This window comes from Halichoeres trimaculatus, unplaced genomic scaffold (assembly GCF_033239565.1).
Source record: "Halichoeres trimaculatus isolate MK-OKI-2021-1 unplaced genomic scaffold, fHalTri1.1 fHalTri1_scaffold_2, whole genome shotgun sequence".
In the NCBI taxonomy this organism is placed as follows: domain Eukaryota; kingdom Metazoa; phylum Chordata; class Actinopteri; order Labriformes; family Labridae; genus Halichoeres; species Halichoeres trimaculatus.
This window is the reverse complement of record NW_027437180.1, coordinates 7,356,021-8,509,453: the sequence shown is the minus strand read 5'-3', so window position 1 is coordinate 8,509,453 and position 1,153,433 is coordinate 7,356,021. Positions and strand designations below refer to the sequence as shown.

The 1,153,433-nt window shown below is 41.5% G+C and overlaps 19 protein-coding genes and 1 long non-coding RNA gene across 45 annotated transcripts; 12 read left to right on the top strand and 8 right to left on the bottom strand.

Moving 5' to 3' along the window:
• The first annotated feature begins 143,150 nt into the window (after positions 1 to 143,150).
• On the top strand, positions 143,151 to 166,482 carry dtd1 (D-aminoacyl-tRNA deacylase 1). Its single transcript, XM_074665429.1, has 6 exons — positions 143,151 to 143,291; positions 143,604 to 143,694; positions 146,597 to 146,832; positions 148,554 to 148,651; positions 156,995 to 157,150; positions 163,842 to 166,482. Exons 1-5 carry the CDS (start codon positions 143,249 to 143,251, stop codon positions 157,148 to 157,150), a joined length of 624 nt encoding a protein of 207 aa, XP_074521530.1. The 5' UTR covers positions 143,151 to 143,248; the 3' UTR covers positions 163,842 to 166,482.
• Positions 166,483 to 170,757: 4,275 nt separating this feature from the next.
• LOC141808180 (sodium/potassium/calcium exchanger 3-like) lies at positions 170,758 to 277,774 on the top strand. The gene is made up of 17 exons (XM_074694606.1): positions 170,758 to 171,297; positions 180,104 to 180,232; positions 237,072 to 237,148; positions 251,999 to 252,073; positions 253,541 to 253,625; positions 257,277 to 257,380; positions 260,107 to 260,181; positions 264,359 to 264,384; positions 264,479 to 264,532; positions 264,623 to 264,756; positions 268,645 to 268,805; positions 269,511 to 269,781; positions 269,873 to 270,039; positions 272,737 to 272,851; positions 273,046 to 273,158; positions 273,519 to 273,584; positions 275,243 to 277,774. The coding sequence occupies exons 1-17, from the start codon at positions 171,102 to 171,104 to the stop codon at positions 275,393 to 275,395; spliced, it is 2,001 nt and encodes a 666-aa protein (XP_074550707.1). The 5' UTR covers positions 170,758 to 171,101; the 3' UTR covers positions 275,396 to 277,774.
• A 1,511-nt stretch (positions 277,775 to 279,285) lies between these two features.
• Positions 279,286 to 345,682, top strand: LOC141810979 (ras and Rab interactor 2-like). Of its 2 annotated transcripts, none has more exons than XM_074698847.1 (13): positions 279,286 to 279,418; positions 300,422 to 300,578; positions 316,259 to 316,353; positions 316,615 to 316,813; positions 316,914 to 317,028; positions 321,549 to 321,621; positions 322,337 to 322,428; positions 331,029 to 332,432; positions 339,078 to 339,160; positions 339,281 to 339,506; positions 339,670 to 339,801; positions 343,133 to 343,296; positions 343,619 to 345,682. In XM_074698847.1, exons 2-13 carry the CDS (start codon positions 300,507 to 300,509, stop codon positions 343,943 to 343,945), a joined length of 2,982 nt encoding a protein of 993 aa, XP_074554948.1. In that variant the 5' UTR covers positions 279,286 to 279,418; positions 300,422 to 300,506; the 3' UTR covers positions 343,946 to 345,682. The 2 variants fall into 2 exon arrangements, with proteins under 2 accessions (XP_074554948.1, XP_074554949.1); XM_074698848.1 differs by having other exon boundaries at positions 343,133 to 343,336; positions 343,619 to 343,759.
• An 89,964-nt stretch (positions 345,683 to 435,646) lies between these two features.
• Positions 435,647 to 446,604, top strand: LOC141808218 (NACHT, LRR and PYD domains-containing protein 12-like). 2 transcript variants are annotated; one of them, XM_074694671.1, is made up of 9 exons: positions 435,647 to 435,847; positions 437,900 to 439,526; positions 439,922 to 440,266; positions 442,114 to 442,281; positions 442,365 to 442,535; positions 444,068 to 444,283; positions 444,377 to 444,550; positions 444,750 to 444,923; positions 445,146 to 446,603. In XM_074694671.1, exons 2-9 carry the CDS (start codon positions 437,917 to 437,919, stop codon positions 445,159 to 445,161), a joined length of 2,874 nt encoding a protein of 957 aa, XP_074550772.1. In that variant the 5' UTR covers positions 435,647 to 435,847; positions 437,900 to 437,916; the 3' UTR covers positions 445,162 to 446,603. The 2 variants fall into 2 exon arrangements, with proteins under 2 accessions (XP_074550772.1, XP_074550782.1); XM_074694681.1 differs by lacking the exon at positions 435,647 to 435,847 and adding an exon at positions 436,176 to 436,598 and having other exon boundaries at positions 445,146 to 446,604.
• A 1,305-nt stretch (positions 446,605 to 447,909) lies between these two features.
• Positions 447,910 to 461,584, top strand: LOC141808223 (elongation factor 1-alpha 1). 2 transcript variants are annotated; one of them, XM_074694696.1, is made up of 8 exons: positions 447,910 to 448,028; positions 451,948 to 452,112; positions 454,970 to 455,149; positions 455,245 to 455,541; positions 457,209 to 457,359; positions 457,619 to 457,875; positions 457,978 to 458,212; positions 460,911 to 461,584. In XM_074694696.1, exons 2-8 carry the CDS (start codon positions 451,969 to 451,971, stop codon positions 461,033 to 461,035), a joined length of 1,389 nt encoding a protein of 462 aa, XP_074550797.1. In that variant the 5' UTR covers positions 447,910 to 448,028; positions 451,948 to 451,968; the 3' UTR covers positions 461,036 to 461,584. The 2 variants fall into 2 exon arrangements, with proteins under 2 accessions (XP_074550797.1, XP_074550807.1); XM_074694706.1 differs by having other exon boundaries at positions 447,958 to 448,083.
• Positions 461,585 to 461,669: 85 nt separating this feature from the next.
• Positions 461,670 to 706,396, bottom strand: LOC141801114 (potassium voltage-gated channel subfamily KQT member 5-like). Of its 6 annotated transcripts, XM_074684025.1 has the most exons (17): positions 706,315 to 706,396; positions 704,089 to 704,495; positions 529,974 to 530,064; positions 525,270 to 525,396; positions 513,186 to 513,361; positions 512,390 to 512,515; positions 508,143 to 508,253; positions 503,662 to 503,757; positions 502,710 to 502,804; positions 492,571 to 492,597; positions 484,970 to 485,026; positions 481,661 to 481,884; positions 477,199 to 477,307; positions 471,329 to 471,460; positions 470,967 to 471,074; positions 468,098 to 468,224; positions 461,670 to 466,532 (listed from the first exon to the last, which is right to left on the bottom strand). In XM_074684025.1, the coding sequence occupies exons 2-17, from the start codon at positions 704,427 to 704,429 to the stop codon at positions 465,441 to 465,443; spliced, it is 3,039 nt and encodes a 1,012-aa protein (XP_074540126.1). In that variant the 5' UTR covers positions 704,430 to 704,495; positions 706,315 to 706,396; the 3' UTR covers positions 461,670 to 465,440. The 6 variants fall into 6 exon arrangements, with proteins under 6 accessions (XP_074540126.1, XP_074540137.1, XP_074540163.1 ...); XM_074684036.1 differs by lacking the exon at positions 706,315 to 706,396 and having other exon boundaries at positions 477,199 to 477,304; positions 704,089 to 705,045; XM_074684062.1 differs by lacking the exons at positions 470,967 to 471,074; positions 706,315 to 706,396 and having other exon boundaries at positions 477,199 to 477,304; positions 704,089 to 705,043.
• On the top strand, positions 503,031 to 509,205 carry LOC141801138 (uncharacterized). The gene is made up of 3 exons (XR_012599375.1): positions 503,031 to 503,214; positions 503,627 to 503,670; positions 509,070 to 509,205. It is a non-coding gene; the product is annotated as an uncharacterized LOC141801138 (long non-coding RNA).
• A 5,083-nt stretch (positions 706,397 to 711,479) lies between the features above and the next one.
• Positions 711,480 to 832,800, bottom strand: rims1b (regulating synaptic membrane exocytosis 1b). 7 transcript variants are annotated; one of them, XM_074694239.1, is made up of 28 exons: positions 832,283 to 832,780; positions 798,370 to 798,583; positions 790,578 to 790,598; positions 775,248 to 775,540; positions 773,820 to 774,706; positions 758,735 to 758,775; positions 758,473 to 758,583; positions 758,228 to 758,327; positions 755,414 to 755,537; positions 754,888 to 754,934; positions 754,519 to 754,634; positions 754,294 to 754,424; positions 752,108 to 752,279; positions 751,798 to 751,951; positions 751,510 to 751,566; positions 747,498 to 747,651; positions 747,018 to 747,140; positions 743,877 to 743,939; positions 737,730 to 737,819; positions 732,783 to 732,886; positions 731,253 to 731,356; positions 731,006 to 731,166; positions 725,929 to 726,143; positions 721,179 to 721,323; positions 717,844 to 717,956; positions 716,908 to 717,009; positions 716,617 to 716,756; positions 711,480 to 714,161 (listed from the first exon to the last, which is right to left on the bottom strand). In XM_074694239.1, exons 1-28 carry the CDS (start codon positions 832,447 to 832,449, stop codon positions 713,943 to 713,945), a joined length of 4,368 nt encoding a protein of 1,455 aa, XP_074550340.1. In that variant the 5' UTR covers positions 832,450 to 832,780; the 3' UTR covers positions 711,480 to 713,942. The 7 variants fall into 7 exon arrangements, with proteins under 7 accessions (XP_074550340.1, XP_074550376.1, XP_074550367.1 ...); XM_074694275.1 differs by lacking the exon at positions 737,730 to 737,819; XM_074694266.1 differs by lacking the exon at positions 743,877 to 743,939.
• A 5,147-nt stretch (positions 832,801 to 837,947) lies between these two features.
• krt97 (keratin 97) lies at positions 837,948 to 841,822 on the bottom strand. The gene is made up of 8 exons (XM_074698215.1): positions 841,389 to 841,822; positions 840,547 to 840,629; positions 840,137 to 840,293; positions 839,275 to 839,436; positions 839,057 to 839,182; positions 838,638 to 838,858; positions 838,279 to 838,331; positions 837,948 to 838,184 (listed from the first exon to the last, which is right to left on the bottom strand). The coding sequence occupies exons 1-8, from the start codon at positions 841,746 to 841,748 to the stop codon at positions 838,078 to 838,080; spliced, it is 1,269 nt and encodes a 422-aa protein (XP_074554316.1). The 5' UTR covers positions 841,749 to 841,822; the 3' UTR covers positions 837,948 to 838,077.
• Positions 841,823 to 857,208: 15,386 nt separating this feature from the next.
• Positions 857,209 to 899,872, top strand: krt222 (keratin 222). The gene is made up of 10 exons (XM_074689601.1): positions 857,209 to 857,495; positions 857,731 to 857,934; positions 863,318 to 863,400; positions 865,611 to 865,764; positions 868,405 to 868,710; positions 875,896 to 876,021; positions 885,139 to 885,359; positions 892,528 to 892,748; positions 892,834 to 892,936; positions 898,713 to 899,872. The coding sequence occupies exons 2-10, from the start codon at positions 857,737 to 857,739 to the stop codon at positions 898,924 to 898,926; spliced, it is 1,626 nt and encodes a 541-aa protein (XP_074545702.1). The 5' UTR covers positions 857,209 to 857,495; positions 857,731 to 857,736; the 3' UTR covers positions 898,927 to 899,872.
• A 2,184-nt stretch (positions 899,873 to 902,056) lies between these two features.
• Positions 902,057 to 915,720, bottom strand: LOC141804937 (tensin-4-like). The gene is made up of 13 exons (XM_074689622.1): positions 915,622 to 915,720; positions 914,210 to 914,469; positions 911,080 to 911,401; positions 910,632 to 910,957; positions 910,451 to 910,546; positions 910,017 to 910,148; positions 906,747 to 906,839; positions 906,103 to 906,180; positions 905,915 to 905,977; positions 903,659 to 903,830; positions 903,471 to 903,539; positions 902,637 to 902,666; positions 902,057 to 902,480 (listed from the first exon to the last, which is right to left on the bottom strand). The coding sequence occupies exons 2-13, from the start codon at positions 914,433 to 914,435 to the stop codon at positions 902,348 to 902,350; spliced, it is 1,740 nt and encodes a 579-aa protein (XP_074545723.1). The 5' UTR covers positions 914,436 to 914,469; positions 915,622 to 915,720; the 3' UTR covers positions 902,057 to 902,347.
• A 3,003-nt stretch (positions 915,721 to 918,723) lies between these two features.
• On the bottom strand, positions 918,724 to 924,890 carry ccr7 (chemokine (C-C motif) receptor 7). Its single transcript, XM_074689611.1, has 3 exons — positions 924,849 to 924,890; positions 921,211 to 921,260; positions 918,724 to 920,956 (listed from the first exon to the last, which is right to left on the bottom strand). The coding sequence occupies exons 1-3, from the start codon at positions 924,862 to 924,864 to the stop codon at positions 919,889 to 919,891; spliced, it is 1,134 nt and encodes a 377-aa protein (XP_074545712.1). The 5' UTR covers positions 924,865 to 924,890; the 3' UTR covers positions 918,724 to 919,888.
• Positions 924,891 to 929,284: 4,394 nt separating this feature from the next.
• LOC141799726 (SWI/SNF-related matrix-associated actin-dependent regulator of chromatin subfamily E member 1-like) lies at positions 929,285 to 944,892 on the bottom strand. 8 transcript variants are annotated; one of them, XM_074682066.1, is made up of 11 exons: positions 944,645 to 944,892; positions 943,885 to 943,935; positions 942,964 to 943,007; positions 939,785 to 939,883; positions 938,870 to 938,950; positions 938,422 to 938,553; positions 938,031 to 938,202; positions 934,079 to 934,251; positions 933,869 to 933,970; positions 933,120 to 933,378; positions 929,291 to 930,461 (listed from the first exon to the last, which is right to left on the bottom strand). In XM_074682066.1, the coding sequence occupies exons 2-11, from the start codon at positions 943,889 to 943,891 to the stop codon at positions 930,256 to 930,258; spliced, it is 1,275 nt and encodes a 424-aa protein (XP_074538167.1). In that variant the 5' UTR covers positions 943,892 to 943,935; positions 944,645 to 944,892; the 3' UTR covers positions 929,291 to 930,255. The 8 variants fall into 8 exon arrangements, with proteins under 8 accessions (XP_074538217.1, XP_074538201.1, XP_074538191.1 ...); XM_074682056.1 differs by having other exon boundaries at positions 929,295 to 930,461; positions 939,779 to 939,883; XM_074682100.1 differs by lacking the exon at positions 938,422 to 938,553 and having other exon boundaries at positions 929,286 to 930,461.
• On the top strand, positions 943,917 to 1,000,924 carry LOC141799708 (zinc finger protein Aiolos-like). Of its 3 annotated transcripts, XM_074682037.1 has the most exons (12): positions 943,917 to 944,391; positions 945,739 to 945,876; positions 980,266 to 980,347; positions 984,604 to 984,673; positions 988,051 to 988,112; positions 988,904 to 988,973; positions 989,191 to 989,328; positions 992,288 to 992,680; positions 996,060 to 996,227; positions 996,658 to 996,774; positions 997,528 to 997,638; positions 998,669 to 1,000,924. In XM_074682037.1, the coding sequence occupies exons 6-12, from the start codon at positions 988,922 to 988,924 to the stop codon at positions 999,310 to 999,312; spliced, it is 1,623 nt and encodes a 540-aa protein (XP_074538138.1). In that variant the 5' UTR covers positions 943,917 to 944,391; positions 945,739 to 945,876; positions 980,266 to 980,347; positions 984,604 to 984,673; positions 988,051 to 988,112; positions 988,904 to 988,921; the 3' UTR covers positions 999,313 to 1,000,924. The 3 variants fall into 3 exon arrangements, with proteins under 3 accessions (XP_074538138.1, XP_074538129.1, XP_074538144.1); XM_074682028.1 differs by lacking the exon at positions 980,266 to 980,347; XM_074682043.1 differs by lacking the exons at positions 943,917 to 944,391; positions 945,739 to 945,876; positions 980,266 to 980,347 and adding an exon at positions 947,251 to 947,342.
• Positions 953,315 to 979,448, bottom strand: LOC141799768 (insulin-like growth factor-binding protein 4). Its single transcript, XM_074682127.1, has 4 exons — positions 978,438 to 979,448; positions 965,302 to 965,465; positions 962,735 to 962,860; positions 953,315 to 957,247 (listed from the first exon to the last, which is right to left on the bottom strand). Exons 1-4 carry the CDS (start codon positions 978,793 to 978,795, stop codon positions 957,110 to 957,112), a joined length of 786 nt encoding a protein of 261 aa, XP_074538228.1. The 5' UTR covers positions 978,796 to 979,448; the 3' UTR covers positions 953,315 to 957,109.
• Positions 1,000,925 to 1,006,142: 5,218 nt separating the features above from the next.
• On the top strand, positions 1,006,143 to 1,053,133 carry LOC141807500 (protein AF-17-like). The gene is made up of 20 exons (XM_074693581.1): positions 1,006,143 to 1,006,473; positions 1,008,634 to 1,008,713; positions 1,008,857 to 1,008,911; positions 1,009,042 to 1,009,151; positions 1,017,749 to 1,017,852; positions 1,018,400 to 1,018,493; positions 1,021,256 to 1,021,363; positions 1,024,748 to 1,024,837; positions 1,024,952 to 1,025,099; positions 1,025,192 to 1,026,031; positions 1,026,530 to 1,026,729; positions 1,030,576 to 1,030,693; positions 1,030,865 to 1,030,931; positions 1,033,155 to 1,033,303; positions 1,037,721 to 1,037,921; positions 1,039,740 to 1,039,816; positions 1,040,056 to 1,040,423; positions 1,041,329 to 1,041,416; positions 1,045,056 to 1,045,268; positions 1,048,499 to 1,053,133. The coding sequence occupies exons 1-20, from the start codon at positions 1,006,365 to 1,006,367 to the stop codon at positions 1,048,532 to 1,048,534; spliced, it is 3,255 nt and encodes a 1,084-aa protein (XP_074549682.1). The 5' UTR covers positions 1,006,143 to 1,006,364; the 3' UTR covers positions 1,048,535 to 1,053,133.
• Positions 1,053,134 to 1,067,024: 13,891 nt separating this feature from the next.
• LOC141787008 (polycomb complex protein BMI-1-A-like) lies at positions 1,067,025 to 1,078,961 on the bottom strand. The gene is made up of 9 exons (XM_074665320.1): positions 1,078,758 to 1,078,961; positions 1,078,006 to 1,078,133; positions 1,075,781 to 1,075,877; positions 1,075,634 to 1,075,689; positions 1,075,409 to 1,075,538; positions 1,072,340 to 1,072,379; positions 1,072,104 to 1,072,202; positions 1,070,135 to 1,070,215; positions 1,067,025 to 1,068,260 (listed from the first exon to the last, which is right to left on the bottom strand). The coding sequence occupies exons 2-9, from the start codon at positions 1,078,121 to 1,078,123 to the stop codon at positions 1,067,880 to 1,067,882; spliced, it is 1,002 nt and encodes a 333-aa protein (XP_074521421.1). The 5' UTR covers positions 1,078,124 to 1,078,133; positions 1,078,758 to 1,078,961; the 3' UTR covers positions 1,067,025 to 1,067,879.
• A 5,990-nt stretch (positions 1,078,962 to 1,084,951) lies between these two features.
• On the top strand, positions 1,084,952 to 1,114,426 carry LOC141807535 (phosphatidylinositol 5-phosphate 4-kinase type-2 beta-like). Of its 3 annotated transcripts, none has more exons than XM_074693628.1 (10): positions 1,084,952 to 1,085,555; positions 1,093,830 to 1,093,927; positions 1,096,441 to 1,096,537; positions 1,096,622 to 1,096,774; positions 1,097,770 to 1,097,916; positions 1,106,959 to 1,106,997; positions 1,108,388 to 1,108,501; positions 1,109,806 to 1,110,073; positions 1,110,381 to 1,110,484; positions 1,113,243 to 1,114,426. In XM_074693628.1, exons 1-10 carry the CDS (start codon positions 1,085,412 to 1,085,414, stop codon positions 1,113,321 to 1,113,323), a joined length of 1,245 nt encoding a protein of 414 aa, XP_074549729.1. In that variant the 5' UTR covers positions 1,084,952 to 1,085,411; the 3' UTR covers positions 1,113,324 to 1,114,426. The 3 variants fall into 3 exon arrangements, with proteins under 3 accessions (XP_074549729.1, XP_074549740.1, XP_074549748.1); XM_074693639.1 differs by having other exon boundaries at positions 1,084,953 to 1,085,555; positions 1,109,806 to 1,110,067; XM_074693647.1 differs by lacking the exon at positions 1,084,952 to 1,085,555 and adding an exon at positions 1,092,270 to 1,092,273 and having other exon boundaries at positions 1,093,829 to 1,093,927.
• Positions 1,114,427 to 1,121,008: 6,582 nt separating this feature from the next.
• Positions 1,121,009 to 1,129,465, top strand: LOC141807527 (NXPE family member 3-like). The gene is made up of 6 exons (XM_074693617.1): positions 1,121,009 to 1,121,069; positions 1,121,156 to 1,121,590; positions 1,122,889 to 1,123,187; positions 1,125,152 to 1,125,219; positions 1,128,556 to 1,128,762; positions 1,128,844 to 1,129,465. Exons 1-6 carry the CDS (start codon positions 1,121,037 to 1,121,039, stop codon positions 1,129,383 to 1,129,385), a joined length of 1,584 nt encoding a protein of 527 aa, XP_074549718.1. The 5' UTR covers positions 1,121,009 to 1,121,036; the 3' UTR covers positions 1,129,386 to 1,129,465.
• Positions 1,129,466 to 1,139,196: 9,731 nt separating this feature from the next.
• LOC141784981 (NXPE family member 3-like) lies at positions 1,139,197 to 1,148,570 on the top strand. Its single transcript, XM_074663009.1, has 6 exons — positions 1,139,197 to 1,139,229; positions 1,139,606 to 1,140,040; positions 1,145,070 to 1,145,368; positions 1,145,882 to 1,145,952; positions 1,147,431 to 1,147,637; positions 1,147,719 to 1,148,570. The coding sequence occupies exons 1-6, from the start codon at positions 1,139,197 to 1,139,199 to the stop codon at positions 1,148,264 to 1,148,266; spliced, it is 1,593 nt and encodes a 530-aa protein (XP_074519110.1). The 3' UTR covers positions 1,148,267 to 1,148,570.
• The last annotated feature ends 4,863 nt before the right edge of the window (positions 1,148,571 to 1,153,433 follow it).

Sequence of the window (1,153,433 nt, the reverse complement as noted above, 5' to 3'; positions counted from 1 at the left end):
ATTTCAGCCAAACTGAAAATTTGATTTTTGGCTCCAAATTTCAGGTCCCGACCTTACGTTCTGAGCTCAATGTGGTTAAACCCGAAAACATAGGTTTTAGCCCTCAGACTTGATTCAGGATGCATTTTTCTCACCTGGGATGGCATGGGCTTCTTCAGGGGACACATATTTCATGTAATTTCAGCCAAACTGAAAATTTGATTTTTGGCTCCAAATTTCAGGTCCGGACCTTACGTTCTGAGCTCAATGTGGTAAAACCCGTTATAGAGGTTCTAGCCCTCAGACTTGATTCAGGATGCATTTTTCTCACCTGGAACGGCATGGGCTCCTTCGGGAGACACATCTTTCATGTTATTTCAGCCAAACCGAAAATTTGATTTTTGGCTCCAAATTTCAGGTCCGGACCTTACGTTCTGAGCTCAATGTGGTAAAACCCGATACAGAGGATTTAGCCCTCAGACTTGATTCAGGACGCATTTTTCTCACCTGGGATGGCATGGGCTTCTTTGGGGGACACATATTTCATGTAATTTCAGCCAAACTGAAAATTTGATTTTTGGCTCCAAATTTCAGGTCCCGCACCTTACGTTCTGATTTCAATGTGGTAAAACCCGTTATAGAGGTTTTAGCCCTCAGACTTGATTCAGGATGCATTTTTCTCACCTGGGATGGCATGGGCTTCCACAGGGGGACACATATTTCATGTAATTTCAGCCAAACTGAAAATTTGATTTTTGGCTCCAAATTTCAGGTCCCGACCTTACGTTCTGAGCTCAATGTGGTAAAACCCGTTATAGAGGTTTTAGCCCTCAGACTTGATTCAGGATGCATTTTTCTCACCTGGTATGGCATGGGCTTCTTCAGGGGACACATATTTCATGTAATTTCAGCCAAACTGAAAATTTGATTTTTGGCTCTAATTTTCAGGTCCCGACCTTGTGTTCTGAGCTCAATGTGGTAAAACCCGAAAAAAGAGGTTTTAGCCCTCAGACTTGATTCAGGATGCATTTTTCTCACCTGGGATGGCATGGGCTTCTTCGGGGGACACATATTTCATGTTATTTCAGCCAAACTGAAAATTTGATTTTTGGCTCCAAATTTCAGGTCCCGACCTTACGTCCTGAGCTCAATGTGGTAAAACCCGAAAACATAGGTTTTAGCCCTCAGACTTGATTCTGGATGCATTTTTCTCACCTGGGATGGCATGGGCTTCTTCGGGGGACACATATTTCATGTAATTTCAGCCAAACTGAAAATTTGATTTTTGGCTCCAAATTTCAGGTCCCGACCTTACGTTCTGAGCACAATGTGGTAAAACCCGAAAACAGAGGTTTTAGCCCTCAGACTTGATTCAGGACGCATTTTTCTCACCTGGTATGGCATGGGCTTCTTCAGGGGACACATATTTCATGTAATTTCAGCCAAACTGAAAATTTGATTTTTGGCTCCAAATTTCAGGTCCCGACCTTGCATCCTGAGCTCAATGTGGTAAAACCCGTTATAGAGGTTCTAGCCCTCAGACTTGATTCAGGATGCATTTTTCTCACCTGGGATGGCATGGGCTTCTTCAGGGGACACATATTTCATGTAATTTCAGCCAAACTGAAAATTTGATTTTTGGCTCCAAATTTCAGGTCCCGACCTTGCATCCTGAGCTCAATGTGGTAAAACCCGAAAACAGAGGTTTTAGCCCTCAGACTTGATTCAGGATGCATTTTTCTCACCTGGGATGGCATGGGCTTCTTCAGGGGACACATATTTCATGTAATTTCAGCCAAACTGAAAATTTGATTTTTGGCTCCAAATTTCAGGTCCCGACCTTGCATCCTGAGCTCAATGTGGTAAAACCCGATACAGAGGATTTAGCCCTCAGACTTGATTCAGGATGCATTTTTCTCACCTGGGATGGCATGGGCTTCTTCGGGGGACACATATTTCATGTAATTTCAGCCAAACTGAAAATTTGATTTTTGGCTCCAAATTTCAGGTCCCACCCTTACGTTCTGAGCTCAATGTGGTAAAACCCGTTATAGAGGTTTTAGCCCTCAGACTTGATTCAGGACGTTTTTTTCTCACCTGGGATGGCATGGGCTTCTTTGGGGGACACATATTTCATGCAATTTCAGCCAAACTGAAAATTTGATTTTTGGCTCCAAATTTCAGGTCCCGACCTTACGTTCTGAGCTCAATGTGGTAAAACCCAAAAACAGAGGTTTTAGCCCTCAGACTTGATTCAGGATGCATTTTTCTCACCTGGGATGGCATGGGCTTCTTCGGGGGACACATATTTCATGCAATTTCAGCCAAACAGAAAAATTTGATTTTTGGCTCCAAATTTCAGGTCCGGACCTTACGTTGTGAGCTCAATGTGGTAAAACCCAAAAACAGAGGTTTTAGCCCTCAGACTTGATTCTGGATGCATTTTTCTCACCTGGGATGGCATGGGCTTCCACAGGAGACACATATTTCATGTAATTTCAGCCAAACTGAAAATATGATTTTTGGCTCTAATTTTCAGGTCCCGACCTTGCGTTCTGAGCTCAATGTGGTAAAACCCGAAAACATAGGTTTTAGCCCTCAGACTTGATTCAGGATGCATTTTTCTCACCTGGGATGGCATGGGCTTCCACAGGAGACACATATTTCATGTAATTTCAGCCAAACTGAAAATTTGATTTTTGGCTCTAATTTTCAGGTCCCGACCTTGCGTTCTGAGCTCAATGTGGTAAAACCCGAAAACATAGGTTTTAGCCCTCAGACTTGATTCAGGATGCATTTTTCTCACCTGGGATGGCATGGGCTTCTTCAGGGGACACATATTTCATGTAATTTCAGCCAAACTGAAAATTTGATTTTTGGCTCCAAATTTCAGGTCCCGACCTTACGTCCGAGCTCAATGTGGTAAAACCAAAAAACAGAGGTTTTAGCCCTCAGACTTGATTCAGGATGCATTTTTCTCACCTGGGATGGCATGGGCTTCCACAGGGGACACAAATTTCATATAATTTCAGCCAAACTGAAATTTTGATTTTTGGCTCCAAATTTCAGGTCCGGACCTTACGTTGTGAGCTCAATGTGGTAAAACCCGAAAACAGAGGTTTTAGCCCTCAGACTTGATTCAGGACGTTTTTTTCTCACCTGGGATGGCATGGGCTTCTTCGGGGGACACATATTTCATGCAATTTCAGCCAAACAGAAAAATTTGATTTTTGGCTCCAAATTTCAGGTCCGGACCTTACGTTCTGAGCTCAATGTGGTAAAACCCGAAAACATAGGTTTTAGCCCTCAGACTTGATTCAGGATGCATTTTTCTCACCTGGGATGGCATGGGCTTCCACAGGGGACACAAATTTCATGAAATTTCGACCAAACTGAAAATTTGATTTTTGGCTCCAAATTTCAGGTCCCGACCTTACGTTCTGAGCTCAATGTGGTAAAACCCGAAAACAGAGAATTTAGCCCTCAGACTTGATTCAGGATGCATTTTTCTCACCTGGGATGGCATGGGCTTCCACAGGGGACACATATTTCATGTAATTTCAGCCAAACTGAAAATTTGATTTTTGGCTCTAATTTTCAGGTCCCGACCTTGTGTTCTGAGCTCAATGTGGTAAATCCGAAAAAAGAGGTTTTAGCCCTCAGACTTGATTCAGGATGCATTTTTCTCACCTGGGATGGCATGGGCTTCCACAGGGGACACAAATTTCATATAATTTCAGCCAAACTGAAATTTTGATTTCTGGCTCCAAATTTCAGGTCCGGACTTTACGTTCTGAGCTCAATGTGGTAAAACCAGAAAACAGAGGTTTTAGCCCTCAGACTTGATTCAGGACGTTTTTTTCTCACCTGGGATGGCATGGGCTTCTTCGGGGGACACATATTTCATGTAATTTCAGCCAAACTGAAAATTTGATTTTTGGCTCCAAATTTCAGGTCCCGCACCTTACGTTCTGAGCTCAATGTGGTAAAACCTGATACAGAGGTTTTAGCCCTCAGACTTGATTCAGGATGCATTTTTCTCACCTGGGATGGCATGGGCTTCCACAGGGGGACACATATTTCATGTTATTTCAGCCAAACTGAAAATTTGATTTTTGGCTCCAAATTTCAGGTCCCGACCTTACGTTCTGAGCTCAATGTGGTAAAACCTGTTATATAGGTTTTAGCCCTCAGACTTGATTCAGGATGCATTTTTCTCACCTGGGATGGCATGGGCTTCTTCGGGGGACACATATTTCATGTAATTTCAGCCAAACTGAAAATTTGATTTTTGGCTCCAAATTTCAGGTCCCGACCTTACGTTCTGAGCTCAATGTGGTAAAACCCGAAAACAGAGGTTTTAGCCCTCAGACTTGATTCAGGATGCATTTTTCTCACCTGGGATGGCATGGGCTTCCACAGGGGACACATATTTCATCTAATTTCAGCCAAACTGAAAATTTGATTTTTGGCTCCAAATTTCAGGTCCCGACCTTACGTTCTGAGCTCAATGTGGTAAAACCCGAAAACAGAGGTTTTAGCCCTCAGACTTGATTCAGGATGCATTTTTCTCACCTGGGATGGCATGGGCTTCCACAGGGGACACATATTTCATATAATTTCAGCCAAACTGAAATTTTGATTTTTGGCTCCAAATTTCAGGTCCCGACCTTGCGTTCTGAGCTCAATGTGGTAAAACCCGTTATAGAGGTTTTAGCCCTCAGACTTGATTCAGGATGCATTTTTCTCACCTGGTATGGCATGGGCTTCTTCAGGGGACACATATTTCATGTAATTTCAGCCAAACTGAAAATTTGATTTTTGGCTCCAAATTTCAGGTCCCGACCTTACGTTGTGAGCTCAATGTGGTAAAACCCGAAAACAGAGGTTTTAGCCCTCAGACTTGATTCAGGACGTTTTTTTCTCACCTGGGATGGCATGGGCTTCTTCGGGGGACACATATTTCATGCAATTTCAGCCAAACAGAAAAATTTGATTTTTGGCTCCAAATTTCAGGTCCGGACCTTACGTTCTGAGCTCAATGTGGTAAAACCTGATACAGAGGTTTTAGCCCTCAGACTTGATTCAGGATGCATTTTTCTCACCTGGGATGGCATGGGCTTCCACAGGGGACACAAATTTCATGAAATTTCGACCAAACTGAAAATTTGATTTTTGGCTCCAAATTTCAGGTCCCGACCTTACGTTCTGAGCTCAATGTGATAAAACCCGAAAACAGAGGTTTTAGCCCTCAGACTTGATTCAGGATGCATTTTTCTCACCTGGGATGGCATGGGCTTCCACAGGGGACACATATTTCATGTAATTTCAGCCAAACTGAAAATTTGATTTTTGGCTCTAATTTTCAGGTCCCGACCTTGTGTTCTGAGCTCAATGTGGTAAATCCGAAAAAAGAGGTTTTAGCCCTCAGACTTGATTCAGGATGCATTTTTCTCACCTGGGATGGCATGGGCTTCCACAGGGGACACAAATTTCATATAATTTCAGCCAAACTGAAATTTTGATTTCTGGCTCCAAATTTCAGGTCCGGACTTTACGTTCTGAGCTCAATGTGGTAAAACCAGAAAACAGAGGTTTTAGCCCTCAGACTTGATTCAGGACGTTTTTTTCTCACCTGGGATGGCATGGGCTTCTTCGGGGGACACATATTTCATGTAATTTCAGCCAAACTGAAAATTTGATTTTTGGCTCCAAATTTCAGGTCCCGACCTTACGTTCTGAGCTCAATGTGGTAAAACCCGAAAACATAGGTTTTAGCCCTCAGACTTGATTCAGGATGCATTTTTCTCACCTGGGATGGCATGGGCTTCTTCGGGGGACACATATTTCATGTTATTTCAGCCAAACTGAAAATTTGATTTTTGGCTCCAAATTTCAGGTCCCGCACCTTACGTTCTGAGCTCAATGTGGTAAAACCTGATACAGAGGTTTTAGCCCTCAGACTTGATTCAGGATGCATTTTTCTCACCTGGGATGGCATGGGCTTCCACAGGGGGACACATATTTCATGTTATTTCAGCCAAACTGAAAATTTGATTTTTGGCTCCAAATTTCAGGTCCCGACCTTACGTTCTGAGCTCAATGTGGTAAAACCTGTTATATAGGTTTTAGCCCTCAGACTTGATTCAGGATGCATTTTTCTCACCTGGGATGGCATGGGCTTCTTCGGGGGACACATATTTCATGTAATTTCAGCCAAACTGAAAATTTGATTTTTGGCTCCAAATTTCAGGTCCCGACCTTACGTTCTGAGCTCAATGTGGTAAAACCCGAAAACAGAGGTTTTAGCCCTCAGACTTGATTCAGGATGCATTTTTCTCACCTGGGATGGCATGGGCTTCCACAGGGGACACATATTTCATCTAATTTCAGCCAAACTGAAAATTTGATTTTTGGCTCCAAATTTCAGGTCCCGACCTTACGTTCTGAGCTCAATGTGGTAAAACCCGAAAACAGAGGTTTTAGCCCTCAGACTTGATTCAGGATGCATTTTTCTCACCTGGGATGGCATGGGCTTCCACAGGGGACACATATTTCATATAATTTCAGCCAAACTGAAATTTTGATTTTTGGCTCCAAATTTCAGGTCCCGACCTTGCGTTCTGAGCTCAATGTGGTAAAACCCGTTATAGAGGTTTTAGCCCTCAGACTTGATTCAGGATGCATTTTTCTCACCTGGTATGGCATGGGCTTCTTCAGGGGACACATATTTCATGTAATTTCAGCCAAACTGAAAATTTGATTTTTGGCTCCAAATTTCAGGTCCCGACCTTACGTTCTGAGCTCAATGTGGTAAAACCCGTTATAGAGGTTTTAGCCCTCAGACTTGATTCAGGATGCATTTTTCTCACCTGGGATGGCATGGGCTTCTTCAGGGGACACATATTTCATGTTATTTCAGCCAAACTGAAAATTTGATTTTTGGCTCCAAATTTCAGGTCCCGACCTTACGTCCGAGCTCAATGTGGTAAAACCAAAAAACAGAGGTTTTAGCCCTCAGACTTGATTCAGGATGCATTTTTCTCACCTGGGATGGCATGGGCTTCTTCGGGGGACACATATTTCATGTAATTTCAGCCAAACTGAAATTTTGATTTTTGGCTCCAAATTTCAGGTCCGGACCTTACGTTCTGAGCTCAATGTGGTAAAACCCGATACAGAGGATTTAGCCCTCAGACTTGATTCAGGACGCATTTTTCTCACCTGGGATGGCATGGGCTTCCACAGGGGGACACATATTTCATGTAATTTCAGCCAAACTGAAAATTTGATTTTTGGCTCCAAATTTCAGGTCCCGACCTTACGTCCGAGCTCAATGTGGTAAAACCAAAAAACAGAGGTTTTAGCCCTCAGACTTGATTCAGGATGCATTTTTCTCACCTGGGATGGCATGGGCTTCCACAGGGGACACATATTTCATATAATTTCAGCCAAACTGAAAATTTGATTTTTGGCTCCAAATTTCAGGTCCCGACCTTACGTCCTGAGCTCAATGTGGTAAAACCCGTTATAGAGGTTTTAGCTCTCAGACTTGATTCAGGATGCATTTTTCTCACCTGGGATGGCATGGGCTCCTTCGGGGGACACATATTTCATGTTATTTCAGCCAATGTGAAAATTTGATTTTTGGCTCCAAATTTCAGGTCCGGACCTTACGTTCTGAGCTCAATGTGGTAAAACCCAATACAGAGGATTTAGCCCTCAGACTTGATTCAGGACGCATTTTTCTCACCTGGGATGGCATGGGCTTCCACAGGGGGACACATATTTCATGTTATTTCAGCCAAACTGAAAATTTGATTTTTGGCTCCAAATTTCAGGTCCCGACCTTACGTTCTGAGCTCAATGTGGTAAAACCTGTTATATAGGTTTTAGCCCTCAGACTTGATTTAGGATGCATTTTTCTCACCTGGGATGGCATGGGCTTCTTCGGGGGACACATATTTCATGTAATTTCAGCCAAACTGAAAATTTGATTTTTGGCTCCAAATTTCAGGTCCCGACCTTACGTTCTGAGCTCAATGTGGTAAAACCCGAAAACAGAGGTTTTAGCCCTCAGACTTGATTCAGGATGCATTTTTCTCACCTGGGATGGCATGGGCTTCCACAGGGGACACATATTTCATCTAATTTCAGCCAAACTGAAAATTTGATTTTTGGCTCCAAATTTCAGGTCCCGACCTTACGTTCTGAGCTCAATGTGGTAAAACCCGAAAACAGAGGTTTTAGCCCTCAGACTTGATTCAGGATGCATTTTTCTCACCTGGGATGGCATGGGCTTCCACAGGGGACACATATTTCATATAATTTCAGCCAAACTGAAATTTTGATTTTTGGCTCCAAATTTCAGGTCCCGACCTTGCGTTCTGAGCTCAATGTGGTAAAACCCGTTATAGAGGTTTTAGCCCTCAGACTTGATTCAGGATGCATTTTTCTCACCTGGTATGGCATGGGCTTCTTCAGGGGACACATATTTCATGTAATTTCAGCCAAACTGAAAATTTGATTTTTGGCTCCAAATTTCAGGTCCCGACCTTACGTTCTGAGCTCAATGTGGTAAAACCCGTTATAGAGGTTTTAGCCCTCAGACTTGATTCAGGATGCATTTTTCTCACCTGGGATGGCATGGGCTTCTTCAGGGGACACATATTTCATGTTATTTCAGCCAAACTGAAAATTTGATTTTTGGCTCCAAATTTCAGGTCCCGACCTTACGTCCGAGCTCAATGTGGTAAAACCAAAAAACAGAGGTTTTAGCCCTCAGACTTGATTCAGGATGCATTTTTCTCACCTGGGATGGCATGGGCTTCTTCGGGGGACACATATTTCATGTAATTTCAGCCAAACTGAAATTTTGATTTTTGGCTCCAAATTTCAGGTCCGGACCTTACGTTCTGAGCTCAATGTGGTAAAACCCGATACAGAGGATTTAGCCCTCAGACTTGATTCAGGACGCATTTTTCTCACCTGGGATGGCATGGGCTTCCACAGGGGGACACATATTTCATGTAATTTCAGCCAAACTGAAAATTTGATTTTTGGCTCCAAATTTCAGGTCCCGACCTTACGTCCGAGCTCAATGTGGTAAAACCAAAAAACAGAGGTTTTAGCCCTCAGACTTGATTCAGGATGCATTTTTCTCACCTGGGATGGCATGGGCTTCCACAGGGGACACATATTTCATATAATTTCAGCCAAACTGAAAATTTGATTTTTGGCTCCAAATTTCAGGTCCCGACCTTACGTCCTGAGCTCAATGTGGTAAAACCCGTTATAGAGGTTTTAGCTCTCAGACTTGATTCAGGATGCATTTTTCTCACCTGGGATGGCATGGGCTCCTTCGGGGGACACATATTTCATGTTATTTCAGCCAATGTGAAAATTTGATTTTTGGCTCCAAATTTCAGGTCCGGACCTTACGTTCTGAGCTCAATGTGGTAAAACCCAATACAGAGGATTTAGCCCTCAGACTTGATTCAGGACGCATTTTTCTCACCTGGGATGGCATGGGCTTCCACAGGGGGACACATATTTCATGTTATTTCAGCCAAACTGAAAATTTGATTTTTGGCTCCAAATTTCAGGTCCCGACCTTACGTTCTGAGCTCAATGTGGTAAAACCTGTTATATAGGTTTTAGCCCTCAGACTTGATTTAGGATGCATTTTTCTCACCTGGGATGGCATGGGCTTCTTCGGGGGACACATATTTCATGTAATTTCAGCCAAACTGAAAATTTGATTTTTGGCTCCAAATTTCAGGTCCCGACCTTACGTTCTGAGCTCAATGTGGTAAAACCCGAAAACAGAGGTTTTAGCCCTCAGACTTGATTCAGGATGCATTTTTCTCACCTGGGATGGCATGGGCTTCCACAGGGGACACATATTTCATCTAATTTCAGCCAAACTGAAAATTTGATTTTTGGCTCCAAATTTCAGGTCCCGCACCTTACGTTCTGAGCTCAATGTGGTAAAACCCGAAAACAGAGGTTTTAGCCCTCAGACTTGATTCAGGATGCATTTTTCTCACCTGGGATGGCATGGGCTTCCACAGGGGACACATATTTATATAATTTCAGCCAAACTGAAATTTTGATTTTTGGCTCCAAATTTCAGGTCCCGACCTTGCGTTCTGAGCTCAATGTGGTAAAACCCGTTATAGAGGTTTTAGCCCTCAGACTTGATTCAGGATGCATTTTTCTCACCTGGTATGGCATGGGCTTCTTCAGGGGACACATATTTCATGTAATTTCAGCCAAACTGAAAATTTGATTTTTGGCTCCAAATTTCAGGTCCCGACCTTACGTTCTGAGCTCAATGTGGTAAAACCCGTTATAGAGGTTTTAGCCCTCAGACTTGATTCAGGATGCATTTTTCTCACCTGGGATGGCATGGGCTTCTTCAGGGGACACATATTTCATGTTATTTCAGCCAAACTGAAAATTTGATTTTTGGCTCCAAATTTCAGGTCCCGACCTTACGTCCGAGCTCAATGTGGTAAAACCAAAAAACAGAGGTTTTAGCCCTCAGACTTGATTCAGGATGCATTTTTCTCACCTGGGATGGCATGGGCTTCTTCGGGGGACACATATTTCATGTAATTTCAGCCAAACTGAAATTTTGATTTTTGGCTCCAAATTTCAGGTCCGGACCTTACGTTCTGAGCTCAATGTGGTAAAACCCGATACAGAGGATTTAGCCCTCAGACTTGATTCAGGACGCATTTTTCTCACCTGGGATGGCATGGGCTTCCACAGGGGGACACATATTTCATGTAATTTCAGCCAAACTGAAAATTTGATTTTTGGCTCCAAATTTCAGGTCCCGACCTTACGTCCGAGCTCAATGTGGTAAAACCAAAAAACAGAGGTTTTAGCCCTCAGACTTGATTCAGGATGCATTTTTCTCACCTGGGATGGCATGGGCTTCTTCGGGGGACACATATTTCATGTAATTTCAGCCAAACTGAAATTTTGATTTTTGGCTCCAAATTTCAGGTCCCGACCTTACGTTCTGAGCTCAATGTGGTAAAACCCGATACAGAGGATTTAGCCCTCAGACTTGATTCAGGACGCATTTTTCTCACCTGGGATGGCATGGGCTTCCACAGGGGGACACATATTTCATGTAATTTCAGCCAAACTGAAAATTTGATTTTTGGCTCCAAATTTCAGGTCCCGACCTTACGTCCGAGCTCAATGTGGTAAAACCAAAAAACAGAGGTTTTAGCCCTCAGACTTGATTCAGGATGCATTTTTCTCACCTGGGATGGCATGGGCTTCCACAGGGGACACATATTTCATATAATTTCAGCCAAACTGAAAATTTGATTTTTGGCTCCAAATTTCAGGTCCCGACCTTACGTCCTGAGCTCAATGTGGTAAAACCCGTTATAGAGGTTTTAGCCCTCAGACTTGATTCAGGATGCATTTTTCTCACCTGGGATGGCATGGGCTCCTTCGGGGGACACATATTTCATGTTATTTCAGCCAATGTGAAAATTTGATTTTTGGCTCCAAATTTCAGGTCCGGACCTTACGTTCTGAGCTCAATGTGGTAAAACCCAATACAGAGGATTTAGCCCTCAGACTTGATTCAGGACGCATTTTTCTCACCTGGGATGGCATGGGCTTCCACAGGGGGACACATATTTCATGTTATTTCAGCCAAACTGAAAATTTGATTTTTGGCTCCAAATTTCAGGTCCCGCACCTTACGTTCTGAGCTCAATGTGGTAAAACCCGTTATAGAGGTTTTAGCCCTCAGACTTGATTCTGGATGCATTTTTCTCACCTGGGATGGCATGGGCTTCCACAGGGGACACATATTTCATGTAATTTCAGCCAATCTGAAAATTTGATTTTTGGCTCCAAATTTCAGGTCCCGGACCTTACGTTCTGAGCTCAATGTGGTAAAACCCGTTATAGAGGTTTTAGCCCTCAGACTTGATTCTGGATGCATTTTTCTCACCTGGGATGGCATGGGCTTCTTCGGGGGACACATATTTCATGTAATTTCAGCCAAACTGGAAATTTGATTTTTGACTCCAAATTTCAGGTCCCGCACCTTACGTTCTGAGCTCAATGTGGTAAAACCCGTTATAGAGGTTTTATTCCTCAGACTTGATTCAGGATGCATTTTTCTCACCTTGGATGGCATGGGCTTCTTTGGGGGACACATATTTCATGTTATTTCAGCCAAACTGAAAACTTGATTTTTGGCTCCAAATTTCAGGTCCCGACCTTACGTTCTGAGCTCAATGTGGTTAAACCCGAAAACATAGGTTTTAGCCCTCAGACTTGATTCTGGATGCATTTTTCTCACCTGGGATGGCATGGGCTTCTTCGGGGGACACATATTTCATGTAATTTCAGCCAAACTGAAAATTTGATTTTTGGCTCCAAATTTCAGGTCCCGACCTTACGTTCTGAGCTCAATGTGGTAAAACCCGAAAACATAGGTTTTAGCCCTCAGACTTGATTCAGGATGCATTTTTCTCACCTGGGATGGCATGGGCTTCTTCGGGGGACACATATTTCATGTAATTTCAGCCAAAATGAAAATTTGATTTTTGGCTCCAAATTTCAGGCCCCGACCTTACGTTCTGAGCTCAATGTGGTAAAACCCGAAAACAGAGGTTTTAGCACTCAGACTTGATTCAGGATGCATTTTTCTCACCTGGGATGGCATGGGCTTCCACAGGGGACACATATTTCATCTAATTTCAGCCAAACTGAAAATTTGATTTTTGGCTCCAAATTTCAGGTCCCGACCTTACGTCCGAGCTCAATGTGGTAAAACCAAAAAACAGTGGTTTTAGCCCTCAGACTTGATTCAGGATGCATTTTTCTCACCTGGGATGGCATGGGCTTCCACAGGGGACACAAATTTCATATAATTTCAGCCAAACTGAAATTTTGATTTCTGGCTCCAAATTTCAGGTCCGGACTTTACGTTGTGAGCTCAATGTGGTAAAACCCGAAAACAGAGGTTTTAGCCCTCAGACTTGATTCAGGACGTTTTTTTCTCACCTGGGATGGCATGGGCTTCTTCAGGGGACACATATTTCATGTAATTTCAGCCAAACTGAAAATTTGATTTTTGGCTCCAAATTTCAGGTCCCGACCTTGTGTTCTGAGCTCAATGTGGTTAAATCCGAAAACAGAGGTTTTAGCCCTCAGACTTGATTCAGGATGCATTTTTCTCACCTGGTATGGCATGGGCTTCTTCAGGGGACACATATTTCATGTAATTTCAGCCAAACTGAAAATTTGATTTTTGGCTCCAAATTTCAGGTCCGGTCCTTACGTTCTGAGCTCAATGTGGTAAAACCCGAAAACAGAGGTTTTAGCCCTCAGACTTGATTCAGGATGCATTTTTCTCACCTGGGATGGCATGGGCTTCCACAGGGGACACATATTTCATGTAATTTCAGCCGAACTGAAAATTTGATTTTTGGCTCTAATTTTCAGGTCCCGACCTTGCGTTCTGAGCTCAATGTGGTAAAACCCGAAAACATAGGTTTTAGCCCTCAGACTTGATTCAGGATGCATTTTTCTCACCTGGGATGGCATGGGCTTCTTCAGGGGACACATATTTCATGTAATTTCAGCCAAACTGAAAATTTGATTTTTGGCTCCAAATTTCAGGTCCCGACCTTACGTTCTGAGCTCAATGTGGTAAAACCCGTTATAGAGATTTTAGCCCTCAGACTTGATTCAGGATGCATTTTTCTCACCTGGGATGGCATGGGCTTCTTTGGGGGACACATATTTCATGTTATTTCAGCCAAACTGAAAATTTGATTTTTGGCTCCAAATTTCAGGTCCCGACCTTACGTCCGAGCTCAATGTGGTAAAACCAAAAAACAGAGGTTTTAGCCCTCAGACTTGATTCAGGATGCATTTTTCTCACCTGGGATGGCATGGGCTTCCACAGGGGACACATATTTCATATAATTTCAGCCAAACTGAAATTTTGATTTTTGGCTCCAAATTTCAGGTCCGGACCTTACGTTGTGAGCTCAATGTGGTAAAACCCGAAAACAGAGGTTTTAGCCCTCAGACTTGATTCAGGACGTTTTTTTCTCACCTGGGATGGCATGGGCTTCTTCGGGGGACACATATTTCATGCAATTTCAGCCAAACAGAAAAATTTGATTTTTGGCTCCAAATTTCAGGTCCGGACCTTACGTTGTGAGCTCAATGTGGTAAAACCCGAAAACATAGGTTTTAGCCCTCAGACTTGATTCTGGATGCATTTTTCTCACCTGGGATGGCATGGGCTTCTTCAGGGGACACATATTTCATGTAATTTCAGCCAAACTGAAAATTTGATTTTTGGCTCTAATTTTCAGGTCCCGACCTTGCGTTCTGAGCTCAATGTGGTAAAACCCGAAAACATAGGTTTTAGCCCTCAGACTTGATTCAGGATGCATTTTTCTCACCTGGGATGGCATGGGCTTCCACAGGGGACACATATTTCATGTAATTTCAGCCAAACTGAAAATTTGATTTTTGGCTCTAATTTTCATGTCCCGACCTTGCGTTCTGAGCTCAATGTGGTAAAACCCGAAAACAGAGGTTTTAGCCCTCAGACTTGATTCAGGACGTTTTTTTCTCACCTGGGATGGCATGGGCTTCTTCGGGGGACACATATTTCATGCAATTTCAGCCAAACAGAAAAATTTGATTTTTGGCTCCAAATTTCAGGTCCGGACCTTACGTTGTGAGCTCAATGTGGTAAAACCCGAAAACATAGGTTTTAGCCCTCAGACTTGATTCTGGATGCATTTTTCTCACCTGGGATGGCATGGGCTTCTTCAGGGGACACATATTTCATGTAATTTCAGCCAAACTGAAAATTTGATTTTTGGCTCTAATTTTCAGGTCCCGACCTTGCGTTCTGAGCTCAATGTGGTAAAACCCGAAAACATAGGTTTTAGCCCTCAGACTTGATTCAGGATGCATTTTTCTCACCTGGGATGGCATGGGCTTCCACAGGGGACACATATTTCATGTAATTTCAGCCAAACTGAAAATTTGATTTTTGGCTCTAATTTTCATGTCCCGACCTTGCGTTCTGAGCTCAATGTGGTAAAACCCGAAAACATAGGTTTTAGCCCTCAGACTTGATTCAGGATGCATTTTTCTCACCTGGGATGGCATGGGCTTCTTCAGGGGACACATATTTTATGTTATTTCAGCCAAACTGAAAATTTGATTTTTGGCTCCAAATTTCAGGTCCCGACCTTACGTCCGAGCTCAATGTGGTAAAACCAAAAAACAGAGGTTTTAGCCCTCAGACTTGATTCAGGATGCATTTTTCTCACCTGGGATGGCATGGGCTTCTTCGGGGGACACATATTTCATGTAATTTCAGCCAAACTGAAATTTTGATTTTTGGCTCCAAATTTCAGGTCCGGACCTTACGTTCTGAGCTCAATGTGGTAAAACCCGATACAGAGGTTTTAGCCCTCAGACTTGATTCAGGACGCATTTTTCTCACCTGGGATGGCATGGGCTTCCACAGGGGGACACATATTTCATGTAATTTCAGCCAAACTGAAAATTTGATTTTTGGCTCCAAATTTCAGGTCCCGACCTTACGTCCGAGCTCAATGTGGTAAAACCAAAAAACAGAGGTTTTAGCCCTCAGACTTGATTCAGGATGCATTTTTCTCACCTGGGATGGCATGGGCTTCTTCGGGGGACACATATTTCATATAATTTCAGCCAAACTGAAAATTTGATTTTTGGCTCCAAATTTCAGGTCCCGACCTTACGTCCTGAGCTCAATGTGGTAAAACCCGTTATAGAGGTTCTAGCCCTCAGACTTGATTCAGGATGCATTTTTCTCACCTGGGATGGCATGGGCTCCTTCGGGGGACACATATTTCATGTTATTTCAGCCAATGTGAAAATTTGATTTTTGGCTCCAAATTTCAGGTCCGGACCTTACGTTCTGAGCTCAATGTGGTAAAACCCAATACAGAGGATTTAGCCCTCAGACTTGATTCAGGACGCATTTTTCTCACCTGGGATGGCATGGGCTTCCACAGGGGGACACATATTTCATGTTATTTCAGCCAAACTGAAAATTTGATTTTTGGCTCCAAATTTCAGGTCCCGCACCTTACGTTCTGAGCTCAATGTGGTAAAACCCGTTATAGAGGTTTTAGCCCTCAGACTTGATTCTGTATGCATTTTTCTCACCTGGGATGGCATGGGCTTCCACAGGGGACACATATTTCATGTAATTTCAGCCAATCTGAAAATTTGATTTTTGGCTCCAAATTTCAGGTCCCGGACCTTACGTTCTGAGCTCAATGTGGTAAAACCCGTTATAGAGGTTTTAGCCCTCAGACTTGATTCTGGATGCATTTTTCTCACCTGGGATGGCATGGGCTTCTTCGGGGGACACATATTTCATGTTATTTCAGCCAAACTGAAAATTTGATTTTTGGCTCCAAATTTCAGGTCCCGACCTTACGTCCGAGCTCAATGTGGTAAAACCAAAAAACAGAGGTTTTAGCCCTCAGACTTGATTCAGGATGCATTTTTCTCACCTGGGATGGCATGGGCTTCTTCGGGGGACACATATTTCATGTAATTTCAGCCAAACTGAAATTTTGATTTTTGGCTCCAAATTTCAGGTCCGGACCTTACGTTCTGAGCTCAATGTGGTAAAACCCGATACAGAGGTTTTAGCCCTCAGACTTGATTCAGGACGCATTTTTCTCACCTGGGATGGCATGGGCTTCCACAGGGGGACACATATTTCATGTAATTTCAGCCAAACTGAAAATTTGATTTTTGGCTCCAAATTTCAGGTCCCGACCTTACGTCCGAGCTCAATGTGGTAAAACCAAAAAACAGAGGTTTTAGCCCTCAGACTTGATTCAGGATGCATTTTTCTCACCTGGGATGGCATGGGCTTCTTCGGGGGACACATATTTCATATAATTTCAGCCAAACTGAAAATTTGATTTTTGGCTCCAAATTTCAGGTCCCGACCTTACGTCCTGAGCTCAATGTGGTAAAACCCGTTATAGAGGTTCTAGCCCTCAGACTTGATTCAGGATGCATTTTTCTCACCTGGGATGGCATGGGCTCCTTCGGGGGACACATATTTCATGTTATTTCAGCCAATGTGAAAATTTGATTTTTGGCTCCAAATTTCAGGTCCGGACCTTACGTTCTGAGCTCAATGTGGTAAAACCCAATACAGAGGATTTAGCCCTCAGACTTGATTCAGGACGCATTTTTCTCACCTGGGATGGCATGGGCTTCCACAGGGGGACACATATTTCATGTTATTTCAGCCAAACTGAAAATTTGATTTTTGGCTCCAAATTTCAGGTCCCGCACCTTACGTTCTGAGCTCAATGTGGTAAAACCCGTTATAGAGGTTTTAGCCCTCAGACTTGATTCTGGATGCATTTTTCTCACCTGGGATGGCATGGGCTTCCACAGGGGACACATATTTCATGTAATTTCAGCCAATCTGAAAATTTGATTTTTGGCTCCAAATTTCAGGTCCCGGACCTTACGTTCTGAGCTCAATGTGGTAAAACCCGTTATAGAGGTTTTAGCCCTCAGACTTGATTCTGGATGCATTTTTCTCACCTGGGATGGCATGGGCTTCTTCGGGGGACACATATTTCATGTAATTTCAGCCAAACTGGAAATTTGATTTTTGACTCCAAATTTCAGGTCCTGCACCTTACGTTCTGAGCTCAATGTGGTAAAACCCGTTATAGAGGTTTTATTCCTCAGACTTGATTCAGGATGCATTTTTCTCACCTTGGATGGCATGGGCTTCTTTGGGGGACACATATTTCATGTAATTTCAGCCAAACTAAAAATTTGATTTTTGGCTCTAATTTTCAGGTCCCGACCTTTTGTTCTGAGCTCAATGTGGTTAAATCCGAAAAAAGAGGTTTTAGCCCTCAGACTTGATTCAGGATGCATTTTTCTCACCTGGGATGGCATGGGCTTCCACAGGGGGACACATATTTCATGTAATTTCAGCCAAACTGAAATTTTGATTTTTGGCTCCAAATTTCAGGTCCGGACCTTACGTTCTGAGCTCAATGTGGTAAAACCCGATACAGAGGTTTTAGCCCTCAGACTTGATTCAGGACGCATTTTTCTCACCTGGGATGGCATGGGCTTCCACAGGGGGACACATATTTCATGTAATTTCAGCCAAACTGAAAATTTGATTTTTGGCTCCAAATTTCAGGTCCCGACCTTACGTCCGAGCTCAATGTGGTAAAACCAAAAAACAGAGGTTTTAGCCCTCAGACTTGATTCAGGATGCATTTTTCTCACCTGGGATGGCATGGGCTTCTTCGGGGGACACATATTTCATATAATTTCAGCCAAACTGAAATTTTGATTTTTGGCTCCAAATTTCAGGTCCCGACCTTACGTCCTGAGCTCAATGTGGTAAAACCCGTTATAGAGGTTCTAGCCCTCAGACTTGATTCAGGATGCATTTTTCTCACCTGGGATGGCATGGGCTCCTTCGGGGGACACATATTTCATGTTATTTCAGCCAAACTGAAAATTTGATTTTTGGCTCCAAATTTCAGGTCCGGACCTTACGTTCTGAGCTCAATGTGGTAAAACCCAATACAGAGGATTTAGCCCTCAGACTTGATTCAGGACGCATTTTTCTCACCTGGGATGGCATGGGCTTCCACAGGGGGACACATATTTCATGTTATTTCAGCCAAACTGAAAATTTGATTTTTGGCTCCAAATTTCAGGTCCCGCACCTTACGTTCTGAGCTCAATGTGGTAAAACCCGTTATAGAGGTTTTAGCCCTCAGACTTGATTCTGGATGCATTTTTCTCACCTGGGATGGCATGGGCTTCCACAGGGGACACATATTTCATGTAATTTCAGCCAATCTGAAAATTTGATTTTTGGCTCCAAATTTCAGGTCCCGCACCTTACGTTCTGAGCTCAATGTGGTAAAACCCGTTATAGAGGTTTTATTCCTCAGACTTGATTCAGGATGCATTTTTCTCACCTTGGATGGCATGGGCTTCTTTGGGGGACACATATTTCATGTAATTTCAGCCAAACTAAAAATTTGATTTTTGGCTCTAATTTTCAGGTCCCGACCTTTTGTTCTGAGCTCAATGTGGTTAAATCCGAAAAAAGAGGTTTTAGCCCTCAGACTTGATTCAGGATGCATTTTTCTCACCTGGGATGGCATGGGCTTCCACAGGGGGACACATATTTCATGTAATTTCAGCCAAACTGAAATTTTGATTTTTGGCTCCAAATTTCAGGTCCGGACCTTACGTTCTGAGCTCAATGTGGTAAAACCCGATACAGAGGTTTTAGCCCTCAGACTTGATTCAGGACGCATTTTTCTCACCTGGGATGGCATGGGCTTCCACAGGGGGACACATATTTCATGTAATTTCAGCCAAACTGAAAATTTGATTTTTGGCTCCAAATTTCAGGTCCCGACCTTACGTCCGAGCTCAATGTGGTAAAACCAAAAAACAGAGGTTTTAGCCCTCAGACTTGATTCAGGATGCATTTTTCTCACCTGGGATGGCATGGGCTTCTTCGGGGGACACATATTTCATATAATTTCAGCCAAACTGAAAATTTGATTTTTGGCTCCAAATTTCAGGTCCCGACCTTACGTCCTGAGCTCAATGTGGTAAAACCCGTTATAGAGGTTCTAGCCCTCAGACTTGATTCAGGATGCATTTTTCTCACCTGGGATGGCATGGGCTCCTTCGGGGGACACATATTTCATGTAATTTCAGCCAATGTGAAAATTTGATTTTTGGCTCCAAATTTCAGGTCCGGACCTTACGTTCTGAGCTCAATGTGGTAAAACCCAATACAGAGGATTTAGCCCTCAGACTTGATTCAGGACGCATTTTTCTCACCTGGGATGGCATGGGCTTCCACAGGGGGACACATATTTCATGTTATTTCAGCCAAACTGAAAATTTGATTTTTGGCTCCAAATTTCAGGTCCCGCACCTTACGTTCTGAGCTCAATGTGGTAAAACCCGTTATAGAGGTTTTAGCCCTCAGACTTGATTCTGGATGCATTTTTCTCACCTGGGATGGCATGGGCTTCCACAGGGGACACATATTTCATGTAATTTCAGCCAATCTGAAAATTTGATTTTTGGCTCCAAATTTCAGGTCCCGACCTTACGTTCTGAGCTCAATGTGGTAAAACCCGTTATAGAGGTTTTAGCCCTCAGACTTGATTCTGGATGCATTTTTCTCACCTGGGATGGCATGGGCTTCTTCAGGGGACACATATTTCATGTAATTTCAGCCAAACTGAAAATTTGATTTTTGGCTCCAAATTTCAGGTCCGGACCTTACGTTCTGAGCTCAATGTGGTAAAACCCGAAAACATAGGTTTTAGCCCTCAGACTTGATTCTGGATGCATTTTTCTCACCTGGGATGGCATGGGCTTCTTCGGGGGACACATATTTCATGTTATTTCAGCCAAACTGAAAATTTGATTTTTGGCTCCAAATTTCAGGTCCCGACCTTACGTTCTGAGCTCAATGTGGTAAAACCCGAAAACAGAGGTTTTAGCCCTCAGACTTGATTCAGGATGCATTTTTCTCACCTGGGATGGCATGGGCTTCTTCAGGGGACACATATTTCATGTAATTTCAGCCAAACTGAAAATTTGATTTTTGGCTCCAAATTTCAGGTCCGGACCTTACGTTCTGAGCTCAATGTGGTAAAACCCGTTATAGAGGTTCTAGCCCTCAGACTTGATTCAGGATGCATTTTTCTCACCTGGAACGGCATGGGCTCCTTCGGGAGACACATCTTTCATGTTATTTCAGCCAAACCGAAAATTTGATTTTTGGCTCCAAATTTCAGGTCCGGACCTTACGTTCTGAGCTCAATGTGGTAAAACCCGATACAGAGGATTTAGCCCTCAGACTTGATTCAGGACGCATTTTTCTCACCTGGGATGGCATGGGCTTCTTTGGGGGACACATATTTCATGTAATTTCAGCCAAACTGAAAATTTGATTTTTGGCTCCAAATTTCAGGTCCCGGACCTTACGTTCTGATTTCAATGTGGTAAAACCCGTTATAGAGGTTTTAGCCCTCAGACTTGATTCAGGATGCATTTTTCTCACCTGGGATGGCATGGGCTTCTTCAGGGGACACATATTTCATGTTATTTCAGCCAAACTGAAAATTTGATTTTTGGCTCCAAATTTCAGGTCCCGACCTTACGTTCTGAGCTTAATGTGGTAAAACCCGTTATAGAGGTTTTAGCCCTCAGACTTGATTCAGGATGCATTTTTCTCACCTGGGATGGCATGGGCTTCCACAGGGGGACACATATTTCATGTTATTTCAGCCAAACTGAAAATTTGATTTTTGGCTCCAAATTTCAGGTCCCGACCTTACGTTCTGAGCTAAATGTGGTAAAACCCGTTATAGAGGTTTTAGCCCTCAGACTTGATTCAGGATGCATTTTTCTCACCTGGGATGGCATGGGCTTCTTCGGGGGACACATATTTCATGTAATTTCAGCCAAACTGAAAATTTGATTTTTGGCTCCAAATTTCAGGTCCCGACCTTACGTTCTGAGCTCAATGTGGTAAAACCCGAAATCAGAGGTTTTAGCCCTCAGACTTGATTCAGGATGCATTTTTCTCACCTGGTATGGCATGGGCTTCTTCAGGGGACACATATTTCATGTAATTTCAGCCAAACTGAAAATTTGATTTTTGGCTCTAATTTTCAGGTCCCGACCTTGTGTTCTGAGCTCAATGTGGTAAAACCCGAAAAAAGAGGTTTTAGCCCTCAGACTTGATTCAGGATGCATTTTTCTCACCTGGGATGGCATGGGCTTCTTCGGGGGACACATATTTCATGTTATTTCAGCCAAACTGAAAATTTGATTTTTGGCTCCAAATTTCAGGTCCCGACCTTACGTCCTGAGCTCAATGTGGTAAAACCCGAAAACATAGGTTTTAGCCCTCAGACTTGATTCTGGATGCATTTTTCTCACCTGGGATGGCATGGGCTTCTTCGGGGGACACATATTTCATGTAATTTCTGCCAAACTGAAAATTTGATTTTTGGCTCCAAATTTCAGGTCCCGACCTTACGTTCTGAGCACAATGTGGTAAAACCCGAAAACAGAGGTTTTAGCCCTCAGACTTGATTCAGGACGCATTTTTCTCACCTGGTATGGCATGGGCTTCTTCAGGGGACACATATTTCATGTAATTTCAGCCAAACTGAAAATTTGATTTTTGGCTCCAAATTTCAGGTCCCGACCTTGCATCCTGAGCTCAATGTGGTAAAACCCGTTATAGAGGTTCTAGCCCTCAGACTTGATTCAGGATGCATTTTTCTCACCTGGGACGGCATGGGCTCCTTCGGGGGACACATATTTCATGTTATTTCAGCCAAACTGAAAATTTGATTTTTGGCTCCAAATTTCAGGTCCGGACCTTACGTTCTGAGCTCAATGTGGTAAAACCCGATACAGAGGATTTAGCCCTCAGACTTGATTCAGGATGCATTTTTCTCACCTGGGATGGCATGGGCTTCTTCGGGGGACACATATTTCATGTAATTTCAGCCAAACTGAAAATTTGATTTTTGGCTCCAAATTTCAGGTCCCACCCTTACGTTCTGAGCTCAATGTGGTAAAACCCGTTATAGAGGTTTTAGCCCTCAGACTTGATTCAGGACGTTTTTTTCTCACCTGGGATGGCATGGGCTTCTTTGGGGGACACATATTTCATGCAATTTCAGCCAAACTGAAAATTTGATTTTTGGCTCCAAATTTCAGGTCCCGACCTTACGTTCTGAGCTCAATGTGGTAAAACCCAAAAACAGAGGTTTTAGCCCTCAGACTTGATTCAGGATGCATTTTTCTCACCTGGGATGGCATGGGCTTCTTCGGGGGACACATATTTCATGCAATTTCAGCCAAACAGAAAAATTTGATTTTTGGCTCCAAATTTCAGGTCCGGACCTTACGTTGTGAGCTCAATGTGGTAAAACCCGAAAACATAGGTTTTAGCCCTCAGACTTGATTCTGGATGCATTTTTCTCACCTGGGATGGCATGGGCTTCCACAGGGGACACATATTTCATGTAATTTCAGCCAAACTGAAAATTTGATTTTTGGCTCTAATTTTCAGGTCCCGACCTTGCGTTCTGAGCTCAATGTGGTAAAACCCGAAAACATAGGTTTTAGCCCTCAGACTTGATTCAGGATGCATTTTTCTCACCTGGGATGGCATGGGCTTCCACAGGAGACACATATTTCATGTAATTTCAGCCAAACTGAAAATTTGATTTTTGGCTCTAATTTTCAGGTCCCGACCTTGCGTTCTGAGCTCAATGTGGTAAAACCCGAAAACATAGGTTTTAGCCCTCAGACTTGATTCTGGATGCATTTTTCTCACCTGGGATGGCATGGGCTTCTTCGGGGGACACATATTTCATGTAATTTCTGCCAAACTGAAAATTTGATTTTTGGCTCCAAATTTCAGGTCCCGACCTTACGTTCTGAGCACAATGTGGTAAAACCCGATACAGAGGATTTAGCCCTCAGACTTGATTCAGGATGCATTTTTCTCACCTGGGATGGCATGGGCTTCCACAGGGGACACAAATTTCATATAATTTCAGCCAAACTGAAATTTTGATTTTTGGCTCCAAATTTCAGGTCCGGACCTTACGTTGTGAGCTCAATGTGGTAAAACCCGAAAACAGAGGTTTTAGCCCTCAGACTTGATTCAGGACGTTTTTTTCTCACCTGGGATGGCATGGGCTTCTTCGGGGGACACATATTTCATGCAATTTCAGCCAAACAGAAAAATTTGATTTTTGGCTCCAAATTTCAGGTCCGGACCTTACGTTCTGAGCTCAATGTGATAAAACCCGAAAACATAGGTTTTAGCCCTCAGACTTGATTCAGGATGCATTTTTCTCACCTGGGATGGCATGGGCTTCCACAGGGGACACAAATTTCATGAAATTTCAGCCAAACTGAAAATTTGATTTTTGGCTCCAAATTTCAGGTTCCAACCTTACGTTCTGAGCTCAATGTGATAAAACCCGAAAACAGAGGTTTTAGCCCTCAGACTTGATTCAGGATGCATTTTTCTCACCTGGGATGGCATGGGCTTCTTCGGGGGACACATATTTCATGTAATTTCAGCCAAACTGAAAATTTGATTTTTGGCTCTAATTTTCAGGTCCCGACCTTGTGTTCTGAGCTCAATGTGGTAAATCCGAAAAAAGAGGTTTTAGCCCTCAGACTTGATTCAGGATGCATTTTTCTCACCTGGGATGGCATGGGCTTCCACAGGGGACACAAATTTCATATAATTTCAGCCAAACTGAAATTTTGATTTCTGGCTCCAAATTTCAGGTCCGGACTTTACGTTCTGAGCTCAATGTGGTAAAACCAGAAAACAGAGGTTTTAGCCCTCAGACTTGATTCAGGACGTTTTTTTCTCACCTGGGATGGCATGGGCTTCTTCGGGGGACACATATTTCATGTAATTTCAGCCAAACTGAAAATTTGATTTTTGGCTCCAAATTTCAGGTCCGGACCTTACGTTCTGAGCTCAATGTGGTAAAACCCGAAAACATAGGTTTTAGCCCTCAGACTTGATTCAGGATGCATTTTTCTCACCTGGGATGGCATGGGCTTCTTCGGGGGACACATATTTCATGTTATTTCAGCCAAACTGAAAATTTGATTTTTGGCTCCAAATTTCAGGTCCCGCACCTTACGTTCTGAGCTCAATGTGGTAAAACCTGATACAGAGGTTTTAGCCCTCAGACTTGATTCAGGATGCATTTTTCTCACCTGGGATGGCATGGGCTTCCACAGGGGGACACATATTTCATGTTATTTCAGCCAAACTGAAAATTTGATTTTTGGCTCCAAATTTCAGGTCCCGACCTTACGTTCTGAGCTCAATGTGGTAAAACCTGTTATATAGGTTTTAGCCCTCAGACTTGATTCAGGATGCATTTTTCTCACCTGGGATGGCATGGGCTTCTTCGGGGGACACATATTTCATGTAATTTCAGCCAAACTGAAAATTTGATTTTTGGCTCCAAATTTCAGGTCCCGACCTTACGTTCTGAGCTCAATGTGGTAAAACCCGAAAACAGAGGTTTTAGCCCTCAGACTTGATTCAGGATGCATTTTTCTCACCTGGGATGGCATGGGCTTCCACAGGGGACACATATTTCATGAAATTTCAGCCAAACTGAAAATTTGATTTTTGGCTCCAAATTTCAGGTCCTGACCTTACATCCTGAGCTCAATGTGGTAAAACCCGAAAACAGAGGTTTTAGCCCTCAGACTTGATTCAGGATGCATTTTTCTCACCTGGGATGGCATGGGCTTCTTTGGGGGACACATATTTCATGTTATTTCAGCCAAACTGAAAATTTGATTTTTGGCTCCAAATTTCAGGTCCCGACCTTGCGTTCTGAGCTCAATGTGGTAAAACCTGATACAAAGGTTTTAGCCCTCAGACTTGATTCAGGATGCATTTTTCTCACCTGGGATGGCATGGGCTTCTTCGGGGGACACATATTTCATGTTATTTCAGCCAAACTGAAAATTTGATTTTTGGCTCCAAATTTCAGGTCCCGACCTTACGTTCTGAGCTCAATGTGGTAAAACCCGAAAACAGAGGTTTTAGCTCTCAGACTTGATTCAGGATGCATTTTTCTCACCTGGGATGGCATGGGCTTCCACAGGGGACACATATTTCATGTAATTTCAGCCAATGTGAAAATTTGATTTTTGGCTCCAAATTTCAGGTCCCGACCTTACGTTCTGAGCTCAATGTGGTAAAACCCGAAAACAGAGGTTTTAGCCCTCAGACTTGATTCAGGATGCATTTTTCTCACCTGGGATGGCATGGGCTTCCACAGGGGACACATATTTCATGAAATTTCAGCCAAACTGAAAATTTGATTTTTGGCTCCAAATTTCAGGTCCTGACCTTACATCCTGAGCTCAATGTAGTAAAACCCGAAAACAGAGGTTTTAGCCCTCAGACTTGATTCAGGATGCATTTTTCTCACCTGGGATGGCATGGGCTTCTTTGGGGGACACATATTTCATGCAATTTCAGCCAAACTGAAAATTTGATTTTTGGCTCTAATTTTCAGGTCCCGACCTTGTGTTCTGAGCTCAATGTGGTAAAACCCGAAAAAAGAGGTTTTAGCCCTCAGACTTGATTCAGGATGCATTTTTCTCACCTGGGATGGCATGGGCTTCCACAGGGGACACATATTTCATGTTATTTCAGCCAAACTGAAAATTTGATTTTTGGCTCCAAATTTCAGGTCCCGACCTTACGTTCTGAGCTCAATGTGGTAAAACCCGAAAACAGAGGTTTTAGCCCTCAGACTTGATTCAGGATGCATTTTTCTCACCTGGGATGGCATGGGCTTCCACAGGGGACACATATTTCATGTAATTTCAGCCAAACTGAAAATTTGATTTTTGGCTCTAATTTTCAGGTCCCGACCTTACGTTCTGAGCTCAATGTGGTAAAACCCGAAAACAGAGGTTTTAGCCCTCAGACTTGATTCAGGATGCATTTTTCTCACCTGGGATGGCATGGGCTTCCACAGGGGACACATATTTCATGAAATTTCAGCCAAACTGAAAATTTGATTTTTGGCTCCAAATTTCAGGTCCTGACCTTACATCCTGAGCTCAATGTGGTAAAACCCGAAAACAGAGGTTTTAGCCCTCAGACTTGATTCAGGATGCATTTTTCTCACCTGGGATGGCATGGGCTTCCACAGGGGACACATATTTCATGTTATTTCAGCCAAACTGAAAATTTGATTTTTGGCTCCAAATTTCAGGTCCCGACCTTACGTCCGAGCTCAATGTGGTAAAACCAAAAAACAGTGGTTTTAGCCCTCAGACTTGATTCAGGATGCATTTTTCTCACCTGGGATGGCATGGGCTTCCACAGGGGACACAAATTTCATATAATTTCAGCCAAACTGAAATTTTGATTTCTGGCTCCAAATTTCAGGTCCGGACTTTACGTTCTGAGCTCAATGTGGTAAAACCCGAAAACAGAGGTTTTAGCCCTCAGACTTGATTCAGGACGTTTTTTTCTCACCTGGGATGGCATGGGCTTCTTCAGGGGACACATATTTCATGTAATTTCAGCCAAACTGAAAATTTGATTTTTGGCTCCAAATTTCAGGTCCCGACCTTGTGTTCTGAGCTCAATGTGGTTAAATCCGAAAACAGAGGTTTTAGCCCTCAGACTTGATTCAGGATGCATTTTTCTCACCTGGTATGGCATGGGCTTCTTCAGGGGACACATATTTCATGTAATTTCAGCCAAACTGAAAATTTGATTTTTGGCTCCAAATTTCAGGTCCGGACCTTACGTTCTGAGCTCAATGTGGTAAAACCCGAAAACAGAGGTTTTAGCCCTCAGACTTGATTCAGGATGCATTTTTCTCACCTGGGATGGCATGGGCTTCCACAGGGGACACATATTTCATGTAATTTCAGCCAAACTGAAAATTTGATTTTTGGCTCTAATTTTCAGGTCCCGACCTTGCGTTCTGAGCTCAATGTGGTAAAACCCGAAAACATAGGTTTTAGCCCTCAGACTTGATTCAGGATGCATTTTTCTCACCTGGGATGGCATGGGCTTCTTCAGGGGACACATATTTCATGTAATTTCAGCCAAACTGAAAATTTGATTTTTGGCTCCAAATTTCAGGTCCCGACCTTACGTTCTGAGCTCAATGTGGTAAAACCCGTTATAGAGATTTTAGCCCTCAGACTTGATTCAGGATGCATTTTTCTCACCTGGGATGGCATGGGCTTCTTTGGGGGACACATATTTCATGTTATTTCAGCCAAACTGAAAATTTGATTTTTGGCTCCAAATTTCAGGTCCCGACCTTACGTCCGAGCTCAATGTGGTAAAACCAAAAAACAGAGGTTTTAGCCCTCAGACTTGATTCAGGATGCATTTTTCTCACCTGGGATGGCATGGGCTTCCACAGGGGACACATATTTCATATAATTTCAGCCAAACTGAAATTTTGATTTTTGGCTCCAAATTTCAGGTCCGGACCTTACGTTGTGAGCTCAATGTGGTAAAACCCGAAAACAGAGGTTTTAGCCCTCAGACTTGATTCAGGACGTTTTTTTCTCACCTGGGATGGCATGGGCTTCTTCGGGGGACACATATTTCATGCAATTTCAGCCAAACAGAAAAATTTGATTTTTGGCTCCAAATTTCAGGTCCCGACCTTACGTTGTGAGCTCAATGTGGTAAAACCCGAAAACATAGGTTTTAGCCCTCAGACTTGATTCTGGATGCATTTTTCTCACCTGGGATGGCATGGGCTTCTTCAGGGGACACATATTTCATGTAATTTCAGCCAAACTGAAAATTTGATTTTTGGCTCTAATTTTCAGGTCCCGACCTTGCGTTCTGAGCTCAATGTGGTAAAACCCGAAAACATAGGTTTTAGCCCTCAGACTTGATTCAGGATGCATTTTTCTCACCTGGGATGGCATGGGCTTCCACAGGGGACACATATTTCATGTAATTTCAGCCAAACTGAAAATTTGATTTTTGGCTCTAAATTTCAGGTCCCGACCTTACGTTCTGAGCTCAATGTGGTAAAACCCGAAAACAGAGGTTTTAGCCCTCAGACTTGATTCAGGATGCATTTTTCTCACCTGGTATGGCATGGGCTTCTTCAGGGGACACATATTTCATGTAATTTCAGCCAAACTGAAAATTTGATTTTTGGCTCCAAATTTCAGGTCCCGACCTTACGTTCTGAGCTCAATGTGGTAAAACCCGTTATAGAGGTTTTAGCCCTCAGACTTGATTCAGGATGCATTTTTCTCACCTGGGATGGCATGGGCTTCTTCAGGGGACACATATTTCATGTTATTTCAGCCAAACTGAAAATTTGATTTTTGGCTCCAAATTTCAGGTCCCGACCTTACGTCCGAGCTCAATGTGGTAAAACCAAAAAACAGAGGTTTTAGCCCTCAGACTTGATTCAGGATGCATTTTTCTCACCTGGGATGGCATGGGCTTCTTCGGGGGACACATATTTCATGTAATTTCAGCCAAACTGAAATTTTGATTTTTGGCTCCAAATTTCAGGTCCGGACCTTACGTTCTGAGCTCAATGTGGTAAAACCCGATACAGAGGTTTTAGCCCTCAGACTTGATTCAGGACGCATTTTTTTCACCTGGGATGGCATGGGCTTCCACAGGGGGACACATATTTCATGTAATTTCAGCCAAACTGAAAATTTGATTTTTGGCTCCAAATTTCAGGTCCCGACCTTACGTCCGAGCTCAATGTGGTAAAACCAAAAAACAGAGGTTTTAGCCCTCAGACTTGATTCAGGATGCATTTTTCTCACCTGGGATGGCATGGGCTTCTTCGGGGGACACATATTTCATATAATTTCAGCCAAACTGAAAATTTGATTTTTGGCTCCAAATTTCAGGTCCCGACCTTACGTCCTGAGCTCAATGTGGTAAAACCCGTTATAGAGGTTCTAGCCCTCAGACTTGATTCTGGATGCATTTTTCTCACCTGGGATGGCATGGGCTCCTTCGGGGGACACATATTTCATGTTATTTCAGCCAATGTGAAAATTTGATTTTTGGCTCCAAATTTCAGGTCCGGACCTTACGTTCTGAGCTCAATGTGGTAAAACCCAATACAGAGGATTTAGCCCTCAGACTTGATTCAGGACGCATTTTTCTCACCTGGGATGGCATGGGCTTCCACAGGGGGACACATATTTCATGTTATTTCAGCCAAACTGAAAATTTGATTTTTGGCTCCAAATTTCAGGTCCCGCACCTTACGTTCAGAGCTCAATGTGGTAAAACCCGTTATAGAGGTTTTAGCCCTCAGACTTGATTCAGGATGCATTTTTCTCACCTGGGATGGCATGGGCTTCCACAGGGGACACATATTTCATGTAATTTCAGCCAATCTGAAAATTTGATTTTTGGCTCCAAATTTCAGGTCCCGGACCTTACGTTCTGAGCTCAATGTGGTAAAACCCGTTATAGAGGTTTTAGCCCTCAGACTTGATTCTGGATGCATTTTTCTCACCTGGGATGGCATGGGCTTCTTCGGGGGACACATATTTCATGTAATTTCAGCCAAACTGGAAATTTGATTTTTGACTCCAAATTTCAGGTCCCGCACCTTACGTTCTGAGCTCAATGTGGTAAAACCCGTTATAGAGGTTTTATTCCTCAGACTTGATTCAGGATGCATTTTTCTCACCTTGGATGGCATGGGCTTCTTTGGGGGACACATATTTCATGTAATTTCAGCCAAACTAAAAATTTGATTTTTGGCTCCAATTTTCAGGTCCCGACCTTTTGTTCTGAGCTCAATGTGGTTAAATCCGAAAAAAGAGGTTTTAGCCCTCAGACTTGATTCAGGATGCATTTTTCTCACCTGGGATGGCATGGGCTTCTTCGGGGGACACATATTTCATGTTATTTCAGCCAAACTGAAAACTTGATTTTTGGCTCCAAATTTCAGGTCCCGACCTTACGTTCTGAGCTCAATGTGGTAAAACCCGAAAACATAGGTTTTAGCCCTCAGACTTGATTCAGGATGCATTTTTCTCACCTGGGATGGCATGGGCTTCCACAGGGGACACATATTTCATCTAATTTCAGCCAAACTGAAAATTTGATTTTTGGCTCCAAATTTCAGGTCCCGACCTTACGTCCGAGCTCAATGTGGTAAAACCAAAAAACAGAGGTTTTAGCCCTCAGACTTGATTCAGGATGCATTTTTCTCACCTGGGATGGCATGGGCTTCCACAGGGGACACAAATTTCATATAATTTCAGCCAAACTGAAATTTTGATTTCTGGCTCCAAATTTCAGGTCCGGACTTTACGTTCTGAGCTCAATGTGGTAAAACCCGATACAGAGGATTTAGCCCTCAGACTTGATTCAGGACGCATTTTTCTCACCTGGGATGGCATGGGCTTCTTTGGGGGACACAAATTTCATATAATTTCAGCCAAACTGAAAATTTGATTTTTGGCTCCAAATTTCAGGTCCCGCACCTTACGTTCTGATTTCAATGTGGTAAAACCCGTTATAGAGGTTTTAGCCCTCAGACTTGATTCAGGATGCATTTTTCTCACCTGGGATGGCATGGGCTTCTTCAGGGGACACATATTTCATGTAATTTCAGCCAAACTGAAAATTTGATTTTTGGCTCCAAATTTCAGGTCCCGACCTTACGTTCTGAGCTCAATGTGGTAAAACCCGTTATAGAGGTTTTAGCCCTCAGACTTGATTCAGGATGCATTTTTCTCACCTGGGATGGCATGGGCTTCCACAGGGGGACACATATTTCATGTTATTTCAGCCAAACTGAAAATTTGATTTTTGGCTCCAAATTTCAGGTCCCGACCTTACGTTCTGAGCTAAATGTGGTAAAACCCGTTATAGAGGTTTTAGCCCTCAGACTTGATTCAGGATGCATTTTTCTCACCTGGGATGGCATGGGCTTCTTCGGGGGACACATATTTCATGTAATTTCAGCCAAACTGAAAATTTGATTTTTGGCTCCAAATTTCAGGTCCCGACCTTACGTTCTGAGCTCAATGTGGTAAAACCCGAAATCAGAGGTTTTAGCCCTCAGACTTGATTCAGGATGCATTTTTCTCACCTGGGATGGCATGGGCTTCCACAGGGGACACATATTTCATGAAATTTCAGCCAAACTGAAAATTTGATTTTTGGCTCCAAATTTCAGGTCCGGACTTTACGTTCTGAGCTCAATGTGGTAAAACCCGAAAACAGAGGTTTTAGCCCTCAGACTTGATTCAGGATGCATTTTTCTCACCTGGGATGGCATGGGCTTCCTTGGGGGACACATATTTCATGCAATTTCAGCCAAACTGAAAATTTGATTTTTGGCTCCAAATTTCAGGTCCCGACCTTACGTTCTGAGCTCAATGTGGTAAAACCCGAAAACAGAGGTTTTAGCCCTCAGACTTGATTCAGGATGTATTTTTCTCACCTGGTATGGCATGGGCTTCTTCAGGGGACACATATTTCATGTAATTTCAGCCAAACTGAAAATTTGATTTTTGGCTCTAATTTTCAGGTCCCGACCTTGTGTTCTGAGCTCAATGTGGTAAAACCCGAAAAAAGAGGTTTTAGCCCTCAGACTTGATTCAGGATGCATTTTTCTCACCTGGGATGGCATGGGCTTCTTCGGGGGACACATATTTCATGTAATTTCAGCCAAACTGAAAATTTGATTTTTGGCTCCAAATTTCAGGTCCCACCCTTACGTCCTGAGCTCAATGTGGTAAAACCCGAAAACATAGGTTTTAGCCCTCAGACTTGATTCTGGATGCATTTTTCTCACCTGGGATGGCATGGGCTTCTTCGGGGGACACATATTTCATGTAATTTCTGCCAAACTGAAAATTTGATTTTTGGCTCCAAATTTCAGGTCCCGACCTTACGTTCTGAGCACAATGTGGTAAAACCCGAAAACAGAGGTTTTAGCCCTCAGACTTGATTCAGGACGCATTTTTCTCACCTGGTATGGCATGGGCTTCTTCAGGGGACACATATTTCATGTAATTTCAGCCAAACTGAAAATTTGATTTTTGGCTCCAAATTTCAGGTCCCGACCTTGCATCCTGAGCTCAATGTGGTAAAACCCGTTATAGAGGTTCTAGCCCTCAGACTTGATTCAGGATGCATTTTTCTCACCTGGGACGGCATGGGCTCCTTCGGGGGACACATATTTCATGTTATTTCAGCCAAACTGAAAATTTGATTTTTGGCTCCAAATTTCAGGTCCGGGGCTTACGTTCTGAGCTCAATGTGGTAAAACCCGATACAGAGGATTTAGCCCTCAGACTTGATTCAGGATGCATTTTTCTCACCTGGGATGGCATGGGCTTCTTCGGGGGACACATATTTCATGTAATTTCAGCCAAACTGAAAATTTGATTTTTGGCTCCAAATTTCAGGTCCCACCCTTACGTTCTGAGCTCAATGTGGTAAAACCCGTTATAGAGGTTTTAGCCCTCAGACTTGATTCAGGACGTTTTTTTCTCACCTGGGATGGCATGGGCTTCTTTGGGGGACACATATTTCATGCAATTTCAGCCAAACTGAAAATTTGATTTTTGGCTCCAAATTTCAGGTCCCGACCTTACGTTCTGAGCTCAATGTGGTAAAACCCAAAAACAGAGGTTTTAGCCCTCAGACTTGATTCAGGATGCATTTTTCTCACCTGGGATGGCATGGGCTTCTTCAGGGGACACATATTTCATGTAATTTCAGCCAAACTGAAAATTTGATTTTTGGCTCCAAATTTCAGGTCCCGACCTTACGTCCGAGCTCAATGTGGTAAAACCAAAAAACAGAGGTTTTAGCCCTCAGACTTGATTCAGGATGCATTTTTCTCACCTGGGATGGCATGGGCTTCCACAGGGGACACAAATTTCATATAATTTCAGCCAAACTGAAATTTTGATTTTTGGCTCCAAATTTCAGGTCCCGACCTTACGTCCGAGCTCAATGTGGTAAAACCAAAAAACAGAGGTTTTAGCCCTCAGACTTGATTCAGGACGTTTTTTTCTCACCTGGGATGGCATGGGCTTCTTCGGGGGACACATATTTCATGCAATTTCAGCCAAACAGAAAAATTTGATTTTTGGCTCCAAATTTCAGGTACGTTCTGAGCTCAATGTGGTAAAACCCGAAAACATAGGTTTTAGCCCTCAGACTTGATTCAGGATGCATTTTTCTCACCTGGGATGGCATGGGCTTCCACAGGGGACACAAATTTCATGAAATTTCAGCCAAACTGAAAATTTGATTTTTGGCTCCAAATTTCAGGTCCCGACCTTACGTTCTGAGCTCAATGTGATAAAACCCGAAAACAGAGGTTTTAGCCCTCAGACTTGATTCAGGATGCATTTTTCTCACCTGGGATGGCATGGGCTTCTTCGGGGGACACATATTTCATGTAATTTCAGCCAAACTGAAAATTTGATTTTTGGCTCTAATTTTCAGGTCCCGACCTTGTGTTCTGAGCTCAATGTGGTAAATCCAATAAAAGAGGTTTTAGCCCTCAGACTTGATTCAGGATGCATTTTTCTCACCTGGGATGGCATGGGCTTCTTCGGGGGACACATATTTCATGTAATTTCAGCCAAACTGAAAATTTGATTTTTGGCTCCAAATTTCAGGTCCCGACCTTACGTTCTGAGCTCAATGTGGTAAAACCCGAAAACACAGGTTTTAGCCCTCAGACTTGATTCAGGATGCATTTTTCTCACCTGGGATGGCATGGGCTTCCACAGGGGACACATATTTCATCTAATTTCAGCCAAACTGAAAATTTGATTTTTGGCTCTAATTTCAGGTCCCGACCTTACGTTCTGAGCTCAATGTGGTAAAACCCGAAAACAGAGGTTTTAGCCCTCAGACTTGATTCAGGATGCATTTTTCTCACCTGGGATGGCATGGGCTTCCACAGGGGACACATATTTCATGAAATTTCAGCCAAACTGAAAATTTGATTTTTGGCTCCAAATTTCAGGTCCTGACCTTACATCCTGAGCTCAATGTGGTAAAACCCGAAAACAGAGGTTTTAGCCCTCAGACTTGATTCAGGATGCATTTTTCTCACCTGGGATGGCATGGGCTTCTTTGGGGGACACATATTTCATGTTATTTCAGCCAAACTGAAAATTTGATTTTTGGCTCCAAATTTCAGGTCCCGACCTTGCGTTCTGAGCTCAATGTGGTAAAACCTGATACAAAGGTTTTAGCCCTCAGACTTGATTCAGGATGCATTTTTCTCACCTGGGATGGCATGGGCTTCTTCGGGGGACACATATTTCATGTAATTTCAGCCAAACTGAAAATTTGATTTTTGGCTCCAAATTTCAGGTCCCGACCTTACGTTCTGAGCTCAATGTGGTAAAACCCGAAAACAGAGGTTTTAGCTCTCAGACTTGATTCAGGATGCATTTTTCTCACCTGGGATGGCATGGGCTTCCACAGGGGACACATATTTCATGTAATTTCAGCCAATGTGAAAATTTGATTTTTGGCTCCAAATTTCAGGTCCCGACCTTACGTTCTGAGCTCAATGTGGTAAAACCCGAAAACAGAGGTTTTAGCCCTCAGACTTGATTCAGGATGCATTTTTCTCACCTGGGATGGCATGGGCTTCCACAGGGGACACATATTTCATGAAATTTCAGCCAAACTGAAAATTTGATTTTTGGCTCCAAATTTCAGGTCCTGACCTTACATCCTGAGCTCAATGTAGTAAAACCCGAAAACAGAGGTTTTAGCCCTCAGACTTGATTCAGGATGCATTTTTCTCACCTGGGATGGCATGGGCTTCTTTGGGGGACACATATTTCATGCAATTTCAGCCAAACTGAAAATTTGATTTTTGGCTCTAATTTTCAGGTCCCGACCTTGTGTTCTGAGCTCAATGTGGTAAAACCCGAAAAAAGAGGTTTTAGCCCTCAGACTTGATTCAGGATGCATTTTTCTCACCTGGGATGGCATGGGCTTCCACAGGGGACACATATTTCATGTTATTTCAGCCAAACTGAAAATTTGATTTTTGGCTCCAAATTTCAGGTCCCGACCTTACGTTCTGAGCTCAATGTGGTAAAACCCGAAAACAGAGGTTTTAGCCCTCAGACTTGATTCAGGATGCATTTTTCTCACCTGGGATGGCATGGGCTTCCACAGGGGACACATATTTCATGTAATTTCAGCCAAACTGAAAATTTGATTTTTGGCTCTAATTTTCAGGTCCCGACCTTACGTTCTGAGCTCAATGTGGTAAAACCCGAAAACAGAGGTTTTAGCCCTCAGACTTGATTCAGGATGCATTTTTCTCACCTGGGATGGCATGGGCTTCCACAGGGGACACATATTTCATGAAATTTCAGCCAAACTGAAAATTTGATTTTTGGCTCCAAATTTCAGGTCCTGACCTTACATCCTGAGCTCAATGTGGTAAAACCTGATACAGAGGTTTTAGCCCTCAGACTTGATTCAGGATGCATTTTTCTCACCTGGGATGGCATGGGCTTCCACAGGGGGACACATATTTCATGTTATTTCAGCCAAACTGAAAATTTGATTTTTGGCTCCAAATTTCAGGTCCCGACCTTACGTTCTGAGCTCAATGTGGTAAAACCTGTTATATAGGTTTTAGCCCTCAGACTTGATTCAGGATGCATTTTTCTCACCTGGGATGGCATGGGCTTCTTTGGGGGACACATATTTCATGTAATTTCAGCCAAACTGAAAATTTGATTTTTGGCTCCAAATTTCAGGTCCCGACCTTACGTTCTGAGCTCAATGTGGTAAAACCCGAAAACAGAGGTTTTAGCCCTCAGACTTGATTCAGGATGCATTTTTCTCACCTGGGATGGCATGGGCTTCCACAGGGGACACATATTTCATCTAATTTCAGCCAAACTGAAAATTTGATTTTTGGCTCCAAATTTCAGGTCCCGACCTTACGTTCTGAGCTCAATGTGGTAAAACCCGTTATAGAGGTTTTAGCCCTCAGACTTGATTCAGGATGCATTTTTCTCACCTGGAATGGCATGGGCTTCCACAGGGGACACATATTTCATCTAATTTCAGCCAAACTGAAAATTTGATTTTTGGCTCCAAATTTCAGGTCCCGACCTTACGTCCGAGCTCAATGTGGTAAAACCAAAAAACAGAGGTTTTAGCCCTCAGACTTGATTCAGGATGCATTTTTCTCACCTGGGATGGCATGGGCTTCCACAGGGGACACAAATTTCATATAATTTCAGCCAAACTGAAATTTTGATTTCTGGCTCCAAATTTCAGGTCCGGACCTTACGTTCTGAGCTCAATGTGGTAAAACCCGAAAACAGAGGTTTTAGCCCTCAGACTTGATTCAGGACGTTTTTTTCTCACCTGGGATGGCATGGGCTTCTTCAGGGGACACATATTTCATGTAATTTCAGCCAAACTGAAAATTTGATTTTTGGCTCCAAATTTCAGGTCCCGACCTTGTGTTCTGAGCTCAATGTGGTTAAATCCGAAAAAAGAAGTTTTAGCCCTCAGACTTGATTCAGGATGCATTTTTCTCACCTGGGATGGCATGGGCTTCTTCGGGGGACACATATTCAATGTAATTTCAGCCAAACTGAAAATTTGATTTTTGGCTCCAAATTTCAGGTCCCGACCTTACGTTCTGAGCTCAATGTGGTAAAACCCGAAAACAGAGGTTTTAGCCCTCAGACTTGATTCAGGATGCATTTTTCTCACCTGGTATGGCATGGGCTTCTTCAGGGGACACATATTTCATGTAATTTCAGCCAAACTGAAAATTTGATTTTTGGCTCCAAATTTCAGGTCCGAACCTTACGTTCTGAGCTCAATGTGGTAAAACCTGTTATAGAGGTTCTAGCCCTCAGACTTGATTCAGGATGCATTTTTCTCACCTGGGATGGCATGGGCTTCCACAGGGGACACATATTTCATGTAATTTCAGCCAAACTGAAAATTTGATTTTTGGCTCTAATTTTCAGGTCCCGACCTTGCGTTCTGAGCTCAATGTGGTAAAACCCGAAAACATAGGTTTTAGCCCTCAGACTTGATTCAGGATGCATTTTTCTCACCTGGGATGGCATGGGCTTCCACAGGGGACACATATTTCATGTAATTTCAGCCAAACTGAAAATTTGATTTTTGGCTCCAAATTTCAGGTCCCGACCTTACGTTCTGAGCTCAATGTGGTAAAACCCGTTATAGAGGTTTTAGCCCTCAGACTTGAATCAGGATGCATTTTTCTCACCTGGGATGGCATGGGCTTCTTTGGGGGACACATATTTCATGTTATTTCAGCCAAACTGAAAATTTGATTTTTGGCTCCAAATTTCAGGTCCCGACCTTACGTCCGAGCTCAATGTGGTAAAACCAAAAACAGAGGTTTTAGCCCTCAGACTTGATTCAGGATGCATTTTTCTCACCTGGGATGGCATGGGCTTCCACAGGGGACACATATTTCATATAATTTCAGCCAAACTGAAATTTTGATTTTTGGCTCCAAATTTCAGGTCCGGACCTTACGTTGTGAGCTCAATGTGGTAAAACCCGAAAACAGAGGTTTTAGCCCTCAGACTTGATTCAGGATGCATTTTTCTCACCTGGGATGGCATGGGCTTCTTCGGGGGACACATATTTCATGCAATTTCAGCCAAACAGAAAAATTTGATTTTTGGCTCCAAATTTCAGGTCCGGACCGTACGTTGTGAGCTCAATGTGGTAAAACCCGAAAACATAGGTTTTAGCCCTCAGACTTGATTCTGGATGCATTTTTCTCACCTGGGATGGCATGGGCTTCTTCAGGGGACACATATTTCATGTAATTTCAGCCAAACTGAAAATTTGATTTTTGGCTCTAATTTTCAGGTCCCGACCTTGCGTTCTGAGCTCAATGTGGTAAAACCCGAAAACATAGGTTTTAGCCCTCAGACTTGATTCAGGATGCATTTTTCTCACCTGGGATGGCATGGGCTTCCACAGGGGACACATATTTCATGTAATTTCAGCCAAACTGAAAATTTGATTTTTGGCTCTAATTTTCAGGTCCCGACCTTACGTTCTGAGCTCAATGTGGTAAAACCCGAAAACATAGGTTTTAGCCCTCAGACTTGATTCAGGATGCATTTTTCTCACCTGGGATGGCATGGGCTTCCACAGGGGGACACATATTTCATGTTATTTCAGCCAAACTGAAAATTTGATTTTTGGCTCCAAATTTCAGGTCCCGACCTTAGGTTCTGAGCTCAATGTGGTAAAACCCGTTATAGAGGTTTTAGCCCTCAGACTTGATTCAGGATGCATTTTTCTCACCTGGGATGGCATGGGCTTCTTCGGGGGACACATATTTCATGTAATTTCAGCCAAACTGAAAATTTGATTTTTGGCTCCAAATTTCAGGTCCCGACCTTACGTTCTGAGCTCAATGTGGTAAAACCCGAAAACAGAGGTTTTAGCCCTCAGACTTGATTCAGGATGCATTTTTCTCACCTGGGATGGCATGGGCTTCCACAGGGGACACATATTTCATCTAATTTCAGCCAAACTGAAAATTTGATTTTTGGCTCCAAATTTCAGGTCCCGACCTTACATTCTGAGCTCAATGTGGTAAAACCCGTTATAGAGGTTTTAGCCCTCAGACTTGAATCAGGATGCATTTTTCTCACCTGGGATGGCATGGGCTTCTTTGGGGGACACATATTTCATGTTATTTCAGCCAAACTGAAAATTTGATTTTTGGCTCCAAATTTCAGGTCCCGACCTTACGTCCGAGCTCAATGTGGTAAAACCAAAAAACAGAGGTTTTAGCCCTCAGACTTGATTCAGGATGCATTTTTCTCACCTGGGATGGCATGGGCTTCCACAGGGGACACATATTTCATATAATTTCAGCCAAACTGAAATTTTGATTTTTGGCTCCAAATTTCAGGTCCGGACCTTACGTTGTGAGCTCAATGTGGTAAAACCCGAAAACAGAGGTTTTAGCCCTCAGACTTGATTCAGGATGCATTTTTCTCACCTGGGATGGCATGGGCTTCTTCAGGGGACACATATTTCATGTAATTTCAGCCAAACTGAAAATTTGATTTTTGGCTCTAATTTTCAGGTCCCGACCTTGCGTTCTGAGCTCAATGTGGTAAAACCCGAAAACATAGGTTTTAGCCCTCAGACTTGATTCAGGATGCATTTTTCTCACCTGGGATGGCATGGGCTTCCACAGGGGACACATATTTCATGTAATTTCAGCCAAACTGAAAATTTGATTTTTGGCTCTAATTTTCAGGTCCCGACCTTACGTTCTGAGCTCAATGTGGTAAAACCCGAAAACATAGGTTTTAGCCCTCAGACTTGATTCAGGATGCATTTTTCTCACCTGGGATGGCATGGGCTTCCACAGGGGGACACATATTTCATGTTATTTCAGCCAAACTGAAAATTTGATTTTTGGCTCCAAATTTCAGGTCCCGACCTTACGTTCTGAGCTCAATGTGGTAAAACCCGTTATAGAGGTTTTAGCCCTCAGACTTGATTCAGGATGCATTTTTCTCACCTGGGATGGCATGGGCTTCTTCGGGGGACACATATTTCATGTAATTTCAGCCAAACTGAAAATTTGATTTTTGGCTCCAAATTTCAGGTCCCGACCTTACGTTCTGAGCTCAATGTGGTAAAACCCGAAAACAGAGGTTTTAGCCCTCAGACTTGATTCAGGATGCATTTTTCTCACCTGGGATGGCATGGGCTTCCACAGGGGACACATATTTCATCTAATTTCAGCCAAACTGAAAATTTGATTTTTGGCTCCAAATTTCAGGTCCCGACCTTACGTTCTGAGCTCAATGTGGTAAAACCCGTTATAGAGGTTCTAGCCCTCAGACTTGATTCAGGATGCATTTTTCTCACCTGGGATGGCATGGGCTCCTTCGGGGGACACATATTTCATGTAATTTCAGCCAATGTGAAAATTTGATTTTTGGCTCCAAATTTCAGGTCCCGACCTTACGTTCTGAGCTCAATGTGGTAAAACCCGATAAAGAGGATTTAGCCCTCAGACTTGATTCAGGACGCATTTTTCTCATCGGGATGGCATGGGCTTCCACAGGGGACACATATTTCATGTAATTTCAGCCAAACTGAAAATTTGATTTTTGGCTCCAAATTTCAGGTCCCGCACCTTACGTTCTGAGCTCAATGTGGTAAAACCCAAAAACATAGGTTTTAGCCCTCAGACGTGATTCTGGATGCATTTTTCTCACCTGGGATGGCATGGGCTTCCACAGGGGACACATATTTCATGTAATTTCAGCCAATCTTAAAATTTGATTTTTGGCTCCAAATTTCAGGTCCCGGACCTTACGTTCTGAGCTCAATGTGGTAAATCCGAAAAAAGAGGTTTTAGCCCTCAGACTTGATTCTGGATGCATTTTTCTCACCTGGGATGGCATGGGCTTCTTCGGGGGACCCATATTTCATGTAGTTTCAGCCAAACTGGAAATTTGATTTTTGACTCCAAATTTCAGGTCCCGCACCTTACGTTCTGAGCTCAATGTGGTAAAACCCGTTATAGAGGTTCTAGCCCTCAGACTTGATTCAGGATGCATTTTTCTCACCTGGAACGGCATGGGCTTCTTCGGGAGACACATCTTTCATGCAATTTCAGCCAAACTGAAAATTTGATTTTTGGCTCCAAATTTCAGGTCCGGACCTTACGTTCTGAGCTCAATGTGGTAAAACCCGATACAGAGGATTTAGCCCTCAGACTTGATTCAGGATGCATTTTTCTCACCTGGGATGGCATGGGCTTCCACAGGGGACACATATTTCATGTAATTTCAGCCAAACTGAAAATTTGATTTTTGGCTCCAAATTTCAGGTCCCGACCTTACGTTCTGAGCTCAATGTGGTAAAACCCGTTATAGAGGTTTTAGCCCTCAGACTTGATTCAGGATGCATTTTTCTCACCTGGGATGGCATGGGCTTCTTCGGGGGACACATATTTCATGTAATTTCAGCCAAACTGAAAATTTGATTTTTGGCTCCAAATTTCAGGTCCCGACCTTACGTTCTGAGCTCAATGTGGTAAAACCCGTTATAGAGGTTTTAGCCCTCAGACTTGATTCAGGATGCATTTTTCTCACCTGGGATGGCATGGGCTTCCACAGGGGGACACATATTTCATGTTATTTCAGCCAAACTGAAAATTTGATTTTTGGCTCCAAATTTCAGGTCCCGACCTTACGTTCTGAGCTCAATGTGGTAAAACCCGTTATAGAGGTTTTAGCCCTCAGACTTGATTCAGGATGCATTTTTCTCACCTGGGATGGCATGGGCTTCTTCTGGGGACACATATTTCATGTTATTTCAGCCAAACTGAAAATTTGATTTTTGGCTCCAAATTTCAGGTCCCGACCTTACGTTCTGAGCTCAACGTGGTAAAACCCGAAAACAGAGGTTTTAGCCCTCAGACTTGATTCAGGATGCATTTTTCTCACCTGGGATGGCATGGGCTTCCACAGGGGACACATATTTCATGAAATTTCAGCCAAACTGAAAATTTGATTTTTGGCTCCAAATTTCAGGTCCGGACTTTACGTTCTGAGCTCAATGTGGTAAAACCCGAAAACAGAGGTTTTAGCCCTCAGACTTGATTCAGGATGCATTTTTCTCACCTGGGATGGCATGGGCTTCTTTGGGGGACACATATTTCATGCAATTTCAGCCAAACTGAAAATTTGATTTTTGGCTCCAAATTTCAGGTCCCGACCTTACGTTCTGAGCTCGATGTGGTAAAACCCGAAAACAGAGGTTTTAGCCCTCAGACTTGATTCAGGATGCATTTTTCTCACCTGGTATGGCATGGGCTTCTTCAGGGGACACATATTTCATGAAATTTCAGCCAAACTGAAAATTTGATTTTTGGCTCTAATTTTCAGGTCCCAACCTTGTGTTCTGAGCTCAATGTGGTAAAACCCGAAAAAAGAGGTTTTAGCCCTCAGACTTGATTCAGGATGCATTTTTCTCACCTGGGATGGCATGGGCTTCTTCGGGGGACACATATTTCCTGTTATTTCAGCCAAACTGAAAATTTGATTTTTGGCTCCAAATTTCAGGTCCCGACCTTACGTCCTGAGCTCAATGTGGTAAAACCCGAAAACATAGGTTTTAGCCCTCAGACTTGATTCTGGATGCATTTTTCTCACCTGGGATGGCATGGGCTTCCACAGGGGACACATATTTCATGTAATTTCAGCCAAACTGAAAATTTGATTTTTGGCTCCAAATTTCAGGTCCGGACCTTGCGTCCTGAGCTCAATGTGGTAAAACCCGTTATAGAGGTTCTAGCCCTCAGACTTGATTCTGGATGCATTTTTCTCACCTGGGACGGCATGGGCTCCTTCGGGGGTCACATATTTCATGTTATTTCAGCCAAACTGAAAATTTGATTTTTGGCTCCAAATTTCAGGTCCGGACCTTACGTTCTGAGCTCAATGTGGTAAAACCGGATACAGAGGATTTAGCCCTCAGACTTGATTCAGGACGCATTTTTCTCACCTGGGATGGCATGGGCTTCCACAGGGGACACATATTTCATGTAATTTCAGCCAAACTGAAAATTTGATTTTTGGCTCCAAATTTCAGGTCCCGCACCTTACGTTCTGAGCTCAATGTGGTAAAACCCGTTATAGAGGTTTTAGCCCTCAGATTTGATTCAGGATGCATTTTTCTCACCTGGGATGGCATGGGCTTCCACAGGGGGACACACATTTCATGTTATTTCAGCCAAACTGAAAATTTGATTTTTGGCTCCAAATTTCAGGTCCCGCACCTTACGTTCTGAGCTCAATGTGGTAAAACCCGAAAACATAGGTTTTAGCCCTCAGACTTGATTCTGGATGCATTTTTCTCACCTGGGATGGCATGGGCTTCTTCAGGGGACACATATTTCATGTAATTTCAGCCAAACTGAAAATTTGATTTTTGGCTCTAATTTTCAGGTCCCGACCTTGTGTTCTGAGCTCAATGTGGTAAAACCCGAAAAAAGAGGTTTTAGCCCTCAGACTTGATTCAGGATGCATTTTTCTCACCTGGGATGGCATGGGCTTCTTCGGGGGACACATATTTCATGTTATTTCAGCCAAACTGAAAATTTGATTTTTGGCTCCAAATTTCAGGTCCCGACCTTACGTTCTGAGCTCAATGTGGTAAAACCCGAAAACATAGGTTTTAGCCCTCAGACTTGATTCAGGATGCATTTTTCTCACCTGGGATGGCATGGGCTTCCACAGGGGACACATATTTCATGTTATTTCAGCCAAACTGAAAATTTGATTTTTGGCTCTAATTTTCAGGTCCCGACCTTGCGTTCTGAGCTCAATGTGGTAAAACCCGAAAACATAGGTTTTAGCCCTCAGACTTGATTCAGGATGCATTTTTCTCACCTGGGATGGCATGGGCTTCCACAGGGGACACATATTTCATGTAATTTCAGCCAAACTGAAAATTTGATTTTTGGCTCCAAATTTCAGGTCCGGACCTTACGTTCTGAGCTCAATGTGGTAAAACCCGTTATAGAGGTTTTAGCCCTCAGACTTGATTCAGGATGCATTTTTCTCACCTGGGATGGCATGGGCTTCTTTGGGGGACACATATTTCATGTTATTTCAGCCAAACTGAAAATTTGATTTTTGACTCCAAATTTCAGGTCCCGACCTTACGTCCGAGCTCAATGTGGTAAAACCAAAAAACAGAGGTTTTAGCCCTCAGACTTGATTCAGGATGCATTTTTCTCACCTGGGATGGCATGGGCTTCCACAGGGGACACATATTTCATATAATTTCAGCCAAACTGAAATTTTGATTTTTGGCTCCAAATTTCAGGTCCCGACCTTACGTTCTGAGCTCAATGTGGTAAAACCCGAAAACATAGGTTTTAGCCCTCAGACTTGATTCAGGATGCATTTTTCTCACCTGGGATGGCATGGGCTTCCACAGGGGACACATATTTCATGTAATTTCAGCCAAACTGAAAATTTGATTTTTGGCTCTAATTTTCAGGTCCCGACCTTGCGTTCTGAGCTCAATGTGGTAAAACCCGAAAACAGAGGTTTTAGCCCTCAGACTTGATTCAGGATGCATTTTTCTCACCTGGGATGGCATGGGCTTCTTCAGGGGACACATATTTCATGTAATTTCAGCCAAACTGAAAATTTGATTTTTGGCTCCAAATTTCAGGTCCGGACCTTACGTTCTGAGCTCAATGTGGTAAAACCCGTTATAGAGGTTTTAGCCCTCAGACTTGATTCAGGATGCATTTTTCTCACCTGGGATGGCATGGGCTTCTTTGGGGGACACATATTTCATGTTATTTCAGCCAAACTGAAAATTTGATTTTTGACTCCAAATTTCAGGTCCCGACCTTACGTCCGAGCTCAATGTGGTAAAACCAAAAAACAGAGGTTTTAGCCCTCAGACTTGATTCAGGATGCATTTTTCTCACCTGGGATGGCATGGGCTTCCACAGGGGACACATATTTCATATAATTTCAGCCAAACTGAAATTTTGATTTTTGGCTCCAAATTTCAGGTCCCGACCTTACGTTCTGAGCTCAATGTGGTAAAACCCGAAAACATAGGTTTTAGCCCTCAGACTTGATTCAGGATGCATTTTTCTCACCTGGGATGGCATGGGCTTCCACAGGGGGACACATATTTCATGCAATTTCAGCCAAACAGAAAAATTTGATTTTTGGCTCCAAATTTCAGGTCCGGACCTTACGTTATGAGCTCAATGTGGTAAAACCCGAAAACATAGGTTTTAGCCCTCAGACTTGATTCTGGATGCATTTTTCTCACCTGGGATGGCATGGGCTTCTTCGGGGGACACATATTTCATGCAATTTCAGCCAAACTGAAAATTTGATTTTTGGCTCCAAATTTCAGGTCCGGACCTTACGTTCTGAGCTCAATGTGGTAAAACCCGAAAACAGAGGTTTTAGCACTCAGACTTGATTCAGGACGTTTTTTTCTCACCTGGGATGGCATGGGCTTCTTCAGGGGACACATATTTCATGAAATTTCAGCCAAACTGAAAATTTGATTTTTGGCTCCAAATTTCAGGTCCCGACCTTACGTTCTGAGCTCAATGTGATAAAACCCGAAAACAGAGGTTTTAGCCCTCAGACTTGATTCGGGACGTTTTTTTCTCACCTGGGATGGCATGGGCTTCTTCGGGGGACACATATTTCATCTAATTTCAGCCAAACTGAAAATTTGATTTTTGGCTATAATTTTCAGGTCCCGACCTTGTGTTCTGAGCTCAATGTGGTAAATCCGAAAAAAGAGGTTTTAGCCCTCAGACTTGATTCAGGATGCATTTTTCTCACCTGGGATGGCATGGGCTTCCACAGGGGACACATATTTCATCTAATTTCAGCCAAACTGAAATTTTGATTTTTGGCTCCAAATTTCAGGTCCCGACCTTACGTCCGAGCTCAATGTGGTAAAACCAAAAAACAGAGGTTTTAGCCCTCAGACTTGATTCAGGATGCATTTTTCTCACCTGGGATGGCATGGGCTTCTTCGGGGGACACATATTTCATGTAATTTCAGCCAAACTGAAAATTTGATTTTTGGCTCCAAATTTCAGGTCCCGACTTTACGTTCTGAGCTCAATGTGGTAAAACCCGAAAACAGAGGTTTTAGCCCTCAGACTTGATTCTGGATGCATTTTTCTCACCTGGGATGGCATGGGCTTCTTCGGGGGACACATATTTCATGTTATTTCAGCCAAACTGAAAATTTGATTTTTGGCTCCAAATTTCAGGTCCCGACCTTGCGTTCTGAGCTCAATGTGGTAAAACCTGATACAGAGGTTTTAGCCCTCAGACTTGATTCAGGATGCATTTTTCTCACCTGGGATCGCATGGGCCTTTTGGGGGACACATATTTCATGCAATTTCAGCCAAACTGAAAATTTGATTTTTGGCTCCAAATTTCAGGTCCCGACCTTACGTTCTGAGCTCAATGTGGTAAAACCCGAAAACATAGGTTTTAGCCCTCAGACTTGATTCTGGATGCATTTTTCTCACCTGGGATGGCATGGTCTTCCACAGGGGACACATATTTCATGTAATTTCAGCCAAACTGAAAATTTGATTTTTGGCTCTAATTTTCAGGTCCCGACCTTGTGTTCTGAGCTCAATGTGGTAAATCCGAAAAAAGAGGTTTTAGCCCTCAGACTTGATTCAGGATGCATTTTTCTCACCTGGGATGGCATGGGCTTCTTCAGGGGACACATATTTCATCTAATTTCAGCCAAACTGAAAATTTGATTTTTGGCTCCAAATTTCAGGTCCGGACCTTACGTCCGAGCTCAATGTGGTAAAACCAAAAAACATAGGTTTTAGCCCTCAGACTTGATTCAGGATGCATTTTTCTCACCTGGGATGGCATGGGCTTCCACAGGGGACACAAATTTCATATATTTTCAGCCAAACTGAAATTTTGATTTCTGGCTCCAAATTTCAGGTCCGGACTTTACGTTCTGAGCTCAATGTGGTAAAACCCGAAAACAGAGGTTTTAGCCCTCAGACTTGATTCAGGACGTTTTTCTCTCACCTGGGATGGCATGGGCTTCTTCGGGGGACACATATTTCATGTAATTTCAGCCAAACTGAAAATTTGATTTTTGGCTCCAAATTTCAGGTCCCGCCTTTACGTTCTGAGCTCAATGTGGTAAAACCCGAAAACATAGGTTTTAGCCCTCAGACTTGATTCAGGATGCATTTTTCTCACCTGGGATGGCATGGGCTTCCACAGGGGACACATATTTCATGTAATTTCAGCCAAACTGAAAATTTGATTTTTGGCTCTAATTTTCAGGTCCCGACCTTGCGTTCTGAGCTCAATGTGGTAAAACCCGAAAACATAGGTTTTAGCCCTCAGACTTGATTCAGGATGCATTTTTCTCACCTGGTATGGCATGGGCTTCTTCAGGGGACACATATTTCATGTAATTTCAGCCAAACTGAAAATTTGATTTTTGGCTCCAAATTTCAGGTCCCGACCTTACGTTCTGAGCTCAATGTGGTAAAACCCGTTATAGAGGTTTTAGCCCTCAGACTTGATTCAGGATGCATTTTTCTCACCTGGGATGGCATGGGCTTCTTCAGGGGACACATATTTCATGTTATTTCAGCCAAACTGAAAATTTGATTTTTGGCTCCAAATTTCAGGTCCCGACCTTACGTCCGAGCTCAATGTGGTAAAACCAAAAAACAGAGGTTTTAGCCCTCAGACTTGATTCAGGATGCATTTTTCTCACCTGGGATGGCATGGGCTTCTTCGGGGGACACATATTTCATGTAATTTCAGCCAAACTGAAATTTTGATTTTTGGCTCCAAATTTCAGGTCCGGACCTTACGTTCTGAGCTCAATGTGGTAAAACCCGATACAGAGGTTTTAGCCCTCAGACTTGATTCAGGACACATTTTTTTCACCTGGGATGGCATGGGCTTCCACAGGGGGACACATATTTCATGTAATTTCAGCCAAACTGAAAATTTGATTTTTGGCTCCAAATTTCAGGTCCCGACCTTACGTCCGAGCTCAATGTGGTAAAACCAAAAAACAGAGGTTTTAGCCCTCAGACTTGATTCAGGATGCATTTTTCTCACCTGGGATGGCATGGGCTTCTTCGGGGGACACATATTTCATGAAATTTCAGCCAAACTGAAAATTTGATTTTTGGCTCCAAATTTCAGGTCCGGACCTTACGTCCTGAGCTCAATGTGGTAAAACCCGTTATAGAGGTTCTAGCCCTCAGACTTGATTCAGGATGCATTTTTCTCACCTGGGATGGCATAGGCTCCTTCGGGGGACACATATTTCATGTTATTTCAGCCTAACTGAAAATTTGATTTTTGGCTCCAAATTTCAGGTCCCGACCTTGCGTTCTGAGCTCAATGTGGTAAAACCTGATACAAAGGTTTTAGCCCTCAGACTTGATTCAGGATGCATTTTTCTCACCTGGGATGGCATGGGCTTCTTCGGGGGACACATATTTCATGTAATTTCAGCCAAACTGAAAATTTGATTTTTGGCTCCAAATTTCAGGTCCCGACCTTACGTTCTGAGCTCAATGTGGTAAAACCCGAAAACAGAGGTTTTAGCTCTCAGACTTGATTCAGGATGCATTTTTCTCACCTGGGATGGCATGGGCTTCCACAGGGGACACATATTTCATGTAATTTCAGCCAATGTGAAAATTTGATTTTTGGCTCCAAATTTCAGGTCCCGACCTTACGTCCGAGCTCAATGTGGTAAAACCAAAAAACAGAGGTTTTAGCCCTCAGACTTGATTCAGGATGCATTTTTCTCACCTGGGATGGCATGGGCTTCTTCGGGGGACACATATTTCATGTAATTTCAGCCAAACTGAAATTTTGATTTTTGGCTCCAAATTTCAGGTCCGGACCTTACGTTCTGAGCTCAATGTGGTAAAACCCGATACAGAGGTTTTAGCCCTCAGACTTGATTCAGGACGCATTTTTTTCACCTGGGATGGCATGGGCTTCCACAGGGGGACACATATTTCATGTAATTTCAGCCAAACTGAAAATTTGATTTTTGGCTCCAAATTTCAGGTCCCGACCTTACGTCCGAGCTCAATGTGGTAAAACCAAAAAACAGAGGTTTTAGCCCTCAGACTTGATTCAGGATGCATTTTTCTCACCTGGGATGGCATGGGCTTCTTCGGGGGACACATATTTCATATAATTTCAGCCAAACTGAAAATTTGATTTTTGGCTCCAAATTTCAGGTCCCGACCTTACGTCCTGAGCTCAATGTGGTAAAACCCGTTATAGAGGTTCTAGCCCTCAGACTTGATTCAGGATGCATTTTTCTCACCTGGGATGGCATAGGCTCCTTCGGGGGACACATATTTCATGTTATTTCAGCCTAACTGAAAATTTGATTTTTGGCTCCAAATTTCAGGTCCCGACCTTGCGTTCTGAGCTCAATGTGGTAAAACCTGATACAAAGGTTTTAGCCCTCAGACTTGATTCAGGATGCATTTTTCTCACCTGGGATGGCATGGGCTTCTTCGGGGGACACATATTTCATGTAATTTCAGCCAAACTGAAAATTTGATTTTTGGCTCCAAATTTCAGGTCCCGACCTTACGTTCTGAGCTCAATGTGGTAAAACCCGAAAACAGAGGTTTTAGCTCTCAGACTTGATTCAGGATGCATTTTTCTCACCTGGGATGGCATGGGCTTCCACAGGGGACACATATTTCATGTAATTTCAGCCAAACTGAAAATTTGATTTTTGGCTCCAAATTTCAGGTCCCGACCTTACGTTCTGAGCTCAATGTGGTAAAACCCGAAAACAGAGGTTTTAGCCCTCAGACTTGATTCAGGATGCATTTTTCTCACCTGGGATGGCATGGGCTTCCACAGGGGACACATATTTCATGAAATTTCAGCCAAACTGAAAATTTGATTTTTGGCTCCAAATTTCAGGTCCTGACCTTACATCCTGAGCTCAATGTAGTAAAACCCGAAAACAGAGGTTTTAGCCCTCAGACTTGATTCAGGATGCATTTTTCTCACCTGGGATGGCATGGGCTTCTTTGGGGGACACATATTTCATGCAATTTCAGCCAAACTGAAAATTTGATTTTTGGCTCTAATTTTCAGGTCCCGACCTTGTGTTCTGAGCTCAATGTGGTAAAACCCGAAAAAAGAGGTTTTAGCCCTCAGACTTGATTCAGGATGCATTTTTCTCACCTGGGATGGCATGGGCTTCCACAGGGGACACATATTTCATGTTATTTCAGCCAAACTGAAAATTTGATTTTTGGCTCCAAATTTCAGGTCCCGACCTTACGTCCGAGCTCAATGTGGTAAAACCAAAAAACAGAGGTTTTAGCCCTCAGACTTGATTCAGGATGCATTTTTCTCACCTGGGATGGCATGGGCTTCCACAGGGGACACATATTTCATGTTATTTCAGCCAAACTGAAAATTTGATTTTTGGCTCTAATTTTCAGGTCCCGACCTTACGTTCTGAGCTCAATGTGGTAAAACCCGAAAACAGAGGTTTTAGCCCTCAGACTTGATTCAGGATGCATTTTTCTCACCTGGGATGGCATGGGCTTCCACAGGGGACACATATTTCATGAAATTTCAGCCAAACTGAAAATTTGATTTTTGGCTCCAAATTTCAGGTCCTGACCTTACATCCTGAGCTCAATGTGGTAAAACCTGATACAGAGGTTTTAGCCCTCAGACTTGATTCAGGATGCATTTTTCTCACCTGGGATGGCATGGGCTTCCACAGGGGGACACATATTTCATGTTATTTCAGCCAAACTGAAAATTTGATTTTTGGCTCCAAATTTCAGGTCCCGACCTTACGTTCTGAGCTCAATGTGGTAAAACCTGTTATATAGGTTTTAGCCCTCAGACTTGATTCAGGATGCATTTTTCTCACCTGGGATGGCATGGGCTTCTTTGGGGGACACATATTTCATGTAATTTCAGCCAAACTGAAAATTTGATTTTTGGCTCCAAATTTCAGGTCCCGACCTTACGTTCTGAGCTCAATGTGGTAAAACCCGAAAACAGAGGTTTTAGCCCTCAGACTTGATTCAGGATGCATTTTTCTCACCTGGGATGGCATGGGCTTCCACAGGGGACACATATTTCATCTAATTTCAGCCAAACTGAAAATTTGATTTTTGGCTCCAAATTTCAGGTCCCGACCTTACGTTCTGAGCTCAATGTGGTAAAACCCGAAAACAGAGGTTTTAGCCCTCAGACTTGATTCAGGATGCATTTTTCTCACCTGGGATGGCATGGGCTTCCACAGGGGACACATATTTCATGTAATTTCAGCCAAACTGAAAATTTGATTTTTGGCTCTAATTTTCAGGTCCCGACCTTGTGTTCTGAGCTCAATGTTGTAAATCCGAAAAAAGAGGTTTTAGCCCTCAGACTTGATTCAGGATGCATTTTTCTCACCTGGAATGGCATTGGCTTCCACAGGGGACACATATTTCATCTAATTTCAGCCAAACTGAAAATTTGATTTTTGGCTCCAAATTTCAGGTCCCGACCTTACGTCCGAGCTCAATGTGGTAAAACCAAAAAACAGAGGTTTTAGCCCTCAGACTTGATTCAGGATGCATTTTTCTCACCTGGGATGGCATGGGCTTCCACAGGGGACACAAATTTCATATAATTTCAGCCAAACTGAAATTTTGATTTCTGGCTCCAAATTTCAGGTCCGGACCTTACGTTCTGAGCTCAATGTGGTAAAACCCGAAAACAGAGGTTTTAGCCCTCAGACTTGATTCAGGACGTTTTTTTCTCACCTGGGATGGCATGGGCTTCTTCAGGGGACACATATTTCATGTAATTTCAGCCAAACTGAAAATTTGATTTTTGGCTCCAAATTTCAGGTCCCGACCTTGTGTTCTGAGCTCAATGTGGTTAAATCCGAAAAAAGAAGTTTTAGCCCTCAGACTTGATTCAGGATGCATTTTTCTCACCTGGGATGGCATGGGCTTCTTCGGGGGACACATATTTCATGTAATTTCAGCCAAACTGAAAATTTGATTTTTGGCTCCAAATTTCAGGTCCCGACCTTACGTTCTGAGCTCAATGTGGTAAAACCCGAAAACAGAGGTTTTAGCCCTCAGACTTGATTCAGGATGCATTTTTCTCACCTGGTATGGCATGGGCTTCTTCAGGGGACACATATTTCATGTAATTTCAGCCAAACTGAAAATTTGATTTTTGGCTCCAAATTTCAGGTCCGAACCTTACGTTCTGAGCTCAATGTGGTAAAACCTGTTATAGAGGTTCTAGCCCTCAGACTTGATTCAGGATGCATTTTTCTCACCTGGGATGGCATGGGCTTCCACAGGGGACACATATTTCATGTAATTTCAGCCAAACTGAAAATTTGATTTTTGGCTCTAATTTTCAGGTCCCGACCTTGCGTTCTGAGCTCAATGTGGTAAAACCCGAAAACATAGGTTTTAGCCCTCAGACTTGATTCAGGATGCATTTTTCTCACCTGGGATGGCATGGGCTTCTTTGGGGGACACATATTTCATGTAATTTCAGCCAAACTGAAAATTTGATTTTTGGCTCCAAATTTCAGGTCCCGACCTTACGTTCTGAGCTCAATGTGGTAAAACCCGTTATAGAGGTTTTAGCCCTCAGACTTGAATCAGGATGCATTTTTCTCACCTGGGATGGCATGGGCTTCTTTGGGGGACACATATTTCATGTTATTTCAGCCAAACTGAAAATTTGATTTTTGGCTGCAAATTTCAGGTCCCGACCTTACGTCCGAGCTCAATGTGGTAAAACCAAAAAACAGAGGTTTTAGCCCTCAGACTTGATTCAGGATGCATTTTTCTCACCTGGGATGGCATGGGCTTCCACAGGGGACACATATTTCATATAATTTCAGCCAAACTGAAATTTTGATTTTTGGCTCCAAATTTCAGGTCCGGACCTTACGTTGTGAGCTCAATGTGGTAAAACCCGAAAACAGAGGTTTTAGCCCTCAGACTTGATTCAGGATGCATTTTTCTCACCTGGGATGGCATGGGCTTCTTCGGGGGACACATATTTCATGCAATTTCAGCCAAACAGAAAAATTTGATTTTTGGCTCCAAATTTCAGGTCCGGACCGTACGTTGTGAGCTCAATGTGGTAAAACCCGAAAACATAGGTTTTAGCCCTCAGACTTGATTCAGGATGCATTTTTCTCACCTGGGATGGCATGGGCTTCTTCAGGGGACACATATTTCATGTAATTTCAGCCAAACAGAAAAATTTGATTTTTGGCTCTAATTTTCAGGTCCCGACCTTGAGTTCTGAGCTCAATGTGGTAAAACCCGAAAACATAGGTTTTAGCCCTCAGACTTGATTCAGGATGCATTTTTCTCACCTGGGATGGCATGGGCTTCCACAGGGGACACATATTTCATGTAATTTCAGCCAAACTGAAAATTTGATTTTTGGCTCTAATTTTCAGGTCCCGACCTTACGTTCTGAGCTCAATGTGGTAAAACCCGAAAACATAGGTTTTAGCCCTCAGACTTGATTCAGGATGCATTTTTCTCACCTGGGATGGCATGGGCTTCCACAGGGGGACACATATTTCATGTTATTTCAGCCAAACTGAAAATTTGATTTTTGGCTCCAAATTTCAGGTCCCGACCTTACGTCCGAGCTCAATGTGGTAAAACCAAAAAACAGAGGTTTTAGCCCTCAGACTTGATTCAGGATGCATTTTTCTCACCTGGGATGGCATGGGCTTCCACAGGGGACACATATTTCATGTTATTTCAGCCAAACTGAAAATTTGATTTTTGGCTCTAATTTTCAGGTCCCGACCTTACGTTCTGAGCTCAATGTGGTAAAACCCGAAAACAGAGGTTTTAGCCCTCAGACTTGATTCAGGATGCATTTTTCTCACCTGGGATGGCATGGGCTTCCACAGGGGACACATATTTCATGAAATTTCAGCCAAACTGAAAATTTGATTTTTGGCTCCAAATTTCAGGTCCTGACCTTACATCCTGAGCTCAATGTGGTAAAACCTGATACAGAGGTTTTAGCCCTCAGACTTGATTCAGGATGCATTTTTCTCACCTGGGATGGCATGGGCTTCCACAGGGGGACACATATTTCATGTTATTTCAGCCAAACTGAAAATTTGATTTTTGGCTCCAAATTTCAGGTCCCGACCTTACGTTCTGAGCTCAATGTGGTAAAACCTGTTATATAGGTTTTAGCCCTCAGACTTGATTCAGGATGCATTTTTCTCACCTGGGATGGCATGGGCTTCTTTGGGGGACACATATTTCATGTAATTTCAGCCAAACTGAAAATTTGATTTTTGGCTCCAAATTTCAGGTCCCGACCTTACGTTCTGAGCTCAATGTGGTAAAACCCGAAAACAGAGGTTTTAGCCCTCAGACTTGATTCAGGATGCATTTTTCTCACCTGGGATGGCATGGGCTTCCACAGGGGACACATATTTCATCTAATTTCAGCCAAACTGAAAATTTGATTTTTGGCTCCAAATTTCAGGTCCCGACCTTACGTTCTGAGCTCAATGTGGTAAAACCCGTTATAGAGGTTTTAGCCCTCAGACTTGATTCAGGATGCATTTTTCTCACCTGGGATGGCATGGGCTTCTTCGGGGGACACATATTTCATGTAATTTCAGCCAAACTGAAAATTTGATTTTTGGCTCTAATTTTCAGGTCCCGACCTTGTGTTCTGAGCTCAATGTGGTAAAACCCGAAAAAAGAGGTTTTAGCCCTCAGACTTGATTCAGGATGCATTTTTCTCACCTGGGATGGCATGGGCTTCCACAGGGGACACATATTTCATCTAATTTCAGCCAAACTGAAAATTTGATTTTTGGCTCCAAATTTCAGGTCCCGACCTTACATTCTGAGCTCAATGTGGTAAAACCCGTTATAGAGGTTTTAGCCCTCAGACTTGAATCAGGATGCATTTTTCTCACCTGGGATGGCATGGGCTTCTTTGGGGGACACATATTTCATGTTATTTCAGCCAAACTGAAAATTTGATTTTTGGCTCCAAATTTCAGGTCCCGACCTTACATTCTGAGCTCAATGTGGTAAAACCCGTTATAGAGGTTTTAGCCCTCAGACTTGAATCAGGATGCATTTTTCTCACCTGGGATGGCATGGGCTTCCACAGGGGACACATATTTCATATAATTTCAGCCAAACTGAAATTTTGATTTTTGGCTCCAAATTTCAGGTCCGGACCTTACGTTGTGAGCTCAATGTGGTAAAACCCGAAAACAGAGGTTTTAGCCCTCAGACTTGATTCAGGATGCATTTTTCTCACCTGGGATGGCATGGGCTTCTTCGGGGGACACATATTTCATGCAATTTCAGCCAAACAGAAAAATTTGATTTTTGGCTCCAAATTTCAGGTCCGGACCTTACGTTGTGAGCTCAATGTGGTAAAACCCGAAAACATAGGTTTTAGCCCTCAGACTTGATTCTGGATGCATTTTTCTCACCTGGGATGGCATGGGCTTCTTCAGGGGACACATATTTCATGTAATTTCAGCCAAACTGAAAATTTGATTTTTGGCTCTAATTTTCAGGTCCCGACCTTGCGTTCTGAGCTCAATGTGGTAAAACCCGAAAACATAGGTTTTAGCCCTCAGACTTGATTCAGGATGCATTTTTCTCACCTGGGATGGCATGGGCTTCCACAGGGGACACATATTTCATGTAATTTCAGCCAAACTGAAAATTTGATTTTTGGCTCTAATTTTCAGGTCCCGACCTTACGTTCTGAGCTCAATGTGGTAAAACCCGAAAACATAGGTTTTAGCCCTCAGACTTGATTCAGGATGCATTTTTCTCACCTGGGATGGCATGGGCTTCCACAGGGGGACACATATTTCATGTTATTTCAGCCAAACTGAAAATTTGATTTTTGGCTCCAAATTTCAGGTCCCGACCTTACGTTCTGAGCTCAATGTGGTAAAACCCGTTATAGAGGTTTTAGCCCTCAGACTTGATTCAGGATGCATTTTTCTCACCTGGGATGGCATGGGCTTCTTCGGGGGACACATATTTCATGTAATTTCAGCCAAACTGAAAATTTGATTTTTGGCTCCAAATTTCAGGTCCCGACCTTACGTTCTGAGCTCAATGTGGTAAAACCCGAAAACAGAGGTTTTAGCCCTCAGACTTGATTCAGGATGCATTTTTCTCACCTGGGATGGCATGGGCTTCCACAGGGGACACATATTTCATCTAATTTCAGCCAAACTGAAAATTTGATTTTTGGCTCCAAATTTCAGGTCCCAACCTTACGTTCTGAGCTCAATGTGGTAAAACCCGAAAACAGAGGTTTTAGCCCTCAGACTTGATTCAGGATGCATTTTTCTCACCTGGGATGGCATGGGCTTCCACAGGGGACACATATTTCATCTAATTTCAGCCAAACTGAAAATTTGATTTTTGGCTCCAAATTTCAGGTCCTGACCTTACATCCTGAGCTCAATGTGGTAAAACCCGAAAACAGAGGTTTTAGCCCTCAGACTTGATTCAGGATGCATTTTTCTCACCTGGGATGGCATGGGCTTCTTTGGGGGACACATATTTCATGTAATTTCAGCCAAACTGAAAATTTGATTTTTGGCTCCAAATTTCAGGTCCCGACCTTACGTTCTGAGCTCAATGTGGTAAAACCCGTTATAGAGGTTCTAGCCCTCAGACTTGATTCAGGATGCATTTTTCTCACCTGGGATGGCATGGGCTCCTTCGGGGGACACATATTTCATGTAATTTCAGCCAATGTGAAAATTTGATTTTTGGCTCCAAATTTCAGGTCCCGACCTTACGTTCTGAGCTCAATGTGGTAAAACCCGATAAAGAGGATTTAGCCCTCAGACTTGATTCAGGACGCATTTTTCTCATCGGGATGGCATGGGCTTCCACAGGGGACACATATTTCATGTTATTTCAGCCAAACTGAAAATTTGATTTTTGGCTCCAAATTTCAGGTCCCGACCTTACGTTCTGAGCTCAATGTGGTAAAACCCGTTATAGAGGTTTTAGCCCTCAGACTTGATTCAGGATGCATTTTTCTCACCTGGGATGGCATGGGCTTCTTCGGGGGACACATATTTCATGTAATTTCAGCCAAACTGAAAATTTGATTTTTGGCTCTAATTTTCAGGTCCCGACCTTGTGTTCTGAGCTCAATGTGGTAAAACCCGAAAAAAGAGGTTTTAGCCCTCAGACTTGATTCAGGATGCATTTTTCTCACCTGGGATGGCATGGGCTTCCACAGGGGACACATATTTCATCTAATTTCAGCCAAACTGAAAATTTGATTTTTGGCTCTAATTTTCAGGTCCCGACCTTGTGTTCTGAGCTCAATGTTGTAAATCCGAAAAAAGAGGTTTTAGCCCTCAGACTTGATTCAGGATGCATTTTTCTCACCTGGAATGGCATTGGCTTCCACAGGGGACACATATTTCATCTAATTTCAGCCAAACTGAAAATTTGATTTTTGGCTCCAAATTTCAGGTCCCGACCTTACGTCCGAGCTCAATGTGGTAAAACCAAAAAACAGAGGTTTTAGCCCTCAGACTTGATTCAGGATGCATTTTTCTCACCTGGGATGGCATGGGCTTCCACAGGGGACACAAATTTCATATAATTTCAGCCAAACTGAAATTTTGATTTCTGGCTCCAAATTTCAGGTCCGGACCTTACGTTCTGAGCTCAATGTGGTAAAACCCGAAAACAGAGGTTTTAGCCCTCAGACTTGATTCAGGACATTTTTTTCTCACCTGGGATGGCATGGGCTTCTTCAGGGGACACATATTTCATGTAATTTCAGCCAAACTGAAAATTTGATTTTTGGCTCCAAATTTCAGGTCCCGACCTTGTGTTCTGAGCTCAATGTGGTTAAATCCGAAAAAAGAAGTTTTAGCCCTCAGACTTGATTCAGGATGCATTTTTCTCACCTGGGATGGCATGGGCTTCTTCGGGGGACACATATTTCATGTAATTTCAGCCAAACTGAAAATTTGATTTTTGGCTCCAAATTTCAGGTCCCGACCTTACGTTCTGAGCTCAATGTGGTAAAACCCGAAAACAGAGGTTTTAGCCCTCAGACTTGATTCAGGATGCATTTTTCTCACCTGGTATGGCATGGGCTTCTTCAGGGGACACATATTTCATGTAATTTCAGCCAAACTGAAAATTTGATTTTTGGCTCCAAATTTCAGGTCCGAACCTTACGTTCTGAGCTCAATGTGGTAAAACCTGTTATAGAGGTTCTAGCCCTCAGACTTGATTCAGGATGCATTTTTCTCACCTGGGATGGCATGGGCTTCCACAGGGGACACAAATTTCATATAATTTCAGCCAAACTGAAATTTTGATTTCTGGCTCCAAATTTCAGGTCCGGACCTTACGTTCTGAGCTCAATGTGGTAAAACCCGAAAACAGAGGTTTTAGCCCTCAGACTTGATTCAGGACGTTTTTTTCTCACCTGGGATGGCATGGGCTTCTTCAGGGGACACATATTTCATGTAATTTCAGCCAAACTGAAAATTTGATTTTTGGCTCCAAATTTCAGGTCCCGACCTTGTGTTCTGAGCTCAATGTGGTTAAATCCGAAAAAAGAAGTTTTAGCCCTCAGACTTGATTCAGGATGCATTTTTCTCACCTGGGATGGCATGGGCTTCTTCGGGGGACACATATTTCATGTAATTTCAGCCAAACTGAAAATTTGATTTTTGGCTCCAAATTTCAGGTCCCGACCTTACGTTCTGAGCTCAATGTGGTAAAACCCGAAAACAGAGGTTTTAGCCCTCAGACTTGATTCAGGATGCATTTTTCTCACCTGGTATGGCATGGGCTTCTTCAGGGGACACATATTTCATGTAATTTCAGCCAAACTGAAAATTTGATTTTTGGCTCCAAATTTCAGGTCCGAACCTTACGTTCTGAGCTCAATGTGGTAAAACCTGTTATAGAGGTTCTAGCCCTCAGACTTGATTCAGGATGCATTTTTCTCACCTGGGATGGCATGGGCTTCCACAGGGGACACATATTTCATGTAATTTCAGCCAAACTGAAAATTTGATTTTTGGCTCTAATTTTCAGGTCCCGACCTTGCGTTCTGAGCTCAATGTGGTAAAACCCGAAAACATAGGTTTTAGCCCTCAGACTTGATTCAGGATGCATTTTTCTCACCTGGGATGGCATGGGCTTCCACAGGGGACACATATTTCATGTAATTTCAGCCAAACTGAAAATTTGATTTTTGGCTCTAATTTTCAGGTCCCGACCTTACGTTCTGAGCTCAATGTGGTAAAACCCGAAAACATAGGTTTTAGCCCTCAGACTTGATTCAGGATGCATTTTTCTCACCTGGGATGGCATGGGCTTCCACAGGGGGACACATATTTCATGTTATTTCAGCCAAACTGAAAATTTGATTTTTGGCTCCAAATTTCAGGTCCCGACCTTACGTTCTGAGCTCAATGTGGTAAAACCCGTTATAGAGGTTTTAGCCCTCAGACTTGATTCAGGATGCATTTTTCTCACCTGGGATGGCATGGGCTTCTTCGGGGGACACATATTTCATGTAATTTCAGCCAAACTGAAAATTTGATTTTTGGCTCCAAATTTCAGGTCCCGACCTTACGTTCTGAGCTCAATGTGGTAAAACCCGAAAACAGAGGTTTTAGCCCTCAGACTTGATTCAGGATGCATTTTTCTCACCTGGGATGGCATGGGCTTCCACAGGGGACACATATTTCATCTAATTTCAGCCAAACTGAAAATTTGATTTTTGGCTCCAAATTTCAGGTCCCAACCTTACGTTCTGAGCTCAATGTGGTAAAACCCGAAAACAGAGGTTTTAGCCCTCAGACTTGATTCAGGATGCATTTTTCTCACCTGGGATGGCATGGGCTTCCACAGGGGACACATATTTCATCTAATTTCAGCCAAACTGAAAATTTGATTTTTGGCTCCAAATTTCAGGTCCTGACCTTACATCCTGAGCTCAATGTGGTAAAACCCGAAAACAGAGGTTTTAGCCCTCAGACTTGATTCAGGATGCATTTTTCTCACCTGGGATGGCATGGGCTTCTTTGGGGGACACATATTTCATGTAATTTCAGCCAAACTGAAAATTTGATTTTTGGCTCCAAATTTCAGGTCCCGACCTTACGTTCTGAGCTCAATGTGGTAAAACCCGTTATAGAGGTTCTAGCCCTCAGACTTGATTCAGGATGCATTTTTCTCACCTGGGATGGCATGGGCTCCTTCGGGGGACACATATTTCATGTAATTTCAGCCAATGTGAAAATTTGATTTTTGGCTCCAAATTTCAGGTCCCGACCTTACGTTCTGAGCTCAATGTGGTAAAACCCGATAAAGAGGATTTAGCCCTCAGACTTGATTCAGGACGCATTTTTCTCATCGGGATGGCATGGGCTTCCACAGGGGACACATATTTCATGTAATTTCAGCCAAACTGAAAATTTGATTTTTGGCTCCAAATTTCAGGTCCCGCACCTTACGTTCTGAGCTCAATGTGGTAAAACCCAAAAACATAGGTTTTAGCCCTCAGACTTGATTCTGGATGCATTTTTCTCACCTGGGATGGCATGGGCTTCCACAGGGGACACATATTTCATGTAATTTCAGCCAATCTTAAAATTTGATTTTTGGCTCCAAATTTCAGGTCCCGGACCTTACGTTCTGAGCTCAATGTGGTAAATCCGAAAAAAGAGGTTTTAGCCCTCAGACTTGATTCTGGATGCATTTTTCTCACCTGGGATGGCATGGGCTTCTTCGGGGGACCCATATTTCATGTAGTTTCAGCCAAACTGGAAATTTGATTTTTGACTCCAAATTTCAGGTCCCGCACCTTACGTTCAGAGCTCAATGTGGTAAAACCCGTTATAGAGGTTCTAGCCCTCAGACTTGATTCAGGATGCATTTTTCTCACCTGGAACGGCATGGGCTTCTTCGGGAGACACATCTTTCATGCAATTTCAGCCAAACTGAAAATTTGATTTTTGGCTCCAAATTTCAGGTCCGGACCTTACGTTCTGAGCTCAATGTGGTAAAACCCGATACAGAGGATTTAGCCCTCAGACTTGATTCAGGACGCATTTTTCTCACCTGGGATGGCATGGGCTTCCACAGGGGACACATATTTCATGTAATTTCAGCCAAACTGAAAATTTGATTTTTGGCTCCAAATTTCAGGTCCCGACCTTACGTTCTGAGCTCAATGTGGTAAAACCCGTTATAGAGGTTTTAGCCCTCAGACTTGATTCAGGATGCATTTTTCTCACCTGGGATGGCATGGGCTTCTTCAGGGGGACACATATTTCATGTAATTTCAGCCAAACTGAAAATTTGATTTTTGGCTCCAAATTTCAGGTCCCGACCTTACGTTCTGAGCTCAATGTGGTAAAACCCGTTATAGAGGTTTTAGCCCTCAGACTTGATTCAGGATGCATTTTTCTCACCTGGGATGGCATGGGCTTCCACAGGGGGACACATATTTCATGTTATTTCAGCCAAACTGAAAATTTGATTTTTGGCTCCAAATTTCAGGTCCCGACCTTACGTTCTGAGCTCAATGTGGTAAAACCCGTTATAGAGGTTTTAGCCCTCAGACTTGATTCAGGATGCATTTTTCTCACCTGGGATGGCATGGGCTTCTTCTGGGGACACATATTTCATGTTATTTCAGCCAAACTGAAAATTTGATTTTTGGCTCCAAATTTCAGGTCCCGACCTTACGTTCTGAGCTCAACGTGGTAAAACCCGAAAACAGAGGTTTTAGCCCTCAGACTTGATTCAGGATGCATTTTTCTCACCTGGGATGGCATGGGCTTCCACAGGGGACACATATTTCATGAAATTTCAGCCAAACTGAAAATTTGATTTTTGGCTCCAAATTTCAGGTCCGGACTTTACGTTCTGAGCTCAATGTGGTAAAACCCGAAAACAGAGGTTTTAGCCCTCAGACTTGATTCAGGATGCATTTTTCTCACCTGGGATGGCATGGGCTTCTTTGGGGGACACATATTTCATGCAATTTCAGCCAAACTGAAAATTTGATTTTTGGCTCCAAATTTCAGGTCCCGACCTTACGTTCTGAGCTCAATGTGGTAAAACCCGAAAACAGAGGTTTTAGCCCTCAGACTTGATTCAGGATGCATTTTTCTCACCTGGTATGGCATGGGCTTCTTCAGGGGACACATATTTCATGAAATTTCAGCCAAACTGAAAATTTGATTTTTGGCTCTAATTTTCAGGTCCCAACCTTGTGTTCTGAGCTCAATGTGGTAAAACCCGTTATAGAGGTTTTAGCCCTCAGACTTGATTCAGGATGCATTTTTCTCACCTGGGATGGCATGGGCTTCTTCGGGGGACACATATTTCATGTTATTTCAGCCAAACTGAAAATTTGATTTTTGGCTCCAAATTTCAGGTCCCGACCTTACGTCCTGAGCTCAATGTGGTAAAACCCGAAAACATAGGTTTTAGCCCTCAGACTTGATTCTGGATGCATTTTTCTCACCTGGGATGGCATGGGCTTCTTCGGGGGACACATATTTCATGTAATTTCAGCCAAACTGAAAATTTGATTTTTGGCTCCAAATTTCAGGTCCGGACCTTGCGTCCTGAGCTCAATGTGGTAAAACCCGTTATAGAGGTTCTAGCCCTCAGACTTGATTCTGGATGCATTTTTCTCACCTGGGACGGCATGGGCTCCTTCGGGGGTCACATATTTCATGTTATTTCAGCCAAACTGAAAATTTGATTTTTGGCTCCAAATTTCAGGTCCGGACCTTACGTTCTGAGCTCAATGTGGTAAAACCGGATACAGAGGATTTAGCCCTCAGACTTGATTCAGGACGCATTTTTCTCACCTGGGATGGCATGGGCTTCCACAGGGGACACATATTTCATGTAATTTCAGCCAAACTGAAAATTTGATTTTTGGCTCCAAATTTCAGGTCCCGCACCTTACGTTCTGAGCTCAATGTGGTAAAACCCGTTATAGAGGTTTTAGCCCTCAGATTTGATTCAGGATGCATTTTTCTCACCTGGGATGGCATGGGCTTCCACAGGGGGACACACATTTCATGTTATTTCAGCCAAACTGAAAATTTGATTTTTGGCTCCAAATTTCAGGTCCCGCACCTTACGTTCTGAGCTCAATGTGGTAAAACCCGAAAACATAGGTTTTAGCCCTCAGACTTGATTCTGGATGCATTTTTCTCACCTGGGATGGCATGGGCTTCTTCAGGGGACACATATTTCATGTAATTTCAGCCAAACTGAAAATTTGATTTTTGGCTCTAATTTTCAGGTCCCGACCTTGTGTTCTGAGCTCAATGTGGTAAAACCCGAAAAAAGAGGTTTTAGCCCTCAGACTTGATTCAGGATGCATTTTTCTCACCTGGGATGGCATGGGCTTCTTCGGGGGACACATATTTCATGTTATTTCAGCCAAACTGAAAATTTGATTTTTGGCTCCAAATTTCAGGTCCCGACCTTACGTTCTGAGCTCAATGTGGTAAAACCCGAAAACATAGGTTTTAGCCCTCAGACTTGATTCAGGATGCATTTTTCTCACCTGGGATGGCATGGGCTTCCACAGGGGACACATATTTCATGTAATTTCAGCCAAACTGAAAATTTGATTTTTGGCTCTAATTTTCAGGTCCCGACCTTGCGTTCTGAGCTCAATGTGGTAAAACCCGAAAACATAGGTTTTAGCCCTCAGACTTGATTCAGGATGCATTTTTCTCACCTGGGATGGCATGGGCTTCCACAGGGGACACATATTTCATATAATTTCAGCCAAACTGAAAATTTGATTTTTGGCTCCAAATTTCAGGTCCGGACCTTACGTTCTGAGCTCAATGTGGTAAAACCCGTTATAGAGGTTTTAGCCCTCAGACTTGATTCAGGATGCATTTTTCTCACCTGGGATGGCATGGGCTTCTTTGGGGGACACATATTTCATGTTATTTCAGCCAAACTGAAAATTTGATTTTTGGCTCCAAATTTCAGGTCCCGACCTTACGTCCGAGCTCAATGTGGTAAAACCAAAAAACAGAGGTTTTAGCCCTCAGACTTGATTCAGGATGCATTTTTCTCACCTGGGATGGCATGGGCTTCCACAGGGGACACATATTTCATATAATTTCAGCCAAACTGAAATTTTGATTTTTGGCTCCAAATTTCAGGTCCCGACCTTACGTTCTGAGCTCAATGTGGTAAAACCCGAAAACATAGGTTTTAGCCCTCAGACTTGATTCAGGATGCATTTTTCTCACCTGGGATGGCATGGGCTTCCACAGGGGACACATATTTCATGTAATTTCAGCCAAACTGAAAATTTGATTTTTGGCTCTAATTTTCAGGTCCCGACCTTGCGTTCTGAGCTCAATGTGGTAAAACCCGAAAACAGAGGTTTTAGCCCTCAGACTTGATTCAGGATGCATTTTTCTCACCTGGGATGGCATGGGCTTCTTCAGGGGACACATATTTCATGTAATTTCAGCCAAACTGAAAATTTGATTTTTGGCTCCAAATTTCAGGTCCGGACCTTACGTTCTGAGCTCAATGTGGTAAAACCCGTTATAGAGGTTTTAGCCCTCAGACTTGATTCAGGATGCATTTTTCTCACCTGGGATGGCATGGGCTTCTTTGGGGGACACATATTTCATGTTATTTCAGCCAAACTGAAAATTTGATTTTTGGCTCCAAATTTCAGGTCCCGACCTTACGTCCGAGCTCAATGTGGTAAAACCAAAAAACAGAGGTTTTAGCCCTCAGACTTGATTCAGGATGCATTTTTCTCACCTGGGATGGCATGGGCTTCCACAGGGGACACATATTTCATATAATTTCAGCCAAACTGAAATTTTGATTTTTGGCTCCAAATTTCAGGTCCCGACCTTACGTTCTGAGCTCAATGTGGTAAAACCCGAAAACATAGGTTTTAGCCCTCAGACTTGATTCAGGACGTTTTTTTCTCACCTGGGATGGCATGGGCTTCTTCGGGGGACACATATTTCATGCAATTTCAGCCAAACAGAAAAATTTGATTTTTGGCTCCAAATTTCAGGTCCGGACCTTACGTTATGAGCTCAATGTGGTAAAACCCGAAAACATAGGTTTTAGCCCTCAGACTTGATTCTGGATGCATTTTTCTCACCTGGGATGGCATGGGCTTCTTCGGGGGACACATATTTCATGCAATTTCAGCCAAACTGAAAATTTGATTTTTGGCTCCAAATTTCAGGTCCGGACCTTACGTTCTGAGCTCAATGTGGTAAAACCCGAAAACAGAGGTTTTAGCACTCAGACTTGATTCAGGACGTTTTTTTCTCACCTGGGATGGCATGGGCTTCTTCAGGGGACACATATTTCATGAAATTTCAGCCAAACTGAAAATTTGATTTTTGGCTCCAAATTTCAGGTCCCGACCTTACGTTCTGAGCTCAATGTGATAAAACCCGAAAACAGAGGTTTTAGCCCTCAGACTTGATTCGGGACGTTTTTTTCTCACCTGGGATGGCATGGGCTTCTTCGGGGGACACATATTTCATCTAATTTCAGCCAAACTGAAAATTTGATTTTTGGCTATAATTTTCAGGTCCCGACCTTGTGTTCTGAGCTCAATGTGGTAAATCCGAAAAAAGAGGTTTTAGCCCTCAGACTTGATTCAGGATGCATTTTTCTCACCTGGGATGGCATGGGCTTCCACAGGGGACACATATTTCATCTAATTTCAGCCAAACTGAAAATTTGATTTTTGGCTCCAAATTTCAGGTCCCGACCTTACGTCCGAGCTCAATGTGGTAAAACCAAAAAACAGAGGTTTTAGCCCTCAGACTTGATTCAGGATGCATTTTTCTCACCTGGGATGGCATGGGCTTCTTCGGGGGACACATATTTCATGTAATTTCAGCCAAACTGAAAATTTGATTTTTGGCTCCAAATTTCAGGTCCCGACTTTACGTTCTGAGCTCAATGTGGTAAAACCCGAAAACAGAGGTTTTAGCCCTCAGACTTGATTCTGGATGCATTTTTCTCACCTGGGATGGCATGGGCTTCTTTGGGGGACACATATTTCATGTTATTTCAGCCAAACTGAAAATTTGATTTTTGGCTCCAAATTTCAGGTCCCGACCTTGCGTTCTGAGCTCAATGTGGTAAAACCTGATACAGAGGTTTTAGCCCTCAGACTTGATTCAGGATGCATTTTTCTCACCTGGGATCGCATGGGCTTCTTTGGGGGACACATATTTCATGCAATTTCAGCCAAACTGAAAATTTGATTTTTGGCTCCAAATTTCAGGTCCCGACCTTACGTTCTGAGCTCAATGTGGTAAAACCCGAAAACATAGGTTTTAGCCCTCAGACTTGATTCTGGATGCATTTTTCTCACCTGGGATGGCATGGGCTTCCACAGGGGACACATATTTCATGTAATTTCAGCCAAACTGAAAATTTGATTTTTGGCTCTAATTTTCAGGTCCCGACCTTGTGTTCTGAGCTCAATGTGGTAAATCCGAAAAAAGAGGTTTTAGCCCTCAGACTTGATTCAGGATGCATTTTTCTCACCTGGGATGGCATGGGCTTCTTCAGGGGACACATATATCATCTAATTTCAGCCAAACTGAAAATTTGATTTTTGGCTCCAAATTTCAGGTCCCGACCTTACGTCCGAGCTCAATGTGGTAAAACCAAAAAACATAGGTTTTAGCCCTCAGACTTGATTCAGGATGCATTTTTCTCACCTGGGATGGCATGGGCTTCCACAGGGGACACAAATTTCATATATTTTCAGCCAAACTGAAATTTTGATTTCTGGCTCCAAATTTCAGGTCCGGACTTTACGTTCTGAGCTCAATGTGGTAAAACCCGAAAACAGAGGTTTTAGCCCTCAGACTTGATTCAGGACGTTTTTCTCTCACCTGGGATGGCATGGGCTTCTTCGGGGGACACATATTTCATGTAATTTCAGCCAAACTGAAAATTTGATTTTTGGCTCCAAATTTCAGGTCCCGCCTTTACGTTCTGAGCTCAATGTGGTAAAACCCGGAAACATAGGTTTTAGCCCTCAGACTTGATTCTGGATGCATTTTTCTCACCTGGGATGGCATGGGCTTCTTCGGGGGACACATATTTCATGTAATTTCAGCCAAACTGAAAATTTGATTTTTGGCTCTAAATTTCAGGTCCCGACCTTACGTTCTGAGCTCAATGTGGTAAAACCCGAAAACAGAGGTTTTAGCCCTCAGACTTGATTCAGGATGCATTTTTCTCACCTGGTATGGCATGGGCTTCTTCAGGGGACACATATTTCATGTAATTTCAGCCAAACTGAAAATTTGATTTTTGGCTCCAAATTTCAGGTCCGGACCTTACGTTCTGAGCTCAATGTGGTAAAACCCGTTATAGAGGTTCTAGCCCTCAGACTTGATTCAGGATGCATTTTTCTCACCTGGGATGGCATGGGCTTCCACAGGGGACACATATTTCATGTAATTTCAGCCAAACTGAAAATTTGATTTTTGGCTCCAATTTTCAGGTCCCGACCTTGCGTTCTGAGCTCAATGTGGTAAAACCCGAAAACATAGGTTTTAGCCCTCAGACTTGATTCAGGATGCATTTTTCTCACCTGGTATGGCATGGGCTTCTTCAGGGGACACATATTTCATGTAATTTCAGCCAAACTGAAAATTTGATTTTTGGCTCTAATTTTCAGGTCCCGCACCCTACGTTCTGAGCTCAATGTGGTAAAACCCGTTATAGAGGTTTTAGCCCTCAGACTTGATTCAGGATGCATTTTTCTCACCTGGGATGGCATGGGCTTCCACAGGGGACACATATTTCATATAATTTCAGCCAAACTGAAATTTTGATTTTTGGCTCCAAATTTCAGGTCCGGACCTTACGTTCTGAGCTCAATGTGGTAAAACCCGAAAACAGAGGTTTTAGCCCTCAGACTTGATTCAGGACGTTTTTTTCTCACCTGGGATGGCATGGGCTTCTTCGGGGGACACATATTTCATGCAATTTCAGCCAAACAGAAAAATTTGATTTTTGGCTCCAAATTTCAGGTCCGGACCTTACGTTGTGAGCTCAATGTGGTAAAACCCGAAAACATAGGTTTTAGCCCTCAGACTTGATTTTGGATGCATTTTTCTCACCTGGGATGGCATGGGCTTCTTCAGGGGACACATATTTCATGTAATTTCAGCCAAACTGAAAATTTGATTTTTGGCTCTAATTTTCAGGTCCCGACCTTGCGTTCTGAGCTCAATGTGGTAAAACCCGAAAACATAGGTTTTAGCCCTCAGACTTGATTCAGGATGCATTTTTCTCACCTGGGATGGCATGGGCTTCTTCAGGGGACACATATTTCATGTAATTTCAGCCAAACTGAAAATTTGATTTTTGGCTCCAAATTTCAGGTCCGGACCTTACGTTCTGAGCTCAATGTGGTAAAACCCGTTATAGAGGTTTTAGCCCTCAGACTTGATTCAGGATGCATTTTTCTCACCTGGGATGGCATGGGCTTCTTTGGGGGACACATATTTCATGTTATTTCAGCCAAACTGAAATTTTGATTTTTGGCTCCAAATTTCAGGTCCCGACCTTACGTCCGAGCTCAATGTGGTAAAACCAAAAAACAGAGGTTTTAGCCCTCAGACTTGATTCAGGATGCATTTTTCTCACCTGGGATGGCATGGGCTTCCACAGGGGACACATATTTCATATAATTTCAGCCAAACTGAAATTTTGATTTTTGGCTCCAAATTTCAGGTCCCGACTTTACGTTCTGAGCTCAATGTGGTAAAACCCGAAAACAGAGGTTTTAGCCCTCAGACTTGATTCAGGACGTTTTTTTCTCACCTGGGATGGCATGGGCTTCTTCGGGGGACACATATTTCATGCAATTTCAGCCAAACAGAAAAATTTGATTTTTGGCTCCAAATTTCAGGTCCGGACCTTACGTTATGAGCTCAATGTGGTAAAACCCGAAAACATAGGTTTTAGCCCTCAGACTTGATTCTGGATGCATTTTTCTCACCTGGGATGGCATGGGCTTCTTCGGGGGACACATATTTCATGCAATTTCAGCCAAACTGAAAATTTGATTTTTGGCTCCAAATTTCAGGTCCGGACCTTACGTTCTGAGCTCAATGTGGTAAAACCCGAAAACAGAGGTTTTAGCACTCAGACTTGATTCAGGACGTTTTTTTCTCACCTGGGATGGCATGGGCTTCTTCAGGGGACACATATTTCATGAAATTTCAGCCAAACTGAAAATTTGATTTTTGGCTCCAAATTTCAGGTCCCGACCTTACGTTCTGAGCTCAATGTGATAAAACCCGAAAACAGAGGTTTTAGCTCTCAGACTTGATTCGGGACGTTTTTTTCTCACCTGGGATGGCATGGGCTTCTTCGGGGGACACATATTTCATGTAATTTCAGCCAAACTGAAAATTTGATTTTTGGCTCCAAATTTCAGGTCCCGACCTTACGTTCTGAGCTCAATGTGATAAAACCCGAAAACAGAGGTTTTAGCTCTCAGACTTGATTCGGGACGTTTTTTTCTCACCTGGGATGGCATGGGCTTCTTCGGGGGACACATATTTCATGTAATTTCAGCCAAACTGAAAATTTGATTTTTGGCTCTAATTTTCAGGTCCCGACCTTGTGTTCTGAGCTCAATGTGGTAAATCCGAAAAAAGAGGTTTTAGCCCTCAGACTTGATTCAGGATGCATTTTTCTCACCTGGGATGGCATGGGCTTCCACAGGGGACACATATTTCATCTAATTTCAGCCAAACTGAAAATTTGATTTTTGGCTCCAAATTTCAGGTCCCGACCTTACGTCCGAGCTCAATGTGGTAAAACCAAAAAACAGAGGTTTTAGCCCTCAGACTTGATTCAGGATGCATTTTTCTCACCTGGGATGGCATGGGCTTCTTCGGGGGACACATATTTCATGTTATTTCAGCCAAACTGAAAATTTGATTTTTGGCTCCAAATTTCAGGTCCCGACTTTACGTTCTGAGCTCAATGTGGTAAAACCCGAAAACAGAGGTTTTAGCCCTCAGACTTGATTCGGGACGTTTTTTTCTCACCTGGGATGGCATGGGCTTCTTCGGGGGACACATATTTCATGCAATTTCAGCCAAACTGAAAATTTGATTTTTGGCTCCAAATTTCAGGTCCCGACCTTACGTTCTGAGCTCAATGTGGTAAAACCCGAAAACATAGGTTTTAGCCCTCAGACTTGATTCTGGATGCATTTTTCTCACCTGGGATGGCATGGGCTTCTTTGGGGGACACATATTTCATGTTATTTCAGCCAAACTGAAAATTTGATTTTTGGCTCCAAATTTCAGGTCCCGACCTTGCGTTCTGAGCTCAATGTGGTAAAACCTGATACAGAGGTTTTAGCCCTCAGACTTGATTCAGGATGCATTTTTCTCACCTGGGATCGCATGGGCTTCTTTGGGGGACACATATTTCATGCAATTTCAGCCAAACTGAAAATTTGATTTTTGGCTCCAAATTTCAGGTCCCGACCTTACGTTCTGAGCTCAATGTGGTAAAACCCGAAAACATAGGTTTTAGCCCTCAGACTTGATTCAGGATGCATTTTTCTCACCTGGGATGGCATGGGCTTCTTCAGGGGACACATATTTCATGTAATTTCAGCCAAACTGAAAATTTGATTTTTGGCTCTAATTTTCAGGTCCCGACCTTGTGTTCTGAGCTCAATGTGGTAAAACCCGAAAACATAGGTTTTAGCCCTCAGACTTGATTCAGGATGCATTTTTCTCACCTGGGATGGCATGGGCTTCTTCGGGGGACACATATTTCATGTAATTTCAGCCAAACTGAAAATTTGATTTTTGGCTCCAAATTTCAGGTCCCGACCTTACGTTCTGAGCTCAATGTGGTAAAACCCGAAAACATAGGTTTTAGCCCTCAGACTTGATTCTGGATGCATTTTTCTCACCTGGGATGGCATGGGCTTCTTCGGGGGACACATATTTCATGTAATTTCAGCCAAAATGAAAATTTGATTTTTGGCTCCAAATTTCAGGTCCCGACCTTACGTTCTGAGCTCAATGTGGTAAAACCCGAAAACAGAGGTTTTAGCCCTCAGACTTGATTCAGGATGCATTTTTCTCACCTGGGATGGCATGGGCTTCCACAGGGGACACATATTTCATGTAATTTCAGCCAAACTGAAAATTTGATTTTTGGCTCTAGTTTTCAGGTCCCGACCTTGCGTTCTGAGCTCAATGTGGTAAAACCCGAAAACATAGGTTTTAGCCCTCAGACTTGATTCAGGATGCATTTTTCTCACCTGGTATGGCATGGGCTTCTTCAGGGGACACATATTTCATGTAATTTCAGCCAAACTGAAAATTTGATTTTTGGCTCCAAATTTCAGGTCCCGACCTTACGTTCTGAGCTCAATGTGGTAAAACCCGTTATAGAGGTTTTAGCCCTCAGACTTGATTCAGGATGCATTTTTCTCACCTGGGATGGCATGGGCTTCTTCGGGGGACACATATTTCATGTTATTTCAGCCAAACTGAAAATTTGATTTTTGGCTCCAATTTTCAGGTCCAGACCTTACGTTCTGAGCTCAATGTGGTAAAACCCGAAAACAGAGGTTTTAGCCCTCAGACTTGATTCAGGATGCATTTTTCTCACCTGGGATGGCATGGGCTTCCACAGGGGACACATATTTCATGTTATTTCAGCCAAACTGAAAATTTGATTTTTGGCTCCAAATTTCAGGTCCGGACCTTACGTTCTGAGCTCAATGTGGTAAAACCCGATACAGAGGATTTAGCCCTCAGACTTGATTAGGGACGCATTTTTCTCACCTGGGATGGCATGGGCTTCCACAGGGGACACATATTTCATGTTATTTCAGCCAAACTGAAAATTTGATTTTTGGCTCCAAATTTCAGGTCCCGACCTTACGTCCGAGCTCAATGTGGTAAAACCAAAAAACAGAGGTTTTAGCCCTCAGACTTGATTCAGGATGCATTTTTCTCACCTGGGATGGCATGGGCTTCCACAGGGGACACAAATTTCATATAATTTCAGCCAAACTGAAATTTTGATTTTTGGCTCCAAATTTCAGGTCCGGACCTTACGTTCTGAGCTCAATGTGGTAAAACCCGAAAACATAGGTTTTAGCCCTCAGACTTGATTCTGGATGCATTTTTCTCACCTGGGATGGCATGGGCTTCTTCGGGGGACACATATTTCATGTAATTTCAGCCAAACTGAAAATTTGATTTTTGGCTCCAAATTTCAGGTCCCACCCTTACGTTCTGAGCTCAATGTGGTAAAACCCGTTATAGAGGTTTTAGCCCTCAGACTTGATTCAGGATGCATTTTTCTCACCTGGGATGGCATGGGCTTCTTCGGGGGACACATATTTCATGTTATTTCAGCCAAACTGAAAATTTGACTTTTGGCTCCAAATTTCAGGTCCCGACCTTACGTTCTGAGCTCAATGTGGTAAAACCCAAAAACAGAGGTTTTAGCCCTCAGACTTGATTCAGGATGCATTTTTCTCACCTGGGATGGCATGGGCTTCCACAGGGGACACATATTTCATATAATTTCAGCCAAACTGAAATTTTGATTTTTGGCTCCAAATTTCAGGTCCCGACCTTACGTTCTGAGCTCAATGTGGTAAATCCGAAAACATAGGTTTTAGCCCTCAGACTTGATTCAGGATGCATTTTTCTCACCTGGGATGGCATGGGCTTCCACAGGGGACACATATTTCATGTAATTTCAGCCAAACTGAAAATTTGATTTTTGGCTCTAATTTTCAGGTCCCGACCTTGCGTTCTGAGCTCAATGTGGTCAAACCCGAAAACATAGGTTTTAGCCCTCAGACTTGATTCAGGATGCATTTTTCTCACCTGGGATGGCATGGGCTTCTTCAGGGGACACATATTTCATGTAATTTCAGCCAAACTGAAAATTTGATTTTTGGCTCCAAATTTCAGGTCCGGACCTTACGTTCTGAGCTCAATGTGGTAAAACCCGAAAACAGAGGTTTTAGCCCTCAGACTTGATTCAGGATGCATTTTTCTCACCTGGGATGGCATGGGCTTCCACAGGGGACACATATTTCATATAATTTCAGCCAAACTGAAATTTTGATTTTTGGCTCCAAATTTCAGGTCCCGACCTTACGTTCTGAGCTCAATGTGGTAAAACCCGAAAACATAGGTTTTAGCCCTCAGACTTGATTCAGGACGTTTTTTTCTCACCTGGGATGGCATGGGCTTCTTCGGGGGACACATATTTCATGCAATTTCAGCCAAACAGAAAAATTTGATTTTTGGCTCCAAATTTCAGGTCCGGACCTTACGTTGTGAGCTCAATGTGGTAAAACCCGAAAACATAGGTTTAAGCCCTCAGACTTGATTCTGGATGCATTTTTCTCACCTGGGATGGCATGGGCTTCTTCGGGGGACACATATTTCATGTTATTTCAGCCAAACTGAAAATTTGACTTTTGGCTCCAAATTTCAGGTCCCGACCTTACGTTCTGAGCTCAATGTGGTAAAACCCAAAAACAGAGGTTTTAGCCCTCAGACTTGATTCAGGATGCATTTTTCTCACCTGGGATGGCATGGGCTTCCACAGGGGACACATATTTCATATAATTTCAGCCAAACTGAAATTTTGATTTTTGGCTCCAAATTTCAGGTCCCGACCTTACGTTCTGAGCTCAATGTGGTAAATCCGAAAACATAGGTTTTAGCCCTCAGACTTGATTCAGGATGCATTTTTCTCACCTGGGATGGCATGGGCTTCCACAGGGGACACATATTTCATGTAATTTCAGCCAAACTGAAAATTTGATTTTTGGCTCTAATTTTCAGGTCCCGACCTTGCGTTCTGAGCTCAATGTGGTCAAACCCGAAAACAGAGGTTTTAGCCCTCAGACTTGATTCAGGATGCATTTTTCTCACCTGGGATGGCATGGGCTTCTTCAGGGGACACATATTTCATGTAATTTCAGCCAAACTGAAAATTTGATTTTTGGCTCCAAATTTCAGGTCCGGACCTTACGTTCTGAGCTCAATGTGGTAAAACCCGAAAACAGAGGTTTTAGCCCTCAGACTTGATTCAGGATGCATTTTTCTCACCTGGGATGGCATGGGCTTCCACAGGGGACACATATTTCATATAATTTCAGCCAAACTGAAATTTTGATTTTTGGCTCCAAATTTCAGGTCCCGACCTTACGTTCTGAGCTCAATGTGGTAAAACCCGAAAACATAGGTTTTAGCCCTCAGACTTGATTCAGGACGTTTTTTTCTCACCTGGGATGGCATGGGCTTCTTCGGGGGACACATATTTCATGCAATTTCAGCCAAACAGAAAAATTTGATTTTTGGCTCCAAATTTCAGGTCCGGACCTTACGTTGTGAGCTCAATGTGGTAAAACCCGAAAACATAGGTTTAAGCCCTCAGACTTGATTCTGGATGCATTTTTCTCACCTGGGATGGCATGGGCTTCTTCGGGGGACACATATTTCATGCAATTTCAGCCAAACTGAAAATTTGATTTTTGGCTCCAAATTTCAGGTCCGGACCTTACGTTCTGAGCTCAATGTGGTAAAACCCGAAAACAGAGGTTTTAGCCCTCAGACTTGATTCAGGACGTTTTTTTCTCACCTGGGATGGCATGGGCTTCTTCAGGGGACACATATTTCATGAAATTTCAGCCAAACTGAAAATTTTATTTTTGGCTCCAAATTTCAGGTCCCGACCTTACGTTCTGAGCTCAATGTGATAAAACCCGAAAACAGAGGTTTTAGCCCTCAGACTTGATTCGGGACGTTTTTTTCTCACCTGGGATGGCATGGGCTTCTTCGGGGGACACATATTTCATGTAATTTCAGCCAAACTGAAAATTTGATTTTTGGCTCTAATTTTCAGGTCCCGACCTTGTGTTCTGAGCTCAATGTGGTAAATCCGAAAAAAGAGGTTTTAGCCCTCAGACTTGATTCAGGATGCATTTTTCTCACCTGGGATGGCATGGGCTTCCACAGGGGACACATATTTCATCTAATTTCAGCCAAACTGAAAATTTGATTTTTGGCTCCAAATTTCAGGTCCCGACCTTACGTCCGAGCTCAATGTGGTAAAACCAAAAAACAGAGGTTTTAGCCCTCAGACTTGATTCAGGATGCATTTTTCTCACCTGGGATGGCATGGGCTTCTTCGGGGGACACATATTTCATGTTATTTCAGCCAAACTGAAAATTTGATTTTTGGCTCCAAATTTCAGGTCCCGACTTTACGTTCTGAGCTCAATGTGGTAAAACCCGAAAAACAGAGGTTTTAGCCCTCAGACTTGATTCGGGACGTTTTTTTCTCACCTGGGATGGCATGGGCTTCTTCGGGGGACACATATTTCATGCAATTTCAGCCAAACTGAAAATTTGATTTTTGGCTCCAAATTTCAGGTCCCGACCTTACGTTCTGAGCTCAATGTGGTAAAACCCGAAAACATAGGTTTTAGCCCTCAGACTTGATTCTGGATGCATTTTTCTCACCTGGGATGGCATGGGCTTCTTTGGGGGACACATATTTCATGTTATTTCAGCCAAACTGAAAATTTGATTTTTGGCTCCAAATTTCAGGTCCCGACCTTGCGTTCTGAGCTCAATGTGGTAAAACCTGATACAGAGGTTTTAGCCCTCAGACTTGATTCAGGATGCATTTTTCTCACCTGGGATCGCATGGGCTTCTTTGGGGGACACATATTTCATGCAATTTCAGCCAAACTGAAAATTTGATTTTTGGCTCCAAATTTCAGGTCCCGACCTTACGTTCTGAGCTCAATGTGGTAAAACCCGAAAACATAGGTTTTAGCCCTCAGACTTGATTCTGGATGCATTTTTCTCACCTGGGATGGCATGGGCTTCTTCAGGGGACACATATTTCATGTAATTTCAGCCAAACTGAAAATTTGATTTTTGGCTCTAATTTTCAGGTCCCGACCTTGTGTTCTGAGCTCAATGTGGTAAAACCCGAAAAAAGAGGTTTTAGCCCTCAGACTTGATTCAGGATGCATTTTTCTCACCTGGGATGGCATGGGCTTCTTCGGGGGACACATATTTCATGTTATTTCAGCCAAACTGAAAATTTGATTTTTGGCTCCAAATTTCAGGTCCCGACCTTACGTTCTGAGCTCAATGTGGTAAAACCCGAAAACATAGGTTTTAGCCCTCAGACTTGATTCTGGATGCATTTTTCTCACCTGGGATGGCATGGGCTTCTTCGGGGGACACATATTTCATGTAATTTCAGCCAAAATGAAAATTTGATTTCTGGCTCCAAATTTCAGGTCCCGACCTTACGTTCTGAGCTCAATGTGGTAAAACCCGAAAACAGAGGTTTTAGCCCTCAGACTTGATTCAGGATGCATTTTTCTCACCTGGGATGGCATGGGCTTCCACAGGGGACACATATTTCATGTAATTTCAGCCAAACTGAAAATTTGATTTTTGGCTCTAATTTTCAGGTCCCGACCTTGTGTTCTGAGCTCATTGTGGTAAATCCGAAAAAAGAGGTTTTAGCCCTCAGACTTGATTCAGGATGCATTTTTCTCACCTGGGATGGCATGGGCTTCTTCAGGGGACACATATTTCATCTAATTTCAGCCAAACTGAAAATTTGATTTTTGGCTCCAAATTTCAGGTCCCGACCTTACGTCCGAGCTCAATGTGGTAAAACCAAAAAACATAGGTTTTAGCCCTCAGACTTGATTCAGGATGCATTTTTCTCACCTGGGATGGCATGGGCTTCCACAGGGGACACAAATTTCATATATTTTCAGCCAAACTGAAATTTTGATTTCTGGCTCCAAATTTCAGGTCCGGACTTTACGTTCTGAGCTCAATGTGGTAAAACCCGAAAACAGAGGTTTTAGCCCTCAGACTTGATTCAGGACGTTTTTTTCTCACCTGGGATGGCATGGGCTTCTTCGGGGGACACATATTTCATGTAATTTCAGCCAAACTGAAAATTTGATTTTTGGCTCCAAATTTCAGGTCCCGACCTTACGTTCTGAGCTCAATGTGGTAAAACCCGGAAACATAGGTTTTAGCCCTCAGACTTGATTCTGGATGCATTTTTCTCACCTGGGATGGCATGGGCTTCTTCGGGGGACACATATTTCATGTAATTTCAGCCAAACTGAAAATTTGATTTTTGGCTCTAAATTTCAGGTCCCGACCTTACGTTCTGAGCTCAATGTGGTAAAACCCGAAAACAGAGGTTTTAGCCCTCAGACTTGATTCAGGATGCATTTTTCTCACCTGGTATGGCATGGGCTTCTTCAGGGGACACATATTTCATGTAATTTCAGCCAAACTGGAAATTTGATTTTTGACTCCAAATTTCAGGTCCCGCACCTTACGTTCTGAGCTCAATGTGGTAAAACCCGTTATAGAGGTTCTAGCCCTCAGACTTGATTCAGGATGCATTTTTCTCACCTGGGATGGCATGGGCTTCCACAGGGGACACATATTTCATGTAATTTCAGCCAAACTGAAAATTTGATTTTTGGCTCCAATTTTCAGGTCCCGACCTTGCGTTCTGAGCTCAATGTGGTAAAACCCGAAAACATAGGTTTTAGCCCTCAGACTTGATTCAGGATGCATTTTTCTCACCTGGTATGGCATGGGCTTCTTCAGGGGACACATATTTCATGTAATTTCAGCCAAACTGAAAATTTGATTTTTGGCTCTAATTTTCAGGTCCCGCACCTTACGTTCTGAGCTCAATGTGGTAAAACCCGTTATAGAGGTTTTAGCCCTCAGACTTGATTCAGGATGCATTTTTCTCACCTGGGATGGCATGGGCTTCCACAGGGGACACATATTTCATATAATTTCAGCCAAACTGAAATTTTGATTTTTGGCTCCAAATTTCAGGTCCGGACCTTACGTTGTGAGCTCAATGTGGTAAAACCCGAAAACAGAGGTTTTAGCCCTCAGACTTGATTCAGGACGTTTTTTTCTCACCTGGGATGGCATGGGCTTCTTCGGGGGACACATATTTCATGCAATTTCAGCCAAACAGAAAAATTTGATTTTTGGCTCCAAATTTCAGGTCCGGACCTTACGTTGTGAGCTCAATGTGGTAAAACCCGAAAACATAGGTTTTAGCCCTCAGACTTGATTCTGGATGCATTTTTCTCACCTGGGATGGCATGGGCTTCTTCAGGGGACACATATTTCATGTAATTTCAGCCAAACTGAAAATTTGATTTTTGGCTCTAATTTTCAGGTCCCGACCTTGCGTTCTGAGCTCAATGTGGTAAAACCCGAAAACAGAGGTTTTAGCCCTCAGACTTGATTCAGGATGCATTTTTCTCACCTGGGATGGCATGGGCTTCCACAGGGGACACATATTTCATGTAATTTCAGCCAAACTGAAAATTTGATTTTTGGCTCCAAATTTCAGGTCCCGACCTTGCGTTCTGAGCTCAATGTGGTAAAACCCGAAAACATAGGTTTTAGCCCTCAGACTTGATTCAGGATGCATTTTTCTCACCTGGTATGGCATGGGCTTCTTCAGGGGACACATATTTCATGTAATTTCAGCCAAACTGAAAATTTGATTTTTGGCTCTAATTTTCAGGTCCCGCACCTTACGTTCTGAGCTCAATGTGGTAAAACCCGTTATAGAGGTTTTAGCCCTCAGACTTGATTCAGGATGCATTTTTCTCACCTGGGATGGCATGGGCTTCCACAGGGGACACATATTTCATATAATTTCAGCCAAACTGAAATTTTGATTTTTGGCTCCAAATTTCAGGTCCGGACCTTACGTTGTGAGCTCAATGTGGTAAAACCCGAAAACAGAGGTTTTAGCCCTCAGACTTGATTCAGGACGTTTTTTTCTCACCTGGGATGGCATGGGCTTCTTCGGGGGACACATATTTCATGCAATTTCAGCCAAACAGAAAAATTTGATTTTTGGCTCCAAATTTCAGGTCCGGACCTTACGTTGTGAGCTCAATGTGGTAAAACCCGAAAACAGAGGTTTTAGCCCTCAGACTTGATTCTGGATGCATTTTTCTCACCTGGGATGGCATGGGCTTCTTCAGGGGACACATATTTCATGTAATTTCAGCCAAACTGAAAATTTGATTTTTGGCTCTAATTTTCAGGTCCCGACCTTGCGTTCTGAGCTCAATGTGGTAAAACCCGAAAACAGAGGTTTTAGCCCTCAGACTTGATTCAGGATGCATTTTTCTCACCTGGGATGGCATGGGCTTCCACAGGGGACACATATTTCATGTAATTTCAGCCAAACTGAAAATTTGATTTTTGGCTCCAAATTTCAGGTCCCGACCTTGCGTTCTGAGCTCAATGTGGTAAAACCCGAAAACATAGGTTTTAGCCCTCAGACTTGATTCAGGATGCATTTTTCTCACCTGGTATGGCATGGGCTTCTTCAGGGGACACATATTTCATGTAATTTCAGCCAAACTGAAAATTTGATTTTTGGCTCCAAATTTCAGGTCCCGCACCTTACGTTCTGAGCTCAATGTGGTAAAACCCAAAAACATAGGTTTTAGCCCTCAGACTTGATTCTGGATGCATTTTTCTCACCTGGGATGGCATGGGCTTCCACAGGGGACACATATTTCATGTAATTTCAGCCAATCTGAAAATTTGATTTTTGGCTCCAAATTTCAGGTCCCGGACCTTACGTTCTGAGCTCAATGTGGTAAAACCCGTTATAGAGGTTTTAGCCCTCAGACTTGATTCTGGATGCATTTTTCTCACCTGGGATGGCATGGGCTTCTTCGGGGGACCCATATTTCATGTAATTTCAGCCAAACTGGAAATTTGATTTTTGACTCCAAATTTCAGGTCCCGCACCTTATGTTCTGAGCTCAATGTGGTAAAACCCGTTATAGAGGTTCTAGCCCTCAGACTTGATTCAGGATGCATTTTTCTCACCTGGAACGGCATGGGCTCCTTCGGGAGACACATCTTTCATGTTATTTCAGCCAAACCGAAAATTTGATTTTTGGCTCCAAATTTCAGGTCCGGACCTTACGTTCTGAGCTCAATGTGGTAAAACCCGATACAGAGGATTTAGCCCTCAGACTTGATTCAGGATGCATTTTTCTCACCTGGGATGGCATGGGCTTCCACAGGGGGACACATATTTCATGTAATTTCAGCCAAACTGAAAATTTGATTTTTGGCTCCAAATTTCAGGTCCCGACCTTGCGTTCTGAGCTCAATGTGGTAAAACCCGAAAACATAGGTTTTAGCCCTCAGACTTGATTCAGGACGTTTTTTTCTCACCTGGGATGGCATGGGCTTCTTCGGGGGACACATATTTCATGTTATTTCAGCCAAACTGAAAATTTGATTTTTGGCTCCAAATTTCAGGTCCGGACCTTACGTTCTGAGCTCAATGTGGTAAAACCCGTTATAAAGGTTTTAGCCCTCAGACTTGATTCAGGATGCATTTTTCTCACCTGGGATGGCATGGGCTTCTTCGGGGGACACATATTTCATGTTATTTCAGCCAAACTGAAAATTTGATTTTTGGCTCCAAATTTCAGGTCCCGACCTTACGTTCTGAGCTCAATGTGGTAAAACCCAAAAACAGAGGTTTTAGCCCTCAGACTTGATTCAGGATGCATTTTTCTCACCTGGGATGGCATGGGCTTCTTTGGGGGACACATATTTCATGTTATTTCAGCCAAACAGAAAAATTTGATTTTTGGCTCCAAATTTCAGGTCCGGACCTTACGTTGTGAGCTCAATGTGGTAAAACCCGAAAACATAGGTTTTAGCCCTCAGACTTGATTCTGGATGCATTTTTCTCACCTGGGATGGCATGGGCTTCTTCAGGGGACACATATTTCATGTAATTTCAGCCAAACTGAAAATTTGATTTTTGGCTCTAATTTTCAGGTCCCGACCTTGCGTTCTGAGCTCAATGTGGTAAAACCCGAAAACATAGGTTTTAGCCCTCAGACTTGATTCAGGATGCATTTTTCTCACCTGGGATGGCATGGGCTTCCACAGGGGACACATATTTCATGTTATTTCAGCCAAACTGAAAATTTGATTTTTGGCTCCAAATTTCAGGTCCGGACCTTACGTTCTGAGCTCAATGTGGTAAAACCCGTTATAGAGGTTTTAGCCCTCAGACTTGATTCAGGATGCATTTTTCTCACCTGGGATGGCATGGGCTTCTTTGGGGGACACATATTTCATGTTATTCCAGCCAAACTGAAAATTTCAATTTTGGCTCCAAATTTCAGGTCCCGACCTTACGTCCGAGCTCAATGTGGTAAAACCAAAAAACAGAGGTTTTAGCCCTCAGACTTGATTCAGGATGCATTTTTCTCACCTGGAATGGCATGGGCTTCCACAGGGGACACATATTTCATGTAATTTCTGCCAAACTGAAAATTTGATTTTTGGCTCCAAATTTCAGGTCCCGACCTTACGTTCTGAGCACAATGTGGTAAAACCCGAAAACAGAGGTTTTAGCCCTCAGACTTGATTCAGGACGCATTTTTCTCACCTGGTATGGCATGGGCTTCTTCAGGGGACACATATTTCATGTAATTTCAGCCAAACTGAAAATTTGATTTTTGGCTCCAAATTTCAGGTCCCGACCTTGCGTTCTGAGCTCAATGTGGTAAAACCCGAAAACATAGGTTTTAGCCCTCAGACTTGATTCAGGACGTTTTTTTCTCACCTGGGATGGCATGGGCTTCTTCGGGGGACACATATTTCATGTTATTTCAGCCAAACTGAAAATTTGATTTTTGGCTCCAAATTTCAGGTCCGGACCTTACGTTCTGAGCTCAATGTGGTAAAACCCGTTATAAAGGTTTTAGCCCTCAGACTTGATTCAGGATGCATTTTTCTCACCTGGGATGGCATGGGCTTCTTCGGGGGACACATATTTCATGTTATTTCAGCCAAACTGAAAATTTGATTTTTGGCTCCAAATTTCAGGTCCCGACCTTACGTTCTGAGCTCAATGTGGTAAAACCCAAAAACAGAGGTTTTAGCCCTCAGACTTGATTCAGGATGCATTTTTCTCACCTGGGATGGCATGGGCTTCTTTGGGGGACACATATTTCATGTTATTTCAGCCAAACAGAAAAATTTGATTTTTGGCTCCAAATTTCAGGTCCGGACCTTACGTTGTGAGCTCAATGTGGTAAAACCCGAAAACATAGGTTTTAGCCCTCAGACTTGATTCTGGATGCATTTTTCTCACCTGGGATGGCATGGGCTTCTTCAGGGGACACATATTTCATGTAATTTCAGCCAAACTGAAAATTTGATTTTTGGCTCTAATTTTCAGGTCCCGACCTTGCGTTCTGAGCTCAATGTGGTAAAACCCGAAAACATAGGTTTTAGCCCTCAGACTTGATTCAGGATGCATTTTTCTCACCTGGGATGGCATGGGCTTCCACAGGGGACACATATTTCATGTTATTTCAGCCAAACTGAAAATTTGATTTTTGGCTCCAAATTTCAGGTCCGGACCTTACGTTCTGAGCTCAATGTGGTAAAACCCGTTATAGAGGTTTTAGCCCTCAGACTTGATTCAGGATGCATTTTTCTCACCTGGGATGGCATGGGCTTCTTTGGGGGACACATATTTCATGTTATTTCAGCCAAACTGAAAATTTCAATTTTGGCTCCAAATTTCAGGTCCCGACCTTACGTCCGAGCTCAATGTGGTAAAACCAAAAAACAGAGGTTTTAGCCCTCAGACTTGATTCAGGATGCATTTTTCTCACCTGGAATGGCATGGGCTTCCACAGGGGACACATATTTCATGTAATTTCTGCCAAACTGAAAATTTGATTTTTGGCTCCAAATTTCAGGTCCCGACCTTACGTTCTGAGCACAATGTGGTAAAACCCGAAAACAGAGGTTTTAGCCCTCAGACTTGATTCAGGACGCATTTTTCTCACCTGGTATGGCATGGGCTTCTTCAGGGGACACATATTTCATGTAATTTCAGCCAAACTGAAAATTTGATTTTTGGCTCCAAATTTCAGGTCCCGACCTTGCATCCTGAGCTCAATGTGGTAAAACCCGTTATAGAGGTTCTAGCCCTCAGACTTGATTCAGGATGCATTTTTCTCACCTGGGACGGCATGGGCTCCTTCGGGGGACACATATTTCATGTAATTTCAGCCAAACTGAAAATTTGATTTTTGGCTCCAAATTTCAGGTCCGGACCTTACGTTCTGAGCTCAATGTGGTAAAACCCGATACAGAGGATTTAGCCCTCAGACTTGATTCAGGATGCATTTTTCTCACCTGGGATGGCATGGGCTTCTTCGGGGGACACATATTTCATGTAATTTCAGCCAAACTGAAAATTTGATTTTTGGCTCCAAATTTCAGGTCCCACCCTTACGTTCTGAGCTCAATGTGGTAAAACCCGTTATAGAGGTTTTAGCCCTCAGACTTGATTCAGGACGTTTTTTTCTCACCTGGGATGGCATGGGCTTCTTTGGGGGACACATATTTCATGCAATTTCAGCCAAACTGAAAATTTGATTTTTGGCTCCAAATTTCAGGTCCCGACCTTACGTTCTGAGCTCAATGTGATAAAACCCGAAAACAGAGGTTTTAGCCCTCAGACTTGATTCGGGACGTTTTTTTCTCACCTTGGATGGCATGGGCTTCTTCGGGTGACACATATTTCATGTAATTTCAGCCAAACTGAAAATTTGATTTTTGGCTCTAATTTTCAGGTCCCGACCTTGTGTTCTGAGCTCAATGTGGTAAATCCGAAAAAAGAGGTTTTAGCCCTCAGACTTGATTCAGGATGCATTTTTCTCACCTGGGATGGCATGGGCTTCCACAGGGGACACATATTTCATCTAATTTCAGCCAAACTGAAAATTTGATTTTTGGCTCCAAATTTCAGGTCCCGACCTTACGTCCGAGCTCAATGTGGTAAAACCAAAAAACAGAGGTTTTAGCCCTCAGACTTGATTCAGGATGCATTTTTCTCACCTGGGATGGCATGGGCTTCTTCGGGGGACACATATTTCATGTTATTTCAGCCAAACTGAAAATTTGATTTTTGGCTCCAAATTTCAGGTCCCGCACCTTACGTTCTGAGCTCAATGTGGTAAAACCCGAAAAACAGAGGTTTTAGCCCTCAGACTTGATTCGGGACGTTTTTTTCTCACCTGGGATGGCATGGGCTTCTTCGGGGGACACATATTTCATGCAATTTCAGCCAAACTGAAAATTTGATTTTTGGCTCCAAATTTCAGGTCCCGACCTTACGTTCTGAGCTCAATGTGGTAAAACCCGAAAACATAGGTTTTAGCCCTCAGACTTGATTCTGGATGCATTTTTCTCACCTGGGATGGCATGGGCTTCTTTGGGGGACACATATTTCATGTAATTTCAGCCAAACTGAAAATTTGATTTTTGGCTCCAAATTTCAGGTCCCGACCTTGCGTTCTGAGCTCAATGTGGTAAAACCTGATACAGAGGTTTTAGCCCTCAGACTTGATTCAGGATGCATTTTTCTCACCTGGGATCGCATGGGCTTCTTTTGGGGACACATATTTCATGTAATTTCAGCCAAAATGAAAATTTGATTTCTGGCTCCAAATTTCAGGTCCCGACCTTACGTTCTGAGCTCAATGTGGTAAAACCCGAAAACAGAGGTTTTAGCCCTCAGACTTGATTCAGGATGCATTTTTCTCACCTGGGATGGCATGGGCTTCCACAGGGGACACATATTTCATGTAATTTAAGCCAAACTGAAAATTTAATTTTTGGCTCTAATTTTCAGGTCCCGACCTTGTGTTCTGAGCTCAATGTGGTAAATCCGAAAAAAGAGGTTTTAGCCCTCAGACTTGATTCAGGATGCATTTTTCTCACCTGGGATGGCATGGGCTTCTTCAGGGGACACATATTTCATCTAATTTCAGCCAAACTGAAAATTTGATTTTTGGCTCCAAATTTCAGGTCCCGACCTTACGTCCGAGCTCAATGTGGTAAAACCAAAAAACATAGGTTTTAGCCCTCAGACTTGATTCAGGATGCATTTTTCTCACCTGGGATGGCATGGGCTTCCACAGGGGACACAAATTTCATATATTTTCAGCCAAACTGAAATTTTGATTTCTGGCTCCAAATTTCAGGTCCGGACTTTACGTTCTGAGCTCAATGTGGTAAAACCCGAAAACAGAGGTTTTAGCCCTCAGACTTGATTCAGGACGTTTTTTTCTCACCTGGGATGGCATGGGCTTCTTCGGGGGACACATATTTCATGTAATTTCAGCCAAACTGAAAATTTGATTTTTGGCTCCAAATTTCAGGTCCCGACCTTACGTTCTGAGCTCAATGTGGTAAAACCCGGAAACATAGGTTTTAGCCCTCAGACTTGATTCTGGATGCATTTTTCTCACCTGGGATGGCATGGGCTTCTTCGGGGGACACATATTTCATGTAATTTCAGCCAAACTGAAAATTTGATTTTTGGCTCTAAATTTCAGGTCCCGACCTTACATTCTGAGCTCAATGTGGTAAAACCCGAAAACAGAGGTTTTAGCCCTCAGACTTGATTCAGGATGCATTTTTCTCACCTGGTATGGCATGGGCTTCTTCAGGGGACACATATTTCATGTAATTTCAGCCAAACTGAAAATTTGATTTTTGGCTCCAAATTTCAGGTCCGGACCTTACGTTCTGAGCTCAATGTGGTAAAACCCGTTATAGAGGTTCTAGCCCTCAGACTTGATTCAGGATGCATTTTTCTCACCTGGGATGGCATGGGCTTCCACAGGGGACACATATTTCATGTAATTTCAGCCAAACTGAAAATTTGATTTTTGGCTCCAATTTTCAGGTCCCGACCTTGCGTTCTGAGCTCAATGTGGTAAAACCCGAAAACATAGGTTTTAGCCCTCAGACTTGATTCAGGATGCATTTTTCTCACCTGGTATGGCATGGGCTTCTTCAGGGGACACATATTTCATGTAATTTCAGCCAAACTGAAAATTTGATTTTTGGCTCTAATTTTCAGGTCCCGCACCTTACGTTCTGAGCTCAATGTGGTAAAACCCGTTATAGAGGTTTTAGCCCTCAGACTTGATTCAGGATGCATTTTTCTCACCTGGGATGGCATGGGCTTCCACAGGGGACACATATTTCATATAATTTCAGCCAAACTGAAATTTTGATTTTTGGCTCCAAATTTCAGGTCCGGACCTTACGTTGTGAGCTCAATGTGGTAAAACCCGAAAACAGAGGTTTTAGCCCTCAGACTTGATTCAGGACGTTTTTTTCTCACCTGGGATGGCATGGGCTTCTTCAGGGGACACATATTTCATGCAATTTCAGCCAAACAGAAAAATTTGATTTTTGGCTCCAAATTTCAGGTCCGGACCTTACGTTGTGAGCTCAATGTGGTAAAACCCGAAAACATAGGTTTTAGCCCTCAGACTTGATTCTGGATGCATTTTTCTCACCTGGGATGGCATGGGCTTCTTCAGGGGACACATATTTCATGTAATTTCAGCCAAACTGAAAATTTGATTTTTGGCTCTAATTTTCAGGTCCCGCACCTTACGTTCTGAGCTCAATGTGGTAAAACCCGAAAACAGAGGTTTTAGCCCTCAGACTTGATTCAGGATGCATTTTTCTCACCTGGGATGGCATGGGCTTCCACAGGGGACACATATTTCATGTAATTTCAGCCAAACTGAAAATTTGATTTTTGGCTCCAAATTTCAGGTCCCGACCTTGCGTTCTGAGCTCAATGTGGTAAAACCCGAAAACAGAGGTTTTAGCCCTCAGACTTGATTCAGGATGCATTTTTCTCACCTGGTATGGCATGGGCTTCTTCAGGGGACACATATTTCATGTAATTTCAGCCAAACTGAAAATTTGATTTTTGGCTCCAAATTTCAGGTCCCGCACCTTACGTTCTGAGCTCAATGTGGTAAAACCCAAAAACATAGGTTTTAGCCCTCAGACTTGATTCTGGATGCATTTTTCTCACCTGGGATGGCATGGGCTTCCACAGGGGACACATATTTCATGTAATTTCAGCCAATCTGAAAATTTGATTTTTGGCTCCAAATTTCAGGTCCCGGACCTTACGTTCTGAGCTCAATGTGGTAAAACCCGTTATAGAGGTTTTAGCCCTCAGACTTGATTCTGGATGCATTTTTCTCACCTGGGATGGCATGGGCTTCTTCGGGGGACCCATATTTCATGTAATTTCAGCCAAACTGGAAATTTGATTTTTGACTCCAAATTTCAGGTCCCGCACCTTATGTTCTGAGCTCAATGTGGTAAAACCCGTTATAGAGGTTCTAGCCCTCAGACTTGATTCAGGATGCATTTTTCTCACCTGGAACGGCATGGGCTCCTTCGGGAGACACATCTTTCATGTTATTTCAGCCAAACCGAAAATTTGATTTTTGGCTCCAAATTTCAGGTCCGGACCTTACGTTCTGAGCTCAATGTGGTAAAACCCGATACAGAGGATTTAGCCCTCAGACTTGATTCAGGATGCATTTTTCTCACCTGGGATGGCATGGGCTTCAACAGGGGGACACATATTTCATGTAATTTCAGCCAAACTGAAAATTTGATTTTTGGCTCCAAATTTCAGGTCCCGACCTTGCGTTCTGAGCTCAATGTGGTAAAACCCGAAAACATAGGTTTTAGCCCTCAGACTTGATTCAGGACGTTTTTTTCTCACCTGGGATGGCATGGGCTTCTTCGGGGGACACATATTTCATGTAATTTCAGCCAAACTGAAAATTTGATTTTTGGCTCTAATTTTCAGGTCCGGACCTTACGTTCTGAGCTCAATGTGGTAAAACCCGTTATAAAGGTTTTAGCCCTCAGACTTGATTCAGGATGCATTTTTCTCACCTGGGATGGCATGGGCTTCTTCGGGGGACACATATTTCATGTTATTTCAGCCAAACTGAAAATTTGATTTTTGGCTCCAAATTTCAGGTCCCGACCTTACGTTCTGAGCTCAATGTGGTAAAACCCAAAAACAGAGGTTTTAGCCCTCAGACTTGATTCAGGATGCATTTTTCTCACCTGGGATGGCATGGGCTTCTTTGGGGGACACATATTTCATGTTATTTCAGCCAAACAGAAAAATTTGATTTTTGGCTCCAAATTTCAGGTCCGGACCTTACGTTGTGAGCTCAATGTGGTAAAACCCGAAAACATAGGTTTTAGCCCTCAGACTTGATTCTGGATGCATTTTTCTCACCTGGGATGGCATGGGCTTCTTCAGGGGACACATATTTCATGTAATTTCAGCCAAACTGAAAATTTGATTTTTGGCTCTAATTTTCAGGTCCCGACCTTGCGTTCTGAGCTCAATGTGGTAAAACCCGAAAAACATAGGTTTTAGCCCTCAGACTTGATTCAGGATGCATTTTTCTCACCTGGGATGGCATGGGCTTCCACAGGGGACACATATTTCATGTTATTTCAGCCAAACTGAAAATTTGATCTTTGGCTCCAAATTTCAGGTCCCGACCTTACGTTCTGAGCTCAATGTGGTAAAACCCGAAAACATAGGTTTTAGCCCTCAGACTTGATTCAGGATGCATTTTTCTCACCTGGGATGGCATGGGCTTCTTCAGGGGACACATATTTCATGTAATTTCAGCCAAACTGAAAATTTGATTTTTGGCTCCAAATTTCAGGTCCCGACCTTACGTTCTGAGCTCAATGTGGTAAAACCCGTTATAGAGGTTTTAGCCCTCAGACTTGATTCAGGATGCATTTTTCTCACCTGGGATGGCATGGGCTTCTTTGGGGGACACATATTTCATGTTATTTCAGCCAAACTGAAAATTTGATTTTTGGCTCCAAATTTCAGGTCCCGACCTTACGTCCGAGCTCAATGTGGTAAAACCAAAAAACAGAGGTTTTAGCCCTCAGACTTGATTCAGGATGCATTTTTCTCTCCTGGGATGGCATGGGCTTCCACAGGGGACACATATTTCATATAATTTCAGCCAAACTGAAATTTTGATTTTTGGCTCCAAATTTCAGGTCCGGACCTTACGTTGTGAGCTCAATGTGGTAAAACCTGAAAACAGAGGTTTTAGCCCTCAGACTTGATTCAGGACGTTTTTTTCTCACCTGGGATGGCATGGGCTTCTTCGGGGGACACATATTTCATGTAATTTCAGCCAAACTGAAAATTTGATTTTTGGCTCCAAATTTCAGGTCCCGCACCTTACGTTCTGAGCTCAATGTGGTAAAACCTGATACAGAGGTTTTAGCCCTCAGACTTGATTCAGGATGCATTTTTCTCACCTGGGATGGCATGGGCTTCTTTGGGGGACACATATTTCATGTTATTTCAGCCAAACTGAAAATTTGATTTTTGGCTCCAAATTTCAGGTCCGGACCTTACGTTCTGAGCTCAATGTGGTAAAACCAAAAAACAGAGGTTTTAGCCCTCAGACTTGATTCAGGATGCATTTTTCTCACCTGGGATGGCATGGGCTTCCACAGGGGACACATATTTCATATAATTTCAGCCAAACTGAAATTTTGGTTTTTGGCTCCAAATTTCAGGTCCGGACCTTACGTTGTGAGCTCAATGTGGTAAAACCCGAAAACAGAGGTTTTAGCCCTCAGACTTGATTCAGGACGTTTTTTTCTCACCTGGGATGGCATGGGCTTCTTCGGGGGACACATATTTCATGCAATTTCAGCCAAACAGAAAAATTTGATTTTTGGCTCCAAATTTCAGGTCCGGACCTTACGTTGTGAGCTCAATGTGGTAAAACCCGAAAACATAGGTTTTAGCCCTCAGACTTGATTCTGGATGCATTTTTCTCACCTGGGATGGCATGGGCTTCTTCAGGGGACACATATTTCATGTAATTTCAGCCAAACTGAAAATTTGATTTTTGGCTCTAATTTTCAGGTCCCAACCTTGCGTTCTGAGCTCAATGTGGTAAAACCCAAAAACAGAGGTTTTAGCCCTCAGACTTGATTCAGGATGCATTTTTCTCACCTGGGATGGCATGGGCTTCCACAGGGGACACATATTTCATGTAATTTCAGCCAAACTGAAAATTTGATTTTTGGCTCCAATTTTCAGGTCCCGACCTTGCGTTCTGAGCTCAATGTGGTAAAACCCGAAAACATAGGTTTTAGCCCTCAGACTTGATTCAGGATGCATTTTTCTCACCTGGTATGGCATGGGCTTCTTCAGGGGACACATATTTCATGTAATTTCAGCCAAACTGAAAATTTGATTTTTGGCTCCAAATTTCAGGTCCCGACCTTACGTCCGAGCTCAATGTGGTAAAACCAAAAAACAGAGGTTTTAGCCCTCAGACTTGATTCAGGATGCATTTTTCTCACCTGGGATGGCATGGGCTTCCACAGGGGACACAAATTTCATATAATTTCAGCCAAACTGAAATTTTGATTTCTGGCTCCAAATTTCAGGTCCGGACTTTACGTTCTGAGCTCAATGTGGTAAAACCCGTTATAGAGGTTTTAGCCCTCAGACTTGATTCTGGATGCATTTTTCTCACCTGGGATGGCATGGGCTTCTTCGGGGGACACATATTTCATGTAATTTCAGCCAAACTGAAAATTTGATTTTTGGCTCCAAATTTCAGGTCCCGACCTTACGTTCTGAGCTCAATGTGGTAAAACCCGTTATAGAGGTTTTAGCCCTCAGACTTGATTCAGGATGCATTTTTCTCACCTGGGATGGCATGGGCTTCTTCTGGGGACACATATTTCATGTTATTTCAGCCAAACTGAAAATTTGATTTTTGGCTCCAAATTTCAGGTCCGGACCTTACGTTCTGAGCTCAATGTGGTAAAACCCGTTATAGAGGTTCTAGCCCTCAGACTTGATTCAGGATGCATTTTTCTCACCTGGGATGGCATGGGCTTCCACAGGGGACACATATTTCATGTAATTTCAGCCAAACTGAAAATTTGATTTTTGGCTCTAGTTTTCAGGTCCCGACCTTGCGTTCTGAGCTCAATGTGGTAAAACCCGAAAACATAGGTTTTAGCCCTCAGACTTGATTCAGGATGCATTTTTCTCACCTGGTATGGCATGGGCTTCTTCAGGGGACACATATTTCATGTAATTTCAGCCAAACTGAAAATTTGATTTTTGGCTCCAAATTTCAGGTCCCGACCTTACGTTCTGAGCTCAATGTGGTAAAACCCGTTATAGAGGTTTTAGCCCTCAGACTTGATTCAGGATGCATTTTTCTCACCTGGGATGGCATGGGCTTCTTTGGGGGACACATATTTCATGTTATTTCAGCCAAACTGAAAATTTGATTTTTGGCTCCAAATTTCAGGTCCCGACCTTACGTCCGAGCTCAATGTGGTAAAACCAAAAAACAGAGGTTTTAGCCCTCAGACTTGATTCAGGATGCATTTTTCTCACCTGGGATGGCATGGGCTTCCACAGGGGACACAATTTCATGTTATTTCAGCCAAACTGAAAATTTGATTTTTGGCTCCAAATTTCAGGTCCGGACCTTATGTTCTGAGCTCAATGTGGTAAAACCCGAAAACATAGGTTTTAGCCCTCAGACTTGATTCTGGATGCATTTTTCTCACCTGGGATGGCATGGGCTTCTTCAGGGGACACATATTTCATGTAATTTCAGCCAAAATGAAAATTTGATTTTTGGCTCCAAATTTCAGGTCCCGACCTTACGTTCTGAGCTCAATGTGGTAAAACCCGAAAACAGAGGTTTTAGCCCTCAGACTTGATTCAGGATGCATTTTTCTCACCTGGGATGGCATGGGCTTCCACAGGGGACACATATTTCATGAAATTTCAGCCAAACTGAAAATTTGATTTTTGGCTCCAAATTTCAGGTCCCGACCTTACGTTCTGAGCTCAATGTGGTAAAACCCGAAAACATAGGTTTTAGCCCTCAGACTTGATTCTGGATGCATTTTTCTCACCTGGGATGGCATGGGCTTCTTCGGGGGACACATATTTCATGTAATTTCAGCCAAACTGAAAATTTGATTTTTGGCTCCAAATTTCAGGTCCCACCCTTACGTTCTGAGCTCAATGTGGTAAAACCAAAAAACAGAGGTTTTAGCCCTCAGACTTGATTCAGGATGCATTTTTCTCACCTGGGATGGCATGGGCTTCCACAGGGGACACAATTTCATGTTATTTCAGCCAAACTGAAAATTTGATTTTTGGCTCCAAATTTCAGGTCCGGACCTTATGTTCTGAGCTCAATGTGGTAAAACCCGAAAACATAGGTTTTAGCCCTCAGACTTGATTCTGGATGCATTTTTCTCACCTGGGATGGCATGGGCTTCTTCAGGGGACACATATTTCATGTAATTTCAGCCAAAATGAAAATTTGATTTTTGGCTCCAAATTTCAGGTCCCGACCTTACGTTCTGAGCTCAATGTGGTAAAACCCGAAAACAGAGGTTTTAGCCCTCAGACTTGATTCAGGATGCATTTTTCTCACCTGGGATGGCATGGGCTTCCACAGGGGACACATATTTCATGAAATTTCAGCCAAACTGAAAATTTGATTTTTGGCTCCAAATTTCAGGTCCTGACCTTACAACCTGAGCTCAATGTGGTAAAACCCGAAAACAGAGGTTTTAGCCCTCAGACTTGATTCAGGATGCATTTTTCTCACCTGGGATGGCATGGGCTTCTTCAGGGGACACATATTTCATGTAATTTCAGCCAAACTGAAAATTTGATTTTTGGCTCCAAATTTCAGGTCCGGACCTTATGTTCTGAGCTCAATGTGGTAAAACCCGAAAACAGAGGTTTTAGCCCTCAGACTTGATTCAGGATGCATTTTTCTCACCTGGGATGGCATGGGCTTCCACAGGGGACACATATTTCATGAAATTTCAGCCAAACTGAAAATTTGATTTTTGGCTCCTAATTTCAGGTCCCAACCTTGCAACCTGAGCTCAATGTGGTAAAACCTGATACAGAGGTTTTAGCCCATAGACTTGATTCAGGATGCATTTTTCTCACCTGGGATGGCATGGGCTTCTTTGGGGGACACATATTTCATGTTATTTCAGCCAAACTGAAAATTTGATTTTTGGCTCCTAATTTCAGGTCCCAACCTTGCAACCTGAGCTCAATGTGGTAAAACCTGATACAGAGGTTTTAGCCCTCAGACTTGATTCAGGATGCATTTTTCTCACCTGGGATGGCATGGGCTTCTTCGGGGGACACATATTTCATGTTATTTCAGCCAAACTGAAAATTTGATTTTTGGCTCCAAATTTCAGGTCCGGACCTTACGTTCTGAGCTCAATGTGGTAAAACCCGAAAACAGAGGTTTTAGCCCTCAGACTTGATTCAGGATGCATTTTTCTCACCTGGGATGGCATGGGCTTCCACAGGGGACACATATTTCATGTTATTTCAGCCAAACTGAAAATTTGATTTTTGGCTCCAAATTTCAGGTCCGGACCTTACGTTCTGAGCTCAATGTGGTAAAACCCGATACAGAGGATTTAGCCCTCAGACTTGATTCAGGACGCATTTTTCTCACCTGGGATGGCATGGGCTTCCACAGGGGACACATATTTCATGTTATTTCAGCCAAACTGAAAATTTGATTTTTGGCTCCAAATTTCAGGTCCCGACCTTACGTCCGAGCTCAATGTGGTAAAACCAAAAAACAGAGGTTTTAGCCCTCAGACTTGATTCAGGATGCATTTTTCTCACCTGGGATGGCATGGGCTTCCACAGGGGACACATATTTCATATAATTTCAGCCAAACTGAAATTTTGATTTTTGGCTCCAAATTTCAGGTCCCGACCTTACGTTCTGAGCTCAATGTGGTAAAACCCGAAAACATAGGTTTTAGCCCTCAGACTTGATTCTGGATGCATTTTTCTCACCTGGGATGGCATGGGCTTCTTCGGGGGACACATATTTCATGTAATTTCAGCCAAACTGAAAATTTGATTTTTGGCTCCAAATTTCAGGTCCCACCCTTACGTTCTGAGCTCAATGTGGTAAAACCCGAAAACATAGGTTTTAGCCCTCAGACTTGATTCAGGATGCATTTTTCTCACCTGGGATGGCATGGGCTTCCACAGGGGGACACATATTTCATGTTATTTCAGCCAAACTGAAAATTTGATTTTTGGCTCCAAATTTCAGGTCCCGACCTTACGTTCTGAGCTCAATGTGGTAAAACCCGTTATAGAGGTTTTAGCCCTCAGACTTGATTCAGGATGCATTTTTCTCACCTGGGATGGCATGGGCTTCTTCGGGGGACACATATTTCATGTAATTTCAGCCAAACTGAAAATTTGATTTTTGGCTCCAAATTTCAGGTCCCGACCTTACGTTCTGAGCTCAATGTGGTAAAACCTGAAAACAGAGGTTTTAGCCCTCAGACTTGATTCAGGATGCATTTTTCTCACCTGGGATGGCATGGGCTTCCACAGGGGACACATATTTCATCTAATTTCAGCCAAACTGAAAATTTGATTTTTGGCTCCAAATTTCAGGTCCCGACCTTACGTTCTGAGCTCAATGTGGTAAAACCCGAAAACAGAGGTTTTAGCCCTCAGACTTGATTCAGGATGCATTTTTCTCACCTGGGATGGCATGGGCTTCCACAGGGGACACATATTTCATGAAATTTCAGCCAAACTGAAAATTTGATTTTTGGCTCCAAATTTCAGGTCCTGACCTTACATCCTGAGCTCAATGTGGTAAAACCCGAAAACAGAGGTTTTAGCCCTCAGACTTGATTCAGGATGCATTTTTCTCACCTGGGATGGCATGGGCTTCTTTGGGGGACACATATTTCATGTAATTTCAGCCAAACTGAAAATTTGATTTTTGGCTCCAAATTTCAGGTCCCGACCTTACGTTCTGAGCTCAATGTGGTAAAACCCGTTATAGAGGTTCTAGCCCTCAGACTTGATTCAGGATGCATTTTTCTCACCTGGGATGGCATGGGCTCCTTCGGGGGACACATATTTCATGTAATTTCAGCCAATGTGAAAATTTGATTTTTGGCTCCAAATTTCAGGTCCCGACCTTACGTTCTGAGCTCAATGTGGTAAAACCCGATACAGAGGATTTAGCCCTCAGACTTGATTCAGGACGCATTTTTCTCATCGGGATGGCATGGGCTTCCACAGGGGACACATATTTCATGTAATTTCAGCCAAACTGAAAATTTGATTTTTGGCTCCAAATTTCAGGTCCCGCACCTTACGTTCTGAGCTCAATGTGGTAAAACCCAAAAACATAGGTTTTAGCCCTCAGACGTGATTCTGGATGCATTTTTCTCACCTGGGATGGCATGGGCTTCCACAGGGGACACATATTTCATGAAATTTCAGCCAAACTGAAAATTTGATTTTTGGCTCCAAATTTCAGGTCCCGACCTTACGTTCTGAGCTCAATGTGGTAAAACCCGAAAACATAGGTTTTAGCCCTCAGACTTGATTCTGGATGCATTTTTCTCACCTGGGATGGCATGGGCTTCTTCGGGGGACACATATTTCATGTAATTTCAGCCAAACTGAAAATTTGATTTTTGGCTCCAAATTTCAGGTCCCACCCTTACGTTCTGAGCTCAATGTGGTAAAACCAAAAAACAGAGGTTTTAGCCCTCAGACTTGATTCAGGATGCATTTTTCTCACCTGGGATGGCATGGGCTTCCACAGGGGACACAATTTCATGTTATTTCAGCCAAACTGAAAATTTGATTTTTGGCTCCAAATTTCAGGTCCGGACCTTATGTTCTGAGCTCAATGTGGTAAAACCCGAAAACATAGGTTTTAGCCCTCAGACTTGATTCTGGATGCATTTTTCTCACCTGGGATGGCATGGGCTTCTTCAGGGGACACATATTTCATGTAATTTCAGCCAAAATGAAAATTTGATTTTTGGCTCCAAATTTCAGGTCCCGACCTTACGTTCTGAGCTCAATGTGGTAAAACCCGAAAACAGAGGTTTTAGCCCTCAGACTTGATTCAGGATGCATTTTTCTCACCTGGGATGGCATGGGCTTCCACAGGGGACACATATTTCATGAAATTTCAGCCAAACTGAAAATTTGATTTTTGGCTCCAAATTTCAGGTCCTGACCTTACAACCTGAGCTCAATGTGGTAAAACCCGAAAACAGAGGTTTTAGCCCTCAGACTTGATTCAGGATGCATTTTTCTCACCTGGGATGGCATGGGCTTCTTCAGGGGACACATATTTCATGTAATTTCAGCCAAAATGAAAATTTGATTTTTGGCTCCAAATTTCAGGTCCCGACCTTACGTTCTGAGCTCAATGTGGTAAAACCCGAAAACAGAGGTTTTAGCCCTCAGACTTGATTCAGGATGCATTTTTCTCACCTGGGATGGCATGGGCTTCCACAGGGGACACATATTTCATGAAATTTCAGCCAAACTGAAAATTTGATTTTTGGCTCCAAATTTCAGGTCCTGACCTCACAACCTGAGCTCAATGTGGTAAAACTTGAAAACAGAGGTTTTAGCCCATAGACTTGATTCAGGATGCATTTTTCTCACCTGGGATGGCATGGGCTTCTTTGGGGGACACATATTTCATGTTATTTCAGCCAAACTGAAAATTTGATTTTTGGCTCCTAATTTCAGGTCCCAACCTTGCAACCTGAGCTCAATGTGGTAAAACCTGATACAGAGGTTTTAGCCCTCAGACTTGATTCAGGATGCATTTTTCTCACCTGGGATGGCATGGGCTTCTTCGGGGGACACATATTTCATGTTATTTCAGCCAAACTGAAAATTTGATTTTTGGCTCCAAATTTCAGGTCCGGACCTTACGTTCTGAGCTCAATGTGGTAAAACCCGAAAACAGAGGTTTTAGCCCTCAGACTTGATTCAGGATGCATTTTTCTCACCTGGGATGGCATGGGCTTCCACAGGGGACACATATTTCATGTTATTTCAGCCAAACTGAAAATTTGATTTTTGGCTCCAAATTTCAGGTCCGGACCTTACGTTCTGAGCTCAATGTGGTAAAACCCGATACAGAGGATTTAGCCCTCAGACTTGATTCAGGACGCATTTTTCTCACCTGGGATGGCATGGGCTTCCACAGGGGACACATATTTCATGTTATTTCAGCCAAACTGAAAATTTGATTTTTGGCTCCAAATTTCAGGTCCCGACCTTACGTCCGAGCTCAATGTGGTAAAACCAAAAAACAGAGGTTTTAGCCCTCAGACTTGATTCAGGATGCATTTTTCTCACCTGGGATGGCATGGGCTTCCACAGGGGACACATATTTCATATAATTTCAGCCAAACTGAAATTTTGATTTTTGGCTCCAAATTTCAGGTCCCGACCTTACGTTCTGAGCTCAATGTGGTAAAACCCGAAAACATAGGTTTTAGCCCTCAGACTTGATTCTGGATGCATTTTTCTCACCTGGGATGGCATGGGCTTCTTCGGGGGACACATATTTCATGTAATTTCAGCCAAACTGAAAATTTGATTTTTGGCTCCAAATTTCAGGTCCCACCCTTACGTTCTGAGCTCAATGTGGTAAAACCCGAAAACATAGGTTTTAGCCCTCAGACTTGATTCAGGATGCATTTTTCTCACCTGGGATGGCATGGGCTTCCACAGGGGGACACATATTTCATGTTATTTCAGCCAAACTGAAAATTTGATTTTTGGCTCCAAATTTCAGGTCCCGACCTTACGTTCTGAGCTCAATGTGGTAAAACCCGTTATAGAGGTTTTAGCCCTCAGACTTGATTCAGGATGCATTTTTCTCACCTGGGATGGCATGGGCTTCTTCGGGGGACACATATTTCATGTAATTTCAGCCAAACTGAAAATTTGATTTTTGGCTCCAAATTTCAGGTCCCGACCTTACGTTCTGAGCTCAATGTGGTAAAACCTGAAAACAGAGGTTTTAGCCCTCAGACTTGATTCAGGATGCATTTTTCTCACCTGGGATGGCATGGGCTTCCACAGGGGACACATATTTCATCTAATTTCAGCCAAACTGAAAATTTGATTTTTGGCTCCAAATTTCAGGTCCCGACCTTACGTTCTGAGCTCAATGTGGTAAAACCCGAAAACAGAGGTTTTAGCCCTCAGACTTGATTCAGGATGCATTTTTCTCACCTGGGATGGCATGGGCTTCCACAGGGGACACATATTTCATGAAATTTCAGCCAAACTGAAAATTTGATTTTTGGCTCCAAATTTCAGGTCCTGACCTTACATCCTGAGCTCAATGTGGTAAAACCCGAAAACAGAGGTTTTAGCCCTCAGACTTGATTCAGGATGCATTTTTCTCACCTGGGATGGCATGGGCTTCTTTGGGGGACACATATTTCATGTAATTTCAGCCAAACTGAAAATTTGATTTTTGGCTCCAAATTTCAGGTCCCGACCTTACGTTCTGAGCTCAATGTGGTAAAACCCGTTATAGAGGTTCTAGCCCTCAGACTTGATTCAGGATGCATTTTTCTCACCTGGGATGGCATGGGCTCCTTCGGGGGACACATATTTCATGTAATTTCAGCCAATGTGAAAATTTGATTTTTGGCTCCAAATTTCAGGTCCCGACCTTACGTTCTGAGCTCAATGTGGTAAAACCCGATACAGAGGATTTAGCCCTCAGACTTGATTCAGGACGCATTTTTCTCATCGGGATGGCATGGGCTTCCACAGGGGACACATATTTCATGTAATTTCAGCCAAACTGAAAATTTGATTTTTGGCTCCAAATTTCAGGTCCCGCACCTTACGTTCTGAGCTCAATGTGGTAAAACCCAAAAACATAGGTTTTAGCCCTCAGACGTGATTCTGGATGCATTTTTCTCACCTGGGATGGCATGGGCTTCCACAGGGGACACATATTTCATGTAATTTCAGCCAATCTTAAAATTTGATTTTTGGCTCCAAATTTCAGGTCCCGGACCTTACGTTCTGAGCTCAATGTGGTAAATCCGAAAAAAGAGGTTTTAGCCCTCAGACTTGATTCTGGATGCATTTTTCTCACCTGGGATGGCATGGGCTTCTTCGGGGGACCCATATTTCATGTAATTTCAGCCAAACTGGAAATTTGATTTTTGACTCCAAATTTCAGGTCCCGCACCTTACGTTCTGAGCTCAATGTGGTAAAACCCGTTATAGAGGTTCTAGCCCTCAGACTTGATTCAGGATGCATTTTTCTCACCTGGAACGGCATGGGCTCCTTCGGGAGACACATCTTTCATGTTATTTCAGCCAAACCGAAAATTTGATTTTTGGCTCCAAATTTCAGGTCCGGACCTTACGTTCTGAGCTCAATGTGGTAAAACCCGATACAGAGGATTTAGCCCTCAGACTTGATTCAGGACGCATTTTTCTCACCTGGGATGGCATGGGCTTCTCCAGGGGACACATATTTCATGTAATTTCAGCCAAACTGAAAATTTGATTTTTGGCTCCAAATTTCAGGTCCCGACCTTACGTTCTGAGCTCAATGTGGTAAAACCCGTTATAGAGGTTTTAGCCCTCAGACTTGATTCAGGATGCATTTTTCTCACCTGGGATGGCATGGGCTTCTTCGGGGGACACATATTTCATGTAATTTCAGCCAAACTGAAAATTTGATTTTTGGCTCCAAATTTCAGGTCCCGACCTTACGTTCTGAGCTCAATGTGGTAAAACCCGTTATAGAGGTTTTAGCCCTCAGACTTGATTCAGGATGCATTTTTCTCACCTGGGATGGCATGGGCTTCTTCTGGGGACACATATTTCATGTTATTTCAGCCAAACTGAAAATTTGATTTTTGGCTCCAAATTTCAGGTCCCGACCTTACGTTCTGAGCTCAACGTGGTAAAACCCGAAAACAGAGGTTTTAGCCCTCAGACTTGATTCAGGATGCATTTTTCTCACCTGGGATGGCATGGGCTTCCACAGGGGACACATATTTCATGAAATTTCAGCCAAACTGAAAATTTGATTTTTGGCTCCAAATTTCAGGTCCGGACTTTACGTTCTGAGCTCAATGTGGTAAAACCCGAAAACAGAGGTTTTAGCCCTCAGACTTGATTCAGGATGCATTTTTCTCACCTGGGATGGCATGGGCTTCTTTGGGGGACACATATTTCATGCAATTTCAGCCAAACTGAAAATTTGATTTTTGGCTCCAAATTTCAGGTCCCGACCTTACGTTCTGAGCTCAATGTGGTAAAACCTGAAAACAGAGGTTTTAGCCCTCAGACTTGATTCAGGATGCATTTTTCTCACCTGGGATGGCATGGGCTTCCACAGGGGACACATATTTCATCTAATTTCAGCCAAACTGAAAATTTGATTTTTGGCTCCAAATTTCAGGTCCCGACCTTACGTTCTGAGCTCAATGTGGTAAAACCCGAAAACAGAGGTTTTAGCCCTCAGACTTGATTCAGGATGCATTTTTCTCACCTGGGATGGCATGGGCTTCCACAGGGGACACATATTTCATGAAATTTCAGCCAAACTGAAAATTTGATTTTTGGCTCCAAATTTCAGGTCCTGACCTTACATCCTGAGCTCAATGTGGTAAAACCCGAAAACAGAGGTTTTAGCCCTCAGACTTGATTCAGGATGCATTTTTCTCACCTGGTATGGCATGGGCTTCTTCAGGGGACACATATTTCATGTAATTTCAGCCAAACTGAAAATTTGATTTTTGGCTCTAATTTTCAGGTCCCAACCTTGTGTTCTGAGCTCAATGTGGTAAAACCCGAAAAAAGAGGTTTTAGCCCTCAGACTTGATTCAGGATGCATTTTTCTCACCTGGGATGGCATGGGCTTCTTCGGGGGACACATATTTCATGTTATTTCAGCCAAACTGAAAATTTGATTTTTGGCTCCAAATTTCAGGTCCCGACCTTACGTCCTGAGCTCAATGTGGTAAAACCCGAAAACATAGGTTTTAGCCCTCAGACTTGATTCTGGATGCATTTTTCTCACCTGGGATGGCATGGGCTTCTTCGGGGGACACATATTTCATGTAATTTCAGCCAAACTGAAAATTTGATTTTTGGCTCCAAATTTCAGGTCCGGACCTTGCGTCCTGAGCTCAATGTGGTAAAACCCGTTATAGAGGTTCTAGCCCTCAGACTTGATTCTGGATGCATTTTTCTCACCTGGGACGGCATGGGCTTCCACAGGGGGACACATATTTCATGTTATTTCAGCCAAACTGAAAATTTGATTTTTGGCTCCAAATTTCAGGTCCGGACCTTAAGTTCTGAGCTCAATGTGGTAAAACTGGATACAGAGGATTTAGCCCTCAGACTTGATTCAGGACGCATTTTTCTCACCTGGGATGGCATGGGCTTCCAAAGGGGACACATATTTCATGTAATTTCAGCCAAACTGAAAATTTGATTTTTGGCTACAAATTTCAGGTCCCGCACCTTACGTTCTGAGCTCAATGTGGTAAAACCCGTTATAGAGGTTTTAGCCCTCAGATTTGATTCAGGATGCATTTTTCTCACCTGGGATGGCATGGGCTTCCACAGGGGGACACATATTTCATGTTATTTCAGCCAAACTGAAAATTTGATTTTTGGCTCCAAATTTCAGGTCCCGACTTTACGTTCTGAGCTCAATGTGGTAAAACCCGAAAACAGAGGTTTTAGCCCTCAGACTTGATTCAGGATGCATTTTTCTCACCTGGGATGGCATGGGCTTCCACAGGGGACACATATTTCATGTAATTTCAGCCAAACTGAAAATTTGATTTTTGGCTCCAAATTTCAGGTCCCGACCTTGCGTTCTGAGCTCAATGTGGTAAAACCCGAAAACATAGGTTTTAGCCCTCAGACTTGATTCAGGATGCATTTTTCTCACCTGGGATGGCATGGGCTTCTTTGGGGGACACATATTTCATGTTATTTCAGCCAAACAGAAAAATTTGATTTTTGGCTCCAAATTTCAGGTCCGGACCTTACGTTGTGAGCTCAATGTGGTAAAACCCGAAAACATAGGTTTTAGCCCTCAGACTTGATTCTGGATGCATTTTTCTCACCTGGGATGGCATGGGCTTCTTCAGGGGACACATATTTCATGTTATTTCAGCCAAACTGAAAATTTGATTTTTGGCTCTAATTTTCAGGTCCCGACCTTGCGTTCTGAGCTCAATGTGGTAAAACCCGAAAACATAGGTTTTAGCCCTCAGACTTGATTCAGGATGCATTTTTCTCACCTGGGATGGCATGGGCTTCCACAGGGGACACATATTTCATGTAATTTCAGCCAAACTGAAAATTTGATTTTTGGCTCCAAATTTCAGGTCCCGACTTTACGTTCTGAGCTCAATGTGGTAAAACCCGATACAGAGGATTTAGCCCTCAGACTTGATTCAGGATGCATTTTTCTCACCTGGGATGGCATGGGCTTCCACAGGGGACACATATTTCATGTAATTTCAGCCAAACTGAAAATTTGATTTTTGGCTCCAAATTTCAGGTCCCGACCTTACGTTCTGAGCTCAACGTGGTAAAACCCGAAAACAGAGGTTTTAGCCCTCAGACTTGATTCTGGATGCATTTTTCTCACCTGGGATGGCATGGGCTTCCACAGGGGACACATATTTCATGTAATTTCAGCCAATCTGAAAATTTGATTTTTGGCTCCAAATTTCAGGTCCCGGACCTTACGTTCTGAGCTCAATGTGGTAAAACCCGTTATAGAGGTTTTAGCCCTCAGACTTGATTCTGGATGCATTTTTCTCACCTGGGATGGCATGGGCTTCTTTGGGGGACCCATATTTCATGTAATTTCAGCCAAACTGGAAATTTGATTTTTGACTCCAAATTTCAGGTCCCGCACCTTACGTTCTGAGCTCAATGTGGTAAAACCCGAAAACAGAGGTTTTAGCCCTCAGACTTGATTCAGGACGTTTTTTTCTCACCTGGGATGGCATGGGCTTCCACAGGGGACACATATTTCATGTAATTTCAGCCAAACTGAAAATTTGATTTTTGGCTCTAATTTTCAGGTCCCGACCTTGCGTTCTGAGCTCAATGTGGTAAAACCCGAAAACATAGGTTTTAGCCCTCAGACTTGATTCAGGATGCATTTTTCTCACCTGGAACGGCATGGGCTCCTTCGGGAGACACATCTTTCATGTTATTTCAGCCAAACCGAAAATTTGATTTTTGGCTCCAAATTTCAGGTCCGGACCTTACGTTCTGAGCTCAATGTGGTAAAACCCGATACAGAGGATTTAGCCCTCAGACTTGATTCAGGATGCATTTTTCTCACCTGGGATGGCATGGGCTTCCACAGGGGGACACATATTTCATGTTATTTCAGCCAAACTGAAAATTTGATTTTTGGCTCCAAATTTCAGGTCCCGACCTTACGTTCTGAGCTCAATGTGGTAAAACCCGTTATAGAGGTTTTAGCCCTCAGACTTGATTCAGGACGTTTTTTTCTCACCTGGGATGGCATGGGCTTCTTCGGGGGACACATATTTCATGTTATTTCAGCCAAACTGAAAATTTGATTTTTGGCTCCAAATTTCAGGTCCGGACCTTACGTTCTGAGCTCAATGTGGTAAAACCCGTTATAGAGGTTTTAGCCCTCAGACTTGATTCAGGATGCATTTTTCTCACCTGGGATGGCATGGGCTTCTTCGGGGGACACATATTTCATGTAATTTCAGCCAAACTGAAAATTTGATTTTTGGCTCCAAATTTCAGGTCCCGACCTTACGTTCTGAGCTCAATGTGGTAAAACCCAAAAACAGAGGTTTTAGCCCTCAGACTTGATTCAGGATGCATTTTTCTCACCTGGGATGGCATGGGCTTCTTTGGGGGACACATATTTCATGCAATTTCAGCCAAACTGAAAATTTGATTTTTGGCTCCAAATTTCAGGTCCCGACCTTACGTTCTGAGCTCAATGTGGTAAAACCCGAAAACAGAGGTTTTAGCCCTCAGACTTGATTCAGGACGTTTTTTTCTCACCTGGGATGGCATGGGCTTCCACAGGGGACACATATTTCATGTAATTTCAGCCAAACTGAAAATTTGATTTTTGGCTCTAATTTTCAGGTCCCGACCTTGCGTTCTGAGCTCAATGTGGTAAAACCCGAAAACATAGGTTTTAGCCCTCAGACTTGATTCAGGATGCATTTTTCTCACCTGGAACGGCATGGGCTCCTTCGGGAGACACATCTTTCATGTTATTTCAGCCAAACCGAAAATTTGATTTTTGGCTCCAAATTTCAGGTCCGGACCTTACGTTCTGAGCTCAATGTGGTAAAACCCGATACAGAGGATTTAGCCCTCAGACTTGATTCAGGATGCATTTTTCTCACCTGGGATGGCATGGGCTTCCACAGGGGGACACATATTTCATGTTATTTCAGCCAAACTGAAAATTTGATTTTTGGCTCCAAATTTCAGGTCCCGACCTTACGTTCTGAGCTCAATGTGGTAAAACCCGAAAACAGAGGTTTTAGCCCTCAGACTTGATTCAGGACGTTTTTTTCTCACCTGGGATGGCATGGGCTTCCACAGGGGACACATATTTCATGTAATTTCAGCCAAACTGAAAATTTGATTTTTGGCTCTAATTTTCAGGTCCCGACCTTGCGTTCTGAGCTCAATGTGGTAAAACCCGAAAACATAGGTTTTAGCCCTCAGACTTGATTCAGGATGCATTTTTCTCACCTGGAACGGCATGGGCTCCTTCGGGAGACACATCTTTCATGTTATTTCAGCCAAACCGAAAATTTGATTTTTGGCTCCAAATTTCAGGTCCGGACCTTAAGTTCTGAGCTCAATGTGGTAAAACCCGATACAGAGGATTTAGCCCTCAGACTTGATTCAGGATGCATTTTTCTCACCTGGGATGGCATGGGCTTCCACAGGGGGACACATATTTCATGTTATTTCAGCCAAACTGAAAATTTGATTTTTGGCTCCAAATTTCAGGTCCGGACCTTACGTTCTGAGCTCAATGTGGTAAAACCCGTTATAGAGGTTTTAGCCCTCAGACTTGATTCAGGACGTTTTTTTCTCACCTGGGATGGCATGGGCTTCTTCGGGGGACACATATTTCATGTTATTTCAGCCAAACTGAAAATTTGATTTTTGGCTCCAAATTTCAGGTCCGGACCTTACGTTCTGAGCTCAATGTGGTAAAACCCGTTATAGAGGTTTTAGCCCTCAGACTTGATTCAGGATGCATTTTTCTCACCTGGGATGGCATGGGCTTCTTCGGGGGACACATATTTCATGTAATTTCAGCCAAACTGAAAATTTGATTTTTGGCTCCAAATTTCAGGTCCCGACCTTAAGTTGTGAGCTCAATGTGGTAAAACCCAAAAACAGAGGTTTTAGCCCTCAGACTTGATTCAGGATGCATTTTTCTCACCTGGGATGGCATGGGCTTCTTTGGGGGACACATCTTTCATGTTATTTCAGCCAAACAGAAAAATTTGATTTTTGGCTCCAAATTTCAGGTCCGGACCTTACGTTGTGAGCTCAATGTGGTAAAACCCGAAAACATAGGTTTTAGCCCTCAGACTTGATTCTGGATGCATTTTTCTCACCTGGGATGGCATGGGCTTCTTCAGGGGACACATATTTCATGTTATTTCAGCCAAACTGAAAATTTGATTTTTGGCTCTAATTTTCAGGTCCCGACCTTGCGTTCTGAGCTCAATGTGGCAAAACCCGAAAACATAGGTTTTAGCCCTCAGACTTGATTCAGGATGCATTTTTCTCACCTGGGATGGCATGGGCTTCCACAGGGGACACATATTTCATGTAATTTCAGCCAAACTGAAAATTTGATTTTTGGCTCTAATTTTCAGGTCCCGACCTTGCGTTCTGAGCTCAATGTGGTAAAACCCGAAAACATAGGTTTTAGCCCTCAGACTTGATTCAGGATGCATTTTTCTCACCTGGGATGGCATGGGCTTCTTCAGGGGACACATATTTCATGTTATTTCAGCCAAACTGAAAATTTGATTTTTGGCTCCAAATTTCAGGTCCCGACCTTACGTTCTGAGCTCAATGTGGTAAAACCCGTTATAGAGGTTTTAGCCCTCAGACTTGATTCAGGATGCATTTTTCTCACCTGGGATGGCATGGGCTTCTTTGGGGGACACATATTTCATGTTATTTCAGCCAAACTGAAAATTTGATTTTTGGCTCCAAATTTCAGGTCCCGACCTTACGTCCGAGCTCAATGTGGTAAAACCAAAAAACAGAGGTTTTAGCCCTCAGACTTGATTCAGGATGCATTTTTCTCACCTGGGATGGCATGGGCTTCCACAGGACACATATTTCATATAATTTCAGCCAAACTGAAAATTTGATTTTTGGCTCCAAATTTCAGGTCCGGACCTTACGTTCTGAGCTCAATGTGGTAAAACCCGAAAACATAGGTTTTAGCCCTCAGACTTGATTTAGGATGCATTTTTCTCACCTGGGATGGCATGGGCTTCCACAGGGGGACACATATTTCATGTTATTTCAGCCAAACTGAAAATTTGATTTTTGGCTCCAAATTTCAGGTCCCGACCTTACGTTCTGAGCTCAATGTGGTAAAACCCGTTATAGAGGTTTTAGCCCTCAGACTTGATTCAGGACGTTTTTTTCTCACCTGGGATGGCATGGGCTTCTTCGGGGGACACAAATTTCATGTTATTTCAGCCAAACTGAAAATTTGATTTTTGGCTCCAAATTTCAGGTCCGGACCTTACGTTCTGAGCTCAATGTGGTAAAACCCGTTATAGAGGTTTTAGCCCTCAGACTTGATTCAGGATGCATTTTTCTCACCTGGGATGGCATGGGCTTCTTCGGGGGACACATATTTCATGTAATTTCAGCCAAACTGAAAATTTGATTTTTGGCTCCAAATTTCAGGTCCCGACCTTACGTTCTGAGCTCAATGTGGTAAAACCCAAAAACAGAGGTTTTAGCCCTCAGACTTGATTCAGGATGCATTTTTCTCACCTGGGATGGCATGGGCTTCTTTGGGGGACACATATTTCATGTTATTTCAGCCAAACAGAAAAATTTGATTTTTGGCTCCAAATTTCAGGTCCGGACCTTAAGTTGTGAGCTCAATGTGGTAAAACCCGAAAACATAGGTTTTAGCCCTCAGACTTGATTCTGGATGCATTTTTCTCACCTGGGATGGCATGGGCTTCTTCAGGGGACACATATTTCATGTTATTTCAGCCAAACTGAAAATTTGATTTTTGGCTCTAATTTTCAGGTCCCGACCTTACGTTCTGAGCTCAATGTGGTAAAACCCGAAAACATAGGTTTTAGCCCTCAGACTTGATTCAGGATGCATTTTTCTCACCTGGGATGGCATGGGCTTCCACAGGGGACACATATTTCATGTAATTTCAGCCAAACTGAAAATTTGATTTTTGGCTCTAATTTTCAGGTCCAGACCTTGCGTTCTGAGCTCAATGTGGTAAAACCCGAAAACATAGGTTTTAGCCCTCAGACTTGATTCAGGATGCATTTTTCTCACCTGGGATGGCATGGGCTTCTTCAGGGGACACATATTTCATGTAATTTCAGCCAAACTGAAAATTTGATTTTTGGCTCCAAATTTCAGGTCCCGACCTTACGTTCTGAGCTCAATGTGGTAAAACCCGTTATAGAGGTTTTAGCCCTCAGACTTGATTCAGGATGCATTTTTCTCACCTGGGATGGCATGGGCTTCTTTGGGGGACACATATTTCATGTTATTTCAGCCAAACTGAAAATTTGATTTTTGGCTCCAAATTTCAGGTCCCGACCTTACGTCCGAGCTCAATGTGGTAAAACCAAAAAACAGAGGTTTTAGCCCTCAGACTTGATTCAGGATGCATTTTTCTCACCTGGGATGGCATGGGCTTCCACAGGGGACACATATTTCATATAATTTCAGCCAAACTGAAATTTTGATTTTTGGCTCCAAATTTCAGGTCCGGACCTTACGTTGTGAGCTCAATGTGGTAAAACCCGAAAACATAGGTTTTAGCCCTCAGACTTGATTCTGGATGCATTTTTCTCACCTGGGATGGCATGGGCTTCTTCGGGGGACACATATTTCATGCAATTTCAGCCAAACTGAAAATTTGATTTTTGGCTCCAAATTTCAGGTCCGGACCTTACGTTCTGAGCTCAAAGTGGTAAAACCCGTTATAGAGGTTTTAGCCCTCAGACTTGATTCAGGACGTTTTTTTCTCACCTGGGATGGCATGGGCTTCTTCGGGGGACACAAATTTCATGTTATTTCAGCCAAACTGAAAATTTGATTTTTGGCTCCAAATTTCAGGTCCGGACCTTACGTTCTGAGCTCAATGTGGTAAAACCCGTTATAGAGGTTTTAGCCCTCAGACTTGATTCAGGATGCATTTTTCTCACCTGGGATGGCATGGGCTTCTTCGGGGGACACATATTTCATGTAATTTCAGCCAAACTGAAAATTTGATTTTTGGCTCCAAATTTCAGGTCCCGACCTTACGTTCTGAGCTCAATGTGGTAAAACCCAAAAACAGAGGTTTTAGCCCTCAGACTTGATTCAGGATGCATTTTTCTCACCTGGGATGGCATGGGCTTCTTTGGGGGACACATATTTCATGTTATTTCAGCCAAACAGAAAAATTTGATTTTTGGCTCCAAATTTCAGGTCCGGACCTTAAGTTGTGAGCTCAATGTGGTAAAACCCGAAAACATAGGTTTTAGCCCTCAGACTTGATTCTGGATGCATTTTTCTCACCTGGGATGGCATGGGCTTCTTCAGGGGACACATATTTCATGTTATTTCAGCCAAACTGAAAATTTGATTTTTGGCTCTAATTTTCAGGTCCCGACCTTACGTTCTGAGCTCAATGTGGTAAAACCCGAAAACATAGGTTTTAGCCCTCAGACTTGATTCAGGATGCATTTTTCTCACCTGGGATGGCATGGGCTTCCACAGGGGACACATATTTCATGTAATTTCAGCCAAACTGAAAATTTGATTTTTGGCTCTAATTTTCAGGTCCAGACCTTGCGTTCTGAGCTCAATGTGGTAAAACCCGAAAACATAGGTTTTAGCCCTCAGACTTGATTCAGGATGCATTTTTCTCACCTGGGATGGCATGGGCTTCTTCAGGGGACACATATTTCATGTAATTTCAGCCAAACTGAAAATTTGATTTTTGGCTCCAAATTTCAGGTCCCGACCTTACGTTCTGAGCTCAATGTGGTAAAACCCGTTATAGAGGTTTTAGCCCTCAGACTTGATTCAGGATGCATTTTTCTCACCTGGGATGGCATGGGCTTCTTTGGGGGACACATATTTCATGTTATTTCAGCCAAACTGAAAATTTGATTTTTGGCTCCAAATTTCAGGTCCCGACCTTACGTCCGAGCTCAATGTGGTAAAACCAAAAAACAGAGGTTTTAGCCCTCAGACTTGATTCAGGATGCATTTTTCTCACCTGGGATGGCATGGGCTTCCACAGGGGACACATATTTCATATAATTTCAGCCAAACTGAAATTTTGATTTTTGGCTCCAAATTTCAGGTCCGGACCTTACGTTGTGAGCTCAATGTGGTAAAACCCGAAAACATAGGTTTTAGCCCTCAGACTTGATTCTGGATGCATTTTTCTCACCTGGGATGGCATGGGCTTCTTCGGGGGACACATATTTCATGCAATTTCAGCCAAACTGAAAATTTGATTTTTGGCTCCAAATTTCAGGTCCGGACCTTACGTTCTGAGCTCAAAGTGGTAAAACCCGAAAACATAGGTTTTAGCCCTCAGACTTGATTCTGGATGCATTTTTCTCACCTGGGATGGCATGGGCTTCTTCAGGGGACACATATTTCATGTAATTTCAGCCAAACTGAAAATTTGATTTTTGGCTCCAAATTTCAGGTCCCGCACCTTACGTTCTGAGCTCAATGTGGTAAAACCTGATACAGAGGTTTTAGCCCTCAGACTTGATTCAGGATGCATTTTTCTCACCTGGGATGGCATGGGCTTCTTTGGGGGACACATATTTCATGTTATTTCAGCCAAACTGAAAATTTGATTTTTGGCTCCAAATTTCAGGTCCGGACCTTACGTTCTGAGCTCAATGTGGTAAAACCAAAAAACAGAGGTTTTAGCCCTCAGACTTGATTCAGGATGCATTTTTCTCACCTGGGATGGCATGGGCTTCTTTGGGGGACACATATTTCATGTTATTTCAGCCAAACTGAAAATTTGATTTTTGGCTCCAAATTTCAGGTCCCGACCTTACGTCCGAGCTCAATGTGGTAAAACCAAAAAACAGAGGTTTTAGCCCTCAGACTTGATTCAGGATGCATTTTTCTCACCTGGGATGGCATGGGCTTCCACAGGGGACACATATTTCATGTAATTTCAGCCAAACTGAAAATTTGATTTTTGGCTCTAATTTTCAGGTCCCGACCTTGCGTTCTGAGCTCAATGTGGTAAAACCCGAAAACATAGGTTTAGCCCTCAGACTTGATTCAGGATGCATTTTTCTCACCTGGTATGGCATGGGCTTCTTCAGGGGACACATATTTCATGTAATTTCAGCCAAACTGAAAATTTGATTTTTGGCTCCAAATTTCAGGTCCCGACCTTACGTTCTGAGCTCAATGTGGTAAAACCCGTTATAGAGGTTCTAGCCCTCAGACTTGATTCAGGATGCATTTTTCTCACCTGGGATGGCATGGGCTTCCACAGGGGACACATATTTCATGTAATTTCAGCCAAACTGAAAATTTGATTTTTGGCTCTAGTTTTCAGGTCCCGACCTTGCGTTCTGAGCTCAATGTGGTAAAACCCGAAAACATAGGTTTTAGCCCTCAGACTTGATTCAGGATGCATTTTTCTCACCTGGTATGGCATGGGCTTCTTCAGGGGACACATATTTCATGTAATTTCAGCCAAACTGAAAATTTGATTTTTGGCTCCAAATTTCAGGTCCCGACCTTACGTTCTGAGCTCAATGTGGTAAAACCCGTTATAGAGGTTTTAGCCCTCAGACTTGATTCAGGATGCATTTTTCTCACCTGGGATGGCATGGGCTTCTTTGGGGGACACATATTTCATGTTATTTCAGCCAAACTGAAAATTTGATTTTTGGCTCCAAATTTCAGGTCCTGACCTTACGTCCGAGCTCAATGTGGTAAAACCAAAAAACAGAGGTTTTAGCCCTCAGACTTGATTCAGGATGCATTTTTCTCACCTGGGATGGCATGGGCTTCCACAGGGGACACAATTTCATGTTATTTCAGCCAAACTGAAAATTTGATTTTTGGCTCCAAATTTCAGGTCCGGACCTTATGTTCTGAGCTCAATGTGGTAAAACCCGAAAACATAGGTTTTAGCCCTCAGACTTGATTCAGGATGCATTTTTCTCACCTGGTATGGCATGGGCTTCTTCAGGGGACACATATTTCATGTAATTTCAGCCAAAATGAAAATTTGATTTTTGGCTCCAAATTTCAGGTCCCGACCTTACGTTCTGAGCTCAATGTGGTAAAACCCGAAAACAGAGGTTTTAGCCCTCAGACCTGATTCAGGATGCATTTTTCTCACCTGGGATGGCATGGGCTTCCACAGGGGACACATATTTCATGAAATTTCAGCCAAACTGAAAATTTGATTTTTGGCTCCAAATTTCAGGTCCTGACCTTACAACCTGAGCTCAATGTGGTAAAACCCGAAAACAGAGGTTTTAGCCCTCAGACTTGATTCAGGATGCATTTTTCTCACCTGGGATGGCATGGGCTTCTTCAGGGGACACATATTTCATGTAATTTCAGCCAAAATGAAAATTTGATTTTTGGCTCCAAATTTCAGGTCCCGACCTTACGTTCTGAGCTCAATGTGGTAAAACCCGAAAACAGAGGTTTTAGCCCTCAGACTTGATTCAGGATGCATTTTTCTCACCTGGGATGGCATGGGCTTCTTCAGGGGACACATATTTCATGTAATTTCAGCCAAAATGAAAATTTGATTTTTGGCTCCAAATTTCAGGTCCCGACCTTACGTTCTGAGCTCAATGTGGTAAAACCCGAAAACAGAGGTTTTAGCCCTCAGACTTGATTCAGGATGCATTTTTCTCACCTGGGATGGCATGGGCTTCCACAGGGGACACATATTTCATGAAATTTCAGCCAAACTGAAAATTTGATTTTTGGCTCCAAATTTCAGGTCCTGACCTTACAACCTGAGCTCAATGTGGTAAAACCCGAAAACAGAGGTTTTAGCCCTCAGACTTGATTCAGGATGCATTTTTCTCACCTGGGATGGCATGGGCTTCTTTGGGGGACACATATTTCATGTTATTTCAGCCAAACTGAAAATTTGATTTTTGGCTCCTAATTTCAGGTCCCGACCTTGCAACCTGAGCTCAATGTGGTAAAACCTGATACAGAGGTTTTAGCCCTCAGACTTGATTCAGGATGCATTTTTCTCACCTGGGATGGCATGGGCTTCTTCGGGGGACACATATTTCATGTTATTTCAGCCAAACTGAAAATTTGATTTTTGGCTCCAAATTTCAGGTCCGGACCTTACGTTCTGAGCTCAATGTGGTAAAACCCGAAAACAGAGGTTTTAGCCCTCAGACTTGATTCAGGATGCATTTTTCTCACCTGGGATGGCATGGGCTTCCACAGGGGACACATATTTCATGTTATTTCAGCCAAACTGAAAATTTGATTTTTGGCTCCAAATTTCAGGTCCGGACCTTACGTTCTGAGCTCAATGTGGTAAAACCCGATACAGAGGATTTAGCCCTCAGACTTGATTCAGGATGCATTTTTCTCACCTGGGATGGCATGGGCTTCCACAGGGGACACATATTTCATGTTATTTCAGCCAAACTGAAAATTTGATTTTTGGCTCCAAATTTCAGGTCCGGACCTTATGTTCTGAGCTCAATGTGGTAAAACCCGAAAACATAGGTTTTAGCCCTCAGACTTGATTCAGGATGCATTTTTCTCACCTGGTATGGCATGGGCTTCTTCAGGGGACACATATTTCATGTAATTTCAGCCAAAATGAAAATTTGATTTTTGGCTCCAAATTTCAGGTCCCGACCTTACGTTCTGAGCTCAATGTGGTAAAACCCGAAAACAGAGGTTTTAGCCCTCAGACTTGATTCAGGATGCATTTTTCTCACCTGGGATGGCATGGGCTTCCACAGGGGACACATATTTCATGAAATTTCAGCCAAACTGAAAATTTGATTTTTGGCTCCAAATTTCAGGTCCTGACCTTACAACCTGAGCTCAATGTGGTAAAACCCGAAAACAGAGGTTTTAGCCCTCAGACTTGATTCAGGATGCATTTTTCTCACCTGGGATGGCATGGGCTTCTTCAGGGGACACATATTTCATGTAATTTCAGCCAAAATGAAAATTTGATTTTTGGCTCCAAATTTCAGGTCCCGACCTTACGTTCTGAGCTCAATGTGGTAAAACCCGAAAACAGAGGTTTTAGCCCTCAGACTTGATTCAGGATGCATTTTTCTCACCTGGGATGGCATGGGCTTCCACAGGGGACACATATTTCATGAAATTTCAGCCAAACTGAAAATTTGATTTTTGGCTCCAAATTTCAGGTCCTGACCTTACAACCTGAGCTCAATGTGGTAAAACCCGAAAACAGAGGTTTTAGCCCTCAGACTTGATTCAGGATGCATTTTTCTCACCTGGGATGGCATGGGCTTCTTTGGGGGACACATATTTCATGTTATTTCAGCCAAACTGAAAATTTGATTTTTGGCTCCTAATTTCAGGTCCCGACCTTGCAACCTGAGCTCAATGTGGTAAAACCTGATACAGAGGTTTTAGCCCTCAGACTTGATTCAGGATGCATTTTTCTCACCTGGGATGGCATGGGCTTCCACAGGGGACACATATTTCATGTTATTTCAGCGAAACTGAAAATTTGATTTTTGGCTCCAAATTTCAGGTCCGGACCTTACGTTCTGAGCTCAATGTGGTAAAACCCGAAAACAGAGGTTTTAGCCCTCAGACTTGATTCAGGATGCATTTTTCTCACCTGGGATGGCATGGGCTTCCACAGGGGACACATATTTCATGTTATTTCAGCCAAACTGAAAATTTGATTTTTGGCTCCAAATTTCAGGTCCGGACCTTACGTTCTGAGCTCAATGTGGTAAAACCCGATACAGAGGATTTAGCCCTCAGACTTGATTCAGGATGCATTTTTCTCACCTGGGATGGCATGGGCTTCCACAGGGGACACATATTTCATGTTATTTCAGCCAAACTGAAAATTTGATTTTTGGCTCCTAATTTCAGGTCCCGACCTTACGTCCGAGCTCAATGTGGTAAAACGAAAAAACAGAGGTTTTAGCCCTCAGACTTGATTCAGGATGCATTTTTCTCACCTGGGATGGCATGGGCTTCCACAGGGGACACAAATTTCATATAATTTCAGCCAAACTGAAATTTTGATTTTTGGCTCCAAATTTCAGGTCCCGACCTTACGTTCTGAGCTCAATGTGGTAAAACCCGAAAACATAGGTTTTAGCCCTCAGACTTGATTCTGGATGCATTTTTCTCACCTGGGATGGCATGGGCTTCTTCGGGGGACACATATTTCATGTAATTTCAGCCAAACTGAAAATTTGATTTTTGGCTCCAAATTTCAGGTCCCGACCTTGCAACCTGAGCTCAATGTGGTAAAACCTGATACAGAGGTTTTAGCCCTCAGACTTGATTCAGGATGCATTTTTCTCACCTGGGATGGCATGGGCTTCTTCGGGGGACACATATTTCATGTTATTTCAGCCAAACTGAAAATTTGATTTTTGGCTCCAAATTTCAGGTCCGGACCTTACGTTGTGAGCTCAATGTGGTAAAACCTGTTATAGAGGTTTTAGCCCTCAGACTTGATTCAGGATGCATTTTTCTCACCTGGGATGGCATGGGCTTCTTCGGGGGACACATATTTCATGTTACATCAGCCAAACTGAAAATTTGACTTTTGGCTCCAAATTTCAGGTCCCGACCTTACGTTCTGAGCTCAATGTGGTAAAACCCAAAAACAGAGGTTTTAGCCCTCAGACTTGATTCAGGATGCATTTTTCTCACCTGGGATGGCATGGGCTTCCACAGGGGACACATATTTCATGTAATTTCAGCCAAACTGAAACTTTGATTTTTGGCTCTAATTTTCAGGTCCCGACCTTGCGTTCTGAGCTCAATGTGGTAAAACCCGAAAACATAGGTTTTAGCCCTCAGACTTGATTCAGGATGCATTTTTCTCACCTGGGATGGCATGGGCTTCCACAGGGGACACATATTTCATGTAATTTCAGCCAAACTGAAAATTTGATTTTTGGCTCTAATTTTCAGGTCCCGACCTTGCGTTCTGAGCTCAATGTGGTAAAACCCGTTATAGAGGTTTTAGCCCTCAGACTTGATTCAGGATGCATTTTTCTCACCTGGGATGCCATGGGCTACACAGGGGACACATATTTCATGAAATTTCAGCCAAACTGAAAATTTGATTTTTGGCTCCAAATTTCAGGTCCTGACCTTACAACCTGAGCTCAATGTGGTAAAACCCGAAAACAGAGGTTTTAGCCCTCAGACTTGATTCAGGATGCATTTTTCTCACCTGGGATGGCATGGGCTTCTTCAGGGGACACATATTTCATGTAATTTCAGCCAAAATGAAAATTTGATTTTTGGCTCCAAATTTCAGGTCCCGACCTTACGTTCTGAGCTCAATGTGGTAAAACCCGAAAACAGAGGTTTTAGCCCTCAGACTTGATTCAGGATGCATTTTTCTCACCTGGGATGGCATGGGCTTCCACAGGGGACACATATTTCATGAAATTTCAGCCAAACTGAAAATTTGATTTTTGGCTCCAAATTTCAGGTCCTGACCTTACAACCTGAGCTCAATGTGGTAAAACCCGAAAACAGAGGTTTTAGCCCTCAGACTTGATTCAGGATGCATTTTTCTCACCTGGGATGGCATGGGCTTCTTTGGGGGACACATATTTCATGTTATTTCAGCCAAACTGAAAATTTGATTTTTGGCTCCTAATTTCAGGTCCCGACCTTGCAACCTGAGCTCAATGTGGTAAAACCTGATACAGAGGTTTTAGCCCTCAGACTTGATTCAGGATGCATTTTTCTCACCTGGGATGGCATGGGCTTCTTCGGGGGACACATATTTCATGTTATTTCAGCCAAACTGAAAATTTGATTTTTGGCTCCAAATTTCAGGTCCGGACCTTACGTTCTGAGCTCAATGTGGTAAAACCCGAAAACAGAGGTTTTAGCCCTCAGACTTGATTCAGGATGCATTTTTCTCACCTGGGATGGCATGGGCTTCCACAGGGGACACATATTTCATGTTATTTCAGCCAAACTGAAAATTTGATTTTTGGCTCCAAATTTCAGGTCCGGACCTTACGTTCTGAGCTCAATGTGGTAAAACCCGATACAGAGGATTTAGCCCTCAGACTTGATTCAGGACGCATTTTTCTCACCTGGGATGGCATGGGCTTCCACAGGGGACACATATTTCATGTTATTTCAGCCAAACTGAAAATTTGATTTTTGGCTCCAAATTTCAGGTCCCGACCTTACGTCCGAGCTCAATGTGGTAAAACCAAAAAACAGAGGTTTTAGCCCTCAGACTTGATTCAGGATGCATTTTTCTCACCTGGGATGGCATGGGCTTCCACAGGGGACACAAATTTCATATAATTTCAGCCAAACTGAAATTTTGATTTTTGGCTCCAAATTTCAGGTCCCGACCTTACGTTCTGAGCTCAATGTGGTAAAACCCGAAAACAGAGGTTTTAGCCCTCAGACTTGATTCAGGATGCATTTTTCTCACCTGGGATGGCATGGGCTTCCACAGGGGACACATATTTCATGAAATTTCAGCCAAACTGAAAATTTGATTTTTGGCTCCAAATTTCAGGTCCTGACCTTACAACCTGAGCTCAATGTGGTAAAACCCGAAAACAGAGGTTTTAGCCCTCAGACTTGATTCAGGATGCATTTTTCTCACCTGGGATGGCATGGGCTTCTTTGGGGGACACATATTTCATGTTATTTCAGCCAAACTGAAAATTTGATTTTTGGCTCCTAATTTCAGGTCCCGACCTTGCAACCTGAGCTCAATGTGGTAAAACCTGATACAGAGGTTTTAGCCCTCAGACTTGATTCAGGATGCATTTTTCTCACCTGGGATGGCATGGGCTTCTTCGGGGGACACATATTTCATGTTATTTCAGCCAAACTGAAAATTTGATTTTTGGCTCCAAATTTCAGGTCCGGACCTTACGTTCTGAGCTCAATGTGGTAAAACCCGAAAACAGAGGTTTTAGCCCTCAGACTTGATTCAGGATGCATTTTTCTCACCTGGGATGGCATGGGCTTCCACAGGGGACACATATTTCATGTTATTTCAGCCAAACTGAAAATTTGATTTTTGGCTCCAAATTTCAGGTCCGGACCTTACGTTCTGAGCTCAATGTGGTAAAACCCGATACAGAGGATTTAGCCCTCAGACTTGATTCAGGACGCATTTTTCTCACCTGGGATGGCATGGGCTTCCACAGGGGACACATATTTCATGTTATTTCAGCCAAACTGAAAATTTGATTTTTGGCTCCAAATTTCAGGTCCCGACCTTACGTCCGAGCTCAATGTGGTAAAACCAAAAAACAGAGGTTTTAGCCCTCAGACTTGATTCAGGATGCATTTTTCTCACCTGGGATGGCATGGGCTTCCACAGGGGACACAAATTTCATATAATTTCAGCCAAACTGAAATTTTGATTTTTGGCTCCAAATTTCAGGTCCCGACCTTACGTTCTGAGCTCAATGTGGTAAAACCCGAAAACATAGGTTTTAGCCCTCAGACTTGATTCTGGATGCATTTTTCTCACCTGGGATGGCATGGGCTTCTTCGGGGGAATCATATTTCATGTAATTTCAGCCAAACTGAAAATTTGATTTTTGGCTCCAAATTTCAGGTCCCACCCTTACGTTCTGAGCTCAATGTGGTAAAACCCGTTATAGAGGTTTTAGCCCTCAGACTTGATTCAGGACGTTTTTTTCTCACCTGGGATGGCATGGGCTTCTTTGGGGGACACATATTTCATGTTATTTCAGCCAAACTGAAAATTTGATTTTTGGCTCCTAATTTCAGGTCCCGACCTTGCAACCTGAGCTCAATGTGGTAAAACCTGATACAGAGGTTTTAGCCCTCAGACTTGATTCAGGATGCATTTTTCTCACCTGGGATGGCATGGGCTTCTTCGGGGGACACATATTTCATGTTATTTCAGCCAAACTGAAAATTTGATTTTTGGCTCCAAATTTCAGGTCCGGACCTTACGTTCTGAGCTCAATGTGGTAAAACCCGAAAACAGAGGTTTTAGCCCTCAGACTTGATTCAGGATGCATTTTTCTCACCTGGGATGGCATGGGCTTCCACAGGGGACACATATTTCATGTTATTTCAGCCAAACTGAAAATTTGATTTTTGGCTCCAAATTTCAGGTCCGGACCTTACGTTCTGAGCTCAATGTGGTAAAACCCGATACAGAGGATTTAGCCCTCAGACTTGATTCAGGACGCATTTTTCTCACCTGGGATGGCATGGGCTTCCACAGGGGACACATATTTCATGTTATTTCAGCCAAACTGAAAATTTGATTTTTGGCTCCAAATTTCAGGTCCCGACCTTACGTCCGAGCTCAATGTGGTAAAACCAAAAAACAGAGGTTTTAGCCCTCCGACTTGATTCAGGATGCATTTTTCTCACCTGGGATGGCATGGGCTTCCACAGGGGACACAAATTTCATATAATTTCAGCCAAACTGAAATTTTGATTTTTGGCTCCAAATTTCAGGTCCCGACCTTACGTTCTGAGCTCAATGTGGTAAAACCCGAAAACATAGGTTTTAGCCCTCAGACTTGATTCTGGATGCATTTTTCTCACCTGGGATGGCATGGGCTTCTTCGGGGGAATCATATTTCATGTAATTTCAGCCAAACTGAAAATTTGATTTTTGGCTCCAAATTTCAGGTCCCACCCTTACGTTCTGAGCTCAATGTGGTAAAACCCGTTATAGAGGTTTTAGCCCTCAGACTTGATTCAGGACGTTTTTTTCTCACCTGGGATGGCATGGGCTTCTTCGGGGGACACATATTTCATGTTATTTCAGCCAAACTGAAAATTTGATTTTTGGCTCCAAATTTCAGGTCCGGACCTTACGTTGTGAGCTCAATGTGGTAAAACCTGTTATAGAGGTTTTAGCCCTCAGACTTGATTCAGGATGCATTTTTCTCACCTGGGATGGCATGGGCTTCTTCGGGGGACACATATTTCATGTTATTTCAGCCAAACTGAAAATTTGACTTTTGGCTCCAAATTTCAGGTCCCGACCTTACGTCCGAGCTCAATGTGGTAAAACCAAAAAACAGAGGTTTTAGCCCTCAGACTTGATTCAGGATGCATTTTTCTCACCTGGGATGGCATGGGCTTCTTCAGGGGACACATATTTCATGTAATTTCAGCCAAAATGAAAATTTGATTTTTGGCTCCAAATTTCAGGTCCCGCACCTTACGTTCTGAGCTCAATGTGGTAAAACCCGTTATAGAGGTTTTAGCCCTAAGACTTGATTCAGGATGCATTTTTCTCACCTGGGATGGCATGGGCTTCCACAGGGGGACACATATTTCATGTAATTTCAGCCAAACTGAAAATTTGATTTTTGGCTCCAAATTTCAGGTCCCGACCTTACGTTCTGAGCTCAATGTGGTAAAACCCGTTATAGAGGTTTTAGCCCTCAGACTTGATTCTGGATGCATTTTTCTCACCTGGGATGGCATGGGCTTTTTCGGGGGACACATATTTCATGTAATTTCAGCCAAACTGGAAATTTGATTTTTGACTCCAAATTTCAGGTCCCGCACCTTACGTTCTGAGCTCAATGTGGTAAAACCCGTTATAGAGGTTTTAGCCCTCAGACTTGATTCAGGATGCATTTTTCTCACCTTGGATGGCATGGGCTTCTTTGGGGGACACATATTTCATGTTATTTCAGCCAAACTGAAAATTTGATTTTTGGCTCCAAATTTCAGGTCCCGACCTTGTGTTCTGAGCTCAATGTGGTAAAATCCGAAAAAAGAGGTTTTAGCCCTCAGACTTGATTCAGGATGCATTTTTCTCACCTGGGATGGCATGGGCTTCTTCGGGGGACACATATTTCATGTTATTTCAACCAAACTGAAAATTTGATTTTTGGCTCCAAATTTCAGGTCCCGACCTTACCTTCTGAGCTCAATGTTGTAAAACCTGAAAACATAGGTTTTAGCCCTCAGACTTGATTCAGGATGCATTTTTCTCACCTGGGATGGCATGGGCTTCCACAGGGGACACATATTTCATGTAATTTCAGCCAAACTGAAAATTTGATTTTTGGCTCCAAATTTCAGGTCCCGACCTTACGTCCGAGCTCAATGTGGTAAAACCAAAAAACAGAGGTTTTAGCACTCAGACTTGATTCAGGATGCATTTTTCTCACCTGGGATGGCATGGGCTTCCACAGGGGACACAAATTTCATATAATTTTAGCCAAACTGAAATTTTGATTTTTGGCTCCAAATTTCAGGTCCGGACTTTACGTTCTGAGCTCAATGTGGTAAAACCCGAAAACAGAGGTTTTAGCCCTCAGACTTGATTCAGGATGCATTTTTCTCACCTGGGATGGCATGGGCTTCCACAGGGGACACATATTTCATGTAATTTCAGCCAAACTGAAAATTTGATTTTTGGCTCCAAATTTCAGGTCCTGACCTTACAACCTGAGCTCAATGTGGTAAAACCCGAAAACAGAGGTTTTAGCCCTCAGACTTGATTCAGGATGCATTTTTCTCACCTGGGATGGCATGGGCTTCTTTGGGGGACACATATTTCATGTTATTTCAGCCAAACTGAAAATTTGATTTTTGGCTCCTAATTTCAGGTCCTGACCTTGCGTTCTGAGCTCAATGTGGTAAAACCTGATACAGAGGTTTTAGCCCTCATACTTGATTCAGGATGCATTTTTCTCACCTGGGATGGCATGGGCTTCTTTGGGGGACACATATTGTATGTAATTTCAGCCAAACTGAAAATTTGATTTTTGGCTCCAAAATTCAGGTCCCGACCTTACGTTCTGAGCTCAATGTGGTAAAACCCGAAAACAGAGGTTTTAGCCCTCAGACTTGATTCAGGATGCATTTTTCTCACCTGGTATGGCATGGGCTTCTTCAGGGGACACATATTTCATGTAATTTCAGCCAAACTGAAAATTTGATTTTTGGCTCCAAATTTCAGGTCCGGACCTTACGTCCTGAGCTCAATGTGGTAAAACCCGTTATAGAGGTTCTAGCCCTCAGACTTGATTCAGGATGCATTTTTCTCACCTGGGACGGCATGGGCTCCTTCGGGGGACACATATTTCATGTTATTCCAGCCAAACTGAAAATTTGATTTTTGGCTCCAAATTTCAGGTCCGGACCTTACGTTCTGAGCTCAATGAGGTAAAACCCGATACAGAGGATTTAGCCCTCAGACTTGATTCAGGACGCATTTTTCTCACCTGGGATGGCATGGGCTTCCACAGGGGACACATATTTCATGTAATTTCAGCCAAACTGAAAATTTGATTTTTGGCTCCAAATTTCAGGTCCCGCACCTTACGTTCTGAGCTCAATGTGGTAAAACCCGTTATAGAGGTTTTAGCCCTCAGACTTGATTCAGGATGCATTTTTCTCACCTGGGATGGCATGGGCTTCCACAGGGGGACACATATTTCATGTTATTTCAGCCAAACTGAAAATTTGATTTTTGGCTCCAAATTTCAGGTCCCGACCTTACGTTCTGAGCTCAATGTGGTAAAACCCGTTATAGAGGTTTTAGCCCTCAGACTTGATTCAGGATACATTTTTCTCACCTGGGATGGCATGGGCTTCTTCGGGGGACACATATTTCATGTAATTTCAGCCAAACTGAAAATTTGATTTTTGGCTCCAAATTTCAGGTCCGGACCTCACGTTCTGAGCTCAATGTGGTAAAACCCGAAAACAGAGGTTTTAGCCCTCAGACTTGATTCTGGACGTTTTTTTCTCACCTGGGATGGCATGGGCTTCTTCAGGGGACACATATTTCATGTAATTTCAGCCAAACTGAAAATTTGATTTTTGGCTCCAAATTTCAGGTCCCGACCTTACGTTCTGAGCTCAATGTGGTAAAACCCGTTATAGAGGTTTTAGCCCTCAGACTTGATTCTGGATGCATTTTTCTCACCTGGGATGGCATGGGCTTCTTCGGGGGACACATATTTCATGTAATTTCAGCCAAACTGAAAATTTGATTTTTGGCTCCAAATTTCAGGTCCCGGACCTTACGTTCTGAGCTCAATGTGGTAAAACCCGAAAACAGAGGTTTTAGCCCTCAGACTTGATTCAGGATGCATTTTTCTCACCTGGGATGGCATGGGCTTCCACAGGGGACACATATTTCATGTAATTTCAGCCAATGTGAAAATTTGATTTTTGGCTCCAAATTTCAGGTCCCGACCTTACGTTCTGAGCTCAATGTGGTAAAACCCGTTATAGAGGTTTTAGCCCTCAGACTTGATTCACGATGCATTTTTCTCACCTGGGATGGCATGCGCTTCCTCGGGGGACACATATTTCATGTTATTTCAGCCAAACTGAAAATTTGATTTTTGGCTCCAAATTTCAGGTCCGGACCTTACGTTCTGAGCTCAATGTGGTAAAACCCGTTACAGAGGTTTTAGCCCTCAGACTTGATTCAGGATGCATTTTTCTCACCTGGGACGGCATAGGCTTCTTCGGGGGACACATATTTTATGTTATTTCAGCCAAACTGAAAATTTGATTTTTGGCTCCAAATTTCAGGTCCCGACCTTACGTTCTGAGCTCAATGTGGTAAAACCCAAAAACAGAGGTTTTAGCCCTCAGACTTGATTCAGGATGCATTTTTCTCACCTGGGATGGCATGGGCTTCTTCGGGGGACACATATTTCATGCAATTTCAGCCAAACAGAAAAATTTGATTTTTGGCTCCAAATTTCAGGTCCCGACCTTACGTTGTGAGCTCAATGTGGTAAAACCCGAAAACATAGGTTTTAGCCCTCAGACTTGATTCTGGATGCATTTTTCTCACCTGGGATGGCATGGGCTTCTTCGGGGGACACATATTTCATGCAATTTCAGCCAAACAGAAAAATTTGATTTTTGGCTCCAAATTTCAGGTCCGGACCTTACGTTGTGAGCTCAATGTGGTAAAACCCGAAAACATAGGTTTTAGCCCTCAGACTTGATTCTGGATGCATTTTTCTCACCTGGGATGGCATGGGCTTCTTCAGGGGACACATATTTCATGTAATTTCAGCCAAACTGAAAATTTGATTTTTGGCTCTAATTTTCAGGTCCCAACCTTGCGTTCTGAGCTCAATGTGGTAAAACCCGAAAACATAGGTTTTAGCCCTCAGACTTGATTCAGGATGCATTTTTCTCACCTGGGATGGCATGGGCTTCCACAGGGGACACATATTTCATGCAATTTCAGCCAAACAGAAAAATTTGATTTTTGGCTTCAAATTTCAGGTCCGGACCTTACGTTGTGAGCTCAATGTGGTAAAACCCGAAAACATAGGTTTTAGCCCTCATACTTGATTCTGGATGCATTTTTCTCACCTGGGATGGCATGGGCTCCTTCGGGGGACACATATTTCATGTTATTTCAGCCAATGTGAAAATTTGATTTTTGGCTCCAAATTTCAGGTCCCGACCTTACGTTCTGAGCTCAATGTGGTAAAACCCAAAAACAGAGGTTTTAGCCCTCAGACTTGATTCTGGATGCATTTTTCTCACCTGGGATGGCATGGGCTTCCACAGGGGGACACATATTTCATGTAATTTCAGCCAAACTGAAAATTTGATTTTTGGCTCCAAATTTCAGGTCCCGACCTTACGTCCTGAGCTCAATGTGGTAAAACCCGTTATAGAGGTTCTAGCCCTCAGACTTGATTCAGGATGCATTTTTCTCACCTGGGATGGCATGGGCTCCTTCGGGGGACACATATTTCATGTTATTTCAGCCAATGTGAAAATTTGATTTTTGGCTCCAAATTTCAGGTCCGGACCTTTCGTTCTGAACTCAATGTTGTAAAACCCGAAAACAGAGGTTTTAGCCCTCAGACTTGATTCAGGATGCATTTTTCTCACCTGGGATGGCATGGGCTTCCACAGGGGACACATATTTCATGCAATTTCAGCCAAACTGATACTGCCATGTTTTATGGAGTTATGGCCCATTTGGTGAAAGTTTTTAAACAGGCCATATTTCCCTTTAAAAAATGTCCCGCTAAAAACTGTTTTTATTCCCACAATTAGATCCAAAACCCGGTTCTGAGAAATCCCACTGGGGACGCTCCTAGGGACCTCACTCACGCTCTCTGGAAGTTTCAGAGCCCTCAGGTTACATTTATTGGAGTTCAGGACCATTGGGTGAAAGCCTAAGAACAGGTCTAATTTCTCTCAAAAAATAGTCCACCAAAAAATGTGTTTTTCCCAAAATTGGACCCCAAACGCGGTTCTGAGGAAACCCACTGGGGACGCTCCTAGGGACCTCACGGACACACCCTCGAAGTTTCGGAGCGCTCGGGCTACGTTTTGTGGAGGCAAAAACCTGGTCCACTTTCTGTCCTAAAATGGTGGAAGACTCACTTTAGAGAAGCAACAATTCATGTATCTTTGCAAAGACACAAAAAATACATTTATTATTTTCAAACTTTTTGATTCAGATAAAAACAAATGTCTCTCAGTGATCAGACTGACCCATATTAAGTCTTAACCAGCCTAATTCTTTGGGGTTTTACCTTTTGAAAACATTTCAGTCTGCATTTTGAGACAAATCTCCTTGTCCTTAATGAAAGCTCTTTTTCAGCGGACCCTGATGCTGCCCCAGAATGATTTCAGTATAATGGATAAAAAATTTCAACATGTAATGCTTAAAGTTTAGCATAACAAGTGCTTCTGTTTACTGTTTGCTTTCTGAACTTGGTCTTCAAAAACGGAACAAATTCCCAAAAGGAGCTTTTTACATTTGCTCATATGTATGAGCTGCTGTGCTCTTGTAGCGGCTGTGTACTCGTCATTGCGTTGTGTGTTGAATCAGGCAAAAACTTGATATCTCTGGCACCAACGCGCCGTTTAATCTGATTAACACAGAGGAAATATTGGTGTCTCACGTCGTCATGGGCAGTCTTTAGCATTGAACAGCTAAAACAGAATAACAACATATAAGAAGAGAGCTATCTGCTTGATGCTACACCAGAGTTCATTCATATTCAAGCAGGAATCTACAGCACATGGTGAGGCTAACGATGTGTACAAAGCATTACAACCACCAGAAACTCCTAAAACCAAACCCAGAGTTCCTTTTACACATTTAAAACATAGAGGCATGACATTTACTTAAGAAAACAAACGTGTAGAAGACATTTAGCAGAACTAATAACTTAGCAACTTACCACGAGGATGGCAACATACAGACTGGCATGGAAACAAGGGCTGCACCACCCAAGTCTGCACGGGCGCCAATAGAGGGCGCTGACGCCACATTAGCTCCCCGTGGATACACACTTACATATACAAGACTCAAACAACACATGAAACAAAACAAAGACATCTCACAAGACGAGATGGCAAGTGGAATCTTACTCCACTACACTCTTGCAAGACCACTTTTTATACTTTACCGCCATCTTGCGGTAAAATGTGTAACTCTGTTTTGAAGAACAGGTACAGTGTTTGGTCATTAAGCTTTGGATAAAGTCAGCAGTATTGTAAACATACTTTTTGTGATTTATGGTGAATAAATGAAATCATTCAACAGCTAAAAGTCATTGTCTTTATCACTGTGCCAAATCACACCTTAGACATGTACTGAGATTTTTCCTTAACTCTGGTGCAAAGGTGAATTGAAAGGACAAACAGTGGTCAAATCTGTGTTTTACTGTACTATCTGTCTACCAGACTGTTTGTTCACACTGTAGCTGGTTGATCCTGTATCTGTAATACAAAGAAGCAAAAATAAATGACATTGGTTTGTGGGCTCACACTATCCCCATTGCCAGAAGTGAAAGTAATACATCACATTTACTTACGTTACTGTGTGCTATTGAGTAGATTTTTTGTGTTGCTACTTGATACTTTTTCAGTAATTTTTAAAATCTGTACTTTTACTTTAACCTAGGTAGATTTTTTTAGTTACGTAACTAAAAACAATAGGCTGAAAATAAATTAAAAAAGATAAAAACAATGATAAAAACAAACAAACAAACAAACAAAAAAACAATCAGAAACACATTTCTCAAGAGACAACTATGGCCACCACAAACAAACTCCACAGAGAAAGAGTTGAAAACCAAGAGTGAATGATGGGCAGAACAACTACCTGGTGCTAAATCACAAGAATGATGAAGATGAAGAAGCCTATAAAAACTATACATGAAACCTGCACAAACACGTAAAGCTAAGATAAATTTAAATATTTCTGCCATTGCAATGGAAGTTGAGTTATGTTTCATAGTTTAGTTTGACAAGGTAAAGCAGAGGTGTGCTTTGGCAGGTAATATTTTTTCATGTTGACATGTTTTCTGTTGTTCATACATTTTTACTTGTAAAGATTTCCCTTAATCTAACAATGACAACTTTGAAATTAAAATCCTTGTGTATGTACATTCCCAAGGAGTGATCTGCTGTTAGAATAAAAGTAACTCAGTACATCTTAAACCAGCTACTTTTTACTTTTACTTTGAGTACATTTTTAACAGGTACTTTTACTTAAGTAAAATTTCATTAAAGTAACAGTACTTTTACTTGGGTAAAATATTTCAGTACTCTTAAAACCTCTGCCCATTCCCCTAGGTCAGAGCACCCAAATCTTAAAATGTCTAAACACGCCCCTGCTCGTCAGCGTGTGCCTTGTTCTGCTCATCAATGAATGGATTAATGTTAAACGGAGGGTTCAGCTCATGGAACAGAGGGAATTACAGCAAAGACCGGGCTCAGTTTTCCCCCAGGTAGAAGTCAAACAACTTCTCAAGCTCTTATGGCCTTACGTGTTACATGCAAGTTGTTCTCAAGCTGAAAATATGACTTAACGCATACGTACGTCCATCACTCCCCAAAATGCAGGAAGAAAGCAAATATATGGTTTTACTAAATAAAAATGGCAGTAAATAAATAAATAAATAAATAAATAAAAATAGTAGCATATAGCGACTTGGCTAAGTATCTTAATACTGCTTACTAGTTAGGAGATAGTAACGTGTTAGACTAAACGATCTTGAAAAAAAAGTGTTCATATTAGAGTAACACTGATAATACATCATAAAAGTGCTGAATGGAAAGTGTGCATCCTTTTCAGTATTTCATAAAAAAGTGGGGGAAAAGCAAAAGCAAAGAGCCTTATTCTTGCACCCTGCAAATGTACTGTCCGTGGCACAGCTTGGATTGTAGTGCTGGTGGGGTTTGGACGCCTCCTGGTGGTAAAAACAAATAAATGAAAGGGAACCATAGACTGTACGATGCAGAGAGGAAACCAGGTTTGTTTGCCTAATGTTGGCACAAAAACAAATGGCATGCGAGAGAAAAATTCGGCAGGAATAGTCACACATCATCAGACATCTGAGCTGGGCCAAGGTAAACACATAGAGAATAAGTTCTCACAATCGCATTCAACCTACGTGATGATGGGTGTATCAGTCAATCAATCAGACTTAACGGTACCAGATAGACGTAGGAAACACTGCTGGTAGATTAAAATGTAAAAACACAAGAGCTGAAGTAATCAAACCAAGTTACTAAATTGAAAACCAATTGAAAAAAAATACATCAATAGAATGCTAAAAGATAAAACCAGTAAAGAGAATAATAGTTTCCAATTAAAAAAAAAAAAAAAAAAAAGATGAAGATGTGTTGAGGGGTGATAACAGATAGCTAAATAAAAAAGCACCCAACTAATTTAAAACAAAAAGATGAATGGATCAATGTGTAACTTTAATATTTTTAAAAACAATATGCCTTGAAATATATAAAAATGTTAACCTAAGACAAATATATAACATAAAAAAATAAAATGCAGTCTAAGATCGATACAAAATATAAGTTTTGAGTTTGCTTTCAATAAATATACCCTGTCATTGTCTTTGTGGTTTCTAGAAAATAAAAATATAAATTAGAAAAAAAAAAGGAGACAACTTTTTTGTGGATAATTGTACACTCATTTTAGCTTAATTAACATAGCTTACATAAACAGTGTATCCTATTTACACTTATTTGGTTCTGCAAACAGGTGCTGACTGCACACTGCAACTTTTATCAGTACTTGTCTTTCAGATGTCAGCTGTGAGATAGTGTCCTGTGGTTCCATTTTTATACAGCAGGGGTCAGAAAGCTGCCAGTTTCAGTGGCCCCTTAACTGAACTGTCAAAGCTGACAGTGCTGAGTTTTAGCATAACTGATAGACACAGATGGCCTAAAAACAGCCTATTTGTTCTCTTGTTCACAAACTGTCTTTATAGCTGATAGACTAAAAGGCCCATACAACCTGGAATCACATGTTTGTTTTGGAGAAAAAACAGAATTTATTTGCTTGACTCTAAAAGCATGTCTTTTACATTCATATATAAAGTGAGTGAATAATGTGAGAAGCATTTTGGAGCATTTGTCGGTTATTTTACAGTAGCTGAAAGATAAAGTAAGAAAAGATGAGAAAAGATCACACTATGTGAATGTTAGAGTACATACAATAAGAACACAGTGGGGAAAATACAGCATAATAAAATAAACCACAATACAACAAAATAAAATTGAGTAGGATAATTGAACAAACTAAAAAAAAGTGCAGACTAAATTCACAGAATAAAAACAGAACAAAATATACACAAAGTTAAGACATATGGCTAAGAAATGACAGTAATAAACTGACTGATGAGTGTCGGTGCAGTAGCTCTGAGGTACAAAAAGGAGTGGAGAAGCTCAGCACAGTGAGAGAAATACACACAAAGGGTATTTGCACAAAAATCACAAACTGCATAGCCGCCATTGAAACTACAATGGGCATGGTTAGACGCTGTATTTCTATAGAGTGTGTTCACGTCAACTGGAGCTTGACCATGATGGAGGCACTCTCACAACAGAACTGAATGGAGCTAGCAGGTATGTAGGATTATTGTCACACAAAATGGCAAGTTATTGCTGCATTTTTTTTTTTTCACTGCTCTAGGTCGGGCCGAAAAAAAGGCACATCATATGTGTTTGACAACCAAAAATAATCGCAAGTCGGGGTGAGGAGTGCAAACAACCCAGTCATTTGAGTCTAGTCACAGCTCCCATCTCTGTCTCTTATTCCTCCTTCTTATCCTCACTAAACTGACTGGTCTCCATCTCTTGACTTGATGTCTTTTCCTCTTCCTGCCTTGGTCTTCCTTTTCTTTCCCTTGTTTTTCTTTCCTTCTTCTCCTGTCTTTTACTTCATCTCCGTCATTCCTCAGCTCCTCCTTCTTCTCCTGTCAAAGTTTTTGTTCCCTTCTCCTCCTTTGACTCTACATCATTTATGTGTCTTTTTACTTCCACCTCCCATCATTTGTCTCTCCTCTTTCTGCTGTCTTTGTCTCTCCTCTTCCTGTCTCTGTCTCTCCTCTTCCTCCTGTCTTTCTTTCTCCTCTTCCTCCTGTCTCTGTCTCTCCTCTTCCTGTCTTTGCCTCTCCTCTTCCTCCCGTCTCATTCTTTTCTTTTGCTTCTGTGTCAATTTTTCCTCTGTCTCTCGTCCCTCTCTTTCTTCTTGCTCCCGTCTTTGTCTCTTCTCCCTCCATCTTATCCCTGCTAAACTGACTGGTCTCTCCATCTCTAGTCTCATTGCCTCCCTCTCCTCCTTCTTTCTTTGTCTTCTCTCCTGTCTCATTCTTCGTCTCTCCATCTTCTCCTGTCTAAGTCTCTCCTCTTCCTCCTGTCTTTTTTCTTCCTCCCTGTCCTGTCTAAGCCCTTTGTCTTCCTCCTGTTTTGGTTTTTCGTCTGTCTCCTGTGTTAGTCCCTTCTTTTGCTCCTCTATCAGTGTCTCCTTTATCTCCTGTCTCTCTCTGTCCTCCTCCTCCAGTTTCAGTTGTCTATCCTCTACTCCTTTCATCTGTCTGTCCTCCTCTTCCCTGTCCTGTGTCAGTTCTTTCTCTTGTTCCTGTCTCTGTCTTTTCACATCCTCCTGCCTGTCCTTTTGATCCTGTCTCAATGTCTCCTCCATCCCCAGTCTGTCCTTCTCCTCTTGCTCTAATCTCTGTCCCCTGGCTCCTCTCCTTGTCTCCTCTATACTTACCTGTCTTTCTTCTGTCCCCTGCTCCTGTCTTGGTCTCTCCATACTTCTAATGTCTCTCTTAAAGTCTCTCCTGCCTCTCTCCTCTCCTCTTTCTGTCCTTTTCTCTCCTTCCATACTTACCTGTCTTTCCTCTTGTCATGCCCTCCACTTCTAGGTAGCCAGGAGGCTTCCTTTTCCACCTTGTGTGTGGGCGTGTGTGTGTGTGCGTGTGTGTGTGTGTGTGTGTGTGTGTGTGTGTGTGTGTGTGTGTGTGTGTGTGTGTGTGTGTGTGTGTGTGTGTGTGTTTGCTGGTGTGCTTGAGTGTGTGACTGTGTGCTTAATTTTCAGGAGTGGAGTCAGGTGTGTGGGAGTGGGCAACACCTGAGCTGCATCCTAATCACTCCCCTTTAAATACTGGGCTCGGACTCCACCAAGCCACCAGATCTTAGTCTCTGCTTAACAGTTAGTCTAGCTCCAGCATTACTACTATAATTCTTTTGTGCCTTTTTTTGATGCCCCAGCTCAATCCTGTTCTTCTCTGTTTAGAACCTGCTCTGGAACCCCAGCCTGCCATACCCTTCTCTACATCCCTGGATTCATCTACATTACCAGATTTACCCCCCCACATTGGACATTCACTTTCCCCTCCCTGGACTCTTTTTTGGACTAAACAATCCCGGACTTGCTGAACAATAGTTTTTTTGTAATCAATAAACATTTTTTGAACACTGATCTGAATTCCAGTCCCTGTGTTCTGCTCGTGGGTTCAGAATTTGTTTCCTGCCTGACACTTCTGTCCTTTGCTCCTGAATTGGTCTCTCCTTCCCCTTTTCCTCCAGTATCCAGTCATATTTCCTTGTGTCCTCCATACTTCCTGGTCCTTCTTCTGTCCTCTGCTCCCAGCAGGGTTTCTCTTTCTCCTCTTGCTCTAGTCTCATTTCTTCTCTCCTTGTCTCCCCATACTTACCTGTCTTTCTCTTGTCCCCTGCTCCTGTTGTGGACTCTCCATACTTTCAATTTCTCTCCTCAAGCCCTTCCTGCCTCTCTCCTCTCCTCCCTCTTTCCTTTCCTCTCCCTCCATACTTACCTGTCTTACTTCTGTCCCCTGCTCCTGTCTTGGTGTCTCCATACTTTCAATGTCTCTCCTCAAGCCTCTCCTGCCTCTCTCCTCTCCTCTTTCTGTCCTCCTCTCTCCTTCCGGTGGTGGTTTTGAATCAGTTAGGTTTTGAGTTTCGCTCGCTTCAGTGTCCTGAAACATCAATCAATCATAACATTTGTTTTAGTGAAATGAAAAAGATTTAACTTTCCAATATAGCACGTCTCTATCTAATGTCATTCATCTCTTCAAACTTATTTACAGTTTACTAAAGGACACTTTGTCCTGACATTAATCAGTATGAAGAGGGTGCAACTTAAGGACTGTGTATTTTAATTCTGGCTGATTAACACAAAGTTGTGATGAATCAAAATGGTAGTTAGAGTCATAATAATAACACCAAAATTCACTTCACTTTGACACCACTGTAAAAGGGTGATACTTTAATCTCTTGGCAAACGACAGAAAAAAAAGTATTTTTATTCAAGTGTTACAGAAACAGTCCCTGAAGACATGTCAACACGTTGGTATCAATCATGAAGGCTTAACAAGGAGGCTTTTCTTACACAATTTATAGACCAACTGTAGTCATCACAAGAATAGAAATTCACTTTTCATAAAATGAAGTCAGCATTTTTAAATCACCATCACTGTCATATGTCAAATTTATCCACGGAATTGCTGTAACACATTTTTAAGTAGGAGTTTAAAAAGCAGGACGTTTGAATGGGAAGAAAATAAATCCTGTATCCATCGTGTTGTTTTTAGAGTTATACTGCTTTCATGGTTATCTAGTTAGTCTGTCAACAGTGAAACAGAATCTATGCTAGCTAGCCCCTGGCATTAATTAAGAGCCGTGTGTGAGCTTTTGTGGTATGAGACAATCTCGGCTGACAATATTAACTGGTCAGACTTATTTAACTCTCTGGCCTGTAAAATAACATCACACTTTCTTCATGATTGTCCAAAAAAAGGCCCACCTTCAGAGTGATCCAGATTTTTTTATTATTATTATTATTATGTATGTTTTTTGCTACTTTTACTGCATAAAGTTATCAAACATCTGTGCTTGTCATTAAGTATGAAATATTCACAACTTTTTGTTTTTAACCCTTCAAATGCCAATTTGTTTACACAATGCACCTGTTGGAAAAAACCCTCAAAGTTTACATTTTTATATATTCTCAGTGCCATCAATAATTCTTACGTAATAATACAGTCTAAGATTTTATTAACAGCAACACTGATTAAAATTCATTTCTAGTTTTTTGTGCAGTGATTGATTTAGAATTTTAACCCTTGAAACCCCCGTTAGATGTGTATGAGTGTGCTTTTGCATGTGTGTGTGCGCGCTCAGGGGCAGCAGGTCTTGCAGACCACTTCATAGTGGGCCTTGCAGGCAGGCTTTTCACATTTGGAGCAAATGATTTACATTTTTCTTTTTGAGGTGCACACCTCACACCTTCTCCTTATTTTATAGGAAGGTTAAGGTTAGGGTTAGTCCCTGATACAGTGAATACAACCTTCTTTCCATCTTCGGAGAGAAAAATGACCTGGGAGCAGCCAGGCCTCTTTATAACCTAAGCCCTGGCTGCACCTGAATAAGCATGTTTATAAACAGTGCTAGAGATGTTTTCTCTTTCCTCCAGTAGTTCTCTCTGGTGTTGGAGCTCCTCTTCGTACGCTGGCGTTGTTCTTTGCTCATCCATATCTCATAAATGCAGTGAGCAGCCACCGCTCGTATAAATCTTTAAGATCGTGAAATCTGGACATCTCTTCACACAGTCAAAGACGAAAAAGAAAACAAAACGCTGAGGTCTTTTTCTGAGTTGTCGTCTTCTTCTTCTTCTTCTTCTTCTTCTTTTTCTTCTTCTTTTTTTATTAGCCGTTGACAGCTAGCTTAAGGTGTGTTGCCGCCACCTGTAGGATTGGAGTGTGACACAGGAAATTGTAGAGTAAATAATATCAACAAAAAAAATTATACACACACATACACACACATATGTATATATGCACACACATCCAAAATTCCAAGGTTAAATTCTGCACATTAAACCAGTCTCCCTCAAGTATTTCATTAACAGCTCATATTTTTTGTCTGCTGCTGACCCAAGGAGAAGAACCAAGTTTTCCTTAACAAGCTGGTATATCACCTGTTGTCTTCCTTTTACATGTTGAGTACACTCAACGAGAACATGTTATACTGTTTCTGCCGTCTTACAACTTTCACAGAGTCCTGTTAGGTGTTGTCTGAGTTTACATTCAGATTGCATCCTGTATGTCTTATTCTTGAACGGGTAGATACTGACTCTTTTTCATGTTCCTGTCCAAAGTGGCAACTATAATGACGTGTTTTTGGATGCTGTATAAATGCCCCCCTGTGTCTGATACACTATTCTTATAGATGGCAAAATTGGGACAACACATTTCCACTTCTCACATAACCTGCATGTCATCATGGAGCTCTCCTGAGCAGCATTACAAATTATGATCAAGCAATTGTTAGTTTGAAATTATTTAAAGTTCTAAGTACATGGCACGAACAAAAATGAAAAATACACGTCGATTTACAGATAAAGCTGAAGTAACCTTATAACTTAAACCTGTGTCAGCCAATCAGAATCAACCCCTGTCATTTAGCTTGGCATTTAAGAACCAAAGACACAGGCTGTTTTCGAATTCGCACACTATACTAGCAGTGCCTACTGATTCGACCAAAATGTAGTATGCAGTATGCAGTATGCAGTATGCAGTATGCGAACAAATGTCAGAGATGTAGTATGAGAAAAACACCCGGATGACGTACTGAATCGGGAAAAATCCACAGTATGCATCGGACCAGTCTGCTTCGCCTACTGTTACCCATAATGCAACGCGCCTGGTCCCATATCAGAAATGAAAATGGCTGAGAGCGGAGCAACAACAACCGGAGTAGCAGAGGAATATAAATGTGAGAGCCGTTTCTTTTTAATCTATAAATCCTCATCATCTCCACCACTGAAAGTTAATATAAAATGCTCTCTCTGATTATATATTTGCAGATAAGTTCCTCGTGGTTTGTTTATTTTGTACATTTTCAATAAAGTTTTTTTGGGAAAAAAAGTCAGCCGTAGCCAACTTCTGTTTTCTTTGAACGGAAGACCAGCGTAGCATACTACAAAAATTAACCCAACTGAACAGTCATACTACATACTGCTTATGAAAGTAGTATGTAGTAGGCGAATTCGAAAACAGGCACAGGCTGTGTCCGAAATGGCATACTAACGTACTACTCATACTTAGTGTGACGTCAAAAATAGTATGTAGTGCGTTCACATTAAATAGTATGAAAAGATTGTGTTCGCGAGAAATACCCGGATGTATAGACCAATCCTGAGAACCTCGCGAGGTGACGAGCCGCCATTACTGCGTTGGAAAACGCTCCTTAACTAGCATATGTTTAAATCAGAGCGGTCAGACGAATTAACCAAAACCATAATATTTCTGCTTTACCACCGTAATATAACTATGCCATGAAGATCTGGAAGAATGTGTGCAGTTTTAGGCTGCCATAATAGCAGTGGAAAACTACATCTTTTGAAAAAAATGAGTGTTTTCAGCACAAGCCTTTGCTTCGGGCGGAGTGTCCCTGTCTGACACCTTATGGACTGCGCTACTGTCCTTCACTGTACTTTCCATTGCAGTTACGGTAGATCACCACAAGATGGTACCCAGTAATCAGCCACACGGTGTAAGTTAATGAAAAATGATAATTAAATACTCTATATTTTCCTATATATTAGTTCATAGTTATTGTTTTTATTTTATATGAAGAACTTTCTTTGTGCGGATACCAGGTAGCGATTATCCTGCTTGTTCCCAAGCAGCACATGGCTAATTGAATATTCATGAGCTAAATACGAAGACTTAGCTGGTTAGCATGTGCAGGCTCACAGCACTAAGACGTAACTTCAGCTCATCTGATGGAGAAATAAACAACAAAGGACAGCAGTTAACTATCAATAACCGGGGGACCGCAGGTAACTTTCAACAAACGGAGGACATCACTTAACTTTTCCAGAACCAGATGACCTTTTTTTCTTTCGATGGCGAGGATAGCAGGACGGCTGGATGTCAAAGTTTAAGGTGAACAGCGGTTGCAGCTGGATTTATCAGACTTTGATGACTTAAGTCATCAATGGGTGAGCGAAATAGTTCATTCAAAGTTTTGCGACATCCTGCAGAGTGTTTGTTGGTGTTTTGTGTTGTGGAAACGTAGCTGTGAGCTGCTCATGATAGAAAAAAGAAGCTAAGAAGCTAACTGGGAGTTTACTGAAGGTACTGATTGTTTACTGTATGAAATGCATCAAAATGTAAACAAGAGGCAGCTAGTCATACTTTTTGACTTTTTCTATCCAACTTGAAAGCAAATAGATGGAGTAGTGACGTTTTCCAGTCACTTTCGAGATCCCGTAGTGTAGTTAAAGACGGGCTGCAGTGTGATAACACGATCGTCAGCTCAGGTTGAAGTTGGGTTCGGCTTTTTCTTTTCTTTAACTCAGGTAGTATTTTGTAGGACCACTAAAGTGTGTGGCTTCATCGTTGCTCTTGTAAGACATGATACTAGATGAGCGTTTGTGTTTCAGGCTGTTTTGTTGCTGTTAAAGGCTGGTTATAACCGCAAGTGGTATGAGTAAATTCTGGAGGTTGGTCGCATATAGAGTCAAGCGTGAACTCTGGACCTAAATTCAAATTTTTTACGTTATTTTTTAAATAAATATTTGACATGGGCAAAATCATTCATCTGTAAAACATAACTTAAGCCTTATGTCCCTCTGATTTCAGTACTCTTGTGGTTCTGCAACGTTTTTATTACCAACATTTCTATCGCTCGCACAGCCAGCGGGTGGTAGTAGATACCGCTGTTCCACCGCATTAATGGCGGCCAGCCATGATGGCGGCGCCCGCAAATCAGCCATAGGATTAGTCTATACTTGTACACTAAGAAATAACTTGCATGTTTAAATAATAAAATTGTATATTGACATACAAGATGACAGTTTCTCACAACTTTCTAAAGTTTTGGCTCAACTTACCTCAAAAAGTGCGATCGAAGGGTGCGGAGGTTCGGAGACGAAGGGGATTGCCGTTCAGTAGCCAGTTAGCTCACGTTAGCTCCGCTAAGTAGCATTTAGCGTAGCTTAGCCGTAGCGTCGAACTAAATGGGCGCGGTTTCATCGCCCAACCACAATTCAGCCCGCCCAGACTCCGCCTCTGAACCGGAGCCTGGCTCCACCGGAAGGCTGCATTTCCATGATGGCCGCAGCCATGGATTGGCTTCAAAATCGTGTCTCAGAACGCACGGGTGACGTCAGCGACGCTTCGTCCATTTTTTTTTACAGTCTATAACTGTGTCCCAATTCAGGGGCTGCAGCCTACGGAGGCTGGATTTGAAGACCGATTACGTCACAGCGGTGCGTCGGAGGCTGTCCCAATACGGAGGCTCCTCCAAATGCGGCCGACGAATCTGTCCTCCGTTTCGGGGGCCGCGAAGGACGGATTTGGTGAATCCTTCATAGCCTCACATATCCCAAGATTCATTGCGTATGGATGCCGAACATGCTGGACACGGCCGAACTCCAAAAGGAGTCCTGTTTTATCCAGATATGAAGGATTTCTGGCAACAACTATGTGATTGTGTTTTTAAAACGTGAAAGAATATTTTGTTTTTCTGTGTGAAAATGTGTTGTTTGGGCTCTTTTCAAGTAATATACAGTGGAAAAACAGTTCTTTATGAATCTTCTCATTATTTTATAAAAATATGTCCATAAATGTAAATTCTCTTGGGAAAAAAACTTACTTGGAGTTTTTATTTATTTATTTATGTATTTTTTACAGGGAATTCACAAAAGACATTAAATCATTTCAGCAGCTTTTATTTTATACTTATTTATTTATCATCCCCCCAGCACTTGATCAAATGTTGAAAATGTAAGTTGTTGCCTTACTCTCATGTAAATGGTAGATCTATACTCTATCAATAGGGATAATAATAATACAAATGATATAATGATAAAAATGATGATAATAATAATGATAATAATAATAACAACGCAAAGTAATAAAAAGATAGTAAAAATCATCCTGTTTAAATGTGAGGTTTTGGTTTACGTGTGTTTAAAAGTAATGTAAGCCTGACAGGTGAGGGCGGCGCTGTGTGACGTCGAGGGTGACAAACAGGAAATGCTTCGTAGACCAGACCGTCTCAATTCAGTTCGGCCTTTGCGGTCTTCGCAGGCTATAAAGGCCGGGTCCTCCGAAGGCTACAGCCTCCGTAGGCTGCAGCCCCTGAATTGGGACACAGCTTATGGCTGTTTCCCAAAGCCAAGGTACCTTGCCTTGCCTTGGTCTGATGTGGGCGTGGGGTGGGCGTGGGCAGGCATCCACATCATCAGTCGCTGCCCAAGTGCTGTTCCAATGTTCATGTCCTCCGGAGGCATATGTCCTCCGTTTGGTTAGCATGTGGCTAATTGACCAAGGATACACAGGTGTATCCTTCGCTGCCTTGCCATGGCTATAAATACCCAACATGCAACGCGTGAATCTACAAAAAAGGAAAAAAAAAATGGAAGGAAAAGACGCACCAGCGGAGGCGCGTGGTAAATTCCAAATTAAATGTAAGTAACAAAATACACCTCTGAAAATAACAACTTATACCATGTCCACCACTTAACTCTTTTGTGTGTCACTCACATAACTATAATTACTGAGAAGCTGCACCAGCAGAGTGTCAATGATGTGACAATAAAAAAGCAGAAAGTGTAGAAAAGTGGCAAGTTATGACAATATTTGAAGCCGTCTGAGCTCCTCCCACAATATGCCTTTGTAGGCTGTTCCATTAGCATCTCCTTTTGAGCAGAGGCAGGACACTTGCCTTGGATTGGAAGGAAGTGGCTTCGGAGGCACTGCCTACCAAGGCAAGGCAAGGCAAGGTACCTGGGCTTTGGGAAACAGCCGAAGTTACAAACCCGCAAGAGTGCCGTTGGTACACGCGTAGCGCATGTACGCGACGGCACTGTCTTCAGTACAACGGTACGCGTTTCACTATTTTAGAGTCAGCCTTCTCACTATAAAATTCACGCTGCTCTTTCCTGATTGGAGAGGATGCTGCGTTAGAGCAGAGCTACGTTAGTCTAACTCACGACATGTCATGTCAAAGTTCTCCAAAAAAGAAAGGAAACAGCTAAGGCTCTGATAAAGTCATCATCAACAAGTGCTGCACCGTTATCTGTCTCTGTCTCTGAGGTCTACTGCAGCGTCTCTGGATCAAACCAACTAAGAGAGGGGGGTGGATGGTTTCTGAGTTTTCGATATAACGCCCAAGTACGGGACTTGATTTGACTTAGTAAAATATTAGAGCTCACAGAAGCATACTTAAATTTTGGGGACTATCAGGAGAAATCACAAGCCAGGAAAACAGCTGGAGAAAGGGTTTAAAAAATGGGAGCTTCCCTCCATATTCAGGAGTGTTGGCAGTCTGCCAGCACTCTCGATCGGTAAAAGTGAGTTCATGTATGACAGATATTGACAAAGACGAAAACTTAAGACATTTTCTCTTTCATTTTAGGATTCAATAATTGTTTTGTTTTTTTCTACTTGACCTATACACCACAATTTTACATCACCTAATATAAACATTTACAGAGTGCTTTATTCTTCTGATAATCAGTTCCGACTATTCAAAATATTTAATTTAGAGCATTTTACGATGGAAGAAAGTTGGTGGCCCTCTGACACAATTCAGGTTCCTCATGTGGCCCCTGGTAAAAATTAATTGCCCACCCCTGGTCTAAACCAATCCAGACCCAGAAGATGGAGCTACAGTATTTGCAGAGTGTGATTGGCCGACAGAATCGTCACTTGCCGTGCGACAGCGGCTGCATTTCTCCTTGCACAAGAGCCACATGCAAATCACAACGAAGACAAATGGTGGATGTCACTTATTTGTTCTTTGTTTACCGTGTTGTGTTTTTCTTCTTTGTTTGATTTATTAGGGGAGATACACTATCACGCAACTGACATGGCTATTGGGATCCGGCTGAAACGCCGCCTACCACAAGGGGGCGCTGTGGGCTGTGGAAACACAAACACGATCAGACTGATCTAAATGGTGTTTTAGACAAACCCTGAACTATTCAGCAAAAGGCCTCAGTAAAAAAAATGAGATGACTGAAGTAATCACAAACACTGCCATCTAGTGTACAAATGGAAGAACTGCAAGGAAACCTGAGAGACGCTCAAATACTGAACATTTAAAAAACTTTAGTCACACGTTACTGAAGCAACACACATTTCATTTTGATTCAAGATGCTTTTTTTTATACTTTTTCGATCCTTAGATTAGCTTTTGATTCAGCCTGTATTGGGACTAGGATTCAAATAATGGATTTATCAGTATATTCTGTTTCACACTTCAAAACAATGTCAGGCTTTCTGCTTTTCTGCCGGATGGTGCTGTAAACTAGAAAATATTTTGTCAGTCAAAATAAAGTGTCCCATGTTACCTTGATCCCCACCAACCATCTTTGTGTGTATTAAAGTAGAGCTGAACATCCGGGTTTACCAGACCCTAATGAGTGAGCATTATTGAACAGCATTGCTCTGAAGAAAGTTATCATTAGAGAGACATTATCAGAACATTAAAAGAGCAGCTGACGAACTCTGTATGCTCTGAGACTATCCCATAAGCAGAAAAGTGCTTGTGAGCTACAGCATAGTGCAGTGGTTTTCAAAGTGGGGCCGTGGCCCCTTGGGTGGCTTCAGAATATTAAAGAGAATAGAAAAAATAGAATCTACGGTAATTATTTTTATTATTATTATATTATATCATTTATAATCATAGTACAGTACAATCACAGTAGGTTTCGTTTTTTTTTTTTTTTGATAACCATTTGTCCTGAATATACAACACTTAAAGTGCCATAACAGTGGGGTTCTCATGTTTCCAATTGTACCCAACCACACCTTGTGTGACAACTGCAATTTCAGCATGACAGTGTCACAATCTGTGTGGACCTGGCAGTTGGTGCCTATTGTTAAGCTATCTAAAAACTGAACTACATGTAAGAAAGGAGTATCCCACCTTGGCATACAGAGCCCTGAATGCCTTTTGAGAGTCTGGTTTTTGTTAATTATTTCCCATTCTAAACAAATGTGATAATTATTGAAAAATGAATAAAAGTTAGAAAATATACTCTACCTTAGGAGATGTCAAATCAGAAGGTCAAAGAAGGTGCGACAGTTCTAGAGTACGGTGGCCCCAAGGTGCAAAATCTAAATCCAAGCAAGCGTCTTTGTTAATAAAATAACCTTATTTGACTCGATCTGAGCCACATTCACCAGAAAAATGTAGTATTTCAAGAAACTAAATTAGTTTCTTGAATTTATACAGTATTCTGGTATTTGAAGAAAGTACATTTTCTTCCCATGTAGGGATCTTTTTTTGTTTTCTTTTTCTTTGAATTCAGGGGTTGGCCAGAAAGATTTACCCATCATGTACTTCTAACGCTAAGCTTTTTTCCCTAAAAACTTAACATTTTGTATAGTTTCTCTTGAGTCATACCTTTTGATAAGTCTGAGCTCATTTGTTTACTCTTAGTGAGTGTCCAGTATTGATGAGTAAGCGCAACCAGATTGAGTCTTTAGAGGAGGCCCAACTGACACAGCAAATCATGAAAAAAGTGAATGTCATAACACTGTCTGCAATGTTTTGAAATGAAACAAGGAGACTGGCAAGACCAACAGCAAGTCAAGCCAGTCCCAGAGAAGAGGCGTACAGTCCAAACCAAAAGGGTTGTAGAGGAAGACGGTCCAAAGGAGTCTTTGTGCCAGCTTGAGGGCACCAGCCAGGGCTCAATTGAGACAAAAAAACCAACCCTGGCAAATTTTTGCTCAGACTAGCCCCTCCAACTGGTTGAACCCCACCCACCAGTAAACCATTCTTGTGGTCCCCTTAAAGATTATGGTAGTATTTCTCCAAACCACTACAAAGCGGAGTGGGAAGTGCTTGGGACAGGTGAACTAGTTAACTCACTCACTCCTGGCTGACTCACTGGTGATCAGAGGAGGCTATACAAAGAGGAAACTTGACCAGATCCTGAAGTGAAGAACATTTATGAAGGTAGATATGTTGGAAAATTGGAGAGCTTGTTGAACATGATGTAAGTTTTATAATGTATGAAGTTGTAGAATGTGATGAGGGAGATTAAAGGGAAAAAAAGAACTTGTTTGTAAAAAAAATGTTTACTTCTATAAAAATCCACACACATGTGAAATTGATTTGATGTTGCAAACAGAGGGGAAATGTGAACCTGTAGACTTTCAACCAAAAGAAAAGACTCACGTGTGATTTGAACGTGAAATCACAGAAAAAGTATTCAAAAATGTGTAGACTGATTACACAAATTAAATGACAGCTTTAAAATTGTACTCCCACATTTATTTAGATGTTTTTTTAATTATTATTAATGCCATTTATCTTTTACAGCCACAACTCTGTGGTGACAACTTCTCCAATCTGCCGCTACAACTGCACAAACTGCTTTTCTCACATAAATCTGTGCTGCTTGAGTTTGCAGCACATTTTGCCAAACATCTGTAGAAAAACAGATTTGTACTTATAGAAATGCCCTCCCTTGCGGCCAATCCCACCGTCACCTAATACCATAGCTACGATCGTGTTGCTGGCGGATCTCTTTTGTTTTATGTGCTTATGCACTTAATGTGGATTTGTTTGTGTTGTATATGTATTGCTATGTCTCCAGCTGCTAACAAATTTCCCTGTGGTGACAATAAAGATACCTTTGACATTTGACCTATCCACCGTGTGTGGTCCCAGGCTGTGCCAAAAAGGAAGGTCTAGATCTGCTGCACTGATTTTTTTTTTTTCAGTAAGCTTGGCATATTTTAATGAGTCAGCCTGAAGGACCATTCTTTTCTCTGTTTCTTCACACCACATTTCTGTGTCGTCTCCATCTTTTTTTACAGTCTGTGAATTCATTGAGTTTCGTTCATGAGTATGAGGTTTATAACGGTAAGGTTTTTCTCGAAGGTAAAAGAAGGAAGGATGAAACTTTGGAGCTCGGAGACACACCTAGTCCGGGCCTGGGTGGCGGTAGTGCGCATGAAAGCTAGTTAGCGAAACACCAAAATAGAATTTAGCAGAAAAAGAAAGTGTGCTGTGTATTTCAGCCACTAGAGGGCGACGGCGCCCTGTCCACGCCACGAGCCCCTCGGAAGTTGAGAGAGCGTGCTCCCTAACACAACCAAAACAATGAAAGCTATCATTCAGAGGGTCACCAAGGCGAGCGTGACAGGTAAGCGGCTGTTCAAACTCGACAAGTTAGCTTTTCTGCGACACCTTTATTGAGCCGTTACTTTTAGGCTGACGACTGTCAGGTTTCATTCATTCGCTGTGTATTTAAAGCTAACAGCAGGGTTAGCTTTAGCACTCACAGGCGTGTCTGAATGGAGTCAGAACTGTGCTCACTGTTTGTCCCAGATCAGTAGAAACATGCTGGGTTTCGTGCAGATTCAGATTGTCATTTGACTGTTAGTTTTCTGTTCTCATCTAATAACAAGAGTTAATGAGATACTAAATCTTTATCTGTTTCTTTTCTTTCCTACAGTGGGAGAAGAACAAGTGAGTGCAATAGGTCGAGGGCTGTGTGTCCTGCTGGGTATATCAGTGGAGGACACTCAGAAGGATGCCGACTATATGTGAGTGTGAATGGACACCTTCACTCAATTTTAAAGTCAACTTTCAACATAATAGTCAGGAGAACTTAATTTTTGCATAGAGTTGGGCTAAAGTAACAAATTTAAATGTTTTAATTCAGTATTTTTAAGCAAATTTCAAAAGTGGGGTTTTGCCAGCGCTTGTTACAGGATTGCAGCTCAGGAATTCTAAAAATAGTGTCCCCTTTTATAAATTACCTACCAAAGAGCACCTGAAGTTTATTTTTAACTTTGAAAACATCAAGTGAAGGACATTTAAGTGCTTCCAGACTTGATTCTATTTTGGGGACTGCATGGAGAAAATTGACTGGATCAAAGTCTGTCATCTTCAACCTGCTCGTTCCTCTGAAGGGCAAAGGCTGTTATTCCAAGAGTACAGAAAGTTACAAAAACGATCCCTGCAGAGGAAAAAAAAAACTTCTTATGAAGAGTTTATTTATTTATTTCTAACTCAATATAGCATTTACAGACACAAAATAGCACCCTTCACAGCCACCAGATGTAATTTTACTCTTTTAACAAGACTCCTGGTGTTGTTGGTTTTTCTGTTTGTTTTTGTTCTATTCTGTTTGTCACAAAAATATTACTCTGGGATAAAGACTTACCATTTAGCCTGCCACAATAATCCATAATGACTAACTAACTGAGACTGAAGTAGACTTTATGTTTTGATCTGCAAGAGAAGTTGACTGTCTTTGTTGGTAGAGTTAGCTGTCTGTACAGATTTAAAACAAAGAAAAAATTAACCTCAGCTTCTGTATGATGAACCCTTTTAAGTTCATATTATTACACTCATATCATATTAAAGAGTCTTTCTGAGGAGGTGAGCATTATGGATGCAAAAGATGCTCTGAATTTCCTCCCAAACCTGCTTCATGAACTAATACCTGAACTAGAGCACTACAAAAACTTTTTTCTCGATTTGAATCATTTCAGCTCCAAAAAAATCAAAGCTTGGCCCATTTTAAACCCCCAGTATAGCTCTTTCCATATGTTTGAATGTCTGAATTCTGACGCAAAACATGGACTTCAAAGTTTTCTTTTATTGTTGCTGTCAATGCAAGGGGTTTGATTGAATGTGTTAGTATGTTTGATTGATTGATCTGTTGAATCAGACATTTATAACTAGAGAAAAAAATCACAAAGATGATCATTATCACTTGTTTTATGGTTGTTCAAACATCTCATCCAGGTTCTGAGTTCCTTTTCATTCTCTGAAATAAAAGGCAGCAAATTTGACTTCTGTCTTAAAATGTGACGCTTTAAATCTGCTACCATTGAAATGCTGCACTGCGGTCCTTTAAAGCAGTTGTTTTCAAAGTGCTTCAGAAAATTGGAGAGAAGAGAAAAATAGGAAGTTGTAATAATAATTCATTCATTTTCTTAACCGCTTATCCTGTTCAGGGTTGAGGGTGGGTGGAGCCTATCCCAGCTGTCATTGGGTGAGAGGCAGGTACACCCTGGACTGGTCACCAGTCAATCACAGGGCTGACACAAAGACAGACTACCATTCACTCATACACTCACACCTACGGGCAATTTAGAGTGACTAATTAACCTGATGAGCATGTTTTTGGACTGTGGGAGGAAGCCGGAGGAACTAGAGAACATGCAAACTCCACACAGACTCCTCCAACCAAGCTGGGAATCGAAGCGGTGACCTTCTTGCTGTGAGGCTGCAGCACTAACCGTTGCGCTACCATGCAGCTTCACAAGTTTCCTACTGTATCGAACTGCACCTTGTGTGACAACTGCAACTTCAGCGTGATGATGTCATGATGCCTGCCGACCTGGCAGTTTGCATCGGTTATAAAGCTTTTTAAATACTGAACTGAACTTTAAAGTGATACTCCGGGATGGAACAAGTTGGGTCCTATCACAAGGTTTAGGGCAGAAATTACCACTACAGCAGTGTTTTTGTGCAGCAGAAGCCCAGGGCGCACGCACCAAACACCCCCTCCCTGCTCCTCTGCCGGTTTCCTCTGCACTCAGACGGGGCCATATTTTACTTGACCAAAAACACAGACTCCCACAGAAAAAATCTGATATCGGTCTGCATTCACACTTTATTTAGAGAATTTTCAGTGCGTTACTTTCACACAAAAACACTGCTAAATAAGGCTCTAGTTCTCATCGTGTCTCTTTGTCTAGACAGACTACCTGCGTAGTCCTACTACCTAGAGCTTTAATTAGCAGTGTTTTTGTGTAAAAGTAACGCGCTGAAAATTCTCTAAATAAAGCGTGAATGCAGACCAATATCAGATTTTTTCGGTGGGAGTCCGTTTATTTATGTTTTTGGTCAAATAAAAATTGGCCCCCTCTGAGTGCAGAGGAAACCGGCAGAGGAGCAGGGAGGGGTCTCTGGGCTTCTGCTGCACAAAAACACTGCTTTAGGGGTAATTTCTGCCCTAAACCTTGTGATAGGACCCAACTTGTTCCAACCCAGAATATCACTTTAAGGCTCTTCCCCTGTTTAACTACTGGCTACATGTAAAAAAAAAAAAAAAAAAAAAAAAAAAAAGAGGAGTATCCCATCGTGGCTGACAGAGCCCTGAAATACCTTCTCCCTTTTGCAACTGCCTATTTGTGTGAGTCTGGCTTTTGTTTGTTTATAATTTCCTGTTCTAAACAAATGTGATGATTTTTGAAAAGTGAATCAAAGTTAGACTATATATTCTGTAAAGTTGACGTTCTTACATATTTTGAAACGTTGTCTGTTTCCAAAGGTGGTCCCTGGCCAGAAGCAAATGGTGTTTGGGGGGTCTTGGCATAGTAAAGTTTGGGAACCCCTGCCTTAAAGCACAGGACAATAAGTTTTCTGTACAGACTGGAGTTTGAGAGTGACCCTTTTTGATGATCTGTAACTTTCCCTGTGTGTTTACAGAGTACGAAAGATCCTGAACCTGCGGCTGTTTGAGGACGAGAACGGGCGAGCGTGGACTAAAAGTGTCATGGACAGAGACTTCGAGGTGCTGTGTGTGAGCCAGTTCACACTGCAGTGCATACTGAAAGGCAACAAGCCAGACTTCCACTCAGCCATGCCAGCAGAGTTGGCCCAGCCCTTTTACAACAGCATCCTGGAGAACATGAGGAGTTCCTACAAGCCAGAGCTCATTAAAGGTGGGTGAACTGATGACATAACTGTTTTTACTGCTCCCCCCACAGTCCTACAGAGAAGCTGCTGCTGCTGGGCCTTCGAAGAGAGATGATGAGGCGTCAAATTTCTACTTTTGTCTGAGTACGTTTGAAAAAACCACAACTGTTCCTGTGCCAGAGCATCCAAGCTTCATTAATGTACACAGAGGAGGGCAGAGCATGATTACAGCAGGCCGTAAAGTATACAAGCATGATCTTACATTTACCCTACACTGTTCATAGTTCACAAGGTGCGAAGTGGTCTTCATATTACAAAAAAGTTGTTGTCTTCTCCAAAATGAAATTGTGTTGCTAAGGACTCATTTCTCCAACAAGAAATTTATCTAAGATAATCAAAAATTTTGATCACAACTTTCTCGCACGATTCAAAGCAGATCTTCTTTTAAAAAAATAAAAACAGGAAAATTTTGTTTTCTTCCTTCTTTACATTACTCTTGTACTGGAACTTTGTGAGCGGTTTTGTTTTAAAGATATGCACTTATGCAAACCTTCTGCCTCGGACCAGTGTTGGGCTGCCCACTGAGCTGCCTCTAGTGACTGCTTTCCAGGAGGGTAGGCTTCCTTGTGTTCTTTTGTCTTAAGGTTTTTCAGCAGATGCTGAAATATCCAGATGTGCGTCTACGTCTCCTTATATCAAGCAGATCCAGAAATCAAACTTTTAAAAAACTTTTGCTTTTTGACAGGGGGGCTGTGCACTGAGCTGCTCCTATAACTAAATCATGTCCTAAAAGTGACTTTAGATCTGTCTAAAAAAACCTGAAGATTTTTTTTGTGATCTGATAAATCCAGGTGAGGAAAAAACATTTTAAAAAAGCTTATATCTTTAGGGTGCCACATTTTGATGCATCAGTTGAAGTATTTTTTAATATATTTATAAACATAATAATGTTCGCTTTAGCTCTATTATAAAACAGGAACCTGTTCTTCATACCTGGTATTGTGATAATTTCTGTGAAACTATTATTGTCACGGAAACGAAACCTTAAAGGGTCAGAGTGAAGAGGGTTTAAAACAAGAGGTTAGTCTGGTAAAGTCCCTCGAGGTTGGAAAACAATGTGGTTAAAAAACTGTGTGTTTGAGGCTTATTAAAAACAAAAGCACAGAGGGTCACTGGTGAAGCCACTCCCTGACAGGTTTGGACCTGTGCCCTCTCCCCCTGCTGTTAACTACCTGTATCCAGTAGGTCGTGGCTGTTGGGGGGTTGAGGGTTTGGGATTATTGGTTCTGTGATGCCATGCTGGTGACGGTGGCAGTGAATCAGGTCAGCCCACCGGGGAGCAGGTGCGGAGAACACCTTGTCCCGGCAAGGGAAGCATAAGGTTCCCTAATTAGTCCCCCCCTCCAGAGAGGAAATATGATGACGCGGTTATTTTCTAGCGCGGCCCAGGGCTTCATTGTGCAGATGGTGTCATTAATCTCTTGGACCCAGAGGAAGAAAGGAGAGCATTTAAGTTAAAAACTTCCTGTCCTCCTACAGCCCCTTCATCTTTTAACCCCAAAGCCTCGAAGCTCTGCGTTAAAGCACATTCATATCAGCTGTCAGACCGTGTTTACGGCCTCTTGAAATTAGCATGTGGTCATGTCTGGGGTGTATTGTATTGATGAAACTTTAAAATCATTGATATATGAATCAGCAGTCTCCTGTCAAGGCTTTCTAAAGTCTCTGTTCTGTTTTGTGTTTCTAGATGGAAAGTTTGGAGCCTACATGCAGGTCCACATTCAAAACGATGGACCTGTCACTGTCGAACTGTCGTCACCTACCGGTCCCACTGACCCCAAACAGGTGAGTTACTGCACTCCAAGGTTTGGACAGTAAAGATTTTCCCACTTCGGTTCTTCTTACTGAAGTTGTCAGCTTTGTTTGGAGGAGTATGAACACATACAAAGATTTTTACTGCAGTGACCCCCTGTATGAGTGTGTGTGTGCATAAATCGTTGCAGGCAGCTTTAAAAGAAGACAACAAGAGGCAGTAAACAACACTGTGATATTAGGAAGTCTGTAGTTAAAAGATGATACTGCAATTACAGAACAGTTGGTTGGGTGATAAATTTCATGTAAAAATGTGAGCGATAAGAATAAAGATGATAGGGGTTCTCTAGATCATAAAAGTTGGTAATTAAAATGATAGACCGCATTTTCTCAACCGGACTCATCTACCAGCCTAACTTTGGTCATAGGTAAAATGTTAATGCTGCTGACCCAGGCATTTTAAAAATAGTAATTTTTTTTCATGCAAAAACATGTGTAATAATAATAATTACAAAATTGATGGTGACAATGATGAAAAGAGACTTCAATTAATTATTTTCCTAATAATCTTTATTTTGTTGAGAGTAACAGTATATTAACATATTTTTTTACTGGAGATGTTATATATATTTCAGTTCTCATTTAAGCTGCCCAATGTAAACAAAACCAGCAGCATCCAAAGTATTTTGTTTATCTGAAATTCATGGATGAGATGTTAACCTTTCAATGAAAGGAGCCAGTTCAGTGCTTAGTTTTGACCACTAGATGGCAGGATTTACTCTGTCACCCTTGTGCTCATAAAATATGAGACTGTTTTTTATAAATTTAGGCTGGACAGATTATTTGCACATAAGCAGCATTTCTAAACCTTAATACTTTTTGTTTTGTTTGTTGTCTTATCAGGTTCCATCTCCTCATGTAAATACAAATGTTAATATTTAAGAGTTTTCAAGACACAGCAAACATCCACATTTCTTCAAAAAAAAAAAAAATCAGTTTTATCAAAAACTCAATTCTCAAATGTCAAATAATAAGTCAATCATCAAAGTCCTGTAAATTAAATCTAAATGGATGTAAACCTCACAGTAAAAGCACATTTTAAACTTCTAACTTGATGAAATCAAACCTTTAAAGATGATTTAAAAAGCTCAAATACATTAACTGTTTTTCATATTATGCTTCATGTTTGGGTAATAGGGAGTTTCAGTAGCCCTTATGGATCAGTTTTAGGGAGCTCACCTCTCAGTGCTACCTGTACGTCCCTGTAGGAGCTGACCAAGCAGGCTACCACCATGCCCATCCTATCCCCCGTTTTTCCCAGGACAGTGTTACCAGATCTGTCTGACAGATTCCAGCAACACAACACAACGGAAATCCTGCCCACCTCAATGAAAACCAGCCCAGATCTCAACCACTCTAGAAACTCATGTCACAACTGTAAAACTACTACGTCTTTGATAAAGAATACGTCCTGAACACAAAACTGCACTAAATAAACACTGACAGGCTCCCTGATCAGGTACAAATGAATCTGCTACATCTATTAAGTCAGTCACACACAATGCATATAAAACAATATAATGACTTTTCCTGTGCGCAGTATATCGATTGCCTTCTTTAAAACTGAGGAATGTTGAGGATGAACATCCATGTACAGTCAGTGATAGCCAGGTAAGCAGGCTAATACATGAAGGAATCAAATGAAGAGTTGGAAGTGGCTGATGTCCACCCCTGGCCAATACAATTTCACAATGACACCTGATTAACCAGTAACTATCATTGATTGATGACGTCAAATTTGACAGATTTTTATTTTAACATATATTAATAAGAAAAGTGCAAGGGCGCAACGGTTTATTGAAATGTGTACCTTTTTTGCAACTGTTTTGTTCATATTTTCACTCATATTTTCTAAAAACTCACCAAATATTGTGAAAGCAGCTCGAATTTCATCAATCTGCCCAATGCTATTTCTCCCAGCTCAGTGTGTTCAAAGGAGCCCACCCAATCTGGCAACACTGTCCCAGGGTCAATTTAAAATTTGTCTTTAATTGTAATTTTAAATAATAACAATAATAATAATAATAATAATGAGAATCTGTTCTGAGATGAGAAATAGTTTACATTTTTAATATGCACCAAAAGGCAGGAGGGATGGGTACTGAATTAGGTACTTCCATAGGTATGGAATGAATTTCCTATCTTAAATCAAGAGCATTTACAATTTATTTGAGAGCAGTATTTTATTGGTTTCATGCTCAGATTTCGTGGTAATGTCTCTCAAAACTCCGCTCTTGCGCTCAAATTTGCTCTGTGCGTGCTCTTGCTCTTGGTTATAATGCTGCTCGCACAGATTTCCTGCTCTCACACTCGGGGTTTTTCCTCTTGTGCTGAGGAAATTTCTGCTCACAGATCTCTGTCTGCTCTCAAATTTTTTATGGATCAACCAGTAGAAGGCCGACTAGTACTGACCAATCAGATTACCCCTGTTTGTTTATGGGGCGTTCGCTATTCTTTACGGAGCGTCAGATACTGGCGGGCACTCTTTCAACCTGGTTTATCAGCCCCTGACCTCCGGGGCTGTAATAAATGTGATTTCTTTGTTTTTATCCACTGTTGAAATCAAATATCATTCAATAAATACAGGAGCACCATGTTTTTCACTGAAATAGCTTTATTGTATAATAATAGCCGCATGACAGTGCTTTTTGCCCAAAGTAGTTTTCATTAGAATGAATTTAAAACAACTTGCCTGATTTTCTTGACTTTGCCGGCTCATTTTTTCATGAGAGCTGTTGTCCCACTAGCTTCATGATGGTGGCATTGTTTTCTCCACCAGCACACCTCAAAGAGCACTGTGTCATGCGGCCATAATTTTACGATATAGCTATTTCAATGAAAAACACAGGTGCTCCTGTATTTATTGAATGATATTTGATTTTAACAGTGGACAGAAAAATTAAGAAATCACATTTATTACAACCCCGGAGGTCAGGGGGTGATAAACCAGGTTGAAAGAGTGCCCGCCAGTATTTGTAGAGAATAGCGAACGCCCCCGTAAACCAACAGGGATAATTTGAGCGCAAGAGCGGAGTTTTGAGAGACATTATCACAAAATCTGAGCATGAAATCAATAAAATACTGCTTTCAAATCAGTTAAAAATGCTCTTGATTTAAGATAGGAAAATCAATCCATACATAGGTACCAACTGAATTCTGTCTGTGGTACAGAGTACTGATTCACGTAAAATCAAACAGTACCATGTTTTTGTACTTGGATGCATCCTTGTGACTCTGAGGGGGTGTAAAAGTAGGTGATTTTCAAACTGGGTATGAACACAGCATTGCAAGTTCATTGATTAAGAAATACATTTGTTAAACTAAAAAAGATGTTATTATTACACAAATTAATATTTATTACCGCATAAACACACAAAAGTACTTGAAAATTGGTAGCATTGATTACTGTATTGTTTCAAACGTGAAGGACTGAGTTAAGGGAGAAATGAGAGTTAGACTTTGTCAGAATCTAAATGTTTGCTGCAGTTATACTGCCGTTCTGCTAAATTACTTCTTACAGAATGAGACATTTTAAAAGTAAGGCTTTTTTTGAGAATGAAAGGAATTTTTAACATTCTTAGTAGATCAGTATGACAGAAATTTTTGCATGCCTCATCAGAGAGGGTATCATGGATTTTACTGTAATAGCCTTTAACAGGGTTATAAAGTCTGAGGAAATTGTAGAACATGTTTTAGTGAATAAAAAAACTGCTTTTATTTTAATAAGGCAAAAAAGCTCAAAGGTTAACCTCTTCCTGACTCTTCAGCCCTAGAAAAGAGATCACCCGTTCATTGGGATTCATCCTCTGGGGACGATGCTCACGGCAGATTATCAAAGAGTAGTTGAGATATTCCTGATCAGGTTGTGGAAAGACAAACGCACTTTCAAAAAATAATTTCCTGATACCAGTGTCATAATTTCTTTTGATAACAGATAATTACTATGAAAACAATTTCTCTGGATCACCTGGAGGGGATTTCTCGAAGTTTGGCACAAACCCTAACCTTATCTTTGGTTTGTGGAATAAGTGAAGAAGTTAAAATCAGGTCAAATATTAGGGCATAACAGTGTTTCACTAAAAGCTTTGAGAGTAACTTGACTGTGACCTGATGATGTCCTGGAGAAACAATTTTCCTGTTCTTTCGAGAACACATTGGCAACACCAGGAAGAGTTATCTTGAAACATGTCTAACGTGTTTCCTTGCACTGCAGGAAGAGATGATTAGATTTTGGACGCCAGAGGTCAAAGTCACTCTGACCACGTCTGTTCCATTCTTCAGAAGACGACTGATCACCAACCCCTTCAGGGAATATTTTTATTCCTTGTTTATCTTGATTTAATTATGTATCCCAAAAAAATCAACACCATCTGTTTTCGGTTAGAGGACAGTTTCTCCTCACGCTGTCCTTCTTGTTAAAGATTCTGCTGCAGCCTCTCTGTTAAAAGTAGGCCCACCGTTAGTGCTCACAGTTTTCATGTTATAGATGCATCCTCTGTCCCTGTAACAGCGACAGCTACACACAGCAATAGACTCAAAATCCTACAAGTGTTTGGGGTGATTTGGAACCATAAAACCCAGAAGAACTCTGTAAATGATCCAGTCTGTGTGTATTTCTTTACTTAAGCCACTATTTGAAAACTGTTCTTTATTTAATGGCTAAAAGGAGCAAGCAGCATGAAAAGAAGCTGTCTTTGTGGTGCCGTATCCATGACTTCAAAGACTTCTCAGCCTCTCAGTAACAGAAATACACCTCTCTCAGCCTCTTATTGCAGCTATTTGAAAGAACTTCAAACATCCATCTGCTTGAGTCAGTTCTGGTCACTTCCATGGATCCTTTCCAACGTCCTTATGCTTTGGCTGAGGGCCGGCTTTGGCTGCTCTTCCCCTGGTGGGTTTGGCTCACTCACCCAAAGGGAGGGATATTAAGCGGCCCTCAGAATTTTAATCTTGTCTGTTTGGGATGTTTTGCTCTGGAGGCCGAGGAGTTGAAGCCAAGGCTGAACATGAGGGATAAAGGGCCGGCCAATGGGCTGAGCTTGGCGCGGCGAAGAAATGAAGCAACGGCCAACAGACACTGTCCCTTTCTTTCCATGAATCAGGGATTTAGTCCACAGCAGGGTCAAGCGGCCAGCAAACAATAGTGTTATCCAGAGCAAAGAAACTCAGCCTGTGCGGATGTTTTCAGAGGGTTCAGTGGCAGAGGGGTCCTGAGTTCTTCTGTTTGCTCACCTGACTGTTTGAGCGTGTTGTAGAGCGCACCGTGCCGAATCTAGCAAACGCATAAATTATGTAATGTTTGAACACGTGTGGTCAGGATTTTATCTACTTTCAGATCAAAGTTTGAGATTGATTTGAGTTTGAAAAGCTCAATTTTTCATTAAAAAGAGATATGATTGATCAGCTTTTATGATTTAGTTTCTTTGGTTTCAGTTTTCTGTGGTTTTATCCGCTCATTGTATCCTGAACAAAGGTAGTCAGCCTGGTTTAGCTCAGCAGCAAGTAAGTGGGTTCAAATGGGAATAACGCAGTCTTTTTTGTGCTCTTTGAATAATGTAATGTCTTACGCAATGCTTTGGATTTTTTAAGATGACATTTTGTTCATGAATATTTACACAGCAGCCATAAAACTTTCAGCATCTGTGTTTACAGGCCCTCTTCAAGATACCGTCTTTATCATGACTGCTGTTGTGTTTTATTGACTGAGAGAGGAGGAAAAGAAGTGGATTTGATGGGCGCAGTGACTGAGTTGTGCTGAGTGGCACTGGGAAGAGCTATTTTGGAGTGTGAGAGTCAGTGCATGCAGTCACAACAATCGACTCATTGAAGTGATCATATGACGGCCCAGAATAGCTCCAAATGAGGAGGGAACAGAAGTGCTCCTGTATCCACAAAGGCTGGTTTTGATGAGGAGTGCTGGCCTGCAGCGCTGATGTGGTTCTTCTTTTGTGTTTGGTGCCCGTCATGCATATTAGGGTGTGTATGCTGGGTGTACTGTTAAGATTATGATCTGCCAGTCATGATGCAGCATGTTCGTCGTGTGCTCTTCAGCCCACTTAGCTGACTGATGAGATTCCAGTTTCAGTTCAGACAGAGTTCAGCCAAAAATGAATTTTTAATACATTTTACAAGTAAACTCGTCTTTAAGACAGAACAGACACTCACGCGTGGAAACTGTCACACCCTTGATATTATCTGGTATTTAAAACCTCTCAAAGTTGCTTTCAGGTCATACATATTTTTGGAAATATAAACTATTGATGTTCTGGAAGTTAACAATTAAAATTAAAGTCGGTAAGATTTTCGGAGGTATGATTTATTCAGAGTTTAACTCTCAAAGACTCAACACAAACTGATGCAGCGAGATTATGTCCTGTTGTTCTGTGAATGATGCTGGCTTTGCTCCTTTACACTTACCAAACATCATCACAACACAATGTGCATCTGATGTGACTTAAATTTATAGCATCAGTCAGTGACTTTCTGTTTTAAGTAATGAAAAATGATTCTTCATGGTTATACACACCTGGTCAAAGATTTAAGACCAGCTGAAAAATTGCACAGTCACATTTTGCACTGTTGGATCTTAAAAAGAAGAAGAAATGGGTGAGAGACAGAATAGATTGAGTAAGCATTTATTGCAAACAACAATTAGAGTAGAATAGTTTGTTCATCAGCTGATCAAAAGTTTAAGACCACAACCTTTAAAAGCCAAATCCGGATTTAATGTCAATTCCTGTCAGATTTCCAATCATGACCTCCTGATTGCTAAGGCTAAAAAGCTTTCTCTCTTTGAACATGGTTGGATTGTTGAGCTGCATTAGTAAGGCCTCTCACAACACGCCATCACTGCTGAGGTTGGACACATTAAGGCAGATATTTTGAATTTCTGAAAGATCCTGAGGGTTATGGAGCAAAAAAGTCAAGTGGTAGACCTCAAAAAAGTTCAGTGGCACTGAGCCAGAAGGATCTGATTGACTGTCCGTCAAGACACAGGACAATCCTCAACCCAAATGAAGGCCGTAACTGGAGCCAACTGCAGTGCAATAACCATCAGACGCCATCTGAGAGAGAAGAGCGTCAAGAACAAAACACATCTTGAAAGGCCTCGTCTTCTTCAATAGCACAAACTCGCCCATTTGGACGTTTTCAGAGAGCAGCAAACATGGGACACTGAAAGGTGAAGAAACTTTGATTCTCTGAGGAGAAAAAACTGAACCTTGACGTCCTGATGGCTTCAACGTTACTGACATGATGAGGAGATCCCACTGGAGATGTTTTCACGGCGGCACAGTGGAGGGGGCGCCATCATGATCTGGGTCTTTTTCCTTCAATGGACCAATGGAGCTTCAGGTTGGTCAGGGGCGTCAAACGGCGGCTGGCTCTGTGGAGATGTTGCAGGGGGCCTCCTTCATGACTGAGGGCCCTGGTCTGTGTGGTAATGACTGGGTTTTTCAACAGGACAACGCTGCAGGTCACAATGGGCGCCTGACAAAGGACTTCTTCCAGAGGAATCAGCTCACTCTTTGGACCATCCTGATGTTCCCCTGATCTAAATCACTCTGACAACATTTGGGGATGGATGGAGAGGGACGTTCACAGAAATTGAAATCAGTTATAGATATGATCAACTAGAATGGTGGAGCTCCTCATTGCTAAGTCCATTTTTGAGAACTCTATTTTGATCTGCTAATGTACAGCCTATTTCAGTTTTACTGTTGTTTTCAATAAATTGTTTACTCAGTTTTTTTCTCAATTCCATTTCTTCTTTTTGCATTTTGAAGCTCTACTTAGAGCCGGTTTAAAATCCAACAATACAGATTGTAACTTGGTGCAACTTTCCAACCAATCTTAAAATGTTGATCAGGCATTTATGTCAAAGATAATGTACTGTGAGCATTGGGCCTCATGTTGACCTGAATTTAGACTTGATGGTGAATTCTATAGAAATAAATGTCATTGTTCTGTGGCCTTTTTTTGTGGTAAACATGACAAGACAAACTTCAGACTGATGAGAATGTGCACCAGGTGTAGAACAATGTGGGTAACCCAGGAAGTGAAACACCACCCTGGGTGACATACTTTGACTTCCTGTTCCATCGAAGTTCCTCTGCATGTTCCATTCTGTGGTCGGGCTCACATCCTTTGTGAGGGGAGAAACTGACCACAGCCATGAATTTCATCACCACAACAGCAACAGAATCAAACCTTCTGTCAAACTTAGTCAGTGAATAAAGACTTTTTTTGACATTTGTGCTCATGTTACTTATAGATATAAGGTTTGAAAACTCATGTGTATTTCTTGTGTTTCCTCAGATGTCAAAGCTGGAGAAGCAGCAGCAGAGGAAAGAGAAGACACGCTCCAAAGGCCCCTCAGAGTCCAGCAGGGAGAAAGGTGCAGCACGAGCCCGACAGGACCCCAACGCCAGCAGTGGAGCTGAGGGAGACGTGTCTTCAGAGAGGGAGCCGTAGGTGAGCTGGTGGAAGGCGATTTCACCTGGATTCAAATATAAAACGGAGATATCTGCAAGTTTTAAAGGTGTTGAGCACATGCTGGATGCAGGGACAAAACTAATCTGGCTTTATGATAGCTTTTCTAAATTAATGCAGTTTCTACAGCATGAACTCCATAACCTGTAGGTTAGCAGGTCTATGTTTACACTGATCACCACAGTAAAAAATCATCCTATTGACAATACAAAGATTAATGTCTCTGTTCATAACTTCCTGTTCAGAGCACGCTCTGTTCAGGCTGGAAATCAAAGCTAGGCTGGTCTTTGTCAGAAGTGTGTCAGTGGGTACATTCATATTGCCTCTACACATCTTTCTAAGTGTCACTGTTGCATTTTTTCCAGGAGTGTCAGTGACAAAGCCACAACCAGTTACCAGGGTGTTGCTGGTTTAATTTATTGGTTTATCATTCTTTACCACGGTTTGTTTTTAATGGATACTTTCATTGATTTTTTTCCCCCAGAACAAACTACACAGAGACAATCCCGTCTTTCAACAAACAAAGAAAAAGGAAAAACAAAATTACTGAGTTCACAGATTCAGTTAACAGTTGACATTTGAGGGGAGATTTACGCAGGACATCACCTTACAAAAGCATCACACTTAGTCCTGCACAAAGCCTGTAACGAGACAAAGGAGAAGAGTAGAAATACCCACTTCAGTACAGGACATGAAGGACTGTCATGTAATGTGAAATCATCATCAACAACCTTTATTCAAAGTTCTGAGAGAGATCATACATACACACTCAATGTACATACAAAATTGACAAACAACATGAATTAACAAAATTAGGTAAAGCTACCACAGGAACTCAAGTGCTCAAATTTACATCATGTTGCAAAACACTCCAGGAGTTTGCAGCACTGATGATAAAAGCAGTTGCAAGCAGAATTGACTTGACAGTGTGAAGGGGGCACATGGATAGATTTTACTCTGGTGCACACACTCAGGGTTGTCACACTTTGCCAGAAATCATCCCATTTGAAATTTATAATATCTATAATAAGCACTTCCAGCATTGTACTGTTTAAGTATGAGATAGAAATATTTCCTAGATTTGCTCTGCTCTGATAAGAAAAGATGTTTCTTTACACATAAATAGCTCTGGTTAGAAAGACATGTGGTATCCCTTTTAATGTATCCACTTATCTGTAAATAACAGGAGAAAATTCTGCCCCACTGTAAAAGCTTTGCATGAAAGCCATAGCTTGTCCTAATGAGGGATAGGATTGATACACATTTTTTTGTCCCTGTGGGGACAACACTCAAATGATATTCCATTTCACACTTTAGGTAGCCCACATTACAAGACCCAAAACACTTCCAATCACTTGAAAAAACAAAACAATAAAACAATATCTCCACTAGGGATGGGTACCGAATCAGGTACTTTTATAGGTACCGACCGAATTCTGTCAAAAGTACCGGGTACCGATTCTTGTAAAACCAAAAGGTACCATGTTTCGGTACCTGAATGCATCCTTGTGACTGTGAGGGAGTGGAAGAGTTGACAATTTTCCATGCTGGACATGAACACAGCATTGCAAGGTTATGTACTAAAAAAAAAATATATATATATTTATATTCATTTGAAAAGTATGTATATATTAAAAATATATTTTTTTTTACCACACAACCACAAAAAAGTACTGAATATTAGAACCGTTGAGTACCGGTACCGGTCGTCAGGTATGTTATAGATGTTACCCAAATCCAACACACCTGATTCAAATGATCAGCTCGTCATCGAGCTCTGCTCGAGCCTGATAACGAGCCATTCATTTGAATCAGGTGTGCTGGAGTAGGGTAACATCTAAAACATGCAGGGCAGGGGAGCCCCAGGACCGGAATTGAAAAACACTGCCATATGGAGAGAAATTGTTTCTTTATTATTTAATCAAAAAGAATAGATTTGAAACCAAAAAAAAGATTTACGCAAAAGAGAATAACTGAGAAATGAAAAAAAAGTCGAGATCAAAGCAGAACAGGTTGCAATTGAAAAAAAAGTTGAGATCAAAACAGAACAGGTTGCAATTGAAAAAAAAAAGTTGAGATTAAAATACAACAGGTTGCAGGCTACCTCCAGCAATGTGTAAGAGGGAAGTGGTAGCTGGCGCTCGCACTTGGTAAAGCCAGGTCAAACCAACCAATAGCAACTATTCTCTCATCCACCAGCGTAGGCCCCGCCCATTAAGTGCAGTAGAATTTGCAAGCAAAACTTTGAAACTTGAAAGCAAAGAGGACTAATTTATAAGCAAAATGGAAGAAAATATATGCTCCATTTTTTTTCCAATTGAAACCTGTTGTATTTTCACCTCAACTTTTTTTTTCATTTCTCACTTATTCTCTTTTGCTTACAAACCTTTTTTTTTGTTGTTTCAAATCTCTTCTTTTTGATTGAATGATAAAGAAACTAATTCTCTCCATATACCCAACTCTTATCTCCACATTCAACACATTATGTCCACACCATCTGGTTCTTTATTCAGTTGATATTTAAAAATTTGATGGCTTGTGGAATAAAACAAAATTTGGACCTGTTAGTTTTAAGGAGAGGAAGGCAATAACATTGGAGAGTGTATTTTTGAGAGCTTTTACTGTTATGACTGACTCAAAAATCATCAAAGAGGATGATTAATCTGCTCGTCTGATTTTTTTTCATTAATGTTAGTGTGTTTGATTGATGTGGCTGTACTGATTCCTGGGGGCATTGAGTATTCACAAATACTTGTACAGAAATGTCATCAGGACATACTGAAGTACTTGTGCAGGCAGCGAGAAACCACAGCGTTCTCCTGGTTAAAGACTGTTTGACTCTGAAACCTGCAGAAACCCTGAGAGACCTGAACACCTGAGAGGGAAAAAGTCTTTCAGCTGTGCTGTCTTCAAGAAACTGCTGAAGACATGTTTCTACTTCATAGTTTTAACTCATTCAGCTGTAACCAGAGTATTCCTCTTGCATTTATTTGATTGGTGTAGCACTTGGTGTACACCATGGCAGCTTTAAATGTGCAGCAGGCAGAAGAAAAGGCCAGAAGTGTTAACATTCTCCTCAGCACCTCTGTTTTCTCCTCCTCCTCCTGTCTGTGCTCGCTCTGTTTATTGTTGTTGACACTGCGGGGAAACTCAGCAACGCTCATGAGAGACAGACCTGTTTGTTTCTTCTCTTTCTGTGGTTCATATTGCAGAGACAAGGGGAGGGGGGGGCAGTAGAGAGGGGCACTCGGGTTGCTCTTATTTGCCTTGAGTATTTGTTTACCGGTGCAAAAACAAAGAAGTTGTGGGAGAATAAAGGTGGGGAGGCATTGAGTCAGCTCCCCGCGTGTCCCTTCTGCTCTCCCTGCTGCTGCTGCTGCTGCTGGCTCCTGTGGCACTGCTCCTCTCCCTGAGTGAACTCTGAGGCAGACACGCACATTAACGGAAACGCCGTCAAACCAGGCACTAAACCTCCAGCAGCAGCTGTACTTCCTACTCTCTTCTGCACACGGACATGTTTGTACAGTTAGCAACACAGACAAAAGCATGTTTGACTCCAGTTTCATCCTCTAAATGAAAACTGATGTTGTTATTTTTGTCTTGTTTGGTTCAGTTTTGTCTGCTCTAAACTTAGCCACATACACACACACACACACACACACACACACACACACACACACACCCCTCATCCTATGTGGGACCTTGTAAGCCAGTCGTCCTAGCTAGTCTTCTCTACAGCAGGGGGCCCTGTGCTGTAATCCTGAAATGCATGTTGGGTAAATATGTGCCCCAAGACATGTAGACTTCATCACCTCGTTACATAAGTTCTTTTTGTCTGACAGAGAGCCAGAGCAAGGGAGATGGGAGGAAGAGGGGGAAATGAGAAAGACGAAGAAGCAGAAAAAAAAAAACTGGGAGAGTTATCTGCGTGCTGTTTTATCTCTGGGTGCGCAGCAGCCGAGTGCACGCGCAGCACTTCCATGTTTTCAAGGAAGAGGTGAAAAAGAGAAATTTGGATTGAGTGAGATGTCAGACAAGAGGTTTGCTGGCTGAATATTTCAGAGCATTTGTGTTCCTGAGGTGAGCTTTGACATGACTTAAACATGAGCTCCAGTGTGCTGTCCTCAGAAAGAGTCAGTCGAGGCAGCCCTCCGTCACCCTCTCCTTCTTTGATCCTTCATTTTTGGCAATGTCTAGCTTGTATTGTCAGCTTCTGCTTTTTTCTTTTGTGTAAATCAAGGATTAAAGACATCTCGTGAGTGGATTCAGCTCCATTTTTTATGTGGAGCATTTTGTTTCTAGCCAAGCTTGTAGTCATTTTCTTTGATTGCACAGAACTCCCCCAGTTTACTCATCATACAGTTTCCCTTTGCAAAGTCTTATCAGTTGATCTCAAACAGCATTCAAAGATTCAGTGTAAATATCAGCAGGTCATCAGAAGACAAGGATTTTAAATATGAGCTTTAGATGAATACTCCTGCTGTGAAATTAACGTCTTGTCTCACTCTGCATGCTGTGGAAAAAGAAAGAGGATTGGACACTTTTCACTCTGATACAGTTGGTGGCAGTGTGCACTTTATCAAATTCATCAAAAACAGTCTCTGCATGTTTAACGTCTGACCCAGGTGGAAGTGGTTTTCATATTTTGCACATTCTAAGAGAGAGTTTTTATTCAAGTCTTCACAGATAGATTTGATTTCCACCAAATGAGACGGGAAAGTCTCTGCAGTTTGGTTATAAGCATACTGCATATTTATGAAACATTTGAACTGCGCATCCCTGTCTGAATAAGAGCAGTCCTTAATATCCATATAGTAGTTTATCTTTATCGTAACCAGGAATGCAGCGATCTGATCCTGGTATCGGGTATCAATCCAACACAGACTCAAAAAGTTAACTTGTAAATTGTGCAAGTGTAAGTCTTCACTTATCCACTGCTGAGGTTTAAAGCCAAATAACAATTTCTGTTTGCATTGGAGATTTACTCATCACACATTTATAATCCCATAAGGGCAGCACCCTTGGTTAAATGTGTTTAGTGCTGCTGCCTCACAGCAGGAAGGTCAACATATCAAATCCCAGTTTTGGCAAGATGGGCCTTTCTGTGTGGAGTTCTCATGTTCTTCCTGCACATGTGTGGGGGCCTCCAGGCATTCCGGCTTCCTCCCATAGTCTAAAAACATGCTCATCAGGCCGATTGGCGATTCTGAATTGCTTGAAGTTGTTAGTGCGTGTCTAGAAGGTGGTCTGTTTCTGAGTGTGTCTGCCCAGTGATTGACTGGCGACCAGTCCAGGATGTAGCCCACCTTTCGCTCAAAGAGGGTTGGGATAGGCTTCAGCCACTGGCGACCCTGAACAGGATAAGCAGGAGAAGATAAATCAATGAATAATCCCATAAAATAATTATAATCCAGTCAGTTTGGGTGTAAAAAGTTAGAAAAGCTCAGTTTCATCCTCATATTAAAGGTAGGGTCTTCAGAATTTTTTGTAAACACAACGCTCAAACTGGGCTCCTCCTCCTTGGATCAGTGCCAGCAGCAGCACACAGCCACAGGCTCCGATTGTTACTATGTGAACACACTCACTAGCCCCACAACCACCTGTAGCATTACGTTTATGTGTGGGAGAGACTCCAGAGCTGTGCACCTGACTTGACTTGTTATCACAAGCTTATAATGAGTATTTGACACAAACCTGGTTAGCAGAATTATTCCTGTAAACATTGACATGATTTTTTTTTTAGGAAAATCCTGCTGACACTGCCTTTAAAGAATAGAGAATGTTAAAATTTATTCTGGTATCAGACCAGTATTTTTGTCTGCTGATACCAAAGCCCAGGTTTCGGTTTTGGTATCAGGACTTAAAAAGTTGCGTCCCCTAAACAGATGTAGGAGCAGGCAGCTAATAATTCAGCCCCAAACTAGAACCAATATTTGTTGGAGGTCAACACAGATTTGATGTCATACATTAACTTCTAATACCCTCTGCTGTTTTACTTTTCTTGTCACTTGATAGTTCAAAACAGTGCTTTGTTTTTTTCTTTTGAAAGTTTGCTGTGATCTTTAAAATATTCAATGAAGCAACTCAAATTTTTTCCTCTTTCACTTATGCCAAAACTTCTCTTGTTTGAAGACATGCATCTTATCGAGGCTAAAATATGTTAACTTCTTGTTTTGACCCATTTAGACCCTGTGAATATGAGAGCTGTACAGATATGTAGGTCTGTGGAACCATCAAAACACTTTGCCGTGCTTACCATGACATTGTAATGAACACATAAGTGATACGTGAAACCTCGCTTAACTGAGACTAGGTTTTTTCTTTATTTTAACTTATTTCTTCTCACTAAGCTAACACAAGCAGGAGAGTTCTCCATCTCCTCGGTCTGTCACTGCGACAAAGACTTGTTTAGCTTCCTTTCTGATCCACTGGTGGAAAACCCTGACCCTGATTGGTGCTGTGCATTGGGGCTGAGGGTCCTGTCATGCATATTAAGTTCCTCATGATCGTTCACCCTCTTTCTCCAGCAGTCTGGCTTTTTTTCAGAAGGCTGGATCAGCTTATGTTTTCCCAAGGTTAACTTGTGTAAATGTGCAGCTGCATCTTGTGATTTTTAGTTCTTCATTATGTAAATTACCACATCTGATGTCTCTGTTCTTTGTGTTAATCACAGGTTTTACTCACGAGGACATGACGGTGGTCACACTCTCCTCAGGAAGGCCTGAATCGTCAGTGACTCTCTCACCTGGTCTTGGACTGTCCCCCTTCCTGGTGGAACTCACTGGGACTCTCTCGGGCTGCTGCAGAACACCATCGCCCTGCTCGTGTTTATGGCTTCTCTCCTGTGAAACAAGATCAGTTTAACTTCTTAATATGCCTGATTTTCTTATGTTGGTGAACAGGGTGCACAGAGGGGGTGTGTAGGAGAAATAGGATGAGGAAGAGGTCTTCAGCACTTCACTGTGAGGTTTTCTCAGTTTCCTCTCTATCTCTCAAGGTTTATACCTCCATCTGGCTCTGGCTCTGTCTGCCTTTTCATTTCAGATCTCACTTAATCTCTGCTTAGAGACGTGGCTCTGACCCTGAGGTGTCACTCAGCTCCATGTCCTTGGCTCACAGCACAGACACAAGAAATCAGGATGATATAATTATTGCATCAGTGCCACCTCATGATTGGTCTGCTGACATGAAGTCAGTCTTAAACTTACCAAATCCTGGTAATTAGATTTTAATTGTCCAGCTTAATACAGATAAGTCCTTTAACTTCAAGTCCCTGTTCCTCTTGAAAAACAGTTGGAAAGACATTAAGTAGTGTTTTTTTAATATTTGTTCAAAAGCAAAAGCAATAAAATACAGTGAAAGGGAAAGTTTTTGTTTTTTTGAAGTGGGGTTGTAGAAGGACAATAGTAAGTGTTTCATCCCCATCAGCTCTGCTCCTGTGTTGAGGACCTAACAACGTCCATTGCTTCCTGAATAGTGCAAAAATAAAAACTAGGCTACAGTGAGATAAAGGGTTGAAAAAATGTTACATGTTAAGAGTTAAACGGTCTGCAGCCCGGCCTCTGGTTCTGGTAGCCCTTGGTTCCTTACACCAAAGGGGTTGAGCCGAGCTAGATCGTCTCCAACTTTATTCAGTATTGATTTGTCACAACAAATGTTATATGAAAAAGCTTTACAGAAACTAGGGATGCACCGATCCCAATCCTAGTATCAGCCCAGTTAGCCAGAACCAGCTCCTCAAAGCCTGATCTGGTATGGGTGGGAAAGGGCCGAGCAGAACTTGACACTAAGGCTAAATTATGAGTTAGTCTACGGGATATTCAAGCTTACAATTGAGCAGTAATTTCTGTAAGTTCTGAAGCTTTTTTAAACAAACTTCTGGTAAACCTTTAAACACTTTATGGTTAAAATATTATCAAATTCAGTAATTCCATACACTCATTTTTTTGCCTTTTACTCAGAACATAACTAGTCCTATCCCACAGTAAGGCATGCATGTTTTTGATTCAACACTGGTATCAGATTGTTTTTGGTACCAGTCAATACCCAAAGCCCAAGTATAGGGACCAGAAAAGTTGGATCGTGTATCCCTCCAAAAACAGGGACAGATCTAGACCTGCTGATGTTTCATTAATAACCCCAAGATAAGATAAGTCTGATCTCATCCTAAGCCATCATACATACAGACCTTTTTAGCATTTAGTCAGTCACAGTGGTAAGAAAAAGACAGAAACCTGAGCAGAACCAGACTCGTGTTAGATGGACAGATCATGTTGGGAGTATAGAAAAGGATGGAGAGAATGAAAGTGATTGTTCTGTACCTTAGTTTTCTTAATAAATTCACAACAGGAAAAACACACAGTAAACTTCAAGTATCTGAACTGCTTAGAACTTCACCTGCATGTGTTAACACTGAATTGCTACTTCATGTATCACACTTTGTTGCTTCGGAGATCCTGTCTGTCAACCATACTGTTAGCAAAGAGGTGACTCGGCCTGTTTGAGCCCGATGTGTAACAATGATCTGAAATGTGAGCATTTTTTGTAATTTTGGGTTTTATTAAATTTTTCTGACATCTCAGGTCATTGTTGCTGATCAGACTGTAATATGGCCACTCCATGCGTTGTTTTAGGGAGTGTTAGAGAGTGAAAATGTATCAGCTCAGTCAGGTGGAAGCAACCTGTCCGTTACAGAACGCTACACTCACGCTCACCCTGCTCCATCTTCATCGTTTCTTTATTCTGGACAATAATTCACTGAAAATGACTCTGGACATCACATCATCATCAGGCAGAGTGAACTGTTTCTCATTGACTTGAACATCATTTATTTATTTTTGCCTTCGCTGGAGTCACTGCCTGCTGGCCACTAAATAAGCATGTTTAAGGCTCTTTCACAATCAGCACTGATTTCATCTCTCAACCAACGGGCTCAAATAATAACTTTGTCTTTTCAGTGTAGAAACAAAGCCATAGATCTGCTGACCTTATCTTACTGCCGTTGCTTTTCTACCTGCTCAACTGTCGATCCAGCAACTTAGAGATTTGGAGGTTTTGCAAAACTCATCTGATTTTAATCTCAGGTTGACCTTCCTGATTCCAAAAGATTACCAGGAGGAAGGAAGGAAGGAATGATGCCAAACACCGTCTGTCAGTCGATTTTTACACCTCCTGTTTGGTCACTACGATAACTGAGGAGTTGAGCCTCACTAAACACACCTCCCTATTTATACCTGTTTGTGATTGTTACCCTGTCCTGCTGTCAGTTGACGGATCTGAATGTACATTGTGTTGCTGTTTTATAAAAATGTCAAAGGATAAAAGTGTTTTTGTGTTTTTCTTCTCGTGATGCAAAAAGCAGGGATGACTGTCCTTATTTTTCCTTCCCCACCTGGACCAACTATACTGTCCCAACTTCCACCACCGTCCACCTCCTCTTTTTTTTCAGTTCAAGCTATTTCTGGCCTAACTTACCAAATCCCCAACCCTGTTTCTCTCCCTCCATAATGCTGCTGAGCTGAGGTTTCTCCACGGTGAGAGGGAAAGGAGCCGCTGCAGCTCGGACTCGGTCTCGGAGAGGGAAGGCATGACCCAAATATGTCTGCAAGCCTGCTAGCCTAAACTGGGGTAGAGGAACTGCAGCTCTCCTCTGCAGTGACTGCATTGTGATCCCAGTGCCAGACAGGCGGTACAGTACGAGGAGGATGGAGACTGTGGTTGGATTATTGATGTAGTGAACATCTCGCAGGGCTGCAGTCCGTTGCAGCTGTAGGAGGAGGAAGTGTTGAACAGGGCAGATGTTAACCGTTGTAGTGTGTCACCTGTGTATTTCAGCATGGATGTGTGTGTTGAAGCTCTGAGGAGCAGGAGTGGGAGTGGGCGTGGTGTCACTCGGACATGGGAAAGTGGGTTAAATTCCAGGCATTCTCCTTCTTCTGAAGGTCTGGTTTGTCTTCCCTACAACAACTTATCTCACATCTTGTGTGTGTTTGTGAGAGCCCTTTGCCAAGCCCACTGGCTATGGAAAAACAATTTAACTGGATTTAATTTGTACCCCCCTCCCCACTCCCCCTTCTCTCCCCTCCACCCCCTTGTGTGTGTTTTTTTTTTCTTTGTTCGGCCTCTGAGAGGTTGGGAATGCATCTTGTTTGGTAACTCCATGCCCAGTCCAAGCTTGCTTTGCGAGTCGGACAGATGGTTTGGGGCAGCTTCTTTGCCTCCAGTCGTGTGCATGGTCACTGGAGTTTGTCATCATATTATGAGATGCTTAAAACAGATATGTTCGTCCTTGTTGGTCAAGACTTCAAAGCGAAGCACAGATCTGGATGATTTGTCTTCTAAATTTGTAAAATGACTCTGATATTCCACCTTCTCTCCTCTTAATTCCTATTCATTCCGATTCGTCCAAGCTCCGAGCTCTAAAGGGTTAAAACAGCACAGTGAAACCAGTTGCCTAGAGCCCCGACCACTTTTTCCATTCTTGCTGGAATGTTTCCAGTGCTATTTATATGAAACCTCAGGCCCGACAATCAAGAAACCGCCCTGGCCAGGATGAAGTTTTCTTCATTATCCTAAATGTCTCTTTGCTCAGAAAAATAATCAGTAGTGTCAGAGAAATCTGGGCTCACAGATTTGATGAGACAACGCGTACAAAAAAAGGCACATGTGAAAACAATCCATATGACCTAACCGGGATTGTGTAACCAAGGAATATACTCCATGTAATCTGTCCCCGGCTGGATGAATAATTCACTGCAGTGACAGTTAAAGCTCTTATTTAATCCTACACAGAAACAGAAACTGTGTTTTATTTGTGATCACAGGGAAAGACATTCACTTTTGGCGGGGAGAGAAATATTTGAGGATGATTACAGCTTTTTATTTTTTTGATTTGGTGAAGATGCAGTCAGCCTGGAAGGCATCACTTTAGTGCTTGGCTGCTGCACACAGAGATGCATCATGCTTGAATGAGTGAGCAGAACAAGTCCAAAGCAACCAGTTGTACAGCCTTACAAACTTTGTATCATTATCCAGATATACAGCGTGCAACAACCTCCACACAGAGGCTGCAGCTTTGCTGTTTGTCAGTAAAAGAAATTCCCAGAAGAGGGCAGTGAAAGACATGATTCACTTACTTTTTTTTAATTGAATTGAATTGAACTGAAAAAACATTATTTATCCTTCAGGGAAAATTAAGGGAGATAGAGCAGTAAACAAATGAGAACAGCACAAACAGACACACCATATTGCACATTAAATTCAAAGTCTACTGTTTAAAAAGCTAAAATCCCAAATCCAAGAAGATGAAAAAAGTAAAAACAATTGTTCAGATGATAAAATACAATAAAACTGAGATACTAAAATATTGCCAATTTAAGTGACAGTGAAATACTAAAACATAAACCAAATTTAAAAAAAAAACCCTGAGTTCTGGGGAACAATCAAGTGTCAGTAGTGTGAAGTAAAGTGGAAAGGAGTATTAAATGCCAACAGAGCTGGGTGTATGACAATTGCTCCTGGCACTCTGACATGAGTTAGGGGGCAGTGAGGAGTGGATTATGGATGTTTTGGCTCATATGAAAAAAAAAAATTGTTATTTGGTATAATTTAGAATAACCAAATCAAAACATGTTGAAATATCAATAAAAATGTGGCATCTGAAAAAAGACAAGGATGTTTGCAGTAAAGTTTCTGTCCTTTTCAAATGGAATTCATAAAAATTTCCCCAAGATATTCAAAGATGTAATATCAGCTATATTTGAGATTAATGTAATCACATGTAGTGATTGGTCACTGGAGTTTGTGATCATATTATTCTTCTGGTCAACTCTTGGAGACTTGCATGGTGATTTTTCTGTGTTTCTCTGCAGAAGATTACCTGCTAATCTATATCCTGTACTGTTGTGAAAATGGATGTATCTTCTACAAACAAACCTCATAATGTTATAAGTATCAATGGTAGTTAAAAATGAGCAACTTGTTGCATTTCTAACACCCTACATTTCCAGCTAGTATTACTGACCCCAAAAAGATGTTAGTGCAGTGAACTGGTGGTCAACTTGAACTCTTTGTGAAAACAATGCAAACAGGGCAGAATGGGGACACAATCAACATGAGAAGCAATCAGAAATGACATCACTCACTGCACATGCTCAGTTAGACCAGGAGACAGAGGACAGTAAATGACTGTTAACTCTTGTAATTCCCTATCAAAGCTGAAAGGAGCACTTTAAAAAACAAAGAGCACTACTTTTCTTTCCACACTGGCAGTGTTAACACACTAATACACTCAAAGCATTCAGTGTAAGTACAGAAGTAAACGATTTGAGACACAGCACAAGTTTACTTACTTTTAATGTATTTTTAAAGGTGCATTCAGTATGATTGCTGTCATCACTAAACAGCTAAAGTCAGTTGTATTTTTTGTTTCACTAAAATAATTCAATGTTAAATAAACAGATAACAGTACATGCACCTTCTTTTCACACAATAATAATGTAATAAATTAGAAGGTCTATGATAAAGCAATGTAAATGACTGGATAGATTAAAGCCACAGGATCGGCTATATCAAAATGCACTGTGAGAAGTATTTCATTGAATGTAATAGGAAAAGTCATCCCAAAACTACGGTAGCCCTGGAGTGCAAAACACAACAAAAAAATAACAAAAACACAAACGTTTGCACACAATCACATCCAATCAGCAACAATACCTGTCAAAGCAGCTTCCCACTTTTTCCATTTTTTCTTCTGTGTTTGGGTATTCTGTTTTGTTGACATATTGTCTTTATTTTAACCCTTGTTGATGTGTATTGTACGGTGGCCAGAAGGTGTCAGACACTTAGCAAAAAGCAACAACAGAAATGCAAACATCACAATACAACAGAAGTACAGCCACAACAGAAGTTAAAATAAGTCTGTTATTTTAAAGGACACAGAAAAGTCATGAAATTAATTAAAACATTTTTTTTTAAACATTGGCTATAACAAATATAGCTTTGGTGCTTATGTTTTGGTATGACTGATTTTCAGAGCGTAATGCAACATGATCCTTACTTATAAATATAGAAATTTAAATACCACAAATGGTATCAAAAGATGAGAGCCCTGAAAGCTTTGTTTATCAAATAAATAATATAAATAAATAAATAATATAAATAAATTATATTATATTATATAATATATATATTATCATATTATTTTAAATAAATAAATAATATATAATATTTATTAAAAAAAAGAGAAAAAAAGAAAAATAATAATATTTTCCATATTGTCACAACTCTCCTGCGTTCGTTGAAATAACTGTCCCTTAAAAAACTGCAGAAGTTGTTAATGCTTATTTTACAAATCATATGACACCTACTGGCCCCTGTAGTTTTGCACTCCAGGGCCACCATAGAAACAATTGGTAGAATTAAAATTAAGTGTTGCAACTGTCCCCAGTCTCCCCTACTTTACAACCAGAGGTAGGACCCACACCTGAGAGCTTAAACCTTTTCAGTGTGCGAGTAACCATCATGTGTAACAGAGTGTGCGTAAAGCCTCCCCCCTCCTCATCCTCCTCCCTCCTCCTCTCTCCTCCTCCCTCCCTCTGCCTCCCTCGCCCGTCGTGCCCTCTCAACACTTGGTAGACGGACGCATCCATGGAGGGCTCTTGCTGTAGTCCTCTGCCGTACTCTTTCCTAAACCACATTTCAACATGACATAAGAAGTGAACCCCCGGCTCTTCCAGCCAGAAGCTCTCCGTTTTTACCAAACAGCCCTAGCAGCATCCTATCGGCTCAGATTTACAACTTTTCCCCCTCTCAACATTACCCGAAAACCCCTCCCCTGTACTTTTTTATCCGCTTCCCGGGAGATAAGTCTATTCCCTGGGAAATAGAGGAGGTTGCTGGTTTTGTTTTTAATTCTCTGACTTCGAGGATCTGCATGGATGTGGCAGCAGAACAGGGGATGTCTCTGCCGGGTATCCGACTCCGGAATCGACCGGAGCAAGTGATGCCGAACCAGAAGAAGGTGAAAGCGAGGCGGAAAAGACGAAAGGAGTTGGTTTTGATCCAGATCTGCTTGTTCGGCGGCTTGCTTCTGGTCGTGAAGGGGTTTTCCTACTTAGCGGAAAATTCAGGTGAGGATTTGGAGCTGAAATCCCCGGCGTGTTTGTGTTGTTCCTGAACTCGATTTCTCTTAATGCCAGCAGCAGCTCTGGGCTCGAAAAAATAGAATATAATATCCCTAAGTACAGAGAGGGGCACTGTGAAAACCACCTAAAACATCTTCCTGTGTATTCCTCAGCTACATGATATGTTCATGTCCTTCAGGGACTTCAGACTTGAGCGAGCTGCATGGTTAAGGTGTTCAGTGAGACAGTTCATCTATCTACCTGACTATTCCTCTGGAGGACTGAAAGTTTAACTCTGTTACTGGTCAAACATCTGTATCAACCTTCAGCGTTAAAGACCCTGTAAGGAGTTTTAAGTCACTTGAGGAAAAGGCTGATACAGATGCCTTTTTATAATCCAACTGCTCTAATCAACAAACTGTGAGCAACTAAATGAATTATTCCTTTAATATAGACTTGATTTTATTCTGTCATACTGCAGGGGTAGGTGTAAGATTAGATGACAGAAAGCGTGCTGAAGAAACAACATTTTTCTTTTATTTTATTAAAAAAAACGGAAAATAATCATTGTACGGAAAATACTGTAGTCATAAAAGATAGATAACATTTTTCGTTTTCAAAATGTACTTTGCACTGGATGTGCAGGACAAAATCATCAAAGTATTAAGATGTATGTTTTTGCTCACAGTGGGCGCTGGGATCAACTCAAACTAAATATGCAAAACATGGCTCACGTTCAAAATAATATCTTGATACGGCAATACTATGGTTATTGATTTATTGCTCTTAACAACCTATGATAAATGTGTGTGTTTTTAGAGGTGAAGCAAAAAACAAACAAATAAAAATGATATAGTTTATATTTTGTGCCATAACTTAACCAGAGTACAAACAACATAAATGCAAAAACAGTGACTTTTTTTTCGTGCGACATAACTGTTAAGACATTTTTTTTTGTTTGGTGTCTGAAAAACATTGACAGTATTCCAATTATAGGGGTGAGTACCGGCAAAAACCTCACAATACGATACGCATCACAGTACTTGGGTCACGATCCAATGATATCAGGATATCACAATATCGTGATGTATTGTGATGTTCTACCCAGTTTACCATTTGATTTAAAACAACTTTTCTGTCTTATTTTGGTTAAAATAATGAAAGTCAAATGCAGTGTTTCATGCATAAACTTATAAAAAAAAACACAAGGTGCATCAAGTTTGTCACTTAAACCACTGTGACATTAATTTAATGATGCAAAAAAATTGTTGGGTGAAATTGTGGTCAGCTGGTGAAACTGATAAATCTCACTTAGTGTGACCAATGTTACTCATAAATTTTTTTATGAAAAACATAACTATGATTATTATTTTATCAGTCTACTACACTGTAAAAAATAAACTTAAAATAATTTTAAACTAACTGACAAGGTATAGAGAGAAAACATGGATGTTTACGGCATCAAAACCCACATCATCAAGTTTAGAAATAAAATATTTTGAACATAGTTCAAGATTATATTTATTATACAGTTTATGGGCAACATACTGTGGAGTAGCTCTTCGGTGCCATCTACTGCAGTGGAGGTGTGGAAGACATATTGTACTTCCAGCTCACCTGAAATATGAATTTTTATTCTAACAAAAATATTGCTGTAAAGAGTTTAAATGTCAACAATTTATCACAGGTCAAAGTATAAGGATATATTTCCATGTCAATATTTTTTCCACACCTCTATCTGTTAATTGATGATAAATGATTTATTAATGTATTTTATGAATTTTGTAGCTTACCTCAAGTATCAGCATCATAAAGCAAAACTCTTCATTGTTCGACATCACTGTTCTGCCGGATGTCCTTACAAGTATACACAGAAACAGAATGAATAATCATTGTTGCCCAGGGTGAATTAAAATACAGCTTTGCCTGAAAAAAAAGAGTTTACACTTGGCTGTAATGACAAACTAGTAGGCACAGATTTCACACAAGCTCGTGATGGCTGTGCGTGTTTGCCATGCTGCCGTGTATCCTATTTTGGTGAGACACTTTTTACAGTCCACACTTTTGCTTTGAACAATGCTGGTGCATCTTTTCAGTTTAACTTCATCGCTCGAGTCCATCATATTATTGCCATTGTTTCTTCTGTGACTTCAACCCAATTTTCAGCCACTCACGAAAGGAGCGCTGGCTGGATGACGAGTGAAATACTGACTTGACTCACTAAGGAGTAATGATGAAAGAAGTTTAGAGCGACTACATTTTGATAATTATTATAAAAAAGGACACATGGGGGGTGCATCGATAATTCATTGTAAGGTTAAATGTTGCAGTAGTTCACCATATTGATATTTTGTCACTCTTCTAACCAGGGTGGTATTTGCAACAGTTGTGCTAATATTCAGTCTCATCTTTGGACTTAATAATGTCTGGACATAGTCTCAGTGATGTCATCCATCTTGTCCTGATACAGAGTAATGAAGCCAAGTGTTGCAGGAACCATATTAGAAACACTGACTTGTGGCTTGGGCTTTGAGGCTCCACACCAACAGTAATAAGGTGTCAGACCTGTCAGTCACTTGAGCTGGATCTCTGATTGGACAAACTTGGGATCTTAATATCGCCTAAACCACTGAGTTAGGAAACATTCACCTCCATAGGGTGTGTGTGAAGTGAAAATGAGTGATTTATACTCAAGCTGTTTGTAGAACCATGCTGTTAATATGTTGTTTCTTAATGCTTAAAAGTCTGTTTTATTGGCCTGTTATGTACATAGTTTCTGGGCTTTCTTCCCAAGCGGACTGTCAACAAACTTCAACTTTTGAGCAGTTTATCTGTTTCCGAATATTGTTCATCTTTGTGGTTCAGAGTTTGACACAGTCTTGACCACTAATTTTTCTCTAGCATTCAGTATGTTGATGATCAGTATGTGATGTTTATTAACTGTACCTGCAGCTGAGGGAGTTAATGTTGATAGTGTGGTGCTGTTAAAATGCCCATGTCGGTTTCATGGTAATCAAGACATTATTACATCAGAAGTGTAAAAAAAAGCAACGTAGTGTTGTGTAAGATCTATACTGAAGATAAGTGTCTAGGTTGAAAGATCTTGCTAAGCTCAAAATGTCACTCACATGTAGTGTCAGCACCCACCACTAGCTGGGGCTGGTAATCTGGATAATGGCTGCTGCTTGTGGTGTGATCCTCTACTACCTGGATGTAAACAACCACAGAGGATGACTTGTTGCAAACCCTGTGTTTTATTAGGTTAAGTCTGGTTAGAATGAAGTACTTGACCAAAGCAATCCAGAACCAGCACAGAGTTGTGAATGTTATATTGAGAAGAGGAGCACAGGCTATGCTAACACTGAGAATTTTATTTACGCACAGACCCTATAATGCTGTGTTTAGTAGTGTTACAGATACTGTGCACAATTTTAAATATTCTGGGAGTGCTCTCGTATCTTTAGACGAGCCAGTTTCAGTTTGAATGAGCTTGATGAGTTATTTTACCGCTTGAAATATTGTTTTAATTTATTAAAGGGCCAGTCAGAGCCAGCATTTGCAATCTGACCAATGGTATGTACATATTTCTTATCTAAATCATCGTCACACATTAACCATTTTAATGTTTTAAGGAAAATAAAATGATATTTTGCACTGTTCTGGGTAAGAAATGAATCATACAGCAGTGCAAACATAGAAAATGGGATCACTGATTTAACACAAGCTTAGACCAGATGTGCTAGCATTCTGTTTTAGCAGAGTGTTATTAAAAAAATCGGTTTATTTCAGGATTTCTAAAAACACAGCACAATATTAAAAAGGAGTTTTTGTACAATATTGAAGGTTTAATATATGATTTGCTTCTGCTTACGTGAAACATGTAAGGGTTATCTCCCTTTGACTGTTAGCCCCAGCTTGACCTGAAAGTGCTTATGTGGGTCTCATTGTGTTTGTTCTGAAACACAGGTACACAGAGGGCTATAAAGAGAACTCATCTGAGCTTTAACCACGGGGAAACTATTCCAGGATGGCAGAGGGATGCAGAGGCTCCTGTATGTTCAGGTGTTTTAGCTGCAGAGCGGTGAAATCAGGGCAATGAGCCCCAGGGTATCGGCCTCCGGGTTACTGCACATGTTCCACCGCGTCTCTTTATTTCTCTCTGAGCTGACAGATTTATCTGATGTTCATTCTGCATTCGGATGAAAAACCCTGATGATAACAGCAAACATCTGCCGCATACGTTGATGTCTGCCTGTTCCTCTTTTGTTCATTTCATCCATGTTTGACTGTGACCCAAACACTCCTCTTAAGTATCCTGTCAGCGTCAGCTGAAGTGAGATGCATTCATTACTTCCCGTGGACAGAAGGCCTGCATGAATATTCAAACTGATGATTTGTGCATCATCAGGACTAATTTTTTCACTTCTTTCCTCCCCACTGTGAATCCTTGTTCTGTGACAGTATAACAGCCCTGCTCGCTCCGTGTGCTGGAGTTTAGAGTTGAATAAGAGACGACAACGGGGCGTTTAATGCGTTTCCCCTGTCCCCATTGTGTTCTTGTTAACTCGTAATCAGCTTGCCGGAATATCAATTAAAGTTGATTATTTATGATGTGCTTAATTAAGTTCAGCTAGATTGAGCTTGATGTTGTGAAACTGGAAAGCGGAGCACTCAACGCCTCCTCACAGTGGCACATTAATCATTCCCACACTCCTCTGCTCCTCTCCTTGTGCAAGATAGCGAATGATAGAAAGAAGGAGGCAAGCACTGGCACGCAAACCACACCGCTGCTGCAGCTGCTGCAGCTGCTGCTGCTGCTGCTGGTGTTGGTGGTGTGGCTGTGTGTGGTGTAGTGAAGGTGAGGCCAGGTGAGAAGTTCAGCCATGCCCCAAGGACTCTGGAATAACTGGGCTTTTTAATTCTGTCTGAATCCGTCTCTCAGGCCAGGCTTGTAGTGGTTGTCAGGGTGGAAAGGGCAGAGCTCCTGCTGAGCTCTCTGAAGTATGAAATGAATTCACTGGTGTTGCTGCTTTCTCGAAGAATGTGCAGATGTAGCCACAGTGGGAGCCTCCACTTTGTGAGTATGCTGTTGCTCAGACCCCCCTCAAAGAGGATTTTGTTTTGGAAAATTTAGGAAATTCCTCTTCAATGTATGAAATGTAGAGGAGGGCTTGTGGAGGTATCATACTGACACATCTGTGGTGCACTCCTGCAGCTGTCCTCAGCCTCATGATGACATGAAGAATCAACCTTTAATAGGAAGGAGAGAAAAACTAATGTGCAACTGCATCATCCAGTCAGCAACAACATGTGATTTTTACATATTACTGAAAATCTTCTGCAATTGTTATGAGATATTAAGCATTCAAGATGCAAAACTAGAAACTAACAACCACTTTTGTGTCTTTTTTTTAATGTCATACATAGTGTCTTTTATCTTTATAGGATTTGTGAATTCTTTTACGTTATTAAATTTTTAAATATGAACTTTTGTTTGCAATTATTCAGAAATAGCATTGCAGAAAACATTGTTTGCTTTTTTTTTTTAGTGTTTTGTTTTTCTCTTTGAAGGTTTGTCTGAAGAGCTGTTATTTATTAGCTGTTGGCCTCATTAAAGTCTTTATCTGGTAATCCCTTCTGCTGCACATCAAGCCACTCTGTATTAGAAAAGAGATCCACACTGAGCCATGGCTCTGTTGCACATAGTTTGTGATGCATCATATCAGATCTGAGCTGACAAATAAAAAATAATGACCTGCAAAAAGTAGAATTACTAGTTAAGCCTGTAACTCAAGTGTCCTGCAAAGTGAAATGAGTCTGATAGCTTTAACAAGAAAAATAGCTTTTTTTTTCTCTGAGGTAACACATGTGTTTTTTATCATTAGGTCTGTAAGCTGTGACTTTTCGTCTTTTAATGATGTTAGACAACTTTGTTAACAGTCTCCAGTATTTAATGTATCTACAACTTTTAGTGGACAGACTTTAATCTTCAAACTGGCCCATTGGGATTATGTTGCAGCTGTTGCAGCCCATCCCGCTGCTGCAGGCTGAAGTGGCCCGATAACAAAAATTTCCTTTCAAAACTGAAGCTTTAATGCAGAGTCTAATTGTTGCATTGAAGAGATTACATTAAAATTAATCAGTGTTTATCAGTATTTGAGAAAAGTTTGTCATTTTTGTAACTTTTTCACTCTTCAACACCAAATGTAACACCGCATTTTTGACCCTTACACTTGATATCTGTAGGATACCCAGCATGTATCAAAGGGTTTAAGGATAATTTGTTCTTTTAAATGTAAGTGTACTCCTGTCATAGCTATAGAGATTCATTTTAGTTTGATATCAACCACTTATGTCGCGGCCATGAATGAATAAATTCTCATTTTATTTTCATCCTTTAGGGTTTGAGTAGGGTATTGCTTGTGTATTATATTTGGCGTGAATTTTCTTAAGAGTATAGTTCAATTTGGGGAACATGTTGAATGGTGAACAGTTGATCATATGGATGGGGCAGAGATGTTAGAGTTTTTTTTTTTTAATTACTTGTTACCTTTTGTTTGGTGTGAATAAGAGAGGGTGAGGGAGCTGGAACGCCATATTTTTTTGTTGACTGCTGTTTTCTTTAGATCACTGTTTAATGTCATTTGTTCATGTTACCATCAGTTTATCATCATTTTCATCAATTAAAAATGAAACACATTTTTTTCAGGTGAGAAATTTTTTTGATTTGGCACCTCTAGTAATGGGTACCTTTCACATTTGAAATGATACAGTACCGATGCCTGGTACCTGGCAATCGCTATCGTACTCAGCAGTACCAATTGACAGTACTTTGTGTGTGTTTATGTTATGATAAAAATAATTTTTTTTAAATAATAAAATCTCAAAGATTTTCAATTTAACAAGTTTTTCAAATTATTTCTCAATATGTAACCTTGCAATGCTGTGCAAAGGTTTTGCTAGGTTTACAGCCTAGGGGGTGATGTTATGAGTGGGGGGATGGGGGGTTCGTAGCAAAGAGGAGTGGGATTTTTCTGTAAAGATGCCGACACTGTTGCTGTTTACTGTTTTATATAGTCTATAGTATGTGCCGTTTAAACAGTAAGCCGGCGTTTTCAGTGGAAACGTTGAGGTCAAGCTCCGTGCGAGTGCATACAACAGTCCAACAGTACCGTTGCTATGACTGCCACAGACTACCATGTTGTGATTACAGTTGAATATGCTGTATCTGCTGACTGTCGTTATACAAAATGTGCATCTGTTGATCCGCTTCTGCACTTAGTTTTTACCGTATCACCAGATGATCGGCTCAACTCTCCCAAAAGCGGCTTCTGGACAAGACAGTTGTAGCACCACCTACAGGCCTGGCATGCGTACTACAGCGCTTTTAGTCCCTCAGCGTTTCTGTTTAAACACATTTTTTTCCCCTGCGTTTCAGCTTTTTTAGATGAAACGTTGCTGTGTAAAGAGAGCCTGAGTGTTGCATCTTCACAGGGAAGGTGCTGGGAGATGTTTCTTGTGGTGGTTTTCCTGCTCTCTGTACCGTTTCTGCTACATGAAGTGTACTTGTCTGTGTGCGTGTGAAAGTGCACTTGTGTTCCTGTGTTTGTGAACGCGATGAGGTGGAACTTAGCTGTGTGTGAAACAGCGGGAAGGGAAATGTGAATGCGACGCTGTACAAACGACACCTGGTTAGGTAGGGGAAACACTGCTGTGTTTATGTCCAGCATGGACCTTATCTTCCATTTTCTCACAGTCACAGGGATACTTTTGGGTATGAAAACATGGTAACAGATGTAATTAGATTGGTACCTACAAGGGTACTTAATTCAGTACCCACCCTTAGCATGTCAGACACATACTAGGCCCAACCTCAGCCTCTTAACAGCTTGTTTCCTACCTAAAGTCGCTACAACTTATCTAAGTCTTATGCTGTCATCTTTAGAGAAAGGATTTTTGCGAGCTCTGTTTCCAAAAGTTGCAGCAGCTCAGCTCTCAGCCTCTCGGTCATGGTGCATGATATTGGGTTTGTAATCCTCAGAAGATTATTTAGCATCTGTAGAAATCTTGCAAACAAGAAAATGCAAAGTTTAAAATAAGCTGGTCACCTGGGAGTAAGCTAGCAGCTGCTTTGAATTTAGCCCCCTCTGATCCCCTGATTCCACCAGGATTGCTTAAGAGACATCTCCCAATGATGAAAAAACATCTTTTTACCAGGTTGGTGTGGTTTTGGAGGGGTGCTGACCTCTGTGGATAAGTCAGCTCATATATTAAGAACATATGAGGGAGATGTTGACTTGTAAAGTTACCAGAAAGTACAGGTTGGAGTGAAGAGGAAAAATGTGTCAGAGAGAGTTCATGATATTTGGGAACAGCTCTGCTCGTTAGACTTTTGTCTGTGATCGTTGTTGTTGAAGCAGACAGTCACAGGTGACACAGAACTATTTCCAGGAGGAGAGACAAGAGGCACACATCATGTTATCAGCATCCCTGTGCTGCTTATATAAGGCACACTGCTTCAGTTGTCTCCTTAGTTATGAGTAAACAGACTTAAAATGACTTCCAGCTGCATAAAACATGAGCAAAATGCTGATAATAACCAGCCTCATGAAAGAACAAAACCAAACACAAAGCATGATGGGTCGTAATCACAGTGATTTCCTTTAAACATGGTGATGTGAAGAGTAAAGCTGGAGTGTTAAATCACTGTTTCAAAGGTTTGGGTATGAAAAAGCCTGTCCTTGATGCTGTTGCTGTGCTCCAACGTCCTTGATTCTATTTTAAAGTTTTCTCTGTGACAAATATCTTCCAGGTTTCGACGTCCCGGGCCGTAGCGGCGAGGACCAGGAGAGATGGGGGGGAAGGAGGCTACTGCAGGAAACGGACAACAGCAGCCTGGAGGAAATGGGGAGTGAAGGATCTAAGAACTGCACTGCTCCAGGTAAGACTGAGACGAGATGAAAGAAAGAGGACACCCAAGTGTTCCCCCCCCCTCCTTCTCTCCCTCCAGAGCGTAGAGAAAAAAAGAGAAAAGGCAGGAAACAAATCATCACCCCACACGTTACATCTTTCTACCTCTTCTTGATGTGGGGTAACCCAGTTTTTGAGGTCAGATGAATTCCCTGGAGCCCCCCTATGACGTTCGAGCTGCTTCAGCGGTTTTCGTTCTCCATCACTTCTTTTTTTTTCAGGATCTCTGCAGGTTTCCTTCTCACTCCCTCCTCCTCACCTCGCTTTCCTTCTCCTTGACTCGCTGCAACTCTTTTCATCCGTCCTGTTCCACTCCTCTGTGTTTCCCTCACGTTTTTCCCCATGGTCGCCACATTTCTGGGAAAAAAAAAAAAAGAAATCTCTGTTTCCATGGCGACCTTTCATCTTATCATCAACCAGTAACTTCCGTTTGAGGCACGGAGGATAGTGTGAGGATGCTGGAGGCATTCTGTGCTGCTTCCTCCACCACGTGAGGGTGACCTTTGAATAAACTCGAAAACTTGTGATTATTTTTAGTTTCAGTTAATTACGGGAAGTGTCCAGGGTCCTGTTGATGGTTATTGCAGTTAGAGTAAGACTGACCAATTAGGAAGCAGCTTGAAACAACCCTTAAGAGAGGAGAGGCAGGTGTAACACCATCCGCCATGTTGATATCCCAGCTAACACTGGTGCAATACATCATTCCCCATACACCATGTTTTCCAAAACAACACACTGGGAATAACTGAAGGTATCTAACAACTGTTTATATAATAAGGTGTGTGTAAAACAGTGAATAGGAACACACGAAGCAGGCTTTTACAAATAGTTTATGAGCATATCATCACAGTGTGGGGCTCAAACTACTGAATGTGGATTTGTTGCAATAAGAGAACTGAGTGAAACACAGTGTCAACAACTCTAATGTTGCTGGTCTGCAGACATGTGAGAGCTTAAACAAGACCTGAGCTACCCCATCCCTCTGTGATCTTTCTATCTAGAGGTGTCTTGTGAAAATGTCTGTGTCCGTGTTGCTGGCGGCAGGTATGTGTCGCTTCCGCCCAAAAAAGTGCTCTTGACACTCAGCTGTAGCCTCAAGGTGAGAGTCTCAGCTGGGCATGACGCCTTTAGGCTGTTGACTAACACAGAAACATGCTTGAAACCTGAAAAAACATACCCAGTAGATGCACGATATGGCCCAAATCCAATATCTCAATATTTGTAGGCTATATCTCGATACACGATATATACCTCGATATTCTGATTTCTCCTTTAAATCGCTAAATTAATATTAAATCCAACCCTTTCATGCATAAAATGACATCAGGATTTTGATTCAAGCTGACCTCTCAGTTAGATTTTTACAATTTTAATGCAAAAAGGCGAAATGTCAATCAGGTAGAGTTGAGAAAACCTTTCGTTTTTTTAAACCAAACTGTATGGAGTTGCATATTTTTAGTTCCAGTAAAATAATTCATTCAGATTTAGCCAACTGGCTGATTTTATATTATATTATATTATATTATATTATATTATATTATATTATATTATATATTATATATTATATATTATATTATATTATATTATATTATATTATATTATATTATATTATATTATATTATATTATATTATATTATATTTTATTATATTATATTAATATTACATTGCACTATGAAAATTTGATGAACTGAACTTACAGATAATGTTACTTTCATTTCCTCAAATCAGCTCCCTGGATAGTGTCGGTCATGGTGACTTCTGTCTTTGGTTCTGATGGGTGCGTGGTGCCCCCCTGTGAGAGGAGCACCGGCTGAGCGGTAGAGAGTGAAACTAGCGAAACGCAGAGAGAATAATGTACAGATGTCTGAAAACATTTAGGTCGCTGTTTGTACTCAATGCTTGCGATAAAGTCATTTTATACATCTCACGTGCAAAAACCCGAGATACATTGAGTATATTTGATATATCCCCCAGCCCTACTACTTAGTAACTGAATACAAGGTGGGATAACATGTTGTTTGTTCCATGTGATATAAAATTTAAAACAAAACTGCTCGTTAAAGACACTCAAATAGTTGTTAAAGGGGCTCTGAGGACTTCCAAGGCCATATTATGTTTGGCCTGTCATTCACACAAAACTGGAGTTTTATGTCCCTATAATGATGTTTTCTAAAAACTCCGGCCAGAGTGGAGATTTTGGAAAACTCCAGTTTCATGGTTTCATGTAAACGTTGAGAAACATAGTTTTTGGCTCTTTAAAGTCACAGCTGAATGATGGGGGTTCATTCTGATTGACTGGCACAGGTTTCATGCCTGAAAAACACCGCCATGTTTGGGTTTGGCATGCTTCCAGCTGCACTTATCGGCAGATTTGCCCGGCTAAGTGTGGACGAATTTTATTTTTTGATACGAATTGAATTTTTAAAAAATCATTTACACAATCATTTTGTTCAATTACTCTTTTCTCTTTTTTAAAAGTAATATTATTACTTTACTTTTTACTCCCTGCCAAGAGTGCTTTGTAACACTACTTATCATATTACCTTTCCCTACACACTTGGTGGCAGGTGCATTTTTTTCTGAACGCATCAAAGTTATAGGCCGTATGAAAAACATATCTGGTTCAACTGAGGAAGAGAGACACACTTTTTAAAATCCAGTCATAGTTGATCTAGGCTGAAAGAGCACTAGAACCAGGACACTATTAACATCTGACAACGATGTTGCTGTCATCTGTCCTCTTGATGAAACTATAGTAATGGGCATATTTCCAGCTGCTGAACACGAACGTGTACTGTTCTATTTTTCAAGCTAGCTAGGGTTGCCAGATATGTGTGACAACACTTGAAAAGATGAGCCCATCGGTTAAACTACCTGAGGCAGCTCATAAAAATATGCTAAATTACATAGGAAAACTGCATACCTGGCAACCATGAAGCAGTTACCTTGCCGCTCAGCGCTGAAATTAATCTGCAGATTTTGTTTTTTATATTATTGGTTGGTTAATATCAAAATTAACTGATCTGTTATTTCTTGCTTGAGTAACTGTGATTTTATTACTGGAATTTCAAGAGTAATTTGTTGCACTAGTCTTTACTAGTTAAAGTTAAATTATTACTGCAACCCCCCCTTTTTTTTTTTTTTTGTAGTGTTGTAGTTGTGACCCATGGGAGGCTCTTGCCTTTTTTGCAGTATGTCCAAAAGTGCTGAGCCTGAGCTGGCAAAAAGTTATCATGTTTAAGGCTCAGCAATCGTCACCTTTTTGGGCTTATTACATTTTTTTATTCACATTTTGGGTCGTTGTTACAGTTCAGGCTCTAACAAAGTGAGGTAGGCCAGATTGAAGCCTCAGTGTAAATATTATTTACAGTGAAACTGGTAAATGGACCAGTGCTGGCAAAGCACGTTTCTGGTCCTCCTGACCACTTGAAGCTGTTAACGCTTCTAGTTTCTTCCACCCATCCACACACCACATTCACACACACCAGAGGCTTCTAATGTAGAAACCATCAGTTTAAGCTCACACATTCATATTCATCCACACCAACAGTGGGAACAGTTTAGGGTTCAGTTTTGCCTCGGTTCAGTTTGAGACAACAACTCTACCACTTAGCCTACCATCTGCCCCAAATCTGGGACTCCTCAGAAAGACACAATCAGGTGCTCCTCAGGGGAAAGGGGTTTAAGGCGACTGATGCTGTTCACTCTGCCAAATTTGTCTTTGCTCATGACTGGTTGTGTCTCAAGTTGGTCACTGTACTGTAGATTATGTCAATGGGGTCTGAGAAATGTCAAAAAAGTTGAGGCAAAAGCTCCTCAAAGTCTCTTCAAAGTAACAGTGATAAACTCCAATTGCTTTATTTGAAACCAGAAGAAGAAAAACAAAGACTTCAGTGGTTTTTTAATGATATTCAATCAGTGGATGAATCACTTGCTTTAAGTTGACCTCATGTTGGCCTGCTTTTTGGTGTGATTCGGCCTGCTACTCATCAAATCTTTCATTATACAAACTGACCCTCACATAAATGTTTCTATATTTAGATGTTAATGGAGTGAATTTGATTTTATGATTGAAGAGTAAGAGGCAGGATCCTCGACCCTGCTGCTGATCACGCTGGCGTTTGTCTTTTCACTTCCTCGAGCAGGAGGCATTTGGCCTCTCCCGTGGCGTTCCCTTATGAGCTTATTAAGCATAATAGCCATCATCAATCTCCTTCCTCGCCCTCCCAAGGTCGCCTTAGTCATCTATAAAAGGATCCTAGGTCAAAGTTCAAATTATCCTCTCATCCTGCTTATTATACAGTAGCTGTGCTAAAATTAAAACCTGCACCCTCGGTGGCTTCAGCCCCAGCGTCTCTCCTGAGGACTGAGAGGTTTTTGATGGAAAAAGTCTCGGCTCACGGCGGAGATTTCTGCTGCTGTCCCTGGAATAAGAAAGATAAAACATCCAGGAGATAGTGAGTCATGTTTCAGCTGACCTTTGAGAGGGAGAGGACTCTGCATCTGATGGTGGATGTGTGAAGGCCACATGGCCCGTTCCATGTGAGCAGGTGCATTCTGAAGGTTTTATGGGCTGGATGTTTTTTTTTCCCCATCAAAAATGTTATAAAAGGGCTGTAAAGGACAGCAGACATACTGTGCATCCTGAGAGTGTTCACAGTGCGCACTTTTTCCACATTTTGTTATGTTATGGCCATTTTCAGATCCCTTGAGAGATGTTCTGGCCTCTGGCTGGGTGGCTCAGACACTTTCACAGAGTTTTCCTGAAGCCGCTCCTTTGATATCTTGGCTGTGTGCTTAGAGTGTCCTGCTGAAAGATGAAACGTTGCCCCAGTCTGAGGTCTACAGCGCTCTACAGCAGGTTTTCATCCAGAAAGTCTCTGTACATTGCTGCATTTATCTTTCCCAGTTCCTGCTGCTGAAAAACATCCCCACAGCTTGATGCTGACACCACCATGCTTCACTGTAGGGATGGTATTTTTCAGGTGATGAGCGGTGCCTAATTTCCTCTAAACATGATGCCTGGTGTTCACACCAAAGAGTTCAATCTTTGTCTCATCAGAGCAGAGGATTTTCTTTCTCATGATCTGAGAGTCCTTCAGGGACCATTTGGTCTCCAGGTGGACAGCCATGAGCCTTTTACTAAGGAGTGGCTTATCTCTGACCACTCCATACCTGATTGGCGGATTGCTGCAGAGATGGTTGCTCTTCCGGAAGGTTCTCCTCTCCACAGAGGACTGCGGGATCTTTGACAGAGGGACCATCAGGGTCTTGGTTGCTCAGTTTAGATGGGGGTCCAGCTTTAGCAAGAGTCCTGGTGGTTCTGAACTTCTTCCCTTCACAGATGATGGAGTCCTCTGGGCTCATCGGGACCTTCAAAGCAGCAGAAATGTTTCTGGACCCTTCCACAGATTTGTGCCTGGAGACAATCCTGTCTCTGAGGTCTACAGACAGTTCCTCTAACTTCATGCTTGGTTTGTACTCTGATATGCTCTGTCACCTGTGGGACCTTGTATAGACAGGTGTGTGCCTTTACAAATCAAGTCCAATCAACTGAGTTTACCATGGGTGGACTCCAATTAAGATTTAGGAACAGCTGAAGGATGACCAGTGGAAACAAGATGAACATGAGCTAGATTTAGAGCTTTGTGGCAAAGGCTGTAAATACTAATCTACATGTGATGTCTTAGTTTTTATTTCTAAAAATAAAAAAGTTAAATAACTTTTTCATTATGGAGTGTTGGGGGTAGAATTTTGAGAAAAAAAAATTAATCTATTCCATTTCCATTCTATTTCAACAAGGCTGAAACAAAATATGGAAAAGTGCTGTGATTACATTCTGGATGCACTTGGTTTAGAGTTTTTTAAATTTGATATGAATAAAGAAAACTGTACCAAAATTAAAGACAGCAGAAGCAAGCAAGAGTTGCAGTGCTATAGACACAATTTTAACTTATTTATTTTGGCACATATAATAAGTGATGAGTACTTAAAAATATTTAGTAACACTTAATTAATGGGAACACATGCACTATTAATAAGGTGCTTACTAATATGAATATAGGTAGCACAGTGGGCCTTCATTAGTATGTATTAAGCACTTATTGACACCTTATTCTTCATAGCTTTATTATACCGCTATTTCAATATGAATTAAGATTTTTATTAAATTAACTCCTGATTATCAGTTATTAATTGTGAATAAATGCATTGATGTTTCTGAATAATGATGTCAGTAATTCTTCCTTTATCACTCTGAAATCTTTAAACAAAAAGAAAAAAGAAAGAAAGAAAAACACTCACAGTAAATAAGTAATAGTTAGGAGTTAATACAATGAAAAAAATCTTAATTCACACATAATAGTGGCAGAATAAGGCTATGTAGAATAAGGTGTTAATAAGTGCTTAATAAGTACTAATGAAGGGCTAGAATGCTACTTATAGGCATATTAGTAAGAACCCAATTGATATGTTGGCTAATATAAAGTGATACCAAATATTTTAATACCAGACTAAACCAAGCTTATATTCCAGTGTATTTACTCGAGAGAAATGTTATTATTGAGTTTGACTAAACTTGAATAACTGACTTTGAACCAAAATAAAATAAAAAAAAAACAGCCTTAGGGAAAATCTGTGATCACTGAGGTCAGTGGGGTTCATCCTCTGGAAATCATAAACACTGTTTTTTTTGTCACTTGGCCAATCAGCTTATAGAACCATGTGTGTTACTATAATGTAGCTTGCTTGAGTATCTGTATGGTGCAGATTGTAAAAGTGTGGTTGTGTGTGTTTGTGGGTTCCTGCAGCTTTCCATGCTCAGAGTGCAGGGCACGAGTCTGGCTGATGAGGAAGCATCCCGACATGAGCTCTGTGCTCCAGGAGGAAACAGCACGGCGGAGGCACTCACTGATTGTTGCCTGAAATTATTGTCCTGCTGATCGAAATGAGGGAGACAGGCAGAGACAGAGACAGAGAAAGAAAGAGGGGGGGCTTGTTTGCTAATTTTTCCTCCCAGCCACACATGAAACAAGCCGTCATACCCGTCATTACGTCTCCCTCACTGATTTTAATTGTGAGGACCCTGCTGCTATGAGGGATTTCAGTCACTTGTTTTACCCCCCTTACCCCAACACACACTCACACACACAATTCTAACATCGAGTGGAGAGGAAACACGCACTGTATTAGCTGCTACAAATAATATGTACAATATCATTAGTTTTTTAGAATGAGTTGTTATGATATTTAACACCATTTATCAGGATAATACTAAGAGACTGATGTCAGATCTGAGTTTTGCTCTCCAGATTAAAAACAAACAGAGTTGAGGTGTTAAAATGATTTAGTAAATCAAACAGAGCTGTGATAAGACAGGCTTTTGGGGCCGGTAGCTGAGCTGCAGCCGACAACTGTGACTCAGTTTGAAGTTTTTTATTGAAACCATGAAAAAAAAGAAAAAGAAAAAAAAAAGAGGGATGTCTCGATCAGCATTTTTTGACCCTGATACAATCCAATTTTCTAGGTACTTTATGTCTGCTGATAACAAGTCCCAAACTGATTTCTGGGTTTTCAGAGATAAACTTCACAAAAGAGGAATGCAAGCAAAGCTGCACACTTTTTGTTTTGTGTTTTAACAACAATGAAAGTAAAATATAATAGCTTAAATATGTCTTCACCTTATTATCCAACCCAATCCAACTTGATTTGTTAATCACTTTAAAAACAAACACTGTTAACCTAAGTGCTGTACAGAAAAATAAATAAAATACAGTAAGATACATAGCAGCTAAATTGAGATAGAATTATTTGTATTAGTATTAGTATATATTAATTATTATATTAATAATATTAGTAAATTAATTATATTAATAAAATAAAAAATATTAATTCCATTTAACAGTCCAGCTAGTTTAGGTGTCAAACTCATCTGATCTATTTGTATCAGGCCTCCTGAACTTGAGTGCAAGCAATGCAGCACGTTGACATCCCAGGAAGACCATGAATGTAACTATGAGACACTAATGCCACAATCCCATGTTTTTCTTTTTTCTGGGGGTCAACTTCCTCTTTACATAAATGAAGCTTATGGAGGTGCTAAAAACCACAATTCGTTGAGTATCTACTTAGGGCTGGCTGAAAGACTGGGAACCACATACACACTAAACCTAAAAACTGACTTTTACGGTATTAGAAATATTTCTACCGCTTGGTTAAAAAAATTGGCTTGAGTGTGAATCGCTGATTTCTCTATTGGCACACACTCAAGATATCATCTGTGATACACAGCATATGTCTTGAGTCAAGGGAATACAGCTTTTGCTTTTTGTTTAAAATGTGTCAAGCTGTATGTCCCTGGAGAGTTGCCGTAGGGTGCTGTAAAGCAGCTGTTGTTGCTGTTAAGTGTCTGGTTGTGCACATGTGCTCTGTTATAAAGCTAATTGTGGCTCCTGTTCCACATCAATGTACCAAACCTTATTTTATTCTCTCATCAACTTAGCAGGGTTGGGCGAACTCAGAATGCTCAGTTAAACTGATACATTAGAATAGAATAGAATAGAATAGAATAGAAAATACTTTATTTATCCCAGAGGGGAAATTCAGGAGTCACCGCAGCATTTAAAAAAACAAAAGTAAGAAAGAGTATAGAAAGTGCAAAAAAAGTCCATAAGAAATTAGATGACGACATCCCGTCCACCACTCGTCCACCACTCTCCAGCCCAGCCAGTCTCCACCTTCACAGGGTCCAGGACTGAGCCTCCCCAGAAGTCTGTTCAGTCTCTGTCTCCTGGATCCTGTCTGCTCACAACAGGCGAAGCTCCTCCAATGTGGCGCCGGCGTCCGATGTCAGCTCCGTCAGCCACGTCCGTGAACAGCACGATGCCGCTGGGTTAGCACAGCTAGCTCGTCCATCCCCCGGGGCTAGATCCCACGTTCCCAACAACGATGGATGGAAGGACAGGTCCACGTCGTCACCTCCCAGCTCACATCCGAGAACCAGCACGTCGTCCTCACCTCCTCCTCCTCAGCTTGAGGGAAATCATCAAGCCCTACACTAGTTAGCATTGACATGCTACAGGCTGCTAACAGCTAATTTTGCATGTAAACAATGCAGCCATGGTTACATGAAGGATCTCCAGACAAACACAGGAGAAAAGTAGTAAAAAAATATCGCCGAAGCCACAAAAAGTTTGGTGTCCGTGACCGACAATGAACCATACAAAGTGATGATCCACTCCAAATACAAAGATTACGAAAAAGAGACAAAAAAATTACAAGAAACGGACAAAGACAAGAGAGCTGCTGCAACGGGCAGCTACTTGGGTAGCGCCTAGCATTAGCATTAGCAGCAAAGTGGCTAACTTGAATAATCAGATAAGAAGAGAAGCTAAAATGCTGATCACTGATACCAGGCCTCCTCTGATACTTGAGATCTGGTTGGCGACATCCCAGCTGAGCAGATCATTTAAGTAGTTGTGGAGTGGTTGCAACAGGATTTCTGTGGAGGGGCTGCCAGCTGAGATGCTGCTAACCGGGTTAGCTCAGTTGGAAGGTTCCATGAGATTATTACAAGTATCCCTGGATGTTGAGAAATTTGAGAGAGGTTAAACCTTCATAACTTAAACTTCAAAATATCTTTCCCTACTCACATAAAGTGTAAGAGTTGCGAATAAAAAAAAACAAAAAAAAAATTCCTGTCAAGAAAAGAGTTGAAAGATTCATGTTCTGCAAGTGAGACTTGGAATGCTAATGCAAGTCAAAATATAAGACTGCTTGTTGTGAAAGCATCTTACATGAAGAAACCTTGGTTCAGCCCTTGACTATTTCTTTATCATGGAAATCAAGACCAGTTCGTTCTGGTGACTTTACTCTCTGAAACCTGAAGTGAGGCCGTTGTACTTCTGAAGCTGAGTGAGAAAGAGAAATAGTTTGAAGATGTCTGAGCAATAAAAGATATTTCTTTTTTAAATCTTTTTAGTCTTTCGTTCAAAGAAAAGATTTTTAACTCGCTGCCCTGCGTGTCCACATAAACACGAGCAGCTCCAGCACCACTCTCACTGCAGCTGTATCTTTTCATGTCTTTTCTCACATTTCCAGCCCCAGGTGCACGCAGTGACCCCCGAGCAGCTCTGTGTACAGTAGCATTATGAGACAGATAGCAGTGCGGGTACCCCCGACATGTGACTGCTCTCTGCAGGGGTCTTTCCCCGGAGGCTCCTGCTCCTGCTCTTCCTCCGCCTCCGCTATTAAACATCGTCCCCGCTTCTCTCAGCTCCGCTCCGACGCAACACTCCATTTTAGGAAAGGAGGCTGCGATGACTTAATCAGGGCTTCCCTGTGAGAAATGTGGTGTGCACACACATTTGCGCGGCTGAAAGTTGAAGGAGTAGAGCCTCGTTAGGAATAGTATTGATTAATGTGAGGGTGCCGGCCCTGTTTTCTGCAGCGAGTAGGAGTTTGTTTGCAGCCAGAGAGTATTTGTGTGTTTCTGTTTGGCTCTCTGTACGTGGGCAGCCTCCTGGTTCCCTGGTTCCTCCTCATGTGCCGAAGGCGAGTGAAGCAAGCATTGCAGCAATGCAGCTGATGAATCAATGATATCAGAAAAGACGATGGCAGGCTAATACCTCGACAAGAGAACTCCACTAATCAAATGCAAAAGTGACCCAGGGAGCTCCCATAATGATTTCCTCTGAGAAATCAATCCTGCCGTGTTACAATATTAGCTTTGAGTGGGCCGCCCTGTCAACACAACCACAGCAACTGCATAAACAGTTGCAGATGGTGGCGGAGTTCTTTCATAACTGCCTAACGTGCAGATTGGCAAAGTCATCTTGTTGTGTTATTGCAGAAACAGGAGCTCTGCGCTCAGGGGAATAAGAGCGATCCATCACAGCAATTAGCTGAGCGAGTCAGAGCGTCCCCGCTACATCAGCTCCCGCTGCTTCTCTCCCTGTTTCTCCCCCTTCACTCTTTTTGCCCTTCTTCTTCTTTTGTTTGCTGTTGTTTTTTTTCTTTTATTTCTGCGCTCACTGAATGTCGTGTTTCCTCTCAGTCTCTCTCCTATCTCCTTCCGGAAACGAAGGGTGGTGGGGGGGGGACGCTTCAAACTTCCCCTTCTGAATTATACAGTTCAGGTTGTTTGCCAGCAGCAAAAGTGGCCTGACACACCTTTAAAAGATTCATCTAGCTGGTGTGACTGTGAGCGGTGTTGAAGCTGTTTCCTGGGAGCTGAGAACATCGTCCGTTAATGCCACTTTTACAGAGAGTTAGAGACAACTGCTCACAAGAAAAGAATTTTGTGAGCAGTATTTTCGTGAGCTCAGGAGTAAAACTGTCAACATTTGGAGTCCCATTCTGCAATAAATTTGTTCATTTCACACCACCCATGTTAACACACATCGACACTATTTTCTGCAGAAGGTGAAAGCATTTTGTTTTTAGGGGTTTTCTTTGAGGGGGAGCAGGCCTTTTTCTTTATCTTTCCTCTTTTGTGGTGGCAGGCAGGTGTCAGACAATTTGCAAAAGCTACAACACAACAGAAGTAAAGCCACAATGAAAGTTAAAAAGGTTAATTTGTGAAGTTAGTAAATCATTATCTTTTTTAATTCATCTATGATAAATAAAGTTTCAAAAGGGTCTCGCTTCGTTATATCCTACATAGTACTTACTTATTTTTATTTACTGGAAAAATACGTAATCTTATATTTAGCTTACCTCTGAATCAGTAACATTAGCATTAAAGCTATGTTTGTCATAACTGAAGGTGAAAAAAGAAAACGATCCTTTACTCACTTTCACAACTTTTCTGTGTCTATTAGGAAAACCATCCTCTTCCATGGGGTTGTGGGTTTTGCATACCTATTTTGGCTTTTGTATTCATGTTGTGGGTTTTGCATCTTGTTGTGACTTATGCATTCCTGTTGTGGCTTTTACTTTCATGCTGTTGCTTTTGCATTAGTGTTGTAACTTTTGCATTCTCGTTGTGGCATTTGCATTTATGTTGATGCTTTTGCATTTGTGTTTTGGCTTTTGCATTTCTGTTGTGGCATCTGTATTCTTGTTGTGGATTTTGCTTTCCTGTGACTTTTGCATTAATATTTGGTGGCTTTTGCATCCCTATTGTGGATTTTGCATTTCTGTTTTGGCTTTTGCATTACTGTTGTGGCTTATGGGTACCTGTTTTGGTTTTTGCCTTCCTGCTGTGGCTTTTACTTTCATGTTTTTGCTTTTGCAGTTATGTGTTGTCGCTTTTGTATTCATGTTGTGGCTTTTGCATTCTTGTTTTGGCTTTTGCATTCATGTTGATGCTTTTGCATCTGTGTTTTGGATTTTGCAGTTCTGTTTTGGCTTTTGTATTTCTGTTGTGACATCTGTATTCCTGTTGTGGCTTTTGCTTTCCTGTGGCTTTTGCATTGATGTGTTGTGGCATTTGCATCATGCTGTGACTTTTGCATTCTTGTTGTGGCTTTTGCATTCTTGTTGTGGCTTTTGCATTCTTGTTGTGGCTTTTGCATTAATGTTGTGGCTTTTGAATTCCTGTTGGGGCTTTTGCATGTCTGTTGGTGCTTTTGCAGGCCTGTTTAGGCTTTTGCATTCCTATGTTGTGGCTTTTGCATCCCTGTTGTGGTTTTTGCATTTCTGTTTTGGCTTTTGCATTTATGTTGTGGGTTTTCCATTTGTGGAGTGTCTTTTGCATCCCTTTTTTGTCTTTTACTTTCCTGTAATGGCTTTTAAATACATTTTGTTGCTGTTGCAATTGTGTTGTTGATTTTGCAGATGGGCTGACACCTACTTCCCACTGTGCTCTTTCTTTCTCTTAAAGTTTATGTATCACCGTGCAGCTTTAACCGTACATTCATCAAACAGCTGTGGAGACGGTCTCTGCTGGCAGCTGGGGGACAGGCTGGGTGACTTTGCATGACTAAGCCAGTCGTCACGTCCTGCTGGTGCTGCATGGTGGCGCATTAAAGGTTAAGGTGCAGCCACATGCGATAAGGTGTTTGATGTGCTTTATGGATGAGAATCTTTCAGTCTGTCAGGTTGAATCATTTGAGGAGAAGCTCTCCACACGAAGAAGTCGAGCAGCTGGCAGGCTGTGATGATGATTGACAGAGCCACAGCTCCCAAGTGGTTCGCTCGGCGCTCTGAGAGCTACTGAGAGAGCCACATGTAAACAACCAGACTCTGTTATTGTCCCAGTCAGAGCGAGGGATGTAGAGGAATGATTTTATCACTGGTAAACATATCTTGTGGTAGTTTACCTCTGCTGGTCATGAATTCTACTCCTGACACAGACTCCTTTTTTCCTGATCAGATGATCTGCATTGATTTGGATAATTGGACAAGAAACAGAGAAGAGAGCGCGAGCAAAAGGCCAAGTGCTGGATTTGAACCTTGGCTGCCCCCTTTGAGGACTTTAGCTTCTGTGCATGTGGTGCAAGATTTATCCACCGAGCCAAACTGGCTCCCTCTTCAAATCCATTTTGTTGCAATGATGCATGGGTTATCTGCTAATGCAGACTTTGTTTTAGGGTTTGTTGGTCGACGAGGGTTGGGACAAAATATTATCATAGTGATTTATCATTTTCCACACCTTTTTTCTTTTTCTTTCTAAATTTTGACATTTGCTGGATGCAAAGTATCAGTAAATGCAAATATTAAAGATGACCAACAGGAGTCAGTTTTGTTCGTCTATGACTTCGACCAAATGTTACATCTTCCGACTCTTGTTGGACCCTTGTGTCGTTTCTCCTGGGGGATTGTTGTTGGATTACTTCTCATATGTATCCTTCCTCGTCTAATGATAGTGATTGATTTAGTGACTTAAACACATGATGCATCGAACTAACACAAATTTATTTATAGAGCCCATTTAAAAACAACTGCCGCTCAACACCACAACACCAACAGCAAGATATGAAACATACAAAACCAAGACCATGAGTTATAAATAAAGAAGTGCAGCACTATCAACAAGTTCGAAGCTAAGGAATAAACGTGTTCAAGACATGGTTTAAAAACTGGTAGTGAGCAGGCCAGCCTGACGAACAGTGGTAGTGCATTCCAGTGTTTAGGAGCAGTCACTTCAAAGGCACGATCTTCCCTGTGCTTCAACCGTGATCCTGGGACCAACAAAAGCAACTGGTCAGCAGACTTGAGTGACCTCATGGGGACACGTCTTAAAGAGGTCAGAGAGATATCGTGGAGCTAACCCTTCCACATACATAAGAACATGTGTTTAGATATAGGTTGGACATAGGTCAGATATTAGGACAGATAGGTTAGATATAGGTTGCTAGGCACCACCCTGTTGGCTATGGCTGCCTTTTGCAGTAGCTCTCTCTTCTTTGTTCATTTCTTGTAATTTTTTCATCTCTTTTTCGTAATCTTTGTATTTGGAGTGGATCATTACTTTGTATGACTCATTTGTTGGTCACGACACCAAACCTTTGTAGTTTCAGTGATATTTTTACTACTTTTTCTCCTGTGTTTGTCTGGAGATCCTACATGTAACCATGGCCACATTGTTTACATGTGAACTCAGCTGTTAGCAGCCTGTAGCATGTCAATGCTAACTGGTGTAAGGCCTGATGTTTCCCCACAAGGTGAGGAGAAGAAGGTGAGGACAACGTGCTGGTTCTCAGGTGTGAGCTAAAAAGTGATGACATGGACCTGTCCTTCCATCCATTGTTGCTGGGGACGTAAGATCTATCTCCAATAAGATGGACGAGCTAGCCGTGTTAACCCAGCAACAGAGGGAATACCAGAAGGCAGAGTAGCATCATGCTATTCACAGACATGGCTAACGGAGCTAACATCAGACACCAACCCCACATTGGAGGAGCTTCGCCTGCTGTTAGCAGACAGGATCCAGGAGACAGAGACTGAACAGACTGCTGAAGAAGCTCAGTCCTGGACCCTGTGGAGGTGGAGACTGGCTGAACTGGACAATGATGGACAAGCTGTCAGCATCTATTTTCTTATGGACCTTTTTGCACTTTCTATACACTTTCTTACTTTTGTTTTCTTGATTGCTGCTGTGACTTCAATTTCATGTGCTTGTTACAATGACATTAGAATTTTTTTTCTATTCTATTCTATTCTATTCTATTCTATTCTATTCTATTCTATTCTGTTCTGTTCTATTAAATTCTAAATTCTTTGACCCTTCGCATCTGAAGTGCAAGTGCACTTTGAATGAATGAATAAATTGAAAGAGTTCAGTCAGACTGAGAACAGACGGAGCATTGTCACACGCTGATAACGCGATTGCTATTGGACTTTTGGATAACAAAAGATAACAAGAAACAGACAAAGAAGAGAGCTGCTGCAAAATGCAGCCATAGCCAACAGGGCGGCGCTTAGCAAAACTTTCTTTTTATAGAAAGTGAATGAAAGTGATCCTCAGCTTGAATGAGTTACTGGTACTGATGTCTCTCATCTTCCTCTTGACAAAACTTCACATATACCCTATGTCTATAGGGTTAGGTCCAGATGGTTTGCTGGCCGATCAAACACATTAATATCACAGTCATTCAGTCATTCAACCCGCTAATGCAGACTTTGGCAGTGTGGGCAGGTGTGTATGTGTTGATAAAAGTGAAAACCATGACAAATATCCTTCAAAAGGATCTAGATGAGATACCGTAGGTTTGAGCCATTTGTGATTGAGTTAATTATGGTCAAGTTAACTGTTTATGCCATTAATAATAATAATAAAAAAACTTTCAGGACAGATCATATAATAGTATACTGCAGAGGCACAAAGTTATTAAAAACTAATTTTACTTTGTTTGTGAAACGCTGTAAAAACATCCTGCTGTTTTCCTCAACAGTTCAGAGATTTTGGGAAAAGTTGCTGTCAAAGAAATGTCTCTCCAACAAGAACCAAACAAATTCACTAATTAAAGTTTATAATAAAAACTAGTTTAAAATAGAAATACTGTTGTGAGGCAGTATAAAAAGCTGCAGGATGACAGGGTTGAGGGTCTAATTACTTCCTGCCTTCAGGTGACAGTCTTCAGGCCTGTGGTGCAGCTCTGTGTCACCGCTCGGCACACGTTTGAGGATTTCTGTTCACTCAGCCGGCGTCATGCTGAGGTAATGTGACTGTGGATCCATGCGACTGCTTCAGTCCCTCATAGAAAAATGTTTCTCTTTCATTATTGATGTTCAGATTATGTTCTGTAAGGCACCAGGTAGTTCTTAGGAGGAGTGTTTTAGTGCTGTGTAACCTGCATCTACTGGATTATAAACCCTTTTCTTCTTCCAAGCACAACATTACTGAAGAAGTACCACACGTTCTGTTTTCTGCTCATTCATTTGATCTGAAGCAGCTTCGAGGCCGTTTTTCCACACAGATGAATCACGAGCTGTTGAGCTTCTCTAAATGAACTGAAAACCCTGAAGTTAGCCTGTTCAGAGTGCACTGTGCTCTCTGAGCTGCCATGGTGATGTCCACTGTAGTTAAAAAAGAAGTCATCCAGGGTGTATCACAGCCAGACTTAACCCTGTGAGTCTGGACCTCAGTGCTGATGATCTGATGGGTGTTAGACACTGGAGGTGGAGAGTTCAGAAACCCTCTCCAAAAAGTTGTTGATCAAGAAGTAAAAGGCTTTTCGATTTGATGCCAGGAAACCCTGAACACATGGAGGGGTACTGAAGGTCCTGAGTGAGTCATTAATTAACCGAACAGCTCCTCAGTTCTTTTTTAAAAAGAGACATCCTTGAATCATTTTGTGGATAGAATAGATTTTATTTCTTGTCATTGCTTTATCTTGAATGCCTCTTTGATTTATTAACATCACTTTTCTTTTGTTGTTTCTCAATACTATTTTTTAGCATCTGTGGTTGGGTCAGAATTTTCCTAGAAGATATAACTCCTTTTTTTTGCAAATAGACCAAAAGTCCCACTGATGATAACACTATGAAGGCCAGCAAAGGTTAGCAGTGAGACGCAAGATCTGTCCTTTTTCCGGCTAAAAATGATTTCTGTCATTAATTTTGTTTTTACGGTGGACACTGGAGCCTAACTGTCTGACAGAACAAGGACACCAGAGCTAGGGCTAAATGATTTTGGAAATTATCCAATTGCGAATTTTAGGGACCTATATTGCGATTGCAATTCAGCGTGATTTTTTTTTAAATCTTTGTCATTAATCACTAAACACAAGCATTAAACCATTCTATAGTATGAAAAACACAGCAAAATGATACTGTAAACACATAAAAAATCATTTCCTGTAGGCCAGGCCTACATGTTATGATGAAATGAGAAGAATTGATATATGAATTGATACAAATAACATATCTTTAACTATTAACTAAAAAATCTAAGCAGAATAGTGAGTGATTGATTTAACTTCAAGCCTTGTAGATGTGTAATATTTTTGCCAAAAAAACTAGCATATTGACTTTTGATGGTTTTACGAAGAAGAATGAGTAAAAGTTACTCTATCCCCTCCAGGTCTGTGTACATTAAGCTTTTTTTTTTTAATGCAGGCTTTGCAATTTGAAAACTGCATTCTGTTAAATTGGGATGTCGGTTTCAATTTGATTAATTGTTCAGCCTTAGTCAGGGCAGAGTAGAGCTAAACAGAAGAGTGATGGAGCACAGGCTAAAACACAGGTTAAACTGTTTGTGATAATGTTGATTCCAATCTACAGTCAGCAGTTATTCTGCAGTGGTCTGTTCAAACATGAGAGTCCATCAATAAAATGATGAGTGAGGTTACGTTAGCTCTGATTGGTGAGGTTGGAGTTGGTAGATTCAGGATTCACTAATATTACAGACACGTCTCAGAGCACTGGGCTGTTAGTAACACTAAACAGATAGTCTGCTCAACTTCTGGACACTCAACTACCAACTGAGATTATAAGGTTTGATTGTTGTCAGATTCCGAACAATAGCTCTGTGTAACTACTAATGAATACAATACCTTGTCGCTTTGCATTCTGGGAAAAGTTGCCTTGAACAAAGAAAATTAAAAAGAAAATCTGGGCCTGTACACACTTACAGTCATTAAACAAACTGGACCATTAGTCTTAATGTAGCGTTATGGAATGGCCCAGTTAGCTGTGGCGTTAGCCGCATGGACAACTGCAAATAATCGGTCAGTTAACTAATTACACCATGAAAACAAGGCAGGTGCAGACGGTCATATGTTGGGGAAACCTCCAATAAATATGAATCACACATGCCTGCTGTGCATCAACAGTGACTAACAGGGTGAACAGTAAAGGTGTGACTGAGAGAAGATAAAGAAAAACATTTGTCTGCGTAAGAAACAGAGATTTTATTGCAAGAACATAGAATGAACTAACAGCTGTTGCAAGTCAATTGTCAAAGATAAACATAGAGAAAGGCTAAAGATCTTGAACTGAGTAAATGTGTGTGGTGTTTTAGAGCACTCAGCAGAAAACCTCAGAAATGAAATAAACAATGTAAAAGCTGCTTTGCATATCGAGCACTGCAGCAATGCCCCCATTACTCCATGAATAACTCTACATGCAGTTTGATGAGCCACAACATTTCACAACTCTTATCTTGAATTCAGAATTCAGTCTGAAGTACCGATTCATGTAAAGTCAAAAGGTACCATGTTGTGACTGTGAGGGAGTGGAAGAGTAGGTGATTTTCCATGTCGTGAACACAGCATTACAAGGTTATATATTGAAGAACAAATCCAAAAAAAAAGAAGAAAAAATGTATATTTTTTTGCCACATAATCACAAAAAAGTATCGAAAATTGGTACTGCTGGGTACCGATACCGGTTGCCACGTACCAGGCATTGGTACCCTATCGTTTCAAATGTGAAAGGTACCGATCCCTAGTATAGACCCACCGTTGTCATACTTTTCCAAAGAATTTGTTCGATCCCTAAAAATCTGTTTTCAGCTTGAAACAGCTGAGGTGATTTAATCCTGCCATTAGCGCCTGTAATACCTCCATAACATTTAACACTGTGCTGGAGCGCTAACCCGGCTCATGTGTACTGACAGTTTTTTTTTTTTTTTATTAGTACAAATGGTAATTTTTCCTCTCTAATGGATATGAATTGGGACCCAGCTCTCCAAAACAAATGCACGCCATGTGGAGAGTCGCATCCCAACGACAGTAGCCGATGGCGCTCGGAAACAGTCTTCACAGAGTCTTTAATTAGAAAAGTAGAGGTACTTTCAGAAAAGTCCTGAAACTCCACTGGACCTCCACCATCTTCATCATCATCATCATCATCACCATCATCACCATCGTTTATTTGAATCCTCAGAAAACTCTTTGAAGAAGAACCCTCATTTTGCAGTGGTGCTGAGGTTCAGACAAATCCTCTGACTGTGTCTGGAGTAATTGAGTCTGCTGGACTCACCTGTAGTCTCTTTTTAGGATAATGATCGGATAATGTGTGCAGGTGGTTTAGTGAAGCTGGTTTGTCCTCTGTAACTATAGAGAGGTTTGGGGTGCTGAGGTGGGATGAAAAAAAAACCATAAAACTCTGGTTTCCTAAATATGGATGATGTTCTGAAAGCTGTCCAGCCTGTTGTGCTAAATATCCAGTCCTGAAACAAACTTTTGGTACTGTTCATTGGTTTTCTGGGTTGCAAACAAATGAGGAAAGATCAACATCCACAAGAAATCACAAAACCCTTTTTGGCCAGACATAAAAGCTGGAAGTCAAGGAACGGAAATAGATAAGTCCCATCCCATTTGGTTATTTTTGTTTTCTTATGTAGATGTGGATTATTGCAGCTGATAAGTCTCGTCATATTTTTGGCCTTCGCTGTGGTCATTATGAATCAAGCAGTCAGGAAGAGAGAGATCAAATGGAAATTTGTGCTTGCTTTGATTTCTACCTCAGATTAAAGAGGTTTTCTGTAAATTAGCTGAACTGTTTCTAATCTGTCTGATCAACTGACGGCTCCTGTTTCTATTTTTTTAGCGCAAAATAAGATCCAAGCTGTGATTAATATAAAAAAAACAAAAAACAAAACAAAACAAATGAACAGCTCCTCTCTTTCTGTTTCTTTTTTCTCACTCTCAATCCATCCTCTGTCAGCAGCTGGGCATTCATAAATAATGATTCTATTCTTATGTAAGCGTCCATACACACTTGATGTAAGATTATATGATTTCTCTCAAAGCAGTGAACAAACGTCATGCGTGGATCCCATCAAATTATTCATTCGCCACAAAGAAGAAGAAATGTATCAGCTATAAACACGGAGTCATGAAAAATGAGCCATGTATCATACACCAAACACGCAGAACTTTATCCACTCAGCTCTAAGGTCTGAGACTCATGATATATGTGTATGTTCGTGTGCATATGAGCACGTCTGTGTGCGTTGGTGTGCTGTTGTTTGTTTGGGGGTGAAAAGTGTGTGTGCGTGCTCTGAAGTGTGCAAGGAGGGGAAAAAAAAGAGCGGGAGTCCTTAAATGTCACATTACTCAGCACGGTAACTACGCTCACGACATGCGATGTGTCAGCCCACATCATCATCGCCCACTGAGCATGTGCAGAACAGGCCCCCAGCCCTCCACGTGCGCTCAGAATATGCACGAGATGAACACGGGGATGAGCTCGTACGGAGCCCGAGGGGGGGGGATGCAACTTTAATCACCTTTTTAGTGTTATTTATTTATTTATTTTGTCATGCCGAGCGCCACCTTCCCCCCCTGGTTGTTTTTCTTATTGTCCTCACTGTTTTGCTCTCTGTCTGTTGTCCCGGGCGCCGTCAGAGCATCGACAGCTTCACATGACGTCTGCACCTCCGACGGGCAGCAGTGACTCCTTGTGCAGCGGCCCGGATCAAACGTCTTTATCATCAGTGTGAGGGAGAGTGTCAATGTGAAACCTCACATGAAAACTCTCAGCGCTCCCTCTGCTCTAACTCGCAACCCCTGTCAGGTCAAACTCCCAGAATGCTTTGCTCCTAGCCATATGGTGTAGTGTGCTATTTTTAGACACAATATTTCTCATCGTATTAAAGTAGAAATACTCAATACAACATGCATGTTAGCGGCATAATGCTCTTTTCAGTAGCTGCTGTGAACCCTAAAACTCCAAGATGATCCTTCAGTGACCCAAAAACTTCTTTACTTTTAAAAACGAAGCTGATTGATGGGAAATTTAGATTTAAAAGCATAATTCTATAATTTATTAACCTTTTTGTCTTTCTTTCTTGGCATGGTTTGAGACATATTAAGGTCTTGGAGCTGGGATGTGCGGGTATGAAATATATTTGATGTATCTGCCTTTAGAGTCCCGGGGATAAAAATAGCTGAATGTCTAAAAATAGCCGATCATACATGAGTGTTTTTGTCATGCTTTGAGCAGGCAGACAGTGCAGCCTAAATGTGTAGTGAGACGTAGAGAGACAGCGAGAGGGAACAGGTCAGAGCAAGTCTCTTTCACACAAACACTCCTGAAAATGTGTCTGAGTCTTTAGGAGCTCTGCCTGTAAAATTTTATCCTCAGGAATAGTTTTAATTCAACAATATAAGAAATAAGATACATCTATGACTCATTTCCTCAATCCCAGACAGTCCCAAAGTTCAGACCTGAGCTCCATACAGAGTTCGTTTCATATTATTAACCAATGTGCAGAGAGAAACACACACTAAGTGCTGGAGGTTAGTATTTAAAGTGTTTATCAGACGCTGAATATCAACTGAACAAATCATGCCAGTAAAAAGTTAGCTATAGACCTCTTCAATGTTTATAAACAGTGATGGCTTATTCTGGCACAAAATCCCTGTTGGGTGCAACAGATTGTGGAGTGACGTGAGGTGGTTGACCAATAAAAGTTGAAATTGTATTTAAAAAACCCCTTTTGAAGAATGGTATCCCAGCCACATGTGAAATCAGTTAACAGATGGAAGCCACCAGCCAGTGGACAGATATTTAGCAGAAGATAAACCCAGAAGCCGTGCACTCGATGTTTATGACCCCACTCTCTGTGGATATTTACAGACTGTGAAATATTGCGACACAAAGTTATGAAAATAAACCAGAAACCCTCCTAAACTGAAGACACAGCCCGCTGAGTCTGAGACCTGGGTCATGTTAAATGAGTCAGAAAATGATGATTATCAGGGCTGCTTATTAGCATAATTAAGCATTTGAAACATAAAATCTGTTATCGCCACATGTTTGATTATAACCTCAGCCTAACCCAACATCATAATTAACTACCCAAAGTAAAAACTGGATTGTCAGTAGTTAATATTACTTCTTTGCGTTCAAACCAGATTAACTGATGTAGCTCTCAGCCACAGACGTTGGTGGTGTTTCAGAGTAAAGTGTGACCCTGTTATCAGGTGGCTGTCAGCTGACAATCACATAGACTGTCTTATAAATGGACGTAGATATGGTGACGTCACCTGTCTGTGTCTGAAACAAGGTTTTAAAGCAGATCAGCTGGCGATCTGAGCCTCCGCACTGACAGCTATTGACCCCCCCAACGATTGATCTGCTGAGCTGTGCCTCTGATTGGGTAAACTCATGTTCTTAACATCATTTAAACTGCTGAGTTAGAAAAATATTAAAACCCCCATACAGTGTGTACTATCAGGTAGATTTGTTATTTCGACTGTGGTCATTAATTTGTACCAGGATGTAAAGATTTTTATTTTTGCTGTGAAAATGGAAATTGTTGTCTTCATTTTTTTTATATCTTTTGTCGTAAAGAAGCGGGTTCTGGGACACGAACACAATCAGTGATGAAAGTTTTGGTATGTACATGTCAACAAAAAGCGTTTTGATTGGTCGGATGTGTGCTTGTCACAAGTAAAATTTTGGAAAAATTGACCTTGGTCCGAAAAAATAAAAGCCGCAATTTAGCACAGCAAAATAACGTTGCTGGTATGAAAGCTTGCATTCAAACACAGTAGGTTTGAAAAAATGAATGATGTGCGAAATGTTTGTGCGAAAAATACGAGTGTGGGGTGCAAAGAGCTTCACCCTCAAGTGGACACTCAACAAACTGCAGATTTTAGCAGTTCCACATTTCCAAATATTTTTAGACCAAAGGTTTCTGCTTAAGCAACCAACTTCAACAGTTTAAGGTCGCCAGTTGGCATGGATCTTGTTGCTCTGTAACGGTTGTGATCCTGCCACTTGGATCTAAGGTGAAGTCAAGAAATTGAAATCTCTGATTTTATTCAAGGAAGTTAATAATATTATTACAAGTCTACAAGGCCTGAAGTTTAATCAGTCAGTCAGTATTCTGCTGTAATAGTAATAGTTAAATAAAGATAAGTTATTCGTAGCAATTCATGCATCATTTCATCTCATTTCATCATAACATGTAGGCGTGGCTTACAGGAAAGAATTGTTTATGTGTTGACAGTATGCTTTGTTGTGTTGGTCATACTGTAGAACGGGTGGTTGCTTGTGTTAAGTGAATGATATAAAAGATAAACACCCCCCAAAAATCGCATGCTAAATCGCAATATTGGTCCAAAAAAAATGCAGTGACATTATTTTCCAAAATCATTCAGCCCTAGTTACCTAGCCCTTGAAATCTCCCAAAGTGCTTGTTCACTCCCATCCCTCCCAGTGCGGAGCCTTTACTGTCAGACAAGAGAGACGGGCATTCAATCACCCTAATGCTCAAAGTAATAATCTTTAACTTCTCTGTCTGACCTGGAAAAGGACATCAGTTCAGTCCTTTTGGAATGAAAGTGAAAGTCTTTATCTTTATTAATAAATATCATTATATCTGCCATAAAGTTTAGTCCTGCTGTGAGCAGGGATGTTCAGTGTCACTGCAACCAAACTACTTCTTGACCCAACCAGGTATCACATGGTCAATATTCCTGCCTGTAAAAAAAACATTTCCTTTCACTGTCGACATGAGCTTGTCTATAATCATAATCCTCAGGTCTCTGTGAACAATATGTTGTATTAAGAAAAGAACGGTTTAGATAAATGACCTTTTTTGTAATTTGGGACCATGTCAGTAAAAACTGATTGACTGGGGCAAAAATGGAGGAAGAACACCTTCAGGGTGTTGGAGTGAGCCTCAAATGCTGACTCAGCATTAGGGATGGATAGAAAGTAAGGATTCTCTTTAATCCAATTATTTTTTTATTTCCTTATCAGATCCTGTGTAAGTTCTGCGTGACTGTTTTTATTTTGAGCGTTTTCACATTTGCAGCTCTGCTAAGATTGGGAAGGATACGGTCAGCTATTTTGAGATCCAGCCTCTGATTGGTTGACGGACCAAAAGCAAAGATACAAAGATGGACGCCCTGTGTTCTGTGTGCTATGGTTACTTCCTCGAGTCCTTGGTGTCTGTCAGTGTCTGTTTCTCACATTGTTTTGAAAGGCATGTGAAATAAAGTGGAAGCCATCGACAAAGAAACCTTTAAACTTTGGGCTAATGATGATGTCTCGAGTTAGTTTGAACAAGCTCCCAGATCTACTAGTGGAAATGTTTTAAAAAAAGGATAATGTGTGGGAACCCTGTTAACTCCCAGCTGTAAGGGTTATAAAATATGCTGAATGTACACAGATGAGTTTGTTTGCCCCTGAGCTGAGCGGCTGTTCATCTCACAGCTTTAGAAAAGCCAACATGACTGTGTTTTCTAAATCAGGAGGAGAGTCAGTTTGTTTTTCAGGGCGATTACGCTGCGCCTCAGTGAATTTATTCCCTTTGACTAGATACAAAATAAGTCTACACGCCAGCTGTGGCGTATCTTTTTTCCTCTGTTGTCTGAAGGTTTGGGTTTAGATGATGATTAAAGATTTCAGACGGATACAGATCCTTCAGAGAACAGCTGGTTAAACAGAAAGAGTAGATATAAGGGTCTGAAGTAGATCAGCTGGGATATGGAGTTTACCTTTCTTATCTTTGCTTTAAAATCTGAAAATATCTGAAGCCGTTTTCTTTAAAAGCAACCTTCAAACGTGTTTTGCATCCTCCTCCAGCCTCACCGGAGTCTAATTGCAGCCGGACGCTGTCATGGAAGTTGCTGTAACATCCTTTAGCGGATATTCTGTGTTGTTTTTCAGAGAAAGAAAAGCACACAGAGACTATGCACACACACACACACACACCATAGAAAAAAAAAACATTTCCCACTGTGCATAATTAGCCAGAAGTGTGAGATGCAGAATCATTGCATTCATTATGGGCTGGATAGTTTCCAGTTGATGGTGGTTTGGGAACAGAGGGAGTTGTATTGCAAATCCATAGTGCCTAACACTCCTGTGAGCCGTGAGTTAGCGGGGAATTCATTAATGGCATATTTAACTGTTAGTCATGGCACATGGCTCTCACTGATCTGCTAATGGGACTCCACTGTGGCACTTTAATTGTTTCAAACCGTCCTGTATTTTGGTCCTGTTGTGGGATTCTGAGCTTTTGTCTGACAGTTGATGAAAGTGAATCATAATGACAACAAAAACTCCCACAGGACCTAAAAAATAACTGTGTCTGATTTTTGAAGCCACCCTGATGGTTGTTATCAATCTTTCTTTGAAAAGCAAAACTTATATTAAGACACTCAACAGACAGCAGGTCTAGACTTCACTCTGTGTTTTTTTCCTATTAGAAAGCAAATATTTATTCAGCAAACACTTTGCGGCTTTAATCCTTCAAGTCCTTGCCTCTTCTTTGAAAAACGCCTGAATTGAAAAGAGTATGTCTCTGCATCTACAAAGTCTATTTAAACTAAGGCTGCACCGATCCAATCCTGGTATCGATATGGAAAGCACTGGTCCAAACTTGACACTAAGGCCAAACTATGATTTAGTTTACAAGGTATAAAATTTTACAATCAAAGAGTAATTTCTGTGAATTCTGAAGCATTTTTTAACCAAATTGCTATTAAACATTTAAACACTTATTGTTTAAATAAATATCAACCTCAGTAATTCCATATGTACTAATTTTTGTCTTTTATTTAAAACATTACCAACCATATCCCACAGTAGAGAATGCAGGTTATTATTTAACACTGGTATCAGATCGGTAGAGGTCGATACCCAAAGTCCAGGTATTGGTATCGGGACCAGAAAAGTTGGATAGGTGCATCTGTAACTGCATTTGTAACTTAGTTTCTTGAATCTAACGTGCAGTATGACTGAATGAGCCCTGTTTCTACCAAGCAGTTCAGCTCGGTTTGTCTCAGACGAACATAGAGGGGGACAGATCCCTTAATAACTGAAATGAACTGTCCCACTTTTTTGGATCTTTCCGTAGGGGTGCCAGACTAAACTGATCCAATCCTGGAAGGTGGAGCTACAACACTGCAGAGTGTTGATTGGTTGAAAGAATTTTCACTTACCCTGTGACAGTGGCTGTATATCTCCTGGCGGCACACAGACTTCTCTGAAACAAAGCTTGATTGTTCTCTGTAAAAAGAGCCACATGCCAATCACAAAAAAAGAAACTGTGGAAGTCTTCCATCGTTGCTCTTTGTTCATTGTGTTGCGTTTTTCTTCTTGGCTTGATTTACTAGTGGCGTACACTGTGTTGCGCTTCTGTGGTGTCACACTATTATTTAACTGATGCAGCTATCAGCATCCAGCTCACACTCCGCCTACCACAAGGAGGCACTGTTGGCAGTGGAAACGCAAACAGGACCAAGCTTAACCGAGCCAACCTGTACCAAACCGTACTGATCTAAACCAGACTGCTTGGTGGAAACCAGGCTTATTTATACGTGATAGGTGCTTTGTTTGTGCCTTTGGTTGCAGAGCAACCACAAAGTCTGCCAATAGGGGGACCTTAGAGTTTAAGTGAGTAAGAAAATAACAATGTTAAGAAAAGCCTTTTTCTAACCAGAGCAAATGTGGACATCAGTCTGCCAGGCTCAGGAGCAAGAATAGAGAGTGACGTAGACAGAGAGGTGATACCTGAGGATAGACTTGCTTGAGTGATATGCAAACTCTTTATTTGAATCTTTTGTTTCCTGTGTATTGAGCTGTACAACGCCACCTCATCTGTCTCCTCCATAATGATTGTCAACAGCTTTGCTTTACTAGGGCGCTTTCCCATTAGAGAGTATCAACCCACACTATAGCCTTGTTTCCACCAAGCAGTTCAGTTTTTTTTTTCTTCTCGGTACGGCACACATATTTTGTGGCATGTCCTTTATCTAAAGTGTCACAGAGTGCATCCAGACGGACCAAGATATAGCAAAAATGTATTTCTTTTTATTTTCCAAACATGATTTAAACAGGCAAAGCAACACTTTGAGGGAGAGCTCCTCCCGGAGACATCTCCCAACTCTTCTCTCCAGTCTCAGGCTCTGGAGAGGTCTCCTCTCTCTCTGCCATGCTACACCTTTTAACACCTTCCCCTCGGGTGCCACTGATTACCCCGCACTCACAAAAAAAACACACCGGTAACCAATCCTTCCCCCATTAACATCCTGTAACATAAAGGAACACTATTGATAAAGATGAAATGATGGATTAATGTTGATAACAGAAGAAAATGAATTTGATGAATAAACTGATTAGCCAATCCTTAAATCCAAAATAAGTTACAGATATCCTTTAACCCCTAAATTCAACATAACATAACATAACATACCAAAACAACATCCCCCATTTATGATCAGAGTGTGAATGTATATATGAAGGTGAAGGAGTATGTGTGTGTATGTGTATGTGTGTGAATGGGTGAGTGAGAGGCTTAGACAGACAGAGCAGCAGGCCCAGCAGAACCTCCCTTCACATTAAAGTTATAGTCCGGGATGGAACAAGGTGGGTCCTATCACAAGGTTTAGGGCAGAATTTACCCCTACAGCAGTGATTTTGTGCAGCAGAAGCCCAGAGCGCACGCACCGAGCACCCCCTCCCTGCTCCTCTGCCGGTTTCCTCTGCACTCAGACGGGGCCATATTTTTACTTGACCAAAAACACAAATAAACAGACTCCCACCAAAAAAATCTGATATCGGTCTGCATTCACGCTTTATTTAGAGAATTTTCAGCACGTTACTTTCACACAAAAACACTGCTAAATAAGGCTCTAGTTCTCATCATGCCGTAAAATGGTGCTACCTCCGCTGCAGAGCCACAGCTGGCTACGAGACGCTCGCCGCTTAGTGTATCAGTCCGCGCGTGCGGCGTGCTAGACATAAACAAACGCAGGTAGTCTGCCAGGACGAAGAGACACGATGAGAAGTAGAGCCTTATCTAGCGGTGTTTTCGTGTGAAAGTAACGCGCTGAACATTCTCTAAATAAAGCTTGGATGCAGACCGATATCAGATTTTTTTCAGTGGGAGTCCATTTATATGTGTTTCTGGTTAAGTAAAATATGGCCCCGACTGAGTGCAGAGGAAACAGGGAGGGGGTCTTAAGTGCGTGCGCTCTGGGCTTCTGCTGCACAAAAACACTGCTGTAGGGGTAATTTCTGCCCTAAACCTTGTGATAGGACCCAACTTGTTCCATCCCGGAGTATCACTTTAAGCCAGTACAGGCCTCCAAGTTACTTGAACTGTACCATCCCAATTTATGGTACCCTTCTGTTGTGGTGACATTCATACTGATCCAACCTCAGAAGGCGAAGCTAGAAACAGGGTAGTCCATTGATTGGTTAAAAGAATTGTTGCTTCTTGCGTGACAGTAGTAATTTCTAACAGCACATAACCCTGCCATGTTGAAGCTTGATTGTGTTTCCTAACAAAGAACCACATGCCAATCACAAAGAAGACAAACTATAAATGTCTTTCATCGTTGCCCTGCATACTGTGTTGCAGTTTTCTTCTTTGTTTCTTCTTATTAGCGGGATACACTGTGTTGTGCTGCTATGGCATCACGCTATCACGAAGCTGATGTGGCTATCAGTGTTCAGCTTACACGCCGCCTACCGAGAGGGGGTACGGTTGGGGGTATGGTTGGCTGTGGAAACACAAACAGTACCAGGCTTTACTAATCCAACCTGTACCAAACTGTACTGATTAGTGTTGTCAAAAGTATCATTTTATCGTTAAATATCGTTCCTGAAATTTAGCAAACCATTCAATATAAAGTTCCCCTAATATCGATAGATCGGTACTCAACATCTTTCCCTGGTTAGACGTGCTGGCGTCAAAACATACACACAAAGCGCACACGGGGTGCATGCAGCCCCTCCCTCCCTGAGTCCTGCCTCGTAGTTGAGAGAGAGAAGCTAGCTTACACTGAATTCCAGCTGTAGCGGGTAACACCGACACTCCTACTAGCCACTTTGGGGGGTTGAATTATTTAATTGTAGTTTTCTGAAACAGCATCTGAAATACTAAACCCATTGCAATATGAGACTACGGCACTACAACTCCCATGAGCATTGCCTGCACACAGTGTTAGCTCATTGGACGCGCTCGTCTCGAGCCTCTGTCTTGGACAGCCTGACAGCTCCCGGTGTTTAGCTCCTGATAATGTGATTTAAAACTTCACTCACATCTTTTCACATCTCTATTGTAAACAGATGCCGGGGTTTAAGTCACAACTAGCGCCAAAACTCCTGTAACTTTTTAAAAGTGAGGACGGAGCTCATTTAAACTCACACTGCACCGATCTCACCAGCAACACTCACCTAGAGCAGGGGAGGGGAGGAGGAGAGGAGAGGAGCGCACGTAGAGAAGAGAAACTGGTCACAGATACGAGGAGCTGTAGGAACAATATTTAAAACCTCCTAATAAACAAACATATATCAAAGTTATATGTAAAAAGTTCACTCTGGAAATACTGTAAACAAACCAAATCATTCTGAATAAATGAAACTTACGGTCCAGTCTGACTTATATCTGCTATTTTCGTCTTCATGACGCATTTTTTTCTTATGATTAATACGACTTTAAAAAAATGTACAATTATACTATAAAGTGACATAGTCCAGCAAGTATGGTACTTAGTTTATGACTGAAAAATTACTGTTGTAAATAAATATCTAAGCAGACATTTTTTCTTGCTAGTTTTTCAAGCATAACAAATTTCATTCAATGCAATAATAAACTTCTCTTTAAATTACTTTGTCTTAATAGTCTGCATATTTTCATATTAAAGGAGCACAACCGTTTTCGAACTGAATACCTGATAATGAGGTTAAACATTTATGTAGTCTTGATTTAAGTGTAAACAGAGGTCATTTACATTTAAAAAGGTTGTAAATCTAGTTCAAGTAAACTTTAGCATGTTTTTGTCTGCTTTCATTTTAGTGTACTGTCCTGTACTGTTCGTTCAATAAAAAAAGAAGTTTTTGCACTGAAAATCCCTGTGGTTGCGTGGAATCGAAAATCATATCGAAAATCAATATTTTTCGAAATATCGTATCGAAGTTAGAAATCCAGTATCGTGACAAGCCTAGTACTGATCCATACCGGACACTTGGTGGAAACGGTGCAAAGTTTGGTATGCCAGGAACTCATGCGCTAAAACACGTTTTGTGTCGTCTGGATTTCAATATTTATCTACGATAATCTTTTTTGCAACACAGTGTTTTGTAATTAATTCGTCGTATCTCAGCCTTGGTACATACATGATTTGGAGTAACATGAGTTTCTGTTGCCTGTTGCACATTTTTCTCATTCCATCCATCCTATTTTCCCTTCCAGGTTTACTGGAGTCTGTCCTAGCTGTCATTAGGTGCAAGGAGGGGTACACCCTGCCAGCTTATCACAGGATTCACACCCACTGACAATTTAGAGCAACAAATCAGCCTGATTAGTTTTGGACTGTGAGATAAGCACAGGGAGAACATGTAAACTCCTGCTCAGCCAGGGAATCAAACCAGGAACCTTCTCGCTGTGAGGCTGTCCCGCTAACCACTTCACTACCGTGCAGCGGTTGGCGCCCTGTGAGCTGATTCCTCTTTTTAAGGGTCGCTCCCGTAGACACAACAGAGCAGAAATAGTGTCTCATCAAATAGTTACACAGCTCATCGTGTGTTTGTCCAGCTCTATCTCTCACTCTCTGTCTGTTTATCTATCACACACACACTAACACACACACACACACACACACACACACACATGCACACACATAAATCCTCTGTTGAGCCTTCTACTCCAGAGGTTGGATCTGGTCCGTACCAAACTGTAACATAATATGCTTAGTCATCAGAACAGCAAAACAGCAACAGCATCTGTGTGCACACACACACTAACCCCGACCCAACACACACACACACTCACACACAACTACACACAATCAAATACGCACAGAGCAATCCAAATAAGAGCTTGCTATCCAAATCTACAAATGCAGTTAGACAACCCCCTCCCCCGTCCTCTCACCCCCCAACGCCAAATCCAGCCAGTGGTGCCTGTTTGTTTCCATGACAACAGCCTGAAAGTATTATATCATCAGTGAGGAGGGAGCAGGGCAGAATTTTACACGCATGCACACACACATTCCCTCACTGTGTCTTTTGCTCTTGCTCTGTCAGACACACTCACACACACACTCACACATACATATCCCTAAGTGCCCTCTTCCCAACCCTCCCCTGTCTTTTTGAGCATACGGAGCTTCGGCCCTCGTTACATAAGGCTCCCCAGCTCTGACTGAGGAGATGTGACATCATCACCATACAGAAAGAGGGTGAGGAGTTGAAATGTTCGGGGGCTTAGTCTGTGCGTTCGCTCTGTCTCATCAGAGGGCTGTGATCACGTTTTTATCAGTATGAGACTTTGGGTTGGGTTTTTTTCCTTGATGTGGACAGACCCAACAGCTGAACGGCATCAACCGTCAGTCGGCAGATTTTTGAGGGAACATGTTTAGATACATGCCCATTGAAACTCTGTAAACACTTTTCTGCACTGATGCTGAAGAAAGTGTTTTTCTCCTGTGAAAAACAAATAGTGTTATCTTCCAAAGATGAGGAAACTATCTGAGAGTTCCCATCAGCTCAGGGATTCTGCTTTGAATTGGCAGTATGCGCTGGCCAAGAAGTTTTAACTTTCCAGGATGTTTCCTATAAAATATTTCAAAGGTGGTAAAAATAAATACTCAGGAAAATTCAGTGAACTCTGTGAAAATCTTCTAACTTCACCCAAGTTCTTAACAAAGCCCCAGTTTCTTAGCTGTCTTTTTAGTATCCTTATACTTATGAGGATGTTATTCTGATGGGCCGATAATTCCTCATTTGTGAAACCTACTCCAAAATATAACTTCACAAGATACTCCTAGCTTCTCATTATTGTACAGGCAGCTCCAAGCTACAGACTAAAATAAGAAGTTTATTCTGATATATTTATAAGATTGTCCTTATAAATCTGTGGGAAAGTCTCGCAAATTTACTTTTTTTCCCCGATATGTGGCCCCTAATACTCTGTCATAAGATTCTAATATGCATAGCAACTTTTTTTTTTTTTTTTTTAATTTCTTTTGTTAATTGGGTTGAAAAATTTCAGGAATTGTCAAAATTGGAAACTATCTATAAGAATTAATGGGATTTACAGGGAACTAGAGGTTTAATTATATTAACTGCATTTAACAGGTCATACACATGAATAAGTACTAAATATTTTGGTTTGTTCTAAGCAGACGTGCATGCAAACATATCTAATACAGTGTTTTTAAATGACATTATAAATGAATTTTCATGAAGTTTCCCTAGCTGAGTTTAACTGTTGTGAATATATGCATAAATATACGTCATATGCAAACAGACATGCAAAATATGCGTAATACAAAATGTATAAATGACGCTAATCAGTTTTTAGAACTGCAGAACTTTTTATTGATTTCTTTCAAAGAATAAGAAAAAACATGAATGGTAAAAAATAAAAAAAAGGATTTAGCGGAGACGCGTAGTTCCCATCCTTTTTCACCTCAGGGCCCACTGTTTCAAAATGATCTCTGACCCTTTACATTTTGAAGCCATAAAATGTGCATGAGCCATATAAATGTTACAAATACGGTCAGAGCCTTCTTTCTGCGCTCTGTGTTCATTTTGTCTGTACTTCTGCACATTTCCACAAAGCTTAACAGACCAAACAGAACCACCTAAAACCATGGGGCAGTGTTGCTGTTACTATGATACAGATACGTAGCTTTAGTGAGATATAATAGCCTTACCAACCACCACCTCCTAACATGCTGCCTCTGTTTTTGTCGTTAATGTCAGGGGTACATTAGCAAAACTCCTCCACAGTTGCCATGTTTGTCTTTGAGTTTGTTGTTGTTATAAACTTTTGACTCTGGGCTGCCCCCCCTGGTGGATGTATCGGTTAACAGCAGTGCCAACATAACAGATGCACGGAAGTATGAGAACAATGACTGTAACATTGTTTGAAAAGGACATATACATTTTCGTATGAAAAGGGAAAATAAACAGGCCTTTAGAGGCCTTTTTTCTACAAAAAGGACTCAACTGAATACTGCAATGCAGTCTCGCTGAAAAGTGGTTCAGCCGATAAGTTGCTATCTCTAATTTGCTTGTCTCATGTCTTATACTTGAAGGAAAAACAGACAAAACAATGAAAAGAATATTTGAACATTTTTATCATACTTTCAAATGTAACTGAGTTTTAAAATTTAAAACAATATTCTTCATATTTTTATATACTTCCACCCTCTCCCACCCACACACAAAAATCATACTCTTGAAAATAATTTGGTGACCCACCTGCAATACCTTCGCAGCTCACAGGTTGGGAATCTCTGGCTTAGACACCTTCTTAAACCCCCCCAGCATCCCAAAGGACTGCAACAAACCCTCTAATTTAAAAATATATAAAAGTTAAAATTCCCATTGAAATTTTATGGAAACTTTCCTGAAAAGTACTGGAAATTTCCACCCCGTTGTGACTATAGTTGTTAGTGTTGTGATCTCTTGTACTCTTCAGTTTGCAGCTCACCTGAAGAGCAGAGTGTGAGAAACAGGACAGAAGAGCCAGTTACCAGTAGTGGGAAGAAATTATCTATGAAATTCTTGTGATCATATATACAGTGGGGAAAATAAGTATTGAATGTGTCAACTTTTTTCTCATCACATTTATTTCCAAAGCTGCAATTCAAACAAAATTTCTACCAGACATTGGTATTAACTCAAATAATCCGCACATGAAAAGAAATCACAACATTCAGGCCCACAAATAATGATTGTGAACACTTCATGGAAAGGCTGTATACTTTGGCAAGGAAATGCACCATACCACCTGAAATCTGTCAGTAATTATTACTTGAACTTCCTATTAGTGCAAACCAACAGCAGCTGGGCTAGAGCAAATTGATGGTCCTATAAAAAAGGTTGTTTTTTCACCAAGCAGTTAAATACGACACACCTCATGATGGGTAAAGGCAAAGAGCCCTCTGAAGACATTCACAACCTGATTGTTGCTCAGCATCAGAATGGAACTGGTTACAGACTTATATCAAAGCACCTGAATATTGCAGTCAGCACCATTGGGACCATTAGTCACAAGTGGAAGAAGCACCACCTTACCATCAACAGGCCGCGCACAGGAGCTCCTTGCAAGATTTCTGACCAGGGAGTCAGAAAGATAGTCAGAAGAGTACTCAACAAGCCAAGGACCACCCTGAAAGTGCTCCAGAAAGACTTGGAGGCAGCAGGTACAATTGTTACAGAGAAAACAATAGGCAATGCAATCCACCGCCATGGCCTCTAGAAAAGGCATGTTGAAGCTGGTTTAAAGTTTGCTAAACAGCATCTTGACAAGCCTGTAGAATACTGGGAGAATGTTGTCTGGTCAGATGAGACCAAAGTTGAACCCTTCGGCTGTCATACTACATACCATGTTTGGAGGAGAAATGGCACTGCACATCACCCAAAAAACACTACACCAACAGTGAAGTTTTTGAAGTTTTTTTCCTGTGTTATCGCACTTAATTCCACATAATCATTATTTATGGACCTGAATGTTGTGAATTCTTTTCATGTGTGGATTATTTGAGTTAATTCCAATGTCTGGTAGAAATTTTGTTTGAATTGCATCTTTGGAAATAAATGTGTTGAGAAAATAGTTGACGCTTTTAATACTCATTTTCCCCACTGTGTATATATTTTTTTGAACTACCAGTCCCTTCTCACGCTGCCCCTCTGTGTTATCCACAGTGAGTTTGGCTCATTTTAAATCACATTTATGATGAACATCAAAGAAACACGACACTCACATTAGCCAGCCCTCTAAAGACACGCTGAATAATTCACTGTGACTTCACCAGCTTATCAACACATTTTGCTTTCTAATGAAACCATTAACATCCATCGGGCTGGGCGATGTTCAGACGCTCTTTGCTCTGTAGTTTTCACAGTTTCATTTCTGTGACTGAGTTTGCTCTGGTTTCTTAGCTGGTTTAAAAAAAGGAGCGTCCATGTTTTATTTGTGATTATTCTGGATGTACCTCCAGACCGTGCTGCAGTCAGTGGTTTCTTCCTCCTCTTGACTTAGTGGGTTAGAAAGCGGTGAACATGCATGTGAAGCAGGGGCAAAGGGGTCTTCCTGGTTTATATTTAAACAGCAGAGATTGCAGGAAATCCCCACAGACTCATGAACATTACTCCACCTTTCACCCCCATCTCTGTGAGGGCTATAAATAACACAGAGATGGAGGAAGTCAGGGAGTGGTGGGTGAAGATGATGAGAGTGGTTTTCTGTACAGAGGGAGAGTTACAGGCCAAGAGTTAATGTAACACAACCATATACATGTTCACACATGTCACTTCAGACCCTGTGTCGACACCCCACTTTACACACACACCCACACACCCACACACTCACATACATGTGGATTGATCTGCCAGCAGACGATGAAACATTTGATGGCTTCCTTTCTGTGATACTGTCAGCAACATGAGTTACTTTGGGAATAGTTTTTCTGAGTTCGCCTTCACATAGAGGCACTTTTTTTTTGAATGGACTTGAACCTGAGCCGATCCATCACCGCTCTGCAGAGGTGGGCTCTGCCTCCTGCCTCTCCTGTCAGCAGAGAGAGGTGATAGTGTGTGGGTGGGCAGCTCGCTGTAAAGTAAACGCTCTGATGTGATTCATTTGATCCTGACCTGAATCTGATAGTAAAATGTCTGAAGGTTGAACATCATTGCTTTTTCACTTTGCTATATTTACAGCCTATCAAAAAAAGTTCTAAGTTAAAAAAAAACTAGTCAAAGTTAAAAGTCAGACTGTCTCTGGGCTTATTGTAAATGGATGATTCCTCAAATTAGAAAGTAATAAACTCCTTTTTTTTTTTTTTTTTTTTAATTATTTCTACTGCATGTGGTAACCATGGACTGTAAATAGAACTGACAGCGTGGCTCTGCCATTTACCCATGTATGGTTTTAAAGACATAATACTCATCGTCAGAGGCGCAGCCATTGTGCATCTACAGTCTGTGCAGTAGAGAAGCTTTGTGGAACTGGGTATAAAATATATATATATTTTTTTCTTTCAAGAGTCTTATCTTTTCTTGACTCTCCTTCCTGTGTATCTTGGTTTTCATGAAAAAAAATATGCAAGATCTGCAGTAACATGTAACCTAAAAAAACTCTTTTTTTTAACATATAATAACTAATAAAAAAGAAACTTTTCAGACAAAAGGACTTGAGCACGACACAGCCCAATCATCACAGCATTCAGATGTGGGAAGTATTTCTACGAGCTCTAACACCGCTAAATAAGGCTCTAGTTCTCATCGTGTCTCTTTGTCCTGGCAGACTACCTGCGTTTGTTTATATCTGGCACGCCGCGTTCACGCGGACTGATACACTAAGCGACGAGCGTCTCAGCCAGCTGTGGCTCTGCAGCGGAGGTAGCGCCGTTTTACGACACGATGAGAACTAGAGCCTTATTTAGCGGTGTTTTTGTGTGAAAGTAACGCGCTGAAAATTCTCCAAATTAATTGTGAATGCAGACCGATATCAGATTTTTTCGGTGTGAGTCCGTTTATTTGTGGTTCTGGTCAAGTAAAAAATGGCCCCGTCTGAGTGCAGAGGAAACCAGCAGAGGAGCAGGGAGGGGGTGTTTGGTGTGTGTGCCCTGGGCTTCTGCTGCACAAAAACACTGCTGTAGGGGTAATTTCTGCCCTAAACCCTGTGATAGGCCCCAACTTGTTCCATCCCGGACTATTACTTTAAAATACAGCTAGTGTCAGGGAGAACAGAACCCTGCAGTCTTGGACTCAGCTGTTAAACTACTTCTGATGATTTGTTTTTGATAACTCGTAGGTATATTAAATGAAAACAGTTGTTTTATTATTGATAGTTTGATTTATAGTTTTTAGAAGGTATGATTTTGTGTTTATTTTTTTCTGTATTGTATATAAGGGGAACACTCTAGCACAGGGAGACACATGCATTTATACAAGAGGTAATGAAGCTCAGGTGGAAACAATGAGAGAGTGGGGCGGGAAAAACGGGGGCAAGTCAGGTGACTCGGAACCAGAAGAGAGACGTGAAGATTAAAACAGACGTGGCAAACATTGAAAGTTGAGGCTGAAGCAAAAGCTGTAACATAACCGCCGAGAATCAAGAACAGGTTCCAGCTGGTTTGGACCATCATCATCATCACTTACTTTTATGCTTTATGGTTCCTGTCTCTTTGCCTTCCACTGAGTTCCTTATAAAACAATGATGTCATGCTTGGTGAGGGGCAGTTTGCCGAAGACAACCAAGATGTGGACAGAGTTACCGGAGCAGGAAGGAGACAGAAACGGTCCAAAAGGTGGCTCAAATTTGGCTGAATGATGTCATGTCTGGAGCTGTGTGATTTCAAGCAGGAGAAAAAAAACGCCGGCAACTTACCCTGTTAATTGTAGACCAGCATGGCATGAAGTACCAGGAGTGCAGCGTGTTGGACGCTCTACTCTGCCAGGGTTTAGATCCTGTTGTCCTGTGACTATCAGCTGAATCCATGAGCAGTGAATCCAACAGTCCGAGCGAATGCAACATAGTTTAATTTTACTTATGAGGAATACCCTGAAATACATGTACATAGACTTTTTACCAGCTGTTGTAACCATGGAAACCGAGGTTGTATTTGGGTTAAAAGTCCCCAGTTTCACTCTTTCATGAAACACAGATCAACAAGTGGTACCAAGTTTTCCACCAAGTTTATGGGATCTAGGTCCCACCTTTTGTTGTTGACATAAAGCATGCAGGCTGTGGATCGTCTAAATTAGTAGATATGAGAATCTGAAGAAAGTTGGTTAGATAAGAAGAATCCTTCATGACAATCCCAATCCCGAGTAATGACTGAATAACCAGGTTTAACACAGAGATGATACGTTGTAACCTCCAGGACATACATGTTTCATTTTTGGTCAATTTAAGAGATTTTCCAACATTTAAAACACAAAATCCACCCTGAAACCAGCCTTCTGCTCGGATCAGGGTAATCCTTATGTTTGGTAACAAAGGAATCCTAATCCGGATCAAAAGTTTGATGCAGATGAAACCCAAAACAGGATTAAGTAATCTAATCTGATCTGAGAATCCCATTTTGTGTAAAAGCCAATTTTAAGGACTTGATCCGGTGTGATCTGTTTGTTTCCTGACAGAGCAGTGAATGTGCAGGTAACGTTACATTAAAAGCTTTTTTTTTTCTTTTCTTTTCTTTTTAATGAGAAGGATGAAGAGTCAATGAGTTTAAAGATGGTCCGCACAGTCTAGCACAACACTCTGATATTACAAATAATGCAGGAGGAAGCCAGGAAGAGCAAATAAGAGCCTGTAGAGGATGTAATAAGAGGCAAGGGAGATTTGGCAGAAATGCAACAACACGGCAGCTAGCGTGATACGCTTGTGCATCTGAAAGGCTCAGTGGAGCATAAAGGAGATGCAAAGGAGCCGCAGAGCCCCGGCACGAGGAAAACAAGCCAAACAGAAGTCATGCTAGGATCGACTCACAGCCCCCTCAGCGGCTCGCTGTGGCTCCTTCCAAATTGCCTGCTAAATTAGACTGGCATGGGATGATGCAGGCGGGCGAGCACGCGGGCAGTCAGGAGAGTGAAGCAGACCGAGGCAGAATGTGTCCCCGGGCACGCTGCAGCTTGATTACTGATTGATACATTGACTGCTGCTGATTGGACGGGGTGAAGACGAACGCGGGGACTGAGATGATTGCAGAAAGGGAAACCGTGAAAGTCTCACCGGCCTTTACGTGTTTGTGTACGTGTGCATGTGTGTCCGGCACGTGTATTTGTGTCTCACTCCATCTGCCCAGTCGTGTGCTTTTCCTTTTGAGTGTGTGTTTGAGTAGTGTGTGTGAGTGTGTGTCCAGCCAGCCGGGCTGTGTGGGGTCAGAGCGTTCTCAGCAGCTGCTAAGGGTTCATCGCTGTGACCCCACTACAACTGCACTAATTACCCAGCCAATAATTATATCACTGTTTGTTTCTTGCTTTTTCCCCTTTGTGAACTCAGACAGTTTTTAAACTCCTCTTCAGCAATTAGAGCCCACAGATAAAACAGTTTGCAGATAGTATCAGCCCAGATATCCCTTTCACAGGTATAATGTAGCAGCAGAAAAGGCAAAATCCAGAGGCGGTAGACTGAGTTTGAGATGACTCATTATTATCACATGAACCATGGCAGCCCTAATACCAATGCTTGTTATAAATTTGAAAACTATTTACAGAAACAGACTTTACTAATGGTATTTAGGATTAATTTGTGTGCAGTCACAGGAGAAATATCTATTCCCTTTCAGAAATCTGTTTTATAACCCATCATGTCTGTAATATTTCTCTTTAAGCTTATGCCCCTACTGTTACATTCTGAGTAATGTCTTTTACCAGGTTGTGTTTCTTTCATAACCAAACAAAAACACATTGGTGCCGTCCCCCTTTATTTAAAGTATAGACTGCATGAAACACGGATGAAGTCTCCCGGACGTCACCTGTCCATTCCTGAAATGGAAAACAAAGCAAATCAGGAATTATGGCCGTATTGGAAGTGGCAAGGGCTTCGCGTACAGCTCACCTTAGCTGTGCCTCTGATTGGGACCTTCTCTGTTCACCTCAGTCAACACACTTCATCAGAGGCCCGTCTAGTCTGTGGGGTCCCTCAAGGCTCTATTCTTGGCCCTGTATTGTTTTCTTTATATATGCTCCCGTTATTTGATTGTGTTCCAAGACTGTGCAGCACTTTGGTCAACCTTGGTTATTTTTAAATGTGCTATATAAATAAACTTGATTGATTGATTGATTGATTGATTGATTGATTGATTGATTGATTGATTGATTGATTGATTGGGCAAGCTCACGATCTTAATATCCTCGGAACGGCCAGGTTAGAAAAAAATTCACCCGCCGCACAGTGTGTGCCGATAGTAAAGTTATTGATTCAGACAGAAGTTTTTTGAACTAAGGGTTCTGTCTGTTCGACCTTGGCTACAGTGACACCTGTGGCTGGAATCAGTAGTGTTTCAGGGGTAAAGACTCCACGAGCACCATCACCCGCTGTCTTAAAAACAAAACTCTTGGCAAGGTTTGCATTTGTTTTGGGGAGCAGATTGTCTTTTTATCACTAATTTTCTTGTCGTACAACACAAATCTTCCCAGGTTGTGATGAGATAATGTGTTTATTTTTAGTTATTTAGCACTACTGTTTGCTTGACACATGATAATAAACTGTAAGTTTAGTTTGTGGTGTAGTTTGGTAGCTGTCTATATTTAGTGTTTCAGCCCAGTGCTCTGAGGCGTGCCCATAATGTGTATGTACCAGAGCTCATCTACCAACTCCAGCCTCACCAAGCAGAGCTAACGTAACCTAACTTTTCATTTTATTGAAAGACTCTCAAGTTTTTCTTTTTGACAGTCCAGCTCCAGTGTCTAACATGAATACAAAATAAGTCAGACAAATCATTTGATTTTTTTTTTCCAAGGAAAGACCCGATCTTGCTTCTCATTTAGTGTACTCCCTCCTTATTTCCAGCCTGTTTTTTTTTTTTTTATTGTTGTTATCGTATGGTAAAATCAATTACCAGGCTGCAGTTCTCCTGTTCCTGTATTCCCCACAATTTATGTCACTGTCATTTTATGTTTCTAGGAACCAAAACATAATTTCCCCTCAGGGATCAATAAAGTATTTCTGATTCTGATAAATGATCATCCGTAACTTCAGTTTACTGCATTCATTTTTATTGCTCACTTACTGAATATTCATGTATTGCTTCTTATTTCATTGCTTATTGTATAAAATTGTATTGATTATTTGATTATCCTATCCAATTTTATTCCTATTTTCACTTCCTATGGCTATCCTGTGTGTCTAGCAACTGGTAACACAATATTTCACCCCTGGGGTTAATATTTCTCATTCTAATCCAGAATAGGTTCTGTGTTATTAGATAGTGTTATGGAAGAAGATCACTAAACTCATACATGAGGAAATATATTCACGCTCTGACGGCACTGTGCACTGACAGAGGCTCTGCATCTCCAGCTTAGACAGCCTGACAGCTCCTGGTGTTTAGCGCCAGGTAATGTGATTTAGAGAAATAAAAGTTCACCTGCATCTTCTTCGCTCTCCGTTGAAGGGCTGCATGATATTAGGAAAAAATGATATTGCGATGTTAGTTTCCAAAGATATAAATTGTGATGTTTTCTAAAGTTTACTGCTTCACTCTGTTCAGCTTTGCTCTTCCTGAAATGATAACAACAGACTGTCACCTAAGACTCACCCACCGGTTCAAATTCTTTAAGTTTCCCTCTGAACCAAAATAGTATTAAGGGATATTCATTAAATATGAGCAGACATGCAGTGGCTCATGAATTTGTCCTCCTCCTGTTTTGCCTTTTCTGTAGCCTTGAACATTTTTGCAGAGGTATGAATTAATGAACAGCAATGTTAAGATATATTTCTATAACAAGTGTGACATATTGCATATATCTTGTAACCTTTTGATGTGAATATTGCACAAGCACATATCACGGTGACGGTACTAAAGCAATACACTGTGGAGCCCTACTCTTTTTTAAAAAGTTAAGAGTTTTAGGATTTTAGTCACAAACTGGATTCAAAACACCTGTAACTTTTTAAAAGTGAGGACGTTTATTGTTTTTATATAGAATAGGGATCTAAAACTCATGCCATGGAGAGCCAAGAGGCTGCAGGTTTTCTTTCCAACCAAAAACTCCACCAGCTAATTTCACTGATTAGTCCCTGTTCTCTGCTTGAAGGTGAGGTAATCAGTGAAATCAGCTGGTGGAGTTTTTGGTTGGAAAGAAAACCTGCAGCCTCTTGGCCCTCCATGGCACGAGTTTGAGATCCCTGATATAGAACATGTACTATGAGGTCTAAAGGGTTAATACCTAGCTTTTGGTGTCGGCTGTGTATATGTCTCCTCAACCACCTGCCTCACCCGTCACTATGAACTGTATTCTAAAGCTGACCTGCCCTCTCTGGATATACAGCAATATACCCACTGGATGACTCTGGTTTATGAAGCTCTTATTGGCCTGGGTCCTTACTATTTAAGCACTTTTTGTAGTGAAAATGGGAGCCATTATGCTTTACTATCAAATGACATTAAGTATCATATGCAAAAGCTTTCAGTTACTCTGCCCCCTCCACTTGGAATGCCCTCCAATCAGAACTGAAACTGGCTGAATTTGTTTCTTTGGAAGCTTTCCGCTCTACTTTGAGAAACCAACAACATGAATCCGTCAAACAGTGCCTGTGTTTGTAAATTGTTTCTTAAAATAACTCCTGCATTTTATTGCTTGTCTGTTGCTTACTCTGTTTGTTTTGACTACTATGACATGTACTGCTGCCTCCCTTGGCCAGGTCACCCATGTGAAAGAGGTCTTGACCTCAATGGGTCTTTTACCTGATCAAATAATGGTTGAATAAATAAAATGAATAACTCATAGATTTTTAATGTTTGGTTATTGACCACTGTGTGATTTAAACAACTAACAATAATTGAGAAACTTATTATGTTGGTCTTAAACATTAATGTGTTGGAGCAAAATAATTGATTCTTGTTAGCTAAACACTATTTCACTCACATTATTTAGTACGCTATTTGCTGAACCATCTGTGTAATTATTTGATGTGAATAATAGGGTGAAATAACATCAACATGCATCACCATGGGTTGAGTTTAGGGGTGCACCGACTACAATTTTCTGGCCTATCACCAATCTTGAAATAGCCAGACCTGCCAATACCAGTTTTTATTTTTTATTTTTTTATAACTGACAGAATATACCTTCAATGTTACAATCTTATCTTATTGAAAATCATTAAATAATACCTGTGAAACAACAAAATCTTTATGTTTTAATTTAAACAACCAATAAAGTGTCCTGAGTTTTAGGTCTCAGAGCAAAAGGCAACAATGGCTGGCTGTCAGACCTTCCTGGAGGTAAAAAAGATCAGTTTGGATGGATGGGCCGATCACCGATCCCTGATCACAATCACCGATTCCCCAAAATTAAGGAAATCGGCACCGATCGATTGGCTGGCTAATTGATTGGTGCATGTCTAGCTGAGTTACAAAGGATGGATTTGACAGGTTTGGACTCTTTAGCCACTGAGGCAAAACAGTGTCCAAACAAGATAATAGATAACACAAAATAATTGTGATTAATTGACTAATCAAAAAAATAAACAGTAGATTAACTGACATTAGCAGCCCTGCTATGTAGTGTCATCAAAGGAATGTTTGATCTACTTGCAGTAAATGGAAAATGCAGCTGTGTTTATGTACTTTGTCTACAGAAAGTATGATTAACATCATCAGCATAGTTTCCTCAGAAGCAGTGAATAACTTCAGGACCTCACCTGTGAACAGTTGACTCTGAAGGATAACTCCTTACTCTGCAGAAACAGCAGGCTCTGCTTTCTGTCCTCCCTGTCAATCACAGAGTCATCATATCTGCTCACAGAAACCCATTATCAGTCTGACTGTTCCCAGAAAGACTTTCAGAAACATTTCATCGCCTGAGCTGTCAAGTTAAGGTGATATCTTTCACAACTTTCCTCCTCTTATCTACCCAGCACACTGTCACTGTTCCCATCACACGTCCCAGCACATGCTTTTTTCCCTTATCCCAAAACATCATGCATAATGCACCGCAGCTCGGCCTGCACCCTGCATGTCGTACATCAAACGTCAACGCTAATGGCAAATACACCATGACGGAGCTGCTGCTGCTGCGGCTGCTGCATCCAAAGAGCCACGGCTCCCCTCAGGTTCAAACTTGCAGTCTATTATTTTTGCCAACCTCTTCGCTCCGCCGCTGAAATGCTCTCTGCTTCAAGGAGACCCTCTCTCTGTTGCTATGGAGTTAGAGCTCAGAGGGAAACACAATTTACAGGAAGCCAGGCACGAGGGTGATATTAATGAAACGGATCACGGTGAACTAACATGAGGGCTCCTGTTTAGACGTGTGTCATTTTACCGCATATTGAAACATTTCCAAACAGCTGTGGCATTTTCATCTCATCCTGAAACATCCTGTTTTCACTCACACATTCATCGGCTTCTGCTCAAACCGACGAGCAGATGCAGCAGACTTTCTGTGGGCTCTGTAAAGTCCTCATTTTTGGATTTGTGAGCGCTGACTAAAACTGTGCGTAGAATACTTTGTCCTTGATGGTTTTCGTATGACGTATGAGATCTCCTCACAGTGCGCACCTTTTGTTATACCTGAAAGCATCAAGCTCAAGGGTGATGCTTTCAAAGTCTTTGCTTGTATGAAAATGTTTGAATAAAGCGTGAGTCACTCCTTAAATGCAGCAGTTGTGTAAGTTGTGACCTAGCCACTATGGTAAAAAGGAAACCTGTGAGCAACACGATACATAATCGTTTGTGCGTCACAAAGGCACAAAACAACAACTTAGAAAGAGCGATATGATCAAACTTTGAAAACTTAAAGTCGGCAAAAATAGAAATGACTACAGCTTCTTTTTCTGAGTTACTTTTGAAGCTCTACCCCTAAAACTCACCAAAGTCTGTGATGAATGAGGGTGAGGAAGGCAGAGGGGTTGAGAACCAGGAGACAGATCACAACGGTAAATGTTTCCAACATGGGGGTGGATGAAAACTGCATTACCATGAATAATTTTAAATTTGCATCTTTTCTGTCCTTATCTTGAAAGTGACTCCCCTCCTTTGACCAAATTTTTTTTCCTTCCTGATGCAGTATGTGTTGCTCTTTGGGGTTCATTCTGGTTGCATGATAATGTGCAAAAGTTCTGGGCTAGAAAAAGAGAATTGAGGTGATTTCTTTTCCCCTGGAATATAGACTTTTATATGAAAATCAAGGAAAAAAATGACTCAGAGAATATTAGGCCTTAATTCTGTTGTTGAAACCAGTGGCCCTAATCCGTTTTAATGCATTGCTCAAGCCACTTATATGCAGAAACTTTACGAGTCAGCTCACAAGACATGTTCCTTTTAACCAAACGGCAACCTCAGGTCTACACATATGAGACAATGCTGAAGTGCTATAAACCTGCTGTTTCTCAAGTGTCCACTTGAGGCTGGCTCCAGAAGTACTGGAAGTCACATACACTCAGGGATGGGTACTGAATCAGGTACCTTTATAGGTACTGATCAAATTCTGTTAAAAGTACCGGCTACCGATTCTCATAAAACCAAAAGGTACCATGATTGAATACCCAAATGCATCCTTGTGACTGTGAGGGAATAGAAGAGCAGGTGATTTTCCATGCAGGACATGAACACAGCATTGCAAGATTATATACTGAAGAATGAATATGTTAAATTGAAAAAAAGTTATATTCTATTATGAAACAAATTGATATTTTTTACCACACCACACAAACACAAAAAAGTACCGAAAATTTGTACAATTGAGTACCGGTATGGATTGCCTGGTACCGTGCATCAGTACCGTGTCGTTTCAAATGTAAAAGGTATCCATCCCTACATACATACCAAGTCAAAAAAAAGCTGTTTTCAAAGCAGAAATTAACATATTTACAGCCTGGTTCAAAAATGTTTCCTATCTGAATCGCTAACTTGACTGTCAGCACACACTGTTCGGGGGTGAATTTTTTTCTAACTCTGCAGTTTAAGATCGCAAGCTTGCCCAATCAGAGGCACAGCTCAGGTCACAAGACTGAGGGGCGCCCTATAGCTGTACTCAAAGCCCCGGCCACTTTCAATATGGAGACTATAGCTGATTTGCCTCAAAAGTCTGTTTTAAACATAGTTTGAGATTATTTTATCCGGTCTATGGGCGATATACAGCAAAGTAGCTCTTTAGTGCCATCTACTGCAGTGGAGGTGCAGAAGTCGTACGTCACTTTCAACTCCACTAAAATATGATTTTTTTTTGCAACAATACAGATACTAAGAGTTGATTTACTGATTTTGTATAAGAGGTCAAAAAATCCCGTTGTATTGCTTTATCAATATTTTTTCACACTTCTAGTATCAGATCGGCACATCTGTTAGAGATTGGGGAGCTTGAGCAGAGAAAGACCTGACGCAAATGGTAGAGGCCAGAGGTTTAATCACAGCTGCAGCAAAGATGGTTACAGTCTACATGTGCTGCACTCATAATCCACTCAGCTAGTGGAACCCTCAAACTTTTAAGTGATCATAACAACCGTTCCACCTCTGGATGACCTCTGGATAGCACATGGTGTATGTGGTGTATATGTAAAATCAATCTGGAGCTGTCTGAGGCTCAACTCCCACACTTATGCACTGTGTCATTATGCTAGACAAAGAAGGAGCTGCCTTTCATGTGCTTACAGAAGGTAAACAGGATATGAGTGGTGAAATGTGCCACACCAATCACAGGTTGACTCCTCAGCTGGTCAGAACTTCCCCTCTCCATCCAGCTTAGCATACGCATGGATAGCGCCGTCAGAACGACCCACTGCAGCACAGCTCTGTTGGCCAGATCAGGCCCAAAAGTTGATCAACCTGCACACAGCAGCAGAACTTTGTGGGTTGTTTCTGCTTTTGAGTATTGTTAGTGCAGGTTGAGAATCAGACCTTGAAACGAAGCAGACAGCGCAGGCAAATGAGGCACAGGTCTTGGTGCTGTTAGCCTTTCTCAGTGAATCCCCTCCTTAGGGTGCTCTCGGAGTAATAGAGAGTTTTTATTCGAGGAGAAGACCATGAGTGGGTTTTTTTCAGTTTGCTGTGTGCTGTCATAACTCCACCGTGTAAGTGTGACAGCTCAGTCACCAACTGATAACACGAGTAAAGAGAGTCCTGCTTCTGCTGTTGTTTTTCTTCCTGTCTGCCTTTTTCTCATTTTCATCATAAACTGTGGTTTGAGTCACAACACCTCAGAAGAAATCAGAGACTTAATAATATAAAAGTGGACAACACCTTATCCACGAACTTCAATTTTGAAGCCTCTAGTTTTCAGCTCTCCAGAAGTCTCTGTATGTGCTCACTGACATCAGTGTCAAGAGTTCAGGATGCGGTGAACTGAGTGGTTCACAGTGATCATATAACTTAACCAATCCAGTTGTAACTTGTGCTAGTGAAGCAGGTGTTTGGTGTGAATCACCACCATGAGTGCATCTGCTGCTGTGTCCCCCCGCCCCTCAGCATTGTGTCAGGCCGGGTACGGAGAATCCCGGCTGCTTCCCCTCCTCATCATCACCTCCACTCTACAGGGCTCAGCTGCAGAGCCCCTTGTGTGACCTGATCATGTTGAGAGCTGTTCACCTCACTTGGCAGCTCTCCTGCTGTCCACTTCTACCTGAGTGGATCTTAGTGGATGGGTTCATGCTCTGCCAGCTGTATGTCAGATCATCATGTTGTACTCAGGGTTAGAGATGGTCGTTTTACACCGTCCAAGCAGCTGACTCAGCTGATCATCACCGCTTTTCTCTGCTTTCATCTGTTTCCTCAAGCTTTACAGGTATGTTGACCATTGACAGCTGAGGCTTTGTTTCCCTGAGCGATGACCACATAGCCTGAATAGTTATAACAACAGAGTGGTTATCTAAAGTGAGATCTTTTCATGTTTCCCAAGCTCAAATAAAAATGTGTTTTTGTATGTAGTGAGTGACGGTAAAAGTGGTGCACATTACAAATTTCATGTTGCGCTGGCCTGACACTGGACTCCTCAAATTTCTGTTGAGGCGATCATTCTGCATTGCAGGAATTCACCTTTTGATACAATACAGAGGAAATATATGGAGACCAAAAGAGGTGGTGTCTCGTCATTTCAACTTTTTCTGTTTGGTCGATTCTATACTGTGTGTGATCATTTTGGACTTAGTATCTAATAATTTTGACATTTCAATTTTTTTCTTTTTAACTTGACCTATCTCATAACCTCAACTTGGTGTCTCATATTTTCTACTTTGACTCTTCATTTCTACATAGTATCCCATAGTTTTGGCTTACCTTCTAATGATATCAATTGCATCAACTTAGTGTCTAAAAAGTTTACCTTAGCATCTCATATTTTTGACTTCTCTCATAACTTACACTCAGTATCTCATATTTTTTAACTTGTGTGTCTCATGCTTTCAACTAATTTTCTCATCATTTTTGCATTGTTGCTCATTTTGACATATCCTGTGATAGCTTTCACTTATTTTTACAGCATCAACTTAGTATACCATATTTTTTTCTTTAAGTCTTATTACTTCTGCCTAGTATCTCATAATGACTCATCTTGACTCAGTTTCTCATATTTTTGACTGTAATCTCATAATTTATGCTCTGTGTCTCACATTTCTTGGCTTTTCCTTTTTGTCTCAAAAAGGCAAGTCTCTGTATTAAGTAAGTTAATTATCAATTAATTGATTAGTGAATTAATTTATTTATTATTTTATCATGGCAGGAACAGATTTCCATCAAAAGATCATAAACTAGAGCCCAATGCTCTTTTTTTTCATTTTTTTGTGTTCAACTTAGAAGTAAAAGAAAAATATATTTATATATAAAAAAAAACTAGAACTGTGTAACACTTTTTTTTTCCTGTGCCTCAAAAAGCTCTGAGCTCTTGAGTTATAAACAAGCCAATACATACATATATACAGCTTAAAACAGTAGACACACGTTACTGGTTTAGACTGACAAGTGGTTGACCACAGGCTGCCCAACACGCCCCCCATTGTCACTCTACTTCTATTTTCCACCTTTGTTCTTGTGGTTCTGACCAGGTTTTACTGAGTGGGGTAAAAAAACAGTTATGAAAGTTTCCCACACGTCACATACAGTGAATCATATCTGGAAAGTACCGGATATGTGCTCATTAGCTTTGTTGAAACATCAATTTTGTACACATTTATTCAGAATGTTAAAGCAATGAGACAAGGACGAGAGTGTTCAGGAGCGCCTCTGTCAGGTTTCTGTACATACTGCTGACAAGGCAGAAACATTTTTTTAAATCACATTTTTTAAGTCACAATCCCAACAGGTGAGCTAGAGGATATTCAATACCACTTTTTTCAGACCCATACCAGTAAGGGTACTCACCGATACTGAATACCAATATCATCAGTGCTACACAGAATTTTTAATTTACAGTGACAGATAATTTTGAACAGCGAGAGCACAGTCACTCTGCCATTTAGTCCAAAATAAAACACAAACTTCTCCCTCTGAGTTCCCAAATTGTTTTTAATAAATTAACAAAAGTGCAAAATAAAACTGTCAGAGTTTGAGTATTTTAAAAAATAAACTGAGGTGTAAAATAAAACAGTTCAACTGTTTACTCTCCCTGGTTCATTCATGTTGTCTGAACAGGAGCTAACGCACATTTGCTATGATGTCTAACCTCAGCAATGTAGTGCCAGCTACTGGTGAGGAGGACTTATTTGACGTAAGATTTTTTGCCTCGAGTATCGGCTGCTGTTGTTGGGAGCCTTGGCTAGAACTAGTGAAATAAGGCCAGTATTGGCCTGATACTGGTACTTGCCCATCTCTCATGTGAGTTGTTGTCAGAGTTTTTGGCAAAACAAGGATGAAATGCCCCCATACTGCTGAGCTGCTGGAGTTATCGTCCCACAATGCACTGACCTACAGGCATTAATGACCCAATGGTTGAATGGATCTTTCACTGATATCTGATCAAACTGTGAGAGTCTGTATCACACTGATACCTGGTACCAGGGCTTTAATATTCCCTACTTGTAGTAAATAAGAGTAGAAAAGAGTTTGGTCATACATATTGACTGCGTTTAAGAATCAAGCTAAGGCTCAGAGGTCCTCTAGTGTAAAGCTGTTTCAGATAAGGAGCTGCTGAAATACAAAGTCCCCAAAATCCTTTAAAGAGCAGAACAGAGCTGCTGACGAAGACTTCACCTTAATAACATTCAGGTGTGACCTCAGGGAGGGATTTTAACACCCCACAGTGGACAGATCTTTGTCTTTTACCCCTCAAACCTGAACAGGTCTGCTGTGTTTAGCTGTTCAGAGTTTCTTTTCAGGTGAATTTGTTCCCGAGTCTCATTCCTCCTCTGGGTTTATGATTGTGTTTTCTGTGTGTTTCTGTGCCAGTGTGAGGACGGTGAGCATGTGTTTCCGATCAGACTCTGAGCTGAGTGCTGTGAAGAGGGATCTCTCAGTGTTGATGTGTGTAAATCACTTTGTTTACATGAAGGTTCAGTGGGTTTCTTGTGGGAGTGCGTGGTCCTGCATCACGCCCACACATGTACCTACTCCTGATGGGAAATTTGGCTCCAGCTTATTGAAACAGTGACTAGCAGCATGGGTTTCATCTGCAGGCTCTTTGAGGACTTTGGGAGTTTAGCAGCTTTAATACTCTGCTAATTTAATTTTCTTTCTCCCTCTTGGCTTTTTGCTTCATCACTAATTCTTGGAGTTTACCATGTTTTTGCCTCAGACTTCAGAACTGTCTTTTTCTCATCCAAATTCAGCTGTTTTCTCGAACATGAGAGCTGCTTGTTCCAGCCCTCACACACCATCCTGGCATTTTGGCTGGATGGAGTTTAAGCAAGCTAACACAGGCTTGTAACAGTAAATATTAAACACATCCAGCTGTCGCCGTGAGATGGCCGTCTGCTCTGCTGCTCGGTTCCCCTCTGTGGCTTTTTACAGGCTGCTCTGCATTGTGTTGGGCTTAAAAAGTTTGAGCAGTTACACAGAGTGCAGAGGCTGACTGCAGCCACTCAAACACAGCGCAATGCTTCAGATACAAATAGGTCAGCAGAGTAGAAAAAAGTTTGGAGAGTGGGAGAGAGCAGTGGGAAAGTGGTAAACTGTTGTGCTCTGGTTTTGTCTCTGGAACATGTTGGGAAGTTGTTTATTCTGAAATAAGACTAAAAGTGGGAGGAATGATAAACTACTCCAGGCACACTTTGTTTATTCATTCATTCTTTCACCCACTCAGATACCTGCCTCCTGACTGAAGAGCATCATCAACTCTCTAAGATCAACACTGTAACCTTGATATGTCTCATTCTTTTGTAGCGTGTTGTCATCTCTTGTCACGAACTGATATTTCAAGTTTCTTTTGAAAAGTTAAACTTTTTTTTTCATTAGACGTTGAAAGACATCCACCACTAATGCCTGAGTAACTAGAGGTTTGGCAGCACTTTGATTGTGTTAGACAGCTATAGGAATAAATAATTTCTAAAATTTGTTTCATGTTTTAGTAATTCACTGGCACTCAAATATTTTAGGATCTCTGTTTATTAGTATTTTGTTATCTGAGCAATTGTTTTTACTTTTTTATATTCTTGCTGTTAGAATTTTAGCACTTTAAACAGTAGACTTTAAACTTAATGTGCAATATGGACTGTCTGTTTGTGCTGTCTGTTCTCATTTGACTGCTCTTTGCGCCTTAATTGCCCCTTAGGGACAATTAAAGTTTTTTAAATTCAGTTCAGTTCAGTTCCATTTCAATAAATAAGGGCTGAAAAATGTTTTGACAGTTTATCATTTGAAGTTTGTCAAACATACTGCCAGGGACCAACCAGTAAAGGACACCACAAAGGAATTTTTCTTTGGAAAAAGTGGGTTCTTTGTATTTAATCCAAAAAGAAAACTAACTGTACAAATTATGTTTGTAATAATTCAGCCTATATAAGAGGTCAACTTAATAGAACTCAACTCAAACTGAACTCAAGGTGTGAAGATAACAAACAGACCTCTCTCAATGAAACAATAGGACAACATTAGGGATAGACAGATTATCAGGGCTGATATTTGTTTTTTGGGGGCATATCGAGATCGGCCTTTTTTTAATCTGACAGCCGATAAGAAACCAATTCAAAACTGTGTTGTTTCAGCTCTGATGCAGCCACTCCGCTGTCTGCAGTCACTTCTCAGTCCCTAGCACTGTCCCACCCACAGTACCATCTGATTGGTTACAAGCAGAGCCATGGCTCAGTAACAGCCAATCAGCAGTGAAAGCTGTGTGCATGCAGCGCTGTCTCTCTTTCACACACACAACATGGATTAAATAAAAGAAGGTTTCGCCAAGAGGAGAAACTCTGGATAGCAGAAATATGTTTGGAGGTAAGTTAAGGCAGCAGACCCTCCTGAAATTGTAACAAACATGAGTGAAATGTGAGACAGTTGTTGATTTGGTCATTTATTTAGACTCAACACACAAAAGCACAGTAAAACAGACAGCAAACTATATACGCAGCCTAACTGAGCAAAGGAAGAAGATTCTTAACCAGCTAGCTTCGGTTAGCGAAAGTCCGCTAGCTTAATGCAAGTGACACAAAAATCACTCCTCTTATCAATGCTCACAGGAATATGTTGTTCTCCCTCTTAAAAAATGAAAATAAATGTTTTAAACTGCAGACATTCAGGAGCTGCTTGTTGATGCTTCTCTGCACAGAGTGACTCCCTGTCTACAGAATGGAAGCCCCAGATGGTCAAAACATTTAAAATCAGTCATGTTAAACCAAACAGAAAATTAATTCAACTGCATTACATGCCTGTAAATGCAGCACAAACCCAATTCTGTCCAGTTTTATTGCAGTTACATTGAAATTTTGGAAAACTTTATTAACTGTAAAAAAAACTTTAGCTTTTTATTTTTTTTTAGGTTTTTTACAAAACATGCTGCTAAGCTTGAGAACTTAACTAACATATGCTCGAGGGCATTTGGATGTAGTGAAGTGTTATGGTGCGGCCACACCAAAGGCGAATTTGCGGGGCGATTACATACAAAGTCAATGCAAAGACGCGTTAAGCCGCTGATTCGCCTCGGGCGGCGCGTTTGGGGCGTTTGGCGCGGCGCTTTTGGAGCGTTCACGCATTTGGGCGGTAGACGCGAATTTGCTCGAGTTCAAAATATTGAACTTTAGATGCGAATTTGCGTGAAGGCTTGCCGTGGCCGCCAATCAGCGATGACATTCCCCCACGACGTCATTGTTTTGACGACGTTGGGGGGCAACTGCCGCCTGCTCTGGCTCCAACTCCGCCGGAGGATGGAGGAGAAAACAATCTGTGCGGTGTGTCATCATCCAGAGTTATACAATACGACGTGTGTACTCTACAGAGACCGGAAACAGGAGCAGGCTTGGGTGAAAGTCTCTGAGGAGACAGGTTTTGAATGTAAGTTCTGTAAACATTCGTTCCCAGCTGGAATTGCCTGCACAGGTCATCACTGAGTCCGACTGTGTTTTCCTCAGCTGAGTTTTGAGCCTGATAGAGAGGAGGAAAGAGCGGGGCAGATCCAGGGAAAAGATGGAAGTTCTCTGCGGTCCTCTCTTTCCTCCACCCCTTCATTATCCCCAGGGAGACCTCCGAGAACATGGGTCGGGGGTTCGGGTGGTCGGGGGTACGGGGTGTCGGGGGTTCGGGGGGTCGAGGATGAGATCGCAGGGAACAGCCAGGCAGGGCTGGTTGATTTCCAGGGAGAGGCAGAGGCATTGATTGTGATCTCCAAAGCTTTCACACACTCTCCTGTCATGCTTTGGAAACCACAGCTCATTGTTTTTTAGCTGCTCTTTTGGACTTTCGGTCTTTAAATGAACGGGCTCTCTACTCCGCATGCGTAGTACCGCGCTAACGCGCGTTCGCCCCTCAGCTTGTCAAAAAAGTCCAGCAGTGAGACTCGGGCGTTCACGCGGTGCGTGACAGGCCATTCGCGCGGGTAAATTCGGGTGTTCGCGTTTGGTGTGGCCGCGGCATTAAAGTTTGTATTGTTTAACATTTTTACGCCAATATTTTCACTTTGACTGTAAATGAATATCAGCTTCAAATAACGGTTGTTGGCCTCGATTACCAATCGAGACTTACCAATCGAGAATTACCAATATTAGGCAAGGATCCTTGTCTAATATTCAGTATTGCTAACGGCCCCAAAAAATCAAAATGGTCTATCTCTAGACAACATATTTAGTGGTTTGGCTAAACCAATTCAAACACAAGGGGAAATCAAAACAACATTGTGTGCAACGTAATACAAAACTAAACTAGGTAAACCTAAATTCACCCCTGTGACATCAGAACAGTTAGAATCTTCCAATTAGCAGGCTCCAGGATAAAAAAAATTGCTGTCCTTGGCCACACCAGGGCAGAAGTGTGTCTTATCTTGCATTGTAAAAATGTGTGCACTAAATTTCAACAATGCAAGATTAAATACTGAAATAACCTAATATTAAAGCAACCTAATGTGTCTGAGTGGTTTATTGCAAAGAAAATGGAAAAGTGTTGTTAAATAACTGAGGTTTAAAGTGAGAGTGGAGTAGAGGTACCCCTGTGTTGCTCTGGCCATCAGACAAATACAAACATTAAACAGGGGCTATACTGCTTCCCCTTAATTGGAAACATTTAAGGTTACAGTAAGGGATGGGTATTGATAAGATTTTATTTTTACTGCTCCTCTTATTGGTTATGCTTACTGATCAGACTCTCTTGTCAAGTCTTACTGTAAATGTTCTCGGTACGAAAAGTAGCTTTACAGGTTTTCTGTGCTAACATTTTTATTTTGAGTTTATAAGTAAATTGATATGTAATCGTTCCCTGGATCTGGATATCTCTGGTTCGTCAGGTGACGTTGATGTACTGTTTTGTTATGTTATTGACTGAAATAGGCCATCTAGTGTCTTGAAGACGTTATAGCAATGCTTGAAGTTGTTTTGCACAACAAGCCTGTACATAAATTTTCTCTCTATCTTCCTGTTTGGAAAACATTGTTCTGTTAGTGTGTTGACAGGATTCTCAGTGTTGTTTACAAAAAGTAATCCTGATATGTTCAGGTGATGAAAGATGAAATTCTGTTGTTGAACCGAGGTTACATCAATGCTAACCTCTAGTATATCAATGCCATTTCCCATATACAGTAGCATCAAGCTAGCGCTATTGGGCTGGGGGAATAGTCAACATAAGGTTGAAAGAATCAATAAGGGAATAGATTCTCACATAGGCTGATGCTGTCGATGGATTGAATCATTTCTTATGGAAACAGGAACTGGTTTTTCATACCTTTCCCTAGTAACAGTGCTGCACAGAGCTAATTTGTCCAGATTTTCTCATTTGTTTGTTGTTGGAATCTCTGACTTTTTCTGTAAACTGTTCTAAAAAATAATAATAATAGCATGAGATCTTTACGAGATCTTCACAAGACTTTCTGAAATGATGGGGTCGACCTTCATCACCAAGATGTGCCCATATCTCTTCCCCCAACAGGCCGCCAGAGGGCTGGCCAATCAGAGGGCAGGGGGTTTGTGGAGTGGGAAACATTAAAGAGACAGCTACTAATGAAAAGTGAAGCTGAAATAAAGGGTTTCTAAAAACAACTGAGATTAAAAAAAAAAACTGTAAATCATCTAAAGGCACTTCAAGGGTACAAGAGAGACAGTAAAAAGCATTAAAAGAAGCAAAATACCCCCTCTTTAAACTTGATCTCCTAAGCGCTTCGACTGTATAAGAAGTCTATGAGACCACTTTGAAGCATGCAGTGTTTTTGGTGGTGTTAATCATGGTCTTTTACAGCCAGGACAGATCAGATAGGGAACTTTTTTTTTTCTTTCTCTTCATTTGGTTTTAAGAAGGTTATCTTTTAATTAATTTTCAGCTCTTTTCATGTTATCCGGCTGTCTTCCTCCTTTCCAGCCAGTGTCCTTGAAACCTGGAGTAGAACTGGACTTCTCTGTCATCTTTAGTTAGTTTCTGTTTTCACTCTGCAGGTAAATCAACGAGTCCTCACTCTGACTTTGTCCTTTGTTGTACAACATGTTAGCAGCCATTACCCAAACCCTCTACCTGGAGCCTGCCCGGCCTCTCTCAGGAAACGAGTAGGTGCTGAAATATGTAACAGATGTTAGCAGCGGCCTGTGAACGTGCTCCTGATTAGTGTGTCAGGAAACGATGACAGGGGTGACTTGAAGCTTGTGGGGTGTGAGGCAAAGGTTCCTCCAAACACTCTGGCAGCCGGGCCTTGGTCGCTGGTCTCTGTGATGCTGGTCTCTGCGGTGAAGAGGCCTAGAGAGGGGAGGACACCGGGAACCTTTGGAGAGGGGGTAGAATAACTCAGGCCACTATTTAAACCAAACTTCCTCTTTTTCACCTCTTCTTTCACACTCCACTTCTGCCAACTTTCCACTCTTCTGTCTCTGTCCTTTGCGCTCAAACAGTTGTTGCTCCTTTGCTCTCCATCCCTCTTGCCGTACCCTAAATATGCCTGGCTCTATTTTTAAAATGGACTCTCTCCTCTTTGCCCTCCCTTTGTCCTAAGCTTGTGCTCCCTTTTTCCATTTCCCTTTTCTCTTCTTGTCGCTCTCTCAGGAAAGAGGCTGGCTCATACACAATCCTTGGCAGGGCACACTCACACTTTCACACACACTTGTGCAAAGGTCTCTTTGGGCAAGGCTCCTCAATACTCATGAGTTCAATGGCTCTGTGTGCTCACAGGGTTCACCTTCCTGCTGGGCACTGCAAAAAAAAACTCCTGTACCGCTGCTGTATACTGTCCATACACACACACACTCAGCCTAAATAACTGTGTGTTTCTGTCTCTTTCAGCTCTGCACGAGTTCCCCACAGACCTGTTCACCAACAAGGAGAGAACAGAGGGAGCTGTGGCCCTGCATGTCCTGTGTGTAAGTTACCTTCTCGTGCATGTCGCAGCGTTCATCTGGGACTGTGTTTTTAGGATGCAGTGGAACTTTCTATGAAGTTTAGATGAGTTGGCCTAGACACATTTTCCCTGTCGCTGGTCAGCACCTGAATGGCTGATTTAGATTGATTTGTGTGTGTGTGTGTGTGTGTGTGTGTGTGTGTGTGTGTGTGTGTGTGTGTGTGTGTGTGTGTGTGTGTGTGTGTGTGTGTGTTTTCTTACCCTAAATTTTGTCACGTAGTTGTAATTTCCATTGACATTGAGGGTATTCCAGTGTCGTTAGCTGTGGCTCAGTTGGAGAGTGGGTCACCTCTAAATAGGAAAGTTGATGTTTTGATCCAAGCCTCCTGCAGATACATGTTGAAGCGTCTTTGAGCAAAACACCGAACCCCAAATTGCTCCTGCTGCTGTTCGGCGCTGTGTGAATGCGTATGAATGAGATTAGCTAATACTGCAGCATCCTCTGACATCAGAGAGTGAATGTGATGAGAAGTGTAAAGCACTTTAAAGTGCTCAGAAAGGCTAGAAAAGCACTTAAAGTACAAGTCCATTTACCAATTAACATCTTGTAAAAAGGATTTTGTTCTTGAGATTTCTATCACTATTTCTCTCTCACTCTTGTGAACATTGAATCTCCATTACTCGTACCAGATTAGACCCCCTTCACCTTCAGAGCTGTCTTAATCCTTGGTGGCATAGATTCAACAAGGTCCTGGAAACATTCCTCAGAGAGTTTGGTCCATATTGACATGATAGCTTCACACAGTTGCTGCAGATTTGTCGGCTGAACATCCATGATGAGAATCTCCCGTTCCACCACATCCCAAAGGTGCTCTATTGGATTGAGATCTGGGGACTGTGGAGGACATTTGAGTACAGGGAACTCATTGTCATGTTGAAGAAACCAGTCTGAGATGATTCCAGCTATATGGCTACGTTCACACTGCAGTTGAAAGGAACCTGAATCTGATTTTTTGGCTCAAATGTGACCTGTATCTGTTTTTTTGTTTCTGACAGTGTGAACAGCACAAGTCGCATTGAATCTGACCTTTTCAAATCAGATTCAGGCCACTTTCAAATGTGGAACTAAATCAGATACGTAACCGATTTTCTTGAATGTGACCGCGGTCTGAACAGCCAGGTCGCATTTAATGCGACTTTGACGTCATTCTACAGCAGCTGTTTACCTCAGGGCAAATGTTTTCAAAGTCGCTTCATGGACAGAACATAATTAGAGGTTAATAAAGACATGATTATTAAAAAGTGTATGCTTTGTTTTTAATAAAGAGTTTTAGTTATTCATCCAGCTACAAGCTTGATTAAACAATGCATAAAAGGACGAGTGATGAGAAAAAGTGAGAGAGCGCTGGGACATCAACTGTCTCCATTACACACACAATAAAGGATAAAGGTGAATGAATTGTACGTTTGTATTATATCTAACAAACTTAGTTCATTAACACTGCACTGACTTTTTGAATGGATTAATCAGGCTAAAATAACAGTTTATAGGATGCAGAGACATTGATGATCCACTGCTGTCCATCTCATCCGTGCGTATTTGCGCGCTGCTGTACTTTCCTACGAGACAGCGTCAGACAGAGACCCGTCTAATCCTGTCTGATCTACCCTTAGACAAACTACGAACATCAGAACAGATGACAAAACAAAGTTTTTGCCTCTATGTTCACCTGTTCAGCGCACTATGGCTCTGAGATGCAGCAGGGTCAGCAGAGACCCTGGGGCGGGAGGGACCCCGGTGCGGGAGAGAGCGTCCGCCTTTAGGTTTATAAGAAATAAAATATAGCCATAATTACTTTAATAAGAGCTAACTCAATGTGAGCTGCTGTAACATCAGGTTTTGTGTTATGGAAACAAGCTTTCCGGCATTGTGAAGCACAGTTTTGTTCGGTGTTTGTTGCTCCTCATCACACCGTGCTGTGCGTGATGTCATTAATGTTAAATTAAGCATGCCTGTCACTTCTGATGCGTGAGCTGTTCACATCACAGTCTGCAGTCAGGTCACAGTACAGGTGTTATCTGAACAGCTAAACACAAAAATTGGACTTGAGCAATAAGGGCTGCAGTCTGAACGTAGCCTAAGACATGGAGCGTTATCCTGCTGGAAGTAGCCATCAGAAGATGGGTACACTGTGCTTATAAAGGGATGGACATGGTCAGCAACAATACTCAGGTAGGCTGTGGACTTTAGACCATGCTCAGGTGGTACTAAGGGGTCCAAAGTGAGCCAAGAAAATCTCCCCCACACCATTACACCAGCAGCAGCAGCCTGAACCATTGATACAAGGCAGGATGGATCCATGCTTTCATGTTGTTGACGCCAAATTCTGACCCTACCATCTGAATGTGGAGCAGAAATCCAGACTCATCAGACCAGGCAACGTGTTTACAATCTTCTATTGTCCAGTTTTGGTGTTGCTGTGTGAATTGTAGCCTCAGTTTCCTGTTCTTAGCTGACAGGAGGGTCACCTGGTGTGCGCTTCTGCTGCTGTAGCCCATCTGCCTCAAGGTTGGACGTGATTAGTAGGTCATCTTTACCATACATGCCCAAATGCATTGAGCTGCTGCCATGTGATTGGCTGTTTAGTTAATTGCGTTAATGAGCAGTTGAACAGGTTTGTCTAATAAAGTGTCCACTAAGTGTATGGGTGAAAAGTCAAGCTAACAGTTCAAAGTAAGCCATGCTGTGGAAGTCCTACATTTGGGTCCTTTTACTTTAAAGTCTTTCCCCCTGAACACCTCAACTTTTTTTCCCATCATCCTCTCCTTCTCCTGAAAAAAAAAATACCTTTCCCACATAAGAAGTGGTTAAAACAAAAACAAGACTTGAGTAAGATTAACATGTTTATTAGTTTAAGAGTAATCTTTGATTTAAACGCTGATTGCTATTCAAGAGCCATCAAGTAATCACACGATCCATCATCTGATTGGTTGATTAATCCTTCCAGCAACAATGAATTTGAAAAGCTCTTATTCGTTTTGGATAACCACATGTCTTGAGAGGGATGTCGGTGCATTCCTTCTCCTCGTCCTCTCTCTTCTCTCATTTGTTCATCAAACATGACCCGTCTCAGTTTTCTCTCCGGGGCGGCTCAGCAGGGGTCAATATGTGAGGTCCAAGAAATGATGGAGTCCCTCTGCCGTCTCTCATGTCTGAGCAGCGCTGTGTGGGCAGAATGTTCTGGTACATGATGAACACATGATGAGCCATGTTGTGCTGTGTCTCAGGGGGGATGACAGTAATGGAGGTTCATGCCAGCAGAGGAGCATCTCCAGAGAACTTTGCTGAGCATTAACTCAGGACTAATAACCACTCAGTGGACTGTGTTCCTCGAACATGTCTGACATTACGACCAATATCACTGCTTTCACTGTGCCCAGCCTATGAGTGCCTTTTCATGCTGCAGAGGGGCAAATGAAAGTAACCTTTCTGAGATGGCTGTGTAAAAAAAAAAAAAAAAAAAAAAAAAAACAAGAGGCAAAAATAGAGCATGTCATCAGAAGCTATTTTTCTGTGATGTCTAACCTTTAAAATAAAAGTACTTCACGTCCTTTTGTAGCAGGTGTTTTGAGACTTGTCTTTGAAGAGAGGACAGCATCATGCAGTTTTAGAGCTGGACTATCAGGACCACAACACGCTGTGAGGTTATAATGCAGCTGTAATGTTCTACTTTTCTATATTCAGAAATTGAAAACAAAATTTTAGATGCCTGAGGTAAAAGCCTGTCTGCTGTGTCTGCAGCTATTTGAACTGTGACACGCCTTGAAGTCTCTAACACCTCAAACAGGATTTCAAAAATAAATCAGGAAGTGAGCCAGGGAACAGGATGAATGGGAGCGTGAAGGTCTCTTATCGTGCTCCGTGGAAAAGCAGAGTCACTTTATCAGGTGTTCTTCAGCGAACATTACACTGCTGCAGCTAAAACTGGAAACAATAATTATCAGCATGTTGGGGGTTAATTCTTCACCTCTGAAAGCAGAAAATCTGAACCAAAGCAGCACGATCAGGTGCATCTGTCTGAGACTGAGTTTGTATCGCAGCAGAAGAGGGTTTCAAACTTTGTGACTCAACCTGCTTCAGCAGAATTTATACAAAAAAAACCTCCTGTCTTTAAGCTGTCAAACTTTTCACACTAGCTTAGATCAAACGTACAGAATGTTTTTTAATCATGCTCTTTCCATGAAAAGAAGATCATTAGAAAAAATCATTTCAATACTATACTAGAAAAGCACTCAGAGAGCGCAGACCTCTGCCAAACATATTGTGATCCTTATTTACAATATAGTGCACTATATAGTGAATACGCTATTTGTTGTGCTGTCTGAAATCTGAGTGAGCATGTTCATCCACTATAAAGTCCACTGAATGTATCCCTGATGCATTTTGAAAAGTAGTGTATTAGTGACGCTCACTGTAGGAGTTGTATTTACCATCATTCATTGCGGCTCAAACAGAAGACATGGCTGATTACATGATTAATGATTACTGATAACATGATATAGGCCTGTCACAATAATCAATAAATCGATTAACCTAACGATAAATAAAAACTTCCTCGGTAAGTTTGCCAGCCTCGATAAACTGACACGTGCATGCATGTTTGTTTTCCTCCTCTCTTTCGACCAAAGAAGCTGAATGAGAAGGTGGCTCACTACGTCTATCTTTCCTAACGTCGGGGTGCATAGGTTCTATGGCGGATTTAGCGGATTTATAGCAGAGTGAGCATCTGTCTAAAATGCAATCTTTGGGGTGAAGACAGGACTGCTCGCGCATACACACGGAGAGAGCTGAAGCGAGTGTCCTGAGGGGTAAGGAGGAAACACACGCTAATATGAGTGATGTCATGAAAGATACGGTTCTTAAGCCACCTGCCACAGTCCCAGTATGGGAATATTTTGTTTTTTATCAGAATGAACAAAGTGTGAGCTCATGAACACCAAAGAGCTGATATGTCGCTTTTGTTTGAAAATAGTGGCGACGAAGAAGAAGGGGAGGTGCAGCGGAGCCTTGTTCTTTGACAGTCTGCTCTTACTGAGGCTTTTGGTCGGCAAAGTAAATAGAAATAAAAGGGCCAAATGATGGGCGCTCAAAGACAGCTACATTGCCAAAGAAATGCAGCCCTTCAATATGGTTGAAAGCCAGAAATGTTAAAAATGTTTGACAGACAGTACGGATTGACTGGGAAAAAGTACATGTTACAAACAATTCAGGAACTGTATAAACTCCCTTTTATTTAGGCTATAGTTTTTATTGTTGGTTTTTTTTTGGGGGGGGGGGAGTTTTGTTTTTTCTTTAGAGACAGGGTCTATGTTTTATTGTTTTTGATTAGTATTAATTATTTTCATTGACATGTATTTTTTTCTAAAAGAGAGTCCATTTCATTTTCATTATATTTTTTTCTTTTTTGTTTGTTACATTTATTATATTTTTTGTTTAATTTATTTGATTTAAAAGATCCTGACCTTTTAATTACAGTTAAATACTCTTAAGAAATTAAAGTTTCTTGCTTTTGATATAGTGTACTCACTTAATTATCCCATTTATCATAATTACATCAATGAAAAAAATGGAAAAAAAAACCCAAAATAATATCGACAATAATATGGTTTATCGGCAATATTATTTTGGAAAATTATTGTCTAGCAAAATTTGTTATTGTGACAGGCCTAACATGAAACAAAATTAAAAACTGTCAGAGAATAAAACTTAGCTCTCTGTTTAACTTTCGGATGAGCCCGTCTTACAACTTCAAGCAGAGAAACTAACAACACAGACGTTAGCCGCTGAACCGTTCATTGCAGGTGATGCATTCACTGGACCTTGTAATTCTCAAACACAGCATAAGTTCTGCGCAAATATACGAGTGAGTGAATGATTTCGGACACAACCTGTATCAGAAACAGACAGGTGATGTCACAGAGACAACATCCAATAGTATACAGTCTCTGGGGGCAACATACAGGGACAGGAAGTAAAAACAGGGATCATAACGTACAAAATAAAACAGGAAACAATAAAATGGCTAAGATACACAAGCAAAAATACAAACAAAACGTATCAAAAATTGAAAAATTAGGGCATCATTTTACTAATACAGTCATCTTGACAAATAGACACAAGCCCTATACGTCACATACTCAATGCATTGGCTTCCAGTGCCATTACAAGCTGTGTGATTCTTCTGATTCAGATTCTAAAGTATTTGAACTGTTGCATTCAGCACTGTCTCAAACCAGTGTTACATTATCATACTGTGAAAGCTGAATTTCATATTTAATCATAAAAATGCATCAGAGTTTGTTCTACAGGTGACTTCTTCTGTGAATCATCAGGACAGTGTGCTGGCTTTCCAGCATTCATTATTTATGATACAAAGATGAAGAAAAGATCCATTAAGAGAAAGATAAACAGCAGCTGCTGACTCTGGTACACAGCACATTATTAGCTGATGGGTTGCACCTGTCAGCAGAGGGAATATATCATCCTGAGTTCAGACGTATTCATCAGCAAATCCCTATTTTATTTGTCTTCTGATCAGAATTCTTTTTTTTTCTCTTAAGCTTCAACCTTGTTCCTGCAAAACTGCTTACCTACTGCTTAAAAATAGAAAATAGTGCACCATATACATATCCTACAACAGGAGTTCCTAAATGGGACTCTTCTCTTTAATGTTGACACATCTGGTTTGTTTTTTCAGAGACAGATGGAAATGTAAAAACCATAGGCTCCATCACAGCTGTGTTAACACATTTTGCAGGAGACAGCAGCTCAACAGATAGTTGTTAGGATGAAAAAGTCCCAGATTATTACTTCAGAGTCCCCTCACAGGCTTTTTCTTGAGCTTCCAATCAGTCTCACAGTCTGTGAGGGGTTTTTGGTTCACAGATGTTGACGTAAACGTTGGATCACATCGCTCTGTTGCTCCCTGTATTATCCTGACTTTACCGTCAGTCAGAGATTGTCATTGATTATGTGTTTTATCTGATTTTGGATTAAGCTTGAGCTCAACTGTATAATGTTTTTTTCGCATGTGAATTTTAATATCAAAGTGTGTTCTTTTCTACACAGCTGTCCTGCTGTTCCCGCTCCCTAACCACGTCATATTCGGCTGATCTTCTTACTGTTTGCATCACCACCTTGGAAAAAAAATCCTCTTCAAAAAAACAAAAACCTATCTCTAGATTAAAGGACTCAATATCTGCATGCAAATGATAAGAGGCAGATTTTTTGTTGTTGTAGCGATGCATGAATGTGCATTCACAGCTTCAGAGAGCTTTAATGAAACACTGCAGTTAAAAGTACACCATGTGACCTTTGACCAATCTACCACTGATTCCTTCAGGTACCGATGACCCTACCATGCTCATGAGACGTTGGCTGATTTTATTTACAGTTTGTGCCTCCGCTTAAATAAACGAGGCAGTGTTATTTGACAAGGAGTGAATAAATGAGCCACCTGAGGGTTCTTCCATGACAGAGACAGAGATGATGATGTGGAAGTAAAACAGCTCCAGGTGGCCGTTTGGGGTTAAAAGTGGGTCAAACGACAAAGCACTCATTCAAGAGACAGGGCTGCATTCACAGGCTAAAGACAAGTCCGTGTTAAGACGTTTAACAAAGACCATGTTGTGTTTATTAATCATTTCCCAATATTGTTGTTGTTGTTAATGTTTTGCATTGACCCTGGTGTAAAGGTGACCAGGGGTGGCCTACTTTCTAAATTTGATGTTTCACCTTAGAGACATTGTTAGGACTATAAGTGATCCTGAATAAGGTAACTGATATTTGACTGTTCATGATTCATGATTTAAAATAAAGTTGTCACCACCAAAATTGTTTATTTCTGAATGCTGTCACTTAGTGTTTGCAGACAACTAATCCATTTACAGCACAACCCCATGATGATGCTGCAGCAGCTGGCAAAGTGTAGCAGTAAGAAGCAAGATTTGTCCTTTTTCTTGAAGAGCAGGACTTCTGTGATTTATGGTGGACACTGAAGCTGGACTATCATAAAAGAAGGAGGTCAGAGCAGAAGAAAGATAACGAGGAGAGTGAAAGAGCACAAGCTAAAACACAGGTTAAGCTGTTTGTGATAATGTTCATTCCAACCCACATGCAGCAGTTATTCTGAGTGAGGTTAGCTTTGCTTGGTGAGGTTGGAGTTGGTAGATGTACCCCTTACCCCCTTTTCACCAGTGCTTGTTCAAAGCTAGTGCTACCACTTCTAGGAACCAGTTCCGTTTTCCATTTGCACAGAGCCAAGTTGAAGCTACATCATTGTGTCACTGTTAAACATTAGTACATCACTGCTTTTGTAGCCGTTTCAGGGGGTGGCGTTGACTGTGGATGCCGGGGTAGGGGAGCAGCAACAAAGATGGTGCTAGGAGCGCTTAGAAAAAGGCAGTTTGTAGGGATACACCGATCACAATTCTTTTTGTCCGTTCACCAATAGAGATAGGAATCAAAAACTGTTTCCTGTTGAGAACCGATAAGAAATGTTTCAATCCATCGATATCGTTAGCCATTGTGCTAAACGATTCCCTTATCAATTCTTTACATTGTACCGGAGCCGCTGGGCCTTACGTCGACTAGGCTGCTGCAGCTATCTTAGCTGAGCAGTTAGATAATGTTTCCCAAGAAAACTCTGATTCAGGATTTACAGCTTTACTGAAGAACTGACTTCATAAAGAAATGTACATTACTCTCTCTCAGAATAGTCATATTCAGTATTCAAAATGGTATAAATCCCATTATTAACCAAAATAACAAAATAGCCCAATCTTGATGCTAATGTATATGGTAAACTGCATTGATATGCTAGCAGTTAGCATACATCAGTTTATCTTCAGCTTCAGAATAGAATTTCAACTTTCATCACAGAAACATATCGCATCAACTCTTTGTAAAAAATACTAAGAATTTCAAATGTCAAAAGCTAACAGGCAATTGAAAGGCTCATGGCTGACTCCATAACGATGTAAAGCTTCCAAAAAACTTTGCCATTGCTATAACCACTTTGAGACACTAGATGGCCTACTTGAATTATTAATACATTACAGCACAGTACATCAACGTCACATTGTGTGCAATTTTTACCTTTTTCTGTATAATTATGCCCAGAAATATCCAGACTCAGGGACCAATTACATTTTATTCACTTACAGTATGAACTAAATTAAATGTTGACACAGAAAACCTGTAAAGCTGTAAACAGGAATTGATAAGGGAATCAGTAAAGAATCAGATCGATAAGCAGAATTGATAAGGGCATCAGTATTGACAAGATCTTAACAATTCCCATCCCTATTCACCGATCTTTAGAAAGCCTGGCCTGCCGATCCTGGTTTCGGCCGATACCGAATTTTATTTTTTATTTTTCATAACTGACAGGATATACCTTCAATATTCAAATCTTATTTTATTGAAAATCATTGAACAATACCTGTGAAACAATGAAATCTTTATGTTTTAACTTAAACAACCAAAAAGGTGTCCTGAATTTTAGGACTCAGAGCAAAAATCAGCAATGGCTGGCTGTCAGACCTTGCTGGAGGTATACAAGATCAGTTTCACATGTAAAGATGGGCCGATCACTGAACCCTGATCACCAATCACGGATCCCCCAAAATTAAGGAAATTGGCAACGAACGATTGGTGCATGTCTTGCGGTTTGTCTTTTTTTTTATCTGCATTTCTTGTGGTGGTTGTGACATTATTTTTCCTGACTGTGTCTACTACATGGAGTGTGTGAATCTGTGTGTGTCTGTGTAGGTGTGTACATGAATTTGTGTGTCTGTGAACACATAAGGGTGCGCCATACACAATACAGAGAGCAGAGGAGAATTTTGAACGCACGACCATGAGGCAGAAATGGCATCCCGTCATGTGAATAAGATAAATAGCACAAGGCTGTTTAATCTTTTAGATAAAACAAGGTATGGACCTGATGGATGAGAGAGGGGATGCATTGCTGCTTCCAGTTTTGGATAACGAAATGCCAATAAAACAAAAGACAACTCACACAGCAGCTTTTCTTTTTAAAAATGGCAGCTTTCCACCTTTGACCGTTGGTCACAGTAGCTCCACCCCCAGCTCCTGACGCAGTTGGTGATCTTTGTTGTTTGGCCTTCATCTGGAATTCACTGCTCTTTTAGTGTCCTACACTGTAGTGTGAACTATCCTGAAATCCTGGATCCTGAAACAAGAGTTTCTGGTACTTTATTTTTAAATGCACATATGTTTTGTTTTAAAAAACCAGAATACAGTTTCTCTACTCTCTCAGAGTCATCTAGCTATCTCTTGCTTGACCCCTGGGTTGTTCCCTGAAATCAGACCTTACCAAAACCATAATCAAGACGGTACCTCAGTGTAGAAACAGATCCTAACCATTGTCTGTTTGGGATGCTCTCGGAGACTGTGACAAAAATCTTTTCCTTCCTGTTCTGCAAAGAGTACACTGTGCATATTGTGAGGACACAGCCTGAAACTCTTCATATGACACCATGAAAACCGCAGTTTGAGAACACTTTTCATGATCCTTCTCTACCAACCAACACCATCACATGCTGACAGTGTGTGGGCTCAGTCTTTGCTCTCATGCAGATGTTTTTTTTGGTTAAGAACAATCTTACCTGCTTTCAGAAGAAGGAAACAAAAGAACTCCTGGTGCAAAGTGAAACGTGACTCATCCTGAGGCCAAAAAAGAAAAGCAGTTCTCACTCTCCTCGCCATGCTCGGTGTGAGCAGGTCTCTGAAAGGTTCATTACAAAGCACAAAAATATTCATGCTTTCCTTTGTTCACACATTCTCAGACAATTTGTCGTGACTACCTGACGTTTTCTCTCTTGATCATCTCAATCTGTCGCTCATTTCCATCATCTCTCTGAGCCTCTCTGTGCGGTGTTTGTTATATTAGATGTCACAAAGAAATACACACTGATGGTGTTTGTGCAGTGAGCCCCAGGGAGACAAAGAAAACACACCGTCAACAGAAAGTGTTACAATACCTCCTGTGTTTGATTTACAGTCGTATTTGAATCTTGCAAGACCATTCAAGGGACATTTGAAATATTTTTCATTGTATAATTTTTTTTTTTAATACTTCAAAATCACAACTTCTCCCTTAAATCAACACCAACACCCCTAGACCTATAAAATCAAAAGACACCATCAGCAAGAAGAATGTATTTGTTTGTATTATTTGTGAAGGATACTGTATGACTGTTAAAAGAAAACAAGACTTGGGCTTGAAATTACTGCAATACCAATTTTGTCCACACGGGGTGCCAAAACCCTAAAATAAAGTTACTTACAGTAGCTTTAATGCTCCGGTAAGAAAGTATTTAAAAAGAAGCTGGTTTGATTTCAATAATCTTTTAATAATTGTGAACAACAAAAATATACCATTGGTATATTATTATTTTAAAGCAGGGGTCTCTGAACTTTTTTTACATTTCACAAGAGGCTATTGATGATTTTTGGAGGCAGAAAGATCACATACCATCTAGCGCAGCTGTCCCCAACTTTTTTTGCACCACGGACCGGTTTAATGTCAGACAATATTTTCACGGACCGGCTATTCTTTTGTACCCTCACTGGCTCTTTCACCCTGCCTAAAAAAACTTTCCAAAGATGTTTGCTCTTTGTCCATTTTGCTAGCTTGGGGGTTTGGCATCAAGAATAAGTCATAGTTGGGTATGACAGAGAGAATGCAGTTGTTTTTCAAAATAAAACATCATTCAGAACCAGATAATCAATCAAACTGAAACAATGTAAGTTGAGTATTTTTTATGTGCGGCCCGGTACCAATTGACCCCTGGACTGGTACTGGTCCACGGCCCAGGGGTTGGGGACCACTGATCTAGCGAACTTTGGTTATCTCTGCTATTACATATCTGTCAATGAAGCTAAGCTTCAGAAGCTAACGTTAGTTTAACTAGAGCTCTTTGACACAGAGCTAACAGTGATATACGATCACCAAAACTCAAAAACTAGAACGAAATAGGCCAGTGAACTCCCAACAAACATACAAACAAACAAACAAACAAACAAACAAAAAAAGAGCTATGATGAACAATGCAGCTTGGAGCAAACGTTAGGCTAACATTGTCTTACCTCAAAATAGATGAGACATCCTTGTTCATTTAATTCAGGTTGGGTTGATGTTGTGGTCTATCACACAGCTTTATCCAAAGAGGACTCTTTTCTGGGTTGAGATATGACTGAGGAAAGGATAAAATAACACCCCATAGCCCAGCCTCTCAGGATACCTTGTGTTGGAGTTGCGTGTACAGGTTAACCATTTTTACACTTAAAGTCTCAGAAAAATCTCATAAAACTAAACGAAACCTGACAGAGAATGTCTGAATGTTTGGGAATGGCTGCAAGTGCTGTGATTGGCTCATCATGTTTGAGAGCAGATCTTAGCCATAGGTCAACTGTCTCTTGATACCAGACCATAAGTGGTCAGTTTTCTGCAGTTTGACATGCTGCATAAAAATTAGCAAACTCTGCTTTTCACCAAAGAAAATGTTTTCTTTTTATGTCAGGATTTTTTCATATATACTAGATATACTTTGGTTTGGTTTGGTTTGGTTTTACGTGACAGAAAAAAATAGAATCGAATAGAATAGAATAGAACTGTATTGTCATTTTAACAAGTTCAACTGAATTGAAGTCACAGCAACAGTCAGGAAAACAAAAGTAAGAAAGTGTATAGAAAGTGCAAAAAGGTCCATAAGAAAATAGATGACGACAGATTGTCCATCATTGTCCAGTTCAGCCAGCCTCCACCTCCACAGGGTCCAGGACTGAGCTTCTTTAGTCATGCTCTCTGTAGATCCTGTCTGCTCACAGCAGGTGAAGCTCTTCCAATGTGTTTGGTATTTGCACCTTTAGCCATGTCTGTGAATAGCATGAAGCTACTCTGCCCTCTGGTATTACCTCTGTTGCTGGGTTAGCACAGCTAGCTCGTCCATCTTCTTGGAGATAGATCTTATGTTCCCAATAACAATGGATGGACCTGAGAACCAGCACGTTGTCCTCACCTCCTTCTCCTCACTTTGTGGGAAGACATCAGGCTTTACACCAGTTAGCACTGACATGCTACAGGCTGCTAACACTGAGTTCACATGTAAACAATGCAGCCACGGTTACATGTAGGATCTCTTGACAAACACAGGAGAAAAAGTAGTAAAAATATCATTGAAGCCACAAAAAGTTTGGTGTCCATGACCAACAAATGATCCAAACAAAGTAATGATCCACTCCAAATACAAAGATTACGAAAAAGAGACGAAAAAATTACAAGAAACAGACAAAGAAGAGAGAGCTGCTGCAACAGGCAGCCATAGCCAACATGGCGCCGCCTAGCAAAAATATAAATGATCACATCAGTTAAAACATGAATCATTTCAGTGCCATAAATAAGACATTGTAAGGTAAAAGCTGGGAACTGTAAGAAAAAGGACCTTGGACAGTGGTTGGTCCTTGGGCCTGTCTTTGGACACGCCTGGTTTAGATAATGTTGAAGAGAGGAGTTTGAGTCATTACATTAATTCATACTCTTCCCAAAGCCCCCCCTTACTTACCCTGAACAGTGCCGTCTCCAGATGCCTCCTCTCTTTTTTTCCAGCTTCAGTTTCTGGCTCTCATTTTCTCAGCTCTTCAAATCTGTGTAACCTTTATTTATCTTTTGATGCTCTGTGTTTATCTCTACTCTTTTCCAGCATTTGTAGTGCGATAACATAAATTACAGAGCCAGATTTTGCAGTTTGATAAGATTAGATTATTTTGAAGTGTAAATGATCAGCACTGTCTGTTTTGGATTATTTATTTCAAAGCTCTATTGGAGTCTTCAACAGAGCCTTGCATTAGTAATTTATTTTGGTTGCAGCGTGATGTTAAAGACTACAAGCAGAAAAATTTTAACATGATTTTAACTGGTATGTTTTCAGTAGTCATTGTGACTTCACACTTTGCACTGGATACTTCAGTTTTAAAAACGGGGAGCTGTAAGAGCTGTTAAAAACATCTACAAACCCATTTTTCATCAAAATTAAGGGTGCTTGAACTTTTCAGTCTTGGGTTTATAAATTAAAAAATCATGAATCTGACTGAAGGTGAAATAATAACTTATCTTTAAGCCAAAGATGAAAAAATCATGACTGGTGTGTAAGTTTCAGACTAATCAGCCTGTTTTCAGTTTGAAACTCATATTATTTTATTTATTGTCTCCAGCCTGTTTCTTTAAGTCGGGCTTACGGTGCCGCCCCAGGTCATGGTTCATGCTGCCTTTTTCAGTTGATCTCATTATGAGAAATGATAAATGCCCGACCTCTCTGTGTGGTCTCTTTGCCAAAAAGTTTAGGAAGTAAAAACCTGCTCTCCTTGTTTAAAATGTAAGCAGTGCGGTCCCACAGTCATGTTATTCATGAATATTTGATGTCTTCCCTGTTAATGTGCTGCTCTGCATTTTCATCGGATTAGACCTCTGTATCTTTAGCCTTCAATTACTCGCTCGCTGCTTCATTTTTCATGGTAATTAAATCTAAATTTAATGTAGCAGTTAGAGCACAGAGATGCTCCTCGCTTAAGATGCAGACAGAGATTTGGTCAAAACACAGACCAGAGGGCAGGAAAAGGCATCATGTCATCATGTTAGAATATTGACAGCTGGAGGGTCTTTATTAGTGTTGTTGTGTGGACTTTTAACCCATGGTGTCATCTGTATAAATGATATCAGCAACATGTTCACACTCCACTGATCCCTGTAATATTCATCCCCCTTTCTGTCTCTTCCTCTCTTCACAGACTATCTACATGTTCTGTGCTCTGGCGCTCGTCTGCGATGACTACTTTGTCCCGTCCTTGGAGAAGCTGTGTGAGGTAAGAATGTGGACTCTTAGAGGTCCTGAAAACTTGCTCTGAAACATTTGGTCTCTACATGAAACATTTACAACAGACAAACAAATCCAAAAAAAAAAAAGAGAGAGAAATTATGGTTATTTGTTCCTTTCATGTTTCCAAGAGCATGGCTGAAAACAGCAACAACCCAGTTAGCAAGAAAGTGGCAAAGTTTTTGTGCTAGAATACATTTATTATACACTCACTTTATTAGGTAGATCTTGTTAGTACGGGTTGGACCACCTTTTGCCTTCAGAACTGCCTTAATCCTTGGTGGCATAGATTCAACAAGGCCGTGGAAAAATTCCTCAGGGAGTTTGGTCCATATTGACATGATAGCATCACACAGTTGCTGCAGATTTTTCGTCTGAACATCCGTGATGAGAATCTCCCGTTCCACCACATCCCAAAGGTGTTCTATTGGATTGAGATCTGGGGACTGTGGAGGACATTTGAGTACAGGGAACTCATTGTCATGTTAAAGAAACCAGTCTGAGATGATTCCAGCTTTATGACATGGAGCGTTATCCTGCTGGAAGTAGCCATCAGAAGATGGGTACACTGTGCTCATAAAGGGATGGACATGGTCAGCAACAATACTCAGGTAGGCTGTGGACTTTAAACCAGGCTCAGTTGGTACTAAGGGGCCCAAAGTGAGCCAAGAAAATATCCCCCACACCATTACACCAGCAGCAGCAGCCTGAACCGTTGATACAAGGCAGGATGGATCCATGCTTTCATGTTGTTGACGCCAAATTCTGACCCTACCATCTGAATGTGGAGCAGAAATCCAGACTCATCAGACCAGGCAACGTTTTTCCAATCTTCTATTGTCCAGTTTTGGTGTTGCTGTGTGAATTGTAGCCTTAGTTTCCTGTTCTTAGCTGACAGGAGGGTCACCTGGTGTGGTCTTCTGCTGCTGTAGCCCATCTGCCTCAAGGTTGGATGTGTTGTGTGTTCAGAGATGCTCCAACCAGTCCGTCCATTCTCCTCTGACCTCTGGCATCAACAAGACATTTTGTCCCACAGAACTGCCGCTCACTGGATATTTTCTCTTTTTGGGACCATTCTCTGTAAACCCTAGAGATGGTTGTGGGTTAAAATCCCAGTAGATCAGCAGTTTCTGAAATACTCAGACCAACAACCATGCCATGCTCAAAGTCCCTTAAATCACCTCTGTTCTCCATTCTGATACTCGGTTTGAACTGCAGCAGATCGTCTTGACCATGTCTACATGCCTAAATGCATTGAGTTGCTGAAACGTGATTGGCTGATTAGAAATTTGCGTTAACGAGCAGTTGAACAGGTGTTTCTAATAAAGTGGCAGGTGAGTGTATATGTTTCAGTCCAGATAAAGAAATAAAAAACTTAAAAATGTTGAAGACAAAGTGTGATCTCTGTACTTGCTCCTTCCTAACTCTTCATTTGTTTTTGGTCTCTTTCCGGCAGCGTCTCAATCTCAGCGAGGACGTTGCAGGAGCCACCTTCATGGCTGCCGGCAGCTCAGCTCCTGAGCTCTTCACATCCATCATAGGTAACCAGTGCAACCACTGCCTACATGTCTCCGTCACTCGTGTTTTTAGCTTCTTTAAAGTAATATTTCTTATACATTTTGAAGCCTATGTGCTTAATATGTTATAAATCTTAAGTTTGCAGCTTGGGGAGTTGTTCAGTGACTGCAACACATGATCTGCAGGGAAACAAGTCTGAAATCTCCCAGAAAGGATCTCGACAGACACAGCCACATCCCTAAATGTGAGAGAAACTACTCCCTTCAAAGCAACCAGACTCCACTAACAGTGAGAGTAATGATATGCAGAGCAGGGATGCTGCACACTTTTCAGAATCAAATTAAGACATTTAAAAGACCCAGAGATGGAAAAATTATCATTATTTTTGCACAGCAAAAGAAATGCAAGAAACAAGGCTGTGGCATTTTAAGTATATGTATATCTGAGAAAAAAAAAATCTGTATATTCTTGAAGTTGCCTCTTAATTATTTTTGGTGACTTGTGACCACTACCTCCAGATTTTAATTTGAAAGTCAAATATAAACAGCTGGATGATTTTTTTCTGTCAGTAAAAGTGAAATCTAAAACTGGATAATCCCTTACTTGAGTAAATAAGGGGCTCAGCATCAGGTTTTATCTCTCCCTGTTTGAATTCAGTTTCACATAGTGACCTGCTCATCAATCCTAAACATCATCCTACCTGTTTCCTTATCTAATACACAAACAGGCTGTCCCTAAGTATTGAGCTACAGATGAAGAATTTATGGATACAGCAAACTGATCTGTGATTGTGTTGTGTCTGTTTTCTTAAACATGGTTGGCCCTTTCACTCAGCTTCTTGTGCACTTCCTTGCTAGTTCCTTCCTATCTCTTATTCTCTGTGACTGATCAGGTATTAAAAATAATTTACAGTTTCTGCTCTCCAAAGATTCATGGAAAAAAAAGAAAAACCAAAAAAATATGGTTTCAGAAAAAATATTTTCGCTATAGTGTCAAGTGGAAGCAACAAACTCATAGGGCTCTAATTTTGTGGCGCAGCGCAGGGGGCACAAGCCTGCCGCAGCCTGCGCAGTGCTAATTTCGTGCGGCGCACCGCCATGCACTGCCAATTTGACAATTTGGTAGACCGTCTGCGCAGAGATGGGTGTGACTGCGCGCCAGGGGGAGTTGACGGCGCACCAGGGGGAGGTGTCAGCAGATTCATGTTGGTGCAGTGACAATTTCGTGCCAAAAAAGTGCGCTGAAAGCTCGCCAGCTCCAACCTGGTCTATTCTCGGCGCAAGGCGCAGCGCACCCCACGCAGCTGTAATTTGGTGACAGGCGCACATGTGCGCACATGTCATCAAAGCCTCAGAGGCAGGTTTCCAGAGTGTCAGGCACATTTTAATGCAACAAACAATCACAGCAATCACTATTTAATGTAACCGTCTGAACCAGTATATACATTTGTATCTATATTAACTTTCCCGTCACATCTGATGTCAGATTAAAGCCGTTTGTCATAATGGAAAGTTAACCTGACGGCAGCTGGAAGTTTGATGCACATCTTACAATTAAATAATTAACAGCCTTAACATCTGATACTGAGTATATCTGGTTCTCTCATTTCATTTAATTCAAAGAAAAGAGGGAGAGAAAAGACGAAGAAAAAAGAGGCGAAATAAATGTATGTCACTCAGGATTTACCCGTTATTTCCCATATTTCTCTGTTTTAGTCTTTATTTTTAACGTGATCTAAAAAGATGGGGTACATTATTGTAAGGAGGATGAGGTGGAGACACTGGGAGAGTATACAGTGTATCACCAAAGGCTCTGCTTGGTGATGACAAACCAGGAGTGCAGGTGGATCAAAAGTATTCTGAATGGATAAGCCAGCTGTGTAACTGTCTCTTCATTTTGTTCTCCTATTAATGACAAAGGAACAGATTAAATCTGTCCCGGGAGCTGGCCCACACGGTGACGCGCTTCGTGTCCTCCGATGCGCCCCGCTCTCCATTGTCCTGCTAGAGGCACAGCGGCTCTGACCATCTCCGCTACCAGCACTCTGTCCGCGGTGCTGTGAATCAGTCAGACCTATCAGACGCTGCACCTCGGCCGCAGGGCATTTAAAGGCGAGGAGAGGCGCTCATTTGATTGGTGAAAACAGTGCTCGGCTGTGTTAAACCCACTCATGGCTTTTCTCCTCCCTCTCTGCCATTTGCGCGGAGGGAGGCGTGGACGCGCAGCTCTGCGCCTGGACTGCGCCTGGACTGCGCCTCTCTTGGCACTGCAGGAAACTTGCAAAGTGCGCCGGTCACGCCCTGTGCGCACGGCGAAGGCTGGCGCCGTGCAGGTGCGCCTGCGCCTGGTCTACGAAATTAGAGCCCATAAACTTAATGTGTAAACATGCTGTAATCCCTATCACAGATTGATTTGATATCTGGTTTTCACTGACCTTGCACATAAAAAACAATAACCATTGTTGTGTTTTTTGACCAATCAGAATCGAGTATTAAACACAGGTGGGCCTTGAGTAAGTAAAAAAACAGGCAATTGGAGGATTTAGGAACTTAAATTAAAAAAAACTCAAATGCAAGATTTTTTTTTTAGCGAAGTCTTTTTTTTTTAGAATATAACAGAAAGAAGAAGAAGAAGAACAACAACAACAACATCAACCCAGGACAGACAGGGACAAACATAAGCCCCTGGGCTCTAATTTCATGGCGCAGCGCAGGGGGCGCAAACCTGGCGCAATTGAAAACACAAGATCCTTTTTAGAAACCCAGCATATATGATCTCTCTGCCTCAATCAGTAACTTTGTTTTATTGTGTCATAAATAATGAATAATGAAAACATGAGGTTATATGAGGTTTAATTGATGTTTTTTTCCAGAGGAGTCTGGAAACTGATGGGAGGTATTAGCTTTTTCTGTTTTGATAAAAGCATCTTACTCCTTGACTAAAGGTTTCTCTTTAGGGATCATTTTTTCACACCTTCCAATACTTTTACCAACAGTTTTAAGGAGATGGTGAAAATCAACACTTCTTATTGGATGTTCTTTGAGTTAGTACTCAGTACCATGAGGATTAAGTTGCACCTGTTTTGTGGCTGCTGGCAATTTTTTAAAGCTATGTCGACACTTTTCTTTGTCACCAACACCCAAACATATGTTTTTTCCAAGGCTTCTGTCTAAAAATAGGGATATTTCCTTGAAATGATCTAATGCGGCAGAATAATGTTTTCATCCCAGGACACACTGTGTAAACAAATGCTCTTTTCAATATACAGAATCACATTAAAGTCGTCTTATGTAACAAACTCTGTGGAGATGCTGATGAGCAGGAAAGGCCACGTGTTTTCTCTTTGATCAGCATAACTCTCAGTGTAGTACATCTGTCCAAAACAACAATATGAGGAGCGCTCACTTCAAAGGCAGGGGCGTCACGTTTCATCACTTTGTTCTTTATATAGAAAGCTAATTATACTTACAGACCGGGCTCCACAGATTCACATCTCCTCTGGTTTGTGAAGACAAATCAAAGCCGCTCAGGTTTTACCAGCTGCTTAAAAGTGAAAGTGTGTAATGTGGCTGAGTTTTAAGTGTTTTTACACCAGCGTACTTGTGACTGTCACATATTTCAGCTCTGCTGTCTACCTTTCATAATGTCGTGTTTCCTGGCTCATCTCTCCTCAGGGGTGTTTATCACTAAAGGTGACGTTGGCGTGGGCACCATCGTGGGTTCAGCTGTCTTCAACATCCTCTGCATCATAGGCGTGTGTGGCTTCTTCGCCGGCCAGGTAGGATGTCATAGCAGGGCCAAAAGGTCACCTCACCTGGTGGCATCTTTACAGACTACTACCAAATAACAACTTAAAGGTAGGGTCCGCAGGTATTTTCATGACTTGTTAGTAAACACAACGCTCAAACTGGGCTTCTCCTCCTTGGCTTAGTGCCAGCGCCAGCACACACCCACAGCCTTTGACTGTGACTATGTGAACACACTCACTAGCGCAACAACCACCTGCAGCATCACTTTTCTATGTGGGAGAGACTCGAGAGCCGTGCACCTGACTTGGCATGTTAGCAAAAGTTAACTACAGGATTATTTGACACATTTTTTTCTGTCTTAAACTTTTTTTTTTATTTAACCTTTATTTAACCAAGTTGCTCCAACTGAAATGAAAAACCTCTTTTTCAAGGGAGACCTGGCCAAGGCAGCAGCAAAAACCCAAAGTTACGGACAGGAAGCACAAAAGGGACAATAAAACACAAGATAATAGAGTAAAATCACATTCAAGATAAAAAAAACTGTTCAAGCAACCGAGCTAAGACACTGACATCCTATAGAACCAGCCTTCATGTCTTTCATTTTAGATTAAAAAACATTTAAGCACACCAGCTCCTTGAGCTTTGAATTGTTCCACAACTGGTTCCAAAATGAGGGTGCAGAGCAACCAAGACCCTTGTCCCAATTTCTGTCCGAGCATTTGAGACGGTGAGCGTAATGAGGTCCTGATAATACAGAGAATACTGTCTGGAAATTTTCTGCATGATACAACTACAATAAAAACGTTTTTCAATATCCTTAGCTCCTTATCTTTAGCTTCTAGAAACAGCAATTTATTTGCTGAGTTTTGAAGGTTAATTTAATCTTAACTGAGGGTAATTTCCCCTCTTTTATGCCTATTCCTGCTGTGTTGATGAAACATGGAGCACTTCAATGTCTTTAATGGCTTAATGTTTAAAATGTTTTAATTGTTTTAACCTCTGTCTCTGGTGTTTTGGAATAATTGTAGTCATTTCACTGACTGCAAAACAAATCTACTTATGGGTGCAAATGAAGGAAACTGTTCCTGAACTTGCACATATCTGTTCAGTAGAAAGCCAACTCGTGTTGCTCTTCATCCCGTGCTGCTCTCTCAGTTCCTGAAAGTAAGTTAAAGTCGAGCCAAGCTTCACCCTCATTTAGGGAAAAGCTTTATCTGTTTGGCAGTTTTTTTCTTTCTCCGTGCTACGACCAATACCATTGCTGCTCGGGATAGCTTCTTCCACTTGCTAATCAACATGCAAAGTCACTTGCACACAGGGCGCGCTGTGATTGGCTGAGGTAACCACACTTACTCTCCACCCAGAAACTTTCCAATACAACCAAAACATCAAGATACAGGCTGAGGAGAGGGTTTGAGGCAGACACAGACACTAACACATGTATAGAGGCCCAGAAGTGAGGATTGAGCAGAGTTATTCCTGTGGACTTTTTTTTTTAAAGGAAATTCCTGCAGACTTTACCTTTAAGCACAACAAAATATATTCATGATATTTGTTCAGTCATGATTTCTATCAATATCCATTAAATACTATTATCTGCTTGTGTTGTAAAGATATGTTATGCATTTTACGATCTTTCCTTTCTTCAGCGTACTTGCATCTGTAGCCTTTGTGGTTTTAATCAGTTCTCTGGTGTCTGTGTTGTCAGATTTATCTTGTCTTGTTGTGTTTTTCTACACGAAAAATCACAGCACAGGCAGACATGCAATCATCCATGTCCCTGAATATGAAAAAAAAAAAGCAAAGTGAAACCTCTTTCAGAAACTCTGTTTTTGTTTGGGCAACATTTTCTGTGAGCTTTCTTTGCTCAACCAGCCACATCTGCACAAAGATGCCATCAGTCCGAACAGAAAGATAGTTTGTACCTCATTTCTGCTCTGCATCCACTCTGTTTTGTTTTGCATGAGATTTGGAGATAACATAATACAGTGCAGCCTCTCTCTGATGCTATCTGACATGCCAGGGACATGGAAATGAGCAGAGTACAAGGATAAGCTCTCTGCTCTGAAAAATATATGCACTGGACTCCAAAAGCAGTGATGCAATCCCAGATTGTGTGTTACGTAATCATAGTGAGATAATGAAGGAGAAGGGCAGGCGGTGTACCGGGGCTCGGAGGGATGGGGTGCAGCAAAATCATCTTCACTTCTGGCAGTTGCACCTCACTAATGTTTGTTAGCTTTGGCCTGCATTTCAAAGCAGATCCCCTCTACAAAGAACTTCTGCACAGTGAAACAGAGTACAAGCAAACATAGCGAGCTTTGTTGTGCTCTAACTCTGCCATCTGCCTCGCAGCAGCAAACCTTTTCTCATCAGGGAGTGGCACTTTCAAGATGTGACCTCTGACCCTCGGCTTGTGTAAAGTATATGCAGCGTGATTCTGTGTGGGAGAGTGCTGCACTGTTAGTCACTGGGTTGTGGGCTTCTCCTGCATCATATCTGATTGCATAAAGTCGATCGACACGTCGGCACCTTCCCCTCCGTAGGATGATACCTTTTCAGTGACTGTGATTCTGAGGGTCAGCTCCAGAGCTCCTGTGTTTACGCCAGTATGTTAATGATGTCAGAGGCCGCTCTGCAGCACAGCGCTGCACAGACTCTAGGCAGGAGAAGTGTTTCTATAAGAGTGTATGAACTGAAGCTGCATGCATCTTTTAGTGAGTGTGCTTATCTCGCTTTTCTTTTCTCCTCGCAGGCAGTGAAGCTCTCTCACTGGGCTCTACTCCGAGATTCAATATATTACACTTTTTCCATCACGGCACTCATTGCGGTAAGAGGTCACATGCAGATACACGATCACATGGGAAGTTGCTCAGATACTCTGACTTACTTTAAAGTATTAAAGGCCAGTTTGGAAATGCAGCTTTGGTATCAATACCCAATTTGCACTTCCTTCCTCAGCAGATTGTAGAAAGTCAATACTGCACGTCCACTTTGAATGTGTTTTTATCTGTTTATAGTCACTGCAGTTTTCTCCTTAGCAGAGATTGTATTTGGTTACATTTAACATGCAGTATGTGTGAAGTATTATGATAATAGCTAAATTTATGCACTAATAATCAAAGCCAAGGCTGTTTTTGTAACTGCGTACAGAATACACACCTGATCAAAATCTTAAGACCAGTTAAAAAAGTGCAGGAATTCACATTTTGCACAGTTGGATCTAAAAGGGGTTCCAAGTAGGGATGTTCCAATTAGGGTTGTCAAAAAAGTATCGATACTAAAATGTTGTATCCGGATACAATACTCACTTTCAAAAGTATCGATACATCGATACTTGTTCATCAGTCCATCTGAGCTGCTGTTTTCACTCACTCACTGTTTTCTAAATGATGAATTCATCCTGAGGTTCCCTGGGTCACATACTGTTCATGATGTGAGCAATCTTTTAAGGATCAAGCTTCAAATACAATCTACTAGTGCAGTGGTTCTCAACTTGTGGCTGGAGGCCCATAAGTGGGTCTCAGGGCTGTTTTTAGTGGACAGTGCATAAATCAGGCAAAATTTGGTAAAAATGTCTTTATTTTATTTATTTTTTGCACTACCTCAGGCCTGAAACTTTCTTTTTACACAACTGTTTGTTGTGTGTGTGGTACTGTTAATTGTTACATGTTGTAACATAGGTTATATTTGCATTTTTTGTTAATGTTTCTTTTGAATATTAGGTTCTTTCTTTTTCATCCTTGTGTTATCCAAAATAGAATCGAGTATCGAATATTTTCCTGAGTATCGGTATCGAGTTGAAAATTTTAGTATCGTGACAACCCTAGTTCCAATACAGATTTTTTGACTTCTGATCCTATTTTTTCATGATATGTTTTGCCGATACTGAACCCTTTCTCTGGTAAATCCCAGACTACGTTAGGTGATTCTGTTCTAAATGATGAACCATATTTGTCGTATTAAAGTGAGCCCTGTTGGTACCTCAAGGAACACTCACTTTACAAATGTTACAAGACGCTGTTTTACTATCATTACAAAGAGAATTAGTCCCACACAGGAGACACATTTGCAACATGGTTTGATTTACAGCAACCATAAAGCGTGACAGTACTGAAAACACTTGAAAACTGATTGTGTATCAGGCGCCAATACTGATCAGTGTATCGGATCGGCACTCTATGTTCTAAGTAGAGTTTCAAAATACAAAAAGAAAAAAATGAGTAAGCAATTTATTGCAAACAACAAATAAGGGAGCTCCACAACTCTTGTATTGAAGATGTCTTCATGGAGGATCATCCTCTGTCTGGACCTGATGTCCATTTCTGCAAACGTCCCTCTCCATCCATCCCCAAATGTCAGAGTGACTTAGATCAGGGGAACATCAGGATGGTCCAAAGAGTGAGCTGATTTCTCTGGAAGAAGTCCTTTGTCAGGCGCCCATTGTGACCTGCAGCGTTGTCCTGTTGATAAACCCAGTCATTACCACACAGACCAGGGCCCTCAGTCATGAAGGAGGCCCCCTGCAACATCTCCACAGAGCCAGCCGCCGTTTGACGCCCCTGACCAACCTGAAACTCCATTGGTCCATTGAAGGAAAAAGCCCCAGATCATGATGTCTCCTTGTTGTGTCAGTAACGTTGAAGCCATCAGGACGTCAAGGTTCTGTTTTTCTCCTCAGAGAATCAAACTTTCTTCACCTTTCAGTGTCCCATGTTTGCTGCTCTCTGAAAAAGTCCACACAGTGAGTTTGTGGAGTTAAAGGACACAAGGTCATTGAAGACAAGCTCTTCTCTCTCAGATGGTGTCTAGTGGTAATCAGGCTGCAGTCGGCTCCTGTAACAGCCTTACTTTGGGTCGAGGATTGTCCCATGTCTTAGCACACAGTCAATCGGATCCTCTGGTACAGCTCCAGTGAAAGTTTTTGGGTCTTCCACTTGACTTTTTTGTTCCACAAGCCTCAGGATTTTTGAAGACTCACAGCGTCCAACTTCTCTGAGAGCCCTTGCTAATGCAGCTCGATTATCCCAGCAGAGAGAGAAAGCTTTTTTAACCTTTGCCATCAGGAGGTCATTATAGAGTGAATACCTGACAGGAAATAACATTGAATCCACATTTTTGCACAGATTTTGTCTTTTGAAGGTTGTGGTCTTTAATTTTTTATCTGCTGATGAAGAGACTATTCCATTTCAATTGTTTTCAAAAAATTGCTTACTCAATTTTTTTTTGTTTCCCATTTCTTCTTTTTACATTTTATGAAAGGAAATAAGTGGTTGAAATAGACTTCAAAGAATTTTGTAGGAATTAACTTTTACCTATGAGATTAGTATCAGGTCTGTAACAGCTAGAAGTGACGAGACTCACCAGCATTTCTTTTATACCACTTAACTGTAGATGTAATGGAACATAATCGTAGTGTTGTTGTAATACTTCCAGCCCAGTAGGTGGCTGTAATTCCCTCAAAACTCAGTGTCACCAGCCATAATAAAGAAGAAAATCCTAATATTTTGGGCAAACTGCAATTTTTGCCTTTTTTTCAAAATGGTAATTCCTACCAATTTTTGACCAAATCAGAATGTTTGCTTGTAAAGTGGGCAGCTTCGAAAAGCCCATGTTGTTTTTTAAGGTGTGTTGGTGGAAACTGTTGTCCCAAGATGTAGTGCTCAAAGGATATGGAGGCTCAGGGTGACTTTTCTTTGAGTCGTTGGAGAGTAGAATGGATAACCACATAAATATTTATTCACATGTAAAATCATCCCATTGAGTTTCCCACAAGTGTCTCTTCTTCCTCCCCTCACAATCAGCTGTGGGGGTTTTGCAACTGAATTCAAATCCTTTAAAAGAATCCACAGTGTAAGGGAACTTTAAAAAGAGTTTATAATGACTTGAATATAGATTTGTTTTGCATTTTTAATTTGATAATGAGCTTTTTTTTAGATCTATATCAACAGCAGATCCTCACCGAAGGCTGCTGCCATTTTTTTCAGAGATGTGTCTACTGTTTTAATCTTTGGTGGACGGCTACTGAAAATGCAGGACAGAGTTGTGCAAAAAGAGGATTTGAATTGATAGATGTTTTTGATGGTAGAAACTCATCCCGGATTAAAACTTTGTCAGGTGCAGGAGTTTTAATAACTTTAAATATAAAAGGAAGGTATCCATATCCAAATCCATGTACTTTTCAAGAGTGACGTTTGCCCTTTTACAGTCTGTCAGATGAAACTTTCAGAATCTTATATCCTTTCTGCATGAGAGGAACTGGCTTGTTGAGGGCCCTTCTAAGGATTTGCAGCAGCTTTCAGTACCTTTTTTTCCTCAAAGGCCACTGTCGCTCCTGAAGCTTCATTGACAGGAGGGTGAGCAAGAGAGCATCTCTAGAAACTGACCTCTAGATATTTTTACACACTGGACCTGATGGACTCTTCTATGTCAAGGATGTAAACAAGACTTTAAAAGCTGCTTAGTTAAAGTAATACGAGTTTGAGACAAAGCATGTCTGTGTAAGAGAGGACACAACTCACTTAACAGGGCCACTCTGGTGCTTGTTAGGATCAATGGGAAGACTTCAGTCTTCATCACAGTGGTTGAGGGTTTGACCCTGAGCCTCCACTCGTAGATCTGTGTCCTCCACCACACCCTGCTTCCTGATCTCTCTTCAGCTGTCCTAACAAATCAAGGCAAAAAAGCCAAAAATAGATATTTTAAAAAAACAAAAACAACTCCCTCTTTCATATCATGCTCACAAACTTATAACTCTGCAGCTCTATCACACCCTGGTGATATGACAGTTACCTTATGAGTGATTTAACCCCTGAAAACCGGCCCTCAGTGCCCTTCTGTTTTAAACCTGGAACCAAAATGTCACGTTTGCCCTTTTCAATCTGTCTGAGCTCTGGATCAGTCATGCCCCCTAGTGGATAAAATGTTGTTATGTAGATTTAATTTATGATTCAGTAACTGTCTGAACCTAACTCTTCCTTTGTGTCCTCTTTGTCACCTCTTTGTAGTTCATCTACGATGAGAAAGTGTGCTGGTGCGTACAGATTTTACTGTTTATCTGAATCAGTGTAAACATGTAGGTTTTAAGCACACCAGAAAAGACGTACTGACCGTGTGTTTGTGTGCAGGTGGGAGTCCCTCGTCCTGATTCTCATGTATGCTGTCTACATCCTCATTATGAAGTAAGAGCCCCTCACACCGCGTCCTAACTTTTGTTAACTAATTAGTTTCACAAAGTGTTTGTTCCCATCTCACTGCTTTGTTCTTTGCAGGTTTAACAGCAGGGCTCAGCGTTACTTCAGCCGGCGGAAGAAGAACTCTTTGAATCTGGCCAACGGGCTGACAGGAAGCACTGATCTGGAGGACAACGTCACGTGTGATGCTACTGCAGTACTGCTCAAGAAAGGTAGCAACAGTCTGCTGTCCTTTTTTTCTGACACAGGCTTTGTCCTCTAACAGGACTCTGTAGGTTCTCGCTGCTCGCCCCAGCTCACAGAAATTTACATAAATATAAAAGAGGCTAGGTCACCAGCCCTCATCTATTTTTGTGCTTCAGTATAAGACACCCAGGGGGGACTTTATCTGCAGAGTTTCTTCTGTTTTATCATCGGTGCCTCAGCTGCAGCAGTTTGTCTGTTTGGGGTGAGACAGTCACAAACAAATCCCTCATTTCCCTGGTTGGGTGAAGAAAAACATAACCCTTTGACCGCTGACCCCCATATCATCAAGTTTCACCTCAGTGATGAAACCCTCACAGAGTGAGTATACTCTGGGTTGTTGACAAGTAGGTCATTAGCAAGGAGTAACATCCAGTTTAGAAAAATGAAGCCTATGTACAAGTGCTAAAAGTTGCTGCTCATCGAGAATCTGCTTGAGGCTGTCTGCAGAAAGACCAGTGACCACATACACACGAAGCCAAAAAACAGACTTTTATGGCATTAAAAAACTTTTTTCAGCCTGGTTCAAAAATGACTTGGGTCCACAAAACGCTAATTTTGCTATCAGCACACGCTGTACAGGAGATGGATTTTTTTTATCTCTGCATTTTGGAAGTTATTAGGATCATTTTATTGTCCAATCAGAGACACAGTTCAGCTCACATGACTGACGGGCACCCTGTAGCTGTTAGAAAGCCTGCATCATACCCAATATGGCTGTGTCCACCAATTGGCTTCATTTACTGTTTTGAGAACAGACGGGTGACGTCACAGAGACTACATCCATAATTTATACAGTCTATGCTCATTAGTCAAATTTAAAATTGAGATGCATGTCAGCTAAACTTCCTCTGTCAATGTTCATTCTTCTCCTCTTTGCTTAAGCATTATTATTTGTTTATCTGAGAATGTCAGTCTGTGTTGGCCTGAATAATATTCACATCTTGCGACAGTAAGATTGTTTTACAGTTGGAGTTTATTGATTGAATGCTAATATTCCTTTACAACAGCAAATAGTGACACTTTTCTACAAAGCAGGTGTTCACCTCAAGGAGGCCAGCTGTTACTGTCAGAGCGATTGGAGGTGAAGAGACACAGTGACAGTCCAACACTGAACAGAACATAAATTAGATTTTTTAACAAATGAGGAAGAAACAAAACAAAACAAATGAGGTTAATAATGCTGATAAATGGTAAAATGGTGAGAAAAAAAACTCACATCACCCTGAAAGTGTTCGCTTCCTTAGGGCTGGGTAATTTTTCATGCTTAAGCATATTCATAGAAAATACTTGTTTGAAATATTTATGTACTTTGATTATCATGGGTATGATTTTTAATGTAACATGGAAGAGGAGATTAAGAAGAATTCATGCTAGATAAAACAACAACAACAAAAACATGAATGCGTCAATTATTAGAATTAGGTTATGATAAGGCTGTTCTTCAGCAACACTCATGATGTGAATGTTTTTTTCTCTAAGCTAGATTAAAATGATAAATGGCAGTCCACCTACTTGTGGAGAGTAACAGTGCACATGCTGTTTATCTTAAATGTTGTCGTCTTCCAGGCCAAACAAAAAGTGGAAGGTGTTTTCCTCCACTGCCCAAACTGCTGATGTTGGGTCTCAAACCATCTCTGTTAGACTGGATCCTGGACTTTTTGAAAAATAGGATCCGCAGCAACTCATCCTCAACTACCACACTCAGCACCAGCGTCCCACAGGGATGTGATCTGAGCCCCCTGCTGTGCACACTCCTCGCATTCGACTGCTCTGCGAGGTACCTGAGCAATCATTCAGTGGAGATTGCAGACGACAGTGCTGTGGTTGGACTGATCTCCAACAACAATGCAACAATGAGTCTGTGTACAGGCAGGAGGGGAGAGAACCTGTTGACTGGTGCAGTACAAACAGCCTGTGTACACTGATGAGATGGTTGTGGACTTCAGGAGGAGAGGCCACACCCCTCCCTTCCCTCTTTGTAAAAGAAGCAGAGATGATGTCCACTTTTCAATAAGGTCCCCCTAGCACTGACTCTTTTTGACGATGCTGAAGCGGGCTGGAAGACATTTTTTCTATCATGCTGTGAACAAGTTTATTTCTGCTGTAAAATCGTTTTTTTTGGCTCACTGTGTGCGTGGTTACTGGTACTTTTGTAGCACTCAACAAACTGCCGATTGTGACACTTCAGCATTCTCAGAGATAGAAGCGGAGCATAATGTTACGTGAAAGACCCCGTCCACCTGGCTCACAGAGTGTCATTTCCCCACAGGATGAAAACTGCGCAGCCTCAAAGCTAGGACACATATCTGTGCTTTTTTACATGCTGCCCAGTTTTTTAAGCTATGAGTTCTATTTATTACACATTTATGGTCATTTATTAATTTATTTATTGAACAGGAAACCATCATTCTGTACATTGCTGGACCTGGGTCACACTTTTTGTTCCTTCATGTTTTTAACATGTTTTGACTGTCAACAGGGCTTGACATTAACTTTTTTTTTAACCAGCCACTGTGTCAAGTGGTTTCACAGAGTTACTAGCCACTCAGCATTTTCACTAGCCACAATTTTGTTGTTGTATAATTATGTTTATTATGATTAAAGCAGATGATGACATGGTAAAGTTTACTTGAAATAGATTTACAAGCTTTTGAAATGTAAATGACCTCTGTGCACACTCAAATAACGACTACATAAATCAGGTATTCAGCTCTGAAACGGTTGTGCTCCCTAATTATGAAAATATGCAGACTATTGAAACAAAGTAATAAAAGGAGGAGTTTATTATTGCATTAATGAAAGTTGTGAAAGTTGAACATTAATTGAAAAGATATAAATTCAATTGAAAAATCTAGCTAGAAACACTGTCTGCTTAAATGTTTGTTAACAACAGTAATTTTTCACTAATTAACTAATTACCACTCTTTCTGGACTGTAAGTCACCCTGTAGTATAATCATACATTTTTTTGAAGTAGTATTAGTCAAAAAACATGCGTCATGAAGAGGAAAACAACATATTTAAGTCACACTGGACTACAAGTCACATTTATTTCGAATGATTTGGTTTGTTTACAGTATTTCCTTTTTGAAATATAAATTTGATAAATGTTTGTTTATTAGGAGGTTTAAATATTGTTCCTTAAGCTCCTCATATCTGTGACCAGTTTCTCTTCTATACGTGTGCTCTTCTCCTCTCCTCCTCCCCTCCTCTGCTCTTGGTGAGTGTTGCTGGTGAGATCGGTACAGTGTGAGTTTAAATGAGCTCCAGCCGATAAATGTCCTCACTTTTAAGAAGTTTTGGCAATACTTTGTGACTTTAACCCCGAAATCTGTTAACAATAGAGAGCAAAAAAAACAAGAGTGAAATTTTAGATTTTTTGACTGATACGACTGGCAGTGTTACCCTCCACAGCTGAAATCATCTGCATTTGGCAGGTTGGTGCGTGTTAATGTCAAGCCCTGAATGTCAATGAAATGAACCTTGAGCCGTGAAAGTAATTTCTTTAATGGTAAGGTTTAGTCATTGTTGTCATCAAGGAATTTTTCAAATTGTGATTCAGAAAAACAGAAGAAAAAAAGTAAAGCATATCTTAGATTTTATGATTACCAATTCAAAGTTGTTGTTTTTTTTGTCTGAACTCTCTGAGATTGAAAGAGTCTGATTAAGCACTTCCTGGTGCTGGATAGTTTAGTGTTTTTATGACAGGTGGTCAAGGACATTTGTTATGCACTCTATATTAAGATCATTTCCATTCCACCTGTATTCCTCTGGTAACAGAATGACCTCTCAAGGTAAAGTTGGACCAAAAAAAAAAAAAAAAAGTAATCAGTATTTCGTGTTTTTCTTCTGCAGCTAATTTTCACTGCAAACCCTCTGTGCTGATGGTGGATGAGCTGCTATCTGCGTATCCCCACCAGCTGACTTTCTCTGAGGCCGGCATGAGGATCATGATCACCAGTCATTTCTCCCCCAGGACCCGCCTCACCATGGCGTCCCGCATGCTCATCAACGAGGTACACAAACAAGAAGACGCGCCCTCTGTTAGACCCAGAGTTTTACATGCTGCAACTGTCTTCTTCATGCTTTTCTCTAACCATCAGAGGAGAAAAGTTTCAATCAGCAAAGTTAGCCTTATATTTGTTGATGATGAGTTAAAGTTAAAGTAATTTAAAAGTCTGATCAATAAGGCTGTGAAACTTTTAATTTTTAAAATGTGATTAATTTATCATCAAATTCCATGGTAATAGCTCCTGTAAGGGACTGTTAGTTTATGTTGATTCTGGCGCCCCCTCTTGGACGAAGCAGTGCCTCCTATCTTTGCTGGATTTAGTAAATACTGAAATACTGGAATAAGTAAAAAATGCTGTTTCAGTAGAGTGCAGCTAACCAGCTCACTGACCCTAACCCCATTATTTATCTTATTTCTTACTGTTGTTGTCATTTTTGATTCCATGAGAAAGTTAAATATTAACTCTGCTCCTATGTTAAAAGTGTAAATCCGTCCCAAATGTTTCAAAGAATTGAAAGTATTTTCCCTCTTTCCCCCCCCAAAAAAACAATAGAAAATAATCATATTCCTCATTCCTGGAGTTAATCAGTTGTTTTTCTCCTCTCATATCAAGAAAGATAAATAAAAATCAGAAGTTTTTAAATATTTGACCGTGCTGGTCCACTCAGACTTCAATGCACTCAATAATTTTGTCTGTAATTTCTTTCAGAGACAAAGACTGATCAACACCACTGAAACTCGAGTAAACCGCATCACGAACGGCGACTCTGACTCGGCGGCCAGGAGTCAGGCGAGGCGGAGCTTGGAGAACGGGATGGGTGCTGCTGATCAGGGCCTGAATGGGCGCTGCAGGCTTCAGCGGCTGGAGTCCGGGAACGAGACGGAGAATGAAAATGAGGATAACGAGAACAATGAGAATGATGGGGAGGGAGAGAAAGACGATGACAATGGCGGGCCTTTGGTCCCCTTTAAAATCCCAGGTACAGCACGGAGGACGTTTGCAGTTAGGTGATAAATGCTGGGGCTACTTCAGGTGTTTTTAAACCTGCTGTCCTCCTTTTCTCTCCCCAGCTGGAGGGTGTAACAAGCTGAAGTGGCTGATCATGTGGCCGCTGTCCCTGCTCCTGTTCTTCACCGTGCCCAACTGTGCCAAGCGGCGCTGGGAGAAATGGTTCATGGTCTCTTTCTTCACTGCCACCATCTGGATCGCTGGTCTCTCCTACATCATGGTCTGGATGGTCAGTACCATCAGTTCACTGCCAAACCTGCCTCCATGAAACAGGAACTTTTTATCTTTCAGCCTTCACTTTGAGATTCAGTCAGCTCTAAGAAACACAAGAAATGTGTTTTTATGAAGCAGTGGTAAACTGAATATTGAATTAATTCTCAAAAAAGGCTCCATTGGTAGTTCATCATTGGCTAGTTTTATTTGAATTCAGGGTGTAGGGGGTTAATTTTTGTATCGTTTTAGGGCCTGTGTATACTGTCGGCTGTTTCTTAGTGCTTCTCATCTGCTCATTTACACAAGTTGTCGCACAGCGCTCCCACTTCCCTCAGTGCTAACAATTTACTCTATTCATTTATTGAAAATTTGCTTTTCTTAAAATAATTTAACTTAAAAACAAAGAAAAATGAAATATTTAATAAACATTGAAAATATTTTGTAGCATGGCTCTTGGACAGACCTCAGTATTTTAGTTATTTTGTTAATCATATCATAGCAGAATTATTACATATGATTTTTAATCTTACACCAAAAGTTATGTTTAGTGACAATTAATCTGAAAGGGATTTTTATTTCTAAAGCTGATAGAAAATAACTCTTCTATATAATCCACGAATAGTTTAAAAAGTAAATCAGTGGTTTATATGGGCTTTTTATAGACTTGTAGAGTCAGCAACTCTTTCATTACTGGAAATAAGATTTACTGGTGTTTCTTTTGCATCATTTCACTTTGAATTCACTGACCGTCTAACATTAATGTTGTTGTATTGCACCATGTTACAGCAAAGAAAACTAAAAAACAAATCTAGATAAAAAATAATAAAAACTTCATTCATTCAAAGAGCACTTTTAAAAACAAGGCTTGGGGGAAAGATGTGGTTGGTGTAACTGTAACTGATAAATACTATTTGGTGTAACTAATGTTTTTCATCAAAAATCGGATATTGTGCAAAAAAAAGTTACTATGAATATGATTGTGTCAGTGTACTACTCTGTAAAAATGAAATTTAAAATAATTTTCAACCAACTGAAATACAGAGAAAGCACTGATGTCTATAGCATGAAACAAAAGCCTTTATTATCAAGTTTATGAAATATTTCAAATATACTTTTCGATTATATTTCACGAAGTACACATTTATAACTTATAGTAAGGTGGATTTCTTTATAGTTTGTCCTGCTTTTGTTTTTTTTCACCATTTGACATTTTAATAGATCTGATTCTTTAATTGGTTAAAAATGGTGGAAATGTTATATAAAATACTATGACACCACAGAAATGCAAACTACACCTCAAAACAAACATCTGACATGTTTTAACAAGTTTTAAGATATATCATGCTCCTTTTCTGCAGTTTAATATGGATCATTGATGTCTTCATAAAATGGTAGTAACACGTTTTGGTCCAAAAAGCCAATAAATCAAGCACAGCAGCATTGTTTCCAGCCCCTCTGTTCAGAACGCTCTGATTTAGTGGGCGTGACCTTCTTATGTAAATGAGCCACCGCTGATACCGCCCCGCTCTTCTGCGTCACTGAGAGTGGCGCCACGAGCTCCGAGTGCATGATGTTTAGAAAACAGCGAAGCTCATTTACTGTAACATTACAGGCTAAAACAACAGGCTAACCGCAGCTACAGTTAGCATCCTGAAGCTAACACAGAGACAGGGAAGACACTGAGGAAAAGCTCTTACATCTGCTCCACAGCACACAGCATTTAAAATACTCACATTTCCAGGGTCCGAGGTTTGTTAGTGGATGGTTGGTAATGCACCTGGATTCAGGACCAGTCTATTCGCTAGTCCTCTGTTGTACTGTCCAAAGTTGGAAAAGCAGTCGACTGTGAAGTGACTAGCACACACATGCACAGTTTTACTGAGTGTAGCTGGCACATTTCCTTGATAAATGAACTCTAGCCACTTAGTCTTGTCTTCTTCCAAGATGGGAAGCTTGTGCATGGAACTCTGTGGCTGTTTACAGCCAAAAACAAAGCAGTGATGGCAGTGATCGCTGCAGGAGCAGCAGTGGAGAGGGGGTTTGGGGGTATCTGCTCCAGTGGACCAATCAGGTTAGACTTGCTCCTGATTGATCAAAAAAGGGAATCGCTGACGTCGGCAAATCCCCAAAATCCAAACAGCTTGTTTTAGGTCAGGATTTTACATTCACAAGCACTACTAAGTACAGGTTTTGTCATTAAATATCACATTTTGCGGACTGGGAGGAAAGCCAAAGACCCACAAATTTCACTAAAAGACTTAATAAAGTGATTTTTGCATAATATGGGTCCTTTAAAATATTTTTTAAATTTGGACATCATACCAGCCCTTATTTGTCTCTGCCCCGTTTACAGAGTGCTTTGATGGACAAGCAAAACATTAAAAGGAGTAAAGCATAAAAAACAAATATGTTTAAAACACCATGAAATAATCTAAAAAATGTACCAACCAAAGAACATAAAATACCTCAAAACAATGAGAAAATGTGTCCAACATGATTTACTTACACAGCATTTGAAGCAACTCAAGAACCAACAACATGAACTGAGGCCATGAGGACCAAAGATGTGAAATGATGTAGACGATTTAATCAGGAGTAAAAATACGAAACATTAATCAAAGGATTTAATTCAAAGCTCTTGAAGTAAATCAAATGAAATAAACCCACTGCTGTGCTGTGACGATTTGCTGAGACAGGATCTGTTTGCCTTCAGGTTACCGTGATTGGCTTCACTTTGGGGATCCCTGACGTCATCATGGGCATCACCTTTTTAGCAGCAGGCACCAGTGTTCCAGACTGCATGGCCAGTGTTATCGTGGCTCGACAAGGTATACAAACAAACACACACGCCAGCCAACAGCACAACAACAAAACACAGGAAGTGGAAACCAATGTTCGTGATAAATGAAACAAAGCTTCAGAGCAGGGAAGAGATGGAGCGGTGTGGAGTCTAGAGCTTGTCATTCCTGTCTCGTCCCCTGACTGTGTACAGACCTTGACAGTGTTACTCTCCCCGCCTCAGGTCTGGGAGACATGGCCATCTCCAACTCCATAGGCAGTAATGTGTTTGACATCCTGGTGGGCCTGGGTCTGCCCTGGGCCCTTCAAACGCTGTGCATCGACTACGGCTCCACGGTGAGTGCTGCTCCGCTCAGCCAGAGGATGCTGTGAGCTGTGTGCATGAAGGATGGGGGCTGTAGTCAGTGATAATCAAAGGAGAACACAGAGGGCTTCAGATTTACACACACTCAGGCACAGTTTAACACCTTACACTGAGGAGATAATGTGTGTTAAATGATCTGCTGATTACTTTTCACACCAGACCAGGAAACATGTATTAGGTGTCATAAATGTGAGACCCCGACAGGTACATATACAAAGTATCATGCATAAGGACCAAGAAACAGCCTAAGCCTTCCTCTGTGACTCAGAGAAGTCTAGACTTATAGAGCCGTGTTGAAGCCGGTCAATAGATCTTTGTGTTTGTCTCCTCAGGTCGATCTTAACAGCAGAGGACTCATATTCTCTGTGGGACTCCTGCTTGCTTCAGTCTTCTTCACAGTAAGTGAACATTAAACTGAGCTGTCAGTGATTCTGGTTGTTAACATGCAGAAAGAAAACTTACATCTTCTTCCAAAACCATTTTTTAGTTGCATTTAGAGATAAACACACATCAATTTAAAATAAGGCTCTACATCTTATTAGGATCAACCTCACAGTCTGTGAGTGTGAGGACTGTACCAGTGTAGATGATCTATGACTTTAAAGGAAACAATTTTGTTATATTTTGATTTTATCCACCAAGTTATGTTTGACAAAAGCTACCCTTGTTCATGTTCAAAGTAAAGTGAAAGTTTATAATTTGATTTAATTTAATTTATTTATTTTTTTCATTTTATTTTATTTTATTTTAGTAATTTATTAATTTATTCATTCATGCTGCATGCAAATGAATTGCGCTTACACTTGTCTCCTTTAGGTCACTTTTGCCAGTCCTAAGCCTGAATAAAGGAAGAGAGTTTTTAGTTTGACTTTAGAAAAAACAAGTATCCACATCGGACAGTTCATTTTAAGTTATAATCACATTTGCGGTGCACTCAGTATATACCTACCTGTCAGTTATTCGCAATTGCTCTTTTGCTTCGACAGTTATTTGTGATTTATTTCTTAATGTAGGAAAACTGCTCGGAGTGGGAAAATTTTAAAAACTAAAAAAAAAAACTGAAGATTGATACCATGATGATGATAATTTCATTTTTGTTTGAATTGATATTGTGACATTTTGTATCAGAAACAAATTATCGTTCAAGAACCACTTTTAAAGTGAAGGTATTGGTACAGATATCAGAAATTTTGATACCCAGGTGAAAGGATGATCATAAGGAGGCTACGCTAACATGCAGTCAATGTTCATTTAAGGTCAGTATTCAAAAGACCAAAATCCCTGAACAGAACATGCACAGAACACAAATTACTGTCCCTTTGGATGAGGTTATCCTGATAGGCGTCTACATGACCAAATATTCAGGTTAGAAAATGAGTAACTCAGGGTTGTTTTTCAGTTTTTCAAAAAATGGAATATGAGCATAATGCAGTTTTTAAAAAGGGTTATTTGTGTTTACATGGCTCTATGCACAACCGAGTTGCAGGAGCTCACTTCAAACATCAAGGTCTGCCCATAGCTCCACCCTCTACAGGCCTCCAGGGGTCTGGCCAATCAGACGGAAGGGGGTTTGTGGAGCAGAGTGCCTTAAAGAGACAGCAGCTAAAGCAAAATGTTTCAGACAGAGACTAATAAAAAAACAAACAAGGACTTTTTTGAGCTGTAAATCCTGTAGAGCGATGATGGGTGCCAGAGAGAGAAATTGAGCCTTTTAAAAAGAAAACACTCCCCTTTAAAGAATGTCTGTTCCATGCGCTGCAGCTTAAAGATGATACGTTTTGCCTGCAAAAAGTGCACAGACCTCTTTTGAATCAGACACTTATTACAACATAATCTTAAAATGGATTGTTAAATAAAATTAATAAATGGTATTTTTGACACTCAAAGATTTTTTCTTTGGAGCTTATTTAGAATTCATGGAAGACTTGGTGCTGTGCGAACAGGTTATTTTCCAATCCCTGACTAAAAGTTAACAAAGTGAGGGTACGGAATTGAGCTGTATTCAAACCAACACCTTGAGGGTAACCTCCTCTCTGCTCCTCTCTCCTCCCTGCAGGTTCTGGGTGTCCATCTGAATAAGTGGACTCTGGACTGGAAGTTGGGTTTAGCCTGCCTCATCCTGTACGCCATCTTCCTCTGCTTCTCCATCCTCATTGAGTTCAACGTCTTCATCTTTGTCAACCTCCCCATGTGCAGAGACATCCACTGACCTCCCTCCCCTCCTCCTCCTCTTCTGCTCCTTCTTCCTGCTCTGGTGAATGGAGGAAACCTCACCTGGCTTCCAGTTTCCTCGGCGCCTCAGAACCAAGTCCTACCTTTTATTTTTTCAGATAGAAAAATAGAGCTCTATATGATTTATCTTTGGTGCAATACACAGGAAGGAGAAGACACCGGAAGGTTTTGGCGACAACAGAGGAGGCGAGTAGGAAAAGTCCAAGCAGCAGAGGATGCTGCATATCATGCAAGGAAATGAAAGTGTTGCCGGAGGTGAACTTAACCGAAACATGCCAACAGCAGGGCGACTGTTGGCAAGGAAGCTGCTACTATAACTGACTGACTGCGGGGGAGAGAAGAGGGAGATCCTGTGCTCACAGCGATTTTCAGCTGGATTGTTTGTTACTCTTTGTACAAGTTTGGATATAAGCACATGATTATGGTATTTTTAAGTAAAAACTGGTTTCTCTGTATATATTTGTGGATTATATAAGAACTTATATTAGCCGATACATGGGATTCTCTTATGCACAACTGGATCAATCTTGCACAGCTGATTGATCCGATAACTTTAGTGATTTGGTCAGTAACACATGCAAAACCGGCTTTAACCTATCTCCCATGCCAAGTCCTAGCCAACATAGCATGCTGTATTAGCAACGAGTCAACTCTAGCTTTGCACTGACAGAGATAGATATTTAACGTTAGTCACATAGAGTCTATTCCTGTTTGTTTTTCTGCTTCTGTCTTCAGACATATCCGAGTAGAAGTGGGCTTTATTTCTCTTCAGTAAAACCCACATAGGAAAAGGATTTTCCTGGACCTGACGCCCGCACTGTCACTTTATTGTTTAGAGATATTTTTCTGTCATTGCACATTCATTCATGGCATATCCTATCATTTAAAGGCTGCACAGGTACTCTGCACATGTGACTACTGAATTTAAGTTCCTTCCATAGGCGGTAGAGGTCTTGTACAATATTAAAGTAGTTTTATCAGTTTCTAAGTTGAGTACAACAACGTTACTTCTTAAAGCCAAAAGTATTTTTAGAGTAGGAGTAGGATATACGTTTAGAGTCAGCTCGAGCGCACAGTATGTGTGTGAATGGGTGCGATTGTGTGCGTGTGAGTGTGTGTGTCAAAGTTTCGAGGGGAACCAAGGAGTCCACTGTTACTGGGAAGACATAATCATGATTTATTTATGAATTAATTTATTCAAAGATCATGTCTAACCTCCAGTTTCAGCCCTTTGGATCATGTACAGTGTATCTTAAGAGGAATGCTCTCTGACGACGGAGCTGTACAAAGTACTGTACCTAATATATAATCCAAGTACTGGAAACTGACTTGATGTTGTTTATATTTAAGAATAGAACTTTATAATTTATAAGTTTGTATAGTTTGAAAAGATATTGCAACATTTGTATATCGGTACAAAAACAGCTGTTTTTGACAATGATGCACGGCTGCACAGGGCTGCTTCGCCGTGACAATGTTGTAATTTTTCTTCTTGTTTTTGTCAAATGGACTGAAAATGCAATCTTATCACTGGTCCTAACACACACAGGGGAAAAAAGATGCTGCTTATCCCCTCGCATGATGAATTAGTGATGAATTCTGGATGTAAAAGATACACTTTCAGATTGAAAACAGTTGTAGAAAGTGCAAACCGATGGCACTACACCCTCTGAACTTTCACAACATGTTGTTTCTTAAACACAGTGCTTGAACTTGTGCCATCCCTTGTATTTGAGGTTTCAAACGCAATGCTTGTGGCCATCCTCCTGCTTGTATTTGAGCCAAAAAAAACACCTTTGTCAACAGTATTGCCACTCTGTTTCAGCATGTGTTCAAACAAAATGTGGAAGATATGTATTTTTATTTCATAATATTTCTATCTCAAAGGAGAAATCTCATGTTTAAAGGGTTGCTTATTTATTCAAAGCATCCTCTGTCAGTGGATTGCTTCTCCTTCTGCAGCCACATGGGGGTGCTGTAGAGCTGTGTTAAAGCTTCAGAGATGTTTGGGTATATTTTCAGGTAGGCTCTGTAGGGACAAATACTGGTTGTTTTGCATGCCTCTTTCATAATTCAGATTAATTTGTGTGTAATTTTAATGAACTTCCAAGATGGAAAAGGCACTGTCTTGATCATGCTGTACCTATCAGAGGGATATGCTATAATAAACACAGATGTTGGATAACTTCTGATTGATGAGCAGTTATATCTGAGATGTCTACAGTATTTAGAATGTAGGCCTACAACGGTTAGTTTTCAGCTAATTAATGTCGTTTTATGCTCATGTCTTTTGAATTGTTTGTAAATCCTCATTTTTGTTGATGACGACTTCTGGGCAGAGCGGTGGGCCTCGTTCCCAGTGGTCCCAGTGGTCTTCTTGCAATAAACTGATTTACATACACAAATCCTTTTCCACTTGTCTTTATGAGCCACTACCTGGACTCATCAGTCCTAAACTTTCCTACACGCAGTCAGGGACATGTCCAGATTCCCCTGACTGGGGGAGTGACTTCTGCAGGGATGGTATAAAGTATGTATGCGCACAGGACAGAACAATTTACTCTTTCAGACTCCACTTATCTAGTTTTGCCTTCTTACTATAAGACGAAACAGATACAGCAACACTGAGAGGCTTTGCTAAATTCTTTAAAAGCTCAAAATGAAGTCTTCTTTTCCAAAGTCAGAATTTTAACCACTTGAAAACTGCAAGCAGAATTCTGGCAGCCAGTTGGAATTCAACACAGGCCCACACCACACTTGGACACACCGCTGTATAGAGTTTAACCAGAACATCAGAACATGTTTCTATATTAATCAGACCAATAAAACCTTCACTATTTATTTATTTAGAGTGAGTGATGGGAGTTATGAATTAGACCTCAATTATTTTAAAAATTGCATTTTTGTATATATATATATATATATATATATATATATATATATATATATATATATATATATATAACAAATTTATGAAATAAAAACTTGGCTTCTTAATCTAGATTAAAAAAAGGTGACAGTGAATTAACTCTGACATTCATGTGAAATTATTTCAAAGTTGATAGAAGTTAAACTAGAAGTGGACTGCAGAAGTGCCCTGAGCCTGCAGTATTATTTTTATTGGTCAGCAGGGGGATTTTAGTGACATCACCAAGCAGCAACATTCACTCTAAAAATTGGAGGCAATGCGGAAGTGCAAAGTACCAAATACAAACCAAGCCCCCCAAAAAGGTGTTTTCACAGCAGAAATAAACATTTGGTACAAAAACAGCCAGATACAATAAAATTCTTTAGGCACACTTAGACAACTTACCTCAAAACTACTTATCAGAAAAAGACAGGTGACGTCACGGAGACCGTACATCCATATATCGTGCTGTCTACGTATAGCATCTCCCCTGAGACGGACGCAACTAGGTTAATTTATTTATTGACTTATAAATAATCATTGAGTGATTGTAGTTTCAGTTTCTTGACAAAACTGCAGAATGTTCCACACAAAGGGCTAGGGGTTATGCTAAAGCCTGGCTAATAAGGCTGAAAATAAATGTTCTTACAGCTCTTTTTTTTACACTACCACAGTCGTTCTATAGTTAGAATTTATTTATTTATTCAATCATTTATCCTTTTATGACTCTGTACTTGTAATGATTTTTTCTCTTTTCTTGGTGTAGTTTTTTTTCTGCCTGTGACAACAATGAAAAGCTGTAGATGGGAATCTCCACCTTCTCTCAGAGCATCAGGCGGGGGCGTCGTGTTACCGAGTCTCCTCCTCCCCCTCTGTCACCGGGAGTCTCTCACCTCAGTTCCAGGGACCAAATCTCTGTCCGACAGAAACAAAGCCATGTAACCGGTCGAGCTCGGGGACGTTGAGGAGCCCCCGGTGTGACCCGAAAAACCGAACAAAACCAACTTCAAAGCACCGAAGCGGCCATGACTTTGTCTCAAACTGGCGCCAAAGCGGAGTAGGAGACCAACAGAGGCAGGAAACCACTTCAAGGTGAGTCCTCTTTTCTTTCTGCTGTAGAGACCCGACTGACTCAAACCATCAGCTGTTTGCAACTTTTAGCTGCAAGAAATGTCGACCACTCTCAGACATGTTGAGTTTAACTTTCTTTCTCTATGAAACCGTCAAATTTGCTTCTGCTGATGAAATAAATCAGAGAGTCTGTTGAGGAGAACACTAGATTTATAACAACAAACAAGATGACGTGGGTTACATTTTTGGAGCTTTTCAGAAACTCTCCCAGCCTGGTTCTGCTTTCTGTGTGCGGTTGTTGAGTTGTGATTCTTCTTTGTAGCAGATGTTTTTATTCAGTTGTGCTTTGCAGCCGCTAGTTTACACTGTGCACCAGTGTATCACTTGCACTTGGCTTGGTTCCATAGTTTTCCCAGTCCTGCGGGGTCAAACTGGACTGTGCTGCTTATTGGCTCAAATACCTCGAGGATTTTCAACTTCAAAGAAATAGGGCAAAACCATGTGCATGGCTATGTAACACACATTTCTGACAGGGGGTGCAAGCTTTGGAGTTTCAGTCCTTACTCTGTGTTTTAATATCTCATAAGATGCAGTGCAAAAACTACTATAGAGCGCAGACAGAACACATCATATGTGTCTTTTAGATGTAAAAATAAAACAATCACTAATGTCAGAAATGTTTTGAGACACTCAGCCTGAATCCAGCCCCAATAATCTTTGGTAGTTCAATTTCTTTCATTTAAGCTGCAAGAAAACATTTCAAACTGTCACCTTTTAATGTTGATGTGGCAACCATATGCACAATAATATATTTTGATCTTTTTTCTCCTCACAAACAAAAAAAAAAAAGAAATTTGTTCCAAGTGTTCAGTTGTAAAACAAGCTGCAACCTTGATTTTCTTTTAAACTTCAAGCAAATACTTATTAAAGAAAAAAGTGTATGGTGATGGACTTGAGTACTAAAATACTGAAGGATAAAGTTAAAATAATGCTTATTCCATATAGTGTTGCTTTAGTCAATGACAATTATGACTAAATATCAACGCCAACGAACCTTTATCACGTGACAGAAACGGGAGGATACGGGACGTGAATGGTGGTCATGTGACTAAAACTATAATTAAATATATAATGTAATATTGTTGACGAATAAAAACGGGACTAAATGTGGTTTACAAGATAAAAACTCTGCTAATATACGTCTTCATTGTCGCTAACCAAAACGAGATGGGACGTATTGTCATTGCATTATTTAGTATCACTTTTGTCTTGTATTGTTTCCATTTCCTGGGTCGCAATTCAGCGGCTGTTTCAAATCAGAGCATCTTCTGTTTCTGGAATTGAATGTATTCTTGAGTCTATAAGGTAACAATAATATAATTATAAGATATCCATGTTTGACTTGTGAAATTGATGACTTAGAGAAAATTTGGTTACATCTACTCCATACTGAGTACTTGTACTAAATTAAGTGGGTTAAAGGATAATTTCGGTTTATACAGTTTTTACATTGTTTATAGAATGAAGTAGAACAAAATACTCATCCAGAAGACTTTCCTGATCCAAGCAGTGCTTCGGGAGATATTTAGATCCAAAATCGTGCAGCGGACGTCCGTATAATGGGATCCATTGGAGCATAGACAGCGCCGCCCCTAAAACTGCATTAATCGTCCAAAAACTCGTGTTTTTCACCAATATTCTTTCATGGTCCACTCCGGGTTATTCCTCTGCTGCAGTCTGTGTCACTCCAGACAGCGCTGTGTGGCTGTACTGACCTCTGAACTCACGAAGACTTTGTTTACGTTTGCCACTCAAAGAAAGGGGTCAGCTCTCCAGAAAGTACTGCGCATGCTCAGTACAATCTTCATTGACTAAAACTATACAAAAATAATCATGGATAATTCTGACTACAATAAGACTAAAATGCTCAGACTTTTAGTCAACTGAAACTTGACTTGACTAAAAGGAGTATAAATGTGACTAAAACTAATAAAAACTAAAATAATAGTTTGACACAAAGACTAGACTAAAACTAAAATTAAACAGGTCAAAACAACACTAATTCCATACCTAGAGGCACTTTGAGGACTTCTTAAGAGATCTTGAAATAGTCTCACTATTGCCTGTTCATGATCCGTGATTTAAAATGAGATTATAAACATCAAAACTGGTTATTTCTAAATGATAGTTTTACGTTTTCTTTCTTGGATTAATTTTGTAGTAAATTTGGACTCTGGAGCTAGACTTTCAAAAAGAAAAAGGAAGTCAGAGCAGAAGAAAGCTTAAAGGAAAACTCTGATTTTTGACACCTGGACCTTACTTATAGGTGTGTGCATGCTCATATACTCACTCAGACAAACATCGTGCAGCTCGGAGTCCTTCAGAAGTTATTTAGATCCAACCGATTTTAGCCGCACTTAGCGGGGGCCATGGCAAGGGAGCTTCAGCGCGGGACTTAATCTCTGCAAAATCGCTCATTTTGGCAGTGTTATCATAAAGTCAGCTCGTCTACTATTGCCATAGGCGAACACTGTCCACAAGCGCACCACCAGTTTGCATTGAGTCGTGGACGTGCTCCTGTTTGTTGTTCTCGAGCCAGCTCTTCGTCTCTCTCCCTCTGCATCCTTCTTTCATGGAGCTCCTCGTCCATGTACTCAGGCTCAAACCGGTAAGGACAACCCTAAAACTGAAGTCGTAGTCTGAAGACGGTAGACGAGCTGACTTTATGATAACACTGGCGATGGATGAAAAAATATAGCCGAAATGAGCGATTTTGCAGAGATCATGTCCCGCGCTGAAGCTCCCTTGCCGTGGCCCCCGCTAAGTGCGGCGTAAATCGGTTGGATCTAAATAACTTCTGAAGGACTCCGAGCTGCACGATGTTTGTCTGAGTGAGTATATGAGCATGCACACACCTATAAATAAGGTCCAGGTGTTAAAAAAACGGAGTTGCCCTTTAATAGGAGAGTGATAGAGCACGAGCTAAAACACAGGTTAAACTGTTTGTGATAATGTTGATTCCAGCCCACAGTCAGCAGTTATTCTGCAGTGGTCTGTTCAAACTTGAGAGTCTATCAATAAAATGAAGAGTGAGGTTACGTTAGCTCTGCTTTGTGAGGTTGGAGTTGATAGATGAGCTCTGGTAGGGTGATGGTTCTGCCTCTGCTGTAGCGACAAGCAGCAGGAGTTGTCTGGGTCTTTTATTATGATAATGCTGGTTGTATGGCAGACATTATCATTCTGTCTAACATAAGCAGACAGTGGGGGCGGTGCTATACCTTTCAAGATCTTGAATATTGCGCAGGCATATTTAAAAGATATTTAATAATATAATTCAAAAGAGACCATATTTTTTAAGAATATGACAATGATGATGTATAACTGTTTTTTTTGTCTAGTATTTTTATTGCTCTTTTGTATAGCGACTCCACCTGGCTGAGCACAGTTTTGGTAGTAAATGACCAGTTAGTGAACCCATATTCAATATGAGATAAAACCATTGCACGCATAAAAACTCTAGCTGCTTCTGTTGTTAATGATGATTTTGAGTTTCATGGCTGAGAAGCAGTTTATTAAGGGGCATATTTAACTCTGTGTCACATCACTGAGCACTGCAAAATGCATCAACAAGTCCGCAGACGTGCTCTTTTATAGCAGTGCTAACAATAACATTAGCATGTGGAGTGATAATGGCAACAGGCCATAAAACTGAACTTTTATGGCTTTTATTTCATCACAAAATGAAGTAGTTCCTCTCTTTTCTCCAGTGAATTTATCTTTCTACCATCAAAGATATGATAACGTGAACTTCACTCCTCTCAGTGTTATCTGTGGATTTATTTTCGCTGATTCAGTTGAATGTCACTGGCTTGGTAGCCACTTAAGAGCTGCTTTCTTTCTTACTTTAAGGAAATCCGACTTGAAAATCATGCTGACTTTGTGAAATACTTTATTCAGCAGACACAACAGTCCTTTTTAAGAAGCGCTGCACTCAAGCCTGAGCTCATCTGGACACTCCATAATGACTAATACAACCAAACAAACCGAGGAAAATGTGGTTGACTGAGTCTACAGTGAACCATAATACTTCTTGTGTAACACACTCAGTCTGTTTTCCTGTAGTTAGCTGGAAAGACATCGTCACACACACACACTTGTTACCCACACAGCAGCTGGCTGTTGTTGTTTAGGTTTTTACAGATGGTCATAATGACAGGGTTCAGGTCCTGAATAGATTTTAGGGGATTTAATCCTGTCTCAGACTTAATGAAGTAAAAAAAATGTGAACGACTAAGACTGTTCTTATTTACTATTGCTTTCAAGTTCAAACTCTGTCTTTTTCACTTCATGAGGTCTGAAAGTATGCAGCAGCAGCATGTTCTAGCTTCTTCCCCTCACCTCCCATGACTGTTGGTGATCTTTACCACGAGAAACATGCAAGACCTGTTTGAACTTGCTAGATCACACTCCTCTGCAGCCCCTTCCAGTGCTGCTATCCTCATTTTTCTCCTTATGAACATTAAGCTGATGTTCGAAATCTGTTAGACGGATCAGCTTGTCTGCAGAGAGCTTTGTTAGGCTGCACACTGCTGCAGGGAAATGAATAAGCAGAAAGGTATTTCAATGAAAAATAACTTGCAGCTTGTCGCTACGTGACTTGGTTTGTGAGGATGATCATTTTTCGATGCAAAGTGAGCTTCCTGCTGCCATCTTTGGTTTTTATGATCAGAAAGTTTTTTCTGAGTCTGAACTATAAACTGCCTTGAGCTGATGTGATTTTTGATTGAAAAGCAAACTCTTATCAAATTGTGTCTCTCTGCAAGTTAAAGGCAGCACTAGAAACTCTGCAGGTTTGGGAAAAGTGATGTCATCGTGGCTGGACGAGGAAAGCAGCCACTCAAGTTACCTGTGTAATAATAAAGCGTGCCTGTGGGGGATGTTAACACTGAGCGCTTTCACTGGAGAAACTCAAGAAAAGGCCTCAAGTCAAACACACTGAAATCATTGCATGAGTTATGTTGGTGAGCTGTTGCAACAAATATAAAAGTTTAAATAGACAGCAGTTTCTTTTCATCAGGTCCTTCCAGTCGTGTCGTTTTAAGGTTTAATAAATGAGGGTTAGTTGTCAGTTTGGAAAAAGCAGTTGAAAGCCACAGGGCCAATAGTACCCCACCCCCATACTGTTACAGCCCCCTAACCCTCACTCTCTGTGAGCAAACTGAATAACACAATCATTGTATTTAAAGGGAGCTCCAGCAGCTAAGAAAACACAAAGGATTTCATGTAAAGTAAAAAAAACAAAAACAAAAAACGATACTGTGCAGAAGTTACCTTCCAACGATGCTATGAGTAGGATCTGCTTTAATTGGACTGCACACTGTTGTGAGTACGTGACTTCTACAAGGCGTGATTGTTTTGGAATTAAATGGGGATTGGATCAAAACAAAATTTCTTTGCTCAAGACAACTTTTTACTAGGTACAACGTGCTGCGGTAAGGTATTTACCAGTCACATAGCACTATGGTTTGAAACATGACAGCAAGCATGTGAGCCAGGTGAGCTGTGCCATTTTGCCTCTTGCCTTTATTTTATTATGCAAAAAAAAAAAAAATACTTAAAATTTTGTGAAATATTGAAGTTTAAAAATTTTCATTTTTTGAAAGTCAAAATTGGTTACATTTGAAAAGAATTCAAACATTAAAAAAATTGCAAAAAAAAATGAAATGTAAATTTGCAAAAATTTCACAATTTGTAAAATGATAATACCTGAATTTGATTACTTATATCAAAAACATTGCTCAACTCATTTTTTTTGTTTGCTAATGTCCTACCACGGGTACAAAATTATAAGCATAACACTTTATTTTGCTCCAAATTTTTGCGAGATGGACTCAAAGATCTAAAATTCTTTCCAGATACACAATATTACCATTTCTTTCAAATGTTGTTCACAAATCTGTCTAAATGTTTGATAGTGAGTACTTCTGCTTTGCTGAGATAATCCATCCCACCTCACAGGTGTGCCACATCCTGACAAAGTCCCTGATCTGTGAATATCCAAAGAAAAGTGTTGCTGGTGTATTGTTCACAGCAAAACTCCTGTTGGTAGATCTCCTGTAGTACAGACGCTTTTTGACCCCAAATGTGAAAACCTTCATCATCAAGGCTCAGTGTGAATGAGGGCTTCTGCCAAACAGGAGCATCGAAGCATGTGAAAAAAAAAAAAAAAAACTTTGAAAAAGTTGAAGAAATAATTTAAAATTTGCCCCAAAAAATGGAATATAAATAATTTGCAAAAATGTTCAGAAATTAAAAAAAAAAAAATCTCACTAAAAATGTAAAAGCTTTTTTCTTCTAGATGTGATGCATATTTAGTTCACCAAAATGCTAACATATGGTTTTATTTAGTTTTAATATCTTTAATCATTCGTTCTCTCTGCAAGAAAAATAAAAATTCTTTATCTCCATTAAACAGCCCACACACCAACAATGACAGGACTCTACGGAGGGCCCTGAGAGCTCACAGCACTACAACTTAAGGAAACACGTACAAAAAGACAAAAGAACAAGCAAATCTTCATCAATTTGACAACACGTGCGCAGTTTTTAAACAACACACTGCCAAGACCACAACACATTTAAAAAATGGTCTGCAAATATGAAGGTAAATTTGGTGCAATACGAATTCAAAGTAACAGAGAAAGATACCCATAAATTTGCGTATGTGTAAAAATTGCATTCACAAATAAAAGTGCTTTAGGAGTTGTGTAGTTGAAGATTTTTTTTTTTTGCATACCTGAAGATATTTTTTTCTGCAAATACAATTCAAAAGTTACAGGTCTTCAGATTTATTTTTTGCAAGTGCACAAATCCACTGCTGCAAGTGCTCAAAGGTGGGCCGTGCTCCGATTGGTCGTAGTAGCCACCATTCTCCAACAGACCCCGCCTCCGTATCCTGCAAGTGCTCAAATTACTTTTGCACCAAAGATCTCAGAGAAACGGGAGCAAAAGTGAGAGCGCGCAGGAATCGAAATTTGAGCACTTGCAGCAGTGGATTTGTGCACTTGCAAAAAATAAATCTGAAGACCTGTAACCGTTGAATTGTATTTGCAGAAAAAAAATATCTTCAGGTATGCAAAAAAAAAATCTTCAACTACACAACTCCTAAAGCACTTTTATTTGTGAATGCAAATTTATATTTACACATACTCAAATTTATGGGTATCTTTCTCCGTGACTTTGAATTTGTATTGCACCAAATTTACCTTCATATGCAAATACACCACAACACGACAGAAGTGTTTCCACAGGATACCTAAAAGTGATGCACATGTCCAGACACGCTTGTTGTTGACGCAAATTTTCAGTCACAGCTCTGTCATGGTTCTCTTTTCATCAGTTTTGTTGGGAATTGGGCTAAATAGTTTGTGTTTTGGATTTATTTAACATTGTATAAGTGTGTGTGTAATAGAGCTGTGACTGAAAATCTGCAGCAACAACAAGCGTGAACAGATTTTACAGGATAAACTTAGAGTATCAACATTAATAAACATGAGTACATTAAAATTTATGAGCAATGTCTTTTGTTTTGTAAATGAAAAAGGATGGCTGCTCCTCATCACAGGACAAACTGAAAGTGAAAGTAAAGGAGAACCATAATCTAGCTGGTTAGACACATTGGCCCTCATTTATCAAATAGTGTACGCCTGAAAACTGGGTGTACGCTCCTTTCCACACACAGATCGACATTAATTCATCTGAACGTGGGCGTCGGGTACGCTCAAATCCTACGCTAGGTCTGAGTTCGTGTACGCAAGTTTCATGCCAGTGGAGAGCAGAGTGCGGCGAGGGAAATCCGTCTGTGGAGGAGAGTTATGAGCACTAAACATTTTCAAAAATAAAAACGGACCTTCTTAGATTAATATTTAGGTCTTTGAATTAGATATGACACCAAGAATGCTTTTAACAGTTCCCTGTTATTTCACCAATCTATAAAATACTTCGCTATGAAAGAGCAGTGCGAGCTGTCAGCTAATTTCCATGTTTAAAAAAATGTGTTTCCTCTATCGGTTTACTTAAAAAATTGAAAATAGGGAGGCCGTTATCATTTTTTAATGCACTCCCATGTCCACGATAAAGTTTCCGCAGAGAACATGACCACGCTGGATCAAACTTTTAGAACAGATTTTTTTTTAAGGAAGCTGTTTTAATTGCAGGGTTTACTGTGAAGATGATTAGATGATATTGATCCTTACAATATTATCATGTAAACTTGAGCTGTGTGTTAAAAAGTGACTATTTCACAACATTTCACAACAGGGCATTCATTTACACAAGATCACAACCTATGTGCTTGTCTCGTGGTACGAGTAATCATAAAACTCTGGTTAACCCGTGCGTAATTGTGCACGATCGACAAATTCAGCTCCACTCCCTCCTCAGTCTGTGACAGGTTCAGGCTGGAGTCTGCAGCTTCTTTCAGAGCTCAAACACATCTTTAAAAGCCAAATTCACACATTTCTGAACCTGAACGGAAACAAATAGTATTGTGGCTCCTAATAGTCGGACATCACAGATTAATTAATCAAGGTATGAACGAAGGATGTGAAATTAAATGTTTCAAACTGCTGTATTTAGTTTGTCACATCCACGCTGCTGAATCACTGCAGTGATTTCCGTACAGCTGAGTTTTTTCTGATTTGCTCTACTTTTCCGCCACTTTTCCGACTGCCAAACAACACAGCGTCATTTCTTCTCTTCCTCTGTTGCTATGGCGTTGTCGATTACCAGCATGGAGAAGTTCCCTTTCCCCCGTAGTGCGTCCTTCCATGTCGTAAATTGGGTTCGGCTAGCTGAACCTTGAATATTTAGGGGCGTGTTATGTAAATTACGATTGTTTTCAGCCGCCACATTTATCAACAGCTGATCAGGAGTGCGCCATGATTGGCCCTGGTACGCACGTTTCATAAATCACACATGAACGTTGCCGTGAACTGATTTTTGCACCCAGATCTGCGCAAATTCCCACACAAGATTGATTAATGAGGGCCCCTGTACCTTACAAATAAGGCTTAAAACATTGTTTTAAAAAATATATTATACTTACACATGAAAAGAAGACTTGGTACAGACTTGTCTGCACCAACACATCCTGTGTTAAACAGTTAACCTGATGAACTTTTTAGCTTTATCCTGTTCAGCGATAATTAAGAGTGACTAAATAACCTGATGAGTATGGTTTTGGACTGTGGGAAGAAGCTGAAAAAACCCACCCATACACAGCTCTACACAGGAAGGCCAACAGAGCAAACCAGGAATTGAACTGGCAACCTTCTTGCTGTAACTGTGCAGCACTTTTTTTGGATGTTTTTGTTTGTTTTGAGTAACTCTAGAGGAGTGTGCCAAAACTGTGTACAGGCTCTCAAACAAGTTTGCAGTTTGGGGATTTGAACAAGGAGCTTTTGCTTTTGAGTTTAATCTTGTTCACTGGCAGCACAGACAGAAAACGTCATGGATTAATGATCAGTTTAATGACAGAGACACAGAGAGTTGTAAAAAAAATCCAGAGTCAATGAAACAAAAAAAAATAACGCACACTAGATTCAATATCTTATTAAGCTCTAAATCAATGAACAAACCACATTTATTCTCCTATTTACAAACTAGTTGTTCATCCTCTGTTGGTACTGTTCTCATGTTTTTGTTTTTGTTTGATATCCTTTGGTTTTTGATTTGTTCACCTTTTCTGACAAAATTACCCCCTTTAAAATGAATGGGAATCTGCTCCTACCCCTAAATTTTCCTCAACTTTGAGATGTTAAAACTTCAGCATACTTCCACTTACAGACTCCATTTTTGCTTTGAAATGTTCACTGATCTTTCAGCTTTTCCTGTATGACCCAAATTTAAGATATCTTCAACAGTTTTTGAGATTTCACTGTTTAAGCATAATCAACTTTACAGGTTTCCCCTTCAACCTCAGCTCCCAGAGTGCAGAAATTCTTCAGCTAGAGTGGGGGAGGCTGCTGCTGAGACGTTACAACTTTCTCAAACAAATCGCCATAACTTCCCAAATCCTCACTCTAGAAACATAAAAACTACATTAAAACATTCTCTGGCTTCTCCTGCTTCTAACAAAGCACACATTTAAGAAAAAAAAAGTGTTGTTTAGCCAAAAGATGCCTAAATGTGAGACAAAACCTAATTTTTCCCCTAACCTGCAGCAATGCTAATTTTGATCTACTCTGTCACCTTAGCTCCATTTGTGACTATGTTCCTATCTTGCCATCCCATGCTCATTTTTGGCTCTAAGAACTTGTAAAACACATCATTGTGTTCATCAGGGTCTCCAGATTCTCACAATGTTATCGTTTCTCTGACAGCCCTCACCGTTTCCCCACAGATTCAGGAAATTTGGACCCTACGCTTCGCTTGTTCATCCTCTCTCTCAGTTGTTAAACAGCTGCAGCTCTCTACAGCCTAATGAGCAGGTTACCATGGAAACCATTCTGTCATTCACACATCCCAGACATCTACATGCACTCACATATTTATAACACCATACCTTGCTCTTTGACTTACTCGACATGCTCCACTAGTCATACAACTCTTTCCTTCAGCCCATACTTCTCAAACTGCTTCTTCTTCTTTTACTACTACTGCTACTTTAACCTCTGTACTGTTTTTACTATTTCTGCTAGTTTTTCTTTTCTCCATTGCACATTTTCAGCTCTGCTTTACTGCTCTTAGCATTTGTTTTTCATTTTCATTTGTTGCAACTTCTCTAGTTATGATTGTTCTGGAGTGCTGGTGTTGGGATGGGAGTGTAGGAGTGTATTTCAAGAAGGACTGTGTGTATGGTTTGTCTGTGTGGTATGACCTTAATTTATTTTGTGTATCGTAATCGTTGTTTTGTGATATATCTTTTGTGTTGGACCTCCTTGAGAACTTGATGCTATATCTCAAGGAGCTGTGCTAAATAAACTAAAAAGTTGAATTGAAAACTTTTGGCTGCTGAATAACAAAGTATCAGGAACTAAGTGAAGGAATAAAGGGTCAATCAAGGGTCAATCAGCAATCACTGATTCACATCTGGTCTAAAGATAATTATTGGACTTGTATAAATATTGTTTCTTGTTTAATGTAAAGATGCTGTGAGTTCAGCTCATATCAGACAGTAGCATTTCTTGACGGTGTAGAGGTTCAGATCAGGGCTGCTCTGCCTCAGCAGCAGAGTTTGACGCCCCTCAACCCAAGGGTTGGCCCTTCGTCCTCGTTCCCACAGTCCAGACACTGAAGTGTCTTTGGATCAGACACTGAATCCCAGACTGCTCCTGAGCTACAAAGCCATCGGACTATGACTGCTCAGATTGTACCGACGTCTGGCTGATCCTGCTCCACCAATCCACTGAGAGCGATCTGTTTTTATTGAGGCCTTTACTGAAAAAATCCGGACTCAGTATCAGCAGATCCTCAAAATGACTCTGACTCTGACTCAGGACGTCCCTGTTTAAAACCAAACTCTGTCTTTGTAGACTACAGGTAAGGACAGGTGGCGCTGTGGTTTGTTCAGACTACAGCAGGTTAATTGAGGAGAGCGGAGAGAGCGCCGTCACAGCCAAGCTGATGAATATCACCCTCTGAGGAGTAACCAGGCTGGTGGTTTTACCTTTGATTACTTGACATTGTTTACTCACTGACTGTGATCCCGTATCAAGCTGTGTTAGAAAAATTGTGTCCAACTCTGACTGTTCCCACGTTTTTTTTTTCTTTGGGTTAGTTGGAATTTGAATTTTTATTTCAGCCCTTTAGAAATGAGTCTCTTTGAACATCTTTACTCCTAACATGAGGTCAACTAGAGGTGGTCTGTTTGGTGAAGTTTGGGAATACATCATGTAGGTCAAACAAATAGATCTGAAGCCTCAGGCTCCTGGAAGTCCTGCTTTATCTGACCTAATCAGGAACCAAAACCACTTCCACAGAGGGAACTGTTGGATTTAAAGCTCCTGAATTTATGTAGCCTAAGGACTGCTAGCTTCTTGGCCTAAATTTTAAATGACTATAATTGTTTTTCCTGTGTTTATTTACACTTTGCTCATCTTCCATATCTCCACTGTGACTCAGATGGTAATTAGAATATTTTCTGTTTAGGTTCCCACCCTCAGTGCCCTATTTTCTTTCCTTTCTCTTGCTTGTGGGTCTGCAGAAGCAGAGACATCCCCCACCTTGATCTGATCTGTGTTGGTTTGATCCAGCTCTCCTGGGACCAATTTAAAGGGGAGTAGCCTGAAGGAAACTGCCCAGACTTTCTGGGCTGACCTTAAGTGTGGAAAGTTGCGGCTGTGTGGTGCTGGTTTCTGAGAGTTTCTCACCATGATTTAGTCCAGTTACACTTTCATTATGTGTGAGGTTTGATTTGTTTGATGGTTATTTTGAGCGTTAAACTGTTGTTAAAGCTATGATTAGACGAGTTGGTGTTTCACTGGAAAAGGTCTGAAAGATTCTGTGTAAAATGAACGGATACCTGACCTTCTCTTCATCAGTAAAAACAAACATGAGTGAACAGATTCATGCATACCAACATATTTTCCTCCCCATCCAACACACCACATGGGCCGATCATTTCAGCTGAGCCAACAGAGAATCACTGACCCCATTTCTGCACTCTCACACACACACACATGCTAACACAGAAACACACGTGAACACAAACCTCAGTGGACTACGAGGCGAACTGACAGAGTGTGGACAGCTGTTTCTGATCATTTCAGAAAATAAAGTTTGATAAAACTTTAAATGTAATGTTCTCTGACCATAACTTAAGTTACACTATGGAGTACATAACAGGTTATTCTTTTGTGCTCTTTATTTTGAAAAATGCCACAAAGCACTTGACAAGAAAAACACTGATGCCATGATGACTGACTGCTCTCTGCATGCTATTGCGAGTACCAGTCTCAGTGTGAAATGAGTGCCTGCGACTATTGCGCGTTCGTGCAGCTGAGGCAGAGTTGACACTTCTTTTTATCCCAAGAAGTAGGTACGTTACTGTAATGCATTACTTTGTCACTCATTACACCCAACACTGGATTCCACACATGCCAGGTCCTTTGCAGCAATGAATTAACCTTGTCAGCCTAATTGCTGGTTGTATGGCATTAATCTTAACATTTTTGTACATTTTGAAAATGTTCATGTTCACAGTTAAAACATCAGTTTTTTTTCCCCATTGCCAGTTTCTGAGTTCTCTAATATATTAGAACTCCTTTGACATTAACACCATCAGGCCCCCTTTTCTGTTAGCTTAGCTTTCTGTTCATCCTTCTTTCTGGCTGATATAGATTTATCCTCCTCCTTGTGTCTCATAGAGTGCTTTCTGACCAGAAGGTCCAAGATCTACATGGTTCCTTTGGCTTGTTGTCTATTTCTGTTTTTGTTTCTGCTTCAGGTCAAAGGCCCCAGTCAGCTGTCCAAATCAGGTCGATGACACATGGAGAGAGAGAAAAAAAAAAGGAATTGCAACATACTATCAGACCTGTAGAGGGCAGTAAGACAACAATGAAGGCCATTCAGCAAAAATTGTACTGCAGTTTGCTGTAGTGAGCAAAAGCCAAATACTGCCGTCGACTGGCAAAACTCTGGACTGTCTAAGACATGGGTCACCAACATGGTGTCCACGTGCACCTGGGCGCCTGCAAGATGTTCCAAAAATACTACTATTAATACTACTGCTATTGTTGTTGTTGTTATTAAAAAGGGATGCATGCAATTTTATTCAGGAGGTTTGTATCAGACAAAAAGCCCTTGGTATCACTCATGTCCATTGAGGCCCTCGGTCTTAAAAATGTTGGTGACCCCTGGACTAAAACATCAAGACAAGTCTATTGACGACTTTGACTGTCATGCACGCTTCTCAAATAGCTTTAGATTATCATTCAGTACTTATCTGATGAGGAGATTTGAACACATCCATATGTAAAACTAAACTAAGATTCATCCCGAGGACTTCCTCCATGTTTGAACAGCTGTTGCAAACTGGATCTCCACTGACACGTTCAGCTGAAGGTCTCCAGTTTACAGTGTCCCTCTTCAAACTGGAACACTGGGAGTTGACAGAGACACATTCACACTGTCAGGCTCAAAGAAGACCATTGTTTGGAGTTATTAAACTAAAAACAATCACAGCTGAGTTTCATCTTATTGTGAACAAAATCTGTGGCTGCTTCAACAATCAGACACATTCAGCTTCCAGGCCTCACCCTAAAAGTTCCAAAACATCTGGAAAGTTCTATCCCAAGGCAGGGCCATTTTCAGGGGTACATTTATTACTCCAGATCTAAATTTAGACCCCAGTTCTGCCTGCCCAAAAGCATACAGGGAAAAGTTCCTGTGGTCAAGACAAACCTTTAATCTTCTTTGCAGCTTCTGTGCTGGTTACCTGCTCTCTTTTTTCTTTTCCTTGATTTTGACAGGCCATGTTAAAAGTATACCCCATGCTGTTAAAGCAAAAACCAAAGTCAAAACCACTGTTTTCACACTGACCGGCCCCTGTGCAAATACAGCACTCCATCTGGTTTGTCTCAGAGCAATAGCATGGTCCACGTGGGGGGGTCATCTGCAGCTTCCTGCAGCTCCTCTTCGTACTCTGCAGCTCTGACGACACAGGGCTCTGTTAGTCTAACACTCTTCACACTCTTTACAGCTAAAACATGAAACAGCACCTCATGCTGTGAAGGAAGTTTAAACAAATATCAGCAAAGTTTGTTCAATATGTTGACCTGATTTTATGAAGCGGGACAGAGAGAGAGTTGGGAAGCAGCATTGAATGACCTCAGGCTGATTCCAAAAAGAACATGCTTCTAAATAAGTTTTTATTATAGACCACTTATCAGGGTTTTAGTTCTAGTTCGTGGCTTCCTCTTTAACACTGCAATGCTCTATCAGAAGTCAAACAAGCACAGATTACACATGGCTGGATCAGATTTAGTTATTTTTTGCCTGATGTGTAAACAGGCATGAGGATGTTAACCTCCAGGCTGGTGATGCTAACTCTGCTAACATTACGCATCACTGACCCACACACTCTGTGTTAACGGTGTTAGCTGTGTTGAATAAATTCTGCTCAGTCTTGCTGTAACTTTTGCTTCAGTCTTATGGTTCAAATTCTGTTTAACATCTCGGATATTTGTCACTTCAGGACATCCGTACTTGAGGCAGCAGAAGACCAGCATCTCTTCCTGTTAATGTCAGAATACTGTGTTTTAGACTAAGCAATAGATTTGCTAATTTTTGAAGCATTATTCAGACTCAGAATGGCTCTAGTCTCACAAAAAGTTCTGCACTTGACATCATCTTTTTGTTAATTAGTTTCATATCAGTTCCTCCCTGAGCTCTTTTTGGCTTGTTTAATGGCAAAACTCAAACAGCTTTCAGATGCCCGACAAACACTGTCTGGCTGTGAATATCACATTACAACCAAGGGCTAATAAAAACAATGGAAAAATACATTTTGAAGCTGAGACAGTATTTGAGTTTTTTATTATTAAATGTTTTTTCAAACTTCTTGGCTCAGCCCATCGTGTCACACCCTCATATTCCTGTGAAACAGGAAGTTCTTCTAAATCTTTCACCTTGGCTTCTAATCATAGTCAAGGTCGAGCCCTAAACTTATTGAGACACTGTCTTCTTACCAAGGTTATAATAGTTAACTAAAACAAAACTAAAAAGGAAAACTAAAATTTAAAATACATTGCAGTTAACTCAAACTAATAAAAACTAGAGAAGAAAACAAAAACGATAAGTAAACTAAAACTGTATCTTGTGTTCACAAAACTAACTGAAACCAACTAAAATGATAGACAAAATGCCCTGACTTATAGTTCTTGATAATATCAATAGCCTTTAGGATTCAAATTAATCTGACACATTTTCCCAACCAATTTTAGACAGTTATAGGCAGTTTTCAGTGCCGCACAGCACCATCATAGTGGCGTATAGGGACGAGCTTGTTTATTGCACTGACTGGCTGTGCACTGTGCTGCAACGAAACGTAGTGGAGCAATGAATTAGAGCATCTGTAATAGTTTAATTGTTACAGAGTCCAAGTTTTTATTTATTGAAGCTCATATTATATATATTTTTTATAATCTATGTTAATATTATTTTATGTTTATTTGTTTATTGTTTATCTTATATAATGTATGTTTATATTTTTCATACTAAGTTTATATTTTCATGTGTTTAAGGCAGCAGCCAACGTTTCGGTATCAGCATTGACTGGGCAGTGGGCACTATGTTGGACTTGAAAATAAACAGTATGACAAAATATTTACTCTGACCTTTTTGAATCCTGCACCTGGTTAATAAGGTATGAAAAAACTAAAACTAAACTAAAACTAAGCCTTGTTGCAAAAATCAAAACTAAATAAAAACAAGAATGCCCTCTCTAAAAGTAATTAAAACTAAACTGTAATGGAAAATAAGATGTCAAAACTAACTAAAACTAAACTATAATGACAAATCCAAAATTATTATGACCTTGCTTCTTACTTACAGCGTCACCCTGTGACAGTATATTGCACTAACTTGAACTTGTGTCTGGTTTGACAAAAATATCAGTGTCTCAGCTTCGCCTCACCTCCATCTGCAGCTTGGTCTTGGTCTGGCTGTTTTTTTTATTACCCTGTGCTAAAAACTGCACACTGACAGTTCCCGCCTTAATGAACTCAAATAAACATTTGGTCTGTAGTGACAGCACCACCTTCCAGTGCTTTGTCTCAGCTGCTAACAACTAACAGTTTCATGGTTACAACACACCCCAGCATGAACAAATATTGGAGGGCCTGTTCATCAGTGCTTTAACTGTGTCTGTTTCCCTTTATGAACTGGATGATTTATATCCAACATGTTTTACTGTGACGGACTGTAAATCTCTGCTTGTTTATTACACTTTAATGTCGGCATGTTTACATCTGTGTTTACATTCTGAGAAGAGTCTGTCTGTGCTGCAGGGCACAGAGGATCATCCATGGTTTAACTGAAGGGGCGCACTCAGATGTTTTTTTGTTGTTTATGTGTATCTGAGACCCTTAAGCTACATACTCACACAGTGACCCCTGTGCACTGAGCAGAAATGTGTAACCCCAGCTGAGGGTTTGAGTTTGGTGTTTTGGTCTGAATTGAACAGATTCAGGACGTTCCCACGGCTGGTTTGGCCAAAGAAGAGCTGAAAATAGGAGTTTTCTTTGGTGGAAGGTCATTGTTAACCTACAATACTCGGCATGTTCTCTGGTTCATCTGAGGCTCAGGAGGTTTGTGCATGTGGGAGCAGTTTTCCTTGGCAGCAGCACCAGTTCCTGATCTTCACTAGAGTAAACAGTGAAGAAACACACAGAATCATCAGGATACGACTTCCAGGAAATATCCTCAACGGGAACTTTTGAAGTTCACCTTTTACATTTTCCATCACTTTATTCCTCTGTATAGTTGTTTTTTCTTCCACTTGTGTTTGTGTGGAAATGAAACCATTGTGCCAGACTATCAGTTCTAATTTAAGGCAGTCTCTCTTTATTCCTCTTTTTATCAAAGTGCTCTGGGCCATGGCCAAAAAGTTAAGTCTACCAAAAGAGAGTTTCATCTCTCCTCAGGATGAGTTAGAGACAGTTATAGACTTCAGCAAATGCACAAAAACATGCACATATAAGTGTTCAACATATTCAGGATATAAATAACACTAGCTTTGTTTATACTGTATACATCTACACCATATGAATACCAATAATTTAATTCATATAGAACATTTTCAATAACTGATTTCTTTATCTTTAGGTTGCTTTCTGTAAAATGCTCCTCACTTCACTCATCGCTGAATTTTTAGTGCAAGGCGCCAATCCCTCCATCAGGTATCTGTCTGATACAGACTCAAAAAGTGACATCAGAGGGTTTTGGTTAGTACTAGGGATGGGTATTGATAAGTAGAGATAGACTGATATGGATTTTTTGGGGCCGGTACCAATACTGATTATTAGTAGGCAAGATAACCAATATTTGAAGCCGATATTGATTTGCAGTCAAAGTGAAAATATTGCCGTAAAAAAATTTTAACAATACAAACTCCAACACTTAACTGCAATCAAATGCCTTCAAGCATATGTTCATTAAACAGCTCCCAGGCTTAGCAGCATGTTTTATAAAGTTAAATGAAAACTTGAAAAAATAAATAGCTAAAGTTTTTAAGTAAATAAAGTTATTAAAAGTTTCTATGTAACTGTAATAAAACTGGACAGAATTAAGTTTGTGCTGCCTTTAACAGGCACGTCATGCAGTTGAATTAATTTTCTGTTTGGTTTTACAAGACTGATTTTAAATTACCATCCAGGGCTTCCATAGTGTAGACAGGAGAAATTCTATGCAGTGAAGCATCAGAGCCAAAACAACACAGTTTTGAATGGGTTTCATATCGGCCGTCAGATTGAAAAAAAGGCGGATGCCAATATGTCCCAAAATGCCAAATATTGGCCCCGATAATCAGCCTTGCCAATAATCGGTCTATCCCAGGGGTGGGCAAACTTTTTGATTTCTGGTGCCACAATGGGTTCTAACATTTGACAAAGGGGCCGGACCAGGAGCAGATGGATGGAGTGCTTTGGTAACTTTTAGGGTATCATTCGTTCATTCCATATCCGTTTTAGAATCCAAAATCGGAAAACGGATGACTTGTTATTCAATTTTTCGTTTTCAAATCAAAAATCAGAAAACAAATAACAGTCTATTTTTCGCTGTTTTGATTTTGTTTTGAAATTAAAATTAGAATATGAGAGAATGGAATTATAATGGGATTTTTAATCTGTGTATGGTTCGTTCTTGTGTTATTCTGTTTAAAAATAATAATAATAACGATAAAAAAAAGACTTTTTTTTTTTCTGTCCTGGTTTTAAAAATGAAAAAACAAAAAATAATTTGTTTGTTTTTTTAACACCAGACTATCTGAAAAAGGCTAAAAGATGATGATATAATCTACAGACTATATCAGGAGCCATATTTTCCCATAAAATGCACATCACATGACTCAGAGAGAAACATTTCATCCTCAGCTGGAGAAAAGTGGTAACTTTTTTCCGATCCAGTTTATAAACAAAGACTGAAATGAAAAATTTGAATTTGAAAAAGAATCCCCAATATTTTGACAAAGAATCCTGGTTATGATATGGTCAAACAAAAAATCTTGATATATCAATTTTCGATTTTTTCTCTCACCCCTAATCGCTTTTGGTATATCAGGATACATAAATTATGTTGAATGAATTGAATAGGACAGACAAAAAATTGTTAAGCATTAAGACCAGATGTCTCTTAGCACAAACTGGTTATCGATACCCGTCCTTAGTTAATACACAAAGATAGTATAGAAAGTGTGTTATTTGGCTGTTGTGTGTTCTTGTGATAACGTTTTCAAAACTGTGCCTTGGAATTTCAACAATGCAGTCTTTATGAATGATATGTACAAAGTTGCATGAGTGGACGCCTAGAAGAACAGTTGCTAAAGCCAGATCTATTTGTCTCAGTTCTATGCTGTCAGGTGCTTGTACTGCATCATCAATACAAGTGAGTCTTTGCATTTTTGCACAGCAGTGCTAGAATAACATGGGGAAGGATTACTGCAGGCTTCAAACTTGTTTCACCATATAGAAAGTGTTAAATTAATTATGTTACCAGATAGGATCTAGATCAGTATTTGACCTGAAAAGTTGAATCAGTGCATCCCTGTTTGGTGCCAATGTGAGCAGCCTCCATTTCTGCTTTTTATTTTATTTTTTGAGAACATATTTGTTGTGATGGGGACTTCCCAGTTCACTTTACAGTTTTATTTTGCTGCAGCCTGAGGCTACACTTCTCCTCCTCTCAGAATATTTGCACATTTTGCTGACTCTGGTCATTTTTCGCTCCTTTGAACACCATCCCGACTAGTGACGCCATTTTTATTTCTGACAGCTGTCTGTACTTGCTTGCTATGGTGGGTTGCAGACCATCACATAGTGTGTTAGAATGCAGACGCATCAATGGGTAAATAAAATCAACTTTTTTCCCGTTATTTGTGTGTATATCTGCATTTGTTGTAGTGCAGCTTAGAGAATTTAATACAATGTCAGTGGCGTTGCTGCAAAAGTAGCAGAAATTGCTGAATAACTTTTCTTGATCCACTTTGGATCACCTACCACAAACAGTTTGAGGTTTTCTATCTCTGACTTACGTGTTTTGAAGCAATACGTTTCACATTTGTTTATCTGGAAGTGCATTACCCTGACCTGACCCTCAGTACTCTCCACGGTTCTTTGGGTTCCTTCTTTTTTTTTCTCCTCTCCCTCAGCAGGAGATGCAGGAGGTAAACAGTTTACTTCCTGTCAGATAAAAGTGTTTGTGACTTAGACCAACAGACAAACAGCTTCCTGCTTTTCTGTGGCACTGACCCTGGAGAGAAGGAGGAAGAGATGTCAAACAATATTTCTTGTAAACAGATAAAGCTAAAACAAAAGAATAACTTCCACTTTGCCTGGTGTCTGCTGGAACAACCAGAGTGATAAAACTTTCTCAGTGGGAAGAAGGGCAGCTCTTTAAAAACAGAGGCTCACCAAGTTGGAAAGACGATTAAGTATGAGGACATGGGGACAAAGTGACGGGAGACGGAGAGTGAAAATGTGTGTGTTTGTGCAAGAGGGAGGGAGGAAACTGCAGAGACAGGTAATGAGGAGACTGCATTTCAGGCCCAAAATAAGCTGAGGATTGGACTGAGATGAAAAGGACTGAGGCAATTATCTGAGCTGAAGGAAACGGACAAGTGAGAGGAAGAGAAAGTGAAATGGGAGGAGAGGTGAAAGCAAGCAAAGAGGGGAAAGAGGAGACAGACAGACGATAGAGCGTCTCACTGAAAGCATTCCAGTCAACCAGCACCTCTGTAACACTGACTGTGGCCAAAGCAGGAATTTCCTCTGGTCACATCCCTGCTGAAGTGTGTTTTTTGACCCACAGAGCTTTGGCCCCACCAGACACCATCCCAGACGTAACGACACACCCAGGCGTGAGAGTCACTCAGTCCTGTGGTCAGGGGGAAAACATGGCTGCCAGCACACCGCCAGGGACTCCTCCCCCTAGCCGCCTTACCGACAGGAGCGGGAGCTTCTTCAAAGTAAGAACAGAGACATGCATGCAAACTGACTACCTACACGTACACAAACAGTGTTTTCTGTTCTTCTTTCTCTAATGCATGAAACTTTCTGTGATTTGAGTGGGAAAAACATCAGAGGAAATAGAGTGTGACTCCTTACATCAAAATCAAAAGTGGCTCACTACTGTGGGGACTCACTGACTTTGCAAAAATGATTTTTTTTTTCTTAAAAAGGAAATAAAAAGAGTCAAAAGTGATGCTAAATCTGCTTTGCTATACAACAAGTTTAATTTGTGCAGCAAACTAGTAACTTGCTTCTCCTAATACCACTCAGTGAGTAAAATTCTCCAACACAAATCAACTCTTTATTCATTTTTCACTGCTGCATTGGTTGCACTGATGTGTGGGACACGGCTCGTTCCACAGATTCCAAAACAAGTTATCAAAAGTGTGTCTTGTTTTGGAATCTTTGATGGTAACCCAAACTACGATGAAGACAGTAGAAATTACAGAACTGTTGCAAATTTTAAAGCTTGTGACTGAGATGTCTTTTGAAAACTGGTAACCTGCAGTCCTTTTGAAAATCACGAATCTGTGTTGAGTAAAGGAGCCAAAATCTTTATGTAATCAAGTGCAGTTCCTAAAATGTCCACTTGGAAATGACCAAAAGTCAAGGAAAACTCAAGTTTCCCAATTGAAAACGCCCATTTTGATCACAGAATTGCTATTCTGTATCTAGCAAGGTACAAAAAATTACTGTATTCATTAACCCCAAAAACATTGTTATTTGTAACAGGTATAACTGCAGGGTGGTGACTTTCCCTGTAGCTCCTCAGTCAGATTACAGTGAAACATGATTAAACCAGGATTAATTAAGTTTGCCAGGCTGTGGCTTTGAGTCCACCGCTGCCTTGTTTGCCTGTATTGAGTTGGGGTCAGAGTTTCCATCATAGTAACCTCTATCTTTGGGCTTTAGGATGAAAGCAGTAAGGGACTTTAGTGAGGAACTTTCCCCATTTTATACCACCTGTGTGTAAATCAAAAGCTCTTTCTGACAGAAAAATAAAGCACTGAAAGATTTCTAAATGCATTGTGAACCTTTGTGCACAAAATAAACATCATCCTGTAAGTAAAGTTTCTTTCATTTTAGTATCTTTTAAAACAATTGCTAACAAAGTGCTTTATGAGCACAAATTTCAAAAGGAACAACAAAAACAAAATCAATATGCAAATAATAACCCAACAAACCTAGATTTCAAGAATCTCTAAGGCTCGTCTGTGCACATATGTTTTTGGGAGCTGCTTCGAACAGTTTATTGGCCCTTTTCCTCTAGCACGCCTTGGCCCTACTCGATTTGCAGCGTGTATCCACTGACCTGGTATCTCCTGAAACAAGCTAGTTCTAGTACCTGCTCTGGTTCCAAGCGAGCTGAGTTGATTCCAAAAGATGACGTCACCGCTGGACAGACAATATCTTCATCAATGAGTCATTAGCGCAATGCCCAAAACAAGATGGGACATAAGAGTACAAGAGCCACCAGCCATTTTGAAACAGCTGCAAGAATGGTGACGACTATTGCCTCATACTACTATTGTTATACCACTTTTATGTTATTTGAGCTCTGTTAAACAAAACTACCCAGATTGGCTCTTTGTCACTGACATCTGATCTAACTTCTTCAGTCTGTAACAGACCACTACCCGACACCAGGACCAGAGCAGTGTATCCTCACTTAAGACATCCTCACACTCCTTATCTTTAACTAGGGCAAACACAGAGTACTACAGGATTTCCCACTCCATGATCAGTGATGGCAAAAACTGCAGTAAAAGGATGATTAAATCATATCATCCTTGTTAGTGAACATGAAAAGCTTGAATGCTTTTTTAGCTGGAGCCTTCAATGGGGAAAGTAAAAGCATTTTGGGATCAGCAGCTTAAAGGTCAAAGATGCTTGCTCTTAGTGAGGAACAGTCCATCTTACTACCACTGCACTGCCTCATAAAAAAGTGTAATCTGCATTAACAAAGACCATGATAGAAATGGCAGCCTGTGAATGATAATGTTCAGTCCAAAGCACCAGAAAGAAAACAGTCAGAGGATAATCTCCACAACAACAAAAAAGGGGAAAAAAATCTGACAGAATGTTTTAATAAAACAAGAATTTAACATCTGATCAGCATGAAAAGAAGAGCTGGTGAGAGAGATTCAAGAAGCAAAAAGAAGTGAGACAGGGGAGGAGAAAGACAGATACTTAAAGAATGAGAAAATGAAGAGGAAGGAGAGGAAGATAGAGAGCAAAGAGAGACACAGAAATGAGGGGGAGTTTTATTACTCCTTTGAGCGTGTTTGTCACACCGCCAGTATGTGCAGCTGGTATTCTTCTCTTCACTTCTCTTCCAGCTCTCCATCAGTGTATGGCAGATAAAGAGGGAAAACTAGGAGAGACAGCTTCACTTTTATGTTTCATCAATCAATAATCTGTTCTTCATTTCCTGAGGAAATATGCTTAACCAACTATTTGTGATTTTAAAGCACTCACAGAGTGAAGAGCTCTGTGACTTATGTACTCAGAGGATCTTAGCATTAACTTGAATTCATGGTTTGGCTCTTTGAGTTTGGAGGCTGTGAGGTATTGCTTGACTGTAAGTGTTTTACCCACAGGAGAGCACAGCTCGCTCAGCTCCTTTGTTAAGAGACCAGAGAAGTGACTCTAAGGCTAAAAACGCGTCCATTACTCCACTGGCCTCCTGTTGAATTCAGAGTTAAGTTCAACTTCCTGTTAATCACATACAAGGTACAGAAAGGTCCTGCTTTCAGGAACATTTCTGAACTCCTCGTCCCATATTTCACTCCTCACCCATTTAGATCGTCTAAAGAAAGCCTCACTCTATCTCCCGCCTCAACTGCCAAACTACTGTTCTCTACAAACCAGCTCCCTCAGTCCATCAGGTCTGCTGAATGACCCGTTTCTACTAGCACGCCTTGGCCCTACTCTACTCTACATGTTTTGTGATGGTTTTCCACTAGCCCGGTTCTTTGACCACCGGGGGGCAGAGCCGCCATCAAACAGCTGGGTGACACTGCTTCCACGTCATTTTGAGCGCGAGTCGCGACACAACAATCGCAAACAATGGAGGACTACAACACAGGGGCTAAACTGTTAGTGATAATGTTCATTCCAACCCACAGTCAGCAGTTATTCTGCAGTGGTCTGTTCAAAATTGAGTCTATCAATAAAATGAAGAGTGAGGTTATGTTAGCTCTTGACTGGCAGGACATAACCAAGATTTACGAACGTTACACATTACTGACATGTCTCTCAGCAACTGTATTAACTGACAGTTTGCTTGTCGTCATGTTAGCCTATGGTCATAGCACTAGGCTGCTAATGGTGCTACATTTAGCTGGCTGCCCGCGTACGCTACAAACTTCTGTTTGCTTGTTGTCACAACGTTATGTAACTGTACTGGTAATTACCATACATTGTAAAAAGTTGTCATGAACAAAGAAAATTTCTTCCAAAACAAACACACACCAGGTTAAAAGTTACATCTCTACAAACATTTGCATTTCTTAAAAATACTCTCATGACAGAGATATATATGTGGGCCAGGATTAGGGATGGGTATCAAATTAGGTACTTTTAAAGGTACCAACCAAATTTAAAAGTACTGGGTACCGAGTTATGTAAAATCAAAAGGTACCATGTTTAGGTACCTAAATGCATCCTTGTGACTGTGAAGGGGTGGAAGAGTAGGAGATTTTCCATGCTGGACATGATCGCAGCATTGCAGTTTTATATATTGAAGAATAAATATGTTGAATAGGAAAAAAAATACTTACTGTCTTGTTAAAAAAATTGACATTTTTTACCACATAAACACAAAAAAGTACCAAAAAGTACCAGTACCAATTGCCAGGTACCAAGCACTGGTACTGTATTGTTTCAAATGAGGAAAGTATTAATCCCTAGCCAGGATAGGCACTGGTTTTATGCCAAAATAGAAAAAATCATAATTAAAAATGATAATGATCAGATTGAATTTTTAAGATTGACCAACAAAACTTTTAATGTCGTGTTTGTTTATGTTCTGCGTTCCCAAACTGCACAATTCTTGTCTTTGATTCAAAAACTACAGCGCCCATTAGCAAACCAGGATGATGTCAAGTTTTTCTGTTTCTGGTGATGATGATTTTTAATCACTTCATGACTATTAGAGATGAGTTTACTGCACACTCAACCAATCTAAAATAAGTCATCAAAAACAGGGATTCGGAGGTCAAGTTAAGAACATGAAAGAAGCTGCAGGAAAAAGATGCTTTAAAGCAGGGGTCTCAAACTCAATTTACCTGGGGGCCGCTGGAGACAGAGTCGGGGTGAGGCTGGGCCGCATCAGGTTTTCCCACAAGAAAAACTCTTAAAAAGTTCTAATCTTCTCAAATGATTTTAATTTATATTTTTTGAACACAAAATAAGATGAAACAAATAAAAAAAAATTCTCAAGAAAATAAATAAAAAAGTAACAAGAAAATAATTTAATCAATCAGTAATAAGTAAATAAAACGATAATAACCACGATAACAATAATAATAATAATAATAATAATAATAATAATAATAATAATAATAATAATATGGTTCGTGTATGGTTCGTTCTTTCATTATTCTGTTTCCAAACAAAATTTAAAAAAAAATAAAAAACTGACTTTTTTTTTTTGTTGTTGTTGTTTTTCTGTTTTAAAACCGGTAAAATGGATTAACATAAAAACCTGGTTTTGAAAATGGAAAAACGAAAAATAATAAAAGAGTGTGTCAAAATTGTTTGTGTGATATTTTGATATAAAATGTGAACATCTCTATATTAAAAATTTGACAAAAAACTCACATACAGACATGTTCCTGAGCTTTTATTTTCACAAGTAACACGCTGACGATCCACTCCATCTTATCTCAGTGCATCTGCACACTCCCTTGTGTTCAATGAGACAGTCAGTGCACAGTCTGCTGCTTTCTGATCTGCTCTCAGATAAACCAAGAAACATCAGAGAGGAGCTGGCCCACACGTTGACGCGTTTCGTGTGCCCCACTGTCCATTCATCTGCTGCAGGGACAGCGACTTCGCAGGAAACTTGCAAAGTGCGCTGGTCACACCCGGTCCTAGGGCAGGTGCGCCTGCGTTTGCGTCTGGTCTACGAATTCAAAGCCCTGATCAACGAAAAAAAAAAGTCACGAAACTGATCAGCGCATATCTGATTAACCAAAGTGCTTCTGTGGTGGTGAAAGAGTCTTAAGACTGACGTGAAGAGGGGCTAAATAACACGAATAAACCAAAAACATGCTGCGCAATGATGGAGAAGGTCTCATTGAAACACAATGTGGTGTTTTCACACCTGATGTCACACAAAGTGAGCCAATATTGAAGTCATTAAAGCCTATATTTTATTTCTTGTGATCCTAAAGGCGGCTCCTTTACCAATAAGAGATCGCTGCGGATGAGAAACAAAGGCACAAAGCCGTTACGCATGAAATGAGTCATAGCTTGCGGAACAGGTGAAAAAGAGGGAGAGAAAAAAAAAACTTTATGATCTTCTCTGATGTTTCTTGGTTTATCTGAGAGCAGATCAGACAGCAGCAGACTGTGCTCTGACTGTCTCATTGAAACACATGGGGATGCGCATATGCGCGCGGATAGGAGTGTATCGTCAGCGATCTGTTACTTATAAAAAGAAAAGGTCAGGAACATGTCTGTATGAACCTTCAATGTGAGTTATTTGTCTATTTTTTTTAATATAAAGATGTTCACATTTAATATCAAAATATCACACAAACAATTTTGACAAAATCTTTTATTATCTTTCGTTTTTCCATTTTTAAAACCAGGGCAGAAAAAATGTGTTTTTTCTGTTTTTTCGTTTTGTTTTAAAATAGAAAAATAAAAACAAGTCAGTTTTTTCATTTTTTGATTTTGTTTTGAAACACAATAACGAAAGAACGAGCCATACACAGATTCTGCTGTAATCCGTCCTCACATTTCTCTCATTTCACACTCTTCCATCCCAGCAGATACTGTGTGCGCTGCGTTGTTTCAAACGGTAGTTTTATATCTAACGTTGGATATGCTGAGCAAAAGGGCCAGGCTACTGTATGTAGCCTACAGCAGGCTGTCAGAAAAGTGTGTCTCAAACCTGTCAGACTATCAAGGAGGACGGCCGGTGAAGAGAGCGGTTCTGTTAATTATTAATTATATTTTATTAATGACATTATGCTGCAACCTCAGACTGGGATTAGTTATTTTGTCCTGCTGGGCAGCAATTTTAAAAAATGTTTTTTTGGAAGTGTTGTGAACGCATCGAGCTGGGACGAATGTCCGCCTGTGCCCAATAGAAACGAGGCAGCCAGCTAGGAGCGGAAGAAAACGCTCCGTGGCAACGCTGTTAGAACTTACACTCATTAAGAAATGTTTCTCTGCTTGAAAGAGAACTGTTGTCCTGCCCTTGAGAGCCATATACACCACTGTGATTGGTGGGTTTGTTCCGCTCCACGCAAAACACTGTACAGTGCCGTTCATGTCAAACTCTCGGGCCGCACTAATATTAAACTTTAATAATTAGACGGGGGCCACAAACTATCGGTCCCGGGGCCGCAATTGGCCCGCGGGCCGCGAGTTTGAGACCCCTGCTTTAAAGTATTATAGGTGCTTCGTTTTGTGGGAACTGTATGTCTAACTGTTACACAGCCATCCTCGTATTATCAGCCTTACTATGAGAGCATAATAAGGGAAGTCAGCACAACTGATGCATGATGCATCCAAAATACAATTTTAGTTTTCCTCAGAAACTCTCTTTTTTTTTTTTTTTTTTTGCGTCACTTTCGCTTCTTGATTTTGTTTTTGTGAACTTTGTAAACTCTGTGTTGTGGTGAGGAGTCAGTTTTTATGTGGCTGAGAATTTCCCGAAGAGATGGGCGAGATAAACAGTTTAAACCAACTCTCAGAGCTAAAAAAGGACAAATTAAAACCAGAACAAACAACAAAAGAAGGAACTAACACCAAAGTTGTCTCACTTTAAACTGCCTGGCAGCTTCTCCACCCTCCCTCACCCTTTGAAAATGCTCTCTGTGTAAAAACCAAACACATAGTTTCCCATTGACTGCATGCATGGCTTTAACAGCAGTCCATGCAGAAAATCACTTACCTCCACACACACTCTCTCTCTCACACACACACACAGGCAGAGAGAGTGAACTCTAAGGAGATAAATAAAATAGTGTATGCCTCACTTAGGCTGTTAAATTTAGACTTCAGTGTGCACGGGCGATTAGATCAATTGAGATGCTTAAAACAGATGAATGAAGTGGATACAGTTCAACTGTAGATCAAAATTTCAGTGTATCGCTCCTCTCAGTCTGAAGCAGACTGAATGAGCCCCATAATTACAGCTCCACGCGGCACTCTGCCAATAGACAGTCAGTCAGCATCTCTCATGTTCACTGACCCTCATTTTATAGCCCAGGAATTTCCCATGTATTCTCCTCTGACTCTGTTCTCTCATTTTACCCTCATCATTTAATACTTGTCTGTGCTGAAGGCAATAAGAGTTCTCTACTCGCTAGATGTGGTTTTCATGAGCATCTGGACCCCTCTGTCACTGTTTGGTTCATTCTATAGGCTTTGAAGAGAAGTAGACTCAGTCCTTTGGCTCTCTGAGATTAAAGCCAATGCCATAACTGTCTAGACCTACAACTTCAGCTTAAAGAAAGAGAAGTAAAAGGCTGAATGTACCGAAGCAAATGAGAAAAACATCTCTTTCTGACTTAATCCACCACCTCTGTAACAGTCTTTAAATGCGTGTAAGTTATCAATGGGTGGATTCTAGTACTGGGTAATGCATAGTGTTTCTGTTTTAACTACGGTTGTGTGTAAAATAGCTGACAAAGCTAAGATTGCTGAGTGGGTAGCTACCCAAAAAAACAGCTTGAATTATCATGACCAAATAAAGTCAGTGCTAGCTTAAAAAAGGCAAAAAAGTATTGAGTTAAAATAAAGTGGTAAATTTGCATTATTTTTTGTTGCTCTGATGAAGGACACTGTATTATTTCTCCTGCATGTATTCACACTTCTTTAAAGCTCCAGAAGGAGTGTGTGTCCTGTGTGTGAGTTTTTAATCATGTAAGCCTGTCAGCTGAGGCTCAGCTTGTTTAACAACTGCCATCAGAGAGCTGGTGGAGTCTGTTGATTCCCAACACATTGCCACCGAAATCAGGGTGTCAAACTGCCTGCAACTATGACTGAAATAAAGGGCCGATCAGAAATATTATCACACCGTAGGAATCCTGAGACCCAGAGGAAGCTGTTCGTGTAAGTTTCACGTCTGAAGACGCAAAAATGGGCCAGTGATGGCGAGAGACACATGAGTGAAATTTGACTGATCTCTGAGAAAACCCCTCAGGAATTAACATGGAGGTATATGGGGCTATTCGTTTGACTTCTCCTGACAGTTGGCCATTTTGCTTTAAAAAACACTTTTTCAGAAGCAGGACAAGACCACCTACATTTTGACATATAATATGCCTATGTGGGGCAAAATTTGTGACCAAGAGGGCAGTTTACTCAGAAGATTTCCAGGTTTTGTTTCCCCCTCTCCCCACTCTGTTGTTTGAATCTCCCACTCTAAGCTGAAACATTGCGTCCAATACACACCATTGTTAAACGTCTCGAAGAGCTGAAAATCATCACGACCTGCATTGCTACATTCACAGCAATAACTTGCATGTCAAATAAGTTTTCCCCATTAAAATGAATTGAAATGCTGTCAATCTATTCTGGAATTAAAAAAAACACAGCAATTTTATTTTTGTTACATGTTTCTAACTAAAAAAAAGTGTTTTTATAATGATGAATGTTGTACAGTATAAGAACAATACAGAAGAATGTACTGGAATAAACTGGTTGTATTAAGTTTAATTTATAACATTTACCCTGGAGATCAGATGACCTGAAGATGCTGAGAGAGGGGGAGGAGAAAGGTTGAACTGAATAACTGAATCTGATAACTGGCCTCTTGCCTCTTTTCGCCACACTTTCCTCACTTTCATGTGCAGGTGTTTTTATAAAAATCTGTCCAATTAAGTCTGTTTTATCCTCCCTTTCTGAATGTTTCTGAAATGAGTTAGGCTGGTGTCATTGAATGGCAATGTTGCGTGCCCAGTTGCAACTTTTTCAGGGTGTTTCTTTTGAATAAAGTCTAAAAGTTTTGTAAAGTAACTGTCAGTAGCTAGAATTTTAGTTTTGAACTCAAAGCAAAAAAATCATCCAAGAGATGACTCACTTCCTGGAAAACTCATCATTTGGGACTCTTCGTAAGTAAAGAGACTGTACTTGGTTCAGTTTTGGTAAATCAGTGCACTGACTCAGATGAAAATTTGGTGGATGAAAATCTTTCTTTTGGCTTCATCCGTCTTGTTAAATTTGAAAGACACAACTTCTTGGTTCTCAGTTTTGTCCAGGTGACAACCTTCAATGTTAAAATCAAAGCAGAAGCTGAAAATCAGGACTTTGCAGTTCTTTGAGTGCCCACTTGAGGCAGGCTTTAAAATCCAGGAGACCCTATTAGAGCCTGTAGCTTTATTGTAACAGCAGAGCTACTCGTTTTTATAGTGTGGTGTAGACATTTGCTGTGGTCTGTGTAGCTTTGTGGTTTTTTTACTCTCTGTACTGGTGGATGTTTTTATAAATCTATGTTTTGATGCTATTATTGTAAAGAGTTGTGGTGAATTTTAAATTAGAAGGTGTGGGTCAGTGTTTCTACTACATGACCTTTGACCTTCACCTTTTTGGAAACCAGTGAGTGAAGTACTGATTGACTGATGCATTGACTTTGACCATGTTGTAAAAAGTTTCCATCTGGAGCACTGTAAAAGGTCTTGTAGTACAGTTCATGAAAAGCTCTTTGTAACATTAAGTTTAATGTCTGCCTGTAGCTTTGGGCTCCTTCTCTGTTACTTCCTTGTTTTTGTGGAGTGTAACCCTGGGACTAACTCTGGACCTGAACGAACACTGTGGCTGTGTAGTGTCTGGTTTTAGAGTTAACACCACTCTGACAGCATAAATGACATTTTGCTGAGTGAGAGCCGCTTTCGCTCCAGAACTCTTCAGCTGTCGAGACTCTAATAACCGTGCCTGTCTTCTCTTGGGTTCAGATTGAGTTTCTCCAGTCTGTGTTTTAACGCCACAGTTTACACCGCTCCAGAAACATTGCCGCTAACTCTGGGGCTTGTGTTGTATAATAGAGTTTTGACCTGACACAAAGCTGGTGGGAGTAGGAGGCTTTCACAGAGCTGGCTCCACTTAGTCCTGTGAGGGGGGAATTAGAGAGGCCTGTGGCGGCTGCGGTCTGGCTTTAAGCCACAGCTGCAGGAGGAAAGCATGGCAGAGAGTGCCTCCTAGTGGAGGAAATTAACAATGGCAGCAGAAAATCCAAAGAGACTTTACATCTGGCTAGATTTAATTAACACAATCATCCCAGACTGATATGAAATGGTCCTATGTGGAAACTGTCACAACACAAAAACTGTTTAGGATTAGAGGTGAAAGAAGCTGCATGTGTTTTTAAAAACAGGTTATTTTTGGAAGCTTGGCCTCTCAACATTTCCAACTTTCAGTTTAATTTACTCAGTCATGCTCCTGCTGCCAGATTTCACTCAGTGGGATTTAACCACTTTAAAAATTAACTTGTGCCTGGCTCACCCAAGGTTCAAAATAAGGGGCAGGCGATATTGAAAACATTTCATATCCCTTTAAATTGTGCCATATTAGCGATCATCATATTCGATCGGGTTGTGTCATACATTTTATAAAGTTGTATGACACAGAAGCTTATTGATTGTTTTAAATTGTGTCCAAGAGGCTAACTCTAGTCTGGAAATATGAGACCTGAGTTTTTATTGACATCATCAATGAGTATGTTTACATGCAGAAATTGGACTATAAGCTGAGTAAGCACAAGATCAGACTGTTGAAATGTATGTAAATAGCTTAGTCAGACTGAGAACAGACTGAGCATGACTTGATAGACACACCTAGATAATTGCTGTTGGAATGCGGCTGTATGTGACAGGATTTGATAGGTGTCAGTACGCCTTGGCGTTCACCGTGAGCAAAACACAACTAACAAACACCAATTCAAGGTAGACCGTATTTATAACTGAATTAACTCACATTGTTTGTTAGAAACATCAAGAGATACAGCTGCATCTATCTCTTTTTTGCTTAGTAATAAAGGACACAGCGCCCCCTATCGGAGTAGAGTGAGATGTTCATGTATGGCCCAAGCTACTGTTTGTGCTGTGAAACACTTTTTTATAGCAAGTATGTTATTTATTTTTTTTAACAAGCTATACTGCAACACCAATAAGAAACAAAGGGAGAGGGCAAAACTCTGCTTAGGGCAGTAGGTGCGGAAATTTGGCAAAAAAGATGGGAAGATGATCAGAAAGGGAGGAAATATCATATCATTCAAAAATCGGTCACAACAAAAATTTCGAAAGAGAGGAATAGAAGAGAAGAAATTATCCTGGCAAGGCTTAGTGTTGGCGATACTGGTTTAAATGATGTAATGAATGTATTAGGGAAAAAGGAAACTGACAAGTGTGAAAGATGTGGTATGAGGGAAAATGTGGAACATATTTTAATTCACTGTGATAAATATGCATCAGAGAGAGGGAGGTTACAAAGGAAAGTGAGGGCAGCTCAGCGCGAATGGAGTCTGGCTGGAATACTCGGATCAGAGGGGGATAGGGAAAAGATCCAAGATGTAAGGAAAGCATTATTTGAGTTTCTAAAAGAGACAAAACGTATGGGTAGAATATAGAGATGGAGAGATGACGCTACACACTCTTGTACAGAAGGTGGCGGTATGCACCTAAACGTTGCTTGCGATCCGCCATAAAATAAAAGAAGACGAAGAAGACGCTGCAGGAGACCTCAGAGACGGAGACAGATAACTGTGCTGCACTTGTTAATGAAGAGTTTATCAGAGCCTTAGCTGTTTTCTATCTTTCTTTTTTGGTGTTGACATGACATGTCGTGAGTTAAACTAACGTAGCTCTGCTCTAACGTAGCATCCTCTTCAATCAGGAGAGTTTAGAGCAGCGCAAATCATATAGTAAGAAGGCTGACTCTAAAATAGTGAAACGTGTGTCGTTGCGAAGTTCTGTCTATCTTCGGTGTGTGATGCTCATACGAGCTGCACATATACGCGACAGCGCTCTGTCTTTAAAACAGGGGAGAGTTCAGGTGGAGGAGACTGACTGAGCCAGTGAAAGTGAGGGAGAATTCAAACCACTATGTCCCTTACAGTGCCCGTGATAGATGAAGTATTAAGACATATCCACTCACACGAGCACGACCAGATGAAATTTTTACTCGCACACGCTGAAAAAGATGCTAACAAGCTAGCCACAACTTCGCTCTCGTCTTCTGCCATTCCTCTCACCACTCTGCCCACTGTTCGGACTTCACGAAGGCCTACGCTCTTCTGTTTTTGTCCCGCCCCCCCAAAAATCAAATCGTGATTGGTCAATTTTCCTGTCTCTCTCTAAACCAAAACACATAGCCTGGCCTTCGTTAAGTCCTAACCACTTAACGAGCCAGAAAACAGGGCTCCGATAGAGATAACATGTTTCAAGACAGTAACCCTTTCATTGCTGAAGTGAACTTTGCAGTACACTTAATTTTAAAACTTACATGATGTATTAAATGTATTTTATTCAACTAAATGAGAAACTATATACATAGAGATATATGATACGTATATTTTTTGGTCCAGATTTTTTTAGGGCCTTCTCTGAGGGCCTAGAAGTCCCTGAAGGTTCTCCACTATTATATCTATTATGGTTTACTCACACTGAATTATGTATATATATATATGTATATATATATATATATATTTATATATATATATATATATATATATATATATATATATATATATATATATATATATATATATATACACATATGTGTGTGTGTGTGTGTGTGTGTATATATATATATATATATATATATATATATATATATATATATATATATATATATATATATATATATATATATATATATATATATATATATATATATGATGCCGATGTTGGAGGCAAAAAAGCCCATAACTAATTTATCGGTTGATATATGACATAAAAATAGTGCTGTTGCGTGGTTAAAAATTAATCAATTTAATCACGTCTGTTTTCCCTTAGGCTCAATAAAGTCTATAGATAGAGTTAAACTTTTGATATATTACAGTTGACTTGAAGTTTGTCTTGAGTGATGTCAAATGATTGAAATATTGAACCAGATTAATCTCAGGGTTGCTGTTGGTATTTATCATGTTTCATGAGCCAACAGACTCAAGAAAGAAGGAATTTTTTTGTGCTCAACGTGTTAAATAATCACCTTTAGCTGTTCATGTTATCAAGAAAAAAAAACTTGCCTGTTGATGGAGTCTTGTACAGTTAATCTTGAGAGGCAACTTGCAGAACCTTTGTAAAAACCATGTCAACAATAATATCACTGGGTCTTGAGTTTGTTGCAATCCACTTTGCAATAGTGTCTAAAGTGGACTGACTGAAGCCCTGAAACAGAAAACTCCTTCCTGCAGAGTGTGCTTTATACTTGATGTTGGTCAAGTGTTCTTTTTTTGGTACTTAAATCTACTTGAACATACTGCCCAAAATACTTTGCCAGTGACATTGCAGGGATTTTAAGTCATTCTGCAAAGCAAGTCAAGTCAAGTCAAGTTATTTATAGAGCACCTTCAAGAAGACAGCAGTCGATCAAAAGTGCTGTACATAAATACGGAGAAATAAATATATATATAAACAATTAAAATAGAAAAACATTGTAATAAAACCGTAAAAGTACAAAAACTAAAGACTAAGGCGCCTTTGATTTGTATGAGCTCATTGATGAAACGCCAGGGAGAGAAACTGGGCCTTGAAAGAAGATTTAAAAATTTCTATGGTCCTGGAGGCTCTTATATGGATGGGGAGACTGTTCCACAGTGTAGGGGCAGCCGCTGCAAAGGCCCCGTCACCTCTCAACTTGAGTCTGGTTTTGGGGACTTCCAATAGCAGTTGGTCAGAAGACCTTAGGGCTCTGGTTGGGGAGTAGCGATGTAGGACTTCAGACAGGTACAGAGGGACAAGGCTATTGAGTGCTTTAAAAGTGATTAAAATAATTTTAAAATCAATGCAAAAGCAGACTGGGAACCAGTGGAGGGACGCTAAAACTGGTGTAATGTGGTTGCGCTTTCTCTTGCCAGAGAGGAGTTGAGCAGCAGATGCGTAAATTGAGTTAAAATTTTGATCAGATTAGTCATGATGATGGGATTATTCTGATAATAATTTAATTTTGACAGCCCAACACAAAAACATTGATAGACACAGGAGTTATACTGTACATGAACAGAAATAGTAGCAGTAGCTCAGTCCAAAGGGACATGGGTTTGTAACCAGAGGGTGTCTGGTTCAAGTCCTGAGATGGACCAAGATTGAGGATTGGGCTGATAGCTTGAAGGGTGTTAGCACAACTTCCAGAGCACTGTTGAAGTCCTCTTGAGCAGGGTAACTTACTGCTCAAAGTTGTAAGTTGCTTTGGACAAAGGTGTCTGCTAAATGAAATTGAAGTTATAAATTCTTAATACCCAAAATATGAATTCAAGACAAAGAGGCTGAACACTACTAGATTAAAGCTTTTAGAGATGAGTCCTAATTCAGGTCATCTTTTATAAAACCATATTGAAAATTACATGTAAACAAAATATCATCAGGTGACCAGAGACTTTAAATTCTAAGTATTAATTCAGATTGGCTGAGTTTCCACATGAATTTCCACAAGTCTCATCCTCGTTTTTTTCAGCTTGAGTGCAGAGAAAGTCTCCACAGAGAGAACTTCCTGTGTTTCCTGGTTGGGGGATTTTTACCGGCTCTCTGTCTGTGGATGTGTTCATGCAGATCACCTGCCTGGCTGCCCAATGAAGACCATCAAGTTTTCTTTGTCGTTTGTCTCTGCTTCTGACTTGAGTTTCCAATCAGACAAACATTGTTAAATTTATCAAGTTTTCAAACTGATTTTCTTTTTTGTTTGTCACTGTTTGCTTCATAAATAAAAGGTTGTTGAAGAAAAAAAAATTAAGGCTAAGTCTTTGTCTCTTTCATGGGTTGTGCCAGCTCTTCAATGTTGACTATAGATTGTTTCCCATTGATTTTAACAACAGTGTTTACAGAATTTACTCCTGTTGGCCTCAGATAGTCCTTATTGAGGGTTTGTCATCCCTCCCAGATTAATCCAATAAATTAATTCCAGATTGAATATTTCGATGTCAGACTTTGGGCATTTAGCTATGAGTGGTCTCTGTTTGAGGGGATTTCATGGTGCTCTCTCAATGTTAATGTTGGTAATTTTTTTAAATGTTTTTACTCCATGCTTCCTGCCTGAAGGAAATGATTTCCTCACAGGAAACATGACTAACAGTTTCCCTGCTCTTTGTTTCAGATGTTAACGCTGGAGACCCTTTCCCTCAGTTTCTTGCTTCCTAATTCACGTTTAAGGCATGCTGTTGGTTTCGTTTACTGCTGTTCCTCCTCCTCTTCTCCTTCTTGTGTTCCCTCATCAGTCAGAACCTCTTACTGTGTCTTTTCAGCTTGTCGACACGTTTGCTTTGGAGATCGGGGAGCTTAAGAGGGAGATGGTCCAGATCTGCCCCACAGCTGACAACAACACAACTGACCTACAGGGGTAAGACTGATTTTTTTTGTTTGTTTTTACACACCATCAGTACAGAACATAATCACATGAATGTTGTTTCATTCTCATTACCTGAAATTGTTACATTAATCTGATTAAACATTCAAAAAGGGTAGAGGCAGTATTGTTCTGCTCTGTTTTTGTTGTATTTACATTTTTATTTATGTCTTTGAGGAGCATATTTAAATGTCATACTCCGTTGCACCAGCAGGTGGCATAAGTGTTGTTTTTGTTTCTGCCTGTCTCAACCAGGATGGAGAGTGAAATAAGCGGGATTTACCTGCAGTCACCTCCATGTGGGGGTGTTGGGGGTGAGAGGGATTCTGGGTACGACTCCTTGCGGAGGAGGATGAGCGTTTTGGACAGGCTTACTCAGACCCATCCTGCATGGCTGCTGCTGGCAGTCAGTGACGAAGAGGCGGGTCGTATTCTCCTCAAACAGCCACCAGGGGTGAGGAGAGGGTCATGGTCCAGGGATTTAACTTCACATTGTTTCTTCTGAATAATCATTTTCTTTAAGGATTTCATTTATTTCTTTTTTCATGTTGCAGGTGTTTCTTGTCAGGAGGTCAGCTGCTCTGCAGAGAAAAGTCCTGTCCATGCGTCTGAAGGAGGATCAGACAGGAAGTCCCATCAGCCACTTCCCTGTCAGAGAGAGCCAGTACAGTAAGTGACGAAACCTCTACAAGCCCGAGATATCCACCAGTATTAGAGGCAGTGTTTGTGCACAAGTGGCTTTTTTACATTTAAGTGATGAAATGATTCATATAAATAGAATTGAAAAATCAAAGCTAAAATCTTCACTAAGCCAATGAAACAAACAAACAAAAAAAGTAAATAAATGTGATGATATTCTGTATGGTTGCAAATGAATGAAAGAATATTGACATGCATCGTTTTCAATTTTTGCAAAGTAAAAATGTTGGAGAAAAGACTAAAAAAATATGTTTATGTAGAAAACGAACAAAAAAATGATCTATTTTTGTTTGTTTTTGAACTAACACAGAAGTATAAATGATACAATTTCTAAATTTTGGAAATTTATTTTGATTGAATTAAAAAAAAATCATTAATTGTTAAGTTCTCATCAAATCAGTAAGTAAATAAACAAACACTGTAATGACTATCATGGACACAAAAAAGGACAAATCTTCTCTCAACAGTTTAAATGCTCCAACTCTTTTGCTTTCTGATATTTTATGGACATAAAAGGACATTAGTAAGCTCAATTTAAAAATTACCTCAATAAGTACAAGAAGTGTTGCATTCAGAATTAAGCGAACATTTTTTTAACCTTGGAATGAACACGACACAATGGTCCAACTTTATTTTTTCTAAGACTGCGCCATATGTGGATGTTATCTCTGTAACTTTGTCCCTTGCTTCTTAACTTCTGTCTGCATACACAGCATTATGGGGCATTGTTTTAGTGTCAGTGATGCAGGGACTTCATTGGCTGTCGAGCATCATGTGGGATGGCTTAAGACAAATGCAACTGGTCTATGTGTTCCCATAGCTGCTTTACCTGTGCTCCATCAATACTGCCATAAGAGCTGCGCTGGTGAAAGAACACCATTTATTGATGATTTATTGGTGGTCATGGTCTGTATAGGGTAGCGTCTGGGTCTGAGCATGGAGCATGGTCCATGAGTTGGTGACTCCTGACCTACACTCTATACAACCTGAGGGTTTGTTAGCTGTGTATGTTTTGTCGTACAAATAAGTGACTGGTCAACACCACTGTATAATAATGGATGAGGTATCATGAACTAGTTGAACAAGTTTTTAGTGATTCTGCTTTCGTGCTTATTCCTCACAACCGGAGGTTGCTGCTTGGTTAGTACCCACACATCTGTTGTTACCCCATGAAACAACACATGTAACAAAATATCACAACAACATTGACAAGGAAATATATATCTAACTTCACTGTACAACCCTACTCCTGGTACAGGGATGGGTTGGCTCTTCAAGTTTTCTTCTGAATCAAATCAAACCCATCCAGAGGGAACTATTATCTTTGTACTGGCCACACAATCAAGTCCTAGGTCTGGTAGTATTTGGTGTCATCCCCCTGTCAAACCTCCTTTCTCCTGACACATCCTGTCTCTCTCAAGACTTTCAAATAAAGGCAAAACACATCATAAAAGGCAGTGTCAGTGCATCAGTATATGGGGTTAGCTTGTTTAAACTTTGTGGTGCACTTTAGTGAGCCAGGTGCCCACAGTCCGATATTTTTGAGAAGTTGATCTCTGAATGATCTCAGAGCTCATGGTTTAGTCTTTCAGTTTCTTTTCCCTCCTGGTTTAGCCTTGTGAAACCACAGATACCTCTCAGTTACAAAGTTAAAGATGTCACTTCCTCTCAGCTTCTGCGTTTTGTGTACAAACATAAACTCCGTCATGAACGAGAAATGAGAGTGTTTGACTAGAGAAACGGTCAAAGTCTGTGTGTGTTTAATGTGGAGGTCCTTGAATTGCAGGTGTAAAGTAATAAAGTTCATTCTTGTGATTTTGATATCACGACTCATTCCAGGAAAGAGTTGCTGATAAATCACTTGTCCTCATCCTGTCTGTAGCCAAACATGACTTGTGGAACATTTAGTCGGGGACATATGCTTGTTTGCACAGCCTCAACCATGACATCAGTGAGGTCACGTACAGGATCTCGGTCTGCGTGCTGGTGACACACACGTCACTGACTTATCAGGAAAGCAGGAGTTAAAATGCATATTGATACATATTGTACATAGCTCCTACTTTGTGGCACAGGGGTTTGGGAAATTAGAGCTGGGCCAGTGCCAAAGTGTGTTGACATACAGCACCAGCTGTGGATTTTCCCAAATGCGGTGACAGAAACAGTGGGAGGGAGGACACACATTTAGTCTGGTTTGTCTTTATATGTAGGTCAGCTTCTCTAAAGTTAGCCTGTCACTCTGCCAGCGCTGCCTAAAGTAATCACCGTGAGTGGTTTGAGTTTATTTTTTAAATAACAACCTCCCTCACACTTTTCAGAGGGCAATCCCAGAGTCTTTTTTTTTAACCGCTGCCCAAATCTACAGAAATATGAGATTTAAGTCACATTTAACAGCCCTAACACAGAGAAGATCACACAGCACTCTGAAATGGACTTAAATCACAAATAATCCTAATTTGTGTTTACTTTTTATAAAACTGCTAAACTGCAGCATGTGCACATTACACTTCTGCTTGGGGTTTTCTTTTGTTATACCAGGTAAAAAGAGACAAAGAAAAAAAAACTAAAAAAACCTCAAAGTGATACTCCAGGATGAAACAGGTTGGGTCCTATCACAAGGTTTAGGGCAGAAATTACCCATACAGCAGTGTTTTTGTGCAAAAGTAACGCGCTGAAAATTCTCTAAATAAAGCGTGAATGCAGACCGATATCAGATTTTTTCGGTGGGAGTCTGTTTATTTTTGTTTTTGGTCAAGTAAAATATGGCCCAGTCTGAGTGCAGAGGAAACCGGCAGACAAGCAGGGAGGGGGTGTTTGATGCGAGCGCTCTGGGCTTCTGCTGCACAAAAACACTGCCGTAGGGGTAATTTCTGCCCCAAACCTTGTGATAGGACCCAACTTGTTCCATCCCGGAGTATCACTTCAAGGTGTGTTATGTTTTGCAGCTCCAGATTACTTTTCTTTGGTGAAAAGAGCTCTTTTGATGGTAAAGGTTGCAGACCGCTGGTCCAGCCTGTAGCTGTGTGACATGCTCACAAAAAATGTATTGCATGGTACCAAAGCACAGCCATCAAAAGTGCCTGTATTTTCACTCATGGGTAAAGAGGGATTATTTATCAACAATGCCGGATGCGCGCGCAACTTGGGTGCAGAAGCTCTGGGGAGTATAATGGTTTGTATGGTTTGATTTTTAAACTTGGTATCATCACTTACACAGATGGTAAACGTCTCCCAGGTTGGTGAAATAGCAGTGAGTTGGCAGAAGAGGTCAGGTGAACAGACATTTTTAGAGGAGAAATCTGGCGTGTACCCAGAGAGCAGTTTGAATAGACAACTGTCACTTGATGCTCATGACTGCATTATCCGTTGACGTTTACCAGACTGTGACATACCAGGGCGTGAAGGTGAGTCAATAAATCAGAAACCATCCCAAACCAAAAAAGCACACAGACTGCTGAGTCTGAGACCCGGTTCATAGTAAAAGAACCAGAAAACTATGTCCAGAGCTAATTATTCACCCACAGACGTCGCTGGTGTTACAGTGTTAAGTGTGACCCTGTTAACTGGTGACTCTTGGCCGTTAATCACTGATACTGTCGGTTGAGACTTACCAGTTAGCATGGTCGCTTTTAACTCCAAAACAGCGGTGGCTCTGTGACGGTCAAAACTTGATAGACGTTGCCTCTGTTGTATAGTATAGTTTCTCAAAACTGACCACGGGACAACTGTGCATTTTTATGCTGGAAACAGCTTGGATAGAGAGTTTATAAAAAATGCTAACTCATCTGATTGAATGAAGCTAAACGCTGCTTCTGCGCTTCTGCGGTCGCATCTTTATGGTGACGTAAACTAATAATCCCTCTTGGTTATTATTCTTAGCACAACATTAAGGATCCTTTTAAAGGGAGGATTGACTGTGTAAAATTGAAGGGAACCTGTGGAAAAAGTTCAAAAGTTTCTTGACACCAAAGTCACAAAACAGCACAAACAAACAGGGAGCTATCAGAACAGGATATCATCTCTTGTGATCTGCAGGAGCTTGTGAAGCTTGTTGGTGCTGCAGAAAGTGATTATTAAACTTATCCATGCAATGTACAAGGTGAGCCTCCGTTTAATGCTTATTGAAACCTGAAATAAACTGATAGAAGAACCAACAGGCTGTACGGTAAAACACCCAAAGCTCTGACTAATCAGGTAAAGCTAGTTAGGATATTGTTTTAATTGAAACAAACCCACATGGAGCACTTTTCTGCCAGAGCAGGGGTTATACAGACACAGAGTGTCACGCTCCCACGGCCCCATTGTTTAAGAATATTTCATTACTATGTGAAATCGCTCCTTGTTGATCCAGAGCACCTTAAATTATTTCCTGATAAAGACTTGTGAGAATTTTCCTGAAAGGTGAGCAGTGAGAAATATCGTAACAAGCTTCTTCAGAGGAAGTTAAGGTTTATGAAAGCTAATCCTGTTCACTTTTTATTTATTTGCAGCCTTTTCTCTGGAGGGGTCTGGGATCAGCTTCGCAGATCTGTTCCGCCTGGTGGCTTTCTACTGCATAAGCAGGTAAACAACCAAAGTTTGTCTCTCCGCCCGTCTCACCCTGTGATGCTGAGAGGGTCAACTGAGGAAACTGTAATTTTGTCAAGTAAGCAGCCGTCAGCTCTTCGTACCCTGGGCTCTCACTTCTTGTTTTTTGATGGTGCCAGCTCAGGACACAGACAGTCAGCTAAAGGAGGTTTAAAAAGTCACACAGTAACTTGTGCCATGAGCGTTACCATCGACAGCAGTAGGTACGACTGGGAGATGCCAACACGTCTCATAGGAATACACAGTACATGGCAAAGCTTGACGTGTTAAACGTTCAGTCCTAACTTGTAATGTTTCTTGAGCCGCACACGTGTAATGTGGTTTCTAACAGAAATGAAGGGTGTGTTCTCATGCTAATGTTTTGATGATTAGCAGTGTTTTCACTTCTCTGTGTGCCAGTCTGCAGGCTCTGTTTTGCCAACCAAAACTTTGGCATCATCATTTTTCTCTTGGATATCCCTGTCAAACTAAGGACAGTGTACTTAATGACCCTGACCATGGAGCAGTGGAACAAACATAAAGAAATAAAATAATCAACATTTGATCGTGCAGATGAATCATTACATAAGCACTTCTTATGAGTGTTTTCATTTGATAACTGCAGAAGTCTCCTTGACTTGACTTGATTTTTTTTTTTTTTTTGAATATTATATTCATCTCATGTCTTCATTGCCTGTTATCTCTCACACAGGGATGTCCTGCCTTTCACACTCAAACTCCCAGAAGCCATTGCATCAGCAAAGACTCAGAAAGAACTGGAGGAAGTGGCTCAGCTTGGATCAGGTAGCCCCCGTTAATTTCTTCATGGGCTCAAAATTATGTGCTAACACTTTTGGCTTCACATGATGAGACCTTGGATCAGGTGTTGTTTACTCCTGGCGTATCGAATTTTGCAGAATGTTGTCCTCAAAGATCTGTTGAACCTTTAGACAGAAATTCAGCTTTTCCCTCAAGTTCATTTGATTTCAAAACAGCTGAAAGATGTTGATAAAGCACCCTCAAGCGAAAACGAGACACAAGATAATTTCTATACACAGCACCACTGATTAATGTAAATTTCACTGAAGCCAATATTTGGTGTGCTTGAGCAACAAGGGACACTAAATAAGACATAACCAAAGTCCAGTCCAGTGGCAAAACTTGGCTTTGAGGCACTCTACCAATAGTAGAGTGGGGCACCAGTTGTGGTAATGTAAAGTTTCATGTCAATATGTGAGAATTGTAAAATATTTTTTCAAAATGTTTTCTGTCCTGTCTGTCCTTCTGTTGTTGTTGTTTTTTCTATAATCATGAATAGAATAGAATAGAATAGAATAGAATAGAATGGAATGGAACTTTATTGTCATTGTAACAAGTTCACTGAAATTGAAGTCACAGCAGCAATCAAGAAAACAAAAGTAAGAAAGTGTAGAGAAAGTGCAAAAAGGTCCATAAGAAAATAGATGCTGACAGCTTGTCCATCATTGTCCAGTTCAGCCAGCCTCCACCTCCACAGGGTCCAGGACTGAGCTTCTTCAGCAGTCTGTTCAGTCTCTGTCTCCTGGATCCTGTCTGCTCACAGCAGGTGAAGCTCCTCCAATGTGGCGTTGGTGTCCGTTGTCAGCTCCGTTAGCCATGTCTGTGAATAGCATAATGCTACTCCACCCTTTGGTATTCCCTCTGTTGCTGGGTTATCACAGCTAGCTCGTCCATCTTACTGGAGATAGATCTTAAGTTCACAATAATGATGGATGGAAGGACAGGTCCATGTCGTCACTTCTTAGCTCACACCTGAGAACCAGCACATCGTCCTCACCTCCTTCTCCATACCTTGTGGGAAGACATCAAGCCTTACACTAGTTAGCATTGACATGCTACAGGCTGCTAACAGCTGAGTTCACATGTAAACAATGCAGCAATGGTTACATGTAGGATCTCCAGACAAACACAGGAGAAAAAGTAGTAAAAATATTGCTGAAGCCACAAAAAAGTTTGGCGTCTATGACCAACAATGAACCATACAAAGTAATGATCCACTCCAAATACAAAGATTACGAAAAAGAAACGGACAAAGAAGAGAGAGCTGCTGCAAAAGGCAGCCATAGCCAACAGGGCAGCGCCCTTATTGAACTTTTTTTATGTTGTACTGATGAAACGTCTGTATTCTTGATGTATTGGTAAGAAATAAAGAATCTGAGGAAAATATATTCTGCAAAGCACTGTGGCAGCTTAGAAGTAATTCATACCTTTTAAAATCCCATTCTGTTGATTCTTCTACTAGGATTGACTTTTCCAAATTTATCATATTTTATTAGTTATTAATAAGATTCCTGTATCTGGAGATGCTTCAGGTATAAAGAACTGAGAGTGACATTTGTTGTCCTGATGTTATAGTATCATTGCTCTCTAGCTGCATGCTGTCGGACATCCATGTGCCACAGAAAGCACTTGGTGACAGATTTTACCGTGCGCTTTGAAATCGTTTCACTCACACTGTCAAGCCTTTCATTCAAATTTTCCCACTCACGTCTGTGTTTCTGTATGTTTTGCTTTTCAATGGGGAGCAGAGTACCAAATGCAGCCACAGACTGTTTACTTCTGATTTCCTGTGACTTTTTCTCACCCAATTAATGATGAGCACTTATTCCACGCTTAAAATCAATCAACCAACCAAGTGCTGTTTCTAGCGCACATGATAGTGCCTTCAAAGTAAAATGTGACTGGTGTTAAATGTGTTTAACGCATGTTGCTTAAATCACTGCACTGCACTGCATTGATAAACAACTTCCTGCATGTGGAGTATCTAAATTATATGATCAATAAATAAACAGGATTTGAGGAGAGTTCCAGCAGCTTTGCCAGGTTTCCTCCCTGTGAGTTTTCAACCTGGTTTAACATTTCATTGAACTGATCAAACAAAGATAAACCAGCCAGCCGTTTGTGTGAAAATGATTGAGTTTATTCTTCTTTATGTAATAATCCTGAGCGCTCATGTCTGGGTCTCAAAGCAGGTTTATTAACTTCATCTCCTGTGAGTTATTCTGGGCCCTGCTGCTGTGAAACTGCAGTGAGTCAGCTTCCTACTGTAGAAGCCTGTGACACAGCTCGCTGCATAGTGTGGGGGAGAAGGGAGTGGTGAGTGGAAAGCTTCGCTGCTGTCTAAACACACACATACCATCTCACCATATTCAAATATGTATGAAAACACACAAGGCCTGCAAGTGTGAGCGCTCGCGCAACTCTGGCAGCAAACTGTGTCATAGCTTCAGCAAACATGAAGAGCTGCTTTTGTATCTGTGTGTTGGAATTCTTGTGAATGCACGTGGGTGTGAGCCGGCACTGGAATGCCTTTTACATGGCTGTTTTTATATTGGATGTGGTGTGGGAGAGATTGTAAAAGACCTTTTTAAGTGTGAGCCAGCTCAAGCTTTTCTTAGCTGGCTCATACAGTCATAAAGGGAAACTCCCTTCTCCACTGGGAAGCCTCTATTTAGAGATAAAGGGGCAGACCGCCATATTTTATGTTGTGGAAACTGGGCATGCACATGTGAAGCACACATCACATGGAGCTTTAGATGTTAGAGTGTCTGTGAAGATTCCTGTGGACATTGACGGCAGAGTTATGTAAGAAGTGACAATTTCTGAAGTTTTACTCATTTAATGCTGTACTTGATGAAGTTCAACATCACTAACACAGCTAGTTAAGCTAGTTAGGCTCCAGGGTGGTTTGAAAATTCAGCATACTAAATGCAGGGATGAAAGAAGTTACTGTAAATAAGTAGAATGATTGGTACTTGTACTTTCATGTGTATTTTTTTCAAGTGTGTAATTTTACTCATACTTAAGTACAATTTACACCCTGTAATCTACTACATTGCTTTTAAAACCATAAGTCACCACTGAGTACGCCCACCGTTTGAATCAAAATTCAAACCTTTCATCTACATATTGTAGCCAATAAGGCTGTCCAATCACAACCACGCCAATGACTTAAGGGAAGGAAAACTCCATCACTGCAAGCTCAGGTGTCTGGAGGTAATATACCAACATAACAGGGTTGATACTCGAGTTGATACTCAACAAGTCCCGTACCTGGAGGAATTTATCATACACAGACAAATAAAAGGAGACAGACTCCATATGCATCAGTTAGCCTGAGTGCTTTCTGTTTATCTTTTTTTGTTTAGTTGGTAGTCTATGAGGTTAATGTGAGAATTCTTCTGGTACCTTGCTGTAAAATTCTCCATACCTTTTGAATTTAGTACCAACAGCAATGGGGTCACAAATTATGACTGGTTGTAGATTTTTCTGCAACACTGGACACATTTTTTCCAGCTGAAAAACTGCATGTGCATGTGTTTCTGCATCATTTAAATATTTTTTTTTTATTTTTTACAGATGTACATTATTTGGAATATGTAGAGAAACGTTTTGGTTTTTTTTGCAATGATTCGAAATTTGTTTACACTTGTTACTTAATACAGCAATATATCAGCAAAGTTAAATAAGATTTACCGCTCATTCATACGATGCTTAACAATCAAACATGAACTCAGATTGTGGTCCTGGTTGAATGAGTTTTCAGAAATATGTTTTTCCCTTAGGCACGATGTGATGAAGTAATGTTTGAACATGGTGTATGATAGTTTACTTTTCACCACAAAGGGAACATCCATCACAGATTAAGCAGTACCATGACAACACTGCGAGCAGCATCACATTAAATCAATATGAATGTCTGCTATTGACAACATAATAAGGCATCCTCTTTTAAAAAGTAATTATTACTTTCAGATGGATACTTTGTACTTCTATTTACGTATTATTAAATACCAGTACTTTTAAATGTAATTGAGTATACTTTAAGCAATGCAACAGTACCTATACTTGAGTATAAATTTTTAGTACTCTTTCCACCTCTAGCTACGTCCTTTCCTGTTGTGTAACCTGGACAGAGTAGGTTTCAGACCGAACGATGAATTTCAGCTTTCATTGTATTTAATTATTAAATTAAATTAAATACAATTTAATTAAGTATTAAATATTCATCATTTCAATGCAAAAAATGCTTATTTTGAAAAATAATTAACATTTTAGATGTTACTCTTACCACAATTCCTTTAAAATTAGCAGTTATTTTCCTAAAAAAAAAAAAAAAAAGGTGTGTGGATGATTTCATAAGAACACCTATTTTGAAAAAGGTCCAAAACACAATGTAATTTGCTTGTACTAGTATGATAATCCTCGTGATTTTTAAACACGTTTTTAAGAAAACTGTTTCTCATGTTGATGAGATAAGAGTCTGTGAAACTTATCTATCAAAAATGATTTGTTTGGCATTATAGGGTTGACTAATTAATAGTTGAAGACTCATCAGTGGAAAAGGTGTATGTAAACAAACCTGCAAATGTTACAGTGCTGACACACTAGATTAACAAACTTAAGAAGTTTAACAAAGTTAATGTTTACTCAGGAAATGTTGTTACAGACAGTATGTCCATGGAGTGAGAGTGAAGTCAAAGTGTCCAGTAGTCTCACCTGATCACTGTTTTCTACCTCTGTGATGACATTAGCCGATCAGAGTGATCAGCAGCAGATAAAATGTGACAATGTATCATCACATGCAGCCCAATGCTCTGCCGATAATAAATGCTCAAACAGAAAAATCAGCTCACTTCATGCAGGAAGAGGTTAACAGATTAGCTATTTAAAATGTTTCCTCTTTGAAGAGGTTTTCTGTGGTGTGAGATAATAATCTATCAGGTACAGTGGTGTAACATGTCAGCTTAGTGCTCCATGAAAGGCTCAAGCAGGCCCTGTCAGTCACAATGCATCATAACGTTCTGCCTGCTGGGCAGTTTGCTACACGCCTCCCTTATGGCACTATTTATTTAATGATTCACATCAAATATTTGACACCATGAGTCAAATGCTTGACTTGCAGGAAACAGAAACTGTGTTAAAGCTTTTGTTAAACAGTTATCAGATCACTGTAGCTGTCGGCAAAACTGTTACATCTATCGTCTTCTCGGGCCCTCTCTCTCTAAAGCAGTAGCATTACCTGCATCTATGGTAGTTTTGTACACCACTTATCAACTATTTGAGCATTGAGGCTGGATATTATTATAATAAATGATAATAAACTCTATTTATTAAGCACCTTGAAAAACAATTTGTTGACAGCAAATGGTTAGACACATGGGGGCTAACAGGCTAGCCACTGGGAAAGGCTAAATTGACAGCAGAGCTACTAAAAAATAATAATTTCAGTCAGGAACATTCTTTTCATAAAGCTTAACCTTTTCACTGCCAAATAGCGTTACAGTTGGTGTTATAGACTCTGCTTCTCAAAGTGCTTCCTGGGTTAGCCGAGCAAACTGCTTAGGATTTTCAAGGAGTGCATTGAAAATTCCCCCACATGGGTAAACACATACATACAGACTTGACAGGAGGAGGCTTGGTTGCAGGAGGCAAAGTTTAACAGTGAAGTGTAGGCGGCACAGGGACTGTGGGTGTGAAGACATATTAAGACGCAGCGTCTCACTGTTAGAAAGAGCTGTGATTGGTTGAGTGGGGTTGTAAACAGTAATTCAAAAACCAGCCTTTCAACCGATAACAGCAGGGAGTGTGACTTCTGTGTCCTGCATGAACTTACCCAAGCTTCATTAAATACACCTGAGACTCCTTAATTTCCATCTCTAACCCAATTCGTCTTTATTTACATATGTAAAGCACCTTTCATACATTTAAATGTGTAGTCCAACATGTTTCACAATGTAGCTAAGCTAAGAGATTGGGAATTTTTTTGTTGCAAATTTTGTGTCATGTTACTCAACTTTTTTCAAAAAGTGCCAACATGAAATATAGTCTTAAAGGGATAGTTCAGTTTTTTTGAAGTGGGGTTGTATGAGCTCTATGTGACATTAGATACAGTAGAAAGTTGTCTCCTCTCCCCTCAGTAAGACAGAGACCGTACCAACTTCAAAGGCTATTTTCTCTGCCTACAAGAACTAAAATCAAAAAGTAATACCACAGTTTAAGAGTACGCTACATATAATAATTTTTAAGTGCATTAAGTCTTCGGAAATATAAACATTTATCCGGACCTAACTAACTGGTTATGTATCCTCCAGCGCTGCAGCGCTAGTTCGCTCCGTCCCCCCTCCTCCTTTCAGCTGTAGGGAATGTAAACAAGCTATGCTTCGGGCACCGGTTGTAGCCTCGTGTAAGTTTGATCAAGTATCGTAATTCTTTTGTTTGTACTCTAAGGATTGTGAGGCAGCGTAGGAAATTCAAAATTAGTGACCATGACAGCGACGATGAAGTTCCATTCACTTTGGAACCAAAAGGATACCTGCATGAGCCAGAGTACACAGAAGAGGAGCTGCTACAGATGGAGACTGAAAGGAATACAGAGGAGACATCCGCGGACACTGGACATCAAGATGCTGAGTGTTACTGCTACCACGACTGCTGTTGTTGTTGTTGCTGTTACAGGACACTCCAGAATTCAGAGGAGCAGGGAAATCTGTGTGATGAGTTATACAGATGGCTTGAGAGTCAGCAGTGTCTTCAGACGAATCCTGAAGAGTGTCTGTAACCAAGTTCGACTGGTGGCAGCAGTAACACTCAGCATCCGTGGGCATTGAGTCACAGCTCAGACATTTACACCACTGAGTATTTCCAAATCTATCTTGATGTCCAGTGTCCGTGGATGTTTCCTCTGTATTCCTTTGTACAATCCAGAGTACAAACAAAAGAATTACGATACTTGATCAAACTTACACGAGGCTACAACCGGTGCCCAAAGCATAGCTTGTTTACATTCCCTACAGCTGAAAGGAGGAGGGGGGACGGAGTGCACTAGCGCTGCGCAGAAGGATACATGACCACTTAGTTAGGTCAGGATAAATGTTTATATTTCCAAAGACTTAAAACTGTGGTATTACTTTTTGATTTAAGTTCTTGTAGGCAGAGAAAATAGCCTTTGAATTTGGTACCGTCTGTCCCTGTTAGCGCCTATTTCCTCATCACCATCGATTACAGTCTGTGTCTTACTGAGGAAGAGGAGACAACTTTCTACTGTATCTAATGTCCTTAGTGGTCACATAGAGCTCATACAACCCCACTTCAAAAAAACTGAACTATCCCTTTAAGTGATGTGCAAACTAATGTCGATTCTTATCAGAGGCTGTAAGTATTTGTAATTAAGTATATGTCTTATTACTTCTACAAGTTTGCTGAAAGATCCTTTAATCATTGAGTATTGCAATCAAAGACATTATTGAGGCGTAATAGCTCTTGCTCATGTAGATACAGAGTATTTTAAGCTAGTATGCCATGTATGCTGCTGGGATTAGTTGGTTTCTTGCTGCTTTGCTCTGCAGACACACACACAGACACACTCCACAGTGTCAGGTGGTCATAGCACTCGGTCAAGTGAGAACACCATACACACGGTTTAGCCCCCAGACGCTGAGGTTACACAGGACATATGAAACTGCTCTATCAGCTGGGGCTTCGCTTCTGTGCTGCTCCAGGAAAGGCAGAGTTCACGTTTCCATTTTTAGCCTCCAGGAAACTTCATCACTTGGCTCTCGCTGCTGTCACTGAAGAGATATTTTTAAGTTGCTCAACTTGTTGCCTCTTGTTTTCAGTGTGATCAGATAAATGTGTTTGAACTATGCCATCAAGCTTGGCTGTTCTGGTCCTCAGCGTGTTGTTTCTAAAGCAGAGTTTGCTTGCAGGAGGATTGTCTCGGTGAATAGCTGAAAACAATGGGATGATTCAGTGGAAAGGCACACATGACATCAAAAAGGAAGGCATGTGGTCTCCAGAGCTCTGGGAAAACTGAACTGTAAATCTCCTAAGAAAAGGCAAAAATGAAACAACTGAAGTTTGATAGTAGTGACAGATTCATTTAACAACAGAAAGCTGTAAAATTTCCTCGCCTAAGGGAGCAAGAGACGTTTGAGAGAGGAAAACAGAGCAGGAAGAAGGAGTGGAGGAACTGGAACTGTGTGCTGTGTGGTGCGTTCAGGGCCCTCCCACTCTGTCATTAGCATGGGCAACTCCCTTTCTGTGTGTTCGCTGGTTGTGTATTGACACCGAGTGAGAGCAAAGAGAGACACAGGACTGAACTCACAGTCACCGGCAAGAGGAACGACACAAACAGGCGGGAAGAAAGGTAGAGAGAAACTTTAACAACCTCTGAGTATTTTTGTGATAGTTGGTAAAAACCTGCTGCTGTTTTTTTTTTTACACTCCTGCTTCAACTGCTCTGTGAATCTGAAGACTCTTGATCCCTGTAAATGTGTCCTTCATTGGAAACCTTTAAGTGTCCGAGGAGATTTGTGTGTCTGGCTTGAGGTTAGTTAATGTTTTCCTCTGACTTTGTTTTACAGGCTTCTGGGACTCTGCCCTCTGCAGTCAGCGTCACACTTCTCCCCGTCCCCGTCGCCCTCTGAGCCGGACCCTCAGCCCCCAGCGGACCAACAGGAACAGGGAGGTCAGGGGATCCCAGGAGAGACACCCAGGGGCTCACTGTGACAGTGCTCCACCAACCTTACGCTCCCAAGTCCCTCCACCTTCCTTTCATCTGGAGAGGAGACATTCCAGTGGTCCCGTGTGCTTCGTCAACCCCCTCTTCCTCCAGACCCTCCAGCACCACCACAGCTGTGACCACCATGTGCCTCTAAACGCTGTAAAGACCAAAAACCTGGATGATGCAGAGGAAGTGTCCATGAAGCCAGTGGACAGCAGGAATCAAGCTGGTGAGCAGCACAAACTAAACAGCAGCTCCCGGCAAGCCCCCCCTCGCCCTCCTCCACCCCGCTCAATGTCACGCCGGCGCCCTGCTCCCCCTCCCCCTGGTCCACCAGCAGCTACCACCAGACCCAAGAGCATGCCAGCAGCTGTAGCTGCATCTGCAAAGCAACAGCAGTCACCAAGCAAGCGCCCAGCGCCCCAACCACCACAGATGGGTGCCAAGCACAGCAGCCCATCCAAACCGGCCAGCTCCCCTCACCGTGCCCCTTCAAACCCTCCTCCTCCAAGGCCCAAGAAGCCGGATCTGGAGGCTCACCGCTGCCACATTGCCCTGGATGATGAGACTATTGCCAAGGCTCTGTCCCGTGCAAAACCTCCTTCCTGCAAGCTGCCGGCTGCTCCTACTGCTGAACCACTGGAGAACAGTGCTGGCAGTCCCTCCGCTCCTGCCGAGAGAGGACGCCAGCGTCTGAGTGACATGAGCATGTCAACTTCTTCTTCTGACTCACTGGAATACTCACAGGCCCCTGGATTCTCCCTGGGGCTGGCCCCTAGCCCATCCCGACACCTTAATCATCAAGACGCAGTGGAGGACAGCAGTGACGATGACGAGTACGGGGAAGAGGATGAGGATGAGGACTATGGGGTCAGTTTAGAGACAGACCTTGAGATGCGCCTTCGTCCCTCCTTCAAATCTCGACGGCCAAGGGTCGGGGTCAGCCTGAGTGGTGGTTCTTTCGTCATCCCCAGGGCCTTAAAGGGGCGCTTCAGGAAGGTGAGCGGTATGCTCAGCTCCCTCATGACCCCGGAGAGACGGGCAGTGAAAAGGATCGCTGAGCTCTCCAGGGACAAGAGTTCTTACTTTGGCTCCCTGGTTCAGGACTACATCAGCTTTGTTCAGGAGAACCGAGGCTGTCACACGTCAGGGATGGATTTCCTGCAGACTCTCAGGCAGTTCATGACACAGATGAAGGCTTACCTGCGCCAGAGCTCTGAGCTGGACCCCCCTCTGGAGTCACTCATACCTGAGGACCAGATCGGTAAGTCTGTTTGGATTTTGTAATTATTTACAACAATGTGAGTTTTCAATATTTGTTGTTAACGAGTGAATCGTTAGTCTTGTGAGACATCTCCTTGTGTGTGAGCACATTTGTGTGATGGTTTAGTCATATCCCATTTTGACATCATTCGGTTCCTGACTTGATGTTCCACTACAGTAACTTGGACAGTCAAACCTTCAGAGGAACTTCTGAAAAGCAACTGTATGACAGCATTCATTAACAATGTTCAGTGGGTGCCCAGGCTTGAGTTTGCGTGTAAACCAGACATTCTTGGAGAAGTTTTCCGTATTATTAGTCTGCCCGAGTCCGGTGTTGAGTTACAGAGATGCCAGAGTGCTGTGCCCCAATGAGTTATTATTGGCACACGTCTGTTGGTGCAGGATCACGGTGCATTCAAGCTCCCTGAAAGTCAAAGGTGGTGTTTCTTTTTTACTGGTTGGCCAAGATCACAGATCACATAATGGTTTATTGTAGATATATCAAATCTGAAAATGTGTTGTCTTATAAACTGCTGTTTAATTGGACCTTTCATGAAAACCGACTTACAGTTTGCATTGAGTGAGCTTTAACTACAGCTGATAATACTTTCAGCAGCACTAAAGCTAACGTTAGCTTACTGTGAGAATAAATTGAGTTTAGGAAGCAGTTTTCTGACTTTGCTTAGTAATAATAACGTTGGGAAAAAGGTTACAAAGAACAAAACAACAACTTAACCACGTGTTAAACAATAGTTGTGTATTTTTCCTTTCTAAAGCTGGTAAAAGTTTCAACTATAGCGGAGCCCTCTGGCGCTGAACTGTTACAGTTTTATATAGCCAGCCAATTGATCAGTGCCGATTTCCTTAATTTTGGGTGATGGTGATCGGCCCATCCTAACATATAAAACTGATCTTATACACCGTCAGAAAGGTCTGACAGCCAGCCATTGTTGCGTTTTGCTTGTTGAGACCTAAAACTCAGGACACTTTGTTGGTTGTTCAAGTTAAAACATAAAGATTTTATTGTTTCACAGGTATTGTTCAATGATTTTCAATAAAATAAGATTGAAACACTAAAGGTATAAGCTGTCAGTTCTAAAAAATAAAAAGTAAAAATCTGTATCAGCAGGTCAGGCTTTTTAAAGATTGGTGATCAGCCAGAAAATTATGATCGGTGCACCCCTAGTTTTATATTTCAGTTAGGCCTGCTATGGGCTGAGACTTGTGCCACTAGAAACTTGATTTTAAAGCATGATCTGAAATTGAATTTAAAGATGCTGTGAAGAGGATCTGGATTGCAGCTACACCTTTTGGAGTCTCACACACACTTTCATGAAGACGTGACTCTCGACTAGGCATGTGTTTGTTTTGGATATGAACGAACATCTCGTTTGTTGTAAAAACAAACGTGACAACTAGCAAACATTGTTGTTTTGTCCTGTAGTTAAGTCAGCTGGTGCGGTGCTGTCAAAGAGACTTAGATGTGCCGTAAATAAGTACGGTCTGGCTCAACCCTATCGGGAAGCTAAGAAGTAGCATTTAGGAATAACCTTAATTTGTGTTGATAATGTCATTTTAAAGTTAGTATTACAGTTGGGCTGATATCTAGAAGGGAGACTTTTTGAAGATCACCAGGAAAGTCCTCACAGCCCGTTTAATGTTTCAAAGTTGAATTTATTTGCTTTACAAAATACAATTTTGGTACACAAAATTCATAATCAGTTTCAGTTCAAAGTGGTACAACCTTTTCGTCATTTCTGTCTGTGAGGAGGACTAATCAAGAACTCCTCCTTACATCCTCTTCTAAAGCTTGTTAATTCCTGTTTTCTTTTGACTTGGTCATTTTCAGGATAAAAGACTTCAGTACAGGACTTAATAGCTGTGGAAGAAGACGTTTGTTGAGGTCCCCAACCTCACTGTGTCATTTATTTTAAACAGATCAAGAGGATTAGGGCTGCAGCTATCGAATATTTTAGTATTCGAGTATTCTACTGAAAATCCCATCGATTATCTGAGTAATCGGATAAAATACATTTTTGTTTAGTTAAAGAGCAGTTTTTTTTTCAAATGAAATTGTTTCTCTTTAATAAATAAAATTTTCTGATACAGCATGTCAGTAAGAGCACTTGCTTTGGTGGCGCCAAAATTTGTAAACACACTTTGACACATTTTTTGTGCCTTGTACATCTCATCAAATGTTGCGGACCCAAATGGCACCTGTTTCGTAGAATGACCCATTACTCTCCAAACTCCAGAAAAGAAGCTAGGTTTGTTGCTAGTTGCTATTTTGTATAAGAGGTAGCTTGAGGGGTCTGAAAACCCTCTTAATATGGCCTCAGCTCTATTTGAAATACCATTCTTTGATCTTTTTTAAAATTAAACGATTCCTCGAGGCGGAGAAAATTACTCAAGTATTTTTTGTAATAGAGTACCTCGAATCATTCGAGGAATCGTTTCAGCTCTAAAGAGAATCAACTTTTCTGGAAGTTAATATCAATGAATCATGACAGTAGATGGGGTAATTTTTTTAGGTATAAATGCCAAATGGCATTTTCTATTTCTGATTTACAGGAATAAAGAGAGAGGTTAAATAACATTTTAAAGCAGTTAGATTTAATTTCCAAACTTGAAATTAGATTTCAGGTCATGCTTTTCAAATCCAACATGCTAACCTAATCTGATGCCTACAAACACATGTTCATTGCATGTCCTGTTTGCTCAGACTGTTCTGTCCGTAGTCTCTCGACTGACAAAGAAAAACAGTGAAACACAAGAAAAAGAGTTTTGTAGAACAGTGTCGTCGTAGGAATGAAACTTGAGGTCATGATGATTGTAAAACAATTTGTAGGCACGAGCAGCTCCATGAAAGAGATGTTTGATTCCATCTGATGAGTGTGAACTTGACTTTTTGCATTAATATGTAAGTATGTCCGTGCACTCATCTCACACCCCTTGTTCATTGTAAACAACAACAGCAAAGCTTTGTTCAGGGACAGAGAAGTGATCCTTTCTCGCTGTGCTAACAGACCACTGATACGCACACGGAGTGTCTCACTCTAACTTATGTTCCCTTTTAGAGAGGAGAAATGTAAATTAATGTTATTTCTGCTCTTCTAGAAAAAGAATCACTTCATCTAGAGGATTTCTAAGATAACTAAAAGCTGGGTCTGAAGATCAAAATACTCTAGAAACCCAATACAGCAACAAGAGGCATCATGCTCTGTGGCTGACGTCATCCTGGAATCCAACAGGGAATGTTTGGAAGAAAGGAAAAGTGGAGTTAAACTGATGTTCGTGCTCTCATCCTGTGTGTTTACAAAGAGATTAAGAGGAGAGTGGTTACGTTAGGGCTGAAAGTCTGACAGATTGGAAAAGAAATGTTTGAGTTTGACTCATAGTCGTTTTTGTAGTGAAAGGGCGAGTGCTTGTAGTGATTACAACTCAAGGAATACAACAAGAACATTGATCGACCATCAGGTGGGCAGAGAACAGTGAACACACCTGTTTATGGCCTTGATTGTAAAGGTGAAAACAAAAGAGGTTTGTAGAAGAGTACAGGTCATTGTGTCAAAAGTTGCTTCAGCTTTTGACTTTGGATGTTTTTCTTGGTTTCTCCACACCAACACTTGCTGGTGTGTGTATTTTGTGTCTTATAACTTCACTTCTCTGCTGTTTGAGGTAAGCCTTCAAACAGGTTATATAGTCCACATAAGGCTCATTACAATTTCTCAATATACAAAGGATATGAACCTTCCTGAAGGTGATCAGATAGCCCACAGGAAGACAATGTAAGCCTGAATGTTTCCACTAATGTGTCCTTAATAGCCCCTGTACCCCTCCTTGTGCACACACCAGGATCTGCTGGGCTTATCCCACCTCTGTAAACACCTCCGGCTTACCCGTGTTCATAACTTCAGATTTATTTGACTTAGCAGGGCAAAATAAAGAACCGCCAATCTCTTACCTCAAGTGACCCTCAACACTTGGCTCTGGGATGAAGTGCAGGCACATGTGAGTAAAAGTGTTTCTATGCCCAGCTCCTCCTGTGACTCACCATAAAAGCAGAAATCTCTCCTCAAGGACAGAGTTCATGTATGTGCATGCTTGATATGCATAATTCGGTTGAGTGCAGCTGCTTGCATAAGAAGAGTATAAACCCTGCCTGCAGGCTGAGGATGCCTGTGCATGAATCAGAAGTCAGTTCAACCACAGAACAATACAACGCGATTGTTTGGATGCGACACGCTGTACATAGCTGAGGTGGGCAGGAAGGTCTTCGTAGGTCTGAGGCACAGATTGGTGCATTGTAGAGGGAAGCTGAATGAAGAATAAAGATATGGATGAATGGAGATGAGTCCAAGTCAGATTTTATGAGGTCGCTCTTGTGCTGACACTGTGAATAATCTGTCTCTTTAACTCTTCAGCTATCATTTTTGTGAACTTTCACCTGAACCAGTGAAGCTCTTGACCTGTGAGAAACTTTCTGTATGTTTCTGTGTTGGTGGTGTTGGTGCCCCCTGTGGTCAAAGTCAAATCTCTTTTCTCTTTGCTGATATTGTCCTGTCCTCCCTTCGGTTAAGTGTGGATCATTGATGTCTTCATGAAATGGTAGTAACATGTTTTGGTCCAAAAAGCCAATAAATCAAGGACAGCAGCATTGTTTCCAGGCTCTCATAGCCCCTCTGTTCAGAACGCTCTGATTTAGTGGGCGTGACCCTCATATGTAAATGAGCCACAGCCGATACCACCCCCCTCTTCCAGGTCACTGAGAGCGGCGCCACCAGCTCCGAGTGCACAATGTGTAAAAAACAGCAAAGCTTGTTTACCGTAACATTACAGGCTAAAACAACAGGCTAACCGCAGCTACAGTTAGCATCCTGAAGCTAACACAGAGACAGGGGGGACACTGAGGAAAAGCTCTTACATCTGCTCCACAGCACACAGCATTTAAAATACTCACATTTCCAGGGTCCGAGGTTTGTTGGATGGTTGGTAATGCGCCTGGATTCAGGACCAGTCTATTCGCTAGCCCTCTGTTGTACTGTCCAAAGTTGGAAAAGCAGTAGGCAGTGAAGTGACTAGCACACACATGCACAGTTTTACTGAGTGTAGCTGGAACATTTCCTTGATAAATGAACTTTAGCCACTAAGTCTTGTCTTCTCCTGAGATGGGAAGCTTGTGCATGGAAAATCAGAGCAGTGATGGCTCTTCAACTTTGGCATTCTCTTCCCCGCCGCTGGAGAGATTTCTCCCCAGCAGCGGAGGGGGTTCGAGGGTATCTGCTCCTGTGGACCAAACAGGTCAGACTTGCACCTGATTGGTCAAAAAAGGGAATCTACGATATCAGCAAATCCCCAAAATCCAAACAGATCGTTTAAGGTCAGGATTTTACATTCACAAGCACGACTAAGTACAGGTTTGTCACCAAATATCACATTTTGTGGGCTGTGAGGAAAGCCAAAGACCAACAAATTTCACTAAAAGACTTATTAATGTGATTTTTGCATATTATGGGACCTTTAAAAAAAGAAAGGAAACAAAAAAAAACTCAGCATGATATAACTTGAGGGTACCATCGAGAAGTGCAGATGATGACCACTGCATCACTAGCAGTCCATGATAGTCCACAGTCTGCATTATAACGCAGAGTAACTGTAAATGTCAAAGCTCCTCAAAAACAGTTGTTGCAATTTGTGTGGCAGCAAGATCGACACAATGAAAATAAAAAGACACCAATATGTAACTTAAACACACAACACAAATTTTAACTCATTATTTCAATGTAGTATGCAGTGATTTTGACTTTTTGATTTAATGGTTATGATGTAGTTTTCCATAATGTTGACTTTTTATGTTAAAGTATTGTCAAAGAATGTCATACTTTTGACTTCTTATTTCGTCATTTTGACTTATGTTATAACTTATTTCGTAATTTCAGCTTTTTCTCTTTATTTTATTTCATTTTTTTCTCATAATTTTTTTTTATTTTTAACACACAATTTCAGTTTGGTGTTTTAAAATTTTGATCTTTTATGTATTTTGGAAAGCCTTCTTATATTTTTGGTCACCTGGCGGACACAGGCTTCCATAGCTCTAACTCCCAACCCTTCACAGCAGTAACAGAATTTTTCTATTTTTCTTAAATTTCCTAATTTCATATTGTTATTATAATTCTATTTTCATTGTTATTGCATTAATTGCACTTTTTCTGTGAGCTGCTGGGGCAAAAAAATCCCTATCAATAAAACAACATTTTATCTTTTCTATTTTATTCTAGAAATTTAAGGAAACTGCCATTTTTGTTAGTGCTGGTCTTGTTTGCTTAAATGCCTCCTCTTAAGTATTTGTTAGTTTTACAGTCGGATAAAGTCTTGTGGTTTGATCTGATGTAACTTTTGGTGTCTTAAAGTAATGACAGAGTGCTTTCCAGTGAAGTGTTTCATCTCTTTCATTGACAGTAACTTTAAAGTATTTTTAGTTTAGGTCAGCGTGGTGTTTTCTGTATTAAGTCTTGTATAAGAAGCGATGATGCACTTTCAGTTGTAAGAAATGAATCTTCTGTTCACCTCACGACCCTTTTTCTTTATCTGTGTTGATTTTCACTGATGTAAGTCATCACACGTTTGTTAATGTCATCCCCTGCAGACCTGGTGCTTGAAAAAGCAATGCACAAATGTGTCCTGAAGCCTCTGAAGAGTGTGATCGACGTCGCTTTACATGACTTTCAGGTAAGTTAAGACTGCTTTAATCTGAGGTCTTCACTTTCTTTAACAATATTATCAGTTTCTCAAACTGTCCCAGTCGTGTCAGTGTATCATCCTGTTACCTGTGTCCAACGCTCCCTCCAGGTGAGCAGTGGGTCTTTGCAGCAGCTGAAGGAGAATCTGGCTCTGGCAAAGACCAGGAAGCCTCAGGAGTTAGGGGTGGACGGGGCTGTGCCTCCTGACTCGGTGGCTATTGAGAAGATCCGCCACAAGTTTCTGAACATGAGGAAGATGTACTCCCCGGAGAAAAAGGTGTCGCTGCTGCTACGTGTGTGTAAACTCATCTACACCATCATGCAGGACAACTCAGGTAACTCCAGCTGTTTACAGATCTACAGCATTCAGACTTTTTTTATGAGGGGAAGGTTTTGGATTCAGTTTGAGTCCATGTCCTCCGTCTGACCCGTGTGACGGCCACACCTTCCTCAGCTCTGTCTCAGCTCAGGCTCTGCTCTCTCTGTGCTTCCTTCCAGGGAGGATGTACGGAGCTGATGACTTCCTGCCCATGCTGACGTATGTCTTAGCTCAGTGTGACATGCCTCAGCTGGACACGGACATCCAGTACATGATGGAGCTTCTGGACCCTCCTCTGCTGCAAGGCGAGGGTAGGTCATTACGTCTCGCTCTGTTCGTCTTGGTTTGTTTGTTTACTCTTCTGTTTGTTCCTCTTTATAGCTCAAACCTTTATTTGTCAGTCTCTTTGTTTTCTGCTCTAAACAAACTGTCCATGGAGTGAAATATATTTATTACAGACCAGGAGTTAGCTTAGCTTAGCTTGTCTTAGCCTGTAAATCTTTCTGATAAATTTAAAGTGAGAATGTCAAAAAAAGCCAAAGCTCCCTCTCAGTGAAAAGATGTATCTAAGGTGAAGATGTGGGATTTCTTAATAATGTGCTCTGATCCTGTAGTATCCTGACCTGATGGGTCAACGTAAATTTTCTTCTCCTCAAAATGACAGAAACAAAAGTTAACAGAGACTTTTCCTTAGGCTGCAAGTTGTTTTCAGGAAACCTGAAGCAGACTGGATAAAATGAATTTATTTCACAGAACAGAATAACAAATCACCTCATACAAAAATACTAATATCCTGAGTCTAAGTTGTTTGTTCTGCGATCAGTTTTGTGCTCCAAACTCAAACAAAGGTTAGCTGTGATCATTGATGTGTGCGCAAAGACTGACATCGAGTCAGGTTTTTGTCTTTTTCAAGTTAAAACGTCTTATCAGACTCGTTGTGAGCCACAGTCACCTGATGAGTCCAAAATGTCTCAGTTAAATGGTGAAATTGAGGCCTAAATTGCTTGAAGAGAATAAAAAAAACTCTGCAAATGAGGTGAGAAGGTATTTTTGTCAAGTTTCTTGGAACAAGAATAATTGCTTGATACAAAAAAACTGAACAAGAACATTTCCTGACCCAATTACTGGATTTTTTAACTTGCCTCTCAAGCAATTTAGACTTTTTTCGTCTTAAATATCTTTAAAAAAAAGTAGTTTTCTGTTCTTATCAGATAAATGAGGCTTTTATAAAGTCTAAGAAGACAGTTTTTACTAAAATTAAGATAAGAAGACTTGCCCAGATTTCAGTTTTTGGGTGAGGAGCGGAGCAGGAGCAGAGTGCTCTCAGGCCCGTTTACAGGACAGCATTTCATCTGAAAACGCTAAAACGCAGCGAAAATGTTATGAAAAAAACCTGTGTTTACACGGAAACGAAGAGGGCTTGAAAACGCAGTAGTAAGCATGCCAGGCCTGCAGGCGGTGCTATAACTGTCTTGTCACGAAGCAGCTTCAGTAAGATCTCCACCAAAGTACACTTGATCCGATCATCTGGTGTGCAAAAGTTGAGCACCAGCATTTCAGAAAAACACCACTCTTGAGGCTGTTTTCAAAAGTTTGCGTTTTAGGTCGACTGAAACGCCATATCTGTGTAAACACGAGGCTTAAACGCAACAAAACTTTTGCACTTCACCCCAAAACCGTTTTCGTGTAAACAGCCCCTTAGTCTGATGTAGATTGCCTCATCAAGGCCCTCGTAGAATCATAGAAAATAAAAAAAAACTCTTAAGCGGTTAATGTCCAAAATCCAAGCTTCAGTATAGGCTGTTGTCCTCATGGTGGCGTCTTTCAGTGTTTAAGGATGTGTGTCAGTTTGGACTCCCTGCAGAGCAGAAGCTAGCATACAGAAACATCTGGAAACACCCAGCATAGTAATTTATTGATAACTCTTAGGGTTTGGTTAAAAAAATTGACCCTTGTGTGGAAAACAGAGGTCCGCTTTGATTATTTCAGAACCTACAACCTTCAATCTGTTTTACTGTTTTTAAATCTTTTATGTTAATGTATATAAAATAAAGGAAATCCGAGTAGAGATGGACCGATGTGGATTTTTCCGGGTCGATACCGATACTGATAATTTGTAGTCACAGAGGCCGATAACTGATATTTGAAGCCGATATCAATTTGCAGTGAAAGTGCAAATAGTGGTGTCAAAATTTTGAACCATACAAACTCTAACACTTAACTACATTCAAATACCTTTAAGCATGAGTTTATTAAACAGCTCCCAGGCTTAGCAGCATGTTTTATAAAGTTAAATGAAAACTTAAAAAATAAATAGCTTAAGTTTTCTACAGTAAATAAAATTTTCCAAAATTTAAATGTAATGTGATGCAATAACTGTAATAACTGCACTGCTGATTGGCTGTTGCCCGAGCCTTCAGATGGTACAGTGCTGGGGACTGAGTAGTGACTGCAGACAGCAAAAGGCTGCATCAGAGCTTCAACATTGCAGTTTTAAATTTGTTTCTTATTGGCCGTCGGATTAAAATAAACAGGCTGATGCCGATATGCCTCAAAATGCCAAATATCAACCCGATAATCGGTCTATCCCTAAATCTGAGCTGAACTCCAAGCCTGAACTCTCAGTGCTGCACAGAAAATTTACCAAAGCAAACCAAAATTACAGCGTTTTTTTTTTCTTTTACTCCCCCACCTGAAGTTCATCGGTATCTACATGAGAGGCTGAACTGCAAATAAACACACCCCACTGTGACGAGTTAATATTGATTTATTAATCTAAAATATGACAGACGAATCAACTAATCTGATTTGGATTTTGCAACAGGATTGACACAAGCACAGTCAGGATTATTTGTTGATCCATGTAATAGAACCTCCCAAATGTGAAGTAGCTGGTTGTCACAGGCAGAATACAGCTCATCCCTCCCTCTTCACATGTTTATCAGGTTTAAAAGTTTGACTGACTGAGATCAGCTTTTCAGTTCAGAGACGACTGCTTCCAAATCTGCTCCTGTCACGTTGATTATTTGCTGTCATATTTCATTTTTCTTCTCTCTCTTTTTAAAAGGATGGTCCAGTGTAATTTTTTTAAGGAGGAAATAAGGGTCATAACAAATCCTGTTTTCTTATCATTTGGGGATTTTAAACAGAAGCAGAAGACTGGTTTACCAAACTGCTGTTGGTTTTGTCTGAACCTTGTCGGCTGAGTTGATTTCTCAGGGAGGTCTAGTGAGAGTGTTTAAGAAACATGCGAGTAGGAAGTCCTCGTGACATGAGAAGGAAATTCCAGTGGATGTTTGATTTGAATGGAACAGGTTCAGAGGAAAAGGGAGGCTGGACCCTCCCAGAGTGAAATACTTTCCTATCAGCGTCAACCTGTCTGGCACCTATGCTCATTGAAGCACGGCTCGAGTGTGGTGATCTGAACATGAACTTTTATTGATTACACCAAAAAATGACTGGACTTCTTGTTCTGACGCGTTCACCGGTACGAAAGGAAGTGTTCGTCCTTACATGTTTCTCGCAACTGCGTGATTTCAACTGGTTTCATTTCTAGAGAAACAGCCCTGAAGTGCCTGGTTGTTAGGTTTCTTTTTCTCCTAAAATCCTCTGACATCACTCTCCGTCGTGTTGACCCTCCAGGAGGTTACTACTTGACCAGCGCGTACGGAGCCATGTCGCTCATCAAGAACTTCCAGGAGGAGCAGGCAGCCCGGGTGCTGAGCTCTGAAGCCAGAAACACGCTTCACCAGTGGCACCGGCGCCGCACGGCCCAGCGCTCGGCGCCGTCTGTGGACGACTTTCAGGTATCACGCCTGACCTGAACCCACCTTGAACATCCAGGCAGTGAGTCTAAGTCATACCAATTCCCAAAACATCCAACTCCAGCTGTGGAAAGGTGCATGCAAGCTGCTGTGTTCTGGCCCCCATCAGTTTCTACTAACACCACGGCATGCACATCTGGATCTACGGTGTCTTAGATTGGTAGACAGCACCCTCTAGTGGAATAATAACACCTGCATGTACAACCTTAATCCCTGCATGCTTGATTTTGATTTGATACTTCTGCTGAAGAGGTTTCTTTCTGCACCACTTGTGAACACGTGATTTTTTTCGTTCTCTCTGTAGAACTATCTCCGTGTGGCCCTGCAGGAAGCAGACACCGGCTGCACGGCTAAAACCCTGATCGTACACCCGTACACGACCACAGAGGAGGTCTGCTCGCTCTGTGCATACAAGTTCAAGATCCCCGACCCCGAGAACTATGCACTGTTTCTGGTCACAGAGGAGACGAGTCAGCAGCTCGCCCCGGACACTCACCCCCAACGGATTAAAGCTGAGCTCCACAGCCGGCCTCGAACACACGTCTTCCACTTTCTCTACAGGAAGGTGCCCAACCTGAACCTCTGCATCCCCGCCGTCCTGCACAACGGAAACTGCCTTCAAGTTGAATAGAGGAGGAGAATGTAAAGTTTCTGCTTACTGCACTTACTGTCTGACAAAAAGTTATTAAATGTTTTATATTTCTGGTGCTTGTAGATGTTTGTTTGTTGTTGGACCAGAGGATGTATGGAAAGAAACCAAGCTGAACGTCGGCATGTTGCTGCAGCTCTTATGTCTGGGGTCAAATATGATGCCGTTAGGAATTGAGGCGTTTCACTGATTAAACCAGTACGAGTGAAGCTGACTGTAGAAAGGTTTGGTGTTGTACCTGGACACTATGTGGGTCATGTTTTTTTCAAAGGTTTAGAAAGAGGACCCTATTTGACAAGAAGCCCTTTAAGTATGAGTTTAGCAAAGATGACTGAAAAAGACTGGTAACACTTGCAGAAGCAGATTTGAACGTGTAAAATAACAAGTGCAGCTTATTTAACGAATGTACATTTAACAAGCTAAAACTCCAGGATGTTAAAACTGATTTACACTAATCCTTAGATAAGTTATAGATATAGGCAGCTCCTCTTTTACCAGCAAAGAAAGAGGATAATGAGCACTTGAAATATGATTTAACTTCACAGAAAGCAAAAGAAGTATTTCTAATGTGTGTGACATATCAACAAACTGATCTCTGTGCCACAAAAAATGACATTTTCATTCAGGTATGTACCAGTGGATGATAACTGATGGTATCTAAAGCTGTAGCAGATTCATAAAATGAAATTCCAGGTATTTGGAAATGTATTTTTACCTGTTAGAAATCCAAGGCAACATTTCTTTTCGATTCTATTCTGCTTTATAAAATCTAACTGGACATGAGTCTGATTTTTCGTAGCACCACCTTTGTGTTGATGTAAATATTCCTGAATTGGTTCCAAAGCTGAATTTTATCCACAGCCCTGAGACAGAAACTTACTCAAAACAGAAAACTTTTTAACTAATGCTTTTTTAAGTCATCACAGTGCAGTCGTGGCCAAAAGTTTTGAGAATGACACAAATTTAGATTTTCACAAAGGTTGTTTTTCATGACTTAGCAGTTAATTGCAACTCGTCTGGTCACTTTTCACAAATTCAAATTACCACCATAGAAACTGAGGCAGCAAACTGTGTGAAAACCAAAATTTGTCCCATTCTCAAAACTTTTTGCCATGACTGTAGTTCATATCTACACAAGGGGCCTGTCTTGTCATTTAGAGCTCATTTGTACCTGCTGGACTAAGAGCAGAAGCTGAAGGTGTGTGTGAGGAGGCTGTTTTGAAGGATGTTTTGTATTGAGGTAGTACAGTGTAAAATGGAGATGATTTCTTCTTTTTAAAGTAGAGTTCATAGAGCTGAGACCTACCTTTAATGTCACTTAGTTTGCCTTAACTGCTGTCTTCACAGGGGTCTTCATGAGAGCTGAACAAACCATTACTGGGAGCTTTACACTTTCATCAATGACCTTTAATGCTTCAGCTTTGATTTAATAACTATTTTTAAAGTAATGATTGTTTTTTAATGGCTCTTGTGTTTATTTCTGCAGTTGCTGGTCAACTGTAGCCTGTTTGTCCGAGTAGAAATATTTTTATATATAAATGTTTTTCTTTCATCTCTCACCTGACAAAGATCAGTGTTCTGGTTTAAAATGTCTGTACAGGACTTTGTGGTGGATTTGGATTCATGCCAGTTATTTTTCCAGTCTCTTTTAAACAACACTGTTTCACTGTTTGTTATGGAAACTTAAGATGACTGTGGAAATATATCAAACTCTCTAAATGAAGCCAAATCTTGACTCCTGTCTTATTTCTCGGCTTCACTAGTTTCAAACAAAGTCTCAGCTCTTTTGACTTGGGGATATTTTCTCTTTTTGGTGAAAATGTCTGAATGCACTGAGTTGCTGCCATGTGATTGGTTGATTAGATACTTGAGTTAAGAGCAAGAACAGGTTTACCCGCCGAGTGTATTTAGAACGATTTAAAGAATTAGAGTCCTAAAGTGTGACAACAAATTATTTAATCATTAAGCATTCTTCTGCGGAGGTTAGAGGGTCTTCTTGGTATCTCAGGAACCGCTTTAGCCTGGCTTTGATCGCATCTTTCGGATCGACATCAGTTTGTTCATGTGAACGTCTACTTCTTTGCACACCAGGGTGCAATATGGAGTTCCTCAAGGTTCAGTGCTCGGACCGATTCTTTTCATCTTGGATATGCTTCCTCACGGCACTATATTGAGGAAACACTCCATAAACTTTCACTGCTATGCAGATGACACTCAGCTTTACTTGTCAATGAAGCCTGAAGAAACCAACCGCTTATCTAAACTTGAAACATGCCACAAAGACGTAAGGTCCTGGATGAGCAGAAACTTCTTACTGCTGAACTCAGAGAAGACTGAAGTTATTGTTCTTGGACCTAAACATCTCAGAGAAGCTTTCTTTAACAACATCGCCGCCTCGGACGACATCAGCTTGGCTTCCAGCACCACTGTCAGGAATCTGGGAGTTCTTTTTTAATCGGGACCTGTGCTTGAAATGGGCTGTAACTCCACAAAACGTAGCCAGAGGGCTCCAAAACTTCTAGTGTGCGTCCATCAGGTCCCTAGGAGCGTCCCCAGTGGGTTTTCTCAGAACTGGGTTCAGGGTCCAATTTTCGGTAAATCACAGCTTTGTGCGGGCTTTTTGCCTTGGTAAATTAGGCCTGTATTAAGCCTCTCATTAAACTGGCCTTAACTCCACAAAACGTAGCCCGAGGGCTACAAAACTTCTAGGGTGCGTCCGTCAGGTCCCTAGGAGCGTTCCCAGTGGGTTTTCTCAGAACCGGGTTTGGGGTCCAATTTTCGGAAAATCACAGTATTGTGCGGGGCTGTTTTTCGTAGGAAATTAGGCCTGTATTAAGCCTCTCATTAAATGGGCCTTAACTCCACAAAACATAGCCAGAGGGCTCCAAAACTTCTAGGGCGCGTCCGTCAGGTCACTAGGAGCGTCCCCAGTGGGTTTTCTCATAAACAGGTTTGGGGTCCAATTTTCGGAAAATCACACTTCTGTGTGGGCTGTTTTTCGTAGGAAATTAGGCCTGTATTTGGCCTCTCATTAAATTGGCCATAACTCCATAAAACGTAGCCCGAGGGCTCCAAACCTTCCAGGGTGCATCCGTCAGGTCCCTAGGAGTGTCCCCAGTGGGTTTTCTCAGAACCAGATTCGTGGTCCAATTTTCGGAAAATCACAGTATTGTGCGGGGCTGTTTTTCTTAGGAAATTAGGCCTGTATTCAGCAGCCCTTGCCCATTTCCACCCCCCAACCCACCCAGGCCCCAAACCCACAAAAACACATTCACACACACACACACACACAAGGTTAATATATTTTAGAAATATGTGGCTGAGAGCAGAGGAGCCAGGTCAGGAAACGCACCCAGGAGGTCATCTGCACTGGGCGCTGCCAACGGCTCAAAGGCCAGGACACCTCCACCCAGGCACCCACCGAGCTACAGGTCCGTGAGGGGCCCACAGCAGCAAAGCACTGCTGCTAACCCCCCACCTGACCAAGTCGATGGTCACCACTAGACAGAAGTATCCCAGCCAGAGCCAATCACAGCCCCCAGTGCAGAGGGCCCCCTGCTGAGGAAACACTGGAGATTGGAGATAAAAACATCAAAACAAAACATAAAATTATAAGATAAGATGTAAAAACATATTAACTAAGAAAATAAATAGATATAAAAAGTGCTAAAAATACAATTCAATAATTCAATAAATAAATAAATAAATCTTTTAAACAGTAAAATGAAATAAACTAAATAAATAACCAAATAGATATCCAAATGAATAAATACAATAAAATATTAGTTATAAGCTAAGTGAAAAAAGTGGGTCTTCAGTCTGCTTTTAAAAATATGAACATTCTCTGCGGCCCTGAGGTCCTCTGGCAGGCTATTCCACAGACGGGGGCCATAGTGCTGGAAAGATGCCTCACCAAAGGTTCGTGTTCTAGCCTTTGGTATTACCAAAAGGCCAGTGCCAGAGGATCTCAGGGTCCGCGAGGGTTCATATGGTAAAAGCAGTTCTGAAAGATAAGAAGGCCCAAGACCCCTAAGACATTTAAAAACCATTAAAAGAACCTTAAAATCAATCCTAAAACACACAGGGAGCCAATGCAGCGATTTTAAAACCGGCGTAATATGTGCCCGCCTCCTGGTCTTTGTCAGCACACGTGCTGCTGAGTTTTGTAAAAGTTGTAGACCTGAAATGTGTCTTTTTGGAAGAACAGAAAGCAGGGCGTTACAATAATCAATACGACTGGAGATAAAAGCATGCATTAGCGTCTCTGTGTTAGCCCGGGAGAGAAACGGGCGGACTCTGGCTATGTTCTTTAAGTGATAAAATCCTGTTTTAGTTATATTTTTTACATGTGGAATAAAATTGAGCTCAGAGTCAAAGATGACACCCAGATTTTTGACCTGATTTGATGGGTTTAAAGACAATTTTTGCAATTTTGATACTAAATTCTCTCCCTGAGCCTTAGGATCGATAACTAAAACCTCAGTCTTGTCCTGGTTGAGCTGTAAGAAGTTCTCTGCCATCCAGGATTTAATATCTAAAATACATTTAAAAAGGGCATCAATTGGCCCTGTGACATCAGGGGACATGGATATATACAGTTGAGTGTCGTCAGCATAGCTGTGAAAAGCTATACCATGCTTCCTGATGACACTTCCCAATGGGAGCATGTATAGGTAAAAAGTATGGGGCCTAAAATTGAGCCTTGGGGCACACCACAGTTAATTTTATGAATTCTTGAAGAGCATGTGTCCAAACTTACCAGAAATTTTCTGTCTGTGAGATAAGAATCAAACTATTGAAGGGCAGTACCAGAGAGGCCCACCAGGTGTCTAAGTCTATTTAAAAGAATCCTGTGATCTACTGTATCAAAAGCAGCGCTTAGGTCCAGTAGCACAAGGACTGTAAGCTTGTTTAAATCCAAGCTGCACCTGAGGTCATTAACAATCTTTAGTAGGGCGGTCTTTGTACTGTGGTTTGTTCTAAACCAGACTGAAATTTCTCTAAAACGGAATTGTTAGTTAAAAAATCATTCAACTGAATAAAAACAAGTCTCTCTAAAATTTTGCTTAAAAATGGTAAGTTGGACACTGGTCTGTAATTATTAAGAATATTGGGATCTAAATTGTTCTTCTTCAGAAGGGGCCTCACTACTGCCGTTTCAAGGGCAGCAGGGAAAGAGCCCATCTAAAGAGAACAATTCACAATGTTTAAGAGCTCATTTTCAAAGAATCCAAAAAATGTTTTAAAAAGTGTTGTGGGAATAGGGTCTAAAGGGCGGGTTGTTGGTTTTACTTGGGAGAAAACTCTACCAAGCACCTGAGCATCAACCAGGGCAAAACTGTCAAGTATTTCCTCAGGTAGAAACAAGTTTTCCAATGTATTTAAAACATCATTTTGATTAGATAAAATAGAGGATTTATAAAATCTATTTTACCCCTGAAGTGGTCTGCAAAGTCCTGGCAAAGGGAGTCTGTCGGGGGGATTTGATATCTGTTAGAAACAGGGTTGATTAAAAGATCAATTGTGTTAAGGACTTTTGGGTTATTTTTTTGATCTGTGATAATTTTAGTAAAGTATGTTGTCCTCGCATTTCTGAGAGCGTTATTATATATTTTCACAGTATATGTGATGGTTAATTGTTAGCTTATTTTTCCTCCACTTCCGCTCAGCTACCCTGCAATTTCTTTTCAGTTTTTTGATTTCCTCATTTCTCCACGGGGGTGTGCGCTTAGGCACTACCTTCTTAGTTTTCAGTGGAGCAACAAGATCAAGTGATGATTGTAGTTTAAAAATAAAATGTTCGACAGTAAAATCACAGGAAGCAGGTAAAATAACTGAGGGATTTTTCTCAAAGACTTCAATAAAATTTGTTGCCACTTCTGGGGTAAAATAGCCTGACAGTTCGCACTGAGGTCTCCCGCTGAATAAAACTGGTGACATTAAAAAACACACAGTAATGATCCGACACAGCCACGTCAACAACAGAGGACTGAAAGAATTTATAGCCCATGTAGACATGTTTTTATTAACAATACTATACAGATGTGCTTTTACTAACTTGGTTGTACACATGTGCTCATTGTTGTTGGTATGAATTGCAGGACACTTGAGGGGGGCTAAGGACTCCTGGGATTTTATGGAGCACCCAGAGTGTAGAGTGACCACAAGTGAAGTTAATGTTTATACCCAATAATAAAAAAAAGTAACTGTGTAACACGAATAACGCAAGTCAGCAATTACTTTATTAGAGTTGAGGTGTTTCAGTCGAAGTGAGGAAGGTAAACAATTAAAGGAAGGAAGGAAGCGAGATTTGTGTGTCTAACAGTTTCTCCACAGATAAGTGAAGGGGGGCTGATCACCCACTTGATGAATGCCAGTCACAGACAGAGCCAGAAGACGGCCAGCAGCCAATCAGAGGGGGACAACACCTGAAGAGCCAATAAGAAGACGACTCAACCTACATTCTTTAGAAAAACTCTGTTAGTGACTATATATTGGTACTGAGAGAGAGAGTCGGGGTCAGTCTCATGAACTGTCTCTGCAACATGTAGGGAACAGGGAAATGAGGCTGCACCAGAGATCTCTGTAAATGCATATTCTTGACATATTGTTAATAAATTTGTGTTCAACTGAGAACCAGGACGTCTCCTGATCCTTCCCCATCAACGAACTGCGCGGAAAGAGGTGAGATGAGATTGGAGTCAGATTAATAATTTTAGTGTATTTTGGTCAGATTGATAGCGTCACATTTCCAATGAGAAGTAGTTTAAGTATTTGAGGAATTAAGAACAAAGACATCATTTGAGAGTGACAAACTATCTGTGAGGTACCCTGTCAGGATCGCAGTATGGGAAACTAACTGAGGTGAACAGTAAAAAGTACCCTGTAAGGCAGTGCGAAAATGTACCCTGTCAGGATAACAGTGTGGGAAGATGACTTAGTGCACGGTTAAAGGTACCCTGTAAGGCAGCGTGGAAAAAGTAGCTCTGTCAGGATAGCAGCGTGGGAAGATACTGAGCACCCAGTTAGAGGTACCCTGCAAGGCAGTGTGGGAAAGCAGAGTAGGAGTGACACTTAGATGTATGTCATACAACTCACCTCATTTCCAACAGGACACACTGGCTGACAGGCCATAGGTGAGAACTAAATCCAAAGTGTGTCCTCTGTTGTGCGTTGGCTGTGTGACGTGTTGTGTGAAGCCAAGGCAAGAAATTAAATTTAAAAACTCTCTCGCCATTTAATTAAATGGATTGTCTATGTGTAGGTTAAAATCACCAGATAAAATAATAAAACTGTAGGAGGCATGGATTATTGATATAAATTCAGAAAATTCATTGATAAAAGCAGCATCATGTTTTGGTGGTCTGTAAACAGTGATGCAGAGAATTGAAGGACTGCTAAAAACAAGTGCATGGTGTTCAAAGGTGGCGTACTGATCAAATAATATTTGTTTAGTCTTATGTGATTGTTTTTTTATAGATGCAGTACCACCACCTTTCCTGCAACTTCTGTGAGAGAATGTAAAGTTAAAATCTGGTGGGGAGGCCTCAGTGAGAATAACTGGCGCGTCTGCACCCAGCCACGTTTCAGTTAAAAACAAACAATCCACCTCGTTATCTAAAATCAGGTCATTAATAATAAAAGATTTGTTCAAAATGGAGCGAACATTTAAAAGAGCCATGTTTATAGTGGTAGGTGATTTACAGACTGTATGAGTGGATTGTGTATGCTTTGGGAGAGGTCTGAGGTTATTGAAGTTCACAGAGTGGACATGATGTGCAACGGCTTTCTCACGGTGAGAGATTATGAAAGGGATAGGTGAGTTGTTAGTGAAAGTTGAAGGCCCAAGTCCAGTATGTGTGTCAGTGGTGGGACAAAAAATGTAGGAACTAGGACCCAGGGGACATCAATCAGAGGGGGACAGAGTGGTCGGCACAGGTTTTGGGTAGGTGCTGGGTGCACATGCTGTACACCGTATGCCAGGTTGGCGGAGAGCACGCGGGTGCCAGCCCTGTTTAAATGAAGGCCGTCGGGTCCAAAAAGATGTCTCCTCTCCCAAAAGGCATTGAAATTGTCTATGAAACCGATGTTGTGGGTGGCGCAGGCAGAGGAGAGCCAGGTGTTCAAGCTGAGTAGCCTGCTAAAGCGCCCCATGCCCCGTCCACAAGTGGGGGTGGAGCCGGAGACAAAAACACTCAGCTGGTACTGCGAGAGTTTATTAAAAGGCTGCATGAAGTCACGCTTTAAAAGCTCAGACTGTTGTCTGGAAGTGTCGTTGGTGCCGACGTGAATAAGGACTCTGTTTACCTGTGGATGGGAACCCATTAGACCGGGGATTTTCTCAGATATCTCTGTAACGGTGGCGCCGGGAAAAGACGGAGTGGAAGCCACCCGCAGACGAACGTTCCAGATGATGGAATCCCCGAGGACGAGAGTCGTGGCTTGTTGTCCGGTGGAGGGAGCCCGCTCAGAGACCCTGTCATCTCCGCCAGCCCGGCGGAGAGAACGCCGGGAGTGCCATCTCACCGCTTCCTTGAGCAGCCGTCTCCGTTGGTCTGAGGGACGAAGGAAGAGGGTGAGTAGCCTGACGCTGGATGGCCATCCGTTGGGGCACCGGGATCCGTGAGAGGAGGGAAAGCTGTGGCATCCATCAGCGGGGGCACAGTATCCGGCGGAGAGGGATCCGTACCGGGCGGGGAAGTCTCCTCGTCTGGAGCCCCGGCAAGTTGGTCCATGCTCCTGGATAAGGCCGAATACTTGTTGGTGAGAGGGATACTGACTGAGGAGTGACCCCAGCCAGGAGCCCTCTTTCGACTACGGACTACCACCTCAGACCAGAGAGTCCCACTGCTCGGAGTAGAGCAGGAGGGCCGTTGGCAGGCGGAGGATGACGGCTCCCAGACCACGGTATCCCTCAGTGTGCCGGTAGCGCTGTGCTGTTGTAGCTCACTGGTCTGCGTGGTCTCCAGCTAGCCGGACAACGCCGGGAGTCGGGACTTGAAGGTGGCCAACAGAGAGTCCTTCTTCTGTAGCTCATCTGACAGCCGCCCAATGTCCTCCAGGAGATCAGCGATCTTTTTCTGGGCTCGTTTAAGCTGCTGTTCCACTGCTGCAGGTATGGTTATGTCCGTAGTGGGAGCATCCATGGTAGCTATGCTAAGTTGATAGCTATCTTGCTAAAAGCGTCAAATCCAAGAAACCAGTGACTAAAAACCTTCTATCCGATAAAAGCAAAAGTTAAAAGTAGCCAATTACTTAGGTTTAAACATAGTAAAAGCATTTAAAATCAATTTAAAACCTGATAAAAGCAGGAGCACTCTTCTCTGTAGCTCTCATTTTCACTCGTGTACACCGTAAGGTCCCTAGGAGCGTCCCCAGTGGGTTTTCTCAGAAACAGGTTCGGGGTCCAATTTTCGGAAAAACACAGTATTGTGCGGGCTGTTTTTCTAATAAATTAGGCCTGTATTTAGCCTCTCATTAAACTGGCCTTAACTCCACAAAACATTGCCAGAGGGCTCCAAAACTTCTAGGGTGTGTCCGTCAGGTCCGGAGGAGAGTCGCCCATGGGTTTTCTCAGAACTGGGTTCAGGGTCCAAGTTTTGGAAAATCACAGTTCTGTGCGGGCTGTTTTTCGTAGGAAATTAGGCCTGTATTAAGCCTCTTATTAAATGGGCTGTAACTCCACAAAACATTGCCAGAGGGCTCCAAAACTTCTAGGGTGTGTCCGTCAGGTCCGGAGGAGAGTCGCCCATGGGTTTTCTCAGAACTGGGTTCAGGGTCCAAGTTTTGGAAAATCACAGTTCTGTGCGGGCTGTTTTTCGTAGGAAATTAGGCCTGTATTAAGCCTCTTATTAAATGGGCTGTAACTCCACAAAACATAGCCAGAGGGCTTCAAAACTTTTAGGGTGCATCCGTCAGGTCCCTAGGGGTGTCCCCAGTGGGTTTACTCAAAACCAGGTTCGGGGTCCAATCTTCGGAAAGTCACAGTTTTGTGAGGACTGTTTTTCGTAGGAAATTGGGCCTGTATTGAGCCTGTCATTAAATGGGCTTTAACTCCACAAAAACATAACCACTGGGCTTCAAAACTTTTAGGGTGCTTCCGTCAGGTCCCTAGGGTCGTTCCCAGTGAGTTGTCTCAGAACCGGGGACGGGGTCCAATTTTCGGGAAATCACAGCTTTGTGCGGGCTTTGTTTCTTGGTAAATTAGGCCTGTATTTAGCCTAACATTTAATTGGCCTCAACTCCACAAAACGTAGCCCAAGGGCTCATAAACTTCTATGGTTGTCTGTCAGGTCCCTAGGAGCGTCCCCAGTGGGTTTTCTCAGAGACATGTTTGGGGTCCAATTTTCGGGAAATCACAGCTTTGAGCGGGCCATTTATCTTAGGAAATTAGGCCTGTATTTAGCCTCTCATTTAATTGGCCTAAACTCCACAAAATGTAGCCCTATGGCTTTGAAACTTCTAGGGTGCGTCCGTCAGGTCACTAGGAGCGTCCCCAGTGGGTTTTCTCAGAACAGGGTTCAGGATCCGATTTTCAGAAAATTGCGATTTTGCGCGGGCATTTTTTCATAGGAAATCAGGCCTGTATTAAGCCTCTCATTAAACTGGCTGTAACTCCACGAAAACGTAGCCCGAGGGCTCTGAAACTTCTAGGGTGCGTCCGTCAGGTCACTAGGAGCGTCACCAAATGGTTTTCTCAGAACCGGGTTCAGGGTCCGTTTTTCAGAATATCGTGATTTTGCGCGAGCATTTTAACATAGGAAATTAGGCCTGTATTTAGCCTCTCATTAAACTGACCGTAACTCCACAAAACGTAGCCCGAGGGCTCTGAAACTTCTAGGGTGCGTCCGTCAGGTCACAAGGAGCGTCCCCAGTGGGATTTCTCAGAAATGGCTTCGGGGTCTGATTTTCAGAAAATCGCGATTTTGCGCAGGCATTTTTTCAAAGGAAAATAGGCCTTTATTTAGCCTCTCATTAAACTGGCTGTAACTCCACAAAACGTAGCCCGAGGGCTCTGAAACTTCTAGGGTGCATCCGTCAGGTCACTAGGAGCGTCCCCAGTGGGTTTTCTCAGAAATGGGTTCAGGATCCGATTTCGGAAATGCGATTTTGCGCGGGCCTTTTATCATAGGAAATTAAGCCTGTATTTAGCCTCTCATTAAACTGGCCTTAACTCCACAAAATGTAGCCCAAGGGCTCTGAAACTTCTATGGTTCGTCCGTCAGGTCACTAGGAGTGTCCCAAGTGGGTTTTCTCAGAAATGGGTTGGGGGTCTGATTTTCAGAAAATTGCGATTTTGAGCGAGCATTTTTTTCATAGGAAATTAGGCCTGTATTAAGCCTCTCATTAAACTGGCCGTAACTCCACAAAACGTATCCCGAGGGCTCTGCAACTTCTATGGTGCGTCCGTCAGGTCACTAGGAGTGTCCCCAGTGGGTTTTCTAAGAAATGGCTTTGGGGTCCGATTTTCGGAAAAATCGCGATTTTGCGCGGGCATTTTTTCATAGGAAATTAGGCCTGTATTTAGCCTCTCATTGAACTGGCCGTAACTCCACAAAACGTAGCCCGAGGGCTCTGAAACTTCTAGGGTGCGTCCGTCAGGTCACTAGGAGCGTCCCCAGTGGGTTTTCTCAGAATCGGGTTCGGGGTCCGATTTTCGGAAAATCGCGATTTTGCGCGGGCATGTTTTCAATGGAAATAAGGCCTGTATTTAGCCTCTCATTAAACTGGCCGTAACTCCACAAAAAGTAGCCAGAGGGCTCTGAAACTTCTAGGGTGCGTCCGTCAGGTCACTTGGAGCATCCCCAGTGGGTTTTCTCAGAAAAGGGTTCGGGGTCCGATTTTCGGAAAATCGCGATTTTGTGCGGGGATGTTTTCAATGGAAATTGGGCCCGAATTTAGCCTCTCATTAAACTGGCCGTAACTCCACAAAACGTAGCCCGAGGGCTCTGAAACTTCTAGGGTGCGTCCGTCAGGTCACTAGGAGCGTCCCCAGTGGGTTTTCTCAGAATCGGGTTCGGGTGCGATTTTCGGAAAATCGCGATTTTGCACGGGCATGTTTTCAATGGAAATTAGGCCCGAATTTAGCCTCTCATTAAACTGGCCATAACTCCACAAAAAGTAGCCCGAGGGCTCTGAAACTTCTAGGGTGCGTCTGTCAGGTCACTAGGAGCGTCCCCAGTGGGTTTTCTCAGAATCGGGTTTGGGGTGCGATTTTCGGAAAATCGCGATTTTGCCCGGGGATGTTTTCAATGGAAATTAGGCCCGAATTTAGCCTCTCATTAAACTGGCTTTAACTCCACAAAACGTAGCCCGAGGGCTCTGAAACTTCTAGGGTGCGTCCGTCAGGTCACTAGGAGCGTCCCCAGTGGGTTTTCTCAGAATCGGGTTTGGGGTGCGATTTTCGGAAAATCGCGATTTTGCGCAGGCATGTTTTCAATGGAAATTTGGCCCGAATTTAGCCTCTCATTAAACTGGCTGTAACTCCACAAAACAGAGCCAGAGGGCTCTGAAACTTCTAGGGTGCGTCCGTCAGGTCACTAGGAGCGTCCCCAGTGGGTTTTCTCAGAATCGGGTATGGGGTCCGATTTTTCGGAAAATCGCGATTTTGCGCAGGCAAGTTTTCAATGGAAATTAGGCCCGAATTTAGCCTCTCATTAAACTGGCCGTAACTCCACAAAACGTAGCCCTAGGGCTCTGAAACTTCTAGGGTGCGTCCGTCAGGTCACTAGGAGCGTCCCCAGTGGGTTTTCTCAGAATCGAGTTCGGGGTCCGATTTTCGGAAAATCGCGATTTTGTGCGGGGATGTTTTCAATGGAAATTGGGCCCGAATTTAGCCTCTCATTAAACTGGCCGTAACTCCACAAAACGTAGCCCGAGGGCTCTGAAACTTCTAGGGTGCGTCCGTCAGGTCACTAGGAGCGTCCCCAGTGGGTTTTCTCAGAATCGGGGTCCGATTTTCGGAAAATCACGATTTTGCGCGGGGATGTTTTCAATGGAAATTAGGCCCGAATTTAGCCTCTCATTAAACTGGCTGTAACTCCACAAAATGTAGCCCGAGGGCTCTGAAACTTCTAGGGTGCGTCCGTCAGGTCACTAGGAGCGTCCCCAGTGGGTTTTCTCAGAATAGGGTTCGGGGTCCGATTTTCGGAAAATCGCGATTTTGTGCGGGGATGTTTTCAATGGAAATTAGGCCCAAAATTAGCCTCTCATTAAACTGGCTGTAACTCCACAAAACGTAGCCCGAGGGCTCTGAAACTTCTAGGGTGCGTCCGTCTGGTCATTAGGAGCGTCCCCAGTGGGTTTTCTCAGAATCGAGTATGGGGTCCGATTTTTCGGAAAATCGCGATTTTGTGCGGGGATGTTTTCAATGGAAATTGGGCCCGAATTTAGCCTCTCATTAAACTGGCTGTAACTCCACAAAACGTAGCCCGAGGGCTCTGAAACTTCTAGGGTGCGTCCGTCAGGTCATTAGGAGCGTCCCCAGTGGGTTTTCTCAGAATCGAGTTCGGGGTCCGTTTTTCGGAAAATCGCGATTTTGTGCGGGGATGTTTTCAATGGAAATTGGGCCCGAATTTAGCCTCTCATTAAACTGGCCGTAACTCCACAAAACGTAGCCCGAGGGCTCTGAAACTTCTAGGGTGCGTCCGTCAGGTCACTAGGAGCGTCCCCAGTGGGTTTTCTCAGAATCGGGGTCCGATTTTCGGAAAATCACGATTTTGCGCGGGGATGTTTTCAATGGAAATTAGGCCCGAATTTAGCCTCTCATTAAACTGGCTGTAACTCCACAAAATGTAGCCCGAGGGCTCTGAAACTTCTAGGGTGCGTCCGTCAGGTCACTAGGAGCGTCCCCAGTGGGTTTTCTCAGAATAGGGTTCGGGGTCCGATTTTCGGAAAATCGCGATTTTGCGCAGGCATGTTTTCAATGGAAATTGGGCCCAAAATTAGCCTCTCATTAAACTGGCTGTAACTCCACAAAACGTAGCCCGAGGGCTCTGAAACTTCTAGGGTGCGTCCGTCAGGTCATTAGGAGCGTCCCCAGTGGGTTTTCTAAGAATCGAGTTCAGGGTCAGATTTTCGGAAAATCGCGATTTTGTGCGGGGATGTTTTCAATGGAAATTGGGCCCGAATTTAGCCTCTCATTAAACTGGCCGTAACTCCACAAAACGTAGCCCGAGGGCTCTGAAACTTCTAGGGTGCGTCCGTCAGGTCACTAGGAGCGTCCCTAGTGGGTTTTCTCAGAATCGGGGTCCGATTTTCGGAAAATCACGATTTTGCGCGGGGATGTTTTCAATGGAAATTAGGCCCGAATTTAGCCTCTCATTAAACTGGCTGTAACTCCACAAAACGTAGCCCGAGGGCTCTGAAACTTCTAGGGTGCGTCCGTCAGGTCACTAGGAGCGTCCCCAGTGGGTTTTCTCAGAATCAGGTTCGGGGTGCGATTTTCGGAAAATCGCGATTTTGCGCGGGCATGTTTTCAATGGAAATTGGGCCCGAATGTAGCCTCTCATTAAACTGGCCGTAACTCCACAAAACGTAGCCCGAGGGCTCTGAAACTTCTAGGGTGCGTCCGTCAGGTCACTAGGAGCGTCCCCAGTGGGTTTTCTCAGAATCTGGTTCGGGGTCCGATTTTCGGAAAATCGCGATTTTGCGCAGGCAAGTTTTCAATGGAAATTAGGCCGGAATTTAGCCTCTCATTAAACTGGCCGTAACTCCACAAAACGTAGCCCGAGGGCTCTGAAACTTCTAGGGTGCGTCCGTCAGGTCACTAGGAGCGTCCCCAGTGGGTTTTCTCAGAATCGGGTTCGGGGTCCGATTTTCGGAAAATCGCGATTTTGCGCGGGCATGTTTTCAATGGAAATTTGGCCCGAATTTAGCCTCTCATTAAACTGGCTGTAACTCCACAAAACGTAGCCCGAGGGCTCTGAAACTTCTAGGGTGCGTCCGTCAGGTCATTAGGAGCGTCCCCAGTGGGTTTTCTCAGAATCGAGTTCAGGGTCCGATTTTCGGAAAATCGCGATTTTGTGCGGGGATGTTTTCAATGGAAATTGGGCCCGAATGTAGCCTCTCATTAAACTGGCCGTAACTCCACAAAACGTAGCCTGAGGGCTCTGAAACTTCTAGGGTGCGTCCGTCAGGTCACTAGGAGCGTCCCCAGTGGGTTTTCTCAGAATCGGGGTCCGATTTTCGGAAAATCACGATTTTGCGCGGGGATGTTTTCAATGGAAATTAGGCCCGAATTTAGCCTCTCATTAAACTGGCTGTAACTCCACAAAACGTAGCCCGAGGGCTCTGAAACTTCTAGGGTGCGTCCGTCAGGTCACTAGGAGCGTCCCCAGTGGGTTTTCTCAGTATCGGGTTGGGGTGCTATTTTCGGAAAATCGCGATTTTGCGCGGGCATGTTTTCAATGGAAATTGGGCCCGAATTTAGCCTCTCATTAAACTGGCCGTAACTCCACAAAAAGTAGCCCGAGGGCTCTGAAACTTCTAGGGTGCGTCCGTCAGGTCACTAGGAGCGTCCCCAGTGGGTTTTCTCAGAATCGGGTTCAGGGTGCGATTATCGGAAAATCGCGATTTTGTGCGGGCATGTTTTCAATGGAAATTAGGCCGGAATTTAGCCTCTCATTAAACTGGCCGTAACTCCACAAAACGTAGCCCGAGGGCTCTGAAACTTCTAGGGTGCGTCCGTCAGGTCACTAGGAGCGTCCCCAGTGGGTTTTCTCAGAATCGGGTTCGGGGTCCGATTTTCGGAAAATCGCGATTTTGCGCGGGGATGTTTTCAATGGAAATTAGGCCCGAATTTAGCCTCTCATTAAACTGGCTGTAACTCCACAAAACGTAGCCCGAGGGCTCTGAAACTTCTAGGGTGCGTCCGTCAGGTCACTAGGAGCGTCCCCAGTGGGTTTTCTCAGAATCGGGTTCAGGGTGCGATTTTCGGAAAATCACGATTTTGCACGGGCATGTTTTCAATGGAAAATAGGCCCGAATTTAGCCTCTCATTAAACTGGCTGTAACTCCACAAAACAGAGCCCGAGGGCTCTGAAACTTCTAGGGTGCGTCCGTCAGGTCACTAGGAGCGTCCCCAGTGGGTTTTCTCAGAATCTGGTATGGGGTCCGATTTTTCGGAAAATCGCGATTTTGCGCAGGCACGTTTTCAATGGAAATTAGGCCCGAATTTAGCCTCTCATTAAACTGGCCGTAACTCCACAAAAAGTAGCCCGAGGGCTCTGAAACTTCTAGGGTGCGTCCGTCAGGTCACTAGGAGCGTCCCCAGTGGGTTTTCTCAGAATCGGGTTCGGGGTCCGATTTTCGGAAAATCGCGATTTTGCGCGGGTATGTTTTCAATGGAAATTAGGCCCGAATTTAGCCTCTCATTAAACTGGCTGTAACTCCACAAACGTAGCCCGAGGGCTCAGAAACTTCTAGGGTGCGTCCGTCAGGTCACTAGGAGCGTCCCCAGTGGGTTTTCTCAGAATCAGTTCGGGGTGCGATTTTCAGAAAATTGCGATTTTGCGCGGGCATGTTTTCAATGGAAATTGGGCCCGAATTTAGCCTCTCATTAAACTAGCCGTAACTCCACAAAAAGTAGCCTGAGGGCTCTGAAACTTCTAGGGTGCGTCCGTCAGGTCACTAGGAGCGTCCCCAGTGGGTTTTCTCAGAATCGGGTTCGGGGTGCGATTTTCGGAAAATCGCGATTTTGCGCGGGGATGTTTTCAATGGAAATTAGGCCGGAATTTAGCCTCTCATTAAACTGGCTGTAACTCCACAAAATGTAGCCCGAGGGCTCTGAAACTTCTAGGGTGCGTCCGTCATGTCACTAGGAGCGTCCCCAGTGGGTTTTCTCAGAATCGGGTTCGGGGTGCGATTTTCGGAAAAATCGCGATTTTGCACGGACATGTTTTCAATGGAAATTAGGCCCGAATTTAGCCTCTCATTGAACTGGCCGTAACTCCACAAAAAGTAGCCCGAGGGCTCTGAAACTTCTAGGGTGCGTCCGTCAGGTCACTAGGAGCGTCCCCAGTGGGTTTTCTCAGAATCGGGTTCGGGGTCCGATTTTCGGAAAATCGCGATTTTGCGCGGGCATGTTTTCAATGGAAATTAGGCCCGAATTTAGCCTCTCATTAAACTGGCTGTAACTCCACAAAACAGAGCCAGCCCGAGGGCTCTGAAACTTCTAGGGTGCGTCCGTCAGGTCACTAGGAGCGTCCCCAGTGGGTTTTCTCAGAATCGGGTTCGGGGTGCGATTTTCGGAAAAATCGCGATTTTGCACGGACATGTTTTCAATGGAAATTAGGCCCGAATTTAGCCTCTCATTGAACTGGCCGTAACTCCACAAAAAGTAGCCCGAGGGCTCTGAAACTTCTAGGGTGCGTCCGTCAGGTCACTAGGAGCGTCCCCAGTGGGTTTTCTCAGAATCGGGTTCGGGGTCCGATTTTCGGAAAATCGCGATTTTGCGCGGGCATGTTTTCAATGGAAATTAGGCCCGAATTTAGCCTCTCATTAAACTGGCTGTAACTCCACAAAACAGAGCCAGAGGGCTCTGAAACTTCTAGGGTGCGTCCGTCAGGTCACTAGGAGCGTCCCCAGTGGGTTTTCTCAGAATAGGGTTCGGGGTCCGATTTTGGGAAAATCGCGATTTTGCGCGGGCATGTTTTCAATGGAAATTAGGCCCGAATTTAGCCTCTCATTAAACTGGCCGTAACTCCACAAAACGTAGCCCGAGGGCTCTGAAACTTCTAGGGTGCGTCAGTCAGGTCACTAGGAGCGTCCCCAGTGGGTTTTCTCAGAATCGGGTTCGGGGTCCGATTTTCGGAAAATCGCTATTTTGCGCGGGCATGTTTTCAATGGAAATTAGGCCCGAATTTAGCCTCTCATTAAACTGGCTGTAACTCCACAAAACGTAGCCCGAGGGCTCTGAAACTTCTAGGGTGCGTCCGTCAGGTCACTAGGAGCGTCCCCAGTGGGTTTTCTCAGAATCGGGTTCGGGGTGCAATTTTCGGAAAATCACGATTTTGCGCGGGCATGTTTTCAATGGAAATTAGGCCCAAATTTAGCCTCCCATTAAACTGGCCGTAACTCCACAAAAAGTAGCCCGAGGGCTCTGAAACTTCTAGGGTGCGTCCGTCAGGTCACTAGGAGCGTCCCCAGTGGGTTTTTCTCAGAATCGGGTTGGGGGTGCGATTTTCGGAAAATCGCGATTTTGCGCGGGCATGTTTTCAATGGAAATTAGGCCTGAATTTAGCCTCTCATTAAACTGGCCGTAACTCCACAAAACGTAGCCCGAGGGCTCTGAAACTTCTAGGGTGCGTCCGTCAGGTCACTAGGAGCGTCCCCAGTGGGTTTTCTCAGAATCGGGTTCGGGGTGCGATTTTCGGTAAATCGCGATTTTGCGCGGGCATGTTTTCAATGGAAATTAGGCCCGAATTTAGCCTCTCATTCAACTGGCCGTAACTCCACAAAACGTAGCCCGAGGGCTCTGAAACTTCTAGGGTGCGTCCGTCAGGTCACTAGGAGCGTCCCCAGTGGGTTTTCTCAGAATCGGGTTCGGGGTACGATTTTCGGAAAATCGCGATTTTGCGCGGGCATGTTTTCAATGGAAATTAGGCCCGAATTTAGCCTCTCATTCAACTGGCCGTAACTCCACAAAACGTAGCCCGAGGGCTCTGAAACTTCTAGGGTGCGTCCGTCAGGTCACTAGGAGCGTCCCCAGTGGGTTTTCTCAGAATCGGGTTCGGGGTCCGATTTTCGGAAAATCGCGATTTTGCGCGGGCATGTATTCAATGGAAATTAGGCCTGAATTTAGCCTCTCATTAAACTGGCCGTAACTCCACAAAACGTAGCCCGAGGGCTCTGAAACTTCTAGGGTGCATCCGTCAGGTCACTAGGAGCGTCCCCAGTGGGTTTTCTCAGAATAGGGTTCGGGGTCCGATTTTGGGAAAATCGCAATTTTGCGCGGGCATGTTTTCAATGGAAATTAGGCCCGAATTTAGCTTCTCATTAAACTGGCTGTAACTCCACAAAACGTAGCCCGAGGGCTCTGAAACTTCTAGGGTGCGTCCGTCAGGTCACTAGGAGCGTCCCCAGTGGGTTTTCTCAGAATCGGGTTCGGGGTGCGATTTTCAGAAAAACACGATTTTGCGCGGGCATGTTTTCAATGGAAATTAGGCCGGAATTTAGCCTCTCATTAAACTGGCCGTAACTCCACAAAACGTAGCCCGAGGGCTCTGAAACTTCTAGGGTGCGTCCATCAGGTCACTAGGAGCGTCCCCAGTGGGTTTTCTCAGAATCGGGTTCGGGGTGCGATTTTCGGAAAATCACGATTTTGCGCGGGCATGTTTTCAATGGAAATTAGGCCCAAATTTAGCCTCTCATTAAACTGGCTGTAACTCCACAAAACGTAGCCCGAGGGCTCTGAAACTTCTAGGGTGCGTCCGTCAGGTCACTAGGAGCGTCCCCAGTGGGTTTTCTCAGAATCGGGTTCGGGGTGCAATTTTCGGAAAATCGCGATTTTGCGCGGGGATGTTTTCAATGGAAATTAGGCCCGAATTTAGCCTCCCATTAAACTGGCCGTAACTCCACAAAAAGGAGCCCGAGGGCTCTGAAACTTCTAGGGTGCGTCCGTCAGGTCACTAGGAGCGTCCCCAGTGGGTTTTTCTCAGAATCGGGTTGGGGGTGCGATTTTCGGAAAATCGCGATTTTGCGCGGGCATGTTTTCAATGGAAATTAGGCCTGAATTTAGCCTCTCATTAAACTGGCCGTAACTCCACAAAACGTAGCCCGAGGGCTCTGAAACTTCTAGGGTGCGTCCGTCAGGTCACTAGGAGCGTCCCCAGTGGGTTTTCTCAGAATCGGGTTCGGGGTGCGATTTTCGGAAAATCGCGATTTTGCGCGGGCATGTTTTCAATGGAAATTAGGCCCGAATTTAGCCTCTCATTAAACTGGCTGTAACTCCACAAAACGTAGCCCGAGGGCTCTAAAACTTCTAGGGTGCGTCCGTCAGGTCACTAGGAGCGTCCCCAGTGGGTTTTCTCAGAATAGGGTTCGGGGTCCGATTTTCGGAAAAACGCGATTTTGCGCGGGCATGTTTTCAATGGAAATTAGGCCCGAATTTAGCCTCTCATTAAACTGGCCGTAACTCCACAAAACGTAGCCCGAGGGCTCTGAAACTTCTAGGGTGCGTCCGTCAGGTCACTAGGAGCGTCCCCAGTGGGTTTTCTCAGAATCGGGTTCGGGGTGCGATTTTCGGAAAATCGCGATTTTGCGCGGGCATGTTTTCAATGGAAATTAGGCCCGAATTTAGCCTCTCATTAAACTGGCTGTAACTCCACAAAACGTAGCCCGAGGGCTCTGGAACTCCTAGGGTGCGTCTGTCAGGTCACTAGGAGCGTCCCCAGTGGGTTTTCTCAGAATCGGGTTCGGGGTCCGATTTTCGGAAAATCGCGATTTTGCGCGGGGATGTTTTCAATGGAAATTAGGCCCGAATTTAGCCTCTCATTAAACTGGCCGTATCTCAACAAAACGTAGCCTGAGGGCTATGAAACTTCTAGGGTGCGTCCGTCAGGTCACTAGGAGCGTCCCCAGTGGGTTTTCTCAGAATCGGGTTCGGGGTGCGATTTTCGGTAAATCGCGATTTTGCGCGGGCATGTTTTCAATGGAAATAAGGACTGTGTTTAGCCTCTCATTAAACTGGCCGTAACTCCACAAAAAGTAGCCCGAGGGCTATGAAACTTCTAGGGTGCGTCCGTCAGGTCACTAGGAGCGTCCCCAGTGGGTTTTCTCAGAATCGGGTTCGGGGTGCGATTTTCGGTAAATCGCGATTTTGCGCGGGCATGTTTTCAATGGAAATAAGGACTGTGTTTAGCCTCTCATTAAACTGGCCGTAACTCCACAAAAAGTAGCCCGAGGGCTCTGAAACTTCTAGGCTGTGTCCGTCAGGTCACTAGGAGCGTCCCCAGTGGGTTTTCTCAGAATCGGGTTCGGGGTCCGATTTTCGGACAATCACGATTTTGCGCGGGCATGTTTTCAATGGAAATAAGGCCTGTATTTAGCCTCTCATTAAACTGGCCGTAACTCCACAAAACGTAGCCCGAGGGCTCTGAAACTTCTAGGGTGCGTCCGTCAGGTTACTAGGAGCGTCCCCAGTGGGTTTTCTCAGAATCGGGTTCGGGGTCCGATTTTCGGAAAATCGCGATTTTGCGCGGGCATGTTTTCAATGGAAATAAGGCCCAAATTTAGCCTCTCATTAAACTGGCCGTAACTCAACAAAACGTAGCCCGAGGGCTCTGAAACTTCTAGGGTGCGTCCGTCAGGTCACTAGGAGCGTCCCCAGTGGGTTTTCTCAGAATCGGGTTCGGGGTCCGATTTTCGGAAAATCGCGATTTTGCGCAGGCATGTTTTCAATGGAAATTAGGCCCGAATTTTGCCTCTCATTAAACTGGCTGTGACTCCAAAAAACGTAGCACGAGGGCTCTGAAACTTCTAGGGTGCGTCCGTCAGGTCACTAGGAGCGTCCCCAGTGGGTTTTCTCAGAATCGGGTTCAGGGTCCGATTTTCGGAAAATCGCGATTTTGCGCAGGCATGTTTTCAATGGAAATTAGGCCCGAATTTAGCCTCTCATTAAACTGGCCGCAACTCAACAAAACGTAGCCCGAGGGCTATGAAACTTCTAGGGTGCGTCCGTCAGGTCACTAGGAGCGTCCCCACTGGGTTTTCTCAGAATCGGGTTCGGGGTCCGATTTTCGGAAAATCGCGATTTTGCGCGGGCATGTTTTCAATGGAAATTAGGCCCGAATTTAGCCTCTCATTAAACTGGCTGTAACTCCACAAAACGTAGCCCGAGGGCTCTGAAACTTCTAGGGTGCGTCCGTCAGGTCACTAGGAGCGTCCCCAGTGGGTTTTATCAGAATAGGGTTCGGGGTGCAATTTTCGGAAAATCGCGATTTTGCGTGGGCATGTTTTCAATGGAAATTAGGCCAGAATTTAGCCTCTCATTAAACTGGCCTTAACTCCACAAAACGTAGCCCGAGGGCTCTGAAACTTCTAGGGTGCATCCGTCAGGTCACTAGGAGCGTCCCCAGTGGGTTTTCTCAGAATCGGGTTCAGGGTCCGATTTTCGGAAAATCGCGATTTTGCGCGGGCATGTTTTCAATGGAAATAAGGCCCGAATTTAGCCTCTCATTAAACTGGCCGCAACTCAACAAAACGTAGCCCGAGGGCTCTGAAACTTCTAGGGTGCGTCCGTCAGGTCACTAGGAGCGTCCCCAGTGGGTTTTCTCAGAATCGGGTTCGGGGTCCGATTTTCGGAAAATCACGATTTTGCGCGGGCATGTTTTCAATGGAAATTAGGCCCGAATTTAGCCTCTCATTAAACTGGCTGTAACTCCACAAAAAGTAGCCCGAGGGCTCTGAAACTTCTAGGGTGCGTCCGTCAGGTCACTAGGAGCGTCCCCAGTGGGTTTTCTCAGAATCGGGTTCGGGGTCCGATTTTCGGAAAATCGCGATTTTGCGCGGGCATGTTTTCAATGGAATTTAGGCCTGACTTTAGCCTCTCATTAAACTGGCTGTAACTCCACAAAACGTAGCCCGAGGGCTCTGAAACTTCTAGGGTGCGTCCGTCAGGTCACTAGGAGCGTCCCCAGTGGGTTTTCTCAGAATCGGGTTCGGGGTCCGATTTTCGGAAAATCGCGATTTTGCGCAGGCATGTTTTCAATGGAAATTAGGCCCGAATTTAGCCTCTCATTAAACTGGCCGTAACTCCACAAAACGTAGCCCGAGGGCTCTGAAACTTCTAGGGTGCGTCCGTCAGGTCACTAGGAGCGTCCCCAGTGGGTTTTCTCAGAATCGGGTTCGGGGTCCGATTTTCGGAAAATCGCGATTTTGCGTGGGCATGTTTTCAATGGAAATTAGGCCCGAATTTTGGCCTCTCATTAAACTGGCTGTAACTCCACAAAAAGTAGCCCGAGGGCTCTGAAACTTCTAGGGTGCGTCCGTCAGGTCACTAGGAGCGTCCCCAGTGGGTTTTCTCAGAATCGGGTTCGGGGTCCGATTTTCGGAAAATCGCGATTTTGCGCGGGCATGTTTTCAATGGAAATTAGGCCCAAATTTAGCCTCTCATTAAACTGGCCGTAACTCCACAAAACATAGCCTGAGGGCTCTGAAACTTCTAGGGTGCGTCCGTCAGGTCACTAGGAGCGTCCCCAGTGGGTTTTCTCAGAATCGGGTTCGGGGTCCGATTTTCGGAAAATCGCGATTTTGCGCGGGCATGTTTTCAATGGAAATTAGGCCCGAATTTAGCCTCTCATTAAACTGGCTGTAACTCCACAAAACGTAGCCCGAGGGCTCTGAAACTTCTAGGGTGTGTCCGTCAGGTCACTAGGAGCGTCCCCAGTGGGTTTTCTCAGAATCGGGTTCGGGGTCCGATTTTCGGACAATCACGATTTTGCGCGGGCATGTTTTCAATGGAAATAAGGCCTGTATTTAGCCTCTCATTAAACTGGCCGTAACTCCACAAAACGTAGCCCGAGGGCTCTGAAACTTCTAGGGTGCGTCCGTCAGGTTACTAGGAGCGTCCCCAGTGGGTTTTCTCAGAATCGGGTTCGGGGTCCGATTTTCGGAAAATCGCGATTTTGCGCGGGCATGTTTTCAATGGAAATTAGGCCCAAATTTAGCCTCTCATTAAACTGGCCGTAACTCAACAAAACGTAGCCCGAGGGCTCTGAAACTTCTAGGGTGCGTCCGTCAGGTCACTAGGAGCGTCCCCAGTGGGTTTTCTCAGAATCGGGTTCGGGGTGCAATTTTCGGAAAATCGCGATTTTGCGCGGGGATGTTTTCAATGGAAATTAGGCCCGAATTTAGCCTCCCATTAAACTGGCCGTATCTCCACAAAAAGGAGCCCGAGGGCTCTGAAACTTCTAGGGTGCGTCCGTCAGGTCACTAGGAGCGTCCCCAGTGGATTTTTCTCAGAATCGGGTTGGGGGTGCAATTTTCGGAAAATCGCGATTTTGCGCGGGCATGTTTTCAATGGAATTTAGGCCTGAATTTAGCCTCTCATTAAACTGGCCGTAACTCCACAAAACGTAGCCCGAGGGCTCTGAAACTTCTAGGGTGCGTCCGTCAGGTCACTAGGAGCGTCCCCAGTGGGTTTTCTCAGAATCGGGTTCGGGGTGCGATTTTCGGAAAATCGCGATTTTGCGCGGGCATGTTTTCAATGGAAATTAGGCCCGAATTTAGCCTCTCATTAAACTGGCTGTAACTCCACAAAACGTAGCCCGAGGGCTCTGAAACTTCTAGGGTGCGTCCGTCAGGTCACTAGGAGCGTCCCCAGTGGGTTTTCTCAGAATAGGGTTCGGGGTCCAGTTTTGGGAAAATCGCGATTTTGCGCGGGCATGTTTTCAATGGAAATTAGGCCTGAATTTAGCCTCTCATTAAACTGGCCGTAACTCCACAAAACGTAGCCCGAGGGCTCTGAAACTTCTAGGGTGCGTCCGTCAGGTCACTAGGAGCGTCCCCAGTGGGTTTTCTCAGAATCGGGTTCGGGGTGCGATTTTTGGAAAATCGCGATTTTGCGCGGGCATGTTTTCAATGGAAATTAGGCCCGAATTTAGCCTCTCATTAAACTGGCCGTAACTCCACAAAAAGTAGCCCGAGGGCTCTGAAACTTCTAGGGTGTGTCCGTCAGGTCACTAGGAGCGTCCCCAGTGGGTTTTCTCAGAATCGGGTTCGGGGTCCTATTTTCGGAAAATCGCGATTTTGCGCGGGCATGTTTTCAATGGAAATAAGGCCCAAATTTAGCCTCTCATTAAACTGGCAGTAACTCAACAAAACGTAGCCCGAGGGCTCTGAAACTTCTAGGGTGCGTCCGTCAGGTCACTAGGAGCGTCCCCAGTGGGTTTTCTCAGAATCGGGTTCGGGGTCCGATTTTCGGAAAATCGCGATTTTGCGCAGGCATGTTTTCAATGGAAATTAGGCCCGAATTTTGCCTCTCATTAAACTGGCTGTAACTCCACAAAATGTAGCCCGAGGGCTCTGAAACTTCTAGGGTGCGTCCGTCAGGTCACTAGGAGCGTCCCCAGTGGGTTTTCTCAGAATCGGGTTCGGGGTGCGATTTTCGGAAAAATCGCGATTTTGCGCGGGCATGTTTTCAATGGAAATTAGGCTCGAATTTAGCCTCTCATTCAACTGGCCGTAACATCACAAAACGTAGCCCGAGGGCTCTGAAACTTCTAGGGTGCGTCCGTCAGGTCACTAGGAGCGTCCCCAGTGGGTTTTCTCAGAATCGGGTTCGGGGTACGATTTTCGGAAAAATCGCAATTTTGCGCGGGCATCATTTCAATGGAAATTAGGCCCGAATTTAGCCTCTCATTAAACTGGCCGCAACTCAACAAAACGTAGCCCGAGGGCTATGAAACTTCTAGGGTGCGTCCGTCAGGTCACTAGGAGCGTCCCCAGTGGGTTTTCTCAGAATCGGGTTCGGGGTCCGATTTTCGGAAAATCGCGATTTTGCGCAGGCATGTTTTCAATGGAAATTAGGCCCGAATTTAGCCTCTCATTAAACTGGCTGTAACTCCACAAAACGTAGCCCGAGGGCTCTGAAACTTCTAGGGTGCGTCCGTCAGGTCACTAGGAGCGTCCCCAGTGGGTTTTATCAGAATAGGGTTCGGGGTGCAATTTTCGGAAAATCGCGATTTTGCGCGGGCATGTTTTCAATGGAATTAGGCCCGAATTTAGCCTCTCATTAAACTGGCCTTAACTCCACAAAACGTAGCCCGAGGGCTCTGAAACTTCTAGGGTGCATCCGTCAGGTCACTAGGAGCGTCCCCAGTGGGTTTTCTCAGAATAGGGTTTGGGGTGCAATTTTCGGAAAATCGCGATTTTGCGCGGGCATGTTTTCAATGGAAATTAGGCCCGAATTTAGCCTCTCATTAAACTGGCCTTAACTCCACAAAACGTAGCCCGAGGGCTCTGAAACTTCTAGGGTGCATCCGTCAGGTCACTAGGAGCGTCCCCAGTGGGTTTTCTCAGAATCGGGTTCAGGGTCCGATTTTCGGAAAATCGCGATTTTGCGCGGGCATGTTTTCAATGGAAATTAGGCCCGAATTTAGCCTCTCATTCAACTGGCCGTAACATCACAAAACGTAGCCCGAGGGCTCTGAAACTTCTAGGGTGCGTCCGTCAGGTCACTAGGAGCGTCCCCAGTGGGTTTTCTCAGAATCGGGTTCGGGGTACGATTTTCGGAAAAATCGCGATTTTGCGCGGGCATCATTTCAATGGAAATTAGGCCCGAATTTAGCCTCTCATTAAACTGGCCGCAACTCAACAAAACGTAGCCCGAGGGCTATGAAACTTCTAGGGTGCGTCCGTCAGGTCACTAGGAGCGTCCCCAGTGGGTTTTCTCAGAATCGGGTTCGGGGTCCGATTTTCGGAAAATCGCGATTTTGCGCGGGCATGTTTTCAATGGAAATTAGGCCCGAATTTAGCCTCTCATTAAACTGGCTGTAACTCCACAAAACGTAGCCCGAGGGCTCTGAAACTTCTAGGGTGCGTCCGTCAGGTCACTAGGAGCGTCCCCAGTGGGTTTTATCAGAATAGGGTTCGGGGTGCAATTTTCGGAAAATCGCGATTTTGCGCGGGCATGTTTTCAATGGAATTAGGCCCGAATTTAGCCTCTCATTAAACTGGCCTTAACTCCACAAAACGTAGCCCGAGGGCTCTGAAACTTCTAGGGTGCATCCGTCAGGTCACTAGGAGCGTCCCCAGTGGGTTTTCTCAGAATAGGGTTTGGGGTGCAATTTTCGGAAAATCGCGATTTTGCGCGGGCATGTTTTCAATGGAAATTAGGCCCGAATTTAGCCTCTCATTAAACTGGCCTTAACTCCACAAAACGTAGCCCGAGGGCTCTGAAACTTCTAGGGTGCATCCGTCAGGTCACTAGGAGCGTCCCCAGTGGGTTTTCTCAGAATCGGGTTCAGGGTCCGATTTTCGGAAAATCGCGATTTTGCGCGGGCATGTTTTCAATGGAAATTAGGCCCGAATTTAGCCTCTCATTAAACTGGCCGTAACTCCACAAAACGTAGCCCGAGGGCTCTGAAACTTCTAGGGTGCGTCGGTCAGGTCACTAGGAGCGTCCCCAGTGGGTTTTCTCAGAATCGGGTTCGGGGTGCGATTTTCGGAAAATCGCGATTTTGCGCGGGCATGTTTTCAATGGAAATTAGGCCCGAATTTAGCCTCTCATTAAACTGGCCATAACTCCACAAAACGTAGCCCGAGGGCTCTGAAACTTCTAGGGTGCGTCCGTCAGGTCTCTAGGAGCGTCCCCAGTGGGTTTTCTCAGAATAGGGTTCGGGGTGCGATTTTCGGAAAATAGCGATTTTGCGCGGGCATGTATTCTATGGAAATTAGGCCGGTATTTAGCCTCTCATTAAACTGGCTGTAACTCCACAAAACGTAGCCCGAGGGCTCTGAAACTTCTAGGGTGCGTCCATCAGGTCACTAGGAGCGTCCCCAGTGGGATTTCTCAGAATCTGGTTCGGGGTCCGATTTTCGGAAAATCGCGATTTTGCGCGGGCATGTTTTCAATGGAAATAAGGCCTGTATTGAGCCTCTCATTAAACTGGCTGTAACTCCACAAAACGTAGCCCGAGGGCTCTGAAACTTCTAGGGTGTGTCCGTCAGGTCACTAGGAGCGTCCCCAGTGGGTTTTCTCAGAATCAGGTTGGGGGTCCGATTTTCGGAAAATCGCGATTTTGCGCGGGCATGTTTTCAATGGAAATTAGGCCCGAATTTAGCCTCTCATTAAACTGGCTGTAACTCCACAAAACGTAGCCCGAGGGCTCTGAAACTTCTAGGGTGCGTCCGTCAGGTCACTAGGAGCGTCCCCAGTGGGTTTTCTCAGAATCGGGTTCGGGGTCCGATTTTCGGAAAATCGCGATTTTGCGCAGGCATGTTTTCAATGGAAATAAGGCCTGTATTGAGCCTCTCATTAAACTTGCCGTAACTCCACAAAACGTAGCCCGAGGGCTCTGAAACTTCTAGGGTGCGTCCGTCAGGTCACTAGGAGCGTCCCCAGTGGGTTTTCTCAGAATCGGGTTCGGGGTCCGATTTTCGGAAAATCGCGATTTTGCGCGGGCATGTTTTCAATGGAAATTAGGCCCGAATTTAGCCTCTCATTAAACTGGCCGTAACTCCACAAAACGTAGCCCGAGGGCTCTGAAACTTCTAGGGTGCGTCCGTCAGGTCACTAGGAGCGTCCCCAGTGGGTTTTCTCAGAATCGGGTTCGGGGTCCGATTTTCGGAAAATCGCGATTTTGCGCTGGCGTGTTTTCAATGGAAATAAGGCCCGAATTTAGCCTCTCATTAAACTGGCCGTATCTCAACAAAATGTAGCCCGAGGGCTCTGAAACTTCTAGGGTGCGTCCGTCAGGTCACTAGGAGCGTCCCCAGTGGGTTTTCTCAGAATCGGGTTCGGGGTCCGATTTTTCGGAAAATCGCGATTTTGCGCGGGCATGTTTTCAATGGAAATCAGGCCCGAATTTAGCCTCTCATTAAACTGGCCGTAACTCAACAAAACGTAGCCCGAGGGCTCTGAAACTTCTAGGGGATGTCTGTCAGGTCACTAGGAGTGTCCCCAGTGGGTTTTCTCAGAATCGGGCTGGGGTCCGATTTTCGGAAAATCGCGATTTTGCGCGGGCGTGTTTTTCGATGGAAATTAGGCCCGAATTTAGCCTCTCATTAAACTGGCCGTATCTCAACAAAACGTAGCCCGAGGGCTCTGAAACTTCTAGGGTGCGTCCGTCAGGTCACTAGGAGCATCCCCAGTGGGTTTTCTCAGAATAGGGTTCGGGGTGCGATTTTCGGAAAATAGCGATTTTGCGCGGGCATGTATTCTATGGAAATTAGGCCGGTATTTAGCCTCTCATTAAACTGGCTGTAACTCCACAAAACGTAGCCCGAGGGCTCTGAAACTTCTAGGGTGCGTCCATCAGGTCACTAGGAGCGTCCCCAGTGGGATTTCTCAGAATCTGGTTCGGGGTCCGATTTTCGGAAAATCGCGATTTTGCGCGGGCATGTTTTCAATGGAAATAAGGCCTGTATTGAGCCTCTCATTAAACTGGCTGTAACTCCACAAAACGTAGCCCGAGGGCTCTGAAACTTCTAGGGTGTGTCCGTCAGGTCACTAGGAGCGTCCCCAGTGGGTTTTCTCAGAATCAGGTTGGGGGTCCGATTTTCGGAAAATCGCGATTTTGCGCGGGCATGTTTTCAATGGAAATTAGGCCCGAATTTAGCCTCTCATTAAACTGGCTGTAACTCCACAAAACGTAGCCCGAGGGCTCTGAAACTTCTAGGGTGCGTCCGTCAGGTCACTAGGAGCGTCCCCAGTGGGTTTTCTCAGAATCGGGTTCGGGGTCCGATTTTCGGAAAATCGCGATTTTGCGCAGGCATGTTTTCAATGGAAATAAGGCCTGTATTGAGCCTCTCATTAAACTTGCCGTAACTCCACAAAACGTAGCCCGAGGGCTCTGAAACTTCTAGGGTGCGTCCGTCAGGTCACTAGGAGCGTCCCCAGTGGGTTTTCTCAGAATCGGGTTCGGGGTCCGATTTTCGGAAAATCGCGATTTTGCGCGGGCATGTTTTCAATGGAAATTAGGCCCGAATTTAGCCTCTCATTAAACTGGCCGTAACTCCACAAAACGTAGCCCGAGGGCTCTGAAACTTCTAGGGTGCGTCCGTCAGGTCACTAGGAGCGTCCCCAGTGGGTTTTCTCAGAATCGGGTTCGGGGTCCGATTTTCGGAAAATCGCGATTTTGCGCGGGCGTGTTTTCAATGGAAATAAGGCCCGAATTTAGCCTCTCATTAAACTGGCCGTATCTCAACAAAATGTAGCCCGAGGGCTCTGAAACTTCTAGGGTGCGTCCGTCAGGTCACTAGGAGCGTCCCCAGTGGGTTTTCTCAGAATCGGGTTCGGGGTCCGATTTTTCGGAAAATCGCGATTTTGCGCGGGCATGTTTTCAATGGAAATCAGGCCGAATTTAGCCTCTCATTAAACTGGCCGTAACTCAACAAAACGTAGCCCGAGGGCTCTGAAACTTCTAGGGGATGTCTGTCAGGTCACTAGGAGTGTCCCCAGTGGGTTTTCTCAGAATCGGGCTGGGGTCCGATTTTCGGAAAATCGCGATTTTGCGCGGGCGTGTTTTTCGATGGAAATTAGGCCCGAATTTAGCCTCTCATTAAACTGGCCGTATCTCAACAAAACGTAGCCCGAGGGCTCTGAAACTTCTAGGGTGCGTCCGTCAGGTCACTAGGAGCATCCCCAGTGGGTTTTCTCAGAATCGGGTTCGGGGTCCTATTTTCGGAAAATCGCGATTTTGCGCGGGCATGTTTTCAATGGAAATTAGGCCCGGATTTAGCCTCTCATTAAACTGGCCATAACTCCACAAAACGTAGCCCGAGGGCTCTGAAACTTCTAGGGGGCGTCTGTCAGGTCACTAGGAGCGTCCCCAGTGGGTTTTCTCAGAATCGGGTTCGGGGTCCGATTTTCGGAAAATCGCGATTTTGTGCGGGAATGTTTTCAATGGAAATTAGGCCCGAATTTTGCCTCTCATTAAACTGGCTGTAACTCCACTAAACGTAGCCCGAGGGCTCTGAAACTTCTAGGGTGCGTCCGTCAGGTCACTAGGAGCGTCCCCAGTGGGTTTTCTCAGAATCGGGTTCGGGGTCCGATTTTCGGAAAATCGCGATTTTGCGCGGGCATGTTTTCAATGGAAATTAGGCCCGAATTTAGCCTCTCATTAAACTGGCCGTAACTCAACAAAACGTAGCCCGAGGGCTCTGAAACTTCTAGGGGGCGTCCGTCAGGTCACTAGGAGCGTCCCCAGTGGGTTTTCTCAGAATCGGGTTCGGGGTCTGATTTTCGGAAAATCGCGATTTTGCGCAAGCATGTTTTCAATGGAAATTAGGCCCGAATTTTGCCTCTCATTAAACTGGCTGTAACTCCACTAAACGTAGCCCGAGGGCTCTGAAACATCTAGGGTGCGTCCGTCAGGTCACTAGGAGCGTCCCCAGTGGGTTTTCTCAGAATCGGGTTCGGGGTCCGATTTTCGGAAAATCGCAATTTTGCGCGGGCATGTTCAATGGAAATTAGGCCCGAATTTAGCCTCTCATTAAACTGGCCGTAACTCCACAAAACGTAGCCCGAGGGCTCTGAAACTTCTAGGGTGCGTCCGTCAGGTCACTAGGAGCGTCCCCAGTGGGTTTTCTCAGAATCGGGTTCGGGGTCCGATTTTCGGAAAATCGCGATCTTGCGCAGGCATGTTTTCAATGGAAATTAGGCCCGAATTTAGCCTCTCATTAAACTGGCCGTAACTCCACAAAAAGTAGCCCGAGGGCTCTGAAACTTCTAGGGTGCGTCCATCAGGTCACTAGGAGCGTCCCCAGTGGGTTTTCTCAGAATCGGGTTCGGGGTCCGATTTTCGGAAAATCGCGATTTTGCGCGGGCATGTTTTCAATGGAAATTAGTCCCGAATTTAGCCTCTCATTAAACTGGCTGTAACTCCACAAAACGTAGCCCGAGGACTCTGAAACTTCTAGGGTGCGTCCGTCAGGTCACTTGGAGCGTCCCCAGTGGGTTTTCTCAGAATCGGGTTCGGGGTCCGATTTTCGGAAAATCGCGATTTTGCGCGGGAATGTTTTCAATGGAAATTAGGCCCGAATTTAGCCTCTCATTAAACTGGCTGTAACTCCACAAAACGTAGCCCGAGGGCTCTGAAACTCCTAGGGTGCGTCTGTCAGGTCACTAGGAGCGTCCCCAGTGGGTTTTCTCAGAATCGGGTTCGGGGTCTGATTTTCGGAAAATCGCGATTTTGCGCAAGCATGTTTTCAATGGAAATTAGGCCCGAATTTAGCCTCTCATTAAACTGGCCGTAACTCCACAAAAAGTAGCCCGAGGGCTCTGAAACTTCTAGGGTGCGTCCGTCAGGTCACTAGGAGCGTCCCCAGTGGGTTTTCTCAGAATCGGGTTCGGGGTCCGATTTTCGGAAAATCGCGATTTTGCGCGGGCATGTATTCAATGGAAATTAGGCCCGAATTTAGCCTCTCATTAAACTGGCCGTAACTCCACAAAACGTAGCCCGAGGGCTCTGAAACTTCTAGGGTGCGTTCGCAGGTCACTAGGAGCGTCCCCAGTGGGTTTTCTCAGAATCGGGTTCAGGTCCGATTTTCGGAAAATCACGATTTTGCGCGGGCATGTTTTCAATGGAAATTAGGCCCAAATTTAGCCTCTCATTAAACTGGCCGTAACTCCACAAAACGTAGCCCGAGGGCTCTGAAACTTCTAGGGTGCGTCCTTCAGGTCACTAGGAGCGTCCCCAGTGGGTTTTCTCAGAATCGGGTTCGGGGTCCGATTTTCGGAAAATCGCGATTTTGCGCGGGGATGTTTTCAATGGAAATTAGGCCCGGATTTAGCCTCTCATTAAACTGGCTGTAACTCCACAAAACGTAGCCCGAGGGCTCTGAAACTTCTAGGGTGCGTCCGTCAGGTCACTAGGAGCGTCCCCAGTGGGTTTTCTCAGAATCGGGTTCGGGGTGCGATTTTTGGAAAATCACGATTTTGCGCGGGCATGTTTTCAATGGAAATTAGGCCTGAATTTAGCCTCTCATTAAACTGGCTGTAACTCCACAAAACGTAGCCCGAGGGCTCTGAAACTTCTAGGGTGCGTCCGTCAGGTCACTAGGAGCGTCCCCAGTGGGTTTTCTCAGAATCGGGTTCGGGGTACGATTTTCGGAAAATCGCGATTTTGCGCGGGCATGTTTTCAATGGAAATTAGGCCCGAATTTAGCCTCTCATTAAACTGGCCGTAACTCCACAAAATGTAGCCCGAGGGCTCTGAAACTTCTAGGGTGCGTCCGTCAGGTCACTAGGAGCGTCCCCAGTGGGTTTTCTCAGAATCGGGTTCGGGGTCCGATTTTCGGAAATATCGCGATTTTGCGCGGGCATGTTTTCAATGGAAATTAGGCCCGAATTTAGCCTCTCATTAAACTGGCTGTAACTCCACAAAACGTAGCCCGAGGGCTCTGAAACTTCTAGGGTGCGTCCGTCAGTTCACTAGGAGCGTCCCCAGTGGGTTTTCTCAGAATCGGGTTCGGGGTCCGATTTTCGGAAAATCGCGATTTTGCGCGGGCATGTTTTCAATTGAAATTAGGCCTGAATTTAGCCTCTCATTAAACTGGCCGTAACTCCACAAAACGTAGCCCGAGGGCTCTGAAACTTCTAGGGTGCGTCCGTCAGGTCACTAGGAGCGTCCCCAGTGGGTTTTCTCAGAATCGGGTTCGGGGTCCGATTTTCGGAAAATCGCGATTTTGCGCGGGCATGTTTTCAATGGAAATTAGGCCCGAATTTAGCCTCTCATTAAACTGGCTGTAACTCCACAAAACGTAGCCCGAGGGCTCTGAAACTTCTAGGGTGCGTCGGTCAGGTCACTAGGAGCGTCCCCAGTGGGTTTTCTCAGAATCGGGTTCGGGGTCCGATTTTCGGAAAATCACGATTTTGCGCGGGCATGTTTTCAATGGAAATTAGGCCCAAATTTAGCCTCTCATTAAACTGGCCGTAACTCCACAAAACGTAGCCCGAGGGCTCTGAAACTTCTAGGGTGCGTCCGTCAGGTCACTAGGAGCGTCCCCAGTGGGTTTTCTCAGAATCGGGTTCGGGGTGCGATTTTCGGAAAATCACGATTTTGCGCAGGCATGTTTTCAATGGAAATTAGGCCTGAATTTAGCCTCTCATTAAACTGGCCGTAACTCCACAAAACGTAGCCCGAGGGCTCTGAAACTTCTAGGGTGCGTCCGTCAGGTCACTAGGAGCGTCCCCAGTGGGTTTTCTCAGAATCTGGTTCGGGGTCCGATTTTCGGAAAATCGCGATTTTGCGCGGGCATGTTTTCAATGGAAATTAGGCTCGAATTTAGCCTCTCATTAAACTGGCCGTAACTCCACAAAACGTAGCCCGAGGGCTCTGAAACTTCTAGGGTGCATCCGTCAGGTCACTAGGAGTGTCCCCAGTGGGTTTTCTCAGAATCGGGTTCGGGGTCCGATTTTCGGAAAATCGCGATTTTGCGCGGGCATGTTTTCAATGGAAATTAGGCCCGAATTTAGCCTCTCATTAAACTGGCTGTAACTCCACAAAACGTAGCCCGAGGGCTCTGAAACTTCTAGGGTGCGTCCGTCAGGTCACTAGGAGCATCCCCAGTGGGTTTTCTCAGAATCGGGTTCGGGGTCCGATTTTCGGAAAAATCGCGATTTTGCACGGGCATGTTTTCAATGGAAATTAGGCCCGAATTTAGCCTCTCATTAAACTGGCTGTAACTCCACAAAACGTAGCCTGAGGGCTCTGAAACTTCTAGGGTGCGTCTGTCAGGTCACTAGGAGCATCCCCAGTGGGTTTTCTCAGAATCGGGTTCGGGGTGCGATTTTCGGAAAATCGCGATTTTGTGCGGGCATGTTTTCAATGGAAATTAGGCCCGAATTTAGCCTCTCATTAAACTGGCTGTAACTCCACAAAACGTAGCCCGAGGGCTCTGAAACTTCTAGGGGGCGTCTGTCAGGTCACTAGGAGCGTCCCCAGTGGGTTTTCTCAGAATCGGGTTCGGGGTCCGATTTTCGGAAAATCGCGATTTTGCGCGGGCATGTTTTCAATGGAAATTAGGCCCGAATTTAGCCTCTCATTAAACTGGCCGTAACTCAACAAAACGTAGCCCGAGGGCTCTGAAACTTCTAGGGGGCGTCTGTCAGGTCACTAGGAGCGTCCCCAGTGGGTTTTCTCAGAATCGGGTTCGGGGTCCGATTTTCGGAGAATCGCGATTTTGCGCGGGCATGTTTTCAATGGAAATTAGGCCCGAATTTTGCCTCTCATTAAACTGGCTGTAACTCCACTAAACGTAGCCCGAGGGCTCTGAAACATCTAGGGTGCGTCCGTCAGGTCACTAGGAGCGTCCCCAGTGGGTTTTCTCAGAATCGGGTTCGGGGTCCGATTTTCGGAAGATCGCGATTTTGCGCGGGCATGTTTTCAATGGAAATTAGGCCCGAATTTAGCCTCTCATTAAACTGGCCGTAACTCCACAAAACGTAGCCCGAGGGCTCTGAAACTTCTAGGGTGCGTCCGTCAGGTCACTAGGAGCGTCCCCAGTGGGTTTTCTCAGAATCGGGTTCGGGGTCCGATTTTCGGAAAAAACCCGATTTTGCGCGGGCATGTTTTCAATGGAAATTAGGCCCGAATTTAGCCTCTCATTAAACTGGCCGTAACTCCACAAAACGTAGCCCGAGGGCTCTGAAACTTCTAGGGTGCGTCCGTCAGGTCACTAGGAGCGTCCCCAGTGGGTTTTCTCAGAATCGGGTTCGGGGTCCGATTTTCGGAAAATCGCGATTTTGCGCAGGCATGTTTTCAATGGAAATTAGGCCCGAATTTAGCCTCTCATTAAACTGGCTGTAACTCCACAAAAAGTAGCCCGAGGGCTCTGAAACCTTAAGGGTGCGTCCGTCAGGTCACTAGGAGCGTCCCCAGTGGGTTTTCTCAGAATCGGGTTCGGGGTCCGATTTTCGGAAAATCGCGATTTTGCGCAGGCATGTTTTCAATGGAAATTAGGCCCGAATTTAGCCTCTCATTCAACTGGCCGTAACTCCACAAAACGTAGCCCGAGGGCTCTGAAACTTCTAGGGTGCGTCCGTCAGGTCACTAGGAGCGTCCCCAGTGGGTTTTCTCAGAATCGGGTTCGGGGTCCGATTTTCGGGAAATCGCGATTTTGCGCGGGCATGTTTTCAATGGAAATTAGGCCCCAATTTAGCCTCTCATTAAACTGGCCGTAACTCAACAAAACGTAGCCCGAGGGCTATGAAACTTCTAGGGTGCGTCCATCAGGTCACTAGGAGCGTCCCCAGTGGGTTTTCTCAGAATCAGGTTCGGGGTGCGATTTTCGGAAAATCACGATTTTGCGCGGGCATGTTTTCAATGGAAATTAGGCCCGAATTTAGCCTCTCATTAAACTGGCCGTAACTCCACAAAACGTAGCCCGAGGGCTCTGAAACTTCTAGGGTGCGTCCGTCAGGTCACTAGGAGCGTCCCCAGTGGGTTTTCTCAGAATCGGGTTCGGGGTCCGATTTTCGGAAAATCGCGATTTTGCGCGGGCATGTTTTCAATGGAAATTAGGCCTGAATTTAGCCTCTCATTAAACTGGCCGTAACTCCACAAAACGTAGCCCGAGGGCTCTGAAACTTCTAGGGTGCGTCCGTCAGGTCACTAGGAGCGTCCCCAGTGGGTTTTCTCAGAATCGGGTTCGGGGCCCGATTTTCGGAAAATCGTGATTTTGCGCGGGCATGTTTTCAATGGAAATTAGGCCTGAATTTAGCCTCTCATTAAACTGGCCGTAACTCCACAAAACGTAGCCCGAGGGCTCTGAAACTTCTAGGGTGCGTCCGTCAGGTCACTAGGAGCGTCCCCAGTGGGTTTTCTCAGAATCGGGTTCGGGGTCCGATTTTCGGAAAATCGTGATTTTGCGCGGGGATGTTTTCAATGGAAATTAGGCCCGAATTTAGCCTCTCATTAAACTGGCTGTAACTCCACAAAACGTAGCCCGAGGGCTCTGAAACTTCTAGGGTGCGTCCGTCAGGTCACTAGGAGCGTCCCCAGTGGGTTTTCTCAGAATCGGGTTCGGGGTCCGATTTTCGGAAAATCACGATTTTGCGCGGGCATGTTTTCAATGGAAATTAGGCCCAAATTTAGCCTCTCATTAAACTGGCCGTAACTCCACAAAACGTAGCCCGAGGGCTCTGAAACTTCTAGGGTGCGTCCGTCAGGTCACTAGGAGCGTCCCCAGTGGGTTTTCTCAGAATCGGGTTCGGGGTCCGATTTTCGGAAAATCGCGATTTTGCGCGGGCATGTTTTCAATGGAAATTAGGCCTGAATTTAGCCTCTCATTAAACTGGCCGTAACTCCACAAAACGTAGCCCGAGGGCTCTGAAACTTCTAGGGTGCGTCCGTCAGGTCACTAGGAGCGTCCCCAGTGGGTTTTCACAGAATCGGGTTCGGGGTCCGATTTTCGGAAAATCGCGATTTTGCGCGGGGATGTTTTCAATGGAAATTAGGCCCGAATTTAGCCTCTCATTAAACTGGCTGTAACTCCACAAAACGTAGCCCGAGGGCTCTGAAACTTCTAGGGTGCGTCGGTCAGGTCACTAGGAGCGTCCCCAGTGGGTTTTCTCAGAATCGGGTTCGGGGTGCGATTTTCGGAAAATCGCGATTTTGCGGGGGCATGTTTTCAATGGAAATTAGGCCCAAATTTAGCCTCTCATTAAACTGGCCGTAACTCCACAAAATGTAGCCCGAGGGCTCTGAAACTTCTAGGGTGCGTCCGTCAGGTCACTAGGAGCGTCCCCAGTGGGTTTTCTCAGAATCGGGTTCGGGGTCCGATTTTCGGAAAATCGCGATTTTGCGGGGGCATGTTTTCAATGGAAATTAGGCCCGAATTTAGCCTCTCATTAAACTGGCTGTAACTCCACAAAACGTAGCCCGAGGGCTCTGAAACTTCTAGGGTGCGTCCGTCAGGTCACTAGGAGCGTCCCCAGTGGGTTTTCTCAGAATCGGGTTCGGGGTGCGATTTTTGGAAAATCACAATTTTGCGCGGGCATGTTTTCAATGGAAATTAGGCCTGAATTTAGCCTCTCATTAAACTGGCCGTAACTCCACAAAACGTAGCCCGAGGGCTCTGAAACTTCTAGGGTGCGTCCGTCAGGTCACTAGGAGCGTCCCCAGTGGGTTTTCTCAGAATCTGGTTCGGGGTCCGATTTTCGGAAAATCGCGATTTTGCGCGGGCATGTTTTCAATGGAAATTAGGCCCGAATTTAGCCTCTCATTAAACTGGCCGTAACTCCACAAAACGTAGCCCGAGGGCTCTGAAACTTCTAGGGTGCGTCCGTCAGGTCACTAGGAGCGTCCCCAGTGGGTTTTCTCAGAATCGGGTTCGGGGTCCGATTTTCGGAAAATCACAATTTTGCGCGGGCATGTTTTCAATGGAAATTAGGCCCGAATTTAGCCTCTCATTAAACTGGCCGTAACTCCACAAAACGTAGCCCGAGGGCTCTGAAACTTCTAGGGTGCGTCCGTCAGGTCACTAGGAGCGTCCCCAGTGGGTTTTCTCAGAATCGGGTTCGGGGTCCGATTTTCGGAAAATCGCGATTTTGCGCGGGGATGTTTTCAATGGAAATTAGGCCCGGATTTAGCCTCTCATTAAACTGGCTGTAACTCCACAAAACGTAGCCCGAGGGCTCTGAAACTTCTAGGGTGCGTCCGTCAGGTCACTAGGAGCGTTCCCAGTGGGTTTTCTCAGAATCGGGTTCGGGGTGCGATTTTTGGAAAATCACAATTTTGCGCGGGCATGTTTTCAATGGAAATTAGGCCTGAATTTAGCCTCTCATTAAACTGGCCGTAACTCCACAAAACGTAGCCCGAGGGCTCTGAAACTTCTAGGGTGCGTCCGTCAGGTCACTAGGAGCGTCCCCAGTGGGTTTTCTCAGAATCGGGTTCGGGGTCCGATTTTCGGAAAATCACGATTTTGCGCGGGCATGTTTTCAATGGAAATTAGGCCCAAATTTAGCCTCTCATTAAACTGGCCGTAACTCCACAAAACGTAGCCCGAGGGCTCTGAAACTTCTAGGGTGCGTCCGTCAGGTCACTAGGAGCGTCCCCAGTGGGTTTTCTCAGAATCGGGTTCGGGGTCCGATTTTCGGAAAATCGCGATTTTGCGCGGGCATGTTTTCAATGGAAATTAGGCCTGAATTTAGCCTCTCATTAAACTGGCCGTAACTCCACAAAACGTAGCCCGAGGGCTCTGAAACTTCTAGGGTGCGTCCGTCAGGTCACTAGGAGCGTCCCCAGTGGGTTTTCACAGAATCGGGTTCGGGGTCCGATTTTCGGAAAATCGCGATTTTGCGCGGGCATGTTTTCAATGGAAATTAGGCCCGAATTTAGCCTCTCATTAAACTGGCTGTAACTCCACAAAACGTAGCCCGAGGGCTCTGAAACTTCTAGGGTGCGTCGGTCAGGTCACTAGGAGCGTCCCCAGTGGGTTTTCTCAGAATCGGGTTCGGGGTGCGATTTTCGGAAAATCGCGATTTTGCGGGGGCATGTTTTCAATGGAAATTAGGCCCAAATTTAGCCTCTCATTAAACTGGCCGTAACTCCACAAAACGTAGCCCGAGGGCTCTGAAACTTCTAGGGTGCGTCCGTCAGGTCACTAGGAGCGTCCCCAGTGGGTTTTCTCAGAATCGGGTTCGGGGTCCGATTTTCGGAAAATCGCGATTTTGCGGGGGCATGTTTTCAATGGAAATTAGGCCCGGATTTAGCCTCTCATTAAACTGGCTGTAACTCCACAAAACGTAGCCCGAGGGCTCTGAAACTTCTAGGGTGCGTCCGTCAGGTCACTAGGAGCGTCCCCAGTGGGTTTTCTCAGAATCGGGTTCGGGGTGCGATTTTTGGAAAATCACAATTTTGCGCGGGCATGTTTTCAATGGAAATTAGGCCTGAATTTAGCCTCTCATTAAACTGGCCGTAACTCCACAAAACGTAGCCCGAGGGCTCTGAAACTTCTAGGGTGCGTCCGTCAGGTCACTAGGAGCGTCCCCAGTGGGTTTTCTCAGAATCTGGTTCGGGGTCCGATTTTCGGAAAATCGCGATTTTGCGCGGGCATGTTTTCAATGGAAATTAGGCCCGAATTTAGCCTCTCATTAAACTGGCCGTAACTCCACAAAACGTAGCCCGAGGGCTCTGAAACTTCTAGGGTGCGTCGGTCAGGTCACTAGGAGCGTCCCCAGTGGGTTTTCTCAGAATCGGGTTCGGGGTCCGATTTTCGGAAAATCACAATTTTGCGCGGGCATGTTTTCAATGGAAATTAGGCCCGAATTTTGCCTCTCATTAAACTGGCCGTAACTCCACAAAACGTAGCCCGAGGGCTCTGAAACTTCTAGGGTGCGTCCGTCAGGTCACTAGGAGCGTCCCCAGTGGGTTTTCTCAGAATCGGGTTCGGGGTCCGATTTTCGGAAAATCGCGATTTTGCGCGGGGATGTTTTCAATGGAAATTAGGCCCGGATTTAGCCTCTCATTAAACTGGCTGTAACTCCACAAAACGTAGCCCGAGGGCTCTGAAACTTCTAGGGTGCGTCCGTCAGGTCACTAGGAGCATTCCCAGTGGGTTTTCTCAGAATCGGGTTCGGGGTGCGATTTTTGGAATATCACAATTTTGCGCGGGCATGTTTTCAATGGAAATTAGGCCTGAATTTAGCCTCTCATTAAACTGGCTGTAACTCCACAAAACGTAGCCCGAGGGCTCTGAAACTTCTAGGGTGCGTCCGTCAGGTCACTAGGAGCGTCCCCAGTGGGTTTTCTCAGAATCTGGTTCGGGGTGCGATTTTCGGAAAATCGCGATTTTGCGCGGGCATGTTTTCAATGGAAATTAGGCCCGAATTTAGCCTCTCATTAAACTGGCTGTAACTCCACAAAACGTAGCCCGAGGGCTCTGAAACTTCTAGGGTGCGTCTGTCAGGTCACTAGGAGCATCCCCAGTGGGTTTTCTCAGAATCGGGTTCGGGGTGCGATTTTCGGAAAATCGCGATTTTGCGCGGGCATGTTTTCAATGGAAATTAGACCCGAATTTAGCCTCTCATTAAACTGGCCGTAACTCCACAAAAAGTAGCCTGAGGGCTCTGAAACTTTTAGGGTGCGTCTGTCAGGTCACTAGGAGCGTCCCCAGTGGGTTTTCTCAGAATCGGGTTCGGGGTCCGATTTTCGGAAAATCGCGATTTTGCGCGGGCATGTTTTCAGTGGAAATAAGGCCTGTGTTTAGCCCCTCATTAAACTGGCCGTAACTCCACAAAACGTAGCCCGAGGGCTCTGAAACTTCTAGGGTGTGTCCGTCAGGTCACTAGGAGCGTCCCCAGTGGGTTTTCTCAGAATAGGGTTCGGGGTCCGATTTTCGGAAAATCGCGATTTTGCGCGGGCATGTTTTCAATGGAAATTAGGCCCGAATTTAGCCTCTCATTAAACTGGCTGTAACTCCACAAAACGTAGCCCGAGGGCTCTGAAACTTCTAGGGTGCGTCCGTCAGGTCACTAGGAGCGTCCCCAGTGGGTTTTCTCAGAATCGGGTTCGGGGCCCGATTTTCGGAAAATCGTGATTTTGCGCGGGCATGTTTTCAATGGAAATTAGGCCTGAATTTAGCCTCTCATTAAACTGGCCGTAACTCCACAAAACGTAGCCCGAGGGCTCTGAAACTTCTAGGGTGCGTCCGTCAGGTCACTAGGAGCGTCCCCAGTGGGTTTTCTCAGAATCGGTTTCGGGGTCCGATTTTCGGAAAATCGTGATTTTGCGCAGGGATGTTTTCAATGGAAATAAGGCCCGAATTTAGCCTCTCATTAAACTGGCTGTAACTCCACAAAACGTAGCCCGAGGGCTCTGAAACTTCTAGGGTGCGTCGGTCAGGTCACTAGGAGCGTCCCCAGTGGGTTTTCTCAGAATAGGGTTCGGGGTCCGATTTTCGGAAAATCACGATTTTGCGCAGGCATGTTTTCAATGGAAATTAGGCCCAAATTTAGCCTCTCATTAAACTGGCCGTAACTCCACAAAACGTAGCCCGAGGGCTCTGAAACTTCTAGGGTGCGTCCGTCAGGTCACTAGGAGCGTCCCCAGTGGGTTTTCTCAGAATCGGGTTCGGGGTCCGATTTTCGGAAAATCGCGATTTTGCGCGGGCATGTTTTCAATGGAAATTAGGCCTGAATTTAGCCTCTCATTAAACTGGCCGTAACTCCACAAAACGTAGCCCGAGGGCTCTGAAACTTCTAGGGTGCGTCCGTCAGGTCACTAGGAGCGTCCCCAGTGGGTTTTCTCAGAATCGGGTTCGGGGTCCGATTTTCGGAAAATCGCGATTTTGCGCGGGGATGTTTTCAATGGAAATTAGGCCCGAATTTAGCCTCTCATTAAACTGGCTGTAACTCCACAAAACGTAGCCCGAGGGCTCTGAAACTTCTAGGGTGCGTCGGTCAGGTCACTAGGAGCGTCCCCAGTGGGTTTTCTCAGAATCGGGTTCGGGGTCCGATTTTCGGAAAATCACGATTTTGCGCGGGCATGTTTTCAATGGAAATTAGGCCCAAATTTAGCCTCTCATTAAACTGGCCGTAACTCCACAAAACGTAGCCCGAGGGCTCTGAAACTTCTAGGGTGCGTCCGTCAGGTCACTAGGAGCGTCCCCAGTGGGTTTTCTCAGAATCGGGTTCGGGGTGCGATTTTCAGAAAATCGCGATTTTGCGCGGGCATGTTTTCAATGGAAATTAGGCCTGAATTTAGCCTCTCATTAAACTGGCCGTGACTCCACAAAACGTAGCCCGAGGGCTCTGAAACTTCTAGGGTGCGTCCGTCAGGTCACTAGGAGCGTCCCCAGTGGGTTTTCTCAGAATCGGGTTCGGGGTCCGATTTTCGGAAAATCGCGATTTTGCGCGGGCATGTTTTCAATGGAAATTAGGCCCGAATTTAGCCTCTCATTAAACTGGCTGTAACTCCACAAAACGTAGCCCGAGGGCTCTGAAACTTCTAGGGTGCGTCCGTCAGGTCACTAGGAGCGTCCCCAGTGGGTTTTCTCAGAATAGGGTTCGGGGTCCGATTTTCGGAAAATCGCGATTTTGCGCGGGCATGTTTTCAATGGAAATTAGGCCCAAATTTAGCCTCTCATTAAACTGGCCGTAACTCCACAAAACGTAGCCCGAGGGCTCTGAAACTTCTAGGGTCCGTCCGTCAGGTCACTAGGAGCGTCCCCAGTGGGTTTTCTCAGAATCGGGTTCGGGGTCCGATTTTCGGAAAATCGCGATTTTGCGCGGGGATGTTTTCAATGGAAATTAGGCCCGGATTTAGCCTCTCATTAAACTGGCTGTAACTCCACAAAACGTAGCCCGAGGGCTCTGAAACTTCTAGGGTGCGTCCGTCAGGTCACTAGGAGCGTTCCCAGTGGGTTTTCTCAGAGTCGGGTTCGGGGTGCGATTTTTGGAAAATCACAATTTTGCGCGGGCATGTTTTCAATGGAAATTAGGCCTGAATTTAGCCTCTCATTAAACTGGCCGTAACTCCACAAAACGTAGCCCGAGGGCTCTGAAACTTCTAGGGTGCATCCGTCAGGTCACTAGGAGCGTCCCCAGTGGGTTTTCTCAGAATCTGGTTCGGGGTCCGATTTTCGGAAAATCGCGATTTTGCGCGGGCATGTTTTCAATGGAAATTAGGCCCGAATTAAGCCTCTCATTAAACTGGCCGTAACTCCACAAAACGTAGCCCGAGGGCTCTGAAACTTCTAGGGTGCGTCTGTCAGGTCACTAGGAGCATCCCCAGTGGGTTTTCTCAGAATCTGGTTCGGGGTCCGATTTTCGGAAAATCGCGATTTTGCGCGGGCATGTTTTCAATGGAAATTAGGCCCGAATTTAGCCTCTCATTAAACTGGCCGTAACTCCACAAAACGTAGCCCCAGGGCTCTGAAACTTCTAGGGTGCGTCCGTCAGGTCACTAGGAGCGTCCCCAGTGGGTTTTCTCAGAATCGGGTTCGGGGTCCGATTTTCGGAAAATCGCGATTTCGTGCGGGCATGTTTTCAATGGAAATTAGGCCCGAATTTAGCCTCTCATTAAACTGGCTGTAACTCCACAAAACGTAGCCCGAGGGCTCTGAAACTTCTAGGGTGCGTCTGTCAGGTCACTAGGAGCATCCCCAGTGGGTTTTCTCAGAATCGGGTTCGGGGTGCGATTTTCGGAAAATCGCGATTTTGTGCGGGCATGTTTTCAATGGAAATTAGGCCCGAATTTAGCCTCTCATTAAACTGGCTGTAACTCCACAAAACGTAGCCCGAGGGCTCTGAAACTTCTAGGGTGCGTCCGTCAGGTCACTAGGAGCGTCCCCAGTGGGTTTTCTCAGAATCGGATTCGGGGTCCGATTTTCGGAAAATCGCGATTTTGCGCGGGCATGTTTTCAATGGAAATTAGACCCGAATTTAGCCTCTCATGAAACTGGCTGTAACTCCACAAAACGTAGCCCGAGGGCTCTGAAACTTCTAGGGTGCGTCCGTCAGGTCACTAGGAGCGTCCCCAGTGGGTTTTCTCAGAATCGGGTTCGGGGTCCGATTTTCGGAAAATCACGATTTTGCGCGTGATGTTTTCAATGGAAATTAGGCCCGAATTTAGCCTCTCATTAAACTGGCTGTAACTCCACAAAACGTAGCCCGAGGGCTCTGAAACTTCTAGGGTGCGTCCGTCAGGTCACTAGGAGCGTCCCCAGTGGGTTTTCTCAGAATCGGGTTCGGGGTCCGATTTTCGGAAAATCGCGATTTTGCGCGGGCATGTTTTCAATGGAAATTAGGCCCGAATTTAGCCTCTCATTAAACTGGCTGTAACTCCACAAAACGTAGCCCGAGGGCTCTGAAACTTCTAGGGTGCGTCCGTCAGGTCACTAGGAGCGTCCCCAGTGGGTTTTCTCAGAATCGGGTTCGGGGTCCGATTTTCGGAAAATCGCGATTTTGCGCGGGCATGTTTTCAATGGAAATTAGGCCCGAATTTAGCCTCTCATTAAACTGGCTGTAACTCCACAAAACGTAGCCCGAGGGCTCTGAAACTTCTAGGGTGCGTCCGTCAGGTCACTAGGAGCGTCCCCAGTGGGTTTTCTCAGAATCGGGTTCGGGGTCCGATTTTCGGAAAATCGCGATTTTGCGCGGGCATGTTTTCAATGGAAATTAGGCCCGAATTTAGCCTCTCATTAAACTGGCCATAACTCCACAAAACGTAGCCCGAGGGCTCTGAAACTTCTGTCGGGTCACTAGGAGCGTCCCCAGTGGGTTTTCTCAGAATCGGGTTCGGGGTGCGATTTTCGGAAAATCGCGATTTTGCGCGGGCATGTTTTCAATGGAAATTATGCCCGGATTTAGCCTCTCATTAAACTGGCCGTAACTCAACAAAACATAGCCCGAGGGCTCTGAAACTTCTAGGGTGCGTCTGTGAGGTCACTAGGAGCGTCCCCAGTGGGTTTTCTCAGAATCGGGTTCGGGGTCCGATTTTCGGAAAATCGCGATTTTGCGCGGGCATGTTTTCAATGGAAATTAGGCCCGAATTTAGCCTCTCATTAAACTGGCCGTAACTCCACAAAACGTAGCCCGAGGGCTCTGAAACTTCTAGGGTGCGTCCGTCAGGTCACTAGGAGCGTCCCCAGTGGATTTTCTCAGAATCGGGTTCGGGGTGCGATTTTCGGAAAATCGCGATTTTGCGCGGGCATGTTTTCAATGGAAATTAGGCCCGAATTTAGCCTCTCATTAAACTGGCCGTAACTCCACAAACGTAGCCCGAGGGCTCTGAAACTTCTAGGGTGCGTCCGTCAGGTCACTAGGAGCGTCCCCAGTGGGTTTTCTCAGAATCGGGTTCGGGGTCCGTTTTTTCGGAAAATCGCGATTTTGCGCGGGCATGTTTTCAATGGAAATTAGGCCCTAATTTAGCCTCTCATTAAACTGGCTGTAACTCCACAAAATGTAGCCCGAGGGCTCTGAAACTTCTAGGGTGCGTCCGTCAGGTCTCTAGGAGCGTCCCCAGTGGGTTTTCTCACAATAGGGTTCGGGGTCCGATTTTCGGAAAATCGCGATTTTGCGCGGGCATGTTTTCAATGGAAATTAGGCCTGAATTTAGCCTCTCATTAAACTGGCCGTAACTCCACAAAACGTAGCCCGAGGGCTCTGAAACTTCTAGGGTGCGTCCGTCAGGTCACTAGGAGCGTCCCCAGTGGGTTTTCTCAGAATCGGGTTCGGGGTCCGATTTTCGGAAAATCGCGATTTTGCGTGGGCATGTTTTCAATGGAAATAGGCCCCAATTTAGCCTCTCATTAAACTGGCCGTAACTCCACACAACGTAGCCCGAGGGCTCTGAAACTTCTAGGGTGCGTCCGTCAGGTCACTAGGAGCGTCCCCAGTGGGTTTTCTCAGAATCGGGTTCGGGGTCCGATTTTCGGAAAATCGCGATTTTGCGCGGGCATGTTTTCAATGGAAATTAGGCCCAATTTAGCCTCTCATTAAACTGGCCGTAACTCCACAAAAAGTAGCCCGAGGGCTCTGAAACTTCTAGGGTGCGTCCGTCAGGTCACTAGGAGCGTCCCCAGTGGGTTTTCTCAATTCGGGTTCGGGGTTTGATTTTCGGAAAATCGCGATTTTGCACGGGCATGTTTTCAATGGAAATTAGGCCTGAATTTAGCCTCTCATTAAACTGGCTGTAACTCCACAAAACGTAGCCCGAGGGCTCTGAAACTTCTAGGGTGCGTCCGTCAGGTCACTAGGAGCGTCCCCAGTGGGTTTTCTCAGAATCGGGTTCGGGGTGCGATTTTCGGAAAATCACGATTTTGCGCGGGCATGTTTTCAATGGAAATTAGGCCCGAATTTAGCCTCTCATTAAACTGGCCGTAACTCCACAAAACGTAGCCCGAGGGCTCTGAAACTTTTAGGGTGCGTCCGTCAGGTCACTAGGAGCGTCCCCAGTGGGTTTTCTCAGAATCAGGTTTGGGGTCCGATTTTCGGAAAATCGCGATTTTGCGCGGGCATGTTTTCAATGTAAATTAGGCCCGAATTTAGCCTCTCATTAAACTGGCTGTAACTCCACAAAACGTAGCCCGAGGGCTCTGAAACTTCTAGGGTGCGTCCGTCAGGTCACTAGGAGCGTCCCCAGTGGGTTTTCTCAGAATCGGGTTCGGGGTCCGATTTTCGGAAAATCGCGATTTTGCGCGGGCATGTTTTCAATGGAAATTAGGCCCGAATTTAGCCTCTCATTAAACTGGCCATAACTCCACAAAACGTAGCCCGAGGGCTCTGAAACTTCTGTCGGGTCACTAGGAGCGTCCCCAGTGGGTTTTCTCAGAATCGGGTTCGGGGTGCGATTTTCGGAAAATCGCGATTTTGCGCGGGCATGTTTTCAATGGAAATTATGCCCGGATTTAGCCTCTCATTAAACTGGCCGTAACTCAACAAAACATAGCCCGAGGGCTCTGAAACTTCTAGGGTGCGTCTGTGAGGTCACTAGGAGCGTCCCCAGTGGGTTTTCTCAGAATCGGGTTCGGGGTCCGATTTTCGGAAAATCGCGATTTTGCGCGGGCATGTTTTCAATGGAAATTAGGCCCGAATTTAGCCTCTCATTAAACTGGCCGTAACTCCACAAAACGTAGCCCGAGGGCTCTGAAACTTCTAGGGTGCGTCCGTCAGGTCACTAGGAGCGTCCCCAGTGGATTTTCTCAGAATCGGGTTCGGGGTGCGATTTTCGGAAAATCGCGATTTTGCGCGGGCATGTTTTCAATGGAAATTAGGCCCGAATTTAGCCTCTCATTAAACTGGCCGTAACTCCACAAAAAGTAGCCCGAGGGCTCTGAAACTTCTAGGGTGCGTCCGTCAGGTCACTAGGAGCGTCCCCAGTGGGTTTTCTCAGAATCGGGTTCGGGGTCCGTTTTTTCGGAAAATCGCGATTTTGCGCGGGCATGTTTTCAATGGAAATTAGGCCCTAATTTAGCCTCTCATTAAACTGGCTGTAACTCCACAAAATGTAGCCCGAGGGCTCTGAAACTTCTAGGGTGCGTCCGTCAGGTCTCTAGGAGCGTCCCCAGTGGGTTTTCTCACAATAGGGTTCGGGGTCCGATTTTCGGAAAATCGCGATTTTGCGCGGGCATGTTTTCAATGGAAATTAGGCCTGAATTTAGCCTCTCATTAAACTGGCCGTAACTCCACAAAACGTAGCCCGAGGGCTCTGAAACTTCTAGGGTGCGTCCGTCAGGTCACTAGGAGCGTCCCCAGTGGGTTTTCTCAGAATCGGGTTCGGGGTCCGATTTTCGGAAAATCGCGATTTTGCGTGGGCATGTTTTCAATGGAAATAGGCCCGAATTTAGCCTCTCATTAAACTGGCCGTAACTCCACACAACGTAGCCCGAGGGCTCTGAAACTTCTAGGGTGCGTCCGTCAGGTCACTAGGAGCGTCCCCAGTGGGTTTTCTCAGAATCGGGTTCGGGGTCCGATTTTCGGAAAATCGCGATTTTGCGCGGGCATGTTTTCAATGGAAATTAGGCCCAATTTAGCCTCTCATTAAACTGGCCGTAACTCCACAAAAAGTAGCCCGAGGGCTCTGAAACTTCTAGGGTGCGTCCGTCAGGTCACTAGGAGCGTCCCCAGTGGGTTTTCTCAATTCGGGTTCGGGGTTTGATTTTCGGAAAATCGCGATTTTGCACGGGCATGTTTTCAATGGAAATTAGGCCTGAATTTAGCCTCTCATTAAACTGGCTGTAACTCCACAAAACGTAGCCCGAGGGCTCTGAAACTTCTAGGGTGCGTCCGTCAGGTCACTAGGAGCGTCCCCAGTGGGTTTTCTCAGAATCGGGTTCGGGGTGCGATTTTCGGAAAATCACGATTTTGCGCGGGCATGTTTTCAATGGAAATTAGGCCCGAATTTAGCCTCTCATTAAACTGGCCGTAACTCCACAAAACGTAGCCCGAGGGCTCTGAAACTTTTAGGGTGCGTCCGTCAGGTCACTAGGAGCGTCCCCAGTGGGTTTTCTCAGAATCAGGTTTGGGGTCCGATTTTCGGAAAATCGCGATTTTGCGCGGGCATGTTTTCAATGTAAATTAGGCCCGAATTTAGCCTCTCATTAAACTGGCTGTAACTCCACAAAACGTAGCCCGAGGGCTCTGAAACTTCTAGGGTGCGTCCGTCAGGTCACTAGGAGCGTCCCCAGTGGGTTTTCTCAGAATAGGGTTAGGGGTCCGATTTTGGGAAAATCGCGATTTTGCGCGGGCATGTTTTCAATGGAAATTAGGCCCCGAATTTAGCCTCTCATTAAACTGGCCGTAACTCAACAAAACATAGCCCGAGGGCTCTGAAACTTCTAGGGTGCGTCTGTGAGGTCACTAGGAGCGTCCCCAGTGGGTTTTCTCAGAATCGGGTTCGGGATGCGATTTTCGGAAAAACGCGATTTTGCGTGGGCATGTTTTCAATGGAAATTAGGCCCGAATTTAGCCTCTCATTAAACTGGCCGTAACTCCACAAAACGTAGCCCGAGGGCTATGAAACTTCTAGGGTGCGTCCGTCAGGTCACTAGGAGCGTCCCCAGTGGGTTTTCTCAGAATCGGGTTCGGGGTGCGATTTTCGGAAAATCGCGATTTTGCGCAGGCATGTTTTCAATGGAAATTAGGCCCGAATTTAGCCTCTCATTAAACTGGCCGTATCTCCACAAAAAGTAGCCCGAGGGCTCTGAAACTTCTAGGGTGCGTCCGTCAGGTCACTAGGAGCGTCCCCAGTGGGTTTTCTCAGAATCGGGTTCGGGGTCCGATTTTTCGGAAAATCGCGATTTTGCGCGGGCATGTTTTCAATGGAAATTAGGCCCGAATTTAGCCTCTCATTAAACTGGCTGTAACTCCACAAAATGTAGCCCGAGGGCTCTGAAACTTCTAGGGTGCGTCCGTCAGGTCTCTAGGAGCGTCCCCAGTGGGTTTTCTCACAATAGGGTTCGGGGTCCGATTTTCGGAAAATCGCGATTTTGCGCGGGCATGTTTTCAATGGAAATTAGGCCTGAATTTAGCCTCTCATTAAACTGGCTGTAACTCCACACAACGTAGCCCGAGGGCTCTGAAACTTCTAGGGTGCGTCCGTCAGGTCACTAGGAGCGTCCCCAGTGGGTTTTCTCAGAATCGGGTTCGGGGTCCGATTTTCGGAAAATCGCGATTTTGCGCGGGCATGTTTTCAATGGAAATAAGGACTGTGTTTAGCCTCTCATTAAACTGGCCGTAACTCCACAAAAAGTAGCCCGAGGGCTCTGAAACTTCTAGGCTGTGTCCGTCAGGTCACTAGGAGCGTCCCCAGTGGGTTTTCTCAGAATCGGGTTCAGGGTCCGATTTTCGGAAAATCGCGATTTTGCGCGGGCATGTTTTCAATGGAAATTAGGCCCGAATTTAGCCTCTCATTAAACTGGCCGCAACTCAACAAAACGTAGCCCGAGGGCTATGAAACTTCTAGGGTGCGTCCGTCAGGTCACTAGGAGCGTCCCCAGTGGGTTTTCTCAGAATCGGGTTCGGGGTCCGATTTTCGGAAAATCGCGATTTTGCGCGGGCATGTTTTCAATGGAAATTAGGCCCGAATTTAGCCTCTCATTAAACTGGCTGTAACTCCACAAAACGTAGCCCGAGGGCTCTGAAACTTCTAGGGTGCGTCCGTCAGGTCACTAGGAGCGTCCCCAGTGGGTTTTATCAGAATAGGGTTCGGGGTGCAATTTTCGGAAAATCGCGATTTTGCGTGGGCATGTTTTCAATGGAAATTAGGCCAGAATTTAGCCTCTCATTAAACTGGCCTTAACTCCACAAAACGTAGCCAGAGGGCTCTGAAACTTCTAGGGTGCATCCGTCAGGTCACTAGGAGCGTCCCCAGTGGGTTTTCTCAGAATCGGGTTCAGGGTCCGATTTTCGGAAAATCGCGATTTTGCGCGGGCATGTTTTCAATGGAAATTAGGCCCGAATTTAGCCTCTCATTAAACTGGCCGCAACTCAACAAAACGTAGCCCGAGGGCTCTGAAACTTCTAGGGTGCGTCCGTCAGGTCACTAGGAGCGTCCCCAGTGGGTTTTCTCAGAATCGGGTTCGGGGTCCGATTTTCGGAAAATCGCGATTTTGCGCGGGCATGTTTTCAATGGAAATTAGGCCCGAATTTAGCCTCACATTAAACTGGCTGTAACTCCACAAAAAGTAGCCCGAGGGCTCTGAAACTTCTAGGGTGCGTCCGTCAGGTCACTAGGAGCGTCCCCAGTGGGTTTTCTCAGAATCGGGTTCGGGGTCCGATTTTCGGAAAAACGCGATTTTGCGCGGGCATGTTTTCAATGGAATTTAGGCCTCAATTTAGCCTCTCATTAAACTGGCTGTAACTCCACAAAACGTAGCCCGAGGGCTCTGAAACTTCTAGGGTGCGTCCGTCAGGTCACTAGGAGCGTCCCCAGTGGGTTTTCTCAGAATCGGGTTCGGGGTCCGATTTTCGGAAAATCGCGATTTTGCGCAGGCATGTTTTCAATGGAAATTAGGCCCAAATTTAGCCTCTCATTAAACTGGCCGTAACTCCACAAAACGTAGCCCGAGGGCTCTGAAACTTCTAGGGTGCGTCCGTCAGGTCACTAGGAGCGTCCCCAGTGGGTTTTCTCAGAATCGGGTTCGGGGTCCGATTTTCGGAAAATCGCGATTTTGCGTGGGCATGTTTTCAATGGAAATTAGGCCCGAATTTTGGCCTCTCATTAAACTGGCTGTAACTCCACAAAAAGTAGCCCGAGGGCTCTGAAACTTCTAGGGTGCGTCCGTCAGGTCACTAGGAGCGTCCCCAGTGGGTTTTCTCAGAATCGGGTTCGGGGTCCGATTTTCGGAAAATCGCGATTTTGCGCGGGCATGTTTTCAATGGAATTTAGGCCTGAATTTAGCCTCTCATTAAACTGGCTGTAACTCCACAAAACGTAGCCCGAGGGCTCTGAAACTTCTAGGGTGCGTCCGTCAGGTCACTAGGAGCGTCCCCAGTGGGTTTTCTCAGAATCGGGTTCGGGGTGCAATTTTCGGAAAATCGCGATTTTGCGCGGGGATGTTTTCAATGGAAATTAGGCCCGAATTTAGCCTCCCATTAAACTGGCCGTATCTCCACAAAAAGGAGCCCGAGGGCTCTGAAACTTCTAGGGTGCGTCCGTCAGGTCACTAGGAGCGTCCCCAGTGGATTTTTCTCAGAATCGGGTTGGGGGTGCAATTTTCGGAAAATCGCGATTTTGCGCGGGCATGTTTTCAATGGAAATTAGGCCTGAATTTAGCCTCTCATTAAACTGGCCGTAACTCCACAAAACGTAGCCCGAGGGCTCTGAAACTTCTAGGGTGCGTCCGTCAGGTCACTAGGAGCGTCCCCAGTGGGTTTTCTCAGAATCGGGTTCGGGGTGCGATTTTCGGAAAATCGCGATTTTGCGCGGGCATGTTTTCAATGGAAATTAGGCCCGAATTTAGCCTCTCATTAAACTGGCTGTAACTCCACAAAACGTAGCCCGAGGGCTCTGAAACTTCTAGGGTGCGTCCGTCAGGTCACTAGGAGCGTCCCCAGTGGGTTTTCTCAGAATAGGGTTCGGGGTCCAGTTTTGGGAAAATCGCGATTTTGCGCGGGCATGTTTTCAATGGAAATTAGGCCTGAATTTAGCCTCTCATTAAACTGGCCGTAACTCCACAAAACGTAGCCCGAGGGCTCTGAAACTTCTAGGGTGCGTCCGTCAGGTCACTAGGAGCGTCCCCAGTGGGTTTTCTCAGAATCGGGTTCGGGGTGCGATTTTTGGAAAATCGCGATTTTGCGCGGGCATGTTTTCAATGGAAATTAGGCCCGAATTTAGCCTCTCATTAAACTGGCCGTAACTCCACAAAAAGTAGCCCGAGGGCTCTGAAACTTCTAGGGTGTGTCCGTCAGGTCACTAGGAGCGTCCCCAGTGGGTTTTCTCAGAATCGGGTTCGGGGTCCTATTTTCGGAAAATCGCGATTTTGCGCGGGCATGTTTTCAATGGAAATAAGGCCCAAATTTAGCCTCTCATTAAACTGGCAGTAACTCAACAAAACGTAGCCCGAGGGCTCTGAAACTTCTAGGGTGCGTCCGTCAGGTCACTAGGAGCGTCCCCAGTGGGTTTTCTCAGAATCGGGTTCGGGGTCCGATTTTCGGAAAATCGCGATTTTGCGCAGGCATGTTTTCAATGGAAATTAGGCCCGAATTTTGCCTCTCATTAAACTGGCTGTAACTCCACAAAATGTAGCCCGAGGGCTCTGAAACTTCTAGGGTGCGTCCGTCAGGTCACTAGGAGCGTCCCCAGTGGGTTTTCTCAGAATCGGGTTCGGGGTGCGATTTTCGGAAAAATCGCGATTTTGCGCGGGCATGTTTTCAATGGAAATTAGGCTCGAATTTAGCCTCTCATTCAACTGGCCGTAACATCACAAAACGTAGCCCGAGGGCTCTGAAACTTCTAGGGTGCGTCCGTCAGGTCACTAGGAGCGTCCCCAGTGGGTTTTCTCAGAATCGGGTTCGGGGTACGATTTTCGGAAAAATCGCAATTTTGCGCGGGCATCATTTCAATGGAAATTAGGCCCGAATTTAGCCTCTCATTAAACTGGCCGCAACTCAACAAAACGTAGCCCGAGGGCTATGAAACTTCTAGGGTGCGTCCGTCAGGTCACTAGGAGCGTCCCCAGTGGGTTTTCTCAGAATCGGGTTCGGGGTCCGATTTTCGGAAAATCGCGATTTTGCGCAGGCATGTTTTCAATGGAAATTAGGCCCGAATTTAGCCTCTCATTAAACTGGCTGTAACTCCACAAAACGTAGCCCGAGGGCTCTGAAACTTCTAGGGTGCGTCCGTCAGGTCACTAGGAGCGTCCCCAGTGGGTTTTATCAGAATAGGGTTCGGGGTGCAATTTTCGGAAAATCGCGATTTTGCGCGGGCATGTTTTCAATGGAATTAGGCCCGAATTTAGCCTCTCATTAAACTGGCCTTAACTCCACAAAACGTAGCCCGAGGGCTCTGAAACTTCTAGGGTGCATCCGTCAGGTCACTAGGAGCGTCCCCAGTGGGTTTTCTCAGAATAGGGTTTGGGGTGCAATTTTCGGAAAATCGCGATTTTGCGCGGGCATGTTTTCAATGGAAATTAGGCCCGAATTTAGCCTCTCATTAAACTGGCCTTAACTCCACAAAACGTAGCCCGAGGGCTCTGAAACTTCTAGGGTGCATCCGTCAGGTCACTAGGAGCGTCCCCAGTGGGTTTTCTCAGAATCGGGTTCAGGGTCCGATTTTCGGAAAATCGCGATTTTGCGCGGGCATGTTTTCAATGGAAATTAGGCCCGAATTTAGCCTCTCATTCAACTGGCCGTAACATCACAAAACGTAGCCCGAGGGCTCTGAAACTTCTAGGGTGCGTCCGTCAGGTCACTAGGAGCGTCCCCAGTGGGTTTTCTCAGAATCGGGTTCGGGGTACGATTTTCGGAAAAATCGCGATTTTGCGCGGGCATCATTTCAATGGAAATTAGGCCCGAATTTAGCCTCTCATTAAACTGGCCGCAACTCAACAAAACGTAGCCCGAGGGCTATGAAACTTCTAGGGTGCGTCCGTCAGGTCACTAGGAGCGTCCCCAGTGGGTTTTCTCAGAATCGGGTTCGGGGTCCGATTTTCGGAAAATCGCGATTTTGCGCGGGCATGTTTTCAATGGAAATTAGGCCCGAATTTAGCCTCTCATTAAACTGGCTGTAACTCCACAAAACGTAGCCCGAGGGCTCTGAAACTTCTAGGGTGCGTCCGTCAGGTCACTAGGAGCGTCCCCAGTGGGTTTTATCAGAATAGGGTTCGGGGTGCAATTTTCGGAAAATCGCGATTTTGCGCGGGCATGTTTTCAATGGAATTAGGCCCGAATTTAGCCTCTCATTAAACTGGCCTTAACTCCACAAAACGTAGCCCGAGGGCTCTGAAACTTCTAGGGTGCATCCGTCAGGTCACTAGGAGCGTCCCCAGTGGGTTTTCTCAGAATAGGGTTTGGGGTGCAATTTTCGGAAAATCGCGATTTTGCGCGGGCATGTTTTCAATGGAAATTAGGCCCGAATTTAGCCTCTCATTAAACTGGCCTTAACTCCACAAAACGTAGCCCGAGGGCTCTGAAACTTCTAGGGTGCATCCGTCAGGTCACTAGGAGCGTCCCCAGTGGGTTTTCTCAGAATCGGGTTCAGGGTCCGATTTTCGGAAAATCGCGATTTTGCGCGGGCATGTTTTCAATGGAAATTAGGCCCGAATTTAGCCTCTCATTAAACTGGCCGTAACTCCACAAAACGTAGCCCGAGGGCTCTGAAACTTCTAGGGTGCGTCGGTCAGGTCACTAGGAGCGTCCCCAGTGGGTTTTCTCAGAATCGGGTTCGGGGTGCGATTTTCGGAAAATCGCGATTTTGCGCGGGCATGTTTTCAATGGAAATTAGGCCCGAATTTAGCCTCTCATTAAACTGGCCATAACTCCACAAAACGTAGCCCGAGGGCTCTGAAACTTCTAGGGTGCGTCCGTCAGGTCTCTAGGAGCGTCCCCAGTGGGTTTTCTCAGAATAGGGTTCGGGGTGCGATTTTCGGAAAATAGCGATTTTGCGCGGGCATGTATTCTATGGAAATTAGGCCGGTATTTAGCCTCTCATTAAACTGGCTGTAACTCCACAAAACGTAGCCCGAGGGCTCTGAAACTTCTAGGGTGCGTCCATCAGGTCACTAGGAGTGTCCCCAGTGGGATTTCTCAGAATCTGGTTCGGGGTCCGATTTTCGGAAAATCGCGATTTTGCGCGGGCATGTTTTCAATGGAAATAAGGCCTGTATTGAGCCTCTCATTAAACTGGCTGTAACTCCACAAAACGTAGCCCGAGGGCTCTGAAACTTCTAGGGTGTGTCCGTCAGGTCACTAGGAGCGTCCCCAGTGGGTTTTCTCAGAATCAGGTTGGGGGTCCGATTTTCGGAAAATCGCGATTTTGCGCGGGCATGTTTTCAATGGAAATTAGGCCCGAATTTAGCCTCTCATTAAACTGGCTGTAACTCCACAAAACGTAGCCCGAGGGCTCTGAAACTTCTAGGGTGCGTCCGTCAGGTCACTAGGAGCGTCCCCAGTGGGTTTTCTCAGAATCAGGTTCGGGGTCCGATTTTCGGAAAATCGCGATTTTGCGCAGGCATGTTTTCAATGGAAATAAGGCCTGTATTGAGCCTCTCATTAAACTTGCCGTAACTCCACAAAACGTAGCCCGAGGGCTCTGAAACTTCTAGGGTGCGTCCGTCAGGTCACTAGGAGCGTCCCCAGTGGGTTTTCTCAGAATCGGGTTCGGGGTCCGATTTTCGGAAAATCGCGATTTTGCGCGGGCATGTTTTCAATGGAAATTAGGCCCGAATTTAGCCTCTCATTAAACTGGCCGTAACTCCACAAAACGTAGCCCGAGGGCTCTGAAACTTCTAGGGTGCGTCCGTCAGGTCACTAGGAGTGTCCCCAGTGGGTTTTCTCAGAATCGGGTTCGGGGTCCGATTTTCGGAAAATCGCGATTTTGCGCGGGCGTGTTTTCAATGGAAATAAGGCCCGAATTTAGCCTCTCATTAAACTGGCCGTATCTCAACAAAATGTAGCCCGAGGGCTCTGAAACTTCTAGGGTGCGTCCGTCAGGTCACTAGGAGCGTCCCCAGTGGGTTTTCTCAGAATCGGGTTCGGGGTCCGATTTTTCGGAAAATCGCGATTTTGCGCGGGCATGTTTTCAATGGAAATCAGGCCCGAATTTAGCCTCTCATTAAACTGGCCGTAACTCAACAAAACGTAGCCCGAGGGCTCTGAAACTTCTAGGGGATGTCTGTCAGGTCACTAGGAGTGTCCCCAGTGGGTTTTCTCAGAATCGGGCTGGGGTCCGATTTTCGGAAAATCGCGATTTTGCGCGGGCGTGTTTTTCGATGGAAATTAGGCCCGAATTTAGCCTCTCATTAAACTGGCCGTATCTCAACAAAACGTAGCCCGAGGGCTCTGAAACTTCTAGGGTGCGTCCGTCAGGTCACTAGGAGCATCCCCAGTGGGTTTTCTCAGAATCGGGTTCGGGGTCCTATTTTCGGAAAATCGCGATTTTGCGCGGGCATGTTTTCAATGGAAATTAGGCCCGGATTTAGCCTCTCATTAAACTGGCCATAACTCCACAAAACGTAGCCCGAGGGCTCTGAAACTTCTAGGGGGCGTCTGTCAGGTCACTAGGAGCGTCCCCAGTGGGTTTTCTCAGAATCGGGTTCGGGGTCCGATTTTCGGAAAATCGCGATTTTGTGCGGGAATGTTTTCAATGGAAATTAGGCCCGAATTTTGCCTCTCATTAAACTGGCTGTAACTCCACTAAACGTAGCCCGAGGGCTCTGAAACTTCTAGGGTGCGTCCGTCAGGTCACTAGGAGCGTCCCCAGTGGGTTTTCTCAGAATCGGGTTCGGGGTCCGATTTTCGGAAAATCGCGATTTTGCGCGGGCATGTTTTCAATGGAAATTAGGCCCGAATTTAGCCTCTCATTAAACTGGCCGTAACTCAACAAAACGTAGCCCGAGGGCTCTGAAACTTCTAGGGGGCGTCCGTCAGGTCACTAGGAGCGTCCCCAGTGGGTTTTCTCAGAATCGGGTTCGGGGTCTGATTTTCGGAAAATCGCGATTTTGCGCAAGCATGTTTTCAATGGAAATTAGGCCCGAATTTTGCCTCTCATTAAACTGGCTGTAACTCCACTAAACGTAGCCCGAGGGCTCTGAAACATCTAGGGTGCGTCCGTCAGGTCACTAGGAGCGTCCCCAGTGGGTTTTCTCAGAATCGGGTTCGGGGTCCGATTTTCGGAAAATCGCAATTTTGCGCGGGCATGTTCAATGGAAATTAGGCCCGAATTTAGCCTCTCATTAAACTGGCCGTAACTCCACAAAACGTAGCCCGAGGGCTCTGAAACTTCTAGGGTGCGTCCGTCAGGTCACTAGGAGCGTCCCCAGTGGGTTTTCTCAGAATCGGGTTCGGGGTCCGATTTTCGGAAAATCGCGATCTTGCGCAGGCATGTTTTCAATGGAAATTAGGCCCGAATTTAGCCTCTCATTAAACTGGCCGTAACTCCACAAAAAGTAGCCCGAGGGCTCTGAAACTTCTAGGGTGCGTCCATCAGGTCACTAGGAGCGTCCCCAGTGGGTTTTCTCAGAATCGGGTTCGGGGTCCGATTTTCGGAAAATCGCGATTTTGCGCGGGCATGTTTTCAATGGAAATTAGTCCTGAATTTAGCCTCTCATTAAACTGGCTGTAACTCCACAAAACGTAGCCCGAGGACTCTGAAACTTCTAGGGTGCGTCCGTCAGGTCACTTGGAGCGTCCCCAGTGGGTTTTCTCAGAATCGGGTTCGGGGTCCGATTTTCGGAAAATCGCGATTTTGCGCGGGAATGTTTTCAATGGAAATTAGGCCCGAATTTAGCCTCTCATTAAACTGGCTGTAACTCCACAAAACGTAGCCCGAGGGCTCTGAAACTCCTAGGGTGCGTCTGTCAGGTCACTAGGAGCGTCCCCAGTGGGTTTTCTCAGAATCGGGTTCGGGGTCTGATTTTCGGAAAATCGCGATTTTGCGCAAGCATGTTTTCAATGGAAATTAGGCCCGAATTTAGCCTCTCATTAAACTGGCCGTAACTCCACAAAAAGTAGCCCGAGGGCTCTGAAACTTCTAGGGTGCGTCCGTCAGGTCACTAGGAGCGTCCCCAGTGGGTTTTCTCAGAATCGGGTTCGGGGTCCGATTTTCGGAAAATCGCGATTTTGCGCGGGCATGTATTCAATGGAAATTAGGCCCGAATTTAGCCTCTCATTAAACTGGCCGTAACTCCACAAAACGTAGCCCGAGGGCTCTGAAACTTCTAGGGTGCGTTCGCAGGTCACTAGGAGCGTCCCCAGTGGGTTTTCTCAGAATCGGGTTCAGGTCCGATTTTCGGAAAATCACGATTTTGCGCGGGCATGTTTTCAATGGAAATTAGGCCCAAATTTAGCCTCTCATTAAACTGGCCGTAACTCCACAAAACGTAGCCCGAGGGCTCTGAAACTTCTAGGGTGCGTCCTTCAGGTCACTAGGAGCGTCCCCAGTGGGTTTTCTCAGAATCGGGTTCGGGGTCCGATTTTCGGAAAATCGCGATTTTGCGCGGGGATGTTTTCAATGGAAATTAGGCCCGGATTTAGCCTCTCATTAAACTGGCTGTAACTCCACAAAACGTAGCCCGAGGGCTCTGAAACTTCTAGGGTGCGTCGGTCAGGTCACTAGGAGCGTCCCCAGTGGGTTTTCTCAGAATCGGGTTCGGGGTCCGATTTTCGGAAAATCACGATTTTGCGCGGGCATGTTTTCAATGGAAATTAGGCCCAAATTTAGCCTCTCATTAAACTGGCCGTAACTCCACAAAACGTAGCCCGAGGGCTCTGAAACTTCTAGGGTGCGTCCGTCAGGTCACTAGGAGCGTCCCCAGTGGGTTTTCTCAGAATCGGGTTCGGGGTGCGATTTTTGGAAAATCACGATTTTGCGCAGGCATGTTTTCAATGGAAATTAGGCCTGAATTTAGCCTCTCATTAAACTGGCCGTAACTCCACAAAACGTAGCCCGAGGGCTCTGAAACTTCTAGGGTGCGTCCGTCAGGTCACTAGGAGCGTCCCCAGTGGGTTTTCTCAGAATCTGGTTCGGGGTCCGATTTTCGGAAAATCGCGATTTTGCGCGGGCATGTTTTCAATGGAAATTAGGCTCGAATTTAGCCTCTCATTAAACTGGCCGTAACTCCACAAAACGTAGCCCGAGGGCTCTGAAACTTCTAGGGTGCATCCGTCAGGTCACTAGGAGTGTCCCCAGTGGGTTTTCTCAGAATCGGGTTCGGGGTCCGATTTTCGGAAAATCGCGATTTTGCGCGGGCATGTTTTCAATGGAAATTAGGCCCGAATTTAGCCTCTCATTAAACTGGCTGTAACTCCACAAAACGTAGCCCGAGGGCTCTGAAACTTCTAGGGTGCGTCCGTCAGGTCACTAGGAGCATCCCCAGTGGGTTTTCTCAGAATCGGGTTCGGGGTCCGATTTTCGGAAAAATCGCGATTTTGCACGGGCATGTTTTCAATGGAAATTAGGCCCGAATTTAGCCTCTCATTAAACTGGCTGTAACTCCACAAAACGTAGCCTGAGGGCTCTGAAACTTCTAGGGTGCGTCTGTCAGGTCACTAGGAGCATCCCCAGTGGGTTTTCTCAGAATCGGGTTCGGGGTGCGATTTTCGGAAAATCGCGATTTTGTGCGGGCATGTTTTCAATGGAAATTAGGCCCGAATTTAGCCTCTCATTAAACTGGCTGTAACTCCACAAAACGTAGCCCGAGGGCTCTGAAACTTCTAGGGGGCGTCTGTCAGGTCACTAGGAGCGTCCCCAGTGGGTTTTCTCAGAATCGGGTTCGGGGTCCGATTTTCGGAAAATCGCGATTTTGCGCGGGCATGTTTTCAATGGAAATTAGGCCCGAATTTAGCCTCTCATTAAACTGGCCGTAACTCAACAAAACGTAGCCCGAGGGCTCTGAAACTTCTAGGGGGCGTCTGTCAGGTCACTAGGAGCGTCCCCAGTGGGTTTTCTCAGAATCGGGTTCGGGGTCCGATTTTCGGAGAATCGCGATTTTGCGCGGGCATGTTTTCAATGGAAATTAGGCCCGAATTTTGCCTCTCATTAAACTGGCTGTAACTCCACTAAACGTAGCCCGAGGGCTCTGAAACATCTAGGGTGCGTCCGTCAGGTCACTAGGAGCGTCCCCAGTGGGTTTTCTCAGAATCGGGTTCGGGGTCCGATTTTCGGAAGATCGCGATTTTGCGCGGGCATGTTTTCAATGGAAATTAGGCCCGAATTAAGCCTCTCATTAAACTGGCCGTAACTCCACAAAACGTAGCCCGAGGGCTCTGAAACTTCTAGGGTGCGTCCGTCAGGTCACTAGGAGCGTCCCCAGTGGGTTTTCTCAGAATCGGGTTCGGGGTCCGATTTTCGGAAAAAACCCGATTTTGCGCGGGCATGTTTTCAATGGAAATTAGGCCCGAATTTAGCCTCTCATTAAACTGGCCGTAACTCCACAAAACGTAGCCCGAGGGCTCTGAAACTTCTAGGGTGCGTCCGTCAGGTCACTAGGAGCGTCCCCAGTGGGTTTTCTCAGAATCGGGTTCGGGGTCCGATTTTCGGAAAATCGCGATTTTGCGCAGGCATGTTTTCAATGGAAATTAGGCCCGAATTTAGCCTCTCATTAAACTGGCTGTAACTCCACAAAAAGTAGCCCGAGGGCTCTGAAACCTTTAGGGTGCGTCCGTCAGGTCACTAGGAGCGTCCCCAGTGGGTTTTCTCAGAATCGGGTTCGGGGTCCGATTTTCGGAAAATCGCGATTTTGCGCAGGCATGTTTTCAATGGAAATTAGGCCCGAATTTAGCCTCTCATTCAACTGGCCGTAACTCCACAAAACGTAGCCCGAGGGCTCTGAAACTTCTAGGGTGCGTCCGTCAGGTCACTAGGAGCGTCCCCAGTGGGTTTTCTCAGAATCGGGTTCGGGGTCCGATTTTCGGGAAATCGCGATTTTGCGCGGGCATGTTTTCAATGGAAATTAGGCCCCAATTTAGCCTCTCATTAAACTGGCCGTAACTCAACAAAACGTAGCCCGAGGGCTATGAAACTTCTAGGGTGCGTCCATCAGGTCACTAGGAGCGTCCCCAGTGGGTTTTCTCAGAATCAGGTTCGGGGTGCGATTTTCGGAAAATCACGATTTTGCGCGGGCATGTTTTCAATGGAAATTAGGCCCGAATTTAGCCTCTCATTAAACTGGCCGTAACTCCACAAAACGTAGCCCGAGGGCTCTGAAACTTCTAGGGTGCGTCCGTCAGGTCACTAGGAGCGTCCCCAGTGGGTTTTCTCAGAATCGGGTTCGGGGTCCGATTTTCGGAAAATCGCGATTTTGCGCGGGCATGTTTTCAATGGAAATTAGGCCTGAATTTAGCCTCTCATTAAACTGGCCGTAACTCCACAAAACGTAGCCCGAGGGCTCTGAAACTTCTAGGGTGCGTCCGTCAGGTCACTAGGAGCGTCCCCAGTGGGTTTTCTCAGAATCGGGTTCGGGGCCCGATTTTCGGAAAATCGTGATTTTGCGCGGGCATGTTTTCAATGGAAATTAGGCCTGAATTTAGCCTCTCATTAAACTGGCCGTAACTCCACAAAACGTAGCCCGAGGGCTCTGAAACTTCTAGGGTGCGTCCGTCAGGTCACTAGGAGCGTCCCCAGTGGGTTTTCTCAGAATCGGGTTCGGGGTCCGATTTTCGGAAAATCGTGATTTTGCGCGGGGATGTTTTCAATGGAAATTAGGCCCGAATTTAGCCTCTCATTAAACTGGCTGTAACTCCACAAAACGTAGCCCGAGGGCTCTGAAACTTCTAGGGTGCGTCCGTCAGGTCACTAGGAGCGTCCCCAGTGGGTTTTCTCAGAATCGGGTTCGGGGTCCGATTTTCGGAAAATCACGATTTTGCGCGGGCATGTTTTCAATGGAAATTAGGCCCAAATTTAGCCTCTCATTAAACTGGCCGTAACTCCACAAAACGTAGCCCGAGGGCTCTGAAACTTCTAGGGTGCGTCCGTCAGGTCACTAGGAGCGTCCCCAGTGGGTTTTCTCAGAATCGGGTTCGGGGTCCGATTTTCGGAAAATCGCGATTTTGCGCGGGCATGTTTTCAATGGAAATTAGGCCTGAATTTAGCCTCTCATTAAACTGGCCGTAACTCCACAAAACGTAGCCCGAGGGCTCTGAAACTTCTAGGGTGCGTCCGTCAGGTCACTAGGAGCGTCCCCAGTGGGTTTTCACAGAATCGGGTTCGGGGTCCGATTTTCGGAAAATCGCGATTTTGCGCGGGGATGTTTTCAATGGAAATTAGGCCCGAATTTAGCCTCTCATTAAACTGGCTGTAACTCCACAAAACGTAGCCCGAGGGCTCTGAAACTTCTAGGGTGCGTCGGTCAGGTCACTAGGAGCGTCCCCAGTGGGTTTTCTCAGAATCGGGTTCGGGGTGCGATTTTCGGAAAATCGCGATTTTGCGGGGGCATGTTTTCAATGGAAATTAGGCCCAAATTTAGCCTCTCATTAAACTGGCCGTAACTCCACAAAATGTAGCCCGAGGGCTCTGAAACTTCTAGGGTGCGTCCGTCAGGTCACTAGGAGCGTCCCCAGTGGGTTTTCTCAGAATCGGGTTCGGGGTCCGATTTTCGGAAAATCGCGATTTTGCGGGGGCATGTTTTCAATGGAAATTAGGCCCGAATTTAGCCTCTCATTAAACTGGCTGTAACTCCACAAAACGTAGCCCGAGGGCTCTGAAACTTCTAGGGTGCGTCCGTCAGGTCACTAGGAGCGTCCCCAGTGGGTTTTCTCAGAATCGGGTTCGGGGTGCGATTTTTGGAAAATCACAATTTTGCGCGGGCATGTTTTCAATGGAAATTAGGCCTGAATTTAGCCTCTCATTAAACTGGCCGTAACTCCACAAAACGTAGCCCGAGGGCTCTGAAACTTCTAGGGTGCGTCCGTCAGGTCACTAGGAGCGTCCCCAGTGGGTTTTCTCAGAATCTGGTTCGGGGTCCGATTTTCGGAAAATCGCGATTTTGCGCGGGCATGTTTTCAATGGAAATTAGGCCCGAATTTAGCCTCTCATTAAACTGGCCGTAACTCCACAAAACGTAGCCCGAGGGCTCTGAAACTTCTAGGGTGCGTCCGTCAGGTCACTAGGAGCGTCCCCAGTGGGTTTTCTCAGAATCGGGTTCGGGGTCCGATTTTCGGAAAATCACAATTTTGCGCGGGCATGTTTTCAATGGAAATTAGGCCCGAATTTAGCCTCTCATTAAACTGGCCGTAACTCCACAAAACGTAGCCCGAGGGCTCTGAAACTTCTAGGGTGCGTCCGTCAGGTCACTAGGAGCGTCCCCAGTGGGTTTTCTCAGAATCGGGTTCGGGGTCCGATTTTCGGAAAATCGCGATTTTGCGCGGGGATGTTTTCAATGGAAATTAGGCCCGGATTTAGCCTCTCATTAAACTGGCTGTAACTCCACAAAACGTAGCCCGAGGGCTCTGAAACTTCTAGGGTGCGTCCGTCAGGTCACTAGGAGCGTTCCCAGTGGGTTTTCTCAGAATCGGGTTCGGGGTGCGATTTTTGGAAAATCACAATTTTGCGCGGGCATGTTTTCAATGGAAATTAGGCCTGAATTTAGCCTCTCATTAAACTGGCCGTAACTCCACAAAACGTAGCCCGAGGGCTCTGAAACTTCTAGGGTGCGTCCGTCAGGTCACTAGGAGCGTCCCCAGTGGGTTTTCTCAGAATCGGGTTCGGGGTCCGATTTTCGGAAAATCACGATTTTGCGCGGGCATGTTTTCAATGGAAATTAGGCCCAAATTTAGCCTCTCATTAAACTGGCCGTAACTCCACAAAACGTAGCCCGAGGGCTCTGAAACTTCTAGGGTGCGTCCGTCAGGTCACTAGGAGCGTCCCCAGTGGGTTTTCTCAGAATCGGGTTCGGGGTCCGATTTTCGGAAAATCGCGATTTTGCGCGGGCATGTTTTCAATGGAAATTAGGCCTGAATTTAGCCTCTCATTAAACTGGCCGTAACTCCACAAAACGTAGCCCGAGGGCTCTGAAACTTCTAGGGTGCGTCCGTCAGGTCACTAGGAGCGTCCCCAGTGGGTTTTCACAGAATCGGGTTCGGGGTCCGATTTTCGGAAAATCGCGATTTTGCGCGGGCATGTTTTCAATGGAAATTAGGCCCGAATTTAGCCTCTCATTAAACTGGCTGTAACTCCACAAAACGTAGCCCGAGGGCTCTGAAACTTCTAGGGTGCGTCCGTCAGGTCACTAGGAGCGTCCCCAGTGGGTTTTCTCAGAATCGGGTTCGGGGTGCGATTTTCGGAAAATCGCGATTTTGCGGGGGCATGTTTTCAATGGAAATTAGGCCCAAATTTAGCCTCTCATTAAACTGGCCGTAACTCCACAAAACGTAGCCCGAGGGCTCTGAAACTTCTAGGGTGCGTCCGTCAGGTCACTAGGAGCGTCCCCAGTGGGTTTTCTCAGAATCGGGTTCGGGGTCCGATTTTCGGAAAATCGCGATTTTGCGGGGGCATGTTTTCAATGGAAATTAGGCCCGGATTTAGCCTCTCATTAAACTGGCTGTAACTCCACAAAACGTAGCCCGAGGGCTCTGAAACTTCTAGGGTGCGTCCGTCAGGTCACTAGGAGCGTCCCCAGTGGGTTTTCTCAGAATCGGGTTCGGGGTGCGATTTTTGGAAAATCACAATTTTGCGCGGGCATGTTTTCAATGGAAATTAGGCCTGAATTTAGCCTCTCATTAAACTGGCCGTAACTCCACAAAACGTAGCCCGAGGGCTCTGAAACTTCTAGGGTGCGTCCGTCAGGTCACTAGGAGCGTCCCCAGTGGGTTTTCTCAGAATCTGGTTCGGGGTCCGATTTTCGGAAAATCGCGATTTTGTGCGGGCATGTTTTCAATGGAAATTAGGCCCGAATTTAGCCTCTCATTAAACTGGCCGTAACTCCACAAAACGTAGCCCGAGGGCTCTGAAACTTCTAGGGTGCGTCGGTCAGGTCACTAGGAGCGTCCCCAGTGGGTTTTCTCAGAATCGGGTTCGGGGTCCGATTTTCGGAAAATCACAATTTTGCGCGGGCATGTTTTCAATGGAAATTAGGCCCGAATTTTGCCTCTCATTAAACTGGCCGTAACTCCACAAAACGTAGCCCGAGGGCTCTGAAACTTCTAGGGTGCGTCCGTCAGGTCACTAGGAGCGTCCCCAGTGGGTTTTCTCAGAATCGGGTTCGGGGTCCGATTTTCGGAAAATCGCGATTTTGCGCGGGGATGTTTTCAATGGAAATTAGGCCCGGATTTAGCCTCTCATTAAACTGGCTGTAACTCCACAAAACGTAGCCCGAGGGCTCTGAAACTTCTAGGGTGCGTCCGTCAGGTCACTAGGAGCATTCCCAGTGGGTTTTCTCAGAATCGGGTTCGGGGTGCGATTTTTGGAATATCACAATTTTGCGCGGGCATGTTTTCAATGGAAATTAGGCCTGAATTTAGCCTCTCATTAAACTGGCTGTAACTCCACAAAACGTAGCCCGAGGGCTCTGAAACTTCTAGGGTGCGTCCGTCAGGTCACTAGGAGCGTCCCCAGTGGGTTTTCTCAGAATCTGGTTCGGGGTCCGATTTTCGGAAAATCGCGATTTTGCGCGGGCATGTTTTCAATGGAAATTAGGCCCGAATTTAGCCTCTCATTAAACTGGCTGTAACTCCACAAAACGTAGCCCGAGGGCTCTGAAACTTCTAGGGTGCGTCTGTCAGGTCACTAGGAGCATCCCCAGTGGGTTTTCTCAGAATCGGGTTCGGGGTGCGATTTTCGGAAAATCGCGATTTTGCGCGGGCATGTTTTCAATGGAAATTAGACCCGAATTTAGCCTCTCATTAAACTGGCCGTAACTCCACAAAAAGTAGCCTGAGGGCTCTGAAACTTTTAGGGTGCGTCTGTCAGGTCACTAGGAGCGTCCCCAGTGGGTTTTCTCAGAATCGGGTTCGGGGTCCGATTTTCGGAAAATCGCGATTTTGCGCGGGCATGTTTTCAGTGGAAATAAGGCCTGTGTTTAGCCCCTCATTAAACTGGCCGTAACTCCACAAAACGTAGCCCGAGGGCTCTGAAACTTCTAGGGTGTGTCCGTCAGGTCACTAGGAGCGTCCCCAGTGGGTTTTCTCAGAATAGGGTTCGGGGTCCGATTTTCGGAAAATCGCGATTTTGCGCGGGCATGTTTTCAATGGAAATTAGGCCCGAATTTAGCCTCTCATTAAACTGGCTGTAACTCCACAAAACGTAGCCCGAGGGCTCTGAAACTTCTAGGGTGCGTCCGTCAGGTCACTAGGAGCGTCCCCAGTGGGTTTTCTCAGAATCGGGTTCGGGGCCCAATTTTCGGAAAATCGTGATTTTGCGCGGGCATGTTTTCAATGGAAATTAGGCCTGAATTTAGCCTCTCATTAAACTGGCCGTAACTCCACAAAACGTAGCCCGAGGGCTCTGAAACTTCTAGGGTGCGTCCGTCAGGTCACTAGGAGCGTCCCCAGTGGGTTTTCTCAGAATCGGTTTCGGGGTCCGATTTTCGGAAAATCGTGATTTTGCGCAGGGATGTTTTCAATGGAAATAAGGCCCGAATTTAGCCTCTCATTAAACTGGCTGTAACTCCACAAAACGTAGCCCGAGGGCTCTGAAACTTCTAGGGTGCGTCGGTCAGGTCACTAGGAGCGTCCCCAGTGGGTTTTCTCAGAATAGGGTTCGGGGTCCGATTTTCGGAAAATCACGATTTTGCGCAGGCATGTTTTCAATGGAAATTAGGCCCAAATTTAGCCTCTCATTAAACTGGCCGTAACTCCACAAAACGTAGCCCGAGGGCTCTGAAACTTCTAGGGTGCGTCCGTCAGGTCACTAGGAGCGTCCCCAGTGGGTTTTCTCAGAATCGGGTTCGGGGTCCGATTTTCGGAAAATCGCGATTTTGCGCGGGCATGTTTTCAATGGAAATTAGGCCTGAATTTAGCCTCTCATTAAACTGGCCGTAACTCCACAAAACGTAGCCCGAGGGCTCTGAAACTTCTAGGGTGCGTCCGTCAGGTCACTAGGAGCGTCCCCAGTGGGTTTTCTCAGAATCGGGTTCGGGGTCCGATTTTCGGAAAATCGCGATTTTGCGCGGGGATGTTTTCAATGGAAATTAGGCCCGAATTTAGCCTCTCATTAAACTGGCTGTAACTCCACAAAACGTAGCCCGAGGGCTCTGAAACTTCTAGGGTGCGTCGGTCAGGTCACTAGGAGCGTCCCCAGTGGGTTTTCTCAGAATCGGGTTCGGGGTCCGATTTTCGGAAAATCACGATTTTGCGCGGGCATGTTTTCAATGGAAATTAGGCCCAAATTTAGCCTCTCATTAAACTGGCCGTAACTCCACAAAACGTAGCCCGAGGGCTCTGAAACTTCTAGGGTGCGTCCGTCAGGTCACTAGGAGCGTCCCCAGTGGGTTTTCTCAGAATCGGGTTCGGGGTGCGATTTTCAGAAAATCGCGATTTTGCGCGGGCATGTTTACAATGGAAATTAGGCCTGAATTTAGCCTCTCATTAAACTGGCCGTGACTCCACAAAACGTAGCCCGAGGGCTCTGAAACTTCTAGGGTGCGTCCGTCAGGTCACTAGGAGCGTCCCCAGTGGGTTTTCTCAGAATCGGGTTCGGGGTCCGATTTTCGGAAAATCGCGATTTTGCGCGGGCATGTTTTCAATGGAAATTAGGCCCGAATTTAGCCTCTCATTAAACTGGCTGTAACTCCACAAAACGTAGCCCGAGGGCTCTGAAACTTCTAGGGTGCGTCCGTCAGGTCACTAGGAGCGTCCCCAGTGGGTTTTCTCAGAATAGGGTTCGGGGTCCGATTTTCGGAAAATCGCGATTTTGCGCGGGCATGTTTTCAATGGAAATTAGGCCCAAATTTAGCCTCTCATTAAACTGGCCGTAACTCCACAAAACGTAGCCCGAGGGCTCTGAAACTTCTAGGGTCCGTCCGTCAGGTCACTAGGAGCGTCCCCAGTGGGTTTTCTCAGAATCGGGTTCGGGGTCCGATTTTCGGAAAATCGCGATTTTGCGCGGGGATGTTTTCAATGGAAATTAGGCCCGGATTTAGCCTCTCATTAAACTGGCTGTAACTCCACAAAACGTAGCCCGAGGGCTCTGAAACTTCTAGGGTGCGTCCGTCAGGTCACTAGGAGCGTTCCCAGTGGGTTTTCTCAGAGTCGGGTTCGGGGTGCGATTTTTGGAAAATCACAATTTTGCGCGGGCATGTTTTCAATGGAAATTAGGCCTGAATTTAGCCTCTCATTAAACTGGCCGTAACTCCACAAAACGTAGCCCGAGGGCTCTGAAACTTCTAGGGTGCATCCGTCAGGTCACTAGGAGCGTCCCCAGTGGGTTTTCTCAGAATCTGGTTCGGGGTCCGATTTTCGGAAAATCGCGATTTTGCGCGGGCATGTTTTCAATGGAAATTAGGCCCGAATTAAGCCTCTCATTAAACTGGCCGTAACTCCACAAAACGTAGCCCGAGGGCTCTGAAACTTCTAGGGTGCGTCTGTCAGGTCACTAGGAGCATCCCCAGTGGGTTTTCTCAGAATCTGGTTCGGGGTCCGATTTTCGGAAAATCGCGATTTTGCGCGGGCATGTTTTCAATGGAAATTAGGCCCGAATTTAGCCTCTCATTAAACTGGCCGTAACTCCACAAAACGTAGCCCCAGGGCTCTGAAACTTCTAGGGTGCGTCCGTCAGGTCACTAGGAGCGTCCCCAGTGGGTTTTCTCAGAATCGGGTTCGGGGTCCGATTTTCGGAAAATCGCGATTTCGTGCGGGCATGTTTTCAATGGAAATTAGGCCCGAATTTAGCCTCTCATTAAACTGGCTGTAACTCCACAAAACGTAGCCCGAGGGCTCTGAAACTTCTAGGGTGCGTCTGTCAGGTCACTAGGAGCATCCCCAGTGGGTTTTCTCAGAATCGGGTTCGGGGTGCGATTTTCGGAAAATCGCGATTTTGTGCGGGCATGTTTTCAATGGAAATTAGGCCCGAATTTAGCCTCTCATTAAACTGGCTGTAACTCCACAAAACGTAGCCCGAGGGCTCTGAAACTTCTAGGGTGCGTCCGTCAGGTCACTAGGAGCGTCCCCAGTGGGTTTTCTCAGAATCGGATTCGGGGTCCGATTTTCGGAAAATCGCGATTTTGCGCGGGCATGTTTTCAATGGAAATTAGACCCGAATTTAGCCTCTCATGAAACTGGCTGTAACTCCACAAAACGTAGCCCGAGGGCTCTGAAACTTCTAGGGTGCGTCCGTCAGGTCACTAGGAGCGTCCCCAGTGGGTTTTCTCAGAATCGGGTTCGGGGTCCGATTTTCGGAAAATCACGATTTTGCGCGTGATGTTTTCAATGGAAATTAGGCCCGAATTTAGCCTCTCATTAAACTGGCTGTAACTCCACAAAACGTAGCCCGAGGGCTCTGAAACTTCTAGGGTGCGTCCGTCAGGTCACTAGGAGCGTCCCCAGTGGGTTTTCTCAGAATCGGGTTCGGGGTCCGATTTTCGGAAAATCGCGATTTTGCGCGGGCATGTTTTCAATGGAAATTAGGCCCGAATTTAGCCTCTCATTAAACTGGCTGTAACTCCACAAAACGTAGCCCGAGGGCTCTGAAACTTCTAGGGTGCGTCCGTCAGGTCACTAGGAGCGTCCCCAGTGGGTTTTCTCAGAATCGGGTTCGGGGTCCGATTTTCGGAAAATCGCGATTTTGCGCGGGCATGTTTTCAATGGAAATTAGGCCCGAATTTAGCCTCTCATTAAACTGGCTGTAACTCCACAAAACGTAGCCCGAGGGCTCTGAAACTTCTAGGGTGCGTCCGTCAGGTCACTAGGAGCGTCCCCAGTGGGTTTTCTCAGAATCGGGTTCGGGGTCCGATTTTCGGAAAATCGCGATTTTGCGCGGGCATGTTTTCAATGGAAATTAGGCCCGAATTTAGCCTCTCATTAAACTGGCCATAACTCCACAAAACGTAGCCCGAGGGCTCTGAAACTTCTGTCGGGTCACTAGGAGCGTCCCCAGTGGGTTTTCTCAGAATCGGGTTCGGGGTGCGATTTTCGGAAAATCGCGATTTTGCGCGGGCATGTTTTCAATGGAAATTATGCCCGGATTTAGCCTCTCATTAAACTGGCCGTAACTCAACAAAACATAGCCCGAGGGCTCTGAAACTTCTAGGGTGCGTCTGTGAGGTCACTAGGAGCGTCCCCAGTGGGTTTTCTCAGAATCGGGTTCGGGGTCCGATTTTCGGAAAATCGCGATTTTGCGCGGGCATGTTTTCAATGGAAATTAGGCCCGAATTTAGCCTCTCATTAAACTGGCCGTAACTCCACAAAACGTAGCCCGAGGGCTCTGAAACTTCTAGGGTGCGTCCGTCAGGTCACTAGGAGCGTCCCCAGTGGATTTTCTCAGAATCGGGTTCGGGGTGCGATTTTCGGAAAATCGCGATTTTGCGCGGGCATGTTTTCAATGGAAATTAGGCCCGAATTTAGCCTCTCATTAAACTGGCCGTAACTCCACAAAAAGTAGCCCGAGGGCTCTGAAACTTCTAGGGTGCGTCCGTCAGGTCACTAGGAGCGTCCCCAGTGGGTTTTCTCAGAATCGGGTTCGGGGTCCGTTTTTTCGGAAAATCGCGATTTTGCGCGGGCATGTTTTCAATGGAAATTAGGCCCTAATTTAGCCTCTCATTAAACTGGCTGTAACTCCACAAAATGTAGCCCGAGGGCTCTGAAACTTCTAGGGTGCGTCCGTCAGGTCTCTAGGAGCGTCCCCAGTGGGTTTTCTCACAATAGGGTTCGGGGTCCGATTTTCGGAAAATCGCGATTTTGCGCGGGCATGTTTTCAATGGAAATTAGGCCTGAATTTAGCCTCTCATTAAACTGGCCGTAACTCCACAAAACGTAGCCCGAGGGCTCTGAAACTTCTAGGGTGCGTCCGTCAGGTCACTAGGAGCGTCCCCAGTGGGTTTTCTCAGAATCGGGTTCGGGGTCCGATTTTCGGAAAATCGCGATTTTGCGTGGGCATGTTTTCAATGGAAATAGGCCCGAATTTAGCCTCTCATTAAACTGGCCGTAACTCCACACAACGTAGCCCGAGGGCTCTGAAACTTCTAGGGTGCGTCCGTCAGGTCACTAGGAGCGTCCCCAGTGGGTTTTCTCAGAATCGGGTTCGGGGTCCGATTTTCGGAAAATCGCGATTTTGCGCGGGCATGTTTTCAATGGAAATTAGGCCCAATTTAGCCTCTCATTAAACTGGCCGTAACTCCACAAAAAGTAGCCCGAGGGCTCTGAAACTTCTAGGGTGCGTCCGTCAGGTCACTAGGAGCGTCCCCAGTGGGTTTTCTCAATTCGGGTTCGGGGTTTGATTTTCGGAAAATCGCGATTTTGCACGGGCATGTTTTCAATGGAAATTAGGCCTGAATTTAGCCTCTCATTAAACTGGCTGTAACTCCACAAAACGTAGCCCGAGGGCTCTGAAACTTCTAGGGTGCGTCCGTCAGGTCACTAGGAGCGTCCCCAGTGGGTTTTCTCAGAATCGGGTTCGGGGTGCGATTTTCGGAAAATCACGATTTTGCGCGGGCATGTTTTCAATGGAAATTAGGCCCGAATTTAGCCTCTCATTAAACTGGCCGTAACTCCACAAAACGTAGCCCGAGGGCTCTGAAACTTCTAGGGTGCGTCCGTCAGGTCACTAGGAGCGTCCCCAGTGGGTTTTCTCAGAATCAGGTTCGGGGTCCGATTTTCGGAAAATCGCGATTTTGCGCGGGCATGTTTTCAATGTAAATTAGGCCCGAATTTAGCCTCTCATTAAACTGGCTGTAACTCCACAAAACGTAGCCCGAGGGCTCTGAAACTTCTAGGGTGCGTCCGTCAGGTCACTAGGAGCGTCCCCAGTGGGTTTTCTCAGAATAGGGTTAGGGGTCCGATTTTGGGAAAATCGCGATTTTGCGCGGGCATGTTTTCAATGGAAATTAGGCCCCGAATTTAGCCTCTCATTAAACTGGCCGTAACTCAACAAAACATAGCCCGAGGGCTCTGAAACTTCTAGGGTGCGTCTGTGAGGTCACTAGGAGCGTCCCCAGTGGGTTTTCTCAGAATCGGGTTCGGGATGCGATTTTCGGAAAAACGCGATTTTGCGTGGGCATGTTTTCAATGGAAATTAGGCCCGAATTTAGCCTCTCATTAAACTGGCCGTAACTCCACAAAACGTAGCCCGAGGGCTATGAAACTTCTAGGGTGCGTCCGTCAGGTCACTAGGAGCGTCCCCAGTGGGTTTTCTCAGAATCGGGTTCGGGGTGCGATTTTCGGAAAATCGCGATTTTGCGCAGGCATGTTTTCAATGGAAATTAGGCCCGAATTTAGCCTCTCATTAAACTGGCCGTATCTCCACAAAAAGTAGCCCGAGGGCTCTGAAACTTCTAGGGTGCGTCCGTCAGGTCACTAGGAGCGTCCCCAGTGGGTTTTCTCAGAATCGGGTTCGGGGTCCGATTTTTCGGAAAATCGCGATTTTGCGCGGGCATGTTTTCAATGGAAATTAGGCCCGAATTTAGCCTCTCATTAAACTGGCTGTAACTCCACAAAATGTAGCCCGAGGGCTCTGAAACTTCTAGGGTGCGTCCGTCAGGTCTCTAGGAGCGTCCCCAGTGGGTTTTCTCACAATAGGGTTCGGGGTCCGATTTTCGGAAAATCGCGATTTTGCGCGGGCATGTTTTCAATGGAAATTAGGCCTGAATTTAGCCTCTCATTAAACTGGCTGTAACTCCACACAACGTAGCCCGAGGGCTCTGAAACTTCTAGGGTGCGTCCGTCAGGTCACTAGGAGCGTCCCCAGTGGGTTTTCTCAGAATCGGGTTCGGGGTCCGATTTTCGGAAAATCGCGATTTTGCGCGGGCATGTTTTCAATGGAAATTGGGCCCTAATTTAGCCTCTCATTAAACTGGCTGTAACTCCACAAAACGTAGCCCGAGGGCTCTGAAACTTCTAGGGTGCGTCCGTCAGGTCACTAGGAGCGTCCCCAGTGGGTTTTCTCAGTATCGGGTTCGGGGTCTGATTTTCGGAAAATCGCGATTTTGCACGGGCATGTTTTCAATGGAAATTAGGCCTGAATTTAGCCTCTCATTAAACTGGCTGTAACTCCACAAAACGTAGCCCGAGGGCTCTGAAACTTCTAGGGTGCGTCCGTCAGGTCACTAGGAGCGTCCCCAGTGGGTTTTCTCAGAATGGGGTTCAGGGTGCGATTTTCGGAAAATCACGATTTTGCGCGGGCATGTTTTCAATGGAAATTAGGCCCGAATTTAGCCTCTCATTAAACTGGCCGTAACTCCACAAAACGTAGCCCGAGGGCTCTGAAACTTCTAGGGTGCGTCCGTCAGGTCACTAGGAGCGTCCCCAGTGGGTTTTCTCAGAATCGGGTTCGGGGTCCGATTTTCGGAAAATCGCGATTTTGCGCGGGCATGTTTTCAATGGAAATTAGGCCCGAATTTAGCCTCTCATTAAACTGGCTGTAACTCCACAAAACGTAGCCCGAGGGCTCTGAAACTTCTAGGGTGCGTCCGTCAGGTCACTAGGAGCGTCCCCAGTGGGTTTTCTCAGAATAGGGTTAGGGGTCCGATTTTGGGAAAATCGCGATTTTGCGCGGGCATGTTTTCAATGGAAATTAGGCCCGAATTAAGCCTCTCATTTAACTGGCCGTAACTCCACAAAACGTAGCCCGAGGGCTCTGAAACTTCTAGGGTGCATCTGTCAGGTCACTAGGAGCGTCCCCAGTGGGTTTTCTCAGAATCGGGTTCGGGGTCTGATTTTCGGAAAATCGCGATTTTGCGCGGGCATGTTTTCAATGGAAATTAGGCCCGAATTAAGCCTCTCATTAAACTGGCCGTAACTCCACAAAACGTAGCCCGAGGGCTCTGAAACTTCTAGGGTGCGTCCGTCAGGTCACTAGGAGCGTCCCCAGTTGGTTTTCTCAGAATAGGGTTCGGGGTCCGATTTTCGGAAAATCGCGATTTTGCGCGGGCATGTTTTCAATGGAAATTAGGCCCGAATTTAGCCTCTCATTAAACTGGCCGTAACTCCACAAAACGTAGCCCGAGGGCTCTGAAACTTCTAGGGTGCGTCTGTGAGGTCACTAGGAGCGTCCCCAGTGGGTTTTCTCAGAATCGGGTTCGGGGTCCGATTTTCGGAAAATCGCAATTTTGCGCGGGCATGTTTTCAATGGAAATTAGGCCCGAATTTAGCCTCTCATTAAACTGGCCGTAACTCCACAAAACGTAGCCCGAGGGCTCTGAAACTTCTAAGGTGCGTCCGTCAGGTCACTAGGAGCGTCCCCAGTGGGTTTTCTCAGAATCGGGTTCGGGGTCCGTTTTTTCGGAAAATCGCGATTTTGCGCGGGCATGTTTTCAATGGAAATTAGGCCCGAATTTAGCCTCTCATTAAACTGGCTGTAACTCCACACAACGTAGCCCGAGGGCTCTGAAACTTCTAGGGTGCGTCCGTCAGGTCACTAGGAGCGTCCCCAGTGGGTTTTCTCAGAATCGGGTTCGGGGCCCGATTTTCGGAAAATCGTGATTTTGCGCGGGCATGTTTTCAATGGAAATTAGGCCTGAATTTAGCCTCTCATTAAACTGGCCGTAACTCCACAAAACGTAGCCCGAGGGCTCTGAAACTTCTAGGGTGCGTCCGTCAGGTCACTAGGAGCGTCCCCAGTGGGTTTTCTCAGAATCGGGTTCGGGGTCCGATTTTCGGAAAATCGTGATTTTGCGCGGGGATGTTTTCAATGGAAATTAGGCCCGAATTTAGCCTCTCATTAAACTGGCTGTAACTCCACAAAACGTAGCCCGAGGGCTCTGAAACTTCTAGGGTGCGTCCGTCAGGTCACTAGGAGCGTCCCCAGTGGGTTTTCTCAGAATCGGGTTCGGGGTCCGATTTTCGGAAAATCACGATTTTGCGCGGGCATGTTTTCAATGGAAATTAGGCCCAAATTTAGCCTCTCATTAAACTGGCCGTAACTCCACAAAACGTAGCCCGAGGGCTCTGAAACTTCTAGGGTGCGTCCGTCAGGTCACTAGGAGCGTCCCCAGTGGGTTTTCTCAGAATCGGGTTCGGGGTCCGATTTTCGGAAAATCGCGATTTTGCGCGGGGATGTTTTCAATGGAAATTAGGCCCGGATTTAGCCTCTCATTAAACTGGCCGTAACTCCACAAAACGTAGCCCGAGGGCTCTGAAACTTCTAGGGTGCGTCCGTCAGGTCACTAGGAGCGTCCCCAGTGGGTTTTCTCAGAATCGGGTTCAGGGTGCGATTTTTGGAAAATCACGATTTTGCGCAGGCATGTTTTCAATGGAAATTAGGCCTGAATTTAGCCTCTCATTAAACTGGCCGTAACTCCACAAAACGTAGCCCGAGGGCTCTGAAACTTTTAGGGTGCGTCTGTCAGGTCACTAGGAGCGTCCCCAGTGGGTTTTCTCAGAATCGGGTTCGGGGTGCGATTTTCGGAAAATCGCGATTTTGCGCGGGCATGTTTTCAGTGGAAATAAGGCCTGTGTTTAGCCCCTCATTAAACTGGCCGTAACTCCACAAAACGTAGCCCGAGGGCTCTGAAACTTCTAGGGTGCGTCCGTCAGGTCACTAGGAGCGTCCCCAGTGGGTTTTCTCAGAATAGGGTTCGGGGTCCGATTTTCGGAAAATCGCGATTTTGCGCGGGCATGTTTTCAATGGAAATTAGGCCCGAATTTAGCCTCTCATTAAACTGGCTGTAACTCCACAAAACGTAGCCCGAGGGCTCTGAAACTTCTAGGGTGCGTCCGTCAGGTCACTAGGAGCGTCCCCAGTGGGTTTTCTCAGAATCGGGTTCGGGGCCCGATTTTCGGAAAATCGTGATTTTGCGCGGGAGTTTTCAATGGAAATTAGGCCTGAATTTAGCCTCTCATTAAACTGGCCGTAACTCCACAAAACGTAGCCCGAGGGCTCTGAAACTTCTAGGGTGCGTCCGTCAGGTCACTAGGAGCGTCCCCAGTGGGTTTTCTCAGAATCGGGTTCGGGGTCCGATTTTCGGAAAATCGTGATTTTGCGCGGGGATGTTTTCAATGGAAATTAGGCCCGAATTTAGCCTCTCATTAAACTGGCTGTAACTCCACAAAACGTAGCCCGAGGGCTCTGAAACTTCTAGGGTGCGTCCGTCAGGTCACTAGGAGCGTCCCCAGTGGGTTTTCTCAGAATCGGGTTCGGGGTCCGATTTTCGGAAAATCACGATTTTGCGCGGGCATGTTTTCAATGGAAATTAGGCCCAAATTTAGCCTCTCATTAAACTGGCCGTAACTCCACAAAACGTAGCCCGAGGGCTCTGAAACTTCTAGGGTGCGTCTGTCAGGTCACTAGGAGCATCCCCAGTGGGTTTTCTCAGAATCGGGTTCGGGGTGCGATTTTCGGAAAATCGCGATTTTGTGCGGGCATGTTTTCAATGGAAATTAGGCCCGAATTTAGCCTCTCATTAAACTGGCTGTAACTCCACAAAACGTAGCCCGAGGGCTCTGAAACTTCTAGGGTGCGTCCGTCAGGTCACTAGGAGCGTCCCCAGTGGGTTTTCTCAGAATCGGGTTCGGGGTCCGATTTTCTGAAAATCGCGATTTTGCGCGGGCATGTTTTCAATGGAAATTAGGCCCGAATTCAGCCTCTCATTAAACTGGCCGTAACTCAACAAAACATAGCCCGAGGGCTCTGAAACTTCTGTCGGGTCACTAGGAGCGTCCCCAGTGGGTTTTCTCAGAATCGGGTTCGGGGTGCGATTTTCGGAAAATCGCGATTTTGCGCGGGCATGTTTTCAATGGAAATTATGCCCGGATTTAGCCTCTCATTAAACTGGCCGTAACTCAACAAAACATAGCCCGAGGGCTCTGAAACTTCTAGGGTGCGTCTGTGAGGTCACTAGGAGCGTCCCCAGTGGGTTTTCTCAGAATCGGGTTCGGGGTCCGATTTTCGGAAAATCGCGATTTTGCGCGGGCATGTTTTCAATGGAAATTAGGCCCGAATTTAGCCTCTCATTAAACTGGCCGTAACTCCACAAAACGTAGCCCGAGGGCTCTGAAACTTCTAGGGTGCGTCCGTCAGGTCACTAGGAGCGTCCCCAGTGGATTTTCTCAGAATCGGGTTCGGGGTGCGATTTTCGGAAAATCGCGATTTTGCGCGGGCATGTTTTCAATGGAAATTAGGCCCGAATTTAGCCTCTCATTAAACTGGCCGTAACTCCACAAAAAGTAGCCCGAGGGCTCTGAAACTTCTAGGGTGCGTCCGTCAGGTCACTAGGAGCGTCCCCAGTGGGTTTTCTCAGAATCGGGTTCGGGGTCCGTTTTTTCGGAAAATCGCGATTTTGCGCGGGCATGTTTTCAATGGAAATTAGGCCCTAATTTAGCCTCTCATTAAACTGGCTGTAACTCCACAAAATGTAGCCCGAGGGCTCTGAAACTTCTAGGGTGCGTCCGTCAGGTCTCAAGGAGCGTCCCCAGTGGGTTTTCTCACAATAGGGTTCGGGGTCCGATTTTCGGAAAATCGCGATTTTGCGCGGGCATGTTTTCAATGGAAATTAGGCCTGAATTTAGCCTCTCATTAAACTGGCCGTAACTCCACAAAACGTAGCCCGAGGGCTCTGAAACTTCTAGGGTGCGTCCGTCAGGTCACTAGGAGCGTCCCCAGTGGGTTTTCTCAGAATCGGGTTCGGGGTCCGATTTTCGGAAAATCGCGATTTTGCGTGGGCATGTTTTCAATGGAAATAGGCCCGAATTTAGCCTCTCATTAAACTGGCTGTAACTCCACACAACGTAGCCCGAGGGCTCTGAAACTTCTAGGGTGCGTCCGTCAGGTCACTAGGAGCGTCCCCAGTGGGTTTTCTCAGAATCGGGTTCGGGGTCCGATTTTCGGAAAATCGCGATTTTGCGCGGGCATGTTTTCAATGGAAATTAGGCCCGAATTTAGCCTCTCATTAAACTGGCCGTAACTCCACAAAAAGTAGCCCGAGGGCTCTGAAACTTCTAGGGTGCGTCCGTCAGGTCACTAGGAGCGTCCCCAGTGGGTTTTCTCAATTCGGGTTCGGGGTTTGATTTTCGGAAAATCGCGATTTTGCACGGGCATGTTTTCAATGGAAATTAGGCCTGAATTTAGCCTCTCATTAAACTGGCTGTAACTCCACAAAACGTAGCCCGAGGGCTCTGAAACTTCTAGGGTGCGTCCGTCAGGTCACTAGGAGCGTCCCCAGTGGGTTTTCTCAGAATCGGGTTCGGGGTGCGATTTTCGGAAAATCACGATTTTGCGCGGGCATGTTTTCAATGGAAATTAGGCCCGAATTTAGCCTCTCATTAAACTGGCCGTAACTCCACAAAACGTAGCCCGAGGGCTCTGAAACTTCTAGGGTGCGTCCGTCAGGTCACTAGGAGCGTCCCCAGTGGGTTTTCTCAGAATCAGGTTCGGGGTCCGATTTTCGGAAAATCGCGATTTTGCGCGGGCATGTTTTCAATGTTAATTAGGCCCGAATTTAGCCTCTCATTAAACTGGCTGTAACTCCACAAAACGTAGCCCGAGGGCTCTGAAACCTCTAGGGTGCGTCCGTCAGGTCACTAGGAGCGTCCCCAGTGGGTTTTCTCAGAATAGGGTTAGGGGTCCGATTTTGGGAAAATCGTGATTTTGCGCGGGCATGTTTTCAATGGAAATTAGGCCCCGAATTTAGCCTCTCATTAAACTGGCCGTAACTCAACAAAACATAGCCCGAGGGCTCTGAAACTTCTAGGGTGCGTCTGTGAGGTCACTAGGAGCGTCCCCAGTGGGTTTTCTCAGAATCGGGTTCGGGGTGCGATTTTCGGAAAAACGCGATTTTGCGTGGGCATGTTTTCAATGGAAATTAGGCCCGAATTTAGCCTCTCATTAAACTGGCCGTAACTCCACAAAACGTAGCCCGAGGGCTATGAAACTTCTAGGGTGCGTCCGTCAGGTCACTAGGAGCGTCCCCAGTGGGTTTTCTCAGAATCGGGTTCGGGGTGCGATTTTCGGAAAATCGCGATTTTGCGCAGGCATGTTTTCAATGGAAATTAGGCCCGAATTTAGCCTCTCATTAAACTGGCCGTATCTCCACAAAAAGTAGCCCGAGGGCTCTGAAACTTCTAAGGTGCGTCCGTCAGGTCACTAGGAGCGTCCCCAGTGGGTTTTCTCAGAATCGGGTTCGGGGTCCGATTTTTCGGAAAATCGCGATTTTGCGCGGGCATGTTTTCAATGGAAATTAGGCCCGAATTTAGCCTCTCATTAAACTGGCTGTAACTCCACAAAATGTAGCCCGAGGGCTCTGAAACTTCTAGGGTGCGTCCGTCAGGTCACTAGGAGCGTCCCCAGTGGGTTTTCTCACAATAGGGTTCGGGGTCCGATTTTCGGAAAATCGCGATTTTGCGCGGGCATGTTTTCAATGGAAATTAGGCCTGAATTTAGCCTCTCATTAAACTGGCTGTAACTCCACACAACGTAGCCCGAGGGCTCTGAAACTTCTAGGGTGCGTCCGTCAGGTCACTAGGAGCGTCCCCAGTGGGTTTTCTCAGAATCGGGTTCGGGGTCCGATTTTCGGAAAATCGCGATTTTTGCGCGGGCATGTTTTCAATGGAAATTGGGCCCTAATTTAGCCTCTCATTAAACTGGCTGTAACTCCACAAAACGTAGCCCGAGGGCTCTGAAACTTCTAGGGTGCGTCCGTCAGGTCACTAGGAGCGTCCCCAGTGGGTTTTCTCAGTATCGGGTTCGGGGTCTGATTTTCGGAGAATCGCGATTTTGCACGGGCATGTTTTCAATGGAAATTAGGCCTGAATTTAGCCTCTCATTAAACTGGCTGTAACTCCACAAAACGTAGCCCGAGGGCTCTGAAACTTCTAGGGTGCGTCCGTCAGGTCACTAGGAGCGTCCCCAGTGGGTTTTCTCAGAATCGGGTTCGGGGTGCGATTTTCGGAAAATCACGATTTTGCGCGGGCATGTTTTCAATGGAAATTAGGCCCGAATTTAGCCTCTCATTAAACTGGCCGTAACTCCACAAAACGTAGCCCGAGGGCTCTGAAACTTCTAGGGTGCGTCCGTCAGGTCACTAGGAGCGTCCCCAGTGGGTTTTCTCAGAATCGGGTTCGGGGTCCGATTTTCGGAAAATCGCGATTTTGCGCGGGCATGTTTTCAATGGAAATTAGGCCCGAATTTAGCCTCTCATTAAACTGGCTGTAACTCCACAAAACGTAGCCCGAGGGCTCTGAAACTTCTAGGGTGCGTCCGTCAGGTCACTAGGAGCGTCCCCAGTGGGTTTTCTCAGAATAGGGTTAGGGGTCCGATTTTGGGAAAATCGCGATTTTGCGCGGGCATGTTTTCAATGGAAATTAGGCCCGAATTTAGCCTCTCATTTAACTGGCCGTAACTCCACAAAACGTAGCCCGAGGGCTCTGAAACTTCTAGGGTGCATCTGTCAGGTCACTAGGAGCGTCCCCAGTGGGTTTTCTCAGAATCGGGTTCGGGGTCCGATTTTCGGAAAATCGCGATTTTGCGCGGGCATGTTTTCAATGGAAATTAGGCCCGAATTTAGCCTCTCATTAAACTGGCCGTAACTCCACAAAAAGTAGCCCGAGGGCTCTGAAAATTCTAAGGTGCGTCCGTCAGGTCACTAGGAGCGTCCCCAGTGGGTTTTCTCAGAATCGGGTTCAGGGTCCGTTTTTTCGGAAAATCGCGATTTTGCGCGGGCATGTTTTCAATGGAAATTAGGCCCGAATTTAGCCTCTCATTAAACTGGCTGTAACTCCACACAACGTAGCCCGAGGGCTCTGAAACTTCTAGGGTGCGTCCGTCAGGTCACTAGGAGCGTCCCCAGTGGGTTTTCTCAGAATCGGGTTCGGGGTCCAATTTTCGGAAAATCGCGATTTTGCGCTGGCATGTTTTCAATGGAAATTAGGCCCGAATTTAGCCTCTCATTAAACTGGCTGTAACTCCACAAAACGTAGCCCGAGGGCTCTGAAACTTCTAGGGTGCATCTGTCAGGTCACTAGGAGCGTCCCCAGTTGGTTTTCTCAGAATAGGGTTCGGGGTCCGATTTTTCGGAAAATCGCGATTTTGCGCGGGCATGTTTTCAATGGAAATTAGGCCCGAATTTAGCCTCTCATTAAACTGGCCGTAACTCCACAAAACGTAGCCCGAGGGCTCTGAAACTTCTAGGGTGCGTCCGTCAGGTCACTAGGAGCGTCCCCAGTGGGTTTTCTCAGAATCGGGTTCGGGGTCCGTTTTTTCGGAAAATCGCGATTTTGCGCGGGCATGTTTTCAATGGAAATTAGGCCCGAATTTAGCTTCTCATTAAACTGGCCGTAACTCCACAAAAAGTAGCCCGAGGGCTCTGAAACTTCTAGGGTGCGTCCGTCAGGTCACTAGGAGCGTCCCCAGTGGGTTTTCTCAGAATCGGGTTCGGGGTCCGATTTTCGGAAAATCGCGATTTTGCGCAGGCATGTATTCAATGGAAATTAGGCCCGAATTTAGCCTCTCATTAAACTGGCTGTAACTCCACAAAACGTAGCCCGAGGGCTCTGAAACTTCTAGGGTGCGTCCGTCAGGTCACTAGGAGCGTCCCCAGTGGGTTTTCTCAGAATCGGGTTCGGGGTCCGATTTTCGGAAAATCGCGATTTTGCGCAGGCATGTTTTTAATGGAAATTAGGCCCGAATTTAGCCTCTCATTAAACTGGCCGTAACTCCACAAAACGTAGCCCGAGGGCTCCGAAACTTCTAGGGTGCGTCCGTCAGGTCACTAGGAGCGTCCCCAGTGGGTTTTCTCAGAACCGGGTTTGGGGTCCAACTTTTGTAAAAATCCGGTTTTATGCCGGCATTTAAAGCAGAGAAATGAGGCCTGTATTTAGCCTCTCATTCAAGGGGCCGCAACTCCAAGAAACGTAGCCCGAGGGCTCCGAAACTACTAGGGTGCGTCCGTCAGGTCACTAGGAGCGTCCCCAGTTGGTTTTCTCAGAATAGGGTTCGGGGTCCGATTTTCGGAAAATCGCGATTTTGCGCGGGCATGTTTTCAATGGAAATTAGGCCCGAATTTAGCCTCTCATTAAACTGGCCGTAACTCCACAAAACGTAGCCCGAGGGCTCTGAAACTTCTAGGGTGCGTCTGTGAGGTCACTAGGAGCGTCCCCAGTGGGTTTTCTCAGAATCGGGTTCGGGGTCCGATTTTCGGAAAATCGCAATTTTGCGCGGGCATGTTTTCAATGGAAATTAGGCCAAAATTTAGCCTCTCATTAAACTGGCCGTAACTCCACAAAAAGTAGCCCGAGGGCTCTGAAACTTCTAAGGTGCGTCCGTCAGGTCACTAGGAGCGTCCCCAGTGGGTTTTCTCAGAATCGGGTTCGGGGTCCGTTTTTTCGGAAAATCGCGATTTTGCGCGGGCATGTTTTCAATGGAAATTAGGCCCGAATTTAGCCTCTCATTAAACTGGCTGTAACTCCACACAACGTAGCCCGAGGGCTCTGAAACTTCTAGGGTGCGTCCGTCAGGTCACTAGGAGCGTCCCCAGTGGGTTTTCTCAGAATCGGGTTCGGGGTCCAATTTTCGGAAAATCGCGATTTTGCGCTGGCATGTTTTCAATGGAAATTAGGCCCGAATTTAGCCTCTCATTAAACTGGCTGTAACTCCACAAAACGTAGCCCGAGGGCTCTGAAACTTCTAGGGTGCATCTGTCAGGTCACTAGGAGCGTCCCCAGTTGGTTTTCTCAGAATAGGGTTCGGGGTCCGATTTTTCGGAAAATCGCGATTTTGCGCGGGCATGTTTTCAATGGAAATTAGGCCCGAATTTAGCCTCTCATTAAACTGGCCGTAACTCCACAAAACGTAGCCCGAGGGCTCTGAAACTTCTAGGGTGCGTCCGTCAGGTCACTAGGAGCGTCCCCAGTTGGTTTTCTCAGAATAGGGTTCGGGGTCCGATTTTTCGGAAAATCGCGATTTTGCGCGGGCATGTTTTCAATGGAAATTAGGCCCGAATTTAGCCTCTCATTAAACTGGCCGTAACTCCACAAAACGTAGCCCGAGGGCTCTGAAACTTCTAGGGTGCGTCCGTCAGGTCACTAGGAGCGTCCCCAGTGGGTTTTCTCAGAATCGGGTTCGGGGTCCGATTTTTCGGAAAATCGCGATTTTGCGCGGGGATGTTTTCAATGGAAATTGGGCCCTAATTTAGCCTCTCATTAAACTGGCTGTAACTCCACAAAACGTAGCCCGAGGGCTCTGAAACTTCTAGGGTGCGTACGTCAGGTCACTAGGAACGTCCCCAGTGGGTTTTCTCAGAATCGGGTTCGGGGTGCGATTTTCGGAAAATCACGATTTTGCGCGGGCATGTTTTCAATGGAAATTAGGCCCGAATTTAGCCTCTCATTAAACTGGCCGTAACTCCACAAAACGTAGCCCGAGGGCTCTGAAACTTCTAGGGTGCGTCCGTCAGGTCACTAGGAGCGTCCCCAGTGGGTTTTCTCAGAATCGGGTTCGGGTCCGATTTTCGGAAAATCGCGATTTTGCGCGGGCATGTTTTCAATGGAAATTAGGCCCGAATTTAGCTTCTCATTAAACTGGCCGTAACTCCACAAAAAGTAGCCCGAGGGCTCTGAAACTTCTAGGGTGCGTCCGTCAGGTCACTAGGAGCGTCCCCAGTGGGTTTTCTCAGAATCGGGTTCGGGGTCCGATTTTCGGAAAATCGCGATTTTGCGCAGGCATGTATTCAATGGAAATTAGGCCCGAATTTAGCCTCTCATTAAACTGGCTGTAACTCCACAAAACGTAGCCCGAGGGCTCTGAAACTTCTAGGGTGCGTCCGTCAGGTCACTAGGAGCGTCCCCAGTGGGTTTTCTCAGAATCGGGTTCGGGGTCCGATTTTCGGAAAATCGCGATTTTGCGCAGGCATGTTTTTAATGGAAATTAGGCCCGAATTTAGCCTCTCATTAAACTGGCCGTAACTCCACAAAACGTAGCCCGAGGGCTCCGAAACTTCTAGGGTGCGTCCGTCAGGTCACTAGGAGCGTCCCCAGTGGGTTTTCTCAGAACCGGGTTTGGGGTCCAACTTTTGTAAAAATCCGGTTTTATGCCGGCATTTAAAGCAGAGAAATGAGGCCTGTATTTAGCCTCTCATTCAAGGGGCCGCAACTCCAAGAAACGTAGCCCGAGGGCTCCGAAACTACTAGGGTATGTTCGTCAGGTCCCTAGGGTCGTCCCCAGTTGGTTTTTTCAGAACCGGGTTTGGGGTCCAACTTTTGTAAAAATCGCACTTTTATGCAGGCATTTAAAGCAGGGAAATAAGGCCTGTATTTAACCTCTCATTCAAAGGGCCACAACTCCAAGAAACGTAGCCCGAGGGCTTCGGAACTTCTAGGGTGCGTCCGTCAGGTCCCTAGGGTCATCCCCAGTGGGTTTTTCTCAGAACCGAGTTTGGGGTCCAACTTTTCTTAAAATCGCACTTTTATGCAGGCATTTAAAGCAGGGAAATAAGGCCTGTATTTTACCTCTCATTCAAGGGGCCGCAACTCCAAGAAACGTAGCCCGAGGGCACCGAAACTTCTAGGGTGCGTCCGTCAGGTCCCTAGGGTTGTCCCCAGTGGGTTTTCTCAGAACCGGGTTTGGGGTCCAACTTTTGTTAAAATCGCACTTCTATGCAGGCATTTAAAGCAGGGAAATAAGGCCTGTATTTAGCCTCTCATTCAAGGGGCCGCAACTCCAAGAAACGTAGCCCGAGGGCTCCAAAACTTCTAGGGTGCGTCCGTCACGTCCCTAGGGTTGTCCGCAGTGGTTTTTCTCAGAACCAGGTTTGGGGTCTAACTGTTGTAAAAATCGCACTTTTATGCAGGCATTTAAAGCAGAGAAATAAGGCCTGTATTTAGCCTCTAATTCAAGGGGCCGTAACTCCAAAAAACGTAGCCCGAGGGCTCCGAAACTTCTAGGGTGCGTCCGTCAGGTCCCTAGGGTCATCCCCAGTGGGTTTTCTCAGAACCGGGTTTAGGGTCCAACTTTTGTAAAAATCGCACTATTATGCAGGCATTTAAAGCAGGGAAATAAGGCCTGTATTTAGCCTCTCATTCAAGGGGCCGTAACTCCAAAAAAATGTAGCCCGAGGGCTCCGAAACTTCTAGGGTGAGTCCGTCAGGTCCCTAGGGTGGTCCCCAGTGGGTTTTCTCAGAACCGGGTTTGGGGTCCAACTTTTGTAAAAATCGCACTTTTATGCAGGCATTTAAAGCAGGGAAATAAGGCCTGTATTTAGCCTCTCATTCAAGGGGCCGCAACTCCAAGAAACGTAGCCCGAGGGCTCCAAAACTTCTAGGGTGCGTCCGTCAGATCCCTGGGGTTGTCCCCAGTGGTTTTTCTCAGAACCAGGTTTGGGGTCCAACTTTTGTAAAAATCGCACTTCTATGCAGGCATTTAAAGCAGGGAAATAAGGCCTGTATTTTGCTTCTCATTCAAGGGCCGTAACTCCAAGAAACGTTGCCCGAGGGCTCCGAAACTTCTAGGGTGCGTCCGTCAGGTCCCTAGGGTCGTCCCCAGTGGGTTTTCTCAGAACCGGGGTTGGGGTCCAACTTTTGTAAAAATCGCACTTTTATGCAGGCATTTAAAGCAGGGAAATAAGGCCTGTATTTAGCCTCTAACTCAAGGGGCCGTAACTCCAAAAAAACGTAGCCCGAGGGCTCCGAAACTTCTAGGGTGCGTCCGTCAGGTCCCTAGGGTGGTCCCCAGTGGGTTTTCTCAGAACCGGGTTTGGGGTCCAACTTTTGTAAAAATTGCACTTTTATGCAGGCATTTGAAGCAGAGAAATAAGGCCTGTATTTAGCCTCTCATTCAAGGGGCCGTAACTCCAAAAAAACGTAGCCCGAGGGCTCCGAAACTTCTAGGGTCCGTCCGTCAGGTCCCTAGGGTGGTCCCCAGTAAGTTTTCTCAGAACCGGGTTTGGGGTCCAACTTTTGTAAAAATCGCACTTTTATGCAGGCATTTAAAGCAGGGAAATAAGGCCTGTATTTAGCCTCTCATTCAAGGGGCCGCAACTCCAAGAAACGTGGCCCGAGGGCTCCAATACTACTCGGGTTTGTCCGTCAGGTCCCAGTGGGTTTTCTCAGAACCGGGTTTGGGGTCTAACTTTTGTAAAAATTGCACTTTTATGCAGGCATTTAAAGCAGGGAAATAAGGCCTGTATTTAGCCTCTCATTCAAGGGGCCGCAACTCCAAGAAACGTAGCCCGAGGGCACCGAAACTTCTAGGGTGCGTCCGTCAGATCCCTGGGGTTGTCCCCAGTGGGTTTTCTCAGAACCGGGTTTGGGGTCCAACTTTTGTAAAAATCGCACTTCTATGCAGGCATTTAAAGCAGGGAAATAAGGCCTGTATTTTGCTTCTCATTCAAGGGCCGTAACTCCAAGAAACGTTGCCCGAGGGCTCCGAAACTTCTAGGGTGCGTCCGTCAGGTCCCTACGGTGGTCCCCAGTGGGTTTTCTCAGAACCGGGTTTGGGGTCCAACTTTTGTAAAAATCGCACTTTTATGCAGGCAGTTAAAGCAGAGAAATAAGGCCTGTATTTAGCCTCTCATTCAAGGGGCCGCAACTTCATGAAACGTAGCCCGAGGGCTCTGAAACTTCTAGGGTGAGTCCGTCAGGTCCCTAGGGTCGTCCCCAGTGGGTTTTTTCAGATCCGGGTTTGGGGTCCAACTTTTGTAAAAATCGCACTTTTATGCAGGCATTTAAAGCAGGGAAATAAGGCCTGTATTTAACCTCTCATTCAAAGGGCCGCAACTCCAAGAAACGTGGCCCGAGGGCTCCGAAACTACTCGGGTTTGTCCGTCAGGTCCCAGTGGGTTTTCTCAGAACCGGGTTTGGGGTCTAACTTTTGTAAAAATTGCACTTTTATGCAGGCATTTAAAGCAGGGAAATAAGGCCTGTATTTAGCCTCTCATTCAAGGGGCCGCAACTCCAAGAAACGTAGCCCGAGGGCACCGAAACTTCTAGGGTGCGTCCGTCAGATCCCTGGGGTTGTCCCCAGTGGGTTTTCTCAGAACCGGGTTTGGGGTCCAACTTTTGTAAAAATCGCACTTCTATGCAGGCATTTAAAGCAGGGAAATAAGGCCTGTATTTTGCTTCTCATTCAAGGGCCGTAACTCCAAGAAACGTTGCCCGAGGGCTCTGAAACTTCTAGGGTGCGTCCGTCAGGTCCCTACGGTGGTCCCCAGTGGGTTTTCTCAGAACCGGGTTTGGGGTCCAACTTTTGTAAAAATCGCACTTTTATGCAGGCAGTTAAAGCAGAGAAATAAGGCCTGTATTTAGCCTCTCATTCAAGGGGCCGCAACTTCATGAAACGTAGCCCGAGGGCTCTGAAACTTCTAGGGTGAGTCCGTCAGGTCCCTAGGGTCGTCCCCAGTGGGTTTTTTCAGATCCGGGTTTGGGGTCCAACTTTTGTAAAAATCGCACTTTTATGCAGGCATTTAAAGCAGGGAAATAAGGCCTGTATTTAACCTCTCATTCAAAGGGCCGCAACTCCAAGAAACGTAGCCCGAGGGCTTCGGAACTTCTAGGGTGCGTCCGTCAGGTCCCTAGGGTCATCCCCAGTGGGTTTTTCTCAGAACCGAGTTTGGGGTCCAACTTTTCTTAAAATTGCACTTTTATGCAGGCATTTAAAGCAGGGAAATAAGGCCTGTATTTTACCTCTCATTCAAGGGGCCGCAACTCCAAGAAACGTAGCCCGAGGGCTCCGAAACTTCTAGGGTGCGTCCGTCAGGTCCCTAGGGTGGTCCCCAGTGGGTTTTCTCAGAACCGGGTTTGGGGTCCAACTTTTGTAAAAATCGCACTTTTATGCAGGCATTTAAAGCAGGGAAATAAGGCCTGTATTTAGCCTCTCATTCAAGGGGCCGCAACTCCAAGAAACGTAGCCCGAGGGCTCCGAAACTTCTAGGGTGCGTCCGTCAGATCCCTGGGGTTGTCCCCAGTGGTTTTTCTCAGAACCAGGTTTGGGGTCCAACTTTTGTAAAAATCGCACTTCTATGCAGGCATTTAAAGCAGGGAAATAAGGCCTGTATTTTGCTTCTCATTCAAGGGCCGTAACTCCAAGAAACGTTGCCCGAGGGCTCCGAAACTTCTAGGGTGCGTCCGTCAGGTCCCTAGGGTCGTCCCCAGTGGGTTTTCTCAGAACCGAGGTTGGGGTCCAACTTTTGTAAAAATCGCACTTTTATGCAGGCATTTAAAGCAGGGAAATAAGGCCTGTATTTAGCCTCTCATTCAAGGGGCCGTAACTCCAAGAAACGTAGCCCGAGGGCTCCGAAACTTCTAGGGTGCGTCCGTCAGGTCCCTAGGGTGGTCCCCAGTGGGTTTTCTCAGAACCGGGTTTGGGGTCCAACTTTTGTAAAAATCGCACTTTTATGCAGGCATTTAAAGCAGGGAAATAAGGCCTGTATTTAGCCTCTCATTCAAGGGGCCGCAACTCCAAGAAACGTAGCCCGAGGGCTCCGAAACTTCTAGGGTCCGTCCGTCAGGTCCCTAGGGTGGTCCCCAGTGAGTTTTCTCAGAACCGGGTTTGGGGTCCAACTTTTGTAAGAATCGCACTTTATGCAGGCATTTAAAGCAGAGAAATAAGGCCTGTATTTAGCCTCTCATTCAAGGGGCCGCAACTCCAAGAAACGTGGCCCGAGGGCTCCGAAACTACTCGGGTTTGTCCGTCAGGTCCCAGTGGGTTTTCTCAGAACCGGGTTTGGGGTCTAACTTTTGTAAAAATCGCACTTTTATGCAGGCATTTAAAGCAGGGAAATAAGGCCTGTATTTAGCCTCTCATTCAAGGGGCCGCAACTCCAAGAAACGTAGCCCGAGGGCTCCGAAACTTCTAGGGTGCGTCCGTCAGGTCCCTACGGTGGTCCCCAGTGCGTTTCCCAGAACCGGGTTTGGGGTCCAACTTTTGTAAAAATTGCACTTTTATGCAGGCATTTAAAGCAGGGAAATAAGGCCTGTATTTAGCCTCTCATTCAAGGGGCCGCAACTCCAAGAAACGTAGCCCGAGGGCTCCGAAACTTCTAGGGTGCGTCCGTCAGGTCCCTAGGGTCGTCCCCAGTGGGTTTTCTCAGAACCGGGTTTGGGGTCCAATTTTTGTAAAAATCGCTCTTTTTTGCATGCATTTAAAGCAGGGAAATAAGGCCTGTATTTAGCCTCTCATTCAAGGGGCCTTAACTCCAAGAAACGTAGCCCGAGGGCTCCGAAACTTCTAGGGTGCGTCCATCAGGTCCCTAGGGTGGTCCCCAGTGGGTTTTCTCAGAACCGGGTTTGGGGTCCAATTTTTGTAAAAATCGCTCTTTTTTGCATGCATTTAAAGCAGGGAAATAAGGCCTGTAATTAGCCTCTCATTCAAGGGGCCGTAACTCCAAGAAACGTAGCCCGAGGGCTCCGAAACTTCTAGGGCCTGTATTTAGCCTTACATTAAAGGGGCTGTTACTCTTTAAGGTCCCATATTATGCTCTTTTTCTGCAGTTTAATATGGATCATTGATGTCTTCATGAAATCGTAGGAACATATTTTGGTCCAAAAAGCCAATAAATCAAGCACAGCAGCATTGTTTCGATGCTCTCATAGCCCCTTTGTTCAGAATACTCTGATTCAGTGGGCGTGACCTTCATATGTAAATGAGCCACTGCTGATACCGCCCTGCTCTTCAGCGTCACTGAGAGCAGGGCTACGAGCTCTGAGTGCACAATGTTTTGAAAACAGCGATGCTCGTTTATCGTAGCATTACAGGCTAAAACAACAGGCTAACCGCAGCTAAAGTTAGCATCCTGAAGCTAACACAGAGACAAGAGGGCCACTGAGAAAAAGTTCTTACATCTGCTCCACTGCACACAGCATTTAAAATACTCACATTTCCAGTGTCTGAGGTTTGTTGGCGGATGGTTTGTAATGCACTGGATTCAGGACCAGTCTATTCGCTAGCCCAGTGGTTCTCAGAGGGCGTGCCCTCGCGTACCCCTGGGGGTACGCGAGGGCACTCCAGGGGGTACCCAAGATTCAAAAATGTATATTAAAAAATATATCAATGAAGAAAAATCCCTTTAACACAATTTATTCAATCAATGTTTGAATCCAAATAAGTTTAAAATCCTAAACTGAGTACTTTATCCAATAGACACTAATTGTACAGTGCTGTTTTACTTTTTTTCATTTCCATCAAAACTAATTAGCGCTTGCTAGGGGGTACTTGGCGGAAAAAATACATGTCATAGGGGGTACGTCACTGAAAAAAGTTTGAGAACCACTGCGCTAGCCCTCTGTTGTGCTGTCCAAAGTTGGAAAAGCAGTCGACCGTGAAGTGACTAGCTCACACATGCACAGTTTTACTGAGTGTAGCTGGCACATTTCCTTGATAAATGAACTCAAGCCACTTAGACTTGTCTTCTTCCGAGCATGGAACTATGGGGCTGAAAAAAAAGGGAATAGATGACGTTAGCAAATCCCCAAAATCCAAACAGCTCGTTTTAGGTCATGATTTTACATTCACAAGCACTACTAAGTACAGGTTTGTCATTAAATATCACATTTTGTGGGCTGGGAGGAAAGCCAAAGACCCACAAATTTCACTAAAAGTCTTAATAAAGTGCTTTTTGCACAATATGGGACCTTTGATAAATGCCTAAAGTAAATAAAGTGTTGTAGCTTACTCATGGTGGGTAAAGATGTAAGACTTTTATTGTCAACAGGCCTATACCTGTTAATGGAATTTGGACAGTGTCCTGAGATAATGTTTGTTAGGATTATGCAGTTAAGCTTGGTTGAATTCTGTAATTGCAATTCACATAGATTATCATGAAAAATCCAAGTCAAAATTTGAAAATAACATAAATACATCTATAAATGCTAATCAGAAGCATCTATTTTACCTTTTCAGTCTCAACTTATTATATCTACACTAACAACTATATTTTAATACTAAAATGTCTTGAAATGATCTTCATGTTAGTTAGTAATTAAATCAGTAAGAGTGACAGCGTTTAGAGCTCCTCTGACAAACTTTCATGGACTCAGATCAAATCCACAGTTAAAATAAAATAAAAAAAAATATTAAGAAAAGGAAACGACTGTGAGGCAATAAATGCTTCTGTCTGATTACAGATTTCAAAATAAAGCTGTTTTTATGTGTAGGTGAAAAAAAAACAGTGACAAAAAAAACTATTTAATTTTAAGCATAAAATGAAAACTTATTTTAAAACTTTATATAGGAGATGGAAGCTGAGAGAGATGCTGCAGGAGTCAGTCAGAGCAGCAGTCAGAGTGTAGTCCTCAGGGTTTATTGGGAACAGATGGGGTCAGGTGAAAGAGTGAAGGCTGTGTGGAAGGCTTTGTGAGGTTTGTGATGTGATACTACAAACTTTACAGTAGGTGGCGGTATGCATGTTAAATGGTGTTTGCGATCCGCCTTAAACAAAGGAAGAAGAAGAAGAACCTCGATCGCTTCTGGGGTTCTTCCGGTTCCTTCCGTGCCTTCCCGTGGAGTTACTTTGGTAGAGTTTATTCCCACGGTTTTTCTCTGTGACAACTCTAGACGACATCTGAACAACCTCAGTCTGGTCTTCGTATCTGCAGAGGATGCCTGAAGGCAGATTTTGGTGAGTGAAGCGACGCTTTGTGGACCAATAACGAGTTTATAGACCTGTGAGTTTTTTCCTGCTTTCAGCACGAACAGATAGTACAGGCTATGGTTAGCACACGGTGTTTGAGGCCCCGTTTACACGGAGACTCCCGCAACGATTCTTCCTTTGCGTTTTCAAAAGCCACCCGCGTTTACATGAGGACGGCGTGAAAACGATCCGCGTTCATACGACTCCAGGAGGAGAAGTCTCCTCTTGTTCTTTCTTTTTCTGACGTTTTGTTGTGTGAGACGGTCGGGAATCCAACCATAACGCGCATTACCGCCAACTACTGGCTCAACTGGAAATGTGGCTGAGCGCGGAGCCTTCACCTAAAACTGCGAGTGCGCATGCGGTGACGTCAGCGTTTCACCCTGAGACGCTCCGCTCTGTGTTTACACGGAGCTGGATGGAGGAGCGGATTCAGATCTTTCCACTCTGGGGAGCGTTTTCAAAAGTTTGCGTTTTCACTGAAAACGCAACGTGGTCTCGTCTAAACGGAAGGCCAAAACGCAACGAAATGTTTGCGGAATCGACCGTTTTCGGTGTCGTGTAAACGGGGCCTAAGACTGCCTGTCTATTTCAGAAAGTGGTCTGATGTTTTAACAATTCACTGCCTCGATCATCATTTTCAGGTGCTTTGGTACAGCTGTGGTACATTTTGAGTAAATTAAATGAAGAGATTTTTTGTAAACATATCACACAGGCTGTGAGAGAAACAAATCTGAAGGTAGGCAATAAGAGCTATAAAACACCTGAAGGGGAAAATCATTAAACACATTTGAGCTTTATTTAAATCCTAGCAATAGGCTAACACAGTCTGCATTTAACTTACCACACAGACAACTCCGTTTTCCTGTTATTATTGAACGTACTATGTAACTTCTCTGAGAGCCCACTGAAGTCTGTAGTCCAGCCAGTGAGACCAGACTGGAGGTGTTACCCTGCTTTATGAAACACACACACACACACACACACACACACACACACACACACACACACACACACACACACACACACACACACACACACACACACACCAGTACCAGTCTTGGTTTGGCAAATTGAGTGGTTGTCCGTCCTTTAAAGATGACTGCAAAAAAGCACAGCACAACAACACCGAAACCTCATCCCAACTGAAATTTTGAAATTTCCATTCATCCTTTATGAAGTGATTTAAACTGGGTGTTTAATAGTAAATTAATTCTTGACTATTGTAATATTATAGTCATATATCAGGAAGTGTTACCATAGTTGTATGACTTGAAGAAATATTGCAATCCAGATATCCACATTTTATGCAATTAATCTTTTGTAAACATCAGTCTGACATCATTTAAAGTAAAAGCCCTTCCTCACTAGAACACATGGTAAACTTGTTGCTGTGTATAGAGTTTGTAGCTGTTTGTCACATGGCGCAGCTTCGTTCACTGACAGCCCAGTTAACTCTCACATAGTGAGACAGGTATAAGATGGATGGTCACTGTAATGGGAACATCATAAGCACATACATATTGCAAGCTGTTTTAACATTTTAAAGCTAAGTTTGACTGTCCAAGTTTAACATTGTAGATATCAACAACATATTTCTGACTAGTTGCATTTACATTTTGGAAAGTCTGAGTTTTAATTCAAGATATCTGTAATTCAGTTTTGACTGGACAAAATGGAATTACAGATATCTCAAATTTCAAATATCTCAAATCTGTCGTCAAATTTTATTTAAAGATGTCTTTGATTATAGATATGTACGACTGGATCATGACTATCCCTTACTCCTATTTCAGATATGTACAGTTCCGTTTTGACTTGTCAGAATTCTATTCTCAGGTATCTACAGTTCATTTCGCTTAAGTGAAATTTAAAACGGCCATACACACAGGTGTTCAGAGATAATGTTTTTGATTGAATTAGTGTAGCAAATGTTTAAGTTGTTGATGTCAGAATCCCAGTCCGGACAGCTTTATGCAAACTTTAACACAAAGTGATAACTTCACTTTTTACACCCTCAATGTCTATCTATTTTTTCAGAAACTGCTGCCACGAGGATGGATCTTCAAACTGGTCTCAAAACAGCTCTGAAGATCAAATACCAGAAACTGCTGAAAGCCTCTGAAGACCTTTATCTTCCTTCAAATCTCAGTCATTGGGATACCAGGAACAACCTCTCCTTGCCTAACTTGCGCCAGCATGAATTTCGATTTGTTGATAAGTCGGACCTACATACCTGGTGTGTTAATGAACCCGTCTTCCTCACCGATATTTTGTCATGTGACTGCAAACACAACAGCAGCCGAAGAACAGTCATCACTTTGGGAGTATGTGGAGTTGGAAAAACAACCACAGTTCAAACATGCACTCTGGCATGGGCTGAAGGGAAACAGTACCAAGACATCCAGCTCCTGTTTCCCCTCACATTCTGGGAGTTAAATTTAATTAAACGTAAAGTGAGCCTCGTTGAGCTTCTGAAGATGTTCTACCCTGAGCTGAAGGAGCTCGATGTTTCCAGTCTGAATAAAAAAAACGTGTGGTTTGTTCTTGATGGACTTGATGAGTTTAATACGCCTCTTAACTTTAGTAGTCCCACTGTGAGTGATGTATCTGAGGAGTCAAAAGTAGAATTTTTAGTGACAAGTCTGATCAAGGGAAAGTTACTCCCCAGCGCTCATATATGGATAACAACCCGTTTTTCAGCAGCAACACAGATCCCTGAATCGTACGTGCTTAAAGAGACCAAGGTTGAAGGATTCACTGATAAACAGAAGGAGCAACACATTCAAGATATAATCCTCGATGATGATCTTGCTAACAAAGTTTTGGACCATGTGAAAATATCAAGGAGTCTGGACTTCCTGGCAGAGATACCCCCGATCAGCACCATCATGGCGAACATCCTGAAGAAACATGTCGCAGCTGTTGATGACTTTAAAATCAACCCTTTGAGTCTAACACAGATTTACTCAAAGCTGTTTGAAGACTCAAAGGTGGGTGTTCTTGGTAAGCTGAAGGAGCTGGCTCTGCTCCGGCTGGGGGAGAAAAGTGTAATGTATGAGAGCGATCTAGCAAAGAAGGATATAAGTGTTAAAGAAGCATCTGCTTTTTCCAAGAAGTACCCGCTTGTCTTGAGAGAAGAAAAGGGACTGCACAGCACCTCAGTGTTTCGCTTTAGCCAAACGAGCATCCAGGAGTTCATGGCTGCGTTGGCTAAACTGGACAAGATCGAAACGAGCAATAAGGAGTCTGAGCAGCTCCGAGATCTGGTGGACTTGGCTACGCAAGGCACTGATGGAGAGCTCGATGTCTTCCTTCGCTTCATCTTTGGGCTCATAAAGAAACGTGGGACTTTGGCACCTAGTGATAGGTTGTTTGACCACACCAAGGGAAAGCTCCTCCAGGAAATAGTTACTTACAAAGCTGTGAGCCTGTTCCACGCTCTGAGGGAGTACGACAGGGAGGCTTTACTGAACGAGGTCAAGTTCTTCCTGAGGTTCGGTTTTTCTCCAATTCAGGGGTTCACACCGATGCACTGGACATTCATGATCCAGAGAGCATCAAACTTTGAGGGGATGATGGATTGTTTTGACATGGCGGTGATCCTGAGAGGTGATGATTATCTCCTCAGACAGCTACCAAAGTTGTTGAAATCAAAGAAAGCTACGTAAGTAAATACTGTTTAGTTTGAAATCTGCTCCACCAGTCACATTGCATGCTGGGAATTTTGTAAGTTAAGATAATCTATTCTTTTATTCGTTCCACAATGGAGAAATGTATGGAGTTATGGTGGTACACAAGTAAAAAACATTACAATGAGAATTTATTGAGCAGAATGATCTAATAATTGTAATTCCAAAAAATTACATATCAAGCTTAACATGAAACTAAAAAAAAAAAAACACTTTAAAGGATGATGTAATGACGCCACTCTTCTCTGGGACTGGTGTGACTCTAAACTTGTACACCTCAAAGATGTGTCCTCACCAAAAAAACCCCCCAGCCTAATCATTTTTGCTGCCCTTTATTTGTTGTGTTTGTTCTTTTCCCTCCCTCTTGCAGGCTGGGATTCTCTAACCTGACTGATAAGAGTTGTCCAGCCTTGGCAGCAGTCATGAGCACAGAAACATCATACCTGAGAGAGCTGGACCTGGGATACAACAGCATCACCACCTGTGGAATCAGAACTTTAGTCGACGGGCTGACTGAGCCCACCTGCCGGCTGAAAAAGCTCAAGCTGCCAGGCTGCAACGTGAGCGCCCAGAGTTGTAAATATCTGACCAAAACCCTGATCACCCAATCAAAACTGGAAGAGCTGGATCTAAGCAGGAATGAAATCGGAAATACTGGAGTGCAGTATCTGGCTATTGGTCTGAAGTCTCCTAACTGCCGTTTGGAAGCACTGAGGTGAGTGAAACCTTGTGATACTATCATTAAACTGTTTCATTTAAACTGTCTATTAACATTAATGGTGAATCAGAGGCTTAAAATATTAGTTTTGAACAAAGTATGACGGTGATAGCAACAGAATCAGAGCCTGTTTTGATGACAGCATTTCAAAATTTAATTAATATTTGCAATGCTGAATCAAATTACTGGAGTTATTCAAGACCCTGTTTCACCCCTACTGCTCACAAACAAAATGCAACTCCTTCACCTCTCCTGATGTTACTTGCAGAGATGGATACCTTTCACATTCAAAACCTTACGATATCAATGCTCGGTACCTGGCAATCGGTATCAGTACTCAACAGCATCAACTTTAGGTACTTTTGTGTGTGTTTATGTGGTAATAAATATTAATTTAGTTCAAGAATGAAAGCTCAGAGATTTTCAATTTAACATATTTATTTTTCAGTGTATAAATTATGAATGCTGTGCAGTGTTTCCTCTACCATTATATGTTGAGTTAAGTGTATTGTCCATGCAGTGCCAGTTCACAGCAGAGGTAATTTATAGTTACCTCTCACATAAATCAGGTCTTAACCTTGTTTTTTTATTTAACAGACAGAATAGCCTAGTGTTTTTTTTAAATTTAATTTCCATGACGGGATGTCATTTGTCACAACGTTGGGTTCACACTTGTCCTCGCGGGACTTCACCGTGCGCGAAAGAGTGCGTGATCTTTGGCGCACGGTGAAGCTCCAGTCCAATGCGTTCACAGACACGCAAACACATGCACGCATTTACACACACAGACAAGCTCATTCTGTATAGCGGACAGATCTGGGAAAACCATACCACCACAAAAAACATCTCCCAGCGCTTCCTCTGTGAGGATGCACCACTCGTTTTCCGGTCCCCACACCAGCCCACCCCCCCAAGGCTGTTTACCTAGGGGAAACACTGCTGTGTTCAAGTCCAGCATGGAAAATCGCCCACTCCTCCAGTCCTTTACGGTCTCACAGTCACAAGGATGTATTGATTTTATGTTAATCAGTACTCAGCACTACAGATGGTATTCGGTCTGTACCAATAAAAGTACTTAATTTGGTACTTAAAAACAGGACAGCTTCATGGAGCCAAACAGTGGTGTTTAAAGACACAGAGTGTGACACTTCCTGTCTAACTATCTGTACGTGGACACAGACACAGTTTTTCTGGAATAAAGACTCTATTTTCCATGAGCTTTTGCTCTCCTGAAAGGTCCTACTTGATCCCCCAAACTCAAAAATAGATTTTCAAAATACCTGATTTTGGTGCAGATTAATCTCAGTTTAAATTGTGGATTATGAAGTTAAGTGAAAATATTTCAACATTGTTCATTAAGTCCTTGCAGGTTTTTTGAGATCTTATTTTGAAGTTTACAAAATCTAGGTTCCTCGAGTTAAAAGGTTGGGCGTTAGACATCTCTATATAAAACCTACAGCAGAGAGTTTAAGTGTTGCCATCAGCACCAAAACACAACAAAGCAGAGCAAGGAAACAACAAACACAGCAGAAGGAAGGATCTGCTGAGTCTGACCTTCAGACACTTTGGCTGTCGCTGAAGCAGCTGATGCATGGATGAACTCAGTCTGTATTTACAGTAAATCCCTGCGATGCTCTGTGGGCTCAACTTTTATTTCATCCAAATGTGACTTGTCAGTTTATAGCAGTAAGTTTAACGATGAATTTTTGATCGACAGACTTAATCCTTTGTAGCGTCTAAGTCACTGTTGTCAGCTGCTCCCAGGGCTTTGACTTGTGTTGTGTTAGAGCTTCTAAAATGTGTGTCTGCATTTAAAGCACGTCTGTTTTCTTCTTTCTTCACAGACTGTCACAGTGCAGCTTTGAGTATGAAGGCTGCTCTTCTCTAGCCTCTGCTCTGCAGGAGAACCCAGGCCATCTGAAAGTCCTGGATCTGAGCATGAATACGATCAGAGACAAGGGGGCCATTGAGTTCTTCAAGAAAGTGAATGTTGCACAGCTATCAAAGCTGGAGTGAGTCCCACTCAAATTATTAATCAGTTCACTTTGACCCTTTAGTTTGAGTCTCCTCTAACGTGGCCTCACTCTGTTTGCAGGTTGTACCACTGTGGACTCACCATGAGGAGCTGCGCGCAGATCGGAGAAGTCCTGAAGAATGAATCCAGCATACTTGTGGAGCTCAATCTGAGTAACAACAGCTTGGAGGATGCAGGATTTGCCCGCATCTGCGAAGGCATGTACGCATGGTGTGGTCTGGAAAAGCTCAAGTAAGGAAATGGTTTTAAGTTTGTCCTTCTGCTACTGACTGGTATAAAAAGTGGAGGAGGAAGGGGAGGAAATGCAGTAAGATGGGAAATGTTACTGAAAGTGATCTGCCTTCATGATGCACAGTCACTTTACAAAATTGAATCAGGGGTGTCCAAACTTTTTTCAAAGAGGGCCACTTTTGATTTTGTGAAAATCACAGAAAGCCAGCAACTCTTAGTGGCATATTTCATATTTCTGGTCTCTTGATACCAGATAATAAGTGGTCAGTTTTCTGCTGTGTTACATGCTGCGTAAATCAATCCAGTCCTGCTGGATCCAATCAGGAATCCAAGAAGTAGCATTTAGAAATAATCTATGTTGACACTTATAATCTCATTTTAAAGTGTGGATTACGACCAGGCATATGTAGAAGTGAGACTTTTTCAAGATGATACCTGCATATTAAGAGTTGAAAAGTATAAAATTCTGGCATGATGTGCTGAACTATGGTAAGACTGGCTTTAGCATGTAACAGGACTAGGAAACCAGCGTTAAATTATCCTCTGTGATGGAGTTTTGGACATTTTTATGATCAATTTTCAGTAAGTCATTTTAAAAGTAAGATTTTCTTGTGACAAAAACAATTCCAAAATTGGATTAGAACAGTTGCCACCAATCTGTTACTCAATACTCGGTTGTTAGCATCTCTTAACAGAACATAAACAACCGACCTACACTCACCGGCCACTTTATCAGGTACACCTTGCTAGTACCCGGTTGGACCATCTTTTGTCTTCAGAACTGCCTTAATCCTTGGTGGCTCATCAGACCAGGCAACGTTTTTCCAGTCTTCTGTGGTCCAGTTTTGGTGTCGCTGTGTGAATTGTAGCCTCAGTTTCCTGTTCTTAGCTGACAGGAGGGTCACCCGGTGTGGTCTTCTGCTGCTGTAGCCCATCTGCCTCAAGGTTGGACGTGTTGTTTGTTCAGAGATGCTCTTCTGCAGACCTCGGTTGTAACCAGTGGTTATTAGAGTTACTGTTGCCTTTCTATCAGCTCCAACCAGTCTGTCCATTCTCCTCTGACCTCTGGCATCAACAAGGCATTTTGTCCCACAGAACTGCTGTTCACTGGATATTTTCTCTTTTTGGGACCATTCTCTGTAAACCCTAGAGATGATTGTGGGTTAAAATCCCAGAAGATCAGCAGTTTGTGAAATACTCAGACCAATAACCATGCCACGTTCAAAGTCACTTGAATCACCTTTCTTCCCCATTCTGATGCTCAATTTGAACTGCAACAGATCGTCTTGACCATGTCTACAGTGCTAAATGTATTGATGTACTGGCATGTGATTGGCTGATTAGAAATTTGCATTAACAAGCAGTTAAAAAGGTGTGCCTAAAAAAGTGGGCGGTGTGTATATACTCAATGAGTCAAAGAGTGCGCCTTTTTTGAGCCCTGTGGTGAATCATTGGAAATACATCACTTTGCTTACACATTCATTTTCTGTCTTCAGGCCTTTAATTAATGACTTCAAATTATTTCCCTTCAGTGTTGCGAGGTGTGGAATCACGAGTGCCGGCTGCTGCTATCTGGCGAAGGTCCTGTGTTCGGTCTCACAGCTGTACAGAGGCTGGGGTCAGAAATCTGACTGGCAGGCCGTGGAGCTGAAAGAGCTGGACATCAGCATGAACTGCCTCAGAGACCAGGGAGTCTCAGAAATTGCTGGTGGACTGAAAAATCCTTACACCCAGCTGAAAGTTCTCAAGTAAATCTCTTGCACATCTAGTTCCCCTTCACACGAGTGTCACCACATCAGAAGAGTAACTGTATGTTTCACCATGTTCATGCTCTGTTTCAGCCTGAGTAACTGCAACCTGACAGATGTCTGCTGTGCAGACCTGGCTGTGGGATTAGCATCCAAGGAGAACTTGGTCAGTGAGATCAACCTGTCGGGAAATGAACTTCAGGACAGAGGTGTGAAGAAACTCTGCATGGGGATGAAAAGCCCCTTCTGTAAACTGGAGAAACTATCGTAAGTGTTTGTTTTTCCACTTAATGATAATAATAATAATAATAATAATAATGATTTATTTAAAATTTCTGTGTTGTTTTTCTTGCAAAGTAAATGAGTAAGCTGAATGTTGCACATTAGAATCAGAAAAAAAGATGACTTTAGTTGAACTTCTGCACAGTGGTCCTGAATCAACCAAGTTGTTTCCTTCTCTCTCCAGACTGAGGAGCTGTGGTCTGAGCTCCAAGAGCATCCCCTTCCTGATCACTGCCCTAAAGTCAAACCCCCAACATCTGACAGAGCTGCTCCTGATGGGCAACAGCCTGGAAGATCAGTCAATCAAAGTGCTCTGTGAACTCACAAAGAACCAGAAATACACATTAAAGACACTGGAGTGAGTACTGACAGTCTTTGTTTTTTTTTTATCAGTGAAATATCTGCATTCCCTGCTTATACCTGTGTCATTATGATACTGTTTCTATAGCAAATGAGTATGTACTATATGTTTGCCTTTATGTTTATTCAACCTAGAGTTAATGACACAGTTCTGCCTGAAAATTGGCTGATTCTGACTCTTACACTGAACCATTGCTGTGTCCTCTGTTTTGTCTTTCAGTGTCTCTGCAGATTAAAGAGAAAGAAAGAAAAAATAAAGACGAGAACTGCGCACACAGTGAAGGCTCACATCAAACTTTTTTACATTATATTTTGCCTTTACCAATTAATTTCAGACTGTTTTAAAAAGAAAAACATAAATCTTATCCCTGGTTTCAATATATTTGAGCTTTATGAAAGGATAAAAAGAGTATAATTTTTTAAAATGCATTTGTTTTTAACCACATGATTTTTAAGTTGCTGTGCAGAGGACCAGAAGTGCTTGATTGAAAGGAAGTGTTTTGAAAGCTCCTGTGAGGGGATTTTTTTTTCTTTTTGGTGCCTACTGTGAATAAAACAGGATTTCTTTTCTTATCATAGACCTTGGGTAGTTATGTTTAAGTACTTTTTTCTAACAACAAAAAAATCATCCTGATGTCTTTGAGCAATCAGTAAACTTTCTGACAGCCTCCAAAGAAGAAAAGAAAAGAAATGAAGTTAGTTGTTTATGCAGTTTGCTGTCATTCACAGCCGCACATACCTCATGGCACAGGTGTCAGGCACTGAAGCCAACAAAGTAGAAATATTTAGTCTTGTGTGCTTTTCAACCAATTAGAGGTGTCTGTTTCATAACTAAATAAAAATCCTCACAACTGCTTAACACAGGGGTCTGCAACCTTTCCTTAAATCGGAGCTGTTTTGCCTCAAATCAAAGTGATTCCAGAGGCAAAAAATCTACTTAATTCTCACAATAAAGACCATAAAGTGTATGAAATTCTATACATACTTAAAATCTAGGAAAAACTATCTTGATGAAAAGAATTCTTAATTTATGAAATTGTACATGTGATGTCTTTGTATTTTATTTTTAATAAAATTGCAAAAATTTCAAAAGCTTTTAAAATTTGAAAAAATGCAAGTATTGAAAGAGGTTAAAAATTTGCAAAAGTCTTATTCTGAAATTTAGGAAAATTGCCGTATCTTGAAATGAAAAAAAAATTGTTACAGTTTCAAACATTAATATATCACAAATTTGCTGAACATTTAAAAAAAAAAATCAATTTTCAAAAAAATTCAAATTTCTAAAAGTATGAATTTCATAACACATATTGATAATGTTCCTCAACTCATCTTTTTTTGTGGTTTGCCAATGTCTTGCATGTACAGTATATTAAGCTGGCACGTTGGCAGTTAATGACTAGGAGGAGGTGTAGGAAGTGAAGTAAAGAGGTAGCAGGCTTTATTGCAAAATGTAATGCATATTTAGTTCAAAGAAATTTTAAGGCATTGTTTTATCTAGCATCAGTGTATTTAACCATCAATACACTCTGTAAGAAAAAGAAAAATTCTTTATTTTAGTTATACTTCTGTAAGGAGTCAAAGAGCCGCAGGATGCAGACCCTTGGTTTAACAGTTAAGTCTGAATGTAACATGCCTCCAGGTTTCACTGATAAGTCCTCCACTTTTACTGAATAAATGCATTGAACTAACAGTAAGTTCCCAGAGTCGTTTCTTGCTTTATGCAAACTACATGGATGCACAGGGCCCCCAAACCACAAGGGGGCCCATAGTTGTGACCTAAAGCCACCAGATAATGTGACCAGCTATAGCATGTGTTGATAATATTTTTCATTAAAACCAAAACAAAACAAAACAAATGTAGGATACAAATAAATTAAGCTGCAATGATAGCCTGTAGCTCTGGTTTTTGTGGCATCAACTTAAGTCCATACTCTATCACTCTCCTGTTTATCTTTCTTCTGCTTTTCTGTCCTTTTTCTAACAGACAGTCCAGCTCTAGTGGCCACCATCACTACAAACTAAGTCCAAGAAACCATTTTCAGCAGAGAAAAACTCAGATCTCTCTTCTCACTACTAAACTTTGTCAGCTGGCGTGGTGTTGGGCATGGAGACTTCAACATGTGGTAAATTAGTCCAGTCCTGTCCAACCTGATTGAGGCTCTGAGAAATTGCATTTAGAAATTACCTGTATCAGGGTTGATAATCTCATTTTAAAGTGTGGATTATGATCAGGCATATATCAAGAAGGGAAACTTTTTTAATCATTGAGCAAGTCTTTACGGCCTCTTAAAAGACTAAAAAGGCCTGAGTAGCTTCAGTTGAGTAAATATCTGTCAGTGGCAGATATCAACTATGCCCCCATCACTGCAGGTGTTGGGCCCACAGGGTGGGGGCTCCATGGTTTATTCAGGTTGAGCCCAGCTGGTCCCCATGGAGGGAAGCGCAGTCACCAAACACTCACTGTCCACCTCACCAAGAGGTCTGGCTCCAGAAAAAAAAAACAGTTTCTCTCTTACAGGCGAGATGATGCCATCACCTATCTGCAATAGAATCACTCTTGGTCTGAGACCAGTTTGTCATGGGAGACCCTCGACAACATAGCTCCCAGGTTCACTGGGCCACACAAACCTCTTCACTGCATTAAGATGGTGATTCAATGAAACTTTAGAAGAAAAACAATGAAAATCGAAGGAAAAATAGGGATAATGTTAAGCTAAAATAACAAGCCAAAAAAGGGGAAATAAGATGATGAAATGAATAAATATTAAACAAATGGATTAACAGAGTAAAATGAAATGATTCAATAAAACTGTGAATAACAATACAACATAACGGTATAATTACAAATCTAAGCAAAAAATAAAAATAAGATAAAATAAAATAAATACCCTTGCTTTACTGACTACATGTAATGATTTGCTTTATCAGCTTATTTCGCCCCTATCAAGTTAAAGCAGCACTCCACCTAGCGGCCAACTCCTGTCATTTCAGCCGATGACGCTACTGACGCCAGTTGACACAGCGATATCTGCTGCGTCTGTCAGTGCCGCACAGCAGGCAGCATCTCCTGTGTCATCGCAGTGAACGCACCTCTGAGGGAAAGGTAAGCTTACAGGACATTTCACAGTGACAACACATCAGCTGCTCCTGTTTATTTTGTGAGTATCCTACAACGAGCGTTTCCAAAATGCTGGTTTATTCTAGGCACGTTTGTCAGCGCCGTTATGTAAGCGCATTACAGAGAGGGTGGAAATTGATAGTTGAGTGCTCAGTGGTGTTGATGTCGTGGTAATTTGATCAATGCATGCGGTGCCAAAAAGAGTGCAGAGGGGTGTGGATTGGCTCTACAGCTGGCTGCTCACTGGTAAGGCCTTTATTGCGCAGTTTCTGTGGATAAATATCCAACCTGACAGACATGCTGGAATCCTCTATCATCTGCAGCATCCTGCTTCTGCGATGGAAGAAAATAAACAGTGCAGTGTGTATGCACGTCTGCAAGGTGGATGCTGAGACATGCAGACATTTTTAAAACGCCCTCGGCTCTGCAGTGTGATGCTCACAGCCTGTTTATTGCGGCAGAGTCTTATACAGACATGGCTGCTGCAAACAATTTTAAGACTCACAAACTTATTTCATAAGGTCATTCATAGGACAATACGGAGTTAGGCAGTATATAATTCTATTCATTCATCTAAGCCTCGAATGGTCATTTATCATGTGAATTGCAGGTGTGATTTTAGTTACTGTTGGAAATGACAAAACTGATATTGTTAAGTTTAATCTGTAATATACTGATAAAATGTGACCTGATAAACAGTCAGGGAAAAGTGCTTGAATTGTTCCATCAGTATTTAAACAAATAAAGGAACAAATAAATGTGGAGGCACGAATATAAAGTTAGTACATGATCTCTGTGCAGCCTGCTGACTGAGCAGAATGGGCGCCTTACGTGCCGCTGTGGGCGTGATGACGTAGAAGTTAACAAACGTTGAGATCTGGGCGCTAACGGTCTGTCAGATTGTCTTCACAAGCTACGTGGTAATAAAAGAAATTATTTATGGTTTAAGTTATTAACTGTTGATTCATGTATATTTTTACCTTTATCCAAAACATTTATATAATGTTTTAGTTTACGTTCCATAATGTATTTATTCCTTTTGTAAAAAATCTCAAGTTTAAGGTTGGTGTTCGCGTAAGTTGGCTAGCTTGTTAGAGCTTAGTACAGGGGTCTGCAACCTGTGGCTCTGGGGCCTTATGTAGCTCTTTGAATCCTTTGCAGTGGCTCCTTGTAGCTTTAAAAATATCATTAAAATAAAGGTCTTTTATTGTTTTTCTTACATAGGGTATTAATGATAACGGCACAGACACAAAGTAAAAACATAGGTGATGCATTTTTATTAAAAATGCATCACCTCTTGAAACAAAGCTTTTATTTTTTTGTAATTTATTTAGCAGTTTTTTGTTTTTAATTTTTTGATTTTTTTTATATCAATTTTTTGACATTTTTGCAAATTAAGAAAAAGAGTTCCACATTTTTTTTTAAGATTAAGCAAATATTGATATTTTTTGTAAAAATCCCTCTTTTTTGCAATTTAAGAAAGTTTTTACAAGTTTAGGAAATCAGGCAAAATTTTGAAATTGCATTATTAAGGTTTTTTTTTTTTTTTTGGAAATCTATGACATTTCAGCATTTTTTAAAATCTTGCACGTTTCTAAATTACATTTTTTTTTGCAATTTTTTTCCTAATTTCCAACTTACTGAAATTTCATACATTTCGCAAATTTATAAAATCTATGACTACAAATTCCTTTTTTTCTTAAACTTGCAAATTTATTAAAAATAAAAAATTAAGAAATCACATGTGCAAATTTATAAACACAAAGACTTCTTGTTTAGATAATTATTCACCTGATTATACACTTTTTTGTCTTAATGTGAAGATAAAGTAGATTTTGCGGCTCCCGAATGACTTTTATCCAGGTGAGCTGAGGCAAAACGGCTCTTTGGAAAGTAAAGGTTGCAGACCCTTGACTTAGCAGATATGGGAAAATGACTTACCACGCAATGTTAGCATAGTTTACCTTGCAAAACGGTAGTCTTTTTAAGTTAATTATGCAACTAATATAGTCCTGTGAATAATCACATAAATTGTATATATTTTAATCCGTACCTACAATTTAACTGACATTTGACAGCAGTAATTAACCCAGAACCAAATATAGAATTTTCGTCTGAAATGTGATGGCTCTCCTACAGTGAAAAAAAAATTAACAAAATACACAAACATTCAAATGTTTTTGTATTACTTTTGTGCAGATGTTGCAATTTTTCCCAACATTTAGGCTACTTCTGATCAAATTTGACCTGGGTCTTTTAATATGCATTAGGAACCCCCAGTGTGGGCAGAAAAAATGATAGCATTTAAATTTCTTGTCACTGCTTTGAACACAGAGACTAGTAAATAATAAACATTTTATTATATACATAAAGTCTCTTGACAATTAAAAAATACTAAAATTGAACAGACAAACATGTGGAAAATGGTACAAAATGAGGAGCAGATATCAAAGACACTTTTTGGATATATTCCAAAAATACTCAAAGATACTCATGAAAAGTCATTCAGAATTTAATGATAAGCTTTCTACTACCCTTGGAATTCAAGTCATAAAATTGTAAGCATACTTAGTCTCAGCAGGTCTGAGCTTCACCAGATTAGATAACAAAATTATTGTAGCAATAATAGTAATTATCATAATTATCATTATTATTATTATTATCGTACATTTTATTTAAAATTACTGAGTAATTAAAGAGAATGCCAATGTTATGACAATGCAATAATGTTAGCTTGCAAGCCAGAGCTATGACCAACCACAATAAGGGGAGCTAATCTTTTTAGATGCTGCATGAGTATTTGTCATGTGTTATATCTAATATTTTCACATTTCAGAGGCTTCATGCCCTATCGAATGCTTCTGAAACAAGCTGCTCCCTGTTGCGTCCGTGTGTGAAGCTCGATCATGACTTTTGGATGAAACCAACTCGTACTTCAAAATACCTTACTGTCCCTAACTGGAAATATCTAATTTTAGTTACTATGAAGGTTTGCAGAAACTATATAACTCCCTCGCTATGGGTTTTCTAACCTGCTCAGAATACTGCCTCATTAAAACATTATTTTGGCAAAACTTAAGATCATTTTTATCATGATTTTATGCAGAATACTAAGGATCCAATTGCAGATAAATGAAAAGATTTATTAACGTAAAGACACTCTAAAGGAAAATAAGAACACAGGACATGAGATGGAAGGCAAAACAACGCAAATTACATTCAATTAAATCACTAAATTAACAATTCAAGTCAGTTTATTATAAGAAAAAATTTTTTTTAGTAAACTGTTTTGGCCCATTTTTTTCCAACTGGATACAGAATAAATCTCTTTAACTGAGAAAACAAGGATTTCCCTTTGATTGGCTTCAAAATGCCTTTCCTAGAGGTTCACCTTGTGTCAGATCTTGAGTGATCGTCAAAAAAATCAATGTATTGGAATAGGTAATGGTTATTCTTGAAATTTGTGAATCAGAACGTTCACTAAGGTCATCATTGTGTCAATGTCAAGTTCAATTTAAAGGCATTGATTAGCTTATGCATATATCCCTCTTTGTCCAGTGCAGATACCTTCCTGCTTTACCTCCCATAGTGGTGCTCTGTAGAGGGTCTGTGGCTTGTTAACAAGAAAAACCCATCATGGGTTCATTACTGTTATCATCATTGCTGTTTTAGTGTTGAACAGTTTAAGGTTTCCTAGTATTTTACCACATTTGTGTTCTCTTTGTGCACTCTTTCAGCTCGTATCTTTCATAGTTGGATTATTACTGTTTATGAACACACATTGCGATTATTTTGCTAGTGTGGTCGTGGATGTAGAAATACTGCTCCCGCATGTCTTGCATCTTTATTTATATATATATATATATTTCAAGTGCATTGTATTGATCTCTGTTTGCTGTTTCAGTTTCCTCCAGGCAGAGCTGCAATGGGGAAGGAGAAACTCCACATCAACATTGTGGTAATAGGACATGTCGACTCAGGCAAGTCCACCACCACCGGCCACCTCATCTACAAGTGTGGGGGCATTGACAAAAGAACTATTGAGAAGTTTGAGAAGGAAGCTGCCGAGGTACATGACTCACTCTCTTCTCACTTGAAGTCAAAGCATGTTTTTCTTTCACGCCTGTCTGTGGAGGTGCAGCTTTCTCCTTGTGTGTTTTCGCTCAACTGTACTGTTCCTTTTGGATGGATGTCTATTTCTGTGTCAGTGTCCTGGTTTAACATGTGTTTGATTGCAATTGAGGAAAGTGGTGGTTGTAAATTTAGCTTTCTCTGCAGCCTAGATCGCCCAAACAAGAAGGACTCTTACCATCACTATGAGGTCTGTATCAGTGTCTCTGGATCTCTGCAAGCGCTGCAGAGAATTGAATAACAACTGCAATACGACACTAACATATAGAGGACTGTGCACTGCGAAACTGAAACCCAAGCAGGTGTCTTCTTTTAAACACGTTGTCATGAGCTCCATAAAATACATGTGCAAAAATTAATCATTAGTAAAATTGTGTGTTCATTTAGCGACACATCAGGTTCTGTTTATGAGATTATCCAATCAGGAAGCAGATAGCAAGTTTATGTAGGGTGATTTTTGGCATTATATGTAAGTCTGTTTACACAATAGTACACATTAAACGCTGTACGTATTGAAGCTGTATGATGAATATAAATATGATTTATTTTTAGCTATAACCATTTATTCATCAAGATTGCTCACCAATCTAATGAATGGCTCTGATCTGCCGACTAGTTCTGCATTGGTGGTGTCCAACAGCTCTATCTCAAATCGTGTAAAAGCCACTGTACAGTCATATAAACCAGGATTCTTATGTGTCATGTGCTCACAAGTAGGCAAACATTTTGATATAATCATGTCTGTGTAGTTGACAAATTCAACGACTAGCAATGGTTAGATAATGGGTACAAAATGAGAAATTAGCAACTTGAGCTAGGCTACACACTGACTGCTCAAACTGGAAACTCAACTGAGCTGTCTGCCATTTCTTTCTGAGGACCTGTAGATAAAGATGTACTTAGTAATGCCTCAGCTGAAATATGATTGTTATGGTGAGTGGAAATGAATTCTGTAAAGATTTTTTTCTTTCCTCAACCCCTCAGCGTTGTTTTTGAGAAGCTGTGCCACACTATGTCACTTCCCTTTTTTCCCCAACAGATTTCGGACAATAATATATCTGACCAGTAGTGCCACCTGGTGGCTATAATTAGGGTATAAAACACTATTCAGTAAGTGAACGTAGATATAGAGGAAAAAAAAGGTTTTTAGAGGTTTTTTTTTAGAGTTTTCAATGCAGAAAACTGATTAAAAAAAAAGGTGAACCACGTGGTTACATTCATTTAATGAACTTTAGTCAGCTTTTATTTATACAGCACCTTTCATACAAACAAAATGCAGTTCAAACAAAAAAAAATCTTAAAATAAATACAATGTAAAAAATAAATGAAATACTGTCAAAAATTGTATTTAAAATAAAGATTTTACCCTAGAGACTAACACACACCTTCAAAATAAAAGCCAGACCAAATAGATCGGTCTTTAGCAGGGTTCCCGCGGATCCGTGAAAAGTCTTAAAAGGCATTGAATTCAAAATCCTAAAAACAAGGCCTGAATTGGCATTAAAAAGTATTAAATCCAAATTTCAAAAGTCTTAAAAATTTTGAACACATTAGTAAGATTTATGTTAGAGTGAAGTAAGAAACATATTAAGTAACATTTATCTATTTTTCAAAATAATTTCCTGATTCACTCTTGTGGCAACATCGTGTTATTACAATAGCAGAACTAACAAAACAGTGATGTGGTTGCACCAGGAACTTTTAAAGCAGATGCATGTCTTGGTTCTACCTAGGGTGCCTGGAGAGAGAAATTAATGGGAAAAAATTGGCAAAAAAATCCAAAAGTGGCTAAGGAAAATTGATAATGGCAGCAAATTGAGAATTTCAAAATTTCAAAAACCATGTAAAAATTCCAAAAATGGTTGTGACAGTGGCCCAAAAAAGATGAATGGAGGCAAAATAGGCATAAAGTTGTAAAAATGGGGTTTAAAAAAGGTAAAAAAGTGATGCTTTATGTAAATTAAGCATTGGGTTAAAATTGCCTCTAACCCAGGTAATTCATGTGGTGTTTTTATTTGTTAGTTTTGTTTGTTTCAATTGTGGTTCGTTGTCGACTTGTTTTTAAATTTGATTTCCAACGTCATTAAAAAAGTCTTAAAAAGGCTTAAATTTAACTTGCCTTGAGCTGTAGGAACCCTGTGTAGTTAACGTTCAGACCTATCTCTTCAGTTTAGACCAATCTACAAGATCCACATTCCTTCAACAAGTCCAACAAACTTTTACTTTTTACTTAATTTATTTTACTCCTTACATACAAGTAATTCAGGCATCATTTTTGTGTTTGAATATCTTAAGAGAAGACATTTTTCTGGACTTTTCCCTGTGAATGTGACTCATTATGAGTCAAATAAGACAAAATTGACTGAAGAATATATAAGTAACATTTTCAATTTCAGTTTATTTATTCGTGTGTACAGAGGAAAGCAAGACTTTATACCGTCATAACCCCCCCATTAACTTTTATTGACTTTGGGTTGTCCTTCCCCTTTGGCTAATAAAAAACTAGAACTGTCAACAAGCTAAGGTGGGTTTGATGCTCCACAAACATAATCATGAGGCTTTTAACAAGGAAACTGAGCCGCCAAAAAGTCTGAAGTGGATGCAGCTTTTAAGACATGAGGCATTAGCAGCCAGAATAGGAAGACTTAAAAATTGAAAAATGATCTCATTTACTCTGATTTTTAGAGTAGAATGCCTTTCTGTGTGTGTGTGTGTAGTTCAATCAGTAGTTGTACATAAGAAGAGCTCATACGTACTTGTGAATAAGAGATTAATCAAACATTGTCTTGCCCTAGATGGGGAAAGGTTCCTTCAAATACGCCTGGGTGTTGGACAAGCTGAAGGCCGAGCGAGAGCGAGGCATTACCATTGACATCTCTCTGTGGAAGTTTGAGACCAGCAAGTATTACGTCACCATCATCGATGCTCCAGGACACAGGGACTTCATCAAGAACATGATCACTGGGACTTCCCAGGTAGGCGAGACTACATGTTAGAGAAGTGAGTGAAAAGAAGAAGCGTTTTAGACAGAGACAATCTGCTTCACACCCCTCTCCTCTGTTTCTTCCAGGCTGACTGCGCTGTGCTCATCGTGGCCGCAGGTGTGGGGGAGTTTGAAGCAGGCATCTCCAAAAACGGGCAGACTCGTGAACACGCCCTTCTTGCCTACACCCTGGGAGTGAAGCAGCTCATTGTGGGCATTAACAAGATGGATTCAACCGAGCCCAACTACAGCCAGAAGCGCTATGAGGAGATTGTGAAGGAAGTGAGCACTTACATCAAGAAGATTGGCTACAACCCAGACACTGTGGCTTTTGTTCCCATCTCAGGCTGGAACGGAGACAACATGCTGGAGCCCAGCCCCAATGTGAGTATTCATAGAAGACTCTAGAAGAGAGATAGAGCTGTCCTCATACACACCTGATTAACATTTTAAGAGCAGTTGAATAATTGCAAGAAGTTACACTTTGAACTGTTTCATCAAAGTAGAGCAAATGCAAAAAGAAAAAAATGGGAGGAAGGAAAAAATTAGCAAGCAATTTATTGAAAAATATTAAATGGAAATAGCCTGTTCATCAGCAGATCAAGAGTGTTAGACCATAGCTAAAAAAAAAACTGAAAACCCTTACAACAGAAATAAAAGTTTGAAAAAAAAAAGGACTCAGTAATGAGGCGCTCCATTGTTCTTGTTGATCTCTTCATGCTTGATGCGAGTGTTTCCAGGAGGCTGTGTGTACGTTGCTCCAAGTGGTGAAGGTGACTTCATGGAGGATCATCCTCTGTCTGGACCTGATGTCCATTTCTGTAAACGTCCCTCTCCATCCATCCCCAAATGTCAGAGTGATTTAGATCACGGGAACATCAGGATGATCCAAAGAGTGAGCTGATTCCTCTGGAAGAAGTCCTTCGTCAGGCGCCCATTGTGACCTGCAGCGTTGTCCTGTTGAAAAACCCAGTCATTCCCACACAGACCAAGGCCCTCAGTCATGAAGGAGGCCCCCTGCAACATCTCCACAGAGCCAGCTGCTGTTTGACGCCCCTGACCAACCTGAAGCTCCATTGGTCCATTGAAGGAAAAAGCCCCAGATCATGATGTCTCCTTGACATGTCAGTAACGTTGAAGCCATCAGGACGTCAAGGTTCTATTTTTTCTCCTCAGAGAATCAAACTTTCTTCACCTTTCAGTGTCCCATGTTTGCTCTTTGAAAAAGTCCAAATAGATAAGTTTTTGGCGTTAAAGAAGATGAGGCCTTTGAAGACAGTTTTGTTCTCGAAGCCTTTCTCTCTCAGATGGCGTCTGATGGTTATTGAGCTGAGCAGTTAGCACCAGTAACGGTCTTCATTTGGGTGGAGCTTCGTCCCATGTGTTAACAGGCAGTCAATCAGATCCTCTGACTCAAGTGAATTTTTTTATGCCTACCACTTGATTTCTTTGTTTCATAACCCTCAGGGTCTTTAAGAAATTCAAAATGTCTGTATTACTGTGTCCAACCTCAGCAGTGGTGGCTCATGGGAGGCTTTGCTAATGCAGCTCAACAATCCGACAACGTTCAAAGAGAGAAAGCTTTTTACCTTTGCCATCAGGAGGTTGTGACAGAGTGAATACTTGACAGGAAATGACACAGATTTTTTGGCTTTCGAAGGCTGTGGTCTTAAACTTTTGATCAGCTGATGAACAGACTATTTCACTTTAATTGTTGTTTTTAAAAATTGCCTACTCTATTTGTTTTTGTCTCACTCCCATTTCTTCTTTTTGCATTTCAAAGCTCTACATAAACCCTTCCTAAGATCCAACAGTGCAAAATATAAATTTTTCGATCTCAGCCATCTTTACACTGCGGCCCTGTACTGAACTCAAGAAAAAACACCTCAACTGTTTTAACTGTTTTGACTGTTTTGTAAACTCTGAACCTAAAAGAGCACAGCAGTAACTGTTGCATCACACAAGATCTGCAGAGGCAGCTTGGCTTTTCATTCCTCTGATTACGCAGCTGTTTTATAATAAGCTGTCTCAGTAAACCTGCCTCTTCACAGATGACTTGGTTCAAGGGCTGGAAGATTAACCGTAAAGATGGCAACGCCTCAGGCACCACACTGCTGGAGGCTCTGGATGCCATCCAGCCTCCTTCACGGCCCACTGACAAGCCCCTCCGTCTGCCTCTGCAGGATGTCTACAAAATTGGAGGTGAGGAAGTGTGAGTGGGTGTCTGTGAGCTTAATAGCTGCTTCTTTTGTCCGACCAAATTTGAAATATGTTGCAGTGAGCAAGTTCCTCGAAAGTGTTGGTGGTGTCAGGTAATACATTAAGTGTATTTCTAGACTGAGAGCACTCTGTGAAATAGATTTCTAACTGGTTATCTGTCTTGTTTTTAGGGCTTCTTTCAGAGTGATCATGCATTTTATTGGAGCTTTTATTTTTTCATCATTGATCAACTCTCTGGCAGGCATTGGGACTGTACCAGTGGGTCGAGTCGAGACAGGAATCTTAAAACCTGGCATGGTGGTGACCTTTGCTCCAGTCAATGTTACCACTGAGGTCAAGTCGGTGGAAATGCACCACGAGGCCCTGACTGAAGCGCTGCCTGGTGACAATGTGGGCTTCAATGTCAAGAACGTGTCTGTGAAAGACATCCGCCGTGGAAACGTGGCTGGAGACAGCAGGAGCGACCCGCCACAGGAGGCAGCAGGCTTCACCTCTCAGGTCTGCTCACAGAGTTCTGGTACTGATCAGTGTGTCACTGCTGCCAGAATCAACACACTAATGAGCCTCTGCTTCTTCTCATGACTCCATTTGTCTGACCAGGTGATTATCCTGAACCATCCCGGTCAGATCAGCGCTGGGTACGCCCCAGTGCTGGACTGCCACACTGCACACATCGCGTGCAAGTTTGCTGAGCTCAAGGAAAAGATTGACCGCCGCTCTGGCAAGAAGCTGGAGGACAATCCCAAGTTCCTGAAGTCTGGAGATGCTGCCATTGTGGACATGATCCCTGGAAAGCCCATGTGTGTGGAGAGCTTCTCTGAATACCCTCCGCTGGGTAAGTGGGATGGATGTAACATGAGTTGTCGTATTAATTTCACAATGTTAAAATAAACCTTCAAAGTATTCATTGTACTTAAATAGGGCTGGGCAATATACCAATATTTTCATTATATCGGTATATGTCTTTTACGCAATAGAAAAGGGACTCTATCGTTTGTATCAATATAGTTTGTTTTGCGTATCATTAGCAGTACATTTCTTCACATGGGCTGCAAGTTCGCTCCTATTTCTCCTCTCCCTTTCCCTGTGTCCGTATCCCACACACACACACACAATGTCTCAGCTCCACCTCCTCCTCCCCTCTCTGTCTTCGCAACAACACAGAGACGGATTCAGTCGCCAAAGAAAAGTTAGTTGATCAAAGATAAATGAGTGCGCGGAGAGTGCCAAAAGTGCCAGAAAGACTTAAAGAAATATGAAACACGACACTCCTTTCCCATTGGTCAAAAGTGTGTCACCTAGCCAATCCGGAAAAATTATTATGGTTGCTAGGTGAGAAGGAAAGTTTTTGGAGTTACAGCAGCCTTCAAAGTGAGTTTCTATTTGTGACTTTTAACGTTTTTGGATTACATTGTTAGTCTGTAGTAGTGTGTTTAGTACATAGTGTAGTTTTTGTGTTTGGTGTGTCAGGGCAATGAGGCGATTCATGGCAATTATTCTGTAAAATCTTTTTGACACCTGACGATTTTGTGAATAATTGTACGAAAATATCTGTCACTTTCCAGTTTCAACACAAATAGTTAACCATATTGATTGCTAAATTTGAACATTAGTGTTTGAAATTTAGTATTTATATTTGTATTCTAAATCATGAAAATGAATTGTTGTACATGTTTGTGGTTTCCACATGAAAAAAAAATCCCTATTTTTGTTTTTTGCTAACCATTGTAGGTCCAATGTGTTTATACATCACAATAGATACATAATTAATATCAATACACATATAGAATGAAGAAGCCATTCTGATTTCAAAGCAACGTCTCAAGGCTTAGTAAAAATCTGAAGGTGTATATGTATATCGCACGTCATGACATGGCCTAAACCAGGCATAGGCAAACTACGGCCCGGGGGCCACATGCGGCCCGTTAAACGTTTTAATCCGGCCCGCTGGACTTGAAAAAATTAAATGAATAAACCTTGTTAATGTTTTATTTTCCCTACAATTCTGATGTTTTCTATATAGAGAGTTCACATTTAATATCAAAATATCACACAAACAATTTTGACACATTCTTTTAGTTTTTTCATTTTTAAAACCAGGACAAAAAAACATGTTTTTCTGTAATTCCTTTTTTTCATTTTGGTTTTGAAACAGAAAAACAAAAAAACAAGTCCGTTTTTTTTTTTTTTTTTTTTAATTTTGTTTTGAAACAGAATAACGAAAGAACGAACCATACACGGATTAAAAATCCCATTATAATTCCATTCTCTCATATTCTAATTTTAATTTAAAAAAAATCAAAACAGCAAAAAATAGACTGTTATTTGTTTTCTGATTTTTGATTTGGAAACGAAAAATTGAATAACAAGTCATTATCCATTTTCCAATTGTGGATTCTATAACGGATATGGAATGAACGAATGAAACCCTGATAGTTACCAAAGCGCTCCATCCATCTGCTCCTGGTCCGGCCCCTTTGTCAAATGTTAGAACCCATTGTGGCCCACAAATCAAAAAGTTTGCCCACCCCTGATCTAGAACATATCAAGATTAGGGCCGTCACTTTAACGTGTTAATTAGATTGATTAATTACACAGCAAATTAATGCATTATAAAAATGAACGTGATTAACTCATTGGCTGCCAGCCATTTCCAGAGCATCTTGAATGATCTTTCAGGACCCAAAAAATATTGTTTTCTATGACCATGTAAACACCAAAACTACCTAAGAAAACTCTCTTCTTTTATGTCTCTGTCTGTTTTTGATCCAAAAAACAGAGAAAACATTTTTTTTTAAATCATGTTCATCGCAGGCGCTCCATCCTTCGATTCTCTCCATAATCTCCGTCGTCTTTTCTCGCGATGGCGCCGCTCTTTTTCTCTGATCTACCTCAACATCCTCAGTTGGAGCGTGAGCTGCCTGAACTTTTCTGACTTGCAGCGTCTCGCTATGTCTCTGTCATCTCACATTTCTCCTCATATCCATGCTGATCTCTCGTCCAAAGAGCGCATAGCTCTCACCCACAGTAGTTTACAAGCAGGATTTTGATTGACAAGCTCCGTCAGACCCCGCCTCCCTCTGCTGAAAAAACAGACAACTTCTAGAGACGCAGTAAACGGTAGCACATCATCAATAGCAGCGAACAGACATTTTAATATTGGCCAGTTAAAAAAAAAATCTGAATTTACAAATCTTCTTTTCTTTGTGTATTCATTTGTTTAGTCATGCACTACAATTTGTAAAGTCCTTGATTTAAGATTCTTTATTTGGGGAGTTTAAGAAGATATGAGAGTAAAATGTGACAAATTAGATTAATTAGTTACAATCCTGTGATTAATTAGATTATTTCTTAATCGCCTGACAGCACTAATCCAGATATGAATAAAATGCTATATCGCTCAGCTCTATACTTAAACCATGTGTACATTAGATCCTGGAGCTCGTAAACCCAGGGACAGTGTAAGGCTCACTCAGATTACATCACCTTATTTGTCACAGATTGTAAATGCTTTGTCTGTTATTCCCTCCCAGGGAGATTTGCGGTCCGTGACATGCGTCAGACGGTGGCAGTGGGAGTGATCAAAGGTGTGGAAAAGAAAGCTCCCACTAGTGGAAAGATCACTAAGTCTGCACAGAAGGCCCAGAAGGTCAAATGAACGTTGTGCTGGGCTGCTGCCCCAAACGCTCACCAAGACCGAAGACACATCGGCACCCTGCACCTTCTGCACACCATCGTCAGCGTCTGGTCTATTATCACAATGCATCGCAAAAGCAGACGTAGGAAAAAAATAACCTGCACACGATTAGTGATTAACATGTTCCCACTGTAGGTTTTACTGTCACACGGTTTGTGGCGCGACAACTCAACACATTTGCATATTCGCTCTCTGGTTGTGTGATATTGTAGTTCCAGATAAGACAGAGATGTTCTTTCTTTGAAGCAATGCTTGGTGTTCCAGCTTTAACCCTGAGATATGCTAACGAGCCAGAGGTAGTTTGGCTTCTTGCATGTTTGCACCTTAGAAAAAAAGGCTCAGTTCAAAGCAACCGTTCAATATCTGAAATCTTTGTGCTCAGCACTTTGCTTGACTTAGACTTCCTGGCAGTGACAGTGTTCAGTGTTTCTTGTTGCTGTTGATATCATGCACCTTACTCGCTGTTGTCTGTGAGCATCATTCATAAAAGTAAAGGTGTTGAAACATGAATTCTGGGTTCTGTCTTTTTTCCAAGTTGAAAGAACGTATCGTCTCACAAACAAAAACCAAACTCTTCAGAGAATTTCCTTTATTGATGAATGAGAATAAAAGTTCACTTGCATTTTCATAACATTACAGGCTTCATAAATCTAACTGAGATTATTACTGGTGTGTAAATATGTGCACATAATTTAAATAAATTAAACGAGACAGAATGTTAACATGTCAAAGGCCCATTTTATGCCCAGTAGCAAAAACGATTGCTGATCAAAATTAGAAATAAAAAAGCCACAAGTCAGATTTACATTTAGAAGAAGAGAAAAATGAAGACAGTGTTACCATTTCTGTTAGATGAACCTAATGCACTTTTCAAAAATTATCGATATGGAGATGATCATGTACCACAAGAGCAAGGCACCTATATAATGTATGTACTACACATTTTGTAGACTTCATGTTGGTGATGAGGTCTTTTTTTTTCTCCTGATGCATCAGTTTGAACCATAAATAGTGATATGTCTTAATGACATGGCATTCATTCTCAGTAATTAAAAGGTTTGGATATGACAACCTCTTCATGCAAAATATGTTCAAATAACTTCAGGAAATTAAAATCCACTTCTTGAAAGCAAAATGACCCCAAGCCTCCTTGACATACAGTATATTCTGATTATTAAAATGGGTCTTCAATATGCAATGAGGTACTGCAAGCTAACAGTGGTTACTCACCACTAAGGCGTCGGATGCTTAATGAGTAGTATCTACCTGCAGCTGGGGATGCTAAAGTCAATTTCTTACAGCTGGGAGAGATCCACTGTCCCAGGCTGATCCTCTGTATCCGTACCATGCACCAGGAATACATTCTGCAGCAAGTCCACTTCAATGAAGCCGGAGTAACCCCACGTATTAATGTATGCATAAAAAGCAAAAACTGTGATTAAAAAAGAGATTTTCTTTCTGTATAAAAACAGAGCAGCAAAATGCCAAGTACAATACAGAGTAAGATTCCTCAACATTTCTCTCAGTGTTTCTGTCCCGAACCACGACAAAGTGCTTTTTCCAAGACTCGTATTCTGACAACACATCGAACCAAGACATGACATTCAGAATGAGTTTGTATCCTCGGCTGTCATCAGCTGGAAAAGCAACCAGTTTGGGTTTAAAAGATCTGGAAATTAGAAACAAGGCTTCTTTTGTCCACTTTTTAGACTGCACCTCTCACATAAACGTGCTGCACACAGCTGGCTTCTCGTGTAAACCAGCATTCTTCAGTGTCCATGTGCCTAAACAGGCGTGTATGTGTGTGTGTGCAGCGAACAGAATTGCACCTTATGACACTGATCAGCAGCATTGGCTTCTCTCTTTTAAAAGGCTTTTCTTGCTGTACACATCAGTCATAATTTTTTCAAGATTTTTAGTAATAATGTCATCTCTGATTTATAATATACAGTTAACAAAAACCTAGATGTGTTTGTTTTTGATTTGCTGGCAGTTTGACATCAAAATCAGTTTGCCATCTTAGGTACTGAGAATGGTTTCTTGATACTGCTCGGCTAAACTTGAGAAGCAGAATTGGCAGGGGAAAATGGTGTCAACACCATGAAAACGTTTTATTTTAAAATCCAAAAATTCACTTATTGAAACTCTCCTCTCTTAAACCATCACAGGTTAGTGATGAGCTTTAAAAATCCATAAACGTACTTTTTAAAGTTCCTTTCAAGTGTTTTGGATGAATTATGTGACTGGCTTTTTCTAGGTGTACATCTCTCAAAATTATTCACACTTAAAGATTACAAACATTGATTGTATTAAGAAATCTCCAGATTTGACATTGACTGATAAACAGCCAGCACCATGTGAGAGTCTATGAAATGAATGACTTGGTAGGCTGTTGACAGCTACAGACTTAGCACAAATAGTAAGGAAATCGCAGAGGAAGCTGTTTGGCATCGGCAGAGAAGATTTAGAAAAATTTTCATGGGTACAACTCACATCCTCCACTCTGCTGCTCATCCCTCAGATGCAGGACTCTATTAAAAACAGGATGTAAACAGGCTTTCTTAATGATATAACATTATCTTTTTTTGTGCAAAGTTTAGATGATTTTTAACCACAGAAACTGTTTGAAGAATCTGTGTTGTTCTCAAATGATGAGACATATAAAACCTGCAGTTTACAGAGGTTAAAACTTGCATAACAGCTGCAGTAGTTACTGTTTTGATTTTTTTATCTGAAAAGATTGAAAATACTACATAGTTAGTGGAGGTTTACAATGAAATAGAGAAGAATAGGGAAAGTTGAGTTTGTGTAAACTTCACCATGGAAGCCTGATGGGCCCAGATATCTAATATAACCCACCTTTCTCCAGGGCCTGTATTGTGTTGAGGACAAGGGTCCTTATAAAGACCAATAGAGGCAGTGATTATGGCTGAAATGCAATCTCAGTACACGTCATTAATCACTATGAACACACATCTGTAAAAATGTGAATAATTAGGGCACGTCCAGCCATTGTCGGTAAAAATAGACCGTTTGTACTAATGGTTAAAAAAACAAAACAAAAAACTATTAGGGTTTTGTATGAGCCAGGTTAATTCCTAAACAGAGGATTGTGGACCCAACCTTTACAAGTGCTAACGACAGGCTTACCCACCCCCATTAGACTGTTTTAAAGATGGTGGATGTTATGCTCATGCATTACCATTTAAGACGATAAATGATCTGCAAAGAGAACAGATATTTGGGGATTGAATTAATCCTTGGGAATAGTATGCTGATGTTGAGATTTACAGAAAATTTAAATTTAGGAGCAGTCTTTTGGCAGTGCATGTGGCTAACGCTACAGCTAAATGGGCCAAAGCTGTACGTTACGACTGATGATCCCGTTTGTGTAATGACTGGACGTGCATACAGGTCCTGGTTTACAAAGAGTCAGCTCAGCTCCAGACAGTTGACACGTGGTGTCTCAAGTTTCCAGAAGGACTGTTGACAGTCCCAAGTGAAGGAGAGGATGGTGTTTTAATATGGCTTGTCTGTTGTTAAGATTTCAGTGGCCCTGAAATGTTGGCACTTGCCTCAAAGGCTTGTCTGTTTATGGATACTAAGGCTCCCTGTGGTCTAAAAACATCTCTCTAAGAAACACCCGACTGTTAACAGAAACCCTCAGACATTCAAAAATGCTATGAATCTTTTTTCCGGATGTGTTTCGAAACTGAGAAAAGCTATTCAGAAACCCAAGATGCCTTAAAATACTGAAGTCCATTGGTAGTGACCAGCAAGAGGAATACTACTTCCAAGAGATTTCTCCATTTATTTGCTGGGAGTCAACTCTTTCGGGCTTCAGGTCTTTGTGTCTGGAGTAATAATTCTCAAACTGCATTCATCTGGATCACACTGAAGTATTAATGCCTGTTTTTTCCCTCCAGTACACTGGTTCTGGTTTGATTCCTCGAACTGTCCGTGCCTTTTAATTTTTCAAGTGTAAATTCTGTTTTCCTTTTCTCAGTACCTTTGATTAAACATGCCATGCTCATGCTGTTTCTCAAGGTCTCATATCTACCATCTGTCTTTAGGACAAAGTTTGGTTGCAACCGTTTTTCAGTTTTTCTTTGTTCCCGTTAAGCAAGCCTTCATCATTTTTTTTTTCATATATTCAATCATTCTTTAAAACAAAGAGTAACTCATGCAATGATATGCCACATGTGATCAGCCTGTATGAAAATACTGTGATTTTTATCAAATGGATCAACATAAAAGTAAACAAAATAGACCCCTGTGTCAGACACCCTCCCTCCCGCTCCCCTCCAAAAGGATAAAAACTGTCCGTGAGGTGAAATCTGCGCGTCTTCTGGACTTGTAGGCAAGTTTATTTTAGCCGGACATGCGGCATGTTCAGCAATTCGGTGCTGCCAGCAGAGGGTGGAGACGCATGGCCACTGACCAGGCTACTGTTGGAGCCCCGGGATCCTGCCCCTGATCTGCTCCCTGTCCTCTGGAGCTCTAAGGAGTACTCAGGGGTTTCTGCGGTCCCCAGTGACAGGAAGTCAAATCCCTGTGTCTCCATTTCCCTGTCACTGATAAAGAGGTCCTCCTCACCCCATCCGCCTCCTCCACTCCTGTTTATATTAACCCCACCTCCCCCACCTCCCCCGCCTCCCCCTCCTCCTCCAGGGTCTTGGCTGCTGCTGTGGAAGCCGATAGGGGAGTCACTGCTTGTACTGGGGCTCGGGGATGAGAGGCTGTGGCTGTGATGGGCCTCCTGGACACCTCCTGCTGGCTGCATCAGGTCCTGCACTGACATGGATTTGCCCAGGCCACGGTCCATCTTATTGGGGCCTGAGCAGCAGCCCAGGGCAGGCGGCACCAGCGGCTGTCCACTCCGGCTTGGAGGGGGAGGTGGTGGAAGTCTTGCCAGGAGAGGAAACCCTCCATCTGCTACTCCTCCACCACCACTGCTGCTCAGACTGTTTGGGGTGAGGAGCGGTGAGGAGCTCCCCACAGCCTCCTCCGTGCCGCTCTCCGGGGTGGTGGCTTGGGCCTGGCTGTGGTGATGGCGGGGGTAATGCGGGTGATGGTGGTGGTGATGATGGTGATGGTGGGGCAAAGGGGATGGGCTGAAAGGGGAGGATGCGAGGTTGGAGGGGGGTGTTGAAGAGGAGGCGTTTAGATTGAGGTTGAGCTCAGTGGGTGGAGCGAGGATTAGATGGAGTCCTCCTTTGGAGAGATGAGGGTTGGTGGAGGAGCGTGTGACGCAGCCACTGGAGGGAGGCGCTCCGCTGCTGCTAACCTGGGTGGAGCAGGAGAGGTCTTTGCTGAAGACGGAGGAGTGGTAGTCAGAGGTTTGGTCCAGTTCAAACAGGGGCAGAGAGGAGAGGGTGAGGGCTGAGGAGGAACCTTTACGCAGAACCTGACGATAGATGTCGAGCAGGGAGTCCAGCTTTGACTCGATCGACTGGACCTGTGAGGAGACAAGGATGGCATATGGAAACAAAAAGACATAATCAAACACGAGGAAGAAAGTTTTCAGTTAGGATGTTCTCTCTAGTCTATCAAAAGATAGTCTTTACAGACTGAACCGAATCTCTAAGAACTGATTCACTTGGAGCCTTTTGGTCCATGCTGATGGATAAACAGCACAAGAGCACTGAACACTGCCTGTGTTTCTAAATTGTTTTTTTCTATGTAAGAGCTACTGCACTTTATTGCAAAACACCTTGCACACACAAAAATCTGTGTATTCTAACTTAAGGTACACTGCCTCTTCTCAGTATGTTTTTTCATGCTGCTCACCTAAATTTAAAAATAAAGAGGGGTTTTATTTTGAAATCCCACATAGGAGTGAGGTCACCCACTATCTGAGGTCCCCTGGGTTTGTGTGGAAGGTTTCTTTTACCTAAAAATGAGGTCTTTGTGGCTATTACCATGACGTGCCATATATGCGCGCACCTTAAAACAATGTGTAAGCTGGCTTGACTAAAGTCTATTGCAGTGCTATTGGAGCGCTATTGCAGCGCTATTACCCTGCTATTGAACTGCTATTGCAGCGCTATTACCCTACTGTTGCAGCGCTATCACCCCACTATTGCAGTGCTATTGCAGTGCTATTACCGCAATATTGCAGTGCTATTGCAGCGCTATTACCCCACTATTGCAGCGCTATTAACCCTGCTATTGCAGTGCTATTGCAGAGCTATTGCAGCGCTATTGCAGTGGTATTACCCCGCTATTGCAGAGCTATTGCAGAGCTATTGCAGCGCTATTGCAGTGCTATTGCAGTGGTATTACCCCGCTATTGCAGAGCTATTGCAGTGCTATTGCAGTGCTATTGCAGAGCTATTGCAGTGATATTGCAGAGCTTTTGCCCCACTATTGCGGTGCTGTTGCTATTGCAAATCAATCTGGTCCTGCTGGACCCGATCAGGAAGCTAAGCAGTAGCGTTTTAAAATAACCTGTAACCAGCAATATTGGTGCTGATAATCTCATTTTAAAGTGTGCATTACAATCAGGCATATATACTTTAAACCATCTATCGTACTACTATATATATTCTATATGTGCCTGTAGGATATCTTAAGATACTCTAAGCTCGGTTGTTTTCTCTTCTTTGAGACTTTGAGTCACAGAACCTTTTTTTTTTCCAGATCCCCCATTTTTTCATTTAATCTCTGAAATTGATGAATGAAAAAAAAGTGACAATAAAACCTTAAACCCCTCAATCTGCCCTTTTCTATCGGTCAAAGGAGTTAATAAAAATGTTGAGAATGTTTTTGTCTGAGTAATAAGGGAGCTAGATCAGTGGGTGTTTCTGTAATACTCCGCTTGGCCACCAGAGGCTGATGTGCCCCAATATTTTACACTAAAGAGACCGAAAGCATTCGTTTCATCCCAGATTAGTTTGAATCTCTATGATACACTTTTGATGTTCAGACCACCACCACCCTAAATCCCTTTCCTTACACAGACACAGAAATGTTTTTTACCCTTCTTCAGAATGTGTTATTATTATAAAGGAAGATTCAGACCTGTCGCTCCACCTTACAGACTCGACCCAGCATGCTCATGTCCTCCAAAATATCTCCGTCAGACAACAGCTTCTCCCGAATCTTCTTATCCAGAGGGATCTGACCTCTACCAAGGATCTGGTCCACTCTGCAACACACAAACACACACACACACACACACACACACACACACACACACACACACACACACACACACACACACACACACACACACACACACACACACACACAAACACACACACACACACACACACACAAACACACACACACACACACAACACACACCAGCATACAAACACACACAAAAGCACATGCAAACACAAATAGACATTAATGACAGGAAGGACAGAAAGTGGCACACAGAGAGAAGGAAGCTTCAAAGTGAAACAACAGATCAGTGTAAGTTTTCAAACATTAGTAGACAGAGACAGGTTTTTATTTCCTCACTGGAGCTTTGAGAAACATTTCATCAATGTGTGTCACAATTTTTTTGAGAATGAGTGAGAATGAACATTTGATTGTTGTAATGTTGCTCAATCCAGTGATTTTCAGAAGAGTTTGGTCAATGAAAAACTTTTCTTAAAGGAGAACTCCAGTAATTTTTTTAACTAAGGCCAAAGTTTTTCAAACACTTTGTCTACCCCCCCCCCCCCTTAAAGCAGCTAAATGGCTGTAAAGACTGTTGTAACGTTTCTTATACACCAGTTCAAAGTTACAGATCAGCTACTTGGGCGGTTGTTTTTTATATCAACAGGCTCAAATCTTAATTCAAACTGTCTGTAAGCAAAGGGTTGCCAGTAAAAAAGACAGTAGTATTTTTTTTTTTATTACAATAGTTCAGTGTTAGCTTCAAACTTCATCATCAAAATCGGTCATGAGAGTTACCATTTAGCTAGTTTGTTTTTCTTTCATTGGTGTTTTGGATTAGAGACAACCCGTCCAACCAAAGAGAAACAGAGAAGGCAAAAGTTAACTCTTCACGTGACAGTTTGAACCTCTCTTTGCAATTAAAAAATAGATCTACATATCTATATCTGGTGCACCAGAAGTTTACATTGCAGCCATTACAGGACATCATAATCAATCTGAGAGATTCCAGAGGTTTCTCTGAATACTAGTCAGACGTCCCCAATATATTTTAAAATATGGTTGAAGTTAGAAAAATACCTGGATCTCCTCTAGGTGAGCAGGGTTTAGTTCATCAGAGGGTAAATCAAGGCGGTGTCATGCAGTTATACGATAAACATATTGGATTAATAAAAACAGATTCTCAACTCAGAACTGCATTTTTCTTATGCACAGTTTCCATAGTGCTTTTTGTGCCTGGTATGATATTGAAGTGGTTTTCTCTAAAGTTTCTAAATCCTTTCATCAAATATGATGAACACAATTTTCTGTGTGTAAACTGGAGTTAACTCAAGCATTCACACAGTCTGTTGTGTTTATCATAAAGCTGAAACTGTAGGGGCAGTGTTGCTGTTACTATCCGATACGTAGTGAGACATGAAGAAGAAATAACAAAGGCTGATCTTTTTGAAGAAAAATTTTGTAACGGCCTCATCGATCACCGCCATCTACAACTTGTTTTTGTCTTCTACAGTCACCATGTTTGTTTTTGAGTTTGTTGTTGACATAAACTTTTGACTCTGCCCCCCCCCAGTAAGTATTTATATGTGTCAAGAGCTTTTAATTAGATAAATATTTAATGATGGTCTAAAGCCGTTTGAAAAGGATTCATCCCACTGAAGGTTGTAAATAACAACGCCAGTTGTTCTTTGACATCTCCGTGCTAGAGAAGACAGAGTGGTGTAGGGTTTCACTGGTCAAAACGGTTTTGGTATTTTTCCTTCCATGTGTCAACAAATCCATCTTCATGATCAAAACCAGCACAGGCTGAATATCCTTCATGCTCACAGGCTAACTGCAGTGCTACACATAACAATGCCAGCCTGTCTTCTCTTTCTATGGTGACATTTTTCTGATGGCCTTGGTCCTCTTCTTACTGCCCTCTACTGGTCTGGCAGTCAACTGCAGCTCCTTTTTTTTTTCTTCATAGATCACTGGCCTGATTTACATAATCTACCTGTGTGTAGTCTAGAGTTAATGTAATTCATCATATACCATCATATCGAGGGTCTCTGTTAGTTTTACTCATAGACTGTTTTTTAAGCGTTGATGAAGATACTGGGACAGTTCACAGATCCGGAGCTGGAGAAGAACATGAGGTTAGCTGTTTTCAAGTTATGCCCCAAAATAGTGCTTACTTGGCTATGAATATGTGTCTACATTAGATGGTTAGTTTAGGTGGTGAACACAGAGCTTTTAAATATAATGAGTTGCTGTGGCAACAACCTACCCAATCTGAAAGTAATGGGGCTAGAGTCAATAAATAACTTCACGCAGCATCTATAAAATTCAACTTGATTAGTTGAAATAGTAAATTAATTTTTCTACCAGACTTTAAAAAAATCTAGCTTTCCTTTTGTAGCAAAGATCATTTAAGGAATGTAGGTTTAAGCTTCACTTCACATACCAAGAAACTGTGTCTGCTTTCAACATATAGTCTAAGATTTATCATCAGAAAGACAAAGCACATGCTAAGAATCAGAGTATATTAAGTGGAGTAGTCTTTGCTTATAGGATCGATTCACGCCAGGAGAGAAGTGAGTTGTTAAATAAAGCAGGGCGTGAGGCGTGAAAGACATGCTTTAAAAAGGTTTCATTTCACTTTAAAGTCAGTCAGTTCAAGAAGCTGTATCTGTCATCCATCTTCTCCAAGATTTTTGAGGTTAAATCTCCTCATTGAACGACTGATCTTAAAAAAAATGAAACCACATAATCATTAAAAAAAGGTGGGGGCTATTCTGACCCCTGTGTGGAGTTCTTTCTGCCCTGGCTGTAATAAACAGGCAGGGAGGGGGTGGAAAAGGTCTTGGCGCGGCTGCTCAGGGTCTGTGGGCCTACTATCATGTCCAGCCTGTGAGGGAAGCAAAGAAAACACAGGCACGCAGAGGAACACGTGCATAAACACACACATCAATACAATACACAAAATGCAAAGATCAAACACATGTTCAGACATCCACGTGGCACAGATAAACAAAACATGCACAGGGTTAAAGTAAACACATACAGACATGTACACACAGTGATACAGATGAGTTACAGAATGGTCAAAAAGCTCTGGTTTGAAGGAGTGTGGGTGAAAAACAATGATGTCATCATACGTACCTGGTCTGGAGGCTCTTAATGCGACACAACATGTCCAGGTGACCAGCAGAGTACTGCTCGATCACATCTTTGACATCATAAGGACGCAGGGTTTCCTTAAATTTCTTCTTTGCCACATGGAACTTCATTATCCTGAACAGAAAGAGAAAGTGTTCTTCAACCTGCCACAAGAGGGAGCTCTCATACAGCCAGTGCACACTAACAACAGCTACTCTGAAGCTGAGATACATCACAGCCAATGAAAATATTTCCTTTTATCTCGCCTTGATTTGAAATATGCTGCCCTCTTTTAGTCTTCACCCAACACACTTTAAACTCTTAGTTTCTTTCACCCATCCACACCACATTCACACTCCGATCACTGAGAAAATCCAGTGATTTGGTCCGCGTGTTTGTCAAGGTATCACCCTAGAAAAGCACATAGCAAAAACAGCAAGCCTAAATACAGGATAAAAACATTAAATCAGATTTGAAAAAGACATAAAACAAAACATCAACATCAACAACAACAACAAAAAACCCTGGTCTAATTATTTGTCCATGCAACAAGATATTTCTGGGAATCAGGGCCTTGAGAAGTTTCCCCAAGTGTTGAAACAAGAAGAAGGTTCTAAAATACTTTTAAAAAAAACTCTGTCACTCACAAATTAAGTTAATATACTGAATAAAATTTCTTTCTTTTTTGTGTTCTCAATTTTAGCAAATGAGGCCAAGGGACAAAAAATCAACTCCAATATAGGTTAAAAATTACTCAGCATTAGTAAAGTATGGGTTCTATTAGAAATAACTTGTTTTCAACTCATATATTTTGTCTTATTATTTTAGTCTTCAATCAAGCAACTTGAAGGAGCTGCTGAATCTTAAAACAAGTTATATTTTGATGAGACTTTGGGTGAGAAAACCAATTTAGCTCAATTCAACATTTTTCCTTTTTTGACTGAGCTTTAAAATCCCTTGTTTATTTGAGATAATAAAGACGTGCTTCGACTCAATTCAAGACAATACTGTTAACTCAAAGATAAAAGGGAAGTTAAAAATAATTAAAAATCTAAATCAAAGAATTAAAATCTTGGACAGTGCCAAATAGTTTGGAGTGCAGCTCTGTGAAGTGTGAACATTGGTTCCTGTGCCTCAGGGACCAGTTTCAAGGGAATTGTCTCAAAGAGTTTCTTAGTCCTTTAAAACAAAGACAGGAAGGGATGGATGCAAGACGACAACAATACTGGGTCTTGTTGTGAGTGGAAGTTAAATCGTCAATCTACAGTTTGACTTCAGTTTTGTTGGTATTCTGAAATCTTATTGAGTGATTTTGGCGTATTTTCAGTTGAAAAGGTCTTTGTAGACTTAATATGAGCTACAATCACCTGCAGTCCAGGAAAATGTCTTATTTCAAGTTATTTAAAGACAAAAATGAGGAAAAATTGCTTGTAACAAGTAAAAATAATCTGCCAATAAAACAAGCGAAAAGTTACTTGTATTAAGACATTATTCTAGTTTCACCGAAATTTTCAAGCAAATTTTCCTCTTACCATTGGCAGATTTTTTTTTCTTGTTCCAAGCAATTCAGACCTCATTTTAGTCTACAACAAAAACACTTGACAAGATTTCTTTTTTTTTTTTTTTTTTTGCAGTGTTCCCATCTAACAGCACTTACTCTCACTGCATTGCTTTGTGCCTCATGCACATTTTTCTGCATATGAATTTAATACAGAACAATTACCCTTCTGCGAGTAGGAGAATAGAGAGCAAGAGGAAAATACACAGCATGATGGTGGTAAGTGCAGTGGATTATTATGGCTGAATGTAATAATACATGATTGCATGCTGTTAGTCAAGTCTATGGGGGAGAGGCAATGAACAACACATCATCCTCTAGCATTGTATATGATGGCGTTTAGCTAGCAGAGCAGCCTTCTGTGTCCAACCATCGCTAAAAGTCAGAGAAAGCTTAAACTATGATGGTTTCGGTATTTTTTAAAAAAAAATTTTTAATAACAGAGTAAAGAAGAAGCTGTCTTTTTTTTATTTTATTTTTTTAACAAAATTCCTGTTAAAATAAAATTTGGAGCAGTAAACTCTGACGTTAACACTCACAGACTCACTCCAGCTTGAAGATAGAAAACGATCAGAAAACGATCTAAGCTAATGTGAGGAACTGCTTGTGTTGGTTTTGGCGTGCTCTATGGACAGAATAATAGCTCTATACTGGTCTTCACCTGACAAAAGCTCTTACCTACCGTCTTTGAGTAGTCCAAAATAATATTTATTGTGAAGATTCGTCACAGAAAATGTAATAAGTGGAGTTTTTTTTAAGCATCATCTGGTGAGAGACCTTCTCCCCCCTGACTTGCAGACATTACAAGTATGTTAGAGTATAGAGGGATAATCAGTCTACGTCATCATAAAGATGACATCTTGACTGCAGAAGCAGCGTTTAGCTCCATTCACTCAGATGAGTTAGCGTTTTTAAGCACTAAATTAAAGCTGTTATCAGCATAGAGATGTACAGTTGTCCTGTAGTCAGGTTTTAGAAACGATACTATACAACAGAGGAAACGTCTACCAAGTTTGGACTGAGACAGAGCAACCGGTGTTTTGGAGTAAATAGCGACCATGCTAACTGGTGAGTCTCAACAGACAGCATCAGTGTTTAACGGCTGAGAGTCACCAGTTAACAGGGTCACACTTTACACTGAAACACCAGCGACGTCTGCGGGTGAATAATTAACTCTGGACGTAGTTTTCTGGTTCTTTCAACATGAACCGGGTCTCAGACTCAGCAGTCTGTGTTCCTCTTTGGTCTGGGAGGCTTACTGGTTTATTGACACACGTTTACGTCCTGGTCTGTCATAGTCTGTTAAGTGTCTGGATAATGCCGTCATGAGTATCGAGTGACAGTTGTGTAACTTGCTCTGTGGGTACACTGGATTTCTCCTCTAAAAACGTCTGTCCCCCTAATATCTGTCCACTTGCTGATCTCTTCTGCCCTCTCACTGCTATTTCACAAACCTGGCAGCCGTTTACCATCCATATAAGTGATGATATTTAGTTTAAAAATGAGCTTTTCAGTGGTTAACTCCTCCACGTCAGTTGACAAACCATTATACTCCGCAGTGCTTCTGCACTCTGGTTGTGCGCGCATCCACCGTTGTTGATAAACAAATAATCCCTCTAAGATTTTTTAGTCTTGTTGATGATTAATTTGTTTGCTTTAGCAGTTCATTGATCTGCATTAATTTTAAATCCAGAGTGTTTTTCAAAAGCTTAAAACTCCTCAAGGGAACTACATGAACAGGATCTCTGCATTAGTTGGACTCTTAACTGTGTGTGTAGCTGTAAGTGTTGGGTTGTTGCTGTCCCTATGATCGACTGCTGATGTGCAGACCAAACAGAGCCTCTCGCTGATCCACACCTGGGATAGGTTAGTGTCGGGGTCCAACAATGTTTCAGACCCTTAAAATGCTGGAGACTACAGACCCCCTGCTAAAGGAGTACACTGATAGGTCATTCAAAACACAGAAAACAAACAAAACAGAAAAAACCCTTAGATACCCAATTTACCTGATCTGTACAGAATTAGATATGTGGACAAATTGCTGTGTTTCCTAAATCATTGTTCCACCACCAATCTGTCATAATCCTAGCTTAGTCACCCTGGTGGTCTTGAAACGAAGAAATGTGGAAAACAGATTTAACGTTTTCTATTTGCACAGCTCTGTATAAAACTTAATCCCCAGTTTGTTTTTATTTTCATAAAATGGATGAAGTATGAAAATGTAAACCATTTTTAGGAGACATTCTGCGACCCCTCTATCAGTGTTTCAGGGTCTACCCAAACTTTGGATGGGCCATTTCTGTCTGTCTGTCTGACAAAACCATTGTTTTCTTAGGATGATTCCTTCTCATACCTCTTTGCTCCGTTTTAAACTACCAATCAACTGACAATCACGTCCATGAAAGGAGCAACACCTTTAAGCAAGTTCAGGAAGCAACTCAAGGTGTGGAAATTTTACACATTTTCCGAGCCTCATCTCATACTCACCTGACAAACCCACCCATACAGACAGTTCATTTAAGCTTTCTAGGCTCCAGCTACTTCAATGTACACACCTGGTCAAAATGTTTCATTTTACCGGACAGAAAGTTTCAAGAATTTATATTTTGCACTGTTGGAACTTAAAACGTTTTTAAGTAGACTTTCAAAATGCAAAAAAAGGAAGTGGGAGTGGGGCAAAAAAACAGGAGTAAAACAACAATTAGGCTGAAATATGCTGGTTATCAGCAAATCAAAGATTTAAAACCACATTTCAGAGAACAAAGAAAAAAAAACAACAACATAAAAACATCTCCGGTGGGATCTCCTCGTCATGTCAGTAACATTGAAGTCATCAGGACGTCAAGGTTCAGTTTTTTCTCCTCAGAGAATCAAACTTTCTTCACCTTTCAGTGTCCCACGTTTGCTGCTCTCTGAAAAAGTCCAAAACATAGACTGTATACAGAGTGGACAGCGTGGCTCCACCATTTACCATTGTATGGTTTTGAAGCCAAAATAGCCCAGTCACAGGCGCCGCCATTGGCAGCAATTGCAGGCAGAGTCTGCGCAGTAGAAACTGTGAGGGATTATGGGAGAATCTGAGTGGAGCTGGGTGACAAAAACAATAACTATTTTTTTTTCTTTCGAGGGTCTAATCACTTCTTGACTCTCCCTCCCGACATGTTTTACAATCCCCGAAAAAATACACGAGAACGGCAGCTCTCAATCAGCTTTAAACTTTATGTAAAACCTCATTTTTAACCTCTTATAACTAATAAAAACGAAAATTTTCAGAAAAAAGAACTTGAATACAAGGCAGACAAATGATAACCTTAAATCACAACAACAATCAGACGTGCAAAACATTTCTACCAGGTGTATTATTTTTTAAAGTTTGACCACAACCCATCTGGAATGACTGGAGAGACGGATATTTTGACCTATACTGTAGCCAGCCACCAGTTTTTGTGGCGACCTCACTTCAAGCCAAACAAGATGGTGTTCATTTTTTATTTTTACAGTCTATGGTCCAAACTGGTGAGTTTGTGGCACTGAAGAAGACAAGGCCTTTGAAGATGTGTTTTGTTCTTATAGCTCTTCTTTCACAGATGTCATCTGATGGTTATTGGGCTGCACTTGGCCCCAGTAACAGCCTTAGTTTGGGTCGAGGATCATCCAGTGTCTTGGGATGTTTTAAGAAAAGATTTTTAGCCTTTGCCACCAGGAGGTCATGACAGAATACCTGACTGAAACTGACTTCGAATCCACATTTTGATGCAGATTTTGTCTTTTAAAGGCTGTGGTTTTTAAACTTCTGATCAACTGATGAACAGACTACTTCAGTTTTATTGGTGTTTGCAATAAGTTGCTGACTTAAAATCTTATTTCATCTCACTTCCATTTCTTCCTTTTGCATTTTAAAACTCTAATAAGAACCTTCTTAAGAACCATCAGTCCAAAATGTAAATTTGTGCAACAGGTCTCAACAGATATGTATATATGGTACAATTAATGTATTATCTCATCTCCAAATTATCTATATGAAATTAGTCTGCAATGAGTGATGAGGTGTGTATTTGTGACATGAGCTCTCCACTGTTAATGTTTAGACTAACAACATTTCCTGTATCTTATCTCTGTATCCAACCACACGAACCAGAGATGATCTAAAAATAAACAGAGAATAAATCTTCCGGTCATCCTAATACTGAACACATTCAATCAGCGGTGCCATTAGAAAGCAGGGTGTAATCAGAGTTTGTTTGCACGCTGCTGCGATGGAAGTGAACACAGCATTAGTTTGATGAAGGAGGAAGTCTCATTTCCTCCAGCTCACCTGACGGCTCTAATGACAGATCTGACTGAGGGCAGCAGGTCCTCCACTGAGATCTCACAGTGACAGCCCTTCTCATCAACGCCATCCTCGACGGCCATGTTGGAGTCTGCTGTTGGGGAGAGGACACGGAGATTAGCAATTAGTGGATGTTTACTGACATGTGATGCACTCAGTCTCACAACTCCTTACAGTGAGATCACTTTTGACCGTTTTCTGGGTTGTGTGACGAGCTGAAATCATACCACTAAATCTGAAGCTGATACAGTTTGTCAGACAGTTGCTCATACATAATGAGCTTTTATGAAACCCATCTGTTGAAGGATAGTCACATAGTGGAAAATATGTAGCTCCATAGCAGCTTATTGTTCCACTTTTTCACCAGCGAGTGGCCGTCCTGTCATCTGTTTAGCAAATGTTGTGAAGCAGGTTGCAAATACCAGTCTGGTAGACGCAGCTTGTATGTTAGCTTTTAGCTTAGGCTGTATCATTCTCCTGTTTATCTTTCTTCTGCTCTTCTGTCCTTTTTCTGTCTGAAAGTTAGGCTCCAGTGTCCACTATTGCTACAAAATTAACCCTAAAAATCATTTTTAGCAGCGAAAAACACAGGTTTCCCTTCTCACTACTAAACTTTGTCAGTCTGCGTGGTGTTGTCATAGAAACTTAGACGTGTCGTAAATCAATTCAGTCCTGCCTGACCTGAGACGGAAACTGAGGAATACTTTAATGGTGCTGATAATCTCATTCTTAAGTGTGGATTACGTGGCATGTATCTAGGGGTGAGACAAGATCACTTTCAAAGTCCTCACAGTTCCTTTGACTACACAAAGCAAAAACAGGGTTTAGAACTGAACAGCTGTGGTCACACCTGGTTAGCTGAGGCTGGATTTTTAAGTCGTGTTTAAGAGATCACAGCCACAGATGTCACAGGTGTTTCAGTGGAAAGTGTGACCCTGTTAACTGGTGGCTGTCAGCTGGATGCACCTCTTATAAATACCTTTACTTTGTCCCTAAAGGTTTATCTGATGAGTTTACTCTTACATTATAACAGCAATGATAAAACAATAGGATGCTTTTGCAAGGATTTTCTTTTTCATTTTTCAGCCCATTGTGTTGATAATTACTGACATGCTTGGGTAAAGGTTGCCAATTAGCATGGCTACTCCAAGCTCCAAAACACTGGTTTTGGAGCTCGGAGCTGCGACGGTCATGATCCTGTCAGAATCCGTTACAACTTAAGTCCACAGTGGAGTATTGTTTCTGACAACCGACCACGAAACAAACCAGACAATTTTGTGCTGCTTACAGTTTTAATTCAGAGTTCAAAGAACACTAACTCGTCTCCATGAATGGAGCTAAACGTTGCTTCAGTTGCAAAAATACAGAAGCATATATATGATGAGGTAAGTTGCAAAGGGGTCCATAGAGGATAGCTCTGAGTCAGTGCTGATGAGACAGCTCACTCAGAATCCATTTCCTTTTACCACCCATGAAAATCTTGAGTATCTTGGGATGCTTCGTGACCTGACCTGATTAATCACAGCATCACTCCTGTCTCCAGATAACCATCCCCCTGTTACTCTTTCTTCTCATGGTTTCTCCTTACATTAAATGGTCAGGACTGACTCGGAGGAAATGGAATGATGAAAAGGGAGGCCATTCAGGACACTTTGCTGTTTGATAGGGACGGAGTAAGAGTGAGTCACATGATGAAAATTGTAACTCTTCTGGCTATTTGCTCTATTTAACAAAACATGGAGCTGGAACCTCTTTTCTCCTTCAGATTTAATCGTAATGAGTAAAAAATGCTTCCTGTCCTCTAACCTTTCAGACAGCCAACATGGCAGAGGCAGAATGATCAGATGGAGCGTGGCTAACAAGCAATTCAGCTCAGTTCTGGAAAGATTGGTTATTGGATCATCTACGCCAAGAGGTTTTGGCTAACGCGGCACCAATATTCCTGCCTAAACTCAGCACCCCTCCTTCCATCAATCCATCAGTCCAACCACACACACCGACTGGCTGCGACCCAAGAGAGCCTGCCAAGGTAACAGTGCCAAGCCAAAGGAAGGAAGTGCTAATGACCACAAACATTCATCCTGTCAGCTGTCAGAGTTGGTGAGCACAACCAGTTCTAGTGAGTTGAGTCACTCACCAAAACACTTCAGTTCAGTCCATGGACTCAGACCTGGGGACTGAATAATCTCAAGACTGGAATGAAAAAAGGAATCAGTCTTCATCATTTCTGTCTCTTGTAAACCGTGGTCAGAGTTTGCAGTTGATAACTTCATTTGTAGGCTATAGGTACTTTTCATCCAGTAAGTCTAGAAACCATATACACTGTAAAAAGGGAATCTTCAGTCAGTTTAAGTGATGTAATTTTCTTAATTAATCCAACTCAATATTTTTTAAGTTAAGGTTTCAAATGTATTTTTGTGGATCAAATCAACTTGAAGTTCTGCGTTGGTACAGCTAAAAAGAAGAAGTAGTTGGACCAACTTAGATTAATTGTTTCAATTGGTCACACCTAAATAAACTAAGTTATTTGGAATGAAATTAACAAGTTCATTTAACACAACTTAATAGGTCAAATAAACTAAATAATTGAATTCTTCTCAAATCAAAATTTTGCATCAATCCAACTTAAAGTTTTCACTTGTTTCAACTCAATAATCTGCAAAACCCAAAAGGAAAAACCATGGGTGAGGAGGGAACACTGTGGATATAAAACCCTGCTGCACATTAAGATATCACGCGGGGGCAGTGTGTCTGTGTTCCATGGCATGGACCAGCTGCCTGTCTGTGGTCCAGTATGCTGGCTGGCTGTCTGTGCTCCATGGCATAGGCTGCCTGGCTGCGCTCCACGGCAGTGAGGGCTCCAATTAAAATAATCTCTCAGTAATGGTAATTTGAATTTAGCAGAAAACAAAACCCAGTTTGTCATTTATAATCATAATTTCAGCCTACCAACACATCTCATTAATTAACATATAAAACATTAAACACGCTTAAAGGTTCACGGTCCATGCCACAGGGCACAGACAGCAGGTCCATGTTATGTGGAGCACAGAAAGCCTGTGCTTTTTGCAGGTTAACATTTCAATGTACAGCGTGGTCTAATATCCACTGCATTCCCTCCTCACTCACGGTTTGAAAAAGACAATACCATAGGCTGTAAAGTAAACTTTACAAGTAGACATAAAGTAAACTCAGCTAAAGACAATTAGTCATATTTACTGACCTTTTAGTGCAATTATTTTCCTAGATTCTTTTTTTAGTAAACTCAACTTGTCACATTTTTACAGGGCAATAAAGTATAAAAACACCTTGTCAGATTTTACGGAGAGGTTTTTTAAAATTATTGAGTTGAAACAACAGAAAACTTTAAGTTGGACTGATGCAAAATGTTGATTTAAGAACAATCACATTTTTAAGTTCACTTGACTTAATCAATTGTGTTAATTGAACTTATTAACTTCATTTCAAATAACTTCATTTATTTAGGTGTTACCAATTTAAGCAATAATTTAAGTTGGTCCAACTGTTTTCTTTTTCAATGTAGTTCCTGATGACAACAACAAGGTCAGGTATTTATCAGTACAGTTATGTGGCCTTGTGATTTGAAACATGGCATCAAGAAAATGTAGTAGCTGGCTATTTGTAGCACTATCGGCATAGTGCTCCGATGTATCCGTAGGATAATGTGACAACAAGTAAACACTGTTAGTTATTATTAAGTTTAGTAGCTGTTTATATTTAGCACAGCTTCTGTCCTTTTACTGTCTGACTGTTAGGCTCCTGTGTCCATCACTACAAAATTAATCAAGGAAATCATTTTCTGCAGAGAAAAACACAGATTTCTCTTCTCACTTCTAAACTTTGTCAGCCAGTGTGGTGTTGTCATAGAGACCAAGACAAACTTTAAGTTAATCTGGTCCTGGTTGACCCTATCTGGAAGCTAAAAAGTAGCAATTTAAAATAACCTGTAACCAGCAATATTGGCTATGATAATCTCACTTTAAAGTCTGGATTACAATCAGTAATATATCTAGAAGGGAGACTTTTTCAAGATCACTTTCAAACTCCTCACAGCCCCTTTAGGCATGAAGTTGGCAGAAATTGTCAAGTCTTACAAAATGATGACTTTCAGCAGGAAGTATCCTTCCCAAACAGCTTTAGGCTATCATTAAAAACTTATCTGATTAAAATATTCTGATGAATTCATACAAAAACAAACTAGGATGCATGCTTCTGTGTTTCAACAGAACTTGAATTGATCTTATTTATTTTTCAAGGTCTCTCCTGCTGTTTGGTTCGGCTTTGTCCTCCTGTCAAAATCACTTTTGAAACTCTTGATATGAAAGGTGCTGTATAAATAGAGTTCTCAAAAGCTAAAAAAAAAAAACAACAACTAAATGATGGATGATTGGTTGATCATCAGAAAATGGGGTAACAAGTCACTCACCATCAGTGGTGGAGCGCGACTGGCTCTTAAGGCGGAGTGAGGGTCTGAAGCGTGTTCGGTCGTTGAAGCTCCAGCTCTTCTGTACCTTGGCTGGACTGGTGCCCTCCGCTGCAGTTTCAGCCACCGGAGAACGCCGGTCGTTCACCGAGGAGGTCTGCCTGTTCTTGATGCTCTGACCTCGAGGGCTTGCCAACCTCACCCGTTCTTTGAAGCTCAACTTCTGACTGTGCAGTAAAACACGAGCACACAGTGAGGCAGAGGGGAGTTTAAGTGAGGACAGTGACGTTTAAATGTGGAACGACAGACAGGAGAAATCATTTTAACAGGTAATCAACAACAAAGTCAAAGGTCCATGGCCAAAAGACTGTTTCTTATCACATTCTTAGAGCAGTCATCATTCAGAAGTTTATCAACCTGGAGAACAGTGCACAGCTGCAAGGTAAGATGGAAAAGCCAGCATGCATTGCAGCAGTGCAGCAGGAGCCAAACAAAATGCAAGCACAACTTATGCATGATGCCTCATCTTTTAGTCATTTTGGATCTTTATGAGTGTATTTATGTCAGATTTGAATACATGTCTGCATTAGTATATCATTATAATTAGTGTCTATAATGTTGATTAGACATAATGTGGTGTAATGTTGATGTAAGGTGTCCCATAAAGTGAGGTTATGGGTTAAAGTTGATAAAAAAATTACTTGTGGAAAGTTAAAAACAAAGTGTGAATAAATGAAGATAAAAGTAAGAAGAGTTTATAACTACATGCAAAGGCAGTGCAAAGCATCAGGCATGGCTTGTTTAAAAAGGTGCAATATGTCGGGCTGAACATGTGTAAAAGTGTGTTGAGGAAAATACATAAAACAATATATAAGAAAAAATAACTGAGTGTCAGCGATGCAGGAATGATATCACCAGTTAATCTGCTGTTTGTTAATATTATGAGCAGGAAATGTTTCAGAAAGGGTATTTCGTAGTTTTCTCTTTTATTACTGTCAGAAGAGTTCAAGTCAAAGACTTCTGATCCTCAGTGCTCAGTTATATGAGCATTGATCAGGTTTTCAGGATTTTAAAAAGCGGTGATACCTCTTTAGCTCAGGTGTAGTAGTTGGATTTTCACTGGTATGATCTGATCTAATGTGATCTATGATTTTTAAGGCACTGTGGGGAGTTTTCTGACAACAACTGTGGTTAAAGCCATAGTTTTTCCATGATGCAAACTACATTCCCTGAGAGCACCATACCCCACTATCATAAAGCAGGGGCTCTGGCTTAAGAGTGATTTTGTTGTTTAAAGGGGCTGTGAGGAGTTTGAAAGTGATCTTGAAAAAGTTTCCCATCTAGATATATGCCTGGTCGTAATCGACACTTTAAAATGAGATTATCAGCAACAATATTACAGGTTACAGGTTATTTTAAATTGCTACTGCTTAGCATCCTGATCCGGTCGTCTAGGACTAGACTGGTTTATGGCACTTCTGGGTCTCTATGACAACACCACGCCAGCTGAAAAAGTTTAGTAGAGAGAAGAGAGGTCTGTGTCTTTCTCTGCTGAAAACAATTTCTGTGATTAATTTTATAGTGATGGTGGACACAGGAGCCTAATTGTCGGGGGAAAAGGACAGAAGAGCAGGAGAAAACTAAACAGAAGAGTGATAGAGCATAAGCTAAAGGCTAACACGTGGGCTAATCTGTTTGTGCTAATGTTGACTCCAACCCACAGTCAGCAGTTATTCTGCAGTGGTCTGTTCAAACTTGAGAGTCTATCAATAAAATGAAGAGTGAGGTTACGTTAGCTCTGCTTGGTAGATGACTGGCAGGACATAACCAGGGAATACTAACGTTATATAACATTATATGAACAGCCGTTAAACTACTTACAAACTGACAGTGTTTACTTGATGTCACGTTAGCCTACAGATACGTCGGAGCATGGGGCTGCCGATAACACTACATGTAGCCAGCCACTACGTTTGCTTGTTGTTACGTTTCAAACTGTAGCACTACGAAACTGTACTTGATAAGTCTTTTACCTCAGTGCATTTTATCCTGTAAAAAGTTATCTTAAATAAATAAAACTTTCTCCATTTAATTCTTATAAAAAAACCCCACAAACGATTCGCTAAAAGTAGTTTACGACTGTGTGTGTGAGACTCTGGGCCAAAAGGTGGTGAGGGAGTCCAATTAAAACAGATCCTCCTCACAGCATCTTTAACAAAAAAAATTAAATTAAATAAATTACATTTTTCTTTGCTCCAGAGAACTATTTGAGGAGGTTAGTACGATTTGTAGCTATGTCAAATTGCTAACTATATTTGTAACAACAAAATTCATATTTACTACTGTTTGTTAGCTCAAAAAGTAGTGCTCTATTAGCAAGAATAGCCATGGTTGTAATTTTTTTCAGTCATGAAAATTACTTTAAAAGAAAATGCTTGTCTTCTGCAAATCTTGCTTTAGTATCAGACATAAGGACAACACATTATGCCAAGAGAAATCTGAAGAAAATAAACATTCTGCTTGCTAACTCACTCCTCACTGTTTAACATTATCATCAGGGTTAGAAAAATAGACTTCTGTGATTGAGTGTTCAATATTGAGCCAGTAATTCACATGTAAAGACAATATAGATCTGAATTTGAAGTGGCATTCTCAAAAAAATGAGACTATTTCTGGAGCATTTAAAAACCCCTCACAGTGCCTTTAAAAAACATCTCTGTGTGTTATAAGTAATTACTGAAAAAGGACCATACATCAGCATTTACTGTTTTTTTTGTCATTGCAGTCTAATTTTTATTATTTCCATGGGAAGTGTTGACATAAAGAATATGAATGAATCAGAATTATCTCTGGATTGATGATAACTTGCCTCATGGTGACTGTGTGTGAGTTTCATCAGTGGCAGAAAAGCGAGTACCAAAAAGCCCAAAGTACTGGACTTGGGTGGTGAAGCTTGATTTCTAATTTAGATGTGACACCAGGAGCTGTTTGAAGAAGAGGAGTAAATTATTTTGCATGAAACCTCAGTAAAAACTGATCATTTCAGGAGATGTTCTGCAGAGACTGAACCTGGTTGGAGTATTCTGAACAAATGCAGTCGAAACCAAAGTCACAACAGGCAGAAGTAGCGCATTGCTCAGGCAAAGATCAAACAAAGGCAGGTAGGTTTTTTTTTTTACTATAAAGGTGACTGATGTCTCCCTGAAATAACTCTGCAGCCTCTCTGCCTCCTACAGATACTCATGCACCAAGAATTAGTCAGCATTCCCATATAGAGGCGTCACGTAACCGCAGCAGAAATGCTGTGTGTACCTATGTTTCCGAGTCGTACGCCTCCTCAGTAGCTTCTGTTTATTACTAAGAGTTTTACTAAGAAAAAAAAACCAAGAGCAGATAGACAGACGGTGATGTGTTACATGATGCAGAACCAGAAGAGGGGAAATGTTTACCTCAGGATGTTTTCCAAAGCAAAACATTCAGCTTCCTTACCCGTCTTTAACTCTCCTTACTTGATTTAAGTTTTATAACCTAAGTTAACCCTTAAAATCCTCTTAGGTGGTGCCGGTGTGGCTCAGCTGGCAGATCAGGTGTACTGAGGCTACAGTGTATGTAATCCCCCATCTCTTTCCACATTTTCTGTCTTTCTCAGTCACCCTCCAAGACAAATGCAAAAATCACCCCAAAATAGATTCCTCTTGGATAGAATACCCCATTGCTAACATGTTTTTCATTTCTTTGAATATGTTTAATTACTTCGTATTCCCAAAACCTTTACATCCCGATTGAGAAATGATCAAGAAAGAACATAAATGAAAATCAAAATTCATCAAGTTTTGCCAAAAAAACAAAAAACAAAAAAAACATATTGATCCAAAAAAACTGAATGTAGAAAAACAAGCTAATCACTTGTTTGATTCAAAAACATCACAAGTATTGAGAACAGTACAAAAGATTTTTTATCCTCTAATCAACCACAGAAATGACAGCGTCTTCATTATTAGTTTGACTTATTACCCAGCTGTGTTTAATACTAGTGTCTGATTGGTCCCAAAACATCAATTATTAATAGCAAAACAACACAATGCAAAAGTCTGAATCAAGTGTTTTGTCTTTTTATGGATAAAAATGGTCTCATTAGACTTTGAGCCACCTTCACCTGGCAAGACCAGATAAATGTCTTATTCCAAGATATAAGATACAAAATGAGAACTGAATTACTTTTAAAGAGTGAAAGAAAAATCTACTTTTTTGGTTAACTGCATATGTAATCTTTGCAGATTTTTGTTTGGTGCACTTGGGAAGCTATTCAGGCATCTTTTACTTTAGTATCTTGAATTAAGACATTTTTCTAGACTAGTCAGTGCTGCTCATATGCTAAAAACATAACACAAACACTTGCTTGGATTTCAGATTTTGCTGTGCACACAAAACAACCAGATCACACAGGTCAGATCAAAGATATCTCCATCCACCCTTTGACACTGTCGTAGAAAAATGATTGTCCATCTCAGGCTGGATAAGAGAAGGGAAATACTGACGGCGAGCAGCACAGATTTAAGCGCAGCCTGAGGGGCTAACCATCTCTGATAGAGACGAGAGGTGCAACACCCTGTCCTGCAATCCAGACACCAACAGCAACAGATCTGGTAAAACAATCTCTAAGCTCACTTTGTGATATATCATAATGATGCCTCACTTGTTTTTATAGCTCTATGAAGAAGGAGAGCTGAATGAGGAGAGACACATCAAGATAAATATCCCTGCAGAAGTTCTGTTTATATCACTAGTTAGTCGCTGGGTAATAAGCTGGATTGCGCGTAGTAAAAAGGCAGTTAAAATAAACAGAATCTGAACCTGAGTCCAGGTCAAGATTCTAATTCCCATAACCACCCATTCACTATACACTATCCTTTACACGTTGTTATTTCACTTTATGGTGTATTTTGAAACGCTACGTACGCTAAATTTCAGCACACCTTAACCTACTAGTAGCCATGTTTAAGCTTTGACTTTCTTTAGTTTCTGATCTTATTTAAAGAGGTTTTTTAGTCACTGCATTTTGCATCTAGGGTTTTAGCCCTGCTCTCAAGTTTCACAACACATTCAATACAGTAAAGTAAGCAATCATCAACATATGTACAAACACTTTTAGGCGCTTTTATAGCATGTGACATAAACACTGAAATAAACAGCCATGTTTGACTGGCTGATACTGTATATGAGGTGGTGTTCAGTAAAAAGGTATCCAGGCTGTGAAGTATAAAGCAGCACAGTTTCTGTTGGCACTTCAACCACTCTCAACCACTGACATTTGGAAGCAGCAGAACAGATGCAATTGAGCCTAAGAGAGGAAAATGAACAACTACAGCAGCTTTTGAAAAGGCAGCAATTTGGTGACTCAGTACTTCATGTCCATATTCCTCATTTAACTGTGAGCATTCAGCTGGGCCATGGCAACAAGTGCCTGAGTCACCACCGTGAAGCTGCTAACCTTCAGACAGGAGCCTGTGGGTTCACCGAGGGAACCATGATTGACACTTTTCATTTGTCTCAGGTGTTTGTGTCCGATAGCAGAGCTTCTCTGATGACTTACTTTTGGTATTAAAAGATAAATCTGGTTAATGAATAAAGTAAGGCAGCAGCAGCAGTCAGTCAGTACGCTGTAGCTTTAATCTCCTCAAGCTCTGCAGCAGAGATTTAAATGTGAGACTTCAGTCTGAGACTGCAGCGCTCTGCTCTGCTTTGTGAGAGATGCTCTCTATCGCGTGGGATGAATTCTGTTCTTACAGGCAGGCTGACTCTTTACTCTTCCATCTGCTTAAGTTTGGTTGTTTTTTTATACTGACTCCTCTCTTTTTGCTTCCTCTGCAATGTGCTACGGTGTCAGCATGATCTTACAACAAACAGTTCTTAAAACTCCTTAGAGTGATAGTGGGACGTCAAGTGTTCAGGCTGCTTTTGCCATCTGAAAGACAATTAAGAAGTGGGTTTCTTCTCTTTAGGCATGAAGAAATCTGTTGTCGGGATTTGAAACAGGTTGTTGATCACTCAAATAGATATAAAGGTCCCATATTCTGCTCCTTTTCTGCAGTTTAATATGGATCATTGATGTCTTCATGAAATGGTAGTAACATGTTTTGGTCCAAAAAGTCAATAAATCAAGCACAGCAGCATTGTTTCCAGGCTCTCATAGCCCCTCTGTTCAGAATGCTCTGATTTAGTGGGCGTGACCTTCATATGTAAATGAGCCACCGCTGATACCGCCCCGCTCTTCCGCATCACTGAGAGCGACACCACGAGCTCCAAGTGCACAATGTTTAGAAAACAACAAAGCTCATTTACCGTGACATTACAGGCTAAAACAACAGGCTAACTGCAGCTAAAGTTAGCATCCTGAAGCTAACACAGAGACAGGGGGGACACTGAGGAAAAGCTCTTACATCTGCTCCACAGCACACAGCATTTAAAATACTCACATTTCCAGGGTCTGAGGTTTGTTGGCGGATGGTTGGTAATGCGCCTGGATTCAGGACCAGTCTATTCGCTAGCCCTCTGTTGTACTGTCCAAAGTTGGAAAAGCAGTCGGCCGTGAAGTGACTAGCACACACATGCACAGTTTTACTGAGTGTAGCTGGAACATTTCCTTTATAAATGAACTCTAGCCACTTAATCTTGTCTTCTTCCGAGATGGGAAGCTTGTGCATGGAGCTATGTGGCTGTTTAAAGCCAAAAACAGAGCAGTGATGGTTCTTTGGTATTCTCCTCCCAGCTGCTGGTGGGTGGGAAGGGAGTTCGGGGGTATCTGCTCCGGTCAGGTCAGACTTGCTCCTGATTGGTCAAAAAAGGGAATCGCTGATCTCAGCAAATCCCCAAAATCCAAACAGCTCGTTTTAGGTCAGGATTTTACATTCACAAGCACTACTAAGTACAGGTTTTGTCATGAAATATCACATTTTGTGGGCTGGGAGGAAAGCCAAAGACCCACAAATGTCACTAAAAGACTTAATAAAGTGATTTTTGCATAATATGGGACCTTTAAGTATGGAGCATAAATTATGTCATGTCAATAATGTACAAAAGTTTAGATTGTAAATGTGACGAGAAATGAATAAGTCCAGTAATTTAAAAGATTTAAGTAGTGTTTTTTTACTATGTTTGTAGATGTTCTTATTTATGTGTAGTAGAAAGTATCGTCATGGACTGGGGATATCATAAAGCAACTTATTTCATTCCTGTTGAAACAGGTACACTAAGGCCATGTCCATGCATTGCCTGGCATCTGGGAAACAGCACATATTTTTATACGTTAAGGCCTGTCCACAAGAAACAGCTTTATGTCACTAAAAATGATGTTTTTTTTGGAAATTGCGGCCAAAGTGAAGATTTCGGAAAACTGGTTTCATGGTTTCATATATAAGCTGGGAACAGAGTTTTTGGTTCTCAAACGTCGCAGCCGAATGACGGGGGTTCTTCTTTCTGATTGACTGGCATGAAAAACATTGCCAAATGTGGGTTTAGCATGCTTTGAGCTGCATATCGGTGGATTTGCCCAGTATGTGTAGACAAAAGTATTTTTAAAAATGAACAAGAGGGGAATATAAGTTTTTGAAAATACCCTACTTCATGTGTACAAGGCAAATTGAATTAATCAATTAATTAATTGATTCCTTTTACTGCAAGCTAACATTTAGAAAACAATCATAGTTCAGGTCATTTTAAATGTGTAAACACAAGATCATACAGCCTAACTTTGTAAAATGGGTCTTGTGACATACAGTCCTACATGCCAAGATTTGTCAGCACAAATCCATTTGCGCTGGTGCACTTTGAGTGACTGATGTTCCTTAACGTTTTGCACAACTGGAAAAAATCTAATGATTTTTGAAAGCTGAGATGTTGCTGTCTCGGTGGTTATCACAGTAATTTCACTCCGACATTAATGGAGCCCACAAGTACACACAGCGTGGAGTAAATGGATGACAGGAAAGCACAAAAAATGGAGCAGAGTTTGTCCAAAAATGCCTAAAAAAAGATCCCTGATTATGAAACCTAACGTTAGATGAAATTAGGGATAAGTGAAGCTCTCTCTTTCTAGTTTTTACTTGACGCTTGTGTTGTGCAGTTACTTTTTTTGGACAGTGTACATCACACCTACAATATGTGCACATTTAAATGTTTATAACATGTAGTAACCTTTTTAGCACACAGAGTACCTTGCTGTGTTTGTACTTCATGTATGTAAGTGTGTGCATTGCACCCTGTGGAATATGACACGTATTTTTTTTTCTTTTTTTCTTTTTTTTTTTTTTTTTTTTACAATTTTAGAAATAATGTACCAAGTCTTCTTTGTACTGTGTGTGATGGTATGATGATGGTATTGTGTGGTTGCATTGCTTTTTCCTTCACCAAATCTCTTAAATAAAAGTCTGTTTTTGTATTTTCTTCATTTTAAACTTTTTTTTTTTAACTGAAATTTGTTCCAGAAAAATGGGCCAAATTTCTTATTCACGGGACATTTTTTGACCTTTTTATGGTCAAATTGAGTGAAAAAAAAAAGAAGTCCAGGCAGACATTTTGAGGCTCAGCTATTGCAGGGTTATTCAGGCACACAGCCTCTGTCTTTCATCTCTGCTTGTTTACATCCTGGTAGTAGAGCATTGTGGCATTAAATGTCAGTTGGAGCAGCAGCTTTTGCTAGTAGCAGGTGGCTGAGATACAGCTCAGACACATCATATGAGCAGCACCTCAGGCCTAACAAAAATAGAAATATGTAATATATTAATACTATAACTAGCTAAATACTGACTATTTCCCCAGGTACCGGCTACAGCGCGGGACACAACCTTTAATTGGTTGAATACATGAGCACGTGTTCCTATCATTGACTTTCACTTGGCATTCACTTCACATTTCATGTTTCAGCCCCTCTGGTAGCAGGGAAAGGAGGCTGGGATCATTGGAGATATTTTGGTGAGTTCAGGTTGCGTAACTTCAATGTGGCACCGGGCTCCCACAGGAAAAACAGAATGACTGTGTTCAGGCTGCTGCGGTGTTTTGAAGACAAACATTTACTCAGAGTTTCATAACTGCAAACACAACATCTTACATCACGCAGCTCCCTGTCCTGTATGCTGGTCTACCTTTAGGATCGAAAATAACACATCAGCAAACAAACCGCGCTGAGGAGCCCTGAGATCATCTGAGCATTCATGGATACACACACTCACAGACTCCACAGATCATTTCTGTTTACCAGATATTAGTGGTGATGCAGGAGGATGGTTACAAATTAAAGAGAGTGGGTGTAAATGTGCATGAATGCTTCTTTTGTTGTGAGGAGATACATTCATAAAAGAAGAACCAAAAATAAAAACAAAAGTGCATTTGATGCCAGTGACAGTGCATTTCCTACTGAAGTCCTTTTTAGTATAAAAACTGCTGATCCAGCGCCTTACTGTTTGAACAGGTAGCACAGTTATTTTCAGTTTAAAGCTGCACTGCTCAGTGAAAACTTACAAAGATGATGAATTACCAGTGCACAACTTGACTCTGAATAATGAAAAGCTTGTCTCTCAATCTTATAGAGAATTATTGGAGAAGTGTGCAGTCACACATCTTTACAATTTTCACCTCTCAACACGTTTTTTTTTTTTTTCTTAAGTCAAAGACTAAGAAACCCTTATAAATCCACTGTGCACAAATCAAACAGCAGACACATTAAACACTCAGTACCGACCCACAGAAAACAATAAAATCTTAGAATTAATTAAAGAGGGGGTACTACTGGGCTTATGTTTCATCTTTATACACACTGGTGTTTTAGAAAAGTCTTATTTCAGCTTCTGTCTGAAACACTTTGTTTCGCTCCCTGCTCCCCTCTGATTGGCCAGCCCTCTGGAGGCCTGTCTGAGGCAAAACATTGGTCAGACCTTGGTGTTTGAGGCCCGTCTCTCCAACGTGTCATGAAACAGTGAGAAGATCCTGATGCGATGACTTCATCATTTCAGCTGGTCTCCTAAAGATCTCATGAAGATCTTGTGCAAATTGTTTATGTAAAGGTTTGAAAATCTGCATACATTTAGTTTAAAAATTCAGCATTATTACTTTTTGTCTATGTTTTGAAATATGGGAAAGCAGAGTACCTCCTCATTAAAAAGAAGCCCAAATACTTGAATATTGTTATTTGATTTCTTTTCTTTTCTTTTTTAAGTCAGAGACCAAAAGACCCTGATAAACCCACTGTGGATGCACCACACTGCAGACACAATACTTAACACTGACCCCCAGAAAACACTGCCATCTAAGAATTTGATCTTTAAAGAGGGGGAATTTGACTCTTTTTTAGCCTTCTGGTAACCAGGTAGTCTAATGATCACTATTTTTCTCACACTGGTGTTTTACAAAACACTTATTTCAGTTTCTGTCTGGAGCACTTCTTTTTAGCTGCTGTCTCTTTAAAGCTCCCGCTCCACAAACCCCCTTTTGTCTGATTGGTCAGCTCTGGGATGACCTCTACATGAAGATCTTGTACTATTTTTGAGACAGACCATCTTGATGAGTTTGGATTAAGATATTTCTACAACATATGAAAAACAACATATAATCTGCATACGTTTAGTTTTAGTTTGTTTAAAAAAAAAAAGGATAATTACTTTATGTCTATGCTTTGAAATATGGGAAAGCAGAATACCCCCTCTTTAAATATACTTGAATATTGTTGTTTTTTTATCTCAAAGTTTAAAATTTAACAAATTAAGCCATTCAAAGGCAGCTCTCTGTACTTCTTTGAAGCCATTACTGTAAACATGAAAGAGCCTCTGTGGGTTTAAACACCCAGCTCCATCCTAAGTTATAGCTGTAGGACGCAGAGGTGTGTGTGAGTATGTGTGTGAAGAGATACAGCCGTCACAAACCTTGTAGTCGACTCGCTCTGCTCCTTCCTGGAGTTGACAGATAAGAAGAAGCAAAAACAGGAGTTAGAAAACATCCTCACAAAAACTCCAGCGTAAGCACAGTACACTGAGTATGATGAGACTTCTCTGTTTGTTTAGGTCCACTCACCACTGAACACAAAGACTTCACATCACACATCACATCATTGATTGTGAATTGATTATCACCTTAATTGCAATTTTTATTCAATGTGAAAAGCTGATGAAATAGTCTGTGCACAGTGATGGATTACATGTCTTCATCTGGGTCAAGGGTCGAGTGTATTAATGAAGTACTGAATTTGATGGAAACCGATCATCACTGGCTTAGCAGATGTACAGCCTGGACTCCAAAAATAGTCTGTGACAACATTTTGTAAACAGCCAGTTGCTTAGATTGATGTTGTGAGATAGTTAAATCTCCAAAAAGCTCAACATGACCTTTAAATAAAAAGTGAATTTCTGTCTTTTTACATCTTGGACAAAGTTACAGCTCTACCTGACTGACAGGTACACAAACTTTCTCAGTCAGCAGCTGTGAGATGGGCTGAGATATGATGCCTGGGAAGCAACCCTTGAGGGAAAATGCATCTAAAAATTGTATATATTTTTACAGCTGACACACTCAGAGTGATATTCTAGTAATAAGAAAATAAGGTGTAAAGAATACGTAAAAGATACAGCCAATCTGTACAGGGATAGGCCCTTTTTACAAATAGATGCAGGATCACATTAGTTCATAAATATAGATAAAATTTCAGTGCCATAACTCAACAAAAACAGAAGGCTGTGTTCTGCTTGATAACATCACTTCAATGATTTTTCATGTCCGAGTGTTAGTGAAGTCAGAAACATCCGACTCTCTGACAAAAGCTAAACCTGCCAAGGGAAGCCTCTCCTTTGGTTTCCAGACACTTTTAAAGAAAATAAACTTATATTGCTTTTGGGCCGTTTACTGCCCATGTTGTGTCTGCTGGCTGAAGAAAAATAAACTCTTTGTCCCCTATGAGGCTTCAGTCCACAAAAATGGTTTAAAATTAAATAAAAGCTGTCAGTTTAACCCCCAGGGGCTTTGACGCCAGCTGATGTAGAGTATTAAAGGTTGTTTCTGGTAAAATGGACCTAAACAAACAGCAGGCTTTCAACAAACATGCAGGTCAATGCAGACTAACCAGGCACACTACTGAAGCAGCTGCAAAAGGGAAAGCTAAATGACTGAATATCTGTTTACATAATCATTAACAGTCTATTATATCTGTATCTATACTCTGTTGTAGAGGTGGCTTTGCTGCCAGTCTGTTTCCAGGCTCCCTGTTGAGATTTCTCTGTGAGGTCAAACCCCAGCTGGCTACAGAAGTTGTTTTGCTGTGTAGATGGTTATAAAAGCAGATTTTGATGGATTTGAAAATTATTTCAAACTTGTATTTAACATTTATTTGCTAACATTGCCAAGACAAAAACAAAACAAAACAAAACTGAACTTTGTATTGTTTCGTAAAAATGCATGTTGCTTTTGAAACAGTTGAGACAGAGGGTCTTCATGTTTTGGTGTGAAGTTCACACTTTTTAGACTTTTTATCTTGAGTTTGTCACATCCTGTTTAATTTAGTAGTCATGCCTCTCCTCTTGTTTTTGAAAAAAACTCAATTCCTGCCCTGATGTGTTTCCTGCCTTTGTGATTGTGATCCCCACCCTCGCCTGTGCCCCATCACAAACGTTTGTCTCCCTTTGCCTTTTGTACCTATTCCTCTCGATTTCTGTCTTCATACCAAGTTACTCTTTAAGATTTATTTTAAGTTACACCTAATAACCAGTAGATTACTGACTTTTTTTTTTTTACTTCCCCTGCTTAGTTTCATCCAGTGTTGCTGATCACCGGGCCCCTCCAGTTTCACATGTGTTGTTTAGAGCGCTCTCTGTTGGTATTGAACCCAGGTGGTCCCTTCACCCCCTGCCAGATTATCACAAGGTCTTAGGACGCGGTCACACTGGCCATTCAAACTGTGCCGTGCTTCAGCACGATCGCCCCCCCGCAGAGCTGTTCCCCAGCTGGAGAGCACGGCCAGCGGTCACACTACCCATATGAACCAGACTTTAGCGGGTATCACACACGCGCGTGGTCCGCCTACGTCATCGTGAAGCATTTGTTTACATGAAGTGCGTTTTCATCAGAGTCAGCACAATGAGACACAGAGAGCACTGCTACAACTTTAGGGACTTTTAGACTTATGGTAAGTCGTTTTTGCCCGACACAGCCCTCTAACACTCCGCTTTGTTTAAAATGATTGTTGAGAGATGCACTCACGGTGATTATATATAATGGATCGCACACGATGTCCCTGTGCTTGTGCTGAAGTAAACCGCACGGAAGCGAATCGTGCTTGAGCATGGCATAGTTGCAGTCACACTGGCCATTCCAAACGTGCTTTAGGGCTGAAGCGTGCTTAGACACAGCAGGATGGCCAGTATGACCGAGTTCTTACTTGATTTTCTTCTGTTTGTGTTTCCAGATTCTTCCTGTCTGACCTGTTTCTATTTCCTTGTGCTTCACCTGCTTGTTGGACTTGTAGCTCTGGACTCATCTCGCTTGTTGGACTCATCACCTGTGCGCCGTACCCTGCTTGGAGTAAACTGATTTTGGACTGTACCTGGCTCCTGCGTCTTGGGTCTATCTGTCTGTACTTGAGTCATCAAGTCGTTTGATTAAGACTAACACATAAACCATCAGTTAAAAACACATATTAACCAAATGAATGGCTCAGACTTCTGCAAACAATGTAGAGGAGAACCAAAGAGCATACCCCAGCTCCTTCAGTCAAACATCCTCAGACCCCAATGTTTTTATATAACTATATATTTTTAGTGCAAACACACTTTATTTGGAGCAGAAAAAACACCTCAATCATACTGCTCTCTTGCTGAGTCATTCTTACAGACAGTGGTATTTTTCTTTGCTAAAATTAAAATCACCATAAGAACAAAATGAGACTTTTTTTTGCTTGTGTTCAGCATATTTCACTTATTATTGTACTTCAGTAAGTTTTTTTTTTTTTTTTCGAGGTAATGAGATTTCTTGTCAAGTCAAATTAACTTGCTGCACGGAGAGATAAATTCACTTGTTTGAAGAAATTTTCTCATTAGATGTAGAGTTTTTATCTTGTATTTAAGCTGCCCTTCTTTGCGTGATTGAAGAAAAATAAAATCTAATTTGTGTTTTTTTTGCAAAAATCTAAAGGCTGTAACCATCTGAGAGTCTAACGAGACTTTTGTTTTTATTAGAGAAAATAGTCTCTTTTGAGTGACTGTGTAACTTTTTATGGAGTTTGTGGCAGCTTGGTTTACAGATGAGGGCTGGGTGATTATCGCAAAAATCCAAATCACAATTAACCCTTTCAGACTCAAATTAAGTTTTAGTAAGAGAAAAAATCAGTTATTCGGGGAAAAATATCATATGGGGAAGTTATAAACAGTTCTGACTTTTTTTAAAGAGAGACTTTCAGATGCAATGCATTCTGGGATGTTGCAACATTGTAAAAAAGCTACCCCTGGGGAAAAACCCAGAGGAGAGATAAAATCTATCAATTGTTGTGTACTGTATCTAAATATATTCAAAATCAATCTTATGCAGTTTTGGTTTTAAATTAATGGAGGTTGGTGGTGAAACTTACATGAAATTGATGCCTTGAGAATCTGTTTCAGTGAAACCAAGGAGGCAGCTTTGTTCGAAGTGACACAGCTCTGCCAATTGGTGGGAAAGTGGGAAACTGTTTGTTGCTAATGCACAACTAATTTCTGCAGTGGTACTTCTGAGAAAAAAAGGCTCATAAAATGTGGATGTGGAGTAATTAGGTAACTAGGAATTGGCTGTTGCAAATCTGCAACGTCTGCCTTTAGAGGGTTAATTGCACCTTTGGTCTCGATTTTGGTTAAAGCACTATCCTCAGCTCAGTTAATTCCATAAACATCTGGATCGTTTTGAAAAAAAAAAAAAGTGACTCAAATGAAAATGTACAGATGAATAATCAATTAATAATATAATTATGGGTTGTTTAATGAAAAAGTGGAATTGAAAGCACAATCCAGCTGAAAATGTTTTGTGTAAATAAAATCCTAAAATAGGAAAAAATTAATCTTTTATTTCTAACAAGAAAAATAAATAACTTTAATTGTGTGGTGCTACTGTAGAACATAACTTTCACTTAACAAAAAAGGTACCTCACTACTTTTTGGTCGCTATCGTCCTTGTTGGAGCCAAAGTTTGTTCAAATAACTGACACTGACTTCCTTTAAGGTACCAGTTGCTTGTGTTGTGCTGTCAGCTCGTTGTTTGAGTCCTCCTGAATCCAACCCCAGAGCAATCACATCATCTACGTGTGCTGATCACGCCATGCTCAGTCGGATCTTGTGCTGACTCATACACTTTATTACCAAAAGTATCCGCTCACCCATCCAAATGTTCAGAATCAGGTGTCCTCATCACTTGGCCTGACCACAGGTGTATAAAACCAAGCACCTAGGCACACAGACTGTTTTTACAAACATTTGTGAAAGAATGGGCCACTCTCAGGAGCTCAGTGAATTCCAGCGTGGAACTGTCATAGGATGACATCTGTGCAACAAATCCAGCCGTGAAATTTCCTCACATCTAAATATCCCACTGTCACCTGTCAGCTTTATTATGAGACAATGGAAGAGTTTGGGAACAACAGCAACTCAGACACAAAGTGGTAGGCCACGTAAACTGACGGAGAGGGGTTCGGCAGATGCTGAGGCGCAAAGTGGTCGCCGACTTTCTGCGTAGTCGATTGCAACAGAGCTCCAAATTCCATGTAGCCTTCAGATTAGCCCGAGCACAATACACAGAGATCTTCATGGAACGGGTTTCCATGGCCAAGCAGCTGCATTCAAGCCAGACATCACCAAGTGCAATGCAAAGCATCAGATGCAGTGGTGTTAAGCATGCTGCCACTGGACCCTAAAGCAGGGGAGACGCGTTCTCTGGAGTGATGAATCACACTTTTCCATCTGGTAATCTGATGGACGAGTCTGGGTTTGGAGGTTGCCAGGAGAACTGTACAGTTCGGACTGCATTGTGCCAAGTGTGAAACTTGGTGGAGGAGGAATTAAGTTGTGGGGTTGTTTCTCAGGAGCTTGGCTTGGCCCCTTAGTTCCTGACAAAGGAACTTTGAATGCTTCAGGATACCAAAAGATTTTGGACAATTTCATGCTCCCAACCTTGTGGGGACAGTTTGGAGCGGGCCCCTTCCTCTTCCAACATGACTGTGCACCAGTGCACAAAGTAAGGTCCATAAAGACATGGATGACAGAGTCTGGTGTGGATGTACTTGACTGGCCTGCACAGAGTCCTAACCTGAACCAGACAGAACACCTTTGGGATGAATTAAAGCAGAGACTGAGAGCCAGGCTTTCTCAACCAACATCAGTAGCCACAGTTACATGAGGAGTTTTCATCTTTCCCCATGGAATCTTTCTGAATCACTTTTCCAAAAACATTAGAATACATGGAAAGGACTATTCCAATCTCTGGTCTACATGCGCCGTTATAATCAAACAGAATAGTCAATGGGGCGTGCGCAGAAAAAACGGAAACATCACGAGACAAATCAAAGAACGTCTCTAGTTGCGTCTTACGTCATATCTGAGCATGCGCTGAAAGAACGCACCCTGACAACTTTCCATTTGAGCAGATACATGATACCTCAATCGATTTGGGGAAAGGAATATTCCACCCCTGTGAAACTGATTAAATGTCCATTTGGACTGACACTTTTCTTTTGGTGTATACAAAGGTTGAATTCTTTCCATTTGAGCAAATAAACTGAATGCAAGCGGAATATTTGGGTCCACGTATACGTGGCTAGTGTGTGACCTCATCAATGCGCTTTTGGAAGAATGGTCAAAAATTCTTATAAACACACTCCTCGACCTTGTGGACAGCCTCCCCAGAAGAGTTCAAGCTAAAATAGCTGCAAAAGGTGGACCGACATCATAATGAACCCTATGGGTCAGGAATGGGATGGCTCTTAAGTTCATATGTGAGTCAAGGCAGGTGAGCGAATACTTTTGGTAAAATAGAGTGTATAACGTGCTGAGTGTGGCGGCTTGGTTGGGACAGTGGCACACCACTACTTCTTCTTCTGCTGTTTTTCTGGCAGCCTTCACACTTTGCGACACCTGGCTGCCAGTGTAACTACACAACCAGCCGTGCATCTTGAGAGGATGATGTATTAGTTGAGACACAAATAAAAGGGGGGGAAAAATAGAAATAATCAACACAGCAGTCAGTTTTGATAATTTTTCGCCCAGCCCGACTACAAACTGATAAAACCTAGCTCACAGTTGATGAACTCTTAATGACGAGCATCTTAATCCTGTGACAGCTCTGCTCAGCCCCTCCTGACATCCTTCACACCTTCACCATGATGCTGCTGTATTCAGTGTTCCTTCCTGTTTCAGTGAACGCCTCTGTTTGTTCTTATGAGTAAGACAGAAAAGTTACATCATAGTTAAACTTTGCTGCTCATGAGCATTAAGGGATTACTTTGAGACCCAGTTTTGTAAGTTCACAGCCCATCCAGTTTAGTCTGTCCACTGTGAGGTGGTTATAAAATGACTCAGGGCATCAGAGCTCAATGGCCTCCCAATTCAGGAGTCTGAAGTGCTGCAAAATGAAAAAAAAAAAAAAAAAAAACCTGATTGGCTCATTGAGGCCAAAATTGCCATCATGAATATAAAACCTCAGAAAGGATGAATAATGAGAGTCTCAAAATGACTGCAGCGAAAGCCCCGGGACCAATGAGCAACTGAGTTCAGCCAAACACAGCGAGCCTGAGTCATTGTGCGGTGTGAAGTATTTATTTGGTTCATAAAGGCAGGAAAGAGTCAGCGTTTATGAAAGAGTTAGCTTTTTGTGCCTTTTCTGTCTCTGTACTTTTGTCTTTCAAGCAAACTTAAACTAAAGGAGCCTGGAAATGTTATGTCATCATGAGTAAATTTCTCATGAGGGAAGATAAATTATAAAATCTATTTATTTGTTCTCTCAATAAAGACTGAAAAGCAGCGAAGAAGAGACAATTACAAACCCAGCTCCAAAAACAAACAAAAAAAAAAAAAACAGATGCTGTGTAAAATGTTCATAAAAACAGATGATTTACAAATCATTTAAAGACAACAAATCAAACATTAAAAAGATAATGTCTTCCTGCTTTATGAAAGACGTACTGTTAGAGTAATTGGTCCTCGAGCAGCATATTAACAAAGTTAGAACAGGCACTTGTTCCCTTTTATGCTGCATCATCTCTTCTTGCAGCAACCTTCTTTAAGCACCGGGAACCGAGGAAACTTCTGGAGTTTTAAAAGTGTGATTTTATCCAAGTCTTGCCTGGTGTAGGATTTCAGGGTCTCATTAACATACCATTGCTCTGCCACTATCTCATCTCTAACATGAGTCTGCTCCAGGTTTCTGTCTGGAGGAAGTTTGTTCTCACCACTGTAACACTGAATGCTGCAAAGGTCTCTGCTCATGGTGGGTTAAGACCTGAGTCACTAAATGATTTAAGGTAAACCACAAGGGAAAAACTATTGTCATATGAAGAAATCAGCTGACAGTGCTGCTCTCTTATATGTGATGTGTTTTACAGAGAAGTGTCATATCTAATTTAACCATCTAAAATTACTCTGAGAACCTCTGTTAGTCTGCTCTGCAACTGTATGATATGATAACTCTACCCTCTGACATGACACTTTCCTTTCATGACACACTGCTGGAGAGTACAGCCCATGGTCACACTACTCCAGTATGAACCAGTCTTAAGGCACACACATGGCCCACCTACATCATCAAGAAGCGTCTGTTTACACAAAGCACAATCTCATCAGAGTCAGCACAATGAGACACAGAGAGCACTGCTACAACTGTAGGGACTTTTTGGCTTATGTTAAGTGGTTTTAGTCTGACACAGCCCTCTAACACCTCTGCTACTGTTTAAAATGAGTTGTGTGGAGAGGAGCTGTGCTTACGTATAAAGTAAACCGTGCTGAAGCCCACCTCTCTGAAGCATCCCAAAGAAGAGAGGTTTAGAATGCCTAAGCACGGAACACTGCAAAAAACTGAAATCTTATCAAGTGTTTTTGCCTTATTTTAAGTAAAAAATGTCGTATTATTCTTGATATGAGCCACATTCAACTGGTCCGTCCAGAAAAATGTCTTGTTTCAAGTTATTTAAAGACAAAAATGAGGTCTGAATTGCTTGTAACAAGTAAAACTAATCTGCCAATGGAACAAGAAAAAAAATGCTTGAAAATTTGCTAAAACTAGAATAATGTCTCAATACAAGTAACTTTTCTCCTGTTACATTGGCAGATTTTTTAACTCATTATAAGCAATTCAGACCTCATTTCTGCCTTTGAATAACTTGAAACAAGACATTTTTCTGGACTGGTCAGGTGAATGTGGCTCATATCAAGAACAAATAGACATTTTCTACTGAAAATAAGACAAAAACACTTGGTAAGATTTCAATTTTTCCACTGAACACTTCCGGTCACACTGGGCAAACAATCAGGACTGTAGGGTTGAAGTGCACTTAAGCACGGCATGGTACAGTTTGTCAGTGTGACCGGGTCATCAGGGATGTTTCTGTGATACTAGTCCTGACACTGGCACACATCCAGTTGGTTTGCCCAGTGTGTCTGCAACTGTGCCGTGCTTGAGCACAATTCACTCCTCTGCTTTGGCACGCTTCTGAGAGGTGGGCTTCAGCATGATTCACTTCATGCATGAGCCCAAGCACACAGACAGCATGTATGATCTATGACGTTTGATCACTGCCAGAATTCCTCTTGACAACCGTTTTAACCAGTAGCGGGGTGTTGGAGGGCTGTGTGTGACCATAACTACCTAACACAAGCCGCGTTTCCACAGCAGTCTGGTTCAGTAAGGTTTGGCAGGGTTTGGTACAGTTAAGCCTGATCCCATTTGCGTTTCCACACCAAAACTGTGCCCTCTTGTGGTAGGCGGTGCGTAGGGCTGAACAATGTTGGAAAATAATCTAATTGTGTTTTTTTTTAGATCAATATTGTGACAGCGATTTAGCATTTGATTTTTTTGAGGGGGGACGTTTATCTTCTGCATTGTTCACTTAACACAAATTTTAAGTCATTTTATACTATGACTAACCAACAAAAGATACTGTTAGCATTTAAACAAGTCTTTTTTGCATTTCTTAATTGAAAAAGAAAAAGAACACTGTGAAATTTACTGACCTCCAGTTGTCAGTAAGAGTAACAAACCATACAGGAAAAAGTGACCAAGGGGTATGGCTCTACGATCTACTGGATGGATCTCTGTAGCCCAGAGGTTTTTTTTTTTGCCAGAAAAAAACAGCATTTTGACTTTTGCTGGTTTTAAGGGAGAACAAGTACAAGTTACTTTATTCCCTCCAGGTCTGTGTACATGAAACTTTTTTTTTTCCCAAAAAGTGGGACAGCTTGTCTCGGTTATTTGGGGATCTGTCCTGGGATAAGTCAGTGGAAACGCCACAAAATAGACTAAAAAGTCTCTAAAGTTATAGTTGTGCTCTCTGTCTCTTTTTACTTCACGTATACGCTTCACGATGATGTAGGTGGGCCATGTGTGTGCCTTAAGTCTGGTTCATAATGGAGTAGTGTGACCACTGGCCATTCTCTCTAGCAGGGTAATGATGCTGTGGGGGGCAATCATGCTTGAGTACGGCACGGTTCAAATGGCCAGTGTGACCACGCTGTTACCTGCTGCAAGTCCATCTGATTATTTGTTCTCCAGGTGTTTTTTTTCTTAACATTTCAGTTTACTTTTCTTTCTTTTTGGAGTTTAAACATTTAATTTGTTGTCATTTCTCCAGTTTCAGTCATATAAAGTCTTTCATCGATTTGTAAAACATCAAAACCTGTTTCAACAACCTTTCAAACAGCATCCTTTTTGTGGAATCAGGGTTGTAAGAAAAATAACTCAGTAACTGAGAAAACATGATAACATAAAATCATAACTGAAGGATAGAAAATGATGCTTTAGAGCAAAACAGACACCAAAAACAGACACCAGCTGCCACGGTTGTACCTACTTTGTGGGGCTGCAGGTGTGCAACGCCTTCAAGTGAGGCTTCCAGGTAGCAATGGAAACCGAGTGCTCATCAGCCGCATAACTACGCCAAACACACTGCATGCAGAATACACAAAACCAGGAGGAAGGAAGCAAAGAGGAGATCCCCCACCACCAAAAAAAAAAAAAAAACAAAACAGGAAGGAAGGAGAGGTAGTCAGAGGGGGGAGGGGAGAATGAGGAGAGTAAAACAGAAAACAAATCAAAAAGCTGATTAGTGAAACCAAAACACAGGTGTGTCACTCGTCTGGGGTTGGGCGGAGGTCAGGCATGGATACATGCCTGTGGGAGGGCAGAAGGCTCTCATAGTGCCGCCATGTGGCGTCCAGGTAGGGCCTGGCACTGTCGGTGGAGTAATAACGCCACGCGGCCTGGTACAACATGGAGGATGCACAGGATGAAGAGGAGGAGAGGTGTGGATGTAAGATGAAGAAAGGAAAATGGAGAGAAATGAGAAAGGAAAGCAGGTGAGAGGGCAGAGGAGGAGGAAGCCTCTGTGTCGGGATGAGGTGGAGTCTGCAACACTTAAATTCAGGGTGAAAGAAGATGTGGAGCAGAAAAGAAAGGTGGAAAGGCTTTTTCAAACTGTTTCTCTCCAGGCTTTGTAACACAGGGACTGAGAAAGGGTGATGATTAGACCTTCAGGAGTTTAGAAAGCCTCTGTGAAGTGATGATGAGGGGGAACAGGGTCGGCTCAGTGAGGGGACATATGAGCTTCTTTATCGGAGAGTTTGAGGGTTTGTTGAGTCAACAGGAGAAAACGAAAGCTCAAAAGTAAACATAAAGAATGTTCAGCATGTGTAACATTACTCTGCGTATTGCATGTTGCATATATGATTTGTAACATCAGAAATTATTGACAGTATTTTCATTTTGTAGCAGAAAGCAGGAGGAGAGCAGACTGGATCTCTTACCTGGATGAGGTAAGCTGCAGGGTTTCTCCTCTTCTCAAAGTGCTTCTGTCTGTGCTGCTCCTGAACCTTCAAGGCAAAACCTGAGCCCAGAATACCCTGGTATGATACAAACAGAGTGAAACCTGAATGCATGTGTACACCATCGACTCTCCTGAAAAAAATCTCGAGTTAAAAAAGTCATGAAATATTTTTGTTTGTTTAAGAAATGAAGAAAAATTCTGGTGATGCATTTTCACAGTCTCACGTATTTGTTTCTTTTTGTCTCTTTTGGTTTAAGAACAGCTGAAATGAATAGTTTGCTAGAAGCCTTTAAAAAATCTCTTATATAATCATGCTCACTGAATCTCATCCGGAGGATAGTTCAGATTTTTGAAGTGGTCATGAGGCACTTATCAGTTATAGTGAGTTTGTTGACCACAGAGCATGATTCGCCCGGGTGGTTCACCTCCACATGATCCAGCTACTACTACCTCACACAACTTACAGAGGTAACACACGTGTGTTAGGAGTTTCACCAATTGAACAACAACCAACAGGCTCTAAATAAACAGACTCAGCGGCCATATGTAGGGTTGGGACTCCTGCTCAGTATAAAGACGCGTTTCCACCAAGCAGTCTGGTTAGGTTCAGTACGGATTGGCTCGGTTTGGTTCAGTTAAGCCTGATCCCATTTGTGTTTCCACAGCTAACTGTGACTTTTCGTGGTAGGCGGCATGTAAGCTGGTTGCTGAAAGCCGCAGCTGTTAAAGGATAATTTCGTTTTATACAGCTTTTACATTGTTTATAGAATGAAGTAGAACAAAATACTCACCCAGAAGGTTTTCCTGATCCAAGCAGTGCTTTGGGAGATATTTGATCCAAAATCGTGCAGCAAACATCCGTATAATGGGATTCATCGGGGCATAGACAGCACCGCTCCTAAAACTGCATTAATCGTCCAAAAACTCGTGTTTTTCACCAATATTCCATCATGGTCGGCTCCGGGTTAGTCCTCTGCTGCAGTCTGTGTCACTCCAGACAGCGTCAGCCCTCCAGAAAGAACTAGGCATGCGCGGAGGGGCAATCGTAAACAAACTCCTCGTCAGTTCAGAGGTCATTACAGCCACACAGCGCTGTCTGGAGTGACACAGACTTCAGCAGAGGACTAACCCGGAGCGGACCATGTTGGAATATTGGTGAAAACCATGAGTTTTTGGACGATTAATGCAGTTTTAGGAGCGGCACTGTCTATGCCCCGATGGATCCCATTATACGGATGTCCGCTGCACGATTTTGTATCTAAATAATCTCCTGAAGCACTGCTTAGATCAGGAAAACCTTCTGGGTGAGTATTTTGTTCTACTTCATTCTATAAACAATGTAAAAGCTGTATTAACCGAACTTATCCTTTAAATAATAGCATGACGCTGTAGCAGCGCAACACAGTTTATCCTACTAATAAATCCAACAAAGAAGAAAAGCGTGACACAGTAAACAAAGAGCAATGATCGAAGACATCCAGCATTTTTTCCTCTCTGTGATTGGCATGTGGCTCTTTGATACAAAGAACAATCAAGCTTTGTTTCACAGAAGTCTGTGTGCCACCAGGAGAAATGCAGCCTCTGTTGCACAGTAGGTGACGATTCTTTTGACCAATCAACAGTCTGTAGTGTTGTAGCTCCACCTTATGAGAGCGGATCAATTCAGTCTGGCACCCATACAAAAGGGTCCCAAAAAGTGGGACGTCTTGTTTCAGTTATTTGGGGATCTGTCCCGGGATAAGTCAGTGGAAACGCCACAAAATGCACGCCGTACCATGAAGAACCGAACCGGTCTGCTTGGTGGAAACGCGGCTCAAGTTACCATGGTAATTTATCCCAGTAGGAAGTGAACCAGCATCGTTTGATTGAAAATCCAGGGTCAAGCCTGAAGTTACCTTGATAAGAGAAAATGAAGCTTTGTAGTACAGGCCTCTGGAGTGTAAACTGTCAGACTGCCAGAGGATACCAGCAGCTCACATACTGTATGTCTGCAGTCTGCTCCATTCACCACAGTGATTCCCCTGCCTCATCAAGCACTGCTGTTTTACCAACTACTTATTTTGTCTGTTGTTAAACCAGGGAATCAAAAGAGCAGAATGGACAAGTTTAACCTTATCACAACACACTGTGCACAGAAAACTAAGCTAATATAATAAACTCTTGAGAAATTACCATCTGTCGGGTAATCATTACGATGATGACCACAACCAAAGTCAGGCTTTTAGTGCTTCAGAATATGTGAAACTGAGATGCACAGAAATCTAAATTCACATACCAATGCACTTGGCAGAAGTCAAGTGGACTGGCACAGCACAGAGCTGGACAGCTGATCAGTTCACTGCACGCAGAACTCATGACATTAGTGTCAAAACGAACGGCTTACTGGAGGCAGAGTTAGAGTATCCACTTAGAATCAACTGAAGTGGTTATGTCAGAGCTTCTTACAATTTGCTAAATTATATGGTTAACCTTGTCTGCAGCAGCTGATCCCCAAGCTTCTTTTCTGGCTCTTCATCTGGCTTCTCCATAAAGAGATCCCCTGAGGCTAACACACTTACTGATCACAGGAACCTAAACCCACCTCACAAGACCAAAACCTTCAGTTTCAACAATCTGAGTATCTTAAAAGCCTAACTTCCACATCAAATACCTTTCCTTCCAATCAAGGATAAAATTCAAACAAAATTTCTACCAGACATTGGTATTTACTCAAATAATCCACACATGAAAATAAATCACAACGTTCAGGTCCATAAATAATGATTACGTTGAATTCAGTACGATCACACAGGAAAAAAGTATTGAACACACCATGGAAAGGCTGAATACTTTGGCAAGGAAATGCACCATACCACCTGAAATCTGTCAGTAATTATTACTTGACTTCTAATTAGTGCAAACCAACATCAGCTGGGCTAGAACAAATTGATGGTCCTATAAAAAAGGTTGTTTTTTCACCATGATGGGTGAAGTCAAAGAGCTCTCTGAAGACATTCACAACCTGATTGTTGCTCAGCATCAGAATGGAACTGGTTACAGACTCATATCAAAGCACCTGAATATTCCAGTCAGCACCGTTGGGGCCATTATTCACAAGTGGAAGAAGCACCACCTTACCATCAACAGGCGACCCACAGGAGCTCCTTGGAAGATTTCTGACCAGGGAGTCAGAAAGATAGTCAAAAAAGTACTCAACGAGCCAAGAACCACCCTGAAAGTGCTCCAGAAAGACTTGGAGGCAGCAGGTACGATTGTTACAGAGAAAACAATAGGCAATGCACTCCACCACCATGGCCTCTATGGACGCTCAGCCCGCAAGACTCTATTCCTCAAGAAAAGGCATGTTGAAGCTGGTTTGAAGTTTGCTAAACAGCATCTTGACAAGCCTGTAGAATACTGGGAGAATGTTGTCTGGTCAGATGAGACCAAAATTGAACTTTTGGGCTGTCATACTACATACCATGTTTGGAGGAGAAATGGCACTACACATCACCCAAAAAACACTACACCAACAGTGAAGTTAGGAGGTGGAAGCATCATGGCATGGGGTTGTTTCTCATCTCATGGTGTTGGCAAACTTCATATAATTGACAGAGCAATGAATGGAGCCATGTATGGGGAAATTCTTGACATGAATCTGCTGCCATCCACCAGGATGATGAAGATGAGACGTGGCTGGACCTTCCAGCAGGACAACAACCCAAAGATGACTCTCAAATGGTTTCAAAAAAAGAAAATCAATCTGTTAGAATGGCCTAGTCAATCACCTGACTTAAATCCAGTTGAACATTTGTGGAAAGATCTAAAGAAAAGGGTTCACCAGAGGGCACCAAAGAATATTTAAGGTTTAAAGACAATCTGTGGAGAGATTAGTTAAACATACAAGAAGCTTCTGGAAGCTGTCATTGCAAACAAAGGCTTCTCCACTGAGTATTAGATGAGTCTCAGTTAGTGTGTTCAAGACTTTTTTTCTTGTGTTATCGTACTTAATTCTACACAATCATTATTTATGGACCTGAACGTTGTGAATTATTTTCATGTGTGGATTATTTGAGTTAATATCAATGTCTGGTAGAAATTTTGTTTGAATTGCATCTTTGGAAATAAATGTGATGAGAAAGAAGTTGACGCGTTTAATACTTATTTTCCCCACAGCAAGACCTGGATTATTTATTCCTCTTTGTTACTGATTTTAAGGATCTAGAGTGATTCAGATTATAGCCAGCCATTTGAGCCCATCTACTCCTAGTTAATTTTCCCTTTGAGAATTGCTCACAGATTTTAAACTGAATACTGGACGGACACATTCAACCAGTCAGGTCTGGCTGTGCAGATAACTTGGCAGCACCTCGACACATGAATGAAACACTAAAATGTGATCATTTCACAGAAACACCTGTTTGCTCTCTGACCTTTTCAAAAAAAAAAAAAAGAGGATTATCTGTCAGAGCTCAGACTTACTGCTGGCAAGGCGAAGAAGGAGATACCGAGGAGAGCAAACCCTGCAGACAGCATCCGGCCGGTCCACGTCTTTGGTGTTTTGTCTCCGTAGCCAATTGTAGTCAACGTGATCTGTGGATTATAAAGATGCTGCATCAGACTTCATGATAAAACACAGAAGTTTAGTTGAATTAATGTGCTGGACACAGATGGGCTGGTTTAATGTGCCAATGTTTCTGTGAATGGCACAAAAGCTGAATGATTGCTCTAAATAACCCTACACTCTCAGTACTTTCTTTTTTCCACTTCAACAAACAGAGATTCGTCTCTTAACGTCCATTTCTTTTCTGCCCTCAACGAAAGGCGGACGCTTTTCTTCTAGCTCCCCCCTCCCTATCTTATGATCAACCCTTATGATTTTTTTTCATATCTATTGAAAAGGGGCACTGGGCAGCTGGCGAGCTCCTAGCTTCATCTCATTTCTGTGTTTCCCCATGTTTGTTTCTTATATGTCTTCGAAGGGATATACGGTAACTGAAATTCCCCCTCAGGGATCAATAAAGTATTCTGATTCTGATTCTGATTTATTTGGTAATCAATTAAAACTGGAGGATTTCATGCCCCTGGCATCATCATCACCACCGCCCTGCACCTGAGCTGTGCTCCCACTTTCAGCCCCAGCGTAAAAAGAAGAGTCAACAAACAGGTTTTAATGAAAACAAAGAGTTTGATTGATGTTCAGTGGTTTTATCCTGAGCTCCTCACGTGCGCTCATTGAAGGCTTTAAATGGAGCATCAGTCCAGTGTATTTGCCGCTTAATGACAGGAGCAAATATCACTGGCTGTGTATCAGAACTGGATCTGTTTACTTACTCTGTTTCTCTATTTGTCCATCTGTCTTTCCATACATCTCTCCAACCATCTATCTCCCCCTCTCTGCTTTGGCAGACTGATCCTGGCTCTGGACTCTCCTCATTCAGCCTGATGGAGCAGACTGACAAAGCTTCCTGCAGCCATTTGGTATCAGTCTGTATGAAAACCATGTTTAATGGAGCTTGCTGTTTATGGAGGAGGAGGGGTCGACGCTCAGAGGCAAAAAATAAACAGAAGTGAAAAAAGACTTGTTTTCATTTTTAATGCAGAGGAGAGAGCAGGGAGCAGCACTCAGAATTACACATCTTTGCATCAGATTAAGATTTCCACTCAATGTCTGAGTTTTTCCAAAAACGCTTTAAAACCAAAACTGATGAAAAAAAAAATGCATCAATAAACTTGACATTGTTTTCATGAGTTTGTTTCTTTGGCTGTCACCATGTTGGTTTTGATGAAGATGGTAACATTGGGACAAGAAGGCAGAGCCTAAGAGCAGGGATGAGTCATGGTTTTCAAAGCATCAAATATTCATTTCTTTTCCAGATATCAAATACTTAATACAAATATTATTGCGTTTAAAACCACCTTTTTTCGTTGTTGTTTTCACAATTGTTTGGTTGTGGTTTTCTTACTCAATTTCATGACAGGAGAAGAAAAATTATGACTTGATTAAACAGCAAAAGGAGGAAATAACACTTTCGACAGTTTCTGGGAATGCCGTTGTGACACTGTGAGACAGAACAGAGTAAAATAGGAGAGACTAAGCATTGAGGTACAATGTAAACAAACACGACACTCTGCTGCGTCACTGAAAGACCGGTACAAAATCAAATACAGGCGGACAACCAGTTGTCAAATAGCCGCCAGTGACAACTGAATAGTATGGTAAATTTATAGTAGCTTGAAATGCCCGTCCCTTCGTTGGAGCCTCAGAGTGAATTTCAGCAGCGAGTGTAGATCTGGTTTGGTTAGACAAAAATGCTCCGACCCTTTTCACACATGATAACCAAAGAACCCAGTTCTATTGGGGATTAAATGATAACATTGTTGCAATGCTGACATTTGGTTTAATTTACTCTCCACTTAATCAAAAAACAGACCGTCTTGACCAGGGGTCCCCAAACTACAGTCCGTGGGCTGGATACAGACCAACTCACATTCCAAAAACACATTTTGAAAATAACAACTGTGTCATGTCTGTATAGTTTCATTCTTTTCTGCACATTCATGTCATGCTTTATTTTTAAAATCACTAACCCTTGTGTCTGTTTTGGATGTGTTCCTGACGACCCTGCCCCGTCTGGTCACACCTGCTCCATGATTCTTCCTTCCCACCCTAATTACCTCTTGTATTTAACCTCTTGTATTTAACCTCATGTCTTTCACTGGCTGTTTTACAAACCACCTCCCACACTATTTTAGCTGAAATTCAGTCTGTGATAGGCAGTATGCAAAAACTTGCAAAATATGCAGTATGTCAAAAAAGGATGTCCTACTGATCCAGGAAAATTTCTCAGTATGCAACGGACCGGTCCACCTGGAATACTATTTCCCACAACGCACAGCGCTAACGCTGTTTGTCAATGCGGGTGGCAGGATTCTGTGAATTACCGCCATCTACTGGAATGAGTCAGCATTACAACTACGGTACGACAACATTGACATTAGAAAATCTGCGAGATGTAAGAGAAGTAATGAGAAAGAAACACCTGTAAATCTCATCACTTCCAGTTGTATAAGAGGCGTTAACTTCTACAAATTCAGTTCGAATAAACCACTAATTCACTTTTTTTAACCATACATGGATTAAATTAAAGTGTTTCTTTCCATCAGCTGTAAAAATAAAAAGTCAGTCCCTTCCAGATTTTTTTGAATAAACAATATGATTTTTTGTGCAAAATTAAAAATCTATTATGATGTTTCTATGTGATATGATTAACAAAATAACTAAAATGCCACAATCTACCCAAAGTTTGTTTTGTATATTATTAATAAAGGTAAAAAGAAACAAATCATCATCTGTAGCTCTCCTTCTGATACCGGTAACCAGAATAGTAAACTACAAAGCAGACCCAACAGAACAGTCAAACCACACACTACATGCGAAAGCAGTTGGCAGTATGCAGTGCCCACTACATACTACATTCACATGTAGTAGGTGGTTTGGAAAACAGCCATAGTCTTGATGTGTTTTGAACCTTGCCTTCCTTTTTTAACCTCGCTTTCTGCCTCACGTCTGCCTGTTTCAGACTGTCTTTGAATGTACCAACCTCTACCTGGACTCTGATTAAACTAATTTTTCGCCCATTGAACTCTGGTTTAGTGTCCTGCATTTATTTTCCTCATTTCTGTACTCAAGTTCTTGACAAATTGTATTTTTTAAATATTTTTCAACATTTTCTATTGGTAAATTAATTTGAAACTTTTTTTTTTTTTTTTTTTTTTACAAATGCACAGAGCATGAATTTTGTTGTCAAGTGACATTCAATGTTAACATATTTGAGGCCAGTCAGGAGTGGGGGGCTTGCTAAAAGTATCAATTGCACAAAAAAAAAAAAAAAAAAGGTCAGGAAAGAGAGTAAATTATTTGGACTGCTAGATATTTAAGGAGCAATAAATCAAAAATTATTCTTTTTGTTCATTTGAAATAAAGGGGCTGTTTGTCTCACCTGCCACAAACTGTGTCTGTGTTCAAAGAATAGGCCTACAATACGCAGGTGTAATATGAATCTCATCATAAAGACAAGTTTGAAGACTTGCAAGGCCAAACGCAAGCGGGAAAAATTGTCAAATTTATTCCAACTTACCCCATACACTCACACTTACATATGTTTAAAGATAGAATAATATAATATAATATAAAATAATATAATATAATATAATACAATATAATTATAAAATATAATAATAAATAATTTTGGGCTGATAAAAGCTGTTTTATGTATCTATTCTTACAGACAGAAAGACTTTTATTTTCTAAAGCATAAACACTGCAGTTTCTGTTCTTCTTGTTGATTATCCCTCTCTTCTCTCATTTTAATTTCCATATTAAAGCCTTCTTTTACCCTGCTAGGTTTGCTGGGATACTTGTGTTTCATATCACATTGCTGTGAACTCTGGGTAATTCCTTCATGTTAGGTCTTCAAATATTCTCGCCTATGAAAAAGGTGAATGCAGGATCAAAAAATTCAGTGCAAGAGAAATCTGGCCCATTTAATTAATTCTCATCCAATGTAAAGTAATCTCCGATAATTGATAAGAAATAATTTATTTGTGAGACATTTTAATTTTGACTTTTCTAATGAGCTACAAATAGCTACAAATAGTTTCTGTCTTTATTCAAAATTGGTCCAAATGTTAGAGGCCCCAAAGGGCACACATTTCTTCAGACTCACCGTGCCCCACCACAAGGCGTCAGCGTAGGTTGCAAACTCCTTATTGGACTTGGTCTCCACAAGGTAGACGAGGAATGAAGAGAAGATGAGCACCAAGAAGCCAATGTACCAAGCAGTCACCAGCTCCTGCAGGCAGAGGTCAGAAGTGACAGTCAGAGAGTAATCATGGAGAGAAATGCACTTTAACATATGAATATTCAGCGTCCATCAACCTTAATCTGCTTATACAGATTACACAGACTGAAGCCCAGACCAAACAAACAGAGCAGGTGATTTAAAGTTATTATCCTTGGGTTTGTGTTCAATGTTCACAGTGGAAAAGCACACACAGGGAGGTATGTGTGAAGGTGAACTCATCTGAATAAACAGCCGCCTCTGCTGCATAAATTGGTGCACATCTTTATGATGACGCAGGGGTCTACGAAATAGGTAGAATCCAACTACAGGGGTCAAAGGTCAAACACTCTCTGCTGTGTAACTGAGGAACAGAGACTCATGTTTTCATCTCTGCGATTAGTCATCCCTTCAGTGACGAGATATTCAGCTTTCCCATGAGGCACCATCACATCCCCAGGTCATTGGTGATTTGATTGTTCTGTATCAGAGTAAAATGTGAACACAGCAGCTAGGTTGTCTAGAGTTTAGGACATTACACTAGTGGCTGTCATAAAGTCAAGACGCCACCAGGGAACACAAATCAAGACCCCATGCTGGCAGTTATCATCAGGAACTGTGTGCGCTAACAAAGACTCTCTGTGTGTGTATGTGTGTGAGTTATTGATCTGCGTGATCTCACCTTGCTGTGAGCATAGACCACAGAGCCCAGCAGCTTCCAGGTCCCTCCTCTCCGGTCCATCCGCACCATACGGAGGATCTGCAGGAAACGAAGGCTCCGCAGGACGGAGGTGGCGAAGATGTTGCCCTGGCTACCAGCCGACACCACCGCTACTGACGCTATCAGGACGATAATGTCTGGAGACAGAGACACAGGGGGCCAGCATCAGAAATCTACTTCAAGTACTCTCAGAATCCAGCCACCTGTCTGCTCCCTCACACCCCTGTCCTCAAAAACCTTTCACTGGCTTCCTGTTCCAAAACACATTTTGAAGTCCATCTTCAAAATGCTAAGTCCTGAATTACCTGGCCCCTTCTGTCTCACGGACCTGCTTCATTCCCCATAACCTTCCCACAGTCTTAGCTCCTACGATGCAAACCTTGTCCCCCCTCCGCATTGGATAAATGCACAGAGCTTCCTACTTATGAATCCCAGGTCAAAGACATCTTTTAGAGCCACTGATGTTGTTCTAATCATTGTTTTCTTGAGTTCAATCTTTGATGTATCCTCAAATGTGCTACATGAATAAAATAAATGTATTATTAGCATTACCTCATTATTAGATCTTGAAATAATGAAAGAAATGAAAACATTTCGATAGTATCTACAGCTTTTATTCTTTAAAAACATCACAACAGTTGTGACTGACTGTAAATGATAATACAGAGTGAGGCCTCCTTAGCGTATTTTTTTTTTTCAATAAAGCAGTAAGACCTGGAGCTGTACAGGTGGTGTCCCACCACAGGAACTCTACATCAGTGTTTTTATTAGTGTTTTAGGGACAAACAGCACCCAGCCCACGCTCTGTTCAGGTGAAAGAAGTCAGGTTATTAACTTTGACACCAGAGGTCAGAGAGCATCTCCACCAACAAGGCCTGCAACCACAGCAGCCTTTTCCCTGCTGCTGTAAGATGTAACCAAGCGGCAACCTCCAGTCTAAGAATATGAGACAATGCGGGAGTGCTAAAATCTGCTGTTTCTGGAGTGTTCGCTTGAGGCTGGCTCTAGAAGTACAGGAAGTCACACACACACACCAAGCCAAAAAAAAACATTTTCAAAGCAAAAATTGGAGTATTTACAGCCTTGTTCAAAAAACGTCTCCTGTCTGAGTCGCTAATTTTACAACCTGCACCCGCTGTACGGGGGGTGAATTTTTTTTCTAACTCAGCCGTTCAGAGGATATTAAGATCACGAGCCCCCCCCCCAATAAGAGGCACAGCTGAGGGTCACGTGACCGGCAGGCACCCTATGGCTGTAGGCGAAGCCCTTGCCACTACCAATATGGCCTCTATAGCCGATGTGCTTCATTTTCCGTTTCAGAAACAGACGGGTGACGTCGGGGAGACTACGTCCATGTTTTATACAGTCCATGGACATAACACAGGGCCTTACAGCAGGAAAGAAAAATTTTTGAAATTTTTATATAAATCCCTCTTTTTTGCAATTTTAGAAAGTTTTTACAGTTTTTGGAAATAAAGCAAAATTTTGAAATCGCATTATTCAGGGCTTTTTTTCTTTTGCAAATTTATGACATTTCATCATTTTTTTTGAAATTTTGCACATTTAATTTTTTTTTTTGGCAATTTTTTTTAATTTCCAAATTTTGCCAAATTTATAAAATCTATGACACTACAAATTTCTTTTTTTGTCTTAAATTTGCAAATTTATTGAAAAATAAATTAAAGAAATTAATTAATTAAAATAAAAAACTAAAAAATCACATGTACAAATTTATAAGCACAAAAGCTTCTTATTTAGATAATTATTCACCTGATTGTACACTTTTTTCTGTCTTAATGTGAAGATAAAGTAAATTTTGCGGCTCCTGACTGACTTTCATCCAGGTGAGCTGAGGCAAAACGGCTCTTTTGAGTAAAGTAAAGGTTGCAGACCCATGGTTTAAACACATTTCATATCATGAATTGCCTTTATTGTTTGTCTTTTTCTTGATTCCAAACTCAAAAAAGTTGTTTTGCTCCACATATCACAGATTTTTTGTACCAAGTCCCTGTCAGACTCTTCCAGTGCTTCTCTTTAAGGAAGCAGAGCTGTGGAGCTCATCGTCTCCTGACACCAGAGATTCTGGCTCTTTGGGAATTTTTCATAAGGAAACTTAAGACCGCTCTTTATTTGGATGCAGCTTTTGATTTGAAGTACCTCCATGTTTTTGTTATTCCTCTTAGGGGACACGAGGGAGAAAAACTTCAAGGTGTCTCCTCCCAAACGGCTTCATAGTTTTTTGTAAGTATTATATGTCCTCAGTCTCTGATCATTATCATTATCAGTGAAACATTAAAGAGCCTCACGATCAGTGAAACAAGTCACAGCAGTGTTTGATAATTTTCTGTCAACCACTCAATGAATCATGTGTTTTCTTTAATCCAGGCTAAAACCTCTGAATACCTGATTTGATGTTTTGACATTTATGAATATTTAAACATCCCTGGTATTTTTGAATAAGTTCAAACATAAATTATAAACCCCAACAATATGATTAATGGATGAAAGTAAACCTTACGCATTAACTTATGAAACAGTCGACCATACTAGCTGTAAGAGGGTGTGGCCTCACTGCGGTCACACCTGAATGATGTGGAACAACGTGATTGGCAAATATGTTGGTGTTGTTTACTCAGCAAAAACTCAAATATCTAGAAGTCTGAGAAGAAGTCAAAAGTTTTACAACACTCAAGTTTTCTTCAAAGAGGGCCCTCCATGTTTTCAAGCTGACTGTCTTCTTCTCTGGTCTTAAAATGGTTCTGGCAGAGTTTAGACAGATGTTTTGTCTCGTTATCTTGCTGTAGGTTGAACTCCTGACCAACAAGACTCATTCCACCTATTTAATGTAAATCGTACAAAAACCAATGTGAGGAAGCAAAGATTTCAAACTTTATCCACAAGTCCATAGCTCCATCTTCCTGTCTTCAGCGGTCCATTGGTTGTGGTGTTTGATGGTACAGCACAGTCTCTTTTTCTTCTTCTAACACTGTCTTAAGGCTGGTACACATTACAGGATTCTCCAAACCTTCACACATTTAGAGAGCACACACTTGATGATAATAAAAGACAGATCTCACAAGATTTTTCTCCCCTGATCTTACAGTGAGTGGTCGGCACTCTGAGGACACCACACGCTAACAGATTCTTCAGCAGAGCTTCAGCTTCGTCACGCTCAAACATGACGGACATATGGGAAAAAGCAAAGATGTTTTGTTTTCGGACTCTAGAGTTTGGAAAAAAACACACAAAAGAAAAGAATTACGGAAAAAGCCGTCGAGATGGCGGGATATGGGCTGTATTCACAATGCAAGTAGAAGGAGTAAAGTTGTTTTAAGTATTATAGATAAATTTCTTACTTCCTCTTCGGTCAGTTAGCTGAGTCAGCTCTGGTATTGGCTTTGCTCTGGTACACGTGACATTACACGCTGCACCTGCTCTGCTCCTCTCAGAGCGCCCCAAACACGACAGGATTTTTAGTCTCAAATATTAAACATGTTCATTATGTATGATCTCTGAATCTGAGGCTTTCCGAGTGGCTCCAAACAGAAGAAATTACTCTTAACACACCCAACACCACATGAAAATCACACACGATGTCATCAGACAATCAGGCCTTTGCTGGCTTTGATCGTAAGGGCGAGACCAGGACAAAAATCAGCCTGATTATCCTGTAGTGTACCTGCCTTTAGTGATGGATGTCTTTCTTTCTGCAGTCTGACCTGTCAAACCTGCATCTCAAAGTCCTCTCTTCACAGTAACTGAAACAGAGACACTACCACCTCTATCAAGCTGTGAAGCTTGAAGCTGTTGACTCTCAGAAACTGGCTTTTGCTCTGCCAGACCTCTTTCTGTCAGTTTCCAGTTTCTGAAGGAAACTCTCCTCACTGAGCTCACCCTGACTTTATTTCTCTATAGTTAAGACTTGTTTCTGTAAATGCTCTGATGTTCTGTCTCTCTTTAATCATGAACTTCATTTTTCTGCTCATTTTTAGAGGGTTACAGACTTTCTGCTGGAGAAAACTGTTGTATGTTACTTAGTTCAGTAACACTCACCATGAGGGTCTGGTACCACATTGTGTTCAGCTCTATTGTTAGACACACAGTGATGGTTGGAAGAAATAAAAAAAAACTTGAGACACTTGTAGGGATTGGTGGCACCAACTTTTCAAGGCTTGAGCAGCTTCAGTTGTTTAAGGGACTTTCTGTATTATTATGAAATGTTGAACTGTTCAATATTTTCAGTTTTGGGTAACCTTACCTATTATTTTGACCTCTAGGAGTTAACTTTTAAACTTTTGACTTGTAGTGTATCTGTGCATTTTCTCCTTAAACGCCTGATCAAATAAATGCTAATTTACACATTTCCCCAAAAATTGAAAAAATAAATAAATAAATAAATAAAAAATAGCTTTGAAAAAATAAAATTAAAAGGCAGCTTTTGTATATCTTAACATTTCCTAATGTCTCAGCATTGGGACACTTCAAACCTATTGTTTTACAGGATTACACATGCATGTTATACACCAGTTTTAGAAAATATGATACCTGACAAAAATCTGTAATAACAAGCTCTACAGTGTGTTTAATTCTTAGTAGCATCGGTAAACAGTAATAAAGTCATTCGGATGAAGCATGTAAAATAATTAAAACTTTGGAACAATGATGTGTGTCATGAATCTTGCAGCAGAGACAGATTTCTCGATGAAACCTGGTTCAAACATTGGTGTATGATTAGATTCTTCAAACAAATGATTTCAACATCCTCCACCTGTGGACACCTTTCAAACGATTTAATCAAGAGAAGAATCTTCCCTGGGATATAAAATTAGATATTTTGACCACACTTAAAATATGAGATTTTGCAGCTTTCCAAACTAACAGCAGGTGTAGGTGAGGCCTGGCAGAGACGAGCATAAAGGCAGCAGCAGAAACAGAACTGGGCTGAAGTAGGAGCATCCACAGGAGAAACATCGATCCACCCTCAGAGCTGAAAATCACAGCCTGGAGGTACATACATCTCACTGACACTGATTTCATCTGCTCTCAAACAAACATACTTCACGTCTCGTTAAAAGTTCACAGTATCTCAGGATGCCTTCATACTGTACGCTACTGTTCTGGTAGCTTACAATCATCACCTGACTCAGACTGTAGCTGACGTGATCTGCCACAAGCACCAACAGTAAAGCTGTGTAATATTCATTCCTCCTATATTTTCAGTAAGTTGGCGTAAGTCTCTGGGCTCGATCGATAAATCTGCAGCAGACAAAAACAGAACAGAGCGAAGAAGTAATTGGCTGAGCACTGCAGCATGAAGAATATTTATTTCCAGACGTATCTGGACTTTATGTCTCTGAGATTCAAAGCCTCTGTGGGTTTCGCTTTGTTTCTCTTTTATTTTTCCATTGAGCACATGTAGGTGCAGGCCAACTTTATTACAGTGGATGCTGCAAATAATGACGGGCAGATACACAAATATCAACAAAGAAAGGCAAAGGAAAAGCCAGACGCACACACACATACAGATCTGATTGTGTTTAGAGGGAGTTCACACAGAAACCACACTGAACAAATGAATAACATCAAACCCACAAAGTAACGAGCTCCTTTGATACAGAAATAACAAACTTTCTCCTTTTTCCCTCCTCTGTCCGCGCTCAAACAGATCTTCCACCTCAGTGACGCACCACGTGAAACTCTAGCCTTATTTAGTTCACTCAGTGCAGGAGGTTTTCCCTCATAATTAACCACCAACTTCCACTCCTGTCCTTCTGCCGAACCCACTTCTTTATGGAGAACATGCTGACCAAGATGTGGCTAATGGCTCCAGCTCTGAGCCGTGGACCAGTTGAACCATACTGGGGAGGGAGCGATGGGGAAAAGTCAGCAGCAGCATAAAAAATACATTAATGACACCCAGGAGAGGAGAGTCACAGGGGAGGGAGGGGGACCTGCAGAGCTGCTGCTTCCTGTGAAGGTGTAGACTGTAGAGAGAAGATGGTCTGACGAAGGTGAAGGTGTCTTCACCTTACGTTTAAATGAACGGAGTACAGGAAAACAAATCAAATATCACTTAGAAGAATATGACGAACAGGGTTCAGCCCTCTGTCTTCTGTCTGTTTCACAGAAAACTTTGCAACAACATCAACAAAGAGACTGAAAATGTATTGAACCAACTCTCATTCAGAAGCTTCCCTCCTGTTTTATGCTGAAGTGTCTTATGGCAAGACAATGACAAATTGTCGCCACTGTTTCTCAGCAGTGTGTTAACATGTAAGATCAGCTGATAAACTGTTAATGTGGGGACATCACTGTGTGAATGTGGTGTTAATGGGTGAACGAGTCTAGCAGTTTGAATCGCTTTAAGTGGTCAGAAAGACCAGAAAAGTGCTAAATACAGACCTGATTAAAATCTTAAGACCAGTTGAAAAATTGTTAGAATTTACCTTTTGCGCATTTGGATATTAATGAGGTTTTAAGTAGAGCTACACTACGCAAAAGCAAGAAGAGGGAGTGTGACAAAAAGCACTTTCAAAAAGTAATTTATTGAAAACAAAAAGTAAACTGAAATAGGCTTTTTGTCAGCTGATCAAACGTTTAAGACCATCACTCAAAAAGTTACCAAAAACTCCCCAAACCAGAACAAAAGTTTTCCTCAGTAGGACTCAGTAATGAGTAGCTCCACTGTTCTTATTAATCACTTCAAATACTGGTTTGTGCATGCTTGATGTGAGTGTTTTCAGAAAGCTTTTGGGAACATTGCCCCAAGTGGTGAAGATGGCTTCATGAAGGGCATCAACTGTCTGGAACTGATGGTCATTTTTATAAACTTCCCTCGCCATCCATCTCCAAATGTTCTCTGTTGGATTTAAATCAGGGGAACATGCGGGATGGTCCAAAGAATGATGTCAGATGTCCTTCATCAAGCCAGCATTGTGACCTGCAGCGTTGTCCTGTTGAAAAACCAGCTGTTACCACACAGACCAGGGCCCTCAGTCATGAAGGATGGCCGCTGCAACATCTGCACGTAACCAGCCGCCATTTGGCCACCCTGCACCACCTGAAGCTCCAGTATTCACTGAATGAAAAAGCCCCAGATCACGATGGACCCCCCTCCACTGTGCCGGGGAGAAAACATCTCAGGTGGGATCTCCTCACCACGCCAGTAATGTTGAAGCCATCTGGACCGTCAAGGTTCAGTTTTTTCTCCTCAGAGAATAAAACTTTTTTCCACCTTTCAATGTCCCATGTTTGATGCTCCCTGGCCAAGTCTATACGGGCAGTTTTGTGGTGTTGAAGGATCTTTCAAAAAATTGAGAATGACTGTCTCACTGCGTCCAACCTCAGCAGCAATGGCAGGCTGCGAGAGGCCTTGCTTATGCAGCTCGACGATCCGACTAGTTCAAGAAGAGACAGCTTCTTAGCTTTAGCCATCAGGAGGACATGACTGTGTGAATGCCTGACAGAAAAGCAGATATTGGCTTTACTGGCCTGTGGTCTCAAACTTTTGATCAGGTGATAAACAACCTATTTCAGGTTTTTTATTTTTATTTTTTTAATTACAAGTTCCAAATGTTTTTTTGACACACTCCCCCTTCTTGCTTTTGCATACTGTCGCTTTACTTAAAACCTCATTAAGGTCCAAATGTGGAAAGGTAAATTCTAGCACTTTTTCAATTGGTCTTAAGATTTTGAACATGACTGTACATACACGGAAGTTCATTTACTGTTTGAAGGTGTGTTTTGTGTCTTGTTTTGTTTTTGTTTTTTTCCAGACACTACTACTACTACTCCTACTACTCCTACTACTAACAACAACAACAACAACAACAACAACAACAACAACAACAACAACAACAACAACAATAATAATAATAATAACAATAATAATAATAATAAAATTATTCTTATTATTATTATTATTATTATTGTTATTATTATTATTATTATTATTATTATTATTATTATTATTATTATTATTATCATTATTATTATTAAAGTTAAAGGCTTGAAGTGGTTGGAAGGACTATTACAGTAAGTTTAGGTCACAGCTATTTTAAATACCTCATTACTTTTACTTACATCTGATTTCCTTTAGATGAGTGAACACTTTTCACACATGGTATAAATCAAAAACAAAAGAATAAAATCTTTCAGTGTCTGCCTCTAGTCTTTAACTAAGTTTTCAGTGTTTTGTTTTAAATATTTATTTAGGTATATTTTTACTTTGGTTTCACAATTAGCAAAAAGTAGGTGGTGGGCAAACTACTAAAAAAGTAATTAGTTGTAGTTACTCATTCCTTTCTTACTAGTAATGGAAATGCTCCTTCATAAATACAATAAGTTACCAGAGAAAGTAATTACTTCTGCATCTACTAACTACTCTTTTCAAAAATCTTAAAATATGTAATACTTAATTCTGGCTCTGATTGTGTAACCATGAAACTGTACTGTACCTTTAGCCTATCATCGTTTCTTATTTACGGCAGAATCATCATGACAGAGAGGTGTTTGTGAAACGTCTCAGAGCCAAACTCCAACTCCAACTCCAACTCCAACTCCAACTCAGAGTATTTTGTCAGTATGGCGAGTGTCATCTTTAGGCCTTTTCAGATACCAACCGATGATGTCAGTGAGACCACGTCTGAGTTTTCTGCAGTCTTTGGTCTCAGCTGACTCATAGTGAGTTCTGCAGCAAATCAGGAAATGTTTTAACCCCTTAAATTATTTTTAAATTATTAATTCCTTCCCAAAGTTATTTACTGGAGTAACTAAAAAAAAACAACACATTTTTGCTTGCAGGTACAGGAAGGAAAACCAACAAACAGAAAATAACCTCTCTGACCACAGTTACTGCCCTGCTGGGATCAACAAACTCAGGACTATGGTTGAATTCGTTTTTTTTAATGGGAACGATCCAACAGTAGGTTCTATCCCAGCAGGCTGTAATAACTTTAGACATGTTTACTTCTTTGCCAAAGCCCTCTTCTGTTGCTGATATTTTTCTGCTGGCCTCGACTTTTTTCATCATCCTGTTCTCGTCCACCAAAATGATATCTGGTTTGCCCTCTGCCCTCAGCCGGAGCCCATGTGAGAAAAATCTGAAATTCTTTTGGCAAATCGCCTTACACTGGCACACCATTACGGGACTTTTACTCACACTTTTACTGACTAAAAGCCCAGTGCATGATGGGAACTGCACAGTACAAGTCTTTCAATCAGGCTGTAACTTCTTGGCAGGCATCCTGCTGGTGGGACTTAGTTTGAGTTTAATCTTCCGGACAAACCAAGTCTTTACTCTACTTCCTATCAAAAATCTTTGTCACTTTGAAAACTTTTAAGGTGTTGACTTTGAAAGCCCAGATTTAGAGCCACACACAGCTCCAGTTTACCTTCCACATCAATTTTTTTTTTACACCTGTCATGTTCGAAAAATGTTTAGACCATCAAATCAAAATTAGGGCGCCAGGGGCCAGTATCTAAAAACAACACAAGTTTTTAAGACCTTTTATCATGTACATCTTTTTTTATTCTTTCCTTATCCTTTTTAAACTACAATACAAGCTTCAGAGCAATGATGAGAGGAGCTTCAGTGTAACCTTGAACCCCCCCCACCCCGTCTCCCTCATATGTCCTGTGTTTTATTCCAGGAGGAGCGGAGAGATCCATGTCTAAACAGTGGAAAGAATAAAAGCACTTAGCGTAGCCTCATTACGTAAATGCTCTCTGCTCTTATGAGCTCTGACCACAGCTGAAAATAACACTGGCTCTCTCCGGTCAGTAGTGTGCCGTGGGACTGTGCTCCCATCTGATATCAAACTGTGTTAACAAAGAGGACGACTGAGAGCCTGACGAGGAGAAAGATGAAACAATGGAGCAGAGGGCTGATCTCTCAGACACTTGCTGGTGGTTCTGAGGAAATTTCACGACCTAAAAACAGCATTTTTTAAAATCTTTTTTAAAACATAAAATGTGTGAGCTTCAAAATCTGGTTGTTTTGCATAACTGCTGAAACAAAAAAACGTACATCAAACGTATTTCTTGTGCAGTGAAATGAGCATAAGAGCTCTCCACACATCCTAATCTGTTCAAGGGCTGTGCACCTTTAAAGGTATAAACTGCTAAAATACACCAGATGCCACTCTGGTCTGATCCCCTCTGTCACAGCACACAATCAGATCAGTTTCTATTCAAGTCAATAGCCCCGTTTACATGGGTAGTTTTCCTCAATCTGACTAAAATCAATCAGATTTAGTGAATCTGATTTGTGTAAGAGAAGAAGAGGTGCACTTCCTGCTTCCTGTTTACCTCTAGAAAGATGGATCCACACAGTGTTTTGTCAGGGACGCTTATTGTCTCCAGTTTTTCTGTTTGTTCGCCATGTTTGTTTTCATTTGGCCGCATGTTGCTCTGCGTACGTCACTTATGGGCCTCTTACTTACTAGGAAGCATAAGCACAGACTGAAAAATCCTCTCTAACAACCCAAACAGCTCCACTCAGCCGTTTACATGGAGCATGGAGCAGATTATCAATCGGCATAGACTACCTTTTACAATCAGACCAGAAATACAGTCAGATCCAGGTGAATCAGATTGGCTAAGGTGTTTACATGAGAGATTTTAAGTCCGACTGACCTTTCAATCTGATTGCAAATAGGATTTTTGGACCCATGTAAATGGGGCTACTGTGTCCACTCACACTGGATTCACTCTGTTATGCTCTGGCTGCCTCCCTGCTCCAGCAGGTCCCAGCAGATAAGCAACAGCCCTATTTTTGTCAGATACTGAAGCTATGTCGTATCACTCAAACAAAAAGCAGATCATGGAGAACATTAAGTTTTGCAAGGAAACTACTCAAAATCAGCCAGTGACCTACAAAACAAACACAAAAAACAACAAAACCAGGTCTTATTTACCCAGATTACAACTAAAAAAAACATAATACGTGGAGCCAGGCCAGCAATCAACAGGTTGGATGTTCAGAGCCCAACATAAATGAGGAGAGGCTCACTAATGGATTAGGAAGTATGGAAACTCCTGGTTGTGTAAGGTGCGGGGCTGAACAGCCCGGGTGAGTTAATGTACACAGTAAACATGCAGTGGAGTGGAGCTGGGCTGGATATGTGTCTGGTATATTCCCCACATGATCCAAACATTTCTCCTGGAGGAGAGGAAACCAGAAACTTAGGGTTTTCTGCTGGCCAGAAATTCACTTTGAGAGCAGCAAAACAAAGTATACATAAAAATCTTCTTCATCCTGAAGGAAAAAATATCACGATGACTGTTTCTGCCTTTAAACCTTAGTTAGGGTCAGTGACAGATTCAGCATTTAACAACACACTAGTGATTAACTACAAGTGTCAGAAGACAGCAAATGAGAGCATCGGTGAAGAAAAAAAACACTATTAACCCTCGGACAAGATTTAAAAAGATATAGGCATCGACTTGTCTGCACCCATGACCAAAATTTCCTTTCCTTTTTTAAGGTTTTATGAGCAGGTTTTGTCTTTTTGGCTGTTATCATCAGTGAAAGTTTTGTATTCTCATTTTATCTTTGAACAGGATACAAAAATTACTCTCTAATTACCCAAAAATGACTGAAAAGGGGTGTTTTTTTTATTTTTTAGCATTGTTGTTGTAGTACTCCTTTTGGCCACAAGGGGCTGAGTATGTCAAAACAAGTACATTTAATGTCGAGGCTGTCTGAGCAGTGTGTATGAGGGCATCCAAGATAATATCAATGTTGTTGAATTACTATTGACTAAAATTTTGAGAATACTCAAATATGTAAATAAATGGATAGATAGATAGATAAATAAATTTAAATAAATAAATAAATAAATAAATAAATAAATAAATAAATAAATAAATTCAATATCCACCCTGAAAGTTTTCTGTTTAAATGGAAAAAAAATTCAAAGAACTTAAAAAAAAATGTTAAAATTCATAATTCTAAGTCCTAAAATCTGTTGACTAGATCAGAATTATCCATCGTCAGACCCTTCGGAGCTTCTGTAGTTTAAACTAACTGTAGTGTAAACTCACCTATGACGCAGAAAGGCTTGCGGGCGAAGCGGAGGCGTCCCTGCCATCCTCTGTACCGACAGCAGCATCCCGCGGACCAGATCCGGATGATGTACTCCAACCCGAACACCACAATCATCACGAACTCCTGTCCAAACACAGAGAGCCAGGAAGAGTTTAGTCATCCTGACCGTGTCCTCAGAGCGATTTTGTTTTTTTCTGATGATGATTGTCACAGATAATCTGTTCATGTGAAGTCACTTTAACAGCCTCCACTGGTTCAGGTAAGCAGCTCTGATCACTGCACGTCATCCAGAGAGGCTGGGGGAGGGCACACAGAAGTTAGAGGAGTCTTCTATAGTGTTTATAATTTGTGTTGCTTCCGGAGAAAGCAAAATATCACCTAACCAACTGAGGCGAGCAGTAAGGAGAAAAAAAATACTCAAACAGACGCATCGATCTGTGAACCAAGTGATTCTTCTGTGGTCAGTGGTTTGAGTCATCTGCAGTGAGTAAGGTTGTGAAAAACTTCATCACTGTGGATGGCTTCAACAATGAGTTTTGAATGTGACAGAACATTCTCAGTAGTTCATCAGCAATAATCCCATTCCCAACAAAGGACATGAAATTGAATTGTTTTTTCAAACACACTTTAAACCCAAATTGAAGAGGGGTTATTATATTTTTCCATATCTTAAACATGGACATAGAGTAAGAATGCTGGATGTTCAGACTAAACCTGTGCCGATTTTCAAACTACTACATTTCCATATAATGTTGAAGGGGATTTACACTGTTACACATGAAGAGGGCGCACTTTTTAAATTACTCACCAACATCAAGTGAGCCCCTGTTCCACATATTATAAAGAGCATAACACTGTGCCAATCTGAGGATATCTAACGAGGACATCCCTCAGAGCAGGGGTCTGGAACTCAAATGGCCTGCGGGCTGCTGAACATCCAATAATGTCACAAAAAACATTGTACTGTTGAACTGCTGAACTCTCAGTATGGTTGAAGATGGACATCAAGAAGTCTAGACCTGTTCTTTAGTTTTCCTCCTGTCTTGCTCTCTGTAATACACTTTGCTGCACTGACAACTCTTTCTTTACCTGTGCAGCTGTGCACTTAACTCACTGGCACTTGGCACCAGGAGAAGCAGTATGGGTGAGGGCATTTTTTTTCAGTTAAATTCAGTTAAAGAGGGACATCGAGGAACTTTGTCACTTCAAGCTAGTTTTGTAAATGTAATGCCCTGTTTCCACCAAGCAGTCGGGTTAGGTTCAGTACGGTTTGGGATGGTTTGGTACAGCTAAGCCTGATCCGGTTTGCATTTTCCACAGCAAACTGTGCTCTCTTGTGGAAGGCGGTGTGTAAGCTTGATGCCGCAAGCCCCAGCTGTTAAATAATAGCGTGACGCCGTAGCAGCGCAACACAGTTTACCCCGCTAATAAATCCAACAAAGACGAAAATCGTGTCACAGTAAACAAAGAGCATAGATTGAAGACATGCGGCATTTCATCCTCTCTGTGATTGGCATGTAGCTCTTTGATACAAATTGTAATCAAGCTTCGTTTCAGAGAAGTCTGTGTGCCGCCAGGAGAAATGCAGCCGCTGTCGGGGTAAGTCACGATTCTTTTGACCAATCAATGGTCTGCAGTGCTGTAGCTCCCCCTTTCAGTTCAGTCTGGCACCCACACAGAAGGGTCCCAAAAAAGTAGGCCGGCTCGCCCCGGTTTTTGGGGATCTGTCCCTGGATAAGTCAGTGGAAACGCCACAAAATGTGCACCATACTGAGACGAACCGAACCAGTCTGCTTGGTGGAAACGCGGCTTTAGATGCCCTGCCTTTATAAGATCAGCCGAGTGTGGCAATGTTTTTAGCCTGTTAAAAAAAAAAAAAATAAAAAAAAAATCAAGGAACATCCAGCCTTGCATTATATAGAAATAATTTGGGGAAGACTGCAGATTTATTGTTTATATTTAGTCAGAACTAATGCGGACAGTCTGATACCTCAAATACATCAGATATGTCTGCAGTCCAACTCTGTTCCATTGCGTCTTGTTCATCAACTCAAACCGGCAGCGTATTCAGTCTAACAAGCTAGATGACTTACAGACCACTGGGGTCACAGACCAAGGAGTTCCTGCTCTTCCTACTCCATTGATAAGTCTCACTTCATTCATCTTTGGCTGTAAAACCTCAAACCTGTTGACACCTGGTCTGGCTCCACTCATTGGCCCTCATTTAACAATCTTGAACGAGAATTGGTGCAGATCTGGGTGTAAAAATGATCCTTCGGCAACTTTCATGTGTGATTTATGAAACATGCATACCAGGGCCAATCACGGCGTACGCCTGCTCAGCTGTTGATAAATGTGGCGGCTGAAAACAACCGTAATTTACATAACACTGCCCTAAATATTCAAGATTCAGCTGGACGGACCCACGGAATTGCTGAAGTCTGAATTTATTTTTGTCTTGGTGTCATATCTAATTCAAGGAAATATTAATCCAAGAACTCCAGTGTTTCTGTTTTGTGCTCATATGATCTAATAATTCTCTTCCACGGATGGATTTCCCTCGATGCAACGTGCTCTCCACTGACACGAAACTTGCTTACACAAACTCAGACCTGGTGTGGAATTTGAGCGTACCCGATGCCTACATTCAGATTGATTAATGCCGATCTGTGCGTGGAAAGGAGCGTAGAACCATTTTTCAGTCGTACACACGTTTGATAAATGAGGGCCAAGATGTCCATTTATCCTTTTAGTCAAAGTGAATTTTACACGGTTTGTTTTATTTTGAAAGTCACTGGGTGTTTTTAGGTAGTTTCTGGTCACAACTTCCTGTTCCACTTGATCTTCCCTATGCTGAAATTATGCATCACAGCTCCACGTCCATCAGAAATAGGACAGCTGCATACTACCTGCAACACGACAAACCAGCAATGCAGACAACTGCAACAGAACAGATCCAGTGTAAGTTGACAGATTGACTTGAATGGAAACCTATCTGTTATACACCATCCATCTCTACCCGATCTACAGACGCATTTAGTGTATTTCAGCTGTTACAGCACATAATAAATGGAAAGCTGTGGAGCTGCAGCCTGCTGGTGCGTTTGAGCGCGCCTCTATGTCAGTACAATGAAGAGCGATGGTAGGTAGATCTGTTTGATGCAGGGCTGGGTATGAAACTCACAATGTGATTCAATTTACATTGTTGAGGTTGTGATCGATTTGATATTGATGACTTGATATTGATTTAACCGCTTCAGTTTTGATTTTCATGCCCATGTGAACACATGTGGTATGTCTCTGCATGTTTTGGAGCAATGAAACAACCCAAACATCAGACTCAAAAGCTGAAGCATGTGGCTGCTGCTGCTGCTTTGGCTGACAGGATTTGCTGAATCAATTTTTGATTGGTCGAGGAAATATGTGATGCATCGATTCATTAATGCTCTTACCCACCCCTGGTCTGATGTACAAGAATGTCATAAAAATACAAAAAAGGAGCAAAAACTAACCAAATCCAGTTTCAAGTTTTATCAATTTAGGAATTTTGACCATTGGGACCATAGGCAAGTGTTAATATTCCCAGAATGCATTGTTTATAACATTACAACACTGTTATTTCAACATACAGTACATTACTGTTGGGTCTTGCTATAAATTTACATCAAAGTCTTACAGTGCAGCTGCTCAGACTGCTTTAGCTAAGCCACATAACCTCCTAATGCTCAGGTCAGACTTTGTGGTATAAGTAACATCATAGCCTGAACCAGCAAACGTGAGGCTTTGGGACCTGCCAGCTGAGAGAGTTGATCATGTTGTCCCATGCAGTGTCATAATAGATGACAAATAAGGCCAGAGCTGACACGTCCCATGACCTCTTGTTGGAAAATTTGGATTTTCTCTCAGCCTTGTGATATACCTCATATCTCTTTATCTCTCTTTCAGCTCCTCCGTGTCGGCCTTAGTAGGCTGATAATGCTCTACTCTCCTGGATGGTATGCAGACAGATACTCTACCACCCCATCCCCCACTTTTCGCCTGTGAACTTGTCTTTGGATCAGAACTCTTTGAGGTCGTTTCCTTGTCACCATCAGACGGCAGAGACATTGTTAGGGATGAAGTCCATGGGCTTACACATACACATACATGAAGTCACATGGCTCTCACACAACCTTGGACTCAACGCCCTCTTTGGCTCCATTACAGTTCAACTGCAGAGGGTTGATGCGCACATACTTGAGTAAGGCTGCGTGGGCGCCCCCTGGTGGCTGAACAGTGACATTTGTGCAAGACTTCGAGTTTTTATTTGTTGTTATCATGTGCTAATACGCTGAGGTGTTTTTTCTTGATCTCAAACTACGCCCCCTGCTGGGGAATAGTCTGGAATTTACATTTTTTCCCTCTCTTCTTCCAATGTTGTTTCATACCTATTACAAAGGGGCGCTGGGTAGCTGGCCAGCTCCTAGGTTGACCCCAAATCATGTCTGTTTTCCCATGTCTGAGTTTGTTTTCTTATGTGTCTTGAAAGGGATGTAACTGAAATAAAAAATGTCCCTTCGGGGATCAACAAAGTATTCTGATTCTGATATGAGTGTGTCTTATGACTTTATCCTGGAATGAAATAAAAAATGTAGCAGGATGAATGCACTCTTTATTCACAGATGCTTTCATTTGTCAGACGGTTGTCAGTGGTTTCTTACCAGGATGAGGAGACAGTAGGAGGAGAAGTCTTGATGAGCCGGGATGGTCGAGAACACAGAGAGGACCAGGCAGCTGAAGACCAGGATGAACCTACACGGAAACAACAGAAAAACAAAGAAAAGTCATAAATACAACAAACTGGATGACATCAATGGTGGTAACAACTAAAACCACCACACTGACCAGCAGATCGAATCTTTATTTCCACTGGTCACAAATATGCTCTGCATCAGAGCTGTCCGTGGCTTTTTCCTCTGTGACAAACTCTTGAACTCACTCTGGCACCGCTGCAGCACCACACAAACGACCTGGCAGCACAATCACAGACTTTATTTCCTCAGCAGTGAACCATGAGCCCGACTATTATTCAATTTCCTCAGATATCGAGTTAATCATGCTTGTTTGTGTAACATGATTTGCAAGAAACAAGCAGAGAAACGCAGCTATTGGAAAACAAGCAACATCCGACCATTTCCACACTCTGACTGTCGCTGCCTCGCCAGGAAACTATATCTTCATAACCATAACATGTTTTTTCCATCACGTAAAGATATCAAGCTCCTGATGCTGAGCACTGAGAGCACATCTGTGTTTTATCATCTCACATCTCATCTGGAGCCGGCTCTGTGCACTGTCTCTTTAATGCCGTCCAATGAGAGGCTTAAATACAGCAGACAGCTTTTTTCAGTGGTGTCCTGCTTCATGTCTGCACAGGTACACATTCATAATTCAAACAGGAGACCTTTAGCAGAGCTCTGACCTTTAGGCCTCCAAATTTGTGATCCACTTTTACTTCAAAGGGGGCACACTTCAGACTCTCGTTTCTGGTTTTCCAGCGGGGAGAAGTGAGCGCTGACTCGAACAAAGAGCCTGTCACTAAAAAACAGACGTCCTTGTGCGTTTAAAAAGAATATTACAAAAGAGCTGAAAGAGAATGAGCATGAAGTGTTGATGAAAAGAGGCTGAGTTTATGTAATTGTGCTCTGCATTGCTGCTCTGTTGTTTTAAATATTGTCATAAAAGATTGATAAGAGCAGCTACATGTGTCAGCTGCACCCAAGACCTTCAGACTGAGTCTCACCAGTGTCTACAGAAGTTTTACCTCAGTAGTGACTCGACAATTCTCTCTTTGCTTCACATTTATTTTCAGATCCTGTTATTTACCCACAAAGAGCTCAATGTGTCAGTATTTTCCTGACCAGCTCACAAACCCCTAAGCCAGGCCTGTTCTTAACCCTAACACAGAGTCAGGTCAAAGTCTGCTGAGGGGGTCTTTGGTTACTGCTGGCTCATCTTAGGTCCATCATGAGTGTGTCTTCTTTAAAACCTTTACTCAAACCCAATTCTTTCCTACTAGGGTTGGGAACCTTTCACACATAAAAGAATACAGTACCAATGCCCGGTACCTGACAATCCGTATCGGTACTCAATGGTACCAAGGCCACGTTTACACGACATTTCATCTGAAAATGCTAAAACGCAGTCGAAAAGGAGTAAAATATATCTGCGTTTACACGGAAACGCTGAGGGACTGAAATCGCTGTAATAAGCATGCCAGACCTATAGTTGGCGATATAACTGTGTCGTCCAGAAGCCGCTTTTGGGAGATCTCCACCAAAGTAGAGTTGAGCTGATCATTTGGGCTGTTTCCCAAAGCCCAGGTACCTTGCCTTGCCTTGCCTTTGAAGGCAGTGCCTCCGAAGCCACTTCCTTCCAATCCAAGGCAAGTGTCCTGCCTCTGCTCAAAAGGAGATGCTAATGGAACAGCCTACAAAGGCATATCTTTTACCATCAGATTCCTGTCACAAATATATATGTAATTGGAGTTACATTGTCTCACATAACATGTGTTGCACTGTGGTCAGTGCTTGGAAAGTTAAATACAAACGTGGGAGTAGACCGTATGCCCAAGCGGCTACAAATACTGTCATGGCTTGCCACTTTTGTACGCTTTTTGCTTTTTTATTGTCGCATCATTGACACTCTGAAGGTGCAGCTTCTCATTAATTATAGTTACATGAGTGACACACAAAAGAGTTAAGTGGTGGACATGGTATAAGTTGTTATTTTTAGAGGTGTTTTTTGTTACCTATATTTGAATTAGAATTTACTGTGCTCCTCCGCTGGAGCGTCTCTCTGGTGTGTTTTTTCCTTCCATTTTTTCCTTTTTCGTAGATTCACACATTGCATGTTGGGTATTTATAGCCATGGCAAGGCAGCGAAAGATACACCTGTGTATCCTTGGTCAATTAGCCACATGCTAACCAAACGGAGGACATGTGCCTCCGGAGGACATGAACATTGGAACAGCACTTGGGCAGCGACTGATGATGTGGATGCCTGCCCACGCCCACATCAGACCAAGGCATGGCAAGGTACCTGGGCTTTGGGAAACAGCCCTGGTGTAATGGGGAATACTAAGTGCAGAAGTGGAGTAACAGCTGCTCATTTTCTTAAAGACAATCAGCAGATTTAGCACAACACGGTAGTTCCCGACAATTGTATGAACGGTACTGTTGTTCTGTTGTATGCGCTCGTGCGGAGTGTGACGTCAGCATTTCCACTGAAAATGCTGGCTAACTGTTGAGATGGCAGCAATGTCGTCAGTGTTTTAGAAAAGTCCCACTCTGGAGCCTGTTTTCAAAAGTTTGCTTTTCAGATCGGCTGAAACGCTGTTTCCGAGTAAACGCAAGGCTGAAACACAACAAAACTTTTGCATTTTACCCTCAAACTGTTGTCATGTAAACTGCCCCCAATTTTTAAGTACTTTTTGTGTATATTTATGTTGTACTTTTTATAAATTTGATTGGTGGTAAAATTTTTCAATTTAACATATCATCACTTCTGCTTTTATCACTTCCAGACTCCCTTCGATACAACTCAATAAACTGCAATACAAACTCTTCTGCCCACCTGCTCAGCCCCCCCGTAACCTCAGATCTGTGGAAGCCCATCTCCTCTCCCTACCACCTGACCCCCACCAAGCACTGAACCTGGGGGGACAGGACTTTTTTAATTGTAAAGAGACTTTACGGACAACCTGTATAGTTCATTTCAATGTTTTTTTGATAATAGCAAGTACTAGGAGCCAGAACTAGGATGTATAACCATGAGCTCAGTACTTTTGGAGAAAAATTTTAAGAAAGAAAAATGTTCGTCCACAAAAAAAAAAAAAAAAAAAAAGGGTTACAACCAAAACAGGGCAAAGGACTTCACTTCACTGCACCAACATATCAATAAAAAAATCAAATGTACAGTTTCAAAGTTAGGCCTCGTTATTTTTATAGAGACTTTCAAAATTTTAAGTTGTCTTCTAACTTTAATCTTTGTACAGCACTGATCTGATATAATCCACCTCCATTTGTATAAATGTCATCACTGCCAGACTGACATCTAATGTATTAAAGTGGAGATGGGGGACTCCTTACCGTCAGCTCCACAGTGTCAGAACGACCTCAGAGTATAACAGAGCTGACAGGAAGTCTTTCAAGTCAGACCCTGGAGCTCTATCAGGATCTCACTCAGTGTTACAGCGTCTGTGAGAGAGTGGTGGGCACGCAGGGTCCCATCGTCTCCCGTGCTCCTATCTACCCTGTGAGCCCACTCTGACATCAGGGGTCAAAATTTTCCACGATTATGTCGTTAATTCTCTGCTCACGCTCTCCTCCCACTCTGTCACATGATTCAGTGAACTCTGCAGGCTCAGAGAACAGGAAAACACAAAGTATGAGAGGTTTGAGGTTGGCTCTGTTAACAGTTCTGAAAATCTGAATAAGGGAATACTGAATGGAGGGAAACTCGGAGTGACGAGCATTGTGGCGCTGTCAGCCAGAAAGCAAGCTCCTTGTTACGGGGACACCTACGCCTCTCACACTCACCAGAGAAATTACAGAGTGACAATCAAAACCCTAAACCCCAAACCCAAACCGTTTCCATTTCAGATGTGTTTTCTTAGAGCACGCTGACAGAAGCATTCAGCTCTCAGAGGAGTTCACCACTTAATCACAGCGCTGAGTGCTCAGCCAGCCTCTGACCCCGGGTGTCACGATGCCTCCTTCTCATGTGGCATTAATCTGTAGGGTCTCAGAGATCGCTTTTAACCTCCCTCAGAGCTGCAGCTACAAAAACTTAAGCCGGCTTATGCACTCATACACACACTCGCAGAAACACATTTACAGAAATGCACACATGCACCATCTAAATGAAGCTGCCTGTTCTTCTGCTTTCACTCATTCACCTGCACCCTCCCACACCCACACCTCACACACAAACAGGACGAGACTGCTCCTCATCAGTGGGAGGTGTTGAGCGACACTTTCCATCGTGTGTCACTGATGTGTCAGAAAATTAAGAAGAAACACTTGAAGGATAAAATGTTTAAAGATTAACGGCATAATAATAGAACAACTGTGCAAAACATGAGTAACTTCCTGAACAGCCAATGTTTCTGTTTACAGGGGTTTAATAGAAAACAAAACATGAGACACAGAACCACTGCACTGCTGGAAAGTGACTTTTAGAAAGATGGAAACCAACCATTAGCAGTAAAAGGAGACAAAAAGAGAGCACAAAAAGACAAAAACCAACTGATTCAGGCTAAAACTCAACAAATAGATAAAAATTGTTACAAAACAATAGGGATGGGTACCTCTTAATATTTGAAACGATACGGTACCAATGCCCTGTACTTTTTTGTGCTAATATGGTAAAAAATTTCAATTTGTTTAATCATTTAGTATAAAATATTTTCAATTTAACAAATTTATTCTTCAATATTTAACCTTGCAATGCTGTGTTTATGTACAGTGCGGAAAATCCCCTACTCTCCCACTCCCTCACAGTAACAAGGATGTGTTTAGGTACCTAAACATGGTACCTTTAAATTTTACATGAATTGGTACCCGGTACTTTTGACAGATTTCAGTCAGTACCTATCAAAGTACCTAATTTAGTACCCAACCCTACAAAACAACACCTTAATTACCCCCTAAGGTCAAGGCAAAGAACAACAGAATTTAAAAAAAAAAAGGAAAAAACATGAAACAACTAAAAAGAGACTGAAAGCACCAACAACAACTTCATAAAGCACTGAATTAAACTTTAAATGAGGGCAAAAAATGATATTTTGAGATCTATTGCTATCGCACAGATGAACAACAAAAAGAAATACAAAGAAAATATGGAGGGAAAATGACCATAACAGATTCATAATCTTGGACAAACTTCCATCTAAAGGGGGACGCAACAAAGGAATGCAGCATTTTTACAATGATGCACAAAGCTACCACAGAGACCCACAAAATCTAACTAAAGAGATAAATAAATCTAAAAAAAAGGTAGCCAAAAAAAGGGTTAAAAACCGCAAACAACATAAAAAAAAAAAAAAGTTAAATAGGGCACAGGTGGTCTTATTGTTACAGTCGGGTCTCATGAGGTAGCAGGTAGCCCAGGTTCAAATCGAGCCTGTGGTTTCTCCCTAGCATGCCACTCCACACTCTGGCCCTGTTTCCACCTCCTCTCCTCTGAATAAAGACATGAAAAAACTCAAAATAACAAAAACAAATGAAACTAGAGAAGTTCCATCTATGAATGCTGAAATGTTGCTGAAGCCAAAGGTGAAAAATTAGAGTAATCTGAGGCAGATAAATCCACGTGTCTTAGTTTGCAAACGTTTTTTTTTACTTTGTATGAACAGCTGTGTGGTTCCCATGTTGATGGAACATCTCCATTCATTTCAATGGGTAAAAAAAATGTTTAAAGTATTGTAAATTTTTTGAAGTATAAGGGTTAGAAATGTGAAAAGTACAAGAGCACTTCTCCTGAACAAACAGAATTGTTTAAAATCAAATAGATTAAATTTGAAAGCTGTGAAGAGTGCCAAAAACGTACAGAAGAATAAGCGCAAAAATAATAAAGTAGAAGACTGATATGTTGAAGTGGTGACTCAGCATTTCAGCATAACAAAATACAAAATAAATAAGGATTCCAAAACAACTACAACAAGCGCAAAAAAAACTACCGCAGAGCAATGTGAAACAGAGATACAGAGCACACAGAATCACTGCAATGACGCCAAACACCAATTAAGAGATACATGCTGAACACAGAGTGACCACAAAACAACCTGAAAGAAACTGACCACATCTACACATATAAGTTTCAAAAAGTGACCGCAATAAAAATGAAATGGTCCAAAACAACTTCAGTGGTTAAAAAAACAAATTATGAAACAGTCCTGAAAGCAGACATAGAGAAAACAGTCACTGGAGATACACGCTGATTTGTCAGGCTATGTATCATCAGCTCACTGATAAATCACTGACAGTGTAACCATGGTGAACTGGTCGAGTTTTTACTGACAGAAGAAGCTCTCAGCTCTCAGCTGTCGTGTCCTGTGATGCTGTCCATGGTCCTGAACCTGATCCCTCTCCTGCCTTTTAATTGTTGATATATCTTTCATCCTCTCCTCAGAGTAAACCAACACAGTCTTTAGTCTCGGTTGATAGAACAGTGGACATGTTGTTGTTGGAGTTTTTACAGTTAACCATCTTTTCCTTGTTCTCTGCCACAGAAACTGAGCGGCCCCTCCGCTCCAAACCACATGAATCCGTCTTTGCCAGTTAGTATAGCAGAAACAAACGCACTTTGCCATGCTGTACAAACTGAAGAGCACAAACAGATGGTAATCAGACTTCAAATTACAAGAAAGACAGCCAATTAAGACGAGGCACAATGTTTTTTTCCAGAGATTTTGCTTTTTTGTTATTGGAGACGTTCCTGGAGCTGTTTCAGCTATGACGAGACTTGACATCACTTTTCAAGCTGTTTACATCTCCTGTTCTTGTGCAACATTTTTGTTTGTTGAAAACTCTTACACAACCAAGTAAGACTGAAGTATGCATGATCCCTTTTTGTATATAAACTTACACACAGATTGTTCTTGAAATCACTTTGATCAATCTGTTTGTTGTTCTGGGAAGTCAAATAAAAAAATGACACAAAGGGACAAAGTGAACAGGTCAGCCAATCCTTAACCTTTAAAGACCTCAAACCTGATAAATTAATGTAGTTTTAAGTGCTCAGACCAGACTGATGGAGCAGAAGCCCTTATTTTTTTTTTCCAGAACGACAAACAGAACTTTTCCATGAGGCAGGCAGTACCAGTCACTGACAGTTTCAGGAGACAGTAAAGAGCATAAATAAGAAGATAATTCATGTACCGCTGCTTCACAGAGAAAGATATAAAACAGAACTGGATCCTTCTGTTATGCAAAAAAGACAGGCCTACTTTCTCAGACGAGACAGAGGGATGTGTGCAAAAACCAGACACAAATCACAGCGCAGCATGGTACACCGAGCCCAACAACACGGGAGAGGGTGAGGTAACATGCATACAAAGAACATTACCACACTCCATTAAGGCTTAAAGGTCACTGGGAAGAGTTTTTTATCCTTGAAATGAAAAATTACAGAAGGGCACAAAATAACGGTTAAGATAGATAAAAAAAAACTATTTTACCTTCAGGTATATTTCATAAGACTCTCATTATGATGGACAATTTTTCATCCAGGAAAAGTTCACATACTTGTACCTCTTTATGAACCCTGTTACCCTTGTTTGGATTGTTGTCACTGATTATCATGTAACTGTGTAAAAAGAATGAGTTCTTTCTTATTTCCGTCTAATTTGACCCAAAGTACGGTTACATTCTGTGCCGTAAAACTAAATATGACCAAAATAAGTGTTGTTATGAGCACTGTAAGGACTTTAATTTGAGTGATTTTTATGTTTTACAGTTTTGGGTTTCATGTCTGACGCCTTTGGATTGTTAAATGTCTTTTATGGGCCTATAGATTAAAGTGGGGATACAGCGAACAAGCTCAGGCTGTCAGAAGTTGTGCCTGGACTGGAGGACAAAACATTATTTATAAAACTTCATCCAATGTAAATGACTTGATTTATTGTTATTTTGCTCACATTTTACAAAAACAGAGATTTTTCTCCAAGCACACAGCAGTCAGGCAAGATCAGATGAGTATTACTGCACTTTCTTTACAAACAAAGGCGCTAAAAAGCAGATTTAACAAATTCATAAAAACCAGCAGTTACCAGTTGTTACATGTACTATTTTTCCTTTCTATTCACTCCAGACTAAACTCTTCAAAGTTTGGAGAGGGTGTCAGTATAACCTAGTGGTTTAGGTTTTGCACCCCATGAGGTAAGCCCTTACTGGCAGCCTGGGCAGAGTCCTGCCTGTGGCTCCTTTCCTACACGTCACTTCTTACTCTCACCCTGTTTCCTGCTCCATCCAATGTCACATCCTCTCTGATTAAAGATGTAAAAAAGTTTTTTTTTTTTTTTTTTAAGAATAATGATAATAAACAGTAATGCATCGCAATGCTAGTTCCTACCTGCCCTAAAACCAGAATAGAAGAAGTCTTCTGTTGTACAGTGTAGTAATGGGGCTCCATGCAACCCCATCATCCTCAGGTTAGCATGGTGTGAACAGTCAGTTAATCAATGATTGGTGAGTAACCGTAAAGAATTTTGTTGACCTGATTTTGGTGTTTAATAAAGAGACTTAACATGTTTTAATCTGGACTGCATAACGATATCTACTCTCATGGTGATATAACTCAAAGAGCAAGGGAGAGAAACAGAAGAATTCCTCGAGGAGCAAATTGGCCCAAAATGAAAAATGGAGAGAGCGAAGTGAAGTGTTGGGTGGGATGATTTCATTTTAGACAATGACCTTGGGTTTTGGGTGTACAGCATGACACAACAACTACTACAGTGATCCACCAGTTGCACAATGCACACCTGACTCTTGCCCGCTACGTCACAAACTATCATAACAGTGTTAGCACAGAAAAACTGCGATGGACAGAGAAAGGAGAAAATCACGTAAGTTATTTGCAATTTGACTGAGAAGGATATGCTGCCCACAAATATGTAGAGGGAAAAGGCTTACCTGATCTAGTTAATTCATTTAAAAAAAGCCATTCTATCATGGAAGCTTGTAACAGTTTATGCTTATTAGACCTGTATGAAACTTTGTTTGAACAGTCTTACACACAGCAGAACAATGACACTTACTTGCCCAGCTCCTCTTTAAAGCCTGAGAGCAATGGGCAATGGTGTAAAGGAACGAAGTCAAAGTACTTTGTTACAGTACTGAAGTTGGTTTTGAGAGGATTTATACTTCAAGTTTTTTTATTCATTGCAACTTTTACTATTACACTTACACTACACTTACATTGAAAAACTAAATAATTTTACTCCCCTACATTTACATTGTCACTGTTGTTACTCTCTTCAAAATAAAATGTGACTATAATCGACTGATCACGTATGGATTATCAGGACTTCTACTGGGTCTGTTCTCGGTGAATAACTGGCGTTCTCATATCAAGCTGGGACTCATCTCAGAGAGACCGCACAACCGCACACAGCCTGGGAATATTCTAAAGCAGGTGTCACCAACCTTTCTGAGACCGAGGGCTATCTCAGGGAAAACAAGTGGCACAAAGGGCTTCTTGTCTGATAAAGTCGTTCTGAACAAAATTGCACTAATCACTATTTAAAAACATAAATCACTGTAGAAGTGGTAAAGCTATGCAGAGAGACTGCTCACATATCAATGATGAACAATGATGGTAGGAAGGAGCTCCATTGTGACCAGTACTGTTTTTTTGGAACATGTCTCGGGCACCATAAATGGTTCTTGCGGGCACCTAGGTGCCCACGGGCACCACATTGGTTGCCCTTGTTCTACAGCATGATGAAAGCAACCTCATCCACTGGTGATAGTAGAGACACCAGCACACCAACACCACCTGCTAGTCCTGCTTCAGAAGAAGACAGACAACTGTCAACATATCTAAAAAACATGTTCGCTTTTGTCTGGATTAAAGGTTCATCCTACATGTTTAAGTGCCTCCTGTGTTTGGCGAAAAATAGCGAAATGTTGGCTTTCCAAAACTCACTGTCAAACCTAAAAATAGGGAGCAAGAGGAGGAAGAGGGATGGGGGAAGAAGGAGGTGAAGGAGTTGGGGGACAACAATTTCTGTTTTGTTTCACGTTTACTTTTGATACTTCAGTTACTTTAATTTGAGCTACTTTAAGACTTTAACTCATGTGATTTTATTAGTTGGTGACTTTCACTTTTACAGGAGTAGATCTGAAGTGAGGTATCGTTACTTTTACTCAAGTGTAGTTTTCAAGTACTTTTTACACCACTGGCAGTGGCACGTTGCAAGCAAAGTAACAACTGGCAAAGTTGGACAGAACATGTTCGTCTGCAGTGTGCACATTTCACACAGGTCAACTGCTCCATCAGTCCATGACAGACGTTTAAACAACAAGTCCATGTAGATTCTCATTCATCCAGGTCATGGTTACTCTGAAGAATTGAAAACTAAGGGCTCTAATTTCATAGACCAGGCGCACCTGCCCTGCACCGGCCTTCGCTGCATGGACAGGGTGTGACCGGTGCAAGTTCCCTGCAGTGCCAAAAGAGGCGCACTCAAGGCGCAGAGAGGTGCAGATGAGCGCAGAGGAGTGCATACACGCCTCCCTCCGCGCAAATGGCAGAGAGGGAGGAGAAAAGCCATGAGTGGGTTTAACACAGCCGAGTGCTGTTTTCACCAATCAAATGAGCGCCTCTCCTCGCCTTTAATGCGCTGCGGCCGAGGCGCAGCATCTGATTGGTCTGACTGATCCCCAGCACCGCGGAGAGTGTGCTGGAAAAACCCGGTAGCGGAGACGGTCAGAGCTGCTGTCCCTGCTGTAGGAGAATGGACAGTGGGGCGCATCGGAGGACACGAAGCGCGTCACCTTGTGGGCCAGCTCCCGGGACAGATTTAATCTGTTCCTTTGTCATTAATAGGAGAACAAAATGAAGAGACAGTTACACAGCTGGCTTATCCATTCAGAATACTTTTGATCCACCTGCACTCCTGGTTTGTCATCGCCAAGCAGCAGAACCTTTGGTGATATAGTGTATATATACTCTCCCGGTGTCTCCACCTCATCCTCCTTACAATAATGTACTCCATCTTTTTAGATCACGTTAAAAATAAAGACTAAAACAGAGAAATATGTGAAATCACAGGTAAATCCTGAGTGACATACATTTATTTTGTCTGTTTTTGCTTCGTCTTTTCTCTCCCTCTTTTCTTTGAATTAAATGATATGAGAGAAGCCAGATATACTCAGTATCAGATGTTAAGGCTGTTTATTGTTTAATTGTAAGATGTGCATCAAACTTCCAGCTGCCGTCAGGTTAACTTTCCATTATGACAAACGGCTTTAATCTGACATCAGATGTGACGGGACAGTTAATATAGATATAAATGTCTATGCTGGTTCAGAGGGTTACATTAAATAGTGATTGCTGTGATTTTTTATTGCATTGAATTGTGCCTGACACTCTGGAAACCTGCCTCTGAGGCTTTGTTGACATGTGCACACATGTGTACCTGTCACCAAATTACAGCTGCGTGAGGTGCGCTCCGCTTTGCGCCGAGAATAGACCAGGTTGGAGCTGGCGAGCTTTCAGCGCACTTTCTGCATTGTTTTTGGCACAAAATTGTCACTGTGCCAACATGAATCTGCTGACACCTCCCCCTGGTGCGCCGTCAACTCCCCCTGGTGCGCAGTCACACCCATCTCTGCGCAGACGGTCTATCAGATTGTCACATTGGCAGCGCACGGCAGTGCGCTGCACAAAATTAGCACTGTGCAGGGTGCGCCAGGCTTGTGCCCTCTGCGCTGCACCACGAAATTAGAGCCCCACGAGTTGTGACGTTTCACTTCAACAAAAGGGGGCAAAGTGGTTTGACACTTTAAGTATAGCCCAGAAAATACAGAAGTTTGACAAAAACAAGAGGATAGTAAACAACAACTGGAGACTTTAATTCACAATGTTTTCACGGGATTGAACTCCACAGTGAGTTCACTCAGCTTGTTGCAAAAACAAAGTTTCACTCAAGGCCACGCTGGATCTCCAATGCATCAAATGGACCGGTAAGGAGCAATGAGGAGTTGCTTTAAATTTTCAATATTATGCACTGAAAAATGTTTGAAATGCAAAAGCACAGAATCAAAAACATGCAATTAGTCGTGATAGATGATACAAATTTATGTCTAAACTTGTTCTTTTAGAATTAGCTGTGTGGCAGCCCCAGCCTCCCTCTGAGGCTTCACAGCTGCACAGATAATGTGCTGGTCCAGTCCAAAAACCACAGGTCTCCTCAGTGCACTGAGCACATTTCAGAGCTTCAGGTCAGACACTGTTACAGTGTTTTCTTGTATAATTGCTGCAATTATGCCCTCTGAATTTACACTCTCTCAGCAGTCTCACATGTATGCACCAACACTAAATCTGCACGACTGCTTCTGTGTGCCATGTTCTGTGCAGGCTGCATATCACAAACCACAGTGCTGATGGAGGAGTGTGCCGCTGCTGTGGGAGAAAAGACGACAGAACAATTTTCATAAGGCACCTGGGCTCTTTCAAAAGCCTGAGCCAGAGATGCACTCTGTATTTTGTCAAGCAGTGTCAGAGCAGGGGGAATGGGAGGAGGGAAACATTGTATTGTGTCTCCTCTCCCCCATTACGCTGATGTTATGCATCTCAGGCTGAAAGATGCATTGAAAGAGAGAGCCGAGTGAGCAGAATGTGTTCAGGAGATTAACTGAGCGCGTGTTGACTTGTTAAGTTGGCTCAAGGAGCGAGCGGGGAACCAGGATTTTCATTTGTTGGTGTGTGAGGCTTTCAGCTGAGCACACTCTGTGAGTGTACGATGCAGCCTGCGGAGCTGTGGAAACAACATGCAGAGAAGGAGGCTGGAGACCTGGGAAGCAGCACTCTGACTAACAAGAATATCAAACGAGTGGCTGCACTGTGCTGGAGCTGCTATGACAAATATGTTCCTGGAAAAAGAAAAGCAGATTGTTTCTTTTTTGGGGGAGGTAATAAGTCAACGGGATCAGATTGTTTGTAAGGATGTTTCAGTAACATGTTGTTCCTTCTTTTCCCCATGGACAGGACTCTGTTTCAATGTCAAATATTTTTGGTTATTAGTTTTCATCTGTTGAAAGTAAAGACAGATTTATCATTCTGATGACCCCCTACCTACTACAGACATATACTGTGGGGAAAATAAGTATTAAACATGTAAACTTTTTTCCTCATCACATTTATTTCCAAAGATGCAATTCAAACAAAATTTCGACCAGACGTTAGTATTAACTCAAATAATCCACACATGAAAAGAAATTACAACCTTCAGGTCCAAAAATAATGATTATATGGATTTAAATACGATAACACAGGAAAAAAGTATTGAACACACCATGGAAAGGCTGTATACTTTGGCAAGGAAATGCACCATACCACCTGAAATCTGTCAGTAATTATTACTTGAACTTCCAACTAGTGCAAACCAACATCAGCTGGGCTAGAGCAAATTGATGGTCCTATAAAAAATGTAGTTTTTTTCACCAAGCAGTTAAATACGACACATCTCATTATGGGTAAAGGCAAAGAGCTCTCTGAAGACATTCACAACCTGATTGTTGCTCAGCATCAGAATGGAACTGGTTACAGACTTATATCAAAGCTCCTGAATATTCCAGTCAGCACCGTTGGGGCCATTATTCCCAAGTGGAAGAATCACCATCTTACCATCAACAGGCGACCCACAGGAGCTCCTTGGAAGATTTCTGACCAGGGAGTCAGAAAGATAGTCAGAAGAGAGACGAGCCAAGGACCACCCTGAAAGTGCTCCAGAAAGACTTAGAGGCAGCAGGTACAATTGTTACAGAGAAAACAATAGGCAATGCACTCCACCGCCATGGCCTCTATGGACGCTCAGCCCGCTCCATTCCTCAAGAAAAGGCATGTTGAAGCTCATTAAAGTTTGCTAAACAGAATCTTGACAAGCCTGTAGAATACTGGGAGAATGTTGTCTGGTCAGATGAGACCAAAATTGAACTTTTCAGCTGTCATACTACAGACCGTGTTTGGAGGAGAAATGGCACTACACATCACCCAAAAAACACTACACCAACAGTGAAGTTTGGAGGTGGAAGCATCATGGCATGGGGTTGTTTCTCATCTCATGGTATTGGAAAATTTCATATAATTGACGGAGCAATGAATGGAGCCATGTATGGGGAAATTCTTGATATGAATCTGCTGCCATCCACCAGGATGATGAAGATGAGACGTGGCTGGACCTTCCAGCAGGACAACGATCCAAAGCACACGGCAAAGTTGACTCTCAAATGGTTTCAAAAAAGAAAATCAATCTGTTAGAATGGCCTAGTCAATCACCTGACTTAAATCCAGTTGAACATTTGTGGAAAGAACTAAAGAAAAGGGTTCACCAGAGGGCACCAAAGATTATTCCAGATTTAAAGACAATCTGTGCAGAGGAATGGGCCAAAATCACACCTGAGCAGTGTGGGCGATTAGTTCAAACATACAAGAAGCTTCTGGAAGCTGTCATTGCAAACAAAGTCTTCTCCACTAAGTATCAGATGAGTCTCAGCGTGTTCAATACTTTTTTTCCTGTGTTATCGAACTTAATTCCACATAATCATTATTTATGGACCTGAACATTGTGATTTCTTTTCATGTGTGGATTATTTGAGTTAATATCAATGTCTGGTCGAAATTTTGTTTGAATTGCATCTGTGGAAATAAATGTGATAAAAAAAAAGTTCACATGTTCAATACTGTTGAAGGCTGCTGTGTACTGATGTGCTCTCTGTCATGTACGGACTTTATTTATATTTTTGTTCATTGTTCATTGTTGTCTCGCTGTTTGTGGATGTATGTGTAGCCAAGGTGGACTGCAAAATCAGAATTGCCCATTGGGATAAATAAAGTTGTCTAAACTAAACTAAACTACTTATTTTCCCCACTGTACATGTTCCCTACTTTCTCTCCACCTGAACAATAAGTTATGACATAAGAGCTTCACATGATCATCTTGTCAGCTTTCACTTCTGTTCTCTGACTTTCTCCCGTCATTAAAAACCCTTAATATGTAGATAAAGTGGTGCACTCTGGGTCCGCTTCCGTCTTCAAAGCACCATCTTGTTCAATTTAATGTCCTCAGTACATAAAAGAAATCCTTTTTAGAGGAAAGGCTATCTTTCCTGCTGTGCAGCAAAGGCTGATGTTCAGTTTTTCTGAATTATAAAAGCCAACGTTCAAACATGAAAAATACTCATCAACCTGGTGAGGTCTATTTTTTTTCTTACACAACCTTTGAAAGAGGAGAAAGAAAATCTGCTCTGGCCACCCGTTGAAAAGATGTTCAGAAATGAAAGTTTGACATTTTAATTAACTTTAATATTTGAACCAGATTTTACTGAGAATCACACTTTTGTCACAAGATTCGTTTCACATTCACACAGAAATGTGCTCTGTTGCCCATACATTTTCCATTTATTCTCAAGAAATGGTTTTGACGGTTTGATTTATTCTCAAAGTATAAAATGCACATCTTCTCAAATGATGGTTGATCAGTGTCTTCTCAACAGCGAAATAAAAACCACAGTTTACCTCTGCCAACCATTTCAAGAGAAGAAATAGAGCATATTTTGTTCCAACCCTCTGGTCAACAGTGGAGACTACTTTCTGGTTGTATCTCAAATATTGTTTTTACTCCAAAATAACCAATAACAAAAACCCAGCAGTGTAAGACAAACATATGTTCTGATACAGGCTGATTCTATAATGGTTCAATTTTCTGACTGTGTATTAAATAATCTCAGCAGATCTCCTCGGTGGGTGTTGGCCAAACATTAACCTCAGGTATAAAAAAGAAGTCAGTGCTAAAAAAAACAAACAAAAACAAACAATTTGCTCCAAAGCAACTCATTTCTCTATCAGTCATTAAATTTGTGAGTTTCTTCCACGTGTGGGCATGGCTGACTTTGCTGAGAAGTGGAAGTCTATATATGAATTCAGCTTTTCAATGTGGCCCTTTTATGGGCATTCACCAAACCCTTCATTAGTGAAAAATATAATATGAATTCATTCAAATTCAAGACAAAGGTATATGTTTTCTTACTGGTCCACAAAATGAACGATGCATGAACATCACCTTGTTCCAAGAACACAATCAACACAGTGAATGAACTCACAACAAATTAAATACCTGTAAATCAGTGTGACTTCTGCTGTTGCCTTTGAGAGACCAGTTCAGATTTACATGGCTTCACTTTGGCAAGTGCCACTTCCTTTAGTTTTACTGGTGTGAGACCAGAGTTGCTCAACTTGGCATTGCAAGCCATGTAGATGGGACGATGGAAATACATGTTGTACATATTCATCCAACCACTTTCTTTTTTTGCTCGACATAGTTAATATGGATTAAAATATGGCCAAGCGGGCCTTTCATCACAAATTGACACAATGAGTCGGGTGTGTCTTGCAGCGGAGGCTCTGCCGAACTCCTGAGACTGACTCACTGAACCCCTAGGGTATGATCAAACCCAGGTTAAGAGCCACTGAATTAACGTCAACTAGCGCTCCTTGGGCCAAATTTTGGCTAGCCAGAGCTTTCCATCTGGCCCCTACAATATCACTGAAAAATACCCTGGAAGAACAAAATATGTTACTTTATTCATTTTTAAGTAAAATGAAACAAACACCCTCCGAAAAGTAGCCTCTGCCACAGCCTGCCTTTAATTAAAAATAATGAACACCATTTTTCATGCAGAGACACACTTGTTGGCCTCTCTTCTTCAGATGAAGTTGGGTTAATAATTCCTCTTTTATGAGAGTTTGAAGATTTCAAGATAAAAATGTTTCTCTGACTGGAGACCCTCTGACTGTTCAGGATATGACTCATTGAAGCTCGCGTGCTTTACTGTTTGTCACAGTGACGCCTCAGATTATTTTCTTTCGTTTGGTTTCAACTGAGGGACACAGCTACATCATTTCTAAAAGTTGGCTCTATAAACTCATACTTATCAGTTCATTCCTCATTAAAGCTTTTCTGCATCAACTTTCCTCTTCAGGCTCTTTGGAAAAGACATTTTCTGAGATTTGAATATATCCATTCATCCATTTTCTATCTTCTACCGCTTGTCCTGTTCAGGGTCGTGGGTGGCTGGAGCCTGTCCCACCTGTCATTGGGGGATAGGCGGGGTACACCCTGGACTGGTCGCCAGTCAATCACAGGGCTGACATAGAGACAGACAACCCATTCACTCACACACTCACACCTACGGACAATTTCGAGTGACCAATTAACCTGGTGAGCATGTTTTTGGACTGTGGGAGGAAGCCAGAGAAAACCCACGCATGCATGGGGAGAACATGCAAACTCCACACAGAAAGGCCTACCGGCCAAGCTGGGAATCGAACCGGTGACCTTCTTGCTGTGAGGCTGCAGTGCTAAACGTTGCGCCACTGTGCAGCCCTCTGAATATATTTAGATGGCCTTTCTCCTGACAGTGTTCTCCACAACCCACTACAATGCATCTGAAAGCCTCACAAATGTGACACCTAAAATACTGCAATTTCCCCCTGGTGGCTTGTTGCAGAACAGGTAATATGAGACTGAAAATTAATTTATCAGTTATAATATATTACTTAGGATACAATATTAATTTTGTTTATTTCAAGAGAGCATCTGGTCCTCACAGTGTTGGTGGGAAAAAAATGTTGGCCCATGGAGGAATGTTGTTGATGACTGAAGACAATAGGATTCAAAACTCTGTAACAGAAACAAACGGTTGATGTTAGAGACCAAAATATAGATTTGGCTTACTAAAACTTGAAACATCAAAGATCCCTCAGGTGGGTTAGGTCTACATCTAAACAGAGTGTGGTGTTGGTCTGATGCAAGATGACTAGTATGTTTGCGTTTGTGACTCTTTTCTAAACGTGTCTTACTTTTCTAATGCAGTACAAAAGGCTGCGTGAACCCAAATGTGTCACTGGCTGTCAATCCATCATCTTTGTAAATGTCTAATTAAAACTAATTGTTCTGAAAAATGAACTCTTGAGTTCGTGCATTGTTTCTGAAAGGCTTTCTCCATCTTGAGAATAAGTTTGCAGAGTAATCAGCCTCAGACTGTGAGCCTGACGCTGGAACAATCAACAATTAAAGAGGAAAACCAGTAATACCTTCAGGCTGTCGCTGCTGCGAGATATTTCAAGAGCGCTTGTTTACCACGGATAAATAAGAGTATTTATAAATGTAAGAGGAGAATAATGGGTATTATGATTTTATGCAAATTATTGTTCTGTTCTGCAGCTTATGGTGGAGCTTAATCCTGTTCCCATGCAGGCCGAACTTTCCTGTGATCGGAGATGTGAGACAATTTGACTTTTACACTGCTTGATAAGATGACAACAAAGTGTTTCTGGAGGTTGAGACAAAGGTCAAACTTTGAGACAGAAGATGAATAACTTTAAATGTCAAAACGCTGTATCCTGTTGTCCCTGTGGTACACGCAGGATCAAAGAAAACAGCGTGTGCTGTACATCGTGTTCTCCTTGAGCTCATAACACGCTCTGTAATTCTTTTCTACAGACACCATTAGCCACTGAGTTTAACCACAGAGGACTGCTTCTGATGGTGTTACATAGTTTAAACAAAAACTTGAAATAACATAACATGAAACTCTCCCCTGATCCTTACAAGCTCAAGGACAGGTTGCATTCTGCTGTAATGTTCGCCTCCTCACAGCAACACAAGAGATCACAGACACAGCAAGGCAGAGAAACACAACAGGGAAACAAGAGGAGCCTGTTCAATGGATGACACAATCTGTTAGCCACTGTGCCAGGAATTAAGGTTTCATCAAAAAAGCAAATGTGAACATGCTACGGGTAAAGATAAAGCCACAGAGACCACCCACGGCCCAACCACTCGTTCTTCATCTAAACACATCCAAAGAGACCATAATGAAAACCCGGCAAACAACGGCCCTGGCTTGATAATGAAAAGTAAAGTGCTTTTTACATGCTTCATGGAAAAGAAAGTGCAATACATCTGGATGAAACCACAAGCAGCCTCACACTGGTTTAATGTCTCCTGTTCTCTCGTGTCGAAGCACGTAAAGACGCTGTGCAAATTAAAACTCCATCAGCAGAGCCGCAGGACGACTCGTCATGGAAAGTAAAGAAGGAACCGAACAATTCAGACTTCATAAATGTTTCAGGCTCTGACTGCGCAGCCTCCTGCTGATTCAGCTTTTTGGTGAAGCATCTGCACTGAAATATAAAGCAGCATGCTGACTGTATGTTGGTGGAACTGCTGTCATGATTTACTTTCTTTCATCAAATTGCAAACAGGCTCATGGGACTGATAGAAGATGATAGAAAGTGGTCAGCCACATCATGATTCTACATCATTAAGGTCCATTTATTCTCCCTCTATATCACCATCACTGCTTACATACTTTGATGCATCCTTTACGTTGACATTGGTGTGAACCAAAACCTCAACTGGGGGGGCAGCCCAGGGTCAAATGTTTTTGACAGCAACAAACTCAAAAACAAAAACGGCTACTGTATAGGAGGTATTGCTAATGTATATCTCACATAAAAGACAAAAATGGAGACAGCGTTGCAGGAGACAGTTGTCGGTGAGGCTATTGAAAACATCATGAAAGTTCCACCGTTTTTGTTTCTTCTTCATGCCTCACTAAAGCTACGTACCAGGTAGTAACAGCAACACTGCCCACACCGTTTCTGGTGGTACTGCTCCTGTGTTTAGGCCCTGTTTGGCCCATATCAACAAGCTTTGTGGAAACGTGCAGAAATACAGATGAACTGAACCCAGAGCACGGACAGAAGGCCTTGTCCATATCTAGATCAGTCTATAATGTTGAGCATGAATGGGTCTTTATAAAGGCTGACAAGGGTTAAAACTCTAAGTTAGAGACCTCTGAGTTTTGCTGGTGAATGCATGACAACCAGAGATCAAACTCTCTAAACTGGAATTCTTGCATCAAATGACATTAGAGTAAACAAACATGGCTGACAACTGGATAGTAGTGTTGTCAAGCTAATCTTGCTAGCTTCTTAGCACCCAGGGACGATCATTATAGCGCCATCTTCTCTTCACTGTGGCTGTGGTATCTTTTATTTATCTTTTATCTTTTAAGTGTTACCACTTTGTCTGTGTTGTTAAGAAAACTTACCTCTTGACTCTAAACTTAAAGGGGACATATCATGCTGATCCCTGATTTATTACTTACATCTAATATAATAAATTTGAAAACAAGACCTTTCACCCCCTGAATTTTCAAAAAATTAGATTTTTATTTTTTCTGATATCCTAGAACAAGATTTGATGCCTCTGAAAATAGGTCATTGCCATTTGGCTTCGAGATTTCGACCATTGTGACGACACCAGGATCCTTTCTTTTTATTGGAGTAATCTGATAAAGCAGCTCCTCCTCTGTGATGTCAGTTAGTCACACAACCGCCACCGAGGGATACACCCACCAAGAGCCGAGTATAAACATATAAACTATACATGTACATATATATACAATGCCTTACGGTGAAGTTTTGGCAAACAGCAAACTCACTCGGTCTGCTCCATTCAATATGGCGATTTTGTAAATACTGCCATGCTGCAAAAACCGCCCCCTTGGCTCTACCCCCTCCACCCCTCTGATAGAACTGACCAATCAGAGCACAAAGGGTTGTGACGCGGTCGGTTGCGAGGTTACTGAAGGTCATTCTGGAAACGGAGCGTTTCAACGAGATCTTAGAACGGCCTAAACTGAGGATATTGAGAACGCTATTGTGGGGCAATGAAGGAACTAAATGACTTGTACTGAGGGCAGACATGCTTTACAGGCATCCTAGTCTGGCATAGTGAAAAAGAGAAACAAGCACGATATGTCCCCTTTAACATTTTCTATTGTCACTATACTGGTCTTTGTTGCACTTTCTTCAGTCAGCTTGTCTTATGATTAGCTGTTGTCCCACTCCCTGTGAAAATCTACAGAGTGTCCTCACCAGCATGGCCCTGTAGATAAAGACTAAGGAATGTACAGTCCATCTCAACGTACCTCACCTTAGATAATAATGATAATTCACCAGGTGTGTCTTTGCTCTGTCAAGGCATTAGATCTGAAAGGTTTCTATTCAAGTTAACTCTCCCAGGCTCTGCTTCATTACTTTCTTGTCTGTCTCAACTCCAGCAAGTTGGAGATCTCCAGATCAAATACACAAGACTTCTATAAATTTAATGAACGGCGGAGCAGTGAGGCGTCATTTTGCATAGAGCAGATAAAGCTGGACAGGAAGTAATGCACAGAAACAACAAAAAAACACTCAGTGACTTTCAGAAGTGATCAAACATCCAAACCACATCATATTTAGCTTTACTATAACAAAATAATAAATAAATAAATAAATATATAAACAACAACAAACAAAAAGAAAACATCACAATGGGTGGAGCCAGGCCAAGAGTCATCAGGTTTGAGGTTTGACAGCACAACATGAATGGGGAGAGGACCATCATGGTCATTGGAAACACGGGAACTCCTTGGTCCAGTGACTTTAGTTATCTGGTAGTCCTGCACCTTGCTGGACCACCAGATAACTTTACATGCAGTCAGAGTGAGTTGACGAATAAGTGAGAACCAATCAACAAACATTGTTTCGGTGTATTCCTGACATTGAGCCCAAAATCAACAGAGTTATCTGGGTTTACCCTGCTTTGGGCTTGTCCCACCTACTCACTTTACCACTACAAATGACCCACAGTCTAAAAAAAAAAAGAAAAAAGAAAAAGATATTAAAATGATTTATAAAAAGAAAAAGTGGTACTTTCAACAAAGAGAACTTCCACAGTCCGTTCTTAAAATAGCTGTTGATTGGCAGGTGAACTGTTTATTCACAGCCACGGTCTGTGTTCGAGCATCTGCTCCAAAATCTGACACACAACTTGTGTGGTGCTTTTCACCCACTCCTTAGGAGCCACCTGTTTTCACACTAACACACATGTGAGGTCCACACGGAGCAGATTTCAGTCACAAACCTCCTCCTACCTCACAGGTCCCCATCTGCTCCACAGGCCAAAACAAATCACACAGAATCATTTAGGAGCTGCTGCGTGCTGGTGTGCAGCAGAGATGTCGGCTGCCCTGATTAGCAGCGTCTTTAAAACACTGCCGTGTTTGGCAACTCTCCAAATGATCCCATCCAATTATCTGGTGAAAGCTCTGATGTGGAGACCTGCAGTGGTTGGTGGTGTGAGGGAATGTGTTAGTGCTGCTTTATCCTCCAGTGGGAGCAGCTGTGGCTTAGTAGATTGTAAACGTTATCTTTGAGTTTGAAGATCAGTAACTGCTCTGCCTCTCTCCTGAAGTCTTGGATGTGTGCAGGTATGTACAGCATCAGGTAGCACTTAGCAATATCAACATGTGACTCCTGTATATTCAGTAAAAGAGGAAGCAAAGTATATCCTGCTTCTAGCTGTCAAATCAGTAATCCTATCACAGATCTTCAAACATGTCAATGTCTACACAGGACATGTGTAAAGTATCATTTTACAGTAATCAAAATGTTTTCAGTGACCCAGTGTGTCTGAGTCTGGTCTGAACTTCTCCTTAGCCTCTACATCTGTTTTATGAAACCAGTGAGTAACTTTTTCTACATCTGGGTCTGTTTTTGGGTACACGATGGGGATAGTTTTTTTTTTTTTTTTCATTTGCAAATACTTCTGTTCATTTTTAGATTCTGGTGTAATTTTTTTGTGTTTATTCATGGTTTTATCATTTTTTATCATGTTTTCTTGCCACAAGATTTTAGATATTGAAAGTCAAAATGAGTCTATTTTAAGGCCAGTCTGTTTCACATTTCAAAGCGTCAAAGTCAAAGGGATACAATACTATTGGCGTTGTTAACTACATTAGTGCGGTCAAGTCAGCCACTGTGTTACAAATGTACTATGTTTAGCTTTTCTTTTTCACCTGGTTTCAAATAGTCAGGAAGACCTGCAGTCAACTGAGGCTGTTTTCAGGGCAGTGTTGTTGTAATTGACTCACAGTACTCTGACTTAAGTCCAAATCAAGCCCAGATATGTAGGACTCCTGCCTGATAGGGACTCATGCTCCGTTGACTCGGACCATAGACTGTATAAAACATGGACAAAGCATCCGTGACGTCACCCATCTGTTCCTGAAACTGTGAAATGAAGCCAATCCGTGGACGCAGCCACATTCGGCATGGCGCCGGCTGTTAGTTTTTCTTCGAGCAGCTACAGGGACCCGGTCGCTTGACCTGAGTTGTGCCTCTGATTGGAAAATCAAACAATCCCAATAACTCCTTAACCACAGAAATTCTGACTGCAGGTGCATCATGTATATAAAGAATATTCTCATGAAATAGATGGAGTGTGAAGTAATTAAGCATGTATTGTATGTACTGTATTTACAGTCTATGGAAGTCAACACAGCAGCATTCCTTATCCAGAACTCAGTCTTGGCTATAGGGACTTTGGGACTGCGACGACTGTTCATTGGACCTTTCAAGGACATGGCCTTAGGTACCGGAGACTCAACCAGGACTTGAACTCAGATTTCTGCTTTGGTGACTCACACTCGACTCAGCTTCGATTCTAGCCATGACAACTGGACGACAACACTACCTCAGAATGGAATAAGCATTAGCATTAATCTTCACTTGAGTTGATTTTAGTATTTCTTTCAGATATCTCCCATTATCTCTGTTATTGAACAGGACTGGGTCCAAACCAGTCGCTGTCATGGACTGATCTGTGTCATTTGCAAACTTATTGATCCTCATACACTGGTGAAAACGTCCTCATTGACTTTTAAGCGCAGCCTCGTCTGTTTGGCTGTGATGTGCTCACTCCAGTGGTGTCCCACTTTTTATCAGCTCTGCACATCGATCAACACTGTTTGTCTACTTTCTCTATTCTGTGACAGGCCAATACTCTGACCTCCAGGCTCCGCCCCACTTCCTCCAACAATCTCCATCTAAGCAAACAAGTATTAATGGAACCAGGTGAGAGGATGATGAGGCGCCCAGACACGCAGCGGCTGAGTTAAAGGAGTGGCGCTTTGTCACGTTGAGGGAGAGGAAAGAGGAGAGCGCTGTGTCCTGAACTGGCCTCACAGAGTTTGGAAAACCAACGCCTGTGTGTCCTGCATAAAAGCATCACCTGTCCAGATGGTGTTCTACCCAGAAACCACTGGAACCACTACGCCTACGCTTCCCTGTGATGTGCACAGATACCACCTCTAAGGTCAGATTCAGAGATAAATAAACCTACTGTAAAAGCAAAAGATGACTCAACAGAGAGGGGAGAAAAGTTTAAATTTATTTATAACAGCTGCAGCAGAAAACCTCACAGATAGCAGCGTTTAAACCGTGAGTTTCAGCTAAAGCAGAGAAGTAAGGGCCTCTGCTGGGATGAACTGACCCTGAGCTTTGGACTTCATCTGTTAAACTAAATCAAAACACACTCCTGTTGAAAAACTCAGAAGCACTGCACACATACTAACCAGCAAACTCATCTGCTGTGATTTCTGCTCAGGCAAACCCCTACGACCTCAAAATAGAAAGGACCCCATTAATCAACAGTGTGGGAGTGGGCCGCTCGATGAGCTGACGGTGAGCATTCATCTCCACGCGCTCTAAATTTGGGTGATAAGGAAGGATGGAGCCGGTGGCTGAGAACATTTAAATGTGCCGTGCTGCCGCGTTTGAGTGGAATAATTCATCAGACGCAGATATACGCTGTGACGACAGCTTCTCAATCAGCAGGCAAACATTATCTTAGCTGGTAAGGGATGCTGGAGGAAGTGATTCAAATGTAATCTATTTTGTCTGCCACAAACAACAAATCACTCGAGAGTCTGAAGAATATCGTCAGAGAGTTTGGACAATCGAACCCAAAAGAATCACCTGTTTTTTCATTTCTGCTAGAAGAGTAAACAGGAGTATTCAAAAACACTCAGGTTCATGTCTTTCTGAAGAGATCTCATGTTCATGTTGAGTTTGTGTTGCTGCAATTTGCCAGAAAAACAGGCTGTTCCCATTTAGAAGTTGTTGCAGCAGCTCTCTCCGTTGTTCCTTTTCCTCCTTTTGTTTATCTTTTAACTCATCTGCACATTTTAAGCCTGTCATTACTTTTTATGGCTTATTTTTGGCCTTTGACACCAAACTGGTTGTTTTTGCAGTGGTGCTTTTACTTTTTGTTCCAGTGTGTGTCCAGAAATACTACTTGTAACCACGGCTGCATTGTTTACACACAAGATTTCAGCCGTTAGTGGCCTGTAGCAACATGCTAACTGGTGCCAGGTCCAGTGTTCCCTGCAAGCTGAGGAGAAGGGGGCAGTGTTGCCACAGTTAGTAGCTAAAAAGTAATCCAATTACTGATTGCTCCTTTAAAAAGTAACTTAGTTACTTTACTGACTACTTGATTTTAAAAGTAACTAAGTTACTTTATTTGTTACTTTCAGCAGCTGCCAACAACACCTGCATCTGCATAATTTGGCAAAATTGTGTGATGCATTAATTACTTGCAAGAAAAAGCAGAAATATCTTTATACAAGAAAAATGAAAAGAAAAATCACACCCAGTTATTTGTAAAAGTAACTTTAATCTGATTACTGCTTTGGAAATAGTAACAGGTTAGATTACTTGTTACTGAAAAAAGTGGTCAAATCAGAGTAACGCGGTCCTTCGTAGCACGTTAGCGGCATCACTGGAAGGTGAGGACTGACACGTGATGATTGTGGTGTGCTAAGAAGAGACAACATCCACCTGTTCCTCCATCCATGGTAATAGTGAATGTAAGATCTATCTCTATCCAGGTGGATGAGCAAGTGATGCTAACACAGCAACAGAGGGAGTATGAGAATGCAGAGTAGCCTCATTCTACTTACAGAGACATGGCTCACGAAGCTAATACCAGTCACCAATGCCACATTGAAGGATTTCACCTTCCATGAGTGGACAGGATACAAGAGAGCAAGACTGAACAGACTGATGATGAAGGTCAGCTCAGTCCTGGACCCTGTGGAGGTGAAGTCTGACTGGAGAAATAAGGCCGAGCTGTCTTCTCTGATGAACATTTGAATTTCTTCTTTGTTACTGTGTCTCCTGACTTTCACTTTGAGGATAAATAAAGTCGTTTCTTTTCTATTTTTTGTATTCTATTCTATTCTATTCTATTCTATTCTATTCTATTCTATTATAAACCTGTCTGTTAACAGCTTAAAACAGTCCATTCTTAAAATAGAACGAGATATTCACAAGATGGGATGGACCTCAAACACCAAGGACTGTTCATAGCTCCGCCCCAATCAGAAGAAAGGGGCTTTGTGAAGCAGGAAGCCTTAAAGAAACAGCAGCTAAAGGAAAGAGTTTCAAACAGAGGCTAAAATAAGAGTTTAAAAAAAAAAAAAAAAAAAAAGCTGAGACAAAAACAGGGATATTTCTTGACTGCAAATCATGTAAAGCTTCTGGATGGAGGTAAGTAGAGGGGCAGTATAAGGCCAAGCACAGCACCTCCCCTTAAGCTTTACTGTAGAATAGAATATAATAGAATAGAATAGAATAGAAAAGAATAGAAAATAATAGAAAATACTGTATTTATCCCAGAGGGGAAATTCAGGAGTCACCGCAGCATTTAAGAAAACAAAAGTAAGAAAGAGTATAGAAAGTGCAAAAAGGTCCATAAGAAAATAGATGACGACATCCCGTCCACCACTCTCCAGCCCAGCCAGTCTCCACCTCCACAGGGTCCAGGACTGAGCCTCCCCAGCAGTCTGTTCAGTCTCTGTTTCCTGGATCCTGTCTGCTCACAGCAGGTGAAGCAATCTGATGTCAGCTCCGTCAGCCACGTCCGGTTAGCACGGCTTGCTTGTCCATCCCCCGTTCTCGTCACATCCAAGAACCAGCACGGCGCCTAACCTCCTCCTCCTCACCTTGAGGGAAATCATCAAGCCTTACACTAGTTAGCATTGACATGCTATAGGCTGCTAACAGCTGAGTTCACATGTAAACAATGCAGCCATGGTTACATGTAGGATCTCCAGACAAACACAGGAGAAAAGTAGTAAAAAATATCACCGAAGCCACAAAAAGTTTGGTGTCCCTGACAAACAATGAACCATACAAAGTGATGATCCACTCCAAATACAAAGATGATGAAAAAGAGACAGAAAAAATTACAAGAAACGGACAAAGACGAGAGAGCTGCTGCAACAGGCAGCTACTTGGTCAGCGCCTAGCAACGAAAAAAAAAAAAAGTTTAGGATGTAAATAATCTGGGAAAGATGCTCTTTGTTTTTTTGGAAACACGGCATTGAATCATTGAGATGAATAGAATCAGTGCTGCTGTGATCTAGCTAAGAAAAAACCCTACACCACTCACTTGAAGAGAAAGAGAGATGTACAGTTCATATGTATTTGTCTTGTAGTGTATGTTTAAAAAGCCTACAGCCTGCATTTAAACACAAATCACACTCGCACCCCAGTGGGAGTTTGATATGAGAATAAACATCAGCAAGGAGAGAAAGAAACGCTTGCAGGTTTAGACTTTCTACTGTGAACATCTCATGATCCACCACAAGGCAAAACAGCGCAGTGCTCCCCATAGGAGCAGGAGGCCTTCAGCAAGGCCACAACTGCAGGAAAAAATCAGGAAAAACAAACAACAACTGCACAGCGAGACAGGAGGTACAGCAGACAGGGTGGCGAAAAGTTAGTGGGATTTCTGATTGTTACTGGATGTTCAAAAGACATGAGAGGGGGGAAAGATAGATCCATTAAAAAAGGATAAACCTCTTTTATAGATGCTACATTATGTTGAATGTAAACTTGGAATGGACGTGTTCCAGTTTCTCTAGTGTATGTAAAGACAGCCCTATGTGACCAATCACGATTCAGCAGGCTTCTGCTGTAAAAGCTGTTCACGTGGAGAGAAAAAGAAGGCACAATGCACACAGTGGTAATGACATCCTGACTCCCATCAGCAGTTATCTGAGGAAGATTTATTTCCCTCTATAAATAGATATCTGCTGGTGAGAGTAGCTCCAAGTTTGTTCCAGCGCGAGTGACAGATTTCTTTGACAAGTTGCACAAGTTACCAGGCATGCATAGTAATCAGCTTAACAAACAAGCATTGGTAAAGTGGTTTGCAAATCAGTTTATGCCAATCTGAAATAATCGTTTTCTTTTGCAAACTCAAAGCCTCAGTATAATATAAGACCTTTCTTTCATTGTCTACACAATATTTTTAAGTCATCACGAAGCCGAACAGCTTGGAGGGCAGCATTTCCATCTGCACCCGACCTGCTGGGAAATCATGGCTTCTATAAGGAGATTTGAATTGGCTAATGCAGTATTGTAGTGCAACAAAAGATGTAATTTGCACATAGACCTGCATGTAAAACCACCACAACACCTCCAGCTTACTCGTCTTGCTGTTGTGGTTTGCTTTGCTGCAACTGCAGAGTTGAGATGTTTAAGATAAGATGAAGAAATGCCAAAAACCAACACAAATAGCTTTATCACAGGCAACATTACATGTTTTTTAGTTTAAACAAAAAATCACTGCTAAGGTTGGTAGATAGGGTTGCTTAGACACTGATCCTCACATCAGTTCGCCAACAGTTTGTGACCAAACACTGAACTGAGTGTCACTGCTTTGAGATACTTTTTTCTGTTTATCACAAGACTCATTTGACCTGGTATCTTCTGGACATACTGGGTTCATTTTTGTGTTTTTATTCTGCTTCAACTAAAATTAGGCTACAGCCAACCAGTGCAGTGCCTCATTGCTACTGGATGATAACTAAGAGGCTGAGGATCCTCCATGGAGGCTAAAGTTTCTTTGTGTTTTTTTTACAGCTGAATTGCAAAACTGGTTGACAAGACAACTAGGAAATGTTAGTAGCTGATTGAGTTATTTGATTTGATTTGATTGGATTGGATTGGTTTGGATTGGATTGGATTGCATTGCATTGAACTGAACTGAACTGAACTGAACTGAACTGAACTGAACTGAGCCGAACCAAACCAAACTTAACTTAACTACACACAAAAACACACACAAAAAACGTTACTTTCACACAAAAACAAACAATAAAGCTCTAGTTCTCATCGTGTCTCTTCGTTCTGGCAGACTACCTGCTTTTGTTTATATCTGGCACGCCGCGCGTGGACTGATACACTAAGTGGCAAGTGCCTTGTAGCCAGCTGTGGCTCTGCAGCGGAGGTAGTGCCGTTTTACAACACGATGAGAACTAGAGCCTTATTTAGCAGTGTTTTTGTGTGAAAGTAACCCACTGAAAATTCTCGTGAATAACGCGTGAATGCAGACCAATATCAGATTTTTTTCTGTGGGAGTCCGTTTATTTGTGTTTTTGGTCAAGTAAAATATGGCCCCGTAGAGTGCAGAGGAAACCGGCAGAGGAGCAGGGAGGGGGTGTTTGGTGCGTGCGCTCTGGGCTTCTGCTGCACAAAAACACCGCTGTAGGGGTAAATTCTGCCCTAAACCATGTGATAGGACCCAACTTGTTCCATCCCGGAATATCACTTTAAGGTACATAGAGCAGTCGACAATAAGAAGAGACAGCACAAACAGACCATATTGCCCATTAAACTGAAAGTCTACTGTCAATTTCTCAGGTAATACAATACAATAAAACTGAGAAACTTAAATATTAAAGAGCCAATGAAATACTGAAACTAAAAACAAAACAAACAGAAAAAAACAAAACAAAAAAACAAACAAAAAACCTGAGTACTGGATAACAACAAAACAAATGTCATTTGGGACCCTTTAGACCAAGAAATTAAAAGGAAACAAGCTCTTAATGCATGGAATGCAGCGCAGTAAAAGTTAGGATATGCCAAAGATTCAGTGAAATGATTCTACAATTTTTTTTTTATTTTTTTATAAGGACTATTTTGAGACCTCAAAATTTCTGTCCAGAACCAAATTGTTCTGCACAGCTATTAAAAAAAGTTTCATTATTTGTCCACGAATACAACATGAATTTCAGCCATTAAAACCTGTATTGGAGAAATAGCACCCCTCAATCCATCCACTTCTTTAGAGGCCGACTGAGAGTTCTTTCATTGGAAATGTGATAAAACTGTGATGCTGCTGGAGGACGTGAAAAATGAGATACAAGGGAACACTAAAGGCTTAAGAGAGTCCATAACTTCAACACAGATAAGATATCATAAAAATATAGAGAGGACTGCAGGGAGGGCTGTGTGATGAGGCCTTAATGACTCTCAGGAGATTTTTGATGAAAAAAGGAAAATGTTCAGATCTGTAATGGTAGCCATCACAAAGCACAGACATGTTTATGAAATGAAAGATCATCACTCATGTTATATCATTCTATCACTGGAAACATATTGGAGAGAAGCGTTTGATTTATCACTTTTCCAGGCAAGAAAACCATTTATTTCCCCCTACTCAAATGAGAACAAAGCAAAACACAACAAACAGTGCTGCCTCACCTCAGCTCACCCCACTTTCACTCATCTGAGGTTGTACAGATACTGTCTCATCTGTTTCCTAAACATAAACACACAGGAGCAGCTCAGCACTGCACACGAGCCCTGATCATGTCTGAGTGTAACATGACAAACTTTCAGCAGCAGGGTCTGTTAGCAGAGATCAGAGGGTATAAAGGTGTTAAAATGTGTTTATATGTAAATCAGTTCAGGTGGTTGGTAAAGCGGGACCCTACATTTACAGCGGCTGGAGTCTGCCTAACTCTGATTAACCTATCTCCAGTGGTCAGGATTTGGTGCATGCCATCCCCCACTCTGTCCCCACATTTCCTGCCTCTCCTTGGAGCTGTCCTATCGAATAAAGGCTAAAAGCCAGAAATATAATCAGATGATGCAAGATGCTGCTGGTGTGGGAGCTGAGCACATATTTGTGAGATATTTACAGGACAGTAATTCAGCTCGTAACCAGATGAGAACATTTCTAGCAATCCTAAAACAGCATTTATAAACACCACAGCCTCATTTCTCAGGAGCAAGGCATCTGTTCTGTAAATGAAAACACAATCATCAGTCACTGCCAAATTCAGCAGATTGTGTCCTTTCAAAGTTTGGATCTCAAACATCTGATGCTAAATGATAAATACCAATCCACAGCACTGACTGACATACTTCTCCTGCTAAGGCTTCAAGGTCCTGCAAACTTACTTTAACTCTCAGACCAGGATGATTAGGGGTGCTTTCACACCTGGATCGTGTTGAGCAGTTTTACCAAGCAGAAGTTGTTTTCCCATCCTGGCTATCATGGTTTGAACACAGCAGTTGTACTCTGAACCAGAACATTACGAGTGATCTGAGATTGCAGAGAACAGGTGGTCTCAGCTCACCTTTAACTGAACCCTTGAGCAGTTTGTTTGCAGTGAGAACAAAATCAACCCAGCAACTAGAACTAAAAGCTGCTTAGTCATCATGTTAGAAGGCCATTAATAAGATATGGGAACTTTTGAATACAACAACAACTGAGAGTTGGCGTACAAACAGCAATGGACTAACATTATTCATTTTCTCCTTTCAGTTACAGATCAGAAGAAGAGCTGTGTGAGGAATGTCTCAGGGTTTTAGTTCTGTATGTTCGTGGACGGTGTCCAGCATGTGACAGAAATGTCAATCCATGACTCATTCTTGGTACGTTAACTGCTAGTAAGCATCCAGAATGACCAACCCCACATGGCATCAAGGAGACAGCTACATACTGACCATAGACTGTGTAACTCATGGATGCTGTCTCTATGACATCACTCATCTGTTTTCTGATAGAGCACAGTTCAGTCAGTGTATATCACATCGTACGTTTACATGACCGCAGTGGTCCAACTAAGACCATAGCTCGATCATGAAGTCACAGTGGAGGGGTCGAGTCTTGTTCATGTATGCATGCAGTTAAGAGAATCAGACTTCTGGCTGAGAACGTCTCACTCTGCTCCAGTAGGTAGCGCTGTGTTGCTTTTTCTATAATCAAAGCTGCATGAGTATCAAACTAGTTCCGTTTCACCTGAAGAGGAAGAAACCTTCTAACAACGATGGGAGAGGTGGACACAGCTGTAGCTCTTTATGTACCATGGTGTTTGTTGGGTAACACTTTATTTGAAGGGGTATGCATCAGACTGACATGACACTGGCTTGGACATGGCATGACATCTGCCATTAAGTTGAAGAAGGGTACATGCATGTCTATGAATGTTGTCATTAAGTGTCATTCGGTCAATTGTGTCAACTTAAAGGGAAAGTTGACATTGTTCGGGGATGTCTTTGTTACAACAACTTCCCATTTACAAAGACAATCAAATCTGCCACTGTCTTTGTAAATGTTGAGTTGTAACTACAAAGACATCCCCAAACAATGTCAACTTTCCTTAAAAGTTGACACAATTGACTGAACGACACTTAATGACAACATTCACAGACATGCACGAAGCCTCCTTCAACTTAATGACAGACGTCGTGCCATGTCCATGACAGTGTCATGTCACGCCCAAAATACGCCATATATGTCTGCAGTGTGATTCTGTTGTGCTGTGTCTTGACTGTCTTTGTCAACTTACATGGGCTGTGTGTTCAGTCCAACAAGCTTCATGACAGACAGACAGCTAGAGTCACAGATCGAGAAGTTCCTGCTCTTCCCACACCATTGATAATTCTCTCTTCATTCACGTTGGGCTGTAAAACCTCAAACCTGTGAACTCCTGGTCTGGCTCCACCCATTATGTCAGTTTGTCATCACAGTCAAGATAAAGTCACTGGGTGTTTTGACGTAGTTTCCAGTCACAACTTCCTGTCCCGCTTGATCCTCCCTACGCTAAATTCATGCATCACATCTTCTTCTGGCTGAATGCAGAGGTGAACTAAGACCTGCCAGGTCCTGCCAAATCCAACTAAGGTCCAATAGCAATGCATTATCCAAGTGTGTCAATTGCTATGCTTAGTCCAATCCCACACTGAATATAGTCTCAGAATCGGAATTCTGAAGTTATATGAAAACGTACTGACTGACATAAAGGGGCGGGGCTCGGGTGACTTGCATAGTCTAGGGAGAGAGACACAAGACAGGAACAAGGAGAGTGAATGAACACATCTTTCAGTTAGGGATTCAGTTTGGTTTGTTCACCCAGATAATTTAATAAGTATGAATGAAACAACACTAGTTCAGTCCATCAAGACCAAAACCCTGCACCAAAGTAAAATTCAGAAACCAAAGTCAGTTTTCTGAGAGACATTTGTCTATATGCACTGATGTACTACTGCTTATTTACACTGCCATGCACAACTTACATGTTAACCTCATTTAATTTTAATTTTCTTTTTACTTTCAACAATCAAACACTTCAATTTTTTCTACATCCTTAATGCAATTTTATTTATATTATCTGCTATTTTTTGGAACTGTAAGCACCAAAAGACAAGGACAAATTATTTGCAATGTAAAAACTGCTCTGTAATAGATCTGATAATCTCTGGAGACCATCTGAGCGATCACCTGATTTCAAAAACACATTTTACGACATGGTGACATTTCATCAGAGGGCTGCACTGATCAATCTGACGTATGGAGTGACTATTGGAGCTGCTGTATTTGATTCAATGTAAATGAGGTGCTGATGCTTCAGGCTGCAAAGCACAGTCAGAATTAATTCCTCATGTTTCCGTCTTTTGTTCAGTTTCATTCAGAGACGATGAAACACAAGCCAGAGAACAAACCTCACACTTACAGCACACAAGTTTTTCATGTGTAAAACTGTGCTGTATCCCTCCATCAGTTCTTCACATTATCTGGGGTATTGTACACATTTTGTGTGCCTGGGTTTTGTAATTGTAATTTAGTGCAGAAGAAGAAAACGATTTACACAATGTCTTTTTGTAACACATCCAGCACATAGCGTGGACATCAGGCTGCAGATTTACATCATTAGGTGAGGAATGATGAAACAAGCCCAAGTACCGGGTTCATCCTTTTGCAATAATGACTAAATAATGGTTACACCAAACAGGGTGTGAGAAGGTAATTTCACCAACACTACAGAGGAGGTAATGTCAGTGAAGCCGCTGACACCTCACTGCACAGAAGGTGACAAGCAGCCATTGCTGAGAGGTTTTGGCCAATTCCACTCCAGAAACATTCATTCAGCTATCATAAGAACGCTCCTACAGCACTGAGATGATGAGAAGTGATGGATGGCTCCTCTCTGACATCGCTCTATTGATCTCCTGAAGGTGACTGACAGCAGATATTACAGACTAGCGAGCACATGCACCTGATCACATGCCACCACTCATGGGAAAATCATTTTCTGCTGTGGAAAAGAAACTGTCTTCCTGTTCAGTCGCAGCGTGGTGAACAGCACATTCCTTGGCTAGCCTTCAGTGTCTCTGTTAAAAGGATTTGTTCTGGCGTTTTTACAGAGTTGGTACCGATGCGTGCGACTTAAAGAGCTGTTTGGTTTCTGTGGAAACAATAACTGAGGTGCCAGATAATCGCGGCTGCTGTTTTCTGGAAAAACTGTTGCCTTTTCTCTTCAAGGTAATTTGAACTTCAAGCCACCGTGGTGTAACACAGAAATCTGAAACAGAGAGCAGGAAGCACATAAAATGACTTTCCAATATTTCAGAGTGACAGAAAAATGTTGTGGTGAAAGGTTACACTGTCAGACATTTTATGGTGCAGGATTGGTTTTTAATAACCAGGCACATTTTTCAAATGAGGGGCATTCATTGGGTCAGGACGATAAAGCACACAAATACAGGAGCCGAGCGGCTGTTTTTGTTACAGTAACGATAACAACCTCACAGTGAATTACTACCAAGCTCCAGCCACGGCCGCGATGAGAGACAGCCCGAGAGAGCCAAATGGAAAGATGATATAAATCTGAGATACTAAATCTGTTCATTTTAGAATGCACCAGTTGGAAATTATGAGAAGTTTTGTTGGTTAAAGGGTGTGGGGAGGATGAGGTTGGAGGTATTTTCCATCCATTAGTGGCGTTGCATGAGATACGCACATAATTCACTTTCCACATCTTCACCCAATTAACTAATCGCATCATAATCGAGCGAGCGCTGGCTGGAAGCTACTCGTCAGCGAGAAGTTATAGAGCTGAGAGCCACGCAAGGCTTCTCATACTTAAGCGCACTTTTCACACACACACACACATACACACACACAAACACGCGATCAAGAGAGAGGCCTGCTTTTCTGCAGCAGACTGATATGAATGAACACAGCTGCTGATGCAACTGCTTCCAAACACATTCTGGCAGATGTTGGCTTTTCAGCTCGAGCAGTGTTAAAATGAATTGATGAGTAATGCCTGGTGAGGATGTTACGGCTTTGGCAGCTGCTGTGGCCAGCATAGCAAATTCTTTTCAACACCGATTTGTCCGTTAAATGCCCAAAATAAGAGTAGAAAGAAGAAGCCACAAAAGCACCGCGGTGTAACAGGAGAGGAGACGGACACAGGTGAGAAAAGGACATGTTTGAATTTACGTTCCTTCAGGCTATTTTCAGCTCCATTTCCAAGCCTGTAAACAAAAATATAAATCAGGGAGGTAGCGTAGCGCTCAGTCGTTATTCTCTTCATCCAGGAGTGTATCAATCAAAGCACAGACTGGTTTGATAAGGTTGTAAAGCCCCTCAGTGAGAGGAAAACACAGTGCTGGCTTTCAATGATCCTCAGGAAGCTTTTTCATCGATCATTGTGAAGAAAGAAACAGTCTTCTAACGTCCGAGGGTGTATCAGATCAGAAACACATGGCTGACAGAGGAGAACCGCATTAGAGAGGTTTCTGCTTTGGTGTTCCTCATGAGGCCCATGAGTGTCTCCACTGAAAGATGAACTTCATTTCTCCAAGACTGCAGATCATGTACATCATCATGTATCATGAATGCCGTGTTCTCATATCAGCACTACAGTGATACAGGCTGTCAAAAGACGGGCTCTGCTGATGATGCTTTGTGATAAAGGGAAGCACCCAGTATATGTAAAGCATGATGATCCAAACTTATCAACCACTAAAATACATTAGCCACATGAAACAAAATGAGATCTGGTGAAACAAAGCTGGTTACACTGGATCCATCTCCTCTTTCCATCAGGGAGATCCCTTCCATCGCTGCACTAGAGCTACTGTTCTACAATTTCATTAAGCAGACACTTTCATCCAAAGCAACATACAACACAAGCAAGAGTTTAGACAGAAGGGAAAACCTTAGTTAGTGCGACAACAGTGCTACACGTTATTTGGCTGCAGGTGCTGCCATTCGAGGAAGAAGATTTTTATTCAAAAATGTACTTCAACCTTTAACAACATTCAATAATCAGTGTTGAACATTCACCAAGAGCTGGGTCAAAGACCCTCAGGACAAAGAGGAGAGGGGTCAAATTAAGGGCCGAAGTGTTCCCTGAACATGAGTCTTCAGGCATCTCTTAAAGTAGAAAGGGACTAAGTGGATCGTATAGAGTTAGGTAATTCATTCCACCATTTGGGAACAACAGAAAAGAAGAGTCTGGCTAGAGATTTAGAGCCGCACTGGGCTGAGAGCACCAGGCGTCTTTTACAAGCAGAGCGTGGTGGGCCAGAAGGAGTATAGACCTTGGTGAGGGACTCCAGCTGTTCTTGCTAATGAGTTTTAATTAGAGGATCATCACTGAGACAGGAAATTAGGGATCCCTCACTCACATGCTGCGTACTGCTGTGTGTTTGTTGACAGATTAGGGAGGATGGAGTCCAACCCCAGAAAAGTAGAGACAGAATGATGGACCTGGATCTAGTGAGTCTGGCATCAGGAGGCCTAATCTTGTGTGACTTATGATATACTTTCATTTTGGCAGGCTTGGCTTCACTGTTTACTGATTCTAACAGGTCTGTTGTGAGGCACATTGATGGCTGTGTCCCAGTTGGGGAAATTGGGAAACAGCTACTTAAAGAAGAATGGGGGCATCAACCATCAGGAAACACAGGCCTCATAAACAGAAACAAGGATATAGACAGGGGCGGCTCAGACCTGCTGTACAAAATCAACCAATCAATAAAAAAAAAAATCTTCATTTTGATTAATTTTGGGAACAAAAATCACTTTTAGCCTACAATGTGAGCCCAGTCTTCTGCCCTGCTGTGCCTGCTTTGTTTGTCTTCCTTTATCTTTCTCTGCAGAGCCCTGTTCAGTCGTGTTCAATAACACCAGTGGAGCAGTGAAGTGGACAAGACAGAAATTACTCATAATCACTCTCAGTGTGGATCATAATGAGCAGGTGGAAAGTTGAAGTAGAAAGATCCGTCTGTCTGTGTTTATAATTTGTTACTTATTGCATAAACCACCTGATCCCTCAACCGTATGCACAGCCTGATGCAATGATCTAACCACAGTCACGTACCATCAGCTGATGGTGTAACTGCTGAGAGCTTCTTCAGCTGCAGAAAGGAAACATAGGTTTCATCTTTCTCTCTCACAGAAGACGTGTATCAAATAAGACAAAAAATGGGGAAACAAGCTCTCGAACAGGAGTGGCTCATATCGTTCACATATCGACCCTTAACACTGAGCCGTTACTGACTGACACATCTGATGGATGGTAGCTGAAAACTCTGCTTGCTGCGAGAAAGTACTTCATTAAATTACACCAGAGACGATCATCCAAACTATTTTATGAGTGGGGACTGTTTGTCACTGTCACTGTTCAAATCAAGTCAGGCAGCTCTCTTTGTGAATCCTTATTGGAGTTTTTTGAACAACAGATTGTGAAATCAACCTTCCGGTGAGGACTTGTTGTTTGTTTGGGAGGAAACCAGGAACTTTTTCTAAACAAAGTGAGTAAAATAAAAAGAAGTTGAGAATCAGGAAGCATCTGCAGTTTGAGGTCAACATGAAGCCCCTGCTCAAAACATCCCTCCCCCATCTGCCCACAAGAGCCCACATTATGTTTCATTTTTCCCTGATTCAACCTGCATCCATGTCTACTTTGGACTCTGATTAGTCTGGCCTCTTATCCTCCTGTGAAGCCAAATGTCCTCAGAGTAGTTTCTGATCAAATCAAACTGCATCAAAGGCAGTAAAAAAGTACAGAAGCACAGAACAGAGGGTTAGGTTGGTGAACATGTGGACGTGACATGCAGAGATACACATTGGTACACTGTTCCTCTCTTTGTGCCCTGATAATAATTTCCTCCTCCCTATCTCATGTATCATTGACCCTGAATTATCAATCAGACATCCATTCAAACACTCCATCAGCGCTCAGATTTACAGCCCAGCAGTCCTCAGAGTAGACATTTCACAACAATGTTCACTAATACACACATTATCTGAAGCACAATGACAAATAATGGCTCTTTATTTTCTATGTCAGGATGACCATTTCTGCAAATAGCTCCTTCAAAAGCTGCACACATGAGTTTTTCTTTTCTTACTTTCTCTTTCAGAGGTAAAACAATTCATCTGTTTGTGTAAAAAAAACAATTAGCAGTGATTGCTTCAGGCAAACACAGAGACATAGCCGTGTGTCTGTGCAAAGTGGGCATCGATAATAATGAAGTGGACAGAACAAATGGATTTGCCCACAGTGTTTTGACAGCTATGAAAGGTCCTCGGTCGGAAAAGACTGGCTCTCTCCCATCAAGCTCTAATGCGTCTGTTAGAGAGGTTACTCAGCCAGCATGTCTGTGCAGAGACACAGCATTGCAAACTACTTTTTTGTGTGTGTGTGTGTGCTTCTGTTATGCAGGCTGATGCTAAAACGCAGCAGTAAGGGCTATGAGTCATCTCAGGAGCAATTATCAGGCTTAATTACTCTCTGCCAGCTGTACCAGACTGAGGAGCTGTGTGTTTATGTGTGTCCTTAAACTTGGGACAACACTCAGAGGTTACAGAAATATTTTCAAAGACCTTGTGAGGACTTAATAAGTGGTATCGCAACAGTGTCACTTTTATGTATTTACCATCCACAATTTGAAATGAGATGAGATGCACAATAAGGTTGATTTCTACATCTGGGAGAAAGCATCATGTTTCAAACAACAGTATTACATGACTACAAATGAATACATTACTTCCTTGGTTCGCATCCAGGAAAAAGTTGTTGAACAAAGAAAAGTGTTAAATAGAAGATTTTTGTGCTTCCAAAACAAATGCACACCTACTTAGGGGTCACATCCTTATTTCAGTGGGTCATGGGGCTCATAGGAAATGATACACTACTGATTCCAGATCTAAAGAAAAAGAAAGAAAGATTAGCAATTATTTTAATATTTTATCAAATTCAACAGTTATTTAAAATTTAAGAAATAATTGAAATTTTTTTAAATTTCATTTTTTTACCTATAAATTTTTTTAAAATTTCAAAATTGTTCAAAACTTTTTAAAAGTTTTCCCACATTTTTTAAAACTAATTTCTAATGTCAATTTCTTTCAATACATTTTTTTTAATTAAGAATAAAAATTACATTTTTTAAAGACTGCAATTTTTGGGGAATTTCAAAATTTGGGGAATTTTTGTAGCTTACTGAAATTTCATAAATTTAGCAAATTAATGAAATCATTAACATATTTCATATATAAAATGCAAATTTATCACAATAAAAAACAAAGACATCACAATTACAATTTCATAAACAAAAAAACTTTTAACAAAAACATAATTTTTCACCAGATTTTAACTATGTATAGAATTTGCACTATACAATATACTATACACCTTTTTGTCTTTATTGTTAAGCTAAGGTCATTTTTTGGCTCACAAATGACTTTAATCCAGGTGTGCTGAGGCAAAATGGCTCTTATGAAAATAAAGGTAGCAGACCTTTGTTTCAGATAGTCCTCGCAGCACGTTTACATAAACTTTTGGGACATTTTTTCTGTTATCTAATAAAGCAGCTGAAAAGACATGTAAGGGGCTGTCTCTCCGAATCTCTGAAGGTGCTGCAGAGTCTTTAGGCAAGACACCGAACCCCCGCTTGCTCTGGCTAACATCAGCTGTGTGTGACTGTGTCTGATTGAGCCAGCACTGCTGATGGTCCCTGACTGCAGCAGCCCCTGCCATCAGTGTGCGAATGATGTGTAAATGAGTGAATGTGTTGAGTAGTGTGAAAACCCAGTGAGTGCTCACCAAGACCAGAAAAATAAAGTCTTTTCACCAAAAATTCCCCAAAATCAAACCACTGAGCCATAAACTTTTACTGATGCAGTGCGTAGGAGTGACCCCATGTGTGACTACTGATGATTGGTTTTGTGGTGAGCTGTGAAGTCTTCACACCTCCCCACATTCTTCAACCGTTTGTTAACTAACAACCAGCATCTGCACTGTCCAAGATGGACATCAGAGTAACGAAGTATTACAAGATAAGAAGAAAGATTACACTGCACTGCAGAGTGTAAACTTGGCTGTCTTTATAGCCTCAGTATCAGGCTAAGGACATATGTCCCTAGACTGTAAGAAATGTATTAAGAGTGGACGGCGTGGCTCCACCTTTTATTATTGTTCAGTTTTAAGTCAAATGCCCCTGAGGTGCCTTTTGCAACCAGGGTCTGTGCAGTGGCTTGGTGACAAAAAAAAAGTGTTGTCTCTTCTTTTCTAAAGTCTAATCTGTTCTTGGCTCTCCTTCCTGACCTATCTTACTACTCCCAAAGGACCTACCCGAGAACGGTAGCTGTTGATCATCGTTAAACATAATGTTGAATTCTGGTTTTATTGTTTAATAACTAATAATTAATAATTAAAATAATAAAAAATAATTTAAAAATTTAATAACTAAAATGAAACTTTTCAGAAAAAAGAACATGCCCAATAGTATCATCATTGAGGATGTCTAATACCACTTTTTTACAGACTGATACCAGTACGAGTACTTCCTCTTGAGTACTCACCGTTACCCAGTACTAATACTACTAGTACTTTTGATACATCAAATTTAGATTCACCGTGACAGATCATTTTAATCAAAGACAGCACAGTCACTCTGACATTTAGTTCCAAAATAAAACACAAACAACTCTCTCTGAGTTTTAAAAGTGCAAAATAAAACTAACATCTGTCAAAGTTTAAGTATTTTTAAAATACACTTAAGTGACAAATGAAACAGTTTAACTTTTGATTGTCCCTGGTTTATTCATGTTGTCTGAACAGGAGCTGACTCATATTTGCCGTGGTGTTAAACTGGCAACTAATGGTAAAGAGGACTTACTTGGCACACAATTTTTTTAACCTTGGGTATCGGCTGCTGGTATCGGCAGCCTTCATGAGAACTTATATCTAAAAAAAAAGCTGGTATTGGCCTGTACCCTGTACCGATACCAGTACTCACCTGAGAATATGTATATGAGAAACATTTCTACAAGGTCCATTTATATTTTAAAGTTTGATCACAGCCCAGGGAGACAGAGTTTTTGACCTATACTGCAGCCAGCCATCAGGGGGAGCAGTTTTTGCAGTGACCTCACTTTGAGCCGGTCGAGATTATTTCCATGTTTTATTTATTTTAAGTCTATGGCTAAGGATCAGAAATATTTAAAATGCGTTACTATTATAATTACAAATGGAGGATATCTTGTAAAAGTCTTTATTTTTATATCTAAGAGGGTAAAATCCCTCCAAACAAACCTTAATCTTGAGGATCAGCATGTACTTCATCTGTTCTACCTTCAGAAAATCTGGACTCTTCTTGCTTTCTAAAGGAGAAAGGGAATCAGACCCAGAATTGGCTAAAATATGTTTTGTACCTGACAGAAATCTACGGGTGCAACCATCAGTAAGCGTTAAAGGTTACAGGTTCAGGTTTATCTTAGTGTATGTTTGTTTGATCTCACACACACACACAGCCCCACGAAGCGCTGTGTTGTTTCAACTCCCACTTTTAGAGCCTGGATATCGATTCCTACAACGACAGAGTGCCAACACAAACTGTTCGGAGGGGATAAAATATTCTCATCTCTAAAATAAAATCCTCCCTGGCTGCCAGTGAGCTGGACTTTATCCCACGTTCCCATCCTGCCTCAGTGGTGTGTTTAAGTTTTATCAGTCTGTGTCCTGAGAGTAAACAGCTTGTGTTGCTTATTGGATCCATTTGTCATGACAAACATTGCATCTGATTTCTCTTATATGTCCTTTCCCCTGCAGCTGCAGTTTCCAAAGTGTCTCCACACAGTAGCTCCTCGAACCCGAACGGCCCAGCTCCACTGCTCTACCGTACAAGTGAAAGAGAGTTTACATCTGGAAACAATTTCTCACAATCTTATTATCCAATTAGGAGACAGAAAACAAAAAAACACTTGTGTTGGCCTGATGGTTATCTGCTAACAGGCCAATCCTGAGAGGGTGACAGGATAACCATCATGAAAACCTTCAGATACATTTGTCACCAAATTAAAACGATCCAAAAAACACAAAAACAAAACAAGAATTTGACCACCAGAGTGTCAGAGGGAAATCAAGTTGCTTTTGGTTTTACTTCATCAAATGAGAGTTGTTAGCACTTGGAAGCTAAAACTTAGCCTTAGTTTTCTCAGTGCCTTGGGCTACAGTCAGCGTCTTGCTATCAGAAGTTGTGTGGCTGTTTTCACTATAGACTATATATAGAGAGGACAGCGTGACTTTGCCATTTACCATTGTACTGTTTCAAAGCCAAAATCCCTCCGTCACAGGTGCAGCCATTGAAGCAGTTGTGCTGCCAGAGTCTGGGCAGTAGAGACTGTGAGGGATTCTGGGAGAATCTAGGTGGAGCCCAGTGACAAAAATAATATATATATTTTTTCTTTTGAGAGCCTTATCTCTTCTTGACTCTACCTCCTGACATACTTTAGTCCCCTAAAAAAATATACAAGATCAGCTGCTGTCAGTCATTGTTAAACATGATGTAAAACCTTGTTTTTAACCTTATATAACTAATGAACACAAAACTTTTCCGAAAAAAGAGGACTTGAATACAAGGCAGCCAAATGATATCTTCAAATCACTACAACAACCGGACATGAGAAACATTTCTACGAGGTGTATTAATTTTTTAAAGTTTGACCACAGCCCATCTGGAATGACTGGGGGGATGGATTTTTTTTTTTTTTTTTTTTTTTTTTTTTATCTCTACTGCACCCAGCCACCAGGGGAAGCAGTATTTGTGACGACCTTACTTCGAACCAAGCAAGAAAACTTCCTTTTTTTTTTTTTATAGCCTATAGTTTTCATAGAAAGGATGGATCTGCTCTTTATGAAATAAAGCAGTGATTCTCAAATAGGGGTACATGGGAGTACTGCAAGGGGTACCTGATAAATATTAAAATAAAAAGTTGCATTAAAAGAAATGAAAAAAAAAACAATATATATATATATATATATATATATATATATATATATATATATATATATATATATATATATATATATATATATATATATACACATATATATATGATAAAAACAAGTGGCTAACATTCATTTTTTATGCAACATCAAGTAGGACACCATTTTCAAATACAGCATATTCATTAATAAAATATATTATTTGCAAAAGCGCTTGGACTAGACAGCCTTTGTCTGTTGACATCAATTGTTCAGCAAGCGATCATGTATATTTGCACGCCAACTGTCAAAAAGAATACAAAAAGTGATTCAGGAAAGGATTTTCAGTATCTGGAGCAAGATATTCTTTTTATTACAGGGAGGTACTTGGCTGAAATTATATTTGAAAGGGGGTACACAAACCAAAAAAGTTTGAGGGCCCCTGCTGTTGAGTATTCTTTTCTCAAAAATGGGTCTCTGCTCTTAGTGAGCGATCCTTTTCTGAGAGCCAGCAGCAGAATCTGAGTCTGAAAAGTACAAGAAAAAGACCTTCTTCCTCTCAGACTGCTCTTGATCATGTCCTGCTGAGATGGCAGCAGTGAAGAGTCCCGCTCACCTCCCCTGATCTCTTCCTGCCTGGAGCTATCCTTGAAATTGCTCACTGTCAGACTCGCTTGGACCCTCCTGAGGCTAAACAGTGGCTGAAGCCTTCGCTTTCAGCAGTCAAACCTGTCTGTTTGTTCGTACTACTAGCAAAGCAGCCATTAAAAATTGACAAACAACGGGCTGCAGTGTCAGGAAGACCGCCTATGAAGGCATCACGGCTCATGGTAATTCACTGACAAGGCAGTCCAGAAGTGTGTAAGCAATCACTCCTCTCTTGTTGAGATTGTCGACACAGAGGAGATGATACAGAGCGCCGTGACTTCTGCACAAAAAGAAGTAAATTATACTTTATTATGTGGCTGTTTCGCATGTTTGTTGGTTAGCGGTCTTTAAATTAACTGCTATGAATGACGTTCAGCCATCTCTCAGAGACAAAGTAGTGCACGAGTGTTGCCAATGGATGAATCATGCTATAATCACTGTGTCTTTGTTCTCACTACCAAGTGTGTTGTCAAAGGTCAATAAGGGAACACACTTCAGTCAGTCTAAGCTTGGGGGTGTTAATGGTGCTGCTCTCACGTTTGTGCAATCTAAAGGGTGTGAAAAGAAAATCTGACAACTCTGAACCATTTGACCGTGCTCCAGAGAATCAATATGGCACTACATCTTCATGTACACCTTGCCAATAGGTGGCAGTGGGAGAGAAACCATATGATGCAGCACTCATCTCAAAACTGTTAATGGAAAAACTGGACGTCATCTTGTTCGGCTCCATGTGAGATTTCCACAAAAACTGCTCCCCCTGGTGGCTGGCTGCAGTATAGGTAAAAAAAAATCTTTGTCCCCAGTCATTTCAGATGGGCTATGGTCAAACTTTGAAAAATAAATACAACTTATAGAAATGTTTCTCACACCTGTATGCTGTGGTAATATGAAGATATTACAGGGCCGCAATGTGTTCAAGTCCTCTTTTTCTGAAAAGTTTATTTTTCATTAGTTATTGCTGCCCAAGCAGCTGCCTGTTGCGGCAGCTCTCTCGTCTTTGTCCGTTTTTTGTTATTATTTTCATCTCTTTTTCGTAATCTTTGTATTTGGAGTGGATCATCACTTTGTATGGTTCACTGTCGGCCAAGGACACCAAACTTTTTGTGGCTTCGGCAATATTTTTTACTATTTTTCTCCTGTGTTTGTCTGGAGATCCTACATGTAACCATGGCTGCATTGTTTACATGCGAAATTAGCTGTTAGCAGCCTGTAGCATGTCAATGCTAACTAGTGTAGGGCTTGATGATTTCGCTCGAGCTGAGGAGGAGGAGGTGAGGACGACGTGCTGCTTCTCGGATGTGAGCTGGGAGGTGACGACGTGGACCTGTCCTTCCATGCATCGTTGTTGGGAACGTGGGACCTAGCCCCAGGGGATGGATAAGCTAGCTGTGCTAACCCAGCGGCATCGTGCTGTTCACGGGCGTGGCTGACGGAGCTGATATCGGACGCCGGCCCCACATTGGAGGAGCTTCGCCTGCTGTGGGCAGACAGGATCCAGGAGACAGAGACTGAACAGACTGCTGGGGAGGCTCAGTCCTGGACCCTGTGGAGGTGGAGACTGGCTGGGCTGGAGAGTGGTGGACGAGTGGTGGACGGGATGTCGTCATCTAATTTCTTATGGACATTTTTGCACTTTCTATACTCTTTCTTACTTTTGTTTTCTTAAATGCTGCGGTGACTCCTGAATTTCCCCTCGGGGATAAATAAAGTATTTTCTATTCTATTCTATTCTATTTCATGCTTAAAACAGGGTGTTGCATCATTAGACTAGCAGCTACTTAAATAATACAGAATTAAACCAAAGCCAGAAATGAGAAGCCAAACTGAGAGTATTTCAGATTTGATGTGGAGATGTGAACACCATGAAGTAGGAAGCAAGATATGGGACATATAAGTTACAGACCTCCATCTGCACACGTCAAGACCAAGGGGCAACATCCAGTTTAGAAAAACAAAGCCCAAGCGAAGTGCTAAAAGTTGCTATTCATGGAGAATCTGCATGAGGTTGGCAGAAAGACAGACAAAAAAACAGACTTATATGGCATGAAAGAACCTATTTACCGCCTACTTAAAAAAAAACATGCTAATTTTGCTATCAGCCCACATTGTACAGGGGGTGCATTTTTTCCTATTCTGTGGTTTATAAGGTATTAGGATTACAAATTTGCCAGTTTCCGTAACCAGGGATCAGGCTGCCAAGGCCTCCGCCTTTGACCGCCGGCTGATCCACATTGTACCAGAACCCTATGGCTCCTTCTGCAGGTGGTGGGTCCACAGGAGGATGGACCCATGTCACCCATTTGGGCTTGGTCCAACCAGGCCCCATGGGTAAAGGCCAGGCCATCAGGCACTCACCTACGGCCCAAACCCCAGGCCTGGCTACAGGGCGAGGCTTCAAAGACCCTCCGGCTAGGGTGAACAAATTCCTATCTGTAATATTTACTGGTCAATCTACATTCCAACCCTCACCAGCTATGGGTCGTGACCAAAAGAACAAGATTGCGGATACAAGCGGCGGAAATGAGTTTTCTCTGCAGGGTGTCTGGGCTCAGCCTTTGAGATAGGGTTCGGAGCTCAGACATCCAGGAGAGGCTCGGAGTAGAGCTGCTGCTCTTCCGCATCGAGAGGAGCCAGATGAGGTGGTTCAGGCATCTGGTTAAGATGCCTCCTGGACGCCTCCTTCGGGAGGTGTTTCGGGCATGTCCAACTGGGAGGAGACCCCAGGTAGACCCAGGACACAGTAGAGAGATTATATCTCTCGACTGGCCTGGGAACGCCTTGTTATCCCGCCAGATGAGCTGGTGGAAGTGGCCAGCGACAGGGGTCATTGGTGTTCGCTGATGGCACTGCTGCCCCCTGCGACCTGGACCCGGACAAGTGGTAGAAAATAAAAGGAGGATCACAAGTTTGGCCAATCAGAGGGACAGCTCAGCTCACATGACTGAGGAGTACTCTATAGCTGTTAGAAAAAAAGCTCAAAGCCTGCTCTAAGCTCAATATGACCCTCGCCAACAACTGGTGGGTGATGTCACATAGACTACGTATGTTTTATAGTTCATGGTCAAGACACCAGTCCAACCTGTCCCCAGCAGCAGCAGCAGCTAGGTCTTCTCCGCGTGACAGTCCAAAGCAATGCAGAATAAAGATTAAAACTCAAAATACCCCCTAGCTTTGCTGCAGGCTTTGACAACCACAGGTTCACTCTTTTGCCTCATTTGTAAAGACCTGAGCACTCACAGCATTATTTGTAAAGACGCTTCAGGCAGCTGATTAATTACTGAGAGCCAATGCAATGCATTCTTCATCCATGGATTCATTACAGAGCCTGCAGGGGATTAGTTGTATGCATTCATGAAGCAAATAGACACTCAGTCAAGTGAAACCAGAAGACCAACGTTTTTACATGAAAAATGAGTGAACATTTGATTTGCATTCAGTAAAGGTTGTTGGATTAGTAAGTGAGAATTTCTCAGAGCCTGAATTCGAGGGGCTTTAGGATCCCTTTATGATTGATGCGTCCCCTGAATTCATACCTAACACTTATTTAGAATTGAGTTTGCACTCCCTGAAAATCAAACTAACTTCTTATTTTGAAGGAATAAACATGGACACCAGTTTTGCACTATTTAAGCTCAGTCAACAGAACAGAGGTCTTAATTTACAGAGGCTTCTTTCTGCTGGCCCTGGGCTATACTTCTGTTTCCTTCAGGTACGTCTACTCTGAACTCTCCCTCTCATTGTTTCCTCTCTCCTCAGCTGTTCTACTAGTGAAAATAAGACAGAGAAAAACATTTACAAAGACAAAAATGTATTTTCTGACCGTTCAAAGAATTTCATGTACTTTTGTTGAGCAGGTCCAGTCCTGTGTTATGTGCGAAATAATATACAGGACTATTTTTTTTAAACAAGTGGCAGAAATCTAGACCCTATAAAAAAATCACAAAGCGTCCTGCGTACATCAGTTATAAAGAGTTGTGGAGATCACAGATCTTACTGTGAGGTTATAGAAAGCCAAATATGGTTCACTGATAGGATTTTGACTTTTGCTCCTGAATCTCAGCACACAATGTCTGCACATCGGGACTGTAATGCTGCGGCCACACCAAACGCGAATTTGTGGCGCCATTACATACAAAGTCAATGCAAAGACGCGTTTAGCCGCCGATTCGCCTCGGGCGGCGCGATTCGCCTCGGGCGGCGCGATTCGCGCGGCGAGTTTGGAGCGTTCACGCATTTGGGCGAATTCGCTGGAGTTCAAAATATTCCCCCACGACGTCATTGTTTTGACGACATTGGGGGGCAACTGCCGCCTGCTCCGGCTCCAACTCCGCCGGAGGATGGAGGAGAAAACAATCTGTGTGGTGTGTCATCATCCAGAGTTATACGATACGACGTGTGTACTCTACAGAGACCGGAAAAACAGGAGCAGGCTTGGTTGAAAGTCTCTGAGGAGACAGGTTGTGAATGTAAGTTCTGAAAACATTCGTTCCCAGCTGGACTTGCCTGCACGGGCTATCACTGAGTCCGACTGTGTTTTCCTCAGCGGAGTTTTGAGCCTGATAGAGAGGAGGAAAGAGTGGGGCAGGGGCAGAGCCAGGGAAAAGATGGAAGTTCTCTGTGCTCCTCTCTTTCCTCCACCCCTTCATTATCCCCAGGGAGACCTCCGGGAACATGGGTCGGGGGCACGGGGGGTCGGAGGTTCGGGGGGTCGGAGGTTCGGGGGATAGGGGATGAGATCGCAGGGAACAGCCAAGCAAGGCTGGTGGATTACCAGGGAGAGTCAGCAGGCATTGATTGTGATCTCCAAAGCTTTCACACACTCTCCTGTCATGCTTTGGAAACCACAGCTCATTGTTTTTCAGCTGCTCTTTTGGGCTTTCGGTCTTTGAATGAACGAGCTCTCTACACCGCATGCGCAGTACCGCGCATTCGCGTGTTTGCGCCTCAGCTTGTCAAAAAAGTCCAGCGGCGAGACTCGGGCGTTCACGTGGGGCGTGACAGGCCATTCGCGCGAGTAAATTCGCGTGTTCGCGTTTGGTGTGGCCGCGGCATAAGATGTGACCGTCATCTTTATAGGATTATAAACTGTGGGCTGTGAGGCACGAGTGATGTTTCTTTTTGAAATTATTTCACTTTGGAGAAGACTTATTCTATGTTCTTCAGATGTTTTTCTTTTCTTATATGTATCCAGGCTTGGCCCTAGGGCTAGATGACCACCTGGGTCGAAAAGTTGTGGGCTGCCGACCCCTGCCATAACCCATACCAAAACAAACCAACCCAAGCAACACCAACCACACAATACATATCCTGGATTGTCAACCATGTTTTTCTTTAGTAAATTTAATTTACAGATCCAAAGACCAACAGTTTATTTAGTTTTTACACACATTTCCTCTTATAGAACACACATTTAATGCTCAAAGGCAAAGATAACTTGTGTTTATGAAACAGCCCATATTTAGTGCTTATACCTTAAAATGCTATAGAGGGATTATTTGTTTATCAACAACAGCGAATGCGTGCGCAACTTGGGTGCAGAAGCTCTTTTTCATTAAATAAACAAAGTCAAATCTGTAACCTGGTTAACCGAGGTTGGATAAAGAATACGCATTTAATTACACACACGCAGACGTCGCTAGTGTTGCAGTGTAAAGTGTGACCCTGTTAACTGACTGGTGACCCTCGGCCGTTAATCAGGGCTGCCGTCAGCCGAAAGTCACCAGTTAGCATGGTCGCTATTAACGCTGAAGCACTGGTTGCGCTGTAACAGTCGAAACTTGACAGAAGTTGCCTCTATTGTGCAATATTGTTTTTGACAGCTGTCCACAGAACAACTGTACATTTTGATGCTTCAAACAGGTTGAATTTAGTGTTAGAAACGCTAACTTGTCTGAATGAATGGAGCTAAATGCTGCTTCTGTGGTCGAGATGCATGCGCATCTTTGTGATGACATAGACTGATAATCCCTCTATACATTGACTTGTTTAACTGCACCTGTACTAGCCACAGTTATAGCTTGATCTTTTCATTTACAGCCACCTTGTGTTTTCACATAGCATTCAGAGAAACCTCTGCCATAGAAGCTCTGGATGAGTCCCACGCACTATTCAGATAAAAGGACAAAGAAACCATCATATAGGACTCAGTGACACACAGCAGATGAGTAAAGCTCTCTGCAGACTTTGGTGAATCTTCTACCTTTTCTCTCCTCTCAGCTAAAAGAACTGGAACACCTCTTTCTTTATTCATTTTGGTTGTTAAAGCAGCTGGAACATCTTGTAACCTCTGTTACAACTCTCCGACATTATCCTGCTGTCATCTTCTTCTATTTTCCCCCTGTCTTCCTCTTCTGTTGCCACTGAACTCTAGGAGTCGTGCTGTCGTGATGCTGTGAGTCAAACTGGCAGAGTAATCTGTTTAGAGTGCTGGATTTTTTCAATTAAAGTATTGGTATTTGGCACTGGTGTATCGATCATTGCATCACACAAGTCTAGACAACGTAATATTGCTGTATCAATATTTTGTCCCTGCTCCACTCCTCACTTAATGAAATATGGAACAACACTTCATGTAACAGAAAACCTCACAAACACACGCTCACAAACAAATACAGTAAAATGTGATACTGATCATTACTCCCAAAGCACCTCTATCATCTGAGGTCAGTTCAGACAGTACTCAGTGTGTGCGTCAGAGTTATACAATCCCATTCTGCTCTGCAGACAGACAGGTCAGACAAACTGGGAGCTGAATGTTTGTCTGTGACCTCCGAGCCATTAGACACACAGACCTCTGAATAGCCCCATAAAAACTCAATGTGGGGCATCAAAAAGGAAACAAACAAAGGAGGCAAAGAGGTGAAATCCAGAGTCTAAATCCCTCAACAAACACTGACACTGGAAATGAATCTGCGAAAGTTTGCCTCAAGTCAAGAGAGCGCAGAGAGACATCTGGTCCTGATTACAGCGCTCGCTGACAGGAGGATGTTTCCTCTCTGCTTCATCAGACCTCCTGTATCTGACGATGCAGGACACCCTCCACTTTTCTCAGCATCGCTCTGTCGCCAACTTTTTTTGCCTCTCCTCCCTCATTTTCTGTCTCAGTTTTCTCTGGCTCGTGACCAGGACTTTTGTTAATCCCTTGGCGCTGTCTGCCGCTCTGCAGCGCCAGCAGCTGTAGTTTCAGGAGGAAGGAAATGAGAGAGGGGTCCACGACGAGGCAGACGAGGCTTGTGGTGGTTCTGCCGCTGGAGGACGATGATGATGATGATGACCGCTCTGTCACCTGGACCCGCCCCCATGGACTAACTTATCCCCTCTTTGCTCTGGCTTATTTACAGCCACAGAGGCCAGACAAGGACATGCAGAGCCAGTACGATGTGGTGACCACGTCTAAGGTCCTTTCATCAGAGCTGGAAACAGGATTCCCCTTTGTGACTGAAGTTAACAGTGAAGCCAAAGTCAGACTGAGTTGATGGTGGAACTGAAAACTTTAAAGAGGGCTTTTTTTAAGTTTTGAGCATCTGAAAGGTTTAATGTGAATAACAGCTAACTCCCCAATAGCAAGAATGCTTTATCAAATATGCACCAAAAGACAGTATGACCATTTGGCCCCATGGCGCTTAAAGACTTATAATCCATTTAAACGTCCTTTAAAATCTAGGAATAGCCAGATTATGATTTCAAGCCCATCCTTTATATTCATTAACGCACCTCAAGTTTTACAAGGGGCCAAAAAAAATCAAAACTAATATTTTTTCATTGATTGGTGCCTTTTCTGACGCAGAAGCCTTCACCTGCAGCCTGGAATGTACCCCCTCCCAAAAGTTAGTACAAGTCCATGAAAGGCTGGGCAAGTAATCAAAAAATAATCAAAACTGACAATTAGAACTTTTAACCAAGGTAAAACTGCTGTGCTAATTATTTTGATTATTTCCCCTTTGCTATTCTTTCTCTAAACTGATTTTTTTCACAAAGAATTTCCATTTTAGCCATTTTGTGTGTTGAATTAGTAACTCTTAATTGTTCATCTGTGCATGTTCATTTCAGTTACTTGTTTCAAAATTACAAAACAAACTGAGTTGACAGTGATCGTAAATTAACAGAAATGAAGGTAACGGTACAATTAATCATGATTTTGATTTTTGCCATGATCAGCTAGCCCTAAGTCCATGGTACTATGCGGACCAAAAACCCTGTGATTGGTCCACTGAACTGGATCATGTTTCTGGTTTATACTAACCTGACACACTAGAGGGGACAGTTTCATATATCGCCACGGAAATATTTCATTTGTCCATCTGGGTAGCAGCTCTATGGGTTTGTTTTTGGAATTGGGACCTTCAAAAAAATCAGCAGCTGGTGGTTGGACGACCATTCTGATTAACACACTCGCCACAGACTAATCCATATCAAGCCACGGTATGACGTAGCTTATGTGCACCGCTGCTGAGAATAATAGACAAACAACTACAGGAACATGAGAAACAGCTGTGATAATGGCGTTAGACGACTGTTGCCGTTTTTGTAAAGTTAACTTAAGAATCGAAGGAACGCTGAAAGTACAAAAGTCTGCTGACGTCACGTCCGCTCGTCACTTCCCCTGCTCCCGCCTCTCTTCTCTGATTGGGCCGGTTAGAATTTAGCCGAGTGAATTTGTTGGTCAATGGAGCCTGACAAGATAGATCTGCAGGGTTTCAGAAACTAAATCAGGCAGGTCCATCTGCTCTGCAAGGTTAGGTTTTTACCACATTTTTCTGAATTGCTGCACATTGACTGTTGGTTCCATCGCTTTGGACCTCTCCTCTCTATTTACACTTTAAAAAGTAGATAAAGATAAACAACATCATGTATCAGCTTCAATGTAAAAAGTATAAAATGTAGTAGGACCGGGAACAGGCGGATCAATGGCTGTATGGACCACACTGTCCTCTTGTGTTTTGGAGGAGTATTGCAGGAGGATACATTGCTGCAAAAACCCATAGTGCTAACAAACATGTTGGTAGAGGGTCAACACAGAAGTATAACAGAGGTCAGTATGAAGCCAGTCACTGCTGTCCAATGACTTTGTAAAACATGCAAGTGTTTATTCATCAGGCTCATCTAATTAACACAAGGATAATCTACAGGTGCAGAGTGACATGTGGATCTAACAACAAGGTAAAGAAACCAGAGCTATTGTCCAAACTATCTGCATCCATCTGCAAAAAAAAAAAAAAAAAAAAAAACATCTCAGAGAACAAAAAGAGGACAAGCTATGAAATGAGAGTCATGAGCAGAAAGAAAGGACGACCTGTGTGATCCCAACACTCAGTAATTTATCCACACAAACTTAAGAGGCTTAAGCTAAGCTATTAAAGACTTCATTCTGATCTTTGTAAGGTCCAACGATAATCTTATCTGGTGTTTTTGTCACATATTTCAAAGTTCTGGAGGGATTGGAGTCTAGGAAACTAATCTTCGAAGCTCATTTGACAAAGTAGCTGCCCCTCATATCACAAAATGCAGTAATTATAAACGACACACTTTTTTTTCCCCCATCAAGAAATCCGTTGCCTCCTTTTTCGCCAATGACCATGAATTCTGCCGCCATCACTTCCTTCTGCATGAGATCTGACACGACTGAAAATTCTCCCTCTTTTATTCATGGGGCCAACAGATACACAGCTCTGGCTGACAGCACCACTTTTCAACAGCTTCCAAGCAGCAAGAAGAACAAGAAGTCTGAGGGATCAAAACTCCAGCAACTTGTAATTAGAAGAAACAAAGAGATAGTTTGAGCTGGAGAGTTTAATGATACTGCTTACGGAAAAAGAAAATCTAACACCTCAGTGCAGATTTGTTCAGGAGATAAAAAAAGATATGAGGATGTTTTAACATTTGTCCTCAGTGGCAAAAGCTTTGGTTGTTCGTCCAGCACACAAAAGTGAGATAGTGTTTGCACAAACTGACCAGTGTGGGTGACAAACTGTGCCTTTGAGAGCAAACATGTTCAATAATTCAGCAGCTGCTCAAATATTTGCTTACATTAAAACAGTTTTATCTTGTAAAATGACACAAAAGCTTCAGTTTGAAATTGCCTCTGTGCCACAGAGAGACAGGAGAGGGTTTTAGGAGGGTAAAGGCTTTACATTTTTAATGAAGCGCGCTCACACTGATTGCTTTGAAGGTACAAAAGGGTAGACTACGTGCGTTTATTTCCTGTTTAAGCGTCTAAACATAAAGACTTAGTACAACAGCAGATCAGGCTTATTGGTAAAAGTGCTTTCTGCTGAGACTAAGTTCTTACTGTCATCCATGAGGCAAAGACTTCAGCACAGTTATAATGAAAAGTAGAGTCTGGAGCCCCGTTTCCACCAGGCCACTCAGTTCCATTTGTCTCTGTATGGCTGTTCCTTTGACTTAAACCAGAACAGGTTGCCAAATTACCGACATGTACCATCCAACTTTCTGGTACCCTTCCGTTGGGGTGCCAGACAAACAGATCAGACCCCAGAAGGTGGAGACAGAAACACTGCAGTCAGTTGATTGGTCGAAAGAATCGTCCCTTCCTGTATGACAGTGGTAATAAAAAACGACATATAACAAACACATATCCTTCTCCAAAACAAAGCTTGATTGTTTTTTGTTTCAAAGAGCCACATGCCAATCATAAAGAAGAGGAATTACTGGATGTCTTCCATCATTGCTCTTTGTTTACTGCGTTGTGTTTTTCTTTTTCGTTGGGTTTATTAGCGGGCACACTGTGTCGCTTTCATAGACTGTATAAAACACGGACGTAGTCTCGCCAATGTCACCCGTCTGTTTCTGAAGCAGAGAACGAAGCACATTGGTTATAGCGTCCATATTGGTAGTGGCAAGGACTTCGCCTACAGCCATAGGGTGCCTGTAGGTCATGTGACCCTGAGCTGTGCCTCTTATTGGGGGAGCTCACAATCTTAATATCCTCTGGATGGCCAAGTTAGAAAATAATTCACCCCCTGTACAGGGGGTGCTGGTAGAAAGATTAGCGACTCAGACAGGAGACGTTTTTTGAACCAGGCCATAAATAGATTAATTTCTACTTTGAAAATGGCCTTTTGTGGCTTGGTGTGTATGTGACTTCCACTACTTACGGGGCCAGCCTCGAGCGAACACTGGAGAAACAGCAGATTTTAGCACTTCCACCTTGTCTTATATTCTTAGACTGGAGGTTGCCGCTTGGTCACACTATGCCGTGCTTTAACAAGAGCTGACACGGCTGTTGGCATCTGGCTTACACACCACCTACCAGAAAGGGCATGGTTGGCTGTGGAAACTCGAACAGAATGAGGCGTAACCTATCTGATCTGTACCAAACTGTACTGATCCAAACCAGACTGCTTGATGGAAACGGGGACCAAACCAAGTCATCAAGGAAGAAACACTCTGAGTCAGATTAATCATTACAAGCCTTTCAGGTCTCCTTTTTGCTCATAGCATCTTGAAATATTCTCCTTTTCAAAATAATTTGATGTTCTTTATTCCTTTTCCCATCGACTCCATGGTTACTTTATCAACTTCAACAGTTTTAGGACCAGCGTTGGAAACTGAAGAACTGGAAAAACAACTCCATACAGAAAGGCACCTGCCGATCTGCGGGTTTAAAACATAGACTGTAAAAAGAAAATGGACATCATCTTGCTCAGCTTAAGGTGAGGTCACCACAGAAACTGCTCCCCCTACTGGCTGGCTGCAGAATAGGTCAACAATCCATCTTCCCAGTCATTCCAGATGGGTTGTGGTCAAACTTTAAAAAAATGAATACACCTGGTAGAAATGTTTCTCACGTTTGATTGTTGTGGTGATTCGAAGATGTCATTTGGCTGCCTTTTATTCAAGTCCTCTTTTTTCTGAAAAGTATCATTTTCACGAGTTAGGAAGAGGTTAGAAACAAGGCTTCAAGTCATATATAAGGATGATTGACAGCTGCCGATCTTGTGTAATTTTTTCAGGGATTATAAAATATGTCAGGAGGTAGAGCCTAGAAGAGATTAGACTCTCCAAAGAAAAATAAAATATATCATTTTTGTCACCTGGCTCCACTCAGATTCTCTCTGAGTCCCTCTTAGTCTCTACTGCGCATACTCTGGCAGACACTACCACTTCCCACCATACAGCATGATTGTGCAACTTATTATGTTTTGTTGCTAAAGATGAAACTATACATTTTATAACAACTGTAAGTTGGTGTCTCCAAGGTTTTTTTTCACTCTCAGGATCAACTTGTTGTCTTGAAAGTCAAACAGAATGATGTGAAGTGGATGAGGTCTCGTCCCCTCCACTCACGCTCCACTCCAGATGACGAACTCACCAGAGCAGCATGGTAAGCTCATGAGACGCAGGCCACAGCAGCTTTGGAAAACTTATCCCCTGACATTTTCCATTCATAAAATTCCTGGAGTGAAGATGAAGGAAGGAAAATAAATCAGCGTGGTGTCTGCGTTTTTTCATACATGTGTGTGTGTTTTTTCATGCTGCTGTGATTGGCAGCGTGAGGGTTTAACCATATGTTTCCTTCAACCACCGGTCTCCTCAGCCTTCTTTTGTTTTTCCCTTTGAGATTAAATAGACATAAAGCGGGGATTTGCTGAGAGTGCCTCTGAAGCAAAGAGCTTAGAAACTAGAAGCTTTTTACAACATGGTAAGGTCTTCATTACTCTGCATATTACAAAGAGCGACCTATTGAAGGAAAATTCTGCACCCTCTCACTTTTTCTCTCAAAGACCTTAATTATAATTGTAAAAATGCTCCTTTAACTCCTCCCAGACACCCATGGTGTTGTTTGAGCTTTTTAACACCCTGTTCATCTGAGGTATGAGGTGTGTGTTTGCCACACTGCAGCTGATTTGGTTTGTTTGTTTTAAAAATTGGTGAACTCAGTTGGCCTTATACACAAGTGAGCATGATGTATATCGGATTAAATCCCGAAAGGTCCAAACCTGTTCATTTTCATCGTTGCTGTGTAGTTAATGTTAATGGTTATGCTGATGTTTTTAATTGTGGCTAGATTTTTGTGACATGTGATCGCACATAAGTGTCCTTTCAAAGACAGGGTAACAGCTTTCAGCCATCTCCATACCGCTGATGTGTGGTGTAGGAGAGATGTAACAAGCTGAATAGATTGAAAATGAATCTTTTGTGAGGAAGTTAAGTACATTTGTTTTTGTGTTCAGGGATGAAAGGTGATATTCTGTAAAAACTAAGTTTTATTGATGTATGCTTACCACTAGCATAGCAATGCAATTTCTTATGTACATTAGCATCAAGCTAACGCCAAGTGTTCTATATTGACTGACTATAAGACTGTGACACTTGTTTGTGTGTTCAGTGTTGAAAGTTGAAATTTTGCTTGACAGCCAAAGTTGTATTGTTGTATCGTTGTATGTTACTTTAGTGATAAGTTTTAGAGCAAAGCTCCTAATGTAACAAAAAATGATGTAAAACCTACATCTAGATGTATAACATGTTTAATGTATGGAACACATAAACTGTATAAAACACGGATGTAATCTCTCCGACATCATCCGTCTGTTTCTGAAACAGGAAATGAAGCACATTGGCTGTAGCAGCCATATTGGTAGTGGCAAGGGCTTTGCATACAGCCATAGGGCGCCTGTCTGTCAGGTGACCCTGAGCTTTGCCTCTGATTGGGCGAGCTTGCTATCTTAATATCCTCTGAAAAATTCCCGTACAGTGGGTGCCGATAGTGAAATTAAAGACTCAGACAGGAGACGTTTTTTGAACCAGGCTGTAAATGGGTTAATTTCTGCTTAGAAAACAGCTTTTGTGGCTTGGTGTGTGTGTGACTTCCGCTACTTCCGGAGCCAGCCTCAAGTGGACACTTAAGAAACAGCAGATTTTAGCACTTCAGCATTGTCTCATATTCTTAGACTGGAGGTTGCTGCTTTATGGAACAGGAATCTCTTGTCAGAGAGTTATGTATCAGTGGACTCTCAGGGAGATCTCTTGTAACCCCATTATACTTTAATAGTACAAGTACAAACACATGAAGTGAGAGGTACATACACCTGATTAAACTTAAAAGTATGATTGACCTGAAGCTCTGAACTTTAAACACGGAAGTAAGTCTTCTAGCTCAGGCTAGCTAAGGTTAGTAAATTACTTTGAGGTGGTTTCTCATTCAGCAATTAAAAGGCCCTCCCACAAACACCCCACCCCTGCTGCATCAAAAACAGCACACTGTAAACATAAAAGGATGATCTTTGAAGTGAATGTGAAAAAAGAAATCTGTCGTCTCATCCAGTAATCCTCCTCTCCTCTGATCCTTTACAAACCAGATCAATCGGACTGAAAAGCTGACCAACTTTACTGTCCTGACTCGAGGTCAGGCTGGAAACAGAGCGGAGAGACTAGAACAATGTCACTGCAGAGCTTTTAGATGCAAAAACATTCATCCTATTGTGGTATGCTCCTTTGTGTTTTTCCTTTTCACGGCTGAGTGCGCCTGGAGCGCTGTGGCGGGCTCATCATGGAGCGCAGCCTGTCATTACTGTACCTCTGGATAGAGCTAATTAATCACCTTGTTCATTAGTTTATTCATCAATTTAAACGATAGCTGTGCTTCGTAATGTCCCTCCTCATCGCTTAACTCATTTATTCCTGGCACATTACTGATGCAGTGCCAAAAGGTGGGCCCTGCACAGTCCTCTGGAGGGAAATTACATGCAAATGGGAATGCAAAAATCAAAGCTGCGTACAAAAATCTGCATGCCCACATGTGTGTGCTGACAAAGAAGGAACACACAGAAAACGCACAAACAAAACAACCCTAAATAGATCTGTGTGTAAAAGAAAAAGGTTTGAACAGTGTGTCCAATATAAAAACAATAAAGTGAGTTCATCTGAGGCACAAAATAAAGTGAACGTATGAATCATAAAATGAGGTTTGAGCAGAGTGAGTGGTCTTTTTTCTCACAAAAATAAACCAAACAGTATTTTAGAGGAAATTTGGTGGAAGTGCTCTGCAGGGAACATTAAAATCCAATTGATCCTAAATGCTTTGATACGGTGCCCTGAATTCTAAAACGCCTTTTATAGATTGAAGTGTTTTCTAATGTAGTTACATTTATTCTTCAGGCAGTAAGTAAAATTAAGTTTCATATCAATTACACTGTTATTATTATGTTCTGTGAAGCAGCTAAGTGGTCTCAGCTGCAAATAAAAAGCAGGAAAATGTGTTCATGTGGAATCTTCTTTATCCTGAAGCTTTCAGTTCAGGCAAATCCCCACATAAATCAGACTTAATGGTCCTCTTTATGCTTAACATCCGATCGGACAAATACAATTTGCTTTGAATTGTTAAAGTCAATGTGTTTTTTTCCCCTGCATTTAAGCCAAACCTAAAAACAGTTCACAGATCTGCAGCATGAGTTTTATCATCAAAAGTCTGCTTTTGTTGTTCAATCTTGCAGTTTGGATAAAAGGAAACCAAATATTTCTTTACTTGATTTGATCTTGATTTTAGGTCCCTTCATGCACATTTGAAACTAACGTTGCCTTTCAACAACCATGAACACAATTTGTGAATGTGAAGTACACAGATTTATCAAAGGAGTTGTCCAAAGTCTGCTGGCATTTGTGTATTTTCTTTGAGTCTGTCAAGCAAACCTTGAAATAATGACAAACTTCATGAAACAGATGCAAATTTCATCATGAAAAGTGAAGAGCAATAACTAAGAGCTGAAATGTCTCCATCAGAGAGCAGAAAGGAACAGAGGCAGGTAAAAGTTAGCAAACTTTTGGAGTGAGGATTCAAAACTGTTTCACTTTTTCTGAAAGCACCAGTTTAGGTGTATGTCTGTCACAGTATATGAAATTGAAGCCATTCTTTGGAGCCAGCTTCATGTGTATGTAGTTTATGTGGACTTACTGGCCGACCATAGGGATTTAAAGGTCCTTAATCACATCTGTCAAAAGAGGGGAATAATTTTTTGTATTGTGTTACTAATCATAGTAAAAAACGCAGGGTCATTTAAGGCTTTAAATTTTCCCTCTGATGCCCCTGTCACAGCTTCACATCATTGGCTGCTCTAAAAATGATTTGTTTGTCGTGCTGACTTTAAAAACCTTCAATTCGGTTTCTGTCCAAAAAGCTTCATCAACCATTGTCTCTTTAACCCTTTGACATACACTCCGTAACATACATATGAAGACAAAAAACAACAATAAAATAAATTAGTAAATAAATAACTCGTAAAATTGTGTTGCTGCCTCTTTATTTAGCAACAACAGTTCAGGTTTTATTTGTCAGATTACCCAATCAGCAAGTACAAGTCAACCAGATAGTTCCACTGATAGCCTGTGGTAATTTCTGAAATTATATGCATGTCAATGTTCACACAATTAAACTGATTCATACACTAAAAAAACAAAGCTAGGCCTAAGCTAAGCTATGACTATTATTTAACTACAGTGCCCACCAATCAAATGAATGGCACTAATCTGCTATCTGGCTCTGCACTGTTTGCTTCTGAAAGCTCTGTCTCAAACAGTATATAAGCCAAAGTTTAGATATTTACAAACAAACCAGGATTTATATGTGTAATGTGCTCACAGGGCAAACTTTAAGATATAATTATGTCTGTTAGCTGACACATTTAATGGCAATTGTTCAAAAATGGGTGAAAAATGTTTTCTTTCCTCAACATTCACACAGTCTTCACATGGTTTGTGAAGCTATACTGCTCTGTCACATCTGGGTTTTTTTCCAACAGGTTTTAAGAAAACAAAATTTATTTAATTGGAGTAATAAACACTTTTTTATTGAAGTGAATGCTAATTTATACACAAAAAAGGTTTTCAGAGTTAAAGGGTTAAGGCCACTCCTATTACGAGCCCATTCCCTCCAAGTCACCAGCTCTCAAGAAGCCTCCTTCACTGTTGCCATGCAACAAAGTAATTTGACTTGAAAGTCTGAAAATGGGAACAAGAACATCTTGAGAAACAAATGACAAGGCAGGACCTTTCTGTCTGTTCACTTTCTGTTTAATATGCTCCTTTAACAAAATTCATCAATTGGTGACATCACAAATTGAACAAGTCCTCTTTCCCTATTGGTTAAATCAATGAGAGCTCTTTGATGAAGCAGTTCAGAGCAGACTGCAGTCTCATCGTGGGATCATCCCAACTTACATAATGTGTAATACATGACAACACCTCTTGGCATTAGACAGACCTCAGCTGAACATGACACAGCCCACTGCAGTGTTTAAAGACTGATTGATGGAAAACACAATGTCGTTAGACTTTGATCTTTGTTGTGAGGTAAAAATAAAACCTGAAAGAAACAACAAGAATCAGGTGAAGGGTTTCAGATTTATGCAACTAAACTAATTGGCAGGGGTTGAAAGAGGGGGTTTGGTAACTGTTGAAATAAAACAGACAGAAAATGATCCAGTCATCTGTATCTATAGCAGGTTTCCTCTCTCTTCCCCTGACTCTCTATGAACACGAGGCGCTGCCTTATTTGACAACATGCTCTCGATGAAAGCTGAAAAAAATAATCTAATGGGCAGTTAACATCCAAATCCTCAGATATCACACCCTCACTTTTTGTGTTGGTATTTTGGAGAAAGTATGACCTCAGGACTCTAACAGCCTGCAGAAAGTGTGCTGTCACAGCCTGTTTCTCTTGACTTTCATGTTTCCACACACACTCTCTCCACTGTGACTCATGTGGACTTGTGGTATGTGACATCCCCCGCTGCACACTGCTGCTAATTGGGATTAGCATATTTACCAACCAAAACAATGCTGCGGTGATATGAGTCTGCTGTGACCGGTGGCCTTTATGCACCACAGACTTAATAATCCCTCTGTCTCTGCGAGCAAAGCTCATTAAATCTCTAGGACTGTAGCCCATTATGAGCACCCACAGGCTCTGGCACCTCCTGTAAATCCCATCAGGGCACGGATATGGAGCTGTGGCTAGTGTGGGGGCTAGTGGATGGCTAATCACAGCCCTGGTGTTTGGGCTAGCCGATTAGCACTCCTCACTGATCCCTGATCCCTCGGGATTAAACCCATACGGCAGCAGCGCCGACTGTACCAGACAAAATATTTCTGCCCTAACTCACACTCATAATCCAATATAAAACACAAACTCATGTGAACACGGGACACATTTAGAGGAGTTGTTTTTGGCCCAGCAGGAGCCTCTTATTGAAAGCCTCACACAAAAAAACTACCTTTTACTACAGCTTAGCACAAGGCCTACCACAGGGCTGAAGAGTTCTCAATACAGAGTTTGATCTGTTAAAAGTTGTTAGATGACATTCATTTAAAGCTATGTTGTTAGCACAATGGCGCCTCTTCTTCATATTTATTTACAAATATTAAAATACTAAATAAAATGTAATGCATCAATACTAAACATGAACTACGTTTTTAACTAGGAGCAATGATTTTGGAATATATACATAAATTGTCATTAACATCAAAAAATTTGAACAGTTCATATCACAGTTTTATGCAGGATGCCGGAGCTGTTACACATCAACTTCACAAAAAGCAGGTAGAGTAAGACAGGAAGTTGTTCACAGAAACCATCTAAAATGCCCAATGACTTTCAAAATAAAACAAACTGTGTCCAAACCAGATCACATTTAACTTGACCACGGCAACAAAATGACAAAATGAACTGAGCCAGACCAGGAGTCAACAGGCTGGAAGATTTACAGCCAAAACAAGAACAAGAGGAGACGTTGAAAATGGATTGGGAAGCACGGGAACTCCTTGCAAAAAAAATGAACAAAACTAAGGTGCAGTGCAACTCTGCAAGGTGAGGTGGAGAAGGCAAATAACAGCTCTCTCCATCTTTGTCAAAGTGTAACGTTGGCAGGTATGTGTATGTGTATGTGGGTGGGTGGCAGCGGTGGCCTTCGGGTGGGGTCTTCGAATGATCTTTGAATAGTTACAAGCGAATATCAAATATCTTTTTCATCGTTTTTATTATTATTTTTAACTGTTGTGTAAGTGTGTGAATCTTGACCCTAAAACTGCTTCCAAAGGTCATACAAGCATTACTCATATTAATATGAATATTTGTGACATCACTGATTGGTCAATCTGCTCATTAGAGTATCATTAATGTAACACTCACCAAAGGTGTGTCTGTTTGAATCCCTCTCCAAACTGTCAAGTCTTATTTTATTATTTATTATTTTATTATATTATTTTGTTTCAAATACAGAAAAAAACGTTGGAACATGGCAACAGTACTGGAGGCTTCTTGATAGCTGTCTTCTCCTTACAGAGACAGTAGCTGAAAAGATGCTGGTGTTATTGTGTGTGTCCAAAAACACCAGTGTGAGATGAGCAAAGACATGTTTGAGCTGTAGGTCAGATTAAAATATAACCTAGTTACATGGATATGTAGAGCAGCAATGACAACTAAACCAAAGTACAAAACAGTTGATTCCAGCTTTACTAAGATTTCAATTACTTATACATAATCTAATCTTTTTGTCTCATCATATTGAGTGATTTAAGGGTTAAGTATAAGTGCTAGTGTCCCTTCTTCTTTTTGTAACCTGATGGAAACAGCCTTTTATGAAAATAAGCATAATACCACTTTGTTGTTATCTTTTATCTTTTATTAAGAAGATTGTAATGTAACTGTACACGTCTGGCAGTACAAATCTGGGCTGGCTGACTGCCTTTATATTTTTGGATGTGTAGACAACACAGTTCATTAGCCAACATCAGATTCTGAGTGATCCTGTCAGCATGTCTGAGATTTAACAGCTTGTCTCACTGAGGAGACACTCTGCTATGAAGGGTTCACTGCAGGTGTCCAATTAACCCAAACATTCATTCAACTCAGGCGCTATTGATGGTAATAATGACTAACCAAATATCTTAGAACCAGTGGCTGAGTCATTCTTGTTGCAAACTTTACTGTAAGATTCTTATAACACCAGTCCAAGTAGGACGTCTGATAGACAAACACAGACCATCAGTTCATGCTTCCCTCTGACTTTTCAAGCTGCATGCTGAACAGATGTCTTAAAAAGTCTGAGCTTGTCTTCTTCTTGATGGTTCTTTTACATATTGCACTGCTCTTGTTAGCACTTACTGTAAGATTTAAGAAACCAATGTTAGGTTGCATAGTATTTCTTTGGGCCTTCTTTCAAGACCTGAAAGCTAATAGGCAGAACAGAGTACACCTTTATGAGGCTTAGTATCTTAGGCCCCGTTTACACGACAAAGTTTCATCTGAAGACACTAAAACGTAGTGAAAAAAATCTACATTTACACAAGGTGTGATGCAGGGGGACTGAAAACGCTGTAGTAAGCATGCCAGGCCTGTAGTCGGTGCTATGACTGTCTTGTCCAGAAACCGCTTTTGGGAGATTTCCACCGAAGTGGAGTTGAGTCGATCATCTGGTGTATTGGGTAATACTAAGTTCAAAAGTGGAGCAACAGATGCACATTTTGTAGAAAGACAGTCAGTAGATTCAGCAGATTGAGCAGCACAAGCACAACACGTTAGTTCGCAAGGATAATAACAACGGTGCCGTTGGACTGTTGTATGCACTTGTGCAAAGCTAAGTGTGAAGACAGCGTTTCTACTGAAAACGCCGGCTTATTGTTGACATGGCAACAGTGTTGGCAGGGTTTCAGAAAAATCCCACTCTGGAGGCCGTTTTCAAAAGTTTGTGTTTTAGGTCAGCTGAATCGCCGTTTCCATGTAAACACGAGGCTGAAATGCAACAAAACTTTTGCATTTCACCCTAAAACCACTGTCGTGTAAACGGCCCCTTAAAGTAAATATGGTTAATAGTGTTACATTCTGAGCAGCTTGACGCTGGATGTAAAAAACTTAATAAAACTTTGAGTTATTGAAAAGTATTCAAGGGTATATAACACTAAGCCCCATTTCCACCAAGCGCTACAGTTCTGTTCGTCTTGGCACAGCTCGTATTTTATGGCGTTACCACAGTCAAATCCAAGGACAGACCCCCTGATAACAGAGACAAGCTGTCCCCCTTTTTGAGACCCTTCCATAGGGGGGCCACATTTAACTGATCCAATCCCAGAAGGTGGCGCTACAACACTGCAGACTGTTGATTGGTTGAAAGAATCGTCACTCACTGTGCAACAGAAGCTATATTTCTACTCGCAGCACACAACCTTCTCTGAAACAAAACTTGATTGCGCTTTGTTACAAAGAGCCACATGTAAATCACAAAGAAGGCAAATGCATGGATGTCTTCCATCGCTGCTCTTTGTTTACTGTGTCACATTTTACGTCTTTGCTGGATTTATCAGCGGGGTACACTGTGTCGCACAGCTATGGTGTCACGCTTTTGGGCAATCGTCACTCAGCCACCTACCATAAGGTGGTACAGTTGGCTGTGGAAGTGCAAACAGTATCAGGCTTAACCAATCCAACCCACAGGGCTAAAAATCCAAACCAGGAAATCTAACCCCCCTCTCCAAGGACCAATCAGGCCACTGGTCACCTTTCACTATATACAATACTTCCTCATGCTGCAAGCTGGTCCAAGCCTGTTCTAATGGAGGGCAAACTCTCAGTGTGAGTCCAGTGACAGGATCCCACTGGGAAAATCACAGAGTAATGACATTGTAATAAAATCCTCAAACATTTAAAGAGTGGCACACTGTGAGGTTGAAGAGCTTATGCTTTCTCCTTTTCACAGCCACACAAACTGAATACAATCATTCCTTCCCCATATGATTCATACTGCGTATGCACACTTATACCAGATCTGAGAGCGAGGATTGTATATTTCTGTACATGGCTCTATACTTGTTCATGCCCCAATATGGAAATTAACACTATGTTCAGGCACTCAAACACTGCAGGCGTTAGCTGATACTCCAGATGGAACAGCCACGGGGTATATACATCTGAATTTTTATGGTCCACTCCTGAGAACAGTGGGGACATTAAATACCCGGCAGATCTAGGGAACATTTGTTTATGTCTCTTCAGTGAAAAGGAAAGTAGTTCATTGTTTGTGTCTCCACATGTAAAAAAGGAATTATAAACATGGGCATGCTACACTTTCTATCTCGATGCATTAGAGGGAGAGAGGCAGAGAAGAGACGAGGAACCTGACAGGAAATTCTCCAGAGGAAGGACAAACTACTTACCTACAGCGTTAAAAGCACCCTTACAGTGGAGTTAGTGGTGCCCCTGACCATCACTTTTGCTTTAGAAACTTCTAGAAACACCTGCTGCTGAAACACAAAACCAAGACAAGCCTGTGTTTTAAGGTATGTCACACTTTAAGACGATATTCTGAAACTGGGGAGGTTCTTCCTTTGCTCAGTTTGTTTGTACACATTACATGTGAAAGCAATCAAAAGTATAATACAGAACAAAACAAGCAGTCCACATGTGATCGAACCCTAAAGCTGAGCATTTTTCCACTGAGAACTCAATCAAAACGTCGTCCAAAGCTAAAAAATACTTGTTTTACCACATCCGTAATGGTGTGCCAGCTGGCATAGATGCAGCAAGTAAGACAACTAATGTATTACAGCTATTACTACGTAAAAGTAGTGACAGGCAAACTTAGCGAACTGTCTCAATCCCTATTCAAATATCAACAGAAGAACTACTCAAAGTAACATGAAGGGACGGGACTTAGGCAAACATTTGACATCATGACGTAACGAAATACCGAAAAATGAACGCTTGAAAAAAACAACATTATAATAGAATTTTTTAGTCTTTAGTGAATGCTTTCCTCTGATGACGACCTCTGCGAAACCTTACGTTCAGTCAGTCAACTCACATCTGAAATGTTTATTGCAGCAATACATTAAAGTTTGGCACCCGGGCTCCAGGTTCATCACGCCTAGCAGATAAGTTTACATAGCAACACAGTAATGACCAAACATATTAAACACTATACCCCCGGAGCCTGCAGGTGGTTGCTGGGGTGGCGGGGGGATGGAAGATTATGAGGCAACACGAATGAAGGGCGTCAGAGGCATTGGCAGGTAGAGAGAGAGATAGGAGATTTTGAGTTTAAATTTAGGGGCAGAACACCTGATTGGAAGATGGTTATGACGACTGACACTTGTGATATGTGCATGGCAGTGCAGCGTGAGTTGTCTGCCTGAACTAGCCCACAGGCTCACCCCATTTTATTTGGTAACTCATTCCTCACACCTGTAGCACGTAGCAGTTAATCCTGGTTATGCCCTACCAGTACTCATCTACCAACTCCAACCTCACCAATCAGAGCTAACATCACTCTTCATTTTATTGATAGACTCTCAAGCATACTTGCCAACCTTGGGACCTCAGAATTCGGGAGATTTTCAAGGCCCGAAGGGGGGGGGGGTCGTCATCTTGATGTGTTGTCTACAAAATGTGCTCGTAGCATATCCCGTCCCCTTCGCGTTGTCCCGGATAAATGGGAATTCTCTTTTCCGCTCATTCTGGGATTTATACGAATACTTTCTCTTCTTACTCATTTCTTATTCTACTTCTTCTTCTTCTTCTTCTGTTCTGTTTGCTGTGCTTGACTTCGAGCCGAGGTGTAACCGTTATTAAAACGGCGCCTGGTCAGAAGAGAAGGATGGTGTGGCAATATTGTTGTCCGGGTGGAAATCGGGAGAAATTCGGGAGAATTGTGGGCCCTGGAGATTTTCGGGAGGGGCACTGAAATTCGGGAGTCTCCTGGGAAAATCGGGAGGGTTGGCATGTATGCTCTCAAGTTTGAGCAGACCACTGCAGAATAACTGCTGACTGTGGGTTGGAATGAACATTATCACAAACAGATTAGCCCGAGTTGTAGCCCGTGCTCTATCACTCTCCTGTGTAGCTTTTTCTCTTCTGTTCTTTTGATTATTTTGCCAGGTCAACTCCAGGGTTGTAACTATAACACTAAAATAAAAACAAGCGATCCTTTTTTTCAAGAAAGAGGAAATATCTTGCTGTTTATGGCTCAACTTTACCAGCTCATGTAGTGTCTTCATCTGGACTTTTGGGCTTCCGCCCCTTTGCATGGACACTGCAATAACATGACATTGGTGAAAAGAAGAAAAATGAGAGGACTGTATTTTCACAGTGCTCTCCAGTCTGATCCAAGGCACTTTCCTACTGTGTATCATGTTCACATATTCACACTACATTCAGACACCGATGGCACAAGCTTCTATGTCAAGTGCAAATCAGTATTAATCAAACCCATTCCCACACAAGCTCACCCACCAAGAGTGCTTTGGGGTTCAGAGTCTTGCCAGATTTGTCAGATATATTGCACCATTTGTCTCCTGGGCTGTGCAGATGAGTCCTGATTTGTAAAGATTAGCTGGATATATAGCGCTGCACCCCCCAAACTGAATTCAGCACCATCAAACTCCCCCTGGAAAGTCCAAGACTGCACCATCCTGTTGGCCCTCACTAGCAGTGAAAAGACTCAGACAGAAGCTAGCAATAAAATAAGTGAACTCTGTGAAAGAAATACTATCAGTAACCCTGAACAGGCTGAAGAGACCTCAGATCACCCACTTAAACAGAGAGTTATTGATAAAGTGAGTGCAGCCAGCTCAGATGTGCTGCAGTATCTTTACAATGCAGGGAATCTCAACTATTGCATAAGTGCATGGTGTTAATACAGTCCATCACTCTTAGTCACGGCTAAGTGTCAACAGCTCATTGAGTGAGAAGAGTATCTGACTTCTAAAACCTCTGGAGCAAGGCCAGAACCAAATGATGTCAGGAATGTTAGTTATTACTGGAGCCCAACAAAAAGCAACACAAGGCAAAAAAAAAGAGTGTGTCAAAGCAAAGCAAGATTTGTAAAAAAGCTGGTGAGTCATGAGGAGGGGGAATCACTAAACGATGATTCAAAGGGCAAAACTCCATCTGTCATGTCCCTTCAATTCTAACGCTTTCAAACACTGAAGAGCGTGAAGTCACCCAGCGTTGTTAATGGCAGTGTTGGAGCACGCTGACTTGAGTGCTGATACTCAGGACTCAAGCACTGAAGACTTGGAGTGAGGGCTGGCACATGCTCACCTGCCACTGGGATCCCATGCTTTTCAGTCTTACAACAGTCTCTGGAAGAATGCAGATAGAGGAGACACAGAGTCGTGTCATTTGCTTTCAAAGATTTCATCAGTGGGGCACCTAGGACCAAACAAACCAGGCAGGCAAACTAGCAATGCTGCTCATTCAGACACAGAGCTACAGAACGGGCACAAGAAAACTAGAACAAGCAACTCAGACCATCTAATTCTTGATTTTAGAGTTAGTGCAGTCAGAAACAAAGAGAGACTAGTGTTTTGGTTTCGACAGTGACTGTCGATCGGTGACCGTCAGCCAAATGCATCTATGATCCTCATGTTTACAACGGTTCCTAAAGAAGCTGTGAGGAGGATCTGTTTTCATTTACTGCCTAACAGTCTCACCTATACTGTCGTAAAGATGCGATTTTGGCGTGTTTGTTTGGAACTAATTTTCTTTCTTCAAGATGATTTTGTACCGGACACTATGCAACGATGTAAGGTATTTATCAGAAAAGCTACGTAGCGCAGTTGTTTGATCAAGGGAACTTATGTTCTTGCCGTATGTCTGTAGCCATATGCAGCACTACTTGTAGCCCGGTGCCACGGCATATCCATAGGCCAACATGACAGTTAAGCCCTGTTTTTGACAAGCAGTCCGGTTTAGATCAGTACGGTTTGGTACAGGTTGTCTTGGTGTAGCCAACCATGCCCCCGTATGGTAGGCAGTGTGTAAGCTGGATGCTGACTGCTGAATCAGTAACATAATAGTGTGACGCAGTGTATCCCACTAATAAATCCAACAAAGAAGAAAAACAGGTCACAGTAAACAAAGAGCAACGATGGAAGATATCTAGCCTGTCACACAGTAAGTGACAATTCTTTTGACCAATCAATGGTCTGCAGTGCTGTAGCTCCACCTTCTGAGATCGGATCAGTTTGGTCTGGCACCCCTACGGAAGGGTCCAAAAGTGGGATGGCTTGCCTCGCTTATTTTGGGGATCTGTCCGAGGATTTGTCTGTGGAAACACCATAAAATGTGCTGAGACGAACCGAACTGAACCACTTGGTGGAAGCAGGACTTTAGGTTCCAGTGTCCACCATTCAAAATTAGTCACAGAAATCTTTTTCAACAGAGAAAAAGACAGATCTCTCTTCTCACTCCTAAACTCCGTCAGCCGGGATGGTGTTGTCAGAGACCTGGACATGCTGTAAATCATCCCGTCTTGCTTGACCTGACCTGGAAAGAAGCTACAAAGAAATATTTCGAAATAACCTACGTTGATGCCGATAATCTCATTTTAAAGTGTGGATTACTGATTACTGTTTCCTCATAGCCCCTTTAAATACAGAGTAATTTTTTTTTTTCAAAAATTTATACAATGAAGACTTTTCATGAACAAAGAGACATCTCTAATCTCTCATTTGTAGGTAAAAAAAAGCTCATGTGCAAAGTCTCCAGTCAACAGGGACACAATTTAAACCAAGACACTAGAGTGTAAACTGTGTCTGAAATCACTGGCAGCTGACAGTTGGAAACCCAATAAATAGAGACAACACTTGGACACACTAAACCCCAGTCACTTGGATAAAAGTTTTTCATAGAAAACTTGGTGAATGGCGCCAGCAGGCACATCGTTTTGTGAAAGCTACGTCAGTGACCAACAACTCACTGACTGACTCATACAAAGCACAAACAGAATCAGGCACGAACAGTCCTGGCAAAGTGATTGAAAATTATATTTAGTGGTGTAGCAATCTGACAATGTGACAGAAAGTGATTGATAAAACGTGTTCCTCTTAGCAAGTCTCTTCATGCTAATTAATAGGACTTTGATAGTGCTTTTTTGAAATACTTAAAGATGCTTGACATAATGTGCAAGACAGGATAATGTGATCTGGTGCTAAAAATGCCCAATGAAGTGATTAGATAGATGAGGATGAGATGTTTAAATTTGCATAACTCAAATCACTGAAAGAGAGGTGGAATAAATGTTCATTTTAATTAGACATGCACCTTCTTTTTGTTCATCATTGAGTACGGAGCAGAGCTGAAATGTGTCTCTTCTAAAGAGGGAATATGGTAGAAAAAGTTAAGGTACCACTCAATTGAAGAAAAACTGAAAGCAAGATCAGTGTTTTATAGTCAGTACAGGAAGCTGTCAAGAAATGAGACAACTCTTCCTTTGAGGCCTTCTTAACTGTTGACTGTGATACCATTAGAAAGTTAGCGCTAATGTTCCGACTGATCCTGTCAGCGTGTCTGGAGATTCACAGAGGGTCATAAGTTCAGAGTTAAACAGAGTTTAGTCATCCTGATAATAAATCACACAACATTCCTCCTCATGATAAGTGATAAGTCATGAAGACTTGTCTCTGGCTCATCTTGAAGTTTTCTGGTGACTTGGACTCGACTCAAACTTGAGGTTTGGTGACTTGACTGTAGCTGTAGCTTTACCAAATATTCCCAGTATTTATGGTATGTTTGGTTATTTTTTATGACATGTTTTTATATGAAATGCTCAGATGCAGCATTGCACCCAGCAAACTGAGAGTGGTTCCTGTAGATTTACTGGTGCAGACTTTCTAAACCTGTTTGTGTCCACTATGTAAATCTGTGTTTCATCAATTCACTTGTCTTGATGGGGGGGGGGGGGGGGGGGGGGGGGGGGGGTCTGTGGCTCAGCTTTAGTCCTTGTCTCTCAATCTGAAGGTCGAGGGTCTGATCCAGCTACTGCAATCACATACCAAAGTGTCCCTGAGCAAGACACTGAACCCCAAATTGCTCCAGCTGTTGGTCAGTGGTGTGGGGATGGGTATGAATGTGTTGGCTAAAACTGATGGTTTCCTATAATAGAGTCTCTGTCATCAGTGTGTGAATGTGGTGTGGATGGGTGAAAGAGACCAGAGGTGTAAAAGCACTTTGAGTGGTCAGAGAGATGAGAAAAGCACTACGTAAGAACTAGTCGATCTTGAATCATGGCAAAAAACTTAGGTGTAAAAAATCCCCAAAAGTGTAGTTCCTAAGTGTCCACTAAAAAGCCCATTTCAAAAAGCCCATTGAAGTAAACATGTTTGAAACCTGGTTAAAAAAAAAAAAGAAAAAAAATCTGATCTGAAACTTTTCTTCTTTTGTCCACAGATCTTGTGCACAGGGCTTGTCTAACACTAATCGCTGACAACTGGTAAAAAAAAATATTGTATACAGCCACATACTGCTGAATAGCTTACATGACCCATAAACTAAGGAATTTGTAACTTTTGCATGTGTCTGAGTTATTTTATTTACATAGGAATTTTGCCCCTCTGTTTCTCTGGTTTTACCTTTTTCACTCGTTGGCTCGATCCAGTCCAATTTCTTTAAAAATGTAATTTTTCATTCAAGGTTCTCTTCTCAAACGGGTTTTGGAAAAGAGAGGATAAAGAGTTGTTTACAGTGTCAGTATCCATTACTGTAAGTGCCATCAGACTTAAATCAACAATACCAACCTAAATTTACCTGAAGGGCACTGCCCTTAGGGGATTATTTCCTATGAAACTGATTGGCCAAATTCACTTTAATATGTGCATATCTTGCCCCAGCAACAGTCTCTTATTTGCTTTTTATCTTTGTTATAAGGCCCCTAGAAAAGCACCCTTTAAGCAGAGATGAAAAATAAAATAAATTCAAAAAGGCATTCTCTACCAGGGGAGGAGCAGCACCCTAGCGCCCTCTACTGGCCAACCACCACTGCCCATTCCTCAACTTCTTTTTTATCCCACCTGCCATCACTGAGTAGGCTCAATAACAGTGATAAGGTTTATGGATGAGGTTAATAAAAAAAAAAAAAGACGGATAGTGCAATGAATAACAATGAAGGTGGTCATATTACTAATGTTAATCTGTGGCTGATAATGGTCGAAAGATAATGAAAATCAAGAAGAGGTTTTACGAAGGTCATTGGAAGCAGAAGTTCTCATGATGATGCAAGCTCAATGGCAAACAATGTCTTGGGATATCAGAGGAAAGGCCACTGTGGCTACTGAATTTCAATGAGGGGTCTGTGAAACTGATTGGTATTTAGTAATTGTTGGTCCACCATCAATGCAATTTCTTGAAGGCTTTAGGGGTCTCAGGGTGTTGGGATCTATACCAGCAGCCTTCACGCTCAAGGTACAGAAAGTACACTCTGAACTGGTTGCCAGTCTAACAACCACTCACACACACTCAAACCTTTTAGAGATAGACCGATATAGATTTTTTGTGGCCGATACCAATACTGATTATTAGTAGGCAAGGAGGCTGATAACCAATATTTGAAGCTGATATTCATTTGCAGGCAAAGTGAAAATATTGGCGGACAAAAATTTTGAACAACACAAACTCCAACACTTCGCTGCATTGAATGCCCTCAAGCATATGTTTATTAAACAGCTCCAAGGCTTAGCAGCATGTTTTATAAAGTTAACTGAAAACTCAAAAACTAAATTGCTTAAGTTTTCTACAGTAAATAAAGTTTTCCAAAATTTCTATGTAACTGCAATAAAACTGGACAGAATTGGGTTTGTGCTGCCTTTAACAGGCATGTAATGCAGTTGAATTAATTTTCCATTTGGTTTTACATGACTGGTTTTTATAGTATAGACAGGGAGAAAATCCTTTGCAGAAAAGCATCAAAGACAAAACGACACAGTTTTGAATGGGTTGCATGTCGGCCGACGGATTATAAAAAAAGGCAGATGCCGATATGCCCCAAAATGCCAAATATCAGCCCCGATAATCAGCCTGGCCAATCCCTACAATCTAAGAGGAATTAAGACCCCATCCATATGTAGCTGGGTATCCAGGAAACATTTAAGCCTGTCATCCACACGAAACAGCAGTTTTACGTCACAAACAACATTGTTTCCTGAAAACTCCGGTAAAAGTGAAGATTTGGGAAAACTCTGGTTTCATGGTTTCGTGTATACGCTAAGAAATTGTGTTTTCAGTTATCAAATGTTCCTGCTAAAAGACGGGGGTTTGGTCGATTGATTGGCTGGTTTGGGTTTTACATCTGACAAACACTACTAAGTATGGGTTTGGTATGCTCCAAGCAGCACTTATCAGCAGATTTCCCAGGTGCATGTGGACAAAAGTATTCTTAAAAACAAATGAAGGGGGATTTTTGTTTTTGAAAAAACCTGGCTATGTGAAAACAAGGCCTTGGAGTGACCAATAAACTGGGTAAGCATATTTTTTGGAGTTGGGGACGAAGCCAGAGTATAGAGAGAGAGGCTGCACATGCACGGGTGGAAAATGCAAAACCCACGCTGGAAGGCACCTGCCCAGCCAGGGAACTGAACCAGAAACCTTCTTGCTGTGAGGCAACAGTACAGTTAAGCAAGTCAAAAGAAAAAGGCACTACTCAAACTTAAGAAGTAATCTCCACTTCATCATACGTAGATAACAACATCATTTCATACATTTGCGTTGGTAGAAAGTGATGACAGTCTCCAGATACAAGTCCTTTTCTCTGATAGAGAGGAAAAATGATAGGAATGAGATCTTTTGGAAAGGTGATGTCTCATGTAAGAAAACCTTCAACCAACAGGACATGATCAGCTCAAGAATGAGACCCTGGTGTTCTTTGAAACACTGCAGGGTTGAAATGCCACACGTGCTGTAGCAGATAAAATTAGCTGCTTCTAATTTTAAACCAATGACGTCACAGTAATGTCCTCATTATTCACTTTCAGTCTGTTTTCCGTCTAATTGATCAGTCACTCCCCTTTTTTCCAGGCTCATGAGAGGGCTCTTAATAACATCACCAAGAATCACACGCTGATGTCAATGATGGAGGAGAAAGGGTAGAGGAAGGAGCCAAGGAAATGAGGCCAATTTCCCCGTGGGGCCCCCACTGACCAGGAGCAGCCAAACAGGTTCCACATCAAGGAACCATTAGACTACAACCTAATGGAAGCTCAGACCCTCCTGTTTCCTGCCAGGTGTCCCCCAAGGGTGCGCTCCTGGACCTCAGAGTTTGTCTTTCTCTCAGCTGGCCTGTCTGTCTGCACTTCATTACATTCAGTCTGGATCTACCTCCGTCTGTCTGTTCCTGCGTGACCTCATGCCTGGATCAAAGAGGCTAAACAAACTGTGTGTTTTGAAACAGACTGGAGTTCACCTTCAAGTTGGAAAATAAGCATTCAAATTCAAACACACCACAGAGTGGCTACTGTGGAGGAAGAGGGGATACTGAGGGGCGATGGGGCCCACTCAGGGAGGCTCGCTGTGTTTCCAGTGGCAGTAACAGGGAGCAGACCTGAGTGTGAGCACAAAGTGTGCAGGGGAGACTGGAAGTTGAAGAATTTCCGTCCCGGCGTGAGTGTGAGAGCAGGAGAGAGTGGCTTAGTGTCTGCCAGTAAGAGAAGCACTCTCTTTTTCCACAAGAGAGAGTTATGGCGTGATTTGTAAGTCTTCCAAACCGCTCCATTTGGCGGGAAATTGGCGTCTGCAAAAGTCCACATAAGTGTGTGTGTGTGTGTCCGTGTGTGAGGCCATCGAGCCTGAGAGATTTGTAAATACACATACAAAGAAGTGGACACACACACCATTCAATTTCCCACCTCAACAAGTGTAGCATCATGCTGAGAGCGGCTCGGGAACGGCAGGGTGGACTGGTGCTCAGCAGTAGAGAAACCAGCACTTGACATTTTTAGCCACAGAGTCCAAACTGCCACAGAAATTATGTACGTACCACGGCCAATCAAACACTAATAACAGCTTTGCCTCAGCTTAAAATTACAGTTGGTTAGGGTCATTGTGTGTCAGTCAGCTCTGATGTCTTTATTTCATATCTGCATGGCTGACCGCTGCAGATAATTGGACGCCTGCAAGTGCATCTGTCAGATCATTGGTTGTGATTCAGCATCATTGCCTGACACTAAAGACTACAGTGTGGCAAAAGTATTGACACAGGAACAAAGACGTACAGTACCAATCCCTGGGAAAGTACAAGAAGTTAAAAGTCGAGCACATTTCTAACCACTGCCTCCATGCAAAGCTAACTTAACCTCATGTCATCTTTCGGAAACTATCAAGCTTTAATCTTTCTCACATTATTTCCAGCATATTTTTCTTTTTTGTAATCCAACACTAACTCTGCTCCAACATGCAAATTAGTGAGATGGGAAATATCATGGTGCTGTGACATCTGCTCTGATGATGTTGGCATCGTTTGCCGATTCACTTTCATCCGAGTTACTACAAGTTTTTCCTTTTGATCAGAAATATCACATTCATTAGATGCTTTTCCTGCATTGAGCGTCCCTCTTTGATCAGTTTTGTAAATCCTGTACAGAACTTTTATTATGCGACATCTTCCGAGTCATAAAAGAGTAGGTTGAGCCATGATTTGACTCTGTGCTTGTGTGCAGCCCATTATCACTGGAAAAAGTTTACAAGTATTTTACTGAAAGTTTTCTGCTGTTACTTTAAATTAGGGCTGTCCAAATTTATTTCAAAGAAACTCCTGAAATTAAACCTCAGCTGTCCCTCAATTGTCTCTTGATACCAGAGGATAAGTTAGCTGTGTTAGCTGCAAACATTAGCTGTGTTCCAATTCAGGGGCTGTAGCCTACCGAGGCTAGATTTGAAGACCGATTACGTCACAGCATTGCGTCTGAGGCTGTCCCAATTCGGATGCTCTTCCAAACGTGGCCGACGAATCCGTCCTCCGTTGCGGGGGCCGCGAAGGAAGGGTTCGGTGAATCCTTCATAGCCTCACATATCCCAAGATCCATTGCGCATGGACGCCGAAGATGATGGACACAGCCAAATTCAAAAAGGAGTCCTGTTTTATTCAGATATAAAGGATATCTGGCAGCAACTATGTGATGTGTTTCTGAAACATCACAGAATATTTTGTTTTTCTGTGTGAAAATGTGCTGTTTGGGCTCTTTTCAAGTACTATACTGAGGAAAAACAGTTCTTTATAAATCTTCTCATTATTATATAAAAATATGTTCATAAATGTAAATTCTCTTGGGAAAAAACTTACTTGGTGTTTTTTAATCATTTTTTTACAGGGAATTAAAAAAAGACATTAAATCATTTCAGCAGCTTTTATTTCATACTTTTTTTTATCTATCATCCCCTTAGCACTTGATCAAATGTTGAAAATGTACATTGTTGCCTTACTCTCATGTAGGCCTAAATGGTGGTTCTATACTCTATCAACAAAGAAAATGATAATAATAATAATAATAAGAAGAAGAAGTAGAAGAAGAAGAAGAAGAAGAAGAAGAAGAAGAAAAATGCAAAGTAATAAAAAGATAGTAAAAATCATCCTGTTTTAAATGTGAGCTATACAAATGTGGGGGGCCTACCTGTCACCTGAGCTGTCCTAGTGCCCGTAGTGTACAGCTGGCCATACATGAACAGGGAAAGACAGAAAACAGCGCTTTGTTTTACTTTTCTCCCGTGATCTTGGAGCCGCTGTCCCTAGCTGCTTTTCTCTAATTTTCTCGCGGTGGTGGTGGTGGTGGTGGGGGGGTCCAGAAAGTCGCTAAAAATAGCAACAAAATTGCTAAGTTGGCAACACTGGCAGGGGCGCACATAAGCTACATAATATTTATTCCTTCCTTATGAGGTTTTTTCCCATATCACCGACTCTACACGGTTTCATATTAAAACACACATATTTACCAAAGATCCTTATTCCTCTGGTTACCAGTAGCAGCTTACTAAATATATAAGTAACTACATTTTATGATGGGGAAAAAAGTTAATATTGAGCAGAACTAAGGCCACCTTATTGTTACTGCGTTCCTCTGACACAATTCAGATTTCTCATGTTGCCTCTTGTAAAAATGAGTTGCCCACCCTTTCTCTAATCCACCCTTCCTGTCTCCTGCCCTCGCAATATTACAAAAAGCCTGCTGTGATGCAGCCACACAACAAATGGGTGCTCCAGAAACTTGACTCGAGCAGGAGGACTAGGTACACTTTTGTTTGTGCACTTAACAGAAAATGTAACTCTTCACATAATTTAGGACATGATAACTTACAGTGCCATAACTAATACATTGAGAGATGAAAGCTTGGGGTTGGATTGGGTCGGACTTTGAATAAATTATACATGAGTAAAGACGCTGTTTTATAGAAGTTGTGAGTTACAAGTGTATGTTTTGCAGATAGACTTAAAAAGTTTTCAAAAGAATTCTATTAACTGCAAACTCTCAGGGAGACCATTTGATCCTATTTCAACCTGCAGCTATTTGCCTTACTCCAACAAGTGACTGCCTTTAGAAGTGATGGCTGTGCATGCAGAGTCTGTATCTGAGTGTTACATGTCTGTAAACAATGTAAACAAGCTGCTGCCGCTGTCGTCAGAGAATCTTATAAATTATTTATCAGTCTGCAAATTTTATTGAAAGGGAAGCTTTTGCACTAGTAAAGAGCCAGGAAATAAAGCCTTAATGCGAGTTCTGTCATCGTTTTGCAGATTCTATTAGCAACACTGACCACTAATGAGGAGAGACCAAAAATAACCCTGCAGGGTGGTGAGCCTTCCTTCCAGTCCTGGGCGCCGTCAGCGATGAGAATATATGGACTGTGGCCGTGGCCAGCTCAGCTCTCCTCTCCTGTTGGCCGGGCCTCATTATCACACTATCACGCCTCACTAGGTTTTGAAGCTGCCTCTGTCTGCCCTGCTGCCAGCCCAGACAGGTGGGAGGGAAAGGCGAAAAAAGATTCAGGCAAACACGTGGAGGAAGAGAGAGACAGAGAGCAGGAGTGAGAGGAAAAAGTAAATGCAAGACAATATTCAAGGAGAGGCGAGAACTGGAGCAGTCCCCTGAGATGATAATCAGTCAGGTAGAGCCCGAGTTGATCCACATGTTGTGTCAGATTTCTGCCGTGTTTTTTTTCCATCTTGTCATTGTTTAGAGAGCAAAGTTTAAATCCTGGACACATGCTGAATAAAGCATATTCCCCTGAAAAACGGTCTCCAGCAGTCACAGGTGGAAAAGATTCATTTAGAAAACATCAGGACAGCTTTAACCCAGCACAGAACTGATCCCTGTAAAACACTCAGACCTGACCATTTATACTGGTATAGTATAAAGTAGATTCACATTAGTGCACAGGTAGTTCACAGTCCTTCTCCTCTGCTTAAGCTACTGACATTTATTCTGTAAACTTAGGTTTTTTTTTGTTGCAGCTTATTCAGCTCATGTGTTTGTTTTCCTGAACAGATGAGTTTGAATTTGATATTGGAGTTAAAAAACAGACTGATTCACATCTTTGTTGACAAAAACAATAAAATATCTGAGTGGAGGAGGAACAGAGCGAAATGGAAATGACACAAGAGTCATCAAACTTTTCATAACCCTTTTATTTTCTTTTACTTGCTTTTAATGTCTGTTTTTTCTTGTCCATTTTCATCTTTTTAGTTTTATCCACCTATACAGCACTTTGTTTACAGCTGTGGTGGTTTTTAAAAGTTATAAATAAAGTTGGTACAGTATGTTACGACACTGTACGGTATGGTAGGATACAGTACGGTACGGTATGGTATGGTATGGTACGGTATGTTATGATACAATACGGTATGGTATGGTATGGTACGGTATGGTATGGTACAATACGGTATGGTATGGTATGGTACAGTACGATACAGTACGGTATGGTACAGTACTGTATGGTATGATACAGTACAGTACAGTATGGTACGGTACGGTACGGTACAGTACGGTATGGTACGATACAGTTCGGAACGGCACCGTATGGTATGGTATGGTATGATACAGTATGGTACAGTATGGTAAGGTACGGTATGGTAAGGTACGATATGGTACGGTACGATATGATATGATTACAGTACAGTACAGTGAGGTATGGTATGATACGGTACGGTACATTATTGTATGGTAAGGTACGATATGGTACGGTAAGATATGGTACGGTATGGTACGATATGGTATGATTACAGTACAGTACAGTGAGGTATGGTATGATACGGTACGGTACATTATTGTACGGTAAGGTACGCTACAGTATTGTATTGTACAATACGGTACGGTACAGTATGATATTGTAAAATATGGTAAGATACTGTATGGTATTACTGGTGGTGTTTGCTGCAAATCAGCACATGCATCTGGATCTTTGTATTCTTAGTATTTGTTTTGGTTATTGAAAGGGGACTGAATTCAGCCCTTAACGTCCTATCAGCACCCATCAAGGTGATAGTATGGCTTCAAGTCTCACAGTTGGGAAACAATGGAGATTGAGTGTACCTGTCAATACACTATCAGTGATTCAAAACTGAATGAAATCTGTATGATTGCATCTTCTCAAGGCCAGGAAGCTACATCCAGACTGAACTCATGGTATCACAAAGTACCAGGACTACCAGAGTACCACAGACTGTAGGAGAAGCTGATGTAGTATTAATGACGTCACCTGTTTCTGAAATCAGCAGGAGACAAGAGGGTGTTCACCTGTCAGTCAGGTGAGCTGCACTTTTGATTGAACAAACTCATGATGGTAATATCTTCTAAACTGCTGAGTTATAAATAAATTTCCCCCTATACAATGTATGTCGTTGGAGAGAAGAGGCCATTTTTGTACCATCCTGTAAACACATTCATTTCTGTTGTAAAAACTGTCTCTTTGGATTGGTGTGCATGTAGTTTCTGGTACTTGGGGAGTTTGTTAAGTGGAGACTTAACAAACTGCAGCTGTCGGTGCCTCAGCATTGTTTTCATTTCATGTGACCAGAAGTTTCCGCTTGGTGACAATCTACAGAGTTGAAAAGTAAGGTCTGGTCCTCAAATGTCCACTTACGTGAGCTGGGGATAGGCTTTTGGAGTTCATTCGGAGCTCACATTAAAATTACTGTTTTTTACAAGCAGAATGAAAAAATGTTTTCAGTGTTTTGCAAAAATGCTTTTGTCTGTTATTTCCTTTTGATACCAACCTTTTTATGACTCATCCATTAAGATAATATCAGGCTTTGAGTTCTGCAGATATAATCGAATTCAGCGGTGCATATGCTCTGTTCAACAGATTGGTGTGTTTCAGCAATTTGCTGCAAGGCTGTAGCCTTACCTCCACCTTTCTGCTGGTCTCTTGACGAACTGGATTCATACTTTGCAGCCTCAAGTTTCAGTTTTGTTGGTTTTTTCTTTACAGAAACCATGTTTCATATATTCTTTGTTGGTTGACTGACAGGACTGGATTCTTGCCTTCCTCTTTAGCCATAATGAAAAAATTGTTCATTTAGTCAAGAGCTGGAAAACACTTCAACCAAGCTTTGCGATGAAAACAAATGTCTCACTGATATTTGTTGGGTGAACTTTCCCCCCTTAAAAATTAAACATAAAATGTCACTGGATTTGTGTGGTTGGTAGAGCGGGTACCCCGTGTGCAGAGGTTATAGCCTATGTTGCTCTGGTCGTATCGTTTCCTGCCTCCCTTAAGCTGACCCGTGAAATAAAGGCTAAACCCCAGAATCAATCTCTAAAAAAGTCTGATAACATTGGTCAGGAGACGGGGAAAATAAGACATTAGTCACCTTGCTTTGTTATGATAGCTGATAACATCCAGCACAAATGGTAAAGCCTGATAAACAAGTGACTAACAGGTGAAACATGAGACTGAAAGAAGATGGATGAAGGAGTTTTGTGCAGCTCTGGACTGTCCAAGCTTTGCATTAGTTAACCTCTATCAAAACACTGAGACAGACCCAGAGTACGAGAGGAAAAAGGTTCAGCTCACAAGCAGAGGGGATGTGAAATACAAACTTTAAAAAAAGCAGAGGGAAAGGTAAGACAGAGGGTAACTGAGGCGGGGGCTGGAGAGACTGAGGGGTGCAAGAGTTTGACTGTGGCAATGTTTCTCTTTTTCCTCCCCCTCCTTATTTTCCGTCTGAGTTACACGGTCATTTGGCTGCACTGGCTGGGACCACCGGCGTGTTTCCACTCGGCTGTCTGGTTGTCTGCCTGCCTGCCTGTCTGTCTGACTGTCTGACTGACTGACTGACTGACTGCAGGTCCTCACTGTTTCTCTGTCTGCTTTCATGTCTGTTTCTGTCCAGCCTGACTTTCTCTCACCAGTTTCAACTGTCTGTGAGGAAGCACAGATCTTATTGTCTGTCCTCCAGTGAGTCACAAGGACTTCTGAGAGGCTGAGTTAAGAGAGGGACACTCATGACATCGAAGTCAGCCTACCACGTGAAATGTATATGGACCTGTGCTGTCCATTTTCATTTGATTTCATGAAACACAGACAGCCTCTGTCTCTACTCTTTTAGAGTACTTTCTGTGTCTGGGTCACTTCTTTTAGACTGATGCTTGCCACAGAAAGATTTTAAAAAATCCTGTCATTTAAAGTTCACAGTCACTGAAAACAAAAAAAACCAAAGGTGTTTGTGAACAGAAGGTCCAAGAGTTTTTAGTTCCCAGTGAAACATTCTCTGAGCCTACATGGCCTGTTGTTTCCACCACAGGCCGAACACCTGGGTAGATCATAAAAATCAAGCCAGCGACAGATGGAAAAAAGATAAATAAAGATAATTGAAACACACTGCCAGACCAGTAGAGGGCAGTGGGACAACGACAAATGGCATTTAGCAGAAATGACACCATAGAAAGCAGATAAGCTAGTATCATAATGTGCAGCATCACGGTTAGCCTGTAAGAATGGAGAGTGTGCACGCTGTGCTGGTTTTGATTGCTCTGGATTGCACTGCAGATGGATATGTGGAGACAAGTGCTTGGCAAGGCTGTTGCTGGTCAAAGCAATATCAAAGAGCCTGAAACCGTTTGTACAATCAAAACACTGGACCACTCTGCCGTCCAAAGCAAGAAGACAAGAGAAAAAGAAAACTTGCCTGTTGACTGATAACTTTCAGTGGGATGCATCCTTCTCAAACAGCTTTAGATCATCATATAATACGAGTACAATGGCACATATATAAACTAAACTAGGATGCATCCTTGAGGGCTTCTGTGTTTTAACAGCTGATGTAACCTGGATATCCACTGACACGTTCAGCTGAAGGTCTCCAGTTTACAGGGTCACTCTTTAAGGTGGAACACCAGGAGCTGACAGAGACACATTCACACTGTCAGGCTCAAAGAAAACAATTGTTTAGGAGGTATTAAAGCAAGTCCATCACAGCTGAGTGTAATCGGAGAGAATTTATCACTGCACAGCTAAACTTAGACCCTAGTTTTTCCAGTCAAAAACGCATAACTCTATCATTGCAGGTAAAAGTTCTTGTTTCTTTGAAACACCTTGAAACACCTTAAATAAACGACTGAAATTCAAAGATTCAACTACACAACATTAAATAAGAGAAAACAACAACTTTCCATTAATTGCTGCAAAAGAAAGCTCAGCTTTTTTCCGACAACCCTTTAATCCAGTGATTCTCAGCTGATGGGTACTGACCCAAAGTGGGTTGCAGACCTGTTTTCAGTGGGATGTGGGCCTTTGTCATTGACAAAATTAAAAAAAAGACAAAAAACCCTGTGCTTTTATTCTGATGGGGATTTTTTTAATGCATTTATATTTTTCTGCACACTCCTTGGTGGTGGTAATGGCCTGTGATGCTAACTGACAAACCTCAAGAACTAAAAACAAAATGCACAATTTGTTTTAATCATCTAATTAAGCATAGCTACATTGAAGTGCGACAACAACTGCGTTAGATAATGGACCTGATTCAGTTGAGGACAAAGAAGGACAAAGACTTCAGTGTTTTGTGCAGTGAGGTGGTGGCGCATTAAAGAATTAAGCTGGTAAAACTGTCTGACTGTGATATCTGGTAAAAGCGCACTGTCTTTTCTGAGAACAACTTCTTTAATCCCTCCTCCTACAGGAACATGGTTGCTGGATTCATTCTTACACTGACGGATGAGACAGCAGGACACCGTCTGTGGCATTCCCCCTTTCATCGCTATCAGAGCGCTACATGAAGAGTAAGCAAGGGTGAGAGGGGAATGGCATCCAGGAGTGCGAGGCTGGCAGGTCAGTGCGGTAGACACAAGGAGCTCCCAGTAAACTGCTGCAGTGGAAGCCAACGCGTGGGCACCCACCACAAGAATATCCTGCAGGAGAGATACTGCTGCAGAAAGCACAGGCGGACCAGCCAGATGCAGAGAGGATCAGGACAAACAGGATGATGTGATAACAATAAGATAGGATAAGAGCGATCCCAATTGTCATTCTTACCCCTTCCCCTTCGTCTACCCTTTCCCCTTGACCCTCTGTTTTAAGGGCCAAGGGGAAACGAGACACCACTCGATTCCTGCTATTTCATTGCCCCTAGTCTCCTGCTGGCTGTTGTAGGCAGAGCTATTGTTTATTCCAATTCCAGTTCCAAACAAAACACATTTTTACAAACTGATGATAAACTGATGTCAGATTAGGGTGACAAACTCACAGCAAACAGACACAACCACGATGAACTGCATGAGTAACGAAACAGCTTCTGAATACCATAACTCTCGCTTTTCGTGTTTTAGCTGTATTATGTAGCTTCTGAATACTTTAACCTTCGCCTTCCAAGGATTGGATATCTTATAAAAAAAAAAAAAAAACCGATATCATGGCAAATTTGTTGTACCCCTTGGTTTCAAGTGAGGTCTTTGTTTTCATTTCAAGGGCTGTGCAGCTCTTCCCTTGATCTTGAGGAGAATTGGGACACCCTGCTTCACTACACGAGCACACGCAAAAACAAGGACTAAGGAGTAGAATTGGGATTGGCCCTCCATTCATTTGTAAATGATTTCATTTAGTGTTGTCCTCACTAGGGGTGTGCCAATCACTATTTTCTGGCTGATCACCAATTACCGATCTTTAAAAAGCCTGACCTGCCAATTCTGATTCGGGAAGATATCGATTTTTATTTTTTATGCTTTATAACTGGCAGCATATACGTTCAATGTTCCAATCTTATTTGATTGAACAGCATTGAACAATAAAACAATAGAATCTTTATGTTTTAAATTTAACAACCAATAAAGTGTCCTGAGTTTTAGGTCTCAGAGCAAAAAGCAACAAAGGCTGGCTGTCAGACCTTCCAGGAGGTATATAAGATCACTGTCATATGGAAGGATGGGCCGATCACCGATTACCCAAAATTAAGGAAATTGCCACCAATTAATTGGCCTGTGGATTAATCAGTGCATGTCTAGTCCTTGCACACTGAAAACTTTTCATTTCCTTCATTTGACGTTGATGTGGTTCTTGCAAACCAAGAAGAGTTTTTGTATCAACTAAGTAGCTTCTTGCCTTGGATGAACACCGGGGACAGAGAGTGTGTAAAGCACATTGTTTTACTTTTTTGGGGAGGGTGGAAAGTGTTACATAAATAAAGTCTAAGAACATTTAACACCCACTGTTTCAGTATTTTTAGAGCCTCTGAAGAGGAAGGCTGATGTTTCACGTTGCCGAGCAGACTGAAAAAATAACCACTGAGCAGTTCAGCCTCCAGTTTCTGTCTGACAGTTTGTCGGCACGGCTCAGAAGCTAAATGTCACTTTGTGTGGAAACACTGTGTACATGTATTATCTGTGAAAGCACACACGGACAGAGGATTACGTTGTTTTGTTGTACAGACACACGGACAGAGTGAACAGACACCGTAAGGTGGAAATTCATTAAAGTGTGTGCATGTGTGTGTATGCGCAGACCGTATGTTTCTGGCATGTGCTGCAGTCTTTAGATAAGACCTCAGGTTTCATGTGAGTAGAGGAAAACAGAGAAAATACAGTAAGTGCCAGCCGAAGCAATAAATTGTGGCTTTGAGCATTCCTCAATGAAAGGTGTCTGCTTCAGCTATTTAAAGAGGCACCTTAAAAATGAGCAAAGGGGGAAAGAAACCTCAAACGTCTGACTTATGATGGAAAAAGGTGACTAAAGTCAGCATCAGTCTGGAGCCAGCTCCGCTGCGTCTGCATTAAAAGTTATGTTTTGGATTTTGGGGAGGATAGGGACCGATGCCAGGTCAAAGCGCACGTGTTTCCACACCTAGTGTTCAACACCCAACACCCGAAATCATCTGGAAACATCATCCAATTTCCACATTTCATCTCATTATGGTCTCATTACCATCACAAACACAGGAAATGAGAAGTCCAGACAGAAGAGCTGCTTCTTGTGGGAAAGTTGACCATGCATTTAATAAGTTTCACTCAACCAGAGTACATTAAAAAGCATCAAGAAGCACGGTCTGCAGTTATTACTCTGTCTGAAGCCTGCTGGTGACATCACCGTGGACTGCACCAGACAGAGCAACAACAAAAACATTCTGAACAGTAGCACGTGTGCATTACATTTGGCGCTGGATGCCGAATAATGTGACTTTTAGTTCCACAGCGTTTCCATTAACCGGCACTGACCGAGTGGAAAATCAGAGACGGAAAGAGAGAGACCCAAAAACAAAATGTGCAGCTGATTTTCTCTTAATTTTATAGTGGAAAACAACAAAATCACCCAAAATCAACCACAGCTTATGAAATTTTACAACCAACCGAGAGGCGTTAAAGGAGGGTCAAAAAGGTAATGAGGAGCAGGTCCACAGTTTTCTGGAGGCTTGGTGTGTGTGTGTGTGTGTGTGTGTGTGTGTGTGTGTGTGTGTGTGTGTGTGTGTGTGTGTGTGTGTAGAGACTCACTCTGACACAGGGTTAGAATCAAGACCGATAGTGTTAAAATAGTGTGAGGTGTTTCTTCACATCCGTTCAGTGGTGCTAAGATTAACATCCACTGATGCTTCATTTCCTTTTAATCGTACACATTTCTCTTGAGAGACTTTACTTCTTTAAATCAAACCAAGATGAATTTGGTGTCCACGATGAGAATGATCTCTTTGTATCTGTATCTTTATTATTATTTTATTGTTGCTAGATGCCACCCTGCTGGGAATTGCTGCCTGTTGCAGCACCTCTCTCTTCTTTGTCCGTTTCTTGTAACTTTTCATCTCTTTTTCATAAATCTTTGTATTTGGAGTGGATCATTTCTTTGTGTGGTTCATTTGTTGGTCATATTTTTTTACTATTTTTGCTCCTGTGTTTGTCTGGAGATCCTTCATGTAACCATGGCTGCATTGTTTACATGTGAAATCAGCTGTTAGCAGCCTTTAGCATGTCAGTGCTAACTGGTGCAAGGCCTGATGTTTCCCACAAGGTGAGGAGAAGGGCTGAGGACTATGGGTGCGTCTCAAAGCTCCAAAGTTCCATCCTTTCTTCCTCCACTTGCGTCGTTCACTTGCGTCTTAGTCCCTCCCACCAGAGATGCATGGAGAGACGCGAGGAAATGAAGAGAGGAGAGAGGATGGAGGAGATTGGTTTTTAGAGCAATGGGACATCCTCTCCTCCGGAGCGTCACATAAAGCGACGTGTTTCAGTGATGAGGGCATCAGCTAATCACCTCTGGATCATCTGTCAGTCAGCTCTAACAGCTGTTTGTGCGTCTGCACATGTGCGCTGTAACAACTCTGATCAAACATAAACAGTAACAGAGATTTGTCTGTTTCTTTAACCTGTTTAACAAACACGTTACCATGAAGAAAACCTGCTCTCTGTTTATTCTGTGAGCTGTTTAAAAGCTCATATGGATAATTTTTCCGGTAAAATGCGTAATTGTGAGATTATTTATGAACTATTTAGCCTTTGTCTAGAGCTCATCTGATCGTGAACTCTGTGAAGCTTATTAATATAACCCACTTTATTGTGTCTCAGGAAGATATTATTAATCAGTCAGTTTTCTGTATCAATCCTCTGTTATATTTATTTCATGATGGTTGTGTTCAGTGTTTTGTGCTTTAAACTCACAGCAAACACTTTGTTACCAGATTTATGATCAGTTTTTGAACGATTCTCAGTGCCTGTCCTCAGCTCGTCTTTTCTCTCATTAAACTCTGTTGAGTTTGTGAAGTTTCATGTGAAATCTGAGCAGCTGCAGCAGCGTCCAATCAAAGAGTGATATTTCATATGGGGGCGCGTCGTTCAGTGAAAAGACTTCCGCAAAGCCGGCTCTCGTGTCTCCTCGATCATAGCTCCTCCCATCAGTCTCCTCCATCCTCTCTCCTCTCTCCTCTGAGCGCAATTATCGCTTTGGGACAGTCTTCAAAATGGCGACTGGGAAAGTACTTCCGGTGTCGTGGAGGAGATAGGACAGAGGACGCACGAAGTTAAAGCATTGAGACACACCCAATTTGAGCTAAGAAGTGACGACATGGACCTGTCCTTCCATCCATCACTATTGGGAACGTAAAATTTATCTCCGATAAGATGGACGAGCTAGCCATGCTAACCCAGCAACAGAGGGAATACCAGAGGGCAGAGTAGCATCATGCTATTCACAGACATGGCTAACGGAGCTAACACCAGACACCAACGCCACATTGGAGGAACTTCACTGAAGAAGCTCAGTCCTGGACCCTGTGGAGGCTGGTTGATTGGAGAATGATGGACAAGCTGTCATCATCTATTTTTTCAATAACCTTTTTGTACCTTTTTTAAACTTTCTTACTTTTGTTTTCTTGATTGCTGCTTTGACTCCTGAATTTCCCCTCAGGGATAAATAAAGTATTTTCTATTCCATTCTATTTGTGCAAATTGTGCAGGAGTTTGAGTTTGATATGTTTTGATAACATTAAAATTTAGAGTTGTGCACATGTAGGCATAATTTGGGGCGTGACGGATTTGACTGGCGCGTGGGCAGGAAGGCGCAGCTCTTGCTTCAGAGTTGTGCCAGTTCCTTTATTAGCTAAGAGTCACTTGGAGTCGTATTCCCAGTTTGCTGAAAGCTGTTTAAGGGCTTCATAATTTTAAATCAGCGACCAATATGTGGAGACACTGAGAATTCACCGTGTCCTCCACGGCCTGTGATCACAGGATATGTTGATTGAGGTTGAAAAATGACCCAGAGTCCCTCTGAATGCTCTGTTTTTCTTTTCTTCTCTTCTCAACTGCCCGTCAGTTCAAAAGAAATAAAATGACAATGACTCAAAAACCTGAATGAAGTTGCTGAATCGTGATTATCTTTTTGCAACAGGACAAAAAAACAAATTTACAGACAGGACCTTTTTCATGACTCCAAAAATTGAAAGTCTTTTTTTCTGTGATTCTCAGAAAATTGACCAGCAGGAAAAAAAAGCTAAAAGTAGGGGTGATAAAAGTTTGTCTTATTCAAAGAAATATAAAAACTGATTCACTTCAATCTGCCGTTACATGTTTCTGAAGGCTTCTCAGCTCACACACTGTACTCCAGCCAGCTGCAAGGTTTTCTAAGATGTAGGATCAAAATGATCATGGGAAGAAAAAACTCCTGTAACCCCTACAGGAGTTCTGATGCAAAGGTCACCAAGGTTTGTCATGCTGACCTCAGACAGCCTGTGACATTTGAATCAGGCTACGACTGCTCCACTTATTGTGTTTTTACACTTGAGCCCAGTCTTAGCTTGTGTCACACGGCGATCTGCCCATGATCCTCCAGGCATGCATGGCATAAAACCACCTGGGGTCAACAGCGATGCAACGTTCAAAAAGCCAGGCGAGGAGAATGGATTTGTAGGGTCAGAAATCGACGGTGGAAAAAAGAGGAGAGAGAAGAGGAAGCAGACAGAGATGTCAAGAATTACCTTAAAAGGAGAATCGGGTTGTGTTGGAAGTGCAGCTGGGTTAATTTGGTCTTAAGAGGAGAATGAGATCAGTGAGATCAGTGATTAGCTGCTCCAGGAAATGGATCACTGAGCTGTTTTGGTTTGGAGTTAAAACAGATATGGTACTGAAATAACAGCAACAGCGGTAGCAGAGAACAGATTGTTTTAATTGTCTCTGAAGTGGAACAGCTGGCTGCGACTGCTGGGCCTCACAGCAGATCTCACACACACACACACACACACACACACACTGACAGAAAGAGAGAGGGTTGGCGTCCATGACCGGGGGTTGAGACTCAGGCCAAAACTTTCATTCTGCTGTTCAGAAGTTAAGAGTTTGTCCTCGCTGACATTAAGATGACTGAGGCCTCTACACAAACTCAACACAGACTCCACTGGATGCATGAGTCAATGGAAAATACAGCTGAAAGCACTTTAGCTAAACATAACAACCACTTACAGCCCAGGATCATCTACAGATCTGCTAAAACGATACAATTAAATGTGTTTACCAGTTCAAAGTAAGAGCAGGCATCATACATTAATACCTTGGACACATCCCACTGCTACTGGAAAACAGAGCAATGGCACAGACGACAGACATCTTGCTCAATGTGGAAAGCATTCACGGGCAACAGTATGGCTCCAGACACCTCAGGTTTCATCAGTGAGGCAACCCTAGAGCCTCAATTTTTCATTATCAGGCAAAAGTTATTTAACTATGATAGGTAATAAGATGCAATGTCGAGGTTAGTCTCAACACAAGAGAAAGGTTAACACAAGGCTGGGATGTGATCTAATGGTTCATTCACAACAGTATCATGATCAGTAGCAGTGACATGACAATGACTCAGTGTGAACAGCTCTCATATGTATAATGAATCACCTACAGTAATGACAATGGAAATTTCAATTCAAGCTCAAGGGTAATGTGAGGAGTTTCTCAGTGATCTTGATATTTTTTACACTTATATTCATTTGCATGTTCATAATCCAAAATTTAAAGGGGCTGTGAGGAGTTTGAGAGTGATCTTGAAAAAGTCTTCCCTCTAGATATATGCCTGATTGTAATCCACACTTTAAAAAAAGATTATTAGCATCAATATAGGTTATTTTAAAATGCACCTTCATAGCTTCTCAATAGAGTTGAGCAGGACTGGATTGGCAACACCACACTGGCTAAAGAAGTTTGCTAGGGAGAAGAGAGATCCGAGTTTTTCTCAGCTCAAAACGATTTCTGTGATTAATTTTGTAGTGATGGTGGACACAGGAGCCTGACCATCAGACAGAAAAAGGACAGAAGAGGAGAAGAAAGAGAAACAGGAAAGTGATAGAGCACAAGCTAAATGCTAACACATAAGCTAAACTGTTTGTGCTAATGTCCATTCTAATACAGGTGCAAGCCACATTTTTTTACAACAGTGTGCGTGAGACTCCAGTTGAAACAGATCCTCCTCCATCTTTAAATCTGATGATTTGTGCCAAAAGCAGTTATTTCTGAATTCTATTCTTCAGTATCTGTGGTCAGGTTGAATTTTCTGGAAGAACACATATTCATTCATGGAGTGTAGACCAAAAAGTCCTTTTGATGAGACCATGCAATCAGTAAAGTTCAGCAGTGAAAAGTCAGCTGAGAAAAAGGAGGTCAGAGCAGAGGAAAGCTAAACAGGAGAGTGATAGAGCACGGGCTAAAACACAAGCTAACCTGTTGAGAGTCTTGAGAGTCTATCAATAAACTGAAGAGTGAGGTTACGTTAGCTCTGATTTGACGTTCACATAGGACACTGAAGTCGTACGCCCAGGGTCAGCTGACTGGCGGATGTTGAAATCATTGTTTCCAGCCCCGTTCAACCAATCACAGCTCTTTCTAACAAGGCGGTGTACATAAAGCATAAACTGTATAACATATTCAAACATGTCTTCACTCTTACTATTCCCTGCTCCCCATACTCTGCTGCTGCTGGTTGAACTTCAACCTCCACCTCATCCCCTTCCTATGGAGTCGAGATGTATGTGATGTGTTTACCCATGTGTGGGAATTTTGTGGTGCACTCTTTGGGAAGGATAAGCTGGCTGCTTGGCAGGAAGCACTCTGAAAAGCAGAGCCTATAACCCCAACTACAACTGTATTTCAGTTTGCCCATAATTGGTTAAAATCTCTGATGAGAATGTTTCTGACTGAACTACAAATAAATATATCACCTCATCGCTATGCATCCTTGGAAAAGTTGTCTTGGACAAAGAAAGATAGTGTTGTAAAGAAGATCTGCTCTTCTTCCATTTACTTCCAAAACAAACCCAGGCTTTGGTAGGAATCACCACAGAGTCTGGATCACCACAGAGTCTGGCCAGAGGTGTCACTGCATCCAACACAGGACACATAGTCCTCGCAGAGACAGAGGTATAAACTGTAAGGAGAAAACCTAGAACTAAGGAGGGTTAAATTCCATACATCAGGGTAAATAGCCAATAACACCTGTTACCTATTTCTACATATCAGTCGCCTCTCTGGTCTGCTGCACGTATTTCTTCTGCTAAGTTTGGTGAGATGCATTGAGCACATAAGTAACTTTTGGATTATTAAAGTACATTGAAAGAATCAAAAGTTGTGCTATCAAATGTTAACAGTTGGTATTGTGATTATAGGTTCAAAAAAGGGTCCATGAACAGGAAGTCCACAGTGGAGCCTCTCCTTCTTTATGGTAACTTCTGTGGTTATCCCAACTATAGACTTCTTAAATGTGTTGCTGATTGATATGTAATGTCGTCTCTAAGAAACTGTGAAGCTTATTTATCTTTATCTAAAGAGCACTGAGTTCAAATCTTACTAAAGGCGTAAAACATCATGTTTATAACCCCAGAGGAGTTTCTCCTCTCGTATCTGTCTGTGTGATCTGTGCTGAACAGAGAGCTGCATGACATGCCTCACACATGAGGTCTGACATGTAAGCTTCATGTTTTTCACTCCAGTGGCTCTTCTTAAAGGATTCATTTCTACAAACACTTACCATCATTGAAATCTCTGATATGGTATTGAAAAACCTTGACATATAAGAACGCAGTCACTCACTCACAATTGTACATGTCAGGTCAACATCTGGCAGCAAATGATGATATTGATCATTTTAAAGTGTGTGACAGGGGGAAAATGTCATCTTTCTGAACCTGTACATGGAGAAAAACATGTGCCTCTGCAGGACATATATGTCTGTCATTCTGATGTCAGTAAAATAGATAAAAACAGACCTTGCTTCTGTATTCTATATGAAAATATGTGAAAGAAAGCTAGCTAACTTACAGGACCACACAGCTGACAGATAACATCAATTCTGCCTGTCTCTGCTGAGAGAAGTCTGCTGCTCAGCGCAGAGCTTATTCACACTCCTCAGGTCCCAGTAATCCCCAGCTCATATCTCTCCATTAGGAAGTCCAAACACTTTTCTGTTCACAGTCTCGGTATTTCTTGGCTTAATGCTCAAAGTATGTTTTTCTAAGCTGTTATGTCGAAATCTCTCCTCACATTTTTGGTGCTGAACGCAGCCCCACAATAGTTGAACATTTTGTATGTTTCAAACGTAATTATAAGATTTTCAATTTGTTCTTTTCATCCACAAAGAAAGTAATTAAATCTTAGAATAAGCAAACAAAAGCCCACTGGACATAGGATGATCCCATAGGTGAGCTAAAAGTAAAAAGCTTTAGATTGGTGGTACCTGGCTGATCATTCACCTTCAGTGAAATGAAGATAAAAGAGATGGACTAAAAAAGACTTAAAGCAACTAAAAACAGCGCCATGGTTACAGTACATGGGCTGAGTCTCTGTGCATCTCTCGCTTGTTGTTTTAAACAGTTTTGAAGCCAATGTTTGGTTTATGCTGTATCTGAAATTCTTCGTACAACCTCACTTCAGTTAATGAAGAAGGAGTTAAAGAGGCAAAATTTGAGGTCTAAAGAAATTCTAACCTGCAGACGATGTGTGCCCTCAGAGACATTTACTATTCAGACAAAAAAGGCACCAGACTGTAGACTTATATTTTTACTGTAAAGAAGGGCTATTTTTTTAAAGGGATGGCAACACTCTGTGACAACAATTATCTATAAAGGGTAAAAAAAACAGTTAATCAATTGTAAGTAAAAAGTTATTTATTGTTCACGAACAAAATTTTTTAGTTAAATGCGTTTGCTAATAATTTGTAATGCTATGGTTGATATGATAACAGTTTATTGATGCACACATTAAAAGATTATTTTTACAACAAATTTTAACAAATATTTTAAAAAAAGGTGATGGTTGTTACTAAGGTGGGAGTGGTTTTTAAAAAACTCATTGACTAATGGTTGATAAACTATTTTTTCATCTCATAGAATAGAATAGAATAGAATAGAATAGAATAGAATAGAATAGAATGTTCTTTTATTGATCCCCCATGGGGGATATTTTTTTCTATGCAGCTGCAGCAAATGCAATAACAATAAGAAATTGAATAATAATAAAAATATGAAATTACAAATTTGAAGGAAAATAGAAAAGTAGGAAATATAGGAACAGTGGAGCAATATTTCTATTTATATATTTACATAGGGACAAATAAGTACAAAATCAGTACTGAGCAATAAACTGTGAGTACTGGGATAATGTACATAAGGCCTGTGTTCATATACCCTTTATAGATGACAGTTTTTATTAAGTGTTATCACACGAGTGTATATGTTATTCCCAGTATTTTCAAAGCCAGTCTTTAAAGACACTGTACACTGAGGAACGACACATTTAGCATTTAGCTGCTACAGTACTGGTTCAGTGAGAAGAAAACACCAGAAGAAGAGTTAAAGTGAAGAGGACCTTCACCAGCTGCAGCTGTGTTTTCTGCTACCGGCCCACCAATGTCATGGGCTACTATTTTTAACTGTATGGAAAATATTTTTGACTCAATAAAATGAAGTTTGAGTCAATACTTGGTGTCTGCTAATTTGTATCTACAGTTGGTGTCCTGGTTTATAAGCAGAATAATGGTCAGGGAGTGGGTAAACGTGTAGACTGGATAAAATGAATGAGACAAGATGCTTCTGCTTCACGTCAGAGCCTTGTCTCACTTAATCAGGGTTTGCATAATTACTCGAGCACCATACATAATTTCTTAGAGTTGAGCTGAGAGTATTCAGGATTACACAGCACAAAAACACAAAGATTGTGTTTAAATATTCTGCACCATCTTGTTGTGCACAGCCCTGTATCTGGACTTTAATCCAACAGACAGACAGTAAGACAGTGCAACAGAGGCACACAGACAGTTGGCTACTGTACGTGGGAAACAGAGAGTAAGAGCTCTGCTGTAAATAGAAACGACTGCTGCAGGCATCCGAACATGACATGCAACTGACAGTCACAGAGAACGCAAAACAAATGACACATCATCACTAATGCAGGACCAGCAGCAGCCAATGAGATGCTTGGAAGTATCTCCACCCTCATTCCTGGACAACCACAGGCTTTCTGTCAGTTGTGGGTCGTGATGGGGAGGAAGGATCCCAGTGACAGCGTCTGATGGAGAAATCTTCTCCATACTGGGAAGGGACAGAGGATCAAGTGGTACGATTTGTCTTCTGAGGCTTAAACAGCGTGGACTGAACCAAACCATGTATCTCAGTATATGCTTTGTTCATCCAGGGCTTAACTTTGGCATAGGGAGAGGTCTGTTTGTTTTAATTTACAGCCTGAGTAGTGCTGACCTTTCATGTATCAGCTGAAAAACAGAGAAAACAAAAGAGGGCAAAATGCAATTAACATTTTGATTTCCTCTTGCTGGACACTGTATCATGGAAACCAATCAGTGTTCAGATTCCCTCTACATGCACACACACACAGACTGAGGCCTGGTGTTTACTTCTACACACTTCATGCCAGGTGACACATACAAAGGCTATGATCACCTACTGTGTATGCTACACTGATGCAGGCATATGAATCAGACCTAATAATTACAAACTCAGGGTTCTCACATCGCCACCCACAGGCCTTGTCCACGTGCGGCTCCAGCATTCAGTTATTAGTTAAATCAGCCATTTTGGAAGACACTGAATGTTTGAGGATTCATCTCACAAACCACCTTGTTCTGCTTTGTCTGCTCCAAAAGAATCAAAATCAAGGGCCTCAGATTGTTTTGAAAAGTAGGGGGCCAATAACTGTTAGCAAAAGAGATTTAAAAAAAAAAAAAAAAAAAAGTGCATCACCAGTACCTCAGGATTTACAGCTCAGGGACAGGACACAAACAGATGACTTAAGTCACATCACTAGGGATGGGTACCAAATAAGGTAACTGTAAGGGAGTGAAAGAGTAGGTGATTTTCCATGCTCAACATGAACACAGCATTGCAAGGTTAAATATTAAAGTATAAATAGGTTAAATTGAAACATCAATCAACAATAAATATCATTTATTACCATATCAACACACAAAAGTACCAAAAATTGGTACCGTTGAGTACTGGTACTGATCACCAGGTACCAGGCATTGGTACTGTATCGTTTCAAATGTGAAAGGTACCCATCCCTACTCATCGCAACTAAGACAAAGATTAAAACATCTCGAGTATAAAAGAGAACTAGTTTCTGGCATGTAATAGCGTAAGGACTCACATTTTCCAGTCCTTGAAGCTCCGGTTGCAAAAAAAAGTTTCCAAGCCAAAAGTGAGAGTTGGGATTCCTCATTGTCATTTTCACATTTTTGTTCATAATTCCAATTTTAAATGTCTTCAGGCAACTTTTCCAGCCTCACTGCCTGGCATTTGGTACAGGGGTCCCACTGTGGGATTTTGTCCATATTTGCACTTATTGACATTTTTGCGCCAAAGATGGACAAAAAAACAACACCATCAGCACAATTTCAAACAACAAATTCACCTAGGGTCATTGGGTATAATCAGAGGAAAAGGCTCCCAGTTGGAGCTCTCTTGTAACTTTGTACAGACGCTAATCTACAATAGTGCTGCACGATTTGGGAAAAAGGTGCGATTTGCAATTAGGTGGACAATATTGCGATTGCGATTGCGATTGCGATTGTGCTTGCGATTTAATAAAAAAAGTTGTGTCATGATGAGTCTACAGACTTGCTTGGTTATCATGGAGAAAAATCGGGATTGCATGTGCTGACATTGCGATTGCGATAACCTCTTTTGCGATTACGTAATTGCGTGTGCTGACATTGCGATTGCGATTGCGATTGCGATAATTGTGCAGCCCTAATCTACAACAGCAGCAAGGCTCAGTTTTTTTAGTTTAGTTAAGTTTATTTTGTTAAGCTCAAGTTTAGTACAAGCACAAAACTGAGCAAGGTGGGAACAAAGCTTCTGAAAACTTGCACAGTTCCACACCTGACCATAAAAATCTCATGACATGCAGGCTAAACAATCAGCAGAAAAAAACAAAAAACAAAACAAGAGAAAAACAAGCCAAAAACACTACAAACCAAAAAAACAGGGTTCAGGCTGGCAACAGAGGTTTTTTCAAATGCTTTTTGAAAGAAGAATAGGAGGACATTGATCGAAGTAGTGGCGCAGTTTTTAGCCGGCAGAGATCTGCTGTGTCTCTTTGCAACTCTTGGTAGCTTGTGGATGGTGTACTAAGGAGTGTTTGAATTTTGCATAGTACTGGAAATAACCAAGGTTACAATGGCTATACAGTGAGAGATTTGTGTGTATTGGGACAGAATGACCACATCATCAAGAATAATTGGATGTTTACAGAAATACATTTCATAGCTTGGTTATTATTGGTTGCTAGGCGCTGCCCTGTTGACTATGGCTGCCTTTTGCAGCAGCTCTCTCTTCTTTGTCCGTTTCTTGCAATTTTTTGTTTCATTTTTGTAATCTTTGTATTTGGAGTGGATCATTACTTTGTATGGTTCATTGTTGGTCATGGACACCAAACGTTTTGTGGCTTCAGTGATATTTTTACTACCTCTTCTTCTGTGTTTGTCTGGAGATCCTACATGTAACCATGGCTGCATTGTTTACATGTGAACTCAGATGTTAGCAGCCTGTAGCATGTATGTATGTAGCGATGCTAACTAGTGTAAAGCCTGATGTTTCCCACAAGGTGAGGAGAAGGAGGTGAGGACGACGTGCTGGTTCTCAGGTGAGAGCGAAGAAGTGACAACATCGTCCTGTCCTTCCATCCATCATTATTGAGAACATAAGATCTCTCTCAAGTAAGATGGATGAGCTAGCCGTGCTAACCCAGCAACAGAGGGAATACCAGAAGGCAGAGTAGCATCATGCTATTCACAGACATGGCCAACGGAGCTAACATCAGACACCAACCCCACATTGGAGGAGCTTCGCCTGCTGTGAGCAGACAGGATCCAGGAGACAGAGACTGAACAGACTGCTGAAGAAGCTCAGTCCTGGACCCTGTGGAGGTGGAAACTGGCTGAACTGGAGAATGATGGACAAGCTGTCATCATCTATTTTCTTATGGACCTTTTTGCACTTTCTATACACTTCCTTACTTTTGTTTTCTTGATTGCTGCTGTGACTTCAATTTCAGTGAACTTGTTACAATGACAATAAAGTTTGATTCTATTTGGCGTGTATTCGTGTTAGCCATGTGGTTACTGCTGGTTTGGCACAAAGATATTTGTTGCTACTCAAAACCAACACCACATCTTCACTGAGCTGCACAGTTGTTGGTTACATTTCTTTTCTCCTGACAAATCTCATTTTACCTTTCAGAATCACGTTGTTATTTTGGCACAGTTTTGACCTGCTGGATGCAGCATGTGACAATAAAATCAGTTTCCTTTGCAGGCTATACTGAAGGAAGTCTGGGAGAAGCCTTTGTGTAACCATTTACAGTGAAACTGGGACTTATCAGAAACGGATGAATAGGCAGAGGGTATGATGCAAGAAGTTTAGTCATTTATTCTGCAGACAAATCAGGGAGGGCTAGTTTTGTCTCACTTTTGATTGGTCAAAGTTTCTTTTTCTAATTGGACAGTAAACAATGCAGCACATGGAAAAGGAAGTCTTGACAAGAAGGTTAGTTCTGGATACAAACAGTATCTAAATATACATTCTATAGATCAGTGTATGAATGCTACAGGCAGCCATGGCGTCTGATCAAATGACATAATGACTAGAAACATAATGAAAGATACAAACTAAGATTAAAAACACACAAGTTGGTTTACTACCTGCTACATCTGTGATTCATCTCTATGCCTGCATTGCTCCTGAATCTAAGCAATACCCCATTGGATATAAACCAGCAGAAAACAAATTACCTTTTTGCAGAGAAGCACTTCTACTCAGTGTTTAACCTGATTTATTGTACCAGGATGCTGCAGAGACCAACGGCCTCTCTGCTCCCCAGTCATGAATATTCAAATGAGATCTTCAATTTGTGTTGTAGAGATTATTGGAGAGCTTGAGACGGATGCAGGATTCTCCCCAAAGCCTGGTTGTAACCAAGTTATGCACTACACTGAATGACTTGCTGAGATACCAAGTCTTAAATTAAAGTGGGATCTCCTCCCTGCTCAGCCCGCTGGCATTTTAAGCCTTTGGCAAAATCCAATATGTCTGCTGAGCAAGACTTTTTGAATTTTGCTCAGCATGACGGAGCTCAATAGGACTGCTGAAGTCTGAACTTTATGAAAAAAAGATCCTGGTGAGAAAGCAAATATTCCTCGGCCCTGTTGTGTTGTTTCTTTACAGTAAGAAAAATCAAGTAACCTTTGGTAGGGAGCTGATCGTGCAGATCTGGAGTCAAAAAGAGCAGGGTCTGGCTGAAATAATAGGGAAAGCATGTGGAGAAATGTGAAAGTCAGGGAAATGAGAGATACTAGCAGCAAGCATACTATCTGAAATAAATTGTCCTCTTGGATAAATTAAATTCAAGCTGTATCTGACAGTTCTGTTTATGTCAGCCTTACATCAAACAATTTTTCAAGTGATTTGAATTTTGCAACTTTCCAGTTTGGGAGCAGAATTATGAGGAAAGTAAAAGGATATCCATCACTTTAATTGTCTGCTGTAATGCTGCCTGAGACTAAGCTCTCCTCCACATCTCAGGTTCTGATCAAACCAGACACGCCAAACTGTGGCTTGGGATTCTAATATCGTCTGTCCTAAATAACCACATGCAGAAATGTTTATTTCATCCACAACTGACAGAATCCACTTAAAAAAAAAAAAAAAAAAAAGATCTGTGTCTAAGTTAACAAGACATAAAACACAGTAACAACGCACAACAATACCTCTCCAGCAAATACAGTTAAACAGCTCAAGTAGTAGGTGAAGCAAACAGAGCAAACTGAAAAGTCACAGTTCAAAGGTTTAAAATGTCCCAGCGCAGAAGATTATCTGTCTTTAAGTCTTTAAAGAGGGGGTATTGTGCTTTTTGAAGTCTTGATACTGTCCCTCTGGTACTTGAGTAGTAGCTGCGCATGAAATACAGCTGAAAGATAATCCTAACTTTCTAAAAACCATGATCTAAGCCTCTTCCTGTAAAAGAAAAGAAAAGAAAAGAAAAGAAAAGAAAAGAAAAGAAAAGAAAAGAAAAGAAAAGAAAAGAAAAGAAAAGAGAAAAGAAAAGAATAGAAAAGAAAAGAAAAGAAAAGAAAAGAAAAGAAAAGAAAAGAAAAGAAAAGAAACAAAACAAAACGAAACATCCAGGACATGTGGGGTTTTTGCCACCCGAGAGGGCAGTTTATCATGTTTTAACCAGCTAAGGGGGCAGTTCTGGTGTTTAGCTAACCAGGGGGACATTCAGTGTGTGTTTTTCAACTATCAGCCACCCCACACACCTCTGGTGTGTAACACTTTGTTTTACCTCATCAAACCCTTTTTATTGGCCAGCCCCCCTGGAGGCCTGTCGGGAGCTGAACTATGGGCAGACCTTGGTGTTTGAGGCCCAGCCCTCCAATATGTCATGAACCACTCAGGAGATCCTCAAGTGATGACCTCATAATTTCAGGAAGTCTTGTGAAGATCTGGTGCTATTTTTTGAAACAGACTCTTTTGATCAGTTCACGAACAGATTGGGGGATTTTTTACAACACCTGAACATGTGGAGGTTAGAAAATCTGCACATGTTGAGTCTGAACATCCAGCTCTGTCACCCTGTTTAAAATATGAGAACCCCCTCTTTAAGTTTCCTGACGTCAGCAATTATGTTTTTTGTAAAAAATGTCACTTTTTATCATTAGGAATGTTCAATACCACCTTTTCTCACAATCATTCTGTCAATTACTCCAAAAAAAAACAAAACAAAACAAAACACAAACAACTCTCTCTGGGTTTACGATTTGTTTTCACATCAATTAACAAAAGTGCAAAAGTAAAACTAACAACTGTCGGAGTTTGAGTATTTTTTTTTTATAAAGGAAAGTTAAAAAAATCAACAGTTTAATTGTTAACTGCTAATGTTGTCTGAAGCATATTTCCGTGGTGTTAACACACAGCAAGTAGCGGCAACAACTGGCAAGGAGAACTTGCGCCTCGTAAGATTTTTTTGCCTTGAGTATTGATCCCTAGTCAATATTGAATGTTTTAATGAAACGTTCTCATTTATTTCCTCATGTGCGCCTTAATGAAACTGTCCATACATGAAGAGAATGAAACCAATGCTTAACATAAACATGGTGGGCATGAAGCTGCTAACAGCACACAGATTGGTAGCTGCTGCAAAAATCTGTTTTTGTTTGTGCATGATTTTTCCTTCATACCAACAAGAGAAAACTGTTAAATCCCTTTTCTATGTAACGTGTCCTCCAAGAGAAAAGCATTTTTTGGTTGTTTTCAATTTGTACTGGTTGGTTGTAACTGGTTGTTTAAAAACAGTTCTAAATATGTATAATACACAAAACCCGGGTGCTTTCTTCATCTTTCTTTCTTACTAGTTTTGGCCTTTTCAGCCTCCGTCTTTCTTTTCTTGCTCTGTTTAGCCGGAGGAGTGGTTACCAGTAATCTGGGTATGGGTAGATTCTCTGCCATTCTTCTGATGAGTGTGAATCTGTACACTGCTAAACTCGGGAACACGCATTGAGTCAGGGGCAGTGTGCGCCTGTGAAATGTACGCGCAGGAGGAGGGCAAAACAGCAGGACAGGATTTGATTGGTTTAACAGATCGGGTCCTAATCGATGTGATTGGCTGATGTTTTCCTGGGTTTTCTCCTGCTGTAGATAGCATCATATATTGCTTGCCATCAGGACATATAGATCATTTTACCAGTATAACAAAAGTGTATCTTATTCAAACTACCAACGACACCTTTAATGGCTATCTATAGCTTAGCATAATATATGTAGTAACAGCAAAACTAACTTACATTTCTCACACAAACAACCAAACCATCCAAAACCTGAAAGGCTGCACCATCCAATTATGAGAAGTTTGCGGAGGGAGCACATGAAACCATAGACCCTCACTTGCCCGGCTCTCATTTGCAAACAGCCTGATACTGTGAGCTCCAGCTCAAGAGGCAAAGTGGCTCTGGAGGGATGATTTGTCCTGAGGCATCCTCATGCCATTCATACAAATCATACATGTGGATATTACCGAATAAATCAATTCATGATCTTCACACAGGAACGGCATCAGAGACAGTGATGTGCCACAAAGAAGCATCTTCATACAAGCGACGTGAAACATCCATAAAAAAACAATAGACCTGCTTCAGGGGTGGAGGCTGAATTCTCCAGACGAACGTGGGTTTTCTCATCTGGAAACTTCACACAGTAAAATCGTGACATTCACACATAAAAGTATTCCCAAATTCCCCAGCAGATGCACGCACACACTGAGATGTGAGTGGTAATAACCTGTGCTTATGACTCACCAGCATCCAGACAAGCCGTGTTTCAATATGCAGGACCATTAACAAGACAACAACAGCCATTCCCTGCACCCCGAAAGACTGATCATTTATTACTGCATCTTATGTGCTGCTCATTTATAACAGTGTGTGTGTGTGTGTGTGTTTGTGTGCATTTAAGAGTTTTTAAGTGTGTGTACATTTGCATCCAAGTCTGAACATGGTAGTTACTTAGAAATCTCCTCACTCGCCTCGCACCCCTGCAGACATGACTTCACACAGAGCGCCGCTGAAGGGTCATACACATCCATACACATCCACCTCGCTCGCAGCCCTTTGGTGACTCACACTGAGCTGGCCAAAGAAAAGGGTCTTGAGCATTTATTACCAGTTGTACAGCACGCCTACGCTCTGACTGAGGGGTAGAAGTGAGAGCAAGACAGTGAGAGACGGAGAGTGATGGAAAACATGGATGAAAGACCTGCGATGGCCGACTGATGATTTCATGTTAACTTTTGGTAAGAGTCACAGAAAAGTGAAGATAAACCAAAGAGTACTGGAGAAAGAGGTCACTATCAGTGTGCAGCAATGCAGGGGAATGAACTGTGACAAACATTTAATGTTAAAGCAGCAGTTCAGATGAGGTAAGCCAGAGAAAAGAGAGGACAAACGTAGAGGCAGAGGCGGTGCCTGCTGAGGAATCACAGTGAGGCTCATTTGCAGAAATGTGGTGATGCTCTGGAGATCAACCATTACACTAAACAATGCTGCTGTGCATGTCACAGACTGGAACAACCTGATACACTGCTGCTCCGTCTTCCTCAGTGTAACACATGCATCATGACGACATCTCCCACATTCTCACTGACGGGTTTATGGAAGACAAAGGTATAGTTACCCAGGTGACCCAGGTGTGAGGAGGTGATTTGCTTTAGAGATATCTCATTCTGCAAAATGTGTGAAAACATCAGAGGAAAGCTGCTTCTCAAGTTTCTCAAGTATCTGATCAGGGCTGATTTTGGCATTTTCTAATTGATTGGTGATCTGCATTTTGGTTTATCTTCTCAACTGATCATTCATTGTTAGCTGTCACCAGGGCTGAACACTTAATTGAACTGAAACCGACATAGCAGTATGATATAATGCAATTTTCAAATTGCAAAAGGCTGTAATTAAAAGAAAAAAAAGTTTCATGGACAAACACCTGGGAGGAAAACTGTAACTTGTACTCGTTCTTCCTCAAAACACGCAAAAGCCAATCTGCTGGGGTTTTTTTTGTTTTTTGTTTTTTCTGGCAAAAACCTGAGATAAAGAGATCTGCAATAGAATGACTGTGGCTGGCAGTGCCATATTCTACAGAAGAGGTTTAGGGTCACTGAAAAAATTAAATAAAGTGAAAAAAAAATGTCCTTTTTTTTTATTACTATTTTTTCTGAGAAAAAAAGAAAGAATTCTGAGATTAAAGTCAGAATGCTAGTATTAGTCAGAATTCTGAAATTTGGATGTTTTATTTATTTATTCATTTATTTTTTTTCCCAGTGGTCCTAATCTTCTTCCATAACACCCCTTGTTCACTTTGTTCTGTATAATTTGTTACTCTCACTGACAACTGGAGGCCAGTAAAATTTCACTGTGTTCCTTTTCCTTTTTCAATCACAAATTGCAGGAAAGAATTGTTTGGATGTTGACAGTATCCTTTGTTGTGTTGGTCATACTCTAGAATGACTTAGTGCTTCTGCATAGTGAATAATGCCAGAGAGAAATGCCCCCACCCCCCCAATTGGTAAAAAAAAAAATCGCTATTAGATTATTTTCCAAAATCGTTCAGCCCTAGCCGTCACTTAACAAAAACTGCTGCTGAAAGTTAAAGTGTCAATTTAACTGAGTGCTCTGGGTTCACCCACTTTGTAGAGTTGATGTTTACAGGGGCTGTGAGGAGTTTCTAAATGTTCTTGAAAAGGCTCCCTTCTAGATCTCTGGCATCCACACTTTAAAGCAAGATTATTAGCAACACGATTGCAATTGCTACTTCTTAGCTTCCCGATCGGGTTGAGCAGGACTGGATTATTTTACAGCACATCTAGGTCTCTATGACAACACCACACCAACGAAGTTTAGTGGTGACAAGAGAGATCTGTGTTTTTCTCTGATGATAACAATTTCTGTGATTAATTTTGTAGTGATGGTGGACACTGGAGCCTAACTGTCAGAAAAACAGAAAAAAGACAGAAGAGCAGAAAAAGATAAACAGGAGAGTGATACAGCCCAAGCTAAAGGCTAACCTGTTTGTGCTAATGTTGATTCCAGCCCACAGTCAGCAGTTATTCTGCAGTGGTCTGTTCAAACTTGAGAGTCTATCAATAAAATGAAGAGTGAGGTTACGTCAGCTCTGATTGGTAGATGACTGGCAGGACAAAACCAGGATTCACTAACGTTACACAAACTTAACTACTTACAAACTGACAGTGTTTACTTGTTGTCACGTTAGCCTACAGATACGTTAGAGCACCGGGCTGACGATAGCTCTAGGTATGGCCAGCTACTATAATGATGTCACAGGAACAGTCTGTTAGCTTAGCATTAGCAGCTCTGTGGCTTAAATGTCAGCAGTATGAAAATATATCAAAGTAGAAAACTGTCCAGCAGCCTTATGCGGATACATTTATGTATCACAAACTTTTCATGAAGCGCTCAATACGACCAAAGCATCCTAAAACAACACGCAGCGTATTTCAGCAACAGAGGAAAGGCTGCTCTGCTGTTTCCAAGCTTTAGAAGAATGGATAAATATCCATGGGAAAAAAGCTCTGAGAAAATGGAGGGACACCTGTTGCTGTTATCCACAGGATGTCTTGCTGGTGGTTTTCATTTTGCCTGATGATAACATGTGAGGTGATTTACACATGATGTGATTAGTTTGACAACAGACGTTTGTCCCGTTTTTCTGCTGAGACTTGCAGCACACAGGATTGATTTCAGGAAACAAAAATAAACATTTCAGTGAAAGGGGAAGAAAAAAAACGTGAGATTGGTGTTGTGTCTAATATTTACGCTCATGGTCTCAGGAGAGACAGTGTGCTGTATTTCATACATACAAGTTCAGGGGGCCTCATACAGGAGAGTCTGATCAGATGACTTAAACATCAAGAGTGCTACTACTATTCAAACCCAAGAATTGGACTGGGACTCAGTATCAACAGATATTATACACTAAAAAAAATTAGATCAGCAACGAGGGCAAAAAAATGCTGAATGGGACCTCCCTGACATCAGGTCAAATCCGAGCTTCCCAACAGAGCGACCTCACAGTCTTTTGGTTTGCTGCTTTGAACACAGCTCTGTTGTTCAGTGGCTGCGTGACAGGGTGTAATCATACTCCAGAGGTGCCCTGTGCTCAGGCCAGACAGGTCAACTCTGATATTACTGGGTTTAGGCATGCTGCAGAGCTTCTTCCTCTCCTTTAATAAAACTGGAGACAGTCACAGAAAGATTTTTCAGCTGAAAAAAAAGTGATGAACAACTGCTCTGTAGCATACTTTAGATGGTTTTACTGCAACTGTTTAATTCTTTGATATTAGAGAAACATTTTTCTTCATATATTCATATCGTTGAGACTAGGAGGAGGACTTTAATGCACTTTAATACTCGTTAAGTAATTCACTGAAAGGAAAAAGCAATGTCTGTTTCTGGACAGTGGCGTTTTCTCCCGGAGGCCAAGGGAAGCCATGCTCCCTCACTTTTTTCAGACTGTAGCTGTGATTTAATAAAAATACTCCTTTATAACGGTTTCGACAATTCTTCTGTGTTTCGTATCTGTCATCTCCTCCTTATTTCTCTCCTCTACTTATTGAGCATTTTACGATGTTTAAAACAGCGCCCTCCTAAATGTTATGCTTTGAATGAGTGGTGAAAATATGATGCTGCACGCTGTTACCTGCAAGGAAGCCAAGCAGAGTTGGCGTCCCTTGGTGAAAAAAAAGGATGATTAACCAATCAGATGAGGCTGCGGTCATGACACTGCTTACCTGTGATTGGCCAAGACCGTGTCAAGGGGAGCCACCCTGTCTTTGGCCTCAAACCAATCAAATGACAGAATCATCATCATCAAGCCACTGAATGAAATCAGCGAGATTAGCACATTAGCAGTTTGCATGAAGCGGCAGGTTGTGCGTTTAAGTGGGCGGTTGAGTAAATAAATAAGACATTTAAGCTAAGTCAAGAGGACAATGTACGTGTGTGAATGAGTGAGCGAGGGTGGGAGAGTGAAAGGGTGTCGGTGTTCAAAGTAAGTAAAATGAGCGCTCTCTGGACGCTCTAACAGGTCGTTCCATTACATGAAAAAGCGATATACAAGCTGCAACAAAGTCTTTTATGTACCCCACTCCCTAAAAATCATACAGATTAGAGGCTTTGTCTCACTTGGCTTCCTCAAAAAAAATCCCCACGCCACGCCACTGTTTCTGGATTTGTTTACTTCCCTCTATTTTGGCTGAATGGTGACTGTGGTGCTATAAACCACTTCTCTACATTTTGTTTTTACTTTACTGTGCCTATTGTTTGTTTGTTTGTTTGCGTTTTATTTTGTGCTGAATATTTGTAAAAGCACTTTGTAAACTTTGTTTTTAAAAGTGCTATACAAATAATAAAAATATTAATTATTATTATTCCATATTTTCAGCAGCAATGACTCCTAATAAACCCTTCTTTTTGTTACTCTTTGCTTTTTCCCCACAGCTCCACCTTAGGTTTAAAGGTTTATGGCGACAGCTCCTCTTTTACTCTATTCCTGTTACTGAAAAAAAAAAACAGTAAAGATAAAAATACGAAGGTTCAAAAGCCAGGACCTGTTTGATCCATGACCCTTACATAAGAAAATCAAGTCTTTTCACAGGTTGTAGACTCTGATTTTTTTCAGCAGGGTGTTGATTAATAAAACATCTGAACAACCAGGAAACCATGTGGTGCTACTCTGTGTATCAACTCCATAATGTCAGCTCAAGCTTTTTAATAGCTCAGGGGGTTTATGAACCAGCACTGATGACCATGGTAAGAGTGTGCGCTAATCTTACCGCTGATTAATTCTTGTTTCGTGATTGTTTATATCTACATGCCTGTGCTGCTTATGCGTTGCTCTGGCTAAATGATAAGAGGTCATTTTAACCAAACGAAGCCTAGACCAGAGGTGGAAATGGTACAAGTAATGTTACAAAGCTTAACTTGTACTCAACTACAAGTGGAAGTACTGGTGTTAAAATAATATTTAAGTAAAAGCACAAAGTAATCTTGTAAAATTCTACTCAAAGTATGAATTACTTGTTGAATTAGTTAAGTTGTCAATAGCAGACATTCAAATTGGTTTGATGAGATGTTGCTGGCAGAGTGTTGTCATGGTACTGCTCCATCTGTGATGTTTCCTCTGTAGAGATAAGTAAACTTTATCACACAAGTATACTCTCTGTCAAATTCTCAAACCCACGTCATTTGCACGATGCCCTGATAGCGTGGGTTTGAGAGTTTGACAGCAAGGTAAAAGAAGATTACTCGCAATAACATCATCAGCATCATCAACTACCCATACACAAATGTCTAAAAATAGATTGACAAATTGATTGACTGATACAGAGAGTGAGACATCAATTTCCACATGTAACTTCTTCAGAAACGCAGGCTTAATAACAGCTCATTCAACATCTCAGAAACTGATGGAAAGCTCTCAGGGTAACTGATGCATTTGGAGATATCTCCTTTTCTCTCTCTGTGCATGAATGGTTCCTACAGGGTAGATGTCACGTATCAATCCGAGTATCAACTCTGTTGCATTGGTATTTTACCTGCAGACACCTGAGATTGAGCTGGTGGAGTTTTCCTTAAATTGCTGGAGCGGTTGTGATAGGACAGCCTTATTGGCTACAATATGCAGATGGAATGTTTGAATACTGATTCAAATGGTGGCCATACTCAGTGTTGACTTGTGATTTGTGAAGTACATAACATGGTGTAAATTGTACTTAACCCTTGTATTATGTTCGTGTCACCCCCTCTTACTTTGATGTTCCCGGTCAAATTTGACCGGTCTGGTTTAATTTCCCTTATATTAATACAAAAAACATAATTCAAGCATAATCATCACCAACACCCTTCCAATGATGTAAACAATGTCTCCAACTCATAGTGAACATTTATGAATGCAGTCAATATACAAAAAATTGACACTGAACATTAAAAGAATTATCCAAACGGACCAAGTTTTTAAATGTAAGATTATGAGGGTGTCTGTGAAAAGATGTGATGCATTCTTTAGTCTGGAAAGTGTGGTTCCCGTGGAGGAATAGGCACATAAGCGCGGGAAAGAGACACGTTACAGAAACAAACACTTAATTGTTTTGTTTGATGTGCCTTTGAACAGGTATGATGCATTAGTTTGGAAAGTGGTTCACGTGGAGGGATAGGCACACAAGGGTGCAAGAGAGAGACAGGTTCCCATAATTGACACCTAATGCTTCAGCCTAGATGTGTGTATGTGTGTGTGCGTGAGGGGAGAGGGGTTGTGGATGTGTGTGTATGCATGGATGTTTTTCCCATCTAATTGAAGAACATAATATAGTATTACCTATTCATTTTCTATGTTGGTCATTTTTGACCGGGAACACCACGTGTTTCAAAGTTGATTGGACCAGTCAAAATTCAATGAAAGTGGTGATCAGCAATTTTATAAGTTCAAATGCCTGGTGTGGAGGATATCATAAGACCTTGATGCGATCAGAGGAAAAATACATTTTTTATGTTTGAATTAAGTTGTAAATCGGTCTGATTTGACCCGAACATCATAGAAGGGTTAAGAATGTTTAAAATGACACACTTGAAAAAAATACTCATGAAACTAAAAGTACCAAAAAACCTACTTAATTACAATAACTTGAGTAGTTGTAATTCATTACTTCCACCTCTGGCCAAGACAGAACTTAAACTGGTGCAGCTTTGCTTAACTGTACCAGCCTATCAGATCCCATCTGTTTTATACACAATATATGACTGTCAATTCAAGCCTACAACAATCTAAAAGATAGTTCTAGTTTGTTTTACTTACCAGTATATCTGATGTTGATCAGAGAAGATCAAATGTAAATGACCAAAAGATCACAACACTATATTTAATACCTGCACATGAAGAAGAGAGGTGTTGACACATTCTGTCCAGTGTGGTGACAAAAACTCTTGAATAATCAGATTACTGGACAACAGCGACAAACCAAAGCCCACAAGATGCAGAAAAAAACTGTTTTCTGCCTTACATTTTGAATTGATAGACACACATATAGCGTTTAGTCAACTCTGAGAACTCTAAGAACCAAAGAAACTTTCTCTATCAAGTCAAGTTTATTTCTAAAGCATGTGTAAAAACACTTAAGCTGTAAAATCAAACTCAAGTTCAACCGGGATGAAAACAATTAATGAAAAAAGCCAAAATGAAGAGGGGTGATGTAGGGACTGAACTAACTACCGGTCAATCAAAAATTTAGATATTTGGGATTTTTTGTATCACAATATTAAAATCGGGATCTTTTTTGTCAAAAAAATCCTTTTTTTAATTCAAATTCTTCATTTCAGTCTATGTTTATAGACTGGATTGGAAAAATAGTTCCCAACTTTTGGGTTTCTCTCTGATTCATGTGATGTGCATTTTGTGGAAAATTTGGCTCCTGATAAAGTCTGTAGACATTATCATCATCATTTAACTTTTCCACATGGTCTGGTGTAAAAAAACAACAACAAAAAACTAAAAATTGCCGCCTGCCACAGTCCCAGTGTGGGAATATTTTGATTTTATCAGAATGAACAAAGTGTGAGCTCATGAACACCAACGAGCTGATATGTCACAATTGTTTAAAAAAAGTGGCGACGAAGAAGAAGAAGGGGAGCTGTTCTTTGACAGTCCGCTCTTACTGAGGCTTTTGGTCTGCAAAGTAAATAGAAATAAAAGCACCAAATGGTGGGCGCTCAAAGACAGCTACATTGCTAAAGAAATGCAGCCCTTCAATACGGTTGAAAGCCAGAAATGTTAAAAATGTTTGACAGACAGTACGAATTGACTGGGAAAAAAGAACATGTTACAAACAATTCAGGAACTGTATGAACTCCCTTTTATTTAGTCTATAGATTTTATTGTTGTTTTTTTTCTGGAGTTTCATTTTTTCTTTAGAGACAGGGTCTATGTTTTATTGTTTTTGATTAGTATTAATTATTTTCATTGACATGTATTTTTTTCTAAAAGAGAGTCCATTTCATTTTCATTGCATTTTTTTTTTCTCTTTCTTGTTTGTTAAATTTATTATATTTTTTGTTTAATTTAATTTATTTAAAAGATCCTGACCTTTTAATTACAGTTAAATACTCTTAAGAAATTAAAGTTTCTTGCTTTTGATATGGTGTACTCACTTTATTATCCCATTTATCATAATTACATCAATGAAAAAATGGAAAAAAAAAAATCAAAATAATATTGACAATAATATGTTTATTGACAATAATATTTTGAAAAATTATCGTCTAGCAAAATTTGTTATCGTGACAGGCCTAACTGCTGCTTAAACAATCAGGGACTCAGAGGAAGATGAACAAAAAGGTGCAGCAGTCTAGGCCAGGGGTGATGAACTCATGGATCAATCTTCAGAGTCATCACCAGCTCCTGTTACACTCCCCTCTTCCTTTGGTGTCCATGGATAGTGTCCTCTCTCTGGCTCTGCTTTGTCTCTTCATATCCTGAACTGTGTTTCAATTAGCTCAGCCCCACAGGCAGCAGTGTGTGTGTGTGACATGTCCTCACACACACACCGCGGTTTATTAACCTTCAGTTACATACTGACCTCCTTATTATATTATTGAAACACACACTCAGTTCAGTTAAAACCAGACAATTTGTAAGCTTCCATCATTTTGTAAAAAGAAAAAGCTAATAAGCTTTAATTACAACTGCAATAGGATACTTACAGAACAATAATTGACCAGACGATTATCATGGGATTTCTGTTAGTTTAATTACACAACTGTTACTCCTGATATAATTAAAAAATAAGCTCTAAGAATTAGCGTGTCACAGCTCCATCTCCAGATTGACGTTATAAGACATCAGCTTGGTTCAGATTTAATAACTTTAATTTTGTTTTCCTGGAAAACATGACGACGTTACAAAACTCATGTGACTCAGCTCTCTAATCTAGTGAGCAGATGACACAAACGGAGAGAGAGTTTCAGGTTTTATTGGTTGAATGTGGCACAGCACGGGCCTGTGCTAACCCAACATCAACCAGAGAAATAAAGTCACTTCTAGTGGCTTAGAGTTAATCTCACCCAGAGGACTGAATGGTTTTCTAACAGAGAGAATGAGCATCAGTGGGCCACAGAGTTTAAGTGAGGTCACACTCAATAAGTGATGAGGAGTAGAAGTTAGAAGTCACATGCCAGCTTTAACCTTTGGGCCTTTGTCACTTTGTCAAGAGGTGTTACATATGAAACAAAGTAAAGCCTCATGAAAGCTTTCAGGCGTGTGTGGCTGTTATCAACCTACAGGCTAACACAAGCAGCTACTCGCTGTGATACTTGTTAAGTTAGGAAGGTAAACAGCTTTGTTTTATATTTTATTGTCATCATTTAATGATAATGATACCTTTTTCATAATTTCTTTACCATTTTGCTGCATCAGGGCTGCAGCAGAAAAAAAAGCGTCTAAAACTACACATTTGCAACATGTGACTTTATGACAGGGGTCTTGAACACACAGCCCAAAACTGTTTCCAGTGGAGTCTAACCAGCAGCATTCATGGCCCAGTCTACTGTTAGGATCCAGGAAGGAATATCTGATTTCCGAGTAGACCCTGAACGTAGCATAATCACCCAATTAATAATAATAATGATCCCAAGCAGAAAATAAACACTTTTTCAGCTTAATCGTCCTCAAAACATTAAATTAAGATGTCTCTTTTAAAGGTTGATGTCAGGCACAGAGTGTTTCAGGAGAAGTGCGGGAATTAATATATCTGCGAAGTTTCAGGGGAATCCCACCTGTCTCATATGCAAAGAGAAAGTTAACATTAATAAGGGGTATGACCTCACACAGCATTAGTCAACTAAACATGTAGAACAGTATGCTAAGTACCAGGGAGATGAGCAGACACAATTAGCTACACAGCTAAATAAAGAGCTGTCAATGTAACAAAAAATATCCCAGAGAGCAAGGAAGTAGGGAAAATTAAAGAATAGGTCCAGACTTGGTAAAGGATGCTCAGTGGCCCTCAGGTAAATCAAGTTTGAGATCCAGGCTTTGTGGGACTAAACCATGGACTGTATAATAAATGGGCTTTGTCTCCATGACATCACCAATCTGTTCCTGAAACAGAGTTTTGAAGCAAATCATCAACAGAGGCCATATTGGAAATGAGGCGGGCTTTGAGCCTCTACACTGACAGCTATAGGGCACCTGCCTGCCAATCAGCTGAGCCGTGCCTCTGATTGGGTGAACTTGTCATTTTAATATCTTCTAAACTAGTGGTTAGAAAAAAAAACCAACCCTGTACATTGTACCTCAGTAATTCAGATGGTAGACATTTCTTGTAGCAGGCTGTAAACATGTTTATTTCTGATGTGAAAACAGCTTTTATTAGCTTGGTGTGTATGTGGTTTCTGGTTCTTCTGGAGCCAAGCACAAGCGGACCCAGCCCAATTCTGACAAATGTATGTTGCACAAATAATACAAAAGGATCTCATAAGCCTTAATATGCTTATTCACTTCACAGTTTCTTTCTTTTGTTCACTTGTTGTTCAGCTTGGTTGATTTCACTCTCGAGTGTGTTACCATCTACTTATATTTTAATCTTTTTTGCTATTAATTTGTAGGAAACTACAATCTGCTGAGTCAAAAAACGTTACCCACAATTTGTTGACCATAAGTGGTGGTACGCTCATATGTACAGCACCATACCTGCTTTCTTAAATATGGATATGAAAGAACAATGCAGGCTGTATATACTAAACGTGAGCACATTTTCAAAGTGTCACTTATTCATATGTTTGTTGAAATATCTGTTTCCGTCTGTAAACTGCTCAACATGCTCCATTCCAAAAAATAGCCTCAGATCTTTATGAAATCTTCACCAGACTTGACGAAAAAAAGGTCTTCACACGAGGATCTCTTAATTGAGTCATGGCATGTTTGAGGCCTCAAACACCAAGGTCTACTCATAGTTCTGTATGGGCAGGCCTCTAGAGGGCTGGCTAATCAGAGGGAAGAGGGTTTGTGGGACCAAGAGCCTTAAAGGAGCAGCAGCTGAAATGAAGAATTTCAGACAGAGGTTGAAACAATGGTCTGAATGACAGAAGTTGATTTTTTGAGTTGAGAATCATGTACATCTACTGCAGGTGGACCAAAGGGAAAGAGTTAAGCTTAAAAAGGAGCATGATACCCCCTCTTTAAATGAATTTATTGTGTGCTTTAAAGAAACTGGTGTAGTCTCAATACCTGGTTTGTTGGGAATGTTGCTGGAATCAGAAATGATTTCAAAAATAAAACATCAAATTCAAATTATTGGCTTCAAAGGGTTTTTAAAAAAAACAGCAGGTGTGTCACTTCTTGACTTATCAAAGCTTCTACTCTAAACTCAAATAATTTAAGTGAAGAAACTTTTATGTTTTGCTTAAGGATGTCATCTCAATAAAAATATAGAAGTGCTATCTGTCAGCGAATTCATTTATCTTCCTCTGTATTGATTCCTCCGCTGTGGTTCACTCGGTGATCTGTAAAGGACTAAGAAAAGAGAGGTAAATCCACTCTCATTTGAATAAAAACGTAAAAGACCCAAGATGAGCAGAGCATCCATTCGCAGAAACCCCCTCAAACCTGGGGTCTAACAGCTCCTCAGACTGTGAAAAGGCCCATTTAGGAGCTCAGATGTTATGTGTCAGATAGCAGCATCCATCCTCATACAGAATTTCAATAGCTATTCAACAGTACTTCTCTCGCAGGGCCAATCAACAGGCTCAGAGGCTGCACAGGCTGCACTTAAGCAAATCCACATGTTTGCTGAGTGGCACACACAATGCATTTATTTTGTTCTGGGTCACACATTCACAGACACCCTCCATTCTGCTCCCTCATCTTCATGAATAATACCAATTACTGAGCAGTGGAAGGAGGGCAGAGATGATGGGGCTCGCAGTGAAGAGGATGAAAAGACAAATCTCAGTGGGACTGAATTATTTACATGGTTATTTGTATGACGGTCATGCCTCCATAGCCGCTGGTGTTTTAATGTTGTGTGTACAGTTTGACGTTATTGGTCAGAATAAGTTGCCTCACGGTGAACAACAGCTGTCATTATAACTAAGACTTTAATGCCTCTGGAGCCAGAGCTCAACGTGCCTCTCTCATGTTTCGCAGCGAGGTGCAGGTGGTTGTTTGCGATGTTGCAGACAGTGACATCATCACCACTGCAGGACTAAAGGCGAGGACGAGGCGCTCCTTCCTGGTGATAAGACGTCATGTCAAACCCCTCTAATCATGTCTCCAAGCAGTCATTTCATCTTCCAGCACACTGAAAGGAAAAACAGACATCTCCACACAGAATCAACATCTTTCTGATCCCTCTGAGGATAAAACGTCAAGATTATTCTGCCTCCAGTTCAACATCTCTATGGATACAGGGCAGAGAGGGGGAAGATGCTTCAGGTCTGAAACAAATAATCTACTCCAGGATGTTTGCTATAAATTGCAATTACATTATTACTGCCCGAGTAGCAGTTTGGTGCAGCAGGTCTTTTTTCATTGTTCCTTTAAAGAATTGACTCAATTGTTTGCCATGGACAGCAAACTGATCAAGTGGTGCTTTTACTATTTTTGTTACTGTGTGCCCCAGGATCCCAGGTGTAACCATGGTTGCATTGTCTACACACGAGATGAGCCATTAAGAGCACACAGTATGTTGATGCTAATAGGTGCTAGGCCCGATGTTCCCTGTGAGCTGAAAACAAGCTAGCTAAGAAGAGACAATACAGACCTGTCCTTCCATTCATCGTTAAGATCCATCTCCAATTAAAATAAACAAAAGAGCGTTGCTAACCCTGCATCAGACAGAATACCAGAGGGTAGCGTAGCATCTTGCTATGCACAGAGACATGGCTAACAGCTTTTCAGGGTAAGATGGGTCAACTTATTCATCCTACCCTTCTCTCCCCTACAGAAGGAGTTGAGTAAAAGTGCACGCTCACAAACAGATTTAAAAATTGATGGCGAATTAATCTGAGGATTGTGGCGATAGGTTTTGATTTATAAACTTAATTGAATTCAAAAGTTGAGTGAAGAGAGGGTTAGTATGAGAAAAGGCATCCTCAAGATAATTTAACTCGTTAAAAAATGATTTATTCACACGGCAAAGAAAGAAAAGAAATTAGTCTTCTGGGTTCAACAGCCAGCAGCCTTTTTGTCTTTTCACATCTCTAGCTTCTGTTTCCACGTCCTCGTCCACTTTTCTCTGCTGCACACACCCAGCTTTTTATTTTAGAGAATTAAATCATTAACTTTACATTATTCTTTAAGTAATTTTTCCATGAGATATTTTTTAAAAAACACCTCTAAAAGTGTAAAAAATTGGGAGCTGGTTAGAAGAAATCATCTTTCTGGAGCAGAAACTGCACTATAGAGTGAACAGACTCCAGCATCTTGGATCAGCGTGTTTGGTTTTGCTGCTTAATATCCATGACTAAACCTGATTTATAAATGGCTTCTCTCTGGATTTTATTGCAGTGTGTGTTTAAGTTTCTCTGTGGGAATCGCCTCTCCAAATGAACTGAGACGGTTAAAGTCAATGTGCTCTAATCTTCCGTGAAACATTTGCAATGCAGCGTAGCACGCACTGCAGAACATGCAAAAGAACGGGGTTAAACAAACGGCATTGGGGGAGAGGATTTGTAAAACCAAATGAACAAACAGTGACCTCACTGAGAGGACCAAAACATTTTTACAGTGTAACTGTTTGCACTGGAGGACTGTGAACAGATTCTGTTTTTGTTTGTATCAAATCAGCAAGCAGCAGAGAGTGTGCCCCATCACTTTTCCTCAGGCCAAAAAAACAAAGCAGGTGAAGTTTGTGATTTTTAAAACGTCTTTTTATACCGTCAACTAAATGTACTTCCTGTTTTGAAGCTTGGCATGTCCTGAAGCAGAGACCAAAGCTTTCAGCTGCTCAGCAGTCAGTCATCCAGGCTGTCAGTCACTGCAGGGCACAGAGACAAGGAGGGGGTTCTCACTCAACACCTCATTAGACACTAATGGAAACACAGCTCGGAAAAACAATACCTGCTGGTGCACACGCAGACCGCGGTTATTTTGCATTGAAGAGCACAAAAGAGGACCATTAGAGTTCAGTAAATGTCACTGAATTTTCATTACTTTAATACTCCTACACCATCTTTACCATGTAATGCATGGGAAAAGCACACAGCAGCCACTCAGGCTGGGTGAGGTTTGAGTGCAGCACCTTTTTTCAGTTCAATTTCTTACATGGTTAAAAAAACATTTTGCACAGCAATTGCAATCTGACCTCTGCACCTGGAAGTCCAGCAACATTTGAGAGGAAGATTGTTCAGCCAATCTCAGTCCGGAGATGGCATGGCATCATTTTTAAAGATTGTTGAAAAAAAAACTTCAGTTTATTTCTACATTTGTGGCAGCTCATGGGTTTGAGTCCTTTCCTTTACACTTTGCTGTAGTGACGGAAGAAAACAGTCATTCTCATTCAGTTATTATTTATTTTTCTGATGACATCTTGGCATTGTGCATGATCTTGACACTTTTCCCACTTGGCTTAAATAATCACACATGATACAACAATTTGTGTATCAATCCAAAGAAGATATGACTTTATAATGTGTCATTAAGAGCGTGATAATGGTCTCTATGGTGATTTAAAGACAAGGCTGTACACGTGTTGTTGCTCTGCACTTTGTGTTATCTTCACCACCTGACCAGGGTGTCATGACAGGTCAGACTATGAAGTTTAAAACTCTGAAAAAAGTTAAGATACAACTTAATTGCTTCTTACAAAATACGACATGTATATTGAAATACTCCCACACAGAACTTGTTTCCAGGACTTCTGACTGAGTTTGTGTAAAGTGTCAATTGATTTAGTTCCATATTAGGTCAGTGCCCTTATGGTCAGAGAAGTTTCATCCAATGAGGACCTCTCCAGGAATGGAAAAAAATGCAACACAATCAGACTCTTACAGCAGAAGTAAAAAAAGGGGACGAAAAATGTTGAATCCAGGCTTTCCGTGCAAATGTTTTGACTGACGGACACAAGACTTCTGACTATGGAACACGATGGACCAGCCACACAGACGGACCGCCACAGAGCAGATCCAGTGTAAGTTGACACATTGACTTGAGTGAAATCTATTTGATCCATTTGCTGTAACAGAATGGAGACACACTGCAGACACATCCCATGTATTTCAGCCGTAAGTTGGCGGAAGAGCCGTAACAGAGTGCAGCCAGATCAAAAGACACATCTGGCTTTGTTTCATCTGTTTATTGCTACATTAAAAGAATTTTCAGACACTTTCTGTGGATTCAGACTTTGCATTTTGTCCAACAAACAAGTCTGTGAAGTCCTCCAGCAGTGGTTCCCAAAGTGGGGGTTGCGACCCTTAAGGGGCCAAAACAGGATGATGGTCCCAACATTTTTTCCAAAGTCAAAAACTATGGAACCCAAAAAGGTTCATAATTAAATAAATAAAATCAACATTTTGGAATAAAAACCATTTTGATAAATAACAGAAAAATATGTAATATGGCCATTAAATTGAGAAATATGGCACTAATGTTATGAAATATGTTTTATTATTCTTCCATGTCAAGTTATTACAATTAAATATTTCAAAATGATTATTTTAGCAATTTCATACTTTTTAAAATAATGACTTATTTAATTTCAAGCTTTTGTAAAAAAAAAAAAAAAATACTTTTTTTTTTTTTTACAAAGTTAATTTTATTTCATACTGTTCCTTTCCACAATGGCCTTTTATTTCATAATGTCTTTTTTCATCAGAGCGACTTGGTCTGCCAATCAAAGCTCGAGGGTGGGACCTTTGCTTGATCCTTTAAGAGTGATTAAATTGAGGGGGGGTCGGCTGCAGACCTCCACTCTCAGCTGTTGGAGGAGCAACTCTGATGGATAAACCAGTCACTTAACTGGCTCTGCCTTATGTGCTTTGATTGACAGACCAAGACATGCTGAAAAAACAAGATTATGGAATAAAAAGGCCATTGTGGAAAGGTCATGATGAAATAAAAATTTACTTCGTAAAAAACTTTTTTTGTTTATTTATATAAACTTGGAAAATAAATAAATAAAGAATCATCATTTCTAAAAGTAGGAAATTGTTAAAATAGTCATTTTGGATTATTTAATGATAATAGTTTAATATTAAAGAATAAAATATATATTATGATAATGCAATAATTAATTTAATAAATTAAAAAATAATAACCACAATTTAATGGGTATATTGCATATTTTTTTGTTATTTATCAAAATGGTATATGTTTTAAAATGTTGCTTTTATTTATTTAATTATGAATCTGGGGTTCCATAAAAGACATCCTTTCTCCATTATTGTAACAGTAAAACACAGTAGGGGTTAAAATTTATATGACATTTTCTACAGTGAAACCTAAGAAAATCCTTCACATTGTAGAGCACAGTCTGCTGGATCACAAAGACAACTCAATTAGACTGTTTCTCCTAAAGACTTTCTGAAAGCAGGACATTTTTTAATGTAAAAGTTGAATAAAAGCCCTCTTTGCTTTACTTTCTCTTCTGGAGCCTCTTCGTCTATAGCATTAGGTGGTAGAAGCAGGAACTGGGAGCATAAAGTAGTTTTATCGGCCCTGTTCTGTAGCATCCTCATCAATGTTTCAGCAGCAGACATCAGCATGTTCCCTGCAGCTAAAAAAGTGATGCAGCTAGCAGGGACCCACAACATGAGGAACTTCAGTTGACTCTGCAGAAAGTCCCCAGAGAGGGACACACAATCATGTGCCACGTATGCAAACGGAGGTGATATGTCAGGCTGTTGAGGTTTAAGTCCCCAGGCTGCCATTAGCGTCCATGTTAATAATTGAGGGACGGCTGCTTTGGGAAAAGCGCTTTGCTTGCAACAGACAGGAAAGAGGGAGAGAGATTGGATTGAGAGGGGAGATGGACTGAGAGAAATTAAAAAACCTGCTGCAGTGACAAGTTTCAGGAAAGGGTGAGAAGGTGAGAAAGGGCCCTAGAGGGGAGAAAGATACTGTGTGAAGAGATTAGGCACAGTGGACAGGCTGACGGCTGCGCTTGCTTTAGTAGAAGAACCCAAATAGCGCGCATTTGCTGAACTCTTGGAGGGTGAAATAAAGTAGGGATCTGGGAGGATTGTGCTCACTTTTATTGTTTCAGGTTCATTCTCTTGATCTAAAAAGCTGAACAGGTGACAGCAGGACTTATTATTTAACCTTCCATAACAGCCCTCAGACTAAACACAGACGACCAGCTGTCCTTTCTGAGGTGAGTGACCAGACATCACACATACATATGATTCTCCTTCAAACTTTTATTGACAGGATAAAGATTGAGACAAAGTACAAGGGGCTGGGGGCAGCTGTCCCCGTTTGTGGCTAAATTATTGTAAAACATGCTCTAAAATACCTCATTGGGAGCCAAGACACAAAAAAGTGTCCTCTTGATGGCAGAACTGCACTGATGTGCTCTTTTTGGGGAACAAAATGCTTAAGTGCCCTCCTGGGTGGCAAAACACACTTAACTGCTTCCACAGCTGGTTTAAACATGATCAACTGCTCTCTTGGGTGACAGTAACATGGTTAATAGGGCTGAACAGTTAATCCAATAGAAACTGACAATGCAATACGATGGAATGCAGTTTTCAATTTTTCAATCAAAAAGTGAAAAGTATATGTTGACAGTATCCTGTGCAATGTTGGGCATACTATAGAATGACATAGTGCTTTTGTTTAGTGAATAATGCAGAAGGACCCCCCCCCAAAAAAAAAAAAAAAAATATATATATATATATATATATATATATATATATATATATATATATATATATATACAATAAACTAAATAAATAAGATAAAATAAATAAAAAATAAATTAAAAAAAATCAATAAACCAATGAATAAGTTGAATGCATCACATCACAGTATCAGTCTAAAAAAATCCATCAGTGTGTGAATGGGATCGGTTAATACTGATGGCCTCTTTACAGAGCAGCCTCTGTCATCATGGTGTGAATGTGGTGTTTATGGGTGAAGGTGACGTATGATGTCAAAGTGCTTTGAGTGGTCAGAAGACCAGAGACAGACTGAGATCAACCCATGCTCCTGAACACTGGTGATGGAACTTTAAATCTGAAACTGCTGAATGAGGAAAGGGCCCTAAAGCTGGAACTCATCTTGTTATCTGTTGCCTTCAATATGTTATGAATATTCTGTTTTTGAAAAACTGCACGTTACATTTATTGAGTGCTGCAATGCACTTTGATAAGAGCACCACAGTGAAACTAACCTATAGTCTCTCAGAGATGAACACAACCAACTCAAAAGACACTCTGAGGACTTTATTTGTGATCTTGAAATAGACTCACTTTTATATATTCGTTAATAATCCATGATTCAAAATGAGGTTATCAGCGCCAAAATGAGTTATTTCTAGTTTCTAGTTCTCAGTTTCAATGGTCAAGTCTGATTTTCCCAGGAGAACAAGAATCCATTTACAGCCTGTAGACCATAAGTCCCTTTGATGACACCACCCTGGGTCAGCGGTAACCACAGGGAAGCAAGTCAAATCTTAGACTTAAAACATCCTTTTTCCATCCAGGCATTAAGCATCAGCCACTAGGCATGAGAAGTGCAGGGTTGCTTGCAGTATTAAGACACAAAGACAATGACAGAATTAAAAATTACAACCTCTGATAACCTGAAGAAATACCCCTGAAAGGTGAGGAGTGGTATTGTTGTCATTCACTCTTCTCTGCTCATTAGGGTTATGGTTGACAATTTACGGTGGCCTGGAGAACTGCAAACATCAAAACTCAATACATAGATCAACAGCCTTGAATTACATCAAAATGTAAAAATATAAAATATCTTTGTGTTGATCCATGATGTTATGTTGTATCTATGTTTGTCATGTCTCATCAGTTTTGTTCAGTTACACCACTTTTCATCAGTCTTGTCCTTTATGTCTGTCATGTCAGGCTTTATATTTTAGTCACACCTCTCCTTTCATTTCAGGTCACGTCCTGCCCTGGTGTTTTACCATCATTGTGACTGCCATCCCCTTTCCTCATTGTTTCCACCTGTGTCCCTTTACCCCACGTATTAAAGGCCTTGTAAACACGTAGCCAGGTACTTTCAGAAAGGAGAACCCCGCCCCCATTTGTTTTGAAAAATACTTTCGTCCACACCCAGCAGGCAAATCATAAGCTGCGTTTCTACCGAGCAGTCTGGTTTGGTTCAGTATGGTTTGGCACGGTTTGGTACAGTTAAGCCTGATCCTATTTGCATTGTAAGCTGAAAGCCGCGGCTGTTAGAAATAATAGCGAGACGCCGTAGCGTCGTAGAAAAACAGTAAACAAAGAGCAAAGATGGAAGACATGCAGTATTTCATCCTCTCTGTGATTGGTATGTAGCTTTTTGATACAAAGAGCAATCAAGCTTTGTTTCAGAGAAGTCTGTGTGCCGCCAGGAGAAATGCAGCCACTGTCGCGGGGTAAGTGACGATTCTTTTGACCAATCAACACTCTGCAGTGTTGTAGCTCCACCTTCCAAGCTACAACACAGCCTGTGCCCAGCACAGTCTGGCACCTATACAAAAGGATCCCAAAAAGTGGGACGGCTAATCTCGTTTTTTGGGGGATCTGTCCCGGGATAAGTCAGTGGAAACGCCACAAAATGCGCGCTGCACCGAGATGAACCAAACCGGTCTGCTGGGTGGAAAATGGAGCACATCGGCTGTAGCGACCATGTTGATAGTGGCAAGGGCTTTGCGTACAGCCATAGGCTGCCTGTTGGTCACTTGACCTGAGCTGTGCCTCTGATTGGGCAAGCTCAGGATCTTAATATCCTCTGAACAGCTAAATTAGAAAAAATTCACCCCACTGTACAGTGTGTGCTGATAGTAAAATTAGCGACTCAGGCTGGAGAGGTTTTTTTGAACCAGGCTGTTAATATGTTAATTTCTGCTTTTAAAACAGCTTTTTTTTTGGCTTGGTGTGTATGTGACTTCAGGTACGTATGAAGCCAGCCTCAGGCGGACACTGGAGAAACAGCAGATTTTAGCACTTCCAAATTCTTATATTGTTTGACTTGAGGACGCCACATGGAGCAAATCTGCTGGTGAGTGTTTGAGGCATGCCAAACCCATATTTGGCAGTATTGTTCAGATGTGAAACCTTTGCCATTCAATCAGGATGAACCTCTGTCATACAGCGGTGATGTTTGAGAACCTTAAACTCTGTTTACCGGTGTCAACACGAAACCATGAAACCAGAGTTTTCCAAAATCTTCACTTTGATCAGAGTTTTCAGTGATGTAAAACTGCAGTTTTGTGTGGATGACAGGCCTAAACTTATAAATGTATAAAAATGTATGCGGTTTCCCAAATGCACAGCTTTGTGTAGACATGGCCTACATCTGTGTCTTTCCCTCTTCCTGCGCCAAATCATTTCTTCCTGTCATCTCCATTCATGAGCCATCTTTTCCAGTTTTCTAGTTGCTACCTAAGTCTTAAGAGTTTTTTTTTCTGCCTTCATCTTCCAGCCTTGCTGTGATTTCATGTTGTTTGGTTATCCAGTTTTGCCAGCCTTGCAGTGATTTTGAGCTTTCTTTCTTTTTTTTTTTTAGTTTTTTCCAGCAGAGCTTAGATTTTTCATTTAAGATTCTTTGACTGCTTTAATAAAGAGCATTTTTTGGAAAGTCATGCATCTGGGTCTTCCCTGCCAGTCTCCTTGTCAGTGTCGTAGTGTTTTTGCTAATGTTTTTCCATTGCTGATATGCTGTTTGTCTCTTTCACAAAGTGTTTTGGAGAGATACATTTTCTGAGGTCGTAGAAATCTGTTCAGAGTGACTTTATGTTCTTGAATTAAGAATCAACATTTATATCAGGGAAGGTATCAAACTAGTTAAAATGTTGTGCTGTCAGTCAGTGATGAATCTTATTTAACACCCCCCTGGTCACTTCCTTCGCCTGTGCGGTATCAGCACATTGTCTTCCAGAAAAACCTGAACAGAGGAGACTGAGCTGGTAAACAGTGATCTACAGATTAAAGTCAACTTGAGTCGTCTGTGCGGGGGGCTTTCGCAGCTGCTGTGTTTTCGTCCCCTGGCAGGTCACATGGTGCAGATGACGAGCCGTGTGGTGCTGATGGCAGCGGCATGGGGGGCTTAGAGGGCAGGGGTCTATTTTTGAGCACTGCCATTCTAAAGCATGAACCCCCCACCTCCTCACCATCCTTCTGCTCTTTGCCTCCCCCATTCCTCCCTCCTCTCTCCCCTGGCATCCCATTTCCCTGTGTAATTAGGCTTCTAATTAAGGCTGTGGATGTTGAGAGGATGGATGCCCAATGTCGGCCCCAAGTCTCCCCCTCTGCCTCTCCCTCTCACTTCTGTCGCTCCCTGTGTGAAGCTCAAGAGCTGCTCTGTGAGTCTCCAACACAAAGACCCACAGCAGGCGATTCTGACAAATTCTCTTTAATACTGTGCTGTGACTTGGTATTTTCAGCCTTCTCATGAAATTAGCATAATGTCATAAAATGCAAATGAACGCTCTGGCTCTAAAAAGAAGAGATTTCTGAAATATTTCTATACCATCACAACATTGCATGGAGGAAGCATGTCTGTAAACAAGCAGCAGCGGTATCAAAGCAGCACAATGATCACTGTATGGAGGTCACGATGGTGATGGATGCTTTGAATTCCACTCCAGCTGCCCCCAGTTGAAATTATTTGAAGAGGCTCTTTAGAATGTAGCATTGTGTGAAAGAAATAATGAAAATCATGATGAAATTAACCTGAACTACAACATCAGCCTTCTGTGACTGAGATGACTGGGTTATGTACCACTGAACCATTTGTTTACTGAAAATCAAAGGCTTTCAAGACGTGACTCTTGTCAAGGTGTGAATTTGTTTTGAAGCAAATAGACAGATCTTCTTTGTAACACTACGGGCGCGTTCGAAAACTCCTTCCAAACTCCTTTCCTTTCGACTTTACCTTAACCCCGATGGAAAACGTCACAGGGTCAAGGAAAGGAGGGAGTAAGAGGAAAGGAAAGGAGAACTGCGGTAAAAGAGGAATTCGACTGCACTTTCACTTTGATGTCATATTTATGCGACGTTGTAAGCCATGACCAACTTCATTGTTCCAAAAAAGAGAACTACACCAACCGCCCTTGAGATCTGCTTTACCTCACTGCGATGTTTTGTGACCTGTTAACATCAACAATAGGTGTTTTTTCTATGACCATGCATTGTCTTTTCTGCTCACAGATGTAAGGTTAGGGTAAATAATGTAAAATTTTTACATATTAAAACCTTAAGCTTGCTAATACATGTTTATCTTTTTTTTAATTTACACTAGAGGTTGACCGATATGGGTTTTTTGGGGGCCGATGCCGATGCCGATGCTTTCCCAATTTGGGCAGCCGATGCCGATATGCATAGCCGATTTTTCCAATTTGATATTCAGGCCGATTGTTAAATAAATATATATTTATCACATTTTTGTGAAACGCAGCAATTTCTGAGCAACTAAAAGAAATCTATTATAACAAGTCGTGTCCAGTCCTCTGAACATTTATTCAGCTTTCAAAACAATGAAATATTTTGTCTGAGTAAACACTCAATGTAACAAGCAGTAGTAAACATTCACACTCTTCTTAAAATGTCAAAAAAGAAATTTAAACTTATTAATATACTTTGAACAAAAGTATGTAATGTATCCAAGTTGTTCCACAAGTTTGAGGTGCTCATCTTTTTTTGCCTGATCAAAAATTGCATCATTTTATACAACGGATCAAAAATTGGCTTTTTAAAAGAAAATATGGCCGATGGCCGATAGAGAAAAATGTCCAGATATCGGCCCGATATATCGGCCGGCCGATATATCGGTCTACCTCTAATTTACACATTATCATTGAGAATGATTATAAAATACCAAATATGTCTTTCTTTTATTGATTGTTTCATAATAAACATTACTGGATTGTTCTGTCTTCTTATTGGAATGATTAACTTCATATATCAAGACAGATGAAAATATAGTAATTAGTATATAATATAAAATAGGAAACAAGTAGCACAATTGTTTGATATTCATCAACATTATGGGTAATTATGGAGAAAAGTAAATGCTTGAAAGTAACTGCTTTATAAATAATAACGTGCAAATATTTATCTGTCCACCAATAAATTAGATGTTAAAAATATGGACAGAAGGTTATCTTTGAAACATAAATTTTTCTTTATGTCTGCCCAAATGTTTACTCTGTATTTTCTACATATCTTCATTGTCCCTCAAAACTAAAACATAAACACACAAAGTTAAATGTTATGTCTTATCAAGCTGTTCTACGCAGAGCTCAATGTTTACATTTGCAGGATCACTACAATCTAGTTATAAAAATTGGGTCATGGTAGTTAAATTATGTCTACTTTATTATGCTACGTTTTCTAAAATTGGACACAAGTTGAGAATGTTATTTTTCTGTCAAATTATTACACAATCTACTTATTCTGCAACAGATCACGTATTTATATCACGTATCGCGTATTTATATACGTCAGCTGCCGCAATGCATTATGGGGCGTCCTTTCTCCTTTCTTTTCGTAAAGGATGGTCCAGCATTTCCTAAGCTAAAGGAGCTAATAAAGGAAGCAACAACCTTCCTTTCCTTAACGTTTGGAGAATTCGAACAGCCTTTATCATGGCCGATGCTGAAATACTTCCGGGTCATTCATTCAGTAAGGAAGGTTCCTTACCAAAAGGGAGTTTTCAAACACACCCAACTTATCTGTGTTCTAGACAACTTTTCCCAGGATGCAAAGCAATGAGGTAATGTAGTTTTACAGAACTTTTTTTTGTATCATCCTCATCTACCAACTTCAACCTAGCAGAGCTAACGTAACCTGGCTCTTGCAGGCATGATCAAAGGTACTTTAGTTCTACCTGCTAGTACATGGATTGTGTTCACACAGGAAAGTCTGATACTGAAAAATAGCATTTAGAAATAACTAATTTTGATGCTGATAAACTCATTTTAAATCATGAATTATGAGCAGGCAAATAAAAGAAAGTGAGGCTATTTTAAGATCACTGTAACAGTTCTCACAGAGCCATTGGGACCGTGCTGGTGTTGTGACTCGCAGGGAAAATGAGAGGTGAAGGACTCAAATGCAGATGTAACTAGGCCTGAACTGATAGACAATAAATCAAGAAATAATACAATAAATGAAATGAACACAATAATTTTCAAAAACGAGTATCAGGGGAGCAATCACACACAGGTGTGAAAGAAGACACAGGTGAAGCACATGAGGGGCAATCAAACAGGAGGGAAACACCAGGAGAACTAAACCAAGCAACAAAGTGAACAAAAAACAAGGGAAAAAAACACAAATGACTAAGGGCATATTCAGACCTGGACTGTTTGGTCCACTTTAAACGGACCAGGGTTCGTTTCCCACGCTGGTGCGGACTTTTCATGCAGGTGTGAATAGACACAAACGAACCCTGGTGCGGACCAAACAACTGGACCGAGACCCACTTTTTGAGGTGGTCTCGGTCCGCTTCCAAACAAACTCTGGTGCGGTTCGTGATTCTCTGGTGCAGGTCTGAATACAAACCAAGGTCCATCTAAACTAACTACAGGATATATGTGCCTTTTGGGCCTATAAAGCCACCGTAACCTAACCGTCTTTGGTTCATACCTGATCCTCCGTCGTCTGTTTAGCCACGCTGTTGCTAGCATGTTGTGGGTCAGGAGATGCAGAGCATAGCGCCTCCTTGCTGCGCGCATTCGTCTTCGCTGTTCCAAAATTGTAAACGGTGTTGTTAAGCCTTCTTTGAAGGAGCTGCTCTTGAAACTGAAAATGATTTTGCAGCTCTAATAAGAGCACAAACTCACATGTTTACCTCTATTTCCAGGTCTGTATTCTGTGTGCCGCCCTTTGTCAGTGCTGTCCAATGAGAGCACTGATCGTCACACACGTGGATGTGTTTACAGAATATAGTCCAATTGCAAAAAGTACAATCTGAATACAAACCGCACCAAACAAAAAAAATAAAGTCCGCTTTTGGTCCGGACCAAACAAGTGGACCAAAGGACTTTTCTGGTCTGAATACAGCCTAAGATTAACACAGAAAAAACAAGACTAGATTCCCCAAAAATGATAACCAAGAAAACTCAAGATATATAAGAGCACATGTGAGACAAGAAAATCCAAAAATACACAAAACACAAATCCAAAACCAATCCATGACAGTTGGTTTTTCAAAGGTAATAAATCTGTGCAAACACTACTATAATCATGGGTGTTGATATTATTTTCACAGGCAAGAGGAAGAATTAAAGCAGAATCCACAGAGGACAAAAAGTGATCAGCACATCAGGCCAGGTCCCTCACATCACCACACACGGGGCAGGCAGGGTTTCACAGGAAGAATAACTTTACCCAACCAGGAAGTACCAATCAGATCAAGTGTTTATAGAAATACTGAGCCAAAAAACATAATGGTATACACTCCCTCTTGACCCGAAGTATTTTTATTTTTATTCTAATCAGGGTATTATTCCAGTCATTAGTCGGCCAAGTAAGCAGAGCAAGTGACGACTGAATGCTTTTAAATGATATGTCCCAAATTATTAGTTTCCCAAATATTTGTAGGTCCAATCAGTTCAGGAGAAGGTAAAGAGGCTACATTTGGTTTCACACGCTGGACTCGGGCTGTTATTACCTCAAACAAGTTGTCGAAAACGTCATCATTTTCAACACCTCTGTGATTATCGCCTGATTTCTACCTGCCGTCCACATTTCTGAGTGCTAATGGACCGGAGACTGACACAGAGTACAGTCCCCTCCATCGTATAGGTATTTATACTTCTCTCCCCCCAAACGTTCAGTGGGTCCAAAGGTCCAACATTCACGAAGCGTCTGTCAGTCACCCAGAGAGAGAAGGCACTCACAGTTTCTGCATGTAGATGCCCACTATAGGTGGATGAGTGAGCAGATGAATGGACGGATGTGTATATGGACTGGATCATCTGAGTACTTCAAGTGTGTGTGAGTGTGTTTGTTTTCCTGGTGGGCGTGAGCACGAGTGGTCATTTGGTGACTATTTGTTTGTGTCCACGTACTGAAGTGATCTGTGTGTGTGTGTGTGTGTGTGTGTGTGTGTGTGTGTGTGTGTGTGTGTGTGTGTGTGTGTGTGTGTGCATTAATGCTGTACGGGGAGCAAAACAGCTGATGGGTTCAAATTTAAAGCGTGACAGTGAGTGTGTGGGCGAGGCGATGAAGGCTGAGTGGCCTGCCAACACAGGCAGCTGCCTTTCACATTCAGATCACATTAATCACTCCCTCTGCATGATCCACTCCTTCATCCTATACCTGCCTTATTTACCAAGACAGAATTCATTTAGTTTTCTCTATAGGTACCTTTCTAAACATCCAGTCTTTACATTTCATCAGCCACAGTGCAAAAAGAATATAAGGTTAGTATTTAATTCACCAGGAGCAACATGGTTCTTCAGGGCTGTGGGCCCTGAGCATCGACTGACAGGTAACACTCACTCTAGCTTTAATTATCTGGCACTAAAAGGACAGTTATTTTAGTCTTATAGAAAATAACTGTTACTTCTCTCTCTTAGATATTCCTGTTTCTGTTAAGGGGCCTCCACACACACCTGAGAATGTTAACCTGTTCTGCCCCACTGGCAACAATCATTGCAGAAGTATATCATTATCATTTTCTACTCACAATAAAAAAAAATCTCAATGTTACTTGTGCAACTTTTTCTACTTATATGCCAGTAGACAACTTAAAGATTTTGGTTTATAAAAAATAGTTTCCAAGTGGTTCCTGTCACATGACATCATCTGCTTCCTGCTCCACAAGTGGAAAACATGGTGGGTGCAAATCATCCTGGAAAGAGCCAATTTTCATAAGTTTCTTATGATTTTCCCCCAAAACATATTTATAGTTATGTAATCATTTAAATCCCTAGAGTAACCCTCCACCGAAAAATTGGAGCTGTGATAAATATTTTTTTTGTTCTTGGGCTTATTTCTGTGAGTGGCAACAAGAGTTGCTGGTGGGCACATAGCTAGTTGCTAACTAAAGGAAAACACTGCCTGCAGCATTGCTCATAATTTACTTATTAGGTGCAATTTTCTTGACATACAAGTACTAACCATAGTACACCTATCACAACCCAACCCCCCTTTTTAAAATTTACTATGACTTTATTACTTTGTTATAACTATATAATAATAATTATTATTATTATCATCATCATCATCACCGTCATCAATTATTATTATTATTATTATTATTATTATTATTATTATTATTATTATTATTATTATTATTATTATTATTATTATGTGACCTAGTGGCAAACGATGTGACTACTGGCTTTAATTGGTTCCAGTCATAAAAGTGCTATTTTCCTCTCAACAAAGTACAAAATGGGAAAAAAAATACATAAATGATTTAGAGGGACTCAACTTATAAAACTACATGTCTTACAACTCTGAAAAAATTGGGCATAAATGGGTTAAAGATTGATCTGGATACTGCAAGTTTTACAGTTAACAGAAAGTACCAATTTCACCACCTTCAGCTGATTTATCAAGGAGCTGTTTTTTGAGTAAGTGTAAACATTCTACATGAATAATAATAATAATAGTAATAATAATAATAATAATAATAATAGTAATAATAATAATAATAATAATAATAATAATAAAAAACTTCATTTCTATAGCACCTTTAAAAAAAAGGTTACGAAGTGCTTTGACATAAAAACGGCAGAGAATCTGAAAATAGAATATCAGAGGTATCAAAGGTTAGAGGTAAGTGAGATATCAAATAAACAAAATAAAAGATGAAAAAAAAATAAAAAAAGAGTAAATGATGTCATCACATCAGGTGGAAAAAGGAAAGAGTTCCGAGAGAGGGATAAAAGAACGAAAATATTCAACAACCAAGCAACTGATTAAAAGCATAGGAATTAAAGTAGAGTCTGTACACAAAGGTTAACAGTTAGAGGGGATAAGACAACAAGGGAACATTAGGGTCAGATTAAATGAAGTCAGTAGAAAATAAAATATGCTTAAAAGGGTAAGATCACATAAAAGCAAGTCTGTAAACTCTTTACTTTGCAGACTCCAACCATGTTCATGTTCAGGGTTTGCTCCTTCAGTTCAGTGATCAACCATCGGAGTCCGGGAGTCAACTTACTCCTCAAAATCTGTTTGAACTTTTAGTCTGATCATTTTCAGAATGATAAACGTTATTCAGCTGGCATATTAATGGCTTTACCGTTTCTTATATCAGAGTCAGATCCACAAAGGAAGCTCACCATCGCCTTGTCCCCTGATTCATGCAGATACAAACATGGGCTGCAGGGGAAGCAACCAAAGGGTAAGTTTAATGGTACACTGCTCCATAATGTTGTGAGTCTGTCTTGTTGAATTATGAGAAAATAAAATTTTGTTAGTTGTATCAGACATTTTGGTACAGTGACACTATTGCTGATTAGGCTGCATGACACCACTTTAAATCATTAAGCCTTTAATCGTAGGCAGACAGGAAGAGAAAACTCAAATCAGGTCAAAACATCTCCTAACATCTGAATCATTCTCACTGAGTCAAAAAGAATGAACTACACTCAGGGCTCATTTTTGTCTTATTAGCTGTAAGTAACTCACAGTAAGGGTAGCAGAAAAATATTTTTTGTTCTTTTATCTGCTTCATACAGTTTAGAAGATGTAGTTTCTACAGCAATATGACTAAACGGCTGTTTTGTTTTTTCGAGTAAAAAAAAAAAAAAAAAGGAATCCAGTGCAAAGGAACAGGATATCTAAGTCTCTGATGACAGCATGAACCCTGCAGAAAGTATAAAGTGAGTTTGCTGCTGTGTGTCTCAAGGCATAAGTGGCAGTGGAGCTGCTGCCGCCCTCTATGATTCAGCTTGAGCCTACATAATGATCATGTGGAGCAGATGTGAGCTGGGCCCAGCTGAGCCCCTGGATGTACTGAGCGCTGAGAGAAAGAGAGAAAGAGAAAGGCTCGCTCTGCAGGTGGGTGAGGTAAAACTTTTGCTCCCAGCTCTCTAAACTCCCACAGCTCCACTCAGCACTACTCAAGCTCTGCAGCCAGGCTCCAACCAAAATGCTATTATGGTTAAATTTCACACACATCAGTGGAAGAAAGCACAGGATGAAAACTTTGGTAGATGTGAGACAGAGAAAGTAACATTAAAATCACATCCATGTTGTAAACCTCCCCCCTGTTGAGATGAAATGGTCCAGTCCTGGTTTGACACCAAGCGGCAACCCCTGGTCTAAAAATATGAAACCTTAGCGGAAGTGCCAAATCCTGCATTTTTTGAGAATCCGCTTGAGGCTAGCTGCAGAAACACCAGAAACCACACACACACACACACACACACACACACACACACACACACACACACACACACACACACACACACTGAGCCTGAAGTGTCGATTTTTACGGCCAAAATAAACATATTTAGAGCCTGGTTTGAGAAACATTTTGGTTCTGACTAGCTCATTTTCTTATTGGCACATGCTGTACTGTGTAAAAAAAAAAAAAGAGGAAAAAATCAGTTTTTTAACTTATATGTTTTGCCCATATAAGGGCATGCAAAGAGGCTACAGGCCCATCTCTTAACCTCATTAAAGCTCTAACAAAGCTAGGTTGAGTTCAGCATTCCAAATATGAATCTGTCGATGATGGGCTCCAAAACTCTGTATCAGGAACAACTGGGTGACATCACAGAGACTATACCAGTGTTATCATACAGTCTTTGGTTGCCACTAGGGCTGAGCGCCTCATGCAGGCAGTGTGTGTTAGTTCTTGGTACAGGCAGAAGCATCTATTAAGAAGGTGAATCAAAATCTGCCAAAGTACATTTCTTGTTTAGACTGATCTCCTTTTTTTTTTGTTTTAAGTCATGTAAATATATATATATTTTCCACTGTCTCTCTAAGGATTGTTTTTTCAGGTAGTTGTTTTATTGCTTTTTTTCTTGTTCCATATAGTTCCTTTGTTGTTGTTGTTCTTTCTTTGATCTTGTTTGTGTACATAGTTTTTTTGTTCTGTATATTTTTCTTGTGTCATTGTTGTTGTTTTTTTGTAAACAGTTTTTTTTTGCTCAGTATATAGTTTTTTCTTTTTCAGATTTTTTTCATCTACAGATGTTTTTGATACATTTTTTTGTTCTATATATAGTGTCCTTAGGGATAGGTACCTTTCACATTTGAAATGATACGGTACCAATGCCCAGTACCTGGCAATTGGTATCGGTACTTAACAGCTCCGATTTTCAGTACCTTTTTGTGTTTATGTGGTAGTAAACATTAATTTGTTTAATAATAATATACAACATATTTTCAATTTAAGATATTTATTCTTCAATATATAACCTTGCAATGCTGTGATCATGTCCAGCATGGAAAATCACCTACTATTCCACTCCCTCACAGTCACAAGGATGCTTTTAGGTACTTAAACATGGTACCTTTTGATTTTACATGAATCGGTACCTGGTACTTTTGACAGACTTTCAGTTAGTACCTCTAAAAGTACCTAACCGATACCCATCCCTAAGTGTCCTGCTGTTCATTTATCAGTCTTTTTCCAAATCATACTTGCTTCATATTTACTTTCAATAACTGATAATTATATAGATTTTTATTAAGCGTATCAGTGTGAACATTATAGGAAAGATGCCCCTCAACGCATTTATAACAGTCTTACATCAAACAAGGAAATCTCAACTCAATGCGGAATATCAAGGTGATTTTTTTTTTAAGGTTGGGAAACTCTCGCCTACAGGCACTAAAAGTGATTCACACAGGGGAAGAAAAACTTTTATTCTCTCACCTTTGAAATGTCAAGTGTATCTTTAACCTGCCATGGACGTGTTCCTCAAAAAAGTTAAAACTTATCAAGTGTTTTTGTCTTATTTTTAGTACAAAAAATTATCTTTTTAGATTTAATATGAGCCAAAATCACCTGACCAGTCCGGGAAAATGTCCTATCACAAGTTATATAAGGTAAAGAAAAAAAGAGGTCTGATTTGCTTCTGCCAGTGGGGTAATAATGTGCTTATATTCAGTCGTTATTCTGATCTTGACAAGCACATTCTCTGCCCTACTGGCAGATTTTTTTACTTGTTAAAATCAATTCAGACCTCACTTTTCTCTCAAATAACAGACAAAAACCTATCACAGCCTTTAAACCAAAAACATGGCTCATGTAAAATAACATTTTGTAACAACAGAGGCACAGATAGATTGCTGCTGTCTGAGCCAGCAGGAACACATATGAGAGCTGTTTTTAACAAGTCCTCTGAGTTCCACTTTAATTAGAGAGAAACAAATAAGCACGCAACTTCACACTGTGTTTACAGCACCGTAAAAGACAAAGCTTTTTTCTCTGTCACTGATGGCTACAGCTGTAATGAGTCCAGCTTCACATTTGTCCTCAAATGGAGGAATCAACACACTCAGATTTTTTTTTTCATCTGCCATTTTTTGACCAAACAACTGAGATAAAAGAGGCAGCAGACGCCATAACAATTTCAGAGTTTACTGCAGCAAATTAGTTAAGTGGCGGAAAAGCCAGTCTGGAGGTCTTAAATACACAGAAGAAGAAAAGAGTGTGTAAAACTGCGTGTTTAACAGCTCTCAGTGGTGGTTTTACTGCTCGACTCGGCCGTGGCAGACGAGTCTTTCAGGCGCTCGGCCACAAACACGTTGGTGCTTCAGACCTTGTAAACGCCTGTAAGGACAGTGGGTGGGCCCAATTAAAAGAGCTTCAGTGAGAGTATGTTAGAGAGCATGGAGCATCATTAAGTTACAGGGGGAGGGGGGGGCTTGATATGATGCAGTTTTATTCATTAGAGGAGTGACGGATGTTCAGCTGCCTGTGATTAGGAGGGGTAAACAGCAGCTGTTCACTGGAGTGAAAGTTGTTCTGCTGGGGAAGGTCATAACTCTGTTGTCATGGGGGAAAAATAGAGGCTGCAGATCAGGACAGGATACAACTGATTCATGGACAGAGAGGCAAGTCCAGCAGTCTGACCTGACCTCTTTAATGCTTCCCAGTCAGGCTTGTTCTCCACCGGGCACTTCAAAAGTTGACAGACAGAAAACAAAGAAATGTTAAAAAGACAACTCCAAACTTTTTTGACCTCCACCACCCCTGAAAATGACTGGCCTGAAACACAAAAGGACCAATCGGCTTTTGCTCTGTGCGGATGAGTCAAAAAAACATTATCTCATTCATAAAGCACACAGGTTCAAGAACAGTTTCACCCCACAACGCGCTGCAGAACAATGAGTTCAGAGTGTGCCAGCGCTGTTTGTGGATTTTAATATGAGCCATTCTGCTATAATTTGGGTCAAATTTGCCTCTTTTTATAACAAACATAAATGCAGAGAACGTCTAATCCACAGTCACACGTAGAGCCAATGGCCTCACAGATCCTCTGCTGAGAGTTTACTGTCACCATGCAGCATCTTAGTTTTATAATTGCTCTTTATTCAATCTTTATTTAACCAGGTTGGTCCCATTCAGCAGCAAAAAGAACAAAGTTACAGACACAGAACAATTTTTTTTAAACAGAAAGTCCAAAACTAAATGGTGTTAAACTGCTGTTAGCACATCACATCGCTAGAAGTATTTATAATACCTATTCCATGTTTACATCTCTGCACCTCATACCCACCCCCGTACATGTTTATTTCCCTCCATTCTACCTCCATGTCCAGCTGAATGCACAGATTGTATCAACTGCACAGACGCACAGATTGTATAGATGTATAGCTTGCACATTTTTATTGCTACTGTGTTGTTATTGCATATTTTTTACTATAGAGGTATTTTGCTATGGGCAGGACTGCTTCAATTTTGAGTTATAATTAATTATAATCTTGAGTTTTTTGTAGGAATGTCTTATACCTTTTTTTTCCCCACACCAATTCCAGCACCAATACCACTAGTACTTTTGATACATAACATTTCAATTAACAGTAATAGATCATTTTACACAAAAGCCGCGTTTCCACCAAGCAGTCCAGTTCGGTTCAGTACGGTTTGGGACGGTTTGGTACAGTTAAGCCTGATCCCGTTTGTGTTTCCACAGCAAACTGTGCCCTCTTGTGGTGGATTGAGTGTAAGCTGGATGTCGGAAGCCGCAGTTGTTAAATAATCGCGTGACGCCGTAGCAGCTCACCCCGCTATTAAATCCAACAAAGAGGAAAAATGCGACACAGTAAACAAAGAGCATAGATGGAAGACATGCAGCATTTCATCCTCTCTTTGATTGGCATGTAGCTCCCTGTTACAAAGTGCAATCAAGCTTATGTTTCAGAGAAGTCTGTGTGCTGCCAGGAGAAATGCAGCAGCTGTCGGGGTACGTGACGATTCCTTTAGGTTTTTAGGGATCTGTCCCGGGATAAGTCAGTGGAAACGCCACAAAAAGCACGCTGTACCGAACCTAACCGAACCAGTCTGCTTGGTGGTAACGCGGCTAAAGACAGCACAGTCACTCTGTCATTAGGTCCAAAATAAAACACAAACAAGTCAATGAGTTTACAACTTATTTTTAATTTTAAAAAAGTGCAAAAACACACCCAACAACTGTCGGTTTAACTGTCAACTCTCCCTGGTTCATTTATGTTGTCTGAACAGGACCTGACGCTGGTTGCCATGGTGTCAAAACTGATGGCGAGGTGGACTAACTCAACATAAGATTTGTTTTGCTTTCAGTATCTGCTGATGGCACCGGCAAATACAGATACCTTGAAAAAAGGCTGGTATCGACCCGATACCCAATACTGCTTTGAGTCCTTGCCCATCCCTCGTTTGTTTGTATAGTGACATTAAAAGAATCTTGATCTGGACCTGAAAAGTAGAACTGACAAGCACTACAATTTTCAAACAAAGATCGAGAGCCAGGTGGTCTTTATATCCAAATAAATTAAAAACAACGCTGTAAGAATCTGCTTCAAAATCTTTTATTTTAGATTTAAAGGAATTTTTAGAGAATACCAGGCTTGAGCTTGCCAATCATGACAACAACTGAGCCTCTCGATGACCTCAAACATGTAACACTATGATCATGGTTTAATCCAGAGGTGGTTCTTCCACTGACCTGCTCTGGAATCTATAACTAGTGAAATAGCCAATGTTGTTTTGTCTACATGAGCACGAAATGAGTGAGAAAGTGAGCATCAGCAGTTCAAAAGCACAGCAAAGTAAACATGGGGCTAGCTCAGTCGTTTTGGTAGCTGAGGATAAAACACTCTTACAATTGTCCAACAAAACACTTCCCTAAAGGAATAATTATTGTACCAACTGTACATCTTTATATATATATATATATATATATATATATATATATATATATATATATATATATATATATATATATATATATATATATATATATATATATATATATATATATATATATATATATATATATATATATATATAAATTGGATGCTTCATATTAACAGTGATGTATCTCATTTGTTGGCTAAATGTAATTTGAGTCAAGAATCCACTGAAAAATCTTGAATTAAAACATGACTGAGAAAGAAAGAAAAAAAACTTGAACATCTCCTTTACAAAACGATCATTAAGAGAATAAACCAAACATGCTGAATAAAAAGGTTTCTCCTCTTATCAAGAGTATCCTCTTACAAATTAAATGATCCAAAGGTCCAAGTAAGCTGAAATAATAAGCTAATACAATTTATGAATGATACAAATGTCCAACATAAGACACGGAGACAAATCCAGCTCAACAAAAAAACGCATTCATAGTTGATTTTTTTTTAAAGAATTATCAATACAATAATAATGTGTTCATTTTCATGATTTGACTATTTCGCTAGCTTCATCTCTGCTCCTTCCTGCTCTGCTGTTGAGGTTTCAGTCCGGTGATGGAAAGACAAAGAGTAAGACCACTGAAAAGCCCAAACAATCCTTCCTCCTGTAAGCACTAAGAGAGGAAAGGTCGCTGCCTGAAGCCCTGCAGGGCAGACACACACAGGTTAGTGTTGGGAGGAGACGGAGCAGAAGGCTGAGGATCACAGGCCTTTCAGGATGGAGCAGCAGATGGTTGATGAGGAGGCTGCTTGACATGCATTAAAGTTCATACTGAGGAGCAGTGAGCGAAAGAGACAAAAGAGTCCTTTTCCTTTCTTCTGCTGAGACGCTCGGCGTATGTATGAGCACTACAATCTGTTCAGGACTCATTGTATTCATGAGCAGCAGAGAGACACAAACTGGAGTCAAAGTTTTAGGTCAAACTCAGTCTGACAGAGACTGTTTAAAAAGGCGAGCAAATCTTACTGTAAAGTAAAATGACATCATCCCCAGTTTGTCGCTTCATCCAACTGTGCCAAATGTTTTCAGGATTGGCTGAATACATCTCAAGTCTATAAAATGTCAATTTTTTTCTGATCAGTGATCAAAAACTGACACTTTCTCCAAGTGTGATTAAGACATCTGCTCCACAGGTGCTGATCCCCAGTCTCCAGCTGCACAGTTTGCTATCATCTCCACTGAATGAATGATGAGGCTCAAACTTGGACAGTAAATACCAGGCTCACTGTCTGACAGTCTGCTTCTATATCAGATGGAAACATTTTCTTAACTGGAGTAATTAAACCAAACACCAAGTCCTGATTATTAGCTTTAATTTAGTCCTAATACAGTTAGGATTAGAGTTCATTAAGCACTGCAGGGAGCTGATTACTGCTCCAATATTCATTTACATTATTTGTTCCCACTGTCTGCTCCGTCTTCCCGTCTGAGTTACAATCCTTACTGCCTGAGCACTAATCCAACATCAGCATGTGCGTAAAGATCTGCAGTTTGGTGCAGTTTCTCATCAGATTGTGGGGATTAGCCGTTAGCATCTCAACACTGTTGCGTACAGCTTAGGGAAGGACATACACATGGAGACTCAGTGTGCTCGTTTAGCTGTGCATCCTTACGCACAGACAGAGCTCTCTACATATGATGAAGAGGGAAGAGAAGGAAAACAATAGTCTTAACAGATTTGGTACGAGTTTTAACCATTGACTGTAAATAGAGTGGACAGCGTAGCTCTGCCATTTACCATTGTACGTTCTGAAGTAAAATAGGTGACAATTATTTTTTTTCTTTCTAGAGTCCAATCACTTCTTTGCGCTCCCTCCCAACATATTATACAATCCCCATTAAAGAAACACAAGTACGGCAGCTGACAATCACCGTTAAATGTGACGTAAAACATCTGTTTGGACCTCATATAAATAATGAAAATGAAGCTCTTCAGAACAAAGAGGTCTTGAATACAAGGCAGCCAAATGATATCTTCAAATCACCACAGCAATCAGACATGAGAAACATGTCCACCAGGTGTATTAATTTTTTAAAGTTTAACCACAGCCCATCTGGAATGACTGGGAGATGGATTTTTTGACCTATACTGCAGCAAGCCACCAGGAGGAGCAGTTTTTGCGGCGACCTCACTTTGAGCTGTGCAAGATGACGTCCATTTTTTTTACAGTATGTTTTTAACTCAGTCAAACTTTTTGCAGCCTGAACCTCCTCAGACATATGACCTTCAGCAATCTACTCTCACAAACTTACAGCAGCTAGAAAAAGAAATGTGTCTGTTAGCCTGAGGCCACCCCCACCTCCCACATTTAGCATGCATACATATAAAATCTCTTGAAGTTAATAATTTTTCACAAAATATACTCATTTCCTATTATTTTCACTAAGCAACACCAGAAAAAAGAAATTTACATTTCTTGAACATTTGCAATTATGACTGGACATACATTACTGGATGGATTTTGGACAATTCAGGCCAGGTTTCCTTTTCCAATGTGCCCCATGAATCCAACCTCCAGCCTCTCTGCCAACACTTCAAACCTTTATCAAAGCAACACAAACATTTGACAGTTTGAACTTTAACTACTGAGACAACTGCTTGAAACCGAACAGGTATTCAAAGGCAAAAAGTATATAAAATAAACCTGGGGGGAAAAAAGTAATCAGGCTGTTTTCAAATCAAGTTTTCATTTTATATTTTATTGTGTACCTCCTACAGCACTTTGCATATCCTTGGGGGACAGTACCTCAGTAACTGTTAAAAAAAACACCTACCAACTGAGTGGGTGCAGTTTTTTGTGCAACTTTTCATTAAGCCCCTTGTGCTTATTTGTCAGTCAGACAGGATCTTTGAGTCTTATTTGCAAAGGTTAAGCAGGCACAAAGCCACACAAATTCCTGAAAACCTCACAAGTGTTTTTCTGTTCTTAAATAACCAAAACTGCCCATTGACTTTTATTGTCACGTGGCATCTGTGTTTGGCTAAATCGGGTCATTTCTGGATTTTTATTAGTTTGTTTTTGGGACATTTTTCGTTTATTGGATAAGGGAGCTGAGGAGAAGCAGGCATTGTGGGAGGAGAGAGTGTTGACAGGCAGCAAAGGCCGAGGCCATGAGTCAGACCTCCGACCACTGGGGCAGGGACTCTGGCCTTTATGGGGTATGAACTCTAACCTTTGAGCTACAGGTAGCCCGAGTGGGCCTGTGGTTTACAGACATTACAGATTCATCAAGATCTACACACTCATCACCAGCTACAGGTAACACATGCACCAGGCTACATACTAAGCTAGGGAGCTAAAAATTGGCTTGTAGCACTAGATAAAATGCAGAGAGATGAATCTTTTTCAAAGCTTAGCAGGCGTTTTATTACTACACATTTAACAGGAGTCAGTAATAGGAAATATAGGCTGAGAATGAAGATGTGGAGCCAAAGGTTAGAGTTTAAATCAATGCACACTTTAATAGTTAGCATAGTGCTTTTGGCTCAGACATGGTATTGATTTTCTGTTGGCACTGCTCATGCTAAGTTTTTTTAAGCTGGGCACATTCACTGTACTCTGTAATGAACTGAGTTGGAGTTCAAGCATGAATGGAAGATTTTTCTGAATGGCACATTTCACAGAACCACTCTTTAAGAACACAGAGACAAAACAACAAGTCGAGCCAGGCTTGGAAAGTGCACTTGCCAAAGTCACAAAGGAACAGAGCTGGTCAAAACAAGCTAACCCTGTGAGAGGTCCTCTGTAATCCCACGTCAAAACAAAGCAGAGGAAAAACCCACGCAATTAGCAACAAAAACAACAAAAAATAGAGAAAGAACGAGGCCTATGTGGGATTTTACTGCATGCCAGCTGGGAGAGAGCCATTTTCAATTTTCCACAGAGTGAGGATTCATCTGGCCTAAGCAGCCACGCTGAAACACACACAAAAAAAAAAAACATGAAGACGCAACGTTTGGGCTCCAATAAAAACTGTAACACTATACATGTGACCCTCCTGAGGAATGTAACATAACAACAACATATTTATTGCACAACAAGACACACCAACTTATTTCTTAAAGTAAGCTGACCAACGTGTTTTGAGAGATGCTAAGAATTGCCTATTCTTCCCTGTGGTTTGGTGAAGAACTGTCATGGAAAGACAGTGAGTAACAGTTGAAGAAGACTACCCTCAGAGATCTTTAAGGTTTAAGAAAAGCCAGGACAACTGAATCAACATGTCACTTTCACTCAATGCTGGCTCTTTTTGATACGATTAGCCATTGAAATCTCCACTTTATGACACATGTATGGTGAAATCCTACTTTAACTGTCAGTACTTCTAGGTGATGCATTCACCTCAAACTGTGATCAGAGGTTATTATTACTGTTGAATTTACATTAAATCTTCACTTTCTGTTTATATCTTATTTTTTTCACTTTGCTGAAATGGGATTTGTAAAGTAACTTTTTTTAAATGTAAGGTAGAAGTATAACTGCTACAAAACATCTTCATTAAATTTTCTGTGTGGTCTATTTTCATGGTGCTGATTGCAGTGACACCTGGGGAAGTGTTTTCACTGGATAAAGACTTTGTTTCCCATGAGCACTATCACCTACTGTGGTAAAAACGTGACTCTGGCCAAAGTGCATTTGTTATGGCATGTCTTTGTTTCAGCTTTTTCTTTGTTCAAGACAACTTTTCCCAGGATCGCAAGCCATGAGGTTATGCTTTTTTTTTCCACTATTTTTGCTCCTGTGTTTAACTGGAGATCCTACATGTAACCATGGCCAGAATGTTTACATGTGAAATCAGGTAATAGCAGCTTGTAGCATGTCAATGCTAACTGGTGCAAGGCCTGATGTTTCCCCACAAGGTGAGGATGACGTGCTGGTTCTCAGGCATGAGCAGCAGAGGGGAATACCAGAGGGCAGAGTAGCATCATGCTATTCACAGACATGGCTAACAGAGCTAACACCAGACACCAACACCATGTTGGAAGAGCTTCACTTGCTGTGAGCAGACAGGATCCAGGAGACAGAAACTGAACAGACTGCTGAAGAAGCTCAGTCCTGGACCCTGTGGAGGTGGAGGCTGGCTGAACTGGACAATGATGGACACGCTGTCAGCATCTATTTTCTTATGGACCTTTCTGCACTTTCTATACACTTTCTTACTTTTGTTTTCTTGATTGCTGTTGTAACTCCTCCTGAAATTCCCCTCAGGGATAAATAAAGTATTTTCTATTCTATTCTATTCTATTCTGTCTGTTGTATTTACATGGCGCTGAAAATATAACAATCAAACTTTGTAAACTCAGTCTGTATTTTAGTGTCCAGAAGGTGAGCAGACTCACTGTTTAGTGTTACTCATAGGGGTGGGTACTGAATTAGGTACTTTTATTGGTACTAACCGAATTCTGTCTGTAGTACCGAGTACTGATTCAAATGAAATCAAAAGCGGTGTTTCCACCAAGCAGACCCGTTGGGTTCATCGCGGTACGGTGCGCATTTTGTGGCGTTTCCACTGACTTATCCCGAACAGATCCCCAAATAACCGAGACGAGCCGTACCACTTATTGGGACCCTTTTGTATGGGTGCCCGACTGAACTGATTCACTCTTGGATGGTGGCGCTACAACACTGCAGACCTTTGATTGGTCAACAGAATCGTCAGTTACCACGACAGCGGCTGCATTTCTCCTGGTGGCTCACAGTCTTCTCTGAAACAAAGCTTGATTGTTCTTTGTATCAAAGAGCTACATGCCAATCACAGAGAAGACAGATAGCTGCATGTCTTCCATCCGTGCTCTTTGTTTACTGTGTCGCGTTTTTCTTCTTTGTTGGAATTTATTAGCAGGGTAAACTGTGTCGCACTGCTACGGCGTCACACTATTGTTTAACAGCGACGGCTTTCGGCATCTGGTTTACATGCCGCCTACCACAAGAGAGCAGTTTGCTGTGGAAACGCTAACGGGGTCAGGCTTAACTGTACCAAACCGTGCCAAACCGTACTGAACCAAACCAGACTGCTTGGTGGAAACGCGGCTAAAAGGTACCATGTTTGGGCATCCAAACGCATCCCTATGACTATGAGAGAGTGGGAGAGTAGGTGATTGTCCATGCTGGACACGTTGCAAGTTTATATATTGAGAAATAAATATGTTAAATTGAAAATCTTTGATTTTATACAATTTAAAAAAAAACATTTATTGTCATGAATACACACAAAAGTACCGCAAATTGGTACTGTTGAGCACTGATACCAATTACCAGGTACCGGGCATTGGTACCGTATCATTTCAAATGTGAAAGGTACCTAGCCCTAGTTACTCACAGCCTGGTGCTCTGACGTGTCTACAACATTAGTAAATCCTGGTTGGCTATGTCCTGCCAGTCATCTACCAATCAGAGCTAACGTAACCTCACTCTTCATTTTATTGATAGACTCTCAAGTTTGAACAGACCACTGCAGAGTAACTGCTGCATGAACATTATCACAAACAGCCTAACCCAAGTTTTAACCAGAGCTCTATCACTCGCCTGTTTAGCTTTCTTTTGCTCTGATTTCCTTTTTTGCTTGAAAGTCCAGCTCCAGTGTCCAGCCTTATTACAAAACAAATCCAATAAATTCCTTTCAGCAGAAAAAAGGACAGATCTCATTTCTCAGCCCTTAAATTTGCTTACCCCTGAAGTGTCATCAAAAGGTTTGGATCCACGTGCCATGAATGGATTTGTGTTCTTCTAGGAAAGTCTGACCTGACCTCTGCTACTGAGAAATAGCATTTAGAAATACCTAATTTCAGCACTGATAATCTCATTTTAGATCAGGGATTAAGAATGAGCACATATATGAAAGGAAGACGAAATTAAGACTACAAGATGATCTTCCTGAAATGATCAAGACTTTGTCTATCAGCTGTCAATCTCTTCATACTGATCGTCATTAAAATCTCACATTGAAGAAGCTGAAACCAGTAAATGTTATAATTTTTATGTCTGGATTGATTCACTGATGATGCATCATTCACAAACTAACCCCAGATCATCTTAAACAGCTGAGGAGAAATTAACAGTGGATTCTTATCTTAACTGTTGTCATACTGGTGGTTTTTGGGTTCTCTCTGAATTACACTGCCCCTTAATGCCGACAGGAAACCAGTTTGAGCGCAGTGTGTTAAACTGGCTTTAGTTTTCCTTTTCCACCACAGAGAAAACTGAGGGCTGAAAAAACACTTTAGGACTAAGGAGGATGAATACTCAGAACTTGAAGTTTGAGGATTAGATCTAAATATAAATTATGAATAAAATCTCTCATTAAAACATGCTCAATTCTCCTGTAAAAACCAATAACGACGGGTGGTTTTCCATCCCCCTGCACACTGCCAAGAGTAATAATTCTCCTTCACAATCCTCTCCACCACAGCCAGACTGAAATATAAATTACTTTGACAAATATTTTTTCCAAAAACCTCGGCAGCCATGTGTAGAATCCAGCTTCAGCATGACTTAATCATTGTGACAAGCCAGTCTGACAGAGTCCAACAGAGAGACCCGACCTGGAGGATGTCATCAATGAGCGATCAATGAAAGTACAGGACACGTTCCTGATGTGGAGATGATGGGAAAGTGCTTTGAGCTTACAGTGCACCTTTACAAAGAACAGACTGATATATTCCTCTGTCAACACACCTTCAGCACACTTTCCTCTGTGACATGCGATCAGGCTACTGTACTTCATACTAATCTTTTCTCTCTGTAGTGGAGCTGGCCTAATAAAAGCCTGTGTGGGTAATATGACCCGTGTCCCTCTGTTATTCCAACGAGCAGCTGCTGCGTGTTCCTGCTCAGCTTGATTCCCAAAATCCTCTTCCTCCTCCCTCTCCTCCCCATGGCATGCCGTGGGGTCAAGCTTATTTTGTAAAGACAAACACTTATGAGTTGATCTGTCAAGCGACACAGAGACATGACCTGGCAGAGGAAAGCCCTGGGCAGCAGCTCAGTCAGTTTGGCAGACTGGTGTGTGGATGGTTTCTGACATTGAAGCGTCTGTCTGGGACATATCCAGCCCCTCGCTCACAAAGTCAACATCTTGATTAGTCCCGATTTGGAGGGGGCATGGTTTGACCCTGGGTTTCCCAACACTGAGTGCAGAACTGTTAAGATGCTATAATGAATGTAAACACATGTGTAGAGTCCTCATGGCCTCACGGTCTCTGGACTTGAGCTTGTAAGAAACACACTCTGATTAAAATTGCTTGTTACCTGGCTGCCTGGGTTGTCGCTCGGCTGTTAAACATTTGACTGGGATTGCTCAAAACCCCAAAATATTAGCAGTTATTTTCAACAGCAACACAGATCATTTCAAATCAGACCATGGTACATTCCCCCTCTGCCCGTTGATGCTAATAACACTTAGCCCGAGGACAAACTGGACCCAATTTCTCATTAAAAAAAATGGTGGTCATTAAAAAGCTAACAAATATTCAATGATTCAAAAAAATCCCTGGCCCCACCTACTCCAGAGATGTTGATTTTTATATTTCAGCTCATCATACACAAGAAGGTCACTAGTTTGAATCCTGGTTATAGGTAGGGCTGCACGATTATCGCAATCGCAATCGCAATCGCAATCGCAATGTCAGCACATGCAATTACGTAATCGCAAAAGAGGATATCGCAATCGCAATGGCAATGTCAGCACATGCAATTCAGATTTTTCTCCATGATAACCAAGCAAGTCTGTAGACTCATCATGACACAACTTTTTTTATTAAATCGCAAGCACAATCGCAATCGCAATATTGTCCACCTAATCGCAAATCGCATCTTTTCCCCAAATCGTGCAGCACTAGTTATAGGTGTGCCTTTCTGTGTAGAGTTAGCATGTTCTCCCTGTGCATGTGTGGGTTTTCTCTGAATGCTTTTGAGTCATCCCACAGTCCTAAATCATGCTCATCAGACTACTTATAGTTTTAGCTTCCACATAGGTGTTACTGAGTGCCTGAAAGGATGTCTGTCTCTGTCAGTACGTTTACGTGTACCTTAAAAAATTGGACTACAAGCTTAGTCAGCACAAGAACGGACTATGAAGATGCATGTACACAGCTTAGTCAGACTGAGAACAGACTAAGCATAGCTTTATTGACACACCTTAATTTAATTGGAATCGGACCTTGGTTGGATTTGCCAGCACGCGGCAGGTCTCAGTGTGCCTTGGTGTTCGGTGTGAACAAATTTCACCTGGAGGACGAAGTAGACGACCGTGAGAAATAGGGTTACTGTGCTCCAACACAACAAACAAACACCATTAGGGCTGGGTATTGCTAAGAACCTCACAATTTGATTTGATTTTGATTCTTTAGGTTGCATATCGATTCGATTTTGATTAAAATGCTTCAGTTATCGATTTTCATGCCACATGTGAACATATGTGGTATGTCACCTCATGTTTTAGAGCAATAAAACAACCCAAACGTCAAACTTTAAAGCTGAAGGATCTGGCTTTACGCTGCTGCTGCTGCTGCTTTGGCTGACATTTTTTTGTTGTTTGGTCTTTGTTGGCCCTCGTCCACACAACGCAAATAGCACGCACAGCCCCCCTCATTTCCCAGGAGATGAATCGATTCAGAGGATTTGCTGAGTCAATACTGAATTGGGCGAGGAAATATTTTGATGCATCAATTCAACAATATTTTAACCCATCCCTAAACACCATGTAGTATTGAACGTAAGAAACACAAAGAGCTACAGCGGGATCCATCTCAGCCATCGTAGTAAGAATGTTGCTTCCTCTTCAGGTGAACCAAAACCGCTGCCTCTCGAAGCAGAGTGAGACATTCTCAGCCAGTAGGCCTGTTCTCTCCCGCTGTGACTTTAGTATTAAGCTATGACCTAAGTCAAACTGCTGCGTGCATGTAAACGCACTGTGTGTGTGTCAACCTTGTGATGGACATGTGACACACTTCTCGCTCTAAGACAGCAGGGATAGGTTCCAGCCACCCAAGAACCTGACGGTCTGGATGGCCAGTGTGACCATGTCCTAACATGAAAAAAAAAAGAATAATTTTGTGACAGTGTCACCAAAAAAAAAAAAAAATGATTACATGAGAGAAATATTACAGTGAATAAATTGTTGAAAGCACAATTAATGAAAGGAAGGGTTGGTTTTCAGTGTGATAAAAAAGAAATGCCTGTAAGAAAAATTTAAAGATAGGTTGGGGTACCTGATGTCATTATTTCTGAGTTTGTTTATGAGGTAAAGTTGAAAATGAGGACGAAATTATATAGGGAGGATGTGGCGTCAGAGAAGAGGTGGAGAGGAGGATCAAGAGGGAAAGGAGACAATGCAACAGGCGGTGCCTGGAGTAAGGGCCTGAAAAGAAGGAGAAAGACAAGGAAAAGTAACAAGCTGTCCGGAAAAAAGGGCAATAAACTTGAAATATACGAAACGGAAGTTTACTTTAGTGTGCCAATCCAACATCCCAGCAGATCCCAATTGATTGTCTCTCCCGGGGACCAGGAGTGTGTGCCAGGAGTGGAATGTACTGTGTGGATTTACGTTACTTGGGGTGGTGGGATCTTCTTCATTTTGGCATTTTTCCTGGTATACCCGTGTTTTTTTGTTGATCAATCACAAATTTGGGGGTTTGGGGTTTTTTTTCTATGTTGATTACCTTTTGCTATTTGGAAGATTTACGGCGTTTTCTGTTGTGGGCAACAAGGACAAAAAACTGTGCCAAAGACAATTTAAACTGACTCAAGATCATTTTTGTTAGGTTTGGATTTTTTTTATATTATTCAAGATTAGTAAAGACTGTATTTGGGGGCATTATTTGGGCAGATTTCTATGTTAGACTGTCATTACACGCCGGGAATGCTGGAGACCATTGCATTTTTTTTGATTGAATGGCAAACTTTTTGGTTATTTAAACACCGTCTCCCAGGAGTTCATTGGTTTCATTCGTTAAATATTATTTTTGTCTACTAAAATTTGCTTTGTCGACAGGGTTTCTAAGTTTCCTGTGAGTTTCCCCCTTGAGTGTTTGAACGCTGATTCGAGAACAGTCGTGTAGTTACAATTTTAGAAACTTAAAAAAAAAACCTGTGTTATGTCTTCTAATAACAATTTTGAATCCAAGTATTTTAGTGAGTGCTCCATAAAGAGCTGCAGCCATGGAGCAGATCTGGAAGAAGGACTTGTTGTAGTCACATGCAAATGCTCATTTCTCTCTAGCCCTCAAATCATCAGAACTTTCTGACAACCAGACTCACACAGACTAACTCACGTAGAGCTGAATTTGGTTATCATTCTATGCCTGATGCTAAATTCTGAAGTCAACTAATCCCTGTTTGTACGACCAGGTTACCCTAAAACTTGAGAGCCAGGATGAGCACGTGAGTCCGAAACAGCGTGTTAACCTCTCCTCATGTATGTGACAGCATGGTGAAGATCAATATTGAGAGGACAGTGATGCAAAAAAAGAAAACAGGGCACATCAAGATCCACAAACTCCCCCTTATACTCTATTGATGAGTCTGGGCCATATAGAAACATGATTCAAACAGCATACATGGATGTTTAAGTCCATTATTGTGCTTCAACGCTAATGATCCTCATTTTCACTGCACTGTTTGGAATAATAACCCTCATTATTATAGAGATAGGGATCAATTTCATCCTATATCCAATGCACCTGCAATTTAAGGACTGATGAGTTCAACCTTTATGGAGTTGTTTGTCTCATATTGTGATCAGAGCTCATGCTGCAGGAGCTTCTCTGTAATTGCTGTGTATTAAGCTCATTGTTATTCAGATATGTTCCACCTTTTGTGCGTGATTTAATTTAGAGTTTATACCTTTTGACAGAAGATGTTTACATTATTTGTGCTCATTTCGACCCACTGTACGTTTAAATGTGTCATGAGAGGCAGCTGCACATAACCCCGCAACAGGCCTGGAGAGGAAGATGCTGAAAACAGAGGAGTGACTGTAGACCTCCTCATGTCAGCAGTATGTGTGTGATCTCTTCCTACTTCAGCCCCCAACCCCCTCCTCAAACACACACACACACACACACACACACACACACACGCTTGCACTCATAATGTTCTGTATGTTGATGACAGAGGGCTTCGCCTAGGGTGACCTCAGGAGCAAACTTACTGCTAATGTGTTCTGACAAGTCCGCTACAAGAAAGTGCTAACAGAGCGATGTAATGGTTAAACTCACTTTATGGCTGGAAGTAACTTTTACCTCCGTCCTGTCACCCAGCTGACCCTTTTCCACTGAACGTTATCTCATTTTTGGCTGTGTGGGACTGTAAACCCTGGAATAGCTCAGAGGACTCTTAGTGGTTCAGAACGCCTGAGGGCAGTGGGGGGGGCATAACTAAGGGAAAAACCACAGTTGACAAGAAAATATGTCTCCCTCTCATAATATTGAGACTCAGAAATGAGTTGACCTCTGACTGCTCTGACTCATAAATCATGAAGAGAAAGAGGGCTGTAGCAGAGGCTGCTGTAGAAAAAGAGCTGATTTTATTAACTCAGAATTGATTATCACTGATTCTGAGATGAACTTGGCTCCTCTGAGCAGACGGCCTGAAACACGAGTAGCAGTTTCACTCAGATATTGCCACAAACACAGCATGGATTTTGCCTTTAAGCGGGTCGTATCTGTTGGAGCTGAGTGAGGTTGCCCTTCACAGAAGTTCCCACACTGAGCTCTCTGTGTTCCCATACAGAGGGGCTGTGTACGGGCTCACAGCAGGGGAAGGAGCTGACGGCACCATTTTTCTATTTGGCTTTAAGAGAGATTTTCAAACTAGTGGCTACCTTGGCCACTAAAGTTTGATATTTTTTACCACATAAACTAGTGCTGTCAGGCGATTAAAAAAATTAATCTAATTAATTACAGGATTTCTAATTAATTAAACTTATTAATCACATTTTAATCTCATATCTGCTTAAGGTCCCAAAATAAAGAATTTGAATTCCAGGACATTAAAATTACATTAAAAGACATTTAAAAAACATTTAAAAAATAAGGTGGGAATATATACAACACATTTTTAGGTACCCTGAGGCATAAGGAACACATGAAAAAAGTTTTATGGTTCTACCTTTACAAAATCTACACAGTCCTGCACCTAAGATAAGCTGATATGATTTTTAAGACGGTTTTTGCTTCTGTCACATTTTTACTTGATGTGGACTCAATTTTCACTGCAATATGAACTTCTATACTTCTATGAGGTCAGGAGAACCAGGGCTAAAGGCTAAAAACTGTGAGGAACTATGTACAAAACACTTAATTCAAGTCTTGGATCAAAGAAAAGTGAAGTATTTTCAGTTTAACATGCTCTGAACACACAAACTGTTGCTGATTGGTGCAGAGCAGCCCCAAGCTGAAACATGACACCAGGAAGATGGAAGCAAATTTTCAAAGAATTCTTTAGATTTAAATACAAGACAAATCTTGATCATTCAGGGCTTGTTTAAAGCAGTAAAGAGTGTAGAATTATCTGTTTTTTACAGAATTGAGCTAGAGCAAATGGTTAACTGCTTCATGTAATATTAATTTCTCCACACAGATAGTTGAACTTAAACTACTCTTTGCTGATATTGCCTGCACTCTGTGTCTTAAAAGGCTTAACATTATGTTCTAAAGTGCAACACACAAAAGCCAAAGTAATACCTGGCATTCCCGCCGTACTCATTGATACTCACCACATTCTTCTGGATTCCTTGTTTGTTGGTAGGCAGTGATTTTTAATTCATTTACCACAAAAACAACCCTTTATGTCCAAACATACAAAAAATCCCAAATGTCCTCCCAAAATCCTAGCTCCATTTGATTTTTGGTGAAACTGTGAAAGTAACAGGAACCTGAACTCTGCAAGGTTATCAGGGAAAAACATCTGATGATGCTCCTGTATATCTGTAAGAAATGAAAACACTATTTTCTACAATTGAATGAATCAAAAAATTATCAATTGATCGTTGGCCAATGGGAGAAACTAGTTTATCTACTTTAGCTTTATCACCAGAAGCTCATCTTCTGTCATTTGTACTCCTACACAGCAAAATACCTGGAATCTAATCAAGTGTTTTTCTTATTTAAGCAAAAATTGTCTTGCTATACTTGATATGAGCCACATTCAACTTATCAGTTCAGACAAATGTTTGTTTCAAGTTATTTAAAGACAAAAATAAGGTCTGAACTGTTTTTAACAAGTAACAAAAAATCTGTCAATGGAGCAAGAAAAATCTGCTAGAAAATTCCAAAAACATCTGATAAGATTTCTTTTTCTTTCTTTTTTTTTTTTTTTTGAAGTGCAGCGTCCTGGGGCCAAGCTTGACAAAGCAGCTGGGTTTGATGTTGATGTATTACAGTTGCATTACAGTCACTTTACATAGGTTGTTACAGATGGATGTCAAAGCAGGTATGTTTGGGTTGAAATCAGCAGCTAAAGAAAGAAAGTGGACCCAGGTTGAAACTGGCACAGCTCCACAAGCAGGAGGAGTGAGCTTCAGAGAAATCCACTCATTACAGCATCAGTGTGAAGATCAGCGATGAAGAAAAGAGGAAGAAGAAGAGGGGGAAATAAATCCTTAGCAGTGTCAAGTTGTTTAAAAGGTGCAGACGATTGAATAACACAGATGAATCATAATTTGCAGGTCATAACGTACAGAATAAAAAATGCTCTAGTTTGTGACTTTATATAACAGAAACAGTCAATTTTGTCGTCACACAGTGACGAGAAGCCAATTCTGACGTGCATTTAAGGTTAAATCCATCAGGGGCTGTGTTGGGGCGGGGATGGGGGACTGTTGAGGGACAGGCTGGCTTCCCATCTGCAGTGCTGCCCCTGTGGGTAAGTCAGGGAGGTCAGAGGGCCTCTAGCCCATCACCATCTACGCTGCAGCATTTCCAGGCTCGTGCCAAGCAGAGCGCCCGGGAGCGTTACCCGCCGCTGCGTCTTCCTGATGTGCTGCCATCAACCTTCATCCTCCAGACCATCCTCAGCATGTACGCTCAGCCCGGCTCTGGATGAAGATGGTGGAACATCCTTTGTCCTTGCATAAAGCCGCCCACCCCCTCTCATGTGGAGTACTGTGTAACGTCACATCCAACCAAAGAACAGTGGTGCTATTTATGGAGAGAGGGTGCCTTTCCTGAGGGGTTTTTGTACTGCTGGTCTCTGATGATGGCTGCAGTATCAGTTATAGTGCATACTTTTCCACAAAAGAAGAGAGTAAACTTCATACTTTTGTTATTTCTACATGAGGAGAAACAACTAATGCGGGTCTGATGATTAAAAAACAATCAGACACAGGAATCAAATCAGTTTGTCTCCCTGGACAGAAACATGTATCACTGCATTAGAAATAAAAATCAATATCTGAAACAAAATAAATGAATTAATATCAGCTTAGGGCCGTCTACATGTCTAGGGTGTGGGTTCACCTCTGCAGTGACACACCAGGCCACAAACAGCCTGTACTATCTGCTGAACGCCTAAATATAGCGTGGTAGCAGTGGCGAGGGCACGGCTTGTATGAGCCATGACTAACTGCTGGCCACGGTGGCACAGCAGTGACAGCATGGCCGGTGGGGCTGACGCCTGCAGTGACTGACAGACGCACACAGGCAGGAACACTCACTGTGCTTTATTTCTGTTGCCTCATTGAAATTCATCCAAGACGCCTTTTTTCAGGTTTGAAGGCAACATCAAGAGGGAAGCATCAATTGCTATGGCAACAAGAAATTGCCTGAAATTGGCCTTTTCATTTAGGGATTTCTCCGGCACTTTGAGACGCTGCCTGCTTTTCAGATATCAAAAAGCTGACTGTGCGTGTTTTGCATGAGGATCGCTCTAAAGCACCTCAGCAATCTGCAAATAAACTCTGATATCCGGCCTCAATCTGCCTGTGCAGCCCTCTGTGTCAGATTAGAGTCAGATCTCCAAACAAGTCAAGCGGCCTCCCTCCCCCTGTGTCAGTTCCCCTCTGGGCAAGCATCTGCCAGCACGTTCGTGATAAAGACTCCAAGATCAGGAAAGTATGAAAAACAATAAAAATAGGCTAAGAAAAGAGGAGGTGGTAGTCTTTGAGAGAGCGCCTGGCCTCAGCGCGGAGCTCACACAGGCACAGTGGTGATGGAAATGCAAACAAGCAGCACAATCTGCAGAGGCCACAGAGGAGAAAGATGAAGGGAGGATAAGTGGGGAGAGGCGATGGAGAGATGTACATTCAACGCTGGAGCACCACTCACAGCTGATGGGGCAGGTCATTCTGATGTAATGCCTCTACAGTTGTGTGAGATGAGGTTTTCTTGGGAGATGAGATGAGAGGACTGTAAAAATAACATCAAACCACGCGACTCGGCGCTGCAGTAAATATGGAGGGCTGAGAGACAGAGGAGGTAATAAAGAGAAACGACACAAAAAGGTGAGAACAAGGGGATTTTTATCTCACTGGAGGTGATTCACAGGGTATAACATGAAGTGTCTGACCGGGGCAGTTACCCCACAAAAACAACTTCTCATCAGAAAGTGAGATCCAAGAGGCAGCCAAGTGGAGAGAGCCTCGCCTACGACTGTGGGATGACTTCCAGGCTGTGGCCTGGAGTTTGTGCCCAGATTGGAAACAGTGTTCGTTGGTGGGTGGCTAGGATAGACCGTTTAGAGGAAGTGAAAGCAACCGTTTGGTTTAGAAACAGTTGCCAAAGCAGAGGTGCATGAAAAGTTTTTTTTTATATTTATATTTTAAAAAATGAAAATGAGACAGACTCATGAAGGCGGTGAGAGTTTATAACTGTAGTGCATTTTTACAGATGAGTAATAATGTGAATGCTGCACCTTTTGTCTAATTCAGCCTGTCACAGAAGTGCACTGCTTGCGTTTTGAGATTATTCTCTTATCATCCAAAACTATAAACCAAAACTTTTAGTTTTGTTTTCCACATCGTCCTCCTGTCTTTGTAAAAAGATGGGGCAGTTGATTGAAATTTTGTGTTTTGTATGGAGCTATTTTTGTAGGAAAACTATTTGTGTGCGTGTAAATGCATCCTTAAATACGTGAACTGCTCCACAATTGTGTAAACAGGTTTTCAAATGTGTAAAATATTTACAAATGTGTGGGTAAATCCCCCATATCCACAAGTGTTAGCACATCCACAAATGCCTGCACAAATCCACAAATGTGTAAACTGATTTGCAAATAATATATGGTCTTAAGCGGGTGAATAGTCAAAGTGTTTTCCATCAAGTCTTGAAAAAACACACAAATCATTGTTTACAACTGAGGCGGGCCTCCCTATTGGCTGTTTGAGTACACGTTAGTTTTGCTACAGTCCTGCAAATCCTTCTGTAAGAGAAGGGTTAGTTTGTCCTGAGCTCAGGTTCACAGGCGCAGGCTGCCAGGTGGAGCCATTATTGTAGCACCATGTCTCAGTCTCGATGCATTTCACACCCTCTTTGGCTCCTTTAGATTATTATGACACCTTGCAGTCCTTCCAGTGTGGTGCAACGAAGAAGATGGACCATTCATCGCCTGGTTTAGGTAAAAGTTGGAGTTTTTAATTTCAGTTTAACATTGCCTAACTTTGTAGGGTGAAAAACAATAATAATGTCTACCTCCAGAAAATAATCCAAAAGAGCCAAAGAGGGTGTGAAATGAATAGAGGCTGAGGCACGGTGCAACAATAACAGCTCCAGCCTGCAGCCTGCGAGCCTGAGCTCAGGGCAAACTAACCCTCCTCTTACAGACGGATTTTTTCTGCGTATATGCAAATGACTGATACATCAGGACAGTAGCAATCCTGTGTACTCAGACACTTACAACTGAGGCCCACCTCAGTTGTAACTGATGATTTGTGTGTATTTTTCAGGTCTTGTGGAGAAAAACACTTAGACTTTTCAGTCATTTAAGGCTAGATATTGTTTCCAAATCAATTTACACATTTGTGGATAAATGCACATTTTTGTGGATTTGTGCACACAGCTGTAAACATTTTGCACATTTGTAAATGTGCTTTCACATTTCTGGATCAGTTTACACATTCTTGGGTCAGTTCACATAGTTGTGGGTAAGAGCTGGACGATTTATTGATTTTTAATCTTGATTTGGATTTTCATAAAAACATTATAATCGTAGAAAAACAGTTCATGTTAATTTCCTGCGCAGCAACTGTTTATCGATCAGCAACACGCTAAGAAAGCAGTTTACAAACATGGCAGAAAGGGCCTTTAGTTAACAAGAAAGGTAGGGCTGTTTTAGTCATCTGGAAGCTTTTTGGCTTCAAGTCGTCGGACATCCAGCAGAAGGAAACACGATCAATTTATTTAACCACTTAAAGTTCAGCCACAAAGTGGTCTATGACCAAGTTTTAAATGACCAAAAGAGACGAAAAAGTGCTAGCTTGTCAGGTTCAGTCATCGCCACGACAACACAGTCCTCCAATGAGGAACCCCTTTACAGTGCCACTCCACGTTCCAGCTCCAGAGACATCAAGAGATAACGAAGGCTGCTACATTTAAGTTAGAAAAAGACATGTGCCCCATCAGTACCGTAAGCAACCCAGGATTCAAGAAACTAATTTATTGTGAATTGTGCTTTCAAGTTGCAGCTTCAATAGCTTCATTGTCATGATTTTTATCAACCAAACTGTCACTGGGTTGAGGTTTTTAAGTCGTCTTTAACTGAAGGTGTGTAATGAAGCAGTGGTGTGTTGAGCGGACAGGATCCAGTGGAAGGAACACTTTCTTTTTTTCTGTTGTGAGCAACACTGGCAGGAACACTGCACATCAAATAGATAATTTTTTGATAAATAATTCATTCAGATGAAATATTTGAAGCATTTGGACACAGGTCCTCATCAGACCACTCTGTTCAGCAGAGAATCAGAACGACGTGGATCACGTTGGAGAACAGGGCTCATGTAGCCATGGCTACTGTGGTAAGTGTGACAGCATATCAGCGATTCAAAAGAGCGTACAGGTGCTATTCAGGAGAATTTGGTCAGCTGGGGCACAATACCCACAATGTATGTGTGCAGGCCAGACTTGGACCAAGGCTTAGTCTTTGTGTTTACAAAGAGGACATCTCTGAAAACAGAGCCACCGCGGGGAACTCCCTCTGAGTGAATGCAGGGCTGAAACATGAAACCAACAGCGGGTAATTCCCATCAGCAGCAGCTGGTTTGAAACCAGCCGCAGTGATTTACATACACATACAACAAATCATCTCGTTGGTCTGGTGGAAAAGCCTGTGACCTCCAACATAACAGAGACTGGTGACCCTCAGCGTCTCATGGGATGCTCAAATCTTACAGCACACACACTGTAACAGACACAAGCCAAAACATGACGAAAACATTAGGACGACGAAAACAACAATGGACCTGAGTCACACTAACACATTTATGCACATTTTAAAAAACTTGGCATTAATTCAACAGTGACTTTATAATAAGAGTATCATTCATAATCTTATTTATGAGACACACCTCTGTACATATTATTGCAATACTTGATTAAATATTAAATTTTAAATCATTCATATTTTCCCTTAATTTTGTAAAAAGCCACCTCATGACCCCTCAATCACTTCTCATGACCTCCCAGAAGGTCTCGACCCCCACTTTGGAAACCATGGGAATAGAGAGTGAGGAAAGACATGCTAAAGGGTCATGGACAAAATCAACCCCATCTCCATCTTTCAGGGCTATGGCCTCTCTGGTACATGGGTGCCTGATGTAACACCACACCAGAAAGTGTCCTTTACTGTGGTCAGTTTAAACAGAGGTGGGTTATAATATAACCATGTTAAACCGAAGTGATGGTTTAATCATCATGTTCAGTGGAGGCTATCAAGTTGTGAGGCAGCTGAGGCTCAGTGGTACAGTCTCTCATCTCTCAATCTGAAGGTCAGGAGTTCGCTCTACCGTCCATATACCAAAGTGTCCTTTAGCAAGACACTCTGAATTTTCCAGTTTTGAAGCCAAAATTCCCCCGGTCACAGGCAAAGCTATTGGCAGCAGTTGTGCAGCCAGAGTCTGCGCAGTAAAGACTGTGAGGGATTCTGGGAGAAACTGCGTGGAGCTGGGTGACAAAAATAATATTTTTTTTCTTTCAAGAGTCTAATTACTTCTTGACCTCTCGCCATATTTTACAATCCCTGAAAAAATACACAAGAACGGCAGCTGTCAATCATCATTAAACGTGACATAAAACCTTGTTTTTAACCTCTTATGATTAATGAAAATGAAACTTTTCAGAAAAAAAAGAGGACTTGAATACAAGACAGCCAAATGTTATATTTAAACCACCACAACAATGGAATGTAAAAAACAAATCTACCTGGTGTATTCATTTTTTTTAAAGTTTGACCACAGCCCATCTGGAATGACAGCCACCAGGGGGAGCAGTTTTTGTGGTGACCTCACTTCGAGCCGAGCAAGTTGTGGTCCATTTTTTTACAGTATGGTTACAAGCAATTCAGAGTTCAATTTTGTCTTTAAACATCTTGAAATAAGACTTTTCTCTGGACTGGACTGGTCAGGTGAATGTGGTTCATATTAAGTATAATACGACAATTTTAACTTAAGATAAGACAAAATCACATGATAAGATTTTTTTACAATGAGATATGTGTCTGTAGCCTTCACCACTAAAAGATCACACCTTTAACTCCTACTCAGGTGTAATAATTCTAAGGATATTAAGGATGTTACCGAACTTGATGTGTTTTTTTGGTCTAGATTTGTTGATAATCTTCCGAAGAAACACAAATGATCTGATGTGAAGTCCCACAGACTCATTTCTTTTTTTTTTCCTGGGAATACTCAGAAGCAGGATTTGTGGTTATTGAGGTAACCTGTGTTCAGGATAAGAGATCAATTTATAGAAGCCACTGACCAATCAAATCTCCCAATCATGGAGCTGATCATGAGGGGAGGAGAAAGAGTTATTTCTGTATTTTGTGCTTTTCATTTTGTTTTCTGCTCTGTACTTTGAGAGATTAAAGTAATTTAGCAGAAAAGCCTTTAAGTTGTCGCACTTATAAGATGTTAACATTTTTATACTAATTTCTGTCTGAAACACACAGCTCTGTTTGAAACGGTCAAGGCAGCAGCTGAAGTATTAGATACCAAAAACATACCAGGGAACGATCAGATAAAGAGAATAATTGAGAATTATTATGACCAGATTTATCCATCACTCACTAATGATGATGAAATGATCTTCTAATTCATAATTTACTCATTGACTGTGTCTTTTCTTGCCTGTCAGCTCTTCCCTCAGTCTGCAAATGCATCTGTGTTAATTATAGCATTGATTAAATCCTTCATCCTGTCTACTACCACACTTTGCTCTCAGTGTAAAATAAATAGAAAGATCTGCTGATGGCAGACTTCTTCAGGTTTACCATCAGTAATTAACTTGGGGTTGATTTACCAGGTTGATAGTCTGTGAAATCCTCTCTGCTTTGGTTAGTGAAGGGTGTGTCTAACTTGATATGATAGGGCCCAGTCTAATAAGTGGGTCCAGAGTCAATTAGGAGTTTAATACCAAAGTGGATCCAAGAAAACCTTCAAACACGGCTCTTTAAGTTAGAGGAAAGAGTGCTGTTCATGGGATTCAGAGACAAGAACAAACTAAGAGTTCTGATCGGGTTTCAGGTCTCAGAAAAGCTCGATAAGAATTAGGGTCTGTTATTTTGGGCCTGCAAAGACCTCCAAGAACCAGTTAACTTTATGATTAATAGCGTGCAGTTTCAGGGTTTTCAAAAAAGTTGCATCCTTGAATGAAGAAAAAAAAAAGATTCCCAAAGTTCCCAGAGGTTGATTGTGAAAAGTGATGGAGAAAAATCACATTTACTTATGTTAAGTTTATAGTCAATAAAAATGCCTCAAAATGCAAAACCACAGAAATTTAGAATACACAAAACTCATGACATTCCTCAGTATTACATGACTACAATAAACTACAATGACAACTACAGTAAGCATTTCAATCAAATCAAACTTTTTGCTTCTTCAGCAGGAGACTTTGACATCAGTTCACGAAGGCTGTCTCAGACCAAGTCACCTCACAACCATTTAAACACAGCTTCCACTCCTCGCCCTCACACTGACACAGCAACCGCCATCTGGACAGACACGTCACACCTCTGCTTGACGTCTCTGCACACCAGCAGGTTTCCTCCCCTCTCTTTAGGTTACTGAACTTTGCTTTGGATGTTTTTCAGTATTCTATTTCCAAGTCACAACACTGACTCTGTCCTGCGTCAAGATGTCCAAATGTCATAGGGTTTTAAAAAAACATAACAGAGAACCATGAATAAACTCGACTCGGAAAAAACATATAGATATGCAGGGTTCATGATTGCTTCATGACTTTTTGAGAGTAAAAAAAAGGAATCACTGTAATGACTGAGAAGAAAATAGAAATCGTAAATCCATATCATTTCAGTCAGTCAAAGAATAAGATAAAAATCACAAAAAAAACCAATAACATACTACAGTTTACATGACTAAACTCTGGTGACTCACCACAGAAAAATAAGTTTCATCACTCCTTTACAAATTTTGCACAGAAACTTTCCTCCTCTTTCTCCTCCTCCATCTCTAAAGTGAACAAAGTTTCTGCACCTCAGGGACTCCTCATCCCAACCAGAGTGGAAAAGAGCTCTTCTAACACATTTTTCCATAGAAATATATTAGAAATACTAATAAACAGCATTCATCTGCCTCAATATAAATGTTAAAAAAAGTGTTTTTGTGCATAAGATGAGATATCACTAAAGCTGTGTTGGGCTTTTTTATGAAAAAGAGGCCGCAGCACACTGAAGACAGAGCGTTCTCTAAAACTCACACCGTGTTGAAGTTAGTGTCATAATGGATATGCTGTCCTCCAGTTCAGTCGGGGTCTAAATCATTTTGAATGAAGCTTCCACAAACTTTAGAGAAGTCGTTGCAGTATTCACCATGATCATTTCGTCACCACTTTGATGAAATGCTGCAGGAAATGTGACGTAACTTAACGCAACACCACAGGTCCTGGACATTGCCCCAAACATTTACTGCAGAACAGGCTCTATGCATAGATTGTTTCCCCTTTAGCGTGCGGTGGCAAGGCCATTTCCGGTTACCGAAAGAAGGAGTAGAAAGTGACAGTAGACGGTGTTTTGATGGCCAAAATTAAATAAATACGGTGTTTGCTGGAGTTGACTAAAGTTTCTGTTAATGATATACAGAGAATCTTCCAGGTATCTAGTACAACACCATGTAGCAAGTTGTATTAAGGCTTTAAAATGTATGTTTTTATGTGTTTGGAGCTTTGCGGGTAGTTTGCTAACAGTAGCTAGCCTGAGCTAGAAGACTTACTTTTGTGTTTAAAGTTCAGAGCTTCAGGTCAATCATACTTTAATGTAAGTTTAATCATGTGTCTAAACCTCTGACTTCATATGTTTGTACTTTTATTAAAAGCATAAGGTAAAAACAGGGCGACAAGAGATCTCCCCGAGAGCCCACTGATGTATAACTCTCTTACAAGATACATGCTAACAGGTAGCATACATCAATGGAGTTTCGTTTCCCAGCAAAATATCAACTTTCATCAATAAACACACAAACAAGTGAAATGGTCTCGCACAAGAGATTCATTTTTAATCCATTTAACATGTTATATAGCTCTTAATCTACCAAAAACAATAAAGAGCACTTAGAAAATTGATATGCTAGCGGTTAGTAGACATCGATTAAACTTTATTTGGCTAAATATCAATTTTCGTCACTGAACACACAAACAAGTGTAATAATCTCGCACACAAGAGTCATTTTGTAATCCATTCAACATGTTATAGTTATATATGTTATGCTATAGCTCTTTATCTACCAAAAATGATATGGAGTACTTTGCGCTAGCTTGATGCTAACGTACATCAGGAATTCTATTAAAATGTTAGTAGTTAGCGTACATAGATAAAACTTTTTCGAGCAGAATATCAACTTTCATCACTGAACACACTAACAAATGTACAGAACTTCTTCCCAAGAGATTCATTTTCAGTCCATTCAACATGTTACCTCCTACAGCACACAGCAGTGGTTTGGAGATGGCTGAAAGAGCTGTCATCCCATCTTGAAAATCATACCTATGTACGATCACACGTCATCTCTTTTAGCGCATCATAAAAAATCAGGCCACAATTAAAATATGGACATAGCTATCAATATTAACCAACAACGATGATAATGCACCGTTTTGGATGATTCGATGACAAACATATTCTCACCAAGGCTTCGTACAGAAAAAAAAAATGTTACTTTCAGGAACCATTAAGAGTGTAACCAAGATTTTTTTCAAGGTCTCACAGCAGGATCACATCGTGGTCTACACCAATCAGAGACAGAGCTTGGGTGGGCTTTTGCCTCTGATTGGCTGTGGTCCTGTTCACTCACTGCTCTGAGTTGTGTGTTCAGATATAGTGAGCAACCTGAGCGCAAGAGTGGCCCAATAAACTGAAAAGGAAAATGAAAGCAAAAACATGATGAGGTAGAAACACTGGATGTGCTTTTGTTAAGAAAACTAAGCCTACAGTTACAACCAGCTCTACTACTGTCACACCATCCATCCACACGACTGAGAGTCCATTCAGCCAAGACACAGAGCCCTCAGTCCCTGGTAAGATGCCAAGCTCCAGTCCTTCAGCAATAACATCAGACTCAGAACCAGAGGAGACAACTGAGTCTGCAACATATACTGGCCTGAGACCCTGATTAAAAAGACCAAAATGTTTTCTTTCAGATAAGGACTGGTTGAAACACTTTCCCTGGCTGAGGTACAACAAAGGACGGTACATGATGCTCTGCATTTCCTGTCAGGAGTGTGGTCAGAATATGGCCGGAATAGTGCATTCAGAAGCAGGTCAACATTTTGTATCAAAACTTTAACATGTCCAACAAACATGCTACATGCTGTGACCAGTGCGAAGAAAAAGTGGCCCCTCTCATTTCAGCAGCAGGAAGTAAAAATCAGGTCCTCCAAGGAATCAGAAGTGATAATCAAACTCAGTGTTGCGGTTCACCAAATTTAAATCAGAAATTCTTCTCATGAAGAAAAACAGACTAAACAAGCAGAGAGAGATTCTAGGTGTCAGTTCAGTAAAATACTTTAAACACAAGAACTTTTTATGACCTCTGCCAAGGAAGTTTTGTTTTTGGGAGAGTTTTTTTTTTGTCTTTTTGTCTACGAGCTACACAACTCAAAAAGTAACCGATGGATCTTGATAAAATTTTCAGGAAATGTTCAAAATGGGATAAGGACGAAGTGATTAAATTTTGAAGGTGATCTGGTTCACCATCTGGATCCAGGACTTTTTTTAAAGGATTCTTTATCATTGTGAGATAGGGCCGTTTTCACCATATGTGTATATAACTCCACCATAAATAGTCAGATTCCTTTGCAAAACAATACAAGACTAGGTCACCATAATTTCTGACAGATGTAAAAGTACAATCCAGATCCTGGTAATATTCTGGATACTAAGATCTGGAATATGAAATATGAACTGGGTCATTATCAGTTTTAGCACTGTCAGGTAAAAAATTATCATACAAACCTGCAACTGACACCAAATTGTAGCAGACAGTCAGAGTAGTGTTCAATCACAATATACTTGGCGGAGGGCTGCACTTTCTGAGTGCTTGTTTTATTCCCTTTTTTGAAATGTTTTATTTTGCTTAAATTTTTGAGTGTAAAATGTTCAATTTCAGCACATTAATTTTCTTTTTAAGTATCATTTTGCTATTAATAAAGAGAAGCCCTTCTCGATACCTTATTCTTGTTTAAATCCTTCACCTTATATCAAAGTTATCTAGAGCAATAAAAAGGTGACCAAATGGCATTAAAGGCAAAACAGAAAAGTTTTTTGGATGCCCCTAAAAAAAAAAAGTTAGGCACACCAGCAAAAACCACTGCAAAAAGTTAGTCTGGTGCTCTGACATTCCTTGTTAATCCTGCAAATCTGTAACAGTTCAAAAACCGATACCAACGTTTCTTACCAATTAACCAAAATGCTTTGTTGGCTAAATAATAAATACCAAAAAAGACCACCTAAAGGGTAAAAACTGTACTCTTGCAGACTGATAAAAAGGTTTCAGTCAGTGTTTGTGAGGTAAATTTGAAGCCTGACCGACTACCCTGTTGTGACTTATTCCTCCCCAAAGGCGTGAGCTTCCCAACGAGGGAATAACGTGTGGATTTGTAGAAAAGAGCTCACATATGTCTCTGTGACAGAGTGTCAATGGCGAGATCATAAAATGTTCGCTCGAAAAGTAACACGCAGCTTTGGGATTGAGAGCCGCGCCTGATTATTCATTCAGATGTCTACTAAACATTTTATTGTGTCTGTTGGCTTCAAATGCCCAATAATCCCTATCAAACACAGCTTTCAGGATGAGCCAGCAGCCTTTACTGCAGCCCATAAATCCAAGTATTCCTCTCAATAAACCCACTGATAGACATTTAAGTGAGAGCAGTGGGTTCATGTCACCACTCCAGCACAGAAACCTGAGGTGGAGGAACACTGTATCCCTCTCCCCCACACTTTCCAGTGTGCTGAAAATACTTGTGAGGATAAGAGCTTGTTAATCCAGAGGTGAGATGAATGGCAGCACTGTGTATGTGTGTCTGCGAGCAGGAAGGAGGGCAGGCTGGGACCCCGGGCGCAGCTCGGCTCAGCACAAAGACTGGCTCAGTGCTGCTGCTGCTGCTGCTGTCACACACAGGCAAGGGATAAAAATGTACATGTATGTATGCAGCAGTCATACAGTGTACAGGAAAATGCAGCCACAGTGGAGTGAAAGAGCAACACACTCACCCTGAGTTTATCGTCAGTCTGAGGTCAACCTTACATTTCCTCCACGTCCCACTCATTGATTTCATTTAGAAAATAAACACCTGATGTAAAACCATCTCCAGCTCTGACTGCAGTCCATCTATGATAGAGTTAGAGGCCTGCATGTTAGAAATCAGGATACGCTAACTTAAAGTGCTGATACCATGAGGATGTATGCCTGGTTAAGACAGATGTTAGATAACCCAACACAGCAGAGTCAGGTTTGAATGGATGTGTATTTCCCCTCTGAACGGTTCCTCGTGTGTTGAGATGATAAGGAAAGGAGCTCTGAGCACACCGTCACCTGGAAGTGCTGGATGGTGAAATTGAACCCTATCAAAACTGCAGTTTGGCTGCTCAAGCTGAACAGCTGAGGAAAATAAAAGAGAGCTAGTACACACACCGACTTACAAGTTTGTGTGAGTGACAGAAACATGGACACAACATCCTATTTTTACCACGGAAAGATTCAGAGGGAGGTATCCAAAGACTTAAATAGTCATTTCAGCAAAGGACTGAGCTTGTTTCAATTATCTGGATCTGGTGAAGCTGAAAACAACACAGACAAATGCTAAAACAGAGTGAATTTACGAAGGAAGAGATGTATGATGGGAGCCCCAGCCTTTTTCTCAAAATTCATTTATCACTTTATCTCCTACCGCTTGATCCTGTTAAGGGTTGAGGGTGGCTGGAGCCTAACCCAGAAGTCTTCGAGCGTCAACTTAAGATGTTTTACTGTATCAAATATGTCACTTCAAGGAATCATGCTCTAAAACATGTGTCCCATCACACCCAAAGTATATCTAGTAACATCTCGCTAAACTCACTTAAAAAATATCGACGTAGTCTCCGCGACGTCACCCATCTGCTCCTGATACCGTGAAATGAAGCCAAACCCCAGACACAGCCACATTGAAGACACCAGCTTTGAGTTTTCTTCTGAACAGCTACAGGGTGTCTGTCAGTAGGGATGGGTACCTTTCACATTTCAAACGATACAGTAGTGACTTCCAGTACCTGGCACTAGTATCAGTACTCAACGGTACCAATTTTCAGTACTTTTGTGTGTGTAAGTGGTAAAAAACACTAATTTGTTGAAAAAAAAGTAAATTCTTTTTAATTGAGCATATTTATTCTTCAATATAACCTTGTAATGTTGTGTTCATGTCCAGTATGGAAACTTATCTACTCTTTCACTCCCTCACAGTCACAAATATGCATTTAGGTACCTAAACATGGTACCTTTTGGTTTTACATGATTTTGACAGAATTTGGTTAGTACCTATAAAAGTAACTAATTTGGTACCCTCCCCTACCTGTCAGTCACGTGAGCTGAGCTGTGCCTCTGATTGGACAATCAAATGATCCTAATAACTTCTTAACCGCCGAGTTAGAAAAAAAATTAACTCACTGTACAGTAAGAAATCAGCATTTCAGACCCAGCCATATTTATAAACCAGGCAGTACATATATTTTTTAATGCTAAAAAAGAGTCTGTTTATTGGCTGGGTGTGTACGTGTCATAGGCTGAACAATTAATCAAGTTAAAACTGACATCCCAGTGCAATAAAATGCAATTTTCATATTGCAAAGTCTGCAATTTGAAAAAATGAAAATACAAAAAGATTCATGTACACAGACCCTGAGGGAATACAGTAGCTTGCATTCTTTCTTACTTAAAACGAGCACAGGTCAATATGCTGGATTTTTTTTTTTTTGGCATAAATATCACACATCTAGAAGCCTTGAAATTTACCGTATATTCCGCACTATAAGGCGCTTTGGAGTATAAGGCGCACCTTCAATGAATGGCCTATGTGAAAACTGTTTTCATATATAGGGCGCACCGCATTATAAGGCGCATAGAATAGAAGCTACAGTAGTGGCTGGGGTTGCGTTATGCATCCACTAGATGGAGCTGTGCTAAAGGGAATGTCAACTGAACAGTCAATAAGTCAGTCAAACTCGGGCTACATCCACATGGAGCCGCACATTTTCCTATCCAACTATTTTCTGTGTCGTGCGCTGTAAAGACGAAGCCGTTTCTGCCGTCTGCAAAAACAGTTTCTAGAGATCAGTTCACATGCCGGACCTTTGGGGGGCGGTGTATTGCTCTAACAAATAACAAGAGAAGAAGCCTGGGCCACCCTGCGAGCTAACAGTAGCACTTAGCAGAATTCCTCTTTATCGGGTCTTACCGCTGTTACTTCGACGACGCCCCCTAACTGTGGTAGCCATGATTAATCAATATTGATCCATATATAAGGCGCATAGGATTATAAGGCGTACCGTCGGCTTTTGAGAAAATTGAAGGCTTTTAGGTACGCCTTATGGTGCAGAAAATACGGTAATCAATCAGTTAATATTCTACTGTGGTTGAGATAGTTAAATAGAGATATGTATCAACTAATCTCAGTATCCTTTGTCGTGTCGGTCATTTAATGCATGTGTGTCGTGAATAATGCAGAAGGTAAGTGTTCCCTCCAAAAACCACTTGCTAAATCACAATTGTGACATTGTATTGGTCCAGAGGAATCAAAATCAGATTATTTTCTATGATCATTTTGCTCTATACATGACTTAAGGTCTTTTTGCTGCCAGCTGCAAGCAGATTATTGATAAACAGCAGCAACATTTTTACTAACCCGGATGTTGCCCCCATAGCTAAACTACATTAGGACTGTGCGTAGGCTACTTATATAAAGGTGTTCGGGTCTGAAAAAAAGTTGTTTGCAGGTCAAAATAGTCTGAATATGAAAAAACACAGTTAAAATACAGATGCTGATCCTGCCATTAAAGGACCCTGGCATGTTTTCACTATATCGCCCCCTAATGGAGAAAATTTTACCGATTCAGAAGCAGAGTTTGCTGATGTTGACGCAGCACATAACACTGCAGAAAACTGACCACAGATCATCTAGTATCAAGAGACACCGGAGAGACAGGTGAGGGTTGAGTTCATCAGTCTGTGATGATGGAACAAGGATGTCTGACCACAATTAGTGACTGGTGTTGGAAAAAATTGACAAATAGAGCAAAAATCTCAAATTCATCATCAGACAAGAATTTTAAAAACAACACAAACATTTACACAAATTAGGCAAAGTTTTCAAAGATAAATCTGTGGAATAATGATAAATGAAATACATGATTGCACAACTAGCATCCATTTCAGTTTCCCCAGGGTGGTTAGAAGACTCAGTCCTTGCTCGTATTGTTCAGCCCAAACAATAAAGCAAAGGGAAAAAAGCTTCATTCTCCACCATTAATTCATTGTAATCATTGTTCTCTTGCACTCAAGCAATAAAAGGCTTAGGAGTGTTTGCAGGTGGCCTGGGGAAAGCAAACAAAGGCAGAGAAACATTTGGTGAGAGCACAGACAATAAGATAATCCCTCTGCAATGAAAACAAGAAAACAAACCTCACATTGCACTATGTAAAGAATGTAAAGGAGAACTTTTTTATTGTGTCACTTCACTGAATTCCTCTCACTAATAGTGAGCTCATTTATTTGAGTTCATTTATCAAAAATATGTCATAAAAATTTAAAATGGCACAGTCCAATATCCAAAGTGCAGCTGCTGCTAATATCAGGCATTTTACAGCTCCTGATAACAATTATCACCTCCAAAGATTTAACACCAACCACCGACAGATACTGACTGCTGACTCAGGGTCTTTGTCAGGACAGCAAGAAACAACTGCTTGTTTCTTCTCATCTGTGATGATGCAATTTCTGTTAACTGAACAGAGACGAGGATCAGGATGTGTCCCGCTCATATTCAGCAGGAGTGGGCACAGGTATTTAAAAACGAACTCTGTTGGGGTCTGGTATGTCCTAGGTCACTAAGTCCACAATGTTTGCCCTTGAGTGGTTGGTTGAAAGCCCAGCTCCAAGCATTTTTGAATCAGCTTTTTTTTTTTTTTTCCCAATCTGACAGCTGGTAAGAAACAATTTGAAACTGTGGTATTTTGGCTCTCGTTTCTTTGTCTCTACAATTGTCCCACCCACGGTACCATCTGATTGGTTACACAGAGACATTTTCTGAAAAACTTTACTCACTGTAGAAAACCTTAGGGAGCTATTTTTCTAGGCTTTCATTTAATCTAACAAAATAATCTGAGCTTGGAAGCTTATTAATAAACAAAGTTAATAAATCAAGATTTGGAGTTAGTATTATTTAAAAGTTTGACTGCAATATTTCCCCTTTTCCCAAGCAATAAATCATTCTACAGTAAGACCAACACAACAAAGGATATTGTCAACACATAAACAAGTCTTTCCTGTAAGCCAGGCCTACTTGTATTGAGATGAAATGATGTATGGATTGATACAAATAACATATATTTAACTGTAAAAATCATAGTAGAATATTGACTGATTGATTTAACTTCAAGCCTTGTAGACATGTAATAATAATATTTATTTCTTCAAAGAGAAAGGAACAAAGCAGGAGGAGGCCTGGTAAGGACAATAATATGAAAAATAAATATAAATCCTCTCTTGTGCTAATCTCGTACAAAATAAAGAGCAGAAATGTAAATAAAACCAAATTTCTGGCTCAACTACTAAAATATGTCAACATGTGGAGTGGACTTTTTTATAAAATGGAAAAGAAACAGTGTGAACAGACATCAAATGTCAAATTTTGGTGTTAAATCTTTGGAGGTGATAATTGTTATCAGGAGCTGTAACATGCCTGATATTAGCAGCAGCTGCACTTTGGATATTGTACTGTGCCATGTTAAATTTTTATGACATATTTTTGATAAATGAACACAAATAAGTCAGCTCACCATTAGTGAGATGAATTCAATGAAGTGGCATAATAAAAAGTTCTCCTTTATTTTCTTTACATAATGTAATGTGAGGTTTGTTTTCTTGTTTTCGTAACAGAGGGATTATGCTCTCCCCTGGCCACCTGCAAACACTCCCTTCTCATATCAAATCTTACTGATCTCTCATCAGTAACAAAACATAAACTTAAGTGCAGAAATGTAAATAAAAACAAAATATTGTTTCACCCACTGAGATATGTAAACCTGTGGATTGCACTTTTAAAAAGCATGTTAAAACTTTTTTTCTTTCTTTTGCAGCCTTTGTAATTTATAAATTGCATTCTCCCACATTGCGATGTTGGCTTAAATTGGATTAAATGTTCAACCCAAACTAATACTTTATTAATACTCTTAACACATACTCTCTGGACTGCTTATAATCAGAATCTGCCCTGACAAAAAACATATCAGTCTATCACAAGTAATAAAGCAATATTGTAGCTGCTTTTCCACATCAATGTACCGTACATCATTTTATTATTTGATCATTAACTTTAAGAGGTTGAACAAACTCAAAAAGCTTGGTTATACTGAGGCACAAGCATTCAGGAGCAAACTGTGCTCTCTGATGGCTAAAGGGAATGATTGGATGAGAAGGCTGGCTCCAATCCAATACTCAGATTAGGGTTAGGGTTATAAACATTCATAACGACGAGCAATTATTGGTCTATTAGTGGTGACAATCCCCTCTTAGTGAATCCTCCTCTGGCTGTAGAAGACACAGATCAAAGCGCTTGATTTACAGTAGTGAACTTTACAATCACGATATGATATTGAAGCAGTAATAACTATGAATGTCTGTTACACTTATCATCAGCTTGGTGTAGATTTCCTTATCTGTAGATACAGAACAGTGACCACAAGGCCTCCAACTGCAACACCAAGTGCAATATCAGCAAACTGATGCTACTTTCAAGGCCACAAACCAGCGCAGCAGCAGAGAGAACAAAAGGCTGTGTGGGAGTCCAGCTCATATATTTCTCTGCACAGAAGAAAATCCTTCAGCCACTAAACCATGCCTCCATGAGCACCATGTGAAGGGTCAAAATCAAGAGCCGAGAATCTCTGAGGGAAAATCAACATTTTCATCACGTGTAAAGAAGCATCTTAAAGTCTACAGTGAGGTAAAAAACAAACAAAAACAAAAAAAGCGTGGAGGGGGTGTCGAGTTCAATGACTCCTCTGTTGGACAGTGGCATTAGTACATCAGTACAGCATTACCCTTTGACCTTTGACCCCTGCAAAGTCTCCACACGCCTCATAAAGTCAGGGACTGGATTTATGTCAGACACACTCACATTAAATGTAATCCTGCTCTGTATGGAAAGGAATTATGACGCTACATTAGACAGAAGAGGGAGAGACTATAAACTCTCTTAAGCAGCAAAGAGGACACCGTTAAAAATCGATTCTCACTGCATCTTTTTTTTCCAATAAATGTGGGCTCCTGCAGGTGAGCAGTTCAAAGGAATGGGATTTGGTCAGATGAGTGTCTTTAATGTTCAGCCTCTTCAGGTCAAATAGTAAACCCCTGAATCCCTCTAAAATTCCAGTTCTACCAATTCAGCTGCAAGACGTCCTCTCCATGCCTGCTGGAGCACTGGCCTTGTATCCATTGACTAGGCCTAGCATTCACTACAAAATCAATCGTCATATGCAACCAGTGGATTTAACAGCTTAGGGAAAAAAAATCTATTAAATTACAGGAAGTAATTCCACTTTCATGAGATGACAGGCGGTAGGGGTCTGAGAAGCAGTGTAGGCGAAAGCTTACCCAGCATTCTAGAGGTCAAAAAGTTGACCATTTACAGAGTTGATATCAATTAAAACACAAGTGTGGGTCATGGTGTAAATGTTTTCCCTGACCAAAATGAAAAGAAAAAAATCATGCAAGTATGAATTCTCAGTTTCATTCCCACAGTTATTTTTGACTGCAACATGAAGCAAGTTATGCTTATTATGGCCACGCTAGCTTCCTACTAGAGCAAATTCCATTGAAATAGATTGACGGACAAAGGTTTTCTCAGCATATCAGAGTCCAGCCTTCTCACTTACTTTCCACAAATTAAGCTTCTTTTTATTTCTGTTACCTTAAAAAACAGGTAGCAGTGAAGTGTCAGGGAAGCCACACTCAGACTTCATTGCAACTGGCCATCGTGCCCAACCTACATAATTTGTGTCCCAACAGTAACTTGTCGTTTAAAGGCGGCAACATCCAGCGATGAGAAATGAATTCCATGTGTAAGTGCTAAAGACAGCAACTGTTGAGATTTTCCATCAGGAGCATCAATAAACTCAAGTTGTTAAGCTTGACAAAGCTAGGTTCAATTACCACTATGGCCTCCATCAACAATAGACTTTAAAACTCTGTATCAGACACAGATGGGTGACATCACAGAGACTATATTCATATGTTCCAAGGTCTACGATTTACTCAAGTCTTGCAGTTTATTTGTTTAAGTCAATGATTTTGTAATTGGTATGAACACAGAGATAAAGAAATAGTCTCATGCTCAACTCAAAAATGCTCAAAGTCACAGTGCTGTCTTTTTTTTTGCTCATATCCTGTGTGTAGTGACCCAAACAGCTACAAAGCCACTAACATTAACCCTGATCTTAAAAAGACTGGTGAATCAGCCTCTTAGTCGCTTTAGGGGATCTCACAGTTCACCAATGAGGCAAAAAACAATTTAAAAAATGAAAAAGCTATTGGCACTTAGCATCCAAGTTGTTTTCAGATTGTCACTGAAAGCTTGTGTACACACACAGACGATGTTCAGTGATCTCCTGTGTTTGAACAAAGTATGACTCAAAGGAGTGTGTGAATGCAGCTAGAGCTGAAACGATTCCTCGGATGATTCGAGGTACTCGATTACAAAAATTACTCGAGTAATTTTCTCCACCTCGAGGAATCGTTTAATTTTTAAAAAGATCAAAGAGTGGTATTTCAAATAGAGCTGAGGCCATATTAAGAGAGTTTTCAGACCCCTCAAGCTAACTCTTATACAAAATAGCAACTAGCAACAAATCCAGCTTCTTTTCTGGAGTTTGGAGACTAATGGGTCATTCTACAAAACGGGTGCCATTTGGGTCCGCAACATTTGATGAGATGTACAAGGCACAAAAAATGTGTCAAAGTGTGTTTACAAATTTTGGAGCTATCAAAGCAAGTGCTCTTATTTACATGCTGTATCAGAAAATTCTATTTCTTAAAGAGAAAAAATTTCATTTGAAAAACAACTGCTATTTAACTTAACAAAAATGTATTTTATCTGATTACTCGATTAATCGATTGGATTTTCAATAGAATACTCGAATACTAAAATATTCGATGAGCCTTAGAGCCTAGAGCCTTATTTAGCGGTGTGTTTGTGTGAACGAAACGCGCTGAAAATTCTCTAAATAAAGGGTGAATGCAGACCGATATCAGATTTTTTTGGTGGGAGTCCGTTTATTTGTGTTTTTGGTCAAGTAAAATATGGCCCTGTCTGAGTGCAGAGGAAACCAGCAGAGGAGCAGGGAGGGGGTGTTTGGTGCGAGCGCTCTGGGCTTCTGCTGCACAAAATCACTGCTGTAGGGGTAATTTCTGCCCTAAACCTTGTGATAGGACCCAACTTGTTCCATCCCGGAGTATCACTTTAAGCAAGTTACAGAGGCAAGAGAAAACCGTATAATGGGTTGAAACCTTAGTAGAACCAGACTCAGGTAACTTCTTTGCTTTGAACCTGTTTCTCTTTCATGCACTTAAGAAAAACTGGAAGCCAAGGCTGAAGGACCATGGTAAACACAAAGTCCAAATAGCGGAGACACCAATCTGATAAAGAAACAGACATTTTCTGTCAAGGAGGAGGCAGAGAGAGACGGAGCTTCTGGTGAAGAGTTGTTTTTCCTGTAGTGGTGTACATAGTATCTGAAGTGCTGATAATGCAGCTGTGGTTTTACTTAAAGGTAAAAAGCATTAATAAACCCACCCACCCAGCAGTCCCTACATTAAAGCGTCAATAACCAGTAAAGTTGTCTCTGAAACAGTGACTCAGAAATACAGAGATCCTAAAAAAAGAAACACAGAAGGAGAAGCGGGGTGGAAATAAGAGACCCAGAGTTGTGCCAGCATCTGCATTGTGTGTGCACAGAAACAGTAGTTAAGAGAAAATGAAAAATGAAAAAAAAAGAAAACCTTGTTTTCATTACACCTCAGTGATCACAGCTTCCAGCAGTGACAAAGGCAGACACGTGGTGGGCTTTCTAACGTGATCAGGGATGCTTCAAACACAAATGATCCGTTTCAAGAATTGCTTGGGCACGTTTCACAGCAAAAGCCTGAAAACCATCACCCCCCTTTCTTTTTTTTCAGACACTTCAGCAAGTTAACAGCACAAACAAACCGTGCCACACAGCAGAGTGAGAGTGCTCTGCAGTCTTCATCCGTCTCAACTTCCTTCCTCTTTCAGAAATGGTCTCAGAGCTGCCAACAACAGTCACACAGGCGGGAAATCAGAAGCAGCTGAATGGAAGGCCAAGAGTGACAGACAGCAGACAGGAAGGCTAAAGATGTTTCTAATTGTTGACCTCAGAACAGACACAGAGCTCTGTTTCAACTGTGCAGATGTGAAACCTTTTGCTTTGAGGTTGAAGGCCTCAGAAATGCAGAATCACAGTTGATAAACACACAGGTTTTCAAAATAGTTCCTATTTATGTTCATGTTTAAGCAAAATAAATGCACTCAAGCATTCAAAGTTGACTAAACCTGGCAGAAAACAACAGCCCAGCTCAGTCAGTGTGGGAAATAATGAGCAGGAGGTTTACAGTAAGCCGCACTTTGCATCATAAAGGTTCTCGTTGTTTCATTCAGCAATGAAAGGATCCTCTTTGTGAGATGTGAAACTGGAAATGTGAGTGTAAAATGAGCTGTGCATTCAAGAAATGTCAGAAGTTGTTTTTCCAAACAGTAGAAATGTGCATAGGCTACATGTGGAGCAGCAGGCAGTGTGACATGTTGGTGCGTTGGATAAAACAAGTGATGTGTTAGTGTCACTGGATGTGTTGGTGACTCGTTTAGACTGAATAGAGCCTCCTGCTGTGATGGTGAAGTCAGCATCAACAGGTGTGCGATACTCCAGATCTTACAACAGTCATGCAAATTATGGAAACGGACTTACACAAACGCATGGTAGATGAACGCCCAGGCTCTCGGTCTCTCCAGCACGTTGTACAGGTAGTTTTGGAGCCGCCGGTAGCGCACGTTCCTCCGGCCGCTCTGCGCACTGTATATGAGCGGCTTCCCCAGCAGGCTGAGCCGGGCGCCCTGCTTCCCCCGCAGGCTGTCGGACCCGGCAGCACCTGCTGCAGCGGAGGCTGACAGCAACCCGTCTCCCGCGTTGTTCATCATCTTTCGGCCGGATTCCACATCTTTCAAGCCGTAGCCTTCGGTACGGTGCACAGGCGATGTCCTCATCCAGAGCCCGGTGCCGCCTTCGTCTCCGCTGTGGTTCCGGGGCATGGCATCACCAAAGCGGGCATCAAGTGCGCGGAGGTTTTTTCAAGCATGCGTGTCCTGAGCCGGGAGCTGCACCAAGTCACACATAAACAGGACGCAGAAGGGGCTGAGTAATAAGAGTGGAGCTGTCTCTGTTTACCGACACACTTTGACCGCCCTGTTCCCTCCTGCCTCTCGAGCCATTTACTCCACGGTCACCGCGCGTAAAGGTATCCACCGCACGTGTCCTGTGCGCGATGCTGTCCTGTACGTCTGAGTCAAACCAGGGATAAACACTGTGTTATCGCTGAAGCTGGATGGAAGGTCATCTAAGCTTCAATTTTCAGCACGAGCTTTCTTCCCTTTACGCTTTAGCGCCTGTTGCTTCAGAGCAATGCGCGTCCGCGGCTGATGCGCGTCTGAGCTGGTCGCGCCCGCGAGTCATTTTATTTTGATCCTTCTGTCACAGTAAGCACTTTATTTATCCTTCTTCGACATCGCTTGATTTAACAGCTCTTGCTTTACAAGGAGTTGCTCATTTTTGTGATTTTGTGGCCGTCAAATTGAGAACGAACAACAGTCGCTCTTAGTTTAATTCAATTTCCTGAAAAAGTTCCAAATTGCACCGCGTCTGCAAGAAAAGAAGCCTATCAGGTAACATGGATTCTGATGAATTTTCCACTTGGTCTGCTGGAAAAGTAGCCGCCGCGGACGGATCTCTGCACATCTGCAGAAAATATCAGGCTGTGACCAAAATTAGTCCACTCCTAATTTGGAGAACCCTACTTCAGTTGAGATCTAGGTGCTCTGAAAATACAGTCAAACCTGTTAGATGTTACTGCATTTAATCACATTTTCTAAATAAAGCCTCGTGTGAGGTGTATCATCCGCAGTCCTGCTGTCACTTGCACCACGTGGCGCTTAGACTCATTTCTCTTATCAGTTTATTTGGAGCCTACCCTGCTTGTGAAGTCTGTCTGTGATGCACTGCTACATGAAGTCATTCGACAAAAATCGGTTTGTGTTTTCAGAGAAAATGCTCATCCGACTGAGCTGAAACTACAGCTTCCTCAATGTGACCATCGCCTGAGGTGACAGTGGTTCGCAGAAAAAAAGAAACTCCCCACAGTGACTTCCTTTTCTGAGACTCACAGTACAGGCCCCCTTTGAGAAACCCGTTTTTAGAACTCTTATAGAAATAATCCTAAAGCTTCTCATCTTCACTCTGACTTCATACACTTCATTAAAGTTTATACGGAGAGACAGAGTCAGTCGGTGCCCTGTCACAAAATCCCTGTGTGTGAGTAAAAGAGGGGGGGACACACACTGAGTGTGTATTGTTAAATGCATGGATGCTGAAAGTGTATAGATGTTTCTGACTGTAGCAGCGACTGTGCAAATCCCTCTGTCTCTCATCAAACTACGCCATCTGCTGGTGACTGTAACGACAGACAGCTTCTGCAAACACGCTCACATGGTTTCAATGCATGTTTGCTCTCAATGGTAGTTGTGGTTTCCACCACACTTCATATTCACAGCAGTACGAGTGTTGGAATGACGTGAAATATCTGTGAGACTTGTGTTGCTATGTCTGTTCCCCCTTGTCTCAATCACTCATACTTGAGGATTATCACAGGAGTCCCTCTTTAACTGTTTGTTGCATTATTTTAAGGATCTCATACATTTTTCCTTTCCAGCCAAAAGGTTATAAAACAACATAAGAACTCTGCGTGTAGTGTACATGCAGTCAGCCACTTGCTTACAATTGACACTCTTCCACAAAAATGAGGCCAGTGCAAAATTTGGAATTACAGTTGCACAAGCGTCCACATGCTGTTCAGTAATAAATCAGAGTCCACATTATGAACATTGTTACAGCAGAAGGAGAGCTATAGACTGCTTACTGTACCTGTTGTGTTGATTGAGGTCTGGAGCGTATAAATGGAGCATGAGGCGGAAAATGACAGCAGAATCCGTTTCAACAGGCTTCAATTCCAGTTTGTCACGTGTTGCTGATTTAGTGTTTTTTTTTCTGGAGAAGGTAAATAAAAAAAAAGAAAATCAATTAACATATTTTGTTCCCTACAGGTATCTCTCAATTATAACTAAACAAATAACTTTTATATCCAACTCAAACTTACAGATGACACAGGCAGCAGACAGACATCATGAACCTTAGAAGAGGATCAAACAGGGCACTGAGCTCTGTCTTCCTTTTGTAAGGAGCTGGGCAAACAGCCATTGGTTTCACCTGTGCTGATTGACTCGTTAGCACAGGTGTGTGTGTGGCTCCACAGGGAGAGATAGACATGATCCCAACAGCACCTACACTTACTCTCAGGAGCAAAAGCAACAGTGAACAGACCAACAGAGACAACACCCTTTTACAAACACATCAGGGACAGAGTCATGATTTTTTTTTTGGGTGGGTTAAACAAATTTTGGCCAGGCCTTGATTTAAAAAGTTTGCAGATTACTAATTAAAGGGACTGTGGGGAGTTTTAAAGTGATCTTGAAAAAGTCTCCCTTCTAGATACATGTCTGATTCTAATCCGCACTTTAAAATGAGATATAGTTACAAGTAAATCTAAATTGCTACTTCTTAGCTTCCAGGATAGGTCGACCAGGACCAGATTGATTTACAGAACGTGTAGGTCTTTTTGACAACACCACGTGAGTTGACAGAGTTTATTAGTGAGAAAAGATAAAACACAGAGATCCGTATTTTACAGAAAAAGGACAGAAGAGAAGAAGAAAGATAAACAGGAGAGAGATGCAGCCTGATCACTTTACAACACAGGAGCTAAACTGTTTGTGCTAATGTTCATTCCAACCCACAGTCAGCAGTTATTCTGCAGTGGTCTGTTCAAACTTGAGAGTCTATCAATAAAATGAAGAGTGAGGTTACATTAGCTCTGATTGGTAGATGACTGGAAGGACATTATCAGGATTCACCAACATTACACATTACAGACATGTCTTAGAGCACCACCAGTTGCACTAAACGGCTACTAAACTTACAAACTGACAGTGTTTACTTGTTGTCACGTCAGCCTACAGATACGTCAGAGCACGGGGCTGCCGTTAGCGCCACTCATAGCTGACGACTACGTTTGCTTGATGTCACGTTTCAAACCGTAGAGCTATGTAACTGTACTGATAAAAACCATACCTCAGCACGTTGTATCCACTTAAAATTTATCTTGAACAAAGAAAATTTGTTTCTCTGATCTCCATTTAACTAAAAAAAAACACACGCCTCACTAAAAGTAATATACAACAGTGTGCGGAGACTCTGGGCCAATAGGTAGCGAGGGAGTCCAATTAAAACGAATCCTCCTCACAGCATCTATAGAATAGAATAGAATAGAATACAATAGAATACAATGGATTTGATTAATTCCAGAAGGTAAAATCAAGGTCACTCCACCGAAACAAGAAAGTATGCAATGCAAAACATTCAAGAATTAAAAAAATAGGATACTGTAATAAATATCAACTGGAAAAAAAATACTCCATCGAACGACAGCTTGGCCGTCATTCTATAGTCAGCCTCCACCTCCACAGGGTCCAGGACTGACCTTCTTCATCAATCTGTTCTGTCTCTCTGTCCTGTATCCTGTACACACGGAGCAGATGAAATCCTTCAATGCGGTGCTCATGTCTGGCGTTAGCTCTGTTAGCCATGTGCCGCCCACTTTAAGGAGCAATTGCATCATTTTGAAAGGCAATGTTTGAAAAGCTCAATTACTGAATTGAAAGTATCTGAGAAAAAGAGAAAGAGCTGCAAAGAGTTAATCTGTAAACATCATTCATCAGTCAAACTGAGGTTACAGACCTCTCAGCTGATGGTTTTTGTATTTTTCACTATCCAGCTCTGCCTGGGCTGAAGGATCGGATCCTCAAGGATCCTTTCTGCCCGATGAAGTATCTAGAGGCATCACACCAGCAAAATAAGTTCTCAGGACTTCAGGTAGATTTCAAGAAGGGACTTCATTACTTTTCCTTATGTAGATTTGCAGACTGGTCTTTTTGCTTCTGCTTGACAGAGAAAATGTGGCTTGCAGGATTTCTTTTAACTCAGTAGTTTATGGGAGGTCATCTCAATGGATATTACAAAAAAGGAAATTTTTGTTTTTATTCCTCTTTTAGTCTTGCTTTCTGTTTCCGTCAACGTTTCACCTTTAACCTGATTAGATAGATTAATCTATTTCCTGGGAGCAGCATGGAAACTTCATCTTGACCTGTGACTTGTGTGATCTGCAGTTCCTCTCTCTAACATGATCCATATCCACGCTGTGTAACACGGGGGTCGTGGCCCCTGACGCAGAGATGAGGGGAGATTTGGGGCCCGGCTGGCACTGCAGGACCAGAGGAGGGAACTTAGTGCAGATTGCCTGCAGATGTTTTTTTTTTCAGGGGCCTTTTACTCCTTTGACAAGAGGATGTGGACCATTAATCTGCTGCACTGTATCGTAAGTGAGGTCACACATGAAGCTATTACGGTTCAGCTTCCTCTTTAGTGGGGCGCTTTGTGGCGACAGTTGAGACACAGGGCTGGACATTCAAACTGTAACAGAACACGTGCAACAAAAAAACTTCAACAGACTTCCTTTTACCAAACGCTGCACTTACAGAATACGTTATGCATTCCCAAGGGGAAATTCAGGAGGAGTCACAGCAGCAATCAAGAAAAAAAAATAAAAAAGTGTATAGAAAGTGCAGAAAGGTCCATAAGAAAATAGATGCTGACTGCTTGTCCATCATTCTCCAGCCCAGCCAGCCTCCACCTCCACAGGGTCCAGGACTGAGCTTCTTCAGCAGTCTGTTCAGTCTCTGTCTCCTGGATCCTGTCTGCTCACAGCAGGTGAAGCTCTTCCAATGTGGTGTTGGTGTCTGATGTGAGCTCTGTTAGCCATGTCTGTGAATAGCATAATGCTACTCTGCCCTCTGGTATTCCCTCTGTTGCTGGGTTAGCACAGCTAGCTCGTCCATCTTATTGGAGATAGATCATACGTTCCCAATAACGATGGATGGAAGGACAGGTCCATGTCGTCACTTCTTAGCTCACACCTGAGAACCAGCACATCGTCCTCACCTCCTTCTCCTCACCTTGTGGGAAAACATCAGGCCTTGCACCAGTTAGCATTGACATGCTACAGGCTGCTAACAGCTGATTTCACATGTAAACAATGCAGCCACGGTTACATGTAGGATCTCACAACAAACACAGGAGCAAAAATAGTATAAATATCGCTGAATCCAAAAAAAGTTTGGTGTCCATGACTAACAATGAACCGTTCAGAGTAATGATCCACTCCAAATGCAAAAATGATAAAAAATAAATAAATAAATGGAAAATGACAAGAATCGGACAAAGAAGACAAAGCCACTGCAACAGGCAGCCATAACAACAGGGTGGCACCTAGTTTAGTTTTGCTATACATGTCCAAATATCCTCAGATTAATATTTAATGATGAACTAGTACCGCTTGAAACGAATGCATTTAGCTGAAAGCTGTCATCCAATGGGCTTGTTTTTAGGCTGAAACACAGATTGCTCTCTGCTGTCTTCAGTTTAGATGGTGGGGTAGTCCGACTTTAAGCAGGTCAAAGCTGCTTCAGGGTTTTAGGAATGGCTTTGACAGGCGATGGGTTTAATGGCTCTCATTTCAAGTGTCAACAAATTCATCTGGAGTGAAACAAAGCATGATCAAAACCAGCACAGACGGATTTCCCTCGCCGCACCACGCTCCCCACAGACATGAAACTTGCGTACACGGTCTCAGACCTTGTGTGGGATTTGAGTGTACCCGACACCCAGGTTCAGATTGATAAATGCCGATCTGTTTGTGGAAAGGAGCGTACACCCATTTTTCAGGCCTACGCACGTTTGATAAATGAGGGCCAATGTGAGGAAGGGATCTCAAGTCTCAAGGTTCACCTTCCAAATGACTCATCAATATGAAGCTCCACATTATCATGTGCTATGAACTGCCTACAGTCTCAAAGGATATCTCTAAGGCCACAGTTAGATTTGTGTTAGTTCATAAATTCATGTGCAATCTTGTTTGTCACATTGTATATAAACTCTGTTAACCTGAATAAAGTTGAGAGAGTCAGAGGATTGAACCAAAGCACATGTTTGCTGTCTCCTTTTTTCTCCCTTTGATCAAAGATTTGGGCTAGGCCCACCTTAGAAATTTCTATCATAGCAAAGATTAACAGTGGTACATGAGATGAGATGGTATTGGATCAGATCAGTGTTTGGACTGGCTGTTTCCAAAGCCTAGAAATCAGTTTTTGTATTAGGGCTTAAAAAGTTGGATCTCTGGTAGTCAAGTCACCAAACTTTGAGTCAAGATCAAGTCCTGAGTGGAACCTAGTGTGAGCTAAGATAAATTTGAACCAAGGTACACTGACAGTCCAAATACAGTCAGAATTTGTAGAGGTGATTCAGCCTCTTGGCAAGACTTCAGTGTTATATGGGTGTTCTCCAAAAAGAGGCTGGCAGCCCTACGGATATCAGGAACTAGTAGTAGAAAGCTTCCTCCTCGCAGGGAAAGGAGCCAGTTGAAGTGTTTGGGAGGTTTTTGTGTCCCATCTAGCCTAGGAAGACCTCAGAGTAGTTGATGAGGAAAAGGGTACTCAGCCCTCTGTTACAAATACCTGCCAAGACCTTAAAGAAGTTGATGGATTGATGGATGGATGAATAGCCCATGTTAACCACCTGTTCTAACCTGTGGGAAAAATATAAATGAAGACCTTTCCCCAGAATCTAACCTGTGTGTTAAATGTCAGCTCCAAATTAAGAAATAGCAAAATGATCATTAAAAACTTTTATAGTGGCATTAATTACAAAATGCTTTTAACCTTTGGTAAGTCACAAAGCTCTCATGGTTTCTGTTCTCACTTCATAGCTGCGCTGCTCTGAGCTATGTGGAAAACTGCTGAAGACATATTTTTGAACGGAGAGATCATGTGAGAAACAAGTCTTTCAGTTTGACTCTTTCAAACACTAAAGATAAAATCAGGGCGAGGGAAACAGGAAATGCACAGAGCAGTTTTCTTCCACACATTCTTTTTATTTGTAAATAATAAAAATGAACTTTTTTAAATATAAAACATACACATCATTTGAGCCACATCTGTTATACAAACAAGAAATGTTGCAGTGAATGCTTTACTTTTTTCTAATTTTCTTTTTTTTTTTTGTTTCGGTGGAACACAGAAGTTGTAAACAATCAGCAATTTTTTTTCCTGTTAATACTGACAAAGAAAAGAAAAAGGAAAACCTGCTTTACCGGACGATGAAAAGAAAAGTCAGCGCCTCTGAATCGGGACTGACGGTTGAGACGTTGGGTTTGAAGCACAAAGAAGTGTTCAGACGGTTACTTTTTTGCGCAGTGGAACACCTGTAGATTTCGAGGCCGTGTGTTAAAGCACAGCCGGTTTGTGACCCAAGTCCATCGCCTTGTGTTGTCCCACTGCATGGTCCCTTAATGAATCACTCATCGTGTCTTTGCCTCTGTCCACATCACTGACCCCACTGAAAACCCAGTGAATGGCTGTTGAGTATTTACAGTTTATGACTCTCTGTGCATCTGCATTTATTCTTGATATATCTTAACAGTTCATTTCTTATTATATCTGAAATCATTATGTTGAAACATAATTCATATTTCCATATACGTGGATCTGATTTGTACATATTCATACAATATCTCAGCCCCTTGGAGGTATACTATGAGGTGGGATTACAGTATGAGGGGCTGTGAGGTCGGTTCAGTACATCTTCCAGAGGGTTGAGGAAAGACATCAACGTAATCTCGGGATTAAGTTTGAGAGACATTCAGCACCGGACTGAGGGACGCGGAGTAGACTGCAGTTGAGTTCAAATGTCTTTGCGTAATGGGAATGGCTTCGGTTTCTTGGTTTTATCTCTTTAATATTCAAGTACGAGCAAACTGTACAACTGCATGCAACATACAAGCGGCCCTACAGTATGTGGAACTAACACACATATCTAGATCAGTTTCTTTTTTCTGTATCTGTTTTGTTTTACAAAAATGTGCATGCAGCTTTGAACAGGATTCCAAAGTCATGCTGACTCCACCCCTTTTCCTGGAGGGCGGAGTCTGCGGGCCGTACAGAGGATGAGCATTAGTGTTGATGTCCCAACAGATCAGTCTGGTTGGTCACTTTCACATTCACAGAGATGCACATTGGAAAGTGTGAGCGATTCCTATTTTCTGTTTGTTTCATAACAACTAGACAAAGAAATGAACAGAACCACTGACAGGATTGCTGCTTTTTTTCTTTTTTTCAACTAAGTGTTTTTTTCAAAAAGTTAAACTTTTTGTCGTAAAAAAATCAAGCTCTTGTGCTTGTGTTTTTAATTTCAAAAGAATGTAAACTAAGGGCTTGATAGAAACCTGAAACGTGCTGGGGTGAAAAATTAGATGCTCCCATCTCTCTCCTGTGGAAATGAACAGACTTACTTTTTTTTCTTTAAGAGCGATGTTAAACTGTCGTGATATCTCAAAGTGACATAAATTTCATTTATTGGTCAACCTCCTGGGAGGTCTAATATACATCTATACAAAGACATCTGGCCCTGACATTCGCCAGCAGTGGAACAAGGAAACAATGCTGCACGCTAATCTCACTGTCAGTGTAAAAATCTAAGATGTGTCGTCATATCAGCCCCTCCCCGCCCACCCTCCCCCCTGCATAACACTTGCAGACATTTAATAGATCTATATCCTTTTATATCTTGTGTTTTGTTTTTTTCTCTCCATGCACACACCAGACTGACAACATTATCATGAGCATTTTACGCACTCTAAAAACATTTTGTGCCAGAAGTAACAAAGGGAAAGAAAATGAACGACAAAGCAAACACGCTAACGGTGAGGCTTCGAGCAGCCATGGTAAACATACTGAAAAGAGGAGTTTTCAACAGAGAGGGAATAGTAATGCGGCTCCAAGGTCTAGGCACCAGAAGAAGGCCCTGTGCTTCCAGACGAAATCCCCACTTGGGAGCACCCTGCCTGGGGGCAGGAGTGCCGGCAGTCTGTTGGGTCCTGGAGGAGGCCACTGCAGAGAGGACAGCGCCCTCTGCCAGTGTGGAGGGTGAGAACCTCTGACTTGAGTCCATACATTCCGATGCTTACATACATTTCTTTGCTATTGTTGATTTAGTGAAAAACCACCCTGCTTTGTTTGATTCTCTGACACTATTTTGTCTCCCATCTCCAGAGCTACAGCTCACAGCTCTGCTTGTTAAGTGTACTTGGAGAAAAACTATGAGACTTTTCTTTGAATGGATATGAAACACTGAAACATGGCGCGCTCTACAACAGACAAAATTAACCACGACAGAAGTGATTGTCAGATCTCAACAAAGCTTTCTCATTGTGACTTTTTCTGATTGTTGTTCTACAACTCCGCCATCTTTTTTTGTGTGTTTGTTTCTCTCTAGAGTACGTTTCATAGTTAGTTTAACTCGTTGAGCGGCATAAAGCAGTTGGTCCACTAGGATCGGACTCCTGGAGGTCCGGAGGAGCTGTCCAGTGATGACTGGGAAGCCCGCCTTGTCAGGGAGGCAAGTGTCGGATCCACCAAAGAGGACGGTGGGAATAATTTGTACCAACCAATAACTGTGCTTGATAAGTCCAGTTCCTCCAGTAGAATTTGTGCAACCCCCATGAAGCTTTTATGGTCCATACGGCCGTAGTCCCCCCACACAATCACCTGAGAAGAGAGAGTCAAAGTATGCCCAGTTTATTTTTCATGAAAAGAAACACATATTCCTCCTCTACACAGTTGATTTGAAAATTACGAGAAAATTCAAAAACATCAGACCAAAAAAACACACCAAGGTTTTAAAATGGTCAACTTCATGTTATCTAATCTGATCCACTTCACTTACATAGCCCCTGAAAAAAAACAAATGAAACACAGGGCTACATAATGATAAGAACAAAATAAAGCTTTCAAAAGCTTGATTTAATTTCCATTCCTGGATTTCTAGGCCTTTCTTTTTAAACGCTAAGTTGCTGTTATAAACAGTTGCAGCACCTGGATTTGATTGGATGAATATTTAGGCGACTTAATCCTCAAATGCTGTCATATGTTGTAATCTAAGTCACATGTTTTCTCTAAGCTGTACCTGTCGTTGGCCTGGGCTGCAGCTCCAGTTCATGTCTGCTACCAAGATGCTTTACTACCCAGATGTAAACAAGCTCAGATGACAGGCAATATCTTGCAGTGTGTTGTAATTTGGTTGTATTTTGATCAAGTGGATGAAGAATCTGAGGTGTCACCACAACACAAAGCATGCAAGCTTCAAGGAGTCCTATCCTGAGCAGCCAGAGGCCCTTCAGTCAGAGAAACAGCACTACTTTGTAATCCTGAAACTCCCATAAAAGAGGAGTTATTAATCCAACTTTAACTGAACAAGAGAAGGCACGAAGTGTGTCTCTGCATCCAACCGGTTAAGCTGCGTTTCCACCAAGCAGTCCGTTTCCGTTCAGTTCGGTTCAGTACATTCGCGTTTCTACAGCAAACTGTGCCCTCTCGTGGTAGGTGGCATGTAAGCCAGATGTAGGAAGCCGCAGCAGTTAAACAATAGCGTGACGGTGTAGCAGTGCGACACAGTTAACCCAGCTAATAATTCCAACGAGAAGACAAATGCGACACAGTAAACAAAGAGCATAGATGGAAGACATGCAGCATTTCGTCCTCTCTGTGATTGGCATGTAGCTCTTTGATACAAAGTGTAATCAAGTTTTGTTTCAGAGAAGTCTGTGTGCTGCCAGGAGAAATGCAGCTGCCGTTGGGGTAACTGACGGTTCTTTTGACCAATCAAAGGTCTGCAATGTTGTAGCTCCACCTTTGAATAGCGAATAGCGTACCCATACGTGGGACAGCTCGTCTCGGTTATTTGGGGACTGAGACGAACCGACCCGGTCTGCTTGGTGGAAGCGTGGCTTTTGTGGTTATTTTTGACTAAAGGCAGCAATGGCACAAGCTACTTTTTCAATATATAAATAAAGTTACATAGTTTAGTTTTTTCTTATCACTGGGGTATTGTGTAATTATATTTTGGGGGCTGGATAAGAAAACTCAGGCGGACTGGATTTGTCCCATGGCCCCACATCCTGCAGAGGGGGCTGGTGTTACTAGCTCTGCTAATGTTAGCTGAATGCAACAAGCTAATTTCATTGGTTTATCCAGGGTTGAATAATTGGTTCTAAACGTCTTCTCTGAGTGGTTTCATTAAGAACTCAACTCTCTAACTTCAACTCCTGTATCTGTAGCTTTAATTTTCACTTTTTAAACTCTATTGAAGTCTATTCAATTTTTAACCCTTCAATGTTCCATCCAAGAAAAAAAGAAGAAAAAAATAAAGGAAAACAAAAACTTTTCTTGATTTTTTTTGTCGCTAAAACACTAAGACCAGAAAAAATATTTTACGATGTATAAGAGACAACCCAATCAGGTTTTACACAGTTCAACATATTTTCTATGAGACACGCATACTCCACGAATGCTCTACCTAACAGTTGAGCAGAAAGGTAAAGGGCTAAGTTGATAACTGGGGACATCTGAAAAATCCTTATTCATGGTTCATATTTGGTTGGTTCATTTTTTGTTGTCTATATTTTCAATGTTTTCTAGATATTTCTGACAATAATAAATAATAGTTTATTCATGTGTTGTTCATTTACCAAATTGAAAAAAAAAAAGGTTGAGAAAAAAATAGTTAAAATAGGAAACAGATAACTGGTGACAGAATTCTGAATTCTCTTTCTAAAATAATATGAAAATACAGAAATACATTAAAGCCTCTTTAACAAACAGAGAGGATGAACATGCAAACTCTTGTACCTAGACACAGACATACACATCGTTCGACTGCCGCATGTTAAAAAACAGCAAACTGTATACTGGCCTGCTTTGAAATAGAAAGAGGCCATAGAAATGTCAACACCTCCACTAAAAAAATACTCATCACCTCTTTTTGCATAGCACTTAAAATACCGAGCTTACAGGAAGTCCCAAAAACACTTCAAGTGAAGCTTGATGAATATCTGTATGGGTGTTTCCTTTTCTGAAATAACAATGCGTTGAGCTCCCAGTGAGTTCTACCATAAAGGGATGTAACGTTGGTCATATGAGAAAAATAGAAATGTCTCAGGCTCACCTGTAAGACTTTACCCTGTGGGCTTTCTTCAAAGAGCAGTGCTTGCTGGTACAGTGGGTCAAGTGTTTTACGTGCAATCTTGGTTTTCTTTTTGGCTACGTACGCTCCGTTATTCAGCAGGTAGACCTTAACATATGGAGCTGGAGGAAGACACAAAACAGAAGAAATACATCGGAAAAAGAAGATCCATGCACCAACATAATCAGGACCAAGTCTCAGAGTACTGGGTTTCCTGAGAGGGGCAGAGGAACCGGTCTGGCTTTAGCGTCTAAAGGTTACTCAGGCTCTCACCAGGGAGGGATTTGGATCCTGGCTTTTGTACGAGTCCTCGAGCTCTGATGACTTCCACCTCCAGCTGACCTTTCTTCTCCATCATACCAATCTGGATGTCACCTGGGAAACAGAGAGACAAGAGCAGATTTTTGGTTTAATACATTAGAAGATGCAGAGCCTACAGGCTGCTGCAGGATGAACAAGAAGGTGACAAAAAAAAATAGTTTGTACTTGTGACTGTAGGCCAAGCCCCAAAAAATATCTCCTTAAGGGTGGTGAGGGATCGTATCTTTACTGAGGAACTGCTTAAAGACCCAAAGGCCATTTTAAGCTATTCGTTGGCCTTGAACTGCTTGAATTTCAATTAAAAAACCTGGAAAAAATTGGGCTGTTCTAAAACTTTGTAGGCTTTGCTTTGTGGTCTTCCTGGTTTATAAGGAAACCAGTTTCTAGCCTCATGTAGACATCCACAGATCACTGTGTACATGGCAAATTGGTCTCCAACTACATTACATTAAATGAACTTAGCGTAAAAGTGTCAGCTTAGGCCATGTCCACACCTAGCTGGGTATTTTCAAAATTGAGCATCCCCCCTTGTTCGTTTTTAAAACTATTTACGTCAACACGCAGCAAATCCGCCTCTACGTGCGACTCAAGGCATGCCAAACCCATATTTGGCAGTTTTTTCCAGATGTAAAACCCGTGTCAGCCAATCAGGATGAGCCCCTGTCATTCAGCTGTGATGTTTGAGAACCAAAAACTCAGTTTACCCGCGTCTACACAAAACTTAACTTTGGCCGGGGTTTTCAGAAGACATAATTTTTATTAACATAAAGCTGCGGTTTTGTGTGGGTGTCAGGGTTAACGATACAAAAATATATGAGGTTTCCTCAAATACCTGGCTATGTGTGGACATAGCCTTAGAGGTCCAAAGAAAACCATCAGCAGTCTTACCTATAGCAGGAGTGGCCAGTGTTTGTCTCCCCACTAACTGAGCCGGTCCAAGGCCATCCAGGAAGTCACTGAACTGACTGCTGGCACCCAGGTTGACTCCAGAGAAGATCAGACTATTACAGAAAACACAAACACATGGACTGCTCATCACAGGAAGGACAAGTGTGACAGAGTATTGATGCAAAATGCAGAAGTAACAAGAGCAGAGGGTCGCTGGTTTTGATTTTACACCGCAAAAAACGTAAATCTTATCAAGTGTTTTTGCTTTATTTTAAGTAAAAAATGTCTTGTTATACTTTATATGCGCCACATTTTATCACCCCAGAATTTTTTTTTGTTTCAACCAATGAGGTCTGAATTGCTTGTAACTAGTGAAAAACACAAAAAAATGGTAGCACTGTATAATACGGCCCGCGTCTGACAGTGTAGTTTCCCGTCTCTTACAGTGGAGTTTCCTCAACTTTTAGGGTAACTTTCCCAAATTTACATGCCATTTTGTGGAACCTGTGCAGTTTTTACACTTGTGTCTTAAACCATAAGTGCCATTGTCTCACAGTGTAGTTTCCCGTGTCTTAATGTGGAGTTTCCTCGACTGTTGGGAAAACTCTCACACATGTACCATGACATTTTGTGGTATCTATGGGGTAGTTAAACTCGTGTCTTACAGTGTAAGTCCTGGAGTCTTACACTATAGTTTCCTGTGTCCTGCCATGAACTTGTCAAAACAGTGTAATTTTCCTGGACATGCTTTTATTGTGCAAACCTTGGTGGGTCACTTCCTCTTAGGAAATAGCTTGGATACAGATTATGTCAATAAACTTAAATGCTGTTATTAATGAGTGTGTGTTTCACAAAAAAATGACAAGACATGCATACGTACAAAATATCTGTACTTTTTTAAACACACAGGGACCCAACATAGTAATTCACCTTTTAAGTTACCCAGCCAATAAGTTCACATTTGTATTTGCTTACTGTCTAACTATCCAGTACTTCCACTGCAACTACCGAGCACTTTACCTGTAACTACTGGTCAACATCTGGAACTGGGCTGGATTATAAAGCGAACACTTACTGTGTAACTGCCCACTACTTGTAACTGTTCCATAGATACCGCAAAATGTCATGGTACTTGTGTGAGAGTTACTCCAACAGTCCAGGAAACTACACATTAAAGTGATACTCCAGGATGGAACAAGTTGGGTCCTATCACAAGGTTTAGGGCAGAAATTACCCCTACAGCAGTGTTTTTGTGCAGCAGAAGCCCAGGACGCACGCACCAAACACCCCGTCCCTGCTCCTCTGCCGGTTTCCTCTGCACTCAGACTGGACCATATTTTACTTGACCAAAAACACAAATTAATGGTCTAATAATCGATCTGCTTTATTCAGAGAATTTTCAGCGCGTTACTTTCACACAGAAACACCGCTAAATAAGGCTCTAGTAAAACGGCGCTACCTCCGCTGCAGAGCCACAGCTGGCTACGAGGCTCTCGCCGCTTAGTGTATCAGTCCGCGCGCACGGCGTGCCAGATATAAACAAACGCAGGTAGTCTGCCAGGACAAAGAGACACAATGAGAACTAGAGCCTTATTTAGCGGTGTTTTTGTGTGAAAGTAAAGCGCTGAAAATTCTCTAAATAAAGCGTGAATGCTGACCAATATCAGATTTTTTCGGTGGGAGTCCGTTTATTTGTGTTTTTGGTCAAGTAAAATATGGCCCCATCTGAGTGCAGAGGAAACCGGCAGAGGAGCAGGGAGGGGGTGTTTGGTGCGAGCGCTCTGGGCTTCTGCTGCACAAAAACACTGCTGTAGGGGTCATTTCTGCCCTAAACCTTGTGATAGGACCCAACTTGTTCCATCCCGGAGTATCACTTTAAGACACGGAAAACTATATTTTAAGGCAACAGCGCTTACGCTTTGAGACACAAGAGTATCTACTACACAGGTTCCATGAAATGACGTGTACATTTTGGAAAGTTACCCTAAAAGTTGAGTAAACTATACTGTAAGAAGTGGGCCTTTATATAAATTGCTACTGCAAAAAATTCTAGAAAATTTGCTTCAAACAAGAAAAATGTCTAAATACTTTTCTCTTGTTTCACTGGCAGATTTTCTTAACTTGTTACAAGCAATTCAGACTTTATTTTTGTCTTTAAATAACTTGAAATAAGACATTTTTTCTGGACTAATCAGGTGAATGTGGCTTATACAAAGTGAAAAAAGACATTTTCTGCTAAAAATTAGACAAAAACACTTGATAAGATTTAGAGCCCGATTAATCAGACCGATTATGCCTGTCACCGATTAATCAACATCGGCCAAAATGTAGCAGATTATAAAAAATTTGCTCCACGGAGATTCTGTCACTCCTGTTCCTGTGTGTCTGTGTGTTGGGCTGCACACTGCTCGAGTGCCCACCCCCGTCCACCATTATGTAATGGAAGACTATAGAACGGCGTTTTAACGTCATGTTAGTTTTTTTTGAGAGATAAACAGAGATAAATGGTAGTGTTATTTCAAATGTCCACCATTATATAATGTAAGACTATAATACAGCGTTTTAGCGTCGTGAAAGTTGCTCATTGTGTGTTTACACTTTGACTTTTTTTTTCTACTTACTCTGTTTAAAGTTTGACTTCTTTATTTATTATTGTGTTTACAGCTTGTTCTTATTTATGATTGGTTAACATTACAGTTCTTATGTTTAAAGTTTTATAATTAAAGTTCCTTATTTTAATTTAATAGTGTTCTGTCTCTGTTTTGAATCATATGGGTATTATAATAAGTTGTGTTCATATACAGTACATATCCTGTGTATATCAATGAATTTATTATATATATCAGCCGATATATCGGATATCGGCCAATATATTGGATTTTGGCTTTTTTTTGCCCCCTGTATCGGCATTGGCCCCAAAAATCCCATATCGGTCGGTCTGATAAGATTTCAGTTTCTCCAGTGGAGGTTCTCCTCAGACTTCTGCCTATAAATTACAGAAGCTGCTGTTATAATCTGTAACAGAAAACATCAGGCGTGAATCTGATTAAGTCAGAGGTTTGTGTTTTATCAACGCTTCACTGAGTCTGTGTTGTTCTTACAGTGAGCTCATTATTATACCCTCTGTTTGCTGTCAGTCAGCTGATGCTTACATGAAGGAATAAAAGTGTACGCTTCCTCTGAAAATGTCAGCAGACAAACTTTACCGTCACATTCATGTCTCTTTGTTAGGTATGAGGAGGTTTAGTTAATTTCAAGCTACCAGTGAATAATCTGTCATCTACAGCAGGTGAAAGTGAAAGTATTCAAGCGGCGGCCTCGTGGGGTTTACTCACTTCCCCTCAGAGTTGCAGCTGTTCATGCTGCCGTTGTTCGACTCCCTGCTGGGCTGCCGGCTCATGTTGCGGGTCAGCTCCACTGCCATGCCGGTCTCTGTGCTCCTCTGGATGGGTGCCCCCTTCTCCTTCTTACTCTTACCCTCTGGATGATGGAGAAAAGACGGGAAAATGAGATGATAGTCAGAGATGCTGCTTGTGTTGTTTTTCCTTTTATTTTTTACAGGTCTAATAAAACACAGTTGAAGAGAAATGTGCTCAGATCCTTTGCTGCAACAAACAGGGTCAGCTCTACCACATTTTATCAATCACAAAACATCTTTAGTGTTTGATCTATTTGATTTATTTTAATCTATTGACAGAGCTCGCCAAAATAAGAGCCCAAAATAAAACTGCAAGAAAAAAAAGAAGAAGTACCAGGTGACAAATGTTAAAACTAAATAACAACCTCAGAGTTTTATAGTGAAAAGCTCCTCAGAGCCACATAAAAGTCTTTTCAGGAGCATCACATCCACAGAAACTGGATGCTCTTAACCTTATGCTACAGTTTGAAGCAGCAAACAAAAAAATCTTGCAGGGCACATTTATCAATGGACTGTAGTCTCAGATCCAGTTAAGGACTCTTTCTGAAGCAGAGCCAAAGTCACACCCATGACCTCACTCTGAATCTGGTCATCAGTAGGAAACAGGAAATGGTTTGTTACAAATTAAAGTCAAAAGAAAAGATTTCTGACTTCTCTGATTCGGATGTGTCCGCTTTCTCACTCACTGGGTTGGTCATGTGACCAGAAGACAAAAAAATGTCCCCATTTCTGAGCCCGTTATCATTTAGTGTGTCACATCAGCAGTTATCAAACCAAACAACCTCAGCAGTGTGTCTTCATGATCTATCAGCTGTAGTCATATAAAATCCTCACACTCCTACAGACTCTCTCTTTCACCTGCGTTCACTCACGTCATCTTCAACAGGAAATGTTTTTCAGATTAAGGCTGATCGCTGCTCTATCTCTACTTCCTGTCTGCATCAGGAAGAGAGGGTGGGGGACCCCCTCAGGCCCAGTGTCCTCTAATAGCTTTTTAAGTCCACCACAAAGAGGGGAGTGTACCGTCTGGGAGGGACTCTGCTGACCAGCATGTAACAACTCCCTGAAACACATCACTGTTTGCTTTTTGTTTTTCAACAAGCACGTGCGCAGCCAGAGCACAGAGAGCTCTGCTCTCTGAGAGATCCTGCTTCTCTTAATCTCAATCTTAATCTTTGAACCTCAGGTCTCTTTCCAGTCCAGATCCAGGTTGTTATAGCTGGATCTAATGTGATGGTATAAAATCTTTGTGACACATGTGACGGTTGCATGTTTTTTAAACAAAAGTTCAGTAGAAGATTTTTCATTTTCAAAGACAGTAAAGGTTGGGATAAAAAGATGAAAAGTTGAAATCTGCAGTGAGGAACCTCTGGTTTATTATGACCCCCTTTGCTGATCTTATACTGACCTTTTTATCAGACGCCAGTTTCACTTAGTGTACAAGATTTGATTCTGCATCAGGTTGGAAACATCTGACACCCACTGAGTTTGGGAGATCTTCTTTTAAAGCCTTGTTCGACTGTTGTGATAGTTTTAAATCCAACATGGGGTTTTCTCCAGAGGTGGGAAAACATTTTGTAAAGATTTTAGCTCATTGTGATGCGTTTAAAGAAAAAACAGAGATAGTATTCAGTAGAGAAACCTTATGTAAGGCTGGTTTGATTGAAAAATTCAAAACAAAAAGTGACTGAACTAAGCTCACTACCACAGGGGTTTTTAACCTTTTCAGCCTATGACCCCAAAGTAGCGTTGCTAACCCAGAGAAAAAGAGCCTAAAATACTAAACTTGGCCAAATATATAAAATTAGACAACCTCTGTATACATGTTGCTGTGTTTCCTTAATCAATCAGCTGCCACTTGTTATCCTGGATGAGTCATGTTGAGGGGTTTTCAACAAAAAAATGTGAAAAAACAAAACAAAAAAAAAACAGATCAAATATTTTGTTTGTATGTTTGTCAACAAAATCAAAATCATTTTTTTATACTTTACAATAATGGATGATATATGAAGTTGTGAATAGTTTTTTTTCATAGACTGTATGAAAAATGGATGTAGTCTCCTCGACATCATCCGTCTGTTTCAGAAACGGAAAATGAAGCACATCGGCTATGGCGGCCATATTGGTAGTGGCAAGGGCTTGACTACAGCCATAGGGCTTCCTGTCGGTCACGTGACCTTCAGCTGTGCCTCTGGTTGGGGGAGCTTGCAATCTTAATATCCTCTGAGCTGCTGAGTTAGAAAAAAATTCTTCCCCCCCGTACAGTGTGTGCTGATAGTAAAACTAGTGGCTCAGACAGGAGACGTTTTTTGAACCAGGCTGTAAATAGGTTAATTTCTGCTTTGAAAACAGCTTTTTTTGGCTTGGTGTGTATGACTTCCAGTACTTCAGGAGCCAGCCTCAAGAGAACAATCAAGAAACAGCAGATTTTAGCACTTCAGCACTGTCTCATTTTCTTAAACTGGAGGTTGCCGCTTGTTTTTTTGTTTGTTTTTTCTTATCTTGGAAGACATGTCACCACTCCCACTTTAGGAACCAATGTACAAACGTACCGATGGAAAGCAGTATCACAAATGTCTCATGGACAGATGTTTGGAGGGAGAGCTTCACAGCAGCACAGAAACAGCAGATTGGGGATAACACAAGGGAAATCATCGCTCAAAGACAGTTTACATTGCAGCATTTACACATTAGGCCAGACATCACACCTGCTTGTTTCCCTTTTCAGATCAAATGTGACGTGTAGGTGATTTCAAACAGTGTCATCCCAAGACTTGCACGTCATTCTCTCCACATGAGTTTCAGGAAATCACAGCACATTTAATGAGTCACATCTTGAAAATGATGACAGCATCTGCAACGACCTATGTGTCACAACTAGTCTTAAAGGTACATACACCTATATACACATGCATATGGTCTAAATGGGTAAAACCTTTTCCCCAATGCTTTCATAAAAATGTCTGTTTCCTGCGATCTAGGTATTTGTTGGGATTGGAAGTAAAAAATGTAGGTAAGTATGGCAGGCATGCGTTGATACGCTGTCTATTACAGAGAAAAAATTAAATACTGAAAAGAAAAAAGTTAGAGGATTTTTTTTGTCTCAACTAAATCAAGTGTTAACAAGTTGCTCATTGCTGACAAAAAAAAGCTCATTTGTGGTGCAATGCAGGATTTCAGTTTTGGGTGGGGTAAAAACAATTTGTCTGGGCCTTAAATTACAAAAGTTAGATCATTATTTAAATCAATAAAAATGACAGATATGACTGAATGACTGATATACTACTTTGACTGCATTTTTATATCATTTGTGTGCATCAGACTGATCAACCTGCCATCACTCTCCATAGTTCTAAGCAATGAGTAGCGCTCCAACACGCCAGTGGGCTGCACAACTACAGCTTTACATTTAAAGCTATGGTCTATGATTTGGAAGCTTTGTACATCTTAATAACAGCGTTTATATTGTCCTATGTTCCAATCTACACAATATAAAGACCAAAAAGAGCGAAAAAAATCCATTCAGTATATCCGCTACAAAGCTACATACTAGTTGACCAATTGGTCGGATTGGATTGATTGGATTGGTCGGATTGGTCGGATTGATCGGATTGGATGCCACCTTGTCCTTCCCCACTACCCCTCTCACGTGACTTTGTTTACCATAGTGGGAGACGTCAGCTGAATAACTCTGGTTAGTCTGTGCCTAAACTGGCTAATGACTGAACGCTGCTGGTCTGAACGGGTCGGCTCTGTCAATAGATTTTAGCATAAGTTAGCCACACATCTTTAGCATTGTAAACTGAGCTGGTGAAGACACGCCGAGAAAGGTAAAGCTTCGCCCACAGTCAGCTCTGCTCTGATCAGCTGGCAGTGGCAACGCCAGAGGTACTTCGCCGGCTAATTCATGGTTTTGATGGAGCCGGTCCAATTGAAAAAGCTACCACTGTGTGTTACAAGGAGGATGACTGTCCTGTTTGTTACATTTTCTGCCGGCTGCTTCTTGCTCTGTCTGAGGGGGCGTGTTGTTAAGAGGCGAAGAAGGGCGATAAAGGCTGGGGGGCGGGGTCTTTGAAAACAGAGGGGAGGGGTGAGTGAGGCTGCGTTTTTCAAATGCATCACATCAGCCAAACTGGGTTTCAGATCGTAGACCATAAATTTAATATAGGCTGAACAATCAGTGACATTAACAACAGTTAAATAAAAGACAAAAAAAAAAAAGTATTTCCAAAATCATTTTCTAGTCCTGACCCTGAAACGTGAGGCTGAGTGTTTAAAGCTCTGTTTAATTTTTTTTTTTTTCTTTTCCGACAGGCTTGACAGATTTTGAAACAACAACAAAACAAACTTGAAGTCACAAAATTTCACAATGTTTGTTTTAAACCAACCAAACCAAAATAAAATGATAATCATTTTTTTTTAAGTTTAGGGTGGGCATGTTGAAAAGTTGGTGGGCCTGGGACTGTTGGGCCCACCCCTAACGCCTCCCCTGGTGCTGCCTGTTGCAGTTCACTTGGATCTCAGGTGTGGCTGGCTGAGACGTCATTTAAGAAATAAAAGATTGTTTTGAATGATTAGCATTACTTGGAGTCTTTTTCAAGGGACTTTAATGTCAGAAATGAGCTGCTCAGTTTTTAACCGTATTTACACATTTGTGGTTTTCTCACCAGGTCCGCTGATCTGTGAGGTGCTGCGGCTGCGACGGTTGCCAACGATGGCCACCACCCTCGCACTAAGGCTGGAGCGTCTTTTCTTGCTGCCGCCGCCCACTGTACCCAGCGCCGTGTCTGATTGGCTGCCGTCCGTGCGCTCCTGTGTGTAGATCTCACTGCTCACACTGGAGCTCTTCAGCATGCTCCGGCCCACAGAGCGCAAGTGTCGACTGCAGAGAGAAGAGACACGGTGACTCTGTGATCTGAGGTGATGGAGAAAAACAATTTAATATGATTTTACTGTCTTCAAACTTTACCTTTATTTACAAAAATATAAAAAAGCACAGCCTACAGGAGAGGTTGAGGAATTTAATTTAATTAAACACCTGACTCAAGTACAGCTGAGTTATCTGGGCCCCTTTGTGGACATAACAATTACAGAAAAGTTTGATGTTTTGAAGAATCTGTTAGATATAAGATTACTCATAATTTTTGACTTGAGTTAAACTTTTTAAAAATCAAATCAAGAGTTGCTGTTCATTCTTCTCAAACGAGCCATGACACTCGGACAGAAGCGTGTAAATCCCCACTGCTGCCTCCTAGGAGCACGGAGGAGCTGCCGCATGTCCGTCCCCTCAGAGGGGGTCAGAGTGCTGCAGGAGAGCCCAGCTATGCTGCCCCTTTCACCCATCATCTCCGCTCCCTGTGGGTCACTGACAGCCACAGACCAGAGACCCAGAGGAGCCAGGGAAGGAAAGGGAAGGGAGGTTTGAGGCCTCTCCTCCGCCCCCTGCAGGGGAGTTAAGGAAGAGTGGGCAGCAGAGGGAGAGGCAGGGAGGGGAGGGTCCAGGTCTGGAGGGTGGAGGGGGTCCAGGCAGTCACAGCACAGGATGCATGCAAGGAGGGATCTGAGACATGCAGAGGGGAGTGCACAGATATTCACAAATACTCAAACACAGGCACAGGAAACAAATGCAATGACAGAAAATACTCCTCACTTTGAAATTATTAAGGAAACATAAAAAATATCTCAAAGCTTGTGTTTTGACTGTAAATGATCTTATGACAAAGTTAAACAGCTATCAGCACAAAATAGACTTTTTTCTTTTCTTGTTTTTTTTTTCTTGATTTGACAGTTTTTACGTTTTTTAATACAAAATTTACACTGAGCAACACATTATCCTAGAATTTACAAACAAAAACAATTAATTATTGACAGAGGATTACTTTATTTAATCAGAAGAGTCCCAAATTAGCAGTGAACAGATAATTATTTCACTTCTATGAGGACTTACATGTTAAGGTTTATCAAGCAGGGTGTGAATTGGGGTTTCTGATTAAAGAAAACGGCATGCAACATCTGTTTCACTGGACGCACAGTTTCCTTCCAAGCAATCCCTGTTAATAAAACCTACATAATATTTTTTCCAAGTCTCAATATAAAATAAATGTTTATGCTTATACTTATTACTTGACAATGACATACATACTTTATTTTTTTAAATGACAATTTTTCTTTAAAGGTGGAAGTAACAAATGAGGACTTGTTTTTTTCTCTCATGCCCCTCATATAAGAAAGTGTGTCAAAAGCCTCTGGGTTTGCTTTAAAAGCGCTCTATTGGAATTGATCTGAGGTAAGGCCATAAAGAACGCCGCCCGCTCTTTCTCCTCTGCCCAAACCTCAGTGCATTAGCGGCCAATAAGCTGCAGTTCATCAGGAGCAGCTGGCCCACTGAGGACCACTGGGATTAGGTCATTTGTCCCTGTCAGCATACAGCGGCTCCACCCTATGTGTGTAAGTGTATATGTGAGGTGTGTGTGCTTGTGTCACAGTGTGTGTAAGCCTACACATGAATAGAACAAAGGGGTTGCTTTGGATGTTTTAATTTAATCAGAAATGGATCATGATTTTCATGTTTCAAACATTTTCTTTAATGGTAAAAAAAAAGAGAGCGATTATAATGTCATTTTACAAACATCGTTATTTTTTTCTTACAGCTCTAGGCCATAATTCTATGTTCATACAATTCATATGACAAGTCAATGTTAAGACATGATTGGATGTGAGTTCTTGTTTAGTGACTAGAATGACTCAAATGTCTTGGCATTAATTTTGTGAATTGCAAAGCATTCAACACTCTTTTCACTTCTTTCATTACTTGTAAGTGTTGAAATCAGCTGATCTTTAGTGAGTTATTCACACCACAATGGTCAATGGTCAAGACTCAAAAGTCAGTTGGACACTTTTATAAATCAGGACAGGTAGAAAAAGAGGTTTTGTTTGGAGAAAAAGTAAGCAAGGTTGTTGGGTTATTGGGTCAACTTGGAAAAGTTTTGTCACTGGGTTCCTGCTCTCAGTAGTAGAAGTGAGCTGTTTGATTAGCAAACTGAGCGACTCGTTTCAGAAGCTCTACAAAATGTAGAAGAGTTTAAAGTATCTCGGGGTGGTGTTAGATTCAAAAATGCTGTTCCAAAGACATGCTCAGAAAAAAGTAAAAAATATTAATTTCAATATCCGTAATTTCAAACATATTAGAGATTTTTTTAACTGATAAAGCAGCACTTATATTTATCCACTCAATGATACGCTCTCATATTAAGTATTGCATTACCAGTTGGTCCTTCACTGGCCTCTCTCATTAAGCCTATTGAATCATCAGGGCACTGAATATTTTAGACATGAAACCTTTTTCTCACCATCATTACCAAATACTCAACAAATATTATCAACTCAATCTCTCAAATTTTAAATTATTTAAATCATCCTGCTTAATTTACAACGTTTTACACCATTTGGCCCCTCCGACTATGAATGAGTTCATCAAGCAGAAATCCGTCTGTGGTTCTACACGAGTGACCCCGGCGGCGGTCAGAGGAGATTGTGAAATTCCGCTAAGACGAACAGCGTTCTCTCAAAACCTCCTGTCAGTCCAGGGTGCAAAAGTTTAGAACAGTCTTCCCTTATCAGTAAAGGGAATGTCCAAGTCTGCAAACATTTAGGAAACAGCTAAAGCTGTGGCTGAGAGAAACGCAGTCATGTGAGCATGTGTGATCCATAAGTTGCTCATGTTGGTGCTATAGGGGTTGGTGCTATAGAAGTTGCATTTGCTAAATGCTTGATGGACTTTGTGTGTTGGGAGGATGTGCACTATATATGTTTCTTTTTCTTTTTTACTTGTCTACTGTCCTTAGGTTTGTCCTACTGTATTTAGTGTCTTGTATGTATATGTTACCATCAACCTGCCAGAGGGTCAATAAATAAAAAGATAAATTTAAAAAAATTGGATAAACACACTTGTCAATATGACAACAAAAGCATTCTGCGCATCATCACTTAATAAGAGAGTCAAGTCGGACACAACCTACAACACTAATGTCAACTGTATCAAACTTCTGAGATGCATTAATTGCTTACTACTTAATGAGACGCTTCTACGGTGACAAAACGTAAAAACAACGTAAAAGAAAATGTTCAGAACTTTTTTCTTTTTTCAAAAAATGGGGAAAAAAGTATGATGAAACCTTTAAAAACTTTAAAAAGTGCCTTATGTTAAGTAATAAAGGGAGAATAAAGCACAATATCTATCCATCCATCCATTTTCTATACCGCTTATCCTGTTTAGGGTCACGGGTGGCTGGAGCCTATCCCAGCAATCATTGGGCGAGAGGCGGGGTACACCCTGGACTGGTCGCCAGTCAATCGCAGGGCTGACACATAGACAGACAACCATGCACGCACACACTCACACCTAGGGACAATTTGGTGTGACCAATTAACCTGCATGTTTTTGGACTGTGGGAGGAAGCCGGAGTACCCGGAGAGAACCCACGCATGCACGGGGAGAACATGCAAACTCCACACAGAGACCCACCGGCCGAGGTGGGGATTTGAACCGGTGACCTTTTTGCTGTGAGGCTGCAGCGCTAACCGTTGCACCACCGTGCAGCCCACAATATCTAGCTTCCTGTAAAAATGGAAACAAAATCTACGGTAGTCAAAGAGACAGCCATCGAAGGCACAGCCAAAAATTTCTAGTTCTAACTGTCAGGTCACTGTAGTATCTGTAAATATATTTCGGAACTATATCTGCAACATAGAAGTTAAGAAAAACAGCTCAAGTCAAACCTCAAAAAAGATAATGGATCTTATGTTCACCTGGACTATGACTTCACCCCTTTATGAAACCATCTCTTCCATAACATCACATCTTCACATTAACAGACTCCAAAAGTAAGCTAGTAAAACTATCAAAGAGGCAAATTTGGAAAACATACGGACAGGAAAATGTTCTTAAACTTGGAATAGATTAGCATTTTCACTCTCTCTTAAATACCCTAACCTTTTTACAGATACAGGTAGGAATGAGTAGTTTACACGTCCAGGTTGAAGAGGTGTTTACATGTCACTACACTTTCGACCACAGACTCAATATTATTAAGTAGATTTTAAAAAACAGATGGGAAACATCCAGCTGGAAGATTCCAGTTTAAGGGTCTCCTGATCTGACCTCTGACCCCCCTTTGGAGGGATCAAACAAAAAGAAACTAACTTCCCTTCAGAGATCATTAAGTGCCAGTCCATAACTGCTACCATTAAAAGTTTTCTGCAGAGTGCTGTTGTCTTAAACGGTCGGGGACTTGGGGATTTTCTATCTTGGCTGTGTAGCGAGAAGATGGATGGTCTGTCGTCATCAGTGATTTTACCGTTTGGGGTGTATTGATCTTTACCTGGAATCCCTCGTGTCTCCAGCTACAGTGTGTCTCCTGCGCTTCAACTCTGCAGAGAAACGTCTTTTTCCCGCTGCCCTCCTCCTTTCCTCCTCTCCATTCACCCCCCAAGAGATCCTCCTGTCTTTCTTCTCCTCCTCTAACGACTTAGATCTGAGTCCAGTGTGTTTTGATTTGTTTTTAAAAGAACGTGTGTGAATAAGAAGAGGCAGGGCATGCAGAGACAGACGTGCAGCAGGTAGCATGCAGAAATAAAACAGAAGAGCACAAAGTAGTTAGCATGCACATTAAAAAACGTCCACCTCCATCAAAAGCACTCAAAACACCAAACCAAACACATGACCAACAGCCGAACAAGACTGACCTCAGCCGTCCCCCTGGACGTTCTGATTGGATAGAAATGTAGCTGGTGCTACTGAGGCGGGAGGCACTGCTGGCACGGGAGATGGCCGACATATCGCTCCTGTCACTATCTGTTGATCTGGCTGACATGTTGTCGCTGCTACGCCGCTGCTCTGCGTACATCTTTGGACAGAGAAAAGTGGTTTATTAGTTAAGTGTAGGAGTAAGAGGGGGGATCTGAAGTGTGACTCCTGGACATGGGTGCTGACCTCCCGTTTGGTCTTGAGGTCCGTCTCAGGGTCGTGGGAGGCTGAAGGCCGGTTGGAATGTACTTTCATCGGCAGCTGTCGGGCTCGCCCGTCGACTGCAAGTGCTAATGAAAAAAGAGACCCACAAACAATGCAGCATTTAAAAACATACAGTGACAGATAGTTGTGATGTGTTTCAAGTAGAAAGACCAAAAGGGGGGTGTAGGATCTGGTTTCTGACACTAGATGGAGCATGATGCTCACTTATTGAACAAGGATGCTGGGAGGGTCAGAAACACATTTTCTCACCAACTGAAGTAAAAATATACAGTGGTAGCCAGAATCATATTTTATATACATTATATTTTAATTGTTTATGAGTGAGAAATCTTTATAAAATGTCAAGTGTTGTAACCATCTTAGCCACCACTGTATATTTCTGTTAAGATGAAACAAAGAGGCACTCATGAGCTACTGATAAACAAGTTTCCTTGTACATGAAACCCCACATGTCTCACAGCTTTGTCAGCTTGAACAAGCAAACTGAAATATTTAATATACTCCTTGGGTAAGGAGATATGAAAAGGGTTCAGAAACTGGGTGCTACAAGCTGCAGTTGAATGTTTTCAAGTTTTATTTTCTCAGCACGATAGTTGTCTCTTTGTTTTCTAGAAAAATAAAAGCTTCTAATCCATTTTGTTGTGCTTGATTAGTCAAATTATTCTGATTCAAAGCTTACTAGTTTTTAATGAATGAGGCTAAACTTGTTACTGATGACCATGTCTGCATCACATTACATTACATTACATCTAACTAGGTTATGTGTTTAAAAATTAAATCTGAGCTTATATATTAAGTGTTCTTTTCTTAGTGACTTACATAAAATTATTATGATATTAGCTAACACAAGTCTTCAGCTTTTACTTATTTAACAGAACTGTGAAAAGTAAGAACAGTCATGAAGTCATCTTTTTGGTTTCAAAGGTTTAAAAAGTATAGACGCATATTAAATCTGCATTTTAAATGTCTGAAAAGGGTGAGTGAGTGAGTGATCTATGAGTACTCAGTAGCACATAAGCCGTAACTTTCTTTTTTGGTTTAGAGTCAAGTATTTCTAAAAATGTATGCTCTGAATTGCTGGCTTTGAGTCTTCACTGTGTAACTTGTGGCCCTGTTTACCAGTACAAGGTACAATGTACAGTTTTAGTGTCAGAATTGCAATATGTGTGTGACACATGCAGAGGAGTGGAATTGTGATGCTCAAGGGCTCACCGTGTTACCACTAACATAAGTATAAAATAGTAAACATTCAGAATAAAAACTAATAGAATTGCATAGAGAATAGATAAAGTGTAAAAAAAAATATTAAAAATAAAAAAATATCAAGGAGAAAGGAAACATTTGTGCCACCTTGTAAATATTTGGTTGCTTTGGGCCTAGAAAATAACAAACGATTGAGAAATGGGATCTTTGTACATCGAAGCCTTAAAACTCACAGTCTTTCCTCTGTGGTCTCACAATATATGAAAGTAATCCCTGAGTAACTCTTACCTTGCTCTATGCTGCTGCTTTTTGCAGGGAGCTGAGGCAGCTGTCTGCCCCTGCGACCTGATGAGGGAGTCCCCGTCGGAGAGGGGCTGCCATGAGGGTGTCCTCTGAACAACAGGAAGACAGAGGCACAAAGAGAGGGAGGAGAAGACACAAAAACACGTTTTCACAGCTGATTTCATCTCAAACAAAAGGTAGAGCCCAAAACTGAGTCACAGGGACACAATACTGGTAGAGGTCAAAGGTCAGGAGAGGTCAGTTCTTTTTCTAAGACACAGATTGAGAAAGAAGGGAGGGCACCAGAGTCCACAGCACGTTCCTATTTCATCATGATAACACACCTATGACATGAATTTAACACACACACACACACACACTAATTGACAGAGAGGCTTGGTTCTGGCTGAAGCATGCACCTGTCTAGTCGTGGTGAGTTTGGGCAGGACCCGGCCAGGGCCGTCTGCCCAAAGGGCCTCAGGGGGCCCCCTCTCCCCCTACTGCCCCTCAGGATAGAGGTGGGCTGGATACGACTGCCATCAACAAATAAAAGAAATTAAAAACAAAGCCCTGATAAATGCACAGAGATCAAATATTGCCCACAAAAAAAGTTTTTTTGTGGGCATAAAAATTTGAGACTTTTTGATTTGATGTCAACATCCAGGTACAGCTAAAGCTGCCAAAATAAAATCACAGGAAACATAACTTTTCTAGCCTCAACAGTCCCTCATCAACCTCCTGCTACCCTCCAAAGGAGAACTCACAGTATGAACAGCAGATTAAGTAAAGAGAGTGAAGGGATGAATCAAAGTAAATACATGGATGAATGAATGAGCTCACCTGTCTCCCTCCAGACTTTTTCTGCTGCTCCTGTGACAGTTTGGGCTTGGTGAATTGCTACACTGCCTGTTTCCACAAACAACAACCAAGAGAAAAGAAGAAACCAACACGAGATGGAGAGTGACGACCCAGAAATAAAGAAAAAAAAACAGAAACTGACTGGTGTGACGTAATGTAAGAGACTCAAACCAAGACTTTGGTTTTTGTGGTTTTTAAGAGCAACACATCTCAGATCTACACATTCTTTTCCATCAGTAACACTTCTAAAGAAGAGGAAGCGCATGAAGCCACAGAGGTTGAAAAATTGAGAGCAGAAAGAGCAGGTGCAGCCCGATGAAGGAGAAATTACACAACATTAGACCACACAGGGATTTACAGGGACAGGGGAGAAGACTGCTGATCACAGGATCTGAGCAGCGCCCCAGACTAGTCTACAGGACAAGCTCTACACCGCAGGAAAGGTTTCAGAGCTAAAAGCAGGAAAGCAGAGCAGTGAGGGGCGACAGGAGCTGAGGCAGGCCTGGTATACCTGTCTTCCTCAGGGGCCACATGTTCTACTAAGATCCTGGGACTTGGGGGAGTCTTGTGGGGCAAAGAGATGGAGCACCTAGAGAGGCAGGAAGTGGGGAGGAGGAGCATCCATAGATAGGGACACCAGAAGAGGATGTTAGTGAGAAGAGGGACAGTGAAGGCTCAAAATGTAGCATTTCATGTCAAAATAACAGTGTAGCCCCCTAGCACAAAAAGTTTGCTCATTTAAAGAACTCTTGGGAGAAGGGGGCTGCTTGTTACAACTTATCCAGCTGTTAAAGGATAAGTTCGGTTTATACAGCTTTTACATTGTTTATAGAATGAAGCAGAACAAAGTACTCACCCAGAAGGCTTTCCTGATCCAAGCAGTGCTTCGGGAGATATTTAGATCCAAAATCGTGCAGCGGACGTCCCTATAATGGGATCCATCGGAGCATAGACAGCACTGCTCCTAAAACTGCATTTATCATCCAAAAACTCATGTTTTTCACTCATATTCCATCATCCGGGTTAGTCCTCTGCTGCAGACTGTGTCACTCCAGACAGCGCTGTGTGGCTGTAATGACCTCTGAACTGACAAATACTTTGTTTACGCTTGCCCCTCAAAGAAAGGAGAAAGTGGAGTCAGCTCTCCAGAAAGTACTGCGCATGCACCTGGACTAACTGCTGCAGAGGACTAACCCGGAGCGGACCATGATGGAATATTGGTGAAAAACATGAGTTTTTGGACGATAAATGCAATTTTAGGAGCGGCACTGTCTATGGATCAGCACTGCTTGGATCAGGAAAACCTTCTGGGTGAGTATTTTGTTCTACTTCATTCTATAAACAATGTAAAAGCTGTATAAACCGAACTTATCCTTTAAAGTTATTGAAGACAGCAACCCAAAACCTGGGCTGTCACTCCGAGCAAATAAGACTGCTGCTGTTAGAAATTGGAAAATAGGTTGCAGGCTTGACCAAGTGGTTAAATCACATCCACCTACAGCAGGCAGCCCAGTTTGATTTTCAGGCCAAGGCCCCTTGCCTCATATCATCCTCACACCCTCCCTCCCAGTCTCCTGCTTTGTCCACTGTCCTCATCAAAATGATGGTGTAAAAGCGCAGAGATACAGTTCAGCTTGGTGTTAAAAAGTTGGATAATTCGACTCTCCTCTACTGTAGACCATGCAGGGCTAACTCAGTCAGATAAATCTGGCTACAGCTAATCATGACTTGTTACGGAAAGCAAACAGATGAAAATCATAATGCCCCTTGTAGCCAAACAAGCCAGCATCATCGACTCGCTAACTAAAGTAGCAAACAACAGAAATGAACAGGTATAGGTCCAACATTAAGTCAGGCAGCAGTGGTGCTCAGTGTTAGCACTTTTTATATCACAGGGGCATGTGTTTTTATTTCATACACAAGCTATGATGCTACCCAGCTGTAAATTAGCACACATAAAGCCAGTACTTTGTTTCACAAAAAGGACAAAAAGTGGAGTTTGGGGCTCCGTGTTTCTGAAGGTTTCTGATTTGATTTGTTCCCTCCTGTGCATACGTGGATTCCCTCTAGATACTCCGGCTTCCTCCCACAGTCCAAAAACATGCTCAACGGGTCACATTAGTACCTCTACAATGCCCAAAGTGCACATGTGAATCGTCATCTGTCTCTGTATGTTAGCCTTGTGATAGGCTGGCGACCTGACCAAAGTGTACTACGTCTCTTGCAACAGCAAAAACAAAGGATGGGTAATGACCACTCAAACATCCACTAATCCTGAGCAACACTTAATCTGAACAAGCTTGTAGACTTAAATCTGAGTGGGTGGTTGAAAGTTTTTGGTAGTAGCTCTGCTAATGTTAGCACTGAGCTGCAGACCCTTGGCTTTGAAACATCCCTTATCTTATCAAACAAAGTCAGGCCCCTTATCTTACAGTGTTTTACTTACAGCAATGCAATAAATCCTGTTCTGATTTATATGAATTAAATTTACAGTTTCTGTCAAGGTCACAAACTAAACCAAAGTACATCTAGTAACGTCTCACACAAGCCCCATCTCCACCAAGAAGTCCAGTTCAGATCAGTACGGTTTGGTACAGGTTAGCACGGTTAAGCCTGGTCCTGTTTGCGTTTTCACAGCCACCCATGCCTCTTGGTAGTAGGTGGTGTTTAAGCTGGGTGTCGATAGCCACATAAGTTACATGATAGCGTGACACGGTGTACCCCGCTAATAAATCCAACAAAGAAGAAAAATGTGACACAGGAAACAAAAAGCATAGATGGAAGACATCCATCAATTTGTTCTTTTTGTGATTGGCATGTGGCTCTTTGCTACAAGAACAATCAAGTTTTGTTTCAGAGAAGACTGTGAGCCGCCAGGAGAAATGCAGTTGCTGTCGCGCAGTAAGTGACAATACTCTTAAACCAATCAACAGACTGTAAGTGTTGTAGGCTCCACCTTCTGGGATCAGACCAGTTTAGTCTGACACCCCTACAGAAGGGTCCCAAAAAGTGGAACAACTCATCTCAGTTATCTGGGATTAGTCGGTGGAAACGCCGTAAAATGTGTGCCGTGCTGAGACAAGCCGAACTGAACCACTTGGTTGAAACAGGGTTTAAGTTACATTTGAACGGTGCATAGGCTACTTGTCTAAAGCTGACGCTCTGCACATTCTGCAGAAACTCAACAACTCTGACATCTAATGTCTTCAAATAAATGGATTTATGATGGTGTGAGCATGTGAGAGTTCAAAAAACAAAGTAGAGGACACAAGACTAGATTTAAGTTATGAAATGGAGCAGATGAGATAAAATTTGAGCAAAAAACTCTTCATTATGCAAAATAAAAAATATTTTGGGCTAAAAATGTTATAAAATCCAGATCCTCATTCTGCCATTAAAAAAACTGCATATTTTCCCCGTGTCGCCCCCTGATGAAAAACATTTTCCTTGGTCAGAAGCAGAGTTTGCTGATGTTTACACAGCACATAACACTGCAGAAAACTGACCACTGGTCATCTGGTAACAAGAGACACCTGAGGGACAGGTGAGGTTCGATTTCATCAGTCTGCGATAATGAAACAAGGATGTTCAACAGCATTTAGAGGCTGATTTTTACTGAAATCACTAGAAGAAATAGTTCACAAACAGAGCATTCAGACGTTACTTTCACAGTCAATAAATATGTCTGTAAGAGCAGCTGATTCTTGGTCATTTTCACAAAATTAAAGCCTGTTTCTTAAAAGTCCAAGTTTAAGCTGTATGTTTACAGTCAGACTGTTTTGACTTTTTAACCCTTACACTCAGTATTTTGATTGCCTCTGCTTAACACAGCTGCCAAACACAGCAAGCTTTATTTTTCCTTTTATATTGATAAATATTTGACCTTTAAAACTGTTGAATGGGAAATTCATTCAAGTTTGGGAGCCTTACATGAGACAATGTAAAAAAAAAGTGGGATGATTTTAACATGCAAGTCCCGAAAACAAACACACTGGTTTAACGGCAAGGACAGAGTTCAGAGATGATGTTTCTGTGTGATTCTTCATTTAAGTAGCAGCACCATGAAAAAATGCATTAAAATGTGTTGCTTTATACCTGTCTCTGTCAGAGGGGTGAAAGTTGTTGTCGGGTCTGAGACAGGTGGTGCTGGCACTCCTCACTCTGTCCAACGACGGCTGCAGGTCGCTGCGTTGCCACAGCATGGCAGCAGAGACAGACAGAGAGAGGGGGAGAGATGGAGACAAGATGTACAAAGACAGAGGATCCAGGCATGAGGAGAAGAGATGGAGAATAAAAGATGATGGGTAGGAGGAAAACAAAAGAGGAGAAGAGGAGGATGGTGAGAAAGAGTTAGGAAAGGAGAGAAGGAGAAAGAGTAAGAAAGCGCATCAGACAGTGCAGTTACATGTAATGGCTCTGATTCTCCATCTCCATTTATCATAGGCAGTCATTCCTCGCGGCCGTGAGACCACTCAGATGGGAGGTTGGTGGGTTACCATGGGAACCAGGTCTAAGTGAGAGTGGGGGGCTGCTCGTGAGCCAGCGAGCAAGGGGCTGAATAACTGAGGAGGGAGGGCGAGGAGAGGAGAGGAGAAGCGGGTGTTCGCTCACAGCTGCATGTTTGTCACGTCATGCAGCTCTGTGACAACAGTTACTTTCAACAGATGGTTGGCTCTGCGCCATCGCATGACACAGCACTTAATGTTTTCAGGACAACAACAACAACAACGACGAGGGCTTAGGGTTCAGTGTCTGTGTAAAGCTCTGCCAGCGTAGCTCCAGGAGCGGGCTGGGATCATGGACAGAGGAGGAAAACAATGGCTGGTCCTAAAAAATATACGGTAATGATGTGAGAAAACATCACAATAAAGTACAAAAAAACATCTTCTTGAAATCAAAAGCCAAATACTAATAAAAAAGGATGATGGAAATTCAAAAATTGTAAAAAAAAATAAAAATAATTATAATAATAAAATGCATTGCATTTTTTATTATTTCCATCAAATCTGGTTAATTTTTTTTTATGTTTCAATTTATTAAATTTAGTATAAAATTGACAATTTTAGTTTAACTATTTTTGGAATACTTTATTTGCAGCGATTTAAATCCTTTGGTCATGGAGCCCTGCCCAGAGCCTTTAGATTGATAAAACCACAACTCCTACTGGTGAATAATATTAATAATAATAATAATAATAATGATAATAATAATAAAAATAATAAAAAATAATAATAAAAACAAAAATTATTGTCTCTAATATTATTATTATCATTTTTATTATTATTATTATTTTTAAAAAATGAAAATAAAACAAAAACAATTTTAAAGGAACTTTTTGAAAAAGATTTTACACAAGTAAAATCAACGTTTGCTTATTTTTTCAGAGTTTAAGGAAAAATAATAAATAAATTATTCAATAAATATCCTAATTCCAATGTAATAATAAATAAATAATGATAAATACTACTACTACTACTAATAATAATAATAATAATAATTATTATTATTATTATTATTATTATTTTAAATTTACATTTTGAGCCTGAATAAAAAGAATAACAAATAAATTAGCTGATAAAAAATTTAACATAAATTTCCAATAATTATTCTGAATACTTCAACACATTGTCTCAGATTTTCCTTTTTTGAGCCATACTCTGACTTTGTAATCCAGTGCTCATGTAAGCCTCCTCAATGTTTGTCACCACACATCAGGGAGGAAAAGGTTGTTGGTGAAGGGTTGATGGGGGAGGACGGGGGAGGAGACACAGCATGTTGTGCTCTTACCTAACTGTGACCTCATCAGTGAACCTGAGCACTCGGTGTGTGAGGATGCTACGAGGCATGGTGCCGCCCCCTTCCTGCCTGGGGGGCGGCTTGTTCTTTAGGCATGCAGGGAGGGTGGAGCTGTCCAGCAGACCCCGCCCATACAGATGGATGTGTGTGAGAGAAGGCAAAGTAAAACAATAAGGACACATGCAGCTGACAGAAAAAAAAAAAAACATATGACAGGGGACAGAAACAGCAGGATGACGCGAAGCATGCAGAGGAACAGGAGACGAACAAAAGCAACATTAACTCTGTCAGATGATGGAGCTCATACAGATAAACCTCAACCTGTCTGTGATCTCAGAGTGAAAAGTTCATTATATAAGAGAAGTGATGGCTCTTTCTACCCTCCCTGTGGATTGACCCCTTACAGATACTGTACAGGGGCTGAGGATATGTAACGTTGATTACATAACACAATGCACAGATGTGAAACCATCCAGGAAGCACGTGTCGAGAAAACCAAGTTACTAAACATCTGTCATATGTAAAGGAGAGACACGAGGAGGATTAAAGCAGAACAGAGAGACGGATGAAGCTGTAGGGATGAAGTGATAATGTGCTTTCTATAAAAATATGTATTTATGTGTTTTATTCGACTCAATATCTTAAGAAAACAGTTCTCATTTGTTGTAGCCCATTGATGTATAATATCACTTTTTTATCCTTTACTCAATCTGACCATTCCAAGCCATGCCAAGAATGTCAGACTGGTTTCCAGTTGTTCCTTTACAACATCGCTATGATTGTAGATTGTGTCATGATAGAGGCACATTGAAAATTCTAAGTGCAGGATTTTGAATCAATAAAAGTCAAAACATTGCTGCTAAAAGTTGGTCAAACTCATATGTACAAAGAGCTGCAAACAAAGAGTGACCAAATTAAATGAAATTTAGACCCAATGGTACTGTGATCATGTGTTGCTCACTTCAATGAATGAGGGATATTGTATGCAATCATATCCAATGTCACCAGTGAGAGATCAGAAGATACTAAGTGATTCAACAATCCAACAGTGTCAACAACCATTTATTTTTTGGGTAGGTGGGCTTTTTGTTAAAGAGGCTTAGTCCATTGAGACATATATTTACCATCCTTTAAACAAACCTCAGTGTGATGGGGGGGGGGGGGCTGATTTCGGTCCATTAACTAAATTTCCCCTTGAACAGAAGCTATAGTTCTTGGAGCTGTGACCCTAGTTTGAGTCCCACCAAAGGTTCTCAGCCACATGTAAAAACCCACTCCCTACTCCTCATTTCCAACTCTGCTCTGTCTCACTGAACCCTCATCTCAGTGGACATGAACAAAATCTGAAGATCTTGGTATTTATCAACAGCAATGCAAGCAAGAGATTGTTGAGGAGCTGACATTTCTTGACGTTATACTTAGGGATGGGTACCGAATCAGGTACTTCTATAGGTACCAACCGAATTCTGTCAAAAGTACCAGGTACCAAATCATGTAAAATCAAAAGGTAGCATGTTCAGGTACCTAAATGTATCCTTGTGACTGTGAGGGAGTGGAAGAGTAGGAAATTTTCCATACTGGACATGAACACAGCATTACAAGGTTATATGTTGAAGAATAAATATGATAAATTGAAAAAAACTATATTCTATAATTAAACATATTGATATTTTTTACCACATAAAAACAAAAAAGTACCAAAAATTGGTACTATTGAGTACCGGTACTGATTGCCAGGTACTCAACATTACCAATTTTCAGTACTTTTTTGTGTTTATGTGGAAAAAATTATCAATTTGATTAATAATAGAATATAATTTTTACCGTTTTTGTACCGATTGCCAGGTACCAGGCATTGGTACCATGTAGTTTCATAATGAAAGGTACCCATCCCTAGTTATACTACAATAGACCAGACAAGGCTAGAATAGACCAGAATAGACTAGAACAGACTTTACTAGACCAGAATAAACTAGACAAGGATAAATACTAGAATACACTGGCTGGGTAGGGATGGGTACCTTTCACATTTGAAACGATATGGTACCGATGCCCGGTACCTGGCAATCGGTACCGGTACTCAGCGGTACCAATTTTCTGTACTTTTTTGTGTTTATGTGGTAAAAATATTATTTTTTTTAATAATAAAGTACACTTCCTTTTTCAATTTGACACATTTCCTCTTCAATATATAACCTTGCAATGCTGTGCTCATGTCCAGCATGGAAAATCACCTACCCTTCCACTCCATCACAGTCACAAGGATGCATTTAGGTACCTAAACATGGTGCCTTTTGATGTTACCTGAATCGGTACCTGGTACTTTTGACAGAATTTGGTCGGTACCTATAAAAGTACCTGATTGGGTACCCATCCCTACTGGCTGGACTAGAAAAGACTATGATATACTAGATAAGAGTAGACCAGAATAAATCCTTTTGCCCTAGGCCCTTCAGATACATATTGTGGGCAGGATGTTCCATTTCAAATAAGGCTATTTTGTGTTTAAGTGTTTAATTCTTGACTGAAATTAGAGTGAAAACCTTTTCAATTTTTTTTTCTCAAAAATTTCCAGTCTAGCCTTTTCAGCTGGAAAATATACACAGGAAAGAAATGGCATACTGTTCCAGGGTCCCAATATGATTTTTCTGAAAAGCTTCCTAACATGAGCCAGTCCTTAGGAAGCTTAAAGAGGAGTATTCTGTTGTCCCATGTTTTACACACAGATATAAAGTAACAATGTTGGATGTTCATACTAAATGTGTGCAGATTATCAAACTGCTACAAATACATATGTTGTAGAAATCCCTGAATCTGTCTTAAACAAAAGCTCTGCTCTGAAAATAGCACCAGATCATCATGTGACTTGCTGACATCATGAGGTCATCACTTAAAGATCAGCCTACTTGTTCATGTAAGGGGCAGGCCAAAACACCAAGGTTTACCTATTGCTCTGCCCACAACAGGCCTCTAGAAGGCTGGCCAATCAGAAGGAAGGGGGTTTGTGGAAAGAGAAGACTTAAAGAGACAGTAGCTGAAAAAAAGTGTTTCAGACAAAGGCTGAAATCAGGGCTTTCTAGAAAAAATAGGGATATTCTGAGCTGTAAATCACATACAGCTTTCTACAAGGGGTACCTAAGGGACAGTAAAAAAGGCACAATGTACATTTTTCAATGGAATTATAAAGTAACACTGAAGTTTTAAAACCATTAACATTTCAACTAGAGCAGCTCCTTTGACCTCAACAACTTTCCTGTTCTCATCTTGTACTACCAAGAAGCTTATTAGTAGAAAAAAATATATCCAGTAAAACAGCAGCCTGAGTGAAATATCTCAAAAAAAGGGGTTGGTCAACTTAAAAAGTGAACAAAGTGTCAATTGATGCCTCTTGTGGGTTTAGTCAAGATTGGTTAATGTAAAAGCTCATCATCTCCTGAGTTGTTTTTCTCTTCTGGTATATCTATTTCTTTCTCATGCAAAGTCTATGTGTGCTGAAACAGTAACCCATCTTAAAGCTAACTCAAAGCCTTCTCAGCCACACTTTAAAGAGGTGCTAGGCTACACCATCAGCAGTGATGTGGAGTGATGATTTAAAGTTAATGGACTTTAAAGGATCGCACAGTACAGAGGGAAAGGCAGCACAAACCACATAGTTAGCCCAAGCAGCACCATGACAAAGCAGCTCACTTCCACCAAAGCAAGCACAAGTGGCACAGCGGACTGAGGAAACCAGGACACTGAAGCAACTGGATGACCCAACCAACTTCACAAATGAGTCTGGAAAAGCTGAACAGTCACAGAGAGGGATACACAACACTTCCTCAAGGCTTACCTGTAAATGTCTTTATGGATACCGTTAACTAACAGAGGCATTTTTGGGGGGAGTGTGTTGCTGTATCTACCTATGCCTCTGCTTGTATGGATGGAGGTCATGCACGCAAAGCAAGTAAAGGAACAAAAAAATGAAAAACACAAAAACAAAACACAACCGCTGTGAGTGAAAACATCAAATGCAAAATAGGTTTAAAAAAAAAAAAAGAGAAATTAATCAAAAAAGCTTTGCCTTCTTTGAGATCAGCCACCGAGCAGGTCACTAATCCCCTCACACAGTGATCAGTGTGTGTGTTTGTGTGTACATATGACACAACTGATGTGATAGGGACAATAGTCAGACATGAATGTGTGAGTTTGCTACAGCTACCAAGCTTCAGACTGACTCTTTGAGTTTGTGCTCATGCAGCTGCAAAGAGCAGACATACACTCCTCGTTGTCTAAAGCCCATTCGGGAGTTAAAACACATTGCATTTGCATAGAAAACATGAACATTTAGAGTGTTAGGATGGAGCAGTTAAAGAATAGTGAGGATGGAAATGGTGATAAAATGGCAGATTACACGGAAATAAAACTGAATGAGCATCATTGTCTCGTTGTCGTTTTGATTTTTACCTGTTGGTATGCAGGCACTCGGCACTCCCGCCTCGGATAGACCTGTGCATCTCCAGGACCTCACTGTCAGTGCCATGACGATGGGTGAACAAATGAGAAACGACCCGAGAAAAACACAACAGAAGAGGATGGCAACTCAGACAGGCAAAGTGGATTTATGAATGAGAGAAACCAGGAAATCATAGATCTGATACTTCACTTAAGTCTGCACTGAGCAGCACAAAACGCTTTTACAAACCACGTGCGTTGTAATGACAAGTTAGTAAGTAGTATTAGTAGGAATTAGTTTGAAGTATTACATTTAACACATACTAAAAGCAGAGATTTAACCTTGATGAATTCAAAGAAATAAGAGCATCTTAAAGGCAGGGTTTGCAACTCTCAGGCATCAAATCACTGCTGGCACACTGTACGAGTTAATTCAGTTTATTTACAGCCTGAAAAAAGAAATTATATTCCTAAATACAAGAGTACATCCCACTGTGATTGGTTATTCTCTCTTTAATTGGTCTATATTTGACCCACAGGATTTTCTAGCCAATCACAGCACAGTGTGGCTAAACTGAGCTGGACTCCACAGGGGGAAAAACCCTGGTTTTTAGTGAAGGCGTTTTGATACAGGACACAGAAGAAGAGGCTAAAAGGAAATGACATGATTCCTGTGACAGGTAGACCAAAGCACTCTGATCTTTGACTCTTGCTGTTCCACGCCATGAAGCTAAACATGAATCAAAACTGTATAAACAGATTTATTTTTCCAGAAAGATATATTTGTGTATGTGTTTTTCTGGGATGAAGACTCCATTTCCCATGAGCACTTGCACCCAATTCTACTCTAAGACATTACTCTTGCCAAGGCATGAATTTGTTTTAAACAAATGAATGAAGAGCAAATTTTCTTTGGTAACACTTTACTTTGGAGGCCCGCAAATTTCATCACACTTAGCTAATAATTAGACAAAGTTTTTTCTTCTTTCTCTAAAATTGGCACATAACTTCATTAAAATAATGTCCAAATTTATTGTTGCAAGTCACAATTGGTAGGTTTACTGTTTTTTTCCAGTTTCTTTGAAATTTACTCCAAATTGCAAGGTAAGACAGTGTTGATTAGCAAATAATTCATTTTAAATTAAATTACAAAATGTTTTTAGAAGTATCCCAAAGTTTCTGCTATCTCCAGAGAAGCAGGTGATAAATAGCTGCTTAGTTCTTGGATACAGAAGTTAGGTTCATTGTTTCCTCTGATTTGAAATGTTTAGTGAATAATTTCCCAATAAGCAGTTTATGGTTAGCTATTTGTTATTTAATTTCACCAAGTTCTTTAGTACCAAGTTTGTTGATATGCAGAATTGAGATCACATGTAAAATGATAAACCTTTATGATTAGGTCTATAATGTTTTACATGATAAAGCTGAAGGCTTCAGATGTAATGTTCAGCAAGAGTGGGGTTGGAAATTGGCCTTATCTGATTGTGATAGAGACTGTGATTACAGGCGCACTGTAAAACAGAATCTGGTCAGAAGTTATGTAAGTTATGTAATTTTTTAATTGCCTAATTTCTATTTTTTTCTCATGAAATTTTGGGGTTAATTTCAAACAAATAAGACAAACCTTTGTCTAATTATTACCTAAGTGTAATGAAATTTGCAGACCCCTAAAGTAAAATGTTGCCAAGGAAACTTCACAAACACAGCTTCTAGCATAGTTTAGTAGCGTGCTTTATTTAGCACCACTCAAAACCCAGTGCTCTAATACATGTCTGTAATGTGTAACGTTAGTGAATCCTGGTTATGTCCTGCCAGTCATCTACCAATCAGAGCTAATGTAACCTCACTCTTCATTATATTAATAGATTCTGAAGTTGGTTAGGTTAACGTCCCGTACATGTTTTCTTTAGAGGAGAGTTAAAGAGGAACAGGGAGAAGACATTTTGCTTTCTATTACAGCGAGTGATTTCTTCACACCAACACAAGAATCTGTCCAGTTGTACAGTATTTTCCGCACTACAAGGCGCTTTGGAATATAGAGCGCACCTTCAATGAATGGCCTATTTGAAAACAGTTTTCATACATAGGGCGCACCGCATTATAAGGCGTATAGAATAGAAGCTAAAGTAGTGGCTGGGATTGCGTTATGCATCCACTAGATGGAGCTGTGCTAAAGGGAATGTCAACAAAACAGTCAATAAGTCAGTCAAACTCGGGCTACATCCACATGGAGCTGCACATTTTCCTATCTAACTATTTTCTGTGCCGTTTTCAAAAAAAGCGTGCTGTAAAGACGAAGCCGTTTCTGCCGTCCACAAAAGCCGTTTCCAGAGATCAGTTCAAATGCCAGACCTTTGGGGGCGCTGTATTGCTCTAACAATAAACAAGAGAAGAAGCCCAGGCCAGCTTGTGAGCTAATGTTAGCACTTAGCAGAATTCCTCTTTACAGGTTCTTACTGCTTACCGCTGTTACTCCGACGACGCACCCTGACTACAGTAGCCATGATTAATCAATATAGATCCGTATATAAGGCACATCGGATTATAAGGCGCACTGTTGGCTTTTGAGAAAGCTGAAGGCTTTTAGGTGCGCCTTGGTGCGGAAAATACGGTAAACTGTTCTCCGAGATCTTTGCCATGATTTGAAGGACATTATCAGTGCCCACAAGCAGCTACTACAATGACTCTGGCTGACATAACCAATGTTTCAGCACTGTCCTAATGATATCTTGGCCTCACTTTTGTGAAACAGTAGTACTTGGAGACTTGTCATCCATCCTTATACACAGTCAGTGATTCCACCCCTACGTCTCTCTCAACAAAGCTCACTCATGGTTTCAGGGGATTTGAGCTTTTAAAGGACCACCAAAGAGAGTGGTTTGTGTTCAGGCATCAATGATTTCTGCTCAGAATCACAGACCCCACCTTTAAGCTCTATTCATACACTTTGCAGCTTTTCTTTGGCACAGTACAATCTGAACAGGTTTTGAATCTTTCCAGATTGACCCTCTAATTTGCTCATATAATAAAACTAAACAACATCACGGTTTCATTGGTGCACAAAAATCATTTTGAAGTTTAAAGGTGACCAAAACACATTCTCTTCACTCAATCCCACAGTAAGGATCCCAACAGAGCCCAGCATCAGGTTACCTGTCCTCAGAGTACTCATAGTCCGAGTCACCAGAGCGTTGGTGCTCCAGATGGGAGTCGTGGTAGCGGGAGGGGGAGGGTGAGTGGGAGTGGTGGCGGTTCTGGTGGATCTCATCGAGACTCCTGACAATTGAGAAACACTGAATGAGTTGACACATATCATTTTTACACATGTCTTTGTGCATTCTCATAATAAAAAAGACCATACTCTTAGTTTATCTCCTGGCTAAAATAAGCTAATAACATAATATATGTTTATATTTAAAGCACTGTCAAGCTTGTAGCAATAAAATGACTGTTTGTAACCTGATAGTGATCTGGCAAATAAGTGGGAGCGGGAATTCTAACAAGCCACACATCTAACATCGATACAACTGTACAATAAAGCTTGCTCCTCATTACTGGCCCTGTTTGGGTCTGTTGCAGAATATACAAACACACTAAAAACAGATCAAGGTAACCCTGTCAGGTGATGCAGACCTTTGCATGGGCACATGTGCAGGCCGAGAGCGAGCCCTGCAGGAGTCCTCCCTGTGAGGTGACACTGAACGGGAGCGGTGCTGGATGGACCGCTGCTGCTCAGGAACAGCCAAAGTACTGCCCCGCTCTCTGTCCCTGGAGTTACGCTCTGCATCTACAGACACAAACACACACATCGAGTAGGACACACACACACACACACACACATACAGGCAAAGAAACAAAGTCATCCAGACACACACATTTGTGCAAGAATGTTTGTTGATTAATGGATAGAGCGCACACACAAGCATGGATTCACGCATAGAAACACAGACACACACACACACACACACGCACACACACACACGCACACACAAATCCAGGCGTTAGTTGTGTTTCTTTTGAGAAGAATGCACCAGTTGTGTGTACCACTTGTGAGCCACTGTCTACCACTACAGTTGCCATTCTCTGTCAGGTTGTAGAACATCACAGCTGGATGTTTTACAGGGAAGTGACCCGCTGGCAAACAGGTGAGCTGGTCACATTAGATAGCCTGAGTAGCTGACTGTTTCTGCAATGTCTCTGTCAAACCTGAGATCTGTGAGTTAGTTTAAATCTGCAAACAGAGCATCGGGAAATTTAAATGAAATATAGGCATTAAATTTCAGGGTCAGAGCACATCCAAAAAAAGAGAACTGGTGAGGTTGTCAGCTTGAACTAAACGATCCAGTGTTGCCACTCTTACTCCAATCAATGAAACAAGCTGATAATATTGCTGGAATGTTGGTGATATCTTGTGTCTCAGCTATAGCAGAGCTACCACCCACTTCCTGGGGCTGTAGCCACTGTCAATGACAACTGTTGATATGTTATTATGCTCTACAACCAGGATGTAAACATACACAGATGACACTGTGTACCACAGCAGTGGTGGAAGTGGCAGTGTTTTATTTGTGAAAGTTAGGATTAGTTGTATGAAGACTCCACAGATGTGTGGACCAAAATCTGCAGAGAGGACCAGGGCTGGTGGTGCCAGCTCTGCTGATGTTAGCAAAACGTAACAAATACATTTTTCAGCATGTACCCTCAGACCCTGTTATCTGTAATAAACTATGATTAACTCTGACTTTCTTCTCTGACTGTTTCTTTACATTTACTATCAGTTAGACCATATTTGATTTTTTCTTAGGTGACAAGGAATTTGTTTCTGTGCCCAGTTTGTTTTTGCCAGTTTGACTTTGATTTTCCATCCAATTCTTAGTTGTAACTTTGCTCATTTAGTTTTTTTTCTGGCACAGCGGTGATTTTTTTTCATCTTTAGTTTCTACTTTTAAGTGTGACTTTGTGTTGACACTTTTTGAATTACTCCTAAAATAAAGGATTTATCTTTGTAACACATCCTGAGAGTTGTGCTTTTGTTTTTTTGTTTTTTTTTGCCAATCTGTCAGGAAAAATTTGACACCAAAGTCCCCTTGAGTGGATTTCATCTCCTTTGTTGCTGAATTTAGGCAAACCAAGCTGTTTTACTGAGTTTCATAAAAATTTCATCCCACATATTTTCAGATGTGCCCAGTTACACAATTTTAAATTCTAGCACTGTAAACATATTTGTTTGCGTCCAGCAGAGTTTGCAACATTAGAGAGCAGGGCAGGCCTGTATGCACGTCCAGACACTACACAAACAGGACAATTAGTCATGACCAAGTGATAATCTCTGGTCTGAAAATATGAGGCAATGCAAAAGTGATAAAATCAGCAGTTTGTCAAGTGTCACTTTAAGGCTGGCACTGAAAGTACAGGAAACCACAGATACAACAAGCCAAAAAAGAAAAGAAAAAAAAGCTGTTTCCACAGTAGAAATCAATTACAGCCTGATACAAGAAAGTCTCCTGTCCAAATGGCTGATTTCTGTAATGGCACACGCTGTATGAGGGGAGGATTTTTTTAAAGAGGTAGTTGAGAAGATATTAGGATGAAGTTGACGTATTAGTGGCAGACTGACCGTAGGGCGCCGTATAGCTGATAGTGAGGAGGCTAAAAGCCCGCCCCATGTGGCTATGTGAATATTCATGAGCTAAATACAAAGTAGGACCTGAGCATGCTCAAGGCAACCAGGCTTACAGCAGTGAAGACCCTACTTCCGCAGATGGAAGGATAAACAACAAAAGGACTACAATACATGGAGCTAACACTTAACCAGAGGGCTGAGCTTCCCAGAATGGATCAGATGTCTATGCTCTACGTGGTGTGGACTGGCTGTCTACATGAAAAAATAGATATATCCTTTTACATTTTTAAAATTGGCCTAAATAGCATGATAGTCCAGTCAAACATTTCATTTATAAATAGATTAACCAGTAGGCACACACTGCAAAAGTCAAAAGGTACAAGACCCCGTGCCATGGAGCACAGACCACCAGTCAGTGCCATGGAGCACAGACCACCAGTCAGTGCCATGGAGCACAGACCACCAGTCAGTGCCATGGGGCTCAGACCACCAGTCAGTGCCATGGAGCACAGACCACCAGTCAGTGCCATGGGGCTCAGACCACCAGTCAGTGCCATGGGGCTCAGACCACCAGTCAGTGCCATGGAGCACAGACCACCAGTCAGTGTCGTGGGGCTCAGACAACCTGTGCACTTAGAAGAACAATATTTCAACGTACAGCAGGGTCTCATATCTACTTCCTTCCCTCCTCACTCACGGTTACTAAACTTATGATATTTGAGCTGATTTTTGTTCTTACCATGAGTGAGGAGGGAACGCTGTGGATATGAGACCCAGCTGTACTTTAAAATGTTATTTAATTTAGTTTTTCAGATCTTCCTCTATTTTTTAATTATTACATTTACTTAATTCATAAGGCAAATTTATTGATATCACATCTTTCAGTGTTGAGTAAGGTCAACTTATGTTTTATAGTGATATGCAACATTTTTTAACATGACTTAATATTTTAATTTATAACAAATAAGCATCAGGTTTATTTGATTAAAGACATTCAGTAGAATGATTTTCCATAATAATCCTAACTACTTAAGATGTTGAGCTAAATTAACTTTTTTAATTACTTAGTTTTTTTAAAGGTAACTAGTTTACAAGCATTTTTCAAAACTCAACTTATCTGGGTTTAAAATGTATCTGTTCTCTTCCCATATTTCAGCTTAAATGGTAGTGTATGATGTCCGCATCTTTAGGTGCAGCAATCCTGCTATTGGCGTCTGTAATGTTGGAGTCTACTGCCATTAAATGTAATGCTCTGAAGGGGCATTAACCTAGCTTATGCACGCTAATCAATTTTTTTGTTTTCACCATTCACCATTAGTACAAACTGTTTTTTTTCATCACTAATGGCTGGATGTGCATACAGGCCCTTTGCATTATGGATAAGCAAATTGTTTTATCTTATATTTAGAAACTGTGGATATATCAACCCCATTTAAAATAGCAAACCGCAACATTTAGCTTTTCACAAGAAGAATGACTTGCTAAAACTAATACATAAATCTGCACCAGGTCAACAATCATCTGACAGGAGATTAAGCCACAGCAGAAACAGTCCAACAACAAAGCAGTTGTGTGATTCTATTTGCTTCTACCGTACATGTTGAGTGTCCTCTCAGTGAGGGCAGGACTCATGCAGGAGAATGGCAGTGAGCAACTGTAGCTCTACAGTCTACCATGCACTCAGTATTCAAGTGTTTCTACAGCTCAGCAGAGGAAGAGAAACCGTTCAGTGCAGCCTCAGTGAACTACACAACACTGCTGAACTGCACCACTGAAAGGCTGTGCACTACAACAGTGTGCAGCCCAGCAGCTTTATGATGAATTACCACTGTCTTGTAGTGTTGCTTTTGCTGATACAGCAAAGATTATTTATTCTAATTTAGTGCAGTTACTTTCTAAATAGGGCCATAAGGAGGCTCAAAGAGTGTGAGTGGAGAGTGCAAAGAAGAAGTTCTCTCATCCAGTGCTGGACGCCTACAGGCTAATACAAAGTAATGCTCAGGAACCATGCCCCCCACCCACCTTTATCCACTACCATCAAACCATCATCAAACTCTGTATCAATGATGCGATGAGACCCTGCACACACAAACACACACACAACAGACACAGACACACACACACACATACAGGACAGGATAAAGTTGAGAGGTTCTGCTGTCAGACACAAGAGAGAAAGCTGAGAAGAGGAAAGGTTAGCAACCACACAGCCAGTCGTACACACTGTAGCTAAACAAAACAGGGATTAAACTGTACACACAGTACGTTCATCTGGTAAAAAATAACAGCAGAGAGGATAACCACACATACTCTGGAGTTTCTTGCTCGGGCTGTCTCCGTGGACATGTCTGCGTGGGAGGTACGGGGAGGGCTGGGGCAGAGGTATAGAAGACACATCATGGGTCTGGAGTTTGTACCAGTGAGGAATATCGTCCAACAAGGCTGTTTCCAACTCGATGAGGATCTAAGAGAGGACAGAGGAGGAGGTGGAAGAGTCAGAGGGTTGGTCAAAAGAGAAGCAGCTCTGCTGATTCAATGAGGATCCACGGAGTAAACAGGTCCCTCTCGGGTTGAGACCATTGTAACAGTGAGTAAATGGATATGACCATGGGTCTCTTACCTCTCCAAGGAATTCACTCTCCTCCTCCTGGACTCTGGGCTGGTCCCACACAGTAATCTCCAGCATTCGTTCTCTGAAGTCTCGCCGGTGTACGTGGGAATATAGGAAGGTCTGGTTCCATTTGGGCTCAGCGCTCTTCTTCACTGTTTTAGTGCGCCGTTTACTCTTATCACTACAACAGAAGCACAACACACTCAGCTCAGTTCTCGAAATTTAATCTATGAAATTCTATCATTCAACACATCCCAAGTATCAAAAAGTATTTGAGACAACTTCAGTGCTCTAACCAGGATCCAACACAACAGCTTTCTCAAGCGCCCATAGAAAACTACTCAAACACAAAATCTGTACATCCAACACAGACAGATCCTGCCCCGGCTGGGATCCAATCCCAGAACTTCATGGTGTGCCCCAGTCAGACTGGAAACCAGGACACTCTTAGTCAGCCTTTTCTGAGTTTAAATCCTGTGCCATCTTAATGCCACAGCCAGGAATAGAAATGTGGGCTATAAAAAAAACAGAGAGACAACCAAACTGAAAATAACAAGGGACTCTGACAGTGACGATATGTTCGCTTGCTTCAGATGTAAGAGGACACCTGAATGAGCTAAAGTTTACAGAGGAAGAACGGAACTCAACAGAGCACAAAAGGGAGGGGAGACACTCCTGTGCTTACTTAAGGCCAGGAGGGATCCTGAGTTACCTTGTGGTAAAAAAACCTTTAAAGTGATACTCCAGGATGGAGTAACCTGCCTAATGCTACTGCCAATCATTTTTTTTTCCACTATTAGCACAGACAGTTATCATCGCTAATGGCTGGACGTGCCCTGGTTTGGTCACAGGGTGGGGGTTGTGATTTCATGTTGGTTGGACAGTGAGTTTATTCTGTGATACTCCGGGATGGAACAAGTTGGGTCCTATCACAAGGTTTAGGGCAGAAATGACCCCTACAGCAGTGATTTTGTGCAGCAGAAGCCCAGAGCGCACGCACCAAGCACCCCCTCCCTGCTCCTCTGCCGGTTTCCTCTGCACTCAGACGGGGCCATTTTTCACTTGACCAAAAACACAAACAAACCGACTCCCACCGAAAAAATCTGATATCAGTCTGCATTCACACTTTATTTAGAGAATTTTCAGCGCAAAAACACTGCTAAATAAGGCTCTAGTTCTCATTGTGTCGTAAAACAGCGCTACCTCCGCTGCAGAGCCACAGCTGGCTATGAGGCACTCGCCGCTTAGTGTATCAGTGCGTGCAGCTTGCCAGATATAAACAAACGCAGGTAGTCTGCCAGGACGAGTTATACAATAACAACGTAAAGATGAGTGATTATGAGAGCCAGTAACGCGCTGAAAATTCTCTAAATTAAGCGTGAATGCAGACCGATATCAGAGTTTTTCAGTGGGAGTCCGTTTATTTGTGTTTTTGGTCAAGTAAAATATGGCCCCGTCTGAGTGCAGAGGAAACCTGCAGAGGAGCAGGGAGGGGGTGTTTGGTGCGAGCGCTCTGGGCTTCTGCTGCTCAAAAACACTGCTGTAGGGGTAATTTCTGCCCTAAACCTTGTGATAGGACCCAACTTGTTCCATCCCGGAGTATCACTTTAAGTCAGTGTTGATTTCCCAGTCGCTGGCTGTAGACAATGGGTTTATCAATTCTCAAAACTGTGTTCGCTGTTCAACACTGGGCTGGAATAATAAATGTTACAGCCCTTAACATCTGTCACACTGAAAGCAAAAAGTTTAAATCTACAATTTACTTTGTTGCTTATTCTTAAGTTGTAGACCCAAACAGCTGATCAGAGCAATGTAGGCTGAATATCAAGTATGTGTGTCATCCATAAACAAACAGGCTTTCTAACAGCCAAAGGGCATAAAACGAGACTTGTGTGGTTGGAGTTTGTTAAATCAATTCAACTGCATGATGAGCTGACTCCATCTGCAGCTGTTTGTAGCTTTGCTTGCATTCTGATTCTCCAGCCTCTTCCTTAATAAAGCAGCAGAGCAGAGCAGCATCCCCTGTGGCCAGTGCACTGATTATTGACAAGAACCTCATTTGACCTCACTCAGAAGGAAGGGAACAGATGAGCATTCTTACACAAGCTGGCTCTCAGCTCTGCACCAGCTTTTCTGGAAGGATATCACTACTTCTATTCGAGTAAGGCTCAAAAGCATGAAATCAGTAAGGTTACCTCCGATCAGGCAGGAAGTACATCTTGACGTAGGGGTTTCGGGGTCTTCCGTCTGGTCGGGTTGGCAGGTCTATGGCTTGAAGGACGTTGACAATCAACTGATGGCCCACTTTGTCGTACCACAGCTTCACCTGTGGGGGTGTATGATCACAGTTGGCCTGTCGTCATCTCTGTAAACATACTACAAACTTCCACCCCCTCCATCCTCTATCCTCAGATACTCACAGAGAGCTGTCCTGGCAGGACCAGAGGGAGGTCTCGGAGGGTCCCAGGGCTGGTAGGGGACATCACTGATATCGAGGGACGGTCCATTTTTTGTGATTCAAAGGAACTTGAGCCCGCTGTTGGAGAGGAAAACTGTTTCAGTGAAACATCCTTTAATTTTTTCATCTAAGCATCCATTTACAGAAAAAACGGTTCAGACGTTTGTCCACCGCATTTCTTCCCAACTCCTCACGCTACTTCCTGAGGCATACTCAGCCCAAATGGATCTGCTAACACACTTCCAGCATGCTCTTGTTGTATCCTGTTTTTCTTTTTCAAATTAGGAACTTACTCTCAAAAGTGATAAGCAGGGATGGTGAAGTTACTTACTGGATTCTAGTGGAGGGTGGGATGACTCTGGGATTCTGGGGATGTCGCTGTAAAACCAGACACACACTCAGTGAATTCCTCAGATTCCAAACATCCTAGTTATAAATACACACCGAGATGCTTTCTATGTACAGACAGGACTTTGGTTTCCATTCATCTTTAAAAAATGAATGAGTAAAAGGCTCACATCAACCAACAGTTGAGTGGAGGAATAAAAGCAAGCAACCAGTCTAATACATGTCTATTAATCTGAAACATGGTGGGTCACAGGAGAGAAGAGGACAGTTGTCTCTTGGATTAAAGGATTTCAGGGTGACATGACATGAAGGGGCTCCACCCATTAATCAGCTCTACTTACTGATATGCTCTATACACTTTTCTCAAGAAGTTTTTGGACATTATTCGGTGGATAGAGCTTTTAGGTAGAGGAACGAGACATAACAGAAGTTTCTGTCAGAGAAGATCGAAACCATCAAACAAGCACTTCAGTGATTCTTGAATGATTTAATAACAGTAACAAGCTTACCCTATGGGTCTTGAAACAACTATTTCCACTTGAGGTTCAGCCTTGGATTCAAGGATAATGTTGTACACTTCTTTCTTTGTTAATCCAGGTAATGACTTCCCGTTCCACTGCAGCACTTCGTCCCCTGAGAAAGACATGGACAGGACTTGAAATGGTGAAAGGATGGCCACAGGGAGACAGGCACCAACGTAAACACAGACATTTCAGACTTAACTGAACTTCATATTTCTCGATAAGTTGAACTCTAGTCACTAATTCTTTTAAGACTTATTTTTGGGTCGTAGTTGACATTTGGGGCAAAGTACATTTGGAATATTATTGCTAACTGTTCATTGAATATTGCATATTTATTCCAGAATTACCAAGCAAAGTTTGCATTTATACTGATTTTTGTTGACATTTTGTAGAGGTTCCTGACATAAATCTTGATAAAAAGTCCAAATAATCTATTAGTGAATTAAACTAAATGCAGCAGACGTCTCTGTTCTCCTACAGGTCTAAATCTCACAGTGCTGCTCCTGTTCATTGGCAGGTGGCATCAATGCATCATATGCTGGTATTGAAGTTTTTTGCCTTTCACTGGCAAAAAAAACCCAAAAAAAAATTCCACTTTTAATACTATTATTATAACAATTTAAAAATCACGACTCATCCCACTCCTGCAGCTGCTGATTGTTATCTGAAATCTGAACCTTGCACGTCTGGATGGATGAGGTCCCACTTTTTTAATGCCCCCAATTTGAGCCAAAAAAGAGTGAACTACAGCTACTACTCTGAGCTACTTCAGCCCTCATTAAAACCCTCAGATTTTGTAAGAATGTGTCATAATTTTCAGTTTACCCTCCAGGAGGATACAAAAAAACTATCAAACTGTAAAGGTCCCTACAGTTTAGAGCCCGACTGATTAATTGATCGGGCCAATTGATCGGGCCAATTAATCGGGCCGATTATGCCTGTCAGCGATTAATCAACATCGGTCAAAATGTAGCCAATAATAAAAAGTTTTGCTCCGTGGAGATTCTGTCACTCCTGCTCCTGTGTGTCTGTGTGTTGGGCTGCACACTGCCCGAGTGCCCGCCCACTCTGTCCACCATTATGTAATGGAAGACTATAATGTTTTAACGTTGTGCTAGTTGCTTTTTTGAGAGATAAACAGAGATAAATGCTACTGTTAATTCACACATCGACCATTATCTAATGTAAGACTATAATACAGTGTATTAACATTGTGTAAGTTGCTCATTGTGTGTTTACAGTTTGACTTTTTTTTCTACTTACTGTGTTTAAAGTTTGACTCATTTATTTAAGGTTTTTACAGTTTGACTTCTTTATTTATTATTGTGTTAACAGCTTGTTATTATTTATTATTGGTTTACACTACAGTTCTTATGTTGACAGTTTTATAATTAAAGTTCCTTGTTTTAATTTAATAGTGTTCTGTCTCTGTCTTGAATCATATGGGTATTATAATAATTTGTGTTTATATACAGTATATATCCTGTGTATATCAATGAATATATTATATATATCAGCTGATATATTGGATTTTGGTCGATATATTGGATACCGGCTTTTTTTGCCCCCAATATCGGTATCGGCGTCTGCCCCAAAAATCCCATATCGGTCGGACTGTACTACAGTTTACCCTTTTGATGTAGTTTTAATCAATGAAAATCTGACATTGCTTTTCATTTTTGGTAAAACAGAATTAAGTGTTCATCTATTCATCAAATTTTTCTTAATATACCTGTCAACAGATGCAAAGTCTCATTGGGAGAAACAGAAATCACTTTGCAGTAATTGTCTCAAAAGGTTCCCTAACAAAACATAAAGCAATTTTGTTTTCTTAAAGGTCTTGTTGGCCCTAAATTATACATTAAAATCTGATTTCCATTCATTAATATTCTGACTTTTTTTAAATCTATTATTGCTTTTATCTGTTTCAAGTTCTTTCAGTGACCATCAAGGGTTTTTCACTGTTTAACTGAAGGAAACCAACAATTTAGTCCCTCCTTATATTACATAATAAGGTTAAATTCATCAGGGTGGAAGCTAAAGGATGTGTTAAACCCAGCATCAAGCAGGCAGTCATGTGTGTTCTAAATGAACTATAAGAAACCTTTTCATTTAACCAGATCAGGGGTCTGTCGTCTTTACTATCAGAGGAGCCGTTTAGCCTCATCTCACCTGGATTTAAGTCGTTCCAGAGCCACAAAATCTACTTTACTTGCACAACAAAGCTTAAATATATTGAATAGTTATGTATTAAGGCTTTCTTTAAATTTATGAAATTGTAAAACCACAAAAAACACTTACATTCGATAACATGATATTGCTCATTTTTTGTATTTTGCTAATTTCTTGCCATGCATCAAGCATTAAACTGGTCTTTTTACAGTTAAAATTATCCATCCACACAGAATATTTTCTTCCAGATTTTACTTTTTTGTCAATTTAGTTATCTTAACCAGGGGTGTAAAGCTTGAGTTTAGCCACAGGTGCAAGGAAAGTTAGTGGGCCGTTGATGTTGTAGGAGGTAACCTAAACATTCTCTATTTCAGTAATATTTTTTCAAAGCTACAAGGAACCACTGGAAAGGAGTCAAAGGGCCGCATGAGGCCCCAGAGCTGTAGGTTGAAGACCCCTGAATAAGATGAATAACAGAACCAGCTTGGCCAGCCAGACTGTAAAAGTCAAACATGGCCCCTGAGAATGAGGAGTCAAACAGCCCGGGTCAGATCATTTCAGTTTGACCTAAGAGACGATTAGAGTACAATAAATCCAGCAGAGGAAGTATACATAATGATTTCACACCTGCTCGAAGGTGTCCTACAACATCCGCCAGGCTGCCTTTCTTAACTTTGGTGATGAAGGCTCCTAGTCTCCCCGTCTCCGTCATCTTCCCTCCAACCACCTGCACATGGAGACAGAAGGATGAATACAACAACATAGGTCCGTGTTGGACTCTGTGAGTCCTCCAGCACTGTTGAACACGTGTGTTAAGTCAAAAACAAACAGCCTAGAGAGATCCAAGCATGAATGAGTAACACCCTGCTTACTTTCAGGCCAAGGAGCGAGCCAGCCTCTCGGGGCATGGCCGACCTCTTGCTAAGTGTAATTCTTCCAATCAGGTGATCACCCTCTTTGGACGGCTGCCACGTAACTGGATGCTGCAGAGAAGGTGAGGAGCAATGAAGGAGACAGTGATGGGAGAAAAAGAAAGTAGAGAGAGGGATTTTTATAAACAGAGAAGGAATTTTTTGGAAGTATATTAAAAAAAGCAATTGTGTCAGGACTCAACCAAGTTTTGCAGGAACTTACGTGCCAGACTGTAGGATCTAGAGAGTGACAGTCCCAGTCACCTGTGAGGAGGAACAGAGAGAGGGATTAGATGTGAGGAGTCAGAGAGGCTTCTGTGGTCAGAAGTGTTAGTGGATATAGACATCGTTTTCCCATGAGCACTATCACCCACTACTTTTTTTGTTCGAGACAACTTTCCCCAGGATGCAAAGCAACACGGTAATCTCTTTATTTGTGGTTACGTAGAGATAACTGTTCGAAATATGACAACAATCAAACTTTGTGAATCCAGTTTGTAGTTTAGTTTAGTGTCCAGAACAATCAACTCCAACCTCACCAAGCAGAGCGAAGGTAAGCTCACTCTTCATTTTATTGATAGACTCTCAAGTTTGAACAGACCACTGCAGAATAACAGCTGACTGTGGGTTGCAATGGACATTAGCACAAACAGTTCAGCCCGTGTTTTAGCTCGTGCTCCATCACTCTCCTGTTTAGCTTTCTTGTGCCCTAAAGTCCTTTTTCTGTCAGTCCGGCTCCAGTGTCCAACATTATATACTACAAGCCTCTCTGTGTTTTCTTAGTAGAGCCAAACCTATTGCAACAGACTGTAGTCAACCAAAAACAGACCATTGTGCCCAAGTATTGACCAATCAATGGTCTGAAGTGTTGTAGCTCCACCTCCCAAGAGTGGATTGGTTCAGTCTGGCACCCATACAAAAGGGTCCCAAAAAGTGGGACGGCTCGTCTGGGTTATTTGGGGATCTGTCCCAGGATAAGTCAGTGGAAACACCACAAAATGCACGCTGTACCAAGAGGAACCAAACCGGTCTGCTTGGTGGAAACGCGGCTTTACTAGCAAGAGGATGCCACATAATTCGATGGAAATGAAAATGATCTCATATAGAGGAAAGAAACAAGAGACACCTCAAAAATTAGAGTGCAAAATGATGCAGCTGACTGGTCCATTTTGCCAAAATGTCATTGAAGCTCCTCAAAATGATACTCAGTATTATATGTGGCCCCTAAGTGCTTGTATGCATGCCTGACTAAGTCGGGACATGCTCTTAATGAGACAATGGATGGTGTCTTGGGGGATCTCCTCCCAGATCTAGATCATGGCATCTCTGAGCTCCTGGACAGTCTGAGGAGCAACCTGGTGGCATCAAATGTACAAAATCATCATGTCCCAGGGGTATTCAACTGGGTGAAGGTCATGTGAACATGGGAGCCAGTCAATGGTCTTAATTCTTTCACCCTCGATGAACAGCCTGCTTACTCTTGCCATGTGAGGTTTGGCGCTGTCGTACACCAGGAGGAACCCAGTGTAGGTTCTTACAGTTGGTCCAAAGATTTCATCCCAATACCTCAGGCTGCCATTATCTAACCTGTAGAGACCTCCCCAGACCATCCCAGGCCCACCACCAAACGGGTAATGTTGTAAGATTTTGTAAGCACAGTAATGTTCACCTCCAAGGCGTCTCCAGACTCTTTCACATCTTTTGCACATGCTCAGTTTGAATCCACTCTCGTCGGTGGAGAGCACAGGGCGCAAGTGGCACACTTATCAGTTCTGGTGGTCTATGGCAAATGCCAACTGAGCTCTACAGTGCGGGACATTGAGCACAGGATCTACCACAGGACATGGGGCTCTCAGGTCACCTTGGTGGAGTCTTTACTGATTGTTAGGTGAAAAAATGAACACCAATGGCCTACCGGAGGTCTTTTTGTAGGGTCCTACCAGTGCTCATCCTGTCCCACCTTGCACAGAGGAGCAGATATTGATCCTGCTGAGGGTTTACAGACCTTCTATAGACCTGTCCAGCTCCTCTAGTGTCTACCTGTCTCCTGGAATCTTACTCCATGCTCCATGAGACTGTGCTGGTAGACACAACAAACTTTCTTGCAATGTCACGACTGGAGTGCCGTCCTGGAGGAGTTTGACTATTGTTCAACCTCTGTAGTCTCCAAGTAACAGACCATGCTTTCAATAGAGATGTTGATCTAAGCAAAACAAAAACTAGAGCAGTAACAAAAATTGCATTTACACGTATCCAGACCGGTTTGGTATGTCCCAGTACGCAGCACATTTTGTGGTGTTTCCACTGACTTATCCCAAGACAGATCCCCAAATAACCGGGACGGGCTGCCCCACTTTTTGGGACCCTTTCATATGGGTGCTAGATTGAACTGATCTGCTCTCTGAAGGTGGAGCTACAACACAGCAGACCATTTATTGATCGAAAGAATCATCACCCCAACAGCGGTTGCATTTTTTCTGGCGGCACACAGACTTTTTTGAAACAAAGCTTGATTGCACTTTGTATCAAAGAGCTACATGCCAATTACAGAGAGGAAAAAATGCTGCATGTCTTCCATCTATGCTCTTTGTTTACTGTGTCACGTATTTCTTCTTCGTTGGATTTATTAGCTGGGTAAACTGTGTCGCGCTGCTTCGGCGGCACGCTATTGTTTAACAGCTGCGGCTTTTGGCATCCGACTTACACGCCGCCTACCACGAGAGGGCACAGTTTGCTGTCGAAACGCAAATAGGATCAGGCTTAACTGTACCAACTGAGCCAAAACCGGACTGAACCAAACCAGACTGCTTGGTGGAAACGCGGCTAAAATTAGCCAGAAGAGATCAGAAGGGAAAAAAGGGTCAAAAGCCTCAACCTGAAAAATAATTCCTGTTTGGGTGGCCGTCTCATTGTTGCTCCTTGAGTGGACCTGTTGTTTATTTTATTGATAAGAAAGCAGCTGAAACAGATTTGCAATTGCTACTTAACTGACCATATCAACACCCCAGAAATTTGACTATAGCTTGTTATACCTGTGCATTGATTGTGTGATCCTTATTTTCCTTTTTTTAATTTATTTTTCATTTTTGCAAGTGTAAGTGTGAGTTGGTGTGTTTTCTAGACGGACCAGTTAGAGATGATAAGACATGGTGGCCGAAATGCCTGGTTTGAAAAACAAGATCCTCAAATATAGTTGTTAAATCCTCTGATAATTAGTAGTGAGTCTTTTATCAACAAGAAACAGAAAAAAGTGAATTTTTTGAACACTTAAGGAGCTCTATATTTAGTTTTTAACTAAAACAAATCCCCTCATTCATAATCAAACTGATTCACTGTGCTGCATGTTAGCCCCAAACTGCTGCCAGAGCCTGGCAGGGACAAAGACAGCAGTCACTGTCAGAGTTTCCCAGCTCTCATTAACACTGACAGATTGTCGGCTCAAGTGGAAGAACTAACTGGCCCAGCATCGGTCCAGAGCAGCCTGTGATGTTCATGGCCACTTTCCCACCACAGGAATAAAACACACAGCAGAGTGACATCAGGCAGGGACTGACTCAGGATGCTCAGTTTCAAGGTACAGGAAACGTTCAACCCTGGCTCAGAGCTAAATGAAGGATGCTTTGAGATTTTTGGCAAAGGAGGGGCAAAGATGGAGACAAGTGCTTAAACTTTTTGGGATGGAAATGAAAGGTAAAGACTGCTGATTATCAAAAACGTTTGTAGCAGCATCTGGTGGGACGTTAAATAGAACATGACGGCTCTGACAGGTGAACCGCTGAGAGCACGGGTGGTGAAGATCAGAAAAACAGTCTGAGTAGACATGACTCCAGAGCGGCTAATCTCAAATGTGAAAGTCCACTGAGGATGCTCAGGAGGATAAATGCTGACTCCGCAGTTTAAACTTGCTGAGTCGGGTTTTTGATGTTTGAGAATGAACACGCCGGGCAGATCACAAAACCTGGGCTGCTTCTCTCACTGATACTACACCAAAGGATCAGATCCCTGCAGGTATTTATGTACGGTAGTACTGTTCTAGATGAACACTGTCAGTGTGTGTGATTTCAGTGTGTGTGAGGGAGGGGTTTATACCTGTCATTGTGGGATCAGTCTGGTATCTCTACATTTTAAGTCTGTAAAATCACAAGCTTGGCTAAATCCCTTCTACAGAAAAATCATGACAAGGTCTTCAGTTCATTTCAACCTGTTTTAGGTCACAAATCAATGATCTTATGATCTCTAATTATCTTCTTAAATCTTTACACAAGTAACTTTGTCTGAAGTATTTGTTGGTATTTGTGTGATGAGTTCAGTTTAATCCATCCAACACACACAGTTATCTGATTTCATCTTAAACCTTCTCTGCCTTATGAAGACAGAGGTATGTTCAATGAATCATGTGACTTTTTAATAGGGCTGAACAATTTATCGTTTTCAGATCGAAATCGCAATTTTAGACAATGCAATTTTGAGATCGCCAAAGCAGCAATTTTTTGCAGCGCTCTTGACTGACTCAGGATCTGTTGTGTCTCTCTCTCTTGTTCAGTTGAAGATGGGTTAATGACGAGATTTCAAAGTAGAAATGTGTTTCTGACTGGAGACCCTTCAACAGTTTGGTTTCAGATGAAGCACACATGTAGAGCATTTCTAAAAGTTAGCTCTATAAACTCATACTCATCGGTCCATTCATTTAAGTTTTCTGCATCAACTTTCTGTGATGGTTCTGTCTCAAGTTTGCTTTTTGTTGATTTCAGGCTTTAGGTTTTCTTGAATTTCAGTCTCCCAGTGTTTCTTTGTGGTTATTCTTTGTGATTCTTGTCTTGTGTTTTCTGTGTTAATCTCAGGATGTGTTTGCACGACGCCAAAAACAGTGGCCTTGCATTTAGATGAGACCTCGTTGCGTTTTGTCAGGAAACGGAAACTTTTGAAAATGCTCTCCAGCGTGGAGCGTTTTCAAAAAGCTCCCCCATCCTGCCATCCTGCCTTGTATAAACACAGAGCAGAGCATTCCAGGGTGAAACGCTGACGTCACCGCATGCACACATTTGCAGTTTCAGGTGAAGGTTGCGCACACAGCCACAACTTCCAGTTAAGCCATTCCAGTCCAGTTGGTGGCGGTAATGCACCTCAAGGTTGAATTGCCAACCGTCTCACACAATAAAACATCAGAAAAAGAAAGAACAACCACAACAATGATGGCTGATTTCCGAGTAGCATATATATACACACATATATCCACATCGCCAACTGCTGGCCTGGCATGGCCACTACATCATTGTGACTTGTCCTCTTGGAGTCGTGTGAACGTGGATCGTTTTCACACCGTCCTCATGTAAACGCGGGTGGCTTTTGGAAACACAAAGGAAGAATCTTTGTGGGAGTAAATGTGGCATCAGTTATTCTTGTCTTTTCCCTCTGTTGTTTCATGTTCACTTTGATGCTCCCTGTTTGATTTGGTTCTCTTTGTGTTTCCCTCCTGTTTGATTACCTCTCATGTGTTTCACCTGTGTCTTGTTTCACACCTGTGTTTGATTGATCCCCTCTCTTTACAGACTGTTTCCTGAGTTTTGTGTCAGTTCATTGTTCTGTTGTTGCTACACGTGTACCCTAGCTTGTTTTGCCTTTTAGTGAGTTTTCACATGGTTTTTGGTTTTGTATGAGTTTTTGATTCAAACTTTAAATTATCAGTTTGGTTAAATAGACATTTTGTAATATCTGCAGTTGGGTCCACCTCTTGTTTCCTGCTCCCCTGGATTCCTGACACTTTCCTCTTGAGGCTCTGTGAGTTTAACATTTTTTGAGCTTTAAATATATCCACAAGGCTTTTCTCCTGCCGCTGCTCTCCTTAGCCTACTTCACTGCATCTGATAGTAATGGACTATTTGACAGTCTCACAATTATGAAACCTAAAACATTGCAATCGCCCCCTGGTGGCTTGCTGCAGTATTGGTAATGTGGTTCTATTAACTCCGAAAAATGCTAAAGAATAACACATTTGGAAGGAAAACTAATATATTACTGTAATTTTCTTTATTTTATGAGAGCATCTTTTGCTCAAAGTGTCTGAAGAAAAAAACTTTGACCCTCAGACAAATGTAGTTGATGACCCCTGTGCTAATGCTAATGTTACCCACTGCCGAGCCCTGAAGCTGAGCTCATATTGTTTTAATTACCAGCATCTTTAGCTAGTTTAAGGGTTAACTTCGTAATGACAGCACATCATTGAGTTTGTTTCATTTGATCTTAAAAGCTACATAGAGGTGCCAGTCAGTGTTGACAAACTCAAGTACAGGACTCAGACTCCAACAGCGATGACTCAGATATTGGCTGGGTTAGGCCTTGGAGGGTAAAGATGAGGACTCAAACTTATGTATCAAAATAGACTGTGAAATGATTTTTCTTGTACACAATGTTTTAAATAAATTTATTTAGTACAGCAAGGACTGTCACATGTGTTTGCCTTCATGTGTGTTTACATGTAGCATTACACAGCTCCAGTTCTTGTCAGGATGGAGAGATGCTGGAGCAGCGCTGCCAGTCAGATATTTAACAGAACCAATGAGGACAGAGACAAGCTCAGTGAGGTGCTAAAGTTACTTGAAACTGCTGATTGCATGACAGGCTATGCTAATGCTAGCATCTGTAATGACTCAGCCACTGGGTTAAAGACATCAGGTTGGTTAAAATCCTGTGCAACAGCGGTTTGGCAGCAGGTATATCTTGATACCAGTACAAATACTTCTCATTTTATTTTATTTGATATCTTAAACTTGTATCGATACTGATCCCCATTCACTAAGTTCCAAAGACAGAGCCCTGATGTGACAGATGTAAGACTTTATGTATTTATAAATATTTTAAAGTTTATAGAGAAAGAAATCAGAAATAAAAGCCAAATACAAAGTATTTTAGATACTCAATGATAATGGGCCAAATGTTCAAAAGCAAATTTAAATCACCTTAAAAACTCTGGCTGTAGTAAATGAGCTCTCGGCGTTTGTGTTTATTTTAATCATCAAGAGTGTCTATAATGTGTCCTGTAGCACAGCATGTCCACCCAGAAAGAGACAGACACCTACTGAAAAACACTGGTTCTCAGTTCTCATCCCGGACTTTGAGAGGTCGGGAAACAAGAGAAAGAGCTACATAAAAAAAGTCCACATTTTAAATTTAATTGTGAGACTCTATTTCCCAGGCCATGTCCACATGTAGCCGAGTATTTTCAAAAATGAGCCCCCCCCCCTCGTTCATTTTAAAAAACACTTTCATCCACATGCAGAGGGCAAATCTGCCAATAGGTGCAGCTCGAGCATAGACTGTATAAAACATGGACGTCACCCGTTTGTTTCTGAAACTGAAAATGAAGCACATCCGCAATAGCGGCCATATTGGTAGTGGCAAGGGCTTTGCGTACAGCCATAGGGCACTTGTCGGTCACGTGACCCTCAGCTGTGCCTCTGATTGGGGGAGCTCGCAATCTTAATATCCTCTGAACGGCCTAGTTAGAAAAAAATTCACCCCCCGCACAGTGGGTGCCGGTTGTAAAATTAGTGACTCAGATATGAGACGTTTTTTGAACCAGGTTGTAAATAGGTTTATTTCATGCTTTGAAAATGGCTTTTTTTGGCTTGGTGTGTATGTGACTTTCGGTACTTCCAGAGCCGGCCTCAAACTAAGACTCAAGAAACAGCAGATTTTAGCACTTCTGCATTGTCTCATATTCTTGGATCAGAGGTTGCTGTTTGGGCTTGAGCCATGCCAAACCCGTATTTGACAGCGTTTATCAGATGTAAAACCTGTGCCATCCAACCAGAATGAGCCCCCATCATTCAGTTGTGACGTTTGAGAACTAAAAATTATGTTTACCTGCGTCCACACAAAACCATGAAACCAAAGTTTCCAAAATCTTCACTTTGGCTGGAGTTTTCAGAAAACATTGTTTTTAGTGACGTAACACTGTGGTTTCATGTGGATGACAGGCGTAAACGTATAAGTTATATCCGGTTTACCAAATACCTGGCTACAAGTCAAAACGGCTTGAATCAAAACCAGCTGCATTGCACTGAACCTGCAGAGCAGCTGGACTCCTCACTCATTAAGGCTAAAATCTCAGGGACACTATACCTACTTCTTGTTTCATGGAGACAGACTGAGCTTTGAGTGCTCACGGCAGCCATGCACTTTGGTCCAGAAGCTTGAGGATATTTCATTGTTCAGACCCTCTTTAGCTTTTAACCTCATTTTAAGAGGATGGAACATACCCATTCAGGAAAAATACTTTTTAAAGGACCCAACAGAGTTTTTCTCTGATTTTCTCATTTCTCATAATACACAAAGATATTCCAAGCTGAAACTGCCCTGAGTAGTTTGGTCCCCTAAGCTTGCTGGAGGGCACAGGTGAAACAACTTTCACACTTATCTTCCAAACCGTTAAAACAAAAACAAAAATTGTTACCACGCATGATGTTCCTGCTAATTCTCACAAGTCTTTGGGCACACTAAGGCCCCGTTTACGCGGAGACTCCCACAAAGATTCTTCCTTCGTGTTTCCAAAAGCCACCCACTTTTACATGAGGCCGGCGTGAAAACGATCCATGTGCATACGACTCCAAGAGGACAAGTCACAACCATGTAGTGGCCCCGCCCGGCCAGCAGTTGGCAATGTGGATATATGTGTGTATATATGCTACTCGGATGTCATTGTTGTGGTTGTTCTTTCTTTTTCTGCCGTTTTAATGTACGAGACCGTTGGCCATCCAACCTTGAGGCCCATTACAGCCACCAACTGGACCAGAATGGCTTAATTGGAAGTTGCGGCTGCGTGCGCAACCTTCACCTGAAACTGCGAGTGCGCATGCGGTAGTGCTGCACGATTTGGGGAAAAGGTGCGATTTGCGATTAGGTGGACAATATTGCGATTGTGCTTGCGATTCAATAAAAAAAGTTGTGTCATGATGAGTCTACAGACTTGCTTGGTTATCATGGAGAAAAATCTGAATTGCATGTGCTGACACTGCGATTGCGATATCCTCTTTTGCGATTACATAATTGCATGTGCTGACATTGCGATTGCGATTGCGATAATCGTGCAGCCCTAGCATGCGGTGACGTCAGCCTTTCACCCTGAAATGCTCTGCTCTGTGTATATACGAGGCTGGATGAGGAGCATTTTGAAAACTCTCCACTCTGGAGAGCGTTTTCAAAAGTTTCCGTTTTCGGACGAAACGCAACACAGTCTCATCTAAACGCAAGGCTGAAACGCAACGAAATGTTATCGGATTTAAACGTTTTTGGCGTCGTGTAAACGCAGCCTAAGACACTGAAAATTGTGGGGAGTGTGCAACAAGGCTCTGGCTCCACGGAGTGCTCACGCCTTGACAACTAGGACTTCTCTGGTGACTTAAACACTGAGGACTAAAGGCTTGACAAAGACTTAAGGTTTTGTGACTTGGCTACAAAACTGGTACTACAACAAAAGACTACTGAGTCATGGTAAGCTGGCTGTAAGTTTATTATTTTCTTTTTTTTTTTTTTTTTTTTCATTATTGAAGTGAACTTCTGTCTCCGTTATTTTACAAACCTGGCTTTCATCAATAGCATACAACTGTGATAAAGTCTAAAGTGTAGTTAGATACCTAAGGAGCTCAGTTCCTGTGAATGTTGAGATTTATGACAAATTATTTAACCTCTGAATTTTTTTATTTGTAGTAAAACAGATTTTTCCCGATTGAAAGAGAATTTTCCTGCAGATCTGAAACCTCTGCAACAAACCGCAGATCCAGGACAAGGCCTGAGAATGAACAGATTATAACCTTATTCTTGCCATCAGACAAGGAGTCTGCTGTGGGCTAAATGAGTGTGACACAATAAGCATCTGTACCGATGCCAAATGGCTTACGGGACACTGACTCCAGCCAGCTGACTGGTCAGCCAGAGGCCGTGAGTCTTTCTGGTCTCAGTTTTTATCGCCCAGAGAGAGTGTAGCCTCCACGCTCTGCCATCGACATATTCTCTTGTCGCAGTACATTTTCCAGCCTGTCACGCTGAATATCCCCTCAGAGACAGCTAGGTGGGGAGGATTTGGTAGCAATGACTGAGGAGGAAAATGTTTTTATTCATTGTGAGTGTTTCTGTTTGTTAGGGGAACACACAAGGCTGTTTTAGTGGTAACTCTGATTAAACAGTGTGTTACAGGTTGAAACCAGTGGCTGCCATCCCAAAGTTAATGCTCTCTTTCTCTGCACACTTAGGCTCCTTGCACCAGTGGTGTGTGAACAGGTTTCATGTTGATTCTTCAGGAGGTTTAAAGTAATTAATGTAAACCTGGAACTCTCTTTCACACACACGCGTATACGTTGGCTTGAGTGCAGCACACTGGGGCTGAGCATCACCCTAACAGACTGTCCCTTTCTATTTCCTCTGCCCATTATCACCTCTGTGTTCATATTTACACTGAGGAAGTAACCCAATTACACCAAATCACTCCCTGCTTCCTTTTTGCTCCAGATCTGCAGAGTCATTAAAGCAGACATTCGGAAGATTAATTTATATTTTTCATGGGATGCCGTCCATGTATAGGAAACCTCAATGTAATTCTTATTATATAATCCTGCTATGAGATTTAATAACACAAATAATCCACTGCTCTGTTTGAAAAATTGCACGCAATGTCCTCTTGTATGCCAAGTCTGTTTAGTGATAAATAATGCAAAATATCAAAGCTTGTAATCTGAGCTATCTGAGCGTCAACACTTGTATTCAGCACTGAATACATGTTCTGCACAGCTTTTAGATTGTGTCACATGTTGTTGACAGATCATTGTAAAAGTCTGTGCAAACTCAGCCTTTTATTCATGTATGTTGATGTCTTACTTATGATGTACTTACCTCAGTTACAAAATAATAATAATATATTGCTGAAAACACAGTCCTGTACCCCATGTAATAGCTCTCTTTTCAATTATGTTTTAATTTCCACACCTAGCCACACTTATGGTTGATATGACAGGAGTGGTCTTTTCATGTCAGCCCTGAGTCAGTCTGGAAGCCTGTCCATGTGTACCCCACCTCCCACCCAATGGCAACTGAGAGAGGCTCAGGAAAATTGGCAAAAAAAAAAAAAAGGAATGTCTAAGTAGATTTATTCAACTTCACAGCTACACTACCAGTCAAAACTTTTAGATCAGCCCAGTTTTTCAACTTTTTTTTCACTTTAATTCAATTTAATTCAGCTTGATGTCTCATTGTATTATGAAGTTAAAGTATACGCCAAACAAAAGTTAAAAAATAAATCATCGCATTCATTTATAATCTAAAATGTAATCTAAACTTTCGACTTATCAATGAATCTATTTCTGGCAGAAATAATAGCTACAAACAAAAGTACTGTAGGAGCCATTTATGGTTCAAGGTATCTCCTACTCTTACTCTACAAGTCCCAGACCCTGGATCCAGCAACACAGCCCCAGACCATCACGCTTCCTCCTCCATGTTGATATTTGATGTCACAAACTGAAGGACCATCCTTTCACCTTTTCCACATACATTTAGGGATGGGTACCAAATTAGGTACTTTTTTGGTACCGACCGAATATTGTCAAAAGTACCAGGTACCAATTCAAGTAAAATCAAAAGGTACCACATTTAGTAGGGGTGTAACGGTACATGTATTCGTGCCGAACCGCTCCATAAGGCCGTTCGGTTTGGTACAGTGCTGTATTCGAACGAGTACAGTGAGTGTATGTTAGCTGCTGCACATGGCTCTTTAATATTAACATGAGTACTCGTCTATGATTGGCTGAGCAGGGAAGGTGTTTCAATATTCATGAGGAAAGTGGTCTGTGATTCGTGCTTTGCGATTATGTGCATATCATGTGGACGTGATGTCTCACAGTGAGCCAGTCAGAAGATGAATATCAAAGAGCTTCCATAGCCACAGGAGCTTGTGTCTGAATTGTGCATCATGGCTGCTGCTAACGACCAACCGGAGCTTGAAGAGCCTCCCCCCTCGCTGTGTAATGGCAAGTTTTTGGTTTAATAAACTTGCTAAACAAGCAAATGGTTTTGTGTTGTTCCATACTATACCGAAAATTTACGGGACCGTGACCCTAAAACCAAGGTACGTACTGAACCGTGATTTTTGAGTACCGTTTCACCCCTAATATTTAGGTACCTAAATGCATCCTTGTGACTGTGAGGAAGTGGGAGAGTGCTGTGTTCATGTCCATGCTGGACATGTTGTATGTTGAAGAATAAATGTTAAATTGAAAAGAATTTACATTTTATTATTAAAGATATTGATATTTCTTTCCACATAAACACACAAAAGTACCAAAAATCTGTACCCTTGAGTACTGGTACTGATTGCCAGGTACCAGGAATCTGTACTGTTTCATTTCAAATATGAAAGGTGCCCATCCCTACATAAGATGTACAAAAATCCTGTGTGATTTAGGAAATATTTCAAACTTTGATTCTTTGGTCTATAGCACCATCTATCATTGTCGTCAGTAGTCCATTGTTGGTGTTTGATGGGTCAGTCAAGCCTCTTTTTCTTCTTCTGGCTCTGTTTTAGTGATGGATGTCTTTCTTTCTGCAGTCTGACCTTTCAAAGCTGCATCTTAAAGTCTTCTCTTCACAGTAACTGAAACAAACTGAGCTTGAAGCTTCACAACTTCAAACTTTTTTAGGTCCTGGGGTTAGTCGCTAAATTCAGTATCATTAATCAAGTTTAGTTTGAACTTACACAAATCTGGTGTAATCCAGTTCTGTGTTTTGATGGATAAATGCTGGCATTAGCCACTTAATGTTTTATTTCAGCTGTTTGTCCAGTTGAGAATACAAACAGTTAGGGATGGGTACCTTCCACATAAAAAACGATACGGTACGGTGGTGGTATGCCCGGTACCTGGCAATCGGTACCGGTACTCAACAGTACCAATTTTCGATTCTTTTTTGTGCTCATTTGGTAAAAAAATATCAATTTGTTTCATAGTATAAATTTTTTTGTTTTTCAATTTGGCATATGTATTCTTTAATATATAACCTTGTAATGCTGTGTTCATGTCCAGCATGGAAAATCGCCTACTCCTCCACTCCCTCATAGTCACAAAGATGCATTTAGGTACCTAAACATGGTACCTTTTGATTTTTATTGAAATGGTACCCGGTACTCTTCACAGATTTCGGTCGGTACCTTTAAAAGTACCTAATGCGGTACCCATCCCTACAAACAGTGTATTTTCCTGTAAGTAACATCACATCTGTCTGAACTACAGCAAAAAGAGACAGTGAAGTCTGTGGTTCAGGGAATGTTGAAGGATTGAAAATATGTGGTTTGAACAAAAATGTTTGTACCTGTAAGTGTAGTTTAAATACATCAGGGCACAGAGAAAAGGACATCCACAGACACCCACAGTAAATCCTCAACCAAATATGGTCACAGACTCAAGACAGTGAACAGTAGTCATCCTTTTGTTGAAGGTTGATTCAACGCTGGCTTGTTTACAGAGGGGAGACCAAATAAAGAGCAAACCAACATGGCCAAAATAAAGTGTTTCTTCTTCAGCTGTGGATTGTGCAACAGCAAGAAGATCACAACTCTTTGCACATTCACAAACCAGGAAACTGTCAGGTTTGGTGCTGCTGCATCTCATCTCCAGCTCTCTGCTCACTACAGGTCATTCTCTGTTCAGCTGACCTGTTCACTGAAGAAAATAATACTCCCATAATAACTTTGAAACAGTGTCAGTGACAAAACAAACATCATATATATCCAAACAGAGTATTGGGATACTCCAGTGTATCCGGTCTTCAGCCTTCTATTGCCGAACAACAGCAAAGGAAGGGGTGAAATAAGGTGAAGTGAGAATAAAAATATCAAACAAATGAAGAAATGTGGAGGATGTGATGAAACTCCACCATGTGAGTTCATGTCTCTCATTAATTTCAGCGTGAGCATCAGTCCAAGTCTTAAACTGTGAGGCCATCACACCTTATTATGAGCTCCTCTGACTGCAGACACATAACATAAGGTTGTTTACCACATCTCATAAAGCTGTAGTGCCACTCAGACCACCACAACTTTAAAGCCTCTCATGCAAAACCCCTCACATCTGCACTCAAACATGCCCAATTCAAGACAAGCGTTAAACAAATGCATCAAATATAATATATTATTGACCCCTGAAAACAGACAAGATGCACAGCCATGTCTCCTAATTTAATCTGCCCTCACACTTGTGGAAAGGAAACATTTCTTTATGCTATTAATGAGAGAAAGTAGAGACATCCTGTGAGTGTTTAAAGCAGCTAATCATTTCAATCCACACCACTTACCCGTTACCAGTCCCTGAGTTATAGTAATCTAGATTAAAACATCTGGAAGAGGCCTGTAAGCTAATGGAGCACAGGTATCTTCTATTTCTAAAACTCTGCGTCTTGCACCGGCGTGAGCAGCAAACCCATGTCTGCAACGAGGAGCCGGCTGTTACTACACAGGGTGCAAACAGAGCCACGCTCAGTTTAAGCTAGCAGTCCAAGGTTTGCTGCTGCAGCTGGATGATTGCTAAGTATTACGTAGCATGCGAGCCACTGGCCTAATTCCACAAATCTGCTGGCCTAAATCACGGGGACTCTCCGAATAAACGAGAGCTGTCCTGAGAGCAGCCACAGCACAGAGGTGTGGATGACACTCTGGGGAGAGTGATGCTGTGGGCGCCGGGAGGGTGCATCATCCTGTCACTCATCCTATAGGTTTTCAGTCAGAAACTACAGAGTGCTGCTATCAGAGTAATCCTGGGGTCAAAAATATCTCTTAAGCTTTTTTGCACATTAGCAAAAATCTACTATCAAAGCTATTTGAGCTTTAGAAGTGTGGGAAGAGGAAGAGCTTGATGAGGATGAAGATTATGATGTTCTTATTTTACTCAGCTGTTCTATGAACAGTGAATCTACACTTTTGTTCAGTGACTCATTTCATTATTGTTGAATATTGAATGAGAATTTTTGGTCACCAAGTTTTAAAACCTGTGATAAATTAGGTAAACTTGGGGACACAGTGGGTGGTACAAGCTGCAAGTGTTGCCATGACAAAATCTTGCTCAATAACAATCGCACTATCAGAGCGGAAACAGGACCAGTAACAACTTTTGTCAAGTAGAAAGAAACAGGTAAGACGTCAAAGCTAGCTCGCAGGGACATGAAAACACGTCTAAAGTAAGGAAATGGATGACAGCGAACACACCAGGTACTCGACTTCAGCTATATTTAGCAAAGTAAGCCTGTAGAGTGTGCACATCTGTCTGACTGACCTTTCTCACTGACGCTTTCCATGTCCACGTCCTCACAGCTGGTGTACTCAGGCGTGGAGCCGCCCTCCTCCTCTGAGCTGCTGATGGACATCTGCCTCTTGTTGACTCCGCGCTTGCTCTTGTAGGTCCGTGGAGGGGGCGGCCGCAAAGACTCAGACTGGTCCGAGCTCTGAGAGTCCTTTCTCAGCAAGTTATCCCCACCCTTGTCCTTTGGTGTCCGTATGGAGCCAGGCTCCAGGCGACCTTTGTTTGGACCCCAATCTGGAGGCACCGGTCCCCCAGACTGAGGTCCTGATCTCACTCCACCACCTGCAGGTGGAGCCCCCCCTCCAACCCCCCCGGTCCTGTCTGCTGAGAAGGCTCGGTTGTTCTCAAAGCCGGCTCTGCGGCCTCCCTCTCCACCTCCAGTCCTCCTGGACAAGCGGTTTTCAGGCACCTCACCTCCACCTCCTTCAGGTCCTAGTCCCACCTCATTGATCGCAAGATCACTGTGCCGTCTTTCATGGCGGACCTTGGACACCTTAGCATGCATCCGCATCTCCTGCTCCTCCTTTTGTGGTTTCACTGGGTATCGAGCCAGGTTGGGGTCACTGCGGTAGCGGTTCTGAAACTCCTCTTCACGCCGCTGGCGCTCCCTCTGCTCTTCATCTTCCGGGCGTCTCCTGTGGGTTTCTGAAAGACCAAAGTTCTGCTGGCCATCCTCGTAGTCCTGAGAATGGATCTTCTCCAGTCTCCGTCCGTCTCCGAGCCGTCTCTCCCCCCTGTCTCCAGACATCACACGCTCGTCCAGCGACAACTGAGAGGGCAACTTCCCAGCAGCTCTTCGGCCACTCCCACGTCCCATTCCTCCTTTACCGTTTTGTTCATGAAGGGAAACTGGCCGCTTCCTTCAAGAAGAGATAGAAACATGCATCTTTTTGGCTTCAAATAAAAGTTTTAAGGACATTTTAAATGGTATCTGATAATGAAACATTTCTTAAAGCTGCAGAATCTCGGTCAGATCAAAACATATAAACACCAAACAGAGATAAGTCACCCACTGAATGCAAACAACAGAGTGAAGAGAGAAAACAGGATCTTTAAAGACAAATATCTGTGACCTAGCTTCTCTATTGGTTAAACCAGAACAAACACAGATCTATTTTCTATCCCAAGGATTAAAAAAATAAACAAAAGCTTTAGCTCACTAGCCGTCCGAGCTTTTTTCACTTTGAATAAATCTCTTATTCTCCTCTGCATCGTGCTAATGAAAAATCAGTTATTGTTTGTGCTTGTGACACATCCACCAGCTGCAGAGACTTCAACACATTTTGGATGTGTGTGTGTGTGTGTGTTTGTGTGTGTGTGTGTGTGTGTGTGTGTGTGTGTGTGTGTGTGTGTGTGTGTGTGTGTGTGTGTGTGTGTGTGAGTGTATTTTTGATGTCTTACTTTTCTTTAGGTGGCTCACTCTGAGAGCGTGTCCCAGGCATGTTGTCAGCACCCTTGGGAGCTGTGACACCAGTGGGGGGATGCACCCCGTCCTGCGGCCCTGCGTTTCCAGAGGGAGGAGCTTGGGATCTGGAGCGGAGGAGCTTCCTGTCCCGTTGAGCCTCACCTCCAGTGGCTAAGTTGTTCAAGGAGGTGCCCAGGCTCCCAGGCCGCACCCCAGACCCCGAAAACCATTCTCCTGATTTGGTGAGAATCTCCTGCTGTTTACGGCACAGGTTGCAAACCCACATCACCTACAGGAGCAGAGAGGAGAGACGTGTTGAGACGCTTGGCTGAGCATTACTAAAGAAAAGCTTTTCAATAAATAGTAGAAAGGCATGCTGGGACACAGAATCTGAAAACTGTCATTGTTCACATGACACAGCATATTATTGTAGAATATACAGTCAGGGAGCACATGAAATAAAACACGAGGACTTTGACCATCCCTCGTTGTGTGATGTGTTTATTAATCTCACAGTGACCAGTCCTAACCTCACCATTCCTTACTGTACATTACCCCCCAAGCTTTTCTGCTAACCTGGATATTTAGATATCAGATATCAGATATGCCCCTTATTAGAGTGGTGGGCTGCCTTTATGTCTCAACTTTTCTATTATCTTGGATGACACATCTGTGACACAACTGTAAAAAAAATATTTTACAACCAAGATCCCAAAACAAATACTGCACTGTAGTGTTAGAGAGGAAAGATCAACGTACTTTTAAATGTGCAAAGGGATTATTCTGTGCCGGTTGTAATTTTCTATTTAAACTCAGAAAGCCATGAAATGTAGTTTGTATCGCAAGAGTCATGTATAAAGCCGCATACAGAAGCAGTGACACAGTTTAAACCTTTCTCTTTTTACATCAAATCTATGAAAGACATCACATACTCACATGTAGCCATGGCTACTGAATATCACCTCACTCCACAGGAAAAAAAACAGGATTTATCTCCCTCCGTATATAATCCCAGCGGTTTATTTTCAGAGAATAAATCCAGAGCACGGAGGGAAAAAACACAATGGTCACTTGTATTCCGCTGCACAGAATCTTTGCTGAAGATAAAAAACAAAAAACCACCTCCAGGACATCCACAAACCACCACACGTTACTCCTTGACGGCTGGCAGGATGGACTGCTAGCACTCGGTGTAGCAGTTAGCAGTTAGCTCTTAGCGCGCCAAAGCACATTCATCATGGCCTGATTGAATCCCAGTTGGCGCATGTCCAGACTAATCTAAAGTAAATCAGCCGCCCGCACGGCCCACAGCTGTCGGGCAGCCGCCCAGCCACACACTACCCTCTCCATCTCCCTCCATCGCTTTCTCTCTCAGACTTTCTCCACCTCTTCACCTCAGCTGAGGGACACCAGATTAGCAGAGGGCAGTAATCCCTTCAGCTCCTCACCATTATTCAACTCATCATCAGCTGACAATACCAGCACATGGATCATAACTACACGACTGGAGCTCCCCCCTCCTCCTCCACAGCTGCACAGGTTACTAACACCCAGCGCCCTCTGACTTTATGCCAGTGAATGATGGGATAGTATCCACTTTTTAACAGATGAAGAACACTGAAATGTTAAGTCACATTAAACAGAAAAAAATATATATTTACAAGAACATGTCATTAATTAATTTATTTATTTCTTTATTTTCAATGAATAAATAATTAAAGTATCCTTGATCAGAAGCGCAAATCCTCTTCAGGTTTGGGGTAAACTCTTTACATGAACCAAGCCTGGTCGTCTGACATTACTTTAAAATAAATCCAAGCGAGGAAATCCAAGCAGAATACTTAGAAATAACCTATTTTAGGCCTGATAATCTCATTTTAAATCGTGGATTATGAACAGGCAAATATATAAAACTGACACAATTTCACTATCACTTAAAGTCCTCACAGGGGCTTTAACTGTGTGCATTAGTCAGTACAGCACAGTAAAAAGTAATGCATGATGACTTTTACAACCCACTTTACTCCTAAGTCAAATTGTGTCCATAGTCAGAGGCTGAAGAAGAACTGAGCCATCATTTTCCATAACTTTAATCATTGAGCATATGTAAAAGCTGGATACTGAGTGGGTCCATTTATTGACAATGTTAACTTCAGAGAAAGTTAACATGCGTTAAAAACAACATGCTGGCCAGACTAGAGACAGTCAAAGCCATTTCTGACAGAGCTGGAGCTAGTGCTAGTTTCAGGATAGACAAAGCATCATGCTAAAAACTGGTGTTTAACAAGAACTAACTCTTTGCTGGGCCAGAATGAAGCACCAACTATGTCAGGGGCCGAGGGGCTGGGCTATCATGACCATCGTGAAGCATGGAAAACAGTTTGAAAAAGAGAGGCTGCCAAGTTAATTGTCTGTTATTTTGTTGGAGTTTCTCTTTGAAAACCTGAGATGTAGGTGAGATCAAAGCAGAAGTGGTCAGAGGAGGAGACCCATTGCTTTGCGGCACTACCTGAAGAAATACACAGAAAACGAGATGGAACTTTACAGACAAAACCTGTGAATGAAAATCTCCAGTGGCAAATGACTGCAGCTGGATATCTAACCTAACTTTTAAGTTAGATAAGGAGTTCAGAGACCCAGACAGGGAGCTGGGATGCATGGACAGTGATTGGCTGAAGCAGAGCTCACACTTTGAGTTGTTAAATTTGGTGCTTGGCAACAAACCAATCAACAACCCAAGGAGCTCTGAAATCAGTCACACTGAAATCTTATCAAGTGTTTTTGTCTTATTTTCAGTAGAAAATTCCTTTTTAAACTCAATATGAGCCACATTCACATGACCAATCCAGAAAAATGTCTTGTTTAAAGTTGTTTAAGGACAAAAATGAGGTCTGAATTGCTCTTAACCAGTAAAAAAATTGCCAATGGAACGAGAGAAAAGTTACTTGTATTAAGACATTGTTCTAGTCTCAAAGAAATTTCAAGCATTTTTTTCCTGTTCCATTGGCAGTTTTTTTTTTTTACAAGTTACAAGCGATTCAAACCTCATTTTTGTACTCTGATAACTTGAAACAAGACATTTTTCTGGATTGATAAGTTGAAAGTGGCTCATATCGAGTATAATAAGACAATTTTTACTTAAAAAAGACAAAAACACTTGATAAGATTTCAGTTTTTTGCAGTGCACGACTGAGTCCTTGTTGGTCAACTTTGTCCTGAAGATTACTGTTATTGATCCAGATAAGTCTTATTTCATCCTGTTGTTAGCCCACAATGAATATTCCCTCATCAGTTTTATAAATAATACGCCAGCTAACGTGGTACGGGCACAGAATCATTGACCAGAGTTTGGCGTAGATGATTGTTTTCTGGCCAGTTGTGCAAGGTATCCACTGGCAAACAATGAAAAAAGTGTCCTTAGACTGCTGAGGAAAGCATTGGTAGATCAGCCACCCCATGTACAGAGCACATGTGCCTCAATGCAGACCTCCACACATTTCTCTTCTGAACATTTCAGCTGTTCAATCCAGTAAAGTCAAGGGATGAACAAAAAAGCTTTCTGAAAGTAAAGCAGATACATTTTTATGCTATTTCATAGATTACTATAACGAGTACTTTTAGTACCATTGGCTGAATTGGAACATTCTCCCATTGATTAATTATTGACCAACTCTTTCTGGACAACATGTAACAATCTGTGCTGGCCCCGACACTCCAGTGCAACATTTAAGAACACATTCACACACATTGGTCTGTGAGTTTCTATAGGCTGTGTTTATGGTGGCTGCCAACAAAGGCGAGTAAACGCTGTAATCCCTGAGCATAATCCCTGAATGGGAACATCATATAGAAGAACAAACACCATGGGACGACTGCTGTGTGTGTTTTTAACCCAGCAGAAAGACAACAGATCTCATTTCATTACGGCTCAGCTTCACGTGTTTGTTATGTGCTTTAGAGCAAAAACCACAGATGGGGGGGCAGGGTGGTAAACAATGAGGAAGTTGTACACCGCATGAACACACACAAACACACACTATACACACAGAGAGGACATTATACATATAATCCTTGGAATGATTGTGCTCTGGTTTCCTGGATGGCCTGAAAGATATCACGGAGGAATTAATTGTGTGTGAACCTACTCTGTGTGTGTGTGTGTGTGTGTGTGTGTGTGTGTGTGTGTGTGTGTGTGTGTGTGTGTGTGTGTGTGTGTGTGTGTGTGTGTGTGTGTGTGTGTGTGTGTACATAAGATGCTAAAGCTCCACCCTATAGAGTGTGTGGCACATGTGCTGGCGGTGGTTCACTCCACCAGACCAGCCGGAGCGTGATGTCACACCCTCAGCGAGCTGATCTGACCAATCAGCTTGCTCCGTCCAGAGGCAGCCCACTCTGGTGTCAGCTTGAGTTCATCTCACATCTCACTGCACGCTGGGGAGCGCTGTGTGTCGTGAGAGTGTGTGTGAAAGAGAGAGTGTGTGTGTGTGTGTGTGTGTGCAGATATGTGAACAGTATGTTTGTGTAGGATATTTCTGAAACCCTCTTGCCTTGAAGAGTGTGGCGTGGGCGACCGCCTGTAGGCGAGGAGTGTGTATACATTTGTGTGTGTGTGTGTTTGTGTGTGTGTGATCTTTTTCATGAAATAATGTCGTCCTCCTCCTGCCTAAAAATGTGTTTCTCCATGGTAACCAATTCAAAGAGGGACAAAGTAATGTGTGTGTGTGTGTGTTTGTGTGTGTGTATACAAAGAAGAAAAGAGTGTGTCACTGAGGGAGCTAAAACAAACTACAGCCGTGCAGTTTGACTTTTTGGGTTTTATTTACCTGCCTCTTTTGTTTTTCTATTTTGGTATTTTTTATTTCTCTGTGGCTTCTGGCGTTTCTTTTCTCTGCTCACTTTCTTTACTAATGGTGTTTTTTTCCTTTTCTTTTTTGCCTCCTTTTTTTAACACTGACTTTCTACTTTCTGTATTTCTTCTTTATTTTCACCTCTCTCTTTCTTGTACAACACCTTACATTCTTTCCCCTTTTCCTTGTTTTTTTCTGTTTTTGTGTTTTCCTTTACATATTTTCTTTCCATTGCACCCCACACTTTCTCCACCTTTGTTTCTCCTCTTTTTTTTTGTCACTTCTCTTCTTTACCTGTTTTTTTATCCTTTTACATTAACAGCTATTGAATTTCCCTTTCTTCCTTTCCCTGGTCCTGATCCCATCCTTCCTCGCTGTACTTTTTGTTTCCTTCTCTTCCTTCTTCTACACTTTTTCCTTTTCCTTATCCATTTCCTTTCATCATTTTCTGAACTGCTTATCCTGTTCAGGGTCGCGGCTGTCTGGAGCCTATCCCAGCTGTCATTGGGCAAAAGGCAGGGTACACCCTGGACTGGTCGCCAGTCAATCACAGGGCTGACACAGAGACAGACAACCATTCACACACGCACTCACACCAAGGGACAATTTAGGAGCCGTTTACACGACAACGGTTATAGGGTTAAACGCAAAAGTTTTGTTGCGTTTCAGCCTCGCGTTTACATGGAAACAGTGTTTCAGCCGACCTAAAACGCAAACTTTTGAAAACAGCCTCCAGAGTGGGATTTTTCTGATACGCTTCCGACACCGTTGCCGTGTAAACAGTAAGCCGGTGTTTTCAGTGGAAACGCTGACGTCACACTCTGCCTCACGCACGCGCATACAACAGGACAACAGTACCGTTGTTACGATCCTCGTGAACTACCGTGTTGTGCTGCAAAATCTGCTGTATCTGCTGACTGTCTTTCAACAAAAATGTGCATCTGTTGCTCCACTTTTTAACTTAGTATTCCCCAATACACAGGATGATCGGCTCAACTCTACTTCGGTGGAGATCTCTTAAAAGCGGCTTCTGGACAAGACAGTTACAGCACCACCTACAGGCCTAGCATACTTACTACAGCGTTTTCAGTCCATCAGCGTTTCCGTGTAAACGCAGATTTTTATCACTGCGTTTTAGCGTTTTCAGATGAAACGTCATGTAAACAGGGCCTTAGAGTGATCAATTAAACTGGTGAGCATGTTTTTGGACTGTGGGAGGAAGCCGGAGGATCCAGAGATTTTTTTTTTTGCCCCATCTCCTCTTTTACTTTTACTCATGTTTTGTAACTTCTTTTTAGTTGAGGCCGTGTCCAGGGGTGTCATGGAGCCCTTCCTAAATCTGTTCTGTTTTTTTTCTTCATCAGAGGATTGACTTCAGTTCATATCAGCCTTCTGTCTGTCTTGCATCAGACTCCTGGTTGCTGTTGTTGTAGTTTTGTCAATATTTAAAATTTTCTGTTTGATGATCTTACTTTTCTTTTCTAAAAAAAAAAAGAACAGAAAGATTAAGATGACATCTCTGTTGTGTTACTGAAGAAGAAACACAGAATCACAGGGAAACATGGGAAGTGTAGATAAAGTATAATTCAGCAGAATCAGGATTCACTTTTTTTCTTTCTCCTTTCATCCATTTCTTGCCTCTCTCCTCCTCACCCATGATGTCCCTCTCCCTCCTCCCCTTCATTCCTCTCCTTTGATTTTTTTTTCATATCCTGTACTTGTCTTTTTACCTCCCCTCTCCTCTCTTCCTTTCATTCCATTTCCCTCTCTGGCTCGGCTGACACACCTGGCTGATTTGACAAATGAAGACACCACACACCTGTCACTCACACTTCTCCATCCCACACCCCCTTCCCTCCATCCCCCGCCCCCAGCGCTGCTCCATCCATCTGCTGACAAAATGGTGAAGACGTTTGTTGCTGCCGTCGCTCAGCCGCCGCTCCAGGCCTGAGCGGCGTTCATTTCGCTCAGGATTGTGTGAACATCAGCTTTTTCTTAAATGGGCAGAATAGATGGTAGCTGAGGAAGGTGTGGCTGGCTCTCAGTAAGCATGTGCAGTGACCCTGCTGTTACACACATACACGCACACACACCTCAACAGGATGACTTATGAGGCAGGGTTGGGTGTAAACCGCCATCGTTCAGGGAATGGTAAATCCCGAATGGTGGGAAGAAGAAAGACGACGGCAAAAGACATAATGCTCCATTTCCTCTAATAAGGTAGTAGATCAACTCTGAAGCAGGCTGAACGCGACCAGCGGAGGGAGAGGCTGAAAGCAAAGCACAGCTGCTGTGGCTGTAAATCCACGCTGCTTTTACATTTCTGATCTCCAGATCATGAGACGAGTCTCTGTGCTGCTCTCACAGCTCTACATCTTGAACAAGGAGCTCATATTTAACAACCAGATACTACACTGTGAACAGTTTCTCAGTAAAACAATGGTGGAATACTGGCAGCAGAAACGGCCTGTTGTTTGCTCTTATTCTGCATGTACTGTAATTTATTTTTACAGAATAATACTTTATATTGAATCACAGAATATGAATGTGAAATAACAATATAATACCCAAGTAATCACTGCTGTGACAGCATTTTGTAACTGTGAGGGAGGAGGGAACACAGTGAATATATGACCCTGTTGTACATTGAGATGCTGGTATTTTAGTGGGTCTGTCCTAGGCCCCATCCTCTTCATCCTCTACCTGATGCCCCTTGGCCAGGTTATCAGTCGTCATGGCCTCTCTTTCCACTGTTATGCCGATGACACACAGTTGTATGTCAACGCCAAAGCTGCAATCCCTCCTTCATCATCATCCCCATCACAACTCACCATCTGCCTGGAGGAGATAAAGGCATGGATGGAGCACAACTTCCTCCAACTCAACAGCTCCAAAACTGAAGCCATCCTGATTGGCACTCCTCACCGAACTAAATCATCACCCATAATCAGCATCACTTTCTCTGGCACAAACATCCCCCTCTCATCTACAGTCACAAATCTTGGTGTGAAAATGGACCCCCAGCCCACCCATATTAATCCCATATTAACCCTCTCTGCAAGACCTCCTTCTACCATCTTCGAAACATCTCCAAACACCGCCCCATTCTCTCCCTTCCAGATGCTGAAAAGCTGGTCCATGCCTTCATCTCCTCCAGACTGGACTACTGCAATGTACTTCTCATCGGGATCCCTAGCAAGAGCCTGCAAAGGCTACAATACATCCAAGACTCTGCAGCTAGGATCCTGATGAGAGTGCACAAACACGATCATATCACCCCCATCCTCCGGTCACTACACTGGCTTCCGGTCCCCAGCAGAATCGAATACAAGGTTTCCCTCCTCACTCACCAATGCATCCATGGACATGACTTTTCTTTTCAACAAGGCTTTTGGTTTTTCTTAGTTGTCGCTGTTAGATCTTTTCAACTGCCCTTTTCTGCTTAGATTTTCTTTGGATTGTTTGTTTTGTTTTGTTTCATTGCTTTTCTCTTTTTAACTGGTAGCCCTTTGAGATCTTCTGATGTAAAGGGCGATACGAATAAAATTTATTATTATTGTTATTATTGTTATTATTATTATTATTATTATTATTATTATTATTATTATTATTATTATTATTATTATTATAGCTAAAGAAAAAAAAACAGTTAATCGTTTTACACCTCATTCAAAATTGGCCAACAAAGTGTAAAAATCATCGAATACATGATCCATGCCCAGCACAGACAGCCTGTCCATGCCATGTGGAGCTTAGAGAGCCAGTCCACGCCATTGAGCACAGAAAGCCGTTCTGTGCCATGTGGAGCACAGACAGCCAGTCTGTGCCATGTGGAGCACAGACAGCCTGTACCCCACCCCATGCAACCCTTCACTGTATATTTTAGGGTGTCATACCCACTGCATTCCCTCCTCACTCACAGTTACCAACTGCAGTCACAACAAAAATTACCTTGCTGCTTAATAACCCTGTTGCCATTTTTTTAAACCATATTTTACAGTGACTTTTTTTTTACAATGTTGAATTTAACATCTCTGTTTAAATTTCTTTGTAAATTTAGTCATTTGTCACAGTGTACATGTTTTTTTTTTATGTAACACTGCCGTATAAAATGACTTATTGTAGGGGTTTGTCAGATTGTGCCTCCATCAGTAAGGAGTCTGTAGTTTTCCATTCCATCTAATTATGTTGGTAAAATATGGTTTAATGGTTAAAAAAGGTTTATAAAAAATAGATTAATAAATATTTTAAATTATAATAATAATATGTGGCTACTAGATGTCACCATTCAGGAACAAAAACAACTTGGATGGTTTAGGAAAATCATCAAGGTTTGAGCTAAAATGTGTCTATAATACAATATTGTGATATGTACTGTACAGTATCATCTAACCTTTTTATTGGCAGCTGCTGTCTGTTTGCCCCTTTCTTCTCTTTCTTTTGTTCTTTATTTATGTTTTTTGCCTTTTGTGTTGTTTTGTTTGGTCCCTTTTGTCTTATACTGTGTTGTGTCTTTTCGTTTTATTACTTGCACTGTACAGTGTGATCATTAACAAAACCCAAAAAGGAAGACAATGAATTAAGATATTGTGGACCAATTTAGAAAATTGTGCATTCTTTACATTTAATGTAAAGCTCTGAACCATATAAAGCACGTACATCTATCTGTTTTAAGCTGTGTCTAACACTTAGACATGTGTGTGTTTGAGGGCTTCACTTTAGCTTCCTAACATGACTCTTTTTGGATCTTTCTTTTTCAGATTTTTCCTTTACATGACATTTTTGAATGTAATCTGTAGTCTCAATAGTAGAATTTCAGAGTGGTTTAGGGGACTTTAGGCTTACAGTCAAAGCATTGTAGTATTTGTCATATCACCAGTTAACTGTTTAGCTTAAATCACCATTAAATGTGCTAAATAGTTTGTTTTTAATGCTGTCAATAGCCAGAGTGGGGGTATGTGAGAGAGGGTTTGTGTGTTTAAGAAGTCAGAGCCGGCCTGCTATCCACCGGGAAGCAGTGCGCTTTTACAAAGGAGGCAGCTTGTCAGCGGTTTGTTCAGTTTCTGGGAGCCATCTGGAGCTGACATTAAACACACATAAACAAACACTCAGCTATTAACAAGCTATAGCTCCAGCTATAGCAGGGCAGCTTGACAGAGAGGACCATAAAATACACATCAGCTATTTCACACACTTCAGAGCTATAGATTAGTCTTTTAATCACACAGGAATTTATTTTAAGTTAAATCTGGGGGCGTTTAATGATGTCTTTTTCTCTGAGTGCACCAATGTGTGACATCTGGTTCCTAAAACGCACAATATAATTCATTAATGTTGTTTTCTTTGTGATCATAACGGGTAAAAAATTACTCCCATTTAGGCAAAGGAAAAAAACTATCTGCCACGACACTATGATCATACTGTGTGAGGTCCTTGGTCTGGTCAGAGACAGAACAGGACGTGGACTACACCAAACCTCCAATGGTGTACTGTAGTATCTGTTAGACATTAGCAGCAGATCCTTTGATCCCAGTAGAGTGGGGCCTCCATAGATTGGATCACCACAGATTCTTAACTAGACTGATGTATGAGTCCACATTGACATATGCCCAATGATAAGGGGAGTTGATTGTGTAACTTTAGTAGCTCAATTTGGTGATTTACTTTTGTAGAGTTTAGGTGCATGTTTCATTTGAAGTGGTGAAGATGAATAAATGAAGGAGCGAGAGGTGTGTCTTACAGTTTCTCCAGCAGATATTGATAAAAATCCATCAGGAATGTGAGTCTCAGGTTGCATGTGACGGAGGATGGTCTGTAGCCAATGATAGGGGAGACAACACCCAAAGAGCCAATGAGAGAAGACTCTCCTGGCATCCTTAGTACTATCTCTGTTAGCCTTTATATGTGGGCTGAGATCAAGCGGCGACCTCTGGTCTGAGAATATGAGACAATGCAGAAGTGCTAAAATCTGCTGTTTCTTGAGTGTTCGCTTCAGGCTGGCTCCGGAAGTAGCGGAAGTCACATACACACCAAGCCAAAAGGGCCGTTTTCAAAGCAGAAATTAACCTATTTACAGCCTGGTTCAAAAAACGTCTCCTGACTGAGTCGCTAATTTTACTACCGGCTCCCACTGTACGGGGTGTGAATTTTTTTTTTAACTCAGCTGTTTAGAGGATCTTAAGATCGCGAGCTCCCTCAATAAGAGGCACAGCTGAGGGTCACGTGACGGCCAGCGCCCTATGGCTGTAGGCAAAGCCCTTGCCACTACCAATATGGCCGCTATAGCCGATGTGCTTCATTTTCCGTTTCAGAAACAGATGGGTGACGTCGGCGAGACTACGTCCATGTTTTATACAGTCTATGGCTGAGATAGATAGACAGGGTCAGACTTTGTGAACTGCCGCAGCACATGTTGTAATCAGGGAAGTGAAGCTGCACACAGAAACTCTGTAAATGCGTTTTTTTAACGTATTGTCAATAAATTTGTGATCAACTGAGAACCAGGACGCCTCCTGCTCTGCCTTCACCATCAAACAATCTGCGCAGAAAGAGGTGAGAGGCATGGAGTAAAATTAAGTTCCAACCTTCTGAATCTCAAGCACTTTCTGAGCATTTTTTGCTCCTGTCATATTTTTACTTGAAGAGGATTATTATATGTATATATAAATATATATATGTGTGTATATATATATATATATATATATATATATATATATATATATATATATATATATATATATATATATATATATATTTTTTTTTTACAATATTGAGCTAGCGCAAACAGTTGATTTTCTGCAGACTTTCAAAGCAGACGTGTGAACAAAGTTGATGATAATGGCAGTCTCACAAAGTCATTGATCTTTCCCGCCAGTTTTCAGCATGTTGCTGACATCATATGTGAAACATTCAGGGACTGTCGGAAACTTGAGAATCTGGCAAGAACGCCACTTTTAACAGCTTTTGTATAGGACAAACTGTTTGTAAATGCCAAGCATTTGAAAATACGTGCATCCTGGGATCCTGAGGGTTAAGATACATCAAAATTCTTAAATTCAAAAACTATTAGCAGATGCCTTTTTCATCCATCGTCTAAAAATGTCAAACAAAAATAAGGATTACATTTGAAAAAAATATATTTCCCACTTTTTTTGTTGCCACAAGACCACCAAGGTGACTAATCCAGGTAAATGATGGTATCATTGGCAGCTGATATTTTTTCTAGGGAAACACAGCATAATGTGCTCATGGGTGCAAACTAGCTAACTGAAATAGCTGAGGCCTTTATTTTTGTTTGTTTTTTGTCTGTTTTTGGATCAGCCTATTAGTTTATTCCAACAACAGGAGGTCAATGGTCTTGGCACCTCTATACTGGGCGCATGGGCTGACGTATTTCATCTACTGACAGCCACAGGTGATTCGTAACGAGACAACCAGTGTTGTGAACATTTCCTGTCGCAATGATATGGTTGATGGGCGTTCTTTCGCTCTGCTTTTCAGATGTTTCCTGAGCCACTGATACTTTTGCCAGATTGAGCATGTTAAAGGAATGATGGTCAAACTTGTCGATGGGGGAAACAGGTCTGTTTTGTGGTTCTGTTCGTGCATAAGAAGCCTGTGCAGTTTGTCGCCTTGAGTCTGATATGTTCGGGTGTGGAAGTAGTCATAAAACTGTTTGGGTGGTGGTGTGAAAATGGTAAGCATTCACCATTACACCCCACAATGGTTCCTGTATAAATCATCTAAGCTTCTCTGCTTTTCTATTTTCTTTCTGAACTGACCAGTGCACACTGTCTCAACCAGCTGGTGTGGAGAGTTTCTCTCTTATGCATGCACGGAGCAGACAAATTATCTGCAGGCCTGCTGTGCTCATTGTGAAGTGTTAAAATGCAGTTTCTCTGCGTAAAAACAAGTGTTACATGTTTCTTTCTAACTTCCTTTGTGGTTTTGTATTGTGTGCAAAAAAGGGGCATCACTTCAACAGACAAACTTAAATAATGTGAAAGAAACTACAGGTTTGACAACAAGCAGCTCAACCTCAGTCTTTGGTTTGGACACCTCAATGATTTCTACCATGTTTGGCTTTTTCCCTTTCTATTCATTCAACTCTTCACACTAACCAGAAGCTTCTGTTTGACCGCTTAGAAGCTGAAAGATGATGATCATATAATACAGTTACTCCTCGTCACTATTTCTGACTTTGATGGCGGTAATCAGAAACAAACACTATGGCGATAACTGCAGTGACCAAGCATTAAAGGGGCGTGATAAGTGGAACATATACCTGCGTCCCTCCCGTCTCCTGGTGGCAGGCTGGTCTGGTCTCAAACACACAGGCAGGGAAACATTTACAGGCATGCGTGCTCAGAGTGTGCATTCAGATCAAAGGTTAGTGGGGTAGGGTGCTTTCTTAAACGCATGCCACCTGAAGATCCAATCACCAAACCCATTTTGTTCAAGATCTGATCCAGTATTACGTATATTTTCCCCCTCTTTTTGCACAGCCATGCCTGAAGCCACACGGAGAGGGTTGGGACAGGTCAGAGGGGTCAAACTAGGGCTGTACTAGACTCAGGATTTTGTCAGTCGAAACAGATTTCATGGTTAAAAACAAACTTGGACGACTAATGCACATTCATATCTTACATATTTTGCCTTTATAAGTGCATTTATCTGATAACAGCTTGAGCAGTAATACTTTGTTGAGTTTATCAAATGTATTATCTCACATCTGTTCTGTTTTTGTTGTTATTTGGGCTAAAGCAGCTCAGCTAGCAGCCTATCAGGAGTGTCAAGAAGATGCCTGGTTAACTTAAGCCAACTTGTTCAGAATTTTACTGATTCAGGAGAGGAGGAGACCTCAGCAGATAATTCTGCCCCTGCTGACAGACCCAATAACGAATCCTGAACTAATCCATGCTCAGCTCTATGAAACAGGCTCATGGCAGCTCAGCTTGCAGACCTGTCCAGTTCTGTGAATCTTTTCTTTTATGAGAAATTTTGGGTGTGACATTGTAAGGATGTTTCCCAATGCCACTTAAAACTTTGTACAGTTTACCTGTTTTGTTTCCACCAAGTGGTCCGGTTTGGATCAGTACAGTTTGGTACGGGTCGGATCAGTAAAGCCTGATCCTATTTGTGTTTCCAAGGCCAACCATGTCTCCTCTTGGTTGGTGGGTGTAAACCGGATGCAGATAGTTATGTCAGCCACTGTGTACCCTGCTACAGAGTAACCAACAGAAGGGTACCAAAAATTGGGACGGTGCGGGTCAGTAATTTGGGGACCTGTCCTAGTTTTAGTAAAAGGAAATGACACAAAATGCGTGCTGTACCAAGCCGAACTGAAATAGAGTACTGATAATTGCAGTGGTAGCTTGACATATGAGCATCGAACGAGTTCTTGAGATTTTTGGCTTCATGTTAAGGACAAAAATTTGGCATTATAAACATGCTTTGGATACTCCACAACTGGTGCAGGGAACAGCTGCCCAGCATCCTGAACTAATAACTAATAAACTCATAAGTCAAGGCACCACTGTGTTAAGAGAGCAGAACTAATTGTCTAGAGCTGAGCTACAAACCTTAAAACAAGCTCAGCTGGCAGCCTCTCTTTTTCCTTTCAATGTGTCTCTGATAATCCCTTAGATTTATGGAAAAACACATTTTTATATGTTCTACTCATTGTAATAGATAGGTCTGTTTAAAGGGACTATAAGGGGCATTGTTGTTGTTTAAGATCCTGAAGCAGCTCGGCTAGCAGCCCCTCCTGACCTCCATCATCCACAGAATGACTTTTAAGAAACACTAACATAAAAAGTTCATTTATATTGGTTTTTCTTGGTCTTTAATGAGACAGGGTAGTGGCTTGAGTAGGTTAGTAGGAGGAGGAAGGGAAACATACAGGGCCATGAGTCAGACCTGAACTAACACCACAGATGTGCAGATCTGAAATATAAAAACTGCTTTATTTAGAACTTTTCATAGTCTCTATCAGTGGGTCTGTTTGTGTTGGAGCAGAAAAGACCTCTGCCTTTAATTCAGCTCCCTTTATAAACCTTAAATCAATGTAAGCTCAGGGTTAAACTCAGTTTTTCAGGTTTATTTCCTGCTCTACGATTACTCTCACACCAATTCAGCTGATGAGGCATAAAAAATGCACAGATTCAACTGACAAAATGCAAGTCACCTCCAGGTCTTTTGTACTACAGATTGAATCATTGCGTTACGGGGACAGCCCTAGGTCAAACGCCCTTGCCAACAGCTTGAAGAATGTCTCATGCTTGCTTTGCCCGTCAGTTGATTTTCAGGGTCTGCATTCATTCCCAGGATTAGAGTCATGTTAAACCACAATGATCTGTGAGACAACGATTAGTGGCAGGTCTTCCCGTTCTGATGCTGTGAATGAGCGCAGACCCGATAATGAGGGGGAGACATTAGTGGTGACCCATGCAGTACAATCCATCACCCAGCAGGTCTTACCCTGTCCTTCACTATGACACACTTTGCAAAGGGAGGAGACAGACAATGGACACAGAGTTAGTCGAATGTTACACTGGAGAGAAAATCCTCTGAGGATACATGAGATCCACGTGGCTTTACCTCAAAGAGTTGAGTAAAGCTCTGAAAAATCAAAGCTAAAAAAATAAAACCTTTGAACCACAGGGAGTCCCTCTGCTCACTAAAGTCTGTAATCTGTAAACGGATTCATACGCACGCTGACTCTGCTCCCTTTGGATCTGCAGCTGTTCGTTTCTCTCCCACAGAAGAAATAAACTTAGAAATACTTCTTATCACCTTGTCAGGATAGAAATGAACTTTCTGTCAAAATGACGAGCCCTGTCTCATCCTTCTGTCAGGTTCAACCTCTTAGTGGCACAAACATCACAAACACAGCACAGAGAAAACACAAAAAGATGCTAACCACTTTGTCCTCCTTTGTGGCATGCAGTCCAGGTAGCAGTGAGAATTAAAAAGAAGTGAAGGTGGAAGTGGAGAAAGAGAGGGAAAGAAAGGGAGGAGTAAAAGTATACAGAGAGTAGATTTTGTGAGATGTGAGAGAGGAGGAGAGATGGTGGAAAAAGAGGAGGAAAAGAAAACAAAGGAGAAAAGTGGGAAAGAGGACGTGGTGCAAACATTTGTTAATCACAGTCTGCAGAAGTGATACACATACTTCATACTGAGCGATAGGCGGAGGGGACGACAGTATGTGAATGTATGTGACATGTTAGGCCGCAGCGACATGCATGACCTAGCTTGGCATGACCTCGGTGTGACTTGTGACCTGTGACATCATCAAGCATGCGTCACGGCTCCTCAGCACGGAGCGGGAACTGGGACAGCAAAAGCAACATGGAGAAGATTTCACAACATTTTCATCCCAATACCTTCTGCACATGTTAACAAACTTTGAAGTTCATCAATTCAAAATGTCAAAGAGTAAGCAAAACAAAAAGTTCTACGAATCTTTAGAAAGAGGGGACACACTAGTTAGAAGTTAGAAATTAGTTTTGCACGCTTTCAAAAACCTTTATGTTCAGGGAATTCAGTCTGAATTGTGCAAACTTAAATGCTGAATTTTTGAATTTTAGGAATATAAATTGTTTGATGCTCATGCAGGTTTAAGGTACTTCTGCAGGAATTTTTGTAACTTGTTAGTAAACAAACAAACTGAGCTCCTCCTCCTCCTCGGATCAGTGCCAGCAGCAGCACACACCCACTGCCACCAACCAGACTACATGAACACGCACCAGCCCAGCAACCACCGGTAGCATCCCAAGAGACTTGAGAGCCATGCACCTGACTTGGCATGTTAAAACAAGCTAATCACAGGTTTTTGACACATACCAAATATCACAGCTTTTTGCCCCGGGCTGCCCAGCAAATGAAAGTTGAGCCAAGCTTGACCCTTGTGTAGTAAAAGGCTTTATCCCTTTGCCGTTTCCTTTCACTATGGTTGTGTTTTTCTTTGTCAGTGTTTCGTCCACTATCGTAGCTGCTCTGATTAACTTCCACTCATAATGATCAACTTGCGATTGGCTAATAAGTAACATCCCGATACAATAAAACATCAACATACAGGCAGTGGAGGGGGTTGGGGCAGACACTGACACTGACACACATGTATGGAGGCCTGTAGGAGACAAATGGGCAATGTTAACACCCTTTCATTTATTTATTTTTGTTTTAGGAAAATCCTGCAGACCCTCCTTTTTTGAAAAAAAAAAATTCCAAAGCAAATACATTTAGTTTCAAATCTTACATTTAATTTAAAAGCATGATACTTGAAATTAGTTTTAAAATACAAATCTACAAAGTAAGCATTTAAAATGCCATATAATAATGAAAATTAAGTTATTGGTGACACATGTTTCAGCCTACAGTCCACCAGCAATTACAAAATAAATCCAGAAAATCCTTATCAGAGAAAAAGGACGGATCTTACTTCTCACTTCTAAACTGTGCTGGCTGGCTTAATGTCATCGAAGTGGTTTTCACTCTACGTTCTGTGGATGGATTTATGTTCTCCAGGAGAGGCCAACCCAACCAGATTATCTAGACACAGTTTTTAAAAATAACCAATTTTGGTGCTTATTATCTCAATTTAAATTCTGTATTTTGAACAGGCAAATATTTGATAGTGAGACTGTTTGAAGATCATTTATAAAGTCCTCAGACTGACTGCCACACCTTGGTCTCTGGTTTACCAGGTCCTCAGGTGAAGGGCTGTCAGGACACAGGGCTGTTCAAGACCTTTTATTGCTTTCTTAATTAAACTTTCTTCAAATTCACAATTTCATTAATAGATTGTAGATACATTACTTTATAATGTCCTTTCCTGTGCTGCTGGAATATTCTGGTAAATGAAATAGGGTGAATATGGGTAAAGTGGGACAGTAAAACTTAAACATGTTATTTTTCCATATGCATACTTCTGTTACTAAAACTCATCATTGAGCCCATTATAGGTAAGTTTGAGATAAAAAGAAAAAAAAAAGATTGGTTCTGTATCGTTGGCATCACTTACAGGGGTGTGGCTAACCGTTATCAACTCCCTCTGAGGTGAAACAACATGGTGGGTAAAATGACATAGGGTTTTAAGGTGACAGATGTTAGTGTTCTAGAAATAAGAAAACTGCTGGATAGTTTGTAATTGTGATATATTTTGTCAAGGGGTGTGATGATGATTCATAATTTTTAAAAATCACATCCATGTGAGCCTTACTGTTTTTTTTAAAAAGTCACTTTGCTACTGTCCCACTTTAGCAATATTCCATTGCCAAAGTGGGACAGTGTGCTATTGGCAAACTGGGACAATCATTTATATCATTATAAAGGTGGAAATAAGTTCCCTTTTTATTTATCCTCTATAAATTTTCTATCTAGATAGCTTAATATATAAATACATTTCCTTAAATTGCATCAATCAAGCTATCTACAATGAGAATGATGATTGTGATGCTTTGCTAGCCTATGCTAGCTAGCCCTTTCCCTGCCACCCCACAAGTAATAATCTCTAAATTGATGCAAACAAAAAACAGAAACTATGATAGAACATTCATTTCTTTTGTAGGTGAAAATCAAGACTTTTACTTTTAAGTCTTTTACATTACTATGTTGCACACTCAGAGTACAAGTGATAATATTGACATTAATGATGACTGGCCTAATCCTATTTCAAATGGCAAGAAAGAGCATAACAGGGACAGGGAAGGGAAGGAAAGTCAGGGAAAAGAATTGAAAGAAGGGAAAGCAGAAGAGGCCAGGTCAGAAGGCAGTGAAGGAAATAAATGGAGTGAAGAAAGAATGAAGGGGGCCATTTTAGAAAATCAGGAGCTAGAGGATGCAGGACAGACTCCTCCACTCCACCCTAACCCAACCCAACCCTCTCAATTGTTTTTAATGGAGGTGCTTCTCTCTGTTTTTAATATTTCTAATAACATATTATGAATTGTTGTTGTTTTATTATTGTGTTTGAATAAAAATGAACTGTGTTTCAAGTGTCCCAGTTTGTCAATATATGGTGTCCCACTTTACCAGTATCTGGAAATTTTGGTTTTGGGTTAAATTGTTTTTGGTAAAGGGTAATCTTTCCAGTGTTAAATTTTTCTTTGTTATTTCTTCTACATAGTATAGTAGAGATCTTCAGCTATTTATAATGGTAGCATATGATGGGCAAAAACATTTGATTCTTAATCAAAAATTATGTCAAAGGTAAAATTTCAAAAAGTGTCCCAGTTTACCCATATTCACCCTATATAAGGTGAGTCATGTTTCAGAAATGTGGGTGTGAAATTAGGCGTGTGTGACCATTGCTTGTTGTCTGTACTGTTTAATTTCTCTGTGTGGTTGACGTGTTAAAATGTTACATGACAGAGCACCAGGAAAAAAAGTGTTGTTTGCTCAGATCTTCAGAGCTATAAACCAAAAATATATATATTAAAAGAAAAAAAAACTATGTACCTACCTTTATGTATGTTTGTCTCTATCTCTGCATACTTCCATCCATCTCTATCTATATCTATCTATCTCCTTACATTTCTATTTATGTCTGTCTATCTTTAGTAGAGTGTGTGTTTCTGTCTTTATTTCTTTATTGACCTCCCCAGAAAGCTCATCACATGGACCTGGACTGACTGAGTGGGATCTTCTGGTTTTGTAGCAAACAAATATTGATGAATGAAATATCATGAACTGCCAGTGTAATTAGTATCTCTTTATTTGTTAATTTATCTATTTAATTTACCAAGCATCTTTTTATCTGTTTTAATTTTCTCTGACGTGACGTCGTCTTTGTCTTCTTATAACTTTCTTTAACCTCCTTTGATAATTTTAAACTTTCTGACCTCTCCGCTATGATTTATGATTCACTGCTCCCCTCCTGATGAAAATCCATCTGTTTCATCATGTTTATTTATTTATTAGCATTTATATTTGTTGATCTTAAGCATTGCATTTCAATCTTGCATGGTTTGAACTTTGACCCTTCTTTGATTATTAAACGTCTGATCCGTTTTCCTCCAGAGTTCGTGCCTTGCTGTGTCTTTCAAAGCACTAGAAATAGAATTCTGATGTTTTTTAATAATTAAAAGGTGAATTTATTTCAGTTATTTTGAGCTCATTTTCTCTCACAGATGAAAAATCTGTGACTTTGTGTAGGCTGCTGGTATCATTCTCCTCTCACATCTTTATTTCCACCCCATCTGCTGTGAGGTGATATTCATGTCTTCACCAACAGAGATACTATCTTTAATTCCTGCGCTCACTGGCCCCTGAGCTCTGCATACGTCTGATGCCAGTGTGAGCCCAGGTCCAGCTGGTCTGGGCGGATACAGAACAGATTGGGGACCAGCAGGCTGAGGGTGGAGGGCCTGTAGTCAGGTAAGATAACCCAGGAGGAGGCGCTCAGTCTCGGGTTGGAGGGAAGCCCAGAGAGCGCTCTGATGGACCATGGCCTGGTCTTAAAATAGAACCAACATGTCGGTTAATGGTTGGCTGTCTCATTGAGACAAACCTGGAATGGGTCATGGTTACAATTTGGTGAAATGATGTTGGCCTCAATTATTCAGTGACTTTTTCAGTTTGAGGATGGGAGCCCTTCCCAGTGTCTTTAGTAAACTGTGGCTGAAGTTAAAAATAAAAACTACTCCTTGACACTGTGTTTTGTTTTTTAACAGTTGAAACAGCTTCATGGTCACCTGATTTAAGAAGAGCTTGGATCCCTACGTCTGTTATTATTATTATTTTTATTTATATAGATTGCTCAGCATCTGATGCCACTATCAGGTCAAACTTCCCTGAAACATCACTACAGTGTGGATGATTTATCACCTCCGTCAATTAAATGATTATCAGCACAAATGTTTTAGAGTTTTCTTATACAGTGAGCTGATCAGTGTGTTTCATCTGTGAGTTCAGCATAAACAAAGTGGCTTTTGAACTACAGATTAGGCCATGGGAGTATTTAAAATACAGTATACACAGTGTTTGAGTCACAGCTACTTATAAATAACAGAGTCGCAGGTAGGGAAGGGTATCGATAACCAGTTCCTGTAAAGAAATTAATATAATTTGGTTTTGGGCATCATTAACCTTCGTGCTTAACAAGTGGATCCTTTACATTACGTCTGCAGGTCTTTATGTTGACGTGCCACATATCAATCACACTCCTCAGTGAGCAGCAGAATTTCCAAAACAATGGCGGAGAGATTAACGCAATCAAAAGCTTGGCTTCACTTTACCAAAAAGAGCGCTAATGACACAAAGTGAAATTTGCACACGTGAAAACATTTTTCGACAGACGCTGTTACGTACCTAGAGTGTCATGTCATATTTATTTGCTTATAAACTCAATACAATGTTGTTGACATGGAAAACCTGTCAAGCCTACTTTTTGTATAGAGAAAATTCCCAGGAGAAATTGATAAGGGAATCGATTAAGAAATGGATCAATACATGGAATCAATAAGGGCAATGATAACAATAAAATCTTATCAATACCCATATTTAGTGTCACGTGGTTAATCTGTCCCTGTCTGTAACAGTTGTTAGCATGGGTCCCGTGCTAGTTCTGGTTTCTGAAGAAAGGGATTGCGGTGACTGAGGTCCCCTGTTGGAGATGCAGGTAATAACAGATACCTCTTTCAAACTCATTATATATATTATGTATATTGTATTATATATATTATACAATATAATATAATATTACATACACGTATATATTCACACATATTATACACACACACACACACACACACACACACACACATATATATATATATATAAAATTTATATTTATAATATATATATATATATATATATATATATATATATATATATATATATATATATATATATATATATATGTAATTTTTTTTACCAACTATTTCTATCTAAAAGTCAGTTTTTAAATAGGTTGTAAGAAAATAAAGTCAATCTACTGTCTATTTTATTCACCCTAGCACTGAGATTTACATGCAGCCTGCTGAGTGACGCTGAAGCATGTCCTCAAAGTTAGTGCCTTAAGTATGAACACTTTTGAACAGCCAGCAGGGGGCAGCTTTAATGCCTTCAAACCAATTAATTTAAAAGGTCAAGAAAATGGGCCAGAAAGAAATAAAAGCATCTTTGTTTTTTTACAATCAGCTGGGTTTTTTGTCTCAGACCCTTTTCAAAATAGATAAACTTTTGAAACCAACCAATTTAAAGGAGGCCGGATCCCATAAATCATCTTTACTACCCACAATGCTCGAGGTCTGTATGACAGAGGAACAAACAGGATGCAGTGACACAACACTGTCAAATTTCTTTTGCACTAACTCTGAATACAGGCAAATATGAAGCAATTAGAGGGTTTTAGAAAAGACTTAACCAGCATTACTGGGGGAGGTGGAGGTGGTGCATAACAACTTTTCATAACCAAGTGATTTGGAGCTTTGACATTTAGAAAGCCTAACCAGCATGAAAAGGTGTGAGTGGACACACTGTGGGAGTTTTCTTCTAAGAAATACACACTTTTGTGAAAAATTGGACAATATTGCAAAACTAATCACGATATCAACTGGAGCTGAGCACTTTACACCCTCGACATTCATTAGTCTACACAACGAGTTGACCAAGCTGATCCTTTACTCCATCGTACCCCTACTTTTAGCCTCAATGCATCCACCTGCAGCCTTAGCTATGTTCAAGATATAATCTCATCAATCAAAGGAGAGGAAGGAGGTTGGAGCCAAACTTAACTGTGTAAGGCTGCTGCAATGAAAAAAAATCATGTTGAATGCATAAAAACACCACATTTCCAAATAAAACATTCAAGTCAGCTGTCTTCAGTGTGTAAAAATAGTAATGGTCTGAAATGTGTCTGAGTCTTTTCCCAGCGTGTGTCTCTGTTTGTTGCTTTGAGAGGTCAGCACCGGTGCGTCTGACATGCTGCTTGTGATGGCTGCAGTGAATTAACAAGACACACGGGACAACACAGATGCTGCTACTGGGGTGCTTTAGCATTCACGCTAACGGAGGAGTGTCAGCTGATAACCCTCCACCAACAGAACAGCTTCAGACTAAAAATGAACCATGAGAGACCTATGACTGGTGCCAAGCCATTCTTCCAATACACTTTGTTCTCACCAAAGTGTGGCCAGGAAGCATCACAGCAGACGTAACACACACAAGAAGCAGGAGGAGGGAGTCTACTTCAGCCTCCAGCAGGAATGAGGTGAGTGTGGGAGGGAGGAGGAAAGAAAAACGGGAGGTCAAAGGTCAGGTTTCTCACATTATTGGAGCGCAGAGAGACCCGTCCTCCGCAGCGTGCGCAGAATTTGGTCTGGCAGTAGGAGCAGAGGTGGCCGCAGCCGTCTGCAAACTTGGTCTTGCGGCAGATACCACAGGTGGGCGCGTCGTCTTTCTGCTGGGTCTGCTGACGCCGTGTCTCCGCCCCGATGCGACGCACCTCCTGTTTGTAGCTCTCAAACTGCTGGTGCAGCGTCCTAAAGAGGAGAGGAGAGAAGAGTTTAAGATTCATGGGATTTTCTTTTTACCCTTCAAACAGATCCTCTGATCATAGAAACAAAAACCGACAGGGACTGGTGCAGTTTGAGAAATGCTGAATAATTCTGAAATAAATAAATAAGGAAGAAAGAAATTTGATTTTATTCATGGGCATGTTTCAGAACAACATTTCAGCTCCGGCAAAGTAACCAGCAATTAGAGCTCAACTTGAAACGTACCTTTCAGACAGAAAAAAAAACACATAAACGCAATTAAATTTAACTTCAGCTCAGTTTTGCTCAGCTCACAGCCTCCCCTTCCTCCCCCTCTGCCTCCCAGGATGCCCGAGATGAAAATAATCTGAGTGTGAATTGCAAATCAGACCATGTGAAAACACCCACAATGTTGTCTCAACAGAAGTGTCAAAGGAATACTGTATTAGCATAGCAGTGCTCTCATATAGGGGACCCAGACCGGCACTTTAATTACCTCACTGAATGAGACAGATAATGGAGAGGAAGGAGATGGCTTCATTCACAGCTTTGCAGCCAATTTGCTGTTTTTGTGGAAGCTGACAAACTCTCGTTAAGTTTCCTGCAGCACATTGGCTTCTTGTCGTATCTGCAAGTTATTTGTGCTTTTTAAAAAATGCATACAGACAATGCAAAGCCCCGAGCATTCATCAGTTTGCACATTGGTGGAGGTTAAATAAATTCAGATTAAATCCTTGAAAGATAGTGGAGGCAGTGGGCTGATTGCTGATGTTATACTGGATCACCTGGGTGGATTGAAAGCAGACATTTCCTTCTGCATGTGGTCCTCAGCTGCCTGCTCAGAATCAGCCATAAAACACAACACCTGATGTGTTTCCTGCAGCTTTCTGTGATGGTAGAGATCAATCAGAAAACGGTCCTCAACCATGACCCATCAAAAGCACAGAGGCAGCGTCTGAAGAAAAGTTTGGGATGGAAAAAGAAGACACTTCTTTGTCAGGCTTCCTTGAAAAACAAGCTGTCCAAACAGCACGTTATGTAACTCCCCACAAAATAAACAGTCTCCAGGAAATCTTTCATAAAGTTGCCAAACAGAAACTTTCCAGGAAATAAGTTAAGAGGAGACGGGCGTACATTCCTCTTCACGGCTGCTTCTCTATCCGCGTCTGGATAATGTGAGAGCAGAGACAGCAGACTGTCAGCACGCCGAGCAGGAGCAGGGAGGCGACATGCAGACACAGGCATGTTCGGCCAATCAGCTGACCGACAGAGGGTGGTGGAAAAAATGAAGATGTGAGGAGTCTGTGCTCGAAGAAACCTCAGTGATGTGAAAAATAAAATAAAATGTATCATATATTTTGTCTATAGAGTGCTTTTCAGGGCTCAAAGATGCTGTAATGAAAAGCTAATAACGATTTGGAGGTTGATGGGTAAGAGCAGTTTTTGATGTGAGTGGGGCGTGAGTTCCAGAGAGTAGGGGCAGCCGAGGCTCTGTACCCCCAGGTTTGGAGCTTGGTTCTGTGAAGAGGAGGCAGGAGGTTGATGTGTGAGGAGCACAGGTTACGGGAAGGAGTGTGATGGTGGAAGGGGTCAGTGAAGTCCGAATGGGCCTGGTGGTGGAGGGCTATGTGGGTGAGGAGGAGAAGGATCTTAAACACAGTAGGAGACAGGGGGCCGATAAAGATGTTGGAGGACAGGGGTGATGTGGTCACGGGAGCAGGTAAGGAAGCATGCACCAAAGTTGATGTGTTGTAGTTTTATAAAGGGTGTCTCTTTGGTCATCTCTGAACTATCAGAGCCTCTCTTTGTCCAAAACCTAAAATTATGGATTTGATCTGCTGGTCTCTTGATGCAATTGATCAAATTTTTACAACGAGGAACTGGGCAATGGAGAGCCCGCTTGCCCTGGTGAAATTTGGAACAGGGTATATGATCGACTCCTGGGATACCTAAAGGACCGTTTGCCTGTCGATCCTTTCTGTCGAGAATGTTGAAGACATCTACATATTTGGATCTATGATAGGCTTTCTGTTGTTTGGAGCTGGCAGTTTCCTGAATTATCGCAAACTTCAGAAGCTGCAGGCTGCTACTTTTGCTATCCACAAGCAGCCAGTCTTTGAGAGATTGGACAGGGGTCATTTGGTCATTTGGATCACCACAGAGTTGACCAGATCCTGTCTGCTCACAGCAGGTGAAGCTCTTCCAACATGGCGTCGGTGTCTGATGTTAGCTCCGTCAGCCATGTCTGCGAAAAGCATGATGCTACTCTGCCCTCTGGTATTCCCTCTGTTGCTGGGTTAGCACAGCTAGCTCGTCCATCTTATTGGAGATAGATCTTACGTTCCCAATAACGATGGATGGACGGACAGGTCCATGTCGTCACTTCTTAGCTCACACCTGAGATCCAGCACGTCGTCCTCACCTCCTTCTCCTCACCTTGTGGGAAGACATCAGGCCTTACACCAGTTAGCATTGACATGCTACAGGCTGCTGACAGCTCAGTTCACTTGTAAACAATGCACCCATGGTTGCATGTAGGATCTCCAGAAAAACACAGGAGAAAAAATAGTAAAAATACCACTGAAGCCACAAAAAGTTTGGTGTCCATGACCAACAAATGAACCGTACAAAATAATGATCCACTCCAAATACAAAAATTATGAAAAAGAGACGAAAAAATTACAAGAAATTTATAAAGAAGAGAGAGCTGCTGCAAAAGGCAGCCATAGCCAACAGGACGGCGCCTAGCAACCTTGGTGTGATGTGGGTGACATGATGAAAAGAAAAGTTGCAGTCAAAAGTGATACCGAGGTTACGAATGTGAGGGGCGGGAGATAGGGTGGACTAAAATTGGAATGGGATTTGTAAGGAGACCTGGGACCAATGATTGTAAGGTCAGAATGTTGTAGTTTAGTGATAAAATAATGGTATAACCATGTTTTCATGTCAGAGAGTCAGACATTTATTGTGGAGTGGGTTTCTGTTGAAAGGCAGAGCTGGATGTCATCAGTGTAGCAGTAGAAATGAAGGCGAGAAAAGTAAATAATGATCAGGAGGGGACCAAGAACTGAACCCTGGGGGATGCCTTAAGCCAGGGAGCAGATGTCGATGAATGAACTGTTCATGGTCAGTGAGGTTGGATTTCAGCCAGGAGATGCAGTTCCAGTGATGTTAGCTGTATGTTCCAGGTCGGAGAGATGAGTAGTGTGGTTTATTGTGTCAAATGCAGTGGTAGCATCGAAGAGGATGAGAATGTTGATGTGGCCATAATCAGAAGACAAGAAAATGTCATTAGTGTGGTTAAGGAGTGTTGTTTCTGTGATGTACTGGGGACAGAAACTGGATTGAAATGGTTGGAAATAAATGTTATTGGTGAGTTGGAACTTGATTTTAAAGGGTGACAACACTTTCCAGGATTTTGGACAGAAAAGGGAGGTTGGAGATGGGCTGTAAATTTGACATACTGTTGGGATGGGGTCCAGGATTCTAGAGTAGAAATATTTACCCAAGCTATTCAACAATGTGTGACTTTGTTCAGGGTTTATCTAAATATTTTAACTCGATGTTTTTATTCATTAGCTGCTGTTTAAAAAAATGTGACAACATGAAGATCATCACAGTGTCAGAATATCAGGTCCATCTCCCGTTGCTTACACTTCACAGAGGAAAACAAGCTTTGAACAGAAAAGAGTAATATGTTTTCCCTCATTAATGTCTTTCTCTACACTTAAATTTACATTTTTTAATTTGACACTGCCATCTGTAACATTTACATTTTTGTAGCCTGGCTACAGGAAGTAGGAGTTAAAATAACCCTTACCACCAGCGCCAGCATATTTGCATCCTCTGTTTGGACTGATGTCCACAAACAAGTTAAATCCCTGAATAAAAACATTTCAAAGGCAATAAACAGACTCTGAGGTTGCCTTTAAACTTCAGCGCGATCCAGGAGGATCTGAAATGGAAAAAACAACATGACACCCCCGACGACAGCGACGTCACACACGTGACCTCTGACCCCGTGAAGCTATCCATCCTGCCAATGTGAGTCCAGGGGCTGAGCCAGGCCCAGGCACCATGGGAACAGCTGTCAGAAACAGAGGGTGCACAGCCGGTTGTCATGGTAACGTAATGGCGTCAAGTACCGAGTGTCAGCGGGTGACTGTGCACCAGCTGTTCCTGCTCTCAGAGCCGCCGTTTCATCAGTGTTCTCCACCTTTTCCACACATTCAGGCAGACAAGCAGAAACCTGCAGCATGTGAGTCTGATCATAAAGAGAGGAAGGGTTCTTCTGAATCACAGGACGGAGGAGAGACTCATCACCATCAGATGAAAACCTCTTCATCAAGAGGTGAAGGATTCATTCGACAGGTATGGATGTTACTCTACCTGAGTGATGTTTGAAAGCAGAAAATGTCTCTCTGGTGTTTTTAAAGTCCAATTTCTCTGAACCTGCCAACATGTTGTTTCATCCTGATTTGTTTTACGAGGAGAGATACAACATGGTTTGTTCATCCTAACAGCTGTCACCTCCTCCCACACCTCCGCTCTGTGACCTCTCTGTGGCCTCCAGGCTTTATTGATCGTTGTTGTTCTTGAGGAGGCTGCACTACCAAAGACAAAGCCTGCCAAAATAAAAGACACAGCGCTCGATACATGGTCTATTCTGTTATTCCGTGCATTATTAAAGGCTCTGTCAGGATTAAAGGTTTGGAGCTGACTGCAGTGACACCTTTAGGTGAACATGGCTGAGTTTTTCCAGGGTGAAGACACCATTTTCCATGAGCACTGTAGAGGTCACTTCAAGTTGATTCTTATGAAGCGATTTAACCACAGTTTTAAGTTCATATGATTTTTTCTGGGCATAAAATTCATTTAAATACATTAACCTTAGAATAATAAAGTGGGTAGTTTGTGTTGATTGTGGGTGGAGTTCTTGTCTCGCAGGTGTGGGGGTCAGTTTTGTTACATGCAGGTTGAGTGGGGCTTGAGCCAAAGGTTTTTTTTTTTTTAACTATGTGATAGAAAAAGGTTTTGGGGATTTTTGTGCTGAGTTGGACTAATGAGATTCCTAAGAAACAAATGATAAAAAATGGAACCTACAACTGTAAAATAAATGGATCATGGACCAGATTTGTGAGTATTGGATTAATTTTTTGAAAAGTTAAAAAGTGGACACACATCAGGACAGCAGCTAAGGCTCCTCTCATTCAGGTGGAAGGATCTTCCACTACAAACATCATCACCTACAGACACAAAGACATGAGTCTTGCCAAGGAGTGCATCTGTTATAAAACACTTTTTCACTTTTATATTCTTTTTCAGAAAGACTAGAACAGAAGTCTTTTTACAATTTACTTAAGCTCTCTTTTCAAGGACTTGTAATTTTACTTGGACTCAAGCACTGATAACTCAGATTTGGACTCAAACTCAAGTGTTGACTGAATTCAGACAGCCTCTGAAAAGAGAACTCTCGTTTTTTTTGCCAGCTTTGAAGCTGAACTTGTTTTTTCCATATAAGGGCTGAAGGATCCGAGGGATCTGCGTGTATGTTCACTTGCGATTGTGTCTTTGTGCAGCCTTGCTTAGCAACAGTTCCCAGCAGAATGCCTGAAGAGATGTCATCTGTCTAGTTTTGTTTTCAAAGACCTGACACAGGATGCAAGCAGGAGCAGCGCAACATCTTCAGTCAGAAAAAGACGAGGACGGCTGTAATCTGTTCAGGGTGCACCCAGAAAATGTGAAAACAGACTCACATTGTTTGTCACATTAACTCATCACATCGTATTCACAGCACTGGAGGCAGTTCAGGTTAAGCATTAGCTGTTAAGTACATGGACGTAGTCTCTGTGATGTCACCCATCTGCTCCTGATACAGAACAACAAAGCCTTTCATCGGTGGGGGCCATATTGGGATTGCTCACTCGAGAAGTGGGCTTTGAGCCTCCACACTGATGTCCAAAACATACCGGATGTGTCTGCTCCAGCTCTGCTGTGCCACAGCTCTGAATCAGAAAGATTTCAATTCAATGTGTCAACTCACACTGGATCCAGTCCTCTGTGGCCTGCCTGCCTCCCTGCTCCAGCAACGCTCCTTTTTTTTTGCTGGGATGCATTAATTCACCATAGGGATGATCAAGCTGGACAGGAAGTCATGCATGAAAACTACAAAAGTGACTTTCAAAATAAAACTTCCAGAAACAAATGGTATTTAGCTTGACTACAACAACAAACTGACGTAATGAGCAGAGCCAGACCAGGGGGTCAACAGGTTTTTCTGCCTGACATAAATAAAGATAAACTCATTGAGTGGGAGGTATGGGAACTTTTCGGTCTTGAGACCTCAGCTGTCTGGCAATCCTGCAAACGCAGCCGCTGTGAGTTGATGTACACAGTCAACAGGCAACGGAGCTGTACCAGAGATGCATCTGGTGTAAGAACTGTGCCTCTGATTGGACAAACTCATGATCCCAATATCTTCTTTACCACTGAGATAGAAAAAAAAATTAAACCTCACCCAGTTTGTGCCGAGAGAGAAACTAGCAATTCAGACCCAAACTGTTTTTAAACCAGGCTGTACATAAGTTTTTTTTATGCTGTAAAGGTTGTTTTGGGCATCTATTCCTAAACCTGTCATGTGCCAGTGTCATCATTTCAGGAAGTTTTTGTGAAGAGCCCATGGTATTTTTTTAGAACGGACAGTTTTGAGCAGTTTACAGTGTAAATATCTGGCAGTTTATAAAAAAAAAAGGTATGGACATCCTGGGTTGTTTCTTTAAATCAGGGGTCTTCAACCTGTGGCTCTGGAGCCTCATGTGGCTCTTTGACTCCTTTGCAGTGGCTCCTTGTAACTTTAAAAATATTATCAAAATAAAGGGCCTTTAATTTTTGAAAGATAACAACACAGACACTAAGTAAAATCATAATATAAAATTTGGACTAAAAACGCATCACCTCTTGAAACAAAGCTTTAATTTTTTTGTGGGGGGTTTTTTGTAGGTTTTTCTTTTTCTTTTTTTTTTTTTTTTCATTTCAATTTTTGACATTTTTGCAAATTAAGAAAAATAATTCCACATTTTTTTAAGATTTTGCAAATTTTTTTATTTTTTTTAAATAAATCTCTCTTTTTGCAATTTTTGAAAGTTTTTACAGTTTTTGGAAATTGGGCAAAATTTTGAAATTGCATTATTTAGGGTTTTTTTTTGCAAATTTATGACATTTCATCAATTTCTGTGAAATTTTGCACATTTTTTAAATTCATTTTTTATTTTGCTCATTTTCATCTTTTTTAAATTTCCAAATTTTGCAAAATTTTTAAAAATCTATGACATTAGATTTTTTTTCTTAAATTTGCAAATTTATTAAAAAATAAATTAATAAAAATTAAAAACTAAGAAATCACATGTACAAATATATAAACACTAAAACTTCTCGTTTAGATAATTAATCACCTGATTATACACTTCTATTGTCTTAATGTGAAGACAAAGTAGATTTTGCGGCTCCCGAAAGACTTTCTGATGCAAGCTGAGGCAAAACGGCTCTTTTGAAAGTAAAGGTTGCAGACCCCTGCTTTAAATACATCTTTAAAATACAAGAAAGCAGAATATCAACCCGCATCATGATCAATTTCAGTTTATTTTGTAATCATATCTAAACTCTCCAAACAAGTTGTACAAATTTGAAACTGATTAAAAAACAAAATTAATTCATTGTTAAACTAAAGAAACAGAGATGTGAGTTCAAATGTGATAAAGTAATGTCTGAGTTTGTTATAAGTCATATTTTTACAGCACTAAATGGCACTTTTATTATATCAGGTTCTTGTTAGCTGTATTTTTTGTCTGTGGCAGTGGCAGGACCAGATGTCCTGACAGCTAAAGAAGCTGATGAAAATTCTCTGTAAATTAAATCAGTCCACGCGACACCTCCCTCAGCACACATATCCATATGACACAGTGTTCCCATGCATACATACTGATTAATGAAGCTCAGTCCTGGTAAATGTAAATGTAAAGTAAAACATCAAAACATTTCTAAATCAAGCCCTGGCTAACGTATAATAATCGTCCAGGTCAGATTTTCTTAAAAGCTAAATGACTGTGTCCCAACAGTCACCCCTCTCCAAACTCAGTCCCTTTAATTTGCCATCATCCCCTGACAAAAGCTAACACACAAACTAGCTGGGCTCAGATATGACACACCTAGCATTGCAGCATGTCAGTGACCTTACAGCAGTTGTTTTTGACAGCAGTTTAGGAAAAAGCCTCAAAGGAACTCTGTGAACTTCCCGTGAGGTTTGAACATCCAGAGTCGGTGGTGCCTCCTGATCTGACAGCGTTTGCCCGTCGCTGTGTCAGACGCTAACCAGGGGAGGCTACGCAGTGTAAACAGGCTGAAGTGTGACTGTCCTCTCTCTGCTGGATCTCACTACAGTGAGCCAGCAGGGACAGACAGGTGTGCCAGAAGTCAGAGGAGAGGTGGCCCTGTCTTTGTCAAAACACAAGTACACATGTAGAGAGTAGCATACTCGAAAGCACACACACACACATACACACACACAGAGGCAAACAGACGATGACGCAGGAAATTCACATTAACGGGTTCGCCTTTTCCTGAGGGCACAATTCTTTAGCACAGCAAGTTCAGGACTCTCCCTTTCTCCTCCTTTCTCCCCCGTCCCTCCTGTGTCTCCATCCCCATCAGTGGTTGGTGTGGAGTTGTTAATTAGCACTGCTATGAATACATCGCCCAAGGATAGAAGGATAGAGGGGGAAGCTGAGTGTGTGTGTGTGTGTGTGTGTGTGTGTGTGTGTGTGTGTGTGTGTGTGTGTGTGTGTGTGTGTGTGTGTGTGTGTGTGTGTGTGTGTGTGTGTGTGTGGGTGTGTTTGGTACTATTTCTGTCCCATCAGCTGATTCCCCAGGACTTTATCTCCATTTGAGGAGACACCAAAAGTTAGCAAACACTCAGTGAGTGTTGGGTTTTTTTTTTTCAGCTCTAAGCAGAGGACAGCGGATTGTCACCCTATGATTGACAAATTAACCACTAATAACACTTAGATATACACACAAAAACAAAAGGATGTCTTATCATTTTTAAGCTGAACTAACATTTTTAGCTATTGCTAGCCTGTGACTATGCTAACCTAGCCTGCATGTTAACTCCATGTTTTAATTCATAGTTAGGCATTTAGAAACATAGCATGGTTTAACATAACACCCCAAACTCCCTTTACTACATGTTTTACTGTTACAGTCCAGGTTGTCGTCAAAGTGACAAAGTACAGAGAATCAAAATCTACCAGTTTATCACCTTCTGATGGACCAGAAACCAGAGAGACAAACACTGGGAGGGACACTGGACACATTCTCATCCGTTGTCTATCGTCATTGGATGCAAGGCAGACTACACCCTGAACAGGTCGCCAGTCAACCACGGGGCTAACATGTCAACACAACCAACCGCTAACACACATACACACCATAGACTGTATAAAACATGGATGTAGTCTCGCCGACGTCACCTGTCTGTTTCTGAAACGGAAAATGAAGCACATCAGCTATAGCGGCCATATTGGTAGTGGCAAGGGCTTCGCCTACAGCCATAGGGCGCCTGTCGGTCACGAAATCATCTCTAAACTCTCCAAACAAGTTGTACAAATTTGAAACTGATTGAAAATCAAAATTAATTCATTATTAAACTAAAGAAACAGAGATGTGAGTTCAAATGTGATAAAGTAATGTCTGAGTTTGTTGTAAGTCATATTTTTACAGCATTAAATGGCACTTTTATTATATCAGGTTTTACTATATTGGTAGTGGCAAGGGCTTCGCCTACAGCCATAGGGCGCCTGTCGGTCACGTGACCCTCAGCTGTGCCTCCTATTGGGGAAGCTAGTGATCTTAATATCCTCTGAATGGCCGAGTTAGAAAAATTCACCTACCGTACAGTGGGTGCCAATTAGCGACTCAGACAGGAGATGTCTTTTGAACCAGACTGTAAATAGGTTAATTTCTGCTTTGAAAATGGCTTTTTTGGCTTGGTGTGTATGTGACATCCTGTACTTCCAGAGCCAGCCTTAAGCAAACACTCAAGAAACAGCAGATTTTAGCACTTCTGCATTGTCTCATATTCTTAGACCGGAGGTTGCCGCTTCATACACACACGTGCACTTGTACAGGCAATATAGAGTGATCAGCTGACATGCTGAGCGTGTTTTGTGGACAGCTGGAGACAACCCACACATGCACCAGGAGATCAGGTAAACTCCATACAGAAGGTCATCAGTGAATCGAACCAGGAAACTTCTTGCTGTGAGGCATTAGCACTAATCAGGAAACAAGGGTGTGGATGGGTCTTGGAAAAGGGCAAACTTTCTCTTGCATTGTCGCTTTTGTGTGTCTCGTGGAGAGATGGGAGAAAATCAGGCGGGGATAATACGAACACACACCTAACACCTACACAAACAACTACACTTAAGAAAACAAGCCCAGAAACCCACAACCCATCACCATCAAGATTTTCAAGCAACACTGCCCCCAATCTTTCCTTTACAACACATATCAGCTCCTATTTAACATAATACACCTGAAATCGCTGTTTTAAAAAAAAGATAATAGTAATAATACAGAAACATGGTGGGACCAGAAACAGGTGATCAGACACATCGACACACCGTAGTGCTCATGATGCCGTTAGCCAATGAGGTGAGGGCTAAACTGGAACAGAGGTATAAACTAGACTTTACACAGGAAAAAGCCAGGGTTTAGTTTTTACGTTGGGGAAATATTAGAAAAGATAAGAAGAGAAAGAAAGGTATGAGGGGAAAAAGACACAAACAGCCTTCTTGAAAACTAAAATCAAACTATAAAGATGATGCTTAAAGGATCACAGTTTAGGACTGACTGATGGGAAAGAAAATGTATTAGACTTTGACGGTGACGAGGCAGAAAAACTTTCATTTGGGACTCTGTGGTTCACCTTGGAACTGGAACTTTTAATGTGAGCAGCAGCTAAGCTAGTTCTTTGTAAATAGGCTAACCCTAGCCATGGATGTAGATCCAATAGTGAGAACTAGTGATTACTTTCAGCAGAAGAAATATTATTTTTATACATCACATTCAAAACCAACAATAGCCATCCTGGAGCTATGACCCCTGTTCTTTTATTTGAGTCTAAGATTAGGGGTAACCCTCTACAAGCTGTTCAGATACCTTATGTTACAATGTTTGTTAGCCTCATGAGCAACAATTTAACTTAGAAAGACAAAAACTTGACAGTTTTTCTTTTTGGCTTCTGAGTTAAAACAACACAAACTGTTATTTTTCTCAGGTCTTGAGTTAAAGAAAAGAAGTCTGCTGGATTAAGGGTCCCTTAACTCCATGAGAGCAGAACTTCAGATGTCAAAGGGAAAAGAGTCTGCCTCTGATGAAGCTTCAGACCAGACAGGCTTGTTGAAACAAGCTGTGAGGAGGCTAGGAAAGAAGGAGTCAGGGGAGGAGGCAAGGGATCAGAAGGGCTAAATAAAAGGGAGCCAACGCAGACAGGGAGCAGACAGCAGAGTGAAAAGGAAATACAGGAAGAACAGGTAAAAGAGTCCCAGAAGTCTTGACGTGTATGAAAGAGACGGATAGACAAACGGCTGTCTGCAGGGAGGAGGAGGTGGAGGAGGTGGTAGTAGGAGAAGTGAAAAGGCAAAGGATGAACAAAGAGAGCCAAGACGGAAACAAGCGTGGGCCAGAGACCAGCAGAAGAGAAAAAGCTGAAGCATCCGGAGCCACTCTATAAATACCACTCGAGAAGAGGAGTGGATGATGGAAAGAGAATGGAGACAGAATGATGGGAAGAGGAAGAGAGGAACACATAGATCTTCTCGGGAACACCAGTAATCTGCTCATGAAACCCGCATCATTAGTCATTTATTACAATGAGGAATGAGGTGCTGAAAAGTCCAGAAACTTCCAGACGAAGAAACCAGAGGAGGAGAACAAGGAGAGCAACAGATGGGTGCTTCAACCAAATGCAAATATCTTCTTTGTGTTTTTATTTGCCTGCCATGATGACATCCACAATGACTTTTACGCATTTGGCTTCCTCTTCTGTCAAAAGGCTGTAAAGTTGTACTAACGTCATAATGCAAGCAGAAATAGAGCGCCCAGATGGCCACTGTGTATCTGTCTATGGAGCTGCAGCTCTTCAAACAATCTGGTCAATCCTTCCTGGCTTGATGGGGTCTGGTTTTTGGCTGTCATTCTTTCCTGAATCCAACGGTACATCCACATGAGCACTGACTGCTTTGGTCAAACAAACCTGATTGATTTGCTCTGGAGAAGCCTCTTTATGTGATGTTTAACTGGGACTTAAAATTGTCTGGAGGCTTGGGCTGTAAAACCTAGTTTCATACCAATCAATATATATCACACCAAACACACTTATCCTGTTCAGTAACATTAAAACTCAACCATAGCTCATTGAGTGCTGTTTTTAACAAATTGATTCACATTCAGCTCTCATATCATATCATATTTGAATGTTTGTTTCCTTTTGTGTCACATCCTATCTTATCAATCGTTTTGCATTGTGCCACATTGTACCAAACCGTATGATGTGTCTTATATAACATGTCACATCTTGTATCATGTCCTGTCATGTTGCGTACGGTCACCCATATATGTTGTGTTGCATCATATTGTACAGTATCGTGTGTTTTGTCATCTCGTCTCCCACTGTTTTATATTTTAACATATCATAGCGTGTAGTGTTGCATTGTATCGTGTCGGCCATTGTGTCGTAAGGTGATGTGTTGTATCCAGTGGCGGTTTTTCACGGAGGCCAAGGGAAGCCTGGCTTCCCCAAAAAATATTGCAAGAAAGAAAAAAAATAGCCTATAAACAAGCTTAACCACAATGTATTTTATATTTTCATTTCCTTGTCAAAACACTACAGTGGCGCACTTCTGCTTTGGCTGAGCGTGAGAAGCAAAACAGCACCCTCCTGTCAAGCTCTCATTGTGTATTACACTACGTGTCTCATGCCTTCTGCCCTGTCAGTCAGCTAGGAGGCCCGCTTCACTTTGCCTCCCTTAGAAAAAAAAACAGCCCGTATTAGCCAATCAGGTTGAAGCAAGGCTCATCGCTTACTGGTTGATGCATCATTAAAAAAAATGTCAGGGAGGCCAGATCGAATCTGGCTTCCAGCCACAAGAAAGAAAGAAAGGAGTCAAGAGCCGACTGAGCATGTGCAGTACTTTCTGGAGCGCTGACTCCTTTGAGGGGCAAGCATAAACAAAGTCTTCGTGAGTTCAGAGGTCAGTACAGCCACACAGCGCTGTCTGGAGTGACACAGACTGACGCAGAGGACTATCTCGGAGCGGACCACGATGGAATATTGGTGAAAAACATGAGTTTTTGGACGATTAATGCAGTTTTAGGAGCGGCGCTGTCTATGCCCCGATGGATCCCATTATACGGACGCCTGCTGCACGATTTTGGATCTCAATATCTCCCGAAGCACTGCTTGGATCAGGAAAGCCTTCTGGGTGAGTATTTTGTTCTGCTTCATTCTATAAACAATGTAAAAGCTGTATAAACCGAACTTATCCTTAAACGAAGGGTAGAGCCGATGGAAAAGTCCGCTCTGAACACTGAATTAAATTCGTTGTCCAAGCTGGCTTCCTCTGTAATTTTTATCACGGGCCGCCACTGGTTGTATCCTAATTTAAAGCCTCATGTGTGTTTTCTTGTGTTGTCTTGTATCTTATCAAACTGTGTTATTACATGTTTTGTCATGTCATGTTGTTGTGTGTCATATCATGATGTGCAGAATATTAAATCGTATAAGGACGCCACCTTACTGTCAGAAAGGTCCATTAGTCAGAAAATCAGATAATCAGGAGGGTTAGTCAGAAATACGTCAACATTAGCAGATGCGTTAACATTGACTTGGAGTACATCAATCTGATAGTAGTTCACAGGTGGAAGTTACAAGTTCGACTGCCGTCCCACTGTACTTTCATGAGCTACAAGTAGAAAAAAAAAACAATTCACGGGTTGCCTGTAATGCAGCATAAATCCAAGTTAGTTTTCTGACTAACAGGCCTTTTAATTATCTGACTAAAGAGCCTTCTGAGAATACGGCAAATGTTAAGTACTGTGTCGTATCTTTTCTTCTTGTATCAGTTCATGATATGTTGTATTGTGTTCTATTATTTACACCATATGATCTGTCATGTATCCATAGACTGTATATGGAGTGGACAGCCAAAATACCCCGTTAAAGGCGCCACCATTGGCAGCACTGGCAGCCAGAGTCAGGGCAGTAGAGACTGTGAGGGAATTTGGGAGAATCTGAGTGGAGCCCTGTGACAAAAATAATAATAATAATATACTTTTTTCTTGAAATAATCTAATCTCTTCTTAACTCTACCTTCCAACATATTTTACAATCCTTGAAAAAAAAATACAAGAACAGCAGCTGTCAATCATCGTTACACATGATGCAAAAACTTGTTTTTAATCCTCTAATAACTAATGAAAACAAAACTTTTCAGAAAAAAAGAGCACTTGAATATGAGGCAGCCAAATGGTATCTTCAAATCACCACAACAATCAGGCATGAGAAACATTTCTATGCAGAGTATTAATTTTTGAAAGTTTGACCACAGCCCATCTGGAATGACTGGAGAGCTGGATTTTTTTTTTTTTTTGCCTTTATTGCAGCCAGCCACCAGGGGGAGCAGTTTATGTGATGCCCTCACTTCAAGCCAAGCAAGATGCTTCCTTTTTTTTTTTTTTTTTTTTTTTTTTTTATAGTCTATGTTCATATCGTAGTCAAGCCTTGATGTATTATCCCACGGAAACATATTGTAACATACAGAATCATATTGCATCATACGCAGTGTTGTAGTACTTGAGCGAGGGCTAGGACTGGAGTTCTTATTTCTAAGACTTGTGACTGGACTTGGACTCTCAAGGTGATTACTCGAACTTGTATTTGAACGTTAGAATTGGCTGTCTACATAATAGAGAGGAGGGTTCTGGCATATTTATTGCTATATAATGTTTTGATTTAAAGATTTACATTAAGCACAAACATAAGCGGATTAACATGTTGGTTGAAAAAGAAATGTTGAGGACAAGTCTAAGACCAGCTCAAACTTTAACAAACATCTGTCCAGGATACACAGAGAAGTCAAAGATGTTAAAGTTACTCAGACTGTGGAACATGTTGCTGTATTAGCATGCTAACACAGATTTTAGCATCTGCTAAGTCTCTGGTGTATGGTTTGCTAAAACCAATTAATAGTGTTGGAGACTGACAGAAAAACATTGGTTTTGTCCTTGTACTGTAATGTCTCCTTGTAGAAAGCCATTTCTTTCCCAGCATCTGTCCTTCTTACCAGCCTAAATGAGTACTAAATGTTTTATTAATTTCATCCAAGAGATTAAACTTAATCCCACACTACGTTCCAACAAAAATGAAAGTAATCGCCAATAATATCGCCAATTATTTTTAATGCTCCTATTAGTTTTCAGAGACAGTTTAGATAACCAATGTTGAATTAAATGTAAGTTTAAAAAAAGTTTTCACAGCCTGGACCTTATGTTAGTGTCAGTAAGGGGACCTGTGTGTTTGTTATTGCCTCACAGAGCTTCAGCATGTCTCCAGCTCGTAGGCTCAGCCTAAGCAGCCCCCCCTCAGCTCATCCCTAGTGTTGATAACTCTGAGTATTGATGTTGTGAGTGTCTTACCCGTATTTATGGAGCAGAGTGCCTTTTTGGCATCGACTCTTCAGTGTGTGTGTGTGTGTGTGTGTGTGTGTGTGTGTGTGTCCATCAATTCTCTCATGTATCTTTTTTTTCCTATTCCATTTATATCCCTCTGACTCTCCCTCCATTTCCTTTATTTCCTGTCTTCTCAAACCTCCCTCATGTCAGGTGTCTTCGCTGCTGGATGTTGGCTCCATCATTGTGAAGTGAATGATATCAAACAGTTTGTTTTCCTCGTCACTTTGGACATACAGTTCATTTTGCCTTCCTCTGTCTTATTTTTCCTTAAATACAGAGAAACACACACACACACACACACACACACACAGATCACAGGTCAGCCTCTGACCTCACACAGCTGGGTGATGTATAAGCAGATACTCTGGTTGGTGGAGGCGATGTGGAGTAATTATGGGCACCCTCTAATCCCTGCACTCTGTCCCTCTGTCCCAGCAGCTCCGACAATCAGCCTACTCCACCAGCCCGCCCCTCTCTTCTTCTTCTTCACTGTATTTTCAGTGGGACTCACAAACCTCCACACAGGCTGAGCAACTATGAGAAAATGGTTGGTGTTTTTTTTAAAGGCAGAAAAACTTAAAGTAGGGAAGCTGTTTTCCAAAACCAGTTAGAAAAATGATTCACCAAAGTATAGAATGTGAACTAAATAAGAATCAGTTCAGTTTGTTCACCACAGATCCTGCCCTGATGCGTTTCAGCCTTTGTGATCGTGGCCCACGCCTCCATCCTTTATGCATTCTGTGCCTGTTTTTCTTCTCTACAGCTGTGAGTTTCCTGAGGCCTATCCTTAATTTCAAGTTATTTACTAAGATCTATTTTGTTGAGTCAAATCTGAAACTGAGACATTTTATTGTTACTTTTCTTGTTTGGTTTTTTTCTGCTGGGCTATGTTTTTTTTTGTTTGTTTGTTTGTTTGTTTTTTTATATATTAATTTCCTGCATTGACCAGTATGTTACTGTGATTTTCCGTTAAAACCTTGTATTGTTTTTGATTACTTCAATAAAGAACCTTTTTTGTTTTCCAGTGCATTCTGCATATTATACTACACTGGAATTATTGCACTAAAAGTAACATCTGTGTCAATGTAAAAAAAAAAAAAATCAAAAACAAACAAAAAAAAAAAACAATCTTGTTCAAAGCTTGTACTTTTTATGTACTTTTTGCAATATGATTGACAAATCTTCTTTTGTAACCTAAATGTCTTGGCAAGTTCATAAACAATGCCAGCTCAAGAACTCAAATTCACGGAATTAAATCAGCTGCAAATAAAAATAAAATGCTGCAAAAACTCAAAATAAATGCATCAGCTACAAACATGCTACTCACACACATATGATGAGAAGGCGAAAAACGAAGCCTGAAATAAAAAGAATGCAGCGGCACAGTGAAGAAGATTCATGATCGTCACATCAGAAGTGTTTCAGGCCTGTAGAGGGCGCTATTTTAACCTGAGGTTAGTGAAACGTCGTGTTTTTGCACTGCTTCTCATCCCACAGCCATGTGAGAATTTCCAATGATGTTCCTGCTTGTATGGATCTCACTTAAAGCTGTAAAACAAATAATTTAATAAAGTGATTTACTGAGGTATTAATTAAAACAGTTTTTAATCTCACTGAGTATTTGGAGCAGCAGTTTTTTGACTTTTCTCTTTGTTAAATCCAAAAGGCAGCGTGTATATCGTTTAACATTTTTTAACAGGGTACAAACTGCAGTCTCATACTACACTGTGTGGCTGCTCCTGATATAATCCCATCACTTGCTGCGACCGCAAACACAGACAGAGATGGAGGAAGAGATGTAGAGAGCCTGGTCAGGCCGAGTAGAATGCTTCCTCATTAAACTTTAACGTCAGGGAGGTCTGGGAGCACTAAAGAGGCCACTCACCGAGGCTCGATCAGGTCTCTCACTCTGTCTCTCAGTACACACACACACACACACACACACACACACACACACACACACACACACACACACACTGCCAGCCACCACCTCTGCTCATATCTCTGACAGTGTGAAAGGCTGTTTCCTGGTCCTCTGTCACATTTTGTCCCTCATGTTTCTGCCGCTGTAGCTAATGATTAACCAGAGCCCCGATCAGACCAGCTGTATCAACTCACAAACACGCGGCTGTTTCACAGATTACACAAGATAAAACAAGAGGATCACAGCTACTCCTGTTTTTCAAAAAACTATGAAACAATCAGTTTTGTGAGATGGAGCTGCTACTTTACTATTTGATGTCAACGCACAAGTAAACACACAGATTTTCTCTGGGACGGGGTCATTTATCATATTTGAAACATTGGGATTTTGTGTTGTACATCTGTGGACTCTGTAGTTTCTTTCCCACCTTCACCTCCAACTCTTTGATATTTGAGGCGTTCTGCTGACATTAGAATCTGTTTGCAACAAAAGGAACTGAATGTGAGAAATCATCTTTCACAGTGTATAATCTTTTCTTCTCTGAATTTACTGGAATGATTTAAATCAAATCTCAGAGAAGTGAAGAAGAAACTACCTGTGAATATTAATACACTCCCAGGCCACTTAATCCTGTACACCTAGCACTGGGTTGGACCCTCTTTTTCCTTCAGAACTGTCTTAATCCTTAGTAGCATAGATTCAACAAGGTAGTGGAAACATTCCTTAGAGAGTTTGGTCCATATTGACATGATAGCTTCACACAGTTGCTGCAGATTTGTCGGTTGAACATCCATGATGAGAATCTCCTGTTCCACCACATCCCAAAGGTGCTCTATTGGATTGAGATCTGGGGACTGTGGAGGTCATTTGAGTACAGGGAACTCATTGTCATGTTGAAGAAACCAGTCTGAGATGATTCCAACTTTATGACATGGAGCGTTATTCTGCTGGAAGTAGCCATCAGAAGATGGGTACACTGTGCTCATAAAGGGATGGACATGGTCAGCAACAATACTCAGGTAGGCTGTGGACTTTAAACCATGCTCAGTTGGTACTAAGGGGTCCAAAGTGAGACAAGAAAGTATCCCCCACACCATTACACCAGCAGCAGCAGCCTGAACCGTTGATACAAGGCAGGATGGATCCATGCTTTCATGTTGTTGAGGCCAAATTCTGACCCTACCATCTGAATGTGGAGCAGAAATCCAGACTCATCAGACCAGGCAACGTTTTCCCAATCTTCTATTGTCCAGTTTTGGTGTTGCTGTGTGAGTAGTAGCCTCAGTTTCCTGTTCTTAGCTGACAGGAGGGTCACCCGGTGTGGTCTTCTGCTGCTGCAGCCTGTCTGCTTCATTTTCTCTTTTACCTCTTTCTTTTTGACAGGGCCAGGGCTAGCATCTTTTATTTTTTTGTTTCCACCGACAAAGCACTACATCAGGGGCTGGGGGCGGGGTCACCATGACCAATGATAGGCGGTGTAAAATGGACATTCCTAAAAAGAAAAGCTACAGAGTTGTCTGTTATTTTGTTGGAGTTTCTCTTTCAAAACTTCAAAGTTTGATGCGTTTATTGGAACACTCAGCACTGGTCACTGTTGGATGTATTAACGCCAAAAATCAACAACTCTGCTCTGTGTCACTCGCGTAGGAACGTGTTCCACAAGCCTGAGCACAAAAAAAAACACACAACACACACACACAGACGATAGCTTCTGAACTGCCCATCATTGGTGGTGCATTCACTGAAGCCTTGTAATTCCCAAGCACATGATAACTCGTCTTAATAGAAACATATCCCCATTCTCCAACACAAACAACCCACCAGGTCTGTTACAGTATACAGTGACATACTGATGTTTTACAGTGACACAATTTCATGACGCCAACTTGGCTCCTTGCAGATGAAAAACCAAACCAGTCCGGGTCGGTTCAGTACGGTTTGGGACGGTTTGGTACAGTTAAACCTGATCCCGTTTGTGTTTCCACAGCAAACTGTGCTCTCTCATGGTAGGCGGCGTGTAAGCCGAATGCCGGAAGCAGCAGCTGTTAAACAATAGCGTGACGCTTTAGCAGTTTACCACGCTATAAAATCCAACGAAGAAGAAAACGCGACACAGTAAACAAAGAGCAGAGATGGAAGACATGGAGCATTTCGTCCTCTCTGTGATTGTCATGTAGCTCTTTGACACAAAGAACAATCAAGCTTTGTTTCAGAGAAGTCTGTGTGCCACCAGGAGAAATGCAGCCACTGTCTGGGTAAGTGACGATTCTTTTGACCAATCAACGGTCTGCAGTGTTGTAGCTTCACCTTCCGAGAGCGGATCGGTTCAGTCTGGCACCCATACAGAAGGGTCCCAAAAAAGTAAGCCGGCTCGTCTCGATTTTTAGGGATCTGTCCCGGGATAAGTCAGTGGAAACGCCACAAAATGTGCGCCATACCGAGACGATCCGAACCGGTCTGCTTGGTGGAAACGCGGCTTTAGATACACTAAGGAATGTCTTTCAGTTTAAACTTAGCTGCCAGTTGTCCCTTCTGCCCCCTCAGCTTTGGGGTAGGGGTAAACAAAATGGTAAATAACAGAATGACAGGTGACAGACATTGCTTTTAATGTCTTCAAGAGTACAGGGGGGATGAGCTTGCTGAATGTTGTAATGTTGCTGTTTTAGATCAAAAAGACCTGAAAGGATCTCTGGATTCTGAGTAACATTCTCACACTTAAAGATTTCCTCTCTCTGATAAATGAAGACATGATCACGTCCCACCATTCTCCTCCTGAAGTGTTGGCTGACATGCAGGTCCAAGGCCAGCTTTGATGGAAATAACATGGAAACATCTGAGAACACTGAACCTGAGCCTGCTCCAATTCAGGATGCAACAGGAGTTTCTATTATGAACCCCAAACTGACTACCGATGCACACCTTCCAAATGTGGATCCAAGAAAGATAACTTCTGTTGCTTAGAAAAGAACAGCCAATCAGCACGTTGTACTGAGGAAAGGAACGTCTTTCAGATCATCTGGAACGCCCAACACCAGGATATAAAAGAAGCTGCTTTTGCCTTGGGGAAAAGGTTTTTTCTTAGGGACTGTAGAGGTTTTGCTGCAGGTTTTTCCGAGGTCTTTGGATTTTGGGTTAGGCTTTTAGGTTGTTAGAGGCCTAGGAGGATGGAGTTATTTGATTCACTGCAGACCTAAGGACCTCACTTTGTTCAAGATGGCTTGTTTTGAATAAAGTTTTTGGATTTAGGCTGACTGAACTCCTGAGCTGATGGACTCTGCGTCTTCTTCCTCAATAGTCTAACATCAAGGTATTAGAAAATTCAGTGACGAAGTGTTTAGACAGAGGAATCAGGGGCCCATCCCGACAAGGCCTCCAGGAGCAGAAAAAGTTGCTACAACTGATTAGATATTTGTGTTAACAAGCCAATCCGGTGAATCTAAGAAAGTGGCCGCTGAGTTTGTATCTACCTTTTTTCGCAGCATCTTGTGACATTTTTGAACAGACAACATGCATCTTTTAACACAGCAGAGATGATGAAAATTCAGGACACACACATAAAACATAAACAGCACGAAACACAAACAAAAACAACGTCCCACTGTCTGAGAGTTTCTATTCCTCCAGGTGTTGCAGACACACCTGACTGCCTCTGAGTTTCTTTAATTAAGAGGAAAGCATGACGAGCCAATCCACACACACACACAGACACACACACACGTACACACACACATATGGATCTGATGGCTTCACGCTCTCTCCAGCTGTCTGGAAAAAAAAAGAGCGGAGGCTGGCTGCAAAGCAACAGGACAAACTGTACAGTGACAAAGGCATCCTGTCTGTGCGAGAGCGTCCCTTCCATCTGTGAGCTTTCATCCACAGACTGACACAGACTGAGGAAACGGCAACACCATCTGGGTTTGTGCTGCGTCCTGTGTGCTGCCTCCTCTAGCTGTTCTTACATGTACAGTGACGATGCTGTGTGAACGTGAAGGTGAGTTTATGTCCTGATGTGGGTGCTCGTATGACGCTTTAGGAACAGAGAGTGCTCAGAAACACTCTTTATATTAGATATATGATTCAAAACAAGCAGAAGAATGTGCGCTGAACACTACACAAAGTAAATTTAATCCCATTTCCTCTCTGATTAGCGTAACTCAAAACTGGGTCTACAATTGAACGAGGTTATGAACGATAAAAAAACAGGTTGTGAACATCAACAGCAGCCAGCGAGCTGAATATTTAAATATTTCAGGAACTGCTTCCATGTGTGCGCTATTTTCAGACCTGATCCATAATTCAGCATTAGCATTTTTCTTGCAGAAACCTTGAAACTCTTTAGTCTGCTCAGGAGAGTGTTTCTTTTTATCTTAACTGAAGGAAAGCAAATAGAAGGTTGAGGGGTTTTTTTCTTACCGTGGGGAACTTAATATGATACAAAACGCCTCTCGGATCCACAAACAAAACTTTCTCTGGAAGAAGCAGGCGCTGTAATGTATTCACGGTTGAAACCAAAACTTGGAATGATTACATATCAAGATTAATGGAAAATAAACTCAGAGAAGGTAGAATTATGTCTGCTACCCCAAGCTGGAATTTTTTCCACAAGGTTTTAAGTGAGTTGTGGATCAGAATTCATCATTCTCTGAGAAAAGTCTTTTGATTTTCTTGTACAGAGATCAATCCTGACAGTATTTAAAAGAATAAGAATTTAAGCACTCAATACATAGTTCTCCAGACTTCTTTTTTTTTATCATACAAGAGGTTTATATTGACTTATTTAAAGAAATATCATGGCTGTAGATGGAAAAAACTGCTCAAGTCCGACAGAGCACACCCGACCATAAAGGGCTAAAAAGAATCCATCACTGTGTAACACTAACTGCTGTCACATCACTTGCTTCCATTTAAAAACTGTATCAATAAACTATTGCAATGAATCAATTATAAAATCTCTAAATCAATATTACAAGAAGCATAGTCTCATCAGGGTCAGGACAGAGGACATGGCTACAACTTTAGTGACTTTTTGGCTTGTGTTGAGTCGTCTTGGTCTGACACTACGGTGGCCCTGAGAGCTCATAGTGCTGCAACTTAAGAAAACACATGCAAAAAGACAAAACACAGACAAAGTGAGAAAACATCTTCATCAATTTGACAACATGTACGCATCAACAACGGCTGTGTCTCAATTCAGGGGCTGCAGCCTCCGTAGGCTGTAGCCTCCGGAGGACCAGGCCTTTATAGCCTGTGTAGACCGCAAAGGCCGAACTGAATTGAGACGGTCTGGTATGCAAAGCATTTCCTATTTGTCACCCTCGACGTCACACAGCGCTGCCCTCACCTGTCAGGCTTTCATTACTTTTAAACACACATTAACAAAAACCTCAAAATTAAAACAGGATGTTTTTTTCTTTTTTTTTAAACTTTGCTTTATTATTATTATTATTATTATTATTATTATTATTATTATTATTATTATTATTATTTTCTTAATTGATAGAGTATACAACCACCATTTACATGAGAGTTAGGCAACAACGTACATTTTCGCCATTTGATGAAGTGCTGGGGGGATGATATATGAAAAGAGGATAAAATACAAACTGCTGAAATTAATTAATGTCTTTTTTGAATTCCCTGTAAAAAAAAAAAAATCATAATAAAAAAAACCTTTTTTTTTCCCCAGGGAATTTACATTTATGAACATATTTTTATATCTTAATGAGAAGATCTATAAAGAACTGTTTTTTTCATCAGTATATTACTTGAAAAGAGCCCAAACAGCACATTTTCACACAGAAAAACAAAAATTCTTTGATGTTTTATAAACACAATCACAAAGTTGTTGCCAGATATCCTTCAAATCTGGATAAAACAGGACTCCTTTTGGAGTTTGGCCGTGTTCTTCTTCTTCTGCGTTCAGCGCAATGGATCTTGGGATACGTGAGGCTATGAAGGATTCACCCAATCCTCCTTCGTGGCACCCGAAACGGAGGACGGATTCGTCGGCCGCATTTGGAGGAGCCTCCGTAATGGGACAGCCTCCAGCGCCCCTGAATTGGGACACAGCTAACAAGCGTGTGTGGACATGTGCATCACTTTTCAGTGTCCTCTGAAAACACTTCGGTTGTGTTGTGTTGTAGTAACCTGACACGCTAGACAGACAGTTTCATATATCCGCCAAATATATTTCACTAGTCCATCTGGGTGGCAGCTCTTCTGATTTGTTTTCAGAGGCAGGACCTCCAAAAAAAACATCAGCTGGTGTTTGGACGACTGTTCTGATTGACACACTCACCACAGACCAATCCACATCAAGCCACGGTATGACGTAGCTCATGTGAGCCACTGCTGAGGAACAATAGACGAACAACTACAGGAACAGGAGGAACAGCTGTGATATTGGTGTTAGACCACTGCTGCCGTTTTTTTTAAGTTAACTCTCTTAGTCACTTCCGCAGCTCCCGCAGCTCTTCCCTGGTTGGGCCGGTCAGAATTTAGCCGAGTGAAATCATTGGTCAATGGAGCCTGGCAAGATGGATCTGCAGGATTTCAGAAATTGAATCAGGCAGGTCCATCTGCTTTCTAGCTGCTGCACATGTGTTGTCAATTTGATGAAGATGTTTTCTCAACTTGCTTATTTTTTGTCTTTGTGCATTTGTTTTCTTGAGTTACAGTGCTGTGAGCTCTCAGGGCCACCGTACGAATCAACCCTCTAACACCAGCCTTTGTTAATAATGATTGTTGAGAGGAATGTTACGTCATGGATTATACATTGTCATGTACACATGCTTGTGCTTGTACATGATGTGTTCAAGCACACCTCTCCAAAGCATGCCAGAGCCAAGGAAGTGTACCGTACCAGAGCAGGGCAAACAAACTGAGCTTTTGGGTTGAAGTGTGGTTGGGCACGGTTCAGATGACCAGTGTGACTGAATCAAAAAAAATAACAAAAATCTTCAAATCATTACAGTGATGGATAAAGAAGGCAACATAAGTCAAAAAAGACAACAGGAATCCTCTCCTGGCTCCAAAGAACACACAGGGGCTGGAGGATGACACAACTCTTTATCAATCCACTCCCAATACACCCTGATACAGGGTGAACCAAGACTTCTTTTTATCCACTCAAAGCGCTGATGATGACAAAGACGCAGCTCTGGAAGTGACAGATGAAGAAAAACTCTGACTGTGGCATCTTTGATTGGGAGCGAATGTAGCAATCAGTATCCTGTTTGCACATCTATTAGATACTTGGCACTGACAGCATTCATTTTCAGATGTGTGATTAACTTTGTCTAATATGAACTAGTTTTTGTGCTTTGTTTTTGTTTGGCTGCACAGACTTCAGAGAGGAAAATCTGGCCTCTCAGCGGCTCAGTACTTGGCTTTGTTTGCATGCTGGTTGCTAACTGTGTGGTGGTTCTGGGCAGCAGGAAGCTCACAGGATTTGCTCAGGCTCCTTACGTCTTCATCTTCATCTTTAATAGACTGATCGTTTTTTGGTGTGTCTTCTCAGAAATTTCTCATGGGATTAACCCAGGAACACATCTGAAAATCTTAAGGTTCAACAGCCAAACATAATCCATCAAAAAAACCTCCTCCAGAAGCTCTTCATAGAGCTAGAAATATTAGCCTCTGAGGGTTGACTCTCTGCTAGTGGGTCACAATTGACGTAGTTCTTAAAAGTCATCCAGGTCTTCATTCCCCTGTAGCTGTTGTAAGCAGTTGATACCTGAGAAGCGTTGGGTTACATGACCCATGATGAGGTGATTGGCTGGTTTGAAAGACGTTCTAAGGAAGCCGTCCCTCTTAATCTTGAACAACTTTCCCTTCACACAACCATCATGGGACTTATCACAGGGGGTAACAGCTTGCAGGGACAAGATCCACCGACTGACTGTGTAGTGTTCAGGAAACAATAGCTCACTTAACAGTAAAAAATACAAAGAACTCATAGTGGACTTCAGGAGGAAATGCAGCAAGGACCCAACCCCTCTTTACATCAAGGGGGTCTGCATGGGAAGGTTTACACTTTTAAGTTCCTTGGGAAGCCTCATCTCAGACTAGCTCTCCTGGTCTGCCAACACCACAGCAACAATGAAAACGACAAAGCAAAGAAGAAATCTCAAAGATGAGACAGCGCTTCAGAAGGTCTCTAAGTCAGCTCAGACAGTTAGAGGGTGCACATTAGGGACGTCCCGATAAAGATTTTTTTACTTCTAAACTAATCAGATTTTTAATGGTATGTTTTGCAGATATTGATCCAGTACTGATCCAATACCAATACCTTTCTCTGATAGACCCCTTACTCCGTTGGGTGATTTCGTTGGAAATGAGGAATCATATTTGTTGTATTAAAGTGAGCCCTGTTGGTACTTCCTCCTGGAACACTCACTTTGAAAATGTTGCAAGACACCGTTTTACTATCATTGCTATCCAAAGAGAACTAGTCCCACAGTGGATATGTTTGCAACGTGGTTTGATTCACAGCAGCCATAAAGTATGATGGTGTTGAAAACACGTGAAAACTGGATTGATCCTGATCACATACACTTAAAAAAAAACAGTTGGCCTATGCCGTGGAGCACGGGCAGCCAGCTGGTCCATGCCATGGAGCACAGACACACTAGCTGGTATCTTAACATGCATCAGGGTCTCAGATCCACAGCGTTCCCCCCTCACCCATGGTTTGTCCATTTGGGTTTTGCAGATTATTGAGTTGAAACAGCTGAAAACTTTCAGTTGGATTGATTCAAAATGTTGATTTGAGAAGAATTAAAATATTTAGTTTATTTGACGTATTCAGTTGTGTTAAATGAACTTGTTGATTTCATTTCGAATAACTTAATTTATTTAGGTGTGACCAATTGAAGCAATTAATTTTGGTTAGTCCAACTAAAACGCAGAATTTCAAGTTGATATGTTCCACAAAAGTACATTGGAAACCTAAACTCAAAAACATTGAGTTGGATTGATTAAAAAAGTTACATTACTTCAACTGACTGAAGATTCCCTTTTTACAGTGTAACGAAATCCGATACTATCCGATCCTCCAAAAACAGCCATACCAGACACAGATACCGATCAGTGTACTGGATCCGGACATACTGTCCTCTGCTCTCCTCAGAGGACATCCCCACCTCCTGCTACACTAGTAGAGCCAGAAAAATCCTTGAGAACTCCTCACACCACAGCCACCACCTGTGTCAAATGCTGCCTCTAGCAGGCACTACAGGTCTGCAAAGGCACCTCCAGACTCTGGGACAGTTTCATTAGCAAGGCCATCAGCGCACTGAACTCATACAAGCCCTGACCAGCCTCAGCCAATCTCCACATCATTCCACCTCGTACATGCAATATCAACTCCAAGGATTAGATCTGTGCAAGACTCATATATTTCATGCCACTAATGCTACCTCACCATGGGGAAATAGGTCTTATCTCCAACACATGATGCAGTTTATATTCTCTATCCAAGCAGGTAAGGCCACACTCGCACCAGGGATCATGTGACCCGAGCGACCCTTAGAAATACCTTCAAGAACTCTGCTCCAGTTTAGATTCTTCTGCTAGAGTCAAACTCCAGTGGTGTGTGGTACGAGTACCACATCATCAAATGTCTCTTTCACCAAACCTAAGACAATGCATCTTTAATTCTTTTTCATGGTGTTGCTTAGTGAATCAATCCTATCTGGAGCGATATTTCATCGTGGCCTCTCATGATTTCAGTCCTCAGTTGTAGTTTTCATATCTAAAAGACCTGGGCACCAATCTTCTCAGTGATGCTGAAGTTTCCCCTGGAGTTTGTGCAGAGTCAAGAGACGATTCTCTGATGGGTCATGGCTGGGAGTAATCCTGTCACGTTTCATGTCATCATTGGATTCATTATTGACAAACACTGATGGACAGCTTTTAGTGTATGAATGGTATCAGACATCTTTCCAACTCTTCCTCCTGTACAGTGAAAGCCTGCCCTTCACCTTGGCCTGAGGACTACAGTTGACCTTTGGGTGGACAGTAGCAGCAGAATCAGACCCCAAACAGGGACGGGGGCTTCGCTGCCCTCTAGATGCACCCTATAGCCTGCAGCCTTGGGGAGCCCTGGAAAAGAGATTAGTGTGTTTATGTGTGCATGTGTGTTTGTGTGTGTGTGTGATCTGTCTCCCCCTTTTTCTATCTCTCCTTTGCTCTAATCCTTAAAACCTCTAAATCCTCCCTCCTCTTCTTCCTTCTGTGCCCCAGGTCCTGATTTTTTTCCTTCTGTCCATCTGGTGTTAGGCAACAAACTGCAGCCAATCATCACCTCCCCCCGAATCAGACAGCAGAAATGTTTGAACCTTAAACCTCTTTTCCAGACTTTGCCGTCTAATTGACTAACAGGTACAAAAAGTTTTGGGATAGCCTCAGTGGACGGCTTGAGCCAAGAGCCAGGAAAGTTTTATAATGTCCGTGGCAGCAACACAATCCAAGCTGAGAATATAACTCAAGGTGGGGTTTTTTCCCTTGGCAGGCACAGATTATTAGAAATACAAAGACAACTTCTGAATATGTCTCATTAATAAAACAAAATTTTAGGATAAATCCTATTCTATCACAGACTTTTGCAAATAAGACTTCCTGTTAGGTAACAGTGCAAACAAACCATCTGGTCTATAAACCAGTTTGACCTTACTGTTCTTGATTGTTCATTTAAATCCAACACAAACCAGCACAGACAGAGTGTTTGTCTAAGTCAGGGTAAGACCACACACTCAGTGTTCTCAGAGATCAAATTTAAGTTTGGTGGATAGTGACATATCAGCTGGTTTGTGATTTTAAGTGGTGGTGGGCGTATTGATTCTACGGTATCGACACTCACACACTACTCATTTGAGGTTTGATTACGCTAATAAAGTATCAATATTATCTAAAAAATGAAAAATAAAAGTGGATGTGTCACTTCCAAATTATAAAGAGTAACTTACTCCAAGGTTTCGGACCAACACATCCCCCGGAGCAGCACAAAATCAAACCAGTCAGCGACTCCACTGAGCAGTTTTTTAGCCAGCTAGCATCAGTTCAGCCTGTGGCTGTATGTGTCTGGAAACAAGAGTTTGGCCGAAAAAAAGAGGAGCTATGTTTTATCTGTGGATAAAACTGGAGTCTGTGTAGTAAAATGTGCAACACTGCAGCAACACAAGCAACCATCATGTGTTTTTGTTTTGTTTTGTTTTTTTACATTTCTGTTAAGTTCATATTTATATTCATTATTAATTGAGTTTCATTTTTTAATCAATTAATACTAACATTAACTGTTTATTTTTTCTTCATTATTTTTTTCTTTTTTTTCTTTTCTTTTTTTTTTTTTTTTTAAAAAGACTATCAATGTTTATGCACATTATAGCTGTTAAATTAACAGTATTTGTCATGTGAGTTGTTTATAAAGTGTGGCATTTAATTTTCAAAAAAATCGCTAAAAGTAGTGGTATTGTTATCCGTATTCATATCAATTGAATATGGCAAAAAAAAGCAATGGGTATTGTATCAAATCATAAAAGTGTGATATTACCCAGCATTACTTCTGAGCTTGTTATTATAAGGAAAATACAAGCCAGTCAGGTGTAATTATCCACACCGTTATGACCTCTTACATCTACTGTTTAGGTCTTGTGTACCTGCTTTGTAGGAGAAGACGATGTGGGTCAGGCTTTTACTCCTAAGAGAAGCTGGTTCACCCCATGAATCTGTCACCTCTTCATTATTTTTCCTTCCCTCGACTACTTTTGGTGGATACTGACCAAACATTGGTCCAGACAAAGCCACACCTCCTATTGCAACAAAATAGTTGATGTTGCTCACTTCACCCGTCAGTGGTTACAGAGTCACTGCAGATCTGAATATGATGAAATTAAGTCCAGATTTAAGATCCTTTGAGATCCTCAGAGATTCTTCTTCTTTTTTTTTTAATAATAGTCATAAAAAACACACTGGAGCCAGATCCGAGTTCCAGTAAATTCAAAGAGTAGTACTACTAAAAGCTCTTAACATCCACACAAGTGGGAGCCTCCATTAACCACACCCCCACTCCAACCTTAAGGCTCCGTGTTGTGCATCAACTCTCGTCTCAAATGTCTACAACCTCTCTGCGGAGCACATCAATATTTAACATATTACTGCTATATTTACATTTTAGGAAACCTCAGAAGCTCACAGCGGTGGATTGGAGTGACAAACTGCAGAGCTTAAAGATTCCCAGCTGTGTAAGGAGGGGGAGGGGGAGGGTTTAAAGTCACAGAGTCAGGAAGGTTTGTCAGTGCTGTGCTCAGCACTCTGCTGGCTCCCCACATCATGACAGATCCACACTCACACCCTCTGGATTAGGAAGTCAATGGAGGTTTAGTAAGTCAATGGATGGACTCCATGAAGTCTATAGAGTATCAGATGTGTTCAAAGTGGTGGTTAGCGGTGTGAGTGAGTGAAGGAGAGACCAGGTGCTGGCTCCTCTCCACCTGACCAAAGCAAATGATAAGCTGCAGGTGTACTAGGTCAGACATGGGTCTGGACTTTCAGTACAGATAAGTCCAGTATCAAGAATACCTTATCACTGACAGCTGCCCAAGTCTCATGCAGCTCTGCTTCTGATTGGATGGGGCTGACCTGATGTTTGTCCTCACCCAACAAGTCTCATCGGGTCCTAAAGCTTCAGAAATGAGCGAAGGTTTTGGCTTCAGCAGAATTAAACCAAAATGATGAACTTTTGTTTAAGCAACATGAGAAAAACACACATGGATGATTTAGACTAATGTGTGCCCATGTAGGTTGGTTTCTTTTAAATACAGATGTTGGGCACAGTTAGCATGATGACATGTGTGAGTTAAAGGTTTCAGTGACTGCATCAGCAAATAGTTCAACAGTTTCAGAATTATGTTCCTGAGTTAAACTGAATAAAAAGATCTCATCAAGATTTGATCAACTGTGGTACATATGGTCTCTAAAATTCTCAGATAACTGGGGATATAGTTTGGGTGAAACTTCATTCAGAAAAAACAGACATGACTCTGTAGTGGAAATCACTACATTGGTCTGTGAACACTGGTTGAAACTAGAGCTGAACGATTTGGGGAAAAGGTGCGATTTGCGATTAGGTGGACAATATTGCGATTGCGATTGTGCTTGCGATTTAATAAAAAAATTTGTGTCATGATGAGTCTACACGCTTGCTTGGTTATCATGGAGAAAAATCTGAATTGCATGTGCTGACATTGCGATTGCGATTGCGATTGCGATATCCTCTTTTGCGATTACATAATTGCGTGTGCTGACATTGCGATTGCGATTGCGATAATCGTGCAGCCCTAGTTGAAACCAAAGAGGAAGTCATACACAAACAGTCAGCAAAATACACCAAGGTGAAGTCCAAACCTGCTCTGTGGTCTGACCCATCAAAGTCAGACCCTCTTTTTGGAAATCAAGGACCTCCTCTCTGAGGAGGAAAGGCTTGTTGCCGGCGCACAGTTTAAAACCAGTATCTGTGCCTGTGGCATGAGAAGCCTAAACTTCTGGAACACTCATGAATGTTAAACAACATACAACATACGCTCCCATCCAGACGTCGTATTTTTTTTCAGGGGAGACCTTCCATATTTCAGCAAGACAATGACAAACCACATGCTGCATCCATTAGTATAGTAGAAGAGTCCAGGTGCTGGACTGATGGGCCCCTGGTCCTGTCCTTTCACCAATTCAAAATGTTTGGTACGTCACTGAACTCCAGAAACTGGTCTCCTTAGTCCTTTATATACTGTTGCTAAAAGGAGGGTGCTAAAAATGCCCCAGTACCGTTCTATTGAAATGTGTCGCTGCTATCAAAATGGGTTTAAATATCTCATCTTAAACATCTGATATCCCCTCTATGTTCTACTGCGAATAAAATATGGGGTCAGGAGACTTGCAAGTCAATGCATTCTGTGTTTATTTACATTTCACACAACGTCCCAACTTCTTTGGAATGGGGGATGTAGTTGAAATCCTTTATCAGGCAAGAATGGGGCAGCATTTTACTTTCAGAACTTACAAATGATGATGTTCTCCTCCTTAGTTGCCAAATCATAAAAGATGTTTGGAAAAAGAAAAGATGATGTGCCCACATCTTGTAAACAAAAAAACTAAGTTGATGTACGACTGATAACCCACATTTCTGAGTCAAAGAGGACACTAAAAGGATTATAATCACAAAAATAAGATCTAGTTTAAGGTAGCTTCAAGTTAGCTACATTGCTCAGGGTCACTTTAACTCAGGGCTGTCTGATAATTCCAACGACATGACAGTGTGCTTTTATATATTTACTGAACGGTCATCCTGGGTTATAATCTTGAAAAAAGAAACAAGACAGTAAACATTCAGACTGCCTCACCACTGCTCACAAGCCATTCCTGCATATTTGTGTCCATGGCGTGCTGCTCCCATCAATGATTAGCCAGATGATGAAGCCATTATTGACTGAACCTGAGCCTGTGCCTCATGGAACATTAAATACATCACTTCCTCTCAAGGGGCCTAGACGCAGCGCTCTCACCCAGCTTCCCCTTCAGGCTGCAGGCAGGAAATGAAAACAGCCATTAGAATCAAAGCTGGGCAGAGTGCTGATGCTTTCGGATGCAGCACACCTGCTACAGCAAGACAGCGGCCCTTATTATGGGAGCAGAGACAGAGCCTTCACATGCTTCACTGCAGGTGTGGAAACACAGGCTGTGGTGCCATCGCTTGTGGTGGAAACCCCTGAGGCATCAAAGTGCTCTGTAACCAAGGCTTTTGTATGAGACAGCTGTAGCACACACAGCAGGCCCGCAAGACAAAGCCTAATTATTTCCCTCTAGCATCTATTTGTGTTTCCTGCGGACGATTTCCTTAAAAAGACAAATAGATTTCACGTTTTATTCCCCAACACTGCTCCTTTCGTTTAAAAACACTCTCTATTTTGCCATTTCTGGGGAAGATCAGTGCTTGTTTTATTCCCACACAGCCCAGTTTCTTGCTGTTTGGAGAAGGTTGCTATTTTTGAGTCTTTAGAGGTGAGGTGTAGAAAGATACCAGGTGTATTTTGTAATCTCTACCGTGTCCGGTTTAGGCCTGCCAAGATTTCTAACCACACCCCATCTTTCTCTTTCCACCGGAGGGAGCACAAATGATCGTACACACCGCCTCCACCACCGTCCGTCTGTCGGGGTTATAAAACGGTTTGTGTCGCTCCAGGCCTGTGAGCTATAATGTCATTGTTGTTGCCATTATTGCCATAGCGATCTCCCCCTTTCCCCCCCTCTCACTCTCCCTCCCTCTATCTCTCTCTCTCTCTCTCTCACACACACATACACAGATACACACAAGCCGAGATTGCAAAAAGCCACTACAGCCTTCACGCGTGCGTAAAATCAAAGCGCAGTTAAATGTGTAAACTGAAGGATGGGGTGCAGCCCCCATTGATGAAAAAAGAGCAGGTGACGGATGGATAATGCTATGAATCATCACCACCACCAGCAACCCCCCTCCCCTCCCCTTCTCACCACCAGCAGCACTGTCACACCCCATCCACACCGTCCTATCTACACCTGTAACACGTTTGACCCTGTTTCGGGTCATCTCCGTTGATTGTAACTGAATTTTGTGTTTCCTTAACAGATCGGTTTATCATGAATCAAGGCTCGCCAGGCTCCCAGCTGGGCTTGTGGCGCGGCTGACTTGTTGTGAAGACACATCATGAGCTGTTTGTACTCTACATCGCCTTAAATTGGTGGAAACCTTTAAGGGAACCCACTAGAGCACACTCTGCTTACAAGTGCAGAGTGGATCTAGGGCAGAAGAGATGCACCGGCTAATGGTTCCTGGATGTGATGGGTGTGTGATGTTAGTAATACCTGTTTGTTATAATAGGTGTACAAAGGGATAATCTTATCACCAAGATTGGCTTGTTTTCCACGTAACTTCCACGTATAAGGCAGGAAAAAGTTGCCCTTACTTTAACATGGCTTGTTCTTTATCCTCTTCCTCCTTTTGCCGAGCCATCACAGCCATGATGATCTTCCTCTCCTCCTCGGTGAGATGGCTCAGGTCCGGCAGATCCGGCATGGATGGCGGCGCGGTGGGTGGGCGAGGGCCACCCTGGGGCCCCACTGAGGCGGACATCTTTTCCACCACCACCCCACCACCTCCTCGGCGTGTCGTTTCGGCTGACAGGTTCCCCGGAGCGTTTCCGAGCCACACCTCACGACCTGGTCCGCGCGCAGAGCGGCAGCGGTAGCGGCAGCCGCAGCTCCGGCAAATAGTGCAAGCCGCTCATGGTTGTAGGCACCCTCGGTTGTGCTTTTGTTTGTCCTCTCCGGGTATTTCTCCCACCACTCTTTCGTCGTCGTTCCCCCCCACCCCCCGGCTGCCCGCCTCTCCCCTCCACCGCCGGGTTCACGAGGAGCCCATTTCCGCTTTTTCACGCCGGGGTTGAGTCGTGCTAAAGGGGATCAGTCTGCTGGTCTGTGGAGCCTCCGCCGTCGTCGGACCGGAGCTGGATGATGGGGCGGTATAGGCGGAGTCCGTGCTCTCTCTCTCTCCCTTCCTCTCTTTCTCTCCCCCTCTCCCCCCCCTCTCTCTCCCTCTCTCCCTCTCAGTCAATGAGCATGCAGCCCTCCTCCTTCTCCTCCTTCTCCTCTTTTTGCGGAGGCGCGCTTACTCATGTGAGGATGGGGTCCTCACCACCACCATCATCACAGGCAAGCAGAGCTTTTTGCTGGATACATACTCACTCGGTCCAGTGTTTTTACACACACACACACACACACACACACACACACACACACACACACACACACACACACACACACACACACACACACACACACACTGTGCTGAAGTAACAAGAGGATAGCCTTTCAGACAAACCTCAATATCTCAGTTTCTCGCGATATTTGGTCATTTTTGGGATGTTCCAGTGAAATTAATCCCACTCCGAGGTTTTTTTCCACATAGACGGACTTGATGAACAAATATGACCCTTTGGTCTGTTTCAGCACCATGGACAGCATCTTCTCAGCACTAACAGAGTAGCATTTTTCTCTAGGCACCCCAGCAAAACATGAAATTAAAGGTGTGATTATACAAAACAAAACTGCAGTTTTGGCACATTTTTCATTTTACTTTGCAGCGCACACTGTTTGCTGTTCATGCTTTTAATTTGCTTTGAATATAACGTGGTGGGATGGGTTTTAGAAGGAGTCAACATAAATTTCTGTGCACGTAACTTGAAACCATAAACCTGCTGGAAAAATAATAATTTTATAATAACTAAGTTTTTTGTCATGTATTGTTTTTCTTTCGATCTTTATTTATTTATTTTCTTTGTGAGAGTCTTGGATTTGCTTACACGAACACGCTTACACCGTTTGACACTGTAGTGGAATAAAAAGTCTGCAGCACAATTTTTACCCTATGTAAAACTCAGCTAGATATTAATTTTGAGTTTTTCCTGGAGTTCAGTTAGTTTGCACATCTGGATTGTTTATCACTTCCTGTTTTGATTCATGATACCTATTTTTTCCCGCTTGAATATCTTTTTGACTTTAAAGCGTTTTGAAGATGTGCCTCACTCCCCCTGGAACAGATCGTCTAAATTCACCTCGCTATGAGCAGAGTGTTTCTGATGTATCGGTCAGAGAGCTCCGAGGAGGATCACAGTCCCAGCCTCCTCTCTGTTTTCTCTCTCGGCTCCTTTCGTATTCACATCAGGCTCTCAGGCTATACCGACCCGCAGCTGGCACCGGTTTCTCCCGGATGACGTAATGCCGTGTGAGTGGCTGAGTCCATCCAGCAGATGGCATTAGCCTCCGTCAGGCAAGTGACGTCACCGAGGAGGTGACTGTACCGCGGTGACGTCAGCTTCCCGTGGTGCAGAATTTTGTCATCATTCAGGTCGTGACTAGGGACCACCAGCTCTGAGTGACACAGTCGTGCTACAGCAGAGCGGATCTGTGCTGCAGACCTCGGACTATAAATAAACCCTGAGTGCTGTCTGAAGGAGGACACGTACGGGCCCGGCTCTGCTTCTTCCTTTGTCTGGGGGGCAGCTCTTATTCTCATATCTGTGATAAATTTAAGAAAACATGTCAACACCATTTAATACACATGTTTATGAAGGGGAAGTAATAATAGCCACCTACGTATTAATGTAATGGAGCTAAAGGGGCAAACAGCACAAAGTGAGCAACATGTTTCAGAACTTTCTCACACCCATGTGTCTCCCTCACAGGTCTTGTTGTAAGGACCCTGGTCTTCAGTGAAACAAGATTATGAAAACTTATTTTTAAGCATTTCTAAGTTGCACCAAGAAGATATGCTGGTGTTTGTGGTGGTGTGTAGGAAACACCTTGAAAGGTTGCCCAAACCTCATGAATATTTGGGACAGTCAAGAACACAGTTTTGTAGCTTTTTCTCCACAGCAAATGGCCTTTCATCTGTGCCAAGGGTCCTCTACCTGTGGCTCTGGAGCCTCACGTGGCTCTTTGACTCCTTTGCAGTGGCTCCTTGTAGCGATGATTGAAGAGTTTGACACTAAATAAATTCTTGCATTCACAATATATTGCACTAAATACGCATCACATCTGTCAATAATGCCTGCCACCGCTCCACTTCACCTCCTACAACATCAACAGCCCACCAACTTTCCATGCACGTGTGGTGAACCTCAAGTTTTACAGCCCTGGTAAGATAACTGAATCAACAAAAAGACAAATCTGAAAAAAAAAAAAGGGATTCATCCAACTGCCAACATGCCTGCTTAGTATGCTTGATATAAGACATCAGCAAACAAAATGAAAATAGATAAATAATAATAAAAAAATGAGATTATCAAATTATGAATAAAGGTTATCAAATTGGAGTATTCTATAAAAAATATTTGCAAATGTGATATTTATTTATTTATTTATCTATTTATTTATTCATTTATTCATTATTCATTAATTTTACTTTTTGAAATTTCAAAAAAAAAAATTGAACATTTGTTTTATTTATTTTGAAAATTTTGCTAATTTATTTTAAAAAATTATACCAAAAAAACTTTTGGTTTAGATGATTATACACTTGATTTTAACTATGTATTTAATTTCGTACTCTTAACTGTCTTTATTGTGACAATAAAGTAGATTTTGTGGTTCGTGAACGTCTTCAGTCCAAGTGAGCTGAGGCAAAACGGCTCCTGTGAAAGTCAAGGTTGCAGACCCTGCTCTGTGGGGATACAAAACATCTGAAGACTGGATCCCCACCAAGAGAAACAAGTGAGAGGCAAGTTATTTCTGGTTAGAGAGCCCTCTGCTGGATATAGGAGGAAGCTACTATTTAAACCTTGTTTAAAATCTTAATTTATAGTTATCTTTGTTTAAACTTGACATTTTTAATCATAAAAGATTAAGAAATCAATTTGTGTAAAAATGATCACATTCCATATCATTAATTTCAAAACAATCACAGACATTATGCCAGCATTAACACTCAAAACAATGCATCTGATCTGTTCCAGGTTTTTATTTTCTTTCAACACCAAGCTCAGACAGACCAAGCCAGTATGATCTGAGTTAAAATTACCAAAATGGCTGAGCTTGTTTTAACTCAATCATGAAATAAACTTTTCTTGGGATAGTGACCATCACGGGGAAGACTTCCTGCTGCAGAGATGAGTGGCTGCATTCAAGAACTAAAATAATGAATGTACTGACATCTAGTGGTCATAAAGAAACATTGCAACTATATAGTTTCAACCTCTTGAAGAGTCATTTCAGACATCCTTAAAGTTTTGCACAATCTCAGTTATTATAGTGAAATATCTGTGATGTGTGATGTGATATCATGGATGTGTGGCAAAGGGCTTCATCTTTTTGTAACATCCAGTTTGGATCTTGACAGAACAGGGAGCATGTGGGTTTGAAGAATGGCACAATGCTTGTCAGAGTATAATGTGCAATCACAGACAGTGACAGGAGCAACAGCAGCAGCACTCATCCATCCCCAAACCATGATCCTGGCTGCCTCCACCATGCTGACAGTAGGTCCTGTACCTGCTTGAGATAATGCTTGGTCTTCTGGGTACCCTGGCATCAGTAGGAGGACGATAGGGCAGGAAACTGGACTCATCTGACCACACAATCTTCTTCCTTCCATCCTTCTTCTTCAAACCTCTGTCTATCATTGACCAGGGGCTTTGTGATCTTACAGTAGGGTGTGTACAGTGCATGTGGAACACACAACACCACAACTGCTGAAGCTCCTGTGGTGTCATTCGGTATTTTTCCCTGCACATGCTGATCAGGATGTGGTCATTTCTTGCTGAAGGAACCCTTTGGACACCCAGATCTTGGTCTTCAAAGCTGTTGGTTTGTCTTTATCTCTACCATCCAACTTCTGAGGTACTGCAGCTGTACCCTTCCTGGCTGAGAATCTGTGTCTTAAGATGTGATTACTGAGTTAGGTGTCTTGTTTTAGCCATTTTTGTCTCTGGAGAACTTTCAAATGTTCTGGTTGTATATGGACATGAAGCATGGCAAGAAAAGTTGTGTCTTTTAATAAAAAGTATTATTTTCATTGGTAAATCACTGCTGCCAAAATGACCCAGTACTCAAAATTCCTGATATATTTTTATCTAACCAACCAATGAAAAGTCATTAATGGATTGTTAGTATTCGTTCAGTATTTTTGACAGTGACTGTGCTAAAACAAATTGCACTAAAAGACCCTAGAGCGATTCTTATACAATGTTTATACTTCACAAATGTTTGGGCTGTCTGAAAATGTATGTCAATAAATTAATAAATAAATAATGTAAATAGTGAGAGCAGCTTCCAAAAAGTTCACTTTCATTTTTCACCATAGTGGCTTTTATTACATGACACAGCATCTTTTTTTTACAATAATTTTCACAAGGTTGACGTGAAATATAAAAAAAAATATGAAACAATATTTTCAAGGCATTTACCCCCCTATGTGTGTGTTACTGTTTTTATCCTCTCTTTTTTAAACAGGGTAGCTCCACTACCTCTGAGTGCTTCAGGTGAAGCTGTGGTGTGCTGCATTGACCATTAAACTTTTGAAAAGTCGTCATGATAGCAGTTTTCACTGTAAAATCAAGTCACCTATGATCTATCGGATATGTTTTTTGGTGTTAGAAATATTTTGTTAACTAAATACATGTTAAGTTCGCTTTTTGTAGTCTTATAAAAAAACACAAGGAAAGGAAACGTATGGAAGACAGGTTTTTATTTTTCAGCAAAGGTTCAGTGATCCCGTTCACAGTCCACCAAAAGATAGTTCATGAGGTGTGTTTTTAATCACGAGAAAAGGCCACTGCAGCAATTCTGCCATGGAAAAGCTGAAAACGCTGTTAGTTGCAAACATCATTATGAATAAATTCCCAAACTTGTCTGTATAAGCAGATCTCACAGTGCCACCTAGTGTTCACACATGGTATTCAGGAAACAGGGCAGACCTCCGATTTACTTGGATCAGGGTGAAAGCAAATTTTAACCTTTCTAATGTAGGGGCAGATTATCATTATTTATTTACTTATTTTTTAACTTTAAATGATCTTAAAGTCAATTTACAAGCACCATAAAAAAGGGAAATAAATATTTTTAAACCTGGCTTGAGTGAAATAATAAACAAGACATCCACCCTGACTTTAAAAAAGAAAGAATTTAAAAAAGAAAAAAAACACATAGGAGGGTCCCTCGGAACTGATTTTCTTTTTTGAACTCAATCTTTCAGGATCCAGTGCAACTAATTTTTGAGGATCTCTGTGTCCTCGTCCATTACAGTGGACACCACTTTCCCATCAACGATATCCTCGATGTACACCCTCTTTCTCTGGGTTATGACTGGTTTAGCTGCAAACAAGAAAAAGGTGTATAGTTAGCATTTCGGAATTATGCGAGTCAAGATGTAGAACAAAGAAATAAAACAAGGTTTAAGTTGACTCACGTTTTGGGGTTTCTTTTCTCGTTAAAACGGTGGTAGTTATTGCAGAACCTTGCCTGGAGGGAGAAAACAGTTATTTAAGCAGCAGTCATCAGAATTAAAAAGTGTATCTAGCATTTGGAACATTCTTCATCTTTCTTTTCAAGAACCAACAAAAAATACTTAAATATGGCTCAAAGGTTTGCGGATATCCTCTCACATTTCACAGAGTTAGGCTTTCAACTTCCCCCTGTTAACACTCTGTATGCAAAGCTAAGCTCATGGTTTTCATTGAGCAACATAACGATCAAAAGAAAATGTGGGTCATGAAATGATTTTTTGGTTGGCATCGGGAATCGACTGATTTTAACAAACGTCCTTACTTCAAATCCCCTCCATCCAGCAGCCTTCTGTACTCAGCAATCTCCATCTCCAGTCTGGTCTTGACGTCGAGGAGGATCTGGTACTCTTGAGACTGCCTCTCGATGTCAGCCTTCATCTGACTGAGCTCATTCTCCAGGCTGTTGACCATGCCCTGGAGCTGGCTCAGCTGCAGGCTGTAGCGGGACTCTGTTTCTCCTAGCTGGTCCTCCAAAGCATTTTTCTTCACAGGGAGACAAACGCGAGTCAGATGAGGGTTAACTGAGCACTTACGACTTCTTTTTTTCTCCTGGCTATGATGAAGAACATGTTATTATGGAATCAAACATGACAGACTTGATGTTGAGAAGTGTAACAGGTTTGAAACTGGATGGAAATAATAAACTTCCCCCCGTGAAAACATCATGTGAAACTGGATTACCAGGCTGAGCTGAGACTGAAGCTCAATCTGCAGGGCCTGCAGGGTCCTCTTCAGCTCACTGATCTCACTTTTGGAGGTCTGGAGGGTCTCTGTGCTGGTTGTGATCTGCTTGTTCAGTTCATCAAACTGAAAGATATAAAAAAATTTTGTTATGTAGACTTTGTGATTTTGTAATCCAGTTAAATAAAGAGATTAAAACATCATCTGGTGCAGCTCACCTTGCTCTTGTACCAGTTCTCCATTTCACGACGGTTCTTCTCCGCGATCCCCTCGTACTGGTTTCTAATGCTATCCAGCATGCTGGTCAAGTCACCCTGAGGCTTGGCGTCCACCTCCACATTCACGTTGTTGCTGCTTTGGCTGCGCAAGGCTGCAAGTTCCTATGGACAGGAAAAGTGGTTCAAAGTCAGGCAATGTAAAAAAAATAAAACCACATGACGATAGAGAAAGAGTGTCACATTGTATGAGCCAATAGTTTACATAGCTCATCGTCTTTAAGATGGAATAACACATTGTTCCTGTGAGGAAACAAATACCACTCAGTGGCTTTGGCCAAAATGTCATATTTTAGTTGCTTTGGTTGTAAAACTGGGTTATACATTCTATACTTGAAGAAAAAGTTACATCAACCAATCATAAGTAGTTAGATGTCTCAAAAATGAATTCATCGTAAATTTCTACATTTCTTTTATGCTAATGGGCCGACTCAGGCCCTTAGTGAGAACCACTACAAACCCTCTGCATCGTCATGCTATCAGATGATCTCATGAGTCATCACTTTTGGCAGCACCTTAAGGACACAACTTGAAAGCACAGCAGACGATCCAAACAGGTTTTGTGAAACCTGTTGTTTGAATAAGCTTAAGATAATATTTCTTTAGGCTCTTCTGCAATACCAATTGTCCTATTAAATAAATTTTGCTTTAACCTTAAGTTATCTGCATCGAAAGAACAAAAGTCTTTTGAATAGCAGCATTTTTTCTGTTTCTTGTTATCCGGTTAAAATATTTTACATCCTTCAAACCTGTTTTTGATGGTTTCAAGGGCAAAAACTGATAACCATTAAGATAAATAAGGTACCTCTTCATGATTCTTCCTCAGGTAGACCAGCTCCTCCTTCAGACCCTCCACCTGCATCTCCAGGTCGGACCTGGCCATGGTCAGGTCATCCAGCACCTTGCGCAGTCCGAGGATGTCTCCCTCCACTGAAGTGCGCACTGCCAGCTCATTTTCATACCTGCCCAGAGAAAAACACAAACGCTCATGTTGCTGTGTCTACCTGCTTTGGTGGTGTTACCACCAACAACAAAAAGTAAAGCCGAAACCAGTTCCACCAGTTTGATCATTGTTTGACCGTTACACCCCTGTGGAAATGTGCCAGCTCAGTCTAAAACTACACAACGATCATGTGACAACTTTAATGATATTACTGATAAATGAGAGTTTAACCGCACAGGCCCAAACACCTCTGATGTAACTTTTCCACTCACTTGATCTTGAAGTCCTCGGCTGCCAGCCTGGCGTTGTCGATCTGCAGCATCAGCCTGGCGTTGTCCTGTGTGGCAGCATTGATCTACGAAAAGAAAAGAGGCTTTTTCAGCGCTTCCTTACCCACATAATGATGTAAGGACGGTGATCCGTGTGATAGACTTTCTGTGCTGTGGCTTTCAGTACAAGTCTTGTTCCTGTTATTTGACACCTGAGTGTGATTATGTGGAAAGTGGACACAAGTAACAGCTAGAATAATGAAAGCTTAACATTTGAACCACATCCTTACAGAGGCTAAAATCCCTATTTCATTTTACAATGAACAAAAAGTGAGTGTCATTGGTTTGCTGATTCACACCCTGAGGACACATGACTGGGTGGACTACTGACCACACTTTATAGACCAGGTCAGCAAACTTCAGGGGGAGGAGACATTTTATTGTTGGAAATAAGTCATAAAACTGAAACTGTTTACCATCACTGTACTCTAATCTGTGAGAGAGACCACTAAAAAAAGTGTTCTCCAACTTTATAGATGCAGCGTAAAGAGGTCATATCAGGTGAAGCTTTACCTACATACACTACAACTGTCTTCATTCAGTGTATATTTTAGTTAAACCCAATTAGATTTACATCATTTAAACATGTGTTGAACAAGAAAACCAGTTAATAGAAATGAGAAATTTATCATTTCACAATCTGTGAGGAGACAATAAAGTTTCAGAGTAGGACTACACAACAAATTACCCCTGTTTAAGTAAAAACATTACTTGGATTGTTCTAGACACAGTTTTGTTGTAGCTCCAAACAATAACTTTTAGAAAAGTGGAGAAAGACCACACACCTTCTTGCGCAGGTCATCGATGATGGCCTCATACTTGCTGTAGTCCCTGACGGCGGGGGTCTGCTTGGAGTACCAGTCGCGGATCTGAGCCTCCAGCTTTGCATTGGCAGCCTCCAGAGAGCGCACCTTCTCCAGGTAGGCGGCCAAGCGGTCATTGAGGTTCTGCATGGTCTGTTTCTCGCCGCCCAATGCACCAAGGCCGCCACCTCCGAGCCCCCCTGACAGATTAAACCCACCACCAATTCCGTCGGATGCGTAGGACACCCGGATGTCGCCTTTGTCGCCATAGACGCTGGCGCCACGTCTGGAGCGCCCAGACGTGGGCATGTTGTACAAGGACACAGAAGTGCCGCGCAGCATGGTGATGTCTGTTCTGACTGAGGTGCAGAGTGCACAGGAGGCTGGCAGACCCGATGAGTGGCGAGGAGGAGATGAGTGGAGGAGGCTCGCATGATAGTTTTATAGCCTCCTCCCAGGTGGGAGCGGTCGAACAGGTGGGTGGAAGGATGCTCGCCGGCATCACAGGTGTGACCACACCGGGCGTGGTTGGTTGGCATTCAGGTTTACTGCCCCGGATATATAGCCAAACGGCTGTCAGAGTGCATTTCAGCTGAGGTTATTCAAGCATGTACCCAGGCTGTCGCTTTCAATTAAGAACCATTGATAACAAAGAACATAAAAAATACGCTGCCTGCTTCTAAAACGACCAAACTTTTTACATTATTTTCTCGTACTATCATTTCATTCTGTATTGCAAAATGACAGTGTTAATTTCGAGCATTCTTTCATTAGCCTAATTAATAGTTACTGCTAATAAAAATAAAATTGAAACTTAAAAAATAAAGATAGTCTGGAGAGCATACGCTGTACACTTACTATCATTATTTTAGGTCTAACCCTTTATCTAGTCCTAAATTTCTGAGGTTGTGATTTGGGAAAGGAGAGATGCTTAAGCTAATGTTTGACTAGCTCACATTTAGCTTGGTATGCTAGGCTTGATAACAAGCTATGGATTGGTGCAGTACATAAAATAAACATATTTATGAGCTGGTGATTATACTGGTCACTGTACTTTTAGTGTGTTATCAAAGTACCAAAGTTAGCATCAGTTTGGATCAACAGGAAAAAATGTATCCATCCAGAGGTAAGAAAATGTTTTTCGAGTGCTTGCATGATCATGCTAGCCTCAAGGCTGGCTCCAGAAGTTCCAGGAACCACATACATACCAAGCCAAAAAAACCTTCACAGCACAAATGAATATGTTTACAGCCTGGTACAAAAAAAAATACTTCAGTCTGAATAGCTAGTTTCTCTAATGACACACACTGTAGAGGCTCAACTGTTTTTCAAACTAAGCTGTTAGTGAGGAGCTTCAAAGCCCACCCCAACTCCAATACGACCACCATCAACAATTTGCTTAAAAACGTCTTCTCAGATACTGACTGACATCCCCATGTTTACTACATCCATTTATTACAGTCTATGAGTATAACCTGGTAACGGAGCCAAATGAGACATTTGCTCATTTAACTGACAACGTTTGCTGAGCTATGACTAACTTCTGTGTAAACAAGCTAAAGGACAAACCTTTTTAAGTTATTGACTTTTCTAAAATGATTTTAGTCCTAACGAAGGTCAAGTATTAACTGTCAACATAAAGTGATACAAGTACTTTGATAATTTTAGAAGTGAAACCAATAATGAAGACTGAGTCAGGGGGTTAAACTCTAAAACCTTGCTAGTAGCCACTTGGCTATATGGTGTATTCCATTTGCATGACACTAACGGCATCTTATTATACTTACTGAGCATGCTGAAATGCTAGTTAGAATTCAGGGTGCTAATCATGTTTGCTTTTGGTAAAGTTTTAGCAAGTAAATGATGAAGGCTATTAGACAATTAAGGCTGATTTATGCTTGACGCCTCCACGGGGTCTGTGCGGCTCCGTGCGGACGAATGACGTCATTTTCACACCTACGCCTCCCACGCGTTCCCTTTCAATCAGACAATTTCCGCGCCGCGCACACTTAAAATTTTCTAATCTGCCGAACGGAGATATGCGGACCAGAGCCCTCTAAAGAGACTGTATGACTCTTCACACAAAGATCACTGTGATAACCGAGTGTTACATAATTAATGGCTTTGAACTGCGGCCACTCTTGGCAGAGAAGAGAAATTGGTTAAAAGAACCTGGAAAAATCTCCAGGACAGGTATGTTTCATGTAGTAAACAAAACTTCTTCGACTCTCGTTTAATACTCTGGTAGATGTACGTTTGTGATACACTGCCCCCTGCAGTTTGGGAATGGACACTAACAGATGCTGCTCAAGGTTTTAAAAAGTACACTGCTCAAAAAAATAAAGGGAACACTTGAACAACACAGTGTAACTCCAAGTCAATCACACTTCTGTGGAATCAAACTGTCCACTTAGGAAGCACTGATTGACAATCAGTTTCACATGTTGTTCAAATGGAATAGACAACAGGTGGAAATTATAGGCAATTAGCAAAACACCCCCAATAAAGGAGTTGTTCTGCAGGTGGTGACCACGGACCACTTCTCAGTTCCTGAGCTTTCTGGATGATGTTTTGGTCACTTTTGAATTTTCACTCTAGTGGTAGCATGAGACAGAGTCTTCAACCCACACAAGTGGCTCAGGTAGAGCAGCTCATCCAGGAGGGCACATCAATGGGAGCTGTGGCAAGAAGGTTTGCTGTGTCTGTCAGCGTAGTGTCCAGAGCATGGAGGCGCAACCAGGAGACAGACCAGTACATCAGGAGACGTAGAGGAGGCTGAAGGAGGGACACGACCCAACAGCAGGACCACTACCTCTTCCTTTGTGCAAGGAGCACTGCCAGAGCCCTGCAAAATGAGCTCCAGCAGGCCACAAATGAGCATGTGTCTGCTCAAAGGGTCAGAAACAGATTACATGAGGGTGGTATGAGGGCCCAATGTCCACAGGTGGAGGTTGTGCTTAAAGTCCAGCACCGTGCAGGACGTTTGGCATTAGCCAAGAACACCAAGATTGGCAAATTGGCCACTGGCGCCCTGTGTTCTTCACAGATGAAAGCAGGTTCACACTGAGCACATGTGATAGATATGACAGAGTCTGGAGACGCCGTGAAGAACGTTCTGCTGCCTGCAACATCCTCCAGCATGACCACTTTGACAGTGCATCAGTAATGGTGCGGGACGGCATTTTTTTTGGGGGGGGGGGGGGGGGGGCACATAACCCTCTATGTGCTCTCAAGAGGTAGCCTGACTGACATTAGGTACCGAGATGAGATCCTCAGACCCCTTGTGAGACCATATGCTGGTACTGTTGGCCCTGGGTCCGTCCTAATGTAAGACAATGCTAGAGTTCATGTGGCTGGAGTGTGTCAGCAGTTCCTGTAAGATGAAGGCATTGATGCTATGGACTGGCTCGCCCGTTCCCCAGACCTGAATCCAGCTGAGCACATCTGGGACATCATGTCTTGCTCCATCCACCAACGCCACGTTGCACCATGGACTGTCCAGGACTTGGCAGATGCTTTGGTCCAGGTCTGGGAGGAAATCCTTCTGGAGACCATCCGCCACCTCATCAGGAGCACGCCCAGGTGTTGTAGGAAGGTCATACAGGCACGTGGAGGCCACACACACTACTGAGTCTCATTTTGACTTGTTTTAAGGACATTACATCAAAGTTGGATCAGCCTATAGTGTGTTTACCACTTTAACTTTGAGTGTGACTCCAAATCCAGACCTCCATGGGTTAACTCATTTGATTCCTGTTGATAACTTTTGTGTTATTTTGTTGTCAGCTCATTCAACTATAAAAAGAACGAGGTATTCAATTAGAATATTTCATTCATTCAGATCTAGGATGTGTTATTTTAGTGTTCCCTTTATTAGTTTGAGCAGTGTATATAAGCCTCACACATATCTTGTGTGTCTCGTTTCTGTGCATCACGTTCACATAGAAAGCACAACACAGCCTTTACTGACTCGGTGGTAGTTGGTGTAAAATTTTGGCATTATGATAACATAAAAAATAAAGTTAGATTTTTTTTCTTTTTTTTTCTTATGCTCATAAATATCTTGTAATACTTGTATAACTGCTGACGCAAAATGAACTTTTTCCAAGGAAGCTTCATGACTCTAAGGCCTTTTGTTTTGGTGGTTACTTTAATTAAAATACATGATCTCAATAGTTGTGGGCAAATTTTTCAGATACCACAGTTTAATGCTCAGAAGCTTCCCACAGTAAAAAATAAATAAATAAAAACCAGTTGATATTTTTGTCTCCAAGGCAATAGTCTTACTATTTTCCAGAGAAATAAACATGGTGGAGTCTTATTATCTTATTGTCAGCCCTGTGTGAGTCCCATAATATATCGTAGGGTGTAAAAGACAGTATGACTACTTGAACGACTTCTCTTTTTTCATTTTGTGCAACTGTACATTTCCTACAAACAGAAGGAAAGTGCTTTTGATTTTTGACAAAAATATCAGAATGTCATCTGGTTAAGATGCCTTTTGGCTCTTCCCAAGAAAAAAAAGCAACGGTGGAAAAGTCAGTCTCATCTTAGTCCCACATCTGCTGTGACAGAATTGGCTTTAGGCCCATAACATTGTGGTAAGCACCCTTCCCTTATAAAGAGGAGACTGATCTTTTGTCACACAAAATAAAACAAGCCAGAGAAAACTACCAAGTTATTGGTGGGGGTTCGTTGTTCTCCTGTTGTGATTGCCAAAACTGCATTAGACGGGCACTACAGAGACTCCATGAGTCTGACATCAGGAGCTGAGTACAAGCTCTCCTTCTGTAGAATTACTTCTTGCAGAGCGTCTTTGTGTTACTCACACATTGGCAAAGTTTCCAGTGCATTTTTGTCGTGATCTGTTCCAGCATTGAGAGTTATGTTTATTCAGGCAGTAATTACTTGTTGTGTTTTGACATAAATTAGTTAAGAGATTTATGAACTGACTCTAAACATCAAAAGTTGCTAGATCATCGTGCGTCTCTTGTATGTCAAAGTGCTCTTTTCACCAAAGTATTTAAAATTCCTTCCAAGGTATGATATAATATTCTCTTATTTTACGCTTTATGTACATTTTTTTAGATTCAAAATCAGAAGGATTTCAATAAAATAAGTTTACTTGTTTCAGATAATGATCATTTCGTGCTTTGCTATGGTTTGATAATGCGTCCGTCAGCACCCTTTAATTCAACTGACATCAACATGTGTAGCTAATAACAAAACAACCCAGCGTGTTGTTTGACGCACAAAAGCCGAGATGTTTCTGGATTCATGATGATGGATTGAACTGTTTCATCTGCTTCTTATCTGACACATCTTTTCATGTCAGTGTCAGCTTCCCTCAGCTGCTGCCAGGCGGCCGTGTTTGAAATGCTGACGCTCACTCCCAAGCTGAACAAAATCCAGTTCCCATGAAACACGTTTGTTATCGTAATTACAGACATGGGTCCAACGTGTCTGTGTTTTATTGGAGGTGTTTTTAATAACCAGTGTGGACATGAAATTGGTCAATTACATCAAGCAGGTGTAACTATGCAGTGAGTGGGTGGAAAAGTGGCTGTTTCTCTTTCATCAAATATGATTTATCAGTTTAACTTTTCTTCAGATTATCCACAGTTAGATAAGAGACTCCAATGACCCCGTCTTCAAATGATGGTAATGTTCTGTCTAACATGACAACAGGATTAGGCTTCCGCTGTTTCCAAGTATTTATTTAAGACCAAACATAAGTATGGCTTGTAAATACCACACAAGGCAATAAAAGTTTTATTGGATACAGTTTTTTTTAATTAGAAGCATCTTAAACTATCTTCACTTAAATTTATTGATAAAATATAATATTACAGCTAAAAGAAGGAATCATGGTTCTTCAAAACCAAAGGTGTTTAAAGCTGGATCATCTTGAAGTTGATGGATTTAATGAAAAGAGTTATGGGAAAAGTAGTAGCTTGAGGAAGAAAACTAAGAGAAACTTACTTATCTTTCTGTGTTCAGAGTTCTCATTTTTTATTCAGACAGGTTTCAAACTCAGAGTGTTAGAAACAAACTTCCTTTAAATAATATGTAATATATAGTGAGTTGGTTAGCCTGTTAAACAGACAGCAGTGCTTTTCTAAGACAAAGACAATTTCCCATGAGCACTGGCACCCACTGCGGTAAAGATGTGACTCTTGCCAAGCAGGTCTTATTTTTAACACCACTTTTCTTGATTCAAGACAACTTTTCCCAGGATTCATAGTGACGAGGTAATGTATTTGTTGTTACACATAGCGCTATTATTTGACACGTGACAACAGTCAAACTTTGTAAACTCAGTTTGTGGTTCAGTGTTCCTCTAAAGCCCGGTGCTCTGAGACGAGTCCGTAACATGTAGCAGTTAATCCTGGTTATGTCCTACCAGAGCTCATCTACCAGCTCCAACCTCACCAAGCAGAGCTAACATAACCTCACTCTTCATTTTATTGATAGACTCTCAAGTTTGAACAGACCACTGCAGAATAACTGCTGACTGTGGGTTGGAACGAACATTAGCACAAACAGTTCAACCCGTGTTTTAGCCCGTGCTCTATCACTCCCCTGTTCAGCTTTCTTTTTCTCTGACCTCCTTTTTCCTTTTTGGCTGTTCAGCTCCAGAGTCCACCATTACCTGGGAGAGCAGGGATGCAGCCAATGCAGATCCAGTGTGAGTTGACACAAGGACTTGAATAGTAACCTGTCTGATCCAATGCCGTGAAAGGGCAGATCTGAGATGCCTCTGGTGTACTCTTGCCGTCGCGTCATGATGGGGGGGCTTAAAGGGACAGCCAACAGATTCTGAGAAACATCATTTAGAAGTAACCCATCTTGGCTCTGATAACTTCATTTTAAATTGTGGATTATGAATAGACTTTTTCAAGATCACGTATAATGACCTTACAATGCCTTTTTGGTAACTTGCATATGTTGCTCTGTAGTTTGTTCATTTCGAGAAATTCTTACCATTAAGTGAACCATTTTATTTAGAAAAACTTGGTTAACCACCACAGACCTACTTTTATTCCAATACTGTGTCCTCATGCTGAACTGTGTGTGTGTTGTAATGACTGAACCAAAGCCACTAACTAAACACTGCAAAGCTGATCTTTGGAGAGGTTGGACCAGTTGGAAGGAGAAAGTTATGACAGGGTTTTCAAAGTCGTAATCAATTAAAGAAATCTCACTTTCACTTATTCATTTTACTTTTTCATGGGTTGAGTTATTCATGTGATAAGAAATGTCCACATTATGTATGTTGTGCTGAAGAAACTCTCAGGTCACATGGATTAATTGAGGTCTCTTCAGTCTCAGTTGTGAAGTCTGTACAGTGACAGTCAGCAACATTTGGTTCAGTTCAGAAGAGCAAAGCTGGAATAATGTCAGAGCTTCTTATTTCCTGGCACAGGATGCTGCGTCAGCGTCAGGCTGCTCTGCAGTGTTTGGACTCATCATGTTGTCACATCTTCAGACGGGGTAGATCAAACAGTGATGTGCCTCTTCTCACTTTACCCCCTGTCTTTCCAGGCCTTCTGCTGACCCCACAAACAGCCGGTGACAACAACGAGTACGCGGCCTGACTTGTTCTTCTGTCTGAAACATTCGCCCTGACTGACGGCGGTGTGTGCCACTCCCAGGCTAATTGTTTTGTGAGAATCAAGTCTGTGTAACCCTGAGGTGCAGCGCTCAATGTCAGACAGGTTATAAAGAGGATAATAGTTTTTCAGGGCTGGTCACCTTACAGCTTGTGCTATTATTTAATGATTCTGGCTGATGTGTTTGAAGTTGCTGCAGGCGTTGGAATCATTGGGTATAAAACCATTATCTTACTAAAAAGAGCTAAAGTTTAAAATCTTACTTAGAATAGAATAGAATAGAACTTTATTTGTCATTGCAACAAGAGCAACAAAATTGCAAACTTACTTTCTTTCAAATGATCTAAATTTACTTTCCATGCTGATGCTTCTAAGTCAATGTCCTCATTTGGTATGTCTCAGGTTGTGTACTCAGTGAAAGAAACAAAGCAGGGTGGAAGCAAACAGCATTAATTATGGATATTAATGACACCCTGTGGTTTTTTTAATTAGCTTTTATCTGTGCTACTTTTCACCCAGCCTTCCCAGGCAGTCCATGGAGGAGCCACCCTGCATGCTTGATGCATGTGTGTTAAAAAATCGAGCCGTTCCCTCCAGTTTTCCTCATTGTACACTCGTTGAACGCCTTCAGAGGTATGTCTTTCATCTGAGCGTCACTTTTGTCTCAGAGACTATAAACTATGTGTTGTGTGGAATGTAGTGTGTCTGCCAGTCCAATAAGACAATAACCACACAAGCCTAATTGTTCGTCCCCACAGGTATGATCAGCATTAAAGTGAAAGGTGTGGAGGGTTAGGACGTTTCTCAGCAGTGAAAGCAGAGGTGCACCGTCTGGTTTTCATCCTGCTTCAGTTAACATCAGAATGGGCCTGGTCATTCCTGGAGGAAGACACTAAGATCTGACTGAGGTTGTGATGCAAACACACAAACAGGGTGAAATACAGACACAAACACTTCTAGAGGTAAGAAAACAGTGAAACCCTGATTAACACATTCATCCTGTGTTATCAGTGAGGTCTACCACTGCCGCGAGGAGATAAGGCCTGAGCTCTGTTACATAAAAACACTTGAGTTTCCCTTAGCTTAGCACCACTAGAGGAGGCTAAGTGCTGCACTGATTCATTCTGAAAAAAGTCCAAAGAAAAATGTTGTCAGCGTTTGACAAATATTCCCTCTCTGTATAAGACTGGGGGACTAGTAAACAGAGTCCAATGTAATTGTCACTCCTACTTATATGTCTCTTACAGAGCATCCTGCCAAGGTATATGCTCAAAAACAAATAATTTATTGGATGAATTTGATCTCACTTGAAGTTAAGTTTATATTTCTAAACATTTTTAGATCAGCCTAAGTGCTCATGAATATAACACATTTTGTATTTGTTCACATTTTAACTCAATGAGGAAGTGAGTTAATCTAAACTATGACCCTGAAATATCACCAAATTTTACATTTCCTATAAATTATACCTTTAAAGCCAGAAATATCCTAAAAATTATACAGTTAACTCTCTATGTACCTCTTTTCCAGCATCAGTCTACAGTAATATCTAACTTAGCGACTTCTAAATACATTACCAGGATCAGATAAGTTGATGTTACAGGTCTCACAGTGAGAGCCCATAAGCAGATAAGAATATCTGTACAAACAGAAGGAAATAATAAGGCCAGCAACAAAGCTTCTTTACAATTCAGCTTCATTCAGCAGAATCTTTATTTATACATCTTCAAAATAAATGTTTCCATCTCTGAAACTTCCTTTCTCTCTGCATCTTCACACCTCCTCATGAAAATCCCATTACAAAAAATAAACACAATAAACTTAATATTCTTTCCCATGTAAAACTCTTATTTTAGGAAATAATCCTAGAGGCAACTTGTGTTTAACATAAAAACACACATTAAACAGCTTTGTAACTGAGCAAGTCTAATTTTTGTTTTACTCCAAAAAGTATTTTGCCTTAATATGAACCTGGTGTCTCTGATTTCCCACACTATTAAGAAGTCTTTGAACGTTACCACACCCAGACGTTAATTTGGGGGAGACTACCACACTGCTACGTTAGCTGAAGACTGACAACTGGATTTACTTAAACTTGGGAACTGTGCACGTATAACGCTAGGAATGCAACAGTAACTTTTCAAAACACTCTTGATACTGTAAATATAGTTTTGGCTTCGAAATGAGATGTGCAGGAGCTAATTTAAACAAACATTAAAAAAAAACCCGCGACGATAGCCGGCGCCATCTTGGCTCGCACGAGGTAACTTCACTACGGCATTTACTCATTAACAAACACATACAGGTGATCTACTTTTACCAGTGGGATATTAAATGTTTCTTTTGTGTTAATCAACATTAATACACACTTAGACATGTGCTCTGACAGTACCAACCTGTATAAACAGAAGAAAATAATGAGGCCAGCAACTGAGCTTCTTTACAGTTCAGCTTCATTCAGCAGAATGAAGGAGAAACGTTAGTTCTGCTACCAAAAATAGTCGATAAGGGGGAAGCCCAGCGCAACACTGCCTCCTGCTGGTGACACTGAAATGTCCAATTATTTAGCTATTACATCCAGATTAAAACATAAACAATTACACAAAATGTGACGCATTTTGTGGACTTCACATTGGGATATTCCTTTATTTGTCCCATAGAGAGAAATTTAAGGAGAAACAGCAGCAAACAAGAAAGTGTGTAATGAAAAACATTATGATAAGAATATATCACATGGAGTAATTTAGAGAAGGATGTACATTTTAAGCATAACATTACATACTGTCCATCAGAGACCACAGCTTGGACATTATTCCCCTGTCAGCCTCCACCTCCACAGGGTCCAGAGAGCAGCCCAGGACTGAGCTGGTCTTTTTCACCAGTCTTCAGTCTTGCTTTCCTTTGTCCTGTCTGTCCATGGAAGGTGAAATCCTTCCTATGTGACATTCCGCTAGCCATGTCTCTGTGAATAGCATGATCCTACTCTGTCAGTATTCCCTCTGGTGCTGGGTTAGCATTGCTAGCTTGTTCATCGTTATAGGCAATATAGATCTGAAATTACTCATCCTCACCTTTCTCTCCTCAGCTCGTGGAGGACATCAGGCACTGATTAGCATCCACATGCTGCTGGCTGATAACAGCTGATCTTGTATGTAAACAACGAGACTATGGTTACACGTAGGGTCCCTGTTAAAAAAAAGATTTAAAAAAAGGCCTCCCATTCCTGTTCTTCTGTTTATTGATTACATCTATCATCTAATCCGTATTTGCTCCTTCCTCTTTGTTGCCAATATGACCGCTGAGTGCGAGAAATGTCCTGCATTCCACAATCATCTTTTTGACTGTTTTGAGTGTGCTACCTGAGAAATCTACTCTACATTTTCCCACAGTTAGTGTGAACACAAAAATGGACTGGAAATAGCAAGTGTAAGTGCAGAAGTGTGTAGTCTGAGACAGATTATGTGTCCCTGCTTGTTAGCCCTGTAAGCTCCTGGCCTGTTCAGGGTGTTACCTAGCTTGCACCAGATGAAATCTGGAATAGATTTTTTTTCTGCTAAATATTAGAAACTACTAAACACTGTTCCTTTAGATAAAATAAGGCTTAAAAAAGAAGAAAAACTGTGCCAAAAATTCTTGTGAGACCCAAAACAATTATCTCAATGCCTCTGAAACAGTAAATTTGCCTGTGGCTACACTTTGAACACAACATATGGTTGTTTAGGACACGTAGCATGTCTAACTCTAACCCTAACCTATTGTTGTGATACAACGGTTATAAGATGTATTGTCAGTAAAATAAAAAATAACACAAGTCTGAATGAGCTCTACTGACAAGTGTAAACAGTCCTGAGGGTCACATTAGAGAAATGTGGTAAGCATTGTTGTAATGTTGATGCTTTTTACACTTCACTTCAAGTAAAAGCACATGGAGTGTGCTTCACCTGAACATAGCCCCTAAAGCCAAGTCTGGTAGAGTTATGTGCAGATAATCCCTTCTGTGGTTTAAGCTTAAAACCACTACAATACCTCCCAATCCAGAACTCAGACTGAGGTAATTATATCCTGTTCAGACAGAACCCTGCTGGCATGGAGTGAAGTTTATAATTGTTGAATAATTCGATCTATGTTATTGTATATTTTCATAACAGATGTTTCTATTTGTCAGACTGCCAAACACCTTCAGTGAAAGACTCCTTTTACAGAAAATGAGGAATCACATGAGCGGTGATCAAAGCGTAGCTTGGCGCCCACCCGTGAGGGAACAGAAGCAGAGGAATGTAAAGTCAGGTCAGGTACATGAGGGCGCTCTCACAGGTCACTGCTCAGCAGTAACCCTGTAATCTGACCCTGGTTTGTTTTGGTTTCCTTCTCCTGTGGGCAGTGTCCACCTCTGGAGCCTCCATCCCTGCTCCTGCAGCTTGACTAACAAGCCACCACCTGCTCCCTCTGCAGCCCTCAGCCCTGACGTGGTTCCCCCTGCCAAACACTCCTGCTGATGTCGTGCGACGGAGGTTCTCCCTTGGATCTTTGTGGGAGCACATGACGTCTAAGAACAGGCTGGGTGACATTCCCTGTTTGTAGTCATAGCAGAAATCATCTGTCCCAGACAGCCAGAACAGAGCTGCTTGCTACGCCCATACAGGTGCTGTTTATCCAGGATTCTAACTAACGACATTATAAGTCGTCGTCATCATCATCGCTGCTCCCTTGCCAACAGGAGGCCACTTTCCTGAGAGGGTGTGGTGTCGTGATGGTAAGTGTCCTGACAGTCCTGTCTGGCCCTGTCAGGTTAGTCAGCATGTTTTCATTGTGTGTGGGTGTTTAATTATTAAATGTACATGATCACTCACCCCTTTCCCACACTGTCTTCCTCCTTGATCTTTTCTATCAGTTCATCTGTAGTCAGTTTTCAGACAGATGTAAAATGAGACCCTGACAAACTGTCTGCAAACCCACAAAGCTTCTATAGAAAAAAAGTCTACACTGAGCTGATATTTGTACAGTGGTTGTAGCAGATACATCTGCAGGCTGAGCTGTCTGTATTAATAATTCCCACATCCTGCCTCTTTGTTTGCCCAACGGAAAAGTAATCAGATAAGCTCGTACCGGCAACTTTTCAAAAGTGGCTTCTCAGAGACAAACTGGTGACACAGAGAGACATGAGAAAGAGACTCTCCTGCACTTTGTTTACTGTCATTCTTTAATTTTACTAACAAGACATTCCCACTTGTGGATCTAGAAATACACTTTTCTGTGGGAAAGGGGGACTGTTGTATGTGAGAGAAATGTCAGACTGTGAATCTTTATAAATGAGAGAAAAATGTCCTCGATAAAAGTGTCACATCATATATCTGTTCATTAGATTGTTGCTGATTCATCATTTATACAAAAACCAGTAACCACTGATGGACAGTGAAAGCAAACTTACATAAATCTTTCTGCAAAGCTGAGGATCATTTTGAACAGTGTCATTAGTTTAATAGTTAAATTCTTTTGTGGATTATTAACTTAGTGATGCAACTCTCTCGCTCAGTTAGCTGTCAATCCAGCTGACAAGCCAACATCTAACATGCCATCCACATGAGATCATGCTAATGCTCATCTGACACAAACACTGTCATATCTACCAGTCATGTAATCTGTGCGAGCACGCTGAGCAGGTTGAAGGAGTCTGAACAAGAGCTGAACAGTGTTTTTCCTCAGCCCACACAGATCTTTGGGAGAAACTGACAAATTCTTGCTTTAAATGTTTACTTCTTTGATTCTTATTATTCGAATTCACTGGGATCCCACATTGTGCAAACACATCGTTAAAGTATTTTTAGTGCTGTACGTAACCATCAGAAAGCCAATTTGTTTTGCACTGTTTGCATTTCTTCACTGTCAGCCTATTTTTTTCTAATGTTTCAATATGGTGTATATTATTCTGTTTCATTTTGTGAAATTTAGTATATTTTATCAATTTTTTTTGTCTTTTTTAGCTGATTTTATTTTGTTGATTTTGGTTAATTCTATTTTACTGAATTTGATTTATTTTCTTCTGATTTATTTTCTTCTGCTTTATTCTTCCTCTGTTTTTATCATATACACCTATAACGCTGCATCAAAACAAGTGACCCCCCTCGGGGATCTATAAACCCTACACCTCAATGCTCTGCATCCTGCAAAGAGTCATCTTGAACAAAGACAAGTAGTTTTACAAAAATCAGTGCTCCATCATTTGATTGAACAACAAATTACTGCTTCTGTCACTACGTTAACATGCAGGTTAAGAAGTTGGACTGTGAGCTTAAGCCCTGTTTCCACCAAGCAGTCTGGTTTGGATCAGTAGATCGGTTTGGTTGGCTCGGTTAAGCCTGATCCTGTTTGTGTTTCCACAGCCAACTGTGCCCCTTCTTGTTAGGCTGTGTGTAAGCTGGATGCTGATAGCTGCAACAGTTAAATCATAGCTTGATGCCATAGCAGTGTACCCAGCTAATAAATCCAACAAAGAAGAAAAATGCGACCCAGTGAACAAAGAGCAACCATGGAAGACATCCAGCACTTCATGTTTTTTTGTGATTGGCATGTGGCTCTTTCTTACAAAGAATAATCGAGTTTTGTTTTGCACTTTTCTTTCAACCAGTCAATGGACTGCAGTGTTGTAGCGCCACCTTCTAGGATCAGATTGGTTTCGTCAGGCACCCCAACGGAGCAGGACAGCTCATCTCAGTTATCTGGGGATCTGTCCCAGGATTAGTCAGTGGAAACGGCATAAAATGTGTGTCATGCTGAGATGAACCGAGCTGAACCACTTGGTGGAAACAAGGCTTTAGTCATCACAAGATTACACCAGACTATTAGGATGCATGTGAACAGTCTAGTCAGACCGGGATCAGACTATGTGTAGCTCCATTAACACACCTAGATAATGCCATTGCTATCGGTTGGATTTGGCAGCACTTGGTATACTTCAGCATTTTGCATGAGCAAATCTCACCCAGAGGAGATGATCATGGTAAATAGGGTTGCATGGCTCCAACACAGCAAACTAACATTGTGTAATGGAGTTAACACATGTAGTATGTAGGAAACACAAACAGCTACAGCTGCATCCATCTCGACCATCATCATTACAGTATTGCTTCCTCTTTGGGTGAACCAAAACTAGTTTGATACACACACAGCTTTGCTCATCAAAATAGGACACAGCACCGCTGCTGAGGCGTTCTCTGCCAGAAGTCTGATTCTCTTTTCTGCATGAACACCAGAAAATACTAGATCCCCAATGTGACTTTACAATCAAACTATGACCTTTGTTGGACTACTGCGTGCATGTAAACATACTGAGTAAGAGGACACCGGGTCATAATGCTCATGGGAAATGGAGTTTTTAGTTTGTCCTTTATCCCACATGGAAACTCTTCACAGTCCCTTTAAAGACCAACCCTCTGGTTTAAGTTAACTGCTGGTGATGAGATAATCATGACATCGTCTTGTTTTAATGTGTTTGTTTTTTTCAGTAGAGAGGTGACTCATTGGACTCCAGTTGTATCTCAGCTTCAGACAAATCTCTACACTGGTCAGTTGAACCAACAGAAAGGCAAATCTTAATTGGGCAAGTGAAACATTTTTTCATTAGGAAGTCTGAAAAAACACCAAAAAGTTTGTCAGCTGGCTGTGACAGATATTTAATGTGTTGTACATGAAAACCATTGGAAACTAAGAGCCATACTGTGTTAGTGAGCATTGGGCTGTTCTGTGGAGTTTCTGATGAATTATTGAGGCAGCATTATGTAAGAAATATGGAACCTTTGGCCCAGACACACTCAGATATTTTCTAAAGCAGTCAGGACTGTAATTAGGAAAGAGGTGACTTTGCATAAGAGTGTGTTATCGAGTTCAGAATGTGCCAATGTACACAGATTTAACCCTAATTATAGGACATGGAAAGGTAACCGTTTATTAAGGCACTGTTTAAACACACACTCACAGTCACACACAGGTCCTGTCAGTGTCTCCCTGAACATTCCCTCCACAGCTTGTGTTTCTGTGTGTTTGAAAGCGGCTCAGTAATCCTGGATCAGAGAGTACAAAGGCCCCCAGAGTGCTGGTGATGTAAGCGCAGTGTCCAGTGCTTACCCCACTGCTCTACCCTCTTCCACATGCTGCTGAGGGGGGAGCGAGGTGGGACGGAGAGGATCGCCCCTGTGGAGGCTGACCCTGAGACGACAGAGCGACACACAGACAAACAAACAGGCGGTGAAAGTGGCAGGCTCATGGCAGCCTGCGAGCTCTGTGTCAGGGGCCGGCTGCTGATGACCCGGGACACAGTGGGGAGCAGAAAGTGTTGACCAGCCTGAGGTAGAGGAATGTAGCTAAGCTGAGGGGAGTGGTGGATCGGCTCAGTGTGACCAGGCAAACAGACGGACAGAGTTGTGCTGGCTTATTACTTCACTCACCGTGTGTGCCCTCTTTGAAGGCCACGTAGACTCAGGTGAGTGTCTCTGGGTAAACATTTACCTGGTGAACGCCTCTGGCAGCGTGTGATCTCAAATGGGCGGCAGACTGTTTGCTGAGAAAGTTGATAATGTATATTTCTGTGTGTCCATTCTGGATCAAACATAGTAAGCCGAGTACTACCTGAATGTTTTCTCATCCAGGCTGATTTGACTGTATGGAAATCTCCTGGGCTGGCTGTGTGACTAACACTCAGGTGTGGGCTCTCTCAGGTATCCATGGAGTTGCTGCAGGATTCCAGTCACACCATGCAGGGACTGAATGCCCGTCTAAGAGGCTTCCTGGACCAGGTAAACAGGCTGCAGGAGACCAACCGGAGGCTGGAGGCTCAGATAGCAGACTGGGGTGTCAGGAGTGACTCTCGCAGCCGGGAGTGGACCCTGCAGGAGCAGACTGTGAAGGAGCTGCGTGCACAGGTCAGCTCTACATGTTTTTAACTATCAGCTGGTCTTTTAAAATCCCTGTGTGGCACATCAAATGCAAAGATGTGCCGCTGCATGACATCCTCCCAGGTGTCATGACAGCAGCTCAAGGCCATGTTGGCAGAATGACAACAGGAGCAGGTGATTAATCAAACATCAGTGACGGCAGACAAAACAGAGACACAGGCGATTATGTCGATGACAACTTTATTCAGCATCATGTGATTGTGAGCAGCCTTGATGTTCACGCCGACATCAGGGCGGGTTAGTGAAGGCTTGTGATGCCACCCCTGCTTGAGGACAACCCAACCATGTTTCAGTGATAAAAATCAACACCATCCTTTACCCTCACAATCTTTTTGTTGAATATTGACACAAGGACAGATTATGTTGGCTAAATATTGGTCTGAGACTATAAAGCTGCTAATGTGTGAACAATTCTCTGTTGTTACAGTTGGATTTGACAGTCTGCAACATTTTCATGATATATAAGAGGATTCAATACTTTTTTTATGCACATGGAGTGCAGAAACCTCCTGGGTATTTAAGTCACCAGCGATAAAACCAGCTGCAAAAACGGAGGAGCCTCATGAAGCTCAAATCCAGATTTTCATTCATACATTTGAAATAAATCACGGTAGACTCAGGCTGTTGTAAAGCTCCTGTGAGTAACTTTTGGTTTGTGTTGGTTTGGGCTCCCCCCTGAGGACATAGCAGTATATCTTGTATCTTTGCTGCACTTGTGAAGAGAGTAAACCAGTGTCAACAGTGTCACAAAGCTGGCTCCTTTACCCCAGCTCGATCACCATGATCACCTACAGTAAACTTATATCCAGCACTGGAGGATCTGTTTTAATTGGACTTCCTCACCACCTTCTGGCCTGGAGTCTCCGCACACTGTTGTCACAACTTGGAGTTGGGTGTGTTTCTGTTTTGGAATTAAATAGAAATCAGATCAAAAACACATTTTCTTTATTCAAAACAATGTTTTACTGGATACAACGTGCTGAGGTAAGGTATTTATCAGTACAGTTATGTAGTGATATGCTTTGAAACGAGACATCAAGCAAACGTTTTAGCAGCCAGCTATATGTAGTGCTATCGGCATCTGAAGGCTAACATGACAACAAGGAAACACTGTCAGTTTGTAGTTTAGTAGCTGTTTATATTTAGCTCAGCTGTCAGCCCGGTTCTCTAAGACGAAAATAATAATAATAAGTAATGTGTAATGTTAGAAAATCCTGGTTATGTCCTGCCGGTCATCTACCAATCAGAGCTAACGTAACATCACTCTTCATTTCATTGATAGACTCTCAAGTTTGAACAGACCACTGCAGAATAACTGCTGACTGTGGGATGGAATCAACATTAGCACAAACAGTTTAGCTCCTGTCTTAGCCTTTAGCTCGTGCTCTGTCTCTCTCCCGTTTAACTTTCTTTGGGGCGCGGTCACACTGGCCACCCAACCCGCGCCGTTCCCTAGCTAGAGAGTATGGCCAGTGGTTACACTACCCCTATATGAACCAGACTTTAGTGTGGGTATCAGAGTCAGCACAATGAGACACAGAGAGCACTGCTACAACTTTAGAGACTTTTGGACTTATGGTGAGTCATTTTTACCCGACACAGCCCTCTAACACCTCTGCTTCGTTTAAATTGATAGTCAAGGGATGCGCTTGCCGTAATCATACGTCAAGGATCGCACGTGCTGTCCGCATGCTTGTGTTCGTGCATAAAGTCAACCGTGCTGAAGCCCACCTCTCCAAAGCATGCCAAAGCATGGAAGCGATTTATGCTTGAGCACGGTGCAGTTGCGGTCACACTGGCCATTCCAAATGTGCTTTAGGGCAGAAGCGTGCTTAGGCACGGCACGGTTGGCCAGTGTGACCGCGTCCTTAGGCTCCAGTGTTCACCATCACTACAGAATTAATCACAGAAATCGTTTTTAGCAGAGAAAAACACGTATCTCTGTGTTTTAACTCTTCTCGCTACTACACTTCGTCAGTCGGCGTAGTGTTGCCATAGAGACTTAAAACTGATTGATGTAATGCACCAATCTGGTCCTGCCCAACCCAATTGGGAGTCTATGAAGTTCAATTTCGTAACAACCTGTAATTAGTATTGGTGCTGATAATGTCATTTTAAAGTGTAGAGCATGATCAGGTATTTATCTACTAGAGAGACTTTTTAAAGATCACTTTCAAACTCCTCACAGCCCCTTTGATGTGACTTTTTTGATGATAAAGAAAGACAGAAAAATGCCCTGACATAATATGCTATGCACCCCAGTAGCCTGCATGTTTTTTATTTAACTTTACGTAATTCCTTGGTCCCACATTTAATTTGTCCCCTACTTTTTTTTTAAACCTGTTTGATACAGGTAAAACTATTTTTTAAAATCCTAACTAAAGTTAAAAGAAAATATAAGATAAGATACAGTTTCCTTATAGGGTCTTAAAATCCTAAAAACTCACTTTCTCTGCAGCAAAGAAACAGAAAATAAACTATTGCGTCTGTTGTTATTTACTTATTCCTGTCCCCCATTATTATTATTTTTGTTATTATTATTATTATTATTATTATTATATATTACAGTGCCTCACTCAGAGAAAACTTACACGTTGCTTGCCACACCTGCTGCTCATATACTGAATCAATAGATCCTTGTGTGTGTAAAACCCTCTCTAACTTTGACTTGTTGCTTTGATTTGCGGCTGATCTTAAAGAAATGTAGGTATGTTAGAGTTGACTGTCACTGGTTGGTTTCTCTCTAAGTCTCAGAGGTGAGAGGTAACACTACATGAAAATAACGTGTTGCACAGGATTAGCAGCAGATATGTGTCATTACACCTGGAGCAGAGCCAGAGAGACCCAGTAGGAGTGCCAGCTGTCACACTCACACAGAAAGAGGAACTCTTTATGACTTTGAAGGCCGCTTGCTCTGTAGACCATTAACTCCAGCTGGTGTGCTGATCTCACATGATTCGACTTGATGGTTTTCGACTGTCTTCGCTTTCTGCACGAGTAGCTCTCACTGACAGACATCCTAATAACTTGATGTTTTGTGTTGTTAACCACATTGCTCAGCTCGTCTCCAGGGTTTGGTTTATGTTCCCATGACTATTACAGACAGTCAAGCGGCCTCTGCTAGCTTCTTTGTTCGCTGATCCAGGAAGCACATTCATGTTAGCATATAGGATTACTTTGTCTTTCACCTTAAGCTGCTTTTTACAATCTTTTTATGTACACCACAGGTGTAATGATGAGTAAGACATTAAGCAGGAGATCCTTTCAGAGCGCTGACTCACTCAGCCTCACAGAGACTCAGACGTGGGCAGGTGCACTGAAACACGCTCACAATGAGGGAATTAAAATGTTTATGTTTTAAATGTTATGGAATATTCCCCGTGTTCTTTGGCTTTCCTTCAACATGGGTGTGTCGTCTTCTGAACATGTTGTTATCTTAAGAAAACAAACTGGAAAAATAAGGGTGTGAACATTTTGATGTGTGTGAAAAAGACCTTTTTGTTCTTTGATTTGTCTATTTGAACATAAGAACTCTTGTACTCACATCTGTCAGTCTAATGTTTAAAGTTCAATGAAATATAAAGGAGTTTATTCTGATATTTTTTTCCACACAATCCTCTTTTAGTTCCATACAAACTAACACCTGCACACACATGAAGTGAGAACTATGGTCAGGATTTGGCGTCCTTTAAGACAAAGTCGACGTATAAAATGATATTTCCCGTCCATACAGGTGTACTTTTTCAGTATTACTCTGCCTTCACTTCTTGCTCACCTTGTCACAGTTTTTACTTTGCATAAACACCTGCTCAAACTGTAAGTTTGGGCAATATTTGATCATTTTTTTTGTAAAAGTAAATCTCCTGTCTGAGGTTGGCTCAGAGGTCTGTTTCAGCAAACATACTGTGTACAAAAGGTAATCACTAAAAATTAATAGGACTAAGGACTGGATGTAAACGGATTTTTTTAGATCTAATTCCAAAGTATCTATGCATACAGGACGTAGGGGCGTGAGTAGATTTTTCCAGCTGGAGGGGCTCAACCCTCTACTTTAACAATCATCATTTAAAGAAGGGGTATTCTGCTTTCCCAAACCTTAAACATGGATTCTAAATGTCTATTTTTTTTTTTTAACACCGACATACTCATATTTTGTAGAAATCCCTGAATCTGTCTGTAAACTGATCAAAACAGCCTGATCTAATAATTGTACAATGGTTCACAGCATGATAGAGGGGCGGGTCTTAAACACTGAGACCTGCCCCTACTCCACCTCCAGAGGGCTGGCCAATCAGATACAAAGGGGTTTGTGGAGCGGATGGCCTTAAAGAGACAGTAGCTTAAGTAAAAAAATTGAAAAATAAATAAACAAATCAACAATCAATTATTATTACTTTTTATTATTTTTATTATTATTATAATTACTATTATTATTGATAATTATAATATTAATAATAATATTAATAATAATAATAATAAAAATAAGAAGAAGAAGAAGAAGAAGAAGAAATAAATATATAAAGCTTTGACAAAGCATTTCAGACAGTGGCTATGTAAGAGTTTTCTAAAACTCCAGTGAGTGACACATAGGGTTTTTTGAGCTATAAATCATGTGGAACTATTACAAGGGTTAAAAAAAGCACAAAACCCCCTCTTTAAGTATCATAGACCAGTCATATTTTTGGGTATAACTTGGGTACTCAGAAAATGGTTTATTTTTTAAAGTCAGTCTCACCTTTGAGCATATTATATTTTAATGTTTTGGGTTTCTAGGGGTGGCAGTGCCACCCTGCCTCCTTTCTTGACACACCCCGGCTTGACTCACCCTTTCGAGACAACTGATCCTTTACCTAATTTGCTCTAAATCTGTTTTAATCCGTCCCTTTCTACAGTCTGGGGAAATCCTGTTAATAGCTTTAGGGAGTGTATTGTTTGAAAACTTTTCAGTCTTATTAACATTTTTTTCTTTGGGGTGAATAACTCCCAGAGGTTTTATCCAGCAAGTATGTGCTGCAAAGTGTGTGGAAACAACAGGATGTAGTCAATGTCATATCATGCCAATGTGCTGTATTTTAAAGCACAGTATCTTCATAGACAAAGTGTAACATGCAGTGCAAAAATAAAATTTAAGTCATTTTTAGCTTTTTATGCCTTTAATTGGATAGGAGAAGGGCAGTGGAAAGTGGAAGAAACAGGGGAGAGTGGGGAGTGACATGCAGGAAAGAGGCCACAGGCTGGATTGTGTGACCTTAACCACTAGGCCATCTGCCCATAAAGTTGTTTCTTTGTTTTTTTTTTCTGGCTAATATTTTGATTTTACTAAATTAGTATTTTTGTGTTGTTTTTTCAGGTTGGTAGACTTCTGATGGAGAACGCCCAGCTGGCATTGCAGTCTGACACCATGAAGTCCAGAGCTGCAGCCATCCAGGCCAGGTCAGCTTCACTTTAGTCTTGTTTTCCTGAGAGCTTCAGGATTCTAATAATGAAAAGTCAAACATGTGGTCTCACTAAATAAATGACTAGCTTGTCAACAAACTGGAAGCTATCAGTAAAACTTTGGAGCAATAAACAACATCACTTATGCCATTTCTTTTCCCAGTAACAAGTAATCTAATGAATTACTATTTCAAACGGTAAAACACCGTTACTGGTACAGACAGTGAAATGTGGGGTGTTACTATAAATCTGACCTGACTCAGCCAGGTACAAGAGAGAAGCTGCAAATAAAATGTGGTTGTCCTTCTTTGGTGAGAGGGAAAAGCAGGCACACATATAAGTAATGATGAGAACCATCATGTTAACACGTCTAACGCAACGAGCTGATGCTAAAGTCAACTTTTTAGCAACAAATATCACACAGCTACCTGTGTGTCTGTGTAACCTGCAGTCAGAGAGGATCTCCTGCAGCGTCTTTGAATCAAACCAACTCGAGGAAGAGGGGTGAATACTTTTTTAGGTTTGAATGTAAGGCACAATTAGCCAACTTGTTTTGACGTGAAAAAAATGTCAGAAATGACAGGACCAGACTCAAAAATAAGGAGGTAATTGGAAGAAACTACAAGTTTGGAGTAGAGCATTAGACGGGGTTTAAAAGCGGAAAAAACCCTCCTTTATTAACACTTAGAAGGAGACAAATGCTAGTGGCACAGTCGTCACCTGGTCATATAAGCACTTCTTCTGTGTTTCTACAGCTAATGTAACCTGGATCTCCACTGACACATTCACCTGAAGGTCTCCAGTTTACAGGGTCACTCATTAGACTGGAACACCAGGAGCTGACAGAGACACATTCACACTGTCAGGCTCAAAGACCACTGTTTAGGAGTTATTAAACCAAGTCAGTTACTGTTCCATGTCGTCTTATTGTCGGAGAAAGGAAAGAAAATCAAAACAAAATAGTTCACCCAAAGTTCCTAGTCATCTGAAAAGTTCTACCTCACTAAGCAGGTACTTATCAAGGGGTAAATTTGTTACCCCAGAACTGAATTTAGACCCTAGTTCTGGCGGTCATAAAGCACGTGGTTCCAGGGAAAAGTTCCTGTAGTCCAAAAACACCCATTGTTGTGTTGATATGAAACAGCAGGTTTCCGTGGTCATGGTTATAGTGTTGACTGTTACGTTGGTAACTAAACTAAACTCGAGTCAAACAATGAGACACTTGCGCTTAAATTAGCTCAACAAGATCTAACTGCTTTGAAAAATATTGTGTTCGAAGAGTATTTTAATTCTCTTCCTCAGGGGCACTCTACAAGTTTTGGCTTCACTCAGAGTAGCTGTTGTCCTGTCCAGGGTTTAGGAAGTGCTGTATTACATCAGTTAAATGCTTCCCCCATGGAGAATCTGATATCTGATGTTTACAAACTTTAAAATGACCGTACAGATGTAATCAATCTGTGTGTTTACATTCTGTGTGCTGTTGCTGGTCCTGTAGAGGCCTCTGTATTGATTGTCTGTTTCATAACCAGCCAAAACTCTTTGATACAAACCAAACAGTATATGTTATCATCGTGCTGCGATGCTTTTCCCCTCCTCTGTTTTCTAACTCACTCCAGCTCCCCTCGCCCTGTGAGCCAACCTGCATACAAATCCAGGCCGGGCTTTGTGCCGCGTCTGCACTTTCACTTATGTATTGATGCAGAGTGACACCCCACACAGAGAGACAGAGAGAAAGAGAGACACCACCCGTCCAGTGTCAGCCGTTAACCCCTGAAGGACAGTGTCTGCACGCAGCAGCTTGAAATAAATACACCTGTTCTATTTATAGCTCCACCTGATGTGTCTCCTGACTGGCTCAGTGTCTCTGTGAGACTCTGGACTCTGTTTATGACACACTTTGAAGATTTCAAGGACTTTCTCAGCCTTTGCACTCAGAGTAATGATTTCTTTACTTTTGCTTATCTTTCTCATCCTTTCCTGTCGTTTATCACCCCTCAGCCAAAACCAGAATCCAGTTAAACTGGGTGTTCAGAAAGACACAGGAATAAATTAATACTTCAGAGAAACAGAAACTTGACTGGGTTTAAGAACATGTTTGTACCTGCCCTCCGTCATCATCTGTTTAAGTTCTGACAGTTTAAACATAAAGGTTGAATTATTAAAATGGCATCAAATTACTAACTTTAACTGTTGGTGTTACGTCACAGGTGTGAGACAGAGGAGAGAAACACGCTGCAGCTAGAGCAGCAGGTGGTGCTGCTCAGAGAGTCAAAGAGGAAAGCAGATGAGAGCAGTGAGATGCTGCAGATGGACCTTCGACACTCCATGATGGAGCTGCAGGACATGCACCAGGAGTTTGAGGTCACTCGGTGAACTGCACGTGTCGTGACTTATGCTTCTGTTTCCTGTCATCTGTCTGCCTGCTTGACTGGGACTTTCTCTTTGCCTGCAACTTTCACTGAACGCTTGGCCGTGAAGTTAATCTGTCACTATCAGAGAAAAAGACCACACACTGGAAACTTCACTGAGTTTATCTGGCCCCTCCAGTCTGCAGAAGATAATCTACTCAAACAGAGAATGAGAATAAGAAACTGTGTTCAACTTTCTTCAGAAATGTCTCAATAGACCAGTTCCACCTCTACAGAATTTGATCCTATAATATGATTCTGAGAAAACTTTGAGCTTTGTTTTAAGTAAGTTATTGCTAAGCTTGCTTTTGGCTTTGGTTGACCATTTTATTTTTAGTCTGAATTTTGGGTCCTCTTCTTTTAGCTTTCAAAATCGTGACGAAAAAAACATCCACATTTGTCAGTTGATAAGTCTTTTCATATAGCACCAAATTACAACAAATGTTATCCCAAGATGTTTCTAAAAATATAGTTTCTTTACAAATGAAAACCACACACAAAGACATGATAAGGACTCTGATCTCATCTTCATCCATAATGATTAGAAACCCTTTGCAGTATTTAGCATGTTACAGTAACAAGAATAAACTTTCTTTAACAGACGAAAACCTCAAGCAGAACCAGAATCATGTTAGACAGTCACCTACTGAGACCGTGTTGGGTTCAGAAAGAGAGGGAGAGATCTATGGTTGGTAACTTTAATGGGACATTAAGATTTAAAGTTTGTGACAGACAGACTAAGAGAGAGGGGAACAGCAGTCTAAGACCATAGCAAGATAACAAAGAGAAGGTTCAGACCTGATCCAGCTCTAACTTAAAGCTTTAAGAAAATTTTAATCCTACTCTTAAAGAAGAGACATTGTCATTCTGATTTATGTTGAATGTTCCAGCTAGACATGCATGTTGATCGATCGGCTGGCCGATTGATCAGTGCCAATTTCCTTCAGTTTGGGAGATCAGTGATCGGCCCATCCTTACGAAACTGATCTTATAAACCTCCAGGAAGGTCTGACAGCCAGTTATTGTTGCTTTTTGCTCTGAGACCTAAAATGCAGGACACTTTGTTGGTTGTTCAAGTTAAATATGAAGATTTTATTGTTTCACAGGTATTGTTTAATAATTTTCAATAAAATAAGATTGGAACAGTGAAGGTATATGCTGTTAGTTATAAAAGATAAAAATTGGTATCAGCAGGTCAGGCTTTTTTTAAAGATAGGTGATGGGCCAGAAAATTATGCACCCTTAGTTTAGACATAGTCCACTGGGGCAGACATGTCTGTACGTTTATGAAAAAAAAATCAAATATTTTTATTCAATTATTATTTTATAAAAAAATTATAAAAACATTTTAAAAAGAAATCTTGACACAGGCTTTAATAGTTCATACATCAGAGGGTGAAATGTATCGCATGGCTGACTTTTAAATGGCTGAGTAATGAACTATTAAACTTGATCAAATGTTCAAACAGATGCTTCCATGTTGGAGCATATTTTGAAAATGATTTTGAAGGTGGGGCTGCACGGTGGCACAACAATTTCCAATTTCCAGCTTGGACAGTGGGCCTTTCTGTGTGTAGTTTGCACGTTCTCCCTGTGCATGCGTGGGTTCTCTTCCCAATGACAGCTGGGATAGGCTCCAGACACCCGCGACCCTGAACAGGACAAGTGGTTCAGAAAATAAATGAATGAATTTTGAATGTGTTTCGTTGACATGGTTTAAGCTACGTGAGCCAGTTAGCCAGTGATCTACTTGTTGCAAGGTTAAAGAGAATTTAGCAGGCTAAGACACAAGTGTACAGTAGGAAGTCCTCTGTGGACCTGACCTTCTCACTTCAGATCAGCCTTCTCCTGAGCTGGTTTTCAGCTTGTGAGCGTGTTAGCACCCTGACTCTGGCAGGAAGCCCAGAGGATCCCTTTGACCACAGCATCACAGAGGCTAGAACACTGCTGCTGATCGGTGCTGATTTGTAGAGATATTGTTAAAGAATGTTTCATAAACTCTCTTCCACAATCTGGTGCTTATTAGAATGTGTGTTAAAAGGTTTAATTATTGATCATGTTGACAGTATCAGCAGCTGCTTTTCACCTGAGCCCTGAGTGGATTATACGCTTCATAGCAGACTATGACCTCATCCACACCTCCTCTCGCTTTGCTGTCTCCTCTGCCTCTCTTTCCTCTCTGCTGCTGAGTAATACCTCCACATCCACACACACACACACACACACACATATACACACAGATATGCACACACACTTACACATTTCTGTCTTTACAGGACTCAAAAACAGATCTCTCTTTTCCTTTTGTATCTGCATTGCGTGAACTGCTTCACAGCCTTGTCCCACAAACACAAAAAACACAACAAACACACACACACACACACACACAAGCATCAACTGTTAGCGCTCACTCTGTTTTGTCTTCATCACATTTCTTCAAATGCAAGTTTCCTCTCCCCCTTTTTCATGTTTCTCTCATGTCCTCTTCCCTCTCTCCATCTTCCACTCTCATCTCACCCTCCCCCTGTCCTTCCTTCCCTCCCTCCTTCCCTCCCTCCCTCCCCCTCTTGCTCCCTCTGTTTGCTGTTTGCAGGCAGCTCGGGCTCTACAGCTGCAGCGGGCCGGCTCCTGTGATGCTCTGTTAGAGACGGCCACAGCAGCAGCAGCAGCAGCAGCAGCAGGAGGAAGAGGCAGGGAGAAGGAGGATGGCACAGCGATGGAGCTCACCCAGCTCCTCGACAGAATCAGAGCGCAGTGCGACCAGAGCAGACTTCCCATCCCGGGTGAGAGACACCTCAGCCTGGGCTCCCTTTCAAATCCACTCCCTGGCTCTGCCGGGCCCAGCTGCTCCGGGGCAGCAGCAGCAGCATCCAGAACACACGGAGGAGTTCTCAGCGAGGTACGCATCCTCTCCTGCATCTTTACCTCTGTGTGTCTCTCATGTGATCCTGGCTCACTGCCAGACAGACACACCCTCAGAACCAACTCCAGGCCGTCCCATGGCCGAGGCAGACTTTTGTATGTTCTTATCTTGAGTTAAAACAAACAGCAGAATGTTTGTTGACTGTGCTTAAAGGCTTTGGACTCTCCCCTCTGTCAGCTTGTGTTTGTTTTGTGTGATTGTCTCCTTGTTTCACCTTTTGACTGTCACACACACAGAGTGATGTTAAAGCATCTGATCGTCTTCATTAAACATGTATAAGCCAAATTAAACCTGACCGTTCAGACGTGTAGTGCAGTATGCTCTCCTGAAGGATGCTTCAAAGTGTGTGGGAGAATTTGTCGTTTGAACTCAGGGCGTTTAGCTGAACTGTCCTCTTTTTTTTTTTGTAATAATAGGGGAGAGCTCAGTGTGTGAGCCTTTTATTGCCCCGGTGTTCCTGTGCCACAGCACAATGACTTTGGTCTGACAGCGACAATAAAGCGTCTTCTCTGAAGGCTGCGAGCTTCCACAGAGTGAAAACGAAGCTGGATTTATTCAGTGCTGTTGTTTACCTTCTCTGTTTATCTGATTGAAACATCAGACACATACTGCTGCAGTCTGTAGGCCTGCTCCAGAGCCATGCTGGACATTTGTGGGGTTATTTAGTTCAGAGTATCCATCCAGAGTGTCATACTCTATCTGCTTACATGCAGGCTGATGGATAGGACAGAGGTGACATCAGAACCTGTGCTCTGCGCCCAAAGGTTAAGTACCAATGAGAGAAAGAGTAAACACTCTTCATGAACACACAAAATAAACATGCCATCCATCATCTCCTCCAGTGACCCATGACAGCAAAGAGCTGCCCTGCAGAAGGTTACCGTGTTCAAACTGTTAACATCTGTTAACATTCAGATTGTGATCTTTGAGGTTTAAGATGGAATAGATTGAATTTTCTTTTTCATTTAACTTCTGAGACACTAGCTCTTTGTAGTGTCTGTATCTGCAGAGCCGTAAAGCAAACACTCTGCATGTCGGGGAAAAATAGAAAACAAAAGGAGAGCAGGTGGCAACACCGTCTCTTTCCTGTTATGTCAGTCAGTCTGTTACAGACGCTAAGGTGACTTGTGCGCTTATTGAGACGCTGAAAGCCTGAACAAAACGTCATGTTTGCCCACCTGTGAGTGAGGGCAGCTGGGGGTGTAGTGGCTGTGATGGAGGGCAGAGCAGAGACACACACAGGAAGGAAGCAGTGTTTAGAGTGTAACAAAATAACATCTTATTTCAATGTTTACCTGCTTTTTCTTTAGTAACATTACTTACTCTATTCACTGTCTAAACCAGGGGTAGGCAACCTAGGGCATGGGTGCCAAAGCTGGCACGGGAGGCGATTAATGTTGACATGCAGAGAAAAGTTACAATAAGGCAAAAGTCAAAATAAATAAGATAGATAAATAGTAAAACTATTGTGTGGTATTCTATTTAACACTCCAAAAGAAATCGAGCACACTATAAATGTTCTTACAAAAAAATTAAACAAAGTTAAATGATAAACTTAAATCAGTGCGTCACCGCAAATCTCTGGAAGTCAGTTCTAGCTTGCAATCTGGTTAAATACAATAAAATAAGACTAAGCATTGTTATCAAGGCAAACAAACCAATTTAGTTCTTTCCAACATAGTTGGACAATAGAGAATGGATTTATTGCCAGAGATGGCCGCAGATTGAGCGACATGCACCCTTTGCTGTAAATGTGTGGTATGTAGGACGTCAAGTGCACAGCATCTTTTTGAGACCAAACCCAAAAACAGTGTTAGCAAGGTATGAGAAACAGAGCAACACACTCAAAACTTTCTGTACTGTTAAAAACCCAAACAACAAAAGGATGTTAGACCATTTTTCACAGCATAGCGAAGCATGGACAACGATAGAAGGAGACTTTCCTACCGACTATTGATTTTATGAAAGAAGTACGTACTGGTACTTTGGGCATGGAAAAGGTTGCCTACCCCTGGTCTAAACCATCAGAGAACCTTCTTAATGTACAGCCAGAACCTTGATTTTCTGTTTATTGACATCTTCTATAAATCATTAACAAAACAGTAAGACAGTGAAGACAACAGTAAGTGGTTTACAGATCAGAAATGCAATTATGACTTTAAAAGTGCTGTTCAGGAGTTACCAAAAAAACAACAACTTGTGTTTTGACTTGAATTTTATGCCTCCTTAATGTTCTACTAAATAAAAAAAAAAATGACAGCATTTATTTGGATTCACCGTGAAGAACGCATTTTCATCAAGGATTTTACAAACAGAATATGTTTTGATAGAGCAATCAATGATGTGTTGCTAACAGAAACAGAGCTTTCCATTGGATTAACCTTAGCTTTTACAAATGTTTGATGCTTCAAAGAAGCAGCTGTGGCTCAGTGGTACAGTGGGCTGTTAAGAGGATGGTAGTTTAGTCCCAGCTCTTAAATTCTACCTGTCATAGTGCCTTCAGGCAATACACTAAACCCTGAGCTGCTGCCGATGGCAAAGGCCATGAAGTGCAGTCAGCACAGAAGACTCTGCTGTCACTGTGTGAATATGTTTGAATTAATAGGTGAATAAGACATGCAATGACTGCTTTAAATGTCTAAAGACCAGAATAATGTCACAGCATTAGAGTTCATTCACCGTTTTAACTGTTTAACAATGTGCTGAAAGATTTATTTCACGGCGCATACTTCAAGGTCTGATACAGTGAAGTACGCTGAAACACTGAAGTACTTTTCACTCAGCAGTTAGTGCACATATGAAATGTATGTAATGTGTCTAATTTTCAATTTCTTTATCTTAAAACTAACTGCCAGCTTGATCAGTGAGTCACAGAACATGCCAACGAAGCACAAATATGTCAATAACACATGTTTATTTATGGACAATAGCTCTGTGAACAGGGCTAAGACCAGTACCTGCAACATCAATCCAACATAAACAGGGAAATTAATTATCCAATGCTAACTTTCTTCACAAACACTTTCAACTCAGAGCAAAGTATTGTCTTTTTTAAGCTGTACGCTCTCCCCCTGGTACCTAGAAGTAGCTTTACACAATTTACAGCTAAAATAAATCTCTGCTTTTTCTCCTAATAGTGTTTTGGAAAACTCTCATTTCAGCCTTAACCATTTTAGTCCACAAATAGTTCTTTTATCAGCTGTCTTTTTAAGACTTCTGCCGCATTCCATTTGGACTCAGAACTGGGAGGTCGGGAGTGGGAATGACGGCATCTCTGAGTTCTGCGTTCCAGTTGACAATTCGGAAAAACTTGCCTCAACAGCATTTTTTTGTATATAGACATCGAATGATACTATGTACTGCTGATTTATTGTGACAAACACTCGTCAGAAATTCTAAAATAAAAGAATATAACAGGAGCTTAATTACTGTTAACCCCTGAACTCAGAATTTCCTACTAGGAGCTCAGGGGTGGTGTGGGTGCTCCAATGTACAAGTCAGAAATTCCGACCTCGGGGGGCGTTCCATCATGGCATTCACACTTGGAACTCGGAACTCGGAAATTCCGACTTCCGGGTTCAAATGGAATTCACCATTCCTGCTCCACAAACCCCCTTTACTTTGATCAGGGATCTGTGGGGGCGGAGTTAGAGGGGGGACCTTGGTCTTTGAGGTCTGTCCCTCCAAACAGAGCCTGTGAAGATCTTCTGCTGTTCTTAGGTGTTGATCAGTTTACTGACAGATTCAGGGATTCATTCATTATGAATACGAATATATAACGTAGTTGATGCAGGTGTGTGGAGCTAAACGCTAGTCCAGGATAGCAGCTCAACATGAGACAGAAAACGGACCGAGAGGGACTTTCCTAATGTCAGTTTTATTTTACGAAAAACTGGATGTAGCCAGGTCTCCACTGTAACAAGTTATCTCTTCACACATGAAGAATTGAACTGCATGTTGTAACCTCCACCAACATGCCACGGCTGAACAATTTGGTCGGTCAGGAACATAGGCCAGGAACGCCGTCTCTGATCACACATGTAGAACACAACAAAACAACAGAGAAGAGGCCTCTCCTAGTGGTCGCTCTCGGCACTGACGCAGTGCATTCATTATACAATAGGACTGTTACAATATGTAGAAGTTTGAAAATCAGCATCAGTGTTTCCCACAGGATTTTAGGAGACTGTGGTGGGGGAGTCTCTGACCCTCGGCGGTTTTAATGTGTGTGTATGTTTTTAAGCGCGATGTATCGCCCTTACAGTAAGTGCAGTGTGGGACCATGGACATGAACGTACACTGATAAATAAGAACTTACAAAGGCATATCAGAAATATTTTACATTTGATTCAGAAACAAAACCAAAAACTCACTCTCTCACAATATTTTGAACAATTTACTGAACAACATTTCAACAACAGGTTATTTACACTATTTCCATGATCTGTGATCCGTTATCAGGCTACTGAGACTGTAGCCTACCCTTATTCTCTCACCTGAGTTAACGAGGTGTGTGTTTGAAGCTGATGAAGAAAAGAGAGCACCAGGATGTGAGTAGGTGGAAGGGAAGCAAAGTAGAAACCCTTTATATTGTTTTAACATCTTAAAAAAATATTTTTTGGGATAAAGGGTCTGATTACGATTCTTCTTCTCTCTGCTCCCTTATTTGGATTTGGGAGTGTAGTGTTTTCATTCTGTTTTTTTTCTATAGTGACTGCTGAAAATAGTCTAAATGAATAAAGATTCCTAAATTTGCTGCGGCCCACTTCATCACAAAATGAAGCCTAAATCAATGCAAGATCATTTTCTGACTGATATTTCCTGATATTTCTGTGTATCTGGCTTTGAGAGAAATTCATCTTCCTCCATGCTCTCTCCATCTGTGGTGTTCACCGTCTTACGCTGACGTCAGTACAAAAATCGCAGTAGCACATGGCTACTTAATATGCACGTACTGATTTGCATTGACCATATATGGTTACGTTCGGGCACGCTGAAGGTGGGAAAGGAGGCGTGCTCACCACATTCAAGCTTTTCTCGTCGCGGTGTGATTTATCACGGGGAATAGCGTGCAGCCGTGTGTATGCAGAGTTTGATAGATCTGAAAAGAATGTTGGTCGTATCCACGTTTTGCCTTTTCGTCGTAAGTGAAACTTAAGAGGACTTCGCTGTAATAAATGTAGGCCCCAGGAGAGGAGACTATGAAATAATAACCCGCGTCAGCTCGTTGGTATCGTACAGGTAATTGTACTGTGTGCCTGACACTGACTCTGAATGCGCTGTGATAATGAAACTCTTGAACAGAGACGTGCGCGGTGCAGCCATTCCTCTTCCCAAGAAGGGAGGCAGACAGCGCAGTGAGATACTGTGTCCACGGCCGCAGTTAGCATGGCCGCTAATGCCCAAAAAAGAAGTTACACGTACCTCAGAGTCAGACGCTCCGCTCTAACTTCGCTGGAATCTGGTTCGCGCCAAACGTAACAGGTAAAGAGCGACGTCTACGAGTGTGACCAGTGCGCGCGCACTCTTGTTCTCTTGTTTACGTGCGGTAGGAAAGTACAGCTGTGTAATGGTCTGACAGAGTGACGGATCGTATTTTTGTCTCCATATGAGACTGTGGCGGGGCCAAATGAGACTGTGGCGGGCCGCCACAGTCTCATTAATTAATGGGAAACACTGAGCATGTTTAATAGAAAACCATGATACCCCTTTTTGAAGGTCTAAATAGCCTATTTCTCTGAGGGTACACTCTAAACAGGGTTAAAATTTCTCATAACCCGATGCTTCGGAAAGTTTTAACGTGACAAGTTTTGCACAGAGAAAGGCACAGCTGACCTGACAGAGAATGCCCACTTAAACTCCCCCTCTTGGTCTCATAGTAGCATGACGATCAGATGGTTAAGTTTAGTTTTTCTAGTCTGGACGTCGACGACGTTAGGCTCCAAAGCTCTGCTCCAAAAGCAGATGGGTGACATCACCAAAACTAATTGTATGTCTAATACAGTCTTTGGCGCTACGAATAGACCCTGGGTGTTAAAACTGATATGCCTGATCAAAATAAACAACATAAAGTCACAGTCTTGTCAACTAAGCAGGAATCTGAAACCTGTAAATTGGGTGAACTAGCTCGTGTTGTTAACCGCTTTTGAAGTCATTGCCAATCATGCATCTTCTTATTTCTTATTCAAAAATCTCACAAACTGTCGAGGTTTTAAGGAGTGGGTGAGGAGTCTTATGATGTCTTTACTTCCAAAATGATTCGTGCTGCAGTAGAAGCTTCACACTGAAGTTACAGCTCATGAGCTGGAAACTGCTTCTTTGCTATTTTCTATTTTAAAACCAATTTAAATAACCTCATGTTACTGTGAATTACCGTAACAGACTGACTGTATGTTTATTTTCGTGCAAAATAAATATTTCTCATTTTTTAAAGACAACTTGAGGTCGGTTAGCCCTGTTAGGAGATAATAAATGATCTTCATCTTCCTCCAACAAAGGGACATTTTTTATCTGAAGTTATCAGCCAAGAAGAGTTCATAAAGCGCATCAATTTACAAAATTAGCATAAGCACTTAAACTCATAAAATAAAACATCCCTACACATTCAAATGGAAAATGTGACTCATTGAAGTATCAAATTAAACAGATTAATGTGAATAACTTAAGCTTCTTGTTTGTTTTTTCACTTTTAAATGACTATTATCAGCGAGCTGAGTCAGCCCCCTGCTTCACTGCTTCACTGCTTCACTGCATGTGAAGAGGATGTGAGGACGGAGGATGTGAAACGCCTAACAGCTGCACAGTGTCAACACAGCTGGTTGGGCTGTGTACACACAGGCCTGAGTGTGTGCTGCACTCTCTGTTTACCTTCTGAAGGAAACACACACACCACCAACAGCGCCACCTGTGGCTGCTCCTTCACTCTCCACTGGGTGAAGAAATGTTGCACCAAAAGTTTGCATCCTGAAGGAGTTTATGATCAGACCTGATTATCTAACGTTGTACAAATATTCATCCAGTAAACTACTTACCATCGATTATTCTGCACATTTACACATCACAAACATTTTTATTTGTTCCAGGATAATCACTTTCCTCTCTTTGTGACAAAAAGCTGAAGATTTAGTGGTTCATGTGTCTGATTGTTGTCCTTTCACTCAGGAGGAGGCAGCATGGGCGCAGGTGAGCCTCGGTGGCGCTGCCCTGAGGGAGGCCCGGGCCGAGCTCGCTGAGGCCAGGAGGCAGTGGCACTCCCTGCAGGTGGAGATAGAGACGCTCCATGCTTTGGTGAGGAACACGTTCACAGCCTCATATCAACAGATCCTGTATCCACACACTGATAACATTTCTTCTGTTACATGAGGCAGAGTTTGATCATGATGACAAGTTTAAAGAAAAAGTATAAACACATTAATTCTTACCTAACTTCTTACCAAGTCCTTCAAAGGATTTAACCCTTATTAATTCAGGTTCATGTCAAGATCATTACTAATATCCTCAAGGACGATGGATTTCCAGCTGGCAGAACTTTTTATTAAGAAGTGCTTTAATTCTGTTTTTCCATGATTTGTTGTTGTGGTTTTGATTAAAGATGATTGTAGTCCAAGGACGGTAAGTATTTAGTTGCCTGAACTGCAAAAAATCCCAAGCAAGGAAGTGTTTTTGTCCTATTATTGTCTCGTCGACAGTGTCTTAGAAACCTCAAACCTCTGGTGCGTAGTGGTCTCTGCAGTAAAAAGGCAGTTAAAAGTTATTTTCTCCTGAATTAAGGGGTCTCTATGGAGGAACTGCATTTCAGCCTAGAGAGCTCTCTGCTGCCCCTTTCCCCTGAGCTTCATTCAGTGGTCGCCCATTGTAACTGCAAGTCAATTTTTCCTGACTCCAAGGTGACCACCAGACAGCCACATCTGTAGACCCCTGCTGTTATATCCTGTCAGTCCTTCTGTCCCAAAAGAACCCTAGAAAAATATAATAAAGTAAAATCCAAATGACACATTATGTTTCAATAATTACGATTAACCATGTTTCCACTGAAGTGGACACTGTGCTGCAAAATGTGTGGAAAATATGTTAAAATGTTTTTAAAAGCATCAAAACAAGATGCAGTTATTCGTGGAATTCCCGCAAAGCACAATTGAAATCATTTCAACATTGATTTCTTACAGTTTAATTTGAACGCTCAGGCACATTTAGACCAATGGGAGGAAATGTCCGTAATTTTGTGGAAAAATCAAATGTTTGAACAAAAAAAAGTATACATTTTTTTAAGCTCTAAGTAAAAAAAAAAAAAAACTTGAGTATATCTGAATCCCAGGCTTTTGTCATTCATTTCTAGGGTCATCTGATGACAAGTCTGTAATAATGTCTCTTTCCAAGCCAAAGTTTATAAAACAAAACAAACAAAACATAATAATAATAATAATAATAATAATAATAATAATAACAACAAATGAATGAATAAATAAATAAATGATAATAAAAACATTAAGAACTGAATCTTTCAGTGGCGTAGGTAAATTTTGGAGTTACATTTCTTGAACGTAGAATTTATTATTTAAAAAAAAAAAGGGTTATCACAGTAATTTGGACCTTTATTTTGGCTCATGACTTTCTTGGTGAATGTGGCTTGTATTAAGTCATATTAAGACATTTTAATGATGGAAAAAACCCTGGAAATCATCTCCTGTGATGTTTAAAATTTGCAGGAAAAGTTTACAAAACCAGCATAGACATTAACTTCTGACTGTTATCCACTTGTTCTGATTAAAGGAACTGTACACATTTTTTCCACTGCATTAGACTTTTTATTGGACTGTTTTGTGCCTGTGAGTATAATCCAACTTCAGACCTTGAATAATTGTTAGAAAAAAAAAATAACACATCCATTGCATCAGAACCTTGTTGGATGGTTTCAGTTTCAGTTTCAGGTTCAAGTTTGACCCTTAAATATTAAGTTACTGAACACCTGAAACCAAAACAAGCTAAACATTCCTGCAATGTTTGAAGAATGTTTGATCTAGTGTAAGATGAATATGTTTGTGAGACTCTCACAACCGCCAACATGAAACCTGAATCACACAAAGACAGCAGCACAGCTCAGCACAGACTTGGCTTCAATTCCCAGCAGATCGGCCTGAGGCGGACAGCTCACAATGCAACTCTCTTTCTCTCTCTGTGTGATGGTGGGCAGCCAGTGGGCAGAGGAGAGATGCTTCTGTTTGGAAACTCTTACATCATTCACAGTTACAGTTATTTATTTCTTTATATGTTTTGTCTTTGAAGGTAGCGTGAGCCTGCCCTGCAGTATGTTAGTCCATGACTTATAGTACAGTACAATACACTTACTTGAGTCAGAGGCAGTGTGCACCGGTGAAATGTACGCACAGGAGGAGGGCAAAACAGCAGGACATGATTTGATTGGTTTGACAGATTGGATCCTAATCAATGTGATTGGCTGATGTTTTCCTGGGTTTCCTCCTGCTGCAGATAGGTGATATTTTCCCTCTCATTTAAGAACACATCATGTATTGCTTGCTATCAGGACATATAGATTATTTTAACCAGTATAACAAAAAGTGTATCTAAATCAAACTACCTATTATACCTTGAAGTATGAGTTTTGGCTCCAAAGAGGGCGCTTTAGCATGTTTTGGTTCCCAAGAGGAGGGCACTTTAGAGTGCTTTGGCTCCAATCAGGGTTGACAGCCCCCTCTGTGCACATGATTAGTTCATTCTTCTTTAAGGGTCAAATTTACCTTAGCAGATTGGGAAAACATTTGGCATGACGTTAAAATAACCTCCAAATCAGCCAGAGGTAGAGTGATACAGTCAAAAATCCTTCATCGAGCTTATATTACTCCCTCTAGACTACACAAAATAGACCCAAGTGTTTCAAACCTATGTTAGCATGAATGTGGACAAGTTAGGAACTTGTGTGTTTGTTTTTGTTTTGTCTGTGTCTGTTAAAGTCTTGACCTATGTGTATTGTTGTTATGTGTATACAATAAGTATTAAAAAATATTGACAACAAGGATTAATTAATTATTGATTGTTATTATTATTGATTCTAACATCTTTCTTTTTTTTTTTTTTTTTTTTTTTTTTCATTCATTCATTCATTTTCTGAACAGCTTATCCTGTTCATGGTCGCAGGTGTCTGGAGCCTATCCCAGCTGTCATCGGGCGTTAGGCAGGGTACACCCTGGACTGGTCGCCAGCCAAGGGCTGACACAGAGATAGACAACCATCCACACACATTATTGTTGATTTATTTACAATTTTTTATAAATACAGAAAGCAGACTTAAAAATCTGCTCACACATTCTTGTTTGAAAGAGAGCGGGGACATGTTGGAACTTTTCAAATCCAGCACAAAAGTCAGCTGCTGCTACTCCTGTTGGTCCTGAGTTGTTGTGGATGTTTCTTGTGGCTCCAAAGTCTCAGCAGTGACCTCTAACACCTGTGGCTGGTGATTTAGTTGCCACAAAGTTGTGGTGTCGGTGTGGGTCTGCGTTGCTGGGAGCTGGTCTTGATCCGGCTGGGGTTCATGTAGCTCCTACATGTCTGCGTCTGGATCTTGTAACCATGCCGTTTGGAAGAGCTGTTCAACCCACTCAGGCTGCTCAGTCAGCTCTACCTGCTCAAGCTCATTTATCCAGAAGTTGGGTGGCATCTGCTGAACTGGTTGCTGCTGAAGTTGCTCCTGATGTTGCTCCACCTCGCCTGTCTGCAGGTGTTTGTGCTCCATAACATGTGACGGCTCGAGGAAAAGCTCCGTCACAGCTGAAGGGCTAGCTGTGGATGTTTCTTGTGGCTCCAAAGTCTCAGGCGTGACCTCTAACACCTGTGGCTGGTGATTTAGTTGCCACAAAGTTGTGGTGCTGGTGTGGGTCTGAGTTGTTGAGAGCTGGTCTTGATCCGGCTGGGGTTCATGTGCCTCATACATGTCTGTGTACAGATCTTGCAACCGTATTGTTTGGAATAGCTGCTCAAACCCCTCAGGCTGCTCAAACCCCTCAGGCTGCTCAGGCTGCCCTATCTGCTCAAGCCCATCTATCGGGAGGTTGGGTGGCATCTGCTGGATCTCCTGATGTTGCTCCATCTCACCTGTCTGCAGGTGGCTGTGCTCCATAACATGTGACGGCTCGAGGGAAGGCTCCGTCACAGCTGTAGGGTTAGCCGGTGCGCTCTTTTTCGCCCTCACCCTCTTTCTCTTCCTCTTCTTGCCGTAGTTTTCTGCAACTGTCCAACCAGGGTGCTGTTGTTGGTGGTGCTCTCTCTCATTTTTTGCCAGGTCTTGATAAACTGCCTTTTCTTTGTCTGTCATGATTTTCCACATAGTGCCCAGGTAGACAGCAACTTCTCCACTGCCTTGCTCTTTGACAAAATCTGGCACAGAGTCCCTTTGCTTGGACATAAAGATCAGAAATGCATTTCGGGGCCTCTTAATGTATGGTTCGTCATTATGCTGCATGTCCGTATTCTTTCTTTTCCTTAAGGATGACATACTGGGATAAGCAGCATATGACATACTGGGATGAGCAGCATACGACGTGCTGGGATGAGCTGCATATGCATCAGGTGGCAGCACATGTAGGACCTGCCTTGGCTGTAGATTCTGACCCACGGCTGCAGAAACGTTCATTGGTGCCCTCCAATCCTGTGATTGTTGTGGAAAAACAGCAGGTGGAATCATGTAGACTGTTTCTTGTCCTGGTCTGGGGGCTTCAGTCACAGGGGCTTTACAGAGTAAATGCTGGTCCTGGTATAACTGGTGTGGATAGCCATACATGCTAGGATAAGCAGCATACGATGTGCTCGGATGAGCTGCATATGATGTCCTGGGATGAGCAGCATATGAAGTGTAGGCATCAGGTGGCAGCACTTGTAGGACTTGCTCAGGCTGTAGATTCTGCCCCAGGGCTGCAGAAGCGTTCATTGGTGCCCTCAAATCCTGTGATTGTTGCGTATAAACAGCAGGTGGAATGATGAAAACTTGCTCTTGTCCTGGTCTGGGGGCTTCAGTCACAGGGGCTTCACAGAGCAGATTCTGGTCCTGCTGTAACAACTGTGGATCATTGAGCATGCTCTTTAGGATCCCGATGTCTTCTTCATTCAGAGTTAAAAGCTCTGGATAGGGATCTGGTTTAGGATCCTGCGGGTCAAAGACCGTGAGGGCTTCGTCCAGTGTAGTGAGCTTCTCAAAGTTGTCACCCTGATGTTCAGCGGGTGAAACTGGAAAGACTATCTCAAAAGCAGTCTGTAAAGTTGACTGTTGAGAAGAACAGTCAAAGTGCTGTTCTGAAGACATCGTTTGTAAAACTTTTCTGAAATTTCCTCAAGCTTTGAACTCGCCTGGTCGCTCTCACAAAGGTTTGTGCTACTCTGAGGGACTGTGTGTCTCAGCCTGTAGTCTGGAGGAAAGGACCACACTGTGATGTCATAATACACTCGGAATCAAATCATAACATGTTCCGTCATCTTTGTTCTACTTGTTTACATTCAAATTCAACAAACAGAGGTTATGTAAGGCATAGTAGAATAGAATAGAATAGAATAGAATAGAATAGAATAGAATAGAATAGAAAATACTTTATTTATCCCCGAGGGGAAATTCAGGAGTCACAGCAGCATTTAAGAAAACAAAAGTAAGACAGTGTATAGAAATTGCAAAAAGGTCCAAAAGAAAATAGATGACGACATCCCGTCCACCACTCTCCAGCCCAGCCAGTCTCCACCTCCACAGGGTCCAGGACTGAGCCTCCCCAGCAGTCTGTTCAGTCTCTGTCTCCTGGATCCTGTCTGCTCACAGCAGGCGAAGCTCCTCCAATGTGGCGCCGGCGTCCGATGTCAGCTCCGTCAGCCACGTCTGTGAACAGCACGATGCCACTCTGCCCTCCGGCAGCCCCTCTGCCGCTGGGCTAGCACGGCTAGCTCGTCCATCCCACCGGAGATAGATCCCACGTTCCCAACAACGATGGATGGAAGGACAGGTCCACGTCATCACCTCCCAGCTCACACCCGAGAACCAGCACGTCACGGCATCTTGCTGTTCATGGACGTGGCTGACAGAGCTGACATCGGACGCCGCGACACATCAGAGGAGCTTCGCCTGCTGTGAGCAGACAGGATCCAGGAGACAGAGACTAAACAGACTGCTGGGGAGGCTCAGTCCTGGACCCTGTGGAGGTGGAGACTGGCTGGGCTGGAGAGTGGTGGACGAGTGGTGGACGGGATGTCATCATCTAATTTCTTATGGGCATTTTTGCACTTTCTATACTCTTTCTTACTTTTGTTTTCTTAAATGCTGGGGTGACTCCTGACTTTCCCCTCGGGGATAAATAAAGTATTTTCTATTTCTATTTTCTATTTCTATCCTCACCTCCTCCTCCTCAGCTCGAGGGAAATCATCAAGCCTTATGCCGCGGCCACACCAAACGCGAACACGCGAATTTACTCGCGCGAATGGCCTGTCACGCGCCGCGTGAACGCCCGAGTCTCGCCGCTGGACTTTTTTGACAACCTGAGGCGCGAACACGCGAATGCGCGGTACTGCGCATGCGGAGTAGAGAGCTCATTCATTTAAAGACCGAAAGTCCAAAAGAGCAGCTGAAAAACAATGAGCTGTGGTTTCCAAAGCATGACGGGAGAGTGTGTGAAAGCTTTGGAGATCACAATCAATGCCTGCTGCCTCTCCCTGGTAATCCACCAGCCCTGCTTGGCTGTTCCCTGCGATCTCATCCCCGATCCCCCGAACCTCCGACACCCCGTACCCCCGACCACCCGAACCCCCGACCCATGTTCCCGGAGGTCTCCCTGGGGATAATGAAGGGGTGGAGGAAAGAGAGGAGCACAGAGAACTTCCATCTTTTCCCTGGCTCTGCCCCTGCCCCGCACTTTCCTCCTCTCTATCAGGCTCAAAACTCTGCTGAGGAAAACACAGTTGGACTCAGTGATAGCCCGTGCAGGCAGATCCAGCTGGGAACGAATGTTTTCAGAACTTACATTCAAAACCTGTCCCCTCAGAGACTTTCAACCAAGCCTGATCATTTTTTCCCGGTCTCTGTAGAGTACACACGTCGTATCGTATAACTCTGGATGATGACACACCGCACAGATTGTTTTCTCCCCCATCCTCCGGCGGAGTTGGAGCCGGAGCAGGCGGCAGTTGCCCCCCAACGTTGTCAAAACAATGACGTCGTGGGGGAATATTTTGAACTCGAGCGAATTCGCGTCTACCGCCCAAACGCGTGAACGCTCCAAACTCGCCGCGCCAAACGCGCGAATCGCGCCGCGAGAGGCGAATCGGCGGCTAAACGCGTCTTTGCATAGACTTTGTATGTAATCGCGCCGCAAATTCGCGTTTGGTGTGGCCACACCATTACACTAGTTAGCATTGACATACTACAGGCTGCTAACAGCTAATTTCACATGTAAACAATGCAGCCATGGTTACATGTAGGATCTCCAGACAAACACAGGAGAAAAGTAGTAAAAATATCACTGAAGCCACAAAAAGTTTGGTGTCCATGACCAACAATGAACCATACAAAGTAATGATCCACTCCAAATACAAAGATGACGAAAAAGAGACGAAAAAAATTACAAGAAACGGACAAAGACGAGAGAGCTACTGCAACAGGCAGCTACTTGGGCAGCGCCTAGCAACGGAATACCCAACGAGGTGTCCATTTTCAGAGTTTAATGGACAACGCTGAGGCGTGAACCATCCGCGGAGGATGGTTGCTTCCGCCAAGTCCATTAACGCAAACTCGTGAATTTATTCACGGGAATGGCCTCTCACACACCCCGTGAACACCCTAGCCTCGTCGCTGCACAATTTTGACAAGCTGAGGGGCGAACACGCGCCACGGCAAGCCTTCACGCTAATTTGCATCAAAAGTTCAATATTTTGAACTCTAGCAAATTCGCGTCTGCCGCCGAAATGCGTGAACCCTCCAAACGCGCAAACGCACAGCACCAAACGCCCCAAACCGCCCGAGGCGAATCGGTGTCTAAACGCGTGCATGCATTGCTTTTGTTTGTAATCGTGCAGCAAATTCGAGTTCGGTGCAGCCGTACCATTATAATGGACAGCTCGTTGGGCATTATCCTGCTTATACTATGTCAATTATGAAAGAAATACATATTTAATCAATTATTAACACGTTAATGTTGTTTTCATACCGTTAAATCATTTGTTTTAAACAAGAACCGGCTGAACAGACTATTTAATGTTTCTCGTTGTGACACATTGCTAAGGTAACCTCTGGCCACAGAACCTGCAGCTCGGTTGGCCACTATTGTTGTATTAGGCCTAATCAGTGAAGGGAAGTGAGATGATTGCTTGTTGTTACGTGAAAAAAGTGTAATTTCAGAGGGCAAGTGCACCTCTTATTGTTTGTGTATCCAGAGAATGTTTTATACAATCTATGAGAATGATCTGTTTTAAACAGTCTATGAGAATAACGCAATTTCTTTTTTCAAAGAATCAAAGTCAACGGATAGTTTACTAAATTGATTTTATTGCAAGAAATATTGTCCTCCATTCACTCTGATTAAATGTGCTATCAAGAAAGTAAGTTTATCCTCAACCATGAAATCGTTCATTTTGTCTACTGTTTATGAGCTAGATGTTAAGTTTCTGTTGCCATGGTTACCAACTACTATTTGATCCAGCGCAGTATTTAAAACTATCAGGCTATTTGACCAGAACTTCTGTTCTAGGTGTCCATTATCACCTTTTAACGGACACCCTGCAGCCAATCAGAATCGAGTATTCACCCAGACCATGGTATAATATTTGTTATTCACACAGAAGTCTATGGCTATAACCCAGAAGCGAGGAGACAATAATCAAGCAGAATTTTTATTTTTGGATAATTTTATTTTGATGTGTTTGTTCCTCATGGTTGATACTGGATTCTTCTAAAGATGGACATTTTATTTTAAACAATTCTGTAAAATATAGAAGCTTTAAACCAGAGTTTTGCTGATTAAAGGAGCTGAACAAATTGTCGTGTCAATACCAGAGCTCACCTTTTTAATCCAACAGTGATGAATCAGAGTTTTAAGTGAATTTGCTGTTATGGTACAGTTGATAACTTGCTCCTTATCAGTGCTTACTTTATCTAACTGCAGCTTGCTGAAAGTTGCCTTGGGCAAAGAAAAGTTGTGTTACAGGATGATTTTGTTTTTTTGTTCAGATCAAATAGATACTTTAACGAGAGTCACTTCTTTATGACAGTGGGTGATGGTGCTCATGAAAATCTAAGCCTCTATCCCAGAAAACAAGAATCCTTACAGAAAACTCCCTACAGCAAACTTAATTCACTGTGTCCTTTTCATAGATGATCAAACTTTGAACTCAGCGTCTCAATAACTTCCTGCTTTATGTGTTTACAGGAGAAAGGCCTGGAGAGCTCCCTGCAGAACACCCAGAGGCTGTACTCCAGCCAGCTGCAGGACCTCTCCCAGGTGATTGCCGGGCTCGAGGGTGAGCTGGAACAGGTGAGGAGCGGACTGGCCACCCAGCGCCAGCGCCACAGTCAGCTCCTCAACACCAAGATGAAACTGGAGCAGGAGATCGCCACTTACAGACGTCTGCTGGATCGTGAGGAGGGCAGGTGAGGACGGGAGTCAGAGACTGAGGGATGGGAACTTTGTTGTTTTGAAGGGAAAAACATCCAGGAAGGTTGTTTAATTTTTTCAGCTCAACAGTTTCACAGAAATATTTGGGTTCTTTTAACAGCTTTGCAAATTGTGCACCCAAGAGCAGACTTGCACACATTTTTCAGCACTGTGACTGAAAGAGAAAGCACTCAAGGACAAAAAACTATTCTAATTTCTTAATCTTCTTCTTTTTAAAGCTGTCAGACAGATAGTTTCATGTGTCAAGTGTAGTGAAAGCTCTGTATTCTTATCTGGATTATGAAGGATAAGTCAGTGAAGGGACGAAAAATCCTTAATAATTGCAGGTTGACACACTCATGTCATGCAAAGCGTACTGTAATTACATGTTACAGCCAGGAGTGGAAATCAACCTGAAATTCCAGTAAATCCACACGTTCAGAGAAGAGCTAACGATAAATCAGGAACAAATGACGAAGCTGCAGTCACTGATTCACCGAGTGTTCCCGCTCCGTATCAGACTGTTGTCTGCTGTTTGTCTGCTGCTCTCTTAACGGCTGCCAGAAACAAGTTGTTTTATTAGGGAATACTCTTTTCTTTTGGCCTGGCCTTTAATTATCCTCTGACATGTTGGCTCCTACACCCATGTGATTGTCATTTTATAGTTGGAGGAAGGTGCAGCAATTTGATTTTATGAGAGAGGCTGCAGACAGAAAGACTTTAGAGCAGCATCACTGCCCTGTCCCTGCTTGACAGACTGATGCCAGTGATGCAAGGAGAGTCGGGACGCCGGCGTTTGAACTCTTCATTGTTTGTTTGTGTTTGAGAAGGGCGGTGACGAAGTGCCATCGGCTGTTCAAAGGGCTGAGTGACAAAAAGATATGAGAGGCTTTTACAATCTGAAAACTTTCCCTGACAACAGCATTGTTCCCATACCACCGTTAAGACTTTTACATATCCAGGTTCTTATGTGAACTACCAAGATTTAAAATCATTTTCCCCCTAAAAGACTGACTTTGACTCTAAATATTTCAATTCAGAAAGTGAAATTCATTATTTAGATTCAGTACACACACGCACACAGAGGAGCATTGGTTCAGCAGCAGCTGGTCAATAGAGGGCGCTCAGGCACAGCCATCTGGAGTGGAGAGTGTGTTTATTTTTTATCTTATTATGAAAAACTAATTTTAACAAAGTTACTTGTTTACATATGTAATGTATATCTATATACAATTGTATATAGATGAGTTAATGTTTACTGGAAACGTGGTAAACAAGTTTTAGGCTACGTCAGAGCAGAAGAAAGATAAACAGGGGAGGGACAGAGCATGGGCTAAAACACAGGTTAAGCTGTTAGTGATAATGTTCATTTCATGTAACACATTACAGACACGTCTCAGATATAGACTGTATAAAACATGGCTGTAGCCTCTGTGAAGTCACTCGACCGTTCCTGAAATCCTGAAATGAAGCCTATCCGCGGACGCAGCCACATGTAGTGTGACGCCTGCTGTGAGTTTTTTTTCATACATCTGTGTCTCTGATTAGACAATCAAGCAATAGTAATATCTTCTAAACTGCCAAGTTTGAAAAAAATTAACTCACCGTACAGTGTGCCAATAGTGTAATCAGCATTTAAGAGACCTAAGCTGTTTTTTGAACCAGGCTGTAAATATGCTTTTTAATGCTGTAAAAGTCTGTTTTTATGTTTGGGTGTGTACATGACTTCCAGTCTTTCTCACAATGAACAGCAAAGGCTTCATTTTTACCAAATGAATGTTGCTCCTTGGTCTCAGAGCACCAGGCTGTTAGTAACACTTAACAGATAATCTGCTCATGACCTGGACACTTAACTACCAACTAAGTTCACAAAGTTTGACTGTTTTCACGTGTCAAACAACAGCGCTACATAACTACAAATAAATACAAATAAATAATAAATACAAAGAAAGGTAAAGTCAAAGGAAGATCTGCTCTTAAAACAAATACACTCCTTGGAAAGAGTCATGTCTTTACGACAGTGGGTGGTGGTGCTCATGGGAAAAAGAGTCTTTATATATATAAAGAATATATATATTCTTTCTATAAAGACACCAACAGAAATGAGAAGGCATGGACTGAAGGAGCTGAAGTTGAGGGGGGGGGGGTTCCTGCAGGAACATGTGGTTCTCCTATGATCTTTTGATCTCAGGTATCCAGCTGCTATGGGCGCTGCGCTGCGCTGTGATGCGCTGCGCTGTGCTGCACAGCGCATCCAGTATAAATTGACACGCGGCCACAATCTACGTAACTACACAACACTCGCACTTTATGGGCTCTAATTTCGCCCATAAAGTGTGAGTGTCCACTTACAGACGTCTTCGCCATGCGCACAGGGCGTGACCGGCGCACTTTGCAAGTTTCCTGCATTGCCAAGAGAGGCGCAGTACAGGCGCACATGAGCGCAGAGCTGTGCGTCCACGCCTCCCTCCGCGCAAATGGCAGAGAAGGAGGAGAAAAGCCGCGAGTGGGTTTAACACAGCCGAGCGCTGTTTTCACCAATCAAATGAGCGCCTCTCCTTGCCTTTAAATGCCCTGCGACTGAGGCGCAGCGTCTGATTGGTCTGAGTGATCTCCAGCACCATGGAGAGAGTGTTGGTAGCGGAGACGGTCAGAGCCGCTGTCCCTGCAGCAGGTCAATGGACAGCGGGGCGCATCGGAGGACACGACACGCGGCACCTTGTGGGCCAGCTCCCGGGACAGATTTAATCCGTTCCTTTGTCTTTATCCGGAGTAAAAAATTAAGAGGCAGTTGCACAGCTGGCTTATCCATTCAGAATACTTTTGATACACCTGCACTCCTGGTTTGTCATCACCAAGCAGAGCCTTTGGTGATATACTGTATACTCTCCCAGTGTCTCCACCTCATCCTCCTTACAATAATGTACTCCATCTTTTTAGATCACGTTAAAAATAAAGACTAAAACAGAGAAATATGGGAAATCTCGGGTAAATCCTGAGTGACATAGATTTATTTTGTCCGTTTTTTCTTTGTCTTTTCTCTCCCTCTTTTCTTTGAATTAAATGAAATGAGAGAACCAGATATACTCAGTATCAGAGGTTACGGCTGTTTATTGTTTAATTGTAAGATGTGCATCAAACTTCCAGCTGCCGTCAGGTTAACTTTCCATTATGACAAATGGCTTTAATCTGACATCAGATGTGACGGGACAGTTAATATAGATATAAATGTATATGCTGGTTCAGACGGTTACATTAAATAGTGATTGCTGTGATTGTTTACTGCATTAAAATGTGCCTGACACTCTGGAAACCTGCCTCTGAGGCTTTGATGACATGTGCGCACATGTGCGCCTGTCACCAAATTACAGATGCGTGGGGTGCGCTCCGCCTTGTGCCATCGCTGGATAGACCAGGTTGGAGCTGGCGAGCTTTCAGCTCACTTTTTTGGCACCAAATTGTCACTGCGCCAACATGAATCTGCTGACACCTCCCCCTGGTGCGCCATCAACTCCCCCTGGCGCGCCGTCACACCCATCTCTGCGCAGACGGTCTACCAAATTGTCAAATTGGCAGCGCACGGCGGTGCGCTGCACGAAATTAGCACTGCGCAGGCTGCGCCAGGCTTGCGCCCCCTGCGCTGCGCCACGAAATTAGAGCCCTATGTGTGAAGTTGGGGTAATGCTGATACCGGGTTCAGATGTTCGGCTTGACCACACGTCCAAAAAATCCACTGATAAAAAAACGTAGCTTTCACGTCCCCCTCTCGTGTCTGCCAGCCTTTACAGTAATGGTTCTCCTGCACATTTGCAGTGTGTCTGATCTTTGTTCAGCTAAACCACCTCCACATCACTGAGATAGCTCCTCTTTTAGGCTCTATAGCGTCATGTGAGGAAGAAGTTGATGCTGCCCTGCTACTTTCGCTCTCGGTCATTGTTGTTTTGTACACAGCAGGGAGCGTCAGACATCATTGCGCCGCTGCACTGTAAATATCATGGAATGACAAATTTATATCCTCAAAATAATTATAGCAGCATTATTGTAGACAGTATGATATGGCACACCCCTAGTGGGCACACAATGACATCGTTTCCAGAGGAAAAGTGACACTCTGTAAAGCACTTCTGAGCAATATGGAGAACTGGGTGCAGGATAAATCCATAGTTTCCTGGTGGCACAGGTGTGATGACTGTCAGACCATGAACCCAGAGAGCTTTTGTCTGCATCACAGGCCAGTCTGAGTGCCTGCTTTATCTGCTTTCTTTAACATTCAAATCAGAAAACCAGAAAAGCTGAGTTGAAATGTGTCTTAAAGGAAGTTTTGGCTCCTGCTTTTCTTTTTGTGTAACTATAAAACCTATGGCTTGCACAAAACATCAGAATACACTTTGTCAACTTGACGGGGTGCAGATATGGCCTCGCAGTTTAGGTTGCGCCCCTAGAGCTCAGCCATCAAGTGGGTGTCTTGTCACTTCCAACTCTTACCCTGTGTCCTGCTCTATTCACTGTCCTGTCCTCTGATTGACAGAGATAGATTATTAAACGCACAAAAAGACAGAAAATAAGAAGTTGACTTTTACACCATAGACCTGGGCTGCAGGTGGAAGACATGATGTGTTGAGTCTGCACATGATGTGTGCGCAATAACAAAGAATTATGAGTCTCTAGCAATGAAGTAAAGCACAAAAACAACTTAATGGAGCATATGCTTACACAGGGAATAGTGTTTGGGTTAAACTTTCTGAGATGGATCTTTCGTCTGCTGCAGTTGATGACTTTGGTTCCAGGTTGGTGGGTCCCAGCTGAGTGGGGTCCTCTGGGAAATACACTGACAACTACCTCATACAACCCCCCATCAGAAAAACTGAGCCATCACATCCAGCATTATTTTGGCTGCTAACACTCCTCTGTAACCAGCGTCCCTCTAACCGCTCGTCATGGATAGCATAATTGTGTGTAAAGAATCTCACAGGACTGTCTGTCTCTGCAGCATCCCTGACACGCCCTTGGCAGAGATGTTGGTTTTAGCATGAAGTTAAATGAGACGCCAGCTGTGTCGGGGAATTCTCCTGAAGTGCAGCCATGCGATAAGGACATCACGATGAGGCGGATTTGGGTGGCCCACGCCTCGGTTATAAGGAGTGTGCTGATGTATGCAGCGTGACATGAGATGGATGATTCTCATGAGACACGGCCTGTCAAAGCCAGCTGAGGCTTGTTTTATCAGGTTATGTACTTGAAGATTAAGGCTGTGGCTTAAATTACTCTCAGAGAGTCATCGCTGTTTTTTTTAATGTCTGCAGCTTTTCTGCTCTTTCTTAAGAATCTCTTCTCCGTTTTTATAAAGGATCATCATGTTTATGCTTCAGCTACCTGACACCCCAGCTAGTTTATAGCATTTAAGACTTTTCTTCAGATTAGATGCTATTTAGAAAAACACACTGTGGAATCAAACTATGTGGTGAATAGGATGTGATGCATCTGAGATGAAAGAAAAACATTTCTGTATTCAGACAGAGGCTCACTGCAAACTTAAGTCAAAGTGTGTGTTGTTTTAATAAGAAAAAAAACAACACCTTAATTGCTTGTTAAGAATAAAATCTGCCATTGGGTGAAAAATCTTCTTAGTTTCTTGTACTAAGACATTCTTCTTATTTCAAAAAAAAATAAAGTTTCTTGTAAGTTTTTCTTCCTTCTATTAGCAAAATGTTGTTTTGTTTGTTTTTACCTGGAAAATACAATTCAGGCATCCTTGCACTAAGATCACTATCTTATTCAGACAAAGACTTGTTTAGATGTCAGTTTTTGCAGTGCAGATACTTGGATGTATTTTGATGTCATTAGAGGACTCCTGACTAATTGAGTCATTCCCCCTGCAGAAAGTCCTGTAGCTTAAATCATTTCATCTGACTATCAAGAAAGAAAAATATCAACATTCTTCAGACATGATTTTAACTGGTTGTACGCTGAATACAAGCAAACATAAAATACAAACATTTTACAAGATTTAAAACAAAAAAAAACAAGTAAAATTGTTTGTCTGTGCAGCAGGTTCTGCCAGATATCCTCATGAAAAACAAGAGGAGTGGAGGACCCAATTGCAGATAAAACAAAAAACGTTTTATTTTAACTAAATTCAAAGTCTCCAAACGAAAAAATAAAAATAAAACTAGAAATCCAAAACCAAAGAAAAACTTAAATGAGGAAAAACTTACATGAGGAAAAACTGACAAAACCAGGAGACATGTGACAGCGGCAGCAAACAATGAACTGAGAAAGAACTCAAGAAACAGAGGCCATGTCCACACGTGGCCTGGTATTTTCAAAAACAAATATCCCCCCTTTATTCATCTTTAAAAATACTTTCGTCCACAGACAGCGAGAAAATCCGCGGCTCGAGGCACAGCAAACCCATAATGGGGAGTATTTTCCGAACGTAAAACCTGTGCCAGCCAATCAGAATGAGCCCCCATCATTCAACCATGATGTTTAAGAACTGTAAACTCCATAAAACCATAAAACTGGGGTTTCCAAAATAAAACCGAAGTTTCCAAAAACTTCACTTTTGGCTGGAGTTTTTTCAGACAACACAGTTTTTTTAGTGATGGGGCCTTTGCTGGCTTTGATCGTAAGGGAGGGATCAGGGAAAAAATCAGCCCGTTTATCCTGTAGTGTGTACCTGCCTTCACTCTCTGCCAAGAAACGTCTCGATACAACCAAAACATCAACACAGGCTGAGGAGAGGGTTTGAGGCAGACTCAGCCACTGACACACATGCAAAGAGATCCGGAAGTGACGATCAAGCTGGATTAATCCTGTAAAAGTAAAAATTTTATTTTTTTAGGAAAATCATGCAGACTCTACCTTTAAAGAAATAAAAGAATTGAATTTTTGCGAAAGAAAGCTCAAAATTTTTCAGAAACCACTCCATATGTTCAGGTTTGTCAAGTAAGAAATTTACGACTTTCGAATTTCACAAATTTAAACATTTATGAGGTCATAAATTTGCGACTTGTAATACTTACAGGTCACACACATATGACCTGAAAAAAAGGGAAACTCTTCAAAAGGAGATTTGATGACGTGTCAACATGTTTGTTGGCAAGTGCCGAATAATTTGCAGTACACTCCTCTAATCTCTGAACTGCCCCTCTGCCTCTGCAGGTACATGGCTCGTAAGGTGCCCCCAATGAGTCTTCGGCCTTGGAGGTCGTCTGTGGTCGAGCAGAAGGAGAACGGCCTGGAAAACGGCTTCAGTGACCCCGCCGTTACCCCGGACGAACCAAAGTCTGAGCCCCTTCCTGAAATACCTTCACTCCTCCCAACAGAGAACGGGCTGAAGAAAAGCATTTTACACAGACAGCAAAGCCTGGTGATCCTCACAGGTAACACACACACACACACACACACACACACAGTCTGAGCACAGTCCCCTCTTGTTATGATTCACCTTTAATGTGTTCCTCACAGAGCCAGAGCAAGATAAAGACCTGCCAATCTCCACAGTGAAGACTCAGGAGATTCTTCAGGGCAACGTGGTGCGAGAGAGCGCAGAGGGTCACGGCACCATCGAGTGAGTATCGACCAGTTTGCCCCACAGTGACCTGCAGTCAGCACCTCTGCTTCATGCTGAAATGTAGGCGTTCAGTTGTTAGAGCACCACCTCTTTGCAGCTAAGTGCTCCTCATCACAAAGATAAACCTTTTTCCCCAACAAAACATAGCTTCATGCTTCTTTAATCTCCTGACACCTTCACACCTCTTTAACTTTGACTCAGTGAGGATTTTATGGACTCATTACTCTTTAATGGCACAACCATGCGTGTCTTCTCCACCCTGGCGGCGTCTGGTCCAGCAGACAACAAACTCTCTACGTTTGCATGTCGAACGAGTTAAAGAAGGCAGAAAACATTAAGTTGGCTGCTCAGGTTCCCATGAGCAGCTCATCATGGGAATTTTCCTCGGTTAATGGCTTGTGTTTGATGTGGAGGTGCCCGCCGGGTGTGGAGTCTCTCGGGGCGTGGCACCTGTTATTGTTGGAGGACACGAGGATGGAATTCTTTGTTCATGCTTCAGGTGCTGTCGGCCGCAGATACACACTCAGGAAAATACTCACACACAAGCAGAATGTTACAGAGAGCTCTGTGCAAACACATCACTGAGCCGGAGTGTTTACTCTGTGTGTATGCAGCCGTCAGCTGATCTTAGTGATCAGGGCACTAGCTCAGGGCTCAGACTGACTGTGTTTCCAGGTCATTTTACACCAGATTCATCCGTCCCAGAAACAGAGGAGACATCTTGGCTGAAAACTCTGATCTTGTCTCACCTGCCTTTCCTGTCCTCCTCCTATCATCACTATTTCCTCATAAAAACAGGAGAGTAGAAGGAGGCAGAGCAGGGATGAGTATGGGCCAGTACAGGCTCTTCATCCTGCCTGTGCTTTTCTGTCTCTGCGTGGGCCGCGTGGAAGAGTAGGAGGTAGCTTTCTTTACGAGAGCCTGACACACCTGGGTTATGAAATAAATGTGTGGAGTGCTTTTCTACATTTTGAAAGTTTCAAAAAGAGGAAATATGCTACGCAGATATGAAAAAAGGAGCTAGTACCCTTTTCTAATGGCTGAAATACACCAGATTTTTCTGTAGTCCGTCTCCACTCTGTCACAGCGATGGATCAGATAGGGTTTCATTCAAATCAATGCGTCAACTTACACTGGATCTGTTGGGTTGCAGTCCGTCTGCGTGGCTGGTCCATCATGTTGCAGGTGATACACAGCCATCCTATTTTTGACAGACGTAGAGCTGTGATGTATTAATTCAGTATTAGGAACCGGTCAGGACACACCGCAAGAAACTTCATGAAAACATCCAGAGACTTTGAAATAAAACAAACTGTGTCAAAATCAGTTTGTATTTAGCTTGACTACAACAACAAATGGACATAATGAGCAGAGCCAGACCAGTAGTCAACAGGTTTGAGGTTTTACATTCCAACATGAATGAAGAGAGACTTATCAATGGAGCGTGAAGCGTGGAAACTCCTAGGTCTGTGACTCCAGCTGTCTGTCTCTGTCTGTCATGAAGCTGTTCGGACTGAACACACAGCCGGTGTGTGCCGACAAACACAGTCAAGACACAGTGCAACAAAGTCTCACTGCAGACGTATCTGGTGAATTTGAGGCACAAGTGAGTAGATCTCCCACTCTTCAAAACCTGCAATCAAGTGAAAAATAAACATTTTTCAACTTTGAATCAGTTTTGTATGGAACAAAATGTAATACAAACAGAAATACAACTGATTTCCCTGGAACAAAATGACAAAAATGGCATAAAAACACATTTTGTTCTCATACAAGTCATTTTTGACCCACTTTAATGTGAAAATATTACGACTTCTGATTAAAGAGGTACTGCAGAAAAACAACCTCACCAGGTTATTTTTTGACACACTCACCCATCTAAGGGTTAATGTAATCAGTAGGTGGCTTCTGGTATTGAAAAATGGACAGTTATACTCAGGGTTTCCTGGGGTGTCAGATCTATGTGTCACCAATCTGGACAGGCCCCCACCAGTTAAAGGTACAGTGGCTGTTTTCCAAACCGCCTGCTACACACTACATGTGAATGTAGTGTGTAGTAGGTACTGCATACTGCCTGCTGCTTTTGCATGTTGTATGTAGTATGAGTGTCCTGTTGGGTCTGTTTTGTAGTTTATTACTCTGGTTTCTGGTTTCAGAAGCAGAGCTATCAATGATGTTTTTCTTTTTTCTTTTTTTTTAAAACTTTATTCTAAATATACAAAACAATCTATGGGCAGATCTTAGTTATTTTGTTAATCATATCAAACAGAATCATCATACTTGATTTCTAATCTTGCACCAAACGTTTTATCATTTACTGAAAATAAATATGAAAGGGATTTTTATTTTTTATAGCTGGTGGAAAAACACTTCTATATAATCCAGGTTTGGTTTTAAAAGGGAATTATTGGTTTATATGGGCTTTAATGAATTTGTAGAGGTAAACACCTCTTTTACAACTGGAAGTGACAAGATTTACTTGTGTTTCCTCGCATCACTTCACTTCTATCTCACAGACCGTCTAACGTTAGTGTTGTTGTATTGTAGTTGTAATGCCGACTCATTCCAGTAGATGGCGGTAATTCACCAAAACCTGCCAAACTGCATTGACAAACAGCGTTAGCGCAATGCATTGTGGGAAACAGTATGCCAGGTAGACTGGTCTGTTGCATTCTGAGAAATTTTCCTGGATCAGTAGGAAACCGGGATTTTTAGTATACTGCAGATTTTGCAAGTTTTCTCATACTGACTACTACATACTGAATATCAGCAAAACAGAAGACACTGCTAGAGTAGTAGGCGGTTTGGAAAACAGCCGGTGTCAATCTGCGGATAACACTAGAATCAGGATGAGGATGTTTTTATTGGGGTTCAAGTGCTTTTTCTGATGCAAACAGTTTACAGGTCCAGATGCAAACAGCCAAATATGGCCTCCAGATGATATTCAGACTGTCTGATAACTCAGATTTTAATTCTGTGTGATGAGCTATGGATCCTGAGGAGGACCATGAGAGTCCCTGTAATGAAGTAATAAACAGAGAGGAGATGCTAACAGCCAAACATTTCCCACTCAGTCTGCTTTGTTTCATTTGATCACAGAAATTTAAACTGAACCATCGAAGTCAAGAACATAATACATAACAAGAATAAGTTTAAGAATAGATTTGAAATGAAAATGGTAGTGATTGAAACCCAAATCTCATTCTGTGATTGTTGGTTTTATTCATTTATTTTAACCTTGCATTTCAAATTCAGAGTAAATTGTTTTTTTTTCTCCAGCCACAGCTTTATATTATTGATATCTGTAAATTTTAAATGATATTAAACTTTTTCAAATCCAAGGCTCCTTGGTCCAGTCAAGTTGAAATAGCAGACTTCCAGGGTGCTGGCCCTGAGTATTACTTAATCTGATCTGTTTGCTGTTATAATACAGAAAGGCTCCTTGTTATTATGTCATTGTCACAGTTTGTAACGCAGGTTGTTTCTAAGGTGTACAATGTGCTCCCATGCTGCCCTCTTGTGTCTCTTTGCAGATATCATGAATTAGTTACCAAAAGGAAGTGTAAAGCTGATCTGCATCATCTCTTCCTCTTGTGTAGAGGATCAGTCTCTGTTCTCTTTTTTTATCCCTGAGTCATGTTTGTTTAAGCAATAGAGTAGCTTTCATCAGCTTGAGCTCTCCAGTAGAGACAAATTGTACTCTCCTTGGACACAGGAAGCGATGATGTCACATCTAAATACAGTCTTAAATAAAATAACACAGTGAGTGACGGCATAGAAAAATAATTTTTAGCCAAAGGAGTTCTTAGTTTTTGTTTTTTATACCAGTTGGGTAGCCGTGTTTCATGACACATGATTTAAATTTATGATATCAAAAAAAAGCACCAGATAGAAAAATGATATCAGTTAAAGAAAACACTGCCTTAACTTAAGTCTCTGAACAAGACTGAACTAAAAAATCTTCATGTCTGACTGGTGAAGGTGGCAAGCTCAACCTCATGAGGAGGATTTGGCTATTCTTACTAATATTATACTAAATTTTTATCACGTCTCACCGACTAGGTCTGGGGTCTCTGGCGGCTTGATTCACCTCCTGTAGTCTACAGTTCTCTTTGCATTCGTCTTGACAAAACTTGATAAACAACATCCCAAAGCAGCAACCTCTGCTCTTTAGAGATGAAGCCAAGGCAGAAGTGCTAAAACTACAGATCCTCTGGTGTCCACTTAAGGCTGGCTCCAAAAGAGGAACCCCAAGTCTGACAATATGAAGTTTATGTGGAACATGCTGTAGCTTTAAAGCGTCTTTAACGCATTTTCTATCTGCACAAACTTTACAGACAGGGTTGGGTTTTTTGTTGTTTGTTTTTTTGTATGTTGCTGTTTTTAAAGTTATTAAGATTACGAGTTTTGCCCAAATAACAGCATGACTGACTAACTGTCTGCAAAGATGCTAAAGGCCAGCTTCTTTAGCTTGTACAAACTGGAACAAAGCTGGTTGTGGTCATCATTTCTAATATGGTAAGAGTTGGCAATAGGCTTCAAAACTCAGTATCAAGACCAAATGGCTGACATCACAGGCATTACATCCATATGTTATCTAGTCCATAGCAGGAACTCACATACATACACACACCAATTTAGATTCATTTATTCTGAGGATATTAACCCTCTGATGCATGAATTATGAAAGATTGTGTTAAGATTTTATTCCTAAGTGTTTTTATTCAAAAGTTTTATGTTATTTTTTTTTAACAAATATTTGATTTTTTTTATAGTTACAGACATGTTCACTCCAGTGGACTTCATGCACCTGAGCATTCATCATAAGACAGTATGACCTTAATGTAAAAATGAATAAAATTGTGTTTCTTCAGTAATTCCATCAATAATTATTTATTTTCATGATTCGAAAAACATTTTTACATCTTTTCAGACATTTTAACTTGGTGTTGGAAATGTACTTGGTGTTGCATAATTTCAGTGGACGGATTTAATAGTAATTTACAGCTTGTTGAAACAAAATGCAAAAAAAAAACTCAGTAAGAATCAGCAATTCTGTTTTCAATAGGCCTCAAAACTCTGCTTCTAAAACCAGTGGGTGACATCACGGACACCACTTCCTTGTTTTATACAGTCTACGGTCATTCTCCACTCCGGTCTCCCGTCTCTCTCAAGCTGTCCTCTAATGGGATTTTTTCAGTTTCTACAGGATCTCAATCTTGATCTCAATCTTGATCTCAATTGTGATCTCAGTTTAGCTCTGTTCCCAAATCCATACTTTTTGTGTAAGACTAAATTTATTTGAGACAACTATTACTTTTGACTGGACCCAACATTTTGTTAGGATTTGATAATGATTAAAAAAATATAATGAAGATACTGAGCATTGATGCTTAGGAAGGAAGGCAACAAAGTAGACCCAAGTCACTCTCTCAGTCTGAGAAAAGACCAGTTAACTATTTTTCATAAGAACTTGATAATGCAGTGGATCACCATGTAATTGAGGCATCAGTAGTTGAATCTACAATGAAGTATTTTCATTTTAGTGCCAGGAAACAATGAATTCACCCTTCATTTGTTATATTTGAAATTATTATGTCAGACTTTAGTTGTTAAACGTATTGCTTTAAGCATCTCAGAGATCTTCTCTTGCATCCAAGCTCTCCAAACTGGATAGGGGGACGGAGAAGCAGAGGCGCAGAAAGGTTGGAGCAAAGGGTGCAAGAAGTTTTGTGAAATAAATCTAACCACCACTCTTCATCTTTTCCCCCAGAACGGAGAACATTGACAAAGTGATCAAGCAGTGGGAGGGCTCTTTCTTCAGAGGGAACCCCAAGCTGAGAAAGAAGTCTGTGTCTCTGCGCTTCGACCTGCACATGGCTGCAGCCGACGAGGGGTGTGCGCAGACCAAACAGGACAGCCTGCCTGACGTGGAGGTGTGTCTCATCATGAAGAGATCTCGCAGCATCCCGACTATCACGCCATAGCGCCACCACTTGGCCACTGTGGAGAGAAGACAGCAGTGTGCAGTTACAGAAATGTGTTATCTCCAGCTGGGATTTACCATCCAACACGCCAACATGCCAACATGCCAACATGCCTACATGCTTAATATGAATTTGAAGCTACAGCGCTCATCGTACTTTGCATAACAACAGATGAAAAACCAGATTTGTCTCTTCAAACCTCGTCAGGATTAGCGTCATCCAGCAGGCTTTAGATCTAACAGGAGCATTTTATTGTGTCAGAAACACATCAAATATAACAAACCTACGTAGAGAGGACTACTAAATATTATGTACACATTTCTGTCGTCACTCTAGATACAGTAAGTGTCAAAACTGTGGTTGTTTCAACAGAGATTATCTCCACCACATGCTTAACTACAGCTTATTAATACTGGATTCATGTGTGCAGAAAGAGATGTGACAAGCCTCTTTGAACCAACAGACGATGAGTTCAGTACAGACATTAATCTACAGTAACTCAGTGTTATTTATTAAGTTAGCCTTTAGCTTCAACTTACAGTTTGATCTGCATCTCAGAGCAGATCTAAGATGAAAAACTGTCAATAAAAAATAATAATAAATAATATATTCATTAAAGAGGAGGTTTATTTTAAATATTTAAAAAACAATTTTTAAAATAACCTAATAAAAATCCTGTTTTGTAATTGGTAGCAAAGTTCTCACTGCTTACAGTAGTTGTTTTTAAGTTCATTCTCAAAGATTATAAAAGCCAACATGGCCGACCACAGTTAGATTTATTCTCTGTATTCACATCTTACACATTTTAAGTCCCATGAGGAAAAGTTTTAGAAATCACAGTCTTGACTGCACATAATATGTGATAACTGGTGTGTTAGTCCCACAAGATGTGTCAAACAATTTGACAAACAAAATCCCAAATGACAACTGACAGATCATCTCATCAGGTGAAATCCTGTTAGTGAGGGTGTCACAAAATTCCGTCTAAAATCAAAAATTATTCAGATTACTGTCAGACATAAATATGAAATAGGGGTTACATTTTATAAAAAACCATGCAAACAGAAAGTGTTTGATCTGTTTTCCACGTTTCTCCGTTACCACAAGACCCCCCTGAGATGTTTAAACCAGGATAATGATGGTACTAGCGACAGCAGCTTAATTTAGGAAACACTTCAACATGTGCTCATTGGTACGCTCATTTTCTACAGACCCACTAAATTAAGAGTCGTAGGCCTTTTTATTGCCCATAACTGTTTTATGACGTGGTGTATTACTGTATTTACACTGCAGGGGGTCACCTGACTCCAACATCGCTATTTTGGGGGCTTAAAAGTTTGGGAAACTGGATCTAATGCAGGAGTTTGTTGATTGTTACATAGGTCGAACAGAAATCCCCTCAACAGAGAGAAATTGTTAATCCTTCTTATTTAAACTCTCGAATTCCCCAAACTGTTCCTCTGTGGTGCAGCTGGAGTACCTATGATCTAAAATGTGACAGTATTTGGGATCAATGATGTGACTGGCTGGCCAGCTTGTCGCGCCATGAAACATGCTGTCGAGTTATATTGATGAGATAAGTGACCTTTAACCTGAATCATCGCTCAAAGGTTTCATGAGTGGAGGAATATTAACAATATCTTTACCTTTGTTTAATTTATAGAAGTAAAGAACAACATTCCTCCAGCATCATGACTCTTTTGTCCTGCTCTCAGGTGTTACCAGAGCTATAACGTTATTTAGAAATGAAGACATAAATAATAATTTCACTGTACAGTATTTGACCTTAAGGTGTTGGGTGCCTGTAATTAAGGTTTGATGGACAGCACGGGGTCAGATGGACCATTCTGGTCTCTGTGTCATCCTTTAATTACTGGTGAAGGAAGCCTTGAAGGTATTAGTCATCCTTAAAAAAATCAACTCAAATGAAAGCACATTATCTTAGTTTTTGGCACACTTTAATGTCTTAATGGCTAAATTGATTTGAAGATTAGAGTAGTGTTATATTAGATATTATAGATTTTGTTTGGAGATTGTTGCAATTCTTTGTCGGTGAAAAGGCCAACGAACATGTGAAGAAAGTTTGAGAGGGGTTATTTAAAATACGATGTTCTCCCCTCACTAACAAACATTTAATTTTAGCACTGTCCCTTACATTTGCACTGCAGACACATCAGCATTTAAAGAGCATCAGCACTGAGAGATTCGTAGACTTCCACAGAGTGTGTGTGTGTGTGTGTGTGTGTGTGTGTGTGTGTGTGTGTGTGTGTGTGTGTGTGTGTGTGTGTGTGTGTGTGTGTGTGTGTTTATGCAGTTCATCGTCCGTGTCATGAAAGAAAACCCTTAACTTCATTTCCCGTGTGTCTGAAGAAGTCCTGCTCACTGTGATCTTAACAGCAGTGAGGCCCTTTACACTCACCGTGTGTCTCAGAGAATTTAGATTACCTGTCTTCACCAGAGGGGGGCAGTATTTGTACATAGTTAACTGCAGTGTATCCTCAGCGCTCGACTCGGGTTGTGTAGCACATGCTATCTGTTACACCTTAGATTAAGAGTTTTTATGCTTTTCTGTTTTGAGTTGGCACCAAAGATATGAAACCTAAGAAAAGGACTTTGTGCTTTGCATCGGGTGCCTCAGACTACGCTGAGAGTATTTACAGATATGATCTATGCAGTTCTGTGCTTGGTTTTTGCTTTGCTTCATGAAGCACACTCTTCATTTTGAGGGCTCTGTAACTTTAGAGTGAAGCTCGGCTTTTATCTTTCAGATTATCATTTCAAATAAAAAAAGAAAGACGTGCACAGTGTTGTTTTTTCTTGTATCATTATGATCTTGGTTTAATTACTACGATACACAATTCACCGACCACAGCTTCCTTTTTGTTTGCAGGCAGACGATGATGAACTGATAAAGTTATGACTGTCACACTCACCTCTTTCCTCTTTCACTACCTCAAACATCAAAATTAATAAGCATGCACAAGCTTTGCAGCAGGTCAACACATTTATTTTCTATCATTACAATGTGAAAAAATACAGGAATATACAAAGAATACAGTCCAACAGTGCAGTGCAGTAAAATAAATATAATGTGAAATATACAATGAGGGTATCTGCAAACTGTCTGCTTTGAAAAGAAAGGACGTCACTGTACAAAAGCTTCTTTACTTCCCGTCTAGTGCAGATTTAGACTTCAATTTACATGAGATCAGTGATTATTTGCAACTTTTAAATGTAGCACTGTCAAAACAGAAATGTGCAATCTCATGTTGCTGGTGGACACTGTGAATCTCTTTTAATCTGGACAGGTTTTGAGTCTAGGTTGCTCAGACAGATTAAAGGATATTAAACACAGAGTAAGATAATGTAAAGAGGGTCTGGAGACCTCATTCTGTGTCCTGTGGTCTCAGTTCTTGGGTGTCTAAGGTTTGGCTATGGCTGCTTGAATAACGTCGATGGCCTTGTTGCAGGGCTGCAGGGGGTCGTACTCTGCGAAAACGTGGCAAACATTTTCCATTCCAGCTTCAACACCTTTGGCCACAAAGCCAAACATCCTGTTCGGGGAAATTTAAGTGAGTGAGGTTTTGTCTCTAATACGACAGCAACAACAGTGAACATGGGTTATTTAAATGTGTATCAATCATAAATTATTTGTGCGATGCAGATAAATTCAGATAAATCATAAAAACATTCTAAAATTATTAAATTACCTTGCTCCAAAACTAGAACCCCTGTGCCACCTGAAAAACAAAGAGAGACAAAGTTTGAGAAGAGGAATATTTTTAGACTGTGAGCTCTGTTGGTGAGTTTTGTGGGTTCATGTTGTGATCTGACAATAGTTACACATAGTAACACATACAGGGTGTCAGGCCTTACTGGTGTAGCAGAGCAGCATTTGTTTACAAAATGAATCTAAATACCACGACCACACAGTTTGATGCATTCAAACGCCACAATCATGACACAATTAAAAACTTAAAATCAAAAATTTTGGATTGATCACATTAAAATTTCCGCATTTAATCAAGATGAAAAATAAGAGTGACATTTTTTTCGCAGGGTGTATTAGTGGTGATTTTGTAGTAAGTGGGTTACACGTGGGAATCTGAGGTTATAAACGTTGGTAGAGAAGCAGCGTGCACCTGGGTGGGCCTGTGGTTTTTCACTAGGGTGAGAGAGGCAGCAGAAGCCATGATTTTATTTTGCTGCAGAGCAACACTTGATCTTTGCCTGCATACACCGCAGCCCCACGATGCACTGATGGCATTTTGTATATATTAATTGTAATATCTAATTGTGATTCTGATTTTTCAATGGAACCACTGTCCTTGCTGGTTTACTGAAATAGTAAAAGCTTGTACCTCAACCATTAATGTATGAAGTAATACTGTCATTTTAAAGTTTGATGCATGAATTTATTATATATTTGAAATAAAAGAGAGAACATAGACCTACATCAGGTCAATCATGAACAATCATGAACAGGGGGAGCGCTGTTTCTATGCATTTCTCTTTGATCTCTGCTCTTGTAGCTGTGTACTCACAATCGATTGTCTGGATCTTCACCACTGTAGCTGAGCAGGTGAGCAGGGTAATGGCGCCTGAAGAACAGCCTGTTAAAGAAAAAAAAAAAGTCTCTCAACTCAATTGCACTCCAACACAGAAACCACAACAAGTTTGTGATATGCTGTAAAATCTCAGCAGCAGGGTGGCTGCATGTGTCTTTTCTTACTTCCTGTTGATATCTGTCAGCGTAACACCCTTCATAGAAACTTTCAGGTTGACTACGGTTGGGGTGAAGGAGCCCGACGCCTTCCCAAATGTGCAGGACACGGCCTTCTGCACTGCACAGGGTCCTGTCAACATCTCAGTGGGGACGGCGTTCAGGTAGATGAAATTAGAAGCTATGAAAGAAATAAGTAATGTTAAAAGAGTGTGATAAACAATATAGTGAAAAGACATTTGACATTCAACAAGTAAAATGGTAAAGTACTGTAAAATTTAAAGCAGCTATGAACTGCTTGGGTTACAAGTCAATTAAAATTTGCCTTATTCTACTTCAAGACCAGAAAAAGAAAAACATGCATTTCTTCAAGGAAACACTTAACTTTCAAATGTACAGAGCTGTATGTGCAAACCCTGTAAAAATAAATCCAAATTTATGTAGAGGAAGAGGCACAAAACATATGGATGAATAAATAAATCTGTTGCACCATAGTAGCATTTAAGAACTTTTTATGATATTCAAACCAACTACTTTGATATGTATGAACTATCAGTTAGTTTTTACAGCTTGAAATTTATTTATCTTGTGTTTTATTGTTTGAAAAGTTGTGACTCAGCTTTTACTTGGCTGTAGGTAGCATTTGACAGCAATAGATAAAATATCAGTTGGTGGGCAGTCTTGTAGAATCATAAAATTAGATTTTGGCACATTGTTTCTTGTGTCTTATAAATACAGGTCATACTGGTGCTGGCTTTCTTCTGAGCAGCTGTATCAACAAATTATTTTAACATAAGATGAAGCCATTGCACTGTCACAACAGTGTGACACTTTACAAGGCTTCTGTTAATATGATTGGCCACTGCACTGTTTTTCCATGCTCATTAATTATGGTAGTTGATTTCATCTATGTGTGGTACTTTTCTTGCTCTTTGACATCATTTTGTTTTTTTTGTAAACAAGCCTGGGGAGATGTCAGCTGATGATTGGGGTCAGCCCTATGCTACCCACAGCCCACAAATCATCACAAAGGCTATAATTACAAGAAAAAAGTAAAATAAGCTGATTGAAAAGGGTTTTGGCTGAAACAGAGCTTATAAATGCTGAACCTTTTAATTTCTTAAACTCAGACAAACTTAACCAGATTTTTGGGAGGAGGGGGGTGTCTTAGGTACGTGACACCTACAGCTGTAGGACTTGACGGCTATGGGAACATCGTCACGCCCCCCTGATGAGGTTAGCATACTGTAGTTAAAAATGGTGAGACTGAACACTCACACTCACACTGCTTTTCTACCTTTGTGTTAATTTTCACTTTTTTTTTTTTTCCCCAAATGTGTGTTGCTAATGGTCTTTGAGGACCTTCTAACCAAAGCCTGAACCCCCCCCGGAAGAATGAAGCTAGCCCGTGAAGCTAGTTATCTAGCATCACGTCATCAAGTTAGCATGAGCAAGCAGTTTAGAGAAGCTAATATTGACAAAATACTGACTGAAATGACTGAAAAAGACCAGAGAAAAGGTAAGACTATACTATGTTAATTGAGTTAATTAAAACTAGACTACTTTTTTATTTCTTTTGTATCATATTAGTCCCTTGGCTAACAGGCATCAGAATTAGCATTGTTTCTAACTGCAAACCGTTTTTGTGTTATTTCTAATGCAACTTCTTCCCCTCACAACACTACCAAAGCAACACTTTGTAGGAGCTTTTTTTTTTAAAAAAAGAAATAAATATTTTACATGTACTGCTGATCAGTGTAATCAAAGATGGTTTATGTTTTATTTTATCATGTATAATTTAGTTAAAGGGAGCCCAAATTAGCCTTTTATCAATATGCACCGTTTTTGACTCACTTTCAAGTGACAATGAGTAATTTCCTGTTGTGTTCTCAAGCTTTCGGCTCATTTATCTTGAGGCGCTCAAGGGACAACCCCAAGTTTTTAAACCCAAAGCCAAGTATCTGCAAAAAAAATTAACAATCTTTTTTGCATCCACTTGAAGCGTTCTCTAAAAGCCACAGGATCTCACAAGTCAACAAGTTGGTACTTGTCTGTTACAAAAACAGTTTCAACTGAATCGCACATTTATTACTTTGTATGCACTCAACAGGGAGTTTGTTTGTTTTATCATATCATCCTATCTATTTGAACACATTCAGATTTTCATAACAGGTTGTAGCTGAGTTGACTTTTGATGCTGTTTGTTAAAGCCCAACCTCAGCTTCACCTTTTTGTAAGGGTTAGCTTAAATGTAATTTGTCTTACCTGTTTTCTTTTTGTCATCGGCTTCTATTTTCTCATATGTCCTATCGTCTTCTGCACTCATATCTGTGTAGAGGATAGAAAGTAAGTTCTAATTGTGTCTCCTTTGCACATGAATACAAACTCTTACAACAAAAAAAAGGAAAAAAGGAAGACAGATAGTCCATAGTTTGGGATCTATAGTATCTCACCTTGAGACTGGAGGGCTAATTTACAGGGTAGAGCATATGCAGAAATTGTGTGCTGGTAAATCAGGGCAGAGAGACTTCCTGCAAAGGTGAAAAGAAGCAGTTTTAGATTAAATACAACTAGGATAATTATCATTTCATTGAGGGAAAAAGTCAGAAAAAAAGTTGAAACATTTCACTCTGACACTTCCATTAAATTTAAGTGTAATGCAGATTCCACCCTATTTCATTCAGTCCGTATTATCCCCATAAATGTTAAATTCTTGGTTTTTCTTCAGAAACACTATCATCAGGACTTGTTAGTAGAATTTACATTATGGGCTGAGTAATTGACTGATGTAAAGAATCTGTAGAGGCAGATATGTTTGTGCATGTGTCTCTATCCATCACACCCACACACACTGATTGGAAAGTGGAGACTCCCTCACTTCTGATAAAGACCCTATTTTTGTCTGAACACACCTTAGGGTGACGCAAGGCGTCTACTCAGTGCGGCCCACCCACACCTTACGAGGCCAGACATGGCTGACTCAGGGCTTGCATTATCTGCCATACCAGGATGTTCACTCATATTGGGTGGGCGGATTATTTTTAAAAAGAGTTTAAAGTGTAACAGTACGGTGCTCTGATCGCTGACTCTTACTTACCAAAGTATGGTTCCTGGGCAGAGCCTTTGACGCGCACGCCCTTCGCTGATGATTCAATGAGGAAGTGTCTGATGAGGTCTGAGCTGTTCTCTCCTGATGGATGGGTGGAAAAATTTTACAGTTAACATCAGGATTTATACAATTTATGATCATTTAAGATAAATTTGATGATAAAAAAAATAAATAATAAAAAAAAGATGTGACAAGAAACATTTTTTTATTGATAATTTATGTTGGGGTTTTTTTCTAATTTATTATAAGTATTTTGCACCACATGGTTCCAGCCTTCTAAACAAAACCGCAGCAAGAGGTGCAAAAAGAAAAAAATCAGAATCTTATGTTTTTTTGGTATTGCTTTATATTACGGTTCTGTAATAAGCATTAATAAGACCTTTGTAAGTACTTATAACATGCTTATCAACATTATTATTTGTTTATAAACTATATAACTGCTTAATGTCATTGTAAGGGTTAGGCGTGAGGCCCCACAGGTTACGTTTAGGCATGGGGCCCCGTATGGTTAGGTTTAGGGGAAGGGCTGGGTTAGGGCTCATGGGAGACAAAAGTAGACGACAAAAAACAAAGAGGGTTGGGGTCCATATACCTTATAGATTAAGTTGTCTTGCATTAACTATTACAATGACCTTATTAAACACTTATTAAGCAGTTATATAGTCTAATAAACAAATAATAATGTTGACAAGCATCTTATAAGTACTTACAAAGGTCTTATTAATGCTTATTACAGGACCTTAATATCAAGCGTTACCGTATTTTTCTGCAAATACGACACACTAGTAGTGAAAACAAAAACAAAAAAAAAACACAATATTCCTTCCTGTTTGAGACTTATCCCTTGCTCAGGAAATGAAAACTTCCTGGTCCTGTGGATTCATCCTTGTTTTTTAACTAAATGCAAATATTTCCTGCGAAATAGCATTGAAGCTACTAAGGCATAATATTACAACTTCTCCCTTCCACCAAGGGTATTTGTGTTCCTCGTTATCCTTGAGGAGTAATTGAGCAGAGGAATATTTTAACCACCAAAACAACCCTGACTCTGCACTCAGAAATGCCCTCGATTCCCGACACAGCGCTTCATGTCTTTCATATCCTCCTTTCCTGTAAAACAAATAAAAATCTGCAAATGGAGAAGGCCACAAAATTGTTTTCTGAGTGAGGTCCATTTTTCCCTCTTTGATTGCTTACACTGCCATAAACAGCTGGTTTTCTTTGTGTTTACTCAGTGTATACTGCGGATGGAAAAAATAACAACACTGTCTCCTGCCTTGCCGCAGATAGCTGGATGTCATCAGACATGCCCATTCACATCGGCAGAGTTAGGTAAGTGGATTTTTGTGCCTCTCAGGCCTCACTATAAACAAATGACAGCAGCTAGCAGCACCATGCTGCTCTATGTTTGTCTGTTTCAAGACCATTCTTCCTTTATCTCACCCAACACTGCTGCAACCTTTATAACAGCAATTAGTGGAGCAACATTACCAGTTAGACAGCTGAGAATAACCACGCTTTCAGAACAACTCAAACTAGTGAGAGGAAAAATGAACAAAGGGAATTTATCTGCTCTGACTTGTTCTAGTTCATTATCACTCTGCCCCTTTAAAGCTGAATGTTGAACACTTTGCAGATGCGGATTCCAAACAGGTATACTATCTGCTACAGCTAAAATATTTCTCTCATTACTCCTTGCTTGTGAGTTTCCAATGTTTCCACACCTGCTCAGGTAACAGAGAAGCTTTATACTCACAGTGTGACAACTTTGCCTCTAATGGGTTGTAATACACCTAACAATATGATCCGCTAGAAGTATCTTTTGCACCCTTTCAAAGTAAAAGCACGGGATATCAGATAACAAAGCACCCTTGGTAGAGGGAAGAAAAAGTCAAACCTGTTTATTAAGCTTGAACAATAATTTGGTAACTTGATTACTTTGATAACTAAAAGAAAAGATAAGCAGGACAATCAGTACCTAATTGTCTCATATTTCATTTTTCTGTCTCCCTAAGAGTGCACCTTATAGGGTTTTCTTTTTTTTTTTTACTAACTGCAGGGGTACGTTAGCGCACCTTTTGGTTCCCAAGATGGCACTTAAGTGTGTTTTCTGTCCCAAAAGTTCACTTAGCTTTTTTGCCACTAAAAAGGGCACTTAATCTGTGTTTTTCTGCCCATGATGGCACTTTTTGGCATTTTTGCCACCCAAGAGGAGATCATATCATATCATATCATATCATATCAAATCATATCATATCATATTACATGATATCATATCATATCATATTATAATGTATCATGTTGTATCATATCATATCATATTATATCGCATCATATTGTATCATATCATATCATATATATCATATCACATGATATCATATCATATCGTATCATATCGTATCATATCATATCGTATCATATCATATCATATCACATGATATATCATATCATATCATATCATATATCACATCACACGATATCATATCGTATCATATTGTATCATACTTAATTGTATTGTTTCTTTTCTTGCTGTTGTGTTGTATTGCGTTGTATCATATCATAACGTTGTATCATATCTTATTTGTTTTTGATATTTTTTAATATTTTTTATCCTATTGTATTATATCAAAATGTATTACAGTGTATCTTCTTTTAAGTCTCTGTACCACATCATATCACATTAAATCTTGTCATAATGTACTGTACTGTACTGTTTCTTTTCTTATCTTGTGTCATATCAATTTTTTTTTCTAATTCATATGGTATCGTATCATATCATATGGTATCCTTTCTTATTTGACTGTTATGAGTTGTAATGTATTGTATCATAATGTATCATATTGTATCATTGCGTAATATATTGGAAAGTATTGTATCTTACCATATGTTTTTGTACTGTAACATATTGTAGTGTTTTATAATGCATAATATAGTATCATGCCTTGAATTGTATCATACTGCAGCAAAATTTCATCTTATTGCAGAATATTGTATAGTATTGTATCTTGTTCTCTGTCTACTCAACTTAATTTACAAAGCACTTTCAAAACAACTACAGCTGAAACAAAGTGCTGCGCATAAATAGACGGCTGACACAGGCATAAATGAATAAAACAATGGATACAACGGTGTAGACAATAAAACAGTGGTGCATCTTGTTGTATCATGTGGTATAGAGAGTTGAGTGTATTTTCACATCCTCATTAGCATTACATGATTCAGAAGCAGACAGCAGGTTTAGCAGCTGTAGAAGCTTACCTGGGTAGGCCCCAGTGTTCAAGTTGACAGAGGTTTGGTCAACCTTCATCGCCAGACCGAAGCTGCCTCTATAGGAAGTGCTGTCTCTCACCACAAACGCTCCTGGTTCCTTATCTCTCAGCTGTGCTTCAGCTAGAAAAACAAACATCAAAGGTAACTCTTAGAGACTGCTGCAGTGTGTGTTTACAACTGTGTCTCTTTCATAAACTGTGAAGAAGAAGTTGATGTAGTCTGTGTGTGTGTTGGTTTGTGAAATACTGTTTTGAAGCCTGGTGACTTGTCTTGGAATCATGTTTAAACTGTGCTGTCTCAGTCTTAATTAAACCAAGCAGCTGAACATGACTGAGCACATGCTATTGTTGATTTTACCCTAAATAGAATTAATATCAAGAAGTTTTTCAGGAAGAGATTTAAACAGTAGCTGAGTTTCTCACCTTCTGCTCTAGTGATGTGTGGGCGAAACCAAAACTTTGAAGTGTCCATGACAAACTTCATTGACGGCTGGCTGCCACTAAACCGGGCTTGATAACCTAGAGAAAGAAGCACAAAAAGCTTTTAAAACACATTAAAGTGAAGTATCTGTCTGCACATGGAGTCCAATGACAAACTACTCACTGTGCGGAGTAACAGGCCTCATGTTGGACACATTTAGGGTCTGTGTCAAGTCCAGTTCTGGTCCAGAGATTGCGATGCCCACATCTTGCTGGGGCGTGCCATTGACAAGCAGTACAGGAATATCAGTCAGAGACCCGGACAGTGAGGCGGGGCTGCTCTGTGTGCCATGCTGCTCTTGTAGATGCCCTCGCCTCATCAGAGGGGGCTTCTCTGGGCTGAGCATATTGTCTGTTGTCCTCATTCTGGACCCATCGCTGAAGGAGCCTGACGTATGGTTGAGGAGGAACTCTGTGAAGTCAGCATCTTCACTAGCCAGCGACAGATTGCTGTGAAATGAGGCAGATAATATGTTGAATATGAAAGTTTTGAATACATATTTAACAGGATGACACTCTGTCAGTTGTCTCTCAGGAAGAACAGCTGACTCCTCTCTATTAGTGAGCTTTACCTGCCAAGGATGTAGCTGGTGTCCGAGCACGTTGACATGGAGTGGAGCGAAGTGATGCTGTTTCTGTTGGAGTGTGACAATCGCAGGCATCCTGTGTCTTGTCTTGGTGTGGGGTTTCGTCGAGGTACACTACCACCTGGCAGTGGAGGCAGAGAGGACGTAGGGGAGCTGGAAAACACAAGTGCCCCCTGTGGGCTGTAGCTGAGACGGCTTGGTGATGGGATGGGAATACTGGGGGACACACATGAGGCCACTGAAGGTGGGAAGCAGGGATGACATCCTCGGGATACCAGAGAGATATCTTCATCCGAGCAGGAATCATCTGAGGGTGAAGAGTAGAGATTAGGAAAACTCTGCAACAAGGTTGTGAAACATCAAGAAGGATCAGTAACTCTCTGGAAAATTCCTATTTGCCCCATTAGTGGCAGGTCAGATATTCTTTTTGAAGGGCAGAGGTGAGACAAAAATAAAAAAGATTGCCCAGCATGTTCTCGCCACTGAGAGGGACACAAATTCACATTGTTTTTGAGGGCCCTTGAGACAGGTTTAGGGTGTTGTGTTTGCGTTTTTGCAACTGAAGAAGGCATCTCATCGTGTATTGACTAGCAACTAGGGCAGTTTTAGCCATGTTTTCATCAAGCAGACCGGTTCAGTTCGTCTCGGTACAGCGCGCTTTTTGCGGCGTTTCCACTGACTCATCCCGGGACAGATCCCTAAAAACCGAGACAAGCCGACCTACTTTTTTGGGACCATTTCGTATGGGTGCCAGACTGAACCGATCCCCTCTGGGGAGGTGGAGCAACACACTGCAGACCGTTGATTGGTCAAAGGAATCGTCACTTACCCCGACAGCTGCATTTCTCCTGGCTGCACACAGTCTCTCTGAAATGAAGCTTGATTGCACTTTGTAACAGAGAGTTACATGAAAATCACAGAAAGGACGAAATGCTGCATGTCTTCCATCATTGCTCTTTGTTTACTGTGTCACGTTTTTCTTCTTTGTTGGATTTAATTGCGGGGTAAGCTGCTATGGCGTCGCGCTATTGTTTAACAGCTGCGGCTTTCGGCATCCAGCTCACACGCCGCCCACCACGAGAGGGCACAGTTTGTTGTGGAAACGCAAACGGGATCAGGCTTAACTGTACCAAACCGTCCCAAACCGTACTGAACCGCCCCGGACTGCTTGGTGGAAACACAGCTTACCGGTAAGTGTGCTTTGACCCCCAAGACAGCACCTTATTGGCCTTATTTGCCAGCTGAGAGAGAACTTAAGTGCATCTTTTTTCACCCAGAAGGGCATTTGATCAGTGTTTTTTGCTACCCAAGAGGGCACTTTTTCTGCGCTTTTGCAACCCAGAAGGGCGCCTTATTAGTGTTTTGGCCTATGGCAAATATTTTGGCTCCAAAGAGGGCTCTTTATCAGCATTATCACTATCCAAAGGGCACTTTGTCTGTGTTTTGACCTACAAAAGGGTGCCTTATTGGCCTTTTTAGCAGCTCAAAGGAAACTTTAGTGCAGTTTTTGGCTCCCAAGAGGACACTTATTCAGCATTTTAGGCACAGAAGAGGACACTTTTTCAGTGTTTTTGCCACCCAGCATGGCACTTTCTGGCATTTTTGCCACCCAAGATGGCACTTTAGCATGTTTTGGCCCCCAAAAGGCACGTAATCAGCATTTTGTTTCTGCCACCTAAAAGGGCACTTTTCTGCACTTTTGCCACCCAGGAGGGTACTTTTTCGGTACTTGTGTCACCTAGGAGGGCACTCCATCAGTGTTTTAGCCTATGGCCAATATTTTGCCTCCAAGAGGGTTCTTTAACAACATTATCACTATCCAAAAGGGCACTTGGGTTTTGACCCCCAAGAGGGCACCCAAGGGTCTTTTTTTGCCAACTACAGGGTATGTTAGGACACCTTTTGGCTCCCAAGATGGCATTTATTTAGCTTTTTGCTACTAAACAGGGCACTAGATCTGTGTTTTTCTACCCAACATGACACTTTCAGGCACTTTTGCCACCCAAGAGGGCACTTTTCCAGCACTTTTGTCACCCAGGGGGTCCGTGATCAGTGTTTAGACCTATAGCCAATATTTTGGCTCCCAAGATGGCTCTTTATCAACATTTTTACTTGCCAAATGGGAATTTTTTTGCATGTTGGACACCCAACAGAGCACTATTACATGTGTTTTTCATCATTTCCCCTGTGTACATCACTATGTGGCATCATTTCCAGACTTCATGCTTTCCATTTCTTTTACTAAGAAGGGCTGGGCCCCTGTCTGCGCACAGACAGCTGTTAAAGTTCATATTTCTCGTACAGGTACCTACTTGCAGAGCTCAAGCCATTCCAAAGAAAATGCTTTGAATGTTCATCTCTGCTGTTGCGAGGAAACAAAATCACCTTGAGAAGTTCTAACTTGTTCCTGTGTACCTGAGGATCTCTGAGTTTCTCTGAGGTGATGGGCACTGAGCAAGTCTCTGTGCCTTCAGAAAAACAGACACCCATCAACCCATGAGCCAGACTGTGGCTTCTGCAACCCAGGTTACATAACCGTGACTAATACATGCAGAAAGTGTGATATGTGTCTCTGACTGGAGGTGGAAATGCTGTGTTTTTGCAATCAACTGAAGGAGGAACTCATCTGCACTTCATGCACGTTCTCTCCTCTGCCATCTTGACCTCTGTGATGACTTCCTTCACTTTTTTGTGTCTCTAGATGAAGCACTCACAAAAAAAGAAAGAACACCTTTAGAGAATATACGCTAAACAGGAAACCCGTTTCTTTGACTCTTGTGCACACTTTCTGATCTGAGGAGCTGTGTTTGAAGAAAAACACTCCACCACCCTGATGTGTGACTACTTGGTGAGCCTCTCTGTGTCTCTAACCTAACATGTGCAGCAGGGTGTGGTACTAGTCTGGGCAGTAATCCCAGAACAGCTGAAGTGGTGCAATTATCCCATGGTTAAAAAAATCAAAGCTATCCCTTACAGGGAGGGTACATTTCCAAATCCCCAGGCTATATGTAATGTTTGTTACATGAGGGTGACGAGCTCTCCTCAAAAGGTGAAAAGAGAAAAGAAGCCAAAGAAAAAAACTATCATACAGCACAGAATCACAGTCACACTGTACCTGTTGGAGGGCTGACGCAGGGACTTTTGTTGACCTGAACCGGCTCGAATGTTGGATCCAGATCCAGCATGAGCTGGTTGAGATTATCCAGGGAAATGTCAAGGTCGTCATGGTCACTGGTGGGTTTCTTGAGAGTCTTCTCCTGGGAAGGGTCCAGGCAGATAGTTTGACCCACTCTCAGGACATGATTGGGTATCACGTGGGACATGCCTTTAGCCGCAGGCATCAGGTTGGATCAGATCTGTTTTTTTCTTTGATAACTGAACAAAGAGACACAGTGGAGAGGGATCAGTTACATCATTGTCTTCACGACTTAAAGCCCCACTGTACAAAACAAAACCAGCAGATGCTTCTTTTCCCAGATACTCGTATGCGTGGACAACTTTACTCATACACAACACTGCTCTGCAGCAGCTGTAGTACTCAGAAGACAAAGCATTGACGAAATGTATTAAAAACAACCTTTCATATCTTAATTTCTCTGCAGTCAACTCAAAAGACTCACTTAAAAAGGTTCCAATGTAATCTGAGAAACCACTGTGATGCATAGCTGTGGACAGAGCTGAGAGATTCCCAAACTATGAAGTGATAACACCATTATCTGCTCAATCTGTTAATAGTTTTCTGTTTTGAAGGAGTTTTTTGATCAGTGCTTTGTTGCACCCAAAGCTTAAATATGTGACCCACACCTGCCGATAACACCAGGCTCAGGTCACTTCTCTGATTTCCATCTTAATCCCTGACAGATGCTCAGAATAAGGAGATGCCTCAAAGCTTTTGTTGTGTTTCAGACCAACAGTGAGTCAACAGCATGCTAACTTGAGTGTGGTCAGCTTATGTAGCTCAGGATTTTTCCACAGCTTTTGAGTCTGTGCAGAGATGCAGTGAAAAAGAGTGACACAGGCTGAGTAAATGTCTTACATCAGTGCTGATATCAGCGTGAATAGCTCGGGTGTGCCGCGTGTGGGAGGGTCAGCTCACACTGTGTCTCCCTTTCTATCCTGCAGACGAGGTGCGGCTCTTTGAGTCACTCAGGTGACTTATGGTTACCATGGCTATCGCAGTGTTTTTCTACAACAACTACAACTTTCTGAGGCAGAGTGCTGCAGAGTGGAGAGCAGTCCAGGAAAAAAAAACAGCTTATTTCAGTAAAATTCATCATTAATACATTTCTTTAGCTTTGCAGAAGCACAAAAGTTGAATCATGAATTTTCAGTTATCTCATGAGCTGTGTCACCAGATTGAGCTTAAATGCAACTTAAAATGATCATAATATTTCACTTTTAAATGCTTTTTATGACCCTGCTAAAGCTGCTGCAGTGATCATGAGAAAACAAATGAAAGACTTTAGAGAAATCAATGATAACTCTAACTTCCTGTTTCATACTAAAAGCAAAGAGATGTTTCCTTACCTTTGTTTCTTCTGTTCAGGCTCGCACCGCTGTTTTTCTCTTTAACTCTGAGATACTTCTCTGTTTTCATTCCTCATGTAGTGTGGTCCCTGCTTTTATTAATGAAATCCCAACCCTTTCCTCTGTCAGCCAATCAGGAGTGAGGACTACTAATCTCTGTGGCTCCCACTGATGATGTCAGCTTGGCAGTTCTAAGTTAATGGCTGTAGGCGTGAGTTTTCCCAGCAATGAGATCAGAGGGAATATGCAGCATCATGTCGCTGTTGTAAGAGGACTGCATCTAAAAATATCATATATATACCATATAAAAATAATACTTAAAAAAAAAAAATTCTCTACACTTTGAACTTGCAAGCAAGGGAAAAAATCTGAGTACAGTTGTCTAACACCATTTGCAAAAAATCAAGAAAATTATTCTACAAAGTTAAATTTGCAATGATACAGCTTGCTTAAACAAATAACAAGACACAAAGTAAAAACCTTGAACTTCTGCTTCTCAGAGTAACTGAAAGCAGAAAATGTTAAAAATTTTAAGGATAAAATAGTTTATGGCTGTATGTTTAAAATAATATTTTCTGTTATTCCTGAGCCCAGTCAGAACAGAGGTATGCACTGGTGTCTCAATCCCACCTGGACAAACCTCTCAGTTAAGGTGTATAAGGTGTATAAGGTATTGATAGCTAAAGAGCATTTTTTATGGTTTTACAACAGAAGTAGTCCTAAATGGAATTTCCAGGACCAAACTTGAAACCATAATCCATTCCAACAAAGTTCCCAGACAAATAACGTAAAATTACAGTCAAATGCTGTAACATAAAACTACTTGAAAAAAAAAAAAAGTAAAAATACAGGTATGAATTGTTTTTTGATCAGAGACAAACTAAAAAAACAAACAAAACAAAACTAAAAACAAAAAAAAACAGAAAACCTCCAAACAGAACACACTGCCCTTCTCCTAAAAACACTTTTCTCTCGTGCATCACTGGTCATCGCTGTAAAATAACGGGGGGTTTTTTGTTTGTTTTTTTGCAGAACTCTTTTCAATGTCACTTTATTGAATGTGTTTGATTGCAATAATTTAGGAAAAATCTGTTAAATAATGGCATTTTTCTGTAAAATTACATATTCATACTGTAAATCTGCAGATATTAATCTCTAGTTTTATGTGCAGAGTCTGTTTTTATACATTACAGTGTTCATGGGAAAAATATTATTTTCACAGGAAATTACTGTAGATGAATCTGACTGTTTCCTAGAATAAATTATTTATACCATAAAATTACAGAGATTAACCTAAAAGAAATCTGATTTGAATGTGTTTTGACTGAATTTATAACCAATAAACTGTAATACTGTGTTTTAATTTATTTTGACTGTAAAATCTAGTCCTGTATTTTTACAGTTATTTCATGTAGTTCCATGTGTTAACAGCGTCTGACTGTAATTTTACAGTATTTGTCTGGAAACTCTGCTGCCAGTACTTTTACTGTTTTTTTTTTAAAGATTTTTTTCTCAGTGTGGCCCAGACCAGGCAACTCCAAAACTTTTGCTCTCTGTAAATTCTACACCAAAAGACTTATTTTTCAGTCTCATGCTTTTTGCTGTGTTTTTCTTTTTGTTTGTTTGTTTTTTTTCCTCACTGACCATTTAAGATAACTTGTTTTAAAATATCAGACAACAATTCTGACTCAGTCCCTCAGTATTATTCATTTATTCTTTACAAATGGATATTGTAATGTTTTATTGATTGATTTTTAAATAACACACCTGAGTAAGCTGTAATCCGGCACAAGATTTGAATAAAAGATATTCATGAAGGCTACATGCTTTTGTTTAGTGGGGGACTCTAATTGGACCGTATAGAGGACAGGATGCAGGAGAGAGGCTGGATCTGAACCTGGGCCACCTGCCCAAGGGCAAACCTCATGGAGCACGACGTAAACTTGGCCATATGCGCTCCACGCTCCACTATCTTCACATCATCTTTGAGGATTTTTTGTTCCCAGGATGATAGTGAGCAGAAAATAAGTGAGACACAGAAAAGCAGTGAGACACACTCCACAAAGCCCCTGCAGAATTATCACACATTAAAACAACACCAACACTCAACATGTATCTCATATCAATCAGAGGATGGCTATAGGACAGTTAAATCTACATAAATGGAGTCAAATCTTACAAAATATAGATACTGAAGTGAGTCAAGACCCAGACCATTTCCAATTTCCCCACCTTCACCAGCAGCAACCCTGAATATAGATAGCACAACAAACTGATAGACCAACCCGATATTACCTCATCCATAGGGAAAGACAAATCCTCTGCAATACAAAAAGAGCTTTGGCAGATGATTTTGAAAAGCTAAGACAGGAAAAAATGCTTGAAAAAGCATAATTTGTTCAGAAATCAACTGTGTAGAAGACTCCCAGTCATCCTCGTAAATATACTTCAGAGTTAAATCCATCTTGGGTTGGTTCATGAATAAGTTTTCCTCTGATTTAAAAAGCTTCTACAATTTTCAAACAACTGAGCTCAGAGCTGAAGGCGTCTTTGGTTTGAGAAAAAAAATGTCTTCAAGGACTTCAACCAAGTGCAGTAGCCTTTCAGATTAATCTTAAAATCTCCATGTTGCACTTCTTTACTTTTATTATAGAAGATTAAACTGCTCAGTTACAGCTTCCACCATGGGGGTGTTATTCCCCTGGTGTAACTTTGCAGCCCTGCCTTCAATAAAAGCTTTAATAAATAAATAAATAATACTGTCAAATTCTTGTCATTATTTATAAACCAAGCTTAAAGTAAAGCAGAATGAGTTAGTTTTTTTTTTTTTTAACACAGATGAAATCCAGACACAAAAGTCTTGCTCAAGTGAGTTTAATCAAATGTCTTACATTTTTAGAATATTTACATAAAGGACAGACATTTTGAGAAAAAAAAGAAATGTTAAGTACTTGGCAAATTTATCAGGTAAGGTGTTAGTCACAACTGCCCCAAATAAACAGTGAGTATGCTTTTCAATCAAAGTGAAAACTATAATGCTAAAATGTTATAATTGTTGTCATTTATTAATTCTTAAATGGTTTGAAAAGAAAAAAGAAAAAGAAAAAAAGACAAGAAGAAAAACATTTATTTTTGATTGACAAATTATACTTGTTCATTTTCATTCCTGAATAGAAAAATGTGTTTTCATGGTTATTTGTTATTTTTGATAAAATTCTGACTTCACAGAGAATTCAAGTTTTCTGGCTCAAATTTGGGAATAAAAAGTCAAAAACCAGTTTGAAACTTTTCACTTCTGTTCTAAACGGTGAAGTGAAGGAAAATCTCTGAAAAACAAAGAGTCAGAGTTAAATCACTTTGTGATGCTGGATGGTTTTCTCACTTCTCGTTGTGATAGGTGGTCCAGTAAAACTGTTAAGCACCGTATGTCTTTAAGGATGACACATTTTTGGGCTTTTCATATTTTGTATTTTTAAAAAATTCAAATGGTCAAGATAACTCACTGAGAGTTTTATTCAGCTAAAATAAGGAAATAGACAACCTTTGATTATATCTGACAAAAAAAGCTCAAAGAAAGAAAGAAAACAATGTTGCTAAAATTGCTTTGTACATCCTGTTTCTACAGTGATCTCCACAGATGGATTCTGTGTGAGTGAAAGGAATAATGAAATGCATTAACTTTTTCACATTGTCATGTTATATTTCTTTATTCACACTCCACACCCTCAGCGTTCCTCAGCGGAAGCAGCTCGTCCTGCCCCGCCTCCTGCTGTTTCTCTTTCCTGGATGATGGTTTGACAAAAGCACCATGTTTTAAACAGACATCCAAAAAACACAAAATGTTTTGAATTTTTTCATTGGATATAAAGTTATCACGACAGGTGATCAGCATTTGGATATGGCTTGTTGATGTCGTTGCTTTTTGCAGGTGTCGTGACTGAGAAAGCAGCAACTATACAAATCGCTTTCAATACAGCGATGTCAAAAGATCCGTATCCAGCAGAGTTCACTGTGCAGTCTTAGGGATTGCAAAGTAGATGTACTGAAGCCTCTTGCAGAGGTATTAGCCAATTTTAATCCAGATGGTGATCTCACATGGATTTAAAAAAAAGGGTGAATGTGAAAAGATTTGGCGAGCATCCTTTGACTGCTAAAGAAAAACTGTGGATACCCGCTCAGGTCCTGCCTCCTGTCTTTTTTATGGAGACTCATGTCATAATGAGCAGTTGTCCAGGCGTGAGTCAGCGTTAGTCCAAACAGAAACAGCTCAAGGTGAAAAGGTGGTGGTCGTCTCGGTGTCTGTGGCCCCTGAGCTCCTCCTCCTCCCACAGGTGTACCTGAAGAACCTCTCCTGGCTCATACAGCCGGAGTCTTTCAGTAGCTTCAGGAGGTCATGACGAAACTTGACTCCAACAAATGCGTAGACGAACGGGTTCAGGCAGCACCTCAGGAAGGCCACACATTGCGTGACGTCAGTGGCGTAGAGGAGACGATTGTCATAGTTGCAGTCCTTGATTCCTCCTCTTCCTGTTTCAACTGTGATCCAAAACAAAACCAGGTTATACGGCAGCTGGCAGACGAGGAAGACGGCGACGACGGCGAGGATCACCTTGATGGCTTTATTTCGCTCAAAGTTACGAGCCTGGCAGAGGGTGATGACGATGCTGCTGTAGCAGAAACTCATGACCAGGAGAGGGAAGAAGAAAGCCAGGACGATCTGGCTGGCCTGGAGGCTGATGCGGAGGGGGTCGTAATTACTGGAGTAAGGTGTGCAGGTGTTGTTATTTACGTTGGTGAAGGCCATCTCTGGTATGGAGAAGATCAGCGCCAGCACCCAGATGACTGCGGACGAGACCTTGCTGAGGAACATGGCTCTGGAGCGGTGGCGGTGAGCAGAGACGGCCTTGGAGATGGCGAAGTAGCGGTCAACGCTGATGAAGGAGAGGAGGAACATGCTGCTGTAGAAGCTGACTTTGTAAATGGTGTTCATGATTTTACACACCACGATGCCCAGCACCCAGTTTGTGACAGAGTTGGCCGTCCAGAAGGGCAGCGTCAGGGCGAAGAGAAGGTCTGCGAAGGACAGGTTGAGCAGGTACACGTCAGTCATGGTCTTCAGACGCTTGAAGTAGAGGAAGGTGAGGATGACCAGGAGGTTTCCGGCCAGGCCCAGGAGGCAGATGATTGAGTAGAAGGTTGACATGAACCAGAGGCGAAAGCTGCGGTTAGTCGCTTTGACACAGAGCTGAGGGAAAATGCTGTAATCCACACTGGTCAAGTTGTCATAAAAGTCATACAAGGGTGTCGTATCCTCCACATCCTCAGACAAGCAGAACTGCAAAGACAGATTCAATCATCAAATGAAAGCAACACACAAAACCAAGACAGAAGCAACGCAGTTTAGCACATCTAAAGAAATCATCTCTGTTTTTCACCACCCTCCTCCTTTGAGCAAACGCTAACCCACCACCACCTACTTAGAGGAAATGTGCGTTGGAGGGGAAGGTTGTGGTTACTTACCTGCTGCTTCTACCTCTTGTTGGTACTTCCTGACACATTAAGAGGTATAAGCACGTGTTTTTGTCTTACCTTGAAATTCATTAACCATATCAGCCAGAATGGGAGAAATGTCTGGACGTCTGAAGAAAAAGAAAATGAAGAGTTAATTTGAAGAACCCAAACACCTCAAAAGTTGGACCACAAGCAAAGCATCATTCATAATTTGCTCATGTAAATCTTCAGCTCAGGGGAGAACCCCCGGATACAACGGCGCCGGGGTTCAGACAGTGATACAGGCAGTATATCTGGAATCATGAAGCTTAGGTAAGAAAAAACAACAAAAAGCTCTGAAAAGATCTTAAGGTTTGAAAAGGTCAAAGTGAAGGAGCTGATAACATTGTAATCTGAGCATCATCAACGTTTCTTGGAAAAGTACAAGACGGAAAAAAAAGGTTCAACTGTCTCTAGTGACGACTTATTCATATCTCTGTTTTAGAGTTGAACTGCTCACCAGGTCACAAATGACATCCCTATAATCCAACACACAGAGAAAAACAGCTTTACCAGCTATATTTCTTGTCAATGAAAAATGTTAAAGTTTGAGTTTCACCAAGTGGGAGATAAAGTATATTTTTACGATGGCATCAACACTGTCATACTTAACAGTTCTGACTTTCTTAATAAAGTAATTTAATTTCAGCTGTCAATAGAGTCAAGTTTAACCCGCTGATGCATAAATATTGAAATGTCAAGATTTTTTCTCTTAGTAGTTTTTATTGTTTTTGAGAAATTTTTATTCTAGAAAATATTTTAAATAATTTTTTTTAGATAAAGTTGCAAACGTCCATTCCAGTAGACTACATGCTCCTGACCATGAAATATAGACATAAATAAAACAATGAATTGAATTGTTTCTTTCTCTCTTTTTTATTAATTTTAATTTATTATTTTTAGCTTTTATTATTTTTTGATTTTAGAATTTTTTCGAATTATTTCATTTTTACACTTTTCAAAATATTTTTAGCATATTTCCACACATTTTTACTTTATGTCTGAAATTTATGTATTTAAAACAAAATGTTAAAAAAATTAATAATAATACTATTACTTAAATGTAACTGTATATATCATGTTGTTCTTTTGGAATAGAAGAATAGACAGGATATCTCAGCAGGGGTCCACAGCTGTGGCTGTCTGGTGGTCATCTTACAGTTTAAAAAAGAAAAATATACTTGCAGTTACAACAACTGACCACTGAATGAAGCTCAAAGGGGTGGAGCAGCAGAGAGCACACTAGGGGCTGAGATGCAGTTCCACCATAGAGATCATTTGAGAAAATGACTTTTGAACAGCTGTCCACTGCAGTCACCACTATTCACCAAAGGGTTAAGGTTTTTAAGTCCAGAAATTAAACATAAACGCTTATTTAGTTTGGATTTTTTGCCGTTCAGGCAACTAAATACTTATTTTCCTTGAGCTTCAATCATCTTTAAATCAACATCAAAACATTAAATTTGCAAATGCTGTTGCCTAATTCACTTCCGCGGCTAGAATTTGCATGTTCTCCCAATGCATGCATGGTTTTCTTGAGCTTCCTCTCACAGTATGAAAACATGCTCATCGGGTTGACTGGTCACACTAAAACGCACCATTGTGTGTGATGAACAGTTGTCTGTATCTACATGTGATAAGTTGGAAATCTGTCCAGGGTGTGCTCCACTTTGAGCCCAAAGACAGCTGAGACACACTCCAGCTGCAGTGACCTCCAAAGTTAAAAATGCTGAAAGAAAAATGATGGTGATAAAAATTTCATGACTAAATCAGTTTTGTGTCGTGGAGGGCGTGTCCTGGCCAGGGGGTTACTGGCTGGAGGAGCTGAAACTTGCATGGCGTGTTTAATCCATCGTCTGTTTCTTCTGATTTATTCCAACAGGTCCACACAAATATACTTAACACCACTGATAACACTTTTGATAAAATATATTTTTGTTTTTTTAAGAAGTTTTTTTTTTTTTTTTTTAATTTGTGTTTGTCTTCATTTTTGCCACAGTTTATGAGCTGAGTTGTTGCAATGGTTTTGGACCAGTTTGATGCAATGGATGAATCATGTCTTTGTAACTATAGATGGGGTCATTGTCATAGAGGTTGGTATAAAGGGGAACCTGATGTAGCTCATAAAGCTAAGGGACTACCTTCAGGCAGGTGTTTAACAAAAAGGTCAACACTGAAGCAGCAAAAAGCAAAAAATGTTTAAAGAATTTCTTGAAAAGTAAGGGTTGAACTCTATTAACACAGGATGCTACACTACCCTCTGTGTAACCAGAAGCATCTTTCCATCTGCGTGGTTTGGTCAGGTGGTTTAGTTCTTCGCCCCTCTCACAGAGACTAGAGTCCTCGATGTGGATTTGCCCTGGTTTTAGCTCAGTTTGTGACCACATTTTGTTCTCTCTACTTGTCCTGTTCTCTTAATAAAGACATGAAAGGCCAAAAAGGACACGAACTTTTGGCGTATGTTGCCATTTAAACCCTGTGAGGAGTTTGCAGCGTGGTGTGAAACACATTGGTGTTGAGCCCTTTGTAAAGCGTTCGTTGAAATACTCTGAGATTTAAGATTTAAACCCAGTAGTCTCACTTGAAGACATGAGACTTTTTTGTTTTGTGACTTTTGTCTTTTTAAGTGTTTCATCATTTAGCTTGTGCAGAAATTACCAAATTTAGTTCTTTGGTCCATAAAGGGTTAATGACCTCAAAAAACAATACTTTTATTTTGGTTATAGAATAAACTCATATTATGTCATAAATTGGACTGTTTATAGGCCAAAATAAGTTTTAAAAGCTTAAACAAAAAAAGAAATCAGAAAACTCTTTTCATTCATGAGGGCTGAAATGTCGGCAATGAGAAATAATTGCTGCACTGTTCACCAGAACCTGCTGGAACTTGTATCAGTTCTTCTCAGTCTTGCAGTTCAGAAAGTATTGTTGGGGTTTCAGTATCATGACAGCTAATATCTTTATCTTATCTTATAGTTGTTTCATTTACCAGGAACCATCACTTACCTGGAATGAAGGTGGATTTCCCCTTTAAATGCCAAACTACTGCTCTCGTTTTCGGTTCTGAATGTGCTTTCATATCACCTGTTGGCAATTCCCTACTTTATCATTTAACATGAGAGAGTGAAAGTCCAGCCGGCTGCAGTGTTGTGGTTTTGATTCAGCCCATTGACAAAGCTAACGTAGTTCCTATTTTTTAGCTGTATGAGTTCTTTGTAGTAATATATGTAAATGTTTATATTACATTAATAGATTAGACTGTAGCACAGATGACATATTTCTGAATCCTTAATTTCATTATATATATATCAATCAATTCTTTCCATGCAGAAGCCTCTAATTTGTACAGCTCTATTCTTGATAGTTACAGAACAGACTCACAGGTTGAAGGGATTTACAGGAATATGAAACAACTCCAGGACACATGTGAGTCATTCAAAGTGAATCTAAAACAAAAACTATCAGCGCTGAAATGATGGTGCCAAGTGTATGTTAAGCTTTCCCTCACAGATTTCTTTATTCCTCAGAACAACATGATAACTCTCATTGATTACACAATGCTACAAGCCCATTCATCCTGACTTTTTGTTTGATTGAAATAATAATAATGAAAATAAAATTATGAAAATATTCTTTACAGTGAGTTTTAATCTCATAATTTAACCAAAAGTACTCACCGGTAAATGAGGTCATGTTGACTGAGAGCTCAGTGCTGTGGGTTAAAGCCACTAAACACAAATGAGATGAGTGTCTGTGAGCGTGCGATGCTGGTTTCCCCTTGTTGAAGTAGAAAAAAAAAAACCCTGCACCTTTTTTTTCTCCTCCCAGTCTTCAAGCATCATGTGAGAGTACTCATAGAACTTTGACTTTTATCAACACCTTACGATCTTATCGTGATTCTCATTATTACTGTGTGATGCCTCCATTCCTGTTCAGGTCTCCCTTGAAAAAAAAAAAAAAAACTTCTGATCTCAATAGTACTAACCTGGTTAAAACAAAAGCATGCAAATCTCAGTGCAGAAATATATTTTTAAAAGTAAAAGATCTTTTAAAATTTTAGTAAAAAAAAAAAATGTTGAATTTATTTTTATTTTATTTATTTATTTTTAATAAATATCAGTTTTTGGGGTAAAGATTTAGCTCCATTTCTGCACTTAAATGCATCATATACTAAGTTAATAAGTTAAAACTAAAACTACATCCTGGGGTTTATGAGCGCTAGTCTATAAATGGCCAGGAGTAAGGTCCAAGGTTCAAGTTTTCTTTATTGTCCCCGTGGGGCAAATTGCTCTACAGTCAGCAGTACAACAAACACAGTCACAAACATATCACAATAAGGGGACAATAATAAATAGAATAATAATAACAGAGTGGTAAGTCACTTATTAAGAAGACCTATGGCAACAGGGACAAAAGAATGCTTAAGTCTGTTAGTCCTGCATCTTGGCAGGATGTACCTGCGGCCTGATGGAAGCAGAACAAACTCACTAACCAAGGGGTGGCTCTGGTCAGTGAGGAGGGAGCTGGCCTTACTTAGGGTCCTGAGCTTGTGCACATCAGAGAGATCGATGAGGTCAGTGCCTGCAATTTTCCATCGCATCGCTCCTGCTGAGTAATGGCCGCTTCCCCAATGCAGACAAGGACTTCACTAGAAAAACAGCAGCAAGAATCCACTAGCTGCTCAGGGTCCCAGGATGTAACAACAATCTGTCGATCAACTTCACGGCGCAAGAGATGGATCTGGCCATGCAACGCCTAAAGACTGGCAAGGCACCAGGCTTAGACGGCGTCCACCCGGAGTGCTTAAAACACCAAGGCAAGAAGGCAACTGACTGGCTCCGCTCCTTCCTCTCTGTCTGCCTCCAGTACTCACAGCTGCCAAAGATCTGGCACCGTGCCAAGGTGATCGCCCTGCCGAAGCCTAACAAGCCAAGTGATGACCCTAAGGGATACCGGCCCATCTCCCTCCTGTGCGTACCCTTTAAACTCCTAGAACGCCTGATCCTGGCATGCCTCACCCCAGTCATCGACCCCCAGCTGCCCAAAGAACAAGCTGGCTTCCGAAGCGGTAGGTCAACAACAGACCAGGTGACCCTTCTGTGCCACGACATAGAGGAAAGCTTCCAGGCAGGAGAGAAGGCCAGTGCTGTCTTCCTCAACCTCACAGCTGCTTACGACACTGTCTAGCTGCGTGGGCTCCACATGAAGCTTCTGGAGACCATCCCAGATAAGCACATGGTGAGCTTCATCATGAACATGCTGAGCAACCGCAGCTTTCGGCTCCACACCAGCAATGGCCAAAGCAGTAGGGTGAGAAAGCCCAGGAATGGTGTCCCGCAGGGTTCAGTACTTGCACCACTTCTGTTCAACATCTACGACCTACCCGAAACAACATCACGGAAGTACGGCTATGCAGATGACCTGGCCATCTTGCTCAGGAAGCCATCTTGGGCAGCAGTAGAGGAGGGCCTTTCTGAGGACATGAACACCCTGTCTTCATACTTGAAGGACTGGCGCCTCAAGCTCAGTGTTGAAAAGACTGTGTCAACAATGTTCCACTTGTACAACAAGGAAGCCAACCGCAATATCAACATCATGGTTGACAATTTCCGGCTACAGTCCCAGTCCTCCCTGACATACCTCGAAATGAAGCTGGACCGGACTCTGTCTTTTAAGCAACATATCGACAGTGTCAAAGGCAAGACCACTGCTCGTGCCGCTCTGATACGGTGCCTAGCCGGTACCACATGGGGAGCCACCACCAAGACACTACGCATTTCCACTGAGGCCCTGGTATTTCCCTCCGCTGAGTACTGCGCCCCAGTCTGGAGCCGCAGCCCTCATTTTAAGAAGCTGGATGCTGCCCTCAACACTGCCCTACGGACTGTCTCCGGATGCTTACGAGCCACCCCAATTAACCAACTGCCTGTCCTCGCTGGAATCGCTCCAGCAGAGGTCAGACGAGAAGCAGCCACGCTTGCCCTTGCTCGGAAGGCTCAGCAGTGCGAGTCCCACCTCCTCCACAAGGTTATCACAAAGACACCGCAGCGGACACGCCTCAAGTCCAGGCGCCCCTTTGCCTCATACGCCAAGGAACTGCTCCGTATAACACTGGCAGACACCTCCAAGGCTTCCTGGGTGAAGGCAAAATGGAGGGACCAGTGGAAGGCAGCAATACCATCACCTGTTCATTAAGAACCCAACAGATGTTCCTGGCCAGCATCTTCCCCGTAAGGAGTGGACAACCCTCAACCGCTTGAGGACCGGTGTGGGACGCTTTGGTGCTGCAATGCAGAAGTGGGGTCTCACAGAGAATGCCCACTGCAAATGCGGGGCTACACCACAGACTGTGGAGCACGTGACTTCCAGCTGCCCCATATATCGGCCACCAAACGGAGACCGTGGCTTAAAAGACTTGGACAGTGACACGCTGGACTGGCTTGCTGCAACGGAGCTGGAGGTCTAAGGACATACGACAGAAGAAGAAGAAAATGCAAACACCCTTTTACATTTTAATTTAAATTATGTCACACAGTTTGCAGTCTTGAAGATGAAAATGAAAATGAAAATGGTATATTTGACATTTAATTTTAATTTTGATGCAAATAATGCACCTTTAAACTTGAATTGAAAATGCATTTAGTGTATTGCATTTTCATTTTCATGATTGCAATGTCATTTTAGTTTTGGCAGCAATACGCTTCCATAGGTAGAGGTATCCGACGGTGGCCCTGCCGCTTGAGTCTCTGCCGCAGTCCGCCACGTTTCCCTCTTTTCCTCGCATGCCTTGGCCTGTCCGACCAGCTCCGGTTCTACGTAAGGGGATTCAGCCGGTTGATGTTAGGGGGAATAGCTGTCAAGGGATCTACGGTGCCCATCCCGGACTCACGAAGCAGGAGTAAGAAGTCGCGGCTTTACTGGTAAGGTCTACCACTCTCACATACTCCAAGTAAAAGGTGGAATAAAAGTATTAAAATGAAAATAATGCCCCCCCATAATGCTATGGTGATTCCCCGCCGCCATTGTTTTTCACAAGTAGTTAAAAGAATTAGTAAAAGGAGTAAATAAAACACTTAAAACACACTTAAAACACAGCCAAACAAACGAGCGTCTCACACACTGCTGCTGCGTGTCGCCATAACCAGCGCCACCAAGCTTAGCTTTCATAATTTTTCTTACATTTATGATACAAAATGTTTTAAGTTTATCAGTTCTGACAGATGGTTGGTTTAAATTTGGGTTAACAGAAAAATAAGATGAAATCAGACATAGGCTGAAGGCTCCAGTACAAGAGTACATTTTTTAAGCGTAATGATATATATTTAGTTGTATATATTAGTAATAGCAGTAATCATCTACGGTGTTATTTTACACGTGACAGTTTACAGCCACACACTGAATGTGCACATCTTTTCACACACATCTTTTTTTAAACATGTCAACCCTGAGCTGACAGAAACTCACAAGAGGAACCTTCATCCTTAGAGTGTTCAGCATCTCGTCAAACAAGAATCTTAGATTTTAACTGTGTTCACGATGATGACAGCTATTAACTCACATTAAATGCAGTAAATCAGAAAGACAAAACACTGTGCACCCTGGCTTTACTGGACAGCAGCTCATTCCTTCAAAGACTATATGTACAAATTCTGCCAGATTATGCACACCTGTGTCTCTCTGCGGTTTTGGTTCACAGCTTTCACTTGGTTCAGAGCCAACCGCAGGCTGCAAAACAAGGCACGCTGCAATTAAAGGGACAGCTTCTAGAGTGCAGCTGAAGCAATGCAAAATCTGATCACAGCAGCATAAGAAGATTAAAACACGCCAGGCACTGGAGTTCTGACCTCTTCTCAACTCTAAATGATTTATTGATTCATAAAGGGTGAATGTTGTAGTATGCAAAACTGTACCCTCAGGAGGATTGTAAGTGCCTCACCGAAAACAGGAAATCAGAATACTTCCATCTCATTGTACCCACTTCCCTTACCTGAAGTGTGCAAGAGAAAAATTTGCTTCATGCAAGCTGACTGTACATGAAAAGCACTCGCTTTTTTTTTTTTTTTCAACTATGTGGTTGATTTCTGCGCCCTACATAAAAGTTATCTCACATGAGTCTTTGGATAAAAAAGTTTGATGAAGAACTCTTTCAGGGTAGAAAAGTTTTATTGGTACAAATATGCAAAAGGAAACTCATTTTAAGACTGCATGTGTATGACGGTTGTTTGAGCTGTTTTTGTACGACATGAAGATCCATGTTTAAAGCAAACCTCATCACACTTTGTACACGGTTACGGTACATTTAAAAGTTTTTAGCTGAAAAAATTGCAATATTGATCATAGCACATATGTTCTAAGCGTACTGCTTTTGATTTGATTGACAGCGAGCAAACTTCAGAACACTGGTAGTTGAGCATTGCACAGCATTTATGATCGTGTGGTTTACTCATGGATGGACCGGGGCTGGCTGAGCCCAGGGCAAACCAATACACAGGTATCATAAAAAGGCCAATAATAAATAACAAAAAGAACTACCACTGACTACAAACTCCTGAGACGATACTGTCACTGTAATACTGATACAGAGAGTAAACAAATATTCTCCTCCTGCTCCGCTCTTCACAAGTATATCTTTAAAAAATTACAACATGCAAACAGCAATAAAAGCAACGATGACACTACCATACAAAAGACAACGATAAATATAACACTGATCAATGTTTGCGTCAGGTGACAGCTTTTCTTTTTCATATAACTGTACATTTTTTAAAATGCGCTGATCTGGGGTCTGCCAGACGTAGTGCGAGAGATATGTATCGATATGTGCAGAGGAGGGCCTGTATGGGTACGACTCAATGAGGCAATGAGGCCTGTGAACAGAGCATGGTGCTTCAACACGCTGGTGGCACACAGAGCAGCTTTTGATTTTAACAACCTCTGCTTCTCATTTAAGTGCTTTGCATTTTCGCTGATTTGTACGCAAACTTTGACAAAGCGCCCATCAGGTGTTCTTCATATACTTTAGCAAACTGAGATGATTCTGTGCAACATGTGATCAGAGGATTTCATCCTGACACTCGAGCACGCTCAGTGAGCTGCTCTCGCTTTGCTCGGCCCCTCTGACGGCTCATTGGGAGGAGCGTCTTCGGTCTGAGCAGAGGTGGTCTCTGAGCCCGTGTTGCTGTCGCTGGTGCCCTCCTCCATGGCTCCTTCTGGGACGCTCTCTTTGTCCTCTGATGCACCCTCCTCGCTTCCTGTGTGAGCCTCGAGGTCCTCTGAGGCCTTTGGCTTTTCTGAGTCAACGACAGAGAAAAAATTTATGAAGTAAAAATCATGAAGAGACACTTCACAGCCAGGCGGGTTTTGTGGCTTTTTGATGAACAGACATAAATAACACGGATGACATTTCAGAGCTGAACAGTAAAAATAAGTCAACGTTGATTTATTTCTTTACAAATCTGTTTTTCACCAATATTATTAATAATTCCCCAAAGACTTCCAAGTCAAAAACTGAAAACTTATTGTCAGAACATATCAGTTGTGTTCTCACATGTTGTATATTTATGACTGTATGGAAACTTCCCTTTCAAAGTAAAAACAAAGGGATTTACTGTTTTTTAAGAGACTCAAAAATATGAGACTGAGCTGTAATAACCAAATTACACTCTATACCAGGGGTCTGCAACCTTTACTTTCATAAGAGCCGTTTTGCCTCAGCTCACCTGGATTAAATTCATTCAGGAGCCACAAAATCTACTTTATCTTCAAAACGAAGACGAAAAGATTAAAAATTGTAAACATAGTAAAACTCGTGAAAAAATATTGACACTAGAAGTTTTTTGTGTTTATGAAATTGTACATGTGATGTCTTGTTCTTTTATATTTAATAAATTTGCAGATATAAAAAAAATCAAAACAAATGTGTAATATCATGCATTTCTTAAATTTGCAAAATTTATGAAATTTTGTCAAATTTTGCAAAAATAAAAAAGAGATAAAACGTGAAAAAATAAATAAATAAATAAATCCCCAAATTATGAAATTTAAAAATTTGCCAAATTGTCTGAATTGGCAAAAAAGAAAAAAATTAAAAAAAAAAAAAAGGAATTCAAAGAATTAGCAAAAATTTTAGAAATTCAAAACATTTGAATTTCTTTTTATAAATTTAAAAATTTTTGATTTAAAAAATGTCAAAAAATTAAAAATGTTAAAAAATTAAAAAATGTCAAAAAAATTTAAGCTTTATTGACAGATGTGATGCATATTTAGTTTAACAAAATGTTAAGTTATGATTTTATTTACTGTCAATGTCTTCAATCATCAATGCCCTTTGTAAAAAACAAAAATTCTTTATTTTGATAATATTTTTTAAAGCTTCAAGGAGCCACTACAAAGGAGTCAAAGAGCCGCATGAGGCTCCAGAACCACAGGTTGCAGATCCCTGCTCTATACACTGAAGGCCTGGCGATCAGTGTATCGACTTGAGGGAAGGTTGAAGTTCACGTCTGTTTTTACGCCGATTGTGTATAATCCTGATTTCCAGCCTGGAGTGTGTGATATTAGTTTTAAACAGTGGGGGAGGATGGTGTCCACAGATTGAAGGACTTACTTGCTGATAATGTGGTTATGATATTTTGAACAAGTAATCCAGAAATATTCCATCCCCAGATGTGACTTCTTTCATTATTTGAAGTTAAGAAATTACATTCTGCTTAGTGCTACTTTAATTGAGAGATATGATAGCTCTCCTGCTGAAAAATTACTATTACTCTCAGATAAAGAGATATCTGTGAGTGTACTTTACAAGGCTTTGTATTTGACTCCTCATACGGGGCTACAGAGGCTTAAAGGCACATGGGAGAAGGAGCTTAGTGTCATTATCCATGATGAAAAGTGGGAAGATGTTTGGAGACATGCTAAAACTGTTTCAGTCGGCAATGCTGTTTAAAACTATACACAGAATACACATTTCCCCCAAATAGAGATGTGCACCTTTCACATTTGAAACTATACGGTACCGATGCCCGGCAATCTGTACTGGTACTCATCAGTACCAATTTTCTGTACTTTTTGGTGTTTTTGTGGTGGAAAAAAAACAATTTGTTTAATAATAGAATATTAAAAAAAATCATTTTGACATTTATTTTTCAATACATAACCTTGCAATGCTGTGTTCATGTTCAGCATGAAAAATCACCTACTCTTCCACTCCCTCGCAGTCACAAGGATGCATTTAGGTACCTAAACATGGTACCTTTTGATTTTACCTGAATTGGTATCTGGTACTTTTGACAGAATTTAGTCGGTACCTATAAAAGTTCCTAATTCGGTACCCATCCTTACCCCCAAACGCAGACATCACTTCAACCCGACGACTCACCCATGTGTCTTAAATGCAAGATAGAAGTTGGAAGCTTAACTCACTGTCTCTGGTCATGTCAGAAACTGCAAAACTACTTGTGTAAAGTGTTTGAAATAGAAAAGATCCTGGGTTTAGAACTGAAGATGGATCCTGTCTCTTTCTTACCGGGCCTCTCGAGCCGATGCATAACATCAAAGAATAAAAAGAGGCTGTGCTGCATCCTTACCTACGCAGCCAGGGAGAGCATTTTACTGCAGTGGATTACTGAAAAAGTACCAACTGTTAACAGCTGGCAAAGAGAGGTGCTTGATCTGGTGCTTCTATAAAGTTTGGGAACTCTATTTGACTATGTAGAGCTGGATGTCTCCAATATTATGATGCAGAGATTTTTTTGAATGCTCATACTGTAAATTCTTAATGTAACCCCAAGTATTATTTTTTGAGCTGGTGTTTGCAATGTTCTGTTTGCTTTTTTTTATGTGTAGAAGCCATATTTTGTACATACTCTTTTCTTGTAAAAGTGAAAAAAAATTGAAGCCATCTTTTAATAACTGTTTCACTGGACTGAAGGCGCAGATTGAAGCCTCACCTGGTGTATCTGTGGTGTTTGATTCTGTGTCCTCGCCCTCTTTGTTGCTTTCACTCAGAGGGTTCTGCTGGGACTTTTTGCCATGTGTTGCACAAATGTGCTTGTCTTCCTCTGCTAAGACACAGGTTGGGGCCTCCCTCGCACCTTGGTCTCCTGCATCCTTCTCTCTCTCTGCCACACGTTTGCGGGCTGCCTCTTCTGCTGCAGTTATCTCTGCAGAAATCTTCTCCATGTCCACCTCCACCTTCATACAGCAGAGCTTTGAGAACAGAGAAGAGTCAGAAGGAGTGAAAACACTGAATGCACTTTGTAATTAAAGGTAACTGATGGCTGGACATGCACATGCAGGTCTGACTCTGTAAAACGTTGCATAACAGAGTTTAACTAAATACACGTGCTCTTTGCAACAAAGCCTCAGTTCATGTTCAGCCTTGACTTCTCATTCACAGACACCACACTGGAAAAGCAGAGTAAAGGTGTAATGGTGCCCCCTGTTGTCAGCAGGAGACGCTGCATTCAGCTGCACTGTGCTGCATCTCATTTCAAAACAACAGTTATTGTGAAGGCCACAAATTGTAAACGATGACAGATATATGATTGCCAGCACATGTGGATGGAGTTAGCAGCAGCTGGTGGCTGTAAGGCAGACGTAGACCGGCACACAACCAGAGCTGCACGCTGTTAGGTTAAACATTCAGAATGAAGCTTGCGTGCGAGGAAGTGATGACCAAACCCTGAGTAAAAGTTACCCTTTTGAGCTCATTCGTAAACGTTTCTGTGGCTTCTATGAATTTTCTTTTCTTGTCCTGATGGCGGTCTTCAATCTGAAGCAGCTCGGCCTCCAACTTTCTCTGTGATACAAAACAAACTTCACAGTTATTCCTCCACACACCATGAAAACAAAGCTTTCTCTCTGCTAAACTCAAACACTCTGTGGAGACTGGGAGCTTTGACCCCACCTGGTGCACCATCAGGGACTGGACCTGGCGCTTGAGGACCTGCATGCGAGCGGTGGTGACGACCGACCGCACGTCTGGCACCACGCTCTCGCTGAGGATTTCGCTGATGAGGCGGTGGTTGCGCTGGAAACGAGATGCAGCTGAATGCTTTATAGAGAAGCCGTCGTCGTAATCTGCAGACCAGGAAAAAAAAAACATCTGATTGTTTTAGGAAATAAATGTTTGTGGGTAGTGATGTGTTACCTTCTATGACAACAACAAAAATAGTACACAGCAGAATGATGCAAACGCTGCCGTATCGAGACGCTGTAAACACACGGAGGATATTGCTCAATATTTATACTGAGTTAGAGTTGATTACAGGCTATTATGGCGAAATACATCCAAAGGCAAAGCAGGACCGTTATTGTTTGGTGAATTGGACAAGCAGTTAATTATAACCCACTGTGTGGAGACAGATGTGGTCTGCAATTTTCATCCGTCACAAAATGTTTATCTTGGTCTTAAATGTATACCTCTTTAGTCATTTAAGTACAGGACAATGGTGCAGGAAGGTTCAAATCTAAATACAGTTAATCTATATGTTCTAAAGACAATAATCATCCCTCATCCAGTTAGTCCGTTTTCCATGCTCTGTGGGGATTAAGAATCAGGTCCAGATGGTTTGAATCTGCGGTTCAATTTAATGTAACTCGGAGATGCATTCAGAGAAAACAGAGCTGCAACTTTTACAGTGATTTCATTTCAGCATTGACCCAAATTAGGGTCATCCAGTCTGTTTAAATTTATAAACTCTTTGCAATGCCGCTCCTTTGGATAAAGATAGAGCATCACATGACCACCACTTCAATACAGAGTGGGGTAAAAAAAACCCCACAAAAACCAAAGATCTAATCTAAGCCTCAATGGCACTTTTATCCTTGAAAACAGCATGTTTCAGACTAGAGCCCGACCGATTAATCGGGCTGATTATGCCTGTCACCGATTTATCAACATCGGGCAAAATGTAGCAGATTTTGCTCCATAGAGATTCTGTCGCTCCTGTTCCTGTGTGTCTGTGTGTTGGGCTGCACACTGCCTGAGTGCCCGCCCCCTTCGTCCACCATTATCTAAAGTAAGACTATAATACGGCGTTTTAACGTTGTGTAAGTTGCTCATTGTGTGTTTACAGTTTGACTTTTTTTCTACTTACTGTGTTTAAAGTTTGACTTATTTATTTATTATTGTTTTTACAGCTTGTTCTTATTTATTATTGGTTAACACTACAGTTCTTATGTTGACAGTTTTATAATTAAAGTTCCTTATTTTAATTTTATAGTGTTCTGTCTCTGTCTTGAATCATATGGGTATTATAATAATTTGTGTTCATATACAGTATATATCCTGTGTATATCAATGAATTTATTATAATATCAGCTGATACATCGGATATCGGTCGATATATTGAATATCGGTCGTTATATCGGATCTCAGCCGATATACTGGATATTGGCTTTTTTTCCCCCCCTGTATCGGTATTGGCATCGACCCCAAACATCCCATATCGGTCGGGCTATATTTCAGACAAAAACAACTTTTTAAGAAGATTTTAGTTAATTAAACTGCAAAAAAAATGAAATCTTATCAAGTGTTTTTGTCTTATTTTTGGGAGAAAATGTCTTTTTAGACTTATTGTGAGCAACATTCAACTGAGTTATTTCAAGTTATTTAAAGACCAAAAATGAGCTCTGAATTGCTTGTAACAAGTTAAAAACAGTCTGCCAGTGGAACAAAAGAAAAGTTACTTAAAACATTACTCTAGCTTCAAGCAATTTTTTCTTATTCCATTGGCAGATTTTTTTTTTTTATCACGTGATACAAGCGATTCAGACCTTATTTTCTAGACTGGCTCGTATTAAGTAAAGGACAGTTTTACAAAAAATGAGACAAAAAAACTTGATAAGATTTCATTTTTTTGCAATGTACAGACAGAAAATAGTTAACATGGAGAATAGTGATGCAGGGAGATGTGCACTATGGATTTAAAGATGGTAAACAAGCTCATGTTCAACAAAAATAAACTGATATCTACATTTGTTCACACAGTGTGGACTTGGCTGCAAATAAATTGTTGCAGTGTGTGGTTTCAGAAGCATTCAGCAAAACAGACTTTGATATGGAAATAAAAGGTGCAGGTATGTTTATAGGTGTGTGCATTTGTAGAGTACCTGCCCTTGTCAGTGGTCTCACACATCAACAGGAAGCAGTCACATGCTGATGGTAGTGTGATGATAGACATCCTTATGTGTCGTGTTAAAATCCATCTCTTACAGTAAAGGTTGTTTTCTCTTTGAAGGATAAGTTTGGTTTATACAGCTTTTACATTGTTTATAGAATGAAGTAGAACAAAATACTCACCCATAAGGTTTTTCTGATCCAAGCAGTGCTTCAGGAGATATTTAGATCCAAAATTGTGCAGGGGACGTCCGTATAATGGGATCCATCGGGGCATAGACAGCACCGCTCCTAAAACTGCATTAATCGTCCAAAAACTTGTGTTTTTCACCAATATTCCATCATGGTCTGCTCCGGGTTAGTCCTCTGCTGCAGTCTGTGTCACTCCAGACAGCGCTGTGTGGCTGTTATGACCTCTGAACTGACGAAGACTTTGTTTCCGATTGCCCCCCCGCGCGTCGTCATGTAGCCTGCCGTCCTCCCCTGAAACAATGAGCCGCACTGCGCATGCACGGAGGGGCGTAAACAAAGTCTTCGTCAGTTCAGAGGTCATTACAGCCACACAGCGCTGTCTGGAGTGACACTACTGCAGCAGAGGACTAACCCGGAGCGGACCACGATGGAATATTGGTGAAAAACATGAGTTTTAGGAGCGGCGCTGTCGATGCCCCGATGGATCCCATTATACGGACGTCCGCTGCACGATTTTGGATCAAATATCTCCCGAAGCACTGCTTGGATCAGGAAAGCCTTCTGGGTGAGTATTTCGTTCTACTTCATTCTATAAACAATGTAAAAATTGTATAAACCGAACTTATCCTTTAAGGCAGTATCCTCTGCGATCATGTTTCAGGCTGTCTGCATGACTGATTTAAAAGCTTCATATTTTTCCAACAGCCTTACATCCATTCACATCCAGAATGTATGACTAATTTAGTTTTTTTTTTTCCAATAACTACCATCAGATGTCCTACTTTTAAAAAAAGGAGCACAACAGAGCCACAACTTGACTTGTAGTTTGTCAGTAACCAGCACTTCATCATCTCTGTGAGCTGTTTGGATGCTGTTAATAACAGAAACTGCTTCATGGCTGCAGCTGAGTGATGGATCTCTGTCAGACTGTATTCATTACCACAGAGTCTGAATATGAAGCCGCCTGGAGAGCTAAATCTTGTTTAATCACTGACGTACGTGCGGTCTGTTGACAACAGAACCTACTGGGATAACAGCTCTGACATTTTTATAGACTGGGCTGTTTCTAAATGGGAATTGGTTTTATCTGTAGTTTTCCTGTACATCATTATCTTCCACTGTAACCCTGCCAGACCCCAGACAAGCATCATTTCCTTGAGGTGGGTGTAACTCAAACGTATTCTTCCCTGTTGTGTGTTAACGTGTGTGAGTGTGTGTGTGCGTCACTCTTTAAAACAACAGAGAAAAGAATGTAAATTTTGTAATTACGTCCAAACCAATGCCAAGAATACCTACAAAATGTAAACAGTTTAGCAAAAACAAAGTTAATTTTTTTTTCCATTGTGCAACTTAAAAAGCGGTAATTGCTTTTCAAAGGTGGCATTACCAAACATGTGGATGGTTGTAGCAGTGGAGGAGGAGGAACAAAGATAACAGTCTCTCGGTGTGCGGACTGGCAACTCTGTGTGGTCGTGCTGCAGTAATTACAGCTCTGTCACAGTGCTCTAAACCTTGGGAGACAAAGCATTTAGCTGAGTGGCCTTACCATCTGGATCCTCCGCTGGCTGAATGCTCATGTAGGGCTCGCCCTTGTCCAGCCTGGACTGCCTCTGACGGCTCTCCTCTTCCAGGGCTGCCTCTGCTCTGCTCTTTGCGTTCACGTAGGCTAGGTAGGCCGGCGAATTGTGATAGGCCTTCATGCTCTCATTATACTCAATCTACAGTGAGAGACAACAGAGATGACGAGGAAACAGAGAGGGCAAGCAGACACAACAAGTGGACCCTTGTTTCAAACAACTAGGCAACACAAGGAAGATTTTACTCAGGACTGTTAGAAAGGAAGGAATGATGACTGGAGGGACCCACAACTGCTGGAGACACATCTACTGGTCATCCATCAGTGAAACCCCAGAAACATCCCTTATAAAACAACCAACCTTCTCTGCTTCGTAGTCATTCAAATAATCCTGTTTCTCCTCATCAGTGAGGTCCCTCCACATGCCACCGATTATCTTCCCAATTTCCCATAGCTTCAGATCAGGATTGGAGGCTTTTACTTGATCCCAAACCTGGTGATGAGAACCAGACATGGTGTGGGGTTGGGTTGGGTTGGAGGGGCTATAAGTGGTTATCTCTTTGCAGAGAGGTCACAAACCAGAGGAGGCCGTGTGCTTTAAGCTCCATCTCAATGTGAAGTGGACCGTCCTGCCTGAGCCTTGGCCTAGTCAGCCTGCACACCTACCTTATCAACAACTGTGAGTGTCTGAGCAGAGAAGAGCATCTGACTACACCTGAGCTGACTGAGTATCTAATGACTGAAGCATCCCTGTGTCCAACAGAGCATGTGATGATACAAAAGGAAACAGTCACACAGCGTGTACTTACCTTACGACTATATCTCATGTATGGCATCAGAGGCTTGTCAGGAGGTTTGGGTGGCTTTGGAATATTTATCCCTGAGGAATTCTGGTAACAAAGAAAAAAAATAGAAAAAGAAAAGAAAAACTTAGGCCATGGTGTTCAGTGATCAGGTGTCTCCTTCAAAGCTCCCTGAGATAGTACAGATTGTTAAAGTACATGCAGTGAAAAGTTGTACAGTCTGACACAGAAGTGCCAAAAAGAGACTTGGAATCAAATAAAATATGCATCAAAGTCCTTTCTTATTAATTCCATTAACTTCATTTAATTAATGTCAGTTTGAAGCCATACAAACGTCAGGAGCCCCACAGAGCACTGGGTACAGACTGTGAAAAAAAACAACAAAAAATCTCACTTAAGCTGAGATTTACCCATAATGCCATTATCAGAGTCAGCCAACCACAGCTTGCATGCAGCGACTGAATTACTGCTCAGCAGCCAGAGCCATGCCGAGCAGCGAGTCTGGAATGCCATGGCAACACTGATGGCATGGGTTACTTAACATGGCTGTCAGAAATGCAGACTTTGGAAGGTAGGTGGTATTTGGATTGACAGATGGAGTCTTAGCCGGTCTGTACGGTGATGGAGGCAGCAGAGGGAATTTAGGATGACACAGATTCAGGCTCAGAGGTGAAATGAGTCTTGCTTGTCATTCTGACTGTTTTGTGGCATAATGTTTCTTAAACAACAAAAATGCAAAAATGTATCCAACCAGCAAAGGTAGTCTTTGTAAAAAAAAAAAAAAAAAATGCTAAAAGAGGCTTTTGCACTCAGAGCACAGAGCACTTTTGAAACTAGAATTCTCACTTTAAGGCTATTAGCTAGCTGCTGGTCATTATTAACCTGAGATGATTTACTATATTTTAATATCCATACCGTTACCCGACTGTTGCTGCTTTGGCTCCCTCCCAGTCTGTAGTTGTTGTAGGCCAGGTGGCTGTAGGGGTTGTACCCCACAAACCCGGTAGTGTTGGGCATTTGCTGATGAAACAAATGAGACAGAAATATGAATGAGAAATGACATAAAAGAAGAGGAGAGGAAGCTAAAACAAAAATTTGAGGACCAATGAAAGGAGCAGAGAGCGCAAAGGAAAAAAACAACAACTTGCATTTCATGCTGGGGCTCTAAGGACACCAACTTTACCAAGGCAGAGGTGACTTCAAGAAAAAGCTGGTCTCTTTGAAAGATGTGTTTTAAATGTGTTAGAAGGAACTGTAACAGAAACATCAGCTTAACCTGGACACCAAAGCAATCAATGGCTCTGCCAAAGCTCTCAGCAGACATGCATCAGTCCTTTTTTAGAGGATCCTGACTTCTTTGTTTCCTTAGCTCACCGGTCTGCAACCTTTACTCGCAAAAGAGCCGTTTTGCCTCAGCTCACCTGGATGACAGTCATTCAGGAGCAGCAAAATCTACTTTATCTTCACATTAAGACAAAAAAAAGTGTATAATCAGGTGAATAATTACCTAAATGAGAAGTTTTGTATTTATCAATTTGTACATGTGATTTCTTCGTTTTTTATTTTTATTATTTTATTTATTTTACTTATTTTTCAATAAATTTGCAAATTTAAGAAAAAAAAAGAAATTTGTAGTGTCATAGATTTTATAAATTTTGCAAAATTTGGAAATTGAAAAAAAAAATTAAAAATTTGGCAAAATAAAAAAATATTTTAAAAAATGTGCAAAATTTCAAAGAAATTGATGAAATGTCATTAATTTGCACAAATAATGCAATTTCAAAATTTTGCTTAATTTCCAAAAAAATGTAAAAACTTTCTAAAATTGCGAGGGATTTATATAAAAAATTCAAAAATTTGCAAAATTTTGGCAGAAACGTGGAATTCTTTTTCTTAATTTGCAAAAATGTCAAAAAACTGAATTTAAAAAAAAAAAACTACAAAAGAAATCACAAAAAAATTAAAGCTTTGTTTCTAGAGGTGATGCGTTTTTAGTCCAAATTTTATATTATAATTTTACTTAGTGTCTGTGTTGTTATCATTAAAATATTAAAAGACCTTTATTTTAATAATATTTTCAAAGCTACAAGGAGCCACTGCAAGAAGTCAAAGAGCCATATGAGGCCCCAGAGCCACAGGTTGCAGACCCTTGCCCTAACTCAATTATTATCACAGTTCACCCTGTGATAATAAATTATACAGAGTTCACGCAAGATCCCTTCACGTTGTTCACATCCCTATCCAAGTAATTTTACTGAATTTTTTAAAATTTGCATTTTTGTTTTGTCTCATATTATTCTCATTTTATTTGTGCTGGTGTAATGGTTTTATATGTTATGTCCATTTTAGGTTTTGCTGCTGGTCTCTGAGGGCAACTAGAGCTGCACGATTTGGGGAAAAGGTGCGATTTGCGATTAGGTGGACAATATTGCGATTGCGATTGTGCTTGCGATTTAATAAAAAAAGTTGTGTCATGATGAGTCTACACGCTTGCTTGGTTATCATGGAGAAAAATCTGAATTGCATGTGCTGACATTGCGATTGCGATTGCGATATCCTCTTTTGCGATTACATAATTGCGTGTGCTGACATTGCGATTGCGATTGCGATTGCGATTGCGATTGCGATTGCGATAATCGTGCAGCCCTAAGGGCAACCCAACAAAATTATCTTGTACAACTACAAAGATTATAAGTCTTCTATCTTACCTTTTCTCTGATCTTATCTTAGCATCAAAACAGCGACTATCTTACCTTATTTGAAGGAGATCTAGGAAATACAACAAAAAGCTGGTGGACACTGCAACCATGCCACACTGTGCTGAAGCTTAAGGACTAAGACAATTTCTGTTTGTTTTTTCTTCAACTCTAAGAGAAAAAAAGCTACTGTGTTACCAGGTTCTGCAGCATCAGGGCCAGAACATCATTAATATGTAACAGTTTTGTTTAAAAAAGCTCTTGACTACAGCACTCAACTGTCACTGTGTATTTTATATACCTATATATTACTGTAAAGTACATCCTTGATATGCAATATGCCCTTTTACCTCTAGTATTTATATTTTAACTCAATGTTTTTTCTAGACATGCACCGATCAATCAGTGCAGATTTCCTTCATTTTGGGTGATAGGTGATTAGGGATGGGTTCCTTTTCACATTTGAAACTATACCTTGTATTGGTGCTGAACGGTACCAATTTTTGGTACTTTTTTGTATTTACGTGGTAAAATAATATACATTTTTAAAAAGTAAAATCTTAATTTTTTTCAATGCAACATATTTATCCTTCAATATATAAGCTTGCAGCGCTGCGTTCATGTGCAGCATGGAAAATCACCTACTCTTCCATTCTGTCACAGTCACAAGGATGCATTTAGGTACCTAAACATGGTACCTTTTGATTTTATGTAAATTGGTATCGGTCCTTTTGACTGAATTCGGTCGGTACCCATAAAAGTACCTAGTTTGGTACCCATCCCTATCGGTGATCAGCCCATCCTTACATATGAAACTGATCTCATATACCTCCAGGAAGGTCTGACAGCCAGCCTTTGTTGCTTTTTGCTCTGAAACTAAAACTCAGGACACTTTATTGGTTGCTTAAGTTAAAACATAAAAACTTTATTGTTCAATTTTTCAAGGTATTGTTCAATGATTTTCAATAAAAATAAGATTGGAACATTGAAGATATTTGCTGTCAGTTATAAAAAATAGAAAATAAAAATCGGTATCGGCGGGTCAGGCTTTTTTTAAGATCAGCCAGAAAATTGTGATCAGTGCACTCCTAGTTTTTTCACAGCCTGCTGTTTTCTTTTTCTTTTGATTGGCAATATCCTCTGAGCCTTATGTAATGGAATTTTGTTGAGATGTGAACTGACTGGTACATATTTTGTGAATGACATTAAAAGTTGGTCAGTCGATCAGTGGATCATTCTATCCATCTGACATTACAGTAGTCCCCCTATTTTTACATGTTTTTGCAAGGATATTAATAAAACAAGTGAACTCAGCTAGTTATCAAGGGGAAAAGTAAATAAAATGTGAGGACACATGTCTGTTGAGGGCTTCAGAAGGTGTCATATTGAGATATAAATACTTACAGTTGTAGGGGCAGGGGGAGGAGGAGGGGCATAGGATGGTCTTTCTGTTGTAGAAGAAGAGTTTCATGTTACATATTGTAAATGGGTAAAAAAAATAAATCATCCATTTGGTGATCAATAATCTTTGATATTGCTATGGTTTTCTTACTTAACCTGCATCTACAGCTCAATGTACACCCAGATGAGTTAAGTCTGTGTAAATAAATATGTAGCAAACTTGTACCCTTTCATGTTCACAGGGGGCTCGAGCATATCCCAACTATATATTGGCGGAAGGCTAGGTATCATTTATTTATTTATTTAATTTGGATTTGTTTCTTGGAGGGCCACTTGACAAGCCTATAGGGGTTTCTTTGGTCCTTCCTTCATATCACCTGATGTTACTGTTTGCGGCTTTATTAATTTCAATAAATTAATTACTTAATTAATTAAGAAACAAATGAATATGACACAGTGCTCACTCGGATAGAGCGATAATCGCACACATACATGGGGAGACCATGATGCAAACTCCACACAGGGAGGTACCTGTCCACACAGGGGAGCGAACCAGCAACCTTTTTCTGGGGAGCAACAGCTGCTCATTATTGGGACAGTTGGTGACACTGCATTAAATTAACTTTTCAATCTCCTTGATACATGGATTGCTTTAACTGAGTTAAACCTGGTAACAGGATGCCACCAAACAAAGCCTTTTCTTTGTTTTTAATTTTGCATATGTATTTGAAAAAGTCAGGTATATTTTATTCTTCAAGTATTGCATTTAAACTTCTATTTTTAAGGACACTTTATTTGATTTTTTTTTCTGTATTAAAATCCGGGTTTAGAGAGCAGGTCTGATGTGTTTCAATGCACATAAGTAGTGTCATCTTCAGAGCCAAGGATCACAACAGTAAAAAAGAACAACTCCCAGTTTCTTACTTGACATCTTTGCAGTGAGGTAAAGCGGTCAGTCCATGCCAGTCATCTGATCTGTAATAGACATTAGCTTTTTAAAGTTAAATCGCACTGAAAATCGTATCGATGAACTAAACTGCGTTGACAGGATGGCTCACAGATTGCACAACACAAAGAGATATCACTGAGGGAACAGGGCAGGCTAGCACCGCTAGCACCGTTAGCTTTGAGTTAGCTCATAAATGATAGGTGAATAAGAACAATGACAGGCTAGTGTGTCAGGTTTGCTCAAGAAAATGTTCTTGTGACTGAATGTTGAATGCCCAAGATGAAATGACTGTTTTGACGGCAAAATAATTTGTGTGAACTGTTTAATGACCCGTGTTTGAGGTGTTTTTGATCGTTGTTCCGTTTGTCAGCTTTAACTAAGCTAACGCTAACAAGCAGCGACGTAATGAGTTGTTTTTTCTACTAAGCTAGGTCAGTTGTCGATGAAAGCGCAGGGCACCAGTTAACGTGTGTGACCTCAATGTAAGTATGCTGTTATGACTATCAGAATGTCTTATAAATGCTTTGTGTTACCTCATCAGCATAATCACGTTTATATTGACAGATGGTGCGAAGCAAGCTCATGATTAGCTGGTAGCTTAGCAATCTGTATGAAATGCAAATTGATCATGGGCACGCATCGTTTTGTCAGTTACACAACCAGAGACATTAAAATTCCCCTAGTATCAGTTGTGACAGCCAAGCATATGCACGACAGTAAAACCAGAAAACTCACCTTCAAAGCCGTAAGTCCCCACCACTCAGTGAAGGCTTTGGTTTTCACAGGGAAGGCTAGCAAAGAGAATCAGTCCCCGAAATAAACGAATGAAACGGGGTCCACTCATAAGATTCCTGCAGAATCTTCCAGAATTACACCCCCACCCTCTCCTGCTCATTACAGCTGTTCCTGATGTCGATGCTGAGACTAATCGCTCTGAGCTGTCTCACTCATTCTCATTACAGCAGGGACATCTTTCTCCTCATCTAGAAGAATAGAGAAGATATAAGAATGAAGCCTTAGCTTACACTCTTACATTTTACAGAGGTAGTATTGACTTTAATTATTAAACTGATTGGAAGACACATCTGCTCTACAAATGTACATTTCCAAAGTTTGCACCTGCCTGTTTTATTTTCAGGTATCTGTACGTATTATGAGTAGCTGAAAGTGTAACAATACTATACCTGATATACTTCCTTCATAAAATAGGTTATAGTCAGTCTGCAATACTTGATGAATTGCTAGGCAACCGTACAATGAAGCGTAACCTTAGAATACAAAATGCTCCAAAAGCCTCACTGCACCAGGGTCATCACAAAGGGTCACAGAGCAGTGAAACATAGCTATTTCAATATTGCCATTTGGTACCAGATATAAATGAAATGTATTACATTATCAAAATTTTCTCCCAACCCCACTAAGCATAGAGAGAGCTGGAATGGTCCATTATGTCACTATACCGTAAGTTGCATTACGCACGCTTCACGGGCTACCAGGCTTAAGGGAAGTTCAAGGTTGCTCTATTCACTGCTCCCTTGTTGTGAGAACTGAAATACTTTGCATTCTTGTTCACATTGTTCGAGAGTCGCCCAGGTCAATGGTTGTAATAGTGTGTTGACTAAAGATAACAATCCAAAGCCTGTAGGATTTGGCTTATATCTCTGTCCGTTCAACCTGAATAGAACCTGTTTTGGATTTGTTAATTGATTGTGTTCATTGTGACCCCGTTTCTTTCTGTTTACACAGCACACTTGAGAGCTTATTCTCTTTCTGCTTGACCTGTATCTTGTATAATATCCAAACAGACACTGTTGTGATCTCATCTGCAGGTGTGCTGCTTTATCTGCTTTCATTCACCGAGCAATGGCCAGAAAGATGTATGGATGGGACGGGGCCAGCGGATTCCACAAGAGGCATGGGCAGCCCCTTGTTTGGCCTTGGACACCTGTGATGAAGTACATCTGGAGGTAGGTTGAAGGTCACATGCCTCGTGTAAGCTACTGTGCATGTTTAACATGGACACTCACGCATGGCTTCTCGGACACAGCTGTGGGAGGGTGAACATACAGAGGCAGGACATGGCCTGTGACATTTTGACCCAACCATAGGGAAACCTGAAAAGCTGTTCTGCTCATTTTGATTCGGACCCAGTTTTTAAGCCTGTAGAGCTCTCCAAAATAGACTCAGGCAGTGGAAGTAAGCAGACTTGAAAGTTTACTCTGGAGGTGGACAGAAGAGGTATTTATAGAAGCTGCTGTTGCCAAAGTATTGTGATGTATAATTCCACAGGTAATCCCAGGACAAATGTCTTGAGTAATAATGTTGACCTGGCTTTCTCAAACAGCGTTCAGTCAATTTACATCGTCAGATTTCAGGATAGAATTTAAGACACATCAAGTGTTATTTGTCAACTCTGTTACACACTGTGCTGACCGGTATGTTTGTTCTTTGCTTTTACATATGAGCTTGAGACAATAATTTGAAGTGAACGAGAGAAGTTAGCATGAAAGCTCTGAAATATGTTCACAAGTGTTTACTATTTTAAGTATGGATGTTAAGTGCACCTTTAAACTTAAAACACAAACTGCAATCCATCATAGGTGTGTTTCCTCACCCATACTGGCACAATAGGCCGACCTGCTTGCTTCATTTGTGCTATAACTGTTTTGTTTGGATTATTATTGTGCCTTCCACAGTGAGGTAATGCTAGCAGTAATATAATATGATGTTTGAAATAGTATTCTGGTGTTCTAGCTTAGGTATATGTTAAGCTAACGTAAAATATTTATTCAGCTGTACAAGATATGAAACACCCTTAAGTATTCATTCAATATTTACTAACCTTACAGTTAATACCTGTTACTCTGTCCTGAACCAGGGCTGCAAACTGTGTCAGAAAATGTGCACACAGATAACAGGTACCATTCATCCACACAGGGTACCAAACTCAACACAGAAGAAAGTTTGACACAGCAGTTAGAGGTGAAATACCCTGAAATATGATCAGTTAGGAGGAAGTTAAGTTGTGTGAAATGAAGGTACTCCTGTCTCAGAAGGAGATGCTCATCTGAAATGTTTTGATTTTATTTTGTCCAACATTTTGTGCGTATGCCCGTATGCAGGGGTATAGAAATTAAAGTAGTCCACTTACAGGTGCAGTTACACTGATAAACTTATACTGTGGTCTGCAAATAAACTTGGGGTGGGGGGTTGAAAAGATGCAAGATATGACCCCCTGTTGTTCCCCAGCTCAAGAGTACGGCCAGCGGCCACATTCCTCCAATCTGAAGCAGACTTCAGCGGGTATCTCACATGCGCATGGCCCACCTACGTCACCGTGAAGCGTTTGTTTACATGAAGTGCGATTTCATCAGAGTCCGCACAATGAGACACAGAGAGCACTGCTTCAACTTAAGAGACTTTTGGACCGATGGTAAGTCGTTTTGCCCCTCATAGCCGTCTAACCCCCCGCTTCGTGTAAAATGATTGTCGAGAGATGCGCTCGCGGTGATCATACGTCATGGATCACACGCGCTGTCCGCGTGCTTGTGCTCGCGCATGAAGTAAACCGTGCTGAAGCCCACCTCTCTGAAGTATGCCAAAGCAGAGAAGTGGATGGTGCTGAAGAACATATGGCAAGCCCTTTTAACATTTAATAGCTAGTCTGGATATGTAATACAGATATCCACAATTCAATTCTTCCAAGTCAAATTGAACACTTCAGATATCCACAATGACATTATTCCTTTCCACACTTGTAATTTCAGATATCCACAACTTAATTCCTCCTAGGACAATTCACGCCCCTTTTCCCATTCATGTGTGTGGGGTTTCTCATTACAGATATCTTAAATTCAATTATGGATAGCCACAATGTAAGATGTGGATATCTGCAACTAAATTTTGACTATCCATAAATGTAGTTGCAGATATCTACAATTTCATTCTGGCTTGTCACAATTCAAAATTTAAGATATCTTCAACCCCCTTCCATTAAAGATATCTATAATAGCATTTATAGATGTCTTTAATTACATTTTGACTAGTCAAAATGCCGTTATAGATATCTTGAACTGGAATTATGCCCAGTCAGAATGAAATTGTCGATATCTGCAACTAGATTTATGGATAGCCATAATTTAGTTGCAGATATCTATCATCAAGTTACAGATATCTTTAAATTAATTGTGGTTAGAGATATATCAAATTCGAGATATCTTAAACTTTTATTTTGACTAGTCAAAATGTAATTACAGATATCGCAAAAGAGAGTTTCGACTAGGCAAATTGATGTTGCAGATATCTGTAATGATGCCAAAAGTTATGACAGGTATATTAGGAGGGGCTTGCTGCAGTGAACATAGCTCTTGTTCCCCACAATGTCCCTGATTATAAATTTGTTTTATTTCATGGCATTTTCTAAATATCTCGTCGATGGCCACAATCGCCATTTCTTCTGCTAAGAAAACTGTTAAAATGATTTTTTCTCCTCTCTCCTCCAGTTTATTTGGGTCAGTATCCAATGGGAAGCCTCGCATGTCTAGCATCATGAACACATTTCTGACAGTCAAAATCACATTTAAGATATCTTTAACTGTAATTCTCGATAGTCGAAACTGAATTAGAGATATCTGCAAGTGACATTTAGGATGAGTGACGAGGTGAAGGGCAGCTTTCGGGGAGTCATTGCAGATATCTCTAACTCAGTTTTTTTTTTTTTTTTTTTTTTTTTTTTTTTTTTTTTCCCTTGTCCTGTTCAGCGTCACGACAACAGAATTATGGTCTGGCTGCCGTATTGTGCAGAACACATTTGCTTTTCCAAAGGGAGCCGTTAATGTATAGAGCTGCCCTTGAGTGTTAAAATGGTACTCTTTATTAGTGTTTGTTTTTTTTTTTTAAATTATATATATATATTTTATACATAAATACACATACATACATATACATACACACACACATACGTATGTATGCACATATATATACATACGCATACATGTATCCATACAGTTTCCCTCCCGTATATTGCCAAGTTTGAAGATTACTGCTTAACCAGAACAAGGTGATATCAGGAAAGAAACAATGAAAAAGGAAAAGATTGTAGAGAAGAGACTAGACAGGGGGGGAGAGAGAGACAACAAAACAACAGTAGAGAACAACCACAACAACTGAACAGATGACTACAGACAGGAGAAACAAATAACCAGCTACTGAGCCTGAAAGGAGACAGTATCCTGGGGTCTTTGAAGTCATAATCACAAGAAGAACCTGGAGAGATGAACTACACATATAGGGCTACAGGTGGCAGTATAGAAAATTGGGTTTGATTTGGGTCAGGTGATCATGTCAAGGAGTGATCATGCAGATGTGGCCCCGCTGCTCCCAGAGGCCAGACATGCACTGAGATAGCCCTCATCCCCGGGCGTCCCGCAGCCACAACAGAGCACAGGGCCCAGACAGACCACCATGGAGACAGCAGCACGCCAATCCAGGAGGAGGCAAGGGGGGAGCGTCCCGGGAAGGCTAGAGGCAGGCCCCCGACACTGCAGAGGGAGGACCCCAGGGGCCAGGGACTGAGGTCTGCAGGCCCCGCTAGACGCAGGGCCCCCGATCGAGTGCAGGGGGTAAGACCAGGGGTCACCTGTGCCCAAGGGCCACTCACCCCCGAGGATGGGGGGTTCGGCCAGGCACCCGGGAGGACGGACCCAGCCCAGGCCACCACCTATCACGAGTCGGTGCCGGCCCCCAGCGCACCCAGCCAGACACCAGAGACCACAGAAGTCCTCTCCCCAGAAACCCAGTATCCCCCGTACACAGCCTACTGTCCCAACCCACCCCTATCCCCCTCTCATCTTTATCACAGCTCACCAGCCCTCCACCGTGGACCCTGACACCCGCACATAAACATTCTGTCCATCCATACCCATACTTTCACACAACAGCACAACAACACCACAGCACCACAAGACGACCACACAACAATATCACAACACGGCATATATATATATATATATATATATATATATATATATATATATATATATATATATATACATATATACATATATATATATATATATACATATATACACATACATACACATATACATACACATATACACACATACACATACATACATACACACATACATATACACACACACATACACATACATATATATATTCATACATATATAAATAATTTTAAAAAGAGGATTAAATAAATAAATAAATAAGTAAATAAGTAAATAAGTAGATATAAAGCCATGGGCATCCTCCGGGGCGCAGCGGGACCCCTGCTGTGCCACTCGCCCAGAACCCAAGGCAGCGGATCCCCTTTTTACCCCATGCCCCAGGGGGCATGGTAGAAACAGGGGTGTGAGAAGAGCCCCCTGCCCTACCTCCCCCGCTCTGTAGTGTGTGGATGTTTGTGATCCTAATGCAGTTAAAAAGAAAAGTTAAAATTGGGGAGTGGACGGCCTCGTAGCTCATGGGGCAGTGCCCTTCAGGTGGTTAGCTCAAAGTGCCCTGCCTACCATATACCACTTGGCCCACCCCAAGGGTCTCTGTGTGTGTTGTGTAGAGTAGTTGGTATCATGTAGGGATGTCTAAGTGTAAGTAAAACTGAGGCGCAAGTCTTATCAGGGTGTAGCAGAAGTGGTCCCTAAGGACCTCTACCACCGCACCTGACGAACGTGCACCTCAAGGTCCTAAGTGTGTGGATGCTCTAGATGAGCGGGGGAGTGAGGGCTGTGGGGCAAAGTAAGACCAGAGAGGAGAAAGCTCCCCTCTGGAGGGTGAGCCGCCCTATTGGCAGCAATAGGCACCCCTGTTCCCCGGGGCCCACCGGGGCAGGGGGGGCCCAGGATCCGCCAGACTCAGAGCACCGGGCCGTGGCAGCCAGAGGGTCAAGGACACCCCGGACCACCCTGGCCCATTGTATATTAGAGAGATATATACTATTATATAGTAATATATAAATAATAATAGAAATAATAATAATAGAAATAATTATGGTAATAATAATAACAATAATAATAACAATAATAATAATAATATTATTCCATTGTTTAGAAAAATTCACACACGTACATAAACACAGACCTGCACACACACACATCTGAACGTAGACTCTCTAACTCAGTTTTGACTTGTGGAAACTAAGTTACAGATATCTCTAGATGTCAAAATTGAATTTTGACTAGTCACAATTATGCTGTTGATATCTATGATGTTAATTCCGGAGAGTCAAATGTAGCTATCAAATGTTAAAAGGGCTTGCCATACATATCTCCCTTCTCCAACATAGTGGCATGAATGTGAGCAGGGGCACAACACGTATTTAGAACAAAGTTGATTATTATTTTAGTTCCCTTTGTTTTTATTTTGTACTTTGTAGACAGTCTCTACCTCAAGTCACACTCTGCTTTGCAAATAGTTATGAAGTGCCTACCAAAATACCAAAATACTCACGTGACAACCTTAAATATTTCTACCTGCAGTGGTAGCTGCTCCAAGCTATCTTACGTCTGACTCAACACCCAGTAACCTCTGACATAAATCTTCAGATGTAACCTTGAAGTTAAACACTGTGTTTTGCACTCAGTGTCATCCTTCAAGTGCTAGTTTTAAAACCACTTAGAAAGTAGACATGTAGTAGACAAAGGATGTAGCCTTTTCGATGGGAAATAATTACAGAAGAGGTTGGCTGATGGCCCAAAAATAATACTGACATTATTCTTAAAAAAGATGATAGTGACTAAAGAAAGAGGGTAAGTTATTGCCCTACTGATGCATGTACTCTGGGGTTTTCAGCGCATATTGAAGTGTATAAGCTGAAAACTTCAAAGCTGAACTGATTTAAAAGGAATATTTTCATCCAAGCTTAGACATTTGAAGTATTTGCCACGGCAAAGCTTTTTTTGTGATGTCCCTCCAAGCAGCATTCTCTGGCCGAGAGATAGGAAGCCATTTCCATATCTGTGAAAAGTCACCTACAGATTCTAACAGCAGCAACAACAACAACACCATCATAGCTTCTAAAGTGTTTTAATTGTTCTATTACAATGTGTACATTTCCATAGCTAGTACATTTTCAGTTCCTGTGTAACTGACCATTTCATTGGTTGAGTTTCTATATTTCAGTTCTTCCATCTCTTCAGTGCTTGAATATAACAGTCCTGTCATTAACAGATAGACAAGGCCTTTCAAACACTAGACCATTTGTTTGCATGCAAGAATGACTTCATCTCTTCTACACATTAATATATAATATCAAAAACAAAAAGGAACAGTCTTTTCTGTTTAGAAATGCAATTACAGTTAAGTACAGCAAAAGTTAGAGATCAAGCAATGCACTACGTCTTAAATACACAGTTTATGTAGTTAGAAGACTTTTACGAAATCAAAGCCAAAACCCTTCACCGCCTCTGAAAAAGAACGATTTTTAAACAGAGAAATGCTTATGTTAACACTTTATTAATGGATAAATGCTATGATGAGATGCTGCTTTAACTTTTCATGTGTATACAGTTCACTGAAGGAAAACTAGCATCTCTAAGTGTTTCATAATCTTTGGAACAGTTTTCTGTATATTTGGCTTTGAGCTTGTTGACTCTCCATCCATCCACACTGTCCTTTTACCATTCTTCTGCGTTTTTGCGAAACGACTTAATGTCTTTTATTAAGTGACAAGGAGAACTGTCCATTGAGTTTTAGTCTGTGCTAGAGATCTAGACCATTCATGTCGTCTATTTTTATCACCATCTTGTAAGTAAGTTTAGTAGTAAAAAATAGAAAAGCAAAGTGCACTTAGAACATCATGCAAGTTTTTGCATGTAAAAATAGTCGAAGGGTTTGTTGTTTCTTTAGCATATTACTTGATACCTTCAGGCTGCACTTAAGGAAAACTATACAACCCTCAGACTGATGATGAGTGACAGGGCTTGTCAGATTCATCTTGGCAACAAGCTGACCCACTGAGGAAGAGAATAGACATTAAAACCTTACACAACTGGACTGTGTTTTTAAGGTTTCTATTTTGCTTTTTACGCTAACTTCCGATGTTGAAGAATGAAGCCAGTGCAGAAGTGCAAAACTGTGCAGTTCCTCTGGTGTCCCCCAAGCGCCGGCTCCAAACCAGAGAATCCCTAACAGGTCCCATGTTGAAATGCCCATTTATGTAGCAGAAACAAACATGTTTACAATCTGTTTAAAACACATTTTTTATGTTGGTCATTGATTGTAATAATTTTTTAATGAGCAAGAAGGTTCAAAAACCTGCCTCAGCTTCCACCTCTCTGTCTACAGCTAAGTTTATTGAAAGTCTGGTTGTGTTGCTCCACTGTGAGGCTCCAGTGGGTGACAACACAGAGACTATGTCCATGTTTATACAGTCCATCATTACTCTTTTTTTTAGTTTTTTTTTTTTTAATTGAAGTTATAATATTCAAAAATTGGCAAATACACTTTGTTGCACCTCTGTTAAGGTTTACTCGGTGCCAGGTAAAGCTTTCTGTGCTTTACTTTTTATTAAAAGACTAGTTGAAGACTAAGTGGCCTCATTTTGTGCTAGACTTACTACCAGACTATATTTTAGCAAGCAATTGCTCACTGACAGTTAAAATAACACAAGTTTTCAGCACTTTTGCTTTTGTTCACTTCCAAAGCCAAGAGGCTGCTCACACTTTTGTTTGCTTCTATTAAAGAATACATTAACATTCAGCAATCAATAAATGCGCTTTAGATAAAAGCTAACAATCTTGATAATTGTTGTTTTCACCGCAGTTTTTTGAAGCTGAGTTATTTTCTTTGATGCACTTAGGTCATAGATTTTAAGTGTAATCAATATTCCAACAAAATTAGTGAGTATCACCTTTTCAATTTTCCTTTTTCAAGACGTCTTTTTCATCCGTCCATTACATTGGCTTAAATCTGCAGCTCACTGATGTATAATGAATAGAGTACCACCCCACCACAATATTTAGAATATTTTATGTATAGTTATGCCACTAGGTCTGGTTTTACTCTCCTTTGATTTTAAGCACAACAGCTTTAGATGTGAGGATGAGAGTCGCATTTTCAGTTAAACAGAACATTTTTCCACATTGTTGTGTGATTTTTCTGGGTATTGATATATTCACATGATGTCACAAAACACTCGCAGTGCCATCTTTAGGACCAAGCTGAGACCTGAAGTGCTATTCACTATGCTGTGTATACAGGAGTTTTGGAGCCACGAGAAAGAAATGGAATTCTGAGAAGAGACTCGTAAAATTGAGATGATAAATTTTCAAATTCACCATTTAGTGTGTACTTTATTTCAAAGGGGAAGATGAAAAGAGCAGCTTTTTGAGTAAGGACTGTGGAGCGTCTGAGGTTAAACTTCACAGGTTTCAAAAGTTACTCATTGTCCAGTCTTTTAGCACATAAGCACCACGATGTTGTGAATTTCAGGATTATAATAGATTGAGCAAAAAAAAAAGGTGAGTCTGTTGTGCCAAAGGGTTGGTTAGGGTTAAAGCCTCTAACTGCTGTTTGGCCTCAGCTGTCAATTGTTACATCACGCAATAATTGATGTTTTTCAGCCTACATATATTATCCAAAGCTTGTTGTTAGAACTTTTTTTTCCCTTTTATTACGTTACTCTTTAATTTATGACCTTATCCTTGTTACTTTACTCATTTTATTTGAATAATTTGTAACTTTTTTCTTTAAGATCCCATTTTTTTATCCTTCATAGGGCCATAATCTTGTGAGCAGACAACCAGACCTGCCTCTTTTACTAACATGAATATGTATATCTTCTAGATCACATTAAGCTTTCTTACATCTACATGGTGTTCATATATTAAACAAAAGCCTGATTGTAGATCCGTGAATTTGTGTAACATTAGGTTTAAAAACTGTCTTGAAAAATGTTATAACCATAACCTTTTTATTTCACTGGTCTTATGCCATGGCCACACCGGACGCGAATTCACAAAGATGCGCGTTGAGATTTCATACGAAGTCAATGCAAAGATGCATTTGGGCACAGCGCTTATGGAGTGTCCAGTGCGTTTGGGGTGTAAAACGGCTCTACACTCGAGTAAAAAATATTGAACTTCCGACTCAAATTTGTGTGAGGCTGTGCCGCAGTAGCCAATCACCAATAAGTAAGTTCTGTAAATATTTGTTACCAGCTGGATTTGCCTGCACGGGCCATCACTGAGTCGGACTGGAGTTTTGTCATAAAAGATGGAAGAGCCTCAGGGACACCTCCCTGAAAGAGAGGAGGAAGGAGCAGGAAAAAAGGAGCGGGGCAGGAGCAGAGCCAGGGAAAAGATGGAAGTTCTCTGCAGTCCTCTCTTTCTTCAACCCCTTCATTATCCCCAGGGAGACCTCCGGGAACATGGGTCGGGGGTCGAGGATGAGGTCGCAGGGAACAGCCAGGCAGGGCCAGTGGAGGTGGATTACCAGGGAGAGGCAGCAGGGCCCTCAGGGATTGAGTGTAGAGGTTTGTTGAGAGATGATTAGCACACACATAAAGTATTGCCAGGGCATCATCGTCAGCAAGTCGCCCCTCAGCTTGTCAAAATAGTCCAGCGTCCAGCCTCAGACGTTTGCGCAGCGCAGTATGTCGAAGGCGTGACGCATGTTTAAATTCGCCAATTCGCATCCAGTGTGGCTGCAGCATTACACATCATGAGGGGACACCCCCCTGTGATTGAGGGGCCGTGGACAAAATTGATATAAATTTATAAAAATGCACATTTTCTGATTTCCTGTGACTTCAGTGAAGTCACCAAGAAGTAAATGGGACTCTAAACCTTGATACTGAATTTATTTAAACCAATTTGCTCTCTGTCAGCAGAACAAAATTGAGATCTATGTCTCACTATCCTGTCACGGTCCTAAAGATGGCAGCAACAACACAAAAGTCACGTGACTGAAACCCATGAATGAACTTAAGCTCAGTGATTCCTTTTCATGACTTCACACCTTGTGTGTGCTCTAGTAAGAAGGTCTCAACACTGTTTATCTGCAGTTAGCCAGTCTGATGCACAGATGGAGCAAAGCTAATGTGGGATGTTACTCTAAAAGGTTAAACAATGAACTGAGACTACACATAGTCTCTAGTTTCAGAAAGGGTTAGAGATCCTCACCCTTGCTGATGCTGATTAATCATTTTACTTTCCCTCTTCCTCTCCCTTTCTCATCACATTTGGCACAGTGAGTTTATAGCACCACCACAGGTCTGTCTGGAGAAAGATCTTGCTGTTTGACGCTTATTCCCACAAACTCAGAGTCACACCGGTGTCTTAGCACCAGGTTTGAGCCCAGCTCTGCTGCAGTCCTCCACCTCCTCGGTGCTTCGGGGAGCACAAGGAGGAAGCAGAATAAACCAGGGCATGATGGAGCAGATGGTTTCTCAGGTTATCTGAAAAGCTCTGCCTCATTATTCAGTGGCTTATTCCAGGTTTTTTTTTTTTTTCACTTATCCGTCAGCTCTGCTTTCGTCTCTTGATCGTGTCCTATCCTTTATTGCTACTCACGTGCCGCTGCTTGTCACTACTCTTTGTGTTTGCATACTTCTTTTATGGTTTGTTTGAACCTATCAGCCTGATGAGTGGGGTTTACAACATACATATAGGGCAGTACAATAAGAGCCACACACATTACAACCATTACACACATTGTGTGAAAAACTAGTGCACAATCCTCTAATGATTAACCTGTCTGGATTGTTCCAATGCACTCATCTCTAAATGATCTAAAGCTCCAGAACCAACAATTTCAAACTCTTACAGCTCCTGTTGTATCTCAGGCCTGATTATCTTTTGGGAATGATGCGTTTTCTTTTCCACACTATCGTAGGTAATTAGACTGTCACTCGCTTACAAAGACCACGACTCTAACTGTGGGAGTTCTTTGTCTGCCACCTGTTACTTCAAAGCACCAGTCTCAGGTTCACATAGCAGGAGCAAAAATAGACTCAGAGATCACAAACTCTCTCTCACACACACACTCACACTCACTCACAGACAAAATAGCAAAAGAACTCAAATCAATGGTTTCCTTTTTGTTGCACAAACTCTTGTACCCTTGGCCTCAGGTGAAGAGGGGCTTTAGAGCGAAGTCCTTTCTGCATGTAGTTCCACTAATAAGCACCAGTAGAGTTAAGCTGGTCCTGCTGGTCCTCCCTCCGACACTCCTCACTCCTCAGTCCCTCAGTGTAGCAGTCATTAACTGGTGGCAGTCTAGTTCACCTCGCAGCTCCAACGGGCCAGGCAGCCTCAGGCCTGTCTTCTGGTCCACACACCAGCACTTCCCCCGCTGGCCGTCACGTGCAGGATGACACTGTGGGTGTGAAATACACATGGAATATTCTGGTTACATAGGCTGTTTCCCAAAGCCCAGGTACCTTGCCTTGCCTTGTCTTGGAAGGCAGTGCCTCCGAAGCCACTTCCTTCCAATCCAAGGCAAGTGTCCTGCCTCGGCTCAAAAGGAGATGCTAATGGAACAGCCTACAAAGGCATATTTTGGGAGGAGCTCAGATGGCTACAAATATTGTCATGGCTTGCCACTTTTTTACACTTTTTGCTTTTTTATTGTCACATCATTGACACTCTGAAGGTGCAGCTTCTCAGTAATTATAGTTTCGTGAGTGACACACAAAAGAGTTAAGTGGTGGACATGGTATAAGTTGTTATTTTCAGAAGTGTATTTTGTTTCTTACATTTAAATTGGAATTTACCACGCGCCTCCGCTGGTGCGTCTTTTCCTTCCATTTTTTTCCTTTTTTGTAGGTTCACGCGTTGCATGTTGGGTATTTATAGCCATGGCAAGGCAGCGAAGGATACACCTGTGTATCCTTGGTCAATTAGCCACATGCTAACCAAACGGAGGACATATACCTCCGGAGGACATGAACATTGGAACAGCACTTGGGCAGCGACTGATGATGTGGATGCCTGCCCACGCCCACATCAGACCAAGACAAGGCAAGGTACCTGGGCTTTGGGAAACAGCCATAGTTTAAGGTGTCTTCTGGTTTCTGATTGAAGATAGCTTGTAGCTACTACTGAGAGTTTTGTGCTCAGGCTGTGCTGAGTTTAAGTCTTTGGCTGCATCACTTGGTGGCTTCAGTCACTACAGGTTGAATATTTGAGGTTATCTTGGGAGTATTTTGGTATCAACAGTAGATGAAGTTTTTGGATTGATATGTTATCTTGCTGCTTGTATTTCAAATTTTTGTGTTAACTCGGCCACTTGTGTGTCTTTGGTGGCAGCAGTTAGCTTTGTACAGAACAGTTAATGCCTATGAACACAAAATGGTCATAAGCTTGTAAAATAAGTTTATCATCATGAGGAATCATGACCATCTAAGCCCCAGAGTGTACCCTCACTCATTGTCCATTTTCTGGTAGATTTGACTAAAACTTAAAAATCTTCAAACATTCTTATGATCTACAGATGAACTGTGAGGATGACTTGAAATCAGACTCTTAAAACACAAATACATTGTAATTCAAGGTTACCTGCAAAACCAAGATTATTTTTCTGAAAAACTAAAAATTGTTTGACATCTCCTGCAGATCAGTGAAATCCCTTCAAGCAGTTCTGCTTTGGCTTTACAATGAATCCTGAAAGTATTCAGCACTTCACTTTCTCCACATTTTGTTATGTTGCAGCCTCATTCCACATGGAATAAAACATTTTTTTCCTCCAAATCCCACACACAACAATAACCCTACTGACAACATAAGAAATTGGGGGGATTTTTGGCAAATTTATGGAAAATTACACAAGACTTCACATGTACACAAGTATTCTCAGCCTTTGCTCAATACTTTGTTGATGCACCTTTGGCAGCAACTACAGCCTCAAGTCTCTTTTAATGTGGTGCAACAAGCTTGGCTCATCCATCTTTGGGAAATTTGGCCCATTCTTCTTTGCAGCACCTCTTAAAGTGATACTCTGGGATGGAACAAGTTGGGTCCTATCACAAGGTTTAGGGCAGAAATTACCCCTACAGCAGTGTTTTTCTGCAGCAGAAGCCCAGAGAGCTAACACCAAACACCCCCTCTCTGCTCCTCTGCACTCAGACGGGGCCATATTTTACTTGACCAAAAACACAAATAAACGGACTCCCACCGAAAAAATCTGATATCAGTCTGCATTCACACTTTATTTAGAGAATTTTACTTTCACACAAAAACACCGCTGAATAAGGCTCTAGTTCTCATTGTGTCGTAAAACAGTGCTACCTCTGCTGCAGAGCCACAGCTGGCTACGAGGCACTCGCCGCTTAGTGTATCAGTCTGCGTGAGGCGTGCCAGATATAAAGAAACGCAGGTAGTCTGCCAGAACGAAGAGACACGATGAGAACTAGAGCCTTATTCAGCGGTGTTTTTGTGTGAAAGTAACGCGCTGAAAATTCTTTTAATAAAGTGTGAATGCAGACCAATATCAGATTTTTTTAGGTGGGAGTCCGTTTATTTGTGTTTTTGGTCAAGTAAAAAATGGCCCCGTCTGAGTGCAGAGGAAACCAGCAGAGGAGCAGGGAGGGGGTGTTTGGTGCGAGTGCTCTGGGCTTCTGCTGCACAAAATCACTGCTGTAGGGGTAATTTCTGCCCTAAACCTTGTGATAGGACACAACTTGTTCCATCCCGGAGTATCACTTTGAGCTCCATCAGGTTGAAAGGGGAGCGACACTGCTCAGCCATTTTCAGATTCTCAGGTTTTCATCCAGAATGTCTCTGTACGTTGCTGCACTCATCTTCTGTTCATAACTTCGTTTATCTTTCCCCTAATCCTGACCTGTCTCCCAGTTCCTGCCGCTGAAAAACATTCCCACAGCTTGATGCTGACACCACCATGCTTCACTGTAGGGATGGTATTGTCCAGGTGATGAGCGGTGCCTGGTTTCCTCTAAACATGACGCCTGGTGTTCACGCCACAGAGTGTCTTATCGGGGCAGAGAATTTTCTTTCTCATGATCTGAGAGTCCTTCAGGGACCTTTTGGTCTCCAGGTGGGCTGCCATGAGCCTTTTACTAAGAAGTGGTTTCAGTCTGACCACTCCACACAGGCCTGATCGGTGGATTACTGCAGAGATGGTTGTTCTTCTAGAAGGTTCTCCTCTTTCCACAGAGGACCTCTGGAGCTCTGACAGAGGGACCATCAGGGTCTTGGTTTCCTCCCTGACTAAAGCCGCGTTTCCACCAGGCAGTCTGGTTCAGTTCAGTACAGTTTGGGACGGTTTGGGACAGTTAAGCCTGATCCCGTTTGCGATTCCACAACAAACTGTGCCCTCTCGTGGTAGGTGGCGTGTAAGCCGAATGCCGCAGCTGTTAAACAATAGCGTGACGCTGTAGTAGTTTACCCCGCTATTAAATCCAACAAAGAAGAAGAGCGTGACACAGTACAACAGATACAGTGCATTTTGTCCACTCTGTGATTGGCATGTAGCTCTCTGTTACAAAGTGCAATCAAGCTTTGTTTCAGAGAAGTCTGTGCGCCACCAGGAGAAATGCAGCCGTTGTCAGGGTAAGTGACAATTCTTTTAACCAATCAACGGTCTGCAGTGTGTTGCTTCACCTTCCGAGAGCGGATCGGTTCAGTCTGGCACCCATATGGAAGGGTCCCAAAAAAGTAGGCCAGCTCGTCTTGGTTTTTTGGGATCTTTCTCGTGATAAGTCATTGGAAACGTCGCAAAATGCGTGCGGAACCGAGACGAACCGAACTGGTCTGCTTGGTGGAAACGCGGCTTAAGTCCCTCCTCCCCTGATCGCTCAGTTTAGATGGGGTCCAGCTTTAGAAAGAGTCCTGGTGGTTCTGAACTTCTCCCATTCACAGATGATGGAATCCACTGGGCTCATCGGGACCTTCAAAGCAGCAGAAATGTTTCTGGACCCTTCCACAGATTTGTGCCTGGAGACAATCCTGTCTCTGAGGTCTACAGACAGTTCCTCTGACTTCATGCTTGGTTTTTGCTCTGATATGCTCGGTCACCTGTGGGACCTTATAGTGACAGGTGTGTGCCTTTCCAAATCAGGTCCTACAACTGAGTTTACCACAGGTGGACTCCAGTAAAGCTGTAGGCACATCTGAAGGATGATCAGTGGAAACAGGATGAACCTGAGCTCCATTTAGAGCTTTGTGGCAAAGGCTGTGATTACTTATGTACATGTGATGTCATCGTTTTTCATTTGAAATAAATTTGCAAAAAAGGAAATAAAAAAAAAAAAATTACACATTGCGGGGTGTTGTGTGTAGAGTTTTGAGGTAAAAAAGAATCTATTCCATTTTGTAATAAGGCTGTACCATTAGAAAATGAGAAAAGTTAAGTTTCATGAAAACTTTCAGGAGAGATTTTTTTATGCAGTCTTTGCAATGTAGTAGGTTTGTGCAAAACTGAGCACGAGAAGAAATGTTATAGACTAGTTTTATGATCTTAAAAAACAGTTAATGCTTTGTTGATAGATCATCATTCTCCCAGATGACCTTTGACCCAGTGTTTAAAGACCTTCAAAGCCTTTTAAAGTTTTTAAAACTCTCTTTATGAGGGGTTGGGGCAGCATACATCCTGGCACTTTGTCATGGCTGTTTTTAAAACATCAAATTTATTTATTTTTCCTTGAATCTGAGCTAAAGTTTTATCATCTGTGGTCAGTAATTCTTCCTTTGTTGGGACATAGTGAGAACTCAGCAGAGAATCAAGAAAACTCAGCAGCACTTTGGTCTGCTCTCTGCTGTTGAGCAACACGAACTTAATGATAGTCGCTGCTCGTGATTTTTTCCTGAAATGTTGACTCGGCATCCAGTGCACACAGCTCCACAGACTCCTGCAGATGTAAGGGCTTTTATCAACTCATTATAGTGTTGACTTATTCTGCAAATAACAGACTGATCAGACATTTATACACTGATTACCAGGATTATAGTTTGAACTAACTTTTAAAGCAGTTGAAGTTATTTACCAGTATGGTTCAAAGGAATTCCTGTAATACTGTTTTTGTGTGTGTGTTTTGAACTTTTCTCTAATGATTTACAGTTTCTAATAACCTCCAAGAGGAGTTAAGAATCTCAGAGTAACTCAGCCATGAAATGATTCCCAGTTGCCCCTCATGACCTGTTTTACTTCCCAAAAGGTTTTTATCTGAGTGCACTTTTAGTTAAACAGTAAACAGATGCCGAGGAATGTGAGCAGACAGAGAAACTTTAACCGAGTTACACAACCATCATAACTCAGACTGTTGATGACTGCTGCTTTTCCTTTTATCACCCACTCTGTATCTGCTGCGCTGATTGCTCGACGCACACAGCTCAGAGAGCAGCCTTATCTCGGCCTGAAGGCTCTTTCATTCTCTCAGTCTTATCGGCATAGTTGCCCAATGTCGCAAAGTCAAACAAGTAAAGGGATCCAAAAGCTAATTGCATCCATCGCGGCAGTAAAAGGATTATTGTCCTACAGTTTTAGGAGAAGCCACTTTACACATGTTGCAACTGTTGATTCCTGAGGTAAATCACTTTGTAATGCCAGATGGAAAATAAGACCTTGGCTTTAGAGTTGATCTTGAACAAGTTGCACAATAATTTATCGGCTGCAGGCATGTTTTGCGTTTGGGCCCACAGATTGCTGCTTCAAAGAGAACTGTTTAGAAAATGAAGACGGGCATTTTTATTTGTTTTGGCTAAAAAAGAGCCGAGATTCACAGTTCACTAGCACACACAGCCAAATAAAGGTCTACTCAGAGACTAACTCGATAAAGCTCAGAGCAGTGTGTGTGTTTGTGTGTGTGTGTGTGTGTGTGTGTGTGTGTGTGTGCTTGAACTCACAGACCTGTTTAGCGTGGAAGTCTCCGTTCTTGTCGCAGTTGGGAATGGGGATTGTGAAAAGATCATCGTGTGTGCGGCTGTTTGATGCCAATCTGTCCAATGCCCTCTGCAGCTCAGCACGACACGGAGCCTAGAGGAGAAATCGCTTTTTAACGGATGTTTCATGTTCACAGCAGAAGAGATTCAGATATAGAGATAAGAAGATGTAAGAACATTTATTTAAAGAGGCTATGTTGTCTCATGTGTTTTCCTGGGATTAAGACTCCATTTCCCATGAACACTAGCACCTACTGTCATGAGGACATGGCTCTTGCTAAGGTGTGCATTTGTTTTGAAGCAAATGAAAGATCTGATCTTTTTTACTCTACTTTTCTTTGTTTAAGACAACTTTTCTTATATGCAAAGCAATGAATTAATGTATTTATTTGTTGTTACATGGAACTATTGTTTGAAATATGACGACAGTTAAACTTTTTAAACTAAGTTTCTACTGAGGTAAGGACTCACGGCCATATTTAGCTCTACTCACAGCCCAGTGCTCTGAGACAAATCTGTAACATTAGTAAATCCTGGTTATGTCCTACCAGTGCTCATCTACCAACTCCAACCTCACCAAGCAGAGCTAACATAACCTCACTCTTCATTTTATTGATAGACTCTCAAGTTAGAACAGACCACTGCAGAATAACTGCTGACTGTGGGTTGGAATCAACATTATCACTAACAGTTTAGCCTGTGTTTTAGCTCATGCTCCATCACTCCTCTGTTGAGCTTTCTTCTCTGACCTCCTTTTTTATTTTTGACAGTCCATCTCCATTGCCCAACATCACTACTAAATAAATCAGAGAAATTCTTTTCTTTTGCTTTTTACTGCCAACTTTGGGTTCTTTGTGTTGTAAATTGATTTGTGTTCTTCCAGCTGGAAGTGAGTCAGTTTTCCTGCAGAAACATCCAACTCACCACAGATACCGAGGAATATCTTTAAAAACAACTGATGTTGATGCTGATACTCTCATTTTAAAGTTCCTGTGAGGGCTTTCAAAGTCATCTTGAAAAAGTCTCACTTCTAAACATATACCTGATTGTAAGCCGTAACTCAAAATGAGATTATCAAAATAAAGACCTAATTTAGTTTATTTCCTGATGCTATTTCTCAGTTTACCAGGTTGATTTACCTTATGTCCAAGTACCCATTACAACACCACACTGTCGGTCAAGACTTTTGAGCGATCTGTTTGTGCTAATGTTCATTCCAACCCACAGTCAGCCTAACTGTCAGACAGAAAAAGGACAGAAGAGCAGAAGAAAGCTAAACAGGAGAGAGGTATAGCCCCAGCTAAAGGCTAACACAGGGGCTAAACTGTTTGTGCTCATGTTGACTCCAACCCACAGTCAGCAGTTATTCTGCAGTGGTCTGTTCAAACTTGAGAGTCTATCAATAAAATGAAGAGTGAGGTTACGTTAGCTCTGCTTGGTGAGGTTGGAGTTGGTAGATGAGCTCTGGTAGGACATAGCCAGGACTCACTAATGTTAGACGTTAGGGCCACATCTCAGAGCACCAGGCTGAGAGTAGCACTAATCTTAGCTGGCTTCAAAACTTCACAACAACCTGAGTTTACAAAGTTTGACTGTTGTCAACTTTCAAATAATAGCTTTAATAACTGTAAATAAATACATTACTTTGCTGCTTTGCATCCTGGAAAAATTGTCCTTAAAGAAAAGTGGTATTAAAAAAACACACACCTGGGAAGAGTCATGCTCCAATGACAGTAGGTGTAAGTGCTTATGGGAAACAGAGTCTTTACCTTTGAAAAATACATGCTTTTCTTGATAGTCCTCATTGCCCCTTTCACTTGTGGAATGTAAATAGGGGAATATATAAGAGGAAAACTATCTCGAGATCAGAAGTAAGGTTCCCACAGAGCCTTTCAAATAAAGAAAAGCTGAAAGGTAAAATTCAGTGTCTTAACAAGTGACCAACTGAAAGCTGCTGAAACAAGCTTTACTTACGTTTTCACAACAAAGACTTCCAAGAATATGCACCAGAATTAACACAACCTGCCATTTCAACATATCAGCCAGTTGTTCCTAAAATCAGGAAGTCTGGGTCGTCTAAGGTTTGGAGTTTTGTAATAGAAAATGTACAGTGACCTGGACTTTCCAAGGTGGCCAACACAAGGGAATCTAAACATGAATCTGTTGCTTGTGTTTGTGTCATAGCTGTGCTATCCTGTAACACATTTCTTTTTAAATTGATGAAATAAAACGTTGCTGTTTTTAATTTACAGGGATGTTGTGATCCCACTCTCGCTTGTAAAAATAAGAGCTAATTGCATGTTGATGTCAATCTGCACCTGTACTTTATTTCGCAAGACCGCAATTAAATGTTACGGTCTGTAAATAACTAATTTGTACAGTTTATTACGTGACTGTTACGCTTGTGGCTTTGGAACCATAAAGCCATAATATAAAACACCTGCTGGGGCGGAGGAATGCGCTGCAGAGCGGGAATGCTTGGGTTTTTTATTTTCTGTGAAACTGATAAAGATGTCAGAGGATTGTTTCTCTCACCAGCGCCGCCTTGGTCTCCTCCCTGGCTGTGTTGCTTCTCTGATTCGTGGATTTTGGAGGGTGCCGTGCGAGAGTCTTCTGTATGCAGCGCTTGTCCTGTGGACTGCACCGGATATTGCTGTTGTTCGGGTGCTCGGGGATGATCTCATCCTGCCTCTCCATTACTGGAGGAAGGAAGGGATATATTTTAGTTCCATGAATTCACCAAAAAGACAACAAGGCATCAGGGCTGCTCCCTGGAAAATGCACACTGGAAAAAACTGAACTCTTATCAAGTGTTTTTGTCTTATTTTCAGCAGGAAATGTCTTTTTAGATTTAATATGAGACACATTTAGACATTTTTTTCTGGGCTGACCCGTTGAATGTGGCTCATATCAAGTATAACAAGACAATTTTTTAACTTAAAATAAGACAAAAACACTTAATAAGATTTCAGTTTTTGCGGTGCAGATTCAATCAGCATTAATGTACGTTCAGAATCAGCCCATGATCTGTTGATTTACACTTTTGTTTGAATCATTGTATTCAGGCTAATTAAAGAAAGACAGAACAGCTAACTTTAAACTTTGAAGAAGCATCTTTAAAATGGCTCCTCAGTGTCGAGAAAACCCGATGAAAATCTCTTTGTCTCTAAATCAGACTGTAGTGATGATAAAAACTGGTAAACTGGAAAGCTTTTGTAGAACTTTGCAGCATTAACTCACAAGATAAAAAGTTAATGACAACCAGACATCCGTAACATGTTATTGTGATACAATATTGATGTGACCTATAGACCAATACATATATTTAAACGTTATTCTGCGTATAGAGAAACTCTGACTTTCTGATTTTTGCTGCTGAACTGAAAAAGAGCAACATTTTGTCAAGGAAGCCAAATTTGACTGGCTTACATGAGCTTGAGTCAGAAACAGCCCAACAATGTAAATAAAAGTTGCATAACTGTCTGTCCATCAACTCATACAGTGGGAAAATAAGTATTGAATGTGTCAACTTTTTTCTCATCACATTTATTTCCAAAGCTGCAATTCAAACAAAATTTCTACCAGACATTGGTATTAACTAAAAAAATCCACGCATGAAAAGAAATCTCAACATTCAGGTCCATAAATAATGATTATGTGGAATTAAGTTGTATTGAACACTCCATGGAAAGGCTGTATACTTTGGCAAGGAAATGCACCATACCACCTGAAACCTGTCAGTAATTATTACTTGAATTTCCAATCAGTGCAAACCAACATCAGCTGGGCTAAAGCAAATTGATGATCCTATAAAAAAGGTCGTTTTTTTCACCAAGCAGTTAAATACGATACACCTCATAATAGGTAAAGACAAAGAGCTCTCTGAAGACATTCACAACCTACCTGATTGTTGCTCAGTATCAGAATGGAACTGGTTACAGACTTATATCAAAGCACCTGAATATTCCTGTCTGCACCGTTGGGGCCATTATTTGCAAGTGGAAGAAGCACCACCTTACCATCAACTGGCCACGCACAGGAGCTCTTTGCAAGATTTCTGAGCAGGGAGTCAGAAAGATAGTCAGAAGAGTACTCAACGAGCCAAGGACTACCCTGAAAGTGCTCCAGAAAGACTTGGAGGCAGCAGGTACAATTGTTACAGAGAAAACAATAGGTAATGCACTCCACCGGCATGGTCTCTATGGACGCTCAGCCCACAAGACTCCATTCCTCAAGAAAAGGCATGTTAAAGCTTGTTTAGAGTTTGCCAAACAGCATCTTGACAAGCCTGTAGAATACTGGGAGAATGTTGTCTGGTCAGATGAGACCAAGTTGAACTTTTGGGCTGTCATACTACAAACCATGTTTGGAGGAGAAATGGCACTGCACATCACCCAAAAACCACTACACCAACAGTGAAGTTTGGAGGTGGAAGCATCATGGCATGGGGTTGTTTCTCATCTCATGGTATTGGCAAACTTCATATAATTGACAGAGCAATGAATGGAGCCATGTATGGGGAAATTCTTGATATGAATCTGCTGCCATCCACCAGGATGATGAAGATGAGACGTGGCTGGACCTTCCAGCAGGACAATGATCCAAAATACAAGGCAAAGTTGGTTTCAAAAAAAGAAAATAAATCTGTAAGAATGGCCTAGTCAATCACCCGACTCAAACCTAAGTGAACATTTGTGGAAAGAACTAAAGAAAAGGGTTCACCAGAGGGCACCAAAGAATATTCAAGATTTAAAGACAATCTGTGCAGAGGAATGGGCCAAAATCACACCTGAGCAGTGCGGGCGATTAGTTAAAACATACAAGAAGCATCTGGAAGCTGTCATTGCAAACAAAGGCTTCTCTACTGAGTATTAGATAAGTCTCAGTTAGCTTGTTCAATACTTTTTTCCTGTTTCATCGTACTTAATTCCATATAATCATTATTTATGGACCTGAACGTTGTGATTTCTTTTCATGTGTGGATTATTTGAGTTGATACCAATGTCTGCTAGAAATTTTGTTTGAATTGCATCTTTGGAAATAAATGTGATGAGAAAAAAGTTGACGCATTCAATACTTATTTTCCCCACTGTATCATGTTTGGATGTTGTAAGCCCAGCCAGGAGCGCCCTTCGTTGCTGCAGTGATCAACCCTGGTGTCAGACTCTGAGCTGGTGCTCGTGGCCTTCTACATAACATGGCATCCAGCTGAGCGTGTTGAGATGTAGGCTAAAAATGAGGCCAGGTTAACCTCAAGGACACAGCGCTGTGTTGGCACTCTGGGGGGTAATCTGTTCTTCAGCTGCTGCTTTCTGCTCCCGCTGCACCGCTGCAGCCGTGCCACGAGCTCTGAGGCTTTTCAAACGATACCACCCCTGTTCAGCCACCCTGTGTACATTTTGGTCTGTGCCACATTCACCTTTACGTCCCTATAATCCTGAAGCTCTGCGGCCCTGCAGGCAGCCAGCTGCTTCCTCAGGAAATGCCCCCCCTTTCCTCCTTATCCTCCATCCCTCCACAACAACCTCAGTCTGTGCCAGATGGAGGTTGTTAGAGGGTATTTGCACTGTCACAAATGGGCATGACTTGATGTGTGTGCTGGTTGGTGGTTGGGGGGTATGAGATGGATTGATTAAAGGTTGTGTGAGTCTCTCTTTATGCGCCTGCATGTTACCTTTCACCTGTGGCTCGTAAGACTTGGCAGCACGTTGTGCTTTCTGCTCATAACCTGTGGCATTTTACAGACTGGCACTGGAATCAAAGCGCTTTAAACTGCAGGTTTTAGCTATTCTCACTCTGATCACTGAACCAAGCCTGGGCCCTGGTTTATATCTAAGGTAACTGCCAGGCATCCACTTAATTGTTGTTGGCAAAGAGACAATGAAGGTGGGTCAGGAGCCTCCTGAATCTTGTGCAGCCCTTTCTCAGGTCCACAATGCATAGTTCAGGCCCTCCATTGTCAAACGGTGACTGATTTCCAGGACTTGGAAGGTGAACTTCACAGACTGTCATCTTGCTTTGCTTGGCTTGTCTGAGGGGGAAGCGTCTCTGGCCTGTTTGTATTTTTAGTCTGTTGCCGTTGAGCCTTGCTCATCAGCACTTTCTTCCACCAGAGCCAGCAGGCTTTCAGCTGTTTCCTTTTGTTCCAAGTTGTTCTTTCTCCTCTTTTGCCGGTTCACACTTTTTTCGATTCCACCCTCTTTCACAGCGCGAGCCAAAGTGATTAAAGTGGGTCAGGGGTGGCATGTCCTGTTTGCTACCACTGCTGTTTTCCATGGAGGAAGTTGCTACTTCTTTGTGTGGTTTCATACGATTTGGATCAGCAGCTCTTGGCGTTTGAAATATAAAATTCCTTCATTGCATTACCAGACCTGGTGATGACATGATGCAGTGCTTTGGCAGTCACAGGTGTGTAGGAAAGATAAAGATAGGTAAAGGAAGAAAGAAAGATGTTTGGACAATCAGAAACAGTCTTTACTTGTGTTTTTTAATCTTTTGGTACTCTGAAGTATGCGTTAACAAAGCAAACATTTAGGTTGGCAAGGAACACTTTTTGGGCTTGAGAAATGACCCAAGTGTCGTGTTAAAAAAGTTCTACAAATTCCCCAAAATGAGAAGGTTTTGTCTTCACTTCAGTGTCCATCCAAAAGTCCACAACTCACATGCTACACACACATATATCGGGTCGTTGTGTTGTTTCAAATTCATCTTAGTCAGATAAATGTAGTCCTAGGCCCCGTTTACACCACAAAGTTTCATCCGAAAAAAGGCCAAAACACAGTAAAACAGAGTGAAAAAAATCTGTGTTTTTACGGAAACACTGAGGGACTGAAAACGCAGTAGTAAGCATGCCAGGCCTGTAGTCGGCGCTATAACTGTCTTGTCCAGAAGCAGTTTTTGGTAGATCTCCACCAAAGTAGAGTTGAGCAGATCTTCTGGTTTTAAGAGCAGAAGTGGAGCGACAATTACTCATTTTGTATAAAGACAGTCAGCAGATTCAGCAGATTGAGCAGCACAAGATAACAACAAGATAGTCCATGACGATCGCAACAACGGTACTGTTGGACTGTTGTATACGCTCGTGGGAAGTGGGGTGTAACGTCATTGTTTCCATTGAAAACGCTGACTTACTGTTTACATGGCAACGGTGTAGGCAGTGTTTCAGAAAAACTCCACTCTGGAGGCTGTTTTCAAAAGCTTGTGTTTTAGGTCGGCTGAGATGCCGTTTCTGTGTAAACACAAGGCCGAAACGCAACAAGACTTTTGCATTTCACCCTAAAACCATTATAGTGTAAACAGCCCCCTAGTTCGTAGTACTGACAGGGAAGTTCTCTCAGGTTTATGACTGGGGTGGCCAAACAGTTGACATTACTCTTTCTAAGTTTGGTCTGAATTATACCAGAGCAAACAATTTCCTTTCTTCCAGATGCTGATACCCACAACAGTTACATAATATCATGACGCGCAACCCAGTGTACCCCGCTAATGAACCCAACGAAGAAGAAAAACGCGACAGTAAACGAAGAACAACGATGGGAGACATGCAGAAATTCATCCTCTTAGTGATTGGCATGTGGCCCTTTGGCACAAAGCACAATCTAGCTTTGTTTCAGAGGAGGCTGTGTGCTGCCAGGAGAAACACAGTCACTCTCACACTGTAAGTGACGATCCTTTCAACCAATGAACAGACTGTAGTTTTGTAGCGCCACCTTCCGGGATCAGTTTGGTTTAGTTTGGCGCCCCTACGGGAGGGCCCCAAAAAGTGGAACGGCTTCTCTTGGTCATTGGGGATCTGTCCCGGGATTAGTCTGTGGAAACGGCGTGTGTGCCTTGCCGAGGTGAACCAAACTGAACCACTTGGTGGAAACGGTGCTTCAGTGAGACACAAAGAAGAAATAACAATGGCGGAACTTTTGCAATGTATCTAACTGCCTCCCCAACCACCTCTTCATACAACCATATGCAAGCGGTACATTAGCAATACCTCCTCCACAGTCGCCATGTTTGTTTTTTAATTCTGTTGTTAACATAAACTTTTGACTCTGGGCTGCCCCCTGATGGATGTATTGGTTAACAGCAATGCCAATGTAAAGGGCGCACAGACCTATGTGAGCAGCCACGGCAAAATTGTTAGAAAAGGACAGATACATTTTCATACATAAAGGGAGAATAAACGGGCCTTTGAAGCGAAATTATTATTAACAAAGATTTTCACATACACTCAGCCTCTGACAAGGAAAACAGCCAATCACAGCTCACAACTTTGAGGATGCCCCAAAGGTAGCCAATCAGAATCCAAGGGAGGCCAACGCCACCACCATCATCATGCTCTTAAGTGCAAATGGGTTCACTCCAATGACCAACAGATGTTCGGGCATCATGTTTTAGAGTGTGTGATCAGACTGGCAGGTACTGCTCGTCCTGTGATCACAGTCTTACCTCAGAGCAAACATTGGCCCAATGACTACAACACGTCCATGCTTTGTCTTTTGTTTATGTGTTTGTGAACTCTGTGAAACATTAACGTACGGAGCATCTCCAGCTTTCAGATTTCTGCGTTTGAGATTTTAAACTAAGCTGATTATGGAACTGCAACAACAGATATCCTCCTAAAACAAATATTTGCTCAGCCACATCGACAGAGTTCTTTCCTGTGGTTTATACTTCCACTACTTTAGAGGTTGGATGTCAGCCAAAGAGAGGCCGCTACATGAGACACTGGTACGAAAACTGTCATTGCACCCTCTGAAAAATCTTTGACAATCTCTCGAGTGAAATCGAAGACATGTCAGTCCTACACAGCAGCATGACCACAGCCCTGATACTTTAAAATGTCAGATGAGGGTCCTCTGTCTTCATTGTTGATGGTTTTTAAAAAACACACATTTTTAAACTTTCCATAAAACCTCCCAGGAGAAGCTCCAGATGTTTTGGCAGATAAGATTAAACTGTTAAGACAGATGATACTAATCTTCTAAAGAATTTCTAACATTGTTTGGTCTTTTTCTTAAACCAATTGGTAATACTACGTTTGTTTTATTTTTCTTTATTTGCTTCTGGCAGCAAGCTCAAAAGTCTACTCGGTTTATGACCAGTCCTCTTGAGTCAACACTGGAAGCTGCCAGAGTATCTGGACACAGCTTTCCAGGAAGGAGACTTCTATGAGTGAGTTAATCATCAGAGCTGAGTGCCTTCATTGAAAGATTTCAGGTTAACGTGCATGTGCTGAAAGAAGTCCTGTGAGTGGGTTTGTGAAAAGGCACAGAAAGGGTTAAAGGAGATTGTTATTAGTTAAAGGAATCCTGCAGCACTGATAAAAACAGACACTCAGCGTGTCCAGAGCTCCAGCCTATTTGGATTCACCCTTTTCTCTTTATATTTAATGTGGCATACCTAAAGGTACTGTGAGGCCTATCTGGACTCCGTTTCCCATGAGCACCATCACCCACTGTCAAAACAAGGTAATGTATTTATTTTTAGTTAGTAGAGCTACTGTTTGACACAGGACAGCAATCAAACTTTGTAAACTCTGTGTGTAGTTTAGTGTCCTGTTTAGTATTACACACAGCCCGCTGCTCTGAGAAGTGACCATAATGCGTGCAAATCCTGGTTATGTCCGACCAGAGCTCATCTACCAGCTCCAGCCTCACCAATCAGAGCTAACGTAACCTCACTCTTCATTTTATTGATAGACTCTCAAATTTGAACAGACCACTGCAGAACAACTGCTGACTGTGGGTTGGAGGAAACATTAGCACAAACAGGTTAGCTCCTGTTTTAGCTTGTGCTCTATCACCCTCCTGTTTAGCTTCCTTCTGCTCTGACCTCTTTTTTCTGTCTGACAGTCCAGCTCCACTTCTCACAATTACCACAAAATTAATCCAAAAATTGTTTTTCAGCAGAGAAAACACAGATTTATCTTCTCACAGCTTAGTCTTGACCAACAGCGTGGTGCTGTAATAGGGACTTGGACATAATGTAAATCAGCTTGGGGGAGCTGAGAAATAGCATTTAGGAATAACCTGTTTTAGGTCTTTATTTTGATAATCTCATTTTGAGTTATGGCTTACAATCAGGTATATGTCTATAGGTGATGTCATACTGACTCAGTGTTCATGTTGTAAAAGGATTCTGCGCTGGCTTAACCACAGATACAGAGAAGTAGCATTAACAAAGAACAGATTTTGATGCTGATAATCTCAATTTTAGATCCTAAATTATGAACAGGCAGACACAGACTTAAATATGTCTATTCAAACAGGAACAAGAGGTTTGCATAAAAGTGATTTTAAATGCATTTTCATGCAATCATAAAATTATAGTGGGCACATGAGCTGGTTTGATTTATGACCTTTTAGTCAACATAGAGTCAAAGTTCAGTAACAGCGAGGATGGTTTCTCCCTGCTTTGTACAATGTTTTTTTTAAAGATTTTGTCAGTCATTCTTGACTTGCTTTGACAACAAAAATATTTTCAAAATTTTACCATCAACAGAACTGGAAGGACATCATACTTTCTTATTGATAATGCTTTGTTGTTTGTGTAGTGAATGATAAAGTCTGTCATTGTACCCAAAGGCTGAGTGAGGATGTAGGTAGTGGACCACCAAGGCTTCCTGTCAGCTTTGTGTTTGACTTTTTTTTTTTTTTAGCATATTTCTATTAAGTTTTTTTTATTTTATTTTTTTGATAAGATTTAAAAGAAGTGAAACAAAGTTTCATGTTATGATAGACCTACATAACATCAGTCATTTTATACAACTGTTTAAGTCTCCCTCTGCTAGCTAAAGGAGAACATGCAGTTTAAGGTCTTTACAAATCACTCTCAGTTTTGGAAATGAGAAGCTATGTTGAATCCTTTTGAAATCTATGATTTGCTGGTGTATTCTGACTGAAAAGGTTCAGAGTTACATTTTGCTTTAGCTCTTTATTACCTCCACCTAGGAGGTTATGTTTTTGGAAGAGTTTGTCTGTGAACAGCATAACTAAAAAACAAATGAAATTGATGAAATTTTCAGGAAATGTTTAAAATGGGATAAAGAAGAAGTCATTCAATTTTGGAGGTGATCCAGATCATTGTCTGGATCCAGGTCTTTTTTTAAAGGATTCTTTATCATTGTGGGATAGGGCCATTTTCACCATATGTGTATATAACTCCACCATTAGTGGTTGGATTGCTTTGCAAAACAACACAAGACAAGGTCACCATAATTTCTGACAGATGTTAAAGTACGATCCAGATCCTGCCAATATTCTGGATACTAAGATCTGGAATATGAAATATGTACTGGGTCATCATAATTTCCAATGCTGTCAGGAAACAAATTATCGTACAAACCTGCAACTAACACCAAATTGTAGCAGACAGTCTGCTGAAAGGGAGTATAACATTAAAGTAAGACTTAAGGGTTTAGTCACAATATGCTTGGTGGAGGTCTGCGCTCTCTGAGTGCTTTTCTAGTTTGATTATTTTTTGCCATAGCAACAAATTGGTATAACAGAGTTCCCAGAGATATAAAAGACTGCAAAAAGTACAGTATTTGCTAATCTCTAGCTTTATATTCAACACAAAAGAAAAAAAGGAATCTGTTCTCCATGGTTTAAATTTCCTTTGAGTTTTTCGTACAGTCTAAGAATTCTTATTGACTTATTGTGGATGCCAGAAAACCAGCCAATGGAGAGCAACAGCAGACAGATTGCACTTCGCTGTAAAAACACTAAACAAACCATGGAGTTAGACTAGAAGCGTTGCTCTGGAAGTCGCTCAACACCCGCCTCTGGCTCCTCCAGAATTATAGAAAACTTGGCACAAGATCCCAGAGGCTTATATCACACAAACAGTTTAAACTTAAAATTTGCCCACAAGGCCTAAACACGGCAGTCTCCTGCTGTCTCAGAGACGTTAATACAAAAAAAGTTTTAAATATTTTACCTTAAGGCTTCAAACTTTGTCCCAAAACTGCACACACACACACACAAGGTGTAGATCAGAGACAGAAAAACAATCGGGAGGATGGTGAAGCCGTTCCAGATGGATCATCATCAGGATAAACATTATCCTTTACGCTGACAGGAATCTTCTGGATCAAAACATCGTGTGCGTGATTAAAATAAAACATGTTTTGGAAACTTAAGAGCAGAGCGAGGTTTTTCCCACATTCGCTGCGTCCTCTGAGGTTCAGGGTTTGTTCTCTTTTCAGAGAACGATCTTATTTTTCATCTCGATGGAATTTGCTACGAGGACATGACTGAGGGGACGTCATCTCAGCTCTGTTTGCCGGACTCTGTTACTGATTGTTTGGAGGATGTATTAACTTGAAGTCTGTGAGTAAACTCTGTCAAAGTGAGCGTGGGTAATCTCAACCATCCGTCTCATGTTGATGTTCTGGTACAACTGAATCCATCTATGAATAGAGAGGAACCTGCAGCTGCAGCGAATTAGGTCAAACTATTTCAGTTACATCATTAACATGAGTTTGACTGAACACTCTCGTGTTAATGTATGCAAAGCATCATGGATCCGACTGTGAGCAGAGGAAATAAATACAGCAGCATGTGGAGCAGCTCGTGAGGCAGTTCATCAGGAATGATACTTTCCCTTTTTAAAGTGACAGGCCTGAATTAGCTGTGATGACCGCTGCACAGCTATGTACCAGTTACTAAAAACAGCAGTTCATCAAAGTGTTAAGAAGCAGATCCATCCAGAGTTTGACATGTGAGCCCTTGGGGTCTTTTTGTCCTTCTTTCTTTAGGACTTTTTCATGTGCAGAACACTGTTGGACAGTTTATGTTTATCTCTCAGCTCCGACACCAGAGGGGGTCCCTGTCCAATGGAGAACAACAATTAGCTAATCTCATTTACTCCTGCACAAGAGCCCCAGCTGTACAAATGTGCTGCACGACCCAAAAAAGCAAAAACACAACATTAAGGGACATCTGCAGAAAGAGGTTTTGGAAAATCCTCTCTTGGCACCCTGAAAAGACATCCACGTCTTCCTGAAACATGCTGTGGACTCCTCGCTTGCAGGAGAATCTAGGTTAGCATGCTGCTTTCATAAAGATGTGTGTGGGGCAGTAAAACTGCCCAGACTGCAGGTCTGGGGACGCTTTCATTCATGCAGCGCCTGCAGCGCCTGCAGCGCCCGTAGGTGTAAGACTTTACATATCTGACATCTGTATCAGTTTGTACACAATATCTGTTTCACTGTCAGAGGGGAAGCATTTGAACACGACACCCGGCCAGGCCCGGCAGGAATGAGGGAGCAGATGCCAACATATGCATGACGATTGGTTCTAAGAATTAGGATGGAGAGAGTTTCTGAGAACTGGATATCAAGAAGCATGAAAGCTGACTTAGACCTTGACATAAGATGCCGAGCGGTACTTCTTGTTGTTGCTATGGAAATTTGGTGCAGGAATAGCCTGAGGGTTGATGCATTTTTGTGAGAAAGTCAGCAAAGAGAATCGACTGATAGCTCATAACTACTTCCATCCTGATTCGGCGTGTTACCTCAGCAACTCGAGGCGGCTCACATCTGTCCAGAATACAGATGCAGAGCTGACACTGTGAGCCCGATACCCTGGATCTGCCTCTATCCCAGGATCCTTTTCATTATGAATTCTCTAGGTTTTAAAATCCCTCTTCTATTTTTATCAAGCATGTTCTCTGTTGCTAGGAGTGGGGCAGTGTCAGACATGTATTCAGGAGATGCACCCCCTTCTTTAATAATGCATAAGTGCGAGGAATGCACCACAAAGGAAATCTTCTGCCTTTGACTGGAGTTGGTCTTTGCCCCCCTCCACCACACCCCTCGCCTTTCTGATTGTCTCTCTGCTGCCATTTGTTTACACTGAACATTCTTATACAGCAGATCTGAGCTGCTGCCCAGAAGAATTGATTTACAGTGAGATTTATTGGGCAGAGCTTCCCTGCTTTGTTATGACAGACTCCGGGGGTGAGAAGGAGTGTGGAGTCAAACAAAACTCTGTGCTCACATTACAGAACACCAAAAACAAAACTTATGAACTTTCCAAAACGTTCCATCGACTGCCGCCCCGCCCTGGAGAAATAAGGAGCCCAGACTCCCCCCGGTGCACTGTAACCCAGTTCTGGGACAGCTGATCAGGATCAAAGAGCAGGACTAATGTTCGGTGAGAACACCAGCTTTCCTCTTCTCTCTGATTCCTTTCAGTCATGCTATGCACCGATCTAACCTATGCTGGCCCTGCACCCAGAGCACAAGGCTCTCATTTCAGCTCTGGCAAACTGAGTGCCGATGAGCTCATCCTCATGAAGGAGCTGGACACGGTGGGCGATGCGCTCTAAGGCTTATTAGAGCAGGGAGGGGGCGGTGCTCCCAGGGCCAGGGGAAACAGATGCTGCATGAAGATGAGCGTCCGGGGAGTTTTATATTGGCTAAGCTGATCCAAATCTTTGGTGTTCTGGCACAAGCAGATCGCCTCCTGCCATTACCGGTTACTGTCTGGGAGCCCAGGCTCAGTGGAAGCAGCAGCGGCGATCCGGTTAGCTGATAATCTGGAACAAATGAAAGAACCACCTCGTCTTTGACACGTTATGACTATTGTCTCATATGGCATAATGGAAATCAGCACCACTCCCTTTGAGGAGAGCAGAGGAAGACAAACACGGAAAACTGTTTCCTCAGTAGGAAGAAGTGAACGTCAAAGCAGTGAACTGGAACTGGATACGCAGATAACACATCCAGCATTAGACATCCCACTGAGTGAAAGTGGAAACAGACTTTCTGCTTTGCACAAGGAGCTCTGCAACATAGACAGGAATTACAAGAGTGTGATAGAGACATTGACAGCAAAAGAGGAGTTCTGCAGCAGCAGGAGGAGGAGGAGGAGGAGGAGGAGGAGTGGGGGCGTCCATGAAAGAGAACCAAGTGAATTACTGATTGCAGAGAGCTCTAATAGCCCCAGACTGGCCACACTCCATTACAGTCATTTCATACAGCAGCTTTTATTACCTCCTCCCATTACACTCACACACACACACACATGCACATGCACACAGACTTTGACTGTTACGCCACGACAATGCATTTCACCGCCTGCACTGCACGGCTACCTGCAAGATCTCAGCTTAACATGATAAGGGTTGCTGGGAATTGGCTTTAACCAAACGCATGTTTCCTGCACTGAATCAGGCTGCACACACACGCGCGCTCACACACCCACCGCAGCTATCACCACAGCACTCTCCTCTCTGATGCCTGCTTTGCGTCTTACAGCAGGGCCCTTTTCTCAGCAAGCAGACGCAAGACAGCGGGGGGACTGTGTGCACTCTCCCATCAGGCCATGCGTGAGAAGCTGGTGTGTGTGCACGCTCTGGTTCGGGGGCTTAGCCGAGATTAGGGTAAACAAGCAGCACATTGTCACCCCTCACCTCCCCTGCAAGCCTGACCCTGCCTCGCTCAGGTGAGACCCAGGAGCAGAGACAGAAAGTACTCTGGTCTGCTGGGGTCCACAGTGCAAGGGCGGCACAGAGATGCTAGTCCTGGTTTGAAGTGACCTGGTCACACATTCTGTGCTCTGACGGCATCTTCACATAGAAATATGCAGAGATGTTACGCGTGTGTGTGTGAGATTAAAAAAAGAAAAGTGCCGAGTGTGAAGAGGTCAAACGTTTGACCCCTGGGCTCTCACCTGAGTTCTCCTCCACCTCTCTCTCATCCATGCACACCCCCTGCCCGTGCATCAGCGAGTGGAGCGGCCTCTCCACACCACGCGGCGGGTAGCAGCGGAGGCCTGTTCCACACCGTGGAGAGTAGACGCCACAGTGAGCCCCTTTGGGTAGGGCGCAGGTGGGGCAGCAGCCGCAGCCGGGCTCCCGCACCGTCTCCTCGCAGCCGTCCGGCAGTCGACAGGCGGCCAGCCTCTCATCGGAGCAAACCGGGCAGCGAATGGCCGTGTCTGACAAGCACAGCGCCACCAGCGACAGGGCGCCAAATACCCAAAGGCCCCAGGAGGACGGGGCAACCTCCACGCCGCGTCCCGGCACCATGGCAGCCCCGGCACCTGCACGCAATCCTGTGCCTTTGTGTGTGGTGCCCCCTGCTTCCCCTCTCCTCTCTGAGTGTGGTGCGGCTTGTGATGACTTTGTACCTCAGCAGAAATTAGACCAACAAGGAAGGTTTGAGAGGAAAGCTTTGTCCAGGATGGTCTTTGATATTTTCAGCAGGTTACTGTTTCAACTGCAGGGACACAATGCCTGTGCTGTCCTGACTCTCCGTTCCTCTTATTCAGTTTCACAGAGCAGAAACTGGAGCCTGCACTTGATCTGTTCGCCTGGCGAGTCTAGTGGTGATAAGAACTAGTTTTTTGTTATGTTGGAAGGTACACTTGCCGGCAGGATTATCCAACACTTTGTTCAGGTCAGTCTTGCTGTCCCTTCAAGTCCAGAGGCTCGTCAACCCTGAAATGAGGCTCAGAGAAAAGAATCTGGTCTACAAGTGTCCCAATGCAAAGCAGGTCATCAAAAGGCAGCGTTTTGAGTCACAGCTGCAGTTTCCTCCTCTTGCTGGTATGCAGTGCAAAGGACTGGCTCCTGAGAATGGCTCAACACGAGTAGCTCTCCTTGGACTTTATACTAGTCCATGGACACGCCTCTTTCTACAGTGAGAGGGGAGCTGAAAGGCACAGCGGAGAAAAGCCAGGCTAAAGCTCTCCCCCTCTGTCTCCCTCTGTAGCTCTCTCTCAGGCTTATATACTCCTTCCCTCACTTGTCGTCTTTCAGTCCTGAGTGCACGCAGAGAACAAGCAGCTGAATTATCCTCTCACTTGTTCTCACACACAGAAAACACTCGGTTCTTCTCTCCCTTTCCTTTCTTTCTTTTTTTTTTTAAATCCTTCCCAGCCATACCCTCCGACTTGTGAATTTCTGAAACTGTGCGATAGAAAAACAGAAAACAAAGAACACATCAGTGCTGTTGCACTTTAATCAACCCCAAATGCCCAACACACACTCATGTGCTCGCCTCAGGGGTCGAAAACAGAAAACAACCTCGTGCCTGCTCCCTCTGTGTCTGTTTATGTGTGTTTTTGCATACTTGTGCATCCAGTGGTCAGTCTGTGTCTTGGATCTCTTGCTTTTATTCTTTCTTTCAGAGCGGGCGGCTATAAAAGGCAAATGGACAGTCTGACCCCCCCTTCGTCCTTATTGCCGCCCTGCCCCCACAGGTCCTAAAAAAGCCTCCCACCAGTGGGATCGCTGGGATAAGTTTTAATAGTGCTTCATGCTGGGAGACTTTATAGCACATATGTGTGTTTGTGATCATGAAAGAGTCTGTAAATCAGCGTGTTACTTTGTTCTTGTTTGCGTGCAGCGTGTGTGCAGATATGCCCTTCACCCAGCCTTAAAGGTTTTGAATCATGCCTTTTATTGGTCGATGACTCTCCTTTTTTCCTGTGTTCCTCCGTTTTGCCATGGAAACCCAGCATGTATTGTAATGCCTTTGTGTGTGTGTGCTTTCAGATTTTCTCCTCCCGTTGGTAGCTGGTTGCCATAGGCGGGCCGGGAGCAGCAGGCGAGCCTTACAAGGCCGTGCCCCACTCAGGTGGGTGCTGCAGCGCGTGTTGGTAGTAACAGGCAGCAGGATTCCTCCTTTACCTCTGCTTTGTGTGAAATATGAGTCAGATAATGTCGGCCTTGCAGTTATACAGACACTAACTGCATAGTTGAGTAGTTGAAGGCAAAAAGAGCATCTGTTGAGTTTCAAATAAAGAGCTTTAATGAGATGACCGACCTGAGCAACAATGTTCTCCAGCAGTGGGTGAGCAGCTCCCTGGTGCTGCTCAGAAGAGGCCAGCAGCTTTATGAGGTGTTTGACTCCATGTGTGTGTGTGTGTGTGTATTTTTCCACCCAAACAAATGCAAACAGCAACCGTACTTCTTGCTACTGAAGTTTTGCAAAGGAATACATATATTTCTATCATCTCTGTAACATAATCCAGAAAATGTTGGTGGATTTTGCTTTTTGGGGCAGGCAGTCTTTAAATGATGGACAGTCAGAGCAGTGGTTCCTAAAGTGGGGGTAAACCACACTGATAAGGGAATCGCAAATTGCCTTTCAAAATCAAAAACCATTAAAAACAGCATATTTAATCCCTTATTGTGAAAATATAAACAATAACAGGGTTAAATTTCATGTAAGTTAAAAGAAGTTTCACAAACTAAAAACACAGCGATATGTGCAAATAGGTGGACTAGTTTTCTGCCCATAAATTAATTATTTTTCTTAGGCTTCTTTGTTTGTTTGTTCATTTTCTTGTTTGTTTGTTAAGTCTGTTAAGTACTCACTCTAAGACCATAGACTGTATAAAACATGGATGTAGCATCCACGACATCACCCATCTGTTCCTGAAACCTTGAAATGAAGCCAATCCGTGGACGCAGCCACATTCGCTATGACACCAGCTGTGAGTTTTTCTTCTAAGAGCCACAGGGTGCTCGCCGGTCACGTGACCTGAGCTGTGCCTCTGATTGGACAATCAAATGATTCTAATAACTTCTAAACCACAGAGATGGAAAAAAATTCACTCACCGTACAGTGCGAGTGTGATAGTGAAATCAGTGTTTTAGATCCAGCTGTTTTTTGAACCAGGCTGTATATGTTTTTTTTGATGCTGTAAAAGTCTGTTTTTATGGCTGGGTGTGTACGTGACTTCCAGTTTCTCTGCAGCCAGCCTTAAGCGGATTCTCGATGAACAGCGACTTTTAGCACTTCCACAAAGGCTTCATTTTTACTTATCGGATGTTGCCCCTGGTCTAAGACCCAGCTCTTATTTAATACTTAGCTCTGAATTTTAAATGCTGTTGAATGCTTAGAAATATTTCAGATGTTGAATCATTAGCTGTGGCTATATTATTAAAAAAGAAAAAAAAGACACTTCTTCTGGCACTAGATGGCAGCACCTGCTGCCAACAAACTTGCAGAGCTTAGTCGCACTTTTCAAGTTTTTTCCTTCCAACCTAAACTCTTGCTTGTGTTGTGTGTCTCTTTGGACAAAGGGGGCTGCTAAATTAAAGGTAGAATTGTTTTATGGAGTGGCCTTTTAAGGTGTTCACCCTGGAGGAGTCAGTCTTTGGTGTTTTGGGGTCTCCGCCTGAATTGGTGAGGGACCAATTTGTCCCCAATAGGGATCTTTTGCTCTTTTACATTGTGCCACTTTTTAGCAGAACAGATTTTGATACTTTAATCATGTTATTTAATCTGATCTATCTTTACCAATTATTAGTATGAAGTTGTTGACCGTATTGCAGGAATATTTATTTTCAGCGACAGAAACATTCAGAAAGACTGATATGTCAGGAGGAGCAGAAATCGTCCCCACCAGGCTAAAGAGAGTGTTCCATAGAAACACGACAATTTCAACAACAAAAAAATTAAGACTAAATTAGAAACTGCAATTTTAATCTAATAATTATGCTACTGAAGTACTGTTTGCACGGATTTGGTATTACCTAGGGACCTCTGATCATTTATAAAGTATTTGAAAAAAATGATCCACAGTGTTTCTGGGGGCAGCATCCCACTCCTCAGCACACAGCCAGTCATCAAAAGAAGAAGGTGACAGCCTCGGTCTCAAAGTAGAAATAGAAGCTGGGGAAATTTTACAAAGCAGAGGCGGCAGCTAATGAACAGTCATTACAAGAATTTGAGAAATAAAGAGTGAAAGGTCTAAAGAAGGTAGAAAGTTCAGATGGCCTGAGCAGACGTGACTGTCTTCAGGTGGAAAAGTCACTCGGTTCTCTAAATAAATACTGGAAACATAGGGAGGTCGGCACTTTTAATGCAGTGTATGACTTATTTTAGTCCAAAGTGTTGATCAGCGTTTCATCAACGTGTTAGTGTGACCCCAAAGTAAGCATATACACGACATCACACCAGACTACAGCTGATCATACGACAACAACAGCATGAGGACAGGTTTATCAGACACAAATACTAATTTCATTGAGAAAAAAAACCCCCTCAAACATTGTTTTTATTGTAATCTTGGGTAATCTCATAGTCAACTATCAAAATAATTGGCACACTAGAAAACTTCTCTTGTGAAATCCTTTTGTCGTACTTGAACATTATGACGCCAAATACAAAAAAAATTGACAGATAACACTCCCTGAAATGTTTCATTCATTCATTCATTTCAATCTTTTTATTTTCAGCAGACATTCTTTATGATAAGTTGAGAACACGTTTGGTGTTACCAATCTGGTCACCTCTTATGGATCATCACTACTTCCTGATACATCAGTGTCACTCAATGGTGTTGCACCATTGTGACTGGATAGAGAAGTATGTTTACTTTTCATTGAAAAATGGACAGAAAATTAGACTACAGTGATTTAGTACAAAGTAATTGATAATGTCACGAAAGATGTATTGTTATCAAAATGAATGGACCCCATTTAAAATAAAAACTACTGTATGTTATAGAGCAGGGATGTCCACTAAGTTTTGAGTCTTTTCAAGGGCACTTTAGATGTGTTTATATCAACAGTGTTTGCATGAATAATTTTAATTGGTTGACGACTTATCATGTTGCCTTGGCATTACATTTTATGGATGTATTGTAATTTGGAAAACTGCTTCTTTTTAACTATCCTATTTTATTGTGCATGATACTTTTTCTTTACTTTCTTTCTTTATTAATTGTATCATTTTACAAAAGCCTCCTGTGGACAAGTGTTGTAAATTAGCACCTGTGCTAAATCACTTAAAACAATGCATCTGGTGTGTCCAATGTAATTGTTAAATTCACATCAAATAAACAATAAATAATAATGATATGATATAAAAAAAAAGGCACATTATTTAGCCTAAGGCAGACTAACTTGAGTTCTCAAGTTAGTTTGTAGTTACTAAGTTAGGCAGTTTGGGTGTTTTGCCAACCAGGAGCACACTTTAGCCTGCGTATTGGCTTCCAAAAGGGTGTGCCACTGCTACTTATATAAAGCTAAAGCTCTGTGCATTCTGCAGAAACTCAACAACTCTTACAGCTGATGTCTTTAAATGAATGGAATTATCATGAAAAAAAAATTGCCACAAGAACCAGAGTCAAAAAAAATGAATGCAGAATGCAGGATCAGAAGCAAAAAAGAAAAAAGTTGTTTGCAGATCAGAATAGTCTCAAAAACATCATGAAAAACTATCATAAAGTCTAGATCCAGAACATTCTCCTGAAGTAGAGTTTGCTGATGTTTATGCAGCACATAACACTGCAGAAAACTGTCAACTGATCGTCTGGTATCAAAGGACACACGAGGGACAGGTGAGGTTCAATTTTATAGGTCTGTAGAATAAAATAGAATAGAATAGAACATACTTTTTTAATCCCCAAAGGGTAATTCAGGGAAAAAAAGGAATGCTTCATGAACTTCACGTCGTTTATCAGTAATGATGGAACAAAGATGTTTGAGCACCCTTAGTGACTGATTTTTACAGAAATCACTAAATGAAATTTGAAAGATTGCAGTGCCCCACTTGAGGAAAAAAGTTGGACACATTTGTTTATTGACCATAAGAAAGAGAAACATGTAAGGAGAGGAGAGGAGAGGAGAGGAGAGGAGAGGAGAGGAGAGGAGAGGAGAGGAGAGGAGAGGAGAGGAGAGGAGAGGAGAGGAGAGGAGAGGAGAGGAGAGGAGAGGAGAGGAGAGGAGAGGAGAGGAGAGGAGAGGAGAGGAGAGGAGAGGAGAGGAGAGGAGTCTGAGGCTGTAGCAGCAGGATTGTTCTCCCCTGATATCAGTCTGTCAGTTATTCTCTAAAAAAGTTGTTAATCCTGAAGGTAACAGGTTATCTGTCTGTTTCAGGAGGAGAGTGGACTTTGGAACGGAAAGCTCTGCCATGTGTACGACTTGTGGAGACAAAGCTTCTTCTAATGTAAGGAAATTCTTTAATTGTTTAAAAGTTTTGGTTCAACAGAATGGTATGACTATTAGATGGCCTGGATCAGTTTTTGTACTTTGAAACACCAGTAATTTCATCTATCTTAAAACACACGGCTACCAACGCACTCTCTCTTCTCATGGTGTTGGTTTGAACGTCTCACTTTAAGCCACACATTCAAACCCTTTTCAAAATGCATGCATCAAAGTGAATGTGCACTAAAGCTAGCAGCCTGTATGTGTCAAAACTACCATACCTCAGTTTCCTTGGTAAGCAGCCCTGCCAGGCAATACTAAAAGACGTGAAGGTGTGATTCATTTTCCGTTCCTTGACCACAAGACCACCAGGGTGCCCTGAGAGCTTTATGAGTCGCACTGCGTAATCTCCTGTGTGGCTCTTAGGAAGGTTTGGTTTTATTTTGGCTCTGGAAATTCATTCTTAAGTTTAAGACGTCCGTATAGTTGCAGTAAAACACATTTTATTAGAAGCTATGAGCTTCATGGGACAGCTACACACAGTTTAACTCTTGGATTTAGCTACAATACATATGAATTCAGTTACAAAGGCAGGAACTGTAATTAGGTCTAACACTTTAATCAAAAAAGAGCAGAGCTAACTCAAGAATTTGGCCAATTACAAGTCTGCACTGCAAAACGTGAAACCAAAGCAAGTGTTTTTGTCTTATTTTCAGTAAAAAAAAAAAAGTTATGTTAGATTTAGTTTGAGCCACATTCAGGAAAGATGCTAATTTTTAAAATAATTGAAAAAAAACGTTAGCAAAGAGCAAAACAAATGTGCTAATAAAATAAGATTTTTTTTTAGTTTCTTGTATTAAAACCTTGTTTTTTATTTGGAATAACTTAAAGAATACATTTGAAATAGATTTTTTTTTAAATATTGTCATTCTTCAGAAACAGTGTAAAGCAGATTAATAGCATTTCATAGAAACTGTAAGATAAAAATCAGGCAATGCTAAACTCGTATAATATAATAGAACAGGGGTGGCCAACCGGCTGCTCGCGAGCCACAAGCGGCTCTTTTCCTCTCAGTGTGCGGCCCTTTAAACCATTCATTATTGTTATGAGTAGTGGTGTGCCAGTCAATCTAAAATATTGATATATTGATGCCAACTTTGGGATCAGCATTGATCAATACTTGGGTGATGGGATTGATACTTAAGTTTCAGTTTCTTTTCTCTACATAGCACATGTGCTCATAGCTATCCAGATAAAGAGATGGATGGAACTTTGTCTTTTCTGCTCTAAAAACAGAAATTTGTCTTTGACACGGCTCCAGGTATGAATTGAAACACGCTTACAAACGCAATAAATGTCACTTCAAAATTTGGAAGTGTATTGATTTTCATCTCATGTCCTTTTGTTTATGTGTTAGAGGAAGTGCATTTTTGATCTGGCTCTTCGTAGTACCACAGTAGTTTTTGTGGCTCTTGGTCTCTAACTGGTTGGCCACCCCTGTAATAGAACTTCTAGATTTAACTACAATACATACGATTGTAGGCACTAAGGCAGAAACTGCAACTGTGTTGAACACTTCTATAAAGAAGCAGAAATAATTCAAGAATTTGGCCAAAAACAAGTCTTCACTAAAAAAATTCAAGCAAATGTTTTTGTCTTATTTTCAGTAAATGTTGTATGTTTGATTTGAAATGAGCCACATTCACCTGAAAAATCCAGAAAGACCACATTTTCTGAAACAATTAAAAGAAAAAACTAGCAAAGAGCCAAACTGATCGGCCAATAAAATAAGAAAAAAGTTTTTGTTTTATTTTTTTTGTATTAAAAACCCTATTTTCATTTCAATGAATACATTTAAAAATAGAGTAGAAAAGATTTTTATTGTCATTGTTCTAAAACATCTAAAGGCAGATTAGCAGGACTTCATAGAAACAGCAAGATGAAAAAAAAACAGTCAGAAATAAAATAACAACATATAATAAAGGGAATATTAAATCTACTTAACTTCTTTACCTTCATCATCAGATTAAATCTTTAGAATCAAATCATGCTTTGAGAGCCTAAATATCTCTTTTTTATTAATTTTTAAATTGATTTTTTAAAAATATTTTATTTATAGATTTTCAATGTTTAGACCAAGAACAACAAGAAAAACAGAGGTAGGTAAATAAAGCAAGCATACATATATACATAAACAAACCTACACATGAACTCAAGAGAGAGAAAAAATAGAAAAAAATTAAAATGAATAAATAAATAAATAAATAGATTTAAAAAAAATATCTTTTTGTTTTAAATAACCCTGCTCCAACAGTATATAACTCTAAACATTATATATTGCTAATAGAGAGAAGGCACATCATATAAGCCAGCATACATACATAAATAGTTACATTAAATTTTCCTTGATCGGTAAGACAGAAATGGTTGCCACATCTTGTCAAAGGTTGCAGAGTTGAGAGAAACGGTGTGCCTGATCCTCTCCATGTGTAACAGATTGGTCATTTCCGCTTGCCAAGTCTTAAAAGAAGGGACATCCTCGCCCTTCCACTGTTAAAACGTTTCTTTTCACAATAACCATGCCATATTGTATTGGGTTCTGGTGTAAGTGAGTAAGAACAGAAAGATGTTGAGTGTCACCAAAGATTGACATCCCAGGGTCATGAGGAATGACAGAGTTACACACTTCAGAAAAACACTTAAAGATACCAGACCAGAACTGATTTAGTTTGGGACAAAACCAGAAAAGATGACCCAGAGTGCCCTCAGCTGACTTACATTTTGGACAAGTTAGAGAGACAGAGGGATAAAAAAAAAGTGTAGTTTGGTGCAAGACTAATGAAGCCTAGCTTAAATATTTCTAAACACAACTTTTTTCTGGACTTGTAAGATGAAAGTGGCTCAAATTTAGTCTAGACTTTTTCTCTGAATGTAACACACTTTCAGTTCCTGCATTGTAAAAAGGAAAGCTTTGCAACCCTCTAAAATGAAAAGCAACAGTTAAATAAAAGAGCTTCAAAAGAAGAGCGAGAAGAGCGTTTTATTATGCTGACACTCAGTGGAAAAGTCAGGATGACAAGTGTCTCTTCAGTCCGGCCACAAGATGGAGCAATGGCTCCTTTAATGGAAGAATCATGTGGACTGTTTGAATCGATGTGAAACCAATCTAAAGTTTTAAGAGTTTAAGAGTGATAAACTTTATGTCTGTTTTCTTGGTTTCTGGGGATGTTCAGCTTCTCATTGTAAAAACAGTGAGGAGGAGTGATTTGAACCACCGGTGCTGTCACTCTGATGTCTGAGCTCGCTCTGGTCTTTGTTGCTCCACCTTGTTGAAAATAAGTTCCTGTTCCTTTAAGGGATATCTCTCTCCAAGTGACGCTTTTATTCCATATTCAGAGAAAGTCCAGAGGCAGAGCGTGGAATCTCCTGCTGTGAGAGTGGTGCTGAGCAGAAAGCAGGTAAGATGATTTCACTGTTACTCAAGCTTAGTTTAATCCTGGAACAAACAACAGAAACACGAAAGTGCTTTAGATTTAAGCTGGAACATGTTACCTTTCACTTCTCAAACACACATTTTGAAAGTGTGCTGCTGCTCTCCCTCTTTGAATTTGGAGAAGTTACAGGTCTGGAAATGATGAAGAGTATTCATACAGTTTATTTAACACAGTTGCATTTTAAAGTGAAGTCTTAAAGTGTTTTTATTTTTATCAAACTGTACACAGCTGATGCCAAGGCTGTGAAACAGGTTGTACAAAGTGAACAGCTGGATGTTTTTTTTCAAAGTTGATTTCAAACAGGACTTACAGCACTGGAGTGGGTCTCGCTGTCAGAGTGGAAAGCACGTTAACACTCGCTCCTATGTTAAGACCAGGCAGGAAGTACATGTGCACTGAACATCATCTCTTTCGCATCAGGCTAAATGCAGTGACAGGGTCGAGCAGTCAACCGTGGGCTTTTACCCCACACTTTAACTCTTCTACTCATCACCATGCTTTCCAGCCAGAAGGAAAGAGGGCTGCAAGGGTTTCTTGTTGAAACAGTCAGAGCGAGCTTTTAGAAACACCAGGATGAAAAAGTTCAGGTTTCTAAAAAATCATCACAGCAACACTTTAAGGATCCTAAAGAGTTAGTTACAGTCAACTCAAAGACAGATCTGATAAATCTGGTTAAATCTCGACTTGATTTCTCTCTTTGAAACTACGTATGTCATTTTGCAATCTTACATAACAACTGCAATGTCTCCCCACAGAGCTTTTTTTTTTACACCATGAACACCAACAAACATCCTGAGCTTGCAAACCAAGAGGGGGACAAGATGGGTAAGAATCCAACTACTTGTCTTTACAGTGAAAGTGTGCACATCCATGCAATACACATTTCTCCTCAGCTGCCAGCGTCCAGCCTACTGCAAGATAAAGATCAGACAGTGTCCACACAGGGATCTCACCCTTCCTTTATTTTGGAAGAGACTGAAGAGCTTCTCAAAAGTAACACACGGTATTTACCCTTTGTGTCACTTTTGTGTTACTTTTTCAGACGTCTGCAGTGAAGACACAGATGAGAAGCCACAAAAAGAAGCGGAGGAGGAGGAGAAGGAGAAGGAGGAAGAAAAGAGAGAGGAGAACTCATATTGTGAGAATGGAGTGCAGGGCGATGAATGTGTGACCACTCCACGTAGGTTTACCATCACACAACCACACACACTCCAACACACACACACACACACCCTAACAGACACATCTCTGACATCTTTCCATTGCACTTCTGGTTGTAGCCATCAGCTCACTGTGAAGTTTGTGGAAAAAGTACGAGGACCACTGGAACACACTCTGAGATTCAGAGCTGCAAACCTTGATGTCAGGAAACATCAGAAAACTTACTGACATTTTCTTTCATTTCTCTGGATGCTTTTAGGTTTTCAAACATTTTTTTATACTTTATTTTTTTATCTACTAGCAGAATGTCTAGAATTTTAATTTACATTAATATTAAAGTCAATCCAGTTACATGTTTTTTCAACCAGCAGTGCTGATACACGTTCAATTAGTCATTTAGTTTCTAACACTGGCCACAGCAACAGACAATTGGATGCGTCATGGTTAAAAGCAAATTGCTTTTTTTATCCCTTGGGTTTGCACGTTGCCCAAAGTTTCTCACATTCTGCGACATAAAGTCAACTCAAGCTTCTAAACCTGCTGAAAGGAACTTTCTGTTTGTCTTGACTGGGGGTCAATACCTTTCACATTTGAAACAATACCTCACTGATGCTTGGAAGTCGGCATGGGTACCCGTACCAATTTTTTGTTTGTTTATGCGGTAATACATATTAATTCCAATATTAATGAATATTAATTTGTGTAGGAATAAAATCTCAACGTTTTTCAGTTTAACATGTTTGTTTCTCAGTATATAACTCAGTACCCATCCCTACTCTTGATTCTGGCGCCTCCTGTGGACAAAGATATACATCATGTGACATCTTGCTGGTCCTGTCTCGAAAATGCTGAAAGGTCCCATCATAGTTCTTTTTATAGCAGTCAAATTTGGTATTTTTGGTGAATATTTGCCGTGCCAAATGGGGAGAGAGGCTTTTTCTTTCAGTGTGCTGTCAATCAAATCACAACATACACTGCAAAAAACTGAAATAACTGTTTTTGTCTCATTAGGAGTAAAAAATGTTTTATTATACTTGATATGAGCCACATTCATGTGTCAGTTTAGAAAAAGTGTCTTGTTTTAAGTTATTTAAAGACAGAAATGAGATCTGAATTGCTTGTAAAAAATAAATAAAAAAATCTGTCAATGGTTCAAGAAGAATTTACTAGAAAATTTGCTTTAAGCTCAGAAAATATCTCAATAGAAGTAACTTTTCTCTTGTTCTATTTGCAGAATTTTTTTTTTTTACTTTTTACAAGCAGCTCAGACCTCATTTTGTCTTTAAATAACTTTAAAAAAAGACATTTTTCTGGACTGGTTAGGTGAATGTGGCTAATATTAAGTCTAAAAAGACATTTTCTACTGAAAATAAGAAAAAAACACTTGAAAAGATTTTAGTTTTTTGAAGTTTAGACATAGTCAAACTTGTTGTTGATTGTCTCTGTTGGTCATATGGAGGCACCAGTATTAATTTCAACCCGTTTCAGAACCAGATTTTAGATTTAATCAAACTTTTTTGTACAAAAACCAGATCAAACCACGAGTTTGCTGTGTGAGCTTATTTTTTTATGCACAAGTGGTTGAAGAAGTGACTTTTCCATGTGACTAATAGTTGCTGTTTCTAAAAGGCCAAAGAGTAAGAGGTGAACTTAAATGAAAAGTCAGTTTGCGTCTCAGGGTCTTTTAAAGAAAAACCCACCATCATTTAATTCTGCATTTGTTTTGGAAAGATGGACTAGCCTCCTTGTGGAAGAAAAAGAAAAGATTAGTGCATGACGTCTCAAATCCAACGTTTCAGGTGTCATGCTAGTCAGGATGGCCCAGAGTCGACCACTGCTTGATCCTGTCACGTGTAGCAAGGTTTTAACGATGTTGTCACATCAGTTTGAACATTTACAGAAACTGTCCCCACACACAGGCTGGGAACAGAAAAACATTTTGCACGTTTTCAGGTGTGACCATCTTGTTTCACACGTCATATTTTGAGTGCTGAAATGTCTTTTCTCAGCCTTGTGGCCGTAGTCCATTTGTCTCTTAAAAAAAGAGATTATGCTGTCGCAGATAGATCTTCTGTTTATTTCTGGCTGCCACCCATCTGCCCCACTGGGTGTACTTCCTAAAGCCTCGCTCTGCATGAGATGCGCGGCCTGCGGTTCACTGCTCTCAGGCCTGGACTCTATATCAGGCCTCTCAGAGCTGTACATGCGTCAAGTTTCCATAGCACCTCTCAGCGCTCTCCACAATACAAGGCGCAGCTCTTTTAGCTCATCACCATCACCGCCAAGACCACAGAGTAGTTTCTGGATTGGACTCAATATGCTTGCGGTTTATTCACACTCAGCAAAAGACTGGGTGAGAGGATGAGACCTGTAAACCAGGCTTTAGGACTCTGCTGATCCTGTGTGGTAAGAGGAAAAACTTGTTTATTGGTGGAGATAGCATGTAAATAATTTTTCTTCTTGTACGTAGAAAAAAAAAGTCAGGGAGATGGTTAACGGTGAAGTCAGGAGGCGTTATGACAACATTTTTCATGTCACAATTTGTTAAATTTCTAAAAAGCAGAGCAGGAACTGGTGTCTGCACGAGGCTGTGTCTCTCTCCTGCCCTGGTTCTACTTTCTGTGCGCTCAGAGGAAATGCCTTCTCTTTATCTCGAGTACACATCTTCTCAATGTCTCCGTGACACTATTCATCGGCCCGAATTAGGCTAACCACACTAAGGAGATGTGCTTGCTCCATTATCAAACAATCAATTATAAATACAAATGCAGAAGTGAAGTTGTGACACTGTTCTACAAAGCAGCTGGAGTTTAGTCTCATCAAGCTTCAGAAAAAGTGTTTGTGACATTAAACATTTCTTGTCTTATGAGGAAGACGAGTCCTTGTAAAGTTTATCTGTTCATTTTATCAATGTCTTCATCTTCATCTACGAGAAGCGTCACTCACTCCAGATATTTCTCTGCTTCCATTTCTCTCAGGTGTGATAAAGACTGAGGCAGAGCTGATGGAGGACACCGATGATCAGTATCAAGCGGTGGAAAAAGAGGGTGAGATCGTACAGAAAGAAGAAGCAGAGGACGGGATGGAGGATGGGTTTGATGACGAGGACGAGGATGAGGACAGAGACAGGGAGGAAGAGGGAGAATCCCTGAATGAGCCTGAGGACCTTTCGCTGGTGGACTACTCGCGTTACGACAGCATGGCCCTGACAGACACCGAGGCTGCAGAATCAGGGGCCGGTGCAGACGGGTCCTACATCCCCGGAGCTTCAGCCTCCCGCGTCCAAACCACAGGCAAGCTCAGCTGTGATATCTGTGGCCTGTCCTGCGTCAGCATCAACGTCCTGATGGTGCACAAGCGCAGCCACACGGGTAAGCACAGGAACATGTGACCACACACAGCAGTTACACAATCATCATCTGTAGATGGTAAGAACAGACAGCGTCTCACATCAACGTGGTTTAAATATTGATTGAGAAACTACAATAAAGATTTCTGAGGCTGCGTCATTCATGATGCACGTCTTCCCCAGACTTTCATGTGCAGACGCAGATTCAAACAGAAAGCACAGACAGTAACTTAGAGATTTGATCAGGGACAAATGGGTCATCCCATCAGAGCACATCAACAGATAATACGATACCCTGAATCAAACACAGGGTGTAAAGTATTCAGATCTAATTCTTTATTAATGAAATATGATCCAACCTGTAAACAAGAGGTGAAAAACTATCGTCTGTTTTCAGTTTCAAAAATGGCTTGTTAGTCTGTGCCACTGAAGACTATAAATACCTTACTAAGAGAAGATTAAACATTTTTCTTCTGTGCTTGAATTTTGCGTTATTGTTTTGTGTCTTTGTGTTTACAATAAGTGATATCCCTTCTGGACAAGATTCCTCAAGATACAAGATTCCAATTTAATGAAGATGTTTAATAAATCAAACATTTCTTCTCAGGAAAAAAAACTTTTACACAACCTGTAAAAGAATGAAAATCAATTTAATGAAGCATTAATCCTGCTGTAGGTGTGAATTGTAGTTTTTAGAAACAAACATTTAGTGATGAGTTTATTGAAACAGCCCTTCCTGACGAATCATATGTGTGACAAACAGTGGCATTAGTGCGGTTAGAGTCGTGACAACATGATGTTTTCTTAGTTTATGCCTCTCAAAGTGGTCAGGGTTTTTTTCCTTTTCAGAGATAGACGATGAGTCTGTGTGACTTGTAGTTTTCTGCCACGAGAAGTAGTTTGTGAAGGATCTGTGGGAAGTTATCAGATTACTAAATGTGGTCTCTCTTCTGTTGATGCCTCGTCATGACCCACAGAGTAAAAGAGATCAGCAGCAACAAAAGTGTTTTTTTTTTTTTTTTTTTCATCACTCTGGATTTTTGTGTAGGGTCATTTTTTTGTCCATGTGTTTAAACTCTGCTGATAACAGGGGAGCTTTTGTCTTAAGATAATCTTCTTTAAGTTACATAATGTTTTGAACTTCTTGTTGAAACTGGAGAAGGATTAGCGTGGACACACTTTTTGTTGTATATGCTGGTATAAAATGCAAAGAGAACTCATGCACTTGAAGAAAACACTGGTAGTCTATTAAAGGCGCTGTGAGGAACATTCATTCGGAGTTGAGTGCAGTGACACCTGTGGCCAGGATTGGTAGTGTTTTTCCAAGATAGAGACTCTATTCCCCATGAGCACCATCACTCACTATCATAAAGATGTGACTCTTGGGCGTGCATTTGTTTTGGAGCGTACTCCTTTTCTTTGTTCAAGACAACATTTCCCAAGATGCAAAGCGACACGCTGATGTATTTATTAGCAGTTATGTAGCGCTATTATTTGAAATGTGATAACAAACTTTGTGAACTCAGTTTGTAGTTTAGTGTCCAGAAGGTGAGCAGACTGTTTAGCGTTACTCACAGCCCCGGTGCTCTGAGACATGTCCGTAGCGTGTACTAAGGTCACCCTATCCTGAAACCTTCAAAAAGAAGCCCCCCCCTCCCAATTTCTTGGAGATACTGCAAAAATACCCAAAGATACTCAGGGGCGACAAAATTCCTTTATCAAGCATACATTTATTCAAAACATTCCTCTTCTTTTTGAAGTGAAAAGTTTCTATTATGTGAACATAAATAATGGCTCACAACATGCCAAAATAATAAGAAAAAAAACAGAGTTAGCTCTTTGCTCTAGAATATATTTCTGTAGTGCAAAATTATAAATGTTCCTGCAAAATCTTAGTAAAACGTGAAGAACAAGAGAGGTATTCTTCAGTGGGGCTTTTTTTTAATAAACAAAAGAAAAAGGGAGGCCACCCATTCTTGTTTTAATTGGGCTAATATAAAAATTTTAAAGAATAGCTCAAAACTAAAGAAAAAGAAACTGAGAGGCAGCATATTCTTATTTTGTTTTCCTCAGTCTTTGCATCATGATGTATGCGGTGTGCACGCTCAACATCTTGGCATGTCAGTACATTAGAACAACACTAGTAGCCCAGTGCAGCTCTTTACCTTCAAACATCAGATGTCGGAGAGACGTGCAGATCACATCAGTATTGGGTAGACATCAGAGCAAGGTGCAAAATGGGTACAAATTTTGATATCTAAATCTGACCATTTTTGGACGTTGTACTGACGTTCAGCATTTGGACGTTGTTTGTAGACCAAGTCTAGACGTCAATGAGACGTTCAAACATTCAGACATCATCAGTAGACCTTTTTTAGATGTTAATCTATGTCTGAAAAAGACACAATAAAAATGTTCATTTTGCACCCCAGGAGACCTGATTTGGACGTCAAAAATTATGTTAAATATACGTCATTTCAACTTCACATTACACAGTGCAAAACCCGGATATTTTGAGGTATTTAGTGAAATTCCCCCTGATGTAATATTACGACCAAAGAAGAAGGACATTCAGGGCAAAAGAGGATGTATGGCCACCCTGTGTGTAAAGTGAGAGCTCATCTACCAGCTCCAACCTCACCAAGCAGAGCTAACATAACCTCACTCTTCATTTTATTGATAGACTCTCAAGTTTGAACAGACCACTGCAGAATAACTGCTGACTGTGGGTTGGAATCAACATTAGCACAAACAGTTTAACCTGTGTTTTAGCTCGTGCTCTATCACTCTCCTGTTAGGCTTTCTTCTGCTCTGAGCTCCTTTTTCTTTTCAACAGACCGAATTTCTGAAATCCTTTTAAGAAAAAAGACAGATCTTGACCCACACTGCTGAACTTTGCTGGTCACTGCAGAGTTGTCAGGGGGACTTTTGGTCTACATTCCATAAAGTGGATTAAATGAGGGTTAACATTTAGAAATCACCAGTTTTGGTGCTGATTATCTTTCTTTAAATCGTGGATTATGGAGAGGCAAATAGATGAAAGCGAGACAATATCTAGATCACCAATTAAGTCCTCACAGAGATTTTAATGTAAGTGAACCTTGTGCATGTTGCTTTGATTGAAACAACTCTTTAAGAAAAGAAGTCAGGAGTAAAGAGGGAGGCTGTGAGTCTCAGTTTATTTGCGGTGAATCCGTTTGTACCTCAAAACTACAGCCATGCTGAGGACTGTGCTCTGCTACCATATAAGGAAGCCAGCAGGGTACCTACTACAGACTGATGGAAAGAGCTGCACACCTCATTGAAACGACACATTGCTGAACGCGACATCTGAAGAAACGCTCAGGAGTACATCTGAAAACTTAAAAGTTATTTGTTGTGTACAATGTTTGTTTCATCAGGTGAGAGGCCATTCCACTGCTCTCAGTGCGGGTCTTCCTTCACCCAGAAGGGAAACCTGCTTCGCCACATCAAACTCCACTCCGGGGAAAAGCCTTTCAAATGCCCCATGTGCAGCTACGCCTGTCGTCGCAGAGACGCCCTGAGCGGGCACCTGCGCACTCACTCTGGTAGCAGCCACACAGACACACACACACACTCACACACACACACCTACACACCTGCAGAGCTGATATGTACTGATACTGTACGCACCTGTGAACAGCACAGTGCTGGTGGATTTTCTCACCACTTTATGTTGGTTTCTCACTCTCTTTGACTCTGAACACAATGTCTGCTGAGCCCACGAGCTTTTTCCAGTAACAGCCTGCCAGGCACTTTCATACTGCTACACACATCACACAGGACCTCTTACTCATTTACTCCTGGAGGCTGGCTCACTTTCGGTTCACGTGTTTTACCTGCAGACAAGCAGCCTGATCCCAAACATGATCATCATCAGTTTTCTATGAAACCACTAAAGGAGATAAGTCCTGTTGTGGCACTTTGATGTCGCTGACGTGCCCTGTGTTTGTGATTGACTAAAATTTCTACTTGCAGTGGAGAAGCCCTTTAAATGCAACCACTGCAGCCGGAGCTACAAGCAGCGCAGCTCGCTGGAGGAGCACAGAGAGCGGTGCCATGTGTACATTCAGAGTAAAGGTCCCACTGAGAGAGGTGAGCAGACATCACACGCTTTACTCTGTTTTTACACTTCTTCTGTTTCTCGCTTCAGCAACCTCACAAACAGTCACACATGCATCTATCACGTACCCAGGTGTATGTTAGCCTGGGTTTGCGGCGTATGCAGCTAGAGCTGCGATGCCTGTTTTTGATTTTCTCATTAAATTAATGAGCTGATGGCCGTTGGCCCGGTATTACAGCTAAATAGGTTGTGGCTGCTGTGGTGTGGAGACTCAGCAGTCTGAAGACCACTTCTCATGCCTGTTGCTGCAAAGGGGAAGCTGAATATTTAGGGCAAATTGTTTCAGGCCAGCCACTTACACAAACGTACAACCTCAATGTTTACACTTCCCCCCCCTGAGATATGCCTTTACATCCTGACAGGACAGACGCATCATTGCAACACAAAGACAATGCTCTACTTCTGTGGTCACCAAATGTCGTAAGTTTATGCCAGAGAGAGCCGTATTGGTGAGGAAGTACATCCTCAACTTGTGGTCTCCTCCCCTGCACTGGTGGAGTGAAATGCACCAGGAAGTGAGGCTGAAAGAGTGTCTGATCTTAAATTGATAATCAGCCCTCCCTGCGTGGCTCTGCTCTGAGATACTCATTACTTTGTCCCTTAACTCGATCTCCTCCTAAGCTTTGGGAGTGGACAGATGAGTGTCGTCTGAAAAATAATTTTTTCAAGAGGATCTCTCCATTTCTTCACAACACTGACTGTCCTGCTCTCTTGCTGTCAAGCAGAAGACGGCCAGACCTCCAGGACTCAGATGGGCAGTGAGCGTGCGCTGCTGCTTGACAGGCTTGCAAGCAATGTGGCCAAACGGAAGAGCACAATGCCTCAGAAGTTCACTGGTAAGAGCAGCACATGAACCCACACAGGCGTAAAGGAGAAACACTGACATTGACTTAAAACTGAAGTATTTGTGCAGCTGTAACGCGCTTTCTGTGCTTTCTGCGCGGCTATTTGTTACATGTTCTGCAGCTTGTTTTTTCTTCTCTACATTTAAACGACCCGTCTGAGCGTCTTGTCTGTTTGTCTCTGCTGCCTTCATCTCTTGCCTGACAGGATTTGTGGGCAGAGCGCCTCATGCCTCTCACCCTCACACACCAATAAGTGGTCTTCACCGTCCTACTTTCTCCGCCAGAATTGCATCATAGGTGGGTATTGGTAACCATGCATGGTTTATCACTGAAGAAAAATTAAAAAGCACTCACTTTGCATGTTTTGATCCAACTTAGATAAACAAACACTGATCACTTTTACAGAAAGGTAAAATCCCCTCACTGGTTTCTCTGGTTAAGCTTTGCCAGCACTGGTTTGTAGTTTCATCATCAAACTGCTAGCACTTTACAAAACTTCACTTGGAAAAAAGCCAGACAGCTATATCAAGTTGACAAATGAAGTGAGATCTTTCAATATGACAACCACAGTAGGAAAAGAGAAGTCATTTCTGCAACCACAGAGAAAGAGAGAACAGGCGGGAGGCTAGAAACGTGAGCAGGTGCCTCTCTGTCTGAGCTGCAGCTGCACAGGAGGTTTTCATCGTCTGTGTCGTCGGCTTCCTCTGCCTTTCATGCCTCATAGCTCGACTTCTCTCTCTGGATGATCTGCTGCTTTGAAGCATTTTTAATTCTGTCCACCAAGGCAAGGTCTGACTCGCTGTGCAGGTTGTCCTCTGTGTTGCAGATTTTTTCACCTCTTTTATTCAACTTAGTCATCCTTCAGTCCTCAGAGAATCTCTTTCAGATTTCTCTCCATGTGTGGGCAGTAACTGCTTCAACTGCTGCTAGCTCTCTGGGTGTGTCTCCAGCTGCTGGATTCAGGTTGTGAAACCACCTCCTGCAAAGTCTTGAGTGCTCTCTTCTCGTGTTGTGGGTCTAGGGGACAACGGGGTTTGCCTGGATCTAAGCTTTAACAGGGAGCTGATTCATCACTCTGACGTGAAGGAGCCTCCATCGGGCTCCCCGGGGCTGGATGGCCACCATCAGCAGCAGCCCATCATTCTGGGGCCTGACAGTGACCCGCCTCCCTCCCACAGGCCGTACCCTGTGCCGTTAGGCCACAACGACATATCTCCCATCGGCTTAACTAACGGCCACAAGATGAACATGCCGTTCCTGGGGAACCCTCGTGTCGCACAGCACCCACTCCCCATCGACTCCTTCCACTCAGACGGCGCCCCCATGTCCCAGCCCATCATGTTCAGCCTCGGCCACCTGCTGGGGGGAGGGCTGAACCATCAGAACGGCCTCCCTCCCCAGCACACCCAGCCCATCCCTCTGTCCCCGCTGGAGGCGCTACGGGTGGTGCGAGCTGACGGGGAGGCCGGACCCATACCCGGGGCTGTGTACCCCTGCGTGCACTGCAGAGTCATCTTCCTGGACTATGTCATGTTCACCATCCACATGGGCTGCCACGGCTTCAGGGACCCGCTGGAGTGCAACGTCTGCGGCCACCGAAGCCGGGACCGTTATGAGTTCACCTCCCACATAGCCCGCGGCGAGCACCGCCTTGAACCCAAGTAGTTTTCATTCATGCAGATGAGAATGCTTACACACACACACACACACTCACACACACACGTAACAGACCACACAGGTTTACTCATTTGGGGAGCTGATTATATTAAAAATGAAAGCATGAAGTAGCAGCTATCTCACAATCTTTGGTGTATGCGCTTGTCATGGACTGGATGTGCGTCCATGGGAGAAACTGAGAGTGTGAGTTTCAGAGTATTTTTACTCATTTTGTATTTATCTGAACAGAGGGCCCGTTAAGTGCTAATGAGGCGTGAATCTGCTTCCTCTTCTTACACTTTTTCGTACTTAAGGATCCCTGCCTCTGGACTGTTTTTCATGTAAACATCTAAATATGTAACAAAGTGACACACTGAATGTTTTTCTTTTATAAATGCTGTAACTTCTCCTGTTTCTGTTGAATAGTGTAAAAATAAAAAAAGTCTTCTCCTTCTTCAAACTCAAAGCTGCACCTGTTGATAGGAGTTTAACCTCTTTGAAAAAACACACACACACACACACACACACTTGCCAGCGCAGGGCTGCAGAAAAAAATTATCTATAAGGTCGCTTGTCTCATTTTAGTTTTGTGGTTTTGAGAAGTGCAGTTTGCTTCAAAAGACAGCACTTTGCTCTGCACCATGTGATGTTTTCTCACTCCTGAATATTGTACACATTTAACGTTTCGAGCGAGAATGGCTCACGGCTCTGCAGAAAACATTAAAAAGAAAAAAGAAACAGGTATTTACACACAGAATTCAGAGACAGGTTAAACTGTAGGATACATGTTTACGTGAATTAACTCTGCCTTTCTTTCTCTTTTCCCTTCATGTGAACTAATCTGAAGGTTTTGGAATGAATGTAAAAGGATCATAAGTCCCACACACTAACATTTATCTAATGACGGCTAATAAAAATTCTTTATTTTTATGTAGAAAAGACTTGTTTAAACATTTAGTGGAAATTTTGAGGTTATTCTTTCCAAAACTTCTTTGAAACTAGCAATGATTTTCCTGAACGAAAGTGTGTGGATGGTTTCATGAAAGCAGCTGTTTTAAAAAGGGCTAAAATGCAACTTCAGCTGCCTGTCATGGTATGATAATCATCAGGAGGTAGAAAACATAAAAAAAATTCAAAGGTTTGTAAGTGGATTATTTATTACTTCATAAGATGAAAGTCTTTAAAACTCATGTATCAACATTCAGCTATAAAGGGTTAAATTGGTGCTGACAGTAAACCAGCTTTATGTGCTTTTGTCACCAAGTTTCTTGTGCGTAAGAGATCCCAAAAACTTTTTTCTTTCCAGTAGTTCTAGGCAAGTAGATATTCTGTGAGGGGGGATTCAACCCAGTGATAAAAAAAGAAATTTACAATATTCCATTTTATGACCTAGGAAAAAACTCTTTTAATGTGTTTTTACTGCAAACATTCACTGTGTAATGCAGTTGAAAAGATCTCAGGGGGCGCCAAAATCAACATAAATTCTTTTACCAGAGGTCTTTAAATATTTAGGGATTTCTTAAATTAAATGGCTGAATAGAATAATAGATTTTATATAGACTTAGATTCATTGATCCTCAGCGGGGAAATTCATTTCCACTACCAGGTCTACACTCCTTCACACCCACCACACTCTGCTTGTGAAAGACGCCTGGTGCTCCCAGCCTAGCACGGCACTAAATCTCTTGCCAGACTGTTCTCGTCTGTCGTACCCAAATGGTGGAATGAATTACCTAACTGTATATGATCCACAGAGTCCCTTTCTACTTTTAAGAAATGTCTGAAGACTCAACTGTTCAGGGAACACTTGTGCACTTAATCTGAGCCTTCTCCTCTTTGTCCTCAGGGGTAGAATTAGCCAGTAGGTCTAAGACTGAGCTCTTGTGATTTTTCAGCACCAGTTACTGAATGTTGTTGAAGGTTGAAGTATACTGTTGCAGCCATTAATTGTGGTTTGTTGGCTTGTTGATTACCCCCCCCCCCCCCCCTCCCCCCCCCCCCCCAAAAAAAAAATAAAATAAAATAAAATAAAATAAAATAAATAAAAAAATAAATAAAATACATGAATAAATAATAATAAAATAAAAAAAAATTGCACTTAATGGCAGCACCTGCAGCTGAATAACTTGAAGCACTGTTGACGCACTAACTGGGTTTTCCTTCTGTCTAAATTATTGCTTGTGTTGTGTGTCGCTTTGGATAAAAGCGTCTGATAAATTAAACTGTAAACTGTAACTGCATATTACAAAGGAACAATATAATACAGTATTTACCAGTTTTTTTGTTTTGTTTTGTTTTTTTTGGAGATGTTCACATACCATATCAACTGTTTTAACCTAACCTAAAAATAATAATAATAATGTTAGATATCTCTAAGCACAATGTATTAAGGCTACTTTATTATTGAATTATTCTTTAATTGTTTGATTTACTCCTGGGGTCTATGCAAATAGACACAATTCAGAATTTAATAATTAAAAAAAACAAAACATAAAATCAAATAAAGTATCATAATTGGCGTTACCCTCCGAAACAATAGAAAAAAAAAACAAGACTGATAAAAACTTAAAGCACTAAAAAAGAATTTTCAAAAAGGTGATCACCAGACTTTTATACACTTAGAAATTCATAAGTCAGTGGCTCTTTATAAGAAAATCTGTTTTTGATCCGTCTAATGATGGCAGAGAGTGTTTTCCAGACAGAAGAACCTTTATCAGGATTGGTTCTCGTCACACAGTTCAGAACTTATAGTTCCAGATAACTAGTCCTCCTCTGACCTGTTCTACCACCATGACAAAATTTTTCATAGACTACAGCAGATGTAGTTTAGTATATGTTAGTCAAGAGAGTTTATAAAAGTTTATCCAGCACATTAGTTCAAAGGGAACAGTGAAGAGCCAATCAGGTGGCTCTGTTTTCAACAAGTTTTTCAAGATGTTTCCCTGAAGCTCTCACTCAGATAAACGAACAGTCGTCTGTGTCACTCAGTGTAAAAACAATAAAACTTTTGACATCTTTTTGGAATAAACTAACAAAAATAGTAGGAGACGCCCCCAGCTGGCTAATTGGAAAAGTGCACCTTCAGGGAATTTTTCCGCTGGCTTCCCTTTCCAAAAATTGAGGTGACATTTAAAATCTATGAAAAGAAACAAGAGTTGTGCAAAATCTTATCAGTGGTTTCACTCACTCTGCTCAGCTCTCAGCCCACCCACTGAATTCAAAACGCGTGTCTGCCAGTAAAACTCAGCCTCGTATGGGAAGTCATCTCTGTGAGGGTGACAATCAAGGTGAAAGTGTTGGGTTGGAGTGGGAACTTTTGCTTGACAAATTAAAGGAAGATGTCATGTGCTCTGAATTTGGGGTTTTTGGTGAATACACAAAATAGGCTCAGACAATCCACTGCATGTGTATGGTTTTTGAATATGGATGAGCTTTCACCCATGTCACTTCATCGGCTCAGTCACGCCTCACTGCCTTCAAGACCAAAAAGGGTGTTAACTTCATCCAGCTGCCACCGCGCTATCTCTGCTCTCCATCAGCGCCAGTTCCCTTTTCTCCATCTTTGGGGCTGAAGAGAAGTGACACTTGTGAAGCAAAGTGTCATCACGGCTTATTGTCCATTTGTAGGATGAAAAAGCCCAGTCATCCATTTTTAAAAAGTTGAACTTGGCTGCTTCTGTTTTCCAACTTTGCTGGTCTGAATTCAGAGAATTATTTCCACTGATAAGTGTTTTGAGGAAGATTGTGGTTTCTCTTCAGAAATAAAATGTTAAACTACAGGCAGTCTTTTTTTTGGGGTGATGAAGAATGGTTAACTCTTCTCAACATATGAGAGCTGTCTCAGAAATATGTTTATAAACTTACTTTTGCCCGTTTCCAACATAAACCAGCTCACTCCACAGGGTTTAAATCAGCCAGGTTACACAGGAGTCATTGAGCAAGGATGATGCAAGTCTGGTCAGAGCGAGTGGATTCTGGTGACATCTGCTGACGAGATGAGACGTCCCATGTTCACAGACAAAATACAAAGAGATAACCACAATGATTAGTTGTTACTGGAAATACAATACAGGGTAGCTCTGACAAAAAGTGTTTAAGTAAACTGTGTAAGCGATTCCAAACTTATGAATGAGTCATGATGATTTAAAGAAAAAAAAACAAAGAATGTAACATGAATTTCTTTTGCTCATCTTTAACTGGTAAACATGTGATAATGACTGGCTCTGATTCATTCAGCACCTGAAGCTCAGAAATGTCAGTTCACAGTTAAGTAATTCATTAAAGGGACTGTGAGGAGTTTCTAAGTGATCTTGAAAAAGTCTCACTTCTAGTTTTACGGCTGATCGTAATCCACAATCAAAAATGAAACTACCAGCACCAAAATCATTTTTTTTCTAAATGCTATTCCTCAGCTTCAGTTTGGACCTGACGATTGATGGCACTAGTCTCTATGACAACACCATGACAGCTGATTAAGTTTAGCAGTCAGAAGAGAGATCTGTGTTTTTCCCTGCTAAAAATGATTTCTGTGATTAACTTTATAGTGATGGTGGACACAGGAGCCTAACTGTCAGACAGAAAAAGGACAGAAGAGCAGAAGAAAGATAAACAGGAGAGTGATAAAGCACAAGCTAAAGGCTAACACAGGGGCTAATTTGTTAGTGATCTTGTTGATTCCAACCCACAGTCAGCAGTTATTCTGCAGTGGTCTGTTCAAACTTGAGAGTCTATCAATAAAATGAAGAGTGAGGTTAGGTTAGCTCTGATTGGTGAGGTTGGAGTTGGAAGATGAGCAGATACAGAACAGACAGTCTGCTCACCTTCTGGACACTAAACTACAAACTGAGTTTAGAAAGTTTGCTTGTTGTCATGTTTTAAACATGCACTACGTAACTGTTAATAAATACATTACATTCTAACCATGGAGCCGTTAAAAGTTGTTTTGAACAATGAAAAGAAGAGTTAAAAAGTAGATCTGCTCTCCAAAGCAAACTCGCGCTTTTAGGAGTCATGTCCTCACAACAATAAATACAAGTGCTCATGGGAAACAGAGTGTTTATCTTGGAAAAACACTAGCTTTTCACATTGTTCTATTAAATACAAAAGGAATGGAAAAATGTGATTTACCTGGTGGACACTTAAGAGCTAAAAAAAAAATACACATTGTTAATCCTCCAAAAGGAAAGTGTAATTTTTAAACTGTTATTGATTGTTCTACAAACACACATGCACAAAAATAGTCCTTTGAACATACATGAGAGGTGGTGTGGTAAAGTGGGATGCACTTGGACCAACACTGACTTAAGGGGAGTACTTGCCAGTACTTGAAAGGTGAACTGGCATGAACTGGTATTCAAGCTGTCCAACCATCATACTTTGATCCTCACTTGGAAACACAAAACCAGCTCCTGTGCCAAGTCCCCACAGGCTGCCCACTTAAAAACAATAAAAACAAACTATTCATATCACTCTTCTTATAAATAACATTAAATACAGCTCAAAGTGCTTCCCGTGTAAAAATAAAAAAAGCAATAACATGATCAGTTTATGATTACACCTTACAAATTCATACAAGGAGTAAGAGAACAGGAAGGTTTACATTATAAGGTAAGGCTGAACTGGAATTTAAACCCTCACCAAAACAACATTCAGGAGATTGAATTTAGTCATCACCAAGACAAAACAGGTTTTTGAGCAGCTTCCTTTTTTATCATTATTTATTTAATCTACAGGGACAATGCACATTAATTGAGATTTCTTTAAATTTGAGCCAGTGTTGGTTTTCTAATACTTGCTTTTTAATGATGCCTCTCCAAACTTTCTGAAACTGTTGGTGGCAAGTAAAACAAGTCAGCCTTATGTGACCAGTTAACATGGATTAATCACAAATCCAGCTCTGAGTTTAATATAACTTTCATGTAGCAGAATACAGGATACACAAATCCAATCAAAACATTATTCAAATTGTGAATGAGAATTGGAAATAATTGTTCCTTTGTTATAAAGTGTTACAAAAACAGTGATTTAATATTTTTTGAGTCAATCTTAGAGAAAGAGAGAAAGGAGGAGAACAAATACAGATGTGGACAACTTGAAATTTATACTGAATGGTAAAAATGGCATTGAATCCTTCAAGAAAGTTGTGATTAAAACAGATTGCAAAACATTTGCCCCCTTTACGCACATCTTAATACACATGAAACAGACATTTGGTTCTAATGTTAAAATTTTCTTTAGAAGTAAATACTTCTAAATAAATTATGTGCAGATAACAACGAATTTTTAATATTTGTTTATCTAATATTTAAGAAAACATTTTACCTGATGTGTTGTATGGTATTTTAATCTTTGATTTTAAGTGTTTATAATAACAGTATGTTTGTCCCTTAAAACGTTGAAACTGATTAAAGTTTCAATAAATTAGAATAAAATACAATGCAATTATGAGGCAGTAATAAATGCTCAGGTGCGTCATCCTCACTTTTTTTTTTTTTTTTTCATTTTAGTTCTGGATGGTGAAATCGCTTGCAATTGTGCTTCCTTGTGTTGTTTCTAGAGAAATCCTGGGGATGGCGCTGTTTTAACAGGATTGATAAATAGACAGTGCAGCCAGCGGTTTTTGCTGTGATCCACATGTTTTATTTACCTAATAACAACACAGTTTAACGGATCAGCGGCGTGAGAGTAAAACCCACTGATGTGATTCATAAAATGTGGGCTACGCTTTAAAAAACATGCGGGCAGAAGATGATTCATGTTAAAAATAATAATGACTTGCTTCCTCCGCTGTGACTTTTATTCCGACCCAGAGGAGCAGGTCTGAGCATGCGCACTGCATCGGTTCTATGGGGACGGGGAGGACATCACGGAAAAAACGTAGCAGCAGCACCACAAACCCCACGCCGAGATTTCGTCTCCTCGCTGCGCTGAAATTGCGCGACGAAAGCGGCCCACGACTATGCCCGGTGCGGCGTTAAAGTGCGGGAGGACCACTTGACAGGCCTGGGCGAGGTCTGAGCCGTTGCCGGGAGGGGAAATACATTTCTTCATATGGGAGAAGCATGCGGGAAATGGTCGGAGGTTGTTGCGTGTGTTCAGACGAGCGAGGCTGGGCTGAGAATCCGCTGGTTTACTGTGATGGACACGGCTGCAGCGTCGCCGTTCACCAAGGTAACGTTAGCCGCGATTAGCGCGTAATTACCGGGCAGCTGTGGCGGCTGAGCCGGCGGCTGGAGGCAGCCAGAGGTGGTGGTGGTGGGTCGATAGGTTTCTGACCGTCTACGTGCGTCTCTGCGTGTGTGCTTGTCTGTGTGTGTTGATGTGTGTGTGTGTGTGTATGTGTGTGTGTGGGAGGGGTAGGTAGGTAGGCGTGCTGTTTGTTGTTTCCTCTCAGTCGGCACACATGATTTAACACACAGGGCCAAGCTTAGTGACATGGAGCCTGCATGGCGCCTTGATGCCACTCAGGTCCCTGTGTGTATGTGTGTGTGCGTGATGTGGGTGTGTGTGCTGTCTGGCCCGGTCGGATCCATGACACACTGGGAGAGGCGTGTTTTTTGCTACAGAACAGCCCCATAGAGGCCTGCCGGTTTGGACACGGTGTTACCTTGTGTCCACTTGCTTTGTTACCCTTACGGAACCAGACTAGAAAAGGGGACTGTTAAGTTCTGTGCTAGTCTCTCTCTGAGAACATCAGTCCGGCGCTGATTGTTGAACACACTCTGAGATGCTGGAGCAGATTAACGCACGGCTGACTCCTTGAAATTAGCCTTAGATCTGCTGGTTTAGTTTTTTCAGATAGAGATGACTTTTAAAGTGCTGTCATATTTAACACTATGTCAACTTTATGCTTTAAACTAACCCAGAAAGTTGTGCAAAATTGTTATTTGAGATTAATACAGATTTAGAGGATGGTGGTGATAAAGGAAACTTTTGGAATTGGAATAAATAAAAATGTTCTCAATACATCTTTATACACTCGGGCTTATTCTTGAAGGTAAAAGTGGTCCTGAGTGTCTTCCTTATCTGACAGAGGTCAGCAGTTATGACTGTCTTTAAGTTGTCCAGAGCAGCAGAAAGACAGCAACCTCAACACAAACAGAGCCAGACAAACTTCTGATTCTTTAACACAGTTAAAGCGAATAGGGAAAAAAGATTTATAAAAATGTAAAAAATACCTAAGCTGCCCTTTTGGATACCTTTCAGGTTGTGATGTGAAAAGTTAAAGATAAACCAACCTAGGGATGGGTACCGAATTAGGTACTTTTATAGGTACTGACCGAATTCAGTCAAAAGTACCGGGTACCGATTCACGTAAAATCAAAAGGTACCATGTTTAGGTACCTAAATGCATCTTTGTGACTGTGGGGGAGTGGAAGAGGAGGCGATTTTCCATGCTGGACATGAACACAGCATTGCAAGGTTATGTATTGAAGAATAAAAATGTTAGATTGAAAAAATGTTATATTTTATTATTAAACAAATTAATACTTTTTTACCACATAAACACAAAAAAGTACCGAAAAGTGGTACCGTTGAGTGCCAGTACCGATTGCCAGGTATCGGGCATCGGTACCGTATCGTTTCAAATGTGAAAGGAGCATTTAAAATATCTGACTGTAAAGCACCATGTGCATCAGATTAGGATCGAGTCATCATTGTGAAACAATAAAAAGTTGTGGATTTGCTCAAATAAAAAACAAGAGCTATATAAACACACCTGATCAAAATTTTAAGACCAGTAGAAAAAATTCACACATCTTATACGGTTCTGTAAAGTTGGACAGATGATGATGAAAAACCTGCATTTTGAAGCTCCACTTAAATCTTTTTCAGATCCAACAGAGCAAAGTGTAAATTTGTGAAATTTTTCTACAGGTCTTAAAATGTTGATCAAATGTATGAAAGATACCTGGCTGTACTGCCAAACACGCCTCTGGTGGTGGCTGCAGCCCATCCAAAACTGTTCTCCAACCAGTCACAGAAGTAAGAAGTACAGGTGCTGCTGACAGGTGTGGTTCTGTGACATTTGGAGTTTACAGAAAACTTTTCAGTAAACTCCAAATAATGAAAAAAAACTGAGGTTGAGTTCAAACTTCCAGGGAAATCTAGTCCAACATAGGTCTACAGTGTTTATGCCCAGAAATTGAGGCTCTAAGAACAGCAAATGTATCCTAGAATAGAGGAAGTAAGAATCTGGCAGTATGATCAAAATTGATGTGCTACTGTGTGTGTGCAGGGAAATGTACTGAGAACATCATTAAAGAATGAGTCTGCTGGAACTGACCTGTTCTGTTTGTGCGCGCGTGTGTGTGTGTGTGTGTGTATCAGCATGCTATGGTATTGTCCAGGTGCCCACTGGTCCATGGTTCTGTCGGAAGTGTGAGTCACAGGAGAGGGCGGCACGCGTGGTGAGTTTGCCAGCACACAACATGACACAACACATCCATCGTCACCGCTGCTCCACCCCATTCATACCATCAACTCCACACTCACTTTGTGCTCTTCTCCCGCCTACCTTCCTTCCCTCCTCCCCGCGTCCTTCCTTCCTCAGAGGTGTGAGCTATGTCCCCACAAAGATGGTGCCCTCAAGAGGACTGACAGCGGAGGTAAATCTCCTCTTCTCTGCGTCTCTGTCACACGTCAGTTAAATGTAACCTGAAGCAGAATCAAAGCAGCAGGTTTCCATTCATAAGAAACCTCATCACACCACTGATCCTGTGTCCATCTCTCCGTCAGGCTGGGCCCACGTAGTGTGTGCTCTGTACATCCCTGAGGTGCAGTTTGCCAACGTCCTCACCATGGAGCCCATCATCCTGCAGTATGTCCCACATGAGAGATACATCAAGGTACCAACACACACACAGACACTCTGCTCACTGAACTAAACCTTTGACAAGACAAGCTCACTAAATGGTACTTATTTCACTAAAAGAGTTATTTTTTGCCACTTCTAAGATGATTTGTTGCTCCGAGTGTGTCACCACTTCCAGGTAGGATCTCTACAGGGCCAGAGCTGAATGCTCATAATCAGTCAAAGGAAGCTTTTACATTGTTCCTCATAGAAACCACCCAACTCTCTACCCTTAGCTTTGCCCATGAATAAATTATTATTAATATGTGTCTCTGTTGTTTTTAAAGGTTGGCTTTAGGAAAACACTGATCCAACTTTTTGAGTTACCAGTACTGATACCTGGGGTTTGGTATTGGCCAACACTGGTACTAATGTATTCTGATATCAGTATGACTTTAACATTCTTTATTCTGTAATATGAAGATGAAACTGAGAATTATATTTCTGTAACTTCAGGTTTTTCTAACTTTGAAAACCAAATTGAATAAAAAACAATATTGTGGTCGTCCAATAAAAAACACATATCTCCACTTTTGACAAATTTGACTTTCCACAGTATATCAAGTCTTCTTGTCAGCATTGGGAACCACTAGAAAAACATTTTATTACGTTATCTAAATATAACACCTATCTCATCCTGCCGTCTCTCTCAAGCAGGAGGAGAATTTTATGTCCCGTATTACTCTGTAATGAAACCGTTTTAGAGGAAAACACTGCATCATTTCTTGCTGGCCTTTAGAGTATTAAGATTTCAGGGTGAAATCCTAAGAAAAAGTATTGATCAGGGTGATGTGCTGTGTTGAATTGTTGAACAGTCTGCTGTTAATCATTGACCAACATAATGGGACATGAACCAGGAGACTCAAGGCTCATATTAACTGTCACTCCAGCGTATTATTAAAACACATATGCCCTTCACCGATTATAACTATACACGAGTCCATCTGAAATATTAAATGGTTCAGGGATGACTCTTAATATAGTGGTTTCACTTTGGGTCTTGTATGAAATCACAGTATTTTGTGTTTTATTTTAAAGTTAGTGTATGAGAAAAACTGTTTTTGTTTGCTCCTATAAAAAGAAATTTTGGGTTACCAAAACTGATATACATAGAACACTCACATGGTTGTTTTAACATGGAAGACTGTAGAGCCGAGTAGAATAGATCTGTCCGCTTTTTTAGTCAGTATTGAGTTGATACCCGAAGGATCAGATCGGTGTAGCCATGGTTAGTTTGGATGTAATACGACATGAAAAATCACTTTTTTGGAGCAGTCAGCTTCTGGGATTTTTTTTTCACTGTTTTTTTTTAAGTTTGATGTTTAGAAAACAATTACATTGGAGGTAATGGCAATTAAAAAACATCCTGTTTTTTAAGTTGTTGTTTATTTCCAGGCTATGCCTTTATTTAAAGAGGCGTGACATTAGATAGAGCTGGAAACAGGGTGGGAGTGGGGAGTGATATGCGGGAAAGGTGCCACAGGTTGGATTCAAGCTCGAGCCGCCTGGTTGAAGTGTTTCCTCATTGGACACGCAACCTGCATTGCAATGCCAGAACAGCACTTCTTTAACAATACAACATTTTTAAGTCACTTTATAAACACCTTTCAATACTGTTATTGTAAAGAAACTGCTTGTGCCTGTTAGACATTTTAACTCCAAACTGTGTGTGGATAGAGGACTTAGGTTTAAACACAAGAAAGTCCTGAGCCTGAGATTTGTCTGAACAGGATTATGAAATCCATAAGTGTCACTCATCCAAAGTGTTTCCAAATAATCAGTCAGATTCCTGTTGAACCTTTATGGCTCTCATTTACTTTGAGCTCAGTCAGATGTTTTCTGAGGAGACCTTTATGATTTTAACAGTTTAAACCTTGGATACCTGTATTCAAACTCAGAAAACATTTCAGCCTCTTCATTTATATCCACATCGTCTCCTGAACAGATTCACTGAACCTTTGTGACCATAACGTCTTCACAGTTTCAAAGCAGGCCACACTTTTCACCAAAATGTCTCAGTTATGATTTACAGTTTCTACAGAGAGGATGTCGTCATTCAAAAACATGTGGGAAACAACGCAACCCTCATTCCTCCCTTGACAGGAAAAAAAAAGCTCTCTCCACCTACACGTCCCGAAAAGACCAGAGCTGAATGTGGCAAGGTCACGGCTCTTCTTTGAAGGTTGTTCAGAGTCATTCTGGGAAATGTGGGAGATTTCCAGCTGAGGCAGAAACATCAAAAAGTAAAAGCAAAGAGGAGGGATGGAAAAAGTCAGAAGTCTTTTTCTTATTAAGAAGATTGCTGCTCTCTCTGCTTTTAAAGATATTTTAGTGTCCTTTTGTCTGACAAACACTTTGGGATTGTGTTTTAAGATGCCACAAGTGAACATTTTACTGTTGTGCCATAAATATAGGGACTTTTGATTAATAGCATAAGATAAACACAACCATACAGCTTTTCAGTCAGTGGCATGTAACAGAGAACTAACTTAAACTGTGTTCTTTATACATGTAATCATCTTATTAGTCTTTATGCTTCTAAAGAAACAAATCCCAACAAAAACTTTCCATTTCCAGCAGCTCTGAAAGCCTTATTTAGCGGTGTTTTCGTGTGAAAGTAACGCGCTGAAAGTTCTCTGAATAAAGCATGAATGCAGACCGATATCAGATTTTTTCAGTGGAAGTCAGTTTATTTGTGTTTTTGGTCAAGTAAAAAATGGCCCCGTCTGAGTGCAGAGGAAACCGGCAGAGGAGCAGGGAGGGGGTGTTTGGTGCGAGCGCTGTGGGCTTCTGCTGCACAAAATCACTGCTGTAGGGGTAATTTCTGCCCTAAACCTTGTGATAGAACCCAACTTGTTCCATCCAGGAGTATCACTTTAAGGGTGTTTACTGACACAAAATTAAATCTACCAATCAAAAAGAATTTGGCAACAAACCAGAAAAAAGTACTTCCTTCTTCCCGGACGAAACCGTGAAAAATATCAGTAGGAAACCGTGAAATCATGCTCTTTAAAAAAGAAAGAGGGAGATTAACTTATAACAGTGTCCCAATAAAACCTTTTCATGCCTGATAAGATACTGATATTGCAGCCTTGAGTTTGGTGGATGCTGATATCGATCCAATACCATATCAGCACGAATCACACACAATACCATTATTTATTTAGTCGTATGGAATGTTAAAAAAGGCTTGATCAAGTCTTATTTCTTAAACTCAATGATGAGGGGGAAGCTCATGCAGGTTTTGCACTCAGCTGCAAAAAATTTTTTCAGACTTTAACAAAAAATACAGCCACACACTTCCATCACTCCTACTCCTTTTTTATTTAGTAACACCTTAACGTGCTAGGCATGTGCTGTTGTTGTGATCTTGTGGGCTCTGCTGGAGCAGAGTCTGGAAAGGACTTCTTGTATTGGAGATTTTAGATCCAGGCCAGTATTTACACTCACTGGCCACTTTATTAGGTACACCTTCCTAGTACCGGGTTGGACCCCCTTTTATCTTCAGAACTGCCTTGGTGGCATAGATTCATCAAGGTACTGGAAACATTCCTTAGAGAGTTTGGTCCATATTGACATGATAGCATCACACAGTTGCTGCAGATTTGTCGTCTGAACATCCATGATGAGAATCTCCCGTTCCACCACATCCCAAAGGTGCTCTATTGGATTGAGATCTGGGGACTGTGGAGGACATTTGAGTACAGGGAACTCATTGTCATGTTGAAGAAACCAGTCTGAGATGATTCCAGCTTTATGACATGGAGCGTTATCCTGCTGGAAGTAGCCATCAGAAGATGGGTACACTGTGCTCATAAAGGGATGGACATGGTCAGCAACAATACTCAGGTAGGCTGTGGACTTTAAACCATGCTCAGTTGGTACTAAGGGGCCCAAAGTGAGCCAAGAAAATATCCCCCACACCATTACACCAGCAGCAGCAGCCTGAACCTTTGATACAAGGCAGGATGGATCCATGCTTTCATGTTGTTGACGCCAAATTCTGACCCTACCATCTGAATGTGGAGCAGAAATCCAGACTCATCAGACCAGGAAACGTTTTTCCAATCTTCTATTGTCCAGTTTTGGTGTTGCTGTGTGAATTGTAGCCTCAGTTTCCTGTTCTTAGCTGACAGGAGGGTCACCCGGTGTGGTCTTCTGCTGCTGTAGCCCATCTGCCTCAAGGTTGGACGTGTTGTGTGTTCAGAGATGCTCTTCTGCAGACTAGAGCTGCACGATTTGGGGAAAAGGTGCGATTTGCGATTAGGTGGAAAATATTGCGATTGCGATTGTGCTTGCGATTTAATAAAAAAGGTTGTGTCATGATGAGTCTACAGATTTGCTTGGTTATCATGGAGAAAAATCTGAATTGCATGTGCTGACATTGCGATTGCGATTGCGATTGCGATTGCGATTGCGATAATCGTGCAGCCCTACTGCAGACCTCAGTTGTAACCAGTGGTTATTTGAGTTACTGTTGCCGTTCTATCAGTTCCACCCAGTCTGTCCATTCTCCTCTGACCTCTGGCATCAACAAGGCCTTTTGGCCCACAGAACTGCTGCTCACTGGATATTTTCTCTATTTGGGACCATTCTCTGTAAACCCTAGAGATGGTTGTGGGTTAAAATCCCAGCAGATCAGCAGTTTCTGAAATACTCGGACCAACAACCATGCCACTTTCAAAGTCTCTAAAATCACCTTTCTTCCCCATTCTGATGCTCAGTTTGACCTGTCCTGAGTTGGACAGGTGTGCCTAATAAAGTGTCTGGTGAGTGTGATCTTATATCAGTTTTTTGCTGATACTGGACCAATATCAGATTGGGACACCCTTATCAGTTAAGATTGGGTTGCAGCTGCTGATTTGATAAAAAATTGCACATTTTTTGATATCTGTCCCATTTCAGAGTCTAGTCCATTAAGTTGATAAAACTAATGATGTTAGTTCTTATTGCTTTTTTTGCTGGGGGGCAGAGCTGTGCGCACTCATCGTGACGGTGCTCAATTTCATCCACATGTATGATGAACTGGATGGAGAGAGGGTCCTCACAACCTCATTTTGATGTTGTACCAAACAGATGTCATACAAACCTGGACGTTTCATCTTCCAGGTGCAGTCACTCTGCCATGTGTCATAGCATCTCCTCCTGTATGACTGGTGGTTGAGCCTCAGACTGATTCATATCATAGTTTTTCAGAAAATCCTCACGTTGAAGTAATATTAACAGAATTTATGTACAGATGTGTTATTTCTTCGTCGTCCTGAGTTAGAATTCTTGTCTTTGTCTGTATTTAACACTTTGGGTGTAAAGTGTAGAAACTAGGGGTGTAATGGTACACAAAGATTTTGGTTCGGTAAGGTTCTCAGTTTTAAAGCTTCGGTTCGGTACATTTTCAATACAACAAGGGACACAAATGCAACATTTTCTTTTATTATGAACATTTTGAATTTCTGTCTTCTGTCTTTTTCTCTTAATTGCAGCATCAACAGGTTTCTTAATAAATAACATTTTAATTTAAAAACTGTAAAAATAAACATTAAAGAAATAAGAATAATGCTGCAACCTTCAACCAAAAGACTCCATGATAAAGTGAAGGTAGTTAAAGCATTCAAGGATTAAAAAAAGAAGAAAAAAAGTGAGGTTATTTTCTTAGTCTCTTTTTATAAACAAATACACAAAATCTCAAGTGCAAAATAAACAGTTCAAGCTTAAAGGCTTACAAACTAAGATACTGTCTTTTCTTTTTTAGGGAAAGGAACTTTTCCACATGGTCCAAAGGACCGCATTAACGGTTCCGTTCCAGCTTGAATGTCTGATTAGCTTCATTTAACTTTCATGTTTTTTGCCAGAAAAATCAAGTTCGCTCCACAATCTCCTTTCTCCTAGTCCCAGTTAAGTTAATGTTTGTGTGGTGCCTCTTGAGATGCTTTAACAAATTGGACGTGTTGCCAGCAATGTAGCCGACAACTGTTGAACAACATCGGCACACTACGCGTGTCTTGTCGACTTGTCTTTGTCTACTTGTTTCACTGGGAAACCAAAATGTTCCCACACAGGAGACCTCAAAGAGAGAGATTGGGGGATGTTCCAACTCGAGGTGTTGATTAGTTGTGGTTGCCATGCCACTTGCGGTCTGTTGTGTGCTTCCTTTCTGCAAACGGTGGGGGAACACTCAGATCAGTTCACATGCCAACAAGACCGAAGGCCCCGTACTGAAACGGTCTGGTCTGAGTACTTGTACCGTTACACCCCTAGTAGAAACCCTACCTTTTATGAATCAGGCTGCACAGTGGTAGATGATTGTCTTCAAGGTTGTCTACTTTTGGTGACTGTAGGGTGAGACCAAAGCGAGGGCCTGACTCCAAGAGTTTCTCTTTTGCACAAAGCACTTATAAGGTTCTTGAGAAAAAGTGTTGTTTTATGTTTTTATTTATTTATGCACTTCATTACTTTTACATTTAAACCAGGGGATGCTTTCTCCTTTACTCTATTTGGAGCAATATGGGAGAAAATCCTTCAGACAATCTGAAAGTGAGCATCATATCCTCTTCACTAACCGACTCCTGCATTTGCCTCTTTCTCCGTTATCGTTATAACTGTGATCATCTGTGACGCGTCGCTGCTTCAGACAGACCGGCTTGAAAGCCTTTTTTTATGCCCTCAGCTGCCGACTCTGTGATTTGTTGCCAGAAGAAGAGAAAAAGAGATGACTGTGGCTCCTTTGCTGAACATTCAGAGGTTTTTAAAATAGAATCCTTCAGAGCAGCTGCACAAAAAAAGCCAAAAGACACCGAGCACGTTTCCTCCAGCTGACCTCGTACTGCTTCCAACTGTTTCTCCTCATCGGCAACAATCAAAAAAAGACGCCGGCGCTCAGAAAAACGCCATGTGGACACAAGAACTAAGTCTGTGCAGGCTGAATGAGCCAAAGGGGGGCAGTGAGCTCTTTAATAAATACGTTTGATGGCGTGTTTATGTATGAAGCAGTTCATGCTGTATGCTGACTGATGACATACAAAGATAATGGGACCTCACACGGAGTCCAGACGTGCCGGGTTAGACGTCCTAAGAGAAACACGTGGGATGCTCGGACATGTACGGCTTAAATTCAGAGACAGAATGTTTCTATAAAGCTTTTACAGAGTGGTGTAGCCGTTACAGCTTTATCTACCATCAGCGGTCAGTAGACCTTTGTTCTCTGTGTCCTCTGAGCGCTCTTTAACGCTCCAAGGTTGTGTTTAACAGGAATAATGAGCCCTGTATGCTGCATACAGCAGCCAGAGCCGCCCTCTTTAAAGCAACGCACGTTACAAAGAAATCAATATTTGAAGCATGGACTGAGCAGCCAGTTGCAGACATGCTGTGTGTTTGTGAAGTGTGTGTGTGTGTGTGTTTCTCTGTGCGTGCCTGCATATAAATGTACACATGTGAGTGTTTGAGTGCCCGGTTTCATATTACTGTGTCAGCTACAGTAAATTGCATGCAGCTTTCCCCCCGTCAGAGCCATTCATCCACATTTTGCAGCCTGCATTCCTAGACAGCGTTACAATGGACAGTGAAAACTTGAGAAGCCACTCGTCCTTTTAACGCGCTCAGTGTAGTCGTGTCTTCGGCCTTTTATTACACAGCCGACATCCTCAGAGGGGAACAGAGAGCAAAGTAGGATGTGTGGTGTAAAGGGGAGATAGAGGAAACAGGAGAAAAGGGAGAAACAGAGAGGGCTGAGGCAGAAAAGGTAGAGAGCCCGCTGTTCCTTTGTCTGGCACCTGTTGCTAGGCCTCTCCTGCCCCCCACCAGCCAGCTCCACTCACTGGGAAAAAAGCTGCAGAAGCACAAAAGCGGTGTGTGTATGAATGTAAGTGTGTTCATGCATTGGTCTGTCTGTTTGTGCTCTGCTTACATGTATTTCACAGACATGTGTGAGCATTAACATGTCATTGATGAATGATGCAGCTTTCACCCCAGATGAAAGGATCGTTTTTAGCCTTGAGCTGTAACATCAGTTTTTCCTGAAGCTCGCCTACACGTGGGGGTTTAATGGCACCCCGGCCTGAGTGGTCTGCACTTTGTCATGGAAAGTGATACACCAATTTAGGTCAAATTAGGAGGAAACTGTACGACGTGTAAGGAAGGGTACTTCTGAAGGAAACTCAAAGACAAAGCTGTTTTATTTTTTCATCGGTCACAAGCTCTTCAATGTCAACTTTTTCCCCGCTACATTTCCAAACATCTGCTCAACAGTTTAGCTCTACAAAGTGGTGAGCAAAGAGCAAACCGCTCCGTTTGAAAGCCCATCTGTTGTCTTGACAAGCACAACACCCTAATCTTTTACAGTATAGCTGTGGCTGGCCTCAAATTAAGGAGTGTTTTATCTTTCCCGCGCTGCAATCACAGTGGTTTCACTTTAGTGTCCGTTGAAGGAGACATTAGAGAAACACATGGAAGAGGAGACCTCCCAAGACCTCCGACTGCTTCCCATATGAACCTGCGTTTTCTGAAAGAGCAAAGACCGGGGAATTTCATAAAGGGATGTGTCTGTGCCACTTCGCCTCATCTTTTCTTCATCTTCTCTTCATCTTCTCTTCATCTTAGACTTGCTACATCTGTGAGGACCACGGACGGGAGAGCAAGGCTGCCTGTGGAGCCTGCATGACCTGCAACAGACAGGGCTGCAGACAAGCTTTTCATGTCACCTGGTAAGAGTTATGCTCTGTGTGTGTGTGTGTGTGTGTGTGTGTGTGTGTGTGTGTGTGTGTGTGTGTGTGTGTGTGTCCAAAGCTTTGTGTTTAGCAGCCTCTTGCTGTCAGAAATCGTTGGTTTTGATTAGGAGCGACAGATCAACACACAAGTTTCAACTTAGTGCTGTGTCCTGTTCTCTGTAATCTGACATGGAAAGCACTAAATTAATTTAACTCCTTGAAACAAAAGATGGTGACCACAAAGACTGTCTTTTTACACTTCACGGTTGGCCACAGAAATCTTGATCTCTATAAATTTACAACTCTTGAAGCCGACTGACTGGTCCAGCAGCCTAAGAGCGTAAAATTAAGCTCTGTCTCAGGCTTGGTGTGAATCAGACTTCAGAGGTTTGATATGTGATCCTTCCCTCCACGATCAATCTCAAAAGCTCTCAGATGACACGGGGAGATGTGCAGGTGTCTCTGTCAGGTGTGTGTGTTGTCTGGATCCGTGTGTGTGTGTGTGTGTGCTCTCTTGTCTGATCCTCTGACCCTCTCTGTTCAGTGCTCAGATGGCCGGTCTGCTGTGTGAGGAGGAAGGACCAGAAGCTGACAACGTGAAATATTGTGGTTACTGCAAGCATCACTATAACAAAATGGTAAGATGGTCGACAGTCTGCTCCAAACGACACACACTGAAACAAAAGAGAAGGAATATGAGGAAGTTATAGATCTGTAAATGTGACCTGAGAGAGGTTCTCTTTTTGATCCACTGCTCAGGGTTTTTCAGTAAACATTAGTTGTGGATTTCATGAGAAAAACACATGTAATTTTCCTTAAAGGGCCTGAGAGTAGTGTCTGGAAAAGCTGGTGTTTTTGTCTAAATGAAGAGTCTGTTTCCCACGAGCACTTGCACCCACTATTGTGAAGACTTTTGCCAAAGCATGTTTATTTTGCAGAGAATGAAGAGAAACAGATCTTTTTAACATTACTTTTCTCTGTTTATGACAACTTTTTGGTGAAATTTTTTAAGATCACTTAAAAATTCCTCACAGGAACTTTAAATCCAAGCAACCACTCAGGCTTTTTGTTAAAGATGATAAGTGGAGGCTCTGTTTTAATCGCACTCCTTCGCCACCTTCTGGAGTCTCACACACACTGTCGTAAATTACTTTTAACGAGGCGTGTTTGTTACTATTATTATTACTTATTAAGACAGTTATGTGTACAGTTTGAAATGTGACTTCAAGCAAACGTTGTAGTAGCTGGCTATATGTAGTGCTATCAGCAGCCCAGTGCTTCGACATATCTGTAGGTAATGTGACAACAAGTAAACACTGTCAGTTTGTAAGTAGTTTAGTAGCTGTCTATATTTAGCGCAATTGGCAGTCTGATGCTCTAAGACATGTTGCATGTGGGTTGGTATGAACATTATCACAAACAGCTTAGCCCCTGTGTTATAGAGTGATACAGCCTGAGCTAAAGGCTAATTGGCCTTAAGCTCAGGCTGTATCTAGGGATGGGTACCGTTTTAGGTACTTTTTTAGGTACTTTTATATGTACCAACTGAATTCTGTCAAAAGTACTTGGTACCCATTCACATAAAATCAAAAGGTACCATGTTTAGGTACCTAAATGTGACTGTGAGGGACTGGAAGAAAAGGCGATTTTCCATGCTGGACATGAAAACAACATTGCAAGGTTATATACTGAAGGATAAAATTGAAAAAAATAAACATATGTTATTAGCAAGTTTTTTTTTTTTTTTTTAACACATAAACACGAAAAAGGTACCGAAAATTGGTACCGTTACGTACCGGTACCGAACGCCAGGTACCGGATATCGGTACTGTATCGTTTCAAATGTGAAAGGTACCTATCCCTAGCTGTATCACTCTCCTGTTTCTCTTTCTTCTGCTCTTCTGTCCTTTTTCTGTCTGACAGTTAGGCTCCAGTGTCAACCATCACTACAAAATTAATCACAGAAAACATTTTCAGCAGAGAAAAACACAGATCTCTGTGTTTTAACTCTTCTCGCTACTAAACTTTGTCAGCCAGCGTGGTGTTGTCATAGAGACCTAGATGTGCTGTAAATCAATCCAGTCCTGCTCGACCCAACCTGGAAGCTAAGAAGTAGCAAATTAAAATGACCTGTAACCTGTAATATTGGTGCCGATAATCTCATTTTAAAGTGTGGATTACGGTCAGGCATATATCAAGGAGGGACACTTTTTAAAGATCACTTTCAAATCCTCACAGTTCTATTATTGTAAGATTATTTCATATTTAGGAGTGAGGCTCAAACCCAAATACTCATCCAGTCGACTTTTTTTTACTAAATGTTTAAAATAAGTCAATCTGTAATACTGATGAAGACTTTTCTTGTGATTTTACATGCAGGAGGAAGATTAAAGCTTACTGTTTTTATTTCTTGTAAACAGTTCATGGCTCTTGCCCCTGGAGTAATGCTTTGTGTCCCAATCCACCTTCTGGGGGCCAGTCAGTGGCACATGAAGCAAACAGTGTATTAAAGTTGTGTTTTCCTTTGTGAGGTCAGACAGCTGAGGAGAGACAGGAAGTGAAGGGGTTAGAGATGTAGAAATGGAGATGACGTACAGTAACAGGTTGTTGCCTGTATATGGAAAGCAAACTGCCGAGTAAACTAGCCTGGATTACACTATTTGAATATGCTCTTTCAGAAAAAATGAATCTAACATGGATCATTTGTTTGGTCATTGTGGGAAGAAAGGCTGTCCTCCTATCTACAGTGCATATTAATACCAGTCAGAAAACCTTTACAGTACTTGAAGAACTTGTTATAAGTCATAATTGGCGTTCCCTCCACATGCTCACGTAGAATGCTACAGCCTGAGGAGGGAAAAACCCACTTCCACCACCTAGAGTTGTGATGTGCAAAAGCTAAGGCAGGGAGAGCAGCAGCAGCTGCTGGCTGCTCAGCTGATGAGGTTGGTGTAAAGAGCAGCCTTATGTACGAGCTTTACTTCATGACCTGTCTACACTAACATTAGGCTCTGTTTGTGTTTGCAAATTAACACAAAATGTAACAAGATGATGAAGGACGTGTGTTTTTTAACTGCAATATGCCAAAAAAACAGTCAGAACTTGAAAAGTGGCTTTGTACATCCTCAACCAAAGGAAAAGACAGGTATTTCAACTCATAATTTTTTTTTTTCTGAATTCCTAGGCTATGCTTCTTATTGGCCTTAGATGTCAGACAGAAATGAGCAGAGTAGACGTGTTTCATCGGACCAACTCAGGGAGCTCGGCAGCTTCTGTTCATGTCGTCTATTTATCTCAAGCCAACATGATTTAAAAGTGTTTTGATTCCACCTGCAGGAGTTGCTAAAAAAGGTTTTATTCCCCCTCATTTTAATCAGAACCCTTTCTGTGATTTCTACAGCAGAAGAAGTTGCGATCCAGTGAGAACTCGAGCAACTCTTTCAGTCACCCCAGAGGCCGATCCAGCTCTCCATCCCAGGAGAAACATCACCACCACAGACAGAGGAAGGTCAGTACCAGTGGTGTCTGCACCCACCCTCCCTCTTCTGATCCCTGCACAGATCCTGAAGTATTTGGATGAACTGATACACAAAGTCAGCATCAGATGGAAAATCTGAAAGCTTGAAAAACAGATCCTACTAAATGTGTGAAGACTTTGAGCGTCATCTGCTTCTGCAGCAACAGGTGGAGTGAGGAGGTGTGTGGCACTGATGAAGGGAAGCAGAGGGGAGAGCAGGTGTGTGTCAGGGAGGCGGAGGAACATCTTGAGTAGGAGGAGTGAGAAGCTGTAGAGAAATGGGTGTTAATGAGCTAATGATAGCATGTCCAAGCAGTGAGTGATTCAGATCCATATGGCATCATGATGTTGGTCACACTACCAGGCTGACTCGGTTACAATGTGCTGCAAAGACTTTGGTAAATAAGAGGGTGTTGTGCTTTTTTAAAGAATTCACTGTCCCTCTGGTGGTTTCTTTACATGATTCACATGTTTGTCTCACACTGGTGTTTTAGAAAACCTTTATTTCAGGCTCAGTCTTAAACACTTTGTTTTAGCTGCTGTCTCTTTAAGGCTCCCTTCTCCACAAACCCTCTTCTCTCTGATTGGCCAGGCCTAAAGGCCTGTCAGGGGCAGAGCTATGGGCTGAACTTGGTGTTTGAGGCCCGCTCCTCCAACATGTCCAGCAAGTCTCATTAAGATTAGGGGCTGTTTTTAGGTTCAGGGATTTCTGCTAGGGTTACAAATAGAGTTGAATATTTACGGTAAATTTCCAGAAACTTTCCATGAGGAGTTCAGCGTGGGTAATTAAGCAATATTCTTTATTGTTTTATCGAAGCTTACTCGACTTAATGTGTTCATCAGGTGGTGTCTTTAGTGATCTTGTGCTGTGGGCCTTGAGAGCTCTGCAGTCAGCAAAGTGCTGCTGTGTGCTCAAGGAGTAGCATAGGTATTAAAGTAAACTTGCCTGTAAATCTATTTTTAGCCACATTTAGTTACATATCCTAGCTATATTTGATTTCCTTACAATACATTTCCATGGAAATCTGGACACATTAAGTATGAACATCCAGCTCTGTTGTTATCATCTATTAAAGATAGACCTGTGTCTGCGCTGTGTCAAAATGTGTAAAAGCACCTGTAAAACACTAAGAGAAAGCTCCGCTGTAAGTAAAAATTCTGCCTTCTTTGTAAAGCCTGAGTTGTGTCGAACAAAATCTTGGCAGTGAAATGTTCTCTGTGAGGCTCCACATAAATATCTCTGTTGCAATTTGTTGCTTCAGATACTTCAGGTGGTGCATGAGTTAGTTCAGTACCTGTGTCTGAGAAGAGGTGATATAAAGGGTAGTATGAAACAGGGGTAGGTACCTTTGACATTTGAAACGGTACGGTATAATGTCTGGTACCTGGTAATTGGTATCAGGACTTAATAGTGCCAATTATCGGTAGTTTTGTGCATGTTTATGTGGTTATAAATATTCATTTGTTTAATAGTAACATCTCAAAGTTTTTCAAAACTTGCAATGCTGTATTCATGTCCAGTATTTAAAATCTCCCACTAGACATGCACTAATGGAGCGGTTAGCTGATTGATCAGTGCTGATTTCCTTAATTTTGGGTGATCAGTGATCGACCCATCCTTGCAAATAAAACTGATCTTATATTCTTTCAGGAAGGTCTGACGGCAAGCTATTGTTGCTTTTTGCTCTGAGACCTAAAACTCAGGACACTTTATTGTTTAAGTTAAAACGTAAAGATTTTATTGTTTCACAGGTGTTTTTCAATGATTTTCAATAAAATAAGATTGGAACATTGAAGGTATATGCTGGTAGTTATAAAAAAATATATTTTTAAAGATCGGTGATCCGCCAGAAAATTGTGATCGGTGCACCCCTATCTCCCACTCTTCCAATCCTTTAGAGTCACAACGATGTGTTTAGGTACTGAGCCATGGTTCTTTTTGATTTTATGTGACTCTGTACTCTCTATAGACAGAATTTGGAATTAATGAAGCCACATGAAGCAAATTTTAGTTTGTAGTTGAACAAATGAACTATCTTGTATTAGGGCTGGACAATTAATTGGATTTTAATCGTGATTTCAATTTTGCCATCTGACAATCATAAAAACAACATAATCGAAGAAAAACAATTAATATGCCACACAGTGTAGATGTATGCAAGTTCCTGTGCTTCATAGCTCTTCTGTGTTCCATGTGCAGCCACAGCGAGTGTGTGTGACTTATGTGCATCAATAATACTGTATGTGCCACTTGCTGGCTCTTTAAAGTTTTTGAATAAATGAATAATTGTGTATATTAATTGTGATTTCAATATCACTTAAAATAATTGGGATTCTTATTTTTACCATAATCGCCCAGCCCTATCTTGTATTGCTCTGTTAGTTTCAGCTTTTACATGTGTAATTGATGATTGATTTAAAATTGTAATAATCGTCACAGGGATACATATATATATATATATATATATATATATATATTGATACGGACAAATATATATATATATATATATATATATATATATATATATATATATATATATATATATATATATATATATATATATATATTAAACAGAACTTCTGCTGGAGAAAAGTGGAAACTTTTTCCCAATCCAGTTTATAAACAAAGACTGAAGCAAAGAATTTGAACCTTTAAAAGAAATGGGTTTTTTTTTGACAAAGAATCTCGATTTGGTATTGTCAAATAAAAAATCCTGATATATCATACAACGATTTTTTCGGCGTCATTACTGTGTCACCTGTTTGACAGGTCATGGAGGCCAGTCTAAGACAAACCAACGTTGGGACTAATGTCTTATCCCAGTCCAATGCTGAGCATCAGTTTTCAGAGTTTATATGTTTTGTGGTCTCTGATTTAATAATCATGACATTTAAACAGTGGGTTCTCAAAAAGCATTTATCCTTATGTAAAGCTGTGTGAAGAGATTTTGTCTGGTTATGAATCAGCCTGAAAGTCAAACTGATGCTTTAAATCTCAGAGATTCACATAGAGAAAAGAAGAGAGACTTTTGTTTGAGAACGTGACTTGTTAAAGACAGGATCAGCAGAGCTGGTTCATGTCCATTGGAGGCATCAAAGTCAACAGGAGCTCAGAGTACCTCACTGGAGCTTTAACTTGAGTTTATCTTTATGTTCTCAGTAAGAAGCTTGTTGTAAAGGTATCGTCATTCATTGTTAGTGATGAAATGACACAATGATGTTGGTAACCAAAAGACTGACATGATAACAAGTCCTTCAAAGAGTAAATGTGCATGTGTTTAGAGTCTTTGTGTGTAACACTGTTTGTGTTTATACCAGTTTATGTCGTCTATCTCTCCTCACATGCCTGAGCCCTGTGTGTTCATGTCTGCTCAGAGTCACAAGGACAAGATTCGGCAAAAAGAGCGCCACAAGAAGTCCTCTGACAGCCTGGGCTCCTCGGTGACAACCAGCAGCATAGAGAAGGTATCAACAGCCAGCTTTAAACACCAACAACAACAACAAAAATAAGACAAAGATAAGATCTAAGATAATGAATGAAAACATGTTTGGTCATGATGTGCACGTGTTGCTGTACAGATATCCTCCAGCCATCACAGCAGCAAGGACAGCGAGAGGAAGTTGAAGAAGCTGAGCTCACACAGTCACAATCATCGCAGCAAGAAGACGGGGAGCACGGGCAAGAGCTGCTCCTCCTCCTCCTGCTCCTCCAGTCCATTCAACACAGGTACCACCTGCAGGGCAGAGCACAGTAACACATGTGGACGTATGTGTCTTTTTATTCCATATGAAATATTAAAATCTGTGTTTCTCCTGCAGGAGGCTCTCTGTCCTCCTCCGCTCAGGATTTCCATCAGTTCTCATCATCATCTCGTCTAGATCGAGATCACGACCGAGGCGCTGAAGACCACAGTGGAGAGGAACGGAAGGAGCGTCACAGGAGGCCGGCGGTCCAGGAAGACGAGGACGAAGACGAGGATGAGAAGGAAGAGGACAAAGATGATGAGGAGGACGAGGAGGAAGAGGAGGAGGAGGACAGTAAATACCATAAGCCTCCAGCTCTGACTCCTGCTGATGGCCCACTGGCAGGGTCACATGACAGGTCAGAGGGCAACTCCAGCCCCTTTGAGAACAAAGTCACCATCTCCACCTTTGGGTCCATCATGCGCATCACCTCCACCTCCAGCCTCGGCAGCAGCAGCAAGATCCGCAAGATCTCTTCATCAGGGGACTACAAACCCTCCAAGTCCCTCTGTAAGCCTTCTCAGCTGAGCACGCCGCCCATTCTAGAAGAGGCGGACCCAGATGAGAAAGCCACGCCTCCACCGCTGCCCCGGGAGAGGAGGCACCGCGGCAGCAAGAAGAGCAGCCACGGACCAGGGCGCCCGCGGGGCAGCAAGAACCGAGAGAGGCGGGAAGAGGAGCATCATCACCATCATCCCCACACAGCACCTCCTCCCCCTCTTCCTCCTCCCCCACCTCCAGCATTAACCTCCTCACTCTACACGAGCCCATCCTCTATCCCTCACCCCACCTTCCCCTCCACAGTTCCCCCCACCACCATCTCTTCCTCGTCTTCTTCCTCCTCCACCTCTTCTTTCTCCTCCTCCTCTGCAGGCAGTTTTTCCACAGGCCGCGGCAATTCGCTGCTCGGCTCCGGTGAGTCTGAGTGAGTGGGGGCGTGTGGTAGCCCTCGAGCTTCCTGTGTTTGTGTGAATGTGTGTGTGTACGTGTGTGTGTGCAGGCTGCATCGCTGGCTGTTTGCTCGTTGGTGTGATCATTTGAAGCTTTCTGAAGTGTTGAAATGTTTTCGTTACATGTGGAGGCAGCTCGGGAGCAGCTTATCTGTGTCTCAGGAGCAGATAGTGGAAAGAAAACGACCCTTTGAGCTGAAGGTCAAATCAAGTTACTGCTCCACTGACAAGTTTTTCATATGGTAGAAAGTCTGAAAGCATCAAATCTGTGACACTGGAGGCAGAGATGTCGTCCCAGATAGTGGTTTGAGCTGTGCTTCGTGTCAGGGTGGTGGATTTCCTGCCCCACTTACAGACCCACTCCCATGTTTACAAACTCTCGATGAAGTACGATCACTTTACAACTTTTGAGATGAGAAATGATGTGTTAGTTTCTTCTTACCTTACCTTTCCTCTCTTTCAGGTATCTATTCCAGTCTCAAGGACCCTCTCACACTGAGTGGGGGTGTGTGCAGTACCCCTCTGTCTCTGGGTGGAGGGGTGTGTAGCACCTCCTTGTCCCTGGGAGGGGGTATGTGTAGCACCCCTCTCTCCTCAGGACTCCTTCCATCTCATGTCTCCTCACTCTCACTCCCGTCGGTCAACACCGTCTCAAACACGCAGGTACTTCACAGAAACTCAACTCAACTCAACTTTATTTATAAAGCACTTTAAAACAACCTCAGTTGAAACACAGTGCTGTACATAAACAGGGTTCCCACGGATCCTTGAAAAGTCTTAAAAGGCATTGAATTCATAATTCTAAAAATAAGGCCTTAATTGGCATTAAAATGTCTTAAATCCAATTTTCAAAAGTCTTAAAAATCTAACCACATTAATAAGATTTATGTTAGATTGAACTAAAAAAATATTTAGCAAAATGTATATATTTTTCAAAAAGAATTCACTGATTTATTGTCATGGCAACATTGTGTAATCACAAAAGCAGAACGAACAAATCAGTGATGTGGCTGCACCAGGATCTTTCAGAGCAGACGCATATCTTGGTTTTATCTACAGGGCCTGGAGAGGGAAAGAAAAGGTGACAAACTGGCAAAAAAAATCCAAAAGTGGCTTAGGAAAATTGATTATGGCAGCAAAATTGGAAATTAAATTGAAAATTTAATGTCGAAAAACATGTCAAAATTCCAAAAATGTTTCAGACAGTGGTCAAAAAAAAAAAGGAGGCAAACTAGAAATAAAGTTATAAAAACGGGCTTAAAAAGATGAAATTGGTCCAGAAGTGGGACAAAGTGTATGGATAAAGGTTAAAAAAGGGATGAAATTGCAAAAACTGGGCAAAAATGGTAAGGAAGTGGAAAAAGGATAATAAATAGGTGCATAATAGGTATGAAATTGCAAAAAAAAAAAAAAAAGGGGAAAAATGTGTAAAAAAATCCATAGGTAGCTGAAGAAAATATTCTTTGGCAGCAAAATTGGGAATTAAATTTGATATTAAATTTGAAAAAACATGTAAAAATTTCAAAAATGTTTCGGACAGTGGCCAAAAAACGATGAATGGGGGGCAAAATAGGCATAAAGCTGTAAAAATGGGGTTAAAAAGAAGACAAAAAGTGGTTTTATTTAAAATAAACATTGGGTCAAAAGGGCCTCTCACCCAGGTAAATCATGTGGTGTTTTTATTTTTTATTTTTTGTTTCAATTGTGGTTCGTTGTCGACTTGGTCTTAAATTTGATTTCAAACGGCTTAAAAAAAGTCTTAAATAGTCTTAAATTTAACTTGGCTTGAGCTGTAGGAACCCTGATAAAAGTAGTACATTAATAAATAGTAAATAAAACAAATCATTAAAACAAAGGTGCACATAGTAAAATAAATTGTGACATTGATCTAAAAATAATTTAAAACAATGAAACAATTAATAAAAAACTAAAACAGACCGTAAAAACACTAAAACATGAGCAGAGTCTCAAGCTGGGTTAAAAGCCAAAGAATAAAAATGGGTTTTAAGACTTGTTTTAAAAGCGGACAGTGAGGGGGAAACAGAGCGTTTAGAGCTCCTCAGATCACGCTGCATCAGAGTTCTCAGAGTGAAACTCTGCTCTGACCTAGCAGCATGGCTCCAGTGTCTGCTTTATACTTTCACATGTTGTCCCCATGTTTGAAAATGAACAAATTCAAAAAGAAAACAGATTTATAACTACCACTTTGGTTGCTTACTATCATTAATTTTGTGAGGGTTGTTAAAGTAATATGAAGAAATTTCCATTTTTCTGCTCAGATTTTTTCACCCAAAAATATAAAAAAAACTCATGGATGCTCTTTATTGGAGGAATCCATCTTTCATTGAAAAAAAAACAACTAAATTTATAGAGAAGTGTCATTGGTAGGCCACAGTGACAGGGCTTTTTATTTATTTTAACAATGGGCATGTTGTTTTTATTTGGTGTGATGAGTGTACTGATCGTGGGCAGCACTGCACTTATTCCGTGTCAAATTTCACCCTGATAACAATTAAACTCATCTTATCTTATCTTACCTTACCGTATCCCCTGTGAGGAGATTGAAAGTGATCTTCAAAAAGTCTCTCTTCTAGATATCTGCCTAATCGTAATCCACACTTTAAAATTATCAGCAACAATATTACTGGTTACACGTTATATTGAAATGGTACTTCTTAGCTTCCGGCTAGATTGAACAGGACCGGTTTTGATTTACAGCACGTCTAGGTGTCTATGACAACACCACGTCTGCTGACAAAGTTTAGTAGTAAGAAGAGATAAAACACAATCTGTGTTTTTCTTTGCTAAAAATGTTTTCTGTGATTAATTTTGTTGTGATGGTTGACACAGGAGCCTAACTGTCAGTCAGAAAAGGACAAAAGAGCAGAAGAAAGATAAACAGGAGAGAGATAGAGCATGAGCTAAAGGCTAACACAGGAGCTAAACTGTTTGTGATAATGTTGATTCCAACCCACAGTCAGCAGTTATTCTGCAGTGGTCTGTTCAAACTTGAGAGTCTATCAATAAAATGAAGAGTGAGGTTACGTTAGCTCTGATTAGTAGATGACTGGCAGGACATAACCAGGATTTACTAACATTACAGATTACAGACATGTAAAAATAATGAGGGGGTCAGATAATGTATGAAGTAGTTATTTACAACAACTGCTTGTACCAGTTGATGTGCATAGATTACAAATACTCAGTGAATTTGAAATATTCTAACACAAAAAAAATCTACATTTGTTGTATTAATGTTGTTGGCAGTTTATCTTTGGGTGCATGCCTGTTAAGGTTATTATACTTTAGCATTTTTAAGTTTTTGTTTTCAATTTTGGTTTATTTTAAAATAGTTTGTAAAGTGGGTGTTCTGGTTCAGTTTTCATTTTTTGAAAACGCTCAGTTTTGGTATAGTTTGATCAGTTTCAGTATTAGTTTAAGTCTTTTTTTTTGTAATCCAGGGAAGTTCACAGGGGCAAGAATCAAAAATGTCAGAAATAACTTTGTGTAATAAAAACTCACCGTTTCAGCACACCATTTTTCAAAAATGTATTCTCAGAGGACAGATGAACAATGATCTGCATAAAACAATAAAATGTGTCACTTTTACTCTGTCTGGGCAGATGGTGAAATGAAACAAAATGAAGAGGTCATGTATGAAATAAAATGACAGACAAAAACTAAAGACAGTTAGTTTTATAAACTCACCATGCAAGTGAAATAGTCATGTTTTTATTTTTAGTTCAGTTGACAAAAATGTTTTCATTAACTCTTATCACCCTGAAGCCAGCAAATCACTGAAAATCAGGTCCATGCCCTGGCTATTTCTTGCAGATGAGGTTTTATGATCAGTTTGGGATGAAAAATGCTAGCTGATGGGAAACTGATGTTCAGATGAGCATGTGTAATTTAGTTCAAGATAACACAAACACAGATGTTCACAGGAACAAAGTCACTTCTGGAGCTTAATTCATTCCTCATAAGGGCTCATGAGATTTCCAGCCACAGAGACCTGTAGAGTAGATAAATGTTTTATCTCAGGGATGGGAAAATCCACATGTGGTACATGCCAGCAGGATGAGGTTAAGTTGACCCTCCTCGATAGCATAAGGCTTAATGTTGACCATGTGAAACAGTTGGTTATGAGATTGAAAGATCATTTATTAATTGACTTTTAATTCAAAGTTTAGTTTAGTTGGTGTTAAGTTTGTTTCAGGGCAGCTTTTCCAAACATCTGGTGGTGAAGGAGTACTTTTCATTGTTTTCTGTCTCTTCCTTTTGTTTCTGAGAAATTTCAGTGTTTTGTCTGCAGGCTTAATATCAACATCATGATGAGATCCATAACTAATTAAAGAAATGTGAGCACAGCATCATTTGGTCTTTAGGAGAAACTAGAGGAAAAGCTTGTCCCTTCACGTTGTTTCACGCTGCTTTTTGTTATTTTCTGTCAGGACAGTTCGCTTTTATCAGCGTCCATCGTTTCTCAGCCAAATGCTCTCCGTCCCTCAGGTCCATCCAGGTTCCAGCACCTCCTACAGTCTGACCTCCACGCAGCCTTTCGCCAGCTGTCTCTCCACAGCCCCGGCACTGCCGCCACTACTGAGCCAAGCCCAGACCTCACTGCCAGGTGAGATCAGGACTCAGGTCTCATTTCATAGTTTCTCTTCAGGCCGTGGATCAGGTTCAGGAAAGCCTTGATCAGAATCTGCTGACAGATGCTCTGTGCTTTCTCAGAGTCTGACACACACTGACGTCTTCATGTTGTGAGTAAACTTGATGACTCTGTTTCTCTTCTCAGAGACCGACCTCGATGACTGTCGCTTCCCGTGTCAGGGGAACTCACCCAGAGAGAGTCTCTCTTCACAGTATGTATCACTTCATCTCTTCTTGTAGTTTTATTTTCCAGAAAGAATTCTGACAGATCTGTAATCTGAGTCAGTTCTTTTATTTTCGGTTTAAATCGCTAATAAAAAAAGTACAGGCACAACATTTGAGGACAAGAATCCTCCCCATCAGCTTCATGCTTCAGTAACAGTCTGATCCTGTCGGTGATTACACACTTTTTAACCCTGTAGAGCCCAGTGTAGCACCAGCACTATGAGTTTCTCTAACATTTCACTCATTCACCATGTGTCATAGCTATTTTTCTTTGGAGATATGGTTCTATTAAAATACACAGCAAAGGGCATATAACAAAAATCTTTATACATGCGACCACAGGTTTTTGTAGCGCTACCTACGTTAAAATGAACATCATCAGGCTGTGAAATTTCAAGTGATTTGTGTTCCTTCATTGTGTAGTTTCGACTAAGTAAAAAGAATTTTATTTTATTTTTAAATGCATTTTTTTTTAACACAGCATAGTTTTGTACACAAAATATTAGAGGTCGACCGATATGGGTTTTTTGGGGGCCGATGCCGATGCTTTCCAAATTTGGGCAGCCGATGCCGATATGCATAGCCGATTTTTCCAATTTGATATTCAGGCCGATTGTTAAATAAATATATATTTATCACATTTTTGTGAAACGCAGCAATTTCTGAGCAACTAAAATAAATCTATTACAACAAGTTGTGTCCAGTCCTCTGAAAATTGATTCAGCTTTCAAAACAATGAAATATTTTGTCTGAGTAAACACACAATGTAACAAGCAGTAGTAAACATTCACACTCTTCATAAAATGTCAAAAAAGAAATTGAAACTTATTAATATAATTTGAACAAATGTATGTCATGTATCCAAGTGGTTCCACAAGTTTGAGGTGCTCATCTTTTTTGTGCCTGATCAAAAATTGCGTCATTTTAAACAACGGATCAAAAATCGGCTTTTTAAAAGAAAATACGGTCGATGGCAGATAGAGACAAATGTCCAAATATCGGCCCGATATATCGGCCCGCCGATATATCGGTCTACCTCTACAAAATATGTGTGTTTATCACTACATGGTTCACTTATAAATTCGATTGCACTATTGAATGTAGTTTTGAACTTAATGTCTCTTTGCAAATTTTGCAGTTATTTTTCTATTTCTTTTAATACACATTACAAAATTGACTGCATCCCAAAAATCAAGTTATGTAAAGACCCTAAATAAATTTTCTGTATGTTGAAATATATTGTTAGCCTCATAGCATTATCGGCTAAGTCATATTTCAAAGTTTCAGGAAAGAAGGAAAAATGCATTTTTAAGAATACGTTTTTTTCTATTATTTCTATTATTTATAATGTTAACATCTTATATTGTTATTCAATTACTTAATATATTATGATTATTTTTATATCATTACTCAATTAAATTTAAATGTCTTTGTATTTGGCAATTATGCTATGAGGCTAATGAAATGTGAAAAAAGAACAAATAAGATTTTCATTTTTTACAGGTTTAATGCACTTAACGCAATTTACTGTTGTAAATCAGAAATCAGAAGTGGGAAAAATTATATTTCAGTTTCATCCCTTCCGAGAAACATAAAAAGACAGTGACACAGGAAGGACAGGAATGGGAGAACTGTGGAGGCTGCTAGCGTGCCCAGCGCCCGGTTCTGATCAATGTGAAATGAAAACAAGAGGAAGGTAGAGATGAAAAAAATCAAAGTAGTTGAGGCAAAAGTCAGTGCACATTATTAAAACTTAGGATATAAGTATTATGCTGATGTAAAGCAAACTAAAATACTCCAAATATTGCACTGCAGGATGTGAAAATGTAAGAATATCTCCTGTTGGACTTGTACAGTGGCAGCTCTCAGAGGAACGCCTCTAATGAAGAGCAGAGCCATTGTTTTGTTGACGGCATCTACCTAAGACTTTCCAGTGTTTGAAAGCACTTAAATTAGCCTCAAACACAGTTTGAATCATGAAACGTCTCCAGTCTGCTCATCTTCATCACTCTAATAGAAACACATTTTCCATTTACCGGAACTACAATCAGATCAGTCACTATTTCTGTCAGCAGCAGCACAAAACAACAGGAAGTGAGCTGATCGTTAAAAACCACAACGGCTGAGTACATTAGAAAAAGTATCAACCACAGGCAAGGGGTCCTGTCAGTACTTCTCTCCTCACTCTTCTCTGACTCCTTCACGTGCAGGTCTCCGACGAGCTGTCTTCCTCTTCTGTTCGACCAGAGAGACGGGTTAGGCTCAGGAGTCAGAGCCCGTCCTGAAAACGTCCCCGCAGCCAGCTCCCACATCGAGCTCCTGTTGGAGAAACACAGCAACGGGGAGATGGGAGTCAACAGTGAGTGAGAGAAAAACACACACAGACTGGGGGTCACAAGACAACAAGAAAGATAAGACAGAGAAAAACATCATGCTTATTATTTAAAAGCCAGCGTGACTTAGCTCGGATAAGCATCAAATACAAAAGAATCAAGCCTTTTCATCCTTTTCAGTGTAAAGTTTTCTCTGTTGGATTGTGGTGGAGGGTGACATGAGCCAAGAATTCAGAATATGTCGCCTCTGTTATGTTACATTTATGACTTCGCTTTAAAGCAGTAGGTTTGGTTTAGGATGAGGGTTTACAAACCTCGTGTCCAGGGCTTAAAAAGCAGCATCAGTAACGTACACATACACTCATGCTTGGCTCCCTCAGTGGGACAAAGATGTGGTGTTATTCAGAGATGATGAATGTACCTGTGGACTGTGAGAGAGGCTGAAAATAGCAGAGCAAAGCAGAAGCAGCTCTCTTTCTCTTTCTATTTCTCTCTCTGCTGAACCACATTGTTTACAGCCTCTTACTCACTTTTTCTCTGGGGACATCAGCTGACGCTGGCTTTCAGATCTATTCTTTGCTACGTGTCCTTTCTACACCCGTTCCTGCCGCACATCCTTTCAGCCGCTCTACTTGTTTTATCCTGAGTGAAAATGTAAAAGACAGCCCTTGAGTTTTTTCCTGTAGATTATTTCTCAGTGAGGTCTTACTTCTGTTCCACTCTGCAGACATTAGGCGCTGATTGTTGAGCCAGTCTGTGATGCTGAGCACGCCACGCTGACGGCTCCGTAGAAAATCGATTAGAGAGCGTTTCAGGGATGGGGTTGAATTGTAGTTCAGACCTCACAACACTGCGGTTCACTTGTATCTAGAATTACTTAGCGCTTCACACAAAGGACGGTCGTGTAAGCATTAGACGCTCAAATCTTCCATCGCTAGCCGTATAATACACAAAACCAGAATAACACTGCTCTCAGGGCTCGTTTTGATCTCAGTTTGAATTTCTACATTTTTACTGATCTGATTCAGTGAACATTACAACACCTGCTTACATTTTACACAACATTCTCCCATTCAGGGAATAAAGAAGGACTGTGTTACACACCAGGAAAAGGAAGTTGGGTTTTATTCATCCTGGTTTATAATCAGAGTTACAAGCAGCACAAAGGATAATAAAAGTCTTTTATTGTCGGTTTAGTTTTGACCTGGATCTCACACTCTGCTCAGCAGCTGAAGAAACTCCCTAAAGCATTAAGCAGAGTTTACAGATCTTATCTTGCAGTTCTGTGTTGTTTGGGGATGTTAAGATGTAGAAAATGAAGATAAAGTTTGATGCTGGTTGTCTCTAGTCAAACTCACATATAACCCTTTAATGCAAAGGTCGCCAACTCATCGATTGCGATCGACTGGTCGATCTTTGAAGCTTCCCCAGTAGATCTTGAAAGTAATAGAAAAACGAATCACTCCTTGGGGACAATCAATCTAATCTAATCTTATCTTATCTTAAAGTTTGACACACAAATCTGTGGTTCATCAATATTTATATCTTACTTAAATTTGTTCTTACTCTATGAACAAATGTAGACCCCCCTCTCAGACCATTAGTTTATTAGTGAATGAGGCCTGTTGTTTTTATTTTCAGAAACTTAAAAAACACATTTTTCTGATCCCATTGGCAAATTTTTTAAACTTAACAAGCATCTAGACTTCATTTTTATCCTTAAATATTTTTTAATCAGAACATTTTTCTGCACCTTTCATGTCAGTATAGCTCATTTTAAGTCTAATAAGACAGTTTTATTTAAAAAAAAAATCAGAGAAACTTGATTAGAGTTCAGGTTTTGCAGTGCAGTCCCTCATGAAACACTACCTCACCCCACGTCTGTAAAATCCCAGCTTTTGCTCGAGTCTGTTACGGTTTGTGTAGGTGTGACAGAAACTCGTAGAAAACCAAACCCAGAAATTATCATGTAACGCATAAACCACCGAAACTCACTGAACACAAGAGTTTGAGACAGACAAGCAGAAGTTAAAGGAAATAAAATGAAAAGGCTGTTTATCCATATCTGACTGAAGAGTGTCAAAGGGATTTTTGGCCTGTCTTCTTAGATAATCACAAAATTAAAAATCAATGAGAAAACAGTATTTACTGAGTGTTGATAAATCCTACAAAAGACATTACACATGATCTGAACATTCTTGATGTAAAAAAGCCAGTTTAAGGGAAAAGGGATGGACTTGGTGTAGCAGATTGAAATGATCGAAAAAAAAAAACCTGTTGATCGTTTTTGTGAGAATCGCCACACCTCAGGTGAACAGACTCAGTCCCCTTCAGGCTGCTTCTGGTTGCTGCTGTCGAAGTTCAGTTTTTGAGAGTAGGTGTGCAGAGGAGGATTGGTCCTCATGCTGAACATGATGAACACAGAGAAATGATCACAGCGGCTTTAAAAAGAACTGTCAGAGCTGGAGAAATGAGTTACACCAGGACGAGGCTTCACTGCAGTGTACATTGGGAAAAATAAGTATAGAACACGTTAACTTTTTTTTCAGTACATTTATTTCCAAAGCTTCAATTCAAACGAAATTTCTCCCAGACATTGGTATTAATTCAAATAATCCACACGTGAAAAGAAACCACGACATTCAGGTCCATAAATAATGATTATGTGGAATTAAGTACGATAACACAGGAAAGAAGTATTGAACACACCATGGAAAGGCTGTATACTTTGGCAAGGAAATGCACCATACCACCTGAAATCTGTCAATAATTATTACTTGAACTTCTGATTAGTGCAAACCAACATCAGCTGAGCTATAGCTAATTGATGGTCCTATAAAAAAGGTCGTTTTTCCACCAAGCAGTCAAATACGACACACCTCATGATGGGTAAAGGCAAAGAGCTCTCTGAAGACATTCACAACCTTATATCAGACTTATATCAAAGCACCTGAATATTCTAGTCAGCACCATTGGGGCCATTATTCACAAGTGCAAGAAGCACTACCTTACCATCAACAGGCCACGCACAGGAGCTGCTTGAAGGTTTCTGAACAAGGAGTCAGAAAGATAGTCAGAGTACTCAACAAGCCAAGGACCACCCTGAAAGTGCTCCAGAAAGACTTGGAGGCAGCAGGTACAATTGTTACAGAGAAAACAATAGGCAATGCACTCCACCGCCATGGCCTCTATGGACGCTCAGCCCGCAAGACTCTATTCCTCAAGAAAAGGCATGTTGAAGCTTGTTTGAAGTTTGCTAAACAGCATCTTGACAAGCCTGTAGAATACTGGGAGAATGTTGTCTGCTCAGATGAGACCAAAACTGAACTTTTCTGCTGTCATACTACATACCATGTTTGGAGGAGAAATGTCACTGCACATCACCCAGAAAACACTACACCAACAGTGAAGTTTGGAGGTGGAAGCATCATGGCATGATGTTGTTTTACATCTCATGGTGTTGGCAAACTTCATATAATTGGCGGAGCAATGAATGGAGCCACGTATGAGGAAATTCTTGATATGAATCTGCTGCCATCCACCAGGATGATGAAGGTGAGACGTGGCTGGACCTTCCAGCAGGACAACGATCCAAAGCACACGGCAAAGTTGACTCTCAAATGGTTTCAAAAAAAAGAAATCAATCTGTTAGAATGGCCTAGTCAATCACCTGACTTAAATCCAATTGAACATTTGTGGAAAGAAGTAAAGAAAAGGGTTCACCAGAGGGCACCAAAGAATATTCAAGATTTAAAGACAATCTGTGCAGAGGAATGGGCCAAAATCACACCTGAGCAGTGTGGGCGATTAGTTAAAACATACAAGAAGCGTCTGGAAGCTGTCATTGCAAACAAAGGCTTCTCCACTAAGTATAAGATAAGTCTCAGTTGGCCTGTTCAATGCTTTTTTGTTATCGCACTTAATTCCACATAATCATTATTTATGGACCTGAACGTTGTGATTTCTTTTCATGTGTGGATTATTTGAGTTAATACCAATGTCTGCTAGAAATTTTGTTTGAATTGCATCTTTGGAAATAAATGTGATGAGAAAAAAGTTGACGCGTTCTATACTTATTTTTCAGAGTCCCGACTGTATGTAGTCACTGAAGGGGTTTGTCGTCCTGATCACAACAGGTCATCTGGTCACTGACTGTTTGCAGATCACAGTATTCTCTTTGATGCATAAAATCACACAATTAGCCCAGCGTGTGAAGTTGTGCCGTGTGTTTCCACCATGTTTACTATCATGTGTTCAGCTGTTTGCTTAGTGAGACACAAGATCAGAGTGTCAGTCATCTATTTTACCTCTTAATGTGATTTTTTATTCATTAAACAGATGGAACATCTCAATCTTGTTCCTTTGGGCTCTGTTTTAGGATCTGAAACCAGCTGAAAGTAGCGACTGTAACCTGAATACTGTTTCTCCTCCTCCCTCTCGCAGTCGTGGAGATGCTGCAGTCGCTCCACTCCCTGCAGCAGGAGAACCAGCGCCTCCAGGACCAGATCCTCAGCCTGACAGCCAAAAAGGAGCGTCTGCAGCTGCTCAACACGGAGCTGGCCGTTCAGTTTCCTCCACACATCGTCGCTGCACAGAGCTCCATGCACACCTCAGCCCAGATCAACTTTATGTCAAACTCACAAGGTGAGGAGACGCTTTGTCTTCCCTTCACACCTGCAGCTCAGAACAGGAGACAGCATCCCAACTTTTTCTCTACTACTGCTCTCCACCATTTGTTGCCTCATAACACTTCCTGCTTGTTGGGTTTTGACCCTCAGAGATGTTTTTTTTCTCTATCCTTAAAAGTAAAACATGAAGAGGATGTGGGCAGTCTTCTTGCTGCATGTCCAAACATCATCAATGTGTGTGCATACATAAGCAAAGAAAGAGGCTGAAGCTTTCCACAAGAGAGGGAACAACTTCTTGGGCTGTTTTAGTTTTTGATGATCAATTAAAACATTTAATCCAAACATCAGTATGCAGGCAAACCTCTCCTATAAATGATGGCTGTGCTGTGATTTTCTCACGACAGCCTGCAGCAAAATTACAAAGTGTCTTGAGCCAAAAGGCAATTTTCTTTCAAATCTGACCTGAAAGAGAAACATGTTTTAAGTGCAGTGCCGAGCTGCAGGTCTCCTGACAGTCACAGCTGTGAGGATTTATGGGCATACACTGCAAAAAAAAAAACTGAAATCTTATCAAGTGTTTTTGTCTTACTTGAAGTGAAAATTGTCTTGTTACACTTGATATGAGCCACTTCAACTTGTCAGTCCAGAAAAAATGTCTTGTTTTATTTGGCCAAAAAGGACCTCTTTCACAATACATGTAATTTTGCCCACAGCCCAATTTTTTGTTTATTGTGTGGTATTTGTGTGGTATTTGTACCACACCATTACATTTGTAATACACCATTTGTATTTGTACACCCAGAGACTCTCAAGAATATACCTTTAGAAAATGCAAAAGTCATCCAGGGCCTGTACTGTGACCTATTTTATGATCATTGCCATAGGTGTGAGCCAGGGTGCACACTTTACCCCAAAACTTACTCAAACACAAATAATAAATCATCAAATTGGGTCAAATCACCTTCACTGAAGTCTGGTGCATCTTTTGAAATCAAATGTAAAGCTAAGTCTTACAATTGAAAGAAGTTATTGAATTTTAACTGGAATTTTTTTTTTTTTTTCATGATTTTTTTCAACAAATTCAACCTGTTAACTGAACAATTTTACCGGTCTCGGAATTTGATGATTTTTTTCCCACTTTGAGAATATATATGTGGCCAAATAATTTGTTAGTATTTTAGGTGTACACCAACTGTAAGTTGGTCGGACATATCTCTAAAGAATTGAATTTGTTGAAAAAAATCATGAAAAAAAAAAAAATTCCAGTTAAAATTCAATAACTTCTTTCAATTTAAATACTTAGCTTTACATTTGATTTCAAAAGATGCACCAGACTTCAGTGAAGGTGATTTGACCCAATTTGATGATTTATTATTTGTGCTTGAGTAAGTTTTGGGGTAAAGTGTGCTCCCTGGCTCACACCTATGGCAATGATCATAAAATAGGTCATAGTACAGGCCCTGGATGACTTTTGCATTTTCTAAAGGTATATTCTTGACACACAATAAACACAAAATTGGGCTGTGGGCAAAATTACATTTATTGTGAAAGAGGTCCTTTGTTCAAAAATTTGCTTGAAACTAGAATAATGTCTTTACACAAGTAACTTAACTCATGTTCCACTGGCAGATTTCTTTTACTTCTTATAAGTGATTCAGATCTCATTTTTTGTCTTTATTGATTCTAAAAAGGTGTTTTCTACTGAAACTAAGACAAAAACACAGTTTTTTTCCAGTGTACAGCATCAAAGCGTAAATAATGAACACCATAGTAGTTAGCTTGAGGCTTTAATTTTGTATTTTTCTCCCTGTGTGTGCTCCTCTTTTCTTCTTAGACCCCCTGAGCACCAATAAGAGTCCTCTGTCCAAATCCTGCTTCCTGAATGAAACCTCTTTTGTTACCTCGTCTGAGGTGAGGACCTGTAGACACCTCTCACTATCAGACACCACAAAATATTTGAGCTGTGACCAGCACTTGTTCTCATGAGTAACTAATCCGTTGATTGTTTTATCAATTGATTGTCAGGAGTTAATTTTTCCAAGTAGCTAAGATGGTAGAAGAGTGATCACTCTGACTTGTTGTTATCAAGGCAAAGACAGAGATTAAACCTCTAAATTATCTCTTGTTTTTTTTCTCTGGTTTTGTTCCAGGAGCTCCACTCTGGTAGTCCGTCCCGCAGTAGCTCCTCCCTCTCCTTCCAGAGTACTCCTCCTCCCCAGCAGAGCCCCGCCTCCTTCGGTCAGCCCCTCCTGAACGGCCTGAGCCGAGGTCTGAGCGACGGTTTGGCAGCTGGTCAGACTGGCAGCTCCTCTCTTCCCGTGGTGGGCGGCCTCATGGCGTCCCTCACAGGAAGTCCTCAGCTCAGTATGAACGGCGTGCTGGGCGGTCTGAACGGAGTGATACAGTCTCCTGTGCAGAACCCACCTCAGCCAACCCTCCCCGCTCTGCGCCCTCAGCCTCCTCCTCTCAACCCCCAGGCCCTCACTCAGAGCTTTCAGCTGCCCAAGAGCGTGAGCCCGTACGTACTTGCTCCGTCCCTAAACAGACTGCAGATCACTTTCTATCTATATTTATTTTTTTCCTCCGCCAAGGAGGTAATGTGTTTGGGACAGTTTGTATGTGAACAACATAACTCAATAACAAACAGATCTTGATGAAATTTTCAGGAAATGTTCAAAATGGGATACGGAAGAAGGGATTAAATTTTGGAGGTGATCTGGATCACCATCTGGATTCAGGATTTTTTTTAAAGGATTCTTTATCATTGTGAGATAGGGCTGTTTTCACCATATGTGTATATAACTCCACGATAAATGGTCGAATTGCTTTGCAAAACTATACAAGACAAGGTCACCATAATTTCTGACAGATGTAAAAGCACGAGCCAGATCCTGGCAAAATTCAGGAAACTAAGATTCAGAATATGAAATATGTACTGGGTCATCATAATTTTCAACACTGTCAGGAAAAAAATTATCGTACAAACCTGCAACTAACACCAAATTGTAGCAGACAGTCTGCTGAAAGGGAGTATAACATTAAAGTAAGACTTAAGTGTTGGTGACAATCACAATATGCTTGGTGGAGGTCTGCTCTCAGTGCTTTCCTAGTTTATTTATGTAAGTATGTATTTCTTTATTTTCCTTGTATATAAACTCTAAAAAATCATGATAAATCTCCTTGAAAACATTTTGAAAATAAGAGAAAGTAAAAACAAAAAGGACGAGAAGGGACAGGAAGAAGCAGTGCTCATCATGTTCTGCCCCTGTTCTCATCATCTCATAGAGACATTATCAATGTTTTGTTTGTGAATCAGCAAACATTTCAAAAAAAAGAAAAGACTCAAGCACAGAGACTCATCATCAGAGCATCTCTTCCCGGGTGTTGGTGTAATATCTGTCGTGCTCGTGGCTCTCGTTGCAGATCTTCCCTCCTGTCCGAGCAGCAGAAGCAGCTTCTCCTGGAGCAGCAGCAGCTCCAGCAGTTCCTCAACTCACAGAACTTCACTCCGGTAACCCAACGCTTTTCTTACACTTTGTTGTTGGGCAAGTTCACTCCACTTTCAGGTTATACAATACATGAGTTCTGCTCAGCTTGGGCCATGCCTCCATGTTGTTTGGGAGGCAACAGCTCCAACGACAGAGGTATTTTTCATAAGACGTCTAAAATCAACAACAGAGGCATCCTGCTTGTTGGAAACGGTTACATTGAGCCTGATTGATCCTCATCAACTGACTGTGCACTGGAAACTTGTGAGCTTTTACCAGCAGCAGTTTCTTTGGCGTGAACACGTTGTACCAGACATAAAGCAAACTGATAATCTGTGATAATCAACTGCAGAGTTTCTGTCTGCAGTTTGTTGTATTACACATATGAACAAGAGAACGTCTCTGCTCAGAGAAGAGAGCCTGGATGAAACAGAGTAGGGAGGAATTAAAACCCCTTGAGACCCAGGAGTAAAAATAAAAGTTATTCTGATTCTCATCTGACTGAACCCCAAGAAAACAAATAGGATAAAATGATGCCCCTGATTTCAGTTTTCAGTCTGAGGCCATTGACAGATTACCAGGACAGCCAGCTCTTTCTAAGGAGAGTCATTAATGATCAGTCAAACCACATCTCACATTAAAGTAAGAGGAAGTTTTACTGCTGCAGCAGAATGATTTGATCGTCTGGGCCAGTGGTTCCCAAAGTAAGGGACCTCCTCAGGGGTCCAGAAAGAGTGATTGAGGGGTCTGAAATGCCTTCCCAAGTTGTAAGACAATTCAAACTTACATATTTCATCCGTTTTTGTCAAAAATGTAAACTTAAATAAGGATTGAATTTGTTTAAAGCGTAAAAACAGAAAATGTTTGGTTAGTTTTCCACGTTTCTTTGTTGAGGACCCAAGGTGACTGAACCAGGATCAGGATGGTATCAGTGGACACAGATTTATTTAGTAAACAAAGTGTGATGTGCACAGAGGTACAAATGAAGTATCTTTGGCCTCATTATGTTGATTTCTGTCTGTTTTTGGATTGGCCTCTGTTGTTATGTTATCATTGCGGGGGGTCGCCTTTCTCCAACACCACTTTCTCTTTCTTCCTGTGCTGAAAAGTTTGGGAACCTCTCATCCAGACTCTAAGGGGCTGTTCACACAACAACGGTTTTAGGGTGAAACACAAAAGTATTGTTGGGTTTCGGCCTCATGTTTACATGTAAACAGTGTTTCATCCGACCTTAAACGCAAACTTTTGAAAACAGCCTCTAGAGTGGGATTTTTCTGAAACGCTCCCGACACCATTGCCGTGTAAACATAAAGCAGGTGTTTTCAGTGGAAACGATGACATCACACTCCATTTCGCATAAGCACATCAAAAGTCAACAGTACGGTTGTTACGATCGTCATGGACTACTGTGTTGTGCTTGTGCTGCTCAATCTGCTGACTGCCTTTGACAAAATGTTGCTCCACTTCTGCTCTTAGCATTCGCCAGGGCTGCAGCTATCAAATATTTTATCCTACTCTAATACGGCCCAACTCTACTTTAGAGGAGATCTATAAAAAGCCGCTTCAGGACAAGACAGCAGCACACACAGGCCTGGCAGGCTTACTACAGGGTTTTTGTGTAAACGCAGATTTTTTTCGCTGCGTTTTAGTGTTTTTGGATGAAACGTGTAAGCGACGCCTGACCTCATCACTTTTTTCACCTTTAGGTTTAGACGTAGGATTGTTTTTGCAGACTTTGAGGACTGATGAGATAACACCTGACACCAGCCAATCAGGCGCTGTCGGTGGAAGCTGGAGGAAGTGTTGAGGCTCAAAGTTTGAGCACAGAGCAGCCGCGGCAACAAAGAATGTCCATCCATCAGATTTCTTCGACTTATCTGAGGTCGTATCAAACAGCCAGCAGTTTGAGTAAGCCGATCCAGACATCACTCTCCCCAGTTGTGTTCTTTATCATCTCCCCAACGAGTTCTGGGTCCACTCCAGAGCCTCATGCCAGTTTGATGTGCCTTTTGGCTCAACTCCAAGCCAACTAGAGAGCAAACTACTGTTTCTGTCACAGAACCACAGCCTCAGACTTAGAGGTGCTGACTGACCACCACATTAGGGGAGTTTGTTTGTCAGGTGATTGTGAGAATGACACACAGGAAACTAACTCACAGGTGTTTTTATACAGTCTATGGTGTCACTCCATATTTTACAAATGTCACACACTGGTTTTAAAGACGGATCTGGTGTGTAAACATTGAGCATCTTTTACCAAACTCTGAGGTAGTGCATCATTGTTGGCCTCAGGAAACCAGACACCACAAAGGATCTGATTTGAATTGCAAACTGATAAAGGAGCAGATTTTGGAGGAGCAGTCAGATCCTGTGAACTTGGTTTGTGTGATGGTGCATTAAAGACAAACAGTCGCTGCACTTACCCTGTCACAACCAACTGAGAGTCTGAGGAGAACAAACATCAGACAGACGGTGTGTTCAGGCGAGCTCTGCCATTTACTGTTTAACGTGCTGATGTCAAAGAAACACATCCACAAGCTTCCACATAAAGAAACTTACTTTTCAAGAGAGCAGACTGTAGATATGACAAATATTTTTTTTGTTTTCCTTTTTTTTTTTTTCCCTTTTTTTCCTTTTTTTCCTTTTTATTTTCCTTTTCTTGTGACAAATATTGAGCTCATGCTACAAGAAAAAGTCTGCGCCTTGTGTTTAGATCGAAACGTTTAAGCCAAAGGCACCAAATAAGGAAAAAGGAAAGTGTGGCAGGAACCAAATCACTAAACAAATCAGCTTCCTTGGTGCAGAGAGCCAAATGCATGCAAAGACACAAAGCCCTCTTAGCTTCTACCTGAAAGTGAAAGCATACACCAGTGGAGACACATCCAAAGCCAGGCCAGGGGCTGATCCTGGCTAATCTCATACACCCAGATTTAACTGTGTATTTACATTTTCTGTCAAGGTCACAAACCAAACTAGGGTCTATCCAGCAAGGTCTCACTAAACCACATTTTGACTGAGCATAGGCTGCTCGCATAAAGCTGAAGCTCTGAACATTCTGCTGAAACTCAACAACTCTAACGGCTGACGTCTTTAAATGGATAGATATATCATGATTTGAAAATTTGAGAGTTCAAAATCATATTAAAAATGGTTCAGAAAGCAGGATGAGAAATATTTGGAGATAAAAAATGTCAGAATAGTCTGAATATGCAAAAGAATCCTGATCACATCCAGACCCTGATCCTGCCATAGACAGATCACAACACGTTTTCCCCACATCGCCCCCTAGTGGAGAACATGTTCCTTGATAAGAAGCAGAATTTGCTGAAGTTTGCGCAGCACATAACACTGCAGAAAACTGACCACTTATCTAGTATCAAGAGACACCTGAGCGACAGGTGAGTTTTGATTTCATCAGTCTGTGATGATGGAAAGTGAAGACGTTCTTACATAAACAGCTGAAGCAAAGTTTAACTGTAGTTTGAACCTAGTGTCATTTTTTATGTTAAGGTTTTAACTTAGAATTTAGGAAACATACACAAACAAGTTTAGTTTGTCTTTGAAGTAAAAATAGGAATGACGTCATATTTCTGGATGTTGGTTTCTGTCGTCCCCATTTTGTGCATCAGAAGTCTTACCCTCTGCTCTCCCTCCTCCACCAGGAGCAGCAGGTGGTGGTGTGCCAGATGCTGCATCAGCAGAGACAGAGGGAGCTGCAGCGCCTCACGCTGTCCGGAGCGCTCACCTCCAACCCTAACTCCCCCATGGTCGCCCAGTCGCCCAACCTGCTGTCCTCGGCCACAGCCTCCCCCCTACAGGGCGGACAGGGGGGAGGCCTCTTCAGCCTGCAGGAAAATGCACTTCACAAGCCGGGGGTGAGTAACACTGTCATCACCATGGTAACTGCTTGATGTGGACTAACTACTGACCTTTTATCTTTCAACGGAGGATTTTTATTTGCTAAAGGCAAAAACAAAACTGTTCCTTCTTCATGTTTTTTTCCTGCTGGTGGAAATTAGGCTGAAAAACACTTTAAAAACCTTTTCTGTGAATCATTTTAACTGGTTTTACACTGAAAAATAAAGGATTCAGTGGAGTGCTGACTGCTGGCTGTAGACTCAAAGTGAAAAAGTGATAAACGCTCTGGCTGGAACCAGCGTGCAGCACTTTTCACTTTAATATCTAGTTATCATACTGAAGCTGAGGCTGGGGCAGAAATAGACGCTCATGATGGGCCAACGTTTGACACAAGGTCAAACTTATAGAGGCAAAATAAATGAAATTTTCCCAAAACAAATGTAAGGTTAAGACCCAAAACAGAATACTTCCTTCCCTCACAGCGCTGTCTTGATATTTTATAGTTTTTTTATGGCCGTCTGGTGGCTGTGGTAGAAGGCGGGGCAGGGACACAACAAGCAGGAAGAAGTGGGACTTTTGCTGCGAGCATCAAAATCTGTTCACTTCCTGTGCATCTGTGCAGAAGCCTGAGTGTTTCTGAATGTTTAAAGTGTGATCACTGTGAAACTGTCTGAAAATAAGCCTCACCTGAGCTCTACCTTTTTTATTTGGGACAGTGACAGATAAGGGTTGGTATGATTTTCAAACTAAAAATACACTTTAAACTTGTTAAAACAACATGTAAGATGTTTTTTTTATGTGTGGTCTGCCTTTCTGACAGTATAATTGTATTTTATATGACATTTATTCCATTTTTTTTTACCAATTACAGAATTAGTCCCATTAAAGTGTCAAATGGTGTCACCACAAAAGTAAGAAGGGTGTTAAATAATTTACCTTTCTAGAAGTTATACAAGTGTACTGATAAAATAAGTTGTTTATTTTGAAATATCATCTCAAAGCAAATTTAAAATATTTCATTTCTAAAATTGATAATAGTTTTTTTATATATATATATACTGTGGAAGTCAGTAAACATCAATGTTTTCTTTATTTCTGGGTCCGTTGGTTTAAAATCATTTTAAATTTCATTTTTACAGTGTAGCAGACTAACACATTCATATTTATAGTAACTTATTTTATGCAGTAACAGATTTTTATAAGGAGTATTGTTTACTCCAACTGACAATTATCGGTTACTGCATGTCTTTGACACCCCGCACCTTGAGAGACACGTGTCCCTCATGGTCGGTATCAACAGCCCAAAGAGGTTGATATAAACTAGACCTCTCATCAGTAAATTTCTAAGCCCTTTCCTTCAATCCTCTATTTTCTATCTGTCACTTTTCAGGAGTTTGATTAGGATCTTTGACTGGCTTTGACTACAAAGCCGGGACCCTTTTAGGTTCACCTGGAGATCATTAATGATGTGATTGACACACATAGAACCTGCTGCTTTTTAAAGATAATACTCTGATCATTGTTAGATTTAGATAGTGAAGAAATATACATCAGTTTTCCTCAATGCATTCCCACTCTACCGAAAAAAATCCCCTCTTATGGTGACATGGACGGATCATGATTTGTGAAAGTAGACTGCGGGGAGGGAGATGGGTGATTGAACAGAGTGGTGCGCTGCTCGGACAAACATGACTGAGAAGTTGTTTGACTTTTACCTGGGGAAAAGCTGAGTCTCGTTTTTCTCTGTAACTCCCTCTACTCCACCAACTGAATCCTCCATTCAGCAGTAATCCATCCGCTGACGAGCAGAGCAACATAAGGAACCAGCATCGAGGTGCACTCTGTCAAGCAGGGGCGGACCAGACTTTTTGTCTGGGGTGCCCCGACCAGGGTACTGACTTATGCAGGGAGGCATAAATTTGTGAGCCCACAATTGACATTTATTTTGCTTATTTGTTTGTATTAAAATATATATGATATATATGATATATATGATATTAATACATATCAACAGGCTACAGCTTTAATAAACAATACAAGTAGACTAAAATAAAGATTTTTTCATTAAAAGTAGAATATGACTGAACAGTGCTGTAGTGCATTGAAACAGTACTGTACACATTTTTCCTATCAGTATTTTTAAAGGATAAGTTCGGTTCATACAGCTTTTACATTGATTACAGAATGAAGTAGAACAAAATACTCACCCAGAAGGTTTTCCTGATCTAAGCAGTGCTTCGGGAGATATTTAGATCCAAAATTGTGCAGTGGATGTCCGTATAATGGGATCCATCGAGGCATAGACAGCGCCGCTCCGAAAACTGCATTAATCGTCCAAAAACTCATGTCTTTCACCAATATTCCATCATGGTCCGCTCCAGGTTAGTCCTCTGTTGCAGTCTGTGTCACTCCAGACAGCGCTGTGTGGCTGTAATGACCTCTGAACTGATGAAGACTTTGTTTACGTTTGTCCCTCAAAGAAATGAGTCAGCTCTCCAGAGTACTGCGCATGCGCAGCACTTTCTGGGGAGCTGACTCCTCTCTTTGAGGGGCAACTTAAACAAAGTCTTCATCAGTTTAGAGGTCATTACAGCTACACAGCGCTGTCTATGCCCTGATGGATCCCAATATACGGACGTCCGCTGCACGATTTTGGATCTAAATATCTCCCGAAGCACTGCTTGGATCAGGAAAACCTTCTGGGTGAGTATTTTGTTCTACTTCATTCTATAAACAATGTAAAAGCTGTATAAACCGAACTTATCCTTTAAGTTCCAAATGTATAAAATGGTGCAACTTTCAATGTGAATGTAAATACGTCTGGTTTTGAGTTCTTTCTGTCATTTGTACTTATTGTTTTCTTTAAAAGGTTGGGGAACAAATCATCAGAAAATCATAAATCAATTTTTTTGTGAGAAAAAAAATGATTTTATTTTTAGGCCATACCGCCCAGCCCTAATTAAAAAAAAAGACACCACACGTTTCAAAATGAGTGGTTTTAAAGGAACCAAAGTACTGAAAATTCAACATCCTTTGTTGAGAGCTGTTGATTCTCTCTTTGTTTATGTAAAGTGTATTGGTAAAATTTCACCTACAACTAACACATTACCGTCCTGTTTGTTTTATTTTTATTTTTTTTACTGTTTGACGTTGACTGGCATCTAAAGCACAAAGTAAGGGATTAGAATAAATAGCTGGGTAAGTAAAGTTATCATTCCCTTCTTTAACTGTGGTGTTGTGTTTTCAGGCGGCAGGAGAGAAAGGTGGAGAGAAGAACGGCTGATGTGTCTCAGTAACGCAGGAGCAGCTCTGATAAAGATATCCGGCATTAACGCCAACTTGAAGAACTGAGGTCCACCTTTGAGTGACTTTGAACGTCTTTCCTTCCATCGTCTTCATCTTACACCCTCTTTTATGAATGTATAACAGGATGGACTTTAACGTCAAGGTGAAGTTTTTGTGTTTTTATATTCTTTATATCCGAGGTTCTTCTCATAGGTTTTTGTGTAGGCAGCTTTCAGAGAGCATGGAAACAGTGATCTCTTCTTAAATTGCACTAATTTGTTAGCTAGACCAATGGAGCTGCTGTTAAAGGCAGAGCCAGAGTTCCTGCTCATCCTGCAGAAGCTGAGTTCGCTCCTGGTTTGAAGTTAAAACTCGAGGTTTGGAGCGTCTCTTCTCTCTGCGGCTTCTTTTTTAAGCACTTATCGTTCATGTTTTCCTGCTCGGACCAGAGTTTCCATCAGTCTGTGAGACTTTTCACGACCTCAACCGTCTTCCTGGATATTTTGTCTTCCCTTTGTGTTGTTCGCCCCGCCCTCTTCTCATCCAGATTTTCTGTTTGTTGCAGCGTCTCACATGCACTCATGATGTAAAGGTTAAAAGTATACTGTCATTTTTGATGTGTGGTTAGTGGCATTTCAATATAAAGCTAGCAATTACCTCAGATCTTTCTGCTACCTATTACCCATTTTTAAACTTTGTGACGACTCATTACCGCAATAGCCTTCACTGAAGATCAGTTTAACTCATGTAAATGTAAAATGGCACAGAACCCACATGTCCAAAATGGTCCACCAGAGACCGGAAACATCACAGACTTTATTTAAAACCACCACGAGAGTTTCTAAAGACTTTTATATCCTTCCAGTTGCTATGGAGATTAAGCAGAGGAAACCAAACATTTGGAAATTGTAAGTAAGAAATTAATTATTTGTCCGAAACAAGTGTGCACTTTGCATGTTAAGTAGCTAACAGAGCAAATTAGCCATCAACACAGTACCTTCTAAAGGACGCTTGGTACTAAGTAGGCCACTAGGCACTGACAGGTTTTTGATTTCTGTGAGTATTTTTGCACTCTTCCTCCTGAAGTGTCGTTTTTTTGTGTTATTCCTTTCCATGTTCATCAGCTAGTTGTTCTTTTAGCAATACTGGATAGATAATGCCTTAATGATGTTAGATTCACAGAGGAAACTGTGAGCCCTGGAGCTCACTAACTCCCATGTTGTCTTTCTTCGATGGTGTTTTTTTATCTCGGGTCCATGGAGGGGTATATTAGTAAAGTAAGAGCACTCTTCCTCAGCCCGTTTATACTTTTGATAGCAGACTGATAACTTTAAAAGTTGAACCGTGTGAATAAGCGTATAGTGGTAACTGAAGTGTCAAATCATTTTCTATCGTAACTTTTGTGTTCAGATGCAATGTTCTTTAGTTTGTGCTTCAGAGAGAAACAAGGACTTACTCTGGGTCGCACGTCTGCACGGTGGTGTTTTAGGAGACTGCTGTGGACAGACGTACACTTTTATTACAGTGGATGATGCACAGTGTAGCTGTTATCAACTGAGAAGATGGAGATAAACTTCTGTTGTTAATGTTTTAGTCATGAGTTTAACTTACATAGAGTCTTTGATAAGCTTTTCTTTCTATAATTAACTCCCTTTCTGTCTTCCCTACATCGCCATATGGTCACAGAAGCCCTGAGAGGAAATAGAGAAACATTTACCAGGATCTTTCAAACACCCAACTTTGCTGGTAGAACTAAAAAATTGTGCAGTGCTTCACAAATTTATCAGAGCACCTGCCCTAAATACACAGTATACTTCTGATTTCCAAATTACTTCTCATGTTTCTGTAAATGTTAATCCACCAGGATGTTAATGCTCTTATATCAAAATTATATGTATAATGCTGAAATAAGATTATTGATGTTATCCATGACTTTTCAAATTCACAGTTTCACACAAAAATAAAAATACAAACTGAAGCCCTTATTATTTTTTGATTGGTGAACTACAGAAATTTACTTTCATTCTTGAACAGAAAAAGTTAATTGCAGTTGGTGTTTTTTCTGGGGAAAAGGGGAAAAAAATTACATTTTATTCCCCAATTTTAGCCACAAAACTGGAATTCTCTGAGAAGTTGGAAATTCATTAAGAACAACAACCAACTACTGGAACATTTTTTCTTTTCTTACTTTTCCTACGTTTTCATAAAACAGTACATTTGAAAATTCATGGATTAAGACAGTAATTATAGTTTAGCATCAAAAACATAATTTTGAACAAAGAGCTTGAACATCCTGGTGGATTAACCAGTACAGACACAGCAAACAATATTTTGGTCATCACCAATATACTGTCAGTTTAGAAAAACTTTGCACTGTGTGGTGGTCTAATTAGGGATGGGTACTTAATTAGGTATTTTTATAGGTATCCACCAAATTCCATCTACAGTACTGAGTACCAATTCACATAAAATCAAAAGGTTCCATGTAAGGTACCTATCATATTTTGAAGAATAAATGTGTTAAAATGAAACACTTAGAGATTTTATAATCAGACAAATTAGTATTTATTACCACATAAACAAACACAAAAGCACTGAAAATTGGTACCGTTCAGTACCGGTACCGACTGCTTGGTACCAGGCATTGGTACTGTGGCGTTTCATATGTGAAAGGTTGGTCTTATAAATTTGTTAAGCACTGCTATACTAGAATATATTTTCTTGCTTATGTTTTTTCATTCCATTTTTTTCCTGATAGTAGTGATTTAGAATTTGCTTGTTTCAAAAACCCTCTTGATGCAGAAATAAGACCTAAATTGAAAAACACGAAATGTAATTTTCAATTCACTGAGCCACAGACTTATCACACACACACACACACACACACAGATATCCTCCACTCGGTTACATTGTCCATGTGGGCAGAGACTCATTTAATGCATTATGACACACCTCTGCTTGGACCATGTGCAAGTATTTATTGCTTAGTGATCAAAGAAGTCTGGATTGGTTTTGAAACAAGCCGCCTTGGCATGGAGAGAAATTCAGTCAGAGAACAGAGGTCATAATCATAACTGACCGTTCTCTATAACATCAAAACCATCTCTTCATACTGAAGTTACATCTTCTGTATGTACAGGGACCCTGTGAGGAGACCTGTCAGACTGAGCTTGACCATCACTGTCATATTACTGAGAGTAATAAAATGATAGTTATAAATCATAAGAGTCCACACCTGAGTAAATAATATTTGCTACATACACACACTGTGGCAGACAGCTTCACACATTTGGAGAATACAACCAGGTGGAGAAAGGGCATTGATGCAACCTGTGCTCACATAGTCACTAAAACATTTTCCATATATCAATGTCCCTCTTTTTTTCCACCTGGGAATTTTTATTTTCTCCATTACACAAGTTTAACAACTTAAATAGCTGAAATGAGTTTCTACAGTTCCTGCCATTTTGGGAAATAATTTTGCTAATTTGGTATCAAATGTCTGAGGACAAAAGTTACTTGTTTTATAGATGAAAAAATAAAGTGGCTTGATTTTTTTTCCGCATGTTCTGAAGAGAAAAAAGCAGAAGAGAAAACTTAGATCAGAGTTTCAGAGTAAAATCATGGGGTATCTCTTGTGTCTCAGGGCTTCTGTGGTCAGTATCTGTGTGAGGCTCAGTTTTTCTCAGGCCACACAGAGCGAGTGGCTCTTTCGCCGTATTCCTTCGTTTGTTCTCTAACAGCATTTTCGAGACCTCTTTAAAATGTGTCCTCCCTTCTGTTTGCGATCTTGAACATGATCTCCCTCACATGTGATATCTGGAGTGTTAGATTGTTTTGTTAGCAGCTAATGTAGACGTCAGAAAGGAACCTCAAGCAGCTCACGAGTCGGTGATAAATACTGTAGCAGCGACAGGAGGAGAATGTTGATTATGTTGATGAAGACATGAGCCAACGCGTTGACATGACTCCGAGTGGGAGGTCTGCAATTAACCAAGTATGTCCTTGTTGTGTAAGTCCAGACCCACACCCACGTCTAACAGAGTGACTGCAGATGGTGTGAAGGACTTCTGGAGCGGTTTCTTTCTCATGTTGCACTGGGGCGCTTTGGGCCCAATTGTAAATCGTTTTTTAGTACCTTTTTCAATTTTGTTGGAATACGAGTTGTATACTTTAATATGTTTGTGTAAAGACACATTCATTCTTTTAAGCTTTGAAGTTTGGGTAACCACGATAATCCATGTTCTGAATGTCGTACTGTGTATCTTTTATGTATTACAACATTTAAGCACCTGGCTCTGAATGAGGTCTGACGGAGAGCGAGTTACTTATCGGGATATGAATTGCATGAAATGCAGTGAGGTTTCTCAAATGTGTTGCTAAATACCAAGTAATAACTATGCATAATTTTAAATGCATTGTTCCCTGAAAAAAAGAAAGGAAATGAAATGAGCTCTTAATTTTAAAAAAAGGACAAGCATGTTGTCATTGTACAGTGTATTTGATGGAGAGAATTGAAAACGAATTTGACAATATTCAGATTAAAAGCCCTGTAAAGTATTTTGATATTTTTGTGTGTAAAATTAAAAGGACGGATTAAGACGACTTTTTTTGTCAATAAATGTATTTTACTGAGTTGTTTTACACTTTCTCTTGGGTGTTCAGTGATTTATCTGTTTGAGCTGTGAGACTGAAAAGAGGAAATGTCTCCCCAGCTCTGTCCTCAGGTCAATGAAGAACATCACAACCTGTCCATCACACAGGAAGGTGTTTGCTGCTGGCCAACCAAAACATTCAGAAATCTGATTCCCATCATATTAGAAACTTTATCCAATATGGTCTAGATATTGTAATCGATCACTTAATTCAAACACAGTGCAGTGCATTATCACAGTAACTCAAAGAGACCCAAACTTGAAAGAGGTCCAAAGGGTGCGCATATCTTCTCCAGCCACAGGTTTTTATTGTAAGGTGTTTGATTTATAGCTTTATCATTGGCTAATTAATAATTAACTAAAACCTTATACAGTATCAGCCTCAGTAACCCTATTGTAAATCAAAACTTGGAGACTCTTAACAGATGAATTGAGTTGTAGCTTTTTGGTAGCCTGCCACATTAATGTTCATCAGTGAATTAAATTTATAGTCTCTATATAAAAACAGTCCGAGGAAACCTGAACTCTGTTTCATGTCCTCACTGTTCCATGAAGGATGAGTCAATGATTTACCTACTACGGTTAATGTCACTGCTTTGCAAACTACCAGTTATTAACTGGTAAGAGCAAAGTGACCTGAGGGAGGTGCAAAATTAAAGGACAAACAAAAGTAAGTGAAGTAAATGAGTTTTTAGTATTCATAACCCACTTTTGTTTTTCTTTTTTTGTGTTACTTTTATTTTCATTTGAAAAAGGATCATCAGGTATTATATCTTTATTACACTGATCATTTTATTTGTCCTCCTACAGACTTATCTGAACAAAGACAAAGTAAACACAGTCCTGGAAAGATCTTCAACATACAGATAAATACATTTGTTCTTTAATACATTTACTCGAACAATTTCCCATTATAAAATAAAAATACCATAAGTTTTAAACAGATTAACACTTTTTTGTCACTTCTAGCAAAAGTATATCACTTTTCACTGCAGATGCCTATCATGAAAAATCTTTACATTGCAACAGGTTGAGCTGACAGTAACACACTTTAATCTATGGGGAAAGCGGAGTTTGTGAAATCATACAAAATTTGCAGACATTGGGGTTGTAAAATTACCAGATTATATGTCAACTTCTTGGTTTGACTATTGTCAATAGAAAAGGAGATAACAAAAAGATTTTTGAAATAATAATAAATTAATCAATTAATTTAAAAAAAACAATGAAAACATTGGTTGAGTGAGCTGTGCTGCTCTCACAATGGTACACAGCTGTTTAATTATTAAATGTATTAAAAAAAAACAACGACTATATCTGAGATACTTGCATCGGTTTGTTGCATGGTTAGTATGAGAGGAAAGGCTTGGAGACTGTAAATGAAGAGAAAAAAAGGGCAAACGCAAAACATATTGGCCTAACATAATCCAAGGTCATTTCCATTTGAGAAAAAAATAAGGATAAAATGATCAAATTTGACTCTGTATTATCAAAATAAAAATGTCACAAAAAATATAACAAAAATCTAAACAACCACAACTTCAGAATAAAAGTATACCACAGGTAAACAGCGTGTGGTTTACTCTTTACTCATATTCAGGCATGATAGATAAACTCTTTAAAACGGTGTCTTCTTAAAGTTGTGTTAAAAAAAAGGTCATTAATTCCTTTTCACTTTACACAAAGATTACAATAATAGCAAATATCAAAAACAAGTTAGGGTGATGGAGTTACAGCGCTGCATTCTGCTACACAGTTTTATAAAGTATTATGAAGGTTAATGACAGGGCTCTACAATATATTTCTTGATTCATATGAACCAAGGCATGTTTTTGAGATTAAAGAAGTTTGAAATAGAAAAAAATATCATAATTAGGATTTTTGAAATATGTCATATGAAGTTAAGCATTTAATGAATGAAGGTATGGGGCTTCCATGGCCAGAGGATTTGACAGACTTGCAGACCAGTCCTGTAAACTTGGTTTGGTGACAGATTTGGCTTCATGCGACTTGCTGTGACAGTAGAAATCAGTACTTTACGTCTTCTATGAGTTTATCTGGGAGGAAGAGGAGTTTGGAGGAGGAAGAGGAGTTCGGAGGAGGAAGAGGGGTCTCGTGGGGAGGAGCGGCGCGTGTGTCAGTGGTGACGCAGTGGCTCCAGCCCGCGCTGTGTTTACAGTCGTAAACCAATCACTTGAAGGCGGTGCAGACAGAAGCCATGTTGTAACTTTCACCCCACGGAGAAGAAGTTTCCTCAGGCAGCAGAAAGTTCGGGTCATAAACTCCTCTCTTGGCTTAGAGGCAGAAATTCAAAGACTTTGTTGACACGTACCTGGAGACGAAATGAGCGCGAGCAGCTTCCTGGTTGCCGTGAGGAGAGGATGCACGCAGACCTTCAGACGACCTCAGTATTTTTTACCTGCTTCCACGTCCACGGTGAGTGTCATTCATTGTCTGTAAATCTGAGTGTTGAGGTGTTCGTTTCTGTGCTACACTGACTAAAATGCGTCAGTTTCTAAATGCTGAGTCACTGAACAGTCTGTGTTCAGGTCAGGGGACGTGAAAAAAACACAGTGTAGCCCGTTGTGTTTCCTTTCAGCTGTGCTTTATGTAAACATTAAAACCTGTCCCACCCTTCATTCACCTTGGTGCCGATGTGGTTTTCCTGATAAGGCTGCAGGTCTGATAGAAGACAGCTGCAGGATCCGGCCATTCGAGGTCAGGAGGAGGCGGCACACTAATTCAGTATTCTGTCTAATCGGAGTAGTCCTGAGAAAATATCGATTTATCGAGATTTTATTTTAATGATTGTTAATCGGATTTTCTTTGATCACATTTATACCCTTTAAATAAGTCTTTGTTTATAAGCTGGTTTGGAAATAAAAGTTGCAATGTCAGATCCCTGTGAATTTTAAGGGGAAAATTTTTACAGTGGCCAGTGGAAAACAAATGATTTGCAAAAGCCAAAACACAAATGCAAAATCAAAAACAGGAATGCAAAAGCTACAGTACAAATACAAACACCACAACACAATGGAAGAACAACTACAAGGGAAGTTAAAAGAAATTAGTAATCCCAATAGACACAGAAAAGTTGCAAAAGGAAGTAAATGATAATCTTTCTTTAACTCCATCAAATTTGTAGGGGTCTCACCCTGTGATATCCTTTTAGGACTTATATTTCTTTATTTATCAGAAAAATATGTCTCAAATATTTAGCTTTATGAATCAACAACGTTAGCATTAAATCTATATTTATCATAGCTGAAGATATAAAAGAAAACAATCATTTACCTATTCTCACAGCTTTTCAGTGTCCATTAGGATAACTGTCCTCTTAACTTCCGTTGTGTTGTGGCTTTTGCAAATCGGCTGTCACCTACTGGCAACCGTAAAATATGGCTCTTGATATAGTCTGTAGACATCAACATCATTCAAATTTTTCCACATGGCCTGGTGTTAAAAAACCAAACTGAAAATCGCAAAAAAATGGAAATATCAAAGAATCACAGTCAAAATCGAATCTGCACCCCCCAAAATTGTAAAAGAATCAAATTGTGCGAAAAGCATACTGTCCCCAGTGCTACTTTTTTAATCAGTCTATGTGTGTGATAATGGACCAGTTTCTCATATAACGTACAATAAACCCTCTGTCAAAAGTTTATGGTTAGTTGTAAAGCAGATTGAAGTAAATAGACTTAAAAAAATCATCAAGACCATCAACGATAGGTCTGACAGTTTTTATATTGGTGTCTTCTATGTGTGCAACACCTGTGATGGAGGTAGGTGTTAGACCAGACGACCGACAGTCTGTTGATAAACCAGGGTGCTTTAGTATATCCTCACTGGGTGACAAATGTGTCTGTTTTTTAACATGACATGTAGAAGACAAAATCAGAGATACATTTGCAAAGAAAAGTATGTGAATCCCTCAGCTAATCCAAGAACTTATTGGAGTCAAGACTAAGCAAAGCAAACCTTGAGTCAGTCAATGGGACCAGATTGGAGGGGTTGGTGAAAGCTGCCCTGCCTTGTTTAAAAAACAAAAAACAAAAACACACGTCACTTCTAAGTTTGGTATTCTCAAGAAGGATCGCCTGATGTGAACCATGCCTGGCACAACAGAGCTCTCAGAAGACCCATGATGAAGAGTTGTTGACTTGCATAAAGCTGAAAGGGTTAGTATCCTGGAAGTATCCTTGATGTTCATCAGTTCACAGTCAGACGAACGGTCTATAAATGGAGAAAAGGCAGCACTGTTGCTGCTCTTTCTAGGAGTAGCCGTCCTGTAAAGATGACTGAAAGAGCACAGCGCAGAGAGCTCAGTGAACCCAGGGGTGTTAGCTTAAGACTTCCATCAATGTCGAGCACATGCTTACGTCTATGCTGAAGAATCTACGATACGTAAAGGACTAGACAAGAATAGAGTTAACTGGAGGACACCTATGCTGTCCAAAAGGAAAAAAGCAGTGGTGCACATTTGAAGTTTGCTAAAGAATACCTTGATGTTACACAGCACTACTGGCAAAATTTTCTGTGTAGGAGATAAAATCAGAGACAGAACGATGAGAAAAGACCAGATTTAATTTTTCCTAAATAGAGCAATCTTAGTTTAACTTATTCTAGCTGTTTGTGTCCAAGTTTCTCTCAACAGGCTAAAATGGTATCAGGAACAGTTCAGTTGTTCATCCCTGCCCTCACACTGCGGTCCAACACTGTCGTCTATAGCGTCATAGTTAATTCTCCCTGTCTCTCTCGCTCTCACTTTCTTTTTTGTTTGTTTGTAGATTCAGCTCCGCCTGGAGTCCTCACAGGCCGTCCCTGCAGCCCGGCTGCCCTACAGAGTGAAGGTGACTGCTGGGAAGCGTTACGCCTGGTGTGCCTGTGGGTACAGTCAGAAACAGGTGAGTGTGTTCAAGTTAAGCTTCACAGGTACCTGGGCATGAAGCAGGGTGTTAGCTCATTTGATTTTTAACAAAAAACATTTCTGGTCAGCCTGAAAAGCAGAAAACGGACAGTTGCCCAAAATGTGCAACTAGTTTTGCCCTATAGTTAAAGTGATGCGATACAATACATGTATCAGATCCTGCAGTTGGTGAAAGTGTCTGAGAATGAGCTGAAATCTGTCAATAATGGGGGTACAGGGATGAATATAAGTATTGAACCCATCAACTTCTTTCTCATTATATTTATTTCCAAAGCTGCAATTCAAACTTAATATCTACCAGACATTGGTATTTACTCAACTAATCCACACTTGAAAAGAAATCATAACCTTCAAGTCCATAAATAATGATTATGTGGAATTAAGTAGTATTAAACACATCATGGAAAGGCTGTATACTTTGGCAAGGAAATGCACCATACCACCTGAAATCTGTCAGTAATTATTACTTGAACTTCTGATTAGTGCAAACCAACATCAGCTGGGCTAGAGCAAATTGATGGTCCTATAAAAAAAAGGTTGTTTTTCACCAAGCAGTTAAATACCACACACCTCATGATGGGTCAAGTCAAAGAGCTCTCTGAAGACATTCACAACCTGATTGTTGCTCAGCATCAGAATGGAACTGTTTACAGACTTTTATCAAAGCACCTGAATATTCCAGTCAGCACTGATGGGACCATTATTCACAAGCGGAAGAAGCACCACCTTACCATCAACAGGCCTTGCAAGATTTCTGACCAGGGAGTCAGAAAGATAGTCAGAAGAGTAATCAACAAGCCAAGGACCACCCTGAAAGTGCTCCAGAAAGACTTGGAGGCAGCAGGTACAATTGTTACAGAGAAAACAATAGGCAATGCACTCCACCGCCATTGCCTCTATGGACGTTCAGCCTGCAAGACTCCATTCCTCAAGAAAAGGCATGTTGAAGCTGGTTTAAAGTTTGCTGAACAGCATCTTGACAAGCCTGTAGAATACTGGGAGAATGTTGTCTGGTCAAATGAGACCAAAATTGAACTTTTGGGCTGTCATACTACAGACCATGTTAGGAGGAGAAATGGCACTGCACATCACCTAAAAAACACTACACCAACAGTGAAGTTTGGAGGTGGAAGCATCATGGCATGGGGTTGTTTCTCATCTTATGGTGTTGGCAAACTTCATATAATTGATAGAGCATGGGGTTTATTCTTATTTATAAGGTTTTTCATGACAGACTATATTTCTCTCAGCAGAAGTACAGGTGGAACCAGTATTTACAGATAGCTCTCTCCTGTTTACTTTCCTCTGTATGTTCAGTTGAGGGCGTGTCAGCTGCTAAATTTAAACTCCTTTTGTTTTGAGCTTAAACCTGAATAATAGATTGAATGTTACAGTTTGTAAACTCTCTACTGAACCTTTCCCTCTGCTCCAAATCCTAATCTGGTCTAGAGCTCTAAAGCTGGCCCTGTCAGTGTGTGAAACCAGTGACTCAGCATGTACTTAAAGTTTGTCTATGAAACTGCCACACATGAGTTCAACACCTGTGCTGAGCATGTTATCAGCTGCTGTCAGTAGATTAATATAATAAAAGTAGATGAATTATGCCTGTGATGCAGGCAACAAACCAAAGTCAAAAATTTGGGATGCTGTGTGCATGACAATATTACAAAGACAAGATACTACATGTTAAAACTGACTGATTTTATTCCTTTTGAAAATATGCTCGGATTAAACTTGGTGACGGCAACACATTACAAAAAAAAGTTGTGCGGAAAAGTTGTTCACCGTTTAAAAACACCAGGAGAAACACCTCCCACATTGTAAGGATCATTCTCAACAGGCTGTTAACATGATGGAGCTCAAAGATGTCCCAAAGAGGCAGAGTCTCTCAGAAATAAAGACGAAAGAAGCTTGACTCTGTGAAAGACTGTGTCAACTCAGAAACAGGATGCCTTTATTGGTTCTGTGCCCCTTTAAAGGTAAAACTGTGATCTGAAACCAGTGAAACCTTGAACCACCGAATGCATATGTACAAACTTTAAAAAGTCTAATGTAGGGCTGTGACTTTAACGTGTTGATTAGATTAATTAATTACACCCCACATTAACGCGTTATAAAAATCAACGCAAGATTAACTCATTAGCTACCGGCCATTTTCAGAGCATCTTGAATGATCTTTTAAGACCCAAATAATCTTGTTTTCTCTGACCATGTAAACACCAAAGTTACTTAAGAAGAGTGGACTCTCTTCTTTTATGTCTCTCTTCCTGTTTTTGGTCCAAAAAACAGACAAATCAAACTTTTTTTGATCGCGTTCATCTCGGGCGCTCCATCCTTTGCTCCTCTCCATGATCTCCGTCGTCTTTTCTCACAATGGCGCCGCTCTTTCTCTCTGAGCTACAGCAACACATCCTCAGTTGGAGCGTGAACTACCTGAACTTTTCTAACTTGCAGCGTCTCTCTGTGTCTCTGTCATCTCACATTTCTCCTCATATCCATGCTGAGCTCTCGTCTGAAGAGCGCACCGCTGTCACCCACAGTAGTTTACAAGCAGGATTTTGATTGACGGCTCCACCAGACCCCGCCTCCCTCCGCTGAAAAATATAATTTACTTCTAAAAACACAGTAAACAGTAATTGAATGTCAATGGCAGGAACACGGACATTTTAATTAATATTGTCCAGTTGAAAAAAAAGGATTTACAAATCTTCTCTTTTTCGCGTATTCATTTGAATACATTCATTCACTCATTAGTCACGCACTATGATTTTGTAATGCCTTAGAATTCAAATTCTGTATGTGGGGACCTTTAGCAGATTTAAGATTAAAATGTGATAAATTAGACCAATTAATTACAAATCCTGTAATTAATAAGATTATTTTTTAATCTCCTGACAGCACTATTTACCACATAGCGGCTGATGAATGTACTTGAAAGAAGTGTCCTCAAAAAAACATCTTCTGAACAAAATAAACAGAATTTTGTTTTTTAAACTTGCATATGAGAATATTCAGTGATTTAGTCTTCTACCAAAATTTGTTTGAATTGAAAAGTGTTGCTTCTGATGTTGAATATTGATGTGATTAAACTGCGATTAATTACGATTAATTAATTACAAATGGCATAATTAATTCGATTAATTTTTTTTAATCAAGTCCCACCACTAGTCTAATGCTTTCAAAACAACTTAGATTTACCAGGGCACTTTGAGAAAATATAGAATTACTGACAGACTCAACATCACAGCAGCATCAAACTTAAAACAGAGTAACAGCGTGAGTCTGATAAGTCTGGTTAAAACACACGTAAGTCCTAACCACATGAGTTTCCTCTCTAAACACGGCGTGTTAGGGGGTCAGAAATGTCAGATGAGGACACATAGAGAACCATCTGAAGCAGAGGCAGGTTCCTGAAACTGAGGATTCGATGTAGTCTACAGTAATTTCCACCCACAGACCTCCAGATGAAGTAGCCTAGCATGTGGAAGGTGAACGTGTGTTAAAATGGTTACTGAAGGAGTGTGAATACACACTCTGAGGTAAACTAGTGTGCCACGTGTTTTCACAACAGAAGCTAAATTTACCTCTTTGTTTCATTTCTGCTGTAGCTTGATTGATGTTAAAAAGAAACTTTTGTCTGCTTGGGGTGAAATAAACCACAATGGAAATTTTCAGAACGTGTTACAAAATGAGCCAAACTGGATGTTTGATACTGAGCATCAGTCTCAGGTTTGGTATTAAAACTTTTTAAAAGGTAGAGAAAATAAAAAGAAGCATAATTTCACAGGATGTTTCTCCCTCTCTTTCAGCCTTTCTGTGATGGAGCTCACAGGACCAAAGCTCCAAGCATCTCCCCTCTACGCTTCACCCCGGAAAAGGACCAGAAGCTAATGCTGTGTGCCTGCAAACAAACTAAAAACGCCCCGTACTGTGACGGCTCACACTTCAAGGTCATTTTCCGGGACTTAGTGAAGTCTGTGAAAGGAGTTTTTAAATGAACCATGTTTAAGATGACTGTGCCAGGAGACCACAGAGCAGAAACTGTAAAAGACATGAAGCATGAAACGGTAACTTAACTCTTCATTAATCTTGTCCGATCAGAAGCACAACAGTTTGGGGGATCAGCTCTTCTTTGATGATAAACCTGAAAATGAAAAGCTTTGGTCATTTCATGTCAGCTCATCAGTAATCTGCTCATTTGTTAAACCAGAACAATCACATATTTCAGTCTTCACTGATTTTGAATACCTGGTTTACGTGTAGCGTTCTGCACTGTTTTAATCAGAGTAAATACATGTCAAAGTGATATTTACCGTATAAAGAGCATTGTTTATCTCTGTATGATGTATTTAAGATACTTGAATTATACATGTATGCTGCCTGAAAGACGGATCACCTTTATGTGTGATACTGATTATTATATTCCTTGTATTTTTTATTCATTGAAACAAAAATAAACAGCTTTTAAATCAGAGTTTACATGTTTTTTTTTTAAATTCCAAGTAAGGCTTAATCTTTCATACTTTTTAATATGATTCTCAAAACGCTGGTAAAAAAAAATGGAAATCAATATTGCATGTTACTACACATCCCTTCCTTCCAGAAATAATATCACTCTTGCTACGTCATATGTTCTCTTGATGGTGACTGTCTCTACTGTGTTTGCTGTGTATCAAGTGCCTTGGAAATTATTTCGTACCCTTGCACATTGGAAGCTCCCTGCAGACCACAGGACTTTGGCTTTGCCTGTAAGATGCGACTAAGAAAATGCCAGGAAAAGCCAACAAGAGGAGCTGAGCAGCTTTATTTTGGGTGAATCAGAGGCTCAGTAAATTATGGCAGGTGTGTACTGACTCCTGTTCAACTTGGGAGTGACTGATTGGTGAACGCAGCTACATCCCAAGTTATTAGAGTGTGTGCACACCTTTGCAACTACATCAATTCAGATTTCAGCTGTTTTTCTTTAGGCCCCCTAAAAATATTCACTTTTTTCCAGTTGAGTTGTACAGGATATAGGTCATGGTAAAGGAAAATAAGAGTAAGTTCAGAAATTATTTGTCTTAGTTTACCTTATCATTATAATCAGAAACACATCACATTTTTACAGGGCTGTGTAAACTTCCTAACTCACTATATTGTATTTATTTATTTATTTTTCATTGTTTTCTGTTTCACCTTAATTATTATTTTTCTTTACTTCACTGAATCAAGTCAAACTTCTCAGGAATCCACAGGGTGTCTGCGAGGTCTTAAAAAGTATTAAAAGTTGATAAATCAATTTTGGGAAAATTAAGGCTCTTAAAAAGTATTGAAAAGTCTTAATTGTGGTTTTATGAGCTATTAAAAATATCCATTAATATTTATTTTCCTCCTTGCAACTGTTCCCTGATTGGGACGTTAAACATTCAGCTGATAAAGTTCTAAATTAGAATAGAATAGAAAAGAATGGAGTGACTTTATTGATCCCAAACTGGAAAATTGTTGTGTTAACAGCAGAAATCGATGGGGTCAGTAGAAAAATACAAAAAGAAAAATAGAATTAAAAAAATATATAAAGACTCTAGTTACAATAAAATACAACAATAAGGATTGTGAGCGGTATAAACACCAGCTATAAATTAACGCCGTTTCTGATTTCATAAAGATAAATTAAATACAAAATTAAAGCAAATCACAATCTCCAGGCCATGTCCTAAATTTTAAAAATGATTAAATAATTTCTCATTTTCTTCAGCAAGTTGGCCTTGAATAACCCCTATTTCTTGTTGGGGGAGTGTCGATAAACTTGCCTTTAGTTTCATTTGTTCTTTCAAGCTTTATTCCTCCTTAGCTTACATCATTTCTGTAAAAATGTAAACTACAACTGTTAAAAAGTGGAAGCCAACAACAACTGAAAGTTGCGATAAAGTCTTAAAACTTTTGTAAAGGTTTTTGAAAAAGTCTTTAAAAGGTATTGAAATCAACCTCAGGATTTTAGCATATACCCTGAATCCAGCTCCTATCCGAATTTATTGAAACTGAGCTGTGTATTTAATTTCTATGACACTGAAACTTGTAAATTGTTTTTTTGTTTTTTTGTTTGTTTGTTTGTTTGTTTTTAAAGAAGAAGAAGAAAAAAAAGAACAATTGTATATTAGATATTTTTTTCTTTTCAGAATATGTAACCGGACATAGCTTCTGTTTTATTCGTATGGTCCGTATTAGATTGTGGTTAATTATCCTGTAGCTGTTCAATGTTTTTCACATCTCACAAATCAACTTCCTTTGACTACCAGCTGACTGATACGCGCCACCTGATTGGTCCAGCGGCGAGCACGTGAATAAAACAGGAAGTTATTCCCTCTATCACCTTGGTCAGCTGTGAAACGTGCAGGCTGTTAGTTAACCGAAGTTTTAGAGTAAGACTAGATTTTCTGTATTTGTTTAGGGTTAAATTATTTTCTGTAGAGTTTGAGAGACTAAATGAAATCCCTAAAACGCGTTAGATAGACTCCACCAGCTGCTATCGTTAGCTGAGTTTGCACTGAAGTTCTGTCTGCTGTCTGAAAACATGAACTCTTTGGTGACTAAACTAGAGCACAGATGGGTCAGTTTAACCCTGGGACAACCTTGGTTAACAGCTATGGGCACATCCAAGGTATGTATAATCATTTTTTTTGTCTTTTATTTTGTAAATGCAACGTTTTTGGACTGGGACTTTGTCACATTTCAATAGAAATAGTGTTTACTATACCCAAAAGATAATGTAACTGCTCGTTATGTTGGTCAAAAATTCACAATTTAAGACAAAGAAAACACTGTTGGAGTATAGGCTATAATTTGTAAAATATAAAATCCAGGCACCTACTTAGATGTTTCATTGATTGAAAAAAAAAATTATTTACTACAGCTGTGCTCAAACTAAAAAAAAAAAAAAACTGTATTCTTTGTAGTAAATGTCTTGAGACTTTCAAAATGTAGTGTGACTCAATTGTCCAATATAACCTCTCTTCCTTTCACTTAAGCTCAGAAGTCTTTGGTCAGTTTACTTAAGTTTCTGTTGACTTCTATGCAGATTCTGTGCTGCACCTTGTGTCGTTGCTCTTTTCTTTTGAGTACTGTCTGATGCGCCTCTGTCTTTGGCTCCAGCTCTCCACACTCCCTCCAGAACCTGTCATCCCCTCAAAGAAGCCGTACAAAGTAGAGCTGGTTGGAGGGAAGCGTTACTCTTGGTGCACCTGTGGACACAGCAAGAAACAGGTACAGCCTTCTTTTTCTGTGTTGCCCTCACACCCTCACATTTCTGATCACATCTTTGTGTTGCAGCCTTTCTGTGACGGTGCCCACAAATTCAAAGCCCAGGGTTTGTCCCCACTGCGCTTCGTCCCTGAGAAAGACTCCACGGTTTGGCTGTGTGGCTGCAAGTACACCAGCAACCCACCTTACTGTGATGGCACGCACAAGCAGGACTTTATTGTGTCTGCTCCGCTACATGAACCATCTGAAACCTGAGGAGGAGGGCAGAGAAGTCCGTGGACTGAGTGTTAATGCAGCTGTTTGATCCACTTTTTGTTCTCAAGAAAACCAGCACATGAACTGAACAACCCAAACTGTGTTTGAAACTTGTGTCATGTCACCTTTTTTTGCCCAAAATTGTTGAGACAATGCTGCTTGATAGGTTTGCTGAGGATGGTCTCAGACAGAAACACGTCTTACTGTGTACAAGGCCACTGGAGGGTTGTTGCAAATACATAAATACTGAATTTTACCTGTCACTGGAAACTACACTTTTACAAATCTAGAAGCTGGGTTTGTGGAGATAACGGAATGTGTGTTAGTATTATTTATGGAGTGTGTGTGAAGCAGTATTTATGTGTTTTGCTACACTGTCACACAGGTTCAGTGGGAACTTGTAAAGGAGCAGGAATCTGCCAAAATCTCAAACTTGCCATTTGATAGAAAAAGCTATATCAACTTTTCAGAAGTCTCTTGAGAGATACGTATTTATATTCTGTTGTTTATTAATTTAAGGAATAAACTCTGAGTAAGTTGCCAGTTCCTTTGGCTTCATTGTTGGAAAAATGCTTTAAAATAACTGGTTAAAAACAAACATAATAAGAAAGCTCAGAGTAGAGCTGCTGCTCTGCCACAAGAGTCAGTTGCGTTGGTTCAGACTCTTGGTAAGGATGCTTCCTGGACGCCTCCCTCTGGAGATATTGAAGCCCTCCCCCAGAGCTAAGGTTGATGGTTTATGTATCCCTTCTAGACTGGTAAGGGCTCAGATCTCCTAGGAGGAGTAAGAAAATGTTGTTGGGAGAAGGGATGACTGGGTATATGCTTAAACTGTTGCCTCAGCTACCTAATCTCAGACAAATACATGAAAATTGCTAAAAAAAAAAAAAAAATAGAAAAGAAACATAGCTTTTAGTTCCTTGTAAAGCAAGCAACTACATGCTTCCTGTGACTGATTGTCAGTGTTTCCACCATGGGCCAAAGACCTGGGTAGATTAAACACATCAGGCCAGCGACATAAACAAAAAGAAAGAAAAAGGAAATCTAAACAGGCTGCACAGTGGAGCACTGGTTAGCACTGTTGCCTCACAGCAAAAAAGGTCACTAGTTTGAATCCCAGTTCGATTGGCAAAGTAGGTCTTTCTGGTGTTTGCAGGTTTTTCTCGTGAATGCGTGGGTTCCAAAAACATGCTCACCTGAGGACAGCCTGGATTGGCTCCAGCCACCCTTGACCCCAAACATGATAAGCATTAGAAAATGGAAGGATCGAAACTGAAACACACTGTAGACCAGTAGAGGGCAGTAAGACAACAAAAAGGTCAACCAGTTTAAGTGGAAATGACTGTCAGAGCAGCGTTCCAGCTCTGGTTTCAGGGAGTTATAAACAGGACACTCGGATCAGAAAAACCTAGTAAGTAAACATTTTATTGACCTAAAACATGCACATATGGCTGATAAAAAAAGTATCATTGTGTTGAAAAGAAACAAAAGGAATGTTGAAATTTATGGAACTACAACATACATGGCCAAATATCCAAATCCCTTTTGAGCTCTTTGACTGCCACGAGAGAAAGATCGTGTTCTTCCGACAAACGTCTGCTTATGAGCGTGGTAGTGCTTGAACAAATGAAAATGAAAATGCTTCTACTGTGGGACAATACTCGGTTTTGGATTGGGTGATCTGACCTTGACAAAGTGCATCAACAGTTAAATGTAATGTACCTGTGTTACCTGATGAGTGTTTGCTTATACTGGACACTTATACAGCAGTTATTAACAGGACTGTTTAAAGGCAAAGATTAGCTTCTTTTTTCTCTTTACATCCACCTCCTGCAGCGACACACACACACTGCAGCGCCTCTCAGCTGTGTACGGAGCATCATGATGCTGTTGGAACTATGAAATGAAACAGACCCACTGCATATACAATACAAAACGATTACAATATCTTGTATAAAAGATAAGTTTATACATATGTATGCACACATGCTCACATTTGATACATACTGTACAGTTTGTATGTGTGCACTTTTCTAGCCTAACACACGTAAACACACACACGCACACACACACACACGCGCGCACACACACATATCACCACACAAGTGTCTATTTGGCTGCACTTTTCAGTCTGCCCCGCTGAAAGGTGACGACATTAATCCTCCTCCTGTTTGTCCAGCAGAAAGACGTCTGGCGCTCGTCCGTTTGCGCTGTGGGAATAATGAAGGGAGCAATTCAAACACTGTCCTCCCCATCGTTCTCCACGCACGTTAGGTCGTCGGAGGCAAACCACTTTTGTCCCCTCCTCTCGCCTCCTCTTTGCCGGCCCCGGAGCTTGTGCCGTTGACAGTCACCTTGCGAGTGTTGGCGCCCTGTTTGGAGGCGAGTGTGTGTCGCTGAGTGTTGTTGGGCACAGTGGGACCGTTGGAGCTTTGGATGGCGGAGGAGGGGTTGTGGGATGTGGGGTTGGACTGAGAGGAGGCTCGGGGCGGTTGGGCTGCAGCAGGACTGTGGACTTTGTCGCTCTGGGAGTCGCTCTCTGACGTGGGGCTGGTGTTGACGCCGTCAGAGTGGCCCTGGGCTGCAGACTGAGACGGCCTCCTGCGCTTCCGGTTGGGTTTGACCAGGTACTGCAGGGGTATGGGTCCGGTCTGCAGGGGGTTACACAAACACAGTTAATAAAAGAGCTCATATGTCAGAAATTGTGAATATGTGATAAAGAAAAAAAGGAGACTCTCATGTTATGATCCATCAACATGTGTTTTCCATAAATTAATCGTGGATATAAACCAACAACGATCAAACTAAATTTATGCTGATTTTCAAACCTAAACATATTCATCTGTTGAAGAAATCCCTGAATCTGTTAACTGCTTAAAATGGTCCATTCTCAAGATGGCACAAGATCTTCACGAGACTTGCTGACAGCAGTTAAAGCAAAGAGACTGAAATGAGGGTTTTCGAAAACAACAGTGTGAGAAATATATAGACTCTTTTGAGCTGTGGCTTAAGTAAAACCACTACAGGGGTTCCAGAACGGACAGAAAGAAGACCAAAGAACACACTATATCCCCTTTTTAATATCAATTCTGTTCTGTTCTCTCAAGTTCCCTTCACTTAAGTCCGTCAAAGCACTTTGTTAACATTTTTTGTTATACAAACACATCTTTTTATTACATCTACAGGGCACAACTGTTTGGTCATTCTTGAGTCCAAAATTTTGATACAAATTTTGTAGTTTGAGTTTTTATGTTTGCAAGTAAAACATTCAGAATCCATCCATCTCAAAGTTTGTCTGAACACAAAATACCTATCAGAAAATCTTCCTGTCGGGAACTCACCTTTCATTAGAAACCTGTTAGCAATAAAGTTTAATGACATGAAACATGAGGATAAGTTTATTTATATCTTCCTTTTAAAGTTAAGACCTTTTCCAACCCATCTCCTGAAGTCCACTGTCCATGGCTTTGGTGTGTTCTGAATCAAAGTTTTGGTTTGATCAAAACAGGATGGTTTTAGAAAATGAAAAACAAATAAAGAAGGACTAAGGAGTAGGGATGGGTACCTTTCACATTTGAAACGATATGGTACCGATACCCGGTACTTGGCAATCGGTACCGGTACTCAACGGTACCAGTTACCGATACTTTTCTGTGTTTATGTGATAAAAAATATCAACTTGTTTAATTATAAAGTTTTTTTTTTTTTTTCAATTTAACATATTTATTCTTCAATATATAACCTTGCAATGCTGTGTTCATGTCCAGTATGGAAAATCTCCCACTCTTCCACTCCCTCACAGTCACAACGATGCATTTAGGTACCTAAACATGGTACCTTTTGATTTTACATGAATCGATACCCGGTACTTTTGCCAGAATTCGGTCGGTACCTTTGAAAGTACCTAATTCGGTACCCATCCCTACTAAGGAGTAAATTTAATCCACAGGTCAGTATCCGACATCTGTCTGCTCTTACTCATATTTCACATGATTCATTTTATGCTAACATGGCCCTCTTTAATCTAAAACAAACCCATTTAACAGATTTAATCTAGAGGAATCTGACCCCATCTAAGGGTAAAAACTTGGCCAGGGTCCCCAGGGCCTCCATCCAATATTTAAAATCTTCACATGCTGGGTTGTACAGCATGGACTCTTCATCTTAGATCATTTTATTCCATTTGTTTGAGACAAATTCAGGCTTTAGCTGTTTATTGCAAGTGCTCCTTACAACACTGGAGATGGTGCTGCTTTAGTTGAGATGGAGTTGAATCCACTCAAAGCTTTATGGTCAAGATGAAGCCTTTACGACAGGGCTGTTGGCAGAACAGTGACCAGCTTTTCTGAAGACATGCATACTCCAGCATCATTTAGTTTCAAGCCAACAAGAACTGATTATTCCTGTCAGTGTAATGCTACATAAAAAATTCACAGTTATGACGGATAATCATTATCTCAAAAACAGAGATGGTGTTTAAACTCTTGGCCCACTCTGTTGATCAGGTCTATGGGCTTTAACTTACCCGTCTCCATTCATAGAAGTAAGCGATATCCATTAGTGTGTAGTAGTCCTTCAGGGGCTCGTCTCCATACAATACCTCCACCTGTAACAGACAAATAACAGTTAACCTAATGTGGCCAGCAGTACAGATGCTAACGCATGAGGTGACTTTACCACCTGAGAGGAACGGACCTACAGCACAGACTCACTGAGCTGTGATTTCATGTGAACTAAGATTCAGATTTAAAGGAAACAGAAGAAATAAAAACAACTACAGCTCAATTTCAATGTCTCAACTGACTTCAAGACAGGGCTGTCTTACTGTCAAACTGGCTACAGCCGGGTGATTTCAACAACCAATTTCCCCCCCTGATTTGTTCTTAAAGGAGGAGGAGTTTAAAGTGATGTTGAAAAAGTCTCCTTTCTAGATATATGCCTGATCGTAATCCACACTTTGAAATCAGATTATCAGCACCAATATTGCTGGTTACAGGTTATTTTAAATTGCTACTTCTTAGCTTCCAGATTGGGTCGACCAGGACTGGATTGATTTACAGCACGTCTAGGTCTCTATGACAACACCGCGCTGGCTGACAAAGTTTAGTAGAGAGTAGAGATAAAACACAGAGATCTGTGTTTTTGTCTGCTGAAAACATTTTCTGTGATTAATTTTGTAGTGATGGTGGACACTGGAGCCTGACTGTCAGACAGAAAAAGGAGAGAAGAGCAGAAGAAAGATAAACAGGAGAGTGATACAGCCCGAGCTAAAGGCTAACACAGGGGCTAAACTGTTTGTGCTAATGTTGACTCCAACCCACAGTCATCAGTTATTCTGCAGTGGTCTGTTCAAACTTGAGAGTCTATCAATAAAATGAAGAGTGATGTTACGTTGGCTCTGATTGGTAGATGACTGGCAGGACATAACCAGGATTTACTAACGTTACACATTACAGACATGTCTTAGAACACCTGGCTGTCAGTAGCACTACTTATGGACGGCTACTAAACTACTTACAAACTGACAGTGTTTACTTGTTGTCACATTAGCCATCGTACCACGTTGTATCCAGTAAAAAGTTGTCTGGAACAAAGATTTTTTTTTTTGATCTGATCTCCTTTTAATAACAAAACAAACACACACCTTACTAAAATTAATTTGTGACAGTTTGTGTGAGATTCTGGGCCAGAAGGTGGCAAGAGTGTCCAATTGAAACAGATCCTCCTCATAACGTCTTTAAAAATACTTTTGTCTTCATGCACCAGGCAAATCCACCAAAAAGTGAGGTTTAAAGCATGCCAAACCCATATTCGACAGTATTTTTTAGACGCGTGCTAGCCAATCAGAATGAACTTGTCATTCAGCTATGAGGTTTGAGAACCAAAAACCATGAAACCGAAGTTTCCAAAATCTTCACTTTGGCCGCAGTTTTCAGGAAACATTGTTTTTGTGGCGTATAGCTGCAGTTTCCTGTGTATGTCAGGACTAAATGTAAAAAAATATATCCGTTTTCTCAGATACCTGGCTACGTGTGGATATGGCCTCAGTCATTTTTTCTAAATTGAGTCCTTAATGGTTCAGGGTTAAGAGGGACATTAAAATCCAGGCTATGTCAAGCAAACAACTTTCAGAAACCTTGCCTTTAGAGGAATCTCCGTGGGATGTTTGAGATTCCTGACCATGACAGGTTTATGCAGTAGAGACATGATAATGTCCTGGTCCAGTTTCACATCATGTGATCCTGTTTTAGAGTTTTCTGTTTTAATGACTTCACTTCACAGCCCATTTTTGGTCTCTTCAGAGCTCTGTGAGTTACTCAGTTCTGATTTCCAGAGTCGTTTTTCAACTGACCATTACAACAACCCAAAATGACCCATCCACCAGTGTGACTGTGTTTCTGTAGAAAGGAAAACCCCTTTTCAAGAATAATTTATACTCTTGTGTCTAAAGCATTCGGTCTGCTTCACAGGGAATTCAGACAGTGTGAGTTTACCCGATAGTTGTTGGGGATATCCATCTTGCTTCGGAGGAACTTCGCTAAGTGCATGACGGACATGGCTGCTGGGCACTGCAGGAAGCGTTTACCGTTGGACTGAGAACAAAGAGCAGAGCAGAGCGGAGACGCATAAATCCAGAGTGAGGACCAGAAAATTACATTAAACACGGAGAGTGCAGGCTTCTGCTACTGTCCCACAGAGCTGTTCTTCTTTATCTGAAATCAGCGTTTACCTTGTCTCCTTCCATCTCTGAACGCTGCACCTCATTATTTCTGCAGAGAATAACACAGAGAGAGAAACGTGTTAAAATATAAAGAATGATTCCTGAACAAACATGTTCAAGAAGGCACACTGCAGGTGTCAGTGGGAACTGACAGGTGTAAGTTCTTGATTTCAAAACTTTTTATTTGAGATCTAATTATTCAATCGAGTCTCTTTACTCCAATCTGAAAGATAAAGAGAGCAAATGTCTGAAGCACTTCGAAAACTGTGGTGAAGTGGCAGAAAGTGGTTCAAAGATTTGGTGTGAAAGGGAAGAAGAGATGACTCTTCTTACACATAAAACACGAAGAATTCATCCTCTCACTTTGGATAGTTTAAGGTCAATTAAGATTAACTGAAGCAAAAGTTCAGCTAAACATTTATAAACAAAAAACAACACAAGATGCTATAACATGTCTTTGTGTATCTGTGAGGATGGGTCAAGATTTTCAAGTGTTTGATTAATCATGCATCTATTCTTGAGATTTAAAAGAGCATGAAACTTCTTTCTTGTCTTACAGTTTATCCTTCCACCACCGTTATAAACACTGTTCACCGACTGCCAACAAATAAGACAGGATGAGACAGCATCAATGTTCTGCTCACGGTGAATCAGGGGAGATCAGACTTAGTCTTGTGCATGTTGATGTTTGCTCATTGTGGATGATGTAAACATAGAGTACAGTCTGAGCCTGCTCCATTTAAAAAGCATTGTGAGATGAAACTTGTTGTGAACAGGGATGCCACCAGGGATTTTGGGCCCCATGAAAAGAAATAGTGCTGGGCCTCTGCATAGCCGGCTGCAAGGCTGGCGAAAAGTTGTTATGCTGTTAAAATAAAACTGTGCATTTTAATGATTTAAATGGTTTAGATCATTTATGATGGCAGCTTGCTAAACGTGAACAGTGAAATTTAGAAATCTAGAGTTTTCTTCAAAAAGATGAGCTAGCTTAAAAACCACAGTTAGGAAGCAACAAAAGGCTAATGTTTCAGAGCTTTCCCGCATTAACCACCTTGTTTGTACAAAAACTGAATGACACATTGTCGTCTCTTTGTTCCTCTCAAACCTGGTCTTTCTTTTCTTTTCTTTTTTTTTGGCTGCCCGACTTGTACCGCATTTTGTTGTCTCTGCCTGCGGTCGGACTGCACCGCGCTGTGCCTAGCAGCTCAGTTGATTGGCGAGGTGAGCCTACTGGGAGGACTGAACCATTAACGCTAAAAGGGAGGGGGGACCCGAGGCCCGTTGAGAAACGTTTCCAAAAAAAATAAAAATAAACGTAATGTTACCAGTACGTTGTAATAAATAAAATATAGTTTTGATTATAAACTAACAACTTAGTGTCATATTATTTTGTCAGTATTATAATTTTATGCGGAGCCTTCATCCAACCCACCCCTTTTTTGGCACCTATGGATGTGAACTGGTGCCACATTGACCGATTGGTTGAATGAGTGTCAGGTGTTCATACAACTGACAGCGACTTGTTTTAAAGGGTTGTGGGAGAAACTCCTTCAAAAAATATCACCAAAACAAAGGTTAGGAGGACACTTTCTGGGTGAAAGTAGCATATAATACCCTCAATCCGGCCTACTTTTTTACTTTCACATCCAAGACTTCCTCCAACATCATGACCCCAATTTTTATAATAGACCATAAGCGCTGGGCTTAGATGACATGCCTGTGATCCTTTTGAGTCAAAAGGTCTGATTACTAAGATATAGAACTTCATATCCTCGCCAAAAACACACCTCTTACAAAGATAGAGGCAAACTGGAGAAATTAACTGGGGGAGATCATGGAAGAGGGCAGCTGTTATAGATAGGGGTAAATAAAAAATAAAAATGAGTAGCTTATTGAAATCTGCAAAAACTATTCATCCAGGCCACAGCATACAGAAAATTGCAAATTATCAAATGTGCATCCCCATGATCCACAATAACAGAGTCACCAGCAGAAATTAATGTTGGCTAAAAAGAACAATCACTGGCTTTAACTGTTGTTACAGAGTCTGGTGTACCAAGTGAAGAAAATCATGTTACCAGTTTACCAACTCATGATGCTGAAAACTACTGCAGGTCTTAATTTGAGTGTGGTTTCAACGTGATAAAACCATCAACAGATCAGATCAAGAAATAGAAAATGCCAACGGGACGGCAATTGAACACACACCTTTACCCGCTCACAAACAACTTCACACACTGACAGCAGGGCCTTCAGTTCAAAGTGTAAAGCTGACTGTAAGCACAGCTCTCTACATTCTTGGGTTGTGCCTTTCGGAGACGTTTTGGGTTCAACATCTTGCCTAAGTTCACACTGAGGATCAAACAGCGTGTCTACCTTTAACAAAACATCCCGCGCAAAGAGTACTCTGAACAATTTTCACTTATTTTGACTCTTTTGATTCTAATTTATGTTTTTTTCAGTCTTTATTTGATGGGATGGTTTTGAAGGAGTGACTGGGAATGTGGATAGGAAGAGAAGACATGAACCCAGCATTGAAGAGGAGACGGCTTTACCAGCTACACAAACAGCTTTCATTTTAGCTCTTTCTGCCACAGCAAAAAGTGTTCTGTACAGTTTTCTTAAGAGGTTGCTTAAGACGATATGTTGAGTGTTTAATATGTAATACTGGTGACAATTTCAAGGTTTCTAAAAAAAATATTTTTATTTTATTAAATAAAAACGCTTACAAAGGGCTAAATGACTTCATTGAAACGTCCTCCCTCTTTCTCTCATACATACTGATAAATGCACACTTTTTTATTTACTCATTTGCCAGAGAATAAACTGCTCAGTCCATTTTAATCCAAGCCCATTTGAAATAACGAGTTTATTACCTTGGATCTTTTTTTTTTTTTTTTAAACAAAATTGGTTTGGGAACATTTCAGTTTGTTCTCCTTTTGTTTGCATTGTGCATGATCAGATAACTACATTTCATGGTCTCTGCATTTATCTCAGCAGCAGCTTTCCACTAACCAGACACAACATGAAGAAGCCTCACGGCTGTTTTTTAGTAGAAATGACAAAGACTGACTCACTTGTTCCTCTCATAGAACTGTATGGACAAACTGATGATTTCATCCTCTGCTATGTTAAACGTCTCCACCACTTCTCCTGGTTCCAGCACACGATTCTCTGCATAGAAGTCCCGCCTCCGTTTCATCTCATCTGAAAGCAGCCAGAAAAGAAAACAAGAGTCCAATGAGAGATGCATCATTGTACAAGAAATTAAATCGACAACAAGAAAAAAAACGACATCTCACCTTTGAATAACCCTGGAACCAGCTTATATACAATGTCTTGAAGAGTTTTGTCCGCTCTAGAAAAAGAGAACAAATCTTTGTTGATGTTTTGATGATGAGTGGCTCACAGTTAGAGAGTTACAACACCTGGTAACAAAACACACTGACCTGATACTGAGCTGTGGACATGTCTTGTGAACCTGGACGTCGCATCGAGGGCAGAATTTATTTGTCTCCAGAAAGGCAACGATACACGTTTTACAAACTATAGAGAAAAAGAAACAGACACTCAACACTCAGAAGAAATTTTACATGTGCTGACACCAGAAGTGCTCTTTATAATATAATCAATATTTTTTTTCCATACTGAGATGGCTTCACACACATCACATCATCAACATTTGAAGCCCATGATATGGCTGTTTGACACGTTTGCTTTAGATTTTTTCCTGAATGAAACATGGAGTTTTGTCTCTGACATGGGCTGAATATCATGGAAAAAGAGTGACATAAGTAATTTCATGTGTAGAATTCAGATATAATGTAGCAAAAAGGTGAAACACATAGTCAGTTGGTGTAACTGATAAATGTCAAATAGTGCAGCCAATGTTTCTGATATTGTGTTAAGTTACTATGAATGTGAATTTATTAGTCTACTACACTGTAAAATTGACATTTAAAATGATTTTAAACCAAGTGACCCAAAAACAGAGAGTAAATTGATCTCTGCGGCATACTGACCTGCTCAAAACAACAAAAACAAATATTCTCAAGTTTGGAAATAAAACAATTTAAATGTAGTTTGAGATTATACTTCATTACAAATAACTTAGTTCATCAGTACACTTGCATAATTCCTAGGAAGGTGAATCATTTCATACTTGTCGTGCTTTTTTGGTTACACCATTTGACAATTTATTGGGACTGATTTTACAATTATTTAAAATGGTGAAAAATGTCAAATAAAATACTATGACACCAACAAACATACAAACTACTCATTTAAACAAACATCCAACATGTTGTTTTAACAAGTTTGAAGCAGATTTTGAGTTGGACATCATATCAGCCTGTATTTATCACTGTCCCAGTACCATAGCAGACATGACTGATAAATACTGGAACAAGTCAATGGGTTTGGGTCCAGTTTATTTTCTTCAAATTCATTCTTTTTGCTGCTCCACACCAGAAGTTTTTTGAGTTAGCTATGCCAACTAGACTCTCAGAGCTGTTAAGAAGAGCTCGCTCAGGATTATTAGCTTGGGATGATAACAGAAAAAGAGGCATTAAATATACATCCTAAGAGTAGCTCTCAATTGACACATCAGTAGGGATGTCCTGGTCCAATACAATGATCGATATCAGCCCTGATAAGGCTATTTTTGGAGTATCGGATTTTGTTACGTGATCCAGATCGATCCAGTTTTCACGTGTTTTCAGCACCGTCACACTTTACGGCTGCTGTAAATTAAACATGTCCGCTGTGTGGGACTAATTCTCTTTGGAAAGCAAAGATAGTAAAACAGCATCTTTCATCATTTGTAAAGTGAGTTTCCCTCATGGAGTTACCAACAGGGCTCACTTTAATACAACAAATACAATTAGCCATTTACACCGAAATCACCCAGAGTACAAGATTAATCAGAGAAAGGTATCAATATCGGGAAATCATATCATGAAAAAGATCGGATCAGATCGGAGGAAAAAAAAAATCTGTATCAGGACATCCCTGCATCAGTGCTGCTCTGAAACTTTTTAACAGACAAAGAATAACTTAGGGAGCTAAGCTGCTGCTTTTGCTAGCTTTGCTTATCTTTAGCTTAGCTAAGATTGGATTTCCTGCAGAGTTTAACCTTTAGGAGCTTATCAGCACAGGTCTCCACCACAAAACAGACTCAGATTTGAATATGTCAAGAACACAGAATACAGAAACAATCAGACATAGATTAAGTTTAGTTGTGTATCACAGTAATGCTCAAAAAGTGATACAAAGGCTAATAATAAGGAAGGGAAAAGGATGTTGTACATCCACAATAATATCTGACTACAATACTTTATTTACTTTAGCTTAAAAGGTACTGGTTCCCATATGGTCAAAGATGTGTATCATCAGCCGCTCAAGTGGTTTAAACATTGAATAAACACATCATACACAGTGTCAACACACATCCAACTACTGTTTCACATGCATCACACTGTGCACACAGATGTTCCCTTCTTGCAGGCCAGAATATGATTCATAGCATCATACTCTCCTCCCTACAACCACAACACATGAGGAGCTGTGCTTAATATGCAAACTGCTGTTAGGTCTATGCTAATGCTACACTGGGGTTAATAGAAACACTGCATGCATGGATGTAAGGTGAAGCTTTCATATAAGAGAGACTTACAGGAGTGCAGGCACTCTACGATGGTGGTAGCATCAATTAAGTAGCCAGCGCACAGTGGACATGTGAGGTGTGGGTTCAGATCAGTGATTTTGACCCGGTTTGGCTGCATTTTATCCATCTGGACTGATCTGCAGGGAACAACAGAAAAACGTGAGAGGGTTTTGTGACACAACACAATAAAGCTCAGATGTGAATTGTGTGATACTCTTGGTGCTTTCCCATATGGTCAATGAGTGGCTGTGCTCCCTCAGACAATGTCTGCAGCTCGTCCTTGGGACGGCAGGTAGTGAAACCACAACAAAGAGAGCTGCTAGCGAATAAAAACAACTGGTCCGGCGTGTTTTAGCGGTAAATAAGATGAGGAAAACAGGAGCCGTGCTGCTAAATGCAGCCTGTGTGCTGGTACACAGCAGCCGACTGTTCAATCGCCCCTGTGTGGCCTCATCTTGTGCATCAGCTCCGCTCTCGACCAGCGGAGCAACAAAGAGCGTTTGCTTTTCTCCGGAGCTCCGGCGGTCCGAGCGGGCACCAGAACCGAACACATCCAGAGAAATCCCCACAGTGAGGGGGTGCAGAGCCACAGAAAATCACACTGGTACACAAAGCAGCCATCTTAAATTCACTGACAGAGCTGTATGAGGAGGCGAACAAGAGAGGCTCAAAATGTGACTGTGTGTGCGCTCTGTGTGCGCCTCAGCAAACAGCGAGCCGATCGGACCGCTAAAAAACGATCACCGATGCTTCGTTCCTACCTGATCAGACATAAAAGTTCCCCTCTCCTCCCAGCGAGGATCCAGGTTAATTATTTGGACTTGGACAGAATTTGCAGCAGCGCCAGAAAATGGCTTTTTTCAGCTCCGTCAGAGGACTGCCCATTTTGGATCACGTGATATTATTTTGTCGCCTCGTTCTCGGGGCATACTAGGGTATCCTCCGCAGGCCCTGCTCTCTTTTCACTCCTTTATTTCTCCTACAGGAGCCGAACGTGGCATTTACCTCACATTTTTCTTCTCGTGTTCATTCATTTATTTTAACATATGGAACAGGAGAGGAGTGCGCCCCACCCTCACTTTGACAAACACTGATTGTAAATTATTTTTCCTGCAGGACGCGCACACACACACACACACACACACAGGCCCAGCAGGCCTCACGTCCCGGCCTAGGCTGATCGGAGGGCTGGCCCACAAAGACGTCTGACAGTTAATTGGTGATTTGCAAGTCCAGCTACGTTTGCATTCATTTTTTTTTCAACATTAGACATTTGGGAAACAAAAACTTGGCGGAACATATTTTTTAAAACGCAACTTCTGTGCACTATTTGTTAAGATTGAACATTTTTGTGGTGAGATTATTCCTGAATGCCTCTAACTGGTTGTTTCTATATCACTATATAATATACTTCCATAAATTAGAACTACATTTTCTTTATATAATGTTTTTCTACAAGTGCACTGTTATGAAAACACAAGACAAAATTATATTAAGTGACACAAGCAGAGGAGATAATGGATAATTTGTTTTCCTAAATAAAATGTGTTTGATTTCAGAAGAATGTGGCATTATTATCTGATCAAATAACCTTAATGACTGAAGAAGCTTTTTCTAAAACTCAGTAAACATCTTGACCTCCAAACAGTCAAATCGATAAATCTGAGATTAAAAAAAAATATAAAACTGCACACGACAAAAAGGGTTTACTAAAGGGTGTAGAACAAAATTTATGCTAAGTTAATATATTAAAGTCAGCAACCACCAAAAACCACCTCCATCTTTCTCACCAAAAAAACACCTTGAGGAAGGCCCCAGTTCAGCTGAAGAAAAGCAGCCCCAGAGCACGATGCTGGACGCCACCATGCTTCACTGTGGGTCTGCTGTTCTTTCGCTGATGTGCAGTGTTGGTTTCTGGGATTATGTTTAAAAAGTTCAACTTGGGTTTTTATCAGAACACATCTCCCCACATGCTTTTGGGAAACCTTAAATGTGATTTCACAAAATGTAGCTGAGCTTTAATGTTTTTCTCTTTCAGAAAAACTCAAACAGGTGAAAGATACAGAAGACTGTTGTCATGGACTACTAATTCCTGCAGCCTCTGTGTCCAGTCTTCTTCTTGTCTTTTTTTATCAGTTCTGAAGCCACATTCACTTTTTGGTAATGTACTACTACCATGCCATTTTTTCCCCTTGATGGTGACTGTCTTCACTGTGTTTGATGCCTTCTCCTGACTGATACCTTTGAACGATGAAATCCCTCTGATGCTTTGGAAGCTCTCTGCAGACCACGGCTTTGGCTGTTGGATGAATAAGAAAATGTCAAGAAAAGCCGACTGGAAGAGCAGAGCAGCTTTATTTGGAGGCTCTTTAAATGATGGCAGGTGATCAGCTTATGAGAGAGCATACTTTGGTTCACACATTTATTTACTAACTAATTTATTCATTGTGGTTAGCTGGGATGTGCTTCAATGTTCTTGTGAAAGGGTTGGATCCAGAGCGAGCCCACACTGTGCTCCTGGTAGAACCAGCACAGGAAATGAGGTCCCATCACTGCGAGCGATCACGCCCTAGCTGTCATGGAAGTCGACTGGCAGGAAAATTTCTCCTTCTTTGAGCCTCCAGTTGTTGTCTTTAGTGACACTTTGGAAAACACCATAGTTTCTGATCCGACTAAGGTCAGTCTTCAAATTTCCCTGCAAGTGCAAATTTCACCCTTTCATGACCTCGTCTAGATAGGGACAGCAGAAACAAGGAGTTAATGCTCTTTTCTTGTTTGTAATCTAATAACATAATTAACAAATATGTAAAAATCTTGAAAGCCAATAAAAAAGGGGGTGCATTTGTCTAAATTGCTTTTTCAGTGACCAGTGAAGATGTTAAAGAGGGGTATTGTGCCTGCTTTTCAGCTTTATAATGTCCCTTCAGTTCACCCATAGTGGCTTTAAATTATTTATAGACTCCTAAAATCTTTGTTTTTCCTCACTTCTGTATTCAAGCTCTTTACTTTTCAGAAGCCATCTCTTTAAGGCCTGTTCAGCATCCCAGAACCCAGCATTCTGGAAACCTCCTTCACTGCTGCCGTTTATTAAAGCCGTTTTCTTTTCTCGTCAGGAGATCCACTTACTGCTGATGTTATTATTTCAGCACATCCTGCGCCGATCTCACTGTGTTAAATCATATCTGAGCAAAGATTACTTCAACACACTTTTGTCTCTGTGCTTTGGACCTTTCCCTATGCCCAGTTTTGACATTTACCATGTTAACTCAACATCACTTTATAAAGCCAGCTCAGGACATCTGACATGCAGCTACAAGCTCAGACTGATGTTATGTTGTGGTTTCTGTGTCCTGGTCTCTGCAGCAGTCTGCCTGAGGATCTGAGAGGCTTCACATGTCATACATACACATCTTTATCAATTTTCAATCAGAATATCAGATCAAATGACTCCTCTGTTTTTTCATCTTAACAGCTTGTTCCTGATGATGTTTTTCATTTTATGTCTTAACTTGATTCACTTGAATCTGCTTGAAATAAAACTGTTTAATTGTTGCACAGACTGTCAGTGCCTCTTTATGACCCACAAGAGCAAGCAAGACATTTTTATCTTCTTTTTAACTCCTTAAACCACTTTAAGGGCATCAGTGTCAGACCAGATGATAAAAACCACTGATTTTCATTTTTCATCCCCAGCAGTAAAAAAAAAAAAGAAGTCAAACAGTGACATATTTGACTGTTAAGAAAGGAGAATCACCCTTTCTTACAAAAAAATACCATCTATACAGGACAAGATCAGATAAATGTTGAGATGTCTATTTTTTGCCTACAAATGTTTGAAGCTTTTAAATCATTTTTTTATGAAGCATTGAGGGAATCATTTCTTCATTAAAGGCATCATGTCAATATAGTTGAAGTCTGGTCATCCATTACTTAACAATGGCAGCACAAAAACCATAAACTAAACACAGGTGTAGAACCAGTGTTTAAAAAATGCATTTATGAAAAGGAAACAGTCAAGTTTAGAGAATTTTAATCTGTGGATCTTGGACATCGAGATTTTAGGGATGTCATCGAGGGAAATTGTACGAATTCAAAATTCAACAGACTGCATCATGTAGTGTAACTATGGGTTAATAATGTTTTGAGCAGGAACATCTGCATATTTCATCCACTACTGTGGAAATATAAACAGTAAAAGAGAATAATTTCTATATTAAAGCATGCAAACAGGAAACATATGGTCTGTTCTCAACATTTCTTTGTTGCCACAAGATCTCTGAGGTGACTATTCCAGGCAAACGTAGGTGGCATAGATCTATAAAACCCAGCAATAGGTGCACATTGGTAGTCTAATTGTCTGCCATTCAGATAACTTCAGTATGTCTGTAATTTGTTTTTATTTGTTCTTGGATTGGCTACGTGCAGTCCCACAGGAGACAGTTGCTGGTCTCCGGTACCATTGTTTCTGTGGGGGTCACGGGCTGGAAAGTTTGGATACCTCTGTTTTGAGGGAAGGGGTGCCACAACTGTTCAATATTTCACTTTCAAAGAGCAGAGAAGACCGAGGGAAACTGAGAAAAAAAAAAACACATTTGAGCTGCAAAATCTGAGATATCCCCACTTCTTCTGGCTTTACATGGGCCCTAACAGAAAACACTCATTGTGCACTTCCTATCATGTAACTTAATGATGTCACAGATTTTTCTTGTGCTTTAGAGAACGTAAAAGAATTCATCTCAATAATATAGATGAAAACAAAAGTGTAAATGAAGATGGTATCATTGATTAGAAACTGTAACACCCCTGGTAAAAGTAAACAGACTAGACAAGAGATGGCCCACCAGTCAGAGACCAAGAGCCACAAAAATTCCAGAGGTACTACGGAGAGCCACATCACGAACGTGGTCTTACAAACACACTTCCTCTCACACATAAACGAAGTGACAAAAATGAAAATCAATACATTTCCAATTTTCAAAGCGAGATTTACTGTTTGTGTGTTTAAAGTTGTATTAGAGAAGAGAAACTGAAACTTAAGTGTCAATCTGTACACCCAAACATTGATCAATACTGATCTCATTGGCATCAGTACATCAATATTTTAGCTTGATCAGCACACCACTACTTGTAACTATAACTATAATTATATATATATATGAATGGATCGAAGAGCGAGCCGCACACCAAAAGGCAAAGAGCCACATGTGGTTCACGAGCTGCAGGTTGGCCACCCCTGGCCTGGATGAATGAAATATTCTAAAAATTTGTACAGTAAATTGGTGTTGAAATCTGATAATGAAAAAAAAAGTTTGAATGAAAGTCTATTCTTTAAAAGTGTTCAAATCAAAATTTAAAACATGGTCAACACATTGCTGTAACAACTGTTGCCAGCTTGACTGTATACCTGCCACTGGAGGGCACTGACATGTTCACATGTTTCTCTTTGGGGAAGTCCAGTAATCCAAGCATGAATGAACTTAATCCCGCAACAAACAAACAAACAAACAAACAAACACAAAACAAAACTTAAATTTTCTGACACTACAGTTTAGAAGTTGTTAATATCCATGATTTGGAGGAATCTTGTGAAGGTTGTTAAAAGTTCATGTCTCAGGTCTTTCTGCTTGTACCATCAAACACTTGCCATGGGTAGGAAAAGGTACTGTTTTAATTATATTAATTGTATGACAAATTTTAATTTCTGCAGCCATGAGTTGATGGAAACCTCCATAGTTTAACTCACATTTGCTGATTTCTGTGATATTAGTCAAGAGTGAAAACTAGTGCAGGCCATTCAGCTTCAACATCTTACATTAATGTTTTAAAAAGTAACAGAACAGCTAAGTGTAATGCATTTTAAAGTCATGCTACTGCTCCCAGCTAAAAAAAAGAAGTGTTTAAACCTACATGCTGGAGGTCCGTTCAGTGATTTTGTAAGCAGCTTTAGCTTTGAGCAAACTGTCGGCTATGTTTTCTCTCTTTGCTGATTTACTGTGTATGGAGCCCAAGGATTGTTTTGAACAAAAAGTTCTCACCCTGATGTCCTCAACAGATATACGCATCAACACATTTCAACATTTACCTGTAAAAGTGGTAAAACAAAATCTGCTTCTAGTAACTGTGATTTAACATACCTTGCAGTAGCAGCAATTTCAGACCTCAGAAATCTAACTCTGCTTTAGACAGAGGCTTGCTTTTATTTTTCTTTCTTGCATGGAGCATGAACACTTGGGTGTTTACTTGGTTTGTATGAAGAAATTAATTCTGTTTCATGGTTTTTAAAAGTCAGGTCTAACCTTCTCTATTTAATTGACACAAAACTATTTTGTGATGTGTTTGGTAATTTGGGACACTAATCTGATTCAAGGGTAAATGAGTACACTAGGATTTAGGTTTATTATTTTGGCACATAAACATGTCCCAAGTTACCATGAAAATAACCTGACTAATATAGCATATACTCACCTTGGAAATATTCTTGGCGATGTTTTTAAACCAAACACCCCTGATATAATTTTTATTTACATTGTATTATGTATTTAGAAATAAAAGGCTTATATCAATATCAAGTCAAAGCAAAATGTTTTTTTTTTCCCCTCTTACCTTCAATTTTTCCAATTTGGTGCTTGGTTTGGTCTTATTTCTGTCATCCCCCATTAACAATGCATTGACTGTTTTTGATTTAGCCATGAAAAGCATAAACACTGAGCTGTTCTTTTAAGCTGTCCCAGTATACCTGCATCCACCCTCTGAAAAAGCTTTATCCTGGGGAAAACGGGGGTGCGCACCTGGCGGGCTTAGCCTCGGCATTTCAGTCTTAAATCCTGGCTGCAGCCTTTACTATTCTCGTCCTGTGGGTAATCCTGGTTCATGTACTGACCATGGTTCAAGGTGAGGTGTGGGATCCCCTGGAGTTCCGCCGGTGGCCTGCAGGGGGAGCCGTTGACTATGAAGTGATGCGGGGACGCCATCTTGAGGAGACCCCGAACGCAGCGCGCTGATTGACAACAATCTGAGGCGCATCATGATGGGATTACCCGCTGTCAAGTGAGCCCGTATCACATACTTTCTGAGGTCACGGTGATAGGAGAGAGGCAGTCTGGTGAGATTGTACCGCTCCAGGTTTTATTTTCCTGCAGAAAGCGGCTGCGGAGCTGCCTGATGGCCGGTTAGCTCCTCTCTGGACTCCGCCGCGGCCTGCTCGGGAGGAGGAAGGGTGGTGACGGCGCAAAATGCTCCACCGCTGACTCCCAACAAGACACTTATCCTTCCCACAGACTCGCAGCGAGTTGGACGACGAGCACGATGCACTTATAGATTTTAAAAGCTCTTACCTTTCTGATTTTTGTTGTTGTGTGTGGAGGCTCTGAACCACAGTGAGTGCCGTCTTGCGGACCCTAAAATCAGCCTGAAACATGTCATCCAACTGCACCAGCGCAGCGCCCATCAGCGCCAGCAAAACCAAGACAAAAAAGAAGCATTTTATAGGACAGAAAGTGAAACTTTTCCGTGCAAGTGAGCCGATTCTCAGCGTTTTAATGTGGGGTGTGAACCATACGGTGAGTACGTGAGCGGTTTGTTTATGCTGCTGTTTTGATTTAGCTAGCATGCTAGCTTGTTAGCCTCCTGCTTTCATCTGTCAAACCAGCTCGGATGCTCTCAGTTGCTCTTATTATGAGTCTGTGTCACAGATAGTCTCCAAATATTAAGCAGTTTGCTTAAACCGAACCCTTGATACCAGTTTGTATTAGGCTGCTGCTGGGTTTAAGACAGGTTGTAGCTGTCTGCCTGCCTCGTAGCTAGCTGCAGCTTCGTGTTGCCTGAAGCGTGCGTTTTGCAGCGATTTAAAGCGAATCTGCCTCAGAAAATGTGCATCTCCACTGCAGGCTGTGCACACCCCTTCAGAGCACAGCGTTAACAGTCTAGCACCATAAATCATTGATGGTGAAGGGATTTTGGAGCCAAGTCGTGAGCTGCTGTGCTGTAGTGCAGGCATGGAGTGGGAGGGGTGTGACAGGCAGCCGGAGCAGCAGGTTACACTGATTTTCAGTCCCAGCAGCAGCAGCAGCAGCCTTCCTATTGTTTGAGTAAACCTGCTCTCTGCTTGTATTTGCAGCTCAGAGGCTCGATGCCTGCATTCAACCGCTGCGCTTATCCTATCGCATTAGTTCCTCTATAAATAGACCCGAAATATATATCACATTCACTTTTGGCTGAGGCTGCCTGTGGCTATGAAAAGCTATGTGAAGGACAGACTGGTGATGGATGAAGTGGGTTTGCACAAGCAGTTAAGTCTTGCTTAGTATGCACTAACCTCAGTGACTGTTAAGTCAGGTTCCCACATGGACCTATGGAAGCCCGAAGAGGACATGCATTCATTAATTGAATTTACTCAGCTTCCTCCTGATTAGTTAAAAGCCATTTAAGGGGTTTGTAAGTGACCCTGAAATAATCTTACTTGAACATGTTTGCCTGTTCATAATGCATAATCAGAAACTAGATTATGAGCACAGCATGATTTTTTTGGGCTGTTTTTTTTAGTGAGGGTGGATGAAACAGGAGAGTGACAGAGTACAGACTAAAGCATGGGTTGTACTGTTTGTGTTAATGCTCATTCCAACCCACAGTCAGCAGTTATTCTACAGTGGTCTGTTCAGACTTGAGAGTCTATCAATAAAATGAAGAGTGAGGTTACGTTAGCTCTGCTTGGTAGATAATCACTGGTAGTACGTAACCAGGATTCACTAACGTCATACATGGAGCTGAAACGATTCCTCGAATGATTCGAGGTACTCTATTACAAAAAATACTCGAGTAATTTTCTCCGCCTCGAGGAATCGTTTAATTTAAAAAAAAATCAAAGAGTGGTATTTCAAATAGAGTTGAGGCCATATTAAGAGAGTTTTCAGACCCCTCAAGCTACCTCTTATACAAAACAGCAACTAGCAACAAATCTAGCTTCTTTTCTGGAGTTTGGAGACTAAAGGGTCATTCTACCAAACGGGTGCCATTTTGGTCCGCAACATTTCATGAGATGTACAAGGCACAAAAAATGTGTCAAAGTGTGTTTACAAATTTTGGAGCTATCAAAGCAAGTGCTCTTACTGACATGCTGTATCATAAAAATCTATTTCTTAAAGAGAAAAAAATTCATAAGAAAAAAAAACACTCTTTAACTAAACAAAAATGTATTTTATCTGATTACTTGATTAATCGATGGGATTTTCAGTAGAATACTTGAATACTAAAATATTCGATAGCTGCAGCCCTAGTTATACATTACAGAGACTTCTCATAAAGGCCTTTTCACACCAAGTCTACTTTTCATCTGAAATTGACGCACATCAAAAAGAACGATGATGTCATGTAATATCTAGCACCCTGACACAAAAAATTATGTCCATCATTTTTTTTTTCAGAACAGGTTCAATTTTATATTTTTTTTGTCTTTTTTTTTTGCATCTGCCCAGGTTGTTTTGAGGGTTGTTTTACTATTCAAAGCCGCTGTAGACTACTTGTTGCATCATAATTATGATTTAATTAAACAGGCAGATTGAATTATCAGTGTCAAAAATACCGAGCAAGATGGGCCAACACATTTTCTGTAATTTCGAAATATGTTAAGACAATGAATGAAGACTTGTGTAACTGTGCCTGTCTCAGACATACTGCCAGCTGTTGCTCAGGATCAATTGCTTTGTTGAAATTGATGTTCTTCTTTTTAATGTGTGGTTCCAGTAAAGCTAGCGGTGTATTTAACTCAACCAATAAGGTCTTGAAATACATTATACATGATAATAAAATACATGATAGAAATGATCAGATAATTCTGCAGCTTCTTTACCAGCAGGTCAGACTCTCTTCTTGTCTTGTTTCCAGGAGTGGAAGAAAAATAAATGCATCAGATCCAAAACGCATTATCTCGTCGCTTTGCATCTTGGGAAAAGTTGTTTCAAACAAAGAAAAGTAGTGTTTTTGCTCTCCAAAACAAATGCACACCTTTGTAAAAATCAAATCTTTCTGACAGTGGGTGATGGTACTCATGTAAAATAAAGTCTTCATCATAGAAAAACACCACAGATATCTAATTAGATTGAGCGACAGATGTCTGGTTAATGCTGCTGTGATTTAGGCTGTTCTGTTTGTTTTATATTTACCCTCATGAAGACTCATGCTTTGGAATCTAAAGATACCAGGAAAAAGAAGTAAAGATCTTAAGGAAACATGTTAATGGTTATCGGAGGAAAATTTGTTTTGTTCTGTTTCTTGATTCTTGAGATAATGATATCTTAGTAATTAAAGTGTATTGACTTATGTTTGCTCAGGGCTGCTATACTTTTGCACAGTTTACTTTGAGCTATTGAATCAGCCTCTCAGGTGTGGCAGAAAGCTGTGTCCAGGGTTAATAACACTTTGTTTTTGCTCTGGCTGGAAAAGTGTCAGACCACGTTATCTGCAGTCTAGGTTCATTGCCACAGTCAGGTGTAATTTGTTTCCAGGTGTCTTGACATACTTTCAGCGCTGGTTGATGGGCATTACTGAGTCATCAGCACTGTGACCGCCACCGATATTGGATTTTTGAGAACAATTCAATACTAATTTTGTTGGAGAAAAATCCAATCATTACCTCTGAGGCAGTTGATGTATTGAGCTGGAGTGAGGGGAGAGAAGCTTTTCAATAACAACACTGACAGCTGGACTCAGAAAGCTGGTTTTGAACATAAGACTTGGGTAAAGAGAGCGTTTGGAGGTGTATCCAGCCGTGATGCTCTCTGTATCTGCTGCAGACAGTGCTGAGAGTTTATGTAGAGTTAAAACAGCGCTGGTCTTAAGTGTTGTTCCTTGAAACTTTAACTTTCTAAATGCTGCAAAGGTCTCCACTCATGGTGGGTTAAGATGAGCTCAGTCTCCTTTAGGCCTGTCACGATAACAAATTTTGCCAGACGATAATTTTCCAAAAAATTATTGTTGATATTATTTCATTTTTTTTCCCCCATATTTTCATCGATGTAATTATGATTAATAGGATAATAAAGTTAGTACACCATATCAAATACAAGAATCTTTAATTTCTTAAGAGTCTTTAACTGTAATTAAAAGGTCAGAATCTTTTAAATAAAATAAATTAAACAAAAAATGTAATACATTTAACAAAAACAATAAAACATAGACCTTGTCTCTAAAGAAAAAACAAAACTCCAAAAAAACAACAACAACAATAAAAACTAAAGCCTAAATAAAAGGGAGTTTATACAGTTCCTGAATTGTTTGTAACGTGCTTTTTTCCCAGTCAATCCGTACTGTCTGTCAAACATTTTTAACATTTCTGGCTTTCAACCGTATTGAAGGGCTGCATTTCTTTGTCAATGTAGCTGTCTTTGAGCGCCCACCATTTGGCGCTTTTATTTCTATTTACTTTGCCGACCAAAAGCCTCAGTAAGAGCGGATTGTCAAAGAACAAGGCTCCGCTGCACCTCCCCTTCTTCTTCTTCGTCGCCACTATTTTCAAACAAATGCGACATATCAGCTCGTTGGTGTTCATGAGCTCACACTTTGTTCATTCTGATAAAAAACAAAATATTCCCACACTGGGACTGTGGCAGGCAGCTTAAGAACCGTATCTTTTGTGCCATCACTCATATTAGCGTGTGTTTCCTCCTTACCCCTCAGGACGCTCGCTTCAGCTCTCTCCGTTTGTACGCGTGAGCAGCCCCGTCTTCACCCCAAAGTGAAGCATTTTTGACAGATGCTCACTCTGCTATAAATCGGCTAAATCCGCTATAGAACCTGTGCACCCCGATGTTAGGAAAGATAGACGTAGTGAGCCATCTTCTCATTCAGCCTCTTTGATCGAAAGAGAGGAGGAAAACAAACAAACATGCATGCATGTGTCAGTTTATCGAGGCTGGCAAACTTAGCCAGGATGTTTTTATTTATCGTTTGGTTATTTGATTTATTGATTATCGTGACAGGCCTAGCTGATCTATATTCTGATTTCCTCTCCTCCAATCACAAATTTAGCCGATCTTACAGTCTAACAGTGGATATCCACTCAGGTGTTATACCACTGTGTGTCTCAGCAGGACATGGGATCCCCTAACACTAGCCACCCTGTTCAGAGACATGACACAGTGGATAAAATGCATACAACCAGGGAATTAAGGAGGCATCTAATGATATGGTTATCACTGCAGCATTCAGTGGGTGAACTTTGGCAGTGGGTGTGTGGATGCAGCACACAGAAACCAGTGATTTGAGGTGTGGGTGGGAAGCCGATTCAAGACATCAAACAGACTCCTCATCAAAGTGCTCTTCTTCCAGTCAGAAGTTGGATGCATATTTAATAGTGCTGGAGCGGCGATGGTGGAGGACTTTACCTCCACACAGTGTCGGCGGTGTTTTAATGACGATGCCTGTTTGATGCCGATAGCTTACTGATTCTTTTGAACAAACTGATTAATGACACAGTGTGGAAATACATTAAAAAATACCTGTTAAACACATTTTTGAACCCAAATGTTTCCACATTTTTCATTTGTGAGATCATTTTGAGGTAATTTTGGCATTAACAAGCTCCAGGTGGCTACATGACTTGACTCTTCTGTGTGAAACTTAGATCAAACACTGTACCCCTGATTTTGTGGAGGTGTGTTTGTGCTCAGTCTTTAAAGCTCCTGTGAGGGATGTTTAGCCGCTGATGAAACAGATTGAAATCCACTGTGTTGCTTCTTTGTGACCTATAAAAGGCAAACAGGATCATCAACAACAAGACGGGCAACTTTGATGCAGTGGTTGTACAATCCTGTAAGCACTGTGACAGGGTAGGTGTCAGATCAGCATGCAGAGGGAACACCCTTTGTCTCAGTTAGTGATATGTTTCACTGTTAAAGGAAGCAAGCTGTTTTTGTATTTGTAAACAGGACTTGCACATGTGCAGGATGAAATCAGCTGAGATGTAAGCTTAAACACTTTGTGTGCAGGGGTGCACTAATTGTGACAAGCTTAGCGGTCCTCACAGAAGCACAAAGTAGAGCCAGATTTTGGAAAACGGTGCTGACAACAAGGAGGAAAAATCCACCAATTACAAAGAAGAGAGGGAATACAGCATTTAAAAGCACCTCTTCCTTGTGCTATGTGCACAAACTTTGCTGTATTAATCATAAATAACCTATAGCTAAGCCACGCCCCCTCCACTCTCTCAGAAAAACAATGAACAGCAGTGACAGGCTCTATGGCTGGTGTCATAGTAGGACGCATTTTAGAGGATGCCATCGATGATTTCTGGAGACTGAAAGACCAAATATCTAGAAGTCATCAAACCGTTTTAAACTCCAGGTTGGAGGGATATATGGATCATTATACTGTTGAAAAGATTGATAAAAAGCCTCAGTTACAAGCCAAAACTCCCAGGTACTTGTGCAAAAGTGATAAACTGCATCTCGTTACTATCACCATCTTAGATAACAAGACAGAGAATCAGCATTGTTGTACAAAATAATGTACAATCATCAAAGAACAAAAACTAGAACAAAATAGAGCAATGACCTCCCAACAAACAAAGAGACATGATGAACAACACAGGTAGGAGCTAACGCTAGGCTAATACAATAGAATAGAATAGAAAATACTTTACTTATCCCCGAGGGGAAATTCAGGAGTCACAGCAGAAATTAAGAAAACAAAAGTAAGAAAGTGTATAAAAAGTGCAAAAATGTCCACAAGAAAATAGATGACGACATCCCGTCCATTATTGTCCAGTTCAGCCAGCCTCCACCTCCACAGGGTCCAGGACTGATCCTCCCCAGCAGTCTGTTCAGTCTCTGTCTCCTGGATCCTGTCTGCTCACAGCAGGCGAAGCTCCTCCAATGTGGCATAGGCGTCCGACGTCAGCCACGTCCGTGGACAGCACGATGCCGCTCTGCCCTCCGGCTGCCCCTCTGCCGCAGGGCTAGCACTGCTAGCTTGTCCATCCCACCAGAGATAGATCCCATGTTCCCAACATCGATGGATGGAAGGACAGGTCCACGTCGTCACCTCCCAGCTCACACCCGAGAACCAGCACATCGTCCTCACCTCCTCGTCATCACCTCGAGGGAAATCATCAAGCCTTACACTAGTTAGCATTGACATGCTACAGGCTGCTAACAGCTGATTTCACATGAAAGCAATGCAGCCATGGTTACATGTAGGATGTCCAGACAAACACAGAAGAAAAGTAGTAAAAATATCGCTGAAGCCACAAAACGTTTGGTGTCTGTGACCAACAATGAACCATACAAAGTGATGATCCACTCCAAATACAAAGATGATGAAAAAGAGATGAAAAAAATTACAAGACACGGACAAAGAAGAGAGAGCTGCTGCAACAGGCAGCTACTTGGGCAGCGCCTAGCAAGGAATGAATAATGAACGAATAATAGAGTAACTTTAGCCAACGTTAGAGTTGTAAAGATAACTTTATATATCTTTACAGCAAAGCAACAACATGTTGCCTCAGGTATGATGTCAGCTTACCTTAAAACAGTTGGAGAAACATTTGTTCATTTTATTTTATTCAATTTGAATTGTTGTTGTCTATTGCAAAACTGTATCTAAAGACAACACTTTTCTCAGTTGAGCTGTGTCTTAGGAAAGGGTTGAAACATACACTCTGTTGCCCAGTCTGTCAGGATACCTTGTGTCTGAGTTGTGTGTGCCCCATGAACACTGTTCAACCTTTTTCAAACTCAAAATGTTAGAAAAAACATGCGACACGCGATGGAAAACTGACTTTCTGCGATGCGTTTCAATGGACATCCAGGCAGAGACTGCCCAAGTGTAAGGGAATGGCTTTACGCACTGTGATTGGCTCATTATTTTTGAGGGCGGGACTTAGCCAGAGGTCAATGCTTTTATTACAAACATCTCTATAAACATTGTCTAACAGACAGGTCTAACTTATGCAGTCATGCTTTCCTGGTGGAAAATATTACAATGAATCATTTCCCATCTTTGTTTCTTTAAATGTGTACCCTATCTTCACATGTGGAAAACTGATCAGCCTTTTTCAGCCCTTAACAAAGATCCACAAGGCTCTGATGCTATTATCGCTTTGTAACTTTTACATAACAAGAGGAATTCAAGCGAATACTTGAATTTGATTTCAAAACAGCAATGCAAGCACTGTTAACTTCCTGTATTCCAGCTTTTCTAAGTTCATCTTTCTGTTGTTCCTCACTTCACTTCCTCAAAGTCTGTTTGACTCAACTTTCTCCCTGCCCAGTTCTGTACCTCCGTTTTCCCTGTAGGACCATTTAACAGAAAACCAAAAGATATGTGTGTTTTCTTCTCTGGTGTCTATTAGTGTGGGCTGCTGCTGTGGATGTTTTCCAGCAGATAAGATCAGAGTCAGGGTGCTTGTTAGCAGCAGTGAAAAGACAAACTGTCAGTCTGCTCTTTGGTCCGGCAGCGAGCGATGGGGAACTTTGGGAGGGATGAGGTGGGATGTGTGGGTTACATGAAGCTGATACGGTTCGTGCACGTTGAAGTTGCTGCGGTGGGCCGTTCACAGATCTGTTGTGTTAATTTGCGTGTGCAGCTTTGCACCGTGATGACATGATGTTTAAAGCATCACATCCTCATTGGTTCGACTGGTGCTGCACTGTGGAGTGCTTTGCGTAGGAGTCTGTTTAAGCAAACTGCTCACATATTGAAATCACAGAAGTCAACATTGCAGCTTTGGTTTCTTACTTTCCTGAATAAACATACAGACTGTTTGTTTATATACCAACTGTTGCCTCTCTTCCCCCAGCTCCCGTCTCATCTCTGTCTGTTTTCTCACCTCTCTCCTGCAGGTGAATGAGTTAGGTAACGTGCCTGTACCAGTAATGCTGATGCCAGATGACTTTAAAGCCTACAGTAAGATCAAAGTGGACAACCACCTATTTAACAAGTAGGTTTACAACAGTCTGTGCAGTGTTTTCTTCTTCACACCACCGTCACTTCGAAATGACTGAAAGATTTCCAATGTTTCCTCAAGTAATCCCATTTTTCATGTGTAGGTGTGTTTGTTATTTATCAGCTCAAAAATGACAAGTTGTGCCAGCAGCAACTCTCCTCACTCATTACCTCCTCTTTTCTGTGAGACATGCTGCATTTACAAACAGTGTTAGCATCAACCAAGTGATGAAGAAGAGGCTACTGAAGGATGATGCAGGGTAGAAATGATTGTTTCATTTTTGACCTCCAATGATAAGAAAAACAGCTGAATTAAGTGATTTGAAAATTTTCACACTGTTTTGTTAATGGTGCTCTTGTTTTGCTGAAGACTGAGGCACAGTGGACACTTTCTGCTAGGGATGGCTTCATTAAATAGAAGTCAAACAGTTCAAAGGTGTTACATGGAGGAAACAAAGAATAATATCAAATACTTTAATTTGACCCACTACTGAGATTAGAAAACATCAAGGATTCAAGGTTTTTTTAATTTTATTAATTTGTAGATGGACCAACAGTCCAGACACATTTGAAATCTTGTGCGGGGCTCTCTGAGTCAAAGACAAAAGATATAATGGATATAAAGATATGTATAAAAGATTTAAATAGGGTATATAAAAAGTTTTAAATAGAGAAAATAAATGATTTAAATAAATAAATAGTAAAAATAAATAATAAAGATAGATCAAAGCACTACATCTTCATATGTTGTAGAAATCTCTTAAAGGGGACATATTATGCTGATCCCTGATTTAATACTTACATATAATATAATAAATTTGAAAACAAGACCTTTCATCCCCTGAATTTTCAAAAAATGAGATATTGTATTTTTTCTGATATCTTAGAACGAGATTTGATGCCTCTGAAAATAGGTCATTGCCATTTGGCCGCGACATTTTGACCGTCCTGACGACACGAGGATCCTTTCTTTTTATTGGAGTAATCTGATAAAGCAGCTCCTCCTCTGTGATGTCAGTTAGTCACACAACCGCCACCGAGGGATACACCCACCAAGAGCCGAGTAAAAACGTATAAACTAAACATGTTACAGTACCGGTTTGACTCACCACACTGAAGCGTCCTGAGATGATCTGTGTCAAGGTGGATTTTCTTCCTCCTGAGCTGCAGAACCGTCTGGGTCTAACTCGGGGTCTAATACAAAAGGACGTATCCTACACTCTGCCATTTTATTAGTGCTGTCAATGCCTTACGGTGAAGTTTTGGCAAACAGCAAACTTGCTCGGTCTGCTCCATTCAATGTGGCGATTTTGTAAATACTGCCATGCTGCAAAAACCGCCCCCTGGCTCTACCCCCTCCGCCCCTCTGATAGAACTGACCAATCAGAGCACAAAGGGCTGTGACGTTGCGAGGTTACTGGAGGTCATTCTCCAAACGGAGCGTTTCAACGAGATCTTCAGAATGGCCTAAAATGAGGATATTGAGAACGCTATTGTGGGGCAATGAAGGAACTAAATGACTTGTACTGAGGGCAGAAATGCTTTACAGGCATCCTAGTCTGGCATAGTGAAAAGGAGAAACAAGCATGATATGTCCCCTTTATTCTGTATGAAACTGATCAAAATGATCCTTGTGATCTTTATGACTTGCTGAAATGATGTAGTCATCACATAAGGATCTTCTTATTGGTTCATGATAGGAGGAAGAGCCTCAAACACCAAGGTTTGCCACCCTATCAAGTCTACAGAGGGCTGGCCAATCAGGGGGAAGGGGGTTTATGGAGCCCGGAGCCTTAAAGAGACAGCAGCGAAAACAAAGGCTGAAAAGAGGATTTCCTATGACACCAGTTAAAGAATAATAAGGATTTTTTTTAAGTTTATAAATTATGTAAAGCCACTGCTGTGGTTACTGGAAGGACAGTATGAGACCTGAAATAAAGCACATACCCCCTCTTTAATGTTGAAAGTAGAGCAAAATCTTGGCATATGCATTTAGAGAAAGGAGTTTAGCAGATGCCTTTTGCAGATGCGTTGTTGTCTTTGCAGCAGCAGACATCCAGCCATCAGCAAGCAAACATATTTTGCCGTAACTCATGTAGAGCTACTTCTGGGGCACCAGAGAGGCAGAATGAAGACTTTAAAAAAGCAAAGTATCCCCTCTTTAAATTAAAACTTTTGTTTTATTCTTTTCCTTAGAGTGTAAGGCAGCAGAACTGGCAGTTTTACAAAAAGAAAGCCTGAAAAAGTTAACTTAATTTAAGAACAAATTAACTGAGTTTTTCACGGGGCTCCAGAGTAGACAATATTAAAATAAAAAACAATAACCCCTCTTTAATGTTCACAAGTCAAGCTTCAGAAACTTTAGAAAATTCAGTTTTAGGATGTATGGTTGTCTTTCTAGGAGTGGGTACATACGAAACAACCAGTGAAGAAACATATGGCACACATTATTCTTCCTTATTATTAATTTTGCTGACTGTGTGCATCTGTGTGTCTGTTCTCTGTCAGAGAAAACCTGCCTAGTCGCTTTAAGTTCAAAGAGTACTGCCCCATGGTGTTCAGAAACCTGAGGGAGAGGTTCTGCATCGATGACCAGGACTACCAGGTGAGCTGAATACATGAAATCAGAATCACAACAGGAGAAGATTTCTGCTCTGAAGTAAGAGTGTGTTTTGAATTTCGCTGGCAGAACTCTCTGACGAGGAGCGCTCCACTCAACAGCGACTCCCAGGGTCGCTTTGGGAACCGCTTCCTGTCCAGCTACGACCACCGCTTTGTAATCAAAACCGTGTCCAGCGAGGACATCGCTGAGATGCACAACATCCTAAAGAAATATCACCAGGTAGAAACCTTTCCAATCACTGCACAGAACACACACACACACTCACACACACATTAACAGAGAAACAGCCGGCAGAGAGTTTATGACTCAGTGCTTCAGTATCAGTAATGTGGTCAAATGTTGGCTATGATTAATAGTTCTTGTTCAGCCGCTGACAGGCTCTATTGTCTTAGTGCTCAACAACATTACATAAAGGATCCCTGCAGAGTTAAACCTGTTTGAAACACAACAGTAATTTCACCTTGCAGAACATAGTGTTTGCTTGTTTACTGCTGTATTATTTATTACTTTGTAGTTTGGGGAATTGAGTGACTTTGATGTTTTTTAATAGCGAGTTTTTATTTGTTCAGCAAACCAACGAAAAATATTAAAGCCGCTGTAGAGCGGCTCTTCACTGCCTGGCTGTACGAGGTAAAATCATTTTATTTATGAGTACAGGCTGGTGGCTGAGAGGAGCGTAAAAAGGCACGCAACTGGTTTCTGGATCTTACTCTCTCACAAAAAAAAGTCTCTTTGTGGATTATCAACATGTTGCAAAAGCAAATACTTAGAGTGGACGTACTTTGATCAGGCACATTTTATCCCTGAGTGTTACACCACCAGAAACCACAGCCTGTTATCCGGCTGCAGGATAAAGCAGTCTGCTGCAGAAGTTCTCCAAACGTTGGTCTTTTTGCTGAAATTAAGACTGCAAAGTGTTTCACAACAAGGCTCAAATTTGAAACCACAACAACTGCCCAATGATTTTATTGTCTGGCTTTTTAAAGAGCGAGAGAAATGTAACGGCATCAGTCTGTGAATAAATTAACAGCTGACACACAGCTCCTTTGTTTTAATCCAAAGTCGTGGTTCATGTAAAGAAAGCAGGGCTGTAGAGATGGTGTGAGTGTGACGGTGTTATTTCCAGTATTAATCAGTTCTCATACTGTACATTTGATTCCTCACTCCCACACTTAATGCTCCACTCTCTGCTCTCCTCCCCTGATTGCCTCCAGTTTATTGTGGAGTGTCATGGCAACACGCTGCTCCCTCAGTTCCTGGGCATGTACAGGCTAACGGTGGACGGGGTGGAGACGTACATGGTGGTGACCCGGAATGTATTCAGCCATCGCCTCACAGTGCACCGCAAGTATGACCTGAAGGTGAGTTACACTGGTTAGCCCCCTGTTTTACAGCACGTCTCACTGCAGCTGTAACTGCATTACTGTCAGACAATCGATGTAGGGAATAAACACGGTACATGTTGTACTTGTGGGCGGCAGACAGCATGAAGAGAAAAGATGGACATGCGAGCAGGATGTTGAATTCTCAGGGGGACAGTTTGTTCAGACTGACCACAAACATTCATTCATTCATTCAGCGTTACACCAGAAGTCCTCTGCAGACAAATCTTTACTAATTCATCACAGCATACAAACATGGAGCTCTCCTCACATCCTTCTCATCAGGAGGGAAAATACCAGCTTTATTGGACCAATCAGAGAGGAGCTTTAGGAAGTATGACTCAGGATGAAAAGTATTAAAAGTTGATAAATCAATTTTGGGAAAATTAAGGGCCTTAAAAAGTATTAAACAGTCTTAATTGTGGTTTAATGAGATATTAAGTTTCATAGGTATTCAAGCTTTGAACCAAAAAATATCCATGAATATTTATTTTCCTCCTTGCAACTGTTCCCTGATTGGGACGTTAAACATTCAGCCAATAAAGTTCTAAATTAGAATAGAATAGAAAAGAATAGAGTTACTTTATTGATCCCAAACTGGAAAATTGTTGTGTTAACTGCAGAAATCAATGGAGTCAGAGGAAAAATGTAAAAATAAAAAAGAATAGAATAAAAAAAAATACATAAAGACTCTAGTTACAATAAAATACAACAATAAGGATTGTGAGCGGTACAAACACCAGCTATAAATTAACGTCATTTCTAATTTCATAAAGATAAATTAAATACAACATTAAAGCAAATCACACAATCTCCAGCACATGTCCTAAATTTTAAAAAATGATTAAATAATTTCTCATTTTCTTCAGCAAGTTGGCCTTGAATAACTGCTGTTTCTTGTTGGGGGAGTGTCGATAAACCTGCCTTTAGTTTCATTTGTTCTTTCAAGCTTTATTCCTCCTCAGCTTACATCATTTCTGTAAAAATATAAACTACAACTGTTAAAAAGTGGATGCCAACAACAACTGAAAGTTGCGATAAAGTCTCACAACTTTTTTAAAGGTTCTTGAAAAAGTCTTGAAAAGGTATTGAAATCAACCTCAGGATTTTAGCATATACCCTGTGACTGCTTTGTTAAGTCTGTGTTATAGCTTCTCAGGTTTTCAGTTTCACAAAGAAAAACTGATCTTAAATCTGTGTAATTAGCTGGTTCATATAGACGTCAATGTCTCTATATAATTATAATAATACGATTTATTTATAGAGTGCTTTTCAAAAACTCAAAGACGCTTTACAAGATAAAATCAGTATAAAGAGCAAGTTTAAAAACGGATACAAATAATGAAATAACAGTAAAAAACATGTATAAAGAAGGAAGACAAGGCAAAAACAATTCAAAGGTGCAGAGAAAAAGCAGGGTCAGGGCAGGAGTTTGTTAGTTAAGTTAAAAGCTTTGCGAAGGCAGTGAGGTCAGCAGTATCACAGAGGTGTTGTGGGAGTGAGTTCCAAAGGGAGGGGGCAGCAACAGAGAAGACTGTGTCCCTCCAGGTTCAGTGCTTAGTCCTAGGGACGGTCAGGAGGTTTGCAAGTGAGGAACGGAGGGTGCAGGACGGGGTGTAGGGGTGGAGCATGTCAGTAAGGTATGGAGGGGCCTGGTTGTGGAGTGCTTTGTGGGTAAGGAGGAGGATTTTAAACTGGATACGGTACAAATATGAATAAAATATATATCCAATCCAATCCAAACCACTTTATTTATATAGCACATTTTAAAAAACATTTAAGTTCACCAAAGTGCTGCACAGTTAAAATAACGTGATTATATCAATAAAAGAAATAAAATCAATTTAAATAACACATAGAAACAAATAAGAGTCATAAAAAAGAGGTTAAGACCATAAAAGACATAAAAGGACACAGATCACACAACTCTCATGCTGAGTTGAAAGCCAAAGAATAAAAGTGAGTTTTAAGATGCGATTTAAAAGTCGTGAGGGTGGGGGATGTTTTTGTTTTGAGTGGCAGATCATTCCACAATTTGTGAGCCACCACCGAGAAGGCTCGATCACCTCAGGTTTTTAAATGAGTTTTAGGGACCACGGGGTGAAAGTGATCAGCAGACCTCAGGGACCGCGAGGGGGTGTAAATATTTAAAAGGTCGGAGATGTACTGAGGTGCAGAAAAGCGCCACCCAGAGGGCAGAACAGAAAAGTCAGATGAGAGAACATGGCCAGGCTGATCAGTTATCCCCCTGGCTTCCTGGACCACATGACTCTTCCAAAGGGAGCTTAAGTCCATCAGCTCGACTCCAGTGATCTTGGAGCAGACTTTTACTATCTAGTTCAGACTGTTTCTGTCATTAACAGACAATCTGTTGAACCAGCAGATAAAAGAACATGTTAAAAGACTTTCAATAAAATATGCCTTCATAAACACTAAAAGAGTTCAGCTTCCACAACAAGTGAATCTTTGTTGACCCTGTTTAACTATTGACTCAGTGTTTCGGATGAACTTCGGATCAGAGTCAACACAGTCCCAAGGTACTTGTAGGAGTCAACAATTTGTACGTCTTCACTGTGAGTCATTTGGCTTCGGGTGAAGACCCCTGGCCAGTTCTCCTAAAGTCGATGACCTGTTCTTTGGTCTTTTAGACCTCATGGTCTAGGAAGTTGTCATCACACCATTTGGCATCCCAATGGCTTGACTCAGAACCCTGAAGGAGACAGCAGAACTGTACCATCTGAGATTTTGACCAAATAGCTGCTCTCTTGGTGAGACCTACAGCTTTCTGTACAAGATAAAAAGCAGTGGAGAGAGGACACAGCCCTGAGGGGAACCCGTGTTTGAAGTTTAAACATTGGATATGTGGTCATTCACTTAAACCTGCTGGACTCTGTCAAAAAATCTAAGAGCAACAATAAAATCTGACCAGGTAATTTAAAACGAGGGAAGAGTCTATCAATTAAAATATGAGGCTTCATTTTATTAAAAGCTGATGAAAAAACAGCAAATTAAAGTCTGGCATGAGATTTTATTTTTAAGGTGCCTGTAGACTCTAAGATAAAGAGCTGTTGGCCTGTTTCACTCATGTTCTCTCTTATGCAGCAGGCTGTTTAGCTCCTGGAGCTCTCAGCTTGCTCTGTCCCCACCGCCTGTTTCACAGTGACTGGGTCTCCTTTCAACTCCTCACATCTAGCATCATTAAAAAAGTGTTTTAGATGTTTGAATATCGTCTCCCTTCACTGTGGCTCTTGGTTCCAGCTCCGTATGTGTGTGCTTCAGTGCCAACCCTCACAGCAGACCAGTTAGTCAAAAACAGTCAAAAAACAAACAAGTGATAACGTGAACTGCTGCCCAGCAGTGTATCTCTCCGTGATTCGAATGCCTTTAACTTTATCGATATCACACTGGTTCCTGTACAGAACATGAAGACGCGTATTGTGCAACAAAAAAATCAAATAACACAACTATAAGGTTCAAATCTGTCAGACTCTTGTGAAGTGAATGAGATGCAGCCCCTCTCCTCTGCAGAGAGACAGACTGAACACAGGAGAGGAGAGCTCTGGAAAGCTTCACATGTGTGTCATGAACATGATTTATCTTGTTGCCATTGTAATAAATTAGTATATTCCATGAAAGAAATTGGTATGGATAGTGATGGGCAGGAGGTTTGAAAATCTGTTTGACTGAATTTATTAGAGGTATAGAACCAAACCACTGGTTTAACCTTTTTATAAATAAATAAATAAATAAAGGAATAAATAAAAATACAGCAATATACTGTAGAACCACCACAGTCTTAAAAAATATTGTGATATTTTTTTTTGCCATACCACCCAACACTAGTGCATACTACAGTTTGTGAAAATAAAATAAAACAGCTGTAAAATTTGTGTGATGCGCCATTTTGTGCCAGTTCCAGCTCCTGCTATGATGCTGCGATGTGCCACTACCTGGGCGTTAACCACTACAGATGACAGATGGCATCTTTTGTCGTTTGTCAGTATTTTGATTCAAAAAGTAGAGATAGAGTTGTGTGTAGGTTGTATCTGGTCAAACTGAGGTATAATCTTGCTAAAATGAGGAGGTCATCATATAAGGATTCATGATAGGGTGGGGGCCTCAAACACCAAGGTCTGCTTAACGCTCAGGTCTCCAGAGGGCTGGCCAATCAGGGAGAAGGGAGCCTTGAAGAAAGCTACTAGGGACAGTACAAAGCTTTAAATTAAGTACAGTACCCCCTCTTTAAGGCACCAGAAAAGCCAGTTTTACAAAATGAAAGATGTGATCTTGAAGAAGTGAGCCATTGATTTAAGGACCAATTAAAGTGGTTTTCTTTACATTAAAGTCTGTTTACAGTCAATGGTGAGAATCTCTGCATGTGTGAAAAAAGACATTAAACTCTATAAAGAGATGTGTGAAGTCAGTTTGTCACCTTAAGTGTTGTAGTTCGCCCGCTCATCAGCTCTGCTTCAGGCTAGTTTATGTGAGTATGAGACCCGGGTACCATAGAAACTGTTCATGACAACTGTTCTGTCCACCTACAATCAGATTCCTGGTGTAAAGGCCTGGAAAATATCTTGCTTTTGGATTTTTTCTCCTCTGCTCCTGACAGCGTCAGATCAGGTTTATTACCAAGCAGGCTTCCACACACAAGGAGTAGTTTCTGTGTTGTGACGTGAAAGCATCGCAAGGGACAGTAGAATAAGAAATTTTACTCAACTGCAAAGAAAGCTAAATGGAGGCGGATTAAAATACATATAACTACTGGGAAGAATAAAGAGCTCATAATTCAACATTTCATTGCAAATATCTTGCAGTATAAATGATGAGATCTGTAATCTTCTGTTCATAAATATGATTATAGATATACAAATAATATTGTTTTGATGAAAAAAAAACTACTGTTTTTCAGCTTCAGGAGAGCTCTAAAAAATATGAAACCTCAATGAAAAAGTGATGAACAGAAAAGTTATAGATGACTCTGGGAGTTCTGTGAAGCGTTTTGCAGAGGTGTCAGCATGAGGCTGATAGTGGAGAAATACTTTGGGGGTTTCAGGAGGTTTTTAATCCTGGAACAGTCACCACTGGAAGGGAAAGCTGGGTGGTCAGGCTGCATCCATCTTCTTGTCAGCTTGGTTCCACCAGAAGCTCTGAGCTTCACAGACCCAGATCTCTGAGCAGGGGCGGGCCGTGACGAAAGTTACAGAGGAAGCCGAAGTGAACAGCAAATTTGACTCAGTGTTAAACTGTTATTTTCAGGCAACAAATGACTGTTATGACTCTGCTATTTGACTGACTTCTCATCAGTCTCAGTGTACGTGTTGAAAAGAGGGCAGCGTCAGAGAGAGACAGTAAGCCTGAGAGTCACATCAGATGTCAATATGACGAGCGTATGAACGATGCCGTGCCTGTGAATTGGTGAAAGCGTGAGGGAGAGCTGTGCGTGTGTGCTTCAGGGTGTGTGTGTGCTCAGGGCCATGGCCCACTGTACTCTGTGTTAAGCTAGAGAAAGCCCACGCAGAGCGGGTGAACGTCTTATAGCTTCATTACAGAAGACAATGAACTCATAATGGCAATCATACGGCAAGTGTAACAATAACTAGATATGAAAAAAAAATTTCATCTGTTGCTTCTACCGACATTGGTGATGCTTCTTATTGACCCATATTTATTTCACTGTGAACTATAGCATTTGATAAGTAGCTGTGGACTAGGACTGAATAATTTCAAAAATAATTTAATTGGGATTTTCTTTTTTACCAATATTGGGTTTGTGATTTGGCGGGCATTTTTATTATTATTATTATTATTATTATTATTATTATTATTATTATTATTATTATTATTATTATTTATTTATTTATTTATTTATTATTTTTTTTTTAGGGTGGGGGGGGGTGGGGGGGGGGGGGGGGGGTGACTTAACACTAGGGATGTCCCGATCCAATCACGTGATTGGAATTGGGGCTGATCACGTCATGTTTTAACGATCAGAGTTTGGGGGAGAGGGAATCGGAAAAAGCCGGGGTCCTTCGTTCTGTTCTTGTTTGTATTTCAAACATATATAATAGCAAGTTATCATTCATTTCAGAATAGAACTTTATTTGCTATTATAACAAGTACAACAAAATTGCAAACAAGAAATTGCAACCTTATTGTCACACACATACAAGGTTATCTTGTGGTGCACCACTGAGAAGCTTTATTTTAATTTTGTTGATCCAATACTGCACTAAGTGGAGAAAAAAGAGCCATATCCATGTTGGCTAGAATGATACCTTCATTTAAATAAAATAAAAAAAACTCAAAGGACAACTTGTAGGAGTTTTCTTTCTTTTTTCCTAATGCATTGCTGTAAGATCGGATCAGGAAATATCTGGATCGGCAGATACTCAAAAAAAATCGGAATCTGATTGGGAGCAAAAAAACGAGATTGGGACATCCCTACTTAACACGTGCGATAAATCATTCTGTAGTACACGACAAAGGATACTGTCAACATATAAACAATTCTGTCCTTTAGGCCAGGCCCTCATGTTATGATGGAATGACATGAACTGGTGCATGAATTGATACAAATAACTAGGGGTGCACCGATCACAATTTTCTGGCCGGTCATGGATCTTTAAAAAGCCTGACCTGCCGATACAGATTTTTATTTTTTATTTTTTATAACTGACAGCATTTACCTTCAATGTTCCAATCTTATTTTATTAAAAATCATTGAACAATACAAGGCAAGGCAAGTTTATTTATATAGCACATTTCAGCATAGCAGTTCAAAGTGCTTTAGAACAAATGAAAAGAAAACAATTAAAATTCAATTAAAAAGCAGATTAAAATTAATAAGATACAGTGAAACAATAAAATCAAAAAAATAAGTTAAAATAGATTTTAAAACAGATTTTAAGATAACAGTGCAGAGTTAAAGAGAAGATGTTAAAATGAATTGTTTAAATGCTCTAATAAAAGGCAACTGTTAAAAGGTGAGTCTTCAACCTGGATTTAAAGGAGCTCAGAGTTTTAGCAGACCTGCTATTTTTTTAGCAGCTTGTTCCAGATATTCGGAGCATAGAAGTTGAATGCCGCCTCTCCATGTTTGATCCAGACTCTGGGGACTGAAAGCAGACCTGATCCAGAAGCCTTAAGTAGTCTTGATGGTTCATATGGGATCAAAAGATTATTGATTTATTTTTGCCCTAGTCCATTCAGAGCTTTGTAAACCAATGGGAGTGTTTTAAAGTCTGTCCTCTTACCAACAGGAAGCCAGTGTAAAGACCTCAGAACTGGACTGATGTGATCCAGGATACCTGTGAAACAATAAAATCTTTATGTTTTAACTTAAATAACCAATAAAGTGTCTTGAGTTTTAGGTCTCAGAGCAAAAGGTAACAAAGGCTGGCTGTCAGACCTTCCTGGAGGTATACATCAGTTTCACATGTAAGGACGGGCTGATCAGTACCAATCGATCAGCCAGCCAATTGATCTGTGCATGTTTACAAATATCATATCTTTATTTTACTATTACAGTCACAGTAGAATATTGAGTGGTTGATTTAACTTCAAGCCTTGTAGATGTGTGATATTTTTTTTCCAGGAAAACTAGCATATTGACTTTTGTTGGCTTTACAAGGAAGAATGAGTACAAGCTACTATATCCTCTCCAGGTCTGTGTACATGAAGCTTTTTTTTTCCATTCTTTCTTTTTTTTTTTGATTGTGGCCTTTGCAATTTGAAAATTGCGCTCTATTAAATTGCGATGTTGGTTTCCATTCTATTAATTGTTCAGCCCTGCTGTGACTATAGACAGACATTACCCAATGATTTGATTTCTCTCTCCAGTGTGGCTAGTAGCTGCTGTGTGGGCAAGCTGCTCACGGAGGACCAGTTGCATTCAGTGTGGGTGTTGTTTGTAACAGTTTCTAATTGGTTGGACACCAGGTTAGATCTAGCCTCCCTTAAGTTTTTTAATGATGCATTAACCTTTAAATGATGAGCCTTTCTTCAATCTGATTGGTTAATATAAGCTGTTTTCTTCTCTAGGGGAGGCGATGTGAAGCTGGCCTCTGAACTGACAGTCAGGGCAGAGGGCATGAGACAGAGCAGTAAACAATGAGCACTTGACAAGCAGGGTGCTGTTTTGCTCCTTGAGCTCCATCAAAGCAGAAGTACACTGATGTAGAGCTTTGACAACAAGGAAATAAAACAAGATACAAAAGATTCATTAGTGAAGCTTTTTGTTTTTTGTCTTTTTTGCAAGGCTTCCCTCAGCGACCACCACTATCTCTGAGCAGACTGTTCAGACATCTACAGAGTTGCTTTTGATGATGACACCTTAACTCAGCCAAAGAAGACTTAAAAAAAAGGAGCAGCAAAATTTCTGCTTCTGCCTCATCAGTGAGGGTATAACTGTGGGTTGGATGCTGTGAGGAATCACTAATGTGGATGTAGGTTGCATCAGTTTTTTTTTTTTTCGAATAAAACTGATTTTTGTGATTCAAAAACTGTTCTTTAGATTATGAAGTAGAACTGTTATCTCTTTGTAGCTCGAGATGAACAGCTGGTGGGTGATGATTTGATTTCTGATTCGTAACGGATCAATCAGAAAATATATCTGCAGCGTTTCAGATTGTTCTTGTCAGAGGAAGAAAACCAGTGTGTGGTTTAATTTGGACGAGGAGAAGTTTGGAGTGTCCTTGAACATTTCACAGGAGGTTTGAATTCCAGCTCATTGAGTTAAAAACTCTGGGTTTGTGCTGAATATATCAAACCAGTAGTTTCTGAACAGAGTGTGGTCACTGCTGCTTTACTCCCTTTCTAAAAAAATAATCATTCATAGTACGAGCCTCTTCTTCTTCTCTTGCCAAGTGCTCTCATGAGAAAACAGCCTCACCTATCCAATATTGACAGTTTAAAAGAAACTGTCTGAGTAACAGTGGGTAATGTGCTAACATTGCGTTTGAGGCGTCTCGAGCTGCCTTCATCTGATTCTATTTTCATCTCATTTCTCTCATTTTTTAGGGTTCTACGGTCTCTCGGGAAGCCAGCGACAAGGAGAAGGTGAGTTATTTCTGCTCAGAGATGTTTGCTGACATGATGGGACCAAAATAAATGCCCTCAGCTCAACTCGGAGGCAAACTTGTGAAATGGAAGAGAATGAAATGGGTAGAAGTAAGCAGATACTGTCTAGTGATGCCTCTGCTGCTGCTGCCATCATGATGTTGTTGTTGTGTCACTGTGCAATGTTAGTTTTCTTATCAAAGTGTGAACGTTCATGAAAAACCTGGTCATTGAATTCTTAAAAACAAGGATTTCTAGGCCTGGGGAAGAATTGGAAAAATGAATAACTGCGGGAGTTTTAGAGAAGTCCTGAGAACTTGTTTTTCAAGGACCTGCGCATATATTCATATATTCTGTAAGCATTTTTTATGTGTCAGCATAACTAGAATATTTATTCTGTTTTAAAACCACATTTTCTGATACACTTTTTTATTTCTATAATGATCTTATCCTTAATATTTGCACATACACACAGATTTTTCAGGGAATATACGGTCGGGAAATTTACCTCAAGAACACTGACATGTGAAGAAATGTGTACAAAACATCAAGAACTGTGAAAAGACAAAAAATTAACTCCCAAAAATTTTCCAATCAGAACAAAACTCGATGATTCCCCCATCTTTACACGTTTTTGACTTAAGCCAACATTTCTATGAGTTTAATTCAGTTGGCTCCCATCAATATCTGCTAGGGATAGATGAGAAAAATTCTCACTTGGTTGGGTTTTGTGAGCTGTTCCATCCCTAATGTCTACAGACATCCCTTCAGTTATAACCACTGACTGTGTCCAAAGATGTCATTTGTGTTTTTTTTGGGGGGGAGGCGGGGTCTGGCAGAGCTCGTCTATCAAAATCAGGATTGTAAACTACTGTCGGTGGCAGCAGTGCTTTCTCTGGTTGAGAAATCAACTTAGATGTGAAAAGAAGACGTGAGATGACAGACATAGCAAGACGTTGCAGATCGGAAAAGTTCAGACAGCTCACACTGGAACAGACAATGTGCTGATGTAGTTCAGAGAGAAAGAGCGCCGCGATCGTGAGAAAAGACGACGCAGATCATGGAGAGGATCAAAGGATGGAGCTTCTGAGACAAGCGCAATCTGAGAACTGCATTTTCTCTGTTTATTAGATCAAAAACAGAAAAAGATGCATGAAAAAGGAGAGTCTACTCCTCTTTGGTAGTTTTGGTGTTTACATAGTCATAGAAAACAATACTCTGTGGGTCTTCAAACATCAGTCAAGATGCTCTAAAAATGGCTGGCAGCCAATGAGTTAAATGCTGACACTTAGGAATATTCAGATCTCTTCTACTTTCTTACAGTTGATGATGAAGATGTGAACTGACGTTTCTCAGTGTTTGATACCAAAATACTATTTTGTTTCCTCAGGCTAAAGAACTTCCAACTTTTAAAGACAACGACTTCTTGAATGAAGGCCAGAAGCTGCAGATTGGAGACGACAACAAGAAGTACTTTTTGGAGAAGCTAAAACGGGACGTAGAGGTGAGAAACACAACCAGGACGTGACCCTGTCAGTTGTTGTTTTAACAGGCCTCAAAGCAAAATGTGACTTGTCTGCTTTAAAGCACAACGTGCCACGTAAAGGCTTCTGGCAGGGGAAAAAGCTCAGGTTAAAATCGGCTCTGGATCAAAAAATTCAACACAGGCAGTAAATCAGTTTGATGCTGTTAAACCAAAACTGTCTAAACTTTCTGACCTTCAGGAGTGCGTTAGAATAAATGGACCCAACCTCCCTTGACTAGCAAACAGTTCTGAAGTTGACTTCCTCAGAGCAGACAAAACCTGTGTTCAATGTCTTAAAAATCTGCACTGCATGTTATTCCTCCAAATTTAGGTCTTATTCCCTGCAAGTAAACCAAGAGTAAAGATAGGGGATATGCTATATATTCTCAATATATCACAGATTGTTGCACAAGATGTATGAAAAGACTGTACCATTGAGTACAAATTGTTAAATAAAGACATCAGTATGTAATTCTATTTCGAGGGAAAGAAGTTGCTTGCATATCTTGTCAGTAGCAGATTATGGGGTTTGCAAATGAAAATATTTGAAATCCAACTGCAGGGGGTGTTTGGTTCGAGCGCCCTGGGCTTCTGCTGCACAAAAACACTGCTGTAGGGGTAATTTCTGCCCTAAACCTTGTGATAGGACCCAACTTGTTCCATCCCAGAGGATCACTTTAAAGGCAACTTTTATTTTGAAATTTACCTCATATCCTGACATCACTTCCTTCTGACGGTTTAGGAGTGGAGCCTCCAAGAGAGTCTTTTGAGAGTGGAGGTCTCTAGCTGGACTATCTTGGAACAAACTGGACTTTTGAGTTGACGTGTGCTTTGGCACGTTTCAAAAGGCCAGAGTGACTGCGCCCTGATTGGCTATTGTCATCCTCAGAGAAAATAATCATCCTATCATAAATATCAGACAGACGAGTCCGTGAGATGATTATGGGGCTTAGGATTGATCTGTCACCCACTGAGGCCAACATTGGTCCCTGACCAGCTTTCTCTGGCCACTGTTGGGAGGGCCAAATTGGGGTCATATTGGCCTGAGAATCCTGTAGCGTGAGCCAGGCTTCAGACTCAAAGTAAGGAGATAAATGGAAGCTTGTATGAACAAATCTGGAGGGTTAAATTTAGTTTCATTTTGAACACAGCCAACTCTTGGAGTAAATACAACATACTTTTTAATTTTGCATGAAAAACAAGTTTTGGGCTGTCTTAGATTTTTTTTCATAGCATCAGCCAAAATCTCATCATCTTGTCCATGTTGTCTATCTTCCTGCCAGTTCTTAGCCACCCTGAAGATCATGGACTACAGTCTCCTTGTGGGCATCCATGATGTAGACCGGGCTGAGCAGGAGGAGATGGACGTGGAGGGCACAGGAGAGGAGGATGAGTACGAGAACGACGGGATGGGTGGAGGCGTGCTCACCGGCTCCTTCGGCACTCCTCCCGACAGCCCCGGAAACCCTCTCAACTGTGGAGGATTCTTCGGCCCCGGGGAGTTCGACCCCTCCGTGGATGTTTACGCAATCAAGAGCCACGACAGTGAGGGTGGTCTTAGCTTTTCATTCCACTCTGTTAAAGTAGCTTTGGCTTAAGAAAAACCTGAACTTCTCCATTTAGGAAGAGGGAATTAGCATATAAATAGGTTTTAGATGTTCCTTTTCTCCCTCACATACTGAGCAGAGCAAAACTCTTTCCATCTGTAAACCAAGGAGTGGTCAAATCTGCAGTCGTCATGCATAATAATAGAAATATGTGTCACTCAGAGCCACACCAAAGGAATTGTGCCACAGCAGTTTTTGACTGTCATCTGAAGGTGTTTGCTAACCTTTGTGATGTGCGCTTCTCGTCCCAGGTGCTGTGAAGAAGGAGGTGTACTTCATGGCTATCATCGACATCCTCACGCACTATGACGCGAAGAAAAAAGCTGCACATGCTGCCAAAACTGTGAAACACGGGGTGAGTGCAGAAGGACCGCATTAGGATCCTTCACTCTGAGGCTACGAAGCATAAAGAGAGAAGAGGAGCCGGTCTTTAATTATCATTTTTATTTGAAAAGGTCTTATAAGACAAATATAAATGCATAAGAAGGTGTTTAATCCCACAATTTGGCATCCCAGTACAAGGATTAAGCTTTCCTACTCTGAGATAACTCTGAAATGATGTGTAATGATGCAGCCTTGCAGAATTTTTTAGAAATAATAAATTATAACTGTACTGGTACGACTACAAGATGTTGCTCCTCATGTGAAACAAACAAAAGTCGCACATCACATCGACACAGCAGCACAGGGAACACAGGACCTTGATTCTGTCACGCTGAAAAGAAACGAGTCGAATGCTGATGAAAAGCAGCAGGGCAACATGTCTCTGTCCAAATGAGCAGAGTCAGAGAAAGAGGGTATCAGGATGACGTCTGGAGAAGTTTGAAACCACTGATAAATGATCATAGTCTCAGTCTCATGTAGCGTTTCACAGGAAGAGTTCAAAAACTTAAAATGGTGTACAATACTGCCCCCCTGTGATGGATCATGAAAATAACACAGAAAGAGCTTTTGTCCGGAGAATCTCAAAACATTTTATCTCTCTGCTTCAGAGATTCACTATTTGAGCAATTTATACAAAAAGAGATTAACGTATCAAGCTAAAGCAGAACCACATCTGATTCTGTGAAAATACAGACAGAGACAAACAGAGACAGCAGCTCTTCCAAACATCTTTATTAACTTTAATATATAAATGCTCTATTTTTTAACTATTACATTTAGTGGTTTCTGTAAAAATCCGTCACTAAGTGTGCTCAAACATCCTTGTTCCATCATCACAGACTGATGAAATCAAAGCTCACCTGTCTCTCAGGTGTGTCTTTTTATACTGTATGATCGCGGTCAGTTTCCTGCAGTGTTAAGTGCTGCATAGACATCAGTTAACTCTGCTTCTGAACAAGGAAAATGTTCTCCACTAGGGGGTGACATGGGGAAAATATGAGTTTTTTTTATCTTTTAGTATCAGGATTAGGATCTGAATTTTATCAGGATGAAGTCTGTTCTGACCTGCAAACAACATTTTTAGCTTCAAACTTTTCTTATCCTACATTTAAAACTGTTTTTCTGCTCCATTTCATAACTTTAATCTCTTCTGATGTGTTTTCAAACTCTCGCATTTCCACATCATGTTAAATTCATTCATTTTATCATTTCAGCTGTCAGAGTTGTTGTGTCTTTGCAGCATGTACAGAGCTTTACACAAGTAGCCTATGCACAGTCCAAATGTAGTTTAGTGAGATGTTACTAGCTACACTTTGGTTTAGTTAGTGCACCTGACAGAAAACCTAAATGTAAACATAATTTTTAACATGTTAATCTCAGTGCCATGAATAACACATTATAAGATAAAAGCATGGCCCTTATGAAAGTGGACCCCGGGCTATGCTAGGCCCAATTCTGGCCTTAGACAATTTTATTCTGAAACAATTTAGACACTGCAGCGATACTATAACTCTTCCAGCAGTTTTTCAACAGTTTATGCAGCTGTCTTTTGGTAAGAAAGGAGCAGTGCCATGTTCTTTACAGCAAAAAATAAAATAGTTACACACTTAAAACAAGTGTTTAATACAAATGAATGCATTGGCAGGAACAAGAAACGGTCAAAGTTTAAAAAAAAAGCAGACCTCTTAATAATCTTGCTTTATGCTTATGAATTATCAAATGTTTTGAACCCATTTGATCAAGTCTCATTTTATGTTTGTAACAACACGACCCTTCTCAAGTCGGTGTTAAAAACACTCAAGGGGGAAACTTTCAGGAAACCCAGAAACCCTGTCAACAAAGCCTATTTTAGCAGTCAAAAAATGATAATATTGAACGAATGAAACCAACAAACTCCTTGGAGACGGTGTTTAAATCAAAAAGTGTAAAAGTAAAAAAAAAAACACAGTCTTTTCTTATCCTGAATAATATAAAAATCCCAACCTAATAAAAATTAACTTCCTTGTCCATCTTGAGTCCTTTTAAATTGTCTTTCCCAAAGTTTTTTGTCCTCGTTGCCCGCAACAGAAAACGCCGTAAATCATCCAAGAAATAAAAAGTAGTCCACGCAGAAAAAACCCAAACCCCAGAATTTGTGAACGATTGACCCAAAAATAAAAAGGTTCACCAAGAAAAGTGTCAATAGTAAGACGATCTCACCACTCTCTGAGAAACGGTAATCCCAAAAAAAGGTCTTTCCACTCCTGGAGCACACTCCGGGTCCTGGGAGCAAACAGCATCCAATGGGATGTTGGATTGGCACCCTCAAGTAACCACCCTCTGTTTTGTTTATTTTAAGTTAATTGCCCCTTTAACCAGCCAGCTTGTTACTTTTTTTTGTTTTCTTTCAGGCCTTTACTACAGGCACGCCTGTTCCATTGTCCTTTTTCCCTCTTGATTCTCCTCTCCGCCTCTTCCCTGACGCCACACCCTCTTTTTATAGTTTCATCCTTGTTTTCAGTGTTTACTCATAAACAAACTCAGATATAATGACAACAGGTACCCCAACCTATCTACATTTTTCTTACGGGCATTTCTTTTTTATCATTTCATTTCATTGATTGCGCTTTCATTAATTTTATTCTCTCATTTAATTAAATGTTTCTTTTGGTGACACTGTCACATGTTTTCTTGTACTGTATGTGTTCCTCCATTGGTCTAACGATCTTTCCTGTTTGTGTGTTTCTCAGGCGGGAGCTGAGATCTCGACAGTGAACCCGGAGCAGTACTCAAAACGATTCTACGAGTTCATGTCCAACATCCTATCATAGACTCATCTCCCAACCTTCAGTCCAGCCTTTAACTCCTGTCATAGATCTGTCAGACGCCACGCACTTATTTCTGTCCTCCCTCACCTCAGTGTAGGTCCATCTCCCTGCCCCTGACTCCCGCCTCTCCATCCCCCTTTGAGTAACAACAAAACAAACAAACAAACAAAAAAAACCCTACCACTGTCCTCCCACAGCCGGCACAGCTCTGGCAGGAGGGAAGCATCAAGCCTGTTACACTTTTCCACACAAACCTCCCTCATCCACTGCAAGGACAACTCGTGAATCCCCTCTCTGAATCTGGAACAACATCCTGATAATCTCCTTCTTCTTTTTTAAAGTTCTCCGGCTCCTGATCCGCCTCAGCCACCTTGTTACTTCTCACGCCAGCACGGAAACTGTCTCACTAATGCCTTGAACGAGTGTCAGCTTCAGCAGTTACCAGTTCGTTAGTAGAGTCTCTTTGGTTTCTGTTAATGTTGTTGTTGTTCCTTATGATTTCTCTTAGACAACACACACACATACACACACACACAGATGTAAACAGCTCACACAGATGCTGAATGGTCAGATTGCATGACAAACTTTTTGACAGTCGCCATCAGACTTCTCTCTCTGTAACAACAGAAAAAACACAAACTTGTGCTGACGAATTGGATCAACAGGGGATAACACGTTAATATATAATGGTGTATTAAGTAAATGAATGCAATATCAAAAATGCATGGCTGATGTGTACATGAGACTCCACCAGTAAGTTGAAACATCAAACCACTGAACTTAACATCTGAGTGTTACGACTAAAAAGACAAAAAACAGAAAAAAAACTTGGTGTTTGAATGTTACGTTGCCATATTGTTTTTGGATACTTTTGAAATTTTAACCGTGAGCTTGGTGGAGGTTGGTCTAAGAAAAAAAAACACATAAAAAGGGGAATTCTGCAGCAAATACTTGTTTTATTACCATAAGGATCATTTTTATATCTTGTTTACATTAATGTAGCAATTTTGTGTTTGTATACAGTATTGTTTTGTTACCGACAGACATTAGAAAAAAAAAGGTTACTTGAAAATGATTCATTGCATATTAAAGGGAGTTTTATCTTGTTTTTGTTGTTTGACTCTGTTTATGTCTGAAGGAAATTATATTTCCGTCAACCTGGAGTTTTCTGTGATACAAGTGTCAATACTCAAGATCTGGGAATTCAAGGAAGCTGCTCAAGTGGATCCTGTGGGTTTGTTTTTTCTGTCTCTAAACTATATAAAAACAGCATTGAGCCACAAACTCAAAAATAAAAAAGCAGAAACAGTATTTTGGGGTTAGATTTGCTCAGACACCTATATCTCTGGACAAGCCCTGACAGCCCTCTGTGAAACTCTGAGTCGCTGAGCTCCTGAAGGTTTCTGTGATGAAGTCAAACCTCAGAGCTCAAGCTGAGGTAGCCACTTTGATATCACTCAGATGGTTTTGTGTGAAGGCTGACAAAACTTTTGAGTCTGAGCTGCAGAATTTCTTACCAACACATTTCATCTGATGTTTGACATTGTGACACATCCAGCGACCGCTCCCAGTTTGACCTTAAAGCAGCGTCTCTACAATAGACTGTAGTAACAGTCGTGGCCAAAATTTTTGAGAATGGCACAATTTTTGGATTTCAATTTTTTTATTAAAACCTTTTGTCAGATGTTCGTATGGTATAATGACGTACAACTATAAGCATACCGTACATGTGTCAAATTTTTATTGACCTACCAATTTAAGCAAAGACTTAATGGCCTGGTTTAAGTCACTTGCACAGATTAATCTTAAAATAGTCATAGATTTCGTCTGTTCTGGATCAAACAAAGCTAATCCCAAGAGGATGGATTAGAGCTACTCCAGGACTAAATTGAAGTTTATATTAATCCTGCAAAGAGGCAGGTTTAACTTTAGCTTAGTGCCCTTAGTTCCCTTAGTTTGTGAAAGGGAGCACACAAATGGTTTGAAAGTATGGAGTATTCGAATATCAGTTAAATGGAATTAGTTTCCGAGACCGCTTTCGTATGTACAAAGAAGACATATTGGAGTAATTTTTTTTTTTTTGCTTGAGCTGAGACTTTCCTCCATGTCTCAAAGAAAAAGGCCTGTACCCAGTTCTCTCCAAATTCTGATCACTTTGAGGTTCTTGCCATCCCAAGCCCTTTTCTTCTTGTGCTCAATGGCAGCAGTATGGCCTTTACTTTCAATGACAGCATGATTTCCCACAATTTGTTTGAGTAGAGTTTTTTTAAACTTTGTAAAGTTATTTGAGCTAATTTTTCTGGCTTCTCTCATGTTTGGAGTCAAAATTCCCTTCAGCAAAGCTGCCTGGAAGTCGCTGTCTGATGTCAACCCCAGAGAAAGTCCCCTCAGGTCACAAGTGGTACCATATGACTCTTCTTATGGTGACTCTTCAGGAATCCTCACTGCTCTTTCAAAAAAAGAAGACAAAAAGAAAAGGTAGAGTATTTGACATCTACACACAGAATGTTATTTTGGTTTATTTGCAACATTGTTAAATGATGAGCTACAAAGATGTGCACCTATTGGTTGTTGAATGAGAGTGGTTGTGATTGGTCAATGCTACCTGGGTAGGAAGTTTACTAGAGTTAAGTTCCTCCTCCTGTGTCACACTTCACTGTATATCCCAGCAGTTAGATGCACACTCCAAGGTGTAGTTCGTCATAATCTGCAGCTTTCATTATAAATACTAAACAAGATGATAGGGCACCAGGAAGATCAAGCATTGCAGAGTCATTAATATGGAGGGAGGGCGCTCAATAGTAAGGTAAGTCAACACAACACTACACATATGTTCTATTTTAATGTTGGGAAATGTTTGGTATGTCTGAGAACTTGTCCCTTACTGTTAACTGATCATCACATTTGATAATGATGAAAAGATCATGAAACTAAAATTAGTGTCGGCTGTGTTAGAGCAGCTCAGGAACTCTCTATCATCTCATACACACACACACACACACACACACACACACACACACACACACACACACACACACTAAACACACTAAACACACATTCATCCACCTCCCCTACCCATCACCCAATCACAAGCCTGTGATGAGAGGTGAACAGCCTCTCAGTCTAACCTGTTTACTGACATCAGGGAAAACGAATCAACTTTTAGACAGAGGAATGACTGAAGGTCAGGATGAGGGGAACAGCAGACCTGCAGCTCTGCTTCACAAGAGTGAGGCTCCATATCAAAAAGAAGGAGCAAGAAGAGTGGCAGGAATCACAAAAGAACAAATTTTTGTTGTTACAAGTGGCAGGTTTAAGAGTGTGGTGTGATACCGAAGCCATCTTTGCAGGACTCGAGTGAGGTCAGAGAAACCCACAAGCACTCTGTAGGCACAAACAGGCTCACTCGACTTAGTGAGGCAACACATTTCTATACCAACACACTTGTCATGCAACTGCTTTATGTACCAACAAACTGTACAAACAGATGGCCAGGGTTGGGAACGCCACTACACTGTAAAAAAAACAATCTGTAAAAAACAATCTGTTAAAAAACGGTTAAAGCACTGGCAGCAAAGTTTCAGTCAAATCAATCCACAGTAATTTCCTGTGAAAATACTATTTTTCCCATGTACAATAACAAATTTGTAATGTATAAAAACAAACTACATACATAAAACTAAAGATAGATGTCTGCATGTTTAAAGTATGAATATGTAATTTTAAAGAAAAATACCATTATCTAACAGATTTTTCTTAAATTATTAAGGTCAAATTATTAAGATCAAATACCTTTAATACAGTGACAATGCAGAGAGTTCTGCAGAAAAATGCTGTGATTTTATAGCAAAATACTTTTTTTGTGATCATGTTTTGTAACCGTGAGAGAGGAGAGCACACAGAGGAAACAAGACTCTGCTGAACATTTAAGAATTGCATTGGAGGAACGTGCTGCCTGTGCAACACTGCATGGACCGACAGTGTAATTTAAATAACATTGTTATTAAAAATTGACCAACATAACAAACTACCAACACATCTCGTTTATTAAATCAAATAACAACGTAGAAATCACTGGGTACAGGGTCCGCACAATGGAGCACAAACAGCTGGTTCTCTCCTTGGAGAACAGACGGCCGAGTTACACTGTAGAGCACAAACACGCTGTGCCCCCTGTATAGCAGGGTCTCGTGTCCTCCTCACTCATGGTTACATGCACTGTCACAATAAAACTTACTTTGCTATGAAGTAAAAGGTAAAGTAAAATAGTATCAGGGACAAAAATAATTTAGGACAAAAATTGATGGAGGAAAAAATGATCAGTGATGCAAAAGAGTAAGTTTTAAAAAAATTTTTTTAGGAGAAGCGCAGTTTGTTCTGTCCGAAAGTTTTTTGTTTTTTTAAAAAATTGTCTCTGATCAAAAAAAAAATCATTCCTGTATTTTTACTAGTGCTGAAATTGCGGGAAAACACGATGAGTAACCAAAACAAGCATGGAGAAGAGGGGCAACGCCACGGAACTTATAGGCGCTCGCCGCTTAGTGTATCAGTCTACGTGCACGGCGTGCCAGATATAAACAAACGCAGGTAGTCTGCCAGGGGCCTGTACTACGAAGCTGGATTAGCTCTTAGCGAGATAACTTCCAGGATAAGTTCCGGTTTTTCCACTACGAATGTGGATCTCTTTTTATCCAGACACGTTGCCCCAGTAACTGATGTTGAACGCCAAACCTGGTCCGGAGCAGGTTAAGTTCCAGGATAAGAGCTCACGGGGTGTGACAGACCACCTGCTGACCAATCGGTCAGCCCACCCGACCAATCGGGTGGGCATAAAAGACCGCTCAGTCACCAATTTGCTCAGTTGGAGTGAAGTCCTCTGGTGTGGGACCACCCCCTGTCTTTTTGGCCCAACACTTTTTCTTATGGGCTGTGAACAATATCTTACTGATCATCATAACTGAGACATTGTCAGGGAAAAGTAGAAATGTGTGCAAATGGAATCGTTCAAACTGACCACTTTGAAGGATGTTTTTATATTTATTTTTATTTGCTCCCACGTCCTTTTTCCCCCACTGCTATTGCATCTGCAATACAAACTGCCTATAATGAGCGTTTTCCTTGGGATTTGTAGGAAAGTGGACTCTTTCTAATTATGAGGTCGGATATGATGCTGATCACACACACTGACTGACAACATGAATGAATAAGGACCTGACTGCCCGTGTCGTCACATGATGAGATAGGTCTATTAATATCAGCATTTTGGAAATTTACGCATTCACAGAGTCGGCGATTTTTAGCAGCAATCCCTTCGGCTTCTCGCAGCCGCAGTCGTGCTCCTGGCCTGGATAATACTGCGGTACTCCTCTTATTTTTGCAGGAGTATTTGCTGCTCCTCCGCTGTAAAGTAGGCTGCTCTCTTTTCCAGTGTCTATTGAAAATGCTCCGGGGCTGCTAACCACGCCTATTTCATGTGTGCGAGCACAGATCCCAGCTGGATTCACTTATCGAGTTGATAACGAGCTTCGTAGTACAGCAGATCTGGATAACGGAGATCCGGTGAAGTTCAGCGAGTTGTCGCAGAGTTATCCTGGATGACTTAATCGTAGTACAGGCCCCAGGACGAAGAGACACGATGAGAACTAGAGCCTTATTTAGCGGTGTTTTTGTGTGAAAGTAACACGCTGAAAATTCTCTAAATAAAGCGTGAATGCAGACCAATATCAGATTTTTTCGGTGGTAGTCCGTTTATTTGTGTTTTTGGTCAAGTAAAATATGGCCCCGTCTGAGTGCAGAGGAAACCGGCAGAGGAGCAGGGAGGGGGTGTTTGGTGTGAGCGCTCTGGGCTTCTGCTGCACAAAATCACTGCTGTAGGGGTAATTTCTGCCCTAAACCTTGTGATAGGACCCAACTTGTTCCATCCTGGAGCATCACTTTAATGCCCTGACAGTGGCAATAAGCTTTAATTTTGTATTTACATTTTGTAAATTTGATTTGCACTAAATATGTGATTTAACTATTACTGTATAACAAGTACTGATTTAGTGTTTGCATGACAGATGTTATGGCACTTTCACAATGCGATTAATTATGACTAATCAGGGAAATCATGCGATTAATTACAATTAAAAGTTTTAATCGTTGCCCAGCCCTAATTTTTACAGTTTTTTAACATAGCTCTATGTTACAGTGTTTGACTGTAATTTTATGGTATTTGTAACTTTGTTGCCAGTGCTTTTACTTTTTTTAAATTTTATTTATTTATTTATTTATTTATTTATTTATTTATTTTATCAGTGAATTGCAACCATGAGTGAGGAGGGTACAGGGTCTAGCTAGCATAATACTTAAAATAAATAAATAAATAAAATAAAATGAAATAAATAAAAAAAATAAAAAAAATAAAAAATCTCATTTTACAGATAATTTCTGTAATTTTAGAGTTTTGTGTAATGTTTTTGAAAACCGAAAAAATAAGGGTTAATAACTTTAAAATTCAGATTTTTTTTCAGACTGTGTAAAATTACTGAAAATGTCTGTAAGTCTGCTAGCATTTTGTTGTTTTATAAGAAAACAGTAAAAATGTGTTAAAAATTACAGACCATTTCCTGTTATATTACATTTTTTTAACTGTGTATCAGAGCACATTGCAGGGTCAGCTTTAGTTCCTCAAATGCATGCTCTGCTCCTGGGTTCTGGGTGATGGAGCTAGATATGGTCAGACCAGCCATTCCAATACATTCAGACATCCTCTGTTCTTACGTCCAATGAAATGCATGGCAGAAAGTCAGTTTTCATTCAGTTTTATGACGTTTTTGTGAGGTTTTATGTTAAAGAATGGTCAAACTGTGTTCTTGGGGTACATGCAACTCTGACATAGAGTATCCTGGGAGGCTGGGCAACAGAGTGTATTTTTACCCTTTTTGTCAGTCACATCTCAAATGAGAAAAGTGTCCTTTTCAGATAAAGCTGTGTGGTAGACCACAACATCAACTCAAAGTGAGTAAAATGAACAAGCATGTCTACACCTGTTCTACGTCAGCCCCTGGCAGTGTTGTTCCTCATGTCTCTTTGTTGGGAGTCCAGTGAACTCAGTTCACTGGCCTATTTTGTTCTAGTTTTTGTTCTTGATGATCGTACATCATTGTTAGCTGTTCCCCAAAGGGCTCTGGTTAAACTAACGTTAACTTCTGGAGTTTAGTTTCATTAACTGACCTGTGAAAGCTGAGATAACAAAGGCTGTCAAATGTTATGCTGTATGATTCAGTGTAAATACCGCAGCACCAAACTAACAGAGACACACTCTTGATAAAGACAGTAAAAAGGACGTTTTATTTTTCTCATGAACAATGCTGATCGTCTATCCTGTAATCTGAGACAGTGATGGCTTTGAGAGGCAGGTCATCACATTTGCTCAGGGACCTGTAAATTTTGTCTCAAAACTGAAGCTTTTTACCAACCTTATCAACGATAAACGATTGATCAATTCCTCCAATGCATAGTTTAGACCCTTTTGGTGACTTCTAGATGATACGTAGTCTCTCTGTCTCCAGAAATCATCAATGCTATCCTGTAAAAGACTAATTGCTTTTTGCTTTATATTACAGTACCACAATGAAAACTGTCAAAAAGATGAAAGATTTTATGAAACAGATGGTTGGGGTGAACAGTCTGAAAGTCTCCAGCATCCTTCTCTGCCTAGCCACATTTGTCGTCATGTTGATACTGTTCAACAGGAACCTTCTGGAGGTGAGAACTTAACTGATCTGGAGGTTGACAATGTTGTTTGATGTATCTTTGTTACCATCTTCTTTCCAACTCTCTGCTGGTCAAAGCACAAAGACAACTTCTTCAGCATCCAGAGAGTAATCACTGATCCCCCCACGCTCCAGGACTTCTGCACCTTCAAACCGCTGTCACCTGCAGACGCTCTGGAGGAACAACGTATATTAGATTCTATAGCTTGGCCTGAAGCTCCACTTCCAGCAGCTCCTCCTTCATTTGAGCAGACCAGTGATCCTGCACACAGCACCTTCAGCATTCTCCCGCGGAGGGGACGAGGAGAGTGGCATGTTGGAGATCATCTGGAGGCTCTGATAAAACTACACGACTTTCGGGGGCAAGCCAAGAAGACTGGAGGAGATTTCTTAGTTGCACGGTTGCACAGCAAGTCACTGGGTGCAGGTGTGGCTGGACGAGTGGTGGATCACCTCAATGGCTCCTACTCTGCTGTATTCCCTTTACTCTGGGAAGGAGACGCACAGGTTGAGGTACAGTCAAAAGCTCTCTGCATTAGAGAGTTTTATTCCCATAGATGATGCTAAAGGCTTCTTTATAAAATGTTGCACTCTGGGTATTTTGTTCTACATAATCTGAACTTCCTGTCTGCATGGCGGTGCAGTGGTTAGCAATGGTGCCTCATCAGTTTTACTGGTCACTCTACATCTTCTGCAGGTGTGTGTGTTTGCCTCCCACTTAACGCAAAATTAAAGGTTAAAAACTTTTTAAACACTTACACAAGTTAAACCTGCCTGAATCAGCGCAGACACTGCTTTGTTAAAAGTGGCAGACGATATCAGCAGACCTTTATTTCTGGTATTACGTGATCTAAGTGCTACATTTGCATCCAGTTGATCACCGGATTTTTTTAGATAGATCACATGATGTGTCAGCATGTCGCCTTTTGGGGAATGTTTTTAAATGGTTTCAATCTAATCTTTTGAACAGAAAGTTTTTTTCTGAATATTAATAATTCCTGTTAAAACATTGTGAAGTTACATGTGGAGTACCACAAGGATTAATTTGGGGCCCAGTCACAGTGACCAGCCATATCATTCCCCAGCACGCTCCAGCCTGAAAGCCCAGCTCAATATCGCCAGTGAAACCACAAGTGTGCCTTGCTCAGGCATCGTACGCTTCTCTACTGTGGCATGCTCTGGAAAGGTGTGCTTCAGCACGGCGCACTTCATGCACAAGCACAAACAAAGCATATAATCCATGGCATATAACCGCTGCAACTCCTCTCAAAATGTATTTAAAGAATAGGTTCTGTCAGATCAAACATAAGCCAAAAAGTCACCAAAGTCTAAGCCGGGTTGCCATTGTTCTTCATTGTGCTGACTCTGGTGAGACCACACTTCTTGTAAACAGACGCTTCATGATGACATAAGCAGGCAATGCATGTGCCTTAAGCCTGATTCGTATCGGAGTAGTGTGTCCAGGGGGGGGGAACGGCACTGCAGGGGCTGGGGGACAATGGTGCTTGAGTACAGCATGGTTCCGATGGCCAGTGTGACTGTACCCTTATAGACTGTTACTTTTTTTCTTGTACAGTGTCATCAGGAGACATGGCAGAGCTTACCACACTATGTTGACAACGCTTAACTCTATGTGGCTGTGTCTCCTGATGACACTGGACCATTGAACTCTCTTTTTAACTGAATTTTTTTAATATTAAAGCCTGGATGTTGCAAAAAAATTCACAGCTCAACAGGACAGAACAGAAGCACTTTTCACTGGTTCAACAACAACAACAATAACAAAACCTCCGATTATCTTTTTCTGTCAGGTGATATTTGTTCACCCAAGGGAGGCTGTCACAGTTCTGCAAAGGCTGAACAAAGAGCAACCTGACAGGATTCTCTTCAAGGCCTTCTTCCAATCCCCATGGTTACGCCCTGAATCTACCTTTTGTAATGTTTGCTTACGCCCAACCAGCCAGCTTCAGTGCAACTTCACTGACCTCCACACTGGTGAGCCTTGGTTCTGCTACAAGCCACAGAATCTGAGCTGTGATACCAGGACATCCTCTATTCCAGGGATATACGTGCATTATCTCAGGGCTGAAGAGGAGAAGCTCTTCCTAGGGTAAGAGTGATGGTTTTATTTAAGTCATTGTTTTATTTGAAATATTGCAAAGAAAACATATCAAATGTTGACACTATGAAGTGTATGTAAAAAAAATAATAATAAAAAAAAAAACAACCAAACAAAATGTGTGTGCTTTGCTGTCTTGTCAGCACAGTACAGCAGTCAGTAATGTTAAGTGTGCAATCTGCTCAACTCTTTTCTTCTGCGTTTCTCTAGTCCAGTTTCATTGTGTAGTCACATGTCTTGTTTTATTTCGCTCATTTCTTGCTTTTCCTCTGTAAATGTGATCTCTGTGTCTTAATGCATGATAAAAAATAATAATTGAGTATGTTGTAACAATTTGATAATTAAGTATCATGTTTCAACATGACACTGATTTGTTTTTTCTGGTGCGGCAACATTAGTCTGACCTGATTGGTCCGCTGGAGCAAAAACCCCCGAACCCCCTCCCTGGCCACTCCTCTCCCCGCATCTGTAGAGAAATCTCTACAAATCAGCTGTGGCTCATTTACATATGAAGGTCACACCCACTAAATCAGAGTGTTGTGAACAGAGGGGCTATGAGAGCCTGGAAACAATGCTGCTGTGCTTGATTTATTACTTATTATTATTATTATTATTATTATTATTTCTACGTTTCTCAAGTCCAGGGCCCTGTTCTACCAAGCAGGATTACTGCCTAGCGAGGTAGTTTTGAGGATAGGTTTCGGATTCCCTGTTCTACGACATGGGATCACTCCTCAGCGAGGCGAGTCTCCATGGCAACGCACGCTGAACGGCTAACCTTCTCCAGGGCAGGTTAGGTTCCAGATTGAACTCGGGGACCATAAAAACCCCGCCCACTGACCAATGAGCCCTCACGAAAAAATGGCTTGTCCTTTCTTAGAGGATACCGTGGACATCGGAGACCGACCCACTCTCTTTTTGGATGACGAAAGTTACCGGTTTTCCAGGGAGGGGTTGGTAGTACATGACACTTTCTACAGGTAGTTAAAGGAAATAAAGAACTCTCATTGCTGTAATAAGATCTTTAATGTCAACACTTCTGTTCCATGACAATATTTTATCGCCCGTATTAAAATTGTGACAGGAATTCATGTGGGGCTCATGTGGGCTACATATCAAACAAAAAATGTTAACACGATAGGAATAAACAAATGAAAAAATTCATCTAAGACATAAATTAGGTATGTTGCATGTTACAGTAAAAGTCCATGGTGAACAGTGCTATTTCAGGATGATAATGGCACAAAAGATTTTATTTGCACTACACCACTACACTTACGCATTTAGATGTCAGCAATTTTCTGCCAGCACTCCTTCCGTGCTTTAGCAGCGACGGTGTTGCTTTTAACGTTAATTACATGTTTTAGCTCGTCATACTTCCTCATGATCACCTCCTGTTCCTCCTCTGTGAAGTATGTGGTCCTTCTCTCTCCGGCCTGCTCTGACGCTCCAGACTGCTCCATGTTCGCGATTGGTCAGATGCAGCAGCCTCCGCCTTATATCTGTGCACACGCTCATTGCCTAGCTGGATCCACTTATGAGGTTGATAACCAGCGTCGTAAAAACGTGTAGCGAGACCGCCGGCTACTGCGCTCAGTTCAGTGAGGTAGCTCCAAGGCTATCTCGCTAGGCTGAACTTGCTTCGTAGAACAGGGCCCAGTTTCATTGTGTAGTCACATGTCTTGTTTTATTTCATTCATTTCTTGCTTTTCCTCTGTAAATGTGATCTCTTTGTCTTAATGCATGATAAAACATAATAATTGAGTATGTTGTAACACCTTGATAATTAAGTATCATATTTCAACATGACACTCATTTCTTTTTTTTTGGTGTGGCAACATTACACCTCTGTAGAGTTCAAATAGAGAGACAGAGCAATTGAAGATAATAAAAAGTTTATCTTCTGGTATTTCAGTGAGTGCACTGTGTACTAAATCATTTGCATTTGTCTTCAGGGAAGTCAACATGAAAGTCTACATTAACGCATCAGGATCTGACAGTGTCACTGTGTTGCGAAGAAAGGGTAAAACATTTAAATTCTACTTCACACTGTTAAAAAAAGTATTTTTTTTACAGGAAATAGTCTGTAATTTTTAACAGATTTTTCCTGTTTTCTTATATAATGACAAAATGCCAGAAGATTTACAGATATTTTCAGTAATTTCACACATTCAAAAAAAAATCTGAATTTTACAGTCATTAACCCTCAATTTTTAAAGTTTTTTTTTTCTGTTTTTGAAAAACGTTATACAAAACTTTGAAATTACAGAAATTATCTGTAAAATGACATCCTGGATGTTTTTTTTTTAAATGTATTATGCCAATTGAACCCTGTACCCTCCTCACTCATGGTTGCAATTCACTGTTAAAAAAAAAAAAAACTTAGAAAAACAAACTATATGAAATAACTGTAGAAATACAGGGCCTAACTGTTAAAAAAAATCTGTTTAGAAAACCAAACCAACAAAAAAAAACAAACAAAAAGTTTCCAGACAAATAATGTAAAATTACAGTCAAACACTTTAACATAGAACTTTGTAAAAAATAAAAATAAAAATAAAAACCTGAAAAAATACAGGAATTAATTTTTTTTTGAGAGGCAAAAAAAAAAAAAAAAAAAAAAAAACTTCAAACAGAACACACTGCCCTCTACCTAAAGCAGTGTTACCCAATCTCGGTCCTGGGCCCTGTTCTATGAAGCAAGTTCAGCCTAGCGAGATAGCCTTGGAGCTACGTCGCTGAACTGAGCGCAGTAGCTGGCGGTTTCGCTACACGGTTTTACGACGCTGGTTATCAACCTCATAAGTGGATCCAGCTAGGCAATGAGCGCGTGCACACATATAAGGCGGAGCCCGCTGCATCTGACCAATCGCAAACATGGAGCAGTCTGGAGCGTCAGAGCAGGCCAGAGAGAGAAGGAGCGCATACTTCACACAGGAGGAGCAGGAGGTGATCATGAGGAAGTATGATGAGGTGAAACATGTAATTAACGTTAAAAGCAGCACTGTCGCCGCTGCTAAAGCACGGAAGGAGTGCTGGCAGAAAAGTGCTGACAGTCTAAATGCGTAAGTGTAGTGGTGTAGTGCAAATAAAATATTTTGTGCCATTATCATCCTGAAATAGCACTGTTCACCATGCACTTTTACTGTAACATGCAACATACTTCTTAGATGAATTTATAGATTTGTTCATTCCTATCCTGGTAACATTTTTTGTGTGATATGTAGCCCACATGAGCCCTACATGAATTCCTGTCACAATTTTAATACGGGCAATAAAATATTGTCATGGAACAGAAGTGTTGGCATTGAAGATCTTATTACGGCAATGAGAGTTCTTCATTCCCATTAACTACCTTTAGAAAGTGTCATGTACTACCAACCCCTCCCTGGAAAACCGGTAACTTTCGTCATCTGAAAAAGAGAGTGGGTCGGTCTCCGATGTCCACGGGATCCTCTAAGAACGGACAAGCCATTTTTTCGTGAGGGCTCATTGATCAGTGGGCGGGATTTTTATAGTCCGCGAGTTCAATCTGGAACCGAACCTGCCCTGGAGCAGGTTAGCCGTTCAGCGTAGGTTGCCATGGAGACTCGCCTCGCTGAGGAGTGATCCCGTGTTGTAGAACAGAGAATCCAGAACCTATCCTCAAAGCTACCTCGCTAGGCAGTAATCCTGCTTCGTAGAACAGGGCCCAGGTCTTGTTGCAGGTCTTTTGAAGTATCCTAGGGGTTGACCACTTGCTTCAATGTCCAGGTAGTGTAGCCACTCCAAGCTTGCAAACGAGACTGTATCGCAGGGAATATATATATATATATATATATATATATATATATATATATATATATATATATATATATATATATATATATACATGGCTTATTGTTTGTTTGTGCAAGGCAATGATCTCTTTACTTATCTTTCTGGACAATTCTCTTGACTTAGCTGTACTTCTAACATGCCAATGTCAACAAAACCCTATGTGATGTGTTCTACATGTTTAGATGCAACTAATGAAACCTTTCATCCGTTTTACCAGATGGGCTTGAGTCTTACTGAGATTTGCAAATATGCCCTCCTATAGGCAATTCAAGGAACTGCCATAGTCATTCCAAGAGGAAATCTGTGCTGATATCTGAAGGACAAACTTGCAAACATTAGTTGTGTCAGGCTATTTAAGTTGTTCTTGTTCTATTTGTCATTGCAAACAGCTCAAAGTTTCTTCATTTTGCTACTTAACTCAATGATTTGGAGTAAAGTTAAAAATTTACCTTTGAGCTTTGGTTAACATCAATTTACAGTTCAGTAAAAGTATTTTGCTACCAGAGGAGTAAAGTTTAAACTCAGCCTCATAAAAAAAAAACACTGAGTGCTTTTGTGCTCTGTGTATGAATTATTTGTCCTCAGCAGTACTGAGTAAACTAAGGGAGGTCAAAGGGGAACCCTGGTTTTGGTCTTCTTATGGGATTTGTTAATGATTAGTGGTTCATAAAATAACTAGTGCTGGGCAAGTTAACGCGTTATTTTCGCATTTATCCACCAATCTATTAACGCCGTTGAATATTTTATCGCACATTAATGCATGTTGCTCACATGCTTTTATTTTGTAAATGTCTGTTGCTGACCGCGGTGGAACCGGGAGTGAAATTGGCGGAAAAACATGATGAGTAACCAAAACAAGCATGGAGAAGAGGGGCAACGCCACAGAACTTAAAGGCGCTTGCCGCTTAGTGTATCAGTCTGCGCGCACGGCGTGCCAGATAGAAACAAACGCAGGTAGTCTTCCAGGACGAAGAGACACGATGAGAACTAGAGCCTTATTTAGCGGTGTTTTGTGTGAAAGTAACACGCTGAAAATTCTCTAAATAAAGCGTGAATGCAGACCGATATCAGAGTTTTTCAGTGGGAGTCCGTTTATTTTTGTGTTTCTGGTCAAGTAAAATATGGCCCCGTCTGAGTGCAGAGGAAACCGGCAGAGGAGCAGGGAGGGGGTGTTTGGTGCGAGCGCTCTGGGCTTCTGCTGCACAAAATCACTGCTGTAGGGGTAATTTCTGCCCTAAACCTTGTGATAGGACCCAACTTGTTCCATCCTGGAGTATCACTTTAATGCCCTGACAGTGGTAATAAGCTTTAATTTTGTATTTACATTTGTACATTACATTGTAAATTTGATTTGCACTAAATATGTGATTTAACTTTTACTGTAAAACAAGTACTGATTTAATGTTTGCATGACAGATGTTATGGCACTTTCACAATGCGATGAATTATGATTAATCAGGGAAATCATGCGATTAATTACAATTAAAAGTTTTGATCCTTGCCCAGCCCTAAAAATAACCCCATCCTTACTTTTCTGAAGGGAAAACCAGGTTCACTGGAAACAGAGAAAAGTCTGAAGTCTCTGGGTATTACTACCAGAGTTTATGGCGAGCTCTAGATGGCACCGTAGTTCGACAATTCAACGACTCCTCCACCATCAGTCAGTGTCTGAAAGGCAAAATGGTCCACATGTATGGAGACTCCACCATCAGGCAGTGGTTTGAGTACCTTGACGCTTCACTTCCAGGTAACTATTGAAGAGATTTCAGGAAGCAGTTTGATTTGTTTTGAGTCACACCTTCATCTGTTCCCTCTGTCAAATTTTCAGATGCTAAGCAGTTTGACCTGGGGAGTTCAAAGCAAGCAGGACCTTTAATGATGTCAGACTCTGCAAACAACTTCCTGGTAACATTTCGCTGTCATGGCCCTCCTCTTCGCTTTGGGACCTTTCCTATCAGCCAGATGCGTTACATTGCAAATGAACTAGATCTTTTGAGTGGTGGCCCCAACACTGTTGTAGTGATTGGCATCTGGTCTCACTTCAGCACTTTCCCAATTGAGCTCTACATCAGACGGCTGCAGAACATCCGCAGAGCGGTGCTTCGTCTGTTGGATAGGGCTCCAGAGACACTGGTGGTCATCAGGACTGGAAACCTCAAAGCTCTCACACTGTACGAGACCATGACAAACAGTGACTGGTTCTCGAGTCAGCGTGACAAAGTGCTCAGAGCCATTTTTAAGGAAGTTGATGTCCAACTGGTTGATGCCTGGGAGATGGTTCTGGCCCACCACCTGCCACACAACCTCCACCCACAACCTCCCATCATTGAGAACATGGTCAATGTTCTCTTTTCCTTCATGTGCCCCTAAATATGTCACTAGTTCAGGAATATGGAGATTTTTTATTTAAAAAATTAAAGAGATATTAAATCCTTGAAAGTAAAAATTGAAACAAGGTGTAGATTCATTTCTGGTTGCCCCCTCAGGATCTCCAGTTAAGGGCGTTAACTTTTAAGGATTAACCTCCACAGAGGGTAATGTAATAGCCTAATTTTATTGGTCAGAGAGACATGTTTTAATTAAACCCAATGAGCCTTTGTGGAGAAGGATGTGGCCAGACCAGTCTGTCATAGGGGCTAATCCACTCTACAACAAATCTACCTATTTTATACATTTAGGGGACACTTTGGGAAACACAGCGCCTGTTTCATGAAACTTCTCTGCCTTTTTCTGGGGTAAAACTTGGTTTCATTTCATTTTTTGAAGTAAGCTGATTCAAAAAATGTATTAATGGGTGTTGACAAAACAATGGGTGTGAATGTGGGTGTGGTGTCACAGTTCAGCAAACTTATCAAGAAGTTATTGTAACTCAAACACAAAAGGCCAAAACTGCCTCGAACTTGAAATGTAAGATGAGAACCTCATTCTAAAAACTTTTGTATCTGCTGGGATAAAACTGCATTTCCAGTAACACTGTAGCACTTAATGCTTACTTGAAACTTTGAAGTTTGAATGGTAAAAATTGGTTGAAGTTTGTAGGAGTAGCGGTCCAAAAAAATAGGCAGAAGAAGAAGAAGCGGAAGAATATTTTTTTTTTTGTAAAAGAAGAACATATGCTGTGAATGCATTGCTGCAATCACAACAAATATGTTTTGTGAACAAAGAGATAACTTGTTGAGTGACAAAGAAGTAACTTTTTGAATGAGCGTAATAAAATTGTGGAAAGAATTTTTAAATCATGTTGTTTTAACATGATGTGCAAAATCATTAAAACTACAAGATTGCTTTATGTAAACTCAACCTAATTGCTTTAGGTAGGAATCCCATCCGCAACACTTCTCCAGAGCAGGAGGTGGCAGTAATGTGCAATAAGCCCTATTCATCACAGAGCAGAGTCAGAGGATAACCTGGTTAATGTGGGCATTATTTGAAGGGTGCAAGTTCCTGATGAGCTAACAAGTTGGAAAACAACAATCCAGTTGCTGTTGTGAGGGGTGCAGCTGGACATAACTTTGCAAATCTTTGTATAATTGGTACAAACTAAGTAATTTTTGTTGTGACAGCTCAGTGAAACCATTAATGAAGAGGGAAGTCAGTGCACATGAGACTCTACAGTGCATTAAAATGGTACTTGGCGGGCACAGGCCAGCTGTCTGTGCTTGACTGGCACACACCTACGGTCTAAACTTGACTGGTGCAGAGTATTTGTCAAGTCATAAGACACCATTTTTAACTGTGATTTTCAGTGTGTCCCAGCCCATAATTTGTAAAAATTTTAAAACAAAACTTTTTTTCACATTATAATTGTGAGGTGTTGTGTGTAGAATTTAGAGAGAAAAAAAAAAGAAATATATTTTGGAATGAGGCTTTAACACAACATAATGCGGAAAAAGTGAAGCCTTACGAATGGTTTCTGAATGCCCTGTAGAGCCTAGGTCAGTAAATGGTGACATTGCTTGTCCTGGGATGGTTTATAAGGTAGGACATGACGCCTGTCACAAGGTCCTGAGTATAAAGATGAGTTTAAACTGAATGCTTATCTTTTTAGTTTACTTTAAAGTCTTAAAAACCTTGCTTTTTTTATATCCTAGGTCCTCTAGATGAGGGGAAAAAGCCAAATACAAAAATTGATCTGTTCTTTGTACAGTTGTTTGATGTATCTGTTACCATCTTCTTTCCAACTCTCTGCTGGTCAAAGCACAAAGACAACTTCTTCCGCATCCAGAGAGTTATCACTGATCCCCCCACGCTCCAGGACTTCTGCACCTTCAAAACGCTGTCACCTGCAGACGCTCTGGAGGAACAACGTATATTAGGCTGTATTCAGACCAGAAAAGTCCTTTGGTCCACTTGTTTGGTCCGGACCAAAAGCGAACTTTATTTTTTTCGTTTGGTGCGGTTCGTATTCAGATTGTACTTTTTGCAAGTGGACTATGTTCTGTAAACACATCCACGTGTGTGACGATCAGTGCTCTCATTGGACAGCACTGACAAAGGGCGGCACACAGAATACAGACCCGGAAATGGAGGTAAACATGTGTTTGTGCTCTTATTAGAGCTGCAAAATCATTTTCAGTTTCAAGAGCAGCTCCTTCAGAGCAGGCTTAAAAACACCATTTACAATTAAGGAACAGGAAGACGAATGATCGCAGCAAGGAGACGCTATGCTCTGCGTGTCCTGACCCACAACATGCTAGCAACAGCGTGGCTAAACAGAAGACGGAGGATCAGGTATGAACCAAAGACGGTTAGGTTACGTTGGCTTTACAGGCCCAAAAGGCGCATGTATCCTGTAGTTAGTTCGGATGGACCTTGGTTTGTATTCAGACCTGCACCGGAGAACCACAAACCGCACCAGAGTTCGTTTGGAAGCGGACCAAGACCACCTCAAAAAGTGGGTCTTGGTCCGGTTGTTTGGTCCGCACCAGGGTTCGTTTGTGTCTATTCACACCTGCATGAAAAGTCTGCACCAGCGTGGGAAACGAACCCTGGTCCGTTTAAAGTGGACCAAACAGTCCAGATCTGAATACGCCCTTAGATTCTATAGCTTGGCCTGAAGCTCCACTCCCACCAGCTCCTCCTTCATTTGAGCAGACCAGTGATCCTGCACACAGCACCTTCAGCATTCTCCCGCAGAGGGGAGGAGGAGAGTGGCATGTTGGAGATCATCTGGAGGTTCTGATAAAACTACACGACTTTCAGGGTCAAGCCAAGAAGACTGGAGGAGATTTCTTAGTTGCAGGGTTGCACAGCAAGTCACTGGGTGCAGGTGTGGCTGGGCGAGTGGTGGATCACCTCAATGGCTCCTACTCTGCTGTATTCCCTTTACTCTGGGAAGGAGACGCACAGGTTGAGGTACAGTCAAAAGCTCTCTGCACTAGAGCTTTTATTCCCATGGATATGGTGGCCCTGAGAGCTCACAACACTGCAACTTATGAAAACACATGTATGACCCGACACACCCTTAAATACACACAGGGTCTCAATAGACCTTTGGGCCTGGAAGCACCCCTTCTTTGATGTGTCGACACTAAACAAAATTTAGAGGTTCAAGGAAAAGCCGGAGACGTGCATTTGACAATAATTTATTTCCAGAGTTGATAAAAAGAAGTAAAAACGCTAGCTATTTAAGAAAGAGGCTAGGAATTTCAATTGAATTACAAAACCTAGACAGGGTACTCACTGTGGGGAGGTCCTATGTGCACCCACAAGAACACCCAGTGAACACCTCGTGAACTGACACTGAGAATGATCACTACAAACAGGCCCTATAAACACTTACTGCAATTAGGCTCTGTAATACTCACTACAAACCTACACTGTGAAATATCCACTGCATCCAGGTGACCACCACCAGACCTACCACACCGCACACCACTAGGTGGACCCCACGGGTGCTGTCAGTTGCGGACAGAAAACAACAAGTGTTCCAACAGAAGCAGGTCAATAATACACAGAAGACAGAAAAATGCTCTACTCTGAGAACTAGAATCCTGATATGGATTGGCCTAAAAGCAAATATTTAAATCTTGTGCAGTATTGTAACAAGCAAACAAACAGTCTAAACGGACTGGCTTAGGCCCAAAGCTAAGCCTGGCTAAATTGAGCCAAGCAGAGCAAAGCAGAGTACTGCAACACAAGGACGAAGGCAAGACAGCAGTCTGGCAATTAAATCTGAAATTAAAGAAACACAAGTGAAAATCATAATCAAAACAGCTAAAATACCTCAGAGGGTGATAACCCTCCTACTTTACCATACCCAGCTATATTAGCTGGCTTGATCTGGGCCCTGATTAAGGGAAACCAACAAGATGGCCACTCTGGCTCAACAGGAAGGGGGGAGGCGATAGCAGAACTCCTCGAGGATGAATGGATGGCATTATTAGTATTTAGCCTGTAATGACAAACAGGAAATCCTCATTTATAGCCTACCTTACAGTACATAAGCCTACCAGGCACTTTACAGTTGAGGTTCATCAGTTAACAGCTTCCCAGCATCTAAATTTACAACAACACATTAGGTTTCAGACTGGGATCTTGTTATTTAGAGTTTCTCCCAAGCTTTCCCTTACCTGCACACAACAAGCAGTCCTGCCACACTGCTGCCAGGATTCAGACAAAGGGAGGCACTGATTGCTCCCACCTGGCCTTATAAAGACAGGAAACCTTACCTGGCCCTACCTACAGAGGGGAGTGCTAAACCTTTTGGTTTCAGGCCTCACACATGCAAAAAAAAAAAAAACAGGGGGCGGGCCCACATTACTCCGGTTTTAAGATCACTGCATTGGCTCCCCGTGTGTTTCAGGATTGATTTTAAAGTTCTTTTATTGTTTTTAAAATGTCTTAATGGTCTTGGGCCTTCTTATCTTTCAAAGCTTCTTATACCTCGTGGTATAAGAAGCTTTTGCCCTGTGACACAGAGCCAAGGTTGTAATAGTTATGGATTTGTCATTATAGTTTAGTTTTAGTTAGTTTTGACATTTTATTTTCCATTACAGTTTAGCTTTAATTAGTTTTAGAGCAGACATTCTAGTTTTTATTTAGTTTTGATTTTTGCAACAAGGCTTAGTTATAGTTATAGTATAGTCAATACTGAAACCGAAATGTTGGCTGCTGCCTTAAACACATGACAATAATATAAACTTAGTATAAAAAATATGAACATAAATTATGTAAAATAATGTTAACATAAATAACATAAAAATAATATTAACATAGATTATAAAAAAACAGTATAATATGAGCTTCAATAAATAAAAACTTGGACTCTGTAACAATGAAACTATTACAGATGCTCTGATTCATTGCTGCACTACGTTTCATCACAGCACAGCGCACAGCCAGTCAGTGCAGTAAACAAGCACGTCCCTACACGCCGCTATGGTGGTGCCGTACGGCGCTGACAACTGCCTAAAACTGTCTAAAATCGGTTGAGAAAACGTGTCGGATTAATTTGAATCCTAAAGGCTATTAACATTGTCAGAAACTAAAACTAAGGGCATTTTCTCTATCATTTTAGTTAGTTTCAGTTAGTTTTGTGAACACAAGATACAGTTTTAGTTTACTTATCGTTTTTGTTTTCTTTTCTAGTTTTTATTAGTTTGAGTTAACTGAAATGTATTTTAAATTTTAGTTTTCCTTTTTAGTTTCGTTTTAGTTAACTATTATAACCTTGCACAGAGCTCCATCGTGCTGGAAAAGAAATCTTCATCTCCAAATTGCTCCTGAATCATTGGGAGAAGTTGCTCTTGGAGGATGTTTTGATACCATTCCTGATTCATGGCAGCGTTCTGAGGCAACATTTTGAGCTAACCTACCCCCCCTGGATGCGGAGCATCCCTACACATGAACGGTGTCAGGGATGCTTCACTGTTGGCGTGACACAGGACTCATGGTAGCACTCACCTTTTCTTCTCCGGTCAGTCATTTTTCCAGGCGTCCCAAACAGCCTGAAGGGGGCTTCATCAGAATAAATAACTTTACCCCCAGTCCTCTGAAGTCCAATCCTGATAGTTCCTGCAGAGTTTCAGTCTGTCTTTGATGTTTTTTTTTTGACACCAAGCCATCCATGGTAAGCAGAAGAAAACTAAAGAACCACTGCCCTCTTATACAGACCAGTCTGCCCTTCTAACCAGCATGACAGAGTAATATCAGCTGTCTCCTCCTCATTGATCTTTTCTCCTGAGCTCACAAGATCATCACTGACACGTTTTTACAGGCCGTTTTAAAAGGCTGAACTGCAGTGGCTGGGATGCAGTAGTGTTTGTTTTAAGGTTATTTTTCATGTCAAGGAATGGGCTGGCAATTATTTGCAATTTATCGGATCACTCCTCACATTGTAGAATAAATCCAAACTGCCACTGAAAGAACTGAGGCAGAAAACTTTGTGAAAACCAAATTTTGTGCCATTCTCAAAACTTTTGGCTACGACTGTAGAGAAGAAGTCGCTGTCTGATGTCAACCCTAGAGAAGGTCCCCTCAGGTCACAATTGGTATCATGTGACTCAGTGTCTCTTCAGGAATCCTCACTGCTCTTTCAAAAAAAAAAAAAAAAAGAAAAGAAAGAAAAGGTAGAGTTATTTGATATCCACATGGTTTCTTTGTAACATTGTTAAATGATGAGCTATAAAGATGTGCTCCTTTTGGTTGTTGAATGAGAGTAGTTGTGATTGGTCAATGCTACCTGGGTAGGAAGTTTACTAGAGTTAAGTTCCTCCTCCTGTGTCACACTTCACTGTATATCCCAGCAGTTAGATGCACACTCCAAGGTGTAGTTCGTCATAATCTGCAGCTTTCATTATAAATACTAAAGAAGATGATAGGGCACCAGGAAGATCAAGCATTGCAGTCATTAATATGGAGGGAGGGCGCTCAATAGTAAGGTAAGTCAACACAACACTACACATATGTTCTATTTTAATGTTGGGAAATGTTTGGTATGTCTGAGAACTTGTCTTCTACTGTTAACTGATCATCACATTTGATAATGATGAAAAGATCATGAAACTAAAATTAGTGTCGGCTGTGTTAGAGCAGTTCAGGAACTCTCTATCATCTCATACACACACACACACACACACACACGGACACACACACACACACACACACACACACACACACACACACACACACACACACACACACACACACACACACACACACACACACACACACACACACACACTAAAACATACATTCATCCACCTCCCCTACCCATCACCCAATCACAAGCCTGTGATGAGAGGTGAACAGCCTCTCAGTCTAACCTGTTTACTGACATCAGGGAAAACGAATCAACTTTCTTGTAACTTAACACATCAGCAGTGTTGACGATTAAAGAATGGGATTCACCTGTAACAGGATCTCTGGAGGCAGAACAACAGAAGATAAAAACAAGAAAACAAAGAACACAAGATCAGGTTTAGACAGAGGAATGACTGAGAGGTCTGCTTCACAAGACTGAGGCCCCGCATCAAAAAGAAGGGGCAAGAAGAGTGGGAGGAATCAAAAAGGAACAACTTTTTGTTGTTACAAGTGGCAGGTTTAAGAGTGTGGTGTGATACCGAAGCCATCTTTGCAGGAGTCCAGTGAGGTCAGAGAAACCCACAGGCACAAACAAGCTTCCTCTGCGGCTGCAACTGCACATAGGCAACGAGGTCTCAAACCACAGAATCTAAAGTGCAAGAGAAATAAGCGACAGGTTTTAGTGAGGCAACACATTTCTGTACCAACACACTTGTCATGCAACTGCTTTATTTACCAACAAACTGTACAAACAGATGGCCAGGGTTGGGAACGCCTACTACACTGTAAAAAACAATCTGTTAAAAAACGGTTAAAGCACTGGCAGCAAAGTTTCAGTCAAATCAATCTACAGTAATTTCCTGTGAAAATACTATTTTTCCCATGTACAATAACAAATTTGTAATGTATAAAAATAAACTCCATACATAAAACTAAAGATAGATGTCTGCAGGTTTAAAGTATGAATATGTAATTTTAGAGAAAAAAAAACATTATTTAACAGATTTTTACCACATTATTACGCTCAAATACCTTCAATATAGTGACAATGCAAAGAGTTCTGCAGAAAAATACTGTTATTTTACAGCAAAATACTTTTTTGTTGTGATGGTGTTTTGTAACCGTGAGAGAGGAGAGCACACAGAGGACATAAGACTCTGCTGAACATTAAAGTATTGCATTGGAGGAACATGCTGCCTGTGCAACACTGCATGGACCGACTGTGTAATTTAAATAACATTGTTATAAAACATTGACCAACATAGCAAAGACCACCAACACATCTCATTTATTAAAAACATAACACGACGTAGAAATCACTGGGTATAGGGTACACACAACAGAGAACCGACAGCTGGTTCTCTCCTTGGAGCACAGACGGCTTGCGCCGTGGAGCACAAACATGCTGAGCCCCCTGTATAGCAGGGTCTCATATCCACAGTGCGTCCTCCTCATTCATGGTTACAAGCACTGTCACAATAAAACTGACTTTGCTATGAAATAAAAGGAAAATAGTATATAGGACAAAAGTAATTTAGGACAAATACTGATGGAAGACAAAATGATCAGTGATGCATAAGACGTTTTTTTTAGGAGGAGGGCAGTTTGTTCCGAAGTTTTTTTTTTTTTTTTTTTAAATTTGTCACTGGTCAAAAAACATTTCATTCCTGTATTTTTACAGTTTTTTTTTAACATAGCTCTATGTTACAGTGTTTGACTGTACTTTTATGGTATTTTTCTGAAAACTTTGCTGCTTTACTGGTTTTTTTTTTTTTTTTTACTGTTTTTTTTCCCCAATTTTTGTTTATCAGGGAAATGCAACCATGAGTGAGGAGGGTACAGGGTCTAGCTAGTAGCATAATACCTAAAAAAAAAACTATCCAGAATCTCATTTTACAGATAATTTCTGTAATTTTACAGTTTTGTGTAATGGTTTTGAAAAACAGAAAAAATAAGGGTTAATAACTTTAAAATTCAGATTTTTTGTCCGACTGTGTAAAATTACTGAAAATGTCTGTAAATCTGCTAGCATTTTGTTGTTTTATAAGAAAACAGGAAAAGTCTGTTATTTAAAATTAGATTTGTTTTAACTGTGTATCAGAGCACATTGCAGGGTCAGCTTTAGTTCCTCAAATGCATGCTCTGCTCCTGGGTTCTGGGTGATGGAGCTAGATGTGGTCAGACCAGCCATTCCAATACATTCAGACATCCTCTGTTCTTACGTCCATTGAAATGCATGGCAGAAAGTCAGTTTTCATTCAGTTTTATGACGTTTTTGTGAGGTTTTATGTTAAAGAATGGTCAAACTGTGTTCTTGGGGTACATGCAACTCTGACATAGAGTATCCTGGGAGGCTGGGCAACAGGGTGTATTTTTACCCTTTTTGTCAGTCACATCTCAACTGAGAAAAGTGTCCTTTTCAGATAAAGCTGTGTGGTAGACCACAACATCAACTCAAAGTGAGTAAAATGAACAAGCATGTCTTCATCTGTTCTACGTCAGCCCCTAGCAGTGTTGTTCCTCATGTCTCTTTGTTGGGAGTTCCTTTTTTGTTCTAGTTTTTGTTCTTGATGATCGTACATCATTGTTAGCTGTTCCCCAAAGGGCTCTGGTTAAACTAACGTTAACTTCTGGAGTTTAGTTTCATTAACTGACCTGTGAAAGCTGAGATAACAAAGGCTGTCAAATGTTATGCTGTATGATTCAGTGTAAATACCGCAGCACCAAACTGACAGAGACACACCCTTGATAAAGACAGTAAAAAGGACTTTTTATTTTTCTCATGAACAATGCTGATCGTCTATCCTGTAATCTGAGACAGTGATGGCTTTGAGAGGCAGGTCATCACATTTGCTCAGGGACCTGTAAATTTTGTCTCAAAACTGAAGCTTTTTACCAACCTTATCAACGATAAAACGATTGATCAATTCCTCCAATGCATAGTTTAGACCCTTTTGGTGACTTCTAGATGATACGGGATCTTTCTGTCTCCAGAAATCATCAATGCTATCCTTTAAAAGACTAATTGCTTTTTGCTTTATATTACAGTAACACAATGAAAACTGTCACAAAGATGAAAGATTTTATGAAACAGATGGTTGGGGTGTACAGTCTGAAAGTCTCCAGCATCCTTCTCTGCTTAGCCACATTTGTCGCCATGTTGATACTGTTCAACAGGAACCTTCTGGAGGTGAGAACTTAACTGATCTGGAGGTTGACAATGGACTGATCAATTATTATTTGTTAACTTACAGGATACCATTTGTGAGTGATGACAGTTCTGTGGTAGAAGAGGAACACTGTGCTATAAGTTTGCTAATTAAAGCCTAGGTCTGTTGTTGGTGGCATTGCTTGTGACGCCTGTCACTAAGTCCTGAGTATAAAGATGAGTTTAAACTGAATGCTTATATTTTTAGTTTACTTCAAAGTCTTAAAAACCTTGCTTTTTCAGATCCTAGGTCCTCTAAAAGACAGAAAATGCCAAATGCTAAAATTGATGTGTTCTTTGTACAGTTGTTTGATGTTTCTTTGTTACCATCTTCTTTCCAACTCTCTGCTGCTCAAAGCACAAAGACAACTTCTTCAGCATCCAGAGAGTTACCACTGATCCCCCCACGCTCCAGGACTTCTGCACCTTCAAACCGCTGTCACCTGCAGACGCTCTGGAGGAAGAACGTATATTAGATTCTATAGCTTGGCCTGAAGCTCCACTTCCACCAGCTCCTCCTTCATTTGAGCAGACCAGTGATCCTGCACACAGCAACTTCAGCATTCTCCCACAGAGGGGAGGAGGAGAGTGGCGTGTTGGAGATCATCTGGAGGTTCTGATAAAACTACACGACTTTCAGGGTCAAGCCAAGAAGACTGGAGGAGATTTCTTAGTTGCAGGGTTGCACAGCAAGTCACTGGGTGCAGGTGTGGCTGGACGAGTGGTGGATCACCTCAATGGCTCCTACTCTGCTGTATTCCCTTTACTCTGGGAAGGAGACGCACAGGTTGAGGTACAGTCAAAAGCTCTCTGCACTAGAGTTTCTATTCCCACAGATGATGCTAAAAGCTTCTTTATAAAATGTTGCACTCTGGGTATTTTGTAGGGTGGCCCTGAAGGTCAATGCGAAAAAAATTTCAAAATACGCCAAAACATTTATGAATGTGCAAAACCATTTCACAATCTGAAAAAACATTTCCCAATCTGAAAAACATTTCCCAATCTGAAAAAAAAAAAAATTCACAATGTGCAAAAACATTTGAAGAATCATGAAAAACATTTCGAGAAACCGGAAAGGGTAGGACCATGCAACGTGTCTCTGGTTGGCTTAACTGAAGCCCATCAGGCATTAATCTTACATTACTTCCTGTTTACGCTGGATGACCGTTTAAGCTCAGCCACTGTTAAAATTCAGGTGTTTTCCAGGATGGAAGAGGAGGTTACATTGATACACTTACACCTTCAGGCATGATAATCGCTATGATCATCGCGATTATCATGCCGGTGCCAGAAGCCATGGCTTAGCTCAAAGCCTGGCTTATTTTGGTTAGCCTCGCTAACTTTAGCGAGAGTTTGGTTCCACAAACGAGGCTTAGGGCTAGCGTGGCTTGGTAACCATGGTAAATTAGCCAGTGCGACAAGCCTGGTCCCGTTCAGGCTTAACGTCAGGCTTACCTTAAGCTGCATTTCAGAGAAGGTCTGACGGGCTTCAAAAGACGCCTTGTGAACTGCATGTGTCACATTAATTTAGTCCACAACTGTAATGCATGATGTTCTTGTTCGTAAACATAAATTGAGACCTTTTGGTAACTTTTCTGACACCGGCTTAAAACCCAAAAAAGTCAGTAGGATCATGAGGCTCCGCTTTCACGGTCCGTATTCATACTGAAATTCAAGATCAAGCGAGCTTTTGTCCTTCAGCTACATGGGAGGTTTCCGTCCTCCCTGAGCTCGCCTTAGGACACCTGCGTGATCCTTTGACAGGTGTACCACCCCAGTTATACTAGACTGGAATAACCGTGAATCAAGACATGTCAGATGCTAGACTCTCTGTCCATGATACAGGAAAGTCAGTGGCTGAGTGGTTGGAGAGCAGAACACAGATGCACAGTGATCCATGTTTTACTGTCGGCGTGGGTTTGATCCCACCAGTGGTAACTATTTAAAATTATCTGATTTTCTTTCTTCTGTCACCCTCAAAGTACAGTCAACATAAAACAGAATAAAGGCACAAGTTGTCTTATGATATAAAAGGTGACAACAGCCACAATTTTCCATAGAAATACCTTCCTTTACCAGCGGTCCGTTCTGCTCATGATGATAATGTAAAGGTGATTCCACATGGTGAGATTACTATGTGTCTTCCTCCTTATTTAAATTTAGAGCACTGTATCACTATCACCTCTAACAAAAAATGACATCTCATTCATACATGTTTTTTTCTACTGTTTTAGTCAGTGTTTGATGAAACATCACTACATGAAGTTTATATGTTTGAAAGGCTTTAATTTAATCAAGATCAATCTCCTCTGGGCCACAGCAGTGTGAGGAGCTTTAGTGTGAGAAGAAAAAAAGGTCATCAAACTCAGCAGAAACAGTCAGTGTTGATTTGACACATAAGCATGATATTCTTGAACCAGCAGCATCTCTGTCTTTATTAATTGCCACTGTGATACTATGTGATTTTCACCTTGTAGACATCATAAACTTTACAAGGACTTTTTTCTGCGCTGAGGGAAGCGTCTCCGCTCTTGCTTTTGACATGATTTCATCATTTCGACAATTGACACATCAGGGCTTTTTATCTATCGCAGACGTGCGCTTAGCCGCAGTTTGGATTAGCCTGGCTTGATTAAGCGTCTCTGAAAATCAGCTGAGCCTCGGGAGTGGAACGAGTTGCAGCTATGATTAAAGCGATAGCCTGGCCTATTTTAGCTAGCTTCGTGGAATACCCCCCTGGTCCCAGCAGCTCTGATGATATTGCCCTCCTAACAGCCACCAATGAGGAATATCCACCCCTTCCCTGTAGTCTGCGGTGCTTTATGCGTGATTTAAGAGTTCCAATTGACAAGTGCATGTCGTGATATGTGGAAAGAATTTGTAGTATTACACTATATGTATGTCCCTTATTAAAGTAATGTTTTATCCAAGGGCGTAGGTTTGGTCTCAACATTGGTAGGGACAATATAACAGCATAACCTGCATGTACACTTTTTGCTGGGGACGGGACATTAATAAGACCGAAAAGATTGGGTGAACGGGGGTCAGGGCTACATTTCTCACAAATATGAACCTAATTAATTGAATCTAAATTGCAATATTTGAACACAACGTTAAATTATATTAACATACACAGTACAAACTTGTTAATAATCTCTTAACTGAATGCAAAAATAAACATTTGTCTTAAGACCACTCAACATTGTCTGTCCTATAAATAAATTAAATATAACTGAAAAAACGTCTTAGAGAATAACAAAAATAAATAAAAATGGAGCCTTCCTTCAGGTAAAACACTACTGCTTTTGTCCACAAGCACAGCCAAACTCATAGACAGCACCGCTCCTAGAACTGCATTAATCGTTCAAAAACTCATGTTTTTCACCAACATTCCATCATAGTCCGCTCCGGGTTAGATATCGATGATCTGCTGAAGTCTGTGTCACTCCAGACAGCGCTGTGTGGCTGTAATGACCTCTAAACTGACGAAGACTTTGTTTACGCTTGCCCCTCAAAGAAAGGAATCAGCGCTCTAGAGAGTACTGCGCATGCGCAGTTTGCTAACTGATGCAGGTCGTACTTTCAGTAGCAAATTTAGTGGTGTGTTCCCCACCTCCACAACATTGACGTCTTTTACATTACTTACAGTGGCTGCTGCTGGCCGAAAAAAACTTCTAATATCCCTCCTCTGCGAAGGAGGCGGCATGTTGTCGACACGTATTTCTGTCGGGACTGAGTGAGTGTGCGTGTGCGTGTGTGTGTCGGTGGGGGGGAGTCATTAGCCAATCTAACGTGCGTTTGAGGAAAAAAAAATGGAGCGGCTCATTCAGCGAGTGAAAAGGGGTAAATTTAAGTCTGAACATTATGCAAATAGTTCACTTAATAACGGTAGGGTCAGTTCTATCCTTACAACATATGGGAAGACAATCTAAATTCCCTATACAACTGAACTCATTATATAATGCAAAAAGTTGCTTAAAAGTTGGTGGGGACAATTTGTGCCTCCTGAAAAGTTGGTAGTGTTATGTCCCTACCGTCCCTATGCAAACCTACGCCCTTGATTTTATCAATGTAATCTCCTCTACCATCCTGGAAAACACCTGAATTTTCACAGTGGCTGAGCTTAAATGGTCATCCAGCATCAACAGGAAGTAGTGTAAGATTGGTGCCTGATGGGCGTCAGTTAATCCAATCAGAGACAGCATGGTCCTACCCTTTCCGGTTTCTCAAAATGTTTTTTTATGATTCCTCAAATGTTTTTCATGATCCCTTGAATGTTTTTGCGCGCTGCGCAATATTTTTGTGTATTGTGAAATGTTTTTTCAGATTGTAAAATGTTTTTGCGCATTCATAAATGTTATTTCAGATTTTGAATTTTTTTTTAGATTGTGAAATGTTTGTTGCGCATTCATAAATGTTTTTTCAGATTGTGAAATGTTTTTTTGTGCATACATAAATGTTTTTTTCCGATTGTAAAATATTGTTTCAGATTTTGAAATGTTTTTTTAGATTGTGAAATGTTTTTGCGCATTCATAAATGTTTTTGCGCATTCATAAATGTTTTTGCGTATTTTTAAATGTTTTTTCACATTGACCTTCAGGGCCACTGTAATTTTGTTCTACATAATCTGAACTTCCTGTCTGCATGGCGGTGCAGTGGTTAACAATGGTGCCTCATCACTTTTACTGGTCACTCTACATCTTCTGCAGGTGTGTGTGTTTGCCTCCCCCCCACAAAATTAAAAGCTAAAAACTTTTTAAACACTAACACAAGTTAAACCTGCCTGAATCAGCGCAGACACTGCTTTGTTAAAAGTGGCAGACGATATCAGCAGACCTTTATTTCTGGTATTACGTGATCTAAGTGCTACATTTGCATCCAGTTGATCACGGGATTTTTTTAGATAGATCATATGATGTGTCAGCATGTCGCCTTTTGGGGAATGTTTTTAAATGGTTTCAATCTAATCTTTTTTAACAGAAAGTTTTTTCTGAATACTAATGATTCCTGTTTGTGAAGTTACATGTGGAGTACCACAAGGATTAATTTGGGGCCCAGTCACAGTTACCATCCATATCATTCCCCAGCACGCTCCAGCCTGAAAGCCCAGCTCAATATCGCCAGTGAAACCACAAGTGTGCCTTGCTCAGGCATCGCACGCTTCTCTACTGTGGCATGCTCTGGAAAGGTGTGCTTCAGCACGGCGCACTTCATGCACAAGCACATGCATAGCATATAATCCATGGCATATAACTGCTGCAACTCCTCTCGAAATGTATTTAAAGAATAGGTTCTGTCAGATCAAACATAAGCCAAAAAGTCACCAAAGTCTAAGCTGGGTTGCCATTGTTCTTCATCGTGCTGACTCTGGTGAGACCACACTTCTTGTAAACAGACGCTTCATGATGACATAAGCAGGCAATGCATGTGCCTTAAGCCTGATTGGTATTGGAGTAGTGTGACCAGGGGGGGGAACGGCACTGCAGGGGCTGGGGGACAATGGTGCTTGAGTACAGCATGGTTCCTATGGCCAGTGTGACTGTACCCTTAGAGACTGTTACTTTTTTTCTTGTACAGTGTCATCAGGAGACATGGCAGAGCTTACCACACTATGTTGACAACGCTTAACTCTATGTGGCTGTGTCTCCTGATGACACTGGATCATTGAACTCTCTTTTTCACTGAATTTTTTTAATATTAAAGCCTGGATGTCGCAAAAAAATTCACAGCTCAACGGGACAGAACAGAAGCACTTTTCACTGGTTCAACAACAACAACAACAACAACAACAACAAAACCCCTGATTATCTTTTTCTGTCAGGTGATATTTGTTCACCCAAGGGAGGCTGTCACAGTTCTGCAAAGGCTGAACAGAGAGCAACCTGACAGGATTCTCTTCAAGGCCTCCTTCCAATCCGCACGGTTACGCCCTGAATCTACCTTTTGTAATGTTTGCTTACGCCCAACCAGCCAGCTGCAGTGCAACTTCACTGACCTCCACACTGGTGAGCCTTGGTTCTGCTACAAGCCACAGAATCTGAGCTGTGATACAAGGACATCCTCTTCTAAAGGGAAATACACCCAAAACCTTAGAGATGGAGAGGAGAAGCTCTTCCAAGGGTAAGAGTGATGGTTTTATTTAAGTCATTATCTTATTTGAAATAGTGCAAAGAAAACATATCAAATGTTGACACTATGAAGTGTATGTAAAAAAAAAAAAAAAACCCAACCAAACAAAATGTGTGTGCTTTGCTGTCTTGTCAGCACAGTACAGCAGTCAGTAATGTTAAGTGTGCATCTTCCGCTCGACTCTTTTTTTGGATGTTTCTCAGGTCCAGTTTCATTGTGTAGTCACATGTCTTGTTTTATTTCACTCATTTCTTGCTTTTCCTCTGTAAATGTGATTTCAGTGTCTTAATGCATGATAAAACATAATAATTGAGTATGTTGTAACAATTTGATAATTGAGTATCATATTTCAACATGAAACTGATTTCTTTTTTTTTGGTGCGGCAACATTACACCTCTGTAGAGTTCAAATAGAGAGGCAGAGCAATTGAAGATAATAAAAAGTTTATCTTCTGGTATTTTAGTGAGCGCACTGTGTACTTAATCATTTGCATTTGTCTTCAGGGAAGTCAACATGAAAGTCTACATTAATGCATCAGGATCTGACAGTGTCACTGTGTTGCCGCGAAGAAAGGGTAAAACATTTAAATTCTACTTCACACTGTTAAAAAAAGTATTTTTACAGGAAATGGTTTGTCATTTTTTAACAGATTTTTCCTGTTTTCTCATATAATGACAAAATACCAGTAGATTTACAGATATTTTCAGTAATTTTACGCATTCAAAAAAATCTGAATTTTACGGTTATTAACCCTCAATTTTTAAAGTTTTTTTTTTCTGTTTTTAAAAAACACTATACAAAACTATGAAATTACAGAATTATCTATAAAATGACATCCTGGATGTTTTTTTATGTATTATACCAGTTGAACCCTGTACCCTCCTCACTCATGGTTGCAATTCACTGTAAAATAAATAAATAAATAAAAAAAATTTGAAAAACAAACTATATGAAATAACTGTAGAAATACAGTTAGGCCCTGTAGACCAGGGCCTAACTGTAAAAAAAAAAATCTGTTTAAAAAAACCAAACCAACAAAAAATAAACAAAACTTTAGAAAAACAGTAAAACTACTGGCAGCAAAGTTTCCAGACACATACAGTAAAATTACAGTCAAAAACTTTAAAAATGCAAACTACATAAAACAACAGAAAAAATACAGGACTGCACTGTAGGAAACAAAAAGAACTGTAAAAAAAATGGTAAAAGCACTGGTTGCAAAGTTCCAGATGAATACCATAAAATAACACTATACTACTATAGTATACTGCTATAGTATACTACTATAGTACACTACTATAGTATACTACTATAGTATATATATATATATATATATATATATATATATATATATATATATATATATATATATATATATATATATATATATATATATATATATATATGTGTGTGTGTGTGTGTGTGTGTATATATATACATGTCTTTACTTATCTTTCTGGACAATTCCCTTGACTTAGCTGTAGTTCTAACATGCCAATGTCAACAAAACCCTATGTGATGTGTTCTAGATGTTTAGATGCAACTAATGAAACCTTTCATCCGTTTTACCAGATGGGCTTGAGCCATAGTAAGATTTGCAGATATGTTCTCTATATATGCAATTCAAGGAACTGATATAGTCATTCCAAGTGGAAATCTGTGCTGATATCTGAAGGACAAACTTGCAAACATTAGTTGTGTCAGGCTATTTAAGTTGTTCTTGTTCTATTTTTCATTGCAAACAGCTCAAAGTTTGTTTATATTGCTATTAAACCCAATGATTTGGAGTAAAATTAAAAATTAACCTTTGATCTTAGGTTAACATCAATTATCAGTTCAGTAAAAGTATTTTACTACCAGAGGAGTAAAGTTTAAACTCAGCCGTATTAAAAAAAATGCTGAGTGCTTTTGTGCTCTGTGTATGAATTATTTGTCCTCAGCAGTACTGAGTAAACTAAGGGAGGTCAAAGGGGAACCCTGGTTTTGGTCTTCTTATGGGATTTGTTAATAATTAGTGGTTCATTAAATAACCCCATCCTTACTTTTCTGAAGGGAAAACCAGGTTCACTGGAAACAGAGAAAAGTCTGAAGTCTCTGGGTATTACTACCAGGGTTTGTGGCGAGCTCTAGATGGCGCCAAAGTTCGACAATTCAAGGACTCCTCCACCATCAGTCGGTGTCTGAAAGGCAAAATGGTCCACATGTATGGAGACTCCACCATCAGGCAGTGGTTTGAGTACCTTGACGCTTCACTACCAGGTAACTGTTCCAGAGATTTCAGGAAGCAGTTTGATTTGTTTTGAGTCACACCTTCATCTGTTCCCTCTGTCAAATTTTCAGATGCTAAGCAGTTTGACCTGGGGAGTTCAAAGCAAGCAGGACCTTTAATGATGTCAGACTCTGCAAACCACTTCCTGGTAACATTTCGCTGCCATGGCCCTCCTCTTCGCTTTGGGACCTTTCCTATCAGCCAGATGCGTTACATTGCGAATGAACTAGATCTTTTGAGTGGTGGCCCCAACACTGTTGTAGTGATTGGCATCTGGTCTCACTTCAGCACTTTCCCAATTGAGCTCTACATCAGACGGCTGCAGAACATCCGCAGAGCGGTGCTTCGTCTGTTGGATAGGGCTCCAGAGACACTGGTGGTCATCAGGACTGGAAACCTCAAAGCTCTCACACTGTACGAGACCATAACAAACAGTGACTGGTTCTCGAGTCAGCGTGACAAAGTGCTCAGAGCCATTTTCAAAGGAGTCAATGTTCAACTGGTTGATGCCTGGGAGATGGTTCTGGCCCACCACCTGCCACACAGCCTCCACCCACAACCTCCCATCATTGAGAATATGATAAGTGTTCTCTTGTCCTACATGTGCCCCAAAAAGTGACACTAATTCAGGAATACGGAGAACTTTTGGTTTAAAAAATGAAAGAGATATTAAGTTCTTGAAAGTAAAAATTGAAACCAGGTGTAGATTCATTTCTGGTTGCCCCCTCAGGATCTCCAGTTAAGGGCATTAACTTTTAAGGATTAACCTCAACGGAGGGTAATGTAATACCCTAATTTTATTGGTCAAAGGAACATGATTTAATTAAACCTCATAAGCCTTTGTGGAGAAGATGAAGGATGTGGCCAGACCAGCCTGTCATAGGAGCAAATCCACTCTACAACAAATGTACCTATTTTATACATTTAGGGGACACTTTGGGAAACACAGCGCCTGTTTCATGAAACTTCTCTGTCTTTTTCTGGGGTAAAACTTGGTTTTGTTTCTTTTTTTGAAGTAAGCTGATTCAAAAAATGTTTAATGGGTATTGACAAAACAATGGGTGTGAATGTGGGTGTGGTGTCACAGTTCAGCAAACTTATCAAGAAGTTACTGTAACTCGAACACAGAAATGTAAGATGAGAACCTCATTCTAAAAACTTTTGTATCTGCTGGGATAAAATTGCACTTCCAGTAACACTGTAGCACTCAATGCTTACTTGAAACTTTTGTCTCAATACGTTTTGAAGTTTGAACGGGGAAAATTGTAGGAGGAGTTGCGGTCCAAAAAAACAGGCAGAAGAAGAAGAAGCGGAAGAATATATTTTTTTGCAAAAGAAGAACATATGCTGTGAATGCATTGCTGCAATCACAACAAATATGTTTTTTGAACAAAGAAACAACTTGTTGAGTGACAAAGAAGTAACTTTTTGAATGAGCGTAATAAAATTGTGGAAAGAATTTTTAAATCATGTTGTTTTAACATGATGTGCAAAATCCTTAAAACTACAAGATTGCTTTATGTAAACTCAACCTTATTGCTTTAGGTAGGAATCCCATCTGCAACACTTCTCCAGAGCAGGAGGTGGCAGTAATGTGCAATAAGCCCCATTCATCACAGAGCAGAGTCAGAGGATAACCTGGTTAATGTGGGCATTATTTGAAGGGTGCAAGTTCCTGATGAGCTAACAATCCAGTTGCTGTTGCGAGGGGTGCAGCTGGACATAACTTTAAAAAATTTTGTATAATTGGTACAAACTCAGTAATTTTTGTTGTGACAGCTCAGTGAAACCATTAATGAAGGGGGAAGTCAGTGCATATGAGACTCTACAGTGCATTAAAATGGTACTTGTTGGGTGCAGGCCAGTTGTCTGTGCTTGACTGACGCACACCTACAGTCTAAGCTTGACTGGTGCGGACGGGCTGTCTATGCACAACAGGCTCAGACTGGCTGTTTGACCTCCTTGGGTGCTCATCGACAGTCTGTGCCTGACTGGTGCAGACCTGCAGTCCATGCTCGGTGGCGTGGACAGGCTGTCTTGGCTCAATGGGCGCAGTAGAACTGTTTGTGCTGGATTGCCGCAGACCTGTGGTCTGAACTCCACTGGTGCATACCTGCAATCTGTGCTCCACATGGCCCAGCCCTTGTACCCAATGATGCATAGACAGCCTACATTACTTTTGTCCAAAGCAATGTACAACACAGCTCAATGTGCAGCAAGGTCTTATTACCCTGTGTACCCTCCTCACTCACGGTTCAAATGTCTTACTTTAGTGGATATGTTGAAACAACCTTTCATATTAAGTTGGACCCACACATTGCAAATAGGTAATATTGATGCCAATACTATGTGTTAACACAACATATTTACAATTAGTTGGTTTAACAAATTGGGGTCTTGCAAAACGAAAACAATTTAATTAGGTGGAAATTCTTTCCACAATTTATTATGTTCATTTAAAAGCTATTTCTCCATTTACTCAACAAGTTTTTTATTTGTTCAGACAACAGGTTGTTTCTTTGTTCACACAATGTATTCACAATTAGTTGGTTTAACAAATGTAGGTCTTGCTAAATAAAAGCGGTTTAATCAGGTTGAAAACACTGTCAACGTTAAATGACCTGAAGTAGTTTGTTTTGATGGAACATGATAAAATCATGTTCATCCAACTATTTTTTGAGTGTAAAGGCAAATTTAAACTCTAAGTTCAGCCAACTCAAGAGCAACACTGAAAAAGTTACGTTTTTTAGTTCTCCTTTTTTGGGGGGGCGTTTAAGTGACATAAAATTTTTGTTTCTCTCCATTTTGGTCCACTTTCTTTTGTTTCCTGCTCCTCCAGATTCTCAATGTTTTTTTTTTAAAAATCTACTTTTTATTTTAATGTTTCATGTGTCCACCTTTCGCAGTGGTGGTAGCAGCACATGCTTCTGGTATTGTGCTAGTAAATAGTGTCACTAATGTTATCCGATGCCCTCTGCAACCCAAGCCAAAAGCTTCACTTGAATGGTCAATAAATCTGTCCACTTTATTTTACAACTCGACCAAATTTGCTGGATGGGATTGAAGTCTGGATTTAAGGGGGGAATTTCCGCCATTTTCAATGTTCCTTTTTTATAAGGGAAATGGCCTAGATCTCATAATGATGGCACTTTTCTAAGGTTTATAAAGCATTATGAATGTGCACATATTGCATTTATTTAATGTGTGCTATTCAGAAAACCTTGTTACTTTCAAAAGAAAAAAAGGAGGGTGGTGGGTGTAATGTAATTGCAACGCAGACTTGTATATTGGTTACTTGGCAACATTGTTATATGATGAGCTTTCAAGATGTACTCCTATTGGTTTTTGAATGAGATTGATTGTGATTGGTCAATGCTACCTGCATATGCAGCCCAGGTTTCGTAGTGTGAAGTTCCTAGTCCTGTGTCCCACTTAGCTGTATATCCCAGCTGTTGAATGCACACTCCAGGTTATAGTTTATCGTCATAATTTGCAGCCTTCATTGTAAATATTTCACAAGACATCAGGACACCAAGGAAATGAAACTTTTCGGAGTCATTAATATGGAGGGAGGGCGCTTACGCGTGAGGTAAGTCAACACGACACTATACATATGTTCGATTTTATATTGGGAAATGTTTGGTATGTCTCTGAGAACTTGTCTTCTACTGTTTACTGATCATCACATTTGACATTTGTATGAGAAGATCATGAAACTAATATTAGTGTCGGCTGTGTTAGAGCAGTTCAGGAAGTCTCTTATCTATCATCACACACACATACAGCTCTTCTGCCCATCACCCAATCACAAGTGTGCTCTCTTGTACAGGTCAAAGGTATCGGAGATAACTGGCAGGCTAACAGCCTCTCATATCATCTTATCTACTTTTATCTTTACAATTTTATTGATTGTTATTATCTGTTTTTGTCCTTTCTTACGGTCATGGTATTGTTGTTGTATGTGGTTGCAGCAGGGGCAAAAGGCCCAAAGCAAACTTCTCTCTGAGACAATAAAGGCAATCTTGATCTTGATCTTGATTTTTTTTTTTTCAACTTTTCAACTTTTATTTAAACATGCAGGTAACAGCATCCCACTACAAAGCACAGCTGAGCAACATCTTTGTACAAACACAAATATGACTAAAGGCAAATTTGGTACAATAAAATTACAGAACATTGTTCCAGGCATGAACCTTGGCATTAACAGGCTGCAATACAGGAACTAAGAAAGCAGTACTATATTACTGCCAGTATCAAAATGAAGCCCCATAAACACACATTTGAACTCAGAACTTTGATAGACAGACACATACACACGCACACACACTCGCACAGACATACACACATACCACACAACCACCTACGCTGATAGCACTCTGATTAATCAGAAGGTAAACTGTGCATGGCATCAAAATGAGATATAAAGGGTTGCCATATGAGAAAAAAAGTCATCACTGGAGCCCCTGATTGTATATTTTATTTTCTCTAGTCTCAGAAAAAACATGACCTCCCTAATCAATTGGGAAAAAGATGGACTCTTGGGAAAGTTCCAGTGTAGCAACATGGTGCGTCATGCTATAAGAGATGTAAATGCAATTATTTGTTCCTGCTTAGCAGATAAAACATTTAGCAGTGTTTCAGTGGGGACGCCAAAGATGGCTACATGAAAATACGGTTGTAAATTAAAATTAAGCACTGTAGACATAGTTCTGAAGTATCCATTCCAATAGTAATACAGCTCTGGACATAAAAAGAACATATGACTAAGATTACAGGGAGTGTTATGGCATCTGCTACAAATGTCTGGAACCTGTGAACATGAAACTGAAAGTCTGGATTTGGAAAGATGGGCTGTGTGCAGGACTTTAAGTTGTATGAGGCTAAGCCTAGCACATGTAGTGGTAGATTGAACTCTGTCAACGGCAGCATCCCACACCTATCACTGTTCCCAGCTCCTGTTCCTACTTGGCTTTAGCTTTAATAGTTTTCCTATCTGTGAATGAGGAAAGACAGTTATAAGTTTTGGAAATAAATGCTTTTTGGAGTTGGTTAAAAGAAAGCACATCTGTCCATGGAGATTTAGAGGGAAGTAAAGGAAAATTAGAAAAGGTGATAGATGCATAATGCCTGATTTGAAAGTGATTGAGGTAGCCCATATAAAGATGAAAAAGAAGAAAAAGTGGCAAATACCCCATTTATATACAAATCTTGAAAAATTCTTAATACCTTTACTGTACCACTGCAAAAAAGTCAAGTCTAACACTGAAGGGGGAAATAAGTGATTCTTGTTTATTGGAGCCAAAACTGATGCACATAAAAACTTAAAATGAAATCTAAATTGCTGCCAAACCTTAAGAGTATTAAAAAAACAGGATTGTCTTTGTAAAAGGTGTTTTTAAGTGGCATGGAAGAAAACAGCAGAGCAGAAAAAGGAGATGAGGTGCAAGAGGATACCTCCAGTTTACACCAAGGAGCATTGAAGGATTTAAGCCAGTAAATAGTCTTGTGAATATGAGCAGCCCAATAATAAAAATAAATAAATAAACAAAAAAAAATGGGTAATGCTATACCCCCACTGATTTTGCACCTTTGCAGAAGAGTTTAAGAAATTCTTGGGGCTTTCCCTCCCCATAAAGCCGGCTTTACTGAACTTAAAGGGCATATCTGTATATGGCATGTGAAGAGCAGGAGTATTAATAGGGTAACATACTTTTTTTAAGATTTAATTTGTAACCTGAGAACGAGCTACAATTTTCGAGAATGGATAAAATAGATGACATATATGA

Bases quoted from the DNA above. Each gene is read 5' to 3' on its own strand.
- LOC141787008 (XM_074665320.1), bottom strand. From the start codon at position 1,078,123: ATGGATAAAATGCAGCCAAACCGGGTCAAAATCACTGATCTGAACCCA. The intron at 1,075,878-1,078,005 runs GTAAGTCTCTCT...TTTTCTCTATAG, and splicing joins CGTAGAGTGCCTGCACTCCT to TTTGTAAAACGTGTATCGTT. The intron at 1,070,216-1,072,103 runs GTAAACTCACAC...TGTCTGTTACAG, and splicing joins ATATCCCCAACAACTATCGG to GTGGAGGTATTGTATGGAGA.
- LOC141801114 (XM_074684025.1), bottom strand. From the start codon at position 704,429: ATGCCCCGGAACCACAGCGGAGACGAAGGCGGCACCGGGCTCTGGATG. The intron at 508,254-512,389 runs GTGAGTCTGAAG...TATAATCCACAG, and splicing joins ACGCCTTGTGGTGGGGCACG to ATCACGTTGACTACAATTGG. The intron at 471,461-477,198 runs GTGAGCTGGAGG...CTTTCTGTTCAG, and splicing joins TCTGTCATTAGAGCCGTCAG to GATAATGAAGTTCCATGTGG.
- LOC141804937 (XM_074689622.1), bottom strand. From the start codon at position 914,435: ATGCCTGCGGCTAAAGGCATGTCCCACGTGATACCCAATCATGTCCTG. The intron at 906,181-906,746 runs GTAAGTAAGAGT...TCACCTTTGCAG, and splicing joins TGCCCAGGAACCATACTTTG to GAAGTCTCTCTGCCCTGATT. The intron at 903,831-905,914 runs GTAAGACAAATT...TTTCTTTCATAG, and splicing joins CGATGACAAAAAGAAAACAG to CTTCTAATTTCATCTACCTG.
- LOC141807535 (XM_074693628.1), top strand. From the start codon at position 1,085,412: ATGTCATCCAACTGCACCAGCGCAGCGCCCATCAGCGCCAGCAAAACC. The intron at 1,096,538-1,096,621 runs GTGAGCTGAATA...TTTCGCTGGCAG, and splicing joins TCGATGACCAGGACTACCAG to AACTCTCTGACGAGGAGCGC. The intron at 1,106,998-1,108,387 runs GTGAGTTATTTC...TTGTTTCCTCAG, and splicing joins AAGCCAGCGACAAGGAGAAG to GCTAAAGAACTTCCAACTTT.
- LOC141807500 (XM_074693581.1), top strand. From the start codon at position 1,006,365: ATGCGGGAAATGGTCGGAGGTTGTTGCGTGTGTTCAGACGAGCGAGGC. The intron at 1,008,714-1,008,856 runs GTGAGTTTGCCA...TTCCTTCCTCAG, and splicing joins AGGAGAGGGCGGCACGCGTG to AGGTGTGAGCTATGTCCCCA. The intron at 1,008,912-1,009,041 runs GTAAATCTCCTC...TCTCTCCGTCAG, and splicing joins CAAGAGGACTGACAGCGGAG to GCTGGGCCCACGTAGTGTGT.
- ccr7 (XM_074689611.1), bottom strand. The intron at 920,957-921,210 runs GTAAGACAAAAA...CTGTCTTTGCAG, and splicing joins TATGGTTAATGAATTTCAAG to TTCTGCTTGTCTGAGGATGT.
- krt97 (XM_074698215.1), bottom strand. From the start codon at position 841,748: ATGCTGCGCGGCACTTCTGTGTCCTTGTACAACATGCCCACGTCTGGG. The intron at 839,437-840,136 runs GTACCTTATTTA...TCCTGTCCATAG, and splicing joins TGAGGAAGAATCATGAAGAG to GAACTTGCAGCCTTGCGCAG. The intron at 838,859-839,056 runs GTAATCCAGTTT...CTCCCTGTGAAG, and splicing joins TTCAGTCTCAGCTCAGCCTG to AAAAATGCTTTGGAGGACCA.
- LOC141807527 (XM_074693617.1), top strand. From the start codon at position 1,121,037: ATGTTGATACTGTTCAACAGGAACCTTCTGGAG. The intron at 1,123,188-1,125,151 runs GTAAGAGTGATG...ATTTGTCTTCAG, and splicing joins GAGGAGAAGCTCTTCCTAGG to GGAAGTCAACATGAAAGTCT. The intron at 1,128,763-1,128,843 runs GTAACTATTGAA...TCAAATTTTCAG, and splicing joins CCTTGACGCTTCACTTCCAG to ATGCTAAGCAGTTTGACCTG.
- krt222 (XM_074689601.1), top strand. From the start codon at position 857,737: ATGGAGTTGCTGCAGGATTCCAGTCACACCATGCAGGGACTGAATGCC. The intron at 857,935-863,317 runs GTCAGCTCTACA...TTGTTTTTTCAG, and splicing joins TGAAGGAGCTGCGTGCACAG to GTTGGTAGACTTCTGATGGA. The intron at 863,401-865,610 runs GTCAGCTTCACT...GTTACGTCACAG, and splicing joins GCTGCAGCCATCCAGGCCAG to GTGTGAGACAGAGGAGAGAA.
- LOC141799726 (XM_074682056.1), bottom strand. The intron at 938,951-939,778 runs GTATGGATATTA...CTTTGTTACCAG, and splicing joins GCAGCAACAGTCGGGTAACG to AATTCCTCAGGGATAAATAT. The intron at 934,252-938,030 runs GTAAGGCCACTC...CCTGGTCTGCAG, and splicing joins GCCAGCGGAGGATCCAGATG to ATTACGACGACGGCTTCTCT.
- LOC141784981 (XM_074663009.1), top strand. From the start codon at position 1,139,197: ATGTTGATACTGTTCAACAGGAACCTTCTGGAG. The intron at 1,140,041-1,145,069 runs GTACAGTCAAAA...TTTTTCTGTCAG, and splicing joins AAGGAGACGCACAGGTTGAG to GTGATATTTGTTCACCCAAG. The intron at 1,147,638-1,147,718 runs GTAACTGTTCCA...TCAAATTTTCAG, and splicing joins CCTTGACGCTTCACTACCAG to ATGCTAAGCAGTTTGACCTG.
- LOC141810979 (XM_074698847.1), top strand. From the start codon at position 300,507: ATGGCTGCCAGCACACCGCCAGGGACTCCTCCCCCTAGCCGCCTTACC. The intron at 339,507-339,669 runs GTAACTCCAGCT...GCTTCCTTCCAG, and splicing joins CATCATGCAGGACAACTCAG to GGAGGATGTACGGAGCTGAT. The intron at 343,297-343,618 runs GTATCACGCCTG...TTCTCTCTGTAG, and splicing joins CGTCTGTGGACGACTTTCAG to AACTATCTCCGTGTGGCCCT.
- LOC141799708 (XM_074682028.1), top strand. From the start codon at position 988,922: ATGAACACCAACAAACATCCTGAGCTTGCAAACCAAGAGGGGGACAAG. The intron at 992,681-996,059 runs GTAAGCACAGGA...TTGTTTCATCAG, and splicing joins GCACAAGCGCAGCCACACGG to GTGAGAGGCCATTCCACTGC. The intron at 996,775-997,527 runs GTGAGCAGACAT...GCTGTCAAGCAG, and splicing joins TAAAGGTCCCACTGAGAGAG to AAGACGGCCAGACCTCCAGG.
- LOC141799768 (XM_074682127.1), bottom strand. From the start codon at position 978,795: ATGGTGCCGGGACGCGGCGTGGAGGTTGCCCCGTCCTCCTGGGGCCTT. The intron at 965,466-978,437 runs GTGAGAGCCCAG...TCCTTCCTCCAG, and splicing joins AGAGGTGGAGGAGAACTCAG to TAATGGAGAGGCAGGATGAG. The intron at 962,861-965,301 runs GTGAGAGAAACA...TTTCTCCTCTAG, and splicing joins AGGAGACCAAGGCGGCGCTG to GCTCCGTGTCGTGCTGAGCT.
- LOC141808223 (XM_074694696.1), top strand. From the start codon at position 451,969: ATGGGGAAGGAGAAACTCCACATCAACATTGTGGTAATAGGACATGTC. The intron at 455,542-457,208 runs GTGAGTATTCAT...GCCTCTTCACAG, and splicing joins TGCTGGAGCCCAGCCCCAAT to ATGACTTGGTTCAAGGGCTG. The intron at 457,360-457,618 runs GTGAGGAAGTGT...ACTCTCTGGCAG, and splicing joins GGATGTCTACAAAATTGGAG to GCATTGGGACTGTACCAGTG.
- rims1b (XM_074694239.1), bottom strand. From the start codon at position 832,449: ATGTCCGCCTCAGTGGGGCCCCAGGGTGGCCCTCGCCCACCCACCGCG. The intron at 775,541-790,577 runs GTAAGACCTGCT...CTGCTCCTGTAG, and splicing joins GTGTCATAGTGAAGGACAGG to GTGATGTGGGTTTGCAACCT. The intron at 758,584-758,734 runs GTAAGTTCCTGC...CCTTCTCTGCAG, and splicing joins TAGATCCTACAGTCTGGCAC to CATCCAGTTACGTGGCAGCC.
- LOC141808218 (XM_074694681.1), top strand. From the start codon at position 437,917: ATGGATCTTCAAACTGGTCTCAAAACAGCTCTGAAGATCAAATACCAG. The intron at 439,527-439,921 runs GTAAGTAAATAC...TCCCTCTTGCAG, and splicing joins TTGAAATCAAAGAAAGCTAC to GCTGGGATTCTCTAACCTGA. The intron at 444,284-444,376 runs GTAAATCTCTTG...GCTCTGTTTCAG, and splicing joins ACCCAGCTGAAAGTTCTCAA to CCTGAGTAACTGCAACCTGA.
- dtd1 (XM_074665429.1), top strand. From the start codon at position 143,249: ATGAAAGCTATCATTCAGAGGGTCACCAAGGCGAGCGTGACAG. The intron at 143,292-143,603 runs GTAAGCGGCTGT...TCTTTCCTACAG, and splicing joins CACCAAGGCGAGCGTGACAG to TGGGAGAAGAACAAGTGAGT. The intron at 146,833-148,553 runs GTGGGTGAACTG...TTGTGTTTCTAG, and splicing joins CAAGCCAGAGCTCATTAAAG to ATGGAAAGTTTGGAGCCTAC.
- LOC141808180 (XM_074694606.1), top strand. From the start codon at position 171,102: ATGGATGTGGCAGCAGAACAGGGGATGTCTCTGCCGGGTATCCGACTC. The intron at 237,149-251,998 runs GTAAGTTACCTT...CTCTCTTCACAG, and splicing joins TGGCCCTGCATGTCCTGTGT to ACTATCTACATGTTCTGTGC. The intron at 268,806-269,510 runs GTACACAAACAA...AATTTCTTTCAG, and splicing joins CCCGCATGCTCATCAACGAG to AGACAAAGACTGATCAACAC.